The sequence below is a fragment of the Schistocerca serialis genome, chromosome 9, assembly GCF_023864345.2.
Source record: "Schistocerca serialis cubense isolate TAMUIC-IGC-003099 chromosome 9, iqSchSeri2.2, whole genome shotgun sequence".
In the NCBI taxonomy this organism is placed as follows: Eukaryota; Metazoa; Arthropoda; class Insecta; order Orthoptera; family Acrididae; genus Schistocerca; species Schistocerca serialis.
The window spans coordinates 114,444,603-115,598,035 of record NC_064646.1 but is presented as its reverse complement, the minus strand read 5'-3'; the positions used below and the strand labels follow the sequence as shown (position 1 = coordinate 115,598,035).

At 43.2% G+C, this 1,153,433-nt stretch overlaps 2 protein-coding genes and 2 pseudogenes across 4 annotated transcripts; all 4 read left to right on the top strand.

Annotated features, from left to right (window-relative positions):
* Positions 1–77,077: 77,077 nt before the first annotated feature.
* LOC126419407 (galactose mutarotase-like) lies at positions 77,078–173,648 on the top strand. Its single transcript, XM_050086596.1, has 6 exons — positions 77,078–77,215; positions 90,721–90,936; positions 94,276–94,363; positions 106,735–106,879; positions 148,288–148,480; positions 173,466–173,648. Exons 1-6 carry the CDS (start codon positions 77,078–77,080, stop codon positions 173,646–173,648), a joined length of 963 nt encoding a protein of 320 aa, XP_049942553.1.
* A 45,755-nt stretch (positions 173,649–219,403) lies between these two features.
* On the top strand, positions 219,404–1,132,288 carry LOC126418472 (mitogen-activated protein kinase-binding protein 1). 3 transcript variants are annotated; one of them, XM_050085246.1, is made up of 29 exons: positions 219,404–219,541; positions 684,134–684,248; positions 980,136–980,227; positions 1,019,792–1,020,062; positions 1,027,876–1,028,091; positions 1,033,429–1,033,611; positions 1,033,839–1,033,999; positions 1,038,870–1,039,005; positions 1,040,761–1,040,970; positions 1,043,080–1,043,258; positions 1,046,324–1,046,477; positions 1,053,159–1,053,293; positions 1,057,531–1,057,731; positions 1,059,798–1,060,057; positions 1,061,686–1,061,793; positions 1,069,106–1,069,296; positions 1,073,299–1,073,408; positions 1,074,693–1,074,797; positions 1,077,432–1,077,553; positions 1,081,119–1,081,328; positions 1,082,270–1,082,376; positions 1,085,307–1,085,485; positions 1,089,190–1,089,301; positions 1,097,983–1,098,093; positions 1,107,512–1,107,633; positions 1,116,866–1,117,037; positions 1,118,706–1,118,826; positions 1,120,504–1,120,742; positions 1,129,137–1,132,288. In XM_050085246.1, exons 2-29 carry the CDS (start codon positions 684,165–684,167, stop codon positions 1,129,487–1,129,489), a joined length of 4,644 nt encoding a protein of 1,547 aa, XP_049941203.1. In that variant the 5' UTR covers positions 219,404–219,541; positions 684,134–684,164; the 3' UTR covers positions 1,129,490–1,132,288. The 3 variants fall into 3 exon arrangements, with proteins under 3 accessions (XP_049941203.1, XP_049941202.1, XP_049941204.1); XM_050085245.1 differs by having other exon boundaries at positions 1,073,290–1,073,408; XM_050085247.1 differs by lacking the exons at positions 219,404–219,541; positions 684,134–684,248 and adding exons at positions 768,117–768,180; positions 852,433–852,601 and having other exon boundaries at positions 1,073,290–1,073,408.
* On the top strand, positions 299,493–299,610 carry LOC126420073 (5S ribosomal RNA; annotated as a pseudogene).
* Positions 916,605–916,722, top strand: LOC126420245 (5S ribosomal RNA; annotated as a pseudogene).
* Positions 1,132,289–1,153,433: the final 21,145 nt, after the last annotated feature.

The following is a 1,153,433-nucleotide window of genomic DNA, read 5'->3' as shown; positions in this document are numbered from 1 at the left end:
AAAAATAAGATATCTTCCGATTGCTTTTTATTTTCTCTGGGGACTTCCTTGGATATACAGGGTGTTTCAGAAGTGATGGTCAATATTCAGGGATATGACAGGAATGATCATTCGAAACAAAAAAAGTCAAGTGAGCATGGGCTCTAAAACGCATACCTTAACCCGTAACTGGTACACCTGGGTCCCAGGGACCCGAGCGAAATTTCTTTTTTCCAGCTCCGTGATGTGTGTGGTAGCACTGACTTCCCTCTCCCTGTACTCTCCTAACAATCAACTGGCTACCAGCCCACAACATTGTTGCAGGCGTTTCTTTGTTAGTTTTGTTTCTATAAAGGTGATCGGGTCCCGTGGACCCAGGTGTACCGTTAGTGAAAGTTTTCTTTTCGTGGCATTATTTCCGGTATCTTGGATTTACGGTGTAGTGCTTCAGAAAAATGAGCGAGGAAGATACTACAGATAATCTGAACGAACCATTGGACAGTGATATTGAAGACATAAGTGGAAGCGACAGTGACTATGAAATTAGTGAACATGAAACTGGAAGTGATGAAAGTGATGATGGAGACAGTAACAACGAACAATCTGGAACTAATTATATCTATGGAAGAAACAGATTCAAGTGGTCAACAACACCCAGCATACGTGGAAGAACCTCTCAAACCAACATCATTGCTCCAATTCACTTTCCTGGCATACGTAATGCAGCTAGACAGGTAACAGAAAAGACCCCTCTAGCATTTTGGGAACTACTTTTCAGCAAAGAAATGATTGCAGAGGTAGTACTCAGAACCAATGAAAAGATTATGTCATTGCCACCTGAGTCAAAAAAGAATTCTTTTTCAAATCTAACAGACAGTACTGAAATAAAAGCTGTCATAGGTCTTTGTTATTTGTGGGGAGCCTTCAAGTCAAACAACGAAGATCTGAATGGTTTATATGCTACAAACGGCACTGGTAGACCAATTTTTAGGGCAACTATGCCCTTGAAACGTTTGCTGTTTTTATTACGTTGCCTTCGTTTTGATGATGCAGCAACCCGTGACGCAAGGAAACTCACAGATAAACTGTACCACATCTCTTGGCTCTTCAATTCATTGATAGAAGCTTGTCAAGAAAACTATTCAGTCGGAGAGTACGTCACTGTTGACGAAATGCTTGTAGGATTCCGTGGTAGATGTCCATTTAGGATGTACATTCCATCCAAGCCACGGAAATACGGTATAAAAATATTTATTCTAGCTGATGCCAAAATGCACTACTGTTTGAATGCAGAGATATATTCGGGAAAATCAGCTGTAGCCATCCCGCGCCGTGTCCTCTTACCAACAGCTGTTGTCATGCGGTTGGTTGAACCAATCAAGGGAAGTAACAGAAATGTGACAGGGGACAACTGGTTCTCAAGTGTGGAGTTGGTCAATGAGTTGTCGAACTGTAATTTGACTTATATTGGCACCATGAGAAAGAACAAGGCTGAGCTACCACCAAGCTTTTCAACAGCAAAGGGCAGAAATGTGTCTTCTTCAATCTACGGATACTCTGGTTCTGTAACAATACTTTCACACGTCCCCAAAAAGAACAAGGTTGTCAACCTGATATCGACAATGCACCATGGAGAATGTATGGTGGAAAATAAGCCTGAAATAATCCATGACTACAATAAAACAAAAGGTGGAGTTGACGCACTTGACGAAAAGACGCATAATTACACGACTTCTAGAAGAACAAGGCGGTGGCCTATGGCAGTCTTCTACACTATGCTAGATATAGCAGGTGTAAATGCTTTTGTTTTGTACCATGGGAAAGAAGATACTGATGATGTGACACGCAGAGAATTCCTCATTGAACTAGGTACACAACTCATAAGTGATTGTATGAAAAGAAGATTGGATTCTCCATTTTTGAGAAAAGATATCCGAAATTCCATTTGTGATATTCTAGGCATGACCCCCTCCAAGGCATCAGGAACATCCCAGGTTCACAGTGAAGCTGGTGCTACTAAATCGAAGAGGAAAAGATGCTCAGTGTGCCCATCTAAAAAAGACAGGAAAGCATCCCGGGCGTGTGCCAGATGTCGAACACCATTATGTTTGGAATGTTCCACTGCTTTATGTCCAAACTGTTTCGGTAGTCTGGATGAATGAAATAACTGAAATGGACTGGTGAAGATGCTGTATAATTGAAACCTAATATTTTGTCATAATTTCTGCTATTTTCAAAGATCACATAGTCATTTAGCTGAGAAATGTACTAAAATTTATCCAAAAGTTGTGCCTGCAGAAATTTTTATATTGATTTTGAACTTTTCTTCTGGCTTACTGTTGTGAAGCATAGTACATTTTGTGTTTAAACGTGAAGTTTCAGTTGTCTATCTTACTATTTGTAACTGATGTGCAGGACTTTCCAAAAGTATATTTTTCACATTTCGTATTTTATGCAGTTTATTGTCCTTTTTTGTAACATCTTTAAGGTATGACCATAAATGAGGAATGTGGTTTTAAAACATTAGTAACAAAACATTAATAAAAGTTTCATATTTAAATTTCATTTAAATGTGTTTTTTTTACCAAAATATACTCAAAACTTGGGTGGGTCCCGAGGACCCAGATGTACCTTATGTGTTACAATTTATAGGTGTACCAGTTACGGGTTAAGAGCTATGAGTAATTCTTGATTTTCGATACTTTGAAACAAATTGCTTCTACTGCCAGCTCTTTGCTTTCCATATTTTGGGAAGTGGTAGTATTGATCAAAATAAGAAAAAAGTTCAGTAAACATGTGGTGTAAAATGCATACTTTAAGAGCTATGAGAATTTGTTCATCTTCGCTACTTTGAAACACAACTCTTTTAATGAACAAGTGCTCATAACTTTTAAGGTATGCATTTTAGAGCACATGTTTAATGGACATTTTCTTCTTGTTTTGGTCCATACTACAATTTCCCAAAATATGGAAAGCAAACTGCTTGCAGTAGAAGAGATTCAGTACACAGTATGGAAGATCAAGAATTTCTCGCAGCTCTTAAGGTATGTGTTTTAGAACCCATTTTTACTTGACTTTTTTCTTTAGAATGATCATTCCTGTATATCCCTGAATATTGACCATTACTTCTGAAACACCATGTATAAATGATTGGCGTTTCAGCATAACCACACAGCGGATTTCTGGTTCTGAAACTGCATTTGAATATAGTTTGTGAAAAGCTCGAGTTATATCTTGTGTAAAAGGAGAAACTCCTAACAATACGTGTCGGAATCCAACAGCAGCAGGATAGGGTTGGGAAATGGACAGCGATATACTGAAATATACGTTTTGACGATGACATCAATATATTGTGGCGATATAACTGGATATTATTATTATCATCATCTAACTCATAACAGAGAAATTTCAATTCTACTTTCTTTTTCATATTGGAATATTTTAAAAAACTGAAGGAACCTACAGTTTTTTACGTTGAAGTTCTCATAGAAATTTTGACTGTTATTAGCTGTGTATTTTCGTAACTCTTCTCCCTCGAAAGTGAGGTTGGCAGAAATACTGGAAATGTGAAAGCTGAAAAAAAAGAGAATAATTGTAGACACTTCTCTAGAATTATCAATGTGCTTATGAATATCACACACTGGATGGTTGCGAGATAACTTATTCACAATATGGAGGGAAATATCTCAAGATAGTTCCAGTCTCTATCAGATAACTAGAAATTATTTGTCTGCTGTAGGGAGTCCAGTTCCTGCAGAAAGAATATTTTAGAAAGCTGGTGGACTGATTTCTGTTCAAAGACGTAGATTAAAAGCAGTACATGCCAACAAGCAAATATATAAATATTTCAAGTTCTTTAGAAAATAAGTTTCAGAACTCGTATTTTTTTCATTTATGTGATCCGTATTTCCAGTGGTTTTTTCTGTTTATTTTTTGATAACTTCTTTTAATTTTTTCCCAAAATTTCTCTGTTTATATGTAAAACAATGTATAATTAAATTTGATTTTAATTAATTGTTTGTTAATTCATAAATCTCGCTTTTCACAGTTTAAACAATATGTGCAGTTATTATTAACCTGAATTTTGGAACAAAATTTTTAGCTCCAGTATACTGAAACTAATAGTTTTAATTATGTCGAAAATCGCTATATATCTGCCGATGTCCCATCCTTACTGCAGGATCGTGGCCTCTCGAGACTCCAATTTATCATTCTTCGATATTTCTGCTCATGGGTGTTGGTATCTAGCGACTGTCATGCAAGAATGGAATCGATTAGTTGGGGAAGGCCATATTCAATGCCACGCAGGATCTGAATGGCACCATGTTATTACTGCCCTAGAGGGCACATATATTCGCTGAGCAGCATAGGCCCGTACAGCCATGTCACATTGCTTGAGTAAGAAAACGCGTTGGCTTTCAGCAAGACGACGTCTGGAACGCCACAGGCAGTCAGCACGGCAATCATTTCCAAGATGCAGCAGCCAAGAGAGGCACATCTACAGTGATGCATCTAACGTCAACAATGGAAACAGCAATGGCACCACACCGCATTTCAAATGAATCTCTCAACAGAATAACGCATGACAGCATGTTGTCTTTCATATCCTGACATACGAGGGGAGCAGTAGTATGTCACTGCAGTTTCCTGTCAGGAATTCGCTGATGTCAGCATCAGCACTTTTTTTATCTGCAGTGGCATATTACAGCTAACACAATTGTTCATGTCATATTTCGCTGACATCAGCAACAGCTCTTTCTTATCTCCAAGGCCACTCCAGAAATCCCACCATGCTCATGTAGTTGCACTTGTCATTTTTCGCTGACACCAACATCAGCACTTACTTATCTCAAAGGTCATGCTGGGGAACCAAAGACCGGTCCATTTGCCTGGGATTGAGAGTTTAACCTCGCTCCCATGAATAATGTGAATGTAGTGCTAAACATGTGAACTGCAGTCGATTCTCGCCACCAATCTGCAAACACAGTGACTACAGTAGGACTATGCATTAGAACTGGGATGGGGGCAGGTGCATGTGGTGCTTCATGCTGGACAGAATATGACAACACACATGGAAGGAAATTAAAAACTGCATGCCATTGGCTGCTGAGAAGGGGAGTATGATGTCTGGTTTCCCAGTGCATGTGGCCATACGTGAGTCCTGAAATGACCTTGGAGATAAGGAGATGCTGCTCCTGGTGTCAGTGAAATATGACGGCTGCAGTGACACGAGCACAGTAGGATTCCCAGAATGTCTTTGGATATGATGAAGTATTGACACTGATGTCAGCGAAATGTGACATGCTCAATGTGTCAACTGTAACATGACACTACAGATAGGGAATTGCTAATCCTGATGTCAGCGAATTCCTGGTCAGAAACTGCAGTGACCCCACAGTTTTCAAGGTCTGATCGGTCATAAAAAAGAACCACATTGAAAATTAAAAGTGTTTTATTTGCACCACTTAGCTAAATCTTCCAGCTGCTCCTGTACATAGTCGCCACTCTAACTTACACATTTTCATAGAATGGTACCAATGTCCCAGTATGCTCGTCATAGAAAGCAGTCGCCTATTATTTCCGGCCACTCCCTACGTTGGTTTGCAGCTCATTGTCTGTGCCAAAACTATGCCCTCATAGTCAGTGGTTCAACATGTGCGTGAAAATCGGAGGAAGTCAAGCTTGGGCTGTATGGTGAGTCATCAAACACTTCCTATCGAAACCACTGCAAGGAACATCATCGTTGCACTTGAAGCGTGTGCCGAGTAATGTCATGAAGAAGGGAAATGCATGACACTTACGTTATGAGGGCTGCATCGAATTGGGCTAATGTCCTCTACATGCCCTTCCTCTTGGCGGGAGACACTATTCTTCTAAGCATCTTTATGTGCTCGCTGAGCGCTCATCACCGAAATGTGTGACGTGATACAATAGACAGGAATACCAGAGACGCTGTACAACAGATCTGTGTAAAGCTTCATTAGATTTTCTCTGGTTTTAATTTCGCTATCGATGGAAGTCTGAAAAAAAAAAAACAGTCTTCGTATTTTGGCTCATCATTGTTTTGTCCTGCCGGCAATGAATAAAACCCACATTCACCAAGATGTTTTTACACTTTTTTTTCGAGAGGATGTTAATCATGACACTGCAGTGATACAATGGCGCTACTTATTTCCAGATGAACGAAGTGATGTTCATGAACAGGCTGGGAGTGAATGACCGTTTGATAGCCACTAATGTACAAAAAGGACATGAAACATAAAGAGAAAACAGACGATCCACATTTCTGGAAACATCTGGCTGTATTTCTCAAGTTTATGGTAAGACACTGGTCTTGCATTCGAGAGGAAGCCGGCCACCCAGGTTCAGGTTTTCTGTCATCTCCTTAATTCGCTTAAGGCGAATGCTGGGATAGTCCATTAGAAAGGGCACAGCCGATTTCCTTCCCTATCCTTCACCATTACGACCTTGTGTACCTTCTTCAACTACCTCGTCGTCGACGGTCGTTAAATCCTAATCGTCCTTCCTTTTATTTTTCTCAACTTCTACAAGCGTTTTTCGACGATGTGGTACGTGAGTGATCAGACTTCTGAAAGTTTTACTTTCGCTTGTTTCCCTACTTTGTTACTGATGATCATAAGAGCCACAAAATAAGTTTGGCTCTTACGTTCCTGTTACGGTACACAGGCGCTACAACTGTGTAGACGTGGGTTTCGTATGTGGACGTCGAGACAAACAGGCATGCGGCGGAATAGGCTCTTACTGTAGTGCAGCCAGATCGTTTCTCTGAAGAAAGTCAGTATCATTTGGGGTATAAAGGAGATGCTGCTGGTCACTTCTGTGAAACGAAACACATTTGAAGGGTACATTGCGAAACGTTGAAAAAGCCTCGAAGAGCGATTCAAAATGAACGGTAAGACAGGTTGCGTTACATTGTGATTTTGCCCATCCAGAAACAGCCACGAAAATTGAGAACTCTTTAAGTTTGAAATAGGACTTCGCTGACCATCCTCCCTGCAACACTGATTTAGCTTTCAGTGGTTATCGGTACTTACCCGTGACGTGATACAATAGACAGGAATACCAGAGACGCTGTACACACAGCCATGAACACAGCGACAAAAATCTCTGAGTCGACGTCGGAGGTTGTTCATGGCATAATTCTGCGACTGTATAATTGTACTCAAAGAAAAGTGTTCACCCTTACGATAAGTGCCTTAAGTAAAATACACTGAGGTAACAAAAGTCATGGGATAGTGATATACACAAATACAGATGGTTCTAGTATCGCGTACACAAGGTATAAAAGAGCAGTGCATTAACCTAGCTGTCATTCGAATCAAGTGATTCATATGAAAATATGTCTAACGTGATTATGGGCGCAAGAAAGGAATTCACAGACTTTTAACGTGGAGTGGTAGTTGGAGCTCGACACAAAAATGGTTCAAATGGCTCTGAGCATTATGGGACTTAACATCTATGGTCATCAGTCCCCTAGAACTTAGAACTACTTAAACCTAACTAACCTAAGGACATCACACAACACCCAGCCATCACGACGCAGAGAAAATCCCTGACTCCGCCGGGAATCGAACCCGGGAACCCGGGCGTGGGAAGCGAGAACGCTACCGGACGACCACGAGATGCGGGCGGCGCGACACATTTCGTAAATCGTTAGGGAATTGAATATTCTGAGAGCCACAGTGTCAAGAGTATACCGAGAATTGTTGCGAATCTCAATCAGCGATGAGTACAAATTAAATGTATTAGGACTTATTCAGCGGGAAAGGCAGCTAGGCTTAAGCTCCAGGATGCAAGCAGTGCGACAGTATTTGTCGATGGTACGGGCCAGCGCTGGCGAAGCAGCGCCAGGAGACAAATAGCGTTACGTGACTTGCTGGACGCTGTAGCTGAATGCATAACAGGGATCAAAGTAGCTTTCTCACATGAGATGATGATGGAAATATACCAATTACGTGGTCAGCTTCCAGGGAGGAGGTATAGAACATTCTAGAAGCTTTCCGTGATGCACAAAGGTAGTATAAATAGGGGGTCAGGAGGACCCTATAGTCAGTCGAGATCTGCTGAACATACCAACACGGAACCTGTGTCGTTCTACAGCAGACGTGAGGTACTCGGCTCCGCAGCAACGAGGGAGATAGTTCCAGACAACTGACAGAAATTAGTGCAAGATAGTGCCAGTAGGGATTCTCAGTTGTCAAACTATAAGGGATCTTATGAATTCTATCCTGCAGCAGTAACCACTCCTCATTGAGTTCTGTATCCTGCACCTTAGCATTACCTTGCTCCTTCTAGCTGTCAAAGTTGCAGAAGCTACCTGCGCCTACTTCTACTCTTCGCGAAGATCGAACCGAATGCAATTCGTGTCAATCTCACTCCCTGTCGGGACACGATAGAATACCAGATTTTAGGCATCACCTCTCACCATGCACAACACAGTGGCCGATGGCCTTCACTTAACGACGGAGAGCAGCGGCGTTTGCGTAGAGTTGCCAGCGCTACCAGACAAGCGACACTGCGTGAAATAACAAAAGAAAGGAATGTAGGACGTACGACGAACGTATCCGTTAGGACAGTGCTGTGGAAGAAACGACTGACGTGACCGCCGCTAACAGGGCATCACCTGCAGCGCCTTGCCGGCCGAAGTGGCCGTGCGGTTCTAGGCGCTGCAGTTTGGAACCGTGAGACCGCAACGGTCGCAGGTTCGAATCCTGCCTCTGGTTTGGATGTGTGTGATGTCCTTAGGTTAGTTAGGTTCAACTAGTTCTAAGTTCTAGGGGACTAATGACCTCAGAAGTTGAGTCCCATAGTGCTCAGAGCCTTTTTTTTTTTTTTTTTTTTTTTTTTTTTGCAGCGCCTCTTCTGGGCTCGGGATCATTCTTATTGGACTCATGATGACTGGAAAGCCGTGGCCTAGTCGAGTCCCGATTTCAGTTGGTAAGAGGTGATAGTAGGGTTCGAATGTGGTGCAGACCCCACGAAGCCATGGACCGAAATTATCAACAAGGCACTGTGCAAACTGATGGTCCTCTGGTCCTAGTGAACCGATGATTGACTGAAAACGGTTATGTTCGAATAGTTGGAGACTATTTGCAACCATTCATGGACTTTTTATGTTCCAAAACAACGATGGAATTTTTATGGATGACAGTGTGCCATGTCACCGGGCCACAGTTATATACGATTGGCTTGAAGAATATTCTTCAGCGAATGATTGGGCCATCTATATTGTCTGACATGAAAACCATAGAAAATGTATGGGACATAATCAAGAGCTCGGTTCATGCACAAAATCCTGCACCGGCAGCACTTTCACAGTTGTGGACAGCTATAGAGGGTGCATTGTTCAATATTTTCGCAGTGCTTTTCCAGCGACTTGTTGAGTTGTTGCACTACGCAAGGCAAAAGGAGGTCTGATGCGATATTAGGAGGTATCCCATGACTTTCGTCACATCAGTGCAAAGTAAACACCAATCACGGATTAGGCCTTAGGCTTGTTCTGACAGGCTGACTGCTGCATACAGGGCGGTACGAAGAGCGATCTATGATCGTGCGGCATGTGATCAGTACGTTGCCAATCCCTCCAGTCATTATTGCCAGTAGATGAATCCTGACTGTGCTGGTGTTTCTGTATTCAAGCAGCTCCTCACTGGGTCTCACAAGGTCTCAGTGGACCCCATACCAGACTTACATTGTTGTTGTTGTTGTGGTCTTAAGTCCAGAGACTGGTTTGATGCAGCTCTCCATGCTTCTCTATCCTGTGCTTGCTTCGTCATCTCCCAGTACCTACTGCAACCTACATCCTTCTGAATCTGCTTAGTGTATTCATCTCTTGGTCTCCCTCTACGATTTTTACCCTCCGCGCTGCCCTCCAATACTAAATTGGTGATCCCTTGATGTCTCAGCCCTACCAACCGACCCTTCTTCTAGTCAAGTTCTGCCACAAATTTCTCTTCTCTCCGATTCTATTCAATACCTCCTCATTAGTTATGTGATCTACCCATCTAATCTTCAGCATTCTTCTGTAGCACCACATTTCGAAAGCTTCTATTCTCTTCTTGTCCAAACTATTTGTCGTCCACGTTTCACTTCAATACATGGCTACACTCCATACAAATACTTTCAGGAACGACTTCGTGACACTTAAATCTATACTCGATGTCAACAAATTTCTCTTCTTCAGAAACACTTTCCTTGCCATTGCCAGTCTACATTTTATATCCTCTCTACTTCGGCCATCAGCAGCTATTTTGCTCCCCAAATAGCAAAACTCACCTACTATTTTATGTGTCTCATTTCGTAATCTAACTCCCGCAGCATTACCCGACCTAATTCGACTACATTCCATTATCCTCGTTTTGCTTGTGTTTATGTTCATCTTATATCCTAATTTCAAGACACTGTCCATTCCGTTCAACTGCTCTTCCAGATCCTTTGCTGTCTCTGACAGAATTACAATGTCATCGGCGAACCTCAAATTTTTTTATTTTTTCTCCATGGATTTTACTACCAACTCTGAATTTTTCTTTTGTTTCCTTTACTGCTTGCTCAATATACAGATTGAATAATCGTAGTTATGCCTATCGGGGATAGGCATAACTCATAAAAAGTCTGAGCAGCTACTGGGAATCGAACCTGTGTCCTTCTGCATCGAAAACAGCGACGCTAACCGTTTTTGTTTTTGTTTATTTATATTTTTATCAAAAAAAGTTGTGCCATGGAGACGGTCAAGCGCCTTGAAGTTGAAAGAAATTAATTTGAAAAGAAATTCATATGTGTTTAATACAATGATGCGCCCAAACATTATGACCACTGCCCAACACGAGGTTGAATACCTCCTCGTGGTGTTGGGGGCACGTGACACAGTAAGGAGAAATGTAAGCGGAAGAGAGACGAATGGGCGGTCATTATAGCGAAGATACGGGCTACAAATTCTGAAATCCACTGATATAAGCAGTTTTTAACAAAGAGCGCATTGTTTGGAAACGAGAATCGATAAAGTGGCGAAAATAGTGGAATAATAAGTATGCCGTATGGTGTTGGATGTCCACATCTCATCACACAACGTAACGGCTGGAGATCCCCGCTGTGTAATACAGGATAGGCAGCGATCTGCGAGAGATCTGACGACAGAGTACAATGCTGGTGCAGGCAAAGTTTTTTAGACCACAACGTTCAAAGATCATTGTTGAACATGGAACTCCACATCACATTACTCCTACATGTTCCTGTGTTGACCCACCGACATCATCAGTTACGATTGCAATGGACACAGCATCACTGAGTTTTCACCGTGGATCAATAGAAACGTGTCGCCTGTAGAATAAATCGCACTTGTTGTTACACCAGGTCGATGGTTCGGTCCTTACACGGGCGAATGGCTGCTTGAAAGTGCACCACACCATAGTTGCAGGCCAGTGAGAGCAGAATTATGCTACGGGATGGATTGATTTTGGTTTCTATGGGACCTATAGTAGTACTCAAAGACAACACGACAGCAGTGAACTATGTGAACATTATAGCGGACCATCTACATCCCTTCGTGGCTGAATCCTTTCTGATTGCAAGGAAATCTTCCAGCAGGATAACTCTCCACGACACAAGGCCAGAATCATACTGCAGCGGTTTGGGGAGCGTGATAGTGAACTCACATTGATGCCTTCACCAGCAAATACCCCCGACCAGTACGCATTGGAACACATATTGAGCGCCAGCTGCGTACCCACAAAGCACCCTCCTGTAATTTCTGGGAATTTAGTGACTTATAGAAACCTATCAAGGACTTACAGAATCCATACCAAGCAGAATCGCTGCTGTATTGTGCTTGAAAAGTGGACCAACACGCTACTAAACAGGTGGTGATAATGTGAGACCTGAGTTTCTCCGGGCGAATACAGTTTTCAAACAACTTACATGAATTCAGCCAGGTAATATTTACAGCGACCACCGATATTTTGGCAGGAGTACACCCCGCCATTTTCAAGTTTGTGTCTTGAAATTGGTGGGGTGCACGAGGGGCGTTTGAAAAGTACGTGCAAAAATAAAAACTACTTACATGTTTGAGATTAACCTTTTTTGTTTTTCGACATAGTCTCCTTTTAGACTTATACACTTCGTCCAACGCTGTTCTAATTTGTTGATCCCTTCTGAATAATAGGAATTGTCCAAGTCTGCAAAAAAGCTATTACTTGCTGCAATCACCTCCTCATTTGAATAAAATCTTTGTCCTGCCAGCCATTTCTTCAAATTGGGGAACAAATAACAGTCCAAGGGAGCCTAGTCTGGAGAATAGGGGGGTATGAAACGAGTTGGAATCCCATTTCCATTCATTTTGCGACCACAACTGCTGAGGTGTGTGCTGGTGCATTGTCATGATGGAAAAGGACTTTTTTGCGGTCCAATTACCGGCGTTTTTCTTGCAGCTCGGTTTTCAAATGGTCCAATAATGATGAATAATATGCACCCGTAATAGTTTTACCCTTTTCCAGATAGTCGATGAGGATTAACCCTTGCAAATCCCAAAAGACAGTCACCATAACCTTTCCAGCCGAAGGAATGGTCTTCGCCTTTTGTGGTGCAGATTCTCCCTCGGTAACCCATTGTTTAGATTGTTCTTTGGTCTCAGGAGTACAGTAATATATCCATATTTCATCCACAGGGACGAAACGACACTTAAAGTCCTGCAGATTCTTCCTAAACAGCTGCAAACCGTCCTTCCAGCAGATAGCTTTCTCATGTCCAAATGTTTATGCAAAAGGTTATGTACCCTTTCATTCTAGATGCCCACAGCACTAGCAATCTCACACACCTTAACTCTTCTGTCATCCATCACCATAACATGGATTTTATCAATGATTTCTCGAGTTGTAACCTCCACAGGGCGTCCAGAACGTTCAGCATCACTTGTGCCTATATGGCCACTCTGAAAATTTTGAAACCACTTATAAACTGTTCTAATCGAAGGTGCAGAATCGATGTAATGTTTATCAAGTTTCTCTTTAGTCTCCTGAGGCGTTTTTCCTTTCATAAAGTAATGTTTAATCACCACACGAAATTCTTTTTCGTCCATTTTTTGACAATCACACTTCCTTGATTCACACGAATGCCAAACACAAAGAAATTGACCAATATGGCTAAAACTTGGTGTGCGTTATTTCCAAAAATGCTGCTAACTAAACATGACCTCGATACGCGCTGTTGGTGCCATCTCTCGGACTTTGCACGGATTTTTCAAACGCCCCTCGTACTCCCGGCGGTAGCTGTAAATATTACCTGGCTGAATTCCCGTAAGCTGCTTGAAAAAAGATGATCATAATGTTTTGACTCATCGGTGTATGAATAAAGGGAGAAAGTTTTACGAATCTGTAAATAAAACCCAGTTTCCAAATCGTCGTAGCAGTGGTAAAAGGAGTTTTATCTAGGCAGTGAAAGTTACAAGCGAAGCCTGTCTCGAACGTTTATTTGGCCACACAGTTTGTGTCTAAGCTGTTGTAGTTTTAAAAAAAAAATCATTTAACGGAGTATTTAAATATATTTCCGTTATGTCGTTTCCTGAATTTCGATGGAGTGGAATGCGAGTAACTTTCTTTTTAATTTTAATTTTGTTTGATTTACGTTGTCTATTCCTTGAAGGAGAAAGGCAGGCTGCTGACGGCTTCTTACAACTCCATTAAGCCTTCGAGATATGCGTTTTATATTTCTATTTCTTTATTACATAAGAACTAACGTTACATATATGTTCCACTTAAAAATTTACTGATTCAGTATTTCTTTTATATTACCATCTTTTACGCCAGGTTTTCATAGTCTTTCTGCTTTGCACAGTTGCAAGTTTTCTTCGATTTAATTAACATGGAAGAGATCGTGTAGAGTTTCTTACAGTTTAACTCTCACATTTCTTAGTTGTTGTGTACAGTTGTTAGTTACACAGTATTTTCTCTAGCGTCTCCTAACTAGTGTATTGGTAGATGTAATGTGATTGTTGGATCTTTTCTTATAGTCATCCTTCCATTTGTGGAGAGGTCTCTTCCCTCTGGGTTAAAGGTATCATTGTTAATACACAGTCTAGAAAAGTCTTTGTACTGTTATGGACTATTGACCGTTGTTGGCAAATAGTTTTTATCCAGCTTTTATGTTGTGACTGGCCATGTGTGTCACTAGTCTTCCCTGTCTGGACGTTGTGGCGGATGTGTCTGTCGTATCTGGCTCTTGGGTTGACATATCTACTCTGTAGGCGCAGTATTCTTCTGCTCTTATTACAGTGCTCAGAAAGAGTCTGTAAAGCTTGTAAGGATATTGCAAGGTAAGTTCAGGTGAGAATTATTTGTTAAGAAAAAAATTCGATACGTTGCGCCGTTTCCGAGTTAATTAGCACTGAAGTTAGCCCCTCAGGACGTTGTGAGTGCAACTTCAAGCAACCTACCAGAGACATTGCCACCGAACGTGCTCTTCATTTGGTTTCCTAAAACTGAACAGGAGAGTGGTATATAAACTGGGCATGGGACGGTACTAAGGATCGAACCCGAGCCAAAGGCGGAGCAGTCTCGTGCGCTATCGTCTACACTATGAGAACAACTGATACTAATTCTATCTGGCAGACCGCTTCATTTTGAGCATGCAACAGCCTGATTGGCTAACTTCGGTGCTAAACAAGTTGGAAACGGCGCAACGTTTTCTGGAAGTTATTTAAAGCACAATCTAACCAGCAGCACTCCAACAAGCTTTTCAGACTGGTTCAAACAACACCGAATCGCTTGGGGTTCTGCAGGGTAGCGTGGTGTACACTCATGCTCATAAATTAAGGATAATTGCAGAATGTGGTGCCACACAACGTGGCACTACACAAAACTGGCGCTAGTAGCATAGGCACATAGGGAACACACACGACACAGATCTGTAAGTCCACGGTATTGGTGATAAGTTGAGAAAACTGTCCCAAAACGCAAGTGCTACAAAAGCCACTGTTTCCTGCGCATGTATCCCGACATCAATAGGGGATATGATTACCGTGCACACGTACATAGGCCGCACAACGGGTTGGCGTACTCTGGATCAGGTGGTCGAGCAGCTGCGGGGGTACAGCCTCCCATTCTTGCACCAGTGTCTGTCGGAACTCCTGAAGTGTCCTAGGGGTTTGAAGACGTGCAGCGATACGTCGACCGAGAGCATCCCAGACGTGCTTGATGGGGTTTAGGTCTGAAGAACAGGCAGGCCACTCCATTCCCCTGATATCTTCTGTTTCAAGATACTCCTCCACGATGGCAGCTCGGTGGTGCCGTGCGTTATCATCCATCAGGAGGAAGGTGGGACCCACTGCACCTCTGAAAAAGAGGACATACTGGTGTAAAATGACGTCCCGATACCCCTGACCTGTTACGGTTCCTCTTTCAAAGCCGTGCAGGGGTATACGCGCACCACACATAATCCCAACCCACATCAAACCACGACTTCCATACAGCTCCCTTTCAAGGACATTAAGGGGTTGGTATCTGGTTCCTGGTTCACGCCAGATGAAAATCCGGCGAGAATCACTGTTCAGACTATACCTGGACTCGTCTGTGAACATAATCTGGGACCACTGTTCCAATGACCGTATACTGTATTCTTGACACCAGGCTTTACGGGCTCTCCTGTGACCAGGGGTCAGTGGAACGCACCTTGCAGGTCTCCAGGCGATTAAACCATGTCTGTTCAGTCGTCTGTACATCGTGTGTCTGGAGGTAACTGTTCCAGTGGCTGTGGTAAGGTCCCGAGCAAGGCTACCCGCCGTAGTCCGTGGCCATCTGCGGGCACTGATGGAGGGATATCGGTCTTCTTGTGGTGGTGTACACTGTGGACGTCCGTACTGCAGCGTCTGGACACGTTTCCTGTCTGCTGGAATCGTTGCCATAATCTTGAGATCACACTTTGAGGCACACGGAGGGCCCGTGCTACGACCTGCTGTGTTTGACCAGCCTCCAGTCGCCCTAGCATTCTACCCCTCATAAAGTCATCAATATGTGTTCTTTGAGCCATTTTCAACACACAGTCACCATTAGCCCGTCTGAAAACGTCTGCACACTTACTCGCTGCACCGTACTCTGACATGTACCAACACACCTCTGCTTATGTGGACAGCTGCCAGCGTCACCGTGCGTCGACCGCAGGTGAAATGCTCCGCATGGTCATTCTCCGAGGTGATTTAAACCCGCAAACCTCCCACCAGAGCTTTGTTTCACCATGTCAGCATTATCCTTAATTTATGAGTATGAGTGTAGATTCGTAGTTGCCTCCTCTGTACTGTCTTTTCTACAGTTCTTGTCATGTGGGGGCTCCAGTTTCCAGCAGCGGCCGTTTATATGTTGTTTTTTTTCTAAATCTACATAGATACTCAGGAAACTGCTGTGAAGAGCATGGCCTAGGGTGTTAAGCATTGTATCAGATTTTCCTGTTTCTTCCCTCTCCAATCGCATAGGGAGCGCGAGGAGGACTGCTTAAAAGACTCGGCGTGCTAATCTTTCCTTCGTGGCCCCTACGGTAGCATTGGAGACAACACGGTGTCGAGTGGAGACTCCTGAGGAAAGCTAGCCCACGTGTACAAAGTGACGAGGAGTCCACAATAAATGCGCCAAGGAAGTCCAATACTCTTTTGGCGGTGATGGGGCCTGAAGATGGCGGTAATGTGCCGCCGAATCTAGTCGTGTGAGACAATAAAGACATTTTCAAGATACAGGTGTGGTAGTACTTTTTCTCATTGTCTAGAAATATTTCCTTATGTAATGAATTGGGAATGGGACATGGAAAGAAAAGGCCAAACAAGTGAGAAATGCATAATATTGATTTTATTGTTAACTGCCGCTTACACCATTTGTTCAATGTGAGCACCAGAGACGTCGGCGAAATGCTGCAAGCGCCAGATTTGCACTTGGTGCCCAAAATTTGAACTATTTTTTTCCGGCGTAAATCGGTTGTGCATTAACACACTAGCATATCTACCAAGTTTCACTGCCTTACCATAATTACAGCACACACTGGACCACCACCAAACGCTAGCCTACAAGAAACACTGCATAAACACCAAGCAGAAAGTGGGCGTAAGAAACTACATGGTGTGGAAAAATACAGGAAAAACTTGGGGGGTCGCAGCCAGAGACATCCGCGTTAGCCTTGTGCTATTCCACGTCAGAATATGTCTGCCCAGTGTGGTATCAGTCTTGCCAGTCTAGAAATGTGGATACAGCTCTTAATGAAACGTGCCACGTCGTCACAGGCTGTCTCAGCTCCACACTTCTGAAGAAGTTGTATTGCCTTCCTGAAATACCATCCCCAGACATAAGAAGGCTTTCGGCGACCAGGAAAAGAAGACCAAAGCCACAACATCTGCAGCCCACTTAAGTCAAGGAAGAGCTTCTTCAGAACAACCGAGACGCTGGCAAGACCAACTAAGCAAGGGAGACTTCAGGTGTGGCGCACCAGGAGACAGAACATCAAAAACTGACGAGTACCAGACGAGAGAACGCCCCATGGCCACACAGAAGACACTCAACCGACTTCGCAGCAGTGTCACAGGGCGAAGATCGAACATATGCAGATGGGGTTACACGGTGGAGTCAAGACTGTACGAGTGTGGTGTTGAACAGACTACAGACCAAACGTTGCAATGCAGTCTGCCCAACTATGTGCACTACCGAAGATCTGGCCAAAGCTTCAGCCAGCTCTGAGGCTAAATATTGATCCAGGAAAATTTAATACACAGGAAATGGCTACTTCCGTTTAATTATCATTAAACATATTCATAACTTGTATATTTCTTTTTTAACTATCATGACACAAGTGTCTAAATTACTGTGTAGCTCTTTGACGTACGAATGCCTCCGAGACGAGAAATAAATAGATAAACAAATGCATAAAAATCGCAGATTTGTTTGGTAATATTTCGTGAATTTTCATAAATCAGTCTGTTGTAGTGTCTGGCATTCATTTCACAATGGTCATCTGCACTTCCTATTTGTCGAATAAAGCATTTTTTTTTTATTTTGCACGAATTCGTCTTGGTCCCAAATATGGTACATTATAATCCTTTTCGTAGAACCGGACGGTGTTTGAATTCCTCTTTTCCAGTCATTCCACTCTTATATACGTCCTTTGTGATAATGATATAAAATTTCTGATACGTAAGGCGTGTATTGTTCCCGCCATTCAAACTTTCTAGTATAACTTGCACCACATCAGTGTACGTTAAAACCTATCCAGTGTTACGCAAGTGTTTTGTTTCCCATTACAACTCTTCTCTTTTTCTAGCTACTCGTCTGTTTTCCAACAACACAGGTTGTTTGTTGATCTTTTTATATCTGAAGCCAGTTTCCGAATAGGACGCCAAAGGATTATTTCCTTCACATCAGGAAAGTCTCCCGTTTCAATCTGCAGCTCTTCCAGTACGGAGACTACTGATAGGAATTGCTTTTCCATATACAAATCCTGGATTTTCTTTCTTATTACAACCTGCGTAGGCTTTTCCAATGCAAACTTCTGTCATTGGACATAATATATTTGTTGGTGCAGGGAATGAAATTTCTCCTCATACTCTTGAAATTCGCTTTATTGTAGTTTCACTAATACCGAGACATTCAGAAGCCCTCGCCACTGGATGTTACACGGAACTGCTCTCACCCTGTTTTCTGCCTCAGAGTAAGCACGCGCACTGATAACCATGGATTTTTCACAACTCGGTAAATGATGTATGGCTCCCCACATGTACAAGCCAAGTAACTGTATCTCAAGAACTGTCTCACACCATTACACAACAAGGTATAGCAGCGCGGTTTTTTGTTATGCGACGGCAAGCCCGATGTAAATACGTCAACAATAAACAATAAAACTGAGATACTTTTGAGAAGTCCGGCAACATGACATACTTTAGCACACGGTGCATAAAGACGCAAAAACAAATAAATTAAACAGGGGATAAAAATGACTCTGAGCACTGTGGGACTTAACATCTGAGGTCATCAGTCCCCTAGAACTTAGAACTACTTAAACCTAACTAACCTAAGGACGTCACACACATCCATGCCCGAGGCAGGATTCGAAACTGCGACCGTAGCAGTCGCGCGGTTCCGGACTGAAGCGCCTAGAACCGCTCGGCCACCACGACCGGCAAACAGAGGATATTATCGCTTTATGTAACCATAGAAACCAACAGCTCTGGAAGGCAACAACAGAACCTGTATTTACACTTTTCATTTTGGTTCATAGGTATCACCATCAGACGAACTGCAGCAATCTGGATTCGGCATTATTACGATAAATATTCCAATAGGAAGACAAAGGAAATCCGTCTATAAGCAGAGAATAGTCATATCTTCGAACTGTGCAGAAGAAATAGTTGACGTAGTTACGGTCTGACTTCTGTGTCTCGTCAAAGTTGGCACTAACCCCCTTTTCAACCAAAAAAGTAGTACGCATACACGAAATAAAAGTACACATTCTCACGAGTCTACCAAGATGCAACACATCGATGTTCGTTATGTGATGTAACAATAGTATGAGCTTCGAATCAGGGATCAGTTATTACTAAATGGATAACACAGGGTATCCCAGAAATGTTACCACAAACTACGAAGTGTTATAAATGGTGTCTTGAGGAACAAATCAAGGATAGAAAACCGCGTCCGGAAACATTATCCAACGACACTACAGAGCGTCGAAGTTATAGGCCTGCCACGAGGCCATCGCTTCGGCAGCAAACGCGACTTTGTACGCTGACGGACCGTAGGCGGAGTGTATCGGAATGTTGTTTGTTATTCGGCGATCGCGACCGCCAGTGGAGAAGATTGAGCTAGCTGCTGCATGGACAGGCCCCGTCTCCTATGAATGCGATGATCCGTTGCCTTCAGTGGATGACGGTTTCGGACACGGATTTCCATCTGAAGTTTATTTTTCTCCTGTATACCAAAAAACACTGGAGATTTTAGAGGGTTCCAGGAGAAAAACTGTGTAAAGAAACACGTGTCTGAAATCATCATCCTCTGAGGCAACAGAGCATCGCAGTCATAGGTCATAGGGCCTATCGACACAGAAGTGACCCTCACGCGTCTTCGGATTGGGCACTGTCCTCTCACACATAGCTTTCTATTACGGCGGGAGGATCCCCCGCTGGCCGGAGTGGCCATGCGGTTCTGGGCGCTACAGTCTGCAGCCGAGCGACCGCTACGGTCACAGGTTCGAATCCTCCCTCGGGCATGGATGTGTTTGATGTCCTTAGGTTAGTTAGGTTTAATTTGTTCTAAGTTCTAGGCGACTGATGACCTCAGAAGTTAAGTCGCATAGTGCTCAGAGCCATATGAACCATCTTTGAGGATCCCCCGTTTTGTGATGCTTGTGTTGTGAACATCTCTGTCCGGCACATTTTAACAGACTGCATTTTATACCGCGATGCAAGGGCAGAAGCACAAGTTGATGGGGTCCGCCCTGTGTTTTAGCTAATGATGAGACGTGTGTGTCCAGGGTTTTAAAGTTTTGTGATGAGTCTGGACTCTGGCCTAAACTTTTAGGCTGGAGGTTTTAGTGTATTGCAGAGTGGCTGGCTCCTCCCTTTTTTCCTTGCGGTCAGCCAGCCTCTTCCATGTGCTATATTGTTTTAGCTCCCTCTACCACTTTCTTCCTGGGTTGTCCATGTTTTACTGCTGGCGGCAAGCTTCGTCCCACGCATCGGTGTGGGTAGGCACGTATTTTTCGAAGCTTGTGTCCTGTGTCTTACGTTCTGTTTTATCTTATTGTTCTGAGTCTTTTCTTGACACCCGTCTCAATCTGTTACTGAGCGGGCGCTGAAGACCTTGCCATCGTGCGCCGTTAAAACCCTCTTCATCCATCCACACATCCATTGGCGATATGGCGATCAGTTGCTATCACTGAAAAACAAACAAAATTACTAGACGTTCCGTCGGCTTACAGGGCTCCTGAAGGGGTGGCCTAGTGGCAATCGCTGGCGTCCATAAATATGACGCTCCGTAGCGCCGTTACATGACGTGTCTAGACACAGGTTCCTACCCTCGATGTGTTTCTCGAGACACTCTCACTGCAACCTCTCTAACATTTCTGGGACAAACTGCCTATTGGCTTCTGTCTCGGGTTCTTCGGCCGACGTTCATCTAATGATTTTTCTGACGTTTCGCCAGCACGAGTGGCTGGCATTGTCAAAGCTTCACCCTCCATTGCCGGTGGTGAACTGGAGGCGAGCTCGCGGCCGCAGACTATATGTACCTGGCGCGCCAACGTCCGAGGGCTTCACCGCGGTCATTTCCGGTGCGGTTCTTCTCTTGCTACCTGCGACGGTCGTTCGCTGCAATACGGGCAGCCAGGATCCGTTAACCTTAAGGCTTTCCTCAGGTAGCAAGAGGAGAACCGCACCGGAAATGACCGCGGAGAAGCCCTCGGACGTTGGCGCGCCAGGTACATATAGTCTGCGGCCGCGATCTCGCCTCCAGTTCACCACCGGCAATGGAGGGTGAAGCTTTGACAATGCCAGCCACTCGTGCTGGCGAAACGTCAGAAAAATCATTAGATGAACGTCGGCCGAAGAACCCGAGACAGAAGCCAATAGGCAGTTTGTCAACAAGTGGCCACGAAAGCCTTAACAATTTTGTATTTCTGGGACACTCTGTAAACATAGCGAGGTTTAGCCAAGTGGAGTGCCCTGCCCCAGAGGGCCGAGCGAGTCTGCTGTGGGAGTGAAACTGTGTTTCTGCAGGTGGTGCTGCGGTCCGACCCGAAGCCGATAACATCGGAAGAGGAGTCGGAGTCCGCGGCCGAGGCGGCCGAGCACGAGGGGGAGGAGGAGGAGCACGACCCGTCAGTGCCTGCGGGGCCCTGCGCCGACAGGTGCACGTGCGGTGTCTACCGGGAACCGTTCGGCACCTTCGAGGACCTCGAGACCGGAGAGGTAATGCGTTCTTTGTATGCAGAGGCTAAACTGTTATTATTCGATATCAGCTATAGCTGGCCATTAAAATTGCTATACTACGAAGATGACGTGCTACAGACGCGAAATTTAACCGACTGGAAGAAGATGCTGTGATATGCAAATGATTAGCTTTTCAGAGCATTCACACATGGTTGGCGCCGGTGGCGACACCTACAACGTGCTGACATGACGAAAGTTTCCAACCGATTTCTCATACACAGACAGCAGTTGACCGGCGTTGCCTGGTGAAACGTTGTTGTGATGCCTCGTGTAAGGAGGAGAAATACGTACCATCACGTTTCCGACTTCGATAAAGGTCGGATTGTAGCCTATCGCGATTGCGGTTTAACGTATCGCGACATTGCTGCTCGCGTTGGCCGAGATCCAATGACTGTTAGCAGAATATGGAATCGGTGGGTTCAGGAGGGTAATACGGAACGCCGTGCTGGATCCCAACGGCCTCGTATCACTAGCAGTCGAGATGACAGGCATCTTATCCGCATGGCTGTAACGGATCGTGCAGCCACGTCTCGGTCCCTGAGTCAACATATGGGGACGTTTGCAAGACAACAACCCTCTGCACGAACAGTTCGACGACGTTTGCAGCAGCGTGGACTATCAGCTCAGAGACTGTGGCTGCGGTTACCCTTCACGCTGCATCACAGACAGGAGCACCTGCGATGGTGTACTCAACGACGAACCTGGGCCCACGAACGTTAGAACGTCATTTTTATGGATGAATCCAGGTTCTGTCTACAGCATCATAATGGTCGCATCGTGTTTGGCGACATCGCGGTGAACGCACATTGGAAGCGTGTATTCGTCATCATCATACTGGCGTTTCACCCAGCTTGGTGGTATGGGGTGCCATTGGTTACACGTCTCGGTCACCTCTTGTTCGCATTGACGGCACTTTGAACAGTGGACGTTACATTTCAGATGTGTTACGACACGTGGCTTTACCCTTCATTCGATCCCTGCGAAACCCTACTTTTCATCAGGATAATGCACGACCGCATGTTGCAGGTCCTGTACGGGCCTTTCTGGATACAGAAAATGCTCGACTGCTGCCCTGGCCGGCACATTCTCCAGATCTCCCACCGACTGAAAACGTCTGGTCAATGGTGGCCGAGCAACTGGCTCGTCACAATACGCCAGTCACTACTCTTGATGAACTGTGGTATCGTGTTGAAGCTGCATGGGGAGCTGTACCTGTACACGCCATCCAAGCTCTGTATGACTCAATGCCCAGGCGTATCAAGGTCGTTATTACGGCCAGAAGTGGTTGTTCTGAGTACTGATTTCTCAGATCTATGCACCCAAATTGCGTAAAAATGTAATCACATGTCAGTTCTAGTATAATATATTTGTCGAATGAATACCCGTTTATCATCGGCATTTCTTCTTGGTGTAACAATTTTAATGGCTAGTAGAGTATTTTGGCAGTTATTTGTAACAGTCAAGGGAAAAAGTTTACGAATGCATAACTTCTACCTATCTACACTTGTTATAAAAGGTACTGCTGTTACGCGTCGGTGAGCTGTTATTAATCACAGTCTATTACTAATAAGTGGCCACTTATACTTGGGGATCAATAGAAATTTATTTACAAGCTTATTGGATTGTTTCTGACCGTCCTCTATACACGATATCTCAGGAGGAATGGCCAGTGTTAGGGAATATGACGGGAAGCATTATTTGAAGCAAATTGTCTATCAAAGATGGGCTCTAAAATGCATACCTCAAGAACTATGAACACGTCTACCTCTCCGATACTGTGAAACAAATCTCTTCCGCTGCAATCTCTTTGGTTTCCATATTTTGAGAGATCGTAGTATGGACCACAACAAGAAAAAAAAATCCAGTACACATGGGCTTTAAAGCATAGGTACCTTACGAGTTTTAATCACTTGTTCATCTTTGCTACTGTGAAACTCATCTCTCCTACTAAACAACTGCTCACATAACTTATGGTATGAATTTTCGGGCCCATTTTTATTAGACCGATTTTTTGCTTGTCTCGGTCCCATACTATGAAAAGCAAAGAGCTTGCAGCAGGAAAGATTTATTTGGCAGTACCGAAGATGAAGAAGTGCTCATAGCTCTTAAGGTGGTCAGAGTACGTGTTTACTAGAGTTTTTTTTGCTCCGAGTGATAGTTCCTGTCACATCCATGAAAATTGACCATTCCGTCTGTTGTTTGACGTTTCAGTCGGTCACTAGGCACACCGACGTCTAGAAGGGCCTGCGTACTTGTTGGACGATTTTCACTCATTTATACTCTGCAAACCACTGCGAAGTGCATGGCAGAGGGTACGTCCCATTGTAGTAGCTGTAAGAGCTCTCGATCCTTGTGGGAGCGATGTGTAGGGGGTTGTATTATCGTCCTAGAGTCATCATTTAACGCCGCTCCGTGAAAACGTCTAAGCAGGCTTCTGTGACACTCTTATGCAGGTCAGACAAACCTGTGACCATTCGTGATGCCCTTCCCTGTTTACGTTCAATATCTTCTGTTAGCCCTATTTCGTTGGCATTCCACACTCTCGACCAGTATTCTAGTGTGGTTCGCACGAGTGGTCTGTAAGCAATCTCCTTTCTAGATTGATGCCATCTCCCTAGTATTCTACCAACAAACCGAAGTCGCTCTCTGCTTTACCCACGGCTGAGCCTATGTGGTCGTTCCATTTCATGTCGCTGCTAAGTGTTGTTTGTATGAGTTCGCCGATTCCAATTGTGACTCGTTGGTACTACGTTTTTTCGTTTTGTGAACTGCATAATCTAACATGTCTGAACATTTAAACCAATTTGCCAGTCTGTGCACCACTTTGAAATCTTGTCAAGACCTGACTGAATATCTGCGGAGCTTCTTTCCGTGTTTACTTCACTGTAAATAACTGCAGCGTCTGATAAAAGTCTGAGGTTATTAATATTGTTCACAAGGTTATTAATATATGACTCGAATAACATGGAACCAAAACACTTCCCTGGGGAACACCCGATGTTAGTTCTGCATTTGACGATGACTCTCCATCCAAGATAATATGCTGCCTCCTCACTATCAAAAAATCCTCAATCCACTCACAAATATCTCTTGGTACCACATACGACAGTTGTAACTGCGACCGTAACGGTCGCAGCGTTGCCGAGAACGAAGCGCGGCGGTGGGCGGAGCGCGAACAAACAAACAAACGAACGGGAAAGGACGGACACGAACAACGACGGACGACCGAGCAAGAGCTTACGACGACAACACGCAAGAAGCAACGAGGTAACAAGTGTCAACCAAACGAATCCACAACGTCCACTCATAAACAAAAACAAAGTTTGGTAAACGCGCTGTCTGTAGCCGAGATGTCGGTAGACTCACACGAATATCAGACTGCTTAGCTGAGCCACCAAAAAAAAAAAAAAAAAAAAAAAAAAAAAAAAAAAAAACAGTTGGCGATTCTTAAAACACAGAGAAGACACTGAATGCGCATGCACAGGCTAAAAGTCGGCCACAATATTAAAAACACTCTGGAATAACACACTTAAAACCCACTTGGAGCACACACGACGAAGAATAAAACTGCCAGGTGGGACCTGCCGAGGGAAAGGTCAGAGAGGATGGAAAAAGAGGGGAGAGCATGGGGCAGCTGGGGAAGCGGCGGGATGGAGAGAGGAAGGGCATCAGTGGGTTCACGAAGAGGCAGGAGACACGTGGGGTGGGAGAGGAAAAGGGAAGACAGTGCAGGAGGGAGTGCAGAGACACTGAAAGGAGGCACAAGAGATGGAGGGGGAGTAGGAGGGGGAAGCCGCTCAGGAGGAGGGAGGGGGAGGAGAGGGAGCCCTGAGGAGGAGGCAGGAAGATGGGGTTAGAGTTGGTAGGAAGGGTAGATGTCAGGGCAAAGCTCATCATCCGGGAGGGGTAGACGGTGGAAGTTGTGTTGGGAAAGGAGATGGAGGGTGTGGAGATGGAGAGAGGGTGGGACACAATGGTAAAGGTGCGGCAACTAGTTGGGGGTGGAGAGGAAGGGAGACACCAAGGGGTGAAAGGGATCAAGGCAGCGGACAATATATAGTGTGCGGATGTGTTCCATGAAAAGGAGAAGGTGGGGGAAGGGGATGAGGTCGTAGAGGATGCGCGTGGGGGACGGAAGGCGGATGCGGAAGGCGAGGCGGAGCGCATGGCGTTCGAGGATTTTGAGGGCTTTATAGAACCGTGGAGGGGAGGAAATCCAAGCGACGTTGGCATAACAGAGGATGGGGCGGATCAAGGATTTGTAGGTGTGAAGGATGGTGGAAGGATGCAGACCCCACGTCTGGCCGGACAGGAGTTTCAGGAGACGGAGGCGGTTGTGAGCTTTGTTTTGGATGGTAAGGAGATGGGGAGTCCAGGTGAGGTGGCGGTCGAGTGTGAGGCCAAGGTATTTGAGGGTAGGAGTGAGGTGGATAGGACGGCCATAAATGGTCAGGTAGAAATCATGGAGGCGGAAGGAGCTGGTGGTGCGGCCTATGATGATCGCCTGTTAGCTGAGCGAGAGGCGGGCGCTTATATGCACGATACGGTACGTCGCTGTTGGCTGCTGGGACCACGTGTTCCACCGTGGCGCCCTCACGTCACACGCAGGCCAGGAACGCGCGCAGCCACTGCTTATGGCGCGACGGCTGTAGAGACCTCTGGTGGAAATCGAGGTCCATGCCGTCTGGTGCTGATTCGCAAACCGCGGCGCTCGGTACCAGAACAGTACTTTCGATAATGAGCGTAGGCGTCGTACTGCGTTAAATGATTTTCGGAAGTCAATAAATACTGCTTCTACCTGACAATCCATGACTTTCAGTATTTCATGTGAGAAAAATGCGAGTAGGCTTTCACATATCGTTGTTTTTGAAATCCACCATTCAGCCAAGGAATATGTAGCATACACAAAAAAAAAAAAAAAAATTAAAATGGGACAGATTTACAAATGACTTTAAAATTTGCAAAGATGAATTTAATGAAGGACTTATATAAAAGAAACTTTATTTTCGTCATTGCACATTTAAATCAGAAATTCTAAAAGGTATATCGAAAACGATCAGAATACCTTTAAAACACGATGTAGAAAAATGTGACTTTGACAATGAACTACTTGTTGCAGAGGAAAAAGTTACGCACTCAGTGGGGTAGGAGGGTGTGGGTAGACGTGTGGAAGACTCATGAGTAGTATCGATGGAGAAGGAATGTATGTTGGGGGACAGGAAAGAAGGAATGATAGGGAATGTCAGTAAGTCAATAATATGAAGAGGAGAAAGGGGTAGGTAAAAATGGGGAGCGAAAGCGAAAAAGGGCAGGGAAAGATGGGGAGGGAAGGGCAGTGGGGTGGGGATTGATGGAGAGGGAAAGGAAGTGACGTATGATGAGATGGGGTTGAATTATATAGTTGGTAGGATGAGTAAATAGAGGTCCGGACGGATTTCATTGTCTGGGAGAGCGAGACTAAAAATTTCGTTGGTAGAGCAGCAGGTGTAGAGTTGGTGGAATGTGTCAGTCAGTATAGGCACGTCAGCGTGATAGGAATGCAAATTACAGGGGAGGCAAAACGATTGTTCGAATCAAGTTTGCAGATGGTGTAGGTTGTTTGAAGGTGTTCATCTTGAGTGAGGACAAGTGGAAATTTGATTAGATGATAAAAGATCCATGTGGGGGAAGGTAAACGGATGCTGAAACAAGGTCGAGTGGATGACGTTCAAGGATTTGGAGGGACTGATAAAACAGAGGTGAAACAACATTTACATAGGAGAGGGTGGGTCGGATCTAGGTTCTGTAGATGTGGAGGAAAGTAGAGGGTATGACCGCAAGTTGGGCTAGATAGAAGTCTTAGTAGTTTTCGTCTGTTGTGGGCTTTCTGTTGGATGGTTAGTATGTGAGGGTTGCATGTTAGTTGCCGGTCGAGGGCTAGTCCAAGAATTTTAATGTGTTATTCAACTGGGTACGACAGTTGTAAATGCTGAGGTAGAAGTAACAGAAGCGGAAGCTGTAGGTGGTTCTTTGTTCTGGGTTTTGGAGGGAATGATCTTGAGGATCAATAGGTTGCACCAGGAAGAAAAGTGATGGAGGTGGATTTGGAGGAATCGTTGGGATGTCTGGAGTGTAGAGTAGAGGGTGAGGAAAGCGGTATCATCAGCATACTGAACAAGCTGAACTGGTGGAGGTGGTCTGGGCATGTCGGCAGTGTAGAGGAGATAAAGGAGAGGAGAGAGGACATACATCTACGGCACACCTCCAGGGGGATGTAAGGTGTGGAAATTGGCATTGTTAACAGTGACAAAGGTCACGTGATTAGATTCGAAGAATACAATAAAGCGAAGGGTCGCCCTGTCCCTTCCCAATCAAGAGCCTTCGAAACATTATGGGCAGAGCCCTCAAACTATCTCAGGATTTTCACAATATAACGTGCAAATTTGGACAGAATCTGGCACGATATTCCTCAGGAAGACATCCAGTAAGTCTGTCAATCAACGCCAAGCCGGCAACTGCTCGCATAAGGGCCAGGGGTCGACCAACGAGTTATTGACTTGCTCAAATTGTGAAGCTGTTTCTCTTGAATAAATCATCCGGTTTTTCTGGGATTGTAGTCATTTATTTGTGTGCCGATTTCCGACCCATTCAGATTATTCCTTCGTGGTGCGCCTTTTTTCTGTCTTAGAGTGCTGATATAAGTGTCACTGGCGTTGAGACACCGTTTAAATCATAAAAACTGAACCAAGTCCCAGGGCTCGGTGGTATGCCTGTCAGATTCTATACCCAAAGTGAGTGTGAGTTAGCCCCTCCGTTAAGTAAAAACACTCGTAGATCCCTCGAACAAAACACTGTGGCCATTAGTTGGAAAAATGCACAGGTCACACCTGTGTGAAATTTTCCGAAGCATCACGCTGACTTCAGTGACTCCCTAAAAGCTTGCTTCAATTCGTCAATTTTGTGGTATCGTTGTTTCGCGACATGCTGCTTGGTTGTTCACCACAGGAATTATCGCCTATGCCAGATCTGCACTCCTCGGAGGCCACTCCATCCGCGCTGGCAGATGCACTGATCCTCTCCCTTTCCACCTAAAAATTCTCGAACACGGAGAACGTTGTGGGCAGGAGCTCCATCTTGTTGAAGCTAATTGTCACCAAGACTGTTCAGTCTCTGTAGCCAAGAATGTTGATTCACTGCGCTAACAAAGAAATACGGCCCTGTAAGGTTCCTACCGGATAGTGTAGCCCAGATCATAACATCTACGGGATTATTCTGTAACTCTTCGTAATATTGTGGGTTTTCCTTGCTCCAGAAAAAAAGTACCCCTATTCCGATAAGATCGATAAATTGCACATTCGTCTGAGAAGAAAACCTTGTCCCGCTGTGGGAGCATCACAAACACGTCGAGTAACCTCGAGCAAGCTTCATGTCTTCGCCGCATGTACTCATCACTCAACTCGTTTACGAAAGCTGGCCTACAAGATTTTAATTCTAGACCTTTTTTCATGTGTGTCAGCATAGTCGGTTTTGTAATTTCATGTTCAGCCGATCTATTCCACCGTGATTTTATGGGAGTTCTGATCACAGAATCCGCCACTACGCACGTGCTTGTTGTCATGTTGATGGCCAGCCTGTCCTCTTTCCACCCTAAATGAATCCGGTTTTGAAGAATTTCTGTTGCCATCGCAGTGTCGTTCGCTTTGATTGAGCTTCTTTCAGTTGCACATTTGTTAATGGTTATCCCGGTGTATGCACGTTCATGAGCTCGTGCACTTACCAAAGCACGTTCTTCCAAACTGTGGGTGCTTTCCTCCTCCATCTGAAAACAAAGAAAAGACAACTGGAATGTAAATATACATCATGACCATAACAGAGGAGGCCGATAGGACTTTCGCATCGTACTGCAGATGTAGATTACGAGTATGTATTTTCATTTCAGGGACAATGATCTTACGTTAGCATCGACCTAGTAGTCAGCGTTCCAATAATCAGGATGGTGCTTAAGTTACGTTTTAGTATACGAGAGCTCTCAATTGATTCTGAATGTTGAGCTCTAGTAAGCTGATAACGCTCGCTGTGTTGTTGGACGAGGTGCCACGCTTGCAGGTAGTGGAGGCGACGGTGTTCACGCTGACGTGTCGGCGGAAGTTCGCGGTGAGGATCACGGACTACGGGGCCACCGTAGTCGCCATACGGGCACCGGATTACGGAGGAGTCGTCAAGGACCTGGTCTTCGGTTTCGACGATGTTCAAGGTGCGCATCAATCTACATATACGTCTGTTCTTCTGGAGCCACCTTCTGGCGGTGCCCCAGGGTAGTTGTGTACCATTGTCACTTCCCTGCTTTCCTTTTCCAGAAACAGAGCGAATTATCCGACGTCGAAAAGGGTATAATCTTGGCTTTTCGGGCCAGAGGTGCAAGCATTCCGGAAACGCTTAAGTTTGTAAACAGTTCGCGTCCACTGTGCTTAAAGTACAGGGTGATCAAAAAGTCAGTATAAATTTGAAAACTTAATAAAACACGGAAAAATGTAGATAGAGAGGTAAAAATTGAGACACATGCTTGGAATGACATGGGGTTTTATTAGAACAAAAAAAGTTAACAAAATGTCCGACAGATGGCGCTGGATAGCAAAACGTCAGTGACTGCGCATGACAATCGTGTATGAAAGGAACTGTAATGAGAGAGAGAATCAGATGCGCCAGCAGTCGCAGCATGTTGACGTTACCTGATAAGGCGCTTTTAGTGAAGCTGTATTAACAGAATGCGAAATGTGCTAGTTCAGCGTTACGATCCTATCGCCATAGGAAGGGGATTCGAACGGCTAAAGGTCCGTTGACAAATGCAGCTGTGGCGAGAATGATTTCGAAGTTCGAAACCACGGGTTGTTTATACGATAGACCCCGTAGTGGCCGACCGAGCACAAGGCGTAATGCTGCTGAGACAGTTCAGGAAGAAATGAAGACTGTAGCGGGTTCGTCTATGCACGGGGAAGTCAGTGCTCGTGCAGTCGCACGTCGCACTGGCATTCCATACATTACTGTTTGGTTGGCACTTAGGCGTACTCTCCGATGCTATCCGTACAAAACCCATCGGCATCATGAACTGTTACCTGGCGATTTAGTGAAGCGGAGGGCATTTGCGGTGTGGGCGTTTCAAAAGATGGCGGAAGATGACGATTGGTTGAGTAACGTCTTGTGGACCGACGAAGCTCATTTCATGCTCCGAGGGTCTGTCAACGCCCACAACTGCAGAATTTGGTCTACCGAAAATCCTAGAACTGTCGTGGAAACTCCATTGTACGACGAGAAAGTCACGGTACGGGTTGGATTTTTCACATCTACCGTTATCGGGCCTTTTTTCATCGAGGAAATACGTGATTCTGGTTTTGTAACTGCTACCGTGACGGGTGAGAGGTACGCCGATATGTTGCAGAATTGCATGATCCACAGCCTGGCTGATAAACACCTGCTGGAACGTACAATGTTTATGCAGAATGGCGCTCCACCCCATTTTGCTAGACGCGTGAAAGATCTCTTGCGCGCGTCGTTTGGTGATGATCGTGTACTCAGCCACCACTTTCGTCATGCTTCGCCTCCCAGGTCCCCAGACCTCAGTCCGTGCGATTATTAGCTTTGGGGTTACCTGAAGTCGCAAGTGTATCGTGATCGACCGACATCTTTAGGGATGCTGAAAGACAACATACGACGCCAGTGCCTCACCATAACTCCGGACATGCTTTACAGTGCTGTTCACAACATTATTCCTCGACTACAGCTATTGTTGAGGAATGATGGTGGACATATTGAGCATTTCCTGTAAAGAACATCATCTTTGCTTTGTCGTACTTTGTTATGCTAATTATTGCTATTCTGATCAGATGAAGCGCCATCTGTCGGACATTTTTTGAACTTTTTATTTTTTTTGGTTCTTATAAAACCGCATGTCATTCCAAGCATGTGTGTCAATTTGTACCTCTCTATCTACATTATTCCGTGATTTATTCAGTTTTCAAATTTATGCTGAAGTTTTGATCACCCGGTATATCGTGCATGGCAAAATGGCGCTATCCAAAACCGGTTCCGAGGCAATTGAGGTGCATCATAGACCATAGCTGCGAGGTGTGAACGATGGCTGCGGACATGTCTACAGGCGAATAGACGTACAACTGTTGAATAACTGTCCGCGCAGATGAACCAAGGGGCTACGAACAGTGTCTGCCGAATGGCCACTCAGCGAACGTTGTTGCATATGGGCCTTCACAGCATGTGCCTGTTTACCGCAACAGACCATCCACTGAGTGGCGATGTATCGACTTTTCAGGTGAATCACATTTTATGCTCCATCATACAGATGGACTTTGGCATGTACGGCGTGAAACGTCTGAAAACAAAGAATAAGGTAGTGTTATGACATAGGGAAAGTGTTTGTGGCATTCCCTGGGTGATCTCGTCATACTGGAATGCACAGTGGATCAACATCAGTATACATATATCCTGGGGGACCATGTGCACCCTTTCATGGAGTTTGTTTTTCCTCGGGACAGTGGCATCTTCCAGCAGGATAATGCAACGTATCAAACAGTTTTCAGTGCACGACTGTACGTGCTTCGTTTGAAGAGCACCAGGATGAGTTTATCGTACTCCCCTTGCCACCAAACTTCCCGGATTCATACCCAATCGAGAATCTAGGGACAACCTGGGCTGGTCTGTTGGCGCCATGTATCCTCACCTGAGAAACGTAGTGCAGCTGGCCACTTGACTGGAGTCGCCATGGCTCCACATTCCTGTTGGTACGTTCCAGAACCTCATTGACTCTTTTCTTGCACGTCTTGCAGCAGTCCATCCTGTGAAAGTAGGATATTCGGTACTTTGATGGGTAGTCAAATTAACGTGACTGGACAATGTATATGTAAACTATGTTTGACATGTGCGTTTGCAGGCAAAGTTTGGAGCACATGTTGTTTACGATCTGGAAAGAAATACTGTGGGGGTTAGAATCACCAGTCTCCCATGCGGGTGGGGGTCACAACATCTAGAGAGAAGGGGAGAGAAGCAGATGGACAGACAGTGAAGGGGAATTAGGAGATGAACACAGATGGGGAGGAGGAGGAGATGGACAAAGAGAGGGAAAGAGAAAATGGACAAAAAGAGTGGATAGGAAGAGATGGGTAGGGGAGGAGATGGAAAGAGACAATGGGTGGAAGATGTGAGCAGTGAGAGAGGAAGAGGAAAAGCGCAGAGAAAGTGAAGAGGAGGTGGAGAGAGAGAGGGAGTGGAGGAGTGTAAAAAAGAGGGGAGTGGAGGAGATGAACAGAGGAGGAATGAGCAGATGGACAGAGGGGAAGGAGCAGATGGACATTTATTTATTTCTTAAGTATAGACTTGCTGCCTGTCATTATGTAGCAGATCGTGGATTGTGTGATTTTACATGTTCTGTTATACAAATTCAGTTTTATTACTAGTACATTTCTTTTTTTTTGTTGAAAATATTACAAAAAATAAATGTTAAAAAACAAATAAAACCCTGTATAAATAATAAGTACAAACTCTTATAATCAATTTTATTTAAACTTGTTGATAACTTAGATAATGATAGTAATGAATACATAATAGTTTGTGGATGTATTTTAATTTTAATTTAAAAGTGTGTTCAGTGGAAGAAACAAGAGATGGGGATTTAATTAGATGCACTTTGATGGATAGGAGACGATGGACAGACAGAGGAGGATGGAAGAAATGAACTAACAGTAATTAAAATAAATACATACGAAAGCAATGCTGAGTACTCATATAAGGCAATGTCTGGCTAACTGACTATCATCGCCCAGCGCAAACCACTAAGGATAGATACTTGAAATTTGCAGAGGTGTTGACCTTATATTATAAGCGTCGTTTAAGAAAGGAGTATTCGACATTCCGTCCCTAAGGGTGTGAAATAGTGGATGAAAATCTTCATCTACATCTACATGGATACGTTGCAACTACATCAAGTGCCTGGCAGAAGCTTCATCGAAACATCTTCAAATAATTTTCTATTATTCCAATCTTGAACAGCGCGTGGAAAAAACGAACACCAATAACTTTCCGCGCGAACTCTGATTTCCCTTATTCCATTATGATGGTCGTTTCTCCCTATGTAGCTCTAGGTCAAAAAAATATTTTCGGATTCGAAGGAGGAAGCTGGTGATTGAAACTTCGTGAGAAGATTCCGCTGCAACAAAAAACTCCTTTGTTTCAATTTGTCCACCGCAAATCCTGTATGTCAGTCACACTCTCTCCCCTATTTTTCGATAGTACAAAACGTGTTGCTACTCTTTGCACTTTCTCGATGTTCATTATTTAGGGCCAATTGCCAATTTTCACACTATACAGACATGTTTTCTAAATCATTTTGCAATTTGTTTTGATGTTCTGATGATTTTACTGGACGATAAATGACAGCATCATCTGCAAACAATTCAAGACGGCTCCTCAGATTGTCTCCTAAATCGTTTATATAGATAAGGAACAGCAATTGGCCTATAACACTACCTGGGCAACGCTAGATGTCACTTCCGTTTTTCTCGATGACTTTCCATCAGTTACTACGAACTTTGACCTCTGCGACAGTAAATCACGAATCCAGTCAGATAACTGACACGATTTCCGTAAGTACGCTATCTGAGTACAAGCCACTTGTGAGGTACAGTGTCACAAGCCTTCTGGAAATGTAGAAATATAGAATCAGTTTGAAATCCCTTGTAAGTAGCATTCGACAATTCGTGGGAGTATAGAGCTTTGTGAAAATATGTCGTCATTAAGGAAAATTTTAAGTTAGAACTACGAAAATTGGTATTTGGTTTCTTCAGTGGGAACTCTTTTTTATTGCAGATTACGATTCTACAGCAAAATCTACATACATCTTGTCTGAAGGGTTTCCTTAATTTCGCCACAGATGACGGTGTAATCGTAATTTACGACATTCTACTCAGTGATCCTTAAATATCCAATATTACGTGGAACCTCCGTGCTGAGAGGGTAGGACAGGCCACTATTTCATAACTTCTAATTGGAATCCCCCTTCGCAACATTGTATTCCTCTGACATATCGGACTTGGGACTACTCGATGTGCTCCTGTGGCAGTACACAGCATACAGACCTGCAAACTAGGGGCGCTACAGTCTGGAACCACGCGACCGCTACGGTCACAGGTTCGAGTCCTGCCTCGGGCATGGATGTGTGTGATGTCCTTAGGTTGTCCCATAGTGCTCAGAGCCATTTGAAACATTCATATGCAGTGCACAAACACGCATTGCATGTAAAAAAACGCTTCTGGACTATCGTTAACCACAACTATCAAAGACTCCAGGGCACGCACGCACATATTCCGCCGCAAGCCACCGCCAGACGCAAGCCACTGCCGGAGCGCAAGCTACTGCTCTCAGGCCACTGCCGATGGTAGGTGAAAGTCACATCTACAGTTAGAGTTCTTAGAGTATTATAGTGACGTCACATGTCTATGTAAATAAGAGGCAAGTTAATATAAGGCACTGTGCAGCAAACAAGAAAAATAAATCAGTAGTAAAACTGGCTTAACAGAGTAATACAAAGTGAAATTCACTAGCACTATGCCTGGCAAACAGCAGCAGCAAATGCTATAGCTTATATCTAAACATGACAAAGCTCACGCAGAAAAAAAAGTACACTAAAGACAACAATGCGGATAAGGGAAATGTCTATTCACATCTTAACGTCTATATAATTAAAGTGGTGCACCACAACGTATTCTACAAAAGAAATTACCAAGTATTTGAAAAGAAAATTATGTATGCAGTTACTGTTATTAGTCCCTTCTTATTGGTCTTTCCTTTCCAAGTGCTCCCTTTTTGAAGAATGTGAATCATAAAATTATTATTTAATAGACCTGTTGACAGAAAGTGTTCACATTAGCAAATGCATTTAATTTTATTTTATAAAACCAATGCTGCAATACAGCTGGAAACCAGATATCAAATGAAATAAGCAACTATGTAAAGCAAAGCATAAAAAGATCATTCAATAGCTATGTGGCATTTCATAAGTCAGTAGAAGTTCTCTCAACTCTCATAGAAAGACACTTGTCATAATCAGGTGTGCAGATGTAAGAATATTTCCCATCAATTCATAAGCATTTCAGTAAGTAGCACAAAGTACAATATGTTTCCAAGTAATGAACGTGTCGTATTTGCGATGACTTCTACAAAGGAATGTCAATAGCGAGGTTAATGGCCTCTTTTTTTCTCCACCTAATGGATTTTTCTCCAGGCGACTGGCACAGCTGGGCATCCACAGCGCATTACGTCAAGGTCACTTAGCTGTCTTACCGAAATATTTACGACAGCAGTTTGCACTACAGGTCGAGAATTTGCGTTACAAATGAATAGAAAAAAATCCTATAAATATAACAGTGTCCAAAAAATTTTCGCCCGCATTGTGGTACATTCACGCATTTACACACATTCCATAACTCTTAAAGTACGATTCTTGGTTTCCAATGTTCTTTTTCACAAACCAGAGTCCCTAACCACTACGCATTATTCCTTACTTTATTACACATATACATAGTCGTCGATACTTCTTCAATGTTTCATCATAATAAATACGTAGCATAATCAAATTCCTTATATAGCATCAGCTTATTGATCGTGAACATACCTCAACAGCAAAATACACATCGTCATCGTAATATTAACATCATAAAACCTCAGCCAAATCTCAAATACGTCGTAGCTTTCTGCAATAATTTCAAAACCTAAAAAAATTCTCTGCTCATTTCAATAGTGTCATCTACCTCAAACGTACTTTAAAAATCATGATCCCATACCAAATACATCATTCAAAGCCCTCATAGTATCACAATAGTTCCCAGAAAATGTGAACAGTTCACAAAATACAGACAAAATACAATTTCATAAGTGAGAAGTTATCCAACTGTCTCTCAGTTAAATAATCAGATAGCTGTGTAATTCTGTGTTAGAGAAATATGGTACCGATGTGTAAAGTTGCATAAGTAAATACCATATTAGCTAGGGCTCCTTATGCTTGCTACACACATGGTACACAAAGTAAGCGTGCACCCCCCTGAGGATTAATGTAATTCTACCCCCAGGTGTTACAGATTACAGCAGTGGAATGAAATATATCACGGAAAAATTTTGTATCATTGTAATTCAAAAATCTTTAAAAAATAATGTTTTAAGTACAAAATTAATCACTCATATACGTGTACTGTAGCGCTAAACTGTGCGCCTTGTTGTAAGATAATCTCTGTTATTACTTAAGGGTAAAAAATGTGCCAAGTGTCGTAATTATCGTCGTCCGTAAGCACTGTTCTGTAGAAGTCAATGTACTTACCTCGCAATAAAGGAAAGTGAAATGCTATGTGTATAGATATCGTAGTTATTACGTACCTTGATCAAGAAAGTACTATACTGTAATGTATTGTTGTGCTACGAAAAAGGCTGTCTCATTGTAGCTATACCACAAAAGTTACTTCTAAAACATGTTTTCCTTTCCAGAAGAATTCAGAAAAGCTGTGTAGAGATAAAACAGATACACCGGAAAAGCAACAATGTAAATTGTGTCACACATTAGTAACGTCGTGATATAATCGTGTAACTGTCAAATAAACTAACCACTGTGTCATCTGGTATCTCTCAGAAAGTACTTTAAATTCAGAATGTATTTTCAAGTAAACGAAAATGTTGCATTAGAATCACATTAGCAGTACCGGTATATGTTCTAAGTATGTGAGCCTTATAGTCATTACGTAATTGTGCAACTAACAAGCAAGAATGTACACACACAATAACACTGTGTCGTCTGTTCACTGTAACAATGCACTCGTAAATACTGTATAAATATGTTCCCTAGGTTCTAGACTGGATAGTTAACTTCAAAACATTGTTTCATGTTAACAGTTTCTAAGTGTGACAGAGAGTACTAGTAACGTGAAGTGAAAAATTTTATAGCAAAGACTAAGTTAAAAAGCAGATTATCTCTCAATAAACGGTTTTACATGTGAAACGTGGTGCTATCTTTTACCCTTTCAAGTGGGCAGAGTTTCAGCTTCAAAGCAATTATCATGTTGTACATGTCAGTAAGGAATGCAAAAATTTTTCTCAAGGTTAGCGTCGATGTTATTTTTCTCTGACCCAGCCAGCGCACGTGGCTGCCTGCGGTGCGAGTCATTGTCTGTCTCTTTGTTGGCGCGCGTCGTTATTAGGATTAGGAGACCTAACTTCTACAAATTCACCTTGTCTAGAGTGCCCTACTCTGTTTGAATCACGCCAATTTTGGTTAATTTCTGGTCTGTCGTTACGATCATATCGTCTGTCGTCATGTCGGTAGTTTCTGTAATTTTTTTCTTGTGGATCTCGTGGTGGAGAACTGCGTGGTGAACCGTTGCGTCTGAAGTTATTCTGTCTCCCTTGATAATAATTATTTTGGATCCCATATTGTCTGTTTCTCTGATTGTCTCTGTGATAGTCATTACCGCGGAAAGGTGATCTTTCCCTGTAATTATTACTACTCTGCCAACGGTTGTCATACGGGTGGTGTCTGTTTTGGTCACGATTTATGTTGTAAGAATAGCCTTGTCGTGTACAATTATTTCTTTCATCGCAGAATTGTGACGGATGTGACCTATAATTGTTGTGTTCCTGTTTTCGCGTCCTGCGATTGTCAGTGTCAATTTCCAATTCTTGTAACAGTCCCTGAAACGCTTCAATGTCGCTTTGCAACGTCCTGCGAAAATAATATGTCGTAAATGTTCAGGCAATTTGATTAAGCAAATGTGGATGAGTTCTGAGGGGCTGTATGGGTTTGACAGGTACTGATTCTTGTGCAACATGTCTTCAAAATATTTCACAAGACTGGAAAATTCAGATTGTTCGAAATGTTTCATCATTATGGTGCTGTGTTTTAATCGGTCTTGTGTAGCTTGAGACCAATATGCTGATAGGTAAGCATGATAAAATTCTCCTTCACTGTGACAATTGTGAATGACCGACCACATTCTTACAGCTGGTTCATTCTCTAAATAGCCACACATAAATTCTAATCTGTGCTCTAATGACTAGTTGGGAGGAAAACAATGAGAGAATTGATGAAGCCACGCTTGTGGATGAATGTCGTTGCCGGAATTCTTAAATGTTTTGAATTTACGTGTAGTAATAAACAGCTTATAGTCAAAATCATTATGTCGGCAAGTCGCATATCGGTCATTGTTACTTCTTTTCGGCGGTTCCATCTCAAAATTCGGTGTACCATGCCAATTTCTTTCATAATTTCCGAAGTGCCCTGTGTTATTATTTTGTGGCTGTTCAGTATTTCTATGTCCCTCTTCCCGTATTGGAGCGCGAGTGTCCTCTGAAATACGTAATTCTTGTATTACTTGTGCCAACTGATCTTGTACTTCCCCGATTTCTCTTTTGTGTTGCGTATTAATTTGATTCTGATTTTGTTTGAATTTCCTAATTTGTTCGTATTCTTCTGTGTAATTAAAGACTACCAGTCTTGTGTCATTCAGAGTATCGTCTATCTTCGTAGGTAAATTATTTAGCTGATCGGAAAATTCGACTACTTTCTCTGATAATGAACTAATTTCCTCTATGTGTCTTTCTGAACCAATTTTCAGAGTATCTACTGTGTCCTTCAAGTTTTCCTGAGTTTTTGCAAGTTGCGTAACTGAATCAGTAGATGCAACTGAGTCAGTTTTAGCCCGCAAGGCCTCGTGATTTTCATGAACAATAGTTTGCAGTTCTTTTATGGCTGCTTCGTGATTCTGTAATGCATTTTCATGCCGCCAAAAAATAGGTTGAAAATGCTCACAAATTTGTGTTTTTACGTCATTACAGACTTTTTGACATTTCAATTCGATGTTATGTAACTCAATAGTTAAATCTTCACGTGTTTGTTGAAATGTTTCTTTAATTTGTTTCTGATTTTGTTCCATTTGTTGCTGTGACTGTTTTTGATTTAGTTCCATTGCGTCTAACTTTCGAAGATTTTGTCCCATTTGTTTCTGATTTTGTTCAAGCGTTGTGTCTAACTTTTGTAGCCTTTGTCCCATTTGTTGCATTGACTGTAATAACAATGCACTGGTGTCTGAAACATGTTCCTCAGTGCTATTCGGCAGTGCATTTGAACCAGCAGTATTTGCATTTTGAAAAGCAGAAAATGTGTCTTGACTTATTTGAGAAAAAGGTGAGGACGCAAAACCTGAATCTATGGTATTTGCAAAATTTTGTCCTGTCATTTCGAATTCCTGAGGTGAGCTGTTGCCGACTGATCAATCTACAATGCTTCCCTGTTCACTAATTGTTTCACTATCTATTGCCTGGTCCATTTCCCTATTCACAATTACCAAATTACTACTTTGAACATTAGTTAATTAATTACACAGTGGTGCTGATAAGCTACGCTCGTCGTTACTATTATTTCTCAGTTTACTTTGGAGCCTAGTGTTATGTTTTTCACATGCCATAATTGTCACAATATTTCACACGATAACACAGAAATGCACAATGTGAAGAGAAAAAATAAGAAAACACATTAACATAGCACTGAAAATGATATCTAGTTAATTGCAAGCGCAGCTGCGAAATACTTGGTGCTAATCTACATGCGTACCACAAGTTTTTTACTGTACAACAATGAAAAACTACAACGACATAGGAAATTCTCTCTATAATTACACACTAGCAATGAACAATAGCTACACTAATTACACAAACTACAAGAAAAAATCAGAAGATTCCAGTGAGGTATCCTGGCAGGGTCGCCATATGAAACGCCCCCTTAGAAAAATTTATGAATTACTGTGCTGATAAACCTCTTACGTTATTTGATTTTCAAACAGCTGAGCACAACTGAACATACTCAGACATTTCTCTCTTTACTTATTCTGATCAACACTAAACTGACACACAATATTTTTAGCGCAATGCCATCTGACTTTGAAAAATCCCTACAAAAGAATGGCACTGACTAACATTAACCTATACCTTTCTGTGGTGTCACCGACAGTCACCACACTTGCTAGGTGGTAGCCTTTAAATCGGCCGCAGTCCGTCAGTATACGTCGGACCGGCGTGTTGCCACTATCAGTGATTGCAGACCGAGCGCCGCCACACGGCAGGTCTAGAGAGACTTCCTAGCACTCGCCCAGTGGTACAACCGACTTTGCTAGCGATGGTTCACTGACAAAATACGCTCTCATTTGCCGAGACGATAGTTAGCATAGCCTTCAGCTACATAATTTGCTACGACCTAGCAAGGCGCCATTACCAGTTACTATTGATGTTGTAAAACATGTACCGTCAAGAGCGACTTTCACCATTTACGGATTAAAGTTAAGTATTCCAACAGCTACGTGCTTTTTTGCTAAAGTCTAATTTCCTTGACCTGTTCCAGACCACACGCCAGCCTGCGTGAGCTAAAACGCGTGCCTTTCGGCTTCCTCTTTAAACCTGCCAGCCCACAAAACTTTCATGAATCACTTACCTCACAAAAATCTTCGTTACTCGAACTACTGCAATACAGCGAGCGCCACTGCTGCCAGCTAAATAAAAGATTTTAACTACTGAAGGCGCTAACTACTGATAGGCATAGTTAGCAAATGAAAGATTTTGATAGAGAACAAACAATGTATTTACCTTAATAGTGTTCAAAAGTCATAATATATATATATCAGTTCATGATATCCAGTATTACAAATTTACTCTCTCTGATGGACACAGGTCCAGATCATCTGCTCTCAAAACTCTGCCATCTCTCTCCCCACATCCACCACTGCTGGCGGCTCACCTCCAACTGCGCAACGCTACGCGCTATTAACAGCCAACTGCCCAACTCTACAATAGCAAATTCCAACAATGCAAACCAGCCTCAGACTGCACACAGCACGGCCAGTGATTTTCATACAGAACGCTACGAGACGTTACCAACATAAAAAACTAAACAGCCTACTTACACCTAGCGATCCTAGCGGGACATGCGAGATGCGTCTAGCCACAAACGTGTTTACTGTTGCTGATGCATCGCCGCGAAATGTTCGAATAGTGGCTCTCCATCTAAAAGGTTCACATTGTTATACTGACATCACGTGACTATATAAATAAGAGGCATGTCACCCTCTGGGCCACGTATGAGTGTTTACCATTGCTGGTGCGAAACCTCTCTACCTGCAGATACTAACATCACAGGTCGCGCTATAGAAATCTGTTCCAATGCTTCCCAGATTAACATCTACTGCTTTATCCGTCGTGATCCTACTGGGACATCCTGTCCATTACTCATCAGTTAATCATAAAAGCATTCTTGTTACTTGTAGAGAGAAAGAGATAGATAGAGAGAAAGAGAGAGACAGAGAGAGAGACGATGGTCGCACCATGCCCTTCCAGAAATAGTGACGTTCCATAATAGCTTCTCATTGGCTGAACATTCAAATGAAGCTCTCTCATTGGTCACGTCAGTCTGTATATAAAACCACAACCAACCTCCATTGTCCTCAGTCCACTGCTGTCCGCCTTATTGTGCATTCCATTGTCTCTGTGTGTGTGTACTCATTCTTTTCTCTCCGCAAGATGAAGAGAAGTAGCTGCAGCAACGCTTCAGAGTGTAGCGGCAAGAGGCGTAGCGTTCTGGAGACATTATTACCAAGTGAGTAATAATTTCTATTTTGAGTGTAAATTTTCGTGTGTGTATGTTAAATTCCCCTTATTAATTCTGTCTTCTTGTTATAGTACAACTCCAGGATTTTGTCTTTGAGTGTGAAGAGAGACAGGAGGGGCTGAACCCTCGAAGTCAAGCCTCCTGTGTTGGGTTCACACCCAGAATTGCCATGTGAGTATAATTTTCACTGTAATTTTTTCTTGCACAGTAGCGATTCTAAATTTTCTTATTTCATACTTCTCTTTTTTTTCCTCTAGCTCACGTGATGCAAATGCAAACTGAGTAGGAGGCAGAGCTGGGGCCAGAAAGCAACTATTTACTGCAGTAGCAGCAACACTACGTGGAACAGCCTCCAGCTGTGGATAACCAACAACACTCACGTAAGTATAGAAAAAATATCCAGGTGTGATCTTTCTGTGTAACTCGACATAAATTTATGTTTCGTCCTGTTACAGGAACAGCTCTAGGGGAGTTAGATTTATTCGACAGGCAGCTGGAGGCTGTTCATCAGCAGATGCAAGAACAGCCTTCAAGAATTAATGAGATGCCCAAGCAGCATACTTGTAAGTTTTAAAAAAAGAGTACATTTCTACGTGTCTCTAGTGATAGTGGCAGTAGCAGTAGCAGTACAGGAAGTTTTTTTCTGTAACAAATCGGTTTATTTATTTTATTTGTTATATTTGTTGTTGTAGGCGAGACAGACCAATTACCAGATTCTGACACGCACAGACAAAGGCGTTCAGATCTGGCCCTATTAGATGATGATGACGACCTTTTTGAGGGTGCAGTGGAGTCGCCCGATCAAATGTTAATGCCTTGGAGTCAGAGCGAAAAAGGTAATTACTCACTGTGCGTATAACCTTGTGATCGTCGTAATTCTTTCTTTCACCATGCCAGCAGTGGTAAGCAATGTACTTAACTATTTATTTTATCTCTTCTTCTACAGCAACCGCATCTCCGCAACCTCAACGCAGTGTGGCACGGATACCGCTGGTGTCCCAACTTCCTCACCAGAGTGGCGCCCAGTAACGCACACCTCACCTATAAGGGCGCTGCTACTCGCTGCACAGGAACCCACCACTGCCACCTCCCCGGCACCGCCACTCTGGCGTCCGTGGGCCGAGCAATGAACCACCGCTCCTCAGGTTACCAGGTCGGGTCTACAACAGCACTGGGAACCATCGCCACAACCTGGTGGTTCCCATCGTTCTGACCCGGTAACACCGCAACATCCTCCTCCGTCATTATCATCGTATGAGCCTTGTCAGTATTGCTGTAAGCACAAGGTATGTGTGCCTCACTGCATACCGACTTGCCCCTCCCCAACATCATTATTAACGGGGTGGACTCAGAATAGTATTAATACTAATATAGATGACCCTGTGGCTAGTGGCAGTTCTCTCTCCTGTCCTTTTAGTGAAAGACATCAGGTCAGTGATCCCATACTGCAGTTCGGTGATTGCAGATGCTTTTGAGGAGCGAATCTCATTCACGAGGATCAAGAACCTGGCAGGAGGATACAGTGCCCGTTTTGATTTTCTAAGGGCATGCCTTCCTGTCTTGGAAACGGAGCTCCTCAAGGTAGTCAATGATCCACGGTATCCCACCATTAAATAAATGTAGTGGCATGCTTTGCATCGAATTATCGCCCCCCCCCCCAAAGCTGAGTCTGGTGTTGAAGAGACAACACTTCATTATCTTTGGGGGTGGGGGGGGGGGGGGAATGGCGTGACAACGCAGAGCATGTCAATCTCTGAGTGGTTTCGTAAGTCCACCTTGAGTGCTATACTGGCCCAGTTTTCCGAGATGGAGGTCAGTCAGTCAACTAAAGCACTCAGCCGAATACTATGAGGTGCATTCAAGTTCTAAGGCCTCCGATTTTTTTTTCTAATTAACTACTCACCCGAAATCGATGAAACTGGCGTTACTTCTCGACGTAATCGCCCTGCAGACGTACACATTTTTCACAACGCTGACGTCAAGATTCCATGGCAGCGGCGAAGGCTTCTTTAGGAGTCTGTTTTGACCACTGGAAAATCGCTGAGGCAATAGCAGCACGGCTGGTTAATGTGCGGCCACTGAGAGTGTCTTTCATTGTTGGAAAAAGCCAAAAGTCACTAGGAGCCAGGTCAGGTGAGTAGGGAGCATGAGGAATCACTTCAAAGTTGTTATCACGAAGAAATTGTTGTGTAACGTTAGCTCGATGTGCGGGTGCGTTGTCTTGGTGAAACAGCACACACGCAGCCCTTCCTGGACGTTTTTGTTGCAGTGCAGGAAGGAATTTGTTCTTCAAAACATTTTCGTAGGATGCACCTGTTACCGTAGTGCCCTTTGGAACGCAATGGGTAAGGATTACGCCCTCGCTGTCCCAGAACATGGACACCATCATTTTTTCAGCACTGGCGGTTACCCGAAATTTTTTTGGTGGCGGTGAATCTGTGCGCTTCCATTGAGCTGACTGGCGCTTTGTTTCTGGATTGAAAAATGGCATCCACGTCTCATCCATTGTCACAACCGACCAAAAGAAAGTCCCATTCATGCTGTCGCTGCGCATCAACATTGCTTGGCAATATGCCACACGGGCAGCCATGTGATCGTCCGTCAGCATTCGTGGCACCCACCTGGATGACACTTTTCGCATTTTCAGGTCATCATGCACGATTGTGTGCACAGAACCCACAGAAATGCCAGCTCTGGAGGCGATCTGTTCAACAGTCATTCGGCGATCCCCCAAAACAATTCTCTCCACTTTCTCGATCATGTCGTCAGACCGGCTTGTGTGAGCCTGAGGTTGTTTCGGTTTGTTGTCACACGATGTTCTGCCTTCATTAAACTGTCGCACCCACGAATGCACTTTCGATACATCTATAACTCCATCACTACATGTCTCCTTCAACTGTCGATGAATTTCAATTGGTTTCACACCACGCAAATTCAGAAAACGAATGACTGCATGCTGTTCAAGTAAGGAAAACGTAGCCATTTTAAGTATTTAAAACAGTTCTCATTCTCGCCGCTGGCGGTAAAATTCCATCTGCCGTACGGTGCTGCCATCTCTGGGACGTATTGACAATGAACGCGGCCTTATTTTAAAACAATGCGCATGTTTCTATCTCTTTCCAGTCCGGAGAAAAAAAATCGGAGGCCTTAGAACTTGAATGCACTTCGTATACCTGGACATCCATACACATGTCTACGATCTGCTAAATGGAGGGTCAAGCTGCTTCAAGCTCCCTAAAGATATAGCTAATAAGCAGACATGTATTAGTATCGAAAACACAAAGGATCAGGCTTGTTTTGCATGTTCAATCCTGGCTTGCGAAAGAAAGTACGATCGGAGGGATCATCCTGAGCGTCTGAGTACATAGCATGTATGTGGTAATTTTCGTAGGTGTTATAACTTTGTGGTATCGATTTCCCCATCAAGATGCAGGGCATACCTAAATTTGAGGGACAGAATACCGGAATATCGGTTCATGTTTGCGGCCTGGAGAAGAAAAGCAAGGCAGATGAGCAAAAAAACATATTGTCATCGGCTCCCTCCATTTCTCAAAATTTGCCAGTGAGTGCGAGTTGCATGTAAATATGCTGCTCTTCTCTGAAGGTGATAATTATCACTATGTTTGGATCAAAGACATGTCCCAACTCCTTTCCTCCAAACTGAGTAATCATAATGGTAAGCAGCATATTTGCTTAAGGTGTCTTAATGCCTTTTCCTCAGACAAGTTATTAGCAGCACATCTAGTACACTGCACTTCCAAGGATCCAGTGTGTGTTATCATGCCTACTGAGAAAAACAAATTCATAAAGTTCAAGAACGCTCACCACCAGGAACGATGCCTGTTTGTAGTGTACTTTGAATGCCTCCTCGCTCCCATGACCCACTGTGAATGTGACCCTACAGCCTCACACACCACCTTTAAAGAAAAATACGTACCATATGTGGCAGCGTACCAAATTGTATCATCCTATGATTCCAGTCTTAACCGCTACAAATATTATGTCAGGGATAATCCTGTGGTTTGGCTGCTCACTGAGTTCTAAAAACTTTCACAGGGGGTTGATAAGCTTTACAGCAGCAACGTTCCCATGACCAAATCCAAGGAGAATGAAGATTTGTGTAATAACATGATTGATTGTCATATTTGCGGACTGCCATTAGATACAAAAGCGGAAACTCCTCATAGGGACCACTGTCATCTTACAGGGAAATTCCGTGGTGCAGCTCACAACGCGTTGAATTTGAAGTACTAGCTACAAAGACACATACCTGTTTCCATCCACAATTTATGTGAGTATGACGCTCACTTTGTACTTCACCACATGTCTGATTTCGATTGGGAGAAAAATCAGGTCAGTGTCCCACCTGAGAGCGTCGAGAAATACATTTCATTCTCAAAACAAATAACGCCTAGAATTACGCTCCGATTCCTTGATACGCTACGCTTTATGCAGGCACCACTCCGGAAACACATTGAAACTCTTACCTCGGGGGGGGGGGGGGGGGGGGGGGGTTATGCATACCACTCTAGCTGCATTTCCCGATGAGGAAAAGTTTCAACTTGTGACTAGGAAAGGGGTTTTCCCATATGAGTATGCGGATAGTATGGCGAACTCAACAAAACCAGGCTACTCGACATAACAGTATTTTCCAGTAACCTTACAGGCGATGCTATAATGGATACAGAGTATGGGCATGCCATGAATGTCTGGTGGGAATTCAATATTTCCACTTTAGGAGATTACGCACAGCTTTATATGGACACAGACATGTGCTTGCTTGCGGACGTTTTCGAGAAATTCCCAAGTCTATGCATGACCACATAACCTCTGGATCCTGCCTTTTATTACATGGCACCAGGGTTTTCTTGGAACACAATGCTCAAGAAAACAAACTGCAACATTTAATTATTGACCGATGCTGACATGCTTCTTTTCTTTGAGTGAGGGATCTGTGGGGGACTTTACCATTGTGGCCATAGACATGCAAAGGCAAGTAACCCGCGGCTGGGTGACAGGTTCAACACATCCCTTACATCGAGTTACATAATGTACCTGGACGTAAATAACTTATATGGGCACGCCATACAGCAACGACTGCCAATTGGTGAGTTTCGATGGATGCCCAAAGACGAATGCAAGGGATTAGGTGGAAAAATCATTGAGGTACGGCAGCTGATTCTTATGTAGGGTATGTGGTGGAGGCAGAATTCACATACCCTATTACTTTTCACGATGAGCACGCCAATTTGCTGCTGTGTCCAGAGCAACTAGTTCCGCGAGGAGGCTCCATGCCAAAACTGATAACACACTAGGGGATAAGCGGAGATACATTATTCATTATCGTAACCTCCAGCAGTGCCTCAGCTTTGGTATGGAGCTGGTGCATTGCCAGACCAATTTTTAAGCAGGTCACCATATTCAATGAGAACTTCGTTGCTGTCGAAATGGCGAAGACTGCAATAGAGTTTACGAAACCTATTTGTATGGGGATGTGCATACTAGATCTATCCAAACTCCACATGTACCGCTTTCATTATAAGTTTGCGAAAACTCACTTCGCAAATCCTAAATTACTTTACATGGATACGGATAGCTTCATTTATTGGGTGAAGAACTGCGATCCATATGAAGTAATGAGGTGCCACGGTAATGAATTCGGCACGTCCTCATACACAGCCGATAATCTTTATGGTATTATTCCACAGAAGAAGAAGTTATCGGTCTTATGAAGGACGAGGTGAATGGATTGCCGATTGTGGAGCTTGTAGGTCTATGCTCAAAAATGTATATGTGTCGCACATTGGAAGGTGCCACCCAGAGGCGGGCTAAGGGTGTGTGTCATATGGCATCGAGAGCCCTCTCTATTGAAGACTATATGCGGTGCCTGTGCAGTGATGTTCGTGGTGCTGCACCGCAGCCACTGTATGTGGTACGACAGACCAGTATTCGATCGACGGGACAGGAGGTGTACACTGTGCTACAGTCTAAAATTGGACTGTCGCCTCATGACGATAAAAGGGTCTTTTGTGATGATGGAACTGAAACTCTCCCATACTCGTACTACTCACTTGTAGCGAGAGAAGGGGTGGGGGACTCTGATTGACGGAGAGTGAGAGAGAATGAGAGTGATAGAGAGAGAGAGAGAGAGAGAGAGAGAGAGAGTGTCTGCAGAGAAGTAGTATGACGCTTTTATCATAGTGTAAGTAAATTTGTACGTGTCGAATTCATTACCGTGGCACCTCATTACTTCATATGGATCGCAGTTCTTCACCCAATAAATGAAGCTATCCGTATCCATATAAAGTAATTTAGGATCTGCGAAATGAGTTTTCGCAAACTTATAAAGAAAGAGCGGTACATGTGGAGTTTGGATAGATCTAGTATGCACACACACATATATAAATAACCTGTCCATACGCAACATATGTGTAGCCTGTAAATATATATATCTACGCACCATGTGCGTCTTGTAAATAGAAGAGCTTTGAAGTTTTTCACCTGCCACTAGCCATCCAAGTCAGAATAGTTTTACAAGTGTATGTATATCTACACTCCTGGAAATGGAAAAATGAACACATTGACACCGGTGTGTCAGACCCACCATACTTGCTCCGGACACTGCGAGAGGGCTGTACAAGCAATGATCACACGCACGGCACAGCGGACACACCAGGAACCGCGGTGTTGGCCGTCGAATGGCGCTAGCTGCGCAGCATTTGTGCACCGCCGCCGTCAGTGTCAGCCAGTTTGCCGTGGCATACGGAGCTCCATCGCAGTCTTTAACACTGGTAGCATGCCGCGACAGCGTGGACGTGAACCGTATGTGCAGTTGACGGACTTTGAGCGAGGGCGTATAGTGGGCATGCGGGAGGCCGGGTGGACGTACCGCCGAATTGCTCAACACGTGGGGCGTGAGGTCTCCACAGTACATCGATGTTGTCGCCAGTGGTCGGCGGAAGGTGCACGTGCCCGTCGACCTGGGACCGGACCGCAGCGACGCACGGATGCACGCCAAGACCGTAGGATCCTACGCAGTGCCGTAGGGGACCGCACCGCCACTTCCCAGCAAATTAGGGACACTGTTGCTCCTGGGGTATCGGCGAGGACCATTCGCAACCGTCTCCATGAAGCTGGGCTACGGTCCCGCACACCGTTAGGCCGTCTTCCGCTCACGCCCCAACATCGCGCAGCCCGCCTCCAGTGGTGTCGCGACAGGCGTGAATGGAGGGACGAATGGAGACGTGTCGTCTTCAGCGATGAGAGTCGCTTCTGCCTTGGTGCTTGGTGACGGTCGTATGCGTGTTTGGCGCCGTGCAGGTGAGCGCCACAATCAGGACTGCATACGACCGAGGCACACAGGGCCAACACCCGGCATCATGGTGTGGGGAGCGATCTCCTACACTGGCCGTACACCACTGGTGATCGTCGAGGGGACACTGAATAGTGCACGGTACATCCAAACCGTCATCGAACCCATCGTTCTACCATTCCTAGACCGGCAAGGGAACTCGCTGTTCCAACAGGACAATGCACGTCCGCATGTATCCCGTGCCACCCAACGTGCTCTAGAAGGTGTAAGTCAACTACCCTGGCCAGCAAGATCTCCGGATCTGTCCCCCATTGAGCATGTTTGGGACTGGATGAAGCGTCGTCTCACGCGGTCTGCACGTCCAGCACGAACGCTGGTCCAACTGAGGCGCCAGGTGGAAATGGCATGGCAAGCCGTTCCACAGGACTACATCCAGCATCTCTACGATCGTCTCCATGGGAGAATAGCAGCCTGCATTGCTGCGAAAGGTGGATATACACTGTACTAGTGCCGACATTGTGCATGCTCTGTTGCCTGTGTCTATGTGACTGTGGCTCTGTCAGTGTGATCATGTGATGTATCTGACCCCAGGAATGTGTCAATAAAGTTTCCCCTTCCTGCGACAATGAATTCACGGTGTTCTTATTTCAATTTCCAGGAGTGTATATAGCTCACAGTCCATCAGAATTGTTATTGTAAAAACCTTTGCTATTGGGGACTGCTGAAATTAGATTATAAGCGTTCACAGTCCATCAGAATTATCGTAAAATCTATGCTACTGGGGTTGTGGAATTTAGTTGTAGTAAAGAAAGTATCTCCGCATTAGTTTTTAGTGTAGAATTATAAAAAGAAGTCCTATCAGTGTTATTGTTGTAACGTGTAGGTTAAAAGTATTTCTTCATTGGAATTGCAGAGCCAATTTATACCTCAAGGATACTATTTTGTACACCAAAAACTACATTGTACCTGAAGAATTATATTGTACCTCAAGAACTATATTGTATTTGTGTGAACTGAATAAACGAAGAAAAAAATTAGTCATACTTCTTTGTTGTTGTTATTTACAAAAAAACCTATCCCCTATTGCATTATGTATGTATATGTATAAAAAGGCTGTGTAGGTATCAAATGACATTAGTTTTGCTAAAGATGAGTGCTATTAATGAGGTGAAGTTTAAGAGGGAAGATAACAAAATGTATAGAATGGTTGCGTGGAATTACGCCTATCGTGCAGCATGAATTGGTCATGGGAGCAGGAGGCGCGTGACCGTATCCGCTTCCAAAGATAAAATTATATCTCCTGTGCTTGAAGAAAACTAGACATAGTCTCTAGTTAAAACTGTACACTGCCAAAGCGGGAACAGCGTTAAAAAAAAAAAGAGAAAAAGAGAGAACACAGAGTTTGTGAACTAAACAATTCATTTATTTCTTATCCAACTTAAAAGTAATTTTACATTTTCATAAGCAGACACAGCAATGCTATTTTCACACACCTTCTTCTTGAATAGCAGCAAACTTTAAGATTCGATTCATCCGTGAGATCTTCTCTTCCGCCAGCCGGAGTGGCCGTGCGGTTCTAGGCGCTACAGTCTGGAACCGCGCGACCGCTACGGTCGCAGGTTCAAATCCTGCCTCGGGCATGGATGTGTGTGATGTCCTTAGGTTAGTTAACTTTAAGTAGTTCTAAGTTCCAGGGGACTGATGACCACAGCAGTTAAGTCCCATAGTGCTCAGAGCCAGATCTTCTCCTTGACGTAGATGAAGGTATCCATGTGATCGAATAATTTAAGGGCCGTCACTATATCTGTATAGGGTATGCCAGGATCATCCCAGTGAATTCCATGGTAGAAATGTGTTAACCACTTTGCACTCTTCCATTTCTTAGCACACTTCACATACTTGAAAGACCTCGGTGATGCAATGTTAGCTGAGGATGTCTCTATTATTCCTGCATCTTATGTATACGTTACGAACGCAACATCTTTAAATATGAACTGTCTATGCTCACCACCATAGAAACCCTGAGCGTCTGCAATGATTTTCATGCCTTGAGATGCCATTGTGAAATGCTCTAGGTATGGTGCAGCACCTGTCTATTTATACAATTTGTTACACAACACCAGTGAGCGGGCAGTAGCTGATCACACGGTCATGTAGGACTAGAGCATATACGGCAGTGTGTTCTGGGAAATTTGTCGAAGATTCAAATTCAATTCGCACATCTAGACTTATTTATCTCGTTCTGTTTCGAGCAGTCTATTACGATGATCGGTGAAAGCTCCTTGAACTTCCGTGGACTGAGTAGATACCCTCATCCCTCTCCTTCAGCAATTTCGTAGTAAGAAGCACGAAACCTTGCATACATGTCATATGCTAGACTGTATACATTTTCATTCCACTGTAGGTGTAAATTCTCATATTGGTAGAATTCTGAATTCAGGTAGACGTTGGCATTAGTTAACTTGCAGTTGTCGAAAACGGTGGAATCGTTTGCTCTTCTATCAGTCTGAAACGCAAGTATGATGAATCTAGGTGTCTCTAGCTGCGAGGTTTTAACAGCCCAGTTTGTCTGCTCGCAGTCGGTAACACTGGGTACTCACAACCCTCCCACGAGCGAAATGTCAGTGATAGAAATGAACCGTAATGTAGTACTTTTAAAAGCTTCAAATGCTCCTCGTCTGATTGTGATCACATTCTCTTCTTGAGCTCCATGAAGGTATGAGTTATTATCCGTCGCACTCCGTAGCAAAATGAGTTCTTGTTTAGCGTTCGTAATAATCTGTCTCATCTCCTCGAAGTTTCCCATAAGCATTTTTAGGGGTATGCATCCAGCAAATCGCTTGTAGTCTGCAACTGTTCTGTCCCCCTGATCATCTGTGAACCACCCTGCATTTTCTAAATCATGCAAATCCGCGAGTGATGCAAAGACGTACGTTTTAAGAGTTGATGTTATGCCGACATTGCATGTACGATCGATCTCAGACCCATTGAGTTCATAGCATGTCTCGTGGAACAGGAATACTAAAGCTTTACGTGTGAGCTTGGATCCCACTGTATCGTTGCCATTTGTTTTCATGCATGACCCCTCTAGATATATGAAACGCTTGCATGAAAGTGTCAGTGGGTCTTGGTGCTGGATGAAAATCCAAATTTCTTGTTAAATATGGTTGAAACGTAACGTTTATGAGAGAAGTATTCCTGACATATAATCCTCTCATCATACTCTAATGGGCTGGTTATATCGAGTGAGGACGTTATTGCAAGGTTTCAAGCCAACTGATTTAAGAAACTCGTAGTTCGCACATGTTATCACTTTGCAGTTCGGTAGTGAAGTGACGTGCTGTGGATTGCGTGCACTTGTTTTATACCTTACGCCTATCCTGCCTTAGATATAATCGTACAGTGGTTTCCTCAGCAAGAAAATTAGCAGGTTGATTATTCTGGTCCACAATACGCAGCTCCAAATAGTCCAGTATCTGAGCTGTCACTGGAAGGTACATTGAATTGGCAGGGGTCTCAACAATCTTATACCCCATTGCAACTGAAGGGAAGAAACCGTAAATAGTATGAATCACACCGTCGTTGAGATAGGAGTTAGTTGCAATGTTACACTCGACTCGAATTGTGCTGACGGGAAGTATGTCCACAGTTTGATCTGACTTGTAAAATCTACTTGGATCCTTCTTCAAAGCTGCCCTTTGTGAAACCCAGTAGAAGCCCTATTGAACATTTCTGGTTAAAGTCAATCGTTGCATTTACAGTTCTTATTTCAGATTTAAGTGTACTGATGTTTTCATGTAGCACAATACCTTTTCCAGACTGTTTTAAGACTTAGTTTAAATCATCGATATCGTATGCACTCGGTTCTATTTCCACAATGTCTTTTTCACCATTAATATCTAGACGCAGTTTGTTGTTAGTCACAGTGATATTTGGGATGCTGTTGTACGTCTCCAGTCCAATCAATGCAATACTCCATTCACCAATGCTCAAATCAATTAGCGGAAAGTAATTTGCACACAATGTCAAAGTGTACGACATTGCATCTGAACCTCAACTGCTGAAGGAATGTTTAAAGCTCCTCTTTATATAGCATGCTTCTTCTTCTTTGTAAACGTCAAGAGAAACATGATGCATAGATGTCCACAGAGGTATGTATTAAAGTCCTGATAGTGCCGATAATTGTAGAACGCACGTCTTCTGTGAATGAAGTATCGCTGTAATTCTTCTGGCGGTTGCAGGTCACCAAATGAGTCGAAATAGTAGACGGAATCCGCAGTTTTATTTACACATGATACCCAGCGGGTGCCGTGGCCTCCAGCAACAGTTAAACTCACAATGCCACGTTCACCAATTTTCCACATAGTCTTCGGTAAAGTACCCAGCATAAACACGCCACGGAATCTTGGAATGTTGAATTTCTTTCTAACAAACTTAAGAAGATTCATATTTGCGAATGGTCGATCTGGTAAGACCACCAATGGACTTTTTCTTTTATTTATGAATAGACCAAGCCCTTTCCTGAACGGTTTCAAGTATAGTCTTTTTCCGATGGCTGTGGCCTCCATCATGTGGTTATGTTTTCTTGCCTCTTCCAACTGCACTTGAGAGTTTTGCGCGTTCTTGACCGTTCGAGCCATAGCTGCAGCACCACCAGCGAGGGACGCTACCGCCGAGAGAGCGGAGAGGGCCAGGATGAGAAATGGAAGAAAACCGACAGATTTCTTGGGTATTGGTAGAAATCGAGGTGCTTTAACCGATACTCTTCTTCTTCTTCCTGCACCTTCTGCTTCAGTGCGTTTAGCTGCATACACCGCTGTCAGGATACAGTTCTTCAAACCCAATCGAGAATCTGTGGGGCCACCTCGATCGAGCTGCTCACGCCATGGAATCTCAACCGAGACAGCCCGCGCAGCTGTCCAAGGCACTGGAGTCAGCGTGGCTTCACATCACTTTTGGTACCTCCTGGAACGTGATTCCCATCTTGTGGGTAATTACTCCCGAGGGGTAAATTGAAATTGTGAGGGGTGAAAACTAAACGATTCAATACTGTCTCAGTTACATAACTAAATTATTTTTAAAAAGATCATTACTATCATCACAATTCTGTAAGACTAATATTGAATATATAAATTACCAATAATTACCTTTTCTCAATTAGTAGCATTAATGTGGTGGAGGTTATCCCCCTTCACATAATTCCACCACTACACATGGAACGCGATCGTATTTATTAAACTCATGTTTGTAAGTGTCTGGTTGATGTCTGAGAAACTGGTAAAACTTATTTTGGATATCGAAATACGTAAATCTCAGTGCATAGCAACAGAACTGGGTTAAAATTAAATTTTGAACGAAAATACGCGGAGCTCATGCTACACGATTTGAATTCCAGGCTAGCCAGTACATCAAACAATTCGCTGCGAAGGAGCAATCCGTTTTCAATTAAATTTTCATATGCCATTTGACTGCAAAAGAAACGACTCAGATTAAAATGGCGGCCCTGAATACTGTTAATCTATCTTTTGTCTTGCATACAATGACTGTACTACAACTGTTAATTTAATTACACAGCAAATCAACATAAAATTTAATGCATCTGACTTTCTGATAAAACTGCTCGAAAATCCACAATTCAAAATTTAATGAGATCTTCCACTGGTATTAAGCCTCTTGCCTAGTATATTGTTTTCACACGTAACACTCTATCACTGTGCCTTACAGTAGGCATGAATTTTGATGACAATTAAATTTGTTGGCCTACCTGTGCGAACGGAACGCTCGTCTGTTCGGCAACCTGTTACTATTAAGATAATGATGAAACTACCAGAATCAAATTTCATTTACCGTACTTGCGATGTGCAATGCAAGACGGTAACTTATCACTTTTCATAAAAATGCTTCTGCAGCACACAACTCGATATGTGCAGTGCGAGTGTACAAAACATATTCATACAGTTATAGAATGGAAAATGAGGAACTAAACTTAACGACTGATAAAAGTGAGAACAAGACTCCAAGTTAAACTATGCTTCGTTAAACCATGACAACAATACACATTATCATAAATTTCACAGAGCTAGACAAGTTAGCAAAATATTTCCTAATAACTCTCGTGTGTGTACAGTTACCTTCCTTAACACTTGTTTCGTTTATAAGACAAAAACATGCGTTGCATTATAAAATTTCTACTGCAAACTTCAATCATACGCAATGTTCCAACAATAAGGAACTACACAATTACAAATACAAAAATCTGGACTACATTACGTGTTGGCCTACATAATTCCTCCATTAATACAATGCCATGTACTCAATATTTTTCCATCACAAATCATTTCAAAATCCTATTTAAATAATGTTGCCTCCATTACATGGCAGGCCAGCTTCCATCCTTTTCAAACCAAGTACATTGCCAGACTGTGTAACACACACTAACGGCTACTTTCTTCAAAAGAAGTAATATCTCTGGTCAATATCTATGGTCTCAGGAACAGACTTACTAGGAATATGTTTGAGTATATTTATGAGATTCACAACTTCATTCTCATTTTCGGCCAAAACTTCTTTAAAGCCTTTATGGCAATAAGACAGTCCCCTTTCAGATGCTTGTTTTGCGCTGTGTTCCAAACGTCGCTGATCATGAAAGTGAGACATATACATAACAAATGCTAAATATCTCAAGAAAATGTGTTCTCCAAGTTGTACATAGTACCTGCAGTAGTCCAGAAACTGTTTCATTACTCGCTTGGAAACAGATAAATGAAATAATTGAAAGCACGACACAACAGTAACTACATAATGGCTCCTATAGTGCTTTACGCAATTTTATTAGTATTATTAATAGAGTGATTAGTCACAAAGCGTTAACAGCCTGAAGTGTCCAATTTCTGCCAGTTCGGAAGTAAGGAGTACAGCAAGGAAGTGATTTGCGAACAGTAAGTAGAGTGCACACATCTGAACTTCTTTGATTTTAAATGTGGTTGCAGTGTGCAGGTGAAACACGGAGTTGCGGATAGCACTTGCAATGCACCTTCGTCATTCATTCTAACGCCTCTTCCCCCCCCCCTCTCCCCCCCCCCCCCCACACACACAAACACATATGAACACGAACTTAACATCATTCAGCTTTCATCATTTTAAAAATAAAAGTGTTCCAAGAATTCTTTCATTCTAGAGTTTAGCGAGGTGCTAAAATTGGTGATAATGTTGACGAGGGGGGGAGGGGTGGGGGGAGCAAGTACACGGAGGATAGGGTGGGGGTACCAGCTAATTTCTTATTGCACTCAGGGAAATGGTCTAAGAACGTTTGGGTTAAAAAAATGGTTCAAATGGCTCTGAGCACTATGGGACTTAACTTCTGAGGTCATCAGTGCCCTAGAACTTAGAACTACTTAAACCTAACTAACCTAAGGACATCACACACACCCATGCCCGAGGCAGGATTCGAACCTGCGACCGTAGCGGTTTCGCGGCTCCATACTGTAGCAGCTAGAACCGCTCGGCCACTCCGGCCTGCTGAACGTTTGGGTACCACTGTTCTAAAACTACACTGACTCTTTCTGCACGCCAGCGCTGTAAAAGTTGTTATTCAGGCTTTTGGCAGGACTAGCAAAGAAGTTTCTCTTTCTAAAATAATGGATAATATCGTGAGAAATACGTAATGATATGAATAGAAACTCATGTCTTGAAAGGGCTGTTATCACGCAACAGGAACGAACATGTGAAATTATATGGTCCACACTCGCGCGTATTTTCATTGAGATATCGATAGTAATATACTGTAACTGTGATACAGAAGTTGTAACACAGAAACTAATGTAGCACTAATGCCAGGCGCAGTAAAGCAATTTAAATACACTGTGTTCAAGTGTCACCGTTGATGTACATTCCTGCACAGAGTGTCCACATCCCATTCCTTTATTAGAACAGCCGTTACGTTGGCCATTCTTACCTATTAGAAACAAGATTGCTTCACTGGCGCCTTATACATTATCCAGTCACATTAATGTGGCCACCTGTCAAATGCCTGAGTAACCATTTTTTGCAATGCAGGCGACTCCGAAACGTGCAGGAAGCGAGTCAGTGCGGTTCTGGAAGGTACTGATGGGGATGTGGAGCCATGCCGACTCCAGAGAATGTGCTCTCTGTTGTGTCGGGGAAGTGTGATACAACAACTACTGAAGTGGAAAAACAAGTTTAATCTCTCAATTGAAGTTCACACAAGATCTGAATACAAACCCTGTCAGACGGAATTGCACATTGACACCCAAACATCCAGATGTCAGACACTCAGATCGGTACTAACGTCGATAGAGTATCAACCGAAACTCCGATTTAGTCTGTACTATGTGCTGTCATCCAGTAGAACGTTAATTAAAAGTAACACCAGAACTACGTAACATAGGAAAAGCTTGATTGTGAGTATGTAATACGCACAGATTCCGTGGTGCAGTTGGTACTATAGGCGCCCCGGTGGTCCCGGTCGCCTACAGTGGACTGGAGGCCGAGCGGTGACCTCTCCAGTTGTCAGGATGCTATGAAATGACTGTGGACGTGTCACACACTCCAAAGAAACATTATTAATTCATAACACCTTTATTCCTGCTGAGTACAATGTGGTTTGGTGGTATCAACGACCTTCCACGAATCCTCGCTGACTCGTAGCGATGACACCAGATCCGGGCCACACAGTTTTGCTAGCGCAGCGCCGCGTGCTGTGACGTAGCGGAGGAATGCCCTTACTTCGGCCGCGCGTGGCTGGCGGCGTCCGGCTGGCCGGTCGGCTCGACGGCGGACAGCAGGTGGCTCCGGGTTGGAGTCCCGACGCTGTCGGCACGAGAGGTGTTCTCGTGGTGCGGAGTGTACTCTATCCCACCCCGTCTTCTTCCCTGCTCCTCCTGGTGGCTCGTCGCAGTGGATGGGCGGAACGGGCTGCAATCCCACAGCGTTGTCGGCTCACCCGGTTGTGACGGCGGATGCACAGGGCCTAGGCCCTGCACGATCTCGACAACGGCTCACTGATGTGGTCAGCATTGGCGGCGAGTCTGCCGCGATGTCTGCTAATCCTGGGTTGATGATTGACAGCGGCAGCAGAGAGGACCAGAGCTGGTACTGTACCCTCGCGTCTGCTGCTGGATGGGCCGCCCTTACTGCAACATCTCCTTAACAAAGATTAACGTGTCGATCACAGAGCTGAGCGCTACGCAGCGACCCAGTACACATCTAACTGCAAGTCTAACTGCGAGTGTGAGTGCTTGTGGCCATCAAAGCTGGCGTATTTAAAGGAAGCACGAGCGACGTCCTGCCGTCATGCTCGTTGGTAATGAACGCATTCGTTCCACTTATACTGCTGATTCAGCTGTCGTACTCGCCCCTTAGGTGTTCTTGCGACAGAGGTATGTGTTGTTACGGCAGACTTTCGCGAAGTTGTGAAATGCAGTACAGCTGATGCTAAACCTCTGTCTTACACTCTACAAAAGTCTCCACCTAACACAAACCCATGTGCTAAGCAATTCTCTCTCGCCAGTTGTTTGTAACGAGGCTATTGCCCCTGCGTGACGACACATTCCGATACATGTGCAATCCTCTTGCCTCTTGGCTAACCTACTGCCTCTGGCTCTCGGCATAAGCAACGAAACTTTGACAATATTCCACGTTTCCAACTCTTTACTATTCTGCGACACTACAGTACAGCGTTAGATCGTCGTACCAAGGTTCATAGGTTCATACATCAGTGATGACAGTGTTTATTACTGTATTATGCGTGAGAGTGTTATTTGGGATCATCAATACTTCTGCACGTACGATGCAGTTGTTTCTTTATTCTACTGCTCGGATTGTTTATGTTTATTCTGTAAAACAAGTGCATCAGCTGCTTAATCATGACTGGTGTCTGTTCTGTCACATATGTTCGACAGAACACCACACCTATCTATACAAATGTACTGTATAAAGGGTTTGCTACTTTCAACTAACAAAGCGAAAGCAGACTGCCAAAAGAACATTGTTACAAACTCCGAAAAGTCCTTTTGTACGTTAGAAAAATGTTCTTCCGTATAACAGTTTCACGTGTAAGCAGTTAAAAGACATTGCCATCAATTGGGTTTGAACGCGGGACCTGTCATATAACGACCTCATGCTTTACCAACTCACCCCGTCGAAAGTATAACTCACAGAGAGAAATTTCTTGTGTTCCGTAGTTCTGGTTTACGCACTCCCGATGCGTATGTTCTACTGGACGACGAACTAAATCGGCATTTTGGTTGATACTCTGTCTACATACAGCCTTTGGTGCCTATCTGAGTGTCTCACATCCGGAGGTTTGGGTGTGATTCCCTATCATAAACATACAATACTGTCACTTCTAGTCCGTATATGTCTGTAGTTACAAGCGGTGAGTCCAAACACTTCGCAAGACTCCAGCCTGACTTCGCACTGCCTTCCAGACAGACGTAACACACGTGCAGTACATGCGCGGTCGATGCAGGTAAAGCAGAGCGTGCTATTCCTGCTTCGGTCAATCGTAATGTATTTGTTTTCTTCTCTTTTCGACTCGTCTTCTTGGTTGTCAGTTAGCTGTATTCTTCTTCTCTTGCTGCTGGGACATCATTCTAGGACCAGGTCCGGCTACCTGGTTGCCAGGCGCCAGTGAACTTCGTTTCCCAGTCCACTGACCAGCGGGTTTCTCGATGTCCTCGCCGACGCGTAGAAGCTCGTCACGAGTTCGCGGAAGCGTCGCTTCAGCGTCGGAATTCCCGCGACGTCGTGAAGCTGCTTCGTGCCAAAGTCTCGAGGCAGATGAAGCGCCAGCCGAAGGGCTTTATTCGGCACTCTTTGCAGTGTCTGCAGATGGGTTTCTGCCGCGTTTCGCCACACCACGACTACGTACTCAAGCACCGGCCTAATGAGTGTCCGCATTGTGTGGGCAGAGTAGTCGTGGGGTTGAGTAGAGAACACAGCAAGCGCATCCTTCCGAGCGCTCGGCCTCCCAGCTCCCGATGTGTGGTCCACAGGTCAGGTGCCGGTCCAAGGTAAGCCAAGGTATTTTCCAATGCGAGACCGCGGAATGCCGCCTCCCATGATCCATACTTGCTGCAGAGCATCAGGAATGCGCCTGTGCGTAAACACCGCAGCTTGGTTCTTCCCAGCATTGAACTTGAACCGGCATTTGGTAGCCCAAGTCCCGATCTCGTTGCAGGCGGATGCGCACCAGCGGCGAGCTCATACTGCGCGTGTAGAGAGCGGTGTCATCTGCGTAGAGCGTAGAGCCTAGTTTACACGACGACATTGGGTTGCGCCACTCGTTGCGTGGAATGAGTTGCATGCAGATGGATTCATATTCGACTGTAGACACGGCGAAACCAGTATATACTTCAGTTTCGTCGTTTTGTGGGTTCCTGAGTCGTGTCTGAAATGAAAGTTTTGGCAGCTGCACGTCGCACGAGTTGTGATGTAGTTAAAGCTTGTTGCGTGGAATCGCTGCATAAGAAAGAAATAAGATAAGTGTTTCGATACGTGACTGGATGAAGAAAAGACTTTAGCTCGGTTGCTCACCATCCTTGATGAAATAATTTGTAATGGAAGACCCAAGAAGTTCTTTTATTTATCTTAGAATGTCACCAGAACGGTTCACGTTTCTTCTTTCTTTCTTTCGCTTACGCCATAGTCCCGCAGCGATCGCGGGGTCGGTGTGGTTAGAACGGATTTGGCAAGGTTAATTTTAGGGATGGCCGGATGCCCTTCCTGCCGCCACCCCGTACCCCCAGGGATGGAATCAGTGTACCCCAGCTGTCTGCATCTAGTGTAAATCGTGAAATAGTCCGAACGTGTTTCAAATGTCTGCGACGCGTGTAACTGAGGAGGAACATGGGGACCAGCCCCGCATTCACCTAACGGGATGTGGAAAACTGCCTGAAAACAACTTCCCTGCTGGCCAGCACACCGGCCGGGTGGATTCGATCCGGGTCCGGCGCGCCTACCCGAGTCTAATAAGCAGCGAGTTAGCGCTCTCGGCTATCCTGGCGAATCGGTTAACGTTTCTTCTAAATAGAGTTAATTATCCGATAAGAAATAAAGAAGCACTGTCGCCAGAACTGACGTTACATATCACATTTGATATATTGACGTTACATATCACATTGCATGCATTACGATCGAGAACACTCGGCATGCTGTAAGATGTGGTTTTAGTTGATGAGGCTTTTTCATTAACAGTAGTAATTATTAACATTAACAGCAGTAATTATACGAAGCAGGCCGTGTTATGAAGAAAATGGTTTGCAAACTACTCTTTTGAAGATAGATCTGTACAGTGGCAATATTTCAAAATTCAAACATTTGTGAATGGGGAGCACTGCTGCGACGTTTTAAATGGATTATAATTGAATAAAGAATGTCGCTTCTTGATTTGCGTAGCCTTCCCTACTGTCAACAATATTCCTTAAAAACAAGAGTGGGCCAACTCGAACGACGGGATTTTAGTCTTGTAGACAAGAGCATTTCTACAGCTATAATTACATTTGCTTGTATTTTCTTAATTCAGTTGTATATGTGCTCCTAATTCAATAAATTTTGCCCTGCAGCTCCGATATTGTCGAACTATCTATGTTCTGGTCGCACATGACGGTCTCAGGAGCAGCAATATGTTGTTTATTTTTGTAATCAGCATCACTGAAATTCCACAAACACCTATGCAAAGCATAGATATCCTAAAAGCAAACATTATTCTCCATTCCCCACTTCATGTATCAGTTTGTCTACACTTTACGAACACACATAACCTGAAAACTCATGCAACTAGTGTCGCCAAAGTTGGAACACGCCGAAACTGTTTAGTTTCAATGACGAGTTGCGCAAACGCGCGGCGCGCATGCGCAGTGGCCTGTAGCGCAGTGCAAGACTCAAGTTTCACACGGAATTTGCAGTCTCCCCTCCACAACGACCACAGGCCGGTCACGTGATTCCACCTCCACACGGACAGGAGGCGGGGCGTGAATGCCAGCGCTCCTGGTTTTACTTGAATGTACTATGTTATTCAAAAGAACAAGTTTCCGGAGCTAATAACACACACATATTTTGGATATGCAATAGATACATAAGGTAATTTATAATAATGACAACAGAGTTTGTAATGGCAGCAAATATGTGTGGTTCTTGTACAAAGCTTTAAAACCATGCAGCAGTTTGCTGAGGACGACTGTATGGAAAATATTGACAGTTCAATAATTATTGTATCCTATTTGAGCAGCAAATAGACAAAATGTTGGAAACTCATTCTTCAGGCGACTGTAAAACTCTGAAAAGTCATATCCCATGTATTGCCAAACTATGCATTAATTGTTATATCAGCCTAAGACACAGATATATTATGAACATAATGCTTGAAGTATGCGGAAAAAACTTTAATAAAGAAACGAAACGAACAATGAAAGCCTTTTTAATTGCTGTACACGAAATTAAAGCCGACTCCTATTTTGAGCAATAAAAACATCACAGTAGAAAATCATGTTCGCTATGCACGAAAGTTAATAAGAAAAATATTTATTTTGAGTAACAAAACGGAATAAGAGTGCAAACTTTTGTTAAGTCTCTTAATCACCTAGGCTCCTTTTGGGCTGTAAATTTTTGAACAACTCGTAGTAAAAACCTGAAAAGAATCTGTGCCATCTGGTTGTAGTGCACTTTGCTGGTTTTGCTTACAAACACAAAGCAGGCGAGAGTGTGTTTGTTTTCTGGCGGGAAAGGCAACATAGTACACTCAAGTAAAACCAGGAGCGCTGGCAGTCACACCCCGCCTCCTGTCCGTGTGGAGGTGGAATCACGTGACCGGCCTTTGGCCGTTGTGGAGGGGAGACTGCAAATTCCGTGTGAAACTTAAGTCTTGAATAGCGCAGTTGCCTGCAACCTAGTGTCGTCGTGTAAACTAGGCTTAAGATGTACTTTCGGCAGCGTCTTTGGGACGTCGTTCGTGTAAAGAGAGTACAGCAGGGGGCCAAGCACGGATGCCTGCAGTACACCAACTCGAATGTGGCGCGCTGTTGACACACCACCAGCAGCTCACACATGGGGTGTGCGTCCATGCAGATAGGACTGAAGTAGATGGGCGTGCAACACAAGTACCCCAAATACCAGCAGCGTGTACAGGATGTGACCGGAGCTCGTGGTCGTGCGGTAGCGTTCTCGCTTCCCACGCCCGGGTTCCCGGGTTCGATTCCCGGCGGGGTCAGGGATTTTCTCTGCCTCGTGATGACTGGGTGTTGTGTGATGTCATGAGGTTAGTTAGGTTTAAGTAGTTCTAAGTTCTAGAGGACTGATGACCATAGATGTTAAGTCCCATAGTGCTCAGAGCCATTTTTGTACAGGAGGCCATCGTGTCACACGCTGTTGAAGGCCTTCGAAACGTCGAGGAATACCACCGCAAGGTACTCGCGACGTTCCAGGGCCCCCACGAGTCGCAGAAGTTGGTGTTGCGTCGAGTGACCGAGTTGAAAGCCAAACTGCTCGTCGGGAAGCAGGCCTTCTTCACTGACGTGACGCTACAGCCGTTTGGCGTATATCATCTTGAAGGTTTTCGAAAGGGAAGGCAGGAGGCTTATCGGGCTATAGTTTCGCGCCAGCTTGGGCTCCTTTCCAGCCTTCAGGATGGCAATTACCTCGGCTTGTTTCCACGCAGTGAGGTAAACGCCAGTACGAAGGATGACGTTGAAGATCGCAGTGACGATGCGCACAGCTTCCGGCGGCAGCTTCTTCATCAGCGTGTTGTCAATCTTGTCAAACCCCCCTGCCTTCCTGGGCTGGGTGGCGTTGGTCTTCTTTCTTCAGTGGCGGCTTCGATGACGTTGTCCTCGTCCCGTCGATTCACGTACGGCGGTAGATGCTCGTTCACCTCCAGGATCTTGTGGTCGTCCACTGACGCAAAGTTCTCCGCCGAGGTGTCAGGCTCTGCAGCAACGTCACGACCAACTTGTAGCGGCAGGATGCGCTGGCCCTGCCGTCGTCGATCCCGAGCGCGGCTATCTTGCCAGCCCAGTCCCGATTTCGGTGGTGGCCGACGGCCGCCGAAATCTCCCGGCGCAGCCGGTTGAGCAGCCGCTTGGTGGCGAGATTTCGCGTGATCTGCCACTCATCTAAAACCCGATTTTCTACATCTACATCTACATCCATACTCCACAAGCCACCTGACGGTGTGTGGTGGAGGGTACCTTGAGTACCTCTATCGGTTCTCCCTTCTATTCCAGTCTCGTATTGTTCGTGGAAAGAAGGATTGTCGGTATGCCTCTGTGTGGGCTCTAATCTCTCTGATTTTATCCTCGTGGTCTCTTCGCGAGATATACGTAGGAGGGAGCAATATACTGCTTGACTCTTCGGTGAAGGTATGTTCTCGAAGCTTCAACAAAAGCCCGTACCGAGCTACTGAGCGTCTCTCCTGCAGACTCTTCCACTGAAGTTTATCTATCATCTCAGTAACGCTTTCGCGATTACTAAATGATCCTGTAACGAAGCGCGCTGCTCTCCGTTGGCTCTTCTCTATTTCTTCTATCAACCCTATCTGGTACGGATCCCACACCGGTGAGCAGTATTCAAGCAGTGGGCGAACAAGCGTACTGTAAACTACTTCCTTTGTTTTCGGATTGCATTTCCTTAGGATTCTTCCAATGAATCTGTCTGGCATCTGCTTTACTGACGATCAACTTTATATGATCATTCCATTTTAAATCACTCCTAATGCCTACCCCCAGATAATTTATGGAATTAACTGCTTCCAGTTGCTGACCTGCTACATTGTAGCTAAATGATAAGGGATCTTTCTTTCTATGTATTCGCAGCACATTACATTTGTCTGCATTGAGATTCAATTGCCATTCCCTGCACCATGCGTCAATTCGCTGCAGATCCTCCTGCATTTCAGTACAATTTCCCATTGTTACTACCTCTCGATATACCAAAGCATCATCCGCAAAAAGCCTCAGTGAACTTCCAATGTTATCCACAAGGTCATTTATCTATATCGTAAATAGCAACAGTCCTACGGCACTCCTCTGTGGCACACCTGAAATCACTCTCACATCGGAAGACTTCTCTCCATTGAGAATGACATGCTGCGTTCTGTTATCTAGGAACTCTTCAATCCAATCACACAATTGGTGTGATAGTCCATATGCTCTTACTTTGTTCATTAAACGACTGTGGGGAACTGTATCAAACGCCTTGCGGAAATCAAGAAACACGGTATCTATCTGGGAACCCATGTCTATGGCCCTCTGAGTCTCGTGGCCGAATAGCGCGAGCTGGGTTTCACAGATCGTCTTTTTCTAAACCCATGCTGATTCCTACAGAGTAGATTTCTAGTCTCCAGAAAAGTCATTATACTCGAACATAATACGTGTTCCAAAATTCTACAAAAAAATGGCTCTGAGCACTATGCGACTTAACTTCTGAGGTCATCAGTCGCCTAGAACTCAGAACTAATTAAACCTAACTAACCTAAGGACATCACACACATCCATGCCCGAGGCAGGATTCGAACCTGCGACCGTAGCGGTCGCCCGGTTCCAGATTGTAGCGCCTAGAACCGCACGGCCACTCCGGCCGGCAAAATTCTACAACTGATCGACGTTAGATATATAGCTCTATAGTTCTGCTCATCTGTTCGACGTCCCTTCTTGAAAACGGGGATGACCTGTGCCTTTTTCCAATCCTTTGGAACGCTACGCTCTTCTAGAGACCTACGGTACACCGCCGTTCTCGGATGGTCTCCAGGGTGTCCGGCGGAAGATGTTTGGAGTTGCCGTTGGGCTTCCGCGGTCGCTGTTGCGCACTGCCTTCCGTCTTTTTTTTTTTCTTTTCTTTATTGTGATTTCAATTCCCCATCCGGGGCGGGCTGGCAGCAACATAGGCGCTGCTCTTCAGCCGATAGATGTTACAAGTGTATAGGAGGAGATTTAAAACAGTAAAGAGGAGAAACATGGGTGAACACAGACATAAACAAGGGAGAACATAATGGAAGGCAGTATCCAGAAAAGAGGTGAGTGTAAAATGAAGATTAAAAAAAAAATATATATTTTACACAAAAAACCACACATTGTGGGTATTGAAAGACACAAGTCCAAGTATGACAGGAGTGCAATAAGTCCCAGAACGATTAAAACAGCCACGCGATATTAGCGCACCACGGAAAAACCACGGTCAACAAAACTACATACAAGTCGAGCACACAAGTAAAAACCACACCACTTGACGACACTGTAGAAATGCACCGAAACGACCAGTGACGCAGCACACTCGACGATGATTAAGAAAGTTGGAGGATCTGCCAGGGGTTGCCTTCCGCGGCGGGGGGTGCGCTTATAACTACTCGGGGCGCCCAAGAGTACACAGGCCGCCGGTGAGGCCACGGTTGCGTGGCATGGCGTGATTGGCCCATAGTCGGTAGGTCGCTGTTTTCCGTATGTGCGCCGGATGGCGTTGCTGGGGTTACCGCCGAAGTGTATGAGGAGTGGTTGCGCATGCGCTGTTAAGCGGCGGTGGTACCGCCCCCTATCGGCCGTGAGCTAAACGCCGTCTGATTCCTGGCCGCGAAGCGCTGTGCGCCACGGTGAGGTCATTGATGATACTGCACTCCCGAAACCGCATTTTAGCTTCACGATCTCTTTGTCAACTCTATGTAGAAGGAAAAAAATCGCGACACCGAGAAGCAATTGTTGGACATAAAAGAAAGTTGATAGATGTGTTTCTACGTCGGAAAGTTGATATCTATCCAGATTTTGCGCCAGTCAAATAAGAATGACGCTAGTAGCAGCACGGATGATAATGAGGTCCCATACTCCGAGGAGCGTAGGGGACGATGTGGGAGACCCGCACCGCCGACTAGGCAAGGTCCTAGCGGAGATTGTTTGCCATTGCCTTCCTCCGGCCGTAATGGGGATGAATGATGATGATGAAGACGACACAACAACACCCAGTCATCTCAAGGCAGGGAAAATCCCTGACCCCGCCGGGAATCGAAGCCAGGACCCCGTGCCCGGGAAGCGAGAACGCTACTGCAAGACCACGAGACGGGGACAGTAGTACCACTACGACGATGCAAATCAGGTTTGCGTTAAATACACGCTGTAACGGTCGTGACCGTTAGATATCTTTGAGATTAGACTTGTTGAGTTGATGTTAGTTAAGAATGCTCTTAAGGCGAAAAAAACACCATTATCAACACTTCACCGAGTTTGAACGAGGTCGTGCAGTAGGGCTACAAGAAATGGGATATTCCGTGTGCGATATAGCAGAAAGTCTTGGCAGGAATGTAGCCACTGTCCATGATTACTTGCAGCGGTGGTCACGAGAATGTACAGTCGTAAGAAGAGCAGGCTCTGCGTGGCCATGTGGCATTACCGAGAGGGAAGACCATCGTGTTCGGTGTGGGCCTCTGGATTCTTGCTCATCGTATTGCATCCGCAGCAGCAACTTGAGCAGCAGTTGACACCACAGTGACACAACAGACTGTCACCAATCCATGACAACTTCAGCTCCGTCGTCATCCACAAACAGTAGTAATCGTCCTCGTATTGACTTGCACCAGGCATGGGACTTCACCGCAGAAACTGACATCTGGCACCTGTACAAAGCAATATATGCACGTTTGCGCGCTTCTATTCAACATTCTGGCGGTTACACCGGTTATTAATGTACCAGCACGTCCCATTTGCAATGGCGTACCTCGCGCTTACACTAATCAATGATCTTGCAATGTAAATCTCTCAAATATGCTGCCTAGACAGACGTATTCCCAAAATTTTGTTGCTCTAGGTTAAATATTTTCTGGTGTCGCGATTTTTTTCTGTCAGTGTAAGGACGAGGGCATTGGACACTAGTGAGAGTATAGTCTCCTGAGATGGAAAAGAAATCTTTGACTGGTATTTCACTATGTGCAATAATTTATACTGCTGCAGTCACTTTTTACTAATATTTTATTAACACAATGCATTTCGGCAGCATGCTGCCATCATCAGGTGCATTATACAGTTACTTATACACGGCAGCATGCTGCCATCATCAGGTGCATTATACAGTTACTTATACATCAGCCGATAGGTTATGTACATTAGATGTGTGTGCCAGTGGGGTTAAGAATCGAAAAATAAACCTGTGTGGAAGGATAAATGTGTTACAGTGTGTACATTATGTGAATAGCATGATTAGGTAATATATTAATACATTTACTTACATTTGTGTTGGCGATTTCATTTTCTGGTACACAGAGCACAGTAAAAGGTAAATCACAACTTAGAATTTTCACAAACATCTGTTTACATCTTCCCAAAGAGCTTTAAAATCTAATATAAACTACTTATAATTTCAAAGACTGTTAACATCTTTCCAGAGAGTTATAAAATCTAAGCAAAATAGTTACCATTTCAAACACAGTAATATATACCTGTGGTGAAGATGATGACTTTTACCTAGATGTATTGGCAATGTGGAGAATGTTACATGGATACTTAATGAAAACTATTCTGTCAATGAAATAAACATTTAATATTGGAGAAGTTTTGAAGAAGCTAACATTATTACTTTCAAGCTTATCATTTAATAATACATCTCCATGTGCCGTGTCATGAATGAAGATTTCCAGTTGTTCAGATAAGTCCGTTTGACGCCCCTTATTCTTTTTTTGTAATATATGAAGATAATTTGCAATATCATGGAATGGGTGGCCTGTGTCTTTTATGTGGATGGCTATTGCTGATATATTGTAATTGTTTGTGTGGTAAGCATTTATGTGTTCATTATATCTTGTTTGGAAGTCTCTTCCAGTTTGGCCTATATAGAGGGATCTGCAGGTATTACATAGTATTTTGTAGATGCCTGATTGTGGGCGTATATCCGGCTGTGTGTAGATATTGTGTCTCAGTGTGTGTTGCAGTTTGTTGTGTGTTGTAAAGGCAATGCTAATGTCATTTGGTCTGAGAATGTTTGCTATTTTGTTGGAGAGTTTGCCTGTGAAAGGTATGCAAGCCATGGGTTTCTTTATCATTTCATGTATGGAAGGCGGTTTATTATTGTTTTACCCTTTTTCCGTAGGGTTATCAATTAATACTTCATCATAGCCATTTGCTGAAGCTGTTTGTACTAGTGCTCTGTATGCAGCAAGCTTGTGTGTTATGGGGCGACAGGATGAGCTGTATATGGTGGTATCTTTTGCTGTTGCCTTTCTGTGAACTGGTTATCAATTAATACTTCATCATAGCCATTTGCTGAAGCTGTTTGTACTAGTGCTCTGTATGCAGCAAGTTTGTGTGTTATGGGGTGAGAGGATGAGCTGTATATGGTGGTATCTTTTGCTGTTGCCTTTCTGTGAACTTTGAAGATGTGTGAGTGAATTGCTACTGGATTTTAATATCATTGCCTTTGAGGTGGTTGATGATTGATGAGTCTGTAACATATGTCACTCACAAAAGATAGGTTAACGTAGATGCACTCAGAAGGAGTACTTCGCGTACCAGCTGTGTTATTCATATCGGATGACTTGAAATGAAATATGTTATCTACTACATTGGGACTGAAACCATTGGGTTGCGCAACGTATTTCAAGTTAACTAATTTGCGGTCAAAAGAATTAAGGCTTAAAGGGACAATGAGTGCCTGATCAGTCATAGAGAAGAAAAACTAGGTTTATGCATAGTTAGATGACAAAACGACGCTTGTATGGCGGCGTCACTTGTTGCAGGTTTTTGAAGAATGTCATACACAATGCGCCCTCTACTAATCCGATATTTACATCAAAGTAATTGAGTAACTGATTAGATGCCATAACTTTGTGAGTAAAACTCAATTTGAGAAGCAAACGACAGAACATTTTCCCATGTGGGCTTATGTTATATGGAGTGGAGAATGTGTTATAAATAGCAAACAAAAATTTTGCATTATGTTTCTTTATTTAGCTTCTAAAAGTGAAACTACAGTTCTATTGAGACGCCAGTTTTACGATAGGCTTGCTCAGAAGACATGTCAAAATGACGTGTACTTGATGCGACCACGAAAGTTGGTAGCAGTCGACCTGGTAAGCCGCGAGTGGTACGATCTTCTCAGAAACGTTCTTCTTGCCATTGCCAGTCTACATGTTATATCCTCTCTACTTTGGCCATCATCAGTTATTTTGCTGTGCAAATAACAAAACTCATCCACTACTTTAAGTGTCTTGCTTCCTAATCTAATTCTCTCAGCATCACCCGATTTAATTCGACTATATTCCATTACCATTGTTTTGCTTTTGTTCATGTTCATTGTCATCTTATATCCTCCTGTAAAGACACTGTCCATTCTACTCAGTTGTTCTTCCCAGTCCTTTGCTGTCTCTGACAGAATTACAATGTCATCGTAAAATCTCAAAGCTTTTATTTCTTGTCCCTGAACTTTAATTCCTACTCCAAATTTTTCTTAGGTTTCCTTCACTCTTTGTTCACTGTACAAATTGAATAACATCAGGGATATGCTACAGCCCTGTCTCACTCCCTTTTCAACCGCTGCTTCCCTGTCATAGCCTTGACTCTTATAAGAGACATCTGGTTTCTGTATAAGTTGTGAATAACCTTCTCCCTCCCTGTATTTTACCCCTACTACCTTCTGAATATCAAAGAGAGTCCTCTGGTCAACACTGTCAAAAGCTTTCTCTAAGTCTACAAATGCTATGAACATAGCTTTTTCTTTGCTTAACCTATCTTTGAAGATAAGTTCAAATATGGTTCAAATGGCTCTGAGCACTATGGGACTTAACACCTGAGGTCATCAGTCCCCTAGAACTTAGAACTACTTAAACCTAACTAACCTAAGGACATCACACACATCGATGCCCGAGGCAGGATTCGAACCTGCGACCGTAGCGGTCGCGCGGTTCCAGACTGAAGCACCTAGAAGATGAATCATAGGTCAGTATTGCACTGTGAGTTCCTATATTTCTCCGGAATCCAACTGATCTTCCTCGAAGTTAGCTTCTACCAGTTTTTTCTTTCTTCTGTGAAGAATTCGTGTTAGTATTTTGACTGTGTAATTAACTGAAATAGTTATAAGAAGTTGTACCAAGAGTATCATGTTTGTAATACAGTAAATCTTGAATGCGCCGCCGTTGTCTTTGATCTGCGTATAACACGCAAATTACATTAGGAAAACAACGAAATACGAAGAAATCGTACATTTGTGGACTGCTATCGAGTTTCGTAGTCGCACAAAGTCACTGCTGGGTAAGCCAAGCGTGACACTAGCTTGTCTCATTCAGATGCACTCAAGTATCTCGCAGCATCAGTGTTGCCACCTTCACACAAGGCAAAAACAATACAGCGCCATCTTGAAAACATGCACATATTAAGTAGCTGTCAAAGCGCCTGCTTGCTACGTCCATTGATATTGTGCCAGGACTGTTCCGACAACTACCACCACTACTTCTCATGGTGTCAGGCAAGCTGTATGTCAGAATTACGGCGTATATTATGAATCAAATTAAGTTATTCTGATGGCCAGTTAATGAGATGATTCAGTTCGTCCAAATGACATTGGTAATAGGTGACAAATGGCGGTTTCTGTTTCCATACAAATCGTGTTTATAGTATTCTGATTGAACCGGGTTGTTTGGTGTGGAAGAATTAGAAACACACGATAGCAAAAATCACTTGGAAAGCAGAAAAATGAAAAACCAGACTATTATTGTGATGTACCGGATGGTTACAATTAAAGTGCAGCTAATCATGGAAGTCCAGTGTGGGCTGTAATTATTGTATGGCAGTGAAATGTGGTAGGTATGTCAATTCGTTAATGCAGAACTGATTTACGCCGCAAAAAAAAAAATAGTTCGAATTTCGTCCAACAGGTGCACATCTGGCGCTATATAGCATCTGGTCGACGTCTCTGGTGCTCATACTGAACAAATTGTGTAAGCGGCAGATAATAATGCAATCAACATTATGCATTTATTATTTTTTTAATCTTTTCAGTCCACGTCCCGTTCCTAATCCATTCTGGAAAGATTTATCTATCTCTTTCTTGCATTCATAGCGCCAGATGTGCACCTGGTGGCCAAAATTGGAACTAATTTCTTTCCAGCGTAAATAGATTTCGCATTAACGCATGAGAATATCCTCCAAGATTCGCAGCCATGCGATAATTACTGCTGTCACTAGACTTATGTGAGTAGCTGGAGTTTATTTGGGCCGGTCGGGGTGGCCGAGGGGTTCTAGGCGCTACAGTCTGGAACCGCGCGACTGCTACGGTCGCAGGTTCGAATCCTGCCTCGTGCATGGATGTGTCTGATGTCCTTAGGTTAGTTAGGTTTAAGTAGTTCTACGTTCTAGGGGACTGATGACCTTAGAAGTTAAGTCCCGTAGTGCTCAGAGCCATTTGCACCATTTGAACTTTATTTGGTATTTATTGGGTTCCTCAGAGAATTAAGAAATAAATTGGATTTTGTCTCGGCAAAGTATTACAGGTTTCATCCACGTATCTTTATCAATGTTTTAATTAGTAGTAATAGAAACTTCATTTTTTAAGTGAAACTTAGTATCAGAACCGAGGTATTTCACCTGTATGCCTCGACTGAAATACCTGAATGCTTCAAAATGCTGTTCTAAAAAAGTATCAAAATTAAGATGAGCAGAGTTTCATATCAATCTTAGCTAGAATAGAGGATGGGAGCCGGCCGCGGTGGTCTAGCGGCTCTAGGCGCTCAGTCCGGAGCCGCGCGACTGCTACGGTCGCAGGTTCGAATCCTGCCTCGGGCATGGATGTGTGTGATGTCCTTAGGTTAGTTAGGTTTAAGTAGTTCTAAGTTCTAGGGGACTCATGACCATAGATGTTAAGTCCCATAGTGCTCAGAGCCATTTGAACCATTTGAATAGAGGATGGGAGCAATCGTCCACAAAACATGTTACGTCACTGTGAATAAGAGGTGGTTCTGTTATCCTGTACATCATAATAAAACGGGATATCTACCGTATATAACTAAACGGCTAAAATGATCATCTTGTCCTAGTTGCAAGTTTAGTATCTACACAGAGGTGACAAAAGTCATGGAATAGCTCTTAATATCGTGGCAGTCCTCTTTCTGTCCAGCGCGATGCAGCAGCTCGACGTATCCTGGATTCAACAACTTGTTGGAAGTCCCCAGCAGAAATAACGAGACATGTTCTCTCTGTAGCCGTCCATAATTGCGAAAGTGTTGCCGGTGGAGGATTTTGCAAAAGTAAGATTGGATTTAACGTCCCGTCGACATTGAGGTCTTTAGAGATGGAGTGCAAGCTCGGATTGTGTCACGGATAGGGAAGGGCCGTGCCCTTTCAGAAGAGCCATTCCGGCACTTGCCTAGAACGATTTAGGGAAGTCACGGAAAACCTAAATGTGTATGGCCGGACTCGGGTTTGAACTGTCATCCTCCCAAATGCGAGTCCAGCAGGATTTTGTGCACTATCAGAGCTCTCGATTGTATCCCATAAATATTCGATGAGTGTCCATATCATTCGCTCAAATTCTCCAGAACGTTCTTCAAAATATCTGCGAAGAACTGTGACCCGGTGACATGGCGCATTGCCATCCATAAAAATTCCATCGTTGTTTGGGAATATGAAGTCCATGAGTCGCTGGAAATGGTCTCCAAGTAACCGAACATAACCATTTCCAGTCAATGATAGGTTCAGTTGGACCAGAAGACCCAGTCCATTACATGTAAACAAAGTGCACACCGTTATGGAACCGCCACCATGTTGCACAGTTCCTTATTGAGAACTTGGGCCCATGACCCAAGTCCTACCATCAGCACTTGCCAACTGCAATTAGGACTCATCTGACCAGTCCACGGTTTCCCAGTTGTCTAGAATCCAACCGATACGGTGACGAGCCCAAGAGAGGTGCTGCAGGCGATGTCGTACTGTTAGCAAAGGCGCTCACGTCGGTTGTGTGCTGCTATAAGGCCATTAAGGCCAAATTTCGCCACTCTATCCCAACGGTTACGTATGTCGTCCGTCCCACATTGATTTTTGCTGTTATTTCACACAGCATTGTTTGTCTGTTAGCATGAAAACTCTACGCAAACGGTGCTGCTCTCGGTCGTTAAGAGAAGGCCGTCGGCATTGCCCGTGGTGGGAGGTAATACCTGAAATTAGGTATTCCAGATCCACTCTTGACATTGTGAAACTCGGAACACTGAATTCTCTGAGGAGTCCCCAAATGGAATGTCCGATGCATCTAGCTCCACTTACTCTTCCACATTCAAAGTCTGTAATTCCTATTGAGCGCCCTTAATCAAGTCGGAAACCTTTTCACGTGAATCACTTGAGTACAAATGCGCTTCCCATTTATACCTTGTGTATATTTGTCACCTCAGTGTAGGAGCTTGCAGAAGTAGCAACAATATCATTTTCAGTGTTTTTTATTTAATTAGTGACCGAACGTAACTTTTTAAAATGCCACGATAATCTATTCATTAAGAGCTATAATCTTACGTTAAAGGTTAAACATAGCAACACAATTATGAAAGTTGTAGTTTTAGTACATGTCCTGAAGGTGTTTTATATATGGGAGTTCGATTCTTTCAAGAATCGGTGGTGGGGAAGTTGCTAGTAATTTCTGAAAGAGAAACCACATGAAAAAATATGATAAATTAAGCAACGTAAGAAGATCAATAAGGAACCAGGTGGATAATTTCAAGTAGTTTTTGTGGTGATCTAAAGCGTCTGCTCTATTACAGCATAACCAAGTTTTATTATGTAGAATTTTGATAATAGTTCACAAAGAAGTGTTCATTTGGCCAAGTCGATTTGGAACAGATCGAATGGTTCCAGTTGATCCTGGATTTACGAAAAGAGATCAGAGTTCAATAGATTTATATCACAACTGTATCTTCACGTTTGAAATCTGCCAGATGGGCAGATCTGTGAAGCATCCCCAACTATTTTGTGATTCCCTTTTTAGGTACTCCACGTCGACGTCTGCTCGTAGATACGTATCGTCGGTAGGTTTTCCGGCTTTACTTCCCGACGTGACAGCGACGACTCTCCGATGAGGTGCGGACCTTGTGTTTTGCTATTACTGCGAGTCTTGTAAATAGCGCTTTTATTTAGTAATTTGCTCGGCTAAAACTCTCCCCTTTTATGATTAAGACAGCCTGCGCCACCTTTCGGAGGGAGTGGGGACGTCAAAGAGACAAAAAACCTCATATTAAGCAGTCCGTAAAAAACGTAAACGTTCACTTCAGTAAGCGTGTTAGTTAATGCCTACGCTTTCCGCTAGATGGTACTGACTTACTGCCGAATAGCTTTGGTTCCGTAAAACCTTCACTGATTAGTAGTACGTAAATGAAATAAGTACAACACTCTTGTATTTCACTTTCACTCTATATTCGAGGATTAAGATGGTGATGGATGATGGTCTATTTAAAAGGTTCCTAGCCTGGAGGAATCTAAATAGTCCGCAAATGCCGATATGCACGCGTTCTACGTCCAGATTCGCAACTAACGGCACACGACACTTTCAAAAGTCCACACGTAAATATCTGCATACCGGTACTTCTGAATACACTCGTATCAGCAGATAATTTGAGTTTCTGTCGTCTATATGTCCGTAAAGTTCCAATCTAGCACTAAAGTCCTAAAATCCCTTTAATACTCCGTTGCTACCAACAGTCAGAGTTCGTACACTACACCACTTTTAATCTCCGTAATATTCTAACAGTTTATCGTGAATCTTAACACGATAAAGTACAATCTAATTATTGTCTCACTGATTGACACCGTTTCCCCGCCCTTTAACGAAACAATCAAGGGACAAAAAGGGGGCAATAATGACGATCAGGCCTTTTTATAGGTTTTTTCAGTACAAAAGTTTAACGTCACTGCCTTCTCTATGACGGAGCTTCCGTGGCTTTGCTGTACTTCGACGTTAAACTACTTGCTGATATACTATAATTTTGATCTGCAATTACCGAACGCTGATTCTACACTATTTTCCCCTCTAAAACTTCTATTCTTAATTTTAAATTATTCTTGCTATAGCTTTTATCACTTTACATCTGACATTTCTACATTTATAAGTGGTGTGAGTAGAGAATGTGCTGCATGGGATTTTTATCTGCCGCCAAGACTACGTGCAGCACCGTGACCATCTGTTCGGGGGAATGGTGGGCCGCGTGGCGGGCCGCGTCCCGTACGCGCGCTTTTCCCTGGCCAACGCAATCTTCAACCTCACTGAGAACGTCGAGACAGACGGGCCCGTCCGCCACCACCAAGACGGCGGCTTCCACGGCTTGCAGCACGTGAGCACCTCTTTCTTTCCTATTAGCCTCGAATACACTATTGCGAATGAAAAGTTAATCTCCCGAAGCAATGATCTCACAAGAATGAAGTTCATGGGCAGATTGGCCGCGGTGGTCTCGCGCGTCTAGGCGCGCAGTCCGGAACCGTGCGTCTTCTACGGTCGCAGGTTCGAATCCTACCTCGGGCATGGATGTGTGTGATGTCCTTAGGTTGGTTAGGTTTAAGTAGTTCTAAGTTCTAGGGGACTGATGACCACAGCTGTTAAGTCCCATAGTGCTCAGAGCCATTTGAACCATTTGAACCATGGGCAGATTCTACACAGTCCAGTCTTATTAATGTGACCCCATCTACACTCATGCTCATAAATTAAGGATTATTTATTTATTTAGCATATGGCTAATACAGACATATCATGAAATTAAATTACATATACCGGGTGATCAAAAAGTCAGTCTAAATTTGAAAACTTAATAAACCACGGAATAATGTAGATAGAGATGTAAAAATTGAATTGACACACATGAGGTTTTATTAGAACAAAAAAAAAAAAAAACGTATTTCTAGACGCATGAAAGATCTCTTGCGCGCGTCGTTTGGTGATGATCGTGTGCTCAGCCGCCACTTTCGTCATGCTTGGCCTCCCAGGTCCCCAGACCTCAGTCCGTCCGATTATTGGCTTTGGGGTCACCTGAAGTCGCAAGTGTATCGTGATCAACCGGCATCTCTAGGCATGCTGAAAGACGACATCCGACGCCAATGCCTCACCATAACTCCGGACATGCTTTAAAGTGCTGTTCACAACATTATTCCTCGACTACAGCTATTGTTGAGGAATGAAGGTGGACATATTGAGTATTTCCTGTAAAGGTCATCATCTTTGCTTTGCCTTACTTTGTTATGCTAATTATTGCTATCGTGATCAGATGAAACGCCATCTGTCGGAGAGTTTTTGAACGTGTGTATTTTTTCGGTTCTAATAAAACCCCATGTCATTCCAAGCATGTGTGTCAATTTGTACCTCTCTATCCACATTATTCCGTGATTTATTCAGTTTTCAAATGTATACTGACTTTTTGATCACCCGGTGCATTGTACCTATTGACACACAAGAAGCTTAAGTTTGTCTTTACAACTGAACATCCCGTCCTTCAATCCAGCGCACTGCATCTGGAGTTGCTAGCAGCAAGCCCTCTGGCGCCGTGATAGGCTCGAATCCTGCATTCACTGACAATGTGGTGAACAGTCTGATATGGAGCCCCGCAGTCACAGGCTGGATCAGGCAGCTTCTTCCACTTAAAGAGAGCATCCCTGCATCGGCCATGGCCGGTACGGATTCTGTTGACAGTAGTCCAGGTCTTGCGTGTCAGGTCGAATCGACTTGGAAGTTTAGCACCTGAGAAAATATTATGCAGGTGCACGTCTGTAACTGCTTCCCACCGACCTTTCCATTCTTCAAGAGGTTTGAAATCCTTAGCAACCATGTCAGCAGCATCGCACAGAGTTGGATGGCGTGATTTAAGTCTCTTACGATTTAGAAGTGGCAGGTCGCTATGCACGGGTAGGTTAGAATTCCTGGAGATCTTGTGGAATTCTCTCATAAGGGCAGTATATCTGCGTACATCAGGAGGCATTATACCGGTTAACAGTGGAAGCCAATAAACTGGAATAGATCTGATTGCGCCAGATATTATGCGCATTGTCGTATTCAGCTGGGTATCAACAAGCCTTGTATGATGACTGTTCGTCCAAACAGGTGTACAATACTCAGCATTTGAGTACACCAAGCCCAGAGCTGAAGATCGCAGGGTGGTTCCTGAAGATCCCCAGGTAGTTCCGCATAGCTTATGGAGGATGTTGTTTCGAGTCCTCAACTTTTCAGCTAAGTTAAGAATTTGTTGTTTGAAGCATAGTGTACGATCCAGGATGACACCAAGATATTTTGGGTTCCAATTATGACGAAGAATTCTGCCTCTGAAACTTACTTCCAGTTTTACGTTCGCCAACCAGGAAATGAAGACAACAGAAGAGATTCTAGCCAATGACCTGTCTGCATTAGATAATTACTTCAAAATCTGGAGACTCCAACCCAGTGTGAGTAAAACAGAAGTGTGTTGCTTCCATCTAAATTAAGGATAATGCTTATTCATGGTCAAACAACGCTCTGGTGGACGGTTTGCGGGTTTAAATCACCTCGGAGTATGACCGTGCGGTGCATTTGACCTACGGTCTTCGCACGGTGGCGCTGGCAGCAGTCCACATTCGCAGAGGTGTGCTGGTGCATTTCAGAGTACGGCGCAGCGAGTAAGTGTGCAGACGTTTTCAGGCGTGCTAATGGTGACTGTGTGTTGAAAATGGCTCAGAGAACACATATTGATGACGGTACGTTGGGTAGAATATTAGGGCGACTGGAGGCTGGTCAAACACCGCAGGTCGTAGCACGGGTCCTCCGTGTGCCACAAAGTGTGATCTCAAGATCATGGCAACGATTCCGGCAGACAGGAAACGTGTCCAGGCGCTACAGTACGGGATGTCCGCAGTGTACAACATCACAAGAAGACCGATACCTCACCATCATGAAGGCCGGAAATTCATAGCGGGACGAAATTAGGAGCTGGGACGGAACTACGGTCCGTAACTAATAAAAGGGAATGTAGGGGACGGTAGTTTTAAGAGCAGCGATGCCTGTGCGCGAACGTTCTGTATGCATTGGACAGTTCATGCGGTACTGAGTTTTAACGAAGCTTGTTGTAAAACCGGTTAGTGCGACATTCCGTCTGGTAAGGAAATACGTCTGCAAGACATCATTTGAGTTCTTACGATTGTGGCGGGCAGTTGGAAGGCTCGAATCCGGTCAAATTGTTATTACCGTGGCTCCAGTAGTGACTGCGTCCAAAAGAGCTGATCTCGCGATTAAAAAGGCCGCAGATGGTGGAAACACTATGCGAAACCATGCCGGTGGCCGTAGACGGACCACCACACCGCAGCAGAATCGATACGTAACCCTAGTGGCTGAAAGTAACAGAATTTGTATCTCAGATACCGCCGAGGTGTCGGACACACTGGAAAGTGGAAGTATTGAAAGTATGGGATGGCCTGCATACTAGTGGGACCTAAACCCTATACAGCATGTCTGGCATGTTCTTGACAGACGTGTTTCTCAACGAACACGCCCTCCTCGAAACTGTAACGTCGGTGAGAGAGGAGTGGGACAATATCCCCCAAGGACAGGATTGGTAGCCAGCAAGAATATCAGATGCAAAATGTGCCTTAGTGCCCAAGAGGGCATATTCGCTACTAGAGACCGAAACCGACCTTTAAGTTGGGAGTCTGACCTGTGCCAAACATGTCCAGCAATGTCTCTGTTCCTTAGCAATCGTCAAGCAATGTAGTACAGAAGGTACCTGAAAGATCTACGCAATGAAACGAACAGAGATAACACTTTTATTGAAAGACAATAATTACACTGACGTTACCGCGATTCATGATAGTCCCCTGGATATTACCAAAAGCGAGACTGGTTCTTAAGAGGGTGGGCAATAACCACTGACGGCAGAGCATGCTCCGCAACGTGCTCCTATCCGGGCCACAAAGTTGGTAACAAGTTCTTGTGGAAAATGTTCCATTCCCCCAACCAGAGCCATTTATAACTGTGGAAAGGTCGTTAGTGCATGTGGTCGTGCTGCAGTACGTGTCCCCCACGCATCCCACATGTGCTTCATCTACTTACATACTCCGCAATCCACCATACGGTGCGTGGCGGAGGGTACCCCGTACCACAATTAGCATCTTCTCTCCCTGTTCCACTCCCAAAGAGTACGAGGGAAAAATGACTGCCTATATGCCTCTGTACGAGCCCTAATCTCTCTTATCTTATCTTTATGGTCTTTCCGCGAAACGTAAGTTGGCGGCAGTAAAATTGTACTGCAGTCACCCACAAATGCTGGTTCTCTAAATTTCCTCAGTAGCGATTCACGAAAAGGACGCCTCCTTTCCTCTAGAGACTCCCACCCGAGTTCCTGAAGCATTTCCGTAACACTCGCGTGATGATCAAACCTACCAGTAACAAATCTAGCAGCCCGCCTCTGAATTGCTTCTATGTCCGACCTGATACGGATACCAAACGCTCGAGCAGTACTCAAGAATAGGTCGCACCAGAGTTCTATAAGCAGTCTCCTTTACAGATGAACCACATCTTCCCAAAATTCTACCAATGAACCAAAGACGACCATCCGCCTTCCCCACAACTGCCGTTACATGCTTGTCCCACTTCATATCGTTCTGCAATGCTACGCCCAAATATTTAATCGACGTGACTGTGCCAAGCGCTACACTACTAATAGAGTATTCAAACATTACAGGATTCTTTTTCCTATTCATCTGAATTAATTTACATTTATCTATATTTAGAGTTAGCTGCCATTCCTTACACCAATCACAAATCCTGTCCAAGTCATCTTGTATCCTCCTAGAGTCACTCAACGACGACACCTTCCCGTACACCACAGCATCATCAGCAAACAGCCGCACATTGCTATCCACCCTATCCAAAAGGTCATTTATGTAGATAGAAAACAACAACGGACCTACCACACTTCCCTGGGGCACTCCAGATGATACCCTCACTTCCGATGAACATTCACCATCGAGGACAACGTACTGGGTGCTAGATGGGATTTAAGTCGACTAAACTGGCAGGTCAGTCCATATACCGAAAATTCTCTCGTTCCAAAAACTCCTCCAACTGCGTTGTTCGATGCGGTCGTGAATTGTCGTGCGTAAAAATGAAGTCAGAACCTAAAGAACCCACATAGGGAAGGAGTTACAATAACTTTGGCTGCTGAATGCACCGTGTTCAAAGACTGGAAGGTCAATACGCACGTGGGACATTATACATCACAACACCATAACACCCAGACCGCCAAAACGACCATGTTCAACAATGTTCCTGGGTGAATTATGTGTTCCCATCTCTTGCCACATGAGGGTACTTCCAGCACCGTCGAACATGGCTATTTTAGTGTGTGTGTGTGTGTGTGTGTGTGTGTGTGTGTGTGTGTGTGTGTGTGTGTGTGAGCGCGCGCGCGCGATGTTTGCGGATCTTATGGGCGCCCAACGGCGAGGTTATCAGCGCCCTAACAATTATTAAAATAAACGAATGTGGATAAGAACGAAAACTGTCGTACACGCATGCACACGAAATGACCACACAATTACTCTGTCGCACAGGTACTCTGACATGCGCTAAAACCAATGAGGAGGCAAGATGGCTAATCAAGAATTTAAAACAGAGGGAAAACAAAACACAGAAGAGCTAAAAGAACAGCACAGGGAAATGTGACTGGCTGACCACTTACAAAAAACTTGGGTGAGCCAGCCATCCTGTTGACACATTTAAAACATCTCCCCAAAATCTTGTTAAAAACGTGGGACAATTCACAAGACTTTAAAACGCGAGCCACATTCGTTTAATCGTTGCACAAAATAGACTGTAGATTCGCTGGCAAATCCGCTGCAGTCCGCTGGTCAGCAAATAAAATGCAGTCCAATAAAATGTGGTGCACCGTGATCCGCACGCCACAAACACCACACATCTGAGGGTCCTCTCGCCGGAGTAGAAAGCCATGCGTCATAGGGCTGTGGCCGATGCGAAGACGAGTAAGGAGGATCTCGCCCCGTGGACGTGTCTGGAAGGAAGTACCCCTCGGTCGAGTTGTGGGCTTGACGGCACGGAGCTTGTCGTCGGTCACTTCTAGTCACCCATGTTCCCAGCGACACAGGACTTTATACCGCAACAGCGAGGTGAGGGCACGCAGGGGGATAGCACACTGAAAGACCTGACGGTCACGACACGCCTCCTTGGCTGCTCGATCAGCCCTTTCATTCTCCAGAATTCCCGCGTGCCCTGGTACCCAGCAGAGAGACACCTCCTTCCCCAGTCGCTGTAGTTGGAGAAGAGCGTCCTTGGCTATTTTAGTGGTCCGGTGTTATGGTGAAGGGGCCATAGTGGTGCAGAGTATATTGAGTGCGAAAGCAAGAGTGGGATGCGTTGGGAAGTACTGTGACACATCCACAGACACCAACGGCCATGCAGCGGTTGTCAACAGCACTGTTGGGGGAACGGAACGCCTTACCAAAAGAAGTGCTTACGAATCTTGTGGGGGACATGGGAGCACGTTCACAGGATGCATTGCCATGTCGCGTGCATTCTGTAATAAGAACCATGTTCCAACGCTTGTAATGCCCAGAATACCATCATGAGCAGCGGTGAGTTCACTGAAATTATTGTCTTTGAATAAAAGTGTCATTTCTGTTTGCCTCATTTCGTATTTCTTCCAGTTATCTTCTGTATTGTTCTCGAGGCGTGGCGCCTTTATATCGCTCCTGTCTATAGCCTGTGTATCGGGAGAATAACTCATGCGTGCACAGTGACAGATGATCTGAAGCGTGTTCAGTAGAGTACGTAGTTCTAATTTTCATCCACCAGAGTATAGTAGCGGACAGAGATATTCAAGAAAACAGGTCAAGAGAATGTTTTCGTGAATTGATCTTTTTGTTTCTTGCAGGTTTTTGTGTTTATTTATGTTTGTATAGTTTTGTATATGATTTTAGTAGTGTGAATGATGCGTGAATGTGGTCTAAAGTAAATATGTAGATCACTGTTATACTGACAAACGCTGTATGAACTAGCGTTAGAAATTATTAAGACAGGGCGAATGCAGGCGACGGGGAATTTTGTATCATAATATGTTAAGTAAGTTTATGGTAAAAGGAAAGCTAATTCGAGTGCAAATGAATATAGTTAATAACGTAAAGTATAAATAAAATATCAGAATGTTAAATATTTATTTCGGGAAAAAGTACAATTCGAAAGTGTGTTATTTGTTGATTTGTTAGTCATGAAAAGCGCGGACTGACGGGAGAGAATAATATTTTTCCATTGGCCTTAAAGAAAACTAACCAACCAAAACGGAGTATTCTCCGCGCGTCTTTTCTCTTGGAGACATAGAATGTTTACAGCACTAAGTAGTCGGAGCCCAGCCTTTCAATGGTACGGTCGTGTGTAGTATGAGCTCCGAAGGAAGTTATAATTTGCCGGTTTTAGTTGTGCTACATGTTCCAAAAGCATTTCAAAGTGGAGGCATTTTTATTCCTGTGTGTTTTTTGGGAAGTACGAATTTTTTAAGTAATTTTGTGTATGACAAAAGACAGTAGTTCGGCGTGGCATATTAAGCAGATCGGTGACTAAAAACATGAGTGCATTAGACACCGATAAACTTAATAGTACGGCGAGCATTTTCATTTAAGAACAATCCGTGTTTAGTAACTGTGCAGATTTCGGTAAATGCGTTACCATAAACTTGCTAACGTGACTGAAAGGGTTTGTGCATGACTATGTTAAGATTAGCACGGGCTTGGCAGTGAACGAGTACATTATCAAGTTTCAGAATATACCGAAATTTTGCCAGTATTTCCACCTTTCATTCAAAATTAAGACATTTCCCGATTCTTGGAATAGTTACATTGTATGCAGCCTGATGCGAGTTGCAGTACGGTAGGTTTCTGCTCGGCTTTCCTACCGGCGATCTGCTGCAACGAGTTCACGGGTAAGTGCAGGACAAACGGAACGGCGCCGCCGCATACTGTTCTTTACTGTAGCAGTTATTTCTATGCATGGTCCAAATTTCATTGAGCTATGGTACTTGGCGGTGACACATCAAGCGAAAGTGACTGTCGTCTGTAAATTTTGCACAGCAGTGTATATTGGAAATATCTAGCATTGCAATCACAACGTGTACTATGTTCTCGTAAATTCTAAACAAAATCACGACTTTTCTCACATTATTCCTTAATCTACCGACAAGCAGGTGCAAATGAATATAGTTAATAACGTAAAGTATAAATAAAATATCAGAATGTTAAATATTTATTTCGGGAAAAAGTACAATTCGAAAGTGTGTTATTTGTTGATTTGTTAGTCATGAAAAGCGCGGACTGACGGGAGAGAATAATATTTTTCCATTGGCCTTAAAGAAAACTAACCAACCAAAACGGAGTATTCTCCGCGCGTCTTTTCTCTTGGAGACATAGAATGTTTACAGCACTAAGTAGTCGGAGCCCAGCCTTTCAATGGTACGGTCGTGTGTAGTATGAGCTCCGAAGGAAGTTATAATTTGCCGGTTTTAGTTGTGCTACATGTTCCAAAAGCATTTCAAAGTGGAGGCATTTTTATTCCTGTGTGTTTTTTGGGAAGTACGAATTTTTTAAGTAATTTTGTGTATGACAAAAGACAGTAGTTCGGCGTGGCATATTAAGCAGATCGGTGACTAAAAACATGAGTGCATTAGACACCGATAAACTTAATAGTACGGCGAGCATTTTCATTTAAGAACAATCCGTGTTTAGTAACTGTGCAGATTTCGGTAAATGCGTTACCATAAACTTGCTAACGTGACTGAAAGGGTTTGTGCATGACTATGTTAAGATTAGCACGGGCTTGGCAGTGAACGAGTACATTATCAAGTTTCAGAATATACCGAAATTTTGCCAGTATTTCCACCTTTCATTCAAAATTAAGACATTTCCCGATTCTTGGAATAGTTACATTGTATGCAGCCTGATGCGAGTTGCAGTACGGTAGGTTTCTGCTCGGCTTTCCTACCGGCGATCTGCTGCAACGAGTTCACGGGTAAGTGCAGGACAAACGGAACGGCGCCGCCGCATACTGTTCTTTACTGTAGCAGTTATTTCTATGCATGGTCCAAATTTCATTGAGCTATGGTACTTGGCGGTGACACATCAAGCGAAAGTGACTGTCGTCTGTAAATTTTGCACAGCAGTGTATATTGGAAATATCTAGCATTGCAATCACAACGTGTACTATGTTCTCGTAAATTCTAAACAAAATCACGACTTTTCTCACATTATTCCTTAATCTACCGACAAGCTTTGCACAGCAGTGTATATTGGAAATATCTAGCATTGCAATCACAACGTGTACTATGTTCTCGTAAATTCTAAACAAAATCACGACTTTTCTCACATTATTCCTTAATCTACCGACAAGCAGAGCTAACAGTTGCTTGTCATTGTAGACCCTGACTATAAATTTTCTCAGTAGTTTTTATTATAATTACAGCCAACATTAAAAGGTGAAGTCGTCATATTATTAACTTAAGAAGTTTAAACCTGTTGATAGAACAAACTTTCTCGACATACTTCGTAGTTCTGTGCCATACAGTAAAACGTCCCTATACAAAGTTGGGAAAGGCTGACTCTTGTTTTACATCATTTGTGTGGCTATACTATCCACAGCTGCTTTAGAAGTATGAAAGGTGTTTAAAATGAGTCTGTCAAAATACAAAGTACGTATTTGCAACACCATACGCATTCCGTTTTCATTGGTATGAAACATCGTTCATGTGCCGGCAGTCCCAGCAGGTGGGCCCTCAGTTTAGGGATTGGCAGTGATCATAATGTCTTGGCTGTCTGTATATCACGCAAAAGCCTATTTACAGAGCTTCAAGAACCGGTGTTAGGCGAGAAACAGGCTGTGGCCCGTTGCGCATCGCGTTTTTACGGATCGCGAAGGTGAGATTAGACAAATAGCAGCATTCTTCCTGCGTTCCATTCGTTACAGGAACGGGAAAAAACCCTAATACGTGGTACAGTGGGAAGTACCCTTTGCAGACTATGGACGCAGGTGTAAATAATTACCATTTCCAGGAGCAGTCTTATATTCTAGCTTTAATTCCAAGGCTGCAATGCAGTATCTATGTTGTAATCACAAACACAACTTTTAGAATAACGCATTACTCGGTCCAGTTACACGGTCCAGTCACATTAGTGTGGCCACGGCCTATGTTCGACATCAACGTGCAATAACCACTCACAGGAGGCAGGTGTCAGCACGAGCAATGGAGAGTATATAAAGCGTGTCGTGGGATGCGTAAAACAGTGCCGTAATTGTCGTAATGAGGAAACGGAGCGACTTATCTGACGTCTAAAACGGTATGAGAATTGGCTTTTGGGCCAAGGATGGAAGCATTTCCGGAACAGCTAAGTTTGTGAACTGTTCAAATGGCTCTAAGCACTATGGGACTTAACATCGGAGGTCATCAGTCCCCTAGACTTAGAACTACTTAAATCTAACTAACCTAAGGACATCACACACATCCATGCCGGGGCAGGATTCGAACCTGCGACCGTAGCGGTCACGTGGTTCCGGACTGAAGCACCTAGAACCGCACGGCCACACCGGCCGGCCGCGGCCAGTTCATCTCAAACATAATGAATTTAACAGCAAAAAATTAACATTTAAATCGCTTTGTTTATCTAGCCTTCTTGCTACGAAACTACCGAGCTTGTAAGGGTTAAGTCTGAATCGAATAGTAAATGTGATTAGTTTTTGTATAACGTTTCCAAAACGTCTTTTATCTTTTATTATCTTCACGGGAGAGTTTAAGTTAATAATGTTAACGAAGTAGCCGAATAAGTCAGTGGCGTAAGAGCGAAATAAAGGATACCGAAAATCTTGCACGGTGCGCATGCGCTTTAGCCTAAGCTTTTGCGGGCTTGATAGACCGAAAGTGTGCTGTATCATATTCATTTCGGCTTCCCCTGTGGTATTTTGTAAACAGTTATCGTTTACACTCTGCAGAGCAAGGTTGTCAAGACTCGCTAGTACCGCGGGCCCCAAATCCCTTCCTGGGACTATGTAGGGGCCACAAGTTAAAAATTTTGGATCCATATGCCATAATGCCAGCTAGACCCGGCTCAAAAGAACTGAGCACTACAAGGGCCGCTCTCTCCGTTTCAGGAGGTGATGGAAGATTAGTAAAAACCGAAAAAATTACAAGAACAAACGGTGAGGGATGGGCCGCCATTAGATCAGTGGCTGTCTTCGAGCCGCGGTCTGTACATCCCTGCTGAAGAATAAGGCATGGAAATCACCAGAATAAATAGTGACAACAAATATCCCCTCCCACTGCCAGACCACCATCATAACAAGAAACTGGCCCAACACACTTATATAACAATTCGTCACTATATTTGAACAAGGTCATTAAATAGCTGACACACACGCGCGCACGCGCGCGCATGCACTCGTAAAACATAGACCATAGACAACACACAAATTTAAGCTACAATGACAATACTACACATAACTCAGTCATAATAAAAAGTGTGTGTTCTGACAAGTGTTTATAGCGCTTCAGCCCGGAGCTGAACATCAGCAGAAGAGCAAGGACACAAAGCGTAGCACCGATGTTGTGGTTGTTTTCAATCCGAAGACTGTTTTGATGCATCTCTGCAAGCTACTCTGTCCTGTGCAAGCCTCTTCTTCTCTAAATAATTGCTGCACCCTACATGCATATGAATTTGCTTATTGTCTTCTACAATATTTACTCCCCACGACCTCCAATACCGAATCGGGGATTGCTTCCTAACGCAGGATATGTCCTAGCAACCAATCGCTTCTTAGAGTCAAGTTGTGTCATTAATTTTCCTCCAATTCGAATCAGTTCCTCCAGAGCAATTTCTCGATCTACCCATCTAATTTTCAGCATTATTCTCTGCTTGTGTAGGCAACATATCGTATGAGTTTCAGTTCCGCACAAGGCTATACTCCAGACAAATAAAAAAAATGGTTCAAATGGCTCTGAGCACTGTGGGACTTATCTTCTGAGGTCATCAGTCCCCTAGAACTTAGAACTACTTAAACCTAACTAACCTAAGGACATCACACACATCCATGCCCGAGGCAGGATTCGAACCTGCGACCGTAGCGGTCGCGCGGCCAGACAAAAATACCTTTAGATATATTCTTCTATCATTGACATTTATATTAGATTTTAAATTCCTCTTTCTTTAGAAATAATTTTCGTACTGTATCCAATACTCATTTTATATCTTCTCTATATGGACCATCAGGTATTTTGGTGCCCAGTCTGGAAATCTCATCTACTCCTCTTAGAGTCTCATTCCCTAATCTAATTTCTTCAGCATCACTTGATTTAATTTGACTACATTCCATTATCCTCATTTTAATTTGGTAGATGTTCGTCTTATAATAATATTATAATAAAACATATATTGAACAAAAAGTGACGCGATTAGAACTGATAACTTATAATGACAGAACATGTAAGTTGAAAAAAATGCATGTAAGTGAAAATCTGTGTCTTTCAGGTTACTCGAGGAAATGCATATATTGAACAAGAAGTGACACGATTAGGACTGTTAATAACTTATAATGACAGAACATGTAAGTTGAAAAAAAATGCATGGAAGTGAAAACCTGTCTCTTTCAGGTTACTCAAGGAAATGTATATGGCAAAACGTAAACTGCATTTATTCAGTTGTTAATATTTCCACTACTTTTCTTCAATTGCTTCTTCTGTTATGCAATATCGTGTAGATAATTTACAGTAGACAGATTTTCCCTTATTTATATGGTAAAGCATAACTGCACTTATTTTGTTGCTTACGGACACTACCTCAAAATCATTCATATACAGCATTCGAAATTTGTTCCTACGTTTGCCAGTGATGCTTTACAAATAAGCTCGAAGGCGAAAAATCGAAGCACCACGAAGGAATTATCACAATGGGACGGAATCGGGAGATCTGATACACTTGTACAAACAACTGATTACAATTTCAGAAAAACTGAATGATTTATTCACGAGAAAAACTTCACAAACTGAGCAAGTCAACAAGTCAATAACAGGTTGGTCCACCTCTGGCTCTTCTGCAAGCAGTTGTTCGTCTGTGTATTGATTGACGGATTTGTTGGATGTCCTCCCGAGGCATATCGGTCCAAAGTCTGTCCAGTTGGCGGGTTCGATCGTCAAAGTCCCAATATTGTTCGAGGATCCTGCCCATAATAATCCGACTGGGGAGAGATCCGGCAACCTTGCTGGCCAAGGTAGAGTTTTGCAAGCACGAAGACAAGCAACAGAAACTCTCGCCGTGTGTGAGTGGACGTTATCTTGCTGAAATGTAAGCCCAGAACGGCTTATCATGAAGGGTAACAAAACGGGGGGCAGAATATCGTCGTCGTACCGTTTTGTTGTAAGAGTGCCGTCGATGACAACCAAAGAGGTCCTGCTATGAAAAGAAATGGCACCCCACGTCATCACTTGTGGCTATCACGCCGCATAGAGGGTGACTGTCAGGTTGCTATCCCACCGCTATCCGGGACGTCTTCAGGCACGTCTTCACTAGTTATCGGGTCTGGATTATCATTGCATGGGGTGTAATTGTCTTCGCTGAAAAGTCCAGCTTCGAGACGAGCCCAGATGACCAGCGAAGACATGTTTGAAGACTTCCGTTCGGATAATTCCTTCGTGGTGATTCATTTCTTTCTTTCTTTTTTGCCTTAGACCGTATTGTAATGGCCTTAAAATTTCGACCACAACAAAGTTTTTATGTTACGCTAGAGCAGAACCTATGGATGTGATAGTTCAGTATGGAGATAATCCTGAGCTTGTTATGTGCGCAGCTGCGGTGGAACTCACACGTGCCGTGTGAGGGCAGCTCGTTGGTGCTGAGCGTGGTGCACCACGACGAGCAGGAGGGCTTCCCAGGAGCAGTGTTGGTGCAGCTGCTCTTCCAGGTCACCAAGGACCACCGGCTGGTCATACACGCGCGGGCTGACTCCACCAAGCCATCGCTCATCAATCTGCGACAGGGCATCATGTTCAACTTGGCTGGACACGTGAGCATCTCATAGCCCAATTCTGTCTTTTTCTCCTGATTGATCTTCCTTCAGTCCACCATTCGAGGGCGAGGGTGGACTGTCAGCAGTACCATATGCTGCTCTTCAGCCACAAGCATTTATTCTAATACAAACAGTTTTGTAATGATGAAATATCTATATTGTTGTTGTTGCTGTGGTTTTCATTCCGAAGATTGGTTTGTCGCAGCTCTCCGTGATACTACATCCTGTGCAAGCTTCTTCACCTCCGAGTAATTACGGCAGCCTTGCTTGCTACATTCATCTGTTGGTTTCCTTTTACAATTTTGAGCCCCTACACTTCCCTCCAGTATTAAACTGATGATTCCTTGATGTCTCAGAATATATACTATCTACCCGTCTCTTAGTTTAGTCAAATTGTGTCACAAATTTCTTTTCTCCTCGGTTCTATACTGTAACTTCTCATTAATTACACGCCCTACCCATCTCATCTTCAGCATTCCTGTGTAGCACCACATTTCAAAAGCTACTACTCTCCTCTTCTCTAAACTATTTATAGTCCATATCTCACGCCATACATGGCTACATACCATACAAATACACTACTGGCCATTAAAATTGCTACTCCATGAGTATGATGTGCTACAGACGCGAAATTTAACCGACAGGAAGAAGATGGCTGCGGTTACCCTTGACGCTGCATCACAGACAGGAGCGCCTGCGATGGTGTACTCAACGACGAACCTGGGTGCACAAATGACAAAGCGTCATTTTTTCGAATGAGTCCAGGTTCTGTTTTCAGCATCATGATGGTCGCATCCGTGTTTGGCGATATCGCGGTGAACACACATTGGAAGCGTGTATTCGTCATCGCCATACTGAGCTATCACCCGGCGTGATGCTATGGGGTGCAATTGGTTACACGTCTCGGTCACCTCTTGTTCGCATTGGCGGCACTTTGAACAGTGGACGTTACATTTCAGATGTGTTACGACCCGTGGCTCTACCCTTCATTCGATCCCTGCGAAACCCTACATTTCAGTAGGCTAATGCACGACCGCATGTTGCAGGTCCTGTACGGGCCTTTCTGGATACAGAAAATGTTCGACTGCTGCCCTGGCCAGCACATTCTCGAGATCTCTCACCAATTAAAAACGTCTGTTCAATGGTGGCGGAGCAACTGGCTCGTCACAATACGCCAGTCACTACTCTTGATGAACTGCGGTATCGTGTTGAAGCTGCATGGGCAGCTGTACCTGTACACACCATCCAAGCTCTGTTGGACTCAATGCCCAGGCGTATCAAGGCCGTTATTACGGCCAGAGGTGGTTGTTCTGGGTACTGATTTCTCAGGATCTATGCACCCAAATTGCGTGAAAATGTAATCACACGTCAGTTCTAGTATAATATATTTGTGCAATGAATACACGTTTATCATCTGAATTTCTTCTTGGTGTAGCAATTTTAATGGCCAGTAGTGTACTTTCAGAAATGACTTTCTGACACTTAAATCTATACTTGATGTTAACTAATTTCTCTTCTTCTAAATCGCTTTTCTTTCCATTGCCAGTCAACTTTTTTACTCTCTGCACTTCAGCCATCATCTGTTATTTTGCTGCCGAAATAACAAAACTCGTCTATTACTTTAAGTATCTCGTTTCCTAACCTAATTCTCTCAACATCGCCTGATTTTATTCGATTGCATTCCATTAGCCTTGTTTTGCTCTTGTTGATGTTCACTTTATTTCCTCCTTTCAAGACATTGACAGTTCCGTTCAACTGCTCTACATAGTCCTTTACTGTCCCTGACAGAATTACAATGTCATCGGCAAAGCTTAAAGTTTTTATTTCTTCTCCCTGAACTTTAATTTCTTCTCAAAATTTTTCTTTGGTTTCCTTGACTGCTTGCTCAATGCACAGATTGAATAACGTTTTGCCATAGGCTACAATCTTGTCTCACTCCCTTCGCAGCTACTGCTTTCCTTTGACACCTGTCCACTCTTATAACTGCCATTTGGTTTCTGCACAAGTTGTAAATAACCTTACGCTTCCTGTATTTCACCCCTGATACATTCAGAATTTCAAAGAGTGTATTACATTGTCAAAATATTTCCCCTATGTCCACAAATGCTATAAATGTACGTTTGCCTTTTCTTAACCAATATTCTAAGACGACAAGCAGAATAGCAGACAGAGTACAGTAGCAGCCATAAAAAATAATACATAGGTTTTGTTTTACTTTCAGTTTTTTCATAAATTTTGTACAATTCGTAATTTATTTATGAACTATTTAATTAATTTGTTGCGTGCAATATTTTTTTTCCTCTATAGGTCACATTAGTAATAACATTCAATAACGCTTTAAGTCTGTATAGAAAATGGTGGGGGAGGGGGGAGGGAACTGTGAGAGTTCTGCCAGGGGGCGCCGGGTCACCTCGGCATGGTTCTGGTGTTATCTCAGTGCTACGAACAAGCAAAATAGATATCTGGGACTTCCAGCAGATACATGAGAGTTTGCCGAAAGTGCCTTGTATCCGTCAGACGTTACTTTCATTGTGGACAAATGCATTCTGTTTTCATTTCCTGCTATCTTTGTTTCGTGATACAGGTTATGCAACTTGTCAGATGCAACTTGCAATTCAAAAGTGAAGAATGAAAGAGTAGAAAAATGGTTCAAATGGCTCTGTGCACAATGGGACTTAACATCTGTGGTCATCAGTCCCCTAGAACTTAGAATTACTTAATCCTAACTAACCTAAAAACATCACACACATCCATACCCGAGGCAGGATTCAAACCTACGACCGTAGCGGTCACGCGGTTCCTGACTGAAGCGCCTAGAACCGCACGGCCACTCCGGCCGACGAAAGAGTAGAATTTAATCTGGTAGTTACCTGTGAAAATTTTGTCATGCTGCCTCTGTACGCTTTTTATTATAAGTACGAAATTTAAATTTAACATCTTCATACTGCTCAGCAACAGATAAGTATGAGTTTAGCCATTAAGGGGAAGCGTAAAGCAGCGCAGCTTATGAAGTGCGTAAGAGACAATTTTTAAATGTGGACACATGATTTATAAGTAGAGATTAAACGTGTATAATTAAGTAAACTGTCACTCATTAGCGACGTATAGACTGTACAAGGCGGTACCAGCGCCCATTTGTTGTTCAGAAGCTCTTTTGCTCTTTCTGTTGGCGTAGGCATACGAACAAATGATCAAAAAGTCAACTCGTTGCTTATTTTGCAAAAAGACAAATTAATAAATAAAGACAGTAGTATGACGATTTGAAGTTATAAGAGTATTGCTGCGCCTTGTGCAATACTATACGATTTTAACCGAAGTGTGGCCTCTATTGTGTAGGATGCTGGTCAACCCGACTTCATGGATCACATACTCACCCTCAACGCCGATGAATACGTAGTGCAGACAAGACGTGGCACTCCAACAGGTACGACATTCAGCTCTTTTTGCAATATTAAGTGATTATGATGATAGCCCAAACGGTGTCAATGTATTATTGTTTTCAATTACTATGCACAAGAGCGCAGATGGCTAGGGACAGCGGATGGCAGGAGACCCCCCCCCCCCCCTCCAGAAAAAAAAGATGTTATGAAACCAAGTCTGCAAGCTGAAAATGTGAGATGGCCCTGGATTCTGAAGCTCCAGATTAACCTTCAGTTAACGACGCTTTTTCTCGTATTATCGGTCAGTGTCTAAATCTGCTAAATGTGAATACAGATAGTACTCGCGTCTGGCCAAACGTTATCTGCCTGACAGCTAAATAATATTTACGAAACTGTTCTCTCTCAGTTATGTATTTTGCAAGTGGTAATCATCCATTACAAAATGGCAGCATTAGTATGTTGATAATTTAGAAACACAGTTTTTAGCAGTTTTTAATTTTGTTTTGTAAAATATTAGGGTTCGTGTCCACACTCCTCCACCTTCCACAAAATTCCCCTGCCCTCTCCCCCAGCTTAGGTCCGGGTCACGCTCACGGACAGGCTACTTACTTGCGAGCCATCATAATAGGAATGATCAATAACCAAAATATAGCCCGATCATTGTAAACTAGCAGTGTGAGACTATCATAAGCGAAAAAATCCGTGTTTGTACGGATCCTTAACTTTCTATAAGACTAAAAACACGCTAATCCAAAACAGTTTACTTTATTTTTTATACCAAAAGTACAATGTGGTCTGAAAAACCCCCTTCAGAAACAGGATTTCGTGTACTTGATTTCAGTAAAACTATTTTATGTAAGGGAGCAGCAGATGACACGATAGCGCACACTATGGACGCTGGTAGTATCTGCTAGATACACTTGTAAAAGCCGAGAACTATACAGGAAGATAAGTGGAAGAAATATATTCCGAACTGCGAATACTATTAGACTTCAGTTGCGCAATTTAGTAGTGACAAATAAAAACTTGTCCCAGGCTGGGACTCAAATCCGTATTTCCCGCGTTACACGAGCGGTCGCCTCAACTACCTTTTTTCAACTGGTAGAAAACCATATTCTACATACATGTTCACATGCCATTTCAAGGGAAGAACATGTTTCAAATGCGTTTACTTAAACTAGAGACAGAGTGTTTGCTCATCTGCAAGAAATTTCATTTCCTTCTTCAGAGAATTACATCAGTATTACAACAGGAACAAAAGAAAATAAAAACTGCCTTTATGCTGCAGTTTACAGAATGAGATTACGAATTTTTGTAACAGTATAACAAAAATCCAGACTGACATAAAACTAAACCTGTAATGAAGTGGCATACTTTGGAAACTCAAACATTAAAACTTGAAAAACGCAATAAAAATATAAAAAAAGAAATACTTCTCCAACTATGCTTCAGATCTTAATGAATTTCTTTCACATATCACACTAAAAAATTTAATTAAATGCTGCTATACAAATAACACTTAAGTACATTTGAATTTCAGTAACAACCACTTCGTTGCCGTGCCACAAATAATATATCTGTATTACTTGAAGTATACATAAACTTTACACTATTCTCGCATAACATAAAGAAATAAATATGCAGCGTAATAGAGAATTTGATTTCCAATCCCCCGCTGTTGTTTCATCCAGGTACGTCCTCTCATACGGCTCGTGTTGTCTGTAGTTCCACCATGTATAGACGGTCAATACCGCTGTTGTATCGTGTCCGCATTGTTACTTTGTTCCAGGAAGGGTTCTCAACAAGGGAAGTGTCCAGGCGTCTCAGAGTGAATCAAATCGATGATGCGCGGACATGGAGGAGATACAGAGAGACAGGAACTGTCGATGACATGCCTCGCTCAGGCCGCCCAAAGGCTACTACTGCAGTGGATGACCGCTACCTACGGATTATGGCTCGGAGGAACCTTGGCAGCAACGCCACCATGTTGAATAATGCTTTTCGTGCAGCCGCAGCACGTCGTGTTACAACTCAAACTGTGCGCAATAGGCTGCACGATGCGCTACTTCGCTCCCGACGTCCATGGCGAGGTCCACCTTTGCAACCACGACACCATGCAGCGCGGTACAGATGGGCACAACGAATAAGACACACTGTCAAGACACACTGTCCAACGAGTGCAGTAAGGTGGAGGTACCCCACTGTTTTGGGGTGGCATTATATGTGGCCGCCGTACGCCGCTGGTGGTCATGGAAGGCGCCGTAACGGCTGTACGCTACGTGAATGCCTTCCCCCGACCAATAGTGCAACGGTATCGGCATTATATTGGCGAGGCATTCGTCTTCATGATCGACAATTCGCGCCCCCATCGTGCACATCTTGTGAATAACTTCCTTCAGGATAACTACATCACCCGACTAGCGTGGCCAGCATATTCTCCAGACATGAACCCTATATAACATACCTTGGATAGATTGAAAAGGGCTGTTTATGGACGACGTGACCCACCAACCACTCTGAGGGATCTACTCCGTATCGCCTTTGAGGAGTGGGACAATCTGAGCCAACAGTGCCTTGATGAACTAGTGGATAGTATGCCACGACGAATACAGGTATGCATCAGTGCAAGAGGATGTGCTATTGGGTATTAGAAGTACCTGTGTGTACAACAATCTGGACCACCACCTCTGAAGGTCTCGCTGTATTGCGGTACAACATGCGATGAGCAGTTTTCATGAGCAGTAAAATGGGCGGAAATGATGTTGATGTTGATCTCTATTTCAGTTTTCTTTACAGGTTCCGGAACTCTCGGAACCGAGATGATGCAAAACGTTTTTTGATGTGTGTATATCGTATTCACCGACTCGTATCTTCCGTTCATTCAGCAGTGATAATTTAACTTCCTCTGCCTAGGACGTTCCAGCTATGCAGGGATCTTGAAACACAATCCATAGGAAATTAGAGTAATATTGTTGGTATTTCAGATTGCACACGATCTTCGGATGTCGTTACTGTAAAAATGTCGAAGTTCAGAGTTTGGCATTGAGGGCATAATGGCGAATCCGTCATATGAATCCTATGGAGTCTGGATCGGGTAACATTTTCACCATTAATTGTTAGCTACCGCATTGCACGTGTCTGTGTGTCTAAGGAAACATGGCGCATAGATCGCCATACAACATGCCATTTGATATGCGGATGCCTTGTCTCAAGAGGATTGCCAGGTCGTCCGGCCGTTACTACCCGATATATCTCGCGTGCTGTTGCAGATGTGGTTTCCGGCAGATATCTGAATGTAGCTGTTTTCCACAGAAAAAAAGAAAAAAACGCGTATTTGGTGAATTGACTGGAAAATTTGCTGCATCGCCACTGGAGCCACTCGACAAACTAGTGCTAGTTCCTCTGTTAAGATGTCCGCCAGACATGTATGATGTCATGTCCACAGTTTTAACATCGTGCTGATATGTAGCGCCACTGCTCGATAGGGATCTTGCGGGGGACCCAGCTCACGTCTACCGAGTCCGCCCCGACAGTTGAATGGTTAGCGTGACGGACTGCCGTCCTAAAAGGCCCGGGTTCGATTCCCGGCTGGGTCGGGGATTTTCTCCGCTCAGGGACCGTTGGTTGTCTTCATCATCATTTCATCCCCATCCGGTGCGCAGGTCGCCCAATGAGGCGTCGAATGTAATAAGACCTGCACCAAGGCGGCCGGACATGCCCCGTAAGGGGCCTCCCAGCCAATGACGTCAATCGCTCGTTTCCATTTACCTCTACCGAGAGGGACGGTAACGCCGTCGTACCTTACTACAGATAGTAGACCTGCGCTCACGAAGAAACTGAACACCGTCAGCAGGCGTCGTGCTACCATCATTGGCATCGGGAGTACTTGGGCAAAGTGTAGAATTGGTGACGCTAGGGTTTAACTTCCATCTGGAATGATTGTAGCAGTGTTCTATAGTTATACCCTGCTGTGCGTCGTATGTCATTGGTAAAAACAATACCCAGGCATTTCAAGGTATCCATGAACCGTAAAGGCACTACACATTCTTCCGTTAGTCCAACACCAATATTCAACGCGATCGACTTGTCCACATTAGTGCGGCTGCCAATGGCCGTACCATAGTTTTGGATGCAATGTAAAGCCACACCCATGTCGTTTTCATTCCGCACTATCAGCACCAGGTCATTTGCATATGCCTTGCACAGAAATGTATATCCACACAAATTCAATCCAGTCAAGCGGTGACAAAAGCCGCAGAGTAACTGCTTGGTGGCCAGATATCGTAATAGCGGACATCCTAGTCTGACCGATCTCGCTACAGTGAAAGATTTCGTCGTACGTCCATTGACGAGGCATTGCGCAGTAGCCGCATCACGATAGTAATAAATGGTAGTGGAAACCGCTTGTGCATCAAGACTTCTTCAAGAAAGGCATGGCTCACTCTAACAAAGGCTTAATCAAAATCTATCAGCGCTAGTACTCCATGGGGGTTGCATGTCTTTGCTAGTGCAATCAAATAGCAATGTTCACAAAAGCACCGTCTGGATGTTGTTATCTTCGCCGAGCGACTTTTGATCGAGTGAGATCACTTGTCGCAATACTGTTCGGAGGCGTTCTGCTAAAAGCCTTCTGAATATTTTAAAGTCGCAGTTAAGCAGTGAGTGTCAGCGGTTGGTAGTCCCATATCCATGTGCCACCTGAGAGTTTGTTTACGGGGATAATTACCCCGTCCTCAAAAGCTTGTTTAGGTTTTTATGTTGGTAACGCCACGTAGTGCTCTGTATGAAAATCGCTGACTGCGCTCTGTGCAGTCTGTGGCTGGTTGGACTCGTTGTTGGAATATTTGCTAGTGTAGTGCACCTTGTCAGTTTCTTTCAAAGTTTCCAAAATATCCTGTGTTGTTATTTTGTGACTTTTCCTTATTTCCGAATCCCTCTTCCCATGACGGCGTGCGAGTCTCATCTGCAATATGCAATTCTTGCATCACGTGTGTCAACAGATCTTGTACTTCCTGCATTTCTCTTTTGTACTGGTTTTTGATTTGATTCTGATTTTGTTTAAATTTCGTAATTTGTTCATACTCTTCTGTGTTTTTAATAAAAGTAACATCCTTTTATTTTTAATTAGTTATCACATGAAAGTGCGAGTATTCACAGTAAATTAAAGTTTGGTGGAAAAGGCGAAAAATCAAATCGAAAATAAAACTCTTTCGTATTTATAGACAGTGAAAACTATTACTGATGTGTATAACTACACAGGTGTGCCAAACTTAAGGACGAAAGCAATTTTTGCTTGATGTGTTACTGCCAAGAAACATAGCTGTAACTTGGATCGTACATAGAAAGAACTACTACAGAAGGTACGAGTACACTGAAAGAAATACGCAGTGAGACAAAAGGAAATGACACTTTTATTCAAAGATAATAATTACACTGAAGTCACACCGATCTACCGGGTGATCAAAAAGTCAGTATAAATTTGAAAACTAATAAACCACGGAATAATGTAAATAGAGAGGTAAAAATTGACACACATGCTTGGAATGACATGGGGATTTATTAGAACCAAAAAAAAAGTATTTCTAGACGCGTGAAAGATCTTGCGCGCGTCGTTTGGTGATCGTGTGCTCAGCCGCCACTTTCGTCATGCTTGGCCTCCCCGGTCCCCAGATCTCAGTCCGTGCGATTATTGGCTTTGGAGTTACCTGAAGTCGCAAGTGTATCGTGATCGACCGACATCTCTACGGATGCTGAAAGACAACATCCGACGCCAGTGCCTCACCATAACTCCGGACATGCTTTAAAGTGCTGTTCACAACATTATTCCTCGACTACAGCTATTGTTGACGAATGATGGTGGACATATTGAGCATTTCCTGTAAAGAACATCATCTATGCTTTGTCTTACTTTGTTATGTTAATTATTGCTATTCTGATCAGATGAAGCGCCATCTGTCGGACATTTTTTGATCTTTTGTATGTTTTTGGTTCTAATAAAACCCCATGTCATTCCAAGTATGTGTGTCTATTTGTACCTCTCTATCTACATTATTCCGTGATTTATTCAGTTTTCAAATTTATACTGACTTTTTGATCACCCGGTATGAGAGCCACCTGGACATTAAAAACGGCTCTACATAGTTCTTAATAGGAAGTGTGATCACAACGGGCCGGAATGCATGCTCTGCATCGTGCTCCTACGCTGGCACAAGTTTGGTAAGGAGTTCTTGTGGCACAGCCTTCCATTCCTCCACCAGTGCGGTTGACAAATGTTGGCTGATTGTTGATGAATGTGGACAGGCTGGATTACGTCTCCCCATCGGATCCCGCACGTGCTCGATGGGGTTTAACTCTGGGGTGCGGCCAGGACTTCTCATTCGCCGAATGTCCTCACGTTCCAAGAGCTCATCCACGTACGCAGTTCGGTGCGGCCGCGCCGTGTCGCCCATAAAAATGGAGTCAGGGCTGCGTCCAGCCCTGGAAAGATAGAAATGGGGAAGGAGAACGGAGCCACAACAATGTTGATCGGTGAGTTTACCGTGTTCCAAGGTTCGGAGGTCAGTACGCCCGTACAACATTATACCTCGTCACACCCTAACGCCACACCCTAACGCATGCGCCACCAAAACGATCACGTTCGACGATGTTCGTTGGTGCATTGCTTGTTCCCACCTCTCGCCATATAAGGTTAAGCCCAGAATCGCTACTCAGACTGAATCTGCTCACATCCGAGAAGACCATGCGATCCTACTCCTTGTTGCTCTAGTCCCTTTACTTTTGAAAAAATCGCAAACGGTTCCGTCGATAGATTCCGGAAACAGCGATCGTGTAAGACCCAACTCGCTTTATTTGTTCATGAGACCCAGAAAATATTAGATAAGGCTCCCAGGTGGATGCTATTTTCCTTGACTTCCGGAAGGCGTTCGATACAGTTCCGCACTGTCGCCTGATAAACAAAGTAAGAGCCTACGGAATATCAGACCAGCTGTGTGGCTGGATTGAAGAGTTTTTAGCAAACAGAACACAGCATGTTGTTATCAATGGACGGATGTCTACAGACGTTAAAGTAACCTCTGGCGTGCTACAGGGGAGTGTTATGGGACCATTGCTTTTCACAATATATATAAATGACCTAGTAGATAGTGTCGGAAGTTCCATGCGGCTTTTCGCGGATGATGCTGTAGTATACAGAGAAGTTGGAGCATTAGAAAATTGCAGCGAAATGCAGGAAGATCTGCAGCGGATAGGCACTTGGTGCATGTAGTGGCAACTGACCCTTAACATAGACAAATGTAATGTATTGCGAATACATAGAAAGAAGGATCCTTTATTGTATGATTATATGATAGCGGAACAAACACTGGTAGCAGTTACTTCTGTAAAATTTCTGGTAGTATGCGTGCGGAACGATTTGAAGTGGAATAATCATATAAAATTACTTGTTGGTAAGGCGGGTAGCAGGTTGAGATTCATAGGGATTGTCCTTGGAAAATATAGTCCATCAACAAAGGAGGTGGCTTACAAAACACTCGTCCGACCTATACTTGAGTATTGCTCATCAGTGTGGGATCGGTACTAGGTCGGGATGACGGACGAGATAGAGAAGATCCAAAGAAGAGTGGCGCGTTTCGTCACAGGGTTATTTGGTAAGCGTGATAGCGTTACAGAGATGTTTAGCAAACTCAAGTGGCAGACTCTGCAAGAGAGGCGCTCTGCATCCCGGTGTAGTTTGCTGTCCAGGTTTTGAGAGGGTGAGTTTCTGAATGAGGTATCGAATATATTGCTTCCCCCTACTTATACCACCCGAGGAGACCACGAATGTAAAATTAGAGAGATTCGAGCGCGAACGGAGGCTTTCCGGCAGACGTTCTTCCCGCGAACCATACGCGACTGGAACAGGAAAGGGAGGTAATGACAGTGGCACGTAAAGTGCCGTCTGCCACACACCGTTGGGTGGCTTGCGGAGTATAAATGTAGATGTACGTATGTCAACAGAACACAACGTACTGGTCGTCAGGCAAAGAGTCCACCCCCACGCAGTCGCCGTGCCACTGTTAAACATCGTTGCAATTCTACCCGCTGATTGACTTGGGTCGCTTCTTGCCTGTTGCACAATGTAGCAGTCATCCGTTGCTGCAGCTGAATGTGGGAGACGACATCTTCTCTTCCGGACAGCATCGCCTATGGCTCGTAATGCTCACAATCCGCTTGAAGGAATACAGTGAGCAATACGTAGCTTCTGAGCGACACACGTCATACTTCGTCAATTTTCCAGTTTCCCGATGATTCTCATCCATGTGAGGTCATCCAGATCTTGTCTCTGGGATATGTTAAATGAGGAACACCATCACAGTGCACCGTAACTGTTCGTTGATCGCCACACACTGTCTTTTCCCATTCCTTCATTCCTCAACAAGCTGGCTTTCGACCTGGAAAGTCGTACTGCAGTCAGATACTGAACCTCACTCAACACGTCGAAGATGGTTTGAAACAGGGTAAGATAACAGGAGTTGCCTTTGTCGACCTAACAGCTGCATAAGACAGGAAGTTGCTGGGGAAAATTTACCAACTCACCCAGGATTACCAACTAACATCCCTTATTGGTACTCTCCTACAGAACTGAAGATTCCAAGTCTCTCTCCATGGTAAGAAGAGCAGATGGCGCGTACAAAACAATGGCTTACCTCAAGGCAGTGTGCTCATCCCTGTGTTTTTCAATGTTTACACTAATGACCAGCCCATAACGAAAAATTCCCTGCTTTTCTTCTATACTGGCGATATTGCAGTGGCTGCTCAAGGAAAGACGTTTGAAGAAGTAGAGTAAAAGTTGACTTCTGCGCCAGATACGCTAGGCTCCTACTGCAAAGCCAACCATCTGAAGCCAAATCCCAACAACACTCAGGTGTGCGCATTTCACTTGAAGAATAGAGAAGCTCGGCGGGAACTGGACGTTACATGGCAAGGCAAACGACTGCAGCATTGTCAGGCACCAGTATATCTGGATGTTACCCTTGACCGAACTCTGTCCTTCAAGAAACATTGCCATAACACCAGGCTGAAAGTTATTTCACGGAATAACTTCTTGAGGAAGTTCACATCCACCGCCTGGGGAGAAAGACCTCCCGGCCTGAGAATTTCGGCTCTTGCCTTGTGTGTGTCCGCTGCAGAGTACGCTTCACCTGTGTGGAGTGCATCCACTCACACCAGACATGTTGATATTGCAATCAATGAGACCGTCCGAATCTTGTCGGGATGTATGAAGCCAACTCCAGTCGATAAAATCTACCCTATTGTTGGAATAGCTCCCCCGACTATTAGAGGGGCTGTTGCTGCTGATGTAGAGAGGGACAAGCAAATTTATGATCCCCGACATCCACTGCACGGTCATCAGGCTGTAGTCCGTCGACTGAAGTCGAGAAAGAGCTTCATCGCCAGGACTCAACCACTAGAGGGAACACCAGAGTTTGACCGCAACACCAGGTGAAAGAGCAAGCTACCACCTGATATCCCTGTAAAATAAGAGCTAGCTCCAGGAAATGACTTGCTCTACCCTATTTGGAGATCGCTCAATCGTCTTAGGGTGGGCGTTTCTCTTTGCAAGACCAACATGCGAAAATGGGGCATTCTTCCAGCTGTTGGAGAAACATCCTGCGAGTGCAGAACAACACAAGACCCGGCCCACCTGCTAATTTGACCTCAACTGGAACAACCCTGCACAACACAGGACCTGTTCGAGGGAAACTGCAAGGCCATCGGAGTTGCTACCTTCTGGAAATTCTCACCGGACACGGAAATGAATGAATGAACTGCCTTATGTTCCGGGGTGTGACGTCCAGCTTACTGTGCGTGACTTAGAGATCTTTCGCAACATCCTTCAACATTTTCATTCGTATCCACTTGGTAGTTAGTATGTTACTTTATCCATCCCGTCCATAGATTCTGCAGAGAAGTGTATTTCATTTCACAATACGGATCTTAACATAGTTTATCAAACAAAATTGTTAAGGCTTTCGTGGTCATTTGTTGACAAACTGCCTGTTGGTTTCTGTCACGATTTCTCCGGCCGACGTTCGTCTGATGATTTTACTGACGTTTCGCCAGCACGAGCTATTCTCGCTTGTTCAGAGAACAAAAACACGGGAACAGCTTCAACAAGAAAGAGGAAAGCCTTAAAGTAAAAGGATCCTGGCTTCCCGTGCTGCAGTGAACGGCCCACTCAGGTAGTAAGAGGAGAACCGCACGGGAAATGATCACGGAGAAGCTCTCGGACGTTGACGCACCAGGTACATATAGTCTGCCGCAGCGAGCTCGGCTCCAGTTCACCACCAGCAATGGAGGGTGAAGCTTTGACAATGCCAGCCACTCGTGCTGGCGGAACGCCAGTAAAATCATCAGACGGACGTCGGGCGAAGAACACGGGACAGAAGCCAATAGGCAGTTTGTCATAGTTTATCGCATTTTTATTTTGTTCATTCGATTACTAATTAAAAACAGAAGCGCGCTATTTTTACTACAAAATTTGATTCCGTATTAGCTAAGTAACATTTCTTTTGGTTAATAACTATGGAATCTGAATAAAAGTTATACAAACTTTTAAAAAATGTTCAAATGTGTGTGAAATCTTATGGGACTTAACTGCTAAGGTCATCAGTCCCTAAGCTTACACACAACTTAACCTAAATTATCCTAAGCACAAACACACACATCCATGCCTGAGGGAGGACTCGAACCTCCGCCGGGATAAAAACTTACCACCATCGAGATTCGTACCAGTGACTTCATCATTTTTAGACTTTTACCCTACATGATTAGCTAACGCAAAAGTATGTTAACATGTTAGAAGAAATGCTTTATACGAGTGTTGCCCAGAAAGTAATGGATTGCATTTTTTTTCTCAGCCGAAAACAACGCTACGAATGCCAAACGTTACGCAAGTATTATCTGAAGTCTCCTGAGTGAGCGCGCCAAGTTTCTGTCACTCCCGATAGATAACGTAGCACAGGACAGTTTCAAAATGGCGTCTGTAGGTGACGTACGTCACAAGGAGAGTAAGAAACTGTGGAGACTATTCACAAGCGCTTGTGCAAAGTTTATTGAGCATCCGCCGTCGACAGAAGTACAGTTGGTCGCTGGGCACGGAGGGTGAGGTCATCAAAAAACGGTTCGGCGGAGCTCCACGATTAGCAGCGGTTGGGGAGACCATCCACCACTGTCACACCTGACAGCCCTGACCTAGCCCCCTCGGACTTTCACTTGTTTGGGCCACTAAACGATGCTATTCGTGGAAGACATTTTGAGGACGAAGCACTAGCTCCATCACCAGGACAAGGATTGGTACAGACAAGGCATACACGCCCTTGTTTCGCGCTGGAGGAAGGCCATAGAACGGGATGGAGATTATGCGAAAAATAGGGTGTGTAGGTAAAACACCATTCCTTCGTGTGTGTAATTCTCATTATGTTCAATACAGAATTGTTGAGAAAAAAATGCGGTGCATTACATTCTGGGCAACCCTCGTAGTTAACAGCGATGGGAAACCTTCAAATATTCAAAGACGAATTTTCCGAGGTTTTTTTATTACCTCATACTACTTTTGTCTGGGTACTAAGCTTCAAATCCAAAGAACATGAAGAAATCCTAAGAGGATGATTTCGTGAGGTCCGCCTGTAAGTATCGCCGCTCGTTGCGTGGAGCATAGAAACAAGTCACAGAAAACAGCGCTCAAATCAGCTTTCGATCACGAGCTCTTTTTCTAGCAAAAGTACACACATTCACACACACAACCACAAAGCCACCTAAACACACACTCCCGTGGTTATTCTTGTGTTGAGATGGAGCACCCATTTTAGTCCCTTCCCTTGAGCGCTCTTGCCTTGCAGCAACACTTTGCCTGTCCCTTAGCGCGAGGTTCAACTGGCGCTGCTGTGGAGTCCGTCGGGCCGGGGCCACGGGAATGTGCGCATGGAGTTCAAATGGCTCTAAGCACTATGGGACTTAACATCTGAGGTCACCAGTCCCCTAGAACTTAGAACTACTTAAACCTAACTAACCTAAAGACATCACACACATCCATGCCCGAGGCAGTATTCGAACCTGCGACCGTAGCAGCAGCGCGGTTCCAAACTGAAGCGCCTAGAACTGCTCGGCCACAGCGGCCGGCTGCGCTTGGTGTCTTCGTGCTTGTATGCGTGAATGTGTGTACTCCAGCTAGAAAAAGAGCTATTGCTGGGAAGCTTATGCGAATGCTTTTTCTGTTACGTGTTTCTGTGCTACACGCATCATTCCGCTATACGTGGGCGGTTGCCTTTTTCTTATTTTACACATTGCCCCTTCCACGAATTTCCATTAAATTGTCAAGATAGCTGTATAGGAGTGTTGTAGCTGGGCAGGTGCCGACAGAATCCCACATGAACAGGAGAGATCCGACTGGTGAGCAAGACGGCGCTGGACTTCCGGGCACCAAACCGCATGCGCAAGCAACACGGCCGGACGACCGCAGGCTACGATCACTTGCTTTGCCTCAACCACCTGCCGCCCGACGGACTCAACATGGTCGCCAGGTAAGCGCCGCACTGCGCTACTGCAAGGCGGGAAGCAGAAGCGGCTGGCCCTGCCTGATAGGCAGTCGCGTTCTAAACTACACTACTGGCCAATAAAATTGCTACACCACGAAGATGACGTGCTACAGATGCTAACTGTAACCGACACGAAGAAAATGCTGTGATATGCAAATGATTAGCTTTTCAGAGCATTCACACAAGTTTGGCGCCGGTGGCGACACCTACAACGTGCTGACATGAGGAAAGTTTCCAACCGATTTCACATACACCATCAGCAGTTGACCGGCGATGCCTGGTGAAACGTTGTTGTGATGCCTCGTGTAAGGAGGAGAAATGTGTACCATCACGTTTCCGACTTTGGTAAAGGTCGGATTGTGGCCTATCGCGATTGCGGTTTATCGTATCACGACATTGCTGCTCGCGTTGGTTGAGATCCAATGACTGTTAGCAGAATATGGAATCGGTGGGTTCAGGAGGGTAATACGGAACGCCGTGCTGCATCCCAACGGCCTCGTATCACTGGCAGTCGAGATGACGGGCATCTTATCCGCATGGCTGTAGCGGATCGTGCAGCCACGTCTCGATCCCTGAGTCAACACATCGGGACGTTTGCAAGACGACAACCATCTCCACGAACAGTTCGACGACGTTTGCAACAGCAAGGACTATCAGTTCGGAGACCATGGCTGCGGTTACCCTTGACGCTGCATCACAGACAGGAGCGCCTGCGATGGTGTACTCAATGACGAACCTGGTTGCACGTATGGCAAAACGTCACTTTTTCGGATGAATCCAGGTTCTGTTTACAGCATCACGATGGTCGCATCCGTGTTTGGCGACATCGTGGTGAACGCACATTGGAAGCGTGTACTCGTCAACGCCACACTGGCGTATCACCAATCGTGATGGTATGGGGTGCCATTGGTCACACGTCTCGGTCTCCTCTTGTTCGCACTGACAGCACTTTGAACAGTGGACGTTACATTTCAGTGTTACTACCTGTGGGTCTACCCTCCATTCGATCCCTGCGAAACCCTACATTTCAGCAGGATAATGCACGACCGCATGTTGCAGGTCCTGTATGGGCCTTTCTGGATACAGAAAATGTTCGACTGCTTCCCTGGCCAGCACATTCTCCAGATCTCTCACCAACTGAAAACGTCTGGTCAATGGTGGCAAAGCAACTGGATCGTCACAATACGCCAGTCACTACTCTTGATGAACTGTGGTATGGTGTGGAAGTTGCATGGCCAGCTGTACCTGTACGCGCAATCCAAGCTCTGTTTGACTCAATGCCCAGGCGTATCAAGGCCGTTATTACGGCCAGATGTGGTTGTTCTGGGTACTGATTTCTCAGGATCTATGCACCCAAATTGCGTGAAAATGTAATCACATGTCAGTTCTAGTATAATATATTTGTCCAATGAATACCCGTTTATCATCTGCATTTCTTCATGGTGTAGCAATGTTAATGGCCTGTAATGTATTTTGACAAACATATTAATTGGATTAATTAAAAGCAAATATGAAACAAGAAAATCAGTAATTTATTTCATTCATGGATATTCAATATTCTACAGAATAGTGACCAAGTAGCCCTTGTTTGCAACATTACAGAGTGTAATTTTTTGTAATGAGAACAATGGTGGAGCATAAGTATTTTGACATTGTTTGAAAGAAACATTTTTAACGCATAATTATCATCTACCATAGCAAGAAAATCAATATTTTGTGGGATATCCATTGGCCTTTATAGCAGCCTCACGTCGCGCCGTCATTGAATCGACCAACATTTGGAATCGATCAATTGGAATTTTATCCCACTCATTTTAGAGAGTTACGAAGAGAACGTCTTTGTTGGAGTAATTTTTTATTCTTATTCTGTTATCCGACTCCTCCCACAAATGTTCTATAGAATTCAAATCCGGTCTTTGACTTGCTCACTCCAAAACCTCGACTTTTTTGCGTTTTAAAGAACCACTAATGCACTTGGACTGTGCTTGGGATCGTTATCTTGTTGAAAATACCACCCAGCTGGCTTGTCGTTGCGGCGTTGCGGTTCCTTTCGTACTGTACCTGCACCTACCTGTAAACTAGTTGCAGCAGATCGTCGGTAGGAAAGCCGAGCAGAAACCTACCGTACTGCCACTCGCACCAGACTACATATAACGTAATTGTTCCAAGAATCGAAAATGTCTTAATTTCGGTATATTCTGAAACTTGATAATGTACTCGTTCACTACCAAGCCCGTGATAATCTTAACACAGTCATGCACAAACACTTTCAATCACTTTAGCAAGTTTATGGTAACGTATTTACCGAAATCTGAACAGTTACTAAGCACGGATTGTTCTTAAATGAAAATGCTCGCCATACTATTCAGTTTATCGGTGTCTAACGCACTCAAGTTTTTGGTCACCGATCTGCTCAATCTTAATATGCCACGCGGAATTGCTGTCTTTTCTCATACACAAAATTACTTAAAAACGCTTACTTTCTTAAAAAAAAACGTAATAAATGAGGCATGTAGCACGACTATAAGCGGCGGCAAACTATACTCCGTTAACCAATCAACAAATAACACAGTTTAGAACTGTACTTTTTCTCGAAATAAATATTGAACATTGTGATTTTTATTTATATTTTACGTTATTGACTATTTTCAGTTGCACTCGAATTAGCTTTCCTTTTACATAAACTTATTTATCATATTATGATACAACATTCCATGTCGTCTGCATTCACACTGCCTTAAAACTCTCTCACACTCGTTCGTACAGTGTTCATTTACTTTAGACCACATTCATGCATCATTCACACTATTAAAAGCATATACAAAACTGTAAAAACATAAATAAACAAAAACGCTTTCAAGAAATAAACAACATTTCACAAAAACATTATCTTGACCTGTTCCTTGAATGTATCTGTGCACTGCTGGACTCTGGTGGATAAAAATTAGAACTACTTACTCAACTGAACCGGCTTCAAACCATCTGTCACTGTGCACCCAAGAGTCATTCTCCCAATACACAGGCTCTAGACAGGAGCGATATAAGGTGCCACGCCTCATGGTGTTTAGTGTATGGTAGTATTTCAGTCTTCAATACTTTTTCGTAAACGAATCGATCCATATTACCTTTAATTGGAACTAACAGTCCATCTCCAGAGCGTGAAAAACATCCCCAAGTCATCATACTGCCACCTCCATATTTGACTGTGGGTATTATTATTTACAGGACATCGAACATACTTGATACCATCAGATGACATAAAATTAAATTTGCTCTCGTCGCTCCACAGAATTTTAGAGCAGTCTGAACTTGAGCATGATCTGTGCCCGTTTTGCAAACGCAAGTCGGGCCGTCCTGCTTTTCATAGATGCTAAAAGCTTTTTCGTCAGTCTTCGTCCATGTACTCCAAAGAGTTTCAAGCGTCGTTTGACAGTGGAAACGTGAATGTCGACGTTATATTTTTCTTTTAATTCTCTTTATGTAATTACAGTTGCATCATCCATGTACTCCAAAGAGTTTCAAGCGTCGTTTGACAGTGGAAACGTGAATGTCGACGTTATATTTTTCTTTTAATTCTCTTTATGTAATTACAGTTGCATCATTACAGCGGACTTGGGAACATCACTTGTTGATAACTTCTTTATAATATGATCGACTTCAGGGGCGTTTTTATTGGACCTCCACTGCAAGGCTTATTTTCGACAGCCTTTCTTTTATTATGCAATTTTTTCTGTGTACTAACGAGCTGACGAGACACAATTAAAATACGACCAACTTCGGTTTGTTTCAGTCCTTGCTTTATTGCATTTATCATAGCGTTTCTAAAGTCACTATAATATTCCTTACGTTTCGACATATTGAAATAATTACTGTAAGTAAATATCAGCAGAAATCAGAACCAAGAAGCAAGTAACGTCCACGAATTCACGGAGCAAACTGCGTGTCAAAATACTTTTGAGCTCGCTGAAAGTCGCATTCTTCCGGCAGCGCAAAGTGTAAACAAACACGTCGCAACCTGAAACCTTCAAAATATGATCGCAGTTATTCTGCTCTCCACTATACTCAAGAGACTGTCCGATAATGTTTTATTTTAAGAGAAATAGTAACGAATTTTATGTTGTCAAAATACTTTTCAGCGCTACTGTATCAACATAAATATCGTTTGTTATTAAATGATGAAAAGCAGTGCTAACTCACTAGACAAGATATTAGTAACCCTGTAACGACCCTTCGCATTTTCTGTCTCCCAATATCGTGAACTTTTACCGTCTATTACACACATCAAAAAAAGTTTTACGTCACCCCGGTTCCCAGACCTCCTGAAGATAGACGTTGACTGTGGATATTATATCACAGACACAGTCCCTTTGACTGTTCAGAGATGTCACTAAACCCACCCAAACATGTAAACGACCATGAATGAGCAGCGCATGCGAGGGGCGTTTGAAAAGTCCTTGCAAAAATAAAAATTACTTACCTGTTTGAGGTAAACCTGTTTTATTTATCGACATAGTCTCCTTTTAGACTTATACACTTCGTCCAAGGCTGTTCTAATTTGTTGATCCCTTCCGAATAATAGGAATTGTCCAAGTCTGTAAACTAGCTATTAGTTGCTGCAATCACCTCCTTGTTTGAATAAAATCTTTGTCCTGCCAGCCATTTCTTCAAATTGGGGAACGAATACTAGTCCAAGGGAGCCACGTCTGGAGAATAGGGGGATTTGAAACGGGTTGTAATCCTATTTACATTAATTTTTCGACCAAAACTGTTGAGGTGTGTGCTGATGCATTGTCGTGATGGAAAAGAACTTTTTTGCTGTCCAATCGCTGGCGTTTTTCTTGCAGCTCGGTTTTCAAACGGTCCAACAACGATGAATATTATTCACCTGTAATAGTTTTACCCTTTTCCAGCTAGTCTATGAGGATTATCCCCTGCGAATCCCAAAAGACAGTCGCTATAACCTTTCCTGCCGAAGGAATGGTCTTCGCCTTTTTTGGTGCAGATTCTCCCATGGTAACTCATTGTTCAGATTGCTGTTTGGTCTGAGGAGTATAGTAATCTATCCCTCTTTCATCCACAGTGACGAAACAGCCCTTAACGTCCTGTGGATTCTTCCTGAACAGCTACAAACCTTCCTTGCAACACTTCACACGATTCCGTTTTTGGTCAAGCGTGAGCAATCGCAGAACCCATCTTGCGGATAGCTTACTCATGTCCACATGTTTATGTAAAATATTATGTACCCATTCATTCGATACGCTCACAGCACTAGCAATCTCACGCACCTTAACTCTTCTGTTATCCATCACCATATCATTGATTTTATCAATGATTTCCGGAGTTGTAACCTCCACAAGGCGTCCAGAACATTCAGCATCACTTGTGCCCATGTGGCCACTCCGAAAATTTTGAAACTACTTATAAAACTTATAACTATAAAACTATAACTATAAAACTTATAACTACTTATAAAACAGTAGAAGAAGAATGGGTAGCTTTGAGGGATGAAGTAGTGAAGGCAGCAGATGATCAAGTAGGTAAAAAGACGAGGGCTAGTAGAAATCCTTGGGTAACAGAAGAAATATTGAATTTAATTGATGAAAGGAGAAAATATAAAAATGCAGTAAATGAAACAGGCAAAAAGGAATACAATCGTCTCAAAAATGAGATCGACAGGAACTGCAAAATGGCTAAGCAGGGATGGCTAGAGGACAAATGTAAGGATGTAGAGGCTTATCTCACTAGGGGTAAGATAGATACTGCCTACAGGAAAATTAAAGAGACCTTTGGAGAAAAGAGAACCACTTGTATGAACATCAAGAGCTCAGATGGAAACCCAGTTCTAAGCAAAGAAGGGAAAGCAGAAAGGTGGAAGGAGTATATAGAGGGTCTATACAAGGGCGACGTACTTGAGGACAATATTATGGAAATGGAAGAGGATGTAGATGAAGATGAAATGGGAGATATGATACTGCGTAAAGAGTTTGACAGAGCACTGAAAGACCTGAGACGAAACAAGGCCCCGGGAGTAGACAACATTCCATAGAACTACTGACAGCCTTGGGAGAGCCAGTCCTGACAAAACTTTACCATCTGGTGAGCAATATGTATGAGACAGGCGAAATAACCTCAGACTTCAAGAAGAATATAATAATTCCAATCCCAAAGAAAGCAGGTGTTGACAGATGTGAAAATTACCGAACTATCAGTTTAATAAGTCACAGCTGCAAAGTACTAACGCAAATTCTTTACAGACGAATGGAAAAACTGGTAGAAGCCAACCTCAGGGAAGATCGGTTTGGATTCCGTGAGGCAATACTGACCCTACGACTTATCTTAGAAGAAAGATTAAGGAAAGGCAAACCTACGTTTCTAGCATTTCTAGACTGAGAGAAAGCTTTTGACAATGTTGACTGGAATACTCTCTTTCAAATTCTAAAGGTGGCAGGTGTAAAATACAGGGAGCGAAAGGCTATTTACAATTTGTACAGAAACCAGATGGCAGTTATAAGAATCGAGGGACATGAAAGGGAAGCGGTGGTTGGGAAGGGAGTAAGACAGGGTTGTAGCCTCTACCCGATATTATTCAATCTGTATATTGAGCAAGCAGTAAAGGAAACAAAAGAAAAATTCGGAGTAGGTATTAAAATCCATGGAGAAGAAATAAAAACTTTGAGGTTCACCGATGACATTGTAATTCTGTCAGAGACAGCAAAGGACTTGGAAGAGCAGTTGAATGGAATGGACAGTGTCTTGAAAGGAGGATATAAGTTGAACATCAACAAAAGCAAAACGAGGATAATGGAATGTAGTCGAATTAAGTCGGGTGATGCTAAGGGAATTAGATTAGGAAATGAGACACTTCAAGTAGTAAAGGAGTTTTGCTATTTGGGAAGCAAAATAACTGATGATGGTCGAAGTAGAGAGGATATAAAAAGTAGACTGGCAATGGCAAGGAAAGCGTTTCTGAAAAAGAGAAATTTGTTAACATCGGGTATAGATTTAAGTGTCAGGAAGTCATTTCTGAAAGTATTTGTATGGAGTGTAGCCATGTATGGAAGTGAATCATGGACATAACTAATGAGGAAGTATTGAATAGGATTGGGGAGAAGAGAAGTTTGTGACACAACTTGACCAGAAGAAGGGATCGGTTGGTAGGACATGTTCTGAGGCATCAAGGGATCACCAATTTAGTATTGGAGGGCAACGTGGAGGGTAAAAATCGTAGAGGGAGACCAAGAGATGAATACACTAAGCAGATTCAGAAGGATGTAGGTTGCAGTAGGTACTGGGAGATGAAGAAGCTTGCACAGGATAGAGTAGCATGGAGAGCTGCATCAAACCAGTCTCAGGACTGAAGACCACAACAACAACAACAACTTATAAACTGTTCTGATCGAAGGTGCAGAGTCACCGTAATGTTTATCAAGCTTTTCTTTAGTCTCCTGAGGCGTCTTGCCTTTCATAAGGTAATGTTTAATCATCACGCGAAATTCTTTTTGGTCCATGTTTTGACAATCACTCGACTTCCTTGATTCACACGAGTGCCAAACACAAAGAAATTGACTAGTATGGCTGAAACTTGGTGTGCGTTCTTTCCAAAGATGCTACTAACTAAACATGACCTCGATACGCGCTAGTGGTGCCATCTCTCGGACTTTGTACGGGCTTTTCAAACGCCTCTCGTATTAGACGGAGGGGTACCGACAGCCGATCAGTTTCAGTCATTCCACCAGTTCTGTAGTTCAATCATGCATAGACGGTCAGTACCGCGGTTCGATCGCGTCCGCATTGTTACTTTGTGCCAGGAAGGTCTCTCAACAAGGGAAGTGTCGAGGCGTCTCAGAGTGAACCAAAGCGATGATGTTCGGACATGGAGGAGATACAGAGAGACAGGAAGTGTCGATGACATGCCTCGCTCAGGCCGCCCAAGGGCTACTACTGCAGTGGATGACCGCTACCTACGGATTATAGCTCGTAGGAACCCTGACAGCAAAGCCACCATGCTTAATAATGCTTTTCATGCGGCCACAGGACTTCGTGTTACGACTCAACTTGTGCGTAGTAGGCTGCATGATGCGCAACTGCACTCCCTACGTCTATGGCGAGGTCCATCATTGCAACCACGACACCATGCAGCGTGGTACAGATGGGCCCAACAACATGCCGAATGGACCGCTCAGGATTGGCATCACGTTCTCTTCACCAATGAGTGTCGCATATGCCTTCGGCCAGACGTTTTTGGAGGCAACCCGGTCAGACTGAACGCCTCAGACACACTGTCCAGCGAGTGCAGCAAGGTGGAGGTGCTCCGCTGTTTTGGGGTGGCATCATGTGGGGCCGACGTATGCCGCTGGTGGTCATGGAAGGCGCCGTAACGGCTGTACGACACGTGAATGCCATCCTCCGACCAATAGTGCAACCATATTGCAGTATATTGGCGAGGCATTCGTCTTCATGGAGGACAATTCGCGTCCTCATCGTCCACATCTTGTGAATGACTTCCTTCAGGATAACGACCTCGTTCGACTAGAGTGGCCATCATGTTCTCCGAACATGAACCCTATCGAACGTGATTGGGATAGATTGAAAAGGGCTGTTTATGGACGAATTGACCCGCAAACCACTCAGGGATCTACTCCGAATCGCCGTTGAGGAGTGGGACAATCTGGACCAACAGTGCCTTGTAGAGCTTGTGGATAGTATGCCACGTCGAATACAGGCATGCATCAATGCAATAGGACGTGCTGCTGGCTATTAGAGGTACAGGTGTGTACAGCAATCTGGAACACCACTCTGTAGGTTTCGCTGTATGGTGGTACAACATGCAATGTGTGGTTTTCATGAGCAATAAAAAGGGCGTGAATGATGTTTATGTTGCTCTATTCCAGTTTTCTGTATATGTTCCGGATGTCTCAGAACCGAGATGATGCAAAACTTCTTTTGATGTGTGTATTATGAGTGGCTGCTCAGTCTTGCTAAACAGCGTGATCTTTCTACAACCTTGAGTGATAGTCGTAGCGTCCAACCAAGAACTGGCAAAGATTATTAAAAACTGCTGTCAGGGAACTTCTTTTGGTTAAACTGAACTCTTTTATGAAAGTTTACCGCGTGTAAACCTGTTTTACTATTGTGAAGGCAACAGTAAGTAGCGGAAAAATGCTCCTACCAGAGCACAAAAGAGAGGACTGTGTTCCTTTTTGTTAAAAGGCTCTGACTGAAAATTGGGGTACCAATTTCCTCACTCTACCTTCCTACCACCTTTAAAAATTTCTGCAGAAATGTTGGTAAGCGAACATTTACGCGTTCCTTTTAACATGCAGTTCACCTCTCACTCCCACGAGCTTCCTAACTGTTACACGATCACACCCACTTGTCCATCGGTGAACGTATCTCATGACCATCTACTGCCAAGTGCCCACTGTCACTCATTTACCCGGCTCAACTAATTGTCATTATATCTTTGTGGCTCTCCAACTGTAACTCTTCTGTCTCACAGCCATAGTCGCTTTGCGCAGTGGTTAGCACACTGGACTCGCATTCGGGAGGACGACAGTTCAATCCCGCGTCCAACCATCCTGATTTAGGTTCTCCGTGATTTCCCTATATCGCTCCGGGCAAATGCCGGGATGGTTCCTCTAAAAGGGCACGGCCAGCTTCCTGCCCCATCCTTCCCTGATCCGACGAGACCGATGACCTCGCAGTTTGGTCTCTTCCCACAAACAACCCAACCCCATAGTCGCTTTTGTACTGTTCTACCATTTCTTCTCCTCTCACTGTCACTTTCTACCTCTCATTCTCTCTTTCTGCTACTATTTCATTCGTTCCTTCCTACTTCTGATGTCTCTTCTCAGTGTCACTATCTCTCTCTCTTCCTCATAGTCATTGTCACAAACTCTGTCTCTCATTGTCACTGTCTCTCACCCACTGGCACCGTCTCTTGCACTCTTTCCGTAGCACTGTTCTCTCACTGTCAACTGTGTCCCTCTCTTTCTCTCACCCTGCCATTGTCTCCTTTGCTCTTTCTATACGACAAACTGTCTACTACCTTCCATAATTTATTATTTCTCTGTCTCTTTCCCCCTGCCACTGTCTCCTTCTCTCTCAGCATAAGAAAGAGCGAATATGACCGCAAGCCAATATTTATGTGTGAACCTTTAAAGGTGCTAAGAAAGGTAGAATACGACAGCTGCTTCCCCACTTTTCAGAGTCTTTTAATAAAGAGGAGTATATTCACCTCTTTGTGCTCTGATAGAAGCAGTTTTCCTCTGGTTCCCTCTCTTCCCTCTCCAAGCAGGGCATGTCACTCGTATGGAGAGAACTTGGTGTGTCAGTGAATTTTTGACAGTATACTTATGTGAAATTGAAATAACGTAAAACTAATTTTACTCCTCACACCGGATTTTACGCGCACAAAAATTATGCATGTACATCAGTACTACAACGTGGAGTTCCCAGAACCATTCTGATGCTAGCAGGGATACTTTACATCGTATTTCTCCGCACGTTATCCACACACACCGCAAATTACGTACGTATTTTACGTGTACGACTACAGTAATTTTGAACCTCTCAATCTCGGAAACGGATAGAGATATCTAGAAAAATTTCAAGATTGTTCGATACCGAAGCCATACAAATATGTCGTAAAAATTACAACTATTTACTGTGCATAGTCGTCTTAGAATCCACGACTGGGGTTTGATCTGCTGCAGCCTGCGAACAAATGGTGAAAAACACTTTTGGGGGGGTTTCCTATGTAACCACCCATGAATTTACTCAAATGCATAATTCATTAATTGATATACCCGTCAGTTTAATTAAATCACTTGTAAGGGTATACCTGCCACCAGTCAATCTATTTAATTTTTTCGTGCATATTTTAAGTGTACGAATAGGTTAACATTGAACCTATGTATCTGATAAAGGGATAAAGATATAAAGAAAATTTTCAAGGTTGATCGAGATTGGGATCTTAGGAATATATCGTAAAAATTTCAGCCTTTTACTGTACTCTCTTGCACTCCTCGGCTATGTTTTGATCCACTGGTGATGGCGAAAATATAGTAAAAATCCTTTTTTGAGGTTTACCAAGGTGATGCCCATGAACTAATGGTGCCTCCATATGCCCCATCAAATCAAAAAAATGGTTCAAATGGCTCTGAGTACTATGGGACTCAACTGCTGAGGTCATTAGTCCCCTATAACTTAGAACTAGTTAAACCTAACTAACCTAAGAACATCACAAACATCCATGCCCGAGGCAGGATTCGAACCTGCGACCGTAGCGGTCTCGCGGTTCCCCCATCAAATCCACTATGTTGTTGTTGTTGTTGTCTTCAGTCTTGCGACTGGTTTGATGCAGCTCTCCATGATACTCTATCCTGTGCAAGTTTCTTCATCTCCCAGTACTTACTGCAACCTACATCCTTCTGAATCTGCTTAGTGTATTCATCTCTTGGTCTCCCTCTACGATTTTTACCCTCCACGCTGCCCTCCAATGCTAAATTTCTGATCCCTTGATGCCTCAGAACATGTCCTACCAGCCGGTCCCTTCTTCTTCTCAAGTTGTGCCACAATCTCCTCTTCACCCGATTTCTATTCAATACCTCCTCATTAGTTATGTGACCTACTCATCTAATCTTCAGCATTCTTCTGTAGCACCACATTTCGAAAGCTTCTAGTCTCTTCTTATCCAAATTACTTATCGTCCACGTTTCACTTCCATACATGGCTACACTCCATACAAATACTTTCAGAAACGACTTCCTGACACTTAAATCTATACTCGATGTTAACAAATTTCTCTTCCTCAGAAACGCTTTCCTTACCATTGCCAGTCTACATTTTATATCCTCTCTACTACGACCATCATCAGTTATTTTGCTCCCCAAATAGCAAAAATTCCTTTACTACTTGAAGTGTCTCATTTCCTAATCTAATTCCCTCAGCATCACCCGACTTAATTCGACTACATTGCATTACCCTCGTTTTGCTTTTGTTGATGTTCATCTTACACCCTTCTTTCAAGACACTGTCCATTCCTTTCAACAGCTCTTCCAAGTCCTTTGCTGTCTCTGACAGAATTACAATGTCATCGGCGAACCTCAACGTTTATATTTCTTCTCCATGGATTTTAATACCTACTCCGAATTTTTCTTTTGTTTCCTTTACTGCTTGCTCAATATACAGATTGAATAACATCGGGGACAGGCTACAACCCTGTCTCACTTCCTTCCCAACCACCGCTTCCCTTTCATGTCCCTCGACTCATAACTGCCATCTGGTTTCTGTACAAATTGTAAATAGCCTTTCGCTCCCTGTATTTTACCCCTGCCACCAACAAAATTTGAAATAGAGTATTCCAGTCAACATTGTCAAAAGCTTTCTCTAAGTCTAGAAATGCTAGAAACGTAGGTTTGCCTTTCCTTAATCTTTCTTCTAAGATAAGTCGTAGGGTCAGTATTGCCTCACGGAATCCAAACTGATCTTCCCTGAGGTTGGCTTCTACCAGTTTTTCCATTCGTCTGTAAAGAATTTGCGTTAGTACTTTGCAGCTGTGACTTATTAAACTGATAGTTCGGTAATTTTCACATCTGTCAACACCTGCTTTCTTTGGGATTGGAATTATTATATTCTTCTTGAAGTCTGAGGTTATTTCGCCTGTCTCATACATATTGCTCACCAGATGGTAAAGTTTTGTCAGGACTGGCTCTCCCAAGGCTGTCAGTTGTTCTATGGAATGTTGTCTACTCCCGGGGCCTTGTTCCGACTCAGGTCTTTCAGTGCTCTGTCAAACTCTTTACGCAGTATCATATCTCCCATTTCATCTTCATCTACATCCTCTTCCATTTCCATAATATTGTCCTCAAGTACGTCGCCCTTGTATAGACCCTCTATATACTCCTTCCACCTTTCTGCTTTCCCTTCTTTGCTTAGAACTGGGTTTCCATCTGCGCTCTTGATGTTCATACAAGTGGTTCTCTTTTCTCCAAAGGTCTCTTTAATTTTCCTGTAGGCAGTAACTATCTTACCCCTAGTGAGATAAGCCTCTACATCCTTACATTTGTCCTCTAGCCATCCCTGCTTAGCCATTTTGCAGTTCCTGTCGATCTCATTTTTGAGACGTTTGTATTCCTTTTTGCCTGTTTCATTTACTGCATTTTTATATTTTCTCCTTTCATCGATTAAATTCAATATTTCTTCTGTTACCCAAGGATTTCTACTAGCCCTCGTCTTTTTACCTACTTGATCACCTGATGCCTTCACTACTTCATCCCTCAGAGCTACCCATTCTTCTTCTACTGTATTTCTTTCCCCCATCCACTATAGACTACATCAAATGCAAAAAGAACTAACCGATTTGATCCATTTGCCCAAGCTGGAGGAAGTGTGCAGTTTTCATACTTTGACCTTGTACTGTAGGATAGTGACACTACGGCGATCCTTATGTTGGGTATACAAATGGTCCCTAGCCCATTGGCTATCCTAAACACTTGACCCTAACTTTCAATCATCAATAGAAGCCGAGGTATGATCACCGGAAAATCCCGTTTTTTGCGCGGCGTTTTGGAACATATTGGTATGCATACTGTCGCATACATACCTAGTTTTCCGGGGCATTTAGTGGAATTTTAGATGTGTTGTTCTCTGTAGAAACGACATTCAGCAGTGCACTTCACTTTTGCTTTAATATTGTTCTCAGATTTTCCCTCTAAATCATAGTGCCAGTATTTGGAACAGAAACCAGTGCAAACTTTCGCGATCAATCTTACCAAATTTCTCAAATAAAAATGATATTACTTATTATTACCTCGTTGGATATAGTACTCTTACAATGCGGACCATCAAATTTATACATCAGCACTTTATAAAGGGTGTTACAAAAAGGTACGGCCAAACTTTCAGGAACCATTCCTCACACACAAATAAAGAAAAGATGTTATGTGGACATGTGTCCGGAAACGCTTCATATCCATGTTAGAGTTCATTTTAGTTTCGTCATTATGTACTGTACTTCCTCGATTCACCGCCAGTTGGCCCAATTGGAGGAAGGTAATGTTGACTTCGGTGCTTGGGTTGACATGCGACTCATTGCTCTACAGTACTAGCATCAAGCACATCAGTACGTAGCGTCAACAGGTTAGTGTTCATCACGAACGTGATTTTGCAGTCAGTGCAATGTTTACAAATGCGGAGTTGGCAGATGCCCATTCGATGTATGGATTAGCACGGGGCAATAGCCGTGGCCCGGTACGTTTGTATCGAGACAGATTTCCAGAACGAAGGTGTCCCGACAGGAAGACGTTCGGAGCAATTGATCGGCGTCTTAGGGAGCACGGAACATTCCAGCCTATGACTCGCGACTGGGGAAGACCTAGAACGACGAGGACACCTGCAATGGACGAGGCAATTCTTCGTACAGTTGACGATAACCCTAATGTCAGCGTCAGAGAAGTTGCTGCTGTACAAGGTAACGTTGATCACGTCACTGTATGGAGAGTGCTACGGGAGAACCAGTTGTTTCCGTACCATATACAGCGTGTGCAGGCACTATCAGCAGCTGATTGGCCTCCACGGGTTCACTTCTGCGAATGGGTCATCCTACAATGTGTTAATCCTCATTTCAGTGCAAATGTTCTCTTTACGGATGAGGCTTCATTCCAACGTGATCAAATTGTAAATTTTCACAATCAACATGTGTGGGCTGACGAGAATCCGCACGCAATTGTGCAATCACGTCATCAACACAGATTTTCTGTAAATGTTTGGGCAGGCATTGTTGGTGATGTCTTGATTGGGCCCCATGTTCTTCCACCTACGTTCAATGGAGCACGTTATCGTGATTTCATACGGGATACTCTACCTGTGCTGCTAGAACATGTGCCTTTACAAGTACGACACAACATGTGATTCATGCACGATGGAGCTCCTGCACATTTCAGTCGAAGTGTTCGTTCGCTTCTCAACAACAGATTCGGTGACCGATGGATTGGTAGAGGCGGACCAATTCCATGGCCTCCACGCTCTCCTGACCTCAACCCTCTTGACTTTCATTTATGGGGGCATTTGAAAGCTCTTGTCTACGCAACCCCGGTACCAAATGTAGAGACTCTTCGTGCTCGTATTGTGGACGGCTGTGATACAATACGCCATCCTCCTTGGCTACATCAGCGCATCAGGGATTCCATGCAACGGAGGGTGAATGCATGTATCCTCGCTAACGGAGGAAATTTTGAACATTTCCTGTAACAAAGTGTTTGAAGTCACGCTGGTACGTTCTGTTGCTGTGTGTTTCCATTCCATGATTATTGTGATTTGAAGAGAAGTAATAAAATGAGCTCTAACATGGAAAGTAAGCGTTTCCGGACACATGTCCACATAACATATTTTCTTTCTTTGTGTGTGAGGAATGTTCCTGAAAGTTTGGCCGTACCTTTTTGTAACACCCTGTATAACTTTACCACACTAATTATTATATTCACTGCAAACTCTTTTGTACTTAACAAATGCACTCATGTTAAGAAAAAAAACAGAACACCTTGAATGACTAAAGATAGGACGTTCATATTCAGAGGACATGTTCATTAGAATATTCTGCAGAAGCGATTAGCAAATTCTGTCACCTCGGTTCAGCATGTGCCATGTTGCCTAGTAGGCATACGGTTCGTCATGGGCCTTGATAACTTGTTCCATGTGTGATGACATCGACGCGTGTATCCTGAGATATAGCCATCCACTCTGTATTCAGAATGGTTCAAATGGCTCTGACCACTATGGGACTTAACATCTGAGCTCATCAGTCCCCTAGAACTTAGAACTAATCAAACCTAACTAACTTAAGGACATTACACACATCCATGCCCGAGGCAGGATTCGAACATGCGACCGTAGTGGTCGCGCGGATCCAGACTGAAGCGTCTAGAACCGCCCGAATACCACTCTGCATTCACCTGTTTCCAAAGTTCATCTGTGGTGGTTGGCGTTGGGTCACACCGCTGAACCCATCGTTTCACCATATCCCACACATATTCGATTGGCGATGTGTCTGGTGATTTGACCCTGTGACACAAAGAAGGCACGTTTTCGTGCAGCAACATTTGGTCGTGCATTGTCTTGCTGAAAAATGACGTTTGTGGTCTTGTGCAGTAAAGGTATGGTTATGGGTCGCAGGATGTCATTCACATAGGTCACACTGGTCACAGTGCCCTGGACACGCACCAACTGTGGTTTGTAGTTGTACCCAATAGCACCCCACACCATATGGTCTTGAATTTGCACTGTATGCCTTGTGAGAATGCAGTCACAGTGATGTCCCACGGTCTGTCTGCGGCTAACCAAAATGCGGCCATCATTTTTACACAAACAGTACCTGGATTCGTCCAAAAACAGTATCTAATGCCATTACTGTCCTCAGTGACTTTGTTCCGTACATCATTGCCATCTAGCATGTTTGTGCACAAAGGTAGTCGGAAAAGTGGACGACGTGCACGTAACCCCTGCAGTAATAAACGGAGTCGGACAATCAGCCCTGATAGTGTTGGATGTGTTACACTGTTCCACTGTTGCGCCAGAGCCGAGGAGAACCCAGATCTGTCCTGCAATGCCATTCGGATAAGGATCTTCTCGGGGGGTGGTCTGGGTGGTGTGACCTGACCAATCTCGTCGTGCTGTCAGGCCCTCCGTGAACCATTCTGCACACCCCCGTTGTACTGCCGAACCACTGCTTCCCAAATGAGCCGCAATTTCCCGGATGGATGCATCGCATTTTCTCATGCCAAAAATGCACCTTCTTTCAAACTCACTGATTTGACGGTATGGTTCGTGCATACGTCTGCGAGGCATCCAGCACGTCTTCTCAAGTCTCACTGATCCATTATCTTCGATTTATAGCGGCAACCAAAGCCGCAGGCACATTTTACTGCTAGGTGTTATTACGCCGCGATATCGATGTTGACCTGGAACCCGCTGGCCGACATGTTTCAAATGCTAATCATTTCTGCAGAGCATACTAATGTGCATGTCCTGTGAATATGAACCTCCTGTCTCTAGTCGTTCAAGGTTCTCTGTTTTTTCTGAATATGAACGTACACTACTGGCTATTAAAAATGCTACACCACGAAGACGACGTGCTACAGACGCGAAATTTGACCGACAGGAAGAAGATTCTGTGAGATGCAAATGCTTAGGTTTTCAGAGCATTCACACAAGGCTGGCGCCGGTGGCCACACCTACAACGTGCTGACATGAGGAAAGTTTCCAACCGATTTCTCATACACAAACAGCAGTTGACCGGCGTTTCCTGGTAAAATGTTGTTGTGATGCCTCGTGTAAGGAGGAGAAATGCGTACCATCGCGTTTCCGACTTTGATAAAGGTCGGATTGTAGCGTATCGCGATTGCGCTTTATCGTATCGCGACATTGCTGCTAGCGTTGGTCGAGATCCAATGACTGTTAGCAGAATATGGAATCTGTGGGTTCAGGAGGGTAATACGGAACACCGTACTGGATCCCAACGGCCTCGTATCACTAGCAGTCGAGATGTCAGGCATCTTATCCGCATGGATGTAACGGATCCTGCAGCCACGTCTCAATCCCTGAGTCAACAACCATCTGCACGAACAGTTCCACGACGTTTGCAGCACCATGGACTATCAGGTCGGAGGCCATGGCTGCGGTTACCCTTGACGCTGCATCACAGACAGGAACGCCTGCGATGGTGTACTCGACGACGAACCTGGATGAACGAATGGCAAAACGTCATTTTTTCGGATGAATCCAAGTTCTGTTTACAGCATCATGATGGTCGCATCCGTGTTTGGCGACAACGCGGTGAACGCACATTGGAAGCGTGTATTAGTCATCGCCATAGTGGCGTATGACCCGGCGATGGTACGAGGTGCCATTGGTTACACGTCTCGGTCTCCTCTTGTTCGCACTGACAGCACTTTGAACAGTGGACATTACATTTCAGATGTGTTACGACCCGTGGCTCTACCCTTTATTCGATCACTGCGAAACCCTACATTTCAGCAGGATAATGCACGACCGCATGTTGCAGGTCCTGTACGGGCCTTTCTGGATACAGAAAATGTTCGACTGCTGCCCTGGCCAGCACATTCTCCAGATCTCTCACCAATTGAAAACGTCTGGTTAATGGTGGGTGAGTAACTGTCTCGTCACAATACGCCAGTCACTACTCTTGATGAACTGTGGTATCGTGTTGAAGCTGCTGCATAGACAGCTGTACCTGTACAAGCCATCCAAGCTTTGTTTGGCTCAATGCCCAGGCGCATGAAGGCCGTTATTACGGCCAGATGTGGTTGTTCTGGGTACTGATTTCTCATGATCTATGCACCCAAACTGCGTGAAAATGTAATCACATGTCAGTTCTAGTATAATATATTTGTCCAATGAATACCCTTTCATCATCTGCATTTCTTCTTGGTGTAGCTATTTTATTGGCTAGTACTGTAGTATTTTTACAGGATTGAAGCAAAAATGGTTCTAAGGTACTGGTAAAAGGCTGTAACAACATTTGCAGTAAATTATTACTATGTTGTTCCCCTCCCCCCCATTCCACTTCCCCCCCCAAAAAATCATTATACTTTCTTCTAAAATCTCTGATTCTCCTGGAACAACACTAGTTACAAACTGAAATGAAACGTCAATATCTTGTCTTATAGACTGTGGTGCAAACATACGTTTACACTACCTTCAGGTTTTTTGGCTTGGTTCAAATGGCTCTGAGCACTATGCAACTTAACTTCTGAGATCATCAGTCGCCTAGAACTTAGAACTAATTAAACCTAACTAACCTAAGGACTTCACACACATCCATGCCCGAGGCAGGATTCGAACCTGCGACCGTAGCGGTCGCTTGGTTCCAAACTGTTGCGCCTGGAACCGCAGGCCACTCCGGCCGGCCTTCAGGTTTTTTGTAGATAGAAAAATTACGCCATTTTGTCTGCCTGACAGAAACATCCTTGATGCAATGAAGGTGCTATTCTTGCAGCACCAAACTTTGCCTGGAAATATCTTTCACCCATGGCTATAATCTGCATGATACAACACGCAACTACAAAACATGCCAGTAGTCGCCTTCTTCCATATTCTATTCTATTGCTTGTACCTTTATCCCGCAGTTTCGCAGGGTCGGCATTGTTAGGATCGGATTTGGCAAGGTTAATGTTAAGGGGTGGCCGGATTCCCTTCCTGTTGCCACCCCGTACCCCCTTGGGACGGAAGTAGTGTATCCCAGCTGTCTGCGTCTAGTGTAATCCATGGAATATTGTGAACGTGTTCAGATGGCTGCCAGTCATGTAACTGAGGCGGGACGTTGGGTCCAGCCCGGTATTTACCTAGGGGGATGGGGAAAGCCGCCTAAAAACCAAATCCAGGCTGGCCGGCACACCGGCCCTCGTCGTTTATCAGCTTGGCGGTTTCGATCTTGGAGGCAGCGCATTAGCGCTCTCGGCTACCCTGGCGGGTCAGTCGCCTCCGTCCATATACCGCACCATTTTAAGGGCAATAAAATCTTGTAGAGTGCACTGTTAGGTGAACTGTACTCAGCCACTGCCTGTTAGCTACTGCGTCCACTGCTGTCTACCAGCCGCGCTCTTAATCCAAAGAAAAGGCGTACCAAAAAAAACGAAATAAACGAAGACACCGGTGAACCTTATAACGACATTGTCCTCTGGGGTCAGCCTACTGCGCATTTCTATCAGGGAAAAGGCGTTCCGTAAACGGAAACGACAAACTTGGCTATCAAACTGCATAGTGGCATCTCTCTTTTGGAAGTTAAATAAAACCCTTCTCTCTATAATAAATTATTCTTTCATGACGAAGAGAACAGACGTTCAAAACCACTGCAAATAAATATTTCTATAACAATATTATAATGTGATGAGTAGCTAATTATAAAATAATTCTACGGCAATATTTTAACACCTTTTCCACAACATCAAAACACTGAAATTGTCGTTAATAAGTCATCAATTGATGCTCTATTTTTGTCTCATCAATGCGTGGTGCCTGTACCTTCGGACATGTCCGAAATAACAGACACCACACGGAATCAGCAGCAGCGATACCTATTACGTAATTTGAAGATAGAAGGTAAGAAAGGGAAGGAAATAATTATATCAGCTGCATCGGTAATTTATGCAGAATCAACGGCGGCGAGCGAAAATGTGTGCTGGACCAAGACTCGAACCTGGGACTCTTGATTTCTAGATAGTTGCATTACCTACTGCGCCAGCCAGACAGTGTTTATCACAAATGTGCGGACTATCTCAGCAAGCTCCCGGGAAATACACATTCTCAGCTGGCGCACCTGTCCGCAGTCTCCATCCGCGTCTTCGACGCTCGCTAATTTCAAGTTTCTGCTGGAGGTCGAACGCAAGTGTGCATCCGCACTTAAGGTTGTGGATTCATTGCCCATCGAGGCGAATCCGTTTTATGAATGCTTGGTGCCCGTTCTTTCGGCATGATGCTATAAAAAGGACTCTGACAACAATACACTGGCGCAGCATTAAGTCTCGGCGGCGTGCGAAACCAGCGACGGTTTGGCACTAGCGTGCGTGACATTAATGGCAGCAACACCACAACAAATCCGCTTTGTGACGTATAAATACTGGCCATCCAGCCATACATCTCTTCGAATCAGCAAGTTATTCAGTCAGCAACCGTCATAGTGTTCTGACAGGACCACCTTCCAGGAAGTTCAGCTGCTGCTGGAAGGGCTGAGTGTCAAACTGAGCCGATACTAGCCAACGAGCCATTTAGGCGTACGTCGTCGCCTGTTCTGTTGCCACCAGCCAGCCACCAGACAAAGGATCGTTTCCATGTCTGTGTCCCCATCAACTGTCATGGCTAGGGCAGACTGCCGAATGTCCCGCACTCGGTTGCCCGTGCCAGTCTGCTGCATCAGCCTCTGATGTAGGCCAGCAAGCAGCCAGAATTTTATACCACGCAAGGTCGCGCCTTTCCTTGGCTGCACTAAACATAGCAACTACCAATGTCTTCATGACAATGCTTCACCCCTGGGGCGTGTAGGTCGAGGCCCACCTTCCATTTCCTTCAGCTGTGGGCTTGAGCTTGTAATACTAACTGCTGGGAAGTAATAAATTAACAGAAGGAGTCTAACGCCTTCGAGCAACTTTTCACTTCAACCCACCGTCCTCCACCAGAGAACACTTGCACACTTTAGAGTACAAACAAAATAAAAAGTGGACAGCAACTGATTGATGCCACATAGCGTGACTCGACGAGTTGAAAATTTAGCTCTTTTCAAATGATGCCAGGTGTTGATTTCACTGATGGCCCAATTTGGCATTTAACCTGCAATGTGTGGAAGTTAATTCAGGCTGGAAGCGAATCTGTGATGTTTAGCAGGTGTTTTTCCATGACTTGGGCCCACTCAGCCACGTCGCTGTGAACATAATCCACATTCTTAATATCAAGTCCATACCTCACTCAGTAAAAACGGAAACCTTGCATGATCACTTTGTTGTCCGTCTGTCTGTCTGTCTGACTGTTCGGACCCATTTTCTCCAGAACAGACAGATGTATCAATTTGAAGTATGTGTCACATGCTAAAGTCGAACGTTCCTTGGCGGTGTAAAATACGCTACTGGTCATTAAAATTGCGACAACAAGAAGAAATGCAGATGATAAACGGGTATTCATTGGACAAATATATTATACTAGTACTGACATGTGATTACAAAATTGGTTCAAATGGCTCTGACCACTATGGGACTTAACATCTGAGGTCATCAGTCCCTTAGAACTTAGAACTACTTAAACCTAACTAACCTAAGGACATCACACACATCCATGCCCGAGGCAGGATTAGAACCTGCGACCGTAGCGGTCGCGCGGTTCCAGACTGAAGGGCCTAGAACCGCTCAACCACACATGTGATTACATTTTCACGCCATTTGGGTGCATAGATCCTGAGAAATCTGTACCCAGAACAACCACCTCTGGCCGTAGTAACGGCCTTGATACGCCTGGGCATTGAGTCAAACAGAGCTTGGATGCGTGTACAGGTGGCCAGTAGTGTATTTATGCTTCTGAGTGAAAGCAAGCAAAAGGTACGGCCGTTTCTATTATAAGTTTTGACACTCGCAAATTCACTCATCAAAGCCTCTAGGTTATTTTCCGTAAACTTAAATTCATGTAATTTGGCAGGAAGGAAGGTTTCACAGTACAAGTGAAGAAGACAATTCTAAAAATTCTTAATTTGTGGTTACGTCACATGATTTTTTTTCTTTTTTTTTGTGTGTCATGTTGCCCCACTGTCTGTCTGTCCGTCTGTTAAGAGCCTTTTTCCTCAGCAACAGCTAGACACATCAAGTTGATATTTGTCTCATAGTATGGTTGCTAGTCCTTTGACGGTGTAAAAGTCAGTGTAATCAAAACATATGGCCGTTTATGTCGTACGTACTGATTCTCGCAAATCCATTCTACGAAATCTGTAGGGTACTTCCCGTGGTCGTAGTATCATGAAATGCGGAAAGAAGCAAGGCTTCATGGTTCAATTAAAGGTAAAAATCCGGAACTTATCTTGGAATAGTTCTCTATAAAGTCTTGGATTTCCTGGGACCGATATCTTGTCAGTATAGATATCGATAATAGGCAAAAATCTTAGAGATTCTCGATTCACATGACTGATGAAATACCTGTATAGACAGTTAGTTTTGTTCAGAACTCTCGGTGTATGATTCCTGCTCGCACTTCGCGGATTTTTTTTCCCACTTCTTCATGATGAGGGTGTTTGATCACTCTTGTCTCCTACGAAAGCAGCAGCTGTGTTCACAGGGCTACGGTATATCCCTGGTTTGACGATCACTCAATCACTTTATCACATCTCAGCGTCTTGCCCGCTAAATCACCCAACCGTAAACCCACAGAAAATGCCTAGCACTGTTTGAAGCAGCGGCATGGGACTTAGCAGTCAGTATTCTCATAATTGGTAGCTTCACGGGGTATGATCATCAGTGAATGACTTCGTCTTCAGATACATGTGGACTCTCTTCCTTGCCGAACGGAGCCTGGCTACAGGTGGTGCTGCACGGTATTAGCGTGACATCTTCCGAGGGTGATGGTGTTTGGTTTCTGGGGCGCTCAACTGCGCGGTCATCAGCGCACGTACAAAGTCCAAATTTTTACACAGTCCAATTTTTTTTACACAGTTCAATCTAACCACTATCACGAATGATGATGATGATGATGATGATGAAATGATGAGTAGAACACAAACATCCCGTCCCCGGGCAGAGAAAATCCCCAACCCGGCCGCGATTCGATCTTGGGACCTCATGATCCAGAGGCAGCAACTCTAAGCCACTAGACCGTGAGCTGGGGACACGAAATTTTTGTATGGTGTACTTATGAAAGAGTCAGCTATAGAATTCCTGCTCTTTTTTCCGATTCCGTGATCTTGCTTTAGCCAGTCGGTTCTCATTTGGTGTCTCAGATGCTGCTTACAAATGTGGACGTAGAGACACTGTTTCACTTACCAAGACCACACACAGTTTACCGCCTCAAGACATCAGTTTAAAATGAACTAAGTTAATTACAAAAATGGCTGTAAGCACTATGGGACTTAACATCTGAAGTCATCAGCCCCCTAGAACTTAGAACTACTTAAACCTAACTAACCTAAGGACATCACACACATCCATGCCCGAGGCAGGATTCGAACCTGCGACCGTAGCGGTCGCGCGGTTCCAGACTGAAGGGCCTAGAACCGCTCAACCACACATGTGATTACATTTTCACGCCATTTGGGTGCATAGATCCTGAGAAATCTGTACCCAGAACAACCACCTCTGGCCGTAGTAACGGCCTTGATACGCCTGGGCATTGAGTCAAACAGAGCTTGGATGCGTGTACAGGTGGCCAGTAGTGTATTTATGCTTCTGAGTGAAAGCAAGCAAAAGGTACGGCCGTTTCTATTATAAGTTTTGACACTCGCAAATTCACTCATCAAAGCCTCTAGGTTATTTTCCGTAAACTTAAATTCATGTAATTTGGCAGGAAGGAAGGTTTCACAGTACAAGTGAAGAAGACAATTCTAAAAATTCTTAATTTGTGGTTACGTCACATGATTTTTTTTCTTTTTTTTTGTGTGTCATGTTGCCCCACTGTCTGTCTGTCCGTCTGTTAAGAGCCTTTTTCCTCAGCAACAGCTAGACACATCAAGTTGATATTTGTCTCATAGTATGGTTGCTAGTCCTTTGACGGTGTAAAAGTCAGTGTAATCAAAACATATGGCCGTTTATGTCGTACGTACTGATTCTCGCAAATCCATTCTACGAAATCTGTAGGGTACTTCCCGTGGTCGTAGTATCATGAAATGCGGAAAGAAGCAAGGCTTCATGGTTCAATTAAAGGTAAAAATCCGGAACTTATCTTGGAATAGTTCTCTATAAAGTCTTGGATTTCCTGGGACCGATATCTTGTCAGTATAGATATCGATAATAGGCAAAAATCTTAGAGATTCTCGATTCACATGACTGATGAAATACCTGTATAGACAGTTAGTTTTGTTCAGAACTCTCGGTGTATGATTCCTGCTCGCACTTCGCGGATTTTTTTTCCCACTTCTTCATGATGAGGGTGTTTGATCACTCTTGTCTCCTACGAAAGCAGCAGCTGTGTTCACAGGGCTACGGTATATCCCTGGTTTGACGATCACTCAATCACTTTATCACATCTCAGCGTCTTGCCCGCTAAATCACCCAACCGTAAACCCACAGAAAATGCCTAGCACTGTTTGAAGCAGCGGCATGGGACTTAGCAGTCAGTATTCTCATAATTGGTAGCTTCACGGGGTATGATCATCAGTGAATGACTTCGTCTTCAGATACATGTGGACTCTCTTCCTTGCCGAACGGAGCCTGGCTACAGGTGGTGCTGCACGGTATTAGCGTGACATCTTCCGAGGGTGATGGTGTTTGGTTTCTGGGGCGCTCAACTGCGCGGTCATCAGCGCACGTACAAAGTCCAAATTTTTACACAGTCCAATTTTTTTTACACAGTCCAATCTAACCACTATCACGAATGATGATGATGATGATGATGATGAAATGATGAGTAGAACACAAACATCCCGTCCCCGGGCAGAGAAAATCCCCAACCCGGCCGCGATTCGATCTTGGGACCTCATGATCCAGAGGCAGCAACTCTAAGCCACTAGACCGTGAGCTGGGGACACGAAATTTTTGTATGGTGTACTTATGAAAGAGTCAGCTATAGAATTCCTGCTCTTTTTTCCGATTCCGTGATCTTGCTTTAGCCAGTCGGTTCTCATTTGGTGTCTCAGATGCTGCTTACAAATGTGGACGTAGAGACACTGTTTCACTTACCAAGACCACACACAGTTTACCGCCTCAAGACATCAGTTTAAAATGAACTAAGTTAATTACAAAAATGGCTGTAAGCACTATGGGACTTAACATCTGAAGTCATCAGCCCCCTAGAACTTAGAACTACTTAAACCTAACTAACCTAAGGACATCACACACATCCATGCCCGAGGCAGGATTCGAACCTGCGACCGTAGCAGCAGCGCGGTTCCGGACTGAAACGCTGCACAATATAAAAGTTATAAGGATTTTGTCAATGTGTGTAGCCATAAAATCGATTTAAACATTGATAAGGAATGGAACATTTTTGGTACCAGCCACGGAAAACCTCCGTGTGATGGGATTGTTGGCGCATCCCAGCGATTGGTTACTCAAGCAAGCCAACAAAGGCCGTCAACAAATGGAATATTGACGCCAAATATTCTTTTCAACTTTTGCGACCAAAATGTACACTTCATCACATATACCATATATGTATGTTCCAAAACAAGAAATCTAAGAAAGAAAAAAGTTTCAAGAAAGAAGATGGCGAGGAAGTAGCATGGTTGGTGGTACGAGGGAACGTCATCAGTTTGTACCACCTGGCTTGACAATAAATTTTATTGCTAGAATATCTAGCCCAGCGAAGCTAAATCTGAAATGGACGGAATTGTTGCTTGGCCGTTACGTTGGCTGTATGTCTGATAACAAATGGTGGATCGGCAATGTTACTGACATATCAACGGAATAAAATTATGCTCTGATAAAATTTATACCACTTCAAGACCCGGCTCATTCATTCTAGTGGCCCAAATGACAGGTGCTTGTGGGGTACCATAACAACACTTCATTTCTACTCTCTCTTTTCCTTCAATTTCATAATCTGGCCGACAGTATCAGTTTCCAGTAAATGAACTGTATAACGTGGCTCAAGAAGTTCGAAAATTGTAAACTACAATGTTGAGAGGTTTAAAATCAAAATTGATTTTCCTTTTTGCTTTCCACCCGTGTGAGATACTCCTACATATTTGAGAATTAGAGATAAGGTACTTAGGAAATGGCTTTTTAAGCAAATAATTACCACCACAACACTATAGATTGCAAATTAAGAAATCATATTACAGGCTTGGGAATATGAATGCAGAAACCTACCTGTGGCTGGTATTGCGTGACCCCTATGGCCATGAGGTTGCCCTTTCATGTTCTTGAACTGATAGTGACTATGTAACCATGGAGCATAGTGAGATATTACTTGTTAATTTAAAAATAGAAATCACATGCAAAGAAACACGGCCAACAGATTGCTGCAATGTAACCTGTTGCCGAAGTATATTTCCTCAAATTTGGCCGTCATATTCAGGTACTGTTAGCACATATTGGAAAATTAAACTTGATTTTTATGGATGCTTCAAAACATGCGCTTTCCGACTGTGATTAGTTTGTAATCAGTTATGGAAAACAAATTTTATAAAACGAAATTGTATATAATCCATTTTTGTAATTTTTACGGAAATAAAGTTTGAAATTATATCTTGGGAATTTGTAAATGAATAAGTGAATGATATTTTATACTAGAAAAACTTTTGTTGCTAAGTTTTTGTGTCCAAAGTTTCACGTTTATCATGTTTATCATACCTTTAATCAAGAAGATACTCGTATAAGACGCCAAAGTTAAAACTTCGTTCGCAGCGCAGTTTTTCCGGCTACTTTGCCTCAATTTATGTAGCATTGTTAATCAATGTTGGATATTAAACCCACTGCTCTGGGGGGGGGGGGGGGGGGTCTCAAAACACGTTGTTTCGAATGAGGCTGATTTTGAAGCTGTAATAGAAAACTGTATTTGTAAAAGAATTGTCACTTGTACCATAGTTTCACCGTATCAAAAAATCATCTTTTTTAAGAATTTGTAGTTCAATAGAAAATAGTAGGTGATTGAAATTTTATATTCCACATCCTTGTGCTACCGAACTGTTGCGTATTAAGTGTCATGTTCGGTATGCGTTTACGCAACCAGATATGAGAATCCGAAGTTTACATTTTTTTCGTGCCGCCATTTTCGATCCCCATTTCTTATTCAAATTATGTAGCAGTTTTAGCCCGCATTGGCTAATCAGTACACTGTGGTTTTCGGTTCAAACCATTGTCTTTCTAATAAGCCCAGAGTTTTGTACAAGACAGTTTTTTGCTAAATCGAGTTGAAGATACCTCATTTTTCACCTTTTTACAAAATCTTCACCTTTGCACTTAATTTATTCACTATTGGAAAGTGGTACATAAATGAAACTTTATATTTAAGAACCTTGTATCTTTAGTTTACGATATGCCAAGTTTCAGTTCGTCACACGTTTAGCCCTCGATAAATAACGAACCAAACTTTGACATTTCTTCGAACGCAGAGTTTTTCGGTCGTATTTGCCTACATATTTCTGGCTGAATATCACTCGTACAATTATTTTAATCATTATTCTTAAGCGAACGCATAAAGTTACACAAGGTGACCAAATATAATTTCTTTCAACAAAATATTACACGGGATATAACAGCTCAAAGTGCCAGAAATTCACGGTCGCTCTGCGCAAAGTCGCGCATGCAGTCTTACAAATGACAATACAGTATCTCGAACGGTAAACTTCACCAGTGCCCGTTGGGGAAATGTGTCAGTGTTCACATAAAATTTCAATGAAGTCTGACATGATCGAGCAGGAAGGCCTAGGTGACGTAACATGTTTTAAATTCCTTTGTGTCGTACTCGAAATTTACATTTGTTATTCAAAAGTGCTTCAGGAATTAAGCATCATTTACGACTGTTATATGTCATTGTAAGCGTATTTGATAGCCGTATGATATATCTGTGCAAAGTCGACTGCCAAATCCAAAATTTATACTTTCTCCTATCATTTGATTCTTGGTTCACTTCTAATGCCATAACCGAAATGGCAGTGGCATCTAGGGACCGATGACCTCAGCAGTTTGGTCCCATAAGACCTTACCAAATTTACCAGCAGCGGCAGTAGCTGTTCGGACAATCTTAGTTGGCGTCGTATTGAAAAAGATGCCACCAGAATTTTAAGAGGAGCGTACAGCGCCACTCCCGTATCAGCCGTCATGCCTTTTGATACGGCGTCACTCCACTCGGCTTGGCACTAACTGCAGAACTACAAAGCGACCAGTGAGCTCTTTAAAGTGAGTAACTAAAAGTTGCCCGCCCGGTTGGCCGTGAGGTCTAACGCGCGGCTTTCCGGGCGGGAAGGAGCGCCTGATCCCCGGCACGAATCCGCCCGGCGGATTTGTGTCGAGGTCCGGTGAGCCGGCCAGTCTGTGGATGGTTTTTAGGCGGTTTTCCATCTGCCTCGGCAAATGCGGGCTGTTTCCCCTTATTCCACCTCAGCTACACTATGTCGGCGATTGCTGCGCAAGCAAGTTCTTCACGTACGCGTACACCACCATTACTCTACTACGCAAACATAGGGGCTACACTCGTCTGGTGTGAGACGTTCCCTGGGGGGTCCACCGGGGGCCGAACCGCACAATAACCCTGGGTTCGGTGTGGGGTGGCGGAGGGGTGAAGTGGTCTGCGGTAGTCGTCGTGGGGTTGCGGACACTGCGGCTGCGGGGTCGGACGGAGCCTCTCCATCGTTTCTAGGTCCTCGGTTAACATAACTAAAATCTTATCTAGTGAAGTCATTGTTACCGTTAATTGTTTACCAATCCGTGTAATATACCCATTCAATGCTGTCAGTCTGCCCCTGCCCCTAGCGACGGGACAACAGATTGGTTTTAACAACGGACTGAGCAGTCGATTGTTTTTACATTTAGTCTGTTTTTTAAGTCACATTAAACAACCGAATGAAACTAGTGTCTGCGGCCATGTCAGCTACATGAATGTTTTCAGTCACTCGCAGGGTTTGAGCACTTGCACTCAATATGTGACAGCCGACCGACACAAATCTCTAACATTTGCGTCAGGTATATTAATGTTTTCAGTCAGTTTCACTTACTTACTTTTTAGCCTTCACGTTATATATGAACCGTGAGTAGGTTAGCCAACTTTTTTTGCAGGTGAGTGACGTACCTTATTTCAAGGAAACGTGAACAAAAAGTACAGAGCTAGTATAAAAGATTCATTCGTTTTCAGAGTTCTACAGGGTGAATCACCTAAAAGTTGCACCGAAAATATTGGTGGAATGGAAAATGCTATTGATGTGTGGTTTTCACGGAATATATTGGTAGTTAGGGCTCGTATTGTTATCCAGACAACAGACTGTAATAACACATAGAAAGTGTATTTTTTGTACAAACATGCACTTATCTAAATGGCACAATGCCTATTGAAATTAATAGATTAAAAATAGGTTAAATTAAAATGTTATGGTGCTTGTTGCATGATTCTAGTACGAGTCGTTTACGAGATATCGTAATTTGAAAATTTTTCACATCTACATTTGTTTGTACCATTCAACCTGCATAGTTGCTAGCTGCGATGTTGTTGTGTTCACTTACAATGTGCTTGTGTGTTCCTTAAGTACATTGCAACTTGATATGCAGTCCAAGCAGTAGGACGAGAGTGGGCGATGGAATTTCCAATACAGAAAAAAACCGACATTCTCATGGTGTATAGTGAGTGTAGCAAGAATGCAGTTCGGTCTTGTACGTCAACCATCTCGGCCATTATTTATCAATCTCTTCAATCAGTTACGTGAAAGTGATAGTGTAACACCTAGGCAACATAACAGATGGAAGTAAGTGCCGACAAAAGACGGGGGAATGTTCTCGTTGCTGTTGCAGTTGATCCGCACATTAGCTTTCGCGCAATCGCACGAGGAAGTGACATGAGGCAGGCAAGTCTACTATGCATTCTCCATCGGCATAGGTTCCACCCCTCCCATATTTATCTCCAGCAAAAGTTGCATGGAGACGATTATGAGAATCGTGTTAGCTTCTGTACATGGGCATTAAGACATGTACTCCAGACTATCATGTGTATTGTTTAGTGATGAAACTACATTTACACATGCAAGGTGTCAGGCAAATCCAACACCTTCCATGAAAACCCTGACATGATAGCAAATCCGGCAGTATGTCACATAGCTCCGAACAAATCCTGACATTAAATTAACCAAAGTAATACGATCAACGAGAGAGCAAATGGAATACCACAGACTAACACAAGAACGCCTAAATGCATGTCATACCTTCCCACCGTGAAACAGACGCAGTTCCGAGAGAAGAAACGAGAACAGAAGCCGAGAGCAGAGTTGTGTAGGCTAGGAGGCCCTATGATAAGGGACGGACACCCACGTCTCCAGCCGACCGCCAGGACCACCCCCCAGCCGATGTTAAAAGATAGAGCCCTCCAGAAGAACAGTATAGATCTTACGATAACACTAAAAAGACCACACCAGCTGAAAGTGCTAGTGTGAGACTATACGCATCTTTGTTACATTGCAAACGTTAAAAACATTGCCCCACCACGAAAAGTATAACGTTTCTCATTGGATAGACCGAATTTTTGTAGGCGGAGCTTAAGGTTAACATTGAAACCCTGATTGGTCAGTTGAAAACACAGCCAGATACCTTTTTTTTAAACTAACTTCGGTAAATTGTAGTAAGGAGAAGTTAGAGAGAGTTGCTTCCGAGACAGCGAGGTGTGTGTAACTGTGCCACCCGCCGCCCCCTGACGCTGCCTAAACATCGACAAGGTAATGAACGCAAGCGATGCCGCTGTAAGGCTTCACTCAGAACTGCAGAAGTCTCATCTGTTACATCCCCTTCTTGCGTAATACTAGTGTCGATCGTCAATTAAACTTCGCAGTATTCACATTTGTTACTAGAAGTTAAAATCTGAAATGCGATGATTTTTCTGTTATATAATTATTGAAAAGCCACATCAGTCACTGTAATTTACGACAAGTTAAGTAAGTAATTAAAGATAATTGAGGGTCACTGTAGACCATTTTGATAGTTTTCTCTTTTATGAAACTTAACTTAAATCTAGATTATAGATGTGATATGGCATAGGTCATCCTTCGATCCATTGTAGAACTTGGAAACCCATTCAGGGAATATTCGTTCACATTTTTGTTGAACGCAGTTGGTTTTTATCATGCTGTATTAAAATATTTTTTTTTATCAATAGTGCAATTTATAAACAATGTTTTGTGAGTAGAATAAAAATTCCAATGGTAAACTTAACTACTTTTTCGACATTATTTTACCAGCTAACTAAAAATAGGAAAGCCTTGAACCCCTTCCACTAAATTTAGTTAGTATTAAGATTCTTTTACAGGGAGTGCAGTGGAGCTGACGCTGAAATCATTAAGTATTTGATTTTATCATCGCTAGTCTCACTGAACTCTTCTGAACTCTACATGTCATGTGTGGTCTGGCGTCTCCTTACCAGCAACAGGTCCCACGTTCAAACTAGTCAATTCCCTAAAAAACACGCTCAGAGCGTCGTTGCGCGAAAGTGGTAGGGAGACACGACTTAGAACGAACAGACACCACGCAGAATGTTAGACACATCACAGCCGTCAGCCGGGGTGGCCTAGCGGTTCTAGGCGCTACAGTCTGGAACCGTGCGACCGCTACGGTCGCAGGTTCGAATCCTGCCTCGGGCATGGATGTGTGTGATGTCCTTAGGTTAGTTAGGTTTAAGTAGTTCTAAGTTCTAGGGGACTGATAACCTCAGAAGTTAAGTCCCATAGTGCTCAGAGCCATTTGAACCATTTGAACACATCACAGCCAAGTAAACCTATTGGTGTGTTGACAAGCCGTGGTATCTTCGTCATGCGGAACGTCAGCGTTTATGGAGTGTAAACGTGTGGTGTGAGACAGAGGACCATCAGCTCATAATCCCGTTTTTCACAGACGGAACACTGAACGCGCACAAGAATCGCAACCTCCTAACACATCAGCCTCCACAGATGCTAGAAGACGTTTTTCTGCAGAGTAGGAGGAATCTGTGGTGCCAATATGATGGCTGTCCACTCATACTGCACGATGTAACACAGCATGTCTTCATGAATTGTTTCCATCTCCGGTGAAATGTTACCACACGTGGTGCAGTCGTTCCATACTAGACTGGAAGCGTGTATTGGCGCTGCCGGTGGTCATTTTGAAAATTACCTGTGATGGTCATTTGTCTCGTTACTGGTCAGAATCCACATAACTAGTGTGTGTACTTGTGTTGTTGTTTAGTGTGTGCTACCACAAGTATTGTACAAGGGCCGGTGTGGGAACTTTTCAAAATACGATATATCTCGTAGACGACTCACACTAAAGTCCTGAGACAAACACCACTGACATTCTAATTTACACTACTTTTAGTTTGTTAATTTCAATAGACATTGCTCCGTTTAAAAAGTATATGCTTGCACAATCAATTGTCTAACAATACCAGCCATTGACTACCAATCTATTCTGCGAAAACTGCATATCATTAGCATTTCTGATTTCCATAATATTTGCGGTGCACCTTTTAGATGATTCGCCCTGTACGTCTTCCTAGGTATGACTGTGCAGATATGATTGAGGCATGAGTAGAATCGTTGACTCTTTGTATTTACATTTTGCCCACCAATTGGCGCTAGGAGTGCAGTGCCTTGACAAAATGGCGGAATGTGCAGGAAGCACTGGAGGTTGAACATTATTGTACCCACTAATTGGCGTTACGAGTGCAGTACCTTGACAAAATGTAAGTAAGCAAAGGAAGCATCTCAGGTTGAACATTTCGCCTTCAACGACGAAGCCATCTTCTATAAACAGGAAAGCCTAATCGCCACAGTGTGAGAGTATGAGGCACTGAAACTCCTCAAGAAATTGTTGCGCATGTACGAGATTCGTCGTATGTTAATGTTTTCACTGGCATGTGATAGGCGGAGCTGTATGGGACGTTTCCTACTCTGACAGAAATGTAGCTCTTGCCTTAGTGTGTTGCAGTTGTGATTGTTTCCACAACTCACTGTTGATTCCGAGAGTTTTGTCTTCCATCAACCGAGCGAGGTGGCGCAGTGGTTAGACACTGGACTCGCATTCGGAAGGACGACGGTTCAATCCTGTGTCCGGCCATCCTGATTTAGGTTTTCCGTGATTTCCCTAAATCACTCCAGGCAAATGCCGGGATGGTTCCTCTGAAAGGGCACGGCCGACTTCCTTCCCTAATCCGATGAGACCGATGACCATGCTGTCTGGTCTCCTTCCCCAAACCAACCAACCAACCAACCAACCAATCTTCCATCAAGCTGACTGGAGCCTCGATGTCCGGCGCTACCTGAACGGTGAACCTCCGCATCGCTGGATTGGACTTATTGGTGTTGATGTGGCTTTGTTGACTTGGTCCCATAGGTCGTCTGACCTAACGCTTGTGGTTTTTCCTTTTTGGATGCATTAGGGACCGTGGCTACATACCCCCATTGCCAAGAACACTAGAACAGCTCAGAAAACGCATCAATGCTGCTGCGATGACTCTTGACAGAACGATGCTACATGATGTATAGAGCGAACTTGACTACAGCTTGGACGGGCATCGTGTGATCAGGGCAGCTCTCATAGAACATTTGTAGAGTGTGTAATGTAAATTGATGAGTTTACTGTTCTATTCGTGTAGCAATCATATTTTCACATTTAATACTTTGGAAGATACAGAAGTTTGAAAACGAGGGGATCATTTAAAGTAGCCTTGCTTATTTGTAAAAGTGACTTATTTTCAAAAAATGTTCAAATGTGTGTGTAATCTTAAGGGACCTAACTGCTAAGGTCATCAGTCCCAAAGCTTACACATCCTAAGGACAAACACACACACCCATGCCCGAGGGAGGACTCGAACCTCCTCCGGGACCAGCCGCACAGTCCATGACTGCAGCGCCCTAGACCGCTCGGCTAATCCCGCGCGGCTATTTATTTTCAGAATTTGAGTGTTTATTTACTTGAATACGATCCTGTCGTACTTCTCGATTTAAATGTGGATTTTTGGTTGGTTCTAACTGGTTAATAACTGGTGCTACATTATAAATTTATCTTAAAATAAAGGAACCCTTTGTCTGTTAATTAAATTTATTGAATGTGTGTCTCTCTCTTCGGACTCATTTCCACCCATCACCGACAGTTATCGTTCGGTAAATGGTGAGGTGACGAACAGAAATTGTATATGATGCATCTTTTTTAATTGTTTTGCGACTTGATCACTTTCTTTATAAGCATACGGTATCACTTGTCGGAAGTGTTTTCTTTTGCGAGAAGCATTTGTCATCATTCGTTGAGTTTCTTTGGATTACTTTGATCAGAATACACTGCTCAAAAGAATTAGAGGAACATGATATTGTTCGTCTGCCATACTCAATAAATGAGTACTAGGTATGTTACCAAATTATATCTTTATCTTTTACAAATTAAGCACACGAAACAATACTTCATTACATCCTTAGTCGTTTACATAGAAAGAACAAAAGTGTCGGACATGTGTGGAAAACAATGAGGAAACAATCATTTATCCCATCATCTTAGGTGCTTCTCATTGCACTCTGTGAGCTTCAGTGATGTTTATGCCCTCCATGAAAGTTTATCACTGCATGAAATCTAGGGGGAATGCTCCGTATAAATCTATGGAGGTCACCCTGTGGCATCCATTCTCATTCTTCAATGAGAGCCCACGAGAGTTCTTGGAGAGTCTGTAGTGGAGCAGGACGATCACGAACACGTCTATCAATGACGTCTCATATATGCAGGATGGGGTTTCGATCGGGACTCTTCACTGGCCATTTCATTGCTTCAATGTCCACACTTCGCAAGACATCCGCGTTGATGCCCGCCACGTGGGGCCCCCGTTAGAAGGAATTCAGGGCCCCCTCCGAATGCAGCAGCCACCACATCGTCTAAAAGGATCTGTCCAATGGACTGCTTGGCGGTAAGGCGACCGTGAAACCGTATGGCTGTCAACACTAAAGTCTCCCCACAAAATCACAGAACCTTAGAAGTGATTCTATTTCCTGGACAACATTTGGCAGATACCGCTCACCACGGGTCTTCAAACGCAAACACGGCCATCACCTTGCATCAGAAAATATCTGGACACCTCTGTGAATAACACGTTTCGCCAGTGACGAAGTCGCCAGTTGACATGGCAACGGCAGAACTGAAGGCGAGCTGCGAGACGTTGTCGTGTCAAGCGGGATACTCGAGTAGGACGTCTGGGTCGTAAGGTCCTCTTTCGTACCCTGTTCGTGACAGTCTGATCAGACAGTGGCCCTCCTGTGATCATTTGCAGTGTTCAGGCGGTATCCGTACAACGCCGCAAGGCAGAGATGGCCAGATATCGGTCTTCACGTGGGGTTGTAATGCGTCGGTGCCCTTGTCCAACTCGCCTTGTCTACTGACCTATTTCCCTGTAGCTTTTCCACAATCTATGGATGACACATGGAGAGGCAATGATATGTGCAGCAACACTACCGAAAGTCCATCCTTTTTGGATCAAACAGACCGCCCTTGCAACTTGCTCTGCGTTATGATATCGCATTGCATGTGCTTGGTTGAACACAACTCCCACAAATGACGATTGTCATATGCGTACCTCACTAGAAAACTCTGGGACGCCGGTACTCACTTCCTTCTGAGGGGTCATCTGACGCTGTAATGCATAACACAACCATTAGATGGTGAATGATTTTAATTGTTGCCTACATTGAAAGCGAAAATCTCAAGCCATGCAGTAAGACCAAGGTACCCCCCCGTATCAAAATAAATTTAACATACTGGATGTTCGTATACGTGTTCCCTTAATTCTTTTGAACAATAAAGTTTCAGAATATGAATCATCTTTGTAGATATGGTATAACGCCTTGAATTTATCTAGAGGTTCTCTTTTTATCCAATCATGTTATCTCTTCCAGTTCCGCGCGCCACTGAGCGCTTTAGCCTTCTGTTCCAGGCACAAATTTGGTTATTAAGAGAACGCTTATTCATAAACCTGGACAAAAACTGAACTTAAAGCTATTTATTGGCATTCAATAAAAACGAATTATCGGAACGGCAATAACAGTGATACAGGCCCCCTTCTAACAGCCGTGTACCGCAAGTCTGTATAGGAAAGGAAGGTTCCAAATGATTGTAAAAGAGCAAAGGTAGTTCCAGTTTTCAAGAAGGGTCATCGAGCAGATGTGCAAAAATATAGGCCTATATCTCTGACATCGATCTGTTGAAGAATTTTAGAATATGTTTTTTGCTCGCGTATTATATTATTTCTGGAAACGCAGAATCTACTCTGTAGGAATCAACATGGATTCCGGAAGCAGCGATCGTATGAGACCCTACTCGCTGTATTTGTTCATGAGACCCACAAAATATTAGATACAGGCTCCCAGGTAGATGCCATTTTCCATGACTTCCGGAAGGCGTTCGATGCAGTTCCGCACTGTCGCCTGATAAACAAAGTAAGAGCCTACGGAATATCAGACCAGCTGTGTGGTTGGATTGAAGAGTTTCTAGCAAATAGAACACAGCATGTTGTTATCAATGGAGAGCCGTCTACAGACGTTAAAGTAACCTCTGGCGTGCCACAGGGGAGTGTTATGGGACCATTGCTTTTCACAATATATATAAATGACCTAGTAGATAGTGTCGGAAGTTCCATGCGGCTTTTCGCGGATGATGCTGTAGTCTACAGAGAAGTTGCAACTTTAGAAAATTGCAGCGAAATGCAGGAAGATCTGCAGCGGATAAGCACTTGGTGCAGGGAGTGGCAACTGACCCTTAACAAAAACAAATGTAATGTACTGCGAGTACATAGAAAGAAGGATCTTTATTGTATGATTATATGATAGCGGAACAAACACTGGTAGCAGTTACTTCTGTAAAATATCTGGGAGTATGCGTACGGAACGATTTGAAGTGGAATGATCATATAAAATTAATTGTTGGTAAGGCGGGTACCAGGTTGAGATTCATTGGGATTGTCCTTGGAAAATATAGTCCATCAACAAAGGAGGTGGCTTACAAAACACTCGTCCGACCTATACTTGAGTATTGCTGATCAGTGTGGGATCGGTACTAGGTCGGGATGACGGAGGAGGTAGAGAAGATCCAAAGAAGAGCGGCGCGTTTCGTCGCAGGGTTATTTGGTAAGCGTGATATCGTTACAGAGATGTTTAGCAAACTCAAGCGGCAGACTCTGCAAGAGAGGCGCTCTGCATCGCCGGTGTAGCTTGCTGTCCAGGTTTCGAGAGGTTGCGTTTCTGGATGAGGTATCGAATATATTGCTTTCCCCTACTTATACCACCCGAGGAGATCACGAATGTAAAATTAGAGAGATTCGAGCGCGAACGGAGGCTTTCCGGCAGTCGTTCTTCCCGCGGACCATACGCGACTGGAACAGGAAAGGGAGGTAATGACTAGACCGCGGATTTTAGGTAAAAACCTATTTTGTTCCTGAGTTCCTATTCACATAAAAATTTGTACTTATGCGTTTCATGACTATTTACGCTTAATATCGTTAATTCTATAGGACCTAAAAAAGCCTATTTCGACGTTAGTGCCTATTTTTGCCTATTTCGGCTTTAATATCCTAAAAAGTGTCTATTTCATGATATAAGACAGTGGCTCCAAATTTTTCCACACTATACGACAGATGGAAAAAAATATTTTCTGCGCAGCGTGCAGCAAGGTGGCTAGTTGATATGCGCTCATGCTACGTATTTGCCTAACACTTCGGTCTTTTTTTATTTTTTTTATATCGCTATCCCTGTTAATACCAAATACTCTTTATGGGTGTTTTATTATTCATATGTAAAAAACAGATCGCGAATCTTTAGGTTAAAACCTATTTTTTTCCTGAGCTCCAATTTGCATATAAGTTGGTACTTATGCGTTTCATGACTAACTAAACTGAATACCGTTAGTTCTATAGGACCTAAAATTGCGTGTTTCGACGTTGACGCCTAATTTTGCCTATTTCGGCATCAAAATCCTAAAAAGTGCCTATTTCGTTAATCTGACAGAGTTCTTGTGTTTTCAAAGATTAGAAAAAGGAAGTAAACTTAAGGCTTTGCGTCTCGTCGAAGTCGAAGGTCGGTAAAGACTGGTTGCAATTCCTTTGCTTGCCTTACTGCCAACAGCACTCGGCACAGTTGAATGGTCATCCATCCAAGTACGCGCCGAGCGCGACAGTGCTTAACTTCGGTGAGCGAATGGGAACCGGTCAAAGATTTGAGTTACACATTAGAATCGAACGTGGGAGTACTAAATTTTATATTTGAAAATATTTCTTTCGTAGGATTCTGGCCAGCTGTGTATTTTCGCAAAGAAACGGTTTCATAGTCCTTAAGCTGAGCACGGATTAAAAAATCACAACGTTAATCGTAGACGCCCTCTATAGCTAAATCACTGCCCTTCGCGCATTTTCTTGCTGCTGTCTACAGGCAGTCCTATCTAAGTACTCTGTTTTGTGGTTCGAAAAATAATTTGCCAGTAGTGAGATCTTTTCATCTGAAGCAACGGTAGATTCGATTCGCTTGTTCAGAAGGGGCGGCGATCTGTCAGGTGCCATATGTCCAGCAACGAGTACGGTACTTCCACTACCGTTCCCATGCACCACAGTAAAAGGAAAAAAAGACAGGTCATAGTTCACTTTTTCCCAGCGAAAACAAATCAGTACATTGTGTAGCGACCGACGTGTTAAGTGTTACTGACGTTCTAAGCGCAAAATAAATTCTAGTTTCTGTGTGTGAATACTTCGCCATGCCGAAAACAGCTGGTTCAAAGTCTACGCATATAAGGCAGTGGCTGCAAGATTTTCCGCATTGTACAACAGATGAGAAAATTATTTTCTGCCAAGTATGCAACAAGGAGGTTAGTTGATGTTTTTCTTAGACTTCTTATTTTCCTGTCACTTAGGATTCTTTTTTATTGCTATCTTTTAGTAAACGAAATACTCTTTATATGCGATTCTAAACTGCGTTTCCATTTTCTCTCGTATTAGGTTTCGAGTGTTACGAAATCTCACTTAACTCAGCATGCAGATGGAATCGCACATAAAGCTAATGTTGAACGAAAGTCAAAATTGAAGCAAACTCTTTTAACCAATAAATCTGGTGAATCCTCCAAAAAAAAAAAAACAAGTTCTGCAGTGGTTTGTGTCATGCACTTGTGGCAGCAAACATCCTCTTTCGGAAACTATAAAACCCTATTTTCAGAGTTTTCTTGAGAAGTACTGCCATCTGTCTATTCCTGCAGAGTCAACTTTACGTAAGAATTATGTGGATTCAGCGTACAATGCTGCATTGCACAGAATCCGAGAAGATGTTGGAGAATCTTGTATATGGATTTCTGTGGGTGAAACTACTGACAGTCTTGGCCGTTACATTGGAAACCTGATTATTGGCAAGCTAGATCCAGATGCTCCATCCAGGGCTCATTTGATTTCCTCAAAACAGCTTGCAAAAACTAATCAACAAACAATAGCAAAGTTTGTGAACAATGGGCTTAAGGTGCTTTACCCAAACGGAGTGGATGAGAATAAGGTGCTTCTGGCCGTCACTGATGCTGCTGCGTATATGATAGCAGCGTTTCAACTATTAAAAGTATTCTGCCCATTGAAGCTGCAGTGCATGATGCTGCTTGTGTAGTGCATGGGATCAACCGCATAGTAGAGCAAGTAAGGCTACAAATTCCTAAAGTAAATAAAGTAATATATATGATGAAGAAAATTTTTGTTAAGGCACCATCAAGAATATAGGCATTCAAAGAACAGCTTCCAGATGTCCCATTGCCGCCAGAGCCTGTTGTCACCCGCTGGGGCACGTGGCTGATAGCAGCAGAATACTATAGTACGCATCTCTCAGCTGTCCAGAAGGTGGTTGAAAATATACCGGAGGATGCTGCATCCGTAACTGCAACAATGGAGTTACTCAAAGATTCTTCTTTAAAACGGGACTTATCTTACATTAGGGCCCACTACACATTTATGGCAAGAATAATTTCACAATTAGAAGGCTCAGGGAGATCTATCTACGACAATATTTCTTTGCTTGAAGAAGTCAAAATGAAAATTAATGAAGCGCCAGGTGAAGTAGGGGAAAAAGTACGGGCAAAAATGCAAACAGTTTTGCAGAAGAACACTGGCCTGAAGGAGTTGTGTGCAGCTGCCGACATACTTAGTGGAAAATCCAGCACTCCTGACTGCAGCATTCCTGTCCAACATGTGCCGAAAATGAAGTACGCCCCTGTCACATCTGTTGATGTAGAACGTTCTTTTTCAGCGTATAAATTGATTCTGACCGACAAGCGCCACAGTTTTTCACTAGAAAACCTAGAAAAGATTTTGGTTCTTTATTGTGAAGCCAACTATGGTCAGAATATGTGAAACTACGAATGTATTAATTAAACCATTGCCACATTTTTTTTACGGAGATCTTTATCTTGCAGGAACTCAAAAATATTTGCAGTTATGTTCAACATTAATGTTGTAGATTGCTGTGCTCTGTAACTGTGTAAACATTCATTCTCCTTATTTTAATGACTAATAAGACGGCTTCGGAGATTTCAATGTGAATCACAGAGTTGACAAACACTGTGTATTTTAATTTATTTTTATTTTCTCTGCATCATCGTTATTAGAGCCTATTTTAGGTTTTATATAGCCTAAATGAACTACTGAAGGAGCCTATTTTAGGTGCCTAAAACACACTTTTTTACGACCTAGAAGTCCGTGGTCTAGTAATGACAATTGGCACGTAAAGTGCCGTCCGCCACACACCGTTGGGTGGCTTGCGGAGAATAAATGTAGATGTAGTCACCAATAATGATTTAAGAATGGCAAAACTATCGAATGTGTCTGTTCAGAACTGAATGCACCGGACTAAGTCCATTGTTTTCATGCTGTGGTTCGCACACACAGACTGGTTTCACTCGAAAGAAATGAATGAGTAACAATCCTACAGAAACGTAAAACTACGGCCGACTAAATCAACTGTTTTCATTCGGCTATTCCATCTCAACCGCCCTCATCAGAAGGGAAAGAAGAAGTAAAGGTGTACGTTATTGTTGCAGGTTAGAGCACCCAGAGACGGGGCGTGCGCTGGAGGTACGCACCAACCAGCCGTGCATGCACGTGTACACGGGGCGGCGCCTGCCGCCGTGGCGGCCGCCCAAACCCAGGCCTCCCACGCCGCCCACTGAGGACGTCGAGGAGGAGGAGACCACAGAGACGGACCCCGCCAGCGCCGCCAAGACCAAGTCACAGGTATCCTTCCTCTGCTGCCTTCCTTCCTCCTATACTTGCTCATTTGGATCCGTACAAAGTATCAAACTCCTGCTGCTGATCATCTGGCTATTATTTGGATCAGTGGGCGATTAATAGCCTGAAGGTACTGCCTGTTATATGTTGTTGTTGTTGTGGTCTTCAGTCCTGAGACTGGTTTGATGCAGCTCTCCATGCTACTCTATCCTGTGCAAGCTTCTTCATCTCCCAGTACTTACTGCAATCTACATCCTTCTGAATCTGTTTAGTGTATTCATCTCTTCCTCTCCCTCTACGATTTTTACCCTCCACGCTGCCCTCCAGTACTAAATTGGTGATCCCTTGATGCCTCAGAACATGTCCTACCAACCGATCCCTTCTTCTAGTAAAGTTGTGCCACAAACTCCTCTTCTCCCCAATTCTATTCAACACCTCCTCATTAGTTATGTGATCTACCCATCTAATCTTCAGCATTCTTCTGCAGCACCACATTTTGAAAGCTTCTGTTCTCTTCTTGTCTAAACTATTTATCGTCCACGTTTCACTTCCATACATGGCTAAACTCCATACAAATACTTTCAGAAACGACTTCCTGACACTTAAATCTATACTCGATGTTAACAAATTTCTCTTCTTCAGAAATGCTTTCCTTTCCATTGCCAGTCTACATTTTATATCCTCTCTACTTCGACCATCATCAGTTATTTTGCTTCCCAAATAGCAAAACTCCTTTACTACTTTAAGCGTCTCATTTCCTAATCAGATTCCCGCAGCGTCACCCAGTTTAATTCGACTACATTTCATTATCCTCGTTTTGCTTTTGTTGATGTTCATCTTACATCCTCTTTGAAGACACTGTCCATTCAGTTCAGCTGCTCTTCCAGGTCCTTTTCTGCCTCTGACAGAATTACAATGTCATCGGCGAACCTCAAAGTTTTTATTTTAATTCCTACTCCGCGTTTTTCTTTTGTTTCCTTTCCTGCTTGCTCGATATACAGATTGAATAACATTGGGGATAGGCAACAACCCTGTCTCACTCCCTTCCCAACCACTGCTTCCCTTTCCTGCCCATGCCTGTTATATTGGCATCTAAATTACTGCACTCATAACACAACTTAGCATTCGCCAGTCTACAGTATGTCATTATCACCATCATCATTGTACAGCACCAGTTCCTCAGCTACTATTAATGAGTCTTGTCCACTTCCTTCTGTTAGTGTTTAACCTGCCACGAAGAACTTCATCCATTGTCCTTCCTCTGGCAGCGAGGTCATTCTCATTCATGTCCATACAATGGATTCTGGTTCTTCCTACAAGAGATTTTTCATCCACTTTTTTTTCCAAATTTATTTGGGCTATTCTTAGGCTGCAGCCTAGGGGTCCCCCTTCAGTTTTCTGTATGCTGGATCCTCGAGTAGGTCGAACATTTTGTGATTGCACTCTGATAATGAAAGCAGTACAGTTGCATTTCCTTTATCCGCGGGTAAAATAACTATTTTAGGATCATTCCGTAGTTCTCGAACCCGACCAACAGGGTGAAAAAGAAGACTATTGAGCTTCTACGCCAGTGCCTGCCGAAGGAAATCGTCAAGAAGCTCCGACCTCGAACTGCTGCATCCCCAAGGCTCTATGGGTTACCAAAGGTGCACAAAAAGGATGTTCCTTTGCGCCCTATCATCAGCAACATAGGCGCTCCAACGTACCAGCTAGCCAAATATTTAACGGCGAAATTAAACCCTCACGTCGGGAAATGTCAGCATCACGTCAGGAATTCTGTACATTTCATTCAACGGCTGCAGGAGCTGCCCATCCGTAACCAGGACCTCTTGGTGAGCTTCGATGTGGTCTCGCTTTTCACCAGAGTGCCGCTTGATGACTCTCTTAAGTTGATTAGGAAGAAATTCAACCCGTCAATGACTAATGTTTTCGAATTTGTCCACACATCAACATTCTATCTCTTCGATGGAAACTATTACGTACAAACGGATGGTGTTGCCACGCGGTGTCCCCTGTCACCAGTGGTAGCAAACTTGTTTATGGAGGACTTCGAAGAGAAAGCACTGGAAACTGCAGCACTGAAGCCTATGTGCTTTTACAGATATGTTGATGACACATTTGTGATATGGCCACATGGAAGAGAAAAACTTCAAGAGTTTCTCCAACATCTGAATTCTCTGCATCCTAACATCAAATTAACCATCGAGGTGGAAGAGAATGGTGAACTCCCGTTTGTGGACGTCCTAGTCAAGTGCAAAGCGGATGGCACCTTGGGACACAGTGTATACGGGAAAGAAACCCACACTGATCTGTATCTCCACTCTACCAGCTGCCATCATCCTTCACAGCGTGAGGGTGTACTGCTAACGAAGAGGACGAGAAGACAGTGGCGACCTGCCTCACGCCGGCAAACTATCCAACAAAATCGGCAGAATTCTGGCTCGGCGAAGCATCAAATGTGCCTTCCGTCCACCTTCGAAAACGTGTGCCCTGCTAGGTACAGTAAAACATGACCTGTGGCTCCGCAAACCGGGTGTTTACCGTATCTCCGTGTAAACGCGGTAAATCGGGCAAACTGTACGGACAATCGAAGAAAGATGCCAGGAACAAAGAAGGCACACTGAACTCAAGCAGCCTACAAAATCTGCGGTTGCGGAACACTAAATGGATACTGGAGATACTATGGAGTACGTGGAAACGGAAGTTTTACGGCAGGCCTCGTCTTTTTGGGACTGTGTTCTGAAGGAGGCGATTGAAATACGTGTAGCTGATGGGCTGATCAACAGAGACGCTTGGTTCAACCTCAGCAAAGCCTGGGATACAGCACTCAGTCAACTAAAAGCACAGCGTCTCCCCAAAGCGATTTCCGAGCCCGGCGAAGGCCACAGGACATCTGACGGTCCACAGTTCGCAGCCAGCAGCCCGCCACTCCCCACCGCCCCTCCACGCAGCGCCGCGTGCGGCAGGACGCGGGGGAAAGGGTGGGGAGCGATCAGAGTATAAAGGGGAGGAGATTCAGCGGAGACGCCCAGTCTGCAGGTATCACCTGGAGATGACGGCAAGGAACGTTGTCGAAATATCGTGGTTTGAAAACGGCTGCACCCGGCTGGAGACCCGAGAACGGTACAGACAGACATCATCTTACCAGGAGGCACTGTGATGAGTTATTCACCTCCCTTGCCATTGTCACTTTCAGTTTCCAAGTCCCATGACTGTAGATAAACAGCAATTAAGAAGTTATTGGTAACTCACCAGGACCTTCTTCTGCTGCACTTTCATCCATCTTCAGCAGAGAACCGCTTCTCACACCCAGCCATCTCAATATCCAACTATAACTGGTGTCAGAAGGACTGCTGAAGATAAAGATGGAAAGTCAAAAGATAGCAGCCGGTTCCACGGTTTAGCAGCGGTATGTCCTGTACAACAGTATGAGTAAGTGCTGATTTTACAGTTTTTTGGGTCTGTGTGGTTGTTTCCCTACCCTTTCTTCTTCCTTTCCGTTTTATTTTGGGTATACTGTATACTTTTGTTGATAGTAAACAGGCAATACAGAGAAACAAGTATTGACTCGGGATGCTATTCAGCAGCAGATAAATCAAGTAACTCGGTTGCAGACAGAATTAGGACAACTAAGGGAGGAAAAGAAAGACCACTCACATCCTAGTGCATATATCTTTGAACTCACACTGCCCCATTGGTCCCTCCATTTTTCCAGAAATCAGAGGAAGTTGTCAGTGGTTTTTGATAAACTGGGTACTGACGTCAGGTTGGGAAATTGGAGTAGTGAGCACTTACTGAGTGCAGTTACAGTAAATTAAAGTTAGTGAGAGATGATCGTGCATTTTTAATTAGCCACGATAGATTAAGAGAAGCACAGCATTTCGTCGACTATAGGGAAACGGTTGGTATATGAGGAAAAATACACCCAGATACTAGCATGAGCAGCTTAATGGGATATTCCAAAAACAGGGGAAACCAATATAGAGTTTTATGGTCTGTAATTGATAACAATACATTGACCTCACAGAACATGATAATGCTAACAAGACCACATTACAGGAAACTGAGCAGAGTGCACTGGATGCGTTTTTTCAGGTTTGCAGACAGAAATGTCACACAGAATTCTTACGGGACTCCTAAAGACTGAATGAAGCAGTAGAAAGTGCAGTAGTACTAGCTGCAAGTGATGTGGTCACCACATTATGGGAAAAGATGGCAGTATTTAAAATAGATATCAGATGTTTTAGATGTAGTCAAACCAGTCACATGAAGTGTAATTGCAGAGAACAGCAGTGCCAGCCTTGTAAGTATTTTGGACATTCTGAACAGAACAGTAATGGCAGAAATTCACTATGGCATGGAAGACGGTAACAGGGTGGACCTTGAATCTTGCCGTTAAAACAGGAACTGTCAGCACAAGTCAGCTCTATGTGAAATCAATGGTAGACCTTTTTTGGACTGGTTACGTGAAAGGGGACTTATATAAATTTTTATTAGACACTGGACAGCCGGTATCTGTGGCAAGTAAGAGTATACTTCGTAAAATAGAATTAAATCTGCAATACTGTGCATTAACTGATGTAGGTGGGGGTCGTGTGGATTCACTCAATTCAACAATCTGAGTGGGAGGAGGTAACTTTTGTGTTGATGTGAAATTTCTCCTCCTACTCGCAGTGGCTATGAAGTCGTACTTGGTTTGATTTCCTGAGTACACATCATGCCAAAGTTGACTTAGAATGTTGTGTAGCAGAACTGGATGGAACGCTGTTTCATCTTGATTTTACTGCCGGAAAACCATTACTGTTGCAATTAACACCGAAAACATTGGTCTGGCTGCCTAAACTTTGTACAAGTTCTTTACGGCCAATTTGTGGAATATCGTTACCGAAAGATACTGGAAAATTAATCTGCATTGATATAGGTGTTGATCCACTGATGAATCCTTTGTGTGTTGATGAGCGTTTATCTGAAAATGAAGAATTAGATAAAGTACAATGTTTTGCACACAGTAGTCTATTCTATGTGTAGATAATTGATAAAACCAGAGTTGTGTCTGTTGGCATTGATAACTTAGACCTGAAGAAGCACAGCTATCACGTCGGACTCTGATAGCTAATTTAGAAATTAGGAATAACTGGACAGCAGTTCACATCAGATTACTGAACGATGGGACAGTCTGTTATTTCGATCGCATCTGGGAAAGAAGTCGAACTTCTAGACGGACGGAAAGAGCAGGACATGGAAAGATTGTTAGAAGAGTACTTGTGGTCACTTGATCTTCTTGGACCATTTCCTGCCATACCACCAACTCAAAATCATATGCCCACTAGGCCTATTTATAAGAAACCATACAGAGTTCTGCAGCATTTACAGCCTGTCATGGAAGAATTTATAAACCAGCAACTTCAAGATGGGATCCTAGAAACTGGTAATAGACCCTGTTCTGCACCTGTTGTCAACATCCTTAAGAAATCACCAGATGACAGCAGAGCACACAGCAGTGGTCTCCCACCCGCGGGCCGCATGCAGCCCAAAGCAATTATCAGTGCAGCCGGAGAAGTAAGCAGCTATCACACAACCAGAAAAAAAATCCGTTAATTCCGTTCATGTAAAAATATGATAAATCGAATATTTTCAAATTGAAACTTCTGCCACTCACTGCTATTCCCTCTTCCGTCCCCCATCCCCGGTTCCCTGAGCGGCTATTCTTAGTATTAAGTATATTATGTGAGTCTCAAAAATACTCGTCTGCTTCCAATGTGGTCCAGGTAAGCTAAAAGGTTGGAGAACTCTGGCATATAGGTTCCGTTGTCACTACTATTATTTAAAGCAGAAGACAAATTCAGATGTCTGCCCTATGACAAACACAACAGAAACCCAAGGTAATCTGGACCAGTGTTGTTATTTCACAACTATGGACCTATGAAGCAGGTGTCATCAATCAGAGGTAGCATCTGAGGATCGTCCGAAAACAGCATTTTCAAATCCCTCTGGTCACTATCAATGACATCACAAGCCTTTTGCGAGGAAAAACATGTGAGGTTTTTAAGTGGCTTTCAGGTGATATATTGCGAAGATTAAAAGTGAAACAATGCATGGTCTATTTAGATTATGTAATTGTTTTCTCCAAGGATAAACTGGAGCATCTATAAGCAGCGTTTACATGATGCTCATTACTTCAGCCATATTATGTTCCAAAATTGTGTACACGCTGATCTGTGACTTGTTGATTCCGTAAAAAATTGTCTGACACCCACAACAGTAAAGGAAGGGCAGTACATTTAGACTTAAAGATCCAACTAGTAGTTTAACTAGATGGGTATTACATCTGAATAATTTCGATTCTGACGTAATACATCATCCAGGTAGGTCGCACACAACAGCAGAGGGTCTTCCAACAAACCTTAAACATAATTTCAAATCATTTTTAAACTCTTCCTCGGTTACATGTTTAACGTCAAATATGAAAGACGGCATAACTTTTGTGGATCAATTAAACATTTGAAGCTGTTTTATACACGGGAGTTCGATTCCTTAAAGAAATGGTCGTTTACTGTTTTGTTTACTGTTGTGCTGCTAACAGCTGACAATGAATGACGTTCGTTACTGAGCCGTACGGGATTAGCCGAGCGGTCTAAAGCGCTGCAGTCATAGACTGTGCAGCTGGCCCCGGCGGAGGTTCGAGTCCTCCCTCGGGCATGGGTGTGCGTGTGTGTGGTCGTTTACTGTTTTATTTACTGTTTTGCTGCTAACAGCTGACAATGAATGACGTTCGTTACTGAGCCGCGCGGGATTAGCCGAGCGGTTTAAAGCGCTGCAGTGATAGACTGTGCAGCTGGTCCCGGCGGAGGTTCGAGTCCTCCCTCGGGCATGGGTGTGTGTGTGTGTTTGTTCGTAGGATAATTTAGTTTAAGTAATGTGTAAGCTTAGGGACTGATGACCTTAGCAGTTAAGTCCCATAAGATTTCACACACATTTGAACATTTTTTGTTCGTTACTGAGTGTACGATGTCCGGCAGGTGAAGTCGTCGTCGTCAGCTCAGCCTGCGAAAGCGGAGGCTGAGAAGCAGGACGCGCAAGATGAGGAGCTGGTGGAGGAAGAGGAAGAAGACGAGAATGCCGTAAGGGGCAAGGACGGCGTCCGCTACGGCAGCTTCTGTGGCATCTGGCTGGCGCCGCAGTGGTTCCCTAACGCTATTCACATGGTACGTTTTGCCTCTCTTAGCTCTGCTTGTTACCAGTATACAGAAATCCGCAGTTAGCAATGACAGGGGTAGAACTGGAAACCGGCCACACATTCAGCAGTGTGCTACTTGACACAGACAGGTCTGTTAAACATTTGGGTGCAATGTTGCAAGGCGATATGATATGGGACGAGCACGTGAGGGCAGTAGTAGGTAATGCGAATGGTCGACTTTGGTTTTTCAGAGAACTGTAGTGAAGTGTACCTCATCTACACTCCTGGAAATGGAAAAAAGAACACATTGACACCGGTGTGTCAGACCCACCATACTTGCTCCGGACACTGCGAGAGGGCTGTACAAGCAATGATCACACGCACGGCACAGCCGACACACCAGGAACCGCGGTGTTGGCCGTCGAATGGCGCTAGCTGCGCAGCATTTGTGCACCGCCGCCGTCAGTGTCAGCCAGTTTGCCGTGGCATCGCAGTCTTTAACACTGGTAGCATGCCGCGACAGCGTGGACGTGAACCGTATGTGCAGTTGACGGACTTTGAGCGAGGGCGTATAGTGGGCATGCGGGAGGCCGGGTGGACGTACCGCCGAATTGCTCAACACGTGGGGCGTGAGCTCTCCACAGTACATCGATGTTGTCACCAGTGGTCGGCGGAAGGTGCACGTGCCCGTCGACCTGGGACCGGACCGCCGCGACGCACGGGTGCACGCCAAGACCGTAGGATCCTACGCAGTGCCGTAGGGGACCGCACCGCCACTTCCCAGCAAATTAGGGACACTGTTGCTCCTGGGGTATCGGCGAGGACCATTCGCAACCGTCTCCATGAAGCTGGGCTACGGTCCCGCACACCGTTAGGCCGTCTTCCGCTCACGCCCCAACATCGTGCAGCCCGCCTACAGTGGTGTCGCGACAGGCGTGAATGGAGGGACGAATGGAGACGTGTCGTCTTCAGCGATGAGAGTCGCTTCTGCCTTGGTGCCAATGATGGTCGTATGCGTGTTTGGCGCCGTGCAGGTGAGCGCCACAATCAGGACTGCATACGACCGAGGCACACAGGGCCAACACCCGGCATCATGGTGTGGGGAGCGATCTCCTACACTGGCCGTACACCACTGGTGATCGTCGAGGGGACACTAAATAGTGCACGGTACATCCAAACCGTCATCGAACCCATCGTTCTACCATTCCTAGACCGGCAAGGGAACTTGCTGTTCCAACAGGACAATGCACGTCCGCATGTATCCCGTGCCACCCAACGTGCTCTAGAAGGTGTAAGTCAACTACCCTGGCCAGCAAGATCTCCGGATCTGTCCCCCATTGAGCATGTTTGGGACTGGATGAAGCGTCGTCTCACGCGGTCTGCACGTTCAGCACGAACGCTGGTCCAACTGAGGCGCCAGGTGGAAATGGCATGGCAAGCCGTTCCACAGGACTACATCCAGCATCTCTACGATCGTCTCCATGGGAGAATAGCAGCCTGCATTGCTGCGAAAGGTGGATATACACTGTACTAGTGCCGACATTGTGCATGCTCTGTTGCCTGTGTCTATGTGCCTGTGGTTCTGTCAGTGTGATCATGTGATGTATCTGACCCCAGGAATGTGTCAATAAAGTTTCCCCTTCCTGGGACAATGAATTCACGGTGTTCTTATCTCAATTACCAGGAGTGTATAAAGGAGACCGCATATAGAACAGTAGTGTGAACATTCTCGAGTACCGCTCGAATGTTTGCGATCCCGATCAGGTCGGATTAAAAGAATACAACGAAGCAGTTCAGTGACGTGCTGCTAGATTTGTTGTTGGTAGGTTCGATCAACATATGAGCATTGAGGAGATGGTTCGGGAACTCAAATGGGAATTCCTTGGGGGAAGGCGACGTTCGTTTCGCGAAACACTATAGAGAAGGTTTGGAGAACCGACATTTGAAGCTGACTGCAGAACGATCCTACTGCTGCCAACGTACATTCCACGTAAGGAACATAGACAGTCGTTTATACCTCACTCTATTTGCGACGGAACAGGAAAAGAAATAACTGTTGATGGTGTAAGGTACCCTGCACCATGCACCATTCGGTTTCTTGTGGGGTGCGTACGTAGATGTGGATGTGGATGCAAAACCGATCAAGCGCCTTAGTATGGAGGACGAACACGAACACCGTCGACAATATTTCGAAGGTTTTACACAGACATTTTCTGTGTATTTTGGTGTCATGGAGCATGGGTCTCCGGTGGCTGGTTAGAGAGTAATAATACAGGATGATTCAAAATAACTTTCCGAAATGCCATGGGACATTGACCACATAACATGGGCCAGTAATCACTTAGGAACCGGGGCCGCAAACGCCACGAGAGGATGCTACGGTCACGAGTCCGAAGCTTCACATTGAGTGTCCTTTTCAGCAGTGAGGTTGCGTTCTCGCTCGAGGGTGTGATGAACGTCCACAACGTACATGTGTAGGCGGATGTGAACCCACATGCTACACGTACAAATCCCTCACAACGCAAAAATACCCTTAACGTTTGGGCTGCCATTGTCGGAGACTGATTAATTGGATCGTACATTCTTCCATATCAACTTGATGGTCACATGTATCTCGTATTCTTGTGAGAGTTTCTGCCAGACATGCTGGATGATGTTCCCATTCCCATACTTCGCCGCATTCGATTTCAACACTACGGAGCCCCCGATTGTTTCAGCGCTCAGCTGAGGACACATCTGCAGACAACCTTCCTGGGCCACTGGATTGGTCACGGTGGGCAGTCGCATGGCTACCACGATCACCTGATCTGTTCCCAATCTTTTTTTTTTCTTCCTTGGGGTATTTGAATGGCCTTGTTTATCAAACATCTACACTCCTGGAAATGGAAAAAAGAACACATTGACACCGGTGTGTCAGACCCACCATACTTGCTCCGGACACGGCGAGAGGGCTGTACAAGCAATGATCACACGCACGGCACAGCGGACACACCAGGAACCGCGGTGGTGGCCGTCGAATGGCGCTAGCTGCGCAGCATTTGTGCACCGCCGCCGTCAGTGTCAGCCAGTTTGCCGTGGCATACGGAGCTCCATCGCAGTCTTTAACACTGGTAGCATGCCGCGACAGCGTGGACGTGAACCGTATGTGCAGTTGACGGACTTTGAGCGAGGGCGTATAGTGGGCATGCGGGAGGCCGGGTGGACGTACCGCCGAATTGCTCAACACGTGGGGCGTGAGGTCTCCACAGTACATCGATGTTGTCGCCAGTGGTCGGCGGAAGGTGCACGTGCCCGTCGACCTGGGACCGGACCGCAGCGACGCACGGATGCACGCCAAGACCGTAGGATCCTACGCGGTGCCGTAGGGGACCGCACCGCCACTTCCCAGCAAATTAGGGACACTGTTGCTCCTGGGGTATCGGCGAGGACCATTCGCAACCGTCTCCATGAAGCTGGGCTACAATCCCGCACACCTTTAGGCCGTCTTCCGCTCACGCCCCAACATCGTGCAGCCCGCCTCCAGTGGTGTCGCGACAGGCGTCAATGGAGGGACGAATGGAGACGTGTCGTCTTCAGCGATGAGAGTCGCTTCTGCCTTGGTGCCAATGATGGTCGTATGCGTGTTTGGCGCCGTGCAGGTGAGCGCCACAATCAGGACTGCATACGACCGAGGCACACAGGGCCAACACCCGGCATCATGGTGTGGGGAGCGATCTCCTACACTGGCCGTACACCACTGGTGATCGTCGAGGGGACACTGAATAGTGAACGGTACATCCAAACCGTCATCGAACCCATCGTTCTACCATTCCTAGACCGGCGAGGGAACTTGCTGTTCCAACAGGACAATGCACATCCGCATGTATCCCGTGCCACCCAACGTGCTCTAGAAGGTGTAAGTCAACTTCCCTGGCCAGCAAGATCTCCGGATGTGTCTCCCATTGAGCATGTTTGGGACTGGATGAAGCGTCGTCTCACGCGGTCTGCACGTCCAGCACGAACGCTGGTCCAACTGAGGCGCCAGGTGGAAATGGAATGGCAAGCCGTTCCACAGGACTACATCCAGCATCTCTACGATCGTCTCCATGGGAGAATAGCAGCCTGCATTGCTGCGAAAGGTGGATATACACTGTACTAGTGCCGACATTGTGCATGCTCTGTTGCCTGTGTCTATGTGCCTGTGGTTCTGTCAGTGTGATCATGTGATGTATCTGACCCCAGGAATGTGTCAATAAAGTTTCCCCTTCCTGGGACAATGAATTCACGGTGTTCTTATTTCAATTTCCAGGAGTGTATTACATCGCTAGAGGACTGTGTGGGCAGGATTGTTGCAGCGTCGATGTCAGGCGTGTCTGTAGTGGGTGTCCATTTATAGAATGTGACTTAATAACTGGAATGCCATTTAAAAGCCAGAATGGCCTTTGCGAACCCTGGTTCATACATTATTACCAATCTTGGTATGCTCTATGTGCCATATGAGTTTGTAAACTTTTTTGGTCACCCTGTATAGTTACGATTTTACACTTGATCCAGTGAACCCACACACAAAGTGCATAACAGCCAATTCTTGATCAGTTAACCTGTCCAAACCGCTGCGTATCACTGCTAATGTACAGCAAACGCTACTGGAATAATCCAACCCGAGACAGAACTGAACACTGCTGAATGCTAGTTTCAGGACGAAGAGCAGATCTGACATTCTACTCTAGCTGGCTCTTAACATCTTCTTCCGATAATCTCTTCAACAACAAAACCGGAAAACCGTTCAAAGCCACTTGGCCAAAAGACCCACTCAACACCACTCTTCAAGTTTTCATAGAAACAAATGAAATTTACTGGTTTCAATTAAACCTCGTCGGCCACTGTAACAGAGTGGTTAGCCCGACAGACGGTCTTGCAGAGAACCCAGATACGATTGTCGGTACTGTCAGGGATTTTGACACGCTGGGAGAACTGATATGGGGTGCACTCAGACTCGTGAGGCCAACCCAGAAGCTGGTCGAATGATTAATAGCGAATCGAAGGTCAAGAAACCCCACAACGACCGGGAGAGCACTGTGCATTACCACATGCCCCTCCATTCCACGTCCATTGATGCCATAGGGAGAGGATGACATGGTGGTCGGTTGGGCCCGATTGGCTCATCTAGGGTCAGAACGCGGAACTTTGGCTACCTGTCCTCAAACAGATCTCGTCTACTCCGTCACTTTTTATCCAATACCACCAGCAATTATTGTCTCTGCAATGTGACATCAGGGCTCTGCCTATGCAGCTGAATAAGTCCCACCACTCATCCAGAAAGTCAGAGATGATACAATCACAATGCCATTCCCGTATATACAAAGCACTTCCGGATTCTTGGAGGCTTCCCATGTTTGGAAACTAACTTGGTTGATCACTAAGAACCGTTCAATGCCGGTTACAGAAACACCGCCTCCGCTCCAAGGTCACGAGATTTCCCTACTTCCCTCCCAAATCCCTCCTGCATGACTGTCAGAAGGCTCCCAGTTTCAAAAACTACAAAATTGCTGCACGAAACTGATTTTACCTCCATGACCTTCAACCATTCAATCTCAGGAAGCGAATGCATTCACTGACCTTTTACTACTTTCACTAATACGATTACTTGGCAAAGTGCTGCTCCCTGCCAGGGCTGTTCCCAGTAGAACATATAAGAACCGTCTCATCGTAGGAAAATCACTAGCCCTTATGGCAGCTTAGCTGACCCATACCACAATCTCTTTAGAACAATTGTGAAAAAACTGACCCAGAACCTGCAGGCTAAATGACGCCCTCCCCGTTCTGCCATCAGATACCGGATACTGGCTCTGGCGTCCACAGTAGACGAGAAATGAGTCCACCGGCGCCACCAGAAATAATAAGCTCGCCAGACACAAAATACTGTTCAGTCACATTAATGTGACCACCAGTGAAAAGCCTTAATAACCACCTTTTGCAGCGTGAACTGCTGCTAGACAGCTACATCTACATCTACATGATTACTCTGCTATTCACAATAAAGTGCCTGGCAGAGTGTTCAATGAACTACCTTCATGCTGTCTTTCTACCGTTCCACTCTCGAACGTTACGCGGGAAAAACGAGCACTTAAATTTTTCTGTGTGAGCCATGATTTCTTTTATTTTATCGTGATGATCATTTCTCCCTATGTAGGTGGGTGCCAAAAGCATGCTTTCCCAAACGGAGGAGAAAACTGGTGATTGAAATTTCATGAGAAGATCCCGTCGCAACGAAAAACGACTTTGTTTTAATGACTGCCACTCCAATTCACGTATCATGTATGTGACACTATCTCCCCTATTTCGCGATAATACAAAACGAACTGCCTTTCTTTGTATTTTTTCGATGTTATCCGTCAGTCCCACCTGATGCGGACAGCAGTACTCCAGAATAGGGCGGATAAGCATGATAAAAGCAGTCTCTTTAGTAGACCTGTTGCACCTTCTAAGTGTTCTGCCAATGAATCGCAGTCTTTGGTTTGCTCTACCCAGAACATTATCTATGTGATCGTTCCAATTTACGTTATTTGTAATTGTAATCCCTAAGTATTTAGTTGAATTTACAGCCTTCAGATTTGTGTGGCTTATCGCGTAATCGAAATTTAGCGGATTTCTTTTAGTACTCATGTGAATAACTTCACACTTCTTCAATTGCCACTTTTCGCACCATACAGATATCTAAATCATTTTGCAATTCGTTTTAGTCATCTGATGACTTTACAAGACGGTAAATGACAGCATCATCTGCAAACAATCTAAGACGGCTACTCAGATTGTCTCCTATGTCGTTAATATAGATCAATAGAGGGCCTATAACACTTCCTTGGGGAACGCCGAATATTACTTCTGTTTTACTCCATGACTTTCCGTCTATTACTACGAACTGTGTCCTTTCTGACAGGAAATCACGAATACAGTCGCACAACTGAGGCTATACTCCGTAGGCACGCAGTTTGGTTAGAAGACGCTTGCGAGGAACGGTGTCGAAAGCCTTCTGGAAATCTAAAAATATGGAATCAATTTGACATCCCCTGTCGATAGCACCTATTACTTGATGAGTATAAAGAGCTATTTGTGTTTCACAAGAACGATATTTTCTGAAACCGTGCGGACTATTTGTGAATAAACCGTTTTCTTCGGGGTAATTAATAATGTTTGAACACAGTATATGTTCCAAAACCTTGCTGCAAATGGACGTTAGTGATATGAGCCTGTAATTCAGCGGATTACTCCTATTTCCCTTTTTGCGTATTGGTGTGACTTTAGCAATTTTCCAGTCATTAGGTACGGATCTTTCTGTGAGCGAGTGGGTATATAATTGCTAAATATGGAGCTATTTTATCATCATACTCTGAGAGGAACCTGACTGGTATACAATCTGGACCGGAGGCCTTGCCTTTATTAAGTCATTTAAGCTGCTTCGTTACTCCGAGGATATCTACTTCTATGTTTCTCATCTTGGCAGTTGTTCTTGATTGGAATTCAGGAATATTTACTTCGTCTTCTTTGGTGAAGGATTTTCGGAAAACCGTGTTTAATAACTCTGCTTTAGTGGCACTGTCAACAGTGCCTTCACCCTTGTTACCGCGCAGTGAAGATATTGATTGCGTCTTGCCACTGGTTTGCTTTATGTATGGCCCGAATCTCTATAGGTTTTTTGCCAGATTTCGAGACAGAATTTCGTTGTGGAAATTATTAAAATCATCTCGTATTGAAGTACAGGCCATATTTCGAACTTCTGTAAAACTTCGCCAATCTTGGGGGTATTGCGTTCTTTTGAATTTGGCATGCTTTTTTTCGTTGCTTCTGGAACAACGATCTGACCCGTTTTGTGTAACATGGGGGATCAGTACCATCACTTATTAATTTGTGTGGTATATATCTCTCAATTGCTGTCGATACTATCTCTTTGAAAACATTCCACAACTTTTCTACACTTACATAATCAGATCGGGAGGAGTGAAGACTGTCTCTTAAAAAGGCGTTATGAGCATTTTTATCAGCTTTTTTAAGTAGATATACTTTTCTTTCCTTTTTGATGGTTATAGGTGTTACGGTATTCAGCCTAGCAGCACCTGCCTTGTGGTCGCTAATCCCTGTATTTGCTAAAAGGTCAAGTATGCTTTCGCAACCATTTACGCTTCGAGTGGACTCATGAACTAATTGTTCAAAATAATTTTCTGAGAAATCATTCAGTACAATTTCGGATGACGTTTTATGCCTGCCGCCGGCTTTAAACGTATAATTTTTCCAGCATATCGAGGGTAGATTCAAGTCACCACCGACTATAATTGTATGAGCGGGGTACTTATTTGAAATGAGACTCAAGTTTGCTTTGAACTGTTCAGCAACTACATCTTCTGAGTCGGGGGGTCGGTAAAATGATCCAATTAATAGTTTTGTCCGATTGTCAGGTATAACCTCTACCCATACTATTTCACACGAACTATCTACTTCAATTTCGCTACAAGGCAAACTACCTCTGACAGCAATAAATACTCCACCACCAACTGTACTTAATCTATCCTTTCTGAACACTGTTAGATCGTTTGAAAAAATTTCGGCTGAACTTATTTCTAGTTTTAGACAGCTCTCTGTACCTACAACTATTTGAGCTTCAGTGCTTTCTATAAGGGCTTGAAGCTCTGGTTCTATCCCAACACAGCTACGTCAATTTACAACTACAATACCAATCATTTCTATAACTACCTCACTGTGTTTTACCTGCTCACTTTTAGACAGACGTCCCTTCTGTGGTTCCCTGAGGCCCTCTAACCTAAAAAACCGCCCAGTCCCTTCCACACACCCAACGCTACCCGTGTAGTCGCCTCCTGTGTGTAGTGGATTCCTGACCTATTAAGCGGAACCCGGAATCCACCACCCGATGGCGCAGGTCAAGGAATCTGCATCCCACACGGTCACAGAACAGCCTGAGCCTCTGATTCACTCGGTTCTGCACCAAAGGACCACAGTCGGTTCTATCGACGATGCTGCAGATGGAGAGCTCCGCCTTAATCTCTGAAGCAAGACTGGCAGTCTTTACCATTTCCGCTAGCCGCCCGAAACCAGACAGAATCTGCTCCGATCCAAAACGACACACGTCATTGGTACCGACATGAACCACCACCTGCAGTTGGCTGCACCCTGTACTCTTCATGGCATCCGGAAGTACCCTTTCCACATCCGGAATGACTCCCCCCGGAATGCGCACCGAGAGCACATTGGCTTCCTCCTCCTTGGCAGCCATGTTCGTAAGGGGCCCCATTACGCGCCTAATGTTGGAGCTTCCAACTACCAGCAAACCCACCCTCTGTGAATGCCCAGACCTTGCGGGCCGAGAAGCTTCGTCTGGAACAGCGTGGACGACTGCATCCGGCTAAGAGACATCGTCAGCCTCAGATAACACCTGAAACCTGTTCGTCAAATGAACTGGGGAGGCCCTACGATCGGCCCCTTGGAAAGTGCAGGCAGTACCCGTGGCGGCCACAGCAGTGGACCGATTGGAGAACACGTGGGACATGCTCAACGTCCCTCGCATCCCCGCATTCGATACCCCAGAGTGACGCCCCTTGGCAGCAGCCTCAAGCTGTCTGAAGGAAGCCAAAGCTGCCTGGAGCTGTGAGTGAAGGATCGCCAACTCAGCTCGCATCTGTACACAGCAATCACAGTTCCTATCCATTACTGCAGTCGCTTCTGTTTGAAGCTCATAAAAATGTGTAACAAGCGAAAGGTGTACTCGCCTTATTAGTAGCAGGAACTAGCGGTGCTGCTCTTGCAGACGGTCTATCACATGCATGAAGAGAGTCAGTGAGGTTCTGGAAGGTACCGAGAGGAATGTGTAGCCATGCCGACTTCAGTGCTGTGGCCAGCTGTGGTAGGTCTCCCAGTCGAGGATCCATGGCACGAACAGCCCTATCGAAGGGGGCCACAGGTTTTCGATTGGGTTTTAATTCAGGGATTTGTCGGCCACCAACTGCATGTTGGGGTTGATATGGCCACCAAGGATAGATGCGTACTTGTGTTGATCCATTGTGCCTTCCAGAGGGACTAGATCACCCAGTGAATGCCACGAAAACATGCCCTGGGCTGTATAACACTCCCTCATCCAGCGTCGACCCTTCGGACGATTGTTGCAGGGCCGTACATGCTGAAGGTCATTCATCTGTCTGATGGAACATATAACGTGATTCATCTGAAAGGGCCACCTCTCGCCGCTCAGTGGACGTCCTGTTGCGGTGTTGGCGTGCTAATTTCAGCCATCGCCGCCAATGAACAGTAGTCTGCATGGGTGCGTGAACCAGGCGACTGCTACAAAGGCCCATATGTAGCAACATTCGCTGAAAGGTCATTAAGGACACGCTGTTGGTGGCCCCTTGTTCCATCTGGGCTTTCAGTTGCTCAGCACTTACATGTCTAATCGCCCGTACGCATCTCTGCAGCCATTATGGCCAATGGCACACCATAGTTGCCTCGGCGGTGTTTTTTGATAGCGCCATTTTGTCATGCAGAGTATATTTTAACCACGGCGACAAGTGAGCAGCTTACAAGCTTAGCCCTTTCGGAAATGCTTTCACCACTGACCCAAAAGCCAATGATCATGTCCTTTTGGGCGTCAGATAAATCGTTCCATTTCCACATTACGACAACGACTGCACTATTGTCTGCGTCCCCCGACACACTGTATCACTCTCCACTGCTAATGCTGCCACCTGCAATCTGTGAGTGATTATTGCACGTTAACGACGAACATTGGCGGTGGTCACATTAATGTGACTGGACCGTGCATTAATTACCACATTCTAAAACTACACTGGTCGCTTTTGAGCAATGTAGGTAGTGTAGAACTGGTGCCTGGCGGCAATGTGACGCTCCACTGCAGACGCAAATCATGGTAGTTCAAAAATGGTTCAAATGGTTCTGAGCACTATGGGACTTAACAGCGGAGGTCATCAGTAGTCAACTTACATCTACTTAAACCTAACTAACCTAAGGACATCACACACATCCATGCCCGAGGCAGGATTCGAACCTGCGACCGTAGCGGTCGCGCGGATCCAGACTGAAGCGCCTAGAACCGCTCGGCCACTCCGGCCGGCAACTCATGGCAGTGAATCGGTGTCTACACACCAGTCGGTTCTATGGAGCAACGTGAGTCGACATGACGTGGAAATGTGATAGAATAACAGAAACGTGCTGTCGCGATTGGACGCATCTATGACCAGACCATGAATTAAGTTACTCCATTTTTTCAAGTTGAGTATCAGTGCGGAGTGTCCAACATTGTCTACAAGGAATAGGGTACCGCCCACAGCCGTATAACGCGGTGCAAGAACAGTATTCGTGAAACCTTCTTAAGACACAAAGGAATTAAAGACATTTTCCGCCAGTGGGCATTCGTATATATCAATGAGGTAAGTTGACCGGACTAGGATTCGAACCCAGATCTCCTGCTCACTACGTAGATGCGTTGACCACTACGCCATCCAGACGCAGTGACCACCACAATTGCTTGGACTACCCTAGAACGCCTCCTGCCAGACACAAATTCTCAACTTAAACCACACACTACGGATGTAGTGCCCCTGCTCATTATTCTCATTACTCGCGGCATATCGCCGATTCCCGCAAGAGTTCGAGCTTGGTGTGTATCTTCAGTGAAGGGATCATTTTCCGTCATCGCCTCAATTATATAGTAGTGCCTGTTATTTCAGATGTGTCCGAAAGAACAGACGTCACATATTGAGAAGATCTGAAACGACAGGGACTGAAGAGTAGTGCGTCGCCTTGTCTCTGACAGTCGCTATTAAATCCAATAGGGACTGTTGCTGTCAGTGAATACAGATCCTTCTCAACCATCTTCCAGTCAAACATTCCGATGACAACTGTATGCAGTGGACATTTGGCGGTTAGTCGACTGGAAGGCGGTAGGTTGGTCCCAATGTTGCCTCTATTGAGATAATGCAAAGCGTCGAGAGTGCTGATGGCTCAGTGTAGCTTTTAACGCGCAGTGTGAGGGGGTGTGGTTGAGGCCGGAAGTGTTCTGTGATGTTTTGGGGTGCATTTGGGTCAAGCATTGGGCCCCCTCATTCAGGTAAGCGCGCTCTCGACCCACAATCGTGCCGCCCGAAGTGGCCGTGCGGTTAAAGCCGCTGCAGTCTGGAACCGCAAGACCGCTACGGTCGCAGGTTCGAATCCTGCCTCGGGCATGGATGTTTGTGATGTCCTTAGGTTAGTTAGGTTTAACTAGTTCTAAGTTCTAGGGGACTAATGACCTCAGCAGTTGAGTCCCATAGTGCTCAGAGCCATTTGAACTTTTGACCCACAATGTTTACTCAACGTTCTCGGTGACCAAGTGTTACCATTAATTTCCATCTTCATGGTGAGTACGTTGTGGACAATCTCGACCTCGTACAAGACAACAGCCGTACTACAGGGCTGCAACCAGGCGTTCTTAGTTTGAGGATCACTCAGGAACTTAAGTTACCTTTCCGCATCCGAAGATCACTCTTTTAAGCCTAAAATGTAGCTACGACCGATGCTACGGGCTTCCTTTCCCGTCATAATTCACCGATACTCACTGCAATTTCGGAGCTGCATCTAGCTGTCTGTAGTCATACTTTTGTACACAATTAAGTGCGTGGCTGAAGGTTCATCGAACCACCGTCAAGCTATTTCTTTATCGTTCCACTTTCGAAAAGTGCCCGGAAAAATGGAACTCTTAGTTCTTTCCGTGCGAGCTCTGATTTCTCTTATTTTATTACGATGATCATTCCTCCCTATGTAGATAGTGGCCAACACAATACTTTCACACTCTGAGGAGAAAGTTGGTGACTGAAGTTTCGTGAGAAGGTCTTGCCGCAACGAAAAACGCATTTGTTTTAATGCCTGCCACCCCCATTCGTGTTTCATATCCATGACATCCTCTTCCTTGTTTCCCGATAATACAAAACGAACTGCCCTTCTTCGAACTTTCCCGGTGTTCTCCGTCGATCCTATCCGACGCGGATCCCACGTAGCACAGCAATACTCCAGAACAGGGCGGACAAGTGTGGTGTAAGCAGTCTCTTTAGTAGCCCTGTTGCGTTTTCTAAGTGTTCTGCCAGTAAAGTGCAGTCTTTTGTTTGCTTTACTCACAACATTATCTGTGTGATCGTTCCAGTTTAAGTTACTCGTAACTGTAATCCCTAAGTATTTAACTGAATTTATAGCCTTTAGATTTATCATGCAACCGAAATTTAGCATTTCTTTTAGTACTCATGTGGATAACCGCGCACTTTTCATTGTTTAGAGTCAGTTACAACTTTTTGCACCGTACAGATATCTTGTCTAAATAATTTTGCAATTTATTTGAATCGTCTGTGACTTTATAAGACGGTAAATGACAGCATCATCTGCAAACAATCTAAGAAGGCTATTCAAATTGTCTCCTAAATCGTTTATGTAGATCAGAAACGGCAGAGGACACGTAACACTTCCTTGGGGAACGCCAGATATTACTTCTGTTTTACTCGATGACTTTCCGCCAATTACTACGAACTGTGACATTTCATACAGGAGATCACGAATCCAACGGCGACGATACTCCACAGGCACGCAGTTTGGTTAGATATAGCTTGTGTGGGGAACGGTGTCCAAAGCCTTCAGCAAATCTAAAAATATGGAATCTATTAGACATCCCCTGTCAGTAACACTCATTATTTACAGAGAATAAAGAGCTAATTTCACAAGAACGAACCAGTCCACGACGCGTCTAAGCTATGTTAACACCCTCTACATTTCTCGTGTTTTAACTTTTGCTTGCTAGATGACGTAACTTTACACTCGACTTGGATGCCCCGTCTACTGTAACTATTTTAAACATTTATTAAATCTCGAAAGTGCTTATAACCGTTCATTGGGGAGGCATGCAATTTGAAATTTCGAAAATGTCAGAATACAGCTCTTCTTAAAGACGAAGCATGGCATAATTTTTAATCTATTCTATTGTACAGTTTTTATAATAATCATACACTCATTTTTCTCAAGGTGTCATTGGGCACATAACTGTTTAAATAGCCTGACTTCTACATTTTTACTCTTTGACATTGCTTCCCTACAGTACAGTGTAGGTTATTTATTTTTCTGTACTTATACTGGCCGGCCGCGGTGGCCGTGTGGTTCTAGGCGCTACAGTCCGGAACCGCGGGAGTGCTACGGTCGCAGGTTCGAATCCTGCCTCGGGCATGGATGTGTGTGATGCCCTTAGGTTGGTTAGGTTTAAGTAGTTCTAAGTTCTAGGGGACTGATGACCTAAGATGTTAAGTCCCATAGTGCTCAGAGCCATTTGAACCATTTTTTTACTTATACTGTACATATATACGCTTTGTTTCTTCATCTCCTATAATGCAGAATATTTATATATCCAAGTTATTATGCATTAATAATGGAAGTTTCAGATCCAGATGGAAATGGCCTCATACGAGGGTCAAAATTTTCCGTGAATGTAACAAGTTCTTATTAGCAACTGGAGCGGCTTTTCATTAATGACCTTGGACGGTTAGGACGGTTCAGGAGGTGTTGCATATTTTTATATTCGTCACAATCACATATATCGTCATATTCATCTATAAGGTCCCTCTTGATCAGGTTTGCCTTCACTGCTGCTGCACCCGTTCTGATGCGATTCAGGCTCTTCCTAATCTTCCATACCAAGCTCTCTCCGCTCGGCTTCTCTTGCAGTTTGCAGTGGAGGGTAGTCATTTGTAGACTCGGGAAGTTCTTCGGTGAGGAGTGTCTTAATGGATTTAAGTCTCTTAGCACAATAAGATTCTCCATGTAAGGAGTGATGTTCATCGGAGATAAGCTTAAATTTCTCCGTTATGTTTACGCGCGGCTCTTTGGGACTTTGCGTTCCCAAATGCGGCCATATTTTACAGTTTAACGAGCGGAATGGGTTTCATGCAACCAGTTATTAGTCGGCCTATTTCATTTAAGCTTAAGTTTATAGTGAAACGGGGTGAATAGAAACAGTTTCCAATTTAAAAAAAAAACTGATCATTTTAAAAATAAATATTAAAATCAAAATTATATAGTATTGTGGGTAGTGTGTCTAGCTTTAAACTTATAATCAGTTTTGAAACCTAGTGCATGGTTTTGAAGCATAAAAAGATAAAAACTTGGTGTTTCCATTCACTCTTTGGAGAGGGGTGAATAGCAGCAGCACTACTAACCTCATTATTTTTATTGTTTATTGGTCTTTGGGCTGAATAGGGATATTTCAAATCTGTTCTGGAACTATCCGACTAAGAAACAAAATTTAGCTGGTTCAAAACAGTTTTATTCGACATAACAAATTAAAAACATTGCATGAAAGTTTCTTATTATTTTCCAAATAATAGTTGTTGTATATCTAATTACTTTAGTGTTCAGTTAAATTGACTAAAACATGTCTCATCTGTTAAAATAATGGTGTTTAATCGGTCTTGTATTTTTTTATAAAAAAGAATCAACACAATCTTTGCCTTCTAAATAATAAATTTCGTATGTATTGAATCTGAATGACTGATTGCTTTTTCCATATACACTATGTGATCAAAAGTATCCGGACACCCTAAAACCATACGCTTTTCGTATTAGGTGCATTGTGCTGCCACCTACTGCCAGGTACTCCATATCAGCGAACTCAGTAGTCATTAGACATCGTGAGAGAGCAGAATGGGGCGCTCCGCGGAACTCACCGACTTCGAACGTCGTCAGGTGATTGGATGAAACGTGTCATACGTCTGTACGCGAGATTTACAAACTACTAAACATCTCTAGGTCCACTGTTTCCGACGTAATAGTGAAATGGAAACGTGATGGGACACGTACAGCACAAAAGCGTACAGACCAACATCCTTTGTTGACTGACACATACCGCCGACAGTTGAAGAGGGTTATATGTGTAATAGGCAGACATCTATCCAGACCATCACACAGGAATTCCAAACTGCACCAGGATCCATTGCAAGTACTATGACAGTTAGGCAGGAGGTGAGAAAACTTGGACATCATGGTCGAGCGGCTGCTCATAAGCCACACATCACGCCTGTGAAAGCCAATCGACGCCTCGCTTGGTGTAAGGAGCATAGACATTGGACGATTGAACAGTGGAAAAGCGTTGTGTGTCGTGACGAATCACGGTACACAATGTGGCGACCCGATGGCAGGGCGTGGGTCTGGCGAATGCCCGGTGAACGTAATCTGCCTGCGTTTGTGATGTCAACAGTAAAATTCGGAGGCGGTGGTGTTATGGTGTGGTTGCGTTTTTCATGGAGGTGGCTTGCACCCCTTATTGTTTAGCGTGGAACTATCACAGCACAGGCCTACATTGATGTTTTAAGTACCTTCTTGCTTCCCACTGTTGAAGAGCAATTCGGGGATGGCGACTGCATCTTTCAACACGATCGAGCACCTGTTCATAATGCACGGCCTATGGCGGAGTGGTTACACGACAATACCATCCCTGTAATGGACTGACCTGCACAGAATCTGAATCCCATAGAACACCTCTGGGAAGTTTTGGAACGCCGACTTCGTAACAGGCCTCACCGACCGACATCGATACCTCTCCTCAGTGCAGCACTCCGTGAAGAATGGGCTGCCATTCCTCAAGAAGCCTTCCAGCACGTGATTGAACGTATGCCTGCGAGAGTGGAAACTGTCATCAAGGCTAAGGATGGGCCAACACCCTATTGAATTCCAGCATTACCGATGGAGGGCGCCACGAACTTTTAAGTCTTTTCAGCCAGGTGTCCGGATACTTTTGATCACATAGTGTACTTTATGCTGCGATTAATCCCCTGGATTCAGAACAGTGCCAGGTGGTTCTTCTATTTCGTCAAATTCATGGTCTTGTTTTGAAGCAACGAAGACGATTACCGTTTCCATTCATCCCGAAAGTTCCGAAAGCATAACCCTAAATTTTCAGTTAGCCGAAACACAAATCATGTTAACGTATACTTAAAAACTGAATTTTTGGTTAATGAAACGGAATTGTAAAATGCTTTCCACGTGTTCGAAGTACCACATCACAAATTAGATAGGTGCTTATAAAAAAGGTTCTTAGTAAGCAGATTGGTTCGTCATAAGGTGAACAACCTCTGAAATTCATAACTTCCCTCTTACACTGGTTCACTACCAATGCAGACAAACAGAATTGTATATTATATTCCCGTTCGTCTTCCGAGACGGTAACACAGAACTTTTTTGGAAGTTTCGTTTCTGTTCACCCCTGTTAGCGACACATTTTTGTCATGTACAGATTTGGGCCCTACCATTATCAAGGTTAAAGCCGGTATTACTTAGTATTAGCTGATGTCTCCTGGGAGATGACAGTTTCTAGTCTGGTGAGTTTGTGCTACACTACGACATTATCGAATACGTACTGATGCTTGCTCATACCAGAAACATCTCAACGCCCTTGCAGTGACGTACTGCGTGACCTGTGTTGTGGTTGCCCCATTTCGCCCACTGTCTGCCGTACCACATGATACTGAAGATTCGCCGGCCGTTGTGGCCGAGCGGTTCTAGGCGCTTCAGTCTGGCACCGCACGACCGCAGTGGTCGCAGGTTCGAATCCTGTCTCGGGCATGGATGTGTGTGATGTCCTTAGGTTAGTTAGGTTTAAGTAGTTCTAAGTTCTAGGGGACTGATGACCTCAGATGTTAAGTCTCATAGTGCTCAGAACAATATGAACCATTTTGATACTGGAGATTCATTTCTGTATAGCCCTCGTAGATAAGCGAGTGAGATCCTGTTTCCATTTTGTGTTCCCAGGATCGCTTCCCAAAGTGCGTGGTGACGCCGGTGAAGACGTACGAGCACGTGACGGTGTACCGCTTCTACGCGAAGCCCAAACCACCGCGCTATAGCCTGGCTGAGGACGTGGTGAGGACGTCCGTCGAGACCGCCATCCAGGAAGTGGAGACTCGCGAGGCAGAGCCGCCGCCGGAACAATAAACAGTCTTTCTCTTCTCCACCGCTCACTCTCATTTCCTTATGTAATCCATAACCGAGAACCTTGCGAGAATCATCCATGACAAACCATTCGAACAGGTACGCAAATATGAGACGGCCGAAACACTCTCAGACTTTAGTATGAATGTAAGAACTCCAATTCCAAATGAGGCAATTGCTGACAGACATGAATTTTTCCGAGCTATGAGTTTAATAAGTCACGATTACAAAATATTGCCGCAAATTGGTAGCCGATCTCGCGGAAAAGTACTTTGGGTTCCGGAGAAATGTAAACTGAAGAGCCAAGGATATTGGTACTACTTCCTAATATAGTGTAGTGCCCCTGTGAGCACGCATAAATGCCGTAACACCACGTGGCAGGGACTCGACTAACGTCCGAAGGAGTGCTGGAGGAAATCGACTCCATGAATTCTGTATGGCTGCCCATAAATCCGTAAGAGTACGACGGCGTGGAGAGCTCTTCTGAACAGCACGTTGCAAAGCATCCCAGATACGCTCAACAGTGTTCATGTCTGGGGAGTTTGGTGGCCAGCGGAAGTGTTTAAACTCAGAAGAGTGTTCCAGGAGCCTCGCTGGAAATTCTGGACGTGTGGGGTGTCGCATTGTCCTGCTGGAATTGCCCAAGTTGGGGGGTTGGGTTGTTCGGGGGAAGAGACCAAACTGCAAGGTCACCGGTCTCATCGGATTAGGGAAGGATGTCAGCCGTGCCCTTTCAGAGGAACCATCCGGGAATTTTCTTGGAGCAATTTAGGGAAATCATGGAAAACCTCAATCAGGATGGCCAGACACGAGATTGAAACGTCGTCCTCCCGAATGCGAGTCCAGTGTCAAACCACTGTGCCACCTCGCTCGGTAATTGACCAAGTCCGTCGGAATACACAGTGGACATGAATGGGTGCAGGTGGTCAGACAGGATGTTTATGTACGTGTGATCTGTCAGAGGCGTATCTAGACGTATCAAGGGTCCCATATCACTCCAACTGCGCATGCCCCACACCATTACAGAGCCTCTACGATCTTGAACAGTCCCCTGCTGACATGCAGGGTCCATGGATTCATGAGTCATCAACAGCCCAGTGTCGGTCTTGACGGGCCCAGGCGAGGCGTAAAGCTTTGTGTCGTGCAGTCATCGAGGGTACACGAGTGGGCCTCCGTTTCCGAAAGCCCGTACCGATGATGTTTCGTTGAACGTTTCGCACACAGACACTCGTTGATGACCCAGCACTGAAAACTGCAGCAATTTGCGGAAGTGTTGCACTTTGTCACGTTGAACGATTCTCTTCAGTCGCCGTTGGTCCCGTACTTGAAGTATCTTGTTCCGGCCGCAGCGATGTCGGAGATTTAATGTTTTACCGGATTCCTGATATTCATGTTATACTCGTGAAATGTTCGTACGGGAAAATCCCCACTTCATCGCTACCTCGGAGATGTGTCCCATCGCTCGTGCGCCGATTATAACGCCACGTTCCAACTCCCTGAATTCTTGATAATCTCCCATTGTAGCAGCAGTAACCGATATAACAATTGTTGTCTTATATAGGCGTTGCTGACCACAGTGCCGTATTCTGCGTGTTTACATGTCTCTGTATTTGAATAAGCATGCATATACCAGTTTCTTTGGCGCTGTAGTGTAGAAACATGTGAGATGATACTAAAACCTACTGTTTATCTTAGAATACGGACTGAAGAAAGGCAAATATCGTATGTAGATTTACAGAAAGTTTTTGACGATGTTTAATGGATTATTCTCTTCTAAACGCCGAAGGCAGCAGGAGTACAGAGAATGAAATACTGTCTACAACTAGCACAGAAACCAGACTGCGGTGTAAGAGTCGAAGGTCATGGTAGGAAGCAGTAGTTGAGAAAGGAATGAGGGTTTTTTGTAGCCTATGCCGCGTTATTATTCAGTTTTTATGTTGAGCAGCCTGTAAAGGGAACAAAGGAGGAATTTGGAGAGGAAATTAAAGTTTATTAAGTCCAAATAAGAGCCCCGAGGTTTGTCGACGACATCGTAATTCTGTCAAAAACAACTTGCAATATGTGTGTAATATGAACATCAGTGAAAGTAAACAAGGACAATGGAATATAGACGAACCAAATCGGGCCAAGATGAAGGGCCGCGCGGGGTTAGCTGAGCGGTCTGAGGCGCTGCAGTCATGGACTGTGCGGCTGGTCGCGGCGGAGGTTCGAGTCCTCCCTCGGGCATGGGTGTGTGTCTTTGTACTTACGATAATTTAGGTTAAGTAGCGTGTAAGCTTAGGGACTGGTGACCTTAGCAGTTAAGTCCCATAAGAGTTCACACACATTTGAACAAGATGAAGGAATGGTATTAGGAAATGAACGCTATTTGGGCAGCAAAGTAAGTGCGGATGGCTAGAGAGGAAATTAAATTCAGGCTGGTAGTAGCAAGGAAATAATTTCTGAAAAAAAAACAGATTAGTAACATATTATATAAATTTAAATGTTAGGAAGTCTTTTCTGAACGCATTTGTCTGGAGCGTAGCCTTGTATGTAAGTGAAACTTGGACGATAAAAAGTTCAGGCAAAAGCAAAATAGAAGTTTCTGAAATTTGGTGCTGCAGCAGAATGCCGGATTTTAAATGGGTTGATGGAATAAGTAATGAGGTGGTACTGAATCAACCTGGGGTACAAGGATAACTACAGCAGAATTATAATAAAAAAAGTGATCCGTTGCTACGACAATTCCTGAGACATCAAGAAATTGTCAGTTTGATAATCGAGGGAAGTGTGGTGAGTAAAAATTGTTCAGCGAGGCTAGGACTTGAATATAATAAGCAGATTCAAACAGAATATAGAAACACTAAAAAAAGCAACACATTACCATGACTAATAGGGACTGAGAAAAGTATTGGCATTCAAAACAACTTGCAATCGTCTCGTAATAGGCAAATACAAGTCCATTATTGTTTTCAAGAGAATCCTACACCATTCTTCCTGAAAAACAGTGGTAAGTCCAGGTAACAGTGATGGAGGCGGATTGCAGTCATTGACCCTTATCTCTAAAGGAGACCATTAAGGGTGAATAATGTTGAGATCTGCTGATTATGGTGACCAGGAAAGATGCGACATTTCATCCCCGTCCTCACAAAATCAGTCCTGGACGGTGCAAGCTGTGCGAGCAGGGACCCTGTCGTCTTGGAACACGGCATCAACACTGCGGAACAAGCTCCGTACCAGGGGATGGAGCTAATCAGCCAAAACGGCGGCAGTGTGACCTTGCAGAGTAACCATGGGGCCCATGGAATACCACGATATGGCTCCAAAAATCACCACCGATCCCCACCATGTTTCACAGTTTTCACATAAACTAGGTGTGGTGTGCGTACTGTAAGACCTTCAGTACACACACCATCAGATTATTTGACTTGTCGCTCTAACGAAGTTGCCGAGTGTCAGCAATAAGCCTCGTGATCTTATCGTGGCGTGTTTATCTTCTGCCGTTAGGTCAGGCGATAGAAATGCCACTTGCACGCTTAGAGTAGCAGATTGACAGTGACCAACTTTAAACAGAACTTTATTAATTTTCACACACATTTATTAAAATAATAACAAGCATAAAAATTACTTAACGTAGTTCAGGGTGCTATTTACAATTGACAATCTTAAGTTCCTTTGGTACTGGTACATTAATCTTATTCTCACATATATCTCTGATATTTGACAAAAGTGTCTATACATTTATCTTCATGGCTATGTATCGATGGCAATCTAAATGGTGCAATGTTGCGAGTGTGATCCGCGAGGAGAAAAGGTTCTAAGTTAGCAGCAATCTCATTGACTGTGTTACATATTAATATGCGGATAGGCGGAAGCAGAATTTGGCCCTTCTCTATGACAGCGCCATCTCGTAGTGCGCAGACGGACTAGCGCTGCGCCTGCGCTGTTGTGCTTAGCGGGCTGCGCTCTAGTGCGAAAGTTGTGTACGCGCTTACTACGCGGAACTATGTACACAACACTAGGTCATACGTTGGAAAACAGTATGAAACAAGACTCATCCAACCAAATGACTTTATTCCATTGCTCCATAGTGTACGATTTGTAGTGTTGATACAATAGTTCCCTATAACAGGCATTTGCATCAGTTACGAATGTTTTTGATATTCCAGGTTGCTCAACAGTTCCCCAACTGTGGAGATTATTTTGTGTTGTTCTAGCGCTGACGTTTGAAGCTGTCGTTCTCCTGTTTTTCGTCACATTCCTCTTTAACTGCCCGTCACAATCACTCAAGACACTTTCCTCCGCGTTGTGACTTAGCAGATAATGGTTTTCCGCTTCTCTGCGTGCGCTACACACTGATGTGATGAAAGTCATGGGATAGCGATATGCACATCTACAGGGTGGTCCATTGATAGTGACCGGGCCAAATATCTCACGAAATAAGCGTCAAACGAAAAAACTACAAAGAACGAAACTTGTCTAGCTTGAAGGTGGAAACCAGATGGCGCTATGGTTGGCCCGCTAGATGGGGCTGCCATAGGTCAAACGGATATCAGCTGCGTGTTTTTTAAATAGGAACCCCCAGTTTTATTACATATTCGTGTAGTACGTAAAGAAATATGAATGTTTTAGTTGGACCACTTTTTTCGCTTTGTGATAGATGGCGCTGTAATAGTCACAAACATATGGCTCACAATTTTAGACGAACAGTTGGTAACAGGTAGGTTTTTTAAATTAAAATACAGAACGTAGGTACGTTTGAACATTTTATTTCGGCTGTTCCAATGTGATACATGTACCTTTGTGAACTTATCATACCTGAGAATGATTGCTGTTACAGCGTGATTACCTGTAAATACCACGTTAATGCAATAAATGCTCAAAATGATGTCCGTCAACCTCAAAGCATTTGGCAATACGTGTAACGACATTCCTCTCAACAGCGAGTAGTTCGCCTTCCGTATTGTTCGCACATGCCTGACAATGCCCGGACGCATGTTGTCAGGCGTTGTCGGTGGATCACGATGGCAAATATCCTTCAACTTTCTCCACAGAAAGAAATCCGGAGACGTCAGATCCGGTGACCGTGCGGGCCATGGTATGGTGCTTCGACGACCAATCCACCTGTCATGAAATATGCTAAATATGCTATTCAATACCGCTTCAACCGCACGCGAGCTATGTGCCAGACATCCATCGTGTTGGAAGTACATCGCCATTCTGTCATGCAGTGAAACATCCTGTAGTAACATCGCAACATTGCACCATTTAGATTGCTATCGATAAAATGGAGGCCAATTATCCTTCCTCCCATAATGCCGCACCATACATTAACCCGCCAAGGTCGCTGATGTTCCACTTGTCGCAGCCATCGTGGATTTTCCGTTGCCCAGTAGTGCATATTATGCCGGTTTACGTTACCGCTGTTGGTGAATGACGCTTCGTCGCTATGTAGAACACGAGCAAAAAATCTGTCATCGTCCCATAATTTCTCTTGTGCCCAGTGGCATAACTGTACAAGACGTTCAAAGTCGTCGCCATGCGATTCCTGGTGCATAGAAATATGGTACGGGTGCAATCGATGTTGATGTAGCATCCTCAACACCGACGTTTTTGAGATTCCCGATTCTCGCGCAATTTGTCTGCTACTGATGTGCGGATTAGCCGCAACAGTAGCTAAAACACCTACTTGGGCATCATCATTTGTTGCAGGTCGTGGTTGAAGTTTCACATGAGGCTTAACACTTCATGTTTCCTTAAATAACGTAACTATCCGGCGAACGGTCCGGGCACTTGGATGACGTCGTCCAGGATACCGAGCAGCATACGTAGCACACGCCCGTTAGGCATTTTGATCACAATAGCCATATATCAACACGATATCGACCATTTCCGCAATTGGTAAACGGTCCATTTTAATACGGGTAATGTATCACGAAGCAAATACCGGCCGCACTGGCGGAATGTTACGTGATACCACGTACTTATACGTTTGTGACTATTACAGCGCCATCTATCACAAAGCGAAAAAAGTGGTCCAACTAAAACATTTATATTTCTTTACGTACTACACGAATACGTAATAAAAATGGGGTTCCTATTTTAAAAAACGCAGTTGATATCCGTTTGGCTGATATCCGTTTGACCTATGGCAGCGCCATCTAGCGGGCCAACCATAACGCCATCTGGTTTCCCCCTTCAAGCTAGTTCTTTGCAGTTTTTTCGTTTGGTGCTTATTTCGTGAGATATTTGGCCCGGTCACGATCAATGGACCACCCTGTACACATGGCGGTAGTATCGCGTACGCAAGGTATAAAAGGACAGTACATTGGCGGAGCTGTCGTTTGTTCTCAGGTGGTTCATGTGAAAAGGTTTCCGATCTGATTATGGCCACGACTTTGAATGCGGAATGGTACACGACTTCGAATGCAGAATGATAGTAGGCGCTGTAAGCATGGAAGATTCCGTCTCGGAAATCGTTATGAAATACAGTATTCCGAGATTTTCAAGACAGTGCCGAGATTACCAAGTTTCTGGCATTACTTGTCACCACAGGCAACACAGTGACCGATGTAATGTAGTCAGCACATCTGTTGAAATTTGGCTTTTGACCTTTTTTGTTAATGACACGAGCTAAAATTACCGCCAAATACAACTCGGTTCCAAGGCGTCGGTAAAACAGACATGATGTCCTATTTGAAAAACTTGTCCCTCGCCTCTTTACAAAAACTGGATCTTCTGTTTGTGCTGATATTCCCCTGCCGCGTAATAGCCTCCCAGTTTCACCCACTTGAATGCCATCTTTTGTTAATATCGCCGTACTCGCACTTCCAGAAATCCAGAATGAGATCTCATTCTGGAAACATCCCCCAGGCTGTGGCTAAGCCATGTCTCCGCAATATTCTTTCTTTCAGGAGTGCTAGTTCTGCAAGGTTCGCAGGAGAGCTTCTGTAAAGTTTGGAAGGTAGGAGACGAGGTACTGGCAGAAGTAAAGGTGTGAAGACGGGGCGTGAGTCGTGCTTCGGTAGCTCAGTTGGTAGAGCACTTGCCCGCGAAAGGCAAAGGTCCCGAGTTCGAGTCTGGGTCCGGCACACAGTTTTAATGTGCCAGGAAGTTTCACTTCCAGAAATGTTGAGAATTACGTTGTATCCTGAAATTTCGTGTAAATTGTTAAGTTTCGACTTCTTGCAGTATTACTATACCATTCCAGCCGCGTGAAAAAACCGTTGGAGACAGGAGGTCAATTTAAGCTTAGCTTATATTCTGTTGATATTTAAAGTATAAATTTTAAATGTTGATAAGTCATAAGTGTCTTTTGTGGTTGTGAATTAATTTTTCTTAGTTCCCGTGTCTATGCTTGATCCTTATATTGTAAAGGGTTTTTCTATATTTCCACTTGGTTCTGCTTGACCTCACAACCCGAAGCTTCTATACTTTCTTTCATTCCTTATGACTGTCTGCAACAATTGATGTTCGGCATGGGACATTGGGGAGTCAGACATTGTTACATCTTCAATCTCGCTGTCTCCTACGTCACTAATGGAGTTTGTTGTGGACTGTTTGTTTACATCGTTTCGCCCCCCTTCGTTACTATTCAAAGAAATTTTTCTGTAAGACTTTTCAGTCGAAACTTACTTTAATATACTAGCAGACTCAGTCATGTCAATCTGTGACTGTTGTATTGTTTCTGAAGGTGAATTTGCAGATGCTTCCGTACATGTATCATCGATTTAGTTTCAAGATTTGGTTTCAGAGTGCCGCCCATAGCGTCACCATGAACGACCTCCGTCGCGGACATTTCTGAGTTGGTTGTATAAACTGTTCGACGTCGACTGCGACCTCTCTTTGAACGTCGGATTGTTAACCATTTGTTGCCTTGACAGAGCTAGTATCAGCTGTGCTATCATCTTTAGCTATACTACTGGCATAGGCTAGACTGTCAGGTAATGTCTCAGTATTCCCCATTTCTGAATCGGTTCCACTCTTGGCACGTATGCCTAAAGGCGGAGAGACACGTTCTTCTGAACCATGTGAAACATCATTGCCGTATTCACGCTTATTGTTTACAGTCATTAACAGCAACTGAATTACTTTCAGCTGCTGTGGCACTTTTTGCTACAGAATCACTGTTTACTCCTACTACGAGGTCTGAAAATAAAGGTTCACGTTTAGTTAGGTTAAGTTCAAGACAAGATTTGGTCTGGGGCACTCTTGTTTAACGTGATCTGTTTCAATACATATGAATCATGCTGATAATTGCCCCATGTATGGAATTTATGCTTGATAGCCCTCAATACTCATTACAGACGGGATCGAGTTTTTAACTTCCATTTCGATATATCTGATTCCACTAGGGACGGGGAACAGATAAAAATTTGCCCAATTCTCGTTCAGAATTGCACGAATGTTACCATACGGCTGTAATTATGGTTTTTTGACTTCGTTTGGAAACTCCATGTGAATGTTAAGGACACGCAAATTTGTAAAGTTGTCTTCGACTGGACTAACGATAAAGTTCACGATAGAGCCTTTTGCTAATGTTAGCAATGCATTCACGGATTATTCGCTCGTACACTAAGAGTAAATTTTGGAAAAGTAGATTGACTCGTTAGTATTCAGTTGTACGTTTTCTAGTTGACCTTTTGTTAGTTTCATATAGAAGTATAAAACCGGAATTTCCGTGTAGATGGTGCTAGCCGTCAGTGTAGAGTGAAACCGCATCTGCAGCGCCATCTGCTGCCTGTAACGGCTGACGACGAATGTCAAGACAGAGTAACCCAAGTTCCATACGTCGGTATCTGTTTCAGACCCGTAAACATGTCGCGTTTTGTGCCTACGAACTACGATTTGCGAACAGCATTGGTTTTCTGTTAGCATTTGAAGAAAACTGCTGAGAATCACATCGAATGCTTGTCGAAGTTTTCGGCGAACATGCTCGTCGGAAAACACAGTGTTTCGAGTGTTCAAAACATTCAAACCTCGTGATTTTGACGTGAGAAGCGACGTGTGGACGATGTGGCCTATTCTCCACCTTATTTTAGATCTATGTGACAATGCTGTGCTGACTATATTTTTATGTTTTGATGATGCCATTATGGCACTTTAGGACATGGTGCAGAAAAGATCTGAGGATGGTCATCAAGGATTGAAACCGGTCATCGTCAAAAGGATTGATATTGTTATCAAAGACTGGAATGAAAAACATTTGACGAAAAACTATTTCAGTTGTTGTTGTGGTTTTCAGTCCTGAGACTGGTTTGATGCAGCTCTCCATGCTACTCTATACTGTGCAAGCTTCTTCATCTCGCAGTACCTACTGCAGCCTGCATCCTTCTGAATCTGCTTAGTGTATTCATCTCTTGGTCTCCCTCTACGATTTTTACCCTCCACCCTGCCCTCCACTACTAAAATGGTGATCCCTCGATGTCTCAGAACGTGTCCTACCAACCGATCCCTTTTTCTAGTCAAGTTGTGCCACAAGCTCCTCTTCTCCCCAATTCTATTCAATACCTCCTCATTAGTTATGTGGTCTACCCATCTAATCTTCAGCATTCTTCTGTAGCACCACATTTCGAAAGCTTCTATTCTCTTCTTGTCTAAACTATTTATCGTCCATGTTTCACTTCCATACATGGCTACACTCCATACAAATACTTTCAGAAATGACTTCCTGACACCTAAATCTATACTCGATGTTAACAAATTTCTCTTCTTCAGAAACGCTTTCCTTGCCATTGCCAGTCTACTTTTTATATCCTCTCTACTTCGACCATCATCAGTTATTTTGCTCCCCAAATAGCAAAACTCCTTTACTACTTTAAGTGTCTCATTTCCTAATCTAATTCCCTCAGCATCACCCGACCTAATTCGACTACATTCCATTATTCTAGTTTTGCTTTTGTTGATCTTCATCTTATATCCTCCTTTCAAGATACTATCCAGTCCTTTCAACTGCTCTTCCAAGTCCTTTGCTGTCTCTGACAGAATTACAATGTCTTCGACGAACCTCAAAGTTTTTATTTCTTCTCCATGGATTTTAATTCCTACTCCGAACTTTTCTTTTGTTTCCTTTATTGCTTGCTCAATATACAGATTGAATAACATCGGGGAGAGGCAACAATCCTGTCTCACTCCCTTCCCAACCTGTGCTTCCCTTTTATACCCTTCGACTCTTATAACTGCTATCTGCTTTCTGTACAAATTGTAAATAGCCTTTCGCTCCCTGTATCTTACCCCTGCCACCTTCAGAATTTGAAAGACAGCTGTGACTTATTAAACTGATAGTTCGGTAATTTGCACATCTGTCAACACCTGCTTTCTTTGGGATTGGAATAATTATATTCTTCTTGAAGTCTTAGAGTATTTCGCCTGTCTCATACATCTTGCTCACCAGATGGTAGAGTTTTGTCAGGACTGGCTCTCCCAAGGCTGTCAGTAGTTCTAATGGAATGTTGTCTACTCCAGGGCCTTGTTTCGACTCAGGTCTTTCAGTGCTCTGTCAAACTCTTCACGCAGTATCATATCTCCCATTTCATCTTCATCTACATCTTCTTCCATTTCCATAATATTGTCGTCAAGTACATCGCCCTTGTATAGACTCTCTATATACTCCTTCCACCTTCCTGCTTTCCCATCTTTGCTTTGAACTGGGTTTCCATCAAAGCTCTTGATATTCATGCAAGTGGTTCTCCTTTCTCCAAAGGTCTCTTTAATTTTCCTATACACAGTATTTATCTTACCCGTAGTGAGATAAGCCTCTACATCCTTATATTTGTCCTCTAGCCATCCCTGCTTAAAGGCGCTGCAGTCTGGAACCGCAAGACCGCTACGGTCGCAGGTTCGAATCCTGCCTCGGGCATGGATGTTTGTGATGTCCTTAGGTTAGTTAGGTTTAACTAGTTCTAAGTTCTAGGGGACTAATGACCTCAGCAGTTGAGTCCCATAGTGCTCAGAGAAATTTGAACCATCCCTGCTTAGCCATTTTGCACTTCCTGTCGATCTCATTTTTGAGACGTTTGTATTCCTTTTTGCCTGCTTCATTAACTGCATTTTTATATTTTCTCCTTTCATCAGTTCAATTCAATATTTCTTCTGCTACCCAAGGGTTTCTACCAGCCCTCGTCTATTTACCTATTTGGTCCTCTGCTGCCTTCACTATTTCATCCCTCAAAGTTACCCATTCTTCTTCTACCGTATTTCTTTCCCCGATTCCTGTCAGTTGTTCCCTTATGCTCTCCCTGAAACTCTGTACAACCTCTGGTTCTTTCAGTTTATCCAGGTCCCATCTCCTTTAATTCCCACCTTTTTGCAGCCTCTTCAGTTTTAATATACAGTTCATAACCAATAGATTGTGGTCAGAGTCCACATCTGCCCCTGGAAATGTCATACAATTTAAAACCTGGTTCCTAAATCTCTTTCTTGCCATTATATAATCTATCTGATACATTTTAGTATCTCCAGGGTTCTTCCATGTATACAACCTTCTTTCATGATTCTTAAACCAAGTGTTAGCTATGATTAAGTTATGCTCTGTGCAAAATTCTGCCAGACGGCTTCCTCTTTCATTTCTTAGCCCCAATCCATATTCACCTACTATGTTTCCTTCTCTCCCTTTTCCTACGCTTGAATTCCATTCACCCATGACTATTAAATTTTGGTCTCCCTTCACTATTTGAATAATTTCTTTTATCTCATCATACATTTCATCAATTTCTTCATCATCTGCAGAGCTAGTTGGCATATAAACTTGTACTACTGTAGTAGGCGTTGGCTTCGTGTCTATCTTGGCCACAATAATGCGTTCAGTATGCTGTTTGTAGTAGTTTACCTGTACTCCTATTTTTTTATTCATTATTAAACCTACTCCTGCATTACCCCTATTTGATTTTGTATTTATAACCCTGTATTCAGCTGACCAAAAGTCTTGTTCCTCCTGCCACCGAACTTCACTATTTGCCACTATATCTAACTTTAACCTATCCATTTCCCTTTTTAAATTTTCTAACCTACCTGCCCGATTAAGGGATCTGACATTCCACGCTCCGATCCGCAGAACGCCAGTTTTCTTTCTCCTGATAACAACGTCCTCCTGAGTAGTCCCCGCCCGGAGATCCGAATGGGGGACTATTTTACCTCCGGAATATTTTACCCAAGAGGACGCCATCATCATTTAATCATACAGTAAAGCTGCATGCCCTCGGGAAAAATTACGGCTGTAGTTTCCCCTTGCTTTCAGCCGTTCACAGTACCACAACAGCAAGGCCGTTTTGGTTAGTGTTACAAGGCCAGATCAGTCAATCATCCAGACTGTTGCCCCTGCAACTACTGAAAAGGCTGCTGCCCCTCTTCAGGACCCACACGTTTGTCTGGCCTCTCAAGAGATACCCCTCCGTTGTGGTTGCACCTACGGTACGGCTATCTGTATCGCTGAGGCACGCAAGCCTCCCCACCAACGCCAAGGTCCGTTGTTCATTGGGGGGGGGGGGGTGACTATTTCAGTATTCCGTGTTAATCATATGGGAGTGGTATCAGTGCACAAAAAATAAGGGCAAACGACATATTTACTTAGTAAAAAGTTATCAAAACAGGCAACTTTAGCGAAAAGATAGTTACATTCGACCTACTGTGGATATATCTGAATATCACAAACCAAGCAGCAAGAAAGGTTGGTGAGACTTGTGAAAGTGACGTTAGCTTTCGAGATATCATCAATATTTCGTTCGGTATTGTTTCACAGTCAAGAGAAATGCTTTATACGTATACCTCTATATCTACATACATACACCCCAAACCAACGTATTGTTAAGTGGCGGACAGTACCGTGTACCACTACTGGTCATTACCTTACTTGTTCCACTTGCAAATAAGCCGATGGGAAAACGACTGTCTATATAGCTCCACATGAGTGAGCCCTACTTTCTCGTATCTCACCTTCGTGGGCCTTAAACAAAATGTGGGTTCGTGGCAGGAGAATCGTTCTGCAGTCAGCTTCAAATACAGGTGCTCTGAATTTTATCAATAGTGTTATTCGAAAAGAACGTCGCCTTTCCTCCAGGGATTCCCATTTGAATTCCCGAATCATACCGTAACACTTGCGTGTTGCTCGAACTACCGGTAACAAATCTAGCAGCCCACCTCTGAATTGCTTCGATGTCTTCCTTTCATACGACCTGGTACGATTACAAAACACTCGACCACTTAGCAGTGCTCAAGAACAGGTCGCACTAACGTCCTAAATGCGGTATTCTTTACAAATGAACCACACTTCCCCAAAATTCTCCCAATTAATCGAAGTCGACAATTTGCCTTCCCTACCATAATCCTCATATCCTCATTCCATTGCATATCGCTTTGCAACGTTACGCCCAGATATTTAAACGACGTGACTGTTTCAAGCAGTACACTACTAGTGCTGTATCCGAACATTATAGGGTTGTTTTTCCTACTGATCTGCATTAACTTACATTTTTCTACGTTTAGAACAAGCTGTCGTCATTCATCACATCAACTAGAAATTTTGTCTAAGTCATCTTGTATCCTACTACAGTCACTAAACTGCGACACCTTCCCGTACACCTCAGCATCATCAGCAAACAACCACTGACTGTTGTCCAACCTGTCCGCCAGATTGTGTATGTATATACACTGAAGATCCAAGGAAACTGGTACACTTGCCTAATATCGTGCAGGGCCCCCACGAGCACGCAGAAGTGGCGTTACACGACGTGGCATGGACTCTGCTAATGTCTGAAGTAGTGCTGAAGGGAACTGACACCATGAATCCTGCAGGACTGTCCATAAATCCATAAGAGTACGGCAGGGTGGAGCTCTCTTCCGAACAGCACGTTACAAGACATCCCAGATATGCTCAATAATGTACGTGTCTGGGGAGTTCGGTGGCCAGCGGAGGTGTTTAAACTCAGAAGAGTGTTCCTCGAGCCACTCCGTAGCAATTCTGGACGTGAGGGTTGTCGAACTGTCCTGCTGGAATTTCCCAAGTCCGCCGGAATGCTCAATGGACATGAATGGATGCAGGTGACCAGACCGGATGCTTACATACGTGTTACCTTGCGAGGTGCCGGGGCTAGAAGTGTATTTAACACTAAATTCTTCTAGAATCCACATATGTAAATGATGCTCTAAGCCCCCCTATTCTAACTCCGACTTTTGCTGTTGCACAAGGATAAAAAAAAATACGCGAACTGACTCTAATCAACCCTGCCAGTGGAGTAGAAGAGAGTTTGGCACCTGCAATAATTTAATTTGATAAATAAGTTAAATAAACGAAGGTTTCATTAACATAGTGAGGAATGATAGGGTTGCTCTACCGATTAACAGAATGAAAGTTTTGTCCAAAATAACAATATGATTTATTAAGACTAAACACAAAATAATAAACAAAAACACTTGAAACCTTTACAATACATCAAATTGACTCAAATTGGATACTCAAACAAACGCTGTGAATGTGAAGTTGTCCCTAAACTAGATTGTGAGGATTATGACGAAGTGGTATGTGGAGCCAGTTCCTTGCAACTCAAATCTTAAGAGAAAACACGCAGCCAACCCAACATTAATTGCTGCTACTCAGGACAGAACAAAGTTAGAAAAAGACGAACAGGCGCGCTCTGCTGAGCTCTGATTATCACCTAGGAAAATCCCTATCTGCCGGTGCTGCGGACATACATTACCAAACTGTCTTCTTAACTGCAAGAACACGATCTGGCGTACCGCAGGCGATGGCTGGTTGCTTCGACGTCCTCGACCGAAAGGCGAGAGCCGACTACCCAGAGCACCCGTACAATGCCGAACACCGAACATTCCCGCCCCCACGACAGTGGCCGTGGTAAACGTTCCAATCAGCAACTCGAAAACCGGCAGAAAATTCCACTCCATTGCCAGAGCACTACCATTGCACCAATGGAGATTCTTGGCGCCAATTTCTGCGCTGATTTTGCTACGTCACGGAGCTATGCCCTGAGCAAGCCAATCACAGTTACTATTTTGCAGAAAGCGCGGGAATTTTCCGCCACAACTGCCTGGGTACACAAGTCATTCCCACGCCTCGCTGGTAGCCCGCCAGAAAGTGTTTTCGCTAAGATTCTGCGAAGTAACGGAACCTCTAGCCCAGCCGCTACTTCAGACCCCTCCGGGCGTGTCTTTTGACAATGTCGGCGTCTGCAAAGCATTCACTCGACTTCCTCACACCCGTCGGCTTAGCAGAGCCCGCCTGTCACCGGACCACCCGGGTGACGAGAGACGCTGCGTGGGAAGTCCGCGTGTGAAGGAATAGCAACTTTTCACCGCATGCAATTAGAGAGGAGAATCGTAAGATAGAAATATGAGAGGGGGCTCATGCCACCTCTCATTGCCCCTACGCCATTTTAGATTGTAATTGATGAGCGGTTGGCTCACTTAGGAGCAAGGTAGTGAGTCAATCGCCCAAGAACAATCTTGCAAACTGACTCCACATGCCGCACTCTATAAAGAAAATCACTGCAACTGAAAAATGCAGCTCATAGAAGGAGGATTATTTATGACGTAGCCAACTTCACCTTCTTAATATGGAACTCTAACACTCACATCACACATCCATACCCAGGGAGCCCCTTCCAAACACCGATTCACACAGATATTCACTCTCTAAATATGGCCTGGGCATGTGAGCCAAATATGGAGCAATTTATTCTTTACAATCAGAGTTGGAGTGCTCCGCAATTAAATGCCCAAGATTTTACAACAATTTGAATCCTGAAACTAACCTGAACTCACTCACACATGATACTATTTAAGTTAACAATCTCTTTGTGAGCTTTCAGAATCTAATTACAACCTCTGATTCATTCTGTCTCCCTGCAGCAAGAATAACCTTTACAAAATGTTCCCTGAACTGATGGTCCATTCACATTGACAGTGGTGGTATCTGCTTCAGTTTATGGGGACTTCAGGCACACTGTTTTCATACACACAACAATAAATACAAAATACAAAAAAAACATGGTGTGGAGAACAATACAGTAATTTGTAATAAGAATTACAGTGTAAAACACAACCACATACCAGGTATAACATACATTACAAAAACAACACTAGAGAAAGAAATTTAAGAAAGAAAAGAAAGAAAAAAAAAAGGACAGTGATAGGCTCTCCTCACGTCGATTAATTGTCTCTGAGGTCTACTTGTTGGGATACATCACTAGTCTAGGCCTCTTCTCTCGCTGGACAGTACTTTATGTTTCCCAATATTGCAGTTCGACGAGGGATGATGGCACGTGGAGTGACTCCACAAGTGTGTGAGGTCATCCTTACAGGATCGAACTAGGAGCGGCGATTGCTAAAACTGCTCTCTAATAGAGAGGAGAAGTTAGAAATGAGACCATACATTTGTTAATGTGGCACGATACTGCTTTGTGTATGCAGATCGGCCAATGCTAGTGAGTTGTAAAAACCCAAACAGGTGAGTATATAGCGTCCCTTTCTGTCCTGAGGCACATGGGGCGCAGGTTCTGACACGATATGTGATCTTCTTCGTGTACTCACGACAACGTGGTCTGCCGCAGGGAATCCCTCCAAACGGCTGCCGTGTCCGGAGAGCTAGCAGGCTGTCGCGTGTGGGTCGCGTGTCAGTGTCAACGGCCAGCCTCACTTTCGCTTGTGGCCCGGCGAGGATCCCGCATAATCCCTCAGGTATACGGCCCGGTGACTGTCAGCTTGTAAGACCGGATGTTCTCGCGCCCTTCACGTGAGGTAGCGCGCTGACGCTTTCTTCTTGCAGGTAGCCAATGACCTCCGGCTGGCCTCTGCATTGCCACGATCCCCGTCATCTGCACAATTCTTACAAAAATCTTATGCCTAACTTTTCCCCATGACCTTCTATGTTATAATAAATTTACATCACGATACATTGATGGTCTGTCATTTCAGACACTCTAATTTTAATTTTATAGTTATTTATCTGTAGCTATCATAACAAAAATCATGGAAATAATTTATCTTGATATTTGTGTAGAGACCGATCTCACTATTGTACATGGTGTGTGACGCTATATTGGATGAAGAACTAAATGTGCGGGCCCGCACTAATATTACTATTAATTATATAGATCGACAGTAGACATGCTCAAGAATTAACTACCATTTGCCAACGATCTACATTCTATGTCTTTTAATTCAATTATGTTGTTATGCAGGTCTAAGTTTTACTGTGCTATAAGGAACATGCAACTATGCTACTTTCGCTCGCCCGTCGTCCCTCCATCTCGGGTCTGTGGTTTGGTGACCTGAAAAATAGCATCTCAACAGGCGCGCGCCACACTTGTGGTAGAAAACCCCCACAATAATAATCTAGTTATTGTTAAATCCTACAGTTTAACTTATCCTAGTATATCGTACTTTCCCTTTTATTTATTTATTTATTTTTTTTTTTTGTTTACCTTATACAATACTCTTACATAATTCCTGTTACGCTGAGATGTCTCGCTGCTCGCCGCTATTGACGACAGTGATGTGCGCGCCGTACGACATGGCCTCCGAGTTCTCACTACGCCTCACTGAAACTCCAGAGACTGGGTTAGCCATGGCTATATAAGACAATAAATTTATAGTTGCAACTTCTTTTTTTATGTTATGCAGTATTCGCGATCAAAGCACACCTTTCCAGAGGCAATGTAATATGACCAAGCCAGGACTGGTTCCTGTTGAGGATTCAGTCGCCCACCACACACCAGCTACACAGTATGTCACGAATTTCCAAGTATAATTCCTTGGTTATTCATCTGTGACAGTCACAAGCAGCACGCTAAATACCCAACCAGCACATTGGCATGGTAGGCTTTATGCCCGCATTTCTACCGTCTAGGCCCTAGGGCACCATTGGAGTCAAACGCTCACAGGTTCACCCCGACTTGCAAGACAACGATGCTGGCGCATCACTGTAAAAACTATACTGCCCATATTCATTCTCGAAATCACGCAATATACCACAATCTTGCAGTGCACTGACGCGTGCCTGCAAGCATTGGTATGAACGTCTCACGAACTGGTTGTGGCCGCTATGGAGCGTATCACGACTTCTCAGAACGCTTCTAAGAGCACGTTCTTGTATGCGTCCGTTTGTGTGACATCTCCTCACTCATCATTATCCCTCAAAATGGACACCAGATAGGAAAGGACAAAAAATTGCTCATGGAAAGGTAGTGTCTCCTACTCCATCGACATTGGAGATCGCGAACATAACAAAAAGAGGATAGCAGCAGTAAATTTTATGCAAGACAACGCAGCGTGTTAATACTTTAGCAATCTTGATCTATTAATGTAACGATTATTGTTCCCCGAAGAAAGGTTCCTATATTTGCCTATTCTACTATGTACACCACTTAAACTACTATTATTCCACGAACTTCTTTGTGTGAGCGATGTGGTGGAGTCCTATGGACTAGCGCCAATCCCTTGTCAGAGTCCCCCTCCTCTGACGTGCATTAGGATTTGCAGGTCTAATTTCAATCTCCTGGTTCTCTTGTGGTCCTTGATTTGCTCTCTCCTGTTACGGTCGCTTTGCCGTTCGTTCTTCCTCCTGTCCCAGATTCCTTGTCTAGATTGACCCTGTTCCCTGACGTTCTGGTTTCCGTGTCTCTGGTTTCCATAATCTTGAATTGCGTAACCTTGATTTCCGTAACCCTGGTTTCCTAACTGACGAGCGCGATTATGCGATCTGTTGTCGTCTGCCCTTGCTGGCCCGTGGTATTTGTTATTTTGCGCCTTCTTCCTGTCCTTTGCGTCTTGTTTATCGAAGACTACTTCGAGTTCGCGCAATAGACTCTTGAATGCTTCTATGTCAGATCCACACTTGCCGACAAGTGTCTGTTGATACCTAACAGGCAATTTGGAAAAACAAAATTTGATGATTTCTCCCTTGCTATATGGACTATCTAAAAATTGATTCTTCTTGAGTAAATCATCAAAAAATTTGGTTGCGCTCCTTTGCCCGGACACTTCCAGTTCAGGACAAAATATTATTTCCTCTTTAATCCTGTCTTGCGTTTCCTTTGACCAGTAGATCCCCAGGAACGCATCAACAAATTCCTGATAAGTCCGACACGTCGCTGCCACACCCCGCATCTTTTCCGCGGCTTGGCCTTCGATGTGTCCACACATGAATTCTAATTTGGCCTGGGTTGGCCATGACGCCGGTAATGAATTTGTAAACTGCATCACCCAGCTCTTGGGATGCATAGACCCTCCATTATCTCTGAACTTTTGGAATTTTAGTATCGACAGGAAGTGATTGTGATCAAAATTCTGTCCGATCCTCGCACTGGTGTTGTCACTCGATTCCGATACTTGCACGTCTGCTGAGTGTCCTGATCTATCTTGCTGATAACTGTGATGTGCTACCTCTGTATCACAGTGGAAGTGGCACTTAGAATTCACTCTCCTAAGTGGGCTACAATTATTGGAGCTATTACTAGGTGTTTCTGCGTGTGTATTGTTAGTTCCGCACTCTGTCACTGGGCTAGAGCACGGCGGGCTTTTCCTCGGAGACACAATTCTGTGAACTCCATCATTGGTATCCGAACGCGCAGTGCTCGTGTGCCCGTTTCGCTCTAGTTTTGCTATCCGGCTCTCTACTTCTTTCATTGGTTTCGTGATATTCGTAACCGCAATATTACCTTGGGTTTTTAAGAACGCTAGGGATTTTGAGTGGGCTTGTGTCGCACGTCGCAAGCGACCTGCAAGTTGAGAAGTTACTTTTGCGATTCTCATTGCCCCTGTTGCTGCCGTTTTGGCTAGGACTGCTACTTTTTGTGCTACCATTGACAATTGTTTTGCTTCTCCACATTCTTTCTTTATTGTTAGTAATTCCCCACGAATTTCTCCTATATGCGAAATTATTGCCTCCGTGTCCTTCTTACGCTGTTTGTCAGCTTCTTCTTTCTCCTTCTTACGTTGTTTCTCACCTTCTTCCTTCTCCTTCTTACGTTGTTTCTCATCTTCTTCCTTCTCCTTCTTACGTTGTTCATCAGCTTCTTCTTTCATTGATCGTAGGAAGCTCAGTATTGGGTTTACGTCATCTTTTTGATCCTCTTCAAACATGGGCGATGTAACTCTGGACACCTGGGCGCTAGAGCTCTGACGTGACCGAACTGGCCTCTGTCTGCACTCGTTCGTTTGACTATAAACTTCTGCTACCGTCTCGACCTGTGTGCCTGTCTCTGTTCCATCCTCCAATTCACTATCATAATCATGGCCGCGACGTTGCTCTAAGATCGCGTCCAAATCACCGTGCTCATCAATGACCCTGTCGTCCTGTCCTGCTAAAATTGTGCCCATCTCATCTGCGAACCTATCCTCGTCAGTAACCTGCCTCTTATCCATTATGCTATCCTCTTTTGTCTTAGTTTCGCTCGATAATAGTCGTGCCTTACTTCTCGTGATCATTCATGAAAAAACAAATTTATCTAAAATTCACAATAAAAATCATCTACTCCCAATATTTTTCCACATAGACATAAAATTTCAACAACGCCGTTCCAACGCTGTAACTACAAGCACGATTTGTTGTGGTACAGAAACTGCACACAAACCCGACAAAGTGTGATGAGGTACGGACACCACATCAAAGAAACACAAAAAAACAATGAACACACAAAAAAAATATATGCACTGAAAACAAAAACTGTAATCATGCACCACTAATAAAAACTAATCGTGGAACTACAAGAAAAACAACTTGGGTACTAATCATAAAAATAGTAGAGAAAAAAAATTTGAATGTTCCTACTATGAATACTGTTTGTTAATCAGTGATTCACAGGAAAGATCCGAGGCTAAGGGTCGCCATTTTATGTGAGGTGCCGGGGCTAGAAGTGTATTTAACACTAAATTCTTCTAGAATCCACATATGTAAATGATGCTCTAAGCCCCCCCTATTCTAACTCCGACTTTTGCTGTTGCACAAGGATAAAAAAAAATACGCGAACTGACTCTAATCAACCCTGCCAGTGGAGTAGAAGAGAGTTTGGCACCTGCAATAATTTAATTTGATAAATAAGTTAAATAAACGAAGGTTTCATTAACATAGTGAGGAATGATAGGGTTGCTCTACCGATTAACAGAATGAAAGTTTTGTCCAAAATAACAATATGATTTATTAAGACTAAACACAAAATAATAAACAAAAACACTTGAAACCTTTACAGTACATCAAATTGACTCAAATTGGATACTCAAACAAACGTTGTGAATGTGAAATTGTCCCTAAACTAGATTGTGAGGATTATGACGAAGTGGTATGTGGAGCCAATTCCTTGCAACTCAAATCTTAAGAGAAAACACACAGCCAACCCAACATTAATTGCTGCTACTCAAGACAGAACAAAGTTAGAAAAAGACGAACAGGCGCGCTCTGCTGAGCTCTGATTATCACCTAGGAAAATCCCTATCTGCCGGTGCTGCGGACATACATTACCAAACTGTCTTCTTAACTGCAAGAACACGATCTGGCGTACCGCAGGCGATGGCTGGTTGCTTCGACGTCCTCGACCGAAAGGCGAGAGCCGACTACCCAGAGCACCCGTACAATGCCGAACACCGAACATTCCCGCCCCCACGACAGTGGCCGTGGTAAACGTTCCAATCAGCAACTCGAAAACCGGCGGAAAATTCCACTCCATTGCCGGAGCACTACCATTGCACCAATGGAGATTCTTGGCGCCAATTTCTGCGCTGATTTTGCTACGTCACGGAGCTATGCCCTGAGCAAGCCAATCACAGTTACTATTTTGCAGAAAGCGCGGGAATTTTCCCGCCACAACTGCCTGGGTACACAAGTCATTCCCACGCCTCGCTGGTAGCCCGCCAGAAAGTGTTTTCGCTAAGATTCTGCGAAGTAACGGAACCTCTAGCCCAGCCGCTACTACAGACCCCTCCGGGCGTGTCTTTTGACAATGTCGGCGTCTGCAAAGCATTCACTCGACTTCCTCACACCCGTCGGCTTAGCAGAGCCCGCCTGTCACCGGACCACCCGGGTGACGAGAGACGCTGCGTGGGAAGTCCGCGTGTGAAGGAATAGCAACTTTTCACCGCATGCAATTAGAGAGGAGAATCGTAAGATAGAAATATGAGAGGGGGCTCATGCCACCTCTCAACCTGTCGGAGTCGTATCTAGACGTATCCCATATCACTCCAACCGTACACGCCCACACGATTACAGATGCTTCACCAGCTTGAACAGTCTCCTGCTGACATGCAGGGTCCATGGATATACGAGGTTGTCTCCATACCCTTACACGTCCTTCCGTTCGATACAATTTGAAACGAGACTCGCCCGACCAGGGAACATGTTTTCATTCATCCCAGGCGAGGCGTAAACCTGTGTGTCGTGCAGTCATCAAAGGCACACGAGTGGGCCTTCGGCTCCGAAAGTCCATATCGATGACGTGCCGTTGAATGGTTCGCATGCTGACACTTGTTGATGACCCAGCATTGAAATCTGCAGCAATCTGCGGAAGGGTTGCATTTCTATCACATTGAACGATTCTCTTCAGTCGACGTTGGTGCCGTTCTTGCAGGTTCTTTTTCCGGCCGCTGCGATGTTGGAGATTTGATGTTTTACCAGATTCCTGATATTCACGGGACACTCATGAAATGGTCGTACGGGAAAATCCCCACTTCATCGCTACCTCGGAGATGCTGTGTCCGATCGCTTGTGCGCTGACTATAACTCCATGTTCAAACACCATTAAATGTTGATAACTTGCCATTGAAGCAGCAGTAACCGATCTAACAACTGCTCCGACATTTGTTGTCTTATATAGGCGATGCCGACCGCTGCGCCGTATTCTGCCTGTTTACATATATCTGTATTTGAATAGACGTGCCTATACCAGTTTCTTTGGCGCTTCCGTATAGAAGATAACAGCGGTCCTCTTGACAATAGTCTTGTATCTGATGAGCACTCTCCGCCGAGAACATCATACTGGGTTCTATTACTTAGCCACTCATATATCTCGGAACTTATTCCGTATGCTCATACCTTTGTTAACAGTCTGCTGTGGCGCAACGAGTCAAATGCTTTCCGGTAATCTAGAAATGTGGAAGTTGTCTGTTGTTTCTCATCCATAGTTCGCAATATATCATGTGAGAAAAGCGCAAGCTGAGTTTATCATAAGCAATGCTTTCTAAAAACGTGCTGATTGGTGGAAATAAGCTTCTCTGTCTCAATATGTTAAGGATATTGGTCTGTAGTTTTGTGGATGCGTTCTTTTACCCTTCTCATATACAGGAGTCACCCGCGCTTTTTTTCAATCCCTTGGGACTTCCCACTGGGTGAGGGATTCGCGATAAACTCAAGTTAGTTAGGGGGCCAATGCTGTAGAGTACTCTTTGTAAAAATGTTCATCACTCAATTTCGTTCAGCGAACTGGTTTCACGTACTTCATTTGTGAAAATGTTTCCCCACAGACATAAGAACGCAGATCCCATACCAGCAGCAAATTTCTTCAGTTTCGGAAAGTCAGCATCGGCTAAGCGGAATTAAAAATCAGTAAGTTATCCTTATCTGTGATTCTCTTTCAACAAGGCATTTGCTTGTAAATCAGCGACCTCCAACTGTAGTTCAACTGGCACATCATCAAGGCTACAACCATACGGATCTTGGAACAGAAGAACGTCTCTCTCACTTTTGTCAAGATCATCTGAAAATCATTCCAAACATGCTTCGAGTGACGAATAATTTTTTCAGAAAGTAGAGGTTGACATCATTGGGGATTGGAGAACAATAATCCTTGAAACAGTGAGAATTAGAAAAGTTTTCTCCTTTCAGTTGTGCTTCAAATAATGACAACTTTCTCCGAAATCCTTTGATGATTCTGTAGGGATGCCAGACGAGGTTATCCTTTCCCTGAACTTTCAGGATCAGTTCAGTCATATGGAGTATGACGTTGACCAAACATGACAACTCGGACATCCAGCTAGGATCAGGCACCTGTGGATCAGCTCTCTTTCTCAGTGATAAAATCATCCGTTTCCTTTCGGAACCAGTAAAAACGGAACAAGACTTTAGCGCAGCTGAGCCACCTTACTTGTGTTTTATAACGCAAGTCACAGAATTCATAAAGAGTGTCGTCAAGAAAAGCTTGAAACTGACGCTCGTTGTGTGCATTTCCGTGATTGAAGTTCACAGCAGCAACAACTAGTTTCAGTACATAAGAAATATCTAAGTCTCTCTATGTCCATATTTTCACAGATGGTTCGGAACGTCGGCTGTTCGGTACAGAACGTCAAATCAAATACCTGAAAGAAAAAGCAGTTGGCAAGTGGTGTTTGAAGTGATCACTGTCTCAAGTAGAAAGCTACAGATATCAGTCTTTGAATGCTGGCCGCTATTTTACTGAAACCAAGGTTGGAATTTTCCTAACCGTCGTTCAGGGGGCCTGAAGATGGCGTAATATATCGCCGAAACTGGTAGTTCAATAAAATAACATTTGGAAATTTAGATGGCTGAAACGTGTTTGGTTTGACATTCTATATCTAAGTCTTTCCCACAGAGATGTCGCTGATGTATGACGCAATGTATGAGCAGAGCAGTCGGAATTTCCAAATCTTCCATCTGAGTCCTGAATTTCCTCACCAGACCATTCGTCAGTCAAGCCATGTTTACCCCTCCATCAACTGTAACAACTCGAAGCTGATTTCACTGAAAGTTATACTCTATGTGATCAAAAGTGCCCGGAAACTTCCAAAAACATACATTTTTCATATTAGGTGGATTGTGCTACCACATACTGCCAGGTACTGCATATCAGCGACCTCAGTAGTCATTAGACATCGTGAGAGAGCAGAATGAGGTGCTCCGCGGAACTCACAAACTTCGAACGTCGTCAGGTGATTGGCTGTCACTTGTACCATACGTCTGTAAGCGAGATTTCCACATTCCTAAACATCCCTAGGGCCACTGTTTCCGATGTGATAGTGAAGTGGAAACGTGAAGCGACACGTACAGCACAAAAGCGTAAAGGCCGACCTCGTCTGTTGACTGACACAGTCCACCGACAGTTGAAGAGGGTCGTAATGTGTAATAGGCAGACATCTATCCAGACCATCACACAGGAATTCCAAACTGCATCAGAATCCACTGCAAGTACTATGACACGTAGGCGGGAGGTGAGAAAACTTGGATTTCATGGTCGAGCGGCTGCTCATAAGCCACACATCACACCGGTAAATGCCAAACGACGCCTCGCTTGGTGTAAGGAGCGTATGGACGCTTGAACACTGGAAAAACATAGTGTGGAGTGACGAATCACGGTACACAATGTGGACATCCGATGGCAGGGTTTTTTTTTGTTTTGGTTTTAGGGCGCAAAACTGCTATGGTCATTAGCGCCCGGTCCGTGACTTAGGAAACAGTAAAAAACCGAAAATGGAAACCAGCGGCAATGGGAACGAAAGTCATAAAATTGGAGAAACGAAAAGCAGAAGGAAGGCTTAAAAATCCACTACAGAAAGGGGTGGTTGTCTCCAAAAAAAGCTTCAAATGACTGACATCATTTCACTGGCACTAATAAACTCGAGAACGCGATCGGCTGAGCGCGTGTCATCTGCTAAAATCGACGATATATCAGGCGATAGCTGTAGACGGGAGCGTAACGGATTAAAATAGGGGCACTCAATTAAAAGGTGTCTTACCGTCCACAGCTGAGAGCAGTGGGGACAGAGTGGGGGAGGATCGCCGCTTAAAAGATGTCGATGGCTAAAAAGACAGTGCCCTATCCGGAGTCTAGTTAAAATTACCTCCTCCCGACGACGCGTTCGGGAGGAAGAGGTCCAAGCACAAGGAAGAGCTTTCACGTCCCGCAATTTATTATGGGGAAGTGTCGACCAATGTGCGTGCCATACATGAAGAACACGACGACATAAAACGCTCCGTAGATCGGCGAAGGGAATCGATTGAATAGCTGGCCGAAGAAGAGAGACCGCAGCCTTGGCTGCAATATCGGCCGCCTCATTTCCACAGATACCAACGTGTCCCGGGAGCCAGAGGAACGCCACCGAGACGCCCCCCAGGTGGAGCAAGCGCAGACAGTCCTGAATCCGGTGGACCAGAGGGGGCACAGGGTAAAGAGCTTGGAGACTGAGGAGAGAGCTGAGAGAATCTGAGGAGATAACGTACTGTATCCGCTGATGGCAGCGGATGTAGTGGACAGCCTGGAGAACAGCGTAAAGCTCCGCAGTATAAACCGAACACTGGTCGGGAAGCCGAAAGTGATTTGGGGTGTCGCCAACAATATAGGCACTCCCTACACCTAACGATGTTTTCGAGCCGTCGGTGTAAATAAATGTGGCTTCTGTCATTTGTGCACATAGAGCAGCAAATGCCTGACGATAAACAAGTGAAGGGGTACCTTCCTTGGGAAATCGACAAAGGTCACGGAGCAGGCAGATCCGGGGACGGAGCCAAGGCGGTGCTGTACCCCAAGTTGTCAAGAAGGTTCTAGGAAAGCGGAAGGAAAGAGAATGGAGCAGTCGACGGAAGCGGACTCCCGGTGGTAGTAGGGAGGAAGGGCGGCCTGCATACCCTACATCAAAGGAGGCGTCGAAAAAAATGTCATGGGCTGGATTAGCAGGCATGGAAGACAGATGGCTAGCATAACGACTCAGAAGGACTGCTCGCCGATTGGACAGCGGAGGTTCAGCAGTCTCAGCATAAAGGCTTTCCACAGGGCTGGTGTAAAAAGCTCCAGACACTAAGCGTAATCGACGGTGGTGGATAGAGTCGAGACGCCGAAGAATAGACGGCCGAGCAGAGGAGTAGACTATGCTTCCATAGTCCAATTTCGAGCGCACTAAGGCGCGGTAGAGGCGGAGAAGGACCACTCGGTCCGCTCCCCAGGAGGTACCGTTCAGGACACGGAGGGTGTTGAGGGATCGCAGACAGCGAGCTGAAAGATAGGAAACATGGGAGGACCAGCACAGTTTTCTGTCAAACATAAGACCCAAGAATTTAGCGACGTCTGGAAACGGAAGGTTGACAGGACCTAGATGTAAGGAGGGCGGAAGAAACGCCTTACGTCGCCAAAAATTAACACAAACGGTCTTACTGGGAGAAAAACGGAAGCCGGTTTCGATGCTCCAAGAGTGGAGGCGATCGAGACATCCTTGAAGACGTCGTTCAAGAAGGCTGGTCCGTTGAGAGCTGTAGTAGATCGCAAAATCGTCCACAAAGAGGGAGCCCGAGACATCAGGAAGGAGACAATCCATAATTGGATTTATGGCAATGGCAAACAGTACAACACTCAGCACGGAGCCCTGGGGTACCCCGTTTTCTTGGGAGAAAGTACGGGAGGGAGTAGTGTTCACCCGCACCCTAAATGTGCGCTCTGCCATAAATTCGCGAAGAAAAAGGGGCAGCCGACCTCCAAAGCCCCAAGAGAACAGTGTGCGGAGGATGCCTGTCCTCCAACAGGTATCGTATGCTCTCTCCAGATCAAAAAATATTGCTACTGTTTGGCGTTTCCGGAGAAAATTGTTCATGATATAAGTGGAGAGAGCAACAAGATGGTCAACTGCAGAACGATGCTTTCGGAATCCGCATTGGGCAGGTGTTAAAAGTCTGCGGGATTCCAGCCACCAAGCTAAACGGTAATTCACCATACGCTCCAAAACCTTGCAGACACTACTCGTGAGAGAAATGGGGCGATAGCTAGAGGGGAGATGTTTGTCCTTTCCAGGTTTCGGAACAGGAACGACGGTAGCTTCCCGCCATCGTCTGGGAAAAGTACTGTCGGTCCAAATTCGATTATAAAGGCGAAGGAGGTAACGCAGACTATGGGTTGATAAATGCAGCAACATTTGGACGTGGATACCAACCGGTCCTGGGGCGGAGGAGCGAGAAGAAGAGAGTGCATGTTGGAGTTCCCGCAAGGAGAAAACAGTATTGTAGCTTTCGCGATTTTGAGAGGAGAAAGCAAGATGTCGCACTTCCGCTGCACGTTTCTTCGGGAGAAACGCTGGCGGGTAATTTGAAAAGCTCGAAATCTCAGCAAAGTGCTGACCCAATGAGTTAGAAATTGCGACGGGGTCCACTAATGTATCATGCGCGACAGTGAGCCCAGAGACCGGGGAGAAACTAGGCGCGCCTGAGAACCGTCGAAGCCGACCCCAAACTTCCGAGGAGGGAGTGAAGGTGTTAAATGAGCTAATAAAGAATTTCCAGCTTGCCTTCTTGCTATCGCGGATGACACGACGGCATCGCGCACGGAACTGCTTATAGCGGATACAGTTGGCCAAAGTAGGATGGTGGCGGAAAACGCGGAGAGCACGTCGCCGCTCACGTATTGCATCACGGCATGCCTCGTTCCACCAAGGAACTGGGGGGCGCCGGGGCAATTCGGAGGTGCGTGGTATTGAACGTTCCGCAGCTGTAAGAATAATGTCGGTAATGTGTTTGACCTCATCGTCGACGCTGGGAAAGTGACGGTCATCGAATGTCGCTAGAGGCGAAAAAAGTGTCCAATCGGCTTGGGCAAACTTCCAGCGTCGCGGGCGCATATATGGCAGTTGAGGCTGCAGTCTAAGGACACATGGAAAGTGGTCACTCGAGTGTGTATCATCAAGGGCGAGCCATTCGAAGCGCCGAGCTAGCGGAACAGTACCGACCGCAAGGTCCAAATGAGATAAATTTGTCGTGGAGGCAGACAAAAATGTAGGGACCCCAGTGTTGAGGCAAACTAGACCCGCTTGGTGGAAGACGTCTGGCAATAGTGAGCCACGTGGACAAGGATGTGGAGATCCCCAAAGCGGGTGGTGGGCATTGAAGTCCCCAACCAGCAAATAGGGGGGTGGAAGCTGACCAAGAAGATGAAGGAGATCAGCTCGTGCCATTGGTGTGGACGATGGAATTTATACAGTACAAAGAGAGAACGTGTATCCAGAAAGGGAAAGACGGACGGCGACAGCTTGGAAGGAAGTGTTTAAGTGGATTGGGTGATAATGGAGAGTATCATGGAGAAGAATCATGAGTCCTCCATGGGCTGGAGTGCCTTCAACAGAGGGGAGATCATATAGGACAGACTGAAAATGAGGGAGAACAAAGCGGTCATGGGGACGCAGCTTTGTTTCCTGAAGACAGAAGATGACCGGCGAGTAGGATCGTATGAGGACCGACAATTCATCCCGATTGGCTCGAATGCCGCGGATATTCCAGTGGATAATGGACATAGGGTTAACAGAAAATGGAGGAATGTGACCAAGGTTGCCATCAACTCAACGACTGCTCAGAGCTTGCGACCGACATCATGGAATGGCATTCAGCCGAAGGCAGAAGATCCTGATCCATAGGTTGTTCAGGAGCAGCTCCTGCCACCAGCGATCGGCCGGTTGATCGGCCGCCAGCAGTGCGCCTCGGCGACACAGAAGACAGCCGAGGGCGATTTCCGCCAGGTGGTGCTGTAGATGGGACACGCCTTGGCGGAGAAGGAGATGAACTGGGTTTCTTTGTAGCCTTCTTGGAAGTATGATGTTTAGATGAAGGAGGAACCGATGGGTGTGAAGTTGGGGTACGTAAAAAATCCTCACGAGTATGCTCTTTTTTCGAAGTCTTGGTGTTTGACTTTTGGGCTCGAGATTTAGCAGAACCCGATGAAGGGTGAGCCAGAGAGTGGGCAGGCGAAAGTGGTGAGGTTGATCGGGCGATCTTTGCGCTGGCCGATCTGACGACCATGGCACTAAAGGTGAGGTCGCAAGTCTGCATGGCCGCCTCCTCTGTTGGCCGAGGAGAAGCAAGGACAGTGCTGTATTTTCCTGTCCGAGGCACGGTGGGCTGTCGACTGGCGAATAATTTTCGAGCAGCAAAGGTCGAAACCTTTTCCTTCACTCTGATTTCCTGGATGAGCTTTTCGTCCTTAAAAACGGGGCAATCTCGAGAGGAAGCAGCGTGATCACCCATACAGTTGATGCAGCGAGGGGATGGAGGTGGACAAGCACCCTCATGGGCATCCTTGCCACACGTAACACATTTGGCCGGATTGGAACAGGACTGGCTGGTGTGATTGAAGCGCTGACGCCGATAGCAACGCCTAGGGTTTGGGACGTAAGGGCGAACGGAAATTATCTCATAGCCTGCTTTGATTTTCGATGGGAGTTGAACTTTGTCAAATGTCAAGAAGACAGTGCGGGTTGGAATGATGTTCGTGTCAACCCTTTTCATAACTCTATGAACAGCCGTTACGCCCTGGTCCGACAGGTAGTGCTGAATTTCTTCGTCAGACAATCCATCGAGGGAGCGTGTATAAACGACTCCACACGAGGAATTTAAAGTACGGTGCGGTTCCACCCGGACAGGGAAGGTGTGTAATAGTGAGGTACGCAGCAATTTTTGTGCCTGGAGGGCACTGACTGTTTCTAACAACAGGGTGCCATTCCATAATCTGGAACAAGACTTTACAGGACCTGCAATTGCGTCGACACCTTTCTGAATAATGAAAGGGTTGACTGTGGAGAAGTCGTGACCTTCGTCAGACCGAGAAACAACAAGGAACAGTGAACTTACGCTTGTGAGCAGACATAGTGGAAGGTGAGGAAACCATTGCGGAAGAATGCCCCATGATTACCGGCGTCTCCGATGGCGCGCTCCTCCCCTGTGGGGGCCGTCTCTGAGGGCACTCCCGCCTTAGGTGATTGTTCACACCTCAGGTCACACCTCCCGACAAACGGACGGAGGGACCAATAGGCACTTTCGGAAGGTATCAGCTCGGGTAATCACTCCTCCCTGGGCCTGGCCGTTACCAGGGGGTACATACGTGTCCTACCTGTCTACCCCGGGCGGGGAATTACGCGTTACCCCGTCACCGGCTATGCCATGAAGTGCGTGGGTCGGCCTTCAGACACGCACAGGGAGGAAAAAAGAGAAAGGGAAAGGAAAGAAGAGGGGTCTCAAACGCCGCAGCGGAGAAAAGGGCAAAGAGAAGAGGGAAGGAAAAGAGAAGGACAGAGGAAGGACGAAGACTTGCAAGTGTAGAAAGCAAGGAATTTGTAACAGTTTCGAGCGTCCGTCTCCAGACGTAGGCACAAACCATACTCCCAGAGGGGGAGAAAGGGAAGGAAAGAGCCAGAGGTGAGGGGGGGGGGGCGAAGATGGGGGACGGGGAAGGATGCGGAAAGGGAGGGTATGCAGCCCGGAAAGGAAGGAGGGCCACATTAGCTCGGGGTCCCGTGCTCGCTACGCACGTATCCACAAAAGAGTTGTGGACCCCCTGGGGGGCGATGGCAGGGTGCGGGTATGGCGAATGCCCAGTGAACATCCTCTGCCAGCATGTGTAGTGCTAACAGTAAAATTCGGAGGCGGTGGTGTTATGGTGTTGTGCTGTTTTTCATGGAGGGGATTGAACGCCCTGTTGTTTTGCTTGGCACTATCACAGATCAGGTCTACATTGATGTTTTAAGCACGTTCTTGCTTCCCACTGTTGAAGAGCAATTCGGGGACGGCGACTGCATCTTCCAAACGATCGAGCACCTGTTCATAATGCACGGTCTTTGGCTGAGTGGTTACATGACAATTACATGTCTGTAATGGACTGGACTGCACAGAGCCCTGATCTGATTCCTACAGAACACCTCTGGGATGTTTTGGAACGCCGGCTTCGTGCCACGCCTCATCGATACGTCTCCTCAGTGCAGCTCTAAGTGAAGAAATCTTCCAGCACCTGATTGAACGTATGCCTGCGAGTGTGGTAGCTGTCATCAAGGCTAAGGGTGGGCCAATACCATATTGAATTCCAGCTTTACCGATGGAGGGCGCCACGAACTTGTACGTCATTTTCAACCAGGTGTCCGGATACTTTTGATCACATAGTGTAGTCCACCAAAAATATTTGCACTTCAATGAAAATGTCTTTTCCGGTAGTTCTGCGTGTGCTGCAAACGGATATCAACTCTTTCGTTATCTGAAAGTCTGAACTGACACTACGAAGACAAGGGGTGCTATGCTAGAGAGGTAAATAGACTCGTCCAGAGCGAGAGAATGCCAAAAGTAGTTCCTAGATTTCTCTCGTGTCAGTAGCACTATGTTATCCCCAATTTCCTCTGTTCTCCGTACAGCTGAATTTGCTGAAAGGCTGATATTTCCAGACAAATCGGCTTTCGAAGGACACAAGTCATTTGCCGCTTCCATCAACATTATTTGATGCAGTTGCCATCGATAAACGGTTTTCCTCGTTCTGCCATCTTGCGCACTATTTTGTAACTTGCACGAATGACAGATTCATTTCCAGCAAACTATCTCGTGAAGTGATTTCTTTGGGTTCTTAAATTACACTTCATTGACTCATATTTCTCAGAGCATTACTTTCTAGAAAACTTTAGTTATGTTAATAGATGTTTTGTTTCATAGTGACGCCCAGTATTGTACTCTTTCAAAACGTCAACGCTTTCACTACACGTCACACAAGTAGTTTTCTGGTACTTTGTATTCAAAACGCGCCATTCGGCGTCCACTTTCCTTTGATTAGCAGCCATAATGAAGGGTGAAGTAAACAGGATGCAAATGAAAAAGACATTTAAATATTGACATAATGAAATCTTTACATGATGCAAAATAACCGAACGTTATAATAAACGAGAAAATCTAGAATTTTAGTAAATTTAAGACGGCTAACAGCCACTAGGTCTCCGCGTGTGTAAATATCTCGTAGTAGTCCAAACAATTTTCGGTTTAAATTGTATCACAGCGTCTCGTGTTCCATACGTTTTATTAAGCAAGTTAAAGTACCAACGGCGTGCCAGATGAACTGACTTCGCAGGTCAAATAGTCCGCGGGGCGTAGTATTGTTACCCTTGCACTAGGCAGGACGTCAATAAAATGTCACTTCGCTTAGTCCACAACCGAACGGTGAAAGCGATGTCATGTGGCATCCATGACACAAAAATTCAGAATATAGTATCAGAATTAAAGAATTAGCAATGATAAACTTTATTAATCACCAAAGGAAATTTCATAACGATTTTCTTGAAGTTTATATCGTATACTTCTACGAAATGAAACAAGAGGAAAAATTGCAGAATGAGATTTTCACTCTGCAGCTGAGTGTGCGCTGATATGAAACTTCCTAGCAAATTAAAACTGTGTGCCCGACCGAAACTCGAACTCGGGGCCTGTGCCTTTCGCGGGCAAGTGCTCTACCTTTTTTTTTTTTTTTTTTTTTTTTTTTTTCATCTGAGCTACCCAAGCACGACTCACGACCCGTCCTCTCAGCTTCAATTCTGCCAGTACCTCGTCTCCTACCTTCCAAACTTCACAGAAGCTCTTCTGCGAACTTTGCAGAACTAGCACTCCTGGAAGAAAGGATATTGCGAAGACATGGCTAAGCCACAGCCTGGGGGATGTTTCCAGCATGAGATTTCGAGCTCGCCTTCTTTACATTCTGACGGCCGTTGCCGGCTTACCGTGTACGATCCATGGCGAATCGTTACCGTAAATCTACACTCCGATTTACTTTCTGCAACAATTACGCCCGACACAAAGCACTCGAGGTGGAGCGTTCCCTGCGAGAGGAAGTGAAGATTCCGGCGACCGATATTATCGCCATACATTTGTCAATCGTGAGCAGCACGGTCTATGTTAAAATCATTAAGGACGCGGCTTGCGAACGCATCCTACGTGAGACCAAACAGGGGCTCCGTTTCTGTCATGCTGATGGTAATGTGGGGGAGGTAACCGTCGACCACGCAGGCTTAGGTATGCGAACTATACGCATTTTCGAATTGCCATTCGAACTTCCTGCTGAGGAAGTCGTCGCAGCACTCCGCCCATACGGCACAGTCCGTGGCCACACTGTGGAGAAGTGGACACAGTTTCGGATGTATCCTGTCCTAAACGGGGTCCAACAGGTTACCATTGATCTCCGAAGCCACGTCCCGTCCTACTTACAGATCGGCGGATGCCATGCAATAATTACATACGACGGCCGCCTCGGACCTGTTCCGGGTGCGGCAAAGAAGGCAACCTTCGATCCGAATGCCTGCGACGGCGTATTACGCAACTTCCAGCTGCCGAAGAACCACCCACGTCGCAACCTACAGAGCTGCCGGTGACCTACGCCGCTGCTCTAGCTTCTCCTACCGCTTTGCGTCGCCCGGGCGCCACCAACGACGCCACCAACGAGCCCGACCAGTCACCGACGGAGAGCGCCTCGGACAGCCCGCCGCCTCGGCCGGCGACGACGCCGCTCCGACGACGCCGACGCAACCGGACGCTGACCCTGACCTCGGCAATACAATGGAAATCGACTCGCTCATCGTTCCTACAGCGGCCTTCCTGCCAGAGTGACGCGACTCCCTTCCGTCTTCGTACACGGACGGTCGCACAGGGAAACAACGTTCTCCGAAACGTCGCAAGCGAAGACGTTGCACAGTTTACGGCCAAGAGGAGACGTTGCAAGTCGAGGATGACGCAACCGTCGACCAGCACGAGGTTCCAGAACACGCTACTGCTGACGAAGACGTTATGAGCGCGGAGACATCCACCGGTGTGCCTGCGTCCCGTGCTGACGCTGAACTAATTCTTGATCATATCACAGGCGACACTACACCACGCACCATTACAACATCGTCTGCAGACAAAATGGACGATACACCGGTGCCCGCTTCCACGGCGTGGCACGAGGAGGAGGTCGAGAAGCAGGACCGTTACAGGACCCTGCACCGTCGGGGCCGAACCACTAATCATACTCTCCCCAGAATCCCCTGCGGGCCAGCGGGATAACGTTCCACTGTGACGCCCACGCCCTTGCGCGGACGGCGGAGTGGACCAGCCTCCAGCAGTCCGCCACCATACCTGCCGGTAGCAACCATCAACACCAACAACATCCGTACCAGGGTGAAAATCCGCCTTATGCAGGAGATGTTCTGGGCTTCGGATATTGATTTCGCCCTTCTGCAGGAAGTTCACTTGACCAGTCTTCTGGATATCAATGGCTATACCGCCCACGCCTCCGCGAGTGATCCTATGGGCCGCGGAGTGGCCATCTACGTCCGCCCTATCTTCGAGGGGTCTTTGTTAGACCTTAACTAAGTTGGGGGGTGTCTGGCTCAGAGGGCACATACCCCTCCTACCCCGGCGGTGTCTGAGTTTAAGCCGCCTACGATCGATTCTACTTCTGACTGCCGTCCGCTTCACGTCTGCTGTGCAGCGAGCTACCTTAATCTAAGTACTAACTGTATTTTTCTTACTTGTCACTTCTTCTTCCGTGTGTTTTTGCTTTTAGGATAGCTCTAATTGTCGAGTGCTGGTAATAGTGTTCCATAGATTTCGTGTTTGTTTTGAATACAGTCAGAGAGAGTCCCTTTAGTCAACCATAGTGCCAGTAGTGCTAGTGTTTGTTTCTAATACAGTCCAGAGACAGATAATGCTATTTTCATTGTTTTCTACAAGGAGTGGCTAGCAACCACAGTTAAGTCAACAAACAGCCGCCTTTAGTGAATTAGCAGTCTAGTTAAAAGTTGATTAACTCTCTACAGTAAATTGATTTCTTAGGATGGATAGGATGTGTGACTGCTGTGTACGGACGCAGGAGGAGCTGGCCACTGTTCGCAAACAGCTGAACGTGTTGATGGCCGCGGTCAGCCGTCTTCAGGCTGCTGCCTCGGAGTGTAGCGGCAGTGGGGAGTCTGGTGCGTCGCATGGTACACCCCAGGTGTTACATGCTTCACCCACTGTCCCTGCTGTCGAGACGGTGTCCGGAAATTTGCCACGCCGGACATTTGCCACGGTTTTACCTGCTCCGAAGGGTTCGGTCCCTTGTGTCCCCCCCCCCTCCTCCTACTCCTCCTCCTCCTCCTCCTCCTCTTCACCCGCCCGCCCAGTTTGCTTTCGAAGTTCCTAACTTGACCATCAGTATGAAAGTTATTACAACGAACAAGGGCAGGCCTCCTGCTCATTACAAAGGTTACGCGTATCTTAAACAGAGAGAATCTAAAGAAGGTGTTGTTACACGGATGTGCTTACGCCGAAAAGCGGATCATTGCAAGGGAAAGCTGCTTTCGAGGAGCGGAGAAGTGTTGAGCGTATTAGAACATCTCTGTGGACCACCTGACGATGCAGCTCTGAAAGTGAGAAAGCAAGTGGAAAGGGCGGAGAGAAGGTCTCGAGAAGAAACTACACAGTTATCGGAGATACACGCGGATGAAATGGGAAATATACATAATAAAGTTTATGACTTTGTTACAGTGATGCCTAATTCGGAATCTATGAAGAGAACCATGCGTCGTCGATGGAGTCAAGAGTGGGGGTACCAACAAGAGCCTAAGAACTCTTATGAAACAGATCTTTTCTCTATTAAAAATGGGAGACGGCAGTAGTTTTTTTTCTGGAGGACGATAGATTAGAGGTGAGAATAATGATTTTTAGTGGAAGCAAAGGAAAAGAAAGTTTAAAAACATGTTCCCATTTTTTTATGGATGGAACATTTAAGAGATGCAGCAAGCAGTTTGCACATATCTACACCATACACGTAGACTTAGGAGGCCCGATTAAAGAAACAATCATGCTTCCCATTGTATTTGCACTGCTCCCTAATAAGAAGAAAGACACATATGTTCGTCTGTTTCGTCTGATAAAACAGGCAGTCTCTGAGTGGTGTCCTAAACAAGTAAAGGTGGACTTTGAGGCAGCTGCGATATCGGCCATTCGTCAAGTTTTTCCCACAACTGAAATAAATGGATTCTATTTCCATACGAAGAAATGTTTATGGAGAAGAATTCGAGTTCTCGGTCTAACTGAGGAGTATCGCTAGAACGAGGATTTAAGACTTCATGTCAGCATGTGTGCAGCGCTGGCAGTTGTAAAACCGGAGGACGTAAGCAATGGATGGATTGAGATTCATGCAGAAGCTCCTGATAACGGAAGGTTCTCTCAATTTTTTTTACTACTTTGTGGATAACTGACTAGACAATGAGGATATCGCAATAGAAATGTGGGACTGTTATGGAAAAAGGCACCGAACGACGAATGCTGTTGAACGGTGGCACAACAAAATAAATAGTATTATTGGAAACTTTCACCCTAAAATCAACTATTTGGTGGAGTGCTTGAAAAAAAGAAGCAGAGCTCACAAACTGCATGTACATGAAATTGGAAATGAATCTTGAAGGTAAGAAGAGGAAGAAGAAGTACTTGAAGCTGGACGACAGGATAGAGAGAATCGTAAAGAATTATGAAGAGACTGGCAACATTAGGCCTTGCTTGAAAGCCATTGCCCAGAAACTGGACTAAAATACGTTAAAAATAATGTATTAAAAATTATGAAGACCACCGAGTCCTCGCAGGTTACTGAGGTAAAATTATTAAAATATTGAAGCAGCATTATCGGAGCTAATATTAAGCTGTAATTGTAAATACTGTGTACATTAATTCAGCGTGTTTAGGCTGATTTTACACACGCCAGAATGGTAGATGGTCATTTATCATTTTCACGGTCCAAAGCCTGTGCAAAGTGTGATGCGAATCAGCCTTTAATGTAAACATTAAAAGTGTTTCAAGCCTCACAAAAGTATCCCTATTGTTGTCACGTTAATATAACTTTTTTCTACCTTCCAATATTATGGCCACACTATTAAATAATTGTGAGTTCTAAAATAATTTTCTGAAGCGTCAGAATTGCAACTATCACCTAAAATATCATGGTTTGTTAAACTGATAGTATACGCTTTCGTAAAAGAAAATGGGAACTGAACCTTTGAATTGCACCTAAAATTGACATCCCAAAACTGATACCATGCTAAGGTTGGCAAGTTTGGCACCTCAAATATTTTTTATTTAAGTTTAGCTGCAAACATTTATAGTAGGTGTAAATCTACTAAAGTACATTTAGATATAGTCCTTTAAAAATTAAAATTTCTTACTAAATTGTTGATTATCTTTAAACAGGCTAGAAAAGCAAGGAGCTTACTACTGAAAATTAATTGTTACTAAAGAACATCAGAAGCAAATGTATTAGACCTACTTTTCTTATAGATTAGAGACTTTTTGAAAAGATATTTGATCATTTCCTCTGTCCCTGACAGTGTAATTTCAGTTGCTTTGCAACACCAGGGATATCTACTTCTAAATTATATTTGCAGCTGATCTCATTTCGTATTCTGGAATATTTACTTCGTCTTCTTTGGTGGAGGAATTTCGGAAAATGCATTTACTAACTCCACTTTAGTGGCACTGTCATCAGTAACATTACCGTCGCTGACGCGCGGTAAAGGTACTTACTGAGCCTTTCCGCTGGTTTACTTAACATCGGACCAGTATCTCTTTGGATTTTCCGCCACATTTCTAGAGGGAGTTTCGTTGTGGAAACTATTAAATGCATCTCGCATTGAAATCCGCACCAAACTTCGAGCCTCAGTAAAACTTCACCAATCTTGGAGATTTTGCGTTCGTCTAAATTATACGTGCCTTTTGCGGTGCTCCTGCAACAGCTTTCTGTCGTGTTTTGCGTACCATGGGGGATCAGTTCCGTCTCTTATTAATTTATTTGGTATGAATATCTCGAGTGCTGTTGATACTATTTCTTTGAACTTAAGCCACATATGGTCTTCATTTACATAGTTTGGAAGGATTGGAGACTATCTCTTAGAAAGACGTCCCCCGAATTTTTAGTTGCTTTTGTAAATAGATATATTTCCCGTTTAGTTTTGGTGAATTTCTTTGTTACGGAAGTGAGCCTCTCTACGACTGTGTGTTCACTAATCCCTGTATCCGTCGTGATGATCAGGATTATTTGTGGCTAAGAGGTCAAGTGTGTTTTCGTAACCATTTACAATTTGAATGGCCTCGTCAACTAATTGTTAAAAATAATTTTAAAAAAAGCATTTAGAACTATTACGGAAGTTGTTTTCTATTTACAATAGGGTATGAAAATGTATTTTTGTCAACATGCGGAAGGTAGATTGAAGTAACTACCAACTATAATATTGTGAGTAGGGTACTTATTTGTGATGAGACTCAAGTTTTCTTTTCTTTGAACTGTCAGCAACTGTTTCATCTGAGACAGGGGGTGGGTAAAAGGAGCCAGTTATTAATTTATTCCGGCTGTCGAATATAACCTCTGCCCATACTAAGTCACAGGAACAATCTGCTTCAAAGTCGATTGTGCGCTTACATTATTTTTCCTTAAGTTGTCCTTCTTGTTTTTGTTGTAGTGCAGATAATTAGAATTACGGCTTTTTCCTCCAGAACCTAAGATGCTTTCTCTGTGACCCTGTAAATACCAGAGCTAAACAATGTAGAACAACAACGTACGTTACAAGCGTAGCATTCTGTATTACATCATTTCCTTATTTCTAACATTTTAAAATTGTAAGTCGACTTTAGATGGCATGTCAATCATAGATTTTCTTATCTCTGTTTAGTGAACGTGTTTTCAGTTATGTTTTGAACATTGTCCCGCTACACTTTATTAACTAATGTTTTTAGAGAGTAAATTAATATGGAGTATGTCGTTCTTCTTTTCAAACATTCACAAACCCATTTATTCTTTCCCTATTGTCTTTTGGGTATGCAGTTGTTATTAATGTAGACACAAATGCAGTGATAAAAAAGAAATGATTAGCGTACATTTGCATTTACGTTTCATCGTTCCTTTATTCTTGCTCCCATGGTGATGGACTGTTTCTATAGCAATCAGTAAGCGTGAAAGGAAGCTACCGTACAGACAGAGGAATCTATATTTATACTTGGCAGAACTAATTATATACTTACATAATCGCCCGCATCTCGTGGTCGTGCGGTAGCGTTCTCGCTTCCCACGCCCGGGTTCCCGGGTTCGATTCCCGGCGGGGTCAGGGATTTTCTCTGCCTCGTGATGGCTGGGTGTTGTGTGCTGTCCTTAGGTTAGTTAGGTTTAAGTAGTTCTAAGTTCTAGGGGACTTATGACCACAGCAGTTGAGTCCCATAGTGCTCAGAGCCATTTGAACCATTTTGAACTTACATAATCGTCGGTATTGCTTTCGTTTCCCAAAGTTTCCCAAAAGTTATAAATATTTCGATTTCGGAAAAGAAGCTCTGTATTTTACCATGATGTCGAAGAAGAAGGTCCCTTACGTACTGGTTGTATCGAGTAAGATGTGGAGACGGTGGTTTGAAAGCGGACAGAGGTAGTGCTGGGAAGGGCGTCCCTTACCTGAGGGATCGCTACTCAAGCTACCTGGCGAAGGAGCAAGTGTGGCAAATGTCCGGCGTGGCAAATGTCCGGCATTCGTCGAGACATTTTCGCGGGTACCGGGCGCGGTTGGGCCACCCTCTCCCCAAAGGGAGTGGCGGGTTCAGCGGCGTTCGCGGCGCACGAGGCGGAGGGTAAATGTGGAGGCTGGCCGTGTGGCATCGCCCGCTCTGCCTGTGAGTGGACATGTGGCCGCTCCTTCACCAAGGTCCGAGCAGGCACACGGGGGGAGGGGTTTATTAGTTATTGGGAGCTCCAACGTTAGGCGGGTGATGGAGCCCCTTAGGGAAATAGCGGATAGGTTGGGGAAGAAGGCCAGTGTTCACTCTGTCTGCTTGCCGGGAGGTCTCATCCGAGATGTGGAGGAGGCCCTGCCGGCGGCGATAGAGAGCACTGGGTGCACCCGACTGCAAATTGTTGCTCATGTCGGCACCAATGACTCTTGCCGTCTGGGTTCAGAGGTCATCCTCAGTTCGTACAGGCGGTTGGCGGAATTGGTGAAGGCGGAAAGCCTCGCTCGCGGGGTGGAATCAGAGCTAACTATTTGTAGTATCGTTCCTAGAACCGATCGCGGTCCTCTGGTTTGGAGCCGAGTGGAAGGTTTAAACCAGAGGCTCAGACGATTCTGCGGAGATCTCGGGGGGAAATTTCTCGACCTCCGCTATCGAGTGGAGAAATGTAGGGTCCCCCTGAATAGGTAATGCGTGCACTACACGCCGGAAGCGGCTACAAGTGTAGCGGAGTACATGTGGAGTGCACATGGGGGTTTTTTAGGGTAGAGAATTCCCTCCCTAGGTCCGACAAGACGCCTCCTGAGACGCGGCAAGGTAGGAGTAGGCAAAATGCAACAGGGAATAACAGTATTAATGTGCTAATAGTAAACTGTAGGAGCGTCTATAGAAAGGTCCCAGAACTGCTCTCATTAATAAACGGTCACAACGCCCATATGGTACTAGGGACAGAAAGTTGGCTGAAACCAGACGTAAACAGTAATGAAATCCTAAACTCAGATTGGAAGCTATACCGCAGAGACAGGCTGGACAGTGAAGGGGGAGGAATGTTTATAGCGATAAGAGGTGCAATAGTATCGAAGGAAATTGACGGAGATCCGAAATGTGAAATAATTTGGGTGAAGGTCACGGTTAACGCAGGCTCAGACATGGTAATTGGATGTCTCTATAGGCCCCCTGGCTCAGCAGCTGTTGTGGCTGAGCACCTGAAGGATAATTTGGAAAATATTTCGAGTAGATTTCCCCACCATGTTATAGTTCTGGGTGGAGATTTCAATTTGCCGGATATAGACTGGGAGACTCAAACGTTCATAACGGGTGGCAGGGACAAAGAATCCAGTGAAATTTTTTTAAGTGCTTTATCTGAAAACTACCATGAGCAGTTAAACAGAGAACCGACTCGTGGTGATAACATGTTAGACCTTCTGGTGACAAACAGACCCGAACTATTTGAAACAGTTAACGCAGAACAGGGAATCAGCGATCATAAAGCGGTTACTGCATCGATGATTTCAGCCGTAAATAGAAATATTAAAAAAGGTAGGAAGATTTTTCTGTTTAGCAAAAGTGACAAAAAGCAGATTACAGAGTACCTGACGGCTCAACACAAAAGTTTTGTCTCAAGTACAGATAGTGTTGAGGATCAGTGGACAAAGTTCAAAACCATCGTACAATATGCGTTAAATGAGTATGTGCCAAGCAAGATCGTAAGAGATGGAAAAGAGCCACCGTGGTACAACAACCGAGTTAGAAAACTGCTGCGGAAGCAAAGGGAACTTCACAGCAAACATAAACATAGCCAAAGCCTTGCAGGCAAACAAAAATTACTCGAAGCGAAATGTAGTGTGAGGAGGGCTATGCGAGAGGCGTTCAACGAATTCGAAAGTAAAGTTCTATGTACTGACTTGGCAGAAAATCCTAAGAAATTTTGGTCTTATGTCAAAGCGGTAGGTGGATCAAAACAAAATGTCCAGACACTCTGTGACCAAAATGGTACTGAAACAGAGGATGACAGACTAAAGGCCGAAATACTAAATGTCTTTTTCCAAAGCTGTTTCACAGAGGAAGACTACACTGTAGTTCCTTCTCTAGATTGTCGCACAGATGACAAAATGTTAGATATCGAAATAGACGACAGAGGGATAGAGAAACAATTAAAATCGCTCAAAAGAGGAAAGGCCGGTGGACCTGATGGGATACCAGTTCGATTTTACACAGAGTACGCGAAGGAACTTGCCCCCCTTCTTTCAGCGGTGTACCATAGGTCTCTAGAAGAGCGTAGCGTTCCAAAGGTTTGGAAAAGGGCACATGTCATCCCCGTTTTCAAGAAGGGACGTCGAACAGATGTGCAGAACTATAGACCTATATCTCTAACGTCGATCAGTTGTAGAATTTTGGAACACGTATTATGTTCGAGTATAATGACTTTTCTGGAGACTAGAAATCTACTCTGTAGGAATCAGCATGGGCTTCGAAAAAGACGGTCGTGTGAAACCCAGCTCGCGCTATTCGTCCACGAGATTCAGAGGGCCATAGACACGGGTTCCCTGGTACATGCCGTGTTTCTTGACTTCCGCAAGGCGTTCGATACAGTTCCCCACAGTCGTTGTGTCATTGGATTGAAGAGTTCCTAGGTAACAGAACGTAGCATGTTATTCTCAATGGAGAGAAGTCTTCCGAAGTAAGAGTGATTTCAGGTGTGCCGCAGGGGAGTGTCATAGGACCGTTGCTATTCACAATATACATAAATGACCTTGTGGATGACATAGGAAGTTCACTGAGGCTTTTTGCAGATGATGCTGTGGTGTATCGAGAGGTTGTAACAATGGAAAATTGTACTGAAATGCAGGAGGATCTGCACCGAATTGACACATGGTGCAGGGAATGGCAATTGAATCTCAGTGTAGACAAGTGTAATGTGCTGCGAATACATAGAAAGATAGATCCTTTATCATTTAGCTACAATATAGCAGGTCAGCAACTGGAAGCAGTTAATTCTATAAATTATCTGGGAGTACGCATTAGGAGTGATTTAAAATGGAATGATCATATAAAGTTGATCGTCGGTAAAGCAGATGCCAGACTGAGATTCATTGGAAGAATCCTAAGGAAACGCAATCTGAAAAAAAAGGAAGTAGGTTACAGTACGCTTGTTCGCCCACTGCTTGAATACTGCTCAGCAGTCTGGGATCCGTACCAGATAGGGTTGATAGAAGAGATAGAGAAGATCCAACGGAGAGCAGCGCACTTCGTTACAGGATCATTTAGTAATCGCGAAAGCGTTACAGAGATGATAGATAAACTCCAGTGGAAGACTCTGCAAGAGAGGCGCTCAGTAGCTCGGTACGGGCTTTTGTTGAAGTTTCGAGAACATACGTTCACCGAGGAGTCAAGCAGTATATTGCTCTCTCCTACGTATATCTCGCGAAGAGACCATGAGGATAAAATCAGAGAAATTAGAGCCCACACAGAAGCATACCGACAATCCTTCTTTCCACGAACAATACGAGACTGGAATAGAAGGGAGAACCGATAGAGGTACTCAGGGCACCCTCCGCCACACACCGTCAGGTGGCTTGCGTAGTACGGATGTAGATGGGTTGAGCGCGTCGCAGATTGCGCGGATTTTATTTCTTTTTGCTTTTCCTTTTTCTTTTCTCTTTCTTGCCCACAATTTATATTATTTTCTCTGTCGCCGATGTTAATAGTGAATATTACAAAAACACAATGCAAATAAATAAATTACAACAACGCCTTCCACTTCTGTTGATTCCTGTGTCCCCCACTTCCGTAAGCACCACAGGCTCGGTGGTGATGAAGGGGACACCGTAGCCAGGCCTCGGGTTTCGACCCCTGCCCTCACCGGTACATTACCCTAGAAAAAAATTAAAAAAAAGATGGTGGAGCGAAAGGCAAAGGTCTCGAGTTCGAGTCTAGGTCCGGCACACAGTTTTGATCTGCCAGGAAGTTTGCCGGCCGGAGTGGCCGTGCGATTCTAGGCGCTACAGTCTGGAACCGAGCGACCGCTACGTCGCAGGTTCGAATCCTGCCTCGGGCATAGATGTGTGTGATGTCCTTAGGTTGGTTAGGTGTAATTAGTTCTAAGTTCTAGACGACTGATGACCTCAGAAGTTAAGTCGCATAGTGCTCAGAGCCATTTGAACCACTTTTGAACCAGGAAGTTTCAGGAGGAAAAATGTTTTCCAAACATTTCGAAACATCGAGATTTACTTGGTAAAGAAAATGTGCATATTCAAACTAGTCAAACGGTATTTAGAAGGGAATACATAGCGCTGTTTCACCTCGTCCATTGTTTTTTCCTTGTAACTACCAGATAACATAATAAACTGCGTTTTTGTTCTTCAAAAAAAGCTGGCATTTTCACTGTTAACAAAGGTTATGTATTGAAAACTGTTTCACCAATTTACGTTCTTATTAGGTTATTTAATGAAAATTATTTCATCAATTTATGTTCTTTTTCATGAACTGTTTGGCTTTTCTTTTGACCACATGTTATAAAACGTAAATCATATTTTATTTTCACGTATCTGACCTCTTTTACAGAACATTCAAAGAAAATATAGAATATTTATAATGTGTCACGAAAACAAAGCAAACAATAAAATAAAGACCAAGAACGCCCCCATCTATAACGCTACCGTAGGTGCAATTAGCATGAAAAAGGCGAGGAGGAGTTGACTTCCTAGCAGATGATGCAATGCTCCCCCACCGATCTCACCGTCAGTAGTTTCTTACCGAATAATTTTGTCGTTGACGTTCCGTTCCGTTGATGGTATGTTTAAATACTCCCATTTGAAATGTGTTATGGAATGTTTTGCCCTTCCGATTCATCGAGTGTGAATCGACCCCACAAGACGTCCACGACCTAATGAGAATATTTACACATTCACATCTTACGATAGGTGTGTTATACAACAAATAATTTACGTTTACTGATATTAGACTATCAAATTTTGACAGAATTTGCAAAGAATTGATATTAGAACATTTAGGATGATATTCTTCGTATATGAAAGCAGACGCTCTTGCTGGCGCTCGGCTTCGCTTACGTAGTTCACCTCTGTCTTCAGAGATGGCGCAGCGCGTCAATTTCAAGTTTCATCGCATTCAGCTTATTCCTACAATGAACTCAACCATAACTCGACACGTAACGTGGTATTCTTAAAGTTATGAAAAGGTTTGAAATAATTTCCATACTTTTATTTTCCTAGTTACACTTTCACACAGTAATTCGTCGTTTGCAACATTTATTGAACAGATTTATAGCGAAACTATAGATGAATTGGAGACATTATTCTACTGTTCTTTCATATTTACTCCATCTTTCACGCCGTACAGATTTTTTGAAATGTATTCGAATGAAGAAACCGTTTTGTTAGGCAAACATTTGAAGTAAACAAACTTGTAAACGACGTACCAGGGTCGCCAACGTCCAACATAATCTCTTTCTACTACACTCTTTGCTTGCTGCCGCTAGCATTGTCTTTGAGTCAGTTTGATTTCAAAAGTGCTCCGTGTAGGTTGTGTGGATGTGCATGCGGTGTATGTAAACATTTCGTGTATTTTTCATTTTGCTTTTAGTTTTGCGTGTGTTATGACAAACTTCTTAAAGTGCCAGATGTACAAAGGAAATTAAACTTCGTTTAGCTCAGCACTTAATACTGCCACGTTCGCGTAAATACAGGTATGTTCAGCGATGACAGAAAATTGTTTTTATTATAAAATAAGTAGAAATACTTGCCCGCAATTTCGCATAAAGAAAGATTGGGAATCATTTCATGGAAATCTTCGTTAACGTTTTAATGCCGTTGGTTATCACGCCGCTATCGTCATTTTTGTGTGTGTGGATACTAACATGAAGCGGATTTTTGCGGTCATGTCAAAACACAAGGGAAATTCTTGTCGCGTTGTAAATAAAAATTAGGTAATGTATCCACGATATAAAAACTATGATTTTTGCTACTTTAAATTTTACCATTCGGTTCGAAATAACCATACTTCGACATTGTGATTTTCGCGCCAGTTTTGCTCAGCTGTTACTAGAGGAAAGTAATACTCGTCGCAGATTCCATGCAATCGTGTGTGTCCCTCTGCTAGGATACAAAAGGTGTAATCCTTTTAACAATAGCGTTTGGATGCCCTATGTTCAATATAAACACAAATTTAATTACATGTTAAATATTACGAAAACAGCACAGTGAAAAAGATTTGTAATTCGCCTTGTCTTTATTTTTATTATCTTCTTGGTAATGCAGTCTGATAGCATACAAGCGATTTAATGTCGCGCGTGCTGTAATATATTTTACGAGAGATGCTGATCATGAGACTGCATGTTGTCATACAAGTAGTCGTGTTTGACAGGAAGCCTTAAACGCGTTCTCTCTGCAATGGACAATAAAAAAATGTAATGAACTTATTCTAGTCATGTATTCAGTAAGAGATCATCATCATGTTCCAATGATTGGGTATTTTTATCACCTGTTCTGGTCTCTCATCATTAGTAAGAGCTGAATTCATTTTGAATGTGGAGGATTTCTCGGACAGGGGTTTCGTATGTCAAGCCGTTTCGAATTACGAAGCATGTTCACGAATACAAGCTTCCATATCGTGCCGTGGAGGAACAGGGTAATTCCTTGTTGCCAAAAAACATGTCAGTTAAAGAATCACTTGACAGATTTCCCCATATCGTGCCGTTGGGGAACAGGGTAATTCCTTGTTGCCATAAAACATGTCAGTTAAAGAATCACTAGACAGATTTCCCGATGCTGCCGCTTACGCCTACGTAACTCCTCTGGAGTCATTTACAACACGCAGTTGGTATTGTAGATTTGTTATAAACAAGAACTACATGGGTTTATTGGACTATGGAAAAGGTATCTCTCATAATTATTCATATTTAAAAACATCCATGAACTCACCCGAAATTACTTGCGGACACAGGAGCGTATCTTATTGAAATAATTAGACTGAAATTTAACGATTACATGCTTACCTGTACCTTTTACTTGGTATGTATAAAAAATCCTATATTCCTGCAACCATTAAGTTTTTTGAAATATTTATTATGTCCATGAAACGGTTTTCGAACCGTTTCAGGCTCATCTTCTGATGGTGCACAGGATGTTACACAGATATTTCAAAGCGTAATACTGTGTGCTGACTCTGTGACAAGAAAATGGAATATGCTTTAATGCATAGCCATTATCATTTTTTTATACATTAACAACAAAGTCGCAGTGAGTACAAAATTAAATTTTGGATACACGTCGGCACAAATAAAGTTACTCGTGGCGATACATTAAAATATGTTCGATCTTCTTGTCACAGAGCCAGCACCCAGCGTTCCGCTTTGAAATAGCTATGTAACCTCCTATGCACTAAGGTTCAAAAATCGGTTCATGAAATAAACTATTTCAATAAAAGTGACTGGTTTCAGTCTTCTGTGTGTGTGTGTGTGTGTTGAGTAAACCGTCACGGTTTCTTAAACATCCGTAATGGATAAGCTTAATCGTACGCGTTTAACTCTTCATTGATTTTGAGACTCGTTTTTTGTCTCACCATTTGGGAACAATTCCGTGTTTCGTTGTTACGATTTAAAGAAACTTGATCCAATGTTGCTACACAACCCATAATTTAAAAAAACCTGTTTGGTTTAAAGAACGGCAGGGCTCGCAAATAAATAGTGAAGTACTTGTGCGATGCTCTTTGTTAACTTTTATACTTCATTACGAACGGCTTTGAAGTTACATTTTGTTATTTCAGTTTAAAAACATTGCAGAAGATAAATCCGACATTAACAGCTGCTAATATTAGAACATAAAACTCTCTAGCGGTCCTTTACATGCATCGCCTACGTGAAATAGTAATATTATAAAATAGGCTACCTCGCGGGAAGGAATTACAGCTTCGAAAAATTATGTGACATTCCTGGTATTAGATTTTTAATAAAATTAGATTTATGTCCGTCTGGCGTCTATTCATGTCATTTCATCTGATCAGCGTACATCTGAAATGATGACGTGTGTGTGTGTGTGTGTGTGTGTGTGTGTGTGTGTGTGTGTGTGTTTGTGTTTGTTTTATATTATAAGTTTTGACTTTGCAAAACGAATAGTTGGTATCGTATTTCTGTGGCAACAACGCTGGAATTCTGCGCTCTAGCTTTGTAGCTATCGTTTCTACGTATATGAGCAATGACAAAAGAGCTTGTTTTGGACTCGAGCTTTTCTTCTCATGTGATTTTATGGTACCTAATGATCATAGCGTTCTTTGATTTATGTTACAGTAATTATTGAGTAATAACAAAGTCATTTTCACTTACGATTTCAAGACTCACACCAGTGCGTCGGTCTTTACAAAGAATGAAAAGGTTGGGATTGGGGAATTGAGTCATTCGCCTCATAGCGGCTGTCGCAGGTTGACTGAGTGGATCTCTGCGTTGCAGGTGGAAGTGCAACAGCCGGCTCTGCGCGGCCACACACACACACACACACACACACACACCCACACACACACACACACACGGGTTGCAGCGAGCCTGCGTCGGACCGCCCGCGTCGCGTCCCGCTATCGACCTCAGGCAACCGGCGTTCTCCGGGCTCGGTGCCAATAGCACATCGCTATCCGCTCCACCTCCGACGTTCTCTTCCGGGTAAATCGGGATCATGTCTTTTCCATTATCCCTGAACTTTTGTGTTTCTTTCGTCTTAAGAATTAAAAACATTTGCAGAACTTATTATTGGTCATAGTTATCGCCTGACTCCACTCACACTTGGATTTAGCGTACCACTGCTAGTCATTTCCTTTTCTGTTCCACTCGCAAGTACGGCGAGGAAAAATCGACCGTCTATATGACTCCGTATGAGCCCTAATTTCTCGTATCTTCTCTTTGTGGTCCTTATGCGCAATGCATGTTGGAGGCAACAGAATCGTTCTGCAGTCAGCTCAAAATGCCGGTTCCCTAAATTTTGGCCATAGTGTTCCTCGAAACGAATGTCGGCTTCGCTCTAGGGGTTCCCATTAGTGTTTTCGAAGCATCTACGTTAGCATTTGCGTGTTGTTCGAACCTACGAGTAACAAATCTAGCAGCCTGTCTCTGAATTGCATCGATGTCTTCCTTTACTAGGGCATGTTTTTATAAAACAGATCTGAAGGTGGTCGTTATAGACCAAACCGGTAGCCTGATGACAAAAAAATTTGCGACCATACACCTGAAGTAAAGGAAATTAATTCCTTTAATAAGACCTGGTATGGATACAAAACGTTTGAGTAGTACTCAAAAACAGGTCGCACTAGTGTCCTAGGCCTATATGCGGTGTCCTTAAAGAAAGAAAGAGGTTCAAATGGCTCTGAGCACTATGGGACTTAACTCCTGAGGTCATCAGTCCCCTAGGACCTTGAACTACGTAAACCTTACCAACCTAAGGACATCATACACATCCATGCCCGAGGTAAGATTCGAACCTGCGACCGTAACGGTCGCGCGGTTCCAGATTGTAGCGCCTAGAACCGCTCGGCCACTCCGGCCGGCAGGTGTTCTTTACCGATGAACTACAGTTTCCTAGAATTCTTCCAATAAACCGAAGTCGACCATTCGCCTTTGCTACCACAATTCTCACATATGCGTTGCATTTCATATCGCTTTGCAATGTTACGCCCAGATATTTCAACGACCAAGCAGGACACTACTAATGCCCTATCCGAACATTACTGGTTTGTTTTTCGTACTCATCCTCGTTAACTTACATTTTTCGACATTTAGATCTAGCTGCCATTCATCACACCAACTAGAAATTTTTTTCATGTTGTATCCTCCTACAGTCACTCAACGTCGACCACTTACTGTACACTAAAGCATCATCAACAAACAACCACAGATTGCTGTTCATCCTGTCCGCCAAATCATTTATGTTTATAAGGAATAATAGCGGTCCTATCATACTTCCCAGGGGATTTCCTGACGATACCCTTGTCTCTGATGAACACTCGCCGTCGAGGACAACATACTGGATTCTGTTACTTCGTGCCACTTACGTACCTGTTAAACTATTCCGTATGCTGGTACCTTCTTTAACAGCCTGCTATGGGACACCGTCTCAAACTCTTCCCAGCAAACTAGAAATATGGAATATGCCTGTTGCCCTTCATGCATAGTTCACAGTATATTGTGGGAGAAAATGGCAAGCTGAATTTTACACGAGCGGTGCTTTCTAGAATCATGCTGATTCGTGGAAATAAACTTATTATTTATTATATTCTAACTGAGAATATGGTCAAGGATTCTGCAGCAAACCGATCTTAGGGATACTGGTTTGTAATTTAGCGGGTCTGGAGTCACTTGCACTTTTTTCCAGTCGCTTGGGACTTTGTGCTAGCCGAGAAATTCACGATAAATGCAGCCTAGTTAAGGGGCCAGTGCCGTAAAGTACTCCTTGTAAAATCGAATTGGGACCTGGTGATTTATTTGCTTTCAAATCTTTCATTGTTTCAGTATGCCATGGATGCTTACTAATATGTCGTCCATACGGAAGTCCGTTCGATGGTCAAACGACGGTATAGGTGTACGATTCTTCTGCGTGAACGATTTCCTGAACGTGAAATTTAAAACTTCGGCTTTCGTTTTGCTATCTTCAACTGTTATACGAGACTCAACAAGTGACTGGATGGAAGCTTTAGACCAACTTAACGATAGGACCAGAATTTTCTCGGTTTCTCTGCCAGATCTTTTGCTTAGGTATGACGGTGGTAGTAGTTGTATGCTTCGCGCATAGATCTCTTCACAAGTGCACGAATCTCTAGTAAACTTTGCTTGTCCTCATTTGCGCGTTTGCCTTTGAATCGAGAGTGCAACAGCCTCTCCTTCCTCAGCATTTTGCGAATCTCGTTATTAAACCATGCTGGGTCTTCTCCGTCCTTAATCCACTTATTAGGCACAAAATTCTACAGGCCGCGATTTAAAATCTGCTTAAACATTACCCACAGTTGCTCCACGTCCATCTTACTCGAACTAAGCTATGTCAATTCACTGTCTAACTGAGATGCTAACAACTCTTATCTCCTTTTCTCACCTTCTTATCTGTTCGCGTAGATGCTGTTCTTGAGGTATTGTTCCCGTCTTGAGCAGAATGTATAAGGGGCGATCAAAAATTTTCCGTTCGAGGGACAGTACAGTTCAGAATCGGTACACCAATCAGGCAGAATCGCTTGAGCTTATCATCCCGCCGACGCACGGGCTTGAAGAGACACGTTTGGTAAAAGACTGTGCCCTGCTGCGTGAAGAGGTCGGTAACTGCCTGCTGCACAGCGTCGTCCGGACTGTAGTAGTCTACCTCCAATGCATTTTTTTAAGGAACCGAAGGAATTATAATCACTTGTGGAGAGGATAAGTACTATAGGACCTGTGCTCGAGTGTCTCCCACTTGGCATTGGCGTGACTCCTGGCTGGCGTCCCAGATTGACTGGCGTCTTGTGTCGAACCGCATGCAGCCGAAAATTTGGCGCTACATTCCACAACGGTAGTTTCCGTCAGACGGTGGTTTTTGGCAGACTGCCCCGCTAAGTATTCTTTTATTATCCGATGGATGTCCACCGGTGTTTTTCCTAGGGCAACCAGGAAAAAAATAACAGCAAATTGGCCCTGTTTGACCGCATTTGGTAATAAAGTCGCCCTAGCTCATGTTTCCTTATTATAGCATGCACGTTGGAAAGACACGAATGCCACACTGATACCTACCTACATGTCGGTGCTTATATACCAGCATCGGAATCGTGCTGGCTTGCGTATATGCTGCAACAACGGATACTTTTTGATCGCCCCTTAAACAGTGCGATGAACGTTTGTGAGAAGTTGCAGCACTTGATTGGACCAATGCTCGATCCAATACCATTCCACGGATGGAACAATTGGTAGCACACTGCCCGTGAAAGGCAGATATTCGGATTTTGGTCCAGGTTCAGCTTTCTGTTTTAACTTTTTTACATGTGCTTAGTAGTGGCTGTGATGGTCTAGCGGGTACAGCACTAGGCCCGCCCCTTGGAGGGTTCTGGTTCATTCCCGGATAGGAATAGGGACGAAGATATTTCCTCCAGGACGGCACCACATGCACTCAACCCGCTGTCAAAATGAGTCCTCGAGAACCTTCCCAAGAGTAAAAGACGGCCCCTCCTAGTGCCGTGAAAGGTTCCGTTCTAGTACCTGCAGTCCGGGCGATAATCCTGTCGCGGGCCTGCGCCACAGTCTTCACCTTCTTGACGAATGTTCAGTGCTGATGTTGACGTTCGGCACATTGTCCCAGGCCTCCACGGGTATTTTCGATAATGCCCACATCTAGGATCTTCGTTGCCAGCCCAGATTAGATAATTACCTCTGTATGTTGTTAGTAGTCAGTTATAGTGCAGTTAGTGCATTTATACGAGGCGCGTTTTTTAAGTAAGTACCGTTTTGAAATTTAAAAAAAAGACGTGATAAGATTTCTCAATAATTTTATTTTTCCATGGAAACCTGTACCTTAATCTACTTTTCTACACAATTTCCGTCAATATGGAGGCACTTGTCATAACGTTTTACCAGTTTTTGAATACCCTCCTCATAGAAGTCTGCCGCCTGACTTGTTAACCACTGCATCATCACTGTTTTGACTTCGTCATCGTCTTGAAGACGCTGACCGCCCAGGTGTTTCTTCACTACGAGAAACATAGGCGCTGCAGTCATGGACTGTGCGGCTGGTCCCGGCGGAGGTTCGAGTCCTCCCTCGGCCACACACACACACACACACACACACACACACACAGGTCCCGCAAGGAGGAAATCGTAAAGCATCTGTTTTTCTCACCTTACTGCCCACTTCCTGCACCAAACTTTCATTAACGACCGAAGGACGCCCACTCCGTTGTTCATCATGCACATTTCTGCGGCCATCTTTAAATTGTCTCACCCACTTCCTTACCGTTCCATCACTCATAATGTTTTCTCCGTAAACTGCACAGATCTCACAATGAATATCGATCGCTTTTAGGCCTTTAGCACTAAGAAATCTTATAACAGCCCGTACTTCACAGTCGGCTGGACTCACGATTATCGCAGGCATCTTAAACACTCAGAAGAATCAGACTGTAATGGCGTCAGTGCGTAGATTAAGGTACAGGATTTCATATAAAAATCAAATTATTGAGATATCTTAGCACGTCTTTTTTAATTTCAAAACGGTACTTACTTAAAAAATACTCACCAGCACCTCAATACATGTGACAGGAGTGGTCATTCAAAGCATAGAAGTCTGGGAAACATGGGCTCTAAAAGGCACACCTTAAAAGCTATGAGCACGTTTTCATCTTCGACACTGTGAAACAAATCACTTCTACCGCAACCTCCTTGCTTTCCCTATTTGGGGAGGTAGTATGGACCAAAACAAGAAAAAGTCGAGAAACATGGGCTCTAAAATGGATATACCTTAACAGCTATGAGGATTTGTTCATCTTCGCTATCGCGAAACACATTTCTTCTACTGAAACAAAACATGGAAAGCGAAGAGTTTGCAGTAGACAAAATCTGTTTCGCAGTATAGAGCTCTTAAGGTACGTATTTTAGCGCCCATGTACGAGTACACCAGAATTTTTTGCTTCCAGTGCTTGTTCCTGTCACGTCTATGTAAATGGATTATTTCTCCTGTATGGCTGTTCTGATTCCTAGCATCTGGCACGACAGCAAAAGGACCCATTCCGCTTTATTAAAGCATGCTCGTATAACGCAGAGCTTTTCATCCTTTGGTGTACCGTAATGTCTTTGGCAGTGTCGTGCATTGATCCACAACTTGCTACTTAGAAACAGTTTGTGGCCAGTACATTGTAAAGAGGCTGACTAGGCACCTGTCTACATACTATTAATTTCGAATTTGATCCTTCATGTTTTTTAACGTATGTTGTTTTTGTTGTGGTCTTACATCCGAAAAAAACTTGATACAGCTCTCCACGATACACTATACTGTGCAAGCGTCTTTATCTCCATATAACTACTGCAACCCGTATTCATTTGAACCTGTGAATGCGAGATATACCACTGATTATACATTCTGCTTTGCAACATACTCTTTATCTTTCCAGGAATTTGAACTTGTGCTGAAATCTTACTGCTCAGTTTATTTTCTTTGGAAATCCTATCAGCTAGACGTCACTCTGCCCACCAAAGCCATGGGTCACGTGTCTTGTGCAGAATTACAATCTCAAAGATGACTCTTTCTTTAAAAATTTGGTCACTGTAATATCATTTATAGTCCCGTACTGGATTGCAGAACATTAGTTACTGCCTCTATCCTTAGAATGCAGCGCTCGTCAACAGTTTGGCACTGGAATGGAAGCAAAATGCTTATTTTTCAGTAGCTTTCTATATTGTAACATTTGAAAGCCAGTGCGACTCGAATACTGTTTTCCTAAAAATTTTATGGAGTGTTACACCTACGAGGAAACACATTTGAGATAACCTACGAGCATTTTTAGTTTTCGTAGTTAGATATGGAAATAAAAATAATTTTGAAAACGAAACGCTTTCGAACAGATTTTCATTTCATTCCTGCTGCTGATGTGGTGTGTCCCAGGAAAGCATCATACGACTGCTCTTATTTCCGGTATGCATAAAGATCTGTCAGATAGTTGATTAGCCATACGTAGTATACGGAAAAGTGTGCGCCTTCCATTGTGTAGGTGGGGACATGATGGTTTGGTGTGATGAATGGCAGCCTGCTGTAAATATGCTAAAATGGATGTTACTGCATTTGGGTATTAAAGCGATCGACTGTGCGGCTGGTCCCGGCGGAGGTTCGCGTCCTCCTTCGGGCATGGGGGTGTGTGTTTGTCCTTAGGATAATTTAGGTTGAGTTGTGTGTAACGTTAGGGACTGATGACCTCAGCAGTTGAGTACCATAAGATTTCACACACATTTGAACATTTATTAAAGCGATCTGGTAATGTTCAAGTACAGGTAAGTGTATTAAATATCAAGACGTGACGTTGCAAAGCGACATGGAATGGAACGAATCGGTGAGGTCGGTTTTAGGGAAGGCAAATGCTCGACTTCAGTTTATTGGGAGGATTGTAGGTTAAGTGTAGCTCGTCTATAAAGGAGACCGCGTATGGAACAGTAGTGCGTCCCATTTTTTAGTTCTGTTCCCGTGTTTGGTATGATCACCAGATCGCATTAAAGGAAGATATCGAACAATTCAGAGGCGGGCTGCTAGATTCGTTACCAGTTGGTTTGATCGGTACGTGAACTCAAATGAGAATCCCTGTAGCGGAGAAGACGTGCAAAAGCATATAGATAGTCATTTTTTCCTCGCTCCATTTGCGAGTGAAACAGAAAAGGATAGTAATGGTATCAGGTAATCTCCGCCACGCATCGTGTGGTGTCTTTCGGAGTTTAGAGGTGTCCCAATTGTAAATATGATGAAAAGCAGTCCTGCTTCTGACATTTGCTTTAAAATCACAGGAAATTCAGAAGCATTGGCGGGAACTAGTGGTTTCAAACATTTATTGTATGACTCTAGCAACAGTAGTTTGTCTGTTAAAAATTTATAGTCTTGCTGTATATGCGTTAAGTGTACTTGCAACAAAATCAGACTGACGACTTGTCGGACATGTAACGCCTAGATTTTTCCCTTGGTAGAGAGAGAGAGAGAGAGAGAGAGAGAGAGAGAGAGAGAGAGAGAGAGAGAGAGAATATGTCTCTCTCTCTCTCTGTGTGTGTGTGTGTGTGTGTGTGTGTGTGTGTGTGTTCTTGCAGCGCTTTTATGCTTGGCTTCTGATGAATTGTTCATGCCATAGCGGTACTCCTAGCATGTGGCTCCTCTGGGGCAGCCGTTTATTTCGCCGCCCTGAAACCGCTGTAAAGCCTAATGCCCGACACCTACTACGGGCACTGTCCAAATAGACCTCTCAGAAAGCAGCCGTGCTTGAGTAGTGAGCCATATGGAAAGCAACGATTATTATGACTATCAAGCAGAGCACACAGTAAGGATTTTTGTAATTCTTTTATATCTCTGATACGTGAAGCTCAGAATTCAAATATCAGTCCCATAAAGCCGTTCGCCGGCCGTTGTGGCCGAGCGGTTCTAGACGCTTCAATCTGGAACTGTGCTGCTGCTACGGTCGCAGGTTCAAATCCTGCCCCGGGCATGGATGTGTGTGATGTCCTTAGGTTAGTTAGGTTTAAGTAGTTCTAAGTCAAAGGGACTGATGACTTCAGATGTTAAGTCCCGTAGTGCTTAGAGCCATTTTTAAAGCCTTTCGATGCTACTCTCAAAAATTCCCGAGAAAATCTACTTCGAAGATTTCAGAGTGTCTTCAGTACTCTTTATTATGATCGATTTTTTGCCAGGCAGATTGGTTACGTTGTGCAGAGCTCACGTGCCAAGTGGGTAGCCTGAGTTCTGTTTCTGGCCGATGCAGTTTTTTAAAGTTACATGTTCTACGAGCATTTAAACACAAAATATGTAAAACTGAGAAAATCGGTAGCATTTGAGATTGGTAATCGCTGGATCACTGGTTCGAGTCTCGGTTAGGTCATTATTATTTTTTTTGTTTGTTTTGCGTTCGGTTCGAATAACCTTGTCATTTATATGTAAAATTCTTTAAATACACAAATGGAAAAAAGTCGCAGCACTAATGAAGAGCTGTGCGACATAAACGAACGTTACTAGGTGTGATTATACATCTGAAATATTATGTCCATTCAAATTTCGCTCCAGTAGCGTAAGAGTGGCGCTAGTAAGGCCACTACGGGAATGCATCTGGTTCGCTTTAAATACACGCTGTAAGGGTCGTGGGCGTTAGTAACCCTTGAGAGTGGACATGGTGAGTTTATGTTAGTCAAGAAGACAACAAGGACCCCATTATTAACACCTCACTGAGTTTGCATAAGGTAGTGTAACAGGGTTACGGGAAGCAGGATCTCCCATCTCCGATACTGCAGAAAGACTTGGCAGGAATATAACTACGGTACATGACTGTTAGCAGCAGTGGTCATGGGAATGTACGGTCGCGAGAAGACCGGGCGGTCGCGTGGCGCTGTCGAGAGGGAAAACTATTGTGCTCGCCGTATGGCTGTAGCACATCGTACTGCATCTGCAGTGGCAATCTGATCAGCAGTTGGCACCTCAGTGACACAACGAGGTGTTACAAATCCATAACTTCAAGGACAGCTCCCAGCCAGACGATCTGTACCGTGCATTCCACAGATCCCAAACTACCGCCATTTGCGACTTATGTGGTGTCAAGGGAGAGCTCATTGAGCGACACGGTGGAGGTCTGTTGTTTTTTTCTGATGAATGCTGGTTCTACCTCGGTGCCAGTGATGGCCGTGTCTTGGTTAGGTAGAGGCCACTTGAGGGCCAGCAACCATTCTGTCTGCGTACTACACACACTGGACGTATGCCTGGAGTTATAGTCTGGGGAGCGCTTTCGTATCGCAGTAGGAGCATTCTCGTGGTTGTCCCACCCACCCTGACAGCAAAATTGTATGTCCATCTGGTGATTCGATCTGTTGTGATGCTATTCATGACCAGCATTGCAGGAAGTGTTTTCCAACAGGATAACGCTCGCCCATATTCCGCTGTTGTAACCCAACGTGCTGTGAAGAGTGTCGACGTGTTACCTTGACCTGCTCGATTAACAGATCTGTCTCCAATTGAACACACATGCGAACGTCATCGGAGGACAATTACAGCGTCATTCGGAAACAACATAAACCGAGGCCTACGAGAAAGACAGACCGCGTCGCGTACATCACGAAGGCAGTCCTGCGCTCGCTCAAATCAGCAGACAAACTACGTTTCTACAACTGTTAACTCGTAGCTAGGTGAGTCCGTACAAGCGAAAACTGAATCTTCTACTGGAATCCGTTATTGTGGAATCTTACTGTTATTAGTCCTATAAGGGCGGGAAGTCCATGGGCTTACTTATAATTTGTTACGGCTGTACTGGCGTACAAGAAAATCATGCTAAAATGATTACCAGTTGCATAAGGCACCACTTCCAGCATGTAATGAGTACTGTTATGCAGAAGAGACTAAATGCTATAAACAAGCCGTTATACCATATTTATCGAGTATTGATCTTAAATTACATTTTGTTGTAGTACTGTTAATCAGTAAGACTTCATAATAGTAGATTCCAGTGGAAGATGCAATTCTCGTTAGTACTTACACGCCCAGCTGCGAGTTAACAGGTTTTGAAACGCATTTTGTCTGCTGAGCTGAGCGAGCGAGCGAGTTCAGGACTATTTTCGTGACGTACGCGCCGCGGCCTGTCTTTCTCGTGGTCCTCGGCATTAACCATCCCTCTACTGACCGACCAAGTGTAACAGGCATGGAAGTCCATCCCACAAACTGACATCCAGCACCTGTGCAGCAGAATGCATGCACGTTTGCATGCTTGCATTCAACATTTTGGCGCTTACACCGGATATTAATGTATCAGCATTTTACATTTGCAATGGCTTCTCTCGCACTTACAATGATCTTGCAATGTTAACCACGTAAATATGTTACCTAGACAAATGCATTCCCGAAATTTCATTACTCTACTTTTTGTGTTGTAATTCTTACCGACCGTGTGTTTGCTAATTAACACATATCTAATTGTCATTTATATGAAAAATGCACATCTTCTTATTTATAATTGCATATCACACACAAAAACTAAGTTTTCATTGAAAATATCAATTCCTAATTACTGATCTTGTATAAGATATTGTTAATAAAGATCGATTAAATTTAAAAAGACAGTACAATTTAAATTTTTCAAATTAATATATTTTGCTCTTCACGGAAACGACTATAGAACATGCACCATAGTTTGGCGAGAAATCGAACCCATGCCGCCCACGTGGAAGGCAAGCATTATTCCGCACAGCCCAAAATGCCTGCCCAAAATTCAACAATACTTAGCGTTATTACTGTATGCTCGGAAATTTTCAAACTCAATTTTATAGAGAGTTGCATTGAACTGCGATGTGTAATTGATAACTGAGTCCTGAACTTCACGTACCATAAACTTAAAAAATTACAAAAATCCAATTACCATGTGGTCTTTTTGTGAAATCTCGTTAATTCTTTAATTGCTCATGCCAGGAGCTGTTTGTATCTTACAACTCATCTGTTACCACCCATTATTGAAGAATGAAAACGCAAGTATCGTGGGAGATGAAGGCTCATATTACTCACAAACAAATTATTCGTTTCCATGTATTTGAAAATTAGCAATTAATTTACTCCTATCAAGAGCAATAAAACTGTTAGCAAAATATTCACTGCAGGATAACATAGCGTATGTACAAAAATATAGATAAAAATAGTGTAATGCATATTTAATTTAAAACAGGCGCTTTGAAAACAAGTGTAAAAGGCATCTATTGTAGTACGTTAGATCAATATTTTTGCGAGATCAAGAACACTAGATGCTGCCGCAGTTACGTAACCCGTGGTGCACTGTAAAGGTAATCATGGTTTCTGGAAGTGGACAACGCAGTGGAGTTTCTCTTTGTAGTGGACTGAAACCCCAAAGATGAAGCTGTACTTCAAAATGTGTGTGAATATTTAGAAAATGTGTGTGAATATTTAGAAAGAAACATTTTTACCGAGGGAGCATAGTGGTTAGCACACTGGACTGGCATTCGGTAGGACGACGGTTCAAACCCGCGTCCGTCCATGCAGATTTAGGTTTTCCGTGATTTCCGTAAATCGCTTAAGGCAAATGCTGGGTGGTTCCTTTGAAAGGGCGCGACGGACTTACTTCCTCATCCTTCCCTAAACCGATGGTACCGATGACCTCAGTGTTTGGTCCCCTCCCCCAAATCAACCAACACAGTTAACCGAGTTTGCCATTATATCACAATCTCCGTTGGTGAACAGCGCCGCAATGGCTGCCATAAACTAACGTCTTTGTTGAGAGCAGAAAGTTTCCGCCACAAAAGGTCACACACTCTGATTTGGCAAAGTCGGTAATTCATCCACGCCATATAATAATAATAATTTTGACTATTCACATAATCATTTGCTATTGTACGGTGCTGATAGTTTAAATAAGTTAGGTGCTGCTTTTTGTGAATAGTTCCAGCATAATGATGGAACGACCAGGGGATTCCACAAAGGCCGGCCGCTGGTGGCCGAGCGGTTCTGGCGCCACAGTCTGGAACCGCGCGACCGCTACGGTCGCAGGTTCGAATCCTGCGACCGCTACGGTCGGAGGTTCGAATCCTGCCTCGGGCATGGATGTGTGTGTTGTCCTTAGGTTAGTTAGGTTTAAGTAGTTCTAAGTTCTAGGGGACTTATGACCTCAGCAGTTGAGTCCCATAGTGCTCAGAACCATTTGAACCATTTGATTCCACAAAAGAGGAACGGTACACATACATCAACGTCCGCATCGAAAGCAAAATTACATTCAAAGCTGAAAGGATAGAAGCCAGCCAATCCCTAAAACGCTTCACTGTCCTAATATACACATCACTAAACCAAATAGTCAACTCACAAATCTGATACATGTTGGTTTAATTTCGGAAACGACGGCTAGGACGCACGTAAAACTGAGTTGGAAAGTATCATATCTAACATTGCTTTTATACGTGGAAGCTGATGAAAAAAAAGCCTTTCCATGCTTCAATACGACCGACAAGCCATTTATGGAGAACAGCCAAAACTTCTAAGACGCAGAATCATTCCCCAGTGTGCCCAAATAATCGTGTCATCTCTACAAGTAACGTTCAAAGTGTGACATCAAAAGACTATGGTTTTAGGACAAAATGATTTTATTTTCACTATAGAATCGTTTAGGTTAATGCACTTTTCCGGAGTTTTTCCAGTGCTTAAATTCCACCCCTAAGGTACGACTCGGGAAGGTCCACAAGACAATCAGCTTCAGATGCCATAACTTCTTTATCCGACTCTGCATGTTTATTGTCCACAAATTTCTTTAGATGTGGGATGGAACTCAGTGCTAAACCTGGTGAATAGGGCGGGTTTTCATCAATTCTCTCGTCAAATTCCTTAGTTTATACACTGCCAATGCACTTCTGTGGGCAGGTGTTTTTTCGTGACGGAACCGAGCTAGAAGGAGAAGATACGATACTCGACTCGCGTTCGGGCAGACAACGGCTCAAATCCCCGCCCGTCCAGCCAGATCAAGTTTTGCTGTAGTTTCCCTAAATCGTGTCGGTCAAATACTGGGATAGCTCGTGTGAAAAGAGCATAGCCAATTTCTGTCTTTAATCGGAGCTAGTGCTCCGTCTCTACTGGACCCATAGTCGACGGAACGCGAAACCTTTATCTTCGGCCCTTTTTTCTGAGTGAAGATAATTTTTGTATTCCCAACTATAATCATACTCTTTCTTGTAATATGCCTATATCTTAATCTACTTCATACATTTGTGATCGATGATTATCCCTTACAAATATTGCGCACGTTACCCGGTTTCATCCGTAATTACAATATTGGAACGTTTTCGCGTAGGCTTAGATTATCTTCAAGAGAAGTCTTTTATTTTTCAATTCAGCCTCTCATTTCTTAACTATTGAAACTGAATTGGCCCTCGTTATTAACTTTGCATATGAATGCACAGTATTCCAATGTATCCGTTTTAACGAAACACTTAGAACGCTAGTATTTCAGAAACACACATAATCTAAACAACTCTGCAAATCAAGTTAACACTTGACTTACGTTATTGTATGACATGTACCACCGTAACACAACCAAATCTTCATAGATATCGACGATGTCCAGGTAACTTCCCACCTTGCTCTCGCAGTCGCGAGAGCTGCACTGTAACATCCGATTTCTGAGCTCATGAGAGAATGAACTACCTATATACTTCCCAGACCACTGTATTGTCTGTCAGTCTCGATGTCCTGGTCATTTTTCTGCGAAGTGAAAGGGAGACGACTGTATGCCACCGTATGCGTCCTAATTTCTCTGACCATAATGTCACTACACGATGTATGTGATGCAGTATGCACAGTCTATCTTGAATGCACGTTTGTTTGCAGGAGACAAGGCTTTGGGACTATGAAAAACATGTTTTGTGATTTCCCTGATGCCCCGTTGAATTTCAGCTCTCTACCTGCAATTTTACTGTTGTCTGTAGATTTGGCCGATGTCAAAAGCAGACTATTAAAGTGGGGAAACGTTAGTGATACGGTAGGAGAATCACACTTCAGTTAGGATCCATTCCGATTATGTGAATTAAGAAAACCCACATATTTTCGAAACCTGTTCCACCCACTTGCGGGGGTGGGGAGGGGAGGGGGGTTGGAGTAGAACAAATAAGAATTTTTGTTTCTAATCACTCAAATGAAACGCTACGAGGGTCACACCGGTGCAGGACCATAAACTAAGGAATGTGAGTTTGTGTCATTACATTGCTGGAAGTATGTCGCTGAAGGAAAGAACTTTCATCCAGGTTACATAATCTGTCGAATTTTAAGCTTGTAGAACAGATAATCCTGAACAAAATGTAAACTATCGAAGAATAACTCATTCTACATAAGCGCGTTTTACTCCTATCAGTTGTTGCTTTAAAATCATTTAACCTTGCTACAACGATTTTTGTAATGTAGCAAATCAGAATACGCCACTACAAAAACTTTATCTATTGACAAAATATCCTACATCCTTTCGCCACTATAAACTATTTGACGTCTGTTGGTGGGTAAATACTGCCTCTGACATTTCTTTGCCTTTTCTATGCGTTACAGTCTTCATGCACACGCGTGAATGTTCCAAGATCTTTCATTGGCTCGTGTTGGATCCAAGAGAGACCTCCTTGGTCCATGAGCCATGCAGTCGCAACCTTCATTTCATTTTTATTAGTCATAATTACGTCCTCCACTCTAGTTTGTTCCTTGATAAATTTCTTTACTGCCTTTCTCTACTATTGAAACCTTTTTTTCGTAGAGCGAAGCGTATACATTATTCTTCACTGAATAAGACAGCTGAGAAACAGACTTCGCCGAAGTGGCGCTCTTACTCAGTTTCACATCAATGTCTATGCAAATGCACAGCTTTTCTCTGCAACATTGAGGCTATCTATTTATGCAGGCAACGCCATTAGAGCTACACAATAGAGGAACTTCGAAGAAATGGAACCCATTTACAATATCTGAACATGAGTCGTCAGTTGGCTGTGATGATGACTTCCTGAGCTTGATGCATCTGAATCGGCATGTGACTTCAGTATTTCCTGGCCTGAGCCACACTGTTACCTCCCTTGCGCATTGTTCTGAAGATATTTTTGATAGATATCGCGTTCAAGATCGTGTTAGACAGTACAGGAAAGAGGATGTATTGTTCAGAAAGCAAGAGACATGCTGCTCTAAGAATCAGCGTACCTATTGGCTGCTTCAGTTCCATGGTATACGTTCGCATGTGGTCTTGACATTCGTTCACTTATTCGTTTGTTGCCTGACACAGGCTTTAGGCAAAATGTCTCAACAGAACCAGCAGCCTGAATACTACGGTACAAAAACTGGCATGCTTTCACACAATGATCCGCAGATTAGAAGCCTACGTTTACCATTGCAAAAGAAATAAACTGAATAGGAGCCAAATACTCTCAGCAATGTGACCATAAACAACAGTTTCCCTCCTATCATTGAGATCTGAGAACTTACGAAAGACGTCCCAGTCTTGAACAAAAATAACATTGGCAAGGGACACTCGAGGACAGAGGAAGAACAGGGTAATTGTATTTAGGTACAGTCACTGATAAAGCAGCATATGTAGCAACCGTTTGAAAACCAGTGATAAATTACAGCGAACATTGTGGCATTACCCATAGCTATGCCGTGTTGAGAATCGAGCATTTAGAAAATTAGTTGCGGAAACTACCCAATATTTTACATTGGCCAAACGGCAAGAACGTTTAGTACTCATTGCAAAGAACATTCGACGAATGTGACAACAATTCTTTCACGTGTGCAGTCCAGTGTATCGCTGCATGTTGTTACGTTCTCTACACGTGACGCTGGCTGTGCTCACAGCAAGCAGTCAACGAAGTTAATCAGCGTACGTGTCGTATTCCGATTGTCATTAAAGTTTTATCAGGCTATTAAGCATCTCCAAATCGTGACACCGCCACGTTTCTGCCAATTTGTCGCCTGAAGATGTTCATTTACAACGAAACCGGCTTTGGTGTAGTAAACGCACCTGAAATAACAGCTGTGGCGGTTTTATCATCCATTCGTAAGACATTTTTCGCATTTTGTTTGGGAAAGAGTTTATCTGGCAATGGCAAGAGAACTTTCGAGTGACCGTTTCATCTTAATCTCTAATGGTGTGTCTGTGTTTTTGCTGTGGAATTTTGTTCGTCGTTGGCACGGAAGCTTTTATTACTACACATTAAAGAAATAATTTAAAGCTTACGGAGATAAGCGTTTAGCTTGGAAACATGGGTGTGCTCGGCATCTAACTGTAAGTCCAGGTGTACGCACTGAGGTACAAAAGTCATGGGATACCTCCTCATATCGTATCGGACTCCGTTTGCCCGGCGTAGCACGAGACTGGAATAGAAGGGAGAACCGATAGAGGTACTCAAAGTACCCTCCTCCATACACCGTCAGGTGGCTTGCGGAGACTGTCTTCTCGATTATGTCCCATAAGCGTTCGATGGGATTCATGTCGGGCAATCTGGTGGCCAGATAAGATAATTCGCTCGAATTGTCCAGGTATTCTTCAAACCAGTCGCGAACAGTTGGAGTCCTGTAGCATGACGCATTGTCATCTATCAAAATTCCATCGTTGTTTGCTGCAAAGGGTCACCATTTCCAGTCAATGATCAGTTCATTTGGACCAGAGGACGCAGTCCATTCCATGTAAACACAGCCCACACCGTTATGGAGATACCACTACTATGCACTGTGACTTGTTGACAACCTGGGTCAATGGCTTCGTGGGGTCTGCGTTACACTCTAACCCTACCATCAGCTCTTACCAACTGAACTTTGGACTCATCTGAGCAGACCACGGTTTTCCAGTCGTTTAGAGTCCAATCTTTATGACAGGGCGATTGTTATGCTCATACGATCAATCATAGTCTCCAAAATGTTCCTGTACTGCACGCAGTGCACAGTTTTGTAAAATTTGTTCACACCCTTCTACATTTACCGCTTTCGTAATGTCAATAACCAGACCATACCATAAGAGGACCATGCCCTTCGCACGGCTTTCCCCGTCTGAGGTTCGAGTCCTCCCTCTGGCATGGGTGTGTGTGTTGTCCTTAGCGTAAGTTAGTTTAAGTAGTGTGTAAGTCTAGTGACTGATGACCACAGCAGTTTGGTGCCATAGAAGCTTACTACAAATTTCCAAAAGGACCACGTCCTAACCACGAAAAACACTCATACCGTAACACCGCCTCATTCATACTTCTCTGTTAGCACTCTAAACATGGTGGGAGGTGACGTTATCTTGGCATTCAGCAAGCTCAAACCCTTCCATAGGATTGCGACAGGTTATAGCGTGATTCATCATTCCAACTCATTCGTTTCCAGTCACCCACTGTTCTGTGGCGTCGCTCTTTACACCAACTCAAGCGTCATTTAGGATTTACTACGGAAGTGTGTGGCTTATGAGGGGCTGCTCGACCATTACCACATTCTCTTTAACACCCTGCGCACATTCATTGCGCTAGCTGGGCTGCTGGTAGCATTGAGGAACAAGCGAGTAATTCATTTTGGTGAGTTCATGCAATTTATATAGCTGCCTTCTGCAATGCTCGATATGTAGAAGAGATCTGCCCGGTTTGGTTTAGCTGTAGTTGTTCCTTTGCGTTTCCATTTCAAAATCACATCACCAACAGACCACTTGGTCAACTTTAGAAGGCCTTAAATGTCCCTGATGGATTTGTTACTCAGGTGGGAGACAATGACTATTGCATGTTCTAAGTCACAGAGCCCTCCTGCCCGACCCCACCCCGTCTCCTTTTATACTGGTGGATCCGCCACTGGTGACATTAGTGGTCAGTTCCATATTACGTATGGGTTTCCAGACACTTGTGGTCAGATAGTGCATGTAAAATATCTCCTCGAACTGGATTTTGGGTCAGCTACTATACTGTTGCGTAAACTTTAACTCGAAAAGTTCGGAAGCAACATGTTACAGGCAGTTATATAAGCTGTTATTAGTTTAGTAAACGCCTAATTCGAGACATCCTTGACGTTAGCAATAAAGTTACATTACAGCAACTGACTAAAAATGCATCATCGCTTGTTCACACGAAATAATATATTTGTGTAATTAATATTACTCAATATCTTGTCAGCGTCGGCCCTTGGTACGTCGCAGCACGTATTTCTTGTCTCTTATTGCAGCGAACGACTTTCACATCCGCCCATGGCTATTAGCATAATGCCCTGGAGTGGCCACCGAAGATGATAAGCGGCAGTCATTGCATCACGTCCTTTCCGCTGCGCCACCGATTACGACACTGCCTCAGCCCCACGATTTGCAAGGACCCGACCCTGTTTCATATTGCTCGGAATTCGCCAGGTTGTCCTGCCGCCAATCGTTAATCAGCAGTGTCCTATGGTTGCTCTCGCGACAGACGGTTCAGAGGCAGCTGCAGCACGAACGGCCGGACGTAAAATGCGTTCGAAGCTCCCGCGATGATGTGCACAAATCAGCCTCGTGGACAGCTTTGAGTTATGGGGCTACTTTACTACTTATGCCGTCCTCACATGGGTCGTGTTTCTCAGCGTGTAACACGCCGAACGTGGTTGGTGCCCGTTTAGGAACGGCCTGGGTCGTTCGGTATCCGCGCACGGGAACAGACTCTGTAAGATGTCATTGGTAGCAGTTGTTAGTATTATCAAGCTTCCTACTGAATTTACAATTTGCCACAGCTGCTCACAAATTCTCGCATCCATAAACAGACTTGGTTTTATTAATCAAAATAAACTTCGTAATTCGTATGTGTTTCGTTAGCAAATGTATCAGATGGGAACGCAGAAATTGTTAGAAAATTTAAAAACATTTCAACATGATGAGTTGGAAAGACTATGTTTCCCAGCCAATAATCAGAGAAGATCAGTAAAATCCATTGTTTTGTTGAAATCTGTATATCAGGAACGTTGTAATTCGGTGCAATTGTTTTTCTTATTTTTTATCGTTTCAAAATCACTCAGTGGGTCTTATAAATGATTTTTTTTTTTTCAGCTGTTTCTGCGTGAAAGTAGCTTGATGACGACTATAATGCTGCGCAATTCATTGATTCGTTCTAAACTCGAGTAGTCTCGTCCCTTTAATCAACCAACCAACTAAACTCGAGAGGAACACATCCAACAACAGAAGTACCCTTGTTTGAACCGCTAAAACTGGAAACAGACCTGAACAATTCGTGGCAAAATTTGATCACTTTGCCTTTTGACATTGGACTAGTGTAGAACGGATACACGGAAACTGGTGTATCAGGTGCAAATAATGTTGCCTTTCTCAGGTGTGGGTGCTGTTACATTTCGCTGTGCTGTAAACACTTCACTGATACTGCAGATTTGCACTTCTGCGACGCATAAGGGAGGATAGTGCGGCAAGTCAGAACTTCTGTTTTTGGAAATATGAATGTATAAGTACTACAAGTAGGCCAACGGCCTTGCCGCAGTGGTAACACCGGTTCCCGTCAGATCACCGAAGTTATGCGCTGTCGGGCTAGGCTAGCACTTGGATGCCGAGAGCTGTTGGCAAGCGGGATGCACTCAGCCCTTGTGAGCCAAACTGAGGAGCTACTTGACTGAGAAGTAGCGGCGCCGGTCTTGTAATCTGACATACGGCCTGTAGAGCGGTGTGCTGACCACATGTCCTTCCAAATCCGCATCCAGCGACGCCTCTGGTTTAGGATGACACGGCGGCCGGTCGGTGGCCTTGGGCCTCCATGGCCTGTTTGGGCGGAGTTTAGTTTTAAGTTCTGCAAGTGTTAAGGTATATTGTATCAAGAAATACTTAGCTCTTGGCCAGATAATACCTCCTTTAGAACTTTTATGGATCTGCTGATCTTAATTGTCTGGTAGTTTTTTACTCCAGCGATTTGTGCTTCTGTGGTTAAATGAATTGCCTCGAGAAAACGATCTATTGACACAGAGTCAACACGAATTTAGAAAACATCGTCCTTAAGAAACACAACCGCTCTTTATTCACACGAAATAATGAGTGCCGTCTATAAGTGATCTCAAATTGATTCCATATTTCTGGATTTAAAAAGGTTTTGACAGCGTTCGTCACAAGCGGCTTCTTACCAAATTGCGCGCATATGAAGTATCGCCTCAACTGAGCGACTGGATTCGAATGTCCTGTCAGAAAGGTGACATTTCGTAGTAATTGACGAAAAGTCACCGAGTAAAACGGAAGTGATATCAGGCGTACCCCAAGAGAGTGTTAGAGGTGCTCTTCCGTTCCTGATCTACATGAACGATTTAGGAGACATCTTGAACAACTCTGTTTGGTTGTTTGTAGATGGTACTGTTATTGATCGCTTAGTAAAGTCATCAGATGCTCAAAACCAATTGAACAACGATTTAGACAATATAGCAGTATTGTGCGAAAAGCCTGAATTGACTCTAAATGACGAAAAGTGAGAGTTCATTCACGCAAGTAGTAAAAGAAATCCGTTGAATTTCAGTTACGTGATAAATCGCACAAATCTATACCTTGACAATTCAGCTAAAAACCAAGAGCTTACAGTTACGAACAACTTAAACTGGAAAGTTCGCATAGATAATATTGTGGGGAAAGACAGCGATTTATTGGCAGAACACGTAGAAAGTGCGTCAGGTCTACCAAAGAGCCCGCCTTCACTACGCATGCCTGTCCTCTTCTGGAGTATTGCTGTCCTGTGTGTATTCCGTATCAGATAGGATGACAGAGGGCATCGAAAAACCTCAAAGAAGGGCAACTCGTTTTGTATTACCATGAAAGAGAGGACAGGGAGCGAAGTCCAGATTGGTGTTCAGAAGAGGACGCGACGGAGAGCTTCCAGTTGAAACATGACATAAGAAATAAACATTAAAGAAGAAAAGGAATAAGGAGGAAGAGTTCTAGGGATATGATACGCGAGTGGGGGTGGCAGTCATTAAAGCAAAGATTTTTTTCGTTGCGCCAGGAAGCCAGATCTTGGACGGAGAGATTTAACTGTCAGTTTTTCCTGCGCGCTTTCCGAGAGTTGAACGGTAGAGAAATAGCTTGAAGGTGGTTCCATGAACCCTCTGCCGGGCACTTAAGTGTGAATTGCGGAGTAGTCATGTAGATCTAGATGTAGACTTTAGATTCGTACACCTTCAAACGTGGGTTGTACACAGATGCAGTACCTTACAGGTAAATGATTGTTTTGCGATATAACACTCATTTCCACATTTTAAAAATAATGTTTATTCGGTTTTGGCTGTTGTCCTCGTTATGTGACGGACATTGCCAGCTGTGAGTCGAGTGGTGTCTTTGCTTACTTGTTACTGTTTTACAGGTTCGTACCAGTGCAGCGGAGTCCAGGGCTAATGACGGGTGAATTAATGTTTTTTCTCGGAGTTCGTAGGTGACAGTGATGAGACCACGCGCCAGTTGCCAGTGCTCAGAGGAACAGCTGACCGGCGTGTGGCGGTTCGTGCTGTTAGCAGCTGCAGCTAGTCAGATTAGAGCGACGGCGAAGCGAAAGTGTTCTCGGGCCGGTGGGTTGCGTCACACGAAGCCATTCTGTTCTTATTCAACCCGGCGCCCGCCTTCCTGCAGGGTTATGGGTTCGTCACGAACCAACTTTCAAGGCGTTAGCCTGCCATATGCTGGCGTCAAAAACCAGCCAATTTTACGTAGAAGTCGCAGGTTCGAATCCTGCCTCGGGCATGGATGTGTGTGATGTCCTTAGGTTAGTTAGGTTTAAGTAGTTCTAAGTTCTAGGGGACTGATGACCACAGATGTTAAGTCCCATAGTGCTCAGAGCCATTTGAACCATTTTTTTGTAACTTTCACCATATTTATAACTCAGTGCATTGTGCAACGTTATTTTCTGTAGGAAGCCATTACAAGAAACGTTTTTTGTGTTTGTCCAATAGCTATTTCTCGAAAATTCTAGCTGGTCGCGCCCTACAATGATCAGTCCGTAATAGACAGAAGCATACTTGTGGGAACTTCGATTCCGTCCCACGAAGACCTCTAGTAATCAAACTATTAATCAAAATAGGTGCTTACGGAATATCAGTAGGCGAATATGCTTGGTTCAAAGACTTCTCAACATGCAACTTAACGATCAGGAGGCTGTTCTTAGCGGAGAGACGTTGTTCAAAGCGAAATTGCACCGGCCGGCCACAGTGGCCGAGCGGTTCTAGGCGCTTCAGTCTGGAACCACGCGACCGCTACGGTCGCAGGTTCGAATCCTGCCTCGGGCATGGATGTGTGTGATGTCCTTAGGTTAGTTAGGTTTAAGTAGTTCTAAGTTCTAGGGCACTGATGACCTCAGATGGTATGTCCCAAGTGCTCAGAGCCATTTGAACCATTTTTGAAATTGCACCCACTGTGTTTCCATTTCTCGTTTTATGGGTATGGGACTGACCTCTTTTTAAATAATTGGATTATTGCTCGTGATAGCATAGCAGAGTTGTTAATATTGCCCAAGACACTTACGACATTCTAAGTGCTACGTACCTAGTGACTCAAACGCGGTGAACCTTATTAATGGAAAGAAGTACAGAATAGATTATATACACAAGCATTCTTCGCTAATCAGTCTCTGTGTTAATGAAAACGTTATCGATCGCTTCAGTAGTTCCTGAGATAATCTTCACAAGGAGACAGAGAAACGCAGCGGGGGATTTTAGTAATATGTGTAGACAAGTATGGTCGCATTTTATTGTTGGGGACAAATTTTTAATGTATGCCATTTAGCGTGTTATCCGTGCTATTCAGATATTATGATAATATAACAAGTTGATTAGTATTTTTCAATAACTTACGGTTCTCATTAGTGACAAAGCATGCAGCAGTCACTGAAACGGGTGCATTCATACTGAAGTGCGAAGGAGTCCCGCAAAGTAAAAAATATAACTTCAAACACATCGTCACTACCCATACTACTGACGTGAGACTGTCCGACTACGTTTGCAAAACAGCCATTGTTCTTTTTTTTAATACTTCCAATTTCTTACGTTCAATTGGGCCCGCTGTATAATATACATCGGTATAAGACGTTGTGGAAACGAATGCTCCAAACCAGCTGCAATAAGATATTTTTTTATATTATTTTACACGACAGGCCTGCTTCGGCATATTGCCATTATGCTTATCAAGTGACTTCTAGTTGGAAGTGACGACCATATTGCATCTATACTGAAGTCTTGGTGTCATGTCTCGGTAAGTACTCGTATAATAGTTCTTGTAGTTATGAAACGTAAAATACTTTTTTGTCAGATATTTTGGAAACTGGAAATTTGTTGTAAGTTCCTATGGGACCAAACTGCTGAGGTCATCGGTCGTTAGGCTTACACACTACTTAATATAACTCAAACTAACTTACGCTAAGGACAACACACATACCCATGCCCGAGGGAGGACTCGAACCTCCTACTGGGGGAGCCGCGCGAATCGTAGCAAGGCGCCTAGACCAGATATTGTCAGTTTAGTTTTCACAGTTCTTTACTACGATGCTATATGTTTACAAAGTATATACTTTGTAAACATTCAGCATCATAGTTAAGATCTGTCAAAACTCAATTGTCAAAATATCTGACGGAAATGTGTTTTTATGTTTTGTAACTACAAGTAATGTTATACTTACCCAGACATGACAGACTTTATTAAAAATGCAGTATGGCCAAAGAAACTGGTACATCTGCCTAATATCGTGTAGGGCCCCCGCGAGCACGCAGAAGTGCCGCAACACGACATGGCGTGGACTCGACTAATGCCTGAAGTAGTGCTGGAGGGAATCGACTCCATGAATCCTGCAGAGCTTTCCATAAATCCGTAAGAGTACGAGGGGATGGAGATTTCTTCTGAACAGCACGTTGCGAGACCTCCCAGATGTCTGGGGAGTATGGTGGCAAGCGGAAGTGTTTAAACTCAGAAGAGTGTTCCTAAAGCCACTCTGTAGTAATTCTGGTCATGTGGGGTGTCGCATTGTGCTACTGGAATTGCCCAAGTTCGTCAGAATGCACAATGGACATGAATGGATGTAAGTGATCAGACAGGATGCTGACATACGTGTCAGCTGTCAGAGTCGTATCTAGACGTATCAAGGGTCCCATTCCACTCCAATTCCAGACGCCGCACACCATTACAGAGCCTCCACCAGCTTGAACAGTCCCCTACTGACATGCAGGATCCATGGATTCAAGAGGTTGTCTCCATACCAATACACGTCCATCAGCTCGATACAATTTGAAACGAGACTCGTCCGACCAGGCAACATGTTTCCAGTTATCAGCAGTCCAATGTCGGTGTTGACGGGCCCAGGCGAGGCGTAAAGGTTTGTGTCGTGCAGTCATCGAGGGTACACGAGTGGGCCTTCGTTTCCGAAAGCCCATACCGATGATGTTTCGTTGAACGTTTCGCACGCTGACACTTGTTGATGGCCCAGCATTGAAAACGGCAGCAATTTGCCGAAGGGTTGCACTTTGTCACTTTGAACGATTCTCTCAGTCGTCGTTGGTCCCGTTCTTGCAGTATCTTGTTCCGGCCGCAGCGATGTCGGAGATTTAATGTTTTAACGGATTCCTGATATTCACGGCACACTCGTGAAATGGTCGTATGGCAAAATCTCACTTCATCGCTATCTCACGGATGTTGTATCCCATCGCTCGTGCGCCGATTATAACTCCACGTTGAAACTCACTTAAATCTTGATAGTCTGCCATTGTAGTAGCAGTAACCGATCTAACAACTGCGCCAGACACTTGTCTTATATAGGCGTTGCCGACAGCAGCGCCGCATTCTGCCTGTTTACATATCCCTGCATTTGAATACGCACGTCTATACCAGTTTCTTGGGGGCTTCAATGTAAAATATAAAAATGTAGACCGCCCGCTTAGATGTAAGGGAGGGCGTGTGATAGCTCTAATCTCTCCAGGTTAAATCTCTAAAATAATCAAACAAGAATAAAATAAATGTCCCTGCCATATTTTGTGTGGTATCGTGCAGATATCGCAATGCCACATCTAAGTTGGCAACACGTACCGATGCCACTGAAGTTAGCGAGATCACGTTGCAGTCCGCATCGACGTATGGGAGCCGCTCCTGAAGACAACTGCTGCCCCCTCAGCACAGCAACACCCTCGCACCGGAGGGCGGTATAGAGCCGAGCACGGAAGCTTCATCTGTAGGAGTCAACATCATAGTGGAGGCCAACGAGTTGTTAAACGTTCTGATTAACTTGTAATTTAGTAAAGGCAAACGTCGGACCTTAAGAGGAGAGTTTGTTAATTAGTGCAACAAGTAGTGCCTTGCTAGTCAGTGATAGTTGTAAATTATCCAGTACGCCTGTGGCAAAGAAGTGTATCAAATTTAAGTATTTTATTCATCAATGCAATAAATTAAACTAATATATCATGAGTTACAGTTCGTACATGCACCTCACCAAGCAATCAAAGAACCTACCGTTATGAGCAGACGTAAGTAGTTTCGTCGTACACCGCGGCTAACGTCATTGTTATTGCTAAATCTTGCGTCCATTCTAATCTACATAATTAAAGCTTAAATATCTGCATGATTATTAAGGTTTGCTACTTGATCGGCGAAAACAATTGCAGCGTAGTCAGGTTGATTTAATAGTCAGTTTAATTCAATAAAAATTATCCTCTGACGTAACAAAAGAGAATACTGTCTGCCGTACTAGGCGTGTGTAGGTAGATTTGCGCTTGTGCTCCCTGCGCAGCCCGGCAACTGTTGTTACAGATTTCACTTGGTGCGCTATAATTCTGCAATATTATACCTACGAAGCATTAATAAGAGTACAGTAGTAAAGAAATTGAGAAAACAACAAAACAGGCTTTTGTGAGCATAACCGTGCCAGGTGCGCAATGGTTAGCACGCTGGACTCGCATTCTGGAGGACGACCGTTCAAAGCCACTTCCGCCGATCCAGATTTAGGTTTTTCGTGATTTCCCTAAAGTGCTGAAGGCAAATGTAGGGATACTTCCTTTGAAAGGATACTTCCTTTCCCATCCGTAATAAGAGGCGTGTTTTTTAAGTAAGTACCGTTTTGAAATTTAAAAAAAGACGTGCTAAAATATCTCAATAATTTTATTTTTACACGAAAGCCTCTACCTTAATCTACGCACTGACGCCATTACAGTGGTTCTTCCTTGTTTACGTTGTGTACTGAGTCCAAATGGCTCTGAGCACTATGGGACTTAACTGCTGTGGTCATCAGTCCCCTAGAACTTAGAACTACTTAAACCTAATTAACCTAAGGACATCATACACATCCATCCCCGAGGCAGGATTCGAACCTGCGACCGTAGCGGTCACGCGGTTCCAGACTGTAGCGCCTAGAACCGCACGGCTATTCCGGCCGGCCGTTGTGTACTGAGTGTTTAAGATGCCTCCAAAAATCGTGAGTCCCGCCGACTGTGAAGTAAGATCTTCTAGTGCTAAAGGCCTAAAAGCGATCGATATTCATCGTGAGATGTGTGCAGTTTACGGAGAAAACATTATGAGTGATGGAATGGTAAGAAAGTAGGTGAGAGCATTTAAAGATGGCCGCACAAATGTTTGTGATGAACAGAATGGGAGTCCTTCGGTCGTTAATGAAAGTTTGGTGCAGGAAGTGGACAATAAGGTGAGAGAAAACAGACGCTTAACGATTTCCTCCTTGTGGGATGACTTTCCTAATGTTTCTCATAGTGTTTTGTATGGCATTGTGACCAAGCACTCGAATAACCGAAAATTGTGCGCACGTTGGGTACCAAAAATGTTGACGGATGTGCACAAAACCAAACGTTTAGACAGTGCATTGACTTTCCTTGAGCTGTACCACAATGACGGTGATGATTTCTTAATCAAAATTGTTGCGGATGATGAAACATGGGTGGCCTACGTCACACCAGAATCAAAGCAACAGTCCATGGAAGTTGAGCAAGGACATCGTTCTGCTGCAAGACAATGCCCGTCCGCATGTGGCGAATCAGACCAAAGAGATCATCCTCCGTACAGCCCTGATCTTGCGCCCAGTGACTACCATCTGTTCCTGCACTTGAAAAAATACCTTGGCGGTCAGCGTCTTCAAGACGATGACGAAGTCAAAACAGTGGTGATGCAGTGGTTAACAAGCCAGGCGGCAGACTTCTATGAGGAGGGTATTCAAAAACTGGTACAACATTATGACAAGTGCCTCAATATTGACGGAAATTATATAGAAAAGTAGATTAAGGTACAGGCTTTCATGGAAAAATAAAATTATTGAGATATCTTAGCACGTCTTTTTTTTTATTTCAAAACGGTACTTACTTAAAAAACACGCCTCGTACAATCCGAGCTTGTGCTCCGTTTCTAATGACCTCGATGTCGACGAGACGTTAAATCCAACCATCTTTCTTTCCTTCCTTTGTGAGAGTGGTATGTTGATAATATCTAACAATGATTTATACTACCGAGATAGATTTTGGTTCCTTCTTGAATAAACGTAAAGTGTATACAAAATCCCGACATTTGCGAATATTGACCGCGTAGAGGGAAGAAATCTCAATAGAACCTTTCACTTAATAACGCCGACACTTGTGTTCAAGAAGCTGAAAAGAACGTGCTCGTTGTTTACGTAGACATCCATTACTTTTTGTGGGTAACAAAACAATGCTCCACGTTCTTAGCTGTGCACTATTGCCGTACTGTGCGTTTATTGCTCTTGCAGAATTCTTGCGGGCGGGACAGGCAGAATTATCTGGCGGTTAGACACAAAATGGCAGTCTGATATTAGGAGTGGCGTGCATTTGCTGTCGGATGCCGGGGCAAGGCCAGTTTATCTCGGGCGGCGGTGCCCTGCGAGATAAGCTCCGGCTTGCAACACGCGAGCAGGGCGCTGCCCGCAAGGACCGCGCGGAATGGCGTGCCGACCAGGTGGAGAAATCCACCGGCAGCGTTCTTAGGTGGCGGCAGGAAGCCCTCAACAGGGCCGGCGTGAAAGGCCGCGGCAGCTGGGGTTAGCTTGCTTTCTAAGGAGAAGTGGCCTCCCAAACACAAGTTCCCAGAGTGCAGTAAGAGGGAGGGCCGTCTTTCGACTGCTCGGCAGTGGGGGAACCGAAGTGCACGGACGGTCAGAGTATCGACTGACGACAGTGTTTGCACCAGTACAGGAGAATGGCGAACTGTATTTCATCTTGCGTGCCGCACAAATACGTGGAATACATATTATTCTCTAGAGTTAGCTGCCAAGTAACAGAGTTGTAATGAACAATTGTTCCAACGATGTCCCTTCTCTTCATCTTCGAACAAATTTTAATTTCACTTTAATTTTCGTTAAGTCAGCAATCAAAGGATCACGATTGTGGCAGTTATTCTCTCTATTTTTTTTAAATCCAGTTGTTTTCCATCAGTGCACAGTGTCTAGGTATCATCTGTCCGTTTGACACACGTTATTGGTTTCCTGTCTCTGAAGTCGCAAATTTAACTACCGCTATTCTAAAGATTTCTCAGTTTTTCGTGTTTTGTAGATCTCTTTGTTGTACTTGTAGAGTATTTTTGTTTCCGGTTTCTAGTCATTTACGCTGAAGATGCGTTTCCTCTGTTTGTAATCTTTCATCATTTATACGTTGCCATAAAAGTGAGCTGTGCAGTTATACTTGTGTAACACAGCTGTATTTATATTTGGTGTCTATGGAAAACCACTTTTCTTTACAAATGATCAGTGTAATTTGGAAAGTTATTTCTATTTATCTGACTTCTGTTCAAGGCTTCTTTTCTTGTTCGTGGCTATAATCTATTCGCCCACATATCTAAAGTTATTCACCCTTAATTGGGTTGTCTTCTCCTTGATATTTGGTATCTTTTTTTTCCCCCAATATATATTTATAAGCTAGTTCGTTCTGCTACTTCTTTCAACACACTGCTGTTTCAAACCATTGTGACAATATTATCTGCAAAATCTACTGTCTCGACCCACAGCATTGTTCTTAATTCCAATCCTTAAATGTTTAATCAGGCTCCGAAGTTTTAATTTCGTGCACCATTCTTTTATTATTTTTTCCAATACGCTGATGAACAGAAGTGATGTTGCCCCATCTCCTCGTGATCTGAAAGGACTTGAAAAAATATCCTTTACATTTTATTTTAGTCTTCGTTTTAGCCAGGGTTGCTCCTATAGTTGTTAATAATTATTCATGTCTGCCAGTATGTTACGCAGCACATTACGGTCAATGTAGTAATATCACTTTTAAAATCTACAAAGGTAGACACATATTATCTTCCTCTCTGCCTATGTCTTATTAATGTTTGTATTTTTTATGTCGTTGATTCATTCCTCTTCTGTAATGAGCTTGCACTGGAAGTAGTTGAAGGACGGTGAAAGTACCAGTAGGTGACAAGGCGTTGGACGAGCACGCCTCATCACAGTACCTTGAGGTCAGAGGTTTGCCCGCTCTGTAACGCAGAATAGTCGGCGATCTCTTACAGACCTGATAACAGATTACAGTGCACACGCTTGCACAATTATATTTCGAATGACTGTGTTGAACATGGGGCCTCGCAACAGATGACCCCTAGGTGTTTCCATGTCGACTCCACCACATCGTTAATAACAACTGCATTGGGCAAGGGATCATGGAGGTTGAACCGTGGATCCGTGGTTACGTATCGCCTCATCGGATGACCAAGTTTCTTGTTACATCGATCGACGGTTGCGTTGGTATACGCCGTCATACAGAGGAACTGCTGCTCGAAACACTCACTGCGTCTCGTACGCAGGCTGGTGGGGGCAGTATTATGTTATGGGGAACGTTCAGTTCACCTGGATTTCCATTTGATATGTGGTAGTAACCGAAAGTACCGTAACAGCTGTGACTACATGAACATTATTTCGGACCACCTGCATCCTTTCATGATAAATCCCCCGATAGTGAATGCATTTTCAGCAGGATAATTGCGATAGTCATGCTACAGTGGTTCGAGGAGCGTGGTAGTGAACTCATGTTGATGTCTTGTGCATCAAGTAGGCCTGATCTGATCGAGATGGAAGACATCTGGGACACCGTCGGACGCCAGCTCCGCGCCCAAAACCGCCGCTCTGTAATTTGTGGAAACTGCGTGACATGTGCATAGACATCTTGTCACATACCTCTAGAAAGTGTGCCGGAAAGGAAGCGGGGTCAAGAGCAGGTGAGCAGGTTCTTACAGCACGCTGGCAGCCAGTTCAATGCTGTACAAAAGTTGCCGCCTGCTCTTCCCGAACGAGAAATAACTTGTTTCTGTCGCATTGTTGAAATGTAAATCATTCTGCGAATTTCATAGCTGCATTTGCTCTTATGTACACCTCTGTTTTACTTCCCATTCTCTTCTGTTTTCTCAATGGGTACCTATACATTCATACTCACAATCTAGAGAAGGTGAAACGCAACACAACGGAGTGGTACTGAGGATTTAACAGCAAACCTTTAACGAGTTTTGCGAAACGTAAGGGAAGTCGCTCAGGAGTATGCATCGTCTGAGAACGCACACTTTTCTCTGTGTTAAGGTCGGGACACACATGTCAGGACCGTGTCCGTGCCGAGACACGTCCGATTATCGGCCGTCACCCGGACTACGAAATACAACATTCAAACAAATGCAGCGGGCCCCACTTGACCGGGCCGTGCACGGGGAACGTCAACGGGCCGGGGCCGGGCGGGGCGGGATTCGCCATGTTTAAATTTTCACGTGACGGACACGGCCTGACGGTGGGGTTGTCTTGTGAGCTGTGCAACTGCGCAAAACTGTTCTGTGTACAAAACATGGATGTGGAACGACTAATAGAGGAAGTTCGTAAGTTTCCTGTTCTTTACGATCAGGGAAGTGAAAATTACAGGAATATCGAGTACAAAGACAAGAGTTTGGAAGACAATTGCAACAGATCTACAAGCCAAAGGTAAGATAAAAACTATACAAGTTTTAATACCCGAAAGATATTTATTTACTTTTTATTTTACAAACAGATGTTTGGTTTATGTCATCGTTATATCGCCAAGGCGACATGTTCTTGCCATTCCACAGTCCCTTGTGGAGAGTTCAGGAATTTTTTGAGTTGTCCTCGTACAGCAAATGCAGCATCTGTTGATCTCCCACGAATTCGAGGTAGGTTTCGAAGATTTGATGAACTTCCGGATCCCTCAGCAGTTTCCGTTTGATCCATCCTCTGTTCGGGCACCCTATAACCTTCCATTTTTCGAATAAAGTTGTACAGTACACACGCAGCCGTCACAATCATTGTAAGGTTATTAGGATCTCCCTGAAGGATTCTTCTAAATATTCGAAATTTCTGTTGCAATATACCGAATGCATTTTCGGATATTCTTCTTGCCCGACTCAAACGATAATTAAATATAGCCTTGTCATTTGTTAAGTTCCTGCCAGGATATGGTCGCATCAGGTATGTTTTGAGAGGGAAAGCTTCATCGCCTACAATTACCATTGGAAGTTCAACATCAGTTCCGGGTAAAGTTTTACTCTTTGGGACGCTAAGCGTATTGTTTTCCAATGACTTTCCAAGATTTGAATTTACTAGAATGCCTCCATCAGAGTTTTTTCCGTACGCTCCCACGTCTATTGCAATAAAATTATAACATGGGTCAACCAGAGCAAGAAGCACAATGGAATATGTTTTTTTGTAATTCCAATAGAGACTTCCTGAGTTGTTCGGAGCCTGTATTGTTACGTGCTTTCCATCTAAAGATCCAATGCAGTTTGGAAACTGCCATTTTGTCCAAAACTCCTCAGCTATAGCATTCCATTTTTCTTCATTCGGCACAGGCATCACCTCTTCTAACAATAAATCGATAACTGTTTTAGAGGTGTCATGGACGATAGCTGCAACTGTGGATTTTCCCAACCTGTAGCTGAAGGAAATAGTTTTAAAGGAATCTCCTGTAGCAAGGAACCTGAAAAAAATTGAATGTATAAGATGAGAAATACTGTATAATCTATAAAATATTTGTAGCATTTTAAACATTGTAATATAAATACGCGGTTTAAAATATTTTTGCTACAGGTGGAATAGAGGAATGCAAAAAAAAAAAAATTGGCATCTGTTCGTGACCAACTAAGGAAGACCTTGCAGAAAAGGAAAACTGTTTCACGACAAGCTGCTGTTCATCAACATAAATACAAGTATGAAGATCTCTTAACGTTCCTGCTACCTTACATGGTAGAACGAGAAACAGTTTCCAATGTTCCTTACACGCAAGACAATAATGAGCATAAACAAGAATCAAATACAGATTCCCAAGAGGAGCAGTCGATTGTTGAAAACGAAAAAGTGTCTACACAAGAAGACATTGCAGATGAAGAATGGATCATTAAAACCCAGGATAGTGAAACAGAGAATTTGATGGAGCGCACTCGGCATTCCCAGACGCCCTCAGCTCATTCGTCCGTCACTTCAAAGAAGAACACATTTATGAAACCACCACTGAAACGAAAATTTCAGCGTGAGGTTAAACCACAAGAATCTGCATCAAGCCAGCTCATGGCTTACATTTTGGCAGAAAAAAAAAGCTGAAAAACAGAGAGATATACAAAACCCAGTTGATGCTTTTTTGGCTGGTATAGCACCAGCCCTAAAATCATTGCATCCACTACTGTTTCATCAGGCTAAAAGTAGGATTTTTTCAATAGTACAAGACTTTGAACTGAAGCAACTCATGAATGACGTATCAGTCCATCAATTCACTCCATCATCCTCCAATTCCTCAGCAAAATCTGTTTCAACACCATATCCTTCACCTGTGGGAAACGAGTCAACAGAACCTACACAGCAGCTTTTGGACCTGCAAAGGGATTCGCACAATTCGTATATAAATAACCAAAGCCATCATCCTCCAAGTTCCCCTGCATCCTCATCAGCTTCAGAAACTAATTCACTGAATAGTCCTCATTTGTTTTTCTTAGGGTAGTAGAAATTTAACTGTATTATTTACTAACTTATGTATTTATCTTTCAATTACTAAAGTAATAAAATAAAAATGCTGTCCTTAAAACTTCTTATTTATTTGTGTTCTGTGTACTTTTCTTTAACCTACCGTAAAAAAACAGCCAGTCGTTCTTTGGGTGAAACTGATACTCTCCAGAACGTGTCATTTTTTCTCAGCCTTGGTTCTAGTTTCTTTAAAAGTTCACAGAAGGTGTACTGCGTCATCCTAAAATATTCATAAAACTTAGTCTCATCATCTACGAGGTGAGAAAATAGTGTTCGAAACTCTCCCTGTACTGGTCTTGTTTTCCAGGCACTGTGGATCCATAATTTTCTTCTTCTTGTTTGCCTTCGTTCGTTTTCCTCTTCGTCTAAAGCAAGTGCTATAAGTCCTAATTCACTATTACGAAAATTAGTGAACATGTTTTACAGCTTTCACAAACAGAAACACAGCTCACCGCGTCCGAGTCACTACAAGGAACAACAGAGACACGGACGTGCCCCGGTCATGTGTGGACCCTGCAGGAACGGACCGGAGTACGGCCGTCACTCGTCCGACGCTCGGCCCTGACACGGCCCGGACGTGTGTGTCCCGACCTTTAGCCTCACTTGGCGGGAAACGCATTGGTTAGCCATTGTAGCAGTGCGTAATGACATAAAGAACAGAAGCCTGCAGTTGTTCCACTACTCTCTGTTGCTGTTGAGGTAATAAAACATTTTGTTAGGACTCAAAGTAACATACACATCTAGTAATTTAAATGATTTAACCAGTCACTGCGCTTTAGTTTATTAAATTAGCTGTTTAACTACATAGTATTCCTCTCTTATCGACGCGATAACACCTGTTAATCTGTCTTGCGATGGATTCTATGATATATTAGTGAACTAGTGAACGTTTCGGCAAGGGTACACACAAATGTGCCGGTTTAGGTAGAAGTGCCTACTACCAGATAGCAGCAGTAGATAATGGTAAAAAAAGCAGTGGAATTAACGTGAATGTGCCCATATAATCGTAATATTTATTCGGTGGAGGAATTTCTTCCTCGTGCAACGGCAAGAGAAGAAGCTGCAATTCAGATCATCGAGGATAGTAACACTACTGGAGACAATGGTCCGGCGAAGAAAGCTCAGCGAGGAATTTGTACAGCAGTGTTTGAATTCATTGTTGCACGCAAGAGAACGCACAAATCCATTTCTGAGACCGGAGCTGCTCGTCATCACTTGCGAAGAATGAATCGAACAAAAACAAAAGTAGAAGGAAGAGAATAAAAGAAAACAATGTCTTAAAACAGAAAAAAATTCGTTTCCCAAGGGTGCGGTGCGATGATGATTATGATGATGATGATGATGATGATGATGATGATTATGATGATGATGATGATGATGATGATGGCTATATACAATGTGATGAATGTAAAGAATGATGACACGACGCGTGTACGGTTTATGAGGGTTTAAGACTTTACCTCCGACCGCAGGTGAAGAATTTCACGTACGAACTCTTGCCATATTGAATCCGTAGTTTTATGCGCCTGTGCGGGTAAGTGTTCGTGGTTAACCTCTTTTGTATTTTCACTCTTACTGTGTTGACTTAGAAGTATAAAAACACTATTTTTACAGTGATATAAATGGGAGATTAAAAGACAGATCGGTGTAGCAATAGTTATATTGTAATAAAAAACTAAGTAGGTATTCACCTTCTTAACTCCCTACTCTTATCCTGATCTCCCTTACTGCTGCTCTATTGTCGTGAATTTTTCAAAATAACTCGTGATTTGTGTTTTTAGTTGTTTTTTCTTATTTTATTTTTATTTGACCATCACCGATACTTTGCAAGGAAGGTAATTGTGTTATATTCTTCTTCTGTTGCTGGATAAAAGCATTGGGGTATGACCTCCTGCCGCCTCTTCTGTACAGTAATTTACGTAGTATATAAATATGCAGAGATAGATATTCTGAAATGACAAGGGAGGAAACAAAAAAGAGTATAAACACGAGACTGCTCCCTTCGAGCTCGTCTACATCCAATTATAACTTAGAAAGCAGACAAGGAGGAGTGTGTTTGCAATTCATTACACACACACACACACACACACACACACACAATGCTTGTCAAGTCCATATATACATGTAATGGCAATATGATCTTTCCAAATACTCCATGGATCAACGTAGTGTTTATGAACACGGAAAATGACATTCTGCGTGGCCTCATTGTCAACTTGCAGCTGGAAATGTGAAAAAGGCTGTTTGGCTTGCACATCTGTCACATCAAATATTCGCTGTTTACCCGTGTTGCGCAAAATGAGCCACAATTGCTCTTCAGTTATTGCAGCAGAACTCTTTGACTGCAAGGTTTTGAAAATAAATTACGCTAAAGTGCTAATTTGCGGTACCACGTTGTAAAACCATGTATTTGTACATATTCAAATTAATGAATATCATACGTGTCGGGTGCGGAGAGATGACGGTAATAATCGGTTAGTTTCGGAGGAACATTTTTTGTTTATTTTGTGTCATATTTTTAACGATTCTTCTCGAAGTGGTAGGGGACAAAGCTGCAGTAGGATAGCAACTAATCTTTCAGGTTTCTTATAAAGCCCGAGTGCATATATCTTTCCATTACTCTCGAAGGCTCCAGGAAACTCAACCGGAAAAACTGGAGCCCGCCCCTGTTTATGAAAATTGTCTGACTCACATACCCGTCAAGTCTAAATGTTAAAGTTTAGCAGCGCAGTTCGTGCAATAATGCAGATTTGTTGTTTACAGTCGTTAGTTCAAGCTGCCACCGTACTTACTATCCCGACGTCGCTTATACGCCAGGAATAAAATCTGCACCAAGCGAGGGGGCGCAGTGGTTAGCACACTGGACCTTCATTCGGAAGGACAACGTTTGAAACCTGCGCCCGGCCATCCGGACTTAGGTTTTCCATGATTTCCCTAAATCGTTTCAGGCAAATGCCGGGATAGTTGCTTTGAAAGGGCACGACCGATTTCCTTCCCTAATCCGAGCTTGTGCTCCATCTCTAATGACCTCGTTGTCGACGGGACGTTAAACGCTAATCTATTCCTTCAACAAAATCAGCCTTGGAGTTTTTTGGACGGACGGTGTGGAACTATCGTAGCGAGACACCGGTAGCAGGTCTAGTAACAGTTTGTTAGATGTTCCGTCGGTGCAAACTACTCTTCATATCTGTAGAGTAGCGGCAGCAAAGAAAAATAAGAACGATAACGTGATAAACAGAGTATGTGAATAACAAAGCTTAAAGCCTGAACCATTACGTGAAACATCTCTAATAATTTCATGGAAATTTTTATAGTAGTAATTGAAGTGCGCGAGATGGCTGATACTGTATTCGTCTGAATTGTGACTGATTACACTACATTCGTGACGAAAAAATGGACAAGAAGAAACGAGATACATGCTGGGTACTGCGTTTACAGATTCTTGAGGAATAGGAGATGCAGGAGAACATTTCTAAGTTTTAACAGGTCCCTGCTGTGCTCATTATAAGACAAAATAAGAATTGATCTTTTCTATGTTTTGTTTTCTGTGAAGGAATTTTCATCGAACGTGGGGATGGTCATCTCCAAGGACTGCTATGCATGATTTGACGTATCTTCAAAAGGGAGACCGAATTGGAATCCCTCAGATCAAATGAATAGCTTCGGATGGAAACTGTTTTGGGGTACAGGGTGTCCGTGAATGAAGTTCCAGTTTAAAAACGCTATAGAAAGAGAACCACTGTTCAGAATGACGTCAAATTTCAACGCATTTCAACGCATTTTATTGACACGGGGGAAACGGCATGGAACAAAAAACAGTATAACGAAAATTTTACCAATAGATGGCTTAATGTATACTTAGAGTTGGCTACAAATGAAACATGAATCTTAATACGACGGCTGTGCTTTGTGTTGCACATTACACCATCCGTGCTGTTCAATGTGCATGACTGCACAAGTTTGGCAGTCATCAATTGTGGCACTGTTGGTTAGGTAAACCCTCCACCACTGCATAATCTACCACATCGGGCAGGAAAAATCGGCTTTTAATTGTCCTGAGTCCAAAAACTACATGAAAAGCAAAATAACATCGGTTTTTGATTGTCCTATGGGCCAAAAACCGCGTAACTGTCTAGCGACTGGCACAAGACATGTTCAATATGCTGTCCACCGTTTTCTGTCGCAAGCTGGAATGAGTGTCTTGGGGGTCACGCTCAAAGAACGCGTTGCGAAAGCTTTCCTTCCATTCAGCTATGTTAACAATTTGAGCACTAAACACATCATCATCCAGGTAATCCCATAGCCAGAAATCACACGGATTAAGATCAGGTTATCTGGATGTCCAGACTGTAGGGAAACAACGGCAGATAATTCTAGCATTTCCGGAATGTCTCTGCAGTGGTTGCTTTACTGGCCGTCCAATGTACAGAGAGAGGAAGGCCATATTGAATGAAAAGATTCTACACACACGTCCATGCTGTTGAAGCGTTTGAATGACGTTAGTGCCCAAATGGCCTTCGCAACGTTGAGCAGTGGCGGCATGGGTAACAGGACCCGCAGGACTCATTTGCTCGAAAATATGGATCTACGATGAACATGCACCGCACAGTCATCTTTATAGAATGAAGTGGTACAGTTTGATGTGGGTGCGGATTTTCTGTTGCCAATATTGCCCAATTTTGTGTGTTGACATCTCCTTCGAAATAGAAATGGGTTTGGCCTGTCCACAGAATGTTCCATGGCCACACATTGTCCTCTTCCACTCGATAAAAAAATTTCGGGCCAACGTTTGCCTTGCTGGCAGACCAGCAGGAAGCAACCCCTGTATGGCTACCATTGCTGGAAGTTTCGTAGCATTTTATGCACTGTGCTTGCAATCATGTCCTGCGTTCGGGCAACTCCCCGCGCACTGCGTGTTTGCCCATCGCCGTTCGACCCCTCCTGCTGTGCTGTGGCCACTTCTTCGAGAGACGTCGCATCAACGGCGTTCCTCCCTCTGCAACATTGCACTTCAAAACACCCCGTCTTTTTGAATTTCTTAATAATTTTCTAAAGATTCTTAGCAGAAATGGGACTAGTGCCTGTCTTCATACCCTTGAGTGCCCGGAGTACTGTCGCACAGTAATCGTTCTCGCAAAAGAGCGCGCGATCCTTAATGGACACAGTTATGCTGGGCATCTCGAATGCATAACCGAGGAACAGTCGCGTGCCGCTCTTCTGTTAGTGTGCATATTCTGACGCTTACAGCGACCTCTATTTGTCAAATTTGTCATGTTTTTCTCTTTCTTTCTTTTTTCAGTGGTTCTCTTTCTACATCGTTTTGAAACTTAAACTTCAATTCTGGACACCCTGTATAGGATGTCATAGTTTGATCAGGATAGTCTAATATGTGCCCTATTGACTGGCGGTAGCATGTGCTGGCACGTGTATGGTGAAAATTTCTCGTGCCCGATGTAATTGCACATGAACTACATGCCCCTGACCGTTTTGTTTCACGGCTCAAAATACCATTCAGTGAAATGTAACCGGGAAGTTTAGTCTTGTGATCAATTTCTTACAGGTTTACAACTAATTCTTATCTCTGACGTTTGTCGGATATGTGCAGATGGTCCGTTGCTGCCGACCTTGCTGTCAGCGCAATGTTAATTCCTGACAGGGAAAGATATATTTATAGGGCATCACGTAGCACGGAAACTGAGACCAGTTTCATCGAGAAATACGAGAGCGTCAGTCAAATGTCCAATTGTCTTAAATGAATGATTCAGGACAGAGTTCTAGGTCAGTACGAGAATGCTACTGAGAGTTAAGTAGTCCGAGGCAGTAGCTGCTGAAAGCATCATTCTTTGATCTGAATACGATGAGAGATTGCAGGTCTCATTCTCGTCTTTTTCTCAGTTAACTGTCGTGCTGTAGTGACATTGTCACGACAGGGTCGTTCCTTCCTAAAACAATTTTGCTCCTCCATTGGGAAGGCGTCAACTATCTTTTTCATCCTGTTATTAACAATCGAAGGAGTCGGTGGAAAAAAGTTCTAACCCACAAGAGCATATTTTTGAATTGCTGCGCGTGTTACGTGTTTGATTAAATTCGAAGACATAACACAAGAACAGTAACAAAAATCAGATAACGTAGCAGACAGGAACATACGGAAATATTTGTCACCAGCATGTGATGCAATCAAAAACGCAACGTATAGTCAGTCAGATTAACCCTTAATACATTGAGGCTTAGCACTTCCTTCCCCCAACCCCTTCAACTCCTGCAAAGAGTTTCTTAGAAGCATACATAACATGCATTTCTTCATATTTCTTGTTGAACTAGAACATATCCACTCTCTCCCAGTATCTTTTATCAGGATTCATGCAATAGGTGGTAACATTAATCATTTCTATTTAAGAAGTTTTTACGTTGACGTCACCTAAAATTGACGGTCAGAATTTTTAAACGGTAAATAATGTCTACATTTGTTTAAAATAAAAAATCATCACCCTCTGGAAAGGGGTAAACCTTTCTATATGTTTTCCGCCATACATGATAGCTATCCTAGTAACAATGACAAAGAGCTCATAACTTTATTTACTCATCAAAATTACTCTGATACCTCATGATGGAGTCACTGTATATAATGTTGCTACTCAACTAGTCTGCATTACATGGAGTGAATTATCGCCATCGTACCTTGAAATTCTGGATATTTTTGAAAACAACTGTATCCTTCACGTAATTTCCATTGCGCAGTTTGTACATAATGCCTGCTCCCGTTCTGTAAACGTCCTATCCTCGTGTTCGCACTTCTCATCTCAACCGTGTCATCTCCATACACTACTCGCACCATGCCCGCGTACGCCAGCTTATAAAAAGACGGAAACAAGAGTGTTCGGAGAGGTACATCTCGACCACTGGGTGCCATACGTCACCTACCCAAGTCTGGACGAAGACCAGACCCCAACAGGTGTGTCCCTGGCATTAACATCAATGGCGTGTTATCTACCGACACAAACGCGATTGCCGAGCACTTCGCTGAGCAGTATGCTCGAGCCTCTGCGTCGGAGAACTACCCCCCAGCCTTTCAAATAGCTGATGGAAAGGCAAGCCCTCTCGTTCACTACACGCCACAGTGAACCCTATAACGGCCCTCTTACAGAGTGGGAGCTCCTCAGCGCACTTGCGCACTGCCCCGACACTGCTCCTACTAACAAGCAACATCTCATCATCTTCATTTGGATCTGGTGCGACGGCGTCTTTCCATCGCAATGGCGGGAGAGCACCATCATTCCACTGCTGAAACCCGGCAAATATCCCCTTGATGTGGACAGCTATCGGCCCATCAGCCTGACCAACGTTCTTTGTGAGCTATTAGTATGTATGGTAAATCGGCAGTTGTGTTGGCTCCTGGAGCCCTGGGGCCTACTGGCTGTGTGCCAGGGCGGCTTCCGCCAGGGTCGCTCTACCACTGATAATCTCGTGTCCCTCTAGTCTGCCATCCGAACAGCCTTTTCCAGACGCCAACATCTGGTTGCCGTCTTGTTTGCCGACATCATATCCTTGCCACATTGTATGAGTGGCGTCTCCGTGTCCCGCTCCCGATTTTTATCCAAAACTTCCTGTCGCTACATACTTCCCATGTCCAAGTATGTACCTCCCATAGTTCCCCCGTATTCAGGAGAATGGCGTTTCGCAGCGCTCCGTATTGAGTGTCTCTCTATTTTTAGTGACTGTTAACGGTCTAGCAGCAGCTGTAGGGCCGTCGGTATCACCTTCTCTGTTTGCGGGATGACTTCTGCTTTTCGTACTGCTCCTCCAGTACTGGTATTGCTGAGCGGCGCCTACAGGAAACCATTCACAAGGCGCAATCATGGTCTCTAGCCCACGGCTTCCAGTTTTCAGCCGCGAAATCGTGTGCCGTGCATTTCTCTCGGCGTCGCACCGTTCATCCAGAACCAGAACTTTACCTTAATGACGATCCACTCACGGTAGTGGAGACATATCGATTCTTGAGACTAGTTTTCCACGCTCAATTGACTTTGCTACCTCACCTTCGTCAGCTTAAGTGGAAGTGCTGGCAGCACCTCAATGCCCTCAGCTGCATGAGCAACACCAACTGGGGTGCGGGTCGCTCTACGCTGCTGCAGCTCTACAGAGCCCTTGTTCAGTCCCGCCTTGACTATGGGAGTCTGGTTTACAGTTCGGCGGCGCCCTCAGCGTTGCGTTTAATCGACCCAGTGCACAACTGTGGCGTTCGCCTAGCGACGGGAGCTTCTAGAACGAGTCTGGTGACCAATATCCTGGTGGAGGCTAGAGACTCTCCATTGAAGGTTAGGCATGCACAACTGCTCGAGTGTTACGTTGCACACATTCGTAGTTCTCCTGTGCATCCAAATTACCTTCTCCTTTTCCAGACCACGGAGGTTCATCTCCTGCATCGGCGGCCCAGATCATGGTTTATGATTGGGGTTTGCGTCCGGTCCCTTCTGTCTGAAATGGAGTAGTTCCTGTTACCACCTCTTCTTGAGGTCCATTCATATACACCTCCATGGTGTACACGTAGGCCGCAGATTCTTCTGGACCTTCCACCTGACCCTAAGGTCTCCGTTAACCCAGTGGCTCTCTGCTATCACTTCCTCTTGATTCTCGACATGTACCGGGGCCATGAAGTGGTTTACACTGATGGCTCTATGGCTGATGCACACGTAGGCCTTGCGTATGTTCATGGAGGCCATATTGAACAGCACTCCTTGCCAGATGGTTGCAGTGTTTTCACTGCAGAGCTGGCGGCCATATCTCGTGCTCTTGAGCACATCCGCTCATGTGTGGCGAGTCATTTCTCCTGTGTACTGACTCCTTGAGCAGCCTACAAGCTAGCGACCATTGCTACCCTCGCCATCCTTTGGCAGCGTCCATTCAGGAGACCATCTATAGCCTGGCACAGTCCTGTCAGTCAGTGTTTGTGTGGACCCTAGGACACGTCGGTATCCCAGGCAACGAACTTGCCGACAGGTTGGCCAAACAGGCTACGCGGAAACCGCTTCTGAAGATGGGCATCTCCGAAACTGACCTGCATTCTGTCTTGCGTCGCAGGGTTTTTCTGCTTTGGGAGACATAACAGTATGTACAACAAACTGTGTGTTATTAAGGAGACTACGAATGTGTGGAAGTCTTCCATGCGCTCCTCTTGCAGGGAACAAGTTGTCCCCTACCGGCTCCGCATTGGCCATATGTGGCTAATGCTTTTTTACCTTCTCCGTCGCGAGGACCCACCTCAATGTCGCTGTGGGTCACAAATGATGGTCGTCCACCTCTTGCTGGACTGCCCACTTTTAGCCGCTCTGCGGCGGACTTTTAACTTTCCCAGCACCCGCCTTCGGTGTTGGGCCACAATGCCTCAACTGCAGCTTTAGTTTTACATTTTATTTGTGATAATGGATTTTATCATTTGATCTAAGTCTTAGCGCATGTCCTCTGTCCGTCTGTGTCCTTCAGCCTAGTGCTTTTAGGGTGGAGGTTTTAATGTGCTGCAGAGTGGCTGGCTTCTCCTTTTTATTCTCATGGCCAGCCAGCGATGGTAACCTGCTCTCGCGTTTTGATCTCTTCATGTCTCTTGCGTCTCTCTGTGGTTTGCCATTGCGTTATTCTTGTGGTTTTTTTCCTGTCTTCCAGCTGTGTTTTGTATGTCTCGATTATTTTAATCGGAAGAAGGGACCGATGACCTAGCAGTTTGGTCCTTGCCCCCCTCTTTTTAACCAACCAATCTTTTTCATTTGCGCAAAATAGCCTTTTCCTTTCGCGAATTATTAGATTCGTGTGTTAAGTGTATCTGTTTAGTGTGGGTGGGTTTAATGGATGTCTGTGTAGTGAGTGCAGTGTTGGTGCTCGATGGCGATGGGAGAAGGGGCAGGGTAAAATTCGGTGACGGCGCATAGCGTTTCGAGCAGCACCAGGGGGACTTAAACTCTTCATCCGAAGGACGGATCACCATGAACCGTTTCACTCCTGTGAAAGGAATTCTCCTCCTAACCGCTCTAGGGTATGCATCGAAGGGCACATGTAGAGCAGAACAACATGACGTGAGGTCGGTGACGTGCCAGTATTTGAGGGCAGATAGGTCTGTCCGTTCCAGCGATGGGCTGGCGGCGTGCTGTGTGTCAGCGTTAAGTGGCCTCTACGGAAACAGATGAGCCCGCGACAACCGCTGTCAGCCTGGGCATTGGCTCGCCTCCAGCGCTCTGCACCAGCCGTCATTAGGAGGCCTCTCCAGACCGAATTAGAAACACCGCCGTCGCCGCGTCGCATCACTGTCTAGCTGCCGCCTTTTGGCCCGTCCAGTGGGTCGCCAGCAGACCGCAATTGCGGCCAATTCTGAGCTGTTATCAGTTATTACGAGAGCAATATCGCTCAGCTCTGTACATCCTTTATGGCTAACTACAATAATAAAAGTTTCGCATGGCCAAGTGCCCTGGTGCAAATCTTTCAATTGAACACCACTTGTGTACCGTCAACGTACCCCGGAAATCCTGCGGAAACGGGGGCCGAGGTTTAGTGTGGAAACCTAACCACGTGTCGTTCCTGGCTAATCCTCACATCGTTGACAGGTAAAAGTTAGGTTAAAGCAAGGCTGAAAAAAATCTTGTGGTATGACGGGATTCGACCCCGCGAACTTTCGGTTTCCAGGCACGTGCTTTACCGCTAGTCCACAAGACCGAACTAAGTCTGACTGATGTAGCAACACTGCTACCACCTGCGGGACTGGTCAGCAGTGTTGTTTGTAGAAGCAATGGAGGCATTTTCGCTGCAGTGAAAAATTGTCAGAACGGTGTTTCCATTCCCTTTATTTGAACACCAAAACTAGTTACAAGTTCTGTTAAGGTTAAGAATTCGGCGTAAAATAAGAGCTTCGGTCAGGCTTCGGTTACGCAAATTATGATCGCTATGAAATACTTCAAGCCCATGTGTCAAGTTCAAGCTCGTCGTAATCCTACGAGAAATCCAACCAGAGGCAAACGCCAAAGACAATCGTAGTCCGCAGTCTAGGTCGTCAGCAGAATGATGGCCGGTGCGTGTCTAATAAGCATGTAGGGGCGAATAGTAGACTCATTGTCGGTCTGCGGACAGCGTTATCCTGCCCTGCAGTCCACTGGATCGCATGGCGAAGGCAGCAGTATCTTTAGCTCGTTGTTCTGCACTCGCCGCCTGTTGCGAGTTACGTCACGCCACCGGTCGTGGAAGCGACTACACAGTCTCTCCCTCTGTTGCTGGCTACAGCAAAGAGCTCTATCCGTCTGCTGATGTAGCATTTGCACATTTAGAAAACGCTTTTGACAATATTGACTGAAACAAATTTCTGTAGTTATCAAGGGGAAATACTGGGAGCGAAAGGTTATGTACGACTTTTGCTAATGACAGACCGCAATTACTAGTCGGACGCAGCACATGAGAGGCAAAAGGTGAGTCGACAGTGAAACTAAGTTGTGGCGTACAGCCGCTCGCCTACCCCCTCTCCCCCTCCCCCCGCACTGCCTCCGTTTATTTAGTTTTTCCAGACAGCAGACAGTAAACGAAACTAACAAGAGTCCGCAGCTCGTGGTCGTGCGGTAGCCTTCTCGCTTCCCACGCCCGGGTTCCCGGGTTCGATTCTCGGCGGGGTCAGGGATTTTCTCTGCCTCGTGATGACTGGGTGTTGTGTGCTGTCCTTAGGTTAGTTAGGTTTAAGTAGTTCTAAGTTCTAGGGGACTGATGACCATAGATGGAGCCATTTTTTGAAACTAACTAGAAATTTGGAAAATGAATTTAAGATGGGGAAGAGGAAATAAAAACTTCAAGACATTCCACTGACATGATCAGTTGATGAATGGGATGAATAGTTTCTTTGTAACAGGGTGTAAGGTGAACCTTAACAGAAATTAAGCAAGGATAATGAAGTGTAGTGTGATTAAATTAAACGATGCTGGGGGAACTAGATTAGGAAATGAGACATTAAAGTAATTGAATATTTTTACCTTGTGGGCAGTAAAAAACTGATAACGTCAGAAGTAAAGGTAAAATTTATTATAAACCAATAACCAGTATAAATGTAAGTGATGAGGAACCGTTTATGGAAGTATTTGTTTGGACTGAAGCCTGATGTGGAAGTGAATCGTGAACAGTAAACAGTATGTACAAGAAGAGAAGACAAGCTTTTGAAATGTGGCGTACAGAACGATTCTGTAGATTACTTGGATACCTCGGATAATCAAAGAGGTAAGAAATCTATTTGCGGAGAAAATATCTTAATGATACAATTTGACTAAAATAGGACAGATCTCCTCAGGGATCAAGGAATAGTTAATTTTGTAATGCAGGGAAGCAGCGTGGATAGTTTTATCATATCGAGTCTTCGGATTGAAGGCTGCAACAACAGCAGCAGCAAGAACAACAACAACTACTACTACACTACTACTATTACTACAACAACATACAAACGTACATTGCCCTCTTTCGCGCAATCATATACTGGAACAATGTGAAAATTGCTTAACCATGGGAGTAAGTACTGCTGAAGATACCTCGACCAGACAAACACATACCGGACGTAAACTTTATCCTAGAAAAGGAATCAGCTGAGTCTACCGGCGATAGTGCTATCTGTGTGATGTGTGGAGATCAGCGACAATCATTCAAGGAGAACACGCCAACGCTAAGTGATAGGGCGCCGCTTCATAGCTGACGCAAACAGTCCCCGAGGGAAGAGCCGGCCATTGCGGTCGTGCGGTTCTAGGCGCTTCAGTCTGGAACCGCGTGGCCGCTACGGTCGCAGGTTAGAATCGTTCCTCGGGCATGGATGTGTGTGATGTGCTTTGGTTAGTTAGTTTTAAGTAGTTCTAAGTTCTATGGGACTGATGACCTCAGATTTTAAGTCCCATAGTGCTCAGAGCCATTTGAACCCGAGGGAAGAAAATCTACAACCCGACCAGGAATTAAATCGGGGACTTCGTGACTTAGAGGCAGCGACGCCATCCACTAGACGACAAGCTACGAATTATTTGTGATTACCAAGCAAAGTAGCGCAGTGGTGAGGAGCTGAACTCGAATTCAGGAGGATCGGGGATCAAATCCCTGACCGGCCACTCGATATGCAGGGTGATTTAAAAGGCATGTCCCATAGGACAAAGTCTATATAGACGATTCAGTAGTCTTGGCCTCTAGGACAAATTTGTATTCAGGGATATGACGTTCATTCGAAGCAAAAAATGCCTACTAAACGTGGGTATACCTTAAGAACTATGAGTGCTTGTTCATCATCGCTACTGTGAACCACATCTCTACTATTCAACATGTGCCTGCAGCTCTAAAGGGGGTAGGACGTCAAACGGGCCGCCTTGGAGCAGGAGAGGCACCACAGGACATTTTATTATCTGCTGTCTATATTTAACAATTGGGCTACGGCCTTGCCGCAGTGGATACACCGATTCCCGTGAGATCACCGAAGTTATGCGCTGTTGGGCGTGGCCGGCACTTGTATGGGTGACCATCCAGCCGCCATGCGCTGTTGCCATTTTTCGGGGTGCACTCAGCCTCGTGATGCCAATTGAGGAGCTACTCGACCTAATAGTAGCTGCTTCGATCGCGAATACCATCACAACGACCGGGAGAGCGGTGTGCTGATCCCACGCTCCTCCTATCCGCATCCTCCTCTGAGGATGACACGGCGGTCGGATGGTCCCGGCAGGCCACTCGTGGCCTGAAGACGGAGTGCTTTATAAAATTCATAAAACTTTGTCAGCATGACCAGGAAGGATTCAGGATTCACGCTCATAGCAGTGGAACTGCAAAAACATAACAAAATAAATTTTTTTTTAAATATGAAATTTCATCATTTTTTCTCTTACTGTTGGCTGCATTTGTTACTGTAGGTACATTTTTCTTCACAAGTAAGAGAGATTCTTTGATGAATTTTGCACAGCATACAAACCATACTTACAGGTGTATGAAACTCTAGAATTTTCCAAATCTATTAAAAACTCATGTAAAAATTGAGATAATTAACTACAAAATGTGATTTTTTTCTAAACATTAAGTTTAAAACGTAACAGTTCATTCATTTTTCATAAATTAAATAAATTCTAGAGTTTCAGACACCTGTAAGTATGGTTTGTATGCTGTGCAAAATTCATCGAACAGTCTCTCTTACTTATGAAGAAAAGCAGCAAATGCAGCCAATAGTAAGTGAAAAAATGATGAAATTTCACATGTAAAAAAAAAATTATTTTGTTATGTTTTTGAACTTTCGCAGCTACGGTGTGAATCCTGAATCCTTCCTGGTCGTGCTTACAAAGTTTTATGAATTTACTTGTAAAAGTATAGACAGTGGAAATTAAAATGTCCTGTGTTTCCTCTCCTGCTCCAAGTCGGCTCGTTTGACGTCCCACCCCGCTTAAGGTATGCATTTTGGAGACTACGTTTACTAGTCAATTTTTTCTAGCTTTGGGCCATATTGACTCCAGCCGCAGTATGGAAAGCAAAGAGGTTGGAGTAGAAGAGATTGTGAAAAAAAATAATCTCGAAGATGAAGCAGAAAGCTTGCAGTAGAAGGGATTGTTTCACGGTCTCAAAGATTAATAAAAGTTCATAGTTCTTAAGGTATGTATTTTAGATGACATGTTTATAGACTTTTTTGCTTAGAATGATCGTTCCTATCGTATCCCTGATTACGACTTTGTCCTAGGGACCTAGACTATTCAATCACCATTGTAGACTTTGTGCTATGGGACGTGACCTTTAAATCACCCTGTATGTTTCCCTTGGTTTCCTAAAATCGCTTCACTAAAATGCTGAGATGGCTCCCTAGAAAACAGCCGGTTTCCTTCCTCTTCCATTGCCAATCCTACATTGTGCTCAGCTTGTAATGGCCTTCCTTCCGTTATTTACTTATACGGGACAGTCAAATGAAAACGAGACGGGTGGAAAAAAGTAATTGTTTATTATTTCAAAAGTAATCGCCATGTCTGTTAACACATGCATCCCACTCTGAGAAAAGACAGTCATTGCCTTCATGGAAATATGTTTGCTGTTGCCTGCGGAACCATAATTGTTCCCAGGCGTGCACCTCTTCGAAGCAAATCGATGGTCACGAATGTGTGTGTCTTGAGGGCTCCAAAATATGAGAATCACATAGGGAGAGATCGGGACTATGTGAAGGATGTGTAAGGGCTTCCCAGCGAAACTTCTGCAACGTAGTTAAACAATATTGGCAACATGTGGGTCCTCCCACATCCTACACACCGTCCCAATCTCTCCAAATGTGATTTCCATATTTTTGGCGTCCTGAAGACAGACATTCGTGGCCGTCTATTTGCTTCGGACGAAGAAGTAGACGCTCGCGTAAAATTATGGTTCCGTAGGCAACCGCAAACATTTTCCCATTGAGGCATTGACTGTCTTTTCTTACAGAAGGATAAATTTATTAACAGTTACAGCGATTACATTTGAAATAATAATTTACTTACTTTTTTCCCAACTGCCTCTTGTCGATTTGACTACCCTTTTATATATTCGTAGGTGTGAGCAGTGTTGAAATTTGGAAAGTACTGTGCCTTTTTTTTTTTTTCAGGAATACACTAAGATACTTCAAATTTTGTTTAGATACTGCAAGGATCAGTCATGGAGCCGAAGCATACTGCCAGAAAAGGGGACCTAACAAAAGTTCGTGTCGTCACAGCTGACTTTCTGAACTGTCCTGAAAGTTTGAATCAGCATAGTTTACGACACGTTCCATGCGTCATTAGCGACAACTCGCATTTATTTGGAACATGTTGGTAGGTTCACACATAAGATATATTTTCTCTGTGAAAATATGGCTACATTTACGTAAATGGATTTTTTAAATTTTAATCTTAAGTAACAATAACTATTGATAGAAGTATCACAACCACACAAACTTTTCAGAAGTCATCCGATTAAAAATGATTGTCATAAAAAGCACACCGTCTTCAGGCCATGAGTAGCTTACCGGTACCATCCGACCGCCGTGTCATCCTCCGAGGAGTATGCGAATAGGAGGGGTGTGGGGGTCAGCACACTCTCCCGGTCGTTATGATGGTATTCTTGACCGAAGCCGTTACTATTCGGTCGAGTAGCTCCTCAGTTGGCAACAGCGCATGGCGGCTGGCTGGTCACCCATACAAGTGCAGGCCACGCCAAACAGCGCTTAACTTCGGTGATCTCACGGGAACCGGTGTATCCACTGCGGCAAAGCCGTTGCCCAAAAATGATTGTTATATGTATTTAACATTTTCATTACGTCAACACCGTTAATTGACAAGGGAGATAGCCAAATACGTTAATGGGTGTATACTTTGCTCATTTCTGCCCGGTAGTCTGGTAGTTGAAGTTGTTAATAGTGGGGAAGCTGTTTCTGTTCCTAGCGTTGTATCTTTGATTGCTGCTATTGTTTTTAAATAAAGCAGTGATTCGTCACTGCAAAATTAATAAGAGTGTAAATGTGTTATGAGACTGTTAGTACGCCTAATTTTTTAAATGGTTCGTCACGTGAAGTTTGAGAAAGTATACCTGACATCCTTTCTGTGCAATGGTTATTTTCTGTCTTTGTGAGATATTTCCCCTGAGAATTATTCCGTGTGACATCATTGAATGGAAATATTCAAGTTAGATAGTTTTCTGATGATTTCACCAACAGAATCAGCAGTCACGCCTAGAGCTAGTGTTACTGAACTCAAGCGTTTGAGAAGACCAGTAATAAGTGATTTTCAGTTCGAGTTCTGATCAGTATGCACCCAAGAATTTTGAACAATCAGTTTTACATAGTTTCTTTCCACCGTGCTGTGTCGTTATTGATGACGATTGATGATGTCTTGTAGAGAATTGAACGAGCTGTGATGTTCTCTAAATTAAGATATTCGCTTGTAAACGTTCCCGTAGCGACGTGCTGCTTCAAATTTTTATTAGTCTCTTACATTCCTCAACTCGAATTATTCCTCATGCGGACGACTAACTATTATCTTTAGCGGAGTGTGTTTTAGACAGTCAATCCACTATTGCAATAATATTCTTACTTTGTGTAAGAGTGAATACATCCAGTCCATTTCTCACATGCGGTACGTTTGCTCCTGATGATAGGGCAACCGAAAGCAAATTGCATTTATTTGTAATAACTTTCATTGATTACAAGGAAGTGAAACCACTGTAGCGTATATGCCGGCGTACAGATCTGGTACTGTTGTAGATCATCTTGGAGGCCAGATCAACTTTTGCAGAGAGAAGCGTGAAAAACTATTCTAAAACCCACTTAAAGATGAGCTGGATAGTCTTACCCAGTATGTCTGAATTGAAATACGTGCATTACCTACACAACTGACCTCCGTTTACAATCAGTCACTTGTTGTGGTTGTACCGACAGAATAGCATAACACTGATCTTCGTAGTTTCTGTGTATGATGTTATCTTTAAGTGCTGTGGCAAAGGAGTAATGTGGAACGCAGTGAATGTGTTCTGTATGGGAGAAAGGGTGGTAGAATTTCTCACATTGCCCAGCATTTTCTCTTTCCGAAATACAGCGCCGGGAGACATTTTAATGGTGCTTGGCTCGTTGGGCGAAAGTAGTAAGTAAAATTAACCTGCGAAGTTTCCCGTAGCACCAGTGGGGAAACTTTTAATTTCTAATGGAAGCAGCGAGGCAGTCTCGAGCATTGTAACCTGTGACCTGTCTTAATCAGAACTTTTTTTTCCTCATTACAAATTTGCAGTTTCACTAACGATTAAGCTTTTTTAATTAACGTATTGTATGAAATGCCTGATGTCCTCACAATCTAAATTAATTCTAAATTTCGTATGCGTTGATTGAAAAAACATGACTGTTGAAAGTGTAGTGCAGCAAACGTAGGGGTTTAACGCCAAAAGTTTTCGAGCATAGAACGTTGGGAGGAAACACGTTTATTACGTTGGCAGTTCAGCTTATTTGAACGGTCTGCACCGAAACCATTTCATTTCATCGCATCTCCATTGATTCCATCCCCAGTGACCAAATGATTTCATTTGAGCACATTTAATTGATTTCAAAGCTATTGACTTATATCTTTATCAGCACGAACTTCTGTTTCTTGATTTTTACTCTACCTTATGATACTATAAAGTTTTGCCAAAAATGTATAATACCTCGCTTATTGTAGATCTTCAAGTTAGTGGAGACGTTGCTTGATATTTTATTGTACTTATTCGTTCTGACAGTCACCACAGACGTCACGGAGGTGGGCTATAATTTTAACATGCCACGAATTTCCTGTCAATGTGTATTAATAAAATACTGCCGTTTTCATTGACTCATTAACGTAGAAGTACTAAACTCCCGAATTAGGACCTGTAGCACTTCAATCTTTGACGTAATCTTTTTACGATTATCGGTTTTTGAGTGTGTACTATAGTGTGTGCGCCTGAAGGGGTATAGTAATCCTTATAAAATTATACAACGGACTCTGGAGATTTGAAGTGCCTATCTGACAGAAATGTAATTAATAGTCGTCTGCGTTCACACTTAAATCTGATACCATCAAAGTGCAATCTGCGTTTACAGCTGTCCGCAGTATATTCAATATAGAATCTAACGGACATCACAGCAAGTAAATTCAGCGTTTACTTATTTCCGTGTGTTGCCTTTCTCGGCATCCGTACGATAGTCGAAAGCAGGAAATGCTTTGGTATCTACTGCGGAGCAATTTCGAATGAATGGATTTAGTATTCCGATCTTGACATTACCATCTGTCGCTTAGGTGTCACCATGATCATTGAGCATTTGGATATACTACGTCGGTCACTTCGTCTGCGATTCAGTATGTCTCATGAAAACAGGTTCGATTTCTGTTTCGAGTGCAAAGAATATTGACAGTAAACTTCCTGTAAAATCGTTTTAGTATTTCAAAGGATTAATTTTTAACGAGTCTGTAATGTTTCAAATGTCACACATATAAAGCCATTATATGTTAATGTTAACCACTACCCAAAATCATTTACATTTTATTCCACGTCTTTCACAGTAAAATTTGTCATACCCAAGGTAATATAATGTTGAGCCACTTTCCATTTGTAGCGTCAAGTTATTGATGTATATTAAGATACGCAATGGACTGTGGAAAGAACTGTATGCCCCCTGCAACTTTTTATCATCCCAACCAGATACAAACCATTTATTTACCAAGGGAGATCGCCAAATATCCATATGTATTGGTAAGTTATTTTATTTATTTAGACAACCAGTTTCAGCATCTCATTAATTCCATCTTCAGGCCCCTATGTACTCCATGTATAGACAATCAGATGTATCAAACAATGGAAAATCCAGGATGGAGTGTAACTATATTATGAAAAGGAAAGTTGCTACTCACTATATATTGTAGATGCTGTGTTGCAAATAGGCACAAGAAAAAGACTGTCACAAATAAATAAAGCTTTGCCATTAGGGCCTTCATCAACACACACACACACACACACACACACACACACACACACACACACACGACTGCAGTCTCAGGCAGCGTGGTTTCAATTGCCTGAGACTGCGGTCTCGTGTGTGTGTGTGTGTGTGTGTGTGTGTGTGTACACGTTAATTGTTGACGAAGGCCTTAATGGCCGAAAGCTTTATGTATTTGTGACATTCTTTTTGTTGTACCTATCTGCGACCCAGCATCTCCGCTGTACAGTCAGATATATCTATATTTGCATAACTGGAGCCATCAATATCTGGGTTCTATTAATTCGTTTTTTGAGTTTTCGAAGACTTGTTGTCAAATCTCCGAAGTAAACACTCAAAAAACGAATTAAGGGAATCCAGATATTGATGGCTCCAACTATACAAATATCGATATACAGGGTGTTACAAAAAGGTACGGCCAAACTTTCAGGAAACATTCCTCACACACAAATAAAGAAAAGATGTTATGTGGACATGTGTCCGGAAACGCTTAATTTCCATGTTAGAGCTCATTTTAGTTTCGTCAGTATGTTCTTCCACCTACGCTCAATGGAGGACTTTATCATGATTTCATACGGGATACTCTACCTGTGCTGCTAGAACATGTGCCTTTACAAGTACGACACAACATGTGGTTCATGCACGATGGAGCTCCTACACATTTCAGTCGAAGTGTTCTTACGCTTCTCAACAATTGATTCGGTGACCGATGGATTGGTAGAGGCGGTCCAATTCCATGGCCTCCACGCTCTCCTGACCTCAACCCTCTTGACTTTCATTTATGTGGGCATTTGAAAGCTCTTGTCTACGCAACCCCGGTAACAAATGTAGAGACTCTTCGTGCTCGTATTGTGGACGGCTGTGATACAATACGCCATTCTCCAGAGCTGCATCAGCGCATCAGGGATTCCATGCGACGGAGGGTGGATGCATGTATCCTCGCTAACGGAGGACATTTTGTACATTTCCTGTAACAAAGTGTTTGAAGTCACGCTGGCACGTTCTGTTGCTGTGTGTTTCCATTCCATGATTAATGTGATTTGAAGAGAAGTAATAAAATGGGCTCTAACTTGGAAAGTAAGCGTTTCCGGACACATGTCGACGTAACATATTTTGTTTCTTTGTGTGTGAGGAATGTTCCCTGAAAGTTTGGCCGTACCTTTTTGTAACACCCTGTATACGATTATATGTACATGGAGTGCATAGGGGCAGCCGACCGAAGTGGCCGAGCGATTCTAGGCGCTACAGTCTGGAACCGCGCCGACCGTTACGATCGCAGGTTCGAATCCTGCCTCAGGCATGGATGTGTGTGATGTCCTTAGGTTAGTTAGGTTTAAGTAGTTCTAAATTCTATGGGACTGATGACCTCAGAAGTTAAGTCCCATAGTGCTCAGAGCCAATGAACCATACATAGCGGCATGCAGATGGCATTAATGAGAAGCCAAAACTGGTTGTCTAAATAAAATAACTTCTCAAAGCATACGGCTGTTTGGCGATTTTCCTTGGTAAATATTTGACTAACCGTTGTTCCGTATCCGCAGTGGATTAACAGAGATACAAATCAGTTCCCTGTTTAACATCTATTATGTTACGTGCCGGAAGTCAGGGCGCTGCAGAAAAGAAAAGAAAAACCGTACATAACGCTAGCGAGATCAGTAAGGACAAGACAATACAGCAGCTATGATTTAGAAAGTAGGCAACGAGGCATCCGTGGCCCTGAAGTGATTTTCTTTCCTTTAAACTAGGATGGGTGCATGAGAACTGAACGCCACTCCCTCGATACGAATCCGCTGTTCCACACCAATGTGCCACCTGGGTCCGTACGAAAAAGCGAAACGTGACAGTCGTCACAAAGCCGATATCATGTTTTTTCTCAGCCGTAATCGAATGTCACTTTGCTGCTAAGCTGTGGAAATCCTGTGCTAGCACATTCATCATTCAACTTCTTACCGGTTCCGGCGAGTGGTGGTGTAAGCGCTCCGCAGACAAGTGTACAATAGTCCGTGCAATATTCTTTTCAGCTCGTTCTTCCTTCCAAGGAATGGCTGTGTCTGCATTATGCGGTGGAGAGTGGGAATAGAAAGCGCGGCCCACAGAAATGGCGGAGCTGAAAGGCAGAAAGAATGCAAATTAAATTGGCCTCGACGTGAATCGAAATTCCCTGCGCTCCAGAGCGGGTAGTCCGTCAAGCAGTCGGCGCAGCGGAAAAAGCTCTCACTCACGGCGATGGCTGGCGCGCTTCTCTCCCGGCTTCTCACAAATACAGCGAAACGTTTTTAAAATTCCTCGCCCATAACTTTGCAAGTGAGACTGTCGAGCCGTTATGAAAAAGTAATCAAAACGCGAAAGCTGAGAGGTTTAAGTTGTTTCAAACTCCCCTTGGTCTTTAGAGTTAAAGAAAAACAAGCCGTAAAGAGGATCGAGGCGTGTACAAACTATCAAAGTAAATACGCAAATGGATCACTAGGGACTACGATTAAACTGTGGAGTTCACTTCGCGATCGAATAATCTTCTCCCGCGACGTTATTGGTGAGTGCAGACTTGAGAAACCACATGGTTCTGCAGTTCACCTTAATTCTTACCATTTTGTGGGTAGCCGTACATAGACACACCTTGAGTTGAGAGAGCTGGTGCGAAAAGTGGCAATTAGCACTAAACAAAGAAAAGTGCGAGGTCATCCACGTGGGTACTAAAAGAAATCAGATAAATTTTGAGTATACGATTAATCGCACAAATCTAAGGGCTGTCAGTTCGACTAAATACCTAGGAATTACAATTATGAGCAACTTAAATGGGAAAGACCAAATAGATAATATTATCGGGAAGGCGAAACAAAGAGTGCGCTTTTTTGGCAGAACACCTAGAAGATGCGACAAACCCACTAAAGAGACAGCCTACATTACACTTCCCTCCGCCCTCTGCTGGAATATTGTTGCGCGCCATGGGATCCTTACCATGTAGGATTGACGGAGGACATCGAAAAAGTGCAAAGAAGGGCAGCTCGTTTCGTGTTATCGCGCAATAGGAGTGAGAGTGTCACTGATATACGCGAGTTGGGGTGGCAATCATTGAAACAAAGGCGGTTTTCTTTGCGGCGCGATCTATTTACGAAATTTCAATCACCAACGTTCTATTACGAATGCGAAAATATTTTGTTGACACCCACCTACGTAGGGAGAAATGATCATCATCATAAAATAAGAGAAATCAGAGCTCGAACGAAAAGATTTAGGTGTTCCTTTTCCCACCCGCCATTCGAGAGTGGAATGGTGGAGAAGTGATATGAAAATGGTTCGATGAACCCTCTGCCAGGCACTTAAGTGTGAATTGCAGAGTAACCATGTAGATGTAATGTGATCATCACTGAAGTTGATGAATGTGCCTCTTACATCTAGCAACAGTACCATACAAAATCTGCACAGGTTGGAACAGCCTTGTGCGCATAATGTCTTACTTCCTTATTAGTCAGGTAGAGAGAAGTGTTGACTGCAGGGCTCAGATGTTAGTAAGACGCAATAGGTCATTCCAGCCAGTTAGTGCTAGGGATAAAGCAAACACTCTTGATCATACATTGTTTGCGGATATATGCGAACACGAAGACCTGCGGCCTACAGAAGGGAGATTTTGCACTTTCTTGTTTCAAGTATCGTATTTTACATGTTCTAAAAATTCTGATACTAAATAAGAGCATTAATATAGCAAGAGTGGCCTCAGAGATTTATTAAGAAGTGAGGACGATGAAATGAGGCACTGAGAACCACAATTTTATTAGTATTTAGGATTATTATTATTGTTATCCACAAAATTTTCACATATAGGCTAGTGGCAATAGCGCCTTGTGTAGCTTGTAATTAATTTGAAACTAGAAACAGAACATAAAGAACACATACTAAATGCACCAGACACACACGATTGTAACCTATCCCAAATCATCATGGTCCTCGCTTCATGATTTTCATTAAGCACGTTCTTTGGCTTTTGAAGTTCAGATAAAAGTGCCTGCTCACTTCACGCATGAAATTAGTTTTGTGAAGTCTATGTTTCAAATTTGATCTAGTAGTTTTGTTAAGTCTTTATGTTTCACGGTTGATGTTTGCCTTCCACTTAGGTATTTGGGCACTACATTTTGCTAAGTATCTGCAAAATGTGGAGTCAAAAGAAATTGTCGGCTCTTTCGATGTGACTTGAAGGTACTGGTGGCCACCCATGGCTCGAATGAAACATATATCCCTTTAAACAATAATTTATGGCAACTTGTTTAAAAGTTCATCATTAAAAATGTCGGAAATGTGCATCGTTTCCTCGAACACTGACTTTTGGTATGGTAGTGAGGTCGTTAGCAGTATAGTTTACAATGTGCAGTGCTCGAATTAGTGAACGTAAGGTTACGGTGGGGATTGCTTCAGTAGCTTCCATTTTTTATGAATCAGTGGGCATCGGTGCAGCCAGTAACGGACCCTACAGAAATGAAAATTTGTGCTTTGGTCCCGTATGGAAGACAATATCGGAATCGATTAGACAGCATATCGCAAATGTTCGTATATAGGCAGGGTACGGGTGCAGCACTGATAAAACTGGTTCACCGTAAGATCAACATGTGTCAGGGACATGCATACGCGCTACAATCTCAAAATCGACGACGCTTTGTATTAGTCCTTTATGGTTCTCAGTGCCTGAAATAATGTTTATTTTACGTAGAAGGGTGTTGTAAATTTGTATCATACTATTTGTAATGAAAATTATAAAATCCGAAGTCCTTACTGACTCGACCTGGCTACTTTCGTGTTGGCCTACTATATGTTATTGGGTTTTGACGTTTTTATTTGTGTGTACTACAGACAGAACATGGCTAGCATATGGAAAAGGCAGAAAATGTGCGTTTCAATAGAGCTAACATACTTTTACCCGCGCCCATATTCGTAAACTGTGTGATTTGCGCGCCAGATACAGCTGAAAAGCTCTACGGTCGTAAATCACAATAAGGAAAACGTCCCATTACAAGTGCCAGCTCGTTCTTAAGAGTGAACCAAGCGCAGTGGGTATCACGTCTGACGCGCTTCACAATGAGAAACACGTCCCTTGTGAGGACGATCTTAGGTTGTATAAATTAGCTGACGGATCTAGTCAATTGTGCTGAAATACAGTTTGGATGCGGGTTTTTGTTTGACCCTTTCACAGTATGTTAGTTCTTCCTCTAAGGAATGATTCCGCTCTGTTACGTTTCCACCTCTGCTTGTGGCATCGGACTAGGTAGCACCAGCGCGGCCGGTGGAGGCGCCAGAGCCTCGTGCTAACTCAATAAAGCCAGCAGGGGGCGAGTAGCGCGCTACGGTAATTTCCACCGACGCCGTATCCGCCTAAGGAAAGGCGGCGCCTCCGTCTCTGCCGCCGCCGCCGGATCATCAACACTGGCATTGTTCGCGCCGCTCGCCTTCACACTAGCCAATTAATAGCCCGTCGCCCTGGCGCCGTCTGGTCCCCTCCGCTAGGGGCATACCGCGGCGGACGCGACCACTAGTGCCAAGACTTTTGCAGCAAAAGAAAGCTAAAGCGACTAATGTCACGCCCTTTCTAACGGGCCGCCGTGCCCGCATTATCTGTCGTCTCTTATAGCTCTGGGCCGTCCGAGAAACGCAAAGTGACGAGTTGCGTTCTCTAACATGTCCCTGTTGTTCTCGAGATAATGTAAAAAAAATGGCTCTGAGCACTATGGGACTAAACATCTGTGGTCATCAGTCCCCTAGAACTTAGAACTACTTAAACCTAACTAACCTAAGGACATCACACACATCCATGCCCGAGGCTGGATTCGAACCTGCGACCGTAGCAGTCGCGCGGTTCCGGACTGAGCGCCTAGAACCGCAAGACCACCACGGCCGGCAGATAATGTAAAGAATGAGGGTTTAATGCTTGCTATTAAAATTACCGCTGTTTAAAGGTACACTACTGGCCATTAAAATTGCTAGACCACGAAGATGACGTGCTACAGACGCGAAATTTAACCGACAGGAAGAAGATCCTGTGATATGCAAATGATTAGCTTTTCAGAGCCTTCACACAAGGTTCGCGCGGTGGCGACACCTACAACGTGCTGACATGAGGAAGGTTTCCAACCGATTTCTCATACACAAACAGCAGTTGACCGGCGTTGCCTGGTGAAACGTTGTTGTGATGCCTCGTGTAAGGAGGAGAAATGCGTACAATCACGTTTCCGACTTTGATAAAGGTCGGATTGTAGCCTATCGCGATTGCGGTTTATCGTATCGCGACATTGCTGCTCGCGTTGGTCGAGATCCAATGACTGTTGGCAGAATATGGAATCGATTGGTTCAGGAGGGTAATACGGAACACCTTACTGGATCCCAAGGGCCTCGTATCACTAGCAGTCGAGATGACAGGCATCTTATCCGCATGGCTGCAACGGATCGTGCAGCCATGTCTCGATCCCTGAGTCAACAGATGGGGACGTTTTCAGGACAACCATCTGCACGAACAGTTCGACGACATTTGCAGCAGCGTGGACTATCAGCTCGGAGTCCATGGCTGCGGTTAGCCTTGACGCTTCGTCACAGACAGGAGCGCCTGCGATGGTGTACTTAACGACGAACCTGGGTGCACGAATGGCAAAACGACGTTTTTTCGGATGAATGCAGGTTCTGTTTACAGCATCTTGATGGTCGCATCCGTATTTGGCGACATCGCGGTGAGCGCACATTGGAAGCGTGTATTCGTCATCGCCATACTGGCGTACCACCCGGCATGATGGTATGAGGTGCCATTAGTTACACGTCTCGGTCATCTCATGTTCACATTGACGGTACTTTGAACAGTGGACGTTAAATTTCAGATGTGTTACGACCCTTGGCTGTACCCTTCATTCGATCTCTGCGAAACCCTACATTTCAGCACGACCGCATGTTGCAGGTCCTGTACGGGCCTTTCTGGATACAGAAAATGTTCGACTGCTGCCCTGGCCAGCACATTCTCCAGATTTCTCACCAATTAAAAACGTCTGGTCAATGGTGGCCGAGCAACTGGCTCGTCACAATACGCCAGTCACTACTCTTGCTGAACTGTGGTATCGTGTTGAAGCTGCATGGGCAGCTGCACATGTACGCGTCATCCAAGCTCTGTTTGACTCAATGCCCAGGCGTATCATGGCCTTTATTACGGCCAGAGGTGGTTGTTCTGGGTACTCATTTCTCAGGATCTACGCACCCAAATTGCGTCAAAATGTAATCACATGTCAGTTGTAGTATAATATATTTGTCCAATGAATACTCGTTTATCATCTGCATTTCTTCTTGGTGTAGCAATTTTAATGGCCAGTGGTGTATTTTTCCTCACACGAAGATGCTAAGTACAACGAATGTTGAGGTCTACAAAAGCACTTGTTCATATGTAGCCTGCCACACATTCACGCATGGGGATACCAAGTGTGACGAATATTAGGGTCGGTGGTATAAAATATCTCAAAGTAAACGCAGATTTGACACCCATAAGCTACCCAGCGGGTTACAGAATAAATGAAAGTATCCACTTTAAATGTGTGCCGGAATTATCAAACACGGTGGATTTTAGCAAGAAATATCTGCGATCACTTTCCCTAGGGCAACTACAGGCAACTTGCTTACCTTGTTTACCTTGCTTGGTTTCTTCTCCGTCGGTCGCGAGCTCTCTCTCTTGTGACATAACCAGTGCATAATAATGTGACAAGTAGGTGTGTTTAGGTGCCAAGCTTAATAAGAATCGTAAAATTTTGGGATGGAAACTAATTTGTGTGATTTCATTAATCGCAAAATTAGTAAAACGATTTTTAGAGCCAGTCTATCGTTAATATTCGTAATAAGATTTCTGATCATTAGCCACTAGATCCCAAGCACAGCAAAAGTCACAAAAATGGTTCACACGATCTTAGAATCAACATGAGATCGTGTAAATATACTTTCCGAGGCAAATACACTGAAGCGCCAAAGAAACTGGTATACGTATAGGTATTCAAATACAGAGAGATGTAAAAAGGCAGAATATGGTGCTACGGTCGGCAGCGCCTATATAAGACAAGAAGTGTCTGGCGCAGTTGCTATTTCTATTATTGGTGCTACAATTGCAGGTTATCAAGATTTAAGTGTGTTTGAACGTGGTGTTATAGTCGGCTCTCGAGCGATGGACCATAGGATCTCCGAGGTAGCGATGAAGCGGGATTTTCCTGTACAATAATTTCACAATGTAGCTACCGTGAATATCAGGAATCCGGTAAAACATCAAATCACCGACGTAGCTGCGGCCGGAAAAAGATCCCGCAAGAGTTCACTTTGAGTTTTAAGACTTTCATCAAGATGAAAGTTTAGCTATGGGAAACAGTCTATCAGGCATTTTAGCTGAAATTTTTACGAATGACTTTGAGAACAAAGTTTTCAGCTCTTTTCCAGAAAGTAAGGAGAAATTAATTTATTACGGGCGGCATGTTGACGACTCTACTTTATTATTCAAAGGGAAAGAAGAAGAAGTAGAGGAAATGACGAAAAGTTTTAAACGAGCAGCATCCAAAAATTCAATTCACGCTAGAAATGGAAAACAATGGGGCGATTAACTATTTAGATTTGACCGTCAGAAAGGAGGGAGGCAGGCACGTTTCTTCGTCTATAGAAAAGACACTTGTTCCGACAACATAATAGAAGCGACGTCGCACTACCCGGCACAGCATAAAAGAGCGTACTTTCATGCAATGTGCAACAAAGCCCTGAGATTTCTACTAAAGGAAGATGAGTTGCAGAAAGAACTAGGTATTACTAAGCAAGTAGCAGCAGCTAATGGATACAGGACACAAGGTGTGTTACACGTATGTTTAACAAGATCAAAAACAAATCCGCGGGTATCAGTAACGATTCTAGGAAAATTTGAGTTAGGAAGAAGTTTGTCACCTTGACATGCAAAGGGCGTGTGTCTTTCCAAAAAACATCGCTGTGGCGTTCCAGAATGAAGGGCAAATGGCACATAAACTCAGACATAAACCAGCAACGACAAAACAAATGAAATACAATAATTCCGGAGTATACAAGATCAAAAGTGCTGAATGTGACAGTTATTATATAGGACAAACAGGGCGGAATTTTGAAATTCGATACAGGGAACATTGCAGTCATAGCAGTCGAACAGCATTTGGAGCACATGTAAAAGATAGTAAACATGAAGTGAGTAATATAAATGAACAAATGGAGGTTCTACATAAAGCTTCAAAAAGTCTCTCAACGTGCTCGAAGAGATTGAAATATACGCTCATCAAAGAAAAAACCCAGACCTACTACTTAATGAGCAAAGTGATTTTATGCACAGGAGTTATTATGAGATTTTTAAAGATCTGTTCTAGGCTTACTCTTGAATGTAACAGCACGCTGCAGTAAGAACAAGCTGCGGTGAATGGGGCGCGGCGGAAGAGGACTTGGCGTGGCGCTCTATACGTTCTGACGTAGGGAAATCCTCTCCACCTCCAATCAATACAAAGAAAAGGAAACGCACATTTTCGGAAGAATATCTACATTTTAATTATATTTTTAAGTTTCTTTATAAAAAAAATTTAAATTAGTGTAATTTATTTCGGTTCATGGTCCACTAAAAAAAAAGATTATTCATATGTTATTACTTCAAAAATTGTTTTATTAAAAAGTATATTCGCCTTTAAAATGTACGGTGAAAAAATAACATCCATAATTCTTATAGGTAGAGGGCACTTTTTGCTGTTACCAATCAGCTTTCTCCAAAACTGCAATTTAAGGTTTTAACAGATTGAAATTTACTTTAGTTACGACAGCGAACCGATAGTTCTGGACTGACAAGTTACTCTGTAACTTACTATGTGGTATGTTGGCATTTAATACGTTCCAAAATTTCTTTTTGTAAACTAAGATATTTCTGTCAGTAACTATATCTCTCTTGTTAATTAAATTTTTAACTTTCTCTAACAGATCTGAAGATGGGCAGCTAGCCTGAAACCTGTCATTGAAAATAAAAAATAGCGATCAAAGACTGAAGTGCCATATTTTTATTTAAAGAACGATCGCGGCAATCCCATTAAGACAATCATGTCTACTTTTGAAAAATGTTTTTTTTACAGTTACAAAAATAAAAAAATTTCGCTGCATTTGACAAGATTCGAACCTTCGATCTTCACGTGGCATTCATACGCTAACCCCTACGCTACGCCATTACACACTGCAAAAGGCGGTTGTTTTTATGACTCTGGCTACCCAGTTGCAGTTATTGACAGCCGTCAAAAATTTCGCCTCATGCAATGTCGTGGGAAGCTTATCTAATGTAAGCCAGTCTCTGATAATTATTATAACGGTATAAATGACGCTGAATCGCATCTTGTGCGGAAGGATTTTGTTGCATATGGTTAGAGCTGTGTGTGAAAAGTTTGTGGGTAACATCATTGTTGGGTGCGCGCTTTGTTTTTGGTGTGGTTATCATGTGTGATGAAGTACAAAATAAAAGGGCCAGACCAAGGATTCGGGAACCAAACACTTCAAGAAAGAAAGCTAGACAAGAAACAGGAAGCGAACTAATTGGTGTGGCAGTTCGGCAACGGCGAACGGTTCGGACGTGACGAGTGCTCTGGAGGAAGCCAGGCTCCAACGCGTGAAATATCAACTATCAAGTAATTTTAATCGGACTATAGTAAAAGCGGATGTAGGTTGTAGTAGTTACTAGGAGATGAGCGTGCATGCGCAGGATAGATTAGGGCGGACAACGGCATTAAATCAAGCTGTGAACTGAAAGACATCGACAACACCAACAGCAACAACGAATGAAATGTCAAAAGTCAGGCGGTTTATAACGGATCTTTTACCTTGGGATAAATTTATTTTATTTTTTGTTAGATGTTTTCGTTAAATAGCTGAATAAATTGTAATTAGGAATAATTTAATTAAACAGAGTAGAAAAGATAAAGTCAAAGAGATGTTCATTGGGCGGACATTGTCGTAATGTAACGTCATTGCGTTGTTCGGTTGTTAAAACAAGTCGTTTTTGTTCCGTTCTGTTGTTCGGTCGTGCGCGTATCTGAAAGGAATTAATTCGGGGACTATAATAAACTTTCACATAATAGTTACGATTCGATGTTCCGACAAAAGGGGTTAACGTCAGTGTTAATTTGAATTGTGGGCGACAGGATTAGTTTTGACAGATACGTGAAAACGGACGTAACGAAAGTTGCTCGCATATCATCCTTGAACGTGACTTTTTATTTAATTAACGGTCGCGTGTTCATTAAAAGCTATTATCTTATGATTAGGATGAGTCCCTCTTTCCTCCTAGATAGCGATCATTCATTAACATTTACGTCATAAGAAAAAGGGTTATTAATAAAAGTTTTGTTAAATGACAATTATTTGTTATTCCGTTAGTGTGGAACCGACGTAAATCTCTGAAATGACATTGATGTATAATTTGTGTTAAATACTGAACTGAGATAGGAAGTAAATTGAAATTAGTGAACATTTGATACTGAGGCTATAGAAGCAGAAGCGCTTAAGGTTTCTCTTCTCTAAAATGGCAAAATAGGTACGAACTTTAACTCAATAGTCGACATTATGTATTGCAAGGACATTAGCATTTTCATACTTCTTTTGACGACGCGCTGTTAAATAAAGGAACGTTGAGTCTCTGTACGAGTAATAAAATTATTAATTAATTAATAACGGCGAACTCCGCTTTAACAAACTGTATTGCGTGTCGTCATCGGCCAATAACTGCTCAGCCCTGGAGACTTGTGTGGTGAAATTAGAAGTCGGGAATATAAAACAAACTTAAAAATCAATTCAAGCTACAGTGGAGTCGGCACAACACGACGTGGGCAGTTATAGGTTACAGTGTTACATCATATGCAAGGATTAATTTGCAAACACTACTTCGAAGGAACGAACGAACGCTACATTTGAAGCTTCTATTATGCTAAACGATACCGGCGTTCGTAGGGTCGCCAGATAAGCCGCAATGTAACTTTTTGTTCCCAAACTTTTGGGGAAATATGCTGAATGTATTCGTGTCAATACGATAAACACCACATACAAGAACGACACCTTCGGTTTCTCGTTGCGGGTCAGACGGGCAGCAATCGAAACTGTAAAGAGGACAGCTGTAAAATTCCGCTACTCGATACGTAGGTCTTGTTCTCAGATGCAGCATTCAGACTGTCGCCCTCAGTTCTCGAGAGCAACAAGAGCCCGTTGGAGACGAGTTTAGTTGCCGGGTCTCGGATTGCCCAACAGCGCAACTGTGCTTTGTCAAGCAGTGCGGCCAAGACCGTCTCGCCTGCGACTTGCTGACCCCGCTCTCGGATCGCGCGGGCTTTCCCTGCCACGCTTCCGCAGAGGCCAGAGGCGCGGGAGCACTGAACGCGGCACTGTTCCCCGTGTGAAGTCTTCCGAGGCAGAAGCCGTCGCGCAAGGACGTTTCGCTATAGGACGCTGCCGTTCCCACGGAAGCGGTAGCTCGCTCGCCAGGAGACTTTTGCCGTTAGCTGTCGGTTCCATTCCGTCTCTGGGAGCATCAGTCCCCAAAACTAAAGGACATGGCTTACATTTCGGGCTTACAGGTTTAATTCGGTTGTCATGTTCTTTTCCGGTTATTAAGGCGGGAACCATAGACCCTATTGCACAATCGAGTTGAAATCGATGGGCCTCGAGATTTCATACAATCCATTCTATCTATCTATCGCTTGCGCCTATGTCCCGCATTGTGCGCGGGGTTGGCGTGGTTAAATCGGAGTTGGCATGTTAATTTGAAGGGCTGGCCGGATGCCCTTCCTGCCGCCACCCCGTACCCCCCCTCCCCCCCCCCCCCCCCCGGGACGGAATCAGAGTAGCCCATCTGTCTGTGTCTAGTGTAAATCATGGAAAAGTGCGGATGTGTGTCAAATGTCTGTGAGTCGTGTAACTGAGGCGGCACGTGGGGACCAGCCCAGTATTCACCTAGAGGGATGTGGAAAACCGCCTAAAAACCACATCCAGGCTGGCCATCACACCGGCCCTCGTCGTTAATCCGGCGGGCGGATTCGATCCGGAGCCGGCGCGCCTAGCCGAGTGCAGGAAGCAGCGCATTAGCGCTCTCGGCTAACCTGGCGGGTATTTCATATAATCCATAACTTTTTGTAATTGTAAATGTGAAGTGCAAAATTGTGAATGTTCTAGACTACTGATTTATTTCTCTAACCGGTTTTTGGCTTACAAGCCATCACAGATTTTTTTCTTTACAATTATCAAGTTGTTTCGCCTCGAAGCGACATCGTAACTGTTCATTTGGAAGGATGCACATACAATCAGCTGCCTCACAGACTCCCGAGAATGTCATGCCATGCGCTACCCGATGACTAACAGAAAAACACTCACCTGAGCTTTCTTTTATATGAAACACATAAAAAGGAGAAAGACACACTATATATCTAATTACCAGTGGCAGATTAATGAAACTGTAGAAATACCCAGAAGAGTTCCTCAACTTTTGTGTAGAAACAATGTTTTAATAAAATATTGTCAGTGAGACACGTTAGGAAAGAACTCTACAGATATGTCACTCTTACTCTAAAGCAACAGTTCAAAGGCTACGGTACAGGCCCTGTTCGAGATATTCATCTTCGATTATGTTGGCGCGTTAGACGTCGTCTTACGTCAGCAGTAAAATTTTTCGATGATCCGCCATCCACGTACCATATTCTCAAAGTTAAGCAGGGGTTATGCTTGACATTTGAGCCCAATCAGATGGGAAATAATTGAAAAGTTTACTTTTCAAATACATGATCCAGTCACATTGTGATCACCGCGTATGTTCGATGTCCACTAGCAATAACAACTCACAGACGGCAGTCTACAGCACTGGCAGTGGAAGGTGTATAAAGATGTCAGGGGGGACGCGACAAAGAGTGCAGTCGTTGCCGTAATGTGGAAACGGAGCGGTTTATCTGATGTCCAGAGGGACACTATCATTGGCTTTCGGGCCGATGATGGAACTATATCCAAAAAGGCTACGTTTGTACACTGTTCGCGTACCGTCGTGTTTACAGTACATCGTGCATGGCAAAATGGCGCTATCCAAAACCGGCGACGAGGCGACTATGGTGCACCAAGGGCTATATATGACAGGCGAACAACGTCTGCGGAGATGTGTGCGGGCCAATAACGTGCAAATGTTGAGCAACTAACCAGCCAGATGAACCAAGGGGCTACCAACAGTATCTCCTCAACGACCGTTCAGCGAAGTTTGCTGCGTATGGGGCTTTGCAGCAGTCGTCTGGTTCGTACACCCATGCTAACTGCTGTTGATCGGCGACGAAGACTGGAATTCGCACGCCATTACCTGGAAGGTCTGAGCAAATACCCTGCAACAATCGTGGGAAGGTTCCAAGTCGGAGGAGGGAGTGTTGTGGCGTGGGGAACGTTCTCGTGGCATTCCCTGGATGATCTCGTCATTCTGGAAGACCCCACTACCAGCTTGCACAGTGCCTTGTTGACAACTTGGATCCATTGCTTCATGGAGTTTGCGCCACCCTCGAACTCTACTATCACCTCTTACCAACTGAAGTTGGGACTTATCTGAGCAGGTGTAGCGACCCTTTTTTCTATCCCGACTTCCGTATCTTGCATGAAAGTAGAAATGTTAATTTATCTATACATTGACTGCTTGAGGGGTTTTGTTTTATCCCGGCTAGTTCTTAAATTAACCCCAGTGAGTCACTACACGTATTGTCTTCCCAGTTCTGAAGGAAAAAGCCATAAGTAAATTAAAACTAGTGTTTTCAATAGATTCTCGTTCACTTGTTTCAGTTACTAGTCTGCAGTTTATTCTTGGTGAAAATCACGTAACCTAATTATTTATGAACCTAAATCGAAGTAAAGTTCAGGACGAATAGTCAGTTTCAAATTAACACGTTATTTTATTTAACAATAATTACTAATAAATCAGTTCATTCACACGATCGCGTTCAAAGGGGTTCTTTGAATAACTATCTAATCTGGAATCCCGTCAATATCAGTGATACTAAACAATGTTCTGTCACTTTCGATAAAAAGATTGTCCCCGTTTAATATCCATAAACTGTCACTAACTATGATTACTAGTCGCGTAAAGCTTTTCCACTATCACAATACAAAGTCCGAATCTGTCCAAAAATCGTTAATTCCGTAAAATATTTAAATCTTCACACGAAGTGACGTTAAAGTCAGAGAGATTATTGATCACCTCCCTGTTCCTCTAATATGACTAAAGTTCTAATTCTGATCTGAAATTAATGCTTCCCAAAAAAACAATCTCGTCGCGATTTATTCTTGCACCCTGGTTCAGTAAAGTTCCTATTGTTGCTTCCTAAAGCTTTATGTCCTAATTGACTTCTAACAGACTAGAGGATAGAGACTGGAGTATCATAATTGCATTGTATGTCTATTTATACTTTAGTAAACGCTATCTTTGGTGTTCAAGACCTACGTTCTGTGACTATAATATTGATTTTCTCATACATAAGAATAACTAATAATTTAACCATTTCTATCGTTTTTCCCCCCTCCTATGCTTCCAAAATTTATGATTAAAATTCTTTTCTTTTTCTATTATTTTTCTACTATAGATTTCCCTCTATTTGTCTCTTTTTTTCTATTTCGTGAATTACTACTTGTGGAGGTGCTTGGGACATTCTCTGAATTTATATTTCGAGGGCATGGGAGCTATTTTGGTTTATTAACACCGAGAGGCGTTGTAGGTGTTACACAGGGCACGGTTTTCCAGTCGCATAGGGTCCAACACAAGCCCAGGAGAGGCGCTGCAGGCAGTGTCGTGCTGTTGGCAAAGGCACTTCATTTTGTTTGATTTTAAAACCGGAGATCTTTTCTTCCGGCTGTTGTTTAAAGAAATCTTAACTTGAAAACTATTAGAGCATTGTGGTTTGTAGTAAAACATTTAGCAGCCTTCAAAGTCCTTCGTTATGTCAGAATTTCACTGTGTGGTCCGCTCGTCGCTAGTGCAAATCGAGTCCTCCCTATATACGGTCCACATTGCAGCTCAGCATCAGCAGTTCTGATTGCTCCATTGATTCGTACACGAAGAGTAGCAGTGTTATTGAATGCTGTTATGTCACGTGATCTTTGATGGAACACCACAAAAAGAAGTCTAATGGAGCGATATCGGGAGAGCGCGGGGCAATGATCGCCCCGCATGTTCAGATTCGAATGAGGGTCTGCACCGACATGCTGGAAGATGGACGGCTGCAGTCCTGCAGACTTCGAAGACGTCCAGGTTAACATTTCCCGTTCTAGTTTTGTCTGCGAAGAGAAATGGGCCTATCAGCCAGCCTTGCGTTAGGCTGCACCAAACATTAAGCATCGGGCTAACTATTAGATACAGGCTCCCAGGTAGATGCCATTTTCCTTGACTTCCGGAAGGCGTTCGATATAGTTCCGCACTGTCTTCTGATAAACTAAGAGCCTACGGAATATCAGACCAGCTGCGTGGCTGGATTGAAGAGTTTTTAGCAAACAGAACACAGCATGTTGTTCTCAATGGAGAGATGTCTACAGACGTTAAAGTAACCTCTGGCGTGCCACAGGGGAGTGTTATGGGACGAATGCTTTTCATAATATATTTAAATGACCTAGTAGATAATGTCGGAAGTTCCATGCGGCTTTTCGCGGATGATGCAACATTAGAAAATTGCCGAAATGCAGGAAGATCTGCAGCGGATAGGCACTTGGTGCAGGGAGTGGGAACTGACCCTTAACATAGACAAATGTAATGTACTGCGAATACATAGAAAGAAGTATCCTTTATTGTATGATTATATGATAGCGGAACAAACACTGGCAGCAGTTACTTCCGTAAAATATCTGGGAGTATGTGTGCGGAACGATTTGAAGTGGAATGATCATATAAAATTAATTGTTGATAAGGCGGGTGCCAGGTTGAGATTCATTGGGAGAGTCCTTAGAAAATATAGCCCATCAACAAAGGAGGAGGCTTACAAAACACTCGTTCGGCCTATACTTGAGTATTGCTCATCGGTGTGGGATCCGTACCAGGTCGGGTTGACGGAGGAGATAGAGAAGATCCAAAGAAGAACGGCGCATTTCGTCACAGGGTTATTTGGTAAGCGTGATAGCGTTACGGAGATGTTTAGCAAATTCAAGTGGCAGACTCTGCATGAGAGGCGCTCTGCATCGCGGTGTAGCTTGCTGTCCAGTTTTCGAGAGGGTGCGTTTCTGGATGAGGTATCGAATATATTGCTTCCCCCTACTTATACCTCGCGAAGAGATCACGAATGTAAAATTAGAGAGATTCGAACGCGCACGGAGGCTTTCCGGCAGTCGTTCTTCCCGCGAACCATACGCGACTGGAACAGGAAAGGGAGGTAATGACAGTGGCACGTAAAGTGCCCTCCGCCACACACCGTTGGGTGGCTTGCGGAGTATAAATGTAGATGTAGATGTTTTGACGTCTTTTGTGTGGCTTTTCAGGTTCGGCATAGCAGACGACATATTGCACCTTCTTCTGGGGTGTCGCCATTGTGATGCGCTCCAAATCAAATACGCAGCAGAACACAATGAAAAAAGCCTTTGGGAGTTTCAAAACATTTTACAAAAAAACACAATTCTGTAATATTTTCCAAGTTATGATTTTGTATATATCTTCTGGAGTTCATTTTAAGGAAATACTGTTGCGGTTTGCAAGCATAGGAAGTTGTGAGGCTGTGAAACAGTTTGTCGAAGTCCCGAGTGAGGCGGACGGCGGGCAGTACTCCCTGGAGATGGGCGGCGGTCCAGCGGTGAGTCAGCAGCGTGTCCACGGAATGCAACAAGACGCGGTCTTCCCTCGCTATTTTGGAGGTACGCGCTGAGGCGGCCGGAATAACTGCGTCCGGGCGCGGCGACGGGTAATAGCCGCGTCGAGTCGCCTCGCGATGGACTGCAGCAGTCGATGGCCGCTGGCGACCCGCCAGGTGTGCGCGTCTGCTGCCACTGCTGGCGCGACACTGCACGTCTACCACGGGGCTTGTCGTATCTCACACTGTGGCTGTCTGCCTGCCGACATGGGAAACGGAAACAAGACACCCTGGACGTTACACAACTGAATTTTGTTCGAACATTGAGAGCCAAACGAAGAGCGGGAAAAAGGACAAATGAGGCATCTGACTGGCAAGCCTGAGGCGTAGTTTTGCTTTAAAGTAATCAGGGTAATTAAGATAAACGTAATTAATGATTTGAGGGGAAATTGAAGCAACAGTTGCTGATAGCTCTACTTGAGGGCAATATGATGGAAATGGAAGAGGATGTAGTTGAAGATGAAATAGGAGATACGATACTGCGTGAAGAGTTTGACAGAACACTGAAAGACCTGAGTCGAAACAAGGCCCCGGGAGTAGACAACATTCCATTAGAACTATTGACGGCCTTGGGAGAGCCAGTCCTGACAAAACTCTACCATCTGGTGAGCAAGATGTATGAGACAGGCAAAATACCGTCAGACTTCAAGAAGAATATAATAATTCCAATCCCAAAGAAAGCAGGTGTTGACAGATGTGAAAATTACCGAACTATCAGTTTAATAAGTCACAGCTGCAAAATACTAACGCGAATTCTTTACAGACGAATGGAAAAACTGGTAGAAGCCGACCTCGGGGAAGATCAGTTTGGATTCCGTAGAAATGTTGGCACACGAGAGACAATACTGACTTGTCTTAGAAAAAAGATTAAGGAAAGGCAAACCTACGTTTCTAGCATTTGGAGACTTAGGGAAGGCTTTTGACAATGTTGACTCGAATATTCTTTTTCAAATTCTAAAGGTGGCAGGGGTAAAACACGGCGAGCGAAAGGCTATTTACAATTTGTACAGAAAGCAGATGGCAGTTATAAGAGTCGAGGGGCATGAAAGGGAAGCAGTGGTTGGGAAGGGAGTGAGACAGGGTTGTAGCCTCTCCCCGATGTTATTCAGTCTGTATATTGAGCAAGCAGTAAAGGAAACAAAAGAAAAATTCGGAGTACGTATTAAAATCCATGGAGAAGAAATAAAAACTTTGAGGTTCGCCGATGACATTGTAATTCTGTCAGAGACAGCAAAGGACCTGGAGGAGCAGCTGAATGGAATGGATAGTGTCTTGAAAGGAGGATATAAGATGAACATCAACAAAAGCAAAACGAGGTTAATGGAATGTAGTCGAATTAAATCGGGTGATGCTGAGCGAATTAGATTAGGAAATGAGACACTTAAAGTAGTAAAGGAGTTTTGCTATTTGGGGAGCAAAATAACTGATGATGGTCGAAATAGAGAGGATATAAAATGTAGGCTGGCAATGGCAAGGAAAGCGTTTCTGAAGAAGAGACATTTGTTAACAGCGAGTATAGATTTAAGTGTCAGGAAGTCGTTTCCGAAAGTATTTGTATGCAGCGTAGCCATGTATGGAAGTGAAACATGGACGATAAATAGTGTGGGCAAGAAGAGATAGAAACTTTCAAAATGTGGTGCTGAAGATTAGATGGGTAGATCACATAACTGATGAGGAGGTATTGAATAGAATTGGGGAAAAGAGGAGTTTGTGGCACAACTTGACAAGAAGAAGGGACCGGTTGGTAGGACATGTTCTGAGGCATCAAGGGATCACAAATTTAGCATTGGATGGCAGTGTGGAGGGTAAAAATCGTAGAGGGAGACCAAGAGATGAATACAATAAGCAGATTCAGAAGGATGTAGGTTGCACAGGATAGAGTAGCATGGAGAGCGGCATAAAACCAGTCTCAGGACTGAAGACCACAACAACGAAAACATGCAAATAATGTGCCAAAAGGCTCATATCTTCCAATTCTAGCTACTTTGCAAATAAAAAGTTACAGGCGTGGGACAAAAATACGTAAACGCCGCGACAAATAAAATGAAAAAAAAAGCACAACGTCAACAAGTAGCTGTGCAACATAAACGAAAATTGGTAACCGTGTTTCTGCGTCTGAAAGATAATGTTTGTTCAAATATTGCACCAGTCGTTTAAGAGTAGCGCCACTATGAGAATGCAAATCTGGTTTGCCATAAATACACGCTGTAATGAGCCTTTGCGATTGGACGTGATGAGTTGTGATGGTGTAGAACGTCTTTAAAGCGACGAAGACGCCATTATCGACACCTAACTAAGGTTGAACGAGGCCATGTAATAGGACTATGAGAAACTATATGTTCCTTCTGCGATATTGCAGATAGACTTGGCAGGAACGTAGGCACTGTACATGACTGCTGTTAGTAGTGGTCGCGGGAATGTACGGTCGCTAGGAGACCGGGCTCCGGACGGTCACGTGGCGCCACCGAAATGGAAAACCATCATTTTCGGCGTGCTAGTGACGGCTGTGTGTTGGTTCGAAGGTGACCAGTTGAGGACCCACACCCAGCCTGTTTGCGTGCCGGACACACGACACCTACACTCGGAGTTATCGTCTGAGGTGCAATTTCGTATGACTCCTGGAGCACCCTCGTGGTTGTCCCACTAACCGTTACAGCAAAATTGTTCGCCAGTCTTGTGATTCGATCTCTTGTGCTGCCATTCATGAACATTCTAGGGGGAACTTCCTGGCAGATTAAAACTGTGTGCCCGACCGAGACTCGAACTTGGGATCTTTGCCTTTCGCGGGCAAGTGCTCTACCATCTGAGCTACCGAAGCACGACTCACGCCCGGTTCTCACAGCTTTACTTCTGCCAGTATCTCGTCTCCTACCTTCCAAACTTTACAGAAGCTCTCCTGCAAGGTTCGCAGGAGAGCTTCTGTAAAGTTTGGCAGATGGCAGACTCTGCGTGCTCTACAGAGTCCCGACATGTTTTACTTTGCCTGCTATATCATTAGATCTCTCTCCAGTCGAGCACATGTGGGACACCATCAGACGACAACCCCAGCTTCATCCACAATCAGCAGTAACCGTCCCTGTATTGAGGACTGAGTGCAACATGCATGGAACTCCACCCCGCAAACTGACATCCGCCACCTGTACAACTCAATGCATGTACGTTTGCATGCTTCCATTCAACATTGTGACGGTTACACGCTTGTCAGTCCCTGCTACAGTGTTGCTGTGCAGTGTGAGATGCTTACCAGATTAAACTGACGCAGGACATAGAAAAAGTCCAAACAAGGGTAGCTCAATTCATATTATCACGAAATAGAGGGGAGTGTATCACGGATGTTATAACGGAGTTGGAGTGGCAGTCGTTTAAACAAAGGCATTTCCCGTTGCGGCGAGATCTTTTCACGGAATTTCAAACGCCAACTGTTACCTCTGTATGCCAGAATATTTTATTGACGCCAACCTACATAGCGGGAAATGACAATCGTGTTAAAGTAAGAGAAATCATAGCTCGTACAGAAAGATTCAAGCTTTCATTTGCTTCATGCACTGTTAGAGAGTGGAACGGTATAATAGTAGTCGCAAGGTAGTTCGACGAACCGTCTGCCAAGCACTTAGTGTGAATTGCAGATTAGTCATCTGCATGTAACTACGAATATTTATTTTTCGTTTACTTTATGGTTGTAACCACTTCGGCACTAACGGACTTGTTCCGAAACTGTGACGCGTTGGACATACTGGCATGAAACAGGTGACTTTGGGCGAGGAGAACGAGCTGAGCGCTGACTCGCGTTAGCTGTAGTACGTGTCGCGTGTCGTGATAATGCGTGCTGGACCGCCGCGCCGGCCACGTCGCTGGACGTTCGCACGACGCAGAGTCCCATTGTTCCCACCTCCCAGGCAGCTACTGACTCTACTAGGCTCATTTCCGGCTCGTTTATTGCCGCGACGTGCGTAAGACGACAACCACATCGACTCTAGGTACCTTTCGAGCTTCGGCTGCTGCCTTCCCACCAATTCGACTGTTTAATCCATACAACAGTATTAACAGGGTTAGAGCAAGTTCCTTGGAAAACAGCTACTGATTAGCTGGTTCGCTGTGTTAACGCATTCGTCAACTCAAAATCATGTCGGAAGGCCACTGTCGCTTTGTTCGCAATGAATAAATACGTGTGGGATGCGTGCATGTACGCTGAGAAAAGTAATCGGAGATGTTCTAGCTCAGCTTTCGAAATGGCACTATTGGTCATTGGTGCCGGTTGTTAACGTTGGAAACTTTGTAGGACTGTGTTAAATTAATTTTACGAATTAATACAGCATTATTCATTAAGCATTTTGTTTATTCATTTCCAGTTTAATGAGAAATCGCGAAAATCCGTTTTATTGTTGGAATTATTTAGAAGATATTAGAAACGATTTCAGGTATGAAAACTGAAATAAATTCAATACTGTATTTGAACCAGAAACAGCGTAGTATTAAAAAGTTATGTTCCGGTATAATGTTATACCTAGTAGTGTCTTTCCTAAAAATCGTCAGGGCGCATTTTCTCTGCTGTTTACGAACATGTTTTCTGATCGTTTTTGTAATATGAAAATGTTGCCTGCTCGAGTAAATACTGCTCCTCCTCATCACGTGTTTAATGCGACTCTCCATTCTCAGCGGAAAATGTATCCATTCGATAGAGCGCTGTCGATTTAGTCCAGTGCGATATTCGGTTTCATGATGTACAAGCCAACTGTCAGTGCTGATTACACCACGACCGCTGTATTTCGCACTTTCCAAATGAAATCCAGCAAATAGTAGATGATAGTTTACTTTGCGAAAGTGGCTAGCGTTAAAATTATCGAATAAATTTTCTTTTAGAAAAGACGCTTTTGGGAAGTTACGGGCACAATTTGGTTATCGTTGGTTGAAAATGGAATGAAATAAGTGAAAAAAGAAGCAACATTATATTGCCGACTTCACATACACACACACACACACACACACACACACACTCACTCACTTTGGTGTTTCTTCTCTGCTGACGTTAAAATTAACCTTGAACTCTACGATGTGACCATAAATATGCTGACGATATTTGTTTTAAATATAGGGGATAATATGTAAATTATAGCACCACATATGTATTCGTGTTAGGGTGTAACGTAACCAATACTTCTTTGTGCTTCTCGGATCATTTATACGTGCTAACCTTCGCGATTCTTAGCGAATAACGCACAAAAATTAAACATATCCCACCAGAGTCGAGGCTATTATCTAACATTTTATTGTAAAGGGACTTCAAGGGTTCGATTGTCAAATGTACGTCGAGGACACAACTACTACAGTTGTCTGAGTGTGATTAACCTGCTCGAAGTGAGGATTGAATCTGTGGTCAAATGGAGGTACACAGGCTTGAAGGCATGGTACAAGACCATACCAACGGACAATCGCGCGTGTGGATAACCATATCCTTCAATAGCTACGAACGGTAGCAACACAAATTCAAGAAAATTTGGCATCAGATTTTGCGCTAGAAATGTGACACTATGCTTGCACCTGGTTTACAATACTTCAGCGAAGTTTAAGGCTGATCTAGTGATGGGGAACTTCTCATTCACACTTTGAAAGTTATATCGTCATCTTCATTGACGACTCGCGCTTCTATCTAGAGCGAAGCGATAACCTCAGTCTTGTGCAACGACGACTCAGGGTGATGGAACGACCTGATATTATTGTGAAGGGAGATACGAGGAATAGCATGAAGAACTGTTGCGTTCAACATGTCACCGTTGGTGCTGGTTGACAGCCCTTTTGCTGGTCGACAGTATGCTGACTGGGTTCTCAGTGGCTGTTTCACTGGTAGCGCACTTTAGAATGGAGTATCTTGGTAGTGTAATACGTATTTGTTGCAAAATACTAACACGAATTCGTTTACAGACGAATGGAACGTCTGGTAGACGCCTGCCTGTTGAAAAATGTGGATACAAACGAAGCAGCCAGCGCCTTCCCCACGACTCCCCTAGAACTTACATTGAAAGAAATCAAACATGTATTTATAGCAATTGCAGATGTAGAAAAACCTTGTGGCTATCTCTGAAATACCCTCTGTAATTCTGAAGGAAGGGTAAGCTTGTCTAAAATTTGTGCGGAAAACAGACTGCCATTATAACAGTCGAACGAAAAAAGGAAACAATATTTGGGAAAGGAGTGAGACAGGGTTGTAGTCTATCCCTCATGTTACTCAGTCCATACAATGGACATGCAGTACAAGAAACTAAACAGAAATTTGGATAGGGAATTAAAGTCCAAGAAGTATAAATGGGGACAATCAGGTTTGTAGCTGCAATTGTAATTCTGCGAGAGACGACAGAGGATTTGGAAGAGCAATTTAGCGGTCTAGCTAATGTCTTGAAAAGAGGTTATAAGATGAATGTTAACAAAAATGACACAAAGGTAATGAAATGTATGCCTGTTAAATCGGGTGATATTCTGGAAATCAGATTACGAAGTGAGACAGTAAAGTTGATAGATGAGTTTTGTTATTTAGGCAGCAAAATCACTGACGATAGCAGAAGTAGAGGAGATGTAAAAATAATGTAGACTGAAATTTGTTAACATCGGATATAAATTGAAATGTTAGGAAGTCTTACTGGTCCTAGTTATAGTTTTACATGAAGATGAGACATGAACGATAAAAACGGCACAGATAAAAGGGGAACAGAAACTTCTGAAACGTTGTGCTACAGAGTAATGCTGAAGATTAAATGGGTATATCGGATAACTAACAAAGAGGTAGTAAATCGAATCGGTGAAAATGGAGCTGTATGGCGCAACTTAACGGAAAGAAGCCATAGGTTGACATGACACATCCTTACACATCAAGGAACTCTTAACTTGGTAGTGGATGGAAGAGTGGGGGGAGGAGGGGGGGGGGGGAGTTTAAACTTGTAGAGGTGGACCATGGCTTGACTAGAGCAAGCAGAATAACGTTACAACATCTTTAACTTGTAGCAACAGAATTCCAGAGACTGTGAAGAACTCAAAGACAATATAAAGGAATTTCAATAAAACTAGTCGTCATCGCATATAATTTTTTTATTTGGTGACCGGTTTCGATTGCTTACAAGATCATCATCAGACCAATGTACTCTGTGAAAAAGAGAAATATACATTCTTAGAGGACAGAGGTCTTGAATACAATCGTAAGAATAAAATAATATTCAGGGTTGGCTGTTACACGCTTGGCAACGGCCTTGCCGCAGTGGCTACACCGGTTTCCGTGCGATCACCGAAGTTAAGCGCTGTTGGGCGTGGTCGGCACTTGGATGGGTGACCATCCTGGCCGCCATGCGCTGTTGCCATTTTTCGAGGTGCCTTGAGCCTCGCGATGCCAATGAGGACCGAATAGTAGCGGCTTCGGTCAAGAATACCATCATAACGACCGGGAGAGCGGTGTGCTGGCCCCATGCCCCTCCTATCCGCATCCTCCACTGAAGGTGACACGGCGTTCGGATGGTCCCGGTAGGCCACTCGTGGCCTGAAGACGGAGAGAGAGTGAATTACATATTATTAAGAACAGTTAAAGTAATATTTAAATCCGTAGTAATTCATTTTATAATGCCAGAATGTGTAAATTCGTAAAAAGTGTTTCGTCTTTGGTGGTGACTACTTTGTTTTGGTACTGTGGCACAAGCAGGACAGGTTGCGAGGGGTCAAGTTACATTTTACTTTCGTGTCTTTCTGATGGAGCAATGCTGGCGCGCAGACATTTCGGAATAAAGTATGCGTTTAATCAGTGATTTTTCTTGGTCCAACCAGCTGCGTGCATTTTAATAAATTATGATTTAACGCAAAAACTGGCGAAGAACTGAACGGTTACGTCATCAGCTTGAGAAAGAAAACTGAACAGTAACTTTTACGTGAATATTTCGAAGTCAGAGCTGTCTTTTAGCGTTGTAACAGTTCCAAGTGAATTTGGGTTGTGTTAGTTACGCACAAATAAAGAGATCTGCACTGGATAGATTAGAATGGAGAGCTATATCAAACCAGTCTTTGGATTGGAGACTTCAGCAGCAATAGCGCTCGACATCATACTGGAAGCATTACAGCAAGCACTCGAAGGTGTTATTAAGCCCTGTTGAACATTGACGAATGCAACGAGTAGAGAGATATAATATTTCCAGTGGTCATCCCGAACAGTAGAAACGCTGCCAGGGAACATGCGCCACAATGTAGGAGGAAATGGGCGATATCGTTACTGGCGCCGTCCTCCGTGTAATTGAGCAATGTACTGCAGCACGTGATGCTCACACGCTACATCGAACCATATCGAAATGCGCACGAATGGAAATTTAAAGCATTGCCACCGATTCGCTCCTTCACTTGCTAGGAAAAAAAAAAAATGCAGCGCTCTTATAGAGGAGGTCACTTTATTGAGGTGAAAGCTAGTTCATCATTGTAGGAGTATACGGTAAACTGAACGCAAACGAAACACCCATCACAGTAAAGGGAGCCCAAACAGTCGCATCAATACAGCACAGTGTACCCCCCAAATGACGGCGGCACGGGTGTATATTCTCGCATGCGAACGATCACAAAGGTACCGAATGACATCCTGCGATATGTTGTTCCAAGAATCGTACACCTTTGTTGCAGTTCGGCAATGGTTTTTATAGGAAGTGAGTTGCCGCTTCACCATGTCCCATACGTGTTCATTTGGCGATGCATCTGTTGATCTTGCTGGCCAGGGCAGTTGTACACCACGAAAAGCACGTTGCGTCGCAGCAGCCGTATATGGTCGTGCACTGCCCTGTTGAAAATGCACATCACGTCCCTGCCGAAGGAACGGCAGCCTGTGAAGTTTAGTGTGCACTGGTTACTTCACACTGTGGAAACATTAAATCTCACCGCGAGTTGTAACTGATGCCCCCCCCCCCCCCTCCCCCCCAAAACCATGAAACTTCTGATGGGACTAGTGTTTGTCGTGGGCGAGTGCGCCCTAGAATAATCAGCTCACCAGGTCTACATCATTAACGTGTGCGTTCACCACTCGCAAACAGACAGAACTTGCTCTCATCACCGATGACAACAGAGATCCGTTGTACTCTCGAATCAACTGTTTCACGACACCAGAGAAGCCATGCTTGGCAGTGTCGTGATGTCCGTTGTAAACTGGGCAGAGGCGCATGTGATCGTAATTCTGCTGCAGGCGGACGGTTGCCAATGGTTCATGATGACAAAATAAGAGCACCATGTGTCCGGATTTCTTCCCTGGAGGATGATGATGATGATGACGATTATGGTGATGGTGGTGGTGATGATGATGATGATGATGATGATGATGATGATGATGATGATGATGGTGATCGGTCGGCCAGCTCTACTCGAACAGTGCGTCGATCTTGATGTGCGTCTCTCACAGTTCGTAGTAATAGACGGAAAGTCATCGAGTAAAACAGAACTAATATCCGGCGTTCCCCAAGGAAGTGTTATAGGCCCTCTGTTGTTCCTGATCTATATTAACGACATAGGAGACAATCTGAGCAGCCGCCTTAGATTATTTGCAGATGATGCTGTCATTTACCGTCGTGTAAAGTCATCAGATGATCAAAACGACTTGCAAAATGATTTAGATAAGACATCTGTTTGGTGCGAAAAGTGGCAATTGACCCTGATTAAGGAAAAGTGTGAAGTTATTCACACGAGTACTAAAAGAAATCAGCTAAATTTCCATTACGTGATAAGTCACACAAATCTGAAGGCTGTAAATTCAACTAAATACTTAGGGATTACAATTACAAATAACCTAAATTAGAACGATCACATAGATAATATTGTGGGTAGAGCAAACCAAAGACTGCGCTTCGTTGGCAGAACACTTAGAAGGTGCAACAGATCTACTAAAGAGACTGCTTACACCACGCTTGTCCGCCCTATTCTGGAGTATTGCTGTGCGGTGTGGGATCCGCATCAGGTGGGACTGACGGATGACATCGAAAAAGTACAAAGAAGGGCAGCTCGCTTTGTATTATCGCGAAATATGGAAGATAGTTTCACAGACATATACGTGAATTGGAGTGGCAGTCATTAAAACAATGGCGTTTTTCGTTGGAACGGGATATTCTCATGAATCTCCTCCGATTGCGAAAAAATTCTGTTGGCTTACACCTACATAGGGAGAAATGATCATCACGATAAAATAAGAGAAATCAGGGCTCGCACAGAAAAATTTAAGTGCTCGTTTTTCCCGCTTGCCGTTCGAGAGTGGAACGGTAGAGAGACAGCTTGAAGGTGGTTCATTGAACCCTCTGCCAGGCGCTTAATTGTGAATAGCAGAGTAATCACGTAGATGTAGATAGATGTAGTACGATGATATCCAGAACCTGGTCTATGGTGTGGGAATGTTCCACAGACCACTGTTGAAAGCAGCGTCTCACTACCAATAGAATGCGCTCAACGTGTGCTGCATTTCGTCGATACGTCCATCCAGCTTCCGGACCACAGACCCACAGAAAATTGTTCAAATTGTTGAAGCTGTTCAACAGGAATACCTACTTGTCTGTGGGGTATGGTTGTACCCTAGAATGAATGTTGCGAACACTATTCACCTGTAAACTCAGAACAGTAACTGTCTGCAGAGTCACAGACAGACCTCCCGAGTGCCATCTGATCGCTGATTAGCGTGGCAAATGAGTCACTAATTGTGCTTCCCCTCAGTGTGGACGTATTACACCGTGGTGCCACTGAACAGTACTACAGGGCGATGTATCTTTTCCGGCAGTGTATGGCACCCTGCAAACCCGGAGCTTTACGTGCATATCCCAGCATTGTGAACTAATTTACATCTTTTGAAATGTATTTAGCACTCTAAAGGAAAGGCGAATAGCGGTCGCAGTTCACTCTAAACTGACTCCGAATCCGCATCTTTGTGCAGTCAGTGAAAGGTGAGATGCGACAGAAAACAGCCTCTATTCCAAATGACAGCGAACTACACTACTGGCCATTAAAATTGCTACACCAAGATGAAATGCAGATGATAAACGGGTATTCATTGGACAAATATATTATACTACAACTGACATGTGATTACATTTTCACGCAATTTGGGTGCATAGATCATGAGAAATCGGTACCCAGAACAACCACTTCTGGCCGTAATAACGGCCTTGATACGCTTGGGCATTGAGTCAAACAGAGCTCGGATGGTGTGTACAGGTACAGCTGCCCATGCAGCTTCAACACGATACCACAGTTCATCAAGAGTAGTGACTGGCGTATTGTGACGAACCAGTTGCTCGGCCACCATTGAACAGACGATTTCAGTTGGTGAGAGATCTGGAGAATGTGCTGGGCAGGGCAGCAGTCGAACATTTTCTGTATCCAGAAAGGCCCGTACAGGACCTGCAACATGCGGTCGTGCATTATCCTGCTGAAATGTAGGGTTTCGCAGGGATCGAATGAAGGTTAGAGCCACAGGTCGTAACACGTCTGAAATGTAACGTGCACTGTTCAAAGTGCCGTCAATGCGAACAAAAGGTGACCGAGACGTGTAACCAATGGCACCCCATACCATCACGACTGGTGATACGCCAGTATGGCGATGACGAATACACGCTTCCAATGTGCGTTTACCGCGATGTCGCCAAACACAGATGCGACCATCATGATGCTGTAAACAGAACTTGGATTCATCCGAAAAAATGACGTTTTGCCATTCATCCAATGCAGGTTCGTCGTCGAGTACACCATCGCAGGCGCTCCTGTCTGTGATGCAGCGTCAAGGGTAACCGCAGCCATGGCCTCCGAGCTGATAGTCCATGCTGCTGCAAACGTCGTCGAACTGTTCGTGCAGATGCTTGTTGTCTTGCAAACGTCCCCAACCAACTGTTGACTCAGGGATCGAGACGTGGCTGCACGATCCGTTACAGCCATGCGGATAAGATGCCTGTTATCTCTACTGCTAGTGATACGAGGCCGTCGGGATCCAGCACGGCGTTCCGTATTACCCTCCTGAACCCACCTATTCCATACTTTGCTAACAGTCATTGGATCTCGATCAACGCGAGTAACAATGCCGCGATACGATAAGCCGCAATCGCGATAGGCTACAATCCGACCTTTATCAAAGTCGGAAACGTGATGGTACGCATTTCTCCTTCTTACACGAGGCATCACAACAGCGTTTCATCAGGCAACGCCGGTCAACTGCTGTTTGTGTATGAGAAATCGGCTGGGAACTTTCCTCATGTCAGCACTTTGTAGTTGTCGCCACCAGCGCCAACCTTGTGTGAATGCTCTGAAAAGCTAATCATTTGCATATCACAGCATCTTCTTTCTGTCGGTTAAATTTCGCTTTTGTACGATGTCGTCTTCGTGGTGTAGCAATTTTAATGGCCAGTAGTGTACAAAGGCTGCACCGGCGGCGGGCGGAAGCGAGGAGCCGACCTGCATTCGTGACTCGCTTCTGTAGGCGACGCGGCCACGGCGGCGTGGAAATGGCCAAGAGGTGGCAGGCGAGCGGCGCAGTATTTATAACAGACGCGCTCCGCGTTGGCAGGCCCGTCGTCCTCACTGCTTTGTTCACGCACTGCCGCACACGCAGGATCTTCTCGTAAGTGCTGTCTACTGTAGCACTATTCTGTTTCACATAAATTAAGGACAGGTGGCAAAACCAACGATAACTCAACTGTATTACACTGTCCAGCCATGTTAATGTGACCACCTCCCAAAATCCTGAATAACCACCTTTTGCAGCGCGGACCGCTGAGGGATCTGCAGGAAGAGAGTAAACGACGTTGCGGAAGCTACCGACAGGGATGTGGAGCCATGCCGACTCCAGAGCCGTGGCCAGCTGCGTTCGGTTTCTTGGTTAAGGGCCCGTTGCGGGAATAGCCCGATCGAGGTGGTCGCACAGATTCTGGCTTGGGCTTGAATCCGGGGAGCTTCGTTCAAATGGTTCAAATGGCTCTGAGCACTATCGGACTCAACATCTGAGATCATCAGTCCCCTAGAACTTAGAACTACTTAAACCTAACTAACCTAAGGACATCACACACATCCATGCCAGAGGCAGGATTCGAACCTGCGACCGTAGCGGTCGCACGGTTCTACACTGAAGCGCCTAGAACCGCTCTGCCACACCGGCCGGCGGGAGTTTGGTGGCCAGGGGAGTATAGTAAACGCATCTTGGTGCTCTTCGAGCCACACACGTACACCATGTGATTTTCAGTATCCGGACAGCCCCAGAAACCTACGTTTTTCATAGTAACACATTGAGTTACCACCTATTGCCAGGTACTCCATATCAGCGATCTCAGTAGTCATTAGACATAGTGAGAGAGCAGAATGGGGCGCTTCGCGGAACTAACGGTCTTCGAACGTGAACAGGTGATTGGGTGCCACTTGTGTCATACGTCTGTACGCGAGATTTCCACACTCCTAAACATCCGGAGGTCCACTGTTTCCGACGTGATAGTGAAGTGGAAACGTGAAAGGATATGTACAAAGTGTACAGGCCGACCTCGTCTATTGACTGACAGAGACCGCCGACAGTTGAAGAGGGTCGTAATGTGTAATAGGCAGACATCTATCCAGACCATCACACAGGAATTCCAAACTGGATCAGGATCCAGTGCAAGTACTGTGACAGTTAGGCTGGAGGTGAGAAAACTTGTCGTGGTCGTGCTCGTAACCTACACATCATGCCGGAAAATGCCAAACGACGCCTCGCTTGGTGTAAGGAGCGTAAACATCGGACGATTGAGCCGTGGAAAAACGTTGTGTGAAGTGACGAATCACGGTACACAATGTGGCGATCCGAAGGCGGGGTGTGGGTATGGCGAATGCCCGGTGAACGTTATCTGCCAGCATGTGTAGTGCCAACAGTAAAATTCTGAGGCGGTGATGTTATGTTGTGGTCGTGTTTTTCAGGGAGGGCGCTTGCACCCCTTGTTGTTTTGCGTGGTACTATCACAGCACAGGCCTACATTGATGTTTTAAGCACCTTCTTACTTCCCACTGTCGAAGAGCAATTTGGGTATGGTGAATGCATCTTTCAACACGATCGAGCATCTGTTTATAGTGCACGCCCTGTGGTGGAGTAACAACCCTGCAATGGACTGGCCTGTACAGACCCTGACCTGAATCCTATAGAACACATTTTGGGATGCCGACTTCGTGCCAGGCCTCACCGACCGACATCTATACCTCTCCTCAGTGCAGCACTACGTGATGAATGGGCTGCCATTCCTCGATAAACCTTCCAGCACCTGATTGGACGTGTGCCTGCGAGAGTGGAAGCTGTCATCAAGGAAAGGATGGGGCAACACCACACTGAATTCCAGAATTACCGACGGAGGACACCACGAACTTGTAAGTCATTTTCAGCCAGGTGTCCGGATACTTTTGATCACATAGTGTATATTGCAAGCTGTGAGCCGCATTGCGTTGTCCTGTTGATAGATACCATCGTTCATGTACGGATGGACATGGTCGCTAAGGATAAATGAATACTTCTGTTGATCCGTTGTGGCTTTCAGAATAATGCGGTCACCCAAGCAATGGCACGACCATAATGCATTCAGAGTGATTGCTCTCAGATGTTCCAAGCCACACACGACAACGGCCATCTGTTCGATGGACCGTAATACGCGAATCATTTGAAAAAGGACACCTGCCTCACTGAATGGACGTCCAGTTGTATTGGCGTGCAGCCTTCTTTACTGGTGAACAGCAGTCAGCAAAGGTGAATCAACATGGTGCCTGCTGCGGAGGCCCATACGCATCAACGTTTGGTGAATGATCGTTGAGGAGACACTGTTGGTAGTCCCTTGGATCATCTGGGTCGTCAGTCGCTCAACAGTTGCACGCCTATTCGACCGTACACATTCCTGCAGCCGTCGTTCACCCAAGTCATCTATGATCCGTGGTGCACCACGGCTGCCTCGTCGTCGTTTTTGGATAGTGCCATTTTGCCATGAACAGTATACAGGGTGATTCAAAAAGAATACCACAACTTTAAAAATGTGTATTTAATGAAAGAAACATAATATAACCTCCTGTTATACATCATTACAAAGGGTATTTAAAAAGGTTTTTTTTCACTCGAAACAAGTTCAGAGATGTTCAATATGGCCCCCTCCAGACACACGAGCAATATCAACCCGATACTCCAACTCGTTCCACACTCTCTGTAGCATATCAGGCGTAACAGTTTGGATAGCTGCTGTTATTTCTCGTTTCAAATCATCAATGGTGGCTGGGAGAGATGGCCGAAACACCATATCCTTAACATACCCCTATAAGAAAAAATCGCAGGGGGTAAGATCAGGGCTTCTTGGAGGTCAGTGATGAAGTGCTCTGTCACGGGATGCCTGGCGGCCGATCCATCGATCGGGTAGTTGACGTTCAGGTTTCATAACTAACCTTTTTCGTAGGACTCTCCATACAGTTGATTGTGGAATTTGCAGCTCTCTGCTAGCTCTGCGAGTCGATTTTCCTGGGCTGCGAACAAATGCTTGCTGGATGCGTGCTACATTTTGATGACTCGTTCTCGGCCGTCCAGAACTTTTCCCTTCGCACAAACACCAATTCTCTGTAAACTGTTTATACCAAGGCTTAATACACCACCTATCAGGAGGTTTAACACCATACTTCCTTCGAAATGCACGCTGAACAACTGTCGTCGATTCACTTCTGCCGTACTCAATAAAACAAAAAGCTTTCTGTTGAGCGGTCGCCACCTTAGCATCAACTGACGCTGACGCCTAGTCAACAGCGCCTCAAGCGAACAAATGTACAACTAAATGAAACTTTATAGCTCCCTTAATTCGCCGACAGATAGTGCTTAGCTCTGCCTTTTGTCGTTGCAGAGTTTTAAATTCCTAAAGTTGTATTCTTTTTGAATCACCCTGTATTTTAACCGCAGCGGCACGTGAACAGTTTACAAATTTACCCGTAGTAATTGGTCTTTGGCTCGGAAGCAAGTGATCGAGCCCTTTTAAACGACTCCGTTTCCGCATAACGTCAACACTGTTTTTGCGCGTCCCCTCGACACGTTTTATATACTGCCGTCTAAGAGTGGTTATTGCACGTTGACGTCGAACATAGGCGGCGGTCACGTTAATATGACTTATGAGTAGCCGAATCTGCATGGATGCCCATATCCGCTGGTACCCTGATGAGCCAAAACGTTATGACCACCGGCTTAATAGCGCGTTGGTCCACCTTTGGAACGTAATACTGCACCGATGATGCGCTCCATGAACTCAAGTCCCATGAATTAGGGCAAATGGTTTGCGGTCTAGGAGTTGGCGCCCAATAGCGCCCCAGACGTGTTCCATCTGGTTCAGATCAGGTGAGCTTCGTGGTCGACATGAACGTGAGTTCACTACCATGGTCCTCAGACCACTGTAGCACGATTCTGCCTTCTTGCCACGGACTTTTATCCTTCTGGAATATTCTGTCATCGTTGGGGAAGACATCAAACATGAAAAGGATGCATGCGGTCCGCAATAATCTTCACGCAGTCTACAGCTGTCATGATATTTTTGATTACTACCATAGGTAGGCCCAGTGCTTAATTTTTAAAATTTTATGTACTGGAACGCACCTCTTCTTTTTCAATCATACAGCCCCAGACCCCCATCGCAACCAGCCTTAAAAATCATAAGTTCAAATTTTGGAAACTTGTGATAAAACTTACACAAAGAAATCATTTTTTTTTTTTTTTTTACAAAATGCTGTTCTAAATTTCCGGTTTTTAAAACATAATTTCGTATAATCAAAACAATAAAACTACATCATTTAATAAAAAGAACATGTGCATGGCGTTGGTGACCAATTTACATGTTCACTGGTGCCGACGCAGTTCCATTCTCAACGGCTGCCAAGCCGAGACTGAGCGCCTCAGCGCGGCTTGCGCATATTTACACACAGCGCGTGAAGCGCTCTTCATAACAGTGTGACCAACTGCCACACAAACAGAGTTCGAGTCTCCGTCCGGCACACAGTTTTGATCTGCCAGGAAGTTTCATATCAGCGCACACTCCGCTGCAGAGTGAAAATCTCATTCTAAAAAAAAGTATTTTATTGCTTTTTAAATTTAAACAACATGTATTAACAGTTTTTTATAAAGCGTTGGCAATTAAGAGTTTATATTTGCAGTGGAATTGGATCTTTGTATGTGATACGTAATAGACACACAAAAATGTACATTTTTCATAAACAATGACGATTAAATATCTATTAATATATATTTGGTGAATTTTGTATTTATATGACGTAGGTCCCCCCATGAACCATGGCCCTTGACGATGGTGGGGAGGATTGCGTGCCTCAGCGATACAGATAGCCGTACCGTAGGTGCAACCACAACGGAGGGGTATCTGTTGAGAGGCCAGACAAACGTGTGGTTCCTGAAGAGGGGCAGCAGCCTTTTCAGTAGTTGCAAGGGCAACAGTCTGGATGATTGACTGATCTGGCCTTGTAACAATAACCAAAACGGCCTTGCTGTGCTGGTACTGCGAACGGCTGAAAGCAAGGGGAAACTACAGCCGTAATTTTTCCCGAGGGCATGCAGCTGTACTGTATGATTACATGATGATGGCGTCGTCTTGGGTAAAATGTTCCGGAGGTAAAATAGTCCCCCATTCGGATCTCCGGGCGGGGACTACTCAAGAGGATGTCGTTATCAGGAGAAAGAAAACTGGCGTTCTACGGATCGGAGCGTGGAATGTCAGATCCCTTAATCGGGCAGGTAGGTTAGAAAATTTAAAAAGGGAAATGGATAGGTTGAAGTTAGATATAGTGGGAATTAGTGAAGTTCGGTGGCAGGAGGAACAAGACTTCTGGTCAGGTGACTACAGGGTTATAAACACAAAATCAAATAGGGGGAATGCAGGAGTAGGTTTAATAATGAATAGGAAAATAGGAATGCGGGTAAGCTACTACAAACAGCATAGTGAACGCATTATTGTGGCCAAGATAGATACGAAGCCCACACCTACTACAGTAGTACAAGTTTATATGCCAACTAGCTCTGCAGATGACGAAGAAATTGAAGAAATGTATGATGAAATAAAAGAAATTATTCAGATTGTGAAGGGAAACGAAAATTTAATAGTCATGGGTGACTGGAATTCGAGTGTAGGAAAAGGGAGAGAAGGAAACATAGTAGGTGAATATGGATTGGGGGACAGAAATGAAAGAGGAAGCCGCCTGGTAGAATTTTGCACAGAGCACAACATAATCATAACTAACACTTGGTTTAAGAATCATGAAAGAAGGTTGTATACATGGAAGAACCCTGGAGATACTAAAAGGTATCAGATAGATTATATAATGGTAAGACAGAGATTTAGGAACCAGGTTTTAAATTGTAAGACATTTCCAGGGGCAGATGTGGACTCTGACCACAATCTATTGGTTATGACCTGTAGATTAAAACTGAAGAAACTGCAAAAAGGTGGGAATTTAAGGAGATGGGACCTGGATAAACTAAAAGAACCAGAGGTTGTACAGAGATTCAGGGAGAGCATAAGGGAGCAATTGACAGGAATGGGGGAAATAAATACAGTAGAAGAAGAATGGGTAGCTTTGAGGGATGAAGTAGTGAAGGCAGCAGAGGCTCAAGTAGGTAAAAAGGCGAGGGCTAGTAGAAATCCTTGGGTAACAGAAGAAATATTGAATTTAATTGATGAAAGGAGAAAATATAAAAATGCAGTAAGTGAAACAGGCAAAAAGGAATACAAACGTCTCAAAAATGAGATCGACAGGAAGTGCAAAATGGCTAAGCAGGGATGGCTAGAGGACAAATGTAAGGATGTAGAGGCCTATCTCACTAGGGGTAAGATAGATACCGCCTACAGGAAAATTAAAGAGACCTTTGGAGATAAGAGAACGACTTGTATGAATATCAAGAGCTCAGATGGAAACCCAGTTCTAAGCAAAGAAGGGAAAGCAGAAAGGTGGAAGGAGTATATAGAGGGTCTATACAAGGGCGATGTACTTTAGGACAATATTATGGAAATGGAAGAGGATGTAGATGAAGATGAAATGGGAGATAGGATACTGCGTGAAGAGTTTGACAGAGCACCGAAAGACCTGAGTCGAAACAAGGCCCCGGAAGTAGGCAATATTCCATTGGAACTACTGACGGCCGTGGGAGAGCCAGTCCTGACAAAACTCTACCATCTGGTGAGCAAGATGTATGAAACAGGCGAAATACCCTCAGACTTCAAGAAGAATATAATAATTCCAATCCCAAAGAAAGCAGGTGTTGACAGATGTGAAAATTACCGAACTATCAGTTTAATAAGTCACAGCTGCAAAATACTAACACGAATTCTTTACAGACGAATGGAAAAACTAGTAGAAGCCAACCTCGGGGAAGATCAGTTTGGATTCCGTAGAAACACTGGAACACGTGAGGCAATACTGACCTTACGACTTATCTTAGAAGAAAGATTAAGGAAAGGCAAACCTACGTTTCTAGCATTTGTAGACTTAGAGAAAGCTTTTGACAATGTTGACTGGAATACTCTCTTTCAAATTCTAAAGGTGGCAGGGGTAAAATACAGGGAGCGAAAGGCTATTTACAATTTGTACAGAAACCAGATGGCAGTTATAAGAGTCGAGGGACATGAAAGGGAAGCAGTGGTTGGGAAGGGAGTAAGACAGGGTTGTAGCCTCTCCCCGATGTTGTTCAATCTGTATATTGAGCAAGCAGTAAAGGAAACAAAAGAAAAATTTGGAGTAGGTATTAAAATTCATGGAGAAGAAATAAAAACTTTGAGGTTCGCCGATGACATTGTAATTCTGTCAGAGACAGCAAAGGACTTGGAAGAGCAGTTGAATGGAATGGACAGTGTCTTGAAAGGAGGGTATAAGATGAACATCAACAAAAGCAAAACAAGGATAATGGAATGTAGTCTAATTAAGTCGGGTGATGCTGAGGGAATTAGATTAGGAAATGAGGCACTTAAAGTAGTAAAGGAGTTTTGCTATTTGGGGAGCAAAATAACTGATGATGGTCGAAGTAGAGAGGATATAAAATGTAGGCTGGCAATGGCAAGGAAAGCGTTTCTGAAGAAGAGAAATTTGTTAACATCCAGTATTGATTTAAGTGTCAGGAAGTCATTTCTGAAAGTATTCGTATGGAGTGTAGCCATGTATGGAAGTGAAACATGGACGGTAAATAGTTTGGACAAGAAGAGAATAGAAGCTTTGGAAATGTGGTGCTACAGAAGAATGCTTAAGATTAGATGGGTAGATCACGTAACTAATGAGGAAGTATTGAATAGGATTGGGGAGAAGAGAAGTTTGTGGCACAACTTGACTAGAAGAAGGGATCGGTTGGTAGGACATGTTCTGAGGCATCAAGGGATCACCAATTTAGTACTGGAGGGCAGCGTGGAGGGTAAAAATCGTAGAGGGAGACCAAGAGATGAATACACTAAGCAGATTCAGAAGGATGTAGGTTGCAGTAGGTACTGGGAGATGAAGAACCTTGCACAGGATAGAGTAGCATGGAGAGCTGCATCAAACCAGTCTCAGGACTGAAGACCACAACAACAACAACAACATGACGTAGGTAGTCGAAATGAATGAAGAAAATGATCAAAACAAGACTTGAATCCAGCAATTAGCTCTTTCGAACGCTACTGATTTTTTTCATCTTTTTGTATTTTACGCTTCGCAGAGATGATAGTAGAACATTCACGTTTGTTTAAAAATTAACGTCGGTCGGAAAACGAACCCAGGCTGTTCGCATGGCAAGCAAGCAATCTACCACAAAGTCACGCAGTCTGTCGGAAAAATTCGACTATTCTTTAGGGCATTCAAGGCGCTTAACTTCAAATTCGATTTTGTCGATAATTTTTATAGTTGCATCGAACTCTTTTGCAGAATGATATTTGATTTCTAAGCTTCATGTACCATAAATATAAGGAATACAAAAATTTTATTGATGTGTGGTGTCCGTGTTAGTAACAGGATGCAGAAAGAAATCCGAGGATGCCCTGTCGTACATCGGGTAGTGTACTCTCTGTGAGATGAATGATTACAGCAGCTGTATCCATAACAGTCGAAATTGTAGACTGGTGTTGGAAATTTAATAACATACAATATTTCAGTGATGGTTAACACTTTCGCTTTCGAAGACGTAGACGCCACATTTTTCTGTGGTAGGTAACGTTGGCCAGTAGCGAAAAGCGATGAATATCGATCGATATTACTTGATTTCTATCGACTCAGTTTATCTAATAAGTCACCGAGTCGAGTTTTCGTAGAGTGCGCTAATTGTACGCAACGAATGTGAGTGATTATATGTGAAGCATGCATCTAGGAAATACAAAACAACGTTGAGTGGGTGGTAGCTCCCTTGTATATTCCGTGGGCACACTTTACTCTCTGCACTGGCCCGTTTTTTTTTTTTTGTTTTTTTTTTGTTACTGCAGCAAACACAATTTGAAGCCACCAGTTGAATTCACGTAATTGACAGTGCTCTGTAGGTCACAGCCACATACGTCCTACGCACGCTGGCGAGCTCTGGTATCATCAAACATGGATCGTATTACGTTAAATATTGGTAGAGGCGCCCAGGGAACAGATGGTCCTGCCTGCGCGGGGACAGAGAGAGAGAGATCGATCTGCGTGTCGTTCGTCTGTGTGCCTCTGATGCAGAGTGGGAGTGGCCGCTGGGACACGGTTCTATCTCACTTTTTTAACCCGCTTATTTCATAAATGCACATCTTTCGTTAATTTGTCACAAACATTAATATCCGCACCATCTGAGGCGCCTCTTGAAAATCTTTTCGCTATTTCGATGCTTAGTACTGGGTGTGCAGAATTTTAGCATAAACGCTGAAAGTAAAAATTAAACCCGTAGGTAAGGGCTGTTATATATATTCTTCAAACCCAACTTCCGTACGACGTTTCAAAAGTGGTTCGTGTCTTTTGGCAAAATAAAGCCTTTGAAAAGAACGATGAAGTATCTGGTCCTTGCAGGCCTCTTTATTGACTCATACACTTGTATACAGGGTGTTACAAAAAGGTAGGGCCAAACTTTCAGGAAACACTCCTCACACACAAAGAAAGAAAATATGTTATGTCGACATGTGTCCGGAAACGCTTACTTTCCATGTTAGAGCTCATTTTATTACTTCTCTTCAAATCACATTAATCATGGAATGGAAACACACAGCAACAGAACGTACCAGCGTGACTTCAAACACTTTGTTACAGGAAGTGTTCAAAATGTCCTCCGTTAGCGAGGATACATGCATCCACCCTCCGTCGCATGGAATCCCTCATGCGCTGATGCAGCCCTGGAGAATGGCGTATTGTATCACAGCCGTCCACAATACGAGCACGAAGAGTCTCTATATTTGGTACCGGGGTTGCGTAGACAAGAGCTTTCAAATGCCCCCATAAATGAAAGTCAAGAGGGTTGAGGTCAGGAGAGCGTGGAGGCCATGGAACTGGTCCGCCTCTACCAATTCATCGGTCACCGAATCTGTTGTTGAGAAGCGTACGAACACTTCGACTGAAATGTGCAGGAGCTCCATCGTGCATGAACCACATGTTGTGTCGTACTTGTAAAGGCACATGTTCTAGCAGCACAGGTAGAGTATGCCGTATGAAATCATGGCGGTGAATCGAGGAAGTACAGTACATACTGACGACACTAAAATGAGCTCTAACATGGAAATTAAGCGTTTCCGGACACATGTCCACATAGCATCATGCCGTACGGTGCATTTCAAAGGGCACTTCGTACCACTGCTAGTCATACCATTTTCCGTTCCATCCCCAAATGAAGAGCGGGAAAAATTACGGCAGGAAGGCCTTTGTAGTAGCCCTAATCTCCCTTATTTTGTCTTTACCGGTCTTCGGTTTAAATGGTTCAAATGGCTCTGAGCACTATGGGACGTAACTGCTGAGGTCATCAGATCCCTAGAACTTAGAACTACTTAAACCTAACTAACCTAACGACATCACACACATCCATGCCCGAGGCAGGATTCGAATCTGCGACCATAGCGGTGGCGCGGTTCCAGACTGTAGCGCCTAGAACCGCTCGGCCACTCCGGCCGGCTTACTGGTCTTCGGAAAATTGTATTATGCCTGCACCACAGTTGTAACAACATATCGAACTAACTGGTCAGAATGGACCGTCTTGGCTCCTTAATGTTCTTCTCCGATCGTGTGTTCGGGATTCACTTTCGGAACTCTTTAACTAGCACACTGGTTAGTTTTGTAGTACAGATGTATTGACTGACATATTCTGTAAGGCAACGTATTGGGCAAGGCGTACAAATGTCATTCAGGAGATTAACAATCGGATGCCTAATTTATTTCTTGTAAATACTAGGATAATTTGTGCGAAGAGACGAAGGCCGATTTTGTAACATCTCCCCCTTTTCCAGCGCGGGATAATAAATAGTCTCTAACAACTTCATGAGCGACTGAGCGTCAAACCCAAATTAACTTACTCAATTCGATCGTTTCACGTTCTGTAGCACCCGTAAGCCACAATCTGTGATCTTTAGTAGGTTTCGTTCCAGTTCTCATTTAAATGGTGTCCCAGTAGGTCCCCCTATCATTTCAAAAAAGCGTAACTTAGAAGCTATTCGACTTAGAGCATGGTGCTTTGCTGTAAAACGTTTAGCAGCTTTGGGCTTTGATCTTTTAACAGTTGTAGAAGTGTGAAACCGAAATTTGGTTGCAATAACTACACGTCTGTAGTTTGAAACTAATAAACAATATTTTATTCAGAATAATCTCCATTGCTATTTATACATTTCACCTACCTCTCCGGCAGGCTATGAATGCCACGCCCAAAAAACAGTTCTTCTTTTGAAGTGAACCAGTTAGCGAGCCATTTTCGTACATTTTCATACGGACTGAAGCGTTGTTCGGCGAGAGCGTGTCCCAGTGTTGCAAATAGATGATAATCGGACGAAACCAAGTCTGGAGAATAAGCCGCATGCCCTAGTATTTCCCACCTTAACGCCTCGATCGTTTCCCTGACCCGTTTTGCTGTGTGTGATGATGCTTTATCATGGAGCAATATGACTTTGTGTTGCCTTCTTCCAAATTCCGGTCGTTTCTCACGTAATGCTGGATTTAAATCGATCATTTGCTGTTGGTAGCGATACGTTTTAACGGTTTCACCAGGTTTTAGCAGCTCGTAATAGATGACACCCTTCTGATGCCACCACACGCACACAGCATTGTCTTCTTTCCAAAGGGATTTGCTCTTGCAGTGGATGTAGATGGTTTGCCTAGATTGGCCCACGATTTATACGAGGCTTAGGATTCTCAGAATATATCCATTTTTCATCGCCTGTCACTATTCTATGGATAAACGACTTTCTTTTGTATCTGGCGAGCAGCATTTCACAAGTGGTCTTTCGATGTGCTTGCGGTCTTTCATTCAGATGATGCGGAATCCATTTTCCCACTTTCTGCACCTTTTCCATAGCTATCATCCGAAGAGAAACGGGTTATGCACACATTCAATTGTTCCGCGAGTTCCTGTTGAGTCTGAGTATCATCTGCATCCAATAAGGCCTGAAGTTCGCTGTCTTCGAGACTTTTCGGTGGTTTCCCGCGCTTGTCGTTTCTCACGTCAAAATCACCACTTTTGAATTTTTTGAACCACTCGAAACACAGTGTTTCCCCAAGAGCATGTTCGCCGAAAGCTTCGACAAGCATTCGATGCGATTCTGCAGCAGTTTTTTTTTTTTTCAAATGATAACAGAAAACCAATGCTGTCCGCAAATAGTAGTTCATAGGTACAAAACTCGATATGTTTACGGTTTTGAAACAGATACCGATGTATGGAACTTGGGTTACTATGTGTTGACATTCGTCGTCAGCCTTTACAGGAAGCAGATGGCGCTGTAGACGCGGTCTCATGGGCCCTACACTGACGGCTAGAACCATCTGTAGGGAAATTGCGGTTTCATACTTCTACACCTGGTTTACTAGATTTTCATTGAGCGCTCCACCCGTTGCTCGTAAAACATCGAGACGATATTCTAGTTCTGTCCATGTACTCGTTAGAACTTATTGCTTCATTGATTCGTTCGCGAAGGGCGGCAATATCATTGACTGTTGCGTACACGCGATCCTTGGCGTAACCCCGCAGAACAAGTGTAATGGCGTGACGTCGGGAGAGCACGGGGCCCATGAGATGCGACCATCACGACCTATCCACGCGGGAAATGTTTTTGTATGTACATTCTTCTAACTAGTTGCCTTGGGGACCACGGCCATTCACTATTGTAAGAAAATGAAACGCCTATAGCCCTCCTTATGATCTTCTTTATTGTGTACCAACCAGTTGCGGCGCATCAATGCGCCATCTTCAGTCTAGTTGACATCTTCAGCCCGTAGTTGATGCTGAAGGGGTTATCACGATTCATATACACATTGCATCAGTGGTCAACATAACTGGTTTACGCAGATTTCCTGTAACTGTGGTGTCTTCGCCCCAACCACAACTGCCAACAGTTGGCAGTTGATGGTTGGAGTGCATATCAGCCTGATGACTTGCTCTACGTTAAGCTTCGGCCGATCACGGATGCGTTCAGCGTCATGTGGTTTTCGAAGCCCCAGATCCTAATATTGTGGCGATTCTCGTGACCAGAGATGTGAATCTTCGCTTCATCTGACAACAGGCACTTTTTCTGGTAGTCATTGTCAGCAGTTGTGGAGGCCAGCAGAACACGCGACTGCCTATCGCGGAGGACGATCATGTGACTGCACTGCTTAGACAATCTGCACTTTGTACGCAAAAGGCGTAACCTCTTATGTAACACTCACTTCATGGACAGTTGAGCTTGCTTCCTGCAGTTTGCGTGAAGCACGACGAACTGACTTGTGGGGCCTGCTTTAAAATTCAGCTTGCACTCTATCAACACGTGCTGTAGACACGGGGGGGAGGGGGGGGGGGGGGACGTCAACTTCGAGGAAGGTCTTTGAGACTACCTGTCCCTGTAAAATTTTTGAACCACCTCATTATGCTTGGTGTTGCGCGCGGTGTCCTTCCGTGCTGAAGTCGATAATTGTGCAGTGACATTGTCAAAGATTTTGATTCTCCACAGAAGATGACACTTTGCGCTCTTTGCTGGTCTATCGCCATTTTGATGCACTCAAGTCAAATCTGCAACAAAAGACAGAGGAAGAAAGAAAACCACTTTGAGAACTGCTAAACGTTTTACAACAAACCAAGATTATCTGACTTACAGTTTCCAGGTTACGATTTTTTGAAATGATAATAAAGTTTGTTACACCGTATTTTATGAGCATTTAGCTGGAAAAAGCTACCAAAGCCTTTCATGGCACTCTTCACGACGATCTCCTCCGTACGTTACGTGCGAAGAGCTATCGTTTCGTACTTCCACATTGACTGGTACAGCGTAAGGTGTAAGTGGCGTTCTTTCGATACAAATATCGCTATTATCGTAGATTTCGCAAAGTATTACAGCGGAGTCGTTCCACCTCACTTAAGATTGCGCAGAAACTCCAAGGCGGTACAAGGTGTAATCACTGTCGATAAGAAGTAGTTGATCATCTAGAGAAGCCGTACCGATTGCCACTCTTAAATATTTAATGGAACCAAAAACTTGTTATTCTGTCTCTCTGGGTATAGTTGTTTTTCATTACGCTCTTAAAAGCGTCAGTGATTCAGCATCTGAGAAGCACTTCGTTTTCACTGAGTACGTACCACAAAAACCTCACTAACATAGCTGATGATGACACTGTGAATTGATTTGTAGTTTACATTACCGTTTTAAATTCAACTACTAGAAAAATTTTGCGTTTTCAGTCACCTTTCGCGGCGTTTCGTTATAGGTTTCAGTGACACCAGAAATTGCCAGGGGTGCTCGGAGTTTTAATTATCAAATGACATAGGTATTCAAATTGAACGAAAAAAGGGAAAAAAAGACCCAAACAAAACTCGAACCAGCAACCCAGCCACTACCAGTCTCGACCGCTACGATTTTTTCTTCGTCTTTGTGTATTTTACGCTGTGCGGCAATGATCTTAAAACATGCACAGTTGTTTAACGGTTCGCATCGCCCAGCAATCTGACCCGGGCCATCCACATTGCACGCGCGGATTCCACCAAGAGCCACGTGGCCCAGCGGAAAATAGGTCTGCATTTAGCAAACCAAAGATGATCAGAAAACTTCAAATATGATTTTCTCGAAAATTTATGGGAGTTTTAACGCGCTTTGGTGGATTGATATTTAAGTTCTGAACTTGAAGTACAATAAATAAAAAAAAATTACAAAATTTTAATTCCCGTATGGTCTCTTTGTAAGTTCGACTTAGTGCTCAAGCGCGTTCGAGCTGTTTCCAGAGGTAGCAGCTCAGTATAGTACTGAACTTCGCAATCTGTGCACTCCCAAATCGCCTGCAAATCGGTAATGAATCCTTCCAGCTATAATGTGTACGGACAATGCAATGAGGTGACAAAAGTCATGGGATACCTCCCAGTATCGTGTCGGACCTCCTTTTGTCCGCCGTAGTGAAGACGCTCGACGTGGCATCGACTCAACAAGTCGTTGGAAGTCCCCTGCAGTACTATTGAGCCATACTGCCCCTATGTTGTTGTTGTCTTCAGTCCTGAGACTGGTTTGATGCAGCTCTCCATGCTACTCTATCCTGTGCAAGTTTCCTCATCTCCCAGTACTTACTGTAACCTACATCCTTCTGAATCTGCTTAGTGTATACATCTCTTGGTCTCCCTCTACGATTTTTACCCTCTACGCTTCCCTCCAATATTAAATTGGTGATCCCTTGATGCCTCAAAACATGTCCCACCAACCGATCCCTTCTTCTAGTCAAGTTGTGCCACAAACTCCTCCCCAATTCTGTTCAGTACCTTCTCATTAGTTATGTGATCTACCCATCTAATCTTCAGCATTCTTCTGTAGCACCACATTTCGAAAGCTTCTATTCTCTTCTTGTCTAAACTATTTATCGTCCACGTTTCACTTCCATACATGGCTACGCTGCATACAAATACTTTCGGAAACGACTTCCTGACACTTAAATCTATACTCGATGTTAACAAATTTCTCTTCTTCAGAAACGCTTTCCTTGCCACTGCCAGTCTACATTTTATATCCTCTCTACTTCGACCATCATCAGATATTTTATTCCCCAAATAGCAAAACTCCTTTACTACTTTAAGTGTCTCATTTCCTAATCTAATTTCCTCAGCATCGCCCGACTTAATTCGACTACATTCCATTATCCTCGTTTTGCTTTTGTTGATATTCATCTTATATCCTCCTTTCAAGACACCATCTGCTTTCTGTACAAATTGTAAATAGCCTTTCGCTCCCTGTATTTTACCGCTGCCACCTTTAGAATTTGAAAAAGAGTATTCCAGTCAACATTGTCAAAAGCTTTCCCGGAGTGTACAAATGCTAGAAACGTAGGTTTGCCTTTCCTTAATCTTTATTCTAAGATAAGTCGTAAGGTCAGTATTGCCTCACGTGTTCCAACATTTCTACGGAATCCAAACTGATCTTCCCCGAGGTCAGCTTCTATCAGTTTTTCCACTCGTCTGTAAAGAATTCGCGTTGGTATTTTGCATTCGTGACTTATTAAACTGATAGTTCGGTAATTTTCACATCTGTCAGCACCTCCTTTCTTTGGGATTGGAATTATTATATTCTTCTTGAAGTTTGAGGGTATTTCGCCTTTATCATACATCTTGCTCACCAGATGGTAGAGTTTTGTCAGGACTGGCTCTCCCAAGGCCGTCAGTAGTTCTAATGGAATGTTGTCTACTCCTGGGGCCTTGTTTCGACTCAGGTCTTTCAGTGCTCTGTCAAACTCTTCACGCAGTATCGTATCTCCCATTTCATCTTCATCTACATCCTCTTCCATTTCCATAATATTGTCCTCAAGTACGTCGCCCTTGTATAGACTCCACCTTTCTGCTTTCCCTTCTTTGCTTAGATCTAGGTTTCCATCTGAGCTCTTGATATTCATACAAGTAGTTCTCTTTTCTCCAAAGGTCTCTTTAATTTTCCTGTAGGCAGTATCTATCTTACCCCTAGTGAGATAAGCCTCTACACCCTTACATTTGTCCTCTAGCCATCCCTGCTTAGTCATTTTGCACTTCCTGTCCATCTCATTTTTGAGACGTTTGTATTCCTTTTTGCCTGCCTCATTTACTGCCTCTATAACTATCCATAATTGCGAAAGTGTTGTCGGTGCATGTTATTGTGCGTGAAATGGGCTCACGATAATGTCCCATAACTGCTCGATGGGTGGCCAAAACATTCCCTCGAACTGTCGAGAATGTTCTTCAAACCAATTGCGAATAATTGTAGCCCAATGACGTGGCTCATTGTCATCCATAATAATTCCGTAGTTGTTTAGGAACATAAAGTCCATGAGTGATTTGCAAACGGTCTGCAATCAATGATCGATTCAGTTGGACAAGAGGTGCCAGTCGATTCCATGTAAACACAGCCCACACCGTTGTGGAATCACCATCACCATGCACAGTGCCTTGTTCACAACCTGGATCTACGCCAGACTCCAACCCTACCATCAGCTCTTACAACCTGAAATCGGTGGTGGTGGTGGTGGTGGTGTGTTGGGGCTTATGGGCGCTCAACATCGAGGTCATCAGCGCCCTGACACACATTAAAAGGAACGAATGTGGACAGACCTAAGAAAACTAAAGCACACACTCAAACAAAGCAGGAAAAGAAGGAAAATGCTACCTAAGAAAGTAAAACCTAAGGAAAGGGGAAACATAGCAACAAGAATGTCACAGGAAATTGTTATTGGGTGGCCACTTAAATAAAATATGGGCGAGCTTGTCACACAGTGAGCAAATTAAAATCCTTTCCCTAAAATCTTTGTAAAAACATTTGACAAGGCACAGAACTTTAAAACTTTAGCCACATTCGTCCGAGTGTTGCCTAAAAGAGATGGCAGGTCCGCTGGCAAGTCAGCCGCGACCCGCTGGTCATAAAATAACACGCAATCCAATAAAACGTGGCGCACAGTGACCTGGACGCCGCAAGCACCACACATTGGAGGGTCCTCTCGCCGGAGCAGGAAGCCATGCGTCATAGGGCTGTGGCCTATTCGAAGCCGAGTGAGGAGAACCTCGTCCCGTCGATGGGGCTGAAAGGAAATACACCACACACGCGTTGTGGGCTTGACTATACGGAGCTTATTGTCAGTCACTTCCAGCCACTCATCCTCCCACCTACGCATGACCCGTGAGCTCAACAGCGAGGTGAGTGCGTGCAAGGGGATAGCACACTGAGATACTTGTGGGGCGAGACACGCCTCCTTGGCTGCGAGATCTCCCCTTTCATTCCCAGCAATGCCAACATGCCCCGGAACCCAGCAGAAAGCTACAACCTTCCCCAGTCGCTGTAGTCGGAGGAGGGCATCCTGGATGGTCTGGACAATTTTGTCTGCCGGATACAAACGTTGCAATGAGTGAAGGGCACTGAGTGAATCGGAACAGACAAGAAATTTAGGAGAGGAAGAATGTCTCATGTGCTCCAGTGCCCGCAAGATCGCAAACAATTCTGCATCAAAGACAGTAAAAGTCTGAGGCAATCGGACCTTGAGGACACGATATGGAAAAACAACTGAGCAACCAACAGAATCCCCTTGTTTCGACCCATCCGTAAAAACAGCTACATAGTCGTGGTGCTCAGAAAAATGGCAGAAAATGCTGCATTAAAAACGATGGCAGGAGTGCAATCTCTTTTGTACTGCAATATAGCTAAAATCACTCCGTACCTCTTCAGTAACCAGGGTGGCAGGCGGTTAAAACCTTGGATTTGGGGTTGTACAGACTCCACACCGAGGGACTCTAGTACACGTTGCACACGGATCCCAAACGGCAACGTAGCCCGGGGACGGCGGGAAAAAAGGCGGTCCAGAGGTGGATGGGCAAAAAGATGGTGAGCAGGCGATCTGGGAGCTGCAAGAAACTTACAAGCCTGGCGCACCAGCAGGAGCTGTCGGCGGATGGTAAGTGGCGGTTCGCCAGACTCAGCACAGAGGCTGGGTACGGGACTGGTCCGATAAGCCAGTCGGATCCCAGCATGGTGAACAGCGTCAAGGATCCCCAAATAAGACGGCCTCGCTGACCATATACTGTGCACCCATAGTCCAGCCGTGAACGCACAAAAGCTCCATAAAACTGTAGGAGACGCGCCCTGTCCGCGCCCCAAGACCTGTGGCTGAGGCATTTGAGGATGTTCAGTGCCTTCAGCGTTCTGGCTTTCAAGTCACATAGGTGTGGCAGCCATGACAACCTGGAGTCAAAAATTAGGCCCAGAAACCGCACTGTGTCTCTAAAACGTAGGACAGTATCCCCCATATGCAAGGCAGGCAAAGTAAAAAGATGACGAGAACGATTAAAATGAACACAAACACACTTATCGGCAGAAAACCGAAAACCCGTCTTTGCAGCCCACTCCTCTAACCGCCGCGTTGTTAGCTGCAACTGACGGCTCACGGTTGCAACACTGGAGGAGGAACAGAAAACAGCAAAGTCGTCCACAAATAAGGAGCACTGTACTGGACTCCTCACTGTAGACGTTATACTGTTGATGGCTATGGCAAAGAGGGTAACGCTTAAAACACTGCCCTGGGGGACACCGTTCTCTTGCTCAAACCGATCAGACAGTGTGTTACCAACGCGGGTCCGAAAAAACCGCTGAGACAGGAAAGACCGAATGAAAATCGGGAGGCGGCCGCGAAAGCCCCATTGATGCAGTTGTGCAAGAATACAGTGTCTCCAAGTAGTATCATATGCCTTACTGATATCAAAGAAGATACCGATACAGTGATGCTGACGGAGAAAAGCCTGCTGAATAGCCGCCTCTAGGAGCGTCAGGTTGTCGACCGTGGACCGAAATTTTCGGAATCCACACTGAAAGCGGCTAAAGAGCTGTCTGGTCTCTAACAGCCAGACAAGACGCCGGTTAACCATCCGTTCCATGGTCTTTCCGACACAGCTTGTCAAGGCGATACTACGATAACTACCGGGACATGTGCGGTCCTTTCCTGGTTTGAGGAGAGGGATGAGAATTGCCTCCCTCCACGAGGTGGGGAACACTCCTGTCTGCCATATGAGATTAAAACATTCGAGGAGTATTTCCTTTGACGCCGCTGGCAGATGTCGAAGCATGGAGTACCGGATGCGGTCGTAACCTGGTGCAGTGTCAGAAGTCTCAGTAAGTGCCGATTCAAGTTCCCACATGGAGCAAGGGGAATTGTAGGCCTCAGAACTGTTCGACCGAAAGTCCAAGGTCGCTCTTTCGACAGTCGCACGGTAGCGACGAAACGCTGGATCCTGATTTGCAGTGGCAGTACTTCATGCAAAATGCTCTGCCAGCGTCTGAGCAATGGCTCTGGGTGTCGTTTGGAGGCATCCCTGGTTCAGGACTGCTGCTATTGGTAAACGGCTATGTTTACCGGAAATCCTCCGGATGGCTTCCCATACTCTTGTGGAACAAGTGGAACGGTTGATGGAGTCCAGGAACTCCTGCCATGACCTTTTCTTGCTCTCTTTAATGACACGCCGTGCCCTGGCTCTCGCGATTCGAAAGGCGGTAAGATTGACCGCTGTTGGGCGGCATTTAAATCGGCGAAGAGCCGCACGCCTGTCCCGGATGGCTGAACGGCACTCTTCTGTCCACCAAGGCACAAGGCGCCGCTTAGGAGTGCCAGAAGACTGTGGTATGGACAGGTCAGCAGCATGATGGACCACAAGCGTGATGTGATCCACCCATTCCTGTACGTTATTGTGGCGGTCAAAGACAGCCAACCGAGTGAACAGTGGCCAGTTAGCCCTGCCAATCATCCACGATGGTGGCCGCGGCTCCAGCAATACACCATCCAGGAGATGAATGCGGATAGGGAAGTGATCGCTGGAATGAAGGTCGTCAATGACCTCCCAGTGAACAGAGTCGGTGAGGGTTGGAGAGCAGAAAGATAGGTCAATGGCTGAGAATGACCCTGTAGCAGTAGAGAAATGAGTCTGAGTACCTGTGTTGAGGATGCACAACACTTGAGAGGTTAGGAGGCTCTCCAAAATTCGACCTCGAGCGCAAAGAGAAGTGGAGCCCCACAGGACATGATGGGCATTGAAGTCTCCCAGGAGAAAAAATGGGCGGGGAAGTTGGTCGATAAGATCTGTGAGAGCGTCTAAGGTCATTGCATCCAGAGGGGGTAAATAAAGGGAGCAAACGGTAAACCTCCGAGGTGAATAAATTTCAACTGCAACTGCTTGCAGGTCAGTATCCAGGGGGAGGGCAGAGGAGTGGTGGTCATTATTGACAAACACAGCGACTCCGCCTTTGGCCCTTTCTCCAGTCAGGTCATCTTTGCGACATGACGTATAGCCCCTTAGTACAGGAGCATCAGATGGTTTTAAATGCGTTTCCTGTAAACACAAGCACAGGGGGCGTTGCCGTGCTAGGAGGTTCAGTTCCTCCACATGTACCTGGAATCCATTCATGTTCCACTGTATAATGGGAGCCATCTATCAGGGTGGGAGTACCTTCATTCTCACTTTCTGTTGGGGAGGAGAGCCCACAACAGGTGGAGGCTCAGTTTTAGGGCGAGATGATTGCCCCAGTCTGACATCAACCTCCATCGCCGCAGAAGAGGAGTCGAGAGAGACGTCAGGGAGAATGACATCCACATCAGGAGACTGTATAACTGCAGTCTCCTTTAGTGGGCGAGTCTTCACCTTTGTCTTTGGCTTCGATGTTCTGGCCTGAGGTGGCATTGGAGCCAAAACCTCAGAAGCAGTAGGGGGTGTAGCAGTGCTGGGCGGTGCACAAGACTGGACCCGGGAAGGGGCAGGAAGTTCCATGATGTCAGCTACCACGGCCTGGTCAGAAGGCCGGGGGGGAGCAGCAGGCTTCACAGGAACGGCAGCAGCACACGTACATTGAGAAGCGCAGGTGCTAGTGCTGACAGTAGCAACCTCCGTTTGTGTAGCGGCATCGGTTTTCAAGTCTGGTTGTTTGAGAACGGAAGAAAAGGAAGCAGCGAACGTAGGCGGCTGCATGGAATTGTAGATTTTCTTCGCCTCACCATACGGGATGCGTTTTGTAGTTTTTAGTTCCTGGATCTTCCGTTCGTCAAGGAAAACTCTGCATTCCCTACTCCACACAGGGTGATCCCCAGAGCAGTTGACACACTTGGGAGGAGAGGAGCAACCAACTCCCTCATGGGCGGCTTTACCACAATTCCCGCAAGTGGCTTCCCCTCTACAGCCGAGAGTAGTGTGTCCAAAGTGTTGGCATTTAAAACACCGCATGGGGTTGGGGTAATAAGGCCGTACACTGAGACGTAGGAAACCTGCCTTCACATGCTCTGGCAATTTGGTGGTGTTAAATGTAAGGATAAATGAGTCAGTCTTTATGAGAGCACCATCCACCCGTTTCATAATGTGTTGCACGTCGACAATTCCTTCCCGGGACCATTCAGCCTTCAGTTCGTCTTGGGGAATTTCAACGAGATCTCTGCAAGTCACAACACCCTTGCTGTAGTTCAAGGTGTTGTGAAATTCAGTCTCTATCGCAAACACCCCAAGAAATTGTGCCTTCTGAAGGTTCTGAACTTGCTGGAAGCTAGATGTTTCAACGAACAAGGTGCCATTTCGCAAGCGCTTTACAGATTTTAATGTGCCAGCAATACCTTCTAAGCCCTTCTGTATATAAAATGGCGAAACTCGCATCTTTTCTTTTAATTATGAAAAACACATTATGCGAAGCAGCATGCGTTCTGTTACTACTACCTGAATCAGGAGGACTGGCTACACGAGCCCTCTTGTTGGATTGGGTGTTAGAACCCACCAGCGGTCCACCCTTTCCGCTGGCAGGAGAAGAATAAAAGTTCGAGGGTTCCATCTCGGTCCCACGAGCAGCTAGGGAACTAGAAGTCCACCTAGACAGAGCCCCACGTGCCTAGGTAAGGCTTATACAACTGGGGTGCGGCAGGTGCCCCAGAGGTTGCCCGCTTGCGACTGTTCCACCCCAACAGCCATGCATCTTATAGGCGCGCAGGACACCGTAAGATTGAGGGGTTTTTATAGAGGTTTACCTTCCTCGCAATCCAGGCGGTCAAGCCAAGATTACCATTCCCGCAGCACACAACGTTCCACCGCCGCGCCATGCGGTGGTCGCTGAAGCATGTCCGGGGGTTACGGTGACAGGAGACTGGCGGCGCTGACCAGTCCCCAGCTCAGGACCCCGGGGTCGCCAAGCCGGTACTCCTTAAATCGGTACTCATGTGACCAGGCCACGGTTTTCCAGTCTTAAGGTTCCAACCGATATGGTCACGAGCCCAGGAGAGGCACTGCAGGCGACGTCGTGCTGTTAGCAAAGGCACGCGCGTCGGTCGTCTGCTGCCATAGCCCATTAACGCCAGATTTCGGCGCACTGTCGTAACTGATACTTTCGTCCTACGACCTACATTGATTTCTGCGGTTATTTCACGCAGTGTTGCTTTTAGGTTAGCGCTGACAACTATGACAACACTGCTGCTCTCGATCGTTAAGTGAAGTTAATGAAGGGTATCAGACGGATGCCATATACCTTTACTTCCGGAAAGCGTTTGACTCGGTGCCGCACTGCAGACTCCTAATTAAGGTACGAGCATATGGGATTGGTTCCCAAATATGTGAGTGGCTCGAAGACTTCTTAAGTAATACAACCCAGTATGTTGTCCTCGTTGGTGAGGGTATCATCTGGAGTGCCCCAGGGAAATGTGGTAGGTCCGCTGTTGTTTTCTATCTACATAAATGATCTTTTGGCTAGGGTGGATAGCAATGTGCGGCTGTTTGCTGATGATGCTGTGGTGTACGGGTAGGTGTCGTCGTTGAGTGACTGTAGGAGGCTACAAGATTACTTAGACAGGATTTGTGATTGGTGCAAAGAATGGCAGCTAACTCTAAATATAGATAAATGTAAATTAATGCAGATGAATAGGAAAAAGAATCCCGTAATTTTTGAATACTCCATTAGTAGAGCAGCGCTTGAGACAGTCACGTCGATTAAATATTTGGGCGTAACATTGCAGAGCGATATGAAGTGGGACAAGCATGTAATGGCAGTTGTGGGGAAGGCGGATAGTCGTCTTCGGTTCATTGGTAGAATTTTGGGAAGATGTGGTTCATCTGTAAAGGAGACCGCTTATAAAACAAAATACGACCTATTCTTGAGTACTGCTCGAGCGTTTGGGATCCCTATCAGGTCGGATTGAGGGAGGACGTAGAAGCAATTCAGAGGCGGGCTGCTAGATTTGTTACTGGTAGGTTTGATCATCACGCGAGTGTTATGGAAATGCTTCAGGAACTCGGGTGGGAGTCTCTGGAGGAAAGGAGGCGTTCTTTTCGTGAATCGCTACTGAGGAAATTTAGAGAACCAGCATTTGAGGCTGACTCCAGTACAATTTTACTGGTGCCAACTTATATTTCGCGGAAAGAGCACAAAGATAAGATAAGAGAGATTAGGGCTCGTACAGAGGCATATAGGTAGTCATTTTTCCCTCGTTCTATTTGGGAGTGGAACAGGGAGAGAAGATGCTAGTTGTGGTACGAGGTACCCTCCGCCAGGCACCGTATGGTGGATTGCGGAGTATGTATGTAGATGTAGGCCTTAAGCCACTGCGTTGTCTGTGGTGATAGGTAATGCCTGAAATGTGGTATTCTCGACGCACTCTTGACACTGTGAATTCCCTAGCGATTTCCGAAATGGAATGACCCATGCGTCTAGCTCCAGCTGCCATGCCGCGTTCAAGGCCTGGTAATACCCGTCATGGGGCCATAATGACGCCGGAAACCTTTTCACATGAATCACATGAGCACAAATGACAGCTCCGCCTATGCAGTGCCCTTTTATACCTTACGTAAGCGGTACTTCCGCCGTCTGTATACACGCATATCACTATCCCACGACTTCTGCCTCCTCAGTGTAAGTAAACTTCAATTTGGTACCGTTCCTGGTGATGCAGTTTAACGGTCAGTAGTGTGTAAGTCTCATCTAATGGCACGGAGAATTGATAGATCACTCGCGACCAGAGGAGAGCGTGGTGACCACAAGGAAGGTTATTACAGAGACGCCGAAATCGGTGTTCCATCTGAGCGTCCACGGAAATGAGGCGGTGTAGAACGAGATGGCCGCTACTGCGGCGCCCGGCCACCTGTTACGGCGCCCGGCGCCGGGCGGTCGTATGACCGGCGGAGGAAATGCTCCCGCGTGTGTGGCGCTGCGGAGGTGGCAAGCTGACCCGGGACCGCATTTCCTCGATTCACCGCCTCTGCGTCAATACTGCGCGCATTGCAGGCCGCTTCGTGCCGCGCTGCGACAGACGTATGGGGTATAGTCAGAGTTCCAGGACACCCCCAAATACACGTGCGGGAAATATGAGCCGCTTCTTCCATTTTTTGCTGTCTAAAATATAAGATATATTTGCAGAATGAGATTTTCACTCTGCAGCGGAGTGTGCGCTGATATGAAACTTCCTGGCAGATTAAAACTGTGTGCCGGACCGAGACTCGAAATCGGGACCTTTGCCTTTCGCGGACAAGTGCTCTACCAACTGAGCTACCCAAGCACGACTCGCGCCCCGTCTTCACAGCTTTACTTCTGCCAGTACCTCGTCTCCACAATATCCTTTCTTTCAGGAGTGTTAGTTCTGCAAGGTTCGCAGAAGAGCTTCTGTAAAGTTTGGAAGGTAGGAGACGAGGTACACGCAGAAGTAAAGCTGTGAAGACGGGGCGTGAGTCGTGCTTGGGTAGCTCAGTTGGTAGAGCACTTGCCCGCGAAAGGCAAAGGTCCCGAGTTCGAGTCTCGGTCCGGCACACAGTTTTAATCTGCCAGGAAGTTTAAAGAAATACTTGACTTGACCCGATCTGCCCCACACGCGCCAGTAGAACAATACAGTAGTAGAAGAAGAAGAATAAGAGTACCGAGTAGTTGTAATTAAACTGGCGGTTATGTGAATGCGTGGTGTCTGTTGTTTCATGTCCCAAAGAACAGATACCACACTTTCATATAATTGATTCCCCTCGATGGGAAATGAATCCACCACCTCCAGTACGGATGCACAAATACATCCGACCTCCTGCGGGAACCTGAATGTAGCAATCATGGAGGACCTGAATGGGGTCCGCAAATAGGTGGCGCTTCGTGGGAATGTGGATCGGCCGAGAGAGGCCGCGCAGTTGCGAGAAACGCTGTGTCCTGAGGGCTCAGTGGTTAAAGGCGGGTTCGAATCCTGGTCTGGCGCACATTTTCGCTCGTCGCTCCGATTCCGCATAAAGTCCCGGTGCAGCTGACGTCAGTAGTTATTTCCTTTCCTTTCCTTTCCTTTCCCCCTCCTGTATCATCAATTTACCCAAAACTGACGGTGCTGCAGTGTGGGCTGTATCTGTCACAGGACGCTGACACATCGTAGGTATGTTCATTAGCCGGAGCGCTCACGGAATATGCTAAAAAAATAATAGTTCCACTTCGTGCCACCAGGTGAAAATATGGCCCTGTAAGCAGCCAGAATGTGGTGTCGGTGCAATACAAGGGGAGGAACGGTCAAACACACGATAACAGTGGTTCTTGCCCGTTTAGTAGGTTCAAATGGTTCAAATGGCTCTGAGCACTATGGGACTTAACTACTGTGGTCATCAGTCCCCTAGAACTTAGAACTACTTAAACCTAACTAACCTAAGGACATCACAAACATCCATGCCCGAGGCAGGATTCGAACCTGCGACCGTAGCAGTGGCGCGGTTCCGGACTGCGCGCCTAGAACCGCTAGACCACCGCGGCCGGCCCGTTTAGTAGGATAGTGTCACAAGATACAATGTGTTAAATATGGTCCAGCAACATGCTGCATTCACAACACGCCATGGATTGACAGCTGCTCGCTGCATATCCCGTGTAATCAGGGCGATATCTCGTCGTATGCCATCCTTCAGATCAGAAAGATCCTGATACATCCCTGATAGACACAATCTTTCCTACGTCTCCCCAGACAGAAATCACATGGAATTAGGTCGGGGGAGCTGGACGGTCACAATTCTTGAAATTACCGAATGTTTTTAAAGCAAATGTTTCACCTGGCAAACAACATTTGACGTCGCTTCATCTTGTAAGAAATTAATGGTGTAGGCAGTTGCGTTCTCGTAAAGCTGGAATCACATGTTGCACAAGGAGGTCCTTATAGTGTGCAGATGTCACCGTACACCTAAAGGCCCGCGAGGTGAGAGAAAGGAGTTGTGAAACCACACCACACAATTATAAGCCGAGTGGAGTGGATGTTCCTGCACAACATGTGGCCGGACAGAACCGCATAAACGACAGTTCTGTGCAAATGACAGTTCTGTGCGTTCATGACACCGTGCTGAGAAAAATGTGCTTCGTCCGTCCAAAGAATATTCCCTGGCCACATGTTACCCATTTTTTGCGTAAAAAAACTAAGGGCAGAGTCAGGACGTTGTAGCTTCATTTGGTACACATTCTGAATTTTATATGGATCCTAGTGTAAAATACGTCGCAAAATCTTTCGGACTGTTCACCAGTGAAGCGATAATTCCTGTGGCAACTGCTCGAGCACTGGCTGCAGAATTTGAGGCCCGTGCTGCACAATCGGCTGTAGCTACAGTAACTTCATTAGCAACTGCCATGGGAATGGGCCGCCTCCCTCCCCTTGCTGCACCACCTAATTCATCTGTTTCTTCAAATTTCTTAATCTAATTCTTCAGCCGATTTATTAACATGTGGCTTTAAAGCGCGATATTTTCACCTTGTGGGAGGAAGTGGAAGTGTTATTATTTCTGCATACTCTACGAGCGCACAGATTAATAAACACATCCACGATGTTACAGCGTCCTGCGATGTATACAACCCGCACTGCAGCACATGGAACACAGATAATTTAATTACAACCACCAGGTTATAGTAATAGTAGCAACGCATGTACGTTTCCATTTTTACTGTCAACATTCTGGTGGTTGCACTGGTTATCAATGTACCAGCATTTAACATTTGCTATGGCTTATCTCGCACTTCCATTAACCTGTGATCTTGCAATATTAATCATTAAAAATGTTACGTGGACAAATGTATTCCCGAAATTTCTTTACATTAATTATTTCTTGGTGTTGCGATATTTTTCCGTTATTATATATTATACTATGATTTGCGTATATTATTTCTGTTTAAACATAGATTCGTGTTAGTGTTGTTAGTAATGTAAAACAGTCAACGACAGTTATTACGTCGTTGCTAGGCCTTAGTCCCCGGCCGAGCACGAAATTATTATGTAGCAAAGCCTCAATTCCCAGCCGACCGCAAAAAAAAAGCACGCACAAAGTCTGTCGCCTATATTTTGTTGTGAATCAAGTTAACATCGCTGTAATTAATATCGTTCAAAGTAAAAGTGCTTGTAGCAGAAAGTATTATTAGTTCTGGCACACGGTCCAATATTTTTGTGAAGTGTGCATGAAAGAAAGGTAGGATAGTAGTATATAGTTATGTCTGTCGTCAGCTATTTGTAAAGTAGAGCGCCATTGTCCCTTGTTAAAACCATCTGTTTCTTTCCCAGTTTGACGTTACCGCCATCAAGTTAGGGATGACGATGTAGTCTCATTCTTGAAAATAAGAATCTAATTTGGAAACGTCTCAGATCAAGGTTTCTTTGTACTGCTAAATTGGCGGACATGTCAGAATGGGCCAGTTAAAAAATGCAATGCAAATAGTATGAACACAGTATGAACAGGAGACGAGGTAATGGTAGAATTGAAGCTATGAGGATGGGTCGTGAGTCGTGCTTGGGTAGTTCAGATGGTAGAGCACTTGCCCGCGAAAGGAAAAGGTGCCGAGTACGAGTCTCGGTCCGGAACACAGTTTTAATCTGCCAGGAAGTTTTACATTAAAAATAGTTTGACTCGATAATAAAATTAGCCGGCCGCTGTGGTCGAGCGGTTCTAGGCGCTACAGTCCGGAACCGCGCTGCTGCTACGGTCGCAGGTTCGAATCCTGCCTCGGGTATGGATGTGTGTGATGTCCTTAGATTATTTAGGTTTAAGTAGTTCTAAACCTAGGGGATTGATGACTTTAGATGTTAAGTCCCTCAGGGCTTAGAGCCATTTGAATCATTTGAATAAAATGAAATGGAGAGGGGAAGTATTCTTCCCGAGTCATAAAAACAAATTATCGCCGTGTTAGCAATACGTGACTTAAATGGCTTACAATCGCCGGTGTACTTTGTGATAAGATGATCTCGGAGCGGCGCAAATGGAAAATATACAGCTCTGCAATCCGCCCGTTGACTTACACGATGCAGAATGTTGGCAACGAAAGAGGCAGAACAAAGACTTTCTGCAATGGAAACCAAATTACTTCGGTGGACATATGGCCTGACACTTCGTGATCGTGTGACCAGTGATGAAATTCAAAGGCGGTACGATGTGGTACCATTCCTTGAACATTAGGGAAAGACGCCTGTGATGGTATGAACACATACTTTGAGCAAGTCAAGAAGCAATAGCAAAACACGAGTTTTTGTTCAAAATCGATGGCAAACGGCCTCTTGGGTTGATGTTCTCGGTATAGATTTCAAGATAGCCCGTCTCCTCCCTGACCAAGCACGAGGTCGCCCTAAAACGGCAGACCCTGCTAAGGAAGGAGGCTATTCATTCAGCAGAAACGATTGTGAGATAAATAGAAAGATAAAGCAGCTGCAGGTAATAAACAATAGATGACTCAGGAAAGCTAGGAAGAGGAAGAGACAGTGGTGGGTCGTGAAACGGAAAGAGAACGTGGATATCGAACGAGCAAGAAAATAAGTATTATAAAGAACAATGGCAGAGGTAACCCCTATTTTTTGGCGTTGAACTGCCATCATTAGTGCGAAAAACACAAATTCTGGAAATGAGTCCCTGATCTTTACCACATATTCATTTTTGAGAAAGCCCGTCACTTGCGGTAAGCGCAGAGTGGATGTACCGAGGAACGTACTCCTAAGATTAGTTTGCTTTCTCGATTCCTTGTTTCAACATCCTAGTCTAAGAAGTTTCAGATCAATCCCAGTGAAAGAAGACCCTGTCACCCGTCAAGTTTTTTATATCTCTTGCGAGAGCGTCGCGGTTGCAGAGTGCAACTTGGGAGAGCATAAAGAGGAAGAAAGAACCTCGTGATTACCGGCTGCTATCATGAGGTGGAGCCTGGCGCGTCTTCTGCTGGGAATCTGCAGAAATACCAGGCTGCAGTCGTAAACGTGAGATCGATAAACAATCAGACCGCCTGCGCTTTACGACTTTCGCAGACGATTATTTTCCGGCTGATGTTTCAGAATTCCTACATTTCGTGTGTATCTTCAGTTAGTTTAATTGCTGCAGTATTAAACAGTAAATGACATATTCTATTGCCTTGGTTTCGAAACAAAGTGAAGATACAACTCTTTCGCTATCCATTGTTAATCAGGCCTACAGCCTAGTCTTCAAGAAGTATGCAAAGTAGGTAGATTGCTTTTTGAAACATGTTGATTCCCTTACGTATTCCATATACCTCTTTGATGTTTTCGTTCGGATTCCCACCTCTTCTTCGTTCCTTTAACCGTTAAATTACCAGCAGCTGTACGCTTTAAATGTTGCTTGTTATAAACTATCTGTCCTTAAATATACCTTTCTTATAAAAATTCTACACATTTTTACATACAGTGTTTCATCTGCAATGTTCATTTGTGGCCGGCCGCGGTGGTCTCGCGGATCTAGGTGCGCAGTCCGGAACCGTGCGACTGCTACGGTCGCAGGTTCGAATCCTACCTTGGGCATGGATGTGTGTGATGTCCTTAGGTTAGTTAGGTTTAAGTAGTTCTGTTCTCGGGGACTGATGACCACAGCTGTTAAGTCCCATAGTACTCAGAGCCATTTGAACCATCTTTTGTTCATTTGTGTATGTACACCAGAAAATGTTATTTACTGTTGTGTAGCAACTAAATTTAATTCTATATGTTTGTTCCCACAGGTAAAGAAAACATCCATTTCGGATTAACTATCCTCTGTGTACGACTGTTTTGGATTGCGTAAGGTAAGAGAAGCCATTTTTGTAAGAATTCTATGTCCACGACAGCAGTCTGTACTTCGTGAAGTACCACACAGTGTATGGTGGAGGCTATCTTGTATGCAAGCATCACTCGTGCCCCCGCTCAAACCCACCCATCTCCATTAACATCTCTCATCCATAGGGATGAAGGACGACGATTGTGGGTACGTCTTCTTGGGAGGCTTAATACTTAATTGTACTGAAATCCTCATAAATGCGGAAGTTATAGGACTTTAGTCTACTTTCAGAATTTGAAGGATATGATCTTGTGTGGCGCTGTTGTTCGCATTTGTTGATCGTTTCTGTGACACACTGCCTTGAAGTACTAGAACCGAGTCGAGGTGAGCATTCTCTCTCTCTCTCTCTCTCTCTCTCTCTCTCTCTCTCTCTCTCTAATTTTATAGCCTGCAAAGTAAAAGAACCGTATTCAAAGCGAGCAACTTTTAATTTGCTCCCTCTCATGTTATACGGTAACTTGGTAAGCACCACAGTGCTGAAACATCACGATTAAAAATGTCTCCTCCTAGTGAGACAATAGAATGAGGCAACAAACGTCATGGGATAGCGATATACATATATATAGATGACGATAGCGTTGTGAATACAAGGTATAAAAAGGCAGTGCATTGGTAGAGCTGTCATTTGTATTCCCGTGACTCATGTAACACGTTTCCTTTGTGACTGTGACCGCACGACGGGAATTAATAGACACTGAAAGCTGAATGATAGAACTGGACGCATACGACATTCCATTTCGGAAGTCGTTAGGAAATTCAGTACTCCGAGATCGACAGTCCCAAGAGTGTGCCGAGAATACACATTTCAGGCTTTACCTCTCATCACGGACAACGCAGTAACGACCGAGAGGAAGTGCGTTTGCGTAGAGTTGTCAGTGCTAACTGATTGGCGGCACTGCTCGAAATAAGCCCAGAAATCAGTCTCGGACGTACGACGAACGTATTCGTTAGGACACTGCGGCGGAATTTGGCGTTAATGGGCAACGGCAGCAGACAACCGACGCGTGTGCCATTACTAACAGCACGACATTGCCTGAAATGCCTGTCATGGGCTCGTGACCTTGTCGATTGGACCCTAGACGACTTGAAAAGCGTGGTCTGGCATGAAGAGTTCAGATTTCAATTGGTAAGAGGTGATCGTAGGGTTGGAGTGTGACGTCTACTCCGCGGAACCCTGGAGCAAGTTGTCAACAAAGCACCGTGGAAACTGGTTGTGGCGCCGGCCGGAGTGGCCGAGCAGTTCTAGGCGCTTCAGTCTGGAACCGCGCGACCGCTACGGTCGCAGGTTCGAATCCTGCCTTGGGCATGGATGTGTGTGATGTCCTTAGGTTAGTTAGGTTTAAGTAGTTCTAAGTTCTAGGGGACTGATGACCTCAGAAGTTAAGTCCCATAGTGCTCAGAGCCATTGTTGAAACTGGTAGTTGATCCATTATAGTATGGGGTTTGCTTACATGGAATGAACTGGGTCCTCTGGACGTTACGCTACTTGGAGACTATTTGAAGCCCTTCATTGGCGTCATGTTCCCAAACAACTAGGAAATTTTATGGATGACAATGCTACAATTGCTCGCGATTGGTTTGAAGAACATTCTGGACAATTCGAGCGAACAGTTTGGCCACCCCGATCGCCCGATATGAATTCCATCGAACATTTATGGGACATAATCGGGAGGACAGTACGTGCACAAAATCCTACAGCGGCAGCATTTCCGCAGTAATGGCCAACTATAGAGGCAACATGTCTCTGCAGGGGACTTCCAGCGAGTTGTTGAGTTCATGCTCCACTACGTCTGGTGAAAGGAGGTCTGACACGATATTAGGTGGTGTCCCATGGCTTCCACGAACTCAGTGTACGAGTATGCGGTTTCTTTCCTCGCGTCTCTCTCATTCAGAGAGTTATAGGGCGGGCTCATAGTTGAACGTGGAATTCAAAGCACGGTGTGATATGTCCAACATTCGACACGGTACCCCACTGCAGACTGTTAACGGAGGTACTTGCATACGTAATAAGCTTGCAGATATCTGGCTGGCTCGAAGACGTCTTAAGTAATAGAACTCAGTGTATTTTCCTCGACGCTGAGTGTTCATCGAGGTAACATCAGGAGGGCCCCGGGGAAGTGAGATAGGACCGTTGCTATTTTCTGTGTACATAAATGATCTGGCAGACAGGGTGGGCAGCAATCTGCGGTTGTTTGCTGATGTGTACGGTAGGACGTCGAAGATAGGTGATCCAGACAAAATTTCTAGTTGGTGTAATAAGCCGTCTCTTAATGTAGAGAAATGTAAGTTAATGCATATGAGTAGGAAAAACAAACCCGTAATGTTTTGATACAGCATTAATATTGTCCAGAATGATACAGTCACGTCGATTAAATATCTGGGCGTAACGTTGCGAAGCGATATGAAATGGAAAGAGCATATGCGGCTTTGGTAGGGGAGGCGAATGGTCGAATTCGGTTAATTGGGAGAATATTAGGAAAGTGTAGTTCGTCTGTAAAGGAGACTGCATATAGGACGTTAGTGCGAACTGTTGTGGAGCACTGCTCGAGTGCTTGGGATCCGCACCAGGTTGGATTGAAAGAAGACATCGAAGCAATTCAGAGCCGAGCTGCTAGATTTGTTACCGGTAGGTTCGACCAGTGTTACGGATATGCTTCGGGAGCTCAAGTAGGAATCCCTGGAGGGAAGAAGATATTCATTTCGAAGAAAACTACTGAGAAAGTTTAGAAAACCGTCGTTTGAAGCGGTCTGCAGAACGATCCTACTGCAGCCAACATACATTTCGCGTAGGACCACGAAGGTAAGGTACGAGAAATTACGGCTCATACAGAGGCATACAGACAGTCGTCGTTCCCTGGGTCTGTCTGCAAGTGGAACAGGAAAGGAAACGACTAGTTGTTGCACAGGTTACCCTCCACCAGGGTATTGATGAATATCTCTCACACACTTTACAATGAGAAGAAATAAGCGTTTTTAACTTGCAAAGGGAGGCAAAAATGTGACCGAGACAAGATATCCAACCTCTGGTTTGTTGTCGGACACCCTGCCTCTATACCTGCACCTTTGGCCAATAAAATTGCAGCATCAGGAAGGCGGCATGCCATAAACGTCTAACTGGCTTAAACTGTTTCTAGACGAAAGTGATTAGCCTGTCAGCGCAACCCCACAAAGTTAATAGGAGTAACGCCATCTACGTTCGCAGGTGAGGAATGAGTAGGCAGCGCATTTCTCAATCAGAAATAGCATTTGACTGTTGTTAGGTTGTGAGACGTTTATAGAAATGTCAATTTTTTTTTAAATTTTTATGTTGAGGTAGAAGAGTCGATGCTAGTTTTAGCAGGGTATAACACAGTTTCAAATCATTGATGAGAATTGAATCGATCCTGACGTTGTCAAACAAATACTCCTGTAATTTGCAGTGATGAGAATTGAATCGATCCTGACGTTGTCAAACAAATACTCCTGTAATTTGTAGTGATTAGTTTTGGAAAACGACAGAACCCTAAATCATGGAGGCTGAGCTGATATTTGCAACCGAGCGAGGGAGCGCAGCTTTGCTTTTGATATTTTGCATTAGTTTTAAAGATAACGAGTCCAATATTTTAAACCTAGGCCACTTAACATGTCAACATTACATACGACCCGCCGCGCGGGGTTAGCCGAGCGGTCTAGGGCGCTGCAGTCATGGACTGTGCGGCTGGTCCCGGCGGAGGTTCGAGCCCTCCCTCAGCTATGGGTGTGTGTGTTTGTCCTTAGGATAATATAGGTTAAGTAGTGTGTAATCTTAGGGACTGATGACCTTAGCAGTTAAGTCCCATAAGATTTCACACACATTTGAACGTTACAAACGACCAAACATGGGTAAGAGTAACACGACAGTTATGTGCGCTACAGACTAGGGTTGATATTTTACATCACTTTTAAAGGTCAACAGCTTTTTGTTTCTTTTTCTTTTTTTTTAAAAAAAAAAAAAAAGCTACGTTACTTAACTTTGTAACATCGACGACTCCTGCGTGTGTCATTACATGTATCGGAATATAGACGAATGTGACACTTGTAGATGGTGGCATGAAGCTTTGACGCCTGGATGTTACGTCGCCACCTTGTACGTGTTCCGCTGCGCTGAAATGCAGAATGGTAGCTGTCGGCGTGTAACTGGAAAGGGGGCGCCGGCCGTTGCGGTCACGGTGGCGGCTCTCAACCCGTATGGTAAGCGGCTGAGGAGCTTACGGGACTTGGCGTGGTTTGGGCTCATCGTGCTTATTTTAAGGACTGTCTGAAAAACTAATCATCGTAACTCCTGAATGGAAACTCCGGCCACTGGATTTATAATGTTTTTAGAACTTTGTTTCGACTCGCAACCAGCCTTAGCGCAACATACAGTGCAGTAGATACTGGCATTGTGCTCGCCATTCTTTCGTATGCTAAAGCAGACGAAATGCTTAGACAAGTCCGGTCTGCCAACAAAACCAGGCTACACTGATAGGGAGGGAAAGCAGTACGCGAATCGTAGTTTTCTGTATAAATTTTGCTGACTTCTAATTCAATTTCCTAGCATTTTATCAGCCCCAGTTATCTCACTTTTAAAACAGAATCATCTTATCATGACTTGGCTAGAAGGCGAAACCGGTAACAAAACTCTTTGTGGGGCTCGAGATTGTAAAACAGAGTAAAATAATTTCGTTACGAGATAGTCACTGTATTGGCGAGCACAATGCCAGTATCTACTGCACTGTATGTTGCGCTAAGGCTGGTTGCGAGTCGACACAAAGTTCTAAAAACATTATAAATCCAGTCTGTGTATTCCGGTCGTTATAACCGTGCTCGTGAATGCGCCATTTGGCATCTCTTTCCGGAACACATTGATGAACAGTCACCATGACTGTACTTGCATTAATGGTTGTTGTTGTCTTCAGTCCTGAGACTGGTCTGATGCAGCTCTCCATGCTACTCTAACCTGTGCAAGCTTCTTCATCTCCCAGTACGCACTGCAGCCTACATCCTTCTGAATTTGCTTAGTGTATTCATCTCTTGGTCTCCCTCTACGATTTTTACCCTCCACACTGCCCTCCAATGCTAAATCTGTGATCCATTGATGCTGCCGCAGAACGTGTCCTACTAACCAATCCCTTCTCCTAGTCAAGTTGTGCCACAAACTCCTCTTCTCCCCAATTCTATTCAATACCTCCTCATTAGTTATGTGATCTACCCATCTAATCTTAAGCATTCTTCTGTAGCACCACATTTCCAAAGCTTCTATTCTCTTCTTGTCTAAACTATTTATCGTCCATGTTTCACTTCCATACATGGCTACACTCCATATAAATACTTTCAGAAACGACTTCCTGACACTTAAATCTATACTCGATGTTAACAAATTTCTCTTCTTCAGAAACGCTTTCCTTGCCATTGCCAGTCTACATTTTATATCCTCTCTACTTCGACCATCATCAGTTATTTTGCTCCCCAAATAGCAAAGCCGGCCGCGGTGGCCGTGCGGTTCTGGCGCTGCAGTCCGGAACCGCGGGACTGCTACGGTCGCAGGTTCGAATCCTGCCTCGGGCATGGGTGTGTGTGATGTCCTTAGGTTAGTTAGGTTTAAGTAGTTCTAAGTTCTAGGGGATTGATGACCATAGATGTTAAGTCCCATAGTGCTCAGAGCCATTTGAACCGTTCCGCCCTAAGTAGGTCGGTGTCAACAAAATATTTTCGCATTCGGAGGAGAAAGTTGGTGATTGGAATTTTGTGAGAGGATTCCGTCGCAACGAAAAACGCCTTTCTCCTAATGATTTCCAGCCCAAATCCCGTATCATTTCTGTGACAAACTCTCCCATATTTCGCGATAATACAAAATGTGCTGCCTTTCTTTGAACTTTTTCGATGTACTCCGTCAGTCCTACCTGGTAAGGATCCCACACCGCGCAGCAGTATTCTAAAAGAGGACGGACAAGCGTAGCGTAGGCAGTCTCCTTAGTAGGCGTGTTACATTTTCTAAGTGTTCTGCAAATAAAACGCAGCCTTTGGTTAGCCTTTCCCACAACATTTTCTATGTGTTCTTTCCAATTTAAGTTGTTCGTAATTGTAATACCTATGTATTTAGTTGAATTTACGGCTTTTAGATTAGACTGATTTATCGTGTAACCGAAGTTTGAGTTCCTTTTAGTACTCATGTGGATGACCACGCACTTTTCGTTATTTAGGGTCAACTGCCACTTTTCGCACCATTCAGATATGTTTTCTAAATCGTTTTGCAATTTGTTTTGGTCTTCTGATGACTTTATTAGGCGATAAACGACAGTCATCTGCAAACAACCGAAGACGGCTGCTCAGATTGTCTCCCAAATCGTTTATATAGATAAGTAATAAGGACTTGCTCCGCTGAGAATAAGAAATTGGAGCTATCGGGAAACAACCGAGTTGGTGCGGATAAGCAGGAGTTACTGTGAGTCCTCTCAGGGCAACGAAGGAATATGAGAGCTACCGAGCTGGCCCGAGTCGAGCACGAACTGTGTGCGTCGGAGAAAAAAAGTGCGAGTAGCGAAACGTTTCGAGCAGTAACGGAGCGGTACCTCGATTTCGTGGAATACTCGTTACTCAGTAACAATTACATACGATATGCAGGAATACTTTCACGAACTAAATAAGGTAGGTTCCTTATTTTTAAGTCCTGACTTGCAGCTATTAAAGAGAATAATCTTCGACGCCAATCGCTTATACCTCGTGGCTGGCGTGCGGTTCTGCACCGCTTAATGCACTCTCAGCTTTTCCGTCGCGGACGACCGACGTTTGAACGGCGGCACTGACCGCGGGCGCGCCTTTGTCCGTGACGGACAGAACAGCGGCGCGGCTTTCTACAGGCACACTGGACCACCGGACGGCCGCCCAGTTGGCGTATTGTCCTCCTGCGGCTTGCGGACACGCGCCACCTCCCGCCGTGAAGCCACTACTGCTGCCTGACCATCCAGCTGCCTATGGGGGCGCAGCCCCGAATCCTCCCGCAGTCAAAAAAATGTTACCGAATCCAAGTCCGCAAGGGTCTGAAAAACGATGGGACCGAATCCTCCCGTTTGAAGCAGGTAGCAGTTCTAAACGTTATGAATGGTCCTAGGAGCCTAAGGCAAGCATATGATCTTACAGTAGAAGATGTAAAAAATGTTCTCGTGTATTGTATGTTTAAAAGTTTAATCTTTTATCTTATTTAGATATTTATTTTTAGAAACTGGAATCATTTATAGCTTTGATTTCTTCATAAATAATTTATTAAAATAGAACATCATGATTTCGCAACACATATTCTATCTCAGTGTTCATTTTATGAATTATGGTTACATTTCCAGAAAATCTATACATGCGACAAATTGATATGTGTCCGATGTCTTAATATGTTTGCTGTTGTTATGGTCTTCAGTCCTGAGACTGGTTTGATGCAGCTCTCCATGCTACTCTATCCTGTGCGAGCTTCTTCATCTCCCAGTACTTACTGCAACCTACATCCTTCTGAATCTGCCTAGTGTATTCATCTCTTGGTCTCCCTCTACGATTTTTACCCTCCCCGTTGCCCTCCAATGCTAAATTTGTGATCCCTTGATGCCTCAGAACATGTCCTACCAACCGATCCCTTCTTCTAGTCAAGTTGTGCCACAAACTCCTCTTCTCCCCAATTCTATTCAGTACCTCCTCATTAGTTATGTGATCTACCCATCTAATCTTCAGCATTCTTCTGTAGTACCACATTTCGAAAGCTTATATTCTCTTCTTGTCCAAACTATTTATCGTCCACGTTTCACTTCCATACATGGCTACACTCCATACAAATACTTTCAGTAACGACTTCCTGACACTTAAATCTATACTCAATGTTAACAAATTTCTCTTATTCAGAAACGCTTTCCTTGCCATTGCCAGTCTACATTTCATATCCTCTCTACTTCGACCATCATCAGTTATTTTGCTCCCCAAATAGCAAAACTCCTTTACTACTTTAAGTGTCTCATTTCCCAATCTAATTCTGGCAGCATCACCCGACTTAATTCGACTACATTCCATTATCCTCGTTTTGCTTTTGTTGATGTTCATTTTATATCCTCCTTTCAAGACACTGTCCATTCCGTCCTAATATAGGAGATGGTTAAGATAACTTAATATGAATGGTCTATAGAAGCACAATAGACGGCAAAAAATATTTTTATAATTTCTTCTGTGTGCCTTTTTCTACTCGTATTACGAAAAAAGTAATGCAAGAAGTTGGATGCTGTTTTGACAGTTATATTGTTGCGGCTCTAATGTAAAATCTGGTACATATTTCTTCTTTATAAGCAGCCTAGAAGCAGAGCTATAACTGTTTTACCCTAAGAGCGTGCGCGGATGCCAGTTTCGTAGCTAGGGGTTGGCACTTGACACCCGCAGCCAGCACACCCCTGGGGCACAGGCACAACATTATTGTGGATTGAACACGATATTGCAAAAACCATAAATGTTGACCTTCTAATTAATAAATTAGACTCAGTAAAAACCCGAATACTGTAGTCCTACTCTAATAAACACTTTGTCCCGTCTGTGGTTTCCACATTCAGCGTGTTGATAACATCATGAACATCTGCTGCATTCGTGGGCAGTTTTGACAGAATTTTGCGCCTAGCTTTGTAAATAGATTTACGAAAATTGTTGACAAATGGTTCAAATGGCTCCGAGTACTATGGGACTTAACTGCTGAGGTCATCAGTCCCCTAGAACTACTTAAACCTAATTAAACTAAGGACATCACACACATCCATGCCCGAGGCAGGATTCGAATCTGCGACCGTAGCGGTCGCGCGATTCCAGACTGTAGTGCCTAGAACCGCTTGGCCACACCGGCCGGCAAAATTGTTGACATCTCTCGTAGTTATATCTTGTATATCTTCTCCTTTTAACGTCTGATAAATTATTTTTGACGGTCTCTCACAAACATCCATCGCGCTAGACCACCTTTCAGCAGTTTTTGAAAACCGAAGGTGTTACCTTTCAAAACCAACATATTCCTTCCCTTCCTAGTTACTCGTCTGAGAACATGTTCACTCTCCAACGATCTGCCGCGAACTGCGAAGTGGCCGCAGGCATTCTCTGTCGCCGCGAACTGCGAAGTAACCGTAGGCAGTTGTGGTCACTAGCGCGCACAATGCTCTGTCGCATTGTGTCAGTTTGGGAGTATTCGGCCCTGTTACCTGCCGGTTTCGGGAGGATTCGGGGCTGCGCCGTCTATGGATGATACATCAATTCGGCGCGAGTATTGTGCTGCGTGATAGAGAGCTGTGTAGCAGAAGGTTGCCAATGAACGTAGATCCTGCTCAGAAAGGCCCAGATTCAAATTTTCGTTAGCTATCCTCATATAACGTTCCTGAAACTTTCATGAATTGCGCTATTGATGGAAATGAAAAGAGAGCCAAAGTCAAGATTGGTAAGAAATTTCTCTTTCTGACTTACGTATCTAGTGATCACCGGTCCTGTGGACCATGTGATGTGTGAACAGTCAGTCTCCGCTGCATTCCATCTGCTGCTGTTTCCTCGCAATTGGCTACAATCAGACTTCCGTATCTTTCTTTACGCCGTTTTCCCATCTGTTTCGCCGGTTACCCAGAGGTCTTTTTGTTGTAATATGGGGAAATAAAGTTCGGTTACGAAGTCGCGTCTCAGGCATACGGATTACGAGATCTGGCCATTGGAGTCGTGTACTCGTCTGATTTTGTAATATGTAGGGGTGCTTCATGAACTCATAAATTTCATTATTGTTTTTTCTTGTTCTCCAAACATCTCCGTCCCTCATCGGCTCCAAGATTCTTCTCAACTGATTCCTTGGTAGTTAGAGTAAGCCATCTAGCTTCCTTTCTTGTATAATGGCCAAAAGACTTCTTCCTGCTGTGTAGCAGCTCCTCAGTTTTCCAAAAGAGCCGAGTGACTTTGTATAGCTGGGGCTGTAGTCTACTTCAACATTTCTGTATCTACCATATTTTTCTGGTGTTTTATCGCTTTTCATCTTCTTCCATTTTTGTGACTGATGTACTGACTTCTTCCGTTGAACACTTTTCTTTCTGTTTTCACATCATGTAAGTGTCTCCTACAGCCGGGGTTTCGGTTAGTCAGTTCCACATTTTCAAGAATTTGTTACATGTTTTCTGTTTTCAGCTCTCAGTGCTCTTTATCTCTCTGCACCTTGAAGAGCCAAAGATACTGGTACACCTGCCTAATATCGTGTCGTCGTCGTCGTCGTCGTCGTCGTCGTCGTCGTCGTCGTCCCCCCCCCCCCCCCACCTCCCGCGGCACACGGAAGTGCAGAAACGCAATTTGGCATGAACTCGGCTAATGTCTGAAGTAGTGCTGGAGGTTTGCGGTTGGTTGCTTGGTTGGTTTGGGAGAGGGGACCAAACTGCGAGGTCATCGTTCCCATCAGATTAGGAAAGGATAGGGAAGGAAGTCGGCCGTGCCCTTTTCAAAGCAAGCATCCCGGCGTTCGCCTGAAGCGATTTAGGGAAATCACGGAAAACCTAAATCAGGATGCCCGGACGCAGGTATGAACTCTCGTCTTCCCGAATGCGATTCCAGTGTGCTAACCACTGCGGCGCCTCGCTCGGTTGTGCTGGAGAGAATTGACGCCGTGAATCGTGCAGGGCTGTCCATAAATGGTTCAAATGGCTCTGAGCACTATGGGACTCAACTTCTGAGGTCATTAGTCCCCTAGAACTTAGAACTAGTTAAACCTAACTAACCTAAAGACATCACAAACATCCATGCCCGAGGCAGGATTCGAACCTGCGACCGTAGCGGTCTTGCGGTTCCAGACTGCAGCGCCTTTAACCGCACGGCCACTTCGGCCGGCTGTCCATAAATCCGTAAGAGTACGAGGGAGTGGAGATCTCTTCTTTAGACTCAATAATGTTCATGTCTGAGACGTTTGGTGGCTAGCAGAAGTGTTTAAATTCAGAAGTGTGTCCGTGGAGCCACTCTGTACCAATTCTGGACGTGTGGGGTGTCGCATTGTCGTGCTGCAATGGCCCAAGTCCTTCGGAATGCACAATGGACATGAATGGATGCAGGTGATGAGACAGGATGCTTACCTACGTGTGACCTGAGAGTCTTATCTAGACGTATCAGGGGTCCCATTTCACTCCAACTGCACACGCCCCACACCATTACAGAGCTTCCAGCAGCTTGAGCAGTCCCCTGCCGACATGCAGGGTCAATGGATTCATGAGGTTGTCTTCGTACCCGTGCATGTCCGTCCGCTCGATACAATTGGAAGCGATACTCGTCCGACCAGTCAACATGTTTCCAGTCATCAACAGTCCTTTGTCGGTGTTGACGGGCCCAGGCGAGACGTAAAGCTGTGCTTCGTGCAGTCATCAAGGGTACACGAGCGTGCCTTCGGCTCCGAAAGCCAAATCTATGATGTTTCGTTCAACGATTCGCACGCTGACACTTTGTTGATGGTCCAGCATTGAAATCTGCAGCAGTTTGCGGAAGGGTTGCACTTCTCTCACGGTGAATGATTCTCTTCGGTGAATGATTCTCTTCCGGCCGCAGCGATGTCGGAGATTTGACGTTTTACCGGATCCCTGATACTCACGATACACTTGTGAAATGGCCGTACGGGAGAAACCCTAATTCGTAGCTACCTCGGGGATGTCATGTCCCCTTTCTCGTGCGCCGACTATAACACCACATTCAAACTCACTCAAATCTTGATAACTTGCCCATGTAACAGCAGTAACCGATCTAAAAACTGCGCCAGCCACTTGTCTTATATAGGCGTTGCCGACCTCAGCGCCATATTCCCGTATTCGGCTTGTTTACATGTGTCTGTATTTGAATAGGCATGCGTATACCAGTTTCTTTGGCGCTTCAGTGTATATTTTCAGTGTTCCCATATTCGTAGCCTGTAGCCATAACTCGGGCGCTTTCTCCTTTTTCTTAACTACATCTTCGTGTTCCTCATCTCCATGTCTATATCATCTGCATTTCGTAATACATGGAAACGGTTATTTGTATCTAATTCAAGCGGTTGACGTTTTTCCTGTTTTTTGTTTTACCACGTGAATCCCATTCTTTGTTTTCTTACCAAACCTGAATTTTTCTATGTCAAGTTTTGCTGGCACCAAGAAATGGTCAGTCCCACACTACGCTGCTCTTCGAGCTGTATCTTTAATTATTCGCCTGTGCTGTATGTCTGTCATTGTGTGATATACCTGACTGACGGTTTTTCCATCCAGTGAGCACTGTGTTCCTAGATGAATTTTGTTATGAGGGAATGTTGTTGAGCTGATAACCATGAGCCGTCCGGGTGGCCGTGCGGTTCTAGGCGCTACAGTCTGGAACCGCGTGACCGCTACGGTCGCAGGTTCGAATCCTGCCTCTGGCATGGATGTGTGTGATGTCGTTAAGTTAGTTAGGTTTAAGTAGTTCTAAGTTCTCGGGGACTGATGACCTTAGAAGTTAAGTCCCATAGTGCTCAGAGCCATTTGAACCATTTGATAACCATGTTCTTTGTAGCGGCAAATGTAATCATCCTAAATCCTTTATTTCTTGGTCGGAGATACCCTTATTACACATCGACATTAAAATCACATGGAAATACGTACTAGGGGGTACCCAAAAGAAAAATACCGGAATAACATATCCGTGGGCGAAGCTCGTGTAGTACGCATTTCTGCCTCTAGGCGTGTATAGCGCAACTCAAAAAATATGGTTCAAATGGCTCTGAGCACTATGCGACTTAACTTCTGAGGTCATCAGTCGCCTAGAACTTAGAACTACTTAAACCTAACTAACCTAAGGACATCACACACATCCATGCCCGAGGGAGGATTCGAACCTGCGACCGTAGCGGTCGCGCGGTTCCAGACTGTAGCGCTTAGAACCGCACGACCACTCCGGCTGGCTAGCGCAACTCATTGCCAGTGTTTGCCCTGTGTTGTCGACGTGGCTTGTTCCGGTCTTATACAGTAATTGTTTTTGCTCGCGCTGTTTTGTTCTTGTCTCGTTTTCGCTGTTTCGTTTTTTTTTTTACGATGACAGGTTTAAGTGAACAACGTGCAGCTGTGAAATTTTGTTTTCTACTCGATAAAAATGCAGCTGAAGCTGTTTTAATTTTGAAAACTGCTTACCAAGATGACGCTATGGGAAAAAACTCAAGTGCACGAGCGGTTTGATCGATTTAAAAATGGCGGCATGTCGATTGATGAGTGACCTCGTTCTGGATGTCCATCATTTGCCCAAATTATTCAGAGTTTTTCAGTAACTTTAATGTTGATTCCAAGTGCTATTAAAACTGTGCTAATAAAAAAATGATCAGTCTCTTATGTGAGCTGATACCACTATTGTACAGAGTGTCAAAAGACGCTTCTGTCTAGCAGACACAAATAATTGTTTAAACAATTAAACAATACAAATGGAGGCTTGGACTTGTTGAGTGAAGAGCTCAAGGGAGCGGCTCTAGACACTTTTGTGTTGAATTTGGAAGAAGGCAGGCGTTCCTATTTTAACGAGCGTAATTCGATCATGGAGGTGTTTGATTTCGGTCGGTGTTCCGCCGCTGTCATAGTTCTGAAGGAACTTTATAATTGTAGAGGTCTGAATGTGCTGCAGAGTAGGAATCTTTAACTATTTCTGCTTGCAATATGGATCTGCGCATAGACACAGTGTGAGTTACTATTCTTTGTATCGTATGTGTTAATTTGTAAATCATCGTGTTGAACTCTGAACTATTTTGAACTGGTAGATCTTTCATGTATTATGATCACGAAACGGACTTAGTTCTTGTTGGTCTTTGATGACTATTAATTTTGGGATTTCGCTACCATTCTCTTAACGCTCTCAACGTAACTTTACTTCCTTTGATCAGGGTATTTCTTGTCTGTATCTGAACTGAATATCGCAGGACCACTTCTGGTTTATACGAGATGTCCTTTCTTGAATAAACAATATTCAAGAAAATTCTCTGTCGTCTACATCAATTACAGACGTTAGACTAGAACCCTTGTTATTCATTTATCCATTTAACTTTTATTTTGTATTTCTGTGTATTTTATTAACTCGCACTTCTACCCAATTCATATATTTTACAGATTATTGTTTGCAGCCAGTTAACTGCAGGGCATGAAACCAGACTGCGCGGCACTGCCGTATGACTGTTCTTTTTAACAGAGCTTTTAACAGAGCGTACATAACCCAAGTACCTACAGTACGATTAGCCACAGGTAAAGAGGCAACTGGTTTGCTCTTACAGGACGCTGGTTAGAAAGAGCAACTAAGCAGCAGTAGCATTTAGGTACCGTCGCGTAGTGAACAAAAAGCACGATAAGTCGTTGAGCGAGGTGTCTGTCATCATCGCAACAGTGTCTCTGAAACGAGTGCGATTTCATACGTGCCAGCCAGCCGCGTGACTCATGCAGTGTTGGAACTAGCGGACGCTGTCATTCGAGGTGATCGACGCATCACAAACACCTCGCTGCTCAAGTGGACCTCTGTGTTGGTAGTGCTGACACATTCGTCTACCAGTTGGGGTATTCATAGGTGTGTACCCAACAGAAGACGATAAAGAGCAACGAATGACCATCTGTGCTGAACTGCTTGCACCTTACGAGGCCGATCGTGACAATTTTTTATCGAACATTACTACAGGCGTTGAAACATGAGTTCACCATTTCGAACCGGAAACAAATCAGCGATCCCTGGAATGACGCCACATCTTCTCTCCTCCGAAATAAAAATTCAAAGACGCAACCCAATCGGTAAAGTCATGGCCACGGTCTTATGAGACTTCGAAGATGTTATTCTGTCTGATGTCCTCTGTCACGCTGCAACGATCAACTCTGAAGCGCATGAGGCTACCCTCAGGGAGTTGTAGACACTTGTGAGAAACTGGAATGTGGCGACACTTGTGAGAAATCCGGGATGCTAAGGGACCGCCCGGCACAGGGTGTGTCGCAAATGCTGCGCCAGTACCTGCTCGGTCACTACCTTCTGCCGCTTCGTGTGACAGGCTGATAGCGCTCGGCTTGTGCCGGCACGGGCAGCTGCCGAGGGACATTATTTCAGAATTTTTTTGGGCGAGGAAGGTAGCCTTAGTCAAATTAGAAATTGGAGCTGATTTTGCCCCCACGGTATCACGTCAACCATTAGTTGCAGCACAGTTATGCGTAAGACCTTTTTCACTGGAATTTTTGTTCTGATTAATCTTACATAGGGCATAAATTTTGCTCAACCTCATACTTAACGATGTATTTTACAGAAACTATAGAAAACGAAAATGTTTTTCATCTTTCAACACCTCATTCAAAATTTGATATGATAGGAGTGGTAACCTTTTACCGTATATTATGAGGAGCCAACTAAAGAATTTGGTTCTCGGTAGAAACTTTTTCTGTAATTATTTCGAAAAAAACCTCAGTTTTTCCGTACCACGCAGGGAAATGTACTGAGGTCTAATGTGAGTCCTGCTAGCAATTAGCGTTAAGGAATGCAATTTATGTATTGAAACAAGATGTATTCATAGTCCTCTCAAACAGACATTGTTTCTAAAATTCTCTACACAAAAATGCTGATCGTGATTGTTGGAAAAGCTATGACTTTTCAGACTTCGTTAGTGAATCTTTTACAATATGCAAGAGACATTTAGCCAGCTTTGTGTCGTTTCCAGGGGAACACCACGAGGAGGTAGTCCCTCTTCGTCCCGCATTATATTTATTTACAGTATTTATAGTATGATTATATATTTATAATTTTTGCAATAGGGCTATCAGCGTGAACTGAACCCCTTTTCAATATTTACAAGTTTTGCTCTAGCTTCAGCCATTTCCTTTTCATTTTAATTTCTGTGCATAAGCCACGCAAGTAAGAAATGATTTTATATTGCCGTCAACTTGGAGTCTTGTAAAAGTCGTAGAAACTATCTCATCTGTCTGAATTGCGGACTTGTTTCCTCTTTTCCCACCTAGATTTAGAACTAGTCGGTGCCCAAGATTTTCTGCGTCTTCTCTGAGAATTTTTACGAACTAGTAAAAATTTGTATGAACCTTCGAAATTAATGTATTTATCCTCCGATTCCATCCTTCTGAAACATTGTTGGTGCGGTGACGCCTTCCTGCGCAGTTCCATATATCTCTTGGCATGTCTTCATTATCCAGCCATTGTTCAACAAAAAGAGTCGTAAAAATCCTGCAGTTTTTCATTATCTGGCGTGCTCTCCTGAATGCATAGCCACCCATCATCTAACATGTCCAGGGGAATGTGAGCCAAAGCGGAACACAATCTTATGTGAAAACGAATTTCTTCGTTTTCCTTGTAGGTAGCAACAAGGCCGAAATTCTGCAGTTACCTCCACAAGCACTGACTGAAATGGTAGTTGTAGCCATTAATCTTTGCATCAGGAAACAAATGTGTTACTGATTGGATGATTGCACCTTCAAAATACATCATGATAGCTGTAGGATTCCATCCAGCTGTGAAAAAGCGATCGTACGTTTCTCCCTTTTTATTGCGTAGCAAGGCGTACACGGTTGGAACTGTGTTTGTTTCCTCCTCAGAACTAGAAATATCGGCATGAACAATAAATAACTGTCCAAACTGCTTCCTGGAGCTTTTGAACGTTCCATCGACAAAGAACGAATTGCAGTCTGTTAAACAAGATTTCCCCTTCCACTGGCTCATTTGGTCCTCTGTCGTCATCTGCAAGTAAAAATTTGCTCCCATCATTCATTAGCAAATGATGTTCTTGCAGAAATATTCCTGCTGTATCGGTCGGATCTTGTGTAGATCCCATGCTTATTGCCGATGCGTTGCAGCGATCGTTTTGCACTCCTGTGTGACGGCAGTGATGTGACGATGCAGCACTGAACTGCGGTGCGTTGCCTGTTTGGTGTCCCTGTAGACCGCCCGCTACCTGTTCGGCCGCGTCTCCTCACAAATGTCGCTCCTCACAAGTGTCGCAACTCCACCCTCAGGAAGTTAAAGAAACGACTTCCGCGTGTCCGTCGCCACAAAACTGCAAACGAACCTCTCCTTCTCCGTGACAACGCAAGGCCTCACCCAAGTCTGCGCGTCCGAGGGAAGCTCACAAAACCTCGTTGGACTGTTCTTCCTCTCTACCCTACAGCCCGGATTTCGCACCTTCCATCTGTTTGGCCCAGTGAATGATGCACTCCACGGGAAGCAGTGCGTGGATAATGGGGATTGGCTCCGACATCGACCAGTGGAGTGGTTCCGTGACGGTTTACAGGTCCTCCCAGTAGGGTGGCGTGAGGCCGTCCCATTGAACGGAGGTTATGATGGAAAATGGTGTTTTGTAGACAAAAGAGCTGGAGATAATATGGTGAATTCGAACCCTGACTAAAACTACCCTAAAAAATGTGTTGCATAACCTATTGAACGCGCCCTTGTACAATATAGATCCTATCTTACTATAACCATCCTCTAATGTCATCCGGTAAAACAATAAATCTATGGGCACAGTCCAGTGGTACTTCTGTGGCAGTAAACTAGACATGAGAGAGAGAGAGAGAGAGAGAGAGAGAGAGAGAGAGAGAGAGAGAAGGGGGAGGGGGTTGTGTGGAGGGGAGACATGTTTGCCACGCGCAGTCGTCCTCTGTCCGGTGCATCATCGTCTGTGACGTCACGCGACTCGAACAAGGCTGCGCAACGAGGTTCACTTACAGCGCGGCCTGGTTGCCTAAAGAGGATGAGCTGGGAAGGCTACCGGCTAGCACCGCTCACTAGTAATCGAATCTGACCTCTGACTCGCTAATCGTACTTGGGAATCGCTTGATGCAAAGCTGCCTGCCGATTTTTTATTTTCTGTTTCTTTTCCATTGAAGCGTCCAATAGACGTAGATGGTGCATTTGCTACCTTGTCCATATACATACCCAAAAATGTTCTCCAGCTTCCTTCAGTTTCTACCTTGTTGTGTTCGTGTAACTGTATATTTAGTGCTTTCTTTTTTCAAAAGCGTTCTAAAGCAAAATAACGCGCATGTGTTGACAGTGTTTAACAAGCGGTGAATACTCCTATCTATCACCATATCAGTGAAGTGTACCTTCTGACAATTTAACTTTTTCAGTAGCAAATAATTTTCGACGTGCATTCTCCTTTTCCTCCATTTTTTCTCACCATCCATAAATTGTTATAAATTTCCTTTCGATATTACGATTTTGTGAAGTTTCCGGTTTAGAACAATTGTTTTCTATGCAACCGCGCAAATTCATGATTAAGAACACATTTGTATTGTAGCATTAACGTAAATCCTTACGCAGGTAGAAAATGTATCCATATGTGCTATCTCCGACGGCTTGTAGAATGGAATTAATTTAGGAAAGGAAGTTGTGGTTATGATCTGAAGTATTTTTTGCTCCTCATTGCCATTTTACTGTTACCAGTTTCAATCTGTTATTGACAATATCCACAGCATAGTACACGAAGGAGAATGCGACAACGTCTTGTAGATGCTGTTTCATATACGTTCCAGACTCGGTCGAAATCATTTCGAGTTAAACTCCAGCTCCAAGACACAGAACTGACAGAAATAATGCAACGTATCTCATCTACCCATGTATTCATCGTCAGCATCGTCACTCGCTGTCCATACTGTATACATAAAACAGTTGCTAATAATCATGATTTCAATATATGTATTGCGAAAATAGTATTTAGCTACGACTATTGCAGTGTTGCTTTCTGATTTTCGGATCTAAATGTTGTTCAGTGAAGTGTCTCATGATCATTGTTGCTGGGACTCTAGATTTGTATTCTTCATGAATGCGGTTGGAGTTCGATGGAAACTGTTTATAGTTTAACCTCCTGTCTAGTAGTCATCGCTTTCTTCTTGGTACGATACATCCGGTCAGGATCGGCTTTGTGCTGGTGCTAAGACTTTACAACTGAAAAAATTATTTTAGGTTGTGATCGGCGATTTAGATTGCAAAATCAGTTGGAACATTGCAATTGTCGCAGCTAATTACTAATTTTGCAAATAATATATTAAAGTTATGATTTTGTATTTGGCATAGTATGAATAACGAGAAACGGTGCTCTCACGAATGTCGGGTAGATGAGATATCTTGCATTATTGATTAATAACTTTTTTTCTATAAGGACATTGTTCATCTGAAAGAGGGTAACTGCTTTTTCACAATACTAATATGTCGCCTAGCGGTAGAACATACAGATGCTTCGCCCAACTACAGCAATAAGAAATCCAGAGTGCGGTATGTTGGCCTGTAAGCATCTTAGTTTGTACCCCCCCCCCCCCCTCCCCTTACCATCAAGTGTAACTTATTGTCAGTCGCACTTTTAACATACTACAAATGCCTAGGGCATTAATAATAAAAATATACATCAAATTTCTAATAATAACGCGTCGTTGACGTCCGTGCTTAGTAAATAACTTAAACATAACTTCCAAGAAATTGCAGTTAAGAGAAATACATCAGTTAAAAGATCATTCGTGTGAAAATTTTAGAAGTACATGTCATGAAATTTATTTTAGAACTATAATAGCAGCAAATTCTCTCAACCTTGACAACCTCGTAATTTATGCGCTCACACTTACCAGTATTCCAGTAGTCACCACGACTGTGTACGCTCGAATGCAGTCTACGACTATACAAGCGAGTAGATGAGGGAATTTAGTTCCTTTCTGCCTAAGTAAAAGAAAGTCACACAAGCGAGTAGATGAGGGAATTTAGTTCCTTTCCGCCTAAGTAAAAGAAAGTCACTCTTTGTGATTTTTTTCTGTCCTCCCTTACTACTCAGCTTACTATGCTTTGCCGATTCCACCTGTGGACTCAAAAACCGTGTCAGATTTAAGTTAGCGATTAATATGGTCTAGCTTATGAATTTGCGTCTTTCCCGACTGGATTGCTATCTGCAGCTGTCAAGCCGCAACAACATCCACGTGGGCGCAGGCCTTTAGGCACGCAACTGAAAAGTATCCTGCGCTAGAATTAGCTTGTAATTTTCTAGGACTCTTTCCTATCCTCGAGATTCTTAGTTTTGATGCTGCTTTGTTCTCCGAACAGTTGCTGAAAAGTTTTGCAATTGATATCTCTAAAAATATAAACTGTTCCACTTCAGTTTTTTTTTTTTTTTTTTTTTTTTTTTTTTTTTTTTTTTTTTTTTACGGAAACCTCTCGTTGAATCTGCGCTTGCACATACAAGTCCCACTACCACTAAAATAAATTCGTACAGAGCAAGTCTTGGAGAATATTACCAAGTCGTCAACAACAACTGGATGAAAGAATTGACGAGAAAAGGCGAGGATTACAGAGGGAACAAGTAACGTAAAAGTATTGTAATTGCTAATCTGAAATGACAGAGGCATCTTGTATACTGGCCCTCTTCGATTTTCTTAATATAGGATCTGAAGGTCAATGCCCGGATATCAGTTTCCGTAAGCAGTACAGTATAATTCTCAAAAAAGCCGATGAAATGGTCTTCTACGATTAGAAGATTTCAGAGCGCTGACAAATGCAAAACGTTTGCAACTAATTAAAATAATCTTAGGTAGCTGAGTGTGTGGGTAAAAGGCTTGTGTGATCGTATTGTCGATTGCTTGAATCTCGCCAGTAGCAACTGTAATATTTACGCTTATTTCAATTCCATGTCTGTTAATAAGTGGAAATTAACGTACATTGAATCATAAAGTAGGAGATGAGGTACCGACGGAAGTAAAGTTGCCAGGGCGTGTCGTGAGTCGTGCTTGGGTGGCTCACTCGGCAGAGGACTTGTCCGCGAAAGGCAAATTTCCCATGTTCCAGTTCCGGTCCGGCACACAGTTTTCATCCGCCAGGAAATTGGAAAGAAGCTAAACTTCCGCTGCAGACTGAAAATTTGTTGTAGCAAAACATCCCACAGCCTGTGGTTAAGCAATGTCTGCGCAGTATCCTCCCTCTCAGGAGTGCTGGCCCCACAAGGCACGCAGGAGAACTATGGGGTTGGTAGGTAGGAGATCAGATACTGGTGAATTGAAGTTGTGAGGGCGGCTCGTGAGTCGTGCTTGGATAGCTTAGTCGGTAAAAAGACAAAGGTTCCAGTTCCGGCCCGACACACAGTTTTAATCTGCCAGAATGTTTTACAGCGAACCAATTTTAATAATAAAGAGGCACATTTTATTTTAAATTACTAATCGCCTGCAAATGCGCGTTTGACAATGAATAAAAATGTCGTACAAAAAAGTGAAACATCAAATAGAAAATTAAACAATTTTTATGTTTCAAGAGATTGAACAGTATTATTGACAGAATGAGATTTTCACTATGCAGGGGAGTGTGCGCTGATATGAAACTTCCTGGCAGATTAAAACTGTGTGCCGGACCGAGACTCGAACTCGGGACCTTTGCCTTTCGCGGGCGAGTGCTCTACCAACTGAGCTACCCAAGCATGACTCACGCCCCGTCCTCACAGCTTTACTTCTGCCAGTACCTCGTCTCCTACCTTCCAAACTTTTACACAAGCTCTCCTGCGAACCTTGCAGAACTAGCACTCCTGAAAGAAATGATATTGCGGAGACATGGCTTAGCCACAGCCTGGGGGATGTTTCCAGAACGAGATTTTCACTCTGGAGCGGAGTGTACGCTGATATGAAACTTTTTGGCAGATTAAAACTGCGTGCCGGACCGAGACTCGAACTCGGGACCTTTGCCTTTCACGGGAAATTGCTCTACCAAATTATTATTGACGTTGTAATTGTTTTCGTTTAACAACAATCCATTCGTATCTCTAAACCAAATTTTAATTTATTTTCATCGTACCAGTAACTAAAACTAAATTGTCACTTTATTGCAAAATTATGATTCATTACATGATACTTACATTTCCATGTAATACTAAACGTAGAATTTAAATAAAAGTTTTAAAAAAGTTGCAATTAGTGGGACTCCAAACTGCGATTTTTCGGTTACATGACTTTTACGCTGGGCACTCAGTTAATATCGACTGTATAATTGAATTGGAAGTATTTCGTACTTAATGGTGGTTACAAATCTTGTAATTTTAAAAGACTTTATTTTGGACTTTTTTTTTGAGAATTGCTTGGTATTGCTGTAGGAAATTAACCAGTAAAACTCTATTCTTGAAAAAATCGTACTCTCATGTATAAAACAGCTTCAAACGTCTGATTACTGTACAAATGAGTTAAGGTGTTAAATATTTATTGTTAAGCACGAAAGCGAAAGAATGTTTGAAATTATGTTTAAATTTTGTTGGAAGTCGCAAAGCGTTCCTATTAATTATGAAACACTGGATAACCGTAGTTTGGGTAATTTGCGCTTCATTTTATGCAAAAACAAGTTTTTCGCGTATCTTAATGTTGAACTATGTGACCTACAGTGATATAATTTTGCATATATATTCAGTGCTATATGTGAACATTGTTTGCAAACTGTGTTGCGAATAGAGTCTATAGCAAAGAAGTAATAAATTTAAACATCAAGTCTGAGGCTGAAGTTTTAGTCGTGAACAGGGAAAATGTAGTAAATGGTAACCTTTTTATCTGTCATCATTTTGTGTGTTGGGGGGGGGGGGGGGGGGGGTGTCAACGAGAAAAAGTTTCATGAAGGTTTGAAATTGTGTGTAAATTTTGTTCGAAGTCGCTCCCATTCTCATATACTTGATGAAAAAAATCCAGTTATTTGCGCGCTTTCACTTACGCTGCCTTAAGGCATAGCCGGCTGGAGTGGCCTAGCGGTTCTAGGCGCTACACTCTAGAGCTGCGCGACCGCTACGGTCGCAGGTTCGAATCCTGCCTCGGGCATGGATGTGTGTGGTGTCCTTGGGTTAGTTAGGTTTAAGTAGTTCTAAGTTCTAGGGGACTGATGACCACAGATGTTAAGTCCCATAGTGCTCAGAGCCATTTGAACCATTTGAACCTTAAGACATATACACAGTTTCTAATTGTAGTTTACACCTTTAGCATAAGATTATACCTCTTTATGAGCATTTTAGAGTTTTAAGTTGTTCAGTAACTATGCAAAATGGTGGAAATGAAATTTTTGTTGCCGCTGGTAGATGTTAGATAGGCAACCTGCAATTGGTACTGCGTTCCGGGATTGTCGGTTAGTAATATAGCCCTGGCGCTACGCGTCAGTCCCTATACACGTGAAGAAAGTAGGAGAGGACCAACCCGTGAGGGCTCCTTGCGGGTGTGCGCGTGGTATCTGCAGCGGGCGCACGTGCGTCCATTAGGCTGATGTTCGCTCGCGACCAGCGTGTCGCACGCGGCTGCAGAGGCGGCAGCGCTAGCCGCGAGTGGGTCCCTGGCGGCCCCCCTCCATTATCCAGCCACGTGGGACTGCCGGGCGCTTCCTGTACTCCAGCCCGCCAGATAACTCGGCTGGACGGCTGCACCGCCACACCGGACACCGCTATTAATTTTGACGTCACAAACTGGGTGTGGGAGCTACAGCCAGAAAACGACTCGGATATAACGTAATACACATCAGAGGAACGATACTGCACGATGGGGGAATGCGTCAAGCGTCATTGAGTAGGAATGTCCATGCATTAGGCATAACGTATTGCACATGCCGCCATCATGTCATGTGTCTTCAGTACAACGCTAATTTATTACAATTTACGCGAAGACGTAACTTTGTTTTTACACATTTATTTATTATTAACGGCAACGGCGAATAGTTGTTGCTGCTACGGATGCGAACCGAAACGCGAAGTAGAAGGTAAAGTAACTTTTCTTAGGTTCGAGGGTAGTTCAGTAAGAATTGTGCCCGAACGATAACTAGTTCGGACAAGAAGAGAATAGAAGCTTTCGAAATGTGGTGCTACAGAAGAATGCTGAAGATTAGATGGGTAGATCACATAACTGATGAGGAGGTATTGAATAGGATTGGGGAGAAGAGAAGTTTGTGGCACAACTTGACTAGAAGAAGGGGTCGGTTGGTAGGACATGTTCTGAGGCATCAAGGGATCACCAATTTAGTATTCGAGGGCAGCGTGGAGGGTAAAAATCGTAGAGGGAAGATGAAGACACTAAACAGATACAGATGGATGTAGGTTGCAGTAGGTACTGGGAGATGAAGAAGCTTGCACAGGATACAGTAGCATGGAGAGCTGCATCAAACCAGTCTCAGGACTGAAGACCACACACGCACACACACACACACACACACACATATATATATATATATATATATATATATATATATATATATATATATATATATATATGGTGTTACAATTGGGTACGCCCAAACTTTCAGGAAACATTCCTCACACACAAAGAAAGAAAATATGTTATGTGGACTTGTGTCCGGAAACGCTTACTTTCCATGTTAGAGCTCATTTTATTACTTCTCTTCAAATCACATTAATCATGGAATGGAAACACACAGCAACAGAACGTACCAGCGTGACTTAAAACGCTTTGTTACAGGAAATGTTCAAAATGTCCTCCGTTAGCCAGGATACATGCATCCACCCTCCGTCGCATGGAATCCCTGATGCGCTGATGCAGCCCTGGAGAATGGCGTATTGTATCACAGCCGTCCACAATACGAGCACGAAGAGTCTCTACATTTGGTACCGGGGTTGCGTAGACAAGAGCTTTCAAATGCCCCCATAAATGAAAGTCAAGAGGATTGAGGTCAGGAGAGCGTGGAGGCAATGGAATTGGACCGCCTCTACCAATCCATCGGTCACCGAATCTGTTGTTGAGAAGCGTACGATCACTTCGACTGAAATGTGCAGGAGCTCCATCGTGCATGAACCACATGTTGTGTCGTACTTGTAAAGGCACATGTTCTAGCAGCACAGGTAGAGTATCCCGTATGAAATCATGATAACATGCTCCATTGGGCGTAGGTGGAAGAACATGGGGCCCAATCAAGACATCACCAACAATGCCTGCCCAAACGTTCACAGAAAATCTGTGTTGATGACGTGATTGCACAATTGCGTGCGGATTCTCGTCAGCCCACACATGTTGACTGTGAAAATTTACAATTTGATCACGTTGGAATGAAGCCTCATCCGTAACTAAAATGAGCTCTAACATGGAAATTAAGCGTTTCCGGACACATGTCCACATAACATCTTTTCTTTATTTGTGTGTGAGGAATGTTTCCTGAAAGTTTGGCCGTACCTTTTTGTAACACCCTGTATATATAATTTACAGGATGAGTCAGGAGGAAAAGCACATTCTCCGAGGGTTGATAGTGTTGGTGATTCTGAAAAAAAAAACCTTCAAATCAACGTAAACCCTTTTCTTAACGCTATTCGACGTACAGCTGCTTGAAAATCACACACGTCACTCGCATGTTGTTCTCCAGCAGCACTCGCATGCGAATAAAACCAAAGCGATGCAGGATAGTGGTGGTGTCTTTACTGACCACAAATCATTTTTGTGAAAGTACGCCGGCTGTTTTGGCCGATCGGTTCTAGGTGTTTCAGTCCGGAACCGCGCTGCTGCTATGGTCGCAGGTTCGAATCCTGCCTCGGGCATAGATGTTTGTGATGTCCTTAGGTTAGTTAGGTTTAAGTAGTTCTAGGTTCTAGGGGACTGATGACCTTAGATGTTAAGTCCCATGGTGCTCAGAGCCATTTGAACCATTTGAACCGAAACTTCATGACTCGACAGTTTGCCATACAGCTATCGGTGAGCCTTCGAAGTGCGTGCGGAGTCATTGAGACGCTTAGATATTCAAAGGTGCGCTTAAGGTGAGTTCAACGAATGCTCATAACAGATCACAAAATTCGCAGAAAAGTCATTTTATTGAACTGTTGCATTGGTTTGGTTTGAGGCTAATGTAGAGGCCTTCCTGCACGGATCGCTACAGGTGACGAAACCTGCATGCATGACTTTGAGACGGAAACAAACGGGCAGTTACTGAAGTGGCACCAAAACACAAAAAAAAACAAGGCAGTGCTGTCTGCTGGCGAAGTCATGATGACAGTCTTTTGGGATAGTCATCGTGTCATGCTCGAGTGTATATTGCCAAAAGCATCAGCAATTAACTGAGATGCATATGTGAATATTCTTAAATTCAAGAACCGTTTCCGAAGTTGTCGGTCTGAAAATAATTCAAAAGAAATCGTACGCGACACCCACGCTCACTTTCCTGTCCCAGAACTCGGAAACACTAGACCCTATTGGCTTGGACATCATTGCTTCAACCACCTTACAGTCTAGATCTGGCGCCTTTGGAGTTCCGTCTGTTTGAGCCACTAAGGATTCTTTGTGTCGTACACGCTTTGAAGACGATGGTAACGTAATTCATTCAGTGAAAACAAGGAAAAGAGCGCAGAGCAACAGTTTTTACCAACAAGGAATAAATGCTCTTACACAACGCTGGCGTATTGCAATAAAACTTGACGAAGACTAGTAGAAAAATAGTACACGTAAAAAATATTAATTGATATTGTCTGTGAATCCTAAGTCTTGAAAGTAAATATGTTCTGAGACAAAAGCTGGTGACATTATGTACTGAACGATCCTCGTAAGTTCAGTGCTCTGCTCCAATTTCTTTATGGCGCAAAGTTCTCAACAAGGCACTACGCAAGTTGGTGTTGATCCCATAATGGTGTGGGTTGTGTTTATATGGAATGGCCTGGGTCCTCTGTTCCAACTGAACCGATCACTGACAAGAAATGGCTAAGCTCGGCTACTTGGGGTCCATTTTCAGCCAAACAACGATGGAATTTTTATGGCTGACAACGCACCATATACTGGGACACAATTCGCGACTGATTCGAAGAACATTCTAGACAATTCGCGCGAATGATTTGGCCTCCCAGATCGCCCGACATGAATCCCATCGAAAATTTATGGGACGTAATCGAGAGGTCAGTTTGTGTTCAAAATCCCAGCACCGGCAATTATTGACGGCTATGGAGGCAGCATGTCTCAGTATTTCTGCAAGGAACTTCCAACGACTTGTTTAGTCCATGCCACGTCGAGTTTCTGCAGTACTCCGGATAAAAGGAGGCCGACACGATATTGGAAGGTATCCAATGACTTTTGTCAATAAATATTGCAATTTAGTTCTGTTAGTATGTAGCTGCAGTCAGGCCAGGGAAATGCTGATCAAGTCGTCTTTCATGAAATATCCAACACTGACGGAAAGCGTTGGGTTGTTTCCCGTTATTAGCAAAATAATTTTTAAAGCGAAATATTTTAAGCGTCCTTTTGATTGAACGGTCCCAAATTAGTCTAGTTCAATATTAGCTTTATCGATCTGTTTTAACAGGGACAGTAAAACTCCAAGGATAACCAGCAGTCTCTGCAGCGACAGCGCAGCATAGGCCAACGCTGACAGCTACCGCTATGCACAAGCGCTGCTCAGCCGCTGCTGGAGTATTTGATTATTCTTCGTGCATCACTGTATGTGTTAATACATATAAAACTAATAACGCGCTACGTAAATTTGGTATCGTACTGTCGAATGGACGTGTAAAATTTCACTGTAAGCGGAATCAAACCAACGCTTTCTGTCGTATGATGGACGTGGTGCATAGTATTTGTCTGAGCTGGTGTCAGCAACAGATTGCGAAAGGGAAATTGCAAATCTGCCAAATTACCAGAGAAAAAGCGCCTGACGACTCTTAGAGGCGTGTGTATGTGTGTGTGTATGTGTGTGTGTGTGTTTTCAAATATAATGCTACATCTGCATTATTTCATCAGCTCTCATTGTATTTTAGAGTAGAAAAATGATAGCGGCAAATACTGTAAAGGAGAGGTCAGGAGCTCTGTCGACAAAATACGACTGATACTATTTTAACGCCGCTGTTACTGAAGAAAGCATAGAAACCTATCTGTATGAGATTTTCACTCTGCAGCGGAGTGTGCGCTGATATGAAACTTCCTGCAGATTAAAACTGGTTGCCGGACCGAGACTCGAACTCGGGGACCTTTGTCTTTTGCGGGCAAGTGCTCTACTATCTGAGCTACCCAAGCACGACTCACGCCCCGTCCTCACAGCTTTACTTCTGCCAGTACCTCGTCTCCTACCTTCCAAACTTTACAGAAGCTCTCCTGCGAATCTTGAGCCGGCACACAGTTTTAATCTGCCAGGAAGTTTCATATCAGCGCACACTCCGCTGCAGAGTGAAAATCTCATTCTGGAAACATCCCTGAGGCTAAGCCAAGTCTCCGCAATATCCTTTCTTTCAGGTTTACTAGTTCTGCAAGATTCGCAGGAGAGCTTCTGTAAAGTTTGGAAGGTAGGAGACGAGGTACTGGAAGAAGTAGAGCTGTGAGGACGGGGCGTGAGTCGTGCTTGGGTAGCTCAGATGGTGGGGCACTTGCCCGCAAAAGGCAAAGGTCCCGAATTCGAGTCTCGGTCCGGCACACAGTTTTAATGTGCCAGGAAGTTTCAAACCGATCTGAATTCAAACATCGCACGTTGTAGCGGAAGACTGGCAACCACGGAAGTTTCGCTCACGCACAACACTGCCAAAGCTACCGTATACCTGCGGTTGTGTTTCGTCGCCTGAAGTTAAGCACGCTGTCGGTTGTTTCTGTAGCTCACGTTAGTAGGCGTGCTGCCCAAGACTTAAAAAGGAACTTGTCATAAAAACTTACAGGCTTTTTTACTGGTTTTAAAAACTACCCCCTCCCGCCAGGTTTCTCTGTTACAATATACACTGTATCATAAACTTTGCTACAGTGATAAAATTTTGACTCCTATCCCAAAAGATACATCGATCGACTGAACGGAAGACCTCTTACAAAGCTACACTTATAGCCCGAATCGAAATTCGATGAAGAGGTGCAGCAAATTTCTGGTTTGGTATGTATTTTTATGGTTTGTGCTCTACGGCGACAGTATAGGGTAAAGCGTTTTCCGTTCGGGGTAAACGAAGTCTCAGTACAGTGATCGTGGAACTTCGCAGCTACGGTGATGGAAGGAGGACAGTGCTGGACCCGACACCCGAGTGGCTGCACGACTGTGTTAACAGAAGGAGCGGTGTTTACGTACTCGCATCTACTATAAATCTGCGAACGAAGTAATATTCATTCCAAGACATGTGGTGCTTGCTGCTCCTCCCTAGACAGATGTTTGAGCCGTCCCTGAGCACATGCAGTGACAACAACTTTATTAAGAAAAAATTAGTATTCTAATATAAGACACATTCTTTGTAGTGTAACAGATACACTATGCTTATGCATGATAACGCATTCCATAAATAAAATTTAAATAATTGTCACTAGTTGCATACATTGAAAATAAATTTATTAATCAGAGCAATTATATTGTGAGGCTTCTGATGACATTTGGTACCAAAATCTTAAGAAATATTTTAGAAAGTGTATAAGTAACATTCGCTCATTGGTTTCACCTTCACAATGATGTTTTGCCTTCTTGTGCTTCTATGAGTACTATCCTAGCAAGGGTCTTCGAGGGTGCAATGTATAATTGGCGTATGGAGTATTTTTGCAATAGTTAATCTGCTAACGAGCGGTCTCTCTCTCTCTCTCTCTCTCTCTCTCTCTCTCTCTCTCCCTCCCTCTCCCTCTCCCTCTCCCTCCCCATCTCTAAATCTAACTGCTGTACCATAAGGGTAGAGTATGTGAGAGAGACGTCTCGTAGTTGCAGAGTAATCAGATGACTCTGTTCTCAGTGACATCGCTGTTGAAGATTTTTAATCCTCTGCTTTTCTTTAAAACGGCTGGAATTCGATAATTCTGCCATACCTGCAGCCCCTGAGTTTTTTACTCTATCGTTTATTGGAAAGCTCACATTTACAGAGGCGTTTTTTCCAATCATGTTAACAGTCCAGAATGAGATTTTCACTCTGCAGCGGAGTGTGCGCTGATATGAAACTTAGCGGCAGATTAAAACTGTATGCCGGAGCGAGACTCGAACTCGAGACGTTTGCCTTTCGCGGGCAAGTATTCTACGACTGAGCTACGAAAGCATGACTCACGACCCGTCCCCACAGCTTCAATTCCGCCAATACCTCGTCTCCTACCTTCCAAACCTCACAGAAGCTCTCCTGCGAACGTGCGGAGCGATTTCCTGCAAGTGAATATGAAGCACTAAAACTAGTGGGTCTTTCTACACAGTAGTCCTTTAAACCAAGTTTTTACCGTTTACAATTACTGACATTGCTGAAATTTTTAATTTTTTTTCTTTTTTCCTGTACCGTAGTTACCAAGAACTTTAAAGCATACGTCTTCCAATATTTCGCAGTATTACTGGACATTAAAGTGTTAGACGGAGTTCTTCGAAGGGGCGAGTTGTTAAGATGACGCTGCCACGCAGACGACCGTTGAAGTCAGGTGCAGGTCGTGAGTCACGCTGCGCAGTGGGGCCCTGCTGGAAACTTGAGTCAGCGACGGGTCACCCACCGGCCTAGAAACCGCCGATCTGTCGAGCCGGCCGCGAACAAAGCAGTCAACACAGCCACACGGCGACCCCCTGCCGCCCTCTACTGATTCAATTATTCCGCCTCTGCTGTGTAAATTTGCTGTTTGCATATCCCTGGCAAGAAGCTGCCTTTCGGTGTTAGCTTATTGAGTGAATATTAAGCTGATGACTTGGAGTTTTTTTCCTTACTTTCTACAATTTCTATCCCGTCCCCTTTCCGTTACACTTCACAAGTTACCAAGTTAACGATTCATTGAAGTCTCAGGATGTGTGTGCTTAGAGATCCGTTGTTTTAAGCAAGTTGTACCACAAACTTCCATTTTCCCCATTTCCGTTTAGAACGACCTCAGTTACTCGATTTTCCCATCAAATTTTCGATAGCCGTATGTAATTTATTAAAAATTAAACATACCTGTCATAGGGAGATATCCACCACCTTTCTTTACACAAAATAGGTTTACTTTCTGTCTGTCAGTCACAGCTTTTATTTCAAAATTATCGGTTTCGGACAGTGTGGCAGGGAAATTGACATGTTCATTAAGACTGGTTACTTTGCAGCTACGATATATGATCTCAAGATGAACGAAGTTGCACGAAAGACATCACTTTGAAATAAAAACAACGACCGACGGACAGAATATAAGCCCACACTGAGGTGCAAAAGTCACGGGATAGCGATATGTACATATAACAGACGGCTACAGTATCGCGTGCACAAGGTATAAAAAGGCAGTGCATTGGCAAAGCTATCATTTGTAGTCAGATGATTCCTGTGAAAAGGTTTTCGACGTGATTATGGCCGCACGACAGCCTTTGAACGCAGAGTGGTAGTTGGAGCTAAAGCAGTGGGACATTCCATTTCGGTAATCGTTAGCGAATTCAATATTCAGATACCCACATTATCAAGAATGTGGCGAGAATACCACATTTCAGGCATTACCTCTCACGCCCGGACAACGCAGTGGCCGACGGCCTTCACATAACGACCGCGAGCAGCGGCATTTGGACAGACTTGTCAGTGCGAACAGACGAGCAGCGCTGCATGAAAAAAATCGACGAACATATCCGTTAGGACAGTGTGTCGAAATTCGGTGTTAATGGACTACGGCAGCAGACGACCGACGAGAGTGCCTTTGTTAACAGCACAACATCGCCTGCAGCGCCTCTCCAGGGCTCGTGACCATATCGGTTGAACACTACACGACTGGAAAAACGTGGCCTGGTCACATCAGTCCCAATTTCAGTTGGTAAGAGCTGGTGGCAGCGTTGGAGTGTGGCGTAGACGCCTCGAAACCATGCACCAAAGTTGTCAACAAGGCGCTGTGCAAGACTGCGTTTACACAGCGAGTGCTCTGGTCCAACTGAACCCATCATTAACTGGAGATGGTTAAGTTCGGCTGCTTGGAGACCTTTTGCAGCCATTCATGGACTTCATGTTCCCAAACAACGATGAAATTTTTATGGATAATAATGCTGCATGTCACTAGGCAACAACGGTTCGCGATTGGTTTGAAGAACGTTGTGGGCAGTTCGAGCGAATGATTTGGCCACACAGTTCGCCCGACAGGAATCCCATGGAACATTTATGGGACATAATCAAGAGGTCAGTTCGTGCACAAAATCGTGTACCTCAAACACTGTCGAAATTGTCGACAGCTATATAGGCACCTCAGTATGTCTGTAGCGAACTTCCAACGGCTTGTTGAATCCATGCCACGTCGTTTTGCTCTACTACGCCGGGCAAAAGGAGGTCCGACACGATATTAGGAGGTATCTAATGACTTTTGTCGCCTCATTGTCTTTAACAGGTCCCATCTTTTAGGCAAGTTGTGCCACAAATTTCCATTTTCACGATTTCGATTCTCTACTTCCTTGATTACTCGATTTATCCATCTAATTTCCGATAGTGTCATATAGTTTAAGAAAAATTAGACACACTTGTGACAGGGAGGTGTCCGCGATACTTACTTGTGCAAAATAAACTTATAATCTGTGTGTCAGTCACTGCGTTTATTTCAAAATGACAATTTCACTAAGACTGGTTAGCTCTGTAACTACGAGATATGATCTGAAGGAGGGCGACAGTGCCCGAAACAGGTAATTTTTAAATAAAAGCAACGATCGACCGACGGAAAATAAGCCTATTTTGTAGTTTTACTCGCCGGCCTTTGTGGCCGAGCGGTTCTAGGCTCTTCAGTCCGGAACCACGCGGCTATTACGGTCGCAGGTTCGAATCCTCCCTCGGGCAGGGATGTGTGTAATGTCCTTAGGTTAGTTAGGTTTAAGTAGTTCTAAGCCTAGGGGACTGATGACCTCAGATGTGAAGTCCCACAGTGCTTAGAGCCATTTGAACCATTTTGTAGTCTTACTTACGACCACATTCGGTAAGCTTCTACTCCTTTTAGTCAGAACTGCTTACCGTTCAAGTTTCGCTTCAGTAGAATGCTGCACTCCAAACAAATACTTTGGTAAAAGGCGTCCTAACCCTTAAATTTATATTCGATCTTAACACATTTCTCTATTTCGAATGTTCACTTTCAAAATCCAACTTTGCGATCTCCATTAAGTTTGTGAACTGCACAATACTCATTGCAGAACCCGCTTTTGTAGCGGCGAGAAGAGGTGACAGAGGAGGACGCTTTGAGGACTGCGCTTTCGGGAGCTGCGCCGACAAAGACACAGGCTGCAGGCGTCATTAGGGCTCCAGCAATCAGCGCAGCCGCCCCGGCATCTGGAGTGGGGGAGACCGCGGCACGCCGCGCCGCAGTGCGCGGGTCGCGAAGCGTCTGCTCCCCCTCCAGCCCCCTCCTCCTCCTCCTCCTCCTCCTCCTCCTGCTCCATCAGTGCCGTGCCAGGCGTCGCCCACCTATCGACCCGCCCCGCCACGGGTCGCCGAGCTCCTTACAACAAAGGCGTCCGTCACCGACAACAGCCACCCACTCCGAGCGCTGGCCCTCGTAAAATTCGTTCAAGGTACTGTGTGTGTCGCTATCATACACGATTGTACGAGTAACGCCTCAATCGGTGTCCATGACTTTGACAGCAGTTTCTCGACTTCCTTGCTTATCTCCCTGACATCATTTTCTCGACTTCCTTCTGTGGAGCTAGTCTGCGATTAGATTGAGACGGTGGTCGGTGATACCAGGCATAGCGAAAATTTTGTAGAGTTACTAGTTGTATATTCTAAAAGACGAGAATTTTTACAGACTGATAATTTATTTATGTTATTTAGCGTATGGCATCTACAGAGTAAAATTGCACACATACTATTAATTAATATAATAAACTAATTACACCGAGCGAAGTGGCGCAGTGGCTAGCACACTGGACTCGCTTTCGGGAGGACGACGGTTCAATCCCGCGTCCGGCCATCCTGATTTAGGTTTTCCGTGATTTCCCTAAATCGCTCTAGGAAAATGCCGGGATGGTTCCTTTGAAAGGGCACGGCCGACTTCCTTCCGTAATCCGATGACCTCGCTGTCTGGTCTTCTCCCCGAAACAACCCAACCCAACTAATTACAAATATATTATTAAATGATTGATTGCAAACAACAATATGCGAAAGACTAGGAAGACAGCCATTGCAGCTATTACAAGTCCACGTCTAAGTAGGTCACCCACTGAACAGCATTCATGATATCCCTCCATTCTCCTTCAAACCTCCTCGCAGGACGTTCGAAGATTAGGCGAGGGATTGTTTGTTCTTCTGCACCACAGTCGCATCGTGGGTCATCAGTGAGTTTCCATTTGTGGAGAGTGGCCTTACACCTGCCGTGGTTAGTCCTCACACGATTAAGTCTGCACCAAGTTCTTCTGGGCATTTGCATTCCTTCCACAGGTATCGAAGGATCAAAATCAGTGATGAGAGGATGGTGATTATTCAGCAAGCATTATTGCCTCCATTCCCTTGCTATGTCGTACCTTTTTGGGAATTTGAGGACTTCGTCTTCCCGTATAGGTTTCTTGGATTTTAGGCGGGTAGTTGGTAGATGGTCCAATATTTTTCGGATAAGTATATCTTCAGAGACAGAGGAGTCATTAATTTTCTTCCATTCTCGGATAGCTACTTGTTGCCTTCTGAGGGCGGGAGGAGCTATATTGCAAAGGGCATGAAGCCAGGGAAGTGGAGTTGATTACAGAGTTCCTGAGACAGTCCTCATGGTGGTATTAAGCTGGACATTTTCTTCGTGTGTGTGCTCTTGTACCAGACTGGGACGCAGTATTCTGCCACCGAGTAAACAAGAGATTGTGCTGCGGTGCGTAGGGTGTTAGCTTGAGCTCCCCAGGAGGTTCCAGTCAGCTTTCTTAATATGTTATTTCGATTTTTTATCTGTTGACTGGTCATTTCTAGGTGTTTTTTATAGGTTAGTGGCCGTTCAAGAGTTATTCCTAGATATTTTGGATGGCTGTTGTGCGTCAATCGCTCATTGCAGAATGTTACTTGTAGCTCTCGTCTTGCCTCATGATTGTTCCGATGGAATACGCTTACCTCAGTTTTATTTGGATTTTGGCAGAGCCTCCATTTCGTATAATACTGGTTAAGAAGTTGAAGGTCCGTTGACAGAGTAGCTTCCCCCTCTTCGAATGTCTTGCTCTGAGTGGCTATTGCAATGTCATCTGCATAGCAGAATTTTTGCGATTTAGTTGCTGACATGTCACTCGTGGTTGAAGAGAAGGGAAGCCAACACTGATCCCTGTGGGAGCCAATTGTTTATTGAGTAGGATTTACTCGTAAACTGACACCTACGTTTACTCTGAAGTAGCGAATTTTCAACATGTTTTCCAGAAGCTTAGTTGTCTTGCGGCATGGGATCGCTTTTTTCAGCTTGAGTAAGAGTCCGTCGAGCCAGATGGTATCAAAAGCGGCCGAGAGGTCCAGAAAAGCCACACAGGTTTTTTGGGCCCTTTGAAAGCCTGACTCAATGCATGAGGTTAAGGCAAGGACTTGTTCACAGCAGCTCCGTTTGTTCCTAAATCCTGTCTGGTCTGCGGGAATTAGTCTATCTATGGAGTCATAGAAGATAAGAACTTGGTCTTGTTATCTTGATTCTGTAAGATGTAAGATGACGTTTACATTTTTAATTTACTCTATATGTTCCATAGTTACCAATCTGTACAGCTGCCTCACGATTTTAACAAATAGCTCTTTATTTATTAAGAATGGAAAGGCCCGAGGGACAGATAACATTGCACCAGAACCACTAACCACTCACACAGACACAACCACTAATCTTCCCGACCCTATTTTGAGAGTGAACAATTCGGATGTTGAAAAGGTAAAAGATTGCACATGTTTTGGGAGTGAGTTACTGAAGGCGCAGAAGCAGCTGCCAGATGTCAGAGTAAGAATCTGAATGGCGAATAGGGCATGCATCCAAATGTATTCGTTGTAGAGGACAAAAGAGATTTGCATAACAACTACACTACCGATATTTAGAACAAACGTGAGAGCAGAGCTGCAATACGAGTGTGAAACTAGGCTACCTCTACAATTATCAAGATTTTGCAACTCTTCCTCAATAGACGTCTTGGAAAAATTCTTAAAATCTTTTGGCCAAATGTGATAATCAATTAAGAACTTTGGAATAGAACTATGAAAGAACCTATCATCATCAAAATCACTAGAGCTATATCAGGCACAAACCCGAAAGTCCAGTATGCTCTAGAGAGACGAGCTCTTGCCGGAACCGACACGGTGAAAGGAAACGAGGATGACGAAAGACATAATGCAGTAGGACAGCGCAGGAAGAGACCGAGGAGGAGGGGAAAACATTTGCAGAATTAATGATCGTTGCGCGAAGTCGAGTGCTCTGGCGGAGCTTCATCGAAGCGCTATGCTCTGCATAAGAGCATCAGGAAATAACATATACAACAGCTTTATTTCTTGGCAAGAGTCTAAAAATAGCTTCTTTGTCGTGTTGGGAGAGCTATCAATACATTGTGCATCGACACGACTGCGTCGCCAAATTCGTGATCCCTTCTTTTAGTCAAGTTGTGCCAGAGACATCTTTTTTTCCCAATACGTGTCTCTGGCTCCTCATTACCTATGCGATCTACCCATTAAATCTTCAACTTTCTTAGTTGCTACAAATTTCAAAAGCTTTCATTCTCGTCTTGTCTGCGCTCTTCATCGTCTACGTTCCACTTCTGTACAAGGCAATATTCCGAACAAATTTCCGCGTAAAAGACTTATTAACACTTACATTTATGTTAACGTAACTGACAAATCTGGCATGGCGCTGGTATTCATTTTGCTAATTTTCTGTTAGACTGTTGCAAACGTCTCTATGGAAACGCCTCCTCATAGATCTATAAACGGCTATTGTTTTCGCCTAAAGCCGTTTGCATTTCGAGTTTGATAACTGTGAAAAGCGCTGCCAGGTTTCGGGGATTTCCTTAAGCTGATTCGCTTTTAGTAGTGTCTTACAAGTAAAGAATAAACAGGTTAAAACTTCATGCGCGATGCGGCATTTTTTTCAAGTATCTCAGTGTTTATGACGTCATGTCTGTTGAACTATGTATCGTACAATGATATATTTGTGTAGATACATTTTGTGGCATATGCGGATACTGTCTGCAAAACGTGTAGCGAATAGAGTTAGTAGCAAAGAAGTAATAAATTTAAACGTCATGCACAATGCGGCAGTTTTTCACACATTTCAGTCTTCATGAAGTCATATCACCTGAACTATGATAGATAGGTGATTCTTACTCCGACAGCGATCGTTGACAGACAGTAAGGGATTTGTGTACCAATTTGTGTTGAAATCGTTCTAGTGGTTTAGGAGGAGTACATACATTTTTGTAATATGCACTCGAATGTGTCGATGGAAACAAATTTCTCTTCTTCAGAAACTCTTTTCTTCCTATTGACAGCCTGCATTTTATGTCCTGTCTGCATCAGCCATCGTCATTCTCACTTAACTACCAGTCACCATTATTAACCAGTATCTGGCATTGGCGTTTCCATTGCGCGTTTTCAAAGCGGGAAAATTGAGGTGTAATCACATCCATACCTGCGTCGTCTTTTCGCGATATTTGTACGATGTTAAACATAAGACGCAGTTATATGGGATGTTGTGGGAGCACTAGAAGTTGTGTTTAAGGAATTGTGTGGCTTCCTCATTACTTCGTGCTCGATTGTGTGGTTAAGGCCCGCTGCTGTTTGCACTGCACTCTGACACCGTCAAAACACACATGGCTCTTCAATTACAGCGCCTCTACAATTGGATAAGAGGGCCTCCACAGAGAGCAGAGTAAATTACTACAGGTCATTAACAAAACAGTGGGTATATTTGCGTTCCCGTATAACGTCTTTTCCGAGTGCTGACACTGAACGATAGTGCTTCAAGCCTGACGTTTGTTCTTACGATTAAAGAAATAATTCTGCAGTAGACATGGGAGTTAACCATACAAAACCGTGCGTGCAACTGTTGTGGAGTTTCCCCATCTTAAAAAGAGGAGGATTTAGTTCAAAAGATACTAGATAGCCTTCAATACCGAGCACTAAAATTCAGCAAAAATTGAAGTTTGTTCTCATATTTTGGCTCAGACGAATCACCGTATTAAGTGGCCTAGTTAAAAATCTCCTGCGAAAAATGATGTTTTCAGTTTTAAAGTCATAAGTGGGATTATAGATTAACATATGACTGCAATAAAACTATTCCGACGCTCCAGCACCAGTAGCTAAACAACTCAACAAAAAATGTTAATCCAAGAAGTAATCTGATGTCGTCAAGTAGTGATTTAAAAACTGCGCACGACAAGAAACTAGCAGAAAATAATATGAGTGTCCTTCTATATCAGTTACTCTGCAAAGTAAACCATTGATCACGGAATTCAAAATACTATACACTGACGGAAAAAAATCGCAACACCCAAAGATAATTAATGCAGAGAAATGAAACTTCGGAAATGTCGGGTTACCCTCCATTCAGAGACTGTTGCACGCAGCGACTGTTATTTTGACTCGTAAATAATAGATTTCAGCTATCAGTCGTCCTTTGGAATTCTTATTGGCAGATCTAGATTTCAGCTAGAAACTAGCCATTCTCGATGCACTATCATTTTTGGTCAATGCATGTAATGCCTGTTGGTCGGGCTTCGTCCACAGTTCATTGAATACTCTTCAATGTGTTCAATGTATTCAATGAACTGTGGATGAAGCCCGACCAACAGGCATTACATGCATTGACCAAAAATGATAGTGCATCGAGAATGGCTAGTTTCTAGCTGAAATCTAGATCTGCCAATAAGAATTCCAAAGGACGACTGATAGCTGAAATCTATTATTTACTTCGGGAATATATATGCCTTGGTAACATATTTAAGTAATTAATATTGCAAGGTCACAGGTTAATGTACGCGCGAGATAAGCCATTGCAAGTCAACTGTTGATATATTAGCAACCAGTGTAACCGCCAGAATGTTGAATGCAAGCATGCAAACGTAAATGCATTTTGTTGTACATGTGCTGGATGTCAGTTTGTGGGGTGGTGTTCCGTGTCTGTTGCACTTGGTCGTGCAGTACAGGGTCGGTTAATACTGTTCGTGATTGGCGCTGGAATTTTCGCCTGATGATGCCCCATATGTGTGTGCTCGATTGGAGACAGATCTGGTGACCGAGCAGGCCGAGGCGACATGTTGATACTGCGTAGGGCATTTCGGGTTACAACAGTGGTATGGGGGCCACTGTTATGTTGTTGAAAAACAACCCCTGGAATGCTGTACATGACTGGCAGCACAACAGATCGAATCACCAGGCTGACATACTGTCAGGGAACGTGGGATGTCCATGAGAACGTTTCTGCTATCATATGAAATCGCACCTGAGACCTTAGCTCGAGGTTTAGGTCCAGTGTGTCTCGCACGCAGCGAGGTTGGTTGTAGGTCCTCAACTGGTCTACTTCTAACCAACACACGACCATCACTGGCACCGAGACAGAACCAGCTTTCATCAGAAAACTCAACAGATCTCCGCCCTGCCCAACGATGAGCTCTCGCTTGGCACTACTGAAGCCTCAAATGGTAGTGGTTTAGGGTCACTCGAATGCGCGCTGCAGGGCTTTTGGCCCGGCTCTGCCTTGAAGTAACGAATTTTAACAGTTCGTTTAGTGACTGTGGTGTCAGCTGCTGCTCATACACTGAAGCGCCAAAGAAACTGGTATAGGCATGCATATTCAAATTCAGAGATACATAAACAGGCAGAATACAGCGTTGCGCTCGGCAACGCCTGTGTAAGACAACAAGTGTCTGGCGTAGTTGTTGGATCGGTTACTGCTGCTACAATGGCAGGTTATCAACGTTTGACTTACAAAAATGGTTCAAATGGCTCTGAGCACGATGGGACATAACATCTGAGGTCATCAGTCCCCTTGAACGTAGAACTACTTAAACCTAACTAACCTAAGGACATCACACACATCCATGCCCGAGGCAGGATTCGAACTTGCGACCGTTGCGGTCGCGCGGTTCCAGACTGAAGCGCCTAGAACCGCTCGGCCACAACGGCCGGCAACATTTGAGTTTAAACATGGTTATAGAATCGGCGTACGAGTGATGGGACACAGCATCTCCGAGGTAGCGATGAAGTGGGAATTTCGCGAGTGTACCGTGAATATCAGGAATCCGGGGAAACATTAAATTTTCGACATCGCTGCGGCAGGAAAAAGATCCTGCAAGAACGGGACCAACGGCGACTGAAGAGAATCGATCAACGTGATAGAAGTGCGACCCTTCCGAAAATTGCTGCAGATTTCAATATTCGCCATCAACAAGTGTCAGCGTGCGAACCATTCAACGAAACTTCATCGATATGGGCTTTCGGAGCCAAAGGCCAACTCGCATACTCGTAATGACTGAACGACATTGGACTGTTGATAACTGGAAACATGTTGCCTGGTCGAATGAATCTAGTTTAAAATTGTATCATGTAAGGGTATGGAGACAACCTCACGAAACCATGGACCCTGTTTGTCAGCAGGGGCCTGTTCAAGCTGCTGGTGGACGCTCTGTAATGGTGTGGGGCCTGTGCTGTTGGAGTGATATGGGACCCCTGATACGTCAAGATACGACTCTGATGGGTGGCACGTACGTACGCGTCCTGTTTGATCACTTGCATCCATTCATGTCCATTGTGCATTCCGATGGACTTGGGCAATTCCAGCAGGACAATGTGACACCCCACAAGTCCAGAATTGCTACAGAATGGCTCCAGGAACACTCTTATGAGTTTAAACGCTTGCGCTGGGCACCAAGCTCCCCAGATACGAACACGATTGAGCAATATGGGGTTCCTTGCAACGTGCTGTGCTTCACCCCCTCGTACTCTTACAGATTTATGGATAGATCTGTAGGATTCATGGTGTCGTTTTCCTCCAGCACTACTTCAGACATTAGTCGAGTCCATGCTACGTCGTGTTGTGGCACTTCTGCGTGCTCGCGGGGGCCCCTACACGATATTAGCCAAGTGTACCAGTTTCTTTGGCTCTTCAGTGTATTACTGCTGCAGCTGCAGTATGATGCGCCAGACACATACGCCGAACACGATGGTTTTCCTGTCGGCAGTGTAACGTGGCCGTTAGGAGCCCGGTCTTATAGCGACCGTTCATTCTCGTGACCGCCGCTGCCAGCAGTCATGTACAGTGACTACACTCCTGCCAAGTTTTTCTGCAGTATCGCCGAAGGAACATCCAGCTTCTCTCAGCCCTGTTACACGACCTCGTTCAAACTCGGTAAGGTGTTGATAATGGCGTCTTTGTCGCCTGACTAACATCAACTCAGCACCCCCAGTCTCAGTGTTAACTAACGCTCACGACCGTTCAGCGTGTATTTGAAGCAAACATGATTTACATCCTCATGATGGCGCTGCTAGCGCTACTCTTATGCAACTGGCGCGAAATGGGAATAGACGTCATCTTTCAGATGTAGAATCATACCTACCAACTTTTGTTTGTGTCGCACAACTCCCTTCGTAATGCTATGCTTTTTTTCCGTGACTGTACATTATCCCAGTAATATACAGTCCCTGCACTTCGTGGAATGAGTCCCTTTTAACCTCTTGAATCAGTAACAAGTGCAAGAGCCTATGCCTGGCGCAAATTATGACTGACTATTTTACAATCAAATCTGACTTATTTCTTCTTAAAAACATCTACTAGTGGTTTATGTAGTGCCTCTTGTCGCGTGCTGATTTTTCTGATTGTTTCGCGGATCCACACCAATCTCCCGGGTACTCCATTTCCCGGACTCGCAGTAAACATGAAACAGTATTCTACGCGCATATTAATAAAAAGATGTTTTCCAAATTGTCGCTCTTCTCTCATCACTCAGCAACTACATAATATTAATAAAATATTTGTGTGCAGTTTAATGATCCAGTGGGGAATAAAAAGTACATAATAACTTGACCGGTACTCTGTACACCAAAATTAGGCATGCCACCAACTTTTTTGACGATAGCACATAATAGGAGCGACGCTTCCTGCAATGAGTGTTTAGTTTACAGTCAGTGTCATAGAAGTTTCGACAGACACGATAAGCAACGTTGTAACGATTTTTCTACGTTGCTCCTGAGACAGACAGTGTGGGATTTTTATGTTGTTGGAATGTATTCAACTTTTCTGTTAACATTACGCTACCTGTCTTCTCTTTATTTTTGCGGTCGCCGAAGTGCATGATTTGTAAGTATATTTCATACGCAAGCTACCTTAATTTTTATGACATTCTATTCATCCAGTAAACCGATCCCTTCTTTCAGTCAAATTTAGCGCTATTTTTTCCCCTAATTCGACGCAGTACTGAATTAGTTACTCGGTCTACGTTTCATGTCTTCAGAATTCTTCTACAGCACCACATTTCAAAAGCTTCTATTGTATTCTTGTCTGAACTACTTGATTTCTGATTTTCACTGCCGTGTAAGGCTACATTCCAGACAAATATCTTTATAATAGAGTTCCTACCACTTGATTTCATATAAGATGTGAACGAATTCTACATTTTAATAAATGCTTTTCTTGCTGTAGCCTGTCTGCATCTCTCTACTTCGGCCGTCATCAGTTATCTTGCTGCCCAAATAGCAGATACACATAACAGGACATTAGTCGTCAGTTATCCTTCATTATTGCCGGCCCGTGTGGCCGAGCGGTTCTAGGCGCTTCGGTCTGGAACCGCGCGACGGCTACGGTCGCAGGTCCGACTCCTACCTCGGGCATGGATGTGTGTGATGTCCTTAGGTTAGTTAGGTTTAAGTAGTTCTAAGTTCGGGGGGACTGATGACCTCAGATGTTAAGTCCCATAGTTCTCAGAACCATTTGAACCATCCTTCATTATCTACGACGGTCTGTCAACACTGAGGTAACTTTTCGATTCCGCAAATGTAGAAATTACGTGGTTTTGAGGCGACGAACTCGAGAAATGCTCGGAGCACATTTTCATCCGAAGAGGAAGTTCCTTAAAGGCTGTTCGATAGAGAGCGGAGAAGGTGAAAATCTGACGACGCAAGATCAGGAGAATAAGGTGATATCGTGGAGTGGCGTCACTTCACGCAGTCTTCCTGGTCGTTGTTCTTGGATTGCGTCTGCAAGACGTCTCATATGTTGACAATAAATGTCTGCGGTGATGGTAACACCTCGGGGAAGCAATTTGTAGTACACTACTTCGTCGCTGCTCCAACAGATGCATATCATTATCTTTTGTAGATGCACGCAGATCTTTATACGAGGAGTTGGTGGTTTGTTTGGCTCAGCCATTGCTTATTTTCCTTACGGAAGCACAAAATGGCCGTTTCTCGTCACCAGCAACGATGCAGGATATGAGTGGTCATTGTTGTACACGAGCCAATTCATGACGAACAAGCAGAGACGCACATATCATCCATTGACTTCTGTGATTTTGGTTCAGAGCATGAGGTACACTATATGATGAAAAGTATCCGGATACCACCAAAAACACGTTTTTCATATTAGGTGCAGTGTGCTGCCACCTAGGGCCAGGCACTACATATCAGCGACCTCAGTTTTCATTAGACATCGTGAGAGAGCAGAATGGGGCGCTCCGCGGAACTCAGGGACTTCGAACGTGGTCAGGTGATTCGGTGTTATTTGTGTCATACGTCTGTACGCGAGATTTCCACACTCCTAAACATCCCTAAGTCCACCTTTTCCGATGTGATAGTGAAGTGGAAAAGTGAAGGGAGACATTCAGCACAAAAACATACAGGCCGACCTCGTCTGTTGACTGACATAGTCCGCCGACAGTTGAAGAGGGTGGTAATGTGTAATAGGCAGACATCTGTCCAGACCATCACACAGGAATTCCAAACTGCATCAGGATTCACTGCAAGTACTATGACAGTTAGGCGGGATGTGAGAAAACTTGAATTTTATGGCCGAACGGCTGCTCATAAGCCACACATCACGCCGGTAAATGCCAAACGACGCCTCGCTTGGTGTAAGTAGCGTAAACACTGGACGATTGAACAGAGAAAAAATGTTATGTGTACACAATGTGGCGATTCGATGGCAGGGTGTAGGTATGGCGAATACACGATGAACGTCATCTGCCAGCGTGTGTAGTGCCGACGGTAAAATTCGGAGGCGGTGATATGGTTTGGTCGTGTTTTTCATCGAGGGGGCTTGCACCCCTTGTTGTTTCGCGTGGTACTATCACAGCACAAGCCTACATTGATGTTTTAAGCACCATCTTGCTTCCCACTGTTGAAGAGCGATTCTGGGATGGCGATTGCATCTTTCAACACGATCGGGCACCTCTTCATAATGCACGGCCTGTGGCGGAGTGGTTACACGACAATAACATCCATGTAATGGTGTGGCCTGCACGGAGTCCTGACCTGAATCCTATAGAACACCTTCGGGACGATGGTGGAATGATCACAGTTCATCACATTTGCCAGTTCTCGAGTACACTGACGTGGATCATTGTGGAGTAATGCTTTCGTTTGGGGCACGTCAAAGTACGTTTCAGACTTCTGCGACATGCCTACATGTGATTTTTATCCCTGATACAAAACAGCACACACATAAAGTACATACAGTACATTTTCATTATGGAACGACAATGAGATACAAATTTTACAAGTTTGTTACGTAAGGGACTTGGATAGAAACTTGTGAACATAAAAATAAGGCATGCAATAAAACAAACATTACTCTTAAGCAGGAACATAAAAGAAACAGCAAACGCATAAAGTACGTAGAGTACACCTTTTTTTTCATAGGAAGACTATGAGATATACATCTCACAACCTAATTACGTACGGCGCTTGAAAAGAAACGTATAAAGTAAAGGAAACTTATGACTTTAAGCATAAACATAAAAATAAACATTATAAATATAGCAAGACCTCAAACATCAAGCTCAAGGTAGTGAGACACTTGTTCGTGGCGAGTTTTGCAAAGTGGACGAACTATTAAAAGGTACACTCATCCCGTCTTGCACATAAGAAGGCAAAACATGTAGTCACGTTTCATGTTCTTCAAAGTACAGAATCCGAACTCGCACAAGTAGGACGTTGAAAAGGCAGTAAAAGAGACATTGCTTTAGTTGCAGTTTATCCGGTATTCACTTGTGACTGATACCCAAAAAACATCGAGAACATTTTCTTTAAATTTCGATTTCGGGACTGTAATCGATACATTTTCCTCCTCAGGTGCAATCCACCAGTGCCAGTCAGCAGTCGAGCGACCGAAATTATTTTCACATCTCCTCTTGCTATATAGATAGGTTCAAAAATGGTTCAAATGGCTCTGAGCACTATGGGACTTAACATCTATGGTCATCAGTCCCCTAGAACTTAGAACTACTTAAACCTAACTAACCTAAGGACATCACACAACACCCAGTCATCACGAGGCAGAGAAAATCCCAGACCCCGCCGGGAATCGAACCCGGGCGCGGGAAGCGAGAACGCTACGCACGACCACGAGCTGCGGACAGTGTAGATAGGTGCCCTTTTGTGTGTTCCGTTATCCGACTGTTTTTTCTTGTCGTACCCGGAAAAATAGTTAATCGTTCTTTACTACAACCGAGATCCAAAAATCGAGTTTTTTTTTTTTTTTTTGAAAATCCGCTGATTTTATCACTTGGTGATATGATCGTTTCATATCGTCGTCGCAGACTTGAATTGTCAAGCATTAGGTTTATTGAAAATATCGTAAAGGTACGCCAGCTCAGCACACCAAACCGTATTTTTAATACATTCGCAGTAATCAGATTTATTACAATTATTAGTTTTAAAAATGCAAGTACGAGGGGCGTTCAGAAAGTAAGCTCCGATCGGTCGCGAAATGGAAACGACTATGAAAATTCGATAAAGCTTTGCACAGATGTGTTGGGTAGTGTCTCTAGTATAACCCCAGTTAGCATCACGTCGCTCTTCTCATTTCCGAGCTCGCAGTGAGTGCGTAAAGATGTCTAGAAAATAGTGTCTGCCGCCAAGTACGAGGGCCTGGTGAGAAATTTCGCCTGAAGCTATGCAGCTAACATTACATAACTGTCGTGCTGTTTCTTCTTCAAGACAATTCTCAGCCGCATTCTGCAGGGGCAATGAAGATGCTCCTGCATCGTTTTCAAATGGAAATGTGAGATTACCCACAATACAGTCCGCAATTGTCTCCCCCTGAGTTTCATCTCTGGTCACATGAACCGCTGTCTTTGAAGACAACATTTTGACGCAGACAACGAGGTGTAGGCCAGCGTGGAGAATTGGCGGAAAGCACTGGCGGCTGCCTTCTATGATGAGGCTATTGAAAAGTTGGTACAACGCTATGACAAAAGTCTAAGTCAGAACGGCGACTACGTAGAGAAGTAGCTGAAAGGTGTAGCTAATTGTTACAAGTAAAACATTTCTGATGTTCACTGTGGTTTCAATTTGGCAATCAATCGGAGCTTACTTTCTGAACAGGCCTCATAGTTCGTCTTTACGTTCTGAAACTCTGGTAAGTATATACCCTTTGGAGAGCTGACACAAAGTATTTCTGTCCGTATTCTTAACGATTACAGACTCTGTGTAAAAAGCAATGAGCAGTTACTACTCAGCCGGCCGAAGTGGCCGAGCGGTTAAAGGCGCTACAGTCTGGAACCGCACGACCGCTACGGTCGCAGGTTCGAATCCTGCCTCGGGCATGGATGTGTGTGATGTCCTTAGGTTAGTTAGGTTTAAGTAGTTCTAAGCTCTAGGGGACTTATGACACAGCAGTTGAGTCCCATAGTGCTCAGAGCCATTTAGTTACTACTCACGGGTTTTTATTCCCAACAATATCCTGTCATTACACCAACGGTGTCAGTACTTATGGCAATGCAATCCCTCCACTTGAATCCATTGTCTTGAAAGAAACTCTCAATATCAGAAAATAATCAGCTCCAGTGATTGTTGTTTTCAGTTCTCGATAAAACAGGTATTGTTCGATAATTTCTGATCCGCAAGCGAATGGCAAAAAACATAATAACTCAGCTTTTCCGGAAATGTCAGTGCTTTCATCCAACTGTAAAGCAAATTGTGTGTTTATTAAGCTTTCTATAACTTTGAATATCAACTACAATGTTCATAATGTGCCGATGAACTGTATCATTTGACAGAGATACTTCTGAAATCTGTTCAACTGCTTCAGGTCTCAGCAAAGCAGTAACAGTTTTCTTAGGTGCAGGTAAAATAAGCTCTTCGCCGATGTTACAGAGTTTGTGTAAGACACTGAACTTTTGAATGATGCCGAAAGGTCTTTGTGTGAGAGCTTTACTCTTTTTTCCATCTTGACAGAAGATACGTGAATGGAAGATTCGGGCTTTGAAAATACTCTCGCTGTGGTGGTTTCGTTTGAAATGCCTTCTCAGGTTTTTATGTACCATAAACGTATTTCACAACAATGTGCCCCACACCAAACATTTCGGTGTAGGCTTGCCCTCCTTGCCTGTCCACGTAAATCCGAAATTAATATTTTCTTCTTTATAGTGGTGGTTATCTTGGATTTTGCTTGATCCTTGTTCTATGTTTTTTTCTGGTTAGTAGACGATGGAGACAGCGCAGTTTTTGTTCTCTATCCAATATTAGTGTATTCATCTCCACTCTAGTCAAATATAGAAGAGCTGTCGATGTCCAATCTTTCTTTGTCTTGCCGTACTATAAATCTGTCCGTGATGAGAAGATCGCACTAGCAACGAGCAAACGCACGAAACTATTGAAAATAATATAAAGTTGTACCGAGCAGCTAAACGAAAGACACGCAATGAATGATCACCTAAAAATAAAACGACTGACAAATTGATTTCGGCCCTCTTATACATGTCGTGAACTACCGAGAGATGTGGCGCTGTGGTTAGCATACTGTACTCGCATTCCAGAGGACAACGGTTCAAACCCGCGTTCAACCATCCAGATTTAGATTTTCCTTGATTTCCCTAAATTGCGCCAGGCAAATGCCGTGATGATTCCTTTGAAAGGGCGAGGCCGATTTCCTTTCCCATCCTTGAGACAATCCGAACTTGGTTACGTCTCTAATGACCTACCTGTGGACGCGACTTTAAACCCAATATTCCTTCCATCTGTGTATAGTGAACCGAAAGGAGGGTAATCCAGAATTTCCAGAAATCCGCCTTGAATATCCATCGACATTTTTACTGACGCAGCCGACGGCGCCAACAAAGACTCAAAAGATAACGGTAGGCTCAAGATAACGATGGCCGCACCGACAAAAGATCAAAGGAGACCCCCAATGGGACTTTCTGGTGAAGACAAAAAATGTATAATTTTTATGGTATGATACATGTTTAAATGCGTATAATCACATATAATGATGGGGAATCTCTTGGAACTTTAATAAACGATTTGACGATAAATTTTGTATGTTCTAGATATTCTATCTGCGGAAGATTAGAAGACGTTAAAAATCTCACGACGTACCTGTCGTGTACTTGCATCACACCAGTGTGACCCGGTACGGCGGCTGAGAAATGCTGTCCTACACAAATGCTGCCCTAACCAAATTATCTGCCGTGAATTTAACAATACGTGATTTGACACAGTAAGAACTTGAGAATTAGAAAAGACTTTAAGACAAGCAAACACTCTCAACATTTTTAACGTATTTTAAAGTTTTTTTCGGTGTAAAAATGGTCACGATCGTCAGCCTGTTACAGTGTTTAGGAGATACATGAAACGTTATTGCCTTTAGACTCAGTTAAATGAAACATACAGTTTCATTTGTCTGTACCTCAATCTCGATGGCTAATTCAGAACAACTGTGTCTTCCTTTTCTTCTCAGCAACCAGAATCGCTGAGTATCGAAGAGGATTTCCCGAATGAATCTTCCACTCTGTGGTGGTGTGATCGCATTTGTGAATTATCGAAAAGACAAGGTCTCTGTTACGTTGCTTATAAATATTCTAAAGAACAAAAGCTCATGTAAAGTTGATGCAATTTCGAATAGAATTCTGAGAAGTTGTTCCAACTTAATAAGTAATGTCATTAATATGCAATTCGTCAATGGTACAGGAAATTTTTCCAGACAGGTTAAAATATGCAGTTGTTAGAACACTTAATAAGGAAGGTGACAAGACAGATTTAAACAATTATCGTTCAGTTGCCTTGCAGACATCCTTTGCCAAAATATTCGAAAAAAGTAATATACTCAAGACTAGCCCCACACTTAAGTGGAAATAATTTACTTGGCATATTAGAGTTTGGATTTCATGAGGATTGCTCGATTGAGAATGTTATTTTTACATTCACTCATCAAATAGTAAAAACCTTAAATAATAATATGTCGCCACTGTTTTTTGTGGTCTTTTCAAGGCGTTTGATTGTGCAGATCATGTTACTCTTTTAGAAAAACTCAAGTGTTATCGAATTGATGGCTTTACACATAACTGGTTAGTATCATACAGAATAAACAGAATGCAAAAGGTTGTGCTGAATAACTCAGACAGCGTCGAAAAGGTAGAAAATTGTAGTGCCTGAGGAAAAAAAGTGCCTGGGGAAAAAAAATCTGATGGCGTCTCACAGGGCTCAACTTGGGTTCCAATCCTAATCCTTATATATGTGAATGACCGTCCTCTTAACGTTCAACAAGCAAAATTGTTACTTTTTGCAGGCGATAACAACTCCCATTAGAGAGAAAGCAACAGAAGAGTTGGAAAATTATATTTCGAAAGAAATGTAAGTGGTGCTCTAAAAATGGACTAAATTTGAAAAGACACAGTTCGTTCAGTCAGTTCTGTACACAAATAATCATACCATCAATTGATGTGGCATATGAGCAGGAGTCTGTAAATAGGACAGAATGCTCCAAAATTTTGGATATAAATACTGATGAAAGCTTGTACTGGAAGAAGCGTGTTACTGGGTTTCTACCTTTTCTCTTCGTATAATTGCTTTTCTTGCAAACAAACGTATCAATCTCCTGACATAATTTGCATATTTCCAGTCAGTAATGTCGTGCGAAAAAAATTTCTTGGGTAACTCATCACTTAGAAAGAAAGTACTGATTGCACAAAAGCGAGCAGGAAGAATAATATGTGTTCACCCATGGACGTCATGCAGGTATCTCTTCAAAGAGATAGGCATTTTAACTGCGCCGTCATTGTACATATATTCGATACTAAGATTCATCATAAATAACTCCTCAAAATTTGAGAACAACAGTGATTTTCATACCTGCAACACTAAAGGGAAAAATGACCTGTATTAGCCATTGTTAAAGCTGTTAGTGGCTCGAAAAGAGGTTCAGTAGGCAGCAACAGAAAGTTTTCATCATTTGCCCAGTAAATAAAATGTTTGACAGCTAGCGAAGCAAGTTTAAACTCCAATTCAGGATCATTTATCCTGGACAACTCCTCGAATTCCATTGACGAATTTCTGCTTAAAACTAGTAGGTAGTAAAAAAAAAAAAAGTGTGGTTGTGTCAGTAGGACACTTATCCTCTAAGCTGACTCATCCCACATCGTTTCGATAAAAGAATCGTTCAAACGATGTATTGAACATGTACCTAACTAACTAGCTGCGTTGCTTTTGGGTAAAATAAGTTTTCGGTGACTGCCTCCATCATCGTCCATATGAGCAGTATACTTCCAAGTTAAGGGAGAACGAGCTGAAGTTGCCTTTCTTAGATTTGATGGTCGAACGGAAAGCAGATGGATGACTCGGCCATTCTGTACATCGAAAACCGACCCGTAAGGACCTATAACTCAACAGGCTTAACTTTCATTTTCAGGCTCAGAAGAGACCTATGCTGAAGAGCGTACCTAATACACGGAGCCAGGACTGTTTCGGACAAGGAACATTTAGGCCCCCAAATTAGTCATCTACCGGCAGTGTTAAGAAGGAACGGGTATTAATTCCGTCACATTAGGTCAACTCTGTCGAAGAAACAAAGAAGCGACCCCGCCCAACAAAGCTAGAAGGGCAAACACGTGCGCATCTTCCATTCTGCAGTGCAAGAAGGAGCTACATAGGTAGCCCCTAAACATGACCCAGAAAAACTGAAGAAATGTTCCGATGTTTTACGTGTAATCTCGACGTAAGAATCCAGGTACATACACTATGTGATAAAAGGATGGTGCGCTCCGCGAACTCACGGACTTCGAACGTGGTCAGGTGATTGGGTGTCACTTGTGTTATACGTCTGTACGCAAGATTTCCACACTCCTAAACATCCCTTGGTCCACTGTTTCTCATGTGATAGTGAAGTGGAAACGTGAAGGGACATGTACACCACAAAAGCGTACAAGCCGACCTCGACTGTTGACTGACAGATACCGCCGACAGTTGAAGAGGGTTGTATGTGTAATAGGCAGACACCTAGCCAGACCATCACACAGGAATACCAAACTGCATCAGCATCCACTGCAAGTACTATGACAGATGGGAGGTGAGAAAACTTGGATTTCATGGTCGAGCGGCTGCTCATAAGCCACACATCAAGCCGGTAAATGCCAAACGACGCCTCGCTTGGTGTAGGTAGCGTAAACATTGGACGATTGAACAGTGGAAAAACGTTGTGTGGAGTGACGAATCACGGCAGACAATGTGGCGATCCGATGGCAGGGTGTGGGTATGGCGAATGCTCGGTGAACGTCATCTGCCAGCGTATTTAGTGCCTGCCAACAGTAAAATTCGGAGATGGTGGTGTTATGGTTTGGTCGTGTTTTTCATGGAGGGGGCTTGCACCCCTTGTTGCAACTGTTCATAATGCACAGCCTGTGGCGGAGTGGTCACACGACAGTAACATCCGTGTAATGGACTGGCCTACACAGTCCTGACCTGAATCCTATAGAACGCCTTTGGAAAGTTTTGGAGCACCGACTTCTTACCAGGGCTACATCGATACCTCTCCTCAGTTCAACACTCCGTGAAGAATGGGTTTCCATTCCCCAAGAAACCTTCCAGCACCTGATTGAACGTACGCCTGCGAGAATGGAAGCTGTCATCAAGGCATATTGAATTCCAGCATTACCGATGGAGCGCGCCTCGAACTTGTAAGACATTTTCAGCCAGATGTCCGGATACATAGTGTATAATGTTCCTTGTGACTGTTGCCGATCGCTTTGTTGTACATCTTCACATTAAGCTCAAATTTTAAAAATGAACGGTGTCCGAACATAGTCTAATGAATAAACACCAGATTATACTTGAGGAGCCGAGGATTCTGGCTCACGTTTCTAACTTTTGGGCCTGTGTGATTAAGGAAGTTTTGGAAATTAGATTATGAGATGACATCTTCAATAGAGATACCGGCTATGTACTTAGCAGTACATAGAAGTAGATGCTTGAAAAGGCGATGTCGGTGGAAGACTTCACATAGTTTATCAATGATATAGTGGTGGCGTTGCGAGCGACGTTTGACGGGGAGCATGAACGTAGTCTGCAGATGCAGAGGACACTTTGTCAGCAAGCGCCATCTCCGTGATGTCGTCATGTTTTAATCTACCCCATCAGATGCTGTCCTCTGAGGCAATCAGACTTAGTCCCTGATGGGGATGATGAAGGCTGCCGTCGGAATCTTGGGATTTTATTAGAAAGTTGTAAGTTAACCGAGAACTCTTTTTTCCGCGGACTCCGCCGTGAAGGACTTTGTAATCAGATAAAGTTTCACAGAAAAGAATTACCGTAAAGAAGATAGGTGCTAATGCGACACAAATGGCATGGAGATGAACCAGCATTTCTAAGAAATGTAGTTGATCTGTACTTCAGGTGCTCGTTCAGTCAATTAATAGGCGAATACACATTGACAGGAACTGCGTATTAAAAAGAGAGAGAGACTGGAATAAAGTAGTCTATAACCACGGGAATACAAGCTGTCACTTTCCGCAACACTCACATTGCCTGAACAGTCCCTGCAGTTTTTAGTATTTGAGAAAGTTTTTCTTACAACAAATGCTGATATTTCTAGTTCAGGAGCTACGTAGCCTTCGTTTTCATTATTTCCTCACCATTAGCGAGTTACATAGGTGTATTGTATATCCATACATGTTAAACAGTTTATCCGCGTATTTGCAGATAAACTTACGCTTGGCGGCGAAAGTTGTTCGGCTTAATATAAGCTGAAATTTAACCTCACCTGCCACCTTGGCAAACGTTGGTATTTCGATAAAAGGAAAACGTTACTGAACACTCGCGCTTACGGGATTAAGAGAGAATAAAAGATCCAGGACTTCGTTACATATCAATCATTTGACGCCAATATTGGAAATCACTATTGCCATTTGTCAGGCTAGTTAAATCGACAAATATTTAATCAGTGCGTTCAGTTACAGAAGAAACTTAAATCTGATTGCCGTATCATATTAAACACAATGCAGCAAAGCACAAAGAATAGCCGCGCATTGTCGAGCCGTTGCCTGGCAATTTTCCATCAGTGCACTTCGTCTAGATACGGCTGACGTGATCATCTGGCACATTACATGGACAACTAGTACCGACAAACTCAACGAGTGTGAAATGGATTGGAGTGTCGAAGTAGAAGATTCCACTGCCTAATGCAGACTAACAGCGGGAAATCATAGAGAGGAGATGAAGACGTTCGCCATATGACACGATGTTCACCTGTACTGTAAATAGTAAAAATAAACTCAAAGTTCTTGCACCGTGGTTGCCAGCTGTTAAACAGCTGAAGTTTTGTTAGTTTATAATTGTAAAGTCTGTATCGTGCGTTGGTGGCTGGTGGTAGGGATAGAGTAGGTGCAATTAATTAGCTCATTGTGTCATCAAGTAGTACCAATCTTTTCCGTAGTTAGGCCACAACCACGTTAGTAGAGTTATTATTTTAACTACTCGAATACAGTAAAAACACTTACATACCAAAGACAAAAAGTTTAGCGGAAGTGCTGCTTGCTTTACTGACAACGCAACGGTTCTGTTACAATAGATCCAGAACGCTGTAGATAATTTGGCCCAGATTGATAATATTGTTTGTTGATCTCCGAAAGGCCTTCTGTATAATTCGACTCCTTGGCCTTGAAAACCAAGTACTTGTTTACGATAGAACGGAACGTATATATCATTGGATTGAAAACGCTCTGGCAAAAATAGCTTAGTACGTTCTTGTTAGGGAGACATTATTGGAATCCGAATTAGCATCCAGTGTACCTTCAGGGAGTGTGAAAGGTTCTGGTACAGTTGATATAAATTAATGATTGCGCAGATGATGCTTGTTGCTCTGTGTGGCTGTTCGTAGACGACACAGTTGTGTGCAGCGAGGCGTCACCGTTAGAAAATTATTATCAAATATTCAGAGACTTCTAAGTAATCAGTACTTCGTCCAAAAAATAGCAGCTAACCCTCATGATACTCATCATAGATAAACATAGTGAATAAACAACGTTTCACAACGCGATCGTTTATCAGTCACTGGAGTCAGTCACCATCGTGAAGTTTTTATATCGGTGCGGAGCGTTTTAAGGTGGAACGACCACATAAATCTATGCATGGAGAAGGTAGATTCCAGGCTGTAATAAATAGGAAATATCATGATGAAGTGGCTTACAAACTACTCGTTCGACGATTATAAGTAGTGTTCGTCGGCCTGGGACCCTTTACAAGGTAGTTTAAAGAGGTAGACAAGATTCAGAGAAAAGCTGCGCTACTGATCACGATATCAGTGCGAGAGACTGTTACGGGCATGATTTACCTCGCTTAACAACCAGTATGGTGATATCGGAGAAATGTATAGGGCTGCCGAAAGTCTTTCTTCTCCCTTCCATGGAACACGAAGGGAAAGAGGGGATGAAACTGGTAGCCCAGTATAAATACCATATATATTATAAATGCGAAAATTTATGTCTGAGTCTGTTTGTTACTCCTTCACGATGAAACAGCTTGACAGATTTGGAAGAAATTTGAAATGGAATTAGCTAGTACCCTATATTAACCCATAGGCTAGTTTTAAAAGTTTGTATTACAAGATATTTTTTGATTTGAAGCATGTAACGCGAAATGTGGAACAATAATATTACTCTAAGGAAAAGCTGTTTACTCTTTGACTTTTGAACTGTATTGTTTGGTGGGAATACTTTTATTGCTTAATATGCCCTACATAGCACGTTCAACGTAATGAATACAATTATTATATAATCTTCAAAGTGTTTAATCCATACTTCCATACAAGCCCGTTAAATTTTACCCTCTGAGCGTCAGGCATATCTTATAGCTTCTGAGCCGGCCAGGCTGGCCGAGCGGTTCTAGGCGCTACAGTCTGGAACCGCGCGACCGCTCCGGTCGCAGGTTCGAATCCTGCCTCGAGCATGGATGTGTGTGATGTCCTTAGGTTAGTTAGGTTTAAGTAGTTCTAAGTTCTAGGGGACTGATGACCTCAGAAGTTACGTCCTATAGTGCTCAGAGCCATTTCAACCATTTTTTATAGCTTCTGAGAGGCTTGAAGACTCACAACGACTGTTGTCATATAAATGCTGTGCGCCAGAAACACGTCGTGTCTTCAAATGCAGAACGTGACAGGCTGGATTCGACTATGATAGGCGAGCTTATCCGTTGGGAACAGCCACACCCTTGGGGGAGGTGACGTTGATGCACGCACGAATATTAAAAAATTTACTCCGCACCAAACTAGAAATTGCTTGTTTTCTTTGTTCGTTGAAGTATGTCTGTTACCCCTTCGCGATGAAGCAACTTGACGGATTTGGATGATCTTTGGAATGGTGATATCCTAGAACCTGAATTAACACATAGGCTACCTTTTGTCTTGGAAAAAAAAAAAACGTGTTCCCTTGGGATGGTCAACGTGATTACTGTTCCCGTGATATGGGAATGAGACTAAAAACTCGTCCATGTAGGTTAACTATGAAATGAATGCTTAAGTTTAGTGTAGAGATTAGTTTTTAATTGTTTTGCCCAGTGAAATAAGTACGTACATAAATCTAGGATAGCAGAAATATTCCTGTAGGGGATAAAAGTTAAAAGTGGCAGGTGTTCATCTGGGCATATCTTGTTTTTCGCATGGCCAGTTCTAAGCTGGCTGCTCGCCTATGTCGAGAGCCAGAAATCCCTGCATATACAGTTACTCAACAAAGTATTCGTATATACGTGATTGTATGTTTAAGGGTGTACAAAGGGTGGAAAACTGGCGGATTGAAATAAATCAGGGACAAGGACGTCTTTATTCATCAGTGAAAATAAGAATACAATAAAGAAACAGAGATTGCTATGTAAATAAGCATGGTTAAGCATTCTGAAGGACAATAGGTAATATAAGACGCAAAATAAGTACTGAAAATTACACTTTGAACATAGAATGTTGTTGTTAGTACTTAGTAGGGCCTCCTTTCCTCTTTATAATTGCCTGCGTTCTTCTTTTCATGGATTTCACCAGAGATTCTGTTGTTTGCCCTGTAATTTTACGCTTTTCCTCTTGTAGAGCGGTCTGTAGATCATTTCAGCTGGATATCTGACGATTCCTGATGTTTTTGTCGAGTAAATGCCACAAATTCTCGATAGGATTAATGTCTGGGGCTTGCGGTGGTGTCTGCATCCGGTGGTGCGTGTTATACAATAGCCACAGCTTTGTATCTAGAGCCGTATGTTTTGATCATTATCTTGTGTGAAAATATTATTCCCATTAAGACCCACATAATTCATACTACTTGATAGAAGTGTTTTTAGGATATTTATGTGGATCTCGTGATCCATAATTCCATCAATAAAACATAAGTCCCCCACACCATTTGCACTCATGCACCCGCATACACAAGTGCTAAACCTCCTCCATGTTTAACTGGGGCTGTTATATTTCTCTCTTCAAGTTCACAATTCTTTTTTCTCCACACTCCTACGCGCCCTTTTAGACTTGAACAGCTCAAATCGACTCTCGTCAGTAAATACAACCTTCTTCCATAAATCAGACCCATCTGATTTATGTTCCCTTGCAAATGCGAGTCGCTTTCTTCTGTTGATTTTACTGATGTACCGTTTTCTACTGGCTGTTCGCCCTCCATACCCAGCTTCATGAAGCATATTTTTTACAGTCTGTGCTGAAACAGACCTCCTGTACGCATATGAAAAGCAGTAGCAAGGTGTGAAGCGCCCAGTTTCAGCGTCCGGTTTCGGATTTTTGAATACTACTCGAAGTAGCTGTCGTTTCTACATCTCGAACAGAACTGCAGAACGACCGCTTCGTGGTTTGTTTTCGTACTTTTTGCTCTGATTAAACCTGTATATAATACTCTTCACTTTACTGGTAGGTCTACCGATGGTTTCTCCGATTTCTTGAAAACATTTTCCATGTCGAATCAAACTGAGGCTGGTTTCTCTCTCTTCACAATTCTTTTTTCTCCACACTCCTACGCGCCCTTTTAGACTTGAACAGCTCAAATCGACTCTCGTCAGTAAATACAACCTTCTTCCATAAATCAGACCCATCTGATTTATGTTCCCTTGCAAATGCGAGTCGCTTTCTTCTGTTGATTTTACTGATGTACCGTTTTCTACTGGCTGTTCGCCCTCCATACCCAGCTTCATGAAGCATATTTTTTACAGTCTGTGCTGAAACAGACCTCCTGTACGCATATGAAAAGCAGTAGCAAGGTGTGAAGCGCCCAGTTTCAGCGTCCGGTTTCGGATTTTTGAATACTACTCGAAGTAGCTGTCGTTTCTACATCTCGAACAGAACTGCAGAACGACCGCTTCGTGGTTTGTTTTCGTACTTTTTGCTCTGATTAAACCTGTATATAATACTCTTCACTTTACTGGTAGGTCTACCGATGGTTTCTCCGATTTCTTGAAAACATTTTCCATGTCGAATCAAACTGAGGCTGGTTTCTCTCTCTTCCTTTGTCGTTTCGCAACGTTTTCGACCCATATTACGTAAATATTACTCAACGGCTTTCAGACCGGAGACATAACTATTCACTTTGCTGAATGGAACACAACTGCATAATGAACGCGAGAGGGGCGTGTGTCAGTGCGGCCCAATACTGTACATAATGCTTACTGGATGAATACTTGGTTGGCGTCCAGTGCGGCATGATGTATTTGGTCACAAATTAAGCGACGTATGAACCATAAAGAGCGTTTTATTTCCAAGTGTAGAAATCAACCAATGTAAGGAAAAGATATTATTCATTTCGCCGCTATCTTTGTATGACTGTGCGTATTATAGTGTATGTGCCGCTGTCGGACAAATACTTTAGTGGAAGTCACTGTACGCAAAGAACAAGATGCCTCGGAACGTTGTTCAGCGAAACATATTAGGGTAGACTTCTAACTCTCCATACTCACCAAGACAATTACGGCTGCGCGGGATTAACCGAGCGGTCTTAGGCGCTGCAGTCATGGACTGTGCGGCTGGTCCCGGCGGAGGTTCGAGTCTTCCCTCGGGCATGGGTGTGTGTGTTTGTCCTTAGGATAATTTAGGTTAAGTAGTGTGTAAGCTTAGGGACTGATGACCTTAGCAGTTAAGTCACATAAGATTTCACACACATTTGAAGACAATTACGATCTTTTCCTTTCTAGGCATGTCGCAAACAGTCGTGAAATTATTTACTACCTTTTCTGACACATTTTGGAACTAGCTACCCAGTCGCGTAAAATTCTTTTCCTCACGTGAAGAAAAGTAATCAGTAAATTCATTTCGCACTTTCCTGTCTAACGGTGGCCAATTACATATACTTAAATGTTCTGTTCCGATAGTCATCTGTTTCAGCCCATCTACATATACTTAGGTGTTCCGATAGTCATCTGTTTCATCCCATCTGTCTTTGTGCCGCTCTCTTCTTTGACGCATTTTCGTGACGGTACCGAACACAGTAGACTTCTACAAGTTTGAGAAAGACTTCAGGCAACTGATGCTCCGCAAGTACTCGCAGCGATATGCGAGAAATAGTTTCCACTTGCTTGCGGAAGCTACTTCTAGAAGTTGACGAAACTTGCGGAAATCGATGTGCTAAGGGTGTTTACACGTCAAAGAACTTGCAGAAATATACTTGCTAATGTATCCGCGGCTCGAGACAAAATTCCCACTGATGTTTCCGGCGTCCGCTGTCGTGAGAGTAATAGAGGTATGGTAAGCTCGTGTTGCGAGTGCTACGGTTCCGCGGTAGTCTGAGGTGTCTGGCAAGGCGGTGGCCTCATTTGCTTTGCGGTTGGCGGCTCGTTTGCCGCGTAAGACGTTATGGATCTCCCCTGCGGTCAGTGCTGCCTCCCGGGCGCCGTGTATCCTACATCTGTGTATCCTGCCTCCCGCTAACCGAGTTTCTGCACAGCCCTGTGTGGCAGTGTTTCCAGGCAGAGTAGCAGGTGTGGTTAGGTGATAATCCCTGGTTTCTGTGTACTGTTTGCTGTTGGAAGCTATAAAACCGTAAAGAATTCATCATATGTGGAGCACTACTAGTGGAGGATATAGAAAGCATCCCGGGAAGGGGGGGGGGGGGAGGTCGAAAACAGTGCAGTTGTTTTCGTAATGCGGAAAAAAAAAGTTCAAATGTGTGTGAATTCCTAAGGGGACCAAACTGCTGACTTACACACTACTTAAACTAACTGACGCTAAGAACAACACACATACCCATGCCCGAGGGAGGACTCGAACCTTCGGCGGGAGGGGCCGCACAATCCGTGACATGGCGCCTCTAACCGCCGTAAGGCGTAAACGGATTGATTTATCTGATGTCCAAAAGGGCATGATCATTGCTTTCAGGCCAAGGGTGGAAGCATTGTAAACTGTTCATGTACCGCCTCGGTTAAAGTATACCACGCATGACAAAATGGCGTTGCCAAACCTGGCGCCGGGTCAACTGTGATGCCGGCCGGAGTGGCCGATCGGTTCTAGGCGCTACAGTCTGGAACCGCGCGACCGCTACGGTCGCAGGTTCGAATCCTGCCTCGGGCATCGATGTGTGTGGTGTCCTTAGGTTAGTTATGTTTAAGTAGTTCTAAGTTCAAGGGGACTTATGACCTCAGCAGTTGAGTCCCCTAGTGCTCAGAGCCATTTGACCATTTGATCAACTGTGATGCACCACGTGAGTGAACGACGGCTGCAGAGACGTACACGGCCGAACAGACGTGCAGCTGTTCAGTAACTGACCGCTCAGATGAACCTAGGGGCCACCAACAGTGTCTCCTCAACGACCGTTCAGGGAACGTCGCTGCATTGGACCTCCGCAGAAGACACCAAATTCATGCACCCATTATGACTGCTGTTCATCGGCTTGTCGTCCTGGAAGGCACAATTGATCGACACAGGTAGGTATCTATCGTTGGGAACCATGTCCACCTCTACTTCCAGTTTGATTTTGCTTGGCGTTGATGGCGTCAACCAGCTCGCAGTGTATGTGCGGGGTTAGAAGAGCACCAGTATGAGTTTACTGTACTCCTCTGGCCACCAAACTCCCCGGATTAAACCCCAGTCGAGAATCTGTGGGACCACTGCCATCGGGTGTTCGCGCCACGGATCCTCAGCCGAGAAATCCATCGCATCTGGCCACGGCACTGGATTCGCCATGACTTCACATCCCTATCGGTACCTTTCAGAACCTTCTTGACACTCTTCCTGCACGTTTCGCAGCGATCTCCCATTCAAAAGGCGGCTATTCTGCCGTTTGACAGGCGGTTACATTAATGTGAAGGGACAGTGTAATATTGCATGTCGGGGAATAACATTTCATATGATTTGTACTGAAAGCCATAATCGCGCTGGACGATCGTTACGAGCACTTCACGACTGACGAATCTGAAGGCGTATTGAGTGGGCGATATGTCAGTGACATGAAATGAAATGATCGTGCGGCATTATCGGACAGAAGACCCCTGTGTGGGGTTGTACGGCCGCCTGGTGCAAGTCTGTTTATTTGACGCCACTTTGATGACTTGCCAGTCGATGAACATGACAAACAGCCAGTTGCCGAGTGCACAAGATCTCTCACCGTAACAGGAACCAAACCCAGGGCCAAACGGTCTAAAGGCAGCGACGCTAACCACTTAACCACGAGATGCGGACAAGGTTAACAAAGGGTTGCATCGGTCATACAGAGAAGCAATATCGTGATGTAATCGAACTCCACGAATCCAGTGAAGTAGGCCACTTCGACCCCTACAACTTTCTTGGTTAAACTACCGTTGTTGAATGTATGCGCTATTCTGATCAATATGGGTCACACACAAAGCCAAAGGCTTTTGTTAAATTTGACCGTGCATAATAACTTTCTGAAATACGCCTTTCAAACACGTTTGGAAGTGACAATCTATCGCCGTATTTGGCGACTTCGTCGTAGTCAGAGGAGTGCCCCAGGGAAGTGAGGTAGAACAACTCATATTTTTTATACACGTAAATGATCTGGCGGACAGGGTGGTACTCACGGTACACTCTTTACACGATGTCACCTCAAATTGTCAGTACCTACTCGACATCGGAGAGCTCTCATGCGTTGGTCAACTACTATCTGACTGCGATCAGATACGCTGATATCGCCTATCTTCCTCGTCCAGCGCCTAATCGTCACGTCACATCTGACGGTATCCTCGCCACGTGACGTGCCTAATTGCTCACTCGACAGGCGACAGGAGCGCCGTGTTTCTAACGCAACAGCTGTCTCTGACTCAATTGCTCCTGAATTTATGAGCCTAACAGGTCCACTCAGAGGAGGCAGTCAACTGAAGCACACACACGTACTTGTCTCTTCTCTGCACTGCTTCTTTGTCCGATGTGGCTGTAGTGTCTTGGTCACGAAGAACTCGAACTGTACATGTAGCTAAATATTTTAAGACTGTGAGCGGAAAGTGTTTTTTCGGCTTTATCTTATTTTTCGTATTTCAGCAGTATTATCAGCTTGTTTCGTGGAATGTTACGTATCAAAAATGGTTCAAATGGCTCTGAGCACTATGGGACTTACCAGCTGTGGTCATCAGTCCCCTAGAACTTAGAACTACTTAAACCTAACTAACCTAAGGACATCACACACATCCATGCCCGAGGCAGGATTCGAACCTGCGACCGTAGCAGTCGCACGGTTCCGGACTGCGCGCCTAGAACCGCGAGACCACCGCGGCCGGCAATGTTACGTATCGACAGACTTGCCGTACGTTGGGTCCCTGACGTTTGAGAGTTGGGATGAGAGTCCTGCGCGTGTTTCTATCACTGCAGCAAGTAGAACTCTGTAACTAGGTTAAATTTAAGCTCCCAGTATCTCATAGGCACCAGACAGCTACAGTTTCAGATGATGTGTCTGTACAGCAGGACGAGGAAATATTTCAGAAGAGACTCTAGAAAATGATTCATGCCTCTTGTGTTAATTAAATGTGATAAATACATTCATACAAGAACACTTACTCCGTACAATGCTTTACGTTTTACAAATTATTGTTCTCTTAGAGGAGCTCTTAGCTTCATTAATAGTTTCCATTGCCAGATACATTTGCCATGTCACTCGTTTCTGTAATCGAGATTTTCAAAATTTTACGAGTCTTTCGTATGTATCATCCTGTATAACTCTGTATTTTCACGAGTAGGTTTCATACCAAAATTTTTTGTCTTTTATTGTGATAATACAGTCATCAAATTTACTTTTTAGTCACATTGTCTCACATAATTTTCTTATTATTATTTTCGTTTCGGCCAGCTGAGGACTGCGTTAATTCGGGTCAGCTTCGTTTCTTCTTATCTTTTTTTCTTGTCCAGTGTTCTTTCATTCTCATACTTTGCAGTCTTCATCGCTCTTCTGTCCATGATGATTTTGCCGTGGGTCTAATTCTGCTCTGGAAATTTATGACATTGAATATTTAATTTAAAAGTCACGCTGTCGTAAACCTTTGTTTCCTGTATTCACATTTTTTTCCAGATGTATTTGTACCTCTTGGATCAAGTGTAACTTGGTTCTCTTATATTAACTGATGAATCAATCTGTCGTTGTCCAATCTAAGAATGTGTCCGAAAAACATAGTTCTTCTTTTCCCAATGATGTTCCAGATTCCCTCTGTTCAAATATACAGCTTTTGGTTCACTCGTCTTTTTTATTGATCGTCTCCTGTTATTCGAGGTCCCAATATCCTCCTGAGAATCCGTCGTTCCACAAGTTGTAGACACCTTAGTAATCCAGTCCTCACGATGTTCAGACTTTACGTTACGTAAGCCGCTTCAGGACGGATCATTGCCTGGTAATGTCTCAGTTCTTCAATTCTCCTAGGTATTTAAATCCCTTCATCTTCTTAAGTTTCCCTCCTCCTACTGTCTTCTCTGTCTTGATGTTCATCATGTACTGTGGCTTCTCGATAGAGATATGTAGATCTGATTTAGCCGCACGTGTTTGTTGGGAAGTTTGATTACCCTCCCCTTCTAATGATTCCAACAATATCACAACATCGTCTGCGAATAGTATGTTTTGAATATTTTGGAATTTTACCTCCGAGTGTGACCTTCGATGTCGTGTTTGGCAAGATCTTTATAGTCAGTTGACTGGATTTTCTATCCAAACCCATCTCCTACAAAATTTGGGATAGTGTTGGTATATCTGTTTAATGGTAGGCTTACCTGAAGTCTAAGAATGTGAACATGAAGTTTTTGTTTCCCTGTTTTTGATTCATAAATACCAGTTTCATATTCAAGATTTGACCACGCGCGATTTTCAATTTCCGAAGCCTGCTTGGTTTACACCAGTTTATGGATTTAGTTGCTTTTCCACTTGGTTCGGCAATGCGTTAGAGAATAATATATTGGTCCTTGGTATTAACGATATTCCTCTTTAGTTCTCTGGTTTCCTTATTATTTACTTCCGTGTTCAGTAAGTGTTGTTGCTGACGCCAAACCTTGTGGAAGTGCTTCTTTTCCCAAATTTCACTTACAATATGTGTCAGTTCGATGATGGTTTACTAGTTACAGGAGTTCTGCAATGATTGCACATTCAAAAAAAATGGTTCAAATGGCTCTGAGCACTATGGGACTTGACATCTTAGGTCATCAGTCCCCTAGAACTTAGAACTACTTAAATCTAACTAACCTAAGGACATCACACACATCCATGCCCGAGGCAGACTGTAGCGCCTAGAACCGGTCGGCCACTCATGACGGCGATTGCACATTCCCCAGGAGCTTTAGTATTCTTCAAGGTTTTTACGAGGCTCCTATCCTCTTCTATAGTTGGAGGATCTGAGTCAGGATTCGGTTCTTTCCGATCGTCATTGAATGTCATAGGTGGCGCCTCAAAGTATTATGCCGAATTTTTTTGTTTTCCGTGTCAAGATGCACTACCTTTCTTCTTTGTTCTTAAAGCTGAGATTTAGGGGATCATATCTAGTTAAGTTAGCGTTGAATCTTCTGTGAAAATCTCGCGTATTGTTCTCTCGAAAATCCTTTTCTACTTGAATTAATCATTTCTGCTCATGCTTTCTCTTGAGATTCGTGAGTGGCAGAATTATTCCTTTCTTCTACGAAATTATTTAGATTTTCTGGTGTTTTCTAAGAACACTACTCAACCTTCGCTTTCGGACGCCCTTCAACTGCCACATCTCTTCCTGCAGACCATTGTGCGCGTCTTCTTTTCTCCAGACGAACTGTTTCGTTCACACTGTCAGTGAGTGCATGTCGTAACAGTTTCCATCCTTGAGAGTTCTTCTGAATCACGCCTATCTTAAAATCTTTGTTAGTTCTAAGTTTCTCTGTATCATATTTCACAATGCGGGTTGTGTATTTAGTTTGCTGGGCTGTTCGTAGAATTTTTACCTTAATTTGATAAAGAAAGTAATATGAATTGAAGTTTGCACCACTGTTCGCATATCTTTATGTAATTTTTTGTATGTAATATGTTGTTTCATATTTTGTTTTGGAATATGACAAATTTTCTTTTTGTCTCATTGTGTGACATAATTGTATCTGGTGTTACGAAGGATGCAATAGACGAATTTTTGCTATTTGTGAAATTAAATAACTGACGATGACGAAGTAGAGAGGATCTAATATATTGCGAAGTATGGCTGTAGGGCAACAGGCAGATTCCATTTTTCTATATTTCCAAAAAGCATTTGACACGGTACCCCACTGCAGACAGTTAACGAAGGTACGAGCATACGCAATAGATTCTCAGATTTGTGAGGGGCTCTAAGAATTCTTAAATAACAGAACCCAGTCCGTTTTCCTCCGCGGCCAGTGTTTGTAAGAGACAACGGTATAATCAGGCGTGCCCGAGGGAAAATACAAAATAAATGATCTGTCGGAGAGGGTGGCCAGCAATCTGTGTTGTTTTGCTGATTAGGAAGATCTCGAAGATCTGCACGGATATTCTGCAAATCGCATTCAAGTGCCTGGCAGAGGGTTCATCGAACCACCTTCACAATTCTCTATTATTCCAATCTCGTATAGCGCGCGGAAAGAATGAACACCAATGTCTTTCCGTAAGAGCTTTGATTTCCCTTATTTCATCGTGATGGTCGTTCCTTCCTATGTAGGTCGGTGTCAACGAAATATTTTCGCATTCGGAGGAGAAAGTTGGTGATTGGAATTTCGTGAGAAGACTCCGTCGCAACGAAAAACGCCTTTCTTTTAATGATTTCCAGCCCAAATCCTGTATCATTTCTGTGACACACTCTCCCATATTTCGCGATAATACAAAACGTGCGGCCTTTCATTGAACTTTTTCGATGTACTCCGTCAGTCCTGTCTGGTAAGGATCCCACACCGCGCAGCAGTATTCTAAAAGAGGACGGACAAGCGTTGTGTAGGCTGTCTCTTTAGTAGAATTGTTACATTTTCTAAGTGTCCTGCAAATAAAACGCAGTCTTTGGTTAGCCTTCCCCACCACATTTTCTATGTATTCTTTCCAATTTTCAGTTGTTTGTAATTCCTAGGTATTTAGTTGAATTACCGGCCTTTAGATTTGAGTGATTTATCGTGTAACCGAAGTTTAAGGGATTCCTTTTAGCACTCACGTGAATGAGTGACTATGAGATGATAAAGCATGACTTAGACAAAATTTCTAGTTGGTGAGTTGAGTGGCAACTGGCCCTAAGTGTAGAAAAATCTAAGTTAATGCGGATGAGTAGGAAAAATAAGTCGAGTTCGTGGTACAGCATTTTTAGTGCGCTGCTTGACAAATGTGAGTGTGCAGAAGAATGCTCAAGGTTAAATGAGGAGATGATGAAAAGGTTCTGAATCGAAGTGGGGAGAAAAGAAAATTATGGATAAATTTGACTAAAAGGGAAGGGATCGGTTGATTGAAAACATTCCGAGGCAAGGAATCGTCAGTTTGATAATGGAGGGAAGTTCGAGGGTAAAAATTGTTGTGGGAGACCAAAGCCTGAATACAGAAGCAAGTTCCAATAAATGTGTAGATGAAGAGGATGGCACATTACAGACTACCGTGTGGAGCTGCATCAAATCAGTTTTCGGACTGAAAAACCGCATCCACATCATACTCCGCAAGCCACTTATTGGTGTGTGCCGGAGGATGCTTTCGGTACCACTATCTGATCCCTCCAACCCTGTTCCACTCGAATAGTGCTTGGGAAGAATGATTGTCGGTAAGCCTTTGTATTGGCCTTAATTTCTCGAATTTTTTCCTCGTGGTCAATGTGGGTAATGTATGTATGGAGGGCGGGGGGGGGGGGGGGGGGGGGAGTAATATGTTGTCTGGCTCCTGAAAAGTGCTGTCCCGAAATGTCAGTAGTATATCTCTCCGTGATGCACAACGTCTCTCTTGTAACGTCTGCCAGTGGAGTTTGTTTAGCATCTCCGTAACGCTCTCTCGCCAGCTAAACGATCCCATGACGAAACGCACCGCTCTTCGTTGAATCTTCTCTATGTCCTCTATCAGTCTTACCTGACAGGGATCTCAGAAAGATGAACAGTACTCAAGAATCGGGCGAACAAGCGCCTTATAAGCCACTTCTTTCGTGGATGAGTTACATTTCCTTAAGAGTCTTCCGATGAATCTGAGTCTTGTGTCTGCTTTTGCCACTATCTGTTTTATATGGTCATTCCACTTAAGGTCGCTCTGGATGGTTACGACTAGATATTTTACGGCAGACTCTGTCTCCATCTGTTTGTCATCAATACTGTAGTTGTACAGTAGTGGATTTCTTTACCTATCTATGGCACCATTCACCAATTCTCTGCAGATCGTTCTGTAAATTCTTACTATTTTCTGACGTTGCTACTTTGGTATAGGCAAGTGCATCATCTGCGAATAGCCTTAAAGAGCATCCGACGCTTTCTACTAGATCATTTATACATATTGTGAACAGCGACCTGTGGTACTCCGGATCTTACCTTTACATCTGTCGATTTAGTTCAGTTAAGAGCGACTTGTTGAGTACTATCTGCAAGAAAGTCTTGAATCCAATCGCAGATCTGCTCCGATGCTCCGTAAGCTCGTATTTTTTTCATTAAACGGCAGTGCGCGACGGTGTCAAATGCCTTACTGAAATCAAGGAACGCGGCATCAACCTGACCGCCGTTGTCCACTGCGCTGTGGATCCGCTGTGGATCTTACGGAGGAACAGAGCGAGCTGTTTCGCAGGATCTCTCTTTTTGCGGAATCCATGTCGATTTTTATGGAGAAGATGTTCATTTTCGAACAACGTCATAATTCCTGAGGATAAAACACCTTCCATAATTCTACAACAGATTGATGTCAACGATATATTTCTATAATCGTGTGGATCTGTCTTACGGCCTTTCTTAAGAACAGGAATGACCTGCGCTTTTTTCCAGTCATTAGGTACCTTTCGTTGCTCAAGCGATCTACGATAAATTACTGCTAGAAGGGAAGCAAGTTTTTCGCATAATCTTTATAGAATTTTATAGCTATCTCATCTGGTCCTCAAGCCATTCCAGTACTAAGCGATTGTAGCTGATTGTAGCTGCTTTTCAGTTCCGCTATCGGTTATCTCAATATCTGCCATTTCGACGTTCGCACGACGATTGAAAGGAGGGGCAGTGTTACGATCTTCCGCGGTGAAACAACTTCGGAAGACCGAATTCTGTATTTCGGCCTTGTCTCTGTTATCTTCCGTTTCGGTGCAGGTGTGGTTGCCGAGAGAATAAATAGATGATTTTGACCCACTTACTGATTTTACATACGACCAAAATCTCTTAGGGTGTTTACTCAGGTCGATTGACAACGTCTTACTTTCGAAATCATTGAACGCTTCTCTCATTGCTCTCCCTACGCTCACTTTCGCTTCGTTCAGCTTTTGTTTGTCAGCCAGGTTTTTACTTCTCTTGAATCTGAGATGAAATGCTCTTTGTTTACGTAGCGCTTTTCTAACACGGCTATTAAACCGTGGTGGATCTTTCCCATCCCTTAAAACCTTACTTGGAACATACTTGCTAGGGCATATTGAACGATGCATTTATATTTTTTTCCATTTGTCCTCCACATCTTCGTCAAATAGCTCAAATGGCTCTGAGCACTATGGGACTTAACATCTGAGGTCATCAGTCCCCTAGAACGTAGAACTACTTAAACCTAACTAACCTAAGGACACCACACACATCCATGCCTGAGGCAGGATTCCAACCTGCGACCGTAGCGGTCGCGCGGTTCCAGACTGAAGCGCCTAGAACCGCTCTGCCACACCGACCGCCACATCTTCGTCCTCATCACCGAATATTTGATGCTGACTGCTGACATATTCTGAAATTTGTATCCCGTCACCCTTGCTGAGCAAATATATCTTCCTACTTTCTTAACATTCCTTGTAGGATACGTCGTCATAGAAGTTGTCACAGCCTTATGATCACTGATACCTTCCTCTACGTTAACTGATTCGATAAGTTCAGGTCTGTTTGTTGCCAGGAGGTCTAAGACGTTACCCTCATAGGCTTTGCCTGTAACTAGTAATAAAATTATAGGCTGGAACGTTTGAATGTATGATGTGGATTCACTCGCACCGAGAACACAAGCGGTACTGCATTTAATCAGGGAGCAGCAGCTGTCGCCAGCACACATGCGGCTGTGGTATTGTGTGCAGGCAGCGGCGACTTGATTAAGCCGGAGACGTGGAGCTGGGGCCACCTTTTTGCGCTTCGGGTCACCCGCTACCGCAGTCTCACAAAAAGCTGCCGGGCCTCGCATATGGTCTACTGCACGAAAACCGACGTCTGCTCTGCACCGACTCCATTGTCTGACGCAGCTTAATTGAGCGCCTGCATTGTCCTGTCATTTGCACGCAATGGCCTCCACTTCGCAGAGGCCACCTGTCTGTTGAATCTGGTCCGTAGTCCTAATGGGAATGAGTGGCCGTGATTGCTCTCAAAAGGAGTCGACGTTCCTATTCGGTAGAAGCAGAACTAATCCTGTTCCTCACCTTTTACCACCACCTTTGGATTATTAATCTTCTGACAGTTTTGCTACAGTCCCCCACAACTTCTTCTCTTGTACCAACCTCATCATCTCATGTACTTCAAATATATTCGTAGTTGCGAAAATGACAACCATCAGCTGTGTAGTGGAATGATGCCAATGAAAATTTGTACCGCACCGGGACTCGAACCCTATCTCCCGCTTATCGCGGGCGGTCGCTTTATCATTAAGATATCCGAGCACGGCTCACAGCCAGAGCCAAACCTTCATATGTCGTCAATCATGAATCTACATCTGCACTCGTACATTCATTATGTATATTGCCGCACAGCAGAGAGTACACATAACTGTTGTACGAGTGCAGGTTGTAGATATACAGTTGACGACATTGGAAATTTGGGTGTAGCCGTGTAGCATGTTTGTACAGCCAAAAGGTGAGGCATTCCATGCAAGTTCGAAGGAATATTGCATCATTCTTCTTAACAACACAAGCACTGCAATATCGTATTTATCCGCCGATAAATATTTTTATTTATCATATTTTTATTTATCATAAAAAAATCCCTAACATAACAATGATACATCAGCTTTGTAATTGCAGATACTATGAACGTAAGAAAATGATCGGGTCTTTAGTATATTTTTAACGGCATAGTAGATAACTTATTCAACCTGTTTACTTTCAAGGAAATTTATTGTGCTTTTTCTTTTTAATAACAAGAATTACCGAAGCTTGAGCTTATTCGCTCCATTCACACCTAACGCAAGCATCTAATGAATTTATCGTTGTCATCGCGTCCCTCGTAGGACCTTCGAGTGTTTCTATTCCTTCGGCTTTTTTTTTGTGAATTTCTAGGATCGCACAGGTACTTTGATAACTACATTCTTGTATCAGCAATATTACATTCTGATCAGACTATTCCATCGCTTACGCAACTCAGATCAACAACAATAACAAAAATTGCCAACGCAGTTCTATATTACCCGACCACGATACTACTGCACTTGGCCTCCCGTGGCAGTTATCGGAAACACACAGTGACGTTCAGTGTTAAAAAGTACAGTGCGACTAAGGAAAAAACATTTCATTGTGAATGATTTCAAGACAGCTGGACACCTACGATCAACTGGTTCAGCATGTACTCGTGAAATATCACGATAAAAACTCACGAGAAGCCTACCGAAGCGCCCTCGCTCCCAAGTGTGGTAGAACTGTCATCCACTGCCACGGCTAGCGCTGAAGCGGAGAGGACACTTTTTCTGTGGTGGTGCTAGGGACAGACGAAACTACAGTCGTCTGGCCGTAACTGTGGGTTCTTTGATTGCTCTGGCAGATGGTTCATCGGAACTACTCAACAGATGAAATATTAATTGACGTTATTACATGAATGATAAAATGATTTACTTAACTTGATACAATCCTTTGCCACAAGAGTTCTTGATAATTTACAACAGTCCGCATCCTCCACTGAGGATGACACGGCGGTCGGATGGTCCCGTTAGGCCACTCGTGGCCTGAAGACGGAGTGCATTGACTGTTAAAGCATCACTTGATGTACTAACTAACTCTTGTCTTGAAGTATAATGTTCAACATTTACAAAAGTATATTCCCATCTGAGACTTGAATAACTCTTTAGTCCTACTCGATGATGTTGGCTTCTTCAGCTGAGTTCACAAACTTGGACAGAGTGCTTCCACGCTCGGCTCTACGTCTCTGTGCGAGGGCGCTGTTTTGAGAGAGAGGGGATATCATCCTCAGCCTCTCCAATTTGTCGTTGCGGTTTGCAGCGAGACATCGTTAATATCTGTGGCATGTGCTTCGCCGAATTTGGTGTGGCGCCACGACCTTTGGACGATACCACAGATGCTTCGCTGAAAAAGCGACAATCAGCGGAACACGAGCGAACAACTGCGATTGCGAACCGCGCCAAACCGAAAGCCTTTCGCACTTGTGCGCCAAGCGTTTAACATTCCGTTGTTAGCGTGGCATTATTTTACGCAAGTGGTAACATGGTGTCTAGTCGATCCCCATGATATGTTAATGTTGCAACATACATATAATATTAATAACTATGTTACTATACAAATTAACGTAGAGGCCACCATATAAATTGTGTAATTGAATCAGTTAATGCTCATTTGAAGAAATAATGCCTTTTATTAAATTAAATAAAAGATAATACTTAGTTATATTTACACAATACAAACTGAATATTCAGTGATTCAACAACCTTCTTCTGATGACTCATTACAATTAACATTTAGACACAGATTACAGACTGTAAGGAAATTTTTCATGCACATCCGTTTTCCACGCTGATGGCAAGTAAATTGAGTTTTTACATCCTTATTTCTAGGCCGGATGATGCACCGCCTTTTTGCAGCTGGCATTTCTTGTGTTGGTTTCTCATTAACGCCAGATGTTCATCCATTCATTTTTGCTGTCATTTGGCGAATTTCTCTGCGTAAGCAATCCAATATTTCCCTCTTCTTTAGCTGGTCCTGCACCGAGCCGAATCCAGTAAAAAAAATCCTTCTTTACCATGATTATGCTAATTTACACCTGCTTGTTCGGTACTGTCTTCCTGTCTTGTAACGAAAGTGTTAATCTGGGGATCTAGGATCTTCCCAACCACTAAATAATTATCAAGCGCTAATAACAATGAGCAGCACAAGAATGAAAAACTGATGACCGGAAATAAACAGATGTGAGACAGGATTGCTAGACGGCGGCCAGTGTTGCCAACTTCGTCCATATTAATTTAACTAAACTAAATGTTGTGGGGATCTGTCGGACTCCATGTTAACAATTAACACCAGAGATAATTCTCGTTCGTTGTTGCACGTTCGCTTCGGTGTAAAGGGGCTGCGCGTTCCGTGAGGGATGTAACAGCTCTGTTGTACGCCTCCACGTACTGCTGCAGAAGTGCCCGTTCTAAAATAATTCGCAGCTGAGTATGGTCGCGTCCGCAGGCAGACGGCAGTGGACGGAGTTAATGGGCCCGGGAGAGCAGTGGTGTCGTCAGCAACTCGGCACAGTTCCGCGGGCAGAGTTTAGCTCCCTGCTGCCCTGTCAGCGGGGCTTTGCAGCTTTCGCCAGTTCCGACAGTACTAATAGTATACTCAGTTTGCAAGTTGGCGAAGCTGCCCGGCGCTTCCGTTGCGAACTCCGTCCCGACATTTAGGAACCGACACGCAAAGCGCCCCTCTGGTGTATAAATAGATTGGGTTGCAATCTGTGTGTGTGTGTGTGTGTGTGTGTGTGAGACACACACACACACACACACACACACACACACACACACAGAGAGAGAGAGAGAGAGAGAGAGAGAGAGAGAGAGAGAGAGAGAGAGAATAAGTGTACGCTGTCACTAGGTAGAATGTAAAGAACCAGTGGCACACATTGTGACTGTGGGCTCATTAAATATATCACTTATCAGTTCAGTATTTACGGTAGTAATGTAAGTAGTACTAAGCATGTCTAGTGTCTACGCAGAACTTCCGCGGCATCTAGTTCTACTTCTACATACAGGGTGTACATAAAGTCCGGGAACAGTTTCAATTATTTATTGCACAAGAACAAAACATAGTACAAATATCATACATATGTCATTTTGAAGAGAAACCCTGAAATTTTTTTCATATATAACGCCACAGCGTAGTTTGGTAATTTGCCAATAGTCAGCGCTAGTCGCAAACATGGCTAGTTCAGGTGCGGGAGCGACTTTTCTGTGAGTTGGAGTTAGACAAAAATACGTCTGATACAGCTGTTCGCCAGATCTCACTCCTTGTAACTTTTTTCTGTGGGGACACATTAAAAATCTGGTGTATGTACCACCTCTACCACGTGATGTAGCAGAGCTTCGGGAGAGAATACCGGATGCCGGCTGATGTGGCTGAGCGGTTCTAGGCTCTTCAGTTTGTAACCACGCGACCGCTACGGTCGGAGGTTCAAATCCTGCCTCGGGCATGGATGTGTGTGATGTCCTTAGGTTAGTTGGGTTTAAGTCGTTCTAAGTTCTAGAGGACTGATGACCTCAGATGTTAAGTCCCATAGTGCTCCGAGCCATTTGAACCATTTTTGACGCCAGAGTCGACGATGCCATGCTGAGACGGGTATGAAAGAATTCGATTACCGTATTGACGTCTACCGGGTCACTCATGGTTCGCATATCGAATGTTTGGCAGAGTTTCTCTTCAAAATGCAATATGTATGACATCTGTACAATGTTTACTTCTTGTGTAATAAATAAGTGAAGGTGTTCCCGGACTTTATGTTCACCCTGTATACACTGTCCAAACAAACCATTGTGAAATGCATGCCAGAAGGTACGTCCCACTGTACCTCTAATTAGGTCTTTTTCCCGTTCCATTTACGTGTGCACTGCGCAAAGAATGACTGTTTAAATGTTTCCGAGAGCGCTGTTATTAATACAGTGTCTAGTCACATTAATGTGACCCTCCGTTAGATGCCTAAATAACCATGTTTTGCGGCGCGGGCGGCTGCGAGATATGCAGGAAGAGTCAGTGCCGGTTTCGAAGGTATCGACGGGGATGTGGATGCACGCCGACTCCGCTGTCGTAGACAGCAGCTACAGGTTTCTCGGATGAGCATCTATAGAGCGAACATCCCGAACGACATGGTCCCACAGATTCTCGACTGTGTTTTATCGTTGAGTTTGGTGGGTAGGACAGTACAGCAAACTCATCCTGGTGGTTTTCGAACCACACACGTACACTCGTACACAGCGAGCTGTGTGACACGCTCCATTGTCCTGTTGGAAGATGTGTCGTGCCGATGAAAAACTAACTGTATGTGTGGGTGTAGATGATTCCCCAGAATAGATGATTATTTTTGTTGATCCATTGTGCCTTCCAGAATGACAAGATCACGCAGCAATGTTACGAAAACATTCCCTCCTGGTTTCAGGGTGTTTGTTTTTAGACATTTCACGCCCTACATACCAACGGCCACCTGTCCGACGGAGCGTAAGACGTGGTTCATCTGGAAAGGCCACCTATCGCCACTCAGTGGACTTCCAAATGCGGTATTGGCGTGCATATTCCAACCTTCGTCGCCGATGATCAGCAGTCATCATGGATGCACGAACCAGGTGCCTGCTGCGGATGGCCAAACGCAGCAGTCTTTGCTGAACGACCGTTGAGGAGAAACTTGGTACGCCTTGGTTCATCTGGACGGTCAGCTGTTCAACGGTTTCACATCTGTTCGCCCGTACGCTTCTGCGCAGCCGTCGTTCACCCCTGACGTTTATCGCCAGTGGTGCGCCTCAGTTGCGTCGGCACGGGTGTGATAGCGCCATTTTGCCATGCATGGTATACTTTAGCCCTGATGGCATGCGAACAGTTCACAAATTCAGGCATTCCGGAAACGCTTCGATCCTTGGCCCTAAAGCCAATAATCGTAACGTTTTGGACGGCAGATAGCTCTCTCCCTTTCTGCAGTACGACGACAACAACAATAACTACTACTACTACTACTACTACTACTACTACTACAACAACAACACTCTTCCCCCTCCCCTTCTCCCCCACCTCCGACTCACTTTATATACCCTTCACTGCTACTGCTGCCAACTGCCGTCTATAAGTGGGCTATAGTACGTTGGCATCGAACGTAGGTGGTGGTCACAACAGTGTGACTGGACTATGCATTTGAAAGGTAAACTTTGTAATTATTATCCATTGTAATTGGGCTCACATTTCAAGCATGCCCTGACATCCTGTACCTATGATGCTTTCCATTACTTGGCGTTAAACCACTTCTAGTCACTCAAACGTATCGATACTCTTCTTCATAGTCCGCACCACTGCAACCCAAGTTGGATACTTGTTTGCCTGTAGATTATGTGAGCACGGTGGAGCAACTCAAATATTGGATGATTGCCGCATGCGACTCTGGGATACTGTTGGGGGAAGTACGATCGACGAGCGAGGTGTCCCCAAAGCCTCTCTCACTCTTTTCAGTCAGCTACTCATGGCAGCTGTGTGTGCTGTGGCACCCCTGACGTTTTATTCCTACACTTAGACTCAATTGTCACGAGTAGTCACTTAAACTGAAAAGCATATTTTAGAAATAGGCTGATACCTTGGTATCAAACGCTTGTTGTAAAATGAGTGAAACATGTGAAATTAAAATCTGTAAACCATTTGTCTCCATCACCAACCGTATTTTGGATATATTCCTTCAATCCTTTATATTTCACTGGGACATTAATTGTTACACGGAGCACAAATTAACATGGCCTCAGCGAAGAAAATATTGAAATTAATTCATATGACGCACTATACGCTGAGGTGACAAAAGTCATGGGATACCTCCTAACACCGTGTCAGACCTCATTTATATGGCGTAGTTCAGCAACTCGACGTAGCATGGACTCAACGAATCGTTGGAAGTCCCCTGCAGAAATACTGAGCCATGCTGCCTCTATGGGTGTCCATAATTGCAAAAATCTTGCCCGTGCAGGATTCCGTGCATGTACTGACCCCTCGATTATGTCCCACAAATTTTCGATTGGATTCATGTTGGGCGATCTGGACCGCCAGGTCATTCACTCAAATTGTCCAGAATGTTTTTCAAACCATTCGAAACAATTATGACTCGGTGATATGGCGCATTGTCATCTATAAGAATTCCATCGTTGTTTGGGAACATGAAGTCCATGAAGGTTGCAAATGGTCTCCAAGTACCGAACAGTCAGTGGTGGGGTCAGTTGTACCCACACCATTGTCGAGCTACCACCTGCTTGCACAGTGCCTTGTAGACAGCTGGCTCCATGGTTTCGTGGGGTTTGCGCTACGCTAGAACCCTAACGTCAACTCTTACTGAAATTTGGATTCACCTGACCAAGTCACGTTTTTCCAGTAGTCTAGGGTCCAGCCGATATGGTCACAAGCCCAGGAGAGAGACTGCAGGCGACGTCGCGCTGTTAGCAAAGAGATTCGCGTCGGCCGTTTTCTGCCATAGCCCATTAGCGCCAAATTTCGCCACACTGTCGTAAAGGATACGCTCGTCGTATGACTCTCATTGATTTCTGTGTTTGTTTCACGCAGTGCTGGTTGTCTGTTATCATTGACAACCCGACACAAACGCCTCTGCGTTGTTCTTGGTGGGAGCTAATGTCTGGGATTTGGTATTCTCTCCACGCTCTTGACACTGTGGATCTCGGAATGTTGAACTCCCTAAGAATTTCCGCAATGGAATGTCCCACGTGTCTAGGCCGAACTACCATTCCGCGTTCAAAGTCTGTTAATTCCCGTAGTGCGGTTATAATCACGATGGAAACCTTTTCGCATGAATCAGGTGACAGCTCCGCCAATGCAGTGCCCTTTTATACCTTGTGTTCGCGATATAACCGCCATCTGTAGGTCTGCATTTCGTTATCCCGTGAGTTTTGTAACCTCAGTGTCTAGTGATGCCTAGTTCGAGATATACTGCTCTAAAGAATTAGGCGAACAAAACTTTGGGAGTCTGCCATTCTCCATTGAGCAATAATTGACGACTAGGTATAAGTTAGCATATTATATATTTACCTTTCACTAATTAAGTAACCTACGTAACAGAACATCATTACATACTCGTTCATTTACATAGAAAGGACAGGTGTCGAAAACAAAGTGGAGACAATCATTCATGCCGTTATCCTGGATGCTTTTCATTGGACTTGAGAGCTACAATAACGTGCATGCCGTCCGTGAACGTTTATCACCACTTGGAACCCATGTAAAAGCCTATGGAGGTCACCCTTTGGTATCCGTTTCCACTCTTCAACGAGAGCCCTTGAGAGTGCTTGGAGAGTCGCTTGGAGAGTCGCTGGTGGAACTGGACGACCACAAACACGTCTGTCAAACATGTCTCACACGTGCTCGAGAGCGTTTAGGTCGGGACTCACCGCTACCCATTCGATTAGCTCAATGTTTATGCGTCGCAAGACATCCCTGGTGACGCAAGACAGAAGGGGTCCTGGCATTATCGTGCATGGGATAAGAAGATATTGTTTAACGGTGTTCGAGGAAGATCAGTTTTTGGAAATATCTTAAAAACCTGACATGACAGAGCAAAGCGAATTTCTGATGTGAAATCAGCTTAAAAAATACACAATAAAACAAATGCCGTACCAGATACCTAAAGCTTGTTCATTAGTATTATCTTAAAATGTTTGTGCCAAAATTGCGTGTGTACTAGCGATACTGAACGTTTAAAGCAAGTTTTTGAGGTACCGCTAGTCTTACAGACAGTCAGAGCAAGCAGAATTCAAAGTAGATGTCTAATCGTGTCTTAACGCAAGCACAGAATTTCTAATATTTTCACCAACCTGGTGTCATCAAGTGATGCAATCGTCCCAGCACAGTAGTAGTCCGTAGATCGGCTGCTTTTGCAGTGAGGCTGTAATGGAGCTACAGTGAGGCAGGCTAAGGCACTTTCGCAATGACATGATGAGGCCTTTTGTTTATAGGGATGCCAGGTATTGTTTATTATGAAGATTTCTTCACATAAAATAGCAAACTGAACAAAACGTTGCGTAATGAAGCGTATGCCAACAGGAATTAGGCGCAGAGCTATCAATCATTCGTATTGAACAAAACACAATTCCATATGACTTTGCAGCTGAGAAAGAAATATAATTGACATATCAGAACCCAAATTACACTTTACTAAACTCAGTAATAATCTGCACTGCTGGCAGATTTCCGATCTTAGATGCGCACTGCATTGCTTTCGGCTCAGCTCGTCGCCTTCCGCACACACCTGTTTGGCGCGAGCCACCTCGCTAGTAGCTCATTCTACACGAAGCCGATGACACACGAAGTGATTCGGCTCTCTCTAGTTATTTGAAGTCTAATAAAAGTTGATTACAAAAAGTTTTAATTACTTAGCGCAGGTTCTCTCATTATCAACAAAATCTTATTATTAATTTAGTAATAATTAATAATCGAACATCAGAGTTTTTTGGTGCGCAGACCGAGGATAATCGCTCTATATTTATTACAGCAGTGAATCACAACACAAGTAGATGCAGTTGGCGCAATTTCAGGCGATTGCAGTAACTGGCCAGGAACATCTGTCGTTCTTGCCGCACACCAGCGAATGACTTCGCTCAACTGAGTGACATATATGGGAACATCGCATTGGCTCCAACAACGAGAAATATTATAAGCATGATCCTCGTATAGACTCAAAGAGCTTCGCACGTTTCGTCCAGAAATTTTTATGAGCCGGGTTTCTCCCCTAAGAGTCGTCGGACACGCGTTCTCTGTTGTTTCGACAAATATTTGCAGCTTCGTTTTTGCATGTGTTCAAAAATGGTTCAAATGGCTCTGAGCACTATGGGACTCAACTGCTGTGGTCATAAGTCCCCTAGAACTTAGAACTACTTAAACCTAACTAACCTAAGGACAGCACACAACACCCAGCCATCACGAGGCAGAGAAAATCCCTGACCCCGCCGGGAATCGAACCCGGGAACCCGGGCGTGGGAAGCGAGAACGCTACCGCACGACCACGAGATGCGGGCTTTGCATGTGTAAACGACATCAGTCTGCCCAAATATTACCTCTGCTCACGTTGTTCGCTCAACTCCTGGTGTCATCGCGAACGTCCATCTGCTTCACTTTACAAACAAATAGTTTTTTTTTAATGTGGAATTTTATCTGCCCATTCGACAGAGCCCGCCCAAATTAGTCTAGCGCGATGTTTAGTCTCGTCGACTGTTTTCCAACACTTGCAATATCGGAAAATATTTTTTCGACACGTTTACACTATGTGATCAGAAGTATACGGACACCATCAAAAACATACGTTTTTCATATCAGGCGCATTGTGCTGCCACCTACTGCCACGTACTCCATATCAGCGATCTCAGTAGTCTTAGACATCGTGAGAGAGCAGAATGGGGCGCTCCGCGGAACTCACGGACTTCGAACGTGGTCAAGTGATCGAGTGTCACTTGTGTCATACGTCTGTACGCGAGATTTCCACGCTCCTAAACATACCTAGGTTCACTGTTTCCGATGTGATAGTCAAGTGGAAACGTGAAGGGACACGTACAGCACAAAAGCGAAGAGGCCGACTCTTAGTGTAAGACACACTTAAAATATACAGGGCTTCTTTTCGTTCGGCACGGGAAGTTTGCATAAAGAAAATACAAACAATTTACAGAGCAGAATTCTCCATCCATTTTTTTTCTTTCGACAACCTTTTAATCAGCAAATAGTGTCGTAGTTGTTTGTTTATGCGGATAACATTGGGAAACGGATGTGTGACAGTTTTGTGTCGACATCTAAATGTACATCTACATGAATACTCTGCAAATCACACGTAAGTGCCTGGCAGAGGGAGCGACACTACGGTAATAAAACCACAAAACACTCGCAACTGAATGTGACGTAAGTTCCGTATTAAGTGCAAATGCTTTGCGGATTCCACCTCTTTGTTAACATAGATTGCTCGTAATTGTCTTCATTTGTACCGGAGTAGCAGAACGTACGGGGGTACATTTGTGTTTTGCCACATTGCAGCAGAACACTAAAATTCTTAAATTGTCCAACCACCTGGAGTCGTCAAATGAGGTTCTTGGCTCTCCGCACGAGTAACATTCAGGTCGACGATCCGTGGTTCTCGAGGTTAGGCGCAAAGGAAGTTGCTAGCGAGTTGGCCGAGAGTCATCTATGCTATTGAATGAAAATTCAAAGTTCACCGGGACGCCAGTGACTACATTACATATAATAACACCTTCATCGGATAAAGCCATAAACTGATTAAAGACGTTATTCCAACGTACGCCTACAAAGTCACACTTAAAGTAGTTCAAATATTTTCACTTATAATCCTGGAACATTATATACATTGCAGAAATTGCAGTCACAAATCAAATTATACGTCCTAAACTCTGTTCCTTTCTGCTTTGTTCACAGAGTCGCGATACCGTAAGATTATCGTAAACGACGCGCAACTTATATCTTTACCGTGCGGCCGCACGTTTTAATGACTGTACTGTCAGATTCCTTACTTAGAACTGAAGTGGGCAGCCCGAAACTCTTCGCTACTCGCGCCTTTTCGGCGTGAAGCATAAGGCACACGAACTGATTCGTCTGCATTTGTCAGCGGACATCGGAACAAAACAACTACTGGAACATGCAGCAGTCAGTGAAAAGCGCTTATCCCAGCAAGAGCCCCAGACTCCGCAAAAGTCTCTCCCCACAGAAGTTTCCAACCACGCAATTTGACTTCCTGGTTCGTATTGAAAGTACGTAGCACACGCATAACAGGGAAAGTAAGCCAAATTAGCTCAACTGTGTTCCTCAATAATGCTGCTAAACAAGCACTGAGGAAGCACGATATTTCCAATATTACGACGCCCTTTTGCCCGGATCACTAGTGAAACTTTTCGTATATTTTGCAATCAACGTGCTTCATTTGGGCGAAGTAACTCCATAAAATTTTTATTGTGTGACAGTCCTTCGTACCAGTATGAATTAATTTCATAGCCTCTTTTCTTGTCATTAGTGAGCTACAGGAAGGTAGCATTAGCTATGTAAATATTGGTTTACATAAAAAATTGTTCATAACTTTTCCATTCCTTTAAGCATTATCAGTGCAAAAGCCGGCCGCTGTGGCCGAGCGGTTCTAGGCGCTTCAGTCTGGAACCGCGTGACGGTATTGTGGCAGGTTCGAATCTCGCCTCGGGCATGGATGTGTGTGATGTCCTTAGGTTAGTTAGGTTTAAGTAGTTCGAAGTTCTAGGGGACTGATGACCTCAGATATTAAGTCCCATAGTGCTCAGAGCCATTTTGAGTACAAAAATTCTTCGAAAATTCACTGCGTTTATCGTGGACAGTAACGCTCCTGGTCCTGAAATATTCAGTTGGGTTACAACCGAAAACCTCGGCCTCAAAGAGAAATTAAGTTCCATCATTCCTTCCCTCGCTGTCTTGCCCTGTATTCTGTAAACAGCTGCCAGTATAATTTACGTCCAGAACAGGTCCAGGGAAGATTCACTAAACCGTCTGCGCGAATTCCGCAACTGTTTCGGGAGCTTGAAGAGCCGGAGGCTCTTTGTAGTGCTCTACTTTGTAATAACGCCTGATTAAAGAGGACTGGCGGCGCTTGAACAATAACCATAATGCCAAAATTTGTACTCTAGTAAGTGATCATAATTTACTTTTTGTCTGATGCAATCACAAAATTGTTCAGATTTCCTTGTTATTTGGCTGTTCTGAAATTTCAGTAAATCATACCCTCGACCAACTCTCTGGAATGTATTTTAGAAATCGAAATCTCTTCCTCTTGTGCTCTCTTCTTCGGCTGATTCAGAATCTTGTGTACTTCTAAGCGAGCGCCATCCGGAGATCCACCCAAGAGAGTGGCACTCGGCTGCTCCCCCAGATAAAGTTTTCCAAGTACGCCTTCGGTAACAATTTATAAATCATGATGCGGAGTTATGTGGCATTATAACAGCAGTGGAGTGGATTCAAAGGCATCGCAGTACAAAGATGATTCTCTTCTGTTCTGACTTTCTCAGTGTGCCACAATAGATGCACTAAATGTATACAGTAAACCAGTTGATTCAGATCATCCAAGACAGCTTACATCAAATCCAACAAGGAAGTGGTCTTTCGCTGTGTATCCGGACAACTCGGGAGACAAGGAAACGAAACAGCGGACAAAGCAGCGAAAAAATGCGTGTAGGGATGGTAATGTACGTCAGCATGCCATCGCCTTGGAGCCGTCATCTCATTGTCTAACAAGAATCATGGGTCAGTGGGAAACCGAATGGCTGAAAGTGGCGGACAACAAACTGTGGTCACTCAAATCAACACGCAGGCCTGGCGGACTTCATGCTATCCACACCAATAGAAGTGCGGCTCCCCCGACTGCACATGGGATACTGCCCACTAAGGCATGGTCTTCTCCTCCAGCGGAAGGCTCCACCTTTGTGTGAAGTTTGTTGTGTGCCACTTTCGGTTCAACATGTTTTGGTTACATATGTTTTATTTACTCAAATAAGCGCAACATAATTGAAATTCTGAAGGTAGCAGACGTAAAGTACATGGAGCGAAATGCTATTTACAACTTGTACAGAAACCAGTCGACGTTTATAAGAGGGGCATGAAAGGAAGCTGTGGTTGAGAAGGGAGTGAGACAGGGTTGTAACCTATCTCTGAATCGGCACATTGAGCAGCCATTAAACGAAACCAAAGACAAAATTGGAATAGGAGTTAAAATTCAAGGAGAAGAAATACATTTTGAGGTTTTCCGATGACAGTGTAATCCTGTCAGAAACAGCGAAGGACTTGGAAGAGCAGTTGGAATGGAATTGATAGCGTCTTGAAAGGTGGATATGAGGACATTAACAAAAGCAAACTCGGTATGATGGAATGTAGTCGAATTAAATCAGTTGATATCCTCAGGGAATTAGGTGTGTAGCTGTGAGGCTTTTGCAAGTAGTACTACAGAAGAATGATAAAGATCAGTTAGCGGTCTACCCATCTAATAAGGAGGTACTGAATAAAGTTGGGGAGACAACAAAGTTGTGGCACAACTTGACTAAAAGAAGAGATCGGTTAGTAGGACACATTCTGAGGCATCAAGGGATCATCAGTTTAGTATTGGAGAGAAGTACGGAAGGTGAAGATCGTAGAGGGAGACTAAGAGATTCGGATTGATGTAAGTTGCAGTCGTTATTCGGAGATGAAGAGGCTTGAAGAGGGTGCAGTAGCATGGTGAGTTGCATCAGACCAGACTTCGGACTGAAGACCACAACAATAATAACAACAGGGGAACCTCTCAGTTTAACACGCCTGGGTAGCCGTACGTGTTAAAGCGCCGCTTCAGAGACGGGTAGGTGCGACGGCCCCGGATTACGGACGAGAGTCGGCCAGTTTGGATCTGGTTTTTAGGCGGTTTCTCACATATCACTAGGCGAATACCGGACTGGTGCCGAAGTCCTGCCTCAGTTATACGATTCACAAATAATCTCAAAACTTCCAATTGCTGTCACATGAACAACATTGCACACAGACAACTGGAGTACACATGTTCCGTCCTGGGGGCTAACGGGTATTGACAAGGAAGGCATCTGGCCACCTGTAAAAATTAACCATATCAAATCCATTAGTAATCATGCCCACCGCTCGCCGATGCGAGACAAAGGGACAAGAAGAAGAGACGAAGGGCAACCCTTAACAGATCTGCCTACCACCGTCGCCGACGCCGACACAGTGCAACACGTGTTTGTGAACTGTCGGGACTCATTCCTGAAGTGTCAGGGAGGAGAGGCCAGCGTGCTGTGGATAGATAGCTTGCCCAGGCGGTTAAGCATTTTTATTAATCGATTTCCTGCGGCGCAGTTTAGTGTATCTTGACGGCCTTTTTTTTAAATTTATAGTTGGACTGTAATACAATGTTAAACTACTTCGCCTGTGGGAACAACCTCTCTGTCCGGCATCCCCTCCGTGAGAATGGCTTGCTGACACTTTGCAAGGGCGCTGATGACTATGGTGTTTAGCGTCTTACACCACCACCACCACCACCACCACCACCACCATCACAATCACAGCTCCACATTGATGCTCATTTGAACTGATGACCTTACAGTCTATTCCTCGGCAGTACGTTGATTCCTGTTTTGAGCAGCGTCGAATCACAGTCTCGTCTAATTTGGTTCAGAAACCAGATGGCAGTTATAAAGAGTCGAGGGACATGAAAGGGAAGCAGTGGTTGGGAAGGGAGTGAGACAGGGTTGTAGCCTCTCCCCGATGTTATTCAATCTGCATATTGAGCAAGCAGTAAAGGAAACAAAAGAAAAATTCGGAGTAGGAATTAAAATCCATGGAGAAGAGATAAAAAATTTGATGTTCGCCTATGACATTGTAATTCTGTCAGAGACAGCAAAGGACTTGGAAGAGCAGTTGAACGGAATGGACAGTGTCTTGAAAGGAGGATATAAGGTGAACATCAACAAAAGCAAAACGAGGATAATTGAATGTAGTCGAATTAAGTCGGGTGATGCTGAGGGAATTAGACACTTAAAGTAGTAAAGGAGTTTTGCTATTTGGGGAGCAAAATAACTGATGATGGTCGAAGTAGAGAAGATATAAAATGTAGACTGGAAATGGCAAGGAAAGCTTTTCTAAAGAAAAGAAATTTGTTAACATCGAGTATAGATTTAAGTGCAGGAAGTCGTTTCTGAAAGTATTTGTATGGAGTGTTGCCATGTATGGAAGTGAAACATGGACGATAAATAGTTTGGACAAGAAGCGAATAGAAGCTTTCGAAATGTGGTGCTACAGAAGAATGCTGAAGATTAGATGGGTAGATCGCATAACTAATGAGGAGGTAATGAATAGGATTGGGGAGAAGAGGCGTTTGTGGCACAACTTGACTCGAAGAAGGGATCGGTTGGTAGGACATGTGTTGAGGCATCAAGGGATCACCAATTTAGTATTGGAGGGCAGCGTGGAGGGTAAAAATCGTAGAGGGAGACCAAGAGATGAATACACTAAGCAAATTCAGGAGGATGTAGGTTGCAGTAGGTACTGGGAGATGAAGTAGTTTCCACAGGATAGAGTAGCATGGAGAGCTGCATCAAACCAGTCTCAGGACTGAAGACCACAACAACAACATATACGGTTAATCTTCAGAGTGGTCACATATAATACTACAAATGATCGTTGATACTTCCATAACGAACTTATTAGCAGACAAGAACACAAGACGCACAAACTGAACGCTACGAAAGTTAAGAGTCGTACCAACGATGACTGTTCAAGCGGTCATCCGCTGAGGCGCAGCACAAGAACTTTGGAAGCGCTGGTAGACTGTGACTTAGTGAGCAGGCACTTTCCAGGAATATTGGGCGGAAATTTCACAGATTTTCGTACTGGGCGCAGATTTAACAGATTTTCGTATGGCCGCAGATTTCACTGGGCCTATCTTTTATACATCGGTTCTGTCTTTTGCTTGCTGAGTCCTTACTTCTTTGGTGAAAGTGGGTCTAGTCCGTGGGTGGTAAGCGCGTACCTCCGAGTCAACACAGCCAGCGTGGTTGCGAGGAGGCGAGCGGCGCTGTTAATGCATGGAGCTATTCAGGTGTCTGCAGCACTCTCTAAGCAGCGCCCTTAATGCCAGAGGCCGCCGCGGCGGAGATAACCGGCCCTTTAGGGTGCGCCGGCTCCGTCTCCTTCGCGAGCCTCTGGGCAAACATTTGCCCTGTCCATTAAGCAGGCTAATTGCCGCGCTTGAAGAGCTCACCTGAGCAGAAAGCGAGCCGCTGTGGCTACAGCGCTAAAGGTGCTACGTCTTCACTACGTGATTGCTGCTGTGTGGATCGCATGATACCTGTTACTCGTTTCGCTGAATTTAGATTCCTCTGATTTCATCTGTTAAGGTCCTGAATTATACACCCGAATAACGTAAGTTCGCATTCAGATATTGCTTGGCAGTGTCAACAGTTGTTGACTCTTTGCACACTATTTATAAGCGAACTGTAATTCCTTGTGTGATAACACACTGCGACGGGGCGGTAAATGAAGAAGAAGAGAGTTCACACGAATGTGCATATACAAATTTCGGTTAAAAATGTTATTGCAAATTTTGGCTCTCACGTAAGTCTCAGGTGATGATTTCCACACTTGGTGTATTAGTTCATTTCCACACCTGCGCATTTGTTATAGTTTTGAATTAATTATTCACTCAGACATAAGTACAGTTTATGCTAGGGAACAAAATTAGGCTATTATTATAGCAAAATCAGCTTTTCACGACACAGTTCAATCACTATTCATTGTCGTTGTCCTTTTCTTTCACACAATGAAATTAGCACTGGTGAGACGGTTTACAGTTTTACTTTAATAATAAATTACTCCGAGCTCCTAATAGCAGTAATTTAGACTGCTATAATCTAAAGTTATTCAGTCAATTCGAACAGTCCACAAGTCCCACAGTCCTCTTTGTTCTAACAGTTTTGGCACGAAATCACAGACCGTCACATGTTCACTTACGACGGTGTACACCTCGTAAATCGTATTCACACAAATAATCGTAGCACTACCAGTTCTCCAAATATATGCTTGCACACTTCCAAATAAATCGGCGCGAAGAATAATTCTCAAACGACCACATAGGCCACCCTCAAGTGGACTTGCTCGCCACCCACCCTCCAAAACGACTGACCACTGGCCAAGATGGTCGCTCGCTTGTATAGGCTCGGACATCAACCCCGTCGTTATGCAAGTAACAGTCTCACCAGTTAAGGTTACAGATTGTGATTCATACATCCCTCGACAGAAATAACTACACCATCGGAACCGTGCTAAAAAGTACATAGTATTTACTATTTTACGTTAATTTCTAGGGTTATTCTGTCGCCCGTAAATCAAGTTTCAGTTTTTGCAAAATTTCGCCACTTAGCGCATATTTATTTTTTCACATCTGTGCTGCAAAGTTTTAACATAGAACTGCATGTAGCACCGTTTTCAGACGTAATCTATAGCGATCTACACATTGCGCTGCTCAAAATCTTCATATCTATAATAATTAATTAATTATGGGCGATAAATGTTAATAATAATTTGCAAACAATGAAAACAATTGCGAGTTAAGTGTATAGTATAACTTAACTAGTTTAAAATACGTGTGATGCCACCCAAACTATTATATAGTGCCGTTCTTTACGTCCTGAATTTTCTATTCAATTTTATAAACAATTTTCCCTCAAACTTTGTTTATTGCTCTTTACGGGCTTATTTATTTATGAATCCTAACATATGACTAGGGCACTCGATCCGCTATTACGAAACGTTTTTAATGAGTGCTCGCTCATCCCTGTAAGTCGGTATTTACTATTTTTATTAATCTTTCAGTATTCGTGATATTAACCGATTTTGAGGTTACTGTAACTTTTGCGTCTCGTGACTTGAAATAAAGGTCGATCTTTCAGAAGGTTTATATTGCTGACCACAATCCACTGCCACATCGCTCTTCATCGTAAGTTACATAGTTTTCGCGTAATGCGCGAAAAACCAAACAATGCTGCGAGCCACGTGTCCCCACGGCGGCAGAGACCATCCCACCGACCGTTGCAAATCTCGCGCAGGCGCGCCATGCGCTTCCGTGAATTGCGCACCATGTAGCGCACTCGCTCTCCACAAAGCAATCCTTGCATACTAGAAACATCCATCTAGTAACGGGGGTTTGTACCGTCACAACACACACACAGTTAGAGTAAGATATTGCAGTATCATTTCGTTACACTTGTAGTGGACGCGCTATCTGACACTGTATAAAATTATGTATGAATTAAATTTGAGATTTCTGTTGAAACGTGCTGCAGTTAGTGCAACAGAAGAACGACATGTTCAAACAACACTGACTCGTCTAAAAAACGGTCTGTACTGAGCTATTGCCACTACTTAGTGTGTCGAAGATCGCCGTTACTGCGTTGCAGTGACACATTTCTGATTTATAGTAATTATAACAATGCCATCTGCGTAAGCGCAATATAATGGCAGAAAATATATCGTAATTTCACTGTGCAAGTTGTCAGGTGCAATACAACATAACTTTTTATGTGATTTTCACCGGTAATTATGTAAATACATAATTATTCAGAATATGAATTGGAGAAGCAAGAATGGCTCGTGATTCAAACTTATATTTCAGGACGGAAGAAAAGATTTTAGTTCGGGATAAAATATTCCACGCTGACATAAACGCAGGTAAAGTACATTTGAATAAGTAAATTCTGAATTATAACGTGTGTGAAGTTCCTAAGTGATCAATCTATAGAAGTGAGTGAGGCTCAAGGAGATCAGAGTGTAGGGAGACGCCCTTACGCGGAGAAAGTAAAGTCTGCCTCCGCCACGTCACTGAATCTTGGTGAAATTTTCGTATTACGGTGCTATTCGTCTGTCTCACTCAAAACAGTAACAAATCCTCACTGTTTTTCCGCGATATATACTATGCACGTCGAGTGAGAATTGGCGTTAAATAAGTAAGTGTTCAGTTGTCTGATGATGATTATTCGTCCCCGAAAGTACATTGTTTCGAAGTACATACTCAGAAACGTCTGTCAGTAGCACGCATTAACGCTAACAGAACAGACTTCTCCACGAGCAGTGGTATGGGCATCTTCTGCATACATACAATCCTCTTGGTATTGCCCATTACAAATTGCTCAGCACCCAATGACACGTCCGCTCGTATTCCTCGATAGCCACATTACTACTGCCGCCTGACCACCTCCCAAGTTATTTAAAAAATGCTGTAATGCCCTACTGACCATTCGCAAAATATGTATTGCTTACAAATATTTTCCGATATAACAGCAGTCAAAGAACAAATGACAAATGATTCCGTATTTATTCATATTTCAAAGGTCTACATCAACGGCGAACAGGTGGCGCTACAGAGTTGTCATCTCGTTTATGTGCACAGCAAATATAGCAGACATAGTTTGCAGGGAAAAAAAATCACATGTACAGCCTTAGTATTAATCAGCTGTCTTAATGTCGAAAAGTGACATTGAAAACTATTTTGTGAAAGTTACTTTGCAGAAGAATCAGATAAACACAGTTTCCATGTAACAAGGCGTACATTGCTCGAACAGTCCACGGGTATACTGCCGGTTCATAGTGTCCAACGGGCACAATATTTCGGCGATCAGACATGTCGCCATCGTCAGGTGCGCTGACGAACTGAGCTCCTGAGGAAGGGCAGCCGATTTAAATCCCCTCCCCACCGAGTTAAAACCGTCTTTTGCCCGCCCAATAAAACACGGGCATTACTGGGAAGTGTGAAAGATGACCTCGGTTTGAGGAAGGCCGGCATATACCAAATTCCCTGTGAGTGTGGGAAGACTTATATCGGACAGACAGTACGCACCATCGAAGATCGTTGCCGACAACATCAAAGGCACACTCGACTGAAATACCCAAATAGGTCGGCGGCAGCAGAGCACTGTTCGTCCGAGAAACACGAGATGGATTATGAGCGTACCAAGATCCTGGCTCAGACCTCTAAATATTGGAACAGCGTTATAAGGGAGGCTATTGAAATTCACACCAGGCAAGATCTCATCAACCGAGATTGCGGCTACAATCTCTGCAAGGCATGGGACCCAGCATTGAATGTAATTAAGAATCATAAAAGAAGGTTGTATACATGGAAGAAGCCTGGAGATACTGACAGGTTTCAGATAGATTATATAATAAGACGGATTTAGGAGCCAGGTTTTAAATTGTAAGACATTTCCAGGGGCAGATGTGGACTCTAAACACAATCTATTGGTTATGAACTGTAGATTAAAACTGAAGAAACTGCAAAAAGGTGGGAATTTAAGGAGATGGGACCTGGATAAAATGACTAAACCAGAGGCTGTACAGAGTTTCAGGGAGAGCATAAGGGAACAATTGTCAATAACGGGGGAAAGAAATACAGTAGAACAAGAATGGTTGGCTTTGAAGGATTAAATAGTGAAGGCAGCAGAGGATCAAGTAGGTAAAAAGACGAGGGCTAATAGAAATCCTTGGGTGACAGAAGAAATATTGAATTTAATTGACGAAAGGAGAATATACAAAATGCAGTAAATGAAGCAGTCCAAAAGGAATACAAACGTCTCAAAAATGAGATCGACAGGAAGTGCAAAATGGCTAAGCAGGAATGGCTAGAGGACAAATGTAAGGATATAGAGGCGTATATCACTAGGGGTAAGATAGATACTGCCTATAGGAAAATTAAAGAGACCTTTGGAGAAAAGAGAACCACTTGTATGAATATCAAGAGCTCAGATGGAAACCCAGTTCTAAGCAAAGAAGGGAAAGCAGAAAGGTGGAAGGAGTACATAGAGCGTCTATACAAGGGCGATGTACTTGAGGACAATATTATGGAAATGGAAGAGGATGTAGATGAAGATGAAATGGGAGATACGATACTGCGTGAAGAGTTTGATAGAGCATTGAAAGACCTGAGTCTAAACAAGGCCCCAGGAGTAGACAACATCCCATTAGAACTACTGACAGCCTTGGGAGAGCCAGTCCTGGCAAAACTCTTCCATCTGGCGAGCAAGATGTACGAGACAGGCGAAATACCCTCAGACTTCAAGAAGAATATAATAATTCCAATCCCAAAGAAAGCAGGTGTTGACAGATGTGAAAATTACCGAACTATCAGTTTAATAAGTCACGGCTGCAAAATACTAACGCGAATTCTTTACAGACGAATGGAAAAACTGGTAGAAGCCGACCTTGGGGAAGATCAGTTTGGATTCCGTAGAAATATAGGAACACGTGAGGCAATACTGACCCTACGACTAATTTTAGAAAATATATTAAGAAAAGGCAAACCTACGTTTCTAGCATTTGTAGACTTAGAGAAAGCTTTTAACAATGTTGACTGGAATACTCTATTTCAAAATCTGAAGGTGGCAGGGGTCAAATACATGGCGCGAAAGGCTATTTACAATTTGTACAGAAACCAGATGGCAGTTACAAGAGTCGAGGGACATGAAAGGGTATCAGTGGTTGGGAAGGGAGTGAGACAGGGTTGTAGCCTCTCCCCGATGTTATTCAATCTGTATATTGAGCAAGCAGTAAAGAAAACAAAAGAAAATTTCGGAGTAGGTATTAAAATCGATGGAGAAGAAATAAAAACTTTGAGGTTCGCCAGTGACGTTGTAATTCTGTCAGAGACAGCAAATGACTTGGAAGAGCAGTTGAACGGAATGGACAGTGTCTTGAAAGGAGGGTGTAAGATGAACATCAACAAAAGGAAAACGAGGATAATGGAATGTAGCCGAATTAAATCGGGTGATGCTGAGGGAATTAGATTAGGAAATGAGACACTTAAAGTAGTAAAGGAGTTTTGCTATTTGGGGAGCAAAATAACTGATGATGGTTGAAGTAGAGAGGATATAAAATGTAGATTGGCAATGGCAAGGAAAGCGTTTCTGAAGAAGAGAAATTTGTTAACATCGAGTATAGATTTAAATGTCAGGAAGTCGTTTCTGAAAGTATATGTATGGAGTCTAGCCATGTATGGAAGTGAAACATGGACGATAACTAGTTTGGACAAGAAGAGAATAGAGGCTTTCGAAATGTGGTGCTACAGAAGAATACTGAAGATTAGATGGGTAGATCACATAACTAATGAGGAAGTACTGAATAGGATTGGGGAGAAGAGGAGTTTGTGGCACAACTTGACTAGAAGAAGGGATGTTCTGAGGCATCAAGGGATCACAAATTTAGTATTGGAGGGCAGCGTGGAGGGTAAAAATCATAGGGGGAGACCAAGAGATGAATACACTAAGCAGATTCAGAAGGATGTAGGCTGCAGTGGGTACTGGGAGATGAAGAAGCTTGCACAGGATAGAGTAGCATGGAGAGCTGCATCAAACCAGTCTCAGGACTGAAGACCACAACAACAACAACAACAACAACAACAACAACAAGACTCTCAGCAAGAAGTACGAACTGGCGACCAGGGCGGACTTAGCAAGCACATCGACGCTACGACAGATTCCGACGCCCACGTCTTCGCGACTGCCAGCGCGCGGACGCGGACGGTTGAGTGTGGGGCCCGCGGGGGGAGGGGATTTAAATCGGCCGCCCGCCCTCAGGTGCTCAGTTCGTCAGCGCACCTGACGATGGCGACATGTTTGATCGCCGAAATATTGTGCCCGTTGGACACTGTGAACCAGCAGTATCCCCGTGGACCGTTCGAGCAACAAATACACCGGGAGGAACTGAAGAATCAAAAAGCGTACATTGATTCATTTATTTTATGTCCTTTGTATTTTCCAAAGTGACGGAAAAAAGCATCCTCAAGGTCAAGGTCATATTATTGGCAGCAGAGGTGACAGGAAATTCATCATCGTAGGAGTATACGACAAAAGACTCACACGAAATGAAACACGCGTGTCGTAGTGAAGCGTGCACAAACAGTCGCCTCAATACACAGTGTAAACCACCCCACCCCCCTCTTCCTCCCCACGCCTAAACGATCATAAAGGTGCCGAATGGCAGCAAGAGATAGGTTATCCCAAGCATCTTCCACCTTTCGTTGCAGTTCGGCGATGGTTCTTGCAGGCCATAGAGAACGATCATGTTGCCGGTTCATCATGTCCCATACGTCAGTTGGCGAGAGGTCTGGTGACCTTGCTGGCCCGGGCAGTAGCTGTATACCACGAAGACCACGTTGCGTCTCAGCAGCCGTATGTGGACTGCGCTATCCAGCTCAAAACGAACATCACCTCCCTGTTGAAGATATTGGTAGTAGCGCGGGGATATCGGCTTTGCAATATAGCGGGAACTGGTTAGTTTACCGTGCAGAAACAGTAAATGAGATCGCGAGTTGTAACTAATGGCCCCCAGCTGGGATGGGACCAGAACCTACTCTTACTACTAAAGTTGACAGAGCGCTATTCCAGTCTATAGTAAACCTTTGATGACACCAGAGCAGCCTTGCGTGGCGGTGTCGTGGCGTCAGTGGCAGCCTGGCCAGAGGCATACGTGATCTTCATCCTGCAGCATGTGCAACATGTTTATGGATTTCATCCCTGGATGACATTCCGCCAGCCACCGCTGCATGCCCAGTGCTTCTATCTTGACGTGCGTCTGCAATACATGCAGATGCTCGTCTACAGGTGTGGAAGTGTTCCACAGACTACTGTTGAAAGCAGCGACATACCATCGGTACATTGTGCCCAAGATGTGCAGCAATCCGTGATACATCCATGCAGCTTACTGTAGGCCTACAATGCGGCCTCGTTCACGTGACTGAAGCTGTTCAACATCAGTACGTACTCATCGGCGGGACGTGGTTGTACCGTAGAATATACCGAGCGAGGTGGCGCAGTGGTTAGCACACTGGACTCGCATTCGGGAGGACAACGGTTCAATCCCGTCTCCGGCCATCCTGATTTAGGTTTTCCGTGATTTCCCTAAATCGTTTCAGGCGAATGCCGAGATGGTTCCTTTGAAAGGGCACGGCCGATTTCCTTCCCAATCCTTCCCTAACCCGAGCTTGCGCTCCGTCTCTAATGACCTCGTTGTCGACGGGACGTTAAACACTAACCACCACCACCACCTACCGTAGAATAAATGTTGCATACACTCTTCACCTTCAAACTCAGCACAGTTACTGCGTGCAGAGTCAAAACAGAGGGCGCACAGACAGGACTCCTGAGGGTCGTCTGATCGGCGATGACCGTGACAAATGAATCCTTTACACTATCACCCCTCAGTATCCTATTGATGCTGAGCACAGTCCTTAACGGTGTTGCAGTTTCCTTCGGCAGTATATAAATCACGATCTACTGCAGACATCGCATGTTAGTGGCTCCTTGTTTCATAGTGAGACAGGTGGTACTGTGACCCAGAGAGTTTTGATTGAAGAGACTTCTCTTTCAACCGCATATAACATACGTTTCGCTAGTTACACCTGTCTGCTCGTATTTTTGTGTGTCGTTCACCATTTGGTTTTGAACTGGAATCATGTTCTCTAGTTGTGATACTTTGGCATTTAAGAGGCCCTTGGCCCAAAAGAGTGTCAGTTTTGTTGGCAATTTTAGCTGAAACAGAACTGCAAGACGTTGTTTTGGTTTGTTCTTTCTGAGTATGATAGTACATGTTGAATCCTGTCTAGTCGTCAAAGATGGGGTGTCTAGGAAACCTGCTTTCTCGGAACGCTAGACAACAATTCAAGCAAATCGTATTAATGATTTTATTACGAAAAGTACATGACAATACTTAACTTTGAAAATTACATACATGTGTCGCAAGCGAAGAGTGACAGACAAAATAAACAAGTTTCTTCAGTACAGACAATGCTTCATAGTTCAAGCGAAATAAAAATTTAAATGTCGTGTGACTAAGGCCTCCCGTCGGGTAGACCTTTCACCGGGTGCAAGTCTTTCGAGTTGACGCCACTTCAGCGACTTGTGCGTCGATGGGGATGAATGATGATGATGATTAGGACAACACAACACCCAGTCCCTGAACGGAGAAAATCTCCGACCCAGTCAGGAATCGAACCCGGGCCCTTAGGATTGACATTCTGTCGCGCTGACCACTCAGCTACCGGGGGGCGGACGTTAAAGCTAAATGACTAGTCTTGAAGCTATTCTGGAACTGGGACGCGGCGCTTATGTTGTCTTCGCATAGAGGCCGCTGCTGTCGCGTTGCCGTCCTGGAGAGGGGTCGGTCAGCTTGCAATTGGCTGACGTCTTCTCCACAGCCCTCTCTGCTCTCTCGTTCCCCACTGGCGTGCCAAGCGCCGTAACAGAACAGTCGCAGACAGTTCGGTTAATATACACGTATTTTACTTCTGCTTACGAATCATTGTTGAAGTCAACATTCCGGTGAAGATTAAAATTTGGCAACCTTGTAAATGTGGTGAAAATAGTCTCACTGGCTATCGAACATTTCCCAGTTTTAATATTTTTTCGCTCGATAACTATGTAACAAGGGTTGGATAATGCATTCATTTGGTTTTGTAAGCCGCATCGAGAAGCCATATCACCTGAACAGCTGCAAATTCATGGAATTGTACTTCTTTCTCACCCGAAATCTAATTATAGTCTTCTAACATATTTTTGCCATTCTATCTGTGGAACGGAGACCAGCATATCCTGAAAAAAGAATTGATTTAATCGACAGTTGTCTTACATTTTGTCAAACGACTGCCGGTTTCGGAGTCAAGTATGATCAACAGGCTGTGATATGATCAAAAACACCACAGAGCACTGCTGAAGTAATATTCAAGAAACATTTACAAAATGTTTTTGTAAATGACACGGCTGGTCCCGGCGGAGGTTAGAGTCCTCCCTCGGGCATGGGTGTGTGTGTTTGTCATTAGGATAATTTAGGTTAAGTAGTGTGTAAGCTTAGGGACTGATGATCTTAGCAGTTAAGTCCCATAAGATTTCACACACCCTTTTTTTTGTAAATGACAGCCGAAGTATGGTACTTTTGCGACCATTAAATATAGTCTGTTGTCTTCCTTGTCGTGGATAAGGTACATTTTTCCTCCATTAATGTAAGTTCCTTTCTATGTAATGATATTAAAGATTTTGCAGAACAAAACTCATTGGCCTCCATTATGTGAGTAGACAGAAATTATACAGTGATATATTGCACTGATAATTTACATTATCAGCTGTTGAGTAGCTGAAGCTTTCTGTTTTGTTATCTCACTCAGAGATAAGCGGTTACTCAGTGTTGGTGGTTACGATCGAGACAGCTACAACGTAATAACAGCATCAGCTGCTCAGGTTTGATTTAATTCTGGTTTAGTGAAATTTTGACGGTTCTCTTTCCTTAAGCGCATTCTAACATAAAATTTTTGTGCTGTTAATTGGTTGTAGTGTGTAAAGCACCGTACAGAAGGAATTTTACATGACAACTGAGAGATAAGTGGAAATTTCGTTCTACTTTATCCTACAGCATTCGGCAGCCGGAAACCCGTTTGGAGCTTAATTTGTGTGAGGTATCACTCCTATACAGAGTGATTCTTATCAATGTTTTGAACCTCGGAAGCTATGTAGATGACGCTGAAAAGAAGTAATTTAATATGAGACCCATGGGGCCGTTAATGTCGAGAAATATCCGAAAAATGTATGGGGAATGCCGAACATTTACCAGATTATCTACCTCGCCGACGTGCAGCGGCTAGGCTTGTCGATCCTACTGTCGCTGGTAGGAAGCAGTGCCTCACATCACTCCGCTAGAGTACTCTGTTTTCGTTCTTGCATTATCCAACGTGATGCGGTAGTGGTAACACAACACTACGATGAATGGGTTTACATTTACAAAAACAGAGCAGCCTAGCGGAGCGATGTGTAGCTGTGCCCGCTACCAACGAGAGTAGGGTCAAAAAGCCCAACCGCCGCTGCACATGCGGCGAGTTACGTCATCTGGTGACGCCACATGTTCAATATTTGTCGTCCACTTTTGAGGTATTTCCCAACATCTGCGGCCCCATGTACCGTATGTCAAATGAGTTATCTCAGCATTATCCACGTTGCTTGGGCGATTTTTAAACGTTAGTGAGAGTCACCTTGTATTTACGAAGGTTGTGGACATAATCTGATACACAGAGTTTAATAGCAAATATTAGTCAGACGAGTTTCCCTGAAGTTGAGAAAAATGTGTTTTTTCTGTTGTAGACAACCTGTCCACATGTCTTGTCAAATTAGTGATGTACTGGTTTAAATCAGTATATGTTGTGGTGGCTCAGTGGTAAATTGCCAGACTTCCGAATCTGATGGCGTCGGGTTCGACCCCTGGTCAATCCAAGCAAGTTATATTTGTCATTTATCACATCTTTCACCTCTGGCATTGTTTGTTGTGAAAAATGCCAAGTTGCGCCTAGGGTCGGAATCTACGTTCAACTGTAGGTCCTCTATAATTGGCTGGGTGTCAGTTCAGCGGTCGGAGGAATGCAAAGGCATACCACCTCAAACGGGACCGTGCCTAATAAAGCACTGTGGTGTTAAAAAAAAAATCTTCTGGTTGATTACTGCGTTACTTACCATACTCTCGGAATTCGAAAGTAAAAAAAAATATGCAAATTGAATCTAGTCGAATACGTTCGTGCGCATTTATTTTGTGCAATCAGCTCCAGAGTTTTATTCGTCATTTCAGCATTACATGTCTATATACGCACGGAAGACCTCTTCAGCCAGTAGAGAAGCAATATAAATCGGCCAGGAAAGCTCAGCGACTTTGAACGTGGACTAGACGTTGGATGTCACCGGCGTAACAAGTCCATCAGGGGCATTTCAACCCTTTTCATGCTGTCCAAGTCGAAGGTTTGTGATGTGATTGTAAAGTGGAAACGTGAAGGAACAACCAAAATTATACCAAGACCCACCAAACCTTATGTATGAGGGCTGTCCGGAAAGTAAGGTCCGATCGACCGCGAAATGGAAACCACAGTGAAAATTGGATGAAGCTTTACATAGATCTGTTAGATAGTATCTCTAGTATACTCATCGATCGCGTCACGTCGCTCTTTTTCGGTTCCGAGAGCGCAGTGATCATGTAAATACGCCTGGATAACAGTGTCCCCACTGAGTATGAGTGCCTATTGAGAGGTTACGCCTGATTTCATGCAATCCCACATAACTGAGCTGACATGCATTTCATGCTTCATGACAATTCTCGGTGGCGCGCTGCGGAGCTATGAGGACGCCGCTGCAACGTTTTCGATGGGAAGTGTTTGATTACCGCACAGCCCGGGCTTTTATCTGCATCTACATTTATACTCCGCAAGCCACCCAACGGTGTGGCGGAGGGCACTTTACGTGCCACTGTCATTACCTCCCTTTCCTGTTCCAGTCGCGTATGGTTCGCGGGAAGAACGACTGCCGGAAAGCCTCCGTGCGTGCTCGAATCTCTCTAATTTTACGTTCGTGATCTCCTCGGGAGGTATAAGTAGGGGGAAGCAATATATTCGATACCTCATCCAGAAACGCACCCTCTCGAAACCTGGACAGCAAGCTACACCGCGATGCAGAGCGCCTCTCTTGCAGAGTCTGCCACTCAAGTTTGCTAAACATCTCCGTAACGCTATCGCGCTTACCAAATAACCCTGTGACGAAACGCGCCGCTCTTCTTTGGATCTTCTCTATCTCCTATGTCAACCCGACCTGGTACGGATCCCACACTGATTAGCAATACTCAAGTATAGGTCGAACGAGTGTTTTGTAAGCCTCCTCCTTTGCTGATGGACTTCATTTTCTAAGGACTCTCCCAATAAATCTCAACCTGGCACCCGCCTTACCAACAATTAATTTTATATGATCATTCCACTTCAAATCGTTCCGCACGCATACTCCCAGATATTTTACAGAAGTAACTGCTACCAGTGTTTGTTCCCCTATCATTTAATCATACAATAAAGGATCCTTCTTTCTATGTATTCGCAATACATTACATTTGTCTGTGTTAAGGGTCAGTTGCCACTCCCTGCACAAAGTGCCTTTACGCTGCAGATCTTCCTGCATTTCGCTGCAATTTGCTAATGCTGCAACTTCTCTGTATACTACAGCATCATCCGCGAAAAGCCGCATGGAACTTCCGACACTATCTACTAGGTCATTTATATATATTGTGAAAAGCAATGGTCCCATAACACTCCCCTGTGGCATGCCAGAGGTTACTTTAACGTCTGTAGGCGTCTCTCCATTGATAACAACATGCTGTGTTCTGTTTGCTAAAAACTCTTCAATCCAGCCACACAGCTGGTCTGATATTCCGTAGGCTCTTACTTTGTTTATCAGGCGACAGTGTGGAACTGTATCGAACGCCTTCCGGAAGTCAAGGAAAATAGCATCTACCTGGGAGCCTGTATCTAATATTTTCTGGGTCTCATGAACAAATAAAGTGAGTTGGGTCTCACACGATCGCTGTTTCCGGAATCCATGTTGATTCCTACAGAGTAGATTCTGTGTTTCCAAAAACGACATGATACGCGAGCAAAAAACATGTTCTAAAATTCTACAACAGATCGGCGTCAGAGATATAGGTCTATAGTTTTGCGCATCTGCTCGACGACCCTTCTTGAAGACTGGGACTACCTGTGCTCTTTTCCAATCATTTGGAACCTTCCGTTCCTCTAGAGACTTGCGGTACACGGCTGTTAGAAGGGGGCAAGATCTTTCGCGTACTCTGTGTAGAATCGAATTGGTATCCCATCACGTCCAGTGGACTTTCCTCTGTTGAGTGATTTCAGTTGCTTTTCTTTTCCTTGGACACTTACTTTGATGTCAGCCATTTTTTTGTTCTTATGAGGATTTAGAGAAGGAACTGCAGTGCGGTCTTCCTCTGTGAAACACCTTTGGAAAAAGATGTTTAGTATTTCAGCTTTACGCGTGTCATCCTCTGTTTCAATGCCATCATCATCCCGGAGTGTCTGGATATGCTGTTTCGAGCCACTTACTGATTTGACGTAAGACCAGAATTTCCTAAGCCGGCCGAAGTGGCCGTGCGGTTCTAGGCGCTGCAGTCTGGAACTGCGAGACCGCTACGGTCGCAGGTTCGAATCCTGCCTCGGGCATGGACGTGTGTGATGTGCTTAGGTTAGTTAGGTTTAACTAGTTCTAAGTTCTAGGGGACTAATGACCTCAGCAGTTAAGTCCCATAGTGCTCAGAGCCAGCCAGCCAGAATTTCCTAGGATTTTCTGTCAAGTCGGTACATAGAATTTTACTTTCGAATTCACTGAACGCTTCACGCATAGCCCTCCTTAAGCTAACTTTGACATCGTTTAGCTTCTGTTTGTCTGATAGGTTTTGGCTGCGTTTAAATTTGCAGTGATGCTCTCTTTGCTTTCGCAGTATTTTTCTAACTTTGTTGTTGAACCACGGTGGGTTTTTCCCGTCCCTCACAGTTTTACTCGGCACGTACCTGTCTCGCTTTGATTTTTCATCGCTCTGATTTTCATCTCTGCTCACATGAAGAGCTGGCTATGAAAACAACACTTTGGCAAAGACAACAAGCTGCAGATCAACGTAAAGAACTGGCAGAAGCACATGCCGGCCGCGGTGGCCGAGCGACTCTAGGCGCTTCATTCCAGAACCACGCCGCTGCAACGGTCGCAGGTTCGAATCCTGCCTCGGGCATAGATGTGTGTGATGTCCTTACGTTAGTTAGGTTTAAGTAGTTCTAAGTCTAGGGGACTGATGACTCAGATGTTAAGTTCATAGTGCTTAGAGCCATTTGCACCATTGAGAAAGCACAGGCGGCTACCTTCCCAGACGAGGGTATTAGAAAGTTGGTACAACGCTACGACAGATGTTTCAATTGTAGCGACGACGACGTAGAGAAGTAGCTTTTGAACATAACAATTTTTAATTTTCACTATGGTGTCCATTTCGCGACCGATCGGACCTTACTTTCCAGATATGATTCAGGTGGCTCTGAGCACTATGGGACTTAACTGCTGAGGTCATCCGTCCTCTAGAACTTAGAACTACTTAAACGTAACTAACCTAAGGACATCACACAGATCCATGCCCGAGGCAGGATTCGAACCTGCGACCGTAGCAGTAGCGCGCTTCCAGGCCGAAGCGTCTAGAACCGCTCGGTCACACCGGCCCGCAATAGCACTTGTACTAACGGGCAACGACGCCGAGCACTGCGGAGGGTGGTTGTAAGACCTCGCAAAAAATCAGCGGAAGGAATCTTTCCCGAGTTCCAGTGTGCTATCAGCAGTCTGTGCCCAGGTACTTAAGCGAAAGGGTTACAGTGGTCGATCAGTCCTCATAAGCCACACATTTCTGGAGTCACTGCTAAGCGACGTTTGAGGTGGTGTAACCGGCGACGGCAGTGGGCAGTGGATGACTGGAAACGAGTGATTTGGAGGGATGAATCACACTGTACCTTGTGACAATCCATTGGAAGGATGTGGATTTAACGAATGCCTGGAGAACGTTACCTGCCGTGAAGTGTAATGCCTACAGTACGGAATACGTGGTGTTTACGGGATGTGGGTTGTTTTTCCTGGTTATGCTGTGGTTCCCTTACTGCAGTTAAGGAAACGCTGAACGCGTGAAGATATGAACACCTTTTATGCCATTGTATACTGCATACCTAAGCCGCTGCAGTCATGGACTGTGCGGCTGGTTCCGGCGGAAGTTCGATTCCTCCCTCGGGCATGGGTGTGTGTGTGTGTGTGTGTTTGTCCTTAGGATAATTTACGTTAAGTAGTGTGTAAGATTAGGGACTGATGACCTTAGATGTTTAGTCCCATAAGATTTCACACATATTTGAACATTTTTTGAACAAACTGCATACAGCAGGGGATGATTGATTGTATCAGCATGGTAATTACTGAGCGAGGTGACGCATTGGTTAGCACACTGGACTAGCGCTAATTCGGGAGGACGACGGTTCAAACCAGTGTCTGGCCATCCTGATTTAGATTCTCCGTGATTTCCCTAAATCGCTCGAGGCAAGTTCCGGGATGGTTCCTTTGAAAGGGTACCTCACTGTTAAATCCTCGCCCCCCAAATCAGTCATCCAACCAAGCATGGCAATCCACCCTGTCGTAAAGCAGCTTCTATGATAAGATGGCTTTTGGACAATAACGTACGTGAAACACACTCGCCTGCTCATTGTCGACCAGTGGAACATCTTTGGAATGAATTAAAACGCCAGTCACCAGTGTCCATCATCACTGTTCTCTCTACTTCCGCTGTTGATGAGTAACAGGCTGCCATTCATCTACAGTAATTCAGACACATAGAAAGTGTCCCCAGTAGAGTTCAAACTGCCCTATAGGCAAAAGGTGGACTTGGTGAGATTAGTGTCTGCTAATGGGTGACTAGTTACTTTTGATTAGCTAGTTTATACAGGGTGTTACAAAAAGGTACGGCCAAACTTTCAGGAAACATTCCTCACACACAAATGGACATGTGTCCGGAAACGCTTAATTTCCAGGTTAGAGCTCATTTTAGTTTCGTCAGAATGTACTGTACTTCCTCGATTCACCGCCAGTTGGCCCAATTGAAGGAAGGTAATGTTGACTTCGGTGCTTGGGTTGACATGCGACTCATTGCTCTACAGTACTAGCATCAAGCACATCAATACGTAGCATCAACAGGTTAGTGTTCATCACGAACGTGGTTTTGCAGTCAGTGCAATGTTTACAAATGCGGAGTTGGCAGATGCCCATTTGATGTATGGATTAGCACGGGGCAATAGCCGCGGCGCGGTACGTTTGTATCGAGACAAATTTCCAGAACAAGGGTGTCCCGACAGGAAGACGTTCGAAGCAATTGATCGGCGTATAGGGAGCACGGAACATTCCAGCCTATGACTCGCGACTGGGGAAGACCTAGAACGACGAGGACACCTGCAATGGGCGAGGCAATTCTTCGTGCAGTTGACGATAACCCTAATGTCAGCATCAGAGAAGTTGCTGCTGTACAAGGTAACGTTGACGACGTCACTGTATGGAGAGTGCTACGGGAGAACCAGTTGTTTCCGTATCATGTACAGCGTGTGCAGGCACTATCAGCAGCTGATTGGCCTCCACGGGTATACTTCTGCGAATGGTTCATCCAACAGTGTCTCTGTCAATCCTCATTTCAGTACAAATGTTCTCTTTAGGGATGAGGCTTCATTCCAACGTGATAAAATTGTAAATTTTCACAATCAACATGTGTGGGCTGACGAGAATCCGCACGCAATTGTGCAATCACGTCATCAACACAGATTTTCTGTGAACGTTTGGGCAGGCATTGTTGGTGATGTCTTGATTGGGCTCCATGTTCTTCCACCTACGCTCAATGGAGCACGTTGTCATGATTTCATACGGGATACTCTACCTGTGTTGCTAGAACATGTGCCTTTACAAGTACGACACAACATGTGGTTTATGCACGATTGAGCTCCTACACATTTCAGTCGAAGTGTTCGTATGCTTCTCAACAACAGATTCGGTGACCGATGGATTGGTAGAGGCGGACCAATTCCATGGCCTCCACGCTCTCCTGACCTCAATCCTCTTGACTTTCATTTATGGGGGCATTTGAAAGCTCTTGTCTACGCAACCCCGGTACCAAATGTAGAGACTCTTCGTGCTCGTATTGTGGACGGCTGTGATACAATACGCCATTCTCCAGGGCTGCATCACCACATCGGGGATTCCATGCGACGGAGGGTGGATGCATGTATCCTCGCTAACGGAGGACATTTTGAACACTTCCTGTAACAAAGTGTTTGAAGTCACGCTGGTACGTTCTGTTGCTGTGTGTTTCCATTCCATGATTAATTTGATTTGAAGAGAAGTAATAAAACGAGCTCTAACATGGAAAGTAAGCGTTTCCGGACACGTGACCACATAACATATTTTCTTTCTTTGTGTCTGAGGAATGTTTCTGAAAGTTTGGCCATACCTTTTTGTAACACCCTGTATATAGCGTGAACCCTGTCAATGCCGACAAAATTTCTGCTGTTATTCTAAGATATTTTTGAGTAATTTCCCATAAGGAACGTGTGGTCACTGGTGGTCAGCTGTAGACTATGATTTAGTTAGCTTTTGACTCAATTTACCTCTCTTTCTCTGAAAGTGCGTCCGGAATAGTGAGAGAGCCTGTGGTGTGACATCACCATAACGTACAACAGAATGCACATACTAATGCAACATTCCGAAGATGCAAAAGTTCTGTGATGTGGTCTCCATCGCTTCGAAGGCAGTTCTGCATTGCATGGCTCTACTGCAGTTCAATTGCATTCAGTAAATCCGTACATGAGGTTTATACTGGCCAATTCTTCATCACTAAATTTGTTCGTACTGCTGCGTATCACTAACTCCGCCGGCAAAACAAAATCAGTGAAACGAACGTGCAGTATTGAAATCACAATTGAGGGCGAAGAGTAAAGTGTTGTGAACGGTAAGTACCGCAGGGGAATAATCAGATTTGTTTCCGAACAAGACGCATCACACATACCGTCGATATTTTCACTGTTGTGCAAGATGTTTTCATTGCAACACAAATACAAAAATAAATGGGGGTATGAATTCAGTCGAAATTTACTCTCTGACGGGTCGGTGGAGACCACGGGTTCGCCGGCCGGAGTGGCCGAGCGGTTCTAGGCGCTTCAATCTGGAACCGCGCTACCGCTACGGTCGCAGGTTCGAATCCTGCTTCGGGCATGGATGTGTGTAAGTCCTTAGGTTAGTTAGGTTTAAGTAGTTGTAAGTTCTAGGGGACTGATGACCTGAGAAGTTAAGTCCCATACTGCTCGGAGCCATTTGAACCACGGGTTCTTAGTACAAAAATACGCAGAAAAGTAGTTGTAATAACTCCGAAACTTTTTCTGAAATTTCGAGTTGATTGTCTACAATGATACTCATAGGGTTTGATGTACTCAAAAGCTGGTTGTTTATTGTGGGATTAATGACGTGTCTGCAATATATGACTGCTCGATTCTGTTCTGTGTGCGGTGGGTACTAAGTCCACGTGAAGTGTGAGATAGACTGGCGTTTCATCGTCGGTAATTCGGCAGGCACAGTCGCGGCTGTCGTCTCTGTGTGATTGTGTGGAAATGAAGTGAGTCAGACGCCTGTCCGGTGGCATTTGCCGGCGTGCCTTATCTCGGCGCAGGTTTATCTCCCAGGGTGACGGTGAGCCGCTCAATCAAGTGGGAGCCGCGGCCGCCGTACCCGCTCTCACCGAGGAAAAACTGAGCTGCAACAGCCTAATTTTTCTCGTCGTATTTCCGGTTTTGGATTTCTCATTTACTGTGTAGCTTCGATTCGTGCTTCTGTCCTCCCTTCTAGCTTATCGTTCGGTTTACTTTATAAGAGTGGTGTACACTTTTTTCAGATGCATAGTATCAGTACGGATCCTTTATCTGCAGTCGACAGTATTCTAGTCAGCTTCCCCTATTTGCGAATTTGCCGTATCTTAACATTTAACTATATCTGGAATTAAAATGTTTCATTTACAGCGCGAGTGCAGTTAGTAATAATAATTTTATCTAATGATCATTATAAATTTTGACAACATAGTCTAAGGAGAACAGCGACCTGATGCTATGTGAAAGTTAGAATGAACCGTCCAGATCGCAATAATATTAACGGGTTGCGGCTTATGTACAAGCCATCTTCAGAATTTTTTTTTTTATCCCCTATGGCTGCTGCTGGCGGCTCCTCGGATTTCTCGTGATACCACGTTAAGCCGAAACCGGTTAATAAAGAAATATTATTGTGGTCTCGACTGTTAATTTTAACTTATGGTTCATTACACAGTAATTACGATAATAATAGGTCAGCTTAAGGTAGTACGATTCAAAACCGCGTCCGGCCATCCAGACAGGTTTTACCTGATTTCCCTAAATCGCTCTAGGCAAATGGCGGGATAAATAAATGTCGTGTGACTACCCGCCGGGTAGACCGTTCGCCGGGTGCAGCTCTTTCGATTTCGTGACTTGCGCGTCGATGGTGATGAAATGATGATGATTAGGACAACTGGTTCCTTTGAAAGGACGCGATCTCTAATGACCTCGATGTCGATGGGACGTTAAACCCTAATCTTTCTTTTCATTTGTATGTTTACTTAAAAGAATGTTCAAGAAGGTCTTGAGCTAGCAGAAAAATGTTGTTTGATAATTTATACGGTTTAAGCTCGATGCTAATCATTGATGTAGACAGTCTATGCCATAAAAAAGTAAAGTCGTATTGCATTGTTGGTTCATAAACCTCAACTGCCTAGTCGGAAAGGATTTTCTGTCGCCACGCACAGTGGTGGCCCCTTTCCTTGCGAATATGTGAGTTGTGTCGTATGTATATTTGTCGAGTATAGCTGAGGGTAACGGATGCTTGTATAGTGTGTTGCATGTTTTTGTTGTACGTTGTTGATGATGATGATTATGATGGGGGAAAAGGGAGAGAGTAAAACCCGATGCAAGTGCAAAGCGTACTCATCTCGAATAGCACCATGTGGGACGACATGACGGTCCGATCCGACCGATGGATCCTCATCAACAGTTTCACATGTCCTCTCCTCACGAAACACTGAGGAGAGATTTGGAACTTAATCCAGGACATAGGCGCAAAGACTGATGATCAGGTACTTCAAGCCACCACTTCTGCTCCCGTTACCGGCCAAGTACTAGCAGTAAACATTCCATCCACCACCGGGTTCGAACTGGCTTCCCTCCGAATCGAGCGCCACCACACAGGCATGCGTTAGCGACCTCGGCTAAGGAAGCGAGTTCTGTGACACAGTTTCCATCATATGTCATTTGCCAACGCTGTAGTACTTAGAGAAAAGTTACCAATATGATGATCAAAGTTGTCACGTTAATGTGGATCCACTCACAATGTAAAGATAGAATATAACGACGTGAAGTGAAAAGTAATTTGACAATTATGGCATGTAACACGTAATATCACACACGTGCTGAAAATTACAAGTCGTCGAAATTAGCTAAGTGCACCATTTCAAAAAAATGGTTCAAATGGCTCTGAGCATTATGGGACTTAACATCTGTGGTCATCAGTCCCCTAGAACTTAGAACTACTTAAACCTAACTAACCTAAGGACATCACACACATCCATACCCGAGGCAGGATTCGAACCTGCGACCGTAGCAGTCGCGCGGTTCCGGACTGAGCGCCTAGAACCGCTAGACCACCGCGGCCGGCTAGTGCACCATTTAAATACATTACAACCCACAGCGGACCATGTTTTCTTTTTATTTATATGTCGTAACAATATGTGGTCCCTCTACGTTTTTTCTGGCAACATAGTCTTTATGTAAATCAAAATATAGTGAGTACATAAAATTATTAAAATGGTATTTTTTTGTTTATGAAACGTCATCAGTATATATTTTGACTTTTAATCGCGTGTAAGGAAGTGTGACAGAGAATATTATTCGACAAACTCTAACGACATTCTGACTGAGGACTGCAGTCGTCTTAATGATGCTTACATTGTGTCCTTTGTTACATACTGCAAACGAAGTAAGAAACTGAAACTGATAAGGTACTACATCCTAAAGCTGCAGGCACATTAAGATGTGGAAGTGATGCGTTCCTTAGATAAATGACGAGATCTTAAAACACTAAGATACAACACGCCGGTAACAAACGAGAGGGGAACTGAGCATAGTCAACGGAAGGCGTGTACGTGTTTAGGTAGATTTACTTTGTAAGAAATACGGCGAAGCCAGACCGACCTTTGGTTGATAACGCGGACGTATTGCGGTGTCGTTTGGCGATATTATCTGTAGTTTTCCTTCGCGCTGCCTTATTCACTGCCGAGTAGCGACGTCTTTCCTGTATACACCTACATATTGTGTAATTTTAAAATTTGAATTATTATTCATTTTCATTTACCCCAGTGCTTGTCCGAAATGAGCTACAGTAAAACAGAGCCGTACCGCCCCACTTGCCAAGTACTGTCGCTTTTATTAAAGCGGGACTGATTCATTTAAAGCCACATTTTATCTCATACTCATGCGTTTGGATTATTGGGATCACCACATTTAAAGAGCAATAGAGAATCACAAACCTTGGTTCCACCTGTCTTTACAAAAAACATTGTATTATTATGTAGTTGTCTTTCACAAACGTGATTCAGCACGTCTGTGATATTGTTAGTAGGTTCTTATTTGTGTTTAATATCTTCTATTTCTTTTTTAAAATTTTTACATTAACAGAGGAGATCGCAAAATAAGACTTAAAAATCCAGTTGTGTCTGTTGATATTTGTAACTCTGGTTCTCCGTTGTCATTGCTGTGATTCTCATTACGCTGCGTGATTTGGTGCAACTTTCCACACCAATCTTATCTTGTGCAGGCCTCTTCACCTTCTCGTTGCTACGTATTTGAACCTATTACTATAATCAACCTTGGTTTCTCTCTAAAAATTTTTGCCCATAGCATTAAATTAACTATGCTTGATAATAGCATGTTTTAACAAGTCACTTTGTGCAGTACGTATTTCTTTCTGTCAGTTTGATTCAGCTCGTCTTCATTAGTTATCCAATCTACAACTTGTATTTCAGAACCATTTTCTAACGTCGCATTTCGAAGTATTTTATTCCGTTCTTATCTGTGCTGTTGATCATTCGTATAAGGCTACATTCCAGGCAAATACATTCGGAAAAAAACTTTCAAAAGCCTTTTATGTTCGATGTTAATATATTTCTCTTTTTTATAAATTCCGTAATTGTTATCGCAAGTCTCCATTTTATATCATCTTTGATGTGCGTCAGTTGCGTCACTTCCCAAATAGCACAACTCGTGTATTATTTTTAGTGTCTCATTTTCTAATCTAACTGCCTCAATATCGTCTGTTTTATTTCCACTACGTTCCATTGTCCTGTCTTACTTTTGTTGTTCATCTTACAACATCTTTACAAGACACTGTTCATTTCGTTGAACTGATCTTCCATGTCCTTTGCCCCCTCTAACAGAATTACAAAGATTACATCAAACGTCTATGGTTTTGTTTCTTCTCCCTGAACTTTATTTCCTATTCCAGATTTTTACTTGTTTTCCTTTACTGCTTGCACTACGTACATACTGAATAACATGATGAATACTCTGCAGCCCTGCCTCATTGACGTCTGAGCCATTGCTTTCCTTGCACATCCTTCCACTGTTATAACTACAGTCCGGTGTCTGCACAAGTAGCACATAACTTTTGCTTCCTATATTTTATGACTGTCACCTTCAGATTTCGAAGGTTTTATTCCAATTGACATTGTCAAACGCATTCCTTAAATCTACCTTTCTGGCCATAAGTATTGTAACACCTAGACGACACAAAAACGCCTACTAGGCATGGAGTGTGATACATGCTGGGATATGCGACGGCGTTCCAGCACCACGGACCGTGAGCACTGGTGTGGCTTTCCTTGTAGCGGCAAATGTGGCCTGTCGATTGTGGTGCACCCAGCAATAACGCTGGTCATAGGCATCACATCGTTTTTCAACACGAGTTAATTTACAGCTTTCAGCTTGAAGATGGACCTGTTCGTGTACGGAGGCTCCAAGGAGAACGAACTTGGCAGATTGCATTCGTCATCTTAGTGTCATCAGCACATGGCGCGATTGTAGGGGTATGTCAGATACCAAGAATGATGGTATCTGGTTCAATTGGTCCGCATAGTTGTTGTTTGGAGAGCAGCATTTCACTGTTTTGACGTGTTATAGCCAGGGGCTGTGCCCTAGCTTGAAAGTCTGCGTGACATTGTCTTTGAACAAGATGACGCAAGACCGCGTGTTCGACACTGGCCAGCACGGAGATTTGCTTGCCAACACTCGGCAGCCACTACGATTGATGAACGCTGGCACAAGAATTGACGCAGAACGGAATGACTTGTTCGTGTCTGTCATGCAAGCTCAATTTTGCCTAGATGACCATCCGGGTTAGACACATAAATGCTGCCAAAGATGGCAGACCTATGTACTAAATTTCGCCACACCAAATCACCCCAAATTTAAATACGCTACTGGCCATTAAAACTGCTACACCACGAAAATGACGTGCTACAGACGCGAAATTTAACCGACAGGAAGAAGATGCTGTGATATGCAAATGATTAGCTTTTCAGAGCATTCACACAAGGTTGGCACCGGTGGCGACACAGACGTGCTGACATGAGGAAAGTTTACAACCGATTTCTCATACACAAACGGCAGTTGACCGCCGTTGTTTGGTGAAACGTTGTTGTGATGCCTCGTGCAAGGAGGAGAAATGTGTACCATCACGTTGCCGACTTTGATAAAGGTCGGATTGTAGCCTATCGCAATTGCGGTTTATCGTATCGCGACATTGTTGGTCGCGTTGGTCGAGATCCAGTGACTGTTAGCATAATATGGAATCGGTGGGATCAGTAGGGTAATACGGAACGCCGTACTGGAACCCAACGGCCTCGTATCACTAGCAGTCGAGATGAAGGCATCTTATCCGCAAGGCTGTAACGGATCGTGCAGCCACGTCTCGATCCCTGAGTCAACAGATGGGGACGTTTGCAAGACAACAACCATCTGCACGAACAGTTCGACGACGTTTGCAGCAGCATGGACTATCATCAGCTCGGAGACCATGGCTGCGGTTACCCTTGGCGCTGCATCACAGACAAGAGCGCCTGCGATGGTGTACTCAACGACGAAGTTGGGTGCACGAATGGCAAAACGTCATTTTTTCGGATGAATCCAGGTTCTGTTTACAGCATCATGATGATTGCACCCGTGTTAGGCGACATCGCGGTGAACGCACATTGGAAGCGTGTATTCGTCATCGCCATACTGGCGTATCACCCGGCGTGATGGTATGGGGTGCCATTGGTTACACATGTCGGTCGCCTCTTGTTCGCATTGACGGCGCTTTGAACAGTGGACGTTACATTTCAGATGTGTTACGACCCGTGGGTCTACCCTTCATTCGATCTCTGCGAAACCCTATATTTCAGCAGGATAATGTACGACCGCATGTTGCAGGTCCTGTACGGGCCTTTCTGGATACAGAAAATGTTCGACAGCTGCCCTGACCAGCAAATTCTCCATATCTCTCACCAATTAAAAACGTCTGTTCAATGGTGGCCGAGCAACTGGCTCGTCACAACACGCCAGTTACTACTCTTGATGAACTGTAGTATCGTGTTGAAGGTGCATGGACAGCTGTACCTGTACACGCCATCCGAGCTGTGTTTGACTCAATGGCGTATCAAGGCCGTTATTATGGCCAGAGGTGGTTGTTCTGGGTGCTGATTTCTCATGATCTATGCACCCAAATTGCGTGAAAATGTAATCACATGTCAGTTCTAGTATAATACATTTGTCCAATGAATACCCGTTTACCATCTGCATTTCTTCTTGGTGTAGCAATTTTAATGGCCAGTAGTGTACTTTATGTACGCACAATAATTAACATTTCGTTATTTGCTATCTTTCGTGGTATTACGTTTCCAGTGACTGGCAGTGTGCAAATGCCGTAAACACAGGATTGCCGTAGTTGATAGCTTCTGTATTGTCTAGGTAAACTTAAATGATGTGGTTTTGTCTCAGCCCTGTTGTTGGGGAAACCTCTATCATACTTCCGGCTGTGGCTCCCATTGTGGAGGATCAGACGAAGTGAATCTGTATTAGTGAGTAGGGGTGCCTGTTTGGAGCGAGGCGGAGAACAACGGCTGCCGCGAACCTTGCGTGACGCAAAGCAGTGGCTGCTGTCGTGCAGGCCGGCAGTATCTGAGCTGTCGGCCGCGACCTACGGCCAGCCGGCAGCGCGTCGCCTCACGCCGAGCGCAACAACCCGCTCTGCACCATCTACACTGAAGCGCCAAAGAAACTGGTATAGGCGTGCGTATTCAAATATAGCGATACGTAAACAGGCAGAATACGGCGCTGCGGTCGGCAACGTCTATATGAGACAACAAGTGTCTGGCGCACTTAATAGTTCAGGTACTGCTGCTACAATGGCATGTTGTGAAAATTTAAGTGTGTTTTAACTTGGTGTTATAGTCGGCGCACGAGCGATGGAACACAGCGTCTCCGAGGTAGCGATGAAGTGGCGATTTTCCCGTACAATAATTTCCGACGTAGCAAGTGTTCCGTGAATATCAGGAATCAAACCTCCGACTACGCTGCGACCGGAAAGAGATCCTTTGCGATCGGGACCAACGACGACTGAAGAGAATTGTTCAACTTCAGAGAAGTGCAACCCTTTCGCAAATTGGTGCAGGTTTCAATGCTAGGCCATCAACAAGTTTCAGCTTCCGAACCATTCAACGAAATGTCACCGATACGGGTTTTCGGAGCCAAAGGCCCACTCTTCTACCCTTGATGAAAGGACGACACAAAGCTTTGCGCCTCGCCTAGGCCCGTAAACACTGACATTGGACTGTTGATGACTGGAAACATATTGCCTGGTCGGACGAGTCTCGTTTCAAATTGTATCGAGCGGGTGGACGTTTCAAATTGTATCGAGCGGATGGATTGTACAGGTATGGAGACAACCTCATGAATCCATGGATCCTGCATGTCAGCAGGGGACTGTTCAAGCTGGTGTAGGCTCTGTAATGGTGTGGGGCGTGTGCTGTTGGAGTGATATGGGACCCCTGTTATGTCTAGATACGACTCTGACAGGCGACACGTATGTAACCATCCTGTATGATCACCTGCATCCATTCATGTCCATTGTGCATTCCGACGGACTTAGGCAATTCCAGGAGAACAATGCGACTTCCCACACGTCCAGAATTGCTACATAGTGGTTCCCGAAACATTCTTCTGAGTTTGAACACTTCCTTTGGCCACCAAAGACATGAACATTATTGAGCATATCTGGGATGCCTTGCAACGTCCTGTGTTCCACCCCCTCGTAATCTTACGTATTTATGGACATCCCTGTAGGATTCATGGTGTCAGTTCCCTCCAGCGTTACTTCAGACATTAGTCGAGTCCATGCCACGTCGTATTGGGGCATTTCTGCCTGCTCGCGGGGGCCCTACACGGTATTACGCAAGTGTGCCAATTTTTTTGGCTCTTCAGTGTACTTCAAACGGATCACGCTCAGTACTCACCTGCTCTTTGTGTCGCGCTTGTAATGGAACTAGTCAATAGCTCTCCTTTTGTCCCGTATTGAAGTATTAAATACGTGTCATAAATTCACTGCACGATCCCATAAGGGATCGATGACCTCGCAGTTTGGTCCCTTTCCCTCCCTTTTAAACCAATCAACCAACCATCCCATAGACTAAAGATTGTGATCCTGCATTTAACGAATTACTGAGATGGTTTTGTACACTTACGTTCTAAGTATGTCTTTGAACCTGACTCTGACAAAAATGATAATGATTTTGTTATTTTTTTAAATAAATTGATTACGTATTATTTACTGTATTTATTTCGAAAATTTAATGATCGAATATTAAGTCTATATTAAGTTATCAAGATTAAAATTCTTAATTATAAACTTTCAAAACAACTTCAAGGAAAGTATTATCAATCTGCAAGTAATTTTTTATGTAAAGGAATCACTCTGTTACATTTTTATTAGCTGTTTGAGGCGTTTGTTGTATGTTGTCGGCGGGAAGTGGACGATGTGAAAGTTTCTTTTGTAGCACGCAGTTGCCGTGTTGTGTATGTAATTACGTTAACTGGAGGATAATCACTTAAAAGTGTGGAATAAACGTGATATTTGTGGACATTAACACCTGTGACTTTTATTACTGGTGCTAGAAATTTCTACGGTTGAAGAAGCTAATATCTTTTTGCAGGCATTAAGAATCTAAAGTACCTCTAAACTACTGTATGTTCTCATTGGACATAATGTAAAGAAGTCTGATGTGCCGTCTCTGTTTCTCATTGTTGTAAGACACTGAGGAGCAATTTCACCTGAGCCAGGTCGTTGTGTAAAACGAGGTTTGGATAAAACATTAGGTGGCGCACATTATATGCACTTTTTGCATCGGGATACAGAGAACGCTTGTGACAAATTATTGATGTCTTGTTGCTGAACATGGCTAACAAACAAAAGCTGTGCGAGAACAGATCAGTGGATTTGAAAGTGATATCTTATTTGTCGAATCGTCCACAGAAGTCTTCAGGAAGTCCTGATCATACGTAGTCTGTCAAGGCGAGAAGATCACCTCACATGGTAAGCATACACCCAGCGGCTCATCGATAGTGTTCATCTTTTGTAAGATTGTAGTACACACTTACATGTAACAGATGCTGATTAGAACTATTCGCCTCTGAAGCGTGTTCGAGAAATATAGGTTCAAAATTTTATGCGCATGCTGAATACCTTACATCGATCCAGAGAGTTAGTGCTTCGGTACGTCAGAAACTAAGTTACACATGTCGTCCCACAGTAAGACCCTTAGGCAACAAGAATGGCGCATTATCAAACGAGCGTACGTGTTCCAGGTGCCCTGCAGACAAGAGTAACAGTTGGATCACAGTGCACGGTCGAAATGGCGCGGACCCGAAGACTCCCAAGTACACGGGACAGTACGATTCTTGTAAGGAAAAGGTCTAAATTCGAGACAGATTCATCGTGACATTCTGTCAGTATGCCTTAAAAAACGCAATGTCGCCGCCAACCGTAGTGGTTTGACCAAGGTCTCCCAGATGTGAATGATGCTCACCGTGAAGTCCAGGTCTTCCACCATGCAGTGGCCATCTTCACAGCAAACTGAAAGAACATCGAGGGAGGCTGTGAGATAATGCGATGATGAGTACGTTCACGCACATATTCTCGAATGGATTTCTATCCTCGAAGAACTGAACAATTGGTAGAATGTTCCGACTCTTATTTGCAGAGACTTGGTTATTAGAGCAATCAATAAAATTCTTCTGGGTTTGAGACCGCATTGTCAACTGTAAGATTCCGACGTTTCGGCGACTGTTGTAAGACGCCTTCCTCAGGGTGTACTGCTGACTGACTGTGGCTGTGACAACGGCCGCGGAAGCCTACCTTACATTTGGTGACTAATGTTGAAAAATAGTGTCATATCCTTGTGCCACTTTAAAAGTTATTTGGCCTGCCATAATAACGTGTAACATACTTTTTGAAGTTCCCTCGTACTAGCGATTAAGGACGTGGACTAGAAGTACAGGGTAAAGTTATTGAACTATATGAAAGAAACGTAAATTAGTTACGAACTACGGCGTGCTCACACTTTATTCAACATGTAAACGTCGCTACAAATATTCGGATTTAGGTTATGATATGTTCGATATGCCTGCCATTACTGGCAATGTTGTGGTGCAGACGAATAGCGAAATTCTGCAGGACCTTTTGAAGTGTCGGAACATCGATGCTGTCGATGACCTCCTGAATGGCTGTTTTCCGATCAGCAGTGGTTTTGGGGTTATTGCTGTACACCTTGTCTTTAGTATAGCCTTAGGAAAAGGAGTCGTATGTGTTCAGATCCGGAGAAGATGGCGGCCAATCGAGGCCCGTGCCAGCGGCTTCTGGATACCCCAGGCGCAGAATACTCCTCCAGAACATCAAACACTCTCCTGCTTCAATGGGGCTGACCTCCGTCTTACATGAACCACATCTTGTCCAAATTAGGGTCACTTTGGATAATGGGGATGAAATCATCTTCCAAAACCTTCACGTACCGTTCGGTAGTCCCCGTGCCATCAAGGAAAATTGCACCGATTACTCCGTGATTGGACATTGCACGCCACACAATCACCCATTAAGGATGAAGAGACTTCTTGATCACGAAATGCGGATTCTCAGTTACCCAAATGCGCCAATTTGGCTTATAGATGAACCCAACCAAATGAAAGTGGGCTTCATCGCTAAAGCAAACCATACAGCGCATACTAATTCCCATCATGCCCCGCGGACAACCGTGCAGTTTGAACGTCCTAACGCAAACGTTTCAGAAGTTCTGTCACTCTTGTATGTTCGCATTGCGTTCAAACTTCATTTTTTTTTACCAAGTATTTGTACCGCTACAATGAATCATGTTTCTTTCGAAAGGAACAATAGTAGCAATTATAATTGTTGTGATTTATTCGTGTCGCGGCATAATGTACAATAAGGCATCTTGATGAAATAACCATTTACTTATCGATGCTTTCACGCGCTTATAGCAATGACGTCATGCTGGGCTATTCCTTCTTGAAGATTGTACACGGTATTTGCAATAAGCGAATGAACATATCGATGAATAAATGTTCATTTATCACGATGCCTTATTATACCTTGCCAGAAATGTAAGTCTATCACTGTTGTTGTTGTTGTTGTTGTTGTCGTCCTTCCATTGTTAAGAAACATGATTCGTTGTAGAGATAAAAGTGTGTGTGTGTGTGTGTGTGTGTGTGTGTGTGTGTGTTTGTGTGTGTGTGTGTTTGGAAGGTAATTCTCCGCTATAGCCGGTTGCACTAAACGCTACTCGATGGCTGCCGCTCTCGTATGGTATTCAACAGATCCCTAATAAAACGGAAATTCATCGAAGAATGGCACCAGTGTACGGAGAGCGTTGCATGCGGTGAGACGTGAAACAAACGACTCAGGGAATGGCGGAATGTCGTTGGCCGATGGTGCTCGATTTGTAACGCCACACTGCATTACCGATGTTATTGTCCGGCAGGTGAATGCCCTCATTATTCAAGACCGGCTAGTTGCGGTAGCTGCCATTGCAGCAGAGGTCAAAAAATTCAAGATCAGCCACAGAAGTGTGGAAAAGGTTATCCTCACCACATTCTCTCTCCGACAGGACCCTCATCTTACCGAGTACCTGCCGCACGAGACAACAGTAAATGCACTGCGATACTCATAAAACTTTACCACCATTCGCGAAGCGATGAAACCGAAACGATTGGGGCAATTCACTCTCGGGATTATTCTGCTCCACGATAGTGCAAGGGACCACACAGCAAATGTGGTCAAGAAGCTCTTGCAGACATTTAAATGGGAGGCCCTCTGTCAACTTCTATACAGTTCGGATCTGTTTCTCTGCGATTATGTCACTTTTGGTGAGCTGAAGAAGGCTCTGAGATGCAAACGATTTACCTTGGACGAATTTTACGAGATGGCCATTCGCCACCTTTTGTCGCAGTGGGACAAGAACCTCAACACTCCTGAGAAAGAGAACTGAAATGAAGGTCCAAGTTTCTGTTTACAGACCTCCGTCTCTGTTTTAATGTCCTTCCCATTAGGTGCATGCTTCCCTTATCAGTCGAACTTGAATGATACCAGTAGTGAAACGAAAGTAGGTCTTGAACAAGTGAACATAGAATTAAAGAACAAAAATTGTTTCACAGAAAATGTTCGTGTTATAGTTCGTCTTTTTCCCGTCGATACTCTGATCGGAAAATGGCAGAATTAGAGTGACTGTAAACAGGGCACTGGTTCTTCCACTTACCTAGAAAGATTAAAAGACAACAACACAAAGGTACAGACAGATTGTCTGACTTCAGTTTGTTGCAGAATTATGGAACATGTTTTGCACTCGCTCCTGGTGACGCTTTTGTCAAGGAAGACAAGATGATGTGTGTCACTGTTTTGGATGAATTTGCGCACCCTTGTTCGTCATTTACATCTGTAGTCATCTGTTTCAGCGAGAAATACAAGTATTTGGGGCTAAATTTTTCCTCCGGACGGCAACAACTTGTCGCTCCAATCCGATAGCTGAGTAGGGGAAACATTCCGGATTTGCGGACTCTGGTTCAAACCTGCCTTCCTATTTCGAAGGAAAAAAGCACTTTTTTGTGTAAATTTTTTCAGAGAAAGCGGAATTTTAGTAATATCAAACGAGGAAGAAGTAGTGACAATCAAGATCATTAACGTATTTCATTTCATTACCAATTACTATTTATTTAATTTCGTCATTAGGTATTACAGTGAAGTTGTTTTTGCATATGGCAATTAACAGACTCTGCGCTATTCTGAGACGAAATTAACCTAATTTTTGTTTTACTATTCTTGGCTTCGCAAATTTTCAATCCAGCAGAAAAGCAAGTTATTGCTGCACTAAGTGCAACAAAGAATGACCCGTCCCACACTACTATTTCTTTAGCTCATCATACGAATAAAACTGTTTGTAATATAGTTACATAAGAGCTTTTTTAGTATTACCAGTCGTCCACCGGACTGGCTTCCAATCTGGTCAGTAGCGGCAGAAAAATATTTCATGTGGGATTTTCTGATATACGCCGAAACATAGATATGGTTTTTTTTTTATTTTAATAACCACTGTGTGTGAGAAATTTCATCTAAGTCCATGATACTGGAATTGACGACTTCCCATCTTGGAAAGTAACACTGCTTTCACAAAGAACAAGTCTTTCGTAATTTAGACCTCTGTTTTCGTTCTATCCAGAATGGTGTAGATGGCGAAGCGAAAATTGATGCTGTGTTTCTAGACTTCCGAGAAGCCTTTGTTACAACTCTGCACTACCCCCCCCTCCCCCTTTCCCTCCCAGTCAGCAAAATACGGCATCTTTCAAAAAGATTCATCCGATCTCATAAGGCTACATTTTCCACGTGAAAGAAGATAGAAATTTGGTGTGAATTTTAGTGTAGGCATCGATCTACAATGTTTTTATTTTCAAAAGAACCATCAAATTTTACAAGGGTGTATCTTTTACATTCATTCACATCTGGCCTTTGTGTGCTTCACAGCTACGTTTGGGAGCAAAGTTTTCATTCAACTTTCACAAATGTTCAATGTACCCTCCACTGGACGCATGAAAAACATACAGGCGGTAGTCAAACTCGTCCCGTATTTTTCCGTGCACTCACTGCTATTGCTGTGCGGTGTCGCAGTCCATCCAAAGTTCCACATAGACAGAGTTCTTCACAAATACCTACGAAAAAGTGTCATACGGTGAATTCAGGTGACCTAGGAGGCCAATGGTTTGACGCAAGGCCCGTACGTCGCTTATGGGCAATTCAACGTTCAATCAGCAGGATGTTAAGAACTGCTCTTATGTGCGTCTGCCATTGCGGTAGAGCTCCGTATTTTGAAAAATTAAATTTTGTTTTTACGCTATAAACAGATTTAATTCCTTTTTTCTATCGTCTGACATAAATAAGTGCACTGGCAACAAGGGTAATCAGGCAGGTATAATAAGGCTGAATGAAACTTTCACTCTGTACCAAAGTGTGCGCTGAAACAAATCTCTTGTGTGATTACAGTTATGCGCGGCGCCGTTCTCGTCACCAGTCGAAAATGCGCAGTGATCTGGAAACAGATTCGTGTGATGACAGAGTGCTGCTCAATAGCCTGACAGCCCATCGTGGGTTAGGTGTTCACACATTACTTCATGTGAACGCCTACCAGAATCCTTCATGGGGGCCACGCCCGTGTTACAGTCCTTGTGTAATAATCTGGGCAAATTCTCCGCCTCTGTTAAGCTCACTGTTGACGGGACATTGCAGATTAATTATCCTCTGGGTCTTCTGGAGTAATAAACAAACATTCCCGTTAAGATTCGCATCCAGAACACAGTTTTGAGCGTTTATGAAACTTGTGTACATTTAAGTCCCAAACTTATATATGACTCATATATTTCGAATACTTCGTATTTGCGATTCTTACCTCAATGATTTTAGAAAAGCACCAGGGTACTTGATTTACCGTTAACAGCAAACGCTAGGGCTGAGTGTGATTAGTCCTCATTTAAGTCTGTACTTCGACTACATCCGGTCCTCCAGCACCATGCTTTCTCCCTCCTCCCCCCCCCCCCCCCCCCCCCCCAAATCAAGAGATAGTCACTGTCGGCGGCTCTTCTCTTTCGGTTTAATCCCCGTCGCCTCCTTTCATGTTCTTTTGTCGTCATTATCAAGACATAATTCATGTAAGCCCAGTTTTACTCTTACATTATTTCAGTTTTCTAGCTTGAAATCGGCGTTGATTACTTTTTGGCATTTACTCATTTTCAGTAACTTGCAGGGTAAAGAAAGCTGTCGTCAATCTACTAGTTGGTCTGAACACCGCAGTGCCTTACCAGTCATCATCGAAGTTGTTTACCCAGCCGTTTACAGGGGAAACTAAAATCTCAACGTGAAGTCTGAACGACGATATAACTTAACATTTTTCACACTGACGAAAGACTGAAAGAGTTTTAGAAGCCATAAATTACAGAAAATAGTCATACGACGAACTCAGGATCGAATTCATTCATGTGCTGAGAGAGGCAAAAATAATCGTCTGGTGCGTCTGTAAGCACCATGATTTCTCTTTTTCCTCATGATCCCTTCCAGGTGTATACGTTGGAGGCAGCGTGATGGTACAGGTTTTATAAATTTTCTCAACAGGGTTCCACGAGAACTTGGTCGGCTTATTTCCAAGGATTACCACTTAATCCCCACAAGAACTTCTGTTACATTTCCTTATGAGCTATACCGACCAGTTGATACAGTAAAGCGCGTCTGTCAGTTCGTTCAGTGCCTTTTGTCACATCTAAGTCTTCTTTTCGAATGCACTCATTTTTTTTTGAAACGGAAGGGTGATTATATATATTTCAGATTAGGCGTTGACGAGGGATAGAATTTGCCGCGCTAATACCAGGAGTGAGAGTGAAGTCCTTAACAGTGCATGAGTTTCCAAGGCAAGTCTATAAAGAGATACACTGTTGACTTGTATGCTTTCTCCTCATTCTGAACCCTTCTGCTCCAAGCGTTTGTTCCATTTTTAGCTCTGAGATTGCTTATATTATGACTGGCAACTTCCTGTCTCCCCCGCCCCGTTGGTGAGCGGCTTCTCGAGCAAAATGACCGAGCGAGACGGCACAGTGATTTAGACACAGGATTTATGTTTTGGGGAAGGGGGGGGGGGGGGCAGGAATCAAATCCCGATCCGATTCTCCTGATCTGATTATACTGAGATTCATTAGATAACGTCTCCCATCCCTCTTAGATATAGCTAAAGCTTTACTTCTATTGGCTTTGATGTCGACAAAGCGCTAAGCTCCCATCTTCTGTCCTTCTTTTTACGGTGAAATGAGAAACGCTTTGAATTTTCTCATTATGAGAGTATTGAAAAGAGATCTGTTTTAATCGTTAAAAACTATTCAAAAGCCAAGATCGCAAAAATATTTTTTATTCAAGAGAATCGGTTTCAACAGTCTTAGCTGTCATCTTCACGTCCTTCTTTGTAGTAAAATATATTCGTTTTACTCTGCACCTCACGCACAAGATGTCCAGTGGACAGAACTCAACACATTATAAGGGTTTTGTTTTAAAATTGTTTTAAAAGTGGATTCGCTCTGTCTAAAATGTGTCCAGCATATGTAAGCAGATGTGCCATTGTGTACCGTAATTGTATCATGTAACAAATATGTGAGCAATATGTATATGGACGTGGCCTTTTGGACAAGGTGCTGTGTGTCTTTAAATATTTTAACAATTACAAACGTTTTTAATATGCTGAGTTTTATGCATTTGACATCTTGTTCATTAGGTTCAGTATAAAACGAACATGTTTTACTACAAAAAAAGTTTAAGACCTGAAGATATAACTAAGACTGTTGAAACCGGTTGTCTTAAATAAAAAATATTTTTTTGTGATCTTGACTTTTGAAGGGTTTTTAACAAAATGAGATAGACATTAGAGCCTGTGCATGAGTCATGCCGAAATGGATGGAGCCTAAAGTTCCTTGCCGTATTAAGCATTGAATGAGGAACGAAGCAAGGAAGACTATCAGACATCGTCTTGCGTTATGGCACTATTGACATTTAGCTGGAATATACAACTGTTTATAGAAGACAAGGGAAGTAAAGGCAGCCATTCCGCAACCTGAACTGCTATCTTTCCAAGTTGAAGTTATGTGTATATCTGTCTGCATGTGCATCAGTTAGTGGCTCTGTGGGTAGGTGAAACTCCCAGAGTTCGATACACAGTCCGAGGTTTTCTCCAGTCACCTTCCGCTTTCTTCACGTCTGGCAGCAATGAATTGTTAATTTGAAAAACACGATGTTCTGTGGTTCAGAGTCCATGCTAAATCGTAGGACACCTACCGCTGGCTGGGTAAGTAACTTCGAAGGTTGGCTTAAGTCTGGAAAATATCATGGGACTTGTAAATGACAGTAAAAGCTTTCGAGTAAATTAGGCTGTATAATTTACACCTTCTACTTCTCCGATAAACTCTCCGTTTTGATTCATCTGCTGGGAGTTTATTGAAGAAGTAGAACAGGAAAATTACTCTGCCTAACCGTCCAGAAAAATTTACTTTCATTCAGCAGTTCTGTGGCTCGTGCACTGACACCTCAGTGGACCAACCTATGATGTATGTTTAAGCAAAATATTTTTGGAACACACACACCATATGTAGTATTCAGAAGCAGAATTGCACATCATACTGTTAAGACGTAGGTAACTGAGGCGGATTTACGTTCTCTTGCTCATTTCTTATGTGCCGTATTCTCAGATAGTAAAGGGAGTGAACAGCAGGAAATACAAGGGCACGAGTCCTTGGCGAGAATACGTGTGAAAGGTAACAGCAGCGGCGAGGGCTTCGACCGTGTTGTTTCGTCGGTCGGTGTCTGCCTTTCCAGATCCGTGACTCAACGCCGTTACGCAAGCGCTCATTTGACTAACCGTTACACACGCCGAGGCCTACAAGTATCGCTGTGCAGCACTGCTGGCAAAGCACAGAAAAAAAAGAGAACAAACCAGCGCTCTGTGGAGGGGGACCACCTGTAAACAGATTGACGGAGTCCTGGAAGAACAACTTTCGCTTTCAAAGAAGTGTCATGTCAGTACAGCTTTTCAGAAACACTGCTTTATATTCATTGTGAATGTACGGTAATTTTCTCATCTGTAGTATTTCTATGATCCAACGTGAATGTCAATAACGGCAAGTAAAGGTGTCTTTCCATACAGTGCGTAATAACATTTCAAGCGAGTTTTAGCGCGCACACAGCCTGCTGTAAGAAGAGGGGCCTCGTCCTTTACCTACGGCGGCGTTGGAGCGGCGCTTGCTCAGGGCACAATCTACGCACCGTTGATGTCGGCTTCGAAACCTGAGTCATTTCTTCCCCAAGTAGGTCCTCAGTTGTCCTCACGAGACACTGTCAGTCTCATTTCAGCCCTCCATCAAGGATTAGAAGCTGACCACTCAGTGAGTAGCTGAAGTATTTCTCTCTCGATATTTTTCTTAAAATGGCAGGTACAGGGACCATTTTCACTAACGCGGAAAGATTTTTAATTTTTTTTGTTTGCCATAGCGCTATTTTTACTCATATATTTTACTCCATCAGTAGTACATCATTCTCAGCGGAGATAAATAACGTGTGTGAATGTTCCTTTTCTCCGAACATTTCTCAGGGCAAAAAAAAAAAAAAAAAAAAAAAAAAAAAAAAAAAAAAAAAAAAATTATTTTTAAGATACAAAAAGCAACGGTGGCGCAGCATCCTTAGTTTCATCAGCCTACGATGAATGGACTGCGTGGAAGGCGTAATAGTGACCAGTTTATGAACCCGACGAACTTTGGTTGGTCGCAACACTCGTCTTAGTCATCATGAAAATAAAATAAAGGCACCATCCCAGAATAATCCGTTGTGGTAATATACTTACTTTCTTTACGTGTGGCAAGGGCCTTATACACCATACGCCTGCTCTATGAGCCTCTTCCACTTCTGCCTGTGCAATGCGCTATTTGTCCAATTGCTGTTCATTCTAGTTGTGTCCTTGCGAATGTTATCCCGCCATCTGATTTTGGGTCTCCCTCTTCCTGTCTTTCCATGTATTGTTCTGCTGAATGCCATTCTGGGTAGTCTATTCTCTGTCATTCTTGCTATATGGCCTGCCCAATTCAACCTTCTCCTCTTGAGCACTTCGACGGTGTTACGGTGTTTGTATAGCTCTCTTAATTCTTCATTTCTTCTTATTCTCCATTCCATGTTATTTTCGTCGTATACAGGTCCAAAAATTTTCCTTAGTACGTTTCTTTCGAATATTAACAGATTTTCTTCATCTCTCTTTCTAAATATTAATGTTTCACATCCATATAACATCACAGGTATAATGGTCGATTGATATAAGCGGATTTTGAAGTTACTGCTAAGTGTTCTTTTTCTTAGAATTTTGATGAAACTAAAAAGTGTCTTGTTGCTGTTGATAAACGGGCATCTATTTCTATATCTGTTCTGTAGTTATTACTAAAAATACTTCCTAGATACTTGAAGTGGTCAACAGTCTTGAAGTTGAATCCATCTACAGTCAGAGGTGCATCTTTTCTGGTTTTCTTACTTATGGGCAGGTATTCTGTCTTTTCTTCATTAACATATAATCCTGTTTTCTCAGCAATTTTGTAGTAATTTTGCATTATTCTGATTAATTCTCTTTTGGAACTACTTACTAGTGCTACATCATCTGCATAGGCCAGTCTTGTAATGTTCACATCCTGTAGCTAGATCCCTTGTGGACTGGTTTTAGAAAATTCTCTATCGATCTTCTCTAGGACAAGGTTAAATAAAATAGGTGAAATGGCATCCCTTGTCTCAGTCCAGTGTACACCATAAAATCTTCAGTCTCTCCTGCCGGTGTCTTTATGCGACATAAAGTTTCATCTATACACATTTTAACTAATCTGATTAATTTTTATGGTATTTTAAATTCCTTCATTATATTTAGGAGTGTATGTCGGTGTATGCTATCATAGACCTTTTTAAAATATACGAATAATATGTGGACATCTACACTGCATTCCCACGCCTTCTCAGTTACTTGTCTTAGGGTGAATAAGTGATCTAATGTGGATCTGTTTCTGCGGAAACCGCATTGGTAGTCCCCAATCAGTTCTTCTGTTATTGGTATCAGTCTGTTTAATAGGTAACTCGATAAGATTTTGTAGGTGACATCCAGTAAGGCAATTCGTCTGTAGTTATCACAAACAAGTGGATCATTCTTCTTAAATATGGGGCACACAATTGCCGTTTTCCAATCTGCAGGAATGGTTTCTGTCTCCCAAATTGTTTCTATTAACTCCTGTATTTCTAATTCCAGTTGTGGGCCTCCATTCTTTAATAACTCAGCGTATATCTTGTCCTCGCCACAAGCCTTGTTATTCTTTAATTTCTTTATTGCTTACTGTATTTCATGTACTGAAAGTTAAATATATTAAAATTTTAGAGCATTAAAATACAAAATGTACTAACTTTATAACAATATACTGAATTACAAACGTAACAAAATTTGACATTACCTATGACAGCAGAAGCCGTACTAGTGTGTGTGTGTGTGTGTGTGTGTGTGTGTGTGTGTGTGTGTGTGTCAAAAGTTATGTGACACTACATAGGGTATTCCCACAGCGCTTGAGAATGGAGTTTTTGTGCTGCGTAGATCGTATGTCCCAGCAGTGAGAAGAAAATGCGAGAATTGATAAATAACGAATTCACAACATTACTAAAACTTAAGTAGGTGAAACAAGATACACTTTGTATAATGGAACTGTATTTTGTTATTTTTCGACGTAAGAGTTACATTATAGACGTCATAGCATCAGTCCATCAGTGTTTAGAGAAATATGAGCACGAGCGATGTAAGATGTCGCACACTGTACTGTGAGAATTGTTAACTACTCTACCAGTGTTCGCGGATGGATACGTCTGTTTAATGACGGGGACCATGCAGCTTTTTGTAGGTACCCGGAACTACGCGTAACGGAAAACTCAACACGGCACCTTACAATGAATATGCAGGACCTAGAAATGTTGCGTCATAGACAGCCAACCCTTTCGCAGTTGTGCTGCTGTCAGAAAAAGATGACCTTTACACTGATTCCTCTTCACAAGTGGAAGACAATAATGAGCCCGTCATTATGTAGCCGTTGCTTGCAACTATACCTGCTTCTTACTGAAAGCATAAACTCTTTGGCGCAATCTTTATGCTCCTGTGTGTGCAGGAGAAAAAAGTTTTTAATAATACGGCCAGAGCAGGAAATATGTCAAATAACTGGGACGATTTTTTTCTGTTGTAAAAATATTGATGTAAAATGGCAGCCAGAGATTGACGAGCGCCTGGATATCTGTACATTTTTCGTAATTTGTTCCAATTAGTACCTGTTATGCTAAAGAGGGCTCTGTTTAACTTGCTACTTAAATCGAACAGTCTAATCTTGGCCAACTTAAGATTTGTATCCGTGCTAGGTTACATTAGAAGAGATTTATTTTTGCGGTGTTTAATGGGCATAGCTTGACTGCTAAACCAGCTAAGAACTCGAAAGCAAGTAGAGCGCAGTACTGGCAATTGCTCTGATCTGGATATCAACCGTATTTCTTGCACATTGTAGGTCTGTAAAACTTGGCGTTTACTTGTGTGCTCTATAACCCACCTTGCTGTGTGTGTCATAGGGTCCTTCGGTTACCACTGTCCTCTCTCTCTCTCTCTCTCTCTCTCTCTCTCTCTCTCTCTCTCTCTCCCCCTCCCCTCTCTCTCTCTCCCCCTCTCCCTCCCCCTCCCCCCTCTCCCCTCTCCCTCCATCCTACTCTTCCTCTTCGAATGAAGCATTCATGCTGCTAGGTGTTTTAATAGGAACATTATGCTTTTTAACTGAATTCAAATCTTCTTTGCGAAAAAAGGTTAAGTGGTATAGCGTTTGTTAAAGTTTATAGCGAAATTTTGAAAAAGTTGCTAGGTAATTTTCTAAATATAATGCAGACGGTAATGTTTCAAGCATAGGAGTAGATTTCATTGAACTTCTTTTCTCTGAGACTGCTTTCTGTTACAATCTTCAGTCCGAAGACGGCTTATAGCTTTCCACACTTGTGTATCCTGTCCAAGTGTCTTCTCTTCTGCATAACTCCTGCAGGCTAGATCCACTTGCACATGTGTTCAACCTCTAGTCTCTCTGCACAATTTTTACCTCTAACACTACCCTTAATTTTCAAATTAACTATTCCTTGTTGCTTCAGGATGTGTTTAATCAATCTATCCCTTTTTCTGTCACATTATGCCTAACTTTCTTTTATCTTCTTTGCAGTTGAGTACTTCTTCGTTATTTATCCGATTAAAATCATCGTTCCTGTGCAACATCATATTTCAAAAGCTTCTATTCTTTCCTTGTATTTTGAATCGTCCACGTTCCACGTCCACTACTGTAAAAAATTCATTTATGTTTATAGTAGATGTTAACATCGTTTCAGAAACGCTTTTCTTACTAGTGTAAGTCTCAATTTCATATCCCTAATTGTGTCCTTAGTTGTTTTACTGCTTAGATGACAGAACTCGCCTACAATTTTTAATCTCTAATTTCCTAATCGTATTCTCTTAGTGATTTAATTCGGCTACTTTCCCTTACACTTGCCTTACTTTCGTTGATAATCATCTCATAATCCATTTTCAGTACAGTATCTGTTACATTAAGTTGATCATCAGAGTCCTTCCCGTCTCTGACAGAATGTCACTACCAACAACAGTAAATTTTAAAGTTTTTATTTCTTCTTTGTGAATTTTAATTCCCTTTTCTAATTTCTCTTTTGTTTCCTTCATTACTTCTTCTTCTTACAGGCAGAATAAACCCCTGTCTCACACCTGTCGCAACTACTGCTTTCCCTTTATTTCCCCCGACCCTTCATAACTATACTCGTATTCTGCTTTCCATGCTCTTAATCAGTCAGGACATTATGATCACCTACCTAATAGCCAGTATGTCCCTCTTAGACACGGATAACAGCGGCGACGCGTCATAGCATGGAAGCAATGAGGCCGTGGTAGGTCGCTGTAGAGAGCTGGCACCACATCTGCACTAGTCACCAATTCCCGTAAATTCCGGGGAGAGGGCGATGAGCTCAGATGCCATGTTCACTCACATCCCAGATGTGTTGGACCGGGTTCAGATCTGGTGAGTGGGGCAGGAACGGCACGTCAATTAGAACTCGCCACTATGTTCGTCGAAGCATTCTATCACATTCCTGGACTTTTGGCGTGGCGCGTTATCTTGTTGAAAAATGCCGCTGCCATCGGGAAACATGATTGTCATGAAGGTCTGCAACCAGTGGACGAACTCCTCGGCCGTCATCCGCTGGATCCATGGAAGTCCACGCGAATGTTTCCCAGAACATAATGAAGCCGTCGCCAGCTTGCCTCTGCCCCGCAAGCACACGTGTCAAGAAGCTGTTGCCCTGGAAGACGACGGATTCGCGCCCTCCCATCGGCATGATGAAGACGGTATCGGGATTCATCAGACCATGCAACGCTCTGCCAACGTCCAGTGCCGATGATCTTGTGCCCATTTCAGTCGCAGTTGCCGATGTCGTGGCGTTGACATTAGCACATGCATGGGTCGTCGGCTGCGGGGACCATCGTTAAGCCGTCGGCACACGGACCGTGCTGTCGAACGTCAACGTTGAGCGTGCTGATTTCAACGTGCTGCTGAACGCTGAGAAACGATGCGACTTGTGCATACGGTACGTGGGCCCCAACGTGGTATACGCGATGACAACGCACTCCAGCGGCAGTTGCGGGATGTTTCTAGTTCGTAAATCACACTGTTTGCTTAACGGACGCACATAAAATTCTCACGTTAGCTCTATTAAAACGCACATTTCCTCCATTGTCCATATGTGAGTCACATTGTTCTGTATGTAATATACACGAATAAAAACTTCAATGTCGATGTACATGTTTTAAGACGAAAAGGAAAGTACCATGTCCAATCAATAAGCACACAGGCTTACAGAAGTTCAATTACAAACAGCGCGATCCAAATTTGCAATAGTTGTCCACAAAAGATAAACATTTCATCATTCCCACATTATAGTAAAACCACAAGGTCATCTTTACTTGATCACTGTTCCTACCTAGTAGCAGAATCTTTGCAACATGTGAATTATGAAACGTAAAAGAAAAAGGAGCAAAATATCTTTATACAAGTAGCGCAAGCTGTCCTGTAGATTAAGCAAATCGAACAAACTCACTGCTCAAGAAAGGGTGAACTTATATTTCAATAACATCAAATATTATGGTATATACTTACATTAAACTAATATTAAAGCATCAGAGCTTATTAAAAACGCGTATGTTAGGAAAAAAATTGTTGGACGGCGGGAGACGCGAACCTTCAACATCTTATTCAGATTGGTCTGGAATCAGTCACGCTTCTCACTTCATTGAACCGACAACCAATATAGTTTAGCCAATATTGGCATGTTACTACTTGTTAAACGATTTAACCTTAGCTGTGTTAGTAACTGAAATTTAATTGTAACAAATTGTATCAAGAACAATGCGTTTTTGGTGGATCCTCAGTGTGTCGTTGCCTTCAAATGGCGTAGTCTCAAAATACGCAAGTTACAGTAATTCTTTTGCCACGAATATGTTGTTTCTCATTATTTTACGGCAACGGATCACACAGTTAACAGCGTGTTTTCGACTGATTCTCATTTTGCTGATGCTCAGAAACGGCATATATACGTACAAGCTTGAAATGAATGCCAATATGGCGCCTCACAACTCCGTGCTGAAGGGAGATGGAGTGCATGTGACGTAGGTGGCGTTGTGCCACCTGATTGGTCAACGCTCAGACGCACGCTCAGAATATCTGACATGCTAGATATTGCGCTGCACGTTCGGAAAGACTCCCGAACGTGCTGTTCCACGCTATGACGTCAGAAATTCGGCACACTCAACGTTCGGTGCACTGTGTGTTCAGACACACCCGTACTCTGTCCAGCATTAAAGTCTGATGGTAGTTCCGCCACAGTTCGCCACCTAGCTAGGACGTTCGACATCTGTAATGAGGGTGGCCGCCCAAGGACGCGGTTTCGCAATCTACCCTTGGTCAGACTCAGATAGATGGCGCATCTTCCCCATTCTACACACGGACAGCACGTTCGCTGATATTACATGCACCGCACGTGTGTCTGACTAGCAGTCATTCCTCGCTAGGTGAAGCTGCTATCGCCTGTACGGGTTTATATCGATAGTAGGTCGGTGGTCATAATGTTCTTGCTGATCAATGTATTTTTCTTAAGTGAAATGAGAGGAGTCTTAAATTTGATGTTCAGTAAGTGTATTCAGACTATACAGTAAAGCATATCAACAAAATGCGCAGATTCAGTAATCAGGATCGCTGTCCTTTAGTTACGGAAAATGTGAGATCTCAGTTAACAAGATAAAAACCACTAACAAAAAGCAGTCTACGTGGGCTGGGGCGGGGGATTTATTGTTTACCTTATAACACTCCTGAGTTGTTTGCGCACCTCCAGAGCAACTTAGTGTATTTTCCATGAAACGTCCATAAGCAATAAATCAGCGGAATCGGACAGTGGAGTACATTAACAGAGATAGAGCAGTTGAACTTTGAACCGCTTGATAGACTGCGGCCTCGCCATGCACGAGTCGGCTGCTACGCGCTTGTGTCTCAGAGTCCAGAGAGCGTTAGGGCTTATTACAGAATAAATTCAGAGCCGTAGTTTCTTTAGTCGTACTTCCAAACTTTGTTGCTAGATCGGCTCTAGAATCGGTCGAGCTAGTATGCTGTATGCGATTTCCTTTACAGATGGATTGCGTTTACACAGAATGTAACAAATGTTAGTCTTTCATTTGCCTTCCTCAGTATTGCTTTCACGTGATCGTTCCAATCGTTCTGCATTTCTGTATTACCCTTAAATACTTATACGATGCGTCGTATTCACGATGTTCACCACAAAACGTATAATTGCAAGTTGTCGGGTTCTTTCTCTTGATTGTAGTCGGTGTATATTGCATTTATTCACATTTGAGGAGGCCTGTCATTCATTAAACGAAAACGAGATTTTGTCAGACTGTTTCAGCCTTTCCTTACATCACCCTGTTGGAAATGTCATACTTACCCGTTCCTAATAGTCGAAGTAGTAGAAAGACTACTTGCCCGATTACTCACGGGTGCATGTAGTTGGTACAGGAGAGGACAGTCAAACAATGTTACAACACTGTTAATGTCCAAGGGTGCGTTTACTTCGGAGTAAATTTCAAATTGATACACTGCCCTCGTTTGATTTTTGTCACCATTCCTGATACCTAAGTACTGGTAAATAGCGTGTCGACAATAAGGGTATCGGTCGTGGCTCTCCAAAACCATGGCCTCTCTCAGGCCCTTCATCTTGAATCCGTTGGATTTTTATGTGCGGGGATATTTAAAAGCTTTGGCGTATCCCAGCCCTGTTCATAGTGTCGATGAACTCCGCGGAGGCATTGTGGATGGTTTCCAGGCATGGAATTTGTGGACGTGTACGCGCATCGATGAGGAGACTTGCTGAAGCCTGCCTTCATATGAACAGTGGTTATGTGGAACACTTGCGATGTGTTTGTCCTTGAGTGCATATCAGTAGTTTGGATCCTTGGAAATTTTGTTTTAAGGTGTGCATATGCTCTGTCGTAATACTTAGCAAGAATGGGAACAATTGGTTTTCGGAACTATGTTTATTATGATGATTTTCTTGTTTCATGATTCTCTACTTTCCCCCTTAGTATGTACTTATAATAGTCAAACACCCTGTAGAAATGATAGTCCTTTGCAACCGTCTTTGTCTTCCGCACAGAAATTGTGACTAGAAGGACAAATCGAAAGGGTCCGCAGCTCGTGGTCGTGCGGTAGCGTTCTCGCTTCCCACGCCCGGGTTACCGGGTTCGATTCCCGGCGGGGTCAGGGATTTTCTCTGCCTCGTGATGACTGGGTGTTGTGTAATGTCCTTAGGTTAGTTAGGTTTAAGTAGTTCTAAGTTCGAGGGGACTGATGACCATAGATGTTAAGTCCCATAGTGCTCAGAGCCATTTGAACCATTTTGACAAATCGAAAGGTCCCTGTACACGATCAAAAAACTTGTCAAATTTTACTACATTTACCAAGTACTTGACCGTGTATGGTGCTCTTTGATGCCTTTGTCAAATACAACCGGGCTTCTCTGATGCGTTTGACAGAAAGTTTGATTGACGGAAAATTAGAAAAGATGGCGCACTTTGTGCTGATGTTTTTCCACAATTGTTCAGTGAAACATAGTTTAATTACAATATTTGTCACTGTATCGTTAGGCTACACAACTCAGAAAACTACGATCACGGATAAAATCAAAATAGCACTGTCAGTTACGAAAATGGTAGAGATATCGCATCTTTCCCAGCCATATATTACGCAGGAGGAGGTTAAGAAGAAAATAAATATTCTACGCATAACATACAAGCGGGAGCGCAGTAGGATCAAAGAAAATGAAAGTACTTCAGATCTTCCATGGACGGTGTAAGCTACATGTTGCCACGTTGTGGTATAGTAATGACCTACCATTAGAGGACCAAGAAAAGGAGAGTAAATTTTCGCGTACTTGTGTCTTCTTTTTCAATGTGAGGGCGAACTAACTCTAAATAATTTATTAAAAGTTTCACTATCAGTTCGCAGAAGAATAATGTATGGTAATTATCGGGTTCTGACTGTAACATTTCCATTAACAGGTTTTCATGTGTGGATTTATGTCTCATATTAAACCATTCACTGGATCAACGTCTTGTTTTCTTCATCATCATCATCATCATCTTCTTCTTCTTTCACTGTGCCAGAGTCAATGTTAGAAATGATTTATATGCATTTTTAGCAATTCCAGCTAGCGTTTAAATACAGCATACATGAACAGCGGCTGCTTAAAAAATTAGGTTAAATTGAAAACCTTACTGTACACGTATGTGCTTGTTTGACAGATCAGTGGGTCGACGAAAGCGAATTTGACAAACAAGTTTGATCATTGACGAGGGCCTTTAATGAATGTACTGTCCAGTACCGTCTTCTTTACACCGTATCATGACTTTTTTTCTGTTCGATACTAAATACGTTCCGTATTTATGGATGCTTCAGTAATGCTAGGAAGACCTGCATACGTGTCGTGCAGATGCACGGGCTGAAACCTTTTGTCCAAGACAAGAGGACAGCTCCCTTGCTCTCCTGCTGCCCAGCAGTTTCTGGGAAGCGGTGTCGGCTGGCTGCGCAGTTTATGGCGCAATCACCGGACGTCCTGGCGGGTGTCGCTTCCTCGGGCTCTGTCGCCTGCTCCTGTCCACATGGCTTACGTGCTGGACTGAGGTTACTTCCTCTCCCAACCCTACAAGTAGATAGACCAAAGGAAAGCTTTAAAAGATTTAGGAATGGCATCTGACAGCGCTGCCTGCAATTCTGAAGTTAGTGGGGATAAAGTCAGGACGCGCAATGCTCAGTACTACCTATAACTGGCGCACAAACCAGACTGCAGTTGCGTAGACTCGATTAACACAAAATGGAGGCTCAAAATGGCTCTGAGCACTATGGGACTTAACACCTGAGGTCATCAGTCCCCTTGAACTTAGAACTACTTAAACCTAACTAACCTAAGGACATCACACACATCCATGCCCGAGGCAGGATTCAAACCTGCGACCGTAGCGGTTGCGCGGTTCCAGACTGAAGCGCCTAGAACCGCTCGGCCACTCCGGCTGGCAAAATGGAGGCAGTAATTGAAATGACATTGAGACAGAGTTGTCGCGTAATTCATGTTATTTAATGTGTACATACACTGAGATGAGTCGTGTGGTATCTCCTAATATCATATTGAACCTCCTCCTTCCCGGCATAGTGCAGCATCTCAACATAGCATGGACACAAGAAGTCGTTGGAAATCCCCAGCAGCCGACCGGAGTGGCCGAGCGGTTCTAGGCGCTACGGTCTGGAACCGCGCGACCGCTACGGTCGCAGGTTCGAATCCTGCCTCGGGCATGGATGTGTATGATGTCCTTAGGTTAGTTAGGTTTAAGTAGTTCTAAGTTCTAGGGGATTAATGACCTCAGAAGTTAAGTCCCATAGTGCTCAGAGCCATTTGAACCATTTGAAGTCCCCAGCAGAAATACTGAGGAATGATGGCTCTATAGCTGTCCATAATTGCGAAAGTGTTGCCGGTGCAGGATTTTGTGCACGAACCGACCTCTCAATTACTTGCCATAAATGTCCGATGGGCTTCTGGTCGGGCGATCTGGGTAGCCAGATCATTCACTCGAACAGTCCAGAATACTCTTCAAACCAATAGCGAGCAATTGTGACCCAATGCAATGGAGCATGGTCATCCATAAAAATTCCATCCTTTTTTGGAAACATGACGACCACGAACAGCTGCAAATGGTCTCCAAGTAGCCGAACATAACCATTTTCAGTCAATGAACGCTCAGTTTGTCCACACCATTATGGAACCACCACCAGCTTGCACAGGCCGCTGTTGTCAACCTGGGTCCATGGCTTCGTGGGGTCTGCGCCACACTCAGAATCTACCGTCATTCTTATCAACTGAAATCTGGATTCATCTGACCAAGCCACGGTTTTCCAGTCGTCTAGATTCCAGCCAATATGGTCACCGAGCACAGGAGAGGTGCGATGTGGTCACGAACCCAGGAGAGGCACTGTAGGCGATGTCAGCGAAGGCACTCGCATCGGTTGTCTGGTGTCCTATCCCATTAACGGCAAATTTCGCCACACTCTCTTAACGGATACGTTCCTCGTACGTCCCACGTTGATATCTGCGGTTACTTCACTCTGTGTCGCTTGTCTGTTAGCACTGACAACTCTACGTAAACGCCGCTACTCCCAGTCATTAAGTGAAGATCGTCGTCCACTGAAAGGTAATACCTGAAATTTGTTGTTTTCGGCACACACGGAATATAGAATTCCCTAAAGATTTCCGAAATGGGATATCCAATGCGTCTAACTCCAACTGCCATACCGCTTTCAATGTCATTTAATTCCCGCCGTGCGTCCATAATTACGTTGGAAACTTTTCCACGAATCACTTGAGTACAAATGACAGCTCCGCCAATGTACTGCCTCTTTATACCTTAAAATACGCGATACTACTGTATATATGCATATCGCTATCCCACGGCTTTGTCACCTCAGTGAAGACCGAGAAGTAACATAAACCAAGGAAAAACTTTGAAAGGGCTTAAATTTCGGGGAGTAGAAATAAAATCTTCGAGGTTTTCGTATTAAATTATAATTCTGTCAAAGGTGGCCAACGACCAGGAAGATCATTTGAAGAGAATGAATAGTGTACTGAAAACAGGTTATAAGATAAACATACAGAAAAGTAAAAGGGTAAAAGTCTGCGGTAGAATAAAATAAATGTGATGATGAGGGAGAGATTTTAGGAACAGACACTAAAAGTGATAGACGAATTCATATCATTCATGGCGACGGTTGCAACTCGTCCTGTGGGCCATTATGGGCGCCATAGCCGGTTTCCGGTATGTAGAGAGGGGGCTTTTGTCCAGTGTGGGTTGTCCTTTGCTTGATTCTTCTAGGTGGGTGGTGGTCGAGCCTACTATGTTGGCTTAAGGGCTGGTGAATTTATCGTGATGGCGCTTTTTTCCAGCTGAAGTTTGTGAAGTCCTATGAGGAAAGTTTGTGAAGTCCTATCAGGAAGCAGCATTTCCATCAGGATATATAAGTTGAGATGCATGAATTTTGGAACAATTTCTGTAGCGGCTGGAAACTTCCGACCTCAAGCAGTCGGCCGACAGCCCTAGCGGATGTAGGAGGTGAGACCAGGATCCTTAGGGTGGGGGAGTGCCGCGACGGTAGTGCGTCGAAATTGAGTGGTTCCAGTGATTAATAAAGTTGTTATGCCAGTAAGGAAAGCTTTGTAAGAGCTCGCAAAAACGGGCCCGTGCACGGCCGTGGTATTCGTCGTAATATGTGGGTGTTAAGCGTGGTGCAATTCAGCGAGCGTGCATTTGCTCCGTAGGAAGCAGCCACATAGCGGAACGTGGAGCTATTAGCTAAATGGAAGTGGTGGTTAATGGACGAGGCGGACTTAGCGACGTTTAATTGAACACTGTAAATTTAATTTGCTCCCGTCGGTCTCGAAGTGTGGTTTTTGTATGTCCCTCCACCCTTTTGAGGAGATTGTCGGCGGGAGTTGGAGAAACTAACCGATGGCCTTCAATGACTGTTTGCAGGGTACGTCATGCAGTCTAGTGGTCGGGCCTGAAATTCTTTCTGAAAGTGGATGGATTCCTACTGGGCGTTTCTTGGTGGTACAGGAACAGTGACAATTTTAATGTCTCGAGGGCAAAGGCGAGGCAGGTGACACTTAACCAGTCGCAACATGAGGTTGCTACGGTATTTAAATCGTACGACGAGCTCAGTTAGTAAATCCGCAGTTTGCTACACGAATGCACAACAGTTCAATTTCTGGCTAACAGAGGGCTCTTGTCTCTATTTTAAATAAAACACTGTGTTCTAAAATGAAGCACAGGCCAGATCCCCCGCGCCTGGTAACTGCTATTAGTAAACAACTAACATTGTGAACAGAGCAGTTCGACATGATGATGACGAGGGTGTACAGAACCTCTTTGACAGTGTTTTTAATAGTAATAATGAAGTAAGTGATAAATCTTTCAGCGATCCAGATTCTGAAGACTCGCAAGCAATAGTTCAAAGTGAATCTAGCTGTAAAAATAGTAATGAAAGTATAGATATGAGTGGTGTCTGTTCTGCTGTAGATGTCCGACATAACAGACACCACTCATGTCTATAATTCTCTGGGCGCGACGGCTGTTTGAGGTTCGAATCCTGCCTCGGTCATGGATGTGTGTGATGTCCTTAGGTTAGTTAAGTTTAAGTAGTTCTAGGGGACTGATGACCTCAGAAGTCAAGTCCCATAGTGCTCAGAGCGATTTGAACCATTTGAGCTGTTTGAGGAAAAAGATTCAGTGCAGATGCGCAACCAATGTCCGAACTCCTTTGGGAATCAGAAATCTGCGAGTAAGCGGTTAATTGGCGGGAGTCGTTGTGGTGTGGCGAGCGGGAAGTTTCCGGACCGCCGCGGCGGTAAACGCAACCGTTCTAGAGAAGCAGAGCATCCTTGTTCGATTTCCCGGCCCAGCAAAAATTTTCAACCTTCGCCGCTGCATTGCCGCAGTGCCCTGGGCAGCTGGATGTAATTTCCTCCCTGTCTCTTCCCCATCCCGTTTGCTTTTCATTCCTTTCGCCCCAATAATTCAAGTAATGAAAGTGACGAGACCGATGAGTGTGAACTGCCCCTTCAAAACGTATTCATATTAAGAAAAGTGAACGAGACTAGAACAAATTGATAATAATACTGTTATTTATTCCTTCAGTGTTTACGGTGGCGTTTGTGAAGATACGATGTATAAATATAAATCACAAGCAGCGCCAGAAAGACGTTTTACAGCCAGCACCAAAAAGATTTTTTTTAAATATAGGACAACTAGTCGGACTGATTTATGAGGAGACCAATGTCAGTGTGAGAAAACAACTGAACAATGAAAACAGAAAAGATTTATTTGACGGTCTGTGGTTTGAGACTGTACTGGACTAGATGAGGGCATGTTTTACATTACTTACTCTGATGTCATAAGTTTGAAAATCTCTAGAATACCCAACAATCGTACTACGTGGTATATACCAAATGGTTATAATTAAACCGATGACCTTCAGAGTGCTGCTCTGCCGGCTTTATACATCGCACGACTCTGAAGCATCGTAGGTATGTTCATTAATCGATGGGCTTGCAGTGTGTGTTGAAAAAGTAATAATTTCACGTTCCGCCACAGATGAAAATACGGCGCCGTAACGAGACATAATGTGATTCCTGTTTTGACTTCAGTATGCTGTTCGTCACTTGGCGATGCGTGTTGATGTCTCTTATGAAGCGACTGTTGGTGTGGTGGATTGAGAAGGTTGAAGTTTTCCGTACAGAACGCAATGGCTCTTGAGAAGAAAGACCATTCACTGCTATTTAAGTTGTTTTTATCAGAGTGGCAGCAATAGCAGCGCTGCTTTTTGGAAATTTCGCCAACCGAACATCTGCGAAGAGGGCCCACGTCAATAAATGGGCTGCAGAATATGATCAAGAAATTTGAAGAAGGTGGTGCAGCAGGGAGAGGAAGGCGGCCCATTCGCATGACAGTTGTTGATGATGACGCTGTAACTATAGTTCACCCCGCAGCACATGCATCAAACTCTGCAGCCAGTCCTCAAGCTGTGTCACAGGAATTCTCTCCCCCCTGGCCAACAGATCAAAAGATTTTGCGGTGCATACTATACTGGTATCCGTACAAGATTCTGAACTTACACTAACTGAAACGCCAAGATAGGCAAGCCGCCATGAATTTGCCCCTCATATTGGCACGCATGGAAATGGATGATATGTGGCCGGTGAATATTCTTTGGACGGACGAGGCACATTTTGCTTCCCACCCTGCCGTGAAAGCAAAGAACTGTCGCATATGGGATTCTGCTCCATCTCAAACTGTGCAGGAACATCCAGTGCACTCAGCTTATGTGACAGAGTAGTGCGGTTTCACAACTTCAAGCTCGGACCATTTTTCTTACAGGAGACGACACCTCACGGGGCTGTTTGTTGTACAGTGACATATGCACGTTATAAGACCCTCTGGCTGTGGGGATATCTGTCTATCAGGGATGTATCCGGACTCTTCCTGATCTGAAGGATAACATACGACGACATATCGCTATGACTGTACCGACAATGCTGCGAGCATCTGTCGACTATGCTGGGTGTTGCTGCATCGGGAGACTATCTTAAACACATGTTGTAACTTGTGACCATATCCTAATAAACGTGCCGGAACCACCGTTATCACGTGTTTGATCGAGCCTCCTCTTTTCCTGCACTCACACCCCATTCTGAATGCTTGTACCGCCATATTTTCACATGGTGGCAGAAAGTGGAACTATTACTTTTTTCGAAATACTCTGCCAGCGCACCGGTTAGTGAAGGTACCTAAGATATTTCAGCGCTCTGCGATGTGAATATAGCTGCACTGCGGCTCTCGGAATTGTGTCAGTTTAATTATTAGGGGCAGTAAAATGAAAACGAGAGGTCTGAAAAAAAAGTAAACTGTTCGTAATTGCGTAAGAAATCGCTATAAATATTAATACATTTACCACACTGAGAGACAGGACGGTTACTGTGTAATCGAAAACAACTTGGCAATATGTGGACGGGCATTAAACTGCAACAGAATTATACTATCCATCAACATCCCCTATCGTTTCGACTTGGAAGCCCTGAAGAAAGACATCGTGGTCGTCGATTTGCTTTTGACGAAGAAGTGCACTCATGGGTACAATAATCGTTCCGTAAACAACTACAAACATTTTTCCACGAAGGCAAAGGCATTGACCCTATTTTCTCACAGTGGATAAGTATATTAATAGTTATGGCTACTACTTTTGAAATAATAAACAGTTTACTTGCTTCTTTTCCATCTGTCTCGTTTCCTTGTGATTTCACAGCAACCATTAGTAGGATATTTCAGTAGGTCTCACTGGGTCAATCAGACGACGTTAATAGTGTGGCACTGCCGAGCTGTAATTTGGGTTCCCCCAGTAAACGTTTCCAAGTACATCGGCGAGCAGTATGTCATGTAATTTGCCTCGCGCACCGGACAGCACAGAGGTCGCTCGGATTCTGAGCCGGCCGGTGTGGCCGTGCGGTTCTAGGCGCTTCAGTCTGGAACCGCGTGACCGCTACGGTCGCAGGTTCGAATCCTGCCTCGGGCATGGATGTGTGTGATGTCCTTAGGTTAGTTAGGTTGAAGTAGTTCTAAGTTCTAGGGGACTGATGACCTCAGATGTTAAGTCCCGTAGTGCTCAGAGCCATTTGAACCTTTTGTTTTTTTCCTCCGGATTCTGACGACGCGACGGCCACGGAGTTCGCGCAACGCGACGGGTGCTGCGAGGCCAACATGGAAGGTACATTTAAGTGGTTGCAGTTTCGGCAGTGAAACAGCTGATCAGTGCAAAAGTGAAGAGGGGATTTAAAATGGAGATTGGCAATAGCAAGTAAAACTTCTCTGCGAATTAGAAACGTATCATCGTCAGTACCATCTTCACGCGTACCTTCTTCCGAACAGAACGCTAAAAATTTTACGATATGAATTTGTGGCAGTTTATGTGGCGGCCTTGTGTGAGAACGCAGTACTGGTGAACGTTACGCGCGCTGCAGACTAGGAGCACGTGTTGAGCGCGGAGCAGGGCAGGCAGTAAAGCAGGCTGCCCTACCAGCGATCGATGTCTGCGGAGGCGTCACGGCCCGTGGGGCGGCACCTGTAAGTGTTCTTTGTCTCGCGGGGCCGCGGGGGGTTTCGGTGAGCACGTCTTCCCACAAACCACCGCCGCTGTGCAAGCCCCGTTGTAGGTCCTCGAGCAAGACGCGCCCTCCGAGTGGCGCTGATGGAGCAGCAGGCGCTTGGAGATGCGACACATGTATAAGAGAGGCGTTCAGTAAGTAATGCAACACTTTTTTTCGGAAAGCGGGTTACTTAAATTCGATATTCCAGTACATCATATTATTCCTCACCATTTTGGCTACAAAACCCTGTTTTTCAACATAATCTCCGTTCAGTACGACGGCCACACGCCACCTTACTGGGAGGGTCTGTATGCCCGCCTGGTACCATTCTGCTGGTCGACGTCGGAGCCAACGTCTTGTTGCGTCAACAACCTCCGCATCATCCACGTACTGCTCCCGCTCCTTCATTGGGGGAAACAGGTGGACGTAGGAAGGTGCGAGACCGGGTTTTGGGTGGATGAGGAAGAAAAGTCCAATGAAGTTTTGTCAGCTCCTCTCGGATGCGCGTACACTACTGGCCATTAAAATTGCTACACCACGAAGATGACGAGCTACAGACGCGAAATTTAACCGACAGGAAGAAGAAGCTGTGATATGCAAATGATTAGCTTCTCAGAGCATTCACACAAGGCTGGCGCCGATGGCGACACCTACAACCTGCTCACACGAGGAAAGTTTCCAACCGATTTCTCGTACACAAACAGCAGTTGACCGGCGTTGCCTTGTGAAACGTTGTTGTGATGCCTCGTGTAATGAGGAGAAATGCGTACCGTCACGTTTCCGACTTTTGATAAAGGTCGGATTGTTGCCTATCGCGTTTGCGGTTTATCGTATCGCGACATTGCTGCTCGCGTTGGTCGAGATCCGATGACTGTTAGCAGAATATGGAATCGGTGGGTTCAGGAGGGTAATACGGAACGCCGTGCTGGAACCCAACAGCCTCGTATCACTAGCAGTCGAGATGACAGGCATCTTATCCGCATTGCTGTAACGGATCGTGCAGCCACGTCTCGATTCCTGAGTCAACAGATGGGGACGTTTGCAAGACAACAACCATCTGCACGAACAATTCGACGACGTTTGCAGCACCATGGACTATCAGCTCGGAGACCGTGGTTGCGGTTACCCCTGACGCTGCATCACAGATAGGAACGCCTGCGATGGTGTACTCGACGACGAACCTGGGTGCACGAATGGCAGAACGTGTTTTTTCGGATGAATCCAGGTTCCGTTTACAGCATCATGATGGTCGCATCCGTGTTTGGCGACACCGCGGTGAACGCACATTGGAAGCGTGTATTCCTCATCGCCATACTGGCGTATCACCCGGCGTGATGGTAGGGGGTGCCATTGGTTACACGTCTCGGTCTCCTCTTGTTCGCATGACGGCACTTTGAACAGTGGACGTTACATTTCAGATGTGTTAGACCCATGGCTCTACACTTCATTCGATCCCTGCTAACCCTACATTTCAGCAGGATAATGCACAACCCTACATTTCAGCAGGATAATGCACGACCACATATTGCAGGTCCTGTACGGGCCTTTCTGGATACAGAAAATGTTAGACTGTTGCCCTGGCCAGCACATTCTCCAGATCTCTCACCAATTGAAAACGTCTGGTCAATGGTGGCCTAGCAACTGGCTCGTCACAATACTCTTGATGAACTGTGGTATCGTGTTGAAGCTGCATGGGCAGCTGTACCTGTAGACGACATCCAAGCTCTGTTTGACTCAATACCTAGGCGTATCAAGGCCGTTATTACGGCCAGAGGTGGTTGTTCTGGGTACTGATTTCTCAGGATCTATGCACTCAAATGGCGTGAAAATGTAATCACATGTCAGTTCTAGTATAATGTATTTGTCCAATGAATAGCCGTTTATCATCTGCATTTCTTCTTGGTGTAGCAATTTTAATGGCCAGTAGTGTACTTTGGTAAGGCCTTGCGTTGTCATGAAGAAGGAGAAATTCGTTTGCAGTTTTGTGACGTCAAACACGCTGAAGTCGATTCTTCAATTTTCTGAGTGTAGCACAATACACTTCAGAGTTGATCGTTGCACCATGAGGGAGGACATCAAACCGAATAATTCCTTCAGAGTGCCAGAAGGCAGTTGTCACACTTTACCGGCGGAGGGTGCGGCTTTGAGCTTTTTCTTCGGAGGAACGATGATGTGACGCCACTCAGTGGACTGCCACTTTGTTTCCGGATCGAAGCGATGAACCCATGTTTCGTCGGCTGTGACGGCGTTCCACAAAAAATTGTCAGTCCCGTAACGTGCAAGCAATGTCACATATATGGTCTTTCATTGTTCCTTACGGTACTCTGTTAGTCGGCGAGGAACGCAGTGGGAAAACACCCTTGAGTACTCCAACTGCTGGACGTGCATATCAGGTCTACCAACAGAGATGTCCAGTTCTGGAGCAAGGTGTTTGGTTGTGATCCGTACATGACCTCGAATGGGTGTGTCCGCATTTTCTAACACTGCAGGAGTAACAGCTGCGAGCGGCCGCCCGCACACGGGCAGACAGATTTGCGTGACCTTGCTGCAATGACGCCTCGCCCAACGACTCACCGTGCTTTTGTTCAGTGCAAGCTCTCCTGACACATTTTGCGAGCTCTTATGAATATCTGTGAATGCTCTGTTTTTCCGCCAAAACAGACTCAGTGACAGCTCTCTGCTTGGAACGCACTTCCATTACAGATGCCATTGTTAAGACTAGATAAAGCTCCGCTACCTATCGGAACTTCGTGGAACTATAATGCCTGAAGTGAGAATATTCAACGATGTCCCACAATAAATTCCGTATTTTTCAATCGAAATTAGCCGAGCAAAAATGTGTGTTGCATTACTTATTGAACGCTCCTTGTATAGTATGACAGTTACCGTACATTTATTCAGAATACGTGTGCCTATACGTTTATTCAGAATGTCCGTGCTTTCACCCGTCAACTGAAAATCTTGCGTAATGGTAATCTTGTGAAATATAATCCTACCCCTCAGCTTCTGGGTCTAAGCCTGACAAATCCTTTGCATATCGATCTCACCTGAATAATACTACCGCCAAAGTTCCAAATTCACTTGCGGATCAACGACTGCAACGCTCCGCTGCTCTCCATAACGATTTTTGTATAGCCTAGCAAAAGAATGTGCTGATGTGTGACCAAGCAGCAATTGTGCCAGCAAGCAGGACACCCATGTCAATACAACAGTTGGTGCGATTACAGGCTCTCAAAAAACTTACCAACTTCCTGGTTCCCAATGCTAATCCCTATCTCTCCACCTGCACTCAAAAGCCAGGGAACCTGGTTACATGAGTATAAGATGATGATAGACAATCCAGAGCTTCACATTCATGACTAAATAGTCGGTCCCATGGGAAACGTGACTGATGTGAAATGAAATAAAACGCAAGACTCATTTATTTTTAATTTACATGACTTTTTTTTCAAAATACTCTCCTTGTGAGTTAATACACTTCTGGAAAGTTTGGATAAATTGTTCGAAACAACTCGGTACTCAATGCTTGAAGTTGCCTGCAGTACCATGGCCGTAGCTTATGGATAACCGAAACTATGTCGAAACCTTTCCCACACGGAGACACATCAGGCAAAGAAGTAGGGTGTTCATGCTTGATACGTTTTTGAGCCAAAAAATCGCGTACGATCTCACTTTTGTGAGCTAGTACATTGTTGTGCAACAAACACCATTTCCTTGACTCCGATATTTAAGTCGAAACCGAACGGCCTCGCCCATAACTAACTTAAAACACCCAAGTGGTGAAATGCATTCACCATTTTGTCTTGCCGCTATGTAAGTAGTCCGTATGAAAACACCATCTTTGATCACCTTTTACGATGCAAAGTCTGAGCCCCTAGTGGCTGATCTTGCCACGTTTCGGCAGTGTTCCATGCTGTAATTTTTTTGATCGTCTGTCACTGAGTGGGACGCAAAACGAAAATAATTTTCTTTTTGCCAAAATTGTCAGTTGGAATGCGATGGACAGCTATTTAAGGAAGTTCGTTGAGCTCCTCAATTCACCTGGTAGATGCACAACGATCACTTCGAAGCATATCAATCATATTTCAAAATTTTCTTCATTTCGAACTATCCTGGGCGTGGATCATCTTCAGTCCTCTCTCTTCGAAACCTTGCGACTCATTGCTTCACTACCGTAAGCAGTTTGTACCATTTCAAAAGCATTTGTGGTACTTTTACCTAATTTAAAACAGAACGTCATGTTCCCACGTTGTTGCATTGCTCCTTTCACGACTGAAATTCAAAACTTACTGCTAATATTTCGGTTATTACATGGAGTTTGTGATGCCAGCGCTATTAGATTTAAAACGGAAGGTAGTTCAAATACCAAGCTAGTTAATTCATGCATCCGTTCAAAGACGACATTTGTAGTTCCGCGAACAGAAAATAAGTCACCTGTCCTGTGGGATGGACTGTGTATATCCCAACTGCTACATCTGACAGGCTAAAATCCACACAACTAGCAATAAATACTGCTGAGGAACTTATTGAAGGATTTGATATACGCGATGAATGGTAGCAAATTGGATCAATCAAGCGAGACAAGGACTAAAACCGACCTAAACATCCATTTTACACTAGCATGCTTCGATTTGTCTCGAACTACATGGAAGGCAACAAATAGTATCCGCTTAAACCAGACAATATGCAAGGTCATTATTTTTAAGTGGAAAAAAGTGCACTGGCCCATCTTGCTTTTGCGGCGGGACACCCTGTGTCATCCAACACATCGTTTCGGAGTGTACCAGACCATCTAAGATTTCTGCAACATTTTACTAATAAGGTTTAGTAGATGTCAACGTATTCTATCTCAGCGATTGAACATGGAAGGGATTGCTGCGTTTTTTGTGCCACGATTTCTCCAAGACTCTGAGAAGCAATATCGCGTTTAATAATTCTCCTCCATGTCGGCCGAAAAAAGATCAGCAAGTCAAGAGTAACATCAAGTTCTTGTAGATTTATTTTGAGAGTTCCGTATCGCAATCGGTAAAAACGAAACCCTTTTACTATCACTTCGTTGTCTGCCTGTCTGTCCGACTGTTAAAATCCCTTTTTCTCGGGGAAGGGTAGCCGTATCAAGTTCAAATTTATGTCCTACACTAAGGTATATGGTCCCTTGGTGGTACAATAAATGTTAGCTTCTAAGTCAGTGCAATCAGAAGTTACGGGCATTTATGTAGCAATATTATGAAAAGCATCGTAGCTTCTCACCATATAACGGAGATGCTGAGTCACAGATAGGCACAACAAAAAGATTGTTTGGAAAGTGAGCTTTCGGCTAACAAGGCCTATGTCGAAAATAGACCACACACACACACACACACACACACACACACACACACACACACACACACACACACAGTCTCTGGCAACCGATAGCGTAGTTCCCGTTGACATAGAATCATGAAATGTGACAAGAAGCCAGGTATCACAGTACTAGCAACGGGAAAAAATCTGAAAATTCTTAATTTGTAATTATATCTAACGAAAAAAATATTTGTTTTGTCATTTGCTATCCGACGTCAAACGTGAAACTAAAACACTCAGTAGTTCTACATATAGGCTTACTGGGTCGCAATGGTAAAAGTCAAATGTCAACGAGGGAATGACTTTATCGCTCATACGACGCATTTCGGAATTTATCCATTATCAGATACACAGGAGCGAATACTGCACATAGATACGGCGTTTCACGTACGAGTACAACTTGTCTAATGATGGATGGATAATATATGAGCAATAAAGTCATTCTTTACCTGATGTCTCGCTTTTGCAATTGCGACCCGTCAGCCTGAATGCAGAACTATTGATTATTATGATAATGCTCTCCTGACTCCTGCATGGCTCACTTTTATATAAATGAGATTAAAACATTCTCGAAAATCTTGATGGAATCCCAGGGATCGATATTTTGCCGGTATCAGTGTCGATAACAGATAAAAATGGTTGAGATTCTCGATTCCTGGAATAGATGAATTGTCTATATAGATAATTAAGTTTGTACGGAGCCGTCAGTGCGCCGGCCCTACTTGCTCTCTGCCAAATTTTTGTATATGTACACACGGGATTGTTCAGTAAAGAGTACGTTCCTCGTGGCCACACGGTCAATAAATAGTTCTGTCGCGTTGTTCTAAGAAGGGAAGAGGTAGGGAAAAACGTCCACAGAAATGGCATACGAACGACTAATCCGCCGTGACAGTGCACGAACGCATACGGCCTACTTTGTTCAGGAATTTTAACTGTAAACATGAGACAGAGTTGTTCTCAAACCATTTTACTCGACAGAATTAGCTCCGTGTTAGTTAGTTCTGTTCTTCAAAACGAAAATCATGTTGAAGTAGCGAATATCTGATACAGTGATGGAGATTCGAGCGGCATCACAGATGATACTAAATAGCCTAACAAAACGTCTCTTGCAGGATGCATTCCAAAACTAGCATAAATCTTGGTATCGGTGTATCGCTTCCAAGAGGATTACTTCAAGCATAAGATCTAGGCGAGACGTAATAATTTTAATGGATGTATTTCGATACTTGGCTACACCTCGTGCAATGATCAATACAACCTCGAAGAGAAAAATGGCGGACAAATGCGAGAACTGTCACACAGTAAGCCTCAAAGCTCAGGCATCCAAGTTGCTGCAAACAAAAAAGAGTGGCAATGAAAGTTGCTCAAAAACTGTAACTGAGAAGATGAATTACCTAACATTCTGTGAAAGATAAATACATCAGTATGATACAAAACACAATGAACGACATCAGTAAATTTGTTTCTTTTTCGATACTGGAGGGGTGACAAGGGTTTTTTTCACCCTCTCATCATGGACAGTGAAGAAACATGGCTCCTTTACGCCATTGTGCAAGGTTAACAGAAGTCCATGCATTAGCGCTATTCAAATTGAGCGTAGGTGAAGAGATTCAAAGAAAAATAGAATGCATTTGAGATCTTTGAAGTGTTCTGTTGATGGATTTCACTTTTTTCGAAACAGAGCCATATAATTCGGGGCCAAAGGTAAGATTAAATCAGACCTGGAATTGGGCCGAAAGACTCTCCACCTCCTAAAATAGCTCCAGCTCTCGCATTTTTATATATTTACACAAATGACTTTTATTATTCCTTTGAAAATAGCAAAGTACTGGAAACTTCAATTCTTAACTGACTTTGCAGTGTGGTACATGCAATTACTGTAGGTCCTGAAGTATCACAAATTGTCTCAACAATCGTAACTTGAAATTGATAGTTGCAAATCTATGTGCTGTATCATCGGAGCTATTGAGCAGTGTCAGCAGCTGTGACTGTTAATTACAGCCTCACAGTACGTGTAGTCATTGATATAGTTTGTTGTCAGAGGCCGGCCGGGGTGGCCGAGCGGTTCTAGGCACTACAGTCTGGAACCGCGCGACCGCTACGGTCGCAGGCTCGAATCCTGCGTCGGGCATGGATGTGTGTGGTGTCCTTAGGTTAGTTAGGTTTAAGTAGTTCTAAGTTCGAGGGGACTGATGACCACAGATGTTAAGCTCTATAGTGCTCAGAGCCATTTTTTTGTTGTTGTCAAAGATTTTTCAGTTTGAGAGCAACAAGAATGCTTGCAGATACAGTACTATCATGAAAAAAATCTATATTACACTATTTTAAATCTGTGACACGGAAAAGCTGGCCTCATCACGCAGCCTACACAAATTCTTGACATATATGAAAGAAGCGTGAAGTGAACCTTAATACCAGCACGTGATCAACGCCCGAACACTAAGTTCTCGAGCCACGTTTTGTTAATTTACGCTCACCATGTCAGTAACAGTAGCAGAACGTTTATTTATGCTCGTTAAAAAAAGTTTTAGAAACATCGTTGGACGAGTAGTTTGTCGTGTGTCAACGTTGCGCCTAATTCGTTGCCGGCCGTTCGATCGATTCCGAACTGGTGTCATGACCAGTAGTGTTGGGGCAGGCAGCTGTTAACCTAGGTGAAGGTTTGTAGGGAACTTAACATTTACAGAGGGCACGGCAGGCTCTCTCTTGCACAAGAGGGCTTTGGCCGCAGGCTCTGCAGACAGCTTGCGCAATTGCAAACAAGTAAAAACGATCGCTCTGATGGCTGATGCTGCAAAGAGGTCTAGCGGATGTGAGGCGGAACGATTCTGAATGTCAGATGTAATTCTCTCTGAGCATCGTACTCTTTCGTTTCCAAACGCATGCGTCACAACTGCAGATTGGCATACAAACTGGATTTTTTTTAGTACCTGGCGTTAGTTACAAACAAAACTTTGAGTATTAATTTTTATCCTTGTTCCTAATGGTTGGTTCAAACTATGCCAACAATTTAGTCATGTGGCGACTGATTTAATAGTTCTAGTTAACACGAAAAAGAGAAGTGGGTGTTTTATTAAAGTTAGGTGGTTATGGTATTTTTCGTGTGATAAAGGTTATTTCTGCTGAAAGATTCAGAAAGCGAGCGTGAATGATGGAATACACCTTGCAGCTAAGTATATCCTGGACCAGCGGAAGAACTGATTAAAAATATGAAGAGAGACTGGGTACGAAAACAGAGAAGTCGCAGAGATTTTCAGTAAGCTTCCGATATGCTTCTTAGAGAACTCTGTAGAAAAATGATAACTCATAGCAAGGATTAATTGCTTTGTGTTCTTTTATTTATTTATTTATTTATTTATTTTTACAAGAAATTCACTCGCGCATTTATGTATGATTCTATTCTTTTTATAATTACATAGATAGCTATTTTTCATATTTTATACAGCGCCTGACAGAAAAATAGAAGCACCCAGATGTCATTGTAACTTCGTACACACACACACACACACACACACACACACACACACACACACACACACACACACCACTATGGTTACCAGGTATGTTAGGGTATATAAGCCTCGTGAAAAGCGTCATATGTTGAGTGAACACTGTGTAGGACATGGAGATGCCGCATACTCGTGTAAGACTGCGTTACTGGCATCTGACAAGAGTTTGAAAGCGGCATCGTGGTAGGTCTTCATTTGGCGGCTGGCCGAATTGTGCCAATATCAAGATTTGTGGGGCATTCTGATGTGACAGTGAACTTGCTTTGGACTGCATGGGAACGTGAGGGCAAGCATACTTTTCGAGTTTCCGCTCGACCATGACAAGGATTCCCGCATTATGCAGCAAGTAGATCGTAACCATTCATATCTGCAGCTACCATGTGAGAACCTTGCCGTGACTATCAGCAGCCGGACTAGGAAATTACCATCCGATGTGTAAGCTGCGGTTTACGCCTAAACACAATTGGCTGCGTCTCGAGTGGCGCCGTGACCGGCAAGCTTTGACTACTTACGAATGGCGTCGCATCATGTTCAGTGATGACTAGCGGTTCTGCGTTACCCTGGATGACGACGGTCGGCGAGTATGGCGGCGAGCTGGTAAGAGGTCCCGTTCCTCCATTGTTTTGGAGAGGCACAGCGTTGTTACTGCTGGCGTTGTGGTGTGGGCAGCCATCGGGTATGACTCCAGGTCACGTCTGGTAGGGATTGCGGGAACTCTGGCAGCACAAAGACTCGTCACGGACATCCTGCATCCTCTTGTGTTACCTCTCATGCGACACTATCGTGGTGCCATTTATTAGCAGGACAACGTTCGCCCACACATGGCACATGTTTCTGTGAAATGTGTCCGTGATGGTGATGTACTCACGTGGCCAGCAAATACACACACCTGTCCTCGGTAGAATATAATGGACGTCATCTCTGTCTCTCTCTGCTAGTATCCAGGATACCAAGGACCAGTTACAACAAAGAATTGTGGGCCAGCTTGCCTCAGGAGAGAATGTGCCTAACAGAATCAGTCGATGTATCCAGTCCAGATGGGGTACGTCGTCATAGTGATAAGTAGGCTCGTACTGCCAAGTCCTTTCTAAATTTTACACGATTCTGTAATCATTGGAATAGCGTCACATTCCCTCTTCGCCCGTGAAGTTTCATATCGCTTCCTCCTCTGTTTCTGGGTGTACAGTTTTCTGTGAGGCAGTATAAATTCTGTAATGATTGATTCTTTCTTCTTCTTGTTTAACGGTCTGAGGATGACTACTGGCTGGGTTTTAACACAATCGGACGGACAGACAGACAAAGCGACGAAAAACAAAGGGATCCTATAAGGGTTCCGTTTTTACAGAGAGGCACGGAATCCTAAAAAGTAAGAGAAATATTGGACAACTCGCTTCTGAAGTTAGTAATTAATATTTTCCACACTGAGGAATCGGCAAGTAAATTTAGTTTTCTACTAGAAAAAGTGTGAGGTAAAATCTCGTACTCACCTGAGAGAAGCAACGAAGCTACGGGCGCTATTGTACCTTCTTGTTACAGGGTGCAGTTTAAAGAGCGTTGCATCTCATTCGACTAGGGAAGTCAACCTTCCTGCTTTCCTAGACCGGTCCTTTTAATTTATTGTTGCATCTGCTTCTCTCTAAACACCAGTATTCCCAACGCCTTCTCCAACTCAGTGACTGTGGATGCCTTTGCTGCTTTGTTTTTCCACAAAAGACATTTCAAATTGCACTAACACCCTGTTCCTACATAAGCAGTAACAAACTTTACCGCCGTAGCATCACTGCAACGAACAGTGTTCCCGGTCAACAAGAAACGGATGACTGGAAAGAGAGAGAGAGCGGAACCCCGACGGGATACTAACTAATACACTCTTAAGCCACAGTGGTAAGTGAACTGGGGTGGAGGAAGTTACTTGACCGGCCAGTGCCCTACTTACTACACAAAGCTACTTGCCTAAACAACGCTGTCTGCGAGGCACTACCCAAAAATTCTGAGTATATCCCGGTAAAAATCAGAAAACGAACCTTGCATCTTAATTTCCAACGTCACCTTCAACGGTTCCCGTTGTTGGCAGCTGACTGAATCGTGTTCCAAATTAGTTTTGTTTCTCTTGAATCTGTCTATGGAGTCAAAACGCCGCCCTCCGAACTTCAGTTTCATTTACGGTAAGAAGAAAAAATTGCAGGCGCGTAGGAGGAGGGTGTGGAATGGTTACGTTGTTTTTGCCCGTAATTCGCTCGCAGTGAGCGAGGTGGGTGAAAGTACCTTGCCATGGTACAACAATCAGTCTTTGTTCTCCCGTCTCTCAGGCGGTTTGCTTCTAACACTTCCCTCATTGTCATCAGAACATTGCGAAACAACTTCCCTGTGACTGACTGACCTCATGGTAGAAATTCTTTGTCAATTCCGTGAATGGCACAAAGTCGTTAGCATTGACTTAATGTAGCTGCGAACATGACGCGCTTTTTTTTGTTTGGGGTGGGGGGCATGGAGACAGTGATGGCTTCCACTACGAACATTGCTGTTTTGCTTCAACCCATAACCATACACTCATGATTCATCGGCAGTTATGCCCCTGTCTAATCTCGAACTGTTGTTTGCAGTTCAGTGAACACCTGACCTCCTGCCGGTGTGGCCGTGCGGCTCTAGGCGCTTCAGTCTGGAACCGCGTGACCGCTACGGTCGCAGGTTCGAATCCTGCCTCGGGCATGGATGTGTGTGATGTCCTTAGGTTAGTTAGGTTTAAGTAGTTCTAAGTTCTAGGGGACTGATGACCACAGATGTTAAGTCCCATAGTGCTCAGAGCCATTTTTGAACACCTGATCCGCGTTCAAAAGACGTGGACGAATTTCGCACTAATTCGTCTCACGGTCAAGTTATCAGATAGAATACGACAACATCTCTCGTAAGAAATTTGAACGATTTCGAAAACATAACGGATTGTCTGCCTTCTGTCCTTGTGCATAACGTTCGTGATGTTTTCTGCAGTTATGCTTGATGACAATAGGTCCAAGTGTTTATCATCTTCCACGGACTCCCGGCCATCTTAAAATCACTCAAATGTTCTTGCTTGTCTCTAACCTTACGCGCAAAAAGCTCTTAGCGTGTAATTGTTTCAGTTACAGTTTTACGGAGCTTAAAACAAAACACAATGTAGATCCTTGTTCCTTCAAGTCAACCACATTAGAGCACGGTGTAAAGAAATCAGCAGGAACGTTCGCGTCGATGCACTCGCAATGATGCCACGTGGCAGACTGGTAATTGAAAGGCATCTAGCAACGGATGTATGTGCTGCTGATTGTTTGGATGCAATATTCAAATTCTCGGAAATTTTGGCTAGCTCCTGTACGTGTAGTTACTGAATCAGTTTCCACTTGACTAAATTCCTGGCCTAGTGAGAACCAGCTTGTAGGTTACAGTGATGGTGGCATAGAAGTTCCTCGCCAGATCTTGGTCGCAGTGCATCTGACGGCCTCAGATTGAATCGGTGCTATACAGATAAACACACAATTTGAAAAGCATTGATACGAAAAACTGAAATCCTATTTGTGTCGTCTATATAAGTCGTTGCCTGATTTGTAATAATGCTCAAGTTATCGATTTGCTTCAGTGACCATTCAGGATCCATACAGCTAATCCATAATCGATCAAATGCAGTCCAGCCACCCATCGCCAAGTACCTGCTAATTACTTGGAGCCGGTGGCTACCATAACTGGAAATCCTGATTATTACGTACAGCTTAACGACGTGTGAAGTGTTGAGTTGAAACTGTCACTCAAACATTGTATTGCGCAAAGCGTGAACACAGATCTGCTGTCGTATTTCTTTCGGAAAATGACAAGCTGTGCGGTTTTTAAGTTTTCTTACAAAATCATATCTGCAGCCCACAGTACTGTTTTTTTTATTCACTAAAAGGGCTACTTATGTTGAAGTATCACTATTTTTTTCATGTCTATCTACATTTTATCTCCAAAAGAATAAAAATTTTGACAGTCGGCGAGAATTAACAAAAGGCTTTAATCATCGAGCAGTGACTTGCGTAGCAAGAAACTGTCGTCTTTTAGCTCGCGTTCTTTAACGAAATATGGTATAAATTATTTTTCGAAATAAAAAGCTAGACGGGAGACGGTGGGGGATATAACCACAGCGTGCCTCCAGGTTGTAGTTTTTTTATTACTGCCTCCCGCCGAGTTTATACTGTTAGATGGCGCCTCCTATTTATAGCATTGAAAATGTTCCTGAAGTACTGTGAATTGCTGTATTATATAAATGTAGCTAAGAAAGTAATTGCATACATATCTTGTTCTGTTGCAGGTACGTCAACGAGATTCCATCGGCTTTCGACCTGTTTGTAAATGCGTATGTATAAAATCACTTTTACGTTAACCTTTCCTGCTGCGCTTACAGAAGGAGCTTCTCTTACCGCCTGTCATTGCGATTCAATGCTTTTTAATGGACGGCACTTGCATTTTTTACTCTAGTGAACTTTAGCAATGGAGTCTTGCGCTGTCTTAGCATTCGGGATTTCTCCATTTTCTCAATCATTCTTTCAGTATTAAGGTTATTTTGCAATTTTACCTCCCTTTTCTATTTATTGGTTAAGCACTGTTTCATTCCTTTCTTTCTAATGAATCATACACTTGGCCTACCGACAGAGGTGTCCGATTAGTTGGTTTGGTTGTTTGGGGAAGGAGACCAGACAGCGTGGTCATCGGTCTCATCGGATTAGGGAAGGGTGGGGAAGGAAGTCGGCCGTGCCCTTTCAGAGGAACCATCCCGGCATATGCCTGGAGTGATTTAGGGAAATCACGGAAAGCCTAAATCAGGATGGCCGGACGCGGGATTGAACCGTCGTCCTTCCGAATGCGAGTCCAGTGTCTAACCACTGCGCCACCTCGCTAGGTATGTCCGATTAGTGAGTGCAGTTTATGGCGGCTCTATGTGATAATACGAACTGTTGCTGCGAGATTATTAAACCCGCACTGGTGATCAGAGGAATGCTACATAAAATAAGAGACTCGTAGCGAAAGCAGCACTCGTAGAGGTGGATTCAAGTTTTCTGTCTTCCTGAGCAAGCACACTGTAATGAAAAATAAGAAATACAATGGGAGTGAACTCTATATGAAAACATGAGTAAGTGTGTGTATTTGCTACAGGTTAAATTGCTGTGTTAGACAGGCCTGCCGCCGATGAATTGTATGTAGTAGATTATAAACAGCAAATTAATTGTCTGCTGATCATAACATGTCATTCGCACTGTGAACCATGCAGAAAAAACCAATATTAGGCAGCAGATAACCAAAAGTGAAACAACTCATACACGAAACTCATTTTATTTATTTGTTATTGATTACTATCTGGACACTGCCACGTGTAAGGTAACGCGGATCGAATTTCCACATAGCTATGGAAAGTTGTATGCAACTGTAAACATTTGCTTCAAGAGTTTTACTGTTAATCAGATCAATAATTGGTATTAGGATATAGTATAAAAGAAGAAAAGCATCCAAAACCCTTAAACTGTGGTACTACATTTGTATATCGTCCACACTACCATCGCAGCAGATGCCTTAGTGGCAATTCCTACGGCTACCCACTGGGACACCGCAGGGTTAAGGAAGTTGTATTCTTCACGAAACCTTTGTTGCGGAATTCCACATCTGCGACCTATTCTAACATTAATTATATCTATCGGTGTGAGTCTCTGAAAGCTGGGGATAACATGTTAAATCTCTAGAACTGCGGCGCTAGATACACCATACCATGCCCAAACAATGTCGAATCTACCGTGCATCAGCCCTGAAAAGGGAAAGAGGCCACACGTGAGCGAGCTCCGCCGTCCGCAGTTCCAGTGGGACCCATCAATGGGGCCCACCCATCCAAACACCCATCCCTGAGCCGCCTCCTCAAACTAACGCCGCCGCGTGGAGTGGCCGCGCAGTTTTAGGTCACGGACTCTGCGGCCCCTCCCGCCCGAGGTTCGAGTCCTCCCTCGGCCATGGGTGTGCGTGTGTGTGTGTGTGTGTGTGTGTGTGTGTGTGTGTGTGTGTGTGTGTGTGTTGCTCTTAGTTTAAGTAGTGTGTAAGTCTAGGGACTGATGACCTCTAGGGACTGATGACCTCAGCAGTTTGGTCCCTTAGAAATTCACACACATTTGAACATTTTAAAACTAACGCCAACTTCAGCTGTTACACCAAAGATAACAATTAAATTCTGCGGGAGTATTGACTGAAGTCACGTAAAAAAATCGCACCACCAAGAACGATTTGTGCGACATAAACGAAAGTTGGTAGGCGAGTTTCTACGAGTCAAAGATGTCTATTCAGATTTCGCACCAAGTCGCATAAGAGTGGCGCTAGTAGCGTTTGCTTTAAGGGGCTCCGGAAAGGCTCAAAATCATGAAAAGTTCAATTTTTACTTTTTTGCGTTTTCTGAATCTGCAGACTATTACCTTTTAATAGATATATAATTTATTCAATTCCGAAGACTACAACTATTTTTAAATTTTTTTTTTTTGAAATGTGTTCTACATGGGCGTGACCCACTGTGGCGCTGTTAAACTGCTGTCAAATGGTGTTATTATTAACGTCCGTGTTCATCAGGTACATTTTAGTGATGTGAGATAAAGTATGTGTTGTGGCGAAACTGTGATGGTTCAATATATATCGCTGGTGTGATTGTCGATTGTTTCATGTTTATTTACTCTGTCGTTATCTCGAAAATATTCGTAATTAATTCTGTTTCTTGAGTCTCTGTTTTGTTGAAGTATAATAATGAGTAAAAGTAAAGTTATTAGAAATCCTCTGAAGGCTTTTAAGAAAAGGAGAAACGTTGGAAAGCCAAAGGTATGTGTTATTACTGTAAACAATAAAGGCGATAACCAAGTGAGTGAACCTAACCTCTCAAGTACACCTGCCCATAGCAGTCAAAGTGGGAAAGAAAATATTTCACAAAAGAAGCTTGGTTCAATGAGTGAAAACTATGAATGTTTTATGGGCGAATCGGATGTGAATGAAATATTTGATATGTCGGTTCTCAAAGGAATTTTTTCAAACTGTGTAAGATGTATTCATTGTAGTGAAGTTGGTCTGGAACTCTCCATAATAAAGCACGTAGGACTTGCTAGTGAAATACAACTGAAATGTGATAAGTGTTCATACATGACCACCTTTTGGAACAGTGTTGCAGTAACTGCAACTGAAGAAAATGGTAGCAAAATCTACGAACACAACAGCGAGCGATGCTTGCTTTAGACAAGGAACGCCTTCGGGCTGCAGACAGGGCTGTAAAGAGTCTAGAAATACAAGCAAGAGTAAACAGGAGGAGGACCAAGAGGAAGCTGGAGGAGGAGTTTGCAGAGGATGAAGATAATCCATCCTATGGACCTGGAATGCACTAAAAAGTTAATCCAATCTTTGTCGCTCGATTCCCAAAACTTTTATTTTCTCATACTAATTACATGTTTTCTAAGGATCTTCCAAACATATTTGTTTCACACTTTCAGTAAATGTTACACAGTACCTTCTGCATAATTTAACACAGCCTTTTTCCAAAAAACTTTATATTTTTTAATATATAAATAAAAAATTGCAAAAAATGTTGTGAATTTTCATTACAATTGAAAAAAAAAATCGTCTTTAATAAGTGAACTAAAATTTTGTAAAATCCCTGTGTTAAGTTGTAACCCATATTCCAATAAATAATCTGTAAAATGTTCAACTTCCTACCTCAAATACTTTGTGAGGAAAGATTTAATTTATAAGCGTTATTTTAACATTGCAAGTATAGGCCGTTCCGGAGCCCCTTAAATACACACTGTAATGGTTGTGGGCATTAGTTACCTTTGAGATTGAACATTGCGAGTTGATGTTAGTCAAGAATGCCTTTAAGACGCCGACTTCAACACCTCACTGAGTTCGTACGAGATCGTATACTAGGGCTTCGGGAAGCTGGATGTTCCTTTTGCGATACTGCAGAAACACGTGGCAGCAATATAGCCACTGTACATTATTGCTAGAAGGTGGTGACAACAAAATACTGTCGCAAGAAGACCACCGTGTTTGGCGTGTGACTCCGACGCATCGTACTGTGTAAGGAAAAGTGTGAAGTTATTCACATAAGTGCTAAAAGAAAGCAGCTAAATTTCGATTACGCGATAAGTCACACTAATCTGAAGGCTGTAAATTCAACTAAATACTTAGGGATTACAATTAGAAATAACCTAAATTGGAACGATCACATAGATAATATTACGGGGAGAGCAAACCAAAGACTGCGATTCATTGGCAGAACACTTAGAAGGTGCAACAGGTATACCAAAGAGACTGCTTACACTACACTTGTCCGTCCTATTCTGGAGTATTGCTGTGCGGTGTGGGATCCGCATCAGGTGGGACTGACAGCTGACATCGAAAAAGTACAAAGAAGGGCAGCTCGTTTTGTATTATCGGGAAATAGGGGAGATAGTGTCACAGACATGATACGTGAGTTGGAGTTCCAGTCATTAAAACAAAGGCGTTTTTCGGTGCGACGGGATCTTCCCACGAAATTTCAATCACCAGTTTTCTCCTCCGATTGCGAAAACATTCTGTTGGCACCCACCTACATGGGGCGAAATGATCATCACGATAACATAAGAGAAATCAGGGCTCGCACGGAAAAATTTAAGTGCTCGTTTTTCCCGCTTGCCGTTCGAGAGTGGAACGGTAGAGAGACTGCTTGAAGGTGGTTCATCGAACCCTCTGCCAGGCACTTTATTGTGAATAGCAGAGTAATCACGTAGATGTAGATGTACTGCACGTGCATCAGCAATTTGAGCAGCAGTTGGCACTCCAGTGACACGAAAGCTGTTACAAATCGGTTACTTCAAGGATAGATCCGAGCCAGACCCCCTGCAGCGTGCATTCCAGTGATCACATTTCTGACTTCACTGGTGTCAAGTGAGAGCTCGTTGGAGGGCAGAATGGAGATCTGTTGTATTTTATGATGCTAGCTGGTTCTGCCTCGGTACCAGCGATGGTTGTGTGTTGGTTTTGGAGGAGGCCAGTCGAGGGCCTGCAACCAACCTGTATGCGTACTTGGCACACTGGACATACACCTTGAGTTATGGTATAGGGACAGCAGGAACACTGTCCTGGTGGCGCCATTCGTGAACAGCATTCCTGCGGGCGTTTTCCAACACTATAACGATCGCTCACATACCGCTGTTGTAACCAAAAATGCTCTACCTTGGCCTGCTAGATCACCAGATCTGTCTCGAATCGAGCACATATTGGGCATCACCGCACGACAACTCCACCTTCACAAACAGCATTAACCATCCCTGTATCGAGAGCCCAAGTGCAACAAGCAAGGAACTCCATCCCACAAACTGACATCCAGCACCTGTACAACACAACGCATCCTGCTGTCATTCAATATTCTGGCGGTTTCACCGTTTATTAATGTACCAGCCTTTCACATTTGCAGTGACTTATCTCGCGCGACATTAATTTGTGATCTTACCATTTTAATAGTTTAAATATGGATTCACGAAATTCCATCTATCTACATTAATTACTTTTTGGTGTTGCGATTTTTTTTTCCATCAGTGTGCTATACGCCCTTCCCGAAACTTCATATCAGAAAGGTAATCGGAGTGGCATTTGGTGGTCAGCCGGCCGTGGAACTGTGCACCAAATCGCACTCTGACTTCAGTGAACCAAGGACTTGTATTGCTACAGTCAGTGCAGTAACGAATTACAATGGCTTTAGGTGCCGGAATGTTGAGTGAGGTTTTGTGGAGCCCTTAGGAAAGGAAGAGCCACGTGGATTATCGATAGATCAGCCTCTCACCTCAAAACCGTACCTGTTTACCTTTTTTCAAGGCCATCCGAGATCCTTTTCCCTTTAATAGCATAACGCGAATTCTTCCTTTGATAATGTCGCTACCTTTCTCCTTCCCTGCTCTTACTCACCCAAACATTTGCTCAAGTCCTAATAACTTTGTCGTTCACGTGACATTAAACGCCACTCTTCCTTTATCCATCCGAATTTAGTTTGAAGGAACGAATTAGGTTTCTTCGATCCTCCTAAGTGGCATACATGCCTATAGAGGCGCGCTAATTAATAAAGATAACCATAAATAACATGGCGTGCTGGAAGAGGCACGTGATCTGTTTCGCAGATATTATTCCCAAAAACTAACAACTTAGGTAAAATTCAACGAATTACTACATGTTAATCAAGGGAGGTCCTCGCTCGTGAAACAGTTTTTGAACAGGGCGGGCTAATAATGGTTTCCGGTAATTGAAAGTTAAGAGTAGCGTTACTGAAGTCTAAGTGTGGGAGCACCAACGGCGCTTATAGTAACATTTCAGAAACTTGCGCAAGTGAAGTAATAACTAAAATGTGCAGCATACTATCTTTTTCCTAGCACTGTACGTCCAATAAAACCAATGCCATGGAAGTCTGTCCTGCATGTGTATGATATGTTCCGCGTGGGAGGGAGAAAGAAGCAGCTACCGCCTTCAGAGGCGCCCGTGCTACTTCATAGTTTTACTTCTATTTGAAGCCTTGCATCATTACCGCTAGGTCGCTTGATTCAGCTTTGTAGCAAATAGGAAGGCTTCGACTGCTAGCACAGTGCTATTTAATTCAGTTGTTTGGCACGTAATCACCGATAACGAGACGAAATCTTGGCTTACACATTTAGCCCATTACTTGTTTCTTTTTAAGAAATTTTCGATGGGAACCATGATATCCGTCATAAAACGATAAGCCTACCATGAATGGCTCTCCATTGCCCGTAAAAAGGTTACAGTGACACTTTAATAGAAAACCTCAGTTGCTTCAGTGTCGAGACAGATAAAAATAGTTGCTAGAATTGATGATAACAGAAAAACCTGCCTCTTTCCGCTCTGCGGTTCTGGAATGGTGTGTCACCCTGTATTACGCGATTGAACGAGCCCTCCCGTGGTCTTTATCTGAAACAAGTTAAGACGTTAATGTAAAGAAGTACATTTGTGACTAACGAAAATGCATCGCACTCTGGTTGACTTCAAGCGGCCTCACTCCCAGGTGAAATAATATTGTGGTCGACTAATACATATGGTGACTGGTTATTGCCGGCTGGAGTGGCCGTGCGGTTCTAGGCGCTACAGTCTGGAACCGAGCGACCGCTACGGAAGTTCTAGGCGATGGATTGACCTGAGAAGTTAAGTCGCATAGTGCTCAGAGCCATTTGAACCATTTGACTGATTAATCTATTAATCTCTCTCTCTCTCTCTCTCTCTCTCTCTCTCTCTCTCTCTCTCTCTCTCTCTCTCGCTGGGCGGGGGGAATATCGGAACACTGTATCAGCATCAAGTCAGCTGTTTTGGTACGAATTCGTTTCCATGTCTCTCGGTTAGTTTGGTAATTCATATTTTTGAATGAAGCACGTAACGACCTGGTAACGTGTTTCGTACTGTCTGATGATTGGAACTATCGCGTTCACCCGATTTTCAACCCAACCTAACAAGAAAACGACACATCCCGCAGTATGTCCACTCTGGAACGTCCGGACCTATTACAACCAGTCTTTTGATCAGATAATTAACTGTCGGTGATACAATATTACGTATGCCTGACACGAACTTATTTCATATTTTCAGCCGTATTCTTTAGCGTGTTCACGGGATAAAGTCTTGATATGCTTGGTGCTGTTTGAGACTGTCGATGAAAATATGTCGATCATTACAAGTGGACGAGCTGTGTCGTTTATTACAGACAGAAAACAGTGTTGTTGTTGTTGTTGTGGTCTTCAGTCCTGAGACTGGTTTGATGCAGCTCTCCATGCTACTCTATCCTGTGCAAGCTTCTTCATCTCCCAGTACCTACTGCAATCTACATCCTTCTGAATCTGCTTAGTGTATTCATCTCTTGGTCTCCCTCTACGATTTTTACCCTCCACGCTGCCCTCCAATGCTAAATTTGTGATCCCTTGATGCCTCAAAACATGTCCTACCAACCGATCCCTTCTTCTAGTCAAGTTGTGCCACAAACTTCTCTTCTCCCCAATCCTATTCAATACCTCCACATTAGTTACGTGATCTACCCACCTTATCTTCAGCATTCTTCTGTAGCACCACATTTCGAAAGCTTCTATTCTCTTCTTGTCCAAACTGGTTATCGTCCATGTTTCACATCCATACATGGCTACACTCCATACAAATACTTTCAGAAACGACTTCCTGACACTTAAATCTATACTCGATGTTAACAAATTTCTCTTCTTCAGAAACGATTTCCTTGCCATGACCAGTCTACATTTTATATCCTCTCTCCTTCGACCATCATCAGTTATTTTACTCTCTAAATAGCAAAACTCCTTTACTACTTTAAGTGTCGCATTTCGTAATCTAATCCCCTCAACATCACCCGATTTAATTTGACTACATTCCATTATCCTCGTTTTGCTTTTGTTGATGTTCATCTTATATCCTCCTTTCAAGACACTGTCCATTCCGTTCAACTGCTCTTCCAAGTCCTTTGCTGTCTCTGACAGAATTACAATGTCATCGGCGAACCTCAAAGTTTTTATTTCTTCTCCATGGGTTTTAATACCTACTCCGAATTTTTCTTTTGTTTCCTTTACTGCTTGCTCAATATACAGATTGAATAACATCGGGGAGAGGCTACAACCCTGTCTCACTCCTTTCTCAACCACTGCTTCCCTTTCATGCCCCTCGACTCTTATAACTGCCATCTGGTTTCTGTACAAATTGTAAATAGCCTTTCGCTCCCTGTATTTTACCCCTGCCACCTTCAGAATTTGAAAGAGAGTATTCCAGTCAACATTGTCAAAAGCTTTCTCTAAGTCTACAAATGCTAGAAACGTAGGTTTGCCTTTTCTTAATCTTTCTTCTAAGATAAGTCGTAAGGTTAGTATTGCCTCACGTGTTCCAACATTTCTACGGAATCCAAACTGATCTTCCCCGGGGTCCGCTTCTACCAGTTTTTCCATTCGACAGAAAACAGTAGCAAGGCGTAAATCCTGTGCAACTTCGTTCCGATTGAACGTCAGTTGTGAGCAATCCGGAGTCTGACGTTGCAGATGCACAAAGAAAACTTTTTGACTATTGTTGTACGAGTGGATTGCTATGGAGTTCAGAACGGATATGGCTGCTCTTGTGGTAATGAGGCCCCTTAGAGAAGCGGCTGTGTGACGAACCACCGTTTGATCGCGTATAGTTTTAGAGCAGCCGCTGCAGAGACAGATGTGTTAAGGAACTGGTGAAAAACGGTGAGTGTGGGAGCGTCTGCGTCGTGTAAACACCCTCCCCTTGAAGTGGCACGGCGGAGAACGGTTAGCTTCCAAACTTCACGCCGGCGTTTGGAGTCAGGAGGCTATTACAACAGCAGTGGCGATACCATTGACTGTATGCTCGTTGCTCTTCCCTATTCTCTCCCTTTTCCTCCGCGACCCTGTCCTCTTTCCTACGTTCATTACACATATTTACGTCTTATTCAGAAAATGCCTGGTTAATATGAAGTTCAGATAATTTACTCTTGACTTGGTCGCCAAAATTCTTTTATTTTTACTCCTGAGGCGTTTACGATGCAGCACTTTCATATCCTTGGTGCAAGAAACGACGTAGGAATGGATAGAAACAGGTTCTATACAGTAACAAGGTGCAGCGTAAGTCTTGGTGACGCATTAACCTGAATTAAGTACGTTAATGGATACACTGTATGAGGCCAGCATTAAACATCCTTAATAAAATCAGCGACTAAACTGGCTTACGCCGCCCGGCTTGTTACGAAGTAAAAATATTAAGCCGCCAGGTGACGCTAGAAGCAACCGTCATTTGTCGAATTATGATCTCATATGTACGTTTTTAATTCTAGACAATTTATACACTACTGGCCATTAAAATTGCTACACCAAGAAGAAATGCAGATGATAAACGGGTATTCATGGGACTAATATACTAGAACTGACATGTGATTACATTTTCACGCAATTTGAGTGCCTAGATCCTGAGAAATCAGTACCCATAACAACCACCTCTGCCCGTAGTAACGGCCTTGATACGCCTGGACATTGAGTCAAACAGAGCTTGGATGGCGTGTACAGATACAGCTGCCCATGCAGCTTCAACCCGATACCACAGTTCATCAAGAGTAGTGACTGGCGTATTGTGACGAGCCAGTTGCTCGGCCACCATTGACCAGACGTTTTCAGTTAGTGAGAGATCTGGAGAATGTGCTGGCTAGGGCAGCAGTCGAACAATTTCTGTATCCAGAAAGGCCCATACAGGACCTGCAACATGCGGTCGAGCATTATCCTGCTGAAATGTAGGGTTTAGCAGGGATCGAATGAAGGGTAAAGCCACGGGTCGTAACACATCTGAAATGTAACGTCCACTGTTCAAAGTGTCGTCAATGCCAACAAGAGGTGACCGAGACGTGTAACCAATGGCACCCCATACCATCACGCCAGGTGATACGCCAGTATAGCGACGACGAATACACGCTTCCAATGTGCGTCCACCGTGATGTCACCAAACGCGGATGCGACCATCATGATGCTGTAAACAGAACCTGGATTCATCCGAAAATATGACGTTTTGCCTTTCGTGCACCCAGGTTCGTCGTTGAGTACACCATTGCAGGCGCTCCTGTCTGTGACGCAGCGGCAAGGCTAACCGCAGCCATGGACTCCGAGCTGATAGTCCACGCTGCTGCAAATGTCGTCGAACTGTTCGTGCAGATGGTTGTCTTGAAAACGTCCCCATCTGTTGACACAGGGATCGAGATATGGCTGCACGATCCGTTACAGCCATGCGGATAAGATACCTGTCATTTCGACTGCTAGTGATACGAGGCCGTTGGGATTCAGCACGGCGTTCCGTATTACACTCCTGAACCCACCGATTCCATATTCTGCTAACAGTCATTGGATCTGGACCAACGCGAGCAGCAATGTCGTTATACGATAAACCGCAATCGCGATATGCTACAATCCGACTTTTATCAAAGTCGGAAACGTGACGGTACGCATTTCTCCTCCTTACAGGAGGCATCACAACAACGTTTCACCAGGCAACGCCGGTCATCTGCTGTTTGTGTACGAGAAATCGGTTGGAAACTTTACTCATGTGAGCACGTTGTAGGTGTCGCCACCGGTGCCAACCTTGTGTAAATGCTCTGAAAAGCTAATCATTTGCATATCATAGCATCTTCTTCCTGTCGGTTAAATTTCGCGTCTGTTGCACGTCATCATCGTGTGTAGCAATTTTAATGGCCAGTAGTGTAAATATTCCTTAAATACATTACGGTTACAAACTTTCCTTAAATACACTCTAAGACGAAAAAAAGATGTACCACTAAGCAGCTGCGCAAATTGATCACAAATTGATATTCACTCAGACATCGATGGCAAATGAAAAACCGTAAACTTTGGCGGCTGGTGGATGAATGAGTGACGCTGGAGCGCTTTTTTAACGAGCAGTTGGCTAGAATAGTAAACAGGAGACATGTCAGTACCCGAGCATGAAGTCTTGCGAATTTCATTTTAGTACTCTGATGGACAATAATCATGCCTAGCACACAGGCGCGTGAACAATTACGCAGACGTCAGTAGTTAATACAGGATGTGTAGTTGGGCTCAAAGAAGCCGGTTGGAGTAACCGGTGAGTCGCTCGTCATTTGAACAGAAGCGATGTCACTATTCGACGATGTTGGCAGAAATGAGTGAACCATGACCGAACACAGCGTCGAAAAGGACGTGGTCGACATAAAGAGATGCCAGAACATAAGGACCGAACAATTGTCGGAGGGGCACTCAAAGACCCTGATACATGATAATCATCTATCTGACGTGCAACTGGTGCACAAGGATCAAATGGTTCAAATGGCTCTGAGCACTATGGGACTTAACTGCTGAGGTCATCAGTCCCCTAGAACTTCGAAGTACTTAAACCTAACTAACCTAAGGACATCACACACATCCATGCCCGAGGCAGGATTCGAACCTGTGACCGTAGCGGTCGCGCGGTTCCAGACTGCAGCTCCTAGAACCGCTCGGCCACTCCGCACAAGGATCATTCATAGGCGGCTCACAAAAGGGGGCTGAGTTCACTGCGCCCCTTGCAGCGACTGCCATTTTCTTTCTTTCTTTCTTTCTCTTACACCATAGCCCCGCACCGATCGCAGGGTCGGCGTGGTTAGAACGGCTTTGGCAAGGTTAGTTTTAAGGGTGGCCGGATGCCCTTCCTGCCGCCAGCCCGTAGCCCCAGGGATGGAATCAGTGTACCCCAGCTGTCTGCATCTAGTGTGAATCGTGAAATAGTGCGAACGTGTTTTCAAATATCTGCGACGCGTGTAACTGAGGCGGAACGTGGGGGGACCAGCCCGGTATTCACCTAGTGGGATGTGAAAAACCGCCTAAAAACCACATCCAGGCTGGCCGGCACACCGGCCCTCGTCGTTAACCGCATGGTGGATTCGATCCGGGGCCGGCGCCTACCCGAGTCCAGGAAGCAGCGCGTTAGCTCTCTCGGCTACCCTGGCGGGTCCTTGCGCCGACTACCACTAATCTCTGTAAACCAACAAGCCCGTTTGCTGTGGTGTTGGACACATTCGGCCTGGAATCTCACTGACTGGAGTAGAATTGCCTCCAGTGATGAATCAGGCTTCGAATTCAGTCCCGATGACCAGCGAAGACGTGTCTGTAGATGGGGGTGGGGTACCAACGTGACTATCGCCCGCCAGTAGTGGTGGGCTGGGGTGTCATTTAATTTCATAGCAGGACCCCTTTGGTGTCATCCGTGACACCCTTACAGCGCAGCGGTACGTCGACGGTATTGCGTGCGGAGTTTTGTTGCCCTTCATGGAAAGCCGTTCTGGGCTTATGTTTCAGCAAGGTAATGCCGGTCCGCACACGGCGAGAGTTTCTACTGCTTGTCTTCAGCCTTGCCAAACCGTACCGTGGCCAGCAAGGTCGCCGGATCTCTCTAACTGAGAACCTTTGGAGCATTACGGGCAGGGCCCTACAATCAGCTCGGGATTTTTGCGATCTGACGCGCCAGTTGGACAGCATTTTGAACGATATGCGTCAAGAGTATACCCAACAACTGTATCAGTCAACGCCAGGCCGAATAACTGCTTGCACAACGGCTGCCGGGTGGGCTGAAGCATTATTGACTTCCTCAATTTGTGAAGTTCTTTCTTTGGAATAAACCATCCAATTTTCTAAAAACGTAATCATTTGTTTGTCTGTACATCTACATCACATCTACCAATTTCCGTCCCATTCGGATAATTTTTTATCTTAGAGTGTATTACGTTAAAAACTAGAACCAACTTATTAATTTTACTTAGGTGATCGCTAATGTTGGTTAGGACGTATAAAACGTTAACCAACTTAGGCTACATTTCAAACTACAGTCTTCAAAAACACCGAAAACTAAAGATGTTACACATGAGGAGGAGAAAGGAAACTTTATTACACCAGAAGAAGAGAGGGGCCCTTTTTATGACTACTTGAAGGAGAGGATCGTGTGTAACATTTACACTCTCTTAACATAAAAGTAGTTGACAATAATCGGTGTTATGATAACAGTGCACACTGTGACTATGGCTGTATTCGTTGGCCAAAAACTATAGTATCATTCTTGAACAGAGCTTACGTACTGTAATAACCTGCGGAAGTCATGAATAAATCATGAGAGGTGACGTTCGGAAAATATGCTAGACAGTGTGACAGGGTAGTCAACATACTACTGTTTATGTACATTGCATGCAATTACAAAACAAAAGTGTACTATAAATGTCTCATGCCCATATCACATACGTCAGTTTGACCGCTGATGTAAAGTAAGGGTGTTCAGTGTCGACTAAATACTGTGTGTCCGTTAAGGTACGTAATTCAACTGATACCGTCACCAAGCCTTACGCTACATCTTGTTACGGTATAAAATCTTTTTCCATCCATCCTGATGTCAATTCTTGTACCATAGATTTGAAGATGTTGTATGTCGAAACACACCAGGAGTAAAAATAAAAGGAATTTTGGCGACTAAGATGAGAGAAAATTATTTGAACCAAACAAGGTCGCAGACCCATTAAAGGAGATCATGTCCAGGATAATATAATTTGACGTTCGTTGTATTTTAGTTGCGCAATGCATAAGAAAAGTGTTAATTGACGACAGTTGTCATTTCCAGTACAAACAAACGCTCAAGACGGCCGCACTGTTAATGCTGCGGTGCAGTAATGGAGCTAGAATTGTGCGCGTTTAATGCGAAAAAATTATCTACAAGTTACAGACAAAGTAAGTGGAGGTAACATTTAATTAAACTGAAGTATTCTCTCGGAGAAACGTGACACAAAACGAACTGTTATTTCACAGGTCAGCTGCAAAGCTCACTATGCAGTAGACAAAATGCCCGGGTTCCTGGGTTCGATTCCCGGCGGGGTCAGGGATTTTCTCTGCCTCGTGATGGGTGTTGTGTGCTGTCCTTAGGTTAGTTAGGTTTAAGTAGTTCTAAGTTCTAGGGGGCTGATGACCATAGATGTCAAGTCCCTTAGTGCTCAGAGCCAGTAGACAAAATGTTTTACTGATGAAGATGTAAATGTATTACGTCAAGTGAAGATGGAAGAAAGCCCGGTACGCCTCTATGCGTAAAGAAAGCTGTATAGACAGTGGCTGATTTGCTGTGTATCTGCAAGTAATTTGTTAATCATGTTCAGCTCTGTATGAGGAGAGCTGTAAAATTTCCGCCGAGTTGATACTGCCTCGTCTTTTTCGCTACATCTTGTTACGGTATAAAATCCGTTTTCATCCTCTTTCGAAAACAGATCACGTTCATACAGATCGTAAATACGAGAAAAATACTGAAATTTTTTTCGTCTCCTTCTTTGGAGTTAATATTCAGGTTCCCCTCATCACTACGACGTATCTTCCCTTTCATATTTTACATGTCATTTTACAATTCGTTAACATCTTAGAGGCAGTCTGATACTTTCCCGGCGTGTTTCTAAGTTTTAGAATTCTACAGTCACTTCGTAGTCTCCACGATACATCAGCAAAGAGACTTGTTGACATCTTCAGATGGTTCCTGGTGAATGCTGCTGCCGACCGTAGTGGCCGTGCGGTTCTAGGCGCTACAGTCTGGAACCGCGGGACCGCTACGGTCGCAGGTTCGAATCCTGCCTCGGGCATGGTTGCGTGTGATGTCCTTAGTTTAGTTAGGTTTAAGTAGTTCTAAGTTCTAGGGGACTGATGACCACAGCAGTTAAGGCCCATAGTGCTCAGAGCCATTTGAACCATTCTGAATGCTGCTCCGGATGCCGATTCGAACACGGCAGCAGCCATTAGGACCCACCTGAAGATGGCAACGAGTCTGTTCGCTGAAATATCGTGAAGAGGTTCCGACGTGACCCGGGCGAACATTCGAGAACTCCACACCTTAGAAGCAGTTTTCATCATCTTATCCTGCCAGTCTCCCTCCTCTTAATGTGGTTTTCAGTAAACTTAACAACATTGTCATGTATGTGTGACGTCATTTTTTTTATTTGCTTACCTTTTCATCCGCTCTAGTTTACTTCCTACAATGACCGGATTCAATTCAACTTCGCTTCGTAATAAGTGCGTAACAGCTTGATTTAGCTTTACCCGCAGCAGAAGTCAGAATGCACCACCCGTAGTTCGACAGACTCTGTACATTATGCAGCTGCACACTGCTGCTCTACTCCGAACCAGATCAGAGAGGTCAGCTGCACACGGAGTCTGACGTCACGCTGACGCAATCGCCAACCCCTGGCCCGTTGCAGCAGTTAGTTAAATGCCACCCAGCTGCGTCATGTCAAATCGCGGTGCGGTGATGCCTTATACAGCTGACCTATGTGTGCCGCACATAGAATGATCAAGGTTACACCTCGCATGTCAGTGGAGCTGTGCGAAGTCGCAGTGGCATTATCAGGGCAGACTAAAGATAACATATCCAGTTGCAGATGCGGATGGAAGTCATCGGGAGTCATTTGTTACTATCTCTTGTCTGCCACCTCCTCTTTTGTCACTAGTAACAAATGAATTATTGGCAGGAGTTGTTCGATCGCCTGTTGCAAGTTTTTCTGTTTGACGCCACTTCGGAGACTTACGCGTCATTGTAAAGAAGATTAGATGAAGTGATTAGGACAACACAAACACCCAGTCACCTAGCGAAGAAAGTCTCCGATCCAGCCGGGTATCGAACCTGGCAAGAGGCAGTGACGCTGACCACTAGATCGTCAGCTGCAGACGCCACAATTTGCCAACTAAGGACCACGCCAAGGTACCTATTTATTTCTCTTCATAATTCTCCAGGGATACTTCATTGTCCGAGAATGAGCTCTTTTTCCTCTCGTCTGACCATTTGTCACCAGTTTTATTTTTTATTTTTTTTTTTAGCTTCGTGGAGAGCTTTGAATTTTATGACTTCTAGTCTGAATAAGGTCTTCTGTTATAAGTCCTTTTCTGTCTTCCCTTCCCACCCATTTTCTTTCTCTGTTTTCCTGTTTTAGAAGAATGTGTGGATCATCTTTCATTCTCTGTAGGTGTCCATAGAGTGTAACCCGACTTTCCCTGATGTCATCTGTCATTTTAGAACAGAAAGAACATATTTCCGTATGATTGGAACTAATATTTTCGCAAGATTCTTCTTTCTATCTGTTCCAAATCTTCTAATATCCTTTTGCATCCGGGTGAAACTAGATGACGTGTGGTTTTGCAACTGTGCTATAATGCCATAATTTAATATCTTTTGAAAAATATTTTATCTTGTGTGCATTTCTCACTATCATGTATGCTCCTCTCGTTTTTTCAGTCTTGATTTTAATTGCTTCTTTTTCACTTTTTAATTTTATATTTTGGCTCAGATATTTAAAGTTCTCTGTTTTCTTGTTGTTGCCATACTTTTTTTTTTTTTTTTTTAGATTCTTTACTTAGTGCTTGGCGGAGGGTTCTTCTAACTACCTTCAGATTATTTATCCACCTTCCCATACCCCAACACCGCATGGGGCAAAATGAATACTTAAATCTTCGTGTGCGCCCTCTAATTTCTCTTATTTTGTTACGACGATCATTTCTGCCCGCGTAGTTTGCCGTCAATAAATTTTTGTCACATTCATACTAGATTGTTGACGATTGAAATCTCGTCAGAAGATCTTGCCGCAACGAAAATCGCCTTTATTTTAATTGTTGTCGTCCCAAATTGTTTGTCACATTCGTGACACTCTCTCCCCTATTTCGCGATAATACAAAACGAGCTGCCTGTCTTTGGACTTTCTGGACGTCCTCGGTCAACCTTATTTGGTAAGAATCCCATACCGCACAGCAATACTCAGAGGATGAACAAGTGTAGGGTTGGCAGTCTCTTTAGTAGACCTGTTGCATCTTCTAAGTGCCCTACCAGTAAAACGGAGTCTTTAGTTTCAAAAAATGGTTCAAATGACTCTGAGCACTATGGGACTTAACTGCTGTGGTCATCAGTCCCCTAGAACTTAGAACTACTTAAACCTAACTAACCTAAGGACATCACACACATCCATGCCCGAGGCAGGATTCGAACCTGCGACCGTAGCGGTCGCGTGGTTCCAGACTGTAGCGCCTAGAACCGCTCGGCCACTTCTGCCGGCAGTCTTTGGTTTGCCTTCCCCATAACATCATTGGCGCGTATGACCCTAGTTGCTTTTGCGCTCTAAAACAAAACAAACACAACATTATGTATGTGATCGTTGCAATTTAAGTTGTTCGTAATTGTAATTCCTAGGTATTTAGTTGATTGTCAGCCTTTAAATTCGTGTGAATTAACGTGTAAGAGAAATTTAACGGATTTCTTTTCGTACTCATGCGGACAACGTCACACTTTTCCTTACTGAGAGACAATTTCCAATTTTCGCACCATACAGATATCTGGTTTTAATCATTATACATTTGGTTTTGATTTTCTGACGAATTTAATAGACGATAAATGACAGCATCATCTGCGAACAATGTAAGAGGAATGCTCAGATTGCCTCCTAAATCACATATTATGTCTCACTAGACCTGCCTGTTTAGCTGTTTTCTTCAGATTTCCTAGTCTTTCTCTGCTTTCTCTGAGGTTCCATCTGTTGTTACAAGATAGTTTGTAAAGGCCAAACAATTTATTGCTGCTTTCGATGCACTCGACTTCACGTAGTTAATAATTTTTTGTTTTCAATTCTCGTATGACTGTTTTCCAGCATCCAGTTGAATAATAATGGTGACAAACCATCTACTTCTCTTACTCATACAATTTGGATTGGACTAGAAATTGTTCTCAGAAAAATTACTTTGGATTCTGTGTTTGTCTGAGTTTGTTTTGTTCTTTTAATTTATTTCATTCTAATAGTGATACTAAAAATATATGAAATGTTTTAAAGCAATAATAATAATTTGTTCACACCTGTGTTTAGTAATATGCAAAAATTTTAAGAAATTGCAATTTAGAAAAATACATCGCTTGAAAACCATTTCTTCGAAAATTTGAGAAGTGCTTGTGCGATCCAAATGCTTTGGGTTCTGCCTACGAGCGGCGTTGTGTATACTGTTGACGGCATGTACGGTCAGCTTGTGGAAATGTGCATTTTCCTGGCTGAGAAATTTCCTGCAGCTGGTCGGGCCACAAGCTCATCCATGTGAACTAGCCGTCAGAGAAACAACTGAGAAGCGTTATATACAGCTTATAGTTTTCCAGAATTTCCTGCCATAATTGATACTCCGTTTTGAAACTATTTTGTTGCTCAGAAGTTAGCTGGCAAATCTTCAGTTTGATATAATGTAAAAATGTACATATTTTCAGTAAAATGTGCTTTGGGAGGGCGTTGAGGGGCCTGATCCCTGTGACAGCATGCCACCCCCATCCCTCCCATGGCTCTGTATGTTCATCTTTTCAGAGATGGTTGAGGGACTCAGCTGTTCGATACAGAATGTCAAATCAAACACGTTTCAGCCGTCTAGTTTCCAAATTAATTTTATTTCGCTACCAGTTTCGACGATTTACTACGCTGTCCTCAGACCCCTGAGCGCCGTGGAGGAAGATTCCGCCTGGCTTCTGGCCGAAACAGGGGCCAGCATTGGAATACTGGTACTAGTAGATTTCTGCTTGCTATAGCGATCACTTCAACCATCTTCTGCCGACTGTTAGATAAACATTTAAATCAAACAGTCGGCAGATGATGGTTGAAGTGATCGCTATAGCAAGCAGAAATCTACTAGTACCAGTACTCAAAAGCTGGCCCCTGTTTCGACCAGAAGCCAGGTGGAATCTTCCTACACGGCGGTTAAGGGCCTGAATATAGCGCAGTATATCGCCGAAACTGGTAGCCAAACAAAATAAATTTGGAAACTAGACTGCTGAAAGGTGTTTGATTTGACATCCCTCCTATGGAGTCACGTCTGCCCAGTAGTACCAATATGACAAAACGCCATCTCCCTCGCTTCCTTAAAACCTCATCTGCCCTGTTGTTTCCAAAATCAATCCTTCATACTGTAGCACAGGTACGCTGTTATGGAACTTAGTGACATTGGAAGTATGAGTCAGGCGGGGCAAGATTGTGCTAGATTGATCTGAAGCGACCACTGACCATCATGTGCAGTTTGTAAGTCCATTGGGCGCAAAAGCCAAGGTCATAAGTTCGTTTCCTGATTCAGCGTTCGAAATAGTCGTTAAGTTTCGTAAGATACAGCTAATGGTTCTTTTCCGGGTACGCAGCCAACTTCTTTCCCATTTTGTGCACGATATTTTGACGACTGACCCCATCGCATTGCTCAGTTGCTGCGAGTTTTTCTGTTACGTGCTCTCGTTGCCTCGAGTCCAGGCAGCGAGTATACATAACCGCAAAACAGCAACAACAAAACTCTCAGCACCTGAAGACGACGACAGGGTCCGTCATCGAAGTATCGTGCGCAATATGGAAAATAGCTACTCTGCTGAATACCCGGAAGACCATCATAACGCCGAGAAACGCTGAGAAACCGCAAGAACCAGACAATCTGACAAGTCACTCGCTAATTTTGATTGATGCTACTTTGTTTATTCCTTAGCTGATTGTATTAAAACGAAGAGTCTGCATGTTTAATAACTTGATCTTTTGTACCTTATGAACTAAATTTCCAAATAAGCTCACGTAGCGGTGAAATCTTTCTTGGTAGGTTTCCACTGGCATCGGCAGTACGATACATCTACTTGATATGCCTTTCCCATTGTCTGTCGCTGGGTTTTAGATTTGGAATTCAGCTACCAATAGGGATGGCACAATGTTTAAGATATTCCATTTGCATTCTGGAAAACTAGCGTTCAATGGTCCATCCATCTAGATTATGATTTTGCGTGGTTGCCCTAAATCGGTTAAGACACGTACAATTTCCTACCCAATTCTATGCTTGTCCTCCATTTTTAATGACCTCGTCATTGACAGAACTCACATGTATCCCTTTCCTTTTCGAATTATAACTGGTTGGCGGTGTAGAGTCTTGCCTATTGAGCATTGATGTGAGTTTTAAATGATCAGTTGATTTGTGTGTCCTCTTTGGATGTAATAATATAAAACAGTTAGGATTGAGTAATGAGATGGGCGGGTAATGAGATGGTGTAACGGTGTATGAAAAGTGCCTTCAAAAGCTGCTGGATGACAAAACACATAAGGGGCGATCAGGAAGTTTAGTTTGTGGTCATTGCTATAGCGTATATTCAGCGTACCTTATTTCAGATGCAGGTGTATAAATACCGACATGCAGACACGGGATTAGTGTGGCAATTCGTCCGCCCAACAGGACTAGTGTGTAGTTATTCTTTTCTTGGGTGCCAAAGGAGAAACAACGGTAGATATCCGTCGAAGAATGAAGAATGTCGACAGCGTGCCTCTTGGCAACCACCATTGTGGAATGGTGTGCCAAGTTCTGTGCTGGTCGCTACTCGACAAAATACGCCGGTCGATCTGGGCAACCAGGGATTACGCCAACACCAGTGGACGACACTCGAGATCCTGCCCTATAATCCTGGTATCTCCCTGTGCGATTATCGTGCCTTTGGTCCGTCAAAGAAGGCCATTGATTTTGCCTGATTGACGTACGATTATTGACTGTATGGCCTTTGAACAGAAACTTTTTGATGGCCCCTTATAGATGAGATTATAGCTGTATGCCATAGAGCCAAATGCCATTTGTAATACGTTTAAAATAACTGTGTAACGGATGTTTCAGTGAGTCAAGAGGTAGGGGCAGCCAATTGCAGTTCTTTCTAGAACTGCAGGTGCTAGCTTGCTTGTTTCATAGGTGCATGTAGAGCCTTGTCGAGAGTGATTGGCTGCATACCAGCAACAATGCATCACGCCACTGCAATCTGTCAGCCAGAAAGCTGTTATAGACGAGAATTAAAAGCCAGTCAAGCGTCAAAGCTTCTAAAAGCATTCCTGATACACAGGGTGGGTGCTGCTGTACTCCCACACAGGCGGCAGCAGCAGCAGCAGTTTGACGGGTAAATTCAGTGACGGACAGTCTGTCCTCTTAGGATCATCAGGAAGAATGCATTCGGTGTTATTTGAGGCTATTTTCGTAAACAGGTCCTGTTATGGCAAGAATTTCCATACGGACAAGCAGAGTCATCATGAAAGCTCCTACTAGAGAGACCATTAACTATTTCTGTGACACTTTTAGAATTCTGAGATGGGACTGATAAGTAATGGACAGTCTGTCCTGCTAGCATCCCTAGGGAGAATGACCCTGTATTATTCTGGGAAGCATTGCCAAAGATTTCTATAGCACATTAAGAGGGGGACTTGGCTGTTATTTACATGGCCGTGTGACATAAGTGTAACATTGAGTACATTTCGCAGCAATGCATCAGCCACACTGGGTAGGTAAACATGTGCACGGCTAAATGCAGCTCGCATGTCCCCTTAGGATCACTAGGAACAATGCACCCTGTGCTATTCTGAGAAGCGTGGGAACAGATTTCTATAGCGTGAAATGTGACATCAGTATCCACAGGTAGAGAGGTATCGCGCCAGCAGTGGTGCCTTGGTGAACACGTATTTTGACAGGTGTCATGTATGAAAGGGATGCCGCCGCCTCATCCTTGCAGGACCCGAATGGACACCTGTATGTGGTTCGGCAGCTGACTGCCGTGTCATTACTTTGCGGGGGCCATCGGTGCATTCTGACTCCTGGGAGCGTGTGTGGTAGCGTCCTGAGTGGTCCAGTGAACAGAGGATGGCAGGCGGTGCAAGCTTCGCGATCGAAAGATTTTTTAACTGTGTGTAATTACGTGTGATGTGTGTTTCAGGATGGTATTCCTTGCACAATTGGAATAAAGACCAGCATTTTTCTAAACAGCAGAGAATGATGGGCAAGAAAAATCCTAGCCCTAAAAAACTGATTTTTTTTAATAATGAAACAATATACTCTTGGGACATTTCCCCTTTGTGGAATACTTCCTGTCCACCTCAGTGCCGCCAACATTCTATACATTGTCTAAATTGTTTAAACAATATTCCATACACTGCAATCTAATTCCCTCTGAATGACCGATCAAGTGAGTCTTTCTCCAACAATTTCAGGGAGGGGGGTGTACCAGAGGGAGAAGTTAATTAATTGATCAATTTTATTTAGTACTCAATCAAACTGATAAGTGTGAGAGGGGCTATTCCAATAACTCAGACCTGAAAGTGTACCTGTAGCAGCACCGAGCGAGGTGTCACAGTGGTTAGCACACTGGACTCGCATTCGGGAGGACGATGGTTCAATCCCGTCTCCGGCCATCCTGATTTAGGTTTTTCGTGATTTCCCTAAAATCGCTTCAGGCAAATGCCGGGATGGATCCTTTGAAAGGGCACGGACGATTTTCTTCCCCATCCTTCCCTAACCCCAGCTTGCGCTCCGTCTCTAATGACCTCGTTGTCGACAGGACGTTAAACACTAAATCTCCTCCTCCTCACCTGTAGCAGCGAGGGGGAGGGGGTGGGTTGGAGGTTTCCTGGGGGGAGGGGGATGGGGCGGGGGGACAATAGGTTAAGGACCTGTCAATCAAAGGAGAAAATAGGTTAAGTACCTGTCAATCAAAGGAGAACAACAGATTTGCCCCTGAGTGCATACCTGCCCCTGATGTAGGCAACCCGCACAAACAAAATGTGCCAGAACAAAGCTTGTTCCACTACAGCTTCCTCCAGCTGAGGCAAAGTGAGCCAATCTGTTGGTTCTTTTGCGTTAGGCATGGTCTAGTGTGGGACTTAGTTGGCTAATAAAAGCACCATTTGTTCTTGGGCTATTCCTGATAAAAACCTGAAAACCATGATTTTTGGGTATCAAAAGTACCAATTGTGGGGATGGCCTCTTCTATAATTTGTATTCTTGGCATATTGTCGAAATGTTTACGATATGCTCTCAAGATGACGATCTCGGGGAACTTATTTTTTTTTATATCATTATCTGTTGCCGAAATACCGAGTTTCAGTGTTACCGTATTCATGCAGAAAACGTGAAAAACCAATTCGTAACCGTTTCTACGCCGTGGGCCACAATCATCTAAATAACTAACCAGAGCTGATGGCTCAAATTTTAACTCTATATTCTTTAGTTGATTATCAGGTGGAAACACTATTTCCCATTTTCGAAAATCTTTATCCATTATCAAGATACACCCAAAACACCATTTTTTTTTTGGCTACCAGAAGTACTATTTCTGGAAGTGGTAACTTCTATAATTACTACTCATAGCAGATTGATGAAATTTATCCTATAAGTTCTGAAGATGATGTTCTTGGGGAGCCATGAAACTTTTTTCTACATCACCAACCATAGCTGTGTTCCAGAGGTTCAAACTTACCATACTGAGGCACGTAAAACATCCAAATAATATCTGGTCTGAGGCTTAAATGTAGTTTTAACTGATGTAGTGAACAAATAGCAGGGGTTCTAGGGTCATGACAGGGGTTCTGAGGTTCCAAAATTATGTTTTAGTCAGTAATTTCTCACCAAGGGAACTTCGACGCGCTGCCTCTGTATAATGGGCCCTTCATACCTATAGAGGCTGTCTTCAGGTGGAAATTATTCGATGGTGTCACCTGGCAGCGTTAAGTGCCTTACAAAAAATTGTTTTCTGCACTTGCATTGTATGGGAGATGATTTTGTGTTAATCTTATATTATACCTACTTATTATTTATTTGTATGTTTCGAAATATATAAATACACCTTTAGAATTCGTTTTCTATAAGTAGCACATCTTCTGTGACAAGTAAAAGAAGAGGAAGAGCTGAAATACGCACAAAAAGGCGATTATGCTGCTCCTTAAAAGATTGTTACAGAAAAGTGGGAAACCAGCCGCCCCAATCCCCATTCTGCTTTCCTTACCAAAAATTTTGGCATGCGTTCATATTGGCGCGTTTTTGTGCTGAAAGAGAATAGGAGTGAGACAGGACAGTGATGGTGGAAGAGAGAGGAGACAGTAACGGTGGCAAAGAGCAAGTGGCAGAGAGAGAGAGAGAGAGAGAGAGAGAGAGAGAGAGAGAGAGAGAGAGAGAGAGAGAGAGAGAGAGAGAGAGAGAGAGGGGGGGGGGGGAGGGAGGGGGGGAGACACATTAGCAGTGGATGCAAAAGAGAGGAGGTTGGTTGGTGAGTTAGTTTCATGTTCCCTAGATCATTTACACGATTAATCGTAATGACCTGAAATGAGTCATTTTGTATAAGATTGCAAATAATTTTTAAATATGGCTACATGCAGAACATTTGTAAGATACAGATGTGAGTTAGTAATTCCTATCCACCTTCTTTTACATAATACAATAACAGAAATGCTTCTACAGAGAGGGAGTTGTTAAGAAGAAACATACTCAGTTTGTTTCCAAATCTTACTTTGCTGTCTGTCGGACATTTTATATCATTGGATAAGTTATCAGAATTCTGCATACATTTTTGTGCTGTAGACAAGCTTAAAGTGGAGAAATGAATGTCATTTTTCATTCTGGTTTTGTAATTATGAACCTTATTGTTCCATTTGAACTGTAGGGACTATTTGCAACAAACTGTACGTGGGAATAAATGTACTTTGAAGCAGTAGTCAGAATGCTCATCTCTCAAACAGATGTCTACACGATGATCGTGGGTGAGCATCACATATTATTCATAAAGCACATTTTTGCGCAATGAAGACTTTCTATCTTAAAGATGAGTTACCACAGAACATTGTTCCATATGATACAATTCAATGAAAATATGCAAAATATGTCAACTTGCTGATCTGTCTCTCCCCAAGATTTGCAACGATTCTAAGAGACAATGTGGCTGACCTAAGTTGTTTTAGGACATCCATTTTTTTTCCAATTTAAATTCTCATCAATATGGACCCCTAAGAATTATTACCTCCGCAACATGTGTTACACTTGTCACCTGTGTAATGCTCCTAGATGGGCAGAACTGAATATGTTGTATTTATTTTTTTAAATGGAGAGTGAGACCATTCGCCGAAAACCAGTCAATGATACTTTTAAAAACTTTGTTTACCTTTTCTTTTGTTGCTCAGTGCATGCTTGGAAGACTGGTTTGATTGCAGTACTAGTGTCATCTGCAAAAAGAACTAATTCTGCTTGTTGTATATTAGACGGAAATCGTTTATGTACATGAATAACAATAGCAGATCTACGACTGAGCCTTTGGAAACCCCCTTACATGATTACTCCAGAGTCAGAACAGTGTCCCCAGGCTACATTGGTTGAATTACTAAGTAGAACTTTCTGCATATTTTGGTTATATATAACATTATCCACTGGTTGCCTATACCATCGGTCCCATATAATGTAATTTTATCCAGGAGAATATTGTGATTTATACGGTCAAATGCGTTAGATAGGTTGCAGTATAGCAACTCTTCTGAAATCCAAACTGTGATTTTGTGAGGGTATTATTATCGCTGAGATGAGATCCTATTCTGGAATACATCACCTCAGAAATGTTGGAAAATGATGTCAGCAGTGAAACAGGCCAGCAGTTTTTTGACATGATCATCGCCTTTTTTAAACAGAGGTTTGACAACAGCATATTTCAGTCTTTCTGTAGAATTGGCTTAAGTTGTTGATACATTACGTGTTTCAGATAAGACACGGCTTATTATATGGGAACAAATCTTTAGTACTCATTGGAAAAACAATCAAAACTAGATGAGCTTTTATTTTTTAGAGAATATAATTTTCTTAATTTCAGAAGGAGAAGTTGGTGATACATTCAAGTGATTAAATTTTGTGCAAGGTGCCTTCTCGGCGGTCCTGCTGCGATTTTTCTCGTGAACTGTTTGTCCTTGTATTTTCTACTATATTTAAGAAATGATTATTAAATATACTTTCTGCCTGTGACTCATAATTTAGAGACCTTCCATTCATTTCCGTAGTAATGTTACCCTGTTCCTTGGCTGGCTGTGCTGTCTCTTATTTCACTCAATTCCATACAGCCGAAAGTCTGTTACTGGAATTAATGACTTCTTATGTTATGTGCATCTTCCTCGATTTTTAATAACCTGTCCTGTGTAAAGTAATTTTTAGTAGTTTTGCGGTGTGCTACTACATCTACATCTACATTCTACATTTATACTCCGCAAGCCACGCAACGGTGTGTGACGGAGGGCACTTTACGTGCCACTGTCATTCCCTCCCTTTCCTGTTCCAGTCGCGTATGGTTCGCAGGAAGAACGACTGCCGGAAAGCCTCCGTGCGCGCTCGAATCTCTCTAATTTTACATGCGTGATCTCGGGAGGTATAAGTAGGGGGAAGCAATATATTCGATACCTCATCCAGAAACGCACCCTCTCGAAACCTGGACAGCAAGCTACACCGCGATGCAGAGCGCCTCTCTTGCAGAGTCTGCTACTCGGGTTTGCTAAACATCTCCGTAACGCTATCGCGCTTACCAAATAACCCTGTGACGAAACGCGCCGCTCTTCTTTGGATCTTCTCTATCTCCTATGTCAACCTGACCTGGTACGGATCCCACACTGATTAGCAATACTCAAGTATAGATCGAACGAGTGTTTTGTAAGCCACCTCCTTTGTTGATGGACTACATTTTCTAAGGACTCGCCCAATGAATCTCAACCTGGTACCCGCCTTACCAACAATTAATTTTATATGATCATTCCACTTCAAATCGTTCCGCTCGCACACTTCCAGGTATTTTACAGAAGTAACTGCTACCAGTGTTTGTTCCGCTATCATATAATCATACAATAAAGGATCCTCCTTTCTATGTACTCGCAATACATTACATTTGTCTATGTTAATGGTCAGTTGCCACTCCCTGCACCAAGTGCCTATCCGCTGCAGATCTTCCTGCATTTCGCTACAATTTTCTAATGCTGCAAGATCTCTGCTTGTTCTTGCCGACAGATGGATTTGCTTTTTCCTTTTACAAGATACCTTAATCCCGCTAGTGATCCGTGGTCTTTACGTGGCTGTTTAATGCTGTTTCTGATTAGCTTATGCAGAAAGATCTCTTCAAATAATTATATCAAATTATCATTGAATAGAATAAATTTTAATTTAGCATTTAGTTCATTATAAATTTCGTCCCAGGTCATCTCTTGTAAGCTGTTCGTAAAAACATTTGCCCTGGAGTAACTAATTATTCTGATTTCCACTGAGTAGTATCCGTACCGTGAGGGACTATCTCATTTATTCTAATTAATTCTGCATCATGACCAGAGAGAGCGATTTGTTGCTTGGTAAACAGTCATTTTCTTGCTGTGCGCTTCATCAAGGAAAACATTACCAGTCATGGCCCTACTGCCTTTACCCACTCCTGTTACAAAGGTAATCGCTGAGGCCAAATTGTCGGATGAAAATAAGGTTTACAAAACATTTTTCCTATCAGAATCCTATTCGAAATATACGCTGAAGTCGCCATTGACTATTACTGCTCGCAGCTTTCTGACAGCATAATAAGAAATCCAGATCCCTCTTGAGCAGTTTAATTTTCCCCAGTGGGGATCTATATACAGTTACAACTAAAGGCGAACTGTTTTTCAATATTAATTCACAAGAACATTCTTCTGTGTACTAATCACTACAAAATCTACTTGTCTTCATGTCTTTGAGCTTAATACATGTAGCAACTCCTCCGTTTCCCACTTTAGCTGCGCATGGGTAAGATGCTAGAGTGTAATTTTATATATGTAACTTAGCTAAACCTGTGGGTACGTGGTGCTCAGATAGGCATATAGGATGCCTATCTTCTCGGAGCTTTCTGAATTTTTCAAACACACTAGAAGCTCTTCTACCTTATTACTCTATCCTGTAATATTTTGATGAAATAGGTTAACCTAAGTTTTCTATGCATTCTTATGCATTTTGTGTGGCTATTCTCTTCTTTTAACGTCTTTCATAACAGGGTGCCTGAAACCTGATTCTAATTCGAGAAAGCTACATCTCTTGGGACCAGTAACCACAAGGACCTTTCTTAGAGATCTTTCTTCGTGTGATAGTGGCCCCTGTACATTTCCTGCAAGCTCTCCTGCAGGTGTAAGCTGTATTTAGCAACAGGCACTGCACTCATATGAGCTTTCGTTTCAGTAAGCAGCAGCCTGCTCAACTCGGTGTTCACACGGTCGCAGCAGTGTTAATCCAGAGCTGGTCATGGTGCTTTATAACCTCCACATTTGTGTTGGTAGTTGCTACTCTTATTTCATCCAGGACACCTCTAACGCTGTTATTACTGTCCTTAGCCAGGTGGTTCCCCACTCAGCCTACTACAGTAGCATGATTTCCTTTGCCAAAATCTTTGCACAAATTCCTTGTGTCCTCTGTCACCTTGCTAAGGCTAATACTTGACTTCAAAATACGAGTACTTATACCCTGATACCCCGTTCCTAATTCATCCTGCACCATATGGCCTACACCCCTCCCATATCTACTATCCAGCAGCAAGACTCTTCTCGCCCTGCTCTCTTTTGGTAGTGACATACATCTAGTTTCTTGGCTAGAAGTCTGCTGCGCCCTACTGTGACCTACAGCTGGACGAGGCTCTTCCTCTCCTGTCAAATTCTTTTGATTCTGTAAGCTCAAATACAGATGAATAAGCTGAAGAGCTTTTGCCCATAGCTTGTTATCTTTACCCACGATATTTTGCCCCCTCAAACCTACAGGGTGACAGTTATTGACCTATATAAAATAAAATCGTCATAACATCTGAACAGTTTGCATTAAGACGTTCAAACTGCATGGTTGACCGCTGGGCATGTCGGGAATTAGTATGCACATGCATGATTTGGCTTAGCGACGAAGCCCACTTTCGTTTGGATGGGTTTGTCAATAAGCAAAACTGATGCATGTGGGGGACTGAGAATCTGCATTTTGCGATCGAGAAGTCTCTTCATCCTCAACGGGTGACTGTGTGGTGTGCAGTGTCCAGTCACGGAATAATCGGTGCGATATTCCTTGATGGCGCGGTGACTACCGAGCGGTACGTGACGGTTTTGGAAAATGATTTCATCCCCATTATTCAAAGTGATCCTGATTTCGACTAGATGAGACTTATTTCGTCCCCATCGAAGCAGGAGAGTGTTTGATGTTTTGGAGGAGCACTTTGGGGACCGCATTCTGGCTTTGGGGTACCCAAAGGCCACTGGCATGGACCTCGATTGGCAGCCACATTCTCCGGATTGAACGCATAAGACTCCTTTTTGGGGGGATGTATTAAAGAATAGGTGTACAGCAATAACCCCAAAACCATTGCTAAGGTTAAAACAGTCATTCTGGAGGTCATCGACAGCATCGATGTTCCGACACTACAGCGGCTCATGCAGAATTTCGCTATTCGTCTGCGCCACATAATTGCCAGTTATGGCAGACATATCGAACCTGTCATAAGCTAATTCCGAATATCTGTATTGACGTTTACATGTCGAATAAAGTGCGTGCATGCCGTAGTTTGTAACTAATTTACATTTTTCTCATATTGTTCAATAACAGTCTGTAGTGGCGTGGCAAGACAGCCAAGCTACTCGGAGGTAGCCGAAAGGCATGCGTTAAGCTCACGCAGATTGGCGTGAGGTCTGGAACAAGGTAAAGTAATTATCCTATAAAGAAAAGAACGTAGTTCATGGAATACTTAACTTTAATCCACAATTGTAGAACATCGCTCTTGATTGTACATGCTTCTTAAGATAAGTATCAAATGCTATGGAGCCTTGCTAGGTCGTAGCAAATGACGTAGCTGAAGGCTATGCTAACTATCGTCTCGGCAAATGAGAGCGTATTGGTCAGTGTAGCATCGCTAGCAAAGTCGGCTGTACAACTGGGGTGAGTGCTAGTAAGTCTCTCTAGACCTGCCGTGTGGCGGCGCTCGGTCTGCAATCACTGACAGTGGCGACACGCGGGTTCGACGTATACTATCGGACCGCGGCCGATTTAAAGGCTACCACCTAGCAAGTGTGGTGTCTGGCGGTGACACCACACAGTCACCCTGTTTCTAGTTCAGATCCCGCGTGTTCTCGTTCAGCCTGAACGGCACATATCTTTGCCTGACGTTCAGCGATTCTCTTGTCGTTTTTGCAGAGCCTACAATTGCTGGGAGGGCCTCGTAGGGTTCCCCACTCAGTTCTCGACGACAGTCATCCGAGCGAAATTCCAGCCTACAGTCGACACACTTCACTCTCTGACTAACTTTGTAACATTCACATTTGTCACCCATTATACGCTTAAAAATAGAATTAAATTCCTTAACACACTTTACACGACTTGTCGTTATTTATGAGCTACAAAAATTAGGCCTACGGTTTAGAGCTTCAGGTGTATGATAAACGTAAAAAGTTAATTATTTTCACTTACAACAAGAAGTCAGAACTCACTTAACTGCAGTACCTGTCAGTTAACGTAATCACGATAGAATGTAACTTTTAGTGCACCGTAACTTGAATGTACGCAAACGGTTTGCAAATAGAGTACTAGTGCAAATATTTATAAATCCCACTACTTCAGATTTACGGTACTTCCCAGAAGTATGAACTCTGTAATGAATGGACACGCTCTATTTAAGTTGCTAAAAAGAAAAACAGCACAATTACACGGGAGATAGTAGAAATAAAAAAGAGAGATGAGTGGAGATCATACATAGGCATAACAACAAAAAATTTGCCCACTTTCCCCAATTCCCTGTATCCATGTGTGTAAGTTTCTCGCTCAAGGGGTGGAAATCCAGAGCAAATCGTCCCCAAGGACATGTGTGGGGTGGAGACAATAATGGTTGAAGAGGGAGACAGCAGACTGTAAGCGAGAAACAAAGAGGCAGTGACGATGGGAGAGAAAAAGAATGAGGCCGAAACAATGGCAGTGGGACAGAGAGAGAGTGAAAGTGGCAGAGAAGGTGACAGTGGTAAGGAAGAGCGAGAAAAAGGGATGAAGACAGTGACAGTGGGAAAGACGGTCAGGAGAATGAGAGGAGGAGGAGGGCTTACGGTGCAAGTGAAAGGGTGATTCCGAGTAAGTAGGCTTCCCTATAAAGACAGACAAGGAAACCGTTTAGAATGTTCTGTGTTAAAGAAGTGCGAATATGTTCGCAGGGAAAAATTCTTGGTGAGGAAGGCGGAATGAGAATTGTAGCAGCTGGTTCCCCACTTTTCTTTTAGTCCTTTAGAGAGCGGCATATTAGCCTTTTTGTACCCGGCACGAACGTTTTTCAGCTGGTAGCCAATAGCCCGTCCCTTACATAAGCGTTATATATGCGGTCTTTTCACCCGTAAGCGTCACTGAAGAACTGACGATGAAAAGTGACTGTGCGGATATGGTTATCTGAACCACTTGTCAGAGGAAGAACTCTGTTGTTCTATGACAGACGCTGTTGTGCCGACTATGTTACCTGTGACGCACGTGCATTTTACTCCAGAGTGTAGCTTTGTGTCACGTAGTTTTAGCATTTCAGATCATGGCCATTCGGGACTCTGTCACAGACTGACCGTGAAGATGGCTTTAGGGTTCACAGCCCACATATTGGAAAAAGTAGTGTTGCTGTCCTGACCCGCATGCACTTCCGAAATAGGGTGGAATAAAAGTGGCGTAGTAGTTACGACGTTGGACTACCCCTCATGGGGAGCTCCGTACAAATCCCTGCTTGGTCAGGTAGCATAAGATTTTCCCGTGATTTCCCTCGTGTCCAATATCGTTGCTGTATCCCATTACAGGCTGGCGATAAAACTCTGAGATAGTGTCGCATGACTACGTTGGACTGCGAGCGATTTCTAAACTCAGCTACTGCAAATATCAGTCACTTTTTTATCGGTCAACCACTCTGCGCGAAAGCAGGGAAGGCGTGTTGGGACGGAACTAGTGGACCGTTTATAACTGTGCATTGTGTTCAGCAGTTCTCGCTTCGGGCGATAGAATTCGAGTGTTTAGTGGAGAATCCAGGGGACTGACTTCGTAGCAAGTTTCCCTTTCCGAATGCGCACCTTTGCATTCAGTGGGTAAGATGTTTTAACAAACTGCAGTGGTTGCATTTCAGAAATGCTAGTGTGTGTTTTGTGGCAGACTCCAGTAAGCGTTTTGAAACAATAAAAAATGTGATTAAGTGGAGAGATTGATGGTACGTTACTCAAACGTCATCTGATCTTGTCTCGGTTTCCATAGCTCTGCCCTACAATGCAGGAGGTATCTATGTCTAGTGCTTAACGATCCATTGAGCATTCAATATGCAATTTCACGGTCATGAAACCAAAACAATCGTATTCTGCCATTACAGGCCACCGTTTCCTTGAATCGGTTACATAAGATTAGACTAATACTTCTAGAGACATCGCGCACTAAATTACAGAAGTAACGAGATGGCTGCATAACGTACCCAACCCTGATCATCATACGTGACAGATTTGTTGGTTATATTAGTCAGAAAGCTTTGTCATACTTAGTTCCTCATGTACGCATTTTGTTGATATGCCTGTAGATACAACTATTGTACATAACAAGCGTTCTAAACTATTTTTTATTCCTCAGACCGAACGCTAGTTTGATGTTCCTCCTCTTGCTATTTTACTTTGTGCAAGTTTATAATATCTGCATAACGGTTGCATTCTACACCTGTTTGAACTTACTTACGATTTTCAACTCTTGGTCTCCCTCTACAGGTTGTTAAAATAAACATCATTACCAAATTAACTCTTCCTTGATGCCTCAGGCTGCGTCCTATCAACCTATCGCTTCTGTGTTTCAAATTGTTCCGTAAAGGCGTTTTTCTTCCCCGTTGGATTCATTACCACTTGTATAGTTACTCTATCTGTACTTTTAATTTCCATCAGATTGTTGGAACACTGCACTTCAAAATCTCTTATTCTCTTCTTGTCTATGCTGTTTATCTCCTACGTTTCACTTTCACAAAAGGCTACAATGTAGGCAATTACTCCCAGAGAATACTAACAGTTCAACTTTTATCCGATGTTAACATATGTCTCATTTTCAAAAAATCTTTTCGTTATACATCCTCGGTACTTTTTAAACACAATAAACGTTATTAACATTCTTCACCTTTGTTCTTTATGTTTACATATTTGCAATTCTTTGCCGCAAGAGGGCTCCGACTTGTAGCATGTAACATGTCGGTGTCTAACTTAACTGTATCGGTGCCTGAGAAACTACGTACTGTAATCATGTTTCGAGTTCTAAGAGCCGTTCACACATGAAGCATCCACTCCTTCAGCATAATGCCAGACCACACACGAGTGCTGCGACATCTGCAGCAGTCCGACGCCTTGGGTTCACTGTCATCGAGCATCCGCCATGCAGTCCCGACTTGGCCCCAGCCGATTGTCGTCCGTTTTCAAAATTTAAAGAAAACCCTCGAGAACTTCACTTTGATAGTGACGATGCGGTGCAAGCAGAGGTGAGGTTGTGGCTTCGTCAACACAGTAAATATTCTACACTGGCTGTGTCATCGAGCTGATTTCTCGTTGGGAGAAATGCGAGCTCCGCCAGGGTGAATATCTTGAGACGTAAATATGTAGAGATAAGGAACAAAGACGTAGAATGTTCATAAAATTTGTTTTATTTAAAAACCAATAGATAAAAAAATTCGGAGACATTACTTTTCAGCACGCCCACGTACTTTCAGTGTCTCATTTCCGAATTTAATTTCCAATGATAATCTCTTTTAAAGACTCTATCCATTCTGTTCTACTGTTCTTCCTAGTCCTTCGCCATCTCTGATAGAATTACAGTGGCAACACAAACGTTACAGATTGTTTTCGTTTCTCTTAAGTTTAATTCACTTCTCAAATTACACAGTGGTTTCTTTTGCTGTTTCCTCAAGGTAAGAATTGAAAAATATCGGCTGTAGACTAAAACAATGCGCCACTCTCTTCTCAACTACTGCCTTCCTTCATGTCTTTCAACTCGTAGAATTGCAGTCTGCTTTCTCTGTAAGTTATACATGTTCTCTTTCTCTAAGTTGATTTTTTCGTATGACATTACATGAACGTCTCACTGTATGAGATTGCAGTTTTTTTCGTAATGACAGATATTTGGTACTGCTCTCTTGCACACGTATCTCTCTCTTATTCCCGATTGGCATCCCCTCTGCCCCACCACTAGCTCACCTGATACTTGGCTGAAAATAAACGAGTCTCTGTAGTGGCCCAGGGTAGAGAATGAAAAGTACAAAAAATCTCAGTTATTTGATGAATATATTCCAGTTTATCTTCTCCTATAATTCATGCCTCCTATACCACCATCTAGTACAGTGCTTCCCAACCTTTCAGAGACAATTACCACAGGAAGACATCAAATGTCATCCAAAAACCTAAACAAAGTTCAAAACCTAATTAAGCAGAAGACTGTAAAAAAACTTAACACTCCTGCCTTTAAAGTGATGAAGTATTTATTATACTTATTTAACATTCAAATAAATGAAAATCAGTTTTTCTAGGTTTTCCCCGAAACCAAGGAAATATTAGTCAATGGGTGATTGATTCTGCTTATTTCTAGCAATCCTTTTTTATATTTGGTGTGATGTCCGCTCTTTCACAGCAGAAGTCATATACCGAGCTCATTCAGTTCTTCATTTTTTTTTCATTGCTGCCGCAGTTGAAAGTCGAAGTTGTGGCGAATGGAATTAGTGTTCTTAAGAGTTCCACCAATAATATTAGCTACTAAGGCCAGACCGTTCTCTACAAGAACGCCAGCTCTGTTGTCTGAAAATCTGTTTATAATGTGGTGCCTTCCGAAGGGCCAAGAAATTGTATTTTGGCTCGAATTGCGCTACCTGAAGATATTCGTCCGTCCACTGAAACATATCTTAGGAACGAGGCCAGTATTCCAAATCTGAAAAAAGTACTAATGGAACATTTTACTGGCGGGAAATGGTTATTACCACTAGGGATGAACAGCAACCGGCCGGTGTGGCCGTGCGGTTCTAGGCGCTACAGTCTGGAACCGCGCGATCACTACGGTCGCAGGTTCGAATCCTGCCTCGGGCATCGATGTGTATGATGTCCTTAGGTTAGTTAGGTTTAAGTAGTTCTAGGGGACTGATGACCTCAGAAGTTAATTCCCATAGTGCTCAGAGCCATTTGAACCATTTTTTATGAACAGCAAAAGCATTAAAGGGAAGAGGAAAGCTGACGTTGAGTGCTGTTGGAAAACTAAATAAATTTTCAGAATGAAACTTTTAATGTGTATGAAACTGAAGTTTAAGAAACTGTATGGTGTTAACAGTTTTTGACAGTGAGACGTAATCTTATAAGACGAATACTATTCAAAATCTGAGGGTGACCTATCGACAAAGGAGGGATGCATGTTGAGAATTACTAGAAGAGACATAGAAATAAATAAACGGCTTAGGGAACAGGTTAGAATGTGAAACATCTATCATAATGACGGAAAAAGTGGAAGTACCGAGGAAGATGGATGGTAGGCAGCTAAAGGAAGTTATTTTCTGGCTTCCAAGAAATAAGAAAACACTGAAAACACAAACGGATGGAAGGTAGGTAGATGATTTCACAAGATAAGCAGGAGCAACGCTGATTGAAGATTGCAGGGGATTGTGTGTTTATATCTCGGGAATTTTTATTTTCTTCTCAGGTGGTAATTACTCCCAGTTAGAAACCACTGTTCTGGTACTCCCAGAGCTTCACGGTTCTTTCTTGAGTTCGTATATAGTGCACACGGGGCCCCCAAGCTGTTGCAGCCCATTCTTCCTTCCCCGGCTACATTTCCGTTACCCTGCCCTCCCTCCCCATCATCGCTCCTTCCCTATTGCCCCTTCCTTCCTCTCTCTCGGTGTTCTTATTTATATCGGGCTGGATATCCACCTGGTTCCCTGTATTGCTTGCAATTTTGTTCCTTCTGTCTGTTCTCTTTCATCCTTTTTGGCATTTAGTAGGTCCCTGCCTAAGGTTTTGACCTCCACTTCTAAATTTTCTTTTTTTAGTGTGAGCCATTTGGGGAGGAACTCCCTCCCTAGCGTGTACGACGTGGATTCTTCTCCACTCTGCCTTCCCCTCTTCCTTCCCTGTGTTAGCACCCATCCACCCTAGTAGGTCACCAGCATGTGTAGTCAGTCCGAGTGGTGGGGCTGTTACGTACCCATGTGGCTGACCCCCTGTCACGCTAATGATACCTGAGCAGTTCCCTCCCCATGTATGCCAAGGAGTGGTTGCTTGTCTTCCTGGAGCATGGGGACTCCCGGCAACTGCCGGCGTGCCAGGTGTCCGTTGTTGTGGCTGGCTACCGCCCAAGAGGAGTGCCCCTGATCGGAGTGGGTGGTAGCAGGGCAGATGCTTGGCGCATGAAGCGTATCAAGCTGCAAAAATCTGGCCATTCTCAAACGGCCGTCTCATTGAACGGTGAAGGATTATTGAATGCTGCTTCATATGACCCGGCAGCTTTCCCTTCCCTGGTTACACAGTGGGAGGAGGGCCAGACTCGCCATCTTGGGATGAAACACTTTCCCCGCTACCTCGTCTGGACTAGGACGAATGGTGAGACTTTCACCGCCACAAAACCATTGTTCTTTATGGAGAACATCGATGACACGTTTGGAGGAGTTTCTCAGTAAGATGCAGTCGAACTCCCTGTTGATCAAAGCTGCTTCTGCCGCCCAATCTGCAGCTCTTCGTGCTTGTGATCGTTTTGGCAATGTCCCAGTGCTTATTACCTCTCACCAGTCTCTCAATATGGTCGAAGGAGTGATGTTTCATAGGGACCTCATCCTGACAGCTGATGGCTAATGTGGAGTTATACGTAGTTCATTTTGTTCGACTTTTGCAGAAGGATCGCAAAGACAACCGCACCGATACCAGCGTATTCTTTTTGCATTTTGAAGGGAAGCCCTCCCAGAGGAGGTCAAGATTATGTGCTATCACTGTGACGTGAAGCCATACGTCCCACCACCAATAACGTGCTTTCAGTGCTTGCGTTTTGGACATATGTTTTCCCACGGCACGGCAGACCCTCTGTGTGGTGACTGTGGACATCCACTCCATGAAGGAAGCCCCTGTGGTCTGCCACCTTTGTGTCAATTGTCATGACCGCCACTCCCTCACTCCCCAGATTGCCCAGCTTACAAGAGACAAAAGAAGATCCAAGAGTACAAGTCCCTGGATCGCCTGTCTTATACTGGGGCTCGCCAAAAAATATGAGAGACTCCATCCAGTGATACTTTCTTCAACGTTTGCCCCTCCTACCTCCTCATTATCCCAGCCCCATCCCCCTTTACCCTCCCCCTCCCCTGCAGTTCCCATGACCTACCATCCATGAGCGAAGAAGTGCCCCCCTTCTTCGGCACCTGCCGGTGATGAGGCTCCCGCCCCGGGACCCTCTCCCGACGTCTTTCAGACCGGAAGCCTACTTCCACAACTCGGCCACGAGACGCACCATCTATGCATCCAAGATCGCCCACTCTTTTACGGTTCTGCATCTTGCAGACATCTGTACTCCCTCTGTGCCCTGCCCTCCTCTACCTCCGAAAGAGAAGAGAAAGAAACTTAAGTCCCAAGACAATGCCGCCGCCCCCCGCCGGTGGCTTCGGAGGTGCCATTCCCCCTCTCTCCCCCTCACAACCTGAGGTCTAAGGTCTCTGTCGCCCCTATGGTTTTCCGTCGTCTTATACATGCCATCCTTACAGAGTTCCAAGGTGCCACCATCTTCTACTCTGATGGTTCTAAGGCGATTGATAAGGCGGAATATGCTTTCATTTTTCCTGCTGACTTCGAACACCATTTTTTGCTGGGATCATGTAGTGTGTTCACAGCAGAGCTCCTAGCCATTCACACAGCCCTCCATTTTGTTTCTCAGGCCTCCCTCCACATTGTTTAAATTTGCATCAAATCAGTGAACAGCCTGCAGGCTATTGACCGATGCTCGCCACCCGTTGGTCTCTACTATCCCTGACCTTCTCTCCACCCTTGGCCATGCCGCCTGCTCAGTTGTCTTTCTCTGGGTCCCAAGTCGTGTGGGCATCCCAGGGAATGAACTGGCTGACCGTTTAGCTAGAGAAGCAGATACTTAACCCCCACCCCCATTCTGTTCCATGATTTTAGCTGCAAATACGCGAATCTACCTCAAATCTCTCTTTGCCCAAAAGTGGATTGACATCTGATGCGCACTTCTTCCACTCCTATCAGAAGGAGTCAACTATCTTACACCGTCTATGCATTGGTCTCACCAGGTTCACTCATTGTTTCCTCTTGCGTAACGAACCACCCCCACAATGTAGTTGTGGATCCAGACTGATGGTTCCCCCCATATTGGTGGAATGTTCCCTTGTTTTGGCCCTTCATTGTAAGTATAGTCTTCCAGATTCCTTAAATTTAATATTGGCAGACGATTCATGGACGGTTAAAGTGGTCCCCAGTTTCCTCTGTGAAAGTGGTTTTTATTTTCAGACACAATGTTTTGCTTTGCTCCTGGATCGGAGCAGGGCCTCTCTTCAAGTTCAGTCGGTCAGGGACCCATGACCACTCCCCCTTGCAAAGACCGCTCTTTTACCCCTCTGTTTTTTCAGTTTTTAAATTTGGTCTACTCATTTATACCTTCTACTGTGTGTGTTTTAACTTTCTCGTTTAATAGTTTGACTCCTTTCCATTTTTAGCGGCCCCCTCGCTTCCGTGTGTAACTTCGGAATCGCGTGACTGATGACCTAGCCATTTAGTCTCGTACCCCCTCAATCAATCAGCTGATCAAACATTGTTCTAGTACAACGTGAGTTATTCCCAGACGTCATGACACTTGTGGTATCGCGCAGTTCCCTCTTCTAGTTACTGTTGTCTACATGCTATTTTCTTCGCCTACTCTGCAGAGGATTACGTCATTTCTTGTCTTGTTGATGCACGTAATTTCCAGCATCCTTCAACATCATATTTCAAACTCTTCGAATCTATTTTGTTAGTAGCGCGTATCAGGATCGGAGGGACTTGCACTGTTCGAGGCTCAATGTTTAAACATATCTGTGCTGAATCCCGAAACAGACAGCTGTAACTTCAGTAAAGTATTCCGTTATCTGAGGTCTTTGTGCGGTTCTCTTCAAGTTTCTGCCGCCCCTGGCGCGGAAGCGCATGCCAACCGCAGCTTCCTGCAGTGGCCCGCTCAATGCTGTCTGCGAAATCTAGTCTGCTGCTGACGGCCACTGACAGTGCAAGGCATGTATTCCAGGCACACACTCCGTCTGCCTTCCTGGTGAGCTGCTTTGTACGAATGACTGATTTGAATGGAACTGGGAAATGTCTGTCACCATCTCGTAAATTTTATAAACAACGCACATTTTTCTACTTCAGTCACTCATCAGTATTAGTATTTAGTTTGGCACGATGCATTTCAGCAGCTTGCTGTGATGATCAGGTATCCGTCTACTACTTGTACATTAGAGCGTTTTCTCCGACTCCATTTGCTGTTGTTGTTTGATGAACCAGTGAAGTTATGTTTCGAAGTTCCGTTAGTGAGAATATACCATGATGTTATCTTGGAAGTCTTTCATTGGTCCGTGTTTGCATACAAAAGCAACAATATGGGACTTGCGGGTCCGCCTTGATGCAAAACCTGGATGCGCTACCTGAAACGAGAAGATGGAGCAACAAATTTCGAGATAGCTCTTCGCCAAAACTAGAAAATTTCGCCCTCGACCATCAACAGGAAACGTCACGATCGCTCACTTTAGGAATGCAAGATAGGGTAATTTTGGTGCATGACGTGGAAGTATTTATTTCATGGACGTGAGGCTATTCAGTGCCTAACTTTCCGTCGTCCGGTGCAGGGGAACCATCAGAGGCTTTAACGACTCTCAAACGAGCTCCGCAATCCGAACCAACTGTTGCGTGGATACATGTAAACAGTTCGGTTTGTTGAGCTTCTTTGAGATTGTAATGCTTTTTGAGTCATTAAAGTCGCTGATGGTACTCCAGCCTTGGAAGATGAAACGTGAGGCAGAGAATTATGCCTCTGACACGGCCTAGTGCCCATCAAATAAATATCAACAATAACGCGAATACTGGCCGTGCAAGCTTTCTCTCTCTAATTTTCATGGAAAGATGATTAAAATAGCCACCAATTCATACTCAAAACTTCCGCTCTGATATCAGACGGAAACTACGTTATCTACCGACTGCAAATGTTTTGTTGCAACGCAGCATTTCTCGTCCATGCACTACCCGTTCAGACATAGAAGCATAATATGGAATATGAATGTTTCGAAAATGCGCCTTACTCAACAGATGTCGCCCAGAGCGCCATACATGGGTTCGGCCGGTTCAAAGACGCTCTGGAAGGTTATCATTTCAGAAGCGGTGGAGAGATGAAACGCACGGTGATTCTGCATTCAGAACCAAAAGAATTCCTCTCACGAGACTCCAGGCACTTGCGAAGCCATTGAATGCGTACACTGAAGTGCAAATCTTAAGGGCGAAAGTAAATTTCACATGATGTGTCGCAGCCAAGTAACGCAGCTCGATGAAATTCGGACCATACATGGAAGGATCTGCTGCGGCGTAGTACCCAAGGCAACTGAAAAAAAACCGAATAGAAATGACAAGTTTATTCAGAGGCAATATGTATACAGAAGTCTGCCTGTGCGACAACCACGGAAAGCAGAACATGCTCTGTAAAGTGATCTCATGCTGGCCACACACGAGGTTGGTAAGGAGTTCTTGTGGTAATGCCTTTCATTTACCCACCAGCTCTGTTGACAACCGCTGCGTAGTCATTGGCGCATGTGGACGTGCTACAGTACGTCTCCCCAATGCATTCCTCACGTGCTCGATGGGAGGTAAGTCGGCTGAACGGACTGGTCATTCATTCGCCGAATATCTTTTCGTTCCAAGAGCTCAAGCTGCGCTGTTTGATGGGGTCGCTCATTGTCATCCATAAAAATGAAGTCAGGGCCAAATGCTCCCCTGAAAATACACACATGGAGAAGAAGTACTGTCTCACAATATCACTGAGTGGTGATCGTACTATGTTAAAAAATCTGGATGTGAGGACGCCCATGCAACATTGTGCCTCCTCACACCGTAACACCTGGACCACCAAAACCATCCACCTCTCACCATATCAGGATATGTTCTTAATCACTACTCGAACTGTATCTGCTCCCTTCCGAGAAGAGCACACGACCCCACTCCTTGTTGGACCAGTCCATATGCTCTTGACACCATCGGAAGCGAAGCAGCCGATGTGCAGGTGTCAACGAAAGACAACGTACTAGTCATCGACCAAAGAGACGACGCCCATGCAGTTCCTGTGTCAGCGTGGAGCTTGGTATTGAATGTCTTTCAGTCCTGTTAAATACGATTGCAATTCGCGCCCGTTGTTAGATGTGCGTCGCTTCTTGCCTGTTACACAATGTAACGGCCATCTGCTGCTATAGTTGACCGCTGTCGACAACCTGCTCGTTTGGGCAACAGTGCCTTTGGTTCGGAACGCTCTCCATGCACATCAAACAATACTGCGAGCATTACCAAACCGCTGAGCTAGTCTCGTCACTCTGTCCTCCTTCCAGGTTTTCGATGATTCTGCCCCGTGTGAAGTCATCCAGATGTATTGCTCCATGTTGCAACGAAGACTACCACAGTGCAGTTTAACTGTTCGCTGATTGACAAACACTGTTTATTCCTGTTCCTTGAACTGCCTCGTATTGCGGGGCCAGCCCCATTCGGCGCTGTAGTCAGGATGACGTCACGCCATGTGATGCTTAATTTTCTGTGCACGACTGCAAGACTTTTGGAAAAATGCTTCCGCGCTTTTATTCGTTTCCACCGAGCTGTTAATGTGTTATATTACTTTACCTCTCTGGTCCTGTTTTGGAGAGCAATGTACATCATAGGAACTACCTCGAATGATAATACATATGTAATTATTCCGTATTACCTCATTCGCATAATAATAAAAATTAAAGAATGCATTTGAGTAATCGTCATAGGCCAATCTTGTGGAATAATGGAGTCTCTAGACCCTTACATAATAGACTTGATTGTTCACTAGGAAGCGAAGAAAGGCATACTCGAGACTCAGACGTTTGATGATATTAAAAACGAATAAACAGAGATTTAGCTGAAATTACGAAAGCTATCTAAATCGTTTATTAACTCTCTCGTCTCCATACCAGGACTAAGAAGATAGCGAAGTAAAGCCCTCAAGAATAATCTCGTGAAGAAATTTGGCATTGGAATGATAACGGTTTTCCCAACAGCAGCTAGTGAGACGCAATAACGAATGATAAGACAAGAAACAAGATCATGGTCACGAAACGAGAAACATGTGTGCATACTGAAAACTGCGCTCTTACAGAGAATCTTTGTAGGAAGAGCACAGTATTTAAAGGAGACGACAGTTCTTAGAGAACGTGTATAATGACCTGAATTTGTACCAAATTTTAGTTAGCACATGTGGAAGCCTTACTCATGGACTTGCTCCCCATTTTAGGCACTTTTTAAACGAGCATTTTCATTGGCGCCTCTTTTTTCCAGGGAACCAGAACCGGGATAGGTGGAACAGTGGTTAAGGTGCACGACACGCTCTCGAAAGGAACCGTTGCAGTCTCCACCTGCCATTTAGATTTTGGTATTTTGTGCTTCCTTTAATTGATAAAAACGAATGTATAGCTCCTTTGACAAGCATACAGTTGATTTCCGTTCCCATCTATGTTCTATCTTAGCTTGGATCAGTTTCTAATGACTTCGTGTTTGACAGGAAGTTAAATCCTTGTCTTTCTTCCTTCCATCAAATTACATTTAACGGGTTCTCGCTGCTGTATCAGAGTTCGCAATAACCACTCAACGGGAATCCTCTTAATATGACTGTATAACTCATTACTAATACACAATCTTAGAACGTAACCCATTATCGAGAAAAACAAATCAGCAAAAGAAATAGCTATTGATATTCATCAAACTTCCTATTGCTGCCTTTGCAGCAAAGCGAATAGACTATTCTAGAACAGTGACTTTATTCGAAGATCAGGTCTGGTGTTTATGTGACAGCTGGCTATTATAACCCTGCATAAAGCAAAAAGTAATATCTGGTAGCGTAATGTTGCATCTCAGTACACACAATTTGCTGTTCCACTCGCAACTTGGTTTTAGGAAAGGATTATACAAAGGAAGTAGAGTTCATTCTTATGTGTGCGTAACATTATTAGGGCTAAACGATGGGTGAGAAGAGTAGGTATTTTCTTTGAATTAACAAAATCATTTGATTATGTGGCCATGTAGTATTAATGCTCAGGTTCAAACATTATAGGATTAGGGGAAACACTTAACAGTGGTTCACTTCACATCTATAGAGTAGGAAGCAGGTTTCCTCCACTATGAACAAACAGGGAAGAGATCTGAATCTGTCTGGGGTCATATATGGAGGAGGGTACCACAGGGCTCTGTTGTGGGTCCATTGCTTTTCTTGTTATGTACATTATGCCACAAATATGACGTATCACAAACATTGCTGTCTTTGTGGATGACACAAGTGTTATTGTGAAAGACATGGGACGTCACATAAATGATGTAGCTGGTAGGGAAGTCAATAAAATTATCATGTGGCTTTCAGAGAACACATTAACACTTAACTGCAACAAAGCGCAATATGTAGTTTCTGACACGAAAGACTTTTAAAAGCTGAATATTGCTTCCCATACTTGTCAAGCAGTATGTAAAGTCGATCATTTCAAATTCTTTGGCCTGATTTGTATTGAACTGCAATAAAAAAAATCTCCTACATACAACTTCGCCATTAAAGAAGCAGTTCTACTTTCCTTCAATGACATCAATAAACGATTACAAATATTTTGACCAACGAGGGCAATATTTACAGCTTCATTAATAAAAGCACTCCATCCGAACAGCACTCTGAAGGCCCAATGGTTCCGACCGACCGCCGTTTCATCCTCAGACGATTGGTGTCACTGGATGCACATATGAAGGGGCATGTGGTCAGCACACTGCCCTCCCAGGCGTTGTCAGTTTTTGTGACCGGAGCTGCTACTTTTCAGTCAAGTAGCTTCTCAGTTGGCTACACAAGGACTGAGTGCACCCCACTTGCCAACAGCGTTCAGCAGGCCTGGACGGTCACCCATCCAAATGCTACCCAAGCCCAGCAGCGGTTAACTTCGTCGATCTGACGGAGCCTGCATTACCACTGCGTCAAGACTGTTGGCTTAATAATAATAAAGTATTTTGAAAATATCAAACTTAAGTAATATTTATGTTCATACATGTCGCATAATTCTGTTAAACAAAAACCGTCAGTTAAACTGATTTGAAGCACGTTTACTGTTTAATGTACTGGCGGCCTCGAAGATGATTATTCGGAGCTCCGTCTCAGTTGGATGAGGATGGGGAACAAAATAGGAACTGTTCCAGCATTCGCCTTATGTGAGGTAGAGAAACTACAGAAGTCAGAAAGGGCGGTCGTGGATTTGAAACACGATTCTCCCACATACGATTATTGCACCAACCGACTCGTTCTGACAGCTTCTATGATTTTCATATAGTTCATCTAGTATGGGGAACGCTTCTTCGTAAAATCATCATTCTGTACATTTTTTCAACTCTGCTAGTGAGCGACAGTGTACTTCGGTCTGACTTCGGCTCCCGTGAAAAATATTGGCAGGAACGTTAATCAACTTCGCTTTCCCTTTACGTCCACTGGTGTCATCTAGCCAGAAAGAAAGAGCTGAAGGGCTTGTATTAGAGAAGTGGCCACCACTTACCTTTGTCAGCTCTCTTACAGGCATCGCGTATTATCTCTAATTAACTTTCTATGTATTTAACGTATGCATGTGTTCGGAGTGGTACCCCGGTGTTTCTCAAGTGTGCTCCGGATGTAATATATCCTTCGTGGAGCTGTTTCTTTAGTCCAGCTCAGACATTTATTCGACGGAGGAGATGTTAGGAAGGCGCGTTTAACTAGGTCACGGCGCGCTTTCTTCGGCTGTGCACTTAAAAATAGTAACTGCCGTTACTGGTGCAATGAAAACGTAGCTGGTTGACGTCAGTGCTGATTCTCGAACCAAGAAGGGCTTCTGTCGGCGACGTAGGAGTAAATTAGAACAAAGACGTCACAGAAATAACATCAATGCGCTCCCATTTACCTTCGGATGCACTTGCTCAGTTATGGAGAGACTGAATGTGTAACGATAGAGCGTTGATGGGAAAGGGTAGACGATATAGAGAGATAATGGTAATGAAGAAGAGAGAGATCTTTCAGATGAACTGGGTATCAGTTCTCTAATAGAATGCTACCTGGATGTATATTCTTGGACAAAAGACACATGATTGTCTCACAAAGAACTGGTGCATTATCGTCTGCCCCTTTCCAGTAACTTACCTGGGCGCTAACACTGCAGTTAATTCAGTGGCTTAATTTCTACTTGCAGTATGACTTTGTACTACTCCCAATGTTTTCTTTTAATAAAAACTACTACAAAATTAATCTTACTGCACACTCAAGGAATTTATCATTTAGTTTCATGGTTTTCTTAAGTGATTTTACTTTCTTTTATGTTCTTGGTGCTTGTATTGATTTGTGATGTCGTTTTCTAACATTTCTGCAACTCATGAATATGTTTCAAACGTTCAGTATTAACGTTATGAGCGGTATGAAATGGAATGATACCCTAAAGTCAGTAGAGGGGAAGCTGAATGAAAGACTCAGATTCGTTTACACAATTACGGGAAAGCGCACTGCATATGTTTGGGAAAGTTCAAAAATGGTTCAAACGGCTCTGAGCACTATGGGACTTAACATCTGAGGTCATCAGTCCCCTATAACGTAGAACTACTTAAACCTAATTAAGCTAAGGACAACACACATCCATGCCTGAGGCAGGATTCGAAACTGCGACCGTAGCGGTCGCGCGGTTCCAGACTGAAGCGCCTAGAACCGCTCGGCCACACCGGCCATCGTTTGGGAAATCACATACGTGGTCCAATCAGATCGGTCTTCGATCACTGCTCCAGTGTCCCGCTGTATGCAAGAGACCTTTTGATTGGTTTTGTTTTACCGAAACGCGTTTCAGTACCCTCTGTCCTGTCTTCAGGGGTTTGATTTATTTTCTTTCTGAAAATGATTATTAAGTGTTAACATCTCGTGAAGGTTATATGAATATCGGCTTAAAGCTATTAACATATAAAAAGGTGCGATAATTAGGAGTCAAATTTTACGTCAGCATACATACACAGCTAAAGATAGGCCCCCTACATGTCACAGAGTTGCAGTATTGAATGCTTTACGCTAATGTTACGGTGGCTGCACACTTAACTGCATCTTTGACAAGCGTGCTTGCACAAGTATGTTTGAGCGTTTGTTAGATAAATTTGCGCAAGCATCAGTACTGTCCAGTTAGCTTGATGTTTAATCGAATTACATTTCATGCATTTCAAGCGTGTGAGTGCTTGAGCATAGAATAGGGAAGCCTTTGCAAGCATTCGTCAGTGATTTAGTTTGATTTAATTTTTTATTTGATCCAGTTAATTTTGTACGGTAGTTGTACTGTAATCCAACGCAAGTCACAGAACACAATGTTCTGTGGAGCAAAAGAGAAGAAAAACATCAATACGTTAAGACAGTTTACATAGCGTCATTACCCCAATAGTTTTTGCCGGCCGAAGTGGCCGCGCGGTTCTGGCGCTGCAGTCTGGAACCGCGAGACCGTAGGGTCGCAGGTTCGAATCCTGCCTCGGGCATGGATGTGTGTGATGTCCTTAGGTTAGTTAGGTTTAACTAGTTCTAAGTTCTAGGGGACTAATGACCTCAGCAGTTGAGTCCCATAGTGCTCAGAGCCATTTGCACACCCCAATAGTTAATAAGGGAATAATGTTCCCGTTCCTTAATCCTCCTTACTCCACACATAGGGATTTCTCTTGTTTTCTCGTAACTCAAGCGAAAAGGCTATCAAAGCCAGTGTATCGTCATCTGGTTTCGAAATTTTCTGATAAACGCAGTGATACTTGTATAAGCGTGCTTGAGCCGTATGGAAACGTAATGAATTTGTACATGCTTGTGCAAGCACGCTTGCGCATGGCGTACCTGCCAAGCATGCAGTTACGTGTGAAGCAATCTTTATGCTGAAAATTAGGCCCAAGATACTAATCTGGAAAATAAAATAACTGTGCAATTGTTGACATACCTGACATAACGCTATGTTATATACGTTGGCACGTTTATATCTACTACGAATTCGACAGTGTGTCTTCTAAAGGCAGCGGAATGTTTTCTGTTTTTCGTTCTCTTCACATATGGATAAAACAAGGTAATCAAAAAGTGTCTTGCTTAAGGCAGAATTTTTCTCCGGTCTTGCATGAATTTAGACAACTGGTATTCTGTTTCAGTGGACAATAGATTTACGGCCCTAAATGTGTACCTGACGTATGGCTCATGAGAATAAGATGCAGTTGCAGTCAAGAGGCCAATGGGAAAGAATAAGAAGTTACTAATTGTAGAGCGAAGTAGCATTCGCTATGTAATGTACAGTACCTTACACAATATTAATTCGTCGTGAATATCTGTTTGTGAGGCTTTCTTTTCTATATAAAAAACGTATGTAGCAACTCTTAGCTTTTTTCTATTCCTAACGCAGGTGTGATAGACATTTCTGGTTGGTGGCAGAAATCTTTGTTGGCTGCCGTTAAGATGAGTGGTACCGTATTCTCCTCTTTAGTGTCCATCCCCTGCCGCTTTGCTGTAAGCTATCTCCGGCCTGTGCCACAGGCAAAAAATACGCTGCCTGCCAATCGATCGAGCTCGTGGGACGCCGTCTTCTACGACTGCTTGTCTTGTTACCTCTACTCTCCTTTCTGCGTTTTCTCGCGCTCTCTTTTGCAGGATTGCCGTCGGCGGCTACAGTAGCACCGTACAGAAACTGCAATCGCCCTCCTGCAACCAAAGAAGTGCGCAGTATCGATGACCATGTAGACAACCACTCTGATGACAATGGCTTTCGCGGGAGAATCGAGAACCTCTGCGGGTTTATTTAACTCTGCTGTCGCCTGTGTTACTCGACAGCTATGGAAGGCGACAAAGTGCTTAAGGGGCTCCGGAAAGGCTCAAAATCATGAAAAGTTCAGTTTTTACTTTTTTCCGTTTTCTGAATCTGCAGACTATTACCTTTTAATAGATATATAATTTATTCAATTCCGAAGACTACAACTATTTTTAAATTTTTTTTTTGAAATGTGTTCTACATGGGCGTGACCCACTGTGGCGCTGTTAAACTGCTGTCAAATGGTGTTATTATTAACGTCCGTGTTCCTCAGGTACATTTTAGTGATGTGAGATAAAGTATGTGTTGCGGCTAACCTGTGATGGTTCAATATATATCGCTGGTGTGATTGTCGATTGTTTCATGTTTATTTACTCTGTCGTTGTCTCGAAAATATTCGTAATTAATTCTGTTTCTTGAGTCTCTGTTTTGTTGAAGTATAATAATGAGTAAAAGTAAAGTTATTAGAAATCCTCTGAAGGCTTTTAAGAAAAGGAGAAATGTTGGAAAGCCAAAGGTATGTGTTATTACTGTAAACAATAAAGACGATAACCAAGTGAGTGAACCTAACCTCTCAAGTACACCTGCCCATAGCAGTCAAAGTGGGAAAGAAAATACTTCACAGAAGAAGCTTGGTTCAATGAGTGAAAACTGTGAATGTCTTATGGGCGAATCGGATGTGAATGAAATATTTGATATGTCGGTTCTCAAAGGAATTTTTTCAAACTGTGTAAGATGTATTCATTGTAGTGAAGTTGGTCTGGAACTCTCCATAATAAAGCACGTAGGACTTGCTAGTGAAATACAACTGAAATGTGATAAGTGTTCATACATGACCACCTTTTGGAACAGTGTTGCAGTAACTGCAACTGAAGAAAATGGTAGCAAAATCTACGAACACAACAACGAGCGATGCTTGCTTTAGACAAGGAACGCCTTCGGGCTGCAGACAGGGCTGTAAAGAGTCTAGAAATACAAGCAAGAGTAAACAGGAGGAGGAACAAGAGGAAGCTGGAGGAGGAGTTTGCAGAGGATGAAGATAATCCATCCTATGGACCTGGAATGCACTAAAAAGTTAATCCAATCTTTGTCGCTCGATTCCCAAAACTTTTATTTTCTCATACTAATTACATGTTTTCTAAGGATCTTCCAAACATATTTGTTTCAAACTTTCAGTAAATGTTACACAGTACCTTCTGCATAATTTAACACAGCCTTTTCCCAAAAAACTGTATATTTTTGAATATATAAATAAAAAATTGCAAAAAAATGTTGTGAATTTTCATTACACTTGAAAAAAAAATCATCTGAACTAAAATTTTTTAAAATCCCTGTGCTAAGTTGTAGCCCATATTCCAATAAATAATCTGTAAAAAGCTCAACTTCCTACCTCAAATACTTTGTGAGGAAAGATGTAATTTATAAGCGTTATTTTAACATTGCAAGTATAGGGCGTTCCGGAGCCCCTTAAGACAATTAGGCCCGTACACAGGAGGGCCGATGCAAAATCGTCATCCGACCATGTTGATTTACGTTTTCCCAAACTACTCGAAGCGAACGACAGACTGGTCTTCAGATAAGAGACGACTGTTCCGTTCCTCCATTATTCTGCCTCGAAGGTAAACACGCCGTCGCGAATACTGTCGATGTCGACAACGTGTTAAATTCTTCGTTTACCTTTGTTATACAAGTCTTACTACAGGTATCGATTGGATGTTCTCCACTTTTCTCGTCCTGTGCCTCTTCTTTAATCTGCTAGTAGCTTCATCCTTTTTTAATGACATCAAGCATTTTAAGCTTTCTTCTCATTGTCCTTTAGCTGCAGTCTTTACTTTGATGACTCTTCTTTCCAGGTAGTTCCTTAGCAAAATATGTCCCAGCAAAAGATATTTTCTTTTACTTGTCATTCCAACTAATATTAATGGTTCGAATGGCTCTGAGCACTATGGGACTCAACATCTGAGGTCATCAGTCCCCTAGAACTTAGAACTACTTAAACCTAACCTAAGGACATCCCACATATCCATGCCCGAGGCAGGATTCGAACGTGCGACCTTAGCGGTCGCGCGGTTCCAGACTGAAGCGCCTAGATCCGCTCGTCCACTCCGGCAGGCAACTAATATTATTTCCTCTCCCATCCTTACAAGTGCCGCAGCTTTCGTCATTCTATCAGTCTCTTTCATTTTTAGCATTAGTCCCCACAACGGCATTTCAGGACTAAGTTATTTTCTTTCAAATGGTTCAAATGGCTCTAAGCACTATGGGACTTAGCATCTCAGGTCACCAGTCCCCTAGAACTTTGAACTACTTAAACCTAACTAACCTAAGGACATCACACACATCCATGCCCGAGGGAGGATTCGAACCTGCTACCGTAGCGTCGCGCGGTTCCAGACTGAAGCGCCTAGAACCGCACGGCCACCAGCGGCCGGCTCTTTTCTTTCTTTTTGACTGTTCGTGATTCGTTGTCGTAATACTGCACTCCACATAAAACGCTTGATGAATCATTTTCTTAATTCTATCGGAATTCAATGGAAAACATTTCATTTTTAAAATGCTCTAGCCTGCCGTTGTGGCCGAGCGGTTCTAGGCGCTTCAGTCCGGAACCGCGCTGCTGCTACGGTCGGAGGTTTGAATCCTGCCTCGGCATGGATGTGTGTGGTGTCCTTAGGTTAATTAGGTTTAAGTAGTTCTAAGTTTAGGGGACTGATGACTTCAGATGTTAAGTCCCATAGTGCTCAGAGCCATTTGAACCATTTTTTTAAAAAGATCTTTTACCCATAAATTTCCTCATTTCCTGTACACGGTTTCCATTTTCGATCCCCAAACTTCCCGAACACTTACAAATTTTTTCTTCTTGCAAGATCTTTGCTTCCAATGATGTTTTCAGGGAGATTTCGCGATTACTGGTTGTAATCATTTTGCTATTGCCTATATGTATTCTTGTTTCGCATCTGTTTTTACACTTCTACATCCTCTCGGGCATAAATTGTATGTTTTCCTCTGATTCTGCCAAAAACTTGATCATATGAGTATTCACTTGTCATTATCCATTCTCCTGCTACAATTATGGCCTCTTGGTTTTTCTAATTCTTTATCTATCGTATCCGCCGCTTATCTTAAAAAGCATTGATGACAAACGACACCCTTTTTTAATTCTAACCCCCCTTTACTATCGAACTGTATTTCAGTCTGCACAAAGATGAAGGTGAGAGGAAATGACAGATTATTCAGTTTTATAGATTCTCTTGTTACCTTCCATCATGTGTATGATTTTTACTGTCCTCTGCAGATCGTCGACTTTCCTAGAAAATGAAAATGAACATTGATTGAAGCAAGACTTTCGAAAATACATCCTGTCTCACGTACATTTTCTTTTTATTTTATTTTATATGCATAGCGTAGTCACAGCACAGGAGGCAAACCTGTAAAATCCAAATTTTAGCCGGAGTTTAAAAGAAATTGATTTTGTGAAGATGCCGATATTTGCTAGTGTACTTGCGGATAGTTTTGTTCTAAATTTCTCACGAAATAGTCACAGACTTTTAAAATGTGAATTCTGTGTAAATAATTTGCATTTCTGTGACTGTTAGAAGTACCAGTCAACAGTAAAAGACACCTCGACTCTCGTTAAAATACAAATTTATAGCAAAGACGAACAAAATTCTCAAAAATTACTTAGCAAACAAGTTTCCTATCAGTCTGAAATCTTGAGGTCTCAACGAAGAAGTTTATATTTGTTATTCAGTTTCATTTTGACGCAAGTGCTTATTGCCGTCATCGAAGCTGATTGTTACCAAGATGTTCATGCTACGTACTTGAAAAACGTTATTTAGTTATAGACGTACTTTCCATATTTGGATGGATCTAACAATTTACTCGTACGTTAAGACATAATGTATTGTAGCTTACTGGACTAGTATCGCAGAAGAGCGGGTTTCAAATTTTTGTCAGACTATCTTCGTTGTGGTCTTCCCTGGTCTTTCTAAATCTGTTGAGGAGAATACCGAGACTGTTCACTTCAAATCGACGCGGCTGCTTTTCTCCCTTGCCATTTTCATACCCGGACTATTACTCTGTCAACAAGGAACATGTTGACGACAGGACTTCAACCTTAGTCTTAGTGAAGCACTCACAAGTCATGGTCTGGCGTTGATATTGTAACTTTGTAGACGTACACGCTACCAGCAGGTATGTGAGAGCTTAGAGTAGGAATTCTCTGTGACAGGTTGAACGGCACCAAAGTGTATTGGTACCGCTCATGTTTAGTGTGTTACCATGCCCGATAGTATACGAAGTGTGTTAAAAAAGTATCAGACGTTTGGCTGGGCAAAAAAAGAAAAAGAATAGCTTCCCTGGAGCGTTGAACAACCCGCCAGGGTAGCCGAGAGCGCTAATGCGCTGCTTCCTGGACTCGGGTAGGCGCGCCGGCCCCGGATCGAATCCGCCCGGCGGATTAATGACGAGGGCCGGTATGCTGGTCAGCTTGGATGTGGTTTTTAGGCAGTTTTCCGCATCCCGCTAGGCGATACCGGGCTGGTCCACAAGTCCCGCCTCAGTTACAAGCCTCACAGACATTTGAAAACGTTCGCACTATTTCTTACCTTACACTCGACGCAGACAGCTGGGGTACACTACTTCCGTCCCGTGGGGTTCGGGTGGCGGCAGGAAGGGCATCCGTCCACGCTCTGCCATTAACACTGCCAAATCCGTCATAACAAAGCCGACCCCGCGTTGGAGCGGGACAAAGGCCCGAGAAAGAAAGAACCTGGAGCGTTGGACACTTAATCACACTCAGAGTAGTTTCCTTGGGACTCTACACACTGCTCCCCGCAGGTGCCGACATTGTTGGAAACAAGCCGAAGACACCTTTTTCGGAATGGAGTGTAGCTCGGCTGTCGTTGCTGCCATAACGTCCTCTCTTGTCTGAAATCGCGTTGCTTTGAATGGCCTCTTGAGTTTGGGGAACAGCCAGAAGTCGCTGGGAGCCATATAAGGAGAGTAAGGAGCCTGCTGAAACGCGGGAATAAGGTTTCCTGCCTAAAAAATCTGAATCAAGTGCGAGGAATGCTGGAGCATTGTTCTGATGGATGTGTCAGTTTCCTGTTGACCGCATCTCCGGTCTCTTGCGCCGCACAGCATCACTATGGCGACGGAGGAAATCGCTCCAGTACTCTTTGGTTATTTTTTGATCCTATAGTGCATACTCGTGGTGTATCACACTGCGGGAGGCAAAGAAAGCAGTCACCATCACTTTGACGTTGCTGAGCCCTTGGCGGGCGTTCTTTGGTCTTGGTGACGAGGAATGCTTCCACTGTGAGGACTGGGATATGGTTTCCGGGTCGTACCCGTATACCCAGTTTGGGGTGGCGGGTTGAATACCATGAAGTTACTATATTATAAATATATCTTTCGCCGTCTTTTACGAGAGCATGAAAACTAGAAAGCGATGGAGAACATACTGACCATAGTTCCCAGTCCGCTAGTCTACATTCTCCTTTTGTTCACCGAAATAATGTTTCTACTCCCTGTTTACTCAGCGGGATCAGAAACTATGACTATGAATGAAAGTTTTGAGTTCTAACTGATAAATGTATATTTTTTAAAAAAGTTCACACGTAAAAAATACTGTAGTAATATTGCTGATAATAGTAATGATGATGATAATAATAATAATAATAATAATAATAATAATGGCCGGTCGTGGTGGCCGTGCGGTTCTAGGCGCTTCAGTCCGGAACCGCGTGACTGCTACGGTCGCAGGTTCGAATCCTGCCTCCGGCATGAGTGTGTGAGTGATGTCCTTAGGTTAGTTAGGTTTAAGTAGTTCTAAGTTCCAGGGGACTGATGACCTCAGATGTTAAGTCCCATAGCACTCAGAGCCATTTGAACCATTTGAATAATAATGTCTCTATCATAAACAGCACTAAGAACAGGTCAGAGGCGACCTCTACGGTTAAGTTCCAATGAAAATGGTATTTCGTCCTGACTTCTAAGCAACAATGTTAATAGCTCGTCACAAAAGAGGAAAATAATCTCACCACTTGCCACGCGGTTTTGTTAACATAACGGTTGGCGCACCAACAGTTAGTGTACAGTCTTCGCGAGTTCACTTCCTATTTGTACCGGAAACATGCGTTTAAGAGCAGCGTGACTGTGACGTTATCCGAGGCAGCGCGTAAGCAGGCGTTAGACTGATGCGGACAGAGTGATAGCGAAGTGAAGTGTCATTGCCTCTCTGGCCTTATTTATATATGGTCGCAGCGGACGGCCGAAGGGAACACGTGCCGCCATCCGCTCTATGCCCCGGTAGCAGCCTCGGGCACCGGGGACCAAACCGCACATGAACCCTAGGTTCGGTGTGGGTTGGCGGAGGGGTGAAGTGGACTGCGGTAGTCGTCGTGGGTCTGTGGACCACTGCGGCTGCGGCGGGGACAGAGCCTCTCCGTCGTTTGTAGGTCCTCGGTTAACATACAGTATTTAGCGCCTTCAGTTTTTCGTAAAAACACCGATTTTGACCACTCTGATCAAGCTTAGACTTGTAATAGTCGATTTTGATAAACATTTGCACATTCTGAACAAATTTTGGCTTTCCGTCTTTATTATTTAGCGCCACTTACTTCTGTAAACAATATATTTAGCGAAACATATTCTTCTGATAAATCTGAGATATAGCAATTTTAACATTAATGTACTGAAGCATGTTTTGACAAAATTTAGAAAATCTATTTTAATGTTTAATTTCATTCGTTGATTATGGCACAATAGTTTGTACGCTGCGCACAGACGCGTTTTGGTGATGTGGCGCTACTAGCAGTGAATTGGGGTAATTCCCTGCACACTCGCTCGCCTCTGTATCTCTCAAATGGTACAGCGCTTGTTTCGCCACACTAGGACTCGTCACCGGTGATTATGGTGTTCACGAGGTCAGGGTCACTGTTCGTGGAGTACAGCATGTCTTGTGAAACTTCAACACCAAGTTGCTTTTGCTCCATCAGGAACTTCGGCACGAATTTCGCTGACACTCTCTTCGTGGTCAAATCTTCAGTCATAATGGGATCTCCCAAAAAGTGCTGATGCCTACCTCTTCCGCAATTTTTCTTGTAGTCACACAACAGTCCCGCGTCACCGTAGCGTTCACATTGCCAATGACCTGGCCATTTTAGCGTGTTGATGGCCGATAGGAGCGTGACTCGCTCTCCACGGATGTGCAGTCGTCTTTAGACTTGCACCACTCCTTAATCTGCATGATGCCCTTAGCATACCGAAAGCCGTCTGAATCTTCCGAATGGTTTCCACTTGGCTGTCGCCCAGTTTCTGGCAAAAATTGATGCACTAGCGCTGCTCCAGTTGTTCCGTCATTTCTCTTGCAATGAAAAACCGACCTGAGCTTTACACACTATCTCACTCAACTGCTGCGTACCGGCAACTGAGGCTATCGAGGGGAAAAATTCACGCATGCACACGAAGGTTCAAGGTTGGTAAATGCAAACACGTTAGGTTCAAATCCTTCAGGCGTTCGCAAAAAGATGCAAGGCCGGATACTTTTCTAACAGACCTCGTGAATAATGGACGTTAACAGCGTCAGAAGTCAAATGATCACCGAAAGATGCAGAGAATGCCGCTTACTCGTGTGAGATACTGTTACCAGCACCTCGCAGGGTTTGAAAGGAGCCTCATTGTGTGTCTGCATTTGGCCAGCTGGTCGAATAGTGCTATTTTCAGATTTGTGGCGCCGTCGGATATAACAGTGGCACGACTTCAGACTGTATGGCAACGTGAGGGAGGCATACTCGTCTTCAGAGGTCCGGTCGACCACGTCTGAACACCAGAAGCGAGGACCGCTGTTTTTGCACCAAGCATATTGTAACCCTTCACATCTGTGCTGCCACCGTAGAGCAGGTAATGGGCTCCCTGAAGCATTCAGTGTCATCACGTATCATTCGTCGGAGACCGGCAGCAGGCAGACTAAGCAGTTACCGTCACATGCGTAATCTGCCGTTAATGTCACAATACAAACGACTGCATTTTGAGTGGTGCCGTGACACGGAGGAGCGGACTGCTGGTGAATGGCGTCGCACTGTATTCAGCGATGAATCGCGTTTTTGCGCTAACACAGGTGACCATCGTCGGCGAAACATCTCGGCATCGTCGTTTCATGAAACCCAAAAAACCCAAATAAGGGTGGCTGAACGAGAATTTCAGCCTAAATTCTCCTAGTGTTAGCTATCCGTGATCTTAAGCCAAGTGAAAGATAAGAGTACCAGTTATTTCCTTCCCTGGAGAATGAATATGGGTGAATACAATACGTTTATAGCATTTGTATAAAGAAAGCTTTTGACAGTGTTGACTGGAAAACTCTCTTCGAAAGTCGGGCAGTATAAGGGATAAAATACAGGGAGCGAAAGGTTAGCTATAACTTGCACAGAAACAGACTGCAGTTACAGGAGTGGTCAGACATGAAATGGAAGCATTGGTTGAGGATGGAGTAAGACAGAACTGTAGCCTACCCCAAGTGCTGTTCATTCTGTGGATTGAGCAAGCATCAAAGGAAACTAAGGAGAAATTTGGAAGTTGAATTCAGGTTTAGGGAGGATAAATTAAAAAGAAAATGGTTATTTGTCAAAGGCGTTGTAATTTTTTCTGGGTCGGGAAAGGACTTGAAAGAGTAGTCGAATGGAATGAGTAGTGTCTTGAAAGGAGGGTAGAAGGTAAACATCAACCAAAATAAAAACAATGATAATGGAATGTAATCGAATTAAGTCAGGCGATGCCGTGGAGCTGAGTTTACGAAGAGAGACACTAACGGTAGTAGGTGAGTTTTGCTATGAGGGGAGCAAAGTAACTGGTGATGGCCGAAGTAGAGAGGATATAAAATGTAGACTGGCAGCAGTAAGAGCAGCATTTCTGAAAGAAAGATATTTGTTGACATCGAATATAAGTATGTGGACTCACATAGAAGTGGAATATGGATAACGAGCAATTCATGAAAGAAGGGAATGGAAAAGTCTTTGCAGTGCCGTGTTACAGAAGAATGCTGAGGGTTGGTTAGAAGAGTAGACCGATGCACTAATGAGGAGGTACTGAACCTTAGCGGGGAAGAAAGAAATTTATGGCACAACTTGACTAGAAGAACGAATAGTTGATAAGACAGGTCGTGAATAGCCAGTTCGGTGACTGAAGGAACTGTGGAAAGTAAAAATTGTAATGGTGACCAAAGCATGCATGCAACTTGGCAGGTTTGAGAGGGTATGTAGTGTTATTGTAGTGATTAAGATACGGAGTCAAACTTACAAAGAAGTCGGTAGTATGAGCCCACTTATCAGTATGACGTTGTATCCCGTATGACCTAGATGCTCGCACTAAATCGGTTGGGAAGAATGTCATAAAACTTTTGTATCATCTTGACGCTAGCCAACCCACAATTTCTGTAACTGGTCTTTGATATCCTGGATACTGCCTCTGGGGCAGAGTGAAGGGTATCTGTCGGTGATTCACGTGCACAATTAAGATAGTTGAATAAATATTTAATAAATAACTTGGCCATGTTTATCCCAACGGACGTAAAATGGTAGTTCGGGAAGGAATACGTAAGCATGTGCTCTGGTAAAAATATGACGTTTATTCAAGAACAGCTGAACACAATAATAAGTTAAGCAACTAATAAATCAGTGATGGTTGCTGTTCTTCATAACACTTTCGTCTGAATTGCAAAGTCACATTTAAAACTGCGTCTTGGAGACCCCAGCACGATTTATTATTAATTATATAAAGGTCGCAGAAATCTTTCAGTCGCGACATTCACGCACTTATACACGTATAATAGAAATTCAGGATAAATATAAAGACGAAGAAAAACTTCACCAGTGTGAGCGTGGGTGACAAACGATCGTTCCCTTATGTTGAGTGCACGAACCAAGTGAACTAGAATTCACCGATTCGTCACAAACAGAAATTTCGGATAAAATGAGTCCTAAAATTCAGAATAGCTAACCAAATTGGACAGGATATATTAATGTGAGATACGATTTGCGAACTTAAGGCTCTCAGATCCGTACGTAAAACGTGCTGAGACTACAAAGACACGTAGAAACTAGATTTCAAACTGAAATCTAAATATCCATGTTTCAGAAATCTGTTCAATTATACCATACTTGCGAGATCAACAACGAACTAAATCAGACTGAGCTGAGAGTCCACATGTTTAAACAGAGGTAGAGCAGAACAATGGCTTGCATTCGTGGCTAAACGCAAGTGCTCATAACGTTCCGAAATTAGCAAGAAAAATTCCGTATACCGGAAGATATTAATTTTGACTTGAGCTGAAATCTACAAAAGTAACATAATGAATCAACTATGACCCTGAACAGGCACCCTTGCACTTGGTCGGCGTCGCCCGTCTTGAGTCTCCCGGAACACTGCCGAGTGGACACATTTGGAACCACGTCGTTCCGTTCTTCCGGAAATGCCCAGAGAGCTCCCTATTGTGTGGTGCCAACCTGTACAAGAGCTTCGTCCGAGGCGAACAGAAATCGCTTTGCTACCTGGTACGTGCTTTATGGGGTTGGCTATTCTGCCACAGTAGCAGACTACTTTTACTCCTACAGATCTAGATACTGAAATTTATCTTGTACACTCTCATTCATTCTTTTCATCCATCAGGTTAGAGAAAGAAAGGATGTATATACCGACATAATGCACATAGACGTGTTGAATATGCGTGGGGGGCTCCGATAACTACCAAAAATATTAGTAAAATGTGAGGTGAAATAAAGGTAATATACTTTATGGCCACTACACACACACACACACACACACACACACACACACACACACACACACACACACACACACACAGCTGCTCCAGTCTCTTTCTAATGTAGTTTACAATCTGCGCCCAAAATTGAGGTGACAGAGGTGGGTGCATTAAGTTAAATGTTAAACAAAATGATGAAGAGTCTCATGTAGAGACCTTTCAAGAGTTGAGGTCCCAGTTGGTCTCACACATGTTTCAACGGAGACAGATCTGGGGATGTTACTGGCCACAGGAATACCTCGGCATCACACAAACAATTCATACAGATACGTGCAAAATGTGGACGAACGTTTTCCTGTTGAAAAGTGTGTGTACGGTACTACCGCATGAGAGGTAATGCATGAGGACGCAGAATGTCTGTGACGTAGCGTTGTGCTCTCAGCGTTACCCCAGTCACTACCAGCCACGATCTGAAGTCATAACCGATGCTCAACCACACCGTGAGGCAAGGACTAACATACTCATGCCTCTCCAAAACACTAGTGTAGCCTGGCTGCTATCTACCTGTCAAGGAGAACTGCAACCCTAATAATTTTATATCCGCTGATAGTGCATATGTTGTAACGTATTACTATGTATATACGTTATCTCGCATTTATCGCTGCTTCTGTCACACAAATAATGATAAAATTTCAGAAATTCAGGGTCGCCACCAGCCCAAGCCCTTCCTGATAAAGTAGTCAGATAAATAGCACTCCATGTCGTGCATGAAGCAACTTGATTAATTCACGATTGGAAATCAGAGTAAGTGAGTAAGATCAACACCACAGAATTTATCTTTCACGTAGATTGTTTATTGTAACTAAATATTTGGCTGCACATCCTAACTATATATAACTGGTACCTGACTCGAAATATGTGAGTAAGAATTACGTGAGAATGAAACAGAGCACAATTTAACTACAGCAAGAAGAAACACAGAAGACGGGGGCGAGACAATTATACTATCACCTCCTTTCCATTAATACCATAAAAATATCTCAGTGAGATTTGCGTTACGATTCTACGCATGCACTATTCTGGACAGAGGTTGAACCAATACACAAGACTGTGCGATAATTATTTAACATACTAACTGCGTCTCCTGCTTGCAAACGGCCGAACTAGAGCACCTGGTGCATTCTGACTCGAACTGTTGTGCTGCTTTGTATAAAGCGCACGAAAGAACAGATATTCCTGCAGAAATTGTAGCTCATTAAACAAGCAAACTGTTAGAATAAAGCCTATTGCGGTGCCGTGGTGGACCAGAAGGGTCATTGATTACCAAACACGGTGTACAAAATCGCCACACGAAGACAAAAGCAGCTTCCACAAAATATAAGATTAAAAAATCATTGAAAAAAGTAACTCGCTTCACACGCTTCACTTAAGCTGAAGTTCTTAAGTATTTCACCAGTTAAACAAAACGAAGTCCTAACTCAACCTGATCCCTATCACCTGAAACCCCCCTTAAGAGCGACAATCCGTACTCACCAAACGTTCACCGAAGAGTGCCCCCTTCTCTTTCGAGATTACGTAGCTCCCCGTGCAGCGGAAGCTACGGGTAGCCCTTCGTCACCAACCTCACACACAAAAACACCCTTCGACACAACCTTCGACTAAGATGGGTAAACCTCTCTGTTCCAGTATTGGAAACTTAAGTTGGTCATCCTGTACTCTCCTTCGAACGAGAAGCAACACCGTCTGCTCTTAGCAGACGATGACCAATTCAGCAATTCCCACAAAATAAAACCGAAACTCCACATTAAAACACACACACATTACGGCAAGAAAAAAAAGGTACAAATGTGAGAGAGTGTTAATACTTTCATCCTTCTTTACCTCCTCTGCATTACTGCGGATGACGTGTCACTGAGCACATTTGTACTGTGCATGCAGTACACGTGATTTGCCTGGTTGTTTCCACTGCCGTGTGTGGAATACATAAGTTCTTGTACACTTCACTAACCTGCTGTCTTCATGATGATGATGTCCCCAGCGCAGAAAACAGCACGCAGGTCGTGGATTATTTTTCTTGAGGCTGAAATTAACTTCGCAAGGAACTGCTGCTACGAATAAACCATAACTCATTTGGAATGCCACTCGCATTTTTATCGATATAGACACGAGAAACTATTCTTGATTACAACGTATTGAACACATCTTTCCACAGTGATTATATCTGGCTAAAATAACATGAAATACATCCTACCACAGACAACATGTCTGTCTACTGGAACCGTCAGAACTGGACAATAAAATTACATGAATCAAATACTACTATTACAAACAATATGTATGTACCTAGCGACGGTGGGAACTGTAGTAAATAAAATTGTATGAAACAAATATTGCTATAACAGAAAAAATGTCTGTCTACTGGAACGGTAAGAACTGGAGAGCCGGACTGCCCGAGAGACTTCGCGCGCCAGGTCAGCAAGGCGTGACCCGAACGCCACCAAAGTGCATCGGCAGTAATATCGTCAGTCTTTTGTTTTAGTAATACTTTGATTTTAATAATTTTGAAATGACTGATTGATAGCTGCCTGTTGAGAGATGTTTATTTAAAAAAAATGAAGTAATTTGGATGACAGGTTTAATTAATCATAGCAACTAAAGTTTAACGTTTTGGCGCCCTACCGCCGAACACAGCAGCCAGTCACAGAGCAGCAGCATCGTGCAGGCGGTCTTTCTCACGGGAATGGTACCGAATCTAACATCTGTCACAGGTACCTCATCCCACACTGCGTCATCTCTATGATTCTTGCATCTCCGATGCCCTGGGAATAGCTTCCTGGAGCCTAATATGATGGCTGAATAAGCCAGAAATATTACAATATGATAATGAATAGGCCTTCTTTCAGTGCTCACAAGGGAACCTCCCCATCGCACCCCCCTCAGATTTAGTTATAAGTTGGCACAGTGGATAGGCCTTCAAAAACTGAACACAGATCAATCGAGAAAACAGGAAGAAGTTGTGTGGAACTATGAAAAAAATAAGCAAAATATACAAACCGAGTAGTCCATCTACAAGATAGGCAACATCAAGGATAGTGTGAACTCAGGAGCGCCGTGGTCCCGTGGTTAGCGTGAGCAGCGGCGGAACGAGAGGTCCTTGGTTGAAGTCTTCCGTCGAGTGGAAAGTTTAATTTTTTATTTTCAGACAATTATTATCTGTCCGTCGGTCCGTCCGTCCGATGAGAGATAACTGCGCCGTAGTATGGGGACACTACACCTAAACAAACATCGAAACAAAACATTTTTTTTTGACAGAGCACAGGGAAAACTGTGCGAGTGTGAAACTGTTGCATTCATTTGTTGCAGTTTATGTGACAAACTCTTATGTTTTCATCATTTTTTGGGAGTGATTATCACATCCACAAGAAAACCTAAATCGGGCAAGGTAGAAGAATCTCTTTTCCCATTCGCCAAGTGTACAAGTTAGGTGGGTCGACAACATATTCCTGTCATGTGACGCACATGCCGTCACCAGTGTCGTATAGAATATATCAGACGTGTTTTCCTGTGGAGGAATCGGTTGACCTATGACCTTGCGATCAAATGTTTTCGGTTCCCATTGGAGAGGCACGTCCTTTCGTCTACTAATTGCACAGTTTTGCGGTGCGGTCGCAAAACACAGACACTAAACTTATTACAGTGAACAGAGACTTCAATGAACGAACGGACAGATCATAACTTTGCGAAAATAAAGAAAGTAAACTTTTCACTCGAAGGAAGACTTGAACCAAGGACCTCTCGTTCAGCAGCTGCTCGTGTTAACCACGGGACCACAGCGCTCCTGACCTCACACTATCCTTGATGTTGCCTATCTTGCGCATGGACTACTCAGTTTGTATATTTTGCTTATTTTTTTCATAGTTCCACACAACTTTTTCCTGTTTTCTCGATTGATCTGTGTTCAGTTTTTCAAGGCCTATCCACTGTGCCACCTTATAACTAAATCTGAGGGGGGTGCGACGGGGAGATTCCCTTATCAGTCTTGCTGGAAGAGTTCATGAATTGAGCTAAAATCATGTAGTAAAGTGAATAAGTTGTACCGAATTCGACAAGCGTCTTATGAAACGAGTTCACAGAGACGTTTCAATGTGTACGAAGTTACATTGACATCTGACCACGTCTTCTGTATGTTTAACTTTTCTTTTCAGGCAGTGTAGTTGTAAGCTGTTCCAGCAGGCACGCACAGTTCGACGAGTAGTTACAGCCACGGTCTAGTGATTGTGTAAAGTCACTGGAAGCTTAGACCTTTTTTTTAACGTAAGGGAAAAAAGCTCACCGCGTTGCGGCTGCGGCACAGTTTTCCGCAGAGCGGCTTTCTCCGAGCGATACCGATCTGTGGCGCAAGCCGGCGCGGCGGCGGCCTGCGCAACCAGCTGCTGCCCCGCGCTCCTCGCGTCACACCTGACCGTCGCCGGGGCCGCCCGTTGATGGAGAGCCCCGCAGCGACGAGGCCGATATGTCGCCCGCAGTGGAGTGGCGGGCGGCGGCGCCAATTGCTGCGGCCCAGATTCTCCCGCAAAGGAATCGGGTGGCCATCTGCCGCGGGCCGGCGGATCGCCGCACCTGCGCACGATCGGCGCAGCTGCCGGCAGTCTCGGGCGGAGCACGTGGCGCGAGGCACGGGAGACCGCCGTCGCTGCCGTGGGTGCAGGTGTGCCTACCTTCAGAGCTGCGTCTCGTAAGTCACACGGCAGTGCTCGGGGAAGTGTCAGTTCTGTGCTAGTATTTGTCGTTTTGTTCTCTCGATCCACAAAATTTCGGAGGTTGTTCAGGGATATATAACGTGTGATTCAAGAAAGAACAACAAATTGAAAGTACATATTACAGACAAACTGTGGAAGGTAGAAACACATTGCGCATGTCACTGAACAGGAGATGGTTCAAAGCTTTGACACAGCTGCGCTATTGGTTGTTTCAAGCAATGCGGCGACTGTATCTCAAGTGAAATCATTTTGTGTCTTGCAATTTGCGCAAAGTCAATCCATTGTTCATATGTAACGTGCATTCCACCGTCGATTCAACAACAACTCCGCCTCTGCACAAGCAGATAAACACTACTGGCCATTAAAATTGCTACACCACGAAGATGACGTGCTACAGACGCGAAATTTAACCGACTGGAAGAAGATGCTGTGATATGCAAATGATTAGCTTTTCAGAGCATTCACACAAGGTTGGCGCCGGTGGCGACACCTACAACGTGCTGACATGAGCAAAGTTTACAACCGATTTCTCATACACAAACAGCAGTTGACCGGCGTTGCCTGGGGAAACGGTGTTGTGATGCCTCGTGTGAGGAAGAGAAATGAGTACCATCGCGTTTCCGACTTTGATAAAGGTCGCATTGTAGCCTATGTGATTGCGGTTTACCGTATCGCGACATTGCTGCTCGCGTTGGTCGAGATCCAGTGACTGTTAGCAGAATATGGAATCGGTGGGTTCAGGGGTGTAATACGGAAAGCCGTGCTGGATCCCAACGGCCTCGTATAACTAGCAGTCGAGATGACAGGCATCTTATCCGCATGGCTGTAACGGATCGTGCCGCCACGTCTCGATCCCTGAGTCAACAGATGGGGACGTTTGCAAGACAACAATCATCTGCACGAACAGTTCTACGACGTTTGCATCAGCACGGACTAACAGCTCGGAGACCGTGGCTGCGGTTACCCTTGACGCTGCATCACAGACAGGAGCGCCTGCGATGGTGTACTCGACGACGAATCTGGGTGCACGAATGGCAAAACGTCATTTTTTCGGATGAATCCAGGTTCTGTTTACAGCATCATGATGGTCGCATCCGTGTTTGGCGACATCGCGGTGAACGCACATTGGAAGTGTGTATTCGTCATCGCCATACTGGCGTATCACCCGGCGTGATGGTATGGGGTGTCATTGGTAACACGTGTCGGTCACCCCTTGTTAGCATTCACGGCACTTTGAACAGTGGACGTCACAATTCAGATTTCGACCCGTGGCTCTACCCTTCATTCAATCCCTGCGAAACCCTACATTTCAGCACGATAATGCACGACCGCATGTTGCAGGTCCTGTACGGGCCTTTCTGGATACAGAAAATGTTCGACTGCTGCCCTGGCCAGCACATTCTCGAGATCTCTCACCAGTTGAAAACGCTTGGTCAATGGTGGCCGAGCAACTGACTCGTCACAATACGCCAGTCACTACTCTTGATGAACTGTGTTATGGTGTTGAAGCTGCTTGGACAGCTGTACCTGTACACGCCATCCAAGCTCTGTTTGCGCATTCGGGAGGACGACGGTTCACTCCCGGGTCCGGCCATCCTGATTTAGGTTTTCCGTGATTTCCCTAAATCGCACCAGGCAAATGCCGGGATGGTTCCTTTCAAAGGGCACGGCCGACTTCCTACCCCGTCCTTCCCTAATCCGATGAGACCGATGACCTCGCTGTCAGGTCTCTTTCCCCAAAACAACCAACCAAGCTCTGTTTGACTCAATGCCCAGCCGTATGAAGGCCGTTATTACGGCCAGAGGTGGTTGTTCTGGGTATCGATTTCTCAGAATCTATGCACCCAAATTGCGTGAAAATGTAATCACATGTCAGTTCTAGTATAATATATTTGTCCAATGAATACTCGTTTATCATCTGCATTTCTTCTTGGTGTAGCAATTTTAATGGTCAGTAGTGTATGACTGTCACACAAAATTCCTTTTAGGTGGTTGCACAATTATACAAGGGGAAGAGAACTGGTCGGCCACGCTCGTCTGATGAAAAGTCGAGCATGTACGAGATGCATTCACACGGAGCCCTCGGAAGTCCACCAGAGGGGCCGGGCAAGCCTGCATATGAAGCCTTACTAGTTGCAGTTACTGCAGCAGTTGCGTCACTTCTCCCGGCTGTGGCAGAGGACACTTTTTCCGAACGATTCATCTTTTCGGACAAATAGACTTTTCATCCATCGGTTAAGGTAAACCGCCGTGGTGTAAGAATTTGGGGATCACAAAATCCTCGCGTCGTCGTCGAACATGAAAGGAACGCACAGAAACTAACGTGTTCTGTGCCGTTTTCTCCACAACGTTTGTAACTGTGACAGCAATGTCATACCTGGACTTGCTGCAGAATTGGTAGTGTCCTCAACTTCACGAAGATTCCAGTGATTTAATTTGTTTGCTTGACGGCGCCCTGCCACACTAACTTTGAGGCACGGTGTTATCTTAACGCCACCATCCCACAACGTTGGATTGGAAGAGGTGAACAACAAGATCTTGTTCATTACTTTTGGCCTCCCAGCTCACCAGACCAAACACCTTGCCATTGTTTTCCTGTGTGGTTCATAAAAGACAGTCTTTGTCCCGGCTATTGCAGCTGCTCTTCATGCTCTGAGAAATCGAATTGTTGAAGCTGTCGATTCAGTAATATGCGACTTGTTGATTCGCATGTGGAATAAAATGGACTACCGTTTCAATATTTCTCGAGCTATGCATGATGCCCATATTTAGTATGTGGTATAATGTCTGTGCGAATGTATGACTTTGAACCTCCTCTATCCAGCGACGTGCGTAATGCGGTACTATCTTTGATCATTTCTTTGTAATAAACAACTGAAATCTCTTCTTTCTTTTTTAAAGGGGACGAGTGTTGGACTGTGACTTTTCCTGTGACGAATATATGCGGTAAAGAGAGAAAGTTTCTATTACATACTATAGATGGCTCGTAGTGTCACTGAAAACCGAGATTACAAACACACTGCATTACCTCTCATAAATATGTCAGTTAACCTTCAACAACTGTCCTTCAGCATACGTGAGCACCTAAACTACTTAACATCGGAAACACACAAATTACATTTGCAACCAATAGAATCACCACTGTACTGGCATAAAAACACCAGTAAGTAGGTGTAATAATTCGTCGCCAGCTAATGCCCAGCTACCGCAACCCAATAAAGATCCACTACAATAACTTTAAGCATTAAAATTGACATACGCCATCTTTCTCACTTAAACACGCAGTTGTTCAGCATTTAATCTATGCTTAAAAGTGCGGATACAGATTTTGTCTGTGTTGCATATCAGGTGATGATAGTATAAACATGAGGCTGAAATGGCTAAATAGTTACAGAAGATGCACAATGAAATGTAACTTTAAATTATTATTCTTGTCATTATCGTTAATTCCCCTTAAGGAGATCGCTAAAACACAATCAGTTTTCATGGCTTTTTAAAATATCCTTTTTTTCTTCCCAAAAATCTCTCACACATTCACTGTGTTTATTCTTCCTCTCTTCTGCTCACTTCTTTCCTGTTTTCATGTCGTTGAGCTTTTCCTGAAATTTTGTGTTTTCTTATTTTTTCACTGTATTTTTCACTGTCTGTCATGTCTTCTGTGGAGATGTTCAGTTTCTTGAAGTCTTCCATGGTTTCCTTTACCCATTTGGTTTTCACTCTATTAGCTGTCGCTAAGTAAAAAATTGTCGCTAAGTTAAAAATCTTCTTGGTCAATCTGCTTTTGTTCGTCCTACGTATATGTCCGTAGAATCTTATCTTCTTTTCCTGATGTCTTTTGCAATCAATCGTCTTTGTCTGTTGGTACAGCTCTTTTGTCGGTCTCTTTATCCAGATCCCCTTTTTCTGAACCGACCCGTAGATCATTCTCAGTATTTTCCTCTATTGTGTTTCCATCTTCTTGATTTTTGTTCTTCCGTTGATTACTGCTGTTTCTAAGGCACACAACGCCTCTTATAAGAGTGTTGTACTGTAGTGTCTTAATTTGACATTGATGGAAGTACTTGTTTTGTTGTAATGGTTCCATGAAAGATAGAATGTTTTTTGTAGTTTTGTGATCCTTGTTTCATTGGATGTCGCGTTCAGTTCTGTTTTCTTGTATAATCTCTCCCGAGTATTTGAAACTTTCTACTTGTTTTGTCTTTCCTTACTTTGTTACCAGTGGGTGTCTGTAGACTTTATGTCCGTGTGTTGCGTTTTTTTTATCTTTTATGTTATTTGTTATGATGAATGTATCGTAGATGAGTCTGAACGTGATGTTATATTCGGCGCACGCAAATTGCTGCAGATTTCAGTGCTGGTCCATCAACAAGTGTCAGCGTGCGAACCATTCAACGAAACATCATCGATATGGGCTTTCGGAGCCGAAGGCCCATTCCCGTACCATCGATGACTGCGCGACACAAAGCTTTACGCCTCGCATGGGCCCGTCAACACCGATATTCGACTGTTGGTGACTGGAAACATGTTGCCTGGTCGGACGAGTCTCGTTTCAAATTGTATCGACTGGACGGACGTGTACGTACGGGTATGGAGACAACCTCATGATTCCATGGACCCTGCATGTCAGCAGGGGACTGTTCAAGCTGGTGGAGGCGCTGTAATGGTGTGAAACGTGTGCAGTTGAAGTGATATGAGACCCCGATACGTCTAGTTACGACTCTTACAGGCGACACGTACGGAAGCGTCCTGTCTGATCGCCGGCATACATTCATGTCCATTGTGCATTCCGATGTACTTGGACAGTTTCAACAGGACAGTGCGACACCCCACACGTCCAGAATTGCTACAGAGAGGCTCCCGGACCACTCTTCTGAGTTTAAACTCTTCCGCTGGCTACCGAACTATGCAGACATGAACATTATTGAGCATATCTGGCATCCCTTGCAACGTACTGCTCGGAAGAGATATCCACCCACTCTTACTGTTACGTCCTGCACGATTCATAGTGTCGATTCCCTCCAGCACTACTTCAGACTTTGGTCGAGTCCGTGCCACGTCCTGTTGCAGCACTTCTGCGTGCTCGCGGTGGCCGTACACGATATTAGGCAGGTGTACCAATTTCTTTAGCTCTTCAGTGTATGTTGGCGGTTCTATCAGTGTGTCTCCCCATTTTTACCCCAATGACTCCAGTGTCCCATGTCCTGATTACTTTCTCCATAATGGGGTTAGAGAGGAAGGCTAACAGGCCATGTCCATGTCTCACTCCTGTCCTAATATCTAATAGTTGCGTGATCTCTTGCATAAACTTCACTTGTATGATGTACTTGTTAATGTTTTCTGGATTGGCTTTTTAGTCTTGTCGTCCACTTTCATTTCATCCAGTATTTTGAGTGTTTCTCTTTCTACCGAGTAGTAGGCTTTCTTGAAGTCGACGAACGTTAATGCGGTGTTCCTGGACTTACTTGTTGTTAATACTGTTGTCAGGCATCAGATCTGTTCACTTCATGAACTTCTCATTCTGAACTCTTCTTGTTATTCTCCTATCTGAGACTGTAACCGATTTAACAGAGCTTTTGATAGAATTTTGTATGTCACAGGCAGTAGTAAAATTCCTCTGAAGTTATTGGGGTCCGTTTCGGCTCCCTTATTGTGGAGTGGGTGTATTACAGCTACCATTCTTCTGGTACCTTTTCTGTTCCCATATGTTTTCGATCATTCTGTGTATTTTGGGTGTAAATTTTTCGTGGTTCAATTTCCAGATACCCGCAGTCAGTCTGTCGTCCCAGCCGCTCTCTTATTTTTCAATGATTTTATTATCGTAACTATTTCCTCGTGTGGTTGGGGAGAGGGGGGGGGGGGGCACTTGGAATCGAGGTTAGGTTCTGACTTCTCGAAATATAGACTCTGTGTCGGTTTGTCAAAGTTTAGTAGAATGTTTGAGTATTGCGCTAATATTTCACAGTGCTTTCCCATATTTGTCGGCAGTATTTCGTCTTTTCTTTTGAAGCATAAGCTCGGTGGTTTATATTCTGACTATTTTCTCAGAATGTTGTGTAAAAATTTCGTGTGTTTTTTTATTCAAGTCCTCGTCTATCTCTTTCAATCTGTTGCTTTCGTAACTTTTTTCTCTACGCATTATTGTGAAAGTGGTCTTCTGTATCCTGTTGAATTCTTCCAATTTTTCGGATGTTTTATGACTTAAATTTTTCCCAAGCTTGTATTCTGTCTTCTACGGCTCTATCACATGCCATCTTCCACGCCAATTTTATCAGTTTCTTCATGTTTTCTGACAGTTCTGTCCCGTCATTACTGTCGATTTTCCTAATTTTTTCCTTTATTTCTTTCTTGTTTGATTGTAGGTGCACTGAGTCTGTTCTGGAAGTTGATTGTTTGGTATAAATTTCGCTTTGATTTTTAGTAGGTGATGATCTGGTTCGAAAAATACTTTCCTTGTTCATACATTCATAATTTTTCTGGTGTGTTTCGTGGGTATCACTGTGTGGGGTATCTGAAATCGTGCTAATGTGAAGTGAGGGTATTCCCAAGTTCGTAGTTTCTGGAATTACTTCGACATTATTATATATTTCCTACAGAAGTTTTTTGTGTTCTCACCTTTATTATTTGTCCTCTTGTGGGCCATGGGTTTTCCTGTTGTGTCACTGAATTTTCTTTCACTACCTAACCGCGCAGTAAAATCTCCAAGTAACACTTTCACGTGCTTCGTGGAGGTTTTGTTTGTGGTTTCTTCCGGATCTTCCCAGAAATCTTGTATCATATGTGGGTTTCCGCGTTGTTGTTATTTGTGGGGGCATGGCATATGTAACTTTCGGTTAATAATTATTAAATTTTAAAGTTGTTGGAAACTTGTGTTTTCCATTAAAGTGGCGATTCAGGCCATAGATTCCGAGAAATATTTCTGTTATTGTCTTTCTCAGGCTCAGGATGGCACAAAGTCCTCCTTTCTTCTACTAAACTTATAAATTTCTCAGAGTGTATCCAAGGTTGATGAACAATATTCAAGACTCGGTCGAACAAGCGCCTTGTAAGCCGCTTCCTTCGTGGATGGGCTACACTTCCTTAAGATACTTCCTGCGAATCTCAGTCTGGCATCTGCTTTTCCTACAGTTTAGTTATTTATGTATTTTGTCATTTCAGTTAAGCTCGCTCTGCATAGTTACTCCTAGATATTGTACAGTAGGTACTGTTTCCAGCAGTTCGTAATCAATAGTATAGTATAGTTGGTACAGTGGTGGATTTCTTTTCCTACGTATGCGCAGTGTATTACATTTATTTACGTTGGAATTCAACTGCCAGAGCCTGCACCATTCTTCAGTCCTCTGCAAGTCATTCTGTGAATCAATACTACCTTCTGGCGTTGCAACTTTATAAAAACAACCTCTGCAGGTCATTCTGCGAATCGATACTACCTTCTGGCGTTGCAACTTTGTTACAGACAATCGAATCATCTGCGAACAATCTTAAAGAGCATCCGACGCTGTCCTAGTAGATCACGTTGTAAACAATAATGGTCATATCACACTCCGTAAACCTTTACATCTGTCGATTATGTTCCGTCAAGAGCGATGTGTTGAGTTCTGCCCGCAAGGAACAGTCCTGAATCAATTTGCAATTCTGGCCCGAAACTCGATAAGCTTGTATTTTTTTCACTAAACAGCAGTGCGGAGCGGTTTCAAATGTTAGTTGCCCACATGGCGGATGCGGCACTGCATGGGTAAAGGTAGAAGTGTGTGCGCTATGCATATAAGGGCAACGAAAGCAGCTGCAAGTTACAGAATAAGTGGCCACTGCAGCGCTGAAAATGTGGTGTAGAAAAACGTTGTTTTGGCGAAGATAAAGACGTATTACGCCAACTGAAATTAGGTGGAGCCCCAAACGCTTCTTGGCGTACATAAAGTTATATTAAAAGTTGCTCGAGCTGTATTTCTTCAAGTAACAAATATAAAATAAATAGGTAGAATCAGTTAGTTGTTATTAACATCGATTTGATTGTTTAATAATGTGGCCCGCCACCTGGCTCAGAAACATTAATGATATGTCCCCTGAGCTAGAAGAAGTTGCCCGTTTTATGTAGTCACCACAGTTGTCTTCAAAGAAGGGATACTTCAGACGTTACACATTATTCGCGTGGATGCTGTCAGTGTGAACTTGTAACAAAAGTCACTAAGCACAATGACGTACGACACTGCAGTACCCGCCCCGCCCCTTTCCACTGCATACTTTTGCTGTTTCCATCCTTTCTTTAACGCTAAAATATGAATCAGAAGACGAGAAGAGGCGAGTTGCGCGCCACTTGGCAGCTGTGCCGTCATCTTGGCTCTCTCCGTGGCGGCTTTGTCGGTCCACTGAGGCGAGTGCGCCGTGCACTTCAATTTTGTATGTCTTAATTTATGTCGTCCCTTTAAAAGCTTTCCTTCTCGGCAGCAGCAGTAGAGAGTCTCCTCTCGTGCCGTTGTTTGTGGAGCCCATCAACTTGCCGTCAGAAGCTGCTGTAAGATGTCCAGTAGCGAGAAACACTGCGTATTGTACCACTCCCTTGATTGTGAGTAACACTGTGTTTCACGTTAAGTAGGACACGGCATTTTCCGCTTGATGCTCTATCGCTGTTTAAGGCTTCCCCGTGCAATGTTTCGTCTCTCTGCCTCTACGAGAACGCCTCCCGTCTTTCGGAATGAAATGTGTCTGCGAGTCCGGCGTTTATCTAAACTAGCTAGTGCGACATCGCCATTTCTGGTGACAGCTGAATAGGGCAACACAATGGAACACCCATCGCCACATATAACAGACTCCAGTTACGAATGACGCAAAAGCGAATCGTTCTGGGAAGCAACGCTTTTGCCTTGACTTATATTAAGAGTAAATTGCACATTCAAGTACACGACCTATAAATTGCGTTCAACATCAGTTACGCTGTCGCTACCAATTTAAAAGATTTTCATTTATACTTGCCTCACATTCCTCTTGTATTTACAGAGAGATCTACAGCAGTGTATACTCGCATGCTTCGATGTCATTAAAATAATGAATACGGAATTGATAAGCTTTGTTCTTTCGAGTAGGTCCTATTGAGCTACATGTTTGAGTTTCAACTGAACTTTGTAATAATATCCAGACGAATATCTTTCATGAATTGTATGATATGAAAACTTAAGGAATGAGTAGAACAATTTGGGTTGTGAATCTTTCCCGTTAGCAAGAATGATATCCCGTAGTTTCCTCGTAGTCTCTCAGACTTCCTTACATTGATGAATACCTGTTTCGCTCATCCCAAAGCGACGCTACCTGACGAACTCGCATTCAAGAAAAGCACTGTTTTTCAGTTTCTGTCTGACAATCCACGATCTAGGTTTTGCCCGGGTTCCCTAAATGGTTTCTGTCATTCCTTGAAAGACCACGATTAGTTCTTGATGCTGTCTTTTTTTTTTCATCTGTTATAAAGTTAACTATAGCAGGAAAGATTTGCCCTAACAGAGTATGTTGAAATTACACTGACCTTTTGTTCGGGACGTGTGTAGCGCCTATGACAATTACCGATGAAGTACGAGGTATAAAAGATTTCTGTGAATGAGCCAATATGTAAATCAAAATGGCGACCTCAGATTAGATTGGATATACAACTCGCTCCATACTGAGCAGATCCTCGAAGATGTAACATACCACCCATGTACAAAAGAACTGATCATAATCGTTATTCCATAGATCCTAAGTGAGATGGTACTCATGGGTGCGGAAAAAGTAGTATATATGTATTCATTTTCATGTAATAAAAGAGCTAATAACAGAAAATTAAATGTCAGCATACCAAAGTGTATAAGGTAATTCAAAGGGAATAAATATCAGGAATTACGTCGTATCGCAGAGCACACTAAGCTGAAGCAGGCTTCGCTGAGGACAGTTGTGATATACCCACAGTCCCCGTGGCGACATAATCCAACTGACTTAATACCGCCGGAAGGTAGCCCATGAGTCATTGACGAGTTATAAATCGTTTAGAACGATTAGGTCAGTCGCTGGAATTTGTGGAAAATAGTTTCATGCCAGAGACTTCAAACGTAGTTTCCACCATCATATGTTTCGTGAACGAACAAAGACACTTCTGCTGTTTTAGCCGAGCTGAATAGACGCAAAAATAAACGCACGCTCCACGCATGATTAACAAACTAGATTGAAGAACAGCAACTGTGAATGATCTGCTGCCATTTACATTAAATAAAGGCAACTTTGTGGAGTCAATTTTTTAAGTAAACGTATGAATTATTCGAGTTGATCATATCTGAACAAGACGTAGAACTGATTTATACCCATAGAAATTGTACCATTGCGAGGTATTGTTACGTCCTACCTAAAAAAGGGGGGGGGGGGAGGGTAGATGGCATATAATATTGTCGAACTCACTGAGTCCCAAGACTCCTATCATAGCGTAACGGAGGAAATCGTAAACATGTTTTATTATAAACGGGAAAAACTGGGACACAGGCGCATACTATGTTGTAAATGTGCAGAACACGAGCCATGACTAGAGCATCAGAACATGTGTTAACATGTGTTAATGAGAGAGAGAGAGAGGGAGGGGGGGGGGGACACGTTATGTGGATATGAATACAATTCACCAACATCAAGATGCTTCTGATACTGAATCCATCGCTGCCTTCTGCCGCCAGAGAGCGTGTGATTGGAAATAATACTCGGAATAGTGACACCTAAGTAGGGTCCCTTAGCAATTGAAAAATTTTTGCTTATCGCAGATTGAATGGTAACATCCCCAGTACGCTCTGGCATACTTACCATGCGTGGCGAAGAACTCCTGCTGGCCGTTTGGTGCTGGGAACGACGCTCGTTTGACCAGGAAACGAAGCCTGAGTCAGTTTTTAGGGGTGGACCTTTCGGAAGGCGGCGAGCGTCTGCCGGTGCTTGTGTGTTCCAGAAACACACAAACTGACAACACGCGGAGCAGGCGCCAGCGGTGGATTTAAATTTTCGCACTGTTTGTGTACACAACTAAGCCGAGTGGACTCGGGCGTCGTGATACTCGTATATTCCGTTCTTCTTGCATCTACCTCGTGCAACTCGAGTCTACCATTTCTGTGGGCAATATGTTCAGCATTATTTAGCGTGATTAGCTAAACGGTCGATGTTAATATGTATAAAACATTTGTCAGTTACAATAATAATTGTGACCTGTTCTCTCTCTCTCTCTCTCTCTCTCTCTTTCTCTCTCTCTCTCTCTCTCTCTCTCTCTCTCTCTTCCTGCGGCAAGAAAGGAAGAACGAATTGATTGTTGGTTTTAATAACGATCATTCTCCTTTACCTCCTCTGCATTATTGCAGATGACGTGTCACTGAGCACATTTGTTCTGTGCATGCAGTACACGTGAGGCGCCTAGTTGTTTCCACTGCACTGTGTGGAATACGAAGGTTCTGTTACAGTTCACTAACCGGCTGTCTTCAAGTTGGTGTCCCCAGCGCAGAAAACAGCACGGAGGTCGTAGGTTCTGTATCTTGAGGCTGAAACTGACTTTTAACGAGGTTCTGTTCTGAAATAATGTATCACTTGTTTGGGATGCCACTCGCGTATCTTAATATAGCCACACGAGAAGACGCGTATTTTAATATAGCCATACGAGAAGACTACATGATCTTAATACAACACCTTCTGATACAGCAAAGTACATGATCAAACACAATGTTTACGAAAATGTGTCTTTACACTATTTGTGGCACGTGTCTGTGCCTCATGACTACCGGAGTGAATCATTTAATACTGAATACTGGCAAACACATCCTGCCACAGACAACATGACGGTACATCTCGACTGCCTAATCCAGAGTGACGAACAGCCCTAAACACTTCGCGCGCCATACCTGAAAAGGCGTGACCCGAACGTTTCCGAAGTGCTTCGTCTGCAATTTCGTCAGTCTTTTGTTTTTGATTTAAATTGTTTTTAATAATTCTAAAATGACTGATTGATAGTCAGCTGTTCAGAGATATTTATATTAAAAAGTGAAGCCATTCCAATGAGTAGTTTAACTAATAATAATAACTATACTTTAACGTTTTGGCGCCCTTGCTCCGAACACAGCAGCCAACCACAGAGCAGTAGCATTATGCAGGCGGTCTTTCTCATGAGAATGGTACCGAATCAAACATCTGTTACAGGTACCTCACACCACATTTCGTCATTTATATACTTCTTTCATCTCTACTGCTCTGGGAACAGCTTCTTGGAGCCTAATATGATGGCTGACTAAGCCAGAAATATTACACTCCCTCCCCCCCCCCCCTCCCTCCGTCTCCTGCTGGTACGAAAAATAAAAATATACGTTTAATCGTGTTCGTAGGTCTGCCGTACTGTAGTTGTTATTATTATCAAACTATTTATTATTTGGGCCGTTTCGCCCAATGAAAATCGAGAGTGACTTGCTCGGCACGTTTTCCAAACTCTGTGGTACTGGTACAGCAAGCGTGGTAATGTTACAGAGGGAAGTCAGTCGAGCTTGCAACAATTATCGTATAGTCTCACGCTGTGCGATTCCTCGATACGTTCTTTTTCCCCGTAAGATATGATACGTATCTCAGATAGTCTGCATTTTGCTTCTCTTATTCGCCCCCAGGTACCAGAAAAGTCAATGTTTTCCACTAGATGACTTTCTGTCTCCAATTTTGCCTTTTTATTACGGACCTTGGTATTGGTATTAGGTGGTGCATAAGTTCGTTTCGTTTTTATTCTCCATGTCTTTATTTATGGGTTTTTTATAGCTTGTCATTTTTAATTGTAGTTCGCTGTTGTCATTTGAGTTTACATGTTGTTATTTTGAGATCGTGAGTGGAGCTGTGGACTATAGAAAATGGAGGACCAAGTCGAGAAATCGGAAGGTGTCCGACATATTCTTTTGTTTGAGTTCAATAGAGGCGTGACAGCAGCAGAGGCAGCCAGAAACAGTTGTGCTATGTATGGGGATAATGCCACTGGACGCAGGGTTTTCTCGTTTTCAGAATGATCGTTTTGACGTTAGTGGCTCTCCACGTTCAGAAGATCTTCGGTGTTTGATGAAGATCCTGTAAACCCATTAATACACAGTGATTTACGTCACTGTAATCCAGAACTGCCAATGTGATTAATTGTGATCACTTCGTGGCATTCGCTTCAAAAGTGTTCCAGAGATTCGACAGGCGGTAGACCGCGCCATTCGCACTATCAACAGAACAGGCTCTGCTAACGGTGTACTGCCGGCCTTAGTGGCCGAGCGGTTCTAGGCGCTTCAGTCTGGAACCGCGTGACCGCTACGGTCGCAGGTTCGAATCTTGCTTCGGGCATGGATGTGTGTGGTGTCCTTAGGTTAGTTAGGTTTAAGTAGTTCTAAGTTCTAGGAGACTGATGACCTATGATGTTAAGTCCCATAGTGCTCAGAGCTATTTGAACCATTCTTAACGGTATACTACGCTTTCCACATCGCTGGCAATGGGTTCTACACAAAGCTGGTGACTACTCCGAAGGACAGTAACACGTGCAAACATGTAAATCTTTTGTATCGCTTGTGAATAAATAGTTGCAACTATTTAAATTCCAACGCTCGTATCTGGCTTCTTCACTGAATTTGAATGGCCTCGCTCCCTTTTTCTGTCCCAAGAAGCGGCTTTTGTACTCCCAAGATTCCGCCCGAACACAACAGTAAACCACGTGTCGCCAAATATTCACATGTCATTTCTGTGCCATCTCACTCACCTCATTGACATTTTTAAAATATATCTATGTATATCGAACACTTCCGCAATATCACACGTCCAGCGTTATAGCGACGAATCAAGATATTCGTATCATTCCACACTGTAAAATAAGTCGCTAGAGAAGAGGATTTCCGATTGCATGAGAGACCCAACTCTTACTTACTGAAGTGACTGCGTGTACAAATAACTAATTTAGTACAGGTTTTTCCCAATTGACATGATTTTTTTTTGTGGTTCTGTACGTATATCGACAAAAACGGAACTGTTATTAGGATCACTCTGATGTCCGTTTGCTGGCGTGCCACAGGGGGTGTTATGGGACCATTGCTTTTCACAATATATATAAATGACCTAGTAGATAGTGTCGGAAGTTCCATGCGGCTTTTCGCGGATGATGCTGTAGTATACAGAGAAGTTCCAGCATTAGCAAATTGCAGCGAAATGCAGGAAGATCTGCAGCGGATAGGCACTTGGTGCAGGGAGTGGCAACTGACCATTAACATAGACAAATGTAATGTATTGCGAATACGTAGATTAGAAGGATCCTTTATTGTATGATTTTATGATATCAGAACAAACACTGGTAGCAGTTACTTCTGTAAAATATCTGGGAGTATGCGTACGGAAAGGTTTGAAGTGGAATGATGATATAAAATTAATTGTTGGTAAGGCGGATACCAGGTTGAGATTCATTGGGAGAGTCATTAGAAAATTTAGTCCATCAACAAAAGAGGTGGCTTACAAAACACTCGTTCGACCTAGAGTATTGCTCATCAGTGTGGGATCCGTACCAGATCGGGTTGACGGAGGAGATAGAGAAGATCCAAAGAAGATCGGCGCGTTTCGTCACAGGGTTATTTGGTAAGCGTGATAGCGTTACGGAGATGTTTATCAAACTCAAGTGGCAGACTCTGCAAGAGAGGCGCTCTGCATCGCGGTGTAGCTTCCTGTCCAGTTTCGAGAGGGTGCGTTTCTGGATGAGGTATCGAATATATTGCTTTCCCATACTTACACCTCGCGAGGAGATCACGAATGTAAAATTAGAGAGATTCGAGCGCGCACGGAGGCTTTCCGGCAGTCGTTCTTCCCGCGAACCATACGCGAGTGGAACAGGAAAGGAAGGTAATGACAGTGGCACGTAAAGTGCCCTCCGCCACACACCGTTGGGTGGCTTGCGGAGTATAAATGTAGATGTAGATGTAAGGCTTTTTCCCAGAAACTGTTGGAGGTACAAATTTGAAATTTATGTCAAATACTAGCCTTCGGTCTATTGGCGGAGTAAAAAACTTAGGTTTCTAAGGCAATGTAATCAAAAGATATGGTCTTTTGAACTATCTATACACACAATTAAGTTCATATGCAACCCTCAGAGCGTGTGTTCCACTCTTACTTATCCGGTTACCCGCTAATGGAGCGCATCATTCTGAACGCAGTTGGAGCCGGTGAAGCAGTCGGCTCAGCTACGTGGATGATGAGCCATTTCGGTTCACAGCTGGGCCAGTTCTAGAGGTTATCCCCGCTGTCGTGACCAGGCGGTGTGCGGGCGCCTAAACAGGGCGAGTTTATCGCTGCGCACGCGAGAGGCTGATAAGGGAGTGTGCGCGTGGCTCCATTATGGCCGCTTGTTGCTGCTATCGCCCGGGATGGCCGAGCCCCGGCCGTCTTGTGCCGTAAATACCAGCTCCTCAGCACCCCAGCCCACTGTCACGGAAGTAAGTCAGGCTCCGTTCTGCCGTGCCAGCTCCGCACTGAATCATCCGGCGGCACGTTCTACGAAGGTAAACCAACATCGTGAAGGGTTCGGGATTTACATCCACACCTGCAACTCACCACACCTCATCCTCATTGAGCAAGTAGATCTTGCAAACAAGTTGTTCTGTCATGAAATATTTAGAAAGCAAAACTGTAACTCATTGCCCCTCCTCGCAACCAGTAACCAAAATATCTTCTAGCATTAAACGCCTATCAACAGAAAAGAGTTTTATCTAAATACGTGATTTGTAAAAACCATGTGAAAATCCATCATATGAAAATAATCACTTTACACTCACTTCCAATTTATTTGACATACACTGACGGAAAAAAATCGCAGTAACAAAAAATAATTAATGTAATGTAATGAAATTTCGGGGGCTACATTCTTGTCTGTAAAGTATTTAAATGATAACGTTGTAAGATCAAAGATTAATGTAAGCACGAGATAAGGCATTATAAAATATGTGGAATGCTGATTTATTAATAGCAAACGGTCTTGCCGCAGTAGTAACACCGGCTCCCGTCAGGTCAGTGAAGTTAAGCGCCGTCGGGCGTGGCTAGCACTTGGATGGGTGACCGTGTAGTCTACCGAGCGCTGTTGGCAAGCGGGGCGCACTCAGCACTTGCGAGACAAATTGAGAAACGACTTGATTGAGAAGTAACGGTTTCGGTATCGTATCTTATGAAAGGAAAAGGGAAATGTATGTTTGGCAAGAGCAAGTAGACACTGCAGTAGTTGCGCACTCAAAATTACTGAGAAACGTTTTTAAAAAATTAAGAAACATGCGCATAATGTCAGAAATCAGTACGTACGACAACAGAGCTAAGGCTATATGGAATATAGTGAAGCAAGAGACAGGACAACCAACCACAGAGGGTAACATTACTATTGAATTGAATGGAAGCATTATAAACGACAAGCCACAGGTAACAATTTCTCGCCATAGGGCTCTGTAATACTGCTTGTATCCAGGACTGAAGTATTATCTGCATCAGTTCCCTAAACGTTTCACCATTGCTTTAGTCGCTGTGTTGTAGCAGGCCGTGGAATTTCCATTGTGCACAAAGGAGCAGATGAGGGCAATGATTCGCCTTTTGTTTGCGGAAGGTGCTAAACCACCAGAAATTATTCGTAGAATGCAAGAGCAGTATGGTGACAGCAAGATCTTCGAATGGATAGAGCGCTTCAAATGGGAAGAATTTCTGTATGTGGGAGCAAGAATCGAGCAGGCCATCGTCGCCAACAACTGAGGAAAATTTGGAAATCGAAGGTATGGTGATGGAAAACAGACGAATCGCAGTGGACGAAATCGTCAGTACTTTACGTATCAGCCATGGTTCAGCGTATTCCATCTTACACGATAGGCTTAATTTTGGGAAAGTCTGTGCAAGATAGGTACCGAAAGAATTGTCAGCTCAGGATAAGGCGCAAAGGATAGATATCATATCACGTAAACATTTGGCCCGTTAACATCGCGAGGGAGATTGATTTTTCCAGCAAATCGTTACTTTCGACGAAACGTGGATGCATCATCAAGAACCGCAAATGAAGGCAGCAAGCATAGTTTGGACACGCCCGTCATCACCAGAAGTTTCGGGATTTAAACGTCGACCATTAGTTGCTAAGATTATGCTAACTGTATTCTGGGGTGCGGAAGGTGTAACCGGTCATTGCACCTCAAGAGGCGAAACTGTGAACAGTGCGAACTACTGTGATGTGTTGCTAACTGAACTGATACCTGCAATTCAGATTCAACCGTCGCGGAAAACTGCGAAAAGGTGTCATCCTGCAGCAAGATAACGCTCGGCCACATTCTGCGAAACGGGCGGCCGAAAGATCAAAGGAATTGGGATTCGAATTGTTAGAACACGCGCCATACATGGCTCCAGGAGATTTCCGTATGTTTGGACCATTGAGGGAAGCGCTCAGGGGAACAAGATTTGTAACCGATGCAGGAGTCATTGATGCGGTGCAAAATTGTTGATTACAGGGCGGAATCAAACAACTTGTGAAACGTTAGAGTGCGTTGACTGCAGGGAGGTCATGTAGAAAAATAGTGTATGTTTCTGTTTTCTGCCCGTTGAAGTACAGTGAGGTTACGTAGAAAAATAGTATATGTTTCAGTTTTCTGTCCTTAGAATGAATATTCCTTTTCTCAGAAGTCCCTTTACTTTTTGAGTTCCGCTCGTTTATACACTGCTGGCCATTACAATTGCTACACCACGAAGATGACTTGCTACAGACGCGAAATTTAACCGACAAGAAGAAGATGCTCTGATACGCAAATGATTAGCTTTTCAGAGCATTCACACAAGGTTGGCGCTGGTGGCGACACCTACAACGTGCTGACATGAGGAAAGTTTCCATTCGATTTCTATACACAAACAGCAGTTGACCGTCGTTGCCTGGTGAAACGTTGTCGTGATTCCTCGTGTAAGGAGGAGAAATGCGTACCATCTCGTTTCCGACTTTGATAAAGGTCGGATTGTAGTCTATCGCGATTGCGGTTTATCGTATCGCGACATTGCTGCACGCGTTGGTCAAGATCCAATGACTGTTAGCAGAATATGGAATCGGTGGGTTCAGGAGTGTAATACGGAACGCCGTGCTGAATCCCAACGGTCTCGTATCACTAGCAGTCGAGATGACAGGCATCTTATCCGCATGGCTGTAACGGATCGTGCAGCCACGTCTCGATCCCTGAGTCAACAGATGGGGACGTTTGCAAGACAACATCCATCTGCACGAACAGTTCGACGACGTTTGCAGCAGCATGGACTATCAGCTCGTAGACCATGGCTGCGGTTACCCTTGACGTTGTATCACAGACAGGAGCGCCTGTGATGGTGTACTCAACGACGAACCTGGGTGCACGAGTGGCAAAACATCGTTTTGTTTACAGCATCATGATGGTCGCATCCGTGTTTGGCGACATCGCTGTGAACGCACATTGGAAGCGTGTATTCGTCATCGCCATACTGGCGTATCACCCTGCGTGATGGTATGGGGTGCGATCGGTTACACGTCTCGTTCACCTCTTGTTCGCATTGACGGCACTTTGAACAGTGGACGTTACATTTCAGGTGTGGTACTACCCGTGGCTCTACCCTTCATTCGATCCCTGCGAAACCCTACATTTCAGCAGGATAATGCACGACCGCATGTTGCAGGTCCTGTACGGGCCTTTCTGGATACAGAAGATGTTCGACTGCTTCCCTGGCCAGCACATTCTCCAGATCTCTCACCAACTGAAAACGTCTGGTCAATGGTGGCCGAGCAACTGGCTCGTGACAATACGCCAGTCACTACTCTTGATGAACTGTGGTATCGTGTTGAAGGTGCATGGGCAGCTGTACTTGTACACGCCATCCAAGCTCTGTTTGACTCAATGCCCAGGCGTATCAAGGCCGTTATTACGGACAGAAGTGGTTGTTCTGGGTACTGATTTCTCAGGATCTATGCACCCAAATTGCGTTAAACTGTAATCACATGTCAGTTCTAGTATAATATATTTGTCCAATGAATACCCGTTTATCATCTTCATTTCTTCTTGGTGTAGCAATTTTAATAGCCAGTAGTGTATATTCTTTTCCCGGGTATTTCAATGTGTACCAGGGCTGTAGGCATGTACAAATTACTTAACTTTATTTTTTCCATGTGTTGACATAACCTTGATAACTACCCTTCGTGAGTAGGCTCGATCGCATTAATGAAGGAGGAGCCTTTGTTAGGCGATACTATTTGAGCTGAGTGCGGCTGTGGTCTGAGACGCGCGGCATCGCCTTGCGCGGAGGACTGCTGTGGACAGAGGCGCGCTGTGCCGCCACAGTGTGCGCCGTTGTGCGGCCGCTAATTGGAACTGCGCCCGGGCCGCTTTGTTTACACTGCTCGGCAGTGGGCGTGGTCTGGCGCGCGTCTGCGCCAGTAAATGGGCTCCTTCCTCTCCGCGACGGGCGATGACCGCCGCACGCAGCCTCTGGCAGTCAATGTCGCGCCCTTTAACTGCAGGCTGCACTACGTTACAGTATCGCTTGCCCGCCGTGGCGCCTAACCTCAGTGACGCCAGTAGCCCTGAAATACAGGAAGTAGGCAAAAATAATAAAATCCGGATAAGCGCAACAGGGACTCACGCGTCGAGGGTTCCCTACAGTCTTAATTATGTATACAGTTAATTCATCCATCCCGGCAATCAAGAGTCTCGACGATTTTTACCTGTTATCGATACAGGTACACACAAGGTATACTCTACTCATTTCTACGAAAAAGGGATCTTAACTGAAGGACAGACAGAAGGTCCCATAGCGATTGATGGAAAAAAAGAATGGGCCAGGTGCGAGTATGACTTGGGCACTGACGGTTCAGTACAAATTCAGATATGTATGTAGTCAGTTTATCCATTCCTGGAATCGAGGATGTCGAGTTTTGCCTGTTATCGACGTTGATAATAGGAAAATGTTGGTCCCAGGGATTCCAGGACTTCCGAGAATATTTTAATTTCAAGTGTGAAGTCGGATAACAATTGACAAAATAAATATTTTTTTCGTGTGATACAATTACGAAATAACAGTTTAGGATTTTTGCCTTTAGTTGCCCGCGCGGGGCATTGCCACGGTTCCCGCGGCTCCTCCCGTCGGATATTCGAGTCCTCCCTCGGGTACGGGTGTGAGTGTTGTCCTTAGCGTAAGCCACTTTAAGTTAGATTAAGTTGTGTGTAAGCCTTAAGCCTAGGGACCGATGACCTCAGCTGCTTGGTCCCTTAGGAACTTGCCACGTATTTCCAAATTTCCCTTTAATTGTATTGTGAAACCTTCTTGCCAAATTTCACGATTCTAAGCCGACAGTAGTTTTTTTGTGAATGCGTTTTCGAGGATCAACATACGTGACATAAACGGTCGTATCTTTTGATTGAATTGACTAACAAGCTTAAAATTTTTAAACCGCCAAGGGACGTAAATATGTCATAAAGTTTAACTTTAAACGTCTGCTCGGTCTTTGAAAGGGGGGGGGGGGGATATAACAGCCGGACGGACGGACAACAAAGCGATCCTGTAAGAGTTCTTTTTTTTTTTAGAGATTGAAGCACGGAACCCTTAAAAATGTTTTTTCGTATGATGTAATTATTAATTAACAATTTTCGGATTTTTTTTCCTTTGCTTGTACTGTGAAACAGTATCCTTGCCAATTTCTTGATTCTAGGTCAACGGGAAGTACCATATAGGTTTTGATGAGTAAGTTTGCAAGTATCGAAATATGTGACATTCATGACCGATTTTTTTTTATTAGATTGACTTATGAGCTTCAGTTTTTTTACACCGCCAAGGGACCGTAGACCTTATTGTACGACATTAATTTTCAACTCGATACGTCCACCCATTCCTGAAAAAAAAAGTTTTTAAAAGCCGGACGGACAGCAGACTTTTAACTTGTTCTGCTACAACGATTTTAGTATTTTTATCTAACTCGGCGTCCTACACTGCATTCTTAATATTTCTAATGTTGAGTGGTTGTCTGTGTTGTATTTCAGACCTTTATTTAAGTAGCTCAAGTTCTTCATCATTGAATACGATTTCGGTGGTCTTTGTAACTTTGATGTAGACAATTTAGTTAAAAACATAAAAAGTAAAATCAACAAAATAACAACCAAGAACCAAGAAAATAGACTAGCAGCTTGTGTCTCCTAAAAAGTTGACTATAACTTCAAGCGACACAAAATAGGAATTCCATTTCACACAAACAATAAGGTTTGCAAAAGACTTCCTCATAACTTAAAAAGCAGTCAAGGTAAATTTTCATCCTCTGGAATATATAAAATCATATGTAGTAAATGCCCGCGTCAGTACATAGGTCAAACAGGCCGTATCTTATACACCAAAGTCGAAGAAGAGATCAACGCCTTTCGATACAATATACCTCACAAATCTGCAATAGCCTCCCATATAATAGATACAGGACATCCATTTGACAACGTAGAAAGCAACCTTCACAAATACTACATACTTTACAAAGTACAAGGAATGCTTCTATATGAAGAACTAGAAATCTATATACACAGAAAGAAACTCGGGGGACATTTGCTCGGCGACAATAGTAAAACAGTCTCAACTAACTTTTTCAAAAGCTTTGGCAAAGTGCTTAAAGTATTCTCCTAATTTACAGTTTCGATACACATCAATTAATGTTAACACTCCCATTCATCGCGCAAAAATTTCAAACTACAATACATATGGACGGTCAGTTGTAGTCTTTATACGTAAGAAATTAATATAATAATTGAAGTGTACACACTTCTGTATTCAAGTGCAGCTCATTCGCGTTTTTTAAAACAAAAGGAAAACATGTATATGTATATAACCATTCAATCCTTATTTTTGTATTCGGTGCTGCAGCACATACCTATTTATTTAAAAGATTGTGCGTAGAACTACCTAATACAATAATTGAGTTGTGCATTTGTCAGTATTCAAGTACAGCCCATTGATATGTCTAAAAAACAAAAACATTTCTGTAGAAACTGTTTAATCTTTTATCTCTGTATCCAATGTAAACAAATGTATCTGTAACAATTACAACATTTATGAAGCGATAGAGTAATTGCAGTCGACTTACATCAGGGAACAGTATGTAGACCTGTTACAACTCTGCCGTCCCCGTAAGTGCAATTCACCGTCAGAAATTCATGATCTTTAACCTATGAAGTGCCTTTTCTGAATAAACAGTTTTATCGTTAGCAAAAGACGCAAAGTAACCTACACTGCCCTTGGCCTGCCTCAAGGATTCATATGTGCCCAAACATACGAACTGTAGATATTTAAATGCCTTCAAGAGTACACAAAGCCTCGTCTGTGTACAGGACGACGGCCAGAAATAGCGGGTGCAGCGTAGTCTGCTATAAAAACTATTGTGCGAAATGCGCGCGCTGGGGAAAATCTTCAGGTACTAGAGCTGCCACACGCTGAAGACGGAAAGGATTAGGGTACTGCTCATATAATACATTCCACATTAAGGCTGCGTCTGACGCCAAGGATGTGTGCAATACGTCGTGGACTTTTGAATGTCAGCGATACCGACACAACTGCTTGCGTCAGCACTGCCAACAAAATGTTCCCTGCCATTACAAGCTGACTTCGGAGACAATCTGATACTAATCAAAAAACCTGTTTTGATGTTCTGCACCTCCTGTCTCATTTAGAACGAATGGTTTCGGAACACACTGTAAATGTAACAAGCCAGACATTTGTGATAGTTATGGTTACCGTATTCCCTCATTCTTGTGGAAGATATTCAATTTTGTGGGTTTTTTTAATTATTGTATTCGCTTGCAGAACATTTGTAATGACGTGTTTGGACTTCGCTACATCTAAAATGGATTCTTCTTATTAAATCGCTATTTGCTATGTAATCCGTACATCTTATCAGAGAACTGCTGTCTTTTATTGATTATGTTTAACAGTTGCACTACGGTTTACTGGTAAAAACATGCGAATACATTCAGTTGAAGTTTGACTTTTATTTCTTGTGGTGGAACGAAATCGGTGTTATTAAAGTCAACATTTCTGGGCGAACTGTTCATCCGTCATGGAGACAAGGAATGTCTTTGTGCACTATTTCAGAAACATGGATTTTATGTGAACAAAACAGTTCTTCACGAAGATAAAACGCTAAATACCATGATGAGGTTGTTTGCTCATTGCTCGCATAATAAAATTGAAGTTTTAATTGTTCGTATGTTCATTTCATAAATTACAATTTCAGGACCAGAAAGATTAAAGATAACTGTCAGTGTCGAACACACGTTTCACAATAGAGACGACTCACAGTTGTTGATGTAACATCGTTCAAAAGCTTGCGTCGTTTCTTTGTTTACCTGGCTTCGCCTAACAGCAGAAATGGCAGCTGGACACGTATCTGTAGTTGCATAGTGCTTGATGATAGGAACGCGTTGCTATTACCTTATCAGCTTACAGACAGACTGACGTATTTGTTTTCGTTCACCCAGCTGATGTTTAGGAGCATGCTATACAGTGCATCAGAAGTAACGGAAGGGCACTGTGCCGTTTATTTGTTACTGTCGAAATGAGTTGTGCCTTCCGATAGTGGGATAAGAAATTTATCGCCGTCGACTGGGTACATTTGACGTTCGTGTCAAATTTAACGCCGTCTAGCCAGCAACTTCAAAGAATTGTAGGTCATGTTGTGACAAGTGGCCGGAATGTTTACGTTGGGTTAATTTCTGTCGTTGGCGCTCTGCCCGGAGACAACTATGTTCCAGCTGCTGTTCAGAACTCGGGTCTACAATTCCGTGCTACTGCAGACTTATTGCCATCCGCAACTATTTCTTTCTTAATGTTATTTTGCAGCGGTCATCTATAATGCGCACACATGTTGGTGGTATTCCTTTAAGTGTTCTTAGTGCATGTTTAACTCATAAAATCCATGTATACGAAGTAACAAAAAAGAAACTTTAGTAAACCAAGTTAACCCAAAAAAATTAAAAACTAAAAGTCGTTGTAATATTGTAAATTACCGTGGACGAGATACTTCATTGCCTCAAAATAAAAGCGGCCGCTCTTTTTGCTAAGGACTTATTCGTTGTGGTGTACGACGTTTGTTCGGGTAGTAAAAGGTATTTTGTAATTTCGCGTGTTGCATTACTCCGATTTTTTCGTTAATTGTTGGTAGACATCTCTGAAAAGTAACTATACATGTCAGCGATTCGTATACGTAGTCTGCTGCCAAAAAGATTACGTGTCTTTTAGTGGTATCGGCATTATTATTGGGTCTGATTCAAGAGATTGAGAAGGTCCAAAGAAGAGCGGCAAGATTCGTGACTGGTAAATTTAGCCATCGCGAGAGCGTTACAAATCTCATAGAAAGTTTGAAGTGGGACACATTTGTAGATAGACGACGCGCTAAACGGAAGGGACTGCTCACAAAAATTCCGAAATCCGATCTTCGTCGAGGATGTAGAGCATATATTATTACCACCAACTTTCAAATCGCACAGTGATCACCATTCAAAGATAAAGGAAATTAGAGCTCGTACTGAGACGTTCAGACAGTAGTTTTTCCCTCGCGCGATCCGCGAGTGGAACAGAGGGGGGGAATATGACTTTGACGCGAATAGTGCCCTCCGCCACACCGCTTGGTGGCTAGCAGACTGTATATGTAGAAGTATTTAATGTAAAGTGGATCACATAATTTGTATTAAATTTTGCTATAAAACAGCAGAGTTTTAGAAAAAAATATTGCTTTTTGTGTGTCTGCTGCGAGTAAAACAGGGATTTTTAACAGTGATATAACCGTTACAAAGAAGACTGTAAAGCCGTTGAAGATGACGAACGCCCAGCATAACATCTATCGGTACAAGGAATGAATATAAACGATCGCCGAATCATGTTAGCATATAAGTGGGCTTATGCCATTAAAATATTCGTGTATTTTGAGTATGAAACGTGTGACAAGAAAATTTATTCAAAAATAGCTGAATTTTTTAAAAAATTACGGCTAAAGCAAGTTGCTCAGGAGTCGCGAGAGAAGTTAACTACTGAAACGCGTCATAGTAAGTCGTGGTACATGGGGTTACGCGACGTCAGAACTAAGGCTCAGTTCTCCTAGTGCAAGCATTCTGGATTGACAAGGCCAAAAGAAGCTCGACAATCGCGGTCAAAAGTTGTACTGACTGCATTCTTAAAGTTCAACTGCATAAGGTGAGTTCTTGGCACATGGTCGAACGATCAGTGAGGAATACTACTTTCAGGTTCAAAGCAGTTTGTTGAGAAAAAAAACCGTCAGTACTTGTGACGAATCAGTTCATGGTTTTTTCACAATTATAACTTATCTGCTCGCACTTCATTGTTTTAATGTGAATTTGTGGCCAAAAACAATTGTATTCCAATATCCCGGCCTCTATATTCGCGAAACGTGGCTTCATGCGACATCTCTTTGTTCTCCAAAATAAAGAAAACCTTGGAGGGCCATTGTTTTACATGCATACGAGTAGATGAGATTAAAAACGCATCGTTGAGATAGCTAAAAGCTATTCCTAAGATAGAGTTCCAGATGTGCTTCGAGGATTGGAAAAAGCTCTGGCATCTGTACCACTATACATGGTCATTCCGTTGTGATGTTACAAACTTTAAGGGATTATGGGGAAGGGTGAAGCGTCAATTTGGGTAAGGGATCGTAGTATATAAACGACCAAGTCGAAAGTTATAAGCGAAGATCATTGTGATACCTCCGACAGTGGACCAGCTACTGTGAAGAACATGTCTTCTATTAAACGAATGTTCATAGGTCATAAGGTATGCATTTTAGAGGCCATGTTTACTAGGCATTTTTTCTTATTTTAGTCCATACTACCTCCTCCCAAAATCTGGAAAACAACGAGCTTGTATTAGAACAGGTCCAGTGTCAAGAGTTCAGAATGATTTTCAATTTTAACTTTCGCCTCGGTCGTTTCCGGACCAGGACCCGTACCGCATATTGATACATTTGCCCTCCTCCATCATCCCTGTAAGTTTGTAAACGTTATGGAATCACCCTGTATAAAGACAAGTCGTTGTGTAACGTTGTTACCAAAAATCTCGGAAAATATTTGTCCGACTTGCCTCGGATTTTTACACGATACTCTAACATTTCGACACATAAAAGTGTCATAATCATTCGATGTGACTACTATTTGTGATACGGCAAACATCTCAGCGGTAATCAGTTTCTTCCCACACTTGTTGCAGCAAATCGGGCATAGCTTGTGCAGCGGTAGCGTAGGTTTGATTTTTCGGATCGACTAAATTGTTTGGTAGAGGTGAAACATAATACGGTCTTTCAGATAAAGAAATCCAGTGGTGTCAAATCTGGGGAGCGAGGTGACCATGTGGGGATCGAGGTGACCACGCCATTGGCTCTTCACGGCAAATCCACGGAGCCGGAAAGCGATGGTAGAGGAAACCTCGACCTTCCTGTGGAAATGAGGCTGTGCACTGTCTTGTTGGTAGTTAATCCTCCCATCCCGTCATCTTCATCGATCTCTGGAATTAAAAGGCTTTCAAGCATATTCAGGTACACAATGCCATGAAGAAGAAAGGGCCGTACACTTTCGATTTGCTAATAGTACAAAACACATTAACTTTGGGGCGTCACGAACGTCTTTGAGGCTAGCAAGTGGATTTTCGCTGTCCCATATTCTGCAGTTGTGGTTGCTCACCATACTACTGATATGAAATATTGACTTATCGCTGAAGATTATTGTGTTTTGGAATTTCTCGTCGTCCTTTATCCGATACACCAATTCCGCACAGAATTCCCCACGAGCAACGTTATCTGCATCACTTTGTGTCATTGTGAATGTATATGGTTTCACGTGTAAACGTATACGCAGTGCTCGCTGAGCAGTTTTTTGTGGACTGCCAATCTCGCGATTCAACAAAGTTCTTGTGCCTAGAGTAAATTGTAGGTCTGCTTGGAGGTTCTTTAGCATATTCGGTACGAAATTAACGTCGAACAGTTGTTGTAGAGTTCGTTTCATGAAATCAAAACAAACAGCCTCCGCATCAGTGAAAGTAGTCATTTTAACTGTGCATTAAGTTGGCACTCTTGGTGACAAAATGGGGTACTGATGCACTACATCAATCAAACTTGAGGCTGTTTGCTACAAAATGACACATCTACCGATTCTGTAAATTATCTCAATAAATTTCTGTATCATTCCAATGTTGTAAAATCATTTTCAACTCACCCTCAATAGTGGGGGAACGTTGTTAGAAAAAATCTTAAAGTTCTAGATCAATGTACTTCAGATTTTTACAGAATGCTCTAATAAGGACAAACATTTTTTAAACAACAGTGTACAATTCACTTGTTGAAACCGACTGCGAGAAAGAAAATGCTGTAATGTGAAAGTTCTAGATCAATGTACTTCAGATTTTTGCAGAATGCTCTAATAAGGACAAACATTTTTTAAACAACAGTGTACAAATCACCTGTTGAAACCGACTGCGAGAAAGAAAATGCTGTAATGTGAAAATGTGCGTCTTCATTTTCTTTCTCGCAGTCACTTTTAACTGCGATAGCAGGGCATGTCAACCATTAGACAAATTGTTTGTCCCATATGTATCCTCTTTCTCCTTATGTATAATTTTATACAAAAATTGTGTACACAACAACGTGCTGTTTTGTTTTATTCTTCGCCGTCGGTTTTACGGAAGACACGGAAGTTGTATTTATGGCTTACAGGCGTATGACTGGAATCCTGCTACAAAATCTGAATCGCCCGATACTTACTAATCGTACCCATTTGCAGATTAACACTATGCGAAATTCTGTCATTCAAGCTATTGTCCTCACAGATCCAGCTGATGGAGAGGTTTCTCTCGTACCCCGCATACCAATGATCCCAACCAATTTACCCATTCATTTTAAGTGACTTCAATTCCGAAGTAAGGATTCGTTTGCAGCGACAATAAGTAATGTTCAATGTCAGAGGGATGGGAGGAGAGGTGGGCATAGAGAGAGAGAGAGGGAAGGAAATTGACAAAGAGACTCGGGGTGGGAAGGAGTTTAGGATATATATCCATTTGCTATATACATTAAGCAATTGCGAAGCGTTACCGGGATCACTAGTAAGTGTATCATAACTAAAGTGGATCATTTTGAAAGGGATAACGTTGATATAGACGAATAAACAAAGTACTTTCCAGAAAAACAAAAATTCTCGTTTTTTAACACCTCTCGTATTTGTGAGTGTTTTTTCATCACGGCCTGTGTCCGAACGCTGTGACAAGTGTCGTCTAAGTATATCAACTTTACGGCAGTGGACGAGTAGTTCACCACAAACTGTTTCTACCTCTTCGCCAGGGAAAGTCGGGCACGAGGCCTTCCACAAAAGAATGGAAACTGAAGCTCCAAATTTGTTCACTTATTAGATACGTTCAGTTAATGGTGATAGCTTCAAATTAGAATCCATTAAAGTCCACAGGCGTCTGAATTCGTACTTTACAATGCTGTAAACGTTTTTGCATGTCTATTACCGTAAAAGATAGGCACGGGTGCTTTTGTTCTACCGATCTGGGAGAACGCAGGGCTACGTCTGTAGTAAATTGCTCGTTTACTGCCGCTGTTATGATGAAAATTGTGTAAGCGTAAGGACATTGATCAAGACTGAAAAACCGTTGCGCATTTGTTAGTCACGACAACCAGTTGCTTAGCAATGCGACCTGTCTTGTTCTTTTAGTGTTGCGCTAGTGATTCGACGTATCAATGTTTGATAATTATGTCCTTCAGATGACGCTCTCTTCTACGTAGACAGTCTGTTGTTGAAGTGTCCATTGATCATAGCGAAGCTGTGAACGGCTCACCGCACTTTAGTCATTCCATATCCGCAGGCTGTTTCGTGCGGTTCGGTGGTCACTGGCTGTGTTGGATATACCTCTGCGGCGAGGGGTGCCAGGGTGTGAACAAAATGTGATCGCCGCAGGAGGTGTGACATGGGTCCAGAAATTGCAGCGGATGTTTTAGTTGCGATATCCCTTTCCTTGCAGGAAAAATTATGCTGCTGCGCGTCACTTGTGTGTCTGTTGAGACCACTGAACGTTCCCGTTAACACTATTGCCATTAGATCGCTCGTTTCGTATTGTAGATCGTGCATTATATGGCCTATAAAAACAGATGATGACTGCTTCTTCAGAGGAGGAAAAATAATTAACAAAATTCAGCCGATTGTTAGGAGGAATAATACAGAAGCAATCAGTACCAAAACTATAAGGATTATAGGAATGTATCATACTGGAATTTTAAGCTTTGTTCTCGTGGTTGTAGAAAAATAATAGTGAATGAAAGAGGGTCCATCTTTTTGCAAGTACACAATGAATGTTTTGTGTTAATACCCAGACATGTGAGACAACAGTTACGGCGTCCTCGGTTGGTATTTTTCTCTGTCTATTGTTGGTGAACTGTATACATACAAGTTTTATGTAGGTTAGGAAGATGTTACATGGGATTTTGTTCTTGTTGTTTAAATTTCGTATGCACTTCCTTTCCTTGGCTGCCAAGGGAAATGAGCCACCGGTATAAATTAATACACCACGTAATCTGCAAAGATAGGTATGTTAGGACATCGTTCGAATTGCATTTTCGTTTAGAATACAGCCTTTAAAAATACATAAAAATTTTGGCGTATGCCCGTTTCCGGTTTACTATTTCTATATTTGACTTGTTCTGGCTGTGAATGGTTCCTGTTTGATTGCCAAACGTGTTTATGCTGTTGATCATGGCCGGCCGGTGTGGCCGTGCGGTTCTAGGCGCTTCAGTCTGGAACCGCGTGGCCGATACGGTCCCAGGTTCGAATCCTGCCTCGGGCATGGATGTTTGTGATGTCCTTAGGTTAGTTAGGTTTAAGTAGTTCTAAGTTCTAGGGGACTGATGACCACAAATGACCCATAGTGCTCAGAGCCATTTGAACCATTTTTTTTTGTAGATCATGTATTTAGAATTACCTGTGCACATCGGTAAAAATTTTGCGAGGTTTTGGTATACAGACCTATTTGGCGTTGTTTGTTGTTAATATACTATGTTGCGTATTTTAACACGTTTTCGTTTGCTCATTTGTGAATTCTGGGTATTGTTTTATGTGGTACGGATGATTCCAGTTTTTTTGAAATCAGGAAGTCTCTTCCTGTGTCATTAGGGCGGTGGTTATTTTTAATTAGATGGTCTGCAAATGTTGAATGTGTGCAGATGTTTTCAGTGCTCTTAAATGTTCCGAGTATCTTATCCTGAAATTTCTAGGTGTCTGTCAAGTGTGTGTTGAATCGCAATCTTTGCAGGTTAGCTGGTATACTCAGTGAAAAATATTTGAGTGCTAGAGCAAAACAATAATTTTTGCGCCATTCGCTGGTTTTTGCAGTGCTACAGTATAGTTGTGCCTTTCCTCCGCCCTTTCGTGCCAGCGGGTCCCAACCTCGCTCAGTGGCTCCTGATCACGTGACGCCAGTTGCAGGTGCGGGTGGTGGCGCTGATTGGGGAACGGGCCGGCTCACAATTAGCTCTCCCGTTGCGTGATTAACGCCAATTATCGGCTCGCGTCACTGCCGGCCGCAGCTCTCATGCAGCCCGATTACGGATTCGTGTACCGCATGCCGTTCTTGTAAGCGTATAACCGAGAATAGGCGGTACTTTTCATTTGCATGTACAATATCAAATCCTATTTTATTTTTTAGTTACGTCATTTTCCGCTTATAGCTTAGGAGATTTTATTATGCTATTGTAATTTTACCGTTAGCCGTTATAAAGCAGACATATTCGGTGTCATGTCACGGTATAGATGTAGGCAACGGTGCACTTGCTGGGCCGGCCGGTGTGTCCGTGCGGTTCTAGGCGCTTCAGTCAGGAACCGCGTGACTGCTACGGTCGCAGATTCGAATCCTGCCTCGGGCACGGATGTGTGTGATGTCCTTAGGTTAGTTAGGTTTAAGTAGTTCTAAGTTCTAGGGGACTGGTGACCATAGATGTTAAGTCCTATAGTGCTCAGAGCCATTTGAACACTTACTGGGTTTTATCTCATTTTATAGCAACTGAAATTTTTTAAATCTTTCATTCTCACTCCCTAACCCTTTATTGAATACTGTGAAGAAAAAGTATTAAGTTACTGAAATGTATGGTCATGCGAACAATTTTACATCCGTTGTTCTAAAGTTCAGTATCTTACCTGTAATTGTCATTGCCCACAAAATGCGCATGCGTGCTACAACAAAAGTGGCTGAAAAAATTGTTGCATTTTGCACTATTCCACGTGAAACCTTAAGACCTATTCGCTACAGAACAATTTCACATTTTCGGCGTTTTACAGTCGACTGTCTATGAGGACAAAAATTACATCTTCGATTTTGGCCCGTACTCTTGCCAGCGACCAAAACAGTGACATCATGTCATTCACAGGTACAGGAGTTGCTGTTTTCTTCTTCTTGTGGTATTGTTGCCAGGCTTCCTCTTCCCAGAAAATACCAGTGCATTTGCAATGTCTCAGATAAGAATTCGCTAACGCATTGGTATGGTAACTCATCTTGAAGACTTCCTCTTTTCGTTTGTAAGCAGTTTTCGTTGCACAGTAAAAAAACAGCTCCACAAAATCGAATGAAGCTGCTACTCCGGTAACTGCTGCTCACATAACCTTGCAAGATAACTGCTAATGATGGACACACTTCAGAAAATTTTCACCATAGGCAACAGAATATACTTAGCTGCATGTTTTTGTTGTTGTTGTGGTCTTCAGTCCAGTGACTGGTTTGATGCAGCTCTCCACGCTACTCTATCCTGTGCAAGCTTCTTCATCTCCCAGTACCTGCTGCAACCTACATCCTTCTGAATCTGCTCAATGTATTCATCTCTTGGTCTCCCTCTACGATTTTTGCCCTCCATGCTGCCCTCTCATACAAAATTGGTGATCCCTTGATGCCTCAGAATATGTTCTATCAACCGATCCCTTCTTCTAGTCAAGGTGTGCCACAAATTTTTCGTCATCCTAATACTATTCAGTGCCTCCTCATTAGTTATGTGATCTACCCATTTAATCTTCAGCATTCTTCTGTAGCATCACATTTCGAAAGCTTCTGTTCTCTTCATGTCCAAACTATTTATCGTCCACGTTTCACTTCCATACATGGCTACACTCCATACAAATACTTTCAGAAATGACTTCCTGACACTTAAATCAATACTCGATGTTAACAAATTTCTCTTCTTCAAAAACGCTTTCCTCGCCATTGCCAGTCTACATTTTATATCCTCTCTACTTCGAACATAATCAGTTATTTTGCTCCCCAAATAGCAAAACTCATTTACAACTTTAAGCGTCTCATTTCCTAATACCCTCAGCATCACTCGATTTAATTCGACTACATTCCATTATACTCGTTTTTTCGTTTTCTTGGTGTTCATCTTATATCTTCCTTTCAAGACACTGTCCGTTCCGCTCAGCTGTTCTTCCAAGTCCTTTGGGAGCTTAAATATTGCTTGCAAGCATCATTACGCAACCAAGGACGAAACTTGAAACATGCTGCAAGAGAGCAACATTGCCAAATAAAGGATTAAGGAAGAATGTGAGCTGATAAGGGAGCGTATGCTGTTTTCAGGCACAGTTTGGTGTTTCTGTCTGGGCTCCGTTTATTTGCACAGGGGTAGAAATGACAATTTTGAATTTTTTTCCCCTTGTTCGAGTTTGGTTTTGAGGAGGAATATTAATAATCGCGGCATTCGCCTTACATGTGAGAGAATCCTTTAAAAACATCACCTGGGATTGTGTTTAGACACTAGATTTTGTTACTTTTCTAGTTTTTCTGCATGGGCTTTCTTGTAGTAGATAGTTGATGTTTCTAGCTAGTCCTGTAGGCAGTTCTTTTTTGTTGTATACTTCGTCTGTTTTCTTCATGCACTGAGCTATTGTATGTAGTATGTAACTGTGGTTCTGAAAATAATGATTACATGTGTAAGTCGTCGTAATATTAGCACTTAATTTGTGCAATCTGATATTATTAGCAAGTTCGATAAATCGGTCTTTTAGAGGTTGACTACTTCGTTGGTGTTGTTGTTTGGCGTTTGCTAGATCTTGTAGCTATTCTCAAGTATTTTGAGGTAAGACCAGTGATGACAAACCCAAGTAACATAATGTCTAAACTTGGCTACTCATGTGCAAGTTTAAACGCGATTGTGGCTGTCGAAAGCATGGAGAAAAGATGACAGCGAGCCATCTATGCAGCTCATATTTTATGTGAAAATGTACAATGCCGAAAACATACTGGGAAAAATTTGAATATTTGTATAGATTTCGTGACGGTATATGTTCACCTCGTGGTAGTCTGCCTTCGCATATTAGTTTACTGGCACTATGAAAAATGGAGCAGGTCTGGTAATTAAAGTGAGGAATGGTGATCGTGATTCTGATACGCGTTGGCTTATGTCGTTGCAAATTCTTCTGCCTAGCTCAAGTTTAACCATTGTGTAGAGGAGCAACAGGAAACACGAGCTTAGATTTGATGTCTGCTCCGTTTCCAAGCTGACTTCACTTCCTATTAGTTGTCAGGCTCTACGTAAAAAAAAAGAAGAGAAAAAAAAGGCTCACGCCACTGGGATTGGCTGCAACAGCACAGTAGATGGTGTGACAGCTTGTCGGATGTCAGAGAAAGGGTAGCTCACACAGTGCAAATGCGCCAGCAGATACGAGGGTTGGAACTTTAATAGTGGCAACTATTTATTTACAGATCGTACAAAATACACAAATGTTTCAAAGTTTTACTGACCTCCAAAGTAGTCACCAGCATTGTGTATAACGCGTTGCCAGCGATGTGGGGGTCGTAGGATACTCTTAGCAGTGCCAATTATGTTGACAGTTCGAGTGGCGCGGTCTATTGCCCGACGAATTTGTATCAGTTTTGATGCGAATGCCGTGAAGTGTTGCCTTCAGTTTAGAAATCGAGTTGAAGTCTCGAGGGCGTTAAGTCAGGGGAGTGCAGTACGTGGTGTAACACTTAGCAGCCCCCTCAGTCAAACAAACCAGTAACAGCTTGCACTGTACTTGCTTGAGCATTGTCCTGCAAAATGATGGTCAGGTCGTGCAGAAAGTGTCATCACTTCTGTCTGTAAGCTGATCGTAGGTTGTGTTCCAAAAATGAACAGAACCGTCGTAGATGATGCGGTGCAATTTTGTGTTGCACACTGGTCTTTGGACGCAAGAATACAGATTTGTACCGTATAACAGAATGTGAGTCAAATTTTATCTCTCACACTCGAACTGCTTCGTGAATGGAGGTCCAGCTACATACAACCGGTTTTGGGTAGAAACTTTGCCCTCATGAAACTTCCTACTGGATTAAAACTGTGTGCTTCACCAAGAGGGACGTCAAGCAAAAGAGAAGCACTGCTAGATTGATGCTGTGAGGCGTACCTGTATTGTTCAGTCTTCAAAAGTATCACCCAAATCTGCCAAGACCCAGGTTCGTATTCTGTTACGCCATACAGGCTTCCACAATGGGAGCAACATCCTACTGCAGCGTGAGAAAGCTGAATCTACTGCACTTGTTGGCCTGGTATCCAGCTGTTGTTCACCATTTTCGAAAAGAAAACTTTAATGTTAAGTATTCCGTGTGTCTAAGCCTATCTTCTCGTTTATTCATCAACGTGTAGTAAGTGTTATTGTGTGTCTATCGAGAAAGGGTAAGAGGAGGGGGGGGGGGGAGGAGGGGAGTTTCAGGATGTATATCTACTGCCAGACGCAATCGCATTCGTGACAATTTTGATGTTGAGCGCCACGAATTTCTACCACCTTTGTACAGAAATTAGCCTTTGCTTGCCTACTCACAGCTGCTTGCACTACACAGTAATGAGCAGGAGAAATGGAGGGCGTTAGAATATCGGCATGTAGAGTGCACGTTATTTTTTTTCGTGTATCATTGAATCATTGGCGTCTGAAGCAGCTGCCCTACAGCCGCTTTTACAGTGATTTTTACCCAGTGGCGGACAATAAGGGGGAATTCGAATCCTGATTCTGGGAAAATATGTTGCCGCCTGTATTCGGACGACAAGGGAACGAGAGTTGCCGGTCACCAGAATGCGCACCATTTCCGTGGATTAGAAATTCAATTTTCTTTGCCGTGTCACGTGGAGCGAGAGTATGCGACACTGCTGATGGTGATCGGTCGGTCGGTTGCGGACATTGTTCCCGGGAGCCCCTCGGTTTTATTCTGTGCTCCACCACTCTGTTTCATCCTCTCCCTTGCATTTCATCATCATCATCAACACAAAGATGAAACTACACTCCATACGCACTCATAAGTTCACGTCGGTAAACATCTGGATTTAGCACACAACACTCACGCCAAGCGTAGAAAATGTGTCCAGTGGGAGCAAATAAAGACTTACCGGTTTAAGCGGCTGAACCTCCAATGGACAACCCTACCAACAGTGTTGTAGGACATTCACTTTTATCGATTGCGGTACACTGAACGTTCAGAATAACTGTCTTACGTTATTTTCTCAATGACTTGTCTTGATTGTAGTACGGTGTAGTTTACGAGCTATCGAGCTGTGTTTCCCTCGCTCTCGTCTGGTGGTGGCTATCCAGGAGTCCCTCCATACTCTTGCTCGTTGCGACCGTTCTGTAGTCTTTGTGTGGACCCCGGGTCATGTCGGCATCCCGGGAAATGAACGTGTTGACACACTGGTCAAACAGGCTGTCGGTGCACCAGCCTTGGAGATTGCCCTTTCGGAGAGTGACCTCAGGTCAGTTTTGCGGCAGAAAGTACTTCGCACCTGGGGTGTAGAATGGCGCACCCTTCCTTCACCCGACAAACTTCAGACCATCGAGGAGGCTAGTGGTGCGTGGCGCTCCTCCTTGCGGATCTCTTGCAAGGACTCCGCTGTCTTCTGCCGGCTGCGCATTGGCCACACCTGGATAACACACAGCTATTTATTGCGCCGCGAGGACCCACCTTTATGTCGCTGCGGGTCAGCTTTGACGGTGGTCCCCATCTTGTAGGACTGCCCGCTTTTAACTCCGCTCAGGCAGACGTTTACGCTGCCTGATACGCTTCCTGCACTTTTATCAGATGCCGTTGCGATGGCAGATTTAGTTTCGAGTTTTTTTCGTGCAGGGGTTTTTATCGCTTCATCTACGTGTTTGTCCTTTTTTGTGTTGAGTCTGCCCTTTGGCCTATGATATTAGACTGGGGTTTTTAGTGCGTTTCTTGGTGGTTGGCTTTTCCTTTTTTGTTTCTATGGTCGGCCAACCGCTGTCACAATCCGTGTGATTTTAATTCCTTTTTTCAGAACTCTGTGTCTTTCTTGTCCTGTGTCGTCTCTTGTCATCTACATTGTTTGTTCTTATTCTTTGTGGGTGTTTCAAGTTCGTGGAAAAAGGGACCAATGGCCCTAGTAATCTGGTCCCTTCACTCCCACAAACCAACCAACCAACCAGTACGGTGTAATCGTAGAGCAGCAACTGGGAAAATAATGATTGCCGCCAGATTGTGAAGATCAGATGGATAGGTAGAATAACTAATGTGGAGGGATTCAACTGCATGAGGAGAAAAGAATGTTATGATACAACTTGAATGTTGTTGTTGTCTTCAGTCCTGAGACTGATTGGATGCAGCTCCCCATGCTATTCTATCCTGTGCAAGCTTCTTCATCTCCCAGTACCTACTGCAACCTACATCCTTCTGAATCTGCTTAGTGTATCCTTCTCTTGGTCTCCCTCTACGATTTTTACCCTCCACGCTGCCCTCCAATGCTAAATTTGTGATCCCTTGATGCCTCAGAACATGTCCTACCTACCGATCCCTTCTTCTAGTCAAGTTGTGCCACAAACTCCTCTTCTCTCCAATTCTATTCAGTACCTCCTCATTAGTTATGTGATCTACCTATCTAATCTTCAGCATTCTTCTGTAGCACCACATTTCGAAAGCTTCTATTCTCTTCTTGTCCAAAATATTTATCGTCCATGTTTCACTTCCATGCATGGCAACACTCCATACAAATACTTTCAGGAACAACTTCCTGACACTTAAATCTATACTCGATGTTAACAAATTTCTCTTCTTCAGAAACGCTTTCCTTGCCATTGCCAGTCTACATTTTATATCCTCTCTACTTCGACCATCATCAGTTATTTTGCTCCCCAAATAGCAAAACTCCTTTACTACTTTAAGTGTCTCATTTACTAATCTAATTCCCTCAGCATCACCCGACTTAATTCGACTACATTCCATTATCCTCGTTTTGCTTTTGTTGATGTTCATCTTATATCCTCCTTTCAAGACACTATCCATTCCGTTCAACTGCTCTTCCAAGTCCTTTGCTGTCTCTGACAGAATAACAATCTCATCGGCGAACCGCAACCTTTTTATTTCTTCTCCATGGATTTTAATACCTACTCCGGATTTTTCTTTTGTTTCCTTTACTGCTTGCTCAATATACAGATTGAATAACATCGGGGACAGGCTACAATCCTGCCTCACTCCCTTCCCAACCACTGCTTCCCTTTCATGTCCCTCCACTCTTATAACTGCCATCTGGTTTCTGTACAAATTGTAAACAGCCTTTCGCTCCCTGTATTTTACTCCTGCCACCTTCAGAATTTCAAAGAGAGTATTCCAGTCAACATTGTCAAAAGCTTTCTCTAAGTCTACAAATGCTAGAAATGTAGGTTTCCCTTTCCTTAATCTAGCTTCTAAGATAAGTCTTAAGGTCAGTATTGCCTCACGTGTTCCAACATTTCTGCGGAATCCAAACTGATCTTCGCCGAAGTCGGCTTCTACCAGTTTTTCCATTCGTCTGTAAAGAATTCGCGTTAGTATTTTGCAGCCGTGACTTATTAAACTGATAGTTCGGTAATTTTCACATCTGTCAACACTTGCTTTCTTTGGGATTGGAATTATTATATTCTTCTTGAAGTCTGAGGGAATTTTGCCTGACTCATACATCCTGCTCACCAGATGGTAGAGTTTTGTCAGGACTGGCTCTCCCAAGGCTGTCAGTAGTTCTAATGGAATGTTGTCTACTCCCGGGGCCTTGTTTCGACTCAGGTCTTTCAGTGCTCTGTCAAACTCTTCACGCAGTATCGTATCTCCCATTTCATCTTCATCTACATCCTCTTCCATTTCCATAATACTGTCCTCAAGTACATCGCCCTTGTATAGACCCTCTATATACTCCTTCCACCTTTCTGCTTTCCCTTCTTTGCTTAGAACTGGGTTTCCATCTGAGCTCTTGATATTCATACAAGTGGTTCTCTTTTCTCCAAAGGTCTCTTTAATTTTCCTGTAGGCAGTATCTATCTTACCCCTAGTGAGATAAGCCTCTACATCCTTACATTTGTCCTCTAGCCATCCCTGCTTAGCCATTTTGCACTTCCTGTCGATCTCATTTTTGAGACATTTGTATTCCTTTTTGCCTGCTTCATTTACTGTGTTTTTATATTTTCTCCTTTCATCAATTAAATTCAATATTTCTTCTGTTACCCAAGGATTTCTACTAGCCCTCGTCTTTTTACCTACTTGATCCTCTGCTGCCTTCACTACTTCGTCCCTCAAAGCTACCCATTCTTCTTCTACCGTATTTCTTTCCCCCATTCCTGTCAGTTGTTCCCTTATGCTCTCCCTGAAACTCTGTACAACCTCTGGTTCTTTCAGTTTATCCAGGTCCCATCTCCTTAAATTCCCACATTTTTGCAGTTTCTTCAGTTTTAATCTACAGTTCATAACCAATAGATTGTGGTCAGAGTCCACATCTGCCCCTGGAAATGTCTTATAATTTAAAACTTGGTTCCTAAATCTCTGTCTTACCATTATATAATCTATCTGATACCTTCTAGTATCTCCAGGATTCTTCCATATACACAACCTTCTTTTATGATTCTGGAACCAAGTGTTAGCTATGATTAAGTTACGCTCTGTGCAAAATTCTACCAGACGGCTTCCTCTTTCATTTCTCTCCCCCAATCCATATTCACCCACTATGTTTCCTTCTCTCCCTTTTCCTACTCTCGAATTCCAGTCACCCATGACTATTAAATTTTCGTCTCCCTTCACTACCTGAATAATTTCTTTTATCTCATCATACATTTCATCAATTTCTTCATCATCTGCAGAGCTAGTTGGCATATAAACTTGTAGTACTGTAGTAGGCATGGGCTTCCTGTCTATCTTGGCCACAATAATGCGTTCACTATGCTGTTTGTAGTAGCTTACCCGCACTCCTATTTTCCTGTTCATTATTAAAACTACTCCTGCATTACGCCTATTTGATTTTGTATTTATAACCCCGTATTCACCTGACCAAAAGTCTTGGTCCTCCTGCCATCGAACTTCACTAATTCCCACTATATCTAACTTCAACCTATCCATTTCCCTTTTTAAATTTTCTAACCTACCTGTCCGATTAAGGGATCTGACATCCCACGCTTCCACGCTCCGATCCGTAGAACGCGTTTTCTTTCTCCTGATATCGACATCCTCTTGAGTAGTCCCCGCCCGGAGATCCGAATGGGGGACTATTTTACCTCGGGAATATTTTACCCAAGAGGACGCCATCATCTTTTAACCATACAGTAAAGTTGCATGCCCTCGGGAAAAATTACGGCTGTAGTTTCCCCTTGCTTTCGGCCGTTCGCAGTACCAGCACAGCAAGGCTGTTTTGGTTAGTGTTGCAAGGCCAGATCAGTCAATCATCCAGACTGTTGCCCCTGCAACTACTGAAAAGGCTGCTGCCCCTCTTCAGGAACCACACGTTTGTCTGGCCTCTCAACAGATACCCCTCCGTTGTGGTTGCACCTGCGGTACGTCCATCTGCATCGCTGAGGCACCCAAGCCTCCCCACCAACGGCAAAGTCCATGGTTCATGGGGGTAGGACAACTTGAATAAAAGAACGAATCGGTTTGTAATACACATCCTGAGGCATGAAGCGATCCTCAGTGGAGGAAGTGCGAGGGATAAATATTGTAGAGGGAGACCAAAGCTGGAGTACAGTGAATAGGCTCAAATGGATGTAGGTTGCAGTGGCTAGGCGGAGATGAATAGGCTTACATAGGATAGACTAGCGTGAAGAGCTGCTTGCAGCCATTCTTCAGACTGTTGGTCACAGCTACAACATACATAGACAATACCACTTTGTTCCTTCATTCACATTTTAGCTTGACATGACAGGTTTCAGTATCATGCTGCCAGCATCAGTTTTACATATATTAGTTATACGGTATTTTGTATGACTACGTATGCCATAGAGGCAATGTTATTGTCCTTTTCGTTGTTGTTTATTATCGAGGTTATGTGCTGATATTATTCCGAGAAATTTGCTGTGAGTTATGATTGAAGCATTTTGTACTTTCACGTGGGATCTATTCAGTTAAGTATGGTATTATTTCCATACGAAGTCTTCGTAAATGACATTAAATTTGTAATTAAGTTGTTGAATGTCTCGATTGTTAAGAACTGCGACTTTTTTACTAAAATCTTCACTACAGTAGAGTGCTTGTTTCAGTAACATTCCACGAGTTTTTCCTTAACAAAAATTAAATATGTAATGACATATTTCCCTGTGATAACTAGAACAAGGAAAACACATTTGTTCAGTATTAATTGTTGTAATAATGTAATCCAAGTATAATAAAACTTCGCCATCTAACCGTACTCCGCGGGCGACAGAAAAAACATCTAGTCTGTTGAGTACAAAAATATAAGTAATTAATACATAGGCGCCAGATGATGGTAGCATGCTACCGAAATATATAGTGTAAACCAAAATATTGCTATTTGACGTGAATGGAGCAGAGAATGATATTGTTTATGTAATATAGAAGACAGTGGCAGACCACATAAAGTGGATACTGTTTACTTCAGTCGTATTACCTTTCTAGGAAACTTTTGCGTTGCCGCAGAGCAATTTCAAACGGCGTAACGGGCCATTTAATGGCGCCGGTATCCCTTTCCTATGATCGTGAGTAGCTGTTTTAGTTGTACTCCGTGGACGAGTTATGCAAATTGCGTCGCAGGGAAGTTGTGGCAGGCTGTTGGGCAGCTGGTCTGGCAGTATGCAGGCGGAGCCGCGTCCTGTCTGCTACCACCGGCAGTCACTCACGTGCCGTCCAGTGCGATACAGCTTGTTACTGTAATGTAATGTACAACTTCGCGTGCAAAATCGTAACGAAAATCGAACACATCACTGTATGGCGGGAATCTCGCAATGTTGACCTGAACAACGTCTTAGCGCAGGTGGTTTGTCGTTGCCTTTCTCTGATCTGCTGTGAGGCCCAAAGTACAAATTTGCATTTATGCCAATAACTGAAAGGTACATGTATAGGGCAGTGTCGTGTTTCTGCTGTTATGGATGGCACGGCCTAGTGCTTGCGTTTAGCGACCGAACTTAACGTCTGAAATTAGTTGGCAGGTGATCATTAACAATGTATCATATCATCATTCCATAACACAGTGAAGGATTCATCTACCGTTAGTGCATAACCAGGTGATCAGCTTTCGTACTGTGCCATCTCTCTTCCCCTTACCGACCAAGCACAAGGGTTTATTCCGTCACCGGCCTTCGCACCAGCTGCTTCAGGTATGAAGAGAAAACTACGTGGGATATACATTTATAGATTTACACGTGTTTGGGTGGTTATACATGTCCGTAGAGCAACGAATGTCTGACTTTGCGATCGCAAATTGACAATAAGAAACTGAGCTATAATGTAGTTTAGCATTGTTCAGCAAGGATGCAAAGTCAGTATGTTTTCACGTGCAGCATGTCACCATTAAGAATGCTTCGTTCATCCTTCCTGTGTACAACTGTAGCTGTCCTCAAGTGATTTTCCTCTCACAAGTTGTTCCTCTGGAATCCACAATGTGCGAGCCAGGAATTGACGCTCAGGTGTCACCCTGAGTTTGTATAACTTTTGATTGGAAACTGTGGCACAACGTTGACATCTTAGTGAATACAGACGGAGATCAAAACGCATTTTCGTAGTTGCTGTGTCTTCAGCATGAAGTAAGTTTACAAATCCATGCTGGGGCGATTGTCGATCACGTGTGAAACTCCAAAAACTGGCTGTATCAACCGAGGTAACAAATCTTGCATGTACTGGATCTCACGAAATATTGCATCTACATCTCCGTACATACTCCGCAAGGCATGTGCTACCTCCTATCATTATTAGTCAGTTTCTTTCCTGTTCCACTCGCAAATGGAGCGAGGGAAGAGCCACTGTCTATATACTTCCGTATGACCCCGAATTTGTCTTAGCTTGTCTTCGCCGCCCTCACGCTAGATACACGTTGGTGGCAATAGATTCGTCCTGCAGTCAGCTTCAGATACCAGTTTTCAAAATGTTGTCAATGAAGTTTCGCGAAAAGAGCATAATATTTCCTCCACGGATTCACATTTGAGCTCACGAAGCACGTCCGTAATGCTCAATGTTGATCGAACCTGCCAGTAACAAATCTAGCAGCATGCCTCTGAATTGCTTCGATGTCTTCCTTTAGTCGGAACTGATGGAGCTCCCAAACAATCGAGCAGTGTTCAAGACTGGGTGGCACTAGCGATCTGTGCGCGATCTCCTCTATAAATGAGCTACACTTTCCTAGAATTCTCCCAGTAATTACTGACCTTGAATGCTTGTTTCATTTCATACAGATTTGCAACTTCATGCCAATAAAATACTTGTTCCAACATCACAGGATAGTTTTCCTTCTCACACACGCATTGACTCACATTTTTCTACGTCTAGAACAAGCTGCCATTCATCGCGCCGTGGAGAAATTCTGCATCCTCCAATGGTCACAACTGATAATAGCAGCGTATCACATGACATGGAGAAAGCACTCAAATTAGCGTTTTGTCCGAGTTTAATCACGATTTTTGCCATGTTTATAGGGAGAAGACCCCGGGCCTTTCCTCAAATTGGCTTACGAATTTCCTGAACTGAGAGGAAGCGAATTGCATTAGACTGCTTTTCCTAGCCACCATTGCCGAGTGAGATGGGGCAGTGGTTAGCGCACTGGACTCGCATTCGGGAGGATGACGGTTCAAACCCGCGTCCGGCCATCCTGATTAAGGTTTTCTGAGGATCAAACACCCAATAAACAGCGTCTAGGTCACGAACGGACTGTACTCTTCTGTCAGGGGAAAAATTAAAAATATTTTAACGAAACTTTTCCACGATGTTCATGTCTGACTAAACGAAGGAGCTGAATATTAAGAGTATGAATTCAAACCATGTTGCGTTATTTTATGCATGGTGCTTGTGTGTGGACAGACGTACCCTTTTTAGCTGTACTAAGACTGGTTTCAGAGCTCTGTGAAGGGAGTTACCCTAACCAGTCTCCCTCTCCATCCCCACCTCACCCCCTTCAGTCTAAACTGCGTGATGGCTATTACTCGGTCGCTGTCTTCCTGGGGCGTGGAAGTAGTTCGTGTCTTGTGCCGTAGCGGCTTAAAGAATGGGTAATTTCTCTCGTCGAGAATTTTATCCTTTCGCCGAAGATGACTGAATCCAGTAGCGTGGGATTTGCAGGCTATAACGAACTGAGCTGATTGCTAGATGGCTCTGAGCACTACGGGACTTAACATCTGAGGTCACCAGCCCCCTAGAACTTAGAACTACTTAAACATAACTAACCTAAGGACACCACACACATCCATGCCCGAGGCAGCATTTGAACCTGCGACCGTAGCGGTCGCGCGGTTCCAGGCTGAAGCGCCTAGAACCGCTCGGCCACTCGGCCGGCAGCTGATTGTTAAGAGTCTGCGACAGTAAGAAGCAATCCACCCTCCCGATATACGGTGGCCAAAAGTTTGTGAAGACGAATCAACAATTAAGGAGATTGTAATTCGAAGTGGAGCAATTCTGTGGACATTCTTTCAATATTATGAACTTAACAACGGGGCGAAAGGTTGACAATAAGAAACATCACTACAAAACCTATATGTGGTCAGGAATATGATGGGGACGACCATTTGTAGCAAAAAGTTACGCAACCCCATTCCGAGTTCGAACACGTTTAAAGTACATTGTTATTTAACTTCTCTATTATTAAATATTATGCATTGTTTCAGCGCACCACAGGAGTTTAGAGGAACTCGAAAAGAACAATTTTATACGGGATACTTGTGGTCTATCAAGTCGGGAAACTACCCCAAACTGATCTACAAAAACAAGCACAGCGCACACGTGTCGCGCGAAATTTTTAGCATTCTCTAGCTCACGTCGCGCAAACTGTTAGTCCTACAGAAAAAATTAACCTTTTTCATACGAAATGTAATGCAGTATAATTTTGTACTGCAACACGTTTTCACTAGAGACCGAGGTTTACGAGTTACTCAAGAAAAATTTACAGAGGTGACATTAAATGTGTTCCATCTCGAAAACCATTCGGAATAGGGCATATGTCCATATGAATTTTTTTGCTCATGTGAGCGTGCCTGAAATATCCAGGAATATCCTCCTGGATCACCCTATATATTTAACCCTACTTCTCATGAGAAAGGGGAATGTAGTTGCTCTCTGAGACCTGTATTACACTGTCAAGTATCTTCAATTATTTTGTAAACCTTAAGCCCATGCTACAACTTCTGGGAACATTGATAGACACACACTTGAGTTGGTCTTTCATTTTATTTACTACAAAAGTTTAGTCATAAAAAAACCCGAAGAAATGCCACCAAATGATCGATTTAATTCTCCTGATTTGAAATATTCTGCTTTACTAGTAGTTTTTGTTTTGTGGAGATGATGTCCGTCGATGTACCCTGAAAGCCAGTTTGTTTCTTTTGTACCATACGCGTTTCGTTTCTTTTTACTTATAAAGCATCTTCAGTTGCATGTAGTACAAGTTCGTTTTGTCAAAGTTACATAATAACCGTGTTATATAATGTTTAGAAACATGTTGCTACATTACGGTTATTTGATATTCTCTTATTTTTCGGTAAGAAACAACATTTTGTAGCGCAGGTTTCGTATTAGTTCTGCCTACTATTTTGTGATATTATTATTCTATATGTGTCGGTCTAGAGCTGTACTTTTCTTGTCCTATGTACGCCAGCATATCCTATTTTCAACACTTTCGAAAACATTTCACTTTCACTATGTGTTGGTTGTGTTTCTTTACTGTTCATACACAACTGTCGCTATAGCGTTGCCGTCATCTTTTGTTTGTGATGTGATGTGATGCGATGCTTGTATGCGTTTAATTTTTCTTGTGTACGTGGTTACATGTGTTGATGTCTCTGGTGGGTTCTGCTCTGGGAAAAGGTGGGAATTGTGAGTGGCGGGATTCGCATATAACAATTTTTTTACATATGCATTATGTTATTGAGTTTCTGTGGTTGAAAGATTGAATTATTGTTTCGTGTAGTTACATTCTAAACGGTTTTTTTTTTTTTTTTTTTTTCTTTTTTTTTTTTTTGTGGCTGACATGATCAGTCAGTTGTTACTTAGATTGATTTGGTCATTTATTACTTTATTGTTGGTTGCAAGGGCTCTTTATATGGGGAAGTGTTCCTGTAACGTTAGGCGTTTTCTGTAGTAACTATTCGTTCTCATAATTTTCCTTCCCTGTCCCATGTTAGATGGACCACACCCATGCTTTATTAGGCGTTCAACGAAGATAGAATAGCTATTTTTATATTTTATTATATTATTTGTATTTTATTATCAGCTTTTTATGAGATTAGTGATTATTCGTGTGTCTGACTTGTATTATTTTGTCTGACGAAATCCGTGTGTGTGTTGCAGGTACGTGGATCGCAGGATTCGTCGCCTGATCTTGCGTGTACGTGTTGTAAGTATTTTACAGTCCCGACAGCTTGACTTGGGATCTGTGGAAAATGTCATTAGAAATGAGTACAGATCTTCACACGAAGTGACAGCAGTGCCAGTAATAGTAAAAGCCTACATATTTTCTCACGTCGGGGAGATAGACCACAGTTCGTAGCAGTTATGAACTTCGTCGATATATTTTCTGAGCGTGCTCAAGAATGTTTGCTAGGACAAATCCTTTGACTCGTATGGTATTTACAACGTAATTTGAGGTATTAAATAACGTTTCTAAGACCCTGACAGATGGGTTTCCATCTTGAGAATCTTACAGTCAGCTTTCCATCGTTCTGCCAACTGTGGTATCATATAAACCAGAACAAGTAATCGTAACTTCAAATCACAAGAATAATGCTACACTCTTAGGGCAGATGCTTATACTGTATTCGGGTTCTTTTTAGTATGTGTTCCGTTACTGTGGATTACTATTTATTTAAAGCAAATTTTCGCAAAGTTAATTCCTGTGATTACGACAGACAGTACAATGACCATCAGTGGATGGTTGCAAACGCAGTAACATCCTAGAATATGCGAAGTGTGTGACAATCCTAACAACCAGGTCCATACGATCTTAGACTGTAATTATATGAACTCCACTGTTGACAAGATGCCAGAACTGGAACTATTAATTCAACGGGGTCATGTTCGGCGACGGAGCTCACCGTGCAACGAGGCCACCACAAGCAGTTAATCATTGTATTAAGTGTGCATCAGGTTGCAAAGTATGCGGACGATCCTTCTTGTAGGTGAATGTAAACTGCAATTGCGGTGTAACAAGTCACTGGAGACTGTGTTCTGTATGTAAAACCATGAAGCGTTCATCTCCTAACGATCTTACTAAGTCTGAGAATTCATATCCAAACATAAGGCAACAATTGCTTAACTAAATAAGCGGGAATCTGGCTTAAATGAAAGCGCGCTATGGCGTTTTCGCGTGTTTATATTGTAGTCGGTCGTCTCTGCTACGGGAAAAACCTTCCTTCGCAGGAAGTTTACTTTGGTGACACGTGTCGTGGTATTGCCGATGCCCTCGCTCCCCTTTAACCTAATTCCCCGTCGCGCAGACGCCCCCTCCAAGGGTGCGACAAAAACCAGCACCCCGTTAGCCACACGTGGCAGAGGGGAACTCACCTTTCCTCCGTCGTCACCACGCCGCGGTGCTCACAATAATGTTTGTTCACATTATCGGACGATTGATGGACCACACATGCACAGAATATCGAAGTAGGCGATGCGTTCATAATTCGAGCCCGGATCATTTCACATCAGTCGGACCATAGTAAAAGCTATACCCCTTCGTCACACTGTTGCCCTTGCTGTACGCGCTTGTCGATACTGTTCATTGTCTGGTATTACTAGATGGCAGATCTGGGCATAATACAAACTGATCACATTGTTTAGGCACTACCATATGAAGCGACTGGCACGTCTCATACGATGCTCTGCACTACTGTCTGTTCATCCTACGTTTAATATAGAAGTAAACAACTGCGCTATGTATTCCTCCGGTATTGTTTTTAGCTCATAGGAGTTTCCTTCTCGCGAAACGTGAATCACGCGTTATCGAGTACAGTGGCGCAGAACGATCATTACGGTTCGTTTGTGCTGCAGCGGCCTTACCAGCACATTTAACCTGCAGTGCGAACAATAAAACTTCAAATAGCCTGTATACGTGACTCTGAAAAACGATGAACAACAGACAAACAGTATAACTTTAAATTCCACGTAGTACAGTTTTCACAAACAATGAAATAATACACTCCTGGAAATTGAAATAAGAACACCGTGAATTCATTGTCCCAGGAAGGGGAAACTTTATTGACACATTCCTGGGGTCAGATACATCACATGATCACACTGACAGAACCACAGGCACATAGACACAGGCAACAGAGCACGCACAATGTCGGCACTAGTACAGTGTATATCCACCTTTCGCAGCAATGCAGGCTGCTATTCTCCCATGGAGACGATCGTAGAGATGCTGGATGTAGTCCTGTGGAACGGCTTGCCATGCCATTTCCACCTGGCGCCTCAGTTGGACCAGCGTTCGTGCTGGACGTGCAGACCGCGTGAGACGACGCTTCATCCAGTCCCAAACATGCTCAATGGGGGACAGATCCGGAGATCTTGCTGGCCAGGGTAGTTGACTTACACCTTCTAGAGCACGTTGGGTGGCACGGGATACATGCGGACGTGCACTGTCCTGTTGGAACAGCAAGTTCCCTTGCCGGTCTAGGAATGGTAGAACGATGGGATTTGGATGTACCGTGCACTATTCAGTGTCCCCTCGACGATCACCAGTGGTGTACGGCCAGTGTAGGAGATCGCTCCCCACACCATGATGCCGGGTGTTGGCCCTGTGTGCCTCGGTCGTATGCAGTCCTGATTGTGGCGCTCACCTGCACGGCGCCAAACACGCATACGACCATCATTGGCACCAAGGCAGAAGCGACTCTCATCGCTGAAGACGACACGTCTCCATTCGTCCCTCCATTCACGCCTGTCGCGACACCACTGGAGGCGGGCTGCACAATGTTGGGGCGTGAGCAGAAGACGGCCTTACGGTGTGCGGGACCGTAGCCCAGCTTCGTGGAGACGGTTGCGAATGGTCCTCGCCGATACCCCAGGAGCAACAGTGTCCCTAATTTGCTGGGAAGTGGCGGTGCGGTCCCCTACGGCACTGCGTAGGATCCTACGGTGTTGGCGTGCATCCATGCGTCGCTGCGGTCCGGTCCCAGGTCGACGGGCACGTGCACCTTCCGCCGACCACTGGCGACAACATCGATGTACTGTGGAGACCTCACGCCCCACGTGTTGAGCAATTCGGCGGTACGTCCATCCGGCCTCCCGCATGCCCACTATACGCCCTCGCTCAAAATCCGTCAACTGCACATCGGTTCACGTCCACGCTGTCGCGGCATGCTACCAGTGTTAAAGACTGCGATGGAGCTCCGTATGCCACGGCAAACTGGCTGACACTGACGGCGGCGGTGCACAAATGCTGCGCAGCTAGCGCCATTCGACGGCCAACACCGCGGTTCCTGGTGTGTCCGCTGTGCCGTGCGTGTGATCATTGCTTGTACAGCCCTCTCGCAGTGTCCGGAGCAAGTATGGTGGGTCTGACACACCAGTGTCAATGTGTTCTTTTTTCCATTTCCAGGAGTGTATATCGTAAAACTCCGTGGCACGCTTCAAGTGCAAAGGGAAAGTTAGTAGAGGGAACGAGTAGCAAGTAACTTGTCACAAACACATGAAATTTTATTTGCATAAGATATGCGTAATGTAAATGCCTACAGTCAAGATTTAACACTTCAACCAAATACTGAAGCGACAGACGGCGATGCTTAAGGTCAGTCGTTTGGTTATCCAACTCCTTCCGCGTCAGAACGAGAGGAATCCAACTCGCAGCTGGAGCTGTCATCTACTACGAGGACGTGCTGAGATAATTTTATGTGAAAACTCTTAAAGCTTTTTTATAAAACAAAAGTTTTTAACATTCTACATCTTTATTCTTCATTTCTACATATTTATTTTGCAACGTAGTCATCTTGGCGACGAGCGCATTTCTCTCAACGACAGACCAGTCTGTTGATCCCGTCATTGTAGAATGTTCACGGAACCGCAACCTCATCTCTGCTTACACCGCTTCGAATTCAGAACACGATTACAGCACGCTCTTGTTCACCTAGTGACGAACTTACATTACATTCCGCCAAATTACACGTTACTATCGAAGCCTTCTAGCGGTAGAGGGCTGAAAATATGCGGAAGTGAAGAATGAAGGTGTAGAATGTAAGTGACGTTTGTTTTATTTAACAAGCCTCAGGAGTTTTCAAATAAAAAATTCGGAGGCATTGGTTTTCAGCACGTCCTCGCACATTGATAAAGAGCCGATCACCAACAGCAGACATGATGCTATTCATTCCCGCATATGTACAAGGATAGCTCAATTTTTTTTCCTCAGAACACATTCAATCTTAATAACTACAATTTGATTACAGTATCGACCTACATATACAGGGTGAGTCAGGAGGAAAGGTACATGCTTTGAGGGGTGATAATATTAGCGATTCTGGACAAAAACCTCGTATGGACGTATGCCCTATTCCGAATGGTTCCCGAGATAGAACACATTTAATACCACTTTTGTGCGTTTTTCTTGAATAACTCGAAAACCGCACCTTCCAGCGAAAATGTGTCGCAGTACAAAACTAAACTATATTAAATTTCCTACAAAAAAGGTCGTATTCATTTTTTTTCCACAGAATTCATGGTTTCTGCGAAGACAGCGCAAGAATGTTGAAAAACTCGCTCGACGCGCATGCGCTGTGGCTTACGTAGTTGTAGGCTAATTTGAGGTAGCGTATTGAGGTAGCAAGTTGAGACGATCAGTTTGATAGGGGACACTTGTGGGCTATCAAGTCGGGAAACTGTCAAGCAGTCAATTGAGACAAGAAAGTGGAGCGTGTGAAAGAGGTTTAACGTAGCAATTTTACGTGCGTTCATCTTCGTAAACAAACCGTGTGGCCATCACGCCAGATACAAGCTATTACTGCCCCAAGAGAGCGCCGCGGTTTCAGATCGTGATGTGAAGTACGTTGTGTGTGATGTGCTATGCCGGCCGCTGTGGCCGAGCGGTTCTAGGCGCTTCAGTCCGGAACCGCGCTGCTGCTGCTACAGTCGCAGGTTCGAATTCTGCTTCGGGCGTGGATGTGTGTGATGTTCTTAGGTTAGTTAGGTTTAAGTAGTTCTAAGTTCTAGGGGACTGATGACCTCAGATGTTAAGTCCCATAGTGCTTAGAGCCATTTGAACCATTTTTTGATGTGCTAACTCTTGAGCTTTCACCAACCATCATAAAAAACCACGTTTGACGAGCTCCACCCTAGGAAACACTCAATACAACAGGCGGTTGTCTTGTCTGTATTGCTGCGTGCTGCGAGCGATAGGCTGCCTTTGGCGTGGAGTCTGCGCACGCGCATCGTGTGGCAGTTGCGTGTACGCAGCGATCGTGTGAACGGCCTACCGCGGCCACCAAGGTCGTGCGCAGCTAATGTGTCGTTCACTCGTGTGGCAACGTGTATGGCCAATCGGCCAGCTGCAATCGGCGCTGACGTCACGTGACGTCACATCACCTGAGTGCCTTTACCGCTACAGTCCAGGGGGTTCCTGCGCTATTGCCTGTCGCCTGTCCTCGACGTAGGTGGAAATTTAAACCCTGCCAAGCGAGACGTGACGTTACTGGGCAGCTACTGCGCACCGGTAAATTTCTCCGGACCGTGTGCCGTTGTTTCCAATTTGCTTTCGTCTGGCTGGGTATAATTAGTGCACCAACATTAACATCTTCATCTACATGGATAATCTGAAATTCGCACTTACGTGCCTGGCAGAGGGTTAATCGAACCACCTTCACAGTAAACCTCGTATTGTTCCACTCTCGAAAGACGCGCGGAAAAAACGAGTACCCATGTCTTTCAGTGCGAGCTCTGATTTCCCGTATCTTATTACGCTGGTCGTTTCTCCCTATTTAGGACGGAGTCAACAAAATATTTTCGCATTCGGAGGAATGAGTTGATGACCGAAATCTCGTAAGAAGAACCCACCCACAGCAAGAAACGCCTTTGCTTTAATGATGTCCACCCTAAATCCTGTATCATTTCAGTGACACTCTCTCCCCTACTTCTCGATAATACAAAACGTGCTTCTGTTCTTTGAAATTTCTCGATGTACTCAGTTAATCCTATCTGGTGACGACCCCCACACCGCGCAGCAATACTCCAAAAGAGGACGGACAAGCGTAGCGTTGACAATTACCAGATCTGTTGCATTCACTCAGTGTTGTGCCAAAAAAACTCAGCCTTTGTTTTGACTTCCACGCAACATTTTTCATGTGTTCATTTCAATTTAAGTTGTTTTTAATTGTAATTCCAAGCTATTTAGTTGAATTTACGGCCATTACATTCGATTTATCGTGTAACAGAAGTTTAATGGATTGCTTTTAGCACTCGTGTGGATGACCTCTCACTTTTCACTATTTAGCGTGAATTGCCAATTTTCGCACCATACAGATATCTTTTCTAAATCGTGTTACAATTTGTTTTGATCTTCTGATGACTTTACTAGCCGGTAAACGACAGTATTACATGCGAAGAAACCTAAGTCTTCTACTCAGATTGTCACCTAAGATTGTTTATATAGATGACGAACAGCAGAGGGCCTATAATACTACCTTGGGGAACCCCACAAATCACTTCTGCTTTACTCGATGACGTTCCGTCAGTAACTACGATCTGTGATCTCTCTGACAGTAATTCACGAATCCAGTCACATAACTGAGACGATACTCCATAAGTATGCAGTTTGATTATACGCCGCTTGTGAGGTATGGTGTCGAAAGCCTTCTGGAAATTTAGAAATACGGAACCAATTTGAAATCCCTTGTAAGTAGCACTCAACACTTCGCGTGTGTAAAGAGCTAGATGAGTTTCAAAGGAACGATGTTTTCTAAACCCGCGTTGACTGCGTGTCAATAGCTGTTTTCTTAGAGGTAATTCATAATGTCTGACTAAATGTTCCAAAATCGTGCTGCATATCGACGTTAATGATGTGTGCCTTTAATGTAGTGGGTTACTCGTATTGCCTTTCGTGAATATTGGTGTGATCGATGCAACTTTCGAGTCTTTGGATACGGATCTTTCGTCGAGCGAGCGGCTGTTCATGATTGTTAAGTATGGACTATTGTATCAGCATGCTCTTAATGGGACCTGATTAGTATACAGTCTGGACCTGAAGACTTTATTTTATTAAGTTACTTCACTTCTCCGAGGATATTTACTTTTATGTTACTCATATCTGATAGCTCCAGTAATCTTGTGAGCTGTTCACATTATTTTCCGAGTAAACTGACTTGTGATCGTGTTGTATTGTGGTATTGGTAAGTGCAGAAATTCTGGACGTAGGGCCCTGGGAGTCCTTCACTACCATTTTCCGAAAGACTTTGAACTCAAACGGGAAGGGGGCTATATTTTTGTAAACAGAAAGCTGAGATCAGTATGAAAAATGCGAGGACCTGCTCCGAACATTTTCTCGCGCTTGGTAATAGACGGGACGTGCGTAATGAGTCATTCGACAGTTCCATCCCAAAAAATACCCAACTGGCCTGGATATAATCCTGGTACTGCTGGTTATGACAACACAGAAGATGACACAAGAGACCGCCGCAGTAATAATACAGTAGCACGGGAAAGCCCCTCAAAACATTGGAAGTTGTCCCTTCCAAGCAAATCAAACTGGACAAGTCAGTTAATACGGAAATTTTTCTGAGATCTGGCTTAGTAAGCAAAGTACAGTAAATTAAGGACCTGAAGAAAGAATCAGCTTTTGCGAGGAGTATAAACGCTTTAGCGGAGCAAAAAATTACAGCTATAAAGCAAATGAAAAAAAGTCATAGCGTAGCTTCAAAAAATCTGCTTCTTATAGTAAGAAGACCGAAAGAGTAGCAAGTAGAAAGTAGAAAGTTGAAACTATACCGTCTCACTTTCTCACCCAAGGACAAAGTTAGTAACTGCTGAAGTAGCAAAACATTATGAAATGGAGCACAGAGGACTTGCAAATGCCTTTCATTTGGAAGCTTTGTCTCCAAAAACATATGCTCGTCATACGAAAAAGGATAACCTTTGCCCTACACTCAAAATGCGGACAAAACCTTTTAAAAGCCAAGAAACCATTTTGAAGAAACTATTAATTTTAATTAAAGATAGGTCAACAATATTTATAGCATTTCAGGCAGTGGCTGACCTAAGGCTTGCGCACAGTGACAACCGTGTGAGCTACGATTCCTCCGACGTTGTTGCACTTGGGACACACAGAAATGTTCAGGTTGCCATTTGATACGAAGTTTGTTTGCAAAGTTGAAGCATGGTTATGTCACAATGACACGCAATTTGTTACAGTCAATCGCTACGGAACTTGAAGGAGTTGGGCTTCGTGCTATAACTCTTACGTGTGATACGAGAGCGCAAAACTCAAAAGTTTTGATGTATCCTCAACTAATACGTATTTTTCGAACCCTTTGGACAATAAAAGGAATTTTATTTCCTTCGGCGTGCCATATTTGCCGATCTTATTACGGAATCATTTTATTAACCCTCCCCGACTGTACTGTATTTACGAACATTTTTAATAGATCTTCCGCAGCACCAGAAAAGTGATCTTTCGATCACCTAACGCTTATCGGTAGCTCATGTTGTCAGTAGACGTGGTCAGAACGTTGAAATGGCTATTTCCAAATCCCACTGCCCAAGCTGTGAGATACGTTGCACATAAAGCTGACGAAGAGAGCTTTATGGAATTGATAAACGACGCATTGGATATATTTAACACGAAGCACGCAGGAGATCACAAAGCACTTCTTAGAGGTGGTTATAGTTTCAACGTCGTTAAGTCACAAAAGATCCCTGAAGAAGTGTTTGGAAAATTTGTTCGAATATAGGAGCAGGGAGAAGAAAGTCTCCTCCCGTTTGAGAAAGGATTTTTCGCTTCATTAAATTTACTTTGTGAAATTTTCACAGATGTGAAAAATGCCATGCAACATATATCCTGGCTGCTAGACTGAATCAAGATTGTCTTGAACATTTGTTTTCTGATCTTCGTGGTCTTGGCATATTAATAATAGTCCCACTCCTTTCAAAGTGAAAAACAGAATTCGGTTACTAATAATGACTGTTAACGCGAGACGGATACCTTTGTCCCTTGGTGTTTCCATTGCAAATGACAGAGTCAACATTCGGCCTCTGAAAACCGTTCAGAAGAAGAGAATTTGAAATTTTAAGTCAAACCGATATTGCGTTCTTGGTGATTCATAAAGCTCCACTGAATACGGTGCTTACTATGCCCTCAACTACCTAGAGGGACGCATCACATTTAAGTCCAAAAATGTCGACAGTTCATTCGGAAGTACAACAAGGAAACGTTATGTAGCTGCGAAGTTACCAGCAAAACAAGACTGGATCAGTGTACTTCCGATAGATGGGCTTACTTCTCCACCAACTAAGCGCTTTGTTACATTATCGGAGTTTGAAATTAGGTTTGCGTCTTCCCACGGAGCAAATACTTCCCGTTGTAAATGCATAAGGGAGATCTTAGCAGTTTTAATACAGTCAAGACTACCCAAAATCGAAAAAAAAAGTCAGAACGAGAACTTTTTGTTCGCAATACGTTTTTGGATAAGTAAGTTAAATGGGTTACTATGTAGTGGTCTGTCGACTGCGTCGCCTTCAGGAACTTCGATTTGTATTTTCTGTATGAGAATGATAAGGTAAGTCTTCTATTGATCTTCGGTAACTACATAAGCCATAAAAATGAGTGACAATCATGTGTAGCTAGGCTTAGATATTAACAAGTGTTGTCATCAGTGCTGTTACTGTCTATGATTGACAGCCAAATGTGTGAGTGTGAACGTGCTGATCAAACATTTGTACATATAGTGCAAGACGGCCCGTTGCGTAGATTCTCTGGAAAAATGAGGGATTTTATCGAGGCCAGCTCGGTTCCTATTGATTGGCTATCCCTTTTGGATTTAACTTTGGAGTGGATTATGGCTGCCTCAAATACACGAAAACACATAATAAGTACTTTTGCTTTCGCTTTTTGCTATTGCTGCACCTTAGCTTCACCAGGTATGGTCTTCTAGGTGGTGGTATTGTCTTGCTTCCTCAGACATCTGAACTGAAAACCCAGCCAGTTCCATGCCCAAATACATTTTAACGTGAACCCGAATCACGGTACTATGCCTGTTATCTGTACAGTGAACGACTCTTACAGCAAGTCGTACGTGTACGGCTTCCATAGCTTGAATTGTTTAATATCCCACAACTTGATTTACGTAAATAGGAAAAGTCTCTGCTCCAGTAACTTTCTTATAGCGCTGAATTACCACGCTTATTCGTCTCCTAGTTCAGTGCAAGTTCGATAACCATGAATCGGTGCTCTGTTGCGGACGCAATCAGGGACAGAAACGTAAAAACAAACGTAAAAGGAACAATTAGCCTCACGAGATTTTATACCAGAAGATGTTGATGTCCACTTGCTGATAAGATATTACAGATTTCGTGCAGCGTTCAGTAAGTCTACTTGATATTCACCGCCTCCTCGAGATTGCCCGCTTTACCTGTCGGACTCAGATAAGTGTCGATTGTTTGAAACTCTGAATGCCATTGTGTAGGTGTGCGCCGTTACACGTTAAAAAACGTATTTTATGAAGTTTCCGTACTGGTTCCAATACCCTTCAAGTTGTACCTTGTTTTGCATCACGTCACTAGCGTCAAAATTTCTTCGGTCTATTACATAGAGATAACTGCTCATGTTAGCAAACTAGGAGGCGAGAGCGTCCTGTCAAAGGGCCAATAATCCTTGAAAGTGTATTGTAAGAAATGGTATTGTTTCCAAATCCTTTTGAAGGTAGGAGCGGTGCACTCCATTTGAACAACAGAAAAGTTAAGCCCACATCTCAAAGTAAACTTTGAAGCTAAAACGTAACTTTAATCCTAAACACTTTGCCACGGCCTTAGATCGTTCACCACAAGACTCATTCGTTACACACAAGCCAGAAAATATTGTTCTTCTCCCTGGTCCTTATTTGTTGTACAAAAGAGATTGGCGTTGAACTTCATGAATGCTTGGTTATTACGGCAGAAATACTCAAGTAGTCTCCTATTCCAGTCAGCAAACCATCAGTACTACCCCGCCCCCACAACCCAGGCGACAGAAAGCAACCATAAAGAGACGTAAAACATTACATTGTCTGTTCGCTAATTCTCCTGACTCAGGATCCTTGACGACTATCCTGCAAACTGAAGAATCCTGTGCGCGAGCTACGAGATAGAATCTCGATGTCAAGGAAGAAAGGTTTCACATATAGAAATGACCTGCAATAAATCTTCATAGACACTTCAACTAAACGGGAAGAGCTGAATTTGAATGTAGTTTGCTGATTCTCGGAATGTCTCGAGACTTTGTGGACGTCACATGTTCCACTTACGTGCGTGCAGTTACTCATCGAACCCTCCGTGTTGTATTTGGGTATGCTCTTTTTATTGTTACTGTTTTTCCAAATGAATAAATAAAAAGATAACACTGTAATGTAGGATGGCCAGACGTGCCGTATTTTATGCGATCGTCCCTTATTTAGCTGATATGTCTCATCGTCCCAACAAAATACGTAAATGACGGATATTGTCCCGTTTTTCATTAAACCCTGTATATTTTGAAATAGTATATTTTTAAGTAATACGTGACGTAACCAAAGGGAGAACCAATGAGGTTATACCAAAAAAAAGTAAAAACATCACACCTCTTTACTAAACCAAACTGAATGACGCACAATGAATAAAGATAATAAATTGTTTTATTTAAAATCTTTAAGAGTTTTCAATAAAAAATTCGGAGGCAGCACTAGTTTTCAGCTTGACCTCCTATCATTGTTGAACCTAGTTCAATTATGTTAAAGTGATATATTGTCTTTGCATCTGACAACAATAAAAGTAGTTGTAGCATAAACCAAGTACATCGATGCAAATCTGCTATACAGATGAAGTTGTAACGAAAGTTTCCACAAAAGTTGATTCATTTCAACTTCTAATTTGTGCCGCCTGTTTTGATTTTGGAAATGTAGTCGCCTTATGATAGTGGCCCATTCGCACCGCTGGCGGTGGAGCATGCCGCGCCAAGCACCGGCCGCGACAGTCTGCTGGAGGGCTCTTACACCTGGCTGACGTCACAGCGTCGGTCGAGATAGGCCACGCCGTGGCGTCTTGCTGGACTTTGCGCTGCTTCCCTCAGGCGTCGGCTTCTCTCGTACAATCCCTCTTCGGCTCCTTAACAAATACAATCACATTAGGCTAATAAATATTTTGGGATAAATAATGTAAATACCGTCCAGTCTTAAAAAGTTCATATTATTCGCAACGGATGTGTACGAGGTGTAGGCATGAAGTTTTATCATCTTATAAAATTATGTAGTTCGATTTTCGTTTGTATGCAGATAAATGCCTGCAGTCGTGGCACACTATGAAATTCGCGCGCCATGTTATCGTATAGGACGCCGCTAGAGGAGTCAAAAACAAACGACGCCGACTACCGATGAAGTAGAGCTCGCCATATGTCACTCCCCCCCTCTCCTGTTCCATTCGCGTATGGTTCGCGGGAAGAAAGATTACTGTTAAGCCTCCGTGTGGACTCGAATCTCTTTAATTTCATATTGATGGTCTTTTCCCGAGATAAACGTAGGAGGAAGCAATGTATTGGCTGACTCTTCGAGGAACGTACGCTCTCGGAACTATAAGAACAAGCCACACCGTGACGCGCAACGCATCGCATGTTAAAATCCAACTTTACGTTCTAACAGTCAAATCGTCATGTCTATTTACCTCCAAATGTTCAAATGTGTGTGAATTTCAAAGGAACGAAATATTTTCCTCCATCCGATGATTTTGTGTTCAAAGGCTTACAACTAATTAAAAATGTTGATTAAGTAGTGCCTTAGTGTGTTTTAGATTTTGCAAAACAGTTTATTCCCTAAAATATAATTCGCAATTTCTGGTTTTCTGAGTGTATTGGAGTGAGTGAGTGTGCGAGTGAGTGAGAGAGAGAGAGAGAGAGAGAGAGAGAGAGAGAGAGGCCAAGAAATATGTAACAAGTATCATTAACTAGTGAAGATCATCGTGTACTCTTCATTGTTTTCTGACGTTGCTAATTCATTTGGCAACCGGATTGTAACGTTCCACAGGTGTTTAGACACAACTGGGATGGTTTTTCCGGTGCTTTTCTGTGACTTGGAGATAATGTTTCAGACATAAAAGTCGAGGTGTAACAATGAATAATTGCAAGTACACAGTGTTAACTTTACGCTACCATATTTGGATAGAGCCACAGAAGCCGAATGCCAGTATCATCTCATAGAAAATTATATAGCTTGGCGACGTGCTTTATGATCTCTTTTTTAATACTGAATACTTTTGAATATTTAAACTCTGGATACTGACTATCAAGAACTCTGCCAAATGAATTCTTAGCGGTCGAATTATGTATTGTTTCCACACCAACATTTAAGGCGTCTGCAGAAGGCGTAACGCTACTGCCAACCGTGACTCAATGAGCTTGGACGCGGAATCGGGTATCACACCGACAGATTTTGGAAAGAGAAACAAAATCACCGCGACATACTGCATTTCTGCGTCCAGTAATGTATATGGCAGTGTTTATTCGTGTTCCGCTGTGTTGCATACGCGGATCTACAGATCATCCGTAGGCCAGTTGTTCTCTAATGGACGAGTCTTGTCAGCTGCGCGGTGCCGTATTAATGTGCGCGGATTCATCTTCGTTAGCGCCATAAACTGTGTGGGATGCTCTGGTTGAAAACGATGTGGCGTTAGGACGGCTGTGAATGGCACAGTGGGCGACGGAACAAGATTAGTACAGTGATGTCGTTAGCGACCATTCATACCGCGAATTGTGGCGCCGGACAGTGTACTGCAGTTACACCAGCATAATGACGAACTCGTTCCGTATTCATGTTCTCTACAAACATGCAACGGCAACTTGTGCTTCACGATGACTGAGTCCAGTCTATTAAACTGAGAGGTCATTGTGTCCGTTTCAGAGGAACTCGCTAAATCGCTTTGTATAATGTAAGAGTTCAAGAGGTTGGGGAGGAAGGTGCGAAGGGGGGGGGGGGGGGGAGCTGTTTACGTCATTTGTTTCATAGCTTTCAGTGTTCGATTGTTATTGGAGCTAATTTAGATGTACGAGGCGTGGCTATAAAATAACGGGACTGATGCTGAGTAAGTACGCATGTGCGAAAGGTGGACGAAACTATCTACAGCTGTGAAGCCTTCTCAGTCCAGTGCGGAATGTCTGGTGTCCGTAGACAAATCAGTGTGGCCGCAGCCTTCCTTTGTGTGAGAGTTGTTATATTGTTTTGCCATGATACGTGTAATAAGAAGGCAACGAATTGTCGTGAAGTTTCACATGAAATTTGGAAAAACTGCTACTGAAAACAGTCTTTTACTAAAAGAGAAGACTGTTTATCATGTACGGGAGCTTGACTCGCGGTCGGATCGCCTTTTAACATCAATACTGCATGAAAATATCGAAAAAGTAGGTAATCTGATTCGATCTGGCCGTCGGTTAGTATTAGATCGATTGCTGAAACTAAAAGGATTGACAAAGGAATTTTACATAGCTAATTTAACATGAGAAACGTGTGCTGAACTGGTGCGGAAAATTCTCACAGTGGAAAAAAAAAGAACCCCGCGAAAATGTCCGTGCTGACAGTGAAAATTGTCCTAAGTTATTGCAAAGACCGATACATCTGGCGAATCCTGGTGTTTCAATTACGATGTAGTAACTAAGCGCCAGACCATGCACTGGAATGGCACAACTTCACCGAGAGCGAAAAAATCTCGAATGAGCATATCAAGATACAAAGCGATAATGCCATTTTTTTCGATATTCGTGGAATTGTACACTACTGGCCATTAAAATTGCTATACCAAGAAGAAATGCAGATGATAAACGGGTAGTCATTGGACAAATATATTATACTAGAACTGACATGTGATTACATTTGCACGCAATTTGGGTGCATAGATCCTGAGAAATCAGTACCCAGAACAACCGCCTCTGGCCGTAATAACGGCCTTGATACGCCTGGTCATTGAGTCAAACAGAGCTTGGATGGCGTGTACAGGTACAGCTGCCCATGCAGCTCAACACGATACCACAGTTCATCAAGAATAGTGACTGGCGTATTGTGACGAACCAGTTGCTCGGTCACCGTTGACCAGACGTTTTCAATTCGTGAGAGATCTGGAGAATGTGCTGGCCAGGGCAGCAGTCGAACATCTTCTGTATCCAGAAAGACCCGTACAGGACCTGCAACATGCGGTCGTGCATTATCCTGCTGCAATGTAGGGTTTCGCAGGGGTCGCATGAAGGATAGAGCCACGGGTCGTAACACACCTGAAATGTAACGTCCACTGGTCAAAGTGCCGTCAATGCGAACAAGAGGTGACCGAGAAGTGCAACCAATGGCACTCCATACCATCACGCAGGGTGATACGCCAGTATGGCGATGACGAATACACGCTTCCAATTTGCGTTCACCGCGATGTCGCCAAACACGGATGCGACCATCATGATGCTGTAGACAGAACCTGGATTCATCCGTAAAAATGATGTTCTTCCATTCGTGGGCCCTGGTTCGTCGTTGAGTACACCATCGCAGACGCTCCTGTCAGTGATGCAGCGTGAAGGGTAACCACAGCCACCGTCTCTGAGCTGATAGTCCACGCTGCTGCAAACGTCGTCGAACTGTTCGTGCATATGGTTGTTGTCTTGCAAACGTCCCCATCTGTTGACTCAGGGATCGGGACGTGGCTGCACGATCCGTTACAGCCATGCGGATAAGATGCCTGTCATCTCGACTGCTAGTGATACGAGGCCGTTGGGATCCAGCACGGCGTTCCGTATTACCCTCCTGAACCCACCGATTCCATATTCTGCTAACAGTCATTGGATCTCGACCAACGCGAGCAGCAATGTCGCGATACGTTAAACCGCAATCGCGATAGGCTACAATCCGACCTTTATCAAAGTCGGAAACGTGATGGTACGCATTTCTCCTCCTTACACGAGGCATCACAACAACGTTTCACCAGGCATCGCCGGTCAACTGGTGTTTGTGTATGAGAAATCGGTTGGAAACTTTGCTCATGTCAGCACGTTCTAGGTGTCGCCACCGGCGCCAACCTTGTGTGAATGCTCTGAAAAGCTAATCATTTGCATATCACAGCATCTTCTTCCTGTCGGTTAAATTTCGCGTCTGTAGCACGTCATCTTCGTGGTGTAGCAATTTTAATGGCCAGTAGTGTATATCTTCGCTTGGTTCCTGAAGGTCACATTATTAATCAGCATTACTACGTTGACATCCTTCCACAACTCCTTGAGGGGGGAAAAAAAAAAAAAAAAAAAAAACCCGAATTGTCGAATTGTGCAGGAGCAAATCATGGAGTCATAGGTTCCGCATAGAGACCAGCTCATACCACCTTGTCATTTAAAAGGTTTCTAGCGAAGTGCAGCATCCCGGTGTTAGAACGCTCATCTTATTCGCCTGACCTAGCACCATGTGACTTTCACCTATTGCCCAAGGTCACAAAGTCCATAAGGGTTCCAAAAATCATGGGATACCTCATAATACCGTGTCTCACCATCTTTTTCCCGGAGTGGTGCAGCAGCTCGACGTGGCATGGACTCAACAAGTCGTTGGAAATCTCTTGCAGAAATATTGAGCCATGCTGCCTCTATAGCAGTCCATAATTGCGAAAGGGTTGCCGGTGTAGGATTTTGTTCACCGAACTGACGTCTCGATTATGTCCCATAAATGTTGGATGAGCTTCATCTCGAGCGATCTGGGTGGTCAAATCTTTCGCATCATTTTAGAGCAAAGCAAAGAATTCCAAGCAACCATGTACCTGGCATTCATTGATTTTCAAAAGGCCTTCGATTCCGTGAAACATAAAGTGCTCTGGCAAGTGTTGCGGAAGTATGGCATACCACAGAAGATCTTAAACATCATAAAAGATCTATATGATGGCTACAAATGCTGCGTACTCCGCGAGGGAAATATGACAGAGCCCATAAAAGTAACAACTGGAGTCGGGTAGGATTGCATTTTGTCACCAACACTTTTTCGACTTGTTCTAGACTCTGTTATGAGAAGATTCACAGCAGGCAGGAGACGAGGAATCCAGTGGGGGATCCATGAACGTCTGGAGGATTTGGATTTTGTAGATGACATAGTTTTATTAGCTCAAAGGCTGACTGATATGCAAGCTAAATTAAACTTGCTGAAAGAAGAAGCAGAGACTGCTGGCCTCATGATAAATGCAGGCAAAACAAAGGAAATGAGAGTAAATTCAGGGAACATGGAGGTGCCACTGTTAATAGGTGAGCAGCGGGTGGAGACTGTCAACTCATTCCTGTATCTGGGTAGTATAGTAGCGGTAGATGGTGGAGCTGGAGATGACGTGAAAAACCGCATTAAAAAGTCAAATGCTGCCTTCATATAATTTTATCCAATATGGGAAAATAGAAATATCACGTCAAAACAAAATTCCGTATTTTCCATACAAATGTGAAGGCTGTCCTTCTGTACACCAGTGAGAGCTGGAAAATGGATAAAAAGATAACATCCCAGTTACAAAGCTTCATAAATAAATGTCTTCGACGCATCATGAATATCTGGTGGCCAAAAAAAATATGTAATAAGGAGCTCTGGCGAATAACAAACCAGATACGAGAGAGAAAGTGGGGTTGGTTGGGGCACACGTTGAGAAAACCAGATGGAGCCATCGAGAAAAAAGCATTGGAATGGAATCCCCAGGGAACAAGGAAGAGAGGAAGACCAAGGTGCACATGGAAGAGGACAGTGGAAGGGGAAGCAAAAAGAGTTGGCAAGACATGGGCAGAATTGAGGCAAATGGCCAAAGACAGAGACGGATGGTGAGTTCTCCTGAATGCCATATGCCTCCATAGGGGCCTGAGGAATTAAGTCAAGTAAGTCAAGTCCAGCTGGACTAGAGGACGCAGTCTTTTCCATGTAAACACACCCCACACCATTATGATGTGCCCTTTTATACTCTGTGTACGCGATACTACCGCCTCCTTCACATGTGCATATCGCTATTCCTTCACTTTTGCATGCTGAACAGATTTTCTAAATAAGTACTCTGTTGGAAAACGAGATACGGACACCCGGAAGTAAACAGCTCACACCAGTGAAATGTGTGATCATAAACACAAAATTATGCACAGGTGGACTAATTGTCCTGGCTAACAATGTTTTGTGTAGCCTCCTATACGAGGACTTTCAGGTTGATATCGAAAAGTCTAAGCTGCGGCAATGATTTTTTTCTGGTGATTATGTTTATCTACATAAACAAGTTTTGCGACACATTTTTTTTTTCTTTTGCCAGCGATGGAACTTTGGAAGGAGACCTCTGCATTCAATCTGCTGTGGGAACGTTCTGGAACTACCTGACATGTAATGGTTTCGTTATCTGAAAGACGAAAAAGCCGATGGTTTCAATGTCGAACGAACACGAGGGGTGAGGGAATGTTTGATAGCATGTGTAATTATGTCCAATGCGGAATGAGCTGGGGTATTGTCGTCGAGAGAGGATGGATACTTCCCACAACGCTTCGTCTTCATGGCCTCCCGTAGACTCGTCAGAATCCCCGTTGATTCAAAAAGGAGGAACATATTTCCGCTGTTTAATCAAGGCAAACTGCAGAAGACAGAAACCCATTGCTCGTTTCACTGGATAGATGAAGGTTCAAAGTTTTGCGAGACTGGTTGTTTTCTCATCTTCACGAAGATTCCAATGGTTTCATTCTTATGTATGACGGCTTCCCGCCTCACTCGCACCTTAAAGTGAGGCTTTATCTTAACATCACCATCCAACAACATTGGATTGGAAGAGGTGGACAACAAGATCTTGTTCATTGTTTTTGGCCTCCCACGTCGCTAGACCTCACACTTGACACTTTTTTATGAATCAGTGCTGACAGCCCTCACACAAACGTTAATTGCTGCCTATGTTTGTGCTACGCGTTGATAGATCGCAAATGTTGGTAGTAGCCGGCCGGAGTGGCCCATTGCTTCTAGGCGCTACAGCAGGGCTTAACAAATGGCCGGTTTTGAACGCGAGTACTCGCGTCTACTCAGGCGCGTGCTCGCGAGCAGGTGCAAGGTGGTTGAGTAGGGAGGGCGGGGAGGGAGGGGAAATGCGCGCGCACGTTTGAATAGGGCCGCAGCGTGCCTATTGAATTCGCGCCGACTGTGTAACGTTTAAAGTACTACGATCAGCTCTAACAGTCACTTCGCTGGTTAAGAATCATGTCAAGTCGCCGTTGTGTAGCCCCAACCATGCTTTCGCAGTTCAACCCCCATTAGGAGGAATTGTATCTGTTTACAGAAAAAGATGGTGTTGCAAAATGTTTAGTATGTCACAAAACGCTGAATTCTTTTAGGAAATTTAATTTGCAGCGACATTATATGTCGTACCACGCGAAAGACTACGGAAGTGGAAAATGTGATGGACCAGATCGTGCCCAGGAAGTTATTAAACTTAAAAGGAAGCTATCCGAAGAAGATCTGGACGACGAAGAAAAATCAACTGAAGCAGCTCTGAGTGAGTTGCAAAATTGCTTTGCATTTAGCAAAATCCCTGCGCCCCTTCACTGATGGCGATTTAATAAAGGAATGTTTGGTAGTTGCAGCGGAATATTTGTGTCCATCTCAAGTTGAACAGTTTCGGATTGTGCCATTATCTAACATGACTATTATGCGTCGCATACAGGACATGGCAGACGACGTCCAGAGCCAGCTTGCAAATTTCTGTAAAGATTTTATGGCGTATTCTCTAGCTCAGGACGGAAGTGTTGATATCACTGGAACAGTGCAGCTTGCCATATTTATTAGAGGTGTTAATAGAGATCTTCAGGTGAGGGAGGAGCTGCTCGATGTAGTAGCCATGAAGAACACTACAACCGGAAATGATATTTTAAGTTGTGTTGAATAAAGTGTTGAAAATATAGGATTGTCGTGGAATTCTTTAGTTTCAGTGTCTACAGACGGTGCACCAGCGATGACAGGGAAAAAATCAGGTTTCGTTGCGCTGTTGAAGGAGAAAATGCAAAAACTGATCATGCCGAATGAAATAAGGGGCGTTCACTGTGTGATCCACTAGGAAAACTTATGTGCAATGAGTATCACTCTAAAAAATGTGATGAGTGTTGTTGTTCGTACAACAAGGAAGGAAGCAAGGGCTACAACACAGACAATTTAAAAGCTTTCTTGAGGATGTAGAAAGCCAGTATGGTAGCCTGCCTTATTACAGCGAGGTCCGCTGGCTTAGTCGTGGCGAATTATTAAATCGATTTTTTTGCCTATTAGATGAGATAAATATGTTCATGGAAATAAATAACATGTGTGTTCCTGAATTGAAAGATCTTTCATGGAAATGTGATCTCGCGTTCTTAGCAGATTTAACTAGCCATCTGAATGCTTTGAACATTTCACTACAAGGTAAAGATCTGCTAATTACTCATTTCATAGATCGAATACGAGCTTTTAAAGCGAAATTGACACTTTGGGTGAGTCAGCTGGAAACAGGAAATCTAGCTAATTTTCCTAAATTATCATCCATGCAAGATGTTCACAAAGACTGTGAACGTTATTCACATAGTTTAGTTGCCCTTAAGGAAGAATTTGATCAACGCTTTCAAGATCTGACAGCACTAGACAGTGATTTTGATCTGTTCTCCTCTCCATATTCAGCGAATATTGAAGAGATTCGTCCTGAGCTGCAACTAGAAATTATTGACCTGCAGTGTGACAGAGAATACAGAGACAAATTTCAGAACAAGAAAAACATTTTGGAATTCTACAGACACTTCCCTCAGGATAGATTTCCTCGTTTGCACAAACTGGCGGCTACAATAATATCAGTTTTCGGTTCCACGCATGTTTGTGAACAACTGTTCTCTGCAATGAAATGTAACAAGATGCGCCTGAGAAACGCATTGTCTGATCGAAATTTAAACTGCACGCTGCGCCTACAATGCACAAGAACAACTACTCCGAACATAGACGCAATTGTAAAGGGCAAAAAGTACAAGGTAACCGAGAATCCCACACTTCAGTGACACTTTTTATTGTGTAACAGTTCACAAATTAATACGAATGTAGATGCATACACTAAGCTAATAAAATTATGTGGGACGTGTACATTCTCCTTTATTTGTTTCATTTGTCGCAGTAATAATTCGTGAGTGATATCCCTGCAGGTGACCGCGGATTTACACTGACTGGCGGCAGCTGTTGTGTGCCCCACGTGACTCTCCCCACTCTCCGCTCTGGTCCGGTAGTGGGAGTAGCGAGCTCGCGCTGCTCCGTGCTCACGCCTTGCTGCTCACAGCTTGCTCCGCGAGGACGTATGTTGTGTAGCCCTGCGCTACAGTCTGGAACCGTGCGACCGCTACGGTCGCAGGTTCGAATCCTGCCTCGGGCATGGATGTGTGTAATGTCCTTAGGTTAGTTAGGTTTAAGTAGTTCTAAGTTCTAGGGGGCTGATGACCTCAGAAGTTAAGTCCCATAGTGCTCAGAGCCATTTTTTGTTTGTTGGTAGTAGTGAAAGTTACAGAAAAATACCAACTAGTCGTGAAATACGCCGATTTGAAAAACGGCAATGTGCGCAGTAACTTGGTAAACGAACTAATTATCCGTTGTCGGTTCACCCCTAAAGTTTAGTGTTAGGTGTTCGTTAATTTCGTGCAAATGTCCTCGTGCGTGCTTACCGACTATATTCGCAAAGATTCTGCCGTTAGGAAGAGGCAAGTGCATACTGAATGTTGCTGATTCCGGGAGAAATGAACGGATGATTATTTCTTTTCCGTGTACAAAGATAAACCAGTTTCCTTGTGTAGTGAATCACTATCTATTGTGAAGGAATTGGATAAGAAAGGTTACTTTCCTACGAAATATGTTGCTGAACATTATCTTACAGGACAGTTACGGGTAGGTGAAATAAAAAATATTTTCCAGTTTGGACAAGCAACTGTATATGTTTGCCAACCGAGGACAGAGTGTGACAGTTAGGTTACAGGATGTTTTATAGTGAGTGGAGAAATTTACAAATTGTTAAAGCCATTTGCAGCAGGCGAATTCGTAAGACCATGCCTAGGGACAGCGCAGATGTACTATGTCCCGATAAAGAAGAGTTAAATAAGGTTATCGAGACGGACAGTTGTGTATCGAATTGGTATGATACTAATGACATTATAGTTTCGACTTGATGCGCTAGGAGCGCTGTTGCCTCATCACGGCTCGATGGCACGAGCGCTTAAGTAAGTGAATCAGGCCCACAGATCAACAAAGGTTGCTCGTGCCCGGTGTAAGTAATCGAGGAACCCAACGTGTAGTGACCACTGACATGATCAAAACGTTGCGCAAGGTTTTAAAAGGTGGCACAGCCCTGAATTCCCCTTTTTTCCACGACTGCATCGATTGTGAGAAGCCTGTTATCGAGCACCAGGGCCTGTACATCTCTTTCCGTTCCGGTACTTTACAGAGTGTTAGTCTGCCACTTCAGATGGAGGAAACAAATTACCACACGATACTCCACTTCATCAATAAGCTTGTGACATTTCATTTTGGCTTCGCTTGCGGCGAGCTACGTTATTGTGGCGCAGGGATTTCATGTGTTTCCACAATTACAGAATGTACCTGCGAAAAAAAACCTAACTAATTTTTTTCGAGTGGTAATTAAGACTTGAACTACACTTCTTATACCGGTTTATCGGAAAGGAGCAGTGTGCCGGTCTACGGCAAAGTTTCAGGTCTGCCTGCTGTACCGGAAACTCAGACGTTTGATACACGGGACGTGGGATCCTGTAGTGCACAGCAGATTGTTACCATAGCTGCAGCTCTTGAAACTGGCCGCGGATGAAGATCCAGAGTCATCGGACTGGTGGCGTATTTGAGGAGTAGTGTACAAGTATTTGTAGGGATATTAGTCCTATGTTATTTATTTATTTATCGTATGGCTTTACTAGTGCAAGTGCGGTATTGACATCGTAAATTTACATAACATATAAATACAAATATACATATACATATACACACGTACATCATAATAATATAAACAGAACAAACACCAGTCGTTATTAAATCTGAGCAAAGTTGAAATATAATCACAGCTACAATTCGTCAAAAAGTTATGTCCAAATGTGACAGCCATTTAATGGCAGCAGGGCTGGCTGGCCTCCACGAAGTCTCTCCACTCACCACAGAATCTTCGCAATGGCAATCTTGTACTAGATGTAATGTTTGTTCATCAGTTTCACAGTCACACATTGGGTTATCATTGGCGCCCCCATTTGTACAGCATGGATTTAGTTCTCACGTGTCCAGTTCTCACACGGTTAAACTGGCACCAGATTCTACGAGGAACCTGCATTCCTGGCAGTTGTTGGCTGGGGTCCTCTATATTGTGTCGGTTAATCTCACTATTGTTCCACTTTGTTTTCCAGGATTTGTGGCAGTCATAGGTATTTCCTTGGGCAAGTGTTCTGTCTTCCCATATTGGCGCTCTTGATTTAAGGCGATATCGACTGCGGTCATCTAGTACTTGGTGTATCGGTAGTACTCTTGCCTTATCTGCATGATTTATTTTTTGCCATTCCTGAATTGTTGCCTGCTGTCTACGGATTTCAGGCGGAGTGATGTTTGGGAGGACATGAAGCCATTCTAGAGGTGTTGACTTCAGTGTCACTGTTATTGTCCTCATGGCTTCATTGATCTGGGCGTCAATCTTCTTTACATGGGCACTCCTACTCCACACAGGGGCACAGTACTCTGCCACGGAATAGACGTGTGATACTGCTGCAGGTGACCACATATCACGTTAATGAACTGTAGTTGTGGCCGTTTAGCCTCTTTGTGACCTATTGCGCTGGTGCAAGATTGTATATAAGATAATCTCATAAACGGACTCACAGTGGAACACGCTTATCAGTGTTTCACTGTATATATGAAATATTCTCGGTTTCCTCGTCGCATCAAATCTAAGTACAATTTCCAGCTTTCAACGAAATCCTCCATTGTCTCCGTCATAAACAGCGATTTGTCGTGGCTGCTGCTGTGGCTTGTGATTTATCGTTATACGTCATCATTACGTAATGCCGCCAGAGCCAGAGCACGAGAAATACGGGCCCTGCAACTAACTTGTGACGTCACACTACCAGCCTTGCCCGTCATACATCGTGCCAGACGCGAGATCAGTATGTGAATAAAACAAATAAATACCCACTAATGGTTTAAACTCCGTCATATTTTATCGAGATTAACTCTGCTTAAACGCGCTGCTACGAAGTATTAAATTGCTGTGAAACAGTAAGTTGCTCCAGTCCGAAGACAGTCGATGCGACTTGTAAGACCTGCAGTGTAACGTCCAGTGACGCGCGCCCAGGGCTCGTATATCTCGTTGGCCCCGGCCATATCTTGTAGCCATATCTGCAGTGCTGGTGCCAGCTTAGCAACGTAAACAATTCAGCCCGTTTCTCCGTCTTACTCAGAGTCGAGAGCTCGCCTCCACGCACCTAAGATTACAGCGTGGAATCGAGCTCTTTGCACTGAGAACACAGAGAAATGCGCTGAACTACTTACATTCCTACGCTGACAAGCTGGGCACAATCTCTAGCAGCATGACGTAATGATGACGTGCAACTATCAACCACAAGCCCTCTGTGGGCTATAAATGCACACCACAGCAGCAGCTAGGAGTCAGTTGTGCCGGCCGCGGTGGTCTCGCGGTTCTAGGCGCGCAGTCCGCAACCGCGCGACTGCTACGGTCGCAGGTTCGAATCCTGCCTCGGGCATGGATGTGTGTGATGTCCTTAGGTTAGTTAGGTTTAAGTAGTTCTAAGTTCTAGGGGACTGATGACCACAGCTGTTAAGTCCCGTAGTGCTCAGAGCCATTTGAGCCAGTTGTTCATAATTATCACAACCGATGATTTCGTTGGAAGCTCGAAATTGTACAAAGGGCGTTCACTAAGTAAAGTAACACTTTTTTATCTCAACCAGTTTTGGTTGAACGAGTGCGGTATTTATTGTGGGACATGGTGAAATAGTCCCACGTCAGCCCCTACAGTTTCATTAAGATCCGATAGGTAGCCGCGCAATACGTAGCTTTCAAAATTGCATCTGTAACGGAGGTACGTTCCAACCAGAGAGTTGTCATAGAGTTTCTTTTGGCCCAAAAACAACCATCGCAGATATTCATAGGAGCTTACTGAATGTCTGCAGAGACTTGGTAGTGAAAATAAGCCCGGTGAGTTCTCGCGCGCGAGGAATCATCGCGAATCTGTCCGATCTCGCCTTGCCGGCCGCACAGAGCTTTGACTCCTGCGATGTTGGAATGTGCGAACATACTCATTCGAGGTGATCAACTGGTTACAAACAAACAGCTCGCTGCTCATCTGGACGTCCCTGTTGGTATTTCTGACACAGTCGTCCACCAGTTTGCGTACTCAAAGGTGTATGCACAGTACGTTCCTCGCCGCCTAACAGGAGACCATAAAGAGCTTCCACCTGTTTGGCCCAATGAAGAACACACTTATCGATGACGTTGTCCCCGACGTCGACCAGTAGAGTGGTACCATGCGAGCAGTCAGGCTCTCGCAGTAAGCTACGTAAGGCCGTTCCATTGAATGGAGATTATATTGAAAAATATGATTTTTGTAGCCAAAAGAGTGGGAATAATATTGTGTATTGGAATCCTGTATAAAATCAATCTGCTTTCAGAAAAAAGATGTGTTGCACTACTTATTGAACGCCCCTCGCACCCAGATTTGACGTGACATGTAAGCAGAGAATGTTTTATCCAAGGATGGCAACGCGATCTAGTATTTCATTATCTTTCATTTAGGGACAGGAATATTTTTTGTAACCGATAAAACAATAAATAACGCGAAGTCAAAAGTCTTTATAAAATGTCGCTAAATTTGGGATTTCGACGATTTTGATGTACATGTTTGCGAAGCCAGTATGACCTATTTGGCGGTTTCCGTATTTATACTAGTTTGCTACGAAAATATGCAGTTTAACTGATGCGCCGCAGTTAAGGTCTTACCAAAACGCGTCGTTTTCGGTACGATTCAAATGGTTCAAATGGCTCTGATCACTAAGGGATTTAACTTCTTAGGTCATCAGTCCCCTAGAACTTAGAACTACTTAAACCTAACTAACCTAAGGACATCACACACATCCATGCCCTTGTAGCGGTCGCACGGTTCCAGGCTGTAGCGCCTAGAACCGCATGGCCACTCCGGCCGGCTTTTCGGTACGATTTGTTGTGTAAAATTGTCGGGAAATCTGACGTCGGGGTTAAAACTATTACCTCCACTGGAAGATAAAAGGTTCGAAAATGGATACATTATTGCGGGGAAAGAAACTTTCAGTGATGGAATAAGCAAACGTTTGAAAGACATGAAAACAAGAACTTCGGGGAAGCGTGAAGGACACAGTGGGAAACGCTGGGCTGCGCCTTTAAGCTAGGCTGCCAACTGATTTGACGGACCCATGCAAGTCTGTGTTTACAGATTAGCCTCTTGTTTGAATCCTAGGGGATAAGGATGATCTCTGTTAATGATGACATGCCAAAGAGTATGTTATTTATACCTGGATTGGTAGATCTTTTACTATTAGATATTGTGAAATCCTTCCATCAGATTGTCACAGGGTATGACGCATTTCACCATTCCAGATTACTCGTTTCCACTCACCCATTGCCCAGTGGCGTCGATCTTTACTCGACCTCCAGCGTCCTCAGCACTGACTACAGAAACGCTATGGCTTACAAGGAGTTGTTTGACCACTGTACCTCATTATTTTTTAACTCCTTACGCACAGTCCTTGTGCTAGCTGGGTTACTGGTGTCACTTACGATCTCACGAGTGATTCCTTCCGCGATTTCTTAAAACCATTTCCGCACTGCTCGGCGGTCCCCATCCGTTAGTTAGTTAATGAGGCGTGCCAAGTTTTGGTTTAGGTGTGGTTGTTTCTTCGCTTTTATACTTCACAGTCGTATCACCAACAGTCGACTTGAACATCTTTAGAAGGGTTGAAATATCTGTGATGGATTTCTTACTCAGGTGACATCCAATGAGTAGTCAAGGTTCCAAGTCAGTGACCTGTACTGAACAACACATTCTGCTATTACTACTTTTTCTACAGATAACACAATACTCCCGGCCTCGTTTTATACTGACGAGTCCGCCGCTCGTGATATCTAGTGGTCAATTCCGGATGCTGTTGGTCAAATAGCATATATCCACCTGCTTAAATCAGGCGAAATGAAAAGCTTATCTTTTCATAAAATATGATATATTGCTGCGAGCTATGGTCCATGCCGTATAATGTAGTGGTTAGCCATGCCGTATAATGTAGTGGTTGGCATCGATGCCGCCAGACGTGCTGCGGGTGGCCATTTCAGACCGTCACCGGCAATTATTTGTTATTTAATATTTATATTTCCTGGAAGATTCGTGAAACATCTTTTGTTGGTGATGTTTGTATATTACCGAATACTCAATGCTTGCGTAAATAAAAATTCGATGTTTGGAAAAATACCCTCTCAGTCGAGTAGTTTATTTCTGTTCTGGATGGATGTCGGTGTCCGTTCTAAGTATTGTGCTTCACTAACGACCTTGTTTTTGGATTTGGACTTGACTATTTTCGATGTGACAATACGTGCTAATTCACTGCTCCTTTTGACCCGTGCGTGTTAGTGTCTTCTCATATTGTAATGTTGACCACCTGTTACACCCCCTGCAAGAGTGACTGCTTCGTAACGAGTCAAGAACACTGCTGGCACCTCGAGTGGAGATTAATTCACCCGCGTCGCCTTCTCTCGGCGGTTTGTCGGTTACCGCTCGCTGTACAAGGAAGTCGATAATCGTTGGCGACGTCGATCACTTGGTGGGCGCGGACGTAAAAATTGGATGTTATCGTGCCGGCGGCGCCTTTGATGAGTCGTGTTTTAAAGGGCGTGCTATGTCGGCACCAGGAGCAGGCGGTCCATATTTTCGTCGTGGTGAGTGGGAGGACGGATTTTCCGTACCGGCAGGCAGCCTGATCCGTAGGAGACTAGTGTACCACTCGGCGCGAGCTTCCAGGCATAAAGTAACAACGAAGTGGAGAGATGTCAGTCTCACGACTGGTAATCCTTCCTAGCTAGGTATCGAGACTTAAAAGCGCACCTTATGGGGTTCGATTTTCACTCATATCTATTGTTAAGAGGATTTAAAAAAAAATTCGGAAAAATCGCCTCTGAAGATCAGAATATTTTCGAGCAGCGCTCTTATATACGAAACGTCTCGAGCTGATTAACATAACTGCCGAATGCATAGCGTACAAGTCTGGTAATCTTAATATCATTGATTCAAATCTCTCTGGCAGCAACGTTTTCACTTTTAATTCCGTATGTAATAATAAAAGGAATTATTATTCGTGACATATTGAAAAATCATATTAATAAACATCTTATTTGTAACTACTAATCGCCTGAAATATGCGAGTATTCACAATTAAATTTGGAACGAAGATACGAATCGTCAAGTACAAAATACAATTATTTTTTCTCTCCAGAGATTGAGCAGTATTCTTTAATTTTTTTATTGGTTCTGGCTACTGAGGACCACATTTCTCCCTTCTTTCCTTCCTTCCCATAGTTTTTCATTCTTTCCCTATGTTGTTCTTTTCCTTTTTACGTCCATATTGTGCCTGTCTCTTTCTTTGCTTTTTCTAGACGCCCTAAAAATTAAAAATCTCTTTTTTATTCTTTATGAATCTAGCATTTGTTGGTGTCCGTAGAGTACAACTCTTCTCTTCCTCATTGTGTCTAATATTTGTTCTGTTCTTCGATGAACCTCGTTTTTTTTCATAATTTGGCCAATAATAGACCGCTTAGAACCTAAGACTAAGGTGCAATATTTTTCTTCTTATCCTCCCAAAACTTCAAGCGTTGGCTCATGGCCCACCTCTGTTGGTTTGACATCACCCTTATGGGATGTGGTTTTTGTTGCTGGACAGGAAGTTTTACTGTATTGATCGTTTACAGTATTGATCAGTAGCCTGAAATTTTCCCTCTCCTGTATGCTATCTTCTGCGACGTTCAGTTTTCTCAAATCCCTTCTTGTCTCTTCCAGCCATCTCGTAGTGTTTTTTAATCTGAAAATGAAATTACAATTTTTCATCATTAGCGTGTTGTCATTCATTCTCTAGATATGACCGCAAAACTTTAATCCCCTCTTCTTTAGTGTCTGTGACTGTGTATATGTTCCTGTATAGATCTTCGTTTCTCCTCTTCGTCCAAATGTTATCTTTGTTCTCTTGTGGTCTTAACATTTTTTCTGAGTATTTTCCTTTCTTTTCCAATGTTTCTTGTTCTTCTCTTTTACTCAGCAATAGTCATTCAAATCCGGTTTTATTCGCGTTAGTGTTTTATTTTTGCCTGGATCGATACTTACCGTCTATTACATCGGATTGGGTGAGTGTCTGTGCTAATTCCACTTTCTTCGATCTTTCTTTACTTTTGGTGTTATCTAATCTGGTTGATTGTATCCATTCTTAAACCTCTTTATTACTTCTTAATTTCCATTCCTCATTTTCATATTTTGGGCCCAAGATTTTCATGGTTATTTTTCTTTCCTTTATTTCTTATTTCACATAATCATTTGGCTCTTTTTAACAAAAGGCATTCTGGAGCATAAAGGAATTCTGATTAGTGGCAGTATTGTCGTGCCAGAGTTTCACATTTATGGATAAAAATTGTTGTTGTTAATTGAGAAGCCACTCGCATTTTTGTTGCCCTTTTTACTAGGTTACCTTCTTGTGCAAAACATTTGGTTGTATTATTTCAACTAGATATTCTTCGGTAATCAGTTTCCCTGAATTTTGATGCTTTCCTTGCATTTATTAAATACTCTACCTTTTTAATACAAACGTCTCAAAAATGATATCGACAGGAAGTGCAAAATGGCTAAGCAGGGATGGCTTGAGGACAAATGTAAGGATGTAGAGGCTTATCTCACTAGGGGTAAAATAGATACTGCGTACAGGAAAATTAAATAGACCTTTGGAGAAAGGAGAACCACTTGCATGAATATCAGGAGCTCAGATGGAAACCCAGTTCTAAGCAAAGAAGGGAAATCAGAAAGGTGGAAGGAGTATATAGAGGGTCTAGACAAGGGCGATGTACTTGAGGTCAGTATTATAGAAATGGAAGAGAATGTAGATGAAGATGAAATGGGAAATACGATACTGCGTGAAGAGTTTGACAGAGCACTGAAAGACCTGAGTCGCAAAAAAGCTCCGGGAGTAGACAACATTCCATTAGAACTACTGACAGCCTTGGGAGAGCCAGTCCTGACAAAACTCTACCATCTGGTGAGCAAGATGTATGAGACAGGCGAAACACCCTCAGACTTCAATAAGAACATAATAATTCCAATCCCAAAGAAAGCAGTTGTTGACAGATGTGAAAATCATCGAACTATCAGTTTAATAAGCCACAGCTGCAAAATACTAACGCGAATTCTTTACAGACGAATGGAAAAACTGGTAGAAGCCGACCTCGGGGAAGATCAGTTTGGATTCCGTAGAAATGTTGGAACTCGTGAGGCAACACTGACCTTACAACTTATCTTAGAAGAAAGATTAAGGAAAGGCAAACCTACGTTTCTAGAATTTGTAGACTTAGAGAAAGCTTTTGACAATGTTGATTGGAATACTCTCTTTCAAATTCTGTTATTCGGTCTGTATATTGAGCAAGCAATAAAGGAAACAAAAGAAAAGTTCGGAGTAGGTATTAAAATCCATGGAGAAGACATTGTAATTCTGTCAGAGACAGCAAAGGACTTGGAAGAGCAGTTGAACGGAATTGCCAGTGTCTTGAAAGGAGGGTATAAGATGAACATCAACAAAAGCAAAACGAGGATAATGGAATGTAGTCGAATGAAGTCGGGTGATGCTGAGGGAATTAGATTAGGAAATGAGACACTTAAAGTAGTGAAGGAGTTTTGCTATTTGGGAGCAAAATAACTTATGATGATCGAAGTAGAGAGGATATAAAATGTAGACTGGCAATGGCAAGGAAAGCGTTTCTGAAGAAGAAAAATTTGTTAACATTGAGTGTGGATTTAAGTGTCAGGAAGTCGTTTCTGAAAGTATTTGTATGGAGTGTAGCCATGTATGGAAGTGAAACGTGGACGATAAATAGTTTAGACAAGAAGAGAATTGAAGCTTTCGAAATGTGGTGCTACAGAAGAATGCTGAAGATTAAATGGGTAGATCACGTAACTAATGAGGAGGTATTGAATAGAATTGGGGAGAAGAGGAGCTTGTGGCACAACTTGACTAGAAGAAGGGATCGGTTGGTAGGACATGTTCTGAGACGTCGAGGGATCACCCATCTAGTATTGGAGGGCAGCGTGGAGGGTAAAAATCGTAGAGGGAGACCAAGAATGAATACACTAAGCAGATTCAGAAGGATGTAGGCTGCAGTAGGTACTGGGAGATGAAGAAGCTTGCACAGGATAGAGTAGCATGGAGGGCCGCATCAAACCAGTCTCAGGACTGAAGACCACAACAACAACAACCTTTTTAATATTCACGTAGGTCTGCATTTTTAGCGGTGTCTTGTAGGAGATTTATCTGCATTGTTGCATCTTCTATAGATTCAGCTAAGGTGGCAAGATTGTCTACAAAAGCGAGACGATCGGTTCTCAGATCATCCCATTTTTCTACCAATTGTGATTTTTTAAAATTCCTTACTGTTCCTTTCTTTTATTGATTTATATATTTTTTTTTAATTTAACAAGTAATTTCGCATGTCTATATAAAATTTATTTTCTAAAGCCAGTAATTAAAAGTAAAAGAGTTTTGTACTTAGCAACTGTCGAAAATGTTTTAGTCTTCAAAGACAATTAACAGAGTTCTTTTCAAGAATTGCGGCTTGATGCTTGAGATATTGTCGCCCAGACACTGACCTCGAAATCCTACAAGTATAAGAAGCCGAAGAGTGCCAGTCCGTGAGGGCCCGTCTTTGGTCTGAGAAAGAAACGAAAGCAAGTCCTGGTATATGCGAGGAGGTTATTCCGCTCTAAGCGTATTGGCAGGCTGCCAGTCAGGTGATTTACTTATTGAGTAGTTATACAACTATACTGATACTCCGCAAACCACCGTATGGTGCATGGTGCAGAGTACCCTGTGCCACTACTAGTTGTTTCCCCTCCTGTTCCATTCGCAAATGGAGCGAGGGAAAAACGATTGTCTATATGCCGCTGTATGAGCCCTGACAATGCATGTTGGCGGCAGTAGAATCGTTCGGCAATCAGCTTCACATGCCGGTTCCCTGCATTTTATCAATAGTGTTTGTCGCGTCGCCTTCCCTCCAGGGATTCCCATTTGTGTTCCCGAAGTATCTCCGTAACACTTACGTTTTGTTCGAACCTACCAGTAACAAATGTAGCAGCCCCGCCTCTGAATTGTTTCGATGTCTTCCTTCGATCCGAGTTGGTACGGATCCCAAAAACTCGAGCAGTACTCAAAAATAGGTCGCACTAGCGTCCTATATGCGGTCTCCTTTACAGGTGAACCACTCTTTCCTAAAATTCTCCAAATAAACCGAAGTCGACCATTCGTCATCCCTAGACAGTTCTCACATGCTCGTTCCACCTCGTATCGCTTTGCAACGTTATTACCAGATATTTAAACGAATTGACTGTGCCAAGCAGGACACTAGTAATACCGTATCGGAACATTACAGTTTTGATCTTCCTACTCATCCGCATTAACTTAAATTTCTCCACGTTTAGGGCTAGCGGCCATTCATACCACCAATTGGCAACTTTGTCTAAGTCGTCTTGTATCTTCCTGCAGTCATTAAACTTCGACATCGTACCATACACCACGGCATAATAAGCTAACAACCGCCGCCAAATCATTCATGTATATAGATAAAAACAGCGGTCCTATCACACTTCCTTGGGGCACTCCTGACGATACCCTTGTCTCTGATGACCACTCGCCTTCTATATCCGGGAAATTCCTCAGCCATTCGTAAATGGAGCACACTGAGTTGTTTCGGTAAAAATGGGTCACGTATTTTTTTCCATGCGTCGTGTCTATGTTTCGGATGCTGCTATAGTTGCTCATCAGGGCTTGTAAGAGTTACTGAAACGTTCGTAACTTTATTTATATAATATAGCAATATCAGACTACGAAATACTACGCTTGTACGTTGAACTCTAAATGCAGATGTTCTCTCTTCTTCCCTGAAGGAAACAAACTATACTTCATAAGAAGGTTTTCTTTTTTTCTCCGAGTACTAGGAGCGCCTATAAACTTCGATGTCACCCTTTATTAGAAGTGGACGCATACGCTCGGGGACAGATCTCGAGAAGCAGCACATAGCACCGACCATGCTAATCGGCACCAGATTTATTTGCTGCGGCTACTCAAATGTACTTACGCGCCAGTACTTACGACTTAGTGCAATGAAGCAACTCACATTCTTAACGATTTTCTCTAAAAGGCGGAACACGGTGCCGAAGACTTGGGCAATATTGAGAGGGTACACCTCGCGGCACAAAGGCGGCGCCTATCTCTGAGATACCGAAGAAGTTCCTGGGAAAAGATGACCCTAAAAAAATTACGGGAAGTGAAGCAATAATTGACTTCCAGTACTCCAGTGCCAGGTTTGTCATTTCCTTCAAAAGGCATTTTTTCTTCCTTTGACGCTGTGTGCAGCCTCACTGTGTACACGCAAGAATTTTGTTAAGAGATTTTTTAACAAATGTGAGAGTAGTTTTAACTGTCTAGCTGTCTTTTAACTTAAATTGTAGCTTGCTAGTGTTGAATTTATTGAGTTAGTTATGTGTGATACGGGCATTAAATTATGTCCGTACCACAGTATCAATCTCGAACTGAAGCAGGAATTATCATAGTAGTATTCTTCATAAATGTGTAGCATTGAATTACGCGTAATCGCTGTTCAGGTTTCTTTTGTATTACGTAATACACTGAAGAGCAAAAGAAACTGGTACACCTGCCTAATATCGTGTAAGACCCCACGAGTACACAGAAGTGCCGCAACATGACGTGGCATGGACTCGACTAATGTACTCGTATGAAGTAGTGCTGGAGGGAACTGGCACCATGAATCCTGTAGGGCCGCCCATAAATCCGTAACAGTACAAGGGGATGGATTTCTCTTCTGAACAGCACGTTGCAAGGCATCCCAGATATGTTCAATAATGTTCATGTCTGGGAAGTTTGCTGGCCAACGGAACTGTTTAAACACAGAAGAATGTTCCTAAAGCCACTCTGTAGCACCTCTGGACGTGTGGGGAGTTGCATTGTCCTGCTGGAATTGCCCAAGCCCGTCGGAATGCACAATAGACGTGACGATGCAGACGATCAGACAGGATGCGCACGTACGTGTTATCTGTCGGAGTCGTATCAGTCCAACAGCACACGCCCCACACCATTACAGAGCCTCCACCACCTTGAACAGTCCCGTACTGACGTGCAGGGTCCATGCATTCATAAGGTTGTCTCCACACCCGTACACTCGATACAATTTGAAACGAGACTTGTCCGTCCAGGCAATTTGTTTCCAGTGATCAGCAGTCCAATATCGGTGTTGACGGGCCCAGGTGAGGCCTAAAGCTTTGTGTCGTGCAATCATCAAGGGTACACGAGTGGGCCTTTTGCTCCGAACGACCTTTTCGATGATCTTTCGAACGCTCTCTGACACTTGTTGATGGCCCAGCATTGAAATCTGTAGCAATTTGCGGAAGGGTTGCACGTCTGTCACGTTGAACGATTCTCTTGTCATCGTTGGTCCCGTTCTTGTAGGATCTTTTTCCGGCCACAGCGATGTGGGGGCTTTGAATTTTTTACCGAATTCCTGATATTCGCGGTACATTCGTGAAATGGTCCTACGGGAAATTCCCCACTTCATCGGTACCTCGGAAATGCTGTGTCCCGTCGCTCGTGTGCAGACTATAACACCACGTTCAAACTCATTTAAATACTGAAAACCTGCCACTGTAGTAGCAATAACCGATCTAACAACTGCGCAGACATTTGTTGTCTTATGTAGGCGTTTCCAACCGCAGCGCCGTATTCTGCCTGTCCACATATATCTGTATTTGAATACGCATGCCTGCACCAGTTTCTTTGGCGCTTGACTGCATTTCTTGCTTGAAATAATTCCGTTGCTGACGTGGAACGAATGCAGCTGTTTCACGCTTCCCGATGTGACTGCACAGTTAAACACCGTCTGTGAAATTACGCGGTTGTTAATTTTGCGTCGTAAGCTTACTTTTTATGGAAGTGTAAATTACGTATCTTCCTCGTGCCGATCTCAAATATTTTATCTTAAGGACATTGTAAGCATTGCTGTCATGTTACGTACAAGATTGGCATCGCATTCTCCGAAAGACATGCCCACCACCGGAACGAACTCAGTAAATTTCCACCCGCGCACATTTCAAGCGTACATAAGACAGTCTCGTACCAATGGCGGTATAATACCTTTCACAGTTTCTTTTAAATTAGGCTTAACTTTTAATTTATCTAAACTATCAATATTAGTGAAACATTAGAAATAATACGAGTAGTTACTAGCTTTAAAGAGTGTTTCATATGGTACCGAAAACCAGGCAGTAAATGTAAATCGATGATCCTCGAATAAATTTAAAGCAAATATTAGTACGTTGCTATTTTTAAGGCTATAACGAAGTCCACTCATAGCATTTCCTGACATTTGCATGACTGCAGTAAGATGGCAGTATAAGTGAAAAATAGTGATTTACAGAGAGATTAACGTAAAGAAAAAAATATTAAGAGAGCAATTTCCCCTTATGTTAACCTTTGCGTTCATGAGGAACCTCATGTTAAATCGTGTTTCGGGTTCCATCTGAAACTAATTTTCTCAACTATCTGCGTAAGTTGGAGGAAGCAAAAAAAAGTCTGCGATAGAATCAGCACACTACCAGCGTCGTGTTATACCTTAACATTCATGATGAGTCACTTTACTTATGGCTGAGTGTACTCTTAAGCTGCTTTGTTTTCCTTTTTCGGAACTAATGTCTGAAGTGACCGCCGAGAGACATAGTATATGGAGGCGGATTCAAACGGTTTGACAGAAGTCAACATAATAACTTTATTTTCAAAATAAAAAAAATATTTTTCGAAGTTATCTCCATTGTATTTGAGACTACGATTTAATAATTATCGATTCGTACACGACAGTGCATGCTACCAATTTGTTCCAAAAAGCCACTTTCGAAAATGGGATTACTCAGGGGATTATATTTCTGATTCTGTTGATCACAAAGGTAAGCGGTCAAGTATTTTGGATAGCCCTTCCGTAGACATCTTTTGTATATCCAACGGAAGAATAGGCGTACTATAGCCAACCTGCAGTACAGGGTCATAATTTACGCATTAAACGCTTCCTCCAGCCCAGAAGACCGGAACTGAAATCGGTTGGTTCTTTTGCATGACATGTCGTCTAGAGTGAACAGTAGGCGGCTTCTGAAAGCGACATTTGTTCAAGGGGGTTCCTGAGAAAACCCCAAAAACCATGTATTTGGATATGAAAAGTAACAATTGTGGGATGGCCAGCTCTATAATTTTTATTTATTGCAGAATTGTCGAAGTTTTTACTGTGTGTTCTTCAGGTAATATTCTCGAAGAATTTCGAGGCTTTTTTGATATCGTTATCCGTTACCGAGTACCAGAGGTTCAAAGTTACCGTACTTACGCAGAAAACAGCAAAAACCGGTTTCAGCAGTTTTTGCACCGTTATCTAAATAATTAACCATAGCAAATGGCTCAAATTTTAACTGTACGTTCTTTCGACATTCATCTAGAAACACCATGCCACTATTCGTGCTGACCGGCGCATCACAACTCGACAACTGGCTCTACAATTGTGGGTCAGCACTGGAAGTGCGTCTGCAATGATCGAGACTCTCGGGTATTCAAAGAGGTGCTCTCGATGACTTCCACGAAAGATCAGAGCGGACCACAAGATTCAAAGAAAGGCCATTTCATCTGAATTGTTGGAGCGTTTTGAGACCGACGGAGAGGCCTTTCTGTCACGGATCGTTATGGGGTGCGAAAGCTGGGCGCATCGCATTACGCCGGAAACAAAAAGGCAGTCCATGGAGTGGCTTAATCCTCATTCACCACAAAAGAAGCAATTCGAGACAACCCCCTCTGCCGGAAAAGTCATGGTGGCAGTCTTCTGGAATTGTGATAGCGTCATTCTCGTAGATGTGATGCCAAGAGGGTCAACCATCAATTCAGAGGCATACGTGAAGACTCTGAATAAACTCAAGAACCGTTTCCGACTTCCAGAATGAGATTTTCACTCTGCAGCGGAGTGTGCGCTGATATGAAACTTCCTGGCAGATTAAAACTGTGTGCCCGACCGAGACTCGAACTCGGGACCTTTGCCTTTCGCGGGCAGGTGCTCTACCATCTGAGCTACCGAAGCACGCCCGGTCCTCACAGCTTTACTTCTGCCAGTATCTCGTCTCCTACCTTCCAAACTTTACAGAAGCTCTCCTGCGAAACCTGCAGAACTAGCACTCCTGAAAGAAAGGATACTGCGGAGACATGGCTTAGCCACAGCCTAGGGGATGTTTCCAGAATGAGATTTTCGCTCTGCAGCGGAGTGTGCGCTGATATGAAACTTCTGGAAACATCCCCTAGGCTGTGGCTAAGCCATGTCTCCGCAGTATCCTTTCTTTCAGGAGTGCTAGTTCTGCAAGTTTCGCAGGAAAGCTTCTGTAAAGTTTGGAAGGTAGGAGACGAGATACTGGCAGAAGTAAAGCTGTGAGGACCGGGCGTGAGTCGTGCTTCGGTAGCTCAGATGGTAGAGCACTTGCCCGCGAAAGGCAAAGGTCCCGAGTTCGAGTCTCGGCCGGGCACACAGTTTTAATCTGCCAGGAAGTTTCGTTTCCGACTTGTTCGATCGGACAAGAGTCCAGCAGAAATCTTGCTCCAACACGATAATTCACGCCCACATACAAGTCTGTGAACACCGGAACACATCGACAAATTGGGTTGGCCTTATCTACCCTGCTTATCCACCCTCGGAGTTCCACCCCTTTTGGCCGCTTGAAGATTCTCTACGGGGAACACACTTCGAAGATGACGAGAGTGTCAGTCTACGCCCATAGGACAAGAGCTTTTTAGCAGAGAATACATGCTTTCCCACAACGTTGGCATACGGCCAAAGAACGTGATGGAGGCTACATAGAAAAGAAGGACATGGACAAGACATTTTGATGTATATTGTCACCAAATTCTGACTCTTAACAATAAATATGTTCTGAGAAAAAATGTGGAGTATTACGTATTGAACGACCCTCCTATTTCTAATAATATTTTCTCTTTCTTAATATACAAAGCATAAGCCAAGCGTTTTTGATGAATTACAATCGGTGAGCAAAATATCCAAAAAAATGTAAAGAAATTGATTTTTTGTTAACGTTATATTGTGCGTACTTAATTGTTCTTTATACATCTCGAAGTAATTAAATTTGGCGAAGTATGTGAATAAACTGTCAAAACTTTACTGACCTATAGAATATGTTTTATTTAAGCAACATACCCTGCAGTTTCTTTTTTGTTGAACGAGAGACAGTGCCAGTGGGAGAGAAAGAGGGCGGAGACAGTGGTCATAGGGGAGAGAAAGAAGTGAAAGAAAAAGAAAGATGGATGTAGACAGCAGTAGTGGGACCCGAAGGGAGGAGATAGTGATGAACAGTAATAGACAGTAGAAGTAAGAGTGCGAGAGATGAATAGAGTGTAAAGATTGGAAGCAAAAGAGAGACAGTGAAAACGAAAAATACAGATTAGTAGGGACCACACGTAGGCGGGGGTGGGGGGTGGTTGACTGCACCTTTCGACACTGGCGAAGTTTAACGCGTAGTTATTGGCGAGTGCATATTTTGAACTGAAATTTTAAACGAGTGATTGTAGTGGAATTTTTAAGCTGCTGAGGTATGGTGGACACAGTAAAAGTAGGAAAGAGAAACAAAATGAGACAATGTAAGTGAGAAAGGAGACAGTGGCATTGGTATGTACTGTAAATCAATAGGAGGAAAAGGAGGCAATGGCAAAAAGAGATATATAGGCAGTGGTATGAGAGGGAGATGCTGAGTGTAAAGGCTTAACTACAAAGAGAGTCTGAATAAAAGAAGTCAGAGAGATCTGTATTAAAAGAGCGAGAACATATTTGAATACCAGTGCTTGGTGAGGAAGGCGGAATGAAGATTGAGGCAGCTGTTCCCCGATTTCTCTGACAGACTTTTAGAGAGGAACATATTCGCCTCTTTTCTGCTCCAACAGCAGCATTTTTCCGCTGGTGTTTGAATAAATGTCTTAAACTTCGTCATATACGTCGGATTACTTTTTTTTATAGTTTATCTTCTTCGTGACCTGAAGATTTAAATCTATTTTCGTTGCAACCAGTTTTAGTTGGTGCTTTCATCGAAGTTCTCTTCAATACAAAAGGGAAGTTTTCATAGAAAACACATCTAATCCGTTTGGATACACACAGTTCCATTACAAACATAGATATACTGTGATTTATTTATCTTTTTCTAAATCTAGGATTAAGAGAAGTTTCATGGCGTTTGATAGATATCTTATAGTGTTTGTTGCAGTGAAAACCAACTCCTGTGTTTATATTACAGGAAGCAGGACACTATTTACTTAGTAATTTTTTCTCTAAAATAACTCAATAAATTATCCAGCAATGGTAGTTACAATAAAACGATTTTCCTCTCCACCGCTACACCAACACATGCGCCAGGCACAATGTCGTTCAATGTGCAGTATCAGTAGTATCAGTGTGTGTGACGACCGCTATGTCAATGTGCTTGCCTCAGACTCTCGGACAGTTAAAAGCCGCACGAAGGCGACCTGGTCCCTTAAAGCAATCCACCATGACATCAGGTGCTCAGAGTAAATACACGCTTTCCTCTTTGTTCCGTACATATTGTTCCACTCATATTGAGAACCGTAATGAGCTTAATGCATTTGTTGCAACACTATCGTCAGAAGAGAGATATATTTACGACGCTGTGGGCTACACTCCTTTAAAGCTTATTGAGCCTCTTCAAGCGCCGATGTAACTGTCATTTTTTGAGGTTAGTAAACTGAAGAACTCGACCGATATTGGAAATTAGCGAGTGTAAAACTATTCTGCAACCCACCTCATGCCCTTTTCTGTCGCAAAGGCACTGTTACTGTTAAAGATAATTTTTAACAGTACCGGTACCTCCGTCTCTTCTACCTCAACTAATCACGCAAATACTCTCCATTAATGTTAAATAATGATTACAGATCGTGTCGTACTCCAAAATAGTCCATTATTATTATGCAGTATTTTCATTTACCTAAGGATATCATTCACCGTTAATAGGTGACGCCGAGAACCACAATAATTTTCACGTTCTTAGTGGAACAGACAAGGGCGTTGGCGTGTATGTAGCGAGGTCAAAATATGATACAATACATGTTTTTATGTTTTTTGCCGAAGTTCGCTTTTTGGTGTACAACACATCTCGAAAGGCAATTTGGCATATAGGTTTAGAGGGAATATCTTCGAATTCATGATATATAAAAAAGTATTTCATATAAAAACTGAAATGTCTTGAAAACTGTACAATTAGTTCTTTTGATATTAGGTAATTTTGTAGAATACCGCACCAATGTTAATTAATTTTGAAAAATGAAAAATTTTTCTTGCAACATAAGTTTAAGAACTTTCGCGCCATGTGTAAGAAAGAAAGCTGGTTTCTGAAATATTGTTTTTGGGAAATAAACTGTACACGATGCGCTCTCCGAGTACTTTTAGTACGCCTAATTCAAATATCTAAACGTTCATCATTATTCTGATGCTTTGTATAAAACATTCTCGGACTTGTTGCCGCGTCAGTCCAGGGTAAAACCTCGAGCTTTCGATGAGTTCTTCTCTAGTGTTCGTCAGTAGCAACGGCAGGAAGTCTGAGAATGTTTTACACAAGAGTGCCGTCGCGAAAGATTTCGTTCTCATTCTAACTTTTGTGTTATGTTTTAAATTGTTATTTGACGTTTTAAATTCGTGATTTTCAAGGGTACCGTTCACATATGTGTATTTTGTTGATTGAAAAGAAAAAGTAACTCATTATTAAGATAAAAAGTCATTGTACTAATGGTTATCTGTAACGAAATGCGTAAAACATGAAGTTTTTTACACCATGCACTTAAAATGAGCGGAATTTCTTCACGTAAAATACAAGACGGACAACATAGTACAAAACAAAGTTCAGCAGGATTCTCAAATTGTGCCGGAGGGTCCTCCACATATCTTGATTCGTACCAAGCATATTTCAGGGCATTTTGAAACCTTGGCGAAAAGAACTGGTCATGAGCTTGTGACTGCAGCGCGATTGTTTTTTTTTTTTTTTTTATCAAGAAGAGACAGACATCATAATCATTCAGCAGAACTAGACTTCGAAATTTCTTCGCAAAGTTCTTACAACATGGAATCCCATATACTTCCAATGGTTGTACCTGTCCCGTCGAGCTTTTAGGGATCACCAGGTGAATAAGTTCCTCGTCCTCAGGTGGTGGTGAGGTCCCATAATCCGAGGAGCGTATGGGACAATGCGGGAGACCCGCACCGCCATACTAGACAAGGTCCTAGCGGAGGTGGTTTGCCATTGCGTTCCTCCGACCGTAATGGGAATGAATGATGATGATGGAGACGACGCAAAAACACCCAGACATCTCGAGGCAGGGAAAATCCCTGACCCCGCCGGGAATCGAACCGGGAACCCCGTGCGCGGGCGGGAAGCGAGAGGTACGCCCCCCAAAATGATTCTTCCACATTGACCAGCCCAAGAGTCTTAACAACGATACAAATTTTCTCCCACGCAGGGAAAGCAACTTCTGTCGAATGTCTTTTTGACAATGTAAGACTTCAGCTCACCAGATTTTATCCTTGGTACAGTTCAGGAAATTTAGAAGATCGCTCGCCGCAATTTGAGAATTCTGCCGAATTTTGTTTTATATTGTGTTGGCCGTCGCGTGCCTTATATGAAGAAATTTCGTTCATTTATGTGCATGGTGTAAAAAAATATGTTTTAAGCACTTTTAAATAGATAATCATTATTGCAGTGATTTTGTATCATAAAAATGAGTCACTTATTTTCGGTTAACAAAATACACATATGTGAAAAAATAAATTAAAAAGCGAATAAAAAATGAATTTACAACGTAAAACAATAAAAATAATTACAATAATAATGAACGTTAAGATATTTTTATTACATGTGTTAAAATACACACACAACACATTGTGCACATCTTATTTCCAAAAATGATATTTCAGAAACCAGCTTTATTACACATGGATGTATGTCGCGTGATAGCTTCTTTAATGTATGTTGTAGCAAAAGTTTTAATTTTTCAGAAATAATTAATGGTGGTGGAGTATTTTGCAAAATTTCAGATTATTGTAAAATTTGATTATAGAGTTTCCAAGGCCGTTAATTACATGTAAACTTTTATATTAAACACACTTTTTATGTTTAATGGTTTCAGAGATATTCCCTCTAAACATAATATGCCAAATTACGTTTCGGCGAGTGTTTTGTCCTTTAAAAGTGAAACTGGGCGGAAAAGCAAAAACATGTATTGCGTTTTTTGACCCATCTGCATACCCGCCAAGTTTCATCAAGATTGTTTATTTACACATGGGAATGTTCCCTTGTGAATCCTATGTCTTCCATGAACAGTATCGACCATTTATTTGTAATAAATCCCAGTCAGGCGTTCGTAATGTGCTGGAGCTGACGTTCGCGTCACCACGTTTAAATTATTCAGAAATAAAAGGACTTCAGGTGCAGTCATTCATTTATACGCAACGTGTGACGAAATTCACTGAAGACAGTAGCAAAAACATATGAAGAAGCAGTAGACATTTCACTTGACGTTGGAAATTAGAATGAATCTGTTTCTAGAATCATATTTAAGCTCATTTCCTTCAATTTCAAACATACCGTAAGAATCTGCCAGACTTGCCACTCCATCGTGGTAATAGTGGAGAAATATTGCTACGTAAATTATTAGTCGGAAAAAATAAGGCACTCCCTTAAAGATATACAAGTCTGTCGAGCGCAACACAATTAAAATTAGCAGTGCAATGATATTTATTCTTCATATAAACGGATGAAAAACATCTGTAGTTCATTTTCGAATTTCTTATGAGATATATGTATATGGTCCGTTTTATGGAGGAGGAGGTTAGTGTTTAACGTCTCGTCGACAACGAGGTCATTAGAGACGGAGAACAAGATCGGGTTAGGGAAGGATGGAGAAGGAAATCGGCCGTGCCCTTTCAAAGGAACCATCCCGGCATTTGCCTGAAACGATTTAGGGAAATCACGGAAAACCTAAATCAGGATGGCTGGAGATGGGATTGAACCGTCGTCCTCCCGAATGCGAGTCCAGTGTGCTAACCACTGCGCCACCTCGCTCGGTCACAAGGTCCGTTTTATGGAAAGTAATTAAGCTTTACTCCTAAAATTACGGGTAACATTGTTCGACTGTACTGTGATCTGGCCACGGAACACGAATGACGGCTGCATACTTGGGAATTACTTATTCGTTATGCTTTTCGGATGTTAAGAAAATCTGTTACGACGTCGTCCTTAGCGGACGTTCTCCGCCCACTGCGCCAGCTCTGCTTCTGCCCGTGGATTACATCACCACGCTATGTGGGATGCTGATCTGCCTTCGTGCCCCGTCACCTCTAATCATATGCTAGTGTCCTATTTGTGGCGTCTTCTGTAATGACATCAGGAACGCCCGTCCATACACTGTCGAGTTTGAGGTAACATTTTTTCCCACAGGTGTCGATGGTGGTCTGGATATGACACCTGCAACAAGAGTGTGAGAACTTTGTGATACTGACTGTGACGAGAGTACTGCCTGCGCCTTTCCACGATTGAAAAGAGCAGGAAAAAGTCTAACGTTGTGATGATGTCTTTATCGCCGCCATGTCGTTACCACCACTATCGCCCTATAACGACTCTGTAGTAAGGAGCGTTGGCGCTTTCCAGAGCGCCATATTTTCTGCGAAAACCAGACGACCTGAATTTTATAATTGCACAGCGCCGGCGAGTGACTAAGTGACCTCGCACTGGCGGTAATCGCACAGCGCTGTGTGCGCTAAGGAGGTAATTGTCCCGAATTTGGAGCAACGGGTATAATTCAAGGGCCGTAGATCGCAGCCAGTAGATGGATGTCTCCACCGTTGCTGACACCGATGACACACACTGTCCTATTTTCTAAGTGGTGCACTGCTTGCTTGCTTACTTATGCTGCCTCTCCTACCACCACCTCCTCTTCCTCCTCCGTGCCCGTCCATGGTCTCTCACCCCCCACCCCCTACACCTCCTCTTTCCAGTCGCTCATGCACCCATCTATTCGTACCTCTTTCTCGTTCGCCTCCAGCTCAAACTAGAAGTACGAGAGTAAGTTACCCAACATATGACACCGATGTGTGCGTATCGTCCAGATCTTGCGAAAACTGGTAAGAATAAGCGACGGCAGTTCAGGTATGGCGAGCAGCTTTGTTCTTGTGAATGAATCAAAGACATACTATTTCGTCATTATTAGGTGTCAAACCAGTGCATAATAGATGAAATTTCCACTCTACAGCGGAGTGTGCGCTGTTATGAAACTTCCTGGCAGATTAAAACTGTGTGCCGGACAGAGACTCGAACTCGGGACCTTTGCCTTTTGCGGGCAAGTGCTCTACCACTCAGCTACCTAAGCACGACTCACGCCCCGTCCTCACAGCTTTAATTCCGCCAGTACCTCGTCTCCTACCTTCCAATCTTCACAGGAGCTCTCCTGCGAAACTTGCAGAACTAGCACTCCTGGAAGAAAGGATATTGCGGAGATATAGCTTAGCCACAGCCTGGGGAATGTTTCTAGAATGAAACTTTCACTCTACAGCGGAGTGTGCGCTGTTACGAAACTTCATGGCAGATTAAAACTGTGTGCCGAACCGAGACTTGCCCGCGAAAGGCAAAGGTCCCGAGTTCGAGTCTCGGTCCGGCACACAGTTCTAATCTGCCAGGAAGTTTCATTGCATAATACATTGCTAGCTGCTCCCACAAAAAGGTAAAACCTTCTAAGTTCTTACGAGCAATTTTCACAAGCGACGCATCGTGTCAGACATACGGCAAAGCTAAGTTCCAAGGTGGGAACCTTTTTCCTGCAGTCTACTAGATGCTAAAAATCACGCACACTGTCGAGAACTTGTATGTAACTAATGCACTCTATGATGAAGCATAAATATAAGACCAAAGAACATGAATGTGTATTATTCATCAAAGAAGAATGATTTTTAAAGCGTAATTTTGCGTGCCCATTCGATAGAGCGATCCCCAATTATTCAGTGCGTTATTTGTTTATCGGTATGTATTGGCAGATACAGAAAAACAGAAGAATGACCAGCTGCTGCATGGCGGTAGTACATAGCGCTGATCGGGGCGTTGCTTTCGGTGCTGGAGTACAAGCCGTTCTTTGTGTTGTATTGTACTTGCTAGTCTTTTTCTTCCAATTAATCTGTCCTCAGACAGGTGTCAACTGGACAACCTCCGTATCTCTCTGTCCTGAGCACCCTCCTACATTTGCTAATACATATCGTTGAAACAAATATCGCACTGAACAATTTGGGACCACTCTGTCGAATGAACACGGAAAATTCCGCTTTAAAAATAATTTTTCTGTATAGAATAATAAATAACAATGTACATTAAATGTGTTCTTTCTCGCCGGCCGTTATGGCCAAGCGGTTGTAGGCGCTACAGTCTGGAACCGCGCGATCGCTACGGTCGCAGGTTCGAATCCTGCCTCGGGCATGGATGTGTGTGATGTCTTTAGGTTGGTTAGTTTTAAGTAGTTCTAAGTTCTAGGGGACTGATGACCTCAGAAGTTAAGCCCCATAGTGCTCAGAACCATTTGAACCATTTTTGTTCTTTCTCGGAAAGTATTCAGAATAGGGTGTATGTTGGTATGAAGTTTTTTGCTTCACATGAGTGTTCCCGTCATATCCCTGAATACTGACGTTCCCCACCGGCACCCTGCATAAATATGACGAGGTACGTCTGGTGGCCTGATTCTCACTGACAGAGGTCAAAGTCTCACAAGGTATTTGAAACCATCAGCTAGATTTGCTGCTTCATAACGAATGAATATTAATTTCTCTGTGTCCCACTAAAATTGTTGGAAGTTGACGGTGTTGTGCATGATGAAAGGGACGGTACTTCGTCTGTCGTATCGTAGAATGCCGGGTGCTTCTCTGGCGCAAACAAACCACCTGCTTTCGCTTTTCCTACTCCCACGCACTCGCTTGTTGTCATACTCAGCTCGCCAGGTAGGCAAAGTTGACATAGCAGGTCAAAGCGGCCTTGACCAAGCGGCAGTGTGTCTTGACGTTTTGCTGGGCACCAGCACATCCAGTGCGACTGACAGAGCAGCTGAACTGCAACTGGTTTTCCATTCTCGTAACTTTGTAAGTGTGGGTACACAGCACAGGCTTACCCTTTCTAAAATCAACTCTCCTTTCTTCTTAAATTGCCAAGTTAGATCTAACCGAAATAATCCAATTCTGGTTCAAAAAATACAAGAAAATAAAAGGCAGTCATTCGAATTATATTGCCACTAGCACGACACTATTTTCACAGTTCTTTTAGGCTTAACCCATGAAGTGTTTCTTTCTGCTGGTCCAATGATTTTCCAAGCATTCGTTTCTGTTTTCAGTTTTATTTTTTAGCATCTATGAAAATATTACCTGCTTTGTATACATTTAATTGTACGTTCGTCTTGCAGGGATAAGTATGGTTTGCAATTAAAATTATTATAAATACTCTATTGTACCTAGTTTACTTTTAATTCAGCGTGCGTGTAAAATGTCTGTCATTATGATAGATTTTGCACCGTGCTTTAGGTGTCTTAGACGAAAGATGTGGAATGTGCTACTTGTCAATAAAGTAGTTCGTTTTGGTGTGGGGGACAGAGATGTGACTTGTTCACGGCTTGGTCAGTCATTCGTAGAGAGAGGTGTGAGGATACTATAGTCATCTCCGCGTATTAAACTCTACAGAGGCTGTTGAACATATATTTGGCTGACGTATGTTATACCAGTTTGTTAATAGGTCAATAGTAAATGTGGCACATAATCCAAGTTATGTCAGTATTTCTAGTGGTGTTAAGGAACCATAAAACGGGGCAGGAATCAAGAGTACAACTGGTGGGTCCGTATTTATATTATCATCAAATACCTGATTATATGGTTAATGCGAACCCGAGACTGCTTAGATGATTCAAAATGAATATATTTTTACCGGAGACTGATGTTTACTGTTTCTACAAACCGTGCTACAAGTCATATTCGAGCGCCCACTGCATTAGTCACACGCTAATCGCCTGGAACTTACATTTGCAAGATTACATTTAAAGCGCAGTGTGTTTCTTATCACTTGCTTTTAGTTCACTCTCAGCAAATTGTGCTCTTCGTTTTTCTCCGTTCATTTTTTCCCGATGACAGTTCTTACTTTTCAGAATCAAAACATCGATATAGTCAAACGAATATAGTCCTTCAGGCAAAGACCAGTGCATTTCAGCGCTTCGGTGTGCGTGACAACGGGTTCCTGGATCGCCCCGTCTTCGCACCCTTCGTCTGCCGAACACACTTTGTTCGCTATGTCCGCGCCACTTCGCTGTTCAAATCCCGGTTCATAGACACCGCAAGTTAACCATTCGCTGATTTTCTTTCATGGTCTACATCGTCACAGCCAGAAATTTGTATTCTAAACGAAAATAATCATTCTAATTTGTGACAATACTGCACAATTTCTCCGTTATTTTTCAGAAATCACCGAACTGTGCACGGGTAACCCGCAGACCACAAAATCGGGAGCTTGAGACATACTCAGGGATTCAAAAAAAGATTCACGAACTTTGGCGACAGGTTCCTTATACCAAAACAAGACAAAAACTCGTTTAAACATATATGCCAACAACCTTCGTTTTAGAGTTATAAATGAAAGTTGATGTTCAACGATTTCCAGGTGCAATCCAACAACTTGAGTTATCTACATATGCACTCGTTGACACATTGTATCGTAGATGGCATTGTGTTGCCGGGGAAACTAGTTTACATTCGTCAGTCGTCTGTCTTTAACATGTCCATTGTGTACACGTACTACAGTTAGTGAGTTAATTGAAACTTCTGAGTTCAGACGGGGCAGGATATTCATTTCATGAGCGGGCAGATATGACTTTTATGTACAGCCACGCGAATGGTATTGGACACGAAGCTGCACGGATGTATCAGACGGCGTTTCAAGGCTGAAGGCAACCGAGCCGCTGAAGCTTTGGTGCTGTGTATCGCTGCCTTGCCGAAACAGAGTCCATAGCACCACAGACTGTTGATCAGGAAGAACACGTTTCTACGGACTTTCGAAGAAGAGCCAGGTATCAGCTCAGAACAACACCCTGGCATGTGGTACATCTCCAAATTCAGCATGGAGGATACTTCACGAGCAAGTCGTCTATCCTTATGTTCGACGTGTACGGAGACTTACGCCTGCCCATCACCCATCACGGGAAAACAAATTGCCAATCCGTTGTTGTTCTCTTCAGCCTTGTTCGCAAACGAGGCAAAGTTTAGCCTCTGGAATAACAGCTTTGCACAACCAGTTTTTTTTTTTTTTTTTTACGAAGATATCCAAAACCCTTGGTGTATTCCAGCCCTATTGCTAGTGCCGATGAACTCTGGAAACTGTGTGTGAATGGTTGTCAACGCAATTTTTAACGTGTGCTGGCGTCAGTGAGATGTGCTGAAGTCTGCCTACACATGAACGGTGACAATGTGGAACATTCGTTGTATGTAATGAGTTGTCCTCAAATACAAATCTGCAGTTAGGATCCCAGGAGACTCTGTTATAAGATATTCATGTACTTAGTCAATAAGTCGTATCGGAGAGTCCATTTGTTTACAGACCTGCGTTTAATAGGAAAATTTCTTTGTTTTCTACTCGCCCTTTTCGTTTGTAACTATAATATTCAAAATGGCCGCGTTTTTATGGCTGTATGTGAAGGCTATTATCAGGAACTACTGTAGGGGTTTTTATACTATTTTCACTAATGAACTGACTGATTTCCGGAGAAGGTTTGTGTATAGAATTTATTGCCACAAGTGGTCCCGTCACACTTGCAAGGCACCGTACGAACTTCCCCTCACCAGTTTGATTCATATTGACAGGGTGTGTAGGGCACCACTAGGATTTCAACATACCAGAAGATGCAACTTTCAACCATTTTTGAGAAAATCGAGTTTCCAGAATTTTGCTGGTGTTTATGCTGTAAGTTTTGAAGAGTCTTCACAGCATGCGCAGCTGAACGAGTAAGCACTTAGTTTCATACGCTTTGAGTTTTCTGGGGCGAATCTAGCTGTTGATAGTTTGTTTTTCAGTCCCACGTAATTCGAACAAGAGAATTATTATGACCGTGACAAGTATCAATACCTAATCATTCATTTACTTTTCCCTAATCTAAACATAAAAAAGGAGAAAGCTTTTTTCTTGAGGAGATTGGAAATAAAAAAGAAACACGAGAACTTTCAGTCAAACCAGTCCATGAATCAGGATGATACTGATCGTAGAAACATGAAAAACATTACTATTGCGGCTTACAACCAGACTTAAAGAACGCCGAATTTTTACGAGTCCATGTTTTTTTTAATGTGTCGTTGTAAAACAAGTTGGTTTACATTCATAAATGGTTCTCGGTCATCACACAATTTCGCGGCGTACGACATCGAAACAAATAACCGAATACTGATGCAGATAACCAGCAAAAAGTGGTAATACCGACAGCGAGATTCGATCCAGAGACGTCATACTTATGAAACTAAGCGCTAACCTGCGCGACTGCAGATTTCTTGCTGGTTAGCGACCATGCAAAGGATATACGGACGCCTAAAATGTTCAAACTCGATTTCCTCGAAAACTGTTGAGAGGTACGGTTTCCTATTTACACATGTTGAAGTCCTAGTCGTGCCCTCCTGTCATTACGAGTCAAATCTGTGATAGGAAATTAGTGCGGTCACCTTGTTAGCGCTGCCCGTGCAAAGTCGGAGGGGTCCTCATATGCGAGACCCGAAATCTAGTCTCCTCTTTCTTAAGGGGTTGTTTTCGTGGGATATTCTGCAGGGTAAGGGTGCAATGGAGTTCCAGAAAACTGCGATCTGGTAGGGTTTTGGTGGCTTGCTCCTGGAATACCGGCGCCCGGTGTCGGCAGCTCACCACAGCGCCTGGTAGATGTGACGGCTCGGAGGCTGACGGCGTATTGTTTGCTAATGCGCCGGCCGCGCCGCTAATAATGCATCTCATTCGGCGCCCTCTGTAGACCACTCGCCACTCCGCTCCCCGGCCTCGATGGCCCATTATGTACTTGTTCGGCCTCCATCCGTAGCAGCCGGGTCGTATTGGTGTTCTCCTTGCTGTTGAGAGGTTTCGTGCGCCTTCGAATTACTGCGTCCTGACTTCCCTTGCAAATAACAAGAAATATGTCACTAGATCAAAATTAAATGTCCCCTTCGCGCGTCCAAACTAATAGTAAGTCAGGGCCTGTATGTGACGTGGATCGAGGACCAGCGGATGAATACTGATTGGGGAATGAAGGCTGTTGTACCGAAAATCGCCCCTTCTCTTGGGGCGTTGATACCCACACAATTCGCATTAGGAAACGACAGTCTGCAGTGCGATGAGCAGGATGACGTTCTTGACAACATTCTACATTGCTGATATTCCCTCGGAGTTTCAACCCTACTCTAAGGACAAAGTGGTGCTGAAACACTATTGAAACTGATTTGACCCGTTTGGAGTGTAGTGCACCCGCAATTTTTGCTGTGTTGTACAGCGTGGAACCACTAAGGACGGTTCAAAACCATTCTACGAAATCTGAACATTATCCGAGGCAACGAATGGCTTTATACTTTTTCAGTGCTTCTTTTTCGCGCGCTAGTGTGGGCGACTTCTGGGGAGGGAGCGAGGGAGGGGGGGGGTGCTACATTATCATGTGTGTGAATAAAACAGCAATGGGCTCCTCTAAGACCCCACAGTTCGGCAAAACATTCGGTGCCACCCACGCACCTTTGCTGACCACTTTAAAAATGTACCTGTCGGAAACGTATACACCAGTTTAGTCTCGCGGCTGATGTAGCGCCTGAAGGTAGGCAAACACCACCTTAAGGGCGTTGAAGAGGTTGTATAACCCTCAGGCGTAATAGCAGCCGCGAGCCTAAATTGGCGCCACAGGAGGGCGCGAAACAGAAACGCTGAAAAAGCATGAAACTCCTTTGCGGCTTCGGATTACGTCCTATGGGTTTTTACGGTCCTTAATGATCCCAACCTGTACACGATAGCAAAAATTGCGGTCGCGCTGCACTGCAAAAGGGTGCCATCATGTTCAGTGGATATGCTAGGTCACGAAGCCGTTAGAGAAGCATTGAAACGTCCGTGGGTGTCAGCTGCGTCAAAGATTGTCAAGAACATCGTCCTGCTGCTAATCGCACTGAGTACTGTCGTTTTCGGTTGGTAGTGTTTGGGAATCAACGTCCCAAAGAAGGAGGTGGTTTCATTGACGCCCTGTATGCCACCTCTTGAGGCCTTTTCGTGTCAGTTCTGAGCTGCGGTGTGTCTGAAATTTTCCTTCGGAAAGCCATACGAAAACCGCGAGATTTTAATGCTGGACGTCACGGTTATGACCTCCAGCGCAGTGGGGGGAAAATAAGGGGTGAAATGTGGGTAACAGGGGGTGTGACAGCCTCCTCATCGTGTGACATGTCCATGGTGGCGTTTAGCAGAATTCTCGTTAAATTTCGTACCAATGTGACATCATTAGCCCGTCGAAAATCTCACATGAATTTCTGAGCTGTGGCCCGTTTTCTGCATGTGACAACACGTCGCTGTTTGGAGCGTCGACGTCGCAGGGCATTACGCTTGTGCGCCAGTACAGAGAAAGCTTGTAGGCACCTGTGAGCGAAATTTAAAACTTATGCGTGGGAATGGAAGACAATCATGGGGTTTTGAAAAAGTGCTCCTTAAATTCTGTTGCGCAGTGTAAAAACATGCGACTTGTAATGGCTGTAATTATTAGTCCGCAAATGACGTAAATACGGATGTAATGTTGTTCAGTACACCGTCCTTAGTCATCAATAGAAATATTTGGATTTACACCTGTTACACCCTGTATATAGCACTTGTCAACAATTGGAATTATCATTTATAATCGTTTTTCTCCTGATTAATTGGTATTAATATTTACCAGTCCATACTCAATGCTAAATTTTAAAATACATAATAAATTCAACAGGTTTATTCATTGCTGTTCTCAAAGAGTATATACTGACATGTATTTCATTGTAATGCTGGGAAAACCTTCTGTCACTTAAAGGGATAAGATAGCTCATTCAAGGGTTGACTAATATTTCAGCGCTGCAGTCATGGACTGTGCGGCTGGTCCCGGCGGAGGTTCGAGTCCTCCCTCGGGCATGGGTGTGTGTGTGTGTTTGTCTTTAGGATAATTTAGGTTAAGTAGTGTGTAAGCTTAGGGGATGATGACCTTACCAGTTAAGTCCCACAAGATTTCACACACTTTTTTTTTTTTTTAATTTCAGTGGATTCTCCAGTGAATTTGCCTGGATTCTGCCTCCCTACGATTAGTACCACTTTAAAATCGCCCCGTACGTATAATATCAGATTTTAATGGCTGTGGTTGCAATGCCCACACCCGCCACGCCCTCAGCAAGACACTTAGACTCTTTAGACCGATAATGTTATGACTTCTAAGTTTAAGATTAAAGTAATATGCCGTAAGTTTAATTCAGGCTTCTTATCGTGTCATTCGTTGTTTTACTGTCAATAACTCGTTTTTTTGTTTAGGTGACTTGCCATCACGGGGTCCTGGGTTCGATTCCTAGCTGGTTCAGGACTGGGTGTATGTGTTGATATTTGGCTGAAATACACTCTTTGAAATTCTGAAAATAGTAGTGATGAAATACAGGGAGCTAAAGATTATACACAACTTGTACAGAAACCGGACTGCAGTTATATGAGTCGAGAGGCATGAAAGGGAAACGAAAGTTAAGAAAGGGATGACATAACGCTGTGCCTATCTACACATGGAGCAAACAGTAAAGCAAGCCCTGCAGAAATTTCGAAGAGGAATTATTTTTCCGAGACAAGAAATAGAAACTTTTGAAGTTTTCTGATGACATTGTAATAGTATCACAGATGTCAAGGGTCTTGGATGAGTACTTGAACGCAATGATTAGTGTCTTGAAAACGGGTTATAAGAACAACCTAAAGTGCAGTAAAATAAGAGTGATGGAATATTATTTAATTAAAGCCGGCCATTCTGAGGGGATTAGATTGGGAAACGAGACACAGAAAGTAGTGATAAGTTTTGCTATTCGGGCAGCAAACTAACGGATCAGCAAAATAACAGATAATGGTCGTAGCAGAGAAGATATAAAATGTAGACTGGCAATAGAAAGAAGACATTTCTGAGGTAGGTGAATTTGTTAACATTTAGTATAAAAAGAAGTGTGAAAAAGTCTTTTCCGAAGGTAGAATGTAGCGTAGCTATGTAGGGAACTGAAACTTGGACGATAAGCGGTTCAAACATCATTTGGTGTTGGGAGTGCCTGTATTGTTGGCGACACCCCTAATCGGTTTCCCGACCAGTGTTCGGTTTTTACTGCAGAGCTTTACGCTGTTCTCCGTCGCCATCAGCGGACACAGTATATTACATGCTCAGATTCGCTCAGCTCTCTCCTCAGTCTCCAAGATCTCTACCCTGTCCACCCTCTGGTCCACCGGATTCAGGACTGCCTCCTCTTTCTCAACTCGGCGGGCGTCTTTGTGGCTTTCCTCTGGATCCCAGGAAATGTTGGTATCTGTGGAAACAAGGCTGCAGTCTCTCTTCTTCAGCCTGCTGTTCACATGGTTCCCTTCACCTATCTACGGAGTGTTTTATGTCGCCGTGTTGCTCTTTTATTGCACTCATATTGGTCGACGCTTCCCAATAATAATTGCTGGACGTGAAAGCTCTTCCCTGTGCTTGGACCTCTTCCTCCCGAACTCGTCGTCGGCAGGAGGTAATTTTAACTAGACTCCGGATAGGGCACTGTCTTTTTAGCCATCGACATCTTTTAAGTGGCGATCCTTCCCCACTTTGTCCCCACTGCTCTCAACTGTGGACGGTGAGACACCTTTTACTTGAGAGCCCCTATTTTACTCCGTTACGCGCCCGTTTACAGCTGTCGCCTGATATATCTTCCATTACGCGCTCAGCCGATCGCGTTCTCGAGTTTATTAGTGTCAGTGAGATGATGTCAGTCATTTGAAGCTCTTTTTGGGGACAATCAACCCCCCTTCTATAGTGGTTTTTAAGCTTTCCTTCTGTTTTTAGTTTCCCCACTTTTTTGAGTTTCGCTCCCTTTGCTGCTGGTTTCCAGTTTGGTTTTTTTACCTTTTCCTAAGTCACAGACCGGGCGCTAATGACCGTAGGAGTTTTGCGCCCTAAAACCATAACAAAAAAAAAAAAGATAAGCGGTTCAGATAAGAAATTAGTAGAAGTTTTTAAAATGTGGTGCTCCAGAAGAATGTTGAAAATTACACGGGTACGTCGAATACCTAAGGACGTGATACTGAATCGAACTGGGGAAAAATTAAATTTGTGATCCAAGATGACTAGAATAATGGATCAGTTATAGGAAGAAAAATCATGGCACAATCTCTCTCTCTCTCTCTGTCTTTCTCTCCCTCTCTCTCTCTCTCTCTCTCTCTCTCTCTCTCTCTCTCTCTCTCTCTCTCCCTCTCCCTCCCTCCCTCCCCAACTCTCCTTCTCACCTCTCCCTCTCTCTTCCACCACTAATCACGTTTATTTCAGAGGGATAAAAATCAGGTTTGCTTTCCCCAAAGCTGGTTCGCCATTTCTTGCTGTCAGCGTTCGTCGAGATCGTTAGAGACGTAACACCAACTGTGAAGAACATGAAGCTGAGAGAAAATCGTCCGTGGCATGTCGAAACGAAGCGTTCTGTCACTCTAGAAACTGCCGGAAACCGTGTATTTGAAGCGTTCTGCATCCGAGTAGTTGCGCCGTAACAGGCGTCACTGTTCGCCATAACCAAAGACTCCAGTCATTCCCCGTAAATGAAGCGCGGCATCCGCAGGCTGTGTAAGCTATGCTTGTGCAGGTGGATTAGCGCGGCCAGGAGCCGGCCGGCAGCTGCACAGGCGCAATTAGTATGCGAGGGCAAGATCGGGGCTCTGTGTTGGCGGTGCGTGCGGGTCGTGCGTGCGTGACGTCACGCAGGCGTGCGCGTCGCTCGCTTACCCGCAGGCATCTCTCGCCACGGTCGTAGTCGCTCTTTGTGCCCAACAGATCTGCTCCTCCAGCACAGCACTCTTAACACTGATGCGACAGTTTTTGTATCTCGACACTACAAACCAGTGTTTTCCTGCCGCAGCATTTCCAGTCAATCCTTTGCTGTTCCATTATAACTTAGAACCTACACCACCCCATGTTATTTTGTCCAGGTCTCCTTAGGATCGCAGTATTGAATGATATTTTAAGAGCTGACCATTTACACGTCAACATAATTTTCAGTACTTTAAATTATTCACGTACTGCAGTGTCTTAACATACAGCTCATACTTATTTCTGCTTGCTGTTGGGACTATATATTTGAGTAGTTTGTGTTTTTATCTCCTGAAATATAATTAACACTCTGCCGTCCGGCGACACCACAGTGGTGTCGGTCGCGAAATAGCGGTCAACGGCCGGAGATACCACAGTGGTGTCATGTGCATAGTATCACACAGTGGCCGGCGACAGTATTTTAGAATCTCTTTCATTCTGTTGGTGGTTAGTTTAGGTAACAATAAGTTACACACGTCAACACGTTTTTGTTTTTGTTTTTATAAGTACTTGTGCTCTTTCATCATGGCAGACGAAAGAGACGATAGGCTTATTTACGATGAAAAATGGGCGGACGTCTTGTCTGACGTTCCGGACGACTTGGCCAATTGGGAAGAAGACACAGGGTATCAAAGAAATGAAAGTGAAACAGAATCGTCGGAGGATATTGAAATACGTCCAAGATGAATTTGGCGAACGCTACGATTGCCAACTGATTCGGATGAATCAGACGAAGAAGACAGTGCACAGTGATTTTGGTTTACCGAGGACCAATAATAAATTTGAAGCATCTCCGGGTCCAAACATATTTCGCAAAGATACACAGAGCGTCGAAGATATCGTAGAATTATATATTGGGAACGATCTATTTGAATATATTAGCAACGAAACGAACAAGTACTACAGTCGAAATTGCAATAGAAAAATAGAAATTTGTCGACGTTACGGGACCCGAACTTAGAAAATGGTTTGGGCTTGCTATCCTTATGGGAATTGTAAAAAAAGCAAGGATCGATGGTTGTTGGTCAACGAATCCGTTGACAGACACACCGATATTTAGCAAAACTATGTCCCGCAATCCATTCAGACAAATGTTATCGTTTTTACATTTTTCCGACAACAGCAATAAACCGGATAATGCCGACCGGCTTTTCTAGGTGGAATTCGTACGTGATTATTTTTCCAAAAAGTTTAAAGCAACGTTTAATCTAAGTCAAAACATCGCAATTGATGAAGGAATGATACCATGGTGTGGACGGTTAAATTTTAAAGTTTATAATCCGTCAAAAATTACGAAATACGGCATACTCATTGGGATGCTGTGTGATTCGAGTACGGGATACACTTCCTCATTCAAGATATATTCCTGCGTTGGACAGCCTTTGGCAAAAGCAATGATGGAATTATTGACACCTTCTTACGGAAAGTGACATCACCTCTACATCGATAATTATTATAACAGTGTAGAACTTACAGAAAAGTTACATGAAAAGAAAATTAGAGTTTGTGGAACGACACGGCCAAATAAATGATTTCCGGAAAAATGAAAGCGTGCAAAAGTCAATGTGTTTGACGCTTGTCATCAACGGAAAGATGACAAGCGGCCGGCGACAAGCCAAGTAATAAGAATTAACGCTGCCGGCGCCAAGCGAATAAATTTGTACGAGATGTGCGGACGGCAAAGTGTTAAAAGATTACAGAATCGAAATGATTATGATAAATGTGAAGTTATAAAATTCAACAATAAGTGATAAGAATTATCGCCTTCAGATTTGCCACTCGTATACGAGGTGGCGTCAAATGAAAATCTTAGACATTTAAAATTTTTTTATTGAACGAAAGTGGAAAACAAGTGTATCATTTTTCGACATAGTCTCCCTGTCTTTCAACAACTTCCTCCAGCTCGTACGGGGCGCACTGATTTCTATGGGGAAAAAACGTGTCGTCGCTTAATGGTGTGGCCTCGTTTCGCTAGTCTGTCGTGTGTTGCCGCTTGTAGGGCATTCCTTCTATTGTTGGAAACGGTACTGCCAACTTACAAAACAATGGCGGGTAATGTTTTTTAAATCACCCTTTTAAGATTTTAATTTGACCCCCCTTGTATAACTGTACTAGTGTTTACGTTCTCTGTAGATTTAACTTTTTTGTTGAGATACAGTTCACTATATATCATTCCCTCACACTCACTCACTCACTCGCTCGCTGACTCTCTCTCTCTCTCTCTCTCTCTCTCTCTCTCTCTCTCTCTCTCTCTCTCACACACACACACACACACACACACACACACACACACACACACACTCTCTCACTCATTCACACTGGAAAGTTCGTACTGTAAGATGTGCAACGAAGTTCGTAAGAAAGGATTATGTTGCATTTAATTGTTTCATTCATCTTAAAGGTTTCTGTGTAATTATATATTTTTCGAAAATCACATAGTACCATCAGCTACAGTGAAAAAACTGTATTATCTTCATTTATGATAGTCGAAACCCCTGCGAAGCCCATCTTCGTAGTGGAACTGTTTCATTTACTATCGTAAATTATTAAACACTGGATACTACGAGAGGCATTCAATAAGTAATGCAAGACTTTCTTTCTGAAAGCGAGCTGGTTTTATTCGGGATTCCAATACACCATACTATTCCACTGTCTTTGGCTACAAAACCCTATCGTTATACATAATCTCTGTTCAGAGCGACAGCCTTACGCCACCTTACTGGGAGGGCCTGTATGCTCTTATTGTACAACTCCACTGGTAGGCGTCTGAGCCAATGTCTTGCTGCACCAGTAACCTCCCCACCGTCCACATACAGCTTCCCGCAGACTGCATCCCTCATTGGGCCACTTAGATAAAATCGTGCAGGAAGAATGCAAACAGATTGCAAATCAATAGGAGTACTGAACATTTGCTGCATCTGTCACTAAATAAGAAACCACCAGCTGATAAACCACTGAATTTGTTTGACGCGTTTCGGAGAGAACCCGTCATCAGATACTCATGAATATCTTGGTGATCAGATATTTTAGTGTTGGCAGAAGAGCCAACACTGTGTTTCTAGAGGAGGCCGAAATGCACGCGTTTAATTACACGCTGACTGGCGTGAGTTCTGGAACAGGACAATATCTTGAGAATTGCAAATAAAGTACGTAGATGATGTAATACTTAACTTTAATCCACAATTGTAGAACATCTCTCTTGATGATACATGCTTCACATAATAAATATCAATTGAATACGGCGCCTTACTAGGTCGTAGCAAATGACGTAGCTGAAGGCTAAGCTAACTATCGTCTCGGCAAAGGAGAGCGTAGTTGTCCGTGAACCTTTCCTTGCAAAGTCGACTGTACAACTGGGGCGAGTGCTAGGAAGTCTCTCTAGACCTGCCGTGTGGTGGCGCTCGGTCTGCTATCACTGACAGTGGCGACACGCGGGTCCGGCGTATACTAATGGACCGCGGCCGATTTAAAGGCTACCACCTAGCAAGTGTGGTGTCTGGCGGTGACACCACAGATATACAAAGACAGAATGTAATAAACAAAGCTGTTTGCACATATCTGATCACCAAGATGTTCTTGACAATCTGATGACGGCCTCTGTCCCAAACGCGTCAGATAAAGTCATTGGTTTATCAGCTGGCGGCTTCTTATTAAGTGACCAACACAGCAATTGTGCAGTGCTCCTGTTGATCCGTTACAGACGCCATCTCGAAGGCTATGTATAGTGCCTCCACCAATCGGAACTTCATGAAATTATAGTGGACTACAGGGGCTAAAGCGAGAATATTCCACGATGTCCCACAACAAATTGCGAATTTTTTTTTTTCAACCGAAATTGGCTGGAAAGAAAAATGTTGCATTACTTATTGAACGCTTCTCGTACCTTTAGAGTCTGAACAGCTGAGAATGACGGAAACGACTGTTGGTAGGCATTCCCATGTGCATAGATTCTTCTTTGTGGAAGACGTCAAGAAAGCAAGAACTCGTTAAAATATGACTTCCCAAGTACCTCAGGGCCGGTTTAATGCCCAAGCGAAACAAACCCCCGCTTGCGACGCCAAGATGAGAGGGGCGGTGCAATCGTCACAACTAAGATTTTCATACAAGACGTATTACAATCAGCAGCGGCTGCATGGGATGCCAATCCGCAGTGCAAGATTTGTATACAGTGTGTGTCACAATTAGTAGCGGAAACGGACCCTGGTGAAAGTATGAGAGTAAACCGAGACGAGGGTGGGGGTGCATGCCAAATTGTAAGTCGCTCTTGTAGAAAAGTACTCTCGAACCGTCCTTGAGTAACAATTTCCATTATGTTCTATGGCCCTACGCCAGAGTTCTGTAAGAGTGTGTACTGTATTCTTTGTTGGTAGAAGCTCTTATCCTACGTTCGCAGCTATGTTTTCAGTGCATTAATTTTTCTCGCATCATCTTCGAAGTGAAGATGAGATATTTATTAAGTGGCTCAAACAGATGGAAGTCTATGGGCAGCAGTGCTGTGAGAGGACGTCTGTAACGTGGCCGATCATGGAGCTCAGTTTCTGAACTTCCCGGCAGTTTAACCCAGTCTACCCATTGCCCAACGGCACCTCTAACAACTGCGTCATATCAGACACTGCACACAAACGTTTATCGATGTTCACTCTGTGTTTCTTTCTCCCCGACGAACGACCCAATTACAATACGTTGCATGTAACGAATTTCTTGCGCAGACACCAGTTTGATGCTTCACTACATTGAAATTGCTCGAAATTTCCCATACTTGCAGAAGATACATCAGTTTTGAAGCAACTAGAAGGTCATTTTTCTAAATGTATTAACTACTGTAAAAAATTGGGTAATTATTTACTGAACGACTCTTGTACTACTGTGTGAAACATCCAGTACCGAGCATTGGTTCATCATCTCGGAATACTTGACTCAGAAACCTCTACCTTCCTAATAATTTGACCGTAGAGGCTTGTGATATTCTCTAGACAGCCCTTGGCATATAGAAATATTTTCTTCTTGTACGATAAAAATCTGTGGAGACATCAGTAGCGATTTTAACGCTCCACTCCACCAGATGCGCGTTCCCTACCGTTGCACTATTCCCACATCCCCTTTGAGAGAAGCCCCGGTTGCAGTAAAATGGGAAACATTAGTGATATTGCAGTGTGGAGTCGGGAAGCCTACTTGCTGTTCACAATATATGCCTAATATTAGCTCCGTTTCCTGGAAATAAATCTGTCGAGGTGATAGTAGTAGTAGTAGTAGTAGTAGTAGTAGTAGTAGTAGTAGTACAAAATTTGCTTATGAGAGAGCGCGTGCCGCTTTGAAAACAAAAAAGTATTTTCAGACAAATTAAGTGGAAGATAATTTGGTGGGAAAACAGTTCATTCCATGGCACCGATTAAGAGTGTCGTATAAAATCTCTCGCCCATGACCCCGGACAAGTTCAGGAAAATTTGCGTGAGAGCCTCCAGAGAGACATTCTCTGCGTATTAGTTGATGTGTAGTCGAAGATTCCAGAATGTAGATATGGTTTCTAGAGTTATGTTTAGGAACGTAAATGAATATCTTTATTTTAGTGCAGCGCTGTAGCATTAAAGACGTCTTGAAAAGGGTATACATACAGCAGTGAGTCTTTCCATAATAGTTGCAAGACTGTGTGCTAAATGTAGGGACCAACCCATCGTTCTGAACTTCGTTATGCCAAAATTTTCTTAGCTGAGGTAAAACTACTTTGTGTTGGTGGTAATCACGCTATTATTTAGTACATTCTCGACTTTGAGGGAAACGCGGGCTTTCGAAATTGGTGATCTAGGTACGTAAGCAGGAACAGCTGAATCACGTGTGGAGCTGGACAGCATACTGAAATCTTTGCCCACTGCTACATGCATTCTAGGGGACCGGTGACTATTTTGCTGGTCAGGACCACATCCCAAACCGAAGACGAAGCAATTCATATTAGTGTGACTGTGAAGGAAGTCCTGATCTTGTGGAATTTGACCGTCAATACTGTCAGATGGTAGTAATTAAACGGTCGCTGAAATAAGACAAAAAGAAAGGCTATGCAGCAAGGTTTGTAAATAAGGTTTGGATGAGGGAAATAGAAATCTGTCAGGAGGGAAGAAGAGTGGGAGTACCCATTGCAGAAACCCAGGCAAACTGGTCGCAATAATACGAACAAGAGCGCGGAAAGGTGAGACAGCTACAAAACTAAGTAAGAATAGAAACACACAAACGCTGCGTAATGACTTCGAGGACGTTCGTGTTTCTGATTGGCCGCTATGTGGGCCTCTCGTGGAACTCAGGGGGTTCCAATTTCAGGGTCTCTGACGTGTCCGGGAGTCTTGCGTACGTCACTTTAACAGACAGAGGACCAGTCTAGCCAATTACGACGAGAGATGATAAATACCTGTCTCCGGGATTCCACTTTCGTGTGCCGAAGACGAACACAGGGTAGGGCATCAAGCGTGGAACAAAATTACTAGAAAAGACCGTTTTTTTAAAATAAAACTTGGAAACGGCGGTAGTCGTTCAGTAGTAGCAGTGTAACTAGTAGCTTTTATCTTTCTTTTTACTTTACTTAATTATTTCAATGTTTTAATATTTTGTTAAAGTGATTAACATTATCAGAAATGACTGACACATCCTGGGCTCAGAAAGCTACCTTCCTGAGAACCAGCAGGTAGAAGTTGTTGAAATGGAGACACAGCACAGTTCACAGACGCTATACAGAAATACGCCTTTTTTAAAAAAAAAAAAAAAAAAGTAAAAGTAACTTAGTTAGGAAGATACGACCTGGACAGCATGGAAGGTCCTAACTATTCAAAGCTTTGCAGCCCTATCAGTGAGATATGTGAAACATTTTATCATAATAGACAAGCTATAAATAAATTTAAAAATAAATAAATAATCCGAATCCGCGTGTAACCGAATATTAATGCATCCGATTAATTTCCTTAGGGATGGCACACTCCAGCTAGTAGCAGCATGTGCAACACACGAAGTCTGGGCGTCGTCTTCGTTAATGGAGTGGCCGTACCACCTGATGTGATGCGTGCTTCACAATCCCCACCTGCTGTGCGGCCTGGAGGTTTACTGGCTAGGTATGCAACGTACACGCCTCTGTTTACAAAACAAATTAGTCGCCTCCGCGACCTCAAGGCTGTCTTACTCTTGGCCTCCTGCCCTATTTTCTTATTTAAAGCCCTTGCGAAAGATGTCGCGAGCGCCAAGTACCGTGCATATCAATAGTTGTTGCAAACTATTGGACGTTCTTTTCCACGAGAACTTTGTGGAGATCATGGTAACTGAACCAAATATACCAAGATTTTGGTTACTTCATTTTTCAGTCACCGAGAACTGTTACGAGGGCTTTTGTTTTTAGCAACAAAGAAGTTTAATGAACCAGCAAAAGCCTATTTCTTACTGTAGTGAGGGGTTCTATGTCTGTATTTCAAAGGTGCAAAAGATGGAAGTCCAAAATGGTTCAAATGGCTCTGAGCACTACAGGACTTAACATCTGAGGTCATCAGTCCCCTAGAACTTAGAACTACTTAAACCAAACTAACCTAAGGACATCACACACATCCATGACCGAGGCAGGATTCGAACCTGCGACCGTAGCGGTCGCGCCGTTCCAGACTGAAGCGCCTGGAACCGCTCGTCCACACTGGCCGGCAAAAGATGGAAGTCTTGAAGAGCTAGACCCATTTAGTTGGTATGGTAGAACTATACTACCGACTTCTGCAATATGAGCTGGCCTTGCACGGAAGTGAGATATAGGCTAACGTAACTTGGTTTTCTTTCAGAAAAATTAAAGCTGAAATTAAACTGGGTGGACATTTCCGCCTCATGAGTTGACGGAGGCACTTCTCGTGGTCCGAAGACTGAGAAATGTAGCTTATCACACACATCATCTACGCTACTGGCTCTGAGCACTATGGGACTTAACATCTTAGGTCATAAGTCCCCTAGAACTTAGAACTAGTTAAACCTAACTAACCTAAGGACACCACACACATCCATGCCCGAGGCAGGATTCGAATCTGCGACCGTAGCAGTCCCGCGGTTCCGGACTGCAGCGCCTAGAACCGCACGGCCACCGCGGCCGGCTCTACGCTACTGTACAATCGCATCATCCATTCCCTGTACGAACTGTACTGTCTGCATGCACGTTTATCAAGTCTTTTTATATTACGTAAGTCTGCATTTTGGCGCGAATTATTGCAGACAGTTCTTACACTGCCAGCTGTCAGTACCTCTACTATTTTTCTCCGTTCTCTCCTTCCTCATCGGGGAAAAGGTACGCCGTCGAATCTCTGTGTACAAGGAGAGCACGACAGATGTACTATCTGATATGGAAGGTTCTCACAACGACACCCTTGTGTAAAACATTCTCGGTTTACTTTCAGCAGAACAGACATTTTTCTGCTAGCAAGGAAAGTTGCTTTCTCACTTTATTTTAAAAGGATTCTTATCCCTACAGAATGTCGACAGTGCGTTGATCTGGCTTGTCATTATTAATAGCGTTCATCCTTAACATCCTAAGGTTGAAACAAGAAGCTATGTCAGAACACAGACATGCAAGGATCTGTGGTCACAACACTGGCAATCTAGGTTCAGTGTGCATCTAGTGCGCTCCAGTGTTTCCTTCACCCTTACGTTAAATACTTGTTTTCGTGTTTATTTTTTAAATTTTTTTTAAGTTTGCTAATCCCATCATTGGAAATTTGTATTCCTATAATAATGAAGCCATCTTTAAATCCTTTGTCTTGGAGTGGAGGTAATAGTTTTAACCCGACGTCAGCTTTCCCGACACTTTTACACATCAAATCGCACCAGAAACGACCGGTTTTGTAGGATCTTTGATACAGCCCATCAATAAGCTGCATATTCTCGTATTACACAAGTATAAATACGCGAACCACCAAATACAGCGCTCTAGCTCCTGAAACATATACAGGAATGTAGCGCAACATTTTGTAAAAACCGCCGACTGCGCGTTATTTATCCTATTGTCGGTTGCACAAAAATTTTCTGTACATAAATATGATACAATGAAGCGCCACAGAAACTGGTATAGCCATGCGTATTCAAATACAGAGGCATGTAAACAGGCAGAATACGACTTTCCAGTCGGCAACGCCTATATAACAGAACAAGTGTCCAGCGCAGTTGTTAGTTCGGTTACTGCTGCCACCATGGCAGGTTGTCAGTATTTAAGTGAGTTTGAACGTGGTGTTATAGTCGGCGCACGAGTGATGGGACACAAAATCTCCGAAGTAACGATGAAGTGCGGATTTTCCCGTACGACTATTTCACAAGTGTACCGTGATTATCAAGAATCCGGTAAAACATCAAATCTCTGACATCGCTGCGGCCGGGAAAAGATCCTGCAAGAACGAGACCAACGACGACTGAAGAGAGACGTTCAGCTTGACAGAAGTGCAATCCTTCTGCTAATTGTTGCAAATTTCAATGCTGGCCATCAACAAGTGTCAGCGTGCGAACCATTCAATGAAACATCATCGATATTGGCCTTCGGAGCTTCGGCCCAGTCGTGTACCCTTGATGACTGCAAGGCACAAAGCTTTACGCCTCGCCCAGGCCCGTCATCGCCGACACTGGACTGTTGATGACTGGAAACGTGTTGCCTGGTCGGACGAGTCTCGTTACAGATTGTGTCGAGCGGATGGACGTGTGTGGGTACGGAGATAACCTCATGAATCCGTGGCCCTGCATGTCAGCAAGGGGCTGTTCAAGATAGTGGAGGCTCTATAATGGTGTGGGGTGTGTGCAGTTGGAGTATTATGGGACCCCTGATACGTCTAGATATCGTGTAGTACACGATAGTTTCTGATTTGAAGATAATTGTGCGCTGTAGGAAAAAATACTTAATCTTCAAACAAGCTATTTATTCTTTGACTTTTGAAATTCTATCATATTAGTGAAAATGCTTTTCTTGGTTGGTGTGTGGTATATGATACGATTTAAAATAATGAATACAATGCTTATACTATCTTCAATACTTCCATAGTTTCACAGTGTTTGTTGCATATTGTACACTCTGCATGATGTATTGGCACTACGCGCACTATCCAGCATTTGAGAACGAGATGACTTAGTGACTCGCAACAAACTTTACACGTAATTTCAAACTTCTACGAAACCTGTTCTCGCTGACAACTCTCACAAAATGATCAAAGGAAAAAATGAATATTGGTTGCTACATTTTCGCCGTTCTTGCAGTAAAACTGTCGCATCAGGCACTTCGTTAGGACGTTTATATTTATTCCTTGGTTGCTTCTAACTCGGTCCGCAACACATGTAGCAGACAGTGTGCACACATGCTGCTGAAAATACATACAAAATTATATCATTGTACGACACGCAGTGCAGGAGATGTGAGGGAAGGAGGAAATGGACAGAGAGAGGAGACGGAGGAGATGGATAGGGAGAGGGGGAGGAGACCATGTGCGCAGAGAGAGAGAGAGAGAGAGAGAGAGAGAGAGAGAGAGAGAGAGAGAGAAAGAGAGAGAGGGGGGGGGAGTACAGCAGCAGATGCGCACAGAGAGGGGCGGGAGGAGATGGACAGAGTGGGGGCGGAGGGGTGGACAGAGAGAGGTGCAGGACGGCAAAGGAGAGGGAGGAACAGGAGATGGATTAATAGAATTGAGATAAATACATTCCAGCGCTGCTCCGTGTACTAATCCTAGTGTAAATTAAATCTTGACGACGCCATCGATGTACACAAGTATTTGAAATTTTCCGCGGTTCGAAGCGGTCTCGTAATGTAAGATAAATATCGAAGCAAAAGTCCAACTTTCTTCACTAAATTACACTGCGCTGAGCGAAATCCATTGATACTGTGGATACGAATATAGGCCTCCTTAGACGATGAAACAATTTGTCCTATTTCGCGTGTTTGTTAAATTATTTGTCAGTGTGCGGCTTTGTTTGACGTGTTTGTCAAACAGGGTGTGTGTTTAACGTGTTAGAGAGAAATTCTGATTGACGGCCGATTTCACAAAGTTTCACCGTTTACACTCTCGTTCGTCAATTAAAACCCAGTTGCTTGCCAGGCTACAGAGACGACGGATCGTACAGATGTTTCACCGCGCTTTTTATTGCAGTTTATCTCCCCCACAATTGTGGGAAAAGAGATTAAAGATTTGTATGGACAAAAAGAAAAGATCACAGGTTACCAAAATCGTTGAGATAATGCGTGTTTGTCATCCAGATTCACACACGAAGACGTAAAGGTAAAAACTAAATATTGTACTAACGACGAACAAGCCGGAATCCTACAAAGTAATGTTTCTTAACGCTTGATCTACTGCTTCATGTGTTCCCATAATGTCACTCAGGTGCAATGAAGGATAAACATTTTAATTCTTCGAAATCAGCTTCTGATGACGGATATCTTAAAGTTATAGGTAATAGTTGAGAAACACAAATAGATTTTCGCCTAACTGTGTCTTTTTTTTTTTTTTTTTTTTTTTTTTTTTTTTTTTTTTTTTTTTTTTTTGCAATCATTAAGTTCTGAGTGTAATATTTCTTTGAGCAGATTTTTATTATGCTGAGTGCTAAGGTCAGTACAGTAAATGCTTTGTCTGCACTCGGAGCCATTTCCACTAGTTTCAAAATATTTCGCGACGCGATAGACAGCGTGAGAACTGCTTCAGAAATGAGGATCATTTGGCCAAACTTCGTTTGTACGTATGCGCGCTTGTTTGAAAAAACGTGAGGAAAGAAAACAGCCACTCGGACAAAGAAATTTGATCGCTTGTTGTTGTTGTTGTTGTTGTTGTTGTTGTCTTCAGTCCTGGGACTGGTTTGATGCAGCTCTCCACGCTACTCTATCCTGTGCAAGCTTCTTCATCTCCCAGTACTTACTGCAACCTACATCCTTCTGAATCTGCTTAGTGTATTCATCTCTTGGTCTCCCTCTACGATTTTTACCCTCCACGCTGCCCTCCAATGCTAAATTTGTGATCCCTTGATGCCTCAGAACATGCCCTACCAACCGGTCCCTTCTTCTTGTCAAGTTCTGCCACAAACTCGTCTTCTCCCCAATTCTATTCAATACCTCCTCATTAGTTACGTGATCTACCAATCTAATCTTCAGCATTCTTCTGCAGCACCACATTTCGAAAGCTTCTGTTCTCTTCTTGTCCAAACTATTTATCGTCCATGTTTCACTTCCATACTATCTATACTCGATGTTAACAAATTTCTCTTCTTCAGAAACGCTTTCCTTGTCATTGCCAGTCTACATTTTATATCCTCTCTACTTCGACCATCATCAGTTATTTTGCTCCCCAAATAGCAAAACTCCTTTACTACTTTAAGTGTCTCATTTACTAATCTAATTCCCTCAGCATCAGCCGACTTAATTCGACTACATTGCACTATCCTCGTTTTGTTTTTGTTGATGTTCATCTTATATCCTCCTTTCAAGACACTGTCCATTCCGTTCAACTGCTCTTCCAAGTCCTTTACTGTCTCTGACAGAATTACAGTGTCATCGGCAAACCTCAAAGTTTTTATTTCTTCTCCATGGATTTTAATTCCTACTCCGAATTTTTCTTTTGTTTCCTTTATTGCTTGCTCAATATCTACAGATTGAATAACATCGGGGACAGGCTACAACTCTGTCTCACTCCCTTCCCAACCACTCCTTCCCTTTCGTGCCCCTCGCCTCTTATAACTGCCATCTAATTTCTTCACAAATTGTACATAGCCTTTCGCTCCCTATATTTTACCCCTGCCACCTTCAGAATTTGAAAGAGAGTATTCCAGTCAACATTGTCAAAAGCTTTCTCTAAGTCTACATTTGCTAGAAACGTAGGTTTGCCTTTCCATAATCTTTCTTCTAAGATAAGTAGTAGGGTCAGTATTGCCTCACGTGTTCCAACATTTCTACGGAATCCAAACTGATCATCCCCGAGGTCGGTTTCTATCAGTTTTTCCATTCGTCTGTATTGAATTCGTGTTAGTATTTTGCAGCCGTGACTTATTAAACTTATAGTTCGGTAATTTTCACATCTGTCAACACCTGCTTTCTTTGGCATTGGGATTATTATATTCTTCTTTAAGTCTGAGGGTATTTCGCCTGTCTCATACATCTTGCTCACCAGATGGTAGAGTTTTGTCATGACCGGCTCTCCCAAGGCCGTCAGTAGTTCTAATGGAATGTTGTCTATTCCTGGGGCCTTGTTTCGACTCAGGTCTTTCAGTGCTCTGTCAAACTCTTCACGCAGTATCGTATCTCCCATTTCATCTTCATCTACATCCTCTTCCATTTCCATAATATTGTCCTCAAGTACATCGCCCTTGTATTGACCCTCCATATACTCCTTCCACCTTACTGCTTTCCCTTCTTTGCTTAGAACTGGGTTGCCATCTGAGCTCTTGATATTCATACAAGTGGCTCTCTTTTCTGCAAAGGTCTCTTTAATTTTCCTGTAGGCAGTATCTATCTTACCCCTCGTGAGATAAGCCTCTACATCCTTACATTTGTCCTCTAGCCATCCCTGCCTAGCAGGTTTGCACTTCCTGTCGATCTCATTTTTGAGACGTTTGTATTTCTTTTTGCCTGCTTCATTAACTGCATTTTTATATTTTCTCCTTTCATCAATTAAATTCAATATTTCTTTTGTTACCCAAGGGTTTCTGCTAGCCTTCCCCTTTTTACCTATTTGGTTCTCTGCTGCCTTCACTATTTCATCCCTCAAAGTTACCCATTCTTCTTCTACCGTATTTCTTTCCCCGATTCCTGTCAGTTGTTCCCTTATGCTCTCCCTGAAACTCTGTACAACCTCTGGTTCTTCCAGTTTATCCAGGTCCCATCTCCTTAAATTCCCGCCGGCCGAAGTGGCCGTGCGGTTAAAGGCGCTGCAGTCTGGAACCGCAAGACCGCTACGGTCGCAGGTTCGAATCCTGCCTCTGGCATGGATGTGTGTGATGTCCTTAGGTTAGTTAGGTTTAACTAGTTCTAAGTTCTAGGGGACTAATGACCTCAGCAGTTGAGTCCCATAGTGCTCAGAGCCATTTTGAACCTTAAATTCCCACCTTTTTGCAGCCTCTTCAGTTTTAATCTACAGTTCATTAGCAATAGATTGTGGTCAGAGTCCACATCTGCCCCTGGAAATTTCTTACAATTTAAAATTGATCGCTTACAGGGGCCTTATTAGTAAATTAACGAAATATTGTAGTTCAGAAACTGTCAAAAGATACGAAATCGACACTCCCACTTTGCAGTTTTTTCTGTGTTGCTGTCGAAAAATTTGTTCAGAGATTGGCAACGACGAGGCCGAAAATGTCACGTATTGGCGTTACGTAAGGCAGGTGTTTGCAGTATCAATTTCTCTGCCGGAGGCGTTCAGGTTTTGGGATAGCGGTTCGTGTGCTTACCGGTTTCATGCCGCCGCGGGATGCGCCGGTAGGCATTACGGAAGCGCGCCCGACAATTTATGTATCCATCGACTAGGGAGGTTGGCGATATTGCCGGTTAAAAGTCTCATAAACCGAACAGGTGGCGCGTGAAATACGAGTACGGTGTGTGGCCGCCGACGGCGAAGAGCGCGGCCCCTGCCGGCGGCTGCGCTACGAGGCCGCCTGTCGGAGAGGTCACCAGGTCTTCGCGCTCTGTGAGAACCATCGCAATGCCTGCGTCCATATCTTTACCAGCGAGCTACCTTATCGTATTTCGTGTATCCTTTCACTCTCCCGCCCTCCATCCAACCGCTGTCCTGTTGTGAGGGACTAAAGTGCGCGTCATTTACGACGGCGGCCGAGTTTAGGTTCGTTCTGTGCATCTGACGTCACAAAACACAGTCAGCCAATGAACAGAGAACGACGTTGCCAGAGCTCGACTGCAGTGCAGAGGACGGACGAGTATCTTCAGTTTCAGAAACGTACAGTCATAAATAATGTAATTGAACAAAAGCAATGTCTTGATAGCAGACTTTCTACAAAAGAAAGTTTGGAAAAAGCATTCTTTATACCAGCTGTTTCATATTCTATTAATTAAATAAACCAAACAAGCAATAAGCCTCCTAATTCATGTGATAGCAAGGAAATTCGTTCTCACTAACCGCTTTTTCGCAATAAAGAACAGCAGTAATTGTTTATTTCCTATTGTACTTCGATGAAACGTGAGTAATTCATAGTCATACAAACAGTGTTTGTCGGTATTTTGCTTGATTATTTAAAGTACTCCAGGAATTCTGTTGAACGACGAACTGCGTTAGCGTAACGGTTAAGGTGTTTCGCTGTTAAGCAAAAGATTCCGAGTTCAAATCTTGTTCGATACTTAATATTTTCTTTATTTAAAAACAATATCGAAGTGTCTTACTTCATGAATTTTATTCGTTTGACTGTAATTTTTTGAAATTTCTGGTGGCAACTAAAGTCGACCATACGGAAAGTATACGCTGTGGACTTTTACCTCTGCAAACTCTTCAAAATTTCGTGCAATGGTTTACTACATTTAATGCTGCACAATAACTGCGTTGAACATCGAAACAAAATAAAGTCATTTATGGGGGGAAAGGTATCAGTCAAGAAGATGTGTAAAAATCAAATTTTTGGGCCAAATAGTTTTTGTGAAATCGAATGATAAGTGTGTCAAAGCAGTCGGAACACCATGTGTCTCCACAGGCGAGCAGTGCAGTGGTGACAAAATCGCGCGGAATGCGGGGAGCACGTCTCTGAAGCAGCGACAGTGTTAATGCGGCCGTGGTGGCTTTACTCCATAAACTGCGCGCTCCACCCTAAGCTAAGTTTGCGAACTATACTATACTATGGTGCTGCTTCTCTTGGCGTGTGCAACTGGCAACGCAGCAATCTCCCGCATCTGGGCGGGCATGCGCGAGCCGCCATATTAAAAGATTTGAACTATAGTATCGTTCGCTCACATTTATATTTTTGTCTTTACTTTTCGTTGTGCCTCCCAAACATCTGTCCTAACAAGCTATGCCCTCTCCCACACGCGGATTGTTGAAATCAGTTTGATTGTAAGATCGTTTCATTTGCTTTTGTCGTGCGTAAGAAGTTTGATGAGACTAAACTGTCGTATGAGGCTACTTTGTTTCCATAAGCACTTGATAATTCGCTTTGCCTAGCGATTTTGAAAGAACACATTCGTGAGGACTTATGGCGGCCAAACTGGGAATTACCAGTTGAGGAGGAGAGGAGTACAATCAGCGACTGCCAGATGGCTGCATGTCAGCGGGAAGGTAACTTATGTGTCCGTTTTATTCTGAGTTTGTATTTTGGTGTGAACCAGGTTCACGGATGAGAACAATGAAAAGTCTTTCTTTCTTCATAGTAAAATTTTTTGTTAGTAATGTGAAACTTTCACTCTTTCTGGTGCGTCGAAAGAACGTACATGTACGTTATTTTCAATGTAATTTTCTGTATTATAAAGCAAAAGAAATTGTTATATAACACGCTCGTACACTTACGGGAATCGGTGAAATATTGCGACTAATGAGGATACCGACAAGGGGCACTACATCAGCAGTGCCTTGATTAGTTGCGAACTTGCGTCTGACGAGAGGCGTCCTAGGATAATCCATGTGCAGTTGTATTGACCATTGTGTCGGTATGGCTTAATGTCAGAGCATCTGCCTAGTAAGCAGGAGACCTGGTTTCGGATTTCCAACTTTCCCCACTGACTTCAAGTAATGCCCGCTCACAGCCAGTATCTTTAATTCCTTTGTGTCTTAACTGATATTATTTTTGTTGTGTGTCAGGGAGAGTGAATTAAGGCCCCAGATGTCGTGTCTGATCTGTACGTAAAGTTAGATGGGAAAATAAATGCTAAATTTCGAAGTCACACACACGCAGCCGAAACGTTATCCAGTTATTTAAGAGAAAATAATTGAAAAATCATGTAGCTCACTGGTTTGTGGGTTTTGATATCTGAAATACCTCTTCTTTACATATATTGTTTCTATTTCTGTGTACAGTGCGAAGTAGTGCGAAAACATAAGGAAAAGTGAAGCTAAATTTCTTCTTCCATTCAAGGTAGAAAGTGCTTTGGGACATCTTTATCAGTCTCTTGCTGGCATAATTTCAACATTCAGTAATAATGTCCACGAGCTGGAAAATGCTCCTTTGGAGCACAAAAATCCAAATATGCTGCTCTTTAAAAGACTCTGACAGAAAAGTGGGGAACTAGCTACTTCAATCCTCCGCCTTCCTCACCAAAAATTTTGCCATGCGAACATATTCGCGCTCTTTCAACACAGAACATCCTAAATCTTTTTCCCCTTGTCTCTCTCTGTAAGTTAGCCTTCAAACTCAGCATTTCTCTTACTGGCACTGTCTGTGTATTTCTTCCTCCCACTGATTTGTTTTTTCTCCCATTGGTACTTTTTGCTGTCTCTCTCTCTCCCTCCCATTGTCATTGCCTTCATCCTTTTCTCTCGCTCTTCCTTACCACTGTCTTCTTCTATTCCACCTTCTCTGTGCGTCTGTCCCACTGCCATTGTCTTTGTTCCATTCCTTTTCTCACCTCTCTCTTTCTCCCTTACAGTCTGCTATCTTTCTCTTCATCAGCCATTGTCTCCTCTCCACACAAGTCCTAGGCGATGGCTTGCTCGGAGTTTTGAATCGTAGTCCAGGCAACTTTAATACTGGGGTGTAGGAGATGGGGGGAAAGTGGGAAAATGTTTTTGAGTTAAAGATCACCAGTCTGAGAGGAGGGGCTCCAGACCCCCCAGCCTATGTATGGTCGTCACTCATCTCTCTTTCTCATTTCCTCACTATCTTTTCGCTTTGGCTCCCACAACTATTGAATTCATCCACATCTCTTTCTCTGCCACATCCTCTATCCTGCCACCACTCTGTCCTCTCTCTTCCTCTTCCACTATTACTACTTCCTGTCTCTTCCACCGTCACTCTCATTGTCTGCTATTCTCTTACAGTATGAAAAAGCAGGAATATGCTCGCATGCCAAATTTTTTTTTGAGGAAGACAATGAGGACTGAGACAATGGTTCGCCGCTTTTCTGTGCTCCCACAGGAATATTTTTCAGCTGGTCACCTTTTCTCTGTTACAGAAGTGTGTATGCTGTTTATATAAAACGAATTCTGTAGGTCAGTAAAGTTTTGACAGTTTATTTGTGTATTTTGTCACATACAAACAACAAATAAGTGTGCATAATATAAGGTGAACAAAAATTTGTCTCGTATCAAATGGTTCAAATGGCTCTGAGCACTATGGGACTCAACTGCTGAGGTCATAAGTCCCCTAGAACTTAGAACTACTTAAACCTAACTAACCTAAGGACATCACACAACACCCATGTCTCGTATCCAACACATATATATGTGTCCCATCCAACGTATGTTTACAATACTCGACATAAAATTTCACAACATTTATAGGCTACATTTACAGCATACAAAGACATATGAAGAGGTTTCGTATAAGAAAATAATTTTTTTGTGCGGTGCTTCGTCGGCCCAGACAGGATATTACGTTCATATTTTACGTGTACAGGTATGGTAAGTTTGAAACTCTGGATCTCGGTAGCGGATAATATCCCCGAGAATATCATCTTAAGAACATGTCATAAAAATTTCGACGATTCACCATAAATAAAAATTGTAGAAGCGGTCATTCCCATGATTGGTACTTTTGATACCCAAAAACAACGGTTTTTCCGGTGTGACTTGATAATGGATAAAGATTTTCGTAAACTGGAAAATTTCGTTCCTAGATAAATGTGTAAACAATGGGCAGTTATTATTCGAACCATTTTCTGTGGTTAGTTATTTAGATAATTGCGGTCCACGCTGCAAAAATGACAAAAAACCGTTTTTTGCATTTTTCTGCTTAAGTACGGTAACTTTGAACCCCTGGTTCTCCGTGACGGATAATGATGTCGAAAAAAATTTCGTACTTCTCCGAGGATATCTTAAGAACGTACGATAAACAATTCAACGAGATGCCAAGAGTAGAAATTATAGACGTGACCATCCCCACAATTAGTGGCTTAGGTACCCAAATGTGATGGTTTTTCGAGATTTTCTCAGGGACCATCCATGAACAAATGGTGCTTTTATAAGCTGTTTGCTCAATTTGTATGAGCTGTAGGAAGTAGGGTTATGTTAAATTTCGACACTTTACTGTAAGATAGCTACAGAATGCCCGTTCTTCCGATAGGTATAGATGTTTCCAGAATGAGATTTTCACTCTGCAGCGGAGTGTGCGTTGATATGAAACAGTTTTAATCTGCCAGGAAGTTTCGACGCCAGTATGGTCATGGAGTGGACAGCTGGCTTTGATGTACTCAGTTCGCTCTGTATTGCAGTGTTATTTATTGGTTGAGTTTAAACCCTTCAGGATCACGAGTAGCCTGTTAAATACGTCTTCCTTCTTCCTCACTACCTTTAATTTTCTTGGTGCGTCAGGTCACTCTGCTTCATCATCCTAATGTTGATCGTCGTTTCAGCTCATTTACAATCTTCCACCGTTTCCCTAGAGCTGGATGTATCCTGATCTCTTTCCCACTTACTACAGTCACTTTCCACTTCTGTTTTATTTTATTCATTCATGTTTTTGTTCAGCCTCGTAAGGTGTCGGGCAAATCTCAATCATTTTTTCCGTGTCATGCCTGAAGTTTGTTCTGCATTTAAATAAAACTGGTGCCTTGGTTTGTCCTTCAAACTTTAAGTTATTTTATCGTCTCTCGAAAATTATCGTTGCTCCATATCCATTTGGGTATTATGGTTAACTATATTGGGGGGGGGGGGGAGGGGGGTGCGTGCTTCTCCAGCCTGGATGGTGGGCAGTGACTGGACCTTTCGCTGTTGTGGCGTTTCGGATGCGATTGATGCCATCGACTGATAGGGGCGTCTGGAAAGGCCCTCTTTGTCTCGTCCTTCCGCCGCACGCGTCAGCAGTTTCTGCCTGACTATTGTTCCCGCCTGAGGCTGTGGCGCTGAGAGTTGTGTCCTGCAGACGGAGTGTTTCACAGCCCAGGCCTCGGTCACGTTCTACTCTTGTGCAGCGCCGTGCGTGTAGCCAGAATTACTGGTTCGACGCCTGGCAAAGGTCGGGGTTGCCCGGAACTGCTTATGCTACCGTTATCTCGCCAAGGTTATTTTCTTGCTTGTCACAACCTTCTAGTTGTATTACCGTAGTAAATTGCGTATTTGTATAACCTTGCAGCACAAATGTATACCGCTAGTATATTCTTCTGCTTGGAACATTTCCACTTTGAATACCTTCATCTAATTAATTTGCCACGACTGCTGACACTGCATCTTCGGGACCTTTGCGTGGCCGAATGAAATGTGTCGCAGTACTGCACATCTGTGTTGCGATATGTCGACTCGTCTCTGAACTGTCAAATGTGGAAATTACAATTTAATGTCCACTTACAAAAGACTAGCAGATTAACATTGTCCTCCACAGGTGCCCCCTCTTTTATTTTTTAGCTCAGTACGCTGCACCAGACTTTTAAATTTTCTAGCGACCACTTTTGTTGCGATATTTTGATTTACGTGTACTTTTCCAGCGATATAATATTGTTCGGATTTCGCACAAGCCATTTTCGATATTGTTTCTCTGGACACAAATCACCAGTTCCTAGAATTCGATGTATTGCAAACAGAAATGTATCTACACAATGACGCCTTCTTTCTTGTTCAGAATAGCTATCAGTATGCCTGAGAACCACGATACCCATGCCTCAACAAACAAAATAGTTACTAAGTGATCTTGTCGCAAAGACACACGATGGCAAAAAGAATTATGCAGCAGGTTAGTACAGCCAGCCCAAACAGCACTCATCCATGATGAAAAGCACGTGCGTTCCTTTTAAAATTGTCTACTCCCTCTGTTTGTTAAAAGTCAATTTATTCAATCGCTGCTGAAGTACTGGCTCTTATTACCGTTTTGTTGTCGATTTTAATGCACATCGTTAATCCGAATATTGCTCTTGATTAATATGGAACCAGTGTTTCGAATGGGCTCATAAAATTCCACTTAAAATAATGTAACTAGGAACAGACGTTTTAAGGTGACAATGGACGACGCAGGAAACACTTGTTTAGAAGTATCTGTTTAGGCTGAAACAGTCTACCAAGTGCAGAAATGAATATGCCAATATCTGCCGAAGCAATAGAGAAAATGCGTCTGAACGACTTCTTAGGATATTCTGTTGTCCCAGGCCTACCGTAACAGCTCCTTTCCTCGAGAAGAATACTTTTTAATGTATTTTTCTGTGTGAAATTGTCTATTCGTACGTCGTTCGAACTTCCTTGATTGCAAAATATGGTCAGATTTGAATCGCTAATAACTACGAGACTGCTAATGCGTAAACAGTGGTTGACATCCCAACGGATAGATCATGTCTGTCCTGTGACGTCATCTCGCCATGTCGGTTGTCGGTGCATGTGTGTCTTTGTTACAGAATAAAAATATTTGCCGGAATTTGAGGGAAAACCAGTATTATTAATTTGAAAATTGTAAAACAATGAAAGATGTCGTCTCATATGCTTGGGAATTACGAAATTGAAAATCTCGTGTCGAAAGGAATCCAGAAAGCCTAAAAAGTCCTTGGTCGAGAGAATCGAGAGCTGCGACAGCGTCGTCGAAAACGAGATGAAACACGGCGCACAGCGATTCCTTAGCTGCCGCATCGGGCATATAACGGCCAACGATAGTACAAATTTGTCATTTATCTGTCATGTAACGTCGGCAGCTCGTGGGCTAGTCTAATACTTGGCCTCGCTACATCAAGACGGCGTGTTCGCGACTTCGATTCACGAGCGGGTCGGAGATTTTGTTCGCTCAGGGACTGAATGTTTGTGTGGTCGTCATCACTTCATTTTATCATCATCATCATCATCATCATCATCATCATCATCATTGATGCACAAGTCACCCAAGTGACGTCAGGTAGAAAGGCTTGCACCAGGCGGACGAACAGTCAGAGAGTGTGTCTTCCGACCAATAACGCCATTTATCCTCTAACCATTATACTACTCCGTGTAACCATTGTATTAAAGAGACGATAATTTAATTACATATTAATATGAAATACTTGTTATGATTTTATGCTGACATTTTCACAAAAAAATCTACGACGCGGAACCTAACTGAGCACATGGAAAGTTTTGTATTGCATTTTAGGTAACCCTTTAAGAACGGCCTGAATCGTGAACCTTCTACTACTTGGCATCTGTTGGAAACCGAGAGATGGGTTGTTCACAGTTAGCATCTTTGAATAGAACTCTCAAAATTGAACATTTTTTATCTGAACATTTCTTATCTGAACGTTTTTATCTGAACATTTTTGAACATTTTTTATTGTTGCAAGAATTTACTAGAACGTAAAAAGAAAACCCGTAGAGTTGAACCTTCCTGAAGGAAAGAAATTGCAATTTTATAGATTAATAGATCGTGTATAGGGTCAACATTTGAGTTCAAATTTGAATCGAATCCTAATTTTTGGTATATCGAAATAACCTTAATATTACAAGTATAGTGTTTCTTCAAAGATAAGCGAACAGTTTTGTGAAAACTGCTCTAATTTTGTCTCTGTGTAATCCGTTCCCACTCTACAGTGAAAAAGATGCCCCACATTCGTCCTTCATACAAAAGTGCCTAGTTACTCGTGAAAACAAGATTGGGAAAAGATATAATGTCGTACAGGTATTTGAAAGCGCCATGTTTAGCTCAATAAGAAACTGAAATTATATAGCTCACTTTGATTAAATCGATGCTGACTATATGCTTTATGCTAGATTTAGCAAAAGTGAAATACGCTGTGCTTCAGCTGCCCCATCCTACATTGTCGAATATGCTAAAACTCTTCGTAGCTTTGAGTTTAGGTGTCGAAATAACTTGTTGAGCCTTACTTGGTGTAGCGCTTTTCCCAGCTCTTCGAGTATCAGAAGACAGAGGTACCATTAGTACCGTTTATTGTGTAGCTCAATTTTATGTTTTATGTATGTATGGTGGAGATGAAACTCATTGATCAGAGAAGGAAATAATAATCCTCTGGTCCCAACTTCAGCAAGTATTACATTTTTTCTTAAAGAGGCAACTTAGAAATGTACAAAAAAAAGTACAGACATAAAAACACGCTGTCGCTGAAGAGAAGCTGATGAATGCGAATCTTTCCCGCACGCACAATCTCTGTGTACGAGGGCTGTTAAATAAGTACTTTCGTTTGAACACAGATCCCACTGATGAGACAGGTTGTTGTTACTATCGTGTGCTAGCTGCTAGCCGTCGCCGAAATAAAAGTGACACTGATTTATACATTACTCTGGATATGAAACCCATTTCTTGAATGAGTGCAGTATCGTTGGGAGCTTTTGAACGGGAAAACTTGTGAGGAGTAGAAAGTGAAATTGGGTGATGCTTATGCTGACCCTCTGCCATAGATGACAACTGATCGATTGATTCAAAGAATGTAAACTTAGTCGAACAGTTTTTGTGAGCACCGCGCTAGAGGCCGGCAGATGTGGCTACCGAAGAAACCATTTGAATAAGTTAATGGCATGATCGTCGATGAACATCGAACGAAAGTACGCGGAGTAACAGAAGCCGTGGGTGTGACGCCAGGACGGTAACTAATGTTTTATATGACGTTTTGGCGGTGAAAGTCATGTCGGCTCGGTGGGAGCCACTATTACTGACAGCTGACGACAAGCTGGTGTAACTTTTCAACTTCGAAGCTGCGTTAGTAGCAACTTAAGCGTCGATCTGTCAATGTCTATGGGTCCTGGATTCTTCATTACACTTCGGAAACCAATCAACGAAACAAAACAATAGGTTGCTACGGATGAATCTACTCGAAAGAAAAAGAAAGTGGTTTCTTCGGCCAGAAAAGCTAAAGCTGGGATTTTTTAAGATCGAAGTGCATCGTACTCAGGCTTAACGGAAAAAGAAAAAGATCAGTGGACAGTACTACAGGTGGATATTGGACTCTTTCTGTAAGAAATTGGTGAAGAAAAAGGTTATGTTTAACCACAACAAATTTATTTGGAGTTGTCGCAGAAAACGGACTTGAGTTGCGTTATGAATTGCTGCTGTATTCGCTCGACCTTATCTGCGATTTCTCCTGGTTCCCAAACATATAATAACGGCACTTCAGTAAAAATGCTTTTCAAATGGGACTGTCTTTATTAGCTTCTTCTTCTTCTGCAGCCTGTTCCCATCACAGAGGAAGCTGTTGCCAATGTATCGTTGGTCTTCCAGCGTCTCTTCCATCATTATGTATTTATGCTAAAAACCACATTTGTTAGTCTTCATTGCTATATTCGCGTCTGGTGTGAGAGCTATCTATCTTTATTTTCATCGATTTTATCTTCTATTTCAAAAATTCTCACTTCTCTCCCCAGACTGTCATTTTTAAACTTGTGCAATGTCGTGCAGCCTTATTCTGACCTCAGGAAGTGCATTTCTGAACTTCCTGCTTTACTTTAATGTTCAACACTCTTCACCAGTATCTCTGAGCCGTAAAGCAAAACTGGTACAGTAATCACTTTATAAAATGTCCCTCGTGTTTCTTTTATCGTTTTCCCATCTAATGTTCTTCGGGTTGCTCCAAACATGGCGTGGTACTTATTCAGTTTGTGATCGATGTAATGAGATGTGCCACAGACCAGATATTGGAAGTGGGACACTTTCAGTACGTCTGTTACCAAGGGTTCTTTTTTGGACTGAACATTTTCTTCTAAAACCATAGTTTTGGTCTTCGCAAAAATATTTTCGTGTTATACTCCCAGCAGATCTGTAGGAGACAATGAACAGATTTCTGAAGATCATCATCAGTTTGTTGAATAATAGCGTAATCATCACTAAACATGCGTAATCATCACTAAACATCATTGTTTTTATGTATTCTTTCATTTATTCTTTGATTGCTGGACTTACTTGCCCTGAGCTATTCTCTTATTGTATCAGCTTGACAATTCTTGCGCTTGTAAATGTCCGGGACGTTACGAAGAACGTACATCCTTAAAACGGGGCATGAATTTTTAGAAACAAATCTCTGATATTTACTGCCCTCGAAAGGCCACCACTGGCGTTGAGTCAGAACGCCCTTAGTGAAGGCACGGCGAGCCTGGTGTCGGGTCGCGTCTTTGTCCGCCTGTGGGCGGACGGTACACGAGGTCGTGCGTGCTGGCCGCCGACGACCGCTCCAGTTTAAGTGCGGGAGCCGAATGGCGTGTCCTTGGCCCTTCAGGACGTCAGTTGTGAGAACCTGGTATTAGTACGAATTATGACGACAAGCAACGCTGCTATTCTTCAACTTCAGCAAACATCATTGTAAAAGAATAATCGAACTCTTTCGAAATAGCAGGCTGCAATCTGATAAGTAAATGGATGTAGCTCTTTTCGGTAACATTTACTATATTGCGTTCTTCAAAAAATTGCTATGTTCACCTCTCATTACAACAAAGAAAATGTGTGTATAATACAGGGCGCATGAATTTCTTTGATTTTTATCTGTATCAAATCTGACAAAACAAAGTATGTTTTCGGTGTTCCCACGCCCTTTATACATTTAAATAAACCAATACTTTTTATGTACATAAACAGAAACATTTTTATAACGCCGCCGTGGCTGCAAAATTAAACTGTCACTGAATATATTTCAAGTTCCATCGCTTACGGTTAGTCGACTCTCGCGACGTTTTATCGGCTCATATCTTATGTCCAAAAGCTGAGAAGATATGCACACATCTTGCGGAAAAATACACGCAGATTACAACTGAAACTCCCTAGTCATCATTAGAGAAAAAAGAACAGCCTACAAGTAATACCGTTACTTCACACATACATTTCTTGTGGCGGAGTCTGCGATAGAGTTTAGTCTCTTCCTGAAACCACGCTCCTCCAGGTTCTTTTGACGTGACTTGATAATGGCCACGGCAAATAATAATCTTTTTGTTGTCGATGGGACGTCAAACACTCTTGGCTACCAGACGTAAAAAAAAAACCTGCAGATGCCTGTTAATGATCCCAGCGCGAATAAAATCTTCAAAATGATAGCTGATTCTCTTTCTTTTCTGTTTTGTTCAATTAGTCACTTAGAACTGGCTGGGAAGAAATCAGCCCCAAGTAACGATAGTTATTTATTTAGCTTGTGGATACGCTACAAAAATATTTACAATCATCTCAAATTACAAATTAATATCCAGATCATGAATGTATTCTATTCATCCTTTCGTCGTCACCAGGAACTGTATTGGATATCCAGGGAATGCTCTCAGAGGACATTCTTGAATTACACGGTGAATAGTCCGCTTTTAAGTGCCACAGCAACCACTTGGGAAAGTTATTTTCTTCCACTTCCGTTGACGATCGTCATACCTTCCAGTGCTGATTCATCTTCTGTTAAGGATCCACCAGCTTCTGCATGGCAGTGCAAGGCCGGGAGTCTTGATAGATACGCGCGGCATCTTTAAGTTCTTCCGTAGCCGCATCAATTTGCCATGTGTGTCTCCAACGGTCAATAATATTGAAGTCGTTGTCAACTGACATCCTTGTGGTGTCCAACCGTGGGTGACGAGAGCGAAGCTTTGCTTTGTTGACGTTTCGAATGTCTGCCTGAGCAGGGAGATGAGGGTTTTTCCGTAGTTCTTTGCACTACCGCACTGGTCCACTTTATCCCCGCAGATATGGAGGTGGTATGTGGCGAAATGTGGGTCGGCAGAAAGTAGGAGTAGGTCTGATTATACCAGTTGTAAGAGGCATTCTATGGTTGAGCTGTGTCAACAAGTAACCGCAGTATGAGAGTGCGTTCATAACTTCGTTGTATTATTATCGCTGTTTACTCTTGAGAGAGGCCAAATGGTAGCTGTGATTGTGATTTAATTACTGGAATGTGTACTAAGACGGACACAGGACGTTCTGTTCTTTCACTCTCTAATTCTGCGTCGAAGGTCATGAAAAGGACGAAGTAATTCAGAAGGGAGTGAGATAAGGTTGCATAATCTATGGAAAGAGCAGCCAGTTAAGGAAGCTAAGGAGGAATTCTGGAAGGTAATTATAAGTTCAGGGAGAACTAACAATAGCATTAAGGCTTGTCGATGGAATAGAGAGTCTGTCAAACAGCAGAGGACTTGCAAATACTGAGGGAATTATATGAGAAAATGAGTAACATAAAGTAGAAGGATTTTACTAGTTGGCAGCAAAGTTACCGACGACCGCAGAAGTAGTGGAGATATAAAATGCGGACTGGCAATAGGAAGAAAAGCCTTTCATAAAAAGAGACATATGTGGATAATGAATACAAATTTAAGTGTATGAAAGCCTTTTTCAGAAAGCACGAGTTTGAACTGCTGCGTTACATGAAAGTAAAAGATGAGCAATTAACAGTACAGACAAAAAGAGACTAGAATTTTTGGGAAAATAGTACTGCAGATGAATGTGAAGTACCAAGTGGAAGTGGGGAGAAAAGAGCATTATGACAGAACATGAATGAAAGAAGTCTTACGTTGACAGGCTTCATTATGCAAGTTGTAGTTAATTTGGCTGTGGAGTGGAGTGGAGTAGTGCAGGGACGGAGGATAGCAGAAGGTTATAAATTTAAGAGGGAGACCAATAAACAGGTGTGTGGAATGCTGTTGCCTGGTTGCTACCGTTTATGTTTTCTCAGAATGATGAAACGAGTTCGTCTCTTAGATTGTATGGACTTCGCCGCTTTAGCGATGAGACGTCACTTACAAGCAGACAGTGTATTTTTTCTTCTGTGGATCAGTTATTTACAATTTTTTTTCTGTGCTATCGCTTGAAGGGTCGTATGTTGAGTAAGTACGTATCATTTCACTGCATTCCACGGATTAGAGTGTATGGCACCATTTCGTTTCGTTGGAATAAATGGGTCCAATTAAATCAGGCCACCAGCTTTTCCAATGTGTTTCCATTGGATTTCAATTTCGTTGAGAGAGAGAGAGAGAGAGAGAGAGAGAGAGAGAGAGAGAGAGAGAGAGAGAGCATATGTGTGGGGAGGGAAGGAGAGGGGCGATGGCAATATTGCATTGCCTTAACACGTGTTTTCTAACAAAACTGGAGATGATCCGTCGCTCCATAAAGCTTTGCTGTACTTTAAAAGCAGCTTTGAAATCTTTATTTGTGCATGTTCTCACTTTTCGTCGCTATTCCATTGTTTTTGTCAGTGCCGTTACCAGTGTTCGATTTGTGCTTTTACCAATTGGGGGGGGGGGGGGGGGGGATATGTCTTAGGGGGTTAGTATAATTATATATGTTACTAGCTTGGACCGTGGCTTTACCCATGGTTAAACAGTTATTTATAAATAGATGTTAATGCCGAAACTCACTATTCACGCGTAAGCACTATCAGAAAGCCATCGCTTGTTATATCTTTAAAAGTACATTATAGGTAAAGCTTATTTACAAAATCATCTACATACAGATATACGAGGGGAATTCAAAAAGTAAAGGCACATTTGTGAAAAGCTGTACTTATTCTGATGATAGAAAACTGAAACATGCGTTATTTTTCTACATAACCTCCCTGGACTTCAATGCAGTTTTTCCGACGTTTTACGAGTTTTTTTACTTCATCAGAAAATACGTTTATCGGTTGCATCTGTAACCAATTTTGCACCGCAGCAATGACGTCTTCATCGCTTTGAAACCTTCTTCCCTGTAGTGCTTCCGTTAAGGGTCCAAACATGTGAAAATCGCTTGGAGCCAGGTCTGGACTGCATGGTGGGTGTTCCAGCACCTCGAATCTCAACTCCTTTATTGCGTCGGCTGTCCGTTTGGCAGAATGTGGGCGAGCGTTATCTTGCTGCAGGATGACACCTCTTCGCAGTTTTCCACGACGTTTGGATCTAATTGCAGGTTTTAGTTTCGTACGCAACACATCACATCCACCATACAATACAGACCTGGCCCTAAAGCCTCGTTTACGCTGGGGCGACGTCTTGCAACATCGTGGCATGCAACGGAAATGTGGCGTGCGTCGCCTTGTCGTTTAGTTCTAAATGTTTTGAAATGCTTACCTACTACGTAACACCTTTTCAAAATTAATAAGCATACATATTAATAGTAAGACTGTATTAAAAACTTTCAGTGTTCGGCTCCACAAATTTAAATTATATGTGAAGTTTTACTCCAGTGCGTGGGAAATAAACATCCCAGGTTGGGATGCATAAACTAAAACCAGAGGAGGGGATGGTCTGATGCAGAGGGGGGGAAATCCCCCCCATTCCTCCCCCCCCCCCTGCAAATCGCACAGTGGCCGTTACAGCAGATTTCCGATACTGGTGTTATTTTGGGACAATAAACCATAATCCTCCTTCCGAGGGTCTGTAATACAATTAATTTAACTCTACTGTTATCATAATTTCGCTCATTTCGTTCTGTCTCTTCGGTTAATCATTCTGAGTTACTACTCCTAAACGTCTGCTACTAATACGTAGCACTGTTAACATTCTCTCCCCCCACTACCCGCAACCCTAATCCAGGAATGTAATATTGCATGAAGATCTGATTTCTATTCGTAAATGTGGAGGAACGAAGATTAAAATGTAACTTTCGGTTGAGGTTTTTGGAGATGGAGTACAAAATCAGATTTCTCAGGGATGGGTTAGGAAATAAACTGTAACTATGTTCAACACCAGTCGAGTCACTATCTTGTAGCCGTTTACGGTTGCAACGGAAAACATAAATCACATAACCGGACTTCTATTTGAACACTTTCCGAATGTAAGCCCAGTATGTCAACCAGTCTTACCTCAGTCGGCCAGCGTACCAAAACTCCCGTGACCTTGACTTCAGAAGACTGTCATATCAAAAGTGTACGTGTGTAACAAAATCAGCCGATTTCGTCCTCTATGGCGATTCTTATGTTAAGATAACTGAAAAGAGAGACCGAAATCAGTTGACTCTGCTAGACTTGTAGACTTTTACCTAATACCTAAACCAAAAAATGGAAAAAAAATCTTTACTTAATAATTTTGTGCCGACTTTGGAACCCATTTGCTAGAAATCATTAATCGCCTAAATGAATATATAGCACGTTGCCCGAAGAAGAAGCCGTACTTGCGTGGGAGCCCAACCAGGAGACAATACGGATCAGGCTGACCACAGACTTTATCACCTAACAAAATAGCTTGTGATAGCTTATTCGACAACCCCCGACATGGACATACGGCGAACACTTGTCGGACTGCGTAGCGAGCCCTGCACGCTTGAAACTAGACTGCTGACTCCGTTAATGAAGTGGTAATTGCTTTCATCTCGTGGCGGAGGGGCTAATTTTCGCGTAGTACGAGAAGGGTCGTTGTCGCCTTCTGTGTGTGTTGCCTACGCTGACACGCCAGATGTTATCTCGGCTGCCGAAGCGAGTGCTCCCGCCTTCTCGAAGAGTTCGTGACGCTGCCGCTAGAGTGCAGCCGCGTACTGCTCTCGCTTCGCGGCTTTGGCGCTGATCCAACTGTGCGCGCGAGTTCAAACCCACGTGATCATGCTTTACTTCCTACCCATAGCACAGAATACACAGCATACAAAAAGGAAAGCAGACGGCGGACATTTTGATTTGTATGAAATCAAGCGCTGCAACGCCGTATTGAAACCGAATAAATGCGAAACTATAGCCGTCTACTACTACGGCTCGAGAAGACATTCTCACGAAACGGAAATAATCCAACCGGCTAAATGAAAACTCCTACGACAGAAACTGCTAATGAATCTTTAATTAAACACTTATCATTTTATGACTGTTCACATGTGCAAGCTGCGAACGGCCACTGCTTTTGGCTTCAGATGACAATGAAGTTACTTTAATTTGTAAATATAGGTCTTTTGTTTGTAGGAGTTTTGTTTTACTTGTTATAATATAATAGTAATAATGGCGTGTGACGAGGGCCTCCCGTCGGGTAGACCGCTCGCCTGGCGACTTGCGCGTTGATGGGAATGAAATGATGATGATTAGGACAGCACAACACCCAGTCCCTGAGCGGAGAAAATATCCGACCCAGCCGGGATTATTAACATCTCTTTCAGTAGAAACAGATGTAGCGGGACACACTACACGAGTTTCAAATTGTTCAAATGGCTCTGAGCACTATGGGACTTAACATCTGAGGTCATAAGTCCCCTAGAACTTAGAACTACTTAAACCTGTATATCCTAAAGACATCATACACATCCATGCCCAAGGCAGCCTAGAACCGCTCGGCCACTCCGGCCGGCATAATTTATTTATTTTTCGCTCTTATTCAGCAGTTTCGCTAATAATCTGTTTTGTAATTTCATGTTTTAGATTTATAATTCTAAAAATTTTAATCATTAATGAAAATAAATACATTGCTTAATATAACGCTTGGATTATTGTATTTCAAACTAGTAAAAATCGACTCGCTCTTTTTATTGTAGATTGGTTTTAAAAGCTGAGATAGCTAGATTCGAGTCTGTAGGGTATCTACACTTATCTTTTCATCAGAGGTAAGTATCGATACTTTGACCTGAATGCTCTCTTGATTTTTAGAGAATGTCCTGAACCCAACCCTAACTGTAACCTGACAGCGTAAAGATGTTCTATGGCATTATGTGCAGGTTCCGTAGAAGCGTTCTGCTGACTGTGGTGTGGTGTTTAAGCTGAGGTGATTTGTCTGACGTCTTTCTAAGCAGTGTGCGGTTTCTTGTGTTGCAGGCATAGATGGTAGACAACGCTTCGGTGAAATATGAGCGCACCCGCTGGAAGCAAGGTGATCCGTGCGCCGACATTGAAGCGAGGCAAAAGCGACGAGACACGCATTAGTGAACGGGTGAGTACTGTACAAACCACCAACTGAAAACACGTCATCTTTCTCGCATTTACCGGGATTCATACGATGGCACACGATGGAGAACAGATTTCTATATTTTTTCATTTTTTGTCGCATATTCCTTGCTTAGCCAAGCAACGTCTTGGTAACCAATTTCTTTGAGTCTGCCTCTCTTGTCAGATATCTGGTACCACAGATTGTCCTCATTTCTGTTTGACGAGACCCGGACTCCAGTACTGTGGTGAATGGTGCTCTTTCCTGATAAAAGCAAAAAAGAAAAAAAAAAGCAAAGTGGAAAGCTCTTTCATTGGCTATCTTGATTAAGGGGGGTAGGACGTCAAGCGGACCGACTTGGAGCAGGAGAGGCACCACAGGACATTTTAATTTCCACTGTCTATACTTTTACAAGTAAATTCATAAAACTTTGTCAGCATGACCAGGAAGGTTTCAGGATTCACACTCGTAGCAGCGGAAGTTCGAAAACATAACAAAATAATTTGTTTAACATGCGAAATTTCATCATTCTTTCACTTACTAATTGCTGCATTTGTTGCTATAGGTACACTTTTCTTCATAAGAAAGAGAGACTGTTCGATGAATTTTGCACAGCATACAAACCATACTTACAGGTGTTTGAAACTCTAAAATCTGTTTAATTTATGAGAAAATGGATGAGCTGTTACGTTTTAAACTTCATGTTTAGAAAAAAATCAAATTTTGTAGTTAATTATCTCAATTTTTACCACAGTTTTTAATGGATTTGGAAAATTCTAGAGTTTCATACACCTGTAAGTATGGTTCGTATGCTGTGCAAAATTCATCAAAGAATCTCTCTTACTTGTGAAGAAAACTGTACCTTCAGATATAAATGCAGCCAACAGTAAGTGAAAAAATGATGAAATTTCGTATCTAAAAAAAAAATATTTTGTTATGTTTTTGCACTTCCACTGCTATGAGTGTGAATCCTGAATCCTTCCTGCTCATGCTGACAAAGTGTTATGAATTTATTTGTAGAAGTATAGACAGTAGAAAATGAAATGTCCTGTGGTGCCTCTCCTGCTCCAAGTCGGCCCGTTTAGCGTCCTACCCCCCTTAATTACAGTAGGAACACATGCTATGACAAACTGTTACATGGATGACTTGCTAGAAGTCCTGCCACACACTGAAATAGGAATAACAGCGCGTTTTGTACATGGCACCTACAAGGTCGCACTGCGTTCACATTGCGAGTACGGTGCAGTAATAAGCCATTCACGACAACTTATTGCAGTACACTATGCAATGAATCGTACAAACTATTATTAGCGTTATAAGGTGATCCACGACACAGCGTCTACTTGTCGTTAGTCGACTGACATGCCGAAAAAACCTATGTAGAGAGAGAGAGAGAGAGAGAGAGAGAGAGAGAGAGAGAGAGAGAACCGTTTCATATGCCAATTGAACACTAACGCAGGTGGAGCGTTATATGCCGGCCGTGGTGACCAAGCGGTTAAAGGCGCTACAGTCTGGAACCGCGCGGCCGCTACGGTCGCAGGTTCGAATCCTACCTTGGGCATGGATGTGTGTGATGTCCTTAGGTTAGTTAGGTTTAAGTGGTTTTAAGTTCTAGGGGACTGATGGCCGCAGCAGTTAAGTCCCATAGTGCTCAGAGCCATTTGAACTATTTGGAGCGTTATCCTTAAAGAAGTTTGTAACGATTAGTAGATACTTGACTCTTCTCTTCGCTGTCCAGACAGGCCGTGTAACACTGTGCTTCAGCAGGGCTTAATTTACCACGGAGGTCATCGTAGCAGCAGAACAGAATTTGGGGCACTCTATTAAATAAAATTTTTAAAAGCAAAACAGTTCACCTTCACTTGCCGTCAAAGGCTTCCTCTGGCGACATAGTTCAATGGAAATTGGTGCAGGGTACTCCGAAGCGTGCATGGATCTTTTTCAAAACGTAATCAAATGTGGACATAGACATTCTCTTACATTCGTGGAATTTATCAGGATATGATCGTAAACTCTCACACGATGTATTAAACTCTCCAAACAACTTTTTCTGTTTCACTAGAGTACTTTGAATAAATCGACTTTCAGAAATATATATCCTTCCAGCATAAAATCGATAGCAATGCGTCCGACTCTATAGTTTGTCTGATCTCTGAAGAACGCAACTGTACACCGCAGAACCAAGAACTACTGTTCAGGCCTTTACAGCGTCGGCTCGCGATCTGACGTCATCGAGCGTTCTACCCGCTCCCCACCGTAACCTGAGAACTGCACACGGACCACGTGTTGATTTTCTGCTTTCTAGAGGGAAACTTCGTGCACCTCTGGTGCGGCAACCAGACTATCAAACATACAATTGTACCGCGCACTGTAAGAACTGTAATCGCCATATGACATAAATAATAAACAACTTAATTGTCTAACGGAACTCTTCGCGCCGATTCATTGATTTTTGCTAAAAGTCACTGTGTTTACATACGACGCAACTTTGAGAAGACCAAAACCAAGTTTCGCAGACAGTTTTTTGATATCATTATTGCGTGTTAGGCCTGACTCGGTTTTGTTAGCTCTTTCAGACATTGGTTTTTATGGGCATCAGTTCTTTTAGACGAATGGTGTATGTAAGATCAGCTGTTCAGATTTTTCCATACATCCCTGAAAGAACATACTGTTGGTGATCCCCTGCCGCAGTAAATATTTTCGAAATTAATTCACTGACTGCGGATTTCCGTGACATCAGCTGTATTAGGTACAGACCTACATCCTAGTAACGACCCATGAAAATTTGTGCCGGAGCGGGACTCGAAGCCGAATTTCCCGCTTATCGCGAGTGATTGCTTTAACCACTTCGGCCATCCGTGCATGCTCCCCGGACTGACCCAAACTTCCATGTGGTCATCATTCTTTAGTAGACCTACACCTAATACTGCTGATGTCACGGAAATTCGCAGTGAACGAACTAATTTAGAAAATGTTCAGATTTTCTGAGCACAGTAAAGTGAGATTATTAATAGCTTCATATTTTTTTTTTTAATAAACAGAATACTGTTTCCTCATACATATCAGTGAAATCTTGGAGGGGAAAGAAGAGAAGGTAGAGAACAAGATTGTTCATGAAACTATCTTTAAAAAATCATACACGCAAGTTATGTGCGCGGAACTGTTTTTTCTATTTTTTATATTACACCTACCTTGATCATACGCCTTGTGTGTGTGGGGGGGATGATACTTGGGATGGCTAGAAAACTTCACAGTCAGTAAAGACATATTCTTATTCTTTAACACATAATCACTGATTGTCTTGTCGGCAGCCATTCATTGTGTAAGATCGCCTCCGCCGCTAAAAGCGGAAGTGGGTAATAGCAGTTCACGAATTAGCCTTCTTCACTGGATATATCATTGTCGTCAAGCAGGTAGATTCTGGAAATGCAGCAAATATATCGTATTTATATAGTTCTTTTATCTAATAAAATAATGGGTTAAATAGAGAAAATGAATCTCCTGGTCAATCCAGTGCTACTATTTCTTCATTCGACATGAAAATGACTTCTCCAAAATTAACCAACATTTTAAAAATCAAGTATCGCTGTGAGAACTGAGTCGTGATTCAAATGCTGTGGAGTGTTCACGTGGCGCAAAAATCGATTCTAAGAGACGAAATCTAGTAGCGAAACCCTCATTTCCAGAGTAGACATCTTTGTGTTCACATGAGCCTACTTGGGAACATAAGTCTGAAGAGCAAGAGATGTGAACATATTGGAGGAGTATTGCATTATTAGAAACTGTGTTGGACCAGTACTCCAACATGAAGAGTTTCGGATTCGAATCGGTCGGCTTAAAGAACAACAACCCACATGGGTATAAATACACGGTTGCGTTTTGAGGCATATTCGTAGCAATTCATTTCATCAATAACTACCACGATGAGAAAATCTTTCACCCCTACTGGTGGTTCTTTAAAGGACAAGGAGTGTTGGTGTTTGGGTAGGCACTGCTTGTACATTCCGACCGCAATGCAAGCGCGTGTTCGTCCTTGCTCGCGAGCTTCCGCTGCCGTTGGCTGTTTACTTCCTGCAAGGCTGCCCCGCCTGTTCTCACGGCTTGTCTACCGCCACGCCGTGGGAAGTCTGTTCACGTCGCGTCGCGATCAAGCGGGAACCTTACCTTTCTTCAAGCGAAAGTTCTCACAATTGAAGCCGGAAACTGCAGCCCACTTTCCCCTAACCTCTGGTTTGCAATGGCACTAAGTACTGCAAAATGACTGCCTGTCAAAAATTGCATTCCGCTTGCAGATTACATCCATAATTCACCAAGGAACTAGTTCCTTGGATACAAAACGTGAACTGACATGAATTAGGTTGTGGCTGTTTACAGTGAAATATTCTGAGATTCCGTGGCCCCAGATTATGTTAAAGTCTCCTGCTTTGCCGTTTTGTACTAATCTGTGCTGGCATTCTTACGCACTTCTTCGGAATTCACCCGACATTCCTACCGTGGGTGTTTCGAGAAACTGCAGATCAGCAGCAGATAAGTATATCTCAGACTAATTTCTTTTCTACAGTTTTTTTAACGAAACCATGTAAATTTGGTTGATATTATTTCGAAGCAGCGCTTACAGTACTTATATAGTGGCAAGATTTCATGTCTGTTTCTACGAAGTATTTACTTTCGCTAAAACTACTGCCAAGACTACGTTAATTCCAGAAAATTGCCATAAAGGCATAATATAGCATCAAAGCGGTGGTCGTAAATAGGGTTAATTCATAGTATTTGCGGAAGTTTCGTAGCTAGCGCCTTCCGTGCATGCATCACGGTATACGTCCTTGCTTCGCGTGTTGCATGTATTGGTAGGCGCCTCCTGTAATGCAGCTGCGCTCATCATTCAGCATGCTGAATGTAGGGAGAATTGCTTAGCAGTACCACTAGTTCTTGTAATTACAGTTTCTCCAACCTTCCCTCCTAGAAAGTGCAAAAGGCAGCAACACTTACCAAAAAGAAAAAAGGCTATTCTTTTTTTCCTTGCAGATGCCTAGCAGTGCATGTTGCACTGAAACATTTTCCAACAGAATGTGGCAGCTGTATGTAAACCAAGTACCATGTTGCCTTCATCGATCTAATGTTGAGCCAAATTATAATTTAGTGTTAAGATTTAGCTTTAACTCTAATGTAAAAGCTGTTAGGCGCCAGGAAGGTCAATCAAACGTTTCGGACATAATACAATTCGTTATGGAAATCGAGATAGATAGGAAAGCCCTGTGGATGAGTAGATAAGCGTTTTGGGATATTCTGTGAGGTTCTCCCACGACCAGAGGTGGGGCAACATGAAAAAACTGTCGTTGCTGTGAACGGTCGAGTGAAATACGTAGCCATGAAGATCTTTGGTTTACCCTGTTATCTACAGGGTTTACAGATAATAAGAATACTTACACATATATATTACTGTCAGTCTGCCGAACAGTTTTCTCTGCTCACAACCAGACTTTCAACTTGTAACACCTACTGGATAAATCCTAAGTTTTCCGAAAAGAAAAAAGAAATTTGTTGAAGACTGTTTGCTAAAGGACAACACATTACGTCCTGTGCCCCGTTACATAATAATAGGTTTGTTGGCTCACTATCTTTTGTAACTGAATTGCAAAGAGAATACCTATCCACCAGTAGAGTTGCATGTAATACGGAAATTTATACGTATGTGTAGAGAGAAAAAATTTCTATGAACTCGTGGGACACGCTGTTGGCAACAGACAAATACCCTATTGTCTCATCATCCTCAAAATTCATTGTTTGTTGCTCAGTGGAGCCTCTGGTGTTGTTTACAACAGTGGTTGTTTTACGAGGACGGCCGCTGTGGCCGAGCGTTTCTAGGCACTTCAGTCCGGAACCAAGCTGGTGCTACGGTCGCAGGTTCGAATCCTGCCTCGGGCATGGATGTTTGTGATGTCCTTAGGTTAGTTAGGTTTTAGTAGTTCTAAGTGTAGGGGACTGATGACCTCAAATGTTAAGTCCCATAGTGCTTAGAGCCATTTGAACAATTTGTTTTACGAGAGCCGTTCAGTAAGTGTTGCAACACATTTTTCTCAGGCAGTTTCGTTGAAAAACTTACCCGCAAAGGCAATGATACCGAGTTCGAGTCTCGGTCCGGCACACAGTTTTAATCTGTTCATATGTTACATAATTACAACGAAAAGAAAATGGTAAGAACGGGAAGGTAAGTTGTAGTTTTTTTGAAATAATAGAAGAGCCCACACATGGTGTCTTGGCCCTAGATCCCCAGCTTTCCAGCACTGCGTCAATCGAAGATGGATGGGGGCAGACCAACTGTCGTGTTCTGAAAGAAACTATGCCAGGATTCACATGGAGTTTGTAGGGGAAGGACTGATGAGACGGGGAAATGAATGAATAGTACTCCCCAGTGTGTGTGTGTGTGTGTGTGTGTGTGTGTGTGTGTGTGTGTGTGTGTGTGTGTGTGTGTGTGTGATTTATAACAACTGAGTAACCTCATTTGGTGGTCGTGTGAGGTATGGCCCTCGGGTATATTCTCACTGACGAACATGGACAAGTATATTTAAAGTGATACATTTTACATGTGTGACGTTTACTACGTGCCCTACTCGTAAGGTGTCATCCGTAGCGACTCGACGTCGGGGACGCCACACACTTAATAGATACTTCAGGACTACCTAGAGATGCGGCTTAACCAGAAATACTTCCAAAATCTGCTCCGTGATCTCGTTTGGTATTTACATGACATATTCTGTGAACAACCATCTTTGTTACTAAAGATTATGCAGTGCTCCCGCTATGATGTTGAGAAACTTGTGTAAATGAAATTAATCTCGGTATTTTGAATCTCAAGGAAAATACTGATTTGATGATAACTCGCAGTGGAGTAATGGATAACTCGCAGTGGGGTACTGACATCCAAATATGGACATCTGTAAAGACAAGTAGCATTTTAGGGAACCAGAGTCGTGTGGCATTTGTCTCACAATCGAGGGAAGCGGAGGTGAATTCTCCACCCCGCCAACCATATAAAAGCTTTCCGCGTTTTTCTTGGAGCGGTTCCTTTGAAGAATCCGCTACTCATTTCATATGTGCGCTTCGTCTGTAATAAACACTTCGTCGACGAGACATTAAATCTGCTTTTGCCAAGGAAATTATTCAACTGGAAGCGTGTGGTACTAATTTAAAATGTGTTTGGTACTTGGTATATGGTGGGTGGATGGATGGATGGAGAGGGTTTTAAGGGCGCACGACGGCAAGGTCTTCAGCGCCCGCTCAGTAACAGATTGAGACGCGTGTCGAGAAAAGACTCAGAACAATAAGATTAAACAGAACGTAAGACACAGGAAACAAGCTTGGAAAACTGTGCGCCTACCCACACCGAAGCGTGGGACGAAGCATGCCGTCAGCAGTAAAACATGGACAACTCAGGAAGAAAGTGGTAGAGGGAGCTAAAGCAATGTAGCAGATGGTAGTGGCTGGCTGACCCAAGGAGAAGGGGAGGAGCCAGCCACTGTGCAATACACTAAAACCTCCAGCCTAAAAGTTTAATCCAGAGTCCAGACACACATAAAACTTTAAAACCATAAACACACACGTCTTATCATTAGCTAAAACACAGGGCAGAGATCCCCATCAACTTGTGCTTCTGCCCTTGCATCACGGTATAAAATGCAGTCTTTTAAAATGCGCCGGACACAGATTCGCACACCACAAGCATCACAAATCGGGGGATCCTCCCGCCGTAATAGAAAGCTATGTGTGAGGGGACAGTGCCCAATCCGAAGACGCGTGAGGGTCACTTCTTCCCGCCTGAGCACCCGGCAGGAGGAACGCCACGGCCCAGTTGTTGACTTCAACAACCGCAGTTTATTGGCCGTCACCGCCAGCCATTCTTCCTCCCACAACTCCATGCACTTCTTGCGGAGTGCAGAGATGACACACTGCAGGGGAATAGGACACTGGACCACATCCTGCTCTCTGCAGGTCTCCTTGGCAGCCCGATCGGCCTGTTCATTGCCCCATATTCCTACATGACCAGGCACCCAGCAGAAGGACACCTCCTTACCACGCCGTTGTTCATATATCTGGACCATCTCCTCAGTTGGGTACAGATTCTGAAATGATTGTAAGGCACTAAGAGAATCGGAGCAGCGGAGAAATCGATTGCCCCGAACACGATTCATCTGCTCCGGTGCCATCAGGATAGCGTGGAGCTCCGGTGCAAAAACGGTATATTCATCAGGGAGGCGAATCCGGGTAACATGATCAGGGAACACTACAGAACAGCCAAGGATTCTCCTGTTTGGAGCCATCAGTGTAAACGACGGTAAACCGTGATGCGCATCTAAAATGTTAAAAAACTGAGATTGGAATGTAAAATCTGGTGTACTCTCTTTCTTAAAATTAGTCAAATCTAAAATAAGCCTGGGTATCCGGAGGAGCCAAGGTGGAAATCTGCTCCAACCGCGACGGAAAACGTGAAATCCAGCCATATCCATCGCACAGAGGCAATCCTGTGCGCGAATCCCATAGGGCCGCGTCGCTCCGAGACACCGTTTTGCCAAGGGTTAGTATTGCAGTGTCGTAAGCGTAATTTTTCAGTGTAGGTTACTAAGTGGGTGTACCCACAAAGTGGCTGTATTTTACTGCTGTTGACAGACAGAGAGAGTGAGAGCCGCTACGAGGTTTGAACAGCGCCAAGGCGGGCGCTGAGGTTGCGAGAGTTGAGCCTTTGTGGTACGGCACCGCACCGCTGGAGCAGCTGTGGCACGTGTCCACACACTTTGAACGAGCCGCGTGGTTCTACTGATGCAACGCCGTCTTTCTCCCTCTGTCGTGTAACCAGCTATGTCGTAGGACTGCGCCTAAGTTCTTAGCGCGCTGTGTGTGTGTGTATATGTGTTTTCTGTTTGCTTTCTGCCAGTTTGTTTATTTTTCTTTGTTTAGTCTGTGTGTTTGAGAGAGGAGCGTGGGGAGCTTTTACTGACAAGGAAAGCAGACACCTAACGGATTTTACTCATTTTGTTCGTCTTTCACACAGTTACAGTGCGTACTTTGATTAGTGGCCCCCATTGCTTCGTCCAGACGGCTCGCTGTCAGATGCCAGCTAATTTGAAGACATTTATAAATCCCCCATCTTTAAACAGGTGGGAGCCGCTATTCACCGCACTCCGAGCAGGTGGTTCATTACGGATGCAGACTGTCGCTGTTGTTAGGCGGTGAGCGTGATGATGAACTCTGGCACAGACCTGAAGCGTGGAGTGACGTATCCATATTGTCAAACGTCATTTCAATCTGATGCCCAGTCCGGTTAGGGCTACACCTGCTGCAGAGGCGGCAGCTCTTTTTACAGCTAATAATGGGACCTCGCCTACTCATCTAAATTAGTAGTTTGCGCAGGTCTTGGCTAGAAATGAAAGTGACAGAATTGGGAGCTCCAGATGGCCGAGAGTTTAGAAAATATAGAATTTTTTGGCGCGGGTCGGGTGAAGCATGTGCCATTTTCGTTAGCTTAGGTTCCAGACAGCGGTTGACGCAGGAAGAAGTACAGAACGGTAAACCTGGAGCCCTGGGGTAGAATCTCTGCGAGGAAACTTTTTTGTTTATTTTTTTTATTTTCAACTTTTACATATTGTGCACGTGTACAAATGGAACAAAAGTGAATCATAATAAACTACTGTGGTTCAAGATAGTCTCCTAGTACTTATACGCAGTGTTGTCAACGATGGGGAAAGCGTTGAATGCCTTTGGTATTGCCCATCAACGTGTGCCTCCTGTCGCCGAAATGCCGTAAGGACATTCGCCCTGTTTGCAAAGCGCCTCCCACCCAGTGGTTTCGCCGGCCGGAGTGTCCGTGCGGTTCTAGGCGCTACCGTCTGGAACCGAGTGGCCGCTACGGTCGCAGGTTCGAATCGTGCCTCGGGCATGGATGTGTGTGATGTCCTTAGGTTAGTTAGGTTTAATTAGTTCTAAGTTCTAGGCGACTGATGACCTCAGAAGTTAAGTCGCATAGTGCTCAGAGCCATTTGAACACAGTGGTTTCCACAGTCGTTGAATGAGGTCGAAGTCGCATGGACTGGGATGTGGTGAGTAGAGTGGTGGGGGGGGGGGGGGGGGGGGGGAGGATCCATCGTGTAGCACTGAATGTTCCAAGCGCTGGTCCCGAGCCACTCTCGCTTGTGGTCGCAGTCTGTCGGTTGATTTCGATAGCTGAGAATCTTTATTTTGGCTGGAGTTATTACAGATTTTTCGAATGATGCTACCTCCGTTTGACTGCAATAATCTTTATTTTACTGTTACACGATCCAGATTTCGACCTTACCCATTTTGAATTACAAAAACTTATTTGTATCTCAAAAGACATCAGACTGGTATGAAATACAAGTCCTTGTCGATAAAGCATTTCTGGTTATATAGGCCAGATATGTCATTAGTAAAAGTGAGAACATCTCTAAAATACCTAAATATTTGCAAACTTTCATTTCTGGACATTGTAATAAAAATTATTACACTCAAATGGCGGCAGCAAAATTGGAAAGATTTCGGTAATGGTTGTCACGGGTTTTCGAATGTATTTACTGTAATTATGGTGATGCCACACGTGCGCACGATATACCATACTTACCAGACTTACGGAATGACCCTCACATACAAAATTATATACTTTTAGTATTTTACAGTTGATGGTTTACACGTGCTGGGATGGTATTCATCGTAGAAACAGGAGAAAGAGTAATTGTTTCGGCATCTTGCACACGTTATAAACGCAGGGTGTTCACTATCACGTGGTTGTTTTAAAGTTTGTATAGAAAAACAAATTTGGTTTACATTCATTAAAGGTTCTCTTTCATTGAACAGTTTGGGAGCAAACCACACGTACCGAATGCCTTTTATGTTTGAATTACAATTCCTTCTTGGACAGATATTTCCTATTCGAAAGTTTCCTTTGCCCTTCCTTTTCATGCCTATTACGAAAATTTTAATAAATACGATACAGTTAGCATTATTTCAGTTTATATGGAGTGTAAGCAACGCAAAAATCGCAAATGAAAAAAATAGTTCCACATAGGGACTCAACCCCACGACCTTCAGATTACCGTCATGTACTCATACCACAGTGCAACCGCCGCCTGGAAATTACGTTAAGAAAATGACTTTTGGATCAACCTATCCGAGCCAGGCATGCTTCTTGGCCATCTGTCACTTTAATTTCTGGCCAAGCCCGGCATAAAACATAAATTTGAGGGAAGTCGGTGATAAGTGGATGCAATATCTTTATTAGTATCTACAGCTGGATGACTTGTCCGGCGTAGCCGTAATAAATTATATGCAGACATCTTACTCGTGACTCAATCTATCAGTTAGTGAAAACGTTATCAAAAATTCTAAATCCCTACAGTAGTTCCAGAGACTGAAGTCCACATACAGACAGAAAAACATAGCAGAAGACTTTAAATTATATATATATATATGTAACGAACACTGCTCTAGTACGATGCACTTCCCAAAAGTTTTCCAGAAGTTAAGAATCAAAGTTTTAAGATGCTGTTCAGTACCATGCCAGAACGCCAGCCGTCGAGCACCGGCGTTAGAGCAACCTTCCAAGGCGGCGGACTAGAAGTCTGTCCGCACTGCGTTAGCCTCGTCATGTTTACATTTTTTTCAGAAATTCCAGCAGACGCTTGTAATCGCTACAACGAATCACGCGTCTTCGGAAATGAACAAGGCAGGGAGCCGCCATAGGCCTCCGCTCTCCAAATAATTTTAAAGAACTCCTACAAAAATCACCCGGTGAAACCTAAATTCACATGCGGTATAGGTCTCTAGAGTTCTCTGAGCAAGTCAAAACTATCTGTAATTTTAATTACTGCTTGAGCTAAGTTTTTTCCTTTGAAATAGCCGAACGTTCAAACCCTACTACTTGAGAAGTGACAGGCACAAGGCATTGCCCTTTGGAAATGGCAACGCAGTGACAGCCAACGGTATCACATGGCGTGTTGATGGCGGAAGTAGTCCAGACAGCTCGCTGTCAAATGTCATCTAATTTGAAGACAACTATAAATCCTCACCCTAAAACAGGTGGGAGCCGCTATTCACCGTGCTCGGGCGTCTGTTGAGAGCAGGTGGTTCATTACGGACGCAGACTGTCTTTGCTGTTAGGCGCTGAGTATTTCTTGTGGGCTGTGACAGAGCAAGTGGATAGGCGTTCAAGAGAGAGAGCTTTACTAATGGAGTGATGGAGGTAAACAGTGAGGTAGACCGCCTGTAGCGTCGTGTTTTGGAAGTGGGGCCGCGCTCTCTCCGTGTTTGACCCGCTGCACCGCGCCGCCCCTGCCCCACATCGAGGCGATAGTCGGCAGAGCGCCGACCGTGAGAAACCGCAGCTGCGACGCCGCCAGCTGATGGCCGCATCTTGTTAACGAGTTCTTCGGGAAGTACCCTAGCGTAGCCCGCCGGAGTGGCCGTGCGGTTCTGGGCGCTACAGTCTGGAGCCGCGATACCGCTACGATCGCAGGTTCGAATCCTGATTCGAGCATGGATGTGTGTGATGTCCTTAGTTAGGTTTAAGTTGTTCTAAGTTCTAGGGGACTGATGACCTCAGATGTTAAGTCCCATAGTGCTCAGAGCCATTTACTCTAGCGTAAAGAAATCTCGATTGCTGGCCATTAGAATAACAAATAACGAAATTTTGCTTATTGTGCGAGAACAGTATAATAGGATCACTATGTGATTAAACGTGAGGTATACAGGGGCCGAAATGTACTAAATAGAGGTGCTACTTTTGCAGAAATTATAGCCCTAATCAGATTGAAATGACGTTTGACAAATATTGATACGTCATTCCACGTTTTAGGTATATGCCAAAGTTCATCAACCGTAACTATCTAACACCCTTTGTATTGCGCTAGATCAGGACATCATGAGCGACATGTGGTCTTGCGTTACCTTGTTGAAAGATAACTTCTCAGATTCCTCGAAGAAAGGACGCAGGAATCGAAGAAAGGACGCAGCCACCGACTTCAACGCCTCAGAAATCGAACACTTGCTGTCCATACTACCAGCTATGCGATCGAGAAAAACTCGTCTTGTGCAGCCAGTGGCATCCCATACCATCACCACAGCTACTGAACCCGTATCACGATGACTAATGTTATCTAGTAACGTTCATTGTTCGTGGAGCTTGACCCTCAGATAATCTATAGCGCACAGAATTAATATTCGCCTGAAAAGGTGATGTGTTTTTACTGTTGTGGGTCGCTGTGCTGACAGACCGTTGTGATCCAGACGTCAAAGAACTGACCGTGTAGATGTATGTTTCGCTATAAATTAGCCCATTTCCTGTCTCAACACACATGAGGCAGCTGTACGGTAGTGCACGGCCGAGCGAGCAATATCTATCCTCTCAGGCGCTAGACACGTGGGATGCTGAGATCCTGCATGTCGTTGAGTATGGCTCCCATCAAGCCGTCGATTCCACATTCGCATCACATAAATGGGATGCCAGACAATGCGAGCAGCAATATAGCTGAAGGCTAAAGCACAGTCTCGATAGGCGACGATCCGGCCGCTGTCAGATTCAGAAACAGAACATTGAGATTCGATTTATGAATGAGAATCACTTCCCCGATACGATCTTATTATCGTGTAGTTTTTCTCCACTCTGTAGAATAATCCACAAATACGTGCGAATACCTTTAAGAAAAGACAGGGAGGAAGATGAGGGTTTAACGCCCCAGCAACGACGAGGCTACTAGAGCACTTATACGGAATGGACAGAGTTGCGGAAAGAAATTTTGCATGTGTCAGTCGAAGGAACCATTGTGCTATTTACCTTAGTGATTTAGAGAAACAATTCAAGACGTAAATCTGTATAGTCTGACGGCAGTTTGAACCCAACTCCTAAATACAAATCCTGTGCCGGCCGATGTGGCCTAGCGGTTCTAGGCGCTTCAGTCTGGAACCACGCGACCGCTACGGTCGCAGGTTCGAATCCTGCCGCGGGCGTGGATGTGTGTCATGTCCTTAGGTTAGTTACGTTTAAGTAGTGCTAAGTTCTAGGGGACTGATGACCTCAGATGTTAAGTCCCATAGTGCTCAGAGCCATTTGAACCATTTTTTGAACAAGTCCTGTGTCTTGCACTACTTCAGTTCGCTCGGTGCTAGTAGTGAAAACTATTACATCATAGAAATGATCCAGGTTTTTAAATTTCATTAAATGTAATACGGCCTAAGTACTCTCCGCCATTAACTTTAGAGTAATATAAGAACCTTCAACATCGCAGCGCGTCAGCAGTCGTTGGTTAATATATTCAAAAACTAAAAACCCGCCTCGATTGCGAAAAAAGCGCCTAGTGTTAAGTGTTAACCCAGGTTTCGGCGTAGATAACTACACCTTCTTCAGAACAACAATAAAACCCACAAGTGCCTAAGAAGACCTTTGTCAATGATTAAAAGAACACCATAGCTATACATTTATAAACGAAAAACAAAAGGAGAACACAAACAGTACATATGTACAAAGTCAAAACCACTACTTAACTTAATGGTGTACGCTCCACCTCACACCGGCCTGTGTTCGATGGGCCATGACCCGCCATGGAGCGTACACCACTAAGTTAAGTAGTGGTTTTGACTTTGTACATACGTACTGTTTGTGTTTTCCTTTTCTATTTCGTTTATAAGTGTATAGCTATGGTGTTCTTTTAATCATTGACAAAGGTCTTCTTAGGCACTTGTGGGTTTTATTGTTGTTCTGAAGAAGGTGTAGTTATCTACGCCGAAACCTGGGTTAACACTTAACACTAGGTGCTTTTTTCGCAATCGAAGCGGGTTTTTAGTTTTTTAATATATTTAAAGTAATAATCTGAAACCGTCGTTCCAGAGACTATATAATTACATTAGTTTTATCAGGGACTTCCTTTTTCTCTGTCTCGTATTTCTGGCATAGAACTGAAGAGCCAGTAACATCACTGCAGCCAGCAGCGAGTAAACAGCTGGCTCTCGTAATGGCACAGGCGTCACCCAGTGACGTATCGCGGGTACCTGCGCCGCCCACTGCGGGCCCAAGGCCGCAGCCTGCGACCGCCTGGAGACGTGCGGGATGCCTGCACGACAGGCGCCGTTGCCTCTGCGATACGAGTGGCTGGTATTGTTCTCGTTAATACGGCCAGTATTCAGTTGTACGACTAAAGATCAAAGGCACGGATCCATAGTTCAGTTCCGAGCGAGGGGTTTGTTACTCTCCCCCCCCCCTTTCCCGCTAAATATATCTTGCCGTCACCCACACTTTTCATGAGCTCACGATTTTATTAACAACAATAAGATATAAGAAATATTGTAACATTATTATTATTATTCACTTTCGACGCTGTTACTTTTCGTGTTACCTTATTCTTCGAAAACTAGTTCTGTAATCTGAAAATTGATAGATGTAAACGTATGAATGCTTTTCTCAAGCTCCCCCTAGCTGGAGCCATTAAAACCGAATGAAAATGATTTTAGTACAGTGAGCTCTGTTCTGCCACTAGTTACGGTCGTTTCTTTGTAAACTTCTGTGTTCGTATGCAGTCGACATTTGGAGGTAAACGAGTATGAACAAGCATATGTCGCTGAAGAAAAGAGTAGCGTACACTAGACAGTTATAACCAGTGAATTTTTAAAGCTTTACCTACAGTGTCATATTTTCCAAATTGAAGTTGTCATGTGTTCTTTCCTTTTACGTCACGGAAGTGCAAATGCGGAGTTTCACTGAAGTGATTAAAGCAGAGAGCAATTGAACAATATTCCCGCTTGACCAGGGCAACATGTGCATATGCTACATCATTTCGACGTAATTCGCGATGCAGCAGGTCTATATCAAAAGCCGCAGAAATCAAATTACCCAGTTGTCTCCCACGATCTATTGCATTTTGCTGCGCGAGACAGTCGCAATACAAGCCTACATGTGGATACCTGTTCGGTACCTATCCGTTAATTTGTTTAACGCAATACGGCCTTCGTGCACGTCAGCGCTAATCTAATGTACATATTCATCCGGTGTAAAGGTCTCTAAATTTCTGTTCAATGGTTGCTTATAGCTCTTAATTTTCTAAGCCGGTCAGTTCTCTCAGCAATTTCGTTGTTCCAAAAATGTGAGAATCTGAAAATTTGCTTAAATTTTCATCTTTTGTACTTTTTTAAATATTGGCGGTTCTACTACTGCTCTTGTGGACCGTTACAGGTGGATATTTGGTTTTCTGATTCGAGCCATCGAAAGAGCTCTTCATTTCGCCGAAGATAACAGGGCAGCAAGTATTGTCCACTTTCCGCTAGCTCCATTCGTTGTCTGTTATATAATGAGCGAAGTGATTTGTTTCTGTAACATGTATTAGCCAAATTTAGTCATCAAACATAATAGAAAATAGTTCTAATAATCCTGGGTATTCACTTAAATGATTTGAAACAGATCCCTTTACGCCACGTGTCTCAGAATATTTCCAAATTATTGGTGTGTTTTTTGCTTCCTAACAAATCCACGATACACATGATTTAATTATGAAATTTACCTCCTCACTATGCTCATCTATAATGAAAAATGTTTTGCACACTTTCTAGTTTCTACAATCACGTCGCTATCACTGGATTCTTCATCACTACTCCCATGTAGACGCTCCTGTCTCAACATTATCTGAAGGTTTATTACATTTTTCTTCAACCATGAAATTTCAAAGCCTCTAGCAGGCTTGCGTTGTTACTTACATCTAATGAATGATGCCTAATTCTCGCGACCTAATGGTAAGAAGTAAACCGCAATTGTAACGGACAAGATTTTGTCTCATGAGTTAGACTCGCGATGTCTGCATTTGGCCCGTATTTTTTCCCACGGGTCTGACTCGATATGTTCATGTTCGGTCCACAACTTTTATCACTGGTTAGACTCATCAGTGTACGGCAAGGGGCTAGCAAATATTGTTTGAAGCAAATATTGAATATCATCTCGTTTGGGACTCTTGCGGATCTGAAGATCATAAATTCTTGCTGCCCAACATGTTTCCCCAGCGATCTGTGGCTCTGTGATTATTAGTTTCCTAAATATTCGAAGTGCACTGTATATAAATTCAGAGTTTCTGTAAAATTTATCTGCAGTAAATCACTTCGGGGGGTAGTAGACTAAACAAAACCCCATATTTTAAGCCGTTTGACCTGGGATACTTCACTCGTGAAAATAATTCACTCCAATGCAAATGCGTGCCTTGCGCAAAGTTTACTTTGTTACTAAACAGTATATTTTCATTGATTCATGTTCTTGGCCGTTAATAAGGTTAAATCTCTCCCTGCCCGTTCACAGTAACCGCGCCTCACTACACAAAGTGCAGAAGAATATAAAACTGTTTTTTACAACAGCTGTTCAAAATGTAGATCTCCATGACTTTAAGAGATCATACAGTAGTACGCTGTGAAATATCTCTCACTCTGAAAAATCACATCTAGTCGTGAAAAAGTTACGTTTACAAACACTCCACACAATCCCTTTCATACGCATTTGCTATGCTGCGCGAATAGTCAGCCCAAACAGACATGAATACCAAGTATAAAACCAAAGTACTCATTGGACCGAGTCACTGTAAAGCTGTTGTTCCTTACGTCAAAACTTTCGGCAAACAACATTGGTACACTTATGAAACAAGACAGAATACGATGTGCACACGATTGAGGAGTGAAAATACGTCATGAAATTATAAATCCGTGTATCACCAGTAATAATGAAAAAACGTTCCAAAACTACGGCTGTAACAAATATGAGTCCTTTGATTACCGTCTACCGATGATACTGTAGCGTTAAATTTATTTAGATGACCTGCTATTACACTGAGGAGGCAATTATGTGGCGATAAGGTGTGTCAGCCGCCACGTCTCCTATAGCTTCTGTTCCTATCCCCTGCCACATTTCCCCCGAGAGCGCTACAATTGTTTTGTGAATATGTTTGGTTACCACGGGGCCTCAGCCTTTGCAACATTTTTTCCTTTACGTTCTGCAAGTAAAAACTTCCGTTATGCCTTTCCCTCTCTGCCTCTCCATCGGATGGTTTCCTTGGTGCAGACCCCGCTTAGACAGGTCTGCGATTTGGGACTCGAGTTTCTACTTCCGGCGTTTTCTACAACTTTTCATTAAATAAATACATGGTCCGCATTGTTGAAGGCCACCAATTTTCAAAATTCTCCAGAAATGCAGATCGTGCAGGGAAGTCGCTCAGTGCGGTATATGCTCCACCTTTGGGCCTTTCCATGTTTGCACCCTTCCTTTCAATAAGGTAGCACACCCAAAACCCATCACGGTAGCCACCCCGCCCTGGGTGGGGGGAGAGTGGGTCGTCAAGTACCTGCGTGGTGGTAGCCCCTGATCACGCAGGGATCGCACTGTCGGTAGGAAGGAAGGGGGATTGGGTTTAACGTTCCATCATCATCGCGATCGTTAGAGACGGAGCACAAGCTCGGATTGTGTCAAGGATGGGGAAGGAAATCTTTCAGAGGATTCATCCCAGCAATTGCCTGGGGCGATTTAGAGAAAGCATAGAAAACCTAAATCTGGATGGCCGACACGGGTTTGAACCGTCGTCCTCCCGAATGTTAGTCCAGTGTGCTAACTACTTTGCACTATCTCTGCCTGAGCTGAAAACTATATGTCAAGCACTACGTGCCCATCGTGACAGGGGTACGGAGACTCCATAGGTGGCTGTTGCTTTGGCCCGGTGGCGCCCATGGGGAGAGCTCCCTTTCGGAGTGAGTGGCGCCATGATGGATGAGCCGCAGATGAAGTTATCTTCTGATGGTGACGATACGGCCCCAGCTATCTCTATGGAAGGAAAGTTCTCATTCAGTGCAGGGAGATATGACCTTATAATGTTTCCTTCGCTGACTATGCTGTGGGAGGAGTATAGGGCTAAGCAGCAAACAGAGATATACTCTCCCCAGTACTTGGTTTGCACAAGGACTGATGGGGATTCCTTCTTGCCCACAAAGCCATTAATCTTTGTGGAGAACATAGAAGACATGTTTGGGCAAGTGGCAGCTATCTCTAAAATGAAAAGTGGGTCAATTTTGATCGAAATAGCACCTCCCCTGCCAATCATTGGCTCTGCTCGCTTGTAACAAGCTGAGCGACATAACGGTGACTGCCACTCCCCATAATAGTTTAAATATGGTTCAGGGCGTCATTTTCCACCGAAACCTGCTCTTGCAGTCCGATGATGAGTTACACACAATCTTGGAGCAATGTGCTGTACACTTGGTCTGTTGCGTCCGTAGGGGACCAAAAGACTGTAGGGTTGCTACTGGTGCCTTCTTTTTGACCTTAAGGGGTTTCACTGCCAGAAAGGTCAAAGTGAAGATAAACTGATGTATTGTAATACCATATGACCCACACACACGCGCACACACACAATTGCGGTGCTTCAGGTGTTTGAAATTCAGGCACATGTGTTCGCATTGCAAAGCTAGTCTCATCTGTAGAGATTGTTCATGGCCACAGCATGCGAACGCTCCTTGTACCTCTCCTCTCTCCTGTGTCAACTGTGGAAAGCATCATTCGCCTCGCTCACCAAATTGCATTGCTTTCCAAAAGGAGAAGAAACTACAGTAACAATTGGGACAAAGTAACTTATCAAAAGGCCAAGAAGTAGTACAAGCAGCTGCACCCAGCATGTGTAATAGTGTCATGTGCTACAGCTACAAGAACGTTGTCCCCTTTGGTGATGGTACTCCCACCCTTTACAGCTCCTGCACTGGGCCCTCAGGGCTGCTCGACCATGGTTGGCCCCCCCACTTGTTGAGGACTCTACTGTTGATGCTCCCCCCCTCCCCCTCCCCCCCCACCACCTCCCAGCCGGAGACATATCACATCTCTCTGGGTTCTCTCGCCAGAAAGGGGTCCCTTGGGACACTTTCTTGTAAGGTTACTGCTGCTCTACAACTGGACACCAGCCAGTGGCTGAAGGAGTCACAGGCTGCTGGTCGCAGGGCTTCGCGATCATCGTCATTACGTGAAATTGATTCAAAGAAGCCTCGCAATTATCAAATCCTCTAAGGAAAAGAACGATAAGAACAATCCTTCAAGAAGGAGATTGCCAGCAGATCCCACCTGTTACTCTCCTGTTGCCGAGACAGAGGGTCCAGCAGCCCCTGAGGGCAGTTCGCAGGTTCTCGACCAGTGTTACCCTTGCCATCCCGTGGTTATGGCTGTCCAGGATTCCCTGTGTGCCTTTGAACAGTGTGGATGCTGAACAGTGTGGATGCTCAGTGACTTTCGTCTCAACCCCAGGCCATGTTTGGATACCGATAATGAACTCTCTGATAGCCTGGCCAAACTGGCTACGAGGAAGCCGACTCCTGAGATAGTTCAAGCTTTAGGGATCTGGAATATGGAATACACCTGGTGTTAGGGGACGACGATTCAGCGGCTGACTTAGTTTTGCGTTTTATTCGTGAAGGGGGCTTTTGCCACTCTCTTAAAGGAAGCGCCATTTAACCTTACCGGCCCACTGAGGGGTTGGCTGAACACACTGCTGCCTCGTCTGTACAGACCAGGCTGCGGCTCTCTGGGATTGGTGGTCCACACCGGCCCTCACCCTACCTGCTCTTTTATTCTTCCTCCCCCCCTCTCACAAGGTGTGTTCATCTTGTTCGTTCTTTATCTTTCTGTGCTTCGCTTGTCATGTCGGTGTTGCTTGTCTTTCTTGGCAATTTCTGAGTGGGGTACCTCTGATAAATGGGGGGGAGGGGGATGTATGTCCCCTCATTTCACTCTGTTTTCAACGGCTTCTGGCTGCTCCCAGGATGGGGCTGCCTTTCTTTCTGTGTCTCCTTTTCTTCATTTTTGTCCCATATCTATCCTTCGTTGACGTCTGGTAGACCTTGGGGATTTCTTCTCCCTGGGTTTTGCTCGGTAGGCCATGTCTGATGTAGTCATGTTGACTTGGCTGTAGGAGGAAAAAGGGACTGATGACCTTGGGGATTTCTTCTCCCTGGGTTTTGCTCGGTAGGCCATCTCTGATGTAGTCATGTTGACTTGGCTGTAGGAGGAAAAAGGGACTGATGATCTAGCAGTCTGGTCCCTTTAATCATCTAACCAACCGATCTTGTCATATTTCACGAGGTGCGCCGTCTTGATAAATATTACGATATCTGTGCCAAAGTATCATTAAGATTTGTATGCTCTCCTACCTGGTGAAATTAGGGTGCTGAAAACTTGCTGTTGGCGTTTGAATTTTCAAATTCTTATTGAAGTTGACGTCTGCTGTTTAAGCGGCTGCAGACAGGGGCGCAGTCATTCATTCTCGCCCGCACCGCGTCTCCTCCTCACATCCATCCCCACCCCTCGTTCCCGTATATGCAAGTACAGTAATGCAGCGAGGAAGGCTACATTGCCTTGTACTTGGCCGTGACGTGAGAGGTGCAGGCGAGTCCCCCAAAGCGGCGCGAAGGCCACAGCTGTCGCTCTCTACTGGCCCACGTGGTCGCCGCCTCTAATTGGACGACAAAAGCGGAGAGCGTCGCGGCGGACGCTGGGAACATGTCCGCGTCGGCGAAACGGAGTTTTTGCGCTGTCCAGCTCAGCCGTCTGCAGTCACTGTCTGTGTCTAGATACACCGCTTTCTCGACTGCTACTACGCTCAAGAATTTTCCTTTGTTGGCCACTACAGTGTCCAGCGTCGGGTTCGAGACCTGTCCGGTACTTGCCGTATACTGTGCTAACCAAAATTTGCGCACTTGGACATTTCACTACGATTCTTTTCATATAAACAATACAGAAATGTCTCCGAAAATTTCGTTCCTTACACATTTTCCGTAGGATATGAACTTCAAAGAAAGGCACTTTGGCAACACACTAATCATATTTGGGACATGTATCCTCATTCAATACGTTGTAGCTGTGCTGTGCAGTTTTTGCGATTGCTAAGAGTTCTCCATTTTCTGCATACGGAAGGGGCGAGTAGAGGACAATAAAACAAGTAGATAGTCGTAATAAACACTCGTTCTGAAACCATATGTGGAGTGATTCCAATATTACAGCACTGTTAATGTCAAAGGCTGTATGATCATCCTTAAGATAAAAGGATGTGTATGTGTAAATGCTCGAGAGAGCACCGTTACACATTCGTGTGTCTGTTCGGGAATATCTTCGACAACAAGGCAATCGACTTGGCTCGTCCTGGCAGGTCCCCCCGACTTGAAGCTGTAGTATTTTTCGTGTGGGGACATTTAAAAGCTTTGGTAACACACTTGGGATTTTTGAACATGTACAGGCATCGCTGAGGAGAAGTGCTGAAGCCTACCTTCACATGAATCGTGGACACTTGTCCTCAGTTACATATCTGCAGGTAGCATCCTCGGGGACTGTGCTATAAGATGTTCATGTACACAATCGTAATACGTCGTAGCTGAGGAAACCAAGGTTTCTGGACCTGTGTTTATTAGGATTGTTTTTATGCACTGCACTGGCCCCTTTCATTTGTACCTTGGTCGACACGTACTCTATGACTATCTAGCCATTGAACATTGGAGGATAAAAATCTTCAGTGCCTCTTACAGGGTTGCACCTCACCTTTCGTGATTACACGATTATTGAACAGCCACTGAAACCAGTCACACCGATTAAATATGTAGGAATGTTCGGGCGGAGCTATTTAAAGTGGCACGACCGCACACAACTAATTGTAAGAAAGAAAGGTGTCAGACGCGTTCATTGTGGGAGTCCTCGGGAAGTGTAATGCACCTACGAACAAGGTAGTTTGGATAAGACCGGAGTATTGATTCTCACATTGAGGCCGTTATCACGTAGGATTAATAGAGAAGACCCAAAGAACAGCGACAAGTTTCGTTATAGGGTAAGTACAGAAAGAGCGAGAGCGTTGCAGAGGTGTTCGTAGAAGTCCATTGGCAGAAGCTACAAGAGACTTCTAGAGTGGGCAGCGGTATTTATTGTTGTGATTGAAACCGATTGTCATTGACAAGGAGTTAAACCTCTGTCCCACCCCCAATCGGTTAGGATCTATTCACAACAGCTGTTCATATGCCGAGTTACATGGCTGCGAATGGTACACCATTCCTTGTAGACACGTCAGAAACTCCATATTGATATACCAGTAAATGGACAGCGTCATTCACGGTGTGGTCATGGTCATATCTAAACACGAGAGCTAATGTCTGCCATTCTATCATGTCTTCACTCCGTTCCAGCATACTTCACTGATTCCACACAACCAATCAGATCATACATTTCTGCAACTACATCTACACTACGCAAGCCACATTACTGTGTGTGGCGGAGGATACTTTGTGTACCAGTCACTTCCCGCGTTCCTTGTTCCAGTCGCGAGTGGTTCGCGGAAATATGAGAAGCTCGGTTGTTTAGACGATTAAAGGGATTGCCGGTAAGCCTCTGTTTCCTCTATCAATCTTATTTGGTTCGGAGCGCACACTGACGAGTGTTCAAGTACTGGTCGAAAGAGAGTTTTGCAAGCTACCTCCTTCGTTTACGGACTACATTTCTTGAGGATTTTTCCAATGAACCTCACTCTGGCATCTGCCTTTGCTGCGATTAGTTTTATGTGGGCGTTAGCCTTTAAATCTCTCCGTACTTATTCCGCCACAAAATTTATGGTAGAAACTGCTTCCAGTGATTTTTCTGCGATCGTGTAACCATACAATAATGGATTTTTCTGTCATATGGTACTGTGTCTTTCTATCTACGTGGACGCAATACGTTATATTTCTAGCGCTGCGACTTCTCTCTGTAAAACAGTATGTAACTTGGGATATTGTGTGTAATGCCATTTATATCTATAAAGAAAAGTAGTGAGCCTTTAACACTTCTTTGATGTACGGCCCGAAGCTGCTTTTACGTCCAGTGGAGCGCCACATGACCGCATGATACCACTTATGGACTGTCTAAAGTCTTCCAAATCGACCAGTGTGATATTAGATGGGGTGCCTAATGCTTTTTATGTGGAGATCTTGTATCTCGCGAGACGACTGCGAAAGTAAAGTTAGAGAATCGAATTAATACAGAGGCTTAATAACAGTCATTCTTCTCGTGCACCATTCGCGATTGGCAGAGGAAATGGGGAGTGACAGTACTGGCTTGCAGATTGTGGACGTAGAGTACAGAGGGAAACTACGGCGAACCAGGGCCCGGTGGCGGTTCCTGGTGGGTGCTGGCGAGCTCCGGGTGCACCGCTAATGGCAGAGAGGCCCGCGCTGGGTGTCCAGCTGCCTGCCATGGGCCTCACGCGAAATCTCTGACTAGAGTTGTTGCATCCACTGTTAGTATCTAGAGGAGCAAGTGAGCCTGTGTCTACCATCACTTCGATGTGACGCATTTGTGGCTGCTTACCTGATATGTATTTTCCGGACTCTGCATTTTAGCTTGTGATTCTCGATGCTCAGAGTGCCCTGCTGATGTTTCCCCTGACATCTCGACACCGTACAAATTTAGATCGAGCACTAATCATGATATGCTTAGTCGAAAACATCCTTTTAGATGAGAACTGCATCCTTTACTGACAAGTATCTCAAGTTCATACTGCCCCATTTTACGAAATCTACATGTAGTGGAAGGGAGACAAACATCCAGTCGATGACGAAGTCATTAGTGACGGAGACGCAAGATCGAATCAGAACGAAATTAGCAATGTCTTTTTCAAAGCGACCATTCCGACGTACGACGTAAGAGAGTTTTGGAAACAAAGGACAAATAAAATTTGAATGACTGGGTATCTGAACAGCACTCCTATCGATTGGGATTACAGTGTCTGAACCACTGACCCACCTAATTCATTAAGTTATAGTGAAAACTTGCCTTATATAAGCTCCAACCTTGTTCAAGAAGAATCCTGTTCTGTATGGAAGTCCTTCAAGCTGTAGACAGACGTTAGGAGATCTGAGGACATTCTGACGAAGTATTCATCCTGGATGGAGAACAGAATTACTGTGAATGTTACGAGCCTCAAACTGCGGTTCACTCGATTAAGTTCCGGCAGTATCCCGATACTTGTATTCACCTGACCTAGTACTCATTAGTGGCAGTGGCATTTTCACGTCCTGATTTTGCTCTTGTACGTCCATATGTACGAATTTACGCGGCAAGCAACCGTACGGTTTGTGGTCGTGGATGCATGGTGTCCCAGAATCATTTTACCTCTTCCAGTTCAATACGCTGGTGTTGCCCGAGAAAAATGAAAAATGCCCTTTTCGATACGCCTCCTTAAAAGTGTCCAATTTTACATCATCATCATCATTATAGGTATCTTCGGAAAGAAATAATAATTCTCTTGACTGTCCACGGAACGTAATTTCCACGTGCTTGGAACTGTTCTAGCAGGAAACACAAGTAAGTGAGCTGCAGTTTGCTTTCGATATTTCTGCTGTTCAGTCTTTATACATTTTTTTAACAGTCATGATTTATATATGTACTTCTGCCAATCCTTTGTAGGATACTACCGTAGGATTCTTATTTTGACCTTGGCTTACCAATGGTTTGTGATCCTATTTCACTCCAGAAGATGACGGTTTAAACTGTCGAAACCAGTAAAGTGAACGAAATAAAGGTTATATTGTCCAGCTGAAGACTCACTTTTCATCTTGTTGAAATATTCTGCAGCTGCTGAACTGCAACTGTGAACAAAATCATGAAATCGTATTATTATTGTGCAGTAGTCTGCCTAGTGGCAGGTCCGTATCTTCATTCTTAGAATTTCTGAAGCCAATGTTCACTGTCTTCAGCTTCTTCTTCAGTGTGATGTATCTCCTTCCATCATTTATGTCGTCTCGTCCTGTAGCACCTTTGATCTTTCGTCAGATGTCTTTATCAGTCCCTCTTGTCTAAGTATATGTCCAATTCAGTTGGTCTTCCCTGAAGAACTATATCCAGAATAGTTTTCTTTTCTCCTACTCTTCTCAGTATACCGTCGTTTCTCATTCAATCCGTCCGCTTGACGTTCTCTATTTTTCTCCAGCACAGCATTTCAGAACGTCCTGGATATTTTTTCTCCATTTTTGTCATGGTCCACGTCTCTGCCCCGCACATCGTAGTGCTCCAGATGTAGCACTTCAACAGTTTCTTCTTTAATTCGAAGCTCAACTTGCTGCTCAGCAGAGTCTTCTTTTTGTTGAATGCTGTTTTGACCATTGCGATTCTTGTCCGAATTTCGTTTATGCATTGGACATCCTTTGTCAGCCACCAAGAATTGTACCGGATATTATTTTGTAAGCAACGTCTTTCCTCTACGAATCAAAATTGTTTAAATTCCTTCCCGTTCGGGCTTGGACTTCTCTGCATTTAGAGTTGTGAGGTCGTTCCATCCTGAATCGGTGCTCATATTTATCTGCTGATATTCCAGTAACGGCTCTCCCGTGATCTAATCAAACAAAATGCCACGCGCCTGTTTGCGCAAATGACATTTAGGTGAGCACGTTGAAAGCCATCAGACGGGCTAAAGCAATTACGGTCTTATAATTTCGTGAGTAGCTATTGAATAAGTAAATAACATCGGTTGGGTTGTCAAAAGTTTGTCGTACTTTATTTCTTGTTTGTCTGTGTACACTTGTCTGCAGTCCTGCTGCCGGCCGCTGGTGGCCGAGCGTTTCTAGGCGCTACAGTCTGGAACCGCGCGACCGCTACGGTCGCAGGTTCGAATCCTGCCTCGGGCATGGATGTGTGTGTTGTCCTTAGGTTAGTTAGGTTTAAGTAGTTCTAAGTTCTAGGGGACTTATGACCTCAGCAGTTGAGTCCCGTAGTACTCAGAGCCATTTGAACCATTTTTTTGCAGTCCTGCTACAGATTGAAATCCCCGCGTCACTGTTCCGTAGCATGCCCCTAGAGGAGCCAAAACAAAATGGCACAGCCAGTTGATACAAGGTGAGAGAAAGCAGCCAACTGATAATGGGTGACACTCAGTTCAAAGACCTGAGGCACAAGCGTCGTCATTTTGACGTCACACGATGTATCGAAGACGAAAACAGCTGTCTGTCGACTTTCGTGATTGTTCGGTTTACAACACGTAACGCGAACGTGGCGCTCAAAACAACATTCGCTTTGATTAGAGAGCTGGAGGGTGTGTGAACCATGTAGTTACGTTCAAAACTCCTACAACTGAAATTGTGACACACATTCGTTTAGTACTTCTTACGTACATCATCTGTCATACGTAAATTTGCAAATATTGTCAAAAATAATAATTTTAATTTCGATTCGCAACTTGAGAACGTGGACTGTCAGTTAATATACACTGAAACGCCAAAGAAATTGGTATAGTCATACGTATTCAAATACAAAGATATGCAAACAGGCAAATACGGCGCTACGGTCGACAACGCCTATATAAGACAAGTGTCTGGCGGAATTGTAGAACAGTTACCGCTACTAGAATGGCACGTTATCAAGATTTAAGTGAGTTTGATCGTGGTGTTATAGTCGGCGCACGAGCGATGCAACACAGCACCTCCGAGGTAGCGATGAAGTGCGGATTTTCCCTTACGACCATTTCACTAGTGTACCGTGAATCTCAAGAATCCGGTAAAACATCAAATCTCCGACATCGCTGCGCCCAGAGAAAGATCCTGCAAGAACGGGACCAACGACGACTTAAGAGAATAGTTCAAAGTGACAGAAGTGCAACCCTTCTGCAAATTGCTGCAATCATCAAGTGTCAGCGTGCGAACCATTCAACGAAACATCATCCGAGCCGAGGACCCACTCGTGTATTCTTGATGACAGCACGACACAAAGCCTTACGTCTCGCCTGGGGCCGTCAACACCGACATTGGACTGTTGATGACTGGAAACATATTGCCTGATCGGACAAGTCTCGTTTCAAATTGTATCGAGAGGATAGACGTGTACGGATATGGAGACAACCTCATGAATCCATGGACCATGCGTGTCAGCATGGGACAGTTCAAGCTGGTGGAGGCTCTGTAATGGTGTGGGGCGTGTGCAGTGATATGTGACCCTTGATTCGTCTAGATACGACTCTGACATGTACGTAAGCTACCTGTCTGATCGTCTGAATACATTAATGTCCATTGTGCATTCCGTCGGACTTGGACAATTTCAGCAGGACAATGCTACACCCCACACGTCCAAAATTGCTACAGAGTGGCTCTCTAGGAGCATTCTTGTGAGTTTAAACACTTAACGCTGGCCACCAAACTCCCCAGACATGAACATTATTGAGCATATCTGGGATGCCTCGCAATATGCTGTTCAGAAGAGATCTCCACCCCCTCGTACTGTTACGGATTTATGGGCGGCCCTGCAAGATTCATGGTGTCAGTTCCCTCCAGCATTACTACAGAGATTAGTCGAGTCCATGCCACGTCGTGTTGCGGCAATTCTGTGCTCGCTGGGGCCCTACAAGATATTAGGCAGGTGTACCAGTTTCTTTGGCTCTTCAGCGTATTTTATCATGGATTAACCTAATGTTCGTCAGTGACAAGCATAAATGGAAATTCACAGATGGGATAGCCGGATCCTGCATCGAAAGAGAAATATTCGCCGCAGAATCGTAACAGGTAATTTTTCCGTGTAACGAACTTTTAAATAGGCTGCAGAGTGGTGGGACGCCGGGTAAGGTGTGTGGCAACAATCTGCACTTAGCACGGCCGCAGCAACAGGCGTCAGGCGTGGGCCGCAGAAGAAACGCAAGCGTTTGCTTTTTCTACGATTGACGCTTCGGCCTTGAGACGACCTGCCCGCGTGTTAACTAAGACTATTACGCCAGCGACGAAACGGGCAGCGCTTCAACAGAGCCGTCCGAGCGGCAAAAGAACCATACGTGTGGGCAGGGCTGGTTTAAGGCCCAAGTGATACAAGCGGGCTCTTGGGGCGCCGAAGTGCTTAATTTGTTCACTGGGTGTTAAATAATTTATATCGAAAACAAACAGATTCCACGATCGCTGGTTTTAGATATATTCTTGAAGGAACAGGGAGGAAGGAAAGCGGGGACCGGCGCCAAATTATATTAGTGAAGCACAATATTATTGCATCTGGGAGTGACGGCGTTTCGCTCGGCTTAGCGTGAGTTTTTATCGTGATATTTCACGAAGATACCCTGAAACACTTAATAGTATACGCACAGCTGTCTTGAAATCATGCCTTAGTCACCACTGTACTTTTTTATGTAATTTAACCGCGTGTTAGCGACAACGGTCCACGGAAGGCCAAGTGCAATAATATCGTGGTCGGGTTATACGTCGCTTGTGTGAAAAAATGGAAGGCGGTGGGGCGTCAAATTGCACTACTGGCCATTAAAATTGCTACACCACAAAGATGACATGCTACACCACAAAGATGACATGCTACAGACGCGAAATTTAACCGACAGGAAGAAGATGCTGTGATATGCAAATGATAAGCTTTTCAGAGCATTCACACAAGGACCATCACGTTTCCGACTTTGGTAAAGGTCGGATTGTACCCTAACGCGATTGCGGTTTATCGTATCGCGACATTGCTGCTCACGTTGGTCGAGACCCAATGACTGTTAGCAGAATATGGAATCGGTGGGTTCAGGAGGGTAATACGGAACGCCGTGCTTGATCCCAACGGCCTCGTATCACTAGCAGTCGTGATGACAGGCATTTCATCCGCATGGCTGTAACGGATCGTGCAGCCACGTCTCGATCCCTGAGTCAACAGATGAGGACGTTTACAAGACAACAACCATCTGCACGAACAGTTCGACGACGTTTGCAGCAGCATGGACTATCAGCTCGGAGACCATGGCTGCGGTTACCCTTGACGCTGCATCACAGACAGGAGCGCCTGCGATGGTGTACTCAACGACGAACCTGGGTGCACGAATGGTAAAACATCATTTTTCGGATGAATCCAGGTTCTGTTTACAGCATCATTATGGTCGCATCCGTGTTTGGCGACATCGCGGTGAACGCACATTGGAAGCGTGTATTCGTCATCGCCATACTGGCGTATCACCCGGCGTGACGGTATGGGGTGCCATTGGTTACACGTCTCGGTCACCTCTTGTTCCATTGACGGCACTTTGAACAGTGGACGTTACATTTCAGATGTGTTACGACCTGTGGCTCTAACCTTCATTCGATCCCTGCGAAACCCTACGTTTCAGAAGGATAATGCACGACCGCATGTTGCAAGTCCTGTACGGGCCTTTCTGGATACAGAAAATGTTTGACTGCTGCCCTGGCCAGCACATTCTCCACATCTCTCATCAACTGAAAACGTCTGGTCAATGGTGGCCGAGCAACTGGCTCGTCACAATACACCAGTCAGTACTCTTGATGAACTGTGGTATCGTGTTGAAGCTGCGTGGGCAGCTGTACCTGTACACGCCATCCAAGCTCTGTTTGACTCAATGCCCAGGCGTATCAAGGTCGTTATTGCGGTCAGAGGTGGTTGTTCTGGGTACTGATTTCTCAGGATCTATGCGTGAAAATGTAATCACATGTCAGTTCTAGTACAATATATTTGTCCAATGAATACCCGTTTATCATCTGCATTTCTTCTTGGTGTAGCAATTTTAATGGCCAGTAGTGTATATGTCGCTTGTGTGCAAAAAAGTTCTTGTACAGCACTGATCTGTTCAGAGAATATATAATCATGCTTTCTTTGTCAGTTACGCTTAGATGGTGAGAGTTTTTATTTTCCCAAAATGTCTTTTAACACCAATTGTCTTCCACTGGGGAGAGAGCACAGAGCAGTTCTGTGATGCAAAGTTAGATCGCGATTGGATCGACTACATCAAAGGAGAAGCTCTGACAAATAACAGCTCATTTCGAACTCTCATGAAGCTGCTGGTCATAACTGTTTCTTACAGGGCATTGACAAATGTCATTTTTAAAGACATTTGTAAGTTTTTTGCACCAAAGCTGCTATTTATTTATTGGCTGACTGGTTTCGGGCTTTGCCCATTTTCACAAGCCACCTATTGGAGAGAACAAAATTTTGTGAGTGGGTACGTCGAATGGAAGCTGTTTCAGAGATGTTCTTTGTAAGAAATAAACTTCCGTTCTGCCTTTCAGTAATGACAACGTATTTAGGAGAGTCGTATGTAAGTATGAGGGGTGTTCAGAAGAAAAGGTACGAAACAGTGCTGTGTTTATAGTCGAAGTCTTTATAGAAAAGTAATCACCGGAGGTCTGAGCGCAACTACTCCAGTGTTTCATGAGCCGAATGATTCCCTGTTCCCTGAATTTGTGTGTCTGTGACGTGAGCCAGTCCTCAACTGCTTCCTTATGATATATGTTTTTAGCGGACCAGATGAAAGTCGCAGGGCGAAATCTCCGGGTCGACCTTGTAATGGGACATTCTCGTCTAGCATTACTTTTCCTAAACAGTAGTTGTCGATACCAGTATTACTTTTCGAATTTTGGACAGGTCAATATTATCTCAGTTGCTTTTCTGAAAACTTTCATGTAATTTTACACACAGTATGTTATACTTCAAGCTAAAATTTATGAAAAGGATTTACTTTATAAAATATTTTAGTTTCGATGTTATAATCGAAAAGTACTAGTTCTTAATGTACAGTTAATTTTTTTTTATAAACATTTGAAATTACGTATCATTTGCGCACTTAAAATTTCTCTCATCAGTTACGCAATCCTGTACCGTTAGTATATTTATTTCTGGATTCATTTATGAAATAATAATCGAAATTAATAATACAACAGAAACTAAAAAAATTCATTTGTTAAGACAAATTTAAACCCTTTGGAATATTGTTTTTACCGCAGTGTGTGGGAGCCGTAAGCATACCTCTGATGTGATCGGACGTATTTTTGTATTTTTGCGCGAACGATGTAAAACTGGCTTTGTTCATTTGAAAAACAAAGGACTGTATGACATACTAAAATGTGAGAAAATATATTTAGGTAAAAACAAAAATTCTTCGACAACAATCTTCAAATTTATTTAGTTCAACCCAACCCTGAGGACCTAAAATGTGAGATTTTCAGCTTCAAGAATCAGACCCCTAGACAAGAAGAACTGGAGCCAACTCAACATGACAAGACTAGAAAGTTTATTGTAATCTTCTCTCCTCTCAAATCTTCATAAAAAACTTTTCTTATTGCGTAATGTGACTATATATGGAATCAGGAAGGAGGGGGGAGATTACACGCTGCCCTCATTTCAAGTTGGCCGTTACTCGTGTGGAGCAGAATCACTTCCTACATGAGCAGCCCAGGCCGCTCGCTCTTGATGGTCTCCCACAGTACACATCGCTGTTCTTTTTTTTCTGTGCTCGAGGAATTTATTAGTATCAGACCTCGGAGATCGAAAAAGAGGGTGAGCTTCACCTTGCATGCTGAGGGCACAGCTTTGAAATTTTTAGTGGCAGGTGACAGCGCATGCGCACAACCACGCCGGACACTACATACACGTCCATAGAGGTTTCAAGTCTCTTAAGTCCTTCTTTGTGTGGGAGGGTTGAGCGACATCGGCTGTTCAATATAAAATGCAAACACCTACAGCCGTTTATGTTACGAAGGTACTTTATTTATGCGACCATTTTAGGCTTTTCACTACGCCATCTTCAAGCCCCCGACCCACTTGTAGGAAGAATCCAACATCATGTGCAATCGAAATAGGGATAAGCATTCAGTAGCTGGTGTCCGTAGACCTCTTTTTCAACAACACTATCCCTTCGTTCACCAACTGAAGACTGCATGGTTGGCCGAGGGGCACGAAGGGAATTGGTATGGCTCTGAGCACGATGGGACTCGACTTGTGAGGTCATCAGTTCCCTAGAACTACTTAAACCTGACTAACCTAAGGACATCACACACATCCATGCTCGAGGCAGGATTCGAACCTGCGACCGCAGCGGTCGCGCGGTTCCAGACTGTAGCGCCTAGAACCGCTCGGCCACCCCGGCCGGCGGGAATTGGTATTCTCATGCGCACGCACCTTGTTGTTGTCGGCCATTTCATGTGGATGGGTTCGCCAATAAGCAGAATTGGCGCATTTGGGGGACTGAGAATCCAATTATCGGTGCGATATTCGATGATGGCACAGTGACTACCGAACGGTACCTCCCCATTATCCAAAGTGATCCCGATTTCGACAAGATGTGGTTCGTGCAAGACGGAACTCGACTCCATCGAAGCAGGGGAGTGTTTGATGTCCTGGAGGAGCACTCTGGGGGCCGCATTGTGGCTCTGGGGCACCCAGAGGGCATTGGCATGGGCCTCGAATGGCCGCCACGTTCTCCGGATCTGAAGACATGCCTCTCCTTTACGTGGAGCTATATTAAAGACATGGTATAGAGCAATAACCTCACAACCAGTGCTGAGCTGAAAACGGCTATTCAGGAGGTCATCGACAGCATCGATGTTCAGCGGGTCATGCGGAATTTCGCTATTTGTTTGCTCCACATTATACTTAATGATGGCAGGCACATCGAACATATGCAGCTTTTGGCCGGTTAGATTGTTACAACTCGTTGTACCTTTTTTATTTGAAAAAATACTCGTATATTAGTGTGAATATACGTTAAATATCATAGTAACCAAATGAAAATGTTGTACATGCGGTAGTACATCCTGTACGAGTAAAAGTGCAAACGGCGTATGCTTGGGGGAGTTTTATGGGACGGAAGGAGTTAACTCCGCTTTCGCAGCGCGCCGTACCCGCGGTGAGTGAGTAGGGACGGGAGCGCTTCGCTGCAGCTGCAGCTGCAGATGGGTACGCCGATAGACCGCGTCGCGACGATTAACTTTAGGCGTGCAATCTACGTACAGCGTATAAGCCGCTGGCCCTAGGGACGCGTGACCTCCCACCAGCTGCGCTACGCCACACCGCGGCGACTGAGTAATTCGGCCCTAAGCTGCCAGTAAGAGGCGGGCCGTCTGAGGGTCCTAATTTCATTGGCTCTGGCGTGAGTGGATTTCTCGAGGCTCAGTTTAGTAGCAGCTTACGCACGGTTCGCCTGTGGCAGTTACAGGGGAAAAAAATTGCCTCTGCTACACGTCATTTATTATAGGTTCCTAGATTGGGAAGATAAAAAAAAGTAAATTCGTAGGGCGTTGTTGCTTGGGAGAAAGAAAGGGGTAGATCCAGCCGTCAAGTCGGAAAGGGTTTTCTTTCGCGACACACAATGGCCACTTTCATTGCGGGTATGTGAGAGTTGTGACGTGTGTAATTGTGGAGTGTGAGTGTAATGGATACTTGTATACGTTTACGTTTGTGTTGAATGATGATGATGATCATCATGATACGACGAACGGATCGCCATCGACAGTCTCACAAGCCACCACTCCAAGAGATATTGCGAAGAGGTTTGGAATTTAACCGAGGGTATTGGTGCAATGGCTAGTGGTCAGGTACTTCATCAGACCACGCCTACTTCCGTTGCCGGCCGAATACTGGCAGTGAAATTTTCAACCACAGCCAAGATTGGAACCGGCTTCCTCCCGAGTCGACTGCCACCGCACTGGCGTGCGTTAGCAACCTCGGCTACGAAGGCGGAAGATTTAATCATCCATCTTGAGCAGTCGACCCGTAATGAAAGTAAGTAGGATTTCACAGAAATACCATAAAAGTGAGACAGTTTTCATGTAATGATAACTCAATTCGTTGTGGAAAGCCGTAGCCACATGCCATAGTATGCGTTCTACCTTCCGATTATATGGGCCGTTGCAACGCGTTAAGGAATAATTATTTAAATAAACATGAAATTTTCGGTCGCAGGTTCGAATCCTGCCTCGGGCATGGATGTGTGAGATGTCCTTAGGTTAGTTAGGTTTAACTAGTTCTAAGTTCTAGGGGACTAATGACCTCAGAAGTTGAGTCCCATAGTGCTCAGAGCCATTTGAGCCAAACATGAAATTTTAATATACAACGTTTTCAAATCGAACTAAAAAGCATAACATAAGTTGTCCCACCCCAATGCCGTTTCATAACAATACACAGATAGTCCTGAAACTTTCTGCTTGTGAATTTTCAACAGCTATGAAAATACTTGTAAGATTTGAAACGAGAAGCGAGGGGCGCATCAATACACAAATGATGCGTAAATAGTTAACCTCCTTACCATTACACTAATTAGTAATTGAGGCATGAATAGTTCACGTCCATTCTGTCTTCTATTGTTTGTGCCCCACGTTTATCGTTTTAAATTCTGCAAGTATTTTCATAGTTATTAAAAATTCACGGCCTCACATTTTCAAGACTTTCTGTATGGGCTAGGTGAAATTTTATGTTTTTTCTGGCCGATTTAAAAACGTGGTATACTAAAAATTCATTTTTATTCAAATAATTATTTCCAAATATTTAGTCTTTTGTGTCTGAAGTTTTTAAATCGATTTCAAACATTTTGATGATATTTCAGCAGAGGCATGTGGTAAATTTTGGTTTTATTTCAGTTTCTCTTCACCTAATGCAAGCAACATATTCCTTTCTACTACGTGTATATTGCGAAAAGCCGGCCGAAGTGGCCGTGCGGTTAAAGGCGCTGCAGTCTGGAACCGCAAGACCGCTACGGTCGCAGGTTCGAATCCTGCCTCGGGCATGGATGTTTGTGATGTCCTTAGGTTAGTTAGGTTTAACTAGTTCTAAGTTCTAGGGGACTAATGACCTCAGCAGTTGAGTCCCATAGTGCTCAGCGCCATTTGGACCATTTTTATTTCTTGCGAAAAGGCGGTACAGGTAAAAATTAGAGCAATTAGACCTCACACGGAGGCTTAGCAGCAATCGATCTTCCCATGACGCATCGCGACTGCAGCAGGAAAACGGGTAAATGGCAGCGGTATAGAAACTACCCTCCACCACATACCACACACAAGAAAGTGAGCTAATACCTAATTGTTAGCCAGTTCTGAACTATGTTATTTAAAGTATCTAGATCATTGGGAAGTTAGGTCCAAATAAATTGCAAAACTTGTACTGGAGAGACAAGCTAGAAAGCGGTGTCGCTGCTCAACTGTGCACGTCCGTTGGCTACAAGCTATAATTCATTCTTATACTACCCGCACAACACACCGGTCCGCATGGCAGCTGAGAGTCAGGTGTTGTCAAACCCTTCCCCACTCCTGTCGAACAGACAGACAAGAAAACGAGTGAATATTGCATTGTCATCCAGATCCGAGACACGTTAAAATTGCAGGCCTCTAGCTCATCAGCAACTAAATTTAAAATTAATTACAACATTTGTGCCGGACATTGAGACTAATAAAAAGCGGTAAACATTGTGCCAGCTAAACCATCAGTCTTCATATGCGTAATAATTGAGTGAATAATACAACTAATGACCAACCATTAATAATGACTAATTAGCAACCATTACTTCCTAATTTGCCATATAGCAGAAGCATGAAATTCTAGAATAACTCTGAATAATTGACATTGTAGCAAAATAGAATGAAAACCAGACTAGTGATCACACTAAGCAGTAATACCAAAGTAGACCGCTATATCCACCTGAAGACGAAGGCGAAAACCCCTGAAACGCATCGTGTATGTTTGGTAAGAAAAGTGGCGCAGATAACTTTTAATTTAACTCATAAATCGTCGTAAACTTCCATTACACTCTGTACTTGGACGAGATGATTATACACTACTGGCCATTAAAATTGCTACACCAAGAAAAAAATGCAGATGATAAACGGGTATTCATTGGACAAATATATTATACTAGAACTGACATGTGATTACATTTAACGCAGTTTGGTTGCATAGATCCTGAGAAATCAATACCCCGAACAACCACCTCAGGCCGTAATAACGGCCTTGATACGCCTGGGCATTGAGTCAAACAGAGCTTAGATGGCGTGTACAGGTACAGCTGCCCATGCAACTTCAACACGAAACCACAGTTCATCAAGAGTACTGACTGGCTTATTGTGACGAGCCAGTTGCTCGGCCACCATTGACCAGACGTTTTCAGTTCGTAAGAGATCTGGAGAATGTGCTGGCCAGGGCAGCAGTCGAACATATTCTGTATCCAGAAAGGCCCGTACAGGACCTGCAACATGCGGTCGTGCATTGTCCAGCTGAAATGTAGGGTTTCGCAGGGATCGAATGAAGGTTAGAGCCACGGGTGGTAACACATCTGAAATGTAACGTCCACTGTTCAAAGTGCTGTCAATGCGAACAAGAGGTGAACGAGACGTGTAACCAATGGCACCCCATACCGTCACGCCGGGTGATACGCCAGTATGACGATGACGAATACACGCTTCCAATTTGCGTTCACCGCGATGTCGCCAAACACGGATGCGACCATAATGACGCTGTAAACAGAACCTGGATTCACCCGAAAAAATGACGTTTTGCCATTCGTGCACCCAGGTTCGTCGTTGAGTACACCATCGCAGGCTCTCCTGTCTGTGATACAGCGTCAAGGATAACCGCAAACATGGTCTCCGAGCTGATAGTCCATGCTGCTGCAAACGTCGTCGAACTGTTCGTGTAGATGGTTGTTGTCTTGCAAACGTCTCCATCTGTTGACTCAGGGATCGAGACGTGGCTGCACGATCCGTTACAGCCATGCGGATAAGATGCCTGTCATCTCGACTGCTAATGATACGAGGCCGTTGGGATCCAGCACGGCGTTCTGTATTACCCTCATGAACCCACCGATTCCATATTCCGCTAACAGTCATTGGATCTCGACCAACGCGCGCAGCAATGTCGCGATACGATAAACCGCAATCGCGATAGGCTACAATCCGACCTTTATCAAAGTCGGAAACGTGACGGTACGCATTTCTCCTCCTTACACGAGGCATCACAACAATGTTTCACCAGCCAAAGCCGGTCAACTGCTGTTTGTGTATGAGAAATCGGTTGTAAACTTTCCTCATGTCAACACGTTGTATGTGTCGCCACCGGCGCCAACCTTGTGTGAATGCTCTGAGAAGCTAATCATTTGCATATCACAGCATCTTTTTCTTGTCGGTTAAATTTCGCATCTGTAGCACGTCCTCTTGGTGGTGTAGCAATTTTAATGGTCAGTAGTGTAGTTCTTACGGCTGCGCCTAGTTGCCGCTATTAGATCCTGGCCAGTGGTCGACGGCGCTCTCGTCCGTGAACAGGCACGGTGCGTGCAGATGCGTTAGTACAGTAGGAGCGCAGCTGGTTCATAGCGGAGAAAGCGCGCGCGGCATTTAAAGAGCCGCGTTCCTACGAAGGCTGCCGCTGTTGTGTTGCGCCGCTGTGGGCCGCGGGCCCACTCACTGCTGCCCACGGCGGGCTCTGGGCGCATTGCGCGACGGGGCGTGGCGTGCCGTGCCGTGGCCCGGGCGACGGCTCTGCTCTGCTCTGTACCGCACACCGGTCCTCACCTACCAGCACCGACACGTTCTTCTGCAGAGGCATCCTTGGCGACATGTTCAATTTATAGGAATGCAGTTGGGTGACGTGTACTACAGCCGCCGATGTTTCGACGTTTGCGTGGTCATTCACGCTCTAAAGCCAAATCATTTACTAACGCCTCGTAGATGGCAATCTATCGCAGAGAATATGATCATCATCATCATCTTCTTCTTCTTCCTCCTCTTCTTCCTCCTCCTTTCTGGTATTACGCTTCTGGACCTGTTACGGTCTTGTCTTTAGTTTTCTTAGGTCTGTACACATTCGTTCCTTCTCATGTGTGTCAGATCGCTGATGACCTCGATGTTGAGCGCCCATAAGCCCCAACACACCACCACCACCACCACCACCACCACCACCACCACCACCGGTCTTGTCTGGAAGTTCGGCCTACATAGGTCGTCCTAGCGATCTTACACCGTTGGTGTTGTAATAAAGCATGTAGAGGTTCTTGAAACACCCCCCTCGTTATGTCCTTTATGGGTTTTGTGTGATTTACCAAAGCCGCCAAACAGATGATAGTGCGAGGGCACATGAAGGTCGAGAAATAAACTGTGTATCTTTAAGAGTTGAACAGTATCCAAACAGAGTAAAATTTGAATCGACTGTGGGTACCGAGAGGTTGTAACGACTGGTCTGATGTTGATGAATGATGTGAAGAAAAGTGGGAAAATCACTGCCAATCACCGTTTCCCTGTAAGACGGGTAGAGCAGTAACGTGCTAAGCTACTGTCCCTGGACCATGAAGACTTCTTCTCTAGGCAGGTGTTTCAGCACCTAATTAATTTTAAAAAAGAAGACAGAAGAAAAGCTGCAGAAAAATGATAGCCAATAATTAATTTTAAAAAAGAAGACAGAAGAAAAGCTGCAGAAAAATGATAGCCAATAAAAGTGGCTAAGTGTGTGTGTGTGTGTGTGTGTGTGTGTGTGTGTGTGTGTGTGTATTTTGCAAGAAGACACGTAAATGGGAGGTAGGCTGTCATCGTGTTTTATAGAAAGCATCAGCATTTCCGGATGACATGGCGAGATATTGCTTTGCTGTAGGGCACGGCGCGTATCTGAAGAAACACAGTTGACACTTGAGCAATTTAAACGAGAACAGGTCCAGTCCATATAGAGGACGAGGAATGTTTAACTGAAACCACGAGTTGCGTATTAAGAGCACAAAGACAGGGGCCGAACGACAGGACTTACCACACTGCGACTGCCTATCGGTGGAGTCGCGATGCCGGATTCTCGCATTAACGCAGGAAAGCAATCGTCGTCGTTGCTGTGCGTTTCCTAGTGAGACACATGCTGACCGAATTGGACGGTTTTAACAGAAGGCTCTCACGGGGTGATGGAGGGCAACGCTTGTCTACCAGAATGGCAGCAAGTGCCGCAGTCCTACTAACTACGATGTTTACTCTTCCAAGATCAGCAACCGAATGGGTCTGGAGAATCCTCCTGCATGCTGTTTGTAAACTCGGACGCCGGACTGTAGTGTGCGTCCGCAGTTAACACATAGGCCCGTGCAGCCAACTTGACAAGGCGAGGAAATGTACCGTTGCTGCACCCTTGCCCGCGACCAGCTCGGTCTATTTTTAATTCTCAAGTTGGGACACGTGTCTGCGCGCCAAATGCCCAATGATGCGGAAACTGATATGCCTCCGCTACCGCGGAGTAACTTCCGCAGAATTTCGCCAGCTTCAATATTTTATACATTAAACAAGTGGAGAATCTGGAAATTACTTGGCGCCTTCATTCGAAGGTCTTCCATGTAGCAGTCCATCGTTGGTACTCGTTGGCTGGGGAAAATAAATCTAATTGCATAAAATGATAAAGTTTTACGACTTTTCAGATAATGATCCATCCGGTATGAGATTACTGCCGATAAGCTCGAAATTTTGTAGGCAACCCGAATCTGTGGTTAGAATGTGACAATAAATTTTATGTGACACTTTTTTTGTGATAAGGGCTGGCCCGGACAGCTGTTGTGCCCCCAAAAAGTCTCCGTTATAAACTGGCTGCCAGCACAGTTCTCGCTAATGCAAAGCCGCTGATTAAAAGCATTCCCTGTTGCCCTAATATTCCACGGGACTGAGATGGGATTACTCCCTCTGGCGTCGAGTCGACCAACTAGCGTAACTGCACTGCACTGCAGTGCGGCGCGGCGTAGCGCTGCCCTTTATTCTCTGCAGAAAGCCAGTAAATTGTTCCTCGCAGGTCCCCACGCGGAGCCGACGCTCCCCGCCCCATACCTCGTCATTAAAGCGGGAAGCAATTTATTGCCGCCACCGGAGCACAGTCTTTGCACCGTCTTAAATCACTTCGGCACTTGAACAATGGCACCCGAGAGCGGCGGCTTCATGCTAATTCGGTCGTAGCGGTCTTAATGGGAGGTTATGATGTCGGGGACCCGTATAAATATCGTCCGATACAGATATGGGATTTTATTAGCAGGACATTGCTGGATAGGAGAATGCTTGGGAATTCCATTGCTAAACGAAGCATCTCGCTCTTAGCCGAAGATTTCTCTTTGAGAGGTTCATTTACATCATGTCGCGAAAACCACAAACAGCAAAAGAACTTTCCTCCGTTTTGTGCTGTTCTCTTCATCCCTTGACCGTTCCAACATTTATGCTGCTGCATCCAATAGACCTACTAACGATACTCTACTCATGCTGGATATTATGATCTGTTTGTGTGCCACAATGGTTTGTTTGGAACTGTGTGTGCTGTTTAAACCTAAAACACTTTATTCATCATCATGAAAAAGCAATAGTACCAAAAGAAGACGAAACTCAGTCCACTAGAAAAATGTGTGTGTAACGCTTTCACTTTATATCTTACCAAAAGCAGTATCGGGTGATCAAAAAGTCAGTATAAATTTGAAAACTTAATAAACCACGCAATAATTTAGATAGATAGGTAAAAATTGACACACACGCTTGGAATGACATGGGGTTTTATTAGAACAAAAAAAAAAAAGTTCACAAAATGTCCGACAGATGGCGCGGACAGCAAAACGTCAGTGACTGCGCATGACAATCGTGTATAAAAGGAGCTGTAATGAGAGAGAGAATCAGATGTGCCAGCAGTCGCAGCATGTTGACGTTACCTGAAAAGGCGCTTTTAGTGAAGCTGTATTATCAGAATGGGGAATGTGCTAGTTCAGCGTTAGGATCCTATCGCCATAGGAAGGGGATTCGAACGGGTAAAGGTCCGTTGACAATTGCAGCTGTGGCGAGAATGATTTCGAAGTTCGAAGCCACGGGTTGTTTAGACGATAGACCCTGTAGTGGCCGACCGAGCACAAGGCGTAATGCTGCTGAGACAGTTAAGGAAGAAATGAAGACTGTAGCGGGTTCGTCTACGCACGGGGAAGTCAGCGCTCGTGCAGTCGCACGTCGCACCGGCATTCCATACATACTGTTTGGCACTGAGGCATTCTCTCCGATGCTATTCGTACAAAATCCATCGGCATCATGAACTGTTACCTGCCGATTTAGTGAAGCGGAGGGCATTTGCGGTGTGGGCGTTTCAAAAGATGGCGGAAGATGACGATTGGTTGAGTAACGTGTTGTGGACCGACGAAGCTCATTTCTCGCTGCGAGGGTCTGTCAACGCCCACAACTGCAGAATTTCGGCTACCGAAAATCCTAGAACTGTCGTGGAAACTCCATTGTACGACGAGAAAGTCACGGTATGGGTTGGATTTACCACATCTACCGTTATCAGGCCTTTTTTCTTTGAGGAAATGCATGATTCTGGTTTTGTAACTGCTACCGTGACGGGTGAGAGGTACGCCGATATATTACAGAATCGCATCATCCCCAGCCTGGCTATTAAACACCTGCTGGAACGTACGATGTTTATGTAGGATGGCGCTCCACCCCATATTGCTAGATGCGTGAAAGATCTCTTGCGCGCGTCGTTTGGTGGTGATCTTGTGCTCAGCCGCCACTTTCGTCATGCGTGGCCTCCCAGATCCCCAGACCTCAGTTCGTGCGATAATTGGCTTTGGGGTTACCTGAAGTCGCAAGTGTATCGTGATCGACCGACATCTCTCGGGATGCTGAAAGACAACATCCGACGCCAATGCCTCACAATAACTCCGGACATGTTTTACAGTGCTGTTCACAACATTATTCCTCGACTACAGCTATTATTGAGGAATGATGGTGGACATATTGAGCATTTACTGTAAAGAACATCATCTTTGCTTTGTCTTACTTTGTTATGCTAATTGTTGCTATTCTGATCAGATGAAGCGCCATCTGTCGGACATTTTTTGAACTTTTGTATTCTTTTGGTTCTAATAAAACCCCATGTCATTCCAAGCATGTGCGTCAATTTGTACCTCTCTATCTACATTATTTCGTGATTTATTCAGTTTTCAAATTTGTACTGACTTTTTGATCACCCGGTACATTGGCATGTTTAGCTACCCTCACAGCAAAGTGGCGCTAAACACACAAATATTTTTATGCACTGTGTGGCATGCTGATGATGAAGACATTACTGCTTTTGGAGAACATCTGAAGATGGATGTCATTGCCCGAAAGCGATAATGGCATTAATTTAAAACAAGTTTGTGAGACTGATTGCGTTCTTCACCAACCAACGATATTGTATTTTCCTGTCAACTACCTTCGTCTTATTTTCCAGAATTTTTTATTTATTCCAGTCGTTCACACATGCTGTATACTGAGCGTTGAAGACAGGCTCCGAATGCCGCTCTTGTACTTCACAGTGAACATCATAATGAAGGCAAGGTGCCGGTGCCTTACGCAGTCCTCTCAGTCAAGCTGCAAGAGTGCATCGTTTGGAAGGCACTCCTCGTGTTTTTCTTGTTATTTCTATCGATGACACCCACTGAATTAGTTACTTGACGCAGTATAAGAGACACTGGACTCTTATTCCGGAGAACGGCGGTTTTAAGCCCTCCAATTTAGGTTCTCTGTGCTTCTCCAAGTCGTTTAATCAAATGCCTGCAGATATCTGTACTCCATCTCTAATGACTTCGTTGCGTGGGTCAGATGTTGAACTTCAACCTCCGTTCATTCGATCTTTCCTTCCTTCCACGTTTGAGACAGCAAGTTTGTGCATACTTCTGACGTATATTAACAGCAGTTAGGTCCCATAGTGCTCAGAGCCATTTGAACCATAAATGTTTAAACATAGCGTGTGTCATGATAATATAAATAATGATAAACGAAACAAAAGTTGCTGGGAGGCCAAATAAAGTTCCATTCATCCGAAATGCAGTCCTGCTGATGGTTAAACGCTGGAAAAGTATAGCCTAATTATACCTGCGACTCATGCACTAAATGAAAAATGATCGGAATGGCTCCCTCATTTTGAATAGGATTTCATACCAGACGGAAAAACAATTTCTCCCTCATAGCCTCCGTTCCACCAAGTTACACCAACCTCGCAATGCGTCTGCATAACTATTTTTTCGCAGTGTGCTTCAAAACTTGATCATAATGAATCGCTCCATTGCGTCATATAAAAAGTATTATAATTCAATAAAGTTGGACTACCTACTGCGAACTGTGTTTCAGCTAACTGTTGTACCCTAACGCATTACGCATTAATCCAAATATAAATGTTGTTACCCTGCCGAAGTGGCCGTGCTGTTCTAGGCGCTACAGTCTGGAGCCGCAAGACCGCTACGGTCGCAGGTTCCAATCCTGCCTCGGGCATGGATGTGTGTGATGTCCTTAGGTTAGTTAGGTTTAAGTAGTTCTAAGTTCTAGGGGACTGATGACCTCAGCAGTTAAGTCCCATAGTGCTCAGAGCCATTTGAACCATAAATGTTCTTAAATACTATTACGAAGTCCACATAATCTTACTGCATTTTGGCTTTGATCTGCTCATGTGCCACATCAGTAGAATGAAAATTTACGATAACAGTACGAAACTCGTTTGTATCGTCCCTTGCCTTTATCACACTATCCACTTCAGATTGCTGAAAACTCCAAAAATAGACGTAGATGTAAAACTTTCAATAATACATGTACGAGTGCCATGATTACCGACGATGTAATGGCTCAAATGAATTCTCTCTCCCTTTCGTAGACTTTCCTCAGGCTTGTGTGTGTGTGATTCCAGCGGATAGGATTTTGGACTTAAACACTCAGACGAGCTACCCTCGCCCGCTGTGTGTAGTGTAAAGGCCAAAACGCGGATTGGCCGGCACGAGTGAGAGGTGAAGCAGAGTTGACGGCTTGTTGTCTCGCACGCCGACCAGCGTAAAGCAATCCGCCGGGATCCCGGCGATTCCCACAGGAGTCAGGTTCGCCTTTGGCGCCCGCCACCTGCTCAGCATTCACGCTTCGCAAGGGAAAAGTGCCCAGCTGGTTAGACAAGAGGAAGCCTTTCTGGTGCAGGCGGCTGAATTTGCATCGGATATCTCAACTACACGTGCCGTACAACAGTTATCTGATTTTTACCTATATCTACATGAGTACTCCCCAGTTCACATCCGACCATTTCTCGACCGTTCCACTCTCGAATAGGGGAAAAATGAACACCTAAAGCTTTCCGGAAGAACGCCGATTTGTTTTATTGCGATGGTGATTTTCCCGTTTGTTGATGTGGCAGTCGTCAAAATATTTTGGGATTCGGAGGAACAAGTTTGTAATATAAATTTCATGAAAAAATCTTGCCACCAGTTGGCTTATAATATACGTGACACTTGCCCCCCCCCCCTACTTTGGCATAATTCAAAACGAGCTGTACCCCTCTTCGAAATTCTTCGACGTCATCAGTCAAAACTACCTGGTAGGGACCTCATACCGCGCAGCAATACTCCAACAGAGGACGGACAAGCGTGCTGTAGGCAGTGTCTTTAGTAGACCTGCTGCATCTTGTAAGTGTTCTGCCAGAAATCAGTCTTTGGTTTACCTTTCCCACAACATTTTCTATATGAGTGTTGCAATTTAAGCTGTTCGTAATTGTAATCCGTAAGTATGTAGTTGAATTTATAGCCTTATGTCTTTGTGGTTTACAGTGTAACCGAAATTTGGTTTCTTTTAGTACTCATGTAGATGACCTCACACTTTTTGTTGTTTAGAGTCAACTGCCACTTTTCGCACCATACTAATATCTTATTTAAATCGTTTTCCAGTTGGTCTTGCTTACCTGATGGGGTTACGAGACGGTTAATGACAGCTGCACACGATCTAAGAGAACAGCTCAGATTGTCTCCCAAATCGTTTATATAGATTAAGAAGAGCAGAGGGCCTATAACACTTCCTAAGGCAACGTCAGATATTACTTATGTTGCACTCAATGACTTTCCCTCAGTTACTACGAACTGTGACCATTCTGACAAGAAATCACGAATGCAATCACTCAACTGCGACCATACTGCGTAGACACGCATTTTATTGACATTTAGTGTACGTGCCATGTTGTCACCACCGTATTGCATTGGGTATTACATCTGATGTTCTATCAGGATTATTGCAGTCCTTACAGAATACATAGTAGCTAGCACTAATATGTGTAGTTTACAATCTCTTTAAAGTTCAGTGAATACTCTTTCGAGGTATTGTATTTTCCGACATGATTGCACTGGTGATATTGGCAGAAATCAGTTTTTCTACTTGGTTGTAGTCCCTAACTCAAAGTGGCTTACTGGTCGCGATACCACTCACGAGAAAGGAATATGTGATTGAAATCACCTTTTGTAGTGGTGTTTCACGAAAAAGTTAAGTCTCCGGACGTTTATCCAAGTTTATCACGAAGCTAGTGTCAGTACTGAAGTACAGACTTACGATGGATGTTAGCTGCCGTCTACTACAAACCCTATGCATAAACCACAATCTAGTGGGACGATTGGGTTCAACGTCCCGTCGTCATCGACGCCCTTCTTCTGGGAGGAGGCAACTTGCAGTTTATACACTAGCTTGTCGTGGGGAGTGGCCATGACCGCTTTGTTTGGAGATCAGGAAAAATGAAGGCGGTGCCCACGCGATTCATTAGTTTATTTGGATAGTTCGATGAACATTATAATCACATACGGCCCACTGATGTCGCCCAGTTGTCGGTTGATGTTGTACTTTTCGTTATTTGGGGAGTAGATGGATGTTGCAGGAATAGATTAGCTGAGAAAAAGGAATTTAGAAGTGCTGGGTCGTCGGATGAACGGGGTAAGTCAGTAGCGTTCATGCTAACGGTGGACGCATTCAGCATTTGGAAAGCTCGTGTAGCGTAACGCGTAGTGCGGAACCTTGGGAGTCAGGGAGGTGGGTCAGACCCGCATCGAATCCGCGTGCCCTGTTGACGACCCTGGTCCGTATACCGGCAAGCCCGAGCGTGGTTTTTAGTCCGTTTCTCTCACTCGTTTAGGTAAATGCTGAGGTGGTTTTGGCAATTTCCGATTCAGAGAATACGTGACACAAACAGTTATGAAATTCGCCAAAACATGACAAATCCAACCGCGCACTAGACAGGACAAACGTCAGTGAAAAGAAGAAGCAGAAGATTTTAGCATTTGGGAAGCTGAGAACTGTATTGAGAAGTAAATTGAATCTGCTTTAAACGGAGAGCGCTTAGTCAGTGTATACAGGGAGTACTAAGTCACGGAAGTGAAAATACGACCATCAATTCAAAAACTGAAAGTTATTCGGAGAATAATGAAAACACACATCTTGTGCATAATAAGAATTTTAAAAAAAAAGTGAGGAATAAAATTTTAGGGCAACAAATTTGCTTTCGCTGTTTTTTCACAAAGTTCGAAGCTTTATTGTGGAAAAACAAAAAGAATTACGATTCAAAGCATTGACCATCTGGATATTCCCTTCTCCCATGTTCCGGGCTGCATAAGAATCCCTTGACGAAAGAACTGGACATCTTTTCAGGAGACCCATGAGTCGATCCAATTTTGCACTTGTTCATATGACGGAAAGTGCTGGCCAGCCAGGCTTTGTGCCATTGATCGGAAAGGGTGGTAGTCAGATGTAGGACTGTTAATATTTTAAAAAATATCAGGCGTCCGATATACCGATTATCATAATCGGTCGATACATCGTTTAAAAGAATCGATATATCGACAAGAAAATATCGGCTGCACATTGTAAATATACTGCCGGTTTTAGAGCTGTACATTCAAGTATTGATTTATGCTTATCCCCCTTAGAACAAGAATTGAAAGGAAAACGATACACGTTCATGCTTGGCGATAACCACTTTGCCAACAATGGTAACTGCGTGTAAGTGCCACAATAAACGGTGTCCGATGGGTCCGCCATTCGGTTTCGTCACATAGCGGGCTCGACCGGAACTCTTACTGTCAGCTTCCCTGTTTTTCATTCCTGCAGACGCCAGCAACGCAGCAGTTCTAGTGTCAAAATTGCGTGATGAAATTAAACGTTGCAGTTTCTGCTGCGAGCGCCGATTACGTCAGCATTTTCCCTCACACATCTTCGCCCACCGCAAAGACCAATCTTGTGGTTTTGATTTTTGTTTATTATTTTCAGCAACTGTTTTTGAAGAATGCCGATGTGAAGAAACAACACACTAGTTGCTTTAAAAATTGTTTTTTACGCAACTGGTGTGCTATTTCTTCACACCGGAAATCTTGGTATTCCATTCAAACAGTGCCCCCGCCCCCTAGTGCAATATTTTTTGCTAAATGTCGACGTATCTATATTTTATCAACAGCCCTTGTCAGAAGGACCATGTCTGAGAATAGGCTGATGTGGTAGGACTTCCCATTACACCGTTTCCATGTACGTTTTGATCGGTTTTGCGACATAGAGCCGAGCGTTTTCATGCTGCAAAATCCCCTTGCCATGTTCGTCGCTGTATTGTGGCTGTTTGTGTTTGAGTGTTGGGCTCAAACGCGTAAATTTCTTTTCGATAACGACTCCTACGATTGTTTCCGTTGGTTTCAGTAGCTCCGAAAACCTTCTCTCTTCCACCGCCATGCCGGTCTTCGACGTGAAAATCACCTTTCGTGAAGCGTTGAAACCATTCTCTGCACTTTTTTTCACTAATAGATAGTCACCAAAAGATCTTACCCAGAGTTTTATAAGCCCCTGCCGCTGATTTCTTCATGATAAAGCAGAAAATTAAAACAACCCTCAGATGATGTGAATTAGGCTCGTAGGTTGATAATTCGATTGAAAATTGACTAATATTTTGATGGTGTTGTGTTAGATGCGTAAGCTTAGGACATACCACGTGCACCATCACTTTCCGCTGCTGCCGTCAATTGCAAAACGGAGAAAGCAACGTTGTAGACCTTATACATGGGAGACACATTTGACGCACCCTGCAGTTGAATTTTAAATTCTCAATTGGCGCCTCATTTCCTGTACATGATATCGTGCCTGATTCAAAAGGCGCGTCAAATATTTCTCTTATCGATTTAATTTTTTAGTTCTAGACAAATCGTTTCACAAAATTTGATAGTATTTTTCAATTTTTTAATTTGCAGTTGAATAGCACACCAACATAACTTTTTATGAGCAAAATAGCTAGGCCTCAAGAGATGAACTTTTTGAGTCTTCATTTATATAGCAAGCAGCAGCTGTTCGTGAATATTTCAATTTTCCATCGAATTAGTAGTTAAGTTTTTATTAATTACCCCGATTACTTCAAATAATTAAACCTTTTTTTTTTTTAAAGCAAAACTAGACGTCACGCTGTTCAATTTCGTATCTCATTTGTCCGTTTTTCAATCTTAATTTTGCTTTTAAAACTAGGAAAAGATCAATTTTGTAATTTTTAGGGAGGCTTGTTTTTGTTACGCTCGGACATTTGACTGAAAAGCTACGAATAAACAGCGGAGCAAATAAAGATGAGGACGTAATAGCAACTGCTGCGAAACTCAAATGTACTGAGCTGGCATGTAGAGACACAGAATTATGGGAAATGGCTAAGGTCGTTCTGCGTTGGATGCGTCGTGATAGGAAAAGACCTACAGGACGACGGAGTGGAAGGTAGGTTGACGAAATAAGCAAACAAGCAGGACTAATGGGGACGCAAAAACTTGAAGAGACTTATGTATGGAGAAGATGGGGAGAAGCCGATGCGCAGCAGTGGGTGATGAATGGCTGATGCTTATTCAACACGCTGATGAAAACAGATGCTTAGTCGAAATTTCTCTGTGAATGTCGGTGTTCGTACAGCAGTGGAATCGCCATATTAAGTAGGGACGGTGGTGGCGGCCTGCGGTGGAATGTGAAGCGGTGCGGAAATGCCCTCGAAGGTGGGAGCAGGCGACGACTCTGAGATGCAGTGTCGCTCGCAGCCTTTGACCATGTTGGGAGAAGTTATTCTGCCGGCACTTGCGGAATAATGCTTCTGCGGCGGCGACCTCGGCCGATGCGGCTGGTCTTCCGCGCGGCCTCCATCCTGGATGCCCTCTTTACCGGCTGGGAAGGTCGCTGTGCGTGCGGTGGATCGTCGCACGCAGCCAGCCTTGACTGTCTCTGCGGGGACGTAATGGTGTTCAACCTATATGGTCACGACCGCAACCAGTCTCTTACTACGCACTACTATAAATTTATACTTCGCTATTTTTTAAATTATATTAGATGATTGTAATGTTTTTTTCATATACTAAGTTCAGAAATGCTAAGGACTTCCCTGTATCACATGATGATGTTTCAAAAAGTAACGATGAAGATCCAGAAAATTCACGCAAAACACGTGCACTTTAAAAACGTTATTAAAAAGCATGATAAAATAAGGCACACCTATCATTATAATGAAGTATTATGTTCTTCAGGTCCGATACAAAGGTATAAATGTAATGACTCTCCTTTTTTTTTTTACCTTATATCTCCGTTGCGTTTTCCTTCTGTGCACTGACTGAGAACACTCCCTATGCAGCATCCAGCAGTAGTCAGCTACCATGCTTATATCCCATCGGTCCTGGTGCCCCGTTCCATTTGTTTAGTGTTTTGTTGGAAATTTTCTCTCTGTTCCTCACTCACAGCACATAGATTTTGCAGAAAATATCTGATGCGGGAGTATATCTGATGCGAGAGTACATCTGATGCGGGAGTCCAGAAAAAGCAACTTCCTGCGCACTGAAGCGTCCCATGGTTGGAAGTTCTACAACATGTTTATTACTTACTATCGTAATCAAGGTCTTTGCAGTTGCCAAGAAACTTATCGGCAACTTGTTTAAAGGATAATCAAGATAATCGTTGAATTCCAAGAGTTTTGTCTTCAAATGCTTCTCCTTTCATTAGTTGCCAAACGTCAGATATGACGAGGAACCCCCTTCTTTCAACTTAGCTTCTAATATAACTTAAACATGTTGTTGGGGCGATCTCTGTTGTATATATTTTGTGAAAGCCAAGTTCGCTTGATTTTTAAGATCTTTATGCAGTTACTAGTTCCGACAGTATCAAGCTGTCATCTTCACCTTGGCATTAAACTGTATGAAAAGAAAATAGGTAATCGGTAATCTGCACAAGACACACTCATTTTTTGGGATGACCCAAATTTTACAAAAACTTTTACATGTTGTTGTTGTGGTCTTCAGTCCTGAGACTGGTTTGATGCAGCTCTCCATGCTAATCTATCCTGTGCAAGCTCCTTCATCTCCCAGTACCTACTGCAGCCTACATCCTTCTGAGTCTAACTTTTACATATCTTTGCGTATATCTTCACATACACATGTCGTCGACATTTTGAGAGCAAAGCGTAAATAAATCAAAAAACTCCACATGGTTTGTCATTTATGAAACAGAATGCCCCAAGATGGGTTGTCAAATGAATAAAAGGTGAAAGTACAACATCCATAGCACCAATAATATGTAAACTACACGCCATGTCGACGACCTCACGTGGACGAAACCGAGGCGCCATCGTATTAACCGGCGATATATTGAAACATTTTGAAATCAGTATTTCGTTATACATTTCCCAAACCATGTAGGATTCCTTCCCCTTCCCGCCCCCCTACCCTCATTACCTTCCTTCCCCTATTTCCCCCTTCCACCATTCCCCCTTCCACCATTCCCCCTTCCTTCCCTCCTCACGGCCCTTCCCCCCTCCCCCTCCCCTCACATCCTCTAACCCTCTCACCCTGGATTTATTGTTCCATTGTACGTACTTTCTTTTAGCTACGCTTGAATGAATTGGTGAATGATATGTGTAGGGTATAAATGAAAAGATCGTTATGGTGGTGGTGTTTACATTACGTTTTTCCAGACATGTAATTTGTATTGGTGAAATGCGCCATATCTGTGTAAATGTATCAGATTTGAAGATTTACCTTTGTGCTTCCTATAGTATATATTATGCTTTTGAAATTGTAAAAAAACTTCGTGGGACTAATTTCAAAATACTTCAGTATATCGCCTGTTAATACGATGGCGCCACCTGACGTCTACATGGCAAGTCACAAGGGCTCTCCGGCGCCTCAGTTTCGTCCACGTGAGGTGGTCGAAATGGCGTCTACTTCAAACACTATTAGTGCTACGGATGTTGTACTTTCATCTTTTATTCATTTTACAACCCATCTTGGTGCGTTATGTTTTATATATGACACCAAGTGGAGTCTTTTGATGTATTTACGCTTTGTTCTCCAAATGTCGACGACACATGTATGTGAACATATACCTAAAGATATGTAAAAGTTTCTGTAAAATCTGGGTCATCTCAAAAAAGATTGTATCTTGTGCGGATTGCCGATTACCTATTTTCGTTGGTAATTTAGTTGCCACAAACTTTAAAGTGACTCGACTAGTACGTTTTTCCCTACAACTTTTGGCGTTCTAATTGGCCAGATTTTTTGAGACAACTACTAATCTTTTACACGACTGCCCCATTTCCATAGGAAACAGGGGTACTTCCTCACAGCTTGAACACACTCGATGTCGAGCCCTTGGCTGGTCCAGATACCCATCTTTTTGACCCAAGTGCGCCAAATCCAGATAATTGACAAAGTCTGAGATTGTTCGCCGCTGCTGTTTCAGAAGTTTGCCACAGATGTTCCAGAAGTGGCCAGGAAAATTAATATAACCTCTCTTCTTCATGAAATTCACAAAAGCATGCATCAGGCGATTTACCCCTCCTTGCTGAAGGTTCCGTGATAAACGACGTGTAAAACAAACTTGTTCATAACATCACAATATAGCCGAAATATGATGTTAGTTGTATTACAGACTATAAAATTGTGCATCTTTTCGTATCAGGTTACATTGCCAACCTTCACAAAGCAGTACCGGCGTTATTAGAATGATTAAATAGCTACATTTGCGTACCTCACAGAAATTTTAAATTTGTGTGAAGACTGTATGTGGCTGAACACCCCAAATACTTCACTCAAAAGTCGACACCAAAATACACATCGGAAAAATTTGTCTGAGAAAATCTACAAACCACGTCTGAAAATTTCGGTGAATGGTCTCATAAAATAAAGGAAGCCACAGTTTCTAACAGAATACGTTTATTGGCCTTCAGAGCAGTCACCATTAGCTACAACACACTCCTGACATCAGTAGTTAAGCTATTGGAAATTGTCGGCAAACGCTTCTTTTGGAATCGCTCGAAGTACAGTGTTCACGCGCTGTTGGATTTCCTCGCCTTCCAAAAAGTCTGCTGAACAAATTCCAAATTGAGGCGATGTTGGCTGTTATCATGAATGTCTACCTAATTTTTCGGGTGCACTTTCTATGCATATAAACTCACCGAACAACATGTAGAAAACAATAAACAGCACTTTTTTTTTTTTTCAAATGTTCAAATGTGTGTGAAATCTTATGGGACTTAACTGCTAAGGTCATCAGTCCCTAAGCTTACACACTACTTAACCTAAATTATACTAAGGACAGACACACACAGTCATGCCCGAAGGAGGACTCGAACCTCCGCCGGGACCAGCCGCACAGTCCATGACTGCAGCGCCCGAGACCGCACGGCTGATCCCGAGCGGCTTTTATTTTTTTCTCTGTGTCATATTTTCTTTTTAAGTGCCAGATATAATCCAAAACTATTTTTCTCCTTCTATAGAACTAATTTTTGCTCCGTGCAAACAATTTTCAGTAGAAAACCTTTTTTAACCCACCCACGCTCTTCCTCCTGGTGTCGTAAAATCTAAACAGCTATTCGGCTTGAAATACTTGGTTTCTCTTGTCGAGTAAATGTAATAAAGTCCTCATAAACAAAGCTGACAGTAAAAGATTAAGAAGAGACAAAAGTACCAATCCAGTGTTGTAACATGAGTGGCCGCAGCGATAATTGGAACTTGTGACGTTTGCAGACACTGCCATAGTCCAGTGTTTCTGCGCGTGCGCGGCCGTCAGCATGGTCAGGACTTTGAGATGATGAGATCTCTACATTCGACACAATCAGTTGACCACTGACGTCACTGATCCACTCACTACGTGGTTGGTGGCTGACTTACACGAAAGCACATAACGCTCGTCCGTTGACTGAAAAGAGACCGCCGACAGTTGAAAAGGGTCGTAATGTGTAATAGGTAGACATCTAACCAGAACATCACACATGAATCCCAAACTGCATCGCATCCACTGCAAGTACTATGACAGTTAGGCGGCAGGTGAGAAAACTTGGATTTCATGGTCGAGCGGCTGCTCATAAGCCACACATCACGCTGGTAAATGCTAAACGACGCCTCGCTTGGTGTAAGGAGCGTAAACATTGGACGATTGGACAGTGGTAAAACGTTGTGTTGAGTTAGAGATCACAGTGCACAATGAGGCGGTCCGATGGTAGGGTGTGGGTATGGCGAATTCACGGTGAACGTCATCTGCCAGCGTGTGTTGTGCCAACAGTAAAATTCGGAGGAGGTGGCGTTATGGTGTGGTCTTGTTTTTCATGGAGGCGACTTAAGCCCCCTTGCTGTTTTGTGTGGGCACTATCACAGCACAAGCCTACATCGATGTTTTAAGCAAGTTCATGATTCCCACTGTTGAAGAGCAATTCGGGGATGGCGATTGCATCTTTCAACACGATCGAGCACCTGTTCATAATGTACGGCCTGTGGTGGAGTGGTTACACGACAATAACATCCCTGTAATGGACTAGCCTGCATAGCCCTTTCCTGAATCCTATAGAACACTTTCGGGATGTTTTGGAACGCCGATCTCGTGCCAGGCCTCACCGACCGACATCGATACCTCTCCGCAGTGCGGCACTCCGCGAATAATGGACTGCCATGCCGCAAGAAACCTTTCAGCACCTGACTGGACGTATGCCTGCGAGAGTGGAAGCTGTCATCAAGGCTAAGGGTGTGCTAACACCATATTGAACTCCAGCATTACCGATGGAGGACGCCACCAACTTGTAAGTCATTTTCAGGCAGGTGTCCGGATATTTTTGATCACGTAGTGTACCTTTACATATAATAATAATAATAATAATAATAATAATTATTATTATTATTATTTGTGTAGCTAAATGACCGGGTGGAAGTCAGTCAATGGGACGGCACTTCGGCGACTTGCGTTTTCCTAGAGTAATCCTGTTATCCAACCTGGGAAAGGAGGATTACAGTTTAAAGTGGAATATGAACCACGTGTCGTTCCTGATGACTCCTCAGGCCATTGAGAGGTGGAGGCTGGATCAAAAGCAGACAGAAAATTTCCGTGGTCCGACCGGGATTCGACATCCAGCGACCTCTTTTTCCAGGCACGCGATTTACCACTAGGCCACCAGGCCCGAAGCTGTTGTACATCATAAAAGAAAAGGAAACTTATCTCAGATTATTATAGCAGTCAATTTAGCGTTGTCTGCCGTTTGTTTGCCAACAGCAGTCTAACTTAAACTGATACTGCAAATTCGTTACAAGGCGGTAGTAGTCATATTCTACGGCATTGTCTGTAAATTTCGGTTATTTGCACATCAAAATACGGTGAACACTGCCTCCATAAAACACTGCTTTCTCACGAGTTGTGCTGAGTCGCACTTTTTTCGAAAACTTCCACATTTGTTTAAAGCTTTCAGCAAAAATCTGCAAGTCTTTGTGGTGTTTTCTTAATGCAGCTCAAGGAATACGTAAGTCCCTGGAAACATTTGTAGTATGGTAATGGTAACTGCATCGTTCGCGATTGTTTCACGAATGACTGCAGCAGCAAGCTTTGTAGAAGCTATTACCAGCTGCAGAAGTTGTTACCCTACTTTGCTGTGCTATGTAGTACTCTTATGTTAGTGCCTGTCACCGCGCTTTCTCATGCTTTCTAGAAACTGCTATTGAAGTAGGAGAAACATAATTACTTAATGAAACGTTACGGAATGACCCTTCTTTGCATGAGAAACGTAGATTAGGTGATTCCTTTGTAAACAGTTCCGAATATACACTCCTGGAAATGGAAAAAAGAACACATTGACACCGGTGTGTCAGACCCACCATACTTGCTCCGGACACTGCGAGAGGGCTGTACAAGCAATGATCACACGCACGGCACAGCGGACACACCAGGAACCGCGGTGTTGGCCGTCGAATGGCGCTAGCTGCGCAGCATTTGTGCACCGCCGCCGTCAATGTCAGCCAGTTTGCCGTGGCATACGGAGCTCCATCGCAGTCTTTAACACTGGTAGCATGCCGCGACAGCGTGGACGTGAACCGTATGTGCAGTTGACGGACTTTGAGCGAGGGCGTATAGTGGGCATGCGGGAGGCCGGGTGGACGTACCGCCGAATTGCTCAACACGTGGGGCGTGAGGTCTCCACAGTACATCGATGTTGTCGCCAGTGGTCGGCGGAAGGTGCACGTGCCCGTCGACCTGGGACCGGACCGCAGCGACGCACGGATGCACGCCAAGACCGTAGGATCCTACGCAGTGCCGTAGGGGACCGCACCGCCACTTCCCAGCAAATTAGGGACACTGTTGCTCCTGGGGTATCGGCGAGGACCATTCGCAACCGTCTCCATGAAGCTGGGCTACGGTCCCGCACACCGTTAGGCCGTCTTCCGCTCACGCCCCAACATCGTGCAGCCCGCCTCCAGTGGTGTCGCGACAGGCGTGAATGGAGGGACGAATGGAGACGTGTCGTCTTCAGCGATGAGAGTCGCTTCTGCCTTGGTGCCAATGATGGTCGTATGCGTGTTTGGCGCCGTGCAGGTGAGCGCCACAATCAGGACTGCATAAGACCGAGGCACACAGGGCCAACACCCGGCATCATGGTGTGGGGAGCGATCTCCTACACTGGCCGTACACCACTGGTGATCGTCGAGGGGACACTGAATAGTGCACGGTACATCCAAACCGTCATCGAACCCATCGTTCTACCATTCCTAGACCGGCAAGGAAACTTGCTGTTCCAACAGGACAATGCACGACCGCATGTATCCCGTGCCACCCAACGTGCTCTAGAAGGTGTGAGTCAACTACCCTGGCCAGCAAGATCTCCGGATCTGTCCCCCATTGAGCATGTTTGGGACTGGATGAAGCGTCGTCTCACGCGGTCTGCACGTCCAGCACGAACGCTGGTCCAACTGAGGCGCCAGGTGGAAATGGCATGGCAAGCCGTTCCACAGGACTACATCCAGCATCTCTACGACCGTCTCCATGGGAGAATAGCAGCCTGCATTGCTGCGAAAGGTGGATATACATTGTACTAGTGCCGACATTGTGCATGCTCTGTTGCCTGTGTCTATGTGCCTGTGGTTCTGTCAGTGTGATCATGTGATGTATGTGACCCCAGGAATGTGTCAATAAAGTTTCCCCTTCCTGGGACAATGAATTCACGGTGTTCTTATTTCAATTTCCAGGAGTGTAGATACCTACTGGACGTTAAAACTGTTGGTACTGTTTTTTTTTTTTTTTTTTTTTTTTTTTTTTTTTTTTTTTTTTTTTTTTTTTAGTAATGATATCGCACTTTATACTGTTTGTTGATTATTAGGTCAACTGACAGAAGACGTTTCGAGGAACAACTGGGCTGTTAAAGGAATAAATTGCGCGGTATAAAATATGTAAACATGAGATTTCGGCGTATGTTCTGTTGATTCTCCTCCATCATTACGGCAGATGATCAAAATTCAAGCCTTGTCCTTGATTGTAAGTCGTTCTCAGAGAAGGGAGACATCCTGTGATGGTCTACGGTCGCTCTGTGACAAAAGGTATTGTCCCTGCGCAGGAGGTCTTCAGTTACGCTATCCCGTTTGCATACAAACGTCTTCGCAATGACGAAAGATTCGGAATGGCATTCGAACGAGATGAGCAATACAGGACGCGACACAGAATATTGCAATTCGGTTCGGAACTCACTCCTCCTCCTTCTCCCTCTTCTGAATGGCAGCGGATAATGCTGCTGTGTCCCTGTTTGATATAATTTCTGTCTGACGCACGGAGAATATAGATAAAAGTGTGTAAAATTTGACGATATACCTGTGGAATCCGCGTTGTTACAAGCATAAAGGTCAGAGTAAAGGGCATCCCATAGACAGATTTTTGTCTCGGAGACAAAGGGCCAACCTCCGGTCGTCGTTGGCTGACAAGCATTGGAAAAGAGCAAAAAATCCTGAAATTATCATCCCTCCTAACAACGATTTAAGAAAAACATCCACTATTGCAATCATGGTAAGAAACATGAAAAGAATAACGTCCACAGTTCACGTCCTCGCATTGAAAATTTTTCTTTCTTCTTGAGAATGAAGCTGCATAATATCAACATGTCCAGTTATAGGAAATGTTTTAAGTCCTGAAAGACGAAGCTTGGACATAGACTTATTATTGTGTTTTGTATGATCCGTACAGTAATTAATATTTAGTGTGACAACGAGGAACGCAAAACTACTTCTTTGTCAGAAATCTTTGTCTAAACTGAAGCTTGATACACCTAAAACTGGTTTGTTTTTCCGATACGCTTGGAATAATGTTGACAGAAAAACTGTTAGTTTCAATCTGTCTACCACATCCAGTCTGCAGCCCGAAAATGCACTGGCGTGCAAACTTTGTATGGAAATGCCAAGTAACATAGCTCGATGAAATTTGGACCATACATAGCAAAAACTGTTATAGTATGGTACAGTAGGTAACTGAAAGAAATATGCAATGAGACGAAGGGAATGCCTCTGTCATTGAAAGACAATAATTACAATGAAGGTACCACGATTTATGAGGACCCCTAGACGTTACAAAAAGTGGGACATGGGTCTTAATAGAGTGTGTGATCACCACGGACGGCAGTCCATGCTCTCCATCGTTCTCCCATGCTGGCAATAAGGTTAGTGAGTTCTTATAGGATTTAAGTTGGGGTACGGGCGGCCAGTCCATTCATCCAATATTGTCTCGTTCCAAGAGCTCCTCGACCTGTGGTGTTCGATGATGTCGCGCATTGTCATCCATTAAAATGAAGTAAGGGCCGAATGCAGCCCTGAAAAGACAGGTGGGATTGGGGGAATGGGGAAGGAGTACGGTGTCACAATAATGTTGGAGGGCTGTGCGCCCATGCCATGCAACATTGCGCCTTTTCAGACTACAAAACTTGGACCACCAAAAGCATGTTGTCCAACAATTGATGCGATGAAATTACATTTTCATGGAGACATAGTAAGTCTCAAGTTTATCGTCAGTAAGGCTAGAAGCTGAAGAAATAATTGAAATTTGTGCCAAGGCCGAGACTTGAGTCCAGGTCTCCTGCTTACGAGGCAGATGTTATCCACTACACCACCGCTGGGCTGAAGTGTGAACTGAAGTTTGTGTTGGGAAGGGCATTGGACTAGGTTAGTCCGCGCACCTGTGTTAGTCACAAAGCCAGGGTCGTGTAGTGGATAATACATCTTGTAAGCAAGAGACGCGTGTTTAAGTCTCAGTCCTGACATACATTTTAATTCATTACTTCAGCTTCTATCCTTACCGAATCTTCCACAGTGTTGGATGTACGCTCATGTGGCAGTAGGTGGGAACACGTAATACAACCGGGGACATACAGGACCACTAGAACACGTTCTGCCCTTGTAGCGAGCGCATCCGCGTGGCGCTGCGCTAGCAAGGGGCCGTATCAGGCGACTGGTGGGCGGACCCGGGCTATCTCCCGTTCCCTGATCCCCGGCCATTGTTCTGCCGCAAACATTGCCGTTTGCTGCCGCACTGCGCAATATGCCGCTAAGCTACCGCTATTGCTGCGCGCCAGGAAACCTGCACCAACAGGACGAAAGCGCGGCACCAAGCAGACCTGAAAAGCTACACCACTTTTTCCTACCTGCCTCGTAGCTTCTGCCAGTTCTGTAGTTCAAGTTGCTGTGCCCCTTTGGTCGACGTACTGCAGTGTGCTCGATGGCGCCTTCACTTTATAAAGTTATCGTCATTAGTACCTGTTGCCATGACCTAATGTTGATACGAGATCCATTTTTGATGTTCGTGGATTTCTTAGCGAAGAGTTCTTAAAAAATGGGCCAAATGGCTCTGAGCACTATGGGACTCAACATCTTAGGTCATAAGTCCCCTAGAACTTAGAACTACTTAAACCAAACTAACCTAAGGACATCACACACACCCATGCCCGAGGCAGGATTCGAACCTGCGACCGTAGCAGCCTCGCGGTTCCGGACTGCAGCGCCAGAACCGCACGGCCACCGCGGCCGGCGAAGAGTTCTTAAATGCAGGAACTGACTTAGTTTCATGACGATGGATACAAACACCACTGAAAGGACTGTATGCACTTAGGCACACAAGGACGCGCGCATCAACAATGAAATGTGTGTATGTCATATTTAGCCGGCAGTCAAGGACTTCGACCACTTGGTGCAATATTTCTTATTTGATGCCACTTCGGCAACTTGCGTGTCTTGTCGATGGCGATGAAATGATGACGATGACGACAACACAACACCCAGTCCCGGGCGGGGAAAATCTCCGATGCAGTCGGGACATCAACGATGAGGGTATTACTCAGGATGCAGTGACGCCCAACCCCCGATTCTTTAAAGAACCGAGTTCCCATGCGTAAAACAACTGAGGTGTTTGATGCTGAAGTTTTACCAGATGAACAACGAACAATCAGTAAATTCAATAAGCGATAAACTGTTTTCCTTTCATTATTTTGTGGTGCTGAAGCGAGAAAAGTTTAGAACTTTAGAAAAAGTTTGAAATTCCGTTTAAAGTTTGTTGAAAGTCACCATGTGGTCTCAATATCAAACACTGAATTGGGTATGCTTTGGATCATTTACGCTCCGTAAAAAAAAAAAAAATCCAATTTTTCACACATCTGAATTTTTATGATGTCATACCTCCGGAACTGCGTGTCGCACTATGATATAATTTTGCAGGTACATTCAATGGTGTCCGCAGCTCGTGGTCGTGCGGTAGCGTTCTCGCTTCCCGCGCCCGGGTTCCCGGGTTCGATTCCCGGCGGGGTCGGGAATTTTCTCTGCCTCGTGATGACTGGGTGTTGTGTGATGTCCTTAGGTTAGTTAGGTTTAAGTGGTTCTAAGTTCTGGGGGACTGATGACCATAGATGCTAAGTCCCATAGTGCTCAGAGGCATTTGAAGTCAACATTCAATGGTGTATGTGGCCACTACCTGCAAAATGTGTTGCGAATCGGGTTAGTAGTAGAGAAGTAATAAATTTAACACATCATGCACGATGTTGAAGTGTTACTGCATTAAAATGTAGTAAGTTTCTCCTTTGATCATTTTGTGAGGGTGTCAGTGAGAAATAATGTCGAAAAGGTTTGAAATTATGTGTAAAATGGGTTGGCAGTCGTTAAGTGCACTCGTTCTTAAATACTGTATGAATGTAACGTGGATACTTTTCGGGCCTTGGATTACGCTGCCTCAAGACACATGCACAGTTTTTGATTGTGTACGGCAGCCAGCCACAAACTGGTTTTAGCTTACTTTATTTGTTTTATACAGTTCATCACGAGACGGCCCTCTTGCTTTCGTCAAAACGCGTGATGCGTTTCACTTTGCTGGTGAGCTGCCCTGGGACAAACAGTGATTCACAGTTACAGATCTGTAATAAAGATGGTTGCGCTTCATATTTGTGTTAGAGTGTCAGTATTAATCTCAAACCAAAATGTGGCTTGTTGCTGTAAACCAACTGCAATATTTCTCACGTAACATCCACTGTGTACAATTACGTCTTCATTTGACAAAATTGCATACACACAGTTCCTAACTTCAGTATTTGATCTGTTGCGTTAAACCTTTAGCGTAAGATTTTCTCTCTTAATGAACCGGTTATGACAGTATCTGAAATTTTTAAATTAGGACATTAATAATATGAAACACGGAAAAGCTTTGTTGCCCCTGCAAGCCTTCAGATGGGCAACCTTCAACGGGGTCGTGTTGACCGTTTTAACCGTTCAGTAATACAGTTTCTGGGGTCTGCTTCCACACAGAGGAAACGTGACTGCACTACCATTAAGTCCGTATGGCACGAAGTGGTACCTCTGTGTTAACTTGGCTGCTCGCGCGGCAGATCCCAAGCAGTCGCCACGACGGCTACGCTGCTTGCCTGCAGGGAGTTCCGCACGTTATTGGGCGGTAGCACCGGTGCTGATCCTCTGAGAGCTACCTGCTCTCAGGAGTCCTGTTGGCATCTGACGTCACTCCAGTTGGAGACAGTAACGATGCTCCTTTTGCTCACTTACGTCGCGCATTCCGCGACAGCTGTCAGTGTCGTAGCCAATGTATTAAAAGTGGTCATAGCGTGTTATTTACTGAATTTTTATTTCATTGGTTGCAGAGTTGTCATGGTTGATGGTGGAGATACGCGACGAATTGTAAAAAGCGGGTGACAGACATAATTTGCAGGATACACAGGTTCATCATTCGCAAAGCAGTTGTATGTGCGGACAGCAACTGTGGCTTGGAACCGGCAACAGTGCAGTCCCCATCCGTGTCAGGATCTGCGCGAAACGCCATCGTTCGTGGATCGGATTACACTACTGGCCATTAAAATTACTACACCAAGAAGAAATGCAGATGATAAACGGGTATTCATTGTAAAATACTAGAACTGACGTGTGGTTACATTTTCACGCAGTTTGGGTGCATAGGTCCTGAGAAATCAGTACCGAGAACAACCACCTCTGGCCGTAATAACGGCCTTGATACGCCTGGGCATTGAGTCAAACAGAGCTTAGATGGCGTGTACAGGTACGGCTGCCCAGGCAGCTTCAACACGATACTACAGTTCATCAAGAGTAGTGACTGGCTTATTGTGACGAGCCAGTTGCTCGGCCACCATTGACCAGACGTTTTCGATTGGTGAGAGATCTGGAGAATATGCTGGCCAGGGCCAGGGCAGCAGTCGAACATTTTCTGTATCCAGAGAGGCCCGTACAGGACCTGCAACATGCGGTCGTGCATTATCCGGCTGCAGCGTAGGGTTTCGCAGGGATCGAATGAAGGGTAGAGCCACGGGTCGTAACACATCTGAAACGAGACGTCCACTGTTCAAAATGCCGTCAACGCGAACAAGAGGTGACCGAGACGTGTAACCAATGGCACCCCATACCGTCACGCCGGGTGATACGCCAGTATGGCGATGACGAAGACACGCTTCCAATGTGCGTTCACCTCGATGGCGCCAAACACGGATGCGACCATAATGACGCTGTAAACAGAACCTGGATTCACCCGAAAAAATGACGTTTTGCCATTCGTGCACCCAGGTTCGTCGTTGAGTATACCATCGCAGGCGCTCATGTCTGTGATGCAGCGTCAAGGGTAACCGCAGCCACGGTCTCCGAGCTGATAGTCCATGCTGCTGCAAACGTCGTCGAACTGTTCGTGCAGATGGTTGTTGTCTTGCAAACGTCCGCATCTGTTGACTCAGGGATCGAGACGCGGCTGCACGATCCGTTACAGCCATGCGGATAACATGCCTGTAATCTCGACTGCTAATGATACGAGGCCGTTGGGATCCAGCACAGCGTTCCGTATTACCCTCCTGAACACATCGATTCCATATTCTGCTAACAGTCATTGGATCTCGACCAACGCGAGCAGCAATGTCGCGATACGATAAACCGCAATCGCGATATGCTACAATCCGACCTTTATCAAAGTCGGCAACGTGATGGTACGCATTTCTCCTCCGTACACGAGACACCAGAACAACGTTTCACCAGGCCACGCCGGTCAACTGCTGTTTGTGTATGAGAGAAATTGGTTGGAAACTTTCCTCATGTCAACCAACACGTTTTAGGTGTCGCCACCGGCGCCAACCTTGTGTGAATGCTCCGAAAAGCTAATAATTTGCATATCACAGCATCTTCTTCCTGTCGGTTAAATTTCGCGTCTGTAGCACGTCATTTCGTGGTGTAGCAATTTTAATGGCCAGTAGTTATGATGCGCACTGACGTCACAGTCTGCAAGCCGAGACCCCAGTGCAAGCACTGTCACTCTAGGGATGCGCTGGGCTTGAACTTAACTTCAAGCGTGCCTCTAAATTCCTGCGCATGTCTCCATATTGGAGCGAAGTAAGCATTACTGCTTTGATTGGTGCAGTCGGGAAGAGTAGTTCTTGGCTTTACGGCATGCTGGATTACTTGCAGGACAGCAACTTGTGTTAACCAGTTACATATAGAAACAGCCAAAGTTGCAAAATTCCTTTTTTATTTTAAATAATGACTTGTTTCGGGTTACCTGAAGCCAGTTTCAAATCATGCAGACAGACGGAACAGTATTTATTTTCCCAAATAGCGTATACACCATGTCAACATTATACATATACATATAACAAAGTTGGGTTTAACTATAAACAATGACAGAACAGTGTTGATGGTTAAACTAGACTTTGTTATACGCATATGTGTAACCTTGACATGGTTTACACGCTGTTTCGAAAAAACCTGTTTTGACTGTCTGGATGTACTGAAAATGGTTTCAGGCAACCTGAAACTAAAAATTAATTAAATAAAAAGGATTTTTGCATCTTTGGCTGTTCCTAACCTGGAAAGAGTCGTTCTTATATGCCGAGAAATCTCCCAGTTGTTACAGCAAGCATCTGAATTTACATATATTTTGTGAGCCAGCAACTTTCCGTTGACCTGTGTGACAACTTCGGCAAACGGGCGAGGCTGCCTACTAGCTAATAGTCATGCGTGCCGTCAAACGAAGTTAACGTGAAACTTGCTCCATGTGACATGAGCTTCGGCGGAAAATCAACGCACTAATACGCCGTGAGGAATAGTTCCTTATAAAAACTAAATCTCTCCTTTTTCTTTTGTGGACGTGTAGTGGCTATTCCTCAAGTCTGCCACATCTTGGCTATTCTTCATACTTTCCCGTGAGATTGCAGGGCGTGTGTAAGGCCCAAGCGAACGAGCCGCCGTCTGGGGCGGCAAGCTGAGAGGGCACCCACTTGTATACAGTGCCTATTACAATTAGTAAGGGAAACTGGCACCTCTGAAAATGTTCGAGGAAAAAGGAGGGCGACAAATGAGGATTCGGCCGTGCGTGAGATAAACGATTATAAGGGGCGATCAAACAGCTTCCGTTTGAGTACGTTGCTGCAGCGTATATGCAACGTAGCGCCGCAGCGACGCGTGTATATAAGCACCGATATGTAAGCAAGGGCTTAGTGTGGCCTTCTCACGGAAACTTTTTGATCGTCCCTTATATTTTAAAAGTCTCGTAGCAAAATTACCGGCCCGGAACAGTCAGTCCATGGTTTCTAGTATAACAAGCGTCAGCTCTTGTAAGTTTCTCGGTTCCATATTTCGGATCTCATTTCTTTTTTGTTTTGGAATTGTGTTCTGGCAGGACTGTAGTTTCTGAGATCTCGTGGACTATAATCACTCAACAGTGCTGAGGTAAAGTTGAAGTCGTCATTAACCCTAAGGTTGGCTCTCGGGCCTGCCGTCGGGAAACTCTGAAGAGTTACAACCCAAAGGTTATTCTGACCATCCCAGTACTTTACTAGGCCTGGCCCACTTGCGGCTGGTATGCCCTTGCCTTCCCAGAGGAAGACAAAATCATTAAACATGCGGTTCATAAGTGTGCGTTGTGAACTATTGGAGTTCCTGGTGCTCAGCATGAATTAAATTTGAGTAAAGCTGGTGCATATTTCAGCAAAAGTATTTGCTGGAATTTGTGACAGGGCAAACCATTACTAGAATAAAGTATCTGACAGCTAACGCTTGGAGGTCGCGAATCCACTGGCTTCTCCCAATTAGTAATTCACTACTATGGACTCGTTTTCATCTTATCCAAGATTTTCAAAGGAATTAGAAAAATGACGTCCACAGATTTGCTGAATAATCATGTAGATCTAAATTACAATCGAAGATGGTTGGTAGCTACAGTTCACGCAGCCCATCGGGATACGGAGCGGAATGACTTAACTGCAGCGAACTTTGCAACCAGCCACGAGGCGCAGATTGGGAGGAGAACGAGGGGTGCACACCGGATAGAGTTTTTTTTCATTGTCTGGCGAGTCTGTAGTTGTTGTAGAGGCCGACACACATCGTGCTTTAAACTGGGAAGAGTTTGTAGAAGATTTTGGTCCGAAGTATACCTATATAGCGACGGTGGACTGGAAGTGTAGGTAGAAACGTGCAAGAGCTAAACCACAAACCTCGACATAATTCAGATAATCCTTTGATGGTGCAAAGATACTGGACAGTTATCCTCTGGCCTTTTATTCTTCTTGTGATTCTGCCATTGGGGAATATTTTGTAAAATGCGTGTAATTAATACCCATATGGTTGTGCTGTTTGAGGCTTTCCCGGCGCTACATCTGCTTGATAGATTCCCAGGAATTACGCCGGTTATCCTGCGTAATTCCCGGGAACCTATCGAGCCAATACCAATATGGTTAGTTGGACTGCGTAATATGAGGTGAAAATGTGAGTCGAATGCTCTGGCCACCGTACTTTCTGGAAAATCACTGGTATTGAACATGGAGTGCGGCTAAGCCAATCACCAAAGCCTGACCAGACATTTAGACCGACCTTCCGAGTTCAAATACGTCCGTCAGAAACGCATCAATTCATAGCAATACGCCCACGCCACGAAAATTAGAAACGGTGTTGGATGTTCCCAGCAACTACTCATCACATTAGGAAACCGTATTATGATTACTTCGTCCCTTTCTCAGATATTGCCACCTACATTAGTTTGTTCCGCTATCTTTTACTGCACCTCCGTCGTCGGAAGTGTGATATCAGACGAAGGGCTCATCTCTTATGTGATTTACATAATAAGATATTTTGTTTGATCTACTGATTAATGTGCAACGGTAGTGCCTTCACTCGATATTGAAACTGACAGAAACTATTGGCGAATTTACGAACTGGCGAATTTACGAACTACCGTCAGTTACTCAACGAGAGGGAAATGCGCTTACTACTGCTGTTGTTCGCTCATAAGTTTCTGCGTTACTGTATTTCCGTTTCTCCCATGAGGATCGTTCATTTCATTGGCTGAATTACAGAGACATTGGAGAATCGGTTGAGCCATAGCCCCTTTCACGATATTTTTCTTTTCAAGCCAAAAGCAGGCAGCGAGCGTTACGTACTGTTTTTACACGTATACAAAATGGCGGTGATAGTACATCCAGATAGAGTGCCTCATTTACATCAATTTCCGAAAGCCAGCAAGAGTAAAATAAATTTACGAAGTGGAAATTCTCCTTGTCGCGTCCGCCTCTGCCAGGCATTTGAGCGTAATTTTCTGAATAATCATGTAGATCTAAATTATAAACAAGTAATACTACTCCTGGGTACTCACACGTTCGCTATCAGCGCTCAAGCAGCTAAGGTACAGACCATTGCATCTTCCCCTTGTCGAGAACCTACGTCTCGCTCTTCTTATTTCTTTGTCATTTCTCAGCGCTTCCTTCGATTGCTGCAAGTCAGGCATTGGAACAACAATTTCACCAGGAAGTACCAATAAGGCAAAAATAAGAATTGTGCAACAAATAAGGTATCTCAGTGCCTCTGCCGATTTACGCTAAAAAGCTGATTCGAAATATGAAAGAAGCAGATATTGCTATCTTTTCAATCCTGAAAGCAGTTATTCTTTCTCGCCATAAAAGCTGTCTCTGTAACTGGCATTCACCTTGACAAGAGACTTGTCCCTATTAGGAGCTCGGGGTTCCCTGCGGTACTCGACTGCTGCCGGTCTCCAGATGGCGCTATTTCGAAATTACCTGCGGCCGCAGCGGCAAGTACATTTCTTGTCGCAACACACATTGGTAGGCAGCAGGCCGAGATGTTTCACGCGGTGAGCATTCTTAAGACCGACGCAGAATCTCAACGCGTGCAGACAAAGGGTAACTAACAGCGAGCGAATTGACGTCAACAGAAGGAATTATTTGGCGCTGATTAAAGATGGCCTTTTGTATCAAAGGGAAAACAAAATGGATTGTCACGTACTAGATAACTCTTCAAATACCTTCCAGGTTAATTATTTTATTTAATCTGTTTTAGCGAAAATCGACAGAAGACGTGATATATTTTAGCACGATTAAACACAGAGGACGCAATACTGAGATAAGCGTGTCCAGGATATGTAAGCTGTCGCACCGATGTACAAAAATGTTGCTGCACATTTATGTTGTATACTTCTCAACTGTAAAAATGGTAATGCTCACAATATTATTGTGGTCGTATAGAGCGATCCGCGCAGAGCACAGTGCTTTTCGTTCCACCTATGTCCCTATGCACTGAGATAACAACTGAGTCAGGTCAAAACTGCTCCTTAGAAGAAAATCGTATAATTGAGCTCCATCGAGAATATTAATAGCTAGGACCACCTGTTCACTGGAAGAGATGTTTCACGGTAGCAAAGATGATCAAGCGCTCATAGCTCTTAAGACAAGCACTTTAGAGCCTTGTTTACTAGACTTCTTTTTCTTGCTTTGTTCCATATTATCACCTCTGAGAGTTTGTCGGAGTTCTAGTTCACTATAATTTGTGGTGCAAATGCCAAATGGATGGATTCGGTTCACTGACTAAATCTTGTGCAGATGACTATCTCGCGCACAAAAACGTGTCCTTATGAATCCGTTCGCTGATCAGTACTTGTCTGTCTTATTTCAATGGCGCGGGAGCAGGAAGCTGAGTGGGCCACTGCTGGGTGAAAGGCCCGGCGGATTGATTTCGCGGCACTCTCACATCGGCCTTCAAGGTCGCAGCGGTGGCAGCTTTCGGCTGGTCTACTTCCTGAGCGGTCGGGCCAGTCTGCGGCCACGCCCTACTGACCGAAAGAGCGCCGCGCGCGCGCGGGTGTCTGGGAGACTGCGCCGTCCGGCGCATGCACGAGTAATTGGCTGCCGGCGATCCCCGTGTTACCGGAAAGGAAAGCGGTTGGCCGCCTGGCGGACGCTGTTTACGGCCGAGAGACGCGGCCTTGGCGATCGGTCTGCGGTAGCGAGACACGGAGGGCGTCGCAGTACAACTGCACGTGTCTTCGCTTTTCAGATCACTGCCCAAGACACGAGAGGCAACAAGGGGAAACAAAAACCATCCATTCCCAAGAGACAACACGCTAACATGTAACACCTCATCTAGCGTTGATAATGACCTCATTTCAGTGAGTAAGAGTGTCCATAAGTTTTCTTCACTTACGCCCTATCGAACTTACACTACTGATTAACGACTACATCCTGTAAAGCTATCAAATCTTGGAGATATTGATTGCTTCGTTTCAACCGATGGTGCCCGCATCTCGTGGTCGTGCGGTAGCGTTCTCGCTTCCCACGCCCGGGTTCCCGGGTTCGATTCCCGGCGGGGTCAGGGATTTTCTCTGCCTCGTGATGGCTGGGTGTTGTGTGATGTCCTTAGATGAGTTAGGTTTAAGTAGTTCTAAGTTCTAGGGGACTGATGACCATAGATGTTAAGTCCCATAGTGCTCAGAGCCATCAACCGATGGTCCAAATAGTCACGGACTTCTGTATGGGATTAAGAGCCGGTGATTTAGCGGGCTAGACAAGGTGCGATAGTTTGCCTGAGTATTCCTCACATCAGGAAAGTGAACATGCATACTTGTAAACATGGCTGTTGTCTTTAAAGTCTGGGTTCACCTCAGCACATTCAACATGTATATGTACAAGAAATATAATGTGAAATACATTAGCCGCGCGATTAGAGGCGCCTTGTCACTAATTGCGTGGCCCCTTCTACCGGAGGTTCGAGTCCTCCCTCGGGCATGGGTGTGTGTGTTGTTATTAACATAAGTTAGTTTAAGTAGTGTGTAAGTCTAGGGACCAATGACCTCAGCAGTTTGGTCCCTTAGAAATTCACACGCATTTGAACATTTTTGATATACAGTAATCCGAGTGAAAGAAGAGAGTAAGGTAGATTAGTAGAGGGATTTACATATGAATGATAAATATCTTCCCTCTAGAATTTCCACCTTTCATACCTCCTTTGTGTTTCCACAGATTACGTGCCACTGGTGTCATTTGTACTAAGATTGCAGTACGTGCGAGGTGCATAGTTGCTTCCACCGCCCTGAGTGGAATGCGTAAGTTCTGACTAATGTTCACCAACATGCGGTCTTCTATAATCGTTGTCCCCTGCGCAGAAAACAGCACATAGGTCGTGAGCGCATTATCTTGGGCTATAATAAACTCTTAGGGAGGAACTATTATTGTAAAAATAATTAAGTTTTGAATTGGTTTGTGTAAACGAGGTGCCACTCGCTTTTTTATTAGCAGAGTAGGAGAAATTGCACAGTTAATAGTCCACTTTACGAATCACAATTTCTATTTTTCAAACTTTCACAGGCAATAAAATAATGAACTGCGGGTTTGCTTAATTACTACCACACTAGTTCTCAATTAAATGTCCAAAAAATCAGAGATTGCTAATTAAACTCTTAATCAAGACAGACTGCGGCGGTTAACATGTGTGTCCTGCGAGACTGCATATTGAGTTCTAATCAGCGCTTCGTCTGCCGTTTCGTTTAGCAATAGTTTACTGTTCTGCTAGTAATTAACACTTTTGCAATAATGTGATGTTTTTATATGAAAGGCAAGAAAATCCACATGCCGTCATTTTCCCACTGCTGCCTTCTCAACTAGTTTTGCTAGACGTGGTAATCCTCATTGGAGGTAATCCGCAGTTTCTTTCACCTTACTTCTACCACGTTCTCCAAGTGCACAATTTGAACCGTGAACTGATTTTCAGTTAACCGTATTGAGAGTGTCTGTGAAAACTTGGATCGTCCTCTACGCCCAACAAGTGGAGTATGCGGTGCCTGTGATCCAAGGAATGTGGAGGGTGGGCATGCACGCCTGTCGTCTTGCTCCTAGATGGTGGCCACATAGGTTCACGCATTGACTGAACTGTAATAGCGGGCGATCAGCAGTTTCGGACGACGATCGGAGTACAAATTAGGACCATCTTGCCCTCGGACTGTCATGTGGGAACATCAGGAAAAATGCACTGGAAGGTGTGCTGCTATAGAGGATGGATCTCGCCGGGCTTGTGATTAATGTCTCAATCCTGTGAGATCCGCTCCCCATGGTGCAACGAAAGGCGCAACTACAGATAAGTGGTACAAAGCTTTTTTGACACTTCGGAGACCGACCGCTGAGAAGAATACTGGGCCTGCCGGCCCGGGTGGCCTAGCGGTTCTAGGCGCTACAGTCTGGAACCGCGCGACCGCTACGGTCGCAGGTTCGAATCCTGCCTCGGGCGTGGATGTGTGTGATGTCCTTAGGTTAGTTAGGTTTAAGTAGTTCTAAGTTCTAGGGGACTGATGACCTCAGCAGTTAAGTCCCATAGTGCTCAGAGCCATTTGAATCATTTCTTGATGAAATTGGGTCCGAGATGTTTTGTCCGCTTGTAACCTGGCTAATATATGCCATAGCATTCGATAGGTATGCTTGGAAATGATAAGCCCGTAGTAATTACAGTCGCAGTTAATAAATATATTGACAGCTACAAGCGATGTTTACCAGATTCAAAACTTTTAAAAGGTTGTGGCCTTTTGCTTTATCGGATTCAGTGTTGTTGGTGGACGCCGATATACTGCCATGTGAGAGCAAATGAAAAATATGGCCGGAGTTTCGCGAAGTAGGAACAGTGATAACTATTACAGGTTAGTCAGTCATATTTCTGCAGTCTCTAAGACAAATGTAAAAAGATAACTACTTTCACAGAGTTTTCAGTCATGTGGCGGGCTGTTATGTGGGACAACAACGTAATCGTTTATTGTGTGGACTGCCGTAAAATTTAAATGGTGTCTCTATGTCATCTTACGGATATTTAAATATCAATGCAGACTTTGGAAATACGATTGGTACGTGATATAATGGATGCTGATGACGGCTACTGTCTCGTTAACCTGCGAACCAGACCATCTGCTTAAATTTCTTCAGATCAAAAGTGGCATACTTCAGTAACCTGATTTGACTAGCTTAAGATTGCATACATATTGCACACACATTGCTCATGTGTCCAGAAACGCCTCGTTATCGATTATGTAACACACAAAGCTACACGATGTTCTTGTTAAAATGTAATGGGTGAAACAAGATATAGCCGACCTTGTTATCTACGACAGAGAAGAATTATTAATTTTAATTGAAAGGCGTTTCATAAAGATGTTCAGTAGCATTTTTCCTTCAGGAAACTGCCAGGAAAAAAGCATGTAAATGTGTTCTAAGTGTACCTAATTCAGTAATGTGTACAAATGAAACAGTATAAGTACTTTTCACCAAAATCAAGGAAATATCACCGTAGCGAAATTACACGATTATAAAGATTCCTCTCTCCTTGGATAGAAATTCTCTGCCTTCGACTATAAACAAGGAAAGTTTGTTCGATGATTTCGTTGTTACAACGTAACATAACGAAACGCTAACGGATTTACGTGATAAAATTAGTGTAGAGCGTGCGGAAGTGTAAATGTACGAGAAATAGGACAGTCAATGTTTTAGAAATCCCAAAACGCCGAAACTCAGTCTTGTTAACGACAAAAATAGACTTCAGGACATCAATTTCTCCTTACATCCCTGGGTTCGGCATCCCCTTTATCAGGGTCGTGACTGGTGCAGGGAAACTTGACGAGAAAGTAAGCCGTTCCCCTGCCACATATTCTGCATAACCAAGTGCGCAGAAAATAGCCAATTTAACTTGTGTACCGGTTTCTTCTCCGCGCCGCAGCTTTCTCGCCGCTTATTGAGTTTTATATTGGCATTCCAGGCGGCGAGAGGAAGATAACAAACTCGACTCCCTTTCTGTACGTCGACAGACGCTCTCCCGCACTCTGAGAGTCATGAACTGGAGTGTTTTTTAGACTACAAAATACATTCTTCTGGAGCCCGAGGGACTTCATATACGAGCTAACAGTGCCCACATTTAAACTGTTTGTATTTCTGTGGAGTGTTAAAACAGAGGTTTGAATTCACAGTCGAAATCTGGATTATTCTAGTGCACTAAAAAACTTGGAACCGTTCGTAATCGGATGTTTTAGCCGTGTGAAATTTTCAGTGTCTATCTTTGAGTCTGTGTTAGTAGGTCAGAGTGACTGTTCTGATTTTTTTTCTGGATTATTTGTGTCAGACGTGGAAAACCAGTTATCGAAAATACAAAAAGTGTTTAGCCAGAAGCTGTCATGCATATGCTTTAATTCTGGCCAAAGGTTGAACCTGTTGTATAGGACGAGACTTCAATGGTGGTATAATTTTTGCCAGCGGGTATTAATGATTTAAGTGACTTATTTTCATTTCCTAGTTGTTCATGGATGTATCCCCCTGATTTTTTTCCAGTTCTGTATCAGAAAAGACAGTGGCTGGGCAGTATTATGGAAACACATGAGCGATATGCCAAGATTGGCCTTTCTTTAACTTCATATTTATTCTTTAGAAAGGAAAAATTGTTGTTACGTTTTTCATTTGAGTCGAGTCTACAGATAAAAACATTTGGTTCCCTTCAAAGCACACACAACGTCAGGCAAGCACTCTGCGCTTTTTCGGGGTATAAACACTACCCGTGGTCACACTACCCGTGGTCGTCTGCTCAAACAGTTTGCTCGTAACTGTTCGTCCAAATATGACCCAAAGCTGTACCTTGTGCACAACAACTGAATACCCTCCACCAGATGGCGTGTGGCCATCCACTCTCAGGCAGGTAACCAGTGATTTGTACGCTCTAGAGAATCCTTACCTCATGAAGAATTGAATTTATGTAGGTACCTTCAAGTTTAGATAGGATGAGCATGGAGACATCTACAAAAAAATGGTTCAAATGGCTCTAAGCACTATGGGACTTAACATCTGAGGTCGTCAGTCCCCCGGAACTTAGAACTACTTAAATCTTACCAACCTAAGGATACCACACACAGGATTCGAACCTGCGACCGTACCAGCAGCGCGGTTCCGGACTGAAGCGCCCAGAACCGCTCGGCAACAGCGACCGGCACTCCGCAAGCCACCTAATGATGTGTGGCGGAGGGTACTTTCGTTACCACTATCTGATCCCTCCAAACCTCTTCCACTCGCGAATAGTGCGTGGGAAGAGTGGTTGTCGGTAAGCCTCTGTATTGGCTCTAATTTCTCGAATTTTCTCCTCGTGGTGAATAGGCGAGATGTAAAGTGCTGTCCCAAAATTTCAATAGTAAATCCCTCCGTGATGCACAACGCCTCTCTTGTAAAGTCTGCCAGTGGAGTTTGTGTAGCATCTCCGTAACGCTCTCTCGCCAGCTAAACAATCCCGTGACGAAACGCGCCTCTTTTCGTTAGATCTTCTCTGTCTCCTCTATCAGTCCTACCTGTCAGGGTTTTCAGATGGATGAACAATACCCAAGAATCGGGCGAACAAACGCCTTATAAGCCACTTCTTTCGTGGATGAGTTACACTTCCTTAAGAGTCTTCCGATGAATCTGAGTCTGGTGTCTGTTTTTCCCCACTATCTGTTTTATGTGGTTATTACACTTAAGATCGCTCTGGATAGTTACGCCTGGATATTTTATGGCAAACGCTGTCTCCAGATTTTTGTCATCAATAATGTAACTGTACAGTAGTGGATTTCTTTTCCTATGTATGCGCAACACGTTACATTCATTTACGCTCAGGGTCAACTGCCAGAGGCTGTACAATTCATCAATTCTCTGCAGGTCCGTCTGCAAATTCTTACTATTTTCTGGCGTTGCCACTTGCGTATAGGCAACTGCATCATCTGCGAATAGCCCTAAAGAGCATCCGACGCTTTCTACTAGATCATGTAAACAGTGGTCCTATCACACTTCCCTTTAGTACTCCGGATATTACCTTTAAATCTGTCGATTTAGTTCCGTTAAGAGCGACGTGTTGAGATCTATCTGCAAGAAAGTCTTGAATCCAGTCGCAGGTCTGCTCCGATACTCCTTAAGCTCGTACTTTTTTCATTAAGACGGTGTCAAATGCCTTACTAAAATCAAAGAACACAGCATGAACCTGAGCGCCGTTGTCCACAGCGCTGTGGATCTTATGGAGGAACAGAGCGAGCTAAATTTCGCAGGATCTCTGTTTGCGGAATCCATGGTGATTTTTATAGAGGAGACATTTCAGTTGTTACAGATTTTCAGCTTGTAGTTAAGAGATGGCTGATTTTCTAGACCATCGCAGATCGGGCACGGATGTCCAGCCCCATTTGTTAAAGGGATCCATTGGTATTCGATCGCTTAGGTCGTACGAAGTAGGCGCTTACGATGCCGTATCTTTCTTTGGATTAGTTGGTCAGACCCTATATTCATTCCAAGGAAGGCATGTGTTTATAAGTGTATTACCAAATTATCAGTTTAATAAGTATGTTTGCAAAATAATGACACAAATTATTTACAGAAGAGTGACAGAAGTCGACATCGGTTAGGATCAGTTTGGATTCTCGAGAAACGAAGGAACACGAGAGGCAATACTGTCCCTACGACTTATCTTAGACAGATAGATTAAAGAAATGGAAACGTAGGTTCATAGCATTTATTGGTTTAGAGAAAGCTTTCCACAACGTTGTCTGGAATACATTCCCAGAAATAGGGAAAGTACCAGAAATAAAATACAGTGAGTGAAAGGTTGTTTACTACTTGTATAGGCGCCAGACTGCAATCACAAGAGCCGCAGGACATGACGGAGAAACTATAGCTGCGAAGGTAGTGAGGCTGGGTTGTAGCCTATCTCCCACGTTATTCAGTTGGTTCATTGAGCATGCTGCAAAGGAAACCAAGGAGAGATTTCGAAAGGGAATTAAAGTTCGGAGAGAGGAAATAAAAACTGAGGTTTGTCGATGATGATGTAATTCTCTCAGAGAAAGCATAGGTCTTGGAAGAACAGTTGAGTGGAACAGGTAGTGTCTTTACAAGAGGTGACAAAGTGAACATTCACAAAAGCGAAACAGTGGTAATAGAATGTAATCGAATTGAATCAGGCAGTGCTGTGGGAATTAGATCAGGAATGAGGCAATAAAAGTGGCAAATGAGTTTTGTTATTCATGTAGCAAAGTAACTCATGGTAGCCGTAAGTATTTGGAAGTCTTCTGTATTTGTAGAGCGTAGTTTTGTATGGAAGTGAAACGAGCACAACAAGCTGTTCAGACAAGAAGAGGGACGTAAGCTGTGGAAATGTGCTGCAGAAGAATGGTAAGATTAAACTGTACTGATCGTACAATTAATGAAGAAATACTGAATCGAATTGGGAAAAAAATAATGGCACAACCTGACTAAATGAAGGGATCGGTCGGTCGTAATGGTGGGATGGGAGATTCCCGTATGGAGGACATAGTGATAGGCATCCCTCGGGTTGTGAAGCAGCTGAATGGGTTGAAAATAAATAAATCGCCAGGTCCTGATCGGATTCCAATTCGGTTCCACAGAGAGTACTCTACTGCATTAGCTCCTTACTTAGCTTGCATTTATCGCGAATCTCTTGCCCAACGTAAAGTCCCGAGCGACTGAAAAAAAGCGCAGGTGAAAGGTGGAAGAACGGATCCTCAAAATTACAGACCAATATCCTTAACATCGGCTTGTTGCAGGATTCTCGAACATATTCTCAGTTCGAATATAATGAATTTCCTTGAGACAGAGAAGTTGCTGTCCATGCATCAGCAAGGCTTTAGAAAGCATCGCTCCTGCGAAACTCAACTCGCCCTTTTGTCACATGATATCTTGCGAACCATGGATGAAGGTTATCAGACGGATGCCATATTCCTTGTCTTCCGGAAAGCGTTTGACTCGGTGCCCCACTGCAGACTCCTAACTAAGGTACGAGCATATGGGATTGGTTCCCAAATTTGTGAGTGGCTCGAAGACTTCTTAAGTAATAGAGCCCAGTACGTTGTCCTCGATGGTGAGTGTTCATCGGAGGTGAGGGTATCATCTGGAGTGCCCCACGGAAGTGTGGTATGTCCGTTGTTTTCTATCTACATAAATGATCTTTTGGATAGGGTGGATAGCAATGTGGGACTGTTTGCTGATGATGCTGTGGTGTACTGGAAGGTATCGTCGTTGAGTGACTGTAGGAGGATACAAGATGACTTGGACAGGATTTGTGATTGGTGTAATGAATGGCAGCTAACTCTAAATATAGATAAATGTAAATTAATGCAGATGAATAGGAAAAAGAATCCTGTAATGTTTGAATACTCCATTAGTAGTGTAGTGCTTGACACAGTCACGTCGATTAAATATTTGGGCGTAACATTGCAGAGCGATATGAAGTGGGACAAGCATGTAATGACAGTTGTGGGGAAGGCGGATAGTCGTCTTCGGTTCATTGGTAGAATTTTGGGAAGATGTGGTTCATCTGTAAAGGAGACAGCTTATAAAACACTAATGCGACCTATTCTTGAGTACTGCTCGAGCGTTTGGGATCCCTATCAGGTCGGATTGAGGGAGGACATAGAAGCAATTCAGAGGCGGGCTGCTAAATTTGTTACTGGTAGGTTTGATCATCACACGAGTGTTACTGAAATGCTTCAGGAACTCGGGTGGGAGTCTCTGGAGGAAAGGAGGCGTTATTTTCGTGAATCGCTACTGAGGAAATTTAGAGAACCAGCATTTGAGGCTGACTGCAGTAAAATTTTACTGCCGCCAATTCACATTTCGCGGAAAGACCACAAAGATAAGATAAGAGAGATTAGGGCTCGTACGCATATAGGCAATCATTTTTCCCTCGTTCTGTTTGGGAGTGGAACAGGGAGAGAAGATGCTAGTTGTGGTTCGAGGTACCCTCCGCCACGCACCGTATGGTGGATTGCGGAGTATGTATGTAGATGTAGATGTAGAGGGGAGGGGGGTGTTAAAATTGTAGAGGGAAACCAAGAGATGACACAGAGTAAGCCGGTACAAATTATGTAGACTGCGGACACTGGATAGACTAGCGTGGGAAGTTGGGTTAGACCCGTCTTCGGATCGAAGACCGCACCACACCAGTCTATCATCGACGTATTAACTGAACAAATATGAACTGATTTGAAGATCTAGCCTTCTACAAAGCGCATGAGGTTGCCTCACCAAAGAGTATGGACGATACCACATCCCAATTACTCGGGACATGTTTAGCACACGAGTATGGTAATTCCGTGTGCTAATCGCAGCCGAGAATGGGGCAGCTTCAGTGCCAAGGTCACTCCGCTGCTGCTGGAATCTGCGGACGCCGCCTCCAATGGACTACCGGGCATCCGGAGCGGCAGGTGCGCCGGTGAATGGCTGTCTTCCTGAGGGCGCTGCTGACCTTGACCCTGAGTCCGAGTGCCGCTGCCTCCAACACGCAGGTGGCCAGAGGAGTGTTACAGTGTGGGATCGTGACGGCTGTAGCCAGTAGAAAGTTGTCGCACCTCGCTGATTCCAAACACCGTGTGGCCGATGTCACGGGGTAACTGCTCGTTGAAAGGCGCTACTCATATTGTCAGCTTCGTCAATAGTTGATCCGTTTTTGTAACAAATTGAAGTGGGACGAAACCGACATTGTAGTTCATTCAATAAATGTTCGATGGCATGCACCAACGAAAACCAGTGGGCCGAGCCCGAATCAGAGAAGAAGCAACTTCGGAACATCGTACCACCAATGAAATTCACTGTTGCTACAACTTGCTTATTAAATACTTCTCATTTGGTTTTTCAGCGGCCGTTTCTGCAGATGAAATTACTGGATACAAGGTCCACTTGTTACGCAAACAACCGTTTTTTCATTTAAACCAGAACAGGTTTGAGCATCTTTGCATGATAGTCGGTGGGTTACTCAGACCTCAATTTTTACTTTATTGAGTTGCGTAGGACACACTCTGCATTGTCATATACTAGTAGCTTGTCATCTGCGAATTTTGCTCCCGAAACTCCTGTTTAGAACTATACACAAGCTGTACACAAATTTTGCGGAACTTCGTTCGTAAATGGGAACAGAGCTGAAAAGGATTTTCAAAAGTTAAATTTTCACATGACTAAGTACCAGTATCTGATATTTGTACAGAGGCACTCCACAATCCAATAACGTAAGAATTAAGATTTGAATAACTCTCTGACAATGGTGCTGAAACAAGTTTGGTTTTAAATGAAAAAAAAACTGTTGTTTGCATAACAGGCGGACATTATATCCAGCAATTTGTTAAATGCCTTTCACCAGGTGCGTGCCAGGTACAAACACATCGGATTGATACATCAAGTACTGTGACTCCTCACACTTTGAAATCTTCTTCCTGTATCCGCAGACCTATAACGTTGCCGGTGTTTGTAAAATTTGAAACTGGGACCAAACTGCTAATGTCATCGGTCCCTAAACCTATACACTACTTAATCTAACTTCAACTAAGGACAACACACACACACACACACACACACACACACACACACACACACACACACCTGAGGGAGGACTCGAACCTCCATGGGTGGAGCCGCACGGATCGTAACAAGGCGCCCTTAAACCGCGCGGCTACACCGCGCGACCGGGTGTTTGTAGCACTATGTTACATTGTTCTTTCCTCCTCCTGATTTGCGGCTTATGGAGAGCATCACTACCACCTTAAAAAATGCCCTGTCAAGTCTTCACAGACCACTGTTTTCTTTTTAGATGGTAGCCCTCTGCAACACCTGACAAGGAAGTCTGACAAAAGGCTCGTAGTGGGCTTCAGAGTTTGCCACTTTCTGCCAGCTAATTTCGTAGGCCTCCCAAAGCAGTGATTGAGTTGAGGGCTCCCCAGGTGTTTATAGTTCACAATAATCGAAATAAGTGTCCAAGGAATAGAAAAGCAACTGGAATCACTCAACACAGGAAAGTCCACTGGACGTGACGGGATACCAATTCGGTTCTACACAGAGTACACGAAAGAACTTGCCCCCCTTCTAACAGCCGTGTACCGCAAGTCTCTAGAGAAACGGAAGGTTCCAAATGATTGGAAAAGAGCGCAGGTAGTCCCAGTCTTCAAGAAGGGTCGTCGAGCAGATGCGCAAAACTATAGACCTATATCTCTGACGTCGATCTGTTGTAGAATTTTGGAACATGTTTTTTCCTTGAGTATCATGTCGTTTTTGGAAACCCAGAATCTACTATGTAGGAATCAACATAGATTCCGGAATCAGCGATCGTGTGAGACCCAACTCGCTTTACTTGTTCATGAGACCCAGAAAATATTAGATACAGGGTCCCAGGTACATGCCATTTTCCTTGACTTCCGGAAGGCGTTCGATACAGTTCCACACTGTCGCCTGATAAACAAAGTAAGAGCCTACGGAATATCAGACCAGCTGTGTGGCTAGATTGAAGAGTTTTTAGCAAACAGAACACAGCATGTTGTTCTCAATGGAGAGACGTCTACAGACGTTAAAGTAACCTCTGGCATGCCACAGGGGATTGTTATGGGACCATTGCTTTTCACAATATATATAAATGACCTAGTAGATAGTGTCGGAAATTCCATGCGGCTTTTCGCGGATGATGCTGTAGTATACAGAGAAGGTGCAGCATTAGAAAATTGTGGCGAAATGCAGGAAGATCTGCAACGGATAAGCACTTGGTGCAGGGAGTGGCAACTGACCATTAACATAGACAAATGTAATGTATTGCGAATATATAGAAAGAAGGATCCTTTATTGTATGATTATATGGTAGCGGAACAAACACTGGTAGCAGTTACTTCTGTAAAATATCTGGGAGTATGCGTACGGAACGATTTGAAGTGGAATGATCATATAAAATTAATTGTTGGTAAGGCGGGTACCAGGTTGAGATTCAATGGGAGAGTCCTTAGAAAATGTAGTCCATCAACAAAGGAGGTGGCTTACAAAATACTCGTTCGACCTATACTTGAGTATTGCTCATCAGTGTGGGATCCGTACCAGATCGGTTTGACGGAGGAGATAGAGAAGATCCAAAGAAGAGCGGCGCGTTTCGTCACAGGGTTATTTGGTAACCGTGATAGCGTCACGGAGATGTTTAACAAACTCAAGTGGCAGACTCTGCAAGGGAGGCGCTCTGCATCGCGGTGTAGCTTGCTCGCCAGGTTTCGTGAGGGTGCGTTTCTGGATGATGTATCGAATATATTGCTTCCCCCTACTTATACCTCCCGAGGAGATCACGAATGTAAAATTAGAGAGATTCGAGCGCGCATGGAGGCTTTCAGACAGTCGTTCTTCCCGCGATCCACACGCGACTGGAACAGGAAAGGGAGGTAATGACAGTGGCACGTAAAGTACCCTCCGCCACACACCGTTGGGTGGCTTGCGGAGTATAAATGTAGATGTAGATAATACGGCTAAAAGCGGACATTGGTGCAGTAACTCTTGTTAAACTCCTCCTGAACAGGTCATGGGGACCCAACGCTACCGACTGGCCGCCGTGTCATCCTCAGAGCACGGGCGTCACTGGATGCCGATATGGAGGGGCATGTGGTCAGCACACCGCTCTCCAGCCGTATGTCAGTTTCCGAGATCGACCTTTAATATATTCGTGGCTAAATATCCAAACTTTTTAGCTCCTAGAATCGTGCTTCTTTTGAATTCTCCTGTGATTAGTTCTGACAGAAATAACGTTTTTAATACAAACCCACTGCGTCGCACTTATCCGCTCTTACTCATTAACCGAGAGACTGGAAAGGGATTTAAATCCCATCACGATCGTCCAAATATTGGTTTTTCGTTGTTTCCCTAAATCACCAGAGGCAAATACTGGGACATTTCCTTTTAAAAGTACGTGGCCGGTTTTCTTCCTTAACCTTCCGTGATACGAGCTTATGCTACTTCTCAGGGCCGACGGGACTGCAGGGTACGCGCATCGTTCTAACTGCTTCCTGTTAGGCACGGAGGCTCACACGGTGAACAACTGCCGACAGGTCTCGCTATAAGAACGAATTTTCTATAATTTTGTAGCGAGCGGGGTGACTCTACTGAACTTGACAATAGCAATGGCGATCCAATCGTCTTCCAGTCTGGTTTTCCTCTCTACCCATAAAATACTTGAGGGGGAATGTCAGGATACTTCCCTGAGAATGCCACAGTCACTTCCTTCCCTCTTTCATCGCCAAATAAGCTAGTGCTGCGATCTACCAAAGCATTTATGTCCCAAGTTTTGTTTAAGAACTTAACAAAAGCCTCTAAACGCTCCCAAAAATTGTCTTAGTTGTCAAATATTCCGCGGTTGGTATCTGAAATACTTACTCGGCTGTGTGTTTCGTCAGAACTTAATCATTTCAGTGCAATTAATCATGCACGTCAGAATGTTACGTTGAATATGTAAAACATTCTCGGTTTTCTTGCCGCGTCAATTCGGGATAAAATCTCGAGATTTCGACGATGGAGACTATCGTCAAAAGCTCGAGATTTTATCCGGAATTGACGCGGCAAGAAAACCGAGAATGTTTTACATATCAGTGGCGTCACGAAAGACTTCGTCCTCATGTTACGTTGAATGTCTTAGGTGTGCTAATTACGAGGAGAGAAATCACTTGCTTGTCGAAGACACCGGCGGATGGCAGCGAGGCTATTAGAAAGGCCTTCGCCGCAATTCTGCCAAAGAGCTACACTTTTAAGAACGATCACCACCATTGGTGAAAGTTGGCACAAGAGAAATGTCTGTAGAATGCTAAAAAGGAGAAAATGAGTAGAATAAGAAACGAGGCAACTCGAATCCATGTTTTGGGAAGCGAAAGCCTCTCAGGAAGATAGCAGTATTGCAGGGTTGCTGTAGTTTGCAAAGGTTGGGAAATAGTTCTAGGTCCTTTAGCTTATGTTTCTGACAAAACTGTAGATCATACGTGAGATCTATAACTCGAAACAACAATAAGCACGTTAAGATTTCGGCACAGATGACGAAAACAATTGCATGGTTATTTTTTTGTCTGTGTGGCTGCTTCCGATAAAATAGACAAATATCGCTCAAATTCCACGGTTTTACTTCAAATATCTGGACATTAGGAGAATTATCTGAATTATCTGTCGAAATTTGTGCTTGTTTGTAAATTGTGCAACTGTTAAGACAGCTGAAGCAAATTATACATCACTTCCATGTATGCGACCGTTAAGAAATTATTGTCTTTATTGGCTGTTAGATTTTCCACATTTCGCATACGACGTCATACAAAATTTATGAGTCCTCTTTGCATAAGAAAGCAAGCAAGTGTTTCCTTCGCGGTAACCGCAAGTAGAAGGAACTGCTTAAGTACATTGTCTGAATTTGTAGATTTTTCCGGATATCCCTAAGTCTGTGTAAAGATTGTTTTCACAATCAGCCTCTCTCCTCCGTTAACTGTTTTGCCATGGTTTGTGAAACACTATCTCCCTTTTCGTAATAAAACGTAGTTGGACTAACTAGAGGCATACCTGCACTACTGCTGTTAAGCATAACGTATAACCTTCCCTTTGAGCTGTCAGGTTGATGCCTCAATTACTTTTTCCATCTTATATGCTTATAATTTGTGAAAAAGACGTATGTTGTGTAGAGAGTAAAGTGATCCAGCTATAAAAAATATTAGTTTGATGTCCAGAAGGATACTTACATATCTTGTGTATTCGTCAGTGGCAATCGGAACAGTTGCCGTATTCATAAAAAACATCGATTGTAAATGGTGCAGAAAATAAAACAATTCTTACTGTAACAGGAATGGTAGAATATCTACAGAAAAAGGCGTAAATATGGCCTGGGGAACACTGAACAAAATTAGGACAGAAGAAATATGATGTATGAAGAAATACTGAAACCCATACATGTTCTCGTGGGCCTCGTCCTGAACTATGGTAGGTTACAGATACGAAAGCTACACTCCGAGGGAGTAAGTCAAACTCTCTTCGGCAGGCGTTCATATGAAATGCATTTTTACCAATATTTTTGCTGGGGAAGCTTTACGTTTTAGAGGACAAAACAAATAGTGTGAAAGAATCTGAAACAAATATGATACAAGATATACGTATCAATATTGCAAAGACGTGAAGAGGGTAACAGAAAAAAAACCACTATTTTGTGAAGGCAGTGACAATATTGAAGATGTGGAACATCTAACGAAAGGACTGCACCGAAAGGTAACCGGAGACTTTAAGATGGCTACCCTGAAGAGCAATCGCCATTCTCATACAAAAAGAAACTCAATGATAGCCTCGGACATGTTACCCACCTTGGGTTGTTGAGGTGACAGCCGTAAGCGGGAGCGCGTGGCGGTGCCATCTCACGGGCGAGGTTGGCAAGCGTGCGCGTCGCGTTGGCAGCCCTGCCAGCGCCAGGTGAGCGGCGTTCAGTTCAGTGAAAGTCCGGCCGCCGGGCGAAGCGGAGCTGCTGCCGCTGGATTGGACGTCACCGCCGCCAACACGATCTCTTCGGTGCGTGCTCGTGTGAAGTCTTACAAGCTGTGTGGTTTCTCATTTTTGTAAAGTGTCCGCAGTGATGTTTTGTGTACACTTGTCTGTAACAGCGGTGTTCCGAAGTCGGAGTGGTACCTCTGGCAGTGCCCTTCTTTTTGTGGAATCACGTAAAAACTTGCCATTTACTCCCATGGAGTGAGTGAATACGTTGTTGGGCTGCCACGAATTCACTAAATAGTTACTTCTACAGTGTTGCCATTTGGATCTTTACACGAAATAGCACCTTCCTCTGTCATCACATGCGTAGCAAGAAGTCTGTCACTTCCTGAATACAAAACGCATCACCTCGATAAAGTTTCCTTTAACCAGTTACAAACGAAATGGTGCGCATTTCTTCCTCATGTTAGCCCAGCCATTGTTCAGTTCTGCTGGTACTGTGGTAGCGTAGGAGCCGATCTGTGACTTATGACCATCACGTCACTGCTTCTGATAATGGTCTTCCTGCCCAACCATCACATAGTTACTCCCGTAATTTGCAGACGCCAGATGTGTCAGATTCATAGTTCATTCACTCTTCTTTACGTCATATAGCTCTTACATTCAACTCAGTTCCGTAAGAATGTGGAGCTAAAAAGACCTTAATATCCAAATGTGCCATCCTTTCTTTTAGATTTTGTATGAAGTAAGATCTGTGAAACGATAAATACGGTAATTTATAAATCTTTATTGTCTCATGCAAACAAGACGAGAGCACAACAAATAAACATCAGAGTCGTTATGTTATCGTTTCGTGACGCGAAGGCTTGAACATTTGCCTGCTGTTTAGAGCTATTAAAGTCAGCTGTGCTGCGTGTGGCTGATTATTCATCAGTTATATTATTGCTGGACAGTGTACTTGATTAACATTGGCTAGCAGGCCTTGCGACAGCTACTGGTTCAGCTCTTGCTCCTGAGACGCACTGTAAAGTTTCCTTAACGTTTCTTAAATCCACGAATCATCGCTGAGACAATGAGCACTGACGTAAAACCAGCGAGATCCAAAACCGCTACATCATAAGTAGTAGTACAGGCCAATAATATACATATTGAATGACTGGTCAAATACTTTCCTTGCTCTTATGTTCCTGTTGGTTCGCATCACGTGCAGTGACTGCTTACTGCGTATGTTACTAATATGCTTTTCGCTTTCTTAACCCTGAAGTTAATCTATTCGTGGTCTATCCATGTGCAACATAGCGAGACTTTCCGTCACATTAAACTTCCAGAGTTAGAAAATGTGTTCCTTGTACAGGACAAAAAACACAGGAAAAGGTAAAATCTTGCAGAGAATGTCGTCGAAGGAGATGTGCTTAGCCGTAGTACAGAATATTTGGTTCATTATAACGCTTCAAGAAATCCAGTACGTTGTCCGAATCGTTATACCACACTCACACTTGCGGCACTTTCATCAGACGTTGCTTTCTCCTACTTGCCGTCGTGGTATCTTGTCAGGAAAAGAAAATAATGTAGGAAACAGTGTGTTCAGCATTGAAGTGTTGTGGGATACTTTGCAATTAATAACGAAATTTCTTTAGGAATTAGCCGACATCAGGAACAGTGGGTAATGTTTCCCAAAAAAGTAGTGGTGATTTTTTTGCTATCCACTATTTCACTTCCGTGATTCCATGACGTAACAGCCCGAACACTGCATCAATGTTTAAATACAAGTGTTGATGGCCGGCCGCGGTGGTCTAGCGGTTCTAGGCGCTCAGTCCGGAACCGCGCGACTGCTACGGTCGCAGGTTCGAATCCTGCCTCGGGCATGGATGTGTGTGATGTCCTTAGGTTAGTTAGGTTTAAGTAGTTCTAAGTTCTAGGTGACTGATGACCACAGATGTTTAGTATTTTTAATCCGTTGACTACTTATTCACTTACAATATTGCTAATACAGTACGTTTAAGTGTAACTTCTTGACTCATTAAGTTGTAAGACAACAATGCCGTAAATTTATAGTCCGGTCCGTACTCATTCTACAGATTTCTTCTGTCCGTAATTGAGACCTCGCAACGTCTATTTCTGGCAATTTTTCTGTATATCACAATCTCAGTTTACGTATTCCTATCTGTCTGTATTAAATCGTTTCCCTTGTGACTTACAGCGTAGCTACGAAAACTGCCTTGCCGTCGACAGACTCGATCCTTCTGAAACTTGTTGGTGTTCAGACCAACTTTTGGGGTGGTGAATAGTTTTTAGCTGATCCAAATTCGTCGTGTAACATTAAAACGCTAGTGATTCATCATTATTATGATGTAAAAAAACACTAATGGCCGTTCTTCTGCTATTGCTTATTTCTTACGAACCTCATTCTTTTTCGGTTTATTTGACCAGTCAGGCATCAGGCCACTATCGTCACAAAAAATACAAGTTGGCTGATAAACCATAGCATCAAAACAAAATATGTTTGTAAGTTTCGTGGAGCGATAACTTTCCCTGTAACGTGGCTCTTTATTCTTAAACTTCACTTTATAACAAGATCGATTATGAAATCTGAAGTTCCTGCAAATTATAAAGAGGGGATTTTAAAATGCGGAATCTATCATGTTATGAAATGAAGTTCAACGTCGAAGTGCAGACGTAAAGGACTCATAGTTCAGCACCGCAAGCATCAAGAACTGGTCACTGTGATTTGATGCATAAAGCACGACTTTTCCACGAGTTACGTTTAGAAATTTGTGCAACAAATCCTTCCTACTGTCTGATGATGGGTCTAGATTTTAAACTACTTGCAGCAAAATACAAAACTATTGCAAAAATAACGCTTGTGGTTGCAGTTTTGTTCCTAAGTGACAGTTCTCACTTGTGTTATGGATAACATGTTCACGATGTAAAGGGCATCATAACAAACGCAAGGCGAAGTGTGTACGTAGTGATAGTATACGTGCTTTCGTCCTCTACTATGGTCTTCCTTCTGCAAATGTGTTAGCAGGAGCGGATGAAGGCTTTGGTTATGGCAGTTCATTATTTGGCCCTCCCTCTCCTCTCGCACACTTCTACACAGGAGCCTAAGTTTATATTAACAATAAAATAGACGAGAACAAAATGTCTTAATAGTACCCTGTTTACATCAGAGATTAGTATCACTGTAGCATAACTTCCAAGACACTGCATTGCAGAAAAATGCAGCATTTTAACAGCATTCGCCGGAAAATTTGTCAAATTCATGTCTTGCAACTGATTTAAGAACAATAATAGTAACTATCTCTGAAAATCTCGCAGTGCAGGCTTTCACTCCCGGTATGTGTGTCCTTGGTGATTTTTTTATTTTTTTACGGGTGTTAGGTCGTGGTCCAAAGGATAGTTATCTGTGTGACTTTTCGTCCCGTAATGCTGGAGACATCGTCAATGGCTACAAAGGCTGATGTAGCAGTTTCAAATTTAATAAGCGGTCGTATGACGTCCTGACCCAACAGTTGCTTGAATACGTATAACTAGTTGAGTTTTCTGAGCTAGTTCATGTTTGAAACTGCTGTGAGAGTCGTGATAGCCTCCAGCTATGTATCCAGCATTAGAAGGTACAGAAATGTTCCGTGGATCACAGCGTAATGCCTACGAAACAAACTTTATCAAAAACTCTCAAAACTGTTACATGAAATTTGACACGATATAAAAAACGAGTAGGTTACATCCAACATTAGAAGTATTGAAGCATGGACGGTGTATGCGCTTCGTTGAGATGAGGAGGTTGGTACAAGAGAGAAATTCGTGATGGGCTCTATCAGACCAATCAGAAGAAAGATTAAAAAAAACTGCTGCTTTTATCACAGGTCTTCAGGCTGTAGCTATGTGATCGTGTCAATGGGGGGATTGCTGTTTCTTCTACAGTTTCCGCGCCTTCGTCAGATTTTGTTCCTTTTTCTTGGTGCGAGCGTCTGCCCTTTTCTGTCTCGGTTTAAACCTCACGTGGTTGCCGGTTCTACGTATCGACCCACGGACCGTGTCGGCTTTGTTGTCTGCAGCAAGGATGGTCAGTCTGTGAATGGACGCCTTTAGCTGTCCTCCACGGGCGGCAGGACACAACCTACGTGGGCTAACAATTGACAAGCATCGTCTCTCAAACACAGCTTGTAATATTCTTTAGTTCGTTGCCATTTTCATATCTGAAGGGTGGGAATGTCAAATGTTCGCAGAGCCAAATCTCACATTTGTCAGGAGAATCAAAAAGAATTTTTGTTCATAAGATATTTGTATCCAAAAGACTGAGGTGGTGGTCTGGCCTCACAGAACAATGCTGCTCACCTCATCACAGCAAAAATGAGACAAATTAGAAAATGCATAACGTGTTAAGAACGTTCTAGATAGCGTACCAGGGGACTGAGTGGGTCTAAGTGTCAGTAAGAAAGTTTTTGATTCAAGTGTCATTAATACTGAGGCGTAGTTTTCGGGATAAGCAAGTCGAGGAAGTAGAGTCTACCTGAAAGACTTGCACCAGCCCAGCGAGCCACAAGAAATTCATTCATTCACTGCGTTTTATTCGCGATAATACAACCACAGAATTAAGGCAGTAATGTTTTAATTATTAGGAAAGTAGCCAACAAAAAGCACTTATCTTTTAATTTTTTACAAGAGAATAACAAATGTAATTCAGGAGAAAAAGGTAATTATTTCTGCATCTTACGCACCTCCGTTCGTGGAGTCAGATGTTACTGTAGAGCATCCTGCACTGTCGAGGAAAAAATGGCAATTTCATCAACAGGTTTTTCTTTATTGTAACTGGTAAACAAGGCTGGTCTTTCAAATTAATTATGGGACTGGCGTAGACCTACACCATCCATGGTCTTTCCTCTTTTGAATATACTGACATTTTTTTATTCTTCTATTTCGTAGTCAAAATTTTTAATAGGTATTCGAGATGGAGGAGCATGAGACTCCTTTCGTTGATCATACTGCTGTGGAGACCTTACATCAGGCATAACGAAAGTTCCTGCGTGACAACAGTGTTTCAGTAACATCTTCAAAATGAAGTCAGTCGTATGTAGTGGAATTACATAGAAAGTGTTGATAGCTTTAGCTGACTCAACAACCTTGTGTAAATAGTGCGGAACAAAGACCCTCCTTACCTTCCTCGTTTCTCTATAATTACAACATCTCTGTCGAAGCTCAGAAAGTTGTGTCCACTCACAAAAAATTGTGTGTTATCTCTTCAGACTATCCCAGGGGTATCAGGAACTTAACACATGTTGATGTGTTTGGCCTGCTCGTTTCTCCAACTTTGTTTAATATTTCTGTAACTGGAAATTATCTCCTTGGACTACAAAGATGTTTTACCGGCCGAGGCGGCGCAGTGGTGAGCACACTAAACACACTTTCGTGAGGACGACGGTTCAAACCCGCGTACGGCCATGCTGATTAAGGTTTTCCGTGATTTCCCTAAATAGCTTCAGACAAATGCCGGGATGGTTCCTTTGAAAAGGGCACGGCCGACCTCCTTCCCCTTCCCTCCCTAATGTGATGGGACCGTTGACCTCGCTGTTTGGTCCTCTCCCCCAAATCAACCAACCAACAAACCTGTTTTATTGATACAAACAAAAGCTCGCACCCGCTCTGCTTGTTACACAAACTGTGCATCAACCAAATGGAGGAGGCCGTGACGCGTGGCACGTGGAATTTTTCACATTACCTGTTTCAGCAAATAGTTGCCGTCTTTAAATGTGCTTAATGCGCTAAACAGCTTTGTGCTGATAAATAAATATAGCTAGGCAACTGAGCTCATTTAACATTTCATTGAGTGTACATACAGTAATATCGTCACACGAGAAAAGACAAATTAGAATATCGTCGTACGTTATTATAATAGGATAAATGAGAGGGGGGTTTTGTGGTCAGTGGTCAATAGGGAAGACTGGTATTTTAAAAAGTATTGCCAAGAACGCAAAGCTTTTAAAAATTTTAAAAGGTTTTTAAGAAAAGAGTGTTCCGCTGTTCATTTATTCTCAGGAGGTTAGCTGAGTTATAGGGAATTTGATTCATGGAAATGCTTTTAGTAAAATATGTATTGGAACCGTGACACCGCTCCTGCGTCCCTTGAACGCGGGGCTGTGTTTGCTGGCAGCAGCCGGCAGACCTTGACGCCGCACGCGCTCCCCTCTGCTGGCTGGATATCCGCGCACGTAAAACGCACGGTTGTGCAACTGGGGCGGGCACTGCTGCCGCTGCCGACTCCCCTCTGCTCGCTCCGCGTCCCCCCCCCCCCCCCTCCCCCTTCTCCCGCCCAAGCACCCGGGCCAGGCAGATGAATGGCGTCCCTGCCTGCGGATCCTTTCATCTGTGCTCTGTACTAGCGGAAACGAGACGAGGAGCTCGCCGGCGTGGCGCAGCGCACTGAAAGGAGGCGTGCTCCGGTCGTTTCGGCCGGGCTCTCCTCAACTTCTGCCAGCCAGATTGACTGCCAGCATTCGGACAGCGGAGCTCGAACTCGCCTCTCCCGGCCTTATCTCACTATGCTTTTTCGTGAAATCACGATCATTACCGAGCTCCTTCCCACGTTTTGCGAATTCTGTTTCAAATTAGCGCAAGGTGCAGTTTGTATTTGCCGTATCTTCGCATTTTTGTTCGTTGGTGTCCTTTTTAAGGGCTCCCACACACGAGCTCTCGTGTGTAGGCAAATCGCAGCGGTCGGTCGCTGATAGCATGGAAATACCAGGCGGTCTGCTGGGTCGCACGCGATTCATGCTAGGAATGTGTCTGCCACCCATTTCTGTATTTAATAAGCGTGGTTCTGCATTAATTTTTACAGTGATTAACGTTTTAAAGGTTGTGCTATAGAAGTAGAATTGGTATCAAGTTGGTAGCAGTAGCCGCGATAATATATAGCTCGAATTCTCACGTGAATCGGCAAGATGCTGAGAGTAATGAGGCTAATCAGCCGGGGCACTACGTCAGTACTGCGTGATATAAGTTGAGAATTTGGGTCTCACGGGAGGCGTGCTGGGGTAATGCGTACGGTTGTGATGACTACTATGTCCGAATAGCATAATGGTCAACGTATCTGCCTCGTAAGCAACAGACCCGTGTTCGAATCCCGGTCCGGCACAAAATTTTAAACTTGCCTCATTCATATAAATCAGAGACTCCTGGCAGCTAAGTCTTTTATTCCTTTCTGCCTTGAATCTGCATCTATACTCAAAACCACTGTAAAGTGCGTGGCAGAGGGTATGTCTTGCTGTACCAGTTATCAGGACTTTTTCCTGTTCCATTCACGCATGGAGTACGGTAACAATGAATCTGTACGTGCTGTAATTAATCCAACTGTGTCCTCAAAACCCCTATGGGAATGTTATGTAGGGGATTGTAGTATATTCCTAGATTCGTCTTTTGAAGTTGGTTCGTGAAACTTGGTTAGTGGATTTTCTAGGGATAGTTTCCGTCTATCTTAAAGAGTCTACCAGATCAGTTCTTGCAACATCTGTCACACACTTTCGGGGGTCTAACAAATCTGTGACCATTAGTGCTGCCATTCTCTGTATACGCTCAGTATTCCTCTGCTAGTCCTATTTGGTACGGGTCCCACACACTTGAGCAATAATCTAGAACACGTGGCAGGAGTGATTTGTAAGCAATATCCTTTGTAGACGGATGTCATTTTCCTCGTGTTCGACCAATAAACCCAAGTCTGGTACCTGCTTTACCCACTACTGAGCCGATGTGATCGTCCGACTTCATGTCCCTACTGTTACATTCAAGTATTTGTATGAGTTTACAGATTCTAACCACAAGTATTTGTATGAGTTTACAGATTCTAACCGTTACTCACTAACATACTATTCATAGGACAGTGGGATCCATATATAATAATTTTGAGATATTTGTGAAATAATTACTCGCATTATCAAAGTTTTTAACTTGTAAACAGAATTACATATGTGCAGTATGTAATGTTTAAATATAGAGGCCATTTTAATTTCAATATTGAGGGCAGATCTCTTATACAGCTACAGTCAGGTTCATTGTCATTTCATATTAACTATCCCTCCATCATACAATTTATAACAAGAGTCAGGTAGTCAGTAGTGCCGCCGTTGATATCATCTCCATAGACACATCGAAATTGCAAACAAATTCTGCATGTAGCTGCAGTTAAACTATTAGATTATTGAATAAAAAAGGAATTGAGGACTAAGAAACGTGAAACGGGTTGTATTACTGGATAAATGTAATCAACCCACTTGGCATCAGTAAAAAATGCAATATGTTCTGTACAGTAACTCAGTTCCCAAGAAAAGCGTTTCAAATAAAGGTTAATAACTTGTAACTGTTGTTTATTTTTTGCAAATATTCGTGGGGTACTGAAATCAACTGCAACTGCTACTAAATAGCAGTTCATTTTTCGAAGCAGAACTTCTGGACACAGTCGTGTTTGTAATATCGATTGAAATTGCGTGGCAGATCGTAGTGTGTATGGTGTCGAGGCGAGCGACCGATTGCAAGCGATATCGCATGCGACTGCTCGTAGGGATCCGACGTCCGTGCGTGATGCCGTTTAGAAAGGGAAAAAACGCAAAGCTGTGGTTAACCATAAGATTGGTTTCAATAACGCGGCGCTTCCCTAGGCTGTTTTAGGTTGTGTGCCCTTTACCTCCGACTTCTGTGAAATGTCTTACCCAACTACTTCGATCCACTGAGCAACGCGACATTTCCCACATTAACAAGGAATTTCAGAGGTAAAAGTAGTAGTAATCAGTTCAGTTCATATCAGACGCTAGGACTGATCGTGGATTAAATCCGTGACATTTGATTCAGCAGTCTGGTTCTTCTTATTTATAAACTTCAAATTAACACTCATTGCTCTACCAGCACCGAAAAGTCTAACCTTAGCTTTTTTGGGCAGTCCACATAAATTGGGAAACATTACTGTTTCTTTACAGCATATTCTTGGGAAGAATAGGTTCTCTCCGCCTCTTGAGGTATGTATGCCAAACCTAGAAACAGGTGACCTCAGCCTCGATGTTTTTTTATATGCAAGATATCACTCTCAGGCAAATATTACGTCCCACCTTAGGCATCGTGGCGTTTCTCTTATTTGGTGGGATTAAATGCTGTCTATTCCACAGTGCCGTTCGTGAGCGGTCGAATAAATCGAAAGTTCTGGCTCAGGAGTAACTTCCATTAAATATTAGCCCAATACTGAAAATCCCCGAATATGCGCAACGGATAGTTAACTTGAGTCCGCCTCCGTAGCTAAGTGGTCTGCGTGTCTGGCTGCAATGCAGAAGACCCGGGTTCGATTCCTGGTACTGCAAGGGATTTTTCCTCGATGGGAGGATTGTACGAGGTGCACAAAGCCTCGTGAGGCGTGTTAAGGAGCCACTCGAGTGAGAAGTAGCGACTGCAAGACCACGAACGCCGACAACGACGGGAAGGACGGTGTGCTGACCCGATGCCCCTCCATACCACACCCTAAAGCACAGGACGACACGGCGGTTGGTCCGTACCCTTCGGTCCGTCCATAGCCAGAAAGGTGGAGCTTTGATAATTGACTAAACTGTCTGTTTATGGCCCCAAATATGCATATGAATGCCTGTTAAATGAAGTTCTTCCCGACGTAAAAGTTTAAAGTCCAGTGAATCTGTATATCTTCCACAGAGAAGTTATATTGCATAAATTTCACGTAATATTCTTATGATCACTCAAAACCGTGCCCTGCATCCAATAAATTTAAAATCCACAGAGTTCATTCCTGTAAGGTGGCCTAACGCAACCAATTTCATTGCGTCTATCTGGTACTTACACACTGTAAAGTCTGGCGTTTTACACAGTTTAACTATAAACTGCGCTTGCCTCGGAGCGTTGCTCGCGCACGCTGCTGCGGCCAGGTACTTCTTTCCTGAGCGAGTCGTATTACTGCATGGCGGCATGTAGCTTTACTGAAAAATTTATCAGAAAGTTTAATATAAGATTTATGCACCACTACTAACGTAATTCTGTCTTTCTGCATCATTTTCCCACATCGCCCTAGCCTTATTACGCAGAGGAAATAAAAAACATGCAAATGGACGACCGATATATGAGGTGTGATTGGTAAGTTTTAAGAATGGGCATGTACACTCCTGGAAATTGAAATAAGAACACCGTGAATTCATTGTCCCAGGAAGGGGAAACTTTATTGACACATTCCTGGGGTCAGATACATCACATGATCACACTGACAGAACCACAGGCACATAGACACAGGCAACAGAGCATGCACAATGTCGGCACTAGTACAGTGTATATCCACCTTTCGCAGCAATGCAGGCTGCTATTCTCCCATGGAGACGATCGTAGAGATGCTGGATGTAGTCCTGTGGAACGGCTTGCCATGCCATTTCCACCTGGCGCCTCAGTTGGACCAGCGTTCGTGCTGGACGTGCAGACCGCGTGAGACGACGCTTCATCCAGTCCCAAACATGCTCAATGGGGGACAGATCCGGAGATCTTGCTGGCCAGGGTAGTTGACTTACACCTTCTAGAGCACGTTGGGTGGCACGGGATACATGCGGACGTGCATTGTCCTGTTGGAACAGCAAGTTCCCTTGCCGGTCTAGGAATGGTAGAACGATGGGTTCGATGACGGTTTGGATGTACCGTGCACTATTCAGTGTCCCCTCGACGATCACCAGTGGTGTACGGCCAGTGTAGGAGATCGCTCCCCACACCATGATGCCGGGTGTTGGCCCTGTGTGCCTCGGTCGTATGCAGTCCTGATTGTGGCGCTCACCTGCACGGCGCCAAACACGCATACGACCATCATTGGCACCAAGGCAGAAGCGACTCTCATCGCTGAAGACGACACGTCTCCATTCGTCCCTCCATTCACGCCTGTCGCGACACCACTGGAGGCGGGCTGCACGATGTTGGGGCGTGAGCGGAAGACGGCCTAACGGTGTGCGGGACCGTAGCCCAGCTTCATGGAGACGGTTGCGAATGGTCCTCGCCGATACCCCAGGAGCAACAGTGTCCCTAATTTGCTGGGAAGTGGCGGTGCGGTCCCCTACGGCACTGCGTAGGATCCTACGGTCTTGGCGTGCATCCGTGCGTCGCTGCGGTCCGGTCCCAGGTCGACGGGCACGTGAACCTTCCGCCGACCACTGGCGACAACATCGATGTACTGTGGAGACCTCACGCCCCACGTGTTGAGCAATTCGGCGATACGTCCACCCGGCCTCCCGCATGCCCACTATACGCCCTCGCTCAAAGTCCGTCAACTGCACATACGGTTCACGTCCACGCTGTCGCGGCATGCTACCAGTGTTAAAGACTGCGATGGAGCTCCGTATGCCACGGCAAACTGGCTGACACTGACGGCGGCGGTGCACAAATGCTGCGCAGCTAGCGCCATTCGACGGCCAACACCGCGGTTCCTGGTGTGCGTGTGATCATTGCTTGTACAGCCCTCTCGCAGTGTCCGGAGCAAGTATGGTGGGTCTGACCCACCGGTGTCAATGTGTTCTTTTTTCCATTTCCAGGAGTGTAATTGTACAATGGTGGTACTTACATGCTACTGTGATGCATCGCCTTCAAAATAGCCCCCTTCTGACTGAACACACCGACTCCAACGATGTTTCCACTTTTGGAAACATTCCTGGAATTTTTTTTTCTGAAATGTGTTAAGGACGCTCTGCGTATTTGCCTGGATGCCTTCAATCGAGTCAAATCACTTCCCTTTCAGTGAAAATTTCAGTGTAGGAAATAGGTAGAAGTCCGTAGGGGAATGTGGCGGTTGTGAAAGCACAGTAATTTTGAATTTGGTCAAAAATTCAACGATGGCGAAGGCACGGTGAGCAGGAGCATTGTCATGGTTTAGCACCCAACTCTTGTCTTTCCACAATGAAGGCCATTTCTTCCGCACCTTTTCGTGAAAAACGCTCAAGGACACATTTGTAATATTCCTGGTTAAAAGTGTGTGTGTGTGTGTGTGTGTGTGTGTGTGTGTGTGTGTGTGTGTGTGTGTGTCGTGCACTAATAAAACAGGTTGAACATCGCTTGCGTAAGACGCTAGTGGCCTCATTTGTGTCTACGTGTGAAATTATCAGTTTATCTCCACGGGCTGATCCAACGGCTGGCGCTCAGACGCCAGTCCGTCATGGCAGTGTTTCGTGTGATTCTCACTTCCGCCGATGTTTTGTGGACTTAAGGCGTACAAAGTAGCAATACCCTTCGGACGTGCTCTTTAAATGTTCATACTTCAATTATCGGTTCGATAAATTCGTTAATAGGTCGTCAGCTATGAAAACATCGCATCCAAATACGTAATTTCGTGTGAAAACATTAAGTCTTGTTAACGATAATGCTCTTCACTTCGCTTTGCTGTTCTGCATAATTAGCAAGTGTCACCTACCATTGCATTCTCATAGCGCTACTTGGACCTAGCCACACAATTTTCCTCTCGCCAAGTGTACGGCTTTCATTACATTGTGACCTTTGCGAGACACCCTTTGTCGATGAACATTATTTGAAGCCATATCCAGTACCGTCATGTGTCAGTTCTTATTTGTGAATGAACAGCTAAAGAAACCTTTCCTTGCCAATGCGGTGTTCATACGTAGTTGACCTCTTTTTGTGTTAGATTCTGGTCACTACTACCCCATCCCCAATATCTCTCTCTCTCTCTCTCTCTCTCTCTCTCTCTCTCTCTCTCTCTCTCTCTCACTCATTTGTGTGTATGCGTGCGTGTTTTAACTCATTTTTAAGACAGACAGCCGTTATACCATCAAAGTGAGTTGCCACTCGACTTTCGTGATTTACAGCAAAGGTAGAATATCTCTGTAATGTTGTGGGGACGTAGCTAAACCGGGATTGGGACCAACGTCTGTTGGACAGTGGGTCAGTAATTGCGTTGCTTCGCCCTGTCGTACTTCGTGGGTCTGTAACATACTGTGACCAGAGTCGTTGCTCATTTAGATCTTTTTATAGAAACAAGTAGCTTAGCTTTCGCGTAATTAGACTGCTGTAAATCATCGACTGCGCGTGCACTTAGGAGCTCCCTAGTTGTTGCGAGTCATGTAAGCGTGCTGGTTCCGGCTAGGGCTTAGAAATGCCGCTCACCGCAAGCATAGTGAGACATGCGAGGGATCGTTACCTATTCTTTAGGCGTACCCTCAGTAGTGTCTGTTGGCATCAAAAAGCCTTTGGGACCAAGCTTTATCGTTACTTCGACAGCGCTTTAGTTCTGAATTGTTGGAAGAATTGCTTAGATCGCGTGTAGCATCGTATTGTACATTTTGGAAGCATATGCACTATCTGATCAAAAGTGTCCGTACATTTAACAGTGGACATGAATTGAGGATGCACTCACCCTTCGTCTTTACGGCGGTTGGAGCTCTACTGGTTCACCTTCAGTTAAGTATCTAAAGGTCTATGGAGCAATGGCAGTCCATTCTTCCCCAAAAGCCGAAAAAGGAGAAGGTTGAGGTGTTGAACGCGTCTGGGGCGAAGTCAACGTTCTGACTTATCACAGAAGTGTTCCACTGGGTTCAGAACTCAGCTGTGGGTAGGTTAGTCCATTTCTGGAATGTTACTGTCCGCGTACAGTTGCCTCGCAGATGCTGGTTTATGACGGAGTACATTTTCAGGCTAATACAATCGTCGTCTCCGAACACTACCTTTACTGCATTCAGTTCACAATGCTGTAACGCGTTGTAGATGGGACCTGAAGCGCTGATGGAGGTGTGGGACCATAATAACAGTAACTACGAAAGTGAAAAAAAATGCTGGTAAGTCGCACCAGTAATACAGATCCAGACGATACTGAATTCCCATAGTGTGCTCATGACTCGTTTCAGGCGTAGTCCCATCATCAGACAACTTGGCAACAATTTTCTTCAAAATTGTGCACCATTAATGTCATTTGAGATTTATATAATGTCATTTCTTTGGAAATGCTGTATTGTATATCGTTATTTGCACTTCCATTCATTATTTGTTGCCAGGTCATCTCACGAGGTGCTGTGCCCGAAACGCATCATGAGCACTGTAAAGAATTCAATACCATCTGAATCTGTATTACTTACTTTTACCATCATTTTTAAGTAAATCTTCATATTACTGTAACAAGTGTCCACGGCCGTTCGGATTGAAAAAATAAGGAAACCACGTTCTAACCATGAGAAACACACCATACCGTAACATTTCCTCCATACTGCACTAGTGGCACTGCACATTATGACATGTAACGTTCTCCAACTATTCCCCAAACTCAACCTCTTCCATAGGATTCCTACAAACTAATCGTGATTCATCGCTTCAAATCACTCGTTACCAGTCATCCACTGACAACTGACGTCGCTCGAGCGTCGCTTAGCATTGACTACAGAAATGCAGCTTATGAGGAATTGCTTGACCATTGTGCCCTTTCTTTTTCACTCACTAGCCACAGTAATTGGCCTAGCCGGACTGCTGATAGCACATCACCCTCCTCAGCGCTCGATGGTTTCTGCCCGTCAGTGCGTGAGGTGTTGGTGTAAATGTGGTAAGCCCTTCGCGTTTTCACTTCACCTCACTTCACTTCACTGTCTGTCGAGTTGGGCAGCTTTAGATTGATTGAAATGTCCACGAGGGATTTGTTACTCATGTGGCATCCAAAGTCTAGTCCTGACCGACCCGTTCTATTGTTACTGCTGCTCTGCTGACAACACACTTCCCTACTGGCGGTTCCACCTCTCGTGAGAGCTAGCGATCAGTTGCACGGTTCAAAGGGGTGCCGGGAATATTTGGACCAGATATACTCTGGCGGCTGCAAGAGTAACCCGCCAATTTCTATGAGGTATATGGATGGTACATCGTACAAATTTTATATTGTTTCGTGACGTAGCGTTTATACTGCTTATGCAAATTGACAGGCTACTCTTACAGCCAAGTACTTACAACTACATCTCAAGATGGTTCGATGGAACCTAAACATGCCTAAACATTAGAAATACATGCAATGTTCTTCTGTTTCCTGACCTTCATCCCGCATTTTACAGGCCCGGCATGTCTGTTATTGGATTTGATAATGTTAATTATAGAAGATGGCCGGGCGTCCTTTATCTCGCCATATAAATACATAAAATCTAAACGAGCAATAAAATTTGTTGTACATATATTGCTTGCAGATCGTCTCCAAAATAAGCATAGCTTCTCAAATACTCGTTTTGATGTCCAATTCTGCAAACAGTTAAATCCTTCCTTTTAACTGCTGAGGCATACAGAACAGCGCTGGGGGTATTAAATCTACTGCATGCGCCATTGATGCGCAGCTGGTGATGGGTCTCGTGTAAAATCCTTTTAGTTGCTTCTGTCGTAAACTATGCTCAGAATTCTGTAATTATAAAGAACTCATTAATCCGTTACAAATCTGTATCTGTAAGAACTAACGATCATCAGCCTTGCTATTATTTGATTTCTGGGCTCTGAAGCAGAGCGTTGATTAAATAACGGTCCAAATAGTTCAAATGGCTCTGAGCACTATGGGACCTAACATCCGAGGTCACCAGTCCCCTAGAACTTAGAACTACTTAAACCTAACTAATCTAAGGACATCACACACGTCCATGCCCGAGGCAGGATTCGAACCTGCGACGCAGCGGTCGCGCGGTTCGAGACTGAAGCGCCTAGAACCTCTCGGCCACAGCTATTGGCAAATAACGATTCTCCACAAGGGTTAACAGTAGATGTTCTGGGCCGTAGTGATCCTACGACCGTGGAACTAGCTCGCCAAGTTCCAGATCTTACCGTGGAATACACACTAATCGTCGCCAGTTGTCTGCCTAACGATTTATACCAGAAAGATACTAGCACCAACCGGATATCGAAGCCACAACCTTTGGATTCTTTCTCGAATATGTAAAGTTTCATATGTGTCTTAAAGCTTCACAATGCCTGGGATCTGGTAACTGTTAAAATGACGCACCTGTGTACTATACGGAGTAGCTAAGAACTTGGATTACTTCTTCTTTAAGTCACAGCAACGACGATGTAGGAGGACATGTTTTGAGACGACTTGTTTTCAGGGTGATGGCAAGGGGTCACGTTAAAAAAACCGACTCGATGTCGTATTTATGACCTCCTGGAGCTTTAAAACAATAAAAGGTACGTGAGCGGTCATTTTTGATTGCAGAGAACGCATTACGAAATAATACGTAACCATAAAATGTGGCCTTTTCGCAGTGACACCAGCGACTCTGACACGCATTACATCAAAATGCAACCCTGCCACTGTCGTGGCTACTACAGACAGATAACGCGCGCTATCCTGGGCGCCACTGCTTCCGCATTACATATTCGGTCAACTTTGCATCGCGGTATGAATATTTGTGTGCGAAGATGTCGACTCTAGTTTGTCTTGGGAACTGTGTCCTAAACGTGGGGAGCTGCATGAGACGACGCCTGCCATGACTACGTCTGAGATACGACGTGGAGAGATGAACCAGTAGAAGTGTCGGTAGTTTATAAGAAAATTATCCAGAAATTAGAAAGCAAGATTTCATAAGAAAATGGTTTTTTCTCTGATTTCACCGAGCGAGGTGCCGCAATGGCTAAACACTGGACCCCCATTTGGGAGGGTAACGGTTCAAATCCCCGTCCGGCCATTCACTTTTAAGTTTTCCATGATTTCCGTAAATCGCTCTACGCAGATGCCAGGACAGATCCTTTGAAAAGGACACAAGCGATTTCTTTCCCAATCCTTCCGTAATCCGAGCTTGTGTTCTGTCTCTAATGACCTCGCTATCGACGGGGTGCTAAAACTCTAAACCTCCTTCCTTCCTTTTGCTACAGACCACGAGACCTGAGATTCCGTCCTATTGTGGCAGCAAAATGAATTTATAATCGCCATGTTAATAACAAGTCTCAGCAATTGGGCTTTAATCTGAAAGAGTGAACAATGCGATTTTCTGGATTGCCTTGCCACGAGCGGTCAAAGTGCGGAAGCTAATCACACAAAGAACTGATGTACGGCATCCGCCTAAAAAGAAATTCAGAAGTACAATTTGACGAGGAAGAATAATGGTAGCTATTTTTTCAGAACAAAAAGAGTAGATGATGTAATTTTTTAATTCAGTGAGAGGCTCTCAGAGCTGTTTCGTATTATCCAAAACAATATGCTCTGTTTGCTGCTACGGAGAATCCGTTTCTCTCACAACGACCGTTGACTCGTCTCACCTTACACACGATTGTTGCTATCACGGGAGTTGTTTTCACGCGATCGTTGTGTTTTTGTATCACTTAGAGTTCTCTCTCTCTCTCTCTCTCTCTCTCTCTCTCTCTCTCTCTCTCTCCCCTCCCCCCTCCCTCCCTCCCTCCCTCCCTCCCTCCCTCCTTCTCCTCCTCCTCCTCCTCCTCCTCCTCCTTCTTCTTTTTCTTCTTCTTCTTCTCCTCTGTTAATGGAAGACCTGAGTAGAGAGACTTGTAGGAAAGATTGAGGTTGAAGTGGCAAAATTGCTGAAAGAGAAGGCGGAGGGGTGCTCCGGCGTTGTAAGAATAAAGTTTGTGCCAATGCTTTAGAAATCTACGGCTATCAGTAACTCAATTAGAAAACTAATTGGAGGTATATTCGGAAAAGAATGCCGATTGCGCTTATGGTTTGCTTTACGTATTCTCTCGTAGTTATTCATAGACCAATGTCGTTCAGTACGGTATGTATTCCTCTCAGTCGTGTTTTTGAACTTCTTACTCGGCATACCAACTCTCAAACTCGCGGATTATAGACTGGCAACCCATGTACTTGCTTACGAACTGTGTGAACTTTATCAGTCTTTAACCAGGTCGCTGAGAGATAGCTGATAAATGCAGTAAGTTCAAAGAATGTATTTGATTCTACGTGTCTTTATATTCTTATGGAAATTACCTTATCTGATGGCACAGTACACTACATAAAAAACCAAAGCTTATTTGACGACAGTAAGACATTGTCAGAAGGCCTTCTGGAAGTAAAGCAACGCATGACATTTAGTTGACATCAGTTTTCTGTGGCGTTCTGAGGTTCATGACTCAGGTAACGAGCTGGATTTAACTTGTTTGCGAGTTTAAAAATCCTTGTTCAATTAGGTAGAGAGTCTTATCTACCAAGGGACTTCAGAAAGCAAATTACATATGTCTTCTCACGCTAAGGCCATTGCAGGACAACAGCGGGCCATTGCCAGAAGAGAGCACATATTCTGGATTTCCTGCAGACACAGTTCTACTGCGGTACGGATAACAGGTGCATCACAGTGTAGGAACGAAATGGCGCGGCAAGTGTAAACATACTACCAAAGTGAAGTACGCGGGGCGGTAGGATTCTTATGGGCAAAACGTCTAAATTGCGTACAGGTTCAACGTGAAATTGTGGCGTTATATGGCCCGGATGCAATGTCGTGTGCAGCCGTAGTGAAATGGTGCCAACAGTTTGACCAAAGAGGCAAAGATGTGTGTTATGCTGATTGGGAAGTGCAGATCCAGGCGAATTCTATCTCTTCGGCAAGCTGAAAGAACATATGGGGGAAAGAGATTTTACGACGGTGAGGCTGTTCACACAAAGGTTCTCGAATTAATCCGTGACCAAGAAGCAGATTTGTATCGTCGAGGAATCGAACAATCTACATCTACATCTACATCCATACTCCGCAAGCCACCTGACGGTGTGTGGCGGAGGGTACCTTGAGTACCTCTATCGGTTCTCCCTTCTATTCCAGTCTCGTATTGTTCGTGGAAAGAAGGATTGTCGGTATGCCTCTGTGTGGGCTCTAATCTCTCTGATTTTATCCTCATGGTCTCTTCGCGAGATATACGTAGGAGGGAGCAATATACTGCTTGACTCTTCGGTGAAGGTATGTTGCCGAAGCTTCAACAAAAGCCCGTACCGAGCTACTGAGCGTCTCTCCTGCAGAGTCTTCCACTGGAGTTTATCTATCATCTCCGTAACGCTTTCGCGATTACTAAATGATCCTGTAACGAAGCGCGCTGTTCTCCGTTGGATCTTCTCTATATCGTCTATCAACCCTATCTGGTACGGATCCCACACTGCTGAGCAGTATTCAAGCAGTGGGCGAACAAGTGTACTATAACCTTCTTCCTTTGTTTTCGGATTGCATTTCCTTAGGATTCTTCCAATGAATCTCAGTCTGGCATCTACTTTACCGACGATCAACATTATATGGTCATTCCATTTTAAATCACTCCTAATGCGTACTGCCAGATAATTTATGGTATTAACTGCTTCCAGTTGCTGACCTGCTATTTTGTAGCTAAATGATAAAGGATCTACCTTTCTGTGTATTCGCAGCACATTACACTTGTCTACATTGAGATTCAATTGCCATTCCCTGCACCATGCGTCAATTCGCTGCAGATCCTCCTGCATTTCAGTAAAATTTTCCATTGTTACAACCTCTCGATATACCACAGCATCATCCGCAAAAAGCCTCAGTGAACTTCCGATGTCATCCACAAGGTCATTTATGTATATTGTGAATAGCAACGGTCCTATGACACACATTGGTAGAAACGTTCCGACCGTCGTTCACATAGACTATGTTGAAAACTAGTGTCACTTATCTGTGTTACATTGAAGTTTAGTGCACCATTCCAGTAATAATTACTTGGCGTGCCACAATAATATATAACTTAATGTTTGAAGTCCTCTCGTAACTGTGCAATTACTGGGAACAACTAATGTAAGAAGTGTATTTTATACATCCGAGCCGGGGGAAATAGCATGAAATCCAGGCGAACTGTTTTACTTAGTGCGTTTGGCTGTGATCCTTACAAAGTTGGAATGGATGAAGAAGCGGTCAAAGAACCCGAAAACGATATTCGCTGTTCATGAATTATGTTTGATCGATTTTAGGAGTCATAACGATTGGGAAAAAAAAGAAAAAAGGTCTAAGTCGGATATGGAGCGTGTGACAGTTTTCTTTAAAAGTGCTTGATGTTCGTTGTTATTTTGCCAAGCAGGATGGCATAGTGATTAAGTCATCGACCTTGTATTCCAGAGGAACGGGTTCAAATCCCCGTGTAGCCACCCTGGTATCCACAGTCTTTTAATCCTTCGAAACTATTTTCGAAAGGGGGGGGGGGGGAGGAGCTTTGCAACAAACTTTGGACGCGGCTACAGTGGGGCGGAAGCATATTCAAGTATCGAATGACGATCTTATCTCCGTCGTTTCTAATCTCGTGTTTTATCTGAACACGACAAGGCACCGATAACTGAGTGAACAGCACCACACGTAAGAGGGAGATTTTATACGAAGCAAATCAGCGGAAGCCCGTCACAGTGAGGCAAGCTGGCTGTTTCAGGCACACTGTACGCCACTGCATATGCATATTCCGCAGTTCGTCGCAATTAATAGCGACGGAACTTGCGTTGCTCGGCCACAGTTTGTTCCACAACTCGCTTGCGGCAGCGCTAACGACTGTTTACGCTGCACGATAAGAACTCTGATTTATGCGATACTGTCGTGACAAGCGAAAGTACGTCACCGCTAGCTAAGCAGCATATGCACAGTCTCCCTCACGGCGTTAGGGCTGAAATGGCACTGTTTTTCTAGAGTCCTTGCAAATCATGTATTGCTAATGATTCGCTTCGGGTTTGTAAAACAAAGTAATAATGTAATTGTTAAGGATTACGTCATTCCGCATTTCCCTTCATTTGTTGTAGCTTTTCTGTTGCCATTACTTCCGGAGAGGAAATGTTTGCAGATGATTCCTGTGCTGATATTTAACGTACGCTCGTATCGAAGTCATTAGAAACGGATCGCATCCTCAATTTCAGGAAAATAGAGGAAATGGTCGATCGTATTCTTGATTAGTGGATCAACCCGTTATTCACAAGAGTTGACCCAATATAATCTCACGAAACATAAAGCCTGATGCACATGTATCTTGTTTCTGAAGTGGCGTATATGCGCACTCTTCTTTGTGCCTACTGTCCAGTTTGCGCGCCACATGTATTTTCTCATTGCGAGGTGTTGTCACACTTCCACCCAATTCTCATCGAGAATTTTGAATTTAATGCGAAGTGGCTAAAAGCGATCGTTACTGATGTTAATAACCGCACTAAGAATACCGTAAAAGCCACTGATGTCTCTTGACACACACATTGACCATTGCCAAATGGTTCGAATGGCTCTGAGCACTATGGGACTTAACTTCTGAGGTCATCAGTCCCCTAGAACTTAGAACTACTGAAACCTAACTAACCTAAGGACATCACACACATCCATGCCCGATGCAGGATTCGAACCTGCGACCATAGCGGTCACGCGGTTCCAGACTGAAGCGCCTAGACCATTGCCCTCTGCGCCATTTCACCGAAATAAACGAAGACTAATTTCTACTCACTTAAAAACCAACAAGAATTTTTGGAGGCCGTCATTGTAATGTTTTCTCTTTACATTTATCCGTCGATCCTCCTAGTCTCGTTGACAAATTTGGCGACGCAGGTACGTCTCGTAATTAATGGAAGGGCATACGATGTAACATTTTTTTATTATAATTGAGAAGCACTGTACTCCTTAGGAAGTTCCTCCAAATGCTTTTCTTATTACTCAATAATGTTAGCTGTCACGTACCTCGCAGGCGTCATTCGGTAGGTTGTTTTTCTTCCGATCTTCCCTTCGTACCACTTCATACTACCAGCAACTGGTATCTCACAGACTGATTCACAGCTGTGTAGTCGGTTATCAACCTCTAGCAACCTCTTTCTTGAAGTACTTGGTCTTGTCTGAACGCAGATTGCATGTTGACAACTCATAATCTCTGTCATTATTTTATATTTCAGTTTTTTCAAACGCGCTACAAATTATTTCCATGTATCTGCCTCTTTTTCGATTTGTATATTTGCTATGCGCATTTCATACTTTAGGTGACTAAAGTTAAGAGCACTCCTAAAGCGTAAGAGCATCTTTCTGAAAATATTTTTGTATAAACATTCGATTATATGATTGTACAGTTCTCAAAGTTCAGTTGCTTAGCTCTTCGACATACGCCCTCATATACATTTTTAGGTTGTGATGTTTCAAGTGCTTCGTCTTACTCATGTTTCGTATATTTCACATTTTTAATTTTTCCTTTGTATAAACTTCTCTTTTCCTGTATATCAATGACTCCCTATGACAGAAAAGTTACATGTCCCCTCGTATCGATATTCGGAAAATGGATAATTACTGGTCGTTGGATGTACTTACGTAAGGGTTATGTGCTTTCACGCGCTCGTGAAGGAAAAAAAGACTTCACTTCCAGCAGGATCTGTATTCCACGTGGACATCACGTCCTTGAGTCTCGCAACGTCACTGCTGTGTCGCAAATAATGATACCTCTCGAAAGCAGCGCACACTGTTTTGAAACTAAGGCTCATTTTCAGCCAGCGAGCGCACACGTGGGCAAATTTGATAAATTCTATGTTAAGAATTGTTTGATACGCAGTGAGTGGAGTGGATTTAGTATAAACAACTTTTCGGGAAATCGGCGGAGCGAGTTTGGGCAAGACAGGTCGTTACGTTTCCAGCTGACATGGGAACTATGTAGAGGCAGAGAGAAACGTTACTAAGTAAATAAGTGAACATCCACATATATATTTGATTAAAATTACACTGAATCATCTGACAAGTAGCGTTTTTTTGCGTCGACAATAAAGCGTAGTTCAGTTCATATTACCCTGGAGTACCCAGACTTTTTTTTAATCGCTTCGGCTTAGTTTATTGTCTCAGCTTGCTCTACCTCGGAACTATAGGTGGAGGAAAGAAATGAGCGATATGAAACACAGCTAGAACTCTTTGGGACGAAGCAATTTCTCAAAAAAAGTTTTTATTAGAAGTAAAGTTTATAGGGAAACTTTTCGCAAATCTGGAGACGAAAAAATGTGCTAAGCACAAAGACATCGCAAACAAGGCGAATCACTTTCACTGCGCTGCGAGGTAAATACCAAATGGCTCTGGCCTTCACATATGGCACGTTTTTCGTTAAGTGAATTGCTACAGTTTTTATTCGAGCTTTTTTTCTGCGGCAGTTCCCAAGAGGAATTTAATTACGTGTGTTCATCTTTTTCGCGATGTTTTGAACAACATTAAAAAAATAGGTCTCTAGGTAAAATACCAAGATTGTTAGAGAGAGAGAGAGAGAGAGAGAGAGAGAGAGAGAGAGAGAGAGAGAGAGGCGAGGAGTTACCTGAAGGGAATTGCTGTTGTGCGCGATATCATAATGTAGTGTGTAATGAAATTAGCCTTGCCTTAACCCTGTACGTGAAGCAGACTCGTCGAGACGAACGACATGATTTCTACTACTAGGAGATCGGAGAACGCTTGTGCATCGATTCACCATCATACAACAGATGCTGTCACTGATTTGCGTGCGTGCGTTGCATATTTGCCAAACTTGTCTTCACGAGGCGGAAATTTGCACGGACCTTGCTTAATGAAATAGCGCGCCAGCAATTACGGCCGCAAATTGCAGCGTCCATGGCATAATCGGATAAGGGCTTGGTGGCCGCAGCGGCAGCGACGGACGCGTTGATTAAAAAGCAGCAGCTGCCGTCTCCTCGTGTAGCTCGGCGCGTACCTGCTGCTAACGCAACCTTCGCAGATATGCTAGATTAAAAGGAAGTACAGCGGAAACTTACTGATTTAGCGATCTGAGAATCACTCCTATGCATATGGAATTTATTTTGAGAGTTTAATGGCGACAGTTTCGACGTCTTCTTGGCGTAAAGAACCCGCTGTGACAAATTGTGTTAAAAAAACTCGTTGGTCCAGTGATTGTCAGACTTCTTGTATTTGTTGTTGGTGGTGTTGTCGTCGTCGTCTTCGTCTTCACTCCAAAGATTGGTTTGAAGCAGCTCTCCACGCTATTCTATCCTGTGCAAGCCAGTTCATCTCCGAATAACCACTGCAACTTACAGTCGTCTGATCTGCTTACTGTATTCATCTCTTGGTCACCATCTACTATTTTTATCCCCACATTTCGCTCCAGTATTAAATTGGTGACAGCTTGTCGTCTCAGAATTTGTCCTATCAACCGATTCGTTCTTTCAGTCAAGTTCTGCCTCAAATTTCTTGTCTCCTCAATTCTATTCAGCTTGCTATTCGATCTGTCTATCGAATATTCAAAGCATTATTCTGCAGCACTGTATTTCGAAAGCTGCTATTTTCTGCTTGTCTGTTTTCCTTATCGTCCACGTTTCACTTTCGTACAAGGCCACACTCAAGACAAATGCCTCCAGAAAGAGTTCCTAAGACTTATATTGGATGTTGACAAATTCCTCTCTTTCAGAAATACTTTCTTTCTGTAGCCAGCCTGCATTTTGTATCCTCTCTACTTCTATCATCATCAGTTATTTCGCAGCCCATTTCCTAATCTGCTCCCCTTACGATAGCTTGATTTAATCCGACTACATTCCATTATCGTAGTTTTGCTGTTGTTGATAATCACCTCATATCCTCCATCCTCCTTTCAAGAAACTGTTCATTCCGTTCAGCTGCTCTTCTGAGTCGTTTCCCGTGTTTGACAGATTACATTGTCGTCGGCAAACATCGAAGTTTTTCTTTCTTCTTCTTTTTTCCAATTTTTTCTTGGTTTCCTTTACTGCTTGCTCAGTGTGCAGATTGAAATCGGGGATAAGTTACAACTTGTCTCACTCCCCTTTTAGACTGCAGATACAAATGTTCCGTGTTCGAGCCCTAGTCGTTCCGAGGGTGATTTTCTTTTTAGCGTTTATTTGTTCTATCACTCTTACCAAAGAGTTTATCCTAAAATGCCATGTCGGACGTGGTTAGCGCTCCACCTTAACTGTTTGTCCCCATGTAACTTGTTGCGTCAGTCACTTCAGCAGGAAACTGAACTACCAAAATACTGTGCTGCAGTGTGGTCTGAGATGCCTCAATATTTGTGGTCGCTGCAGTTGTGCGTGCGATGGTTTATGTCTTGAAATTCTGTGAAAAGTCACGTTTACACGTTATTCGTATTACTTCAACTCTATTACCGAGAGGCGGCTATTCCGTTCTTCTGCTATTAAGACTTGTACGAGCATGGGACATGGCAACATGTGCTAGAAGGGAGATTGCAAGACACCTCAAAACGCGGGATTAATTTTCATTTGAGCCAGACAAAAAAAGAAAAGTCGCATGACGTTCTCTCGAAATCCTTAGTCGTCAGCTGTTTGTAACCGAACAAGTAAAAACTCATCGACTCGTTACTCTTTTGAACCCGATGGTCTTGTGGAGTTGTAGATCCGTTCGACAGGTAATAATTTTAGTTTTTAATGCGAGTCCGTCTTAATTGGATCCTGCGAGCTCATGGCCAGGGTGAGGTTGCCCGCTAATTGATCAACAGGAAATTCGTTTCCTTTGCCAGTGCAACAACGGAAACGTAATAAGAAGAAAGAAGACTACCGGCACCGGCCTTGTGCCAGAAATGACCGTGAGTAATCCCTGTCTGATTGTTGCAAATCATCTCAGGATATAGCACTGGATCTATTTACAGACGAGTACGTAACTGGAAATTCTCAGAGGTCACTAACTTTGAACACGAAATTTTATTCGGTGAAATAACTTCAAAATAAATCGCGACCTCAGGTCATTATTGAATTTTTTTCTATTTCATCTCAATCGGCAGATCGTCCGCCAATGGGGAACGCCTTGTCACTGAGCCGCTACTACCGGTGTCCGTGCGGTAGCTTTAGGAATAGATTTATGACTGTACTTCCGTACTTCCTGCGCACGTACTTCGGTGTCGAACGTCCGGTAGCCTTGTCCAGTGGCGGCGTTCGCAGGGCTATGTCATTGCGTCAGAGCAGAACATTCGCCGAAGTAGCTGTGCTGAAGCCGACGCCACCTCATGCGTTACGCCCACATGAGTTCCGGAACTGCCCTTACCTGGCTAACCACGGTTCTGACTCCTGGCGCCGACTGTGAAAGGTTTGCGTTGCCACACCACTGCAAGTAATACCAAACTGCATGTATTTCTCTGGCTCTTATTGGCTAGTTTAATTACGTGTTGCACGTGGACCTGAACGTATCTCATCAAATACAGTAGTGGGAATTAGTATAAAGGCATGGGTACTTATAGGAGAAGTAACCATGTTGGTTGAAGTAGTTGTGTATGATGTCTATGCAATATTCTGAGATCCAGTCCGCCGACAAATTCAGTCAAATGGAACATTTGATGTAGGGCAGTCGGCTCTGTAAGTGCGTATGTGATTTTACTGCAGATAGCAAGCAGACACCATTAGTGAGAGTGCATATTGTGTAAATAAACCACGTTTGTGACAATGACACCAAGAAAACAGTGTTATCATGTGATCAAAAAGCAAAAATCATTGCCTACAAGGAACTGGGAATGTCTGATCGTCAAAACGCCAACAAGTTGACCCGTTCATTTACAGTGATTGATAATTTCGTTAGATTGGGCGCACGATATGGACGGAAGGAAAATATCGGCACAGTAGAAAATTAGCTGTGGCGTCGAAACGGTTAATTTTGCGCAAAGCAAGGACTACAAACCGCTACTCTTCTCAGCTCGTTGCCAATTTACAGTTGCCATTAACTGTCAGACGTTTACTACAAATTCTGTCACATGACAGTCTTGCGTTCAAGAAATGCTGCAGAAATCTGCCCTAACACCCAAACATAAACAGGCTAGATTGGAGTTTGCGGAAAACCTTATGTCATGGACTTCAGAATGGGATGAAGTGATCTTCATTGGTGAGAAGTAGTTTAATTTAGATACGACAGATGGATTTCAATGTTATTGGCATGATCTGAGAACAGAGCAGCAGGGAAGAATGAGCAGAAAATTTGGTGGTGCTATTGTTATGATTTGTGCAGACTTCTGCGCTAAAGGTAAACTACGCATTGCTTGGCTGAACTCTAGAATGAACTCTAACATGTGCACTGAGATGCTAGGGGCAGAACTGATTGGAATGTATGAGGATCTAGCGGACGAAAACCTAATGTTTCAACAAGGTAATGCATCTGTGCATCTACCTGCTACAACCCTGGCCTGCATGTAGCCGGATCTGAACGCCGCGGAAAACCGTTGGGGAATACTTGCAAGGTGTGTTTATCGCAACGTAAGGCAATTTGAGGCCGTATGTGAGGGGTACGAGAAGAGTAGGCAACAATTTCACTGAAAGACCAACAAACCCTAGTAAAAGCAACGCTGATCAGAATTTTTGAGGTAATTAGGAAGGACGGAGATTGGACAGAGTATTAACAAACCAGTAACGCAAAAGGACAATGAGTGCCTTTATACCAATTTCCGGCCAGGAAACGCAAACGCCTTATTTTGTTACTAGTATTACGTAGTATGCTTCAGACATTGTACTATTCCTTTCACAGAACCCCTGCCTTTATACTGATTTCCACTTTTGTATTCCCAATCAACAGTTAAAATTTAGTCTACTTACAGAAATCTGAAAATCTACTGCTGTACTACCGTTTGTGGGCAGACGAATAAAACATCAGAAACGCTTGGCAGCACTACCTCTACTAGCTAGGTTGACTGCAACACACAGAGCTTTTCGAGACTATTTTATCGAAAAGTGTGAAAACTCTTGTAGCATGGATTAGTCTGGTGATCTTCGTAGTTGATGATATTTACGAAATTCTCCATGGAGATTCATCCTTTTGTAAATTTCATACACATCATTACTTTCCGCTTTCTTTTCTTCAATAAACCTAATTTTGTAGCCTTACTCTCCAGATGCAATATTCTACAATTTTATAGAAACAGCTGGTAGGCCCTAAGCACCCATCTTGTAGCGCGACATGGTCGCTCGCACGTAGGACACTATAACGATATGTTTACGTAGTGTGTATACATAAACATACAGTTATAAATGTCCCCGTTTGTAGTCGCTAATTATAACAATATGTTTACTTTTGTGCTGTAACATATAGCTATAATCAGCGATGGAAATATATTTGCGAATGCCGACCGTGTGCGGCTGTTTCTTGTTGGATCGTCTGATCAGTCGGAAGTTGCATTGCAGAGGAGTGTAAATGCCTATTCAAAATATAATTATTTTTGGATAGCTCAACATGAATTTCCAAAGGGACTGTAGTTTATCATGCATTTACCAGTAGAATATGGCGCGGAGAAAATATTTCGTCGCATGCAACTTCCGTCCGATTTCGACGAAAGAATTCGTGACTGTGAACTCTCTGTTTGGCAGAAACATAAAGAAAATTAAATAACTTCATGAAGGAGTGAGACGTAGCTTCTATACTAAATAAATAGTCCATACACCAGTTCCATTTAACTCTGAATTTATGGCAATTAATAAAATGGCTCTGAGCACTATGGGACTTAACTACTGTGGTCATCAGTCCCCTAGAACTTAGAACTACTTAAACCTAACTAACCTAAGGACATCACACACATCCATGCCCAAGGCAGGATTCGAACCTGCGACCGTAGCAGTCGCGCGGTTCCGGACTGCGCGCCTAGAACCGCTAGACCACCGCGGCCGGCGGCAATTAATAGATGAACTTACACTGCAATGAAGGATTTAACATGGATGCCGTTTTGACTGGCACTTCTCGTTATGAAAATAATTTCTTTGACGTTTTCACATACACGTCGCACAATAAATCTACTGCTGTGCAGTATTGCACTTTTAGTATTGCACTTTTACTTTACACTAAAATAATAATATTTTTAACGATAATAATACGGCGCTAAGACATGCGCGTCCGACACAAGTTACAAGAGACAAGAGAAAAATATGAGTAACTGTTCATCGAGAATGTCTCGTACATCAAAAGAATGTGTAAAAGCGTTCTTCTTCTGACCATTTTTGGCGCCGCGGTTTTCGAAGTCAGTAACTCAGTGCATCTCTGACGGCGCTTCGACAATAAACACGTTATGTCACAGGTCGTTCACCTTTTTCATTATCACAACATTATTTGCTAACTGGAGCTGTTGCCGAGTGAATGATTTAAAATGATAAGGCAATCACATAATGTTACAACACCCGAGATGTTCGCCCGATGCTGCTGCTTGTCGCTGGGGTGTCGCGTATCCAGAAGTCGCTCGCAGTCGGTCGCTTCTGTCGTTCACGTAGGGCACGGCCTAAAAGAGACATTTCGAGGTAGCGACAGCCTTAAATCAGTGTGTTAGGGCATATCACTGAGTAGGACACGTCACAAGAACTACAAATTTCGAGTTCTATGACCGTTTTCAACACTTAAACGTCCCGTCAAATTCTAAGTCATTTGTGATAGATAACTGGTTCATTTTGGTAAAAGTTTGGAGGAGAGGAGTCTGTGGCTGACTGGACGTCTGTCTAGGTATTCGCGTGAAATGATTACGGAAACCAGTTAAAACGTCGGTCGTTACTGCGGAACCTGTTTGAACCTGCTTAAATCCCATTCCACAGGCAGTTCAAATTTAATTAAACGTTCAAGTCGATGCTAGTTAATGATACCTACCAGGATTGAAGCTTCCAATTTTTTTCTTGTTGTCTGCTGCGTGAGGTTCCGAAAAGTTTTTACGAGTTTGTGGTATTCCATCTCCATGGTGGATATGTCTATCGTCGTCGTGGATATGTCTATTGTCGTGTCCATAAACCTTAATTTATGTTCGTGCATATTTGTTCATTTCTTCAATATTGACTCTTAGTAAATTGTTACCTAGACAACAACACTAAAGATATGTAATGACATGATGAATAGATAAATTCTGTCATTTTTGCAAATGTCATGAGCATTACTGTCGATTCACAAACTTCGAAAACGGCTCACAAATTCTAGAACCTTGGCTATCAGTGTCATGTAAAGAAAATGTAGCCCAATACTGACGTTATCGTACGAAACCTGAGACGGATTGCCGCATTTCCAGTCAGGAAGAAAGCTGAATCCATCTGTTTTTCAGATACACTTTTCATGTCTCCAAATTGCTATAATCGAGTGAGACGTTTCCGAATTCAAGACCATTTACTTGTATTATAGATGAACAATTTCTATATCCGTCCAGGCTGTCGCACTGTTCATATAAATTTAAATTTTTTAAACCGTGTGAAAACAATTATACGGATTGGTTTTTCAAAAGGCGATGGGCGATAATGTAAACTGTAACACGTTCTCAGAAATCTACTATTTCGGAACTCAGGGTGCCGAAAAATATTTTGTGCGGTAGCGGCCAACAGGGCAAGTCTTGAGACAAAAGCAGAACGTGGAAGATTTTATTTCTGAAACGATACAGATGCTTTGCGTGGTAGTCCCTTAGAGCTCCACTTTTACACACTTCATGATCTGTATAAAGTTGCCTAGGTCACGAGGTGACCGACTAGGCGTCCGTCGATGGTCCAGCGAATAATCGATGTCGCTTTTTATAGCGGCCCTTTAGAAGAGTCTCCAAGGGTAATAAGAAGAACCTAAAGGAGAGCGGCGTACACGGGAATCGATCACGGAGTTCGTTACGTCCCTGGCTGTCTTGCCAGTGTTACCTTAAGGAATTGTTTGCCGAACTAATATTCCCTTTGCCCCACGAATTTAAGTGATACCTGAGACGGGAAACGATAATAGTAAACTATTACTCCCTCGCTATTGCTTCACGTGGGAATTCGTAGCACGTCCCATTTCACCGCTGATATCGGTCTCTGAAAGCATAGTGTGCTGCAGACAATAGTGGTGTGGATTTGGCGATTGTCCAAAAGTGTTAACAACTTACGAGCCGCACACTTTTCTGAAACATTTTTCAGAGTCTGTATTTACGGTATCGCCGATAGGTTTCTAGATGTAATCCCACACTGTCCAAAATTTTAAACAATGCAGCTGAGTGGAACAGTTACACTGCAGCCAAGTGGGAGCCATTGTACGTATTTTTGGAGAATCCTCCCTGTTGCCAGGCAATGACGTGCCCTGAGAGCCTCTCCGTGTTGCAAAAGCAAGTGTGAGGTTCTGGCAGACTGAGGAAGTGAAAACCGTTAGCATAGCTCATGTGGCATAGCGTTACCAACGTGACACAGGTACCGTTATAATGTGTCAGAAATTTTCGTAGTTTTTTCATACCTGATTGGCCGTATACTCTACCAACAATGATTGAGACGATTTCTGAAACAGCTGTTTAAGTTAAATATACTAAAGCTCGAGATACAGAGCATCAAACGTTTTAAATAGTTTTACTTGTTTCAAACTCTCGTACTTGGACTAAATTTCAGTCAAATGTAAAAGAAATATTTTGGTTTCATAATATATGACGTGGTAGTGAAATACATAAGAATTACTGACTAATTTGGATTTCAGTTAAGACGTTGTTTCAGAGAACGTCTCAGTTGTGCGTAGAAACTCAACTCTTTTTCATGACCGTTGCCAAGCATGTTTTCAGAAGATGTTACCTAACGAGGTGGCGCAGTGGCTAGCACACTGGACTCGCCTTCGGAAGGATGAAGATTTAAATCCGCGTCTGAGCCTCCAGATTGTGATATCCCTCAATCGCTCTATGCAAATGGCGGGATTTTTCCTTTGAAAGGGTACTGCCGATTTCGTTCCCCTTTCTATACAATATTCCGAGCTTGTGCTTCGTCTCTAATGACCTCGGTTGTCAACAGGACGCTAAAATCTAATCGTCCTTCCTTCAGCAGGTGGTAATGCCTGAAATAGCAGTAATATTTGTCCTGAGTATAGTTAGCTGATTGACGTGCAAAGCGTGTATTTCAGAGTAATTGCAATTGTGACACTATCCTCCTGTGAATTATGTCATGCATTCGCCTGCTCAACATTTTCATATCGTTTTAACGTATGTGCACCGCGAATTGATGTCCTACACTAAAATCAAAAGACCACTGTTGCGCTCGCTATTGTCCTCTTTGTGTGAAGACAGCATGAAAGTAATTCTTACGATCTGTCGCGAACGTACAATTATTTGTGGCAAACAATTTTAGATTAAAGACTGGAGTTGAATGATAACCGCCACCCCGTAGGGTCATATTCTGCGCTAAACGTCCGTTAATCTGCTGCTTAGCCCCTTCACTCATTTCATGATTACAGTCACCTATGTTATTAATCGTATTGTTCTTCTCTCCCCGCGCAGTTTGTCAGTTTCGGGCCATATTTCTTCCCTCGTTTCATCAGTTACATACTATTTTGATTCTGCCTCTGTTTTGCGCACATCATTATGGAATCTTCTTGTCTCTCACATACAAGATAATCAGTTGCCTATATGTCCTTTTTTTGGACGCTCCGCAATCCTCTGGACTGTGTGTAGAAGAGGATACTCCCGTTATCCCTATCATTCCTGCCCCTTCACTCAATTCCTGTTACATTTGCGAGAGCTACATGAAAAGGATGACTGTCGTTAAACCGCCGTATGAGGTTCAGTGTCTTACTTCCCCGCCATGGTAGAAAGTAATGCAGGGTGAGCATGAAATCTTTCCCTTATTAAAAAAAATATATATATTTAAGGAACTTTGCTGGATACTACTGTGCGCTTTATTGCAGATCATAGCTTAACTCATAAAGTTTCTTAATGATACACTTACACAAGTGCTCCTTTTGTTGTGCACAGGTCATCTAGGACACTCAGTTTCTCCGTCTTTGCCAAAATCTCTTCCGTCACCACCTCTACAAACACCTTGAGTTCGTCACGTAGGACTTCTCAAATCAGAAACTGATGAACTGAGCACTTTTTTCTCGACACAACCCTATCAAAAAAGTCAAGAGAGGTTACGTCTCGTGTACAAATATCCCCCATCGTGACAATGAACCGTATTCTTGAAACACTACCTATGATGAAAATTCCTGTAACTGAGGTGCTACATAAATTTCCAACATGATCCGGTAATTACTGCCGTATTGGTGGGCTCAGTGAAAAAGGACATCGAATAATTATATTGTGCATTGATCCACACCACTCATTCACTTTGGACTGTCCCTTGTCCTCTATACCACAACATATTTGCATCTACATACATACTACGCAAGCCATCGTATAGTGCGTGGCAGAGGATACCCTGCACTACTACCATTCATTTCCTTTCCTTGTCTACTAGCAAGTAGAGCGAGGGAAAAACAGTTGTCTGTCTGCTTCCGTACGAGCCCTAACCCCTCTAATCTTATGTTCGTGGCCTTTACTCGAAATGACTGTTGGCGGCAGTAGAATCGTTCTGCAATCATCTTCAAATGCCGGTTCTCAAAATTTTCTCAGTAGTGTACGTCGAAAAGAACGTCGCCTTCCGTCAGTGACTCCTATTTGAGTTTCCCAATCACCTCCGCAATTCTTACTTGTTGTTCGAAACTACTGGTAACAAATTTAGCAGCCCGTCTCTGAATTGCTTCGATGCCTTTCTTTAATCCGACTTGGTGCGGGCTCCAAACACTCGCTCAGCACTAAGCAACGGGTCGCACTAGTACCCTATGTACGGTGTCCTTTACAAATGGTGCACATTTAGCCAAAATTAGCCCAGTAAACCGAAGTCACCATTCGCCTTCTACTACAACCGTTACATGCTCATTCCATTTCATATTGCTTTGCAACGTTACGCCTAGATATTTAATCGACGTGACTGACATGCAGCACACTACTAATGCTGCATTCGAACATTATGAGTTTGTTTTTTCTACTCATCTGCATTAACTTAAGTTTTTCTAAATTTAGTTACCATTCATCACACCAACCAGAGATTTTGTGTAAGTCATCCAACAGTCACTCAACGACGATATCTTCCCGTGCACCACAGCATCACCAGCAAAAAGCCGCAGACTGCTGCTAACTCTGTCCGCCAGATCATTTACGTATATAGAAAATAACAGCGGTCCTGTCACACTTCCCTGGAGTACTCTTGACGATTCTCTTATCCCTGATGAACACTAGCTGTCGAGGACAACGTATTGGATTATGTTGCTTAAGAAGTCTTCGAGCCACTCACGTATCTGGGAACATATGACGTATGCAGTGGCAGTGTCGCATCGTGTCAAATGCTTTACCGATCTAGGAATGTGGAATCCGACTGTTGTCCTTCATGCATGGTTCGCTTGAGAAAGGGCAAGCTGAGTTTCGCACCAACGATGCTATATAGATGGTTTCTCCAATCCTTAGACCCGGTTTTTATACTTCTTTGCTTTCCCGGAGATGTGAAAAGTGACTTTATCGAAACACACTCTTTATTAACGTAGCCATTGTCTTGCAAGCAAACTCAGCGCGTCTCGGCCTACCATCCAGCTGCGAAGCATGCAGGGGTTGCACTTTAGATGCATGAACATTTAGCCACGTGTGTAAAATCTTCGCCACAGCGCGTTGAGGTACAGTTGTTTCTCTGGAAAGGAGATTTGTCGAGTTCCGCGGACTGCGTTGAATGAAATTCTGTACGCACGGTATCAGCTAGAGTTCGCAAAAACACAGGCTGGCGCATCCCTCATTTTGTTTCTCAACGAATGGTAACTCCCTACAGGCAGAATCTCTGTTAAGAGCTAGTACTTTCAAAACAGCTGAACAAACGTTACAATATCACATACAATTTTTACTATTAATATATTGCTTTAGGTCGTAATAAATATTATTTACTTACAATACATAAGTGTGCGCTCCGTCTGGGTTCCCAGTTTTCGCGACGACGGTTAACAGTCCAAATTTTTCTTCTCTCCGAATCTTCTGGGAACGAACCATTCTAAATCCACTTCTAGAATGGTTAGAACAGTTTATGGCACAAATCCTGTAGCACCGCAGAACGTGTACACTTCAGAGCTCTGGGAAACAAAATGGTGGGTGCGCCAGTTCGTACTCATAGGAGCTTTAGTATCAGCAGTGTCAGCACATTTTCCTGCCTCCCACGAGAAAGGCATACTGACATTTCGTCAGGGTGTTGATGACCGAGATATTAGCGCCGCGCATCCGCAGTAATAATAATAATAATAATAATAATAATAATAATAATAATATTGGAAAAAGAAAACACTACATGGCAAGCACCCGTATCATCTAACACAGCCACACATCGATCAAGACGCATCCAACACATGGCTAAGAAAAGGCAATATATACAGTGAGACGGAAGGATTCATGATTGCAATACAGGATCAAACAATAAACACCAGATATTACAGCAAGCATATTATTAAAGATCCCAGTACCACAACAGATAAATGCAGACTTTGCTAACAACAAATAGAAACAGTAGATCACATCACAAGCGGATGTACAATACTAGCAAATACAGAATACCCCCAGAAGACATGACAATGTAGCAAAAATAATACATCAACAGCTTGCCTTACAACATAAACTTATAAAACAACATGTTCCCACATACAAGTATGCACCACAAAATGTACTGGAGAACGATGAATACAAATTATACTGGAACAGAACCATTATAACAGATAAAACAACACCACGTAACAATCCTGACATCATACTCACCAATAAAAAGAAGAAATTAACACAACTAATCGAAATATCCATACCCAATACAAAAAATATACAAAAGAAAACAGGAGAAAAAATTGAAAAATACATCCAACTGGCTGAGGAAGTCAAGGACATGTGGCATCAGGATAAAGTTGACATTATACCAATTATACTATCAACTACAGGAGTCATACCACACAATATCCACCAGTACATCAATGCAATACAGCTACATCCAAACTTATATATACAACTACAGAAATCTGTAATTATTGACACTTGTTCAATTACCCGAAAGTTCCTAAATACAATGTAACATATACCGTACAGTTAAAAGGAAGTCACGCTTGATCAAGGTCCGCGTCACCTTCCATTTTTAACCATACATAACGTCTGAGACAAGAAATAAATAATAATAATAATAATCACCACTACCACCTTCACCAACCAGGTCTACCGCTTCCTGCCTTGCCCGCTGATGCTCTTCACACATCTAGCGGATCTCTCCATAGAGACAGGTGTATCTGTTTAATGAAACAACAAAACTCATTACACTTTGTCCTACATAGACCCCATTGTGACAGCAGAACTCCTAAATTATGCTTCCCCTAACAAGAGAGAGAAAAGGAACACAAATTTGATGTTGTCAGAGAATATCCGTGAAAACTTCATGGGTCACAGTTTGCAACTAACCGCATACCTGTAAGTAGTGTAGTCTGTAGAGAGAAAGTTTTGTAATCGGGTAATGACTTTATGCTCAGACTGTGTGTTGCGTGACTGAACTCTACCAATACGAGACGCGTTGCTCTTCGCTGGTCTCTCTCTCTCTCTCTCTCTCTCTCTCTCTCTCTCTTTCGTATTATCCAAACAAGATAAGGGTCCCAGATTGATGAGTAATAATCAAGAATCGATCGCACGCGGGTTTTGTAACTTATTTCTTTGTTTCCTTAGGATTCATCCAGTGAACCTCTTTAGCATCTGCTTCTGCGTAAATAGTTTTAGTTTTATGTACTCATTCTGCTTTTGGTCGCTTGTAGTTACTGCTGTATCCACTGATGGCCAGTTGTATAATTATATAACAATGGGTCATTCCGCCTTCATATACTCAGTAGATTTAATTTATTTGTTTTGATGTTCAACTGCCAATCCTAGCACGAAGCGTTCGTCCTCTGTTGCTCTTCTGCGTAGAATCAGTTACTCTCATGTTTATTCACCTACTTTGGTGAGAAACTGCAATCCTTTCTTGGTCCTTTGTTTGCTGACAAAGATTGAGAACTGTTGCTTTTTACCGTGACTGCTCTTTAAAGACCTTTGCGTTAAATGTAATCATCAATGTACATTCGTCTACGTCGGAACCACTATTAATACGGAACGTGTTCACTCTCCGAATGTAGGATTGGCCTGGGAACAAGCACCTTAGCAGCAAGTACATGACCTTTTACGTTGCCCAGCTTCGAGGCAAAGGGTCCGCCTCCTCGGTGATCCGACTCGGTTGCTGAAGCGCTGTGTTTGGGTCCAGGAGCAAGGTGCGGTGCCGTGGGCCGGTTACGCCGTCCGCGTTGCGCCATCTCCACAAATACCTGTTGTATCTCCGCGCACGTCCTCAAAGGGCACACAAACGCGACCTGAAAGCTAATGCGCCGCCACCACTCAACAGGCGCCGCCCGTCCACCTCTGTTTACGCGCTTTTGCCTGTTTTAGCTCTCACCTACTGTCTCTCCCATATAAATCGAGATTTATAAAAACCGACCTTGACGATTGGTACTCCGGATACCACTATACTTTCTTCTCTTTGCTGTTCTTATCGCAAACGTTGGATTGGAAAAACGACAACCATTTCTTATGAGCTCGAATTACTTTTAATCTCGGAATTTTAGCCGCGCGGGGTAGCCGTGCGGTCTAGCGCCTTGTCACGGTTCGCGCGGCTCCCTTCTCCCCCCCCCGCCCCCCCCAAGTCGCTGTCGGAGGTTGGAGTCCTCCCTCGGACGTGGGTGTGTGTATTGCCGTTAGCGTAAGTTAGATTAAGTAGTGTGTAAGTTTAGGGACCGATAACCTCAGCAGTTTGGTCCCATAAGATCTTACCAAACATGTCCAATTTTTCGGAATTTTAACAGCAAATCTCTCTAAGGCACATCTTTCGTGTAGCGTTTGGTAGTGACATTAGATGAGCATACGCGTGACGATCTTCTTTTTGCTGAATGAACCCTTCAACGCCTCCTCTCTTAATCCTATCAGATAAGGGACCGATACTGATGTGTTCTCAAGAACCTATCGGTAGGAAGTTCTCTAAGCTACTTCTTTCGCGATTGTATTAAATTTCTTTAAGATTATTTCAATGAACCTTTCGTTCTCGGCTATCCTGACAACTATTTTTGTGTGGTCCCGATGCATAATCTTAGACAGTGTTATGTTTTTTTCTTTTTTTTTTCTGTGTGGCCGCCAATCATGTAACTGAACTGCCATTGGCATTATCAACCTCAGTGAGCTCATATGTATTGATATTAATTTTGTCAATGGTGTCCACAAAATTCTCTACCGATACGCGGCCTTTCTGGAGTGTCCCGTTACGCTGCTCACGGTAGTAGCTCGATATATTTTTTCTCCTGTATGTTTCCAGTATACCTTCCCTGAAGTCGTCAAACAACTGTGATTCTCTTAATTTCTCGCGGAAAATACATGTGCCCTAACGTCTCTAGCTAAATTTGTTTGGATTGACAATACTCAATAACTCCTCATTATTCCAATTTGGCAACCTAGCAACTGTATCAAAATTATCAAAAAAAGGGACATTACCCCTGATCTCCAGATATATGGAGTGACTAACGGGGTGGTGTTATCATCAAAGATAAGTGCAATAGAATGTGACGATTCCCTCCTTCGGTATCCTAGCTGTCCTAATTCAGTCTGTATCTGAACTACTTGACTAATCAGATACTGAATCTCATGTTGAACCAAAACTTGCTTGTCCATCCTGTCTACTTACTACAAACATAGGTATATAGTATGCACAAAATAAAATGAAAAGGAAGAAGGAAAGATAGGGAAACAACCATACAGCCCAAAAAACTCTAAAATCGACATTTACTGATTGCTACTTAGGCTGTCCTCGTTGCAAAACCATGGAACTGGCTGCTGCCATCTGGTTGTCGTCTGTCATTTTCAGCAGTTCTTCTTCTTCTTCTTCTTCTTCTTCTTCTTCTTCACTTAAAGGAGTAGGCCTATAGCTTGTTCAATAATCACGCAAGCCACCTTTCCCTTGGTATCCCTGTATCTCTCTCTTTCTTCTAGATCTGCACTCTACTACATGTCTGATATGTTCTTTCTGCCTCCATTCTTTCAGTATGCTTCTTACAGTTGTTTACGTTGAGGATGAACTGTTAATCCGTGCACCATGCATTTTCTGATGCAGTGACTGTCGTGTACACAAAGGCATCATTTGCGAGCAGCCTGACAGAACTTAAACTTACGACGTCATCCACCAGATCGAGTATATAGCAGTGGCTCTATAACAGTCCCCTGTATTACTCTAGAACTTTGGTATCTGTCGATTTTGTGTGGCACAAGTTGATTGAAAGAAAAATATGTTCGAATGTGTGTGAATTCCTAAGGGACCAATCTGCTTAAGTCATCGGTCCCTAGACTTACACACTACGTAAACTAACTTATGCTAAGAACAAAACACACACACACCAATGCCCGAGGGAGGACTCGAATCCCCGACGGGAGGACCGCGCAATCCGTTACATGACGCCCTAAACCGCGCGGCCACTCCGCGCGGTTTAATTGAAAGACGGACTCCGGTTTGGTCACGGAGGAAGATAAAAATTGCAGAGGGAGACGAAGTCATGAATACGTAGTCAGGTTCAAATGAATGTAGATTGCAGTAGACATTCAGAGATGAAAAGGTATGCACAGGATAGGTAACGTAGAAAGCGTCACCAAACAAGTCTTTGGACTGAAGACCGCAACAAACAGCAGCCACTTCGCCAAAGAATATTATAGAAGCCTACTGTATACCACTCGTGCTGTATTTACAGCTATGTCCAGGAATATTATTAGTGTTTTAAAATGCAAGAATAACCCTGCACTCAATATTTTTTCATAGTCTGTTGTAGGTGATTGTGAAGCGGAAGCGAAACAGTGCATTCAGTGCGCAGGAGCACGGCGACGAAATGCTATTGTGGCACGACGAGGAGTTCCGAAAGGGCGTCGCGACCCCAATCTGCGAACCCGCGAAATTGTCGGCGTATTGGCACGGCACGCCCGTCCCCCACCCAGGCGACGCTTATTGCCTCTCGACGTGAAACACGGCCGCCATTGTATTTTAATACGGCCGCGGGCTGTTGGCGGCGGGCTTTGGAACAGAGAACGCTGCCGCTTCTGCGTGTCGTTGGCGGCCCGCTGACGACAGTGTCTGTGCCAGGGCGGCTGAGCGGCCACTGTAATGAGGTTGAGAGCTGCGCCGGCATGTGGCTATGTCTGCTACTCTCCTGTACCTTGTTCCAACATCAATTACGGATTTAACGGTCCTGACATATTAAACCTGTGCCTCACATCCTAGGGCAAAATGGCAGCTCTCGCTAAAAGTGGATAAATGCAAAATAATGCCTGTATTCCTGGATTTCCGGAAGGCTTTTGACACTGTACCACACAAGCGGCTCGCAGTGAAATTGCGTGCTTATGGAATATCGTCTCAGTTATGTGACTGGATTTGCGATTTCCTGTCAGAGAGGTCACAGTTCGTAGTAATTGACGGAGTCATCGCGTAAAACAGAAGTGATTTCAGGCGTTCCCCAAGGTAGTGTTATAGGCCCTTTGCTGTTCCTTATCTATATAAACGATTTGGGAGACAATCTGAGCAGCCGTCTTCGGTTGTTTGCACATGACACTGTCGTTTCAAAATGGTTCAAATGGCTCTGAGCACTATGGGACTTAACATCTGTGGTCATTAGTCCCCTAGAACTTAGAGCTACTTAAACCTAACTAACCTAGGGATATCACACACATCCATGCCCGAGGCAGGATTCGAACCTGCGACCGTAGCAGTCGCGCGGTTCCGGACTGAGCGCCTAGAACCGCTAGACCACCGCGGACGGCCGCTGTCGTTTATCGACTAATAAAGTCATAAGAAGATCAAAACAAACTGCAAAACAATTTAGAAAAAATATCTGAATGGTGCGAAAAGTGGCAGTTGACCCTAAATAACGAAAAGTGTGAGGTCATCCACATGAGTGCTAAAAGGAACTCGTTAAACTTCTCTTACACGATAAATCAGTCTAATCTAAAAGCCGTAAATTCAATTTAATACCTGGGTATTACAATTACTAACAACTTAAATTGGAAAGAACACATAGAAAATGTAGTGGGGAAGGCTAACCAAAGGCTGAGTTTTATTGGCAGGACACGTAAAAAATGTAACAGACCTACTAAGGAGACTGCCTACACTACGCTTGTCCGTCCTCTTTTAGAATACTGCTGCGCGGTGTGGGATCCTTACCAGGTACGACTGACGGGGTACATCGAAAAAGTTCAAAGAAAGGCAGCACGTTTTGTATTATCGTGAAATACAGGAGAGAGAGTCACAGAAATAATACAGGATTTGGGCTGTAAATCATTAAGGCATTTTTCGTTGCGACGGAATCTTTTCACGAAATTCCAATCACCAACTTTCTCCTCCGAATGCGAAAATATTTTATTGACACCGATCTACATAGGGCGGAACGATCACCACGATAAAATAGGGAAATCAGAGCTCGTACGGAAAGATATAGGTGTTCATTCTTTCCGCGCGCTATACGAGATTGGAATAATAGAGAGTTGTAACGGTGGTTCGATGAACCCTCTGCCACGCACTTAAATGTGATTTGCAGAGTATCCGTGTAGATGTAGATGTAACCAAGAGAAGGAACACGCAGTACGTTACTGCAACATTACTGGTGAGCATGCTGAACACATCGCATCGTAGAAATACTTAGGGGTGAGAGAGGCGATATGAAGTGGGGCTATCACGTAAAATTCAGTACTTACGAAAGCGAATGAAAAAGTTCAGCCAGCTGTGGCCGAGCGGTTCTAGGCGCTTCAATCCGGAACCGCGCTGCTGCTACGGTCGCAGGTTCGAATCCTACCGAGGGCATGGATGTGTGTGATGTCCTTAGGTTCGTTAGGTTTAAATAGTTCTAAGTCTAGGGGAATTATGACTTCAGATGCTAAGTCCCATAGTGCGTAGAGTCATTTGAATTTGAAAAAGTCCAGGCTCGGTCAGAGAGTGGGTAGAACCTGCTGTTGGCCGTGGTCAGACAGCGCGGGCAGGACGCAGCGATCCAGTTGTTGAATGGGCACTTGTTGGAGTGGGTCACCTGCTGTTCAGTAGAAGATCCGACGGTGAACAATTAACTGTTGGTTCGCCATTTGCACTTTCGTCGAGGAAGCGAAGGAAGTACCTACATGATACTATCTCCTACAAGACTGGTGAATTCCACCAATGCTCTTACAAAGACCGTTTCTTCAGTTATTCCCATGCATTTCGTGAACTACTAGAAGCGTTACACAAGCTTATCAAACCAAAAATGTTGATTAACTCGAGTTGTGCGTCGTTAATCATCCAATGAAAGGATAAAGTCTATGGAGCAAGCCCGTGACTGGGCAGTGGGTTTGACTGTAGACAGAGTAGAGCCTTTCTTCGCCGCGGCACTGGGAGAGGGGAAGTGGCAGCCCTTCCCCCCCTCCGAAAGATCCAGCGTACTCATATGATGGCAGGCTGAGTGGATCTGCGGCTGTCCTAGAAGGCCTGAAACGAGGAAAAATCCTCACCTCGATCTGAAATTCAACCGGGGACTTCCACGGCCGGAGTCGGTTGCTATACTGAATAGACCACCACGCCCCCCACTCAAAAGATAAAAAGAGAAAATAATTAGACGTCCGAGAATTTTATTACATGGCACACCAGAATAGTATTGTATTATTACTGTGTACAGGCCCTAACGTAACACACAGGGATCGCGGCGAGCTGCGTCTGCTATCCCGCACGTTGCTCTCTCCTTGCTCGATCGAGCCTTAAAATTTGATGGAAAGGTTCTGGGAAAATGCAGTACATCTGTGTGGAAATAGCACAAATAAATTTTAGAGTATTTTTCCATGGTTTAATTCAATGGTTACTCGACAAGGACTCCAGACATCGACCGAATTTAAAATCTCACTGCTTACATTGGAACAGGTCCGGTATATCCCACACCAACGCGTGACATGGGTTCAGCGAACTTTTAAGCGAGGGTGCTTGGAAGAGGACAATTCTCGTGAAACCATGTTGAGAATCATAGAAAGCAGCACTCACAACGTTCTTGGTGCTTTTTGTTTTACGGACTTTAGGTCGTTTTCTAAGACAGGCTGCTGTGCTTCACCTGTAGTCTTCAAATGCTAGAGTCATTATCAGGTGCTGTAAAGATGCCGTTTGCATCGTCTTACTTAAAAAAACTCAAAAGTGGCACTGATTACACGTAACCGAGCAGCGATCGCGTCGGAGCGTCATCCGTCCGCTGCCGAATCCGCAAAGTCGTGCTGAATTGCCATGTACCTGCTAGGGCAGAACTACTCGGGCAGTTTTCTTTATGTAGCGCGCTAAGCCCAACAACTTGTATAATTTAACTCCTTTTCTCTGTTGCTTTTGTGCTTTTGGATTTCTTTGGCCGCTCTACACGTAGTAGCATAGTAATGATTAGACCTTGATAAAATTACAATATCAAAGAAACTAATATTGTGATTTCGTAGTCCCAGTGCGTGATCTACTACTGTCGATTTTACATGTTACCCAGACAAAAATTGATCTCGTGTTCGTTGAGCCGGATGTGAATGCTGCTTTTAATAATTCGTATGTACAATTGATTGCATGATGGTTCAAATGCCTCTGAGCACTAAGAGACTTAACATCTGAGGTCATCAGTCCCCTAAAACTTAGAACTACTTAAACCTAAGTAACCTAAGGACATCACACAGATCCATGCCCGCGGCAGGATTCGAACCTTCGATCGTAGCGGTCGCGCGGTTACAGACTGAAGCGCCTAGAACCGCTCGGCCACACCGGCCGGCGATTGCTCGAGCAGAGTATTTTGTGTAGTCCTGCTAACGCAAGTGGCGGGCGCAGTTCCATTGCAACGTTGAAATATTCCCATATTGTTCCTGTTGATTTTCAGACAGTGTCATCATCGTGCCTTTTTAGCACTTTGCATAGGTGAACTGGGTACGAAGTAACTCGTCCCAAGAAGTCTCTTTCGGGAAGGATTGTACCCATTAAGAATGCAGTAGACCCGGTGTCTAATTTGGTAAGTACGAGGGGTAGTGACCAAGGTTATATCACAACATCGAAATAATAGTAATAATATTTTGTTGTTTGCAAGTACATATCTGCAGTTGTTAGACACAGAAATCACTGCACTGCGGTACTCTTAGCACGCTTCTTGAGAAGCCAAAACTAAATGGCACAGTCCATTGACTGATTATGTAGTCCCTTCATCTACATCTGTACTCCGCAAGGCACCTTACAGTGTGTGGAAGAGGGTACTTCGTGTACCGCTCTCACTTCCGCCTTTTGCTGTTCCAGTCGCATATGGTTCGCGGGAAGGGCGATTGCCGGGAAGCCTGAGTGTGTACTAGAACCTCCTTAATTTTACCTTTATGGTCTTTTAGCAAGGTATACGTAGGGGGATGCAACCTGGTTGACTCTTCTAGAACTTTAACAAGAGACCATAACGTGATGCAGAACGTCTCTCTTACAGCATCTGCCAATGGAGCTGGCTGAGTGTCTCCGTGACGCTTTCACGTTTACTGAATGAACCTGAAAACTTTCTGTTCTTCTTTGGATCTTCTCCATTTCGTCTGTCAGTCCTATCTGGTACGGATCCCTGACTGACTAGGAGTATTTAAGTATTGGTCGAACACACGAGTGTTTCGTAAGCTACTTCCTTTGTTGATGGACTGCATTTCCTGAGGATTCTTCCAATGAATCTGTCTGGTATCTGCCGTGCTCGCGGTTAAGTTCATGTAATCGTTTCACTTAAATCGCTCTGTACGCATACGCCTAGATATTTTATTGAAGTAACTACTTCCAGTGATTGTTCTACAATTTTGTAATCCTGCAATAAAGCGTCTTTCTGTCCATGTATTCGCAGTACGTGACATTTGTTTACGGTGAGGGTCAATTGCCACTCCCCGCACCAGGCATCGATCCTCTTCAGGTCTTCCAGTGTTTCGCTACAATTTTTGTCAGTATCTACCAGTACTGCACACATGTAAAAATTAATTACGTAACTTTATTTGCTATAACTTTGTTATAACTGAAACTTTTTGACTACTGCTCCTGTGAGGCTTTACTTTAAAATGGTTAACCACCCGACATTGCTTGTCCATCACTGTCATTGATAACGAACTTCTCCAGTCGAGAACTCCAAAAATCACTTAGGACGTTGCGTTTATGATAAAAGGCGGAGATTAGTATGTATCCGAATTGTTTGTGTGGCAACAGCTCGCTAGAGTAATCGTAACAGTTGGAGAAAATTTATTTCTGTCGCTTCCACCGTCCACCCTCCACCCTCCTCTGTGCTGTCAGAGGAGTTTGATTCACAGGCCAAACCGCGTGCGCGTGTAGCGTGGAGGGGCAGGTGCGTGGGTCGATATCCGCGCCTCTGTTCCCCCGGGCTCCGGCCGGCCCGTGCGCGTGCGTCGCGCGGCACGCACTTCCTCGCGTCGCGTGCGCTCTGTGCTTTATTGTCCCTCCCTTCTGCTGTTGCTGCTCCTAAAGGAGACGCCACCACTTCCGCCGACGCCTCTTACGACAGCTGGGGCGTTGCTCCCACACTCGCTATGTTACCCAACAAATCCCTGCACTCCCCTGTTTGGTTTCCGTTAGCAACAAAATAATTTTGTAAAACGGAATGTTACCTGCCCATCCGATACAGCGGTCCCAGATTAGTCTAGTCCGATATTTATTTAAATAGGCATGTAGACAGTAGGACAGTAGAACTCTAAGACTAACCAACTAGCGCTGGCTGCGATCGCGAAGCTTGCAGAGTTATTGAGTCGCTGCTGGACTGCTGTGTATTCTTCGTGTTTTACTGTCCCTCTTGATACTGATCGATAAAAAAAATGGTTCAAATGGCTCTGAGCTCTGTGGGACTTAACCTCCGAGGTCATCAGTCCCCTAGAACTTAGCACTACTTAAACCTAACTAACCTTAGGACATCACACACACCCATGCCCGAGGCAGGATTCGAACCTGCGACCGTAGCAGTCGCGCGGTTCCGGACTAAAGCGCCTAGAACCGCACGGCCACTCCGGCCGGCGATCGATAAAACAAATATCAGACTGGACTAATGTGAGAGCGGTCCATTGAATGGAACGTAAAATTCCGCTTTAATCAATTTGTTTGCGATGGGGAAACAAACCGACGTGAAGTTGAGACGGGCGTCGCTTGAAAAGACGTGACGGGCTGTAACAGTTTGCGCTGTCTCCAGCTACACAGTCCAAAAACGAAACTGCGGGCATCTGTTTTAACGTAAGAGAAAATGCACCTGCCGACTCTTGGAGACACCCTGTGTAATATATATCACAAATATTTGGTTATTTCCAATGGTGTCCGCCCCCCTGGTAGCTGAGTGGTCAGCGCGACAGACTGTCAATTCTGAGGGCCCGGGTTCGATTCCCGGCTGGGTCGGAGATTTTCTCCCCATCGACGCGCAAGTCGCCGAAGTGGCGCCAAATCGAAAAACTTGCACTCGGCGCTACAGTCTGGAGCCGAGCAACCGCTACGGTCGCAGGTTCGAATCCTGCGTCGGGCATGGATGTGTGTGATGTCCTTAGGTTAGTTAGGTTTAAGTAGTTCTAAGTCTAGGCGACTGATGACCTCAAGTCGCATAGTGCTCAAAGCCATTTGAACCATTTGAACTTGCACTGGGCGAAAGGTCTACCCGACGGGAGGCCCTAGTCACACAACATTATTATTATTATTTCCAATGGTGTACTTAAAAATGGTTCAAATGGTTCTGAGCACTATGCGTCTTAACTTCTGAGGTCATCAGTCGCCTAGAGCTTAGAACCAATTAAACCTAACTAACCTAAGGACAACACACACATCCATGCCAGTGGCAGGATTCGAACCTGCAACCGTAGTGGTCGCTCGGCTCCAGACTGTAGCGCCTAGAACCGCACGGCCACTCCGGCCGGCTGGTGTACTTAAGTAGGAACCTAAGAGTAGTGTTTAATTTCTGCGATGAAAACGAGGGGCAGTAATGTTTACTGTCTTGCTTTTCACTAATACTCCGCTGTTTATTCGGAAGATGTCGCGATTTTAGAAAGTGTGATTAGGCAGGAACATAAGAGCACAACTTAAGTTGCCGCGAACGAAACGACCAACTATGCATATTAATTGTCTTGCTTGTCACAAATATTTAACTGCGAGCAGATTCTAATAACCCTTGCGTAAATTTGTCGGTCAGTACAAGGGTCGCACCAGATGAGCGAGGAACGTCACGTGACCACTTTCGGGCAAAACACTAACGCATTTCCTATTTTTAGTGTCTATTATATCGTAAGCAGTGATGGTCCTTTAACACGTCCGAAGGTACTTCAGATACGGGAAGAACGTGGAGTGTCAGGGCCAGAAGCCGAGGGTCGGGCGCGTGGCCCCCGCGACAGGCTGGTAACGGTGCGGCGCCGTGTGCAGACGGCCATTGTCTGGTGGCCGGGCCCAGCCGGAAACTCCAACGGCCCGCTAGCCGCTACCGGGGAGCTAGCTGCCTCCCTGTCTGCGCAGCCGAGGCCTACGCCGCTGCCGCGCGCCACACGGCCAGTGGACGAGCGCCACTAGTTTCATCCCGCGTAGAGAGACGTACCTTACAAAGTGAGATGCGACTTCCACAGCTTCACTGCCTTTCCTGAGGAACTGACGTATACAGGGTGGTCCATTGATAGAGACCGGGCCAAATATCTCACGAAATAACCATCAAACGAAAAACTAGAAAGAACGAAACTCGTCTAGCTTGAAGGGGGAAACCAGATGGCGCTATGGTTGGCCAGCTAGATGGCGCTGCCATAGGTCAAACGGATATCAACTGCGTTGTTTTTTAAATAGGAACCCCCATTTTTTATTACATATTCGTGTAGTATGTAAAGAAATATGAATTTTTTAGTTGGACCACTTTTTTCTCTTTGTGACAGATGGCGCTGTAATAGTCACAAACGTATAAGTACGTGGTATCACGTAACATTCCGCCAGTGCGGACGGTATTTGCTTCGTTCAAAATGGTTCAAATGGCTCTGAGGACTATGGGACTTAACTTCTAAGGCAATCAGTCCCCTAGAACTTAGATCTGCTTAAACCTAACTAACCTAAGGACATCACACACATCCATGCCCGAGGCAGGATTCGAACCTGCGACCGTAGCGGCCGCGCGGTTCCAGACTGTAGCGCCTTTAACCGCTTGGCCACCACGGCCGGCTATTTGCTTCGTGATACATTACCCGTGATAAAATGGACCGTTTACCAATTGCGGAAAAGGTCGATATCGTGTTGATGTATGGCTATTGTGATCAAAATGCCCGACGTGCATGTGCTGTGTATGCTGCTCGGTATCCTGGACGACATCATCCAAGTGTCCGGACCGTTCGCCGGATAGTTAGTTATTTAAGGAAACAGGAAGTGTTCAGCCACATGTGAAACGTCAACCACGACCTGCAACAAATGATGATGGCCAAGTAGGTGTTTTAGCTGCTGTCGCGGCTAATTCGCACATCAGTAGCAGACAAATTGCGCCAGAATCGGGAATCTCAAAAACGCCAGTGTTGAGAATGCTCATTCAACATCGAATTCACCCCTACCATATTTCTATGCACCAGGAATTGCATGGCGACGATTTTGAACGCTGTGTACTGTTCTGCCACTGGGCACAAGAGAGATAACGGGACGATGACAGATTTTTTGCACGCGTTCAATTTAGCGACGAAGCGTCATTCACCAACAGCGGTAACGTAAACCGGTATAATATGCACTATTGGGCAACGGAAAATCCACGATGGCTGCGACAAGTGGAACATCAGCGACCTTGGCGGGTTAATGTGTGGTTCGGCATTATGGGAGGAAGGATAATTGGCCCTCGTTTTATCGATGGGAATCTAAATGGTGCAATGTATGCTGATTTCCTACGTAATGTTCTACCGATGTTACTACAAGATGTTTCACTGCGTGACAGAATGGCGATGTACTTCCAACATGATGGATGTCCGGCACATAGCTCGCGTGCGGTTGAATCGGTATTGAATAACATATTTCATGACAGGTGGATTGGTCGTCGAAGCACGTTCACCGGATCTGACGTCCCCGGATTTCTTTCTGCGGGGAAAGTTGAAGGATATTTGCTATCGTGGTCCACCGACAACGCCTGACAACATGCGTCAGCGAATTGTCAATGCATGTGCGAACATTACGGAAAGCGAACTACTCGCTGTTGAGAGTAATGTCGTTACACGTATTGCCAAATGCATTGAGGTTGACGACATCATTTTGAGCATTTATTGCATTAATGTGGTATTTACAGGTAATCACGCTGTAACAGCATGCGTTCTCATAAATGATAAGTTCATAAAGGTACATGTACCACATCGGAACAACCGAAATAAAATGTTCAAACGTACCTACGTTCCGTATTTTAATTTAAAAAACCTACCTGTTACCAACTGTTCGTCTAAAATTGTGAGCCATATGTTTGTGACTATTACAGCGCCATCTATCACAAAGAGAAATAAGTGGTCCAACTAAAACATTCATATTTTTTTACGTACTACACGAATATGTAATAAAAAATGGGGGTTCCTATTTTTAAAAACGCAGTTCATATCCGTTTGACCTATGGCAGCACCATCTAGCGGGCCAACCATAGAGCTTCCCCTTTCAAACGAGACAAGTTTCGTCTTTGTAGTTTTTTCGTTTGATGCTTATTTCGTGAGATATTTGGCTCGGTCACGATCAATGGACTACACTGTATATAAAAGTACCCGAGCACGGATAGAATATCGTCTAAAATCGTTCACCAGAGAAAAGGCAATGGACCTCATCGGACATTAGTACGATACTACGTGGGACAGTGCAAGAGAATGCAACGAAATATCCCAACTGACTACTAAAATACCCAGGTCATTCCCGTTTTCAGATAGGGTTATCTGAAATACGCACACACATTGCTGACGTCAATCTGTTGTCGAATTCCAAGGGTGGGGGAGGGGGCGCACTTTTCATGCTCACGTATTATGATCTTTCTGCAGACCGAAAATCGGTCACGAGACCCACAAGATACCGGCGCTCAGAAGCTGTTCGACTAATGGAACAGCATACGACGGTACGGAATTTTAGATCGACATTGTGAGTGATTAAAATCACAAGGAAATAGAACACGAAGCATTCTTAACAGCTTCTGGTGTACACCAACACTATATACAAGTTCCGTAGTGCATAATGTCGGAAGCTCCATAATGCTACTCGCAGATTATGTTGTACACAAAGAAGTAGCAACACTAAAAAATCGTAGAGAAATTCGGAAGACCTGCACAAGTTCGGCGCTTCGTGCACATAGTGGCAGCTGATCCTCGCCCTGAACAAATGTTACGCGCCGCGCGGTCTGGGGCGCATTGTCACGGTCCGCGCAGCTCCTCCCGTCGGAGGTTCGAGTCCTCCCTCGGACATGGGTGTGTGTGTGTGTGTCGTCCTTAGCTTAAGTTAGTTTAAGTCAAGTTAAATAGTGTGTAAGCTTAGGGACCAATGACCTCAGCAGTTTGGTCCCATAAGACCTTACCACAAATTTCCAGAAAATGTAACGTACTGCGCATAAACAGGCAGAAAGACTCATTATTTTGTGATTATACGTTTGCATAATAATCACTGGTGCCAGTGACATCCGTTAAAAATGTAGGAGTATGCCTGCAGAACGATCTGAAGTACGCTATTTTATGTACGAGCACAGTATTAATGGTGTGCCGATTGATTCAGTGACGGGAATACACTTTTTGACGTAATTTTACGATGCGACATGACATGAAATGAAACGCGCACGTATCAGTTGCAGTGACGGCGAATGCTTGGTATCGAAGTAGGGGCAATTCGGGGAAACTGTACCGCATCCATAAAGCAGACCGCGCACGAAACGGAGGTGCCCCCGTTTTTGAGTATAGCTGAGTACGTGGAGTAACCTCCAATCATATTACAGAAAGATGCAGTGCTAGATCTGTTTCCTTTCGGTTCGATCATCATGTGTGTGTTAGGGAAATACTATGTGAACTTAGATGCGAATTGTTAGAGGACGACTATCCTTTCGCGATATGTTATTGAGGAAATTTCGAGAACCGCACTTGCAACTGGCTGCAGAGAGAGTCTCCTACCTCCAACATTCATCTCGCGTAAGGACCGCATGGAAAGGAGACGGGAGATTGTGCTACATACAAACCACCAACTTTCATACCGCGCAGTGATCACCATTCAAGAAAAGGGAAATTAGAGCTCGTACTGAGGGGCTCAGACAGTCGTTTTCCCTCGCACGATCCGCGAGTGGAACAGAGGGGGGTTCAAATGGTTCAAATTGCTCTGAGCACTATGGGACTTAACATCTATAGTCATCAGTCCCCTAGAACTTAGAACTACTTAAACCTAGCTAACCTAAGGACAGCACACAACACCCAGTCATCACGAGGCAGAGAAAATCACAGAGGGGGGAGGGGGGGATATGACTTAGGCGCGAATAGTGCCCTCCGCCACACACCGCTTGGTGGCTAGCGGAGTATATATGTAGATGTACATGTACAGAGGATTACAGGCAATTTCGACCCTTTCTGTTTGCAAATGGCAAAGGAAAGAGAATGATCAGCAGTGGTATAAATTAACCTCTTCCGTGCAATGTACTTCAGCATGCGGGTTATACAGGGTGTATCAAAAAGTATCATCAGATTTGACACGTCTAGATTTCTGAAACTAATAAACATTTACTGTGAATTTTGTTTTTTTGATGAACGATAAACTCAAAAAGTATTTTTTTCATACCTTTTCATAGGTGTTCTATATGTTCCGCTTGAGATGCACGGCATGTCAATGCAGTTCAAATTGTTCCCCCACTCCAGCGAGCATGTCTTCAGTTACAGCTTCCACAGTTCCCGTTATGCGATGTCTCAGTTCATTCATTGTCGTTGATAACGGAGGCACAAAAAACAGAGTCTTTTATAAACCCCCCACAAGAAATAACCATACACAATCAGGTCGGGTGACTTTAGAGGCCAGTAATGTAAGGCTGACTCATTTTGTCCAGCGCGACCAATCCATCGTTCAGTAATCCTTCGATTTAAAAATATCCACACTTCCAGATGCCAGAGTGGCGATGCTCCATCCTATTTGTAAATGAAGTCGTTCAAATCAGTCATGGACCGTACACCTTTTCCCGTGAAACTGCACAAACCACATTAATATTTGGGCAGTCCCTCTCATGCTGCACTATTTCATGTGGTTGTTCCGTACGCCATATTCTCACATTATGACGGTTCACCTTTCCATTTAAATGGAATGTTGCCTCGTCACTAAACACTAAGCATGGAAGAAAACTGTCATCCCGAACTTGCCAAGAACGAAATTGCAGAACTCCACGCGTTGTTGTTTGTCACCTTCATGAAAAGCGTGCAGGAGCTGAATTTTGTATGGTTTCATGTGTAAGCGTGGACGCAACACACGCCAGACGGATGTCAGGGGCATGTTGAGCTGTCGAGCTGCACGGCGAACGGATTTTTGCGGACTCCGTGTATGGCGGCTACTTTCGACATCTGTGTCACACACTCGGGAACGGCCCGGCTATTTGCCTTTTTTGTTTCTCGGAATTGTTAATGCCATCGTCTAATGTTCTGTGCTGTAGAGGGATCCACACCATACCTAGTACGAAAGTCACGCTGAACAGTTATTACTGACCCACACTTCGCAAAACGGAACCCAAAACACTTTCTGTTGTACCGACACCATTTTTACTAGAAGTGAAGTAGGCGCATACTGCTGCTACCTAGCGGGAACCCTGTAAAACTCGAGAGTTTGCTCTTTCCAACAGTAGGCCCTACGTTGTTCACGCACTTATCTTATTCAACACAATAGTTACGATTTTTTTAAATCGGATGATTTTTTTATACACCCTGTAATTGTAGATAAAGATGTAGAGTGCCATAAAATAAAGGTTTTCAGCAGTAGCTGGAACAAACATTATTAGAAGTATGTCTATGTGAATGGTGCCTGTTCTTTCGGATACGTCAGGAAGAACAGACACCACTCTTTCGCGCGGTGAAGGCTAATACGAAAGTAGTAATCTGTGACTTAATATCTGCTGTCAGTCACTAATATTTTGACATATTTAATTTTCTTAAATGTTCAGGTGCAGGAAAGCTCGTAACCAGGCTTTTAGCGTGAAAATAATAAATAAATACTGTCTGATTTTCCTAAAAAAAAGTTATTTTAGTGACGAGTCTTTGCCCCACCACATTTCTCTTGAGTATGGAATATCAAACGCGTTTAATGTTTTCGCTTTACAAAGAATACATGATCAGATCTAAGCCTTTCGTATTCATAAAATTTACAAATTCAACGCCTGTTATTGGCAGAAAAAAAAGGAAGCAATGATTTAAAGACGAAGGGCTACTATGACCACCTGGTCGTTTGTGTACAAAACTGACGAATTGCAATATTGAGGCGTAAAATAATGCTCTGAGTGTGCTTTCGAGATCCTAGCATCATACTGCGATAGACGAACATCTGACGAGCAACATCGAATTGCGAAAGACTGAACGATTCAGTGAATGGATAACGACTCTGCTCTTTATAAACAGAGCAAATAATAGTGGCAGATAGTTTACTGTTTGTATTCATACACAGGCACGACTCCGCAGTTTTTTCTAGTGGAATAACGGCAGGCTCACTGAGTCTGCAAAATCTGTGAGATGCTCCGTGGTGCTCAGTTACGTGTGACATGGCCGGCGGTAAAATGTATAATTGAGTTCTATTTAGTTACGTCGCCGTAGAGAAAGGAAGGGCAGAGAGCGAGCATTTTCGATCTAAAAATGGCATTGGCTGGGCAGGAATGGCACAGGTCCGTGGGCAGAACATCGACCAGCTGAGCTCATTAGCATTATTCATGGCTGCCCTTGTGCGGGCTATCGCATCTGCCCGCTGTTTATACAGCAGGCCTGCGGGCGCGAGCCGGGCAGACTCGAAATGTTTCCTCCCGTCTCGGTAGCGTCGCCAAAGTAGCTGTCTGCGTACGGCACTCCATACGGATACACTCAAATATACTGTATACCGTGTGCCTCGGAACTTGGCTTAGCTGAAAAGTCTTATCAGTTGGTATCGCCATACGTGCACGTTTACATCTTCCATTCAGTGAAGACAAGGAGGAAGAGTTCAAAAGAAGCTGAAGTACATACTTTCCCAAGCTCTAGCTGGAGTTGGAAGCTGCTGTTCCTGCTTTTCTGTGTTTGCGAATTGAATTTGGATTTTTAAACTCCACCTTCATAAACAGAAAAAAAGGGGAGGGGGAAATCTAGTTTTGTGAAAGAGGGAGCTTAAAAAATCAAACTACGCAAATTTTGCAGCTCAGTTTGAAACCGATTATGTAATTTCCTGAATGTTTAGATTACTATCTAGCACTGTCACCAGCAGTTATGACACTATTGAATCGGATCGAACAGAAACTCTAAATGAAGTAGATCGTGCGAAAATGTCGTGTATATACTTAGTACAGCTCCATTCACGCGATTCTTGATGTATATAGTCAACACATCGGCAGTGGTGTTTTCATTCCGAGAATGATTTCTCTGTTTACTTTTTCGGACGAGCGTGGATTCCATGTCAGCTGTAAGAAGGCGAGGTTCCAGCGTTTGTTTTGATGGAATATGCACATACAGCGATTAAAAATCTAAAACCATGGAGTTAGAACCAACAGTTTTCCGTACGAGAAAAAAATTACGCCTTTCTTAATTGCCACTGGAACCAGTTTGTCAACATGACGGTGCTCATCCACAGTGTATGTGCTTTCTTCGTGTTTTCCTTTCTTGATACTTTCCGTCGAAGCAACACTGGTAGAGGCGGAGCACTATTTCAGCTAAGAAATCCCGCGTCGACGCAGAGAGGATTAAAAAGCTAAGTGCTAACGAAGCCCGACTGCGCTTACCCTCGATTATGTGATGGGAACCACCGCTGCGGCAAGGTCGTCGGTGAGAGCGTTACAGAAACAAGTAATTAATTTGAAAAATTCACACTTTAGACGCTAGCGTCGTCAGTCATTTAGGTGACATGGATAAACTGCAAGGCAGCGGTGTTGATTGGTCGTTCGACGTGATGGTTTTTTTTTGCTGCGTCGCCTCAATGTCTTCCTTGTCAATCTATTTTCCTTCCCCACTCCGTGTAACACAAGAGTTAGCAGCCCTGAGTCGTCATGCGTGTTTCATTTTCTTCTGTTTGTGTGTTCACAGTTCAATCGCCTTCCTGTTTTTCTTTTTTACCGCAAATATTTTGCTACTGCGTTTGTTTCAATCCATTTCCGACCGTTGCATGGTAAACCCACAAACCACCTAAAAATGTAATAATCTATTCTTACGTCTTTACTGTATTTGCACGATGAGTAAAATTTCGTTATTCGTTATCCTTGCACGGGTTGCAGTTTTAATGGCCAACACTGCTGTTCGAAAATATTTACAGGGTATTCGGAAATTCCCGTTACCAGCTTCTAGAACTTGTAGAGGCGAGTGAATAGATAGTAGAAGATGAGGCAAATAAATTGTCCGGACGAGTGGACACGATTGGACGTGAACGTATACATATTGCCGCACCCCGTGAAGTGCACGCCACCACATGATCTACACCGGTTCAGAGCGTAAGGCGGGCTGCGTCAGTGTGAGCGGAGCAGTGCAAGGGGGGTGATGGCACTCACAGTGCAGCAACGTGTGTGCGTTGTGGAATGTTGTGACAACAACGTCTTGGAGACGGTGTGGTCAGTTATTTGCTGAGAAGTTTAATGGTTTCAAAGTGCCGGCAGAGTGCCATGCAATGCTTGGTCGGAAAATGGCGTCAGACAGGCTCTATTTGGAACATGTCAAAAAACATTCCGAAACGTGCCTGCACAGCAGAAAATGTGGCTGCAGTTCACCAGGAAATACTTCAGAATCCTACCAAATCAACCCGACGCCCCTAGCAAGAGACCAGCATTTCCTTTCCTGTGCTGCGTTTCTTTGTACACTGGAACTCTGTTCTCTGGGCCACTTTTATTTGCCCCATCCAGTATTTTGAATTGGAATCTATGTCCGGACATTTGAAAACATGTTAGTAATGCGACCATTTTTACAAGTAACTGATTAGGCGCGGCCCAGTACATCACTTGTGTAACAATTCCACTCATTAATAATCAAAGAAACTGCTCGCGTACTCTCGACGGCTTCTTTTCAATTTGATGCAGCACGGCCTCTTCCACTTCGGGCGTGCGCCGTCTCCTGGGAGCACCAGTCACGCCTGCTGACTACGAAGGCACCCTGTCTCGAAGCCGTTGCGTAATTGTGGCGAAAAGGGTAGGCTGTGGAATCGCACGTTGTTTATACAGTCTTAATAAAGGCGACGAACAGCTTTTCCTTTACGGTGAGCTTCGTCACACAGAAGGATCATGTATGTGTATCCTGGGAACGTGTACCCAACCATGTTGCTCTAACACAGACACGCGAATGACGCTCGAACCATGTCATAAGGGTAGGATGGACATCAATATCGTCGACTCATCCGACGTAACCCCCCCACCACCACCCCTAAACTGGTGCATTTTTTACCTAGCAAACATATTTTCAAACGCCTGTAGCACGGGACGGTAAGTTTCCGGACATGCGTTCCTATTCAGAAAAATATGTGCTCACTTCCCTCTAAAAGTTCGAGAATTTTCTAACCCTGTATTTTACCATGTCCGTCAAGCTTACGACTGGTCGAACCAAGTGATTAGTAAAAGTAGTGAATGCAGTGAACACAATTACTTTTTATTTCGGTGATTTTACTGCCTCACATTCAGCTGGACAGTCACGTTGTACTGTAATTTAGGTGTCAATGGGTTCAAAGTTATCGTCAGTGGCGCCCCCCCACCTCCTGCAACTGTGATGAGACCGCACTAGTTAACTAGATACATAAACGACTTGATTGATAGGGTGAGCAGCAGTCCGCGTTGATTACGCTGTGATGTTAAGGGTCAATATCGTCGTCGCAGGATAACTTTGATAGTATTTGTGTTTCGTGTGATGATGGCAGTTTGCTGTAAGTGTAGGGAAATCTAATTTAATACAGATGAGTAGGGAAAACAGTTCTATAATGGAATACTGTACAGTAGTAGTGGTATGCTGCTTGAAGCAGGTGTAGGCGTAATATTGCAAAGCTGTATGAAATTTAGTACATAAGGTTGGTAGTAAGGTAGACGAATTGTCGACTTCGTTTTATTGGGGGAATTTTACGAACGTGTAGGTCATCTGTGGAGGGAGACAGCGTATGGAATACAAATGCGACTCGTTCTTGAGTACTGCTCGAGTGTTAGGGATCCCTATCAGGTTGGAATGAAGGAAGCCGTCGAAGCAGGTTAGGAGCGTGCTGCAACTTCCGTTACCCGTATGATAAGCGAGTACTACCGAGATGCTAAGTGATCTCAAGTGGGAATCCGTGGAGGGAACGAAATGGTCTTTTCGCGAAACACTGTTGAGAAAATTCAAAGAACTGGCTTTTGTGGCGGCTGACAGCAGAACGATTCTGCTGCCCACAGCGAACGTTTCGCACAAGGACCGCGAGGACAAGACGAAAGGAATAAGATTTTCATTCTGCAGCGGAGTTGCGCTGATATGATACTTCCTGGCAGATTAAAACTGTGTGCCGGACCGAGACTCGAACTCGGGACCTTTGCCTTTCGCGGGCAAGTGCTCTACCGACTGAGCTACCCAAGCAAGACTCACAACCCGTCCTCACAGCTTTACTTCTGCCAGTACCTCGACTCCTACCTTCCAGACTTGCCCGCAAAAGGCAAAGGTCCCGAGTTCGAGTCTCCGTCCGTCACACAGTTTTAATCTGCCAGGAAGTTTCAAGACGAAATGAATTACTCCTCGTAGGAAGGCTTCTAATAGTCGATTTTCTCTCGCTGTATTTGCGAGTGCAGCAGGAATGGGAATGACTAGTATTGGTACCAGGTACCCTAAGCCATGCATGGCGTGGTGGCCTGCGGAATGTCGGTGTAGTTCGCTCTTACTTGCACACCACCCTAGCCATAGGAGCAGCCTGCTGGGCCGAGATGTGCCGATTGGGAGGGAGCGGCGAGTGCGTGGCGTCCGGAAGACTGGGCAGAGCCACGGCGCGTCCCAAGGCTGGCCGTTGTGTAGGTTAGTGAGGAGACGGGAGCAGGGCGGAGCGCACCACGGAACAGGTTTTCCCGCCCCCGCAGCCGCCGCGTGCTTTCCCTCTGACCGTGTGCTGCCCGCCGTCCCACGCGCTCTGCACCAGGTATTTAACACTTCAGAAATACAAGCTGTGTGTGCGCGTGGCAGACAGCTCAATGGCAGGTATTAACATTAACCTCCGTATATCCATCGTGGATGACGAACTGCGACTGTGCTTCAAATTGGCGATTTACCTGGTAATAAATACGCAATCAGTCGATATTTACGATTTATTAAGGGGGTAGGGCGTCAAACGGGCCGACTTGGACCAGGAGAGGTATCACAGGACATTTTAATTTCCAGTGTCTATACTTTTACAAATAAATTCATAAAACTTTGTCAATATCAGATAGATGCCGTGTTTCTTGACTTCAGCAAGGCGTTCGATACAGTTCCCTACAGTCGTTTAATGAACAAAGTAAGAGCATATGGACTATCACACCAATTGTGTGATTGGATTGAAGAGTTCCTAGATAACAGAACGCAGCATGTCATTCTCAATGGAGAGAAGTCTTCCGAAGTAAGAGTGATTTCAGGTGTGCCGCAGGGGAGTGTCATAGGCCCGTTGCTATTCACAATATACATAAATGACCTTGTGGACGACATCGGAAGTTCACTGAGGCTTTTTGCGGATGATGCTGTGGTGTATCGAGAGGTTGTAACAATGGAAAATTGTACTGAAATGCAGGAGGATCTGCAGCGAATTGACGCATGGTGCAGGGAGTGGCAATTGAATCTCAATGTAGACAAGTGTAATGTGCTGCGAATATATAGAAAGATAGATCCCTTATCATTTAGCTACAATATAGCAGGTCAGCAACTGGAAGCAGTTAATTCCATAAATTATCTGGGGGTAGGCATTAGGAGCGATTTAAAATGGAATGATCATATAAGTTGATTGTCGGTAAAGCAGATGCCACACAGATTCATTGGAAGAATCCTAAGGAAATGCAATCCGGAAACAAAGGAAGTATGTTAGAGTACGCTTGTTCGCCCACTGCTTGAATACTGCTCAGCATTGTGGGATCCGTACCAGATGGGGTTGATAGAAGAGATAGAGAAGATCCAACGGAGAGCAGCGCGCTTCGTTACAGGATCATTTAGTAATCGCAAAAGCGTTACGGAGATGATAGATGAACTCCAGTGGAAGACCCTGCAGGAGAGACGGTCAGTAGCTCAGTACGGGCTTCTGCTAAAGTTTCGAGAACATACCTTCACCGAAGAGTCAAGCAGTATATTGCTCCCTCCTACGTATATCTCGCGAAGTGACCATGAGGATAAAATCAGAGAGATTAGAGCCCACACAGAAGCATACCGACAATCCTTCTTTCCACGAACAATACGAGACTGGAATAGAAGGGAGAACCGATAGAGGTACTCAGGGTACCCTCCCCCACACACCGTCGGGTGGCTTGTGGAGTATTGATGTAGATGTAGGTGTAGAAGGATTCAGGATTCACACTCATTGCAGTGGAAGTTCGAAAACATAACCAAATAATTTTTTTTACGCGTGAAATTTCATCATTTTTTCACTTACTAATGGCTGCATTTGTTGCTATAGGTACACTTTCCTTCATAAGTTAGAGAGATGGTTCGATGAATTTTGCACAGCATACATACCATACTTACAGGTGTATGAAACTCTAGAATTTATTTGATTTACGAAAAAACGAATGATCTGTTGTATTTTAAACTTCATGTTTAGAAAAAACACAAATTTTGTAGTTAATTATCTCAATTTTTACCAAAGTATTTAATAGATTTGGAAAATTCTAGACTTTCATACACCTTTAAGTATGGTTTGTATGATGTGCAAAATTCATCGAACCATCTCTCTTACTTATGAAGGAAAGTGTACCTATAGCAACAAATGTTGCCATTAGTAAGTGAAAAAAATGATGAAATTTCACATGTAAAAAAAAATTACTTCGTTATGTTTTCGAACTTCCACTGCTATGAGTGTGAATTCTGAATCCTTCCTGGTCATGCTGACAAAGTTTTATGAATTTATTTGTAAAAGTATAGCCAGTGGAAATTAAAATGTCCTGTGGTGCCTCTCCTGCTCCAAGTCGGCCCGTTTGACGTCTTACCCCCCTTAAACCATGGACAGTTTTCGAGCCACTGCAGGCTCATCATCAGATGGAGGTGTTACAAGAACCAATTGCACCAAGGGTAGCTAGATTCAGTGCTGAGGCTCCTGCCGGAAATGACGGAAATTTAGTAATCGGTGATGAAACGTTTACGAACCCGAAAGCTTTTTTTATGTTTTACGTATTTAGAGTGCACTGCCTTGTGGTATCCATATTAGATCTCTTCGTATACAACTGTTAACCCATATTAAAATTTTGCTGCCAATATAAAAACACTCCTGCAGCTAGCAAAATTCACTGAAATATATTATCTCTACTAGTAATAGTTGTACTGTAATACAACGTATCTCTTGCCAACCGTGATGTAGTAAAGTGTAATATCTATTCTTTCTAAAACACCAAGTGTTTACTTTCTGTGGATCAGTGTAAAACCAAGTGCAGCTAAATATTGTGTATCTGTGTACATTGCTTAATAATGTACATTAAACTACAAGGCAGTGCAGTGTAAGTGCCTAAAACAAAAATTTTCGAGTTCGTGAACGTTTCGTCGCCGATTATTAAATTTCCGTCATTTCCGCCAGGAGCATCAGTACTGCATCTATCTACACTTAGTTCTCGTAACACCTCCGTCTGGTGATGAGCCTGTAGTGGCTCGAAAACATATTCATGGTCGAGTAAACCGCAAAAAAGCGACTGGTTGCATACTTATTGCAAGTAGCCAATTTATTAAGAATGATACGTCATCGATCAGTCTGGACTGCTTAGAATGCGTCAGGAGTACGCTGAACTACCATCATAATACAACAACAAAGCGGATATTATAGTATTTAAAGCACATTATCAGTGTTGCTACACCCGGGCCGGTGAAACGTCACTTGACAACTCTCGTGTAACTGGCTTGCCGGCCGCGGTGGCCGGGCAGTTCTAGCCGCTTCAGTCCGGAACCACGCGGCTGCTACGGTCGCAGGTTCAAATCCTGCCTCGGGCATGGATGTGTGTGATGTCTTTAGGTTAGTTAGGTTTATGTAGTTCTAAGTCTATGGGACTGATGACCTCGGATGTTAAGTCCCATGGTGCTTAGAGCTATTTTTTGTAATTGACTATCCTGCAATTGCGAGCTTGCAATAGCTGCCCCGCACACGTTCGTAGCTCCGTATTATGCTTCGTAAACGTAAACTACAGTAAACACTTGTATAGGCCGTCACGTAATAATGTATATGTAAGTACAACAAAGCACGTTTTTCGAACAATGGAGAGAACAACGACGGAGAAAAACCGGTTGATACTATACGAAACCGCGAAATAAACAAGACCCAGGGTTAATGACAATATCTATGACAAGTCGTTCCGTGTTATTACCGTAACACAGTAGCTACATATAAAACGTAGATAATAATGTAAACATAAGCATACCAAAGAACACGCTATCCACAATGATTGAACGAAATAAAACAAAAGATGAATAGCCTACTAGGTTAAAGAGAGCAAGAATTAATTCTGTATACTTTACACTCACCATTTTACGTTGTCAGTGGCACAGTTTCATCCATTTCTCCTTCTCTGTCATCGGAATCGGCGCCCAAAACTGTTGTCATCATCGTTATCACCACCATCAAGAGAAATCGTTAAGTGTTCGTTGTCATTTATAATTCAGTCTATAGCCTGCGATTCTCGTATGAGTTCACCAACATGGTCTACTTTCTTGCTCCAATAAGTGGCGTCTACAGTAGCAAGACTTTCACGTAGCAGCCATTCCGCGTGTGTTATTGTAAAAAGCTTGTTATGTCAATTGTAAGTCTTATGTAGGTGTCACAGGTTGATTTTATTTCACAAACGAATATAACGGCTTTGTCGTGCAAATTCCGCAGCAATGTCTTTCGCCGCCGTCCGCTGTGGCTGAGCGGTTCTAGGCGCTTCAGTCTGGAACCGACGGCCGCTACGGTCGCAGGTTCGAATCCTGCCTCGGGCATGGATGTGTGTGTTGTCCTTAGGTTAGTTAGGTTTAAGTAGTTCTAAGTTCTAGGGGACTGATAACCTCAGATGTTAAGTCCCATAGTGCTCAGAGCCATTTGTCTTTCGCCTGCAACCACTGCATCATAGTTTCTTTGCTGTTACTAGTTTCTGGAGTTTAGTTGAAAATCATAGTATACGTTACAAACACTGTCGGAAAACGAAACTGGAGCAACATTTTTTTTTCTCTTTTTAACCACTGCATATGTCGTGGGTAGTCCATATCCTCGCGATAGTCACTGGTTTTTCTCGATCGAAAAACTAAAGTCCTTCACACACAAAACTTTTTGAAAAATCTACAAGGGCCACAACTAATTGGTATCCTCTTCCTGTTGGCTGATGACCGCTGTTATTTGAAGTATCATCTGTCCAACATTTATCAACTGATTTCCAGCGTTGACCCGGGTTTCATCTACAACATAATTTAATGTATATCTTTTTTATGTAAGAAAATTCCACGAGCCGCAACGACGTGAGCTTTTTCGAGTAACTGTTTTCGTCCGTCTTACCTTTTTAAGATGGAAGCCCATGCTCTGTAACGCCTTTTTTAAGTATGTTTTCCCCCCTGAGAAAAGTTCACAATCTTTTAAAGAAATTGGCAACTTCGCTGTTGTGGGGTATTCTTTCCTGCTATAATATCCGTAAATGTGCCGACGAGTTGCATCGGTTTGAAACGAAAGATGATCTGTAACTGGACGAGACTGCTTTCTTTTCTTTCCAGGTTTACTTAAAAACACGTTTTCTCCACAGAGGGTTTGTTCCACACTGTTTACTTCAGTGTTTTGCAAGTCATGAAGTCACACCCCTTTGCTTATAACAGTTCCTTGTCTGAGCCAGATAGTATTCGAGGTACGCTCTCTAAAACTTTACCAGCAGGAATAGACGCATGTCCATGAAAAGAAACAGATTCTTTTCCTTGCTGGTAAACTCACTTGCTATCTGTAGAAATTCCAATGCCTAATTATTTAACGGCACAACAGGGCGCAACGCATTGTCACTTGGTGAACGACTTCATTTTCGTGACATTCTTTAATGAACAGAAACTGTAGTTGATGCGGTAACACAGCACAACACAGAAACAGGCAGTTGCGCACAACATACGATGTTAGCACAGAAGCCGGCAACGTGGGTCTACGCCGGAACCGACTTTTGTTGCGATGTAATTGGTTCAGAGGACGATGCGCCTCTCGTGCTCGCTTGTTTGTCAAGTCATACTGCCAACTTTACGGCGTTTGTGGAGTGATTTTGAAGTCACATGTTTCAGGCGGCGCAAGTAGTGTCGAAGCATCGAGTTCAATGAGGTAGTGAATGTTCTATCACTATGGGGGAAAAATCATATCTGAAGCATAAACAATGTTTTTTAGGTCCTCATACTGTGCCAACGGCTTCTCTAGTAAGATTTACTAGCAGGGCCGGCCGCTGGTGGCCGAGCGGTTCTAGGCGTTTCAGTCTGGAACCGCGCGACCGCTACGGTCGCAGGTTCGAATCCTGCCTCGGGCATGAATGTGTGTGATGTCCTTAGGTTAGTTAGGTTTAAGTAGTTTTAAGTTCTAGGGGACTGATGACCGCAGCAGTTAAGTCCCATAGTGTTCAGAGCCATTTGGACCATTTTTTGCTAGCAGGCCAAACATTTTCATGGAGACTAGTAACTCCAAATCGTTCAAATGTCTCTGAGCACTATGGGACTTAACTTCTAAGGTCACAAGTCCCCAAGAACTTAGAACTACTTAAACCTAACTGACCTAAGGACGTCACACAAATCCATGCCCGAGGCAGGATTCGAACCTGCGACCGTAGCGGTCGCGCGGTTCCAGACTGTAGCGCCTAGAACCGCTCGGCCACCCCGGCCGGCACCAGTAACTACCTTGCGTCTTCGTCAATCTACGCCTCGGCCTGCCTTGACAGTCCTTATTCAGAGAGCCTAAATGGTGAATTTGATGTCTCTTCCTACGAATATTACCGTTCAGCTTCACGGGAAGGCTGCACTAGAACAGATATTGGCTGTAAGAAGTCAGAACTCGAACAAAGATTGATTAAAATTGCGCCCCCTACAAATATTGTTCCTCGCAGGTTTGTTTTGTAGCAGCAGCATGTTCCTGAGACTTTCGGAGTGGCCGCGTGGCAGCAGTCCATAGATGATCTGGCTGTGAAATAATGCGTAATACTGATCGTTTATAACGCATTTTAGGTAGGGGCTGTGAAAGCGTGAAGCACACATGTCCATTGTACCCTGTCCAAATTTACTGTCGATGGAACAGCCCACATGTTTAACAGCTTCTCTCGTACCAAGTGGTAGAACGCTTAGTGTTTCGGTTAATTTTCATCTTATTTACATTAAACCACTGCTTGCCCTCATGAAACAGACCATCTACTTGTTGTACTGCTTGTACTCTTCCCATGTGAAGAAAAGGTTGCACTATGTGAGATCTGTAGGATGTGTCAAGAACAGCAGGACAGGCAAGGTACTATACGTTTTATTCATTAAATGCAGACATTGCCACACTTCCAGTAATGTACATATGAAAACTCCATTTCTGGATTGCACTCTTAAAACGGGAAAGGCCCATGGAGTTCACAGGTCTAAGGAAGGGAAGACCATACCCCCCCCCCCCCCCCCCCCCCCCCCAGCACGACCATGGCTGTTAGGGGACCTTCGGGGTCGTCAACCCACTTAACTTGCGTAGCATAATACGCAACAACATTTCTTTTATTAGTACTGAGATTGTGCTGGCGTGAAATTTAAAGGCTATTGCAGACGAATAAAAATTCACAAGTAACGTAATATGTATGTTGATGATACGGTATCAGATTTCTAGTTGTGATGATTCCGTTTTGTGTGTAAAACAGCACGTTGATTCTGGTAGCGAAAAAGTTGTGTCGTCGGTTTCCAGAGCGGACAAGTTTGCTGTTTGAGAACTGGCAGACAAAATTCTTTGCGCTGAGGGAACGCCAACACAGTGGGAGCCAGCAGTGGCAGGCTACTGCTGTTCACACTGAAGGGCCAAAGAAACTGGTATGGGCATGTATATTCAAATACAGAGGTATGTAAACAGGCAGAATACGGAGCTGCGGTCGGCAACGCCTATGTAAGACAATATGTGCCTGGCGCAGTTGTTAGATCGCTTAATGCTGCTAGAAAGGCAGATTATCAAGATTTTAGTGAGTCTGAACCTGATGTTATAATCGGCGCACGAGCCGTGGGACACAGCATCTCCGAGGTAGCGATGAAGAGGAGATTTTCCCGTACGACCATTTCACGAGTGTACCGTAAATATAAGGAATCCGGTAAAACATATCTCCGACATCGCTGCGGCCGGAAAAAGATTCTGCAAGAACGGTACCAATGACGACCAAAGAGAATCGTTCAACGTGACAGAAGCGCAACCCTTCCGCAGATTGCAGCAGATTTCAATGCTGGGCCATCAACAAATGTCAGCGTGCGAACCATTCAACGAAACATCATCGATATGGGCTTCCAGGGCATAAGGCGCACTCGTGTGTACCCTCGATGACTTTCACGACACAAAGCTTTATGCCTCATCTGGGCCCGCCAACACCGGTATTTTACTGTTCATGACTGGAAACGTGTTCCTGCGTTTCAAATTGTATCGAGCGGACGGACGTGTACGAGTATGGAGACAACCTCATGAATCCATGGACCCTACATGTCAGCAGGGGAAGTGTTCAAGCGGGTGGAGGCTCTTTAATGGTGCGAGGCGGGTGCAGTTGTAGTGATATGGGACCCCCGATACGTCTAGATACAACTCTGGCAGGTGACACATACGTAGACATCCGGTCTGATCACCTGCATCCAGTCATGACCATTGCGACTGACTTCGGCAATTCCAGGAGGACAGTGAGACACCCTACACGTCCAGAATGCTACTCCAGGAGCACTCTTCTCAGTTTAAACACTGCCGCTGGCCACCAAACTCCCCAAACATGAGCATTATTGAACATATCTGGGATGCCTTGCAACGTGCTGTTTAGAAGACATTTCCAGCCCCTCGTGTTCTTAAGGATTTATGGACAGCCCTGCAGGATTCATGGTGTCAGTTCCCTCCAGCATTACTTTGGACATTAGCCGAGTCCATGCCACGTCGTGGTGCGACACTTTAGCGTGTTCCCTGGGGCCCTACACGATATTAGGCAGGTGTACCAGTTTCTTTGGAGGAGTCTAGCCGGCTATCAAAAATGAACTGGAAGAAGCTTGCGATTACTCGAGTACGACCTAATCCGGAATATAGATAAACTGTGCATAGTTCGGTTGAAAAAAAAAGCCGTAAGTATTGTTATTAGAACATAATTTGTTTAGAATAAAAATGTTTGCTAGTGAAGACGTAGATGATGAAAATAGCAGCGAGAGGATAAGCAGTGATGCCTGTGAACTGGGATTTGAGCAGCTAAGTGACGCAGATATAGTGAACAAAATGTGTTAGGTAGAGGAAGAACGCGAAAGACGAGATGAAAGAGGAACCAGTTGCAAATGCACAGCGAGGCACTAGAATTCGTTGGGCTATCCTGTGTCTTGACTTTCCGGAAGATGAGAATTATTGACTCTTGGAAAAATGATAGTCGTTGTAAGGAAAAATGTGAACAGGTAATGGAAACAGAAAAACTAGTTTACTTTTTTCCAAAAGTGAATTGGCAGCAAGTGGTCCGAACTAGTGTGTATATGAGCAATAATTTTAGAAGTCGCCAGTTGCCGGCGAGCAATGCGAAGTAATAGAGGAGACTTTCTCAGATGTAAAATGTATCATATTTTGTAAAAACAGTGTATATTTTGGATTATCCGTGTTTTGTCGGTTATCCGTGCAGTTCGGCATCCGCATTAACCCGTGTAATCGGTAGCTAGCTGTACTTCAAATCGGGATGAATGTACCGACTCGTTCCGTGAGCAAGCTGTGCTGTCCCGCATAGGTGTATAAGCGATTGGAATGGGAAGAACTAATATGTGTCACTATGCTAAATAGCTCCTGAAACTCCAAAGTGTGTATGTAAATGTAGGACCTGTTAATTACCGCCGGCCTGTATGGCTGAGCGGTTCTAGGCGCTTCAGTCTGGAACCGCGCGACCGCTACGGTCGCAGGTTCGAATCCTGCCTCGGGCATGGATGTGTGTGATGTCCTTAGGTTAGTTAGGTTTAAGTAGTTCTAAGTTCTAGGGGACTAATGACGTCAGATGTTGAGTCCCATAGTGCTCAGAGCCATTTGAACCATTTGTTAATTACCAAATATGTCTAACAGGGGATATTGAACTTATACAGGGAAGGGCAGTGCGAATGGTTACAGACTACTTTAACCGATGGGAGTGTGCCACAGAGATGTGAAGAAACTGAATTGGTAGACGATACTTACAAAGTGTCAAGAACCGGCTTCAAATTGTGACTCTAGGAATAGATTACAATTTCCGGCGTCTCGATTCCGTAGTTATCGTGAGTCCAATATTGGATAAATTGCAGTGCGCTCGCGCGCACACACGCTTCAATCAGTAATACTTCCTTCGCTCCTTATGCGAATGGAACAGGGCAAAGTCCTGTTGACTGGTACAGTGGGATGTACCGTGTTTCATGCACTTCACAGTGGTTTCCAGATTACGGATGTCGATGTGAATAAATGAATCGTAATGTGGTAAGGCGAGTCGGTGGTTAGGAGATGGAAGCGAGACAGTAGGAGAGGCTGCAGAAGAGCAGTGCACTGGACCAGGCTCGTGACATGCTTGGCCCCGGAGGCTGGTCTTAGAGGCGCAGTGAGGGCGTCGAGGCGCGTAGTGAGCTGAGTGGCGGCTGCGCCCCGCCCGCCGTGACGTACCTGCGGCCTGGCGCGCTGTTGCCAGGTAGCGCCAGCTAATGACCGGCCTCGCCACGCCGGGCTGCCAAGGAGCTATTTGCCACGTCTCGTCCAGTCCTCCCGGCTATGTGGTGTAGCTACCCGGCGCACTCGAGCTTCCACGCATGCGAGGATTAGCGCTGTTTACAAAATATCGATATTTATCGATGAAATATCGATATACGTATCGACTACATTTTCTCTCGCGATATATCGATGTCAAAAGGGTAACATCGAGTGCCGACATTTTTATTTCATTTTCTTTCACAATTTTTGGAAAATATTTGAAGTTTTTCTTTTCAAATTGTAGTAGGCCATAATTTTACTTTCACTGCATGAAGGAGTCTTACCACTTTTTGAGCTTTCATCCAATCTTACTCTTTGACTGTGTGAAGCAATAGGTGGCGCAAAGAAAAAAATCTGATTACCCAGGGGGGTGGCGGTGTGAATAACGAGATTTCCGATGTGAAGAAGCAGCACGTCAGTTGCGTCAGAAAACAATTTTTAACGCAACTAGAGTGCTATTTCTTTACGTCGACGTTCTTCAAAAACAGTTGCTGAAAATGATGAACAAAAATCGAAATGACGAGATTGGTCGTTGCGGTGGGCGGAAGAGTGTGAGAGGAAAATGCCCGACGTAATCGGCGCTCGGCGCTACCAGCAGAAACTGCAACAGCTTTGCCTCACCACGTAGTTTTGGCACCACAACTGCTAAGTCGCTGTCGTTTGCAGAATTGGAAAACACACGAAGTGTTCCGCACAAATCCGGTGTTTGTCGAAACCGAACGATGGACCCACCAGACAACTTTTATTGCAGTTGCCATTGTTAGCAAAGTGTTTATCGCCAAGCGTGAACGTGCATCGTTTTCCTTTCAGTTTTTCCTCTAAGGGAGACAGGCACGTTGCTAGCTTGTTGATGTACAGAATATATAACAATAAATAAATACTTAAATATACAGCTCTGAAACGAGCAGTATATGTACAATGAGCAGCCGATATATTTATAGGCAGGGTCGACGATATTTTTTCGCCGATATGTCTATTTTATCTGTGATATATCGAGAGCTGATACCGATCTTTTTTAAATATTGATATGTCGGATTCCCGCCCGATATTTTTAAAAATATCAACATTCCTAGCGCGGATCGATTTTTTTTTTTAAGGTGCAGGGGGGGGGGGGGGGAGGTGTAACAGTTAACTTACCCTCCCTCCCAAAATCTAAATAGGAGCCTTTCTCACTTTTAACGTGTGGATGATGATGATGATTATTATTATTATTATTATTATTATTATTATTATTGCTGGCATAGGGGCTAAGTACGTCGAAGAAATTAAAAGTCAGAGAAATGTAGAAATAAAAAGTACATGCAGTACAATTACTTTAAGAACTATAATAGCAACAAACTGCCTCAAAGTATTAAAAGCAACACTCCACGTTCTGCCCGAGGAGGGGCAATCGCAACCAAATGACCGACCGACTGTTCTGTCCTGTCCTCCTCTGCGAGTGGCGTCATTTGGATGCAGTATGGAGGGGCATCTGATCAGCACACGGGTCTCCTGGTTGTCGTCGTCTTACTCGATACAGGAACCGCTGCTTCTCAGTCAATTAGGTCCTCTTGCTCTCATAAGGCTGAGAGCACGCCATACCATCTTCCCGCCAAGGAGAATCTCTTGCAGTATCAGGATTCGAACCCGGGTCCTTTGCATAGTAGCCAAACATGGTGACTGAGTTGTGGAGGCGGACTCTAAAAAAATTGTCGGTTCCCTTTTGCCTCGGGCTCTCCATCCGACTTTTGTTTGATTGTTTTTGTGATATTTCGTCAGCACGAGTGTCTGGCATTGTGAAAGATTCAGCCACCATTGCTGTTGGCGGACTGGAGTCAGCCTCACAGCCGAAGACTGTATATAGTTGATGCGCCAACGTCCGAGGGCTTTACCGTGATCATCACCTCGTTGTTACTTTTAATGGTCGTTCGCTGCAGCACAAGAATCCAGGAGCCATTTGTCTTCAGACTTCCTTCTTTTTTAGAACTATTGTCACGCTTATGAAATTCAATGGCTTCCCTAAACAGACGGACGTGGTAGCTCTTCTCCGCAGCGAGAACCTGCGTGTCCAGGAATTTCATTCTGTGGTCGATTTGACGCAGGGCATGATCGACAACGGGTGATTGCTCCAACTATCCCAGCCTACATTACTGCTTGTGTTCGATGACCTTCATATTGGTGGGTACGGAGGACCACACTCTGTGTGGCTCCGAAGATCCCGAGACGAACACGAGCAATACGTCAACGAGTGGCCACGAAAGCCACAGCGTTCTTGTAAACCCATACAAATGTGGTAACAGTAAAATTTACGAGACATAAAGCCCAAGTGTTTATTCACCATTATCAGTATTTCACTTAGCACAACAATTGTGAACACAGTGTCTTCGCGAACTTGTAAATGAGGGGAATCCAGTCCGTTCATTGGTATATGTGGATAGTGCTTGCGAAATGTGTTGAGAGTAGAGTTATATGTAAAGAACTGATAAACTAAAGCTTCAGGATGGTACTGAAGTTTTACTGCGTGAACAGTGGAAATGTAGTAAGTGGTAAACTTATTTCGTTTCATAATTTTGTGTGGGTTTCAGCGAGAAAAAGTTTCGTAAAGGTTTGAAATTAGGTGTACAGTTTGTTGCAAGTCGCTAGTGCACTCATTGTCAAATACTTGATACATATAGTCTAGGTGATTTGCCGCGCCGGGAGTTACGCTGCTTCAAAACATATACGCAGTATCTAAGTAGCTATAATACTTGCTTGTTGCCGTAAGCCTTTAACAAAAGATTATACCTCTTAAAGAGTAAAGTATGGCACCATTTTAAATTTTTAAATTCGGTCACTATGCGAAATGCTGCACTTCTACTGCTACTACTAATATTACTACTTCTAGTCTGAACAACCACTTTTCGCTGCGCGGAGTGTTGTGAGGCGTGCTGGACGAAATTCACTGAGATTCTGGAAGGTGCCGAGAGGCCATGCCGACTCGCATGAGGATCCAAGGCGCGAACGACCAGATCGAGGTGATCCCGCAGATTCTCGATTAGTTTTAAATCTGGGGAGTTTGGTAGCCAGGGGAGTGCGGTAAATGATTCTGGTGCTCTTCGAACAACGCACGTACACTGCGAGGTGTGTGATACTTTGCATTGTCCTGCTGTTAGATGCCATCGTGCCGAGGAAAAAGCTACCTGCATTTGGGGGTGGATATGGTCGCCAAGGATAGATGCATGCTTGCGTTGATCCACTGCGGCTTCCAGAATGACGAAATCAGCCAGGAAATATCACGAAAACATTTCGCAGACAATGACGACCCGAGTTGCAGGTTATTTGCTTTCAAACGCTGCACGCCGTACACGTCAACGAACAACTGCCGGATGGAGCATAAAACGTGATTCAACTGAGGAGGTCACTTGTCGTCACTCAGTAAACGTCGTGTTGTGATACTGCCGTGCAAATTCCTGACTTCGTCGCCGACGAACAGCAGCCACCGTGGATGTACGAACCAGGCGCCTGCTGCGGAGGCACATACGGAGCAATATTTGCAGAACGGTCGTTGAGGTGATATTGTTGGGAGCCCCTTGTTTCATCTGGGCAGCCAGTAGCTCAACAGTTGCTCATCTATTCGCCCGCGCGCATCTGCGCAACCGTCGTTCAACCCTGTCATCTATGGTCCGTGTTGCACCAGAGTTACCTCGGCTCCGGTTTCGGATAGCGCCACTTTGTCATGCACGGTATATTTCAACCACAGTGCCACGCTGACAGTTTACAGACTTAGCCGTACCGGAAACGCTTCCATTCTTGGCCTCAAAGCCAGTGATCATGCCCTTTTGGAAGTGAAATCAATCGCTCCGTTTCCTCATTACGACAACGATTGCATTAAAAATTTTATCCATTATGGATGAGGAACATTGCGATTCTGATGAATAAAGGTTCTTGACATTACTGCAACCAGTCGCCTTTCGTTTTGTTCTTCAACTTTTTTGTTATTCCTTTACCGGTTTCGAACCACCTAGCGATTCATCGTCAGATGGTACATATATTAATTGTATGCAGAGTGTGGGAGTCGTGTAGCTGTGGCAAGACGTATAAACGAAACTTGTAAGCACTGAGTGTTGCGAGAATTATTCACATTATGAGAGAGATTTTGCTGCTTTACTTACAGTGATTAGTATCCGTTGGTTGGATGTTGGTGCACACAATATTCTGGAAAACATAATGAATGTTTTCCAGTGACGTTAATTATGCTGCATTTTACAAGCAGTTCGAAACCGGTAATGGAATAATAAAAAAAAATTGAAGAACACAAAAGGCGACAGGTTGCAATAATTTCAAGAAACCTTTAAACGATCGCATTCCTTTCCGCCTCCCATCGACTCGCTTGAAATACCCTCCGCTGCTAGTGCCGCCACCTGCCATTTGTGAGTGGTTATTGCACTTTGATGTTGAACATAGGTGATGGTCACATTAATGGGACTGGACCGTGTAGATTACTGCGTATAATTCATAATTTTATTGGCTTTGCAGTTAATAAGAGAGTGTTCTGTCTCTACCAAGCGGGAAAGAAATAGTTGTAGAATAAAGCCTTCAGGCAGTCGTTGCGGAGCGATAGGGTGGTGCGTTCGCAAGGTAGAATGTTTTCCCCAAAAGGCAGTTGTCTAGATTCGATTCACGGTCCAGCCTTAAAGATAAATCCGTTGGGAAAACATAATTCGTCGGGCCCTCCTCCATCAGCACGAATGTTTCATTCCTTGACAGGCCGCGCAGCACATTTTGATAATTGCTGGGGTGTACAGGTCAGCGCTGGAACAACGCGGCGTGCGCCTTTTGGATGCGTATGAACGCGCTTAATGACGGGTGTCGCCACAAATGGCCGTGATGTCACGGAGCACGGTGTGTTTACACGGCAAATGCAAGGCCGTGCGAATCCACTCGTGCATCACCTGAAAGCCAACGATTGCGTACACACGTGTACAAAGTCCCTATGATGAAATGTGCCAATTGCGTTTTCGCTTAAAATGTATTCACAATGGGACCGCGCCTACTCGTCATAACCGATATCATCCAAATTTGCGGTATATTCAGGGCTTGCCTGGCATTAATAGTAACGGAAGGAGCTCCAGATGGCCAAGTGTTTAGGAAAAAAAAAATAGCATTTTTGGCGCGGGTCGTGTGAGGCACGAGCCTTTTATTTTAGTGTACTTCCAAGTGAGCGGTTGACGCAGTGCGAAGATTGCAGAAAGGTAATGGAAGGATCCTCAGGTCGACTCCCTATGCGGACACTTTTTTTTATTCTCAATATTTACTTTCTTCGCACTTCATATAAATAATGGTCAGTATATTGTATTTATTAATATTCTCGTAAAAGGCAGGAAAAGGAAGGTCAAAGGAAAATTTGAGATTTCAAACAAATTTCCAGGAAGGAATAGTAAGACGTACACGAAATCTTTCATTCTTTTACAGTTGATAATTTACAGGCGTTGGTGTGATTATTTACAAGAGCCCTCGTAGGCGGTATAAGTACAGTCCTTCCTTGGAATTTTATTCGCAATCCCAAAGTTTGCTTTATTTTTGCTTTTCATGGGTTTTATGGAAGTATTAATAAATGCAATATGTTGAGCATTATTTAGGTTTATTTCTAATGTAAGTAACCTAAAAATTAAAATAAACCAGTTTTCACATAGGGAGTCGAAACCAAAACCCTTGCATTGCCGTTTTGCACTCGGTTCGCTGCGCCGACCACTGCCAGGACACCACGCTAACATAAATAGCTCATGCCTCACCCGACATCTTACTCATTTGTTAAGCTGCAAGGCTACAGATCTCTCAGATCTGAATAAATCTCAGGAATGATTCATAGAGTGTTTTATGAAAACACGGCGTATTGTGAAGTGTGGAGATTGTGGAAAATCTAAACCACTTTTACAATGTATTCTCGTTACCTTTACGATTCCGCAGCTTCGCTGTCATGTGAAAGGTGTTTTACTGAGTGGATTGTAACACGTGATGAGGTAGTGTCTTTTCCATTAGCCGTTAGTGAAGGATGACATTCCCGAGGATATCTATCGTAGTGTTGTCGAGAAGTCGTCAGTGGAACATTATATAACGCAAAGCAGGCTTGGAAAGACAGGAAATGACTAGTCTCCTTGTGGAATTGGCAGCGTACCGGCCGAGATAAACTCGTGAGCGTGTGTAAAAAAAAAAAAAACGTAAATGTACAAGGAGGACAGTTTCACTTTCCTTTCGACGAGCAAAGACGTTGAATGTCGGTGTGTAATTAGATCGACGCCAGAAGACTTTTAATTAGCTTCCATACTTCGTACCTGTTGCGAGGCTGTGTGGTAAAGTGGTCCGCAGGGTTTCCTCGTCAGACTGACCTTCGGCCCAGCCACGAAAATGACTCTCCGAAGTCTTCCAAGGTGTTAACGGCCCCGGCCCGTATTTCACGCTCGCTGACGCGTAACTTGTAAAGGTGCAGATGTAATCTCCCGGATTTCACTTCTTGTACGCCGTCCGCACTACATCAACGGCTGGCCCGCCTCTCTAGTGGCTACGAAACATTTGTTGCGCGCCGACCGTGGCCGCAGCATCGACGCGTGTAGCAAAAGTGAGATCCGCGAAACGGCGGTGGCCTTGTCCTGTTGTAAGCAAGTAAAAACACTCATTAAAGATGTGCAACGAGGTGAATAACCGTCAGGCACTATCTGCAGCAACCGTTGATGCGAGGCAGCGCTGTACGATAATTCCGACGAAGTACACTCCTCATAACCTGCCAGCGCTGCTTGAGCTTAAGATATGGAGATCTGGCGGGGGTCGAAAAACATTTTGAATCTTTAATGAACTGCAGATAAACCTACAGGATTTAAAAAGCGCAACGTCCGAAAGCTAGTATTTTTGCTTATAGAAATGTTTTTTGAAAGACAAGACACTCACCGGTGGCAGGAACTACTACCATGATAGATCATTGAATAGTTAATGATTGTAAAATGTGGAGAGAAAATCGAATATCAGAATTGCTACCATGAACCGCTCGTCAACGTTGCCTCTTTATTCCAGAGTCGTTGTCTTTAAGCATCTCAACTCTACTCTACTTGGTCAACTTATTCGGGGTGCGGAGATTTGCTTTCCCCTCCAGGGTCATCTATCTTTAACAAGCACTGTTGTCTGCACTCAGCGACGAACCTCTGCTGTATGGCTGCTGGCTTGCATACCTCAGTCGTTGCAAGCATGCTCGCTAGTCATTACTAATGACGGGATCGTTTTGTATTGCACCAGTCATAGTCTTCATAGTTCGTCCCCCATGTCTGCAAGTGAGCATGGAGTAGTAAACTGACTAAAAACTGATGCAGCACGCATAAGAATTGAATTTGTGCGCTTAACTTTCACGAATATTTTGTGAAGAGGCTCAGTCGCTGGAAGGGTTTCTGACTAAAAATCGAAAGGTTATGGATTTAATCCTCGGCAGTGCCAGGATTTTTTGTCACTAATCACTTTGCACCTTCGGCGATGATTAATATGAAAAAAGTCAAGTTACACATTGGTCCGGAGTCCACATTAAGTTGCAGATCCCCCTACGAACTTTAACCGTCAGTTGTGTGGTCAGAGTAATACAGGGGTATACCACTACCAGTAGGACCAGCTTAGTAGAGCACTGTGGATTAAATGAAATTTACGCCGGCCGGTGTGGCCGTGCGGTTCTAGGCGCTTCAGTCTGGAACCGCATGGCCGCTACGGTCGCAGGTCCGAATCCTGCCTCGGGCATGGATGTGTGTGATGCCCTTAGGTTAGTTAGGTTTAAGTAGTTCTAAGTTCTAGGGGCTGATGGCCACAGATGTTAAGTCCCATAGTGCTCAGAGCCATTTGAACCATAAATAAAATTTTCAGAACGGCTAAATGACAAGTCGTCTTTTCTACAAACCTTCACGCAGCGCAGCCAATACAGTGTATAAACCCCAGGAAGATGCATCCTTCGTGCGAATCAAAATGAATGTTTCGAAGTGACAAAACTAAATGCCGTCCCAGGCTTAGCGGAATTCATGCCTACCATATCGCTGTGAGGCGATGCTACTAACCAGACTGAGAACATGGCACTATGTATTCGCTCTCGGTTTCCTACTCCGGTGGGAAATGCACCTGTATGTGAAGATTGTAGTATTCCACCTTCGGTTCAGCATATTTTAACTGCGTGTGTTTTATGTGCTGACATAAAGGCAACCCTTAGTTTGTCTGGAGACCTGTCCACCACCCTCACTAACACCGACACCAGTGTCCGCAGCTCGTGGTCTAGTGACTAGCGTTGTTGCCTCTGGATCACGGGGTCCCGAGTTCGATTCCAGGCCGTTGGGGACTTTCTCTGCCCGGGTGTTTGTCTTGTCCTCATCGTTTCATCCTCCTCCTCCTCATCATCATTCGTGCCAGTGGCTTGATTCGACTGTGTAAAAAATTGGACTGTGAAAAATTTGGGACTTCGTACGGCCGCTGATGACCGCGCAGTTGAGCGCCCCAAAAATCAAACGTCACCATCAAACCGACACCAGTGTAACACGTTTTAAAATTCTGTGAAGTTGCAGGCTTCATCTCGAAAGTGGTGGGCAAATGTTGTCAACGAGGTGTAAGTGAGTAGTTCTAATACAGGGTGTTTCAAAAATGACCGGTATATTTGAAACGGCAATAAAAACTATACGAGCAGCGATATAAATACACCGTTTGTTGCAATATGCTTGGGACAACAGTACATTTTCAGGCAGACAAACTTTCGAAATTACAGTAGTTACAATTTTCAACAACAGATGGCGCTGCGGTCTGGGAAACTCTATAGTACGATATTTTCCACATATCCACCATGCGTAGCAATAATATGGCGTAGTCTCTGAATGAAATTACCCGAAACCTTTGACAACGTGTCTGGCGGAATGGCTTCACATGCAGATGAGATGTACTGCTTCAGCTGTTCAATTGTTTCTGGATTCTGGCGGTACACTTGGTCTTTCAAGTGTCCCCACAGAAAGAAGTCACAGGGGTTCATGTCTGGCGAATAGGGAGGCCAATCCACGCCGCCTCCTGTATGTTTCGGATAGCCCAAACCAATCACACGATCATCGAAATATTCATTCAGGAAATTAAAGACGTCGGCCGTGCGATGTGGCCGGGCACCATCTTGCATAAACCACGAGGTGTTCGCAGTGTCGTCTAAGGCAGTTTGTACCGCCACAAATTCACGAAGAATGTCCAGATAGCGTGATGCAGTAATCGTTTCGGATCTGAAAAATGGGCCAATGATTCCTTTGGAAGAAATGGCGGCCCAGACCAGTACTTTTTGAGGATGCAGGGTCGATGGGACTGCAACATGGGGCTTTTCGGTTCCCCATATGCGCCAGTTCTGTTTATTGACGAAGCCGTCCAGGTAAAAATAAGCTTCGTCAGTAAACCAAATGCTGCCCACATGCATATCGCCGTCATCAATCCTGTGCACTATATCGTTAGCGAATGTCTCTCGTGCAGCAATGGTAGCGGCGCTGAGGGGTTGCCGCGTTTGAATTTTGTATGGATAGAGGTGTAAACTCTGGCGCATGAGACGATACGTGGACGTTGGCGTCATTTGGACCGCAGCTGCAACACGGCGAACGGAAACCCGAGGCCGCTGTTGGATCACCTGCTGCACTAGCTGCGCGTTGCCCTCTGTGGTTGCCGTACGCGGTCGCCCTACCTTTCCAGCACGTTCATCCGTCACGTTCCCAGTCCGTTGAAATTTTTCAAACAGATCCTTTATTGTATCGCGTTTCGGTCCTTTGGTTGCATTAAACCTCCGTTGAAAACTTCGTCTTGTTGCAACAACACTGTGTTCTAGGCGGTGGAATTCCAACACCAGAAAAATCCTCTGTTCTAAGGAATAAACCATGTTGTCCACAGCACACTTGCACGTTGTGAACAGCACACGCTTACAGCAGAAAGACGACATACAGAATGGCGCACCCACAGACTGCGTTGTCTTCTACATCTTTCACATCACTTGCAGCGCCATCTGTTGTTGAAAATTGTAACTACTGTAATTTCGAAAGTTTGTCCGCCTGAAAATGTACTGTTGTCCCAAGTATATTGCAACAAACGGTGTAATTCTATCGCTGCTCGTTTAGTTTTTATTGCCGTTTCAAATATACCGGTCATTTTTGAAACACCCTGTAGGATGTTACACATTTTTATTCATTGATTTTTTAGTCTCTTCCTTTAGTGTATAATAAACGCAGATTTTGCAATACTTATAAGTAACCCTCCCCACCACGAGATCTGCATGCTGACTACACCAAGGGCGCTGTTGACGGTGTTGTTGGGCACCTGAAATCCATCACCATTATTGTGCCATTGTCATTATCTTCAGAATAATAATAATAATAATATCCATCAAAATAATAACCACCACCACATCAGAGTCGTCGTCGTCGTCATAATCATTATCTATTTATGAATCATGTACGTTTATAGTGAATGAAAGAGGCGAAATACTTGCGCACTTAGAAGAGAATTAATAATTCCAGTTCCAAAGAAAGCAGGTGCTGACATGTGTGAACTTTATCAGACTCTCAGTTTAATACGAATTCTTCACAAAAGAATGGAAAACCTGGTAGAAACTGACGTCAGGGAAGGTCAGTTTGGATTCCGGATAAATGTTGGAACACGCTAGGCAATACTGACGTTGCAACTTACCTTACACTCAAAGCTCCAGATGTCAGACACTCAGATCGGTACCAAACGTTGCATGTCGATAGAGTATCAACCAAAACTCCGATTTAGTTCGTGCTACGTGCTGCCGTCCAACAGAACGGGCGTAAACGTTAATTAAAAGTAACACCAGATTTATAGAGCACAGGAAAAGCATATCTGTGAGTATCTGCTACGTATAGCTTCCGTGGGGAAGTTGATAGAGCGCCGGATCGTCGCACAAAGGGTCCTGGGTTGAAAACGCAATGAGGACTTTTTTTTTACTGTATTACGCGTGAAAGTGTTATATGCGACAACATGTTTATGACACGTTATAGGGCTGTTTGGGGTTTACAGCAATTTTCTTTTGGCAATCTGCTTTCACGTCGTTTCTTTGGAGGTAGTAAACCTATGGAGTTTCACAGGATATAGAGTCAGAAGAGAAAAATAAAGAAACAATTGCATCACATTTGCAGAAGTAATAATAATATCAACAATAAGTACGCAACGTTCAGCTAATGAAGCAGAAGCAGACTGCCAACAGAACATTGCTGCAGACTCTGAAAAGTCCTTTTACGTGTCAGGAAAATGTTCTCCCATATAACAGTTTCAGGAGTAAAGAGAGAAGAAAATTGTCCCCGGTAGGGACTGAACGCGGGACGTTTCGTACGAGGTCCGCACGGCCTGCCAACTCACACAGAAGAGATTTACGACGGAGCTACTGGCAGATACGGTTTTCCTGTGCTCCGTAGTTCTGGCATTTTTGTAATTACCGTTTATGCACGTTCTGCTGGGCGACAACACGTACATCGATGTTTTGGTTGATACTCTATCGACATGCAGTGTTCGGTACCGATCTGAGCGTCTGACATCTGGAGGTTTGGGTGTTAGCCGATAGGTTCAGGAAAGGCAAACCTGCGTTTATAGCATTGTAGACTCAGAGAAAGACTTCGAAATTCTGAAGTTCCCACAGGTAAAATACAGGGAGGGAAAGGGTATTTACAACTTGTATATAAACCAGACGGCAGTTACAAGAATCGAGGAGCGTCAAAGGGAACCAGTGGTTGAGAAGGGAGTGAGACAGGGTTGTAGCCTATTCCCGACGTCTTTCAGTATGTACATTGAACAAGCAGTAAAGGAAACCAAAGAAAATTTTGGAATAGGAATTGAAGTTCAGCTGGAAGAAATATAAGCTTTGAGGTTTGATGACACGGTAATTATGCCAGAGACAACAAAGGATTTAGAAGAGCATTTGAACGGAGTGGAAAGTGTATTGAAAGGAGAATATAAGACGAACATCAACAAAAGCAAAACAAGGATAATGAAATGTAGTCGAATTAAATCAAGTGATGCTGAGGGAATTCGGTTAGGAAATGAGACACTTAAAGTAGTAGATGAGTTTTGCTATTTGTGGAGCAAAATAACTGATGATGGTCGAAGTAGAGAGGATATAAAATGTAGACTGGCAACGGCAAGGAAAGCGTTTCTGAAGAAAAGAAATTTGTTAACTTCGAGTATAGATTTAAATGTCAGGAAGTCGTTTCTGAAAGTATTTGTGTGTAGTGTAGCCATGTATGCAGTGTTCGGTATCGATCTGAGCGTCTGACATCTGGAGGTTTGGGTGTAGGCCGATAGGTTCAGGAAAGGCAGACCTGCGTTTATAGCATTGTAGACTTAGAGAAAGACTTCGAAATTCTGAAGTTAAACAGCTTAGGCAAGAAGAGAATAGAAGCCATTTAAATCTGGTGCTACAGAAGAATGCTGAAGATTAGACGAGTCGATCACGTAACTAATGAGGAGGTACTGAATAGAATAGGGGAGAAGAGAAGTTTATGGCGCAACTTGACTGGAAGAGGGAACGGTTGGTAGGACACATTCTGAGACATCACCGGATCACCAGTTTAGTACTCGAGGGAAGTGTGTGTATGCGTAGGGGGCAGGGGGATAAATGTTGTAATGGGAGACCGAGAAATTAATACAGTAAGCAGATTCAGAAGGAAATAAGTTGCAGCAGTTATTTGGAGATGAAGCTCGGACACGGTAGAGTAGCATGGAGAGCTGCATCAAACCAGTCTTCCCGCTGAAGACCACAACAGAAACAACAACATTATCGAATGTTCTTTATGTGACTTCGCGAGAGACTACAGAAGTTAGCGGTGTGCGCTAGGCCCACATTAAGTGGGCGTGTGGTAGGAATCGGGTCAGGAGCAGTGACGCTGCGTTTGCGGGTTGGTGGCAGGTGGCCCGTGTCGCCGGCGTTAGCGGGTCGCTGCGATACTGGCCGTTTCCGCCGCCAAGTCACCTGCGATAAGAGGCCACCGTTAACTGCAACACGATAGACCGGTCTGCTGCTGCTGCCCAGGCAGGATACAGCCACGGCCAAGAACCTTCAGCAGATTGGCTCAAGGAATTTCTGGTTGATAGAGCAAGAGATGTCCGTAAACGAAAGCAACGGCAGGTGGGCCTCAAGGAAATGTAATCTAGTAGGGCCAGCCAAATTTTCAGTATAAACAACCTTCATCTTTTGGGGTCCGCAAAACTCTCAGGCTGTTCGCTGACGATGTCGTTTTCTGCAGGAAAGTATCGTCACTGGATGATTCTTAGGAATTCCAGGGACATTTACTTCTTGGCTACCCTTGGTGGTTAAACACATCACAATAGCCATAATTGCATTAATATGCGATTACAAGTAAACCACATCGTTGAAACGTCTAGCGTAATGCTGCGGAATGAAACGAAGGCCGGAAATTAGTAGTAGGAGATGACAATGGAAGACTTGGATTTGTTATTTGTTTGGAAAATTCTGGGAGCAGCTGACTACACACGAGCAAATATCTGCGGCGGGTCAGAACCGCGGATCTGAGGATTTCAGGCCCGTCAGTTTCTACTAACGTGCCCGCTGCGCCGTTGGCTGCTGTGTCTCAGATCTGTCCGGAGATCGGTCCTGCCGTGTGTGGGGCAAATCGCCGGATTTTCGTGATCCGTTGGCGAACGCAGGACTGTGATGCGTGCTCGTCGGTACACGGGCGACAGGTGTCAATAGTTGCCAATATTAATGAAATCCTCAAAAACTCGTGTAACTAAAATGTTAGTTTTTTTTTTGACGACAACCAGTTTCGGCATTCCACCATGCCATCTTTAGTTCCCATATGCATATCTCAAAATAAACGACGGTGCCATACAGTGTCATATATCCCTGGTTTTCGTGAATTCAAACCGTTTCACGAGTGTTTCCTTCACTCGAAGACTTGATAACAACTGAGCACACCTGCAGTCCAAGAACGTGCTCAGTTGCTATCAAATCTTCAAGTGAAGCACTTGTGAAACGGTTTGAATTCACGAAACCCAGGGATATATGGCACTGTATGGCATAATCGTTTGTTTTGAGATATGCATATGGGACCTGAAGATGCATATGGAACCTGAAGATGGCATCGTGGAATGCCGAAACTGGTTATCGTCAAAATAAAGTAACATTTCAGTTACGCGGCTGTTGGAGAATTACATTAATATTGACAATTGCGTAACCAGCTAATGTCCTCGGCCCATGATGGATCAACAGAGAATTCAATAGTTGTGGCGATACATAGTAGGGCAGTAAATTTTTGAGTTTTGAAAGTACGTTTATATCGTCGAGAGGAAGTTAATATGCACAATAGTAAGAAGAGAATAGTGGAAGTCGCTGGCAGTTTGTACACTAAGGACTCATATACAGCGCGAAATACAAATCGTACAAAATGGATGATAAACTGGATTTCCGGAAAGCCACCTGCTGGCTATGTAGCACTGATTCAGAATCGTGGCACTCCTGTAAGAATCATGAAGGTTCGGTGTGCTAGGAAGACAACCTTCTTTGTCATTATAATGTACAGTAGCTGAAAATACGTTTAAAGTAATGGACGTGACAAAGTTATGGATAGTAAAATAATGAACATAGTGCAGACAACTTTTTATTGGCGTTCGTTATAATCTTAGTTTATATAACTCCCTCTCCCTTTCCCCTTCTTTCAGAGGCTTGCACTTTTTTGAGCTCATTTCCGAAACCTGATTTCAAGTTTTGTAGCTTAGTTTCCATTAGACTTTGATCCACAGCTGTATTACCATCTGCAAATATTGCAACCATCTTTTCGTAAGCCTTTTTTTTTACGTTCTTATTCATGGGTCAGGTTCCACAAACAATATCTTTCGCAGTGCAGCTGTATAAGCTTTTCGATGCGGTCGTTGGTCCATTCCCCCACCATACTTGAAGCAATCGAAACTTGCCACCACGTAAAAACTAGACAAGAACTCATGGACTTTCCGAGCTTGCTCGTCGCAGAAATCCAATAGTGTGTGGCCAGTTGAAGTTCACAGAATTTATTAAAAATACAGCCAACGAGACCCAGTAGGACTCTGTTTTATAATTATGACTCTGCTGTTTTGGATCCTTGTTGCTTTCGGATAGACCGGTGCAGTTCAGAGATGTGTTGCAAGGTCTAGGATTGATTGGCATAGTCCATACGAATCTGTAATAGCTGTCCTAAGAAGAGCAAAATGGGAGTATTGGCCGCTACCGGTGCGAAACACCTTTTCCGTTCTCTGTACAGCTACATGCACATAAGCAAAAGCGATCATATTTGCTGCTAGATGTTCAAAATTGGTGTCACTGTCTTCTCATATAATGAAATCTCCTAATGCCCTAACGTTAATAAAAACGTTTTTGTATCGTCAGACAGTCCTATGCTCAATCCTGCGCTGTACTTGAGAAACAGTAGAGCCTCGGTGGTTTATGGAAGAATCTGGCTTTATCGTGTGGGTGACTGTGATAAGTGGTTTTGAGCTACAGTCTTAAGATTTTGTCGTCGTTGAGAAATGGTAACACCGGTGGTGTTCTGTGCCCTCACTCCATGATATTCTGCAGAGAGGTTTGAGGACTTAGGCGTAGGAACTAGACGTTTCATAGCAATGTGCTACATCGCTCTGTGAGAATGCCCAAATTACGTGCACTGTACTTTCCATATTGACAATATTATTCCAGGCAGGGCCCCCGGTCAATAATACCGTAAGACTGTCTCATTTCTCATTAATGACACTGGGTCGGCCGATGAGTCTGGTATAACGATTTCAGATTGCGTTTTTGATATTACATAAATTAGAGCCGAACGTCATGCATGAAACGCCACACATTCTGTGATTAAAAAACTTCCCTTTGGTGATTTTATGGCAATAGAAACTTCTAATAATAAATGTTTCTCGTAGCACGTGAAGGTGATTTTCTATTACCTACATTCTTATAAATCTTTACATTTTAGTTTGGGGATACGAATGATTGTCATTGCAAGTGGAGAAAGGCGAATGAAATTCTGATGTGATTCTTATAGTCGCAGGTCATGAACTTTGGACTTTTCAACCACATTCCGCCTGGAAATTCTATGAATGGGACTCGTAAACCATATCTTTAATGTCTTAGTGCTAAATCGTCATTATGAATCGGAGAAGGCGGCACCATGGCGATTTCTCAGCAGTTGGTCAACTGAATAAAGTTCTTGTTACTCTGATGTAATGACTCGTAATGGAACTGATGACCAACCCATCGACCGAAATTTGTTAGAAATAGGAAACTTCCGAGTTGAAGGATCGATGGGCCAATGTAAGACGGCCATAAACATATTATTCACGGTTTCGTAAATCGTTACACAGATACCACCGAGAGCAACCTCTAATTGGAACACGGCGCTCTTTTGGAAACCTGTCTCGATGCTGGTCTGGCCCCTCGGAACACCGCTGTCCTTGCCGTAGTATTCGCCTTAGAACCCGCTGTCATTCATCAGGTCGGCGTCATCTGCTTCGCGTGCTGGGATTCCGTCCTGTCAGAGAGTGTGGTGGAGGCTGTGATGGCACAACGGTAGTAGCGGGAGCTGCGCCAGTCGGACCGCCATGATCCCCGCCAAGAACTTGGCCAACGCCGCCCGCGACAAGGAGAACACGCCCGCCTACCAGGTGAGTCCAGAGCCAGCCAGCGTCTGCCCTCTTCCAGCCGCCAGCATCCACCGACTTGCTCCAGTCGTTCTGAGTGATCTCATCTTGTGGCGCTATCAGATTGCATCCTACACTTACGGCGTGCTATGGTTTACCTAACACCGGAGGACGCTGTCCCTAGTGAATTCCAACGCCCGCGATCTGAAGCTGTGAGCTAGGATCCCCAGGTCGAGGCACTAGTCTGTTGCTACCGCTCTATCTCCGTGCGTCTCATATACCTACATAGTCAAGGATCATATGCTCATTAGGGACAACTAATTTCTGATTGATAGTTTCTGGCCGACAATTTACTCGGGTGACGATACAAGCTGACGTGGCTTTCTTTCCCAAGTATCGCCCACGGGTAAAAGCTGGTCGGGCAAATTCGTAATTGTCACTTTTGGAAATGAATGGACATACAGATTGCATCAATAGAACTATGAAATTTTCTCTACTTTGTTTGAAATGAGGAAATAAATTTAGGTGGATCTCCACTGTGCAGTCCGACCTGTTCATGTCTGCTCCCAGAGGTCGTATTTTTTGCCCTTTTTGTACAGCTATGTTACTTGAGCAATTATAACACACACAGCTGACGGGCGTAATATAATCCTTAATATGACCCAATATTGTGAAAAGCGTTATGTTAGAGTTTCATTTTTTCATTCGTTTGAAGTTGACTACATAATCGCATTTTACAAGGGAATGTTCAGATTGTCACTCTTGTCAAACTAAAGCGTCCCCAGTTAAGTAAAATGACTTGCTGCAAGGTCTTATTATCTGGAACAGGATCCGCGGAATGCGATCCTTTAGTAATCTCGTAGTTCATTGTCTGAAACGAAAGTGAGAAATTTTGTTAACTAAATGGGTCTTCGCAAACGTCGTTCATGTTCTGGATTAGTTTTTCTTTTTCAACGGGTCTTGATTTATTTTCGCCGATTTCTAGAAAAATAGATAGTTACTCACTTTTTACTTAAAATTCAAAACGAACAATACGCGATGCTGATTGACTTTTGAGACATAACGTACACGTTATTTATCGCCATTGGATGCTGAAACTACTACTCATTCGTTAAGTAAATAATTGTACTTTTCAGCAGTCGGTTACATTCAAAAATTTAATTTTGGTTGGTACAAGTGGTATCTGCTATTTTATAAACCTTCAAAGTTTTTGTATTAGTCACAATATGTCTTCTTACTTTTTACTGTAGTTCAAATGGTTCAAATGGCTCTGAGCACTATGGGACTCAACTGCTGAGGTCATTAGTCCCCTAGAACTTAGAACTAGTTAAACCTAACTAACCTAAGGACATCACAAACATCCATGCCCGAGGCAGGATTCGAACCTGCGACCGTAGCGGTCTTGCGGTTCCAGACTGCAGCGCCTTTAACCGCACGGCCACTTCGGCCGGCTTTTTACTGTAGTAGTCCACTATTTTTCGTTGAGAGATATCACGCTTGTGGGAGAATAGTGTTATTAATGAGACATATCGCATTCTCGAAGATTTACAAAAAAGTAGAATAATAGATAAAATCGACCAAATTTTATATCTGTGGACTCACTGGAATCATAAAACTGAAACCGTGCTAACATTCTAAAGATACGTCCAAACTGGAGACGCGTGAGACAGCATTAAATAGAAACTTTGACACTGATAATGACATTGTAATTCTGTCAGAGACGGCAAATGACTTTGAAGAAGAGTTGAACGGAGTGGATAACGTCCTGAAAAGGGGTGATAGCTAAGATGAACATCAACAAAAATAAAACAATGGTAACGCAATGTACTCTAATGAAACTTGGCGAGATATGTATCGAGACACCAAAAGTAGTGGACGAGTTTTGCCATTTGAGTAGCGAAATGATTGACGATGGCAGAGGTAAGAGAAGATGTGGAATAGCAGGAAAAGTGTCCCGAAAAAGAACAAATTGTTAACGTCGAATATAAATGTAAGTACTGAGACAGTTTTTCCTGAAAGTATTTGGAGTGAAGCGTCGTGAGTGGAAGTGAAACGTGGACGATAATCAGTATAGACATAAGGAAAATGGTAGCTTTTGAAGTGTGCGAAAATTCAGAAGACTGAGAAAGATTACATCGATATCTAACAAAGGGCTTAGTTGACAGGTCCAATCCTGAGGCATTAAGGAATAGTTAGTTTGGTAATGGAGGGACGAGTGTGTGTGTGTGTGTGTGGGGGGGGGGGGGGGCGGCGGCATGTGTCATGCGACATGCACAGGACAGACTGTCCACAAGAGCGTCAACAAAGCAGACTGGAGACAACAGGGATCTTAACAAGGGTTCGGGTTGCTCTGTTGACACCCAGAGCTTGCTTTTTAAGCGGAGTCAGCCAGTAGCTTCCGGAGCAAGTGGCCAGCCAGAATTTGTGGGATGCGACTTCCCTGCGGCCGCGCTGGCCTGGATCGATCTGCGGCGGCTGTCGACCGCGTCCGGCATTGTCGTGGCTGGGGCAGGGTGGGCTCCTCCCCCTCTGGGTGTGGCCGTGTAATTTGGGCGGCATTATGTAGCCGCGAGCTACAGGGACCGGCACTTAGCCTGATCGCCAGGGAACAATGCGCCGAACTTGTTAGCCCGTCACAGGCTCTACGAGCTTCTCATTACGAATTGCACAAGTTACCCATCCGGTCTACTCGTAGTGTGTTTCATCTTTAAAAATTTTACAACCTATAGCATAACTGGGGTGCTTGGCGTCCAGAGCCAATTTCACTTTGCACAATCCGATACCTCCCTCCTCCAAACCAGCCCACACCCACGCCTTTTTGTGTATCACTGCTGTTCACCGTATTTTAATCATCTTCAGTCTTTGTCTTTGCACGGAGCTGACAAAAGTCATGGGATACCTCCCAATATCATGAGAGGCCTCCTGTCACGCGGCGTAGCGCAGTCTATAGACGTGGCATGGAATGAACAAGTCGCTGGGTGTTCCCTTCAGAGATGCTGAGCTATACTGCGTCTATAGCCGCCCATAATTCCGAAAGTTTTGCCGTTGCGGGATTTTATGCACAGACTGACCTCTCGATTATGTCCCATAACTGTTCGATGGGATTCATGTCGGGCGTTCTGGGTGGTCAACCACTGCCTCAAATGCTCAATAATGTTCTTCAAACCATTTGCGAATAATTGTGGCCTGCTGACATGACATCCTTGTTTGGGAACATTAAGTCTACGAATGGCAGTAAATAGTCTCCAAGCAGCCGAACATAATCATTTGCAGTCAATGATCGGTTCAGTTGGATAAGAGGACCCAGTTCATTCCATGTAAACACTGCTGAAACCATTATGAAGTCACCAACAGCTTACACAGTGCCTTGTCGACAGCCTGAATCCATGGTTTCGTGGGGTCTGCGCCACAGTCGAACGCAACCATCAGGTCTTACCACCTGAAATCGGGAGTCATCTGACCAGGCCACGGTTTTCCAGTCGTCTAGAGTCCAATCGGTATGGTAACAAGCCAAGGAGATGCGGTGCAAACGGCGTCGTGCTGTTAGCAGAAGCTGGTCGTATGCTGCCATAGCCCATTAACGCCGCATTCAACTGCACTATCCCTTGCAGATGCGTTCGTCACACGTCCCACACTGATTTTTGCGATTATTTCAAGCAATGTTGCTTGCCTTTTAGCACTGATAACGCTACGCAAATGCCGTTGCTCTCGGTCGTGGAGTGATGGCCGTCGGCCACTGCGTTATCCGTGACGAGAGGTAATGCCTAAAATTTGGTATTCTCGGCACACTCTTGACACTATGGATCTCGAAGTAGGGAATTGCCTAACGGTTTCAGACATGAAATGTCCCATGCGTCTAGCTCCAGCTGCTATTCAGCGTTCAAAGTCTTTTAATTCCCGCCTTGCGGCCATAATCACGACGGAACCTTTTCAGATGAATCACCGTAGTAGAAATGACTGCTTCGCCAATGCAGAGCGCTTGGGTGTGTGATGCTACCGCCATCTGTATATGTGCATATCGCTGTGTCTTGACTATTGTCACCTGCGTGTGTTGTACCGAGGAACTGATACCTGTAACTTCTTTCATCAACTATTGAACTTTAAGTGATCGTTTTGATCACCCACTTGTTTGAATATTCCGTAGCATACCGACGACAGTTTCGGCACAGAGAGGAACTAGATGGGGCCTCGTAAGAGTTTCGTAGATTTGCGACGTACTGGAGATGCTGATCCGATGCAGGCACTGTGTTCAGTAGGAGTCTGAGGCTGGCATCGTATCGATTGTGGGCCGCGCGGGCTGCCGGTCGGCGGTCCCATTTCATAACGCGGCGGCGGGGGAGGCACGCCCACGCCGCGGCTGCTTTGTGTCACCGCGGCCGCGGCTCTGTGTGTGCGGCTCCGCTCCCTCGCTGCTTGCCACGGCCGGCCGCTCATCTGCCAAATTACTGCCGCCGACACGGTGGCGCAGCTCATTTCACGTCGTCTTCCACTTTTTGTCAGGGTGCCCAGAATTTAAAGACTGCTCTAGTGGATTTCGCCTAACCTTTTTAAGAACGATGGAACACTGTAATAATTTCCGAGCCGTGTGAATACATCATTACCGAGCCTTGTGAAACGACGTTTTACAGGACTAATTACACAGAGCTGCGAAATTAAGTTTTTGTTCGAGGCTTTTAATCCTGAAGGGTGGTTTTTAATAACTGCTGAAGTCAAATTTTGCCTTTCACGTATGAGAAAACTGTAATAATGCTATAAAAATGTCATAATTATACCCTACTAAGACATTTTAATATATTAATAAAGACACTTACAGTTATACTATTAACCCGTCAACTGTTTATAAAAGTATGCAGTAAACAAAATCAAACAACACTCGTTTGGTCGTGGATCTAATCACAATTTAAGTTCAACGTATTCCAGGTCTTACGTAGAGACAGCACTTTTTCAGTACGTGCCGGCCGGAGTGGCCGAGCCGTTCTAGGCGCTACAGTCTGGAACCGCGCGACCGCTACGGTCGGAGGTTCGAATCCTGCCTCGGGCATGGATGTGCGATGTCCTTAGGTTAGTTAGGTTTAAGTAGTTCTTAGTTCCAGGGGACTGATGACCTCAGAAGTTCAGTCCCATAGTGCTCAGAGCCATTTGAACCATTTTTTCAGTACCTCTTTTGTCTTCAAGATTTTCTTCTGTGCTGTAGCTCCACATTATCTCCTTTTAAAGACCAACAGTAGTCCGCCATCAACCCTCCATCCCACCTGCCTTGATAACGTGGTTCTATTTCTTTCACGTCTTGATGAGCCCTTTCTCCAAGTTCTTAGCTAAAGTCTCAAGAAAAAGTCAAGATGGTTATGATGAAAATGGATTTCAAGACTCATGTTGTATCCTAAAGTTTTAAAATCTGTCAATATATTTTCCACCACGGCTTTAAAATCTCTTCCCTATTCTCTAAGAAATTCTTAATCACATTCTTAAATCCTGTCCAAGCCAGTCGTTCTTGTGTTAGTACATTTCAGATACTTCATATTTCATCAAACTGATGTTCGATCCCACAGATATTCCTTCTTTAAGTTCAGCCTCAGGCAGAAGTGAAAATTTGGATCTTATATAGGCCTGCTTGTAGCAATCAGCATCTTTAGGCAATACTTTGACGAACTGTTTCATGATTTCCAATTTAATATGAAGAGGCGGCGGGATGATTTTCTCTCGTTTCACCAGAGATTCTCTTATCAATTTTTTCTCTTCAGGATTCATTGTTGTTCTGCTACGCCTTTCTATTCTACTCCAATGAGATTCACGGGCACGACTATCCCAGAGACACAGGAAACAAGCGAGCTTCGTAAAGCCTGACTTTTGTCCCAGCATCATTCCTATTACTTTCAGGTCTCCACATACAACCCATTGGTGTTACGAGTAGTTTGTCTTCAGTAGCATTTCCATATTCTCGCAGGTTTCATTTAAGTGCACGGGATATGCTGCTGGTTCTGAGCCACACCAATTTCCAGCGTGTAGAAGTACGGCTTTGAGGTTCTTTCGCTAGACTCTATAAATAGCATACATTCATTGATATTACATTTAACACCATATCTCGATAACACACATTCGATATTCTTGCAGTAAATAAGAGAGCCTTTTGTAATGAAATACTCACGAAATTCTGATTTTCTTGATCGAAATGAGTAGAATGTTGCGCCCGGGGTAAGCAAATGTTTCTCCTGTAATCGAGACCACAGAACTTGAGCTGCTTCTTGTGAGAGACTCAGATCTCTTATCAAGCCGTTCAGTTCATCTTGTGTAAAACTGCTCTGGTTGCCCTTTTGTGGGTGTGCAGTCATAATTACGATCTGAAGTTTCACTTGACGGTCATGATGTTGAAGATCCTAAAGTAGTGGGCGGTTCAGGCAAGCAAATGTTACGACCACGTGGTCTTACGGCCGATTTTAAGTCTGGGCAAGCAATTCCTTTCATACTGTTCTTGTTATGCCCACCAACTTCCACAATACAAAAATAGCAATCATCGACATTGTTTTCTTGTTCTCTCCATACCATTGGAATCCCGAACTTTACGACTTCTGATTGACTTGTGTCCATTTCTTCAAACCTGCAACACATGTTTGACAAACAGTATGTGGCGCAAAAGCTTTTTCCCGGCCTCCTAACCTTATACCGAGATAAGGTAGGTACGCTTGTTTGACAAATAATATGTTCCCTCCTGCTTTTGAGAGTCAGAGAGCCGCAGGTGTGACAAAACACATCAGGATCATTCACACATGATCTTTTTCATGAGGTCGCCGTTATTAGTCTGATTTGAAGCAACCTGGTAACGCCATTACACACAGGTTTCACTTAACATTTTTACTCAAATGACTGTGCTGCGTTTTTGTGTACTTCTAAACAACTCGAGAAGTATCGATCTTTTCACAGCCGATCATCTTGAACGACTTTACGAGCTATTGCAGTATATATTATGGGAAAAATTCAAAAATAGGAAACTTTAAGAATTGAGTGAAAACAGTGGGTGTTAGAAGGACACAGATTACATTTTCGTAAAGAGCCTTAAAAAGCCACACTAACTGACCCAGTCTCGTGTAAAGCGCTGAAACATCGCAGCCCTGTGTTACGCGTTGTATTTGAATCGGTGGCAAGGATTTTAGTCTGAACCAGTACATTGTCGCGCTGTAACTGCTCTTGGCTAATGGGGATGCAAGATCCGGCATCTGCTGGAATTTAGTTTTGTATGACCTTGAGCCGATGGGTCGGTTTTTCCCAAATCCGCGCCAAGTGTGCTGCAGGGAAGATACGCTATGTGACCAAAAGTATCCGGGCACCCCCAAAGACATACGTTTTTCATATTAGGTGCATTGTGCTGCCACCTACTGCCAGGTACTCCATATTAGCGACCTCAGCAGTCATTAGACATCGTGAGAGAGCAGAATGGGGCGCTCCGCGGAACTCAGGGACTTCAAACGTGGGCAGTTGATTGGGTGTCACTTGTGTCATACGTTTGTTCGCGAGATTTCCACGCTCCTAAACATCCCTAGGTCCACTGTTTTGCATGTGATAGTGAAATAGAAACGTGAAGGGACACGTACAGCACTAAAGCATACAGGCCGTCCTCGTCTGTTGACTGACAGGGACCGTCGACAGTTGAAGAGGGTCGTAATGCGTAACAGGCAGACATCTATCCAGACCATCACACAGGAATTCCAAACTGCATCAGGATCTACTGCAAGTACTATTACAGTTAGGCGGGAGGTGAGAAAACTTGGATTTTATGGTCGAAAGGCAGCTCATAAGCCACACATCACGCCGGTAAATGCCAAACGACGCCTCGCCTGGTGCAAGGAGCGTAAACATTGGACGATTGAACTGTGGAAAAACGTTGTGTGGAGTTACGAATCACGGTACACAATGTGGCGATCCGAAGGCAGTGTGTGGGTATGGCATTTCCGTTGAACGTCATCCGGCAGCGTGTGTTGTGCCAACAGTAAAATTCGGAGGCGGTGGTGTTAAGGTGTGGTCGTGTTTTTCATGGAGGGACTTGCACCCCTTGTTGTTTTTTCGTGGCACTATCACAGCACAAGCCTACATCGATGTTTTAAGCACCTTCTTGCTTCCCACTGTTGAACAGCAGTTCGAGGATGGCGATTGCATCTTTCAACACGATCGAGCACCTATTCATAATGCACGGCCTATGGCGGAGTGGTTACACGAGAATAACATCCCTGTAATGGACTACCCTGCACAGTGTCCTTACCTGCATCCTATAGAACACTTTTGGGATGTTTTGTAACGCCGACTTGGTGACAGGCATCACCGACCGACATCGATACCTCTCCTCAGTGCAGCTCTTCGTGAAGAGTGTGCTGCCATTCCCCACGAAACCTACCAGCACCTGATTGAACGTATGCCTGCGAGAGTGGAAGCTGTATCAAGGTTAAGGGTGGGTCAACACTACATTGAATTCCAGCATTACCGATGGAGGGCGCCACGAACTTGTAAGTAATTTTCAGCCAGGTGTCCGGATACTTTTGATCACATAGTGTATATGGTGTTGAGTGCTGGCTCGCATACGTGCAAGTAACTTTCTGTAGCACTTTACAAGTTCCAAATAATCTTTAATTGAAGACCTGGCAGTAAGCAGAAGTTGTTAAGGCTTTCGTGGCCACTTGTTGACGAACTACCTAGCTACTGGCTTGTGTCTCGGGTTCATCGGCCGACGTTCATCCGATGGTTTTACTGACGTTTCGCCAGCACGAGTGGCTGGCATTGTCAAACCTTCACCCTTCATTGCCGGTGGTGAACTGGAGCCGAGCTTTTTTTTTAATAGTTATGAGCTCCTCCACGCTCGCACAAGCATGGTGACCAACTCAAAAGGTCTACTGTCACCTCTGCATTGTTAGTTTTGAATCGAGGAGATCGCAGGAGCGAGGAACTGCGATGTTATCCGTACGTCTGGCTAGGGTTACTCATTAATACGGGCGCATCTGGACGATAGAAGTGGTCGAAAAAGCTCGACAGAGTCATGCTTGAAAGAGCGGTTTTAAGGGCAGAGGGAAAAAAGTGCCAAGGGGAAAAAACCTCTGCGACAGTGTGAGGTTGGGTAGTAAGGGCAGTAACGGTTTCTTGCTATCTGCGACAGATCGTGCAAGGTAGGGTTATGTTAGCGGTTGGGTATCATGCATCAGTACCATAGAAGTAATGCCAGACTGTCATGGAATGACCAGTCCTGTCGAGGAGGTGAGCGCTGCTGCTGCTGCTGCTGCTGTAACATAGCAATGTCGTTGTAGGTTTGTCAGTTCGATGGTCCTCATAGGAACTAGCAGTGTGATGTGTTGGGAGTTTGTTTGTGTGTCGTGTGTGGCTTCCCTGCGATTGCCAGTTCTCATGGCAGAGGCTCAGTTAGCATGCTAGTCAGTGGTTGAAGTGCAGGCGCTCGCCTCATTGTGTCGTTTGCGTAGTTACGAAGTTACCATAGATGACTAGTCCCTAAGGAGTGTCTTTGGGCGCTTGTGTTTCCATCTATGGTTGTGATCGTAGTTGCCCAGGTGTAGGATGTAAGGATTGTTCGAGTGACTTGGTTTCTTGTACAGTCGTGTGGCGAGTTTTTTGAATACCTCCTGGAGAGTCTCCAGTCGGTATTCTCGGTGAAGGTCCGCTGTCCGCGTGTATCGGGGAGCATTGCTTATGATACGTAATACCTTGTTCCGTATTTTCTGGTGGCGGTCCAGGTGTGTGGACGCTGCGTATCCCCAGACAAGAGCTGCGTATATCATCAGCGGTCTAATCAGTGTCATGTATAATGTCCTAGACACCCTCCTATTCAGAGTACTGTTCCTGTTGAGCATAGGATAAAGTTGTTTGAGCCTCGCGTTTTCCCTGTTGGTCATGTATTGTATGTGGTCCTCCCATGTAAGCTTCCGGTCTGGCCAAACACCGAGGTATCTGACTTTCGCAGCGAAGCGTATTGGGCTTGCATGTAGTGTTATTGGTCTGCAATTTTGATGTTTGAGCAGTAATTTCGGCATGCGAGTGAACAGAACTGCCTCGCACTTGTCGACGTTTACTTTAATACGCCACTCCTCCAACCAAGGCTCGACAGTTCCGAGTGTTGTCTGTAGTCTGTTATTCGCGGCCGCAGACTATATGTACCTGGCGCGCCTACGTCCGAGGGCTTCTCCGCCGTCATTTCCGGTGCGGTTCTCCTCGTGCTACCTGCGACGGTCGTTCGCTGCAAAAAAATGGCTCTGAGCACTATGGGACTTAACTGCTATGGTCATTAGTCCCCTAGAACTTAGAACTACTTAAACCTAACGAACCTAAGGACATCACACACATCCATGCCCGAGGCAGGATTCGAACCTGCAACCGTAGCAGCAGTGCGGTTCCAGACTGTAGCGCCTTTAACCGCTCGGTCACCCCGGCCGGCCGTTCGCTGCAGTACGGGAAGCCAGGATCCGTTTACCTTAAGGCTTTCCTCTTTCTTGTTAAAGCTATTCGCGTGTTTTTGTATTTCTACAGCTTCTCTGAACAAGTGGGTGTGATAGTGCTTCTCTACAGCCAGAATGTCCTTGTCGTCGAATTTTATTACGTGGTCGGTCTCATTCAGTGCGTGCTCTGCCACGGCCGATTTCTCCACCTGCCCCAACCTCCAGTGTCGCTTATGTTCTTTGATCCTAGTGTTGATTGATGGTCTAGTCATTCCGACATAAACTTTTCTGCATGTGCATGGTGTGCAGTATATTCCCGACATTGCAAGTGGGTCTCTTTTCTTCTTTGCCGGTCTAAGACACTCGTTGATCTTCCTTGTCGGTTTGAAAATCGTCTTTACGCCGTGTTTGCGCAATATACGGCCCATTCTGTCCGTCACTCTGGGAATGTATGGCAGAAAGGCCGATCCGACATTTCTTTTTCTGATTCCTTACTTCGCCAAGTGTTATGTATCAAGATGTGTTATGCGAAGTCTCAGGAAATAGGGAGCGTCTGTGATTTCCCTAGAAGAGGTAGGCCTCGATTTAGTGTGCAGACAATTCAGACATTGAGAGACGACTTCCTGATAAGTCCGAAGAAATTAGCCAGGAATTCTCTCTGTACTATTTTTGATGACAGTTTCTTGTGATACCAGAGGATACATTGGGTTTTTCCTGGTTCGAGTACACGTTGTTTGCAAATGGCGTCCTATTCCGCTGTTGTTACGTCATTGGGAGCTGTAACAAACTATGTATGTATAAAAAAACACTGGAATCGCACATGCAATCCAAGTTACAAAGTATTTGTCTGTGTATCATATTTTATGCCTTATGAATGTTTGTAGTCTAGGAAAGATTTATGGGACACCAGTTATTATGCTCCAATTAATGTAACTATACAGATTTATTATGCTATTATGGTATATTTCTCTTTTTGTATAATAGCTAGCACTGTTTGCCATAGTCACCAGACCGTAAACCTTACGCATGACGGCAAATAAATAAAATATATCGACTGTCATATTTGAGAACTTAACATTACAGTAATGACTTCAGATTAAGAACGAACGCTTATGCGCGTTGTTGTGAAGTCTCGACGCCAAACAGTCTCGTATCGCATACAGCTCGGTGCCTACTCCGTTGCTTCGCAATCTGGCTATCCTTTGCTGGTGGCAAAAAGGTAACCCTAATCATAAAACAGGCATATTTCTGAAGAGGAGGTCGGAATGATAACGGAGCAAGGCAAAGCTTAATACCAAAACATTCGGTGTGCGACAGTGTCCAAAAACGTAACTGTAAAGGTTTTGAATCTGAAGACAAGACGTGCAGAAGAAACTAACGAAAGTGGAAACATGTTCCAAAATAAGAAGACGGATGGAGGTTTTTTGATCCTTTCCCCCAAAGAAGAGCTTCGCCAAGTCCGTATGAGGTCTTAGCGACTGGTCTTAAGTGGCTGCTAATGGGAAAGCGTGATAATGTCCAACAGTGCAACTTAACGTATCATTTATGTTTTCACTGTGGTGTTGTAAGCCTTGTAAACTAACGTACCTATTCATTGACATTAATTGTCAACTCTGGTTTATTGTTTCCTATTTTCCTAGCTAACTTTTGTATCCATATGAAGATACAGCTGGTCTTACAAGTAATAGTTGTCTCCAATCTCTGTAATGGAAACTGACCAATGCCATGGTTCTGCAAGGATTTTGTGCTGTTCTGGAAGCAAATGAGTAGTTGCTGCATCAGCTATTCATCATGTTTATAATCGAGTGGGCTACGTGGAAACATAACTGCTGACCCAACTCTGCTTCGTTCATTTCCGCTTACGTCATTCCAGCCTGCAAACAGGATTCCGCTTAACGTGCGCAGATAAAAACTGAGGCGGCGCCGTTTCGGGGATCGAGCGCTTTCGTCTGCTGCTTAATTAGCACTAGCTCATTCCGCCGGTTTTCTCTTCCCCGCCTGCGGCGTGCTGGTTTTCCGCCTCTTCGGGTCTGCTTTGTTCCACTGTCGTCTGCATAAAACGAGCCGGCACTTGTGCAATTCTAGCTGCAGATACTTTCAGAGGCTTCTCGCCGAAAAGAAGCCGTGCGCGTAAATCGCTGTTCGCAAATATTGCGCGCCTTTTCAGGAGAGGGGAGGATTTAGTGCTTACGTCTCGTTCCGACAGTCATTTCATTCCTACTAGGTATCTGTTTGAACATGACACAGTAGCGATTTATATTCATTGGATACTACATGAAATAACCCTAAAGCAGCAATAAAAATTGCAGCCATTTGCCGAAAATCGTAGTTGTTCAAATCGTTATCAACTTTAATATCTCGTGACAGTTGCAGGCATACATGTAAATCACCAAAGCTTGTGTTGATCGTGTGGCCATTATAATGCTTTCAGTGACAGAAGACATTAAATTCTTCTCCTCGACGTCCTCTTCTTCCGCCTCCGCCTCTTTAACCTCCTCACCCTTCTTTATTTCCTCATATTTCACCTATCGACTTTCCCCTCTCCCTCTTTACATGCTGTTGTTATTCTTGCTATTGCTGCCTATGTTGGGGGTTCCACATCTTTTATCTTCAGCTTTAACATCATTAGTTTTTCAAACGTTTCACTGATTCCTGCATCAAAGTCACATAACGATAAAGATATATTTGCTACCGAGATACAAATCACTGTTCCCCTCATAGGAAACGAAGCATGTATGTACAATTTCCGCCGTAAGTCTTAGAAGTACTAGTTTATGGACGATTGCACTGCAGACCTCGTAGGTCCATCTTCTGGTGCTGTGGTGTTTAGAATAGAAACAGATTATGTTTGTTGAAAAGGTACTTTGTACATACATTTGTATAAAATAATTTTTTAAGACTAGATATACAAATTTATACAAAGTGCCTCATGTAAATCGCGTAAAGAGTCCCCGGAGGAATGATCAATATGCTAGTATATGACAGGAACGATGAATCGAACCAAAAAAGTCTTGTAAAGATGGAATCTGAGACGCATACCTAAAGAGCTACGATCACTTGTTCATCTTCTCTGCTGTCAAACACACATCTTCTAGTGAATGAAAGTTCATAGCAGAGGAAATTTGTTTCACTCCAAAATTGAAGTAGTGCTCGTAGCTCTTAAAGTATGCAGTTTAGAGTCCAAGTTTACTGAACTTTTTTGTTTAGAATGGTTGTTCTTGCCACGTCCCTGATTTCTGACCGTTCCTCTTGCGACACCTTGTACAAATACGAGAGTACTACGGTGGATTCATAGGATCCAAAACGCCGCCGTGTATTATTTAAGGCAAGGCCTTTCTATCACTGAAGGCGAAATTTATGTTAATGTCCATGTGAAATAAGTGTTCCCATTATTTCCGATTTGACGCCTAAGATTAGTTCTTAACATGCTTACTTCGGTAATAACATGCCTCAAGGTAGGAAGTATGTGGAATAGGTGCCAGGAGATTTAATAAACAGCAAAAGTTTACAGTGAACTCTTGTCGTGTTGCTCCCGCGGAATAAATCTTGTTAAGGCTTAACATCGGCGAAGTATGAACGGATTTGCTATTAAACAAAAGCCCGTTGTTCAATCTTAAATGTACGCCTTCCTAGCAAACAAATAGCGCAAGTGCACACCACTCCACCGGAACCTAAGCCGAATGTACGAACACAATTAACGACAACTATTGTGTAAGAAGGGGGGCATTGCAGACTTATCTCGTTGAGATTTCGAAGAAAAGTGCTTCTGTGGTATTAGGCTGTTTTTCAGAGTCGAGTGGATCACAGTAAGAGTTAATCTCGTGTCCTTCCAGTCAGTCTCGGTGGCGGGCGCGCGTAAGGTTGATGGGGGCTCGCTTAGCCCGCGGCCCAGCGGAGCTGACGGCGAACCGTCGGTCACGAAAGCAAAATCTGCGACCTCTCACTGAAGCTGCTGCAGCCCGGAACCCGGAGCGGTGCGCCGCCGTGACGGGAAGAGGAGAGTCTGCACAGGAGATGCGCGTAGCGGAGCCTGACGCAACGCGCGTGGCCTTGACGCAGAAGGCCCGCAGTCGCAAAAATCCACAGTCTCTGCTGGGTCGTGATCAAAAAGTCAGTATAAATTTGAAAACTTAATAAACCACGGAATAATGTAGATAGAGGGGTAAAAATTGAGACACATGCTTGGAATGAAACGGGGTTTTATTAGAACAAAAAAAAAGTATTGCTAGACGCGTGAAAGATCCCTTGCGCACGTCGTTTGGTGATGATCGTGTGCTCTGCCGCCACTTTCGTCATGTTGGCCTCCCAGGTCCCCAGACCTCCGTGCGATTATTGGCTTTGGGGTTACCTGAAGTCGCAAGTGTATCGTGATCGACCGACATCTCTAGGGATGCTGAAAGACAACATCCCACGCCATTGCTTCACCATAACTCCGGACATGCTTTACAGTGCTGTTCACAACATTATTCCTCGACTACAGCTATTGTTGAAGAATGATGGTGGACATATTAAGCATTTCCTGTAAAAAATACCATCTTTGCTTTGTCTTACTTTGTTATGCTAATTATTGCTATTCTGATCAGATGAAGCGCCATCTGTCGGACATTTTTTGAACGTTTGTATTTTTTTGGTTCTAATAAAATGTCATTCCAAGCTTGCGTGTCAATCTGTACCCCTCTATCTACATTATTCCGTGATTTACTCAGTTTTCAAATTTATACTGACTTTTTGATCACCCGGTATTTCCTAACCTTACAACCTTCGTTGCGTACGATCTGACTTCGTTCGTGAAACGCTCTCCAAACATCGAGAAATTAATAAAAGTAGTGTTGCACAGGATAACGAAGGTAATTAAACGAAAATACACTGAAGAGCCAAAGAAACTGGTACACCTGCCTAATATCGTGTAGGGTCCTCGTCAGCACGCAGAAGTGCCGCATCACGACGTGGCATGGACTCAGCTAATGTCTGAAGAACTGCTGGAGGGAATCGACGCCATGAATCCCGCAGGGCTGTCCATAAAGAGCTGAAGGCTTGAAGAGGGCATCCCAGATATGCTCAATAATGTTCATGTCTGGGGAGTTTGGTGGCCAGCGGAAGTGTTTAAACTCATAAGAGTGAACTTGGAACCACTATGTAGCTTTTCTGGACGTATGGGGTGTCGAACTGCCTTGCTAGAATTGCCCAAGTCTGTCGGATGGCATAGTGGACATGAATATATGCAGGTTATCAGACAGGACGCTTAAGTACGTGTCACCTGTCAGAGTCGTATCTAGACGTATCAGGGGTCCCATATCATTCCAGCTGCACACGCCCCATACCATTGCTGAGCCTCCACCAGCTTGAACAAACCCCTGCTGACACGCAGGGTCCATGAATTCATGAGGTTGTCTCCATACCCGTACACGTCCATCCGCTCGATACTATTTGAAACGAGACTCATCTGTCCAGGAAACATGTTTCCAGTCATCAACAGTCCAGTGTCGGTGTTGACGGGCCCAGGCGAATCGTAAAGCATGTGTTGTGCAGTCATCAAGGGTACACGAGTGGGCCTTCGGCTCCGAAAGCCCGTATGGATGATGATTCGTTGAATGGTTCGCACACTGACACTTGTTGATGGACCAGCATTGAAATCTGCAACAATTTGCTGAAGGTTTGCAATTCTGTTAGTTGAACGATTCTCTTCAGTCTTCGTTCTTGAAGGATATTTTTCCGGCCGCAGAGATGTCGGAGATTTGATGTTTTACCGGATTCCTGATATTCACGGTACACTCGTGAAATGGTCGTACAGGTAAATCCGCACTTCATCGCTACCTCGGAGATGCTGTGTCCTATAGCTCGTGCGCCGATTACAACACCACGTTCAAACTCACTTAAATCTTGATAGCCTGCCATTGTAGCAGCAGTAACCGATCTAACTACTGCACCAGACACTTGTTGTCTTACATCGGCGTTGCCGACTTACCCGTTAACATATATCTGCATTTGAATACGCGTGCTATGTAAGTTCGTTTGGCGCTTCAGTGTAAATGGTCTGCAGGATACCGGTTGCCAATAGTTGTGTATCGGAAACAAATGAGCTACGTACTATGATAATGGAATTCGAAATGAGGGAAAATAGTAAGTCTGTCAAGCGTATACTGAAATGAATAACCAAATGGAGAAACAAAATCGGATATGTATATTTCACGCACTCGTTATTACACAGCGTTTTTAATCCTTGCATACCAGCAGTAGAAACATTTCTCTAACTAATCTTCGTCTCCTGCACTTTTTCGTTGGGAAATGGACGTCAAAGAGAGGCAATGTAGCAACGCTGTAACCACATATTTCACAAGTATCGTCAGTCAGTACTGTGTATTGTATCTCTACATGAAGCGCAGCAGTTACAATAATATACGTGTAAATTGCATTCTAATGATTCGTATCTTAATCTGTCACTTGTGCATCAAGACGACTCACTAAATACATACTTTTCTCTTTTTCAAACCATTCTGGCGAATGTGTTGATTTAGAAATGTTGCTTCGTCGGATTTCCGCCTCAGCTACGTTGATACACCACGGCTGCACGTTCACTAATGAACACTGTCTGCGGTTCTAGGCGCGCAGTCCGGAACCGTGCGACTGCTACGGTCGCAGGTTCGAATCCTGCCTCGGGCATGGATGTGTGTGATGTCCTTAGGTTAGTTAGGTATAAGTAGTTCTAAGTTCTAGGGGACTAATGACCACAGCAGTTGAGTCCCATAGTGCTCAGAGCCATTTGAACCAACACTGTCTGCTCACAACTGGGTGGTGCATTGCACATCTGTTGTTTACATTTATTAGTTCAAGCCGCCATCGTAGTTACTACACTGGCATCGCTTATACTTCAGGAATAAAATCAATCTCGGAGCTTTTTGGACAGACGGTGTATAAAATTGACTAATAACGGCCGGCTGTAAAATTTTAAATATACTATCAGTGACAAAATGTGCTTTATTGTACCATTGTTTCTGTGTTGCGGGTGTTTTGTATAAGACCTGCTGTAATTTCTGTATAACCAAATACCATATCACACAACGTAAAATTAGCAAATAAAAAGATACAGCTGGATCAGGAATCGAACTCCCAAATTAGAGTATTCTGTTGTTTCAACCTACTTCCAGTGTGATAGTCCTACACACAGTGAAATATATATGCTTCCACAGTGCCGCGCGTGGTAGCTGTGCGGTCTACGGCGCCTTGTCACGGTTCGCGCGGCTGCTCCCGTCGGAGGTTTGAGTCCTCCCTCGGATATGGGTGTTTGTGTTGTCCTTAGCGTAAGTTAGTTTAAGTTAGATTAAGTTGTGTGTAAGCTTAGGGGCCGATGACCTCAGTAGTTTGGTCCCATAGAACTTACCACAAATTTCCAGTTTTGCTTCCACAGTGTCCGCTCAATCCAGCAAGTACGTTTAGATCCATTCTGCAAGTAACCACCATTCGAATCTCCATCGATACAGCTTTCAGCTACATCAAATAAAATTCTGAAAATAATTCCAGAAAATATTTGATTCAGTAGTGAAAATATTTCATTCACAATGGTGAGGAAGGGAAAAGGCAAATCGCGTGAAATAACGTACGCAACTTCCCCGAGTAGTTGTAATTAGATTTCTTTTCTTGGTAACAACGAAATCGTACACTCTATCATTTCTCCCAACTTAATTACAAAATATTCAATCGCACTTCATTGCAAAAAGGCAAACAGCAAAAAATGCATCATTAGATGGTACAATGTTGAGCAAGAATTTCATTAAATGACTGGCGCCCACCACTAATAAAAATATACTTATTTGAGAGAGGGAGAGGTAGAGAGAGAGACAGAGAGAGAGAGAGAGAGAGAGAGAGAGAGAGAGAGAGAGAGAGAGAGAGAGAGAGAGAGAGAGAATTTCCGCCAGTTCTAGCTAGCCCTTCCAACAGATAAAAAAAGACAGAAAAATATTCCTTGACTACGACTTATATCGTGGCAGAATGTCGACGGGATCCGGTTGCATACCCGGAAATTATTAGAAAAAGTCAAAGAAACACTTGGCGAAGAGCGTCTCGGGTAGCTATAAAATGCGTCCTTCCACGGTTACATTCCCTTTTTCAGAGCTTTAACCCCACGACACAAGATAAACAAACCGCTGCAGATATTCGAACAACTTACTGGAACGCAGTCACGTGAAATCTTACACAACCGCCAATATTTCGACAGATGAACACACCGTCATTTTCAAGGCACAAACGCAACGAGAGCGCGCTGTGCAAGGAAATTTTAAACACTCGGTTATCGGTGCTACGACTATCAAAAGCTATAATATGGCGGGTGCATGCGTGAGTTATCTGATTCTAAACAGGGTTTCAGCAAAATTGCAACCTGTCATTAGAGATCACGACTTCTTGCTGATAACTTCAGGATCGGCTGTTCATGCAAATATTTAAACAAGTGTTCCCCAAAGAGCAAATTCACCTTCGGTAAATTAATCCTCTTGTCCTTCTTTCTGCTACCTGTCATCTGATAGCCGGCCGAGCGGTTCTAGGCGCTTCAGTCTGGAACCGCGCGACCGCTACGGTCGCAGGGTCGAATCCTGCCTCGGGCATGGATGCGTGTGATTCCCTTAGGTTACTTAGGTTTAATTAGTTCTGACTCTAGGGGACTGGTGACCTCAGATGTTAAGTCCCAAGGTGCTCAGAGCCATTTGAACTAATTTGTCATCTGATATGCATCCGCAACCTGTGTGACCACGTTAAATGACACCTACTGTTTTGCACATTCTTGCGGATGCACACGTCTTTTACTCGTGTAATTTTTTTAATCGGTTAACAAAGCGACCTCACACTGAAACCCTCTAGTGCCGCCCAGCATACAGTCATATCTGTCTCAGTTGCTAATTTTCGGAGTCACACTTAAACATCGTTATACTTCCTTTGACCGACGGGAACCACAGTGTACCTAAATGCTGCAACAATGTTTGTAGGACACATACTTACGGAAAAACGACAGTTAAGACATTCTACCCAGACGAAATCAATGGCGAATAGAGAGAATTAAACTACGACGATGCACCGTCAGCGACGTAGGCAGTCAGAAATTGATATCATTAAAAGAAGAAACATTATGTTGCCGAATTAACAGTGAAAATATCGTAAAAGATTTAGGCACTGAATCATGAGATTTTAAATCGTTCGGTACGCTAAAAAGCCCTTCTTGTATCTAAATACTTAAAAACTTGGTGCGAAATTCTCTACACGAGAATTATGTAAGTTCCAACCGGCAACCAAGAGTCTGATTAAGTCTCTGAATACGTTAAGAGGGCAACGGCAGGCAGCTCTTGTCATTAGAGAGCCGACAGTTTTTGACAACGCAGTCACGTCCGCATCGCTCCAGTTGATTTTCCTTTAACGAGCAATCAGTCCTTTCATTACAGACAATGAACAACATTGAGAGACAGCGTGAGACAAGGTCCGTGCAGTCTACGCCCGTTCCGTGCACTTCTCCATGCTGACACTGAAATAGCGATAGTCTTCAGTACCTCCTTATCAAAGCACTTTCCCAACAAATTAAATCCTGTCGTCGAACCAGTTTTGTAGGTTTGATACTGATGCGGCGATCTGTAAGTTCAAATCACGCAATGGCGAGAACCGTTTTAAGTATCAAGTCAGTGTAGAAATATCTGCCAGTGTTCTTACATTCTTCGTAAAGATAAGTATCTGAAACGTTAAAGGTAATTACAACTTGAGCATAACGCACCACCGTTCCGTCTCTGATCATGAACGCCTGGAACAAGGTGGTTTGGTTTACGTTAAACGTAACGATTGTAACTGTTATGCAACGATGACTGACTGTTAAAGTTGTAGGTATCAGAGGTTCAGAGAGACAAACAGCAGAGCGATTTGTTACCGCCAGTGAATGAATGCGGCAGAGGGTATTATTAAATTGTTATTCTTTTATGGCTATTTCTCGTTATGTTGGAACTGCCAATGTTGGTAATAATTTACTGAAGTCAATGATTCGTTTACTCATGATTCGTTTACTCATGGTAACGGATGGTTAACAGTCGCTGTTGTGCGTGGTGGTACAGGCGTACCCAATGTATCCGGACTGGAAAGCTTCGTTGATCGTGACATCACGGCCTATCGAACATATCATATCACCGAAAATGCAAATAAAGACTTTGGCAAATCAACATATATGTCACCCTCACCCTTTTCCTTGTATACATAAAAGAATAACAATTTAATAATGCCTGTGAACCTGTAATAACCATAGAAAGAAGGAAAGCCAAGAGTCTTCGCAAAAGTCTTTAGGTTGCATCTCAGTCCTGCAGGAAATATTTCCACGAATGTAACCCTGCTTATTGGACGCTGATATATGGAAAATAGATGCCGTAGCGGCAGCAAAGGAACTACAGAGAAACAATGCATTTCCATGATACTATCAGGCAAGTTTGCCTTTGATCCGTTAAATGACCAACACTCGATGCGTATGTTTATAAGCAAATTCGACCATTTCGGGTAAGACTCTACAACTGTGAATTAGTTTCAGATAGAAATTGTATGTCTGACGACCAGTTCCAGAAGACGTCCAGGTCTATCGTCTAAGATTTGTTCATTCCCCGATGCGAATTCTCCAGAAGCAGTTAATTGTATGTAGATGTACAATGAGAACTACGGTATCGTTGAGCTCGGCGAATAGGTATAGCACTAGAGTAATCTTTGTAATGTTTTTATGTTCTGTAAGGGAGATAGTCATAGGATGTACTACCAAAGAGATTTGACCCACAGAAAATTGGGGCAAGAGCTACGCTTACTACAGAAATATAAAGATGTAGTGCATAATCCATCAGTTTACACTTATTTACTGTTGTAAAGACGTTCAAGGCGTTCTCTTGGTCTGCAAATCAGTAGTTTTCATTTCTGAAAGATTAATGTCGTCTCCCTTGCCCCAAGACACTCTCACGCCTGCCATTATTTGCTATACGGTAGTGTTTTCAAGCTCGATCAGGCAACGATGTGTTTAGTGTCACCGCAATATATTCATATGATGAGTAACAAATATAAAAAGCTTGAAAATCAGAAGGCTGCATCATAGCGAAACTTGGAACTGCAGTAACTTTCTCAAACATTGTTGTCAGATTAACAGAGATAGAGACATACAGGCCAAGTCTTTTGCGCCAATTGTCATTTATTGCAATGCTGCTTTGCAGTTACCTCACAATCCTTGTTGAGGAAGTACGGGTAAATCTTCCACAGAAAAGTGAGCAGAATGCTTCATTGTGGTACTTCTGTCGAACCGATCCGTCTCACTTAGATGGCAACTGGTCACCCTTGTTGACTTTAAAGGAAAAGTACCTTAAAAGACGAGGTGGGTGGGGAGGGGAGCAGCAATGTCATTACTTGTCCCGAAGACAGATTTTAATGACATTGCAGGCGGAAGTCCTCCGTTTCCGTACGTCCAGCTGCGATCCAAAGAAGACTGTGTTCCTAATGCAGCCATGCGACCTTTCTAATATTCGTCTTTTGTGGACAAAATAAGGTCATCAAGTCCGGGCTGTCGTAGAAGGGGGGAAAAATGTGCGGTCAGCACGATATGCTTCCGCCAACCGAAACTGGAGTCTGCGGCGCCTTAAGGGCTTTTCAATGTCAATACTATACCTACTTATAAGCGTCATCCGAAGGGCAACAGGTGGCTGGCGGCTGTCATGTTTTCCATTATAGGCAACGGGCCCAGAGCAAGATTCCAGCACGAGGTAGCAAGGCCACACCAGCATTTTATACGGTACGAAGGCAGCTATGGTCATAATAAACTGCACTTAACCGAAGCGTCTAAAATCCGTGAGGGAGCGAGGTGGGGAAGTAACAAAGCAGGACGGCAATTGAAATACCTGTCTGGCCATCATGATCTCAGTTTTCGTGGTTTCCCCCAAATCACTTATGTCAAAAGTCAGGGTGGTTCCTTTGAAAAACGCCAAGGCCGATTTCGTTTTCCACCCGCAATCCGAGCTATAACGATCTTATCGTCTACGGGACGTTGAAGTCTTTCTTTTGCCTAAAATTTTTATTACCACATCTTAAAAAAAGTAAGAGGAAGCTACTATGTTACAAAAACTGTGTTTCTAACGCAAAAACCTTAAGACGGCAAATAATAACATCCAAATATTTGGCGGGCCGAAGAATTATACAGTCTCGACGCTTATTCCCAAAGACTGCTACCATTTTCTTTTATTTACACGAGATCGTAAGACAATGTGTATAACTGAAAAATTGGCACCTTTTCATACATTTCTGCCTCTGAGGATGATTTAAACTTTTTTTGTAGTTTAAGAACTTTATTTGCCATCAATGGGTGCATTTTATCTTAAACATAACAGATTTCGATCCATATATGTAGCTTTCAAAACTGTGACCGTCACGAAGTAATCCATTACAGTAGGAATGATATAATTTTAACGTCAGGTATCAGCTTCTGATGAAAACAGCTCTGAAAATGGTCATACAGATCGAAAGTGACCATATTATAATAGACGTGCAACCGTGACGTCAAACGAACTTATTAAACACGAAAGGTGGCTGACCTCTGACAGCATGCTTACCATAATTATTTTTAGCACACTGTTTCCGAAAAGTATTACGTGGCTGTTCTTGAGTATATGATGGCATGGTTCCCTGGAGCAGTATATTTTTGTGCTCCATTTACATAAAATCCACGACTATGACATTATTTACGCCGAAACTATAACAGCGCTAATCCTCGAATCTGCAACCTTGTCTGTGATGTCTATTTCAAAGGTGGTTATATCTATGTACGGTGCACAATGACAACAATCTACACGGTAGCATAGTGTATTCGAGTAATACGAAACACTTATTTTAATAAAAACTCTGTCCGAACAGGCCTCGGTACCCAACGGTACCGACAGAACAGCGTGTCATGCTCAGGCGAGACCACTTATTTTAATATCCCTTTATAATGACCATTTTTTATTTGCAGTCGGCATACTTTGTATTCTAAAATTTTTGCAGGGTCTTCAAAACCCCTATTTCAAACTGTGCACCTAATTTCCACTAAGAGCTTTTTTATTTTATTTTCAGTTGACTTTGTGTACGGAAAAGTGTAACTGGTGGGATTATTAAACAATGTATAGGATTATTCTGTATGAAGATTTAACAAGAAATATTTCTTGGTGTGGTTGAAATCTGGAACCTAAAATACATAGGGGAAACAGTGCTCTCCCTTTAAATATAGTTTGGTACCCTTACCCGTGAATGACGACCTATGGACTGGAAATAGAGTGGATCTATCAATTCACATCTACGCAACTTTAAGTGGAGTACGCCCAAGGCATTTCCTACCTTAAAAACTCCTCTCGTCTTTTAAGAGAGTTTATTTAATGAACAAAAAGCACACAACCATCTCAAAAAAGAAACAGTAATGTTAGGATAGTTCGGGACCTAGAGGATGAAGAATGTTTTCGACTCAGACCTACCGTAGCCCAATTAACTCCTCTTAGCACAGGATGATACCGCGTGGTAACCAACAAATGAGACGGATGTGCATAGCTGTGAGCTAGCAGTCCTTCTGGAGATCCGAAGTTAAGCTATGGGCCTGACAAGTTAAACCTCTTACACATATTGCTATCTAAAGTTGGCAATGCATCACATTACGTACTGATAACCAATATAAGATCTTAAGGGTATCTTCATCTATATAATGTTTTACGTTATGCTAGACGTCAACTTTTCAACGGAACCACTTAGCGTCAGCTACGTCAAAGAAACGCGTGTTAGGGTTGCAAATGTTCTCAACACACACGAACGATTTAGGATATAGTGCTGCTTGACCCTACCACATTTCTCGATGACCATAATGCTGTCTACAAGACAACATCGTCGCAACATGTTTGTAATGAAATACAGAACAATTTTTACAGTAATTCTACTTAATATATGTCATTTAGCAGGATGATGACCGTCACAAAGAGAAAGACTCCGACAGTATTCGATTACAAGCTTAGTTGTGAACTGCTGGAGCTTGCAACATCAGACAAATATTTAAGCGTAATACAAGAAATGTGTCGAAAATATAAAATCAGCAGTAGAGAAAGTGAATGGAAGGTTTACAATTGCTGGAAGTGTTCTTGGAAAACTCAGTATATCCGTAAAGCAAACTACATATTGCTAGAGCGACCTAACCTGACGTATTGCTCCAGAGCCAGGCAACACACATTTAACGCATTCAGAGATGGACCGCTATGACGTTAAATTTGATTTATACGAAACGAAACACCTCTGGTTAAATTTAGGACCGGATTTTGATGAAAACTGAAATAATTAATTGGCCAATAAGACCAATTTTTTATTAAATGGTGTTTGAAACAAACACATATCTACTGCCAGTAAAATAACGACGTTCCTGGTGATTTTTGTTTTATGGACTTTATTCGTAAGTGTGTCTTGTCAGCAGAAAAAACTAAGCCGGAATACGCACGGATGTAGGAGAACGACACGGTACAGTGCAGCCATCATTACCTACAAGACACTCGACTTAGCGCGTTGGAGTCCTAATGAACCCGTGGCTTTCTGCCCCTATGACGTTGTGTCATGAGTGATGCTGGTGGTCGCGTCTGTGAAACTGTGGAAGCCCGGGTCATCGGACGGCCATCTGGTGTCTGCAGGTCAGGAGGAACCTGTCGTGAGGGTCCCGTCCGTTGCGTCACGCTGTCAGGCCAGTGCAGGAAAAATGCGCTGTGACACGCTTGGCGCCACCCTGCCGCCGACACTTTCGCCGCCTGCAGTGACATCGGCTGCGCGTCATACACAAGGGAATGACCTCATGTTCTGGTCTGACGTAAACATTACGGCGTCCTTCCTGTGTCCAGCTTTACAACCATTCTTGTAACGCAGACATTGTTGTGCTGCGCCATCTTCCATGTCTGTGTAGCCTGCTAGCTATTAGGTCACGTTCGATTTCCTTCCAGGCTTAGAAGTGTATCAGAATACTCATAAATCAAACATGAGTGCTAAATTGACGACTGACCAATTATCCGTGAAGAAATAATAAACAAAGAGTAGTCTTCACAATAAAGGATGGCAGCCAAAAACAGTTGCAGGATAGAATTTTTTTATTAAAATTCTTGACCAAGGTTTCGGTACATATAAATATACCTTCATCAGAAGTACATTTCTAAAATTACATCATGCACTGGAGAATAATGAAACAATTATGCCAAAAGGCGTCGTCAGTAATTAAAATATCATCTCCATTTGTACGACATGTGTAATGGGTACAGGATCAAAGCGAACAGTTTAACAATGTTACTTCGCCTATGAACTGTTGAGACACGAGTCTCAACGTGTCTCAACAGTTCATAGGCGAAGTAACATTGTTAAACTGTTCGCTTTGATCCTGTACCCATTACACATGTCGTACAAATGGAGATGATATTTTAATTACTGACGACGCCTTTTGGCATAATCGTTTCATTATTCTCCAGTGCATGATGTAATTTTAGAAATGTACTTCTGATGAAGGTATATTTATATGTACCGAAACCTTGGTCAAGAATTTTAATAAAAAAATTCTATCCTGCAACTGTTTTTGGCTGCCATCCTTTATTGTGAAGAATTTTAACAGTTGCTGCTGCAGCCATGTTTAAAATCTTGAAAGAGTAGTCTTGCTTTGTTTTCCCATTCCTTTGTTTCTTTATACTTATCTCTTTTACTCTCTCTCGTTCTGAATCTTGCTTTCTTTCTCTGTTTTTCGTGTCGTTATGTTTTTAGGATTCAGTGCGTATCGGCCTAGAAATGGAAAGGGCTAGTGTTCAATCGTTGATCAGCTCAAGGAAAGTTTTGGTAGTTAGCCGGTTTCCATCTCTGCTAGTGTTTTTGTGAGTAGACAGGTCGTTAAAGTCGGTTTCCATCTCTGCTAGTGTTTTTTGTGAGTAGACAGGTCGTTAAAGTCACCCCTTCGTTCCTTCGTACCCACAACTGTAAATACAGGTACTGTTATTGTTCCTGTTCCCTTCTAGTAACCGGCCGTTGTGGCCGAGCGGTTCTAGGCGCTACAGTCCGGAACCGCGCGACCGCTACGGTCGCAGGTTCGAATCCTGCCTCGGGCATGGATGTGTGTGATGTCGTTAGGTTAGTTAGGTTTAAGTTTTTCTAAGTCTAGGGGACTGATGATCTCAGATGTTGTCCCATACTGCTTAGAACAATTTCTCTTCTAGTAGCGATAGTGTGCAGTGCTTTGTGATTCATCCTTTTGTTTTGTCGTTTGGTTCTGGGTCATGATCTCTGTAGTTCGCTATTCCACGGTACGTACATGTGGTGTTCAGATGAATGGCCATCCATTTATCGGTGACTCTAATCGAATTTGCGCCATCCTTGTACACTTGTGGCTATTATTTTGAGAAGATACCGTACTTATTGATATAAAATTATTATTATGTAGTATTAGTTTTAATCGGGTGAACCACCGCTATTAGCGGCCTAAAACAGGAATCCCTACGGAATATTAATTAGTCAACATAAAAATCAAGGCTGTGGCTCTAGAATGGACACTTGATAATGTTTATATTGAGGGTCAACTGCCAATCTCTGTTCAAATGGCTCTAAGCACTATGGGACTTAACATCTGAGGTCATCAGTCCCCTAGACTTAGAACTACTTAAACCTACCTAACCTAAGGACATAACACACATCCATGCCCGAGGCAGGATTCGAACCTGCGACCGTAGCAGCATCGCGGTTCCGGACTGAAGCGCCTAGAACCGCTCGGCCACAGCGGCCGCCCGCCAATCTCTGTAAAAACACTAATCCTGTACATATCTTCCTGCATTTCGCTATAATTTTCTGACTTTTTGACTCACCTACAAGCAGCCTCATGAAATTTCCGACGTCATCTTTTAGGCCATTTACATAAACGATACAAGGTTGCGTTGTATTAGGATGCTGCAATCGGTAAGCAGTTGCTGTATATTTAACGAGATGAATTCGAATGTGTAGTTTGTATCAGAGTACAACTCTATCAAATAAAAAGCTGCGAATGATTATCTGAAAATATGTATTTCTCAGCAATTGGCCCCCGGGTACAGGTTAACCCCGCAGCTCGCTACGTTGAGAGGCTGGGAAGCGAAAAGCCGCATAGAGTCTGCGCGTCGCATTGACGCTGGTCTGGATCGTCCGAGGTAGGTACAAACTGTGGTACACCAGTTAGCCGGAGTACGGTTTCCACGCTGTTTTAGGTCGGTAGGGTTTAGAATCTTCAAATCGTTGCTTTGGTTATAAAGCTTCCTTCAAACTTATAGCAGAAAGAAGCCACTTCAAAGTATTCACCACCCACAAAGGAGGCAGCATATGAAGTCCTCGTTCGACCGTCAGTCTGCGATCTGTAGCATATAGGATTAAAAGAGGAAATAGAGAAGATCGAAAGAAAAGCACCACGTTTTGCTACCGTTTATTTAGCAAGCGCAGAAGGGTCACGGAGGTGCTCAGCCAGAAACTGGAAGACAGGCGTCTGCATCACAGTGTGGATTGCTGTTAAACTTTGGAGTTTTCCGTATGTTCTTAGAAGGTTCAGCCAATGTACTGCTTCAACGTGTGTATATCTCACGAAAGACCTCACAGAGGCAACAACCGTTGTTCCCACGCTCCGGGCACGATTGGAACAGGAAGGGAGGCAAAGTACCCTCCGCCACACATTGTGAGGTGGCTTGCGGAGTATGGAAGTACAAGTTGAAACGGAGTGCAGCTGTTTTTTTACTGGCGTTGGTGGCCGTCGAGAGGTGCGAGCAGATCTTCCCGGGCACTCGAGGTAATGGGACGTTTCCTTCCTGGTGTGCGCGCACCGAGATGCGCAGAAAGTGAGAGAGAGGTAGAGGGAAAGCCCGCGCGCCGCGACCCACATCGCGTCGCGAGGCGCCGGCTTGTGGTGCGGGCCGGGCTCCAGGGCCGGTCGTGGCTGCGGCGGCCCGCCGGGGTCACGGCGGAAGTCAATTAGGGGAGCGCGAAAGTGCTCTCCGTCCCAGCGGCGCCGCGTTTCACCCGCCGCCACTCGTAGCCCTGTACGTACGTTATCAGAACACGCCCGGCACTTTGCGCACCTGCAGCAGTGGCCGAAATCCGCAATTCCCCCAGGCTACGTGACTTATCCTCTCCAGTATTTGTACTCCCCCGTGACCCGACGAGCAAAGATAAAAATCCACATCTGTACTCCGTAAGCTGTCTTCCGATGCGCGGCGGCCGGAGATACCGAAATTAAAGCCGTTGTGAGAGTGTGTTGCTGTTAACTAAAAGCACAGCTGACATCAACGCAAATAGGGGTTCGAGGTGGTGTGCTGTGCTTGGCGTTTTTCGTATCAGCAAACATCGCCACAGATGAAAGAAGTGAAAAGTGTCAGATAGAATTCCAGCACGAACCTGGCATCGAATCCGACGCTTTTGGATTCATGTCTGGCACCTACCGGGGTAGACGAAGGTGACGCTCGATTTTGGAATCGATATTCATGATTTTATCAATGAAATAACAAACAGATTACAAAACTGTCTTTCGACCTTCATTGCACATCCTTAAGACTGTGTTATGTATTGCTTAAGTAAAATACCTGCAGCCAGAGGATACTGCACGACATCAACCAAACGCCTTCGCGGAGTGCGAGAATGGATGGTGGGAGCTCTGATCGCCACCATTTTCAGCCTAGGACAAAATTTCAAAAACTGCTTTGAAACTGATGATATAGTCCAACTAGTGCATTAGGGCTTTGAAGAGCCAGTCCTGACAAAACTCTACCATCTGGTGAGCAAGATGTATGAGACAGGCGAAATGCCCTCAGACTTCAAGAAGAATATAATAATTCCAATCCCAAAGAAAGCAGGTGCTGACAGATGTGAAAAATACCGAACAATCAGTTTAATAAGTCACGGCTGTAAAATACTAACACGAATTCTTTACAGACGAATGGAAAAACTAGTAGAAGCCCACCTCGGGGAAGCTCAGTTTGGATTCCGTAGAAATGTTGGAACACGTGAGGCAATACTGACTCTACGACTTATCTTAGAAGCTACATTACGGAAAGGCAAACCTACATTTCTAGCATTTGTAGACTTGGAGAAAGCTTTTGACAATGTTGACTGGAATACTCTCTTTCAAATTCTGAAGGTGGCAGGGGTAAAATACAGGGAGCGAAAGGCTATTTACAATTTGTACAGAAAGCAGATGGCAGTTATAAGAGTCGAGGGCCATGAAAGGGAAGCAGTGGTTGGGAAGGGAGTAAGACAGGGTTGTAGCCTCTCCCCGATGTTATTCAATCTGTTTATTGACCAAGCAGTAAAGGAAACAAAAGAAAAATTCGGAGTAGGTATTAAAATCCATGGAGATGAAATAAAAACTTCGAGGTTCGCCGCTGATATTGTAATTCTGTCAGAGACAGCAAAGGTCGTGGAAGAGCAGTTGAACGGAATGGACAGTGTCTTGAAAGGAGGATATAAGATGAACATCAACAAAAGCAAAACGAGGATAATGGAATGTAGTCGAATTAAATCGGGTGATGCTGAGGCAATTAGATTTGGAAATGAGACACTTAAATTAGTAAAGGAGTTTTGTTATTTGGGGAGCAAAATAACTGATGATGGTCAAAGTAGAGAGGATATAAAATTTAGACTGGCAATGGCAAGGAAAGCGTTTCTGAAGAAGAGAAATTTGTTAACATCGAGTATAGATTTAAGTGTCAGGAAGTCATTTCTGAAAGTATTTGTATGGAGTGTTGCCATGTATGGAAGTGAAACATGGACGGTAAATAGTTTGGACAAGACGAGAATAGAAGCTTTCGAAATGTGGTGCTACAGAAGAATGCTGAAGATTAGATGGGTAGATCACACAACAAATGAGGAAGTACTGAATAGGACTGGGGAGAAGAGAAATTTGTGGCACAACCTGACTAGAAGAAGGGGTCGGTTGGTAGGACATGTTCTGAGGCATCAAGGGATCACCAATTTAGTATTGGAGGGCAGCGTGGAGGGTAAAAATCGTAAGCAGATTCAGAAGGATATAGGCTACAGTACGTACAGGGTGATGAAGAAGCTTGCACAGGATAGAGTAGCATGGAGAACTGCATCAAAGCAGTCTCAAGACTGAGGACCACAACAACAACAACAACAATGCCTCTGACAGAATTACAATGTCATAGGCGAACCTTTACTGCTTGCTCAATATACAGATTGAATAACATCGGGGAGTGCATTAGGGATGTTTAAAAAATGATTTTTAACAAAACGACACTCTGAAATAAAAGTCAACGTTTTCGATAAAAAAGTCTTTATAAAAATGTGCACCAAAAACAGAAATTGAAATATAGCGCATAAATCCTATGTACTACAATAGAAAAAACGTCGACTCTCAAATTACATAAAGGTATAATGTAATTGAATGCATATTTCGTGAGTCGTAGCTCCGACCAAATTGAAAAACGTTGTTTTGAAAAAAAAAAAAAACAGGTGTTTTAATGTTTCAACTCTTTTTAAATATTGAAGCTGAACAAACCTTTCATTGACAATTACAGCACCGTACGGTGTCCTTCTTTAGCCGTCGTCGAAACACACTCATTTTAGTGAAATTATATCGGTTAATCGGCTTCCGCTTACCAACCGAAGCGTTTGCACGATTGGGATTAGTTTTCGAAACTTTCGTAACTGAAAGAGTATATTTGTTCGTCATTTAAAAGCACTCGCGGTTTACTTCGTGTAAGAAGCAAGCGAAATGACAAGTTACGCGGACACGAGACAAACGCATGATTTCAGGCTGTTTACCATAAAGGAATCATGTTACGAAGAGAAATGTTGTTGAGAATAGTATTTTACTTGACACTAATCCCCTCTGTGATGCTATACTATACTAGACTAACAGGACCCCTGTTTCGCCAGGAACTATTAGTGTTACATGGGTTGCATCCCAGCGCTCTGATGCACCGTACTGCCATACGGTAAATCGCGGTTTTAACATTTGTGGCACACTTATCTTTAAAATAGTCTCTCCAAGGAACATTTTAAGCTAGTAAAAAATTAGACTAAAAATTTCTACTCTGGTCGTCCCGTTAACCACTGAGCCACCGAACTTACGGTTCTCTTGATTTCATCGAGAGCTCATTTCGCGAGACGTACGCGGGAGGAACTAAAATGTTGCCCAACTCTTCTTGGAACATATGCTCTCTGAATTTTAATAGCAAACTTCCGTAATGCACAATCCCTCTCATGTATGGTCTGCAAGTGAAATTTGTCATATCCGTAACATTCTCGCACTGAACGATCCCGTGATGAATCGTACCGCTCTTTGATTGTATCTCTCTTACCGAACGAGGTGGTGCAGTGGTTTATTTTATTTATTTATTTATTTTTATTTTGCGTATGGCAATACAGCGACAGTATTTTATAGAAGTACAACAATATGTAAACGAAATGTATAAAACAAAACAGTATGTAAATAGTACATGTGTAAAAAAACAAGCAATAGCACAAAAGGATAAAGTACAAACACTCAAGACAAAATAACTACACGTTGAAAGCTTGGCAAGCCTGACTAGAAACTCATTCATATATTTAAAGCTCAATATCTAAATTGCACAGCCAATCCAAAGCAGAGGTTTTCACATATGTAACCTCAGAGACAGGTCCGGCGTATCTTCTTGAGGGGCGTTCCTCAATAATATGGCGGACGTTCTGTTCTGGTGCTCCATGGTCACAGGCTGGTGAGTCGCATAGAGAGGTTAGCGCACTGGACTCGCATTCGAGAGGACGACAGTTCAAACCCGCTTTCGACTATCTTTATTTAGGTTTTCCGTGATTTCCCTAAATCGCTCCAGGCAAATGCCGGTGATGGTTCCTGTGAAAGGACGCAGCTGGTTTCCTTCCCCATTCTTTCCTAATCCGGGGTTGTGCTCCGGCTTTAATGACCTCGTTGTCGACGGGACGTTAAACACTAACATCCTCCTGTATCTCTCTCATAATAATCGGGTCCCAGATCGATGAGCAGTATTCTAGAATCGGTGGAAAGAATGGTTCGTAAGCCACTTCTTTCGTGGATGAGTCACATTTACTGAAGATTGTGTTCCTCAAGATTGTTGCTGTGACTCTGTCTGGCACCTGCGTTTCATACTGTTTGTTTTATATGGTCATTCCACTTTGTCGTTCCGCACAGTTAATCCTTGGCATTTTACTGTAATTACTGTTTACAGTGACTTGTCGCCAATTAGTAAATTCGTTCGCTTATTTGTGCGCAAACGTGCAAATATTTACGTGCAGGTATTCCTGTACTTCGCTAGCCATCTGGCGTTGCAACCTTCATGTATAAAAAGCGAAGCGTCATCGAATAGCCTTACGAAGCCACCAATGTCATCCTCTAGACCATTAATATTGTCAACAGTACCGGTCCTATAGCATTCCCTCAGGAGACTCCCAAAACGATATGACAGCAAGTGCTGAGAGGTGTGCAGCCGTCAGCATCTGGTCATCCGCAAAGTAAAACACCTAAATGAGAAGTACATGAGGGGACACAGAATTAAATGTACTTAACAAATGATGGCCAGAATTCAGAACTTAAGAGTCGAGAACTACCTCGAGCACTGAAAGTAACCAAATATACAACCTGGAGCTGAGAACGTTATAAGATTGGATTGTATCTGTTTGACTGGAGGAGGACGGAAGAAGGCAGATAGTTGAAAGGAGTTTTCGGATCGTTCGCTTAGCTAGTCGGCAAAATACAGATCAGTGTTTCATTACATCATTGGCTCTCGCATCTTCGCTTCTTGGATACGTGTTAGGGATGTTGATAAGTTCGCTTAATTTCCAGTAAAAGTCGATGTGTATCGGTATTGATTGTCTCTTCGACATATCGATATCGACATCCTAATTGCAAGATCAAGTGCCGATATTTTTGTTTGATATTAAATTTTTCTCACAATTTTCGGAAAATATTTGCAATTGCTCTTTTAAAATTGTAGTAGAACATAATTTTACTTTCAATGTATGAAGAAGGGGTCTTACTGCTTTTTGAGCTTTCGTCACGTCCAGTCTTTGTTTGACTGTGTGAATCAAGTATGGGTGGCACAAAGTAGTAGTCCAATTGCACTGCGGTACGGCGGTGTGAATGGAATAACAAGATTTCCCATGCGAAGAAATAGAACATCCGTTGCGTAAAATGCAGCTAGTGTGCATCTTCGAAAACAGTTGCTGAAAATGATGGAACATAACAAAAATCTAAAAGACGAGATTGGTCTTTGCCGTGTGCGGAAATGGTTGGTGGTTGGCTGATTTAGGGAATGGGACCAAACACTGAGGTCGTAGGTCCCATCGGATTAGGGAAGGAAGAGGAAGTAAGTCTGCGCCGGCCGCGGTGGTCTAGCGGTTCTAGGCGCGCAGTCCGGAACCGCGCGACTGCTACGGTCGCAGGTTCGAATCCTGCCTCGGGCATGGATGTGTGTGATGTCCTTAGGTTAGTTAGGTTTAAGTAGTTCTAAAGTTCTAGGGGACTGATGACCACAGTAGTTAAGTCCCATAGTGCTCAGAGCCATAGTAAGTCTGCTGTACCTCTTCAGAGGAACCATCCCGGCGTTCGCCTGAAGCGATTTAGGGAAGTCACGGAAAACCTACATCAGGACTACCAGACTGGGGTTTGAACAGTCGCCGGCCAGTGTGGCCGTGCGGTTCTAGGCGCTTCAGTCTGGAACCGCGTGACCGCTACGGTCGCAGGTTCGAATCCTGCCTCAGCATGGATGTGTGTGATGTCCTTAGGTTACTTAGGTTTAATTATTTCTAAGTTCTAGGCGACTGATGACCTCAGAAGTTAAGTCGCATAGTGCTTAGAGCCATTTGAACCATTTTGTTTGAACAGTCGTCCTCCCGAATGCGGGTTCACTGCGCCATGAATGATGATGTAATTGGCGGTGGTGGTGGTTAGTGTTTAACGTCCCGTCGACAACGAGGTCATTAGAGACGGAGCGCAAGCTCGGGTTAGGGAAGGATTGGGAAGGAAATCGGCCGTGCCCTTTCAAAGGAACCGTCCCGGCATTTGTCTGAAACGTTTTAGGGAAATCACGGAAAACCTAAATCAGGATGGCTGGAGACGGGATTGAACCGTCGTCCTCCCGAATGCGAGTCCAGTGTGCTAACCACTGCGCCACCTCGCTCGGTTTGTAATTGGCGCTCGGCGCTACCAACAGAAACTGCAGCGTTTAACATCACCACCCAATTTTGACACTCCAACTGCTGGGTCGCAGGCGTTTGCGGAAATGAAAAAACAGGGAAGTCGACATGAAGTGTTCCGGACAAATCTGATACGTGACAAAGCCGAAACACGGACTCATTGGACCCCTTTTATTGTGCCACTTACATGCAGTTACCATCGTTAGCAAAGTGGTTATCGCCAAGACGCCAAGTGTGGACGAGCATCGTTATCCTTCCAATTCTCGCTCTAAGGGGGATAAGCGTGCTGCTAATTCGTTGATGTACAGAATATATACTAATAAATCAGTACTTAAATATGCAGCTCGAAAACCGCAATATATTTACAATGTGGAGCCGATATTTTTATAGGCCGGTACGCCGATATTTTCTCCGTCGTTATACAGATACTTTTCCACGATACATCGAGGCCTATAAGGATGTGTTTTTTTAAAATACTAATATAGCGGATCCCGATATTTTTTAAAATATCAGTAGTCCTAATTCACGCACGTGCTAGTTAAGATATTTTCCTACCTTCTTTGCCGGCCGTAGTGGCCGAGCGGTTCTAGGCGCTACAGTCTGGAACCGCGCCACCGCTACGGTCGCAGGTTCGAATCCTGCCTCGGGCATGGGTGTGTGTGATGTCTTTAGGCTAGTTAGGTTTAAGTAGTTCTAAGTTCTAGGGGACTGATGACCTCAGCAGTTAAGTCCCATAGTGCTCAGACCCATTTGAACCATTTGAGCCTACCTTCTTTTTTCTAACGAAGTAGATGACGCAGTGATATGACGCCGGGCTCCCAGTGGGAGAAACACCTGGTCCGACCATCTAGTTGAAGATTTTCCGTAGAGTTCCTAAATATCTTAAGGGAAATACTGGGATGCTTCCTTTCACGAAAACATGGCTGGTTCGTTCCCAGTCCTTTGCCCAATCAGAGCATCTGCCCTTTTCCCAATGTCCTCGAGTATATGGGACGTTAATCCTTAATCTTCCTTCCGTTTACCTTTCCTCTGCGTTTCGTAGGTATTTGCGCTCAAAATAAGTCGGGAGCAGTGTTCTAATTTAAAAGATTTAGTGCAAATGTCATATATACTCAGATTGTTCAGTTAATAGATAACGACCAGAGTGATTAGCAAAGTTGGCCCGTATTCGAGAGGACGACGGTTCAAATCCCCATCCAAACATTCTGACTTAACTCATCCCGAACAACCCACGAAGGTCCAGCGGTACCGACCGGCCGCCGTGTCATCCTCAGCTCATGCGGATATGGAGGGGCATGTGGTCAGCACACTGCTCTCCCGGCCGTATGTCAGTTTCCGAGACCGGAGCCGTTACTTCTCAATCAAGTAGCTCCTCAGTTTGCCTCACGAGGGCTGAGTGCACCCCGCTTGCCAACAGCGCTCGGCAGACCCGATGGACACCCATCCAAACGCTAGCCCAGCCCGACAGCGCTTAACTTCGGTGACCTGACGGGAACCGGTATTACCTCTGCGGCAAGGCCGTTGGCCATTCCGACTTAGGTTTTCGCTAAATCGTTCCAAGCAAATGTCGGGATGTCAAGCAGTCTCTTTGGACATCGATCATGGGGATGTAGATGAACAGGAACGGCCATGCCACAAATGACAGTGGGAGCAGTCCAACGTTGATTAATTGGTTTAATTGTATTCTGCGTTTAAAATTTAAAAACAAAAAGGAAAACGTATATTAAGCACTGAAATCTTTAGGAAAGATTGAACTAGTATTCAGTACCAGGTTTCACATTTGATGAAACATCACTTAAAAATAAAAGTTGCAAAATAAAATCAAGGAAACTACTACAGGATCGAGAAAGTCGCTAAAGTGGAAAACGAGCAGTGGGGAGCAACGGTGGAATACGCCGACGTGTTACCTGTAGGCCTTCCCATTTTGCCGGTTTAGGCAGACGGCGACCGGCGGTCGTCTTCTTATTGCCAGAACCACGAAGATCATTTACGTCTCGCGAATAGTAAACCTCATTCCGGATTTTTAAAGGCTCTCACTACTCCTATATCTGCGTGATACCTTAGAGCCGGCCAGACTTTGGCCAACATGACACCTAGTACGTGGCCCTCTGTGGTGGACACTAGCTGCGTAGACTCTACGTGCTGGCTGCTCCAGGACACCGACACAAAAGTGAGGTTGAGTGATCCTCCTGGGTCCTGCTTGTAAATTCGGTCCCAGCCAGAAAACAGCAAATTGTCGGGGTACGCTGTATCTTCTTTTGCCTCTGTAAATGGCCGTTCTTAGAAAAATCTCTGAGGCGTAATCCAGAACTAAGGTCCGATGGCCAATATTTAACGGATGGTAGGCCTGAATGAGGTCGCACGCATGCAGCGCTGTCTACCTACCGTCGGGCAACTACTGGGGTGTTGGTTTGATTGAGTAGCCGTGTGTCAGTCGGTGAGAGAGATCGCAATGACCGAGAGAATCGTAGATTTCGCCAGTTTTGGGTTGGGTTGTTTTTGGGGGAGGAGACCACACAGAGAGGTCATCGGTCTTTTTGGATTAGGAAAGGAAGTCGGCCGTGCTCTTTCGGAGGAACCATCCCAGCATTTGCCTGAAGCGATTTAGGGAAATCACAGAAAACCTAAATCAGGATGGCCAGACACGGGATTGAACCGTCGTTCTCCTGAATGCGAGTCCAGTGTGCTACCCACTGCGCCACCTCGCTCGGTCGCCAGTTGTGAAGTGCGCGGTATGATAAGATTTTTGCCGGCAGAAGGATCTTTAGCTGCTGAAATCCATCGTGAGTTAAGCTTAGTTTACGGACCTGAAACTATGAGTGACACAGAAGTTGGAAAATGGTACCGAGAATTTCAAAATGGCCGCACAGATGTTCACGACGAAAAGCCGAGTGGCAGGTCCGCTATTCGGACCGATGTTAGCGTTGATTAAGTGAACCAAAAACGTCGAAGTGATCAGCGATTGACGATTAGTGGTGTGGCTAATGAATTCCAAAGTGTTGCTCGAACCTCAATTTACAGAATTGTCCCTGATCAGCATGGCTATCACAAACTGTTGTGCAAGGTGATTTCCAAAAAGGCTCACTGATGAGCACAAAGAGCAAAGAATGCGTAGTGCACGACAGTTGCAGCGCTATGGACAAAATGGAGAAAATTTCTTTGCCGACACTGTTACGGGCGACGAGACGTTGATATCGTATACCAACGCAGAATCGAAGCAGCAGTCAACGCAAGGGCGCCATTCAACTTCCCCCAAATCAGATATTCCAAACTCCGTTCTCGAATCCAAATACGATGGCTACCGTTTCTTGGGAAGAAATCCTTCTGATTGTTTTCATATACCGTGAGTGAACAATTACAGCTGACGTATACTGTGAAATGCTAACCAGACGAGACGCGCGATCCAAAATCGACGCCGCGGGAAACTGTCGTCTGGCATAATCCTCCTTCACGACAACGCACACTCTCGCACCGCTGCCAAAACCATGGAGAAGATTAAATATATTCGTTGGGAACTTGCTGATTACCCTCCGTGCAGTACCGACTTTCCACCAAACTACTTTTTACTTTTCTTGCATTTAAAAACGTGGCTGCTTGGAAAACGATTTCAAAACGACGATGAACTCAAGACTGTCGTTACCAACTGGTTGAATTCCCAGGTGGCAGACTTCTATGCAGAGAGGTGAAAGAAGCTGGTGCAGCGTACAGAAAGTATATAGATATGAATGGCGGTTATGTGGAAAAGTAAAGTAGATATGTAGTAAAATATTACTGTCAACAAAAACTTTTTCTCGTAAGCTTATTTTTTTTTAATCGCAAACAGACCTTTGTTTTGGAATACGCCTCGTATATCAGTCTTAGAAGCACGTTCTGAAGGAAGTCTCCAAATCTTTTAGGTTTCCATACCATTATCTGGCTGGTTCTAACTGCCACGAATGCATCCCTGCGCTCGTGGCGTCGTCCTTCAAACGAAGAACCTCTCTACAGGTCATCTCGCCTTCTTGATGAGCACCAGTAATTACAGATAATACTTTGCGTTATAATTAACCTGAACCAAAAGTACTCCTGTGTAGTGAGAATGATATGTAAGTTTCGTGTCTCACTCGACTCGGGGATAGACGGAGAAAAGATTTTTTTTCTCTGACAAATAATGCAGTACACAGATGCTCATTTAGCAGTGAAGAGAAATGTTCGGTCATGCGGATGGCCGAGTGCCTTGCAGCAGGCGTTGACCGCGATGCGTAATGAGTGAGTGACCGGATCGGAAGTGAGGTTTTTGTGGGGCTGGGGCCATTCCACTGCAGCCCGTGCCTGCGGTCTGCGCCGGGAGTCTTCCGCGTCGTGTAGGTTTTTTCGGCTCTCTTCTCCGAGACTTGCCGCCTTCGGCAACGGCCGCTGAGCACGCCCGTTTCTCAATGGGACGACTGCACGCTCTCCTCAGTTACCGGTTTTCTTCCCCTTCAAGAGTAGAGGTGTAGTCTCGACGGCACGCCACCAAGAGCAAAGTACTGCCGTAGTTGTTTGTGAGTACCGCGAAAACACATATTGCATCAAATGTTAAATGCGCGATATCAGAAGTAGCCGAAGTTTTTCCTTTCAGCTGGATAATAACGTCGTCACCGTTCTAGGAATGCCTGATACGCAATGGTTTCGTCATCTGAAGAAAGAGGAAGAAGTCAGTGGGTGCCATGTTAGTAGAATACGGGAGTGAAGCAAAATTTGAAAGCCCAAAGAAGCAACATTTGTGACTACGTCCTGTAGAAAATCAGCTGCGATGTTGTGTAGCAAAAAGATCTCTCGGGACAGCTTTCCGCGTTACTTCGTCCAGACAGCCTCTCGGATCGTCGTCATGAGATTCAGGCAGTGGACATGCTTTCGAGAAATCTTTAAGGAGCTCTTCATGCTGTGTACTTATTGTTCAATTACCTTGGCCGTCAGAGAGCGGAACTCGTGGTTTGCGCTAAATATTGAAGGGGACTGCAGAGCATTAAAAGTATTCACAACCTCTCACTATATTGCGCAGCATATTGTATCGTGTAAGGGTGATACTGTGCAATACACAGCAGTTCCTTCAGAGACTTGCTGATTTGCGGACATCCAGAAAACTGATACACCGACGCCATATGAATATGAATACCTCAGGATAGACAGATACAAGGAGTCAAGTGATGAAGTGCATTCAGGAGAGACGTTTGATTACAAATTTAGTATTTGTTAAGTAATTAGCTAATTAGCTGAAGGAACATTCGACAAAAACGTTTAAGTGCAGCGTAATAACACTGCAACTGCTTATTTGTTTCTTTCAGTAGAGTGAATTATTTACTGCAGTGATCGTAACAGCACTATCTACCGATCCTCTAAGGCAGTATATCTTATACTGTTCAGCTGCATAGATCGTTTCCAGCATAGTGGAAAGTGAATTCCGACGAGTATATGAACAGATCTTTTGTGTATACGTAACGTGTAACAAGGTTCAGCAAGTCAATGAAAGCTTCCTCGTTCATCCTTATATTTCGATGGTAATATGACTCTGTTGCAAGTTCTCTTAGCGTGTTAGTATGGCCATGAGTAGAACGCCTTCCAAGCCACTTTTTCGCCCATCGCCGCTCCCTTTTGCTTTTCTTTTTGCAGCACGTAGCAATTGCAATCGCAGTACACGAGATCTGTACATCATCGAACGTCGACATGTTCGCTACGAATGCAGAATTGTAACTGACGCGTCCCGGGCGTAAATACGAATATGGTACTGCGCAATACTCGCACTTCCCGCATTAAATACTGAGCGTTTGAGGACCCCTATAGTTTAAATCCCTGTCAGACCACTCAGATTTAGATTCTCCGTCGTTTCGTAATTTGATTTGGGAAAATGGCGGGATGCTTCCTTTGAAAAGGACACAGCCGATTTCGTTCCCTCATCCCTCCTCAGTTTGAAAGTGTGCTCCGTCTCCAATGACCCTGTTGTTGGTGGACGTTATCCCTAACCGTCCTTCATTTAATTTCATCGACCGTTTTCCTCTCGGCGTTCTGGGAAATGCCAACACGATCCACCGGCGTTTGTTGCACAAGAATGATTTTATAATATGGAAGATACTGGACTGGCATTCGAAAGCAGTATTAAATCCTCATCTGACCACCTAAATTTTTATTTTCCGTGCTTTTAGTAAATTACCCACGGCCGGTTTCCAACCATGTCTAAACACTGTGTGGTTTGCGGTATCCTAACACCCTGCATGTTGTTCTGCTGTGCCACTTATGCATGTTCTAACAGAATCGCATTTCATGGCCTTCACTCCTCATACATGTTTTTTCAGTATCCCAACGCTCCGGGCGGCTTTCTCGAATACTGGGATTACCGATATGTAAGGCGAGGCACAGTGTTCATGTCGAAACAATTAGAAGAAATCCTCAGAGACGGAAAATTATCTGCGACACCCCAAGGACATGATTGGAAACCGGCCGTGAATAATTTTCTAAAAGCACGGAAAATAAAAATCTAGATGGGCCGATGAGGAGTTACTGATTTCGAATGCCAGTCCAGTGTCTTAACCGCTGCGTCATATAGCTCCTTGCTTCGTATGTCTATTTTTTGAGCTTTTGTTTGCTTGGTGCGGCTTTTCTCGTACTCCTCTTTTGACTGGTAAAAAAAGAAAAACTTTGTCAATGATTTACTGGATGACAACCGCGTGTTGTAACTTTCAGAGTTGCTAATGGAACGTTCCGAGACTACTGTCGTCCAGGGTTATGGAAGTGTTGTATCAACAACTTCTGTTTAATTGCCGCCAGCGTAATCAAAAGATTCGGAAACTAGAGTACACGTCATGTACGGAAGAACACATCTAACATTACACCGTCAGGGTACATTCTATAATAACCGTGCCTAATATCAGATAATGCTCCATGCATCAAGGCAGATTGAGCGACAGGCTTATTTTAATCTAGTTCATTAGTGTTCCTCTCCCAGAGCAACGTTACTATAGTTGTAGGATTCTCTGCAACCCATGATTTTGTCATTTATGGTATATTAAGAAATCATTCTTATCTTGCCCTTCAATGTTGCATTCGCAGTAAATTCATTACTCCAATGAAGGTTATGTGCCTATAACTTACTAGATAGTATGTCAAAACATGCCTAAGCAGCTTATTATTCTTAGAAATTCATCTGAGAGCTTTTGTTTGAGGGCGCACATTATGCTTGTTACACTGTGTAGCAATACTCAGATGAATTTGTGCGTTGAATCTTTAATGTACGCCGACGCTTGTTATGCAATATATCGACTGGTAGACAGAGAACATATATATATATATATATATATATATATATATATATATATATATATATATATATATATATATATATATATATATATATTTTTTAAATGTAAAAGCGTCCTGATTCGAAGAAAATAGGTGGTGATAGCGACGAGTATTTGGAAGCATTCATCTGGGCCGGAGTGAGTTTTGCAACCTGTCACCATCTACTCCTTAAAACCACCGAGGAACCTAGGAAAGTGCGCCGAGAGCACAAGAAACCAAACAAGCTCTGTAAAATCAGCTGCGCGGCTGGTTTGTGCCTCCCACTATCGTGAGCTTACTCTTAATTTTACGTCTAGTGCGCCATAAAATTCTTCTCACAAAGACAGAAGAATATTTAAATGAAAGGATGCTGTGTGTGGTATCACCGAACAAGTAGTCGTATAAGTAAGAAAACAAGTCATAAAACATAGAATTTATTATACTTGGCAAAAGATAAATTCCTCGAGCCTGGAACATGCAGCAGAAACATTCTGTTCATACGAAAATGGAAACGGTTACAAATTGGACTAGAAAGATATCGATTGGTAATACTTCACTGCCTGCTGCAATGACACACTCTTTTTAAAAGACGTGTGTACTACTTCCTTGTTTGTGTCGTCGGACTCGTTGCGTTTGATTTCTTCGTGGTGTCGTCATCCAGTTTGACCTGCTTTACAACTACTCAGTGTTCGAAAGTAAAACGTATCCAAGGTGTTGCAATGTAGCAGGGTAATAAAACGATTCGTGGTCCAGAAATGTACTCTGAACGAAGAATCAGGACGTACCTTACGTAATTGTTCTGTTACAAAAGTCTGATTTCTAAATGTTTGAGTATTCCCAGATACATAACCAAAGTGAGCTGCGTGAAAATTAAAGAATATAGTGTGTTGGCAATATAAAACTAGTTACGAATTTTTTAAATTTTGAATCCCAGAATATTTGACTCACAAGCAAAGTTACGATGCATCATAATGTAAAGAATGTGTTAAAAATGAAAATCGTTCAGGCATTAAGCTTTCCAACTCCCTCCGCGTATTTTTTTAAGACCCTAACGAGGGATTACACAATGGGTCTTAATAACCTTGTTTCCAGTACAATCATTAGCTTTATCCGAAGATACATTATGTGGGGAAATGGAGGTTGCTCGTATGAAAATGAACTGCAAATTGAAGCTTTAAATGTTTTATCTTTGACTGTTATTCATACTGTCTCATAATTTAAGAGTAGTGAGAAAATCTCCATTGTATAGGTTGTCAGTGCGTTAGTAAAAGACGACCGCTACGGTCGCAGGTTCGAATTCTGCCTCGAGCATGGATGTGTGTGATGTCCTTAGGTTAGGTAGGTTTAAGTAGTTCTAAGTTCTAGGGGACTGATGACCTCAGATGTTAAGTCCCATAGTGCTCAGAGCCGTTAGTAAAAGAATTCCAGTTTTCATCCTTACTAGCAATACTGAAACAAAATGAGCATTCGTTGTTCTTACGCACGTCTATGGGTTTTCACGGAGTTTACCAGTGCGAATATACTGTCGCCAGAACGCTGCGAGGTGTGCACGGAGACAATTGTGAAGTTACGTAAAACGTGATTCATATTTCCAGTACTAGATGGGGCGTCCCAGGAGGAATCGTCAATACCCACGGATATGACAGGAACGATCATTCGAAGCAAAAGAGTCTAGTAAACACGGACTGTAAAATGCTTGCCATAAGAGAATATGAGCACTTGTTCATCTTCCTTACCGTGATACACGTGTCATCTACTGAACAAATGCTCATAATCGTAAGGTATGCAGTTTAGAGCCCAGGATTGCTAGGCCGTTTTTTCTTTTGGTACATACTACCTTGTCCCAAAATATGGAAAGCAAAGAGACTGCAGGAGAAGATATTGTTTCACAATATGGAAGATATAGTAGTACTCATAGCGCTTCAGATACGCAATTTACAGTTCATACTAGACTTTTTTGCTTCGAATAATCCTTCTTGTCACTCTGAATATTGACCAATCTCCTGGGACAGCCTGTATAACTGCATTAGCATCTCTTATTCCAAAACATGTCCACTGATGCCCAACAAGCCATATTCCTTGTTATATACATAAGGAAAGTATAAATCTTACGAACGCTGTACCAGATCAAATAATTTCTAATAAGCATGGGTACGTCACAGAATATGATGATGAAATAGAGCAACTTATTCTAACACAATTTTTCCAAGTGTGTTGCTCAATCCTGAAATTCCTTTCACAAAATTTGAATTCGTACACAGCTGTTAGTAACAGCGGTAGCTGAAACTTGAACCAGGCGTGTAAATTAGAAGATGATGATTTGTGGTTTACAAAGAGAGTAGAACGGAGTTTTTGGCTGACTGATCCATACGAATACATTAAACGGTCTGATCGGAATAATTTTCTTCATTCACTGTGTGCCTCTGGAATCGTATTTACGTTGGTCACGATGACGGGAAAGGTGTGAATTCCATTGCCGACACACAGCCTACTCCACCCGAATAGCATCAATAGCCCATAACATTACCACTCGATGGATGTAACATCGGTAGGCACATGCTGCCTCTCAAATGAGGCACTGCGTAAAGACTTCGGATTTAGCCCAGGATACTCGCGCAAGATATGGTGGTGAGGAACCTTTCCTTCCCAGTCTAAAATTTCTACGAACTGTAGGATTGCAGCCAGCTACTTCCTATCGAGCCCCACCCCACTAGCATGAATAGCGCCCTTAGTTACGGCGGCACATATAAAATTTCGAAATTAACCGGAACGCAACGACGGAATGAAGGGTGGAGACTTCAATGCACGTGCTGAAGAGGAACTTGCACTTAGAATAGCCGATTCGGTGGTGTACACGGTCATCTTTGAATACTGACAACAATGCGGATGATCTCGTAGATTACACTGCCGTCTTCCCTCCAATATTTTTACATCGGCTACATTTGGGATAGTAAGCGTCTGACTATAAAAAGGAGAAAACATGTATCATCGTACAAGTAGTGCACCTACCGGTAAGTTGTTGTCCCACTACCAACAACTCGGATTGCATACAGACAAAAGCTCAGCTGAACTCTCGTAAGTTCACGCTCTAACAAAATAACAGGAATGAGCCAAACTGACATCAGCTAGATGATGTCTGGGAAGGTAGGAAGAAAAGGAAATGGTTCTACATGCTCTTCAAAAGGTTTAAACGAAATAATAATAATAATAATTATAATAATAATAGTAATAGTAATGGGACGAGGGAGGATGAAGAGAAGGGCTTCTCGTTCGCTCACGTAGACAGGATAATAATATCGTAATTTGAGAGTAACACGTGTGTTCAGACAGCTACGAAAATGAAATCGTATTTCACGAGCTGTAGTGTAGGCAAACAGCGAATGATAATTTCTATTCAGCTGTCCACCAACACACCGGCATGCCGACCACCAACTTCATTCCGATCCGATTCCAATTGTAAGTAGCTATTATGCGAAGCAGGTGTCGCACGTGGGACGACAGGACGCAAGCCACTTCTCGTTCCAGTTGCGTCCTCGGAAACAGTAGATCGGTCGAACCAAGCAGATCCGAGATCAGAAGGTCAGGCCCACTCAGTTGGCAGCCGTGCGTGGCGTTCTCAGATTTACGACGCTCGTGCGTTCCAGAGTGAAAAACCGAGATTACAGACCACGCACACACGTGGGCAGAGTACATATTCCAGTAGATATCCAACTCCCCTTTGTCAAGAAAAGCTCCAGTTCATATTCGTATATGTTGCTGCTTACGTAGTATACCTGGCCTTCACAAAGAGACTACAAAGAAATAAAGTTCCGTTTTCATCTTTAGTTCCAATTGCAAATAATGTGCATACGCGTAGACTTGTATGACCCATCACTCAGATACAGACGTCTTCGTTAGAGGCATTTTATTGCATGTTGTTGTAGCGTTAAAGCAAATCCTTACGTAGACCACGTGTTGTGCGCAACAGGGCGGAAAAAACAGATGAAGGACATAAGCTCCCACTGCACACGGAAAAATAATTTCAAAATTAGTAACTCTTTAATCAAATCTTCGTACTACTTTTTGCAGATGAGACGCTGTCAAACCATAAACGGTTTCCGTTTGAATATCTACGTAATTTAAATATAAAATTCATTAAATACATGCTAATAACACATACGCAATCATCGTTTTTATTATCACTGCATGTGAGTTGAGGGGAAACGCGATAAAAATGCAGCATTTCTGCGGTGTGCTTTATGCCGCGAAAATAATTGTTTTCCGTGTTTTTGCAATGCATTCCACTCTGGCTCGTGAGAGATTGCACCTGTGGTACAAAAACAATGTTAACAATCCTAGTAAACAGTAGGTGATTTTCAATTTTTGCCCCAAAATTTGAATTTGTAATGTATTTTGATTTAAACAATGAGTAAACTAAAATTTCACATGTGACATGTAATTGGAAATAAGATGTTTTTCATAAAAATGTGATTAGATATTTGTTAAGTAGCATATATTTGATGAATTTCATGTTTAAATGGAGTAGGTCTTGTAAATCAGTGTCGTGTAAAAAAGTGTATGAAACGAGACTCAAACCAGTGATACCAATATCGAACGCTCCTGTTTCTTTTTTTATTTTTAATTACAAAAAATCAGACTGCCGTGTCGCTCTCTGAATTTTAACAATAATTCACTGCAGTGATGTAAATCGCCTCTCTGGTAAACGGAGGTGACAAAAGTCGTGGAATACTTCCTAATGAAGTGTCGGACCTCCTTTTGCCCGGCATAGAGCAGCAGCTCGACGTGACAGGGACTTAACAAGTCATTTTAAGTCCCCCGCAGAAATATGTAGCTATGCTGCCTTTATACCTATCCATAACTGCGAAAGTGTTGCTGCTGCAGGATTTTGTGCACGAACTCAACTCTCGATTATATTCCATGAATGTTCTGTGGGATTCATGTCGGGCGATCTAGGTGGCCGAATCATTTGCTCAAATTGACCAGAATGTTGTCCTTCATACTAAACGCGAACAGTTGTGGTTCAGTGACATGACATCGTTGTTTGGTAACGGGAAGTCCATGAATGGTTGCAAATGGTCTCCAGTTAGCCAAACGTAACCATTTCCAGTCGGTGGACCACACGACTCAGTCCATTCCATGTAAACACAGCCCACACTATAAGCTAGTACCAGCTTTGACAGTAACTTGTTGACTACTTGTGTCCATGGCTCCCTGGTCAGAGGTAATGCCTGAAATTTGGTTTCCTCGGCACATTATTGACACTGTGGATCTCGGATTGTTGAATTCCCTAACGATTTCGGAGATGGAATGCCTCTTGCGTCTAACACCAGCTACCATTCCGCCTCCAAAGTCTGTTCATTCCCACCTTGCGACTATAATCACGTCGGAAGTCGAACTTAAAACAAATGAATGCGAATGACAGTTTGGCCGATGCAGTGCGCTCTTATACCTTGTGTACGCGGTGCTATTGTCATCTGTATATGTGCATTTCACTACCACATGACTTTTGTCACATCAGTGGAGGGTCTGACATCGGGATTGGATGGGCACCTCTGTGACGCATTCGTGCTTCCCAAACGAAACCACGACGCAGCGCTCCGCTTTTCTTTGGACTTTGAATCTTCTCTATTGCGCCCAACAGTCCCATCTGGTAACGCCTCCTCGTCTGATGAACGATACTCGAGTATCGGACAAACGAAGGCTTTGCTACCCTACCTCTTTCGTGCGTGGACTATGCGTGGACTACGCACCATGAGGACTCTTCCCCGTGAATTTGAGTCTGACGTCTACCTTCGTCATACTTTTATGTGGTCATTGCAGTTTATATCTCTCCTTTCGTATAAACTCCGAACAGTCCTCTGAAAGCCCAACGGTACCGACCGACCACCGTATCATCCTCATCGATAGGCATCACCGGATGCGTATCTAGAGAGGGGCATGTGATCAGCAGTGCGCCCTCCCGGCCATTGTCAGTTTTCGTGATCGGAGCCGCTTTTTCGTAATCAAATATCTCCTCAATTGGCCTCACAACGGCTAAGTGAGTGTACCCTGCTTGCCAACAACGCTAGACAGACCCGAACGGTCACGTATCCGAGTGTTAGTGAAGCCCGACAGCGGTTGACTTCCATGATTTGAAGGGAACCAGTGTTATCACAGCAGCAAGGCCGCTGGCTCCTTACTTTTACTCCCAGGTATTCAGTTTGACGTGGCTGATTCCAGTGATTGTGTGACAATCGTACAATAGAACAGTAACGGATCATTCTGCTTGTTTTGCCCGGTGTGTTACATTTGTCTGCCTCGAGCGTCAACTGATAATCTCTGTACCTCTCTCTGTGCAACTTTATCGTCCATCATCATCATCGTCATCATCATCTGTATGATAAATTTACGACCTTGAATTGATGAATTGTAACGGAAGTGGTAGCTCCCTATGGTCCATGCATCCTGAAGACGAGACTGCTCGCTCTCTGTTCCATTTGTACCGCACAGCAAAAGCCCTTCGTGATAGGAGGTGGTTGTGGGCTAAGAAGCATCCAAGGGGGACAGCAGACGACGCCCATACTAATAAGGCGACTGCCATTGTGCCCAGTGTTCGGCATTCCTCGCTGTAGCTCTGTCGGTAACGGTCCGCGTTGTTGCCACAACCCTGCCCTGTAAAAAGACAGCTGAGTCGCTGCTGATGCGACTCTTAGCAACTAAAGTAATGGTCACTGAGAAATACGCCGTCGCCTGCGGTGTTAACAAAACACCGAGTGGCGAAGTCAGCTGGTGGAAGTGTTAGAGGAAACTACAGCAGAAAGTAGGAAATGGAAACTGTAATTATTTAGTGTAATACCTCGACACGTTACGTAGGAAAACTAAAGTTAATCAAGAGTCAAACAAAAAGATAACGCACATGTTGGACAGTTGCAAGGTTTAAAAAGAAAAAGGTTTTGGTCGGCTACCGGGCCTGTTCGTATTGTTATTGTACGGAATGAATCTAGGGGGCAAAGTTCAAGCGTAAATGAAATGTAATTAATTTAGGTTAAGGGATAGACACGCCGAGCAATGGGGACAATGACTGTGGACAAGGGGTTAACAACCCGCTGATTTTGAGGATGAGCACTCGCACCTGCAAACGCTGCAAAGGCCTTTCGTGCCTGCTTGTAAATAAGCAACCAATCACGTCGCGGGTGTGTCAGTGACATCAATAATCTATAGATTGTGCCGAGTATAGAGTTATAAATTTCTAAGTATGATACACACAGCGTTACTGGTTTGTTCTTCCTACTTATCCGCATTAACCTACATTTTTCCACATTGAGAGCTAGCTGCCATTCATCACACTAACTGGAAATTTTGTCTGAGTCGTCTTGTATCTTCCTTCGACACGCTACCGTACACCACGGCATCATAAGCAACAATTGCAGATTGCTGCTCACCCTGTCTACCAAATCATTTATGGATACAGAAAACAACAGCGGCCCTATCACACTTCACTGGGGCACTCCTGACAATACCCTTGTCTCTGATGAACACCCGTCATCGAGGACAACATACTCGGTTTTATTATTTAAGAAGTCTTCGATCCACTCACATGTCTGGAAACCTATTCCACGTGCTCGTACCTTCGTTAACAGCCTGCAATGAGGCATCGCGTCAGATGTTTTCCGGAAATCCAGAAATATGGAATCTGCCTGTTGCCCTTCATCCGTAGTTCTCAGTATACCATGTAAGAAAAGGGCAAGCTGAGTTTTACAGGAGCGATGCTTTCTAAAACCATGCTGATTCGTGGACATAAGCAAGCTTCTTAGATTCAAGAAAGTTTATTATATTCGATCTGAGAATTCAATTCGGTCTTGGCGATTTATCTTCTCTCTCTCTCTCTTTCTCTCTCTCTCTCTCTCTCTCTCTCTCTCTTCCCCCCCCCCCCCTTCTTCTTCAAATCTTTCAGTTGTTTATCTACGCCAGGTATGCTTATTTCTATGTTGTCCATTCGGAAATCTGCCCGATGGTAAAATGACGGTGTTTTTGTGCGGTTATCCTGTTTGAACGATTTCTTGAACGTGAAATTTAAAACTTCCGCTTCTGTTGTGCTATCTTCCACTGCCATATCAGACTGGTCAAAAAGGGACTGAATAGAAGCCTTATACCTGCTTAGCGATTTTACATACGAGCAGAATTTTCTTGGGTTCTCTGCCAGATCTTTTGCTAAGATGTGACTGTGATATGGTAGTTGTATGCTTTGGGCATAGATCTTTTCACAGACACGCGAATCGCTACTAATCTTTGCATGTTGTCATTTATGCGTTCCCGTTTGGATCGAAAGTGCAACAGCCTCTGCTTCCTCAGCATCTTTATCAACTTGGCACATCACTATCCAGACCATGATTTACAATCTGCTTAAACTTTGCCCATAATTCCATTACATCCATCTTACTGTCACTAAGTGATGCCAATACACTGTGTAAGTAAGATTCTAATAACTGCTTATCGAATAGATTATTACAAATTGTATTTAATGCAGCGAGGTAATCATTTGTGATTGGCCTCCCTACTTTGGCACCATGGCCTAATTTAATTGCAATATCACTGCTCATGCTAATTATGGCGAAATCTAATTGCTAATCATTTCATCAGTAGTCTGTGTCCACTGCCGCTCTTCTTTGTAATAGTGTAGCATTTGTATGTGGAGCATGATGGCCGTATTTGGGTACTAAGTCATATACTCTAACACAATTCGAGCATGCTTACACCTAAGCAGTTTATTCTTACATATATAATATACTGTCGTAAATGCCGTGCAATGACACCGGTTGTTGTGTGCATTCGCTTGCAGTCATCTTCATAAAGTGCGATTCTCCTGTCATCTTCGTTTAAAAGTGGATGCTGCAACTGTAGATACAAATTGGTGTGATTACATGATGCGGATAGGTTAGCGTCCTTGTTTGTCATTTGACTTACCGCTGGTGTCCATCTCATGTTTCATAACATACTATAAATGCGAATGTTAAAAATTGTAGATAATTCAATTACAGTTACTCACTGCTCGGTTTTTGGAGTACAGACGAGATCGCAGGCTCAATGCTCTTGTAGATACTGCTCTTCATATCTTTTGCATACAACGTAATTTTGTGGCTCTTGGCCGGCGCCGTTTGCCACTGAATTGAGAGGTTACATTAGCGTCCGTCTCGGGGACTGCCTATCTCTTAACGAGTTTTCCCACTCCACTGGCTATTTTTTTGGGCCAGATGAACCCCATTCATACCGACTGCCAGTTCCTTACCTGTGAAAGCTTTCAGTATCCTATTTCTACAGGAAGCAAAAATAAAACATGAAACACAGAATATATTCCTCCTGGCAAAATGTAATAATCATCGACGACTTAATGGAAAGCGGGTAGGTGACTTGAGAAATCATGCAGAACCCACATGGGTGTGTGTAGCTGAAAACTGTAGCCGCTGTGGCCGAGCGTTTCTAGGCGCTTCAGACCTGAACCGCTCTGCTGCTACGGTCGCAGGTTCGAGTCCTGCCTCGGGCATGGATGTGTGTGATGTCCTTAGGTTAGTTAGGTTTAAGAAGTTCTAAATCTAGGGGACTGATGACCTCAGATGTTAAGTCCCATAGTGCTTAGAGCCATTTGAACCATTTGAAGACTGTAATACAGTGGAAAATGTAGAGGGCTTCAACCAGGTATAGATGTCCAATGGACGAGGATGCAGCACCCGCCGTTCATGTAGATTCCGCAGTATGCGAACCATTTTGTTTGCTGAACCGATTGATTTAAGTTCATCAGGGAACCAATTCCGTTAAGGAATAATTACCCTCTATCGTCCTTCCGAAATATTGGAGGATGCCTGTGGCAGGTTGAAGCTCGAGTCGGCCCGGTACGTGTTCGGATAGCTCAGTTGGTTGTGTCGCGTCACCGAAATGCAGCTGTTCGCGTAGTAAACCGGCCCTGCAACATAGTTTTGACGTAAATAATCAGCACACCGTATAGCCCACCAAGACAGAAAAATGGTCTTGCAATGGTGGAGTGTGCTTCAAACCAGGCGATGCACTTTCAGAGCGATATAGTGAATTAAGTAAAGCGGTCATCATTTGGAATATTGTTTTGTACGCCGCAGTGCTTTACTAGGGCTGCGCCTGTTGGAGATGGTATGCCTTCTTCTCAACGCTGAACTGACTTCCCAGCCAGTTATATGGGGACTGACAGTTAAACACCGATTCCAAACCACAGCGCAGTTCGAGATTTTTCATATCAAGAAACATTTCCACAGGCGAACCCCCACTTACAGTGATTTGTCTTACTAAATGTACGTACCTCCACACCATTGCTTTACGCTAACAACAGGATATATGTCATCAGCCGGCAGAGCTCTATATTATTGGCCTGGAAGGGGAAGAAATGTCGGAAGTACAAGCGATGCCATTTTAGATCATGTAAACGTTCTCCAGATGATACCACCACGTGCCTGGCCTGCTCGCTGCTGGAAACTGGGAGCAATCGCTTCATGTGCTGCCACCGACGTGTACCAGCGTTTTCCGCAACTCAGTAGTCCTATCTGCTTTACTTAGTGCTTATAATATACAATTATGACATTCCCGAGATAACCTCGGCATCCTCTTCTAAATCGCAAGACGAATCTGTACCGCGAGCAATGAAGGCGTTGCCAACTGTTTGCTGGTCGCAGATAAGCCTCCGTGTGAGCTCGAATGTCACTATTTTTATCCTCATGGTGTTTTCTTGATACATACATAGGAGGAAGCGATATACTGGTTAACTCTAGGAATGTACCTTCTCGAAATGTTAACAGCGAAGCGCACCAGTAGTCGTAATTGAACAACATACAAGTTGTTCTGCACTAAATAAAAAATTGTGTGTCATACGGAGCCCTGGGTGTACCCACAATTCTAGTCTCATCACTCTCTCCTCCTCCTCCTCCTCCTCCTCCTCCCCCTCCCCCTCCTCCACCCCTACCGTCCTCAAATATCCCTTTTCCACCCGCTTCCCTTAATTTGAGGCTAGTGGGTATCGTTCCAGTCCGTAAAGATTCGCCAGTAGGGATATGCATAGATATTCAGCAGGAAATAATCATGCGGTACAGTATGCCGTCTACACTGGGGATGGAACCTCAAATATCGTATTCATTCTTCTTCTGTAGTGGTCAATCCAAGGATTGGTTTGCAACAGCTACAACGGCAGCTTGTCTCCATTCTGTGCGTCTTTTAGCTTTTCTCTTCATTTCTTTATAGGTGTTACATCCCACATCTTTCACGATTTGATCCATGTTCCTCAGTCGTGGTCTTCCTCTTGGTCTTTTTCCCTCGACATATCCCTCTATGATTGTGTTCAGGAGTCCTTTATGTCTTAATAGATGGCCTGTAAATTGCACTCTTCTTTTAACAATGAAACTCCAGAAGCTTCTCTTCTCACCTGCTCTTTCCAGAACCACTTCGTTTGTGACCTTGTCGATACATTTTATTTTGAACATGCGTCTATAGCACCACATTTCAAAAGAATTTAGCTTCTGGTCTTCCTCTGTCCCGAGAGTCCATGTTTCACACCCATAGCACGCCACACTCCACACACATGATTTTAAAAATCTTTTCCTGATTTCAAGGCTGATTCTGTTAGATGTTAATGTTTTTCTTCTTGTTAAAAGCAGCCTTTGCTTGAGCTATTCTACTTCTCACTTCTACCTTGCTCCTTCCATTCCTGGTAATATTACTGCCCAGATAAGTAAATTTATCAATTTGTTCAAGCAGTTCACTGCATACATGAACTTGGACTTTCACTTGATCTTCTTTGTCGCATGCCATTACTTACGTTTTTGCTTTATTAATTCTCATATTATATTCTTCACCCATAACTTTATCCATTCTATTCAGTAGGACTACAAGATCTTCTTCACTTTCAGCCAAGACAGCTATATCATCGGCATATCTTATCATATCTATTCGTTGGCCATGAATTACTACACCTGTCTGTGAATTTTCCCTTGCTTTTTTCAGCGCCTCTTCAATGTATACGTTAAAGATAACAGGGGATAGTGCGCAACCTTGTCGGACACCTTTCCGTATCTGCACCTCTTTTTGTTTTGTCCGTCCACGGATAACTGCTGTCTCGTTTTTGTACAGGTTCCATATCATTTTTCTATCTTTATGGTCTGTTCCTACTTTTTTGAGTACCTCAAACATCTTATCCCATTTAACGTTATCAAAGGCTTTCTCTACATCTACGAAAGCTATGTATGTTTTCAGGTTCTTATCTAGTCGTTTCTCTACTATTAGTTTTAGAGCAAATATTGCTTCTCTGGTTCCTCTATCTTTCCGGAAACCAAACTGGTCTTCGGAGAGTGTAGCTTCGACTTTTTGTTCTATGCTTTTTAGGATAAATGAGGTTAATATTTTAGAGGCGTGAGTAACTAGGCTGAGCGTCCTATAATTTTCACATCTTGTAGCATTTGCCTTTTTTGGAACGGGGATCATAATGTTTTTCTCAAAGTCTGTAGGAATTTTACCCTGCTCGTACATGTTGAAAACAAGATTATACAACTCCTGATTCAGTTTTGCTCCTCCAGATTTCAGAAGTTCGGTGGGATATTGTCTATACCAGGTGATTTGTTGTTTTTCAATTTTTTCAGAGCTAGTTCAAACTCTTCCTTTAATATAGGTTCACCTATGTTGTGTGCATCTACTTCTGTTTCTTCTTCCATGATGTTTTCAGACAGGTCTGGTCCGCTGTACAGTTTTCCTATATATTGTTTCCATCTTCTTGCAACTTCATCATCGTCATCCAACATATTGCCATTTTCATCCATCACAGCCCTACACTTGTTTCTTCTGTCTCCAAAGCAATGTCTCACACATTTATAGGCCTTGTCGATATATCCCTTGCTCATGTTGTCCTCGACTGAAATACAGAGATCATCAAGGTATTTTTCTCTTGCTTGTTTTGCCTCTCTGTTGATTCTGTTTTTCAGACTCTTGTATTTCTCTTGGTCTTCCTTCTTCACAGAATTTTTTAATTTCCTTCTTTCTTCCATCATATTTAGTTGGTCATTAGTGATCCGTTCCTTCCTTTTCTCTGTCCTTTCTTTTCCTATTACTTCTTCTGCTGCTTCTAAAATACCAGTTTTTATTTTTTCCCAGCTGCTTTGGATGTCATTGCAGCCCTGTGTATTTGTTTTCTTGTCTGTTTCTAGTTGATAGTGTTTCAGTGTATTTTTGTTTTTCAGGTTTGTCAAATCCCATTTACATGTACTTCTTTCTTTAATGTTCTTGAATTTTAGTTCAGTCGTCATCATAACGAGTATGTGGTCACTTTGCACATCACAGCCTGGATATGATCTGCTGTCCTTAACTTGGTTTTTAAATCTTTGCCTCACTAGTATGAAGTCAATTTGATATCTGTTAATGTCACCAGGCATTTTCCAAGTATATCTTCTTCTTGGATGATGATTAAATAAGGTATTTGTAATGCAAAGTTTATTTCTTTGGCAGAATTCTACAAGTTTATCCCCTCTTTCATTTCTTAATCCTAATCCAAAATTCCCTGCCACATAGAATCGTATTCTATATAACAGAATATCGACGCACTAAAGATTTACATCGATGGGTAATCGAATGAAAAATATCGATATTGTGATATATCGGTATCAGAATGTTAGTTTTTAAATTCAGGTTAATTATGATTGCACGAGTTATTTAAAATTGTGATGAGTTAATTTAATGATTCAATAAACCAAATTTAATTATACATTATTTTACTTGTAAATAGAGAAATCTCGGGAAAAAATAAAAATGGTTATACTACAGCGTATGGAGACATAGCCAGTAAAAACCACTCAACGTACAGATTGTTTAAATGTAAAAATTATCATTTCAACAACTTACTTACTAAAGAAATTAAAATTAATTAATTTGCTGCCCTATTCTCTGCTTTTAATCTGTTTTATTAGAACAGAAATCACATCACCAGCTCTTGAAAATAGTATTGATGCTGGAACTGAAGTCACGGTAATAGATAAATAATTCCTAGCTATCTGATACAGATTAGACAAGGTTGAGATATTTCCCTCCACATTGCGAATGAGTTAGCTCCTAACTGTCCAGTGGTTTATATTTTGTAAATATATTGATAATTCATCAGATATGTAATAAATAAATGCCTATAGTCATTCTCTTTTTTAGCTTCCGAATTTCCATTGCTTCTGCCGACCTTATTTTCGAGTGAGGGAAGGTTATGAAAATACACAATTAACAACGGTTAAATTTTTTTCCAAAAACTTCAAAGTAAAAAAGTGGAGGTGCAGTTATTATGTTGCAAATATTTCAGTATTAAGAGGAGAGTTATGTGTTACATGATGATGATAATATTATCCGATTATATCGCCACAGAATATCGATGTCAGCAATACATCGGCTTGCGAGATATTGATTAAAAATATCGCGTAATCGATTATATATGTATATTTAGATATATCGACCTCCGCTATCCCAACCCTAGTCTACACACACAGTAGCGCTGGTGTTCCTGAATAACAGAACTGTTACTAGTTTGTTTATGTCAAGCAATTAATGGAAGTGAGTTCATATTCTTACGTGGTATCCGCTGTTACTATACAGTTTGAACCCGACAAATTTCGGAGGTTTTTCGAAGATATTAAGGGTATTTTGGTATGAGTGACTCGTGGTCTCCTGTGGTCTGCTATACACCGAAGAGCCAAAGAAACTGGTACACCTGCCTAATATCATGTAGGGTCGTCCATAAATCCTAAGAGTACGGGAGGAGGGGGGAAGGAGGAGAAATGATCTCTTCTGCACAGCACGTTGCAAGGCATCCCATATATGCTCAGTAATGTTCATGTCTGGGGATGATAATTCTTCCGGGTTATATGGCCGTGATCCATGGAATTCTTCTATTCCTAACGTTTCGTCCAATACTACGTTGGACATCCTCAGAGGTATGGCTGGTCCTGTTGAGTCCTGCCGACTGGCGAGTCGGGCGTCGGAGAGCGGCCTAAATACCGAGGAAAGTGGGCGTGGTCTAGCTTGCACACAGTAGCAGAGAGAAAACTAGTCAAACATAAAATGTAACTATCGATAATAGTCCGTCATAGATAAAAATCACTTATCGGTTCTGTAACGCCACTGTCCATATCTCGCTTAATTTCAAGGCCTCTTCTTTTCTATTAAAATTATCTTCATGTTTATAAATTTCAATAGCCCCCCTATACAGTCGGGGATAATAGTTGGTGGTAGCACTTAAAACTGTAGTTTCAGAAAACTTAACTACATGGTCACCTGACTGAAGTGCATGTTCCACAACGGCCGATTTATCTATTTTTCCCAGTCGGCAAAGACTTTTATGCTCGTTTACCCTCGTATTCACACTTCTTTTCGTAGTACCAATATAGACCTTGCCACAAGTATACGGAATTTTATACACACCGCTAGATGGTAATGGTGGCCTTCTATCTTTAACAGAACGAAGTACTTGTCCCATTTTTCTGGTAGGTTTGAATACCGGTTCCACTTTGTTTCAGCAAAATTTTGCCGATTCGATCTTACTAATGAAAGGTAAAGACACCGTGTTCTTCCATTGCTGTGTACCATTCTTTTCCTTTGGCCTGCTGTAATTAGGTCTTACTCAAACAAAGAAATTAATAGAGTTTTAAGACCTGTTATCAACAACAGTACCATCCGGTCGTGAAAGCCTTCATTGTATGAATGTCTGGAGAGTTTGGAGGCCAGGAGAAGTGTTTAAACTCAGAAGAGTGTTCCTGGAGTCACACTTGAGCAGTTCTGAACGTGTGGGATGTCGCATTGTCCCGCTGGAATTGCCGAAGTCGTCGGAATGCACAATGGACATGCATGGATGCAGGTGCTCAGGCATGATGCTTACGTACATGTCACCTGTCATATTCGTATCTAGACGTGTCAGGGGTCCCAATCACTCTAACTGCATACACCCCACACCATTACAGAGCCTCCACCAGCTTCAAAAGTGCCCCGCTGACTTGCCTCCATACTCGTACACGTCCGTCCTTTCGATACAATTTGAAACGAGGCAACGTGTTTCCATTCATTAACAGTCCAATGTCGGTTTGACGGGCCCAGGCAAGGCTTTAAGCTTAGTGTCGTGCAGTGATCAAGGGTACACGAGTGGGCATTCGGCTCCAAAAGCCCATATCGATGATGTTTCGTTTAATGGTTCGCATGCTGACACTTGGCGGTGCAGCATTGAAATCTGGAGGAATTTGCGAAAGAGTTGCATTCTGTCACGTTGAACGATTCTCTGCAGTCGTCGTTGGTCCCGTTCTTGCAGGATCATTTTCCGGCCGCAGGATGTCGGAGATTTGATGTTTTACCGGATTCTTGATATTCACGGTACACTCGTGAAATGGTCATACGGGAAATCCCCACTTCATCGCAACCTCGGAGATGACTATAACGCCACGGTGAATTTAAGTCTTCATAATCTGCCATTGTACCAGCAGTAACCGATCTAACAACTGCGCCAGACACTTCTTGTTTTATATAGGCGTTGCCGACCGCAGCGCCTGTTTGCATATCTCTGTACTTGAATAAGCCTGCCTATACTAGTTTCTCTGGCGGTTCAGTGTAGAAAAATAAAGTAATTATGATTTATTCGGTTTAGTACCCCAATTAAATGTTTTTTAAGTCGTACCCCATATGTCACAGATGATCTGACCATGATGAAAAGTTCTGACGTTTCGTGTACGAGTCACAAGGTTTGACACCACCACTGAAGATTAAGTCACTACCTCTTAGTTGAACGAGGACTCGCAGAAGCAGTTCTCCTTCAGATTGTCAACAGGGTGTTGACTTTATGGCACCAGCGTGCTTTTTCCTCAGTCCGTTGCCAGATGAGATGGGAGCACAGCGAAGTTCCCAGCGGCTGGTGGCAACGCTGTGCGTGTTCCCGCGTCACGTCACGTCACTGCACGGCGCTGATGTAACAGTACCTCGCGCCTGCGCCGCCTGGCCAACCGGCGTGGCTTCCTGTGCATGTACGCCCGGGCCTTGGCCAGCTGCCGCCGTTCAGGCACCTGCTGTGCCGCGGCGACCAACTGGCGCCGTGGGCTAGCCAAGGGGAGTAGACAGCGCGACAGTACACAACGCTGTACTGGCAGACTGGCTCGTGGAAATCATTTTTCATGCAGAAATCACTGGTGTTAAACATTATAGAAATGGAAGAGATTGTAGATGAAGATGAAATAGGAGATATGATACTGCGTGAAGAGTTTGACAGAGCACTGAAAGACCCGAGTCGAAACAAGGTCCTGGGAGTAGACAACATTCCATTAGAACTACTGACAGCCTTGGGAGAGCCAGTCCTGACAAAACTCTACCATCTGGTGAGCGAAAGGCTATTTACAAATTGTACAGAAACCAGATGGCATTTATAAGAGTCGAGGGGCGTGAAGGGGAAGCATTGGTTGGGAAGGGAGTGAGACATGGTTGTAGCCTTAAGAAATAAAAACTTTGAGGTTCGCCAATGACATTGTAATTCTTTCAGAGACAGCGAAGGACCTGGAATAGCAGCTGAACGGAATGGACAGTGTCTTGAAAGGAAGGTATAAGACGAACATCAACAAAAGCAAAACGAGTATAATGAAATGTAGTCGAATTAAATTGGGTGATGCTGAGGGAATTAGATTAGGAAATGAGACACTAAAGTAGTAAAGGAGTTTTGTTATCTGGGGAGCAAAATAACTGATGATTGTCGAAGTAGAAAGGATGTAAAATGTAGACTGGCAATGGCAAGGAAAGCGTTTCTGAAGAAGAGAAATTTGTTAACATCGAGTATAGATTGAAGTGTCAGGAAGTCGTTTCTGAAAGTATTTGTAACGAGTGTAACCAAGTATGGGAGTGGAACATGGACGATTAATAGTAGAATACCAGACAAGAAGAGAATAGAAGCTTTCGAAATGTGGTGCTACAGAAGAATGTTGAAGATTAGATGGGTAGATCACATAACTAATGAGGAAGTATTGAATAGAATTGGAGAGAAGAGAAGTTTGTGGCACAACTTGCCTAGAAGAAGGGATCGGTTGGTAGCACATGTTCTGAGGCATCAAGGGATCACCAATTTAGTATTGGAGGGCAGCGTGGAGGGTAAAAATCGTCGAGGGAGACCACGAGATGAATACATCAAACAGATTCAGAAGGATGTAGGTTGTAGTAGGTACTGGGAGATGAAGAACCTTGCACAGGATAGAGTATCATGGAGAGCTGCATCAAAGCAATCTCTGGACTGAAGACCACAGAAACAACAGCTTTACATGGCTTGTGAGAACGAAGTTCTTCGCGGCGTTATTCTTGTATAGAAATGATAACCATTAAGTTTTTGTTATCACCTCCAAGAATTAAGCAATCGCTATCAAACTTGGTGATGAAGGTGATCCTCTACTAACACTCTGCGAAAAGAAAAGCGATTATCATGACGGAATTATCCTAAGGGGACGGAAATCGCTGGCTGGATGTGGTGTACCAATGTCAAATGTGTGTGAAATCTTATGGGACTTGACTGCTAAGGTCATCAGTCCCTAGGCTTACACACTACTTAACCTAAATTATCCTAAGGACAAACACACACCCATGCCCGAGGGAGGACTCGAACGTCTGCCGGGATCAGCTGCACAGTCCATGACTGCAGCGCCTCAGACTGCTCCGCTAATCCCGCGCGGCGATGTGGTGTACATGTACAGTCAGATGACTGCAATTTCAGAAAAAATGGATCATTTATTAACGAGAAAGAGCTTCACAAATTGAGCAAGTCAGTTACGCGTTGGTCCAATTCTGGCCCTTGTGCGAGCAGTTATTCGGCTTGTTACTGGTTAATAGAGTTGTTGTATGTTCTCCTGAGGGGCGTCGTGCCAAATTCTGTCCCAATGGCGCGTTGGATCGTCAAAATCCCGAGCTGGTTCGAGGGCGCTGCCCATAATGCTCCAAACATCCTCAATTGATGATTGATCCGGCCAAGGTAGGGTTTGGCAAACACGAAGACGAGCACTAGAAACTCCCACAGTGTGCGGGCGGGCATTATCTTGAGGATAAGTAAGCTCAGGATGGCATACTATGAAGGGCAACAAAACGAGGCGTAGAATATCGTTGACGTACCGCTGTGCTTGAAGGGTGCCACGGATGAAAAGCAGTGTGTCCTTCTATGAAATGAAATGATACGGCACTCCAGACCATCACTCCTGATTGTTGGGCCGCATGGTGGGTGAAAGTCAGGTTGGTATCCCACGGCTGTCCGGAGCGTCTCCAGACACGTCCTCACTGACCATCGGGGCTCCGCTCGAAGCGGGACTCACCACTTGAAGACAATTTTACTCCAGTCAGTGAGCTTCCAGACCGAAGACTTGGGTGGAGAAGCCTCGGACTGCAGTGGGATACCAACCAGACTGTCGCCCGTCATACTGCCTGGTAATCAGGAGTGGCGGCCTGGGGTGCTATTCTTTTTATAGCATGAGATCTGTCATTGTCGCCCGCGGCACCGTTACAGCGCAACGGCACACCGACGATAGTCTACGCCCCGTTTTGTTGATCTTCGTGGCAAGGCAACCTGGGTTTAAATTTCTGCATGATAAAGCCCGCCCTCAGACGGTGCTTCCCAACTACTTTGGCCAGTAAGGTTGCCGAATCACTTACCAACTGAGAACACTTGGAACAATGTGGGCAGGGCCCCTCTAACGATCTCGGGAATTTTGAAAATCTAACGCGTCAGTTGGACAGAATTTGTCCCAGGAGGACATCTGACAACTCTAGATCAATACCGAGCCGAATAACTTAATTGCGTAAGGGCCAGAGTTGGAACATCGCGTTATTGACTTTCGTCTGCACATGTAAACCACGTTTTCCGATTTCCATCCCATTTGGCTAATCACTTCAAGGCGCGTCGGTTTTTCTCTTTCTTTTTATATAGACGGTATTCACACTTCAGTGTGACATGTTTTTCCCAACGATTGGTCGTGAAGTATGGATTTTGGTTTTTCAAGAAAAGCTTCACCTCAAAAATCAGCTCCTTGTCATTCTGGAAATAAGTGCCAGGCAAAGGCTTATTCATCTGAGGAAAGAGGAAGAAGTCATTGGGTGCCGTGACAGGAGAATACGAGGGTGAAGCAAACTTTGATGCCCCAAAGAAGCAGTGTGTCTGAGTGTCTTGTGCGAACTGAGTTGGGGCATTGTCGTGGAGCAAAAGCACCCTCCTTCGACAATTTCCTGCAAAGCTTCGTCCTGACAGCCTCCTGTAATTCCGGTAATATTCTTCTGTAACGATTTGCCTCCTCACGAGCATAATCTCTTAGCACCATCCCTAAAAAACACTGAGATAAGGTTGTCAGGTGTCGTGTCCGGCATTTTTCGGTCGTATCCGGTCAGAGACATTCAAGTCTGGCCTGTCCGGTGTTTTGCCGGCCGGTGTGGCCGTGCGGTTCTAGGCGCTTCAGCCTGGAACCGCGCTACCGCTACGACCGCCGGTTCGAATCCTGCCTCGGGCATGGGTGTGTGTGATGTCCTTAGGTTAGTTAGGTTTAAGTAGTTCTAAGTTCTAGGGGACTGATGACCTCAGAAGTTAAGTCCCATAGTGCTCAGAGCCATTTTTTTGTCCGGTGTTTTAGGCTTTTTAATAGCAGAAAATGGACAACTATGGCCCGTCCCAGCCTAATGATGTAAACACGAGGTATGAGGTACACTATAAGGATATACTCTTACGTCTTATGTCTGTGTCCTATGTTTTCTTCGTAGGGTGTACGAGCTTAATCATGCACCATCCCAAAGTCTCTACGCTCAGAGTGAGCGAGACAAAATAGAAAGTGCCAATGAGCCGATGCCCACCCACTCCGTCCCAATTATACCTGCCATTTCATCCAACTTTGCGAAAGGGTACTTTAAAATTTCAGAATATCTCTAATGTTTCATTACGTATATATATAATTGGAAGCTTTTATTGTGTTGATGCAGTCAGACTAATGCATTTTGTTGGCTTCTTATCTTGTTTAATTATCTTATTTTGTAATGAAATCAGACCAGTCTCCTGTTTGTGTCATTATGTGCAATAATTGTAACTGGTGAAATGGGCTTCACCTGAAACCAAATAATAGTTACAAAAACCGCACGCGACAGCTTTCGTATTATGAGTGAGCGACAGACCTTATTGTTTATTTTGTAAAACGAAGAAGTTTTAGTTTATTTTGAAATATGATTATCTTAGGAAGAAGTCTCAGCACTGAGAGTTGCTATCGTAATGCCAAATTTTAAGGCTGTTTACTCATTATTATTTTTTTAGTTTAAGCTCATTTAAGGCTGATCTCACAAAAAGGAGTATAACTGCTTGTTAATAATCGACTCAAAAATACCCTCACTATTTCTGTGTAAAATGGGTAGTCCGGCTCGTAAAACAAATTGGCCGGCAATATATAACACGGAACTCAGTTTTTCTGTTTCTGGACCTGGCAACCTATTCTCGTTGAATTTTCGACGGTTTGGAAGTGGTTTTCTATAGGGCACCTTGTACTAAAACAAAATATTGTGTGCGGAGGTAGCAAAAGAAGCCGACGACTTACAGCGCTGCGGGACATCTGTGGAAATAGTTTGTAAGCCGTTAATGAGACGTCGGCCAAGTTCGCAGACACTCCTAGCTTCTCGTGGCCCCGACGGGTCAGCCAGTGACGCCTTACGCAAGCCACTGCGACCAGGACGCGGTGTCCTTCGGTGGACTGCTGCGCTTCGCGTGCGCGTAGGAAGTAGAGACTTGTTGGCGCCGCCAGGTCGGCAACGTGCGCTGCAGACGTGGCTTGCAAGAGCTCAGGAGCACAGCTGTAGCCGCTGAGGCGCAGTTCATGCGATCGCAACAGCGTCAAGCCAGCTGCGTTCTGCCCATCGGTAATCTCTCTCGTAAAAAATAAACACTTAAATTTGTTTTTGGATGTGAGAATGCTACGCGAAAGTGAAAAAAGGAGTACGAGCTACCACTAATTTTCTTGAAATTCCTGTGGCTTCAGTTATTTCCGCAATTTCTGTTTTGTTACGTTATCTTCCGATTTGTTCGTTTGTTCAAGGATGTACACTAGAAACGCATGCACACATTATCTCATATCTAACATATTTTCAGTAACGGCCTTGCCGCAGTGGATACATCGGTTCCCGTCAGATCACCGCAGTTAAGCGCTATCGGGCATGGCCGGCACTTGGATGGGTGACCATGCGGGCTACCATGCGCTGTTGCCATTTTTCGGTGTGCACTCAGCCTCGTGATGCCAGTTGAGGAGCTACTCGACCGAATGGCAGCGACTCTGTCAAAGAAAACCATCATAACGACCGGGAGAGCGGTGTGCTGACCACACGCCCCTCCTATCCGCATCCTTAGTGAGGATGATACGGCGGTCGGAGGGGGGAGGGGGAAAACGAATACATTGATACAGCAATTATTTATACTCGTTCTAAGACTTTTCACAATAAAAGTCAGCTGAAGTGGTAAACGTAAAGGTTCAAATGGCTCTGAGCACTATGCGACTTAACTGCTGAGGTCATCAGTCGCCTAGAACGTAGAACTAATTAAACCTAACTAACCTAAGGACATCACACACATCCATGCCCGAGGCAGGATTGGAACCTGCGATCGTAGCGGTCGCTCGGCTCCAGACTGTAGCGCCTAGAACCGCACGGCCACTCCGGCCGGCCAAACGTAAAGGCATAGGCACTGGTACTACACAGTTAAAGCCAAATATTATGTTCATCTCCCTCCGTACCTAAACTCGCGCTAGTTTGATAGTTGGGCCGGATGCGATGGCTTTTTAAAATTAAAACTCACCTTTCGCCGTGACTGAATTACACCCAAACTTTCGCATATTGCGTCAATTCTGCACTTTCATCACCACTTTTCATTCCATAATCATCCGTAACACCACACACATGGACTATACGGCATAAGCACAAGTCAGCCACACGGCACAGATTCACGCTAGACACTGCGTTAACAGGACAGAGGAAAACAACGGCAAATCACATATATTAGTACTTCGCCCAGACGATAATGCTGTATTCCTTTCGTTCATCTCTTATGTATAGATGTGACGTTACTCTGATTACGATGTTTACGTAGCAATGGAGGAAGACGAAAATATGTTGATGTGGTAAACTTCATCTTGTCTTGACGATTTTTCGTTTGCGTAAAGCTCCACTGCTGAAATTAGGAAGCGTTAAATCACTTTATTTTTCCAACAGATATCAAATACCATTAAAGTACATTGCTCCACAAAAACTCCGTAACAGTAATACTTCCATAAATAATAAAACACCTCAGTATTGCCCGCTCCTTATCAGGAATTTTGCTTGTGTATCTTGATCTGTTTTTAAATTTTGGGGTGGCCGCTTTATGTATGGAATCCTGATGAATAATTGTTTCCTCACTGTTTTTTTAAGCTTTGCCGAAAACCTACTTTTTCGGTGACGTAACTGTTTCCCGTTTTGGCGGAGTAACTTTCAAACCCTTATCACGCAGTTGTCACACAACCAAGATAAAAGGCAAATTTCGCTAAGCACGCTTATCTGCCGTTATCTTGTTCCGATTGTTCGTCGACCTTGTAAGAGGAACAGACAACCACATCATTTTCTAATGAATGGTGATAACACGTGTGGTACTAGTATTCAAGTTGGAAATTGATAAACGGAAGTGGAAGTGCTGGACGCCTCTGTAGGAATCCAGTATTTCTCTTCCCTCCCGGTCTGCGCCCCAATATTTATTTGTTTTGGACTGAAATACGTCGGAACAACCAAATAATCCTGCTCGCATCTTCATATATACTCCGTGAGCCACTGTACAATGCATGGCGGGGGATACTTCTATCTGCCCTATTCCATTCGCGTATTTATCAGAGGGAATAATGACAGTATAAATGCCTTCGCACACGCCCTGGTCTCTTATCTTACTCTTACGATCCCAGCGCGATATATCACGAGACATACAATGATGATAGCGGAGTAGTGGCACAGTCTTGACGGATTGATGGATGGATGGATAAACTGAGAATAATTGGGCGCTAAGCAACGTGGACATAAGCGCCCTTTCTGAAGCTCGAGGTACTGTCGTTAAAGCGGAAAGTAAATGCCGCAGAACTACAGTCGCAGTCATAAAAAATTTCACATACAATCCCTATTACATCTATTCATGCCGTAGTCATACGTTAATAGTTTTAATAAAACAGTTGATGGCTTTCAGACGACTGGTTGATCGCAGATCTAATAGGATAAGCCAGCCAGCCTGAAACACATTAAAACCTTCGTCCAGTTAAACTGGGCGGGAGTCCGGGTGCAACACAAAATTCAACATTTTTTCTTGCTGTTGCTTCGTCGTTGGGTAAGTCCCTCTTCCCTCCTATCACAATACGAAATACATGACGCCGAAACATAGTGCGCCGTGAGTGTGGCGCCGCAGACACTGCATCTTGGTGCATTCTCATGCTGCTAGAGATAAACATGCGTCACTAGGCAGTGTACGATTAATAAAATAGTTCGGAGAAACATTAACACGCGTTTGAAAGATGCCCGAAAACGTATACAGCAAATGAGAGATGACACCTGTTTGTCTCACCTACTTTATTTTTTAATTTTGGACAAACCAGCCCACAGATATTTGACAGTGATTTTAAAGTTTTCTACGTGTGTTTAGCATTTGTTGCTTATCTCAGGAAATGTGGCAAGGTATGTTGAGGAGGGGGAGCAGCAAGATCTGCGATCTGCTACGCTAAGGCATAGAAAAGCTAATTACGTTCCTCCGCTCTCGCTCTTTCTAGCGTAGTGAATTAGAGTACCGTCGGAAGAACGACCGTGTAACTGGAATGGACTTCGCCGGTCTTGTAGCGCTTGTCGCGTTTTTTCTGAGGATTGGCTGTTTCGCTGGCCGGTGTAGCCGAACGGTTCTAGGCGCGTCAGTTTGGAACCGTGCGACCACAACGGTCGCAGGTTCGAATCCTGCTTCGGGCATGGATGTGTGTGATGTCCTTAGGTTAGTTAGGTTCAAAATGGTTCAAATGGCTCTGAGCACTATGGGACTCAACATATTAGGTCATAAGTCCCCTAGAACTTAGAACTACTTAAACCTAACTAACCTAAGGACATCACACACACCCATGCCCGAAGCAGGATTCGGACCTGCGACCGTAGCAGTCCCGCGGTTCCGGACTGCAGCACCAGAACCGCACGGTCACCGCGGCCGGGGTTAGTTAGGTTTAAGTAGTTCTAAGTTCTAGGGGACTGATGACCTAAGATGTTAAGTCCGATGGTGCTCAGAGCCATTTGATTGGCTGTTTCTGTTGATTTTCACCTCAGCGGATGGCTGTCTTGAAGGAGACAGAGCTGTTGAAGTAGTTGGAGCGAGCATCACTATTATTTATTGGTTCGTCTTTTCATGTTCACAAACGACCAGGAAAGTAAAGCTAATTTAGTTTACAGTTGCATTGGTCAGTAATACGACACATCGTAATGACATAACGAACCATTGTACGCTATCTGACGTAAATAAGGTTTTAATATTGCAGCATCCTGATCGTCGACGAGATTGTGTAACAGTGAAAAAAATCGATTCCTGACATTTGTCAGTACGTAATTCTTTTCCACAACAGAAGCTAAAACTTCGAAGTATAAATTCTCTTACGAAATAATATTTCACGAAAATATTTCATCTTAATTTCAGAATTAGCTCTGCAACATCTCACGCATTTCTTGTCATTAGGTATTGTATTGTATGGAACTGGGGACCTAGAAATGACGGTACACAGCCCCACAACAGCCTACAGCAGTCCACTCACCCCACCGCCGCCCCACACCGAACCCAGGATTATTGTGCAGTACGACCCCCAGTTGACTCCTCCGGGAACGTCTCACACCAGACGAGTGTAACCCCTTTGTTTGTGTGGTAGAGTAATTGTGGTGTACGCGTACGTCGAGAAAGTGTTTGCGCAGCAATCGCAGACATAATGTAACTGAGGCGGAATAAGGGGAACCAGCCCGTATTCGCCGAAGCAGATGGAAAACTGCCTTAAAAACCATCCACAGACTGGCCGGCACACCTGACCTCGGACACTAATCCGCCGGGCAGATTCGTTCCGGGGACCAGCACGCCTTATTAGGTGACTTATCAAAGATTTTGGTAAGCCACATCCCTCCCTTCCTAACTAAGGCGGTGTTAATAAGGGTGGTTGTTTCCTAATAGCGTTGCAGTTATGGACACAATTATTCCTTCTCACAAGGAAGTAATTCAAGAAATTCCTTGAAAGAGTGTATGCATTGTCACACGATAGTTTCAACAGCACAAATTACAGTTTACAGAGACATGGCGTGACATGAGATGGCTATCGGAGTGCTTACAATAAGACTCGGGTCTTTTCAGGTACGGCGCTTCAAGTCAGTGTTCGACCATTCAGTTTTAAGTTTCGCTAAAAACACAAATTGCAAAAAAGTTCTTTTGAAAGGTGTATGATCGAATTATTTCAGCTTCCCGAGTTCGTACTGCGACTCCGATCACCTAGTCGTTGATGGGACGTTAAGCTCTAATGTTCTGTCCTTCGCTTATAAATGACACGAGTTGCAAAAGTGGCTAAATTGTTTCGTAAACTTCGGGATGTGCGTTTACCATTTTAATTAAATCCTCATCAACACGTATAAGAAAACATGTTCCACTGGGTTTAGGGCGGGACTCTGGGCAGACCAGTCCGTTCCAGGAATGATACTGTCCAGAAACAGTAGACGAACGCATTGTCATGTTGACACAATCTGTCATCTCCTTCGAACTGTACCTCTACTGTACGCAGGACAAAAAGAAGGAAAATCTGTTTACATCACAGCGCAATAAGAGAACCTCACCCCAATCACGAAGAACAATCCCAGACCATAACATCCTCTGTACTTCACTGTTGGCAGTACACATGACTGCAGGTAATGTTCTCCAGACATTCGCCATACTCAGACCCTTCCATCGATTGCTATAGGGTACAGCGTGACTCATCTCTCCAAATCACTCATCGTCCCTGCCTCCTCCTATGAAGGCAGGTCCGCCCCTTGCGACATCTTGTGGTCCATTACGCATTACATACGGGTGTCCGGCTAGTTTTGATCAGACAGTGTATATAGTTAGCATTGTACTCTATCATGAACAGGAAATACATGTTTTATTTTTCCAAAATTAAGGCGATACCACTTCCAGAAAAGCAGTCAGTAAATCTAAGACATTATTTATGATTGCTTATATTGCCATAAGTCTATCGGTGTGGTTTGTAAGACGTGTCGTCTGCAAAAAGGACTAGGCATCCTTTTCTTAAGGGAAGAAAAAAACTGTTAACGAAGATACGTATGAGAAATAAGTATACCTAGAATTGAACCTTGTGGGGCGCTATTGAAGTTTGCTCTCCCAGGTAGGATAATTTCTCCACAGTACATTTAAAAAAAATTCATAATAAACAAAAATCTAAGCTGCTTTTGACACTGAAGAGCTTTCCAGAATGAGATTTTCACTCCGCAGCGGAGTGTGCGCTGATATGAAACTTCCTGACAGATTAAAACTGTTTGCCGGACCGAGATTCGAATTCGGGACCTTTGCCTTACACGGGCAAGTGCTCTACCAACTGCGCTACCCAAGCACGACTCACTACCCGTCCTCACAGCTTCAGTTCTGCCAGTACCTCGTCTCCTCGGTAGAGCATTTGCCCGCGAAAGGCAAAGGTCCCGAGTTCGAGTCTCGTTCCGACACACAGTTTTACTCTGTCAGGAAGTTTCACTGAAGAGCTTTATTTTACCTTTGTCGTCAGAAATCAAATTTCAATTTAATAATGTAAAAAGACGAAAAATGATTTTTTTTTCTGTAATTCCTGATTGCTTTGTAATTAACCAGCAAGAAAAACAACAGAACCGATGCAATAGCGAGGACTGTATTGTCACGCATTCGCCAATGGAAAAGTTACGCCTGTGGCAGCTGGTTGTGGGGACAGTTGTGTGGTAGTCGTTTCGACAGCGCTGGAAGACCGCCGCGCGGTGGCGGCGCAGGAGCGGCGCGCCTCCGCGCGCATTGCGTCACGCGTCATCCTGTGTCGCTGGCGCGGCTTTATGGCAGCCCGACAGGTGGCAGCGCGGGTTTCTCTTGTCCGCCACTCTGACCGGTCCTGTTGCACGGTTTCCTCTCAGCTCCCACACTGTTTACACGGGCGCCAGCGGTTAGCGTGTCAGGGACGCTCCGGCGAAATCGGGGGTTGCAATACGGACTGAGTCGGTTCGTGCGTAGGATGCGCTAACTTGCCTTTCCTAACCCTGAAAGCTGCCCACGTGCCCTCTGTTATATTCGTATTCTGTACAAATCGATCCAAAAGTAATAATAATTTATTGTGGCTCAACGGCCTGGTGTTCGAATTGGACGCCACTTCGTCACCTACGTGTATACTCGATAAGCCACTTTGCGGTGTGTGTCGGGCGGTATTTCGTGCACCTATTGTCACTTACCCTAATTTCCTGTTCCGGTCGCGAATCCTCCGCGGGAAGAACGATTACTAGCTGGGCTTCGCGTGGGCTCGAATCTCTTTAATTTTGTCTTGATGGTCTTTTCGCAAGATATATCTAGCAGGAAGGAATATGTTAGTTGGCTTTCCTAGGTACGCACGCTATCGGAACTTGAATAGTAGACCATACCGTGATGCAGAACGCCTCCCCTGCAGCCTCTGCCACTGGAGTTGGCTGGCGTGCCAATGGCGCTTTCGGGCATACTAAATGAACCTGTAACGACACGCGCTGCTTTTCTTTGGATCTTCTCCCTTTTCTCTGTCAGTCCCGTCTGGTGCGGATCCCTCACTGACGAACAGTATTAAAGTATCGGTCGAACGAGTGTTTTGTAAGCTACTTCTTCGTTGATGAACTACATTTCCGCTACGGTCGCAGGTTCGAATCCTGCCTCGGGCATGGATGTGCGTGATGTCCTTAGGTTAGTTAGGCTTAAGTAGTTCTAGGTTCTAGGGGACTGATGACCTCAGAAGTTGAGTCCCATAGTGCTCAGAACCATTTTTGAACTACATTTGCTGAGGAATCTTTCAATGAATCTGTCTGACATTAGTTTTGTTTGGATGTTCCACTTTAAATCGCCCTGTACACATACTCCCATATATTTTATGGAAGTGGCTCCTTCCAGTAATTGTTCTGCTGTTGTGTAATCGCACAATTATAGTTCTTTCTGCTTATGTATTCGCAGTACGTTACATTTGTTTTTGCTGAAGGCCAATCGCCAGTGCTTGCACTAGACGTCAGTCCTCTGCAGGTCTTCCTTGTGCTTCGCTACAATTTTCTAGCGTTGCGACGACTCTGTATAAAATAACGTCACCCGCTAAAATCCTCATGAAACTTCCGAAATTGTCTACTACACCGCATATACTCCTATAGATAGAGAAGTAGTGAAGCTATAATACTTCCTTGGGGTACTTCCCGTGTTACTTTTGCGTCAGAAGATTTCTCTTCGTTCACAATGACATGCTCTGTTCCGTTCTTCAATCCAATCGCGCAGCTGGTCTGATACTCCGTACGAACGTATTTTCTTTATTAGGCGGCAGTGCGGAACTGTATCTAACGCCTTCAGAAAGTCGTGGAACACGGCGTCTGCTGCTTTCCGGGTGTTGTGGACGAACAGAGCGAGCTGGGCTTCACACGAAAGTGCTGGTAGAAGAGGTGCAGGTTCTGTTTCGACTTAAGTGTTCCTAACCCCGTAATCATACAAGTAAAAGGGAAGTTTAACGCGGAAGCCGAACCAAGTGTCGTTTCTGCCATGTTTTCGTATAATTAAGGGATGACGGGTAACTGAAAAAGTTCCGCCGCTAGACCGGGATTCGATCCCGTGACCTCTCGGTTTCTGGATGCGCGCTTTTCCACAAAATTACTAGGCTCGACGAACTAAAAGTAAGAGCACACGGACACGTTTTCTGTGTAAACGCACAGAAATACATGGCCTTTGCTTATAATGAAAATATTTCCCAGGGTTGTTGCGTGTTCCGCAGGTAAATGACGCTTTAGCTGAATAATGAGCTGTCGTAGTGCAGGCGTAGTGCAGTAGACAGTTGTGAACCGTTCGCCTCCACACAGCAAGTCTACGAGAGAGTCGACGTTGTTTGCTACTCGTACCCGTCCGAAGATATGTTTAACGCCAAGCTCTTCCTGGACCCCACTTCACTGATACCTTTTGGTGAAAACCTTAATCAAAAAAATGGTTCAAATGGCTCTGAGCTCTATGGGACTTAACTTCTGAGCTCATCAGTTCCCTAGAACTTAGCACTACTTAAACCTAACTAACCTAAGGACATCACACACATCCATGCCCGAGGCAGGATTCGAACCTGCGACCGTAGCGGTCGCGCGGTTCCAGACTGTAGCGCCTAGAAACGCTCGGCCACCCCGGCCGGCTTAATCATCATATTATTAAATCTAAATATCCATACTTCCTGTGAAAATCCATTTTGAGGCATGTTGTGGTTTCCTTCTGTTCCAATCGGGTACCGGTATGGATCACATGAACAGTGACTGCTTAACTGTTTCTGTGCGAGATATAACGAGTATAAACTTGTTTTCGTGGTCCTTGCGGGAACGACTCGTAGGGCGCTGAAGTACTGGTATATTTCTCGATTCTTCACTTAATGCTGCTTTTCGAAGCACTGTAAGTAGGTTTTTTCGCGATAGCTGAGAGGCTATCACGAAACGTCAGCCAAACAGATTTTTCACCAGACCGTGCGTGACGCTCCCCGTGTGTGAACCTGGGACAATTCGTGCTGCCATTCTATGCGTACATTGTATATCCACTCTTGCTCCTATCTGGCATGGATCCAACACGCTTGAGCAGTATTCTAAGCTGAATCGAGCAACTTGTTTTGTAAGCTGTCTCATTTGTAAACTGCTACCATTTTCCCGCTGTCCTGCCAATGAAATGCGATCACGTGGACCTTTGCAGGAAAATGGTAAGCTTGTTATCTAAACTGACTGTAGAATTGCAAGAACATGTCACGTTTTGATTTACTGAAGCAGATACCGGTTTCTGCTTTACGATAATCATCTGTTTTATAATAGCGAAATTAAAACAGAGGTATTTCAGAACTCGTGAAACATGAACATGTCACATACTCATGGAAAACAACTAGGCTAATTGTGTTAAGAAGAGAAGTGACGCACCGGATGTGTAGTCGTGGTGTGCATTGATTAACAAGGTGCATCATACTTCAATACCGGGAAGCAGTTAAAAAGTTTGACGGCAGTGGCTCTTTTCAAAGCAACTGTGACAGACATTAACACGCGAATATTCACTGACAGTAAGAATAGCTATCTGTCAGAAAGTGCGGCCATCAGTCAAATTGATATATTTGCCCTTCTGAAATAATAATTGTTGTAGCACAATGATTTGGTTAAAGATAAGAAAATGTGTAATGCTAATTTCTACCACAACGCAGTGTAATTTAGTGTTCATAGGCTTGTTGCCTTAAATCACGTATAGAATTTCATAGTTTTGTTAAAACACATGCCACATTATCGCATTTTTATACTTATGTAGTATTCATACTGTTTGAGATGCCAGACAAAGGACCACGTATGTTTTTAGGGTTCTGTGCCGCAGACAATAAAAATGGAGCCCTTATGGGATTGCTTTGTTGTCTATCTGACTGCTAAAAATCCTTTTTGTTAGGAACGGACAGACGCATCAAGTTCAAATTTATATAACGTACTAACGTCTATCGTCCCTTGGCTGCGTAAAAATTATAAACTTTTAAGTCACTGCAATCAAAATCACTTATGTCACATATTTTGACACTCGCAAACTCACTCATCAAAACTTGTAGGGTACTTCCCGTTGACCTAGAATCATGAAATTCGGCAAGATCAAGATTTCATAGAAATCTGAGACATGTTAAATTGTAATTATATCACAAAAAATACACACTCATGCTCATAAATTAAGGATAATGCTGATACATGGTGAAACAACGCTCTGATGGGCGGTTTGCAAGCAAGTTTAAATCACCTCGGGGTATGACCATGTAGTGCATTTGACCTGCGGCCGTCGCACAGTGTCGCTGGCAGCAGTCCACATACGCAGAGGTGTGTTGTTGCATGTCAGAGTACGGTGCAGCGAGTAAGTGTGCAGATGTTCTCAGGCGTGCTAATGGTGACTGTGTGTTGAAAATGGCTCAAAGGACACACATTGATGACGTTATGAGGGGTAGAATACTAGGGCGACTGGAGGCTGGTCAAACAGCAGGTCGTAGCACGGGCCCTCCGTGTGCCACAAAGTGTGATCTCAAGATTATGGCAACGATTCCAGCAGACAGGAAACGTGTCCAGGCGCTACAGTACGGGACATCCACAGTATACAAAACCACAAGAAGACAAATATCTCACCATCAGTGTCCGCAGACGGCCACGGAGTACTGCAGGTAGCCTTGCTCAGAACCTTAGCCACTGGAACAGTAGTCTCCAGACACGCAGTCTACAGACGACTGAACAGACATGGTTTATTCGTCCGGAGACCTGCAAGCTGCATTCCACTGACCCCTGGTCACAGGAGAGCCCGTAAGGCCTGATGTCAAGAACAAAGTACATGGTAATTGGAACAGTGGTCCCAGGTTATGTTCACGGACGAGTCCAGGTATAGTCTAAACAGTGATTCTCACCGGGTTTTCATCTGGCGTGAACCAGGAACCAGATACCAACCCCTCAATCTCTTTGAAAGCTACCTGTATAGAGGTGGACTTACAGACCTGTGTCGTGTGTGTTCCCTATGTGCCTATGCTATTAGCGACAGTTTTGTGTAGTGCGACGTTGTCTGGCACCACGTTCTGCAATTATCCTTAATTTATGAGCATGAGTGTATTTTGCCATTTGGACATAGATTGCATTCATCATCTGTCAAAAGCATAATAGATGAACATCACTCCATGCAAACATAAAATGTAAGTTGTAGTCATATTTTAGTAAGTAAATCATTTTTTTATTAAATCTTCTGTCTCTACATATGTAAACTGATATTTCCTGCTCGCTTCTTTTTTTTATGTTCTGCCTAGTCTGAGGAGTTTCTGTAGAGATTTTAGTACCGTCCTGGAATTCCCGGGACCAATGTCCTGCCGGTATCGATATCACTAACAGGCATAAACCGTTGAGATTCTCGATTTCCAGGGTGGACGAGCGGTGTATTTACATAACTATGTACGTGCGGAACCGTAATTGCGTGAGTCCTACCCGAACTTGACCAATTTTTTTCACGTCTAACTGGTTTGATCCGACCCGCCAAGATTTTTCCTCACGTGCAGCTCTCTTCGTCTCAGAATGGCTCTTGGCACTCCTCTTACAACTTTGGTCCTATACGGCCACCCGGAGGACTATCTAAGCTCTTCCCGGACGTTGTCTTTAATACATTTCGTTTGACCCCACCCTTTCTTGTTGTTGGTGTTTCGCAAATACTTCATTTCTCCCCGATCCTGCGGAGACCCTCCATTTCTTTCCAGGACACTTAATTTCCACGATTCTTCAGTTGTTGTTGTTGTGGTCTTCAGTCCTGAGACTGGTTTGATGGAGCTCTCCATACTACTCTATCCTGTGCAAGCTTCTTCATCTCCCAGTACCTACTGCAGCCTGCATCCTTCTGAATCTGCTTAGTGTATTCATCTCTTGGTCTCCCTCTACGATTTTTATCCTCCCCGCTGCCCTCCAATACTAAATTGGTGATCCCTTGATGCCTCAGAACATGTGCTACCAAGCGATCCTTTCTTCTGGTCAAGTTGTGCCACAAACTCCTCTTCTCCCCAATTCTATTCAATACTTCCTCATTAGTTATGTGATCTACCCATCTAATCTTCAGCACTCTTCTGTAGCACCACATTTCGAAAACTTCTATTCTCTTCTTGTCCAAGCTATTTATCGTCCATGTTTCACTTCCATACATGGCTACACTCCATATAAATACTTTCAGAAACGACTTCCTGACACTTAAATCTATACTCGATGTTAACAAATTTCTCTTCTTCAGAAACGCTTTCCTTGCCATTGCCAGTCAACATTTTATATCCTCTCTACTTCGACCATCATCAGTTTTTTGCTCCCCAAATAGCAAAACTCCTTTACTACTTTAAGTGTCTCATCTCCTAATCTAATTCCCTCAGCATCACCCGACTTGATTCGACTACATTCCATTATCCTTGTTTTGCTTTTGTTGATGTTCATCTTATACCCTCCTTTCAAGACACTGTCCATTCCGTTCAACTCCTCTTCCAAGTCCTTTGCTGTCTCTGTAGGACCACTTATAAAACACTGATTCTCCGATTTTCGTATAATCCATGATTCTCTTCCATGACGACGCTTTTCAGCGCTGCTGGATTTTCACAATGGGTGCAACCCTTCTACTCTTGGGTAAAAAAAGCAAAACTATTATTTACTAGTCATATGATCGCGTGGGGAGACAGTGACTGCTAGCAGTAGCCAGATGGCCCGTATGTTACAGGCTACTCTGGCGCTCGCCATGTGGGGCGAACAGACACAGGAAGCCAGGCAGGTGGGTAACTGTCGTCTTCCGTCGGGCGTGCTGCCCACGTACACCCACATCTGTTCCACAGATATCTCCGCAATGAAAGTGTAATGACTCGTGGCGTCTTGTCGATTCCGTCATCGTAGTTGGTGTTTCCATCAGCGACTACCCTCCATCACGCCAGACGGCCAAGTTTCCCACACTCTGCGGTTTGTGATCGAATTTTCTATGTCTATAGCAGACACTCCCGCAGACTCAATAAATGCCAAAGTTCGTGTATCGTAGAATACAGAACAAGTATGAAGAGAACGTCATCAAATCAATCTCCATAACCGTGACATAGATTACCACGTATCTTTCGTGTGATGAGCGAATTTCCGGCCGGTGTAGCCGAGCGGTTCTAGGCACTTCAGTCTAGAACCGCGCGACCGCTACGGTCGCAGGTTCGAATCCTGTCTCGGGCATGGATGTGTGTAATGTCCTTATGTTAGTTAGGTTTAACTAGTTCTATGTTCTAGGGGACTGATGACCTCAGATGTTAAGTCGCATAGTGCTCAGAACCATTTGAGCGAATTTGTAAATTGAACGCTGCATCATTCGGAAGTATTTAGTTTGTGAATTTCCATTTCCAGCTACACTGGCATACGTATGACTTCAGCGTTCCGTCGTAAGTTGTGATGCGTGCACCGCCACTAGTAGTGGTTGCGTTCCGTCGTAGTCAGTTACGTATGATGTGTGCACGCCACCAGCAGTACTGGTTATGTTAAAATGTGCTACAGCTATAGAAAATTTGTCGCAAGCTGTAAACGACATGAGACGATACGAACTCTGTTGCTAGTAGATACATTGCTGAAATCTTCCACGGTTACTCTTCTGAGAAAACAAAGAACGCGTACGTAAACTATCGCATAAAATTTATTGTCGTTCAGTGTAATTTTCCTTCAGTTACTCACCTCTTTTAAATATCCGCAGCCTGTATATACTGTATATAATAATAATTATTATTATTATTAAACCGGCAAGTTTTGCAATGCTTCTTTTTCTTTAATAGTGGGCATAAACTTACAAAGCGGACACATTTGCAAGAACAAAATAAATGAAAGTAAATTTTTGTGCAGTAAATTAAATTTGAGAAAGTGCTTCGAGGTATACAATGTTTTTACTTTTTGTCACCAGCTTCGCCCGCGTACGCAATACCACATATTTTAATATGTGTCACAGTCCGCAGCTCGTGGCCGTGTGGTAGCGTTCTCGCTTCCCACGCCCGGGTTCCCGGGTTCGATTCCCGGCGGGATCAGGGATTTTCTCTGCCTCGTGATGACTGGGTGTTGTGTGATGTCCCTAGGTTAGTTAGGTTTAAGTAGTTCTAAGTTGTAGGGGACTGATGACCATAGATGTTAAGTCCCATAGTGCTCAGAGCCATTTGAATTTTAATATGTGTCACAGACAGGTGTGTCTAGCGAATTTAGTCCTGCAGTTTCGTCTGGCTTTTCAGCAAAAATTATGGTTCTACCGATGTTTGTTTCGAGAAAAAGGACTACCAACAGGTCTTTTTCGGACGTTTATGCATGCCACCACTCGTCGTTTAAACCCTTCGTCTTATCACTTTAGATCACGTTTAGATCAAAAGTGGTTGACATTGCTCCAAGCGTTCCTGAGATCCTTTTGTTTCACGCCTTTCCACCCAAGTCCTCAGTCAAAGCGGTGCTAGGGGAGTCTTACTGTTACAGGAAACTTTTTCGGACAACAAGTGATAAAGTGCACCAATTTTGGTAGAAATTCCTTTGGCGTCACAGATATATGCTCGTACATATCTCTGCATTTGTCCCCCAACCTCTCATCGCTAGGAGTGAAACGACATCGTGATTGTCACCAATATGTCTAGCAACACCGAAAACTATGGCTTTGATACCAATATCTGTCACTATCGAATATTTTTGTCACGTCTTCTCACCCCACTTAGTGTAGTTACGATATATTACCCCTATGATACTTTTATACAAATAATATTTCATGTATATACAAAATTTAATTGAAATTACATTAGACGTTCCTGAGTTATGCGCCTGTCACCCTCCTTTCACGCCCACAGAAACCTATGCGGTCACGGTATACAACGGCTCACCGAAGTTGCATCGTATTCGGATTAATGGTATAGGCAAGCATAGAAGACGAACGAATAAATGTTCATTTTTATATATTAGAGTTTTTGTGGCGTCTGAAACTAACGATTTGGTCGTCGAAGCAGCGCGAACTATTTCGTTGACTTTTATGATGCACACTCTTAACATTACGCTGAACTAAGATGTACTCAACCTGTGAGTGCATGTTCAGGCTACCAACCTCCGACCATGTGTCAGGCATGCCCAATAATTTCTTATACTTCGTAAATTTCAAAGCAGCAGCATACTTTATCTGCGAATGCAGTTACATCTGGTCAAAGTACTGCTATTATACTGGCTTAAACATAGGTTGAACATTAAAAAAAAAAAAAAAAAAAGTAGGAAGAGTTTGGAAATTTATTAACAAGTTGGTCTAGAACGTTATTGCTGCCTCGTCGCTTATTATTCGGAAGTATGCTGGAATTAATCTCAGAAGCCGGCCGAAGTGGCCGTGCGGTTAAAGGCGCTGCAGTCTGGAACCGCAAGACCGCTACGGTCGCAGGTTCGAATCCTGCCTCGGGCATGGATGTTTGTGATGTCCTTAGGTTAGTTAGGTTTAACTAGTTCTAAGTTCTAGGGGACTAATGACCTCAGCAGTTGAGTCCCATAGTGCTCAGAGCCATTTGAACCATTTGAATCTCAGAAGCAGTGGAAGAGAGAATGTGGTCGCGATCCTGCGCTCCCAGTTAGACATCAAAGCAAAACAGCCGACCGGAGCACTTCGCCGTAACCGGTTTGAGTGCCCACTGGGGATACAGTGACCTAGGTCGCTTCTCCTGCCATTTGTGCGTCTTCTGCAGAATGTAAGCAGCTCAGTCAAAGGTTGCTCCAGTTTATGTTAGCTTCACATCTGTGTAGCAGAAATTGCTGTTTGGGCCCGCTAAGGAATACTTAATTTGCATTTATCCGTGTGGGACCTCTATGGCATGGCTGCAAAACTCAGCAACCACTGACAAAAATGATGTGTAAAAGTTTTCACTTTCTGCCTTAACTCGTTCTTTGCCAGAGCTATTCATCGGGTGACTACACTATATTTACGTAACCATTCTGGCACTTTCTGATCACTTGCAGCACCTGTGAGCTATACGTTATACGTTAAAGAATGGCAGTACGCTGTATATTTTGAAACTGCAGATATCGCAGATTAACGCATCCAGTGTGGATATTCGTTTTGTTATAACCCGGAAACCTATGCTCCGGGTGCCACACTCCAGTTCCTACGCGAATTGTATTTTCGCTAGCCGCACAAAGTTAATACTAATTTTACGCCACGTCACTCCGTTGTGTGAGCACACTAAGTGTCATTGTTGCCCAAGGTAAACCTACTCAGCACTGCTTTAGAGCGTAGTATAAGGCAAAAGAAAGGGACGAAGCAATAGCACTGGGCAAGGACAGGGAAGGGAAGGGAAACGGTCGTGATAGTTTTCGCAAAACCAACTGACGTGACATATCGGAGTCAGAGAAAACTTGTATCGGGATGGCCGCCTCTTATAGAGAGCGTTACCGGTATAGGAAAAGATAATTGTCATAATTGGTAACGTACTATGTACCAAACTTCAGTATGTTAATTGTCTTTTCTCTGCGTCTAACAGTCTTCCCAAAAAGTCATCACATAATTTACTACCTGATCTTTTCTGAACAGCCGAAACTGCATCACTAAGTGGACTATGCCCGTCAGTTTAAACTATCCGTTTTGCGTCCACGCTTCAATACCTGACCTGCTACCAAGGGGAAAATAAATATCAATGGCTTGCTTGTGCCAAGCGTATTTGGTGGTACTAACTAACCTAAAAATATACTACTCGTAATAGCTATAATTATTAGTCTACAAAGGAAATAAATACTAATGTAACGTTTTCGGTACATTGTCCTCAAGTCATCCATAGAAACACTTGCACTTGTTGTTGTGGTCTTCAGTCCTGAGACTGGTTTGATGCAGCTCTCCATGCTACTCTACCCTGTTCAAGCTTCTTCATCTCCCAGTACCTACTGCAACCTACATCCTTCTGTATCTGTTTAGCGTATTCATCTCTTGGTCTCCCTCTACGATTTTTACCCTCCACGCTGCCCTCCAATACTAAATTGGTGATCCCTTGATGCCTCAGAACATGTCCTACCAACCGACCCCTTCTTCTAGTCAAGTTGTGCCCAAACTTCTCTTCTCCCCAATCCTATTCAGTACTTCCTCATTAGTTATGTGATCTACCCATCTAATCTTCAGCATTCTTCTGTAGCACCACATTTCGAAAGCTTCTATTCTATTCTTGTCCAAACTATTTATCGTCCATGTTTCACTTCCATACTATCTATACTCGATGTTAACAAATTTCTCTTCTTCAGAAACGCTTTCCTTGCCATTGCCAGTCTACATTGTATATCCTCTCTACTTCGAGCATCATCAGTTATTTTGCTCCCCAAGTAGCAAAACTCCTTGATTAATTTAAGCGTCTCATTTCCTAATCTAATACCCTCAGCATCACCCGACTTAATTCGACTACATTCCATTATCCTTGTTCTGCTTTTGTTGGTGTTCATCTTATATCCTCCTTTCAAGACACTATCCATTCCGTTCAACTGCTCTTCCAAGTCCTTTGCTGTCTCTGACAGAATTGCAATGTCATTGGCGAACCTCAAAGTTTTTATTTCATCTCCATGGATTTTAATACCTACACCGAATTTTTCTTTTGTTTCCTTTACTGCTTGCTCAATATACAGATTGAACAACATCGGGGAGAGGCTACAACCCTGTCTCACTCCCTTCCCAACCACTGCTTCCCTTTGATGTCCCTCGACTCTTATAACTGCCATCTGGTTTCTGTGCAAATTGTAAATAGCTTTTTGCTCCCTGTATTTTACCCCTGCCACCTTCAGAATTTGAAAGAGCGTATTCCAGTCAACATTGTCAAAAGCTTTCTCTAAGTCTGCAAATGCTAGGAACGTAGGTTTGTCTTTCCTTAATCTAGCTTCTAAGATAAGTCGTATGGTCAGTATTGCCTCACGTGTTCCAATATTTCTACGGAATCCAAACTGATCTTCCCCAAGGTCGGCTTCTACTAGTTTTTCCATTCGTCTGTTAAGAATTCGTGTTAGTATTGTACAGCCGTGACTTATTAAACTGATAGTTCGGTAATTTTCACATCTGTCAACAGCTGCTTTCTTTGGGATTGGTATTATTATATTCATCTTGAAGTCTGAGGGTATTTCGCCTGTCTCATGCATCTTGCTCACCAGAAGGTAGAGTTTTGTCAGGACTGGCTCTCCCAAGGCTGTCAAGAGTTCTAATGGAATGTTGTCTACTCCCGGAGCTTTTTTGCGACTCAGGTCTTTCAGTGCTCTGTCAAACTCTTCACGCAGTATCATATCTCCCATTTCATCTTCATCTACTTCCTCTTCAATTTCCATAATATTGTCCTCAAGTACATCACCCTTGTATAGACCCTCTATATACTCCTTCCACCTTTCTGCTTTCCCTTCTTTGCTTAGAACTGGGTTTCCATCTGAGCTCTTGATATTCATAAAAGTGGCTCTCTTTTCTCCAAAGGTCTCTTTAATTTTCCTGTAGGCAGTATCTATCTTACCCCTAGTGAGATAAGCCTCTACATCCTTACATTTGTCCTCTAGCCATCCATGCTTAGCCATTTTGCACTTCCTGTCGATCTCATTTTTGAGACGTTTGTATTCCTTTTTTGCCTGCTTCATTTACTGCATTTTTATATTTTCTCCTTTCATCAATTAAATTCAATATTTCTTCTGTTACCCAAGGATTTCTACTAGCCCTCGTCTTTTTACCTACTTGCTCCTCTGTTGCCTTCACCACTTCATCCCTCAAAGCTACCCATTCTTCTTCTACTGTATTTCTTTCCCCCATTCCTGTCAATTGTTCCCTTATGCTCTCCCTGAAATTCTGTACAACCTCTGGTTCTTTCAGTTTATCCAGGTCCCATCTCCTTAAATTCCCGCCTTTTTGCAGTTTCTTCAGTTTTCATCTACAGTTCATAACCAATAGATTGTGGTCAGAGTCCACATCTGCCCCTGGAAATGTCTTACAATTTAAAACCTGGTTCCTAAATCTCTGTCTTATCATTATGTAATCTATCTGATACCTTTTAGTATCTCCAGGATTCTTCCAGGTATACAACCTTCTTTTATGATTCTTGAACGAAGTGTTAGCAATGATTAGGTTGTGCTGTGTGCAAAATTCTACCAGGCGGCTTCCTCTTTCGTTTCTTACCCCCAATCCATATTCACCTATTACGTTTCCTTCTCTCCCTTTTCCTACTGACGAATTCCAGTCACCCATAACTATTAAATTTTCATCTCCCTTCACTATCTGAATAATTTCTTTTATTTCATCATACATTTCTTCAATTTCTTCATCATCTGCAGAGCTTGTTGGCATATAAACTTGTACTACTGAGGTAGGCGTGGGCTTCGTGCCTATCTTGGTCACAATAATGCGTTCACTATGCTGTTTGTAGTAGCGTACCCGCATTCCTATTTTCCTATTCATTATTAAACCTTCTCCTGCATTACCCTTATTTGATTTTGTGTTTATCACTCTGTACTTATGCCCCTAACATCCCGTAGATTGATTCAGTCCGGCGAGTCGACATCCATTCGAAACCGTATCGTATTGGCCACCCTAGTTTGCATAATTCACATTAGTTTTGACAGTAACGAGATGAAGAAGCCGGCCGTGGACCCACGTTAGGAATGAAGTAATGAAACGAGGCAGTGCACATATGGAATGAGCCTAATCGAGCTCAAGTCTTAACGAAGCTCAACTTCACGCCGCCTCGGACAAATCGTGGATCGTTATATACTGTCGTTGCTCATTATGATGGTTTTTATTTCCAGAGTACCGCGTCATAATTTTAATCAGTAAAAGGTTGCATCTTGCCCTTGTGTACAATCCGTGCACAAAATAATAAAGATACTATCCCAGTGGCAGAAGAGCTTCCTTAAAGTAGCATGCAGGGAAATAACATAATAATGTGCGTGTGCGGCGCTTTTTATCTATCTGGACAATATTTACAATTCTAATGCAGGTTGCATGGAATAGGAGAAAATAGTTGATGCGAATATGTCTGAGGCAGCCGAGGAAAACATTTTTCTCTGCTTGTAAAGTTATGCGTCCTGAGCATGTCGAGGACAGTGAAGATCGATCGAAATTGGCAAATTAGATTTTCCGTAATTTTCCTATAGCTTAAGGCAAATGCTGGAATAGTTGCTTTGGAGAGGACGCATCCGAGTTCGTTCCACCGTCAGTCCCTTGTCCGAGGTTATGGTTCGTCTCTAATGACCTCTCTGTTGAGGGACCTTAAACCGTAATCTATCTTTTTGGTAGTTGAGGAGAAGTGCGGTGCAAATCCCCGTCCAACTATCCTGACGTAGCTTCTCCGTGGGTCCCCTAAAACACTCTCGAATGCTGGGATATTACGTCTAGCTCGCAACCGATATTCTCCTCCGTGCTCGTCCAGCTAAACACGTGTTCAACGTCTGATGTAAGTAGTCAGCACGATACCGACAGTATATACGAACCCTAACCTTGTTTGAGTCCTAGTTTGATTTAAGGTGTCTAGAAGTAAGTATCCGTAATATTTCTGGGAAGTAGCCAATGTTCAGCTGATGATACTGCTAATGGGCACATGAACTACTGAAAAATAGCGATCGGCGGTGGTGTCTGGAGGATGATAGAAGCTGTAGAGGCCTCGTGTGCACGCTCTCAGACAGCCGCTAAACCGAAGATTATTGTGGCATACGGCGCCCCAGTGTATGCACAGCTGCCCCACAGACAGAGAAGCGAAAACTCACTTGCGAATCACCTGTGACTGTTTCAATAACCGCTCCACGATATTATTCTGAATGTTCTCTAGTGTGTGTGTGTTCAACATTTCTAAATTTCTTGCTCACGTTCTTCGTAGTTTGCTGTCATTTTGCAAGTATCTTGGTGCTGCAGCGTCGCGCACCTGCTACAGCCAATGACATAACGCGGTTTTGTGTACATCTCTAGAGCATTGCTTCTAAGCTGCCGCAGGTCTAGGTGCGATTGTTTTCGGCATCTCATGCAGCCTTTTTCCATTCGCAGTTCAAGGCTGGCATCAGTGCTGCCAACTGTTGGCACGCCTCCTTTGCCATACGAAGTTTACGACGCTGAAAACTAAAAAGTCAAAGAGGTAAGCGTCAGTAGGCAGTTGAAGACTTTCTCGTGCAACGAAACCAAAGACATCAAAGTTCCTGTAGACATTTTCCACATGGACCTTTTATGTGAGTCGAATGGTGCCAGTAGCATGCAATGATAAGCTTTTGCTTCTTTCAGAGGTGAGAGCAATGAATGACCATCTCTGATAACAGTGCGGCATAAACAAGTCAGCGATGGGCTTCGTAACAGTGGAGACATTAACACGTTCAACGTTGTTGCAGTTTCGTGAACGCACAGTATGCGCACTTTTACTTAACCCCACGGCTCCCTAGTTTTCCACCTGTACAAGTCGGAAGACTTCGGACCAGTAATATGTTTCCCTTATAGATGCGAATCTTCGCGATTGAACAACTCTGTAGTACCGTAGCGGTAACAGCTGTGTTAGAATTATCAGCAATAAGGCGCTCTTAATTTCAGTAGACACAACATTTGAATTTGGTTACAATTTACGTCCGTAGATGCTCTCGACGGCCCACAAAGCCGAAGTTTTCATTACGTAGTGGCTACAGTGCACAGTGGATGAGAAAGTTAATATGCAGGTTCTTCTGTCACCAACGTCCGTTCTTCGCACACCTGACTTAACAGGCTCGGGAAAGAATGAGACAACTGTAGATAATGCAAGAGTGAGTCTGGTGTCAAATCCCTCCCCCCTCCCCCCCAACCTGAAGTTTGACGATCTCATTAGCGAGTGTATCGCAACTTACGAGAGTTTTATGTTGATCTACTGGTTTTGAAATTCTTAAAATATGAATTCCGTATGCAGTTCTAATGAAATGATCCTCTTAACACAGAGCAGATATTTGAATGAAGCTTTCATTTTCATCCTGATCATGCGTACAGCCGTAAAATCAAAGCCATAACTCAATAATATAAAAAACGCAGAACCCGGGTCTTAAGAGATTAGCATTCTGGGAAACTGCAACGCCTGCTGACTAACAGAATGACATATCGAAGATAACTTCGTGACTCCATTTTGTTAAATTTTGCAGGTGAAGCAAAAACAGTTTCTTAAAAAAAAGATATAAAGTGTAGAGAAAGTTGCTACATGTGTAACTGTTTAGTAGAAGCCTAGTTATTGACAGAGTAGAAACATCTACCATGTACTTTTAAATGTCTCTTTGACTATGGAGTTATTTCATAGATAGATGGAGTTGCGAGGTTTTCATTGCCTACCATCGACATATGTGTACTGATAACGTTGCTCTAAAATTGTTTTCTATGTTGCGGGAAGAATGCAAGAAAACACCTGCAGAGACTACTTAATTGGAAGTCGTCGCGAGAGGACAGTAGCTCCGATGATGTCAAGGAAGCTACAGATGGACAAAATGTTAGAGGTGTTGCGTCATTAGTATCCGTTCAGAGTTACTGAGGATGGGGATCGTCTCTGCAGTGTGCCTTCGAAGTCCAGTTACAGTAAGCGCCTTGCGTATCACTGCGCTGTGAAGCAGTGCGTGCGTTGGCGCTCTCCGGCTTTTGTGCGAGAGGAGGAGAAACAACATTCTGCGCGCGATGCATACTGCGTAGCTCCTTAGGTTGCTGAAACATGACGCTTTGCCAAGGAGGAGAATCCGAGCTGCGAGTTCCATATTTTCTGTCACCCGACGCTCCAAGTGTAGCCTGCGTAACCCAGAGCAGAAAGTACAGTTACTGCATTCCTTGTTATCTTAATTGTAACAAAATGAAAGAGAAATATTTTAAGATGTAACATAAATTTCTCTGTTAGGAAGTCGCTTTGAGAAACAATGTCTAGAACTTAGCTTTACATGAAGGTGACCACAACGAGCGCAGACAAGAAGGGAATGAAAATTTATGAAACGTGATGTTACAGAAAAATTATCAACCCGATAACGATTAAAGAGTTGCTACTCTTGTACCGAATGGGGGTTAAAAAAATGAATGCATAACTTGACCAAAAGAAGAGACCGCTTGATAGAATACAAGAAGTCGTCAGTTGTAATAGAGAGAAGTACGGTGATAAAAATTGTAGAGGAAGACCAAAACATGACTTCAGTTAGCAGGCTCAAATGGCTGTAGTTTTCAGCCGTTATGCAGAGACGAGCCAATGTGCACAGAGTAGACTTGGTTGGAGAGCTGCAGCAAACTAGTCGTCGGATACGACAAAAAATTTTATAGGTTGGGCTCAGCAGAACTCTCATAATTTCTGCTGACAGTGCGCTGATGGAGACAGTATCGTCAAACGTGCGCTTCGTTTGATTTCCTAAAACCGTACAAGAGGGCGATACAAGGATTGGGTATGGGGCAGTGGTAAAGGTCGAATCCGAGCAAGAGGCTGAGCAGTCTCGTGCGCTATTATCTATGCTGTGAGAGCAACAGACACTAACCGAATCTAACAGGCAGCTGGAATTTGCACGTGCAACGGCTTGATTGGCTAACTTCGATGCTAATTAACTCGGAAGTGGCGGAACCTATCGAATTTTTTCCTGGGCGGTCATTTCCCAACACAACCTGTCCTACAACACCCTTACAAGCTTTTCAGATTGTTTCTGATCGTCCTGTATAGGTAGCCTCGTTTTCATTTAACTGCCCCTTATCCTGCTGTATATCCCCAAAGTATCTGATAAGATGAACATCCGTAACTGAAGAACACAATAAAAAAAAATAAAACACCGCTTCAGTTGTCAGTTGCTGGCAACTCAAGCAGAGTTTTAATGTATCAGTGCCGCATGTCTGTTCTTCTATTATCACACTATTATCACAGATAAGACATAGTGCCTCAGGGTTAATGGCACCTGCAACAAAATCTTCAGTGGCCCTTGCACCCAGTCAGTTTCCTGGTATGCCACCTAGAACGTTCTCAATAAATTATTTATTTTCCCATTTGCCTCATTTTCTGGGGTTATGCAGTGAGCAGGATAGTAATGTTGTATCAGTGATGTAACAATAGAGGTATATTGTGTGTTTCTTTCTCCTGACAAATGTGTGATTTTCAATTTGGAGCGTTTTCTATTTCATTATTCGTCGTGACTTATCTCCATCTGAGACTGTACCACTAAATAACTTTCTGGAATTTTTTTAGCAAACGATCAGCCACTCTCAAGTTAAAGATCCGCGTTACAAACGTACAAAGTAAGTGATGTTGGACGGCCAGCTGAAAATCTTTGGCGCTTATGAGTTGCCCGTTGCGGGCTGAGTGCGAACCCCGGCTCCGGGCGAAATACTGATTCCGGCGACAAGTAGGATGCTGCAGCTATTGCGACAGGGCAGGGACTCGGTGGTCGCAGTTAGTGGTTTCTTTCTGGGGAGATGAGCGACGGTTGGAGACTGCTTAGCTGCCGCCTCCCGCAAGGCCGGGCGAAAGTGGCGTCTGGGAGGGCTTTGTTCCGCCGTCCCACGGCTTTCTCTGCATGCAAATCGCTGCCGCCGGAGGCGCACGGCTCCCCGTGTCCGACGTAACGGCCGCGTCTGGGGTGGTTAGCGCACTGGACTCGCATTTGGGAGGACACCGGTTCCAACTCGAATCAGACCGTCGAAATTTACGTTTTCCGTGATTTCCCTAACTCACTCCGGCCAAATGCCGAGGTGGTCCCTTCGAATGGCCACGGCCAATTTTCTTCCCCATCCTTGAAGCATTCCGTGGCCGGCCGCGGTGGTCTAGCGGTTCTAGGCGCTCAGTCCGGAGCCGCGCGACTGCTACGGTCGCAGGTTCGAATCCTGCCTCGGGCATGGATGTGTGTGATGTCCTTAGGTTAGTTAGGTTTAAGTAGTTCTAAGTTCTAGGGGGACTGATGACCATAGATGTTAAGTCCCATAGTGCTGAGAGCCATTTGAAGCATTCCGAACTTTTTGCCCCGTCTCTAATAACTTCGTTGTTGACGGAACGTTAAAGCTTAATCTTCCTTCATAAAAACTTACCTACATTTCCATACATACTCCGTGAACCACCGTATGGTGCATGGCGGATGGTACCTTGTACCATTGCTACTCATTTCCTTTCCTCCTCCACTTGCAAATAGAGCGATGGAAAATCGACCGCCTGTACGCCTCCGCACGAGCCCTAGTTTCTCGTATCCTGTCACGGTGGTCCGTAGGTGAAATGTACGTCGACGGCAGTAGAATCGTTCTGCAGTCACCTTCAAATGCCGGTTCTCTAAATTTTTTCAATAGCGCCTCACGAAAAGAACGCAGTCTTCCTCCAGGGATTGCCATTTGAATTCACGAAGCATCTCCGTAATACTCAGGGGCTGATAGAACCTACCGCCAACAAATCTAGCTGTCCGCCTCTGAATTGCTTCGATATTCTCATTCAGTCCGATCTGGTAGGGATCTCAAACACTGGAGCAGTACCCAAGAATGAGCCGTACTAGTGTTCTGTACACCGTTACGCCGTTCCCTTCGTAGATGGTGTCTCCTCCTCCTAACGAAACGAAGTCGACCATTCGCCTTCCCTACCACCAACCTGACGTCCTCGTTCCATTTCATACTGCTTCGCAAAGTTACTTTTCCAAGCTGCACGCCACTAATACTGTCTAACACTACAGGATCGAGTGAGGTGGCGCAGTGGTTAGCACACTGGACTCGCGTTCGGGAGGACGAGGGGATTCAAACGCGCTTCCGGCCGTCCTGACTTAGGTTTTCCGTAATTTCCTTAAATCACTTTAGGCAAAAGCTGCGATGGTCCCTTTGAATGGGCACGGCCACCTTCTTTCCCATCCTTTCCTAATCCGATGAGACAGATGACCTCGCTGTTTTGTCGCCTCCCCCGAATCAGTCAACCACCCAACACTACAGCGTTGTTTTTCGTACTCTTCTGTATTGACTTGTATTTTTCTAGATTTAGGGCAAGGTGCCTTTCATCGAACGAAATAAAAAGTCTCTCCAGGTCATCCCGTATCCCCCTACAGTCACTCACCGACGATACTTTCCAGTGTACTACAGCGTCATCACCAAACAGTCCCTAATCTTAAAGGCGCTACAGTCTGGAACCGCGTGGCCGCTACGGTCGCAGGTTCGAATCCTGCCTCGGGCATGGATGTGTGTGATGTCCTTAGGTTAGTTAGGTTTAAGTAGTTTTAAGTTCTAGGGGACTGATGACCTTAGAAGTTAAGTCCCATAGTGCTCAGAGCCATTTGAACCAAGTCCCTAATCGCTGCTCGATCATTTATGTGTATACAGAACAAGAGCGGTCTGTTCACACTACCCTGAGGCACCACTGACGATACCATTGTCTCTGATGAACAGTCGACGACCGAAGACAGCGTACTGAGTTCTGTTAGTTTAGAAGAACCGTATGCTCGGTCATTAGTTAACTCTTTACAGTGGGGCACAGTGACAAATGCATTCCGGAAGTCTAAGAATATGGAATCTGCCTGTTGCCTTTCATGCATGAATGGCAAGGTATCATGTGAGAAAAGGGAGGGCTGAACGTCACACGAGCGATGCTTTCTAAATCCATGCTGATTTGTGTACAGGAGTTTTTCTGTCTCAAGGAAATTCATTGTGTTCGAAGTCATAATGTATTTAAGAATTCTGCAGGAAACAGAGGTTAAGCGTATTGATCTGTAATTATGCGGGTTCGTTCTTTCCCTTCCTTATATGGAGGAGCCATATGCACTTTCCTCCAGTCGCTTGGCACTAAGCGCTTCTCTCTCTCTCTCTCTCTCTCTCTCTCTCTCTCTCTCTCTCTCTCTCTCTCTCTCCCCCTTTCTCTCCCCTCCCTCCCTCCCTCCCCCCTCTCCTTTTTTTGTCACCAGTGACAACGTTTCAAAGTAACTTTGGATCGTCTTGAGGCAGTTGTTTACGTTCCACTTCCATGCGATATTCAAATTCCACTGGTTTCAAAGAGCCCTGGCACAGACTTCACTGAATGTTCCTGTTCAGTTCTTGTGGGATATTACGTTCACTTGTAAGTCAACTCTGTGGCACAAGTTCATGATTGGGCTGTTGGTTGACCGCAGGTATAGTGTAGCCTTTCTTCATCAAAGCAGTAGGAGGAGAGTGGTGGACACATCGCCTAGGCTGCCTCTTACCCCATGGATAGATCTCCAATATTTTCTTGATGTCAGCTGAGTGGGTCATTGTGGAGGGGGACGAAGTAGAAACCCGACCTTGTCCGGGATCGTACCCGCGTCCTCCATGGCAGGCGTGCATTGATCTACCCTCTACATCACCGCGGCCACACCTTCACATGGCTCATAAGTTACTCCCAAGCTGTAACAGAGATATTGGGTAGTGTGTCCATGGTCTTAAAGAATCAGACTCACTCTGTTTCTAATCATTTTTTGGCGTGTACCCAGTTGACGGCTGACCGGAATAGTCAACATAGCCGATGCTTGACCGTTTTTCAAACCCTTATGAAAGTCGTTAGTGCCTGACTTAAAGCGTTGTCTCCAAACGCTTATTTCAACATTTGGTGTGTTTACGAAGCGGTTTTCTCGTGTTCGAAGCCGAGCTTTATACATTCACGCTGCTCTTTCAGATCAGCCATCGCAAAACTATAACTCTCAGGAGAACGACGGAGATATGCTCGCCAACTACTAACTAAAACCACTCATCTGGCATCATATTACCTCACAGATTCGAGTAGGATGTATGGCGATGGTTCAGATGGCTCTAAGCACTATGGGACTTGACATCTGAGGTCATCAGTCCCCTAGACTTAGAACTACTTAAACCTAACTAACCTAAGGACATCACACACAGCCATGCCCGAGGCAGGATTCGAACCGGCGACCGTAGCAGCAGCGCGGTTACGGACTGAAGCGCCTAGAATCTCTCGGTCACAGCGGCCGGCGATGAATGGAGAACCACTAGCGATGTTTCGGTAACATCACGATACAGCCTCGTAGTCGTGCCTTAAAATGTTTTTGACAAAAGACGTAGTTCATTGTTCTACGATCAAAATACCGGTAGATGACAGCACTGCTCCTCATACCGTGCTACTTAAACTGGGATAAAATGGAACGGGCGATACAAGACGTTGATTTTGACCCGCGTAAAACGTTTCCTTATCAGGAGTCTTGTGTAGTGGTGCTTCCGCGCAGGGGCGTGTTTGAATTCATTAGGGGGCTATCCATTAAGCGTGCTTAACCCCGCACTCGCGTCCACGGCACGTGGCGGGTGCTTTGACAGCCCAGGAGGGCGTGGCTGCTCCCCTAATGGCGCTGCACCTGGGGTCGGCGCCCGCTACGTCCAGACGCCGGGACGCAGAGGGAAATGCCGTGCGTAGTATCGGCGGGGTCGGTAAGACGGGTGAATTAAAGTCCGGCTATACGGATATCTCATACATGTTGCAATGTCTTGTTAAAAAGCTGTAAATCAAGTAATTTGCTGGTTTTTTTTTGCATGACCTTGGCGATTGGCCACCAGGTTACGCCATAATGATTAAGAGGTCGCTGATTCGAATACCTTTGGTGGAAGAGATTGTGATCACGGGAGTTCGACGTTGAAACAAAAATTATTGGTAAAATATGGACTGAAGACTGCCTTCAGTCTAAAATTGTGACTTCATTTAAGATGTACCATGCGTTTCGAGCCCCAAAGGGTTGCCTTCAGATATTTTCGTAAGGTATTTTTGTCAATGTTTGTATTCATTTTCCGATACAAGTTTCAGTGTCGTCGTCGTCGTCCCAACGTGGCTCGATTGTTCAGTAAGTGAAAGACCGAATGTCTAAATGTATGGTGTTTAGTTCCCAGGTTGTCCTATGATTAATCTTTTTTCTTTTTTTTGTCACTTGTCGTTTCTTTGACCTCTGCCAATGACTCCATAAAATAAAAAGTGTCAAGATGAACTGTGGTTCGAAATGCATATTCATACAACTGGCTGAGTCAGTTCAAAGGTCTAAGCACCCTGCCTGGTAATGCACTACGCTGTTCATACCAACCGAAAGATTAAAAACAGCTTTATTTTACTATGAGGTCTCAAACTAACTACTGTACTTTCTCAGAGTACGTGATGATGTTCGCGTGAGGCAGTCTGAAATAATTGTTAATAGTAGTGGTGAATCACAAGTACCTAAAAGCACAAAAGCTGCGCTTCGAAAACATTTGCTTATCTGTAATTGGCTATCCATAAATAAGAGAGCAATCGTTACCGTAATTACGAGGTGACTGACACAGGGTGCTGTGATCTAGTCCATATTGAAGGTAACAATCATTAAGTACTATTCACTGACAACAAATACGTGTAAAACGACCATACTTACGAAAGACAAACCATATGTATACATAGTTTCACATTACAAATTTTGAAATAATCGGAGAGGGGGCTGGAAGAATAACTTGAATCCAAGTAGTGTTGCATTGATTCCGTTACATAATACCTGGCTAATTATATAATTTTTGTTATTAACGAAGTATGCAAATAATTCACGTGGCATTACGTTGGTTTGAATAGTTATTACTGTCGTATTTTATTGTCTATGCTAATATTTGTGTTGTGTTGTGCTGTGCTGTGGGCGTCATGTAAAATATGACCACGCCAATTTTTGAAAATATTTTGCATTTCTTTTTCCATTAAGATTTTACTACAGATGTGACTTACATGCTGCACATAGTTACATCTCTGTGGCTGTTCCAAGAAAATAACTGTGATTGAAAAAAGCGTCTCTGAAACTAGTTTATTTATTTGTGATTTCGAAAGGTATCGTGTGTCTTGATGCAGTAGTAGTTCTAAATCGAGAATATGTTTTACGCGTTTTCAGTGCTAACATATGCTACTATGGATGAACTCAGAGAATAGGGTGTGACTGTTTCTGGTTGCCAGGCTATGCGCCAATACGGTATATTAATTTAAAATGTCATTTGAGTGTCCTGATGTCATGTTTAGATTACGTCTCTAATGTAACAAGCCAGTTTACTGCGCCGCGCGCGCGCGCGTGCGCGCACACACACACACACACACACACACACACACACACACACACACAAGCGCGCGCAGCAGTAAGAGAGGCGGCAGTGCCTGCTGGTAGTTACGCGGAACCAGATTCTGCGCTCAAGGCGATGCCACATAATTTGTGCTAGCGGTAACTTGCAGGAAGATGGCCTTGGCCATGGTAGATACCTTCACCTTTTGGTAATGGCGTCGTGTATGTTTTTCCGGTTCTTAATTTGTCACTGTCGAAACCAGTGATAGAGCTGCGTTTTGTTTCAGTTGTTTGGTCGTGGACCCGAAAACTAACACAGAATCCGAGGTGGAGTTGTGTAACTTCGACTTTGTATTAGACTGAATAATTTTAGATTACATTCGTCGAACGGTGATACCGATTCCCAAATTTCCCTTTAAAGTAAAAAACATTGTCGACGAAAGTCTTTCTGCAGCTACACAGCTAGAGATTCGTACTGTAGAGCTGCTATAGAAATTGATACGCCCAGGAATACAGTAGCCTACCTAGACGTTTTGCGGCAGTTGAGGGTTACACTGCAGGTGCTAGATTGTGAAATTTATGAATTCTTCCTACAGGACAGATTTTTTGACGTTTGGCTTTGCTACCTGGAGAAACACTGGAAGATCCAGATGCATGAGGACACTTTCATTGCGAGTTAGTGAATATGTTAGATACTTTTAGCATCTCCTGATTTTCACTGAAGTGTTCACTTGTATTAAAGAAGTATAGTATTGTGTCTTTTACCAGTATTTATTAGTTTACCAAGATAACATGCGCGAATTGACTGCTGCTGTCACAGCATCTTTACACCGCAAGGCAGGCAGGATTGCTGTCGTTGGGTGGTCAGAACGAACAAAACAGGTTGCCCTTTTGACAGTGAAAGGGAATGTGGCGGACGGTTACCGCAGATCTCGCATAAGGAAGTAGAGCTGTACAGTTGGCGCGTACATGACAATTACGCGCCCAGAATCCCGAGCTCGGCGTTGGATGAGAGCCAAATAAACACATCTGCTTTTAGAAACTTTGTTGTCGTTTTGATTTCAACGAAAATAATATATTTAATGGAAATTGCAGACATGTGACGTCCAGATTAATATTAAATACACGCAGTTCGGGGGATTGCTCATGCAAAGATCGTATTTGATGGTAGTACTTGCCTTTTGTTCCTAGCGTGGTCAACTGATGTACACCCGCGCAACCTTCACGCACGCAAAAAATTTTTGTTTTTGTTGTTAAATGACAGCATTTACTTCCATTATCTGTAGTCGTGCTGTCGATTGTGTTGTGTTTATGGTGTGGTCATTATCTTTCGCATGATCCCAAAGCTTTAAGTTTTGCACTTGAAAAAAGGACAAAAGTTATGGTCTTTTTCCGGTTTTCCGTCGGTTTTTCCTTTTTCTTTGTTTCTTCCGTTCATACATACATACTGACTTTTGTGACTCCAATCATGTCACACGGCGTTAGTGTAGCTCCAAAAGTAATCAAACAAGAGCACGACTTAAATCAGTCACGTGGTCCTCTTCAGGTGCCTTTCCGTCCTGCTGAAACCCGGTAGTATTCTGTCCCTATTTATTGGATGTCGTATATAAATTTCCTAGTACCTAGCACGATTACACATTGCTAGTGTCTCTCATTAATACGATGTCCCTCCACCACACTTACTTGTTCTCCATCGATCGAGTTATTGAACAGCAGGGCAGCCTGTTATTTCACGTACTTGTCGACACTTCTTGCAGAAGCTCCAACTTTACACTGTTGCTTGCGGTCTACTATGTGGCGGCTGTCATGTGGTTCCGTGGTCTGTTGCGAGCTGGTCTTCTAGCGTAATTACTACAGAACAGTCTCTTTTATGTGACATTTTCATCCTTGCTTCTAGTTCCAATGTGGGTGAGTTCCTAAGGGACCAAACTGCTGAGGTCACACGCTACTGTAAAGTAACTTAAACTAAATTACGCTAAGGACAACACCCATGCCCGAGGGGGGACTCGAACCTCCGACGGGAGGGGCAGCGCAGTTCGTGACATGACGCCTCTAACCACGCGGCCACTCTGCGCGACTCTGTTTCTAGTGCTGGAGACAGTTTATCAATAGTAAAGTCACAAAAAACATGAAATCAGCGTCATCTCATTACCAAAATAACATACGTACTTATTCTGTTGAGTTACTCGTACGTATGTAACGGACTGAACTGTTCAGAGTTGAACATTGTAGTTAATACATTAACTAGTTGTGAAGTCTACGTCCGGTACGTCTGGAGGCCACCTCTCGACTGCCTTAAGATTGATATCGTTTGAAATTTGAACTGAACTTACAAGGTGAAGTTCCAAGGTGTAAATAAACGATCTTGATGAAACTTGGTGGGTTTGTAGAAGGGTCAGAATAATGCAAGAAGTATTTTTTCGTTTTTGTCCACTTTCACTTTTAAGGGGTAAAACGTATCTCGAAAGATTACTTGGCATATTAGATTTAGAGGGAATATCTTTGAGACCATGAAATATAATATCAAATATGAAATGTAATTCATGTTTTTTAAAACTTTATGATCAACTTTTGCAATCATTTGAAATTGAAAATGAAAACTTTAGTTACAACATAAATTAAGGAACCTATCACGCCACATTCATCCTTATGTAATAAAGGTGGTTTCTGAAATACCAATTTCTGGAAAAATTTTGCACACAACGTGCTGTCGGAGCTAAATTATCCAAACGTACATCATTATTCTAATTATTTCTTTTACATATTTTTGTTATACGATTTAAATCGCTGTTTTACATTGTAGGATCATGATTGTTTTAGTTTTTTAGTTTACCGTTTCACATATTTGTGTGTTGGTAATTGAAAATAATGAGTAACTCATTATTATGATACAAAGTAATTACAATAAAGATTACCTATAAAGAAATGCCTAAAGCAATAAACTTTTTCTTACACCATACATATGGACGAAACTTCTTCACATTATACATGCGATGGACAGAATAATACGAGGGCGGTTCAGAAAGTAACCTCCGATTGGTCACAGTGCGGGTTGTGGGGGGAGTAGCGACGCCATCTGTGCGTTCACGCACTCAACAGGTCAGTCGGCATCAAGCCGTGGTCGAGTGAACGTCGTACCTGCGCTAGTTTAGTTTTTGTGGCAGTTTGAAATGTGTGCTGCAATAGAAAACCCCGCCAAATGTGAAGTGCGTGCTGTCATAAGGTTTTTTACAGCCAAAGGATATTCTGCAGCAGCTATTCATCGTGAGCTTTGTGCCGTGTACGGACCAAGAGTTATGAGTGAAGGAGTTGTCCGTGAATGGGTACGTTTATTTAAAAGTGGACGAGAAAACGTTCATGATGAAGAGAGGAGTGGTAGACCATCATTGGTGACTGACGAACTCGTTCAGACAGTTGATGCAAAAGTTCGTGAAAATCGACGTTTCTCAATGTCGGAGTTGTCTACTGGTTTTCCACAGATTTCTAAGACTCTCTTGTACGAGATAGTGACAGCAAGATTGGGTTACCGTAAGTTCTGTGCACGATGGGTGCCCAAAATTCTTACCGACCACCACAAAACTCAAAGAATGGCCTCTGCATTAGACTTTGTCACGTTATGAGGACGAAGGAGAACCATTGTTAAACAGAATCGTGACCGGTGACGAAACCTGGATTAAGTACGTGAACCCTGAGACAAAAAACAATCAAAGATGTGGGCACATTCAAATTCGCCTACCAAACCAAGAAAAGCCTCGCAAGATTTTTCTGCCAGAAAACTGATGGCAACGGTGTTTTGGGATGCCAAAGGGGTGTTGTTGGTTGAATTCATGGAACGTGGTACGACCATTAATCAAGACGTGTACTGTGAAACAATAAAAAAGTTACGACGGGCTATACAGAACAAACGCCGTGGTATGCTGACTTCCGGTATCGTTTTTTTGCACGATAACGCCCGTCCTCACTCTGCTCGCAGAACAACGGCCCTTCTTGAGTCCTTCAAGTGGGACGTTATCAACCATCCACCTTATAGCCCAGACCTGGCGCCAAGTGATTATCACCTCTTCATGCATTTGAAGAAATGGCTCGGGTCACAGCGGTTTGATGACGACGAAGAGCTCAAAGATGCGGTCACAGGCTGGCTCCAGGCACAAGCGGGTGATTTTTATGCAGAAGGAATTTCAAAGCTTGTGAAGAGATACGATAAGTGCCTCAATCGCTATGGAGACTATGTAGAAAAATAGTGCAAAGATGTAGTTGTAAGATGTATATATTGAAATATTTTTATTTAACTTGGTGTATTTTTTTAAATCAACCGGAGGTTACTTTCTGAACGGCCCTCGTATGAAACAGAGTTCTGCAGGATTCTGAAATTGTGGCGGGCGATCCTCTAATATCCTGAATTGAACCAGGCGTATTTCAGGGCATTGGAAAATCTTGGCGAAGAGAATTACGTACTATTGCCTGCCGCTAGATCATTCCGTTTCTGAAGTGGAGGTTGACGTCATCATCATCATTCAGCAGAATCTTCTGTCATATTTCTTCCAACATCGAATGCCTTATACGTCCGACAACTGTACCTGGCCTTTGGATCGTTTTGGAATCACTAGTTGAACAAGTTACTTTTCGTCAGCTACGAGGCTTACTGTAGATGCCTGCTACAGCACGACCCCTTTAACGATGGCTGCAGTGTGTTTCAGACGAACTTCGCAAAACTGCAAGCTGGGGGAGTTCTCTGAACGCCCCAGAAACCAATACCGGGGCAGCGCCGTATCTCGCAGCCGCGCTGCACCGTGTCGTATCTGCTTCACACTTGGGAGAACACCGACGGCGGCTCTGCGCACACACCCACGGAAAGTCTTCTCCGACGCTGTTATGCCCTCAAGAAAAATGACCCCTTGGGTTTATCTCTTTTTCTGTAGTAAACTTGATCGGCGAGAGTGGTCGGCACCCCAGCCATCTGTGTAACCGTCCTTCCCGCCATTTTTTGTGGTTCTTAGTTGAACAAGTTTTGTTTGCGTTGATTGGACATGGTTAACAGGGAGAACACGCTTGGTACAAAACGTGACCCTGTGGCCTAAAACGAAAACGTGTCTTTTCTTTAAAAATGTTTACAGTTCGTATTATTTACTCCATTTTTTATCATAAGCAACACACTTCCATCAGTGACTAGCCCCAACCATGCTCGTATTAGCAGTTACATTTAGCTTCACGTTCAAACTGAAGTTTGCCATTGCGGTATTGCTTTTCGAGATTAAGCTATGACGCAATAACAGTTCGTAGTAGCTTTCATAGCTGTTCAAATAATGATATAGCCAGCCAACGGATGCTACTGACTAAGAATAACGATACTGATTTGTCCACAGATTTCGTGTGTAATTATGCGCACCCTCCCCGAATAAACATATTAAACCCTCACCCTCTCCCAACTCATATGAGCAGTGCAGATATTCATAAAATGTATTTTTGCTGCATACGACAATTGCACGCGAAACATGGAAAATGAGTGGCCCCTTGTCAGAAGGAGCACAAGTTCCAGGCGGGGATACGGATAACAGGTGCAGCGCAGTGTGATAGTGAAATGGTGTAGAAACTGGAGACTTACTCCAAAGTTGAAGTAAGCGGCACGGTACTACTCATTTGGGAAAAACGTCTAAATTTCAAACAAATTCACCATGAAATTCCGGCGATATCTGGACCAAATGCATTGTCGCGTCCAACTGTAGTGGAATAGTGCCAACAATTTGGCCAAGGCCGCACGGACGTGAGTGGTGCTGACCGGGAAGGAATGAAGTAGTCGTCGATTAAGGTTGTTTGCAGCAGGGACACGGCCTATGACATTTATCTTCTCCGCTCTGGAAGTAGCCGAACACTGACTGACGTTTAAATGAAGGATGATTCGAGTATAAGTAACAGGGAGTCATACGTTTCCTTTTCCCGAATAGTTAAATATAAACACCGTTTGTGCTCCAAAAACAGTGTGCAGGGTGTTTATAAATGAATATTGGAGTTTTAATACTTTATAATATTTATTACATTAAACTTATAGTTATAAATGCTATGTCAAATGAAAGAACAACTCAAACAGTTGTGTCTGGCACCAGTGCGCATGCGCATCGCGCAATGTAATCGCGCGAATTACACGATTAGTTGAACTTCACTGTACCCAAGTGCTGGATAGGCCGCAAGGGTCCCAATGACGGGGCTTGCTTTGCATGGCCTCCACGTTCACCCGACCTAACGCCATGCGGTGCCTCCGCTACCAGCAGACCTCCCTGAATTAAGAAACCGGTTTGAAGCAGCTGTTGCTACAATCTCTGAGGACACACTTATAAGCGTTTGGGAAGAATTCGGCTATAGACTTCATGTGTGCCGTGTGACAAATGGTGCTCACATTGAACATGTATGTATAAGGTTCTTGGTAAAACTGTTCCAGTTTCTCTTTCATTTGACATATCGTTTATAACTGTAAGTTTAATAAAATAAATATTATAAAGCGTTAAAACCCCGATATTCATTTAAAAACTCCCTGCACTTCGGTTTCACTTTTTTTTATCTTCGCCAGCGCACTGTTTTGATCGTTGTTTCTTCTCCTGATTATAACGATGGATTTGCATTTTGTCAGTCGTCACCAAACGACGCCACACTTCCTTCAGATTATGCGTCAGCCATTTAACTCATTCTGTCGGCTTCTGGTAGAACAGCTTCATAATTATAAAAGTAAAGCACCAAACTGTGGGTGTAACACAGTATTAATTAATCCGTCAATCGGTTTACGGGCATTATTAGACTGTAACTGACTGTCGTCATCGATGGGCGTATAATATTGTTGAACAACATTGAAAAAATTGCACACATCGAGAGAGAGGAGGTGCAAACGCGAAATAATATTTGACTCACTGTTCGATGTGTGACATCTTTGCCAACGCTGTTTACCAGCATTGCACCCTCTTTGACGACGATAGTTGAAATCTGATGATTGACTTGTAATACGAAAACCTGTTAACGAAATAAATTAATATTGTAGTACATCCTCAGTTACCTTCTTTTAAAGTCAGTTATTTGTGTGAAATCCACACATGTGGTAGTAATTACGGTTCCAGCTTCTTCATACACGAGTGCCAGACACACATAGTAAAGTTTATTACTGTGAAAACCGCCAGCATCATGCCCAGTTATGCACCGTGGTGATCAAATCAACCTTCGGTTTGACGGTAGCTTTACGTTTACTACCATCTCAACAATGCCACGAGTGCGTGAGATGTTATTCTGTCATTGATTTTGTCGACCTTTTCTTCTGAAGAAACCTTAATCGGACATATCAGACTCTTGTTTACGTAGAAACAAATGCAATTACTTCTTTATATATGAACCTCCGCCCATGCCGTTTGTATCTGGTTAACATCTGAAGAGGTTCTAACGATACCAAAAATGATTTTTTTTAAAAATAAACTCTACAACGCAAGATAACCTAAACAGGTCACCATTTGGCAGCGATGAAGTGGACATTATTAGATCGATAATAAATATTTTTTATACTTAAGATGGATGCCGGTTTTATTGACCTCGGTTGTTATTTCATAATAATAACCTTATAGGCTTTAATCACAGATTTAAATTAATATAGTCGCAAGACAGTTACAAATAGCTTCACAGACACCAGCTCACATACCGAGTTGCACACATACCTACTGACATAAAGACAAACTAGTTTGAACTGATCATCTGAACCACGCATTCGCAGCCATATTGACATTCATAACTTTTTGGAGATAAACTTAAGCTATGATCTTTGTTAAAACTCAAGATATATTTAAATTTTTGTGAAACAAAAATATTCACAAAAGGATCCTTACTACAGAAAATGTGACATTTTTAATCAACATAATTACAGCAATTAGTTTTTGCTAACTTTGCTTTTTCTGACGAAATTACGGATATGTGTGTTCATCTCTAATTCCTAATAATTTAATATTTTCCATACTTACTAAGGCTTTACCATTCGAACTTTTATTATTGGGTTTATTTTTGTAGTAAATTTTGAAGACTTAGATCTTCTGTGTAATAAAATTATAAAATTTAAGTGACATGAACAATGCCCAGATGTGCTTATTATTGTTTTATCCAATTACTACACTGAAGTTGTAAATGAAAGAAAATAACTAATTGAGAAGTGTCAATGCAATTTTGAAAGGCAATGCAAACACGGGGGAGACAAATTACGAATATGAAATACGCGTGTGTACCGGGTTTTATAGTAGTTTCGAGGCTGGTGTTCTCCAGTACTGGTAGTCTTTGGCTGTTACATTACTTGCTGATGTTCAATAACTGCTCGGGTACTCGTCTTTACTGAGGTCGTCGGTGGCACATACTACTTTAGACTGGTGCCAGACCGAGCGAGGTGGCGCAGTGGCTAGCACACTGGACTCGCATTCGGGAGGATGACGGTTCAATCGTGTGTCCGGCCATCCTGATTTGGGTTTTCCGTGGGGATGGTTCCTTTGACAGGGCACGGCCTACTTCTTTCCCCATCCTTTCTTAATCCGATGAGACCGATGAACTAAAGACAAACTAGTTCGAACTGATCATCTGAACCACGCATTCGCTGCAATGTTGACATTCATAACTTTTTTGGGATAAAATTAAGATATGATCTTTGTTAAAATAGCCTGGTTCGCAGAGTTGTACAAACTATGAAACCCGGTTACCAACAATAGTACTTAATTTTTTCATAGGAATTTAGGAGCCATATCGACCAACCCTCTTTTCTTTTGTAATTGCTCACTTGCACAGATAATATGGGGCTGGACATAATTGAATAGCAGCCGGGCAGTTTGTGCGCGCAAACGGCAAGTGGAAGAGCAGGGATGCTACGGCTGCGACGTGCAGCGAGACGGGCGCGGAGACAGCTCGTGTCGGCCTCGTGCTTCCTGCGGAGGTTGCCCGGCACGCCGTAATGCGAAGGAAAGTGCCGGCCCGACAATGACGGCGGGCCCGATAGCATCGCACAATGCCAACCAATGGCCGGCGAGCTGCGCCGCGCCGCGTTCCGTTCCACGCGCACTGCTTTCTCCTGCCTGTTAACTCACCCAGGCCACCCCACCCTGCCCTGCAGGGAGCACACCCAACGTCAGCACTTACGGTGTGGGTTTCTGTATTTATTTGTATCAGAACCAAACAGTGATAAAAATGCAAGTTGAATTACATAATGGTACCTTGCTTTTTGTTATACTGATGTACGAACTACATCGTAAAATATGTGGCAACTTAAAAAAGGCAACTACATAATTTAAAATGCAAAATAGGGATGTTTATACAAACAGGCTAGTCGAGTTCAAACACACATAATCAAAAATATATCATACAGCCTGTTTCGAAAAGAATGTCCTTATTTCAAAAACTCCATATTTATTGATAAAAAATACTACAAACATGGGATGAATTGCAAAAATCTTAATGTTTTAGCTATACTGTTGCAAATGCTCCGTGCCCACCAGCAGCAGCACGAACATAATTTGGAAGATAGTTAAATTCGTTATGAACTTTGCATAATGTATATGCTTTTATAGGAGCTGTGGCGCCTGTTATTCTATTCTTTACTTCTGCTGCGTCATAAGGTAAAGGAGAGATGAACGCACTTTCCTTCACACGTCCCCACAAGAAAAAGTCGCATGAGGTCATGTCTGGCGATCTCAGAGGGCAAGTGTGGTGTCACCGCCAGACACCACACTTGCTAGGTGGTAGCCTTTAAATCGGCCGCGGTCCGTTAGTATACGTCGGACTCGCGTGTCGCCACTATCAGTGATTGCAGACCGAGCGCCGCCACACGGCAGGTCTAGAGAGACTTCCTAGCACTCGCCCCAGTTGTACAGCCGACTTTGCTAGCGATGGTTCAATGACAAAATACGCTCTCATTTGCCGAGACGATAGTTAGCATAGCCTTCAGCTACGTCATTTGTGCTACGACCTAGCAAGGCGCCATTACCAGTTACTATTGCTGCTGTAAAACATGTACCGTCAAGAGCAATGTTCACCATTTGTGGATTAAAGTTAAGTATTCCAGCAGCTACGTATGTTTTTTGCTAAAGTCTAATTTCCTTGACCTGTTCCAGACCTCACGCCAGCCTGCGTGAGCTAAAACGCGTGCCTTTCGGCTTCCTCTCATAACGGGTTGGCTCTCTTGCCAATCCACAACAGCAAGAATACAGGGCAGCCGGTGTGATTTGCCCAAATCGGTTCATGCAAATGCCGGGATGGTTCCTTTGAAAAGGCGCGGCCGATTTTCTTCCCCATCCTTCCATAATCCTACGGGAGCGATGACCTCGCTGTCTGGTTCCTCCCCCAATCAACCAACCAACCAGCAGTCCCGTGGGCCATATCCAGTGATCAGGCGTGATGTCATTGAGTAACTGACGTACGTTGTTATTCCAGTGTGGTGGAGCACCATCCTGTAGGAAAATGAAGTCACCAGAGTCCTTCTAAAGTTATGGCAAAAACCATTCCTGCAGCATTTCAAGATAGCTCATTCCAGTCATTGTATTTTCCTCAAAAAAGAAGGAACCGTACACTTCACGAGAATTGACACAAAAAGTTCACTTTCCCGCTAGCGTGAAATATGTTGCTTCTTCATTGAAAATTAAACATCATAAAAGTATGTCTTCCGTGTCCTCTAGCAGAGCATTGCTTAAGTCAACCCTTTTCCTTTTATCACGAACCCTAAGAGCTTGCACTATGGTTTATAGACCAAACGACGCCTTAACATTCGCTAGAAGTTCCTATGAGGAAGTGCCAGTTCTCTGCTTGGGCGGCGAATAGACTTTCCTTGACTCCGCTCAAACTTTTGCTAAATACTTTCCTTTGCACAAGCATCCTGTCTCTTCAGATTACCGATACCAACGACGAATATCTTTGCGTCCAGAAGGGCCAATACCAAAACGCCGACGAAAGCATTCTGAACCAAGGTCACTAACTCAGCCTTTGCAAACTGCAGCACACAAAACGCCTTCTCTTGAGCGGCCATCTTTCTTCTGGCTGACTACAAACTGAGGAGACGCGTTCACTGTCGTCTAAAGACGATTTTCTGAAACTGTAGGCCACGCCCATTCAGACAGAACACGTGTCCTTGCTCGCACGTCCCATGTTTCGTAATTATTACCGTCCAAAATCAGGTCATTCTTTTTGAAGCACCCTGTTTCTCGCTCATTCAGAATTCGTTGTAAGCTGCAGCTGTCTCGGTCCAATTCAGGAGGTCCTCTTGAATACACTCTTTGTGTGCGTCCACTAACGGGCATTTTAGAAGGTGTTCTGTTATTTCTTTTGGGACTAGTGTAGCAGGGGATACAACCCGTCGGCTTTGGACATTGACGTCACAATTCCTCGGTAGCAGTCGGTTAGCTGAGCCAGCATGCCTGATAGCTTTTCTTCTGCAGTGGTAAAGTGAGTGGCAATGACTCGATCATCTGCATATATGAAGCTTCTGGTACCAGAAGCCGGTCGTTCGAATAAGTGCTGAAGAGAATTGGCCAAGAACTGTGCCTTCTGTGAAGCCGTTCTCCTGTTTCATCCATGGATTACTTTACCCTTGAAACTCGACAAAGAATCTGCGGTTTTCAATTAGGTTGTCAACACATTGAGTCATCTTATAATCCTTTGTCGTGTTATATACATTATTCAACATTATATGATTATTAACTGTGCCATATGCAGCAGATAAACCGATGAAGACCACCTCTCTGATTTTATCGTTCTTATGTCCGTCTTCAGTGTACAGCGTCACATGTAGGACCTTTGAACTGCAAGTTTGCCGTTTTCTAATGCCAGCTTTATTATACAAATCTTTATCGGAGTTGTTTTTTCAGTTAAACGTTTTTCTAAACGACAGTAGCAAGCAACGTATCCTCAATCCAAGCAACGTATCCTCAATCCACCTTCTGTGTGTGGCTGTACTAGTATATATCATTGCACCCCTCGTATACGAGGTGCGGCTATAAAGTAACGGGACTGATACTGTCACAGAGCAAGTACGCATCCAACAAAGATGGAGGGTGAATAGTTTGAAGCCTTTTCAGTCGAATGCAGCATCTCTGGTTCTGTAGAAAAATCAGTGTGGCCCTGGCCTTCGTTTTAGTAAGAGCTGTGATTCCGTTTCGCCAGAAAAACGGTAATAGCAATAATAGAGCAACGAACTGTTGTGAAGTTTCACATGAAACTTAGAAAAACTTTTGCTGAAACATATCTTTGACGAAAATTTGAGCGGTTCAAGCGTTTCCAAGATGGCCGAAAAGACGCTGAAGATGACTCACGCGGGGGACGCCCTCCCACATACAAAGTGGATGAAAATATAGAAAAAGTAGGTAATCTGATTCGATCTGACCTTTCATTAAATATTCTATCGATTGCTGAAACTGCCGAAATTGACAGAGAAAGCGTAAAGAAAATTTTACGTAACGAATTTAATATGTGAAAAGCATGTGCGAAACCGACGACGAAAATTCTCACGGTCGATCAAAGAGAAGCTCGTGAAAATGTTTGTACCTACACTTTATGAATAACCACTGAAAATGGTCGCAATTTCTGGGAAAGAGTGATAGCGTGTGACGACTCTTGGTTTTACACTTCTGACGCAAAAACTAAGCGCCAGTCCATGCGTTGGAAGGACCCAACTTCATCGAGAGCGAAAAAAGCTCGAATGTGCAAATCTAGATTCAAAACGGTGGTGATTGCTTTTTCTTTCGACATTCATGAAACTGTGTATCTTCAATGGATTCCTGAAGGTCACACTATTAATCAACTTGTGCAACTCCGTGAGAAAATAAGAAAAAAATGACCCGAATTGTGGAAGAACAAGTCAGGGGTTCTCTACCAAGACAACGCACCACTCATACCGCCTTATCTGTTAAGAGGTTTCCAACCAAGTACAGCGTCTGGGTCTTAGATCGCCCACCCTATTCGCCTGACCTAGCACCAAGTGACTCTTATCTATTTCCCAAGGTGAAATCTGCATTAAAAACAAGTAGTTTCAGTCCGTTGAAGCAGTGAAAGCGTGTGTCATCAAGGAGCTCACAGAGGAAGGCTTCCAACGGAAAATTCGCATTGAGCTTTATAGAAATAGAAAGCGATTATATTCTACATCTACATTTATACTCCGCAAGCCACCCAACGGTGTGTGGTGGAGGGCACTTTACGTGCCACTGTCATTACCTCCCTTTTCTGTTCCAGTCGCGTATGGTTCGCGGGAAGAACGACTGCCAGAAAGCCTCCGTGCGCGCTCGAATCTCTCTAATTTTACATGCGTGATCTCTGGAGGTATAAGTAGGGGGAAGCAATATATTCTATACCTCATCCAGAAACGCACCCTCTCGAAACCTGGACAGCAAGCTACACCGCGATGCAGAGCGCCTCTCATGCAGAGTCTGCCACTTGAATTTGCTAACCATCTCCGTAACGCTATCACGCTTACCAAATAACCCTGTGAAGAAACGCGTCGCTCTTCTTTCGATCTTCTCTACCTCCTCCGTCAACCCGACCTGGTACGGATCCCACACTGATGAGCAATACTCAAGTATAGGTCGAACGAATGTTTTGTAAGCCACCTCCTTTGTTGATGGATTACATTTTCTAAGGACTCTCCCAATGAATCTCAACCTGGCACCTGCCTTACCAACAATTAATTTTATATAATCATTCCACTTCAAATCGTTCCGCATGCATACTCCCAGATATTTTACGGAAGTAACTGCTACCAGTGTTTGTCCCGCTATCATATAATCATACAATAAAGGATCCTTCTTTCTATGTATTCGCAATACATTACATTTGTCTATGTTTAGGGTGACTTGCCACTCCCTGCACCGAGTACCTATCCGCTGCAGATCTTCCTGCATTTCTCTACAATTTTCTAACGCTGCAACTTTTCTGTATACTACAGCATCGTCTGCGAAAAACCGCATGGAACTTCCGACACTATCTACTAGGTCATTTATATATATATATAGTGAAAAGCAATGGTCCCATAACACTCCCCTGTGGCACGCCAGAGGTTACTTTAACGTCTGTAGACGTCTGTCCATTGAGAACAACATGCTGTGTTCTGTTTGCTAAAAACTCTTCAATCCAGCCACACAGCTGATTGAAGATGATAATAACTAAATATGTACCTTTCTGAAATAAAATGATTTACAGCAGTAGTCCCGTTGTTTTATAGCCAAGCGTCGTGCAGCGTGCTGAAGAAAGACGACTTGGTGTGTCTACTGACGGCAGGGTGGGCGCAGTGTGGGACCCTAGCGTAGACGCCGCGTCGCTCGCGAGGCTGGCCAGCGATTAGCCGCGTGGGCAGGGGGCTGCCTCCTGTCCCACCACAGCCCCGCCCTCGCACGTGCCGCATTTGCAAACAATACTGCGGCTCATCCCGATGTCTAATCATCCTGTTTGATTTACCGCATCATTTCGTATGTTTCGTCGGGACTGTCTGGCTGACAAGGAGTTGGCGACAACGAAAAACACGACCCTCCACAATACCGCACATCTCAATCGGACGCTTGAGTAAATTACCGTCGTAATTTGCTTCCCAGTACACACAACTTTTAACTTAAATAATTTGGGACTACATTTATGTAAAACACTGTCCTTAATTACTTTTTTCGTCGCCCCAGTTATTGTAAACGTGGAACTCCAAATCAGTCTGCCACACTCAACACTCGATGGCAATGGCTTATTTTATGTTACTGAGTAAACAGATCTGGCTTCTTAGAAATTAGCACATATGCTAACAGATGACAGGGAAATGTACACTCAAAGACGTGGTCCGTTTAATTCTGCGGCAGATGTACAGGGTGTTACAAAAAGGTACGGCCAAACTTTCGGGAAACATTCCTCACACACAAAGAAGGAAAATATGTTATGTCGACATGTGTCCGGAAACTCTTACTTTCCATGTTAGAGCTCATTTTAGTACTTCTCTTCAAATCACATTAATCATGGAATGGAAACACACAGCTACAGAACGTACCAGCGTGACTTCAAACGCTTTGTTATAGGAAATGTTCAAAATGTCCTCCGTTAGCGAGGATACATGCATCCACCCTCCGTCGCATGGAATCCCTGATGCGCTGATGCAGCCCTGGAGAATGGCGTATTGTATCACAGCCGTCCACAATACGAGCACGAAGAGTCTCTACATTTGGTACCGGGGTTGCGTAGACAAGAGCTTTCAAATGCCCCCATAAATGAAAGTCAAGAGGGTTGAGGTCAGGAGAGCGTGGAGGCCATGGAATTGGTCCGCCTCTACCAATCCATGGGTTACCGAATCTGTTGTTGAGAAGCGTACGAACACTTCGACTGAATGTGCAGGAGCTCCTTCGTGCATGAACCACATGTTGTGCCGTAAAGGCACGTGTTCTAGCAGCACAGGTAGAGTATCCCGTATGAAATCATGATAACGTGTTCCATTGAGCGTAGGTGGAAGAACGTGGGGCCCAATCAAGACACCACCAACAATGCCTGCCCAAACGTTCACAGAAAATCTGTGTTGATGACGTGATTGCACAATTGCGTGCGGATTCTCGTCAGCCCACAATATGTTGATTGTGAAAATTTACAATTTGATCACGTTGGAATGAAGCGTCATCCGTAAAGAGAACATTTGCTCTGAAATGAGGATTGACAAATTGTTGGATGAACCATTCGCAGAAGTGTACCCGTGGAGGCCAATCAGCTGCTGATAGTGCCTGCACACGCTGTACATGGTACGGAAACAACTGGTTCTCCCGTAGCAGTCTCCATACAGTGACGTGGTCAACGTTTTCTTGTACAGCAGCAACTTCTTTGACGCTGACATTAGGGTTATCGTCAACTGCACGAAGAATTGCCTCGTCCATTGCAGGTGTCCTCGTCATTCTAGGTCTTCCCCAGTCGCGAGTCATAGGCTGGAATGTTCCGTGCTCCCTAAGACACCGATCAATTGCTTCGAACGTCTTCCTGTCGGGACACCTTTGTTCTGGAAATCTGTCTCGATACAAACGTACCGCGCCACGGCTATTGCCCCGTGCTAATCCATACATCAAATGGGCATCTGCCAACTCCGCATTTGTAAACATTGCACTGACTGCAAACCCACGTTCGTGATGAACACTAACCTGTTGATGCTACGTACTGATGTGCTTGATGCTAGTACTGTAGAGCAATGAGTCGCATGTCAACCCAAGCACCGAAGTCAACATTACCTTCCTTGAATTGGGCCAACCGGCGGTGAATCGAGGAAGTACAGTACATACTGACGAATCTAAAATGAGCTCTAACATGGAAAGTAAGCGTTTCCGGACACATGTCCACATAACATCTTTTCTTTATTTGTGTGTGAGGAATGTTTCCTGAAAGTTTGGCCGTACCTTTTTGTAACACCCTGTATATATCCTCCTCCCCCCCCCCCTCTCTACTGCAACAAGTGATGCTCGACTCAAAAATGGCAAAATTGGACATTATCAGCTATTATGCTCAAGCGTCCACTTTTCCTTTTTCCTCGAAAGCAAATTTCCTAACTTACTGCGGTTTAATTAAGCTGCAGTGTGATTTCAAATGCCTTTGGACGTATGACGTGAAACAGCAGGCCATACCCTCTTACGGTTTTCTACATTCTTAATATTTCGCGGATGGTTCACAATGCCGGAACAACGTTTCCAACAAGTGAGAAGAGCGCGAGAATATTGCAGTATGCTTAGTACTTGCCATTTTCATCTACAAAGATATTAACGTTTTGCGTAATGGAATCGCGTTCCATTTTTAAGAGTATTCGATAGCTCTTGCTTGATGTGTGCGTATGGGTATAAACATTCGTTTATTTGTACACACGCGTATGGCAGCCAGCTACTTCAACTATTTTGGCCAAACTTTTCATTCCGCACATTGACATACACTAGGCTAGTGTACTCTTTCTTTCACTTAAGGGTTATCATATGCTGTTAAAGGTTGCAAGGGTTTCATAGTGTCTAGCTAGTAGCAGTTATTACTTACTGGCAGGAGAAACATTAGTGCGTTGGACCTGCTATTGTTCATTTGTAGACCGATGTTTCAGCCAGTCTACAAAGTACTTGCAGAGACTGTACCGCAACCTCCATTTCCTCGAGGATAGATTTTGGTCGATGTCCGACGAACGTCCCCACCGTCACAGCTCATCGGTAAAACCTCTCTGGACAAGCTATAAACAATTGATTTGATGATATGGATGTCTTTTGGGCGAAATGAACTGCGTTCGTTTCAGATAATCTTGTTTCAGCTTATAGTACAAAGTCCTCCTCCTTTCATCACCAGCTGCACGGGTACCTGGATGTAGGACACAGTGAGGTAAAAATACGTAGTTCTCTCCCGTATTTCATATTGGCAGGATGACACATTTATCGTAAAGCACATTACGGGATGCATACGTGCAACTAAATTTTAGCGATGAAAAATAGCCAAGGAGTGCACCTTACAGCCTGGTATGACAAGTGTCTGAAGTAAATGACAGCAACCAACCAGGGTATGCTTATCACTTCATATTAATGTGTTATTGCACCACTCATTTCATCCTATGTCAGAGAATGTGATACGTATAAAGATCTGACTCTCTTGAAGATGATTTTATGTCTTCACCAATTTCCAGACTGAACCAACTTCCTCATGAGAAGTTGTCATTAACGCACATCTGTTAATGATCTAAAAAACGAGTCAGGAAATAATTTGAGCGGCTCTCTTAGACTGTTCGCAGGTAATGCTGTCATTTACCATCTTGTGAAGTCAGCAGATGATCAAAACCAATTGCAAAACGATTCGGACATATCTGTATGGTGCGAAAAGTGGCAATTGTCTGTAAATAATGAAAAGTGTGACATCATCCACATGAGTACGAAAAGGAATCCGCAAAAGTCGGTTACACGATAAATCATACAAATCTGAAGCTTGTGAATTCAACAAAATCTTTAAAGATTAGTTACGAATAGCTTAAATTGGGTCGATGACACAGATAATGTTCTGGAGAAATCGAACCATAGACAGCGATTAATTGGCAGAACACTCAGAATATACAACTGGTGTACTAAAGAGATTGCCTACACTACGCTTTCTCGTCCTCTGCTATGGTGTAGCTTCGTACTGAGGTACGAGCATAAGACAGTATTGACGGAGGACATCGAAAAAGTTCAAAGAAAGCAGCTCGTTCTGTATCATCGCGAAAAAGGGGAGGGGGTGCTACGGACATGATACGTGAATTGGGGCGTCTCGCATTAAAACATACGCGTTTTTCGTTCCGGCAGGACCTCCTTATGGAATTTCAATCACCAACTTCGTCCTGCGCCGGCAGCGGTGGCCATGCGGTTCTAGGCGCTGTAGTCCGGAACCGCGCGACTGCTACGGTCGCAGGTTCGAATCCTGCCTCGGGCATGGATGTGTGTGATGTCCTTAGGTTGGTTAGGTTTAAGTAGTTCTAAGTTCTAGGGGACTGATGACCTCAGATGCTAAGTCCCATAGCGCTCAGAGCCATTTGAACCATTTGAACTTCGTCCTGCGAAAGCGAAAACATTTTTGTTGGCGCCCATCTACATTAGTAGAAATCATTAATAAAACAGGAGAAATCAGAGCTCGCACAGAAGGATTTTAGCGTCCATTTTTCCCGCGCACCGTTAGAGAATGGAACAAAAATGGAAAAAATTCAGAAACATCGTCCAGTACGCCTTAGATAAGTTCGTACCGACTAAGGTCCAAAGCGAGGGGAAAGATCCACCGTGGTATAACAATCATGTACGAAAGGTACTACGGAAACAAAGAAAGCTTCATCATAGGTTTAAGAGTAGTCGAATCATAGCTGATAAGGAAAAGCTGAACGAAGCGAAAAAGAGCGTAAAGAGAGCAATGAGAGAAGCATTCAACGAATTCGAACATAAAACATTGGCAAACAATCTAAACAAGAACCCTAAAAAGTTTTGGTCATATGTAAAATCGGTAAGCGGATCTAAATCCCCTATTCAGTCACTCGTTGACCACGATGGCACCGAAACAGAGGACGACCGAAGAAAGGCAGAAATACTGAATTCAGTGTTCCGAAACTGTTTCACTGCGGAAAATCGTAACACGGTCCCTGACTTCAGCCGTCGCACGGACGCCAAAATGGAAAATATTGAAATAAACGATATCGGAATTGAAAAACAACTGCTATCACTTAGTAGCGGAAAAGCATCCGGACCAGACGAGATACCCTTAAGATTCTACAGTGATTATGCTAAAGAACTTGCCCCCTTTCTATCAGCAATTTATCGTAGATCGCTGGAAGAACGTGAAGTACCTAGCGACTGGAAGAAAGCGCAGGTCGTTCCCATTTTCAAGAAGGGTCATAAATCAGATGCGAATAATTATAGGCCTATTTCGCTTACGTCAATCTGTTGTAGAATAATGGAACATGTTTTGTGTTCTCGTATTATGACGTTCTTAGATAATACAAATCTCCTTCATCATAACCAACATGGATTCCGCAAACAGAGATCATGTGAAACTCAGCTCGCCCTATTTTCCCAAGAAATTCACAGTGCCGTAGACACTGGCGAGCAGATTGATGCCGTATTCCTGGACTTCAGGAAGGCATTTGATACGGTTCCGCACTTACGTTTAGTGAAAAAAATACGAGCTTACGGAATATCGGACCAGGTTTGTGATTGGATTCAGGATTTCCTAGAAGAAAGAACACAACATGTCATTCTTAACGGTTCAAAATCTGCAGATGTAGAGGTAATTTCGGGAGTACCGCAGGGAAGCGTGATAGGACCTTTATTGTTTACAATATACATAAATGACTTAGTTGACAACATCGGTAGCTCCGTGAGGCTATTTGCAGATGACACGGTTGTCTACAAGAAAGTAGCAACATCAGAAGACTCGTACGTACTCCAGGAGGACCTGCAGAGGATTAATGCATGGTGCGACAGCTGGCAGCTTTCCCTAAACGTAGATAAATGTAATATAATGCGCATACATAGGGGCAGAAATCCATTCCAGTACGACTATGCCATAGGTGGTAAATCATTGGAAGCGGTAACGACCGTAAAATACTTAGGAGTTACTATCCGGAGCGATCTGAAGTGGAATGATCACATAAAACAAATAGTGGGAAAAGCAGGCGCCAGGTTGAGATTCATAGGAAGAATTCTAAGAAAATGTGACTCATCGACGAAAGAAGTAGCTTACAAAACGCTTGTTCGTCCGATTCTTGAGTATTGCTCATCAGTATGGGACCCTTACCAGGTTGGATTAATAGAAGAGATAGACATGATCCAGCGAAAAGCAGCGCGATTCGTCATGGGGACATTTAGTCAGCGCGAGAGCGTTACGGAGATGCTGAACAAGCTCCAGTGGCGGACACTTCAAGAAAGGCGTTACGCAATACGGAGAGGTTTATTATCGAAATTACGAGAGAGCACATTCCGGGAAGAGATGGGCAACATATTACTACCGCCCACATATATCTCGCGTAATGATCACAACGAAAAGATCCGAGAAATTAGAGCAAATACGGAGACTTACAAGCAGTCGTTCTTCCCACGCACAATTCGTGAATGGAACAGGGAAGGGGGGATCAGATAGTGGTACAATAAGTACCCTCCGCCACACACCGTAAGGTGGCTCGCGGAGTATAGATGTAGATGCAGATGTAAACTAAGCTCCGCCCGAACAGGCCATGAAGCCGCAACGGTACCGACCGGTCACTATGTCATCCTCTGACGTCACTTGATGCGGATATGGAGAGGCATGTGATCAGCACACTGCTGTCCTGGGCGTATGTCAGTTTACGAGACCGGAGTCGCTAATTCTCAATGAAGTAGCTCCCCAGTTTGCCACGCAAGGGCTGAGTGCACCCTGCTTGCCAACAGCGCTCAGCAGACGAGATGGTCACCTATCCTAGACCTAGCCCAGCCTGACATCGCTTAACTTCGATGATCTGACGGGAACAGGTGTTACCACTGCGGTAAAGTCTTTTGCTTCGAGAGTGGAACGGTAGGGAATAGCTTGAAGGTGGTTCGATGAATCCTCTGCCCGGCACTTAACTGCGAATTGCAAAGTAATCATGTAGATGCACATCTCATCTGATTCTTATCTTAGAGACTGAAAGCAAGTCTCAGAAACTGTTTTCACTACTTGAATGTGACTTAGCAATTTGGAAAATATTAGCACAACGTTGTAGACATTTCCTTGAACCGTCAATTTACTGTTAGCTTCTTAGAGAAAGTACTTCTTTGTGTAGTCGTTAATAAGTAAATGTAACCGGAACCATTGTTTTGGTATATACAACTAATTTTTGTCAATATTGAACAATAAAGATTTATAGGTGTCCCAGGAGGTAGCAAAAAAGATTACATATCTTATTTCTTCAAGTACGAGATATTCTTGTGCTAACTGACTAACATCTGCGAGTTTTTCATTACTTCTAGAATTGTGGCGTATTTTCTAGATAACGGAAATAAGGCATGTCACCATACAAGTTACGTTAACACTCTCCAAAGACGATGATATTATTTGAAGCTTGCTGCTATTGCTGCTTGCTTTTTGTATTTAAAGCACACTATGTTCACCATGATCAACTATAATCGAAACTCGGCTTTGACCAATGACGTCATAGGTTACTCATAGATATTAATGTTTTTACTTTCGAGCCATAGATAGTAAATCTGTTGTCTGCTTTGGATATTGATATATTAAGTGATTATTGTAGGAGACTATGGTGTAGCGATGCGTACACAGTGTGACATGTGGAAGTTTGGATCGGTTAGAGAGGCGTACCGGGGTAGCCTAATTCTTAAGGCGACCGTTTGCGATTGCGGGAAATCAGTGATCGAGTCCCGGTCCAGCACAAATTTTCAAGTGCCACCAATAGGTAGTACATCTATACCTAACACAGCTGATGCAAAGATATTCACAGTTAGCGAATGTATTTCGAATTAGTTAGGAATGCCCTTAAAGTACTTGCAGCGAACAAAACCCAATGATGGTTACTTACTAGCAACACGTCACGTGAGATGTGGAGAATGACGTTACTTGCAGTAATGCTACCTGTCGTCAGGTTTTTGAAGCAAATACCCACGACTAATCACTGTTCCGTAACAAATTTCACCACAGAAAAGTTCGTATTGACTTCATTACTTATCAACAAACAGTTTTGCAATGTCATTGTTGCGATAGTGAAAAACACCGTAAATATTTTCAAACACACAACAAGGTATAAAAGTCGCTTTAGTCAAAATAGAATATGCACTGTACTTTGTCAGTTATTTGAAATTACTGTCACTTTCCACTGTAGTTATTGATTAGATGCAGTAGAAGCATTACAATGCGCAAAGTACATTCAAGATTACTGCATCTGGTATCTTGCACTGACTGCTTTAAATTAACTGTAAATGTAATTAATTTTCTTTTCAGTGGATTACCTTTTCGTTCAGTTATGACTTCTTCGGTAATAATGATTAAAGGATAGGAGCAACTGGAAGAACCCTATAATATTCGAAGTGTTGAAATTACTATGTTGGTAAGCTGTGTTCTTAATAAAAGATGACTAGCTTTATCTTACTTTGTGGTGAGTTGCCGATGGTGCGATATAATGCATTTTGTAACAACAAGGATTGGCCATGGACCCTTCTTAAACAAGGAGAAACTTTTAATAATTTTACTCTTCCTTAGGTACCAATTCTTCTAATATGCTTTGTGTGCTCGCTCTGTCGTTCAGTGTTTTGCCATACTTGTAACACCATTTTGGGGACATTCTCCTTTACGCCCCTGAGCACCATCACTTTGCGCGCCCATACTTCACCAGAGGAGACAAGCATTTCTCTCTCTCTCTCTCTCTCTCTCTCTCTCTCTCTCTCTGCTACTCACCTTGCACACGAGATTGCTTAGCGATTTTGTCACTATTTAAACAGATTCTCTGGATTCTATACAGTACGAACTTCCTGCCCCTGATTTCGTCAGTTTCTACTGCTAAGCTTTTTACAGTATTATTTTTCAGTAGTTCTTTCGTAAGCATATTACAGTTTTTAAATAGTGAATACTGACAAAATTAATAAAGTACATACATATACAAGAAATTACTTTAAAATTACAGAATTAATTGACTGAAAAATTATGAAACACTGTCATGTTTTGTTATAATTTTGTAGCCTATCTGCAATGTTATTGAATCTGTTCATTGAGTAAGCTGTAAAGGAAACCAAGGAGAAATAAAAACGTCACGGTTTGCCAATGAAGTTGAAATTCTGTCAGACACAGCCTAGGACATGGAGGAGCAGTTCAATGGAACGCATAGTGTTTTGAAAGAGGTTATAAGACGATACCAACAAAAGCAAAAAAAACATAGTGGAATGTAGTTGAATTAAATCAGGCGATAGTGAGGGAATTAGATTAGGAAATAAGATACCAAAAGTAGTAGATAAGCTTTGCTATTTGGGTAGCAATATCACTGATGATGGAGGAAGCAGAGAAGATATAACATGCCGATTGTCAATAATAAGGAAATATGACACGACACATTCTGGCGCACCAAGGAATCATTAACATGGTCATGGTGGGAAGTATGTGGGGTAAAAATTGAAGATGGAGACCAATGCATGAATGCAGTGAGCAGGTCCGAATGGATGTAGATTGCAGTAGTTATACAAAGATGAAGAGACTTGCACCGGATAGACTAGCGTGGAGAGCTGCATCAAACCAGTCTTCGGACTGCAGAAGAAGAAGAAGAAGAAGAAGAAGCTAACGACGATGCCGACGACAGAGTTCGTTCCTAACTACTGGACCCGTTTGGAGGCGGTTCTTCTCTGCTCGAATTTCCTCCTGGATTTCGTGAGCACAGACCATTCGTCAGATGAGTTTTCATTGTTGTAACCCGTACTACTGTTCACTGCAGCATTTGAAATGACGCTGCTTCTCGTACTTTGCGGATACAGTGCTTAGTGGTGACGTCGCCTCTGGGTGTGGAGCAGCCCTGCATGTTTTGTGAAAGATACTTGGCTGGACAGGAAGGATCACGTTCCAGTCCTGCGGACCGGTCGGTCACGGCGGCGGCGCTAGAAGCAGAGTCAGAGGCTGTTCCCGTCGGCGGAGTTGCGCAACGGCGTGGCAGGTGTCGGAGAGAAAGTTGCACGCGCGAACTCGCCCGAGACTTTTCGCCTCTCACGGGACGGGGGAACGCCGGCACGTGGGAGCTCACACGTCGCCTCGCGGTCCACCTCTCCCCGTCTTTCATCAGTACCTCCTCCTTCTTCGCCAGTTCTTTCTGCCATCTCACCGTTTACCCTTCGTCATCCTCGATTAGACGTTGGTCTCGTGTGGTGATCTCAATGAACCACACTAGCCCGTGGTGCGCTTACAAACTGGCTGACTCCACATATACACTAGTATTCTCCAATTCACACTTAAATGCGTGGCAGAGGGTTCATTGAACCACATTCATATCATTGTTTCTAACACTGGACCTTCGAACAGCGCGTGGGAAAATTGAGCACTTAAATCTTTCCGTACAAGCTCTGATTTCTCTTATTCTAATACGATGATAATTTCTCATCATGTAGGTTGGCCTCAATAAAATATTTTGGCATTCAGAGGAGAAAGCTGTTAATTCAAATTTCGTGCGAAGATCTCGCTGCAATGAAAAACGGCTGTATTCTAATGATAATGTGAAGCATCCGATAACACCAGCAGTTGGATACAAGCAGCCGGTAAAGTAGTGTTTATCACACATACTGTTTTTTCTCTTAACAACCTCAGTATTTCATTCTCGTAGTATTGCCGGTACTATTTTGTCCCTGTTCGTAAAGTCCCTCTTGCCTAGCAAGATTTCGCATGCTACTATCGTTTCTTAATACATTGTTCCGCGATGAGACTGATTTACTAAAGCTCCATAGACCGACGTATGGAACAATAGGCAATCCATTTTATTTTTCATATTTGTCGACACTTTATTGTGGTGCTGCTGTGTCGCACTGTTTCTTTTTACCTACTGTGTGGCGTCCGCGTCGCTGTGTCGTGACCTGTTGCGGCTTTCACATTTTGGACTCTTTCAAACTTAATACGTAACGCATTTTTATATATTGCACTTTTATTCAGCCTTGGTTCTCGTGATGGAGGCAGTTCGGTATCGACGAACAATCACAAGATACGTAATCGTCGTCATTACATTATCAGAATGACAAATATTCTGCGCTTGACTACTTGCACACTTGTTACAGACCGAGCGGAGTAAAGCTGAACAATTCAGTTAATACTTCCGCTATTAGAAGGGACCCAAGTCGCATTGAGTCCTATGTCCAATATCTCTGGAGGTCACCTGCCCACTGCGTTAAAACTGATATCGTCATCACGTGGAATTGAACTTAGTGCATCTTCGTAAACTGTCGTGAGTGATGAGCTTCACAATATAGTCTCCACTCACTGTTACTAAACTGCATGTATTGTGGAGTTGGGTGTTGTGTGATGTCCTTAGGTTAGTTAGGTTTAAGTAGTTCTAAGTTCTAGGGGACTGATGGCCATAGATGTTAAGTCCCATAGTGCTCAGAGCTATTTATTGTGGGGTTGGGTTGTTTGGGGGAGGAGAGCAAACAGCGAGGTCATCGGCCTCATCGGATTAGGGAAGGACGGGGAAGGAAGTCGACCGTGCCCTTTCAAAGGAACCATCCCGGCATTTGCCTGGAGCGATTTAGGGAAATCACGGAAACTTAAATCAGGATGGCCGGACGCGGGATTGAACCGCTGTCCTCCCGAATGCGAGTCTAGTATGCTAACCACTGCGCCACCTCGCTCAGTCATGTATTATGGACTTACATGTCACTGCGGCGTGTGTCTACGATTACTGGGACTTTCACCGAGATTTGCGTTCTAAATTGTTAATGTTTTTAAATATGATTATAACGTCATCCGCTGTCCGAAGGTCGAGTCTACTGCTTATGTTACGGTCAGAGCTTGCTCCCACCAGCGACATTTAAATGACTCGTTCGCTTGTGCTGAAGTGCAATAACTTTTGCTATAATTCTTCGGCGATGTTCTCCTTGCCCTATCCGTCTTATGCTGCCCAGTTTCTGAAAATATCTGTAAACTTATACGGAAATATGGCATTCAGAGGTTTGGTGCAAACGTGTAGGTTCTGGGACATCGCAGTTAAAGAGTCTTATCGAAATGAAGATGCTAGAATACTTAACAAACCATGACGGGGGTTTCAGTTTAGACACGTCTTGAGTTCTGGTACTGAATTCGTTTAGATCTCACCAGCCGTTTCATTCACTGAACCTGGAAAACGCCGAGAGAATATAAGTTTCACGAAAGAACAGCGTGGGCACTGAAAAACAAGTGAGCATCAAATGGCGTAGCTCCGGGAATCTAATCCTGCTAAAAATAGTGGTGCGACACCAACAATAATTCATTGCGCTTGGAGTCCATGCAGTGAATATGCACACAGTAGCACAGCTCGTACGTAGCTCCTGAAGATGATTACTGGTTCGGCTGTCAAAACATAGTGCATAGAAGGGAATCGACAACTTGGAAATACACCGTAGAAACACACAATCAATCCTAGAAAGAGACACTGCGTATATTTCACCCCAGCCATATTTCTTCTCTTAAATACTCACTTCCTTTTTCCTTTGGAAAATATTGGTAAGCATGTAAATTAGGTTGGTAGTATTGCCTAAGCAGCGAGTGTGTTGTCTTGTCAGTTCTGCTCTGACCCAGCAATATTATTGCTCGGTAGTTGGTGTGGAGATCGTTGCACCCATTGCGTCTTCCGTTTATCAAGTGTGCCTTGCGACGTGGCAGGATGACCGGCAAAGGAAGCAGATGGAATGCGAAGGAGATGCAACATCTGCTACATGACCCAGTGACAGTAAAGCAAAGATTTGCTGTTAATGCCAGAGAATCATGTGCGATGAACATAGAGCACAGGTACGCTATGAGTGCGCCGAGTGAAAAACAATTGTAAGAAACCGTGTCACTAGGACAAAAATATGTAACATCTTTGTGCTATCAGCAAATTTAACATGTATTATGGACAATGGCATTGTTGTTATCGCCATATTGAGTTACAATGGTTCTCTATCGTAGATTTCGTGCTGCATACATAATAACTTGAAAATTGTTCCTTATTAAAATAATACAAACGAAAAATTTTATTTTCATGTTAAAAATATCATAAATTATTTTAACATTCAGTAAAGTGTAGCTGAATTGCAAGAGGGCAACTTATAGTACATAAAAAAAGAAAGACGATTCGTACGACATTGGACTTTTTACTACCCCAATGTGTCTTTTACATTGTCGTTTAACAAGTGTGTAACATCAGAGTTAAACAATCACGCCGACAAAATCTGAGAGATCACAAAATGTTAATTAATAAGTTAACTGTGGGATGAAAGACATTTTTAAAAGCTTAATTGTCATGACCCTCACACTGAATTTAGCTGTTACATTATATTGTTTCTTTTCACTGACAGTTGACATTCACCACACAACCTTTCCACAGTGGCAGTCTACGGTATCGGCTCGCCAAATATACTCCCGTTGAGAACCTCGCGTTGGTGTCAAAGCACGAGCGTGGGCGAGGACGTGTCCTCCTGCATCCCGCCGCAGAGGTCGCGGGGTCGTGTGAATGTTTCATCTGCCCCCGCCGAAATGTGAACATCGATCCCAAACCATCCAGTGACTAGCGAGCAAGCCATCGATGGTCGCTTTTGGTTCCTATCTCGCAGGTGATATATGAGCAGTGCTCTCCAACGATCATGCTGTTACAGACTTCCGGCGTAAGATCTTTCCGACGCTGTGACTTCTAATACTGTGTAGCTCAGCGTGTTGTTGCCTCTGTAGGAAGACGGTTAACGCTTTCGAGATGGTGCCTGAGGCTCACTCGTGCACGTTCGTTCACACAATCATTCGGACTTCATTCTCACCAGCAACGTCTGAATAATCATCGTCAAGAACCGTAGAAATTATTTCAGATTCGTAATTTTTCTTCCGTTTGATGAGAAGAAGCAGGAGGAACATAACAGAGAAAAATAGTAGCTGTTTCAAAGGTGTGATGGAGCTGTGCTTCTGAAAACATTTGATAGAATACACCTTGCTTTCGTGAATCATGCCTTGCAGTATCAAATATCAAATTCTAAACTGTTCTTGTTGTGTTACCTGAGTTGTGGTCGCGGCTTCTTAGCTATCTACTACGAACCACATCCAAATGACCTATCCACACTTAATGTCAGCCAATAGTTCTTGATGACTTTGGCTTTGTACGGCAGGAATACATTTCTTTTGCATTCATGTCACTATACGGACGGATGTGTAGACTTTGCTTATTGCTAAATTGGTGGTGACACTGCCAATGATTTCCAACAAATTTTAAGCGTAATTTCAAACCTTTTCTAAACTTTTCTCGCTTACATACTTACGGTCATATATTTAACACATTAAGTCATTTGCAAAGTAATCAGACGTTTGAAGCTCTTGTACAAGGGCCAGTCAAATGAAAATGAGACACATTAAAAAAAAGTTAGTTTATTATTTTAAAAATAACTGTCATTGTTAACACATTTACCCCAAGAGACAAGACCATCAATGCCTTCGTGGAAAATGTTTACAGTTTTCTACGGAACCACGTTGTAACCACGCGTGCACATCTTCGCCCAAAGCAAATCGACGGCGCAGAATGTCTTTCTTCAGGGCTCCAAAAATAGGAAGTCACATGGGGAGAGATCGGGACTATATGGAGGATGTGTAAGGGCTTCCCGGCGAAACTTCCACGGCAACATGTGGGCCCGCATGCTCCACATAGTCTCGATCTCTCCCCGTGCGATTTCAGCATTTTCGGACCCCTGAAGAAAGACAGTAGTAACCGCCGATTTGCTTCGGATGAAGTGGTACACGCTCCATGACCTTCCCTTTTCTTCCAGTTTTTAGTTTTGGTCTCACCTTTTATGCCTTTACTGTGTGTGTTTAATGTTCACTATTTTATAATTTGACTCCCCTGACTGGAACCGTCCACTTTTAGCGAACCCTCTTTCTTCTGTGACTAACTTCGGAATCGCGGGACTGATGACCTCGCCGTTTGGTCCCATAACTCCTCTCCATCAATCAATCAAGAGGTACACACGTGGGTACAATCGTGGTTCCGTGGGCCACCGTAAACATTTTTCCATGATGGGATTGTCCGTCTTATCTCACTGTGGGATATATGTATTAACACTTAAGCGATTACTTTTGAAATGTTAAAGCCGCCCGGTGTGGCCGAGCGGCTCTAGGCGCTTCAGTCTGGAATCGCGCGACCGCTACGGTTGCAGGTTCGAATCCTGCCTAGGGCATGGATGTGTGTGATGTCCTTATGGTAGTTAGGTTTAAGTAGTTCTAAGTTCTAGGGGACCTCAGCTGTTAAGTCCCATAGTGCTCAGAGCCATTTGAACCATTTTTTGAAATGTTAAACAGCTTACAAACTTTTTCCACATGTGCCATGTGACTCGTTTTTATTTGACTGCCCCGTACACATGGATATCCTTTACGTAACAGAACCGGGGTGGGAGGTTTACAGGTCTTTTTTAAAAGTTAGGGCTTGGTCCTACCTTTCATAACAAACTGTCAAATATGTAAATAATAAAGTCGTATGCCATGAGTGGGTGGGAGACTCGGACGGGCAATGTGTAATATGTATAATATTGTAATACCACCCTAAGTAAAATGGCTTTAAATTTCTATTGCTTCACACTCCACCTGTTGGCATAACAGTGAGGCAGTTTCGGGGGAGGGGTTGGGGGAGGGGGACTGTGTGTGGAGGTTTTCTTTACGTACAGAAACGGTAATTTACAGGTGACAAATCCTCGCCACCTCGATCTGACAGCTGACGGAAGATCGATTCGTTGAAACAAACGTGGCTGTGTCTGTGCTTTGGGAAGCTTTGCTCGGTCAGATCCCACGGCCGGCTGCGGCCCCTGGCAGTCGCGGGCCTCGCCAGTGTCCGTTTTCAAGGAGAACTGCTTCAGTCTGCGACGCGGGGCGCCTTCCACTTCTTCTGAAGCGGAACTCGGCCGCACCGACACAGTCCAGCAGCGGCTGCTGCGCGACTCTGGGAACAAGGGGCTTCTGCTTCTGTGGCCGACGGCAGCTTTGTTTAGAATGAGGGGCAGGGGCTGCGTGCAGACTGAAGTAAAGATCCGAGAAGAGTGAAACAAAAGCTTTTCTTTCGGACTTACCGTTGCTCCCGTCTCTGTTTTCCGCACGAAGTGTTGCAGTTCTCTGGGCCTAAATCGCAGCATTTTCGTTTTCTGCAACTGAGTCCAAAATGGGCGTCTCTATTCCAAAACTAGCCCAGTGATAAAATTAGCGCTGTCACGAAAAACACCAAGCGATTTTTTGAAAAAAAGTGCACTTTTAGTGGTGATGAAATTTCAATAGCTCACCACGTATCGGAGATAGTCAACGTATTTTGGGACAATACTCAGTGCCAGAGGATAAATTCATAATTTCGTCCTCGTGTTGAATAACAATGTCAACTATTGTTTTGACCGGAAAATGAGTAGTCCTCGCTGGAAACTATCGTCAAGGACATTATTGAGACGAAGCCGCGCTGTTCGCCTTACTGACGGCGAAAAATGCAGTCGCGATAACTTCGTTTATTGGACACCGCATTCACTTGTTTCCAGACTTGCAGATTCCATTTAACGAAGACGGGAAGGTTCAAGAAACGTTGAAGTGAGCAATCTGTATGCTTCTACATCAATTGTAATTACAGAGGTTATTCAGACTCAATAATTTTTGCAATTCAGTGGGGATTATGTGGAAAGTAGGCTAAATAGTCATACGTCCAGTCATATTGTTTCAGTATCTTATTGAAATACGGTCGGCGTTCTGTAAAAACAAAATATGTCCTCTAGCGGCAAGCACGAAACTAATTCAGCCTAAAAATATTCTCAAAAGCAAGTATTAATATGCTTTAATCTTAGATTTCTCAATTAGCGTGAATTTTTGGATTGTCTTTTGTTTAGTTCAGTCGATCACATATGAATAGCTTGCACAATATACTGAAACGATCTGGAATGAATCACTTCACAGATTTTTAACATAATTAGAATTCAAATACGGCTGCATGCTGACCTGTCAAAGAAGATCGTGTGATTGGGATATTTAGTTTAATAATAGAAATATAAGGAACGATCAAAAATTTACCGTTTGAGGGAGTTGCAGCTTATATGCCGTATACAGTACAAATGGCATGTATTTCTAGCTGAACAGTTATCTTTGTATCTTTATGGGCGTGTTCCAGTATTTACTAACTTGTACAATAGACGTCCCTAACGTGTGATCAGCGAAAACGTAATTGTGGGGAATCGCGGCGGTTACCTTGGAAACCGTTAACATCAAGGGTTGTGGTGCAATGGTAAAAGCATTCTTCCACCACCACCCAACAATATCCTACTCGTATTCACGTATGAGATTCAAAACTCCCTTGCCATCACGATTCAGTCCTTTCGTTGTTCCCGCAGCCGTTTCAGGCGAATTCGGAAGTGTCGCTTTTCAGATAGCTGCGGCCGATTCAACTTCCTCCGCTCTGTCCCAATCGCCTTCGACTATAGATGTTAGTATCAATTGTAACCGATGATTAGAAGCCTGTGCGGAGAAGAAAACTACACCCCTTACCAGCGTGTTCCTTATCCGCTTGCATTCTACCCATATCCGCTGGTATTAAATTATTTGAGTCCGGTTCGGAACATTGGAGCTCAGGCGTTAGGCTTGCGCGCGGTCTGATTTTTCTTCTGTTGAAGTAACAAACATTTCATAGACTAAGAACATAGAAGCCTGTTACGAACACGTTTTAATACAACATAAGTTTGTCATATTCTTGATACATCCTTTAAGTTTCAACTTTTTATCTGATTTTGTGAAATTTTCTGCAGAATTTTTGCTTTACCTTATGAAATCGACGCGTTACTTTGTCAAACGTATGTTAATTCACCGTACTGTTAAACCGTGTTACCGTGTAAAACTCCTCAGTGTAATAATCGCTGAATGGCGTACTTATAAGTATTTTTTAAGCGAAACTGGTAACAACTTTGTTTTTTACCAAATATTTTTTATGTCGTATGTTCGAAGATTTCAAAGGGTGCAGTGTTGCAGACCAGTATGTATGTCACTTTGTGGCATATTTCAGTGGTTACGTAAGGTTACAGGAATCACTCAGGCAACTGCCGGTACTTCGGAAACACGCTGTACCTCTAATTACGCTGATCAGAAAGATAGCAATGTCGCCATCCTTAGCCCTTACAGTTGTCAAAAAAGCACCTACAATCTCCAGTGTACTGCGCATTGAAACTAATACAGAGAGAGGCACTCCGTCCAAAAAAAAGATAGTAGTAGTGACTTAGAACAAGAATAATCATTACTGTCCATGCCATGTAATGCAAAGTTAGTTAGTGAATTAGTTAGTTACATGATCCATTGATCATTTGAAGTGTTCTTTCATCGAAATAATGTGAACCGAGTCAACTTACACGATATGTATATACGGACAGTGTTAACATTAATGAACACTGTCTTTTTATGTGTGTACTCATGCTACTGCACTTAAATACCAATAATGTCTATAAAGAAAACTAGTTTTTAGTAGAAATTAGTCCATGGAATAAAGGGAACTGTCCAGGGAAGATGATTGTTAGGTTAGATTTAAAACTTGCTATGCTGCCTGTCAGACATTTTATGTGGTAAAGGTAAAGTCTGTGTGGTAATGGCCAAGGCCATGTAAATTATTCTTAATTTTTGGCACATGGTTCAGACGTACATAACTGTCGTCCTCTGGTCTGTAACATAATGCATATATATGCTACGTATCTCCAGTCATGATTTACGGCGTAATATTTGAGAACATTTTTTTGTTTGACGTTACAAAAAATGGAAATGGAAACTGTACGTTTGCATACCCCATAAAAATTTTGTTACAAAACTCAAAATGAACACGTTCTGTAACAAAAAATTTTTTGAATGTATGTGAATGCACAGTTTCCATTTCCATTTTGTGTAATGTCAAACAAAAAAAGTACTCCGATATTACGTCAAAATGTTTTGTTACAGACCAGAAGAAGACAGTTATATCTGTCGAAACAGGATGTCAAAAATAAAGTCGAGTTTATGCGATATTGGCTATTGAAAGCTTGTGTGGTTTCTTTTTTATTTTTATTTTTTAATGAAGTAAAACGTAGATAGCTTTCCCGGCGGGGTCAGGGATTTTCTCTGCCTCGTGATGACTGAGTGTTGTGTGATGTCCTTAGGTTAGTTAGGTTTAAGTAGTTCTAAGTTCTAGGGGACTGATGACCATCCCTGTTAAGTCCCATAGTGCTCAGAGCCATTTGAACAATTTCGTAGATAGCTCCTTCTAATTTCTCAACATGAGAAAATGCAAGACATTTTATAGTATTGGACAAATGATTAAAAATTTTCGTTGCTGCATATTAAACTCTTTTCTGAACCACTGACAACTTTACTAATGGGATAATAAAGATCAATTTTTCCCTCGTTTTGTTGATATGGATTTTTATGAAATTGTGATGAGTTACCTATGAAGAATTTCATTAACGAATATATGGATTATGATGGTGCTATTAAAATACTCACTAATAGACCAATATCGTAATACTGACACTATCTTTCACCTTTTAGAACAGTAATTAGTATTAAGAATATCCGCAAATACACCTGCGGATATCCGCGGAGACGTCTGCCAGTGATGCATGTGTTGTTGACTGCAGCTATTGTAGGAGCTTTCCAGTGACGGTTTGATTCTTGTTCGCCATACGGACCACACCGCCTATTTAAGTTAGCGGGCACCCGTGGATCCGTCCGCTCTGCATTACTATGTTGCGTTGAGAAGACAGCCACGGTGTTGCTCTTGCTGACAGCTGTGTTTGCTCTGGTTTCAGGTGAAGCTCGAGCGGGTGCTGGGCCTCACGGTCTCCAGCAATGCCGCCCTGGACTGCGACCCTGACTCGGAGCAGATCGCCTACTCTGCAGGGTGAGTCTCCGTCCTTCCCATTCTCTTCTGTGAGTCTGCGTCGTAATAAAATAAGAGAAATCTGAGCCACGCGTTGTTGTATAGCGGAGCGGTAGAGGAATAGTCTGAAGAACGCTCTGCCAGGCACTTAAGTGTGAACTGCAGAGAAGTTATGTAGATGTGACTGCAGAGAAATACCGGGTGATCAAAAAGTCAGTGTAAATTTGAAAACTTAATAAGCCACGGTATAATGTAGATAGAGAGATAAAAATTGACACACGTGCTTGGAATGACATGGGGTTTTATTAGAACCACCCCATATTGCTAGACGCGTGAAAAATCTCTTGCGCGCGTCGTTTGGTGGTGATCGTGTGCTCAGCCGCCACTTTCGTCATGCTTGTCCTCCCAGGTCCGCAGACCTCAGTCTGTGCGATTATTGGCTTTGGGGTTACCTGAAGTCGCAAGTGTATCGTGATCGACCGACATCTCTAGGGATGCTGAAAGACAACATCCGACGCCAATGCCTCACCATAACTCCGGACATGCTTTACAGTGCTGTTCACAACATTATTCCTCGACTACAGCTATTATTGAGGAATGATGGTGGACATATTGAGCATTTCCTGTAAAGAACATCATCTTTACTTTGTCTTACTTTGTTATGCTAATTATTGCTATTCTGATCAGATGAAGCGCCATCTGTCGGACATTTTTTGAACTTTCGTATTTATTTATTTATTTTGTTCTAATAAAACCCCATGTCATTTCAAGCATGTGTGTCAATTTGTACCTCTCTATCTACATTATTCCGTGATTTATTCAGTTTTCAAATTTATACTGGCGTTTTGATCACCAGGTATAATTCAGTGGGCCTGTCAGTTTGGATTTCACAAATTACGTTAGTGTGCTGAATGTTCGACCACATCAAACTCGAATACAGTTTGTCACGTATTCCTTTTCTGTGTTGGTTTTCGTCTGACACTTTTCCAAGAATTTCTGTTTGTTAATCGGTTTAGTTTTTGAAATTATGAGGCGGGGTACCTGGCAACAGCATCCAATGTGCATACATTCGGAATGGGCTAAAGTGTAGCTCATAAGGATATGAATCACTATCACACTGGCGCTTATTATGGAAAATACGGTCGGATCATGTATCAAGCAGATTTGTGACGAGATTCAAGATTTCCTGATAGGGAGCTTGCAGGATGGAGACTTGTCGTCGGATGTAGGAATAACTTCAGGAGTACCTCAGGGAATCGTTGAGACCCTTGTCAATACTGTATATTAATGACCTAACGGATAATATTGATAATAAACTCAGACTGTTCGCAAGTGAAGTAATCTGTAATGAACTACTGTCTAAAAAACTGCAGAGATATTCAGTCAGATCTGGATAATACAGCAGAGTAGTGCAGAGATTGGCAAATTGCGTTAAAAGTATAGTAGTGTAAAATTATGCGCTACACAAAATGCAAAAACATAATATCCCAAGAGGACATCAGCAGCGAGTCACAATTGGAATCAGTGAACTAACAAAAATACGTGCGAAAAACGGAAACCCCGCAATCAGGCGCTGAAGACCACTCGATAGTCGACAGACTACCATATCATCCTTAGTCGTTCATCATAGGACGCGGTTGGAGGAGCATGGAGGGCGCTGCCGGCTATCGTCGTCTCTACGACCTTGGAGCCGCTACCTCGCAGTCAGGTGGCTCCTCAGTTGGCTTCACGAGGCTGAGTGCTCTCCGGTCCAGTCCTCCTCCGGCAGTACCGAGAATCGAACCCAGGTCCCCGCATAAGGGTCTGTTGCGTTAACCTCACGGATACGAAGTTCGACAAAACAAATACCTGGATGTACCGGTTTGAATAAATAAAAAAAAAATCGGCTGAATAGACAAGTGCTGTATTAGGGATAGTCCTGTTGTAAGAGGTGGTGGTGGTTGTGGTGGTGGTGTGGGGGGGGGGGGGGGCTTCCACCGTCCTTTGCATTGAGTCACACAACGATTTACGTGGACACCTACAGTCAAACGCGGACTCCGAAAAACGGTGAAAATAGGAATTATCTCACATTATCAATCATTGCTGGAGGCGAAAGAACTTCAGGGATACGAAATGAAGTGCTACCATGACGTAGGCTCACTGGTAAGTATAGCGGGTAGTAGACATTGATTCGCTGGTAGCATACTAGGAGAAAGTAATCAGCTTATAACACTACACTCAGTTTACGTTATATTCCAGTTCCCGGTAATTCAGTTAATGTTACCCCATTTTTAGTTTTAATTGACAGTGGTATTGTCTAATGGATTAAGCAATCTGACTATGATTTCCTTTTCGTGATATAGCTTCGTATTAGAAGGACGAAGTGAAACAATGACATGATTCGAACCGATGTTCCTCAGACAATGGTAACTGTATGTAACAGAGGATATAAATTCGGTCGCCAGCCCAAAACGGACAGATAATTTTAGAATAAATTTTAGTGGTTTTCAAACTTTAGTATGAAAACTAAGTTTATAATTATCTCTACTTGCAGACTGCAGGACAAAAATGGAATCAAACGAGAACACACTGGAAGCTTCAATCCTTTACTATCGTCATAAATTTATCTAATGTTAATCATGCGTAAAGCGGTAAACTTACGGGAATCCTGAAGCTGTTATGGTCTCTCACTGTACACAAACACCACGCTATTCTTATATGAAAGTTAACTGGTTATTGAACTATGCAGTAACTGACACATGGGGGTCCTGAATCTTTTATAGTCTACTACACACTCTTTTACAGCCACTTTCACTGTAAACCAACTTGTAGTTTAATAAAATTTCACTTATGACAAACCTGTCCTGTATCTAAAACAAGAAGGAAACCCTTGAACTGCTAAAGCATACAACTTAGTTTGCAAAACACTTTTCAGGAATTAATTTACACATCAAATAAAATATGCTCAGTAGTATTACTTTAAGCAAAATTAAGTAAATATAATTTAACATTAAATGAAGTTATTCAATTTTATTAATACGAGGAAAACTTGTAAATTATGTCTCAGAATATAAAACCTGGTTTACGTAATACTAGCAAATACCTTAGCAAATAAATAACTGTTTGAATATAAACTTTCACTTTTATGATTACTTGGAACTGTTGAGGGAATAGGAATAGGCACCTAACACAGTTAAAGCGATGTATGCCTGGCATACACAGTTCTAAATAATACTTCTAGTTAGTAAACTCCACGAAACATTGTTTCATGCCGTTACCATGGCGCGTTCACATCCTAGGCACCTTTCCTGTCAGCTGCAGTTCCAAACTCCCTAAGCCTAAACTTGTTATATTACATAGTAGTTTCATACATTTAACATACAAAAGAACATAGACTTCATAATCACTTTTAGTAAAAGTAAACAAATATGAAAACACGTAAATGTAAGAAATATACAGGGTGATTCACGAAGATATGCAAATATTTTAACTCGGTAACCAAACATTTGCGGACCTATGTTTATCTGAACATTTTTCTTTCGGTTTACTTGTAGAATAACGAATTAAAATATTTGCGTATATTCGTGAATCACCCTTATATGAAATGTCAGTAATGTTGCGTCGTAGACATACAGTACATGTGTCTCAATCTTACAAAGGAGATATTTAGAATGATTTCTCATTCTGTAACAGAGTGTGCCCTAGTTTGAAATTCGCTGGCAGATTAAATCTTTGTGCTGGTAGTGCAAAACCGCTCTGGAAGGCACAACACTTAAACAGAAGTACACTTTTATCCTTGGGGACCATGATCACCTCTAGATCCAGTTTGCTTTTTCTTGGCACGATAGCCTGTACCAGCAGAACAGTGCAATGTATCACGCAGCTCGCAGGATGAGTTTTACCGTACTTCCCTGACCGCCAGCCCTCGTCCCCCCGTATTTAAAACGAATCGGGAAACTGTATGACCACCTCGACTGATCTGTTCGCGCCAACGATCCTCAACTGAGAAAGCTGGCCACTGCACTGTAATCTGCGTGGGTCCATATCTTTGTCGGTACCTTCCAGAACCTCACTGCCACTCTTCCTGCGCGTCCGCGCTGCAAAAGATGATTATTCAGGCTCTTAACAGCTGTTCACATTAATGTGACTGGGCCGTGTAGAACTAGCAGAGGATACTGAACGTATACAAAGGAGATCAGCAGGAACGGTCAACCTTTTGTTTACCAGTGGCAGAGCGTCTCTGAGATGCTGGACAACTGAACTGGCAGACGACGGAAGATAGACGTAACCTGCCCCGTGAAAGCCTATTTAGAAAGCTTTAGGAACAAGCATTAAGTGAGGAACATAGGAATATACTAAAAGCTCCTAATTGCCACTCCCGTAGGGATCACGAAGACAAGATTAGACTAATTACAGCCCGCACACAGGCGTTCAAGTAGTTCTTCTTCCCGCGCTCCCACGGGAAGAAGCGCCAGTAGTGGGAAGTACACACTGCTACGCACTTCCTTGATAGCAGAGTATGCATGTAGATTGAGTTTAACTCGCACAAACGTTTGCAAGTAATGATTGTTTCTGCCTTGTTGCGCTGAGTAGTCCATCTCAATTTTGTCGACAACGTGATAATAAACTGAAATGGAAACGCAGTGCAAAGTACTAAGGAAGATGCCGATTCCTTAATCGTGGAAACAGTTACCTCCCACGATGCTGAGTCTGATAATGTGGCAATCGTAACAGAGGACATTAGCGTGCTTGTTCTCTTAGCGGGACGAGGAAACAACAACAAACTGGGAAGAGGAAATGAACAGTATGTGGTACCCCAGTAATTCTTTCAATTTCGATCCTGCCTTTGTCATTGGAGCCATGCTTTCACAAGATACGGTGCCACGTCCCCCCCCCCGCCCCCCGTTTTTTTTAGTTTTTTTTTTTTTTTTTTTTTTTACCAAGTAAAAGAGAGATTTCTAAACCTTATGGAGCAACAGCCACACCTCAAAATGCAAGCTGCTGAATTTGTTAAGCCCTCAGTCTCTCAAGACTTAATAGCACAGACAGAAGAACAGCTGATGTTAGCACTGCATGGGAATTCCAACTGTGCGACTTTGGACGAGCTCGGGTACGACCTTTCTGTGAAGTCTGCCCCGGGACAGTCTTTCAAGCATGAAAGGCTACCGCCAACATCGGACGCAGCAAGGTGGCCGTCATTGCGATCCTACCATAAAGTGCAATCTTGACTGGTGAAGAAAACTGAGCCATGTCAGAGGAGCTGGAAGAAAAACTTATCACTCTTGTTTCCCGCGACGATGACGAAAGATGCCGCACCACACACGATCCTGGAGATGGTTTCGTGCGAATGCAAAACAGGATGCACAGCAGTATGTGGATATCACAAGTCTTCACTGAAGTGCTTCTCGACGAGCGAACACTGTTGTGGCTTATCTTGCGAGAACGCCCCAGAAATTGGGCTCGAGCAGGATGAGGAAGAGAGAGAACATGTGTTCCAGGACGACGAATTTGGTGAAGGTGCCGCAATGGATCCTGAAAATCGGTTGCTCAACCAGGACCTGCTGCAGTTTCCCAAACGACCTCGATGGAATTGAAATTTGATAAAATGTTTATCTCTATTAATTTAATTGTTTTTTAATGTTGTCATGCTCTTTTATTTGCGAGTAATAGGCGAAAACCTGAAAGCCGAAATTTCTTGGTTCTTTTGCCACAAAAAGAAGGCCGAAAACTTGGATTCAACATACACTCCACTATGTACACAATACCCAAAAAATAAAAACTTCTACGTCGTTTTTTGCTAGCAAAAGTATCCTGTACTGGCTATTTGGTGGAAACATACTTAGGAACTGCGAGAACTTGTTTTCAGAGCGCAGTGTACGAATATTCGTGGGACCATTGCACAGCAGTCCTGTAAAGAATGAAGTAGGTTGAGTAAAAGGTATACAATCTCTCTTGAAGAATTTTACCAGTGTATGCAACTGCCTGATGTTCAATATATGGTAGAATAAAATGTATACTCTGCCTGTACTTAATAGTGATTTCTGGAGTGCTTGTATTAACCTTTAAAGAATTTTCAGTTTTTCCGATTCCTAGTTCCTGTCTCATTTTCTATTACGTTCCAAATAGAACTTCTGTTCTTGGAGGAATTTTTTCCCTCCTGGAAGGTTTGCCATTTCGATTCTCTGATTTTGTTTCAATTTTTACAATAAAATTTTCGAAGAGGTTTCACCATATGTTCATCTCTCTCGACGCTAACTTTGCACGATATTATGATACGGTTTAAAATCCAGTATTTAGGTTCATGTAATCTACTCAGGTAGGTTCATTTCTTAGGACAACAATTTTGTACATAGCGTGTGACTGTATTAGCTTACGGGATATTTTACACTGTTTATTAATGTCAGATGAGTTCAGTACATTTTTCCTGTCTCTGTTTATCATCCATACCAACACAACAGTCTACAAGCACTCATCACAGACATCGACACAACACAGATACACAAGTGACAATAACAGATTGGGGAAGGACAGTAGGACCTTACCATGAGTAGTGATGCAGTTTCCGTGCGTCTGCTTCCCTATACTCGGTCCCTGAGTGTGGGACGCTTTTGGCTTCTTGATGTAGCAAATACATTTTAAAGTACTCATTCCGTTTTCCATTTAGTTGTCTTCAAATTTAACGACAAGTATTTACATAGGGCTTTACAATCTCGGTGTGTCCATAGAAATGCTGTCAAATAGTAACGCTGTTGGTTTCCGCAACTTTTATTATAAACTGTATGATGTGTTGGGAGTTTATATGAAATCGCTCTAGAATACGAAGTAGGTATGTACCCGCCGTGCCCCAAACGATTACAGTTAGAATGCCCACTTAATATTATAGTGAGACATTCAGATTGGAGGTTAAAAACTTTAATCATTGTTTGATAAATACCTCAAAATCACTAGAAGGAGACAAGTATATTGTCCCTATTTCTGTGAACTCCTCATAGATCAATACTTTTACAGCACAAGTTTCAAAATGTTGCTCACTGCAAAATCTAGACTACAAATGTTTATACATCTAATAACTAGTATCCAGACATTTATTAGTGGACATTAGTATGGTGTGTGTCCACCTTCGCTGTTATAAAGGCTTGAACTCTGTTGGTGTCACTTGCATTGAAGTACCTGAATGTCTGCTGAGGAATAACAGCCGGTTCTTGTTCAGGAGCCCAAGCCGTGGACGCTAGCTGTGCTGGACTCTGGGGTCTGGAGGGAACCCGACTTTACAACTCATCCCAAAGGCGTTCCATTGGGTTCAGGTTGGGACTGTGGGCACGCCAGGTCACTTCAGGAATGTTATTGTCCACAAAGCATTGCCTCACAGATGTTTCTTTATGACGGGTGCATTGTCATGCTGATGCACATCTTCATCGTCTCCGAACTGTTCCTCTACTGTACACAGTGCCATAAATGTGTCCACATTCTAGGTCTACACGATTGTTCTGCTATTCACAATTACAGAGACTTCGTCGAACCACCTTCAACCTATTTCTCCGTTCCACTCTCGAACAGCGCGCGGGATAAACAAACACTTTAATCTTTCTGTTGACCTCTGATTTCTCTTACTTTATTACGATGAGCATTCCTCCGTATGTAAATGGGTGACAACAGAATATTTTCACACTATGAGGAGGAAGTTGCTGATCAAAATTTCATGAGAAGACTCTGCCGCAGTGAAAAACAACTTTGTTTTAATGATTGTCACTCTAATTCACGTTTCATGTGACGCTGTCGCCCATATTTCGCGATAGTACAAAACGAGCTGCCTTTCTTTGAACTTCTTCGATTTCTCGATCGATCCTATCTTATGCGGATCCGACACTCTACAGCAATACTCCAGAAGAGGACGCACAAGCGTAGTGTTGGCAGTTTGTTTAGTAGACTTGTTGCATTTTCTCAGTGTTCTGCAAGTAACTCGTAATCTGTGGTTTGCTTTACCCACGACATTATCTACCAGATCGTTCCAACTTACTTTATTCGTAATTGTAAGGATTTAGTTGAATTTACAGCCGTTAGATGTGTGTGATTTATCGTGTAACCGAATTCTAGCGGATTCCTTTTGATACTCAGGTGGCTGACTTCACACTTTTCGTAATTTAGAGTCATTTGATACTTTTGGCACCATCAGATATCCTGTTGTCTAAATCATTTTGCAACTTGATTTGATCATCTGATGACTTTGTGAAACGGTAAATGACACCATCATTAAAAACAATGTAAGAATGCTACTCAGTGTGTCTCCTAAATTTTTTATGTAGATCAGGTACAGCAGAGTGCCTTGGGGAACGCCAGATATTCTGTTTTACTCCATAACATTCTGTCATTTACTACGAACTGTGACCTGTTCACCAGGAAACCACAAATCCAGTCGCACAGCTGAGACGAAAGTCCATAGGTACGCAGTTTGATTAGAAGTCACATGTGAGGTACGATGTCAAAAGCCGCGTGGAAATCTAAATCATGGAATCAGTTTGACGTCCTCTGTCAATTCACTCGTTACTTCGTCAGAATAAATAGATCGTTGTGTTTCACAAGAACGATATTTTCTGAATCCGCGTTGGCTGTTTGTCAGTAAATCGCTTTATTTGAGATACTCACAATGTTCAAGCACAGCAAATGTTCAAAAATCATGCTGCAAATCGACGAGATTACTCCTGTTTGCTTTGTTGGATATTGGTGTGACTGATGCAACTCTCCAGCCTTTAGGTACGGATATTTCAACGAGCGATCGGTTGTATACGATTGCTAAATATGGAGCTTTTACTGTTTTCTTAACCACAATAATGGGGCAACACCTTGACCATGAAAAACACCTATACCAAAACACAGCCTCCTTCATACTTCACTGTTTTGATCTACACATAATGGCAGGTAACGTCCTTCAGGCATTTGCCAAACCCAAACCCTTTCATCGGATCGCCAAAGGGATTAGCGTGATTCGTCACTCGAAACCACTCGTTTCCAGTCATCCATTGTCCAGTGAGATCGGTCTGTACACTACCCCAGGCGTCACTTACCACTGACCACAGAAATGTTTAGCTGATGTGTTCGACCATCGTATCCCATTCTTTTTATCTCCCCTTCTTCTACATGTGCTGCTGATTCTTTCCGCTGATTTCACGCGATTTTTACATGTATCTTCTGCAATGTTCGACGTTCCCTGTCCATCAGTACACGGGGTCTGATTGGTCATGGTTGAAGTGTGGTTGTTCCTTCGCGTTTCCACTTCACAGTCTCGTCGCTAACAGTCGACTTCAGCAGCTGCAGGAAGGTTGATAAGTCGTAGGTGGATTTGTTACTGAAGTGACACCCACAGACGAAGCCATTAAGCTCTCCTGACAGACCCAGTCCGCTGCTACCGCTTCTCTGCTGACAGCACAATACTCTTCGCCATCTTTGTTCTGACGGGTCCTCCTCTCGTTGCATCAAGAGGTCGATTCCGCATTATGTGGGTGTCCGGATACTTTTGATCAGATGTTTGTATTCCTTCCCGTTGGCTCACAGTTAAAGTGAATCGATCCCCTGATAATCCTAGGATCTGTATCTGTCAGTTTTCACTTCTTTCACCACTGACAATATTTGTAATTGTGTGAGAAATGCCGAGTTGCACCGTGGTTCGAAATCCGCGTTAAGTTGTAGGTCTCTCCTATAACTGGCTGGGTAAGTCAGTTCCAAGCCCGCAGGAAGGCAACAGCATTACACGTCCGTTAGGGCTATGCGCTGTGGCTTTCAAAATACCTTCGGCTTGATGCCAGCTTCAACTTTTCATTCCTTCTCAGTGAGGCAACTTCGTCACTTTTTACGGTTCTTCGTACTCCTTGTCTAACAACTAATTCCAACGTAAAACCTTTAATTCACATAAATATAACGAAACCAAACAAAGTACACTACCATTATTTATCGCTAGAGTCGCAGCGAAGCAGCCATGCTATAGACAATCCGTCGCATGCGATTCATAAGGCCGCTTGGGAATTACGAGCGATCAGCGATCAATCGCTTCCATATGCGAGTTTCACGCACACGTGCTTACTACGGACACACAGCGCGCAACATGACGATTGCCGCTATCCGTCGCTTGCATATTTGGGTCTTTAAATCGTAGGTGTACAATGATGTTATCGGCTACTGTGTTTCGTTGGTTGTCTATTTCCACGACAGCATATTTTAACATTTACGTGTAAATAGGCAGTTTGTGTCCGGGACGGCAGCGTTCAGAATACTTCCAAACTCCCGAATTGCGTGAGAGAAGTAAGGGATTTTAGAACGCTCGCAGAATACGAATACAGCAGCAGCAACGATATTGCAGGTCGCACCCACCTCCTCCCCCTCTGTCTTGCAGGTCCGTGTATTGCAAAATGTATGAAGCCCGGGTCCTTTGTTCCCTTCCCTCCGGCCGTGGCTGAGGAGGAAGGAACGAGGCGATTCTTGCGGGCCGACAGGAACAATGGCGCGTCTGAATACGAGCCCCGTGGGAACCGGCCGCAGTGTATTATTTACCGTCCGTTTCCGGCCTTAGTGGTTTGCCGCCGCCCCGTGCTTCCGAATTACCTGTTCCCTTCCCTTCCGTTACTGAGTGAGGCGCCTGCGCGGTATCATACAGTACATGCGCTTCCTTGCTAGTGTTCAGTAGTACGTCGCCGAGAGGAGTTGGAAATTATTGCATGTGTGTTAATCTATCAGCTTTTTGCAGACCTTACGGCTGTCTCGTGCCTAGTATTTTATTTGCCATTTCTCATAACTTGATTCCTCATACTAGTCTTACCCTCCTCAACCTTCATCTTTGGGTAACTATAGAATCCAACATCCATTTCAACCTGCTTACTATAATTCAAATTGATAAATCTTTGGTAGATCGAGATATGTACTCTCAACTGATCTTTCTATTTAGACGAGTTGTGTCACAGATTTCTTTCCTATTTTATTCAGTACCTATTCATTAGTTGAAATGGTTCAAATGGCTCTGAGCACTATGGGACTTAACTTCTGAGGTCATCAGTCCCCCAGGAGTGGCCGAGCGGCTCTAGGCGCTTCAGTCTGGAGCCGCGTGACTGCTACTGTCGCACGTTCGAACCCTGCCTCGGGCATGGATGTGTGTGATGCCTTAGGTTAGTTTTAAGTAGTTCTAAAGTTCTAGGGGACTGATGACCTTAGATGTTAAGTCCCATAGCGTTCAGAGCCCTTTCATCAGTCCCCTAGAACTTATAACTACTTAAACCTAGCTAACATAAGGACATCACACACATCCATTCCCGAGGCAGGATTCGAACCTGTGGCTTCGTGGGGTTTCCTACAAGGGTGCAGCAGGTAGTGAAGCTGTCCAGAGCAACCGGTTCCCTAACGAGGTGTTTGCGAACTGAGCCTCTCCCACTGCTTGTCTACCCCAGTCGCTCACCCTACGTGCAGGTATTGTCACCGTTTCTCAGGCAGTGTCGTCGTCGATCAGCATCAATAATTTCGCAAAGTTAACTTGCCGATTCTGGAGTTTCGTCATATATGTTGTATTTGGCGGATCTCATTCACAAAAGTACGCTTTTAACGGTATTTCTAAAGTTCTAATACACAATCTGCTATTTATTGAATTTTTATCTCAACAAAACTGAAATTTTACTTGGTAAATTTCTTACAAACATGGTCACTCGTTCTGTGAAGCTTCCAGAATTTTTGGTGAGGAAGGCGGAATGAGGACTCAGACAGCTGGTTACCCACTTTTCTGTCAGAGACTTTTAAACACGATCATATTTGACTTTATTGTTGCTCCAACACGGGCATTTTTCAGCTGATTATTATATAGTTCATTTTATAAAGATGAAATTCCAACTAGATGAACTTTTGTGGAGTCATTTATATTAAGCAACGAATTTTATCATCTGTACACATCAAGAACAACACTCTAGTTATCGAGACTTTATTCGCCGCATCTAACCATAGGGAAATATTTTGCAATTTCTTTCAGATGAACACGCCCATTGTCGCATAAATCTTTATCTAATTACTAATTGTAAACCCGGCGTTGCCCGGATATTTATTCATCCCAGGTTTATGTCAGTTCATCCCCTCTTCCCTCATCTCTCTTGTCCATTTAGTCCTATCTCGTCTCTCTATCCACCTCCTCCTTCCGCCCATCCGTCTCTCTTTTCATCTCCTCCATCTGTCCCCCTCTCGCCCAACACTTCCTCCTCCTCTCCATCCTCTTCTCCTTCTCCATCCTTCCAACTTCCTGTCTCTGTCCACCTTCTTCTCCGCTTTTTCTAATAGTACATCAAATTCACAATAACACCCCTAATTTATGTATTTATTACAGTGTTCCATTGGTCATTCACCACCCTCCCCCTTTCTCTGTTTGCCTGCTGCTCCCTCTCGCTTTTAATCTGCTTCTCTCACTTCTCTGGATGCACCTCCTCCCCCTCCCCGCCCCCATCACGTTCTCTCCTCTCTCCGTATATCTCCTCCTCCGCCTCCGTCATGCCATCTCCTCTTTCCCCGTCCATGAAAAAATAGGTATATCTGGCAACTTTCATGCTGATTAACGAGACGATGTTGAATTTATTTAAAGGTAGGCCAACCATCCGCCATCCAGCATACGTTGGCCTGTGTAAATGCCTTCACCACGAAAACATACATAAAAGAGCCAACTCCCAAGCTGATCAGTCAAATGGTGTGTAAATCTGTTGTAAGGCACCCTCCGCTATACACCGTATGAAATTTCACGTAGACGGTGAGGTTCCCCTTGTTTTGAAGATCAAATGTACAAAATTCCAACAAGATCGGAGCAACACTGTGACTTTTGTTGAAATCCGTAAGTGAAGTACCCTCCACCATGCACTGAACGAAGTTTTATGTAGACAGTGACCTTCCTCTTGGTTTGGGGAATAGGAATTCATTTTTATACACCCCGAACACCACATTTCGAAAGCATCTGTTCTCTTCAGGTTCAAACGGTCTATAGTCCACGTTTCACATCCGTACAAGGCTGCGCTTCAGGCAAGTACCTCCAGAACAGACTTCCTAACGTTTAAAATATAGTATTGAATGGCCATCATCAGTTATTTTACTAGAAAACAAAACCAATCTACCGCTTCAGTGTCTGACTAGCTGAGTACCCGGCGTAGCCCCCGTATGTATTTATTCCAACCTACTATTAGTTCATCTTCTCCGTCCCACTCTCTGTCCACCACCTTCTGCCATCTCTATCCGTACACCTCCTCCACTCTCTGTTCATCTCCTCTTTCCCTTTTCTTCTCTTCCCTTCTGTCTGTCCATCTGTTCTCTCCTCATTTCTGTCTCCACGTTTCACCCCCATTCCAATAGGAGGTTTGTGTTTCTTACCTCCACTGTATTTCTTTCGAGATAGTATGTGACCCGTGTACCAAGTTTGATTGAAATCGACGCGAGGTTTAGGAGGTGCTTTTAAACCGCGTCTTTGCCCGCATTCGCACATGTCATGTGTATCTCACATACATCTGTACTCACATTTCGCCTGTACCTGTAGCGAATTTCACCTTGTAGTTTCGTTTATTCACAGCTCAGTGTTTATAACGCCATATATCCTGAACTATGTGTCGTACAAACACATTTTGCCAGGTACATTCAGTGGTATACGTGAAAAGTGTGCAAAATATGTTGCAATAGAGTTATTCGTAAACAACTAATAAATTACGGAGTCATGTTTGATGCGGCAGCTTTAATGCATGAACAGCGAGAATGCAGTAAGCGATAAACTTTTTTTCTTTGATCGTTTTCGGGGGGGGGGGGGGGTGTAAGCGGGGGGGTGTAAGCGAGAAAAAGTGTCGTAAAGGTTTGAAATTACACATAATCTTTGTTGGAAGTCATTAATTGTTTTCGTTCTCAAATACTAATTGAATATAGTCTTGCTATTTACGCGTCGTGAGCTACACTAGTTTTTCATCCCCACACCAGAAGGTTCTTACTCACATGAGAGTTCCTTCAGGCAGTAAGTGATGTGTGTGACACGTTTGCTTGAAATCGATCCAGCGGTTAGGAGGAGATGCAAAACATGCATGCATATTCTTTTATAATATGTATGAGTTCCATTAGAACTACTGACGGCCTTGGGAGTGCCAGTCCTGACAAAACTCTACCATCTGGTGAGCAAGATGTATGAGACAGGCGAAATACCCTCAGACTTCAAGAAGAATATGATGATTCCAATCCCAAAGAAAGCAGGCATTGACAGATGTGAAAATTACCGAACTATCAGTTTAATAAGTCACAGCTGCAAAATACTAACGCGAATTCTTTACAGACGAATGGAAAAACTGGTAGAAGCCGACCTCGGCGAAGATCAGTTTGGATTCCGCAGAAATGTTGGAACACTTGAGGCAATACTGACCCTACGACTTATCTTAGAAAATAGATTAAGGAAAGGCAAACCTAAATTTCTAGCATTTGTAGACTTAGAGAAAGCTTTTGACAATGTTGACTGGAATACCCTCTTTCAAATTCTAAAGGTGGCAGGGGTAAAATACAGTGAGCGAAAGGCTATTTACAATTTGTACAGAAACCAGATGGCAGTTATAAGAGTCAAGGGGCATGAAAGGGAAGCAATGGTTGGGAAGGGAGTGAGACAGGGTTGTAGCCTGTCCCCAATGTTATTCAATCTGTATATTGAGCAAGCAGTAAAGGAAACAAAAGAAAAATTCGGAGTAGGTATTAAAGTCCATGGAGAAGAAATAAAAACTTTGAGGTTCACCAATGACATTGTAATTATGTCAGAGGCAGGAAAGGACTTGGAAGAGCAGTTGAACGGAATGGACAGTGTCTTGAAAGGTGGGTATAAGATGAATATCAACAAAAGCAAAACGAGGATAATGGAATATAGTCGAATTAAGTCGGGTGATGCTGAGGGAATTAGATTAGGAAATGAGACCTTAAAGTAGTAAATCAGTTTTGCTATTTGGAGAGCAAAATAACTGATGATGGTCGAAGTAGAGAAGATATAAAATGTAGACTGGAATGGCAAGGAAAGCGTTTCTGAAGAAGAGAAATTTGTTAACATCGAGTATAGATTTAAATGTAAGGAAGTCGTTTCTGAAAGTATTTGTATGGAGTGTAGCCATGTATGGAAGTGAAACATGGACGATAAATAGTTTAGACAAGAAGAGAATAGAAGCTTTCGAAATGTGGTGCTACAGAAGAATGCTGAAGATTAGATGGGTAGATCACATAACTAATGAGGAGGTGTTGAATAGAATTGGGGAGAAGAGGAGTTTGTGGCACAACTTGACAAGAAGAAGGGACCGGTTGGTAGGACATGTTCTGAGGCATCAAGGGATCACAAATTTAGCATTGGAGGGCAGCGTGGAGGGTAAAAATCGTAGAGGGAGACCAAGAGATGAATACACTAAGCAGATTCAGAAGGATGTAGGTTGCAGTAAGTACTGGGAGATGTAGAAGCTTGCACAGGATAGAGTAGCATGGAGAGCTGCATCAAACCAGCCTCAGGACTGAAGACAACAACAACAACAACAACAACAACAACAACATGGGTTTCCTAATCTAATTCCTTCGGCATCACCTGATTTAATGTGGCTACATTCCGTTACTCTAGTTTGACTTTGATATTCATCTTACGATCTCTTTTGAAGACACAGTTCAAGTACTCTTCATAGTCCTTCGCCCTCTCAGATTTGCCGAGGACATTGCACTTCTGCCCTGGTTTTTATTTCTTCTCGCTGAACTTTAGTTCCCTTTCCAGGGTGTAGGTAGATAGAAAAGTATTTGAAACGCTAGAACAGACAACGTTGGTATGGTGTGAAAGTGGAAATTAGACCATCGTATAAAAACATTTACTTAACCATCATCATCATCACCATCACCACCACCACCACCACCACCACCACCACCACGACTGCGGCTGCCGCCACCACCACCACGGATTTTATGTTTTGCACAAATTAATGCATCCTGGGGCGTGTACAGTTGTATCGGTGCTTTTTGAATGAAGTAACGTAGGGCCATCTGATTCAAAACTTCATTCCTTCAAATGATGTTTGGTTTAGTTTATTCATGTACGAATGTGAGCTCACAGAACATCTGCCATTATGTAGCAGCAAATGATTGTAGTTATGTGGTCATGTTGATCAGGCGTTGCGTAATGTTACGACTGACACTTGGTGCACAGTTCCCTGCTCAGTTGTATTTCAGCGACCCAATATTACGCTGATAGTGGATCGATAAACAAAATGCAAATCAAAACATCATCAAGTCCTTTATTGTACTAGTCGACCAAAATATTATTGCACCTGGGAGAGAGAACGCTTCGGTCGGCTTATTGTATATCAGCGTGTGATTAAGTTTTGATATATGCACAACTGACCTGAAATACTGATAATGCGATGCGTTTTCCTGAGTCACAAATATACTTGTTTACTGTGAAGTCACCCCATGTTTCCGATAACAGCAAAGTGTATTATGCGGACACTGTATCATGGTGGTCTTAGGTGGGGAGTGTTATGAACTGTAGTTGCGTAAGAGGCCGGTAGGGGTCGGGCCTGAACAACCACTGCCAATCGCAACAAACAATTGCGCTGGAGCTGGACCAAACGCTTTGTGTATTCCAATTTACTTCGTATTGTGGATTGCTTGTGTTTTTATTTTTATGAAAGCACTAATCCTGCAGCATAAAGGGATTTGAATGTGACTCTCGCGACCACAAAAGGAATCAACGATCCCTGTGACAGTTGTCAGTTCTGCCTTCGTAGAAGCATTTTGGAGGACGATATGGCTGAAATCCGTGTCCGACAATCCAGATTTACGTTTTCCGCGATTTCTCTAACTCGCTCCAGGCAAACAGCTTTGAAAGAGCACGGCCGACTTGCTTCCCTATCCTTTAAACAATCCGAGCATTTGCTGTGTCTGTAATGACCTCGATATCAACGCGGCGTTAAACCTTGATATCCCTTTTTCCCTTCCTTCGTTGCTGTAGACATACAGTAAAAGCGTCTAACTCAATCGTAACGCTCATTCCTTCCTGGAACACTTCCTGCCGAGTAATCAGTCCCTTAATAGCAGTGGTTTCCAACGCTCCTTAATAATCAAATACTTCCTTTAAGAGAACAGCAGAAGTTTTCGTGAATAAGCAGCGAACTTCATCCGCTCAATATGTTAAATATATTTTTTTAAATTTCTTCAGAGCATCACAGTTTCCCTGTTGATCGCACACACACTGCTCTAAAAACGCCGTGGCCATTAGTATTTCCTGCCATCAAAAAATTTCCGCCTCGTTACCTACTTCTCCATGCAAAAGTGTGATGAAGCAGTATCAATCAATTGATAAATTTTCATCTTAGTGCCACTGTCATTCGTGTGCCGAAAATGTGTGGACGAAACTGTCAGTGTTAGGTTTGAGTAAATTTGTTCTAGAATTTCGTATTAATTTTAAACGTCGTAATACGACAAATCTTTCTTAGAACCTGGCCATGTGGGAAACCTGAAAATGGCAGAGAGCTCAAACTTCCGTTAGCCAACAAACGCTTCCCACTCGTTAAACATCCGCCTTTTCGTCCTGTTTCGCCACGTTTTTGTGCCCTCACCAGGGTTAGTGAAACCATACAGCGCCATTTAAAGTACATTGCGCATAACGGTATATTTTATCATTTATGACCTCCCTGTTACTCTGTTCACGACTTAAGTAGGTAACAACTAGATGTGAACAAGTATTGTATTCGTTTTGACAAATATAAAATTAGGAACAAAGGCACAGGATATATCTGCAGTGGTACCCGAGGTTCATTTTCTAAGCTATTCACATTGCCTCTTTCCCTTTTTGATGGCATTAATAATCGAAATATTTGTCTTCTAAATCGTTAGGAATGTTCCAAATTTCACAAAAAGTTCTGCTGCTGCATATTAGTTGCTTATACACTTAAGTTATCTGTAGTGTTGTTGAGGCATTTCATGTTAACTTCATCTAATGTTAGATTTGTGTTATTTGAAAGGTTATAATTTGCCATTCGTTTGAAAAAAATATTACGGACCAGTAAAATTTTGATTGTTTATTTACGTGAAATTGAAATAGTGCAAAACTTTATAACCTTACACCTCAGACCGGATTTTACGTACACAACAGTTTTGCATGTGCTTCAGCACTACAGCAACATGCGGTTCCCAGAAACCTTCTGATGATAACGGAGACACATTATATTTCTCCGTGCTACGTCACTTCATAAACTACTGTTTCACCTCACACCGGATTTTACGTGTACAAGTAGGGTAACTTTGAACCTCTGCATCTTGAAAAGGGATAAAGATATCAAGAAAATTTTCAAGGATTTTAGAGATCGGGATCTTAGGTATATATCGTAAAAATTACAGCCATTTGTTGTGCATAGCCTTTTTGGAATGTATACCGATAAACATTGTATCACTGTTTGCCCAGTGTCATAAAAATCTGATTGCCTGTACGTTAGCCTCAAACGATATAGTGGACACTGCAGTGAACTAGTCACGGAGCGGCAGAGTGTAATTGGCGCTGCGTGATATGCCATGATAGAAAAACCAATCGAATAAAATCTAAACGTTGGCCCACAATTAGCTGCCGCGAGCAGTGAAACGCGACGCTTTTTAAAACTTTTAATGGCATTCTTGGCTGCTTGCAACTTTGTAAGCGGGCACCGCTAGGCCAGCTGTTCTCGCAAGGAATGCGGCACTGCTGTTTGCGGAAGTGCGGCGAGTTATTTTGCCGCTCTGCTTCGGTCCGCTGATTCTCGTGGCGAATAGAGTGAAGGGGAAGAGCGAGTAGTGGAATGAACTGAGAAGTGGAAGGTCGTTGCAGGTGCTTCAGCCGAGCCTGGTTCCGCGATGGTCGACGAACGACTCATTTAGCTAACTTTGTGTTTTAAACAGGAATATGGTTATTAATTTCGCATCATGAGCGTATTTACTAGACCAGCTGATGAGTTTAGTAACAAGCGTAACATATTTATGAATGCAAATATTTTTCAACAATGTCGTAATTTAAGAATTTTTAACATCGTGCAGCCTCGTCAGAAACTGTAATAATTAAACATATAACACGTCAGCCTCAGTTGCAAATAGAAACCAATCTTTACCTAGGTTTCAGCCAAAATAATTTGACCTCCTTCAGATGCTATTGACACTAAACTATTGCATGCCAAAGTTTGGCCATGTCATGCTATAGTTTTATACTTGACATGGCCAAATTTTGGAATGCAATAGTTTAGTGTCAATAGCTTCTGAAGAAGGCCAAATTATTTTGGCTGAAGCCTAGGTAAAGATTAGCTTCTATTTGCAACTGAGGCTGACGTGTTATATGTTTAATGTCGCAATTGACCTCATTACGCTTAAGCCAGCGGAATTACACTTTTATTTGTGGAAGAGATTTGCAACGAACTCAGCCAAATAACCGTTCACAGCCCAGATTTTCATTTGACGAAAATTTTGTCGGCCCAACCCATATTTTAATGTAGCAAACGGGAGAAATCACGTGGGGCCACACTGACTTTAGATCTTTACTGATTTTCTTCCTTCAGGTTACAAAACGAATCAACGTCTCATCTATACTCCTATAAAGACACCAGAAAATTTTGAAATGTTCTTCGTTGATTGATTTTGGACTCAAGTCAACAAACGTGTACCCTGCTTCTTCGCATGTAGAAACTATAGTTCAGGCTGTTATGTACTCACACATATGCTGTGCTTATAATTTACGACTTTAAATATGATGATGATCTATCACGGAAGGGTTTGGAATATCGGTCATCTCTATATATAGTAGAAGGCAATGTCCCGACTGCCTCACTCACTCACTGACTCATAATCGCCCACCAAAAACAACTAAAAATATAAACTTGAAATTTGCAGAGGGCGTTGATTGTATACTACAGGCGTTGTTTGTGAAGGAATTCCGTCTGTAAGGAGGCGAAATAAGGGATGAAGAGTTTTTTGAAAATATGTCTCCCACTTCAGATGACTGTCGCCTGTCGAACTGCTCACTCCGGGAGCACTCGTCATTCTTTGCTGCATAGCATGGCACCGTAGTCTTTATGCTCCGTAAGTGCACGAGAAGCTCCTCATAACCATGGTGGTGTGATTGTATGCTGTGCAGTTAACTCGATGTCGTCGGAAGAGGCAGGCGATGAAGCAAAAGTTTCATCAAGAAGTGTGCTTGAGAGGCTATCCCAGTTGCACAATAAAACCAATAAACGAGGGGGGGACAAAAAGAGAACTTCGCTAGGCTTCACTACTTCAGGAAAACAACAAGAAAATTTTAAATTTGGTGATATTGGCAAACAGATTAATAGGTGATGACTATTTCTTTGTAATACAAGTTATTCATTTTACATTATCAGTATCGTAGTAATTTTCATTGCGCACTATGCTAAATCCTTTGCCCATTTTCGTTCCAAGAGATTTACTTACGACAGCGCTTTGGTTGACCCTCTGTTTATGCGACTTTTTCGGTATTCTAGTGAGAAATTAGAGACTGCGAACGTCTATAGTTGGCAAATTACTGGGTATTACCTGTCAGTACAATAATTTGTAGACTCGCTAGGTGTAGTTTACATGTAATATGAAGCCTGCGTGTATGCATAGGCTTCAGGTGTTGAAGTGCAGCTCCCCTACCGCGCTGTCCAGTCTTCATTTTTCAATTCAGGAAAGTCCTTTGGATCGTTTTTCATGCAATCGACTGTTTCCTCTCTTAGTACAGAAAGGTGGTGCAGTACTTTCCCGTGATTTAGTCTGCAAACTTTCGCGTGATACAATAAATCCCCGGAATTTCGTGCCCACTGTTTCCTCAAAAAATCCACGAAATGTTCAGCGTTGAAACTTCTCTTGATCGAATGTAGTTGGTAATAGAACCACAGTTGGCATGATACGGTCGTATTCCAGAACTTTGCTGCATAACACTTGTTGATGAACAGCACAGGGGAATTTGCCTATTGTTATTCCAGCATATTCTCCCAGTTGTGATACTGCACCATTCTTCTTTCCTCGCATACAAGATACTCCATCGGTGAAAATGGCCACAATATTTTCAAAAGTCAAACCCAGTTTTTCGTGATAACATTCTTTCACTTCGCTAGAAATGTTTCCACCAGTTACTCTCCCTTTTATGGAAAGCAATTATTGCCTGTTCTTATGCGATATTTAAATTGGTAACAATACGCGTGAAAACTAAGAGCTGTGCAGTACCATTTATGTCAGTACTGTCATCCATGGCTAATGAGCAGTACGTGAATTCTTCAGCTTTAACTGGTGATGAAGGTTGGTAGAGATATGATGCACTCGTCTTTGAACTGTCGTCCTGGACTACCTTATCCTCTTACAAATTTGATTTTTTTTCTGGACGTTGTTCTCATACAGCGATCAACATGCACTGTTCTAGAAATCACCTTCTATCAAAGGTTTTCAGCAGCAGCAATTTCTTTAGAAATTAAGAAGCTTCCATTTGTAGTCACTTCACTCTCTTTCTTTGCTTTCTTGAAAAATTGCTGTTGACTGGACAAAGATTTTAGCAAATTTGAGGCCTTGATTTTGTTCTCGTTATCATCCAACTTTGCCAAATCAGCATGTTTTGATTCAAAATAACGACGGATGTTATACTCTTTTACAACTGCGATTGATTCGCGGCAAAACAAACAGAGCACATTACCGTTGTATAGCATAAAAAGTACTTATTTGTCCACTTCGTATAAATACTCTGCGTTCAGACACAATTTTTCGCTTGCGGTTGTCAGCCAGTCTTTTTGACCACCTTTAAGTGAACATTAATAATTAAAACCCGTACTTCAAGGTGCACGCACATGTAAAAGCAGAAAGCTCATGATAATTGACACAAACTATAAGTAAAGTGGTATGTTCGTCTAAAGACATCTGAACTTCTAACCACGGACAATAATTTTCTTCTTTAATCGAAAGTACATCAGCAGCATTAATTCCACAGAGGCGCAAGAAATACATAGGCGTATGTATGACTCAGTTCTAAGGTTAAGATATAAACGTAAATGAAAACGAATTGAATTTCAAATACTGTGCGGTCACCTGACCACAGACACTACACTACAGTACTTTAACAGACACCACCTGTGTGCCACTTGGCAGGCGGGCGGATCTCCTGTTTACAGAAGCGCATTAGCAGTGCATTTTTGTTCCGACCGCTGTGTTAAATGATAGCGCCACTGGACCAAGCCCAGAACTGGCATCTTGTCGCAAGCACTTCCGTTACTAATAAGTTTAATAATGTAAACCTGTTTTAACCTAGTTGTCGCAGATGCTGCATTGCTAATAAGTCAAAGAAATTTTAAATGATATCTAGATTTATCATCGTAATATATTCATCTCAAAAAGTTGTAGAATTACATCAAAAAATTTGAAACTGATCAGTCTTCAAAGATTCTCACGCGGGCCACAGTAGAGATGTTAAGGGCCGAATGTGGTCTGCGGGCCGTATGTTGTGCACCCCTGATCAATGCTACTAATATCACGTCGTCCGGAAATGTTTGAAACATTGTTGGACCTATTTTACGTTGACCAAATAATATATTCAACAAAGTTCAATAGAGTCAACGAACCTCAAATGCAAAACGGTTTCTTCAGCGCCCATAGCTTCTTTGTTTTCTGCATCTTTTAATAGAAAATATGAATAATATCGCGCGCTTTGTTCGTGACTACTACTGTTGTGTACGGAAACAGCTGGAAGAGCCTACGAAGTAATATAGACAGGCAGTGTACCTAGGTCTTGAACGCGACTCCAAGAAAGGAGTAAACAGATTTCGAAAACATTAAAAATCAATAATTGTAACTACATATTGACCCACAAGGAGTGCTTTAAATAAAAAGAGTAAAATTCTTATGGAAATACACGTATCAATGTTATTATGGATCGATTAACACATCCCGTGGACACGCTGTGAATTATCCTCTCATCCAGCAGCACTTTGTGCTGCATAAGTTCAGCACTGAGATTCACAATGATAAATGTTAAAGAAATTATGGAACATAAAACAGCTTAAGAGCAGGGGATGCTCCCGTGCAGCATCGGTGATAGAAAATGGACACTAAAAATAGCGCGTAGAGTACCCCATTCTAAGCCGCACAGTGCCTTTGGAGTGCATACTTCGGCAATTGCGTCTGTTTTTGTAGAAATGATTTAAGCTACCCAAGAACGAACACAATCGCTGCGAAACCACGAAGTGAACTTGTGCCAGGGGAATATCACATTCGCACAGAAAAGTCCGTCTAGTTGTAGCGCAAAACCTGACGAAGCTATTGGAAATCTCCCGTGGAAAATACAGGACCGATACGCTTGACAGCATTGGAACGTGCTGGCTATTGCATGCTGGCTCTTCTTCCAAGAAGAGTGAGTGGTGAACCGCTTGTTCCTCGGAAGTAAAAGGCGTGTACGCCCATCTGGAGCGTGACGTCATGACTAGCTTGGAGATATGTGGGCGGACGTTGAGTATTGGGACGCTTGAGATGCTGTCAGAAGCGATCGGCTTTCCGTAAGGGACTGTAGTCCATGCTCGAGCGGCTCCTTAATTTTCTCATTCATCATGAAAAATGTACATTGAAACATAGCTAAATTTATCGTTTGCCATAATTCCTCTGTGACAATGAACAGACTTCAGGCTTCGTCAAATTGAAATGATGGGCTACTCTGTTCATTATTAAAGGCGTGATTTGCTTGTGAATTATGATCTACATCAAAGAATGTAACTAATAAAAAATATATACAGAACAAACGTAGAAAGCGGTAGACAGCGGATAAGTTTTTAGAGGGTTGGGGTGGAGGATAAAAGCCCATTTGACTGTTCCCATCGCACTGTATAGCATCTGCATTAATTGCTTCAGTTTGTTTCGATTTATGTTGTAATCCTTGGTAAGAGATTACGGTTCTGGCCTGAACGATCAATTGAAATAACGGTATCAGCGCACCGCTGTCGTAATAGTTCACCCTCTGACGAAGTTGGAAGGGCGTCTGCTCGTCCACTGTTGTCAAGGCTGTTGAGGTGCCTATAAATGGCTCACAGATTGGATGGCCCGACCCGACGAGTTGTTGAGAAATGGCTGGCCGCAGGTAATGAAAATATTTCCGCTCTTTGCTGGCGGGGAGGGTGGGGAGTCGATGCCGCGGTGTGGGAAGGGCAGCCATCAAAGTGGCAGCAGCGGCAGGGAAATAAAACGCCGTTTCATTACTGACTTTCCGCGCCAAACGGCACCAGCGCACGCTGCCGGTACACCGGCTCGTTTACACCGCTGCCTGCAATTCCGGTACTCTGACTGAGCGCTAATATTGAAGTCGCATAAAACTCCTGACTTGTCGCTAATTGCCTGTTGTTAATTGTGTGTTCGGACAGACACCGTTCGTCTCAAACTCTCCCCCAATGTGCATATTCTGTGTGAAAGGGATAGCAAAATGCTTGGATGTAATTTTTGTGGAGGTATCCTCAGGTAAAACAAGAGGAAAATGTCGTGTTAATCTTTGTCCGGAAACACGCTACTGGCGATTAAAATTGCTACACCAAGAAGAAATGCAGATGATAAACGGATATTCATTCGACAAATATATTATGCTAGAACTGACATGTGATTACATTTTCACACAATTTGGGTGCATAGATCCTGCGAAATCAGTATCCAGAACAACCACCTCTGGCCGTAATAACGACCTTGATATGCCTGGGCATTGAGTCAATCAGAGCTTGGATGGCGTGTACAGGTACAGCCGCCCATGCAGCTTCAACACGATACCACAGTTCATCAAGAGTAGTGACTGGCGTATTGTGACGAGCCAGTTGCTCGGCCACCATTGACCACACGTTTTCAATTGGTGAGAGATCTGGAGAATGTGTGGCCAGGGTAGCAGTCGAACATTTTCTGTATCCAGAAAGGCCCGTACAGGACCTGCAACATGCGGTCGTGCATTATCCTCCTGAAATGCAGGGTTTCGCAGGGATCGAATAAAGGGTAGAGCAACGGGTCGCAACACATTTGAAATGTAACGTCCAGTGTTCAAAGCGCCGTCAGTGCGAACAAGAGGTGACCGAGACGTGTAAGCAATGGCACCCCATACCATCACGCCGGGTGATACGCCAGTATGGCGACGACGAATACACGCTTCCAATGTGCGTTCACCGCGATGTCGCCAAACACGGATGCGACCATCATGATGCTGTAAACAGAACCCGGATTCATCCGAAAAAACGACGTTTTGCCATTCGTGCACCCAGGTTCGTCGTTGAGTACACCATCGCAGGCGCTCCTGTCTGTGATGCAGCGTCAAGGGTAACTGCAGCCATGGTCTCCGAACTGATAGTCCATGCTGTTAGTGCAGATGGTTGTTGCCTTGCAAACGTCCCCATCTGTTGACTTAGGGCTCGAGACGTGGCTACACGATCTGTTACACCCATACGGGTAAGATGCCCGTCATCTCGACTGCTAGTGATAAGAGGCCGTTGGGATCCAGCACGGCGTTCCGTATTACCCTTCTGAACCCACCGATTCCATATTCTGCTAACAGTTATTGGATCTCGACCAACGCGAGCAGCAATGTCACGATACGATAAACCGCAATCGCGATAGGCTACAATCCGACCTTTATCAAAGTCGGCAACGTGACGGTACGCATTTTTCCTCCTTACTCGAGGCATCACAACAACGTTTCAGCAGGCAACGCCGGTCAACTGCTGTTTGTGTTTGAGAAATTGGTTGTAAACTTTCCTCATGCCAGCACGTTTTAGCTGTCGCCACCGGCGCCAACCTTGTGTGAATGCTCTGAAAAGCTAATCATTTGCATATAACAGCATCTTCTTCCTGTCGGTTAAATTTTGCGTCTGTAGGACGTCATCTTCGTGGTTTAGCAATTTTAATGGCCAGTAGTGTACTTATATTTCGTATAGCGAAAGAAGAGCGTGACAGCCGAAGGCACTGTTGCTAGCTTCCAACATCGACATGAAAAGCCTGCTGGCGCCACCGATGCTACGTGGCCGACAGTAGTCGTCAAAACTGCGTTACTTGATTGGTTGCGGTAAAACTGCGTGACAGCCGTTCGAAGCCTGTGTCAAGTGCCTGGGCTCTTCTTTCACCTTTCGGACTATGCTTTGACTTAATCAGAGAACAGTGCACAGTGGCGCTTTATCATTTTGCAATTGTCAGCACCTAGGAACTGTTAATTATTTAGTCATTTTTCGATAGCTCCCATGCAGACGAACGATATTACAGGCTTCCATAACAACATGATAAAGTGACTTTTCCTCTGTAGTGTACGTCGCATAAACTTGGTTCTGTAGGTGTTCCTCTTTTCGCTGTCCACTCGCCCAGTCCAATTCTACGTATTCTTTCGGCTTGGTAGAAGTCGGTAGTCCATTTCGTACGTTGTTTGGGTAACTGTTCTTAATATTGGGTGGCCTACGAAATGCACTGTAGACATGGTTTGTGTGACATGTGCATCTGTCATTCACCCATAATTCCATCTTTCACACTGAAGAGGTAATATTTTCCAAACCGAATAATGACTGGCACCTGACCCTGAACGTAAACAAATGTAATGTATTGCACTTACATGTGCGAAGAAATGCTCTGTTGTTTGATTACACTACTGGCGACAATTCACTGGAAACAGTAACTACCAAAAATACCTAGTAATAACCATCTGGAGCGACCTAAAATGAAGTGACTACCTGAAAAAAATAGTAGGAAAAGGTGATGAGAGAATCTTAAGGGTGTGTAATTCATCTAAGATCGACTCATTCGTATTGCTCATTAGTCCGGAACCCATAAGGGGTGGATTGGTAAAGGAGATAGAGAAGATCTAACGAAGAAGGGCGCGTATCGTCATGGGATTAAGCCGGCACGAGAGTCTTGCGGAGGTGGTCAGCGAAGTCTAGTGGTAGGCGATGCAAAAGAGGCATTGAGTATCACGAAGGAGTTTGCTGTTTTATAGATGTCATTAGCATTTTAAATGTAATACCTATATCCACAGTTTTTATTTCAGTGGACGTGGAATTTACTTCATTAATATGAGCCCCTGGATATTCAAATCCTCTACATGTTGAAAATTAAAACTTGCTGCTGAACATTTTCCAGGTCATTGTCCCCTTTGCTATGGAATTTCAGGTATTTAGTTTTCGATTCGTTGATTCCCAGTTCCCTGTGCTCTGCAGCTACTTCTCGTTCCACCACGGCTCTTTCCAGTGACATCCTTTGCCTACTAATGAAACGCCATGAGTGTTTGCAGCCAACTGCGTGCTGTGTGCCCAGATATCTGCAGTTGTAGTCTAGTTGCTTCTAAGGTAAAACACAAAAGCATTGTGAAAAGAGCATCACCTTGTCTAACTCCTTTATTGATCCTGAAACAGTTCGTTTATTACTCATCCACTCACACCATTGCCTTGGAACTTGCCAAGGTTGCCTTAATAACCGAAATATATTTGGATGGCATGTTGTTGTTGTGGTCTTCAGTCCTGAGACTGGTTTGATGCAGCTCTCCATGCTACTCTATCCTGTGCAAGCTTCATCATCTCCCAGTACTTAGGGCAACCTACATCCTTCTGAATCTGCTTAGTGTATTCATCTCTTGGTCTCCCTCTATGATTTTTTCCCTCCACGCTGCCCTCCAATGCTAAATTTGTGATCCCTTGATGCCTCAGAACATGTCCTACCAACTGGTCCCTTCTTCTTGGATGGCATGCCAAGCAGTTTTATATCTTCCCTCTTCGGACTGTCGAATGAGTGCTTGAAGACCACGTAGATACTGTCGTGTTCTATATCACAGTCATATGGTTTTTCACGTATTTGTCTCGGAACAAATATCTTGTTCACAGTTGATCTATTAGACTTAAAGCCACACTGATAATCACCCAACAGATCTTCCACAGATGGGACTATACGAGGTGCATTCAAGTTCTAAGGCCTCCGATTTTTTTTCTCCGGACTGGAAAGAGATAGAAACACGCGCATTGTTTTAAAATGAGGTCGTGTTCATTGTCAATACGTCCCAGAGATGACAGCACCGTACGGCAGATGGAATTTTACCGCCAGCGGCGAGAATGAGAACTGTTTTAAATACTTAAAATGGCGACGTTTTCCTTACTTGAACAGCGTGCAATCATTCGTTTTCTGAATTTGCGTGGTGTGAAACCAATTGAAATTCATTGACAGTTGAAGGAGACATGTGGTGATGGACTTATGGATGTATCGAAAGTGCGTTCGTGGGTGTGACAGTTTAATGAAGGCAGAACATCGTGTGACAACAAACCGAAACAACCTCGGGCTTGCACAAGCCGGTCTGACGACATGATCGAGAAAGTGGAGAGAATTGTTTTGGGGGATCACCTCCAGAGTTTAAGTGTCATCCAGGTGGGTGCCACGAATGCTGACGGATGACCACATGGCTGCCCGTGTGGCATGTTGTCAAGCAATGTTGACGCGCAACGACAGCATGAATGGGACTTTCTTTTCGTCGGTTGTGACAATGGATGAGTCGTGAATGCCATTTTTCAATGCAGAAACAAAGCGCCAGTCAGCTCAATGGAAGCACACAGATTCACCGCCAGCAAAAAAAATTCGGGTAACCACCAGTGCTGAAAAAATGATGGTGTCCATGTTCTGGGACAGCGAGGGTGTAATCCTTACCCATTGCGTTCAAAAGGGCACTACGGTAACAGGTGCATCATACGAAAATGTTTTGAAGAACAAATTCCTTCCTGCACTGCAACAAAAAGTCCGGGAAGGGCTGCGCGTGTGCTGTTTCACCAAGACAACGCACCCGCACGTCGAGCTAACATTACGCAACAGTTTCTTCGTGATAACAACTTTGAAGAGATTCCTCATGCTCCCTACTCACCTGACCTGGCTCCTAGTGACTTTTGGCTTTTTCCAACTCTGTAAGGTGTCATTAGTGCCAAGGCTTACGTGACCGTTTTGGCTGATCAGATCCTTCCCATTGTACATTGTGTGTTCCCCAAGATGACTGGGGCCCCTTTCACACAGATCACATAATCCAGGACTGGTTTTTTGAGAACGAGGATGAATTTCGCTTCTGCCCTGGCCACCACAGTTACTAGATGTTAATACTGTTAGGCCTTTTTGGTCTACTTTGTAGAGAAGGGTGCGTTATCGCCGTCCGCCTCCATCATTTTACGTGAACCTGCCACTGTTTTGCAAGGAAAATGGCATAGATTCCCTTGAAAATGATACAGGGCCGGTATTTATCTATTCAAAGACGACTGGAAGCTGCTGTGAACGCCAGCGATTTGCCTACACCGTATTAGACATGGCAAAATGTTTTTGCTGATTTCGTATTTTTGTCCATTCCCTGTACAACACTCCACAGGGGTTTACGCCAGCTAGAGTAGTCCTATACACACACACACACACACACACACACACACACACACACACACACCTGGCATGTGGAAAACGAAATCAGTGCACAGAAAAATATTTCGTCTCAGTTCTTCACCAGAGATCCTCCTGGTGTTGTTGGACAAAGTGATATGAAAATTCGGAAAACGTGGAAAATAGTTCGGTGGAACTAAGTATTAATGGAGAAGACAGCAGAACGTCGCCGCCTTCATTTCCGCTGTTCGGTGTTATTACGAAACAGCAGGGACAATATCTGTGAGTTGAGTACAGTTTTGATCGAAACCAGTGTTTCGACGCTTCAGGACAGAGAGTATCGTGTTGCCCGTCTGTTACCAGATTCTCGGCGAAAGGCTTCACGAAAAAAACAACGAACAGCCAATCGCATAGGAAATAAAGAGAAAGGAAGCTGAAGGCTTCAAGAAGTCTTTCAAAAAATCCGTCGCAGCTGCGGACCCTATCGCACTGAAAATTAAAGCTTCATGATATGTTGGTTTGTCACTACTGACGTATGTTTCATATTCCAGTGTCCATTCCGTTGGTTGCTTTGGAACTGGGAGAAAATCAGAATGCGGAACTGAGCGAACTGCAGATCCCAAATTTAGATAAGTAACTGTGTGTCTCGACTTTCGTTAAAGAAAAGTAGAAATCTGTAATGTGGTTTCTAGGGTTCCTCTACAACTGTGGTGCGGCAAATAGCGTAGCTGGGTGGATTCCATGCAGCCAGCCTCGTAAATAACAGGAGCAGCGGGAACAATAGTTCTATGGTGCTCAACACTTACTCTCATCTACCTTTGTTTCAAAATACAGCTCGTATGCCTGTTTGACGATCGGTGAAATGGGATGATTTTGGCACTTAGTAGTAGTTTCGCCACACACGTAACAAAAGATCTGGTGAATTAGCACACTACCTGGACATTGCTAAGTACGAGGAACATGCGATCACGCACAGCAGTGTTCTTAACGTTAGCTGATGTATCCCCTCTCTACTCCCACCACTAACAAGAGCATTGTAAAATAACGACAACGTAAATAACGCAGCCGAGCGCAGATGCATTCGCGTTTCCAGAAGAAAGTTTATGTTGTACCGAATAGTGATTTTCACCACTGTCAGCAGGGCACTGAACTAGTTAACAACCACATATTTTTGTTCTGCGGTAAATTTCATTGTCGCCCTATGTTATTCATTTCAATTCAGTTAGATAATAGGTTCAAATGGTTCAAATGGCTCTGAGAACTATGCGACTTAACTTCTGCGGTCATCAGTCGCCTAGAACTTAGAACTAGTTAAACCTAACTGACCTAAGGACATCACACAGATCCATGCCCGAGGCAAGATTCGAACCTGCGACCGTAGCGGTCGCTCGGTTCCAGACTGTAGCGTCTAGAACCGCACGACCACTTCCGCCGCCTGTTAGATAATAGAACCTGTTGTTGGACAAGCATTTGAACCATAACCAGTTTTAGATCACACTCGCCTCTATTTTCTAAAATGTTATTTCCACTCTGGTTAGTATCATTCTGCAGCAGTCCCCATGAAAATAACGAAAATTTATACGGAAAATCGTATTTGCGAATTGCTGTTATAATTTATACGCAGTTGTTAAATGTAACCATTTAGGCCACTGTAAATCAGAGTACTATTGTTTAATATCTCTTTATTACAACTTTTCCTCGTATTAAATGCCATCCCCTGCATCAATATTCCATCTATCATTTTTTCCCCTGCTTACCTATAATTTATACGCAGTTGTTAAATGTAACCATTTAGGCCACTGTAAATCAGAGTACTATTCCAGAATGAGATTTTCACTCTGCAGCGGACTGTGCGCTGATATGAAACTTCAGAGTACTATTGTTTAATATCTCTTTATTACAACTTTTCCTCGTATTAAATGCCATCCCCTGCATCAATATTCCATCTATCATTTTTTCCCCTGCTTACCTATCGTTTAAATTATTTTCACATTTTATATTCATTAATATTCTGCGTGACGCAGTTCCCCTGAGCTCTGCTTGCCTCGACTGGATTGCACTAGACTTCTTCGCGATCGCGATCCCTACTCATCTCTATCTTAAGTGTAATTAGTACTAAAAATGTTTACAAACAACCGATGTATTAGTTTCCTCGCGTATTTGTTTGCATGAACACTATCGGATGAACCTTTTGCTGAAGCCCTCAAAAGCAAATTCTTACACGTGGAAATAAAATCGGGAAGAATACTTGAACAAGATAAACTATGATTAAAATTATGGATTAAAACACCGACAATGGAAACTAACGAAAGAAATAGGTAATCATTTTTTTAGAGAAATACGCTAAGGCTAATTTATAAAATGCACTGAGAGTATAACGAGATAATTTATTGAAGGCTGGGAAGATAAATTTACGAAACGTATCTTAACGTCCGTCTTTAATCTCCTGTCACTCGCGATGTTCTGAGGACTTGCCCAGTATTTTGATGTAATTGCCATCTTTGTGAGAACGACGATTCACGCAAATAAGTGATACCAAAGGGCGAGACAGCTATTACTGCCAGATGAGACTGCCTTAACACAAAACCAAAAACTATTAAAGATCTTTCTTGAAAATTCCAGTGTTTTTATATTTTAGTCACAGAACATTTCTGCAAATACCTTCTGAGACTTTAGCGAAAGATGTTTGACATGATCCAATTCTATGCTAGATAGTTTCTAAATCATATCGATCTGATTACTGTTTAATTCGGGTAGAAAATATTTATCAACTTTTTTTCCAAACATATCAAATGCTTCTCCAAATGAAACTTGTTAACAACAATGAATTCGACTGCTATGAAAACATTTAATGAGAGTTATTTTCCACTCCTCCTTCAAATATGTAATTTTCCTTAATTTTATGTATCAGTGTAAAGATACTAGTTTCCTCCCCCTCGAAAGACATATTTACCTCTTTGAGTTTCACCAAATGTATCTGAGGGATAGCGTAATTCGAACAGCCAACACGCACGTGGAAGAAAGTGACACATTCAAAATTATTTTGAGATAAAGATAATTTGAAAAATGAAGTAACACAAAAACACCAACACACTTCCGTGTGCCGAAATTCATGATATCACGTATGATATGCGAGAAGACGACACTTACATGCTCAACTCGTAATTTTGTTGATAACTTTAATTGCTTTTTCTGATACATATTCCATTCTAAGTCTATGTCATAAAATTCTTTCACTCACCTGTAACATGCCTCACATAATCTTCGTGCACGCTCGTTTAACAGTACCTGACATGCCAACAGCTGTCCAAGTCTGTAGCTTCAGCAGATTTATCCACCTCAATTGCAGATTCGAACTTCCTTTAAACTGTGAATAAAATTCGAAAAAATGGATAAAAGGGTGAGTGAAGTAATAGCTGTTCAACAAAAACTTGCTTCGACTCTGCGATTCCCTGCGACAGGCGACTCGTACACAAGTTGGCAGTATCTGTTTGAAATGTCACGAGAGTATTAATGCAAACATAATCTTTGCTGCTGAAGGATCACGCTAATTTCTTTTCACGCATCCTCTCTTTTTGACCGATTGTGATGAGTTTTGTCTTTGGGACCTGAAAAAAGCGAATGAGGCGTTTCTTGTTTTAAAATTCATTGCTCAGAGGACGCTTTCCTTCTTCTTGTCTCGCGCTGAACAAAACAGCATATACATTATGCGAAATGAGACAATGAGGTTCTTTGAAGATGGGTGTGCCTCGCTGCGAAATAGACTTGCGCCACACGTTCCGAGTAGCGTATACGCATGTAACATCAGACCAACAACAAAAGGGTTAAAAGTCAGGACAGCGGCCACATTAATCCGATCTCTGAAGGAAAATCACCCTAAAGTATATCTCTTACAAAAGTACGTAAAAGATCTTAAATTAACCTGTGGTATAGATATCTCTAGGGCTTCCAAGCATGTCAAACATCTGCACATACTTTTAATTAGGGTCATAGCTATAAAACTTTTTATATAGGGCTGAAATTTGACCAAGTGGTTTCGAACTTCGGCAACGGATCTTTACAGAGTTGTAAATCCCACTGTATGTTATATGTTTAGTCTTCGGAATACGCCGCTTTGTGTTTTTTTTTTTTTTTTTTTAATTTTTGACTCATTACGAATGTGAATTTTAAACTCAGTATCTTCTACAAAAATCACCTAAAAGTTCTGAAATGCATGCGTGACTTAGATCGGTGTGGTGTCTCCCTTGTTCCATCTTTCGACAGCTTTCATGACACATTGTAAGGTATGCGGAACTTCACCTTACGCGAATGTCCTACTGAAGCGATTCACAGAGAACTGAGCTGGTAGCCAAAAGGTTTGCACAGTGGAAGTGGCAACACAGTGGGGGCGGAAATTGCCGGGATTCTATTGATGTTTTGGTCGCGGGAGCACCTTAGCTCGCCAGCTATCTGTCAGATGACGACTAGTTCAAATATAGTCCTTTGTACGACACAAACTGATACAACTCTTAATATACACAAAATTGAAACAGTACATCTTCTCTGCGGATGAACCGAACGAAGTGGCGCAATTTTAAACTATTAGGCTTTGTAAGGTGGAGGCTTCAATCTTCATCCAGTCATATCCTCATTTAGGGTTTTCATGGTTTTGCTAAATTGCATCAGGCAAATGCCGGGATAGTTCCTATTTCAAGGCCATTGCCGACTACCTGCTCCACCCTTGTCAAACTAGACCTGTCAGTGTGCAAATGCCAGTAGCTTATGTATGAAGTATGACTTTTTTCCTGGTCTTAAATTGTAATGCCATTACGTGTCCAGTAACCTTGTAAGAGTGAGCCACGGATGAATGGAACTGTTACTACTACTACTACTACTACTACTACTACTACTCCATCACAACAACAACAACAACAACAACAACAACAACCACCACAGGTGATCAAAGTGGTGGTGGCAGAGTCTGCTGCCGCAGGCTCGCAATCGCGCCAGTGACGCCCCGTACAGTCCTCGGCACGCGCGATGTGGAGCAAGGATGCGGCCCACGCCGTATCGCGCCTGACACACTTCAGCTCCCAGTGGGGGCGATAACACGTCGCCACTACGAGCTGGCTTCAGTCTCCGTCATTCTTGCACTAAAACCTCACTAATCATGGCATGTGCAGACCATTTCGTGCTGTCCGAGAGAACTGTGATTGACCGGGTGAACTTGTAAGGCTCTGTAACACGCCCTTCCCACTTAAATTGTCTAAACTCCTGGTTTCTTATCACTGTAAAAAGCTCGTGCATATTTTCCGTATTGAAACCGATTGCCCAGCGGCACATGCAGACGGTATAAAAGGAAAATTAAGAAAATTACCATTATTATCTTATTTGCAGAATTTGATGACCCTGGGTTTTCATTCAAATAACTTGACATCTGACATACACCACAGCTTACTCAGTATAGGTGAAAGACGTAATTATACAGCGTGCTCACAAAAAAGAACCCAAAAAAATGCTCTTCACGAGTTGATTTAACATTAACGTGACCCACATCAACCCGTGGAAACGATGTTCTATGCGATGTCTCGAGTATTGTATTTACACGTGAGCCGCAGCGGCGGCAGTGTTCTTTAAATCGTTGAGCAGTATGAAATGTTCTCTTTCGAGTCTACGATGAAAGCAGTTATGTACACTCCTGGAAATGGAAAAAAGAACACATTGACACCGGTGTGTCAGACCCACCATACTTGCTCCGGACACTGCGAGAGGGCTGTACAAGCAATGATCACACGCACGGCACAGCTGACACACCAGGAACCGCGGTGTTGGCCGTCGAATGGCGCTAGCTGCGCAGCATTTGTGCACCGCCGCCGTCAGTGTCAGCCAGTTTGCCGTGGCATACGGAGCTCCATCGCAGTCTTTAACACTGGTAGCATGCCGCGACAGCGTGGACGTGAACCGTATGTGCAGTTGACGGACTTTGAGCGAGGGCGTATAGTGGGCATGCGGGAGGCCGGGTGGACGTACCGCCCAATTGCTCAACACGTGTGGCGTGAGGTCTCCACAGTACATCGATGTTGTCGCCAGTGGTCGGCGGAAGGTGCACGTGCCCGTCGACCTGGGACCGGACCGCAGCGACGCACGGATGCACGCCAAGACCGTAGGATCCTACACAGTGCCCTAGGGGACCGCACCGCCACTTCCCAGCAAATTAGGGACACTGTTGCTCCTGGGGTATCGGCGAGGACCATTCGCAACCGTCTCCATGAAGCTGGGCTACGGTCCCGCACACCGTTAGGCCGTCGTCCGCTCACGCCCCAACATCGTGCAGCCCGCCTCCAGTGGTGTCGCGACAGGCGTGAATGGAGGGACGAATGGAGACGTGTCGTCTTCAGCGATGAGAGTCGCTTCTGCCTTGGTGCCAATGATGGTCGTATGCGTGTTTGGCGCCGTGCAGGTGAGCGCCACAATCAGGACTGCATACGTCCGAGGCACACAGGGCCAACACCCGGCATCATGGTGTGGGGAGCGATCTCCTACACTGGCCGTACACCACTGGTGATCGTCGAGGGGACACTGAATAGTGCACGGTACATCCAAACCGTCATCGAACCCATCGTTCTACCATTCCTAGACCGGCAAGGGAACTTGCTGTTCCAACAGGACAATGCACGTCCGCATGTATCCCGTGCCACCCAACGTGCTCTAGAAGGTGTAATTCAACTACCCTGGGCAGCAAGATCTCCGGATCTGTCGCCCATTGAGCATGTTTGGGACTGGATGAAGCGTCGTCTCACGCGGTCTGCACGTCCAGCACGAACGCTGGTCCAACTTAGGCGCCAGGTGGAAATGGCATGGCAAGCCGTTCCACAGGACTACATCCAGCATCTCTACGATCGTCTCCATGGGAGAATAGCAGCCTGCATTGCTGCGAATGGTGGATATACACTGTACTAGTGCCGACATTGTGCATGCTCTGTTGCCTGTGTCTATGTGCCTGTGGTTCTGTCAGTGTGATCATGTGATGTATCTGACCCCAGGAATGTGTCAATAAAGTTTCCCCTTCCTGGGACAATGAATTCACGGTGTTCTTATTTCAATTTCCAGGAGTGTATTTGAATGGCAGATGGACACTGGTGATCAAAAGTCTCCGGACACCTGTTAGTGGACGTTAATATTGGTTGTGTCCATCCTTCGCCTATATTACGGTTTCGCCACTGTTGTGGACACTTTCGATGAGGTAATAATAATGAGCGTATGGCATTGGTGGCCGGGAGAACCCTCGCGGGGCGGTTCGGCCGCCGCTCCACAAGTTCTTTAATGCCACTACGGCGACTTGCGTGTGAATCAGGATGAAAGACACACAACACCCAGTCATCTCGAGGCAGAGAAAACCCCTGACCCCGCTGGGAATCGAACCCGGGTCCCCATGCGCGGGAAACGAGAACGCTACCGCAAGACCACGAGCCGCGAACTTCGATGAGGTTTCTAACTGTTTGTGGAGGAATGGCAGCCCTTTATTTCTAACGAGCCGAAACTAGAGAAGGTAGGGGTATGGGCGCTGGAGTGGAGCAAAGTCGACTTTCTACGTCATCCCGGCAGTGTTCCATTGCGTTCAAGTCGAGACCATGGGCGGGCCGGTCCATTTCAGGAATTTTGTTGCCCTGAAACAAGTGCCTCAGAGATGCTGCTCTATCACGCGGTGCGTGCCGATACAATCAATCATTGTCTCTAAACTTTGTACGCAGTAAACTATGCTGTAAAATATGTTAATAACCTTCTGCATTTAGAGTTTTCTTTGTAACTACGAAAAATATCCCAATATCTTACCACCACATCCTCCGCGCTTCATAATACCTGACCATCACTTCCTCCGCACTTTTTTTTTCATTGTTCGCACTACGCATGATGACAGATGACGTTCCCCATGCATTCGCCAAACGCAAACCCATCCATCGGACTGCCACAGAGTACAGCTTGATTCGTTATACGTATCACTCATTTCCATCTTCCATACAGCATCTGAAGCGTCGCTTAGCATTGCCAACGGAAGCGGTGGTTTATGAAGGGTTGCTTGACCATTCTACCCCATTCGTTTTAACTGTCTACGCACTTTGGAACTCCTGATTTCAGGCTTTCTTTCTTTTTTTTCTTCTCTCTCTCTCTCTTATATATATATATATATATATATATATATATATATATATATATATGCGTAGCCTTGATAGTTATGGTTATTACTCTTTGCGTTTCCACTTCACAATCACATCACTAACAATGGACTTGGCCAACTTGAGAGGGGTTGAAATGTCCCAGATGCATCTGTTACAAAGGTGACATCCAAAAAGTACTCCACGTTCGAAGTCACTGAGCTCTCCCGAGTGTCTCGTTCTACTGTTAGTGCTTCTCGACAGAAAACGCAAAATACCACGAATATTTGTTACTAGCGGGACTGCCTTTCGTGATACGTATTCCGCATTACGCAGGCGCTTTTGGTCGGATAGTGTACATGTTATCAGTAAGCACTTGAAAATGGCACATCGCTGACATCATTATATAAAAGAAATCGCTTTTCAAAGATTGTCAGCGAGGAAAAAAATCGTGAAGATTTGGAATTACGTGTGAAGTCTGCTGCGAGTAGTTAAGGGCTCACATTCTCAAATACTGGGTGAATAAAGTCTGGGAATTCACGCGTCGCGGGCTACGCATCTTTTTCACCTCCACCCCTTTGATAGGTAGGTGGTTCTTGCCCCACAGCGATTGTTGCTTGACAGTAAGGTATCTATCTGTATCCGAATCCCGCTCCAGCTACTGCCGGGTCTGGGTGCTGACGAGTCCTCTCCATTTGGCTCGATCCTCCCACCACTTTTCTTCCTGCACTTGCTGCCAGGTCACACCTCTCCTTTCTACAGATATTCTCACTCCCATTTTCCACCGTGTTCTTGGGCGCCCTTTAGGTCTTTTCCCATCCATCCTCAGTTCTTCCATAATTTTGGGGAGTCTCTGCCCATGCATCCTCTTAACATGCCCATACCATCATAATCTCTTTTTTTTCTATTTCTTCTCTCATACTTTCTTGTTTAAGGTCCTTTCTAATCTCTACATTCCTTACTCTGTCCATTCTTGTTTTTCCCTTAACTTCTCTGAGAAATTTCATTTCCTCTGCTTGCAGTCTGCTCGAGTCCCTTTCTGTCATTGTCCATGTTTCTCCACCATAGGTGACAATAGGGAAATAATAATTCTTATACATAAGGAGTTTTGCTTTTTCTGAAACTTCCTTATTCCAAATCATGTGTTTTATTGTTTGGTAGAAATTGCCTCCCTTCTGTAACCTCCTGTTAATTTCGTTAGTTATTCTTCCATACCTAGATATTGCACTCCCTAAATAAGTGACACTTTCTACTACTTTGAGGGGTTCTCCATTCAAGGTAATATTTCCGTTGATCCCTTTCTCTCTTCCAAATACCATTACTTCACTCTTATCTTTACTTATTTATTTTTAATCCATACCTTTTCATTATTTCCTTCCACGCATCAAGCTGTAACTGTACATTTACCTCTTTATCACCCCATGTTACCATATCATCTGCAGAAATCATCTTTTTGTCTTTTTCTTTTACTATATCTTTAACTGCCCTATTCATTCCCTCCAGCACAACATTAAAAAGTGCAGGGGAGAGAATACTTCCTTGCTTAAGTCCTTGTCTTATTTCGAGGTATTCAGAGGTCCCCAGTGGTGTTCTAATTCTACAATTGTGTCCTCTGTACATTGTCTTTATAAAATTAATGTATCCATCTTCTATATCTATATTCTTCTTTTCTTCCCAGAGTCTTTCCCTGTCAAATGAGTCATATGCTTTTTCTGTGTCTATAAAAACCGTTATCACCCTTTTGTTATACTCCCAACTTTTTTCCATCAGTTGACGGATAGAAAATATCAGGTCGATCGTGCTTCTTCCTTTCCTAAACCCATGCTGTTCTTCACTCAGCTTCTTTTCTATCTTTCATTTATTCGATTTAGTAAAATTCTTTCAAAAATCTTGGCTGTATGACTCAAAAGGGTTATTCCTCTGTAGTTTTTACAAAGTCTTTTATTGCCTTTCTATGTGTACCAAATGTGGTTGAAATCGGTCTAGCTATGGTTTAGGAGTAGATGCGGAACACACGGACATTATTCAATATGTATAGATTTGCGCGTTAGCACATCTTAAAATTTGACACGAAAGACGGTTGTGTGGAGCTGAGGTGTGGTTGTTGCAGATGCACGGTGGTGCTGTTCAACCCGCGCAAGGGCCGGCAGCAGCACCTGCTCAACAGCAGCCGCAAGACGATCACGTCGGTGGCGTTCTCGGCCGACGGGCGCTACTTGGCAACGGGCGAGTGCGGCCACCTGCCGTCGGTGCGCGTCTGGGACCTGCATCAGCCGCAGCCGCCACAGCCGCCTCTGCCAGACGCGGCCCCGCCGCCCCATCTCGCCGCCGGCGTGCAGGTGGCAGAGTTCACCGGCCACAAGTACGGCATCAACTGCGTGGTGAGTCATAGACGCCCGGCTACTGTTGACATCACACTAACAAGGCTTTGGGTCACGTGGCTGATAGAAGTCAAGGGCTCTACACACGCACCAATCAATCAACCGACCGACCGATCTGTTTCGTATGCAGCTTACCGACTTCATTCAACGATTACAGCGCAGCCTCATTCCCATCGCTGGTTGCGAATTGTTTATAATTAAGTCACACGAGGTCGACCACAATATTATTGCATCTGGAATGGAGAGTGCTTCGTCCGGCCTGTCGTCAGTCAGCTCGTAATCGGAGTTGATAGTGGTCGACCACAATACAGGGTGTCCCAAAAAGAATGACCCGATTTTAAATAGAATTCTGTAAAGTTTGGAAGGTAGGAGACGAGATACTGGCAGAAGTAAAGCTGTGAGGACCGGGCGTGAGTCGTGCTTCGGTAGCTCAGATGGTAGAGTACTTGCCCGCGAAAGGCAAAGGTCCCGAGTTCGAGTCTCGGTCGGGCACACAGTTTTAATCTGCCAGGAAGTTTCAGATCACATGGTGTTAAGTCAGGGGACCTAGGAGGCCAAGAGTGTAAACACCCGGTCTCGCGGTGCTGTACGCCCTATCCAACGTTGAGGCACGTTGGCATTGAGGAAACTGCGCACGTTGTTGTGCCATTGCGGTGGTGCTCCATCTTGCTGATACATGAAATTGCCAGAGTTAAGTTGGAATAACCACTTCCGTTGCATTGCAAGATATAATTGTCCTGTTACGGTTTCTTAAAAAAAAATAGGGTCCATAAACCTTGCTTTGCGAAACAGCACAAAAACATTCACTTTTGGTGAATCTCGTTCGTGTTCAGTTGTTTCATGAGGATTTTCGGGCCCCCATATACGCACATTATGACGGTGAACCTTACCGCTAATATGGAAAGTTGCTCATCGCTGAATATCAACCGTGACATGAAAGTGTCATCTTCCATGTCATCTACAATAGCATTGCTAAAGTCCACTCGCTTCACTTTGTCAGTATCTCGAAGAGCTTGTACCAGTTGTAATCGGTATGATTTGAGGTCTAAACGACGCCGTAACACACAGTCATGCGCGGTAACGCAAGTTACAGGCTAGCACGACGCGTTGACTTGCGGGGGATCCGCTCAAATGCTCGTGGGATTTCTTCCACTGTTTGTTCAGGAACGCGTGGCCGGCCAGGACTTTTGCTTTCACAGAGGCACCCTGTTTCTTCGAACTGTTTATACCACCGTCGAATGTTCTTTGGTGAAACGCCCGCTGAGCTGCGATCACTGATTGAGTACGACTAAATTCAATAACACAATACCCCTTCAGTTACGCGGACGCCGTATTGCGCGAGAGTGGCTGCACGCTCCAGGTCAGCGCTCGTAGCGACATCTAGCGGATTTTTTTCTGAAACTCTAGCCCATGCCGATTACATCTAGCACTGTTTCAGTTACCTAGCGACATTTGTCTCATTATTACAAGTTAAAATCGGGACATTCTTTTTGGAACAGCCAGTATTATTGCGTCTAGAATTGAGGGTGCTTCGTCCGGCCTGTCGTCAGGCAGCTTGTGATCGGAGTTGATAGTATAATTCAGGTCACAGAAGTCATGAAATAGCGACATGCACATATTCAGATGGCAGTAGTGTCGCGTACGCAAGGTGTGAAAGGGCAGTGCATTGGCGCAGCTGTCACTTGCACTTACGTGATTCATGTGATTTGTCTGAAGTTATTATGGCCATACAACGGGAATCAGAGGACACAGGACGCGGAATGGTAGTTGGAGCTAGACGTAATGGGACATTCCTTTTCGGAAGAAATCGTTAGGGAATTCAGTATTCCGATATCCACAGTGTCAAGAGTGTGCGGAATATCAAATTTGAGGCATTCTCTCTCACCATGGACAACGCAGTAGCCGAAGGTCTTCGCTTAAGGACCGAGAGCAGCGGCGTTTGCGTAGAGCTATCAGTGTTAACAGACAAGCAACACTCGTGAAATAACTGCAAATATCAATGTGGACTACGACGAACGTATCCATTAGGACAGTGCACCGAAATTTGTCGTTAATGGCTATGACAGCAAACGACCGACGTGAGTGCCTTTGCTAAAAGCACGACATCGCCAGCAGCGCCTCTCTTGAGCTCGTGATTATATCGGTTGCCGGCAGGGGTGGCCGAGCGGTTCTAGGCTCTACAGTCTGGAACTGCGCGACCGCTACGGTCGCAGGTTCGAATCCTGCCTCGGGCATGGATGTGCGTGATGTCCTTACGTTGGTTACGTTTATGTAGTTCTGAGTCTAGGGGACTGATGACCTCAGATGTTAAGTCCCATAGTGCTCAGAGCCATTTGAACCATTATATCGGTTGTACTCTAGACGACTGGGAAACCGTGGCCTCGTTAGACGAGTCCCGATTTCATTTGGTAAGAGCTGATGGTAGATTTTGAGTGTGGCGCAGACCCCACGAAGCCATGGACCCAAGTTGTCAACAAGGCCCTTTTCAAGCTGGTGGTGACAGTAATGGCGTGGGCTGTATTTACATGGAGTGGACTGGGTCCTCTGGTCCAAGTGAACGGATCATTGACTGGAAATGGTGAAGTTCGGCTACTTGCAGACCATTTACAGCCATCCATGGAATTCGTGTACCAAACGTGGCACCAGGACACAGTTCTTCACGATTGTTTTGTAGAACTTCTGGACAGTTCGAGCGAATGATTTGGCCACCCACTTCACCCGAGATGAATCCCACCGAACATTTATGGGACATAATCGAGAGGTCAGTTCGTGCGCAAAAATCCTGTGTGGGCAATACTTTCGCAATTATGGACGGCTACAGAGGCAGCATGCAACGGACTTCCAACGGTTTGTCGAGTCCATGCCATGCTGCACTATGCCAGGCAAAAGGAGGTCCGACACGATAATCCCGTGACTTTTGTCACCTCAGTGTACAGCTGACCTGAAAGCGTTGACAGTGTGGTGTGTTTTCTATAGTCATCCTATACTTGTTTACTGTAAAGTCACTGCATGTTTCCGATAACAGCCAGGTGCAATAATATCGTGACTGAGGACTCGGGAGAGCAGTTGAACGGAATGGACAGTATCTTGAATGAGGATGTAAGATGAACATCAACGAAAGCAAAACGAGGATAATGGAATGTAGTTGAATTAAATCAGGGGATACCGAGGGAGTTAGATTAAGAAATGAGACACTTATAGTTAATGAGTTTTGCAATTTGGGAAGCAAAATAACTGATGATGGTCGATGTAGGGAGGATATAAAATGTAGACTGGCGATAGGAAGAAAAGAGTTTCTGAAGTATAGATTTAAGAGTCAAGAAGTCCTTTCTCAAAGTATTTGTAAGGAGTGTAGCCATGTATGGAAGTGAAACATGGGCGATAAACAGTTTAGACAAGAAGAGAATAAAAGCCTTTGAAATGTAGTGCTGCAGAAGAATGCTGAAGATGAGATGGGTAAAGCTTGTAATTAATGAGGATACACGGAACAGAATTGGGGAGAAGAGAAATTTGTGGTACAACCTATTAAAAGAAGGGCTCGGTTGGTAGGACACAATCTGAGGCATGAAGGGATCACCAATTTAGTACTGGAGTTAAGCGTGGGGGTGGGGGGTTAAAAATCATAGAGGGAGACCAAGAGATGAATAGTCAGCAGATTCAGAGGGATGTAGGTTGCAGTAGGTACTGGGAGATGAAGCTTGCTCAGGATAACGTTGCATGGAGAGCTGCATCAAACCAGTCTTTGGACTGAAGACAACAACAACAACAACAACAACAACACGAGTTACGTTCTGCGAAATGCCGCTTGGATTGACACAAACAAAAGCTGTGTTTTGCCTTGTCTATTTTAGAGGTAACGAGGGTAACAAAATATGAGAGAATGCTGTGACAAATAAGTGAGTAATGCAAAGAAAGAAATTCGCTCTTTTACTTCAGGAGCTGGGAGCCGATCATTTTTGTAATTATGTAACTGCTGAGAATCGTGAGACCATTCGTAACGAAAAGGAGAGGGACCATAATCCGCGAGGAGAGCCTGTTAGGTACGTGAAGGTTTCTAGCCACCTGCAGAAATTATGAGGACCTCAGATTCAGTGCAATTGTATCCCACATCTATACTGATGCCTGAAACTTACTACATGATTTATAGTTGCCTGAAGAAATACATCACGGTAAAGCAAAATGAATAAAACAAAATATGTTCATGTAAACTTTAATTTATTTTTCCTGTAGCATAAAAAATGTCCTTTATAAGTTTGAGAGACTCTTGAATTTTTGAATTTAGATAGAGAGAAACCACAAATTCTGGTGGCGCGTATCGTCTAATAAATGCAGCGACATGTACATAAGAAATTAATCTTTCAGCATCTTTTAGAACCGTAAATGAGGCTTTGCTCGTCGTAGCAAAGAGGTGGCGAAAGGCTGAAAATTTTTAACACTTTTAACAATGAAGCAAGTACATTTTATTAATAAAAGTCATTCGACTGTATACTTCGGTTTTTAGGTTTTATTTCCAGTGTGTATCGTAAGTGAAATCTAAGATCTAATCTGTCAGTATTTCGGGTTTTTCATTTTTTTTCCGTTCGCGCTAGTATAAACTTAATATCCATTCTGTTTCGGAAGTTAGATTTCATTTCCGAAAAGTATCGAAAATAAAACCTAAGAACCGAAATACAGAAGATCAACGGACTTCCATTCATAAAATGCAGTATATACCTTTTACTGTCTCTGCGTTAAAAAATGAAAAACAGGTACTTTCTTGCATATCTCTTGCTATACATCATGCACGACGCGTCCCACAAACATTTGCAAACTTGAAATTTCTCCAGAATCTCTGTCATTGAAGTTTGGTGCACCTCGCGCTCTGTCATGTTAGCAATATGTGAACGGCGTTTAATATCGCGCACGGTCTCAGAAGACGAACTTCGTGTCGGGCGGTTGGCAAGACGGTGCTATTCAGCGAACAATTTGTTGGGTGAAGTGAAGTGGTTGTGCGGATCAGGTGAAGTGGTGAGGATCGCTTGTTTATACCCAACCGACCGCCCGACAGGACAAAATGTTCAGTTGGTTGGCCTAGCGCTTACACACGTCCAATTTGCCGGTCGGTCGGTTGATTGGTTGGTTGAAGCGTGTGTACGTTCTTTACTGACTGTATCGACGGAAGTCGAATGACATCGGTCAGTGTCAATAGCTTTTCGGCGCGGCGAACTTCATCCGCATTCACAGTAGAACAACAACGATCGCCAAGATGACGTCGCCACATGTCGCCCGATAACATCGGCCAACAGTTACGTCACATTGCGTCCGATCTCCTTCGTCAGTTTTTAGCTCGTCAAGGAGGGTAGAATCTTAGCCTATATCGATCACGAAAAGAAAGTGGCATTGCTGTACATCCTTTCCTCATTTATTGGAATAATTGGAATTTTACGAATTTTTGAGATCAAGAGATAAACATTCTATTACATACTCTTGAGCAGTTTTACAAACAGTCTGCACAGCTTCAAATAAATTCAGCAAAGCGGACATATGTCCAGTTAGGCTTTAATGGCTGTCTTTTAGCATATGTGTGAAAGACAAACATAAAGTTTAGAGTAAAATACTCGGAATACCTAAAGCACTGAACAGTGAGAACACACCACATTTGCAAACTACCTCAGATAACAGAATCACCACTGTACTGGCATGAAACACGAGTAAGTAGTAATAATAATTCGTAGACAGGTAATGGCCACCTACCACAATCCAGAAAAGATCAACTACAGTAACTTTAATCATCAGGATTGACGTGCGCTACCTTTCTCACTTGCAGTTTTTTGAAGTTATAATATAAGCCTAAGATTTCCGATACAGATTTTGCCATTGGTGCAGACTGTATAAGAGGCTGACGCGGCTAGACGAGCACAGAGCACTCATCATGTAACTTAAGATGACGTTCAGTTATTTCTCATTACATTTTTAAGTTGTTCGAAATTCATGGTTGCCAGTAAAGTAGCGATTTCACATAATAGATTACAAAAAATATTCATGTTGGATCCAAGTTTTGCGTATGAGAACGTCAACCCTAATCGATCGAAGGAAAGAAACTGATCTGAATTCCGCCGACCATTGTCAAAATTCTGTTAAGTTTTGGCGTTGGGCTAGGTTGCACTCAGACTGCGCACGTAATGGAGTACTGATTTGGAAAGATCGACGTGTTTCGACCGTTGTCGGTTGTCACCAGAATGCACCGATGTCGGTGCCACTGTGACACCCTTTGATCTATTGTATTTAACAGACGACAGTGTTAATATCGCATGTACTTAGTCTTAAACAAAAACAGACATAACACACGGAGTTCGATATAAAAGAAATGTTTAATACAGTTGTATTGGAACCAGTTTCTATTAACAAAATGTTCACTGAAGATACTCTTCACACATAGTATTGAAAACTAAGATTGATAGGACTGGACACAAGTTAACATATGTCCGAAGACATCTTGGACCAGAGATGATGTGGTTTAAGTTTGAAATGAAGATCTAAAGCGGCCCCTATACAGCCAATGATAGTGCACTATAACATTTTGCAATATTATTGACATTCTCCCTAGAGACTGCAGTAATATTGTCAATAATATTTAGCAGTATTACAGATGTTTGCAGTGCTGGATGATAAAAGTTACTGCTGCTTTTGACAATTGGTGTACTTTGTTGCAAACAGAAAAATAGGTGAATGAAAAGTTGACTCAGGAGTGTCAAAGATCACTCACGAAAACTTGTGAGAAATGAGGTTGAACAAAAAAATGGGTGCTTTACTGGAACTGATTCTCCCCATACATTGGTGTCCTCATATACACTCTTGCAACCCCCCGCCCCCAGGTATAAATTTCTGCAGAAGCCCATATGCCCATTATCAAAACAATGAGAAATGCAGTTCCACATCTGTGCTTATCTGTTGCTCTACAATGCCTTGCTGGTGGCAGTCCTTTCGAGGACTTGCAATTTACAAGTGCAGTTTCACCTTACTGTGTTTGAGACATTGTTATGGAAACATGTCATGCAATAATACATGGACTGAAGGATTCTATTCAGGTAACTAATTTATACACAGAGAGGAATATGTACATATATTTTAATTCATAACATTGGCATTAATTAATGTTTGTTTAAAAGGAGAGCTTCCTTCTTGGCCATTCTAGTACACCCTTTTACAGGTTTCCAATTCACTCAATACTTATTGTAGCAACAGTGCATATGGAGTACTGTCTTTTGGTAAGTAAAACAATGGTGTGGCTGTCACCATCCTAAATAGATTCTATGAGAATTTCTTTTTTTTTCTGTTACATGTTTTAAATGTAGAGATTTGCTGGTGTTAAAAAAAAAATTACATAAAAATATTGTGCATTTTCCTTCTTGTGTGTATGTTACTGTAACATGCTTTGCTTTTTTACATTGGCCCACTAGCATATTTCATGCATAGTCCTATGACGAGTTTTGCAAAGTTCAGCTCCGCTGTTATGAAATCCTCAATAGCTACATTTTCTTTCCTTCTCTTGTATGTCATGGTTAATCTTTGTCAAAATTCAGGATTAATTGCATTCATTGGTCATAAAGGGAGTTCAATTCCCTTTTTTTTCCAAATTTGTGATATTGTTTACTGTTCCTCAAAGAAAAGTACATAGCAAAGAGGAAGTAAACATCTTAAAACGTTGTTTGCTGTTGTCAGTAGGCATTATTGTGACAGAGTGCAGAGAACTAGACTGTATGACATAGAGTCTCTGAAAGAAAATTTGCCACATCCTTATGTAATGCTAACAGATGTACTTGTTTCCTTACAGGCATTTTCACCAAGCCACAAGTATGTGGTTTCAGTTGGTTCCCAACATGACATGATAGTCAATGTATGGGACTGGCGTTCCAACATCAAAGTGGCATCCAATAAAGTTTCAACAAAGGTGAAGGCTGTCTCCTTTGCTGAAAATGGCAGTTACTTCGTTACTGTTGGAAATCGACATGTCAAATTTTGGTATCTGGAGTATTCTCGATCTGCAAAAGTATGTTAAGCGCATTAATATTTCATATCAGCTTGTGACTAATATTTTGTTCCTCAGTGTGCTTTGTCAATATGATTTTAAGCAACTGTTTGCACTTCAGATGCATATCTAACCATGACTTTAATAATAGTGATGTTTGTTTTCACATGTTTATCGAAATAATAGGCAGATTTAAGTTAATGAATGAGAGTGATAAAGTTGCTTTGTTAATAAATCTCTTAATGTTAGTATGAGCTTGTTTCCTCTAATACAGTAAAAGAAGATAATGTGTCTCAGAATTAACACTACAGATATGAACGGGACTTTTTATATTCTTGAAATGCAGGTCTCTGAATTCTAAATAGAAACCAGGGAGTATTTAAGTCATCAAAATTTAACCCATGCTGAACAAGGAGATATTTGGTTTTGAGATGATTGTTAGAGGGTGGTGAAGCTTACGCTTACTAGTTTTATTCCTTTGTTAATGGAGATATTCATGAGAGAAGCTTGAAGTTGATAGGTTTTTTGCAGAAAAGTTAATAATAATAGTAATAATAATAATAATAATAATAATAATAATAATAATAATAATAATTGCCAGTCGTAAAAGGCGACGAAAAGAACAAACCACTAATAGGGCTAACCCCCCTTTTAGTGTGATTACTTGGTTCAGGACAGAACTAAAGAAGCCTCGGACAAGCGCCGTCATGGTCGGGGACGACGCTTGAACCATATGCCCGCCCACAATGGTAACGACACTGCTAGCCAACTGGAAAATGATTTAAATCCAAATAGAGGTGTTTTGCAGGATATGCTTCCTGCAACCACCTTAGAAGGAAAACAAAGACAGAGGATGAGTTGGTCAGATGAAGTTAATCGACACCTCATGTTCTGTTATTACCAAGCAACAAACCTAGGAACCAACACAACTGGATATAGATCACAAGTATACACAACATTTATTACCAGATACCCGGAATTAAAATTTTTAACAGAACAATGACTAGCTGATCAGATCCGTGTAATAATCAAAAATAACAGTATACCCCAGTCAGAATTAGAAAACATCAAACAACAAGTACAACAAATACTGGAACAAAATTATGTGCAGTCAGAAGAAGAAGAAAATACAGTAATGGACTCAGACATCCCAGAGAAAACAAACAAAGAACAAAACGCGTCAATTACACAATCAGAGGAAAACGAAATCTTAAGACAGCCACCAGAACAAGCACAAATAGAACACGAAGTGACACACATATTAGATATATAAGAGAAATTTCAGCTGACGTATATAGAATACAAAGACACAAATACAGACATTAGACCATTCTTGCATAGACCACCAAATAACCCACAAGTCGAAACAACAACAACTATCAACACAATCATACACAACAAAATAAATGAAAATACAACTATGGAAGAGTTACAACTACTGGTTTATGTAGGAGCACTCACTACACTAAATATACACACTAGGCAGAGATCAGAACCAACCAACACACAGAAGAAACCCACAAAACCAGCATGGCAACACAGGCTACAGATCAGAATAGAAAAACTGAGAAAAGACATTGGACAGCTAACACAATTTATAAGAAATGAAATATCAGACAAAAAACGAAAAAGGTTAGGTAAAATCTCACAACAAGAAGCAATAGAGCAATTAGATGAAAAGAAGCAGAAATTACAAGCATTGGCCAAACGACTTGGAAGGTACAAAAAAAGTGAAAATAGAAGGAAACAAAACCAAACATTCAACACAAACCAAAAGAGATTTTACCAAACAATAGATAACGCACACATTAAAATAGACAATCCACCAAACATAACAGACATGGAACACTTCTGGAGCAACATATGGACAAACCCGGTACAACATAACAGGCATGCACGGTGGATACAAGCAGAAACAGACTCATACAAGATGATACCACAAATGCCTGAACTGATAATTTTGCAACATGAAGTCACCCGAGCAATTGATTCTACGCACAATTGGAAAGCCCCTGGAAATGATAAAATAGCAAATTTCTGGCTAAAGAAGTTCACCTCAACACATTCACATCTAACTAAATTATTTAACAGTTACATTGCAGACCCATACACTTTCCCTGATACACTTACACATGGAATAACTTATCTGAAACCTAAAGATCAAGCAGACACAGCAAACCCAGCTAAATATCGCCCCATAACATGCCTACCAACAATCTACAAAATATTAACTTCAGTCATTACACAGAAATTAATGACACATACAACACAGAACAAAATTATAAATGAAGAACAAAAAGGCTGCTGCAAAGGAGCACGAGGATGTAAAGAGCAACTGATAATAGATCCAGAGGTGACATATCAAGCTAAAACTAAACAAAGGTCGCTACACTACGCATACATTGATTACCAAAAAGCTTTTGATAGTGTACCCCACTCATTGTTACTACAGATATTGGAAATATATAAAGTAGATCCTAAATTGATACAGTTCCTACACATAGTAATGAAAAATTGGAAAACCACACTTAATATCCAAACAAATTCAGATAATATCACATCACAGCCAATACAGATTAAGCGTGGAATATACCAAGGAGACTCATTAAGTCCTTTCTGGTTCTGTCTTGCTCTGAACCCACTATCCAACATGCTAAATAATACAAATTATGGATATAAATATAATAGAGGGAAACATTCTACGTGGGAAAAATATATCTAAAAACAAAGATGATGTGACTTACCGAACGAAAGCGCTGGCAGGTCGGTAGACACACAAACAAACACAAACATACACACAAAATTCTAGCTTTTGCAACAAACGGTTGCTTCGTCAGGAAAGAGGGAAGGAGAGGGAAAGACGAAAGGAAGTGGGTTTTAAGGGAGAGGGTAAGGAGTCATTCCAATCCCGGGAGCGGAAAGACTTACCTTAGGGGGAAAAAAGGACGGGTATACACTCGCGCGCGCGCGCGCGCGCGCGCGCGCGCGCGCGCGCGCGCGCGCGCGCGCACACACACACACACACACACACACACACACACACATATCCATCCACACATATACAGACACAAGCAGACATATTTAAAGACAAAGAGTTGAAACTCTTTGTCTTTAAATATGTCTCTGTGTGTGTGTGGGGTGGGGTTATTGGAATGACTCCTTACCCTCTCCCTTAAAACCCACTTCCTTTCGTCTTTCCCTCTTTCCTGACAAAGCAACCGTTTGTTGCGAAAGCTAGAATTTTGTGTGTATGTTTGTGTTTGTTTGTGTGTCTACCGACCTGCCAGCGCTTTCGTACGGTAAGTCACATCATCTTTGTTTTTAGATATAAATTATGGATATAATATTACTGGAACATACCCACACAAAATCACACATTTGCTATACATGGATGATCTAAAACTACTGGCAGCAACCAATCAACAACTCAACCAATTACTAAAGATAACAGAAGTATTCAGCAATGACATAAATATGGCTTTTGGAACAGACAAATGTAAGAAAAATAGCATAGTCAAGGGAAAACACACCAAGCAAGAAGATTACATATTGAATAACCACAGTGACTCCATAGAAGCGATGGAAAAACAGATGCCCATAAATATCTAGGATACAGACAAAAAATAGGAATAGATAATACAAATATTAAAGAAGAACTAAAAGAAAAATATAGACAAATACTAACAAAAATACTGAAAACAGAATTGACAGCAAGAAACAAGACAAAATCTATAAATACTTATGCTATACCAATATTGACCTACTCATTTGGAGTAGTGAAATGGAGTAACACAGACCTAGAAACACTCAATACACTTACACGCTCACAATGCCACAAATATAGAATACATCACATACATTCAGCAACAGAAAGATTCACATTAAGCAGAAAGGAAGGAGGAAGGGGATTCATCGACATAAAAAACCTACATTATGGACAGGTAGACAATTTAAGAAAATTCTTTCTAGAACGAGCAGAAACTAGCAAAATACACAAAGCAATCACTCATATAAATACATCGGCTACACCAGTGCAATTTCATAACCACTTGTACAACCCTTTGGATCACATAACATCAACAGATACAAAGAAAATAAATTGGAAAAAGAAAACACTACATGGAAAGCACCCATATCATCTAACACAGCCACACATCGATCAAGACGCATCCAACACATGGCTAAGAAAAGGCAATATATACAGTGAGACGGAAGGATTCATGATTGCAATACGGGATCAAACAATAAACACCAGATATTACAGCAAGCATATTATTAAAGATCCCAACACCACAACAGATAAATGCAGACTTTGCAAACAATAAATAGAAACAGTAGATCACATCACAAGTGGATGTACAATACTAGCAAATACAGAATACCCCAGAAGACATGACTATGTAGCAAAAATAATACAACAACAACTTGCCATAAAACATAAACTAATAAAACAACACGTTCCCACATACAAGAATGCACCACAAAATGTACTGGAGAATGATGAATACAAATTATACTGGAACAGAACCATTATAACAGATAAAACAGCACCACATAACAAACCTGGCATCATACTCACCAATAAAAAGAAGAAATTAACACAACTAATCGAAATATCCATACCCAATACAACAAATATACAGAAGAAAACGGGAGAAAAAATTGAAAAATACATCCAACTGGCTGAGGAAGTCAAGGACATGGGGCATCAGGATAAAGTTGACGTTATACCGATTATACTATCAACTACAGGAGTCATACCACACAATATCCACCAGTACATCAATGCAACACAGCTACATCCAAACTTATTTATACAACTACAGAAATCCGTAGTTATTGATACATGTTCAATTGCCCGAAAGTTCCTAAATGCAATATAACAAATACCGTACAGTTAAAAGGAAGTAACGCTTGATCCAGGTCCACGTCACTTTCCATTTTAGACCAGACATAACGTCTGAGAAAAGAAAGAAAGAATAATAATAATGATGATGATGATGATGATGATGATGATGATGATGATGGCAGGGGTAGTGTTATGTAATAGAAAGAGAGGAGAGCAGAAATGTGTGGAGATTTCTTTCATGAAATCAGTGTAATGCTCTTACAGCAAAGAGGCGTGTAATTTATTCTGTAGGATACACATATAATGAGAGTGATGTTTGATAATTACAGTTTTATAAATCACTTGAAAGAACATTCACATTTACATTTTGTATTTCAAGAGTTACAGTGGAATCATTACCTTGGTCCTTTGAAGCATATTTCCATGTCTACTGTAAAAATAACTCATCTTTGTTTAGAGTGACATCTTTAATTTTGCTGTGGGTTTCACTGACATTATATTTCTTGCAGTATAAAGAACCAGTGCCCTTAATGGGCAGATCTGCCATTCTGGGGGAACAGCGTAACAATTACTTTTGTGATGTGGCTTGTGGCCGTGGGGAGATGGCAGACTCTACGTATGCAATCACAAAGTCTGGTCTTCTTTGTGAATTCAATAATCGCCGTCTCTTGGACAAATGGGTTGAGCTGAGAGTAAGTGAGATTTGGAATACAATAATAGTGTCATACAGCAAGACATGATAATGCCACATTGAAATTTCTGATTACTCATATTTGTAAACTCAAGCCTGTTCTAATAAAATTCATCTTAAGGTGATTATTTCATAAAAGTTCTCCATTACTTATTATTGTACATGCTTTATATTACTTTTACTTTACCACATGCTGTTTCTGATGTACAAAACGTTTCTTCCTTGCAGACTACAAGTGCCAACTGTATGACTGTTGGGGAAAACTTGATTTTTATTGGCTGTGCAGAGGGTATTGTGAGATGCTTCAGTCCTCAAACTCTCAGATTTGTTACTACTCTTCCGAGGACACATTATCTAGGTGTCGATGTTGCTCAGGGTCTTTCGATAGCGTAAGTTGTTTGGTTGTATTTATGTTGGTGTATTAGAATATTATGTTCCTACAGACTAAAGAGAAGTAATATTTGTTGTGATGGCATGGAGCAACAACAGATAGTAGCACATTTTATACAATCTCACATGCACATTAAAATTTATAGGTGACTGGTTTCAAATAGAAGTAACCATTTTGAAGTTTCCTACAAAAAACATAATCTGAAGTTACTGACAATGTTCAAATTGGTTATATAAGATGATTTCTTATAGAATGTGAACATTGTCAGTAAACTTAGATATGGCTTTTTGTAGGAAAGTTAATATTAGATATAAGAAGACTGAAGAGGAGCAGGAGGAAGAAGAGGAGGAATTTAAAAGCTTATGAAAATTGTAGAGGTTATACTGCGTAAAAGGGTAAGTCAAAAACTTGTTAATCAGGCAGGGGGACTTGGAGTATACACTAAGCTACAGAATTTGACACCAAACATTTGTTTTCATTACGGGCTAGCTAATCCTGGACATGAGTTGCTGGGCTCATTCTGGTTAAATGGAAATGTACACTGACAGAAAAAAAATCACATCAACAAGGAGGAGTTGTGCAATATAAACAAAAGTTGGTAGGCATGTTTCTACACCCAGAAAATGATTTCTATTCAAATTTTTAACCAGATGCAAATGAGTGCCACTAATAGCATCACTATGAGAATGCAAATCAAGTTTGCTTTAAATTGTGGTGTAACAGCAGTGAGTGTTAGTTACCTTTGAGACTGCATGTGGTGAGTTGATGCTAGTCAAGAATGCCTTTAAGGCAACAGGACACTGTTATCAACACCCCACTGAGTTTGAATGAGGTCATGTAATAGGACTATTAGACACTGTATGTTACTTCTGTGATATTGAAGAAAGACCTGGCAAGAATGTAGCCACTGTACACGATTGATGGCAGCAGTTGTTACAAGAACATATGATCACAAGGAAACCACGCTCCGGATGGCCACATGGTGCCACCGAGAGGGAAGACAATCATGTCTGTCATATAGCTATGCTGCATTGTACTGTACATACAGCAGCAGTTGACTTCGCAATGACACAATGAACTGTTAGAAGAAGGTTACTTGAAGGACATTTCTGAGCCAGACGCCGTGTAGCATTTATTCTTCTGACCCCAAACCTCTGCTTTTTACAACTTCAGTGGTGTGAAGAAAGAGCTCATTGGAGGGCGGGGTGGAAGTCTGTTGTGTTTTCTGATGAAAGCTGGTTCTGCCTCAGGGCCAATGATGGCCGCGTGTTAGGAGACCGGTTGAGGGTCTGTGCCCAACCTGTCTGTGTGGTGCTAGACACACTGGACCTACACCTGGAGTTATGGTCTGTGGCGTGAATTTGTATGACAGCAGGAGCACTCTCATGGTTATCTCGTGCACCCTAACTGCAAATTTGTACATCACTCTTGTGATTCGACCTGCAGGGGAAGTTTTCCAACAGGCTAACAGTCTCCCACATACCACTGTTGTAGCACAATTTGCTCTACAGAGTGCCAACATGTTGCCTTGGCCTGCTCAATAACCAGATCTGTGTCCAATCAAACACACATGGAACTTCATCAGGTGACAACTCCAACTTGATCCGTCAAACTGACATCTAACATCTGTACAATGCGACACATGTATGTCTGCATGCTTGCATTCAACATTCTGACGGTTACACCAGTTATTAATGTTCGAGCATTTCCCATTTGGAATGGCTTATCTTGCATTTACATTAACCAGTGACCTTGCTATGTTAATCACTTAAATATGTTACCAATTCAAATATATTCCTGAAATTTCACTACTCTGCATTAATTATCTTTTGATGTTGTGATTTTTTTCCTGTCAGTGTATGTCCTAATTTCCTTCTCCCTTCTCTCTGTCCATCTTCTCCTACCCCTCTCACCCTCTCTCTCTCTGTCCATCACTTCCTCTCCCCCTCTCTCTGTCCATCACTTCCTCTCCCCCTCTCTCTGTCCATCACTTCCTCCCCCTCTCTTTTCCATTCTCCTTCTTTCCACTTTCTGTGTCCATTTCTTCCCACCCTTCTGTCCTTCTCCACGTCCCTGCTCTCTCTGACCTTGAGTCTTGTTTATTGTTGTTGCAAATTCGGATTGTGTTGTAATATTCCAATCATAAGCTGATAAGTCGTAAATACAACTTTTCTTTTTGCTAACTATGTTTCACTACTTTCAAAAATGTAAGATTTTGAACAAATGAACATTTACATTTTTGTATAGGCGTTCCCCTGTAATTATTATGTATATATTTATGTATATATTTATGTATTAAATGTGACACTCTAGTAGGTTTATAAAACACACACATATTCAAATGCAGTGTTGTGCCAAATTTCAAAGCAGCAAGTGAAGAACTTTCAGAGATTTACAATTTTCTACAAATGCAAACATAGATTTCAAATGTTTTATACTTTCCGGTCTTCACCTTGTTGTTCAGAAAGAAGTTTGTTAAATTTATTTTAAACAGCAGTAGTTACAACAATAGAAGAAACCTTTTAAGACTGATTACTTCATATATTCCACTTAGTTTCTGGTAGTACTGTGCACAACCACTTAGTTGGACTCTACAATTACTGCTTACGTGCTGCCAACAAGACATAACATTTGTCTGGTACAACAGATGTTTAACAGCACTGCTGTGGTCATCTTTAGTTGAAGGTTTTGGAATACTTAAGTGACATCAGCAGACTCCTGTAAAAAGTGATTTTAGGTTTTTCTGATGATTCACAGCTATAAAATGAAGAAACATCATGCGACTCATGAATTTTCTCACCCATACTTGTCACAAAGTACTTGCTTGTACTGCAATTGAACAACTTGTGAAGGTATTGCACCTGAGAACATCATGTTCCAAAGTACATTTTGATGTCCACATTGTCACTTGCGTATCTGATAAGATGGAGAGGGATATTTCTTTGTTTCTGATGCAATTTTTAGTACTAAATGACAGCATCACTCCATAAATTCCCTGTTTAGTTAGTAAGAGATTCTTTAATTACTTTGACCACTTTAGATTGATTTAGAGTATCAGATCCAAGACAGTCATACCTTACATTCAATATTATTTTGTACATTGGGCACAGTAAAGGAGCTGACTTAGATGAAAGAAACAAGTAAAAAATTACATATATCATTTTAACAGTAACTGAATTTTCTATCGGTCATCATTAGTGTAATTCCTTTTTTATGTTTTTATGTACAAGAAAATTTAAAATTAAACATTTTAAAAATTACGTCTGGCAAATGACATCCCGTATCGTCAGTACTCTGATTTATGTAAATTCTGAGGTTTTGGTCAACTCTTTTTTTTTTTTTTTTACCTAGTGACGGATATACAGGTTATTGCTTGATGAGTATTTTTCTCCATGTGTGCAAGGGTCCTCGAATGATTGGTGTACACAATGGATTTTAGATGTCCCCATAAAAACAGTCACAAGAAAGTATATCGGGTGAGCAAGCCAATCGTGGATGATTTCCCCTACAAGAGATCAGGTGCTTGATGAATTTTCTGCCTAAAATGCTCATTGCAGTTCACATTGTGTGTGCCAGGCCCTGATCCATCTGAAACAACATCCCCTGTAGTTTCAGCCTGTGGGACAAAAAGGTTCACAGTCATGTTGGAAATTCTCCAAGAATTTAGTTAGGAAAAAAAAAGTAAGGACAAATGATCATTGCTCTTGGCAATGCACACCAAACATTTAAATGTTCTGTGTAAAGTGGCCCCCCTCAAAATGTTCTGGAATTGGTAGCACTCCATTAGTTCATGTTTTGTTTATTCACTCTCCCATGTAGATGGAAGTGCATCTCCTCACTATAGAACACCAGAATGACATGAGACAACTTTCCAAGATCTCTTGATTAGCATTTTGGTGGACACCAAAATCATGCTTTCCAAGTTTGTGCATTGCATCTAGTATGGGTGGAACCTGAGGTTATCTTGAAGAATTCAGCTTGTGAAATGATCAGCAGTTAAAGGGCACATGCTTGTGTCTGTGATTGCTGTGCAAAGACTGCCTCCATGTACACATACACCATAATTAGTCTACCAAACATACATTTTGGTTTACACTTGTCTGGTATGAGGTGTTTCCAGGGGGGTCCACTGGGGGCCGAACTGCACAATAACTCTGGGTTCAGTGTGGGGTGGGTGGACTGCTGTGGCCTGTTGTGGAGTTGTGAACCACTGAGGCCTATGGTGGGACAAAGCCTCTCCATCGTTTCTAGGTCCCCGGTTTAATACACAATACACAAGTATTATATTCAGATGTTTTATGTTTCACTTTCTGACATGTTCCATACCCATGACAATCATCTCATTTTTTGGGTCTGTGGAACAAAAACTGAATCTAATCTAATCTAATCCTACCACTGAGAAATTTGCAAAAAATGCTGTCGTACTGCTTCAATATTTTTCAGTGACCTCGGGAGCCTTGGTAATTCTACTCATCATCTTTCCACATTTCTAGCTGCACTTGAGGTGTCCACTAATAAAACAATTGATTGCCAGCAACGAATAAGACGTACGGGAATATTGAAGTGTGCATAAGTACAAGCTGCATGATGACAGCTGATTGCCCATAGGAAAAGTACGCTTCTAAGACAAATATGCATTGCTCCTTATGCCAGTGTACTGTCACTACTGAGGCACTGATAAACTTCCAAACCCACTGCTTTGAACAACACATCTCCGCCATTTGCATACCACATCTTTCTGCATGGTGCCCCACTCAAAACAGCAAGTTCCCATTGCTACATTATGTATAAGTACAACAGTTTTTTAGCGCAGAGCTACTACAGTCATTTTGTTGCTGTGAGTCCAATGGAGTTTTTTTTATTTACAGACATATGGCTGCTCATCCAAATAATGCCAAATACCCAGATGCCATAGCTCTCGCTTATGATGAAAAGAACTGCAAACTGACTTGTGTATATAATGATCATAGTTTGTATATTTGGGATGTCCACGACATTAAGAGGGTAAGAAAGTTGTTCAGTTATCTATTTTAATGAGACATTGCCAATAATAAGTTATTGGATTTTATGAAAATATTATTTATGTCATCTAAAGGCTCACAACAGGTTCATCCCCCTTAACTTGGAGTTTAATTTCCAAAAGCTAGAATAGTATTTTCTGATATAAGATGTTTCTACTGATAGTACTTGGAATTTCAGTTACTAGTAAATAATAATTTTCTTGATTAAATTTTCCTTTTGATAATATTTTCACAATATAAGAATACTGTGGAGGTTTTAACAGTTTATCAGACATAACAAAAACTGGTTAATAAATTTTCATAAACAGGTTGTTCATAATGGCAGATTAATCATAAGACAACTTGAGATTTTGAGTTTCTTACAAGACGTTTCATACTTTAATTACAGTGCATGTTGTTTATGGGGATTAGCTTTCTTCATAGGAAAGTGGCATAAGACCAACACTTTCATTGCCCCTGTTCCTACTTAAAATGCATTAAAAATATTGTAACCACAGAGTGTATATGAGATTTCAGACTTTCTTGGCACATTTCACTGATTAAATCTTTTCGGGTTATCATCTGAATGACAGATTCATATGAAGAATTGCATCAAGATCCTGCTACTTGGCATTTAGTCTGAGATTATTTTGATTTACACGTATTATAACGATGTTTACTTTGGAACTGACTAGTGTCATATTATTTTCTCATTGATTGTGAGACATTGATAATGGGGAGAATTCATTTTGATTGATTCTTCCGACACTTTTTCATAGCTGTTCACCAGTACTCCATCCTCTTCGATTATGACAGTTTTTTATATCCTGATAATGCTCCGGTCAGCAAAAAAAAAAGTTAATTGAATAAATAAATACTGTAAAATGTACACTCATTTGTGCTTTTCATTTATGTAAAGCAGTACAGTTCATTTATCACAACAAGACATTGTTAACCATTCATAATGTTTCCCTTGTAGCTAGTCATGAGGATTGATGCAAAAAAGTTAATTTGAAAATGAGTTAAAAACCAACAAACCCAAGTTATATAAATAATTTCACTAAGAAATGTAAAGTAAGTACCACTCATGTAAAATTAACTGTTTTGTGCCATTCATAGTGGCAAAGCAGTGTATGAAGTTATCTGCATTTAATCTGATATTACAATGAAACACTGAAACAGTGTGTGCCAAAATGTGTATGAAAGTGATAATATATTACCAGTAGCTATTTCAGGATAAAATCACTTGGAGAAAAAATGTGGTGGTTTAGCAACATAATCTGAAAACTATTCTTCACTTCTGTAGAGAAATTTTTTAGTTTGAGTTAAAGTTCTGGTGTGAGTGAAGTTTTAAAATAGCCTACACTGTAATTGTTACTATGTTTGTCATTTTTCAGCTAAATAATGAGAATGAGACAGATGAAGCTGGAAATTATTTATGTAATGATCTTCATTTCTGTTCCGTTCATTTTACAATTTAATCTGCAGAATTTTTATAACATCTGTAACTTTATGTTTATTTTACTTTGTAGGCATTTTAAAGGTTGTTAATTTTAAGGTTTATTCTTACAGCATCATCATGTTAATGTTTAGAGATCAGAAGCTCTAAAATAAGTATTTGTGTGATCTATCTATAACTAATGTTGGGCCTTTCTTATAGACCTAGAAAAGGTGTCTTTGAAGTTATGGATAGTACCAACTTCTCATTACTTTTTTGATCTATGAGAGGAAGTCACAGTTTCAGATTTTATTGTTCCAGGTTGGAAAATCCCATTCATTCCTGTTCCATTCAGCATGCATTTGGGGAGTGGATGTCTTTCCACCATTAGACCAAGGTGGAGAAATAGCAGCAACTATGCCACCTGGTTCATTTATTACTTGCTCAAGTGATGATACCATCCGTGTATGGAATCTTGATCCCAACCTTCCTCCAGACGACACTGTTTACAAACGCAACATCTATAGTAATGTATGTTTCACTCTTCTCATACATGCCATTTTGTTGTTTGGAATGTGCTACTATTAGTACCTATTTTTCAGGCTGAAAGTGAAATGTTAAATTAATGCTTACAGAACCATAATTTGAAAGAGCTGAAATAAAATAATAAACAAATTGTTGGTGTAGCATACGGGAACGTATGTTACAGTTGTAACAATTCTTGTAATCATGACATTTGATGCCTGCACATGTAGTCCTCAATCATGTCAGTTCATTCCTTATTTCCATAACTGTGTAATGTCATTATTAGTCATGTTTTTTAAATATGATATAAATATTCTACAAATTGTTTCCATTATTCTCCCAAATGTCACTTCCTGAAATGCTCTACATGTACACTGCAAAATAAAATCAAACAATTGAAAATCCTGGATGAAATAATAGTGATATGAAAGGGCATATGCTGATCAGCATGTAGAGGAGGCATTGAGTGTCGGGCACACTGAAAGAAACTGCTAGATTTTATAACTCGTGCACATTTGCACAAACAAAACTCTCACACAAATAGCCATTGCCTTCTATGGGCGTTAAGGCCCTGCTGTGACTGCAACTGTGTATGAAATGGAGGAGCAATCTTTATAGGGTGGGTGAGAGTACAAAAGCAGCGTGGGTCAGGGAGCGGCGCAGTATAGGAGTGGGGAATGTGCCAGTGATGCCATGTGGTAGTGTGCAGAGACATGGTGGGGTAGCATTGACTGTGCTTGGGGGAGGAAGCAAAGGGAAGAAGAGAAGGGGAAAAGATCGTGCAGGTGCACTGGTGGCATACATGGTGTGTAGGGCTGGAGTGGGAGTGTGGGAGTAGGAAAGTGTACAAGTAGGTGGGGGGACAGGGACCAATGAAGGATGATGTGAGAAGGGTTCCAGGAATGAAGGATATGTTGCAGGGGAAGTTCCCACCCACACATTTCAGAAAAGATGGTGGTTGTGGTAAGAATCCAGAAGGCACAGCCAGAGAAGCACTTGTTGAAGTCAAGCACATCATGTTGGGCAGCATGTTCAGTAACTGGACAGCCCAGCTGTTGATTACCCGCAGTTCAGCGGTGGCCATTCGTGTGGACAGATGGCTTCTTAGTTGTCATGCTCATGTAGAATGCAGCACATTGGTTGTAGCTAATTTGGCAGACCACATGGCTGCTTTTACAGATGACCCAGCCTTTGACAGGACATGACTGGAGTAGATGCTAATGAGAGAATGTGTGGGACAGGTCTGGTATTTGGGCCTGTTGTGGGGATATGAGCCACGGGACAAGAGATTGGGAACAGGGGTAGAATAGGGATGGACAAAGGTATTGTGTAGGTTGGGTAGGCAGTGGAATGCCACTGTGGGAGGATACTGATGAGGATGTTTCTCGTTTTAGAGCATTTGAAATCCTGGTGGAGGGTGTGATTCAGTTCGTACTGAGTCATGAGAGGGCTGCTTCTATGTGCCGGACTGTGGCTATGCGAGGGATGGTAGGTGACTGGGGGGACAAGGCACCTCTTAATGCTAAATTGTTCCATGGCCATTCGGCAAATCTTTCATGACTCAGCATTTGCTCATTGATGCTTTCATAACACACAAACAAATTGCTGCAAATATTTACAATAATAGTATGTGTCTTCTTTAATATGGAACAAAAGGCAAACTAAGTGACCAAAGATGGTAAACAGAGATGAAATGTAGTTAAATTTTGGTCTGATTAGAATTAATTATAATTTTATGCTTGAGATATTGAAACTGCAAATTAATACTTCACCATACAATACAAACCAATGTTAAAAACGAGCGGTTTAATATAGTAGAGAAGCAGCTGGTTCAAATCCCGATGTGGATATCCTGATTTATGTTTTCTGTGAGTTTCCTAAATCACTGGAGTCTGTTTCTTGTATTTTGGTTTATTTTGTAAGACGGATTGGTGTGATGTGATGTTAAGATGAATTGAGGTTACTTAGTGTAGATTTTGTTCATACACTCTGTACTGTAGGACAGGTACTTCCTATGGTCCTCAGGAATTTTGACATTATTCTTGTAATGTATAGGAAAATCCCTCCATATAGTCATCATCATAACTTGGTTGAAAATGGTTTTGTCTTTGACAGGAGCTGTTGAAAGTTCTGTATGTTGACCCAGAAATGACATACCTGAAGGATCTAGATTTGGCTGCTGCTGGTGCTGAAAGGAATGACAGTTCCTATGATGGCCGCAATGGTGTCAGGTCAATAAGGATAAGTCCAGACGGCAAGCATTTAGCTTCAGGTGACAGGGCAGGTAACATCAGGTAAATCTGGGACAATGTATTTCATACAGATGTGATATCCATAGTTGCTGAGATTAACCATTTATTGTTTCTTGATTTTTTATGACTCGTTGCAGCTTTCTTGAATTGAACTGCATGAGGCAATGACCATTTCTGTAGCTTAATTTGATTGAAACAATCAGCCATTTTGATTGAAACAAGTAGAAATTGATAGCATCTGCATTGAAACACTTACATTCGTTCCTTTAAACTCCAATATTCGCAGTAAGTGGAACTTTCCTCACAATCACATTTCAGTAACTTACAGCTAACCATCATAGTGCTTCCTCATTTTAGTGACATCTGAGAGTTCTAGACACTGCCACTGTCAACTTAATGGAATTAACTGTTTTTGTTCTCATCAGTGACAATAATAATAATAATAATTTTGTTGTTGTAGTAGTAGTAGTTGTTGTTGTTGAAGAAATCCCTCTATATCTATAAGCAAATCTTCAGTTATCATGTTTTTTGACATTTATGAAGTTCTTTGGAGTGATTATTGAAAACATCTTCTAAGGAGGGTAGCACCACAGTGACAAAAATAATATAAGTGAATTGTGTATTTGCTTCTCTGTCTGGGAGATTTTCTATTTTCAATGTTTTTCAATTTAGTTGGTCCAGTCTCGGTTCACTGTCAGCATTTTATGACTAGTCTGATCCTGTTGCATGCTCAGGTGGTCATTATTTGTTCCATGATCATATGTTTAGGTGTTCTGTTCTGTTTACCCAAACTGGTGGTTGTGGGAATCCAGATGTTTGCTTTACAGTTCATTCTAGAACTTGAGATGGAACTGACCTGTAATTTTTACAGTACAAAAAATAACAAGAACATGTCTGTAGATCAGCACTCACAATTACAGTGGGGTGTTTCCAGTAGTGGCACAATCTGAACAGTTCACATTTATCAAAAGAATGACGCAGTTCAAATATAGCATGGTTCTTCGGTACATTGTTGAAGAAGAAGCCACACTGTTAAGTGTAAAGATATACACCATGTTCTGGAATCACTGATTTTAATTGCAATGATAGTTCACAGTACTTGTTCATCACATCACAGTTCTGTCACAATTTTTGTTAATTAGAAGTACTGTTATTATACACAACTTTTTTACAGATAAAGTGTTTGAGTTCCTTGGTAACCAGTGCATGTATTCTTGAATGTGCGTGTACACACACACACACACACACACACACAAGGTGCAGTCTCAGGCAACTGAAACCACACAGCCATATAAATCTGAATCAAATAACGAAGCACTTCCAGCACAAGTATTACTCTGTAGCTCTCTAACCACAGACTGCTAGTTTTGGATGGTGCTCGACTACTTATAGATAGGCCTAAGAACAAATTTGTTGTTCTAAAAACTACATAATGCTTTGAAGTGTGGCTAGGTTGGAATTTACTGCTTTTGATAAAGTGTAAGAACCAGTAGGATGCTGTATTACAAAAAATGTTGTTGATTACATAGTTATAAAAGTACATGGACACTATTTTTCTTCTGCATTGTGATCCCCTCATTTACATGAATGGGTGCCATATTTCAAATCAAAGTGAATTACATGAAATTATTAATTAATGTGTTAACCAATTAATACTGTATGTCATTTTGTATAGAAAAAATTAAGATAATAGTACTATGTAGTTGAAGACTGGAATCTAACAGTGGTCATTACAAAATCTGTGATGGAAAATAGTACTTGTCCAGAAGTTCAAGCTTAATTATTGCAGAAAATAATTAGTTTTCAGTAATTTAAAATACTTTACAGGGTAGTGGAAATGCTTAACTCTCAAACAGTATACATCACTTTCCTCAAATATACCATTTAGCTCACAGAGTTTTCCATATCTCAGTCTACTAACTTCAAAATTAAAAGTGCTGTAATGAAAATTAATTACATAAATGGAATCGGAACACTTGAAATAAGAACCTGAATAATAAATTCCAGAGAAATTTAATGTACGTGAGAACTTGATATTTCCAAGTGAGTGTCACATATCAACTAGTAAATGTATTGGAAATGTGATAAAGTTGCGACAAAAAAATTTGGTTACTTTTGAGATCAGATCAAAAGAATCGATTTGTTTTGTCACAAGCTCCCAAGTGTTCTGTACAAAATCTGCTTCCATCTCGGGCCCTCAGTGTAGATCTCACACAGGATATGCAAGAACAGACCTAATGCTTAATTCCAGAGCAGACTGCTTGGAGTGTGCTAATAAGTGACAGGTGACTGGGAGCAGACCGTATATTGAACACCATTCAGGGAAGGTTTGGCCAAAGTATGTAAGCATGGGGCATATACTTGGTATCTTTGTAGTACCAGTAGCATGTACTAATTGCTACAAATTAAATCACCAAAATACAGTGCAAGCTAGAGTGTAACACCCTGGGAGCACAACTACACCACTGTAAAACCTGATAAGTCACTATAGAAAGATGTTTACCTTCAGTAAATATCCTGCACAGAATACCAGAGGTATTTTGTCGTGTAGTTTACCTCTGGAGTTGTTGCACAGGAACATTGTCCTATAAAATTTTGTGTTGACTGTGCACCAACAAGAAGCAGCCATCATAGATCTTTTTGAAATAAACAGTTCCAATCCCAATCATATCCAAAATTTCAATCACTCAGTTTTTTTTATCTCTGTCTGTCTTTGGTTCATCCCCATTGTTGTTGTTGTTGTTGTTGTTGTTTGTTTGTGTGTGTGTGTGTGTGTGTGTGTGTGTGTGTGTGTGTGTGTGTGTGTGTGTCTAATATTCCAGGACACTCATTTCTCTTAATGATGCTGTACAAGTTACATTCTGTGTTTAAAGAAAGAGAGTAAAAGATTTGAATCTTAATACAAGAGTAAAGAAGTTGTCTTTTCATCACAGTACTTAAAAATTATTATCTGAATTTTTTACAACCACAGTTTTGCATTGTTATCTTAACATTAAATATCTATTAAATTTTTTAAAAGAGCAATTTAATGGTTTTGTTTATAAATAAATGTATAAAAATGCCAGAAATCAGCTAAATTTACTAATGTCATTTTGGTTGTTTATCAGGATTCATAGGTTACAAGATTTGCAAGAACTGTGCAGGATAGAGGCACACGATGCAGAGGTACTGTGCCTTGAATACAGTAAGCCAGAAAGTGGTCATAGATTCCTTGCTTCAGCATCTCGTGATAGACTTATTCATGTCTTCAGTGTTGATAATGTAAGTCGTCTTATTCCTAAAAATGTAAAAGTTTTTCATATTAGTTTGGTTTGAATTATATTTTGTATAGTTTTTGTAGATAACTTAAGAGAACTGATCACAATTACTACAAGATTATAGTTGCTTCATTAACTGAAGTACATCTAAATTAAATCTTTTCAATAAAAAAATTAGTAGGTCACTATGTCTTAACCCAGAAAGAAAGAATAAACATTTATATCTCATCTCTGCTCAATCATAATTACATCTCATTCTTTTAGCAAAATTCATTTACGTGACCTGCTGATATGACCTCTTTTCTCAGTTGTTCTGTGTTTATATTTTGTTGTTGTTGTTGTTGGTGGTGGTGGTGAAAACATTCTGTGTTGTGTTACATGTTACAGGAAGATTCTTGCATTAAAATCAGATTTAGTAGTCGCTCTTCACTTTTTCATTATTAAACTAAACTAAACTACTCCTGAATAGCCCATGAAGGCCCAACAGTACTGATCGGCCACCGTGTCATCCTCGGCCCACAGGCATCACTGGATGCGGATATGGAAGGACATGTGGTCAGCACACCATTCTCCCGGCTGTTTGTCTGTTTAGGATTTTGAAAATGCAGCACATATTTTTAAAAAATTCTTTTTGTTTGCACATGATTACGCACACAAATTTAAAACATTGTACACTATGACACTGACGATAAAGCCTCAGTGCTTTGAAACCGATGGTGGGGAGGGGGGGGGGGGAGGTGATTTGGGAGCTTTTTGACTGGAGTATTTGCATTTGAAAAAAACATCAGTTTTTTTTCTGTAATCGTCTTTGCTTGTTTCTTCCTTTTGGCTCCTTTTAAGCTTTCTGTTTAGAAGCAGCACTATTTTCCAGCCTCTGATTTAAGGTGGTTCTCAACATTCAATTTGATAATTATAAAATCTGCAGAGTATTGGTTTCAACCTGTCATGAGCACTCATAGCTGTGCTATCAATAATTGGCAACACCACAGATAGAACCGACAAGGTACTTAGTGCAAAGCAGAACTGAAAATATCTTTTCTTCCGCGTTAAAGAATGACTTTCAGCATGATCGAAATACATTAAGAGGTTTTGTTTTCCAGTCACACACTGATGCACTGTTGTTGTTTTTTTTCTTTCTTTTTTTCCCCCCTACTATAAACTGGGCATTGGCTGTGAGTGCAGACAGAGGAGTGGTGTGGGGAAATAGGCCCTCTCTCAGGCAGCCAGCCTACATCCGTGTTTTGTGCTTCTGCAACACCAGTGATCTCTTTTGGTGTTTTGTTTTGGTGGTCATAATCAGACTCTGTGATGAATCAGGATTAGCTTCTTCATTCATCTCAAAAGCAGAAAATAAAATAAAGAGCAACACACAGCATTCGGTAACAGGTACCACACAACTGCTTGCTGATGTTGGCAATTTTATAAACGAAGTAGTTCAGACAGAGCATTACATTCATGTAATTAATGTTCATCCACATAACTCTCTTACACACACACACACACACACACACACACACACACACATATACACACACAGAGAGAGAGAGAGAGAGAGAGAGAGAGAGAGAGAGAGAGAGAGAGAGAGAGAGAGGCAGGCAGCTAGCACTCTGCTCATCCACTATCATATGGCTCTTACTCATTGAGTATGGATGGGACAACAAGCGAGTGGTCCTGTCATGTAGAGATTTGCGATAAATGCAAGATAAGTAAGGGGCCAATGCTGTAGAGTTCTTCTTGTAAAACTGACTGGGGTTTCATCCAGACCTGGCAACATATTTGTTGTCCACTCTTTCAGTTGTTTCTCTATACCAGGGATGCCTATTATTATGTCCTCCATAGGGAAGCCTGCGCAATGGTCAAACAACGATATGTTTGTATGATTCTCTTTCATGAACAATTTCTTAAATGTGAAATTTATAATTTTGACTTTCCTTTTGCTAACTTCTACTGCTACACCATATGGGCCAACAGGTGAGGGGATAAAGGCCTTCAAGCTGCTGAGTGATATTACATAGGGCCAAAATTTTCTTGGGTTCTTTGCAAGATCTTTTGCTAAGGTATAATAATGGTGGTATTTGTTATATGCTTCATGAATCAATCTTTATATACACTCAAAAATCTCTACTAACATTGGTTTTTGCCTTTCGTCGTTTGTGCATTCTCTTTTGTACTGAGAGTGCAATAATTTTTGCTTCCTCAGCATTTGCTGTATTATGTTGGTGGGTCTTTCCTGTTTTTAATTCACTTACTTGGCACATATTTCTAAAGAGCATGATTTACAACCTCTGTGTCCATCATACTGGAACTAAATGATGTAAGTTCATTGTTGAAGTGGGATGCTAACAACAACCTATCTGTTTTTCCAGCAAAATTTGTCTCCCATCCTCAACTGATTTATTAACTCCAGATCCATCATTTCTGTGATATGATGGTTACTAATCCCTGTATTTCTCCTGGCACCATCAGTAAGGTCACATTTGTTTGTTGTTGTGAAGTGTAAAATATTTCCATTGCATGTGAGCTGTCAAACTAGTTGCTCAATGCAGTTTTCGGAAAAGTGTTCAAAAGTTCTTTGCAGAGCTGTCTGCCCATACCCCTACAGTGAATCAAGAGTCATAGCAGTCTATACTTGGCAGGTTCAAGTCATCTCCAATTAATATTGCATGATCTGGGTATTTTCACACTACTGCCCATAGACTTACTTCAAGCAATTCTAAAACAGTAACAGCGGAATTGAGTTGCTGGTAAAAAAATCCAACAATTAATTTGATTTCACCTAGACCGTTTATACACGTCCAGGTACCTTCAATGTCACACTCAGATTCAACCTAGTGATTACCATCAACTGACTTATAATTGAAGTCCTATAAAACATTTGTGGAATGTTGCTGGTCATCTTAAGTCATCCATAACTGTTTTAGGACTAACCCTGAGTAAGCTTTTCATTAAAAGGTAATATTGCTTTTGATCTGTAGCCTGTCTATGCTGTTATGTAGAGCTTTGAGACTGAAAAATTTTGGAAAAGAGACTGAGTTTGAGTAAATAAGAGTTCATAAAGTTGCACCACACTGGCAAGTTATTTTGTTGAGAAATCATCAAGAGATAATTGGAAGACCTTTTTCGCCTTTCTACACCAACTGCAATTATTGCAGCAATGCCATACCCAGGGTTTAAAAACAAATGGTTTATCTGTATTACTGTTCATGACCAAGGGAGGTTTACAACAAACTACAGACACTTAATAGTGAAATAAATGTCTAAGGAGTCAGGTCACCAGTTTTAAATTATATTATGGTGTAAAAAGAAAATTTATTTTGAATGTGGCAGAAGCTACAGCGAAGTTGATGATTTCACAATTTTTGCTGAAGAAGATTGTGATTTGAAAGTCATGTCATTATCTTGAAATAAAGATGATTACAGGACATACAAATCACAAATATTGTTGTTGTGTGTGTAGATGGGTAAAATCATTTTCTTTAGTGTGTCACAATGACAAATAGTTCCGGAAACTAATTTAAACAGAAGTTTCTATTATTTGTTTTGCTTTTTATTCACAGAATATGAATAAATGCTTTTATTTGTACAAATTAATAATGTTTTGATCAAATATTTTTATTTGGTGTTCATGAATAACAGATAAAATTTTATCTGTATTTTTTATTTGTCAGTCGAATAAATTTTACCCAATTCTGGTTTTAAGGGAAACACGTGGCAGATGTGTACACTCAAAGTGTGTAGCCTGTGTGCAAGTTAGTGCGAGCACATGACATTTATATGGCCATGAACAAGTAGTGCCCACTTGGCTGTGTCACCCTTGCTCAGCTGTATAGTTAACGAGACAGTGTCAGTCAGCTTCGGCAACTTTCGCAAAAGTATACAGTGTGTATTCGTGCTCGCTCTCCCACACTCTGCAGCCATGTGTGGACCTCTCGGATGGGACACATGTCTACTGGGCACCAGTTCAGGCCCAACCTCTATCAGTATTTGACTCAACCACAGTTCAAAAGACCTACCACCTGAAACTGCTGTGTTTAAGTGTCTGCATTATACTAACCTTTGAAGTATATGTAGCAGAGAAAATATATATTTCTATCCTGTAAGACACGTGGTCCCCCAGTTGAGTTCTGCTTTTCATTACATGGCCTGTATTTTATACAAACCCTTCAGCTGCAAGGAACTGGTGTAACACTAGAGTGTAAAGCACAGTCATACATCATTGTATTCTTGCATTTTTGATTTTACAGACACTTTTTTAAGCACATTATGTTTAGGAATAGGGCTTCACTGTATAATTTGCAATACTAGTAATTGAAAACTGAGTACATTTTTATATTTATATGCAGAAAATAAATCTATTCCAAACTGTCTCTGATAAAATAGTTCTTTTGGATACAATTTTCTGTGAAAAACCACTCGCTAGGTAATTTCACCTTTTTGCATTTTGAGGCAAAATTTGCTTCTGTATTTGTATTTATCACAAATTGTGAATTTTACAGGCACCTGCTCATTCCACAAAGTGCAGCCTTAAAAATTGTTACATCCATGTGAAACCAGTTGAACCCTCTCCCCTTTTTCTTAAGAACGTAAACCACAGACAATACTTCAGACAAAGAGTACTGGAACCATAGTATTAAGCCTTCCAGCACATTACCTGCCATAATTTTTTTATTTTTCTTTCATCAGTCTTTGTTTTGTCTTATTGTTCATTCGTACACTGGTTTGTTAATCTTTACTTTGTTTTGTTCTCAATTTTTTACTAATTTTTTCTTGTAGCAGTTCTCTTAGGTTGTTCGCAAATGATGCTGTAGTTTACCGTCTAGTAAGGTCATCCGAAGACCAGTATCAGTTGCAAAGTGATTTAGAAAAGATTGCTGTATAGTGTGGCAGGTGGCAGTTGACGCTAAATAACGAAAAGTGTGAGGTGATCCACATGAGTTCCAAAAGAAATCCGTTGGAATTCGATTACTCAATAAATAGTAAAATTCTCAAGGCTGTCAATTCAACTAAGTACCTGGGTGTTAAAATTACGAACAACTTCAATTGGAAAGACCACATAGATAATATTGTGGGGAAGGCGAGCCAAAGGTTGCATTTCATTGGCAGGACACTTAGAAGATGCAATAAGTCCACTAAAGAGACAGCTTACACTACACTCGTTCGTCCTCTGTTAGAATTTTGCTGCGTGGTGTGGGATCCTTACCAGGTGGGATTGACGGAGGACATCGAAAGGCTGCAGAAAAGGGCAGCTCATTTTGTATTATCATGTAATAGGGGAGAGAGTGTGGCAGATATGATACGAGAGTTGGGATGGAAGTCATTAAAGCAAAGATGTTTTTCGTCGCGGCGAGATCTATTTACGAAATTTCAGTCACCAACTTTCTCTTCCGAGTGCGAAAATATTTTGTTGAGCTCAACCTGCATAGGTAGAAATGATCATCAAAATAAAATAAGAGAAATCAGAGCTCGAACAGAAAGGTTTAGGTGTTCGTTTTTCCCACGCGCTGTTCGGCAGTGGAATGGTAGGGAGATGGTATGATTGTGGTTCATCGAACCCGCTGCCAAGCACTTAAATGTGAATTGCAGAGTAATCATGTAGATGTAGATGTAGATGTAGATGTAGATGTAGGTAGTAATATACAATTATAAAAACAGTGGTGACAATACAGTGACATGATTATGGCAACACAATGATGTTACAACTAGAGTCACTGACAAGACGTCCCATGCAGCTGGCAGTGCAATAGTAGCCACTTTTACCATTTATTATTTGACCTTATTTGGTGTATTAACCATTAATTATCTGCCTAACTACCTTCATAACATTGTCTGAATATTGAAAAGTATAATGTGCTTGAGGAGTTTTTGCTCTTAGCTGATGTTTGTTGAGAAAAATTGAACAAGTTGTGAGTACTAATATATTCAATTTTGAAAGATGGGCTATAACATAAGCATATGTATTGTGACATACTTATAACCTGGTAACCTACAATGTTGTAGATTCTGATGGAAATAAGACTAGATGCATATAGTAATGATTTTATGCCACACTGCACTCTGCAGAATGTATTCACTGCCCATATGAAACGACATACCTCCTTTTCCCTCCTTCCTCTCCCAGAGTACAGAATTAAATGGAATTACAGTCACCTAGCCACCTGTAATGACTAATCAGATTCATTATTTCATGAAGTATTGGAGAAGGGTGCACTGTTTTTACAACATTAGTGTTATTAGTTACACATCCTCACGCTTCTATCTTAGGATAGGTTTCCACCCCTTCATCAACTTTCTAATAATAATCAGCCCCTCTCCCATCTGCCACCCCAAATAATGATAATAATCATCAATATCATCGTAATATTTTGTTACCAATCAAGAGGAACCTTACACTCACCTTTATCTGAGAGTACCAAAGAAAATGCTAAACACATTTTTCTCTTTTTTAGTATTAGTGGCAAGGCTATTCAGTATTGGCTATTATGACAGCTATGATTGTAATTCTTTTTTGAAAATAGTATGTGTGTGATTGTATGTCTGTCTGGTCTTGAAACTTTGCATGGAAGCACGTGCGCGCGCGCGCGCGCGCCCACACACACACACACACACACACACACACACACACACACACACACATTGTTATGTATTTGATGACACAGAAAAGTTAATAGAACGTTCCCTGTTTCAGGATTACAACTTCCTTCAGACATTAGATGACCACTCATCATCTATTACAGCTGTTCGATTCCTCAACATTCATGACCAGCTTCAAATGGTCTCATGTGGAGCAGACAAGTCCATTATATTCAGGCAGCTTCAGGGGGTGAGTGAAACATGTTTCTGTTCTTAATAATTTTGTTTTGCAGTATTTTGTTTGGCAGTCCTGCTACGTTTTTGTATTTTCTGTACTGTATTTAGCATTAGTTAAATAAACATATTCATACTCTTACACACACACATGTAAAAGTAAAGAAAGTTTGTCTGATAGCTCTGATGTTAAGAAAAAAAAATGCCCTTTGCAAAAAGGGGAAGATAAGGAAAAGGATATGTTTTCAGTTATATTTTCTGTTTTCAATGATAAGTTTTGGCAAATATTGTTTCACACTATTCAGCATTAACTCAGTAACTGTTACTCAGTTCCCTAAATGAACATCGTGACAAGTCCAGAGTAAGCAAAGAATCTAGTCGTCAGTTTCTTGTAATGTGTAAACAGTTGATTGCTGCTAGTTTCCAGCTTTCATGAATGTATCCAAGTTTCGTGTTCCGTTATTATAAGCTGTCTGGATATTTGATTTTCTTTTTCTAAATTCCTTACACCATTCAACCTGTTTTTTCAGCTTTAGTCAAATTGTCTGTAATCTATCAGGAACAGATCTTTTTCAGAGCTAAATATTCAATCAAAATCAAAAGCACTGCAGCTTCAATATGCCTAAGGGTGCCTCTATCTGTTGGTAGGTCATAAGTGATCTTCTTCTGTCATATTACAGATAGCCTCGGTGTTGTTCAGAACAGTTGTTTTTAACTGATAGAAGTAAGATGATGATGAAATTCTGCAAATCAGTCTTAACAGTGTTTTCAGAAGGTGATTAGCAGAAGTTTATTGAAGCAAATCAAGGCATTTCTTGTTGACTGAGGGCTTTGCAAATACTGTAAAAATTCATCCAATGAAAACCTTCACATTTTCATTTTTTCACACTATTATTTCTTCAAACTCTTATTGTGATCAAATTGCTAGTCCAATTTCTGAGCTACATGGTTAGAATATGTTAACATTTTCCTGGCTGCAATTCTGCTCAACTTTTGAGATCTTACTGCTGATGACTAAAAGTCCTAAAGACTATAATCAGTGCTATCTTTAGGCCCTTTTGTATCCCGGATGAGATAGGACCTCTCCTTGTAATTATGATGTGGACATTCTAGTGACTTTCTAAGGTCCGGAAAATTCTTTGATCATCTGTCTTCTCTCTGATCCATGGCTGCTGCCTATGTAACCACCCTTGATATGTTAGTCCTGATTTGACAGTCCGTACCTGTGCCTACTAGTGCAACTGGTAGCTGCCTGACACTGGATGGGATGTGAATCAAAGGAAATTAACATGAGTTAAAATTCTACATGACACACATTGATATATTGCTGTACACCTACAAACATCATTAGTTTGACTACATATGACAAGTTCTATCTAGTGATTGTATGTAAAAAGACTTGAGGCACCCTTCATAATTTGAAATCTTGTGAGATTAAATTGGCTTTGGTAATTGCTATTCCTCATGTTCTGTTGCAGATGCTCGTATTCGCTGCTGCACTTTTCTTCAGAAACCTCTTTCTGCTTACAGTTGATAATAATAGTTTATAATGTATAAACAATATCTTTTGTAGTACTATAAATAGTTAAAGTGTGATGAGAGCAAAATTTGCTGAGGGACAGTTAGGGATGCTTTGAATAACTAAACTATTTCATTTATAAAATTCAAACAATGGAAACTCTAGGTAGGAATATCAATAGTGTAGGAAAAGACATATTGCTACTTACTCTAAAGAAGACATGTCGAGTTGCTGACTGGCAGAATTAAGACACTTACATAAAGCTTTTGGCCACAGCTTTCATCAGTACCCCCCCTCCCCCCCCCCTGCACGCACACACACACACACACACACACACACACACACACACACAAAATAAATCACACCTCATGCACACGCAACTGCCAACTCCCACATTTTGAGCCAGAATGCAACTATTGTGTGGGGTGCAGGCAGGGAGCAGGGAAGGTGAAGGGATAGTAATGTACAGGTGGGGAGAGACACGAACACTGTCTGGTGGAGTGTGCAGGGACCAGACAGTCAACATGCACAATGTCATTAGGTTGTGGGGCAGGGAGGTGGGGAAAAAAAAAGTAGCAAAAAAAGAGAGGAGCGAGGAAAGATGGGCGGATGCATTGGCAGAGGACTGCAAATAAACAGGGTGGTAGATGAGAATGGGGAGGAGGTAATAGAATAGAGGAGGTGGAAACTGTTGGGTAGATGGTGTGGGGACAGTATGTTACCGTAGGTTGAGGCTGGGATAATTACAGCAGTGGAGAATGTGTTGTAAGGATAACTTCCATCTGCACAGTTCAGAAAAGTGGTGGTGGAGGGAAGCATCCAGAAGTCCAGGTAGTGAAGCAGCCATTGAAATCAAGTGTGTTGTGTTCAGCTACATGTTGTGCCACAGGATGATCTACTTTGCTCTTGGCCACCGTTTGGGTGCCATACGGGTGCCCATGGCTGTGTCCTGAATTTGTTTATATACCTTCCTTTCAAATGAGGAGTGGTTGTGGGTTAGGATAAAATTATTAAGGTGTATGAGGAATGAGATAGTGGGTTTGGACTCTTGAAGAACACTGGGAAAGGTAGTGTTCAGTAGCGATAGCGGTAAGACCACGGGCATGACAGATGTTGGTGTAGGGATGCGGCTTCAACAGCGATGATGAGTAGGGATCCAGGAGGTAAAGGAGTGTGGATGGTGGAGAGTTGGTGAAGGAAGTGACTGTCATCTTTGATGTGGGAGGCTAGATTACGAGCAATTGGTTGGAGGTGTTGGTCAATGAGGGCTGAAATTCTTTCTGTGGGGCACAATAACCAGCCACAATGGGGTGTCCACAATTGATGGGTTTTTGAATTTTGGGGAACGTGTAGGTGGTGGCCATGTGGGGTGTCATTTATCTTGCCTCATCAGGGGCTGGGCCGTCTGTGAAAGCAGCCATGTCATTTGCCAGCTCTGTTGCGATCATTGCACTGCTTATTGTTATGGTATGACTACCAAGCAGCTGTCCACGAGGACAGCCAGCCACTGCCAAACTGTGGCCAAGAGCAAAGTAGACCAACCTGTTGCTTAACATGCAGCTGAATGTACAACACTTGATTTCAATGGCTGCTTCACTGGCCGAGCCATCTGGATCCTTTGCTCCGCTATCAGTTTTTCTGAACTGTGCAGTGGGATATATTCTTAGAACACATTCTCTACTCCCATAACTATCCCAGCCTCAACCAATGGTAACATACTGTCCCCACATCCTCTACGCTTTCCACCCTCTCTGTCCTGTCATCTCCTCCCTACTCTCATCTCCTACCTTGTTTATTTGCAACCCTCTGCCAATGAAGCCGCCCATCTTTCCCCGCTCCTCTCCTTTTTGCCCAACCACCTTGCTCCACAACCTCCTAATGCTGCACCTGTTGGAAGTCTAGTCCCTGCACACTCCACCAGATAGCGTTCGTCTCTCTCTCTCTCTCTCTCTCTCCACCAGATAGCGTTCGTCTCTCTCTCTCTCTCTCTCTCTCTCTCTCTCTCTCTCTCTCTATCTATCTATCTATCTATCTCTCCACCTATACACTACTATCCCTTCCCCTTTACCGCCCACTCTAGACTGCTGCTTGCATCCCAAGTGATAGTTCTGGCCCGAGATGCTGAAGTTGGCTGTTTTATTTTTTTTATAATTTTTTTTTTAATGTGTGTGTGTGTGTGTGTGTGTGTGTGTGTGTGTGTGTGTGTGTGTGTGTGTGTGTGTGGGCGCGCACGCGCACTTTCGTGTATGTATGAATTTTGTGTGTGTGTGTCCTGTGCTACTGAGATGAAAGCTGTGGCCGAAAGCTTTAAGTAACTGTCTTTTAATTGTGCCCGTCAGCAACTTGACGTGTCTTCATTATAGTAAGTAGCAATCTGTCTTTTTCCTACATTGTTCATCTATAATGCTGTTTTTTTAAACTATTGTGAAATTTCACTGAAACCTCCTGCCTGGTAAATACAGTCTACCAGACCAGGAATGAAAACCTGAATCATTGCCATTTGTGGGCAATGCTTACAGCAATAGCAATACTGCCACATCTCAGTTAAAGTACCTGACAATGAGTGCTCATAGCTCTGAATAACTAAATAATGGCTTTTCATTTCAGACACAAAACTGCATTGAAATTCTTGAAAGTCATTTCACAATACATAACTGTAAGAGTAGTGAGAGTCTGTATAATTGCTTGATATTTTCCATAAGCTTCAAAGTTTTTTTTCTGTGTTCTATTCCAGACACCTGGTGGAACATATCAATTTTCTCGTGGTCACAATGTTGCGGGCAAGACGACACTGTATGATATGGAGGTGGATTCTGGACAGAAGCATATTCTAACGGCATGCCAGGATCGCAATATCAGGGTCTATAATGTGAACAGTGGGAAGCACAGCAAAACATTCAAGGGATCTGTGAGTGAAGATGGATCACTGATAAAGGTATTTTATATACACAACTGGAGTCCCCCCCCCATCTGTGTGTGTGTGTGTGTGTGTGTGTGTGTGTTTGCTATTCTGTACTTTTTATGTTCTATGAATTTATAATCCAGTATCAACAAAAAAACTAGGTTAATTATACTGTAAGCATTTCAATATACTTTCAGACTCCAAGTAGAAAGTTTTGGATTTTATCTGTGGTTGCTCCACAAATTTGTCCTGACACATGATTTGCCTTTACCTGTGGCAGTGCTTTCTGTCAGTGAAAAATGCTAGGTTGGATCGCAGCAGGGATCTTCCTGAAGCTGTATTTCTCCTTATGATTGGCATTATGAACCTGTTCTCAATTAGAGGCACAGAAGGGCATAACTCATCTCATAAACTGATGCCATTGACTTTTAGTAGAGTAATAACTGCTTTCTTGTTTTTATTTTATCACACAATCGGTAGAGGAATTTTAAGATTTTTCACAGTGCCTTCCTCCCCTCCCCTCCCACAATAAGCTGCTCATTATAATGTCAACACATTCAGAATGTCTCAAGGCTTATGCCACAAGAGCTAAAGAATAACATTTTCTACACTGTGCTTCCTGACATGAAAAGAACTGTCAAAAATGTGTGCATATGAACACAACTTACAATATTGTAATGTTTGGTTTTGTGTACACCTGGCATTTTAAAAGATTGTTGGGCTCTACAGCTTATGGTTCTGACAGTTTATTTTATTGTACTTTAAATTATTTACACTACTGGTTCAATTGTACAATAGTTGTATGGCTGAATATTTCAGTCCATCCTGTGTCATACTAAAGCTAAGTGATGGGCAATTTGGGAGAACATTACAAAGAAGCTTTATATATTTAAAAGAAATGTTACAATTGAAAAACTGCACACATTAGAAGTTGAGGGGAGAGAAGGCAGTGGACAAACAAAAAAGCATATAAAGTGATATGGTATTGGTGGACGTCAGCATACAAATACCAAGAGAAACAAGCATGTCGTGTGGGTTGGTCATGGGAAACAATCTCTTGAAGGACAAGGCCCAGAGCTATAGTGGAAGAAATATGAGGAAGAATATGTCTCCCCTCTAGGCCACTGCTGTATTCATGGGGGGAGGTCATATTTCATAACTTAACAGGGTTCATCAGGAGGCTGTAAATTGTAGGCTGTGTATCAACTGAGACGGAGACAATTGGTTAAGGCAACACCTTATATTCAGAGATGGAACCTGATGCAGGCGTACGGCAAACATGTTTGTGTATTCTTCATTTATCACATGCTATCTTTTATGAGGGATAAACACAACCATAAGTAGACATTTGAATAATAACTGCTGTCACCTGCATCTTCATGCATTGCGCTCTGCTGTATTTATTGAACTTCTGGTGGATTGTGAACCTCGATCTAACGATTAACTCGTTATGTTTGGCCTACTGGTATCCCTTCTGTTTTCGTGGCATGCTTAGAGAATTATGGACCTGTGCTTCCCGCTTGCCTGATGAATCATTAATTGTGTCATTTATTCAAAGACAAGGGCTGTTAAGTCCCATCAATGTCACAAGTTTAATTTCATGATTTAGTGCATTTAACTTGATCATGTGGTTTCTAAGCTATGAAACTGGTTGTTATACAAATTATTTACAAGAGTAGCCAAGCAGTTATTATTCAAGGTGTATTCTTTTATCTGTACTTAACATTACACGGCTGTCTCACTACTGTGAATTACGTGAAATTCCAGTTGTACATCAAAATAAATTTTAGATGCTGTTTATAACTTTTTTGTGTGTCATTGATTACACAAAATGTTTTCTATGTATGTGCGAATAAATTAATATCATTTTATGAGAAGGTGTGTGGTATTGTAATAATTACATAAAACAGATAAAAATTAAAAAGGAGATGCTGTTAAAAGAAGTCAAATAAAATGGTAAACATTAATAAGGAAGGTGAATGTTTTTGACTTTCATTGCTCTAACCTTGTATTGTTTTATCAACTGCCCAGTAAGAGATACATCTACTTTTATATCAGTGCCAAGAGTTTTAATGTTGGCTGGTTTAAAATTCACACAGGTGGTATTGGACACTAGTGGTATATATGCTGCAACAAGCTGCACTGACAAGACTCTGTGTGTGTATGATTATTACTCCGGGGAATGTATGGCAACAATGTTTGGTCATTCTGAGCTGGTGACAGGTCTTCGCTTCACAGCAGACTGCAGGCGACTGGTTTCTGCATCGGGGGATGGTTGTATCTTTGTGTGGAGACTTCCACATGACATGGTTGTTACCATGCATGCAAGGCTTGCTCAGCAAGCAGCACGAGCAGGGAGGTAAATCTGTTTCACCTACATGCCAAAAATAAGTACTGTATATCTAGTGGTAAATACGTTATTAAAATATCCATTCTGGAAACAGTGATAATACTTTCAGTGATAAAAAAAAGTATAGATTTTATTCTTGTTATTGTTTTAATAGCTCATAATTTGTAATTTTGAACATACTTTGTGACTGTTATATCACTGTGATAGTCCATTCAACAAACTTTCAAAATTGTCATAACACTTAACTATTTACTGATAAGTTTCTTTCTTTTTTATATTATAATGTGGCACTTTTTTAATCAGTAGTTGTAGGACTTTAAAAATATCCAAAAGAAACCATCCTGCTTTAGATAACTGATTCATCAAATTGAGTTGACTTGTTTGTTTTCACTGGTTAAGCTAAGACACTGCAGTTGTAATGCAGTAGGGAAACATTTTCTTAATTTTATCGAAAGGAAAATTTAATTGAGAAAATTGTAAGAGAAAGAGAATTGCTTGCTAGTAATTACCTTCAGGAGATGAAATATTAGTACTGCCGATAGACACCATGGCTTTTGGAGCTATCATTTCTTTCCTTGTTTTGAAGAGAAGAATAGGTTGAGGAAAGTTAAAAAGGAAGGGCAGGCCACTCAACTCCCAGGGGGAGAGGAACTCATGTACTGTGAGGACAAGATGAGATCAAGATGAAGAGAGGGCAGGTGGGGAGTTGAGAGAGCAGGAGTTCAAAGATAGCACATTGGTAAGAACTGTACCAGTTTCAATCCAAAGATTATGACAAAGTGAAAGGTAAAAATGAACCAAGAAGGGGAGAAATAAATTATGGAATTATGGAGAAAGAGAGAGGAGGGAGGCAGTGGAGGGGTCGGGGGTTGGGATGGGGGTGGAGAGAGAGACTGGAGACTAGAAACTAAACTAAAAAAAAAAGTTTTCTTCAGGCAATTGTCAGCAGTGGATATGTGTTTCAGGGAACTTAGGACTCTTTGGTATACTAGAACAATTTATTTCTTGCTACCAGTTTCAGTCAATGACCATAATCTGGCACCTGAATCAACATTAAAAGAAAATGACAACAAAATCTCAATGTCTTTGTGACATTTTGTACATTGAGGTTTTTTTTAAATGTTGAATCAGGTGCCAGATGATGGTCATTGACTGAAACAAGTAACAAATAAAGAAACTGTTCTAATATAGCCAGCTGTCATGTTTCCTGAAAAACTAAAAGCCATAAAAGATAAAATCCTGTGCAGTCCACACAGGTTAGTTAATAAACTACTGCACCATTTTGCAAGTTGCCCTGTTTTTATGTTGTAGGATTTATCAGTAGTGGGAATGGAGTAGATGTTTGTGGGAGGGTATACAGGGCAGATTTTACAGTGGGAATGATTGCAGATGTAGAAACCTCATGGTATGGATAATGCTTTTGGAACATCATATTGTTGTTATGGAGGTTGTGAGGAAGAAATTGGGGGAGAGGTCACCACTGCATCAGTACCATCATTTAGAAGATAGTACGTTGTTTGATGCTTATAAAATTATTTTATATTTGGTTTATAGTTTTATAATTATTATCTCAGAAACAAACACATATTTAGAAGAACAGAAATTGTATATTAACATAAGATGTTCTGTATTGACAGGAGACCCCTAAAAATACCAAATGGTGTACATCTGGATAATGATGGCTATGGCTCTCCACCTCGAGATTACTACGATCCAAATGCGAACACGGATTTGCCTGATTACAGGTACTTGTATTTCTTTTCTTCCTTTATTACTTCTTTTTAAAGCTGGATGTTTCTCTGAAATGACCAATCTGGAGAACTGGTGAAGACATTGGTGACAAATACAAGCTGAAGAAGGAGGAGTAAGCGGCTATTAGCTTAAGCTCATTTATTCAGATCAGGTGGGGAGGGGACAGGAGGAGGAAAGATTTTTACTCAGGCAGGTAAGTAAACTGTAGTAGTGTGCACTAAGCTGTGCTAAATGTTCCTCGGTTGCTAGATGTGTAGAAGCACCATATCTCTGTCCAGAGGCCTCTTGACTGTTAATTATTGTGCTTGACCAAGTGAGTTGTTTTTCTATTAGTGTAAAAGGCGTAAACAGGGTCTTTCAGTAATATGCCCTCGGTTCGCTGCCAGGCCACTTGGAGCTCTGCAAGTTTGTCAAGCCTTCTTCATAACAGTTCCTTATAGATTGATTTAAAATCTTCCATATTTGTTTTCATTTCAAAATAAACATAAACGGGTTTCATGACATTGTGTTCCTACCGTATTTACTCGAATCTAAGCCGCATTCGAATCTAAGCTGCACCTGAAAAATGAGACACAAAATAAAGGAAAAAAAAATTTCCCGAATCTAAGCCGCACCTGAAATTTGAGACTCGAAATTCCAGGGGAGAGAAAAGTTTTAGGCCGCACCTCCAAATCGAAACAAAGTTGGTCCATTGTAATATGAGACACAATTTAGGTCGAATGAATGATGATACCGCTACAGTAGTTTGGTTGGAGTCGTAAGCTTAGCAGTTAAGCTTTACCAGGTAGCCATTGCTATGCGCCAGGCACTCCGTCCGTATTTATACGGGTACTCTTCCTTTTTCACGTGCTTCGCCTGGTTTGAATCGATTACTTATTTTGCTTTGATCTGATAAGTGCCATTTTCTTTGTTGTAGGTGTTTACGTCACTCTAAGCTGAAAATGCATTACTGTACTGCGTCATGCATTGTTCATCACATTCTGATAGTTCGTGTTTACGTCCTGTCGCCGCTCACGGCATTGCTTGCTTTTGTGCGCGCTACCACCATCTGTATATGGAGCAAGCAGTAAAGGAAACAAAAGAAAAATTCGGAGTAGGTATTAAAATTCATGGAGAAGAAATAAAAACTTTGAGGTTCGCCGATGACATTGTAATTCTGTCAGAGACAGCAAAGGACTTGGAAGAGCAGTTGAATGGAATGGACAGTGTCTTGAAAGGAGGATATAAGATGAACATCAACAAAAGCAAAACAAGGATAATGGAATGTAGTCTAATTAAGTCGGGTGATGCTGAGGGAATTAGATTAGGAAATGAGGCACTTAAAGTAGTAAAGGAGTTTTGCTATTTGGGGAGCAAAATAACTGATGATGGTCGAAGTAGAGAGGATATAAAATGTAGGCTGGCAATGGCAAGGAAAGCGTTTCTGAAGAAGAAAAATTTGTTAACATCCAGTATTGATTTAAGTGTCAGGAAGTCATTTCTGAAAGTATTCGTATGGAGTGTAGCCATGTATGGAAGTGAAACATGGACGATAAATAGTTTGGACAAGAAGAGAATAGAAGCTTTAGAAATGTGGTGCTACAGAAGAATGCTGAAGATTAGATGGGTAGATCACATAACTAATGAGGAAGTATTGAATAGGATTGGGGAGAAGAGAAGTTTGTGGCACAACTTGACCAGAAGAAGGGATCGGTTGGTGGGACATGTTCTGAGGCATCAAGGGATCACCAATTTAGTATTGGAGGGCAGCGTGGAGGGTAAAAATCGTAGAGGGAGACCAAGAGATGAATACACTAAGCAGATTCAGAAGGATGTAGGTTGCAGTAGGTACTGGGAGATGAAAAAGCTTGCACAGGATAGAGTAGCATGGAGAGCTGCATCAAACCAGTCTCAGGACTGAAGACCACAACAACAACAACAACAACCACCGCTTAAAATTTAAAAAGAAAAAAAAAAAGAGAGGAATCGTCTCATTAGCGAAACAATGGCAATAGACTGCTATTTGTTGTTACTTACACAGCTGCTTTCTTTGATAATGATCAACAAGAACCAAATAATAGACTGCGTATGATAGAACATGTTCTGAACGAGAGTTAGGCGAAAATTTTTCTCCGTTTGAAAATCTTTGCGGCCGCTTCTTTAGTACATCAAATTCTGCACAGAAATTAGAGTCATCTTAGATTTAAAAATCTAGTCAGTTGCCGTGCTTCATTTCTGACTGTATCACTATTAGGCATAAGAATAATACGAATATAAACATGACACGATATGTATATTCTTCCACGTTTGCTGGTGTCTCACTCTAGTTTCATAGTTTATTAGGTATACAGGATTTAAATGAGATAGCAGCAAACACGAAAGAATACATGGCAAAATGTTTATATTCATATTATTCTTATGGTGAAGAGAATACTGCATGTGATTCACATTTCATCAGGTTCCTATTAGCAACCATCTCTTCTCACAGGTAGGAAAAAATTCAGAACGTAGAGTTTGCCACATTGACAAATATCCCAAACAGTCTTGCCAGTCGGATTTTCGTACTACATTGAAATTCTGCTACATTCGAAGATGAACAATACGGAATTTGTATTTACTTCGTTGGATAATGTATGAATATGCAGTGGTCGAAACTCGGGGCGGAGAAAAAAAAATCTAGTCTTAAACCTTTTTTTTAAATTTATTTGCTAATGCAGAGGTTTTGGCGCCAGTTTTTATCTTTGTGCCTACAAAGCATGCCTGTGTAGCGCTACATATATTCGACGGCAGAAGTTAGTTGTGGCAGCACCTACCAACTTTTTTCAGAACTTCCGTTTGCTTTGCACTCGATTCTAAGTCGCAGGCGGTTTTTTGGATTACAAAAAGCGTAAAAAAAGTGCGGCTTAGATTCGAGTAAATACGGTAATTTGGATTTCCTCTGTGTTTTGCACTATGTGAACTGCATTGTAAATATGTTGCTAATATTCTGCCTGATTTTTGCTTGCATCCATAATATTGGATGAGTTAAATTGTTCCATATTTGTTTTTATTTTATATGAAACAGGTGCTGGAGTCATCACATTGTGTTCTGTTGACTTAAATATTTTTGCTCTTGCTTATGAAACCATATGTGAATTGCTCAATTTAAATGCATTGTATGCATAGGGATTGTAATCCGCTTTACTTCTGTTCACATCCATTTTCTCCACTGTCTCATATGCAATGGAGAACTCCATTTTAAACAATGGAAAGTCCCGGTTGGAGTATCAACAATGTAAGGGAAAGATAAATTGCTGTTTACCATAAAGATGACATGTTAAGTTGCAGACAGTTGCAACTGAAAGACATTTACACGTTAGCTTTTGGCCACAGCCTTCATCAGGACAGGAAACACACACACACACACACACACACACACACACACACACATACACACACACACACACTCATTCACACAAGCAAGCACACCTCATGCACACATGACCGCCGTCTCTGACAGCTCAGACTGGAATGCCAATGCGTTTGGGTCCGAGACGCCAGAGTTGTGTGTGTGTGTGTGTGTGTGTGTGTGTGTGTGTGTGTGTGTGTGTGTGTGTGTGTATAAAAAAAACAATGTGTGTGTGTGTGTGTGTGTGTGTGTGTGTGTATAAAAAAAACAAAGATGAGGTGACTTACCGAACAAAAGCGCTGGCAGGTCGATAGACACACAAACATACACACAAAATTCAAGCTTTCGCAACAAACTGTTGCCTCATCAGGAAAGAGGGAAGGAGAGGGGAAGACGAAAGGAAGTGGGTTTTAAGGGAGAGGGTAAGGAGTCATTCCAATCCCGGGAGCGGAAAGACTTACCTTAGGGGGAAAAAAGGACAGGTATACACTCGCACACACGCACATATCCATCCACACATACAGACACAAGCAGATATATTTGGTCTTTAAATATATCTGCTTGTGTCTGTATGTGTGGATGGATATGTGCGTGTGTGCGAGTGTATACCTGTCCTTTTTTTCCCCCTAAGGTAAGTCTTTCCGCTCCCAGGATTGGAATGACTCCTTACCCTCTCCCTTAAAACCCACTTCCTTTCGTCTTCTCCTCTCCTTCCCTCTTTCCTGATGAGGCAACAGTTTGTTGCGAAAGCTTGAATTTTGTGTGTATGTTTGTGTTTGTTTGTGTGTCTATCGACCTGCCAGCGCTTTTGTTCGGTAAGTCACCTCATCTTTGTTTTTATATATAATTTTTCCCACGTGGAATGTTTCCTTCCATTATAGGGAAACATTCCACGTGGGAAAAATTATATATAAAAACAAAGATGAGGTGACTTACCGAACGAAAGCGCTGGCAGGTCGATAGACACACAAACATACACACAAAATTCAAGCTTTCGCAACAAACTGTTGCCTCATCAGGAAAGAGGGAAGGAGAGGGAAAGACGGAAGGAAGTGGGTTTTAAGGGTGAGGGTAAGGAGTCATTCCAATCCCGGGAGCGGAAAGACTTACCTTAGGGGGAAAAAAGGACAGGTATACACTCGCACACACACACACATATCCATCCACACATACAGACACAAGCAGACATATTTAAAGTCTTTAAATATGTCTGCTTGTGTCTGTATGTGTGGATGGATATGTGTATGTGTGCGAGTGTATACCTGTCCTTTTTTCCCCCTAAGGTAAGTGTTTCCGCTCCCGGGATTGGAATGACTCCTTACCCTCACCCTTAAAACCCACTTCCTTCCGTCTTTCCCTCTCCTTCCCTCTTTCCTGATGAGGCAACAGTTTGTTGTGAAAGCTTGAATTTTGTGTGTTTGTTTGTGTGTCTATCGACCTGCCAGTGCTTTCGTTCGGTAAGTCACCTCATGTGTGTGTGTGTGTGTGTGTGTGTGTGTGTGTGTGTGTGTGTGTGTGTGTGTGTCCTTTTCTGATGAAGGCCGAAGGCTGTGGCCAAAAGCTAATGCATTAGTATCTTTTAGTTGTGTGTACAACTAGAACTCTATTTTAGAAGCTTTCAACAGAACTGGTATCCAACTTTATTACATTTTGTCATGGAGCGAGCATGTAATTCTGCTTCAAATGGTGTTGCTCCTTGCTACAGAACATACTTTGTAGTCTTAGTCATTAGAGCATTCTTCCTTTCAAATGTCAAAAAAGCAACAGTATCTATGTAGATATGTTCAAAAGTTATTAACAGTTACTACAAACACACTTTAGTATAAATCAGTGTACTAGAATCATCCTCCCACTCCAACAAAAATTTAAGATGTCTGCATTAAGTGTGAGAAAGAGGAAAAATACAAATGAACAAAAATATTATACAATATGAGCAATATACTTAAAATGTATTTGCTATATGCACAGTTAGTCGGATGTCGGTATGCACATTCGAGCTCCAGAAGGAACAGAGAAATGGAGGAAGCTGTCAGGTGGGAAAGCTGCCTGCAGAAGAGTAACCCAAACTAATGGTAAGTGAGTGAAACATGGCAGACAGGCTGCAGACAAACAACAGATGAGGACAAGGACAAACAACCTAGATGACAACCAGGTGATAAGTGGAGCCTTCACCATAGCAATGACAGGGCCTAGAGCAATGGAGAGAGAAATCCAGGATGTGACCAAAGAACGTAATTGGGTGATAAGCAAGGTAGTTATCAAGCAGTCCTAGTACAGCGAAAATAGATCCAATAACATCAAGTGCAAGCACTGGACTGACTGGCTGTGTGCTGTGTACCTGTACACCAGCCACATAAAATGCCACCAGCTACATAAAATGCTACTGTGTCACTGCATACACATGATGTGATGCATTCACTGTGCGAACACAGTGCAGCTTGGCTGTGATGCCCCTAATGGCTGTCTGGATCCATCTCCTTTGGTGAGCATTCAGCTTTCATGGTGTCCAGCACCAGAGTATTGGAATTGAGCAGCACACGCTTTTATTCATAAGCAGGAACAAATATACATGAGTCAACAGGACACCGTGCAGTGAAACCAGCTTCTGTTTCATAAGTTTAAAAAAAAGTGGAAAGATTTACTTCATACAGTAGTATGGATGTGAGCAAAAATTAAGCAGGATATGAACAACATACAATGCAATTCAATGAGAGCAATGCACAAAGAAGTCATATTCAGGAAAACAATGTGAGGAACCAGCTTCTCTGACATTTCATTTCATGTCAGATGATTTTCAGATTTTGCTAAACTGTAATTATTTCCTCTTGACCATGCCCACACAGGCAAAATTACAGTATTGGTCTTTACAGATAAATAATTGTACAGTCAAAAGGTGAAGCCAGCTATGAGAAGTTAATTTTAGTTTCGGTTGAGATAACTCAAATGTGTTGCTTCGCAAGGTCACAGAAATATTTCCAGGCAAATACTTCATCAGTAGACTATGAGGCCCAACCATAAAGTACAGATGAGAAATATTATCACTGAATACTCATCTTTCACAAAGCAGGAGTACAATTTTTGTGCCACATTTTCCTGTGTTCAACATTCATTGCCAGGCCACTAGGAATGCTACTGTCATTATCTGCTTCCTTATTGTAACGTAGGCAGTGCACTTGCTATATTCTGTTGTTATGTAGTGGACAGTTTGTATCCTATAAACCTGTATATAATTCTCCCCCACAAATGAGTTTTATACATAACACAGTAGAGGATAAAAAAGTATTTATCTAGATAAATAAGTAAGTGAAGCTTAATAAATTGGTGAGTGGTAGAAAATTATTTGAGCAGTACTCCCCCTTACTGGACAGTTAGTCCCATAGAATAGAGAAGTGCTAGAGCATTATAAATAAGAAAGTATTTGAGAGGCGGCACAACACACATAAAAGGAGGTTATAATTAGGCAAGCTTTCAGAGCCAGTGGCTCCTTCTTCAGGCAGAAAGGCTGAATGAGAAGAAAGATGGGTGAAGGAAAAGGACTGAAGAGGTCTACAAAAATGGTTAGATTTATTGAAAGTTGCCCAGGATCCTGTCTGTTAAGTCTTCTCTGTGGTTTTGGGTGAGTTTCCTAAAATCCACCCCATTTTTCCTAGATCTCTCCAGTCCTCTTCCTTGACCCATATTCTTTCCTTTCAGCCCTTCTGCCTGACAAAGGAGCCACTGGTACCGAAAGTTTGCCTATTATAACATTCTTTCATGTGTGCATTCTGCCACTGCTTGATGAGTAGATATTTTTATTTATCCAATACATTATTTTGTCAAAAATTGATTGTTTTCATTGTTAAAGTATTTGAGAGGATCCTTAAGATCATTTTTTGTTTGTTGTGTTTATTGATGTTATTCCTTGTTCGTGAGAATTACAATATTTCAAAAATTTACAGGTTTAGTGTTGGTCAGTTACCATTATGGGCCAAAAAACAGATAGCAGACAATGACTTAACTGGGACTCCAGTAAGTAACAGGCAAATGGATCTTCCAAAGGGACGATGGGCTCAACGGCTTGGAGATGGTGGTATTACAGTGAAGTCAGTGTATGACAGTGACAGCATAATTCCTATTCCACTTGGCCAAGGTGAGGAGCAGCAGCAGTATTTTCCAGGAACAAAATTTATTCTTGATATGCTGATATGTGTGGTGTGAATGAATGAGTCATTCGTTCATCCAGTTGCTGCATAAAAATGAAAAATCAATGTAAATATAGTAGTTGACACATTCAAAAACAGAGAATTAAATTAATTTTCAATAGACCAACATAGACTTGTACTTCTGAGCTAATGCCAAAAAATTTTATGTTTATAATTGTTACAGTACACTAGTCCCTAATTTATTAGGAAATTTTAATTGAAAAATGATGTATTTCTTCTTGTCAGTGAGAAAGAAATGTTCAAATTTTGTAGATGTTAATGGGAAATTCAGTTTGGCAGAAATAGTGGTGTGTGGATGCTTTTAATTATTCATAATTTAGTATCAAGTGATAAATATCGAAGGCACTAAATTCAAGTTGGTAGGATGGTGGTTTAAGCCCCTGTCTAGACATCCAGACTGTGGGTTTTCTATTGTTTCCTTTTATTGTTTTGAGGCAAATGGCAGTATCATTCCTTCAGAGAGGACATAGTCAATTTGCATCCCAATTTGAGCTGCTTGTTCTATCCCTATTAACCTTGTGATTGATCAGACCATAAACTGTAATCTTCCTTCCTTCTTTCAAATGTTTAATCCATTGTGATTGACAAATTATCACAATAATGCACTTAAAAATCACATGAAAGAATACCACCCTATGAATGTTAATGAAGTTCTTCTGGATATTGGCCTCATCATTCTGCATGCTAGACAAATTGTGTGAAACAGCAGATCTCCTCAAGGTTTTGATCAAAAGTCTTTTTTGTTTTGTATATTTTATCAAAAAGGGGGGAGTCAAATGAAAAGACAGACAGAAAAAAGTAAATAAACAGTTTATTGTTTCAAAAGTAATTACCATAATTATTAGTATATTCATTCCACTGTGAGAAAAGATGGTCAATGCCTTCAGGGAAAATGTTTGTGGTTGTTTACAGAACGATGATTCTACCGAAGCATGCACATCTTCGTCTGAAGCAAATCAGCATCCACAATAGTCTTTCTTCAGGGCTAAAAAATATGGAAATTGGGTGGGCCTACATGTTGCCAAGATTGTTTCGATAGTGCTGCAGAAGTTTTGCTGGAAAGCCATTACAAATCTTCCACACAGTCCTGATTTTTCTCAATGTGATTTCCATATCACATTACTGTATTAAAAAATAGGGCCATTAGTTTTGAAATTATAAACAGTTTACTTACTTTTTTTCCATCTGTCACATTTTCATTTGACTGTACCAAATAGTTTACAGGATGGAGTGACCTAATGACTGAAAGTACATTATTCTGTTTGGCTCTGGCTTTTGAACCCTACACATTTATATCAACAATGCTACACTTTTGTTTAAATTTGGACATACTGTGCATATGTGTCGTCTGTTGTTCCCACACATTTTAGCATGCTCATAATGTTTAACAGTACTACATGTAGTATGAGAGTAAATCAAATATAAATGGTATTTTTGTTTCTTAGCATTTGCAGTTGGTGGGACTGAGCGTGCACTTCTATTATGCTTGGAAGGAGCCATTAGCAGTTGGTAGAGCTGACCATACTACATTCCAACCAGTTGTTTGTCAGTAGATCTTATGATGTCAGAGCAACAGGAGCAGCTCTTCATTGAACAATGTAAAATTATAAAATTTCTTGCTGGTGAAGTAGTTCAAATGATGGAAATTTTTCAGAGATTGACTGCACAGTTTGGGGCAAACGTTTCCGAGGACCCATGAGTTTGTCTGGCATAAAGAGTTCAAAGGAGGACAGGAATGAATGGAGAATCAAGAACACAATCTCTGTCCTTGAACCAGTATTAAGGACAAAAAGAGTCACAGAGTTCAAGACATTCTTGAAGACGATTAATGGGTGAGCGTATCAGAAATTACAGAATGGGTCAGAATAATTTATAGGAGCTGACAATTAGTCATCACAGATGACATAAAGCTTGGTAAAGTTTGTGCCAGGTGGGTCCCCTACCTTTTGACTGCAGATCAGCAGTTAAGACATTTGGAGGTCTGTTTTGCAGTAAGAATTGTGAAAGAAGGTGATGCATTTTTCAGTCGGATCACTACCTGTGATAAAACATGGAGCTGCCACTACACTCCTGAGTCAAAGTGACCCTATATGGAGTGGAGGAGGAAGGTTCTTTCTATAGTTTTCGTCAATAGGTTAGGCATTTTATTCATTGGTTTTTTATGTAATGATACACTATGTGATCAAAAGTATCCAGATATCCCCAAAAACATATGTTCTTCATATTAGGTGTATTCTGCTGCCATCTACTGCCAGGTATTCCATATCAGCGACCTCAGTAGTCATTAGACATCGTGAGAGAGCAGAATAGGGTCCTCTGCGGAACTCATGGACTCTGAATGCGGTCAGGCTACTGGGTGTCACTTGTGTCATATATCTGTACGCAAGATGTTCACACTCCTAAACATCCCTTGATCCACAGTTTCTGATGTGATAGTGAAGTGGAGGGACACGTACAGTTCAAAAGCATACAGGCTGACCTCATTTGTTGACTGACAGAGACTGCTGACAGTTGGAGAGGGTCGTAATGTGTAATAGGCAGACATCTATCCAGACCATCTCACAGGAATTCCAAACTGCATCAGGATACACTGCAAGTACTATGACAGTTAGATGGGAGGTGAGAAAACTTGGATTTCATGGTCGAGCGACTGCAAATAAACCACACATCATGCCAGTAAATACCAAACGACACCTCACTTGGTGTAAGGAGCATAAGCATTGGATAAGTGAACAGTGGAAAAATGTTGTGTGGAATATGGTACACAATGTGGCGATCTGATGGCAGGGTGTGGGTAAGGCAAATGCTCGGTGATCATCATCTGCCAACGTGTGTAGTGCCAACAGTAAAATTCAGAGCCGATGGTGTTATGGTGTGGTCGTGTTTTTCATGGAGGGGGCTTGCACCCCTTGTTTTGCGTGAAACTATCACAGCACAGGCCTGCATTGATGTTTTAAGCACCTTCTTGCTTTCCACTGTTGAAGAGCAATTCGGGGATGGCGATAGCATCTTTCAACACGATCGATCACCTGTTCTTGATGCATGGCCTGTGGCGGAGTTGTTATACAACAATAACACCCCTATAATGGACTGACCTGGACAGAGTCCTGACCTGAATCATGTAGAGCACTTTTGGGATGTTTTGGAATGCAGAATTCATGCCAGGCCTTACCCACCGCCATTGATACCTCTCCTCAGTGCAACACTGTGAAGAATGGGCTGCCATTCCCAAAGAAACTTTCCAGAACCTGATTGAACGCATGCCTGTAAGAGTGGAAGCTATCAAGGCTAACGATGGGCGAACACCATATTGAATTCCAACATGACCAATGGAGGGTGCCATGAACTGTAAGTCATTTTCAGCCTGGTGTCCAGATACTTTTAATCACATAGTGTACATAATCAACACTTTGTACTGCTATGAGCTGTTGAATGAGTTGAGGGCTGATATCACTGCAAAAGATGAAAACAACTGATTTTAGAGGGCATCCTCCTCCACAATGCTGTGAGGCCCTTTACTACAGCTATAAGGCTCAAATCTTGAAGAAATACACTAGACTCAACTTGATCTGACTAGACGTATTGCTCTGCAATTTTCAATTGTTTGAGCCACTTAAAGAACCTCTAGGGCAGGCATGATTTGAAGATGAATAGGGCATGGAGGGACTCGTGCGTTAATTGGCTCTTGAGACAACTGGCTTCAGTGTAAAATGCTGAGATAGAGAAACCATCATTTTCACTGGGAAAAATATGTTTCTAAAGCAGGAAACTGTGTGAGAAAACAGGTTACTTTTGCCTTTTGTTTTTCAGTAAATATTTTTTAAATAAAATCCGTTTTATATTTGATTTACTTTCATATTTCATTGCAAATATTGAATTGCACATTAAAAAATAGTATACCATGACATTTAATAAAATAGATGTTGTAGATAAACGAGGAGACTCTGATGGTGGCTCCAAAGACAGCTCCATTGACAGTGGAACTGAGCTGAGACAGTATTCAGATTTCAAGAGGGAAACAATGATAATATCAAAGCAGGTAGGTAATAACTTATGCCTGTGATAATTGTTCTGTGTTTTGTCATGTAAATATAAAAGTTTTCTCTTGTTCTCACTAAGTGGGAAACATATTGGCTGTTAGAGGACATTATTAATTAAATTAAATTGTGAATTTATGGATTTTTTTTAGTTACTCTTCTCCGAGTTATGAGGCTTTATTTTAATTGTGTCACCATAAACAATTCTTTCTAGTTAAAGAAGTAAGGAAGAGGAAATAAGGCTGTTAGAAATTGAAGTACACTGAAAGTGAGTGTGTGTTTTGATTGTTTTGACTGTCCAGTGGATGTCTTTGTGTCAGACAGATCACTGATATAGTCAGATTTCTTGAAACTTTCATTTCTGAGAGCATATGAGAAGTTTCTGAGAGCATATGAGAAGAATTTGTGCAAAAGCTGTTGCCGAAGTTTCAACCAATGCATGAAAGTACATGACAGTGTCTCTTTCACACAAACTGACTCTTCATATGACAAGTGAGCCTAATGTTTGCAAGCAATTGATAATCGACAGTAAAATGTTGTGTATTTCGGCAGAGCACAAAGTGGCACTCTACAACTTTTCTGTGATGAAGGTAACTGTGAATGAACAAATGAGAAGTGAAAAGCATGCACATCATCTTTTTTGATAGAACAGCATTCAACAGCAAGTTCTTTGTAGCATCTGACCAAGCAATACTTTTGTAATATTTTATATTTAGGTATTCGTTTGTTTGGAAAAAGAAAATTGGGGTTAATGTTCAGAAATTTGAGGCTATATTTTACTATGAAGCCATTCCATGATTCCAATCTGCAGTAAGACCAGACAAGGTCCCATGTGACTTATTTTTGTTCTTCACATAAAATATTATCTGGAAGGTAATCAGACTGGTGCCATCGAAGATATTAAAGTGGTTCCAATAAGAACATGAACATTATTTCTGCTGAATACATGCAGCAATTCTTTGACAATTGGCAGGAATGTTGGGTACCGTGCATGGACTCTAAATTGTGCTACTATGAAAATTACAAAGTGTGTTTTAAGTTTTTGTTAGTAAAAACATTTTTTCCCATATCCAGCAGTGGATAACAAACAAGTGGTGGTGATTTTAGTGTGATTTTTTGTCAAAGAACACCTTAAAGCATCACCATCATTGTTATGAAACATTTTTGCTACAACAACATACCCCTTCACTCTATTGAAGATTTATTCCATAGTATGAATTCTAAGTAGCTATTCCATGAAACATTTCTTATGGAATATTTACCACATTGTTTTAATGTACTTACAGATAACAACAAGTAAGGTCACTGTATCCCGTTCATCTGATGGAATGGATCTGAGCCGAAGCAGACATTTAACAGATGATAGCAGCATTGGCAGTTATAAGTACGAGGCAAGTTAAAATATGAGTAATATAGTATTTATGATTATCATCAGTGAGACAATAGCGTAAACTAAATGGAACAGTCTAGACAAGACATTTGTTATCTGTGGTTGTCAAAGTGCAAATAAGAGTGGAGATAAAAATTTTGGCGTATTCTAATGGTGGACATGCTACTCATACACTTTAGATTGACACTTAAATGGATCTGTAGGGGAAAAGCTGCTCTCACTCAGTTGTCGGATATTGCGCAGAGGGAATTTCATAATACGCTCTTTAATTGTATAATGTTGCGTAAACATGATACCCTAAAATAAATTCCATTTTGATTATATTATAAATTGTCAGTTTGCTTTAGAGTTATTTGTAGTGATACAACAAAAATAAAATTTATCAAAAAAATTTTTAAATAAAAATAATCAAGTTAAATAATAGTTCCAGTTGCTACTGCAATAAGGTACTGTTTGTGTGTAAAGGTTGGAAGTATCTGACACAGATATGATGATCCTGAAGGAACGATTTATGCTCCCTTCTGTACACGAATGGGTCATTCATGCCTAAGCGGCGTGCTAGTTAGAAAAAGGGCAATAAATGATGAGGCATCCTGGAAGAGCTGCATTGGCCAGTTCTAACATATTAACCCAAAAGTAAACGACTACAGTAACATTCAAAATGAGCTAATGCTTTTTAATCAAGTAGGGCACCTACTTAGTGTGGAGGCCCTGGACCAGGTGGACCATGAGTGGCTTACAGCCTTCGTTCGGCATCATCCAGTGACACAGGGAAACCTACTGCAATGGCGTGCTTGGCAGCAAAGGGTTGCCAAAACAGCCAGGGATAGAGTAGTAATAAATCAGTCTGATAGTCCTGGCTGCACTGCACTATTTGCACTTCACTGTACACTGTATTCCAAATGCTGATACCGAAAGGATGAACCGGGTATCTGGCATCAGACTTTGTACGCCTGTAGTCGATAGAAGCACCTTGAGGAGATGCAGCTTGCGAAGGTGGCATGGAAAAATGTGGTAGCACTCTTCTTGTTAAGTGGACTGTGACAGAATGATGATGATGAGGGCGGGATGAGAATTCTGTGGTTCGCGCATACCCCGGCAAAATGTAGTGAAAAATGGCATGAGCTCCTGGCTGCCAAGAGCACGGGCAGGGATATTGCCTCTTGCTGCTTTTCAGTCTGCACAGCCCGTCATCTGCTGCTACAGGTGGAAGCAATGGCAGGAGTTGCAACAATCCAGATTCTTCTTACTCATGTTGATGGAGGATGGTGCAATCTGGAAACAAAGAAAATCAAGCCTTGAGCGATTGATAGCACACGAAGAAGATTGAAAATGTTAGTAAGATTCCACATGATTTCCTTCTTCAGAGCTAGCTCAAGTTTGGGGAAGCCTTGATGATACAGCAGTACAGAGTAGAATAGTCACATTTGAAATCTGGTATTGCAGAAGGATGTTGAAGATCGGGTAGTTGGATAGAGTAACTAATGAAGAGTTACTGAATTGAATTGAAGAGAGACGAGCTTTATGGCTCATCTTGATTGAAAGAAGGAATAGTGTGACTGGACACAATCTGGGGCACCAAAGAATGATTGTTAATGGAGAGTAGTGTTGACTTCAGTAAACTGATTTAAGAATATGTAGTCTGCAGTAGTTATACTGACATGAAGAGGCTGGAACGGGATAAACCAGTGTAATGAGCAGCATCATCAACAACAACAAATATCTGAATCAGTTAGAGACACTACCTATTCAAACTGTAGTTGCATAAGTTATGGCTTGTAAATAACAAAATGGTCTGTAAAATTAATCTACAAATGTGTAATTTTGAAATGGTTTGGGAAAAGGCTTATACAATAGTTAATTTTATGCCTTTCTATGAAAATTGTTTTGTGGGGTTTGAGATGAAGTGAAGAGGAACCTTTTAGACAGCACTTGAATAGAATCGTTGTAGTAAAGAAGGAGACAGAAACATGAGGAAGATAGGATGAAAGTGGTTTTTGTGCCTACCTTAGCATTAAGCACTGAATTATTTTTAATAATTCTCAATATAAGGCATTTAAGGTACAAGCGAGGGGGAAAAGTACACACACCCATAATTATTCTTGCACTCTAAATCAGTGTGTATATTCCATTAAATCCTAGCAGATTTTTAATATGATTTTTATTGTTACATATGAATGGTAAGGTTTAAGTTTGAATGATAGTGTTGCTTTGTTGGGGTTGCAGCTTTTTTTTTTGTTCTGTTCTTATTTCATTTTGTAGTAATTTTTAGTTACTTTCTCTAATTGATTATTGTCACATAAGTGTATACAGTTATTGCAATTATTCTTTCTCAGATCAGCCCTCTTATAACTCAAATGACACTGTGATTTGATAGATTAGTTGTGTTATTAAGTAATCTAGCATTGAATGCTATATCTCGATTCATTTTATATTCCTGAAACACAGTGTGGTATTCATAAATGTACAGCGTTGCGCTGGAATTCCTTCACTTGCACCTGTGCATCAAATCTAGGCATTTAAATAAATCACAAAATACATTTCTCACTTTGTAGGCTGTGGAATTATTAAAAACAGTTACAAATATTGAAAATAGATTTGGTAATTCTTACTATTATATATTTATCTGGTGTAGGATATGGAGAGCACTGAACATGATGGTGATGTTGAAGATTATTCTGAAGGGGAAGGGGAATCCACAGAGCCTGAACAAACACAAAGGCTCATTTATTATCCACCAGCAGAAGAAACTGGCAGGTAATTCCTACTTTTCTGTGTCAGCCTGCAACCGTGATTTGTGTGTTTGACTCCCCATACTGCAGTGTTTATGAGCATTGGTTTTACAAAGTAATAGAATATTGTGCATGTAAATACACTGACTGAGAAATAAGAAAAAAATAAACTGAGTACTGAACAAAGTTATAAGCATGGTCACAATAAGAAGTTTTTTCTCCTTAGACATGTTTTCCAAAATGCTAAATTTCAGTGCTACTGACCAGAGTATTGGAAGTTTGATCTTAATGATAGAACACAGATAATAGTTCATTTGAAGTTACTCATACAGTTTTTCTGTTTAAATTCATCCAATTATTGAAAACACTTCCAGATTTGAATGCTGTTTAATACGCAGATTTGTCAGATATGTAACTCTCATGTTATAGAATTTTACTTTTGGCACAGAAATTATGACAGAGTTAGTATGTAGTGAAATTTTGTTTTATTTCATGAACATTGAGGAAAATTTATAAAGCCAGTACCTTAGCAATTACTTTGGCACTTGAAGTTAGTACTGTTTGTTGCCTGTGGTGATCCATTCCTTCATGTTGTGAAACAAACTAACATTTTAGCATGTTTGTTCTCACCTATTTTGCGCTGTTCAGTTATTCTGATGATGTAGTCTTCCACTGACATGATTGTTGCTGGATTGCACACACACACACACACACACACACACACACACACACACACACACACACACACACACCACTACACTCTTTGCATTGTTCTGTCATGTTTGCCAATTGCAAAACTCCAAACACTCGAAACAACATTTACAAAAACAGACACTCTTCTTTTTCATATATAGTTTCCAACTGATTCAAAAGATATGTAGTTGAGGCACATGTGAGATGAACCTGTCACTACCACCTTTCCACCCACAAGAAAGGAATTGTAGTTTCTTTCAGGTTTCCTCTTATATATACTGAACTCAAATCACCAAAGACAGCAAGATAATGATGTTTTTAGGAGAGCAAGGGATTTCATCATTAACATCATTTGACAACTGCAGTTTTCTTTGTTCTTTCTTCAAGCTTCCTACATCTTCTTATCACAATAAATCCTCCTGTTCATGACACCATCCAATGTTTGTCCTCTCACTGCGATGTCAGTCTTAAAATTTCTGTCCAACATGTTTTTGATCTTCCTACTCACATTGTAACTACAATTTCTCTCTCCAGTTCAACTTGAGCTGTTCTTGTTGATTCAATCGTTAATTTGTGCCCAAATGCTATGAGTGCAGATATTCTGACTAGCTCTAGTAGTGCTGTCTTAATCCAAACCATCCATCTCATCTTTTCATTTCTTAATTTGTGCAGTTTTGTTTTCTGTGTGATGCACTTCATCTCGGAAGTGTGTAGTCACTCTTTGCGAGGGTGCATGTTTCTAAAGCAGTTGTAAGGACTGATTTGAAATATGTGTCATGTATAACTGATTTTGATTGTCCTGCCAACTCAGAATTCCGTAGAAGTGGTCTAAAATGTTGGTAAAAACACAGGCTTTTCTCAATTCTATTTGCAACCTCATTCATGAGTATATTGCCCTGAGAAGTTACATTTCAAAGGGACCTGATACTATTATATTTTCTTGGACTTGAATTTGTGAACATTGAAAGGAGCAGTTGTTCATATTTGTATTGTGCAGACTTTAGTCATGGCAGTTAATTTTTCTAATTATGTATTCCCAACTTAAAATGTTTGCTTTTTTTCAATTCATCTCAGTCTCCCAAGGAAAAAACAGCTAAATGGTGTCAAGAAGTTGTGTAGACAAATAAGTCATTTCCATGTGTCATTATGTCTTTTCATCAAGTTAGTTCTTTTGTAGCGTCGGTGATGATTTGCAAATATCGTCCTTCCGACAGTGTCCAAGAGAAAAGTCCTCCGTATATTTTACTGCCAGCAGCTATAATCGTTGTTACTATACTGGGTTTTAGGAAAGAACTATTAATGAAATACCTTGTAACAGTTCTAGTTTCAGTTGATTGTTATTAATAAAAAATAATCCTCAGGAAGTATTGCTAAATGAATTAGGATTCACTTGAGGTATCGAATGTAAGCATTGTAGACTCTTTTCTGTTAATTACTAGACCTACCTTTAGATAGTTTTTCTTATGATCATGGTTGATTTGGTGCACTGATTAAGCATTGACTCCTGTTTTTCCCCCCAACTTTTATGAAACAGTGACTCACAAACAACTACTGCAGCAATATTGACCCTTTCAGTCATAATATTTAGCCACTTGTTAACTCACATTTTAGAAGAATAATGGTCCCAGCTTTTAAAGTTTAATAAAAAACACAAGGCATATTTTTTCCTTTAATAGAAACAAGTATCCAGTTATATTAATTATTTGTGAAGTGTCACCATTTTGTTCATTATGTGATATACATTATTTTCCCTCAATTGCTTTTAAAGAAAAACAAAACCTACTGAAACACCAAACACAATTAATAATACCTAGTTAAAGCCATTCATAGAAGATAGTGCCTTTGCAGGCCAGTGGGGGCAGAAGGGCAGCAACTTGTTTTAATTGTTAAATACTTGATACGTAAAATACTTGATATGTAAAAATACTTCCAGGGTGATATGTAAAGGTATTAAAATTTGTGTACACAAGTATAAAAAGTTCACAAAGGTCATAAAAGTTCTATTTATTGGGCCTACTTGTGTCATCGGCAGAAAAATTAGCCCCTTGCCTAACATTTCTGTAGATAGTGAAGAATAAGAGATGCATGCTGTTGCTCCCCCTGCTGGTGCTACAGATCACCTTAAAGCTGACCCAGTTTAAGATAAAAATTTGTTCCCATTTCGCAGTTTGTGTTGTTCCTTTTCCATTAAGTAAGTTTTTATCACATGACTGCAAGTAAGTTTTTATCACATGACTGATTTGGGTCATAGAATACCTGATTATTAGACAGGAATACATTTGCAAATTGCTGGAAGTGTTGTGTACCAATAACATTTACTTACTATTTGACAAAAGTGAAGCTTTGGATAACTTCTGTTAATGGCAGCAACACTGTGGTACCAATAAAGGTTGCCAAAGTGATAAAATAATTGTACTGTGTGTTTCTTATTAAAAAAATTTAATTTTGTGCTACTCATTTCATTTCATATTTATTGCTCTGCCAAATGACAGAGAGAGCCCTTCAGTTGTGAGAGTTATTCCTGATACACACATTTCTCTGAATTGCATGATATACTTATGGATGTGATTTGTGGTCAGTCTTTATTCCCAACACATTATAAATATTTGTCAGTTTTGCAGTTGATTGATGCTTTAAGTGTGTGGAAAGTAGATGTCACAGTTGGCTCCTATGTTGCTGTCCTTATATTTGACCATAACAAGCACCATAAGTGATAGTGCAAGACTAATTCAAGAGACTCTCCTACAAAAGTTTTCATTGTGTATTAACTGTGATTCATAATTAATCAGTTTCTGTAAAACATTACCATTCTTTAGTGTGAAGCATTTTACTCATAGCTGAATGTTGAACCCAGTGTGTAGTTAAATAGTATTATTCCAATGATTTCCCATGCATAGTGACTACACAGTCAATGCAATGGATGTGGAGGAACTTCGCCGTTCCCAGCGGAAGCATAAGAGGAGTCAGCGGCCTGAGCACCTCACTCCTCTCTCTGTCTCAGCATCAGTATCTGGCAGTCAGGATAGTGATGACGACGATGAGGAGGGGGCATCAACTCCCGGCACAGAGAATGTTGACAAGAACATTGCCTCCTTGTTGTCAGCAAGGTAATTATTAATTTTTAGTAAATATTTGCTTTAGAGGAAAGATAAATAGCCTGAATCACTAATTAACAACAATAAGGGAAGGGCAGATTGGTACTCACTATGTAGAGGAGGCACTGAGTCGCAAACGAGAACAGTGAAAAAGAATGCTAGAAACTTAATAGTAATGTAGCGTAGGTATCGACTTCCACTTAAGTTTTCTGATTATACATGACATTACTTCTACCACTTGTTTTATGTCTCCTATTTATGAGAATATTTAAAAGTAAAGAAGCCACTTTTGATGTACTAAATGTAATTTTTAAGATGGTATTTCATAAGGATCTTTATATCACTTTGATTTTTTTAAACCTATTTATTTTAGATATTGAGCTACATTCATGTGTTTATTCCCTTCTGTTTTTTATTTCTTGCTATCATTTGTGTAATCAAATGGCTCTAAGCACTATGGGACTTAACATCTGAGGTCTTCAGTCCCCTATTTGTGTAATCAATGAATTTATTTTCCGAGGAAACAAATTTCATGGTAAGCCCAAAGATACAGATCAAAGTATTTTACAGTGGTTGATTAATAAAATTGGGATAAAGATGCAGGAAGCACAGCACACTGTTATTTGCTTACTAGATACCATTAGTGTCTACATAGCTTTCAAGGCCATAAATGTTAAAGTATTCTATTATGTTAGAGATATTTTTAAGTGCTGCACAAATGGGTTTGGTAATGCAGTTAATTCTTCTTTTATGAAGTGCTCCTGTATATGCCTCAAAATGTGAAAAATGATAGTTTGATGAGCTGCATTAGTCATTGGCTTGGAGAAAAGAAGCCAAAAGAATCATCTTGTGTAGCACTTTCTTGTTATTGAAGCACACTGCAATTTGACATTTATTTTTCAATGCTCTTTGCAAGCAATGTGATACAACCATTATTTTGTTCCATATTATAGTACTGAGAGCCTTGATAGAGTTGGCCGCCGAGAAAGCTTCCTCAAAAACACATTTGAGTCATTAAGTGGCATGGAGCAGGATGCAGAAAGAGTCGGTAAAGACCAAGGTAATAATCAATAGACCTTTGTTTTTAAACTAGTTTGCTGTTTTTATTTATGTGATACCATAAATTTTTAAGAAATGGAGAAAATTTGGGACTACAATCTGGAAGAAATTGCTGACCATAAATCTTTAACCTATTTGGATGCTCAGAAGGAACTGTTTTAGGAAGGAACTGTTGTTCATGATAATATGAGTGGGTCCATACACATTTCTAGTTTCTTACCTAACTGTGTAATATTTCAATGTAGGTAGCAGATGATTATTAGTGTCCTAATCAAAACTGCTAGTGGGTAACCAATAAACAATTTTAAAAGTTAATAGGGGATAGATGTACACAAAAATGGGGTCATCAACAGTTTCATTGAAGAAAATAAAAGAAACACTCTTCAATATACGCAAAGCTCTGCTCATCCAAATAGACAGAGTTTAAATTGTTCTGAATTGTTTCTCCTTTCAGAGCTTACTTCATCATTCCCCCTCCCCTCCCACCATTCTAATTGTGTTGTTTGTACTTCCATCTCGACTTGGTGAGTGATTTCTGTGTTCAGTTGCCTCTCTCCATCCACCCAATATATCTGCACAGTACCTGCTTTGTGCACATACATTCATTTATATCTGAATTTATTTTCAATTATGATACTATAACAATACTATGAAAAGGAAAGTTGCTGCTCATAATATAGCGGAGATGCTGAGTTGCAGATAGGCACAACAAAATGAGTGCCACAAATAAAGCTTTCGGCCAGTAAGACCTTTCCCAACAATATATGACACACACACACACACACACACACACACACACACACACACACACACCTCACCTCACAAGCACAACTGCAGTCTCAGGCAACTGAAACCACACTGCGAGCAGCAGCACCAGTGCCTGATGAGAATGACAATGACCTCCTCCTTACCCACACTCAGTCACCACTCCCATCATGCACTGATGCTGCTGTTCGCAGTGTGGTTTCCGAGAGAGAGAGAGAGAGAGAGAGAGAGAGAGAGAGAGAGAGAGAGAGAGAGAGGTGTGTGTGTGTGTGTGTGTGTGTGTGTGTGTGTGTGTGTGTGTGTGTGTGTGTGTGTGTGTGTGTGTGTGTGTGTGTGTGTGGGTGGGTGGGTGGGTGGGTGGGTGGGCGTGCGCGCACGTCATCTAATTTCTTTTTGACGAAGGCTTTACTGGCTGAAAGCTTTATTTGTGATAGTCTTTTTGTTGTGCTTATCTGTGACTCAGCATCTCTGCTATATGGTGAGTGACAACTTTTATTTTCAAAACATTGTTACATTTCATCCTGGATTTTCCATTGTTTAACAATACCATAACACATTCTCATATATTCCTGCAGCTGGTTTTCAAGATAACTTCACTGAAGCAACTCCCTTCCAGGAGGCAAAATTCCAGTACTATCGATATATGCCTTTAAAAAGTGAACTTTCATAACTATTTGTTCCTCCTGCTGGGAGGAAAGCTGAATAATTTAGTATAGGTTAAAAAGGACACTCAGTTCATTCAAACTCAAGGATTCCATGTGTTGTGCGGATTGAGAAAGGACAATGTTATTTTGCCTGTTAGGGCACAGCTGTGAAGTTCTGTTGTTGCACTGTCATTTGTTTTGCATAATACAGGGTTATTACAAATGATTGAAGCGATTTCACAGCTCTACAATAACTTTATTATTTGAAATATTTTCACAATGCTTTGCACACACATACAAAAACTCAAAAAGTTTTTTTAGGCATTCACAAATGTTCAATATGTGCCCCTTTAGTGATTCGGCAGACATCAAGCCGATAATCAAGTTCCTCCACCACGACTGATCCATCGGTTTTCCAATCTCCTGTTTAAGAAATGCCGAACATCATGATGGAAGTGCGGTGGAGCACCATCCTGTTGAAAGATGAAGTCGGCACTGTCGGTCTCCAGTTGTGGCATGAGCCAATTTTCCAGCATGTCCAGATACACGTGTCCTGTAACGTTTTTTTCACAGAAGAAAAAGGGGCCGTAAACTTTAAACCGTGAGATTGCACAAAACACGTTAACTTTTGGTGAATTGCGAATTTGCTGCACGAATGCGTGAGGATTCTCTACCGCCCAGATTCGCACATTGTGTCTGTTCACTTCATCATTAAGAAAAAATGTTGCTTCATCACTGAAAACAAGTTTCACACTGAACGCATCCTCTTCCATGAGCTGTTGCAACCGCTCCGAAAATTCAAAGCGTTGGGTGTCAGGGCTTGTAGCAATTGTAAACGGTAAGGCTTCTGCTTTAGCCTTTTCTGTAAGATTTTCCAAACTGTCGGCTGTGGTACGTTTAGCTCCCTGCTTGCTTTATTCGTCGACTTCCGCGGGCTACGCGTGAAACTTGCCCGCACGCGTTCAATCGTTTCTTCGCTCACTGCAGGCCGACCCATTGATTTCCCCTTACAGAGGCATCCAGAAGCTTTAATCTGCGCATACCATCGCCGAATGGAGTTAGCAGTTGGTGGATCTTTGTTGAACATCGTCCTGAAGTGTCGTTGCACTGTTATGACTGACTGACTGATGTGAGTGCATTTCAAGCACGACATACGCTTTGTCGGCTCCTGTCGCCATTTTGTCTCACTGTGCTCTCGAGCGCTCTGGCGGCAGAAACCTGAAGTGCGGCTTCAGCTGAACAAAACTTTATGAGTTTTTCTACGTATCTGTAGTGTGTCGTGACCATATGTCAATGAATGGAGCTACAGTGAATTTATTAAATCGCTTCAATCATTTGTAATAGCCCTGTATTATGTTCAGCTCCTGCCATCTTTTTATGCATTGCCCTTGTTTCTTGTTCACTTGTTCCTTCCAGCAAAAACAGCTCATGTTCCTTAATTTGTGCTTCACACAGTTGTTGATTCACCTTCAGTGACAATAGTAAACATTTCCTGTATCTGATCATGTGATTTGTTTGTCAGGTGGAACCAGCATCTCATCTCAATTTCTAGTCCGCACTAACCAGACAGGAATAACACCTGCTTTGAGAAATGTAGCAGTAATCAATGCAGCAAAGCAGGCACGAACTGACTCTGAAACAGTTCGAAAGAGAGAGGAACTGCAACGTCGCATAGAGGAAACACGTCGAAAACTTCAGAATGTAAGTAATGGTTGACCACTTTACTGACTACATAATTTCAGTGCCAGAATCGTAGCAGTCTTCTATAACCTTTGGCAGTTTCTATTTCATATACTACAGGCATGTGCTTCACCAAAATAGTTAACTAGGCAGCATGCAGATTATAGCTGTAGAAGTTAAGTAGGAGTTAGCTGCTGTTTCACAGTAAGTGAAACTATTTTGTTTGTGATTGGTGAAGTTATTACTTCAACTGCGGTTGCCACCTTATGATGTTACTTTTTTGATCTATGATATTCTGTACCTTTTTAAAATGTTTTCTAAATTCTTGGTCATAATTTGCCTGCAGAAGATGACTTGTGAGATTTGTGGCATGACTGTCCCAACAACAGAGCAACAATATGTAAAAGTTCAACAGGAAGCTTTACAAATGACAGAAGGGATAGAGGGGGGGGGGGGGGGCAACATGATGTGAGAGAAGGGGTTTGGGTGAGATTAGAGGATCTACCACAAGAGAAAAAGGAGGAGACTGCTTTCAGTGTGTGTTTAATTAACAATATCCGTAAATGTGCTGACAGGCAGTAATTACTAAGATACAAGCTGTTCGCAAAGTTGCTGTGCAGTTACAACACATATTGGGGTTGACACCCTTAGGTGGTTATACAAGTCTGAACCTGCTTAATTTTATTAGAAAACACTTTCTGCAGATCTGATTGTGATATGCTTCTCATTTAGTTTTTAAGTCAGAGAGCATGTGTTGGCGAATACAGTACACAGCAGATTTTGCTGGAGTAAGGTCTGGCAAATGAGGGGGCCATAGGCTTTTTGAGGCAGCATTGTCCCTAAAAAAAACTCTTTCACAAGAGGGATAGTGTTATCAGTTTTGCACGCAGTAGTACCATCTTGTTGAAACCATTTCATCTTCCTTTTCTGGCCAATGAAATTGTGGATCATTAAATAATAACAATCACTGTTCACAGTTTCTTCAAATAAAAATAAAGGTCCACTAGTGCACCATCTCTGTACTGCTACCTCCACCCCCATTTTCTGATCTCACAGTGACATTTCAAGCACAGCATGACAATTCCGTACCAGGGCTCCTCTGTATAGAAGGTGACATCACTGATACTCCTCCCAACAAAATATGCAAACCATTCAGAATGGATTTCCTTTTCTCAAGATCCGCATCTTTCAATTCATACACTACTGTCACTTTATACAGGAACAATTTCAGTGTTTGTGTAACTGGATTATGTGTGGTTGCAAGCCCTAAACCTTTTTCTTGTGCCAACTTGTGTATTGATTTTGCCGGCTCTGCTGTATAAACTCAGAAATATCCGAAAACTTCAGTATGTTCAGTGTAGAAGGCCTTCCAATTCCTTTGACATCTATCAGGTGCAGAAGTATGAAACCGGCTTTTGGTGGCAATAATGACACAACTGTTGTTTGAAATTGATAAACAATATTTTATCCAAAATAGCCTCCATGCTATTTATACATTTCTCCCACCTCTCCAGCAGGCTATGAATGCCAAAGTTCTTCTTTTGAAGCGAACCAGTCAGCAAGCCATTTTCATACTAATTGAAGTGTTGTTCAGTGAGAGTGTGTCCCAGTGATGCAAATGGATGATAATCAGGTGGAGCCAAGTCTAGAGAATAAGCCTCATGACCTACTATTTCCCAACTGAACACCTCGATCATTTCCCTGACCCTTTTTGCTGTGTGTGATGGGGTGTTATCACGGAGCCATATGACTTTGTGATGCCTTTTTCCATATTCCGGTCCTTTTTCACGTAATACTCATTTAAATTGGTCATTTGCTGTTGGTAGTGTTCAGTGTTAACAGTTTCACCAGGTTTTAGCACCTCATAATCGGTGACACCCTTCTGATACCACCAAACACAGACCATTGTCTTCTTTTCAAAGCACTTTGGTCGTGCAGTGGATGTTGATGGTTTGCCTGGTTTCACTCATGATTTATGACACTTAGGATTCTCAAAATATGTCCATATTTTGATGGAGAAACGACTTCCTTTTGTATCTGGCGAGCAGCATTTCGCAAGTGGTCTTTTGATTTGCTTGCTGTCTTTCATTCAATTCATGTGGAATCCATTTTCCCACTTTTTGCTCATCCCCATAACTTTCAACTGAAGAGAAATGGCTTTCTGCATCACATTCAATTGTTTCACGAGTTGCTATTGAGTTTGAGTATTATCTTCATCCAATAAGGCCTGCGATTTGTCGTCTTTGAACTTTTTCAGTGGTTTCCCATACTCGTCGTTTCTCACATCAAAATCACCACTTTTGAATTTTTTGAACCACTCTAAACCCTGAGTTTTCTGAAGAGCATGTTAGCCGAAAGCTTCGACAAGCATTTGATGAAATTCTGCAGCAGTTTTCTTCAAATGATAACAGGAAACCTATGCTGTCTGCAAATCGTAGCTCGTAGGCACAAAACTCGACATGTTTATGGTTTTGAAACAGATACCGATTTATGGAACTTGGGTTACTGTGTGTTGACCTTCGTCTGCACAGCAGATGCCGTCTCACAGGCCCTACACTGATGGCAGGTACTGTCTATAGGGAAATTCCGGTTTCATACTTCTACACCTGGTAACACTGGGCATCTCACTCGAAGTTTCTCAGTAAGTTGATGAACTGCATTACAATGAGGTCTGTTTCCAATACTTTTTCAGCAGCTACCTTCTGCACTAAATCTGTGTATTTATCGCCTAATTGCAAAATATGTACCTCAGTTGAAAGCACCATAATTTAAAAACAACTTGAAAATTTAAAAACAAGTTGAACATCAAACACCATATATCACATTCAGTAGCTTTCATCGACTGAACAAACAGTTAAATGTTATGTAACTGTAGAAAGAATTTAAAAAAACAATTGCACATCAATGGAAAAAACAGTTCTGCCAACTTAGCTTTGAACTTTGAACACAATCTATGCACAGTGACTTTTCAGACACACTGTGCTACATATATTAGTGTAAGGAGATACTAACACCGAAAAGTTTGAAGTTTTGATCCCACGGCACTACACAAACTCGAGGAAAAAAATATTCTGCCCAGAGGATATTGTTTAAATGATTAAACAAGAGGGTGCTGTGTGGGTAACAAAACAAAGGTACTGGCAGGGTATACCACATTAGATTTTCCTAAGCAATAAAGCATCAGAATTGAACAGTAAAGATAAGGCTTTACAATTTAGATGCTGACAAAATAAGAGAGTTCAAGCATTATTCTTAAACAAAAGTCAATGTTCAATTGTCCCTAGACATTTAATAAATGATGATGCTCCACCTCCCTGTTAAAATGAAAAGGTAATGATATTCTCACATATTCTCACTTTGGCCTGGAAATCAGTCAGCTGTATTCAATATAGTTAGTTTTACATATTTTCTTTTGTGGATTCATACTCGCAGTTTGTTTACTGATGTGAAGCACATTTTTCACGTCTGAAATATGTTGTACAATGTACAAAGGCTAAGTGATATTTTGTTAAATGAAGCAGACCCATTCCTAGGTTACAGAAGATGTTGTTCCCACTAACTATAAATTTTATAACTTTTAGTCTATTGTTAGTGATTGTCATGTTACAAGAAAAAACTTTTTTCTAGTTATGTTTGATATATATTTGACTAAGAGTTGACAATTGTCATTTGTCACATGTCACACTAAGTTATGCCTTAGTACTAATACTAAATTTCTGGTGCAGGTAGGGCATCGCTCCAACTTGAAAACCAGCCAGAGTACAACAGATCTGAGCCATCTACCAGATAAGAATTTCCGGCCAACAGGCCTGGCACAACGCTACACATCTGCAGGAGGTAAAAGATATGCTACAGTCATCCGCCATAGGATGAGCATTACACTCCAGTCTGAAACGACTAAACCACTTCTGTCACTCCCACCACAGACATTACTGACTGGTCCTCATAGTGTTCTCTCAAAATTCTACACACAGCCCAACCATCCCCCAACATATCCTTATCCAGAAAGTCCTCTAGCATCATCAGCAACACTGTGCAAATACATGCCTTCATCAGCAAGATCTACAGACAAGAGTTCTGTTGGAAAAACAGATCTGGGTAGAATCCAGTCTTATCTGCTGGCAAAGGATTCTCCTCAACAAACTATTGTGAATGGCCCAACTTCAGCTAAATCAAAGAAAACAAATTCAAATCTCATTTCAAACAAATCAGCCATCTACCATACTTTGCCCATTGTCAAGAGAACACCAAAGCTCTTGAGCTTACCTATGGATAGAGATTCTTTGGAAATTGACATGCCACCTAGTGGTATAGTTACAACTCCTCCAAAAAGTCCTGGTATTCTGAAACGTATAAACACTCTTGCCTCTTCAGGTGATGACAATGTTGAGATATCTGATGCTATTATTAATACTGCATCGTGTTCTATTAACATAACTACTAATAATGCTGTTGATGCTACTGCCACTGTTAGTACTGCTAACACTGCTGCCACCACTCCTACTAACACGACTGCTGCAATCACTGCAACTACTAAAATCTTTAATGCAGTTAGAAACAACTCCTGTAATACAGCTAATGAGACAAAAAGTCAGGCCAAGACTAAACCACCATGTTCTCCCAGTAAGCGTCCTGTATTCTTGAATCTGACTTCGAACATCAGCACCAGCAAATTGCGTCAAGGTAGAGCAGTGAAGCCCTCCTCTGTGAATTATTCTTTGCCAGAATCACCAGTCTGTGATGAGTTGAACTCGCCCACTGCACTATTTCAAAATTTAACAGATTCAGAGTCTGCTGCTAGACATAGCAAGCTTCTGCAGACAAGGCGATCTTGTAGCTACTTCATTGATCTTAATACTCTTTCAGATAAGGACCAGGAATTTAAGAAAGATGCAAAAGTAGTGGCAGCAAAGTCATCAGAATCTTTGCCAGCAACAATTGGACAAACAAATGCTTCTAGCTCAGAGAACCTTTTGGATAGTTGTGATGAGGAAGACGATGGAGCTGGAAACTTCAGTTCAGATTCTCTGGAAGAACCTAGTGAGTTCAGTAGCCGCACTCCTCGTCGTTGTGTAAGTGATTATCAGATATTTACGAAGCCGCACAGACAGTACATGGAAAGGCGTCTGTCAAGTGCTGCTGATCGCCACAAAGGACTAACTTCTTGCAGCCAAGAAAGCATCCTTTCAGATACCAGTGGTCAACTATCTAGTTCAGGAGACATACTGGAAATGTGTGAAGAAGAACAGGACCGCCACAGCAGTGCGAGCTTCTTCCTTTCTTTGCGACATGGCACCAGTCAGGAAAGTATACTTGGAGAAGACTGCACGCAGCCCAGATACAGACGAGACTCTTGTCGGAGTACGGAAGGTATACTAGAGACAGGAGATTTCCATCACAGAGAACTGCAAGCTCGTCACAGAGATTCTTGTCAAAGCACAGAGAGTGTTTTAACAGATGACAGTGATTTCCAAAGAGGAGAAAGTTGTGGTTTTGTCAATAAAGGATTTGACATAGCTGCCGGTGTGTACAGTAGACAGTGTAGAGGTTCAATTCCACCAAGTTTGGAACATCAGGAAAATCCCAGTGACTCTGTAGAAGAAAATAGACATCGCACTATATTTCGTACAAGAAGTTTGCAAGACACTAGATCAAAAACTTTGGTTGTGGAAACCACAGGACTGACAGTTTACAGCAAGCCACCAATAGCACCCAGTAGTAGGCCACAGACACCATCTAAACGAGTGATGAAAGGAGAAAATCTGATGTCACAGTTTTCAGAGCCAGCTAAACCTCCCATACCGACATACAGAAAAAATTCGTACCCCAGGAGTAGGCCACAAACTCCTACCTCCATCATAATACAACCTCAGATCAAAATGGCAGTTGAAGGATCAGATTTAAATGGACCACCACTTTCACCATCCTATATGAACACAAGAGCATCAGACAGTTGCCAGGAATCCCCTTGTAACTCATTATCTGAAGAATCTAAACCAAAGAGCAACCTCGGTTCCTACAGACCTCCCACTGCACCAAAGCCCATTGGCAAAATAGTTCACAAACCTCCCCCAAAACCACGGCAAAAACCACCGCCACATTCTGTAGTACGAGAAAATGTGACAAAATTAGATGTCGGCAGAAATTCTGATGGGGATAATGGCAGCACCTTAACCAACCAGACAAATAATGAGAGAAAATCGCTGAGCGTAATGAACAGTGGTGAAAATGAAAGACAGTTGAGTGATGGTGAAAACACAATAAAAAACTTAAGTGATACTGCAAATCTCATTAAGCGTTTATCGGGCCAACTTAAGGAAACTATGAGAAACAAGGTAGGGAAGCAGACTGAGACAAAGGGAGAGATTGGAGGTACAGACGCTGGATGTGTCAAAATTCGACCCAGTCAAAGGCCAGATGTGATCCCTTCTGTAGGAGTGAAACTTCTCAGGAAGAGCTTTGAAAATGTTTTGGAGGATGCAGAAGTGTCTGACCTAGAAGAGGATAGCTTCCCTATGGCTGGAGGTGGCTCTGGTTCATCAACACCTGCCACATCCTCTTCTGCTGCCAACTCCCCCAAACGGGCTTGGCCACCAGCATCGAGGGCACCTGTCCAGCGTCACCATCTGGCCAAGCAGTTGCTTCCCTCGAAGTACAGTGCAGGTACCCTCCACCCTGGCAATGCTCCCCAGTAGCCTTGCATGTATATCTTGAGCTTGTCCAGGCACACCAGTGGCAGCTAATTGCATGAATAATAAAGATGTTAATATAGGGCCATATTCATACAGTCACCATTAAGATTCATTTGTAGTGACACTGAAATAAAATTTTAATGTTTATTGCTGGTGTCCAGCTCAAAATGTTGGTGACTCAGTATTGAATTTAAATATGACAGAAAAGTATGTGCTTTCAAAAGAGTAAGTATCAGTTAAGATTTTTTCCCCACCGTATAGTATCCACAAATTTTGCTAAAGTGTGCGTTGTCTTAATCAGATTAGATTCTATATTAACCAGATTGGTGTATGGGAAAAACGGTATATCTACACATCCACAGCACTGATGGTCTGATCTCCAGCCCATGAGGTGATGTACAAAGGAAGCAAACACATACAGAATATTACAAACAATCATCATCGTCACACTATGTTAGTAAGTGAGATGGAAAGAGCACTTTACAGGCACAATGAGAAACATTCTCTGCTGTGCTCTTCACACTTTTTAATAGGGTTTAGATAAAACCAAAGTTGTTAAAATCTCTCTCTCAGAGTGCACGTATGTAAAGAAATTAATGGTTGCAATGATATGATGGAAGACAACCATCAGTCTACAGAAAGCACTGTTGATGGTTTCATGGGCCGGTGAGTGAGATATTGGACAAAGTAAGTAAGCTTTTCAACTTGTGAACTTTGCACACCTAATCTTTGTCTCAGATAGAAAATATCGGGGGAAGTTTGACGCAGATCCCAACCCAGCTCTCCCCCCTTGCTTTGTATGTCCAAACACCTTACCACACCAGCTGCGGTAATCCTTCAACCTTCGCTTGGCATACGCAATACAGCTGTCGTACACTGTGACACTACAGACTCAGCTTTCCTTGTTCATAGTTTCATTAACAAAATACCTCCTTTGTGAAATGTTACCTGTGGAATGTGTCATATAGCCTCCCACCAACCCACTCGCCCATGGAGTAGATCACCATTGGGAGTAACCAAATTATCTTCAAATTCTTTTCAAAATTTTCTGATGCAGTGACATCATTAGTACTCACATGATGTGATTAATTTTTCGAAACCATCTATACAGTGATGTAGGTTGAGGTCCCAGGTATTACACCCTACAACTATTCATCCTGGTGGGCCATCAGTTGCGGGTAAGTGATGAAATATATTTTGAAATTTTGTGTGATGCTCTACAGCTTTAAAAAAATAGTGTTTTACAAACTGGTCGCATAGTGTAGTGGTTATAATATTAGTCTGATATGCAAGAGGTTCAAATCTCGTTAGGTGCTTTGAATCTTATATTTTAAAATGTTTATTAAAATAAGTTTAATAATTACTTTTATTCAGTTAATAGATTTTAAATGCTTCCAGAATGAAATTTTCACTCTGCATTGGAGAGTGCGCTGATATGAAACTTACTGGGAGATTTAAATTTTTCTCTATTCCTTTGTAATGTCATTTTAATCACTGTATTAACTTTTCTAATTGCTCTCATTTTTAATTCCCATTATTCATTTTCCAGTGGGAATCTTTGTGCTTGTGATTTTAATGATTGCGTGTATTGATATTGACTTAATTTCTTCCATTTCCTCATCTTATATTTTCGTCCTTATTCTTGCAATCATTATTTATATTCATTGTTTTCCTTTAATTTCTCTGTTCTTATAATCCATTCTTTCATTTAAATCTTCATCTGCATTATTTTGTCCATTGTGCAATAAGAACTTAAGTTTTTAATGTTGGTGTGATGATTACCATCCAAGCAAATGTACATCTTCTAATGAAAATTACATTTTTGACACCACTGCACATATAAATAGATTATGTACTCTTTTGTTTTTTAACTTATAGATTGGCATTTTCAAATAATTAAGTATTATGATAGATAAATAAAAATATTTCAATATTTAACTTCACATGCATAAAAGATTGCAACTGGAAAACGAATGATGGGAATTAAAAATGCGAGCAATTGAGAAACCTAATATGGTGATTAGAATGATGTTACAAAGGAATAGAAATTAAAAAATATGTTTCAACCAAATAATTGAATAAAAATAATTATCAAAATAATTTTGATAAAGATTTAAAAATAAAAGATTTTAAAGCACATAACGAGATTCAAATCTGCAACCTCTTGCATGTCAGGTTAGTACTACAACCATTATATTGTGCAACCAGTTTGTAAAACATTACTATTTAAAGTGGTAGAGCACCACATAAGAATCTGAATTATTGTTATTATTATTATTATTATTATTATTATTATTATTATGCCAGTTACAAATGATGGCCCATCAGGGTGAATGGTTGCAGGGTGTATGGGACCTTAATCTACATTCCCATATAGGTGGTTTCAAAAAGTTGATGCACTGTTGGGGACTTCTCCTTGTCAATAAAGATATAAACAGAGTTTAGCAGTTCACAGTGGATGAGACAAATAATAAAGAGCAGAGTTGAGCATCCAGTAGCATTACATGCTGCCGAGCACAATGTGCTAGATTTCAACGGCTGCTTCACAATCTGTGTCATATGGATCCTTCTCTCCCCCTCCCCCCCCCCCCCCCTCCTCCAATGCCAGCATCTCTGAATTACATAGAGGGAAATTGTCCGTACAACACATCATTTGAACCTGTAATCTTCCTGGCCTCAATCCTCAATAGCCTTGGCCTCACACTAACCTCCACTGCTGCCCCAAAACCATGCCATCACTCGCCCTGTACTCACACCCTCCTCTCCACAGTCTCTCTCTCTCTCTCTCTCTCTCTCTCTCTCTCTCTCTATGCTTCTTTTATTTATCTCCCAACATTTGAAATAAGATAATGTGTATAGCATATTTTCTGAGTTCTAAAAACTACTCAAATTCTGCTGTTGAGTAATATATTGATACAGGTTGGAGTAATGCGTGAAATGTTGAATCAGTACTTCGACTCAAACGGAAGCATGACGTCTGTTCAAAAAGTTCCGGAACTTTGTCTAAAAAATTTTCTATGCTTACCTGTTACTTATTGTGCATGGTCTCCTTCAAAATACTCTCCTCCGCAGTTGATACACTGGTGCTGACACCATTTCCACTTCTGGAAGCAGTCTTGGTATGCCTCGTGTGGATCATGCAAAGTGTCATCTGAAAATTTTCTGCTATCTCATCTGTTGTTGCAAATCTTCGTCCTTTCAATGGAGTTTTCAACTTCTGAATTAAAAAAAGGCCACAGAGGCTGGGTCTGGAGAGTACAGAGGATGAGGCAGCACAGTGATCTCACTTTTTGTGCAATAGTCACGCACCTACAGGGATGGGTGTGTGGACTTGTTATCTTGATGCAAGGGCTATGAATTGTCTCGCCACATTTCAGGCCATTTCCTTCTCACATTTTCTCACAGGTGTCGCAACACGTCCCAATAGTATCATTGATTAACAGTTTGTTCCTGTGGCACAAATTCATGATGAACCAATCCTTCAAAGTCAAAGAAAACCATCAGCATGGCTTTGATGTTTGGCCTGACCTGATGAGCCTTTTTTGGTCTTGGAGAATCTTTCCCATCCTATTCTGAGGATTGAACCATGGTGTCAAAATCATAACTGTAGACCCATGGCTCATCAGTAGTTATGATTGTCTTAAGGAACATCTTGATCTCATTTGCCTGATTCAAAAGCTCTTCACAGATTGTGAGGCGAAGGTCTTTCTGGCCTTGACTCATGAGCCGTGGGATGAATCTGGCAGCAACATGATGCATTCCAAGATGCTGTAGCAGGATTACATCACATGATCCAACTGAAATGCTACATTCTTCTACAACGTCTTGGACAGTCAGTCTTTGATTGGCTCACACAATTTCGTTGACGCTGCTGACATGGGCATCATCGGTAGATGTTGAAGGGCGTCCTGAACAAGAGTCATCTTTAACTTCCATCCGGCCTTCTTTAAATGGTGTGAATTGTTTGTAACACTGAGTATGACTTAAGCACTCACCACCATAGGCTTTCTGCATGATTTGATGTGTCTCTTTAAAGGTTTTCATGAGTTTGATGCAAAATTTAATAAAACACTGAACAATAACTAACAGACATACAACACTGAAACTTCAGGCAGTTACATATTAAACACAAGCATTTGAAAGGATACCAACCACATCTGACTCCAACACATCATTGGCGCGAAATTACAAGTGTTCCAGAATTTTTTGAGCTGACCTTGTATTTTGCAGCTGTCATCACAAGAAACATCCTCTCATCCACACTTTACATACTTCCCACCAGTATCACTTTTGCACTAATGTCCACTTACTTCCAAGGGAAGCAAAAATATTTTTTTACCCTGTGGGGGGCTATTTTTAAAATGTGATTGTTCTTTTTAATTGATAGGCAAGAAAAGTGCATTAAGGAAATAGTAAAATATTTCAGGCTGCCCATAAATTGAGCTAATGTTAGCCTAATAAATTATAAGGCATTGTTTGTTTGTGTCTTCCTTCACACCACTGTTTTGTTTATTAGAAGATTCTTACTTATTTTTCAAATACAAAGAAAATTTTGTAGAAGGTAATTCTGTGCTGGAGAAGAACTACATTCATTGGGAACTACCCAACCAAAGTAACATCGTGGGAATAAAAAGCTGAGAGCACTTACTTCACAGGATACTACCCTTTCGGTTTGATGCTATGTTTGTGCTGTGAAATGTAGTGTAAACTCGAAGCTTTTTACCATGCAAACCTGACACTGCTTTATCTATTAATTGAGCAGAAAGTGTTACAGAAATGGGAGCACTTTTAGGATTAAATAAGGAGGTCATTCTGATTCTTGCAGTAAGGGACATGTAGTCAATAGGGTCAGTGGCAAACAAACAGTATAATGTAGGAGACAGATAAGACTTGAAAACTTTGGAAGTTATAACAGGCAGAGAGAGGGCAAATCTGTGTGTTACAGAAACTGAACGCAGAAGTTGGCAATAAAAACAAAAAAGTTGGAAAAAATAAGACTATGGAGAGAATGTGGAGGAGGAGGAGGAGGATTGTAGGGAGCATGTTTCCACTTCAATTCTCACACATTATACAGTGTTGCAGAGCATGCTATATCACTCATATCAATGGCATAAAATTATGTGAGCCACTATGAATATGGTCTTATCAAATGGTAAAATTACTGTGCCATTAGTTCAATCTATTACTTTCAGTTGCTACATTGCATAATTACTTGCATGTTTTTGATTGCTACACGTGTTCCCTGTGTAATGCTGGCATCCTATTGTATCTTATTTATAATATAAACAGTTCCAACATGAAACTGAGTACTTTAAAAATATGTTCTCTTAAATGCAAGCCTTGTTTCAGCCCCCTTTATTTTGTTTATTTCATTACCTGTATATTTTCAGTATACATTTATATGCGTAGGTGTAACAAAGTATCTGGTTCCAATATGCAATACCTTGTAAAATTTATAAAACTTAAACTCTTACTAGCAGTGATCATAATATGAAGTACAGTACCATATTAAACAGTGCTTTAAAGCTATGCTGTTAAGTAGCAAACAAATGTATTTTTGCATCATAATATGTCCTAGACACCTACTATTTTGTTTGAATTTACAATACACTTACTGTGTGCCTTTAGAAAGCATTGTAGACGATTATTGACATGTGTAAAAATTGGCATGCCATGCTTTATATATTCGTCATTTCTTAAGTACAGACTTTTAACGTGCATATGTGAACTCTATAACACATTTTGTTTACTCCAAATTTTATTATTTTTATGTTTTTTTTCTTGCTTTGTAGTACAGCTGCATGCATTGTTTTATTTTTTGCGTAGTGGACAGTGATGATGGTGGAGATATTGATTCAGGAGATCTGCGAAGGTCTTGTTCGCTGAGTGACTTAACGAAACCTTCGAGGCGTCCTTTGCATGGTGGTCCTGTGCAAGGTATTGTATTATGTAACTCTTCACACATATTGTAGTAGATATCAAAAACTTGCTAGAAATTTCATGCTCTCTGACTTGAATGGCAACTCTGGAAATTCCTCAGAAATGGAAAATACTTGAAAGCCTTCTAGTTTGAACAAAATAGTTCTTAATAGTGAAAGAACAGGTTGTACACAATACCAGCAATGTAGGAAAAGACAGATTCTTGGGCTGGAATGCCACACAGTACCATTATTTACAACATAATAATTATTTTGTTCTGTTGTAATTTAGTATGATCCAAATGTGCCACTCCAAACTCCTGCTTCTCATTTTAGCGCTCATAAAAGAAACAGTTTGAGCCACTGAAGTTGAACTATGTCACTGAACTCTGTTGGTAAAATAGTTGCAGTAATTGACTGCTTTCATTACAAGATAAGAGCACTTCGATACACTTTGAGGAGTTTGTACTTTGTACTGATATCATCTTAATGCTCAATGCAGTGCCCATGGCAGTTAATCAGATGTATAAGTGTTTGTTTGTTCATTAATTCTCCCTATAATTTGACACTAATGGGAATTTGATAACCAATTGTTTCAATCTTTCTTCCCCTGTACTTCAACTCTTGTTGAAGAAGGAAATGAAATTTGTGGTTTGTTAAATGACACTGACCACAGTCGGCACTTCGAACTGAATACCGTTCTGTTTTCGTGGTCCGTGATATTTTCAACCCCCATGTTAATATCCCTTCATCCTCAGTTCTAAGTAGTCCAGACTTGCCAGTACTAAGCCATTCACTGTTTCACAATTACATACTGAATCAACATAATCATCATCTTTGTGATGCTTATTTGAGTAAAAGAATGCTCCTCATTTATCCAAGAGACAAGATGCAACACTCATATACAGATGTATTCTGATGGAGAATGTTGCTGACTTATTTCTCCAGTAACATGGGTAACAGGTCCCCAGTTCGAGTCTCGGTCGAGCGCATAGTTTTAATCTGCCAGGAAGTTTCATATAAGCGCACACTCCGCTACAGAGTGAAAATCTCATACTGGAAACATAGGTAACACATTGTAGCAACATTATGAAAGGAAATTTGCTACTCACCATATAGCAGAGACGCTCCCGATTCGCAGATAGGCACAATAAAAAGACTGTCACATATAAAGCTTTCGGGCATTAATGCCTTTGTCAACAATAGACAGCAGTCGCGCAAGTGCGCGCGCGCCCCCCCCCCCCCCCCCCTCCACACACACACACACACACACACACACACACACACACACACACAAAAAACCGTAGTCTCAGGCAACTGAAAACTGGTTTCAGTTTCCTGTGCAGTCGTGTCTGTGTGTGTGTGTGTGTGTGTGTGTGTGTGTGTGTGTGTGTGTGATCTATTGTTGACGAAGGCCTCAATTGCTGAAAGTTTTATTTGTGATAGTCTCTTTGTTGTGCCTATCTGCGACTCAGCATCTCCACTATATGGAGCAACTTCCCTTTTCATAATATTGTTGCATTCAATCCTCAGTTTTCTATTGTTTGATTTAATTTAACACACTGTTGCATTTTCTAAGCAGTTAGATAATTATAAATTTACTTAAATTTTAACTTTCCCAAGCATTCCATAATATACTGTGAAGCTCTATTTTAGTGGTATTCACAAAATGATTGCAATAACAGTGAGTGAAGTGATGATCAGTGACAGAGAGATGTTACCTCTATTGCATCAACAAGAAAGAAGACACCTGGGATTTCACAAGTGGTCATTGCTGAACAGTGTGAATATTTTTCACTTGTATGTGAACAGAATCCTTGAAGGTATCATTACCTTTGGTTTATTAACGGTGTAGCAAGCAATAAATGATTACTTCAGTGAGCCTCTGAACATCACTTTCTGAACACACATAACTTCTGCTGCATGATCAAATTTGTATCTACATGATAACTCTCGCCCCTAATCTAGATTCTTGTGCAGTGGTCATTATTGGTGTTATGGTTATAAGTTCACTACCTGTGTTTATTCCTATGACAATATTGACACCATGAACACAGCTTTCAAACTGCATGTGTTTAGTTTTGTTGTACAACACGTAGTGTGCGTGCACCATGTGTAGGTGTTGCTGATTCAGAGCTGTGAATTTAACTTTACTTTATTAGTGCATGCCTGTTTGTGACAGTAGGAAAGAAACTATTTTTAATCTTTACCTTAATATTTGCACAAACATATCAATAATACTTAAAAATGTGCAGTAAATATGATTTTTTTATTCAGCTAACACGATTAAGAAACAGTATCTTGTTTTTATATTTGTATATAAATCACTCTAAAAAATGAGCTGTTCAGACTGGATCTTGAACTTGTGCTCTTTCCTGTTGCATCCATTTCTCTTACCACCTGAGCACCTTAGTGTAGTAATACACACAAATAAGTATGCAGAGTAACTTGATTACTCCAATGAGAACACATTTCATAAGTTCAGTACAGAGTCTGTGTGCATAGCTAGGCCAAGTCCAAACAAGTAACCAGCACCTTGAGAGAGGTGCAAGAGAGCACAGGAATGAACCATAACAGAATGAGGAAGGGAGCTATCTGCGCCAAGATTATTGTAGATAGGTCGCTAGTATGACACTGATGGTTGGCTGCACTCATTAACCTTGACGCTATGTTGTTTTCACTGTTTCATAGTGCCACTGGCAGGTGGACTGCCCTATGCCATTAGGCACTGTGAGGACAAGTTGAATCATAACAAGATGAGCTGACCCCTTGCATCCTGTTGTGTTCGTGTCCAGTGAGATGCCAGTGTGGTAGATGTGATAATAGGGGAGTACCACTGTCCTCTCCATTTGGTGGGGCAACAGAGAGATGGTGTACCTCCTGTGTCCCACCCTGCAATGTGGTGCGCCACTTGGCACACAGGAGAGCGAAGCCCATGTCATCTGGGACACCATCGATGGGCACCCTTGGTGGAGTCAAAAGTTCCCTGTCAGCCACCACTGGATAGTGTGGCTGGAAATAACCCTGACAATGATGACTTCATCGCAGGTGGGCACTCACAGGTGGGACACCAACCATCTTTCAGTTTCTGGAACACTTATTTACAGGCAGTCCAAACAAATGAAGCACCTTTCTTGAGGAATTGATTGAGAGGATACGCCACTGTAACTGCCTGCAGCAGGAACTTGTGATAATATATGACTTTGCCTAAAACTGCCTGGAGTTCCTTCACAGTAGCATGATGACCGAGTGCCTCAATAGCCACAATATGACTATTGCTTGGCTGTACCACCTGATGAGAAATTATGTGCCTCAGCTACTCAGCAGGAGGTTAGTGGAAGGTTGTAAATAATAAGACTGATCCACATTGCACTTGAGACCTCCATCTTGCAATGTCTGAAACAAAAGCTGAAAGTTGCAAAGATGACCTCAGTTGTCAGATCAGTGATGATGATGTTGTCAAGGTAGGTAATACAACAAAGGTTTCTTAGCAGGAGTTGCTCCAAATAATGTTGAAAAAGGGCCAGAGCACTGGTGACTCCAAAAACTAAACTGTTCTACTGGTAGAGGCTGTATGGCATATTGACAACAAGGACCTGACAAGACTCTTCATCAGGCAGTAGCTGTAAAACTGCTCCTGACAAATCAATTTTTGAAAAATACTGTTCTTGCCACCATTTTTGTCATGAGTTCTCATCGGTGGTGAATGAATTGATTGTCTGCCACCTTGAAAGTGCCACAAAGATTGAACTTGCCTATTGCTTCCTTAAAAAGCACCGATGGTGCAGCCAATTGACTGAACAATATGGTTCGCATGACACCTAATGCTGTCAGCCAATCTAGTTGTTATTTTACTCAGTCACAAAATGCCAATACCATAGGCCTGGCATGAAAGAAATGAGATCTCAGTGTGGGTTTGAAGGTGGTATGCAGCCTGTAATCTGTGGTATTACCTAGCCCAGGTGTAAAAAAAAGGACAAATATTCCTTGTGCAGGTCACCCCCTTCTTGACAGGGTGTGAGGTCAGACACTGAATGTATCGAATTGGTGACAGTGAATTCTAATGCCATGAAAGCATGCAAACCAAACAAATTTTTCAGAAAGGAACTGACAAGATGGCCCTAAGTAGCAGACAGTGGAGGAGAAGCGAGGCACAAGTAAGTGTTAGACTTAAGTAGTGATGCTTTCACATCCTTATTGACCTGAAATAGAAGAGGCATACCATTATACACATATTGATGAACAGTTTCGTAGAAACAGTTGCAAGATTGTCACATTCATTGCTAACAGCATTAATGTGCATAGTTTGAGAATTCAAAGTCACAGCTGGAGCAGACATGTAATTGCACTCCATCCTTTCTTTCGACAGTGATTGCAAGAAGCCCAATGCTGAGAGCTGGCTGGCTGGTCATGTTGAATAAAACAAGCTGGGCAGGAAGGCAGGGGCTTGCTGAAGTTTGTCCACCATAGCCATTTTTGTATGGAGCAGGATGTGACTGAACATGGTATACCACTTACCACTATGAGTTCTGCTTCTGAAGGGTACTGGAATGACAGAGGTCCATGTTAGCCCAGGAAACTTCAAATTCTTATGCTATCTTAAGTACCTCTTCTAAGGAGGGGATCTTCAAACTGCAGTGCCAATTGGCAGACCTCGTTATTGGAGGCTGACCTAATAATAGCACCTGCAATTGCAGTATCTGCATAAGTTTCTTTAGACTGGGCAGTAATGAAATGAAACTTTAAACTTAAACATTTCAACTCCACAGTTCATGTCTTATAGGTTTGAAGTGGTTGCTTCCTGCACTGATGAAACACCACTCTTGTGGAAGTAACACAGGTATGCTTGTGATAATATGCAGTCAGCAAACAACACATTTTCTCTAACGGCAGATATATATTACCTTGAAGACCATGAAGTGTTGCTTTAGACATTTCTCATGCAATTCACAGTCTTCAGCAACTTTCTCATAGGCGGAGAAAGGTGGCTGATAGTCCAGTAAACTTTGAGGCTATTTAACAGCCCTGTCAATACTATGTCCATCATGACAGTGTGTTACTGCTGCTCCATTTTCAACCACATTGGCTGCTGCTGTAGTAAATGTTGAAGGACAGTCTGAAAGGATGCGAAAAACACATGTGAATAATGAACTGAATTCATTGCCACCTGCTTAGTAACACACACAAATGGATGTGGATAGGTTAACCAAATCACTTAATGAGAACAAGTTTATAAGTTTCATACAAAATTGGTTTACATCAATAAGCTGCTTCCAAATAAGTAACAATTGTCCTGAGAGCAGAGTCAAATGAATGCGTGAGTGAACAGTAACAGAATGAGGAAGAGAGACCTCTGCTGTCGGATTATAATAGATAGGTTGTTAGTTCGACACACTCTCTGTTGGCTGCATGCTCTGACCTCAATGCGATGTTGCCGTTGCTGTTTGATTGTGCTGCCATCTTATGGCCAGACTGGACCGTCAGATGCCACATGGGTGAGTTGAATCATAACAAGAAGAGCCGGCATCTCACATCTTGTTGTGTTCACGACCAGCAAGGTACTGGTGAGGTAAATTTGGTAACCTGGGGTTACCACATCTAGCATTACTAGAAGTTTTTCTCTAAACTTTAATCTGTCAGTGTATCCCTACTTTCTAGCCTCCATGGTGTCCTTCCCTCTGTCTTGCTGGTCTTGTAGTCCTGGGAGAAACTGTATTTCATTACAATGTACTCTGGGCTGTATAGTGAAAATTTATAATGTAGGCAAGTCCTTGGGCTAGGGATGAGCCATTCTCCTATTTCCCATGAATGGTAGAGCAGCAAGGACTGCAGGATAGCTCTCACGCTGTTTGTAATGTATGGAACAGGTACCAGCAGACTAGAAGTTGTTAGGTATAAAGGGACAAACTAGTCAGGAAGAGCACAGTCACAAAAAGCCAGGATCCAGGCTAGAGTCCTGGTCCAGCATTAACTTTTGATCTGTGCATCTTATGTTGCAGTCAAAGATACATTCTATTTTAACAGACTGTTTCAAGAACATAGAATATAAACATTTTCTTTACAAACTACTCTGGTTTCGTAATTAATGTAAAACTACTATAGTTTTATTATTAGTGTATAACTATTGTTGTTTTATTATTAGTGTATAACTACTGTAGTTTTATTATTAGTGTATAAATAATGTTGTTTTATAAGCAGTTTATATAACCCAGTTCCAAGAAAGAATATGGCAAGTCTCTTATGTGACTTACTGGCTTTTAGTGTTAAAGCAATTTCAGTGTTTAATATGTTAATAATGCTGTCCTTTTTACATTGTCATAATTGTTCACACAATCTGTACTTAAAAAGTACTTGCAAATGAAAATTCAAACTCTTTGTCTATTTTAGATGCTAATAACACAGAGTAGTTCACAATTTCTATGCAAACAACAGCAACAGCAACAGTGACAAATACTGATAGTATGACAGTCATCAGAAAATGAAGCTTTGATCTAATAACTGCACATTGTCATTGGCACTCTTTGTGGAGTTGCCAGAGTTGTGAAGTCTAGAGAAAAAATTTTCTGTCTATGATGAGTTAAAGTGTTTACATACAAGTGTGAGAACAAACAAAACAGTCAGGAGTAAGAACTGGAAAAAAGCCTTACGGATATTAGTCTGTGGTGGAAAATGATTCCAGACAGTGATTGCTCTCTCTCTCTCTCTCTCTCTCTCTCTCTCTCTCTCTCTCTCTCTCTCTCTCTGATGAACACTCCATTTTTTTTCACCTTATGGAGAATTGCAGTTACAACAAACCATCTATGCACGGATAATTTGTTTAGAACCTAATGTGTGAAAATAAATGTAAACAATATTACAGTAACCGAAATTCCAGGATGGCAGCGAATAAACAGGAAGTGAGTAAAGGTACCATTCAGCTGAAAAATACATGGCGCACAGTTACATAACAAATCATAAAAATGTATTTTATGAAAAGTAGTTTGAAAAGCTATTTCATTAAGGTATTTGTTTTTTCATTCATTCACTCTTTTGTTCTGGAAACCCCTTTTTGAATAAAAATCTTCACAGATCTGTAAAGAGTCAAAATACATTGGTTTGCAAAACTTAAGCACAAAAGTAACTTTCACATGATGTCTCACTTCCAAGTAACATAGCTCAATGAAACTTGGACCATGCATAGAAAGGACTGGTACAATATAGACAGAAGGTAACTGAAACAAATACACTTGAAGACGAACAGAAATGACACTTCTATTCAAAGACAGTAAGTATACTAAAGTCACTGTGATTTATGATGGTCCCCTGGATGTCACAGAAGACAGAAAATGGTTCTTAATAGGGTGTTTGGTCACTACAGGTAGTAATGCATACTTTGTAGCGTGCTTCCGTGCTCGCCACAAGGTTGGTATGGAGTTCTTGTGCTAGGGCATTCCATTCTTCCACCTTCGTGGTTGAGAACAGCTGGATGGTCACTGGAGCATGTGGATGTGCTGCAGTCTGTCACTAGACATAACCCACATGTGCTCAATGGGATTAAAGCCAGGTAAATGGGCTGGCAAGTCCATCCACTCATTCAAAGAGCTGCTCCACCTGTGTAGTTGGAAGTGGTCGCACATTGTCATCCATAAAAATGAAATCGGGGCCAAATGCACTCCTGAAATGATGTAAACAGGAGGAATACAATGTTACTATAATGTTGACTGGTGAGTGAACCATGTTGGAACATTGAGGTCAATACGCCTTTGCAACATTATACCTCCCATGCCATAACACATGGACCACCAAAATGATCATGTTTGACAATGTTCCTGGGTACACTACTTTTCCCCCCACCTCATACTATATAACGGTAAGCAGTGCTCTCATGAACACTGTCAAACGTGATCATTTCTGTGGTGCAGGTGTTATGATAAGAGAGGTATAATGCTGTATGGGCATTCTGGCCTCCAAATCTTTGAACATGGAATACTTACCCATCAATGCTATTGTAGCAGTGTGATCCTTCTCCATAGGCAGCTTTTCAATGGTGAATGCAGCCCTGATTTCATTTTTATGGATGACAAAGCACAACCACATTCAACTGCACAGATGGAGGAGCTTTCAGTGAATGGACTGGCCCACTTGTTCCCGTGACTTAAATCGCATGGAGCATATGTGGGATGCATTGAGGAGACATATTGCAGCACATTCACATGCACCAAAGACCATCCAGCAGTTATCAACCACGGTTATGGAGGAATAGATTGCCTTACCACAAGATGTCCTTACCAGTATTGTGGCCAGCATGGAGCATGTTGTAGAGCATACATTGTCGTCCGTTGTGATCACACACCCTATTAAGAATCGTGTCCTGCCATTTGTAATGTCTAGGGCCTGTTATGATTCACAGTGACTTCAGGATAATTATTATTTGTTTGTTGCCTTCTGTATTAAACTGCACCAGTTCTTTTTATGTGTGGTCCAAGTTTTATTAAGCTGTGTTACTTGGCAGTGATACATCACGTGAAAGTCACTGTCCTGCTTAAGTTTTGAACATCAGTGTATATGTTGAAAGGAAAAAGGAGTTGTTGGAATCTGTGAAATGGTCAAATAGTGTCAAATAGCTATTAAAACTGCCGTAGACACCTAATTCTGTAAAAAATGTACAAATTCTCCATTTATGAATTAACATCAAACTTGTGATTCCTTTAAAAACGAGTTAATGTGTTAAATATGTAATGCTAAACACAAAAGCTAGAAAAATTTTAAAATGGTTTGAAATTGTGTGCAAGATTTGTTGCAGGTCATTAGTGCTCTCATTCTCAAATACTGTATAAATACAGTCTGATATCGGTGAATTATTTTGCTCCTGAGACTTTTGAGTTGTGATACTTGTCTTATTATGTTAAACCTTAAGCATAAGATTACACCTCTTAATGAGTAGAGTATGAGAGCATTTTAAATTTTTAGGTCCCATCAATAATTGTATGAAATATAGGAAATTAAAGTTTTTGCCCCTTCAAGCTGTAATACAGGTGACCTGCAACTGGAAACATGTGCCATAAACCAGGTTTGCTGGTTATAGCTCTCATCATATAGGAAGGCAGCTCAATTTTCAGTACATTCCCCTCTATTAACTGCTGGCAGCCAATAAGATTCATTCGCTTTATGAGTGGCTAAGTTAGTTTGTGTACTGTGGTAGGAAGTATTTAACTTCTCCAAGGCACTCAGGGATTTGTATTAGTAAGAGAAACTTCTTAGGAAAACATTTTAGCACACTATAATTATATTTAGAATGACTTGATGAACTAAAGGCCCAATTTTGAGGTAAAATATTTAAATATTTCATGGTTTTACATAATATACATATTGCATATATACTGACAACACAAATCATTGTTTAATTGTTCGCTGCAACACACTATATAAAGTGATGATCCTAAGTTTTGCATCTACAGTTTCAGGTAAAGCTAATAAACCTGTGTCAGGAACGAGGACTCTTCCACGACACAGCAGTAAACAGGCGTCTTCCAGTAATTCAAATATTATGAGAAGCACATCAATGGGGGTCCTAAACCAGGTACGTGTATCAAAGATATGTAATTTCATACTGTGCATTAAAAATCTCTGTAGTGTGTTTCGGAAGTGATAGAGATAATTTATGATCTCAGTGTGTACTTCCAGCTTGTGCTGGTGTTGCTTTAGGTAAAACTTTATATAGGGCAACGATTCAGTGCTACGTAGATAAGTAGCACACAATTTTTTGTCCCCAATTTTCTGTAAATATAGTTACTCAAATTCAGTTCTTCATGCCATGGTCACAAATGCCAAAGGAAAAATCTCCTAAGAAAAAAAATCTTCTTCACAATTCTTTAGATAGTAAGGGGATATAAGAGAATTTCTAGATAAGTTGTATATAGTTTAATCCTCAGAGTGGGGAAGCACAGCAAAGAAGCTAGATACAAATACAAGTAGTTACTATTTAGAGGTTGGTCAGGTGATGGGAAGTTAGACTGAGTGGTTAGGAGAATTCTCATGGAGCATGAGCTACTTTCAGAAAGTGTAATGACAAGGGTGAGGAAAGAAACCATCTTTTGTATTCTAGATAAGATAGACCAAATATGATGGAAAGGGTGTTCCTTTAGAATTCTGATTGGAATTAATAAAGTTTTGTATTGGCTACAATGATGCAGGAAACTTCAAATTGACCAGTGCATTATCTATTATAAAAATTCAACTAAGAGCCCACACTGAACCTTTCTGGTACACAACACTCATCCAAAAATTAATTCAAGAGCATATTGTCGTGGATAATGAGAAGTATTCCAAAGGACAACCAGCTTAAAAGGTATACATTGTGGTAACTAACAAGGGGAGGCCATGACGTTGGGATCCCAGATTAACTTCAGACTTTTTACACATTTAGTAGGCCATTACAACAATTCAGAGTGCAAGTAGGGTGCACTACTCTTCCAGTTCTGAGAAAATCGCAAGAGAAGTTTTACACATTTATCATGTCGTTTCTGTATCTGTGCGTAGAGTTCATGATGGTCAAGTGATTAGCGTTCGAGCTTTTGTAAGACAAATGTGTGAGGCGACGGTTCAAACCCCACTATAACTTACTTTTTAATCTATTTTTTCTCATCACTGGTCATATTATTTAATTTATATGACATTGGAGAAGAAATATAATGGAAAAAGAACCACGTGTATTTGCGTGAAGTTTTGATTCATGTTTTCCATGTCTGTATGACAAATAACATTCTGTGATGTCGAGAGCACACCCGACAAGTAATCATCCATTACCCTTGTATCTGGCATACTGTGACTTACTATATTACTTATTGTGAATAATGTCGTTCACATCATTATTTATCAAGGATTGACTTGGGCTTTCCAAGCCTGTCCCTTATTCTTGAAAATTTAATTACACATGGCAAATAGTGAACATATGAAATTCACTACAACTTCATGAAAATGCGTGTGGGTTTTTTTTCCCATCACATTACCTCTCGAATGTCGTATAAATTAAATAAAGTGACTAGTGATGAAAAATATAGATTAAAAAGTAAGTTATACTGGGATATGTAGCATCACCTTATCCATTATCCTCTTGCAGAAAAAGGAGGTATTGAGAAATCATGTAAGAATTCAAAGGCCTTCTGCACAATGTGTGGTTATCTACTTAACACAATATTATTACTCCTCACGTCTGTTGAACAGTCACTTTATTTGATTTAGTGCCATGCCTCAAAAGAAATGTATCTTTGGCGAGATGGCTGAAAGTTTATAGCAAGTAAAGTTGCTGAGGAAAAAGTTATAGCTGTGTTTTTAAAAAGTGTTTCCAATAATTACAATTGTGAAGTATCAAAGCTTAATGAGTGTATATCACGCTTACAATAAATTGTGAATGGCTTAAGAAATGTTGTTATAAATATCCAAAATAAAAACTTGAAGCTACAAACAGAACTTCATAAATTGTTTTTCATGATTAAGGAGCAAAGTGCTAAAAAGTCTGTGTGTGAGAAAATAAATTGCAAAGGTAGGATTTCTGAATCTAAATTGACATCATATTCTGTGAAACGTGTCTCAGTTGTTAGAAAAAAAATTCGATTTTGCACCTTCAACTGATGATAATTATTCCTGTATAGAAGACAATGAACTTTATAAAAGTTTCATCAATTTGAATATGGATGGTTATTAGAATATAAAACAGAAGCCAGTAAGAAAAAAGGGTTGCATCCTTTTCCCAACAGATGGACATTTTGCAAGACATTAATAAAGACCTTCATTGACTAGCATTGTCAAACCTGGTGCTGTAACAGAAAATGTCGTTGATGTAAAATCCCAAAAGATCATCTTGCAACAAAATGATGTAGTAGTTTGTATTACTGTAACAAATGGTGCAGTGAAGAATAAGTCAGACCCTTGTCTTAGATATCTACATAACTTCTTAAAATTAATGACTCTAGAAATACAGCAGTCTGTACAAATACTCTACAGCCATTATTTAATTCACAGCTCTAGTGCAAATGAAGAAAATAGAAATGTGAACACAGAAATTAGGAAGCAATGGCCACAGTATACAAATTGCAATGTATTTTAAGTAAGTGATTTGAACAGAAACCTCCACACCAGTCGTGGAATGCACTTTTATGCAGTTCCTGTTTTTGGGGAAAATATAAAGGATAAACATATTTGTGTGTCTGATGCCTCTCCACAGGCAAACTAGAGGAACAACACCCATGGGATTTGGTTGACAAGTATCAAATCATTGAAAGACTGTAGTGTTGAATATTGGACCCATGCAAACATCAGAGCCCAATTTAAAGAATTTTTACATGTTTTAGTTCATAAAAATAACTCTTGTGATTCATTCTGTGCAAAAAATGAATGTAAAAACTTTTTACCTGTTATGAATTGTAATAACAATCCCGCAGAGTAAAAATTTTAATAAATGTATGTATTTATTATCAGAATATTCAGTTCATAGGAAAGAATTTTTTCACATTAGAAGTCTTCTGCTCAACTGCTATTCATAATGCAAATCTGATTTGTCTCACTGAGCACACACAGAAGACTGAAAAACTGTTGATTTCTAAGTTACCAGATTTTACAGTTGGCAGAAGTTATAGTCAGTTTCCTAAAACTGGTGGTGGCTGTCTAATTCTTGGAGGTTTATTTCTGTAAATTCAACTTAATGATGAGAAACACTTTGGACACTGTCGAAGTCGGCCATTACAAGACAATTTATTGGTTGAAATATGCTGACACAATAGCACACAGATAATACATAATGTGCCAGTGATGTTACTAAAGCAGAAATTAGCCAACTAATGTTAAAGTCCATGCATAGCGCGGAACCAAAACAAACATCATTAACAGACAGTGGCCAGTGAAGTGAAAGTTTCATCAAGAATGCTCACAAGAGAATACTTGTTTCGCACGGTTGGCATACAGTTATAGCTCGCCAGTACTCACAGGGCCCCACCAGGTGACACAACATGTGCTTTTGGGTGTGGCCTCTTCTTAAAGTCCACATGCAGAGACAGCTTGTAGATCGGGTGCCACCAGTGGTTAGGGCTGCAGGTCTGTCAGGGTCTGTTATTGCAGGACTCCCCTCCCCCCACCCCTCCCTCCCCCCAGAGATGTCACACAAAGGGATAGAATTGGCCCAGCTTTTGCTGGCTCCGCCAGGTTTCGGGGCACCACCACTGAAGTTGAATCCTGAAGGTAATGCATCTTCACCTTGGCGACTTCCAGCTGCATGGGGCAGCCACCGCCAAGTCCGTGCCACTCGTGCAAGGCAGGTATGCTGTTGCTGGTGCTAGAACAGAGGAAGTCGGGAGTGCTCGAGCTTAATTTGTGCCCAACAAATCAGCAGGGGCCTGGCACTAATGGAGGAAGAGAGGAGGTGCCTGTGTCAGATGAGGCCAGAGGGCACAGATTGTGTGGCCCAGAGGGGCATGCAATGGTTTGCTGGGACACAGCTGTCTCGGGTGGCATCGCCAGAGGTGGTTCTCAGTTCCTCAGTGGAGACCTCATAAATCCAGCAGCCATGTGTATTCTTCCCTGCAGTTGTGGAGGCCCTAGGTGGCCAAGATCAAATGAGGGCATTGTCTGTTAGCATGGATTTTGCCAGGGCCTTATCTTTTCTTTGAAAGCCTGTGTCACCTGTTCTGCTTCCCCATTAGATTGGGATGAAATGATGCTGTATCCCAAACTCTTCACAGAAATGGGGAAAGTGTGCAGAGGAAATCTGGCGGCCATTGTCAGAGACAGTGGCCACGAAGGCTCTCAGTGGCAGAGATTTGCAACATGACCTTGATTATGTTCACCATTGTCGTGAAACCCATGAGCAGATATACAGAAATTTGGAGAACATGTGTACCATAATTATGTACATCTGACACAAGAAAGCACCAACAAAGTTCATGTGGAGATGCTCCCAAGGTCCCAACAGGGTTCAGGACAAAAACCCTTTGGGGGTTGCAGATCGTTGTTGAGTACATACAGCGCAAGACTGGACCATGGTCTCGATATCCTTGTTGGTGGCTGACCAGTATGTGTGTCAGCATGCCACTTGTTTCATGTGTGATATGCCCCAGGGACCTGCATGTAGGTGTGCAAGAACTCTGTGGGGCACAGACAGGGTAATAACAACCTGAAGCCATTTATGTTCTGTTTACAGCTGGAGAACACCATCATGGAGTGAGAGCCCATTCTTTTAAGGCAAAGAACATTTGGAGTAGGTCATGGTCCTTCCACAAAATGTGCTGTGGTACCCACACTTAACCCACCTAGTAACTGTACAGAGAATAGGATTCGTTATTATCTGGGCTGCAACCTTTGTAGCATCAAGGGGAAAATTGTGCAGAGCCAATGCAGAATCAGAATCCTGCTGAAATATAACAGCTTCCTGGGTGTAAAATTCAGGATCAGAGCCCACTGGAAGCTGGGACGAAGCATTGACATTCGCATTGCAGCTCATCAGAGCATAGCAGATATCATAGGTGTAGGCCAGTAAGAACAATGCCCATTATTGCAGGCTTTGAGCAGTCCCGTCTGGAAGGTTGGAATGTGGTCCAAACAACTCTTTTAATGGCTTGCAGTCTGTGGGGTGTGCAGCATCAAGTGTTTTCAGTAGGATTTTCAGTCAACTGCCTCTTTATGGGACAACACTGTGTTGGTCCCATGCTGTGAGGTATCTGTGGCAAGATTCCTGGAGAAAACAGGATAAGGCATGGTAATGATTGGAGGGCTTATTTAAGTATGGAGAAGCTGTGTTGCACTCCAGAAGACACCACCAGAATGGAACCCTTTTTTCTGCAGTGTGTTGAGTGGATAGGGCTATTTTGTAACATGGGGAATAAAATGGCTGTAATAGCCAGTTTTTCCAATAAAAGATTGCAATTTCTTGCGATTCTGGGGTCTGGGCATGTTTTCTATGGCTCGGGAGTGCTATTGGTAGGATGTATGCCCTGCTTGCTGATTATAAAACTAAGATGCTCAATGGACTATTGGAAAAGTGTACATTTTTGGAGCTTATATTCAAGGCCAGCCTCAGTTACTTGAGAAAAACAGTAATTGCAGTTTCTGAAGGTGTTCACCAATCCCCCGTCACTATGTCGTCATCTGACAGGGTTTATATGCCCCAGGACAACTGGGAAATCCAAGAACAACTCGATAATTTTTTCATCTGGGGAAAATTTTTAGAATTCCTAGAATTTTTTATTGTTACAGTTTTCAGTTAAATTTCTGCCATTTTGACTGGTAAGAACTGATATCCTAACAAAGAGTTTTACTTTAGCACAGTACTGCAGAATAATACTGCAGCAGTAAAACATGTACAAGAGAATATCACCAAAATAAAACTGTAGTTGCAAAGAAAATGCACCATTTACAACAACAAAACACAGTGTGCACACACAAGTGTCTGTCAAAAGCAAAATGTTGCAAAGACCTTAGGACAAAGACTTCACAACAACAAACTGCTTTTGTTGAGCATTGTGAAAAGAAACTGCTTTTGTTGAGCATTGTAAAAAGAAACTGCTTTCAATGAGAGTGATGTCACAAGCATTTACATTTCCAATAAGATGCAGGAAAATATTGTGAATGGTGGTTTGAGAAGTATTACTTTCAAAGTCGATTTCCTTTTGAGCAAGATGAATTATGTTACAAGTGAGAAAATGCAATGAATTTCTTAAATCTCATTCAAAACTTAACGCTTTGAAGACTAGCCACTTAGAAAAATTTTTGGCCCAGGAGGCCAGTCATTTATGCCATTATGTAAAATTTTAATGGCACATCTCTGTTTGATATATATTAAAAAGTAATGCATGCTAAAAAAGACCAAGCTTCAATGTTAGTTTTCATACTTATTTTAGTTCTTTCATAGATTACAAATTCTGCTGTTTAATTACCGTTCAAAAAAGTGTGAGGTGAGTTCTTGAGCAATTTCACACATAATTGGCTTTTCTATGGAAAAGTCAAAGTACTTGATTGAACTTATATTCAGCCAGGTGAAATTTATAATAGCACTTGTCAGAAATTTTCAGCTGCTGCAATTTAAGGTGTGCTCTTAGGTTCCTCGATAACTGCACCCTTGGAAAAAAACAGCAAACATTTTTGATGACCAATATTATATGTGAAAGCTTAGCTTTTCTTGTACGTATACTGTATGTACATTAATGTAAACCATTAACTTTTCCTATTTGTGTGTTCGTGCTACTTAAGTGATGTTTGTCCTTAAGAGTCTTTTGCGGCAGCATATCTGAATAAAAGCGTCTCAATTTCAAGCCCAGTTCGAATAAAATTCTCAAGATTTTGATGGCTATCCCTGCAATTGAAAGTTTTCGAATTTTGTTTGGATTGTCATGACCTGAAAACCGCGATGATGTTATGAAGTGATGTTGCTGGTGGCTGGCGAGATCACATTCCATGAGCTATGATTGGCTGACGAAGGGACATCACAATCTAGTTTTCAATGCTTCAGAAGTTATCAAGCTGTATCGTATGTACTTACGTGTACAAAAATATGCAGTGTACATGTTGCTATGCTTGAAAGATCTTTTCAGAATCCATTGTTTTTTTGCTGGGTTTCATTTCCTAAAGTATTAAGAAGTTCTATGCTGGTGTATAAAACCATTACCATTCAAAGGACTGATAAGTTCTACTGCTCCAAGGGATAGTATATTGTGACTTAACATGAAAAAAGTGTACTTCCGCCTGGGGTTTACTGTATTTTCAGCTGGGAAAAGCATGTTCTTAACTGGGAAATCCAGATAAAATTCATTAATCTTTTTTGTTGTCCATGTATGCATGCTGTCTAAGTAACTGCAGCACGAAGGAATGTCTTATATCAGCTGCTTCACATAATGCTGGAAGACTGCTGAGTCACTGGAAATAAATAAATAAAAGATAATTCCTCAGGACAGCAGGATGTGAAAATATCCTAAGTAAGTTAAAACTCCCGTCTATAAGAGATGCTTCTTAATGATGTGCTGAGTTGAGCTTCTTGATGAGCTTATCCATATGTTGACTTCATATTAATTAGTCATCAAGGTGCCTACCAAGAACTTTTATGCACGGTGTTTTATGTTCCATACGACCATTAATGTGTACTTCTGTTGCTTGTAGACACGTCTACAATGACCTGTCATTATATGCTGTCTTGGAATTGCATAAGATACTTTAATCCCGGGAGATATCCTACTCTTATCCTTGCTTCTGTTCAATTTTGCCCTTATTTGTTTTAGGAGAAAACAAAACTCAGTGTTGTAAAAATATGTTTAAGAAAGAATCACATTTTTCATATTTTTTTTTAATAAACTTCTCTCCGCCATCCGCCGTTCTTCCCGTTATTGCTCTCTACGCACTACGATCGAGCTATTGATTATGATCCTGTGATACAATACTTTTCTTCTGTGATCAGTGCCTAAATGGCCAGTAAATTTTATTGTTAATATTCTCCTGTCATAATCATTTAAACCATTGATAATTGGTTTTACAGCTAGATTGCTGTAAGTTGTTGAGTCTAAATACAAACTGTCAATATCAAAGCTGGACAATCCTTCTTTGCAGAAAATACAGTTATCTGCTATTGATCAATCACTGTTTTTATTACCTCAGACTGACCAATTTTGGGTAGTGTCTCTCATGTTAAAATTATGTCTCGTAGTTAAAGTATTTGTAAAATATAAGAATCAGGCCAGAAATGCCACACTAGTCAAAATATTTCATGAAATTATGGCATGGTCTTCTTACAGTCTAAATCTTTGGATTAATCTCATTGAGGTGTGCAGAGAGAAACTAGGTCATTTTCATGCACACATTAATCAGATTAATGTGGAGATTGAGTTCACTATGGAAGAGGTTTGGATGGGTGATTACATTTTTGGGATGTCCTAGTCTTCTAGAAAGAGGATGGCAGCTTAGGAAACATGATGTATTGGAAACCCATATATGTGAAACATTATCTACACAAGGATTCAAATCATCACTGATGGAAAAAATGAGATATTATTAAAACATTAGCAAATAAAGCAAGAAACCTATGTGAACTGGAAATGCTGAACACATAATTGAAACATCTCACCAATGCAATGCTCAAGAATAGGTATTCACTCACTGAAATAAAGAATGTTAAGACAACCATGGAAAGATCATAGTGATGTAAAGGTGTCTGTGAAATCCAAGGTTTTGCTGTTGTTCATTTAAGATGTTACTGACCACTTAGAAAAAGTTGCGACAATAATTTCAGTTAGTAATGGGCCAGGGTGTTTATTGTATCTTCAAAGAAGGTATAAAGTCATCCGACTCTGGCAGAGTAGCCTGGAAGATTTTAGATGGAGTTACAGAGTAACCACTACTAATGGAACACTATTGGACTAACTGTAATAGTTTGCAAGAAATGATCCAAATATGAACAACCAGCCTGAAACCATTTCGTTTGAGATGGTAAAAACAGCAACCAGCAGATGGAAAGTAAATATATTTTCTAAATTGTTGATAACTGTTGCACTATGTTTTGCAGTTCTCATAGGGAATTTTACTGTTGAAAGTAATACAGAACTGGTCTGCAACAACTCTAGATGCCCTTGGTCAATAATCTTTGATGGAAAATTGACATTAAGCCTCCACAAACAGTGATTTTGAAATTAGGTCTGCATAACATTACTAAAACTGTTCCTAGATGTGTTATAAAGCTTAAGATACGTCCTGTTACTGACCTATAAATTGCCAGCACTGCAAGCTTGTATATATCCTGATCCTCTGTTGTGATACAGCATTTTGTTGTTTTACCATTTCAGAGTGATTCAGAAAGTGACCTGAGTTTGCAGCGTTCCAGCATGGCAGCACGACTGAATGGACTGATGAGGCCAACAATAAGTTCTCAAAATAAAGTCAATACACTTAGTGTAAAAAATGCAAGCAGCAACAGCCAGTCACACAGACGAGGAATGAGACCATCATACTCATCTGGTGAGTATCAGTCACATATTTTTCGTAAAACCTTTGCTGAAGCAAGTCAGATGAAGAATATTCGGCATACTAGTTAAGACATGTTAGTTAAATGTCTGCACTGAGAAGGCAGGGGATTATTGTGTAAGATGACTATCATAAATGCCATGTGACATTTGAAATGTGGTGCTATAAAAGAACACTGAAGATTAGATGGGTAGATCAAGTAATAAATGAAAAGGTACTGAATCAAACTGAAAAAAGAGAGACAGACATTTAAATGTTATGGTTTTTTTTCTCTGGTTGAAATATAAAGTGTTACACCATCAAGCTCTAGTCCCATATTTGTCAGACTTTGAAAAGCTGTTCTTCACACAAGGTGTTATTAGATGATTAAGCTTTCATTCAGTACAGACTGTATGCCCATCATCAGTGTTAATATGTGGTGTGACTTAGTGTATTCATTTTTGCATGGAAGCAGACATCTTCTGAATGTCAGTGTGAGGAATTTCTTCTTATCCCTGAAAAACATGTTGAGTTAATTCATGAAGATTTCTGGCTGAATGATGGTATGAAAGTATACATACATCTCATCTCATCGCATCGCATCCCAACCCAGACACACACATTGTGTGACAAAACAGGGAACTGAGCAAGCCAGTCGTGGGCCCATACGTTCCTCAAGGCTTTTATGGGATGAACTTCAGTTTTGTGGTCATTACCCTGCTGAGTAAGCCCAGCGTGCCCTTTGGTATACTGATCATGAGGGGTATGACAAAAGGTTTACCATTCTTGCCATATACTGGTGAGCATTCAGCCTCCCTTCAACCATTACCAAATCAGCCCTGCTGTCATATCCAATAGCTCCCCTCAACCTTCGACTCCAGGTGTTAGCAAAGTATGGGTCTGGACAATTACTGCTTCCTGTAGTCTTTTAACTAGTTTTCTGTGACATGGTAGTGTTGGTCTGACTGCCACAAACATAAGTGGAACTCATTGCTGAACATCACAGAATGCCATTCAGTGTTGCAGTAGACCTTGCCTCTGCACCCATGAAAGTCTGTGTCGTCTGTGGCGTGGTGTTAGTGGTTAACTTGAGATCAAAACATAGCTTCCAGTAATATGTTGTTACAATCTGGTAACATCTACTCAGATCTTATCTATTGTCAGAACCTTTCAAACAATCCGACAGTTTTCTCCCAGTGTAGTCGTTCTGGATGGAAGTGTGTCTACTGTTCTAGCCACACTGTTGTCCAGAGTCCATCTAGTCACCAGTCATTTTGCAGTCATTCCACTACAGCCAACTGTGTGTGCAACCTGCTAGTATGATGCTGTCATGTCCTTAATGTCAGTTATTGAATCTCTCTCAAAATGCAAAAGATAACAGTAAGCTGCATGTGCCCATCCCTAGGCATATTGCCTTGTGATCTCCACTTGAACAGTTCCACTAATCTTAAAAATACTTAAGTCTCACACCATTCTTCATCTGTCGGAATGGCTTTATTCTGTTCTGAAAATAAATGCCCATGAGGATGAAATTTTAATCAATATGTCCCACTATCATAGAAATGCTGGACTAGCAGTTTAGAAGCATTTGATTAGGGTGTTTATGGTGTAATACTTCGTGTTTGCATCATTGTGTACAGTTTTGAAATAGTAAAGAGTGTAATTTTCTTTCATTATATGCAGTTAATCTGAGCCAAGTTGGTAACAATGAAGATTCAAGCTCTGAAGAGACATCCTCAGCCCGAGGGAAGTCGTCGACAAGCAGCCGACCACGTAGTACGAGCACTGATCGTCTCACTAATGGGTATGTTTTAGTACACAGTACTAAAATGTAATAGTACACATTGCATATTCAGTCACATATTTGTTGTGTTCCACAATCTCTCACAATGAGAACTTTTAAGGATTCATATCAATAACTGCATTTTCTGTCTGTGCTTGGCAGAACTTGATGATAATAATAAATAGGAAAACACTTCCTAGTGTTCTGCAAAACTAGCAGCTTTCTGCTTCTAAGATAATCTTCAGGTGACAACTGAATGACAAACACAGATAAAAATGATGTATAATGTACACAGGTATTATTTGTATGGAAGGTACAGAAATGGTTTAGAGTGTGTACATAGGAAAACATGACCTTTTTTGAAACACAGAAAAAAATACATTAAGTAAGAAAAGGAGAAAAAATTGTATTTTAGTTAATGTAATTATTTCTATGTAAAATAAAATGTAATGCTCTCTTATGTAAACACTCTACGTCATTTTTGTATCTTCCACACAAATAATATCTTTTAAGACACACTGTTTTTATCTGAGTTTGCAACATTCTGTTGCACCTCAACATGGGTTAAGAAGTGGAAAGCCGGTTTGTGACTAAATAAATATAATTTTGCTGAATGTTAAGAAATGTTGTCCTATTTAATATTATTGATACATAACAAGTAAGACAAAGAAAAGTAGCTGTTGGAAATGAACTCTGCAGGATGTGTCAGCAGCTAACCATCATTAAATTGGTGTTTCCTGAGTATTCTAACAGAAATTATAAATAAACACACAATAAAATTATTTGGGAAGCTTCTCGATGCTTTAAGTAGTTGCTGTTCCTGTACTGTCCCGTGCTTGCTATTTATATGTATTAGCTGTTGAAGAATAATAGTTACCAAAATTCAGTAAAAATTGTGGTCTGTTCAAGATAAATATTTCTCTTGAAACAGGATGACATATGAAACCTAGGTAACAGTCAAATTGCAACAGACATTATCTCATTTCACTCTATTAGAGCCAACTGAGATGACCACTTTTGCCCACCAGTCAGTACTAACATATTAATTCAGAATGTACAGATGATGCAATCTCTATAGATAATAAGGTTTTTTAGCCACCAGGTGCACTTCATTGAAATGTTACCTTTTTGTTCACCTTCTGCTGACAGCTATGATACTACATACGTACTAGACAAGTAGTAAATAGACTTAAAAAGTTTTACTGCAAGAATAAGAGAACGCAGTTAATGAAGTAAGAGTGAAGATTCTAATATATTTTCTCTTCATTGAGTCATGTTCTTCCTTTAAAGGTCATTGCAACTACTTTTTGCAATTGTGCTGATAAGCTTTTTTATTATACCTTGTTAATTTTGTTGGTCGTCTGTATATATAACTTGTTTTGTTTTTGTGCTGATATTGCCAAGCAAGGTGGCATAATTATTGACTCTGGACTCTCATTTAGGAAGGGTTCAAAACCTTGCCTGACAATCCATGTTTAGATATTTTGTGGACTCCCTAAATTGAATATGGTGAATGCCAGAAAGTTTCCTTTGAGAAGGACACTGCCTATTTACTTGTCCAATAAAAGCCTGTGCTCCAACTCTGATGACTTCATTGTTGAAAGGATTTTAAACTCAAGTCTTGCTTTTTATTCCTTAAAAGTAAATCGTGTACACTCTTGTCCGAAGGTGATGTAATATTCTCTCGCTATATTGTAGGGCTCCGAACAGTTTGCCTCTTAGTCCTGACAGCCAGTTGATGCCACCACCAAGGAGGCTAGCTGGAGGAGCGTCAAGCAGGCAACGCAGTGCGGCCAGTGGCAGTGCGTCAGCAGGTGGCAGAGGGTCTAAACCAGTCCCTGCTGTGCGGCAACACCAGCTGGACCCCAGTCCACAGGAGTTGCCAGTCAAAGACACTGACGGGCAGTCTCCCTTTGTGGATGTTGCTAGTGCACCTTGTGAGTACTGCTCATTTTACTGTAATTCTCTGCACTGACCATTTGTTGTTTATGTTCGTAATATTTTGAAACCGTAAAATATGATGTTTATAGTAAATGAATAACTATCTTTGTGTGCAAAGTTGGAAGTACAAAAAAGTAAAACTGTGTGGAAGAATTTGTTAAATTAATGAATTGTCATGCGGATTTTCAGGAAGTAAAAATATCTAGTATAGTTTTTTTAATACAATTTTCCAAATATCAGGCTAAGCTTCATCTTGTTTTGTTTTTGTATGCTATTTGTCATTTGTGTCTATCAGCTGTTCTGTATTTCCTTTTCTGTGTTGGTTCATTTCACTTCATAACTGGGTTTGGCAGTCATTATCTTTTCTCCATCCTGTATATAAACATGTTTCGTGTTCAAAAATGGACTAGGGATCACTAAATAACTTTTTATCTAATCACTGGAGGGGCACATTTTCTGAAAAGTGCCACATATAGTCCTCATTTTTGCTGTCTGATCCATAGTTAGAACATTAAAAATTTTAACAGTGTCATTGTTGAAAGTTAATATATTTTTTTCAATTCACTGTCATTCAGTTAATTGTGTCAGATGAAATAAAATGTTAATTTTTATCTCGAGGGAGAAAAATATGTTTTATATAGACTGATGATGTACATAACATTTGGCCTACTTTGAAAATATTTTATGAATTTGTGCATTCATCCAGATGGAAAACACACACACACACACACACACACACACACACACACACACACACACACTATAGCACAATCATCAATACATTTCTAAGATCAAATTTCATATACATCGACTTTTCTTGTTGGCTATTTTGATTGTTTTCTGATTAATTTCCTGTTTTCACTGTTTCCCATCTCTCTTCAAAGTAACCATTTGCAATCATTTGTAATTAATTTGCTGCTACAGCAACAAGACAAAATTATTTTTGCATCTTTTTCCACTGAAAAAGTGTGTCTCACATTTGTTGGCTCTTGCAGTCTTCAGAAGTGTGTTACTGATGTGTCCCAGTAAGTCAGATGGTATGTTGCCAGACACATACATTCTACAAACCAAAGTGAACAGTCATTTTGTTGCCACCTCCTCCAATGTTTTTAGAAATTGTGGTGGAATATTATCAACCCTACTGCTATATTCGATCTTAAGTCTAATACTGGAGCCTCTATTTCTTCTATATCAACTGTTGTTTCTTCATCTATCACATCATCAAACAAGTCTTCACACACACATATAGGCCATCAGTGTACTCTTTCCACCTATCTGCTCTCTTCTGCGTATTTAACAGTGGAATTCCCATTGCACTCTTAATGTTACCACCCTTGCGTTTTAATTTCACCAAAAGTTGTTTCAACTTTTCTGTTTCCTGAGTCAGTCCTGACAGTCGTTTTGTTTTTGATTTCTTCACATTTCTTCGTGCAGTCATTTCACCTTACCTTCTATGTGTTTCCTATTTATTTCACTCCTAAGTGACTTGTGTTTCCGTATTGTTGAATTTCCATGAAAATTTTTGTACTTCCTTCTTTCATCGATCAACTGAAGTATTTCTTCTGTTACCCATGGTTTCTTCACAGTTACCTTCTTTGTACCTATGTTTTTCCTTCAAAGTTCTGTGACTGCCCTTTCGAGAGATGTCCATTCCTCTTCAACCAAAATGTCTACTGAGCTATTCATTATTGTAGTGTTTGTAGCCTCAGAGAACTTCAAGCATATCTCTTCATTCCTTAGTATTTCCGTATCCCACTTCTTTGCACATTGATTCTTTCTGACTAATCTCTTGAACTTCAGCCTAGTCTTCATCACTACTAAATTGTGATTTGAGTTTATACAGTGAAACCCTGTTTTTACACTTTTAAAGGGACAAAAAAAAAAAAAAGGTAGTGTAAAATGTGGGAAATAACATTTTAAGCTGGTGAGGTTATGTATAGGATTCCCCTTGCATTTTTGCACTTTATGTATGTGCACATAATAGGCATCAAAATACTCATGTCACAGACTTATTTATTATCTAATAATGGTTTAATATCTAATAAAAACCGCTGGTATAATGGGAACTGATAACTGCGAAGCAGAAACGTTTGACTCAGTTTCATATATCATTATTGATGTTTTTGGAATGCCTGCAGCTGTAATTTGTTATTTAAATAACGAAACACTGCATCAGTTACATATTTTTTCACTCTTAGCACAGTGCATTTCAAGAATTTTTTTTAGATATCAAGTGCAAATATTTGCATAAGTATTTTGTGTTGTGGTGTTTGCATATGTGGTGTTCTGTGTCTCTTGAACTGAAGTTGTCTTTTTGAGGTTATCTGATATTGTGCTTCCTCAGTTATATAGAAAACCACACTCTCACAAATTATCACTCACTTTTTTTTTTTGGTGTGTGTATGTAACATCACAAGAAATACGTATGTAAATATTGAACTTTACAATGAGAGAAAATCCGTGAAACACATTTTGCTCAGCATGAGAATGTACATAATTTGCACTATGTTTAAACTAAAAACATTTGAGCAATGCAAACTGAATGAAGGTATCAACTAGTGCTACAAGGAGCTGAAAGACGAAACACACTAAATGTGGTTCGACAGAGGTGTGACAATGATTACAGTGATCAAAAAACTGCACTGGCGCTATAGAGACAGTTTGGAAATGGTTTTGATTGGTTGTGATACCTTTATTCGTAGGAACCTAGTTGATCCTATCAGCCACCATGCAGAGTTGAGTTTTGCAGCAACAGGAGATACAGCACGAATTGTTCCAACTTTTACAAGTTTACCAGTTTAAATCCACTAAGTAGAGTACCCTGGTGTCAAGAAACTTAAGCACATAAGGTTTGTAAACACTACGTGATGCCCGACATCGTGCCAGTGTCATTTTACATTAGTTTTTTTTTGCACGAACATTTTTTCATAAAACATCAATGGTGGGAAAATTATAAATTTGTTGATGCAAAATCGGATGTGAATTAACATTGTGAACATAGGAAATGTCCACAAAAAAGCACTGTAAACAGCGGCGGGAAAATGTTAACTCCAGGAACGTAAATGTGGGGTTATATTGTATTGCTCCAGGTATGCTTTACAATCCAACAGCTAATTTCAGAATCTCTGTGTGAACGTGATGTAATCTAACTGAAATTGTCCCGTATCTCCCAGCCTTTTCCAAGTATACCTTCTCCTCTTGTGGTTCTTGAATAAAGTATTCACTATTACTAGCTGAAATTTGTTGCAGAACTCTGTCAGTCTTTCTCCTCTCTCATTCCTAGTACCAAGCTCATATTCTCCCGTTACCCTTTCTTCTCCTCCTCCTCCTTCCCCTACAACTGCATTACAGTCCTCCATCACTATTAGTTTTCCACCTCAACTTATAGTGTGTTTAAAATACGTTGCGATTCTTGACACTTGGGTATGGAGTGAATGGATGGAAGCATAGTTGCCAGCGTGTGCGGAGTATGCCAGCTAGCTGCTGTAATGCTACACCTTCTTGGTGCAGAAGCTAACAGGCTCGCTTGACTGAATGAACAGCAGAGCACACAAGCGGGTCAGTCTGCAGTCTTCATCAAACTGTTCAGTAAAAAAATGTGATTCTGACATGACTTACAGCTTCATTCATCAGCTTCCTGATGAACTGCCTTTCATTTCTTAATACTCATAGTTATTGTGATATTTTGTGATTAAGTAAACTACTGCAATAAATTCTTAAAATTTGCAGTGAAGAATAGCGGTAGCTATGAATTTGCATTTGGTGCTTATTAGATTGTAAGTTGCTGCATACAAAATGTAGTCAACACATTGAACCATTCTTTAAAATTGGAAGGATATCACTATCTTTCTCTTACCTCAAGAAAATCGATGTACCTAAAGTGCCCCATCATAAATGCACATGCCAGAGAAAAAGTCAGAATGAAATACTCCAAAACCCATCATGCCTCATAAAGGTTGAAGATATTGAAACAAGATTTTAGCAAATGATAGTATACAAAAAGGAGAGCATTTTGTCACATGAGTAATATGTGAAACTCCCATACCTTCCATGATGTTTGAGAACTACTGATTGTTTTCAATGAAATAAGTCATTTTCAGTGTTGATCAATAGCAAATGAAACAAAAATTGGTGTGCATTTTGCAACTATACAAGTGAAAAAGTTACATGTTTATTTTTATACTGAGAATTGGCTTTTCCATAAACTATAGACCTGTCTTGCCTTCAGTTGCTATACCCTGTTTCTGGATTCTGTCACAATTTAAAATGCATTAGAATGTTAGTGAGATGAATATTTGTAAACTTTGCTGTGTTTTGACAAAAGAAGCAGACTTTACCATGACAACAAGAAAAATTACCTATTACTCAAATCTCGTGACAGTCCTTCATGAATACATTTCTTCTCAACTACCTTCTTGGTATGGCTGACAACTCGAGGCCAGTCCTCTGGTGTAACATTTATGATGGTTTCTTTGGTCAGCATTTCAACCCTATTGAGCAAACTTTTTGTTGTCTTTTACCACATTACTTTTCACCTGTGCTTATATATCTTCAATCAGATTTAAATGAGCATTATATGGAGGAAGCTTGATGCAACTATGCCTTTTAGCGTCAGCCAGTTCATTGATCTGATAGCTCTGCAAGTTCCATCAAGTATTGTAAAGTTGTTTTTGTAATGCCATTTAGCATGAAGATGAGGTTTAACCCTCGAAACATGTCGCTAAAGAAATAAGTAATACAATAGTTGACAAAGTTTGTGACTGGAGGCAGTAATTTAAAAAAACCTTTACATATTTCTTGAGACAGTCACGGTCAAAAAATAGTCAAAATGGCTTCAAATTCCATCAAACCCATCTTATACATGCTAGTTCAACTTTATCCGTTGGAACATTTCTTTGTATCCAAAAAAAATTTACATTGTTGGAGTTTTATCCATCACAAGAGAGTAGTATAGTGCCTTGTCCGTTTCAGTTGTTGAATTCGTAGGAATATTTTGCAGCAGACTACTATTGTTGTAACCGGTGAATGTGTTCTTGGACAAACAATTTTATTATGAGTCTCATGTTCAGATGTGCTGCACTGTTGTTATTAATACAATGACGTCAACACCAAAAAATACCACTTTATACTGAGAGCTGGCAAATATAGATGAATTTGATGCACATCACCTAGTAATACTGTTCATTACAGTGTGACAACAGGTATGTTTTACCAACCAAACCACTGGTGGTGTGGTGTAGGTACCCATTGGTGTTATCTGCGTATTGATATCTCATCCCTTCTGGTGAGCCAAAACTCACAACTAATTTTAAGTGCACAATAAATAGCGAAAGAGGAATCTAGTCCAAAAATTTCAACATTTTGGGGCACTACCAGAATGGAGTGTTCCAAATGATTTCACTAGTTAGGGACAGTGAAATGGATAATAGTTTCTTAAACAGAAGCAATAACATGTTCCATATAGTCTGTTAATGGATTTATTTAATATTGCAATTACAATTTTGGCATGTGTGGCATCTTTGTAACAACTTTACAATAAACCATTTCAGTTGTAGAGATGCATTCAGTTCTATAAATATTTGAAGAATTATGAAGTGGGTCTATAATGATATAAAATAAGATAAATTTTTACTCACCACATAGAGGAGGTGTTGAGCAGCAGACACACACATTGAAAGAAAAGTTTTATATTATAAGTTGTTGGACAAAGTCCTTCTGATGCTGTTTGAGGGAGTGTGCAAGGATATGGTGGGGACAAGAAGGTGAGCTGCTAGGTGCAGCCTCTAGAGGCTGTCTAATGGGGAAAAAGGAAGAGGAGTAAATCAGTGAAATTTTTTTTGCATATATGCAAAAACCAACAATCTGCAGAAAAAGAGAGTTTGGAAAATATAGGGAGTACATAGGATTTAGAGGGTACCATTAGATTTCGCTGTTATAGCCAATACATCGTTAAAAGCAATGTAGCTACAAATGGTATCAACTGTACGTGGTGTATGTTTTTTCAGACATGTCTGAAAGAACAGACATCATTTTGATCCTATAGCCACTCTGAATAAAAACAGAAAGGAATTAAAAATACTAGCTGCCAATGGGCACTGATTTATATCAATGGGGCAGAATGAAAATTTGTGCCAGACTAGGATTTGAACTCAGTTCTTCTACTTACTAGGCAGATGTGCTGACCACTATGCCATCTGTACACAGTGGTCACTGCAACTACGCAGATTACCCTAGCACGCCTCCTGTCTGAACCAATTCCTCTACTTATACCACACACTACTGATGTAGTGCCCCTACTCATTAGCCTCATTGCCAATTCCTGTGAGAGTTCAAATATGTTGTGCATCTGAACTGAAAGGATCATTGGCCATCTTTGCCTTAATTATATTTATGTGGTGTCTTCTTTTGAACATGTCCGAAAGAATGTACACCATTTTTATGTTGCAGCCACTAGGAATCAAGAGACGAAGGAATTAAAGACTGATTCGTATCAATGGGGCAAGTTGAAATGCAAGTTGTCTGCTTACTAGGCAGACATGCTGACCAATAAACCTTCTAGACACACTGGGCATCTCAAATGCATGGACTACCCTAGCACACCTCCCATCAGACCCAAATTCTCACTACTGATGTCGGGCCCCTGCTCATTAGCCTCACTATGTGCATCATCTTGCTGATTCCCATTAGACTTTGAGGTTGATGTGCCTCTGCACTGAAGGGATCATTGGTGTGAATTACATATATGTGGTGTCTTTTCTTGCTGTCCAGTGTTATCAGACAGTTTCACGGGGTCTGCGATTATTGCATCGAATGTAATTTCTCCTCTGTTTGCACACCACGAATTTCCCATCAAAACTTTTTTGTTGCTGTGGAACATAATAGGTTGCTGTTTTGGTGTCGAATCATTTTCTGTTGTTATGGAACACTGAAGTCACTATTTTCCTGCCTGAAAGATCAGAAGTAGCATTTTTTGCATTCTCCAGCCTCACTCACATAAACTTGCTTTAAGATGTACAACACTCAGAAAATTTACTAATAATTTTATTCAGCTTTTGTAAGGTTGAATGTGATTTCTTCATTTCCTGCATTGAGTACATTAAATATCAATTAAAAATCGCCTCTGCGGTAAGTTTTTGGTTTTATTCTTACATTCCTATAATTCTATCCTTATAACTATACTAGTTGTCTAACAAAAATTATGCATGATTTTGGATAAAAAATTGGAAAATCGTGCAAGAAATGACCCATAATTTTGGATGGAAAAATTTGAAAATCACCTGCAATAGAGGGTTAATGAAGGATACAATGAACCTAATTTTGATAAAGCATTAAATCTGTTATTCATCAAGTAAAGTGAGTTGGACAACACATGAGAAACAATTTTATTGCTCTGTGCCTTATTGTTAAGAATGTTAGGCAATAACAATATAAATTTTCTATTGTTCTATTAGCAACATACTAATTACAATGTGCAATACTAGCAAGTCCTTGAGGAGCTACAGATGCCATGAAATGTTATTGGTTGGATATTATTATTCCTACCTCACCACAAAAAGTACTCTTCACACAGAAAGAATTAATTTTTCGGTTTCCCTTTATTGGTAAATCTGTCTTACAGCCAGTACTGACAGGATATTTTGCAGTTTCTTCTAGCCTGTTTGTGTTAATGTGCTGGTGTCTTTAATTTTTAATGTCATCCAGCATTCCATATCATCTTTATTGTCTCCCTCTTCTCCTTGAAATCTTTCATGTAATGACTCTTTGTTGCAGGTGATTTATTCACAATATGTAGAAACCAAGAGGCTTTCCTTGTTCATATAATTACCACCAATTTTCTTCTCTCTCCTATGTTTTCCACTATTGATAAATAACTGGTACTGTTCAGTCAGTGTCTGTATTTATTTCCAAGACTGGTTTGTTCATGGCTAGACAGCAGATGTCTGTTAAACCATTTACATGTTAGAAAGTTACATTTATGTGTGCTAATTTATTCTGCCTGCCAGCTTTAAATGACTTTCTCATTAAGATAATGTAAAATATTCCTGGTCAAAATATAAAATGTGTAAGTTAACATTCTGAAACAATTCTTGTTTTGACAATGGACATCAAGTAAAATTATGTCTCATAAATGTCTGGAGTTTGCAAGTCTTTTGTAGCACATGGAGAACAAATACATAATTTAAAAACATTAATTTTCAGTTATTAAGATACACATCTTTTATCAAGGATATTATGCATATTCCTGAAGACAGTATTTAATATGCAATCTGTGAAAGAGATGTTTAGGTTTAAATTTTAGTGAGACATTACCAGATAAAATTTCTCCATTGTACTGAATATTTGCAGCTTACTGTAATTTCATATGTAAGAAAAATATTTCTCTATTTCAGTGTCCCAGCAGCTTTGCAGCTCTGTTGCTGAGCAGCTGACACGTACAGCAGACAGTGTGGTGCAGTTATACAAACGATTAGCTGTAGAGGGAGACGATAATGCGACAGCAGCAACAGCCATGCTACAAGCGTTGGAGGAAGCAGTAGCTGAAACACAGCGCACATTGCGTTTAGTGACTGAACCTGCCCCGAGTCCTGACCAGACATCACCTGTGTCACAGTCGACATCTCCATCTGGGCCAGAGAGTCAAGAACAGAAGAAAGTGATGGTCATGATGCAGCAATACTCGGACATGTTGCTTTCCATGGTGCATCAGCGAATGAACAGTGCTGCCCAGCAGAAGCCAAGCTAGGTTTTTCTCTAGTGTTCAAAAGAACAGGTTTACTCGTGCTGGTACTGATTGTGACAGTCAGTGTAATTTGGTGAAACAGGATTGTATTTGCACAGTCCAAGAGACTCAAATGTGATTGTTAAATTTTTAAGGAATTGTGCACATGTAGAATAAGACAATATTATACACAATGTTTCAGATGTCATTTTTACAGCAGGCGAATAAGATTATGTTCATACATAAGCATTCGTGACTTTTCAAGATCCATGTGCAGAGCAAGAATCCATTGGTTTATGAAAATTCAGGATAACTTACTATTGTAGCAACTTATATAAATCTGTTGCAGTAAAATACCATTTGCATGGTTTTCAGTTATGATTCTAGTAAGGGAATTTGAGAGTTGTCATCTGGTAAATGCAATGGAACACTGTCTGAATCTTAAGAGACTACCACAAAAATATTTGTAGATGGAGATGTATTTTATGAAGCTTTAAGATGCTTTCTAATGTGTTACTAAAGTGGTATCTGAAATTCTATGAAATGTGCAATGCAGTTCAGTATCAGATCATGAGGTGTAAGATCACTTCTTAAAATGGCTTCTTTTTGGTAACTGCCAAATGCCATATGTATATTGCCAGAGGGGACAGACTTAATTGGTGGCCCTTGATTGTAAGATGATTTTGCTAGCAGCTTGTGTAACCAGCAATAGATTTGAGGATGAGCGGCATTTATCATGAGAATTTGCCACTGAGTTATCGTAAACAGTATGTGAAAACTGACCTCCCTACCTGTCTTAAAATATGTGCACCTAAATGTTTGAGAACCTCTTCCTTAAGCATTTTCCTTTCACCCTCTGAAGAAGTGTGGACATTATAAACAGTAAATGATGTGTTTGACACACATAATTATAAAAATGTGGTGGTTCTGCAGTTGAAGAGATTCAGATTGGGTACTAGTCATATTCCGCAGGTGGACTTGAAAATTTACTTACTGAAACCATAAAAATATGTTGTGTGCCGAGTTATTTAACAGCCTTTACTTTGTACTTCTGAAGCATCCTTACATGAAGATTCACTTAAAATATGTTGATATAGTTTGATTTTATGTACAGTATTTATAGAAATTGTAAATTTTACACAGTATTTGAAAATTTGATGTGTGCATAAATTCTGTTCAGATGTGTTAAATGGATATGTGATTTAAAAAATAATACATCATCTTGTAATGTCTGCTTGCCGCAGGAATATTGTGATAAATTTTTATAGAATGTGTGATGATTGTATTGGTAGATGTGTTGTTCGATTAGCTAATGTTCAAGTGATTGGTGAGTAATTTTCCACAATTCCCAAGTACCATGAATCTATGTACAACTAAAACTTTTACACCACCTGACTTAATGTTTAACTTTTATTAAAATAACTGTAACAAATTCAAAACAGTGGAATAATAATGACACAGCCACAAAGTTGAAACAAATTTAATTTTTGAACATATTTCATCAGAAGCCTTTTCAGAAAAACTGTGGATTCCTAAGTTGTGCTATTAACAAAAATATTTATAATTCATTAATTTATTCACATGTTAAAATTACTAGAGCCTTGCATATTGTCATATGTACCAATTTGTGTGTGTGTGTGTGTGTGTGTGTGTGTGTGTGTGTGTGTGTGTGTGTGTGTGTGTGTGTGTCAGCATGAATCTCATGGCACTTGTAAAACTTGTGTTTCAACTTCGAATATACAAGATGTAAATAATTGTTTAATATGTTAACAAAATGTACAAATATAATAATTTCTGTTACGTTTTACTTTTTAATGTTATGTGTATGACTTAGCATGTCTGGATGGTTAAAATAATAGTGTTGAGTTAATCAACTGTTACAAAAATTGTACAAAATTTATGATTCATTGGTTAAAGTCCAGTGTAATGATTGAAAAAACAATGATTTTTACAATGTTACCTTAGTTTTATGAAATAATGATTTTCACTTGTGACAAACTCAAAATTAGAAATTGTGTTTTGACGTATGAAATGGGTTTGTCTGAGGTGAAATGAAATTGGAATATGCAGTCATTGACTACTGTGTGTTTTGTTACCTTTTTGGGAAGTATACTATTGACTAAAGACGTCTCCTGCCCTCCTTTCCTCTATTCCTTGTAAGAAGAAATATTTGCGGGGAAATAATTAAAAAAAGAATGAATACTGTTTTAACATTGCTGCTTCCTCTGTACTGTTGCTCCTAAGCCATAGTAATATGTTTTATCCTTGACCTTTCAGGAATAATTTTATTTAACTATGGAGGATTTGCTAATGGTTCATTGGCTTGCATTTATATTTCTTCTTGTCAAAATCACAAATTTATTGGTAGTCCAACAATCTGAACAAATCTGTTTCCATGGCTCATCTTAACTTTTTAAGATTGTTGTTGCGGTAATGATTGCATTTTTTCACACATGGTTAAAAAGTTGCCAAAAAGTTTCTATACATAAATCTTTTGTGTAATTCTCGTTTTCGACCCAAGCTGTAAGAGTGGTGTGAACTAATTGTACCACTCATCAGAAACATGAAAGATGTGTAAATTATTTGTAATGGTTTTCTGGTGAATAACTGGTGAAGAAATCATGTAATATTACTGTCACCCAAATATTAAGAAAAAAATTCTGCTGCTTGATTACAATGACAATCCTTCATTAACATGTTTGTCAGTAACTGTTTCTCCGAGGGAGGGGGCAGACATACTACTGTCTAATTTCTGTGTGAATGGTTTGCAAAAGTCCTGTAAAGTGTAGCTCAATAAAGAGAATAAATGACTGATGCTGTTTATATTTTGTTTCATTTTGTCAACCCTGCATGTTTGTATTTGGCTAAGTAATTATTGACTTAATTCCTTTGGCCCCTATGGGGGCATAGGGCATCCAGGAGAACTCGCCATCCGTCTCTGTCTTTTGCCATTTGCCTCAATTCTGCCCAGGTCTTACCAACTCTTTTTGCTTCCCCTTCCACTGTCCTCTTGTATTGGCACTAGAAATATTGTTTGATTTTGGAAAAGCTGCTAAGATCAGTTAAACTAAGCATTTTGAAAGTCATAGTTATGAAACTTCAGTTTTAGTTCATTTTTTTCCTCACTAGTACCTAGAGATATGCTTGTGAAATAAATAATAAACCATAAACACACACACACACACACACACACACACACACACACACACACACACACTCTCTCTCCTCTCTCTCTCTCTCTCTCTCTCTCTCTCTCTCTCTCTCTCTCAATACAGTATCAGATGTTCGAAAATATTTCTATCGACTTTGCAGGATTAACACCAAGTGCCATATTATGAGCAGAATATCTTAATGAAAACTGCCACACACATAATATTATGGGAATGGCATTTTTTTTAACATAAAAGACAACATAATATTATGGGCATGGCACTCCAAGTGTTGCTATGAGGATTACATCAAATGGCTGGATTAAGGTGAAAACTCCCAAATGAAAAGAAAGATTTAACAGATGGTGCCAGTCTCCAAAAGCAAGAATTCCAATGACGCTGAGCATGATATGCAAGTTTCAGACATATTTTACTGTCAGGTATTTGTCTCAGAATCCAACTGAGTAATTGTGATACATAATTCATAGCACTTCCCAAACTACTGTGAAGCTCAAGCCACTATTTGAGCAGCATTAAAAGTCTACTTCTACTGCTAATTGCCAGAACCATTCAGTTTGTTTTAAGTGCTACTGTCCAATCCACTGATTTTTTTCCCACTTTTTCTTCTGTGAAAATACTTCTATTTACTCCACAATGTAATCCCAAATTCATAAACCCCATCTTCAAAAGTTATTACCATGTCCTCCAACAACAACAACAACAACAGTGGCAGCAGCAGCATTCTCCAGCTTCCTACTCTCACCTCATAATATAAATAGCCGTAAAGATCATTGCAAATTCCACCCTCTGCCTCCCACTGCGGGTCTGGAGATTATAATAAGCCCGAGGTATCCCTGCCTGTTGTAAGAGGCAACTAAAAGAAGTCTCACTTTTCGGCCCTATAAGTTCAGGTCCCATTTCGTGGTCTGACCTGCCACTTTCCAAATTCTACAGAAGTGCGGGCCACATGGCGAAGGATGCCTTATGTGATGCACGAGTTATCCATAGTACCCTTAGATTCGATCTCCTGAACATCTTGTCATGGCTTCGCATCTCCACCTACAATTCAACTATTTGGGCAAGGACACTTTCTGGGGTATGTCATCTTCTTCTGTTGCCTCCTGTCCTCTTTCGCTCCCATGACAGTATTGGGTTTCTCTGTGCCCAGTATCTAGCACGGTAGCCAGTCCATTGTGGTGGGGCCATTGTGTACCCATTTGGTGGTAGCCCCCTGACAACACAGGGATCGAACTGCTGATGCCTGAGCTGTAAACTACCCACGTATGCCGAGGAGTAGATATGTCTGTCTTCCTGGGGCATCAGGACTTCCGGTAACGGCCATCATGCCAGGTGGCCTGTGCTGTGGCCGGGTAGTGCCCATGGGGAGAGCCCCTGATTGGAGTGGGCGGCATCAGAGAGGATGACCCGCAATGAAATGGACTAAGTCATCTCTTGCTGGTGACCGTAAGGCGTCAGCAGTCTCTAAGAAGGGCAAGATCGAGTACAATGATGACAGATATGACCCCAAATCATTTCCCTTTCTCACTACACAAAGGGAGGAACATAGGGCTAGAGAAAGAAGAGAGCCATATTTGCCTTTGCATTTAGTCTGTAGCAGAATGGACGGGGACTCCTTTCTACCTATGAAGCGTCAATTTTTCGTGGACCATCTTGAGGATAAGCTTGGGGAAGTGACAGTGCTGTCCAAGATGAGAAGTGGTGCAGTTTTGATTCAGATAGCATCCCCAGACCAATCCCAGGTTTTACTTGCTTGTGACCGGCTGGGTGATATTCCTGTTTCCGTCACTCCCCATAAAAGCCTCAACATGGTCCAGGGGATTATTTTCCATTGCGACCTCCTCTTGCAGTCCAACAACGAGCTCTGCGCCAATCTAGAACGGCGGGGTGTTCATTTCATCCGGCGCATTTACAGGGAACCCAAAGACAACAGGGGTGCTACCGGGGCCTTTCAGGGTGATTCATTGACTGAAAAGGTCAGGGTGATGGTTTACTGCTGTGACGTTAAACTGTACATTCCTCCCCCTATGCGGTGCTTTAAGTGCTGGAAATTCAGGCACATATCTTCCCGCATGGCAAGGAAATCGTTTCTGAAGAAGAGAAATTTGTTAACATCGAGTATAGATTTAAGTGTCCGGAAGTCGTTTCTTAAAGTATTTGTATGGAGTGTAGCCATGTATGGAAGTGAAACATGGACGATAACCAGTTTGGACAAGAAGAGAATAGAAGCTTTCGAAATGTGGTGCTACAGAAGAATGCTGAAGATAAGGTGGGTAGATCACGTAACTAATGAGGAGGTATTGAATAGGATTGGGGAGAAGAGAAGTTTGTGGCACAACTTGACTAGAAGAAGGGATCGGTTGGTAGGACATGTTTTGAGGCTTCAAGGGATCACAAATTTAGCATTGGAGGGCAGCGTGGGGGGTAAAAATCGTAGAGGGAGACCAAGAGATCAATACACTAAGCAGATTCAGAAGGATGTAGGTTGCAGTAGGTACTGGGAGATGAAGAAGCTTGCACAGGATAGAGTAGCATGGAGAGCTGCATCAAACCAGTCTCAGGACTGAAGACCACAACAACAACAACAACAACATCTTCCCGCTGCACTTCCAACACCACATGTCGAGACTGCAGATGTCCACGGCATCCAGATACTCCCTGTGCGCCTCCTCCCACTTGTATCAACTGTGAAGAGCAGCACTCCCCCTGCTTGACAACTGCACAGTACTGTAAAAGGAGTGGAAAACCATGGAGTACGAGACCCTGGACCGGTTGAGAGGCTAAACGTAATTTTGAACAATTACACCATGTTTGGTTGATGTCCACATATGCTGCAGCTACATTACCATGGCCATCACAAGTACCACTCGTACCACACTCCATGCCATGAATCGTGGGCCCTCCGGGTCTCCAGAATACATCTACCCTCTTGGTGGTAGGGGAAAAAATCTCCTTCCGTAGCCCAAAGTACCTACTTCGGGAGCAAGGCCCCCCAAAAACAGGGGATATCGGTCCCCTCTGCCCAGCTGGAGAAGCAACAGCCTCCTCTGGTTCCTCTCGTGTGGAAGGGGTCCCTTGGGACCTTCTCTCCCAAGTTTAACGAAATATAAATTAATAGAGGGAAACATTCCACATGGGAAAAATATATCTAAAAACAAAGATGATGTGACTTACCTAACGAAAGTGCTGCCACGTCGATATACACACAAACATACACACAAAATTCAAGCTTTTGCAACAAACTGTTGCCTCATCAGGAAAGAGGGAAGGAGAGGGAAAGACGAAAGGAAGTGGGTTTTAAGGGAGAGGGTAAGGAGTCATTCCAATCCCGGGAGCGGAAAGACTTACCTTAGGGGGAAAAAAGGACGGGTACACACACACACACACACACACACACACACACACACACACACACACACACACACACACACATATTTAAAGACAAAGAATTTGGGCAGAGATGTCAGTCGAGGCGGAAGTGCAGAGGCAAAGATGATGTTGAATGCCAGGTGAGGTGTGAGTGGCGGCAACTTGAAATTAGCGGAGATTGAGGCCTGGTGGGTAACGGGAAGAGAGGATATATTGAAGAGCAAGTTCCCATCTCCGGAGTTCGGATAGGTTGGTGTTGGTGGGAAGTATCCAGATAACCCGGACGGTGTAACACTGTGCCAAGATGTGCTGGCCGTGCACCAAGGCATGTTTAGCCACAGGGTGATCCTCATTACCAACAAACACTGTCTGCCTGTGTCCACTCATGTGAATGGACAGTTTGTTGTTTGCCAGTAGTTTCACTTTGTATTCACCTTCTCCTTTTTACCGTAATCTACTATACAATTTTATACCGCCTATATAATACGTCACCCACTTCCAAACCATAACCAAAAAAATTTTTTCCGCTTTCAACACTACCGCTGCTATAAAATCCACCATTTCTAGTTCCTTTCACCTATTAAACAACTATTTCGTCTAGTTCTGATAACTTTCGCTTTATTTCCATTTCCGTTTTTCCCACATCACTGATAATTTTTAGCCGCTTCCCACAGGTTTTAACGTCATTATTTCTTCGCCAGACAATTGTTAGCCTCATTTTCATAATTTGCCACCACAAAACCACTCTTTTTTAATACATTTACACGCAGTTTTTTCGAAATTTTCCCGAATCTCTCCATCCTTTAACGTGTTTTGGCGGCAACACAACCACCTAACCTTTGTGCACATCGTTGTCTACCAACCCAAGTTCACCACAGGATCAACATAGCCCAGCTTTATCCAACACTTTTTCGCCTTTTTTCACAACAGATCTCCAGTTATTTTCATTTTCATTTCAACCTCATGTTACACTTTCCACCTTCTAATACCATGTCACCCTCACAACATCCCCACAACGACCCCATTAAGTTTTATTTACATTCCCTCCGCAAACATGCCTTCACCCTAGCCAGATTACGCTCGCATATTTTATTTTCTCAGGCTTGTCTGACATTTGGCACTACCCCCAAAGGCCTCACACTTAAAGTTCCCATCTCTGGCTGCAACCCTTCTTTCCATCAGTCCCTATACCAGTTCCAAACTGAACAATCCATTGCCCTCACCCACCTAATCCTTCACCTACACATCAACTCAGCCAATGAACACACCCGTCAACTCCTATCCTTAATAAAAGTCCTCAATCTTTCCTCTCCCACATCCACACCGGCTGTTCAGAGCATCCTCCTACAGGCCAACCGCAAATTAGAACAGCATGCCACCCTTCACCTCAAAAAACTATCCAATCTCCTGGCTTCCCACCTCCGGAAAGGCAACTCACTCACCCTTCACAACCTTTCCAGCAAACCTCAACCTCCTCTCATTGCACACAAACCCAGTCTCTCCCATCTACTCAATCTCCCACTTCCAGCTCCACTCCCTCCAAAACCTCAAAATTCCAATTAACACAATCTGGAACCACAACACCCTAATTCAGTAGTTAACCTTTCCTCCAAACCTCTCTCCCAATCCGAAACCTCTGTCCTATCCAAAGGCCTCACCTTCAGCCCCACTCCCAGATTCAACCAAACAGCTCTCGTCAAAGATTTACTGTCCTACACTCGTACTCTCTGCTGGAAGTATCACTTTGCCATGAAGAAAAATGATCCTAATCCTACTCCTAATAATCCAACTCCCCAAGACACTATCCAAATTGAACCCTGCCTGGAACAGTTCCGTCCTCCGTCACAGCGGGACCCACCTCCTCTTCCTCAAAATCACCCTCTCCAAACCTTCCAGGAATTTCTGACTTCCAGCCTTGCCTCTCAATCCTTCTTAAAAAACCTTAATCCAACTCCCAACATCACCACTGCTAAAGCCCAGGCTATCCGTGATCTGAGGGCTGACCGGTCCATCGTCATTCTTCCGGCGGACAAGGGTTCCACGACTGTGGTACTTGATCATCAGGAGTATGTGGCTGAGGGACTGCGTCAGCTTTCAGACAACACCACATACAAAGTTTGCCAAGGTAATCCCATTCCTGATGTCCAGGCGGAGCTTCAAGGAATCCTCAGAACCTTTGGCCCCCTACAAAACTTTCACCTGACTCCATCAACCTCCTGACCCCACCGACACCCCGCACCCCTACCTTCTACCTTCTTCCTAAAATTCACAAACCCAATCATCCCGGTCGCCCCATTGTAGCTGGTTACCAAGCCCCCACAGAACGTATCTCTGCCTACGTAGATCAACACCTTCAACCCATTACATGCAGTCTCCCATCCTTCATCAAAGACACCAACCACTTTCTCGAACGCCTGGAATCCTTACCCAATCCGTTACCCCCAGAAACCATCCTTGTAACCACTGATGCCACTTCCTTATACACAAATATCCCGCACGTCCAGGGCCTCGCTGCGATGGAGCACTTCCTTTCACGCCGATCACCTGCCACCCTACCTAAAACCTCTTTCCTCATTACCTTAGCCAGCTTCATCCTGACTCACAACTTCTTCACTTTTGAAGGCCAGACATACCAACAATTAAAGGAAACAGCCATGGGTACCAGGATGGCCCCCTCGTACGCCAACCTATTCATGGGTCGCTTAGAGGAAGCCTTCTTGGTTATCCAAGCCTGCCAACCCAAAGTTTGGTACAGATTTATTGATGACATCTTCATGATATGGACTCACAGTGAAGAAGAACTCCAGAATTTCCTCTCCAACCTCAACTCCTTTGGTTCCATCAGATTCACCTGGTCCTACTCCAAATCCCATGCCACTTTCCTTGATGTTGACCTCAAACCTGTCAAATGGCCAGCTTCACACGTCCGTCCACATCAAACCCACCAACAAGCAACAGTACCTCCATTATGACAGCTGCCACCCATTCCACATCAAACGGTCCCTTCCCTACAGCCTAGGTCTTCGTGGCAAACGAATCTGCTCCAGTCCGGAATCCCTGAACCATTACACCAACAACCTGACAACAGCTTTCGCATCCCGCAACTACCCTTCCGACCTGGTACAGAAGCAAATAACCAGAGCCACTTCCTCATCCTCTCAAACCCAGAAACCCCCACAGAAGAACCACAAAAGTGCCCTACTTGTGACAGGATACTTTCCGGGACTGGACCCGACTCTGAATGTGGCTCTCCAGCAGGGATACGACTTCCTCAAATCCTGCCCTGAAATGAGATCCATCCTTCATGAAATCCTCCCCACTCCACCAAGAGTGTCTTTCCGCCGTCCACCTAACCTTCGTAACCTGTTAGTTCATCCCTATGAAATCCCCAAACCACCTTTCCTACCCTCTGGCTCCTATCCTTGTAACCGCCCCCGGTGTAAAACCTGTCCCATGCACTCTCCTACCACCACCTACTCCAGTCCTGTAACCCGGAAGGTGTACACGATCAAAGGCAGAGCCACGTGTGAAAGCACCCACGTGACTTGCCTACACTGTGATGCATTCTATGTGGGAATGACCAGCAACAAACTGTCCATTCGCATGAATGGACACAGGCAGACAGTGTTTGTTGGTAATGAGGATCACCCTGTGGCTAAACATGCCTTGGTGCACGGCCAGCACATCTTGGCACAGTGTTACACCGTCCGGGTTATCTGGATACTTCCCACCAACACCAACCTATCCGAACTCCGGAGATGGGAACTTGCTCTTCAATATATCCTCTCTTCCCGTTACCCACCAGGCCTCAATCTCCGCTAATTTCAAGTTGCCGCCACTCACACCTCACCTGGCATTCAACATCATCTTTGCCTCTGCACTTCCGCCTCGACTGACATCTCTGCCCAAACTCTTTGTCTTTAAATATGTCTGCTTGTGTGTGTGTGTGTGTGTGTGTGTGTGTGTGTGTGTGTGTGTGTGTGTGTGTGTGTGTGTGTATTCCCGTCCTTTTTTCCCCCTAAGGTAAGTCTTTCCGCTCCTGGGATTGGAATGACTCCTTACCCTCTCCCTTAAAACCCACTTCCTTTCGTCTTTCCCTCTTTCCTGATGAGGCAACAGTTTGTTGCAAAAGCTTGAATTTTGTGTGTATGTTTGTGTGTCTATCGACGTGCCAGCGCTTTCGTGTGTGTGTGTGTGTGTGTGTGTCTATATATATATATATATATATATATATATATATATATATATATATATATATATATAAATGAATTGATGAAAATGGGGAAGAAATGGCTTTAAATATTTTTGTTATTTACTCTTTCAGTACGAACTTTGTTGTAGAACCCTTTTTTTTTACATGTGGTAAAAACTATGTGAACTTTAGCAACCCTCTCATGCTGATAAATTCTAACTAATTGATTAATAACATTTATGACTTTGAAAATTATTTAAATCGATTTTTTTACGTATTTCGGCCTTGGCACACATTTTCTAAATGCAGTGGGTTTTTAAATATTTACTGAATTCTATACCGGCGTTAGCTATGGAACACAAGACTGTCTCTGTTAGCATAAAATGGTTAAATATTGCCAAGCCGACCTGAACGTTTAATCATCATTGACAAAACACACTTCACTATACGTTTAAGTTACTTGCTTTAGAAATTGAAAGAACCAACAGATTAACAACTTCAACATTAATTATCAGCCTATGAATGCACAAATGTAAAACCAGTAATAAATTCAGTCAGCCTCAGGATCGCTGTAAAAGAAAAATATTTCGTAATTCACTGCTAATTTTTACCTGCTCCCGATTTAAGGGTTTGGTTAATTTTATAGCGGAACAATTTTTTAAATGTGCCGCCGCTGCAAATCGTTCGGTGGCGGCACAGCCCAGCAACACCAACGATAATCGCTAAAAGTGCTGAAAATTCTTTAAAGAAATATTATAGATGACATGGGCAAGCTAATTTACATTAGTAATACACAATTTTGATAAATTATAATGTATTTAGACCACAACAATAATTAAAATTACACACCTTCATAATTTCTCCTCTAATGGCGGCTAAAGACAGATACAGACGAAAGAAGTCTACTCATGCATATAATGCTACGTCACGGGTTCCTCTCTCTCTCTCAGCTCTCGAGGAAGACGACAAAGAATGCACATTATGTAGTGCTATTTATACTATTGCTGATTATTAATATCTCTTTGTAATCTTACAACATTATTTTCCTCTGTGGCTATATTTTACATTTTTCATCGCAGATGTTAATATATTTCGTAATTACATTATGAGTATATAAATATTACAATCATAAATACATCGAGAATATTATTACAGAAAATATTACAATAATAACCAACGTCCTTTATACAAAATTAAATAATATTTTTTGTTAAACAATTACAGTACATACGAATTGCTTCATAGCGGCGTACATAGTACAATTAAACGTCATTTCAGTTTATTAACAGTGTGTGTGCTGCCAGGGAACGTTACACAAGCTCTCCACTAATGCTGCAGTGGACACTCGCCATTGGCTAAAGGAGCCAAAACCTGCTGGACGATGAGCTTCACAGTCTTCCTCCGTGCCTGAAGCTACTTCAGAGAAGTCCACCCAGCAATACCCTAAAGAGAAGCAATAGGGCAAGCAAACAAAGAAGTCTGCTACGAAAAAGGATCCTCCAGTGGCCCCATCACCACTACTCCCTACCAATTCTGAACCTGCAGATGAGGTGGAGATCTCAGCGTTCCCTGAGGACCTGGATCTCACTGATGCCTCATCCACAACAGGAATGGTTACAAATAAACAATCGGTGGCAGCAGGTGACCCTGAGGCGTAGCGTGCCTCCTTGCATGATTCATGCCTTCCCAGCGTTATGATAACGTCATCCTCCAATGGAATTTCTGTGCTTTTTTCCACCACCTGGCTGAGCTACAGCAACTGTTAATCTTTACACCTGCTTTCTGCATTGCCCTCCAGGAAACCTGGTTCCTGGCAATGCAGACCCCTGCCCTTTGTAGCTATAGGGCTTATTACAAGAACCATAGTGACTATAATAAAGTGTCAGATGGAGTTTGTGTCTATGTCCTGAACTCAGTATGCAGTGAACCTGTGCCCCTGCAAACCCCTCTTGAAGCTGTGGCTGTTAGGATAAGGATGGTGCAGGAAATAAATGTCTGCAACATATATCTTCCTCTAGATGATCCAGTACACCTGAATGCATTGGCTGCACAGATTCATCAACTGCCTAAATCTTTTCTACTTTTGGGAGATTTTAACGCCCATAACCATTTGTGGAGTGGTACTGTGCTTACTGGTTGAGGTAGAGATGTCGAAACTTTCCTGTCTCAACTCGACCTCTGCCTCTTAAATACTGGGGGCCCCACACATTTCAGTGTGGCTCATGGCACTTACTTGGCCATTGATTTACCTTCTGCATCTGAGGACTTCTCCCATCTGTCCACTGGAGAGCCCATGATGACTTGTGTGGTAGTGACCACTTTCCCATCTTCCTGCCACTCCCCCAGAGCCGTTCCCCTGGACATCTACCAAGATGGGCTTTAAACAAGGCAGACTGGGAAGCTGACGACATCATATCCTTGCTACGTTATATGAGTGGGGTCTCCAGGGTCCACTCCTGATTTTTATCCAAAATTTCCTATCGCTCCATACTTTCCATGTCCAAGTTGGTGCCTCCCTTGATTCCCCCTCATATCCAGGAGAATGGGGTCCCGCAGGGCTCTGTATTGAGTGTATCTCTATTTTTAGTGGCCATTAACGGTCTAGCAGCAGCCGTCGGTCTCACCTTCTCTGTATGCAGACGACTTCTGCATTTTGTACTGCTCCTCCAGTACTGGTGTTGCCGAGTGGCGCCTACAGGGAGCCATTCACAAGGCCCAGTCATGGGCTCTAGCCCACGGCTTCCAATTTTCAGCCGCAAAGTCATGTGTCATGTACTTCAGTTCATCCGGAACCAGAACTTCACCTTAATGAGGATCCACTCACTGTAGTGGAGAAATATTGATTCTTAGGACTGGTTTTTGTTGCCCGATTGACATGGCTTTCTCATCTTTATCAGCTGAAGTGGAAGTGCTGGCAGCACCTCAATGCCCTCCACCGCCTGAGCATCAACAACTGGGGTGCAGATCGCTCTACACTGCTACAGCTCTACAGAGCCCTTGTTCAATCATGTCTTGACTATGGGAGTCTGGTTTATGGTTCTGTGGCGCTCTCAGTGTTGCGTTTACTCGACCCAGTGCACCACAGTGGCATTCGACTGGCAACAGGAGCTTTTAGGATGAGTCCGGTGACCAGTGTTCTGGTGGAGGCCAGAGTCTCTCCATTGAAGGGTAGGTGTGCACAACTGCTTACCAGTTACATTACACAAATTCATAATTCTCCCGCGCTTCCAAATTACCATCCCCTTTCCCATCCATGGTGGTTCATCTCCCGCATCGGAGGCCTAGGACAGGGCTTAAGATTGCGGTTCACGCCCGATCTCTTCTGTGTGAAAAAGAGTCCTTGCCTTTACCATCTATACTTGAGGTCCATTCACGTACACCACCATGGTGTACACCTAGGCCAAAGCTTCGCCTGGACCTTTCACATGGTCTTTAGGACTCAGTTCAGCTCATAGTTCTCTGCTGTCACTTCCTCTCAATTCTTGACATGTACCAGGACCATAAAGTGGTTTACACCGATGGCTCGATGTCTGATGGTCACATATTGAACAGCTCTCCTTGCCAGATGGCTACAATATTTTCCCTGCAGAGCTGGCAGCCATTTCTCGTGCTTTTGAGGGCATCTGCTCAGGCCCTGCCGAGTTGTTTCTTCTCTGTACTGACTCCTTGAGCAGCCTACAAGCTATCAACCAGTGCTACCCCCAGCAACCTTTGGCAGTGACCATCCAGGGGTCCATCTACGTCCCGGAACGGTCCAGTTGTACTGTGGTGTTTGTGTGGACCCCAGGCCACATCAGAATCCTAGGAAAAGAATTGCTGACAGGCTGGCCAAACAGCCTACACGGAAACTGCTACTGGAGATTAGCATCTCTGTAACTGACCTGCAATCATTATTACACCACAAGATTTTTCAGCTTTGGGAGACAGGATGGCATATCTCAGTATGCACAACAAACTGCGTGCCCGTAAGGAGACTTTGAATGTGTGGAAGACCTCCATGCGGGCCTCTCGCAGGGACTCTGTGGTTCTCCGGCTCCACATTGGCCATATAAAGCTAACACATGGCTACCTCCTCCGTCACGAGGACCCACTTCGGTGTTACTGTGGCTCACATAACTGTCATCCACATCTTGCTGGACTGCCCACTTTTAGCCGCTTTGCAGTGGACTTTTAACCTTCCCAGCACTCTATCTTCATGTTGGGCGACAATGCCTCAACAGCAGAATTAGTTTTACATTTTATTCATGAGGGGGGTGTTTATCGTACCATCTAAGGGTGGTCATTTAGCCTTCCTCTGAGGTCGCTACCCTCACTCCATCGTAACTCTGTCACACTTTCTTTGCATTTGCTTGTCTTGGTGGTTGTCTTCTCCCTACATGTGTTCATCTTGCCTTGTCTTTTTGGGTGGACATTTTAATGTGTTTTAGTGTGGCTGGCTCATCCTCTTTTATTATTGTGATCAGCCAGCCCAGACCATATGTCTATGGTTTTAATACCTTCTTTTACTTTTCCTTGTGGTGTACATTTTCCCTGTTTTTTGCTCATTCCATTCATTTTCTTTTTAGGTGTGGTGTTGGGAGTTTTTGTACTTTGAGCCTTGTTTGCATGAGGAAAAAGGGACTGATGGCCCTGTAGTTTGGTCCTTTTATACACCAAAAAAGCTAACCAGCTAATCCCACAAAAATTCCACCATATTCAGCCAAGTCTAGACAAATGTCACCAGACTAATACTCTACATTAAAAGTGCAAATCAGTCCTGCTATCACCTCTCCACAGTTTCAAACCCATTACCAAATTGCTCCAAGGTAGTTACCATTGTTTTGTCAACCTGTACACAGGCCACTTACACAAATCCTTACCTCCCCACATTTCTAAACCTCTCACCAGGTTCACATTCATTGGTGATAAATCCATTATCTGACAGCAGGATTAGTTTAATTCTCTCAAAAGCTTCATGCACTCTTGTCAATAGCAAAAACAAGCATCAACAAAAAGGAAAAACTCCAAGAAATATAAATTTTGTTGCTGTTAAGGCTCCATTTTGTGTCCTTTGCTGTTTATAAGCTTCCTATGTTTGTGAGGTTAAGCAATGTGTGTGCAAGATGATGATGACAGTACTGTTATATGTTCTGTTGCAGCATATGAGAGGAGATATCTGGGTTCAAAGTCCAAACAGTATCCTTCCACAGTCAATGGTTTCCCATTTCCTGTAAAAGGAACACAAATCTTTATTAATAGGGATATCCAGCAAAGGCATATGACAATAATTTATTGACAAAGTTTGGGAACAGTTTTTCTTGAGTAATGGTAATATTAATTGCAAGTACAGTAAAGCAAGTTCTGGGAGAATGTAAATAGGAGTAAATTTAGGAGTAAAAGGTACCACTCACTTAACAGAAGAAATGTGATGTCATTAAGAGACATATCTGAGAGAGAACGAAAACACACACACACACACCCTTCTGTTTCGCTACACATTCACTCCCGTAATCCACCCCTGGACCAGCGTATCTGTGATGAGAATTCCCTTGCCCAGCATGCTGAAGGCCTTTTGAGGACCTCCCCAGGCAGGCACTATCCCCCCCCCCCCCCCCAAAAAAAAAAACTTGTCCACAAACAGATTTCCCATGACATATTCCCATACACACCTAATCTCTCCCACTACCCCCAAGAATCAGCTGCAAAGGAGCATCCACTTCCTTGCTCATCATATAGTACAATCTCAGATGGAGCAATTGAATTATGTCCTTCACCAGGGCTTTGATTACCCATTATCATGTAAGGAAATGATGGACATCCTACCCAACATACTTCCCACTCTTCATAAAATGGTATTCTGCCACCCACCCAACCTACTAAACATCCTGGTCTATCCCTACACCGCTCCAAACCCCTTGTCCCAGGGGTCAAGAGCAACAATTGTCCAATGCACCCACCCAGCACCTCCTACTGCAGCCCTTTCACAGGATTATTGTAACTCATCAAAGGCAGGACCAGCTGTGAAAGCAGCCATGCCATATACCAACTGCTGCAATCACAGCACAGCTCTCCACTGGATGAATGGCTACTGCGGAACTGGGGCCAAGAACAAAGTTGACCACCCAGTGGCACAAATTCTGGAGTTCAATGGCTGCTTCACAGTACAGGCCATATGGATTCCTCCCTCCAGCACCACCTTTTCTGAACTATGTAGATGAGAGTTATCCTTGCAATATAGCCTTCGCTCCCATAATCCTTGTGACTGCAATGTCTAGTAATCCACTGTCTCCATACCCTCTATCAACCAGTTTCCCCATCTTCTGCCCTTTCATCTGTCACAATCCACACCATCATCATCATCATCATCAAGCACCACACCGATGCCCGTGTGTCAAATGTCTCGCCCGTACTCCTGTCACCCGTCACTCCCGCATTCATATCCTACACATCTGCTGCCTCCCACAGAGCTGCTAGCTACCTGTAATTAATCTTTCTTTCCACTTCCCAACTTTTTCTCCCAATTACCACCCCACTCAACACAACCCTCACCTCAGGCCACCTCCAAACAGCAACCTTGGCATTGTATGTCCTCCCCCCCCGCTCCCCCCCAACTCTCTCTCTTCTCTCACTCTCTCTCTCTCTCTCTCTCTCTTTCTGTGCGCGTGTTGGAGTGTAAATTTATGGACATGAGACAATATGGAGTTAATTTCCTTATTTTTGAGCTTGCTCCATCTTGTTGTGTAATATGCTCTCTATGGTCACCTACTTCATAAAATTAACTACTATTCAGACCAGCTAGTAAAAATCTGGATACCATGCGTCTGCTCTTGCTAGTGGACTACTTGTACTTGAAGTGTTTTCAGTGTTCGAGGCTGAAAGAAAGCAGGAATACTCCTCAGTTTTACTTATTACCAACAATATTTCTTCTTTCAACACCAATCTATTCAAGCTTCTTTAGATACTGAGCCAATTGTCATCATATGTCTATATTACAATCTTATCACAAATGTGAGGACACAAGTGAGACTACAATGAAAATACATTTTGAAAAGTAAAATGACCAAGACTGTAAGACAAAATGGCAGTCTTAAAACTTCTCTTGCTCTTGCTTCTTTGACATCACTATTGTTACTGTGAGTACCGTTCTTCCATGGTCACAACATACCTCCAAGGTGCAATGTCCAAGAACAAGTGGCTCACAGCAGGTAGACACACTAAACTTTTTGTCCTGTCTTGCAGATATGCTGTGCCCATACCTTGCATTACCTGCACTTAATAATAAACCATTTCTCCAAAAATATGCTGTCTGAAACTTAACTATTAATAAAAACTTTCACTAAATGTCATGATCATCTTTAATCATTTAGAAGTACTAACAGTGTAACCCACCATTTCCCCTAAAATGGTGTGTTACACCTCAGTGTGTGTGTTTAGGTAGACTGTAAACACATTTTCTGTGGACGGGGTAGGTGGACAATTAAAGAGGTAAAAAGTATATATTTCTCATTTTGAGAAAGAAAACTTAACTGTAGTGGAACTGATGTTCATATTGAAACAAATGCCCCAATTTAATAAACTGCACTGAGTGAAAATTTTCTTGCTGGTATATTTACTATATACAATTTTTTAGGTGTGTACATAGTTGGTAAACTGCAATGGAAACAAATTAATTAGATTTATGAAATGGGATTAGTTCATATCCTGTATAAAGGAACTTAATAATTTTTTCTTATTGATAAATGTATAGTTATTCGACTGTCATAGCAAAGATTAATTTAAAAAGTATTTAACACTGATGGACAAAACAAGATTTACACTCTTTGTTTATTAGTTTTAGGAATAGTGACCTTTCGTGGCTCTCTTGTCATGGTGATTAGATGTATAAAGGAAGCGCTTGTCAAAATTGAATGAAATTGTGACAAATAATGAAAGCAACATCTGAAACTTATGATGTTGTCATTTATTATACCATTGATCCCAGCTCCTGTAACTCTGGAAGATTATTATCATTTTAATTTTTATGGAGAATTTAGATGGAGGCAACAATCTCCATGACATTGCTGCTCAACAATAGAGGTACATGAACGCATTCATCTCTTTCCCTTCATGGCCGCCAATGTCAATTTCAATATATAGGTCTAATCTGCCATGACATTCAGAACCTGCAATCTTTCCTTTCATTTAATTACAAAGTCAAATTATTTTGTTTCTTAGATGAATAAATGCATTTTAACCACAATTCTTTCTACCCATGTGACGGGCAATGATAGTACTTAGAACGTACATGCCTCTAACCTGATCATATGTTTGCATACAACTGAGTGTGTACCAACGTAACTACAGTTACGACCCATTTCCATTACAGTATTAATTTTGATTTTGAACCACTCACTCACAAATATACATGCCTGGTTATTTTGTGTAGTCAGTTGGGTGTATTCCTCAGTAACATTACTTTTAATATTCAATGGTGTAGTTTCCACAATTGACCTTTGCCTCTGTGGCAACGACTCTTCATGTGAAATATTTATCACGTGACATTCATATGAACTCTCATTTCAAAATTAGGACACCGGGTGACTAAGTTTCTAACAATTTAACACGGCAGTTACACCTGAGAGAGATGACATGGTAAAAACACAGGTTCTGTTGGGTGCTATTGAGGAGTTTTAAGTAGTAAGTCATATGACAGAAAAATTGTCTCAGCATCTTAGTTCACATTTTCTGTGTGTGTGTGTGTGTGTGTGTTTGTATGTGTACACATACTCCACATCTAAATATAAATCATTAATTTTTTGATTCTGGTTATGGAGAAAGAAATATGTATGTTGCTAAGGCTGACAGGCTATCCATCAGATGCTGTCTCTAAAAACTCGATGATTTGTTGGCAGCTGCCTCTTAACTTCAGGTGTGATGCTGAATCTTCCTGAAATACAGCAGCATAGTGTTGTCATGGCAAAACATGTGAAGCTATGGCATTTAGCTCCAGCAGCCTGTTAACAGCACACTGTGTCACTGTGTAGAAAGGCAGTCAAAACTGACCATAGGGTGAGCTGCCAAATTGAAAGGTTACTGTATTTGCTTCTTAGTTCTGTAAGTTCTTAATTATTTTGGATAGCTAGTACTGGTCCCCCATGTCTCACCCTTTCTCACATGTACATGTGGACAGGCTCACATGCTCCCAAAGTTGTTTTGACTATGCTGCAGAAGTTTCACTAGGAAGCCCATGCACATCCTCCATACAGCATTGAGCTCTCATCATGTGATTTCCTTATGTTTGGAGCCCTGAAGAAAGATATTTGTGGCCATGGATTTGCTAAGGACAAAGAGGTGCACACCTGGGCACAATCACGGTTCAGTACGCAACCACAAAAATTTTTCTGTAATGGCATTGACCAACTTGTATTACAGTGGGATAAATACATTAACAGTTATAACAAATACTTTTGAAATAATAAAGAGTTTACTTACTTTTTTTTCCATGTGTCTCATTTTCATTTGACTACCCCCTATAATATATCACACCTCCTTTGGTTGCGACGTAATTCTTTCTGTTTCGCTTTGTGATTTTAGAAACTGTTCTTGTCTTAATTCTTCTTCATGTAAAGTACTCATTATTATCAATTAGGCACTCACTTGCCCTATTTTATCTTTGCTGTTGTCTCATTTTCACTTATCTCAAAATAAATGAGGAAAGCTAGACCTAATTTCACTTCTCCTAGTAGCCGTGCAGCAAAAAGAGTTGCACTTACATCTTTGCACCATTTTTGTGAAATAAATCAGTGGGTCTTACAATACAACAGTGAGGACAATATTATTTCATTAAAACACTAAATCATTTTATATTTTAGTAAGGAGGAGAGAGAATATTGACAAAATACAGTTGCAAGACTTCTTCCGCTAGTCTCAGCAGTGGCAGGAGAAAGAGTTACATGAGATACTGCTTGCTTTAATCTTTCAGGAAATATTCCTTGACTGATTACAAAGATAACTGAAGTGTGGCACTACCAAGCCAGCATGAGATTTTAGTACTGTTGCTGAGATACTGTCGTAGCCAGAACAGTTACTACCTTTAAGTGACCTGGTGATTTTTGTGATCTCCCTGATGGATGAGCCAGCAAAATCATTGTCTGGTGATTCAGTATGCATTACCTGGCTAAGTAAATTTAACGGGTCTCTTTTGATGTACAATTTTTGTCCCTATGTTTTCAGCTACTGTTAGGAAAAAACTCATTGAATTTAATAGCAACGAATTTTAATTTTCTGTCATCTGTCTCAGTGCTTATGTCATCTGGGAGTTATGGTAAATACCATTTGCCTTGCTGAGTTTATTCGTCTCATGCCTAATGATGCTCCAAATTGTTCTTGCCCATTTCTTGGAATTTTCAATTTTTGTGCACAGTTCATGATTTTGACATAAATTTTGCTGTACTGCTTATAGTACTTTTGATCTGAGCTAGGAATTAAATAAAGGTTGTTATTCCTAGCACTAGATATTTTTATCCTAAGCTTTCACTGTAAATTTCCCTGTCACATTGTAAAGGAAAACTGGATTCATCTGATCTAAATGTAGTGAGGTATCTCAGACAGAATGCTCTCTCCCATGCCAATGGCATGGATTCCAAAAATGTTGGTAGTACAAAACTCAATTCGTGCTTTTCTCACATAACATCCTAAAATTCACAGATCATGGCAGTCAGATACAGTACCAGTAAATTCCCAAATCTATAAACAACCAAGCTCCCACATATAAAACAGCTTCAAACTTCTGATGACTTTACAAATGAGTTAATGTGTTAAATATTTAATGTTTAGTATATAAATGAGAAAATGTTTAGAAAAGGTTTCAAATTTTGCTTAATGTTTGTTATGAGCCAGTAAGTGCTCTCATTATCAAACTCTGGAAGCATATAGTGTGGGTAATTTACACTCCATTTTAAACAAAAGCTAGTTTTTCATGCATCTCACAATGCTTATGATGTCATATCTGTGTATCTATATATCATACAATGATACACTGATGCAACAAAGAAACTGGTATAGGCATGCTCATTCAAATACAGATATATGTAAACAGGCAGAACACGACACTGCTGTTGGCAATGCCTATACAAGACAACAAGAGTCTGGCGCAGTTGTTAGATCAGTTACTGCTGCTACAATGGCAGGTTATCAAGATTTAAGTGAGTTTGAACATGATGTTATTATAAAAAATACATAGAATAAAGACATTGTTATAGTATTAATAACAGTGCACAAAAGTCACTTATTAGCTTAAAAACTAGTCAACATAAATGTGAAGATAGCAGTTTCATATTTAGGGCATTATTGCATCTATTTTAACCTTGAACAGTAATCAAAACTCCCCACTTTGGGTTTAAAAGTGACCCAAAAATGGAAATGAGAAAAACCGGAATTCTTACATTAGGGCATTATTACATTAGTTTAACAGTAAACAGTGTCAAAAAATTTAAAAACATCTTTCCAATCTGTGTTTTACTTATTTCTCTGAAAGAATTCCTCTAGTGAATAAAGTGAGGTCTCAAGTAAATAATTTCTCAAGCTATGTTTAAATACTGATGTACTACTCCTTATACTTTTGATGCTGTTGGGTAGGGAATTGAAAATTTTCGTTCCAGCGTACTTTACCCCTTTCTGAATAAGTGTCAAGTTCTTTAACTCACAGTGGAAATCCTCTTTTCTTCTGGTGTTATGTTCATGATGTAGGCAATTCGTTTCATACAGAGTGGGGTTATTTATTATGAAGCACATCAGTGTATATATGTACTGAGATGTTGCTGTCAGTACTATGATCAGCTCTAACAGTCACTTCGCTGGTTAAGAATCATGTCAAGTCGCCGTTGTGTGACCCCAACCATGCTTTCGCAGTTCAACCCCCATTGGGAGGAATTGTATCTGTTTACAGAAAAAGATGGTGTTGCAAAATGTTTAGTATGTCACAAAACGCTGAATTCTTTTAGGAAATTTAATTTGCAGCGACATTATATGTCGTACCATGCGAAAGACTACAGAAGTGGAAAATGTGATGGACCAGATTGTGCACAGGAAGTTATTAAACTTAAAAGGAAGCTATCCGAAGAAGATCTGGACGATGAAGAAAAATCAACTGAGGCAGCTCTCAGAGTGAGTTACAAAATTGCTTTGCTTTTAGCAAAATCCCTGCGCCCCTTCACTGACGGCGATTTAATAAAAGAATGTTTGGTAGTTGCAGCGGAACATGTGTGTCCATCTCAAGTTGAACAGTTTCGGATTGTGCCATTATCTAACATGACTATTATGCGTCGCATACAGGACATGGCAGACGACGTCCAGAGCCAGCTTGCAAATTTCTGTAAAGATTTTATGGCGTATTCTCTAGCTCTGGACGAAAGTGTTGATATCACTGGAACAGTGCAGCTTGCCATATTTATTAGAGGTGTTAATAGAGATCTTCAGGTGAGGGAGGAGCTGCTCGATGTAGTAGCCATGAAGAACACTACAACCGGAAATGATATTTTAAGTTGTGTTGAATAAAGTGTTGAAAATATAGGATTGTCATGGAATTCTTTAGTTTTAGTGCCTACAGACAGTGCACCAGCGACGACAGGGAAAAAATCAGGTTTTGTTGTGCTGTTGAAGGAGAAAATGCAAAAACTGACCGTGCCGAATGAAATAAGGGGCGTTCACTGTGTGATCCACCAGGAAAACTTATGTGCAAAGAGTATCACTCTAAAAAATGTGATGAGTGTTGTTGTTCGTACAACCAATTATATAAGGAAGCATGGGCTACAACACAGGCAAATTATATGCTTTCTTGCCGGCCGCGGTGGTCTCGCGGTTCTAGGCGCTCAGTCAGGAGCCGCGCGACTGCTATGGTCGCAGGTTCGAAACCTGCCTCGGGCATGGATGTGTGTGATGTCCTTAGGTTAGTTAGGTTTAAGTAGTTCTAAGTTCTAGGGGACTGATGACCACAGATGTTAAGTCCCATAGTGCTCAGAGCCATTTGAACCGTTTTTATGCTTTCTTGAGGATGTAGAAAGCCAGTATGGTAGCCTGCCTTATTACAGCGAGGTCCGCTGGCTTAGTCGTGGCGAATTATTAAATCGATTTTTTTGCCTATTAGATGAGATAAATATGTTCGTGGAAATAAATAACGTGTGTTCCTGAATTGAAAGGGCTTTCATGGAAATGTGATCTCGCGTTCTTAGCAGATTTAACTAGCCATCTGAATGCTTTGAACATTTCACTACAAGGTAAAGAT

Excerpts from the sequence above, each read along its gene's own strand:
- LOC126419407 (XM_050086596.1), top strand. The coding sequence starts at position 77,078 with ATGGTGGGCCGCGTGGCGGGCCGCGTCCCGTACGCGCGCTTTTCCCTG. Across the intron at positions 77,216-90,720 it reads GCTTCCACGGCTTGCAGCAC|CTGCGGTGGAACTCACACGT; the intron begins GTGAGCACCTCT and ends TTATGTGCGCAG. Across the intron at positions 94,364-106,734 it reads AAGACGTGGCACTCCAACAG|GAGAGATCCGACTGGTGAGC; the intron begins GTACGACATTCA and ends CCACATGAACAG.
- LOC126418472 (XM_050085245.1), top strand. The coding sequence starts at position 684,165 with ATGAGCGCACCCGCTGGAAGCAAGGTGATCCGTGCGCCGACATTGAAG. Across the intron at positions 1,069,297-1,073,289 it reads TCCTATTCCACTTGGCCAAG|ATGTTGTAGATAAACGAGGA; the intron begins GTGAGGAGCAGC and ends TTAATAAAATAG. Across the intron at positions 1,077,554-1,081,118 it reads CCAGCAGAAGAAACTGGCAG|TGACTACACAGTCAATGCAA; the intron begins GTAATTCCTACT and ends TCCCATGCATAG.